This window comes from Diceros bicornis, chromosome 22 (genome assembly GCF_020826845.1).
Source record: "Diceros bicornis minor isolate mBicDic1 chromosome 22, mDicBic1.mat.cur, whole genome shotgun sequence".
NCBI lineage: Eukaryota > Metazoa > Chordata > Mammalia > Perissodactyla > Rhinocerotidae > Diceros > Diceros bicornis.
In genome coordinates, this window is record NC_080761.1 from 261,991 (window position 1) to 1,415,423 (window position 1,153,433).

Sequence of the window (1,153,433 nt, forward strand, 5' to 3'; positions counted from 1 at the left end):
TCTTTGAAATACCTATACAAACTTGTTCCTACATAGTAACTTGCAACTTTGAATGAGAATGTGCTTGCCTACATCAACGTGCTATATGTTCTGAATGCCCGAATTGGGAATCTGTGTCAAAACTTTGTTAGGAATTATGAGATCCTTACTAGCTGGAAGTAAGGGAGATGGGGCATGAAGTTATTTCTTGGAGTTGGACACATACCAAGTTTAGCTCAGTTCTGGGCATCTTCGAAATACCTATACAAACTTGTTCCTACATAGTAACTTGCATCTTTGAATGAGAATCTGCTTGCTTACAGCAACGTGCTATATGTTCTGAATGCCCGAATTGGGAATCTGTGTCAAAACTTTGTTAGGAATTATGTGATCCTTACTAGCTGGAAGTAAGGGAGATGGGGCATGAAGTTATTTCTTGGAGTTGGACACATACCAAGTTTAGCTCAGTTCTGGGCATCTTCGAAATACCTATACAAACTTGTTCCTACATAGTAACTTGCATCTTTGAATGAGAATCTGCTTGCTTACAGCAACGTGCTATATGTTCTGAATGCCCGAATTGGGAATCTGTGTCAAAACTTTGTTAGGAATTATGTGATCCTTACTAGCTGGAAGTAAGGGAGATGGGGCATGAAGTTATTTCTAGGAGTTGGACACATACCAAGTTTAGCTCAGTTCTGGGCATCTTCGAAATACCTATACAAACTTGTTCCTACATAGTAACTTGCAACTTTGAATGAAAATGTGCCTGCTTACAGCAACGTGCTATATGTTCTGAATGCCCGAATTGGGAATCTGTGTCAAAACTTTGTTAGGAATTATGTGATCCTTACTAGCTGGAAGTAAGGGAGATGGGGCATGAAGTTATTTCTAGGAGTTGGACACATAACAAGTTTAGCTCAGTTCTGGGCATCTTCGAAATACCTATACAAACTTGTTCCTACATAGTAACTTGCAACTTTGAATGAAAATGTGCCTGCTTGCAGCAACGTGCTATATGTTCTGAATGCCCGAATTGGGAATCTGTGTCAAAACTTTGTTAGGAATTATGTGATCCTTACTAGCTGGAAGTAAGGGAGATGGGGCATGAAGTTATTTCTAGGAGTTGGACACATACCAAGTTTAGCTCAGTTCTGGGCATCTTTGAAATACCTATACAAACTTGTTCCTACATAGTAACTTGCAACTTTGAATGAGAATGTGCTTGCGTACAGCAACGTGCTATATGTTCTGAATGCCCGAATTGGGAATCTGTGTCAAAACTTTGTTAGGAATTATGTGATCCTTACTAGCTGGAAGTAAGGGAGATGGGGCATGAAGTTATTTCTAGGAGTTGGACACATACCAAGTTTAGCTCAGTTCTGGGCATCTTTGAAATACCTATACAAACTTGTTCCTACATAGTAACTTGCAACTTTGAATGAGAATGTGCTTGCGTACAGCAACGTGCTATATGTTCTGAATGCCCGAATTGGGAATCTGTGTCAAAACTTTGTTAGGAATTATGTGATCCTTACTAGCTGGAAGTAAGGGAGATGGGGCATGAAGTTATTTCTTGGAGTTGGAGCCATACCAAGTTTAGCTCAGTTCTGGGCATCTTTGAAATACCTATACAAACTTGTTCCTACATAGTAACTTGCAACTTTGAATGAGAATGTGCTTGCCTACAGCAACGTGCTATATGTTCTGAATGCCCGAATTGGGAATCTGTGTCAAAACTTTGTTAGGAATTATGTGATCCTTACTAGCTGGAAGTAAGGGAGATGGGGCATGAAGTTATTTCTAGGAGTTGGACACATACCAAGTTTAGCTCAGTTCTGGGCATCTTTGAAAAACCTATACAATCTTGTTCCTACATAGTAACTTGCATGTTTGAATGAGAATCTGCTTGCCTACAGCAACGTGCTATATGTTCTGAATGCCCGAATTGGGAATCTGTGTCAAAACTTTGTTAGGAATTATGTGATCCTTACTAGCTGGAAGTAAGGGAGATGGGGCATGAAGTTATTTCTAGGAGTTGGACACATACCAAGTTTAGCTCAGTTCTGGGCATCTTTGAAATACCTATACAAACTTGTTCCTACATAGTAACTTGCATCTTTGAATGAGAATCTGCTTGCCTACAGCAACGTGCTATATGTTCTGAATGCCCGAATTGGGAATCTGTGTCAAAACTTTGTTAGGAATTATGTGATCCTTACTAGCTGGAAGTAAGGCAGATGGGGCATGAAGTTATTTCTAGGAGTTGGACACATACCAAGTTTAGCTCAGTTCTGGGCATCTTTGAAATACCTATACAAACTTGTTCCTACAGAGTAACTTGCAACTTTGAATGAAAATGTGCTTGCCTACAGCAACGTGCTATATGTTCTGAATGCCCGAATTGGGAATCTGTGTCAAAACTTTGTTAGGAATTATGTGATCCTTACTAGCTGGAAGTAATGGAGATGGGGCATGAAGTTATTTCTAGGAGTTGGACACATACCAAGTTTAGCTCAGTTCTGGGCATCTTTGAAATACCTATACAAACTTGTTCCTACATAGTAACTTGCATCTTTGAATGAGAATCTGCTTGCTTACAGCAACGTGCTATATGTTCTGAATGCCCGAATTGGGAATCTGTGTCAAAACTTTGTTAGGAATTATGTGATCCTTACTAGCTGGAAGTAAGGGAGATGGGGCATGAAGTTATTTCTAGGAGTTGGACACATACCAAGTTTAGCTCAGTTCTGGGCATCTTTGAAATACCTATACAAACTTGTTCCTACATAGTAACTTGCATCTTTGAATGAGAATCTGCTTGCTTACAGCAACGTGCTATATGTTCTGAATGCCCGAATTGGGAATCTGTGTCAAAACTTTGTTAGGAATTATGTGATCCTTACTAGCTGGAAGTAAGGGAGATGGGGCATGAAGTTATTTCTAGGAGTTGGACACATACCAAGTTTAGCTCAGTTCTGGGCATCTTTGAAATACCTATACAAACTTGTTCCTACATAGTAACTTGCAACTTTGAATGAGAATGTGCTTGCGTACAGCAACGTGCTATATGTTCTGAATGCCCGAATTGGGAATCTGTGTCAAAACTTTGTTAGGAATTATGTGATCCTTACTAGCTGGAAGTAAGGGAGATGGGGCATGAAGTTATTTCTTGGAGTTGGAGCCATACCAAGTTTAGCTCAGTTCTGGGCATCTTTGAAATACCTATACAAACTTGTTCCTACATAGTAACTTGCAACTTTGAATGAGAATGTGCTTGCTTGCAGCAACGTGCTATATGTTCTGAATGCCCGAATTGGGAATCTGTGTCAAAACTTTGTTAGGAATTATGTGATCCTTACTAGCTGGAAGTAAGGGAGATGGGGCATGAAGTTATTTCTATGAGTTGGACACATACCAAGTTTAGCTCAGTTGTGGGCATCTTTGAAATACCTATACAATCTTGTTCCTACATAGTAACTTGCATCTTTGAATGAGAATCTGCTTGCCTACAGCAACGTGCTATATGTTCTGAATGCCCGAATTGGGAATCTGTGTCAAAACTTTGTTAGGAATTATGTGATTCTTACTAGCTGGAAGTAAGGGAGATGGGGCATGAAGTTATTTCTAGGAGTTGGACACATACCAAGTTTAGCTCAGTTCTGGGCATCTTTGAAATACCTATACAAACTTGTTCCTACATAGTAACTTGCATCTTTGAATGAGAATCTGCTTGCTTACAGCAACGTGCTATATGTTCTGAATGCCAGAATTGGGAATCTGTGTCAAAACTTTGTTAGGAATTATGTGATCCTTACTAGCTGGAAGTATGGCTGATGGGGCATGAAGTTATTTCTAGGAGTTGGACACATACCAAGTTTAGCTCAGTTCTGGGCATCTTTGAAATACCTATACAAACTTGTTCCTACAGAGTAACTTGCAACTTTGAATGAAAATGTGCTTGCCTACAGCTACGTGCTATATGTTCTGAATGCCCGAATTGGGAATCTGTGTCAAAACTTTGTTAGGAATTATGTGATCCTTACTAGCTGGAAGTAAGGGAGATGGGGCATGAAGTTATTTCTAGGAGTTGGACACATACCAAGTTTAGCTCAGTTCTGGGCATCTTTGAAATACCTATACAAACTTGTTCCTACATAGTAACTTGCAACTTTGAATGAGAATGTGCTTGCGTACAGCAACGTGCTATATGTTCTGAATGCCCGAATTGGGAATCTGTGTCAAAACTTTGTTAGGAATTATGTGATCCTTACTGGCTGGAAGTAAGGGAGATGGGGCATGAAGTTATTTCTTGGAGTTGGAGCCATACCAAGTTTAGCTCAGTTCTGGGCATCTTTGAAATACCTATACAAACTTGTTCCTACATAGTAACTTGCAACTTTGAATGAGAATGTGCTTGCTTGCAGCAACGTGCTATATGTTCTGAATTTCCGATTTGGGAATCTGTGTCAAAACTTTGTTAGGAATTATGTGATCCTTACTAGCTGGAAGTAAGGGAGATGGGGCATGAAGTTATTTCTAGGAGTTGGACACATACCAAGTTTAGCTCAGTTCTGGGCATCTTTGAAATACCTATACAAACTTGTTCCTACATAGTAACTTGCATCTTTGAATGAGAATCTGCTTGCCTACAGCAACGTGCTATATGTTCTGAATGCCCGAATTGGGAATCTGTGTCAAAACTTTTTTAGGAATTATGTGATCCTTACTAGCTGGAAGTAAGGGAGATGGGGCATGAAGTTATTTCTAGGAGTTGGACACATACCAAGTTTAGCTCAGTTCTGGGCATCTTTGAAATACCTATACAAACTTGTTCCTACATAGTAACTTGCAACTTTGAATGAGAATGTGCTTGCCTACAGCAACGTGCTATATGTTCTGAATGCCCGAATTGGGAATCTGTGTCAAAACTTTGTTAGGAATTATGTGATCCTTATTAGCTGGAAGTAAGGGAGATGGGGCATGAAGTTATTTCTAGGAGTTGGACACATACCAAGTTTAGCTCAGTTCTGGGCATCTTTGAAATACCTATACAAACTTGTTCCTACATAGTAACTTGCAACTTTGAATGAGAATGTGCTTGCTTACAGCAACGTGCTATATGTTCTGAATGCCCGAATTGGGAAGCTGTGTCAAAACTTTGTTAGGAATTATGTGATCCTTACTAGCTGGAAGTAAGGGAGATGGGGCATGAAGTTATTTCTAGGAGTTGGACACATACCAAGTTTAGCTCAGTTCTGGGCATCTTTGAAATACCTATACAAACTTGTTCCTACATAGTAACTTGCAACTTTGAATGAAAATGTGCTTGCTTACAGCAACGTGCTATATGTTCTGAATGCCCGAATTGGGAATCTGTGTCAAAACTTTGTTAGGAATTATGTGATCCTTACTAGCTGGAAGTAAGGGAGATGGGGCATGAAGTTATTTTTTGGAGTTGGAGACATACCAAGTTTAGCTCAGTTCTGGGCATCTTTGAAATACCTATACAAACATGTTCCTACATAGTAACTTGCATCTTTGAATGAGAATGTGCTTGCTTACAGCAACGTGCTATATGTTCTGAATGCCCGAATTGGGAATCTGTGTCAAAACTTTGTTAGGAATTATGTGATCCTTACTAGCTGGAAGTAAGGGAGATGGGGCATGAAGTTATTTCTAGGAGTTGGACACATACCAAGTTTAGCTCAGTTCTGGGCATCTTTGAAATACCTATACAAACTTGTTCCTACATAGTAACTTGCAACTTTGAATGAGAATCTGCTTGCTTACAGCAACGTGCTATATGTTCTGAATGCCCGAATTGGGAATCTGTGTCAAAACTTTGTTAGGAATTATGTGATCCTTACTAGCTGGAAGTAAGGGAGATGGGGCATGAAGTTATTTCTAGGAGTTGGACACATACCAAGTTTAGCTCAGTTCTGGGCATCTTTGAAATACCTATACAAACTTGTTCCTACATAGTAACTTGCATCTTTGAATGAGAATCTGCTTGCTTACAGCAACGTGCTATATGTTCTGAATGCCCGAATTGGGAATCTGTGTCAAAACTTTGTTAGGAATTATGTGATCCTTACTAGCTGGAAGTAAGGGAGATGGGGCATGAAGTTATTTCTAGGAGTTGGACACATACCAAGTTTAGCTCAGTTCTGGGCATCTTTGAAATACCTATACAAACTTGTTCCTACATAGTAACTTGCAACTTTGAATGAGAATCTGCTTGCTTACAGCAACGTGCTATATGTTCTGAATGCCCGAATTGGGAATCTGTGTCAAAACTTTGTTAGGAATTATGTGATCCTTACTAGCTGGAAGTAAGGGAGATGGGGCATGAAGTTATTTCTAGGAGTTGGACACATACCAAGTTTAGCTCAGTTCTGGGCATCTTTGAAATACCTATACAAACTTGTTCCTACATAGTAACTTGCAACTTTGAATGAGAATGTGCTTGGTTACAGCAACGTGCTATATGTTCTGAATGCCCGAATTGGGAATCTGTGTCAAAACTTTGTTAGGAATTATGTGATCCTTACTAGCTGGAAGTAAGGGAGATGGGGCATGAAGTTATTTCTAGGAGTTGGACACATACCAAGTTTAGCTCAGTTCTGGGCATCTTTGAAATACCTATACAAACTTGTTCCTACATAGTAACTTGCATCTTTGAATGAGAATCTGCTTGCTTACAGCAACGTGCTATATGTTCTGAATGCCCGAATTGGGAATCTGTGTCAAAACTTTGTTAGGAATTATGTGATCCTTACTAGCTGGAAGTAAGGGAGATGGGGCATGAAGTTATTTCTAGGAGTTGGACACATACCAAGTTTAGCTCAGTTCTGGGCATCTTTGAAATACCTATACAAACTTGTTCCTACATAGTAACTTGCAACTTTGAATGAGAATGTGCTTGCGTACAACAACGTGCTATATGTTCTGAATGCCCGAATTGGGAATCTGTGTCAAAACTTTGTTAGGAATTATGTGATCCTTACTAGCTGGAAGTAAGGGAGATGGGGCATGAAGTTATTTCTTGGAGTTGGAGCCATACCAAGTTTAGCTCAGTTCTGGGCATCTTTGAAATACCTATACAAACTTGTTCCTACATAGTAACTTGCAACTTTGAATGAGAATGTGCTTGCTTGCAGCAACGTGCTATATGTTCTGAATGCCCGATTTGGGAATCTGTGTCAAAACTTTGTTAGGAATTATGTGATCCTTACTAGCTGGAAGTAAGGGAGATGGGGCATGAAGTTATTTCTAGGAGTTGGACACATACCAAGTTTAGCTCAGTTCTGGGCATCTTTGAAATACCTATACAATCTTGTTCCTACATAGTAACTTGCATCTTTGAATGAGAATCTGCTTGCCTACAGCAACGTGCTATATGTTCTGAATGCCCGAATTGGGAATCTGTGTCAAAACTTTGTTAGGAATTATGTTATCCTTACTAGCTGGAAGTAAGGGAGATGGGGCATGAAGTTATTTCTAGGAGTTGGACACATACCAAGTTTAGCTCAGTTCTGGGCATCTTTGAAATACCTATACAAACTTGTTCCTACATAGTAACTTGCATCTTTGAATGAGAATCTGCTTGCCTACAGCAACGTGCTATATGTTCTGAATGCCCGAATTGGGAATCTGTGTCAAAACTTTGTTAGGAATTATGTGATCCTTACTAGCTGGAAGTAAGGCAGATGGGGCATGAAGTTATTTCTAGGAGTTGGACACATACCAAGTTTAGCTCAGTTCTGGGCATCTTTGAAATAACTATACAAACTTGTTCCTACATAGTAACTTGCAACTGTGAATGAGAATGTGCTTGCTTACAGCAACGTGCTATATGTTCTGAATGCCCGAAATGGGAATCTGTGTCAAAACTTTGTTAGGAATTATGTGATCCTTACTAGCTGGAAGTAAGGGAGATGGGGCATGAAGTTATTTCCAGGAGTTGGACACATACCAAGTTTAGCTCAGTTCTGGGCATCTTTGAAATACCTATACAAACTTGTTCCTACATAGTAACTTCCATCTTTGAATGAGAATGTGCTTGCTTACAGCAACGTGCTATATGTTCTGAATGCCCGAATTGGGAATCTGTGTCAAAACTTTGTTAGGAATTATGTGATCCTTACTAGCTGGAAGTAAGGGAGATGGGGCATGAAGTTATTTCTAGGAGTTGGACACATACCAAGTTTAGCTCAGTTCTCGGCATCTTTGAAATACCTATACAAACTTGTTCCTACATAGTAACTTGCAACTTTGAATGAGAATGTGCTTGCTTACAGCAACGTGCTATATGTTCTGAATGCCCGAATTGGCAATCTGTGTCAAAACTTTGTTAGGAATTATGTGATCCTTACCAGCTGGAAGTAAGGGAGATGGGGCATGAAGTTATTTCTAGGAGTTGGACACATACCAAGTTTAGCTCAGTTCTGGGCATCTTTGAAATACCTATACAAACTTGTTCCTACATAGTAACTTGCAACTTTGAATGAGAATGTGCTTGCTTACAGCAACGTGCTATATGTTCTGAATGCCCGAATTGGGAATCTGTGTCAAAACTTTGTTAGGAATTATGTGATCCTTACCAGCTGGAAGTAAGGGAGATGGGGCATGAAGTTATTTCTTGGAGTTGGAGACATACCAAGTTTAGCTCAGTTCTGGGCATCTTTGAAATACCTATACAAACTTGTTCCTACCTAGTAACTTGCATCTTTGAATGAGAATGTGCTTGCTTACAGCAACGTGCTATATGTTCTGAATGCCCGAATTGGGAATCTGTGTCAAAACTTTGTTAGGAATTATGTGATCCTTACTAGCTGGAAGTAAGGGAGATGGGGCATGAAGTTATTTCTAGGAGTTGGACACATACCAACTTTAGCTCAGTTCTGGGCATCTTTGAAATACCTATACAAACTTGTTCCTACATAGTAACTTGCATCTTTGAATGAGAATGTGCTTGCTTACAGCAACGTGCTATATGTTCTGAATGCCCGAATTGGGAATCTGTGTCAAAACTTTGTTAGGAATTATGTGATCCTTACTAGCTGGAAGTAAGGGAGATGGGGCATGAAGTTATTTCTAGGAGTTGGACACATACCAAGTTTAGCTCAGTTCTGGGCATCTTTGAAATACCTATACAAACTTGTTCCTACATAGTAACTTGCAACTTTGAATGAGAATCTGCTTGCTTACAGCAACGTGCTATATGTTCTGAATGCCCGAATTGGGAATCTGTGTCAAAACTTTGTTAGGAATTATGTCATCCTTACTAGCTGGAAGTAAGGGAGATGGGGCATGAAGTTATTTCTAGGAGTTGGACACATACCAAGTTTAGCTCAGTTCTGGGCATCTTTGAAATACCTATACAAACTTGTTCCTACATAGTAACTTGCATCTTTGAATGAGAATGTGCTTGCTTACAGCAACGTGCTATATGTTCTGAATGCCCGAATTGGGAATCTGTGTCAAAACTTTGTTAGGAATTATGTGATCCTTACTAGCTGGAAGTAAGGGAGATGGGGCATGAAGTTATTTCTAGGAGTTGGACACATACCAAGTTTAGCTCAGTTCTGGGCATCTTTGAAATCCCTATACAAACTTGTTCCTACATAGTAACTTGCAACTTTGAATGAGAATGTGCTTGCTTACAGCAACGTGCTATATGTTCTGAATGCCCGAATTGGGAATCTGTGTCAAAACTTTGTTAGGAATGATGTGATCCTTACTAGCTGGAAGTAAGGGAGATGGGGCATGAAGTTATTTCTAGGAGTTGGACACATACCAAGTTTAGCTCAGTTCTGGGCATCTTTGAAATACCTATACAAACTTGTTCCTACATAGTAACTTGCAACTTTGAATGAGAATCTGCTTGCTTACAGCAACGTGCTATATGTTCTGAATGCCCGAATTGGGAATCTGTGTCAAAACTTTGTTAGGAATTATGTGATCCTTACTAGCTGGAAGTAAGGGAGATGGGGCATGACGTTATTTCTTGGAGTTGGACACATACCAAGTTTAGCTCAGTTCTGGGCATCTTTGAAATACCTATACAAACTTGTTCCTACATAGTAACTTGCAACTTTGAATGAGAATGTGCTAGCTTGCAGCAACGTGCTATATGTTCTGAATGCCCGAATTGGGAATCTGTGTCAAAACTTTGTTAGGAATTATGTGATCCTTACTAGCTGGAAGTAAGGGAGATGGGGCATGAAGTTATTTCTAGGAGTTGGACACATACCAAGTTTAGCTAGGTTCTGGGCATCTTTGAAATACCTATACAAACATGTTTCTACATAGTAACTTGCATCTTTGAATGAGAATCTGCTTGCTTACAGCAACGTGCTATATGTTCTGAATGCCCGAATTGGGAATCTGTGTCAAAACTTTGTTAGGAATTATGTCATCCTTACTAGCTGGAAGTAAGGGAGATGGGGCATGAAGTTATTTCTAGGAGTTGGACACATACCAAGTTTAGCTCAGTTCTGGGCATCTTTGAAATACCTATACAAACTTGTTCCTACATAGTAACTTGCAACTTTGAATGAGAATGTGCTTGCGTACAGCAACGTGCTATATGTTCTGAATGCCCGAATTGGGAATCTGTGTCAAAACTTTGTTAGGAATTATGTGATCCTTACTAGCTGGAAGTAAGGGAGATGGGGCATAAAGTTATTTCTAGGAGTTGGACACATACCAAGTTTAGCTCAGTTCTGGGCATTTTTGAAATACCTATACAAACTTGTTCCTACATAGTAACTTGCAACTTTGAATGAGAATCTGCTTGCTTACAGCAACGTGCTATATGTTCTGAATGCCCGAATTGGGAATCTGTGTCAAAACTTTGTTAGGAATTATGTGATCCTTACTAGCTGGAAGTAAGGGAGATGGGGCATGAAGTTATTTCTTGGAGTTGGACACATACCAAGTTTAGCTCAGTTCTGGGCATCTTTGAAATACCTATACAAACTTGTTCCTACATAGTAACTTGCATCTTTGAATGAGAATGTGCTTGCTTACAGCAACGTGCTATATGTTCTGAATGCCCGAATTGGGAATCTGTGTCAAAACTTTGTTAGGAATTATGTGATCCTTACTAGCTGGAAGTAAGGGAGATGGGGCATGAAGTTATTTCTTGGAGTTGGACACATACCAAGTTTAGCTCAGTTCTGGGCATCTTTGAAATACCTATACAAACTTGTTCCTACATAGTAACTTGCATCTTTGAATGAGAATGTGCTTGCTTACAGCAACGTGCTATATGTTCTGAATGCCCGAATTGGGAATCTGTGTCAAAACTTTGTTAGGAATTATGTGATCCTTACTAGCTGGAAGTAAGGGAGATGGGGCATGAAGTTATTTCTAGGAGTTGGACACATACCAAGTTTAGCTCAGTTCTGGGCATCTTTGAAATACCTATACAAACTTGTTCCTACATAGTAACTTGCAACTTTGAATGAGAATGTGCTTGCTTACAGCAACGTGCTATATGTTCTGAATGCCCGAATTGGGAATCTGTGTCAAAACTTTGTTAGGAATTATGTCATCCTTACTAGCTGGAAGTAAGGGAGATGGGGCATGAAGTTATTTCTAGGAGTTGGACACATACCAAGTTTAGCTCAGTTCTGGGCATCTTTGAAATACCTATACAAACTTGTTCCTACATAGTAACTTGCATCTTTGAATGAGAATCTGCTTGCTTACAGCAACGTGCTATATGTTCTGAATGCCCGAATTGGGAATCTGTGTCAAAACTTTGTTAGGAATTATGTGATCCTTACTAGCTGGAAGTAAGGGAGATGGGGCATGAAGTTATTTCTAGGAGTTGGACACATACCAAGTTTAGCTCAGTTCTGGGCATCTTTGAAATACCTATACAAACTTGTTCCTACATAGTAACTTGCATCTTTGAATGAGAATCTGCTTGCTTACAGCAACGTGCTATATGTTCTGAATGCCCGAATTGGGAATCTGTGTCAAAACTTTGTTAGGAATTATGTGATCCTTACTAGCTGGAAGTAAGGGAGATGGGGCATGAAGTTATTTCTAGGAGTTGGACACATACCAAGTTTAGCTCAGTTCTGGGCATCTTTGAAATACCTATACAAACTTGTTCCTACATAGTAACTTGCAACTTTGAATGAGAATGTGCTTGCGTACAGCAACGTGCTATATGTTCTGAATGCCCGAATTGGGAATCTGTGTTAAATCTTTGTTAGGAATTATGTGATCCTTACTAGCTGGAAGTAAGGGAGATGGGGCATGAAGTTATTTCTTGGAGTTGGAGCCATACCAAGTTTAGCTCAGTTCTGGGCATCTTTGAAATACCTATACAAACTTGTTCCTACATAGTAACTTGCAACTTTGAATGAGAATGTGCTTGCTTGCAGCAACGTGCTATATGTTCTGAATTCCCGATTTGGGAATCTGTGTCAAAACTTTGTTAGGAATTATGTGATCCTTACTAGCTGGAAGTAAGGGAGATGGGGCATGAAGTTATTTCTAGGAGTTGGACACATACCAAGTTTAGCTCAGTTCTGGGCATCTTTGAAATACCTATACAATCTTGTTCCTACATAGTAACTTGCATCTTTGAATGAGAATCTGCTTGCCTACAGCAACGTGCTATATGTTCTGAATGCCCGAATTGGGAATCTGTGTCAAAACTTTGTTAGGAATTATGTGATCCTTACTAGCTGGAAGTAAGGGAGATGGGGCATGAAGTTATTTCTAGGAGTTGGACACATACCAAGTTTAGCTCAGTTCTGGGCATCTTTGAAATACCTATACAAACTTGTTCCTACATAGTAACTTGCAACTTTGAATGAGAATGTGCTTGCCTACAGCAACGTGCTATATGTTCTGAATGCCCGAATTGGGAATCTGTGTCAAAACTTTGTTAGGAATTATGTGATCCTTAATAGCTGGAAGTAAGGGAGATGGGGCATGAAGTTATTTCTAGGAGTTGGACACATACCAAGTTTAGCTCAGTTCTGGGCATCTTTGAAATACCTATACAAACTTGTTCCTACATAGTAACTTGCAACTTTGAATGAGAATGTGCTTGCTTACAGCAACGTGCTATATGTTCTGAATGCCCGAATTGGGAATCTGTGTCAAAACTTTGTTAGGAATTATGTGATCCTTACTAGCTGGATGTAAGGGAGATGGGGCATGAAGTTATTTCTAGGAGTTGGACACATACCAAGTTTAGCTCAGTTCTGGGCATCTTTGAAATACCTATACAAACTTGTTCCTACATAGTAACTTGCAACTTTGAATGAAAATGTGCTTGCTTACAGCAACGTGCTATATGTTCTGAATGCCCGAATTGGGAATCTGTGTCAAAACTTTGTTAGGAATTATGTGATCCTTACTAGCTGGAAGTAAGGGAGATGGGGCATGAAGTTATTTCTTGGAGTTGGAGACATACCAAGTTTAGCTCAGTTCTGGGCATCTTTGAAATACCTATACAAACTTGTTCCTACATAGTAACTTGCATCTTTGAATGAGAATGTGCTTGCTTACAGCAACGTGCTATATGTTCTGAATGCCCGAATTGGGAATCTGTGTCAAAACTTTGTTAGGAATTATGTGATCCTTACTAGCTGGAAGTAAGGGAGATGGGGCATGAAGTTATTTCTAGGAGTTGGACACATACCAAGTTTAGCTCAGTTCTGGGCATCTTTGAAATACCTATACAAACTTGTTCCTACATAGTAACTTGCAACTTTGAATGAGAATCTGCTTGCTTACAGCAACGTGCTATATGTTCTGAATGCCCGAATTGGGAATCTGTGTCAAAACTTTGTTAGGAATTATGTGATCCTTACTAGCTGGAAGTAAGGGAGATGGGGCATGAAGTTATTTCTAGGAGTTGGACACATACCAAGTTTAGCTCAGTTCTGGGCATCTTTGAAATACCTATACAAACTTGTTCCTACATAGTAACTTGCATCTTTGAATGAGAATCTGCTTGCTTACAGCAACGTGCTATATGTTCTGAATGCCCGAATTGGGAATCTGTGTCAAAACTTTGTTAGGAATTATGTGATCCTTACTAGCTGGAAGTAAGGGAGATGGGGCATGAAGTTATTTCTAGGAGTTGGACACATACCAAGTTTAGCTCAGTTCTGGGCATCTTTGAAATACCTATACAAACTTGTTCCTACATAGTAACTTGCAACTTTGAATGAGAATGTGCTTGCTTACAGCAACGTGCTATATGTTCTGAATGCCCGAATTGGGAATCTGTGTCAAAACTTTGTTAGGAATTATGTGATCCTTACTAGCTGGAAGTAAGGGAGATGGGGCATGAAGTTATTTCTAGGAGTTGGACACATACCAAGTTTAGCTCAGTTCTGGGCATCTTTGAAATACCTATACAAACTTGTTCCTACATAGTAACTTGCATCTTTGAATGAGAATCTGCTTGCTTACAGCAACGTGCTATATGTTCTGAATGCCCGAATTGGGAATCTGTGTCAAAACTTTGTTAGGAATTATGTGATCCTTACTAGCTGGAAGTAAGGGAGATGGGGCATGAAGTTATTTCTAGGAGTTGGACACATACCAAGTTTAGCTCAGTTCTGGGCATCTTTGAAATACCTATACAAACTTGTTCCTACATAGTAACTTGCAACTTTGAATGAGAATGTGCTTGCGTACAGCAACGTGCTATATGTTCTGAATGCCCGAATTGGGAATCTGTGTCAAAACTTTGTTAGGAATTATGTGATCCTTACTAGCTGGGAGTAAGGGAGATGGGGCATGAAGTTATTTCTTGGAGTTGGAGCCATACCAAGTTTAGCTCAGTTCTGGGCATCTTTGAAATACCTATACAAACTTGTTCCTACATAGTAACTTGCAACTTTGAATGAGAATCTGCTTGCTTACAGCAACGTGCTATATGTTCTGAATGCCCGAATTGGGAATCTGTGTCAAAACTTTGTTAGGAATTATGTGATCCTTACTAGCTGGAAGTAAGGGAGATGGGGCATGAAGTTATTTCTAGGAGTTGGACACATACCAAGTTTAGCTCAGTTCTGGGCATCTTTGAAATACCTATACAAACTTGTTCCTACATAGTAACTTGCATCTTTGAATGAGAATCTGCTTGCTTACAGCAACGTGCTATATGTTCTGAATGCCCGAATTGGGAATCTGTGTCAAAACTTTGTTAGGAATTATGTGATCCTTACTAGCTGGAAGTAAGGGAGATGGGGCATGAAGTTATTTCTAGGAGTTGGACACATACCAAGTTTAGCTCAGTTCTGGGCATCTTTGAAATACCTACACAAACTTGTTCCTACATAGTAACTTGCAACTTTGAATGAGAATGTGCTTGCTTACAGCAACGTGCTATATGTTCTGAATGCCCGAATTGGGAAGCTGTGTCAAAACTTTGTTAGGAATTATGTGATCCTTACTAGCTGGAAGTAAGGGAGATGGGGCATGAAGTTATTTCTAGGAGTTGGACACATACCAAGTTTAGCTCAGTTCTGGGCATCTTTGAAATACCTATACAAACTTGTTCCTACATAGTAACTTGCATCTTTGAATGAGAATCTGCTTGCTTACAGCAACGTGCTATATGTTCTGAATGCCCGAATTGGGAATCTGTGTCAAAACTTTGTTAGGAATTATGTGATCCTTACTAGCTGGAAGTAAGGGAGATGGGGCATGAAGTTATTTCTAGGAGTTGGACACATACCAAGTTTAGCTCAGTTCTGGGCATCTTTGAAATACCTATACAAACTTGTTCCTACATAGTAACTTGCAACTTTGAATGAGAATGTGCTTGCGTACAGCAACGTGCTATATGTTCTGAATGCCCGAATTGGGAATCTGTGTCAAAACTTTGTTAGGAATTATGTGATCCTTACTAGCTGGAAGTAAGGGAGATGGGGCATGAAGTTATTTCTTGGAGTTGGAGCCATACCAAGTTTAGCTCAGTTCTGGGCATCTTTGAAATACCTATACAAACTTGTTCCTACATAGTAACTTGCAACTTTGAATGAGAATGTGCTTGCTTGCAGCAACGTGCTATATGTTCTGAATGCCCGAATTGGGAATCTGTGTCAAAACTTTGTTAGGAATTATGTGATCCTTACTAGCTGGAAGTAAGGGAGATGGGGCATGAAGTTATTTCTAGGAGTTGGACACATACCAAGTTTAGCTCAGTTCTGGGCATCTTTGAAATACCTATACAAACTTGTTCCTACATAGTAACTTGCATCTTTGAATGAGAATCTGCTTGCCTACAGCAACGTGCTATATGTTCTGAATGCCCGAATTGGGAATCTGTGTCAAAACTTTGTTAGGAATTATGTGATCCTTACTAGCTGGAAGTAAGGCAGATGGGGCATGAAGTTATTTCTAGGAGTTGGACACATACCAAGTTTAGCTCAGTTCTGGGCATCTTTGAAATACCTATACAAACTTGTTCCTACAGAGTAACTTGCAACTTTGAATGAAAATGTGCTTGCCTACAGCAACGTGCTATATGTTCTGAATGCCCGAATTGGGAATCTGTGTCAAAACTTTGTTAGGAATTATGTGATCCTTACTAGCTGGAAGTAAGGGAGATGGGGCATGAAGTTATTTCTAGGAGTTGGACACATACCAAGTTTAGCTCAGTTCTGGGCATCTTTGAAATACCTATACAAACTTGTTCCTACATAGTAACTTGCAACTTTGAATGAGAATGTGCTTGCGTACAGCAACGTGCTATATGTTCTGAATGCCCGAATTGGGAATCTGTGTCAAAACTTTGTTAGGAATTATGTGATCCTTACTAGCTGGAAGTAAGGGAGATGGGGCATGAAGTTATTTCTTGGAGTTGGAGCCATACCAAGTTTAGCTCAGTTCTGGGCATCTTTGAAATACCTATACAAACTTGTTCCTACATAGTAACTTGCAACTTTGAATGAGAATGTGCTTGCTTGCAGCAACGTGCTATATGTTCTGAATTTCCGATTTGGGAATCTGTGTCAAAACTTTGTTAGGAATTATGTGATCCTTACTAGCTGGAAGTAAGGGAGATGGGGCATGAAGTTATTTCTAGGAGTTGGACACATACCAAGTTTAGCTCAGTTCTGGGCATCTTTGAAATACCTATACAATCTTGTTCCTACATAGTAACTTGCATCTTTGAATGAGAATCTGCTTGCCTACAGCAACGTGCTATATGTTCTGAATGCCCGAATTGGGAATCTGTGTCAAAACTTTTTTAGGAATTATGTGATCCTTACTAGCTGGAAGTAAGGGAGATGGGGCATGAAGTTATTTCTAGGAGTTGGACACATACCAAGTTTAGCTCAGTTCTGGGCATCTTTGAAATACCTATACAAACTTGTTCCTACATAGTAACTTGCAACTTTGAATGAGAATGTGCTTGCCTACAGCAACGTGCTATATGTTCTCAATGCCCGAATTGGGAATCTGTGTCAAAACTTTGTTAGGAATTATGTGATCCTTATTAGCTGGAAGTAAGGGAGATGGGGCATGAAGTTATTTCTAGGAGTTGGACACATACCAAGTTTAGCTCAGTTCTGGGCATCTTTGAAATACCTATACAAACTTGTTCCTACATAGTAACTTGCAACTTTGAATGAGAATGTGCTTGCTTACAGCAACGTGCTATATGTTCTGAATGCCCGAATTGGGAAGCTGTGTCAAAACTTTGTTAGGAATTATGTGATCCTTACTAGCTGGAAGTAAGGGAGATGGGGCATGAAGTTATTTCTAGGAGTTGGACACATACCAAGTTTAGCTCAGTTCTGGGCATCTTTGAAATACCTATACAAACTTGTTCCTACATAGTAACTTGCAACTTTGAATGAAAATGTGCTTGCTTACAGCAACGTGCTATATGTTCTGAATGCCCGAATTGGGAATCTGTGTCAAAACTTTGTTAGGAATTATGTGATCCTTACTAGCTGGAAGTAAGGGAGATGGGGCATGAAGTTATTTTTTGGAGTTGGAGACATACCAAGTTTAGCTCAGTTCTGGGCATCTTTGAAATACCTATACAAACTTGTTCCTACATAGTAACTTGCATCTTTGAATGAGAATGTGCTTGCTTACAGCAACGTGCTATATGTTCTGAATGCCCGAATTGGGAATCTGTGTCAAAACTTTGTTAGGAATTATGTGATCCTTACTAGCTGGAAGTAAGGGAGATGGGGCATGAAGTTATTTCTAGGAGTTGGACACATACCAAGTTTAGCTCAGTTCTGGGCATCTTTGAAATACCTATACAAACTTGTTCCTACATAGTAACTTGCAACTTTGAATGAGAATCTGCTTGCTTACAGCAACGTGCTATATGTTCTGAATGCCCGAATTGGGAATCTGTGTCAAAACTTTGTTAGGAATTATGTGATCCTTACTAGCTGGAAGTAAGGGAGATGGGGCATGAAGTTATTTCTAGGAGTTGGACACATACCAAGTTTAGCTCAGTTCTGGGCATCTTTGAAATACCTATACAAACTTGTTCCTACATAGTAACTTGCAACTTTGAATGAGAATCTGCTTGCTTACAGCAACGTGCTATATGTTCTGAATGCCCGAATTGGGAATCTGTGTCAAAACTTTGTTAGGAATTATGTGATCCTTACTAGCTGGAAGTAAGGGAGATGGGGCATGAAGTTATTTCTAGGAGTTGGACACATACCAAGTTTAGCTCAGTTCTGGGCATCTTTGAAATACCTATACAAACTTGTTCCTACATAGTAACTTGCATCTTTGAATGAGAATCTTCTTGCTTACAGCAACGTGCTATATGTTCTGAATGCCCGAATTGGGAATCTGTGTCAAAACTTTGTTAGGAATTATGTGATCCTTACTAGCTGGAAGTAAGGGAGATGGGGCATGAAGTTATTTCTAGGAGTTGGACACATACCAAGTTTAGCTCAGTTCTGGGCATCTTTGAAATACCTATACAAACTTGTTCCTACATAGTAACTTGCAACTTTGAATGAAAATGTGCTTGCTTACAGCAACGTGCTATATGTTCTGAATGCCCGAATTGGGAATCTGTGTCAAAACTTTGTTAGGAATTATGTGATCCTTACTAGCTGGAAGTAAGGGAGATGGGGCATGAAGTTATTTCTTGGAGTTGGAGACATACCAAGTTTAGCTCAGTTCTGGGCATCTTTGAAATACCTATACAAACTTGTTCCTACATAGTAACTTGCATCTTTGAATGAGAATGTGCTTGCTTACAGCAACGTGCTATATGTTCTGAATGCCCGAATTGGGAATCTGTGTCAAAACTTTGTTAGGAATTATGTGATCCTTACTAGCTGGAAGTAAGGGAGATGGGGCATGAAGTTATTTCTAGGAGTTGGACACATACCAAGTTTAGCTCAGTTCTGGGCATCTTTGAAATACCTATACAAACTTGTTCCTACATAGTAACTTGCAACTTTGAATGAGAATCTGCTTGCTTACAGCAACGTGCTATATGTTCTGAATGCCCGAATTGGGAATCTGTGTCAAAACTTTGTTAGGAATTATGTGATCCTTACTAGCTGGAAGTAAGGGAGATGGGGCATGAAGTTATTTCTAGGAGTTGGACACATACCAAGTTTAGCTCAGTTCTGGGCATCTTTGAAATACCTATACAAACTTGTTCCTACATAGTAACTTGCATCTTTGAATGAGAATCTGCTTGCTTACAGCAACGTGCTATATGTTCTGAATGCCCGAATTGGGAATCTGTGTCAAAACTTTGTTAGGAATTATGTGATCCTTACTAGCTGGAAGTAAGGGAGATGGGGCATGAAGTTATTTCTAGGAGTTGGACACATACCAAGTTTAGCTCAGTTCTGGGCATCTTTGAAATACCTATACAAACTTGTTCCTACATAGTAACTTGCAACTTTGAATGAGAATGTGCTTGCTTACAGCAACGTGCTATATGTTCTGAATGCCCGAATTGGGAATCTGTGTCAAAACTTTGTTAGGAATTATGTGATCCTTACTAGCTGGAAGTAAGGGAGATGGGGCATGAAGTTATTTCTAGGAGTTGGACACATACCAAGTTTAGCTCAGTTCTGGGCATCTTTGAAATACCTATACAAACTTGTTCCTACATAGTAACTTGCATCTTTGAATGAGAATCTGCTTGCTTACAGCAACGTGCTATATGTTCTGAATGCCCGAATTGGGAATCTGTGTCAAAACTTTGTTAGGAATTATGTGATCCTTACTAGCTGGAAGTAAGGGAGATGGGGCATGAAGTTATTTCTAGGAGTTGGACACATACCAAGTTTAGCTCAGTTCTGGGCATCTTTGAAATACCTATACAAACTTGTTCCTACATAGTAACTTGCAACTTTGAATGACAATGTGCTTGCGTACAGCAACGTGCTATATGTTCTGAATGCCCGAATTGGGAATCTGTGTCAAAACTTTGTTAGGAATTATGTGATCCTTACTAGCTGGAAGTAAGGGAGATGGGGCATGAAGTTATTTCTTGGAGTTGGAGCCATACCAAGTTTAGCTCAGTTCTGGGCATCTTTGAAATACCTATACAAACTTGTTCCTACATAGTAACTTGCAACTTTGAATGAGAATGTGCTTGCTTGCAGCAACGTGCTATATGTTCTGAATGCCCGAATTGGGAATCTGTGTCAAAACTTTGTTAGGAATTATGTGATCCTTACTAGCTGGAAGTAAGGGAGATGGGGCATGAAGTTATTTCTAGGAGTTGGACACATACCAAGTTTAGCTCAGTTCTGGGCATCTTTGAAATACCTATACAAACTTGTTCCTACATAGTAACTTGCAACTTTGAATGAGAATCTGCTTGCTTACAGCAACGTGCTATATGTTCTGAATGCCCGAATTGGGAATCTGTGTCAAAACTTTGTTAGGAATTATGTGATCCTTACTAGCTGGAAGTAAGGGAGATGGGGCATGAAGTTATTTCTAGGAGTTGGACACATACCAAGTTTAGCTCAGTTCTGGGCATCTTTGAAATACCTATACAAACTTGTTCCTACATAGTAACTTGCATCTTTGAATGAGAATCTGCTTGCTTACAGCAACGTGCTATATGTTCTGAATGCCCGAATTGGGAATCTGTGTCAAAACTTTGTTAGGAATTATGTGATCCTTACTAGCTGGAAGTAAGGGAGATGGGGCATGAAGTTATTTCTAGGAGTTGGACACATACCAAGTTTAGCTCAGTTCTGGGCATCTTTGAAATACCTACACAAACTTGTTCCTACATAGTAACTTGCAACTTTGAATGAGAATGTGCTTGCTTACAGCAACGTGCTATATGTTCTGAATGCCCGAATTGGGAAGCTGTGTCAAAACTTTGTTAGGAATTATGTGATCCTTACTAGCTGGAAGTAAGGGAGATGGGGCATGAAGTTATTTCTAGGAGTTGGACACATACCAAGTTTAGCTCAGTTCTGGGCATCTTTGAAATACCTATACAAACTTGTTCCTACATAGTAACTTGCATCTTTGAATGAGAATCTGCTTGCTTACAGCAACGTGCTATATGTTCTGAATGCCCGAATTGGGAATCTGTGTCAAAACTTTGTTAGGAATTATGTGATCCTTACTAGCTGGAAGTAAGGGAGATGGGGCATGAAGTTATTTCTAGGAGTTGGACACATACCAAGTTTAGCTCAGTTCTGGGCATCTTTGAAATACCTATACAAACTTGTTCCTACATAGTAACTTGCAACTTTGAATGAGAATGTGCTTGCGTACAGCAACGTGCTATATGTTCTGAATGCCCGAATTGGGAATCTGTGTCAAAACTTTGTTAGGAATTATGTGATCCTTACTAGCTGGAAGTAAGGGAGATGGGGCATGAAGTTATTTCTTGGAGTTGGAGCCATACCAAGTTTAGCTCAGTTCTGGGCATCTTTGAAATACCTATACAAACTTGTTCCTACATAGTAACTTGCAACTTTGAATGAGAATGTGCTTGCTTGCAGCAACGTGCTATATGTTCTGAATGCCCGAATTGGGAATCTGTGTCAAAACTTTGTTAGGAATTATGTGATCCTTACTAGCTGGAAGTAAGGGAGATGGGGCATGAAGTTATTTCTAGGAGTTGGACACATACCAAGTTTAGCTCAGTTCTGGGCATCTTTGAAATACCTATACAAACTTGTTCCTACATAGTAACTTGCATCTTTGAATGAGAATCTGCTTGCCTACAGCAACGTGCTATATGTTCTGAATGCCCGAATTGGGAATCTGTGTCAAAACTTTGTTAGGAATTATGTGATCCTTACTAGCTGGAAGTAAGGGAGATGGGGCATGAAGTTATTTCTAGGAGTTGGACTCATACCAAGTTTAGCTCAGTTCTGGGCATCTTTGAAATACCTATACAAACTTGTTCCTACATAGTAACTTGCAACTTTGAATGAGAATGTGCTTGCGTACAGCAACGTGCTATATGTTCTGAATGCCCGAATTGGGAATCTGTGTCAAAACTTTGTTAGGAATTATGTGATCCTTACTAGCTGGAAGTAAGGGAGATGGGGCATGAAGTTATTTCTTGGAGTTGGAGCCATACCAAGTTTAGCTCAGTTCTGGGCATCTTTGAAATACCTATACAAACTTGTTCCTACATAGTAACTTGCAACTTTGAATGAGAATGTGCTTGCTTGCAGCAACGTGCTATATGTTCTGAATTTCCGATTTGGGAATCTGTGTCAAAACTTTGTTAGGAATTATGTGATCCTTACTAGCTGGAAGTAAGGGAGATGGGGCATGAAGTTATTTCTAGGAGTTGGACACATACCAAGTTTAGCTCAGTTCTGGGCATCTTTGAAATACCTATACAATCTTGTTCCTACATAGTAACTTGCATCTTTGAATGAGAATCTGCTTGCCTACAGCAACGTGCTATATGTTCTGAATGCCCGAATTGGGAATCTGTGTCAAAACTTTTTTAGGAATTATGTGATCCTTACTAGCTGGAAGTAAGGGAGATGGGGCATGAAGTTATTTCTAGGAGTTGGACACATACCAAGTTTAGCTCAGTTCTGGGCATCTTTGAAATACCTATACAAACTTGTTCCTACATAGTAACTTGCAACTTTGAATGAGAATGTGCTTGCCTACAGCAACGTGCTATATGTTCTGAATGCCCGAATTGGGAATCTGTGTCAAAACTTTGTTAGGAATTATGTGATCCTTATTAGCTGGAAGTAAGGGAGATGGGGCATGAAGTTATTTCTAGGAGTTGGACACATACCAAGTTTAGCTCAGTTCTGGGCATCTTTGAAATACCTATACAAACTTGTTCCTACATAGTAACTTGCAACTTTGAATGAGAATGTGCTTGCTTACAGCAACGTGCTATATGTTCTGAATGCCCGAATTGGGAAGCTGTGTCAAAACTTTGTTAGGAATTATGTGATCCTTACTAGCTGGAAGTAAGGGAGATGGGGCATGAAGTTATTTCTAGGAGTTGGACACATACCAAGTTTAGCTCAGTTCTGGGCATCTTTGAAATACCTATACAAACTTGTTCCTACATAGTAACTTGCAACTTTGAATGAAAATGTGCTTGCTTACAGCAACGTGCTATATGTTCTGAATGCCCGAATTGGGAATCTGTGTCAAAACTTTGTTAGGAATTATGTGATCCTTACTAGCTGGAAGTAAGGGAGATGGGGCATGAAGTTATTTTTTGGAGTTGGAGACATACCAAGTTTAGCTCAGTTCTGGGCATCTTTGAAATACCTATACAAACTTGTTCCTACATAGTAACTTGCATCTTTGAATGAGAATGTGCTTGCTTACAGCAACGTGCTATATGTTCTGAATGCCCGAATTGGGAATCTGTGTCAAAACTTTGTTAGGAATTATGTGATCCTTACTAGCTGGAAGTAAGGGAGATGGGGCATGAAGTTATTTCTAGGAGTTGGACACATACCAAGTTTAGCTCAGTTCTGGGCATCTTTGAAATACCTATACAAACTTGTTCCTACATAGTAACTTGCAACTTTGAATGAGAATCTGCTTGCTTACAGCAACGTGCTATATGTTCTGAATGCCCGAATTGGGAATCTGTGTCAAAACTTTGTTAGGAATTATGTGATCCTTACTAGCTGGAAGTAAGGGAGATGGGGCATGAAGTTATTTCTAGGAGTTGGACACATACCAAGTTTAGCTCAGTTCTCGGCATCTTTGAAATACCTATACAAACTTGTTCCTACATAGTAACTTGCAACTTTGAATGAGAATCTGCTTGCTTACAGCAACGTGCTATATGTTCTGAATGCCCGAATTGGGAATCTGTGTCAAAACTTTGTTAGGAATTATGTGATCCTTACTAGCTGGAAGTAAGGGAGATGGGGCATGAAGTTATTTCTAGGAGTTGGACACATACCAAGTTTAGCTCAGTTCTGGGCATCTTTGAAATACCTATACAAACTTGTTCCTACATAGTAACTTGCATCTTTGAATGAGAATCTTCTTGCTTACAGCAACGTGCTATATGTTCTGAATGCCCGAATTGGGAATCTGTGTCAAAACTTTGTTAGGAATTATGTGATCCTTACTAGCTGGAAGTAAGGGAGATGGGGCATGAAGTTATTTCTAGGAGTTGGACACATACCAAGTTTAGCTCAGTTCTGGGCATCTTTGAAATACCTATACAAACTTGTTCCTACATAGTAACTTGCAACTTTGAATGAGAATCTGCTTGCTTACAGCAACGTGCTATATGTTCTGAATGCCCGAATTGGGAATCTGTGTCAAAACTTTGTTAGGAATTATGTGATCCTTACTAGCTGGAAGTAAGGGAGATGGGGCATGAAGTTATTTCTAGGAGTTGGACACATACCAAGTTTAGCTCAGTTCTGGGCATCTTTGAAATACCTATACAAACTTGTTCCTACATAGTAACTTGCAACTTTGAATGAGAATCTGCTTGCTTACAGCAACGTGCTATATGTTCTGAATGCCCGAATTGGGAATCTGTGTCAAAACTTTGTTAGGAATTATGTGATCCTTACTAGCTGGAAGTAAGGGAGATGGGGCATGAAGTTATTTCTAGGAGTTGGACACATACCAAGTTTAGCTCAGTTCTGGGCATCTTTGAAATACCTATACAAACTTGTTCCTACATAGTAACTTGCATCTTTGAATGAGAATCTGCTTGCTTACAGCAACGTGCTATATGTTCTGAATGCCCGAATTGGGAATCTGTGTCAAAACTTTGTTAGGAATTATGTGATCCTTACTAGCTGGAAGTAAGGGAGATGGGGCATGAAGTTATTTCTAGGAGTTGGACACATACCAAGTTTAGCTCAGTTCTGGGCATCTTTGAAATACCTATACAAACTTGTTCCTACATAGTAACTTGCAACTTTGAATGAGAATGTGCTTGCGTACAACAACGTGCTATATGTTCTGAATGCCCGAATTGGGAATCTGTGTCAAAACTTTGTTAGGAATTATGTGATCCTTACTAGCTGGAAGTAAGGGAGATGGGGCATGAAGTTATTTCTTGGAGTTGGAGCCATACCAAGATTAGCTCAGTTCTGGGCATCTTTGAAATACCTATACAAACTTGTTCCTAAATAGTAACTTGCAACTTTGAATGAGAATGTGCTTGCTTGCAGCAACGTGCTATATGTTCTGAATGCCCGATTTGGGAATCTGTGTCAAAACTTTGTTAGGAATTATGTGATCCTTACTAGCTGGAAGTAAGGGAGATGGGGCATGAAGTTATTTCTAGGAGTTGGACACATACCAAGTTTAGCTAGTTCTGGGCATCTTTGAAATACCTATACAATCTTGTTCCTACATAGTAACTTGCATCTTTGAATGAGAATCTGCTTGCCTACAGCAACGTGCTATATGTTCTGAATGCCCGAATTGGGAATCTGTGTCAAAACTTTGTTAGGAATTATGTGATCCTTACTGGCTGGAAGTAAGGGAGATGGGGCATGAAGTTATTTCTAGGAGTTGGACACATACCAAGTTTAGCTCAGTTCTGGGCATCTTTGAAATACCTATACAAACTTGTTCCTACCTAGTAACTTGCATCTTTGAATGAGAATCTGCTTGCCTACAGCAACGTGCTATATGTTCTGAATGCCCGAATTGGGAATCTGTGTCAAAACTTTGTTAGGAATTATGTGATCCTTACTAGCTGGAAGTAAGGCAGATGGGGCATGAAGTTATTTCTAGGAGTTGGACACATACCAAGTTTAGCTCAGTTCTGGGCATCTTTGAAATACCTATACAAACTTGTTCCTACATAGTAACTTGCAACTTTGAATGAGAATGTGCTTGCTTACAGCAACGTGCTATATGTTCTGAATGCCCGAAATGGGAATCTGTGTCAAAACTTTGTTAGGAATTATGTGATCCTTACTAGCTGGAAGTAAGGGAGATGGGGCATGAAGTTATTTCCAGGAGTTGGACACATACCAAGTTTAGCTCAGTTCTGGGCATCTTTGAAATACCTATACAAACTTGTTCCTACATAGTAACTTCCATCTTTGAATGAGAATGTGCTTGCTTACAGCAATGTGCTATATGTTCTGAATGCCCGAAATGGGAATCTGTGTCAAAACTTTGTTAGGAATTATGTGATCCTTACTAGCTGGAAGTAAGGGAGATTGGGCATGAAGTTATTTCTAGGAGTTGGACACATACCAAGTTTTGCTCAGTTCTGGGCATCTTTGAAATACCTATACAAACTTGTTCCTACATAGTAACTTGCATCTTTGAATGAGAATGTGCTAGCTTGCAGCAACGTGCTATATGTTCTGAATGCCCGAATTGGTAATCTGTGTCAAAACTTTGTTAGGAATTATGTGATCCTTACTAGCTGGAAGTAAGGGAGATGGGGCATGAAGTTATTTCTAGGAGTTGGACACATACCAAGTTTAGCTCAGTTCTGGGCATCTTTGAAATACCTATACAAACTTGTTCCTACATAGTAACTTGCATCTTTCAATGAGAATCTGCTTGCTTACAGCAACGTGCTATTTGTTCTGAATGCCCGAATTGGGAATCTGTGTCAAAACTTTGTTAGGAATTATGTGATCCTTACTAGCTGGAAGTAAGGGAGATGGGGCATGAAGTTATTTCTAGGAGTTGGACACATACCAAGTTTAGCTCAGTTCTGGGCATCTTTGAAATACCTATACAAACTTGTTCCTACATAGTAACTTGCATCTTTGAATGAGAATCTGCTTGCTTACAGCAACGTGCTATATGTTCTGAATGCCCGAATTGGGAATCTGTGTCAAAACTTTGTTAGGAATTATGTGATCCTTAGTAGCTGGAAGTAAGGGAGATGGGGCATGAAGTTATTTCTAGGAGTTGGACACATACCAAGTTTAGCTCAGTTCTGGGCATCTTTGAAATACCTATACAAACTTGTTCCTACATAGTAACTTGCATCTTTGAATGAGAATCTTCTTGCTTACAGCAACGTGCTATATGTTCTGAATGCCCGAATTGGGAATCTGTGTCAAAACTTTGTTAGGAATTATGTGATCCTTACTAGCTGGAAGTAAGGGAGATGGGGCATGAAGTTATTTCTAGGAGTTGGACACATACCAAGTTTAGCTCAGTTCTGGGCATCTTTGAAATACCTATACAAACTTGTTCCTACATAGTAACTTGCAACTTTGAATGAGAATCTGCTTGCTTACAGCAACGTGCTATATGTTCTGAATGCCCGAATTGGGAATCTGTGTCAAAACTTTGTTAGGAATTATGTGATCCTTACTAGCTGGAAGTAAGGGAGATGGGGCATGAAGTTATTTCTAGGAGTTGGACACATACCAAGTTTAGCTCAGTTCTGGGCATCTTTGAAATACCTATACAAACTTGTTCCTACATAGTAACTTGCAACTTTGAATGAGAATCTGCTTGCTTACAGCAACGTGCTATATGTTCTGAATGCCCGAATTGGGAATCTGTGTCAAAACTTTGTTAGGAATTATGTGATCCTTACTAGCTGGAAGTAAGGGAGATGGGGCATGAAGTTATTTCTAGGAGTTGGACACATACCAAGTTTAGCTCAGTTCTGGGCATCTTTGAAATACCTATACAAACTTGTTCCTACATAGTAACTTGCATCTTTGAATGAGAATCTGCTTGCTTACAGCAACGTGCTATATGTTCTGAATGCCCGAATTGGGAATCTGTGTCAAAACTTTGTTAGGAATTATGTGATCCTTACTAGCTGGAAGTAAGGGAGATGGGGCATGAAGTTATTTCTAGGAGTTGGACACATACCAAGTTTAGCTCAGTTCTGGGCATCTTTGAAATACCTATACAAACTTGTTCCTACATAGTAACTTGCAACTTTGAATGAGAATGTGCTTGCGTACAACAACGTGCTATATGTTCTGAATGCCCGAATTGGGAATCTGTGTCAAAACTTTGTTAGGAATTATGTGATCCTTACTAGCTGGAAGTAAGGGAGATGGGGCATGAAGTTATTTCTTGGAGTTGGAGCCATACCAAGATTAGCTCAGTTCTGGGCATCTTTGAAATACCTATACAAACTTGTTCCTAAATAGTAACTTGCAACTTTGAATGAGAATGTGCTTGCTTGCAGCAACGTGCTATATGTTCTGAATGCCCGATTTGGGAATCTGTGTCAAAACTTTGTTAGGAATTATGTGATCCTTACTAGCTGGAAGTAAGGGAGATGGGGCATGAAGTTATTTCTAGGAGTTGGACACATACCAAGTTTAGCTAGTTCTGGGCATCTTTGAAATACCTATACAATCTTGTTCCTACATAGTAACTTGCATCTTTGAATGAGAATCTGCTTGCCTACAGCAACGTGCTATATGTTCTGAATGCCCGAATTGGGAATCTGTGTCAAAACTTTGTTAGGAATTATGTGATCCTTACTGGCTGGAAGTAAGGGAGATGGGGCATGAAGTTATTTCTAGGAGTTGGACACATACCAAGTTTAGCTCAGTTCTGGGCATCTTTGAAATACCTATACAAACTTGTTCCTACCTAGTAACTTGCATCTTTGAATGAGAATCTGCTTGCCTACAGCAACGTGCTATATGTTCTGAATGCCCGAATTGGGAATCTGTGTCAAAACTTTGTTAGGAATTATGTGATCCTTACTAGCTGGAAGTAAGGCAGATGGGGCATGAAGTTATTTCTAGGAGTTGGACACATACCAAGTTTAGCTCAGTTCTGGGCATCTTTGAAATACCTATACAAACTTGTTCCTACATAGTAACTTGCAACTTTGAATGAGAATGTGCTTGCTTACAGCAACGTGCTATATGTTCTGAATGCCCGAAATGGGAATCTGTGTCAAAACTTTGTTAGGAATTATGTGATCCTTACTAGCTGGAAGTAAGGGAGATGGGGCATGAAGTTATTTCCAGGAGTTGGACACATACCAAGTTTAGCTCAGTTCTGGGCATCTTTGAAATACCTATACAAACTTGTTCCTACATAGTAACTTCCATCTTTGAATGAGAATGTGCTTGCTTACAGCAATGTGCTATATGTTCTGAATGCCCGAAATGGGAATCTGTGTCAAAACTTTGTTAGGAATTATGTGATCCTTACTAGCTGGAAGTAAGGGAGATTGGGCATGAAGTTATTTCTAGGAGTTGGACACATACCAAGTTTTGCTCAGTTCTGGGCATCTTTGAAATACCTATACAAACTTGTTCCTACATAGTAACTTGCATCTTTGAATGAGAATGTGCTAGCTTGCAGCAACGTGCTATATGTTCTGAATGCCCGAATTGGTAATCTGTGTCAAAACTTTGTTAGGAATTATGTGATCCTTACTAGCTGGAAGTAAGGGAGATGGGGCATGAAGTTATTTCTAGGAGTTGGACACATACCAAGTTTAGCTCAGTTCTGGGCATCTTTGAAATACCTATACAAACTTGTTCCTACATAGTAACTTGCATCTTTCAATGAGAATCTGCTTGCTTACAGCAACGTGCTATTTGTTCTGAATGCCCGAATTGGGAATCTGTGTCAAAACTTTGTTAGGAATTATGTGATCCTTACTAGCTGGAAGTAAGGGAGATGGGGCATGAAGTTATTTCTAGGAGTTGGACACATACCAAGTTTAGCTCAGTTCTGGGCATCTTTGAAATACCTATACAAACTTGTTCCTACATAGTAACTTGCATCTTTGAATGAGAATCTGCTTGCTTACAGCAACGTGCTATATGTTCTGAATGCCCGAATTGGGAATCTGTGTCAAAACTTTGTTAGGAATTATGTGATCCTTAGTAGCTGGAAGTAAGGGAGATGGGGCATGAAGTTATTTCTAGGAGTTGGACACATACCAAGTTTAGCTCAGTTCTGGGCATCTTTGAAATACCTATACAAACTTGTTCCTACATAGTAACTTGCATCTTTGAATGAGAATGTGCTTGCTTACAGCAACGTGCTATATGTTCTGAATGCCCGAATTGGGAATCTGTGTCAAAACTTTGTTAGGAATTATGTGATCCTTACTAGCTGGAAGTAAGGGAGATGGGGCATGAAGTTATTTCTAGGAGTTGGACACATACCAAGTTTAGCTCAGTTCTGGGCATCTTTGAAATACCTATACAAACTTGTTCCTACATAGTAACTTGCAACTTTGAATGAGAATGTGCTTTCTTACAGCAACGTGCTATATGTTCTGAATGCCCGAATTGGGAATCTGTGTCAAAACTTTGTTAGGAATGATGTGATCCTTACTAGCTAGAAGTAAGGGATATGGGGCATGAAGTTATTTCTTGGAGTTGGACACATACCAAGTTTAGCTCAGTTCTGGGCATCTTTGAAATACCTATACAAACTTGTTCCTACATAGTAACTTGCATCTTTGAATGAGAATGTGCTTGCTTACAGCAACGTGCTATATGTTCTGAATGCCCGAATTGGGAATCTGTGTCAAAACTTTGTTAGGAATGATGTGATCCTTACTAGCTGGAAGTAAGGGATATGGGGCATGAAGTTATTTCTTGGAGTTGGACACATACCAAGTTTAGCTCAGTTCTGGGCATCTTTGAAATACCTATACAAACTTGTTCCTACATAGTAACTTGCATCTTTGAATGAGAATGTGCTTGCTTACAGCAACGTGCTATATGTTCTGAATGCCCGAATTGGGAATCTGTGTCAAAACTTTGTTAGGAATTATGTGATCCTTACTAGCTGGAAGTAAGGGAGATGGGGCATGAAGTTATTTCTTGGAGTTGGACACATACCAAGTTTAGCTCAGTTCTGGGCATCTTTGAAATACCTATACAAACTTGTTCCTACATAGTAACTTGCAACTTTGAATGAGAATCTGCTTGCTTACAGCAACGTGCTATATGTTCTGAATGCCCGAATTGGGAATCTGTGTCAAAACTTTGTTAGGAATTATGTGATCCTTACTAGCTGGAAGTAAGGGAGATGGGGCATGAAGTTATTTCTAGGAGTTGGACACATACCAAGTTTAGCTCAGTTCTGGGCATCTTTGAAATACCTATACAAACTTGTTCCTACATAGTAACTTGCAACTTTGAATGAGAATGTGCTTGCTTACAGCAACGTGCTATATGTTCTGAATGCCCGAATTGGGAATCTGTGTCAAAACTTTGTTAGGAATTATGTGATCCTTACTAGCTGGAAGTAAGGGAGATGGGGCATGAAGTTATTTCTAGGAGTTGGACACATACCAAGTTTAGCTCAGTTCTGGGCATCTTTGAAATACCTATACAAACTTGTTCCTACATAGTAACTTGCAACTTTGAATGAGAATGTGCTTGCTTACAGCAACGTGCTATATGTTCTGAATGCCCGAATTGGGAATCTGTGTCAAAACTTTGTTAGGAATGATGTGATCCTTACTAGCTGGAAGTAAGGGAGATGGGGCATGAAGTTATTTCTAGGAGTTGGACAAATACCAAGTTTAGCTCAGTTCTGGGCATCTTTGAAATACCTATACAAACTTGTTCCTACATAGTAACTTGCAACTTTGAATGAGAATCTGCTTGCTTACAGCAACGTGCTATATGTTCTGAATGCCCGAATTGGGAATCTGTGTCAAAACTTTGTTAGGAATTATGTGATCCTTACTAGCTGGAAGTAAGGGAGATGGGGCATGAAGTTATTTCTTGGAGTTGGACACATACCAAGTTTAGCTCAGTTCTGGGCATCTTTGAAATACCTATACAAACTTGTTCCTACATAGTAACTTGCATCTTTGAATGAGAATGTGCTTGCTTACAGCAACGTGCTATATGCTCTGAATGCCCGAATTGGGAATCTGTGTCAAAACTTTGTTAGGAATTATGTGATCCTTACTAGCTGGAAGTAAGGGAGATGGGGCATGAAGTTATTTCTAGGAGTTGGACACATACCAAGTTTAGCTCAGTTCTGGGCATCTTTGAAATACCTATACAAACTTGTTCCTACATAGTAACTTGCAACTTTGAATGAGAATCTGCTTGCTTACAGCAACGTGCTATATGTTCTGAATGCCCGAATTGGGAATCTGTGTCAAAACTTTGTTAGGAATTATGTGATCCTTACTAGCTGGAAGTAAGGGAGATGGGGCATGAAGTTATTTCTAGGAGTTGGACACATACCAAGTTTAGCTCAGTTCTGGGCATCTTTGAAATACCTATACAAACTTGTTCCTACATAGTAACTTGCATCTTTGAATGAGAATGTGCTTGCTTACAGCAACGTGCTATATGTTCTGAATGCCCGAATTGGGAATCTGTGTCAAAACTTTGTTAGGAATTATGTGATCCTTACTAGCTGGAAGTAAGGGAGATGGGGCATGAAGTTATTTCTAGGAGTTGGACACATACCAAGTTTAGCTCAGTTCTGGGCATCTTTGAAATACCTATACAAACTTGTTCCTACATAGTAACTTGCATCTTTGAATGAGAATCTGCTTGCCTACAGCAACGTGCTATATGTTCTGAATGCCCGAATAGGGAATCTGTGTCAAAACTTTGTTAGGAATCATGTGATCCTTACTAGCTGGAAGTAAGGGAGATGGGGCATGAAGTTATTTCTAGGAGTTGGACACATACCAAGTTTAGCTCAGTTCTGGGCATCTTTGAAATACCTATACAAACTTGTTCCTACATAGTAACTTGTAACTTTGAATGAGAATGTGCTTGCGTACAGCAACGTGCTATATGTTCTGAATGCCCGAATTGGGAATCTGTGTCAAAACTTTGTTAGGAATTATGTGATCCTTACTAGCTGGAAGTAAGGGAGATGGGGCATGAAGTTATTTCTAGGAGTTGGACACATACCAAGTTTAGCTCAGTTCTGGGCATCTTTGAAATACCTATACAAACTTGTTCCTACATAGTAACTTGCAACTTTGAATGAGAATGTGCTTGCTTACAGCAACGTGCTATATGTTCTGAATGCCCGAATTGGGAATCTGTGTCAAAACTTTGTTAGGAATTATGTGATCCTTACCAGCTGGAAGTAAGGGAGAAGGGGCATGAAGTTATTTCTAGGAGTTGGACACATACCAAGTTTAGCTCAGTTCTGGGCATCTTTGAAATACCTATACAAACTTGTTCCTACATAGTAACTTGCAACTTTGAATGAAAATGTGCTTGCTTACAGCAACGTTCTATATGTTCTGAATGCCCGAATTGGGAATCTGTGTCAAAACTTTGTTAAGAATTATGTGATCCTTACCAGCTGGAAGTAAGGGAGATGGGGCATGAAGTTATTTCTTGGAGTTGGACACATACCAAGTTTAGCTCAGTTCTGGGCATCTTTGAAATACCTATACAAACTTGTTCCTACCTAGTAACTTGCATCTTTGAATGAGAATGTGCTTGCTTACAGCAACGTGCTATATGTTCTGAATGCCCGAATTGGGAATCTGTGTCAAAACTTTGTTAGGAATTATGTGATCCTTACTAGCTGGAAGTAAGGGAGATGGGGCATGAAGTTATTTCTAGGAGTTGGACACATACCAAGTTTAGCTCAGTTCTGGGCATCTTTGAAATACCTATACAAACTTGTTCCTACATAGTAACTTGCATCTTTGAATGAGAATGTGCTTGCTTACAGCAACGTGCTATATGTTCTGAATGCCCGAATTGGGAATCTGTGTCAAAACTTTGTTAGGAATGATGTGATCCTTACTAGCTGGAAGTAAGGGAGATGGGGCATGAAGTTATTTCTAGGAGTTGGACACATACCAAGTTTAGCTCAGTTCTGGGCATCTTTGAAATACCTATACAAACTTGTTCCTACATAGTAACTTGCAACTTTGAATGAGAATCTGCTTGCTTACAGCAACGTGCTATATGTTCTGAATGCCCGAATTGGGAATCTGTGTCAAAACTTTGTTAGGAATTATGTGATCCTTACTAGCTGGAAGTAAGGGAGATGGGGCATGAAGTTATTTCTAGGAGTTGGACACATACCAAGTTTAGCTCAGTTCTGGGCATCTTTGAAATACCTATACAAACTTGTTCCTACATAGTAACTTGCAACTTTGAATGAGAATGTGCTTGCTTACAGCAACGTGCTATATGTTCTGAATGCCCGAATTGGGAATCTGTGTCAAAACTTTGTTAGGAATTATGTGATCCTTACTAGCTGGAAGTAAGGGAGATGGGGCATGAAGTTATTTCTAGGAGTTGGACACATACCAAGTTTAGCTCAGTTCTGGGCATCTTTGAAATACCTATACAAACTTGTTCCTACATAGTAACTTGCAACTTTGAATGAGAATGTGCTTGCTTACAGCAACGTGCTATATGTTCTGAATGCCCGAATTGGGAATCTGTGTCAAAACTTTGTTAGGAATGATGTGATCCTTACTAGCTGGAAGTAAGGGAGATGGGGCATGAAGTTATTTCTAGGAGTTGGACACATACCAAGTTTAGCTCAGTTCTGGGCATCTTTGAAATACCTATACAAACTTGTTCCTACATAGTAACTTGCAACTTTGAATGAGAATGTGCTTGCTTACAGCAACGTGCTATATGTTCTGAATGCCCGAATTGGGAATCTGTGTCAAAACTTTGTTAGGAATGATGTGATCCTTACTAGCTGGAAGTAAGGGAGATGGGGCATGAAGTTATTTCTAGGAGTTGGACACATACCAAGTTTAGCTCAGTTCTGGGCATCTTTGAAATACCTATACAAACTTGTTCCTACATAGTAACTTGCAACTTTGAATGAGAATCTGCTTGCTTACAGCAACGTGCTATATGTTCTGAATGCCCGAATTGGGAATCTGTGTCAAAACTTTGTTAGGAATTATGTGATCCTTACTAGCTGGAAGTAAGGGAGATGGGGCATGAAGTTATTTCTAGGAGTTGGACACATACCAAGTTTAGCTCAGTTCTGGGCATCTTTGAAATACCTATACAAACTTGTTCCTACATAGTAACTTGCATCTTTGAATGAGAATGTGCTTGCTTACAGCAACGTGCTATATGTTCTGAATGCCCGAATTGGGAATCTGTGTCAAAACTTTGTTAGGAATGATGTGATCCTTACTAGCTGGAAGTAAGGGAGATGGGGCATGAAGTTATTTCTAGGAGTTGGACACATACCAAGTTTAGCTCAGTTCTGGGCATCTTTGAAATACCTATACAAACTTGTTCCTACATAGTAACTTGCAACTTTGAATGAGAATCTGCTTGCTTACAGCAACGTGCTATATGTTCTGAATGCCCGAATTGGGAATCTGTGTCAAAACTTTGTTAGGAATTATGTGATCCTTACTAGCTGGAAGTAAGGGAGATGGGGCATGAAGTTATTTCTAGGAGTTGGACACATACCAAGTTTAGCTCAGTTCTGGGCATCTTTGAAATACCTATACAAACTTGTTCCTACATAGTAACTTGCATCTTTGAATGAGAATGTGCTTGCTTACAGCAACGTGCTATATGTTCTGAATGCCCGAATTGGGAATCTGTGTCAAAACTTTGTTAGGAATTATGTGATCCTTACTAGCTGGAAGTAAGGGAGATGGGCCATGAAGTTATTTCTAGGAGTTGGACACATACCAAGTTTAGCTCAGTTCTGGGCATCTTTGAAATACCTATACAAACTTGTTCCTACATAGTAACTTGCAACTTTGAATGAGAATGTGCTTGCTTACAGCAACGTGCTATATGTTCTGAATGCCCGAATTGGGAATCTGTGTCAAAACTTTGTTAGGAATGATGTGATCCTTACTAGCTGGAAGTAAGGGAGATGGGGCATGAAGTTATTTCTAGGAGTTGGACACATACCAAGTTTAGCTCAGTTCTGGGCATCTTTGAAATACCTATACAAACTTGTTCCTACATAGTAACTTGCAACTTTGAATGAGAATCTGCTTGCTTACAGCAACGTGCTATATGTTCTGAATGCCCGAATTGGGAATCTGTGTCAAAACTTTGTTAGGAATTATGTGATCCTTACTAGCTGGAAGTAAGGGAGATGGGGCATGAAGTTATTTCTAGGAGTTGGACACATACCAAGTTTAGCTCAGTTCTGGGCATCTTTGAAATACCTATACAAACTTGTTCCTACCTAGTAACTTGCATCTTTGAATGAGAATCTGCTTGCTTACAGCAACGTGCTATATGTTCTGAATGCCCGAATTTGGAATCTGTGTCAAAACTTTGTTAGGAATTATGTGATCCTTACCAGCTGGAAGTAAGGGAGATGGGGCATGAAGTTATTTCTAGGAGATGGACACATACCAAGTTTAGCTCAGTTCTGGGCATCTTTGAAATACCTATACAAACTTGTTCCTACATAGTAACTTGCAACTTTGAATGAGAATCTGCTTGCTTACAGCAACGTGCTATATGTTCTGAATGCCCGAATTGGGAATCTGTGTCAAAACTTTGTTAGGAATTATGTGATCCTTACTAGCTGGAAGTAAGGGAGATGGGGCATGAAGTTATTTGTAGGAGTTGGACACATACCAAGTTTAGCTCAGTTCTGGGCATCTTTGAAATACCTATACAAACTTGTTCCTACCTAGTAACTTGCAACTTTGAATGAAAATGTGCTTGCTTACAGCAACGTGCTATATGTTCTGAATGCCCGAATTGGGAATCTGTGTCAAAACTTTGTTAGGAATGATGTGATCCTTACTAGCTGGAAGTAAGGGAGATGGGGCATGAAGTTATTTCTAGGAGTTGGACACATACCAAGTTTAGCTCAGTTCTGGGCATCTTTGAAATACCTATACAAACTTGTTCCTACCTAGTAACTTGCATCTTTGAATGAGAATCTGCTTGCTTACAGCAACGTTCTATATGTTCTGAATGCCCGAATTGGCAATCTGTGTCAAAACTTTGTTAGGAATTATGTGATCCTTAATAGCTGGAAGTAAGGGAGATGGGGCATGAAGTTATTTCTAGGAGTTGGACACATACCAAGTTTAGCTCAGTTCTGGGCATCTTTGAAATACCTATACAAACTTGTTCCTACATAGTAACTTGCAACTTTGAATGAGAATCTGCTTGCTTACAGCAACGTGCTATATGTTCTGAATGCCCGAATTGGGAATCTGTGTCAAAACTTTGTTAGGAATTATGTCATCCTTACTAGCTGGAAGTAAGGGAGATGGGGCATGAAGTTATTTCAAGGAGTTGGACACATACCAAGTTTAGCTCAGTTCTGGGCATCTTTGAAATACCTATACAAACTTGTTCCTACATAGTAACTTGCAACTTTGAATGAGAATCTGCTTGCTTACAGCAACGTGCTATATGTTCTGAATGCCCGAATTGGGAATCTGTGTCAAAACTTTGTTAGGAATTATGTGATCCTTACTAGCTGGAAGTAAGGGAGATGGGGCATGAAGTTATTTCTAGGAGTTGGACACATACCAAGTTTAGCTCAGTTCTGGGCATCTTTGAAATACCTATACAAACTTGTTCCTACATAGTAACTTGCAACTTTGAATGAGAATGTGCTTGCTTACAGCAACGTGCTATATGTTCTGAATGCCCGAATTGGCAATCTGTGTCAAAACTTTGTTAGGAATTATGTGATCCTTACTAGCTGGAAGTAAGGGAGATGGGGCATGAAGTTATTTCTAGGAGTTGGACACATACCAAGTTTAGCTCAGTTCTGGGCATCTTTGAAATACCTATACAAACTTGTTCCTACATAGTAACTTGCATCTTTGAATGAGAATCTGCTTGCTTACAGCAACGTGCTATATGTTCTGAATGCCCGAATTGGGAATCTGTGTCAAAACTTTGTTAGGAATTATGTGATCCTTACTAGCTGGAAGTAAGGGAGATGGGGCATGAAGTTATTTCTAGGAGTTGGACACATACCAAGTTTAGCTCAGTTCTGGGCATCTTTGAAATACCTATACAAACTTGTTCCTACATAGTAACTTGCAACTTTGAATGAGAATGTGCTTGCGTACAGCAACGTGCTATATGTTCTGAATGCCCGAATTGGGAATCTGTGTCAAAACTTTGTTAGGAATTATGTGATCCTTACTAGCTGGAAGTAAGGGAGATGGGGCATGAAGTTATTTCTAGGAGTTGGAGCCATACCAAGTTTAGCTCAGTTCTGGGCATCTTTGAAATACCTATACAAACTTGTTCCTACATAGTAACTTGCAACTTTGAATGAGAATCTGCTTGCTTACAGCAACGTGCTATATGTTCTGAATGCCCGAATTGGGAATCTGTGTCAAAACTTTGTTAGGAATTATGTGATCCTTACTGGCTGGAAGTAAGGGAGATGGGGCATGAAGTTATTTCTTGGAGTTGGACACATACCAAGTTTAGCTCAGTTCTGGGCATCTTTGAAATACCTATACAAACTTGTTCCTACATAGTAACTTGCATCTTTGAATGAGAATGTGCTTGCTTACAGCAACGTGCTATATGTTCTGAATGCCCGAATTGGGAATCTGTGTCAAAACTTTGTTAGGAATTATGTGATCCTTACTAGCTGGAAGTAAGGGAGATGGGGCATGAAGTTATTTCTAGGAGTTGGACACATACCAAGTTTAGCTCAGTTCTGGGCATCTTTGAAATACCTATACAAACTTGTTCCTACATAGTAACTTGCATCTTTGAATGAGAATCTGCTTGCTTACAGCAACGTGCTATATGTTCTGAATGCCCGAATTGGGAATATGTGTCAAAACTTTGTTAGGAATTATGTGATCCTTACTAGCTGGAAGTAAGGGAGATGGGGCATGAAGTTATTTCTAGGAGTTGGACACATACCAAGTTTAGCTCAGTTCTGGGCATCTTTGAAATACCTATACAAACTTGTTCCTACATAGTAACTTGCAACTTTGAATGAGAATGTGCTTGCTTACAGCAACGTGCTATATGTTCTGAATGCCCGAATTGGGAATCTGTGTCAAAACTTTGTTAGGAATTATGTCATCCTTACTAGCTGGAAGTAAGGGAGATGGGGCATGAAGTTATTTCTAGGAGTTGGACACATACCAAGTTTAGCTCAGTTCTGGGCATCTTTGAAATACCTATACAAACTTGTTCCTACATAGTAACTTGCAACTTTGAATGAGAATGTGCTTGCTTACAGCAACGTGCTATATGTTCTGAATGCCCGAATTGGGAATCTGTGTCAAAACTTTGTTAGGAATTATGTGATCCTTACTAGCTGGAAGTAAGGGAGATGGGGCATGAAGTTATTTCTAGGAGTTGGACACATACCAAGTTTAGCTCAGTTCTGGGCATCTTTGAAATACCTAAACAAACTTGTTACTACATAGTAACTTGCAACTTTGAATGAGAATGTGCTTGCTTACAGCAACGTGCTATATGTTCTGAATGCCCGAATTGGGAATCTGTGTCAAAACTTTGTTAGGAATTATGTGATCCTTACTAGCTGGAAGTAAGGGAGATGGGGCATGAAGTTATTTCTAGGAGTTGGACACATACCAAGTTTAGCTCAGTTCTCGGCATCTTTGAAATACCTATACAAACTTGTTCCTACATAGTAACTTGCATCATTGAATGAGAATCTGCTTGCTTACAGCAACGTGCTATATGTTCTGAATGCCCGAATTGGGAATCTGTGTCAAATCTTTGTTAGGAATTATGTGATCCTTACTAGCTGGAAGTAAGGGAGATGGGGCATGAAGTTATTTCTAGGAGTTGGACACATACCAAGTTTAGCTCAGTTCTGGGCATCTTTGAAATACCTATACAAACTTGTTCCTACATAGTAACTTGCAACTTTGAATGAGAATGTGCTTGCGTACAGCAAGGTGCTATATGTTCTGAATGCCCGAATTGGCAATCTGTGTCAAAACTTTGTTAGGAATTATGTGATCCTTACTAGCTGGAAGTAAGGGAGATGGGGCATGAAGTTATTTCTTGGAGTTGGAGCCATACCAAGTTTAGCTCAGTTCTGGGCATCTTTGAAATACCTATACAAACTTGTTCCTACATAGTAACTTGCAACTTTGAATGAGAATGTGCTTGCTTGCAGCAACGTGCTATATGTTCTGAATTCCCGATTTGGGAATCTGTGTCAAAACTTTGTTAGGAATTATGTGATCCTTACTAGCTGGAAGTAAGGGAGATGGGGCATGAAGTTATTTCTAGGAGTTGGACACATACCAAGTTTAGCTCAGTTCTGGGCATCTTTAAATACCTATACAATCTTGTTCCTACATAGTAACTTGCATCTTTGAATGAGAATCTGCTTGCCTACAGCAACGTGCTATATGTTCTGAATGCCCGAATTGGGAATCTGTGTCAAAACTTTGTTAGGAATTATGTGATCCTTACTAGCTGGAAGTAAGGGAGATGGGGCATGAAGTTATTTCTAGGAGTTGGACACATACCAAGTTTAGCTCAGTTCTGGGCATCTTTGAAATACCTATACAAACTTGTTCCTACCTAGTAACTTGCAACTTTGAATGAAAATGTGCTTGCTTACAGCAACGTGCTATATGTTCTGAATGCCCGAATTGGGAATCTGTGTCAAAACTTTGTTAGGAATGATGTGATCCTTACTAGCTGGAAGTAAGGGAGATGGGGCATGAAGTTATTTCTAGGAGTTGGACACATACCAAGTTTAGCTCAGTTCTGGGCATCTTTGAAATACCTATACAAACTTGTTCCTACCTAGTAACTTGCATCTTTGAATGAGAATCTGCTTGCTTACAGCAACGTTCTATATGTTCTGAATGCCCGAATTGGCAATCTGTGTCAAAACTTTGTTAGGAATTATGTGATCCTTACTAGCTGGAAGTAAGGGAGATGGGGCATGAAGTTATTTCTAGGAGTTGGACACATACCAAGTTTAGCTCAGTTCTGGGCATCTTTGAAATACCTATACAAACTTGTTCCTACATAGTAACTTGCAACTTTGAATGAGAATGTGCTTGCTTACAGCAACGTGCTATATGTTCTGAATGCCCGAATTGGGAATCTGTGTCAAAACTTTGTTAGGAATTATGTCATCCTTACTAGCTGGAAGTAAGGGAGATGGGGCATGAAGTTATTTCTAGGAGTTGGACACATACGAAGTTTAGCTCAGTTCTGGGCATCTTTGAAATACCTATACAAACTTGTTCCCACATAGTAACTTGCAACTTTGAATGAGAATGTGCTTGCTTACAGCAACGTGCTATATGTTCTGAATGCCCGAATTGGGAAGCTGTGTCAAAACTTTGTTAGGAATTATGTGATCCTTACTAGCTGGAAGTAAGGGAGATGGGGCATGAAGTTATTTCTAGGAGTTGGACACATACCAAGTTTAGCTCAGTTCTGGGCATCTTTGAAATACCTATACAAACTTGTTCCTACATAGTAACTTGCAACTTTGAATGAAAATGTGCTTGCTTACAGCAACGTGCTATATGTTCTGAATGCCCGAATAGGGAATCTGTGTCCAAACTTTGTTAGGAATTATGTGATCCTTACTAGCTGGAAGTAAGGGAGATGGGGCATGAAGTTATTTCTAGGAGTTGGACACATACCAAGTTTAGCTCAGTTCTGGGCATCTTTGAAATACCTATACAAACTTGTTCCTACATAGTAACTTGCATCTTTGAATGAGAATGTGCTTGCTTACAGCAACGTGCTATATGTTCTGAATGCCCGAATTGGGAATCTGTGTCAAAACTTTGTTAGGAATTATGTGATCCTTACTAGCTGGAAGTAAGGGAGATGGGGCATGAAGTTATTTCTAGGAGTTGGACACATACCAAGTTTAGCTCAGTTCTCGGCATCTTTGAAATACCTATACAAACTTGTTCCTACATAGTAACTTGCAACTTTGAATGAGAATCTGCTTGCTTACAGCAACGTGCTATATGTTCTGAATGCCCGAATTGGGAATCTGTGTCAAAACTTTGTTAGGAATTATGTGATCCTTACTAGCTGGAAGTAAGGGAGATGGGGCATGAAGTTATTTCTAGGAGTTGGACACATACCAAGTTTAGCTCAGTTCTGGGCATCTTTGAAATACCTATACAAACTTGTTCCTACATAGTAACTTGCAACTTTGAATGAGAATGTGCTTGCTTACAGCAACGTGCTATATGTTCTGAATGCCCGAATTGGGAATCTGTGTCAAAACTTTGTTAGGAATTATGTGATCCTTACTAGCTGGAAGTAAGGGAGATGGGGCATGAAGTTATTTCTAGGAGTTGGACACATACCAAGTTTAGCTCAGTTCTGGGCATCTTTGAAATACCTAAACAAACTTGTTACTACATAGTAACTTGCAACTTTGAATGAGAATGTGCTTGCTTACAGCAACGTGCTATATGTTCTGAATGCCCGAATTGGGAATCTGTGTCAAAACTTTGTTAGGAATTATGTGATCCTTACTAGCTGGAAGTAAGGGAGATGGGGCATGAAGTTATTTCTAGGAGTTGGACACATACCAAGTTTAGCTCAGTTCTCGGCATCTTTGAAATACCTATACAAACTTGTTCCTACATAGTAACTTGCATCATTGAATGAGAATCTGCTTGCTTACAGCAACGTGCTATATGTTCTGAATGCCCGAATTGGGAATCTGTGTCAAATCTTTGTTAGGAATTATGTGATCCTTACTAGCTGGAAGTAAGGGAGATGGGGCATGAAGTTATTTCTAGGAGTTGGACACATACCAAGTTTAGCTCAGTTCTGGGCATCTTTGAAATACCTATACAAACTTGTTCCTACATAGTAACTTGCAACTTTGAATGAGAATGTGCTTGCGTACAGCAAGGTGCTATATGTTCTGAATGCCCGAATTGGCAATCTGTGTCAAAACTTTGTTAGGAATTATGTGATCCTTACTAGCTGGAAGTAAGGGAGATGGGGCATGAAGTTATTTCTTGGAGTTGGAGCCATACCAAGTTTAGCTCAGTTCTGGGCATCTTTGAAATACCTATACAAACTTGTTCCTACATAGTAACTTGCAACTTTGAATGAGAATGTGCTTGCTTGCAGCAACGTGCTATATGTTCTGAATTCCCGATTTGGGAATCTGTGTCAAAACTTTGTTAGGAATTATGTGATCCTTACTAGCTGGAAGTAAGGGAGATGGGGCATGAAGTTATTTCTAGGAGTTGGACACATACCAAGTTTAGCTCAGTTCTGGGCATCTTTAAATACCTATACAATCTTGTTCCTACATAGTAACTTGCATCTTTGAATGAGAATCTGCTTGCCTACAGCAACGTGCTATATGTTCTGAATGCCCGAATTGGGAATCTGTGTCAAAACTTTGTTAGGAATTATGTGATCCTTACTAGCTGGAAGTAAGGGAGATGGGGCATGAAGTTATTTCTAGGAGTTGGACACATACCAAGTTTAGCTCAGTTCTGGGCATCTTTGAAATACCTATACAAACTTGTTCCTACCTAGTAACTTGCAACTTTGAATGAAAATGTGCTTGCTTACAGCAACGTGCTATATGTTCTGAATGCCCGAATTGGGAATCTGTGTCAAAACTTTGTTAGGAATGATGTGATCCTTACTAGCTGGAAGTAAGGGAGATGGGGCATGAAGTTATTTCTAGGAGTTGGACACATACCAAGTTTAGCTCAGTTCTGGGCATCTTTGAAATACCTATACAAACTTGTTCCTACCTAGTAACTTGCATCTTTGAATGAGAATCTGCTTGCTTACAGCAACGTTCTATATGTTCTGAATGCCCGAATTGGCAATCTGTGTCAAAACTTTGTTAGGAATTATGTGATCCTTACTAGCTGGAAGTAAGGGAGATGGGGCATGAAGTTATTTCTAGGAGTTGGACACATACCAAGTTTAGCTCAGTTCTGGGCATCTTTGAAATACCTATACAAACTTGTTCCTACATAGTAACTTGCAACTTTGAATGAGAATGTGCTTGCTTACAGCAACGTGCTATATGTTCTGAATGCCCGAATTGGGAATCTGTGTCAAAACTTTGTTAGGAATTATGTCATCCTTACTAGCTGGAAGTAAGGGAGATGGGGCATGAAGTTATTTCTAGGAGTTGGACACATACCAAGTTTAGCTCAGTTCTGGGCATCTTTGAAATACCTATACAAACTTGTTCCTACATAGTAACTTGCAACTTTGAATGAGAATGTGCTTGCTTCCAGCAACGTGCTATATGTTCTGAATGCCCGAATTGGGAAGCTGTGTCAAAACTTTGTTAGGAATTATGTGATCCTTACTAGCTGGAAGTAAGGGAGATGGGGCATGAAGTTATTTCTAGGAGTTGGACACATACCAAGTTTAGCTCAGTTCTGGGCATCTTTGAAATACCTATACAAACTTGTTCCTACATAGTAACTTGCAACTTTGAATGAAAATGTGCTTGCTTACAGCAACGTGCTATATGTTCTGAATGCCCGAATAGGGAATCTGTGTCCAAACTTTGTTAGGAATTATGTGATCCTTACTAGCTGGAAGTAAGGGAGAGGGGGCATGAAGTTATTTCTAGGAGTTGGACACATACCAAGTTTAGCTCAGTTCTGGGCATCTTTGAAATACCTATACAAACTTGTTCCTACATAGTAACTTGCATCTTTGAATGAGAATGTGCTTGCTTACAGCAACGTGCTATATGTTCTGAATGCCCGAATTGGGAATCTGTGTCAAAACTTTGTTAGGAATTATGTGATCCTTACTAGCTGGAAGTAAGGGAGATGGGGCATGAAGTTATTTCTAGGAGTTGGACACATACCAAGTTTAGCTCAGTTCTCGGCATCTTTGAAATACCTATACAAACTTGTTCCTACATAGTAACTTGCAACTTTGAATGAGAATCTGCTTGCTTACAGCAACGTGCTATATGTTCTGAATGCCCGAATTGGGAATCTGTGTCAAAACTTTGTTAGGAATTATGTGATCCTTACTAGCTGGAAGTAAGGGAGATGGGGCATGAAGTTATTTCTAGGAGTTGGACACATACCAAGTTTAGCTCAGTTCTGGGCATCTTTGAAATACCTATACAAACTTGTTCCTACATAGTAACTTGCAACTTTGAATGAGAATGTGCTTGCTTACAGCAACGTGCTATATGTTCTGAATGCCCGAATTGGGAATCTGTGTCAAAACTTTGTTAGGAATTATGTGATCCTTACTAGCTGGAAGTAAGGGAGATGGGGCATGAAGTTATTTCTAGGAGTTGGACACATACCAAGTTTAGCTCAGTTCTGGGCATCTTTGAAATACCTATACAAACTTGTTCCTACATAGTAACTTGCATCTTTGAATGAGAATCTGCTTGCTTACAGCAACGTGCTATATGTTCTGAATGCCCGAATTGGGAATCTGTGTCAAAACTTTGTTAGGAATTATGTGATCCTTACTAGCTGGAAGTAAGGGAGATGGGGCATGAAGTTATTTCTAGGAGTTGGACACATACCAAGTTTAGCTCAGTTCTGGGCATCTTTGAAATACCTATACAAACTTGTTCCTACATAGTAACTTGCAACTTTGAATGAGAATCTGCTTGCTTACAGCAACGTGCTATATGTTCTGAATGCCCGAATTGGGAATCTGTGTCAAAACTTTGTTAGGAATTATGTGATCCTTACTAGCTGGAAGTAAGGGAGATGGGGCATGAAGTTATTTCTAGGAGTTGGACACATACCAAGTTTAGCTCAGTTCTGGGCATCTTTGAAATACCTATACAAACTTGTTCCTACATAGTAACTTGCAACTTTGAATGAGAATGTGCTTGCTTACAGCAACGTGCTATATGTTCTGAATGCCCAAATTGGGAATCTGTGTCAAAACTTTGTTAGGAATTATGTGATCCTTACTAGCTGGAAGTAAGGGAGATGGAGCATGAAGTTATTTCTAGGAGTTGGACACATACCAAGTTTAGCTCAGTTCTGGGCATCTTTGAAATACCTATACAAACTTGTTCCTACATAGTAACTTGCATCTTTGAATGAGAATCTGCTTGCTTACAGCAACGTGCTATATGTTCTGAATGCCCGAATTGGGAATCTGTGTCAAAACTTTGTTAGGAATTATGTGATCCTTACTAGCTGGAAGTAAGGGAGATGGGGCATGAAGTTATTTCTAGGAGTTGGACACATACCAAGTTTAGCTCAGTTCTGGGCATCTTTGAAATACCTATACAAACTTGTTCCTACATAGTAACTTGCAACTTTGAATGAGAATGTGCTTGCGTACAACAACGTGCTATATGTTCTGAATGCCCGAATTGGGAATCTGTGTCAAAACTTTGTTAGGAATTATGTGATCCTTACTAGCTGGAAGTAAGGGAGATGGGGCATGAAGTTATTTCTTGGAGTTGGAGCCATACCAAGTTTAGCTCAGTTCTGGGCATCTTTGAAATACCTATACAAACTTGTTCCTACATAGTAACTTGCAACTTTGAATGAGAATGTGCTTGCTTGCAGCAACGTGCTATATGTTCTGAATGCCCGATTTGGGAATCTGTGTCAAAACTTTGTTAGGAATTATGTGATCCTTACTAGCTGGAAGTAAGGGAGATGGGGCATGAAGTTATTTCTAGGAGTTGGACACATACCAAGTTTAGCTCAGTTCTGGGCATCTTTGAAATACCTATACAATCTTGTTCCTACATAGTAACTTGCATCTTTGAATGAGAATCTGCTTTCCTACAGCAACGTGCTATATGTTCTGAATGCCCGAATTGGGAATCTGTGTCAAAACTTTGTTAGGAATTATGTGATCCTTACTAGCTGGAAGTAAGGGAGATGGGGCATGAAGTTATTTCTAGGAGTTGGACACATACCAAGTTTAGCTCAGTTCTGGGCATCTTTGAAATACCTATACAAACTTGTTCCTACATAGTAACTTGCATCTTTGAATGAGAATCTGCTTGCCTACAGCAACGTGCTATATGTTCTGAATGCCCGAATTGGGAATCTGTGTCAAAACTTTGTTAGGAATTATGTGATCCTTACTAGCTGGAAGTAAGGCAGATGGGGCATGAAGTTATTTCTAGGAGTTGGACACATACCAAGTTTAGCTCAGTTCTGGGCATCTTTGAAATACCTATACAAACTTGTTCCTACATAGTAACTTGCAACTTTGAATGAGAATGTGCTTGCTTACAGCAACGTGCTATATGTTCTGAATGCCCGAAATGGGAATCTGTGTCAAAACTTTGTTAGGAATTATGTGATCCTTACTAGCTGGAAGTAAGGGAGATGGGGCATGAAGTTATTTCCAGGAGTTGGACACATACCAAGTTTAGCTCAGTTCTGGGCATCTTTGAAATACCTATACAAACTTGTTCCTACATAGTAACTTCCATCTTTGAATGAGAATGTGCTTGCTTACAGCAACGTGCTATATGTTCTGAATGCCCGAAATGGGAATCTGTGTCAAAACTTTGTTAGGAATTATGTGATCCTTACTAGCTGGAAGTAAGGGAGATGGGGCATGAAGTTATTTCTAGGAGTTGGACACATACCAAGTTTTGCTCAGTTCTGGGCATCTTTGAAATACCTATACAAACTTGTTCCTACATAGTAACTTCCTTCTTTGAAGGAGAATGTGCTTGCTTACAGCAACGTGCTATATGTTCTGAATGCCCGAATTGGGAATCTGTGTCAAAACTTTGTTAGGAATTATGTGATCCTTACTAGCTGGAAGTAAGGGAGATGGGGCATGAAGTTATTTCTAGGAGTTGGACACATACCAAGTTTAGCTCAGTTCTGGGCATCTTTGAAATACCTATACAAACTTGTTCCTACATAGTAACTTGCAACTTTGAATGAGAATGTGCTAGCTTGCAGCAACGTGCTATATGTTCTGAATGCCCGAATTGGGAATCTGTGTCAAAACTTTGTTAGGAATTATGTGATCCTTACTAGCTGGAAGTAAGGGAGATGGGGCATGAAGTTATTTCTAGGAGTTGGACACATACCAAGTTTAGCTCAGTTCTGGGCATCTTTGAAATACCTATACAAACTTGTTCCTACATAGTAACTTGCATCTTTGAATGAGAATGTGCTAGCTTGCAGCAACGTGCTATATGTTCTGAATGCCCGAATTGGGAATCTGTGTCAAAACTTTGTTAGGAATTATGTGATCCTTACTAGCTGGAAGTAAGGGAGATGGGGCATGAAGTTATTTCTAGGAGTTGGACACATACCAAGTTTAGCTCAGTTCTCGGCATCTTTGAAAAACCTATACAAACTTGTTCCTACATAGTAACTTGCAACTTTGAATGAGAATGTGCTTGCTTACAGCAACGTGCTATATGTTCTGAATGCCCGAATTGGTAATCTGTGTCAAAACTTTGTTAGGAATTATGTGATCCTTACTAGCTGGAAGTAAGGGAGATGGGGCATGAAGTTATTTCTAGGAGTTGGACACATACCAAGTTTAGCTCAGTTCTGGGCATCTTTGAAATACCTATACAAACTTGTTCCTACATAGTAACTTGCATCTTTCAATGAGAATCTGCTTGCTTACAGCAACGTGCTATATGTTCTGAATGCCCGAATTGGGAATCTGTGTCAAAACTTTGTTAGGAATTATGTGATCCTTACTAGCTGGAAGTAAGGGAGATGGGGCATGAAGTTATTTCTAGGAGTTGGACACATACCAAGTTTAGCTCAGTTCTGGGCATCTTTGAAATACCTATACAAACTTGTTCCTACATAGTAACTTGCATCTTTGAATGAGAATCTGCTTGCTTACAGCAACGTGCTATATGTTCTGAATGCCCGAATTGGGAATCTGTGTCAAAACTTTGTTAGGAATTATGTGATCCTTAGTAGCTGGAAGTAAGGGAGATGGGGCATGAAGTTATTTCTAGGAGTTGGACACATACCAAGTTTAGCTCAGTTCTGGGCATCTTTGAAATACCTATACAAACTTGTTCCTACATAGTAACTTGCATCTTTGAATGAGAATGTGCTTGCTTACAGCAACGTGCTATATGTTCTGAATGCCCGAATTGGGAATCTGTGTCAAAACTTTGTTAGGAATTATGTGATCCTTACTAGCTGGAAGTAAGGGAGATGGGGCATGAAGTTATTTCTAGGAGTTGGAAACATACCAAGTTTAGCTCAGTTCTGGGCATCTTTGAAATACCTATACAAACTTGTTCCTACATAATAACTTGCAACTTTGAATGAGAATGTGCTTTCTTACAGCAACGTGCTATATGTTCTGAATGCCCGAATTGGGAATCTGTGTCAAAACTTTGTTAGGAATGATGTGATCCTTACTAGCTGGAAGTAAGGGAGATGGGGCATGAAGTTATTTCTAGGAGTTGGACACATACCAAGTTTAGCTCAGTTCTGGGCATCTTTGAAATACCTATACAAACTTGTTCCTACATAGTAACTTGCAACTTTGAATGAGAATCTGCTTGCTTACAGCAACGTGCTATATGTTCTGAATGCCCGAATTGGGAATCTGTGTCAAAACTTTGTTAGGAATTATGTGATCCTTACTAGCTGGAAGTAAGGGAGATGGGGCATGAAGTTATTTCTTGGAGTTGGACACATACCAAGTTTAGCTCAGTTCTGGGCATCTTTGAAATACCTATACAAACTTGTTCCTACATAGTAACTTGCATCTTTGAATGAGAATGTGCTTGCTTACAGCAACGTGCTATATGTTCTGAATGCCCGAATTGGGAATCTGTGTCAAAACTTTGTTAGGAATTATGTGATCCTTACTAGCTGGAAGTAAGGGAGATGGGGCATGAAGTTATTTCTAGGAGTTGGACACATACCAAGTTTCGCTCAGTTCTGGGCATCTTTGAAATACCTATACAAACTTGTTCCTACATAGTAACTTGCATCTTTGAATGAGAATCTGCTTGCTTACAGCACGTGCTATATGTTCTGAATGCCCGAATTGGGAATCTGTGTCAAAACTTTGTTAGGAATTATGTGATCCTTACTAGCTGGAAGTAAGGGAGATGGGGCATGAAGTTATTTCTAGGAGTTGGACACATACCAAGTTTAGCTCAGTTCTGGGCATCTTTGAAATACCTATACAAACTTGTTCCTACATAGTAACTTGCAACTTTGAATGAGAATCTGCTTGCTTACAGCAACGTGCTATATGTTCTGAATGCCCGAATTGGGAATCTGTGTCAAAACTTTGTTAGGAATTATGTGATCCTTACTAGCTGGAAGTAAGGGAGATGGGGCATGAAGTTGTTTCTAGGAGTTGGACACATACTAAGTTTAGCTCAGTTCTGGGCATCTTTGAAATACCTATACAAACTTGTTCCTACATAGTAACTTGCAACTTTGAATGAAAATGTGCCTGCTTACAGCAACGTGCTATATGTTCTGAATGCCCGAATTGGGAATCTGTGTCAAAACTTTGTTAGGAATTATGTGATCCTTACTAGCTGGAAGTAAGGGAGATGGGGCATGAAGTTATTTCTAGGAGTTGGACACATACCAAGTTTAGCTCAGTTCTCGGCATCTTTGAAATACCTATACAAACTTGTCCCTACATAGTAACTTGCAACTTTGTATGAGAATGTGCTTGCTTACAGCAACGTGCTATATGTTCTGAATGCCCGAATTGGGAATCTGTGTCAAAACTTTGTTAGGAATTATGTGATCCTTACTAGCTGGAAGTAAGGGAGATGGGGCATGAAGTTATTTCTAGGAGTTGGACACATACCAAGTTTAGCTCAGTTCTGGGCATCTTTGAAATACCTATACAAACTTGTCCCTACATAGTAACTTGCAACTTTGAATGAGAATGTGCTTGCTTACAGCAACGTGCTATATGTTCTGAATGCCCGAATTGGGAATCTGTGTCAAAACTTTGTTAGGAATTATGTCATCCTTACTAGCTGGAAGTAAGGGAGATGGGGCATGAAGTTATTTCTAGGAGTTGGACACATACCAAGTTTAGCTCAGTTCTGGGCATCTTTGAAATACCTATACAAACTTGTTCCTACATAGTAACTTGCAACTTTGAATGAGAATCTGCTTGCTTACAGCAACGTGCTATATGTTCTGAATGCCCGAATTGGGAATCTGTGTCAAAACTTTGTTAGGAATTATGTGATCCTTACTAGCTGGAAGTAAGGGAGATGGGGCATGAAGTTATTTCTAGGAGTTGGACACATACCAAGTTTAGCTCAGTTCTGGGCATCTTTGAAATACCTATACAAACTTGTTCCTACATAGTAACTTGCAACTTTGAATGAGAATCTGCTTGCTTACAGCAACGTGCTATATGTTCTGAATGCCCGAATTGGGAATCTGTGTCAAAACTTTGTTAGGAATTATGTGATCCTTACTAGCTGGAAGTAAGGGAGATGGGGCATGAAGTTATTTCTAGGAGTTGGACACATACCAAGTTTAGCTCAGTTCTGGGCATCTTTGAAATACCTATACAAACTTGTTCCTACATAGTAACTTGCATCTTTGAATGAGAATCTGCTTGCTTACAGCAACGTGCTATATGTTCTGAATGCCCGAATTGGGAATCTGTGTCAAAACTTTGTTAGGAATGATGTGATCCTTACTAGCTGGAAGTAAGGGAGATGGGGCATGAAGTTATTTCTAGGAGTTGGACACATACCAAGTTTAGCTCAGTTCTGGGCATCTTTGAAATACCTATACAAACTTGTTCCTACATAGTAACTTGCAACTTTGAATGAGAATCTGCTTGCTTACAGCAACGTGCTATATGTTCTGAATGCCCGAATTGGGAATCTGTGTCAAAACTTTGTTAGGAATTATGTGATCCTTACTAGCTGGAAGTAAGGGAGATGGGGCATGAAGTTATTTCTTGGAGTTGGACACATACCAAGTTTAGCTCAGTTCTGGGCATCTTTGAAATACCTATACAAACTTGTTCCTACATAGTAACTTGCATCTTTGAATGAGAATGTGCTTGCTTACAGCAACGTGCTATATGTTCTGAATGCCCGAATTGGGAATCTGTGTCAAAACTTTGTTAGGAATTATGTGATCCTTACAAGCTGGAAGTAAGGGAGATGGGGCATGAAGTTATTTCTAGGAGTTGGACACATACCAAGTTTCGCTCAGTTCTGGGCATCTTTGAAATACCTATACAAACTTGTTCCTACATAGTAACTTGCATCTTTGAATGAGAATCTGCTTGCTTACAGCACGTGCTATATGTTCTGAATGCCCGAATTGGGAATCTGTGTCAAAACTTTGTTAGGAATTATGTGATCCTTACTAGCTGGAAGTAAGGGAGATGGGGCATGAAGTTATTTCTAGGAGTTGGACACATACCAAGTTTAGCTCAGTTCTGGGCATCTTTGAAATACCTATACAAACTTGTTCCTACATAGTAACTTGCAACTTTGAATGAGAATCTGCTTGCTTACAGCAACGTGCTATATGTTCTGAATGCCCGAATTGGGAATCTGTGTCAAAACTTTGTTAGGAATTATGTGATCCTTACTAGCTGGAAGTAAGGGAGATGGGGCATGAAGTTATTTCTAGGAGTTGGACACATACTAAGTTTAGCTCAGTTCTGGGCATCTTTGAAATACCTATACAAACTTGTTCCTACATAGTAACTTGCAACTTTGAATGAAAATGTGCCTGCTTACAGCAACGTGCTATATGTTCTGAATGCCCGAATTGGGAATCTGTGTCAAAACTTTGTTAGGAATTATGTGATCCTTACTAGCTGGAAGTAAGGGAGATGGGGCATGAAGTTATTTCTAGGAGTTGGACACATACCAAGTTTAGCTCAGTTCTCGGCATCTTTGAAATACCTATACAAACTTGTCCCTACATAGTAACTTGCAACTTTGTATGAGAATGTGCTTGCTTACAGCAACGTGCTATATGTTCTGAATGCCCGAATTGGGAATCTGTGTCAAAACTTTGTTAGGAATTATGTGATCCTTACTAGCTGGAAGTAAGGGAGATGGGGCATGAAGTTATTTCTAGGAGTTGGACACATACCAAGTTTAGCTCAGTTCTGGGCATCTTTGAAATACCTATACAAACTTGTCCCTACATAGTAACTTGCAACTTTGAATGAGAATGTGCTTGCTTACAGCAACGTGCTATATGTTCTGAATGCCCGAATTGGGAATCTGTGTCAAAACTTTGTTAGGAATTATGTCATCCTTACTAGCTGGAAGTAAGGGAGATGGGGCATGAAGTTATTTCTAGGAGTTGGACACATACCAAGTTTAGCTCAGTTCTGGGCATCTTTGAAATACCTATACAAACTTGTTCCTACATAGTAACTTGCAACTTTGAATGAGAATCTGCTTGCTTACAGCAACGTGCTATATGTTCTGAATGCCCGAATTGGGAATCTGTGTCAAAACTTTGTTAGGAATTATGTGATCCTTACTAGCTGGAAGTAAGGGAGATGGGGCATGAAGTTATTTCTAGGAGTTGGACACATACCAAGTTTAGCTCAGTTCTGGGCATCTTTGAAATACCTATACAAACTTGTTCCTACATAGTAACTTGCAACTTTGAATGAGAATCTGCTTGCTTACAGCAACGTGCTATATGTTCTGAATGCCCGAATTGGGAATCTGTGTCAAAACTTTGTTAGGAATTATGTGATCCTTACTAGCTGGAAGTAAGGGAGATGGGGCATGAAGTTATTTCTAGGAGTTGGACACATACCAAGTTTAGCTCAGTTCTGGGCATCTTTGAAATACCTATACAAACTTGTTCCTACATAGTAACTTGCATCTTTGAATGAGAATCTGCTTGCTTACAGCAACGTGCTATATGTTCTGAATGCCCGAATTGGGAATCTGTGTCAAAACTTTGTTAGGAATTATGTGATCCTTACTAGCTGGAAGTAAGGGAGATGGGGCATGAAGTTATTTCTAGGAGTTGGACACATACCAAGTTTAGCTCAGTTCTGGGCATCTTTGAAATACCTATACAATCTTGTTCCTACATAGTAACTTGCATCTTTGAATGAGAATCTGCTTGCCTACAGCAACGTGCTATATGTTCTGAATGCCCGAATAGGGAATCTGTGTCAAAACTTTGTTAGGAATCATGTGATCCTTACTAGCTGGAAGTAAGGGAGATGGGGCATGAAGTTATTTCTAGGAGTTGGACACATACCAAGTTTAGCTCAGTTCTGGGCATCTTTGAAATACCTATACAAACTTGTTCCTACATAGTAACTTGTAACTTTGAATGAGAATGTGCTTGCCTACAGCAACGTGCTATATGTTCTGAATGCCCGAATTGGGAATCTGTGTCAAAACTTTGTTAGGAATTATGTGATCCTTACTAGCTGGAAGTAAGGGAGATGGGGCATGAAGTTATTTCTAGGAGTTGGACACATACCAAGTTTAGCTCAGTTCTGGGCATCTTTGAAATACCTATACAAACTTGTTCCTACATAGTAACTTGCAACTTTGAATGAGAATGTGCTTGCTTACAGCAACGTGCTATATGTTCTGAATGCCCGAATTGGCAATCTGTGTCAAAACTTTGTTAGGAATTATGTGATCCTTACCAGCTGGAAGTAAGGGAGATGGGGCATGAAGTTATTTCTAGGAGTTGGACACATACCAAGTTTAGCTCAGTTCTGGGCATCTTTGAAATACCTATACAAACTTGTTCCTACATAGTAACTTGCAACTTTGAATGAGAATGTGCTTGCTTACAGCAACGTGCTATATGTTCTGAATGCCCGAATTGGGAATCTGTGTCAAAACTTTGTTAAGAATTATGTGATCCTTACCAGCTGGAAGTAAGGGAGATGGGGCATGAAGTTATTTCTTGGAGTTAGACACATACCAAGTTTAGCTCAGTTCTGGGCATCTTTGAAATACCTATACAAACTTGTTCCTACCTAGTAACTTGCATCTTTGAATGAGAATGTGCTTGCTTACAGCAACGTGCTATATGTTCTGAATGCCCGAATTGGGAATCTGTGTCAAAACTTTGTTAGGAATTATGTGATCCTTACTAGCTGGAAGTAAGGGAGATGGGGCATGAAGTTATTTCTAGGAGTTGGACACATACCAAGTTTAGCTCAGTTCTGGGCATCTTTGAAATACCTATACAAACTTGTTCCTACATAGTAACTTGCATCTTTGAATGAGAATGTGCTTGCTTACAGCAACGTGCTATATGTTCTGAATGCCCGAATTGGGAATCTGTGTCAAAACTTTGTTAGGAATTATGTGATCCTTACTAGCTGGAAGTAAGGGAGATGGGGCATGAAGTTATTTCTAGGAGTTGGACACATACCAAGTTTAGCTCAGTTCTGGGCATCTTTGAAATACCTATACAAACTTGTTCCTACATAGTAACTTGCAACTTTGAATGAGAATCTGCTTGCTTACAGCAACGTGCTATATGTTCTGAATGCCCGAATTGGGAATCTGTGTCAAAACTTTGTTAGGAATTATGTGATCCTTACTAGCTGGAAGTAAGGGAGATGGGGCATGAAGTTATTTCTAGGAGTTGGACACATACCAAGTTTAGCTCAGTTCTGGGCATCTTTGAAATACCTATACAAACTTGTTCCTACATAGTAACTTGCAACTTTGAATGAGAATCTGCTTGCTTACAGCAACGTGCTATATGTTCTGAATGCCCGAATTGGGAATCTGTGTCAAAACTTTGTTAGGAATTATGTGATCCTTACTAGCTGGAAGTAAGGGAGATGGGGCATGAAGTTATTTCTAGGAGTTGGAGCCATACCAAGTTTAGCTCAGTTCTGGGCATCTTTGAAATACCTATACAAACTTGTTCCTACATAGTAACTTGCATCTTTGAATGAGAATGTGCTTGCTTACAGCAACGTGCTATATGTTCTGAATGCCCGAATTGGGAATCTGTGTCAAAACTTTGTTAGGAATGATGTGATCCTTACTAGCTGGAAGTAAGGGAGATGGGGCATGAAGTTATTTCTAGGAGTTGGACACATACCAAGTTTAGCTCAGTTCTGGGCATCTTTGAAATACCTATACAAACTTGTTCCTACATAGTAACTTGCATCTTTGAATGAGAATGTGCTTGCTTACAGCAACGTGCTATATGTTCTGAATGCCCGAATTGGGAATCTGTGTCAAAACTTTGTTAGGAATGATGTGATCCTTACTAGCTGGAAGTAAGGGAGATGGGGCATGAAGTTATTTCTAGGAGTTGGACACATACCAAGTTTAGCTCAGTTCTGGGCATCTTTGAAATACCTATACAAACTTGTTCCTACATAGTAACTTGCAACTTTGAATGAGAATCTGCTTGCTTACAGCAACGTGCTATATGTTCTGAATGCCCGAATTGGGAATCTGTGTCAAAACTTTGTTAGGAATTATGTGATCCTTACTAGCTGGAAGTAAGGGAGATGGGGCATGAAGTTATTTCTTGGAGTTGGACACATACCAAGTTTAGCTCAGTTCTGGGCATCTTTGAAATACCTATACAAACTTGTTCCTACATAGTAACTTGCATCTTTGAATGAGAATGTGCTTGCTTACAGCAACGTGCTATATGTTCTGAATGCCCGAATTGGGAATCTGTGTCAAAACTTTGTTAGGAATTATGTGATCCTTACTAGCTGGAAGTAAGGGAGATGGGGCATGAAGTTATTTCTAGGAGTTGGACACATACCAAGTTTAGCTCAGTTCTGGGCATCTTTGAAATACCTATACAAACTTGTTCCTACATAGTAACTTGCATCTTTGAAGGAGAATGTGCTTGCTTAGAGCAACGTGCTATATGTTCTGAATGCCCGAATTGGGAATCTGTGTCAAAACTTTGTTAGGAATTATGTGATCCTTACTAGCTGGAAGTAAGGGAGATGGGGCATGAAGTTATTTCTAGGAGTTGGACACATACCAAGTTTAGCTCAGTTCTGGGCATCTTTGAAATACCTATACAAACTTGTTCCTACATAGTAACTTGCATCTTTGAATGAGAATGTGCTTGCTTACAGCAACGTGCTATATGTTCTGAATGCCCGAATTGGGAATCTGTGTCAAAACTTTGTTAGGAATTATGTGATCCTTACTAGCTGGAAGTAAGGGAGATGGGGCATGAAGTTATATCTAGGAGTTGGACACATACCAAGTTTAGCTCAGTTCTGGGCATCTTTGAAATACCTATACAAACTTGTTCCTACATAGTAACTTGCAACTTTGAATGAGAATGTGCTTGCTTACAGCAACGTGCTATATGTTCTGAATGCCCGAATTGGGAATCTGTGTCAAAACTTTGTTAGGAATGATGTTATCCTTACTAGCTGGAAGTAAGGGAGATGGGGCATGAAGTTATTTCTAGGAGTTGGACACATACCAAGTTTAGCTCAGTTCTGGGCATCTTTGAAATACCTATACAAACTTGTTCCTACATAGTAACTTGCAACTTTGAATGAGAATCTGCTTGCTTACAGCAACGTGCTATATGTTCTGAATGCCCGAATTGGGAATCTGTGTCAAAACTTTGTTAGGAATTATGTGATCCTTACTAGCTGGAAGTAAGGGAGATGGGGCATGAAGTTATTTCTAGGAGTTGGACACATACCAAGTTTAGCTCAGTTCTGGGCATCTTTGAAATACCTATACAAACTTGTTCCTACCTAGTAACTTGCATCTTTGAATGAGAATCTGCTTGCTTACAGCAACGTGCTATATGTTCTGAATGCCCGAATTTGGAATCTGTGTCAAAACTTTGTTAGGAATTATGTGATCCTTACCAGCTGGAAGTAAGGGAGATGGGGCATGAAGTTATTTCTAGGAGATGGACACATACCAAGTTTAGCTCAGTTCTGGGCATCTTTGAAATACCTATACAAACTTGTTCCTACATAGTAACTTGCAACTTTGAATGAGAATGTGCTTGCTTACAGCAACGTGCTATATGTTCTGAATGCCCGAATTGGGAATCTGTGTCAAAACTTTGTTAGGAATTATGTGATCCTTACTAGCTGGAAGTAAGGGAGATGGGGCATGAAGTTATTTCTAGGAGTTGGACACATACCAAGTTTAGCTCAGTTCTGGGCATCTTTGAAATACCTATACAAACTTGTTCCTACCTAGTAACTTGCAACTTTGAATGAAAATGTGCTTGCTTACAGCAACGTGCTATATGTTCTGAATGCCCGAATTGGGAATCTGTGTCAAAACTTTGTTAGGAATGATGTGATCCTTACTAGCTGGAAGTAAGGGAGATGGGGCATGAAGTTATTTCTAGGAGTTGGACACATACCAAGTTTAGCTCAGTTCTGGGCATCTTTGAAATACCTATACAAACTTGTTCCTACCTAGTAACTTGCATCTTTGAATGAGAATCTGCTTGCTTACAGCAACGTTCTATATGTTCTGAATGCCCGAATTGGCAATCTGTGTCAAAACTTTGTTAGGAATTATGTGATCCTTACTAGCTGGAAGTAAGGGAGATGGGGCATGAAGTTATTTCTAGGAGTTGGACACATACCAAGTTTAGCTCAGTTCTGGGCATCTTTGAAATACCTATACAAACTTGTTCCTACATAGTAACTTGCAACTTTGAATGAGAATCTGCTTGCTTACAGCAACGTGCTATATGTTCTGAATGCCCGAATTGGGAATCTGTGTCAAAACTTTGTTAGGAATTATGTCATCCTTACTAGCTGGAAGTAAGGGAGATGGGGCATGAAGTTATTTCTAGGAGTTGGACACATACCAAGTTTAGCTCAGTTCTGGGCATCTTTGAAATACCTATACAAACTTGTTCCTACATAGTAACTTGCAACTTTGAATGAGAATCTGCTTGCTTACAGCAACGTGCTATATGTTCTGAATGCCCGAATTGGGAATCTGTGTCAAAACTTTGTTAGGAATTATGTGATCCTTACTAGCTGGAAGTAAGGGAGATGGGGCATGAAGTTATTTCTAGGAGTTGGACACATACCAAGTTTAGCTCAGTTCTGGGCATCTTTGAAATACCTATACAAACTTGTTCCTACATAGTAACTTGCAACTTTGAATGAGAATGTGCTTGCTTACAGCAACGTGCTATATGTTCTGAATGCCCGAATTGGGAATCTGTGTCAAAACTTTGTTAGGAATTATGTGATCCTTACTAGCTGGAAGTAAGGGAGATGGGGCATGAAGTTATTTCTAGGAGTTGGACGCATACCAAGTTTAGCTCAGTTCTGGGCATCTTTGAAATACCTATACAAACTTGTTCCTACATAGTAACTTGCAACTTTGAATGAGAATGTGCTTGCTTACAGCAACGTGCTATATGTTCTGAATGCCCGAATTGGGAATCTGTGTCAAAACTTTGTTAGGAATTATGTGATCCTTACTAGCTGGAAGTAAGGGAGATGGGGCATGAAGTTATTTCTAGGAGTTGGACACATACCAAGTTTAGCTCAGTTCTGGGCATCTTTGAAATACCTATACAAACTTGTTCCTACATAGTAACTTGCATCTTTGAATGAGAATCTGCTTGCTTACAGCAACGTGCTATATGTTCTGAATGCCCGAATTGGGAATCTGTGTCAAAACTTTGTTAGGAATTATGTGATCCTTACTAGCTGGAAGTAAGGGAGATGGGGCATGAAGTTATTTCTAGGAGTTGGACACATACCAAGTTTAGCTCAGTTCTGGGCATCTTTGAAATACCTATACAAACTTGTTCCTACATAGTAACTTGCATCTTTGAATGAGAATCTGCTTGCTTACAGCAACGTGCTATATGTTCTGAATGCCCGAATTGGGAATCTGTGTCAAAACTTTGTTAGGAATTATGTGATCCTTACTAGCTGGAAGTAAGGGAGATGGGGCATGAAGTTATTTCTAGGAGTTGGACACATACCAAGTTTAGCTCAGTTCTGGGCATCTTTGAAATACCTATACAAACTTGTTCCTACATAGTAACTTGCAACTTTGAATGAGAATGTGCTTGCGTACAGCAACGTGCTATATGTTCTGAATGCCCGAATTGGGAATCTGTGTCAAAACTTTGTTAGGAATTATGTGATCCTTACTAGCTGGAAGTAAGGGAGATGGGGCATGAAGTTATTTCTAGGAGTTGGAGCCATACCAAGTTTAGCTCAGTTCTGGGCATCTTTGAAATACCTATACAAACTTGTTCCTACATAGTAACTTGCAACTTTGAATGAGAATCTGCTTGCTTACAGCAACGTGCTATATGTTCTGAATGCCCGAATTGGGAATCTGTGTCAAAACTTTGTTAGGAATTATGTGATCCTTACTAGCTGGAAGTAAGGGAGATGGGGCATGAAGTTATTTCTTGGAGTTGGACACATACCAAGTTTAGCTCAGTTCTGGGCATCTTTGAAATACCTATACAAACTTGTTCCTACATAGTAACTTGCATCTTTGAATGAGAATCTGCTTGCTTACAGCAACGTGCTATATGATCTGAATGCCCGAATTGGGAATCTGTGTCAAAACTTTGTTAGTAATTATGTCATCCTTACTAGCTGGAAGTAAGGGAGATGGGGCATGAAGTTATTTCTAGGAGTTGGACACATACCAAGTTTAGCTCAGTTCTGGGCATCTTTGAAATACCTATACAAACTTGTTCCTACATAGTAACTTGCAACTTTGAATGAGAATGTGCTTGCTTACAGCAACGTGCTATATGTTCTGAATGCCCGAATTGGGAATCTGTGTCAAAACTTTGTTAGGAATTATGTGATCCTTACTAGCTGGAAGTAAGGGAGATGGGGCATGTAGTTATTTCTAGGAGTTGGACACATACCAAGTTTAGCTCAGTTCTGGGCATCTTTGAAATACCTAAACAAACTTGTTCCTACATAGTAACTTGCAACTTTGAATGAGAATGTGCTTGCTTACAGCAACGTGCTATATGTTCTGAATGCCCGAATTGGGAATCTGTGTCAAAACTTTGTTAGGAATTATGTGATCCTTACTAGCTGGAAGTAAGGGAGATGGGGCATGAAGTTATTTCTAGGAGTTGGACACATACCAAGTTTAGCTCAGTTCTGGGCATCTTTGAAATACCTATACAAACTTGTTCCTACATAGTAACTTGCATCATTGAATGAGAATCTGCTTGCTTACAGCAACGTGCTATATGTTCTGAATGCCCGAATTGGGAATCTGTGTCAAAACTTTGTTAGGAATGATGTGATCCTTACTAGCTGGAAGTAAGGGAGATGGGGCATGAAGTTATTTCTAGGAGTTGGACACATACCAAGTTTAGCTCAGTTCTGGGCATCTTTGAAATACCTATACAAACTTGTTCCTACCTAGTAACTTGCATCTTTGAATGAGAATCTGCTTGCTTACAGCAACGTGCTATATGTTCTGAATGCCCGAATTGGGAATCTGTGTCAAAACTTTGTTAGGAATGATGTGATCCTTACTAGCTGGAAGTAAGGGAGATGGGGCATGAAGTTATTTCTAGGAGTTGGACACATACCAAGTTTAGCTCAGTTCTGGGCATCTTTGAAATACCTATACAAACTTGTTCCTACATAGTAACTTGCATCATTGAATGAGAATCTGCTTGCTTACAGCAACGTGCTATATGTTCTGAATGCCCGAATTGGGAATCTGTGTCAAAACTTTGTTAGGAATGATGTGATCCTTACTAGCTGGAAGTAAGGGAGATGGGGCATGAAGTTATTTCTAGGAGTTGGACACATACCAAGTTTAGCTCAGTTCTGGGCATCTTTGAAATACCTATACAAACTTGTTCCTACCTAGTAACTTGCATCTTTGAATGAGAATCTGCTTGCTTACAGCAACGTTCTATATGTTCTGAATGCCCGAATTGGCAATCTGTGTCAAAACTTTGTTAGGAATTATGTGATCCTTACTAGCTGGAAGTAAGGGAGATGGGGCATGAAGTTATTTCTAGGAGTTGGACACATACCAAGTTTAGCTCAGTTCTGGGCATCTTTGAAATACCTATACAAACTTGTTCCTACATAGTAACTTGCAACTTTGAATGAGAATGTGCTTGCTTACAGCAACGTGCTATATGTTCTGAATGCCCGAATTGGGAATCTGTGTCAAAACTTTGTTAGGAATTATGTGATCCTTACTAGCTGGAAGTAAGGGAGATGGGGCATGAAGTTATTTCTAGGAGTTGGACACATACCAAGTTTAGCTCAGTTCTGGGCATCTTTGAAATACCTATACAAACTTGTTCCTACATAGTAACTTGCAACTTTGAATGAGAATCTGCTTGCTTACAGCAACGTGCTATATGTTCTGAATGCCCGAATTGGGAATCTGTGTCAAAACTTTGTTAGGAATGATGTGATCCTTACTAGCTGGAAGTAAGGGAGATGGGGCATGAAGTTATTTCTAGGAGTTGGACACATACCAAGTTTAGCTCAGTTCTGGGCATCTTTGAAATACCTATACAAACTTGTTCCTACATAGTAACTTGCAACTTTGAATGAGAATGTGCTTGCTTGCAGCAACGTGCTATATGTTCTGAATGCCCGAATTGGGAATCTGTGTCAAAACTTTGTTAGGAATTATGTGATCCTTACTAGCTGGAAGTAAGGGAGATGGGGCATGAAGTTATTTCTAGGAGTTGGACACATACCAAGTTTAGCTCAGTTCTGGGCATCTTTGAAATACCTATACAAACTTGTTCCTACATAGTAACTTGCATCTTTGAATGAGAATCTGCTTGCTTACAGCAACGTGCTATATGTTCTGAATGCCCGAATTGGGAATCTGTGTCAAAACTTTGTTAGGAATTATGTGATCCTTACTAGCTGGAAGTAAGGGAGATGGGGCATGAAGTTATTTCTAGGAGTTGGACACATACCAAGTTTAGCTCAGTTCTGGGCATCTTTGAAATACCTATACAAACTTGTTCCTACATAGTAACTTGCATCTTTGAATGAGAATCTGCTTGCTTACAGCAACGTGCTATATGTTCTGAATGCCCGAATTGGGAATCTGTGTCAAAACTTTGTTAGTAATTATGTCATCCTTACTAGCTGGAAGTAAGGGAGATGGGGCATGAAGTTATTTCTAGGAGTTGGACACATACCAAGTTTAGCTCAGTTCTGGGCATCTTTGAAATACCTATACAAACTTGTTCCTACATAGTAACTTGCAACTTTGAATGAGAATGTGCTTGCTTACAGCAACGTGCTATATGTTCTGAATGCCCGAATTGGGAATCTGTGTCAAAACTTTGTTAGGAATTATGTGATCCTTACTAGCTGGAAGTAAGGGAGATGGGGCATGTAGTTATTTCTAGGAGTTGGACACATACCAAGTTTAGCTCAGTTCTGGGCATCTTTGAAATACCTAAACAAACTTGTTCCTACATAGTAACTTGCAACTTTGAATGAGAATGTGCTTGCTTACAGCAACGTGCTATATGTTCTGAATGCCCGAATTGGGAATCTGTGTCAAAACTTTGTTAGGAATTATGTGATCCTTACTAGCTGGAAGTAAGGGAGATGGGGCATGAAGTTATTTCTAGGAGTTGGACACATACCAAGTTTAGCTCAGTTCTGGGCATCTTTGAAATACCTATACAAACTTGTTCCTACATAGAAACTTGCATCATTGAATGAGAATCTGCTTGCTTACAGCAACGTGCTATATGTTCTGAATGCCCGAATTGGGAATCTGTGTCAAAACTTTGTTAGGAATGATGTGATCCTTACTAGCTGGAAGTAAGGGAGATGGGGCATGAAGTTATTTCTAGGAGTTGGACACATACCAAGTTTAGCTCAGTTCTGGGCATCTTTGAAATACCTATACAAACTTGTTCCTACCTAGTAACTTGCATCTTTGAATGAGAATCTGCTTGCTTACAGCAACGTGCTATATGTTCTGAATGCCCGAATTGGGAATCTGTGTCAAAACTTTGTTAGGAATGATGTGATCCTTACTAGCTGGAAGTAAGGGAGATGGGGCATGAAGTTATTTCTAGGAGTTGGACACATACCAAGTTTAGCTCAGTTCTGGGCATCTTTGAAATACCTATACAAACTTGTTCCTACATAGTAACTTGCATCATTGAATGAGAATCTGCTTGCTTACAGCAACGTGCTATATGTTCTGAATGCCCGAATTGGGAATCTGTGTCAAAACTTTGTTAGGAATGATGTGATCCTTACTAGCTGGAAGTAAGGGAGATGGGGCATGAAGTTATTTCTAGGAGTTGGACACATACCAAGTTTAGCTCAGTTCTGGGCATCTTTGAAATACCTATACAAACTTGTTCCTACCTAGTAACTTGCATCTTTGAATGAGAATCTGCTTGCTTACAGCAACGTTCTATATGTTCTGAATGCCCGAATTGGCAATCTGTGTCAAAACTTTGTTAGGAATTATGTGATCCTTACTAGCTGGAAGTAAGGGAGATGGGGCATGAAGTTATTTCTAGGAGTTGGACACATACCAAGTTTAGCTCAGTTCTGGGCATCTTTGAAATACCTATACAAACTTGTTCCTACATAGTAACTTGCAACTTTGAATGAGAATGTGCTTGCTTACAGCAACGTGCTATATGTTCTGAATGCCCGAATTGGGAATCTGTGTCAAAACTTTGTTAGGAATTATGTGATCCTTACTAGCTGGAAGTAAGGGAGATGGGGCATGAAGTTATTTCTAGGAGTTGGACACATACCAAGTTTAGCTCAGTTCTGGGCATCTTTGAAATACCTATACAAACTTGTTCCTACATAGTAACTTGCAACTTTGAATGAGAATCTGCTTGCTTACAGCAACGTGCTATATGTTCTGAATGCCCGAATTGGGAATCTGTGTCAAAACTTTGTTAGGAATGATGTGATCCTTACTAGCTGGAAGTAAGGGAGATGGGGCATGAAGTTATTTCTAGGAGTTGGACACATACCAAGTTTAGCTCAGTTCTGGGCATCTTTGAAATACCTATACAAACTTGTTCCTACATAGTAACTTGCAACTTTGAATGAGAATGTGCTTGCTTACAGCAACGTGCTATATGTTCTGAATGCCCGAATTGGGAATCTGTGTCAAAACTTTGTTAGGAATTATGTGATCCTTACTAGCTGGAAGTAAGGGAGATGGGGCATGAAGTTATTTCTAGGAGTTGGACACATACCAAGTTTAGCTCAGTTCTGGGCATCTTTGAAATACCTATACAAACTTGTTCCTACATAGTAACTTGCATCTTTGAATGAGAATCTGCTTGCTTACAGCAACGTGCTATATGTTCTGAATGCCCGAATTGGGAATCTGTGTCAAAACTTTGTTAGGAATTATGTGATCCTTACTAGCTGGAAGTAAGGGAGATGGGGCATGAAGTTATTTCTAGGAGTTGGACACATACCAAGTTTAGCTCAGTTCTGGGCATCTTTGAAATACCTATACAAACTTCTTCCTACATAGTAACTTGCAACTTTGAATGAGAATGTGCTTGCGTACAGCAACGTGCTATATGTTCTGAATGCCCGAATTGGGAATCTGTGTCAAAACTTTGTTAGGAATTATGTGATCCTTACTAGCTGGAAGTAAGGGAGATGGGGCATGAAGTTATTTCTAGGAGTTGGACACATACCAAGTTTAGCTCAGTTCTGGGCATCTTTGAAATACCTATACAAACTTGTTCCTACATAGTAACTTGCAACTTTGAATGAGAATGTGCTTGCTTACAGCAACGTGCTATATGTTCTGAATGCCCGAATTGGGAATCTGTGTCAAAACTTTGTTAGGAATTATGTGATCCTTACTAGCTGGAAGTAAGGGAGATGGGGCATGTAGTTATTTCTAGGAGTTGGACACATACCAAGTTTAGCTCAGTTCTGGGCATCTTTGAAATACCTAAACAAACTTGTTCCTACATAGTAACTTGCAACTTTGAATGAGAATGTGCTTGCTTACAGCAACGTGCTATATGTTCTGAATGCCCGAATTGGGAATCTGTGTCAAAACTTTGTTAGGAATTATGTGATCCTTACTAGCTGGAAGTAAGGGAGATGGGGCATGAAGTTATTTCTAGGAGTTGGACACATACCAAGTTTAGCTCAGTTCTGGGCATCTTTGAAATACCTATACAAACTTGTTCCTACATAGAAACTTGCATCATTGAATGAGAATCTGCTTGCTTACAGCAACGTGCTATATGTTCTGAATGCCCGAATTGGGAATCTGTGTCAAAACTTTGTTAGGAATGATGTGATCCTTACTAGCTGGAAGTAAGGGAGATGGGGCATGAAGTTATTTCTAGGAGTTGGACACATACCAAGTTTAGCTCAGTTCTGGGCATCTTTGAAATACCTATACAAACTTGTTCCTACCTAGTAACTTGCATCTTTGAATGAGAATCTGCTTGCTTACAGCAACGTGCTATATGTTCTGAATGCCCGAATTGGGAATCTGTGTCAAAACTTTGTTAGGAATGATGTGATCCTTACTAGCTGGAAGTAAGGGAGATGGGGCATGAAGTTATTTCTAGGAGTTGGACACATACCAAGTTTAGCTCAGTTCTGGGCATCTTTGAAATACCTATACAAACTTGTTCCTACATAGTAACTTGCATCATTGAATGAGAATCTGCTTGCTTACAGCAACGTGCTATATGTTCTGAATGCCCGAATTGGGAATCTGTGTCAAAACTTTGTTAGGAATGATGTGATCCTTACTAGCTGGAAGTAAGGGAGATGGGGCATGAAGTTATTTCTAGGAGTTGGACACATACCAAGTTTAGCTCAGTTCTGGGCATCTTTGAAATACCTATACAAACTTGTTCCTACCTAGTAACTTGCATCTTTGAATGAGAATCTGCTTGCTTACAGCAACGTTCTATATGTTCTGAATGCCCGAATTGGCAATCTGTGTCAAAACTTTGTTAGGAATTATGTGATCCTTACTAGCTGGAAGTAAGGGAGATGGGGCATGAAGTTATTTCTAGGAGTTGGACACATACCAAGTTTAGCTCAGTTCTGGGCATCTTTGAAATACCTATACAAACTTGTTCCTACATAGTAACTTGCAACTTTGAATGAGAATGTGCTTGCTTACAGCAACGTGCTATATGTTCTGAATGCCCGAATTGGGAATCTGTGTCAAAACTTTGTTAGGAATTATGTGATCCTTACTAGCTGGAAGTAAGGGAGATGGGGCATGAAGTTATTTCTAGGAGTTGGACACATACCAAGTTTAGCTCAGTTCTGGGCATCTTTGAAATACCTATACAAACTTGTTCCTACATAGTAACTTGCAACTTTGAATGAGAATCTGCTTGCTTACAGCAACGTGCTATATGTTCTGAATGCCCGAATTGGGAATCTGTGTCAAAACTTTGTTAGGAATGATGTGATCCTTACTAGCTGGAAGTAAGGGAGATGGGGCATGAAGTTATTTCTAGGAGTTGGACACATACCAAGTTTAGCTCAGTTCTGGGCATCTTTGAAATACCTATACAAACTTGTTCCTACATAGTAACTTGCAACTTTGAATGAGAATGTGCTTGCTTACAGCAACGTGCTATATGTTCTGAATGCCCGAATTGGGAATCTGTGTCAAAACTTTGTTAGGAATTATGTGATCCTTACTAGCTGGAAGTAAGGGAGATGGGGCATGAAGTTATTTCTAGGAGTTGGACACATACCAAGTTTAGCTCAGTTCTGGGCATCTTTGAAATACCTATACAAACTTGTTCCTACATAGTAACTTGCATCTTTGAATGAGAATCTGCTTGCTTACAGCAACGTGCTATATGTTCTGAATGCCCGAATTGGGAATCTGTGTCAAAACTTTGTTAGGAATTATGTGATCCTTACTAGCTGGAAGTAAGGGAGATGGGGCATGAAGTTATTTCTAGGAGTTGGACACATACCAAGTTTAGCTCAGTTCTGGGCATCTTTGAAATACCTATACAAACTTCTTCCTACATAGTAACTTGCAACTTTGAATGAGAATGTGCTTGCGTACAGCAACGTGCTATATGTTCTGAATGCCCGAATTGGGAATCTGTGTCAAAACTTTGTTAGGAATTATGTGATCCTTACTAGCTGGAAGTAAGGGAGATGGGGCATGAAGTTATTTCTAGGAGTTGGAGCCATACCAAGTTTAGCTCAGTTCTGGGCATCTTTGAAATACCTATACAAACTTGTTCCTACATAGTAACTTGCAACTTTGAATGAGAATCTGCTTGCTTACAGCAACGTGCTATATGTTCTGAATGCCCGAATTGGGAATCTGTGTCAAAACTTTGTTAGGAATTATGTGATCCTTACTGGCTGGAAGTAAGGGAGATGGGGCATGAAGTTATTTCTTGGAGTTGGACACATACCAAGTTTAGCTCAGTTCTGGGCATCTTTGAAATACCTATACAAACTTGTTCCTACATAGTAACTTGCATCTTTGAATGAGAATGTGCTTGCTTACAGCAACGTGCTATATGTTCTGAATGCCCGAATTGGGAATCTGTGTCAAAACTTTGTTAGGAATTATGTGATCCTTACTAGCTGGAAGTAAGGGAGATGGGGCATGAAGTTATTTCTAGGAGTTGGACACATACCAAGTTTAGCTCAGTTCTGGGCATCTTTGAAATACCTATACAAACTTGTTCCTACATAGTAACTTGCATCTTTGAATGAGAATCTGCTTGCTTACAGCAACGTGCTATATGTTCTGAATGCCCGAATTGGGAATCTGTGTCAAAACTTTGTTAGGAATTATGTGATCCTTACTAGCTGGAAGTAAGGGAGATGGGGCATGAAGTTATTTCTAGGAGTTGGACACATACCAAGTTTAGCTCAGTTCTGGGCATCTTTGAAATACCTATACAAACTTGTTCCTACATAGTAACTTGCAACTTTGAATGAGAATGTGCTTGCTTACAGCAACGTGCTATATGTTCTGAATGCCCGAATTGGGAATCTGTGTCAAAACTTTGTTAGGAATTATGTCATCCTTACTAGCTGGAAGTAAGGGAGATGGGGCATGAAGTTATTTCTAGGAGTTGGACACATACCAAGTTTAGCTCAGTTCTGGGCATCTTTGAAATACCTATACAAACTTGTTCCTACATAGTAACTTGCAACTTTGAATGAGAATGTGCTTGCTTACAGCAACGTGCTATATGTTCTGAATGCCCGAATTGGGAATCTGTGTCAAAACTTTGTTAGGAATTATGTGATCCTTACTAGCTGGAAGTAAGGGAGATGGGGCATGAAGTTATTTCTAGGAGTTGGACACATACCAAGTTTAGCTCAGTTCTGGGCATCTTTGAAATACCTAAACAAACTTGTTCCTACATAGTAACTTGCAACTTTGAATGAGAATGTGCTTGCTTACAGCAACGTGCTATATGTTCTGAATGCCCGAATTGGGAATCTGTGTCAAAACTTTGTTAGGAATGATGTGATCCTTACTAGCTGGAAGTAAGGGAGATGGGGCATGAAGTTATTTCTAGGAGTTGGACACATACCAAGTTTAGCTCAGTTCTGGGCATCTTTGAAATACCTATACAAACTTGTTCCTACCTAGTAACTTGCATCTTTGAATGAGAATCTGCTTGCTTACAGCAACGTGCTATATGTTCTGAATGCCCGAATTGGGAATCTGTGTCAAAACTTTGTTAGGAATGATGTGATCCTTACTAGCTGGAAGTAAGGGAGATGGGGCATGAAGTTATTTCTAGGAGTTGGACACATACCAAGTTTAGCTCAGTTCTGGGCATCTTTGAAATACCTATACAAACTTGTTCCTACATAGTAACTTGCATCATTGAATGAGAATCTGCTTGCTTACAGCAACGTGCTATATGTTCTGAATGCCCGAATTGGGAATCTGTGTCAAAACTTTGTTAGGAATGATGTGATCCTTACTAGCTGGAAGTAAGGGAGATGGGGCATGAAGTTATTTCTAGGAGTTGGACACATACCAAGTTTAGCTCAGTTCTGGGCATCTTTGAAATACCTATACAAACTTGTTCCTACCTAGTAACTTGCATCTTTGAATGAGAATCTGCTTGCTTACAGCAACGTTCTATATGTTCTGAATGCCCGAATTGGCAATCTGTGTCAAAACTTTGTTAGGAATTATGTGATCCTTACTAGCTGGAAGTAAGGGAGATGGGGCATGAAGTTATTTCTAGGAGTTGGACACATACCAAGTTTAGCTCAGTTCTGGGCATCTTTGAAATACCTATACAAACTTGTTCCTACATAGTAACTTGCAACTTTGAATGAGAATCTGCTTGCTTACAGCAACGTGCTATATGTTCTGAATGCCCGAATTGGGAATCTGTGTCAAAACTTTGTTAGGAATTATGTGATCCTTACTGGCTGGAAGTAAGGGAGATGGGGCATGAAGTTATTTCTTGGAGTTGGACACATACCAAGTTTAGCTCAGTTCTGGGCATCTTTGAAATACCTATACAAACTTGTTCCTACATAGTAACTTGCATCTTTGAATGAGAATGTGCTTGCTTACAGCAACGTGCTATATGTTCTGAATGCCCGAATTGGGAATCTGTGTCAAAACTTTGTTAGGAATTATGTGATCCTTACTAGCTGGAAGTAAGGGAGATGGGGCATGAAGTTATTTCTAGGAGTTGGACACATACCAAGTTTAGCTCAGTTCTGGGCATCTTTGAAATACCTATACAAACTTGTTCCTACATAGTAACTTGCATCTTTGAATGAGAATCTGCTTGCTTACAGCAACGTGCTATATGTTCTGAATGCCCGAATTGGGAATCTGTGTCAAAACTTTGTTAGGAATTATGTGATCCTTACTAGCTGGAAGTAAGGGAGATGGGGCATGAAGTTATTTCTAGGAGTTGGACACATACCAAGTTTAGCTCAGTTCTGGGCATCTTTGAAATACCTATACAAACTTGTTCCTACATAGTAACTTGCAACTTTGAATGAGAATGTGCTTGCTTACAGCAACGTGCTATATGTTCTGAATGCCCGAATTGGGAATCTGTGTCAAAACTTTGTTAGGAATTATGTCATCCTTACTAGCTGGAAGTAAGGGAGATGGGGCATGAAGTTATTTCTAGGAGTTGGACACATACCAAGTTTAGCTCAGTTCTGGGCATCTTTGAAATACCTATACAAACTTGTTCCTACATAGTAACTTGCAACTTTGAATGAGAATGTGCTTGCTTACAGCAACGTGCTATATGTTCTGAATGCCCGAATTGGGAATCTGTGTCAAAACTTTGTTAGGAATTATGTGATCCTTACTAGCTGGAAGTAAGGGAGATGGGGCATGAAGTTATTTCTAGGAGTTGGACACATACCAAGTTTAGCTCAGTTCTGGGCATCTTTGAAATACCTAAACAAACTTGTTCCTACATAGTAACTTGCAACTTTGAATGAGAATGTGCTTGCTTACAGCAACGTGCTATATGTTCTGAATGCCCGAATTGGGAATCTGTGTCAAAACTTTGTTAGGAATTATGTGATCCTTACTAGCTGGAAGTAAGGGAGATGGGGCATGAAGTTATTTCTAGGAGTTGGACACATACCAAGTTTAGCTCAGTTCTGGGCATCTTTGAAATACCTATACAAACTTGTTCCTACATAGTAACTTGCATCATTGAATGAGAATCTGCTTGCTTACAGCAACGTGCTATATGTTCTGAATGCCCGAATTGGGAATCTGTGTCAAAACTTTGTTAGGAATTATGTGATCCTTACTAGCTGGAAGTAAGGGAGATGGGGCATGAAGTTATTTCTAGGAGTTGGACACATACCAAGTTTAGCTCAGTTCTGGGCATCTTTGAAATACCTATACAAACTTGTTCCTACATAGTAACTTGCAACTTTGAATGAGAATGTGCTTGCGTACAGCAAGGTGCTATATGTTCTGAATGCCCGAATTGGGAATCTGTGTCAAAACTTTGTTAGGAATTATGTGATCCTTACTAGCTGGAAGTAAGGGAGATGGGGCATGAAGTTATTTCTTGGAGTTGGAGCCATACCAAGTTTAGCTCAGTTCTGGGCATCTTTGAAATACCTATACAAACTTGTTCCTACATAGTAACTTGCAACTTTGAATGAGAATGTGCTTGCTTGCAGCAACGTGCTATATGTTCTGAATTCCCGATTTGGGAATCTGTGTCAAAACTTTGTTAGGAATTATGTGATCCTTACTAGCTGGAAGTAAGGGAGATGGGGCATGAAGTTATTTCTAGGAGTTGGACACATACCAAGTTTAGCTCAGTTCTGGGCATCTTTGAAATACCTATGCAATCTTGTTCCTACCTAGTAACTTGCATCTTTGAATGAGAATCTGCTTGCCTACAGCAACGTGCTATATGTTCTGAATGCCCGAATTGGGAATCTGTGTCAAAACTTTGTTAGGAATTATGTGATCCTTACTAGCTGGAAGTAAGGGAGATGGGGCATGAAGTTATTTATAGGAGTTGGACACATACCAAGTTTAGCTCAGTTCTGGGCATCTTTGAAATACCTATACAAACTTGTTCCTACCTAGTAACTTGCAACTTTGAATGAAAATGTGCTTGCTTACAGCAACGTGCTATATGTTCTGAATGCCCGAATTGGGAATCTGTGTCAAAACTTTGTTAGGAATGATGTGATCCTTACTAGCTGGAAGTAAGGGAGATGGGGCATGAAGTTATTTCTAGGAGTTGGACACATACCAAGTTTAGCTCAGTTCTGGGCATCTTTGAAATACCTATACAAACTTGTTCCTACCTAGTAACTTGCATCTTTGAATGAGAATCTGCTTGCTTACAGCAACGTTCTATATGTTCTGAATGCCCGAATTGGCAATCTGTGTCAAAACTTTGTTAGGAATTATGTGATCCTTACTAGCTGGAAGTAAGGGAGATGGGGCATGAAGTTATTTCTAGGAGTTGGACACATACCAAGTTTAGCTCAGTTCTGGGCATCTTTGAAATACCTATACAAACTTGTTCCTACATAGTAACTTGCAACTTTGAATGAGAATGTGCTTGCTTACAGCAACGTGCTATATGTTCTGAATGCCCGAATTGGGAATCTGTGTCAAAACTTTGTTAGGAATTATGTGATCCTTACTAGCTGGAAGTAAGGGAGATGGGGCATGAAGTTATTTCTAGGAGTTGGACACATACCAAGTTTAGCTCAGTTCTGGGCATCTTTGAAATACCTATACAAACTTGTTCCTACATAGTAACTTGCAACTTTGAATGAGAATCTGCTTGCTTACAGCAACGTGCTATATGTTCTGAATGCCCGAATTGGGAATCTGTGTCAAAACTTTGTTAGGAATGATGTGATCCTTACTAGCTGGAAGTAAGGGAGATGGGGCATGAAGTTATTTCTAGGAGTTGGACACATACCAAGTTTAGCTCAGTTCTGGGCATCTTTGAAATACCTATACAAACTTGTTCCTACATAGTAACTTGCAACTTTGAATGAGAATGTGCTTGCTTACAGCAACGTGCTATATGTTCTGAATGCCCGAATTGGGAATCTGTGTCAAAACTTTGTTAGGAATTATGTGATCCTTACTAGCTGGAAGTAAGGGAGATGGGGCATGAAGTTATTTATAGGAGTTGGACACATACCAAGTTTAGCTCAGTTCTGGGCATCTTTGAAATACCTATACAAACTTGTTCCTACATAGTAACTTGCATCTTTGAATGAGAATCTGCTTGCTTACAGCAACGTGCTATATGTTCTGAATGCCCGAATTGGGAATCTGTGTCAAAACTTTGTTAGGAATTATGTGATCCTTACTAGCTGGAAGTAAGGGAGATGGGGCATGAAGTTATTTCTAGGAGTTGGACACATACCAAGTTTAGCTCAGTTCTGGGCATCTTTGAAATACCTATACAAACTTCTTCCTACATAGTAACTTGCAACTTTGAATGAGAATGTGCTTGCGTACAGCAACGTGCTATATGTTCTGAATGCCCGAATTGGGAATCTGTGTCAAAACTTTGTTAGGAATTATGTGATCCTTACTAGCTGGAAGTAAGGGAGATGGGGCATGAAGTTATTTCTAGGAGTTGGAGCCATACCAAGTTTAGCTCAGTTCTGGGCATCTTTGAAATACCTATACAAACTTGTTCCTACATAGTAACTTGCAACTTTGAATGAGAATCTGCTTGCTTACAGCAACGTGCTATATGTTCTGAATGCCCGAATTGGGAATCTGTGTCAAAACTTTGTTAGGAATTATGTGATCCTTACTGGCTGGAAGTAAGGGAGATGGGGCATGAAGTTATTTCTTGGAGTTGGACACATACCAAGTTTAGCTCAGTTCTGGGCATCTTTGAAATACCTATACAAACTTGTTCCTACATAGTAACTTGCATCTTTGAATGAGAATGTGCTTGCTTACAGCAACGTGCTATATGTTCTGAATGCCCGAATTGGGAATCTGTGTCAAAACTTTGTTAGGAATTATGTGATCCTTACTAGCTGGAAGTAAGGGAGATGGGGCATGAAGTTATTTCTAGGAGCTGGACACATACCAAGTTTAGCTCAGTTCTGGGCATCTTTGAAATACCTATACAAACTTGTTCCTACATAGTAACTTGCATCTTTGAATGAGAATCTGCTTGCTTACAGCAACGTGCTATATGTTCTGAATGCCCGAATTGGGAATCTGTGTCAAAACTTTGTTAGGAATTATGTGATCCTTACTAGCTGGAAGTAAGGGAGATGGGGCATGAAGTTATTTCTAGGAGTTGGACACATACCAAGTTTAGCTCAGTTCTGGGCATCTTTGAAATACCTATACAAACTTGTTCCTACATAGTAACTTGCAACTTTGAATGAGAATCTGCTTGCTTACAGCAACGTGCTATATGTTCTGAATGCCCGAATTGGGAATCTGTGTCAAAACTTTGTTAGGAATTATGTGATCCTTACTAGCTGGAAGTAAGGGAGATGGGTCATGAAGTTATTTCTTGGAGTTGGACACATACCAAGTTTAGCTCAGTTCTGGGCATCTTTGAAATACCTATACAAACTTGTTCCTACATAGTAACTTGCATCTTTGAATGAGAATGTGCTTGCTTACAGCAACGTGCTATATGTTCTGAATGCCCGAATTGGGAATCTGTGTCAAAACTTTGTTAGGAATTATGTGATCCTTACTAGCTGGAAGTAAGGGAGATGGGGCATGAAGTTATTTCTTTGAGTTGGACACATACCAAGTTTCGCTCAGTTCTGGGCATCTTTGAAATACCTATACAAACTTGTTCCTACATAGTAACTTGCATCTTTGAATGAGAATCTGCTTGCTTACAGCAACGTGCTATATGTTCTGAATGCCCGAATTGGGAATCTGTGTCAAAACTTTGTTAGGAATTATGTGATCCTTACTAGCTGGAAGTAAGGGAGATGGGGCATGAAGTTATTTCTAGGAGTTGGACACATACCAAGTTTAGCTCAGTTCTGGGCATCTTTGAAATACCTATACAAACTTGTTCCTACATAGTAACTTGCAACTTTGAATGAGAATCTGCTTGCTTACAGCAACGTGCTATATGTTCTGAATGCCCGAATTGGGAATCTGTGTCAAAACTTTGTTAGGAATTATGTGATCCTTACTAGCTGGAAGTAAGGGAGATGGGGGATGAAGTTATTTCTAGGAGTTGGACACATACCAAGTTTAGCTCAGTTCTGGGCATCTTTGAAATACCTATACAAACTTGTTCCTACATAGTAACTTGCAACTTTGAATGAAAATGTGCCTGCTTACAGCAACGTGCTATATGTTCTGAATGCCCGAATTGGGAATCTGTGTCAAAACTTTGTTAGGAATTATGTGATCCTTACTAGCTGGAAGTAAGGGAGATGGGGCATGAAGTTATTTCTAGGAGTTGGACACATACCAAGTTTAGCTCAGTTCTCGGCATCTTTGAAATACCTATACAAACTTGTCCCTACATACTAACTTGCAACTTTGAATGAGAATGTGCTTGCTTACAGCAACGTGCTATATGTTCTGAATGCCCGAATTGGGAATCTGTGTCAAAACTTTGTTAGGAATTATGTCATCCTTACTAGCTGGAAGTAAGGGAGATGGGGCATGAAGTTATTTCTAGGAGTTGGACACATACCAAGTTTAGCTCAGTTCTGGGCATCTTTGAAATACCTATACAAACTTGTCCCTACATAGTAACTTGCAACTTTGAATGAGAATCTGCTTGCTTACAGCAACGTGCTATATGTTCTGAATGCCCGAATTGGGAATCTGTGTCAAAACTTTGTTAGGAATTATGTCATCCTTACTAGCTGGAAGTAAGGGAGATGGGGCATGAAGTTATTTCTAGGAGTTGGACACATACCAAGTTTAGCTCAGTTCTGGGCATCTTTGAAATACCTATACAAACTTGTTCCTACATAGTAACTTGCAACTTTGAATGAGAATCTGCTTGCTTACAGCAACGTGCTATATGTTCTGAATGCCCGAATTGGGAATCTGTGTCAAAACTTTGTTAGGAATTATGTGATCCTTACTAGCTGGAAGTAAGGGAGATGGGGCATGAAGTTATTTCTAGGAGTTGGACACATACCAAGTTTAGCTCAGTTCTGGGCATCTTTGAAATACCTATACAAACTTGTTCCTACATAGTAACTTGCAACTTTGAATGAGAATCTGCTTGCTTACAGCAACGTGCTATATGTTCTGAATGCCCGAATTGGGAATCTGTGTCAAAACTTTGTTAGGAATTATGTCATCCTTACTAGCTGGAAGTAAGGGAGATGGGGCATGAACTTATTTCTAGGAGTTGGACACATACCAAGTTTAGCTCAGTTCTGGGCATCTTTGAAATACCTATACAAACTTGTTCCTACATAGTAACTTGCATCTTTGAATGAGAATCTGCTTGCTTACAGCAACGTGCTATATGTTCTGAATGCCCGAATTGGGAATCTGTGTCAAAACTTTGTTAGGAATTATGTGATCCTTACTATCTGGAAGTAAGGGAGATGGGGCATGAACTTATTTCTAGGAGTTGGACACATACCAAGTTTAGCTCAGTTCTGGGCATCTTTGAAATACCTATACAAACTTGTTCCTACATAGTAACTTGCATCTTTGAATGAGAATGCGCTTGCGTACAGCAACGTGCTATATGTTCTGAATGCCCGAATTGGGAATCTGTGTCAAAACTTTGTTAGGAATCATGTGATCCTTACTAGCTGGAAGTAAGGGAGATGGGGCATGAAGTTATTTCTTGGAGTTGGACACATACCAAGTTTAGCTCAGTTCTGGGCATCTTTGAAATACCTATACAAACTTGTTCCTACATAGTAACTTGCAACTTTGAATGAGAATGTGCTTGCTTACAGCAACGTGCTATATGTTCTGAATGCCCGATTTGGGAATCTGTGTCAAAACTTTGTTAGGAATTATGTGATCCTTACTAGCTGGAAGTAAGGGAGATGGGGCATGAAGTTATTTCTAGGAGTTGGACACATACCAAGTTTAGCTCAGTTCTGGGCATCTTTGAAATACCTATACAATCTTGTTCCTACATAGTAACTTGCATCTTTGAATGAGAATCTGCTTGCCTACAGCAACGTGCTATATGTTCTGAATGCCCGAATTGGGAATCTGTGTCAAAACTTTGTTAGGAATCATGTGATCCTTACTAGCTGGAAGTAAGGGAGATGGGGCATGAAGTTATTTCTAGGAGTTGGACACATACCAAGTTTAGCTCAGTTCTGGGCATCTTTGAAATACCTATACAAACTTGTTCCTACATAGTAACTTGTAACTTTGAATGAGAATGTGCTTGCCTACAGCAACGTGCTATATGTTCTGAATGCCCGAATTGGGAATCTGTGTCAAAACTTTGTTAGGAATTATGTGATCCTTACTAGCTGGAAGTAAGGGAGATGGGGCATGAAGTTATTTCTAGGAGTTGGACACATACCAAGTTTAGCTCAGTTCTGGGCATCTTTGAAATACCTATACAAACTTGTTCCTACATAGTAACTTGCAACTTTGAATGAGAATGTGCTTGCTTACAGCAACGTGCTATATGTTCTGAATGCCCGAATTGGCAATCTGTGTCAAAACTTTGTTAGGAATTATGTGATCCTTACCAGCTGGAAGTAAGGGAGATGGGGCATGAAGTTATTTCTAGGAGTTGGACACATACCAAGTTTAGCTCAGTTCTGGGCATCTTTGAAATACCTATACAAACTTGTTCCTACCTAGTAACTTGCATCTTTGAATGAAAATGTGCTTGCTTACAGCAACGTGCTATATGTTCTGAATGCCCGAATTGGGAATCTGTGTCAAAACTTTGTTAGGAATTATGTGATCCTTACCAGCTGGAAGTAAGGGAGATGGGGCATGAAGTTATTTCTTGGAGTTGGACACATACCAAGTTTAGCTCAGTTCTGGGCATCTTTGAAATACCTATACAAACTTGTTCCTACCTAGTAACTTGCATCTTTGAATGAGAATCTGCTTGCTTACAGCAACGTGCTATATGTTCTGAATGCCCGAATTGGGAATCTGTGTCAAAACTTTGTTAGGAATTATGTGATCCTTACTAGCTGGAAGTAAGGGAGATGGGGCATGAAGTTATTTCTAGGAGTTGGACACATACCAAGTTTAGCTCAGTTCTGGGCATCTTTGAAATACCTATACAAACTTGTTCCTACATAGTAACTTGCAACTTTGAATGAGAATCTGCTTGCTTACAGCAACGTGCTATATGTTCTGAATGCCCTAATTGGGAATCTGTGTCAAAACTTTGTTAGGAATTATGTGATCCTTACTAGCTGGAAGTAAGGGAGATGGGGCATGAAGTTATTTCTAGGAGTTGGACACATACCAAGTTTAGCTCAGTTCTGGGCATCTTTGAAATACCTATACAAACTTGTTCCTACATAGTAACTTGCATCTTTGAATGAGAATGTGCTTGCTTACAGCAACGTGCTATATGTTCTGAATGCCCGAATTGGGAATCTGTGTCAAAACTTTGTTAGGAATTATGTGATCCTTACTAGCTGGAAGTAAGGGAGATGGGGCATGAAGTTATTTCTAGGAGTTGGACACATACCAAGTTTAGCTCAGTTCTGGGCATCTTTGAAATACCTATACAAACTTGTTCCTACATAGTAACTTGCAACTTTGAATGAGAATGTGCTTGCTTACAGCAACGTGCTATATGTTCTGAATGCCCGAATTGGGAATCTGTGTCAAAACTTTGTTAGGAATGATGTGATCCTTACTAGCTGGAAGTAAGGGAGATGGGGCATGAAGTTATTTCTAGGAGTTGGACACATACCAAGTTTAGCTCAGTTCTGGGCATCTTTGAAATACCTATACAAACTTGTTCCTACATAGTAACTTGCAACTTTGAATGAGAATCTGCTTGCTTAAAGCAACGTGCTATATGTTCTGAATGCCCGAATTGGGAATCTGTGTCAAAACTTTGTTAGGAATTATGTGATCCTTACTAGCTGGAAGTAAGGGAGATGGGGCATGAAGTTATTTCTAGGAGTTGGACACATACCAAGTTTAGCTCAGTTCTGGGCATCTTTGAAATACCTATACAAACTTGTTCCTACATAGTAACTTGCATCTTTGAAGGAGAATGTGCTTGCTTAGAGCAACGTGCTATATGTTCTGAATGCCCGAATTGGGAATCTGTGTCAAAACTTTGTTAGGAATTATGTGATCCTTACTAGCTGGAAGTAAGGGAGATGGGGCATGAAGTTATTTCTAGGAGTTGGACACATACCAAGTTTAGCTCAGTTCTGGGCATCTTTGAAATACCTATACAAACTTGTTCCTACATAGTAACTTGCATCTTTGAATGAGAATGTGCTTGCTTACAGCAACGTGCTATATGTTCTGAATGCCCGAATTGGGAATCTGTGTCAAAACTTTGTTAGGAATTATGTGATCCTTACTAGCTGGAAGTAAGGGAGATGGGGCATGAAGTTATTTCTAGGAGTTGGACACATACCAAGTTTAGCTCAGTTCTGGGCATCTTTGAAATACCTATACAAACTTGTTCCTACATAGTAACTTGCAACTTTGAATGAGAATGTGCTTGCTTACAGCAACGTGCTATATGTTCTGAATGCCCGAATTGGGAATCTGTGTCAAAACTTTGTTAGGAATGATGTGATCCTTACTAGCTGGAAGTAAGGGAGATGGGGCATGAAGTTATTTCTAGGAGTTGGACACATACCAAGTTTAGCTCAGTTCTGGGCATCTTTGAAATACCTATACAAACTTGTTCCTACATAGTAACTTGCAACTTTGAATGAGAATCTGCTTGCTTACAGCAACGTGCTATATGTTCTGAATGCCCGAATTGGGAATCTGTGTCAAAACTTTGTTAGGAATTATGTGATCCTTACTAGCTGGAAGTAAGGGAGATGGGGCATGAAGTTATTTCTAGGAGTTGGACACATACCAAGTTTAGCTCAGTTCTGGGCATCTTTGAAATACCTATACAAACTTGTTCCTACCTAGTAACTTGCATCTTTGAATGAGAATCTGCTTGCTTACAGCAACGTGCTATATGTTCTGAATGCCCGAATTGGGAATCTGTGTCAAAACTTTGTTAGGAATTATGTGATCCTTACTAGCTGGAAGTAAGGGAGATGGGGCATGAAGTTATTTCTAGGAGATGGACACATACCAAGTTTAGCTCAGTTCTGGGCATCTTTGAAATACCTATACAAACTTGTTCCTACATAGTAACTTGCAACTTTGAATGAGAATCTGCTTGCTTACAGCAACGTGCTATATGTTCTGAATGCCCGAATTGGGAATCTGTGTCAAAACTTTGTTAGGAATTATGTGATCCTTACTAGCTGGAAGTAAGGGAGATGGGGCATGAAGTTATTTCTAGGAGTTGGACACATACCAAGTTTAGCTCAGTTCTGGGCATCTTTGAAATACCTATACAAACTTGTTCCTACCTAGTAACTTGCATCTTTGAATGAGAATCTGCTTGCTTACAGCAACGTGCTATATGTTCTGAATGCCCGAATTTGGAATCTGTGTCAAAACTTTGTTAGGAATTATGTGATCCTTACCAGCTGGAAGTAAGGGAGATGGGGCATGAAGTTATTTCTAGGAGATGGACACATACCAAGTTTAGCTCAGTTCTGGGCATCTTTGAAATACCTATACAAACTTGTTCCTACATAGTAACTTGCAACTTTGAATGAGAATGTGCTTGCTTACAGCAACGTGCTATATGTTCTGAATGCCCGAATTGGGAATCTGTGTCAAAACTTTGTTAGGAATTATGTGATCCTTACTAGCTGGAAGTAAGGGAGATGGGGCATGAAGTTATTTCTAGGAGTTGGACACATACCAAGTTTAGCTCAGTTCTGGGCATCTTTGAAATACCTATACAAACTTGTTCCTACCTAGTAACTTGCAACTTTGAATGAAAATGTGCTTGCTTACAGCAACGTGCTATATGTTCTGAATGCCCGAATAGGGAATCTGTGTCAAAACTTTGTTAGGAATTATGTGATCCTTACTAGCTGGAAGTAAGGGAGATGGGGCATGAAGTTATTTCTAGGAGTTGGACACATACCAAGTTTAGCTCAGTTCTGGGCATCTTTGAAATACCTATACAAACTTGTTCCTACCTAGTAACTTGCATCTTTGAATGAGAATCTGCTTGCTTACAGCAACGTTCTATATGTTCTGAATGCCCGAATTGGCAATCTGTGTCAAAACTTTGTTAGGAATTATGTGATCCTTACTAGCTGGAAGTAAGGGAGATGGGGCATGAAGTTATTTCTAGGAGTTGGACACATACCAAGTTTAGCTCAGTTCTGGGCATCTTTGAAATACCTATACAAACTTGTTCCTACATAGTAACTTGCAACTTTGAATGAGAATCTGCTTGCTTACAGCAACGTGCTATATGTTCTGAATGCCCGAATTGGGAATCTGTGTCAAAACTTTGTTAGGAATTATGTCATCCTTACTAGCTGGAAGTAAGGGAGATGGGGCATGAAGTTATTTCTAGGAGTTGGACACATACCAAGTTTAGCTCAGTTCTGGGCATCTTTGAAATACCTATACAAACTTGTTCCTACATAGTAACTTGCATCTTTGAATGAGAATCTGCTTGCTTACAGCAACGTGCTATATGTTCTGAATGCCCGAATTGGGAATCTGTGTCAAAACTTTGTTAGGAATTATGTGATCCTTACTAGCTGGAAGTAAGGGAGATGGGGCATGAAGTTATTTCTAGGAGTTGGACACATACCAAGTTTAGCTCAGTTCTGGGCATCTTTGAAATACCTATACAAACTTGTTCCTACATAGTAACTTGCAACTTTGAATGAGAATGTGCTTGCGTACAGCAACGTGCTATATGTTCTGAATGCCCGAATTGGGAATCTGTGTCAAAACTTTGTTAGGAATTATGTGATCCTTACTAGCTGGAAGTAAGGGAGATGGGGCATGAAGTTATTTCTAGGAGTTGGAGCCATACCAAGTTTAGCTCAGTTCTGGGCATCTTTGAAATACCTATACAAACTTGTTCCTACATAGTAACTTGCAACTTTGAATGAGAATCTGCTTGCTTACAGCAACGTGCTATATGTTCTGAATGCCCGAATTGGGAATCTGTGTCAAAACTTTGTTAGGAATTATGTGATCCTTACTGGCTGGAAGTAAGGGAGATGGGGCATGAAGTTATTTCTTGGAGTTGGACACATACCAAGTTTAGCTCAGTTCTGGGCATCTTTGAAATACCTATACAAACTTGTTCCTACATAGTAACTTGCATCTTTGAATGAGAATGTGCTTGCTTACAGCAACGTGCTATATGTTCTGAATGCCCGAATTGGGAATCTGTGTCAAAACTTTGTTAGGAATTATGTGATCCTTACTAGCTGGAAGCAAGGGAGATGGGGCATGAAGTTATTTCTAGGAGTTGGACACATACCAAGTTTAGCTCAGTTCTGGGCATCTTTGAAATACCTATACAAACTTGTTCCTACATAGTAACTTGCATCTTTGAATGAGAATGTGCTTGCTTACAGCAACGTGCTATATGTTCTGAATGCCCGAATTGGGAATCTGTGTCAAAACTTTGTTAGGAATTATGTGATCCTTACTAGCTGGAAGTAAGGGAGATGGGGCATGAAGTTATTTCTAGGAGTTGGACACATACCAAGTTTAGCTCAGTTCTGGGCATCTTTGAAATACCTATACAAACTTGTTCCTACCTAGTAACTTGCAACTTTGAATGAGAATGTGCTTGCTTACAGCAACGTGCTATATGTTCTGAATGCCCGAATTGGGAATCTGTGTCAAAACTTTGTTAGGAATTATGTGATCCTTACTAGCTGGAAGTAAGGGAGATGGGGCATGAAGTTATTTCTAGGAGTTGGACACATACCAAGTTTAGCTCAGTTCTGGGCATCTTTGAAATACCTATACAAACTTGTTCCTACATAGTAACTTGCAACTTTGAATGAGAATGTGCTTGCTTACAGCAACGTGCTATATGTTGTCAATGCCCGAATTGACAATCTGTGTCAAAACTTTGTTAGGAATTATGTGATCCTTACTAGCTGGAAGTAAGGGAGATGGGGCATGAAGTTATTTCTAGGAGTTGGACACATACCAAGTTTAGCTCAGTTCTGGGCATCTTTGAAATACCTATACAAACTTGTTCCTACATAGTAACTTGCAACTTTGAATGAGAATCTGCTTGCTTACAGCAACGTGCTATATGTTCTGAATGCCCGAATTGGGAATCTGTGTCAAAACTTTGTTAGGAATGATGTGATCCTTACTAGCTGGAAGTAAGGGAGATGGGGCATGAAGTTATTTCTAGGAGTTGGACACATACCAAGTTTAGCTCAGTTCTGGGCATCTTTGAAATACCTATACAAACTTGTTCCTACATAGTAACTTGCAACTTTGAATGAGAATGTGCTTGCTTACAGCAACGTGCTATATGTTCTGAATGCCCGAATTGGGAATCTGTGTCAAAACTTTGTTAGGAATTATGTGATCCTTACTAGCTGGAAGTAAGGGAGATGGGGCATGAAGTTATTTCTAGGAGTTGGACACATACCAAGTTTAGCTCAGTTCTGGGCATCTTTGAAATACCTATACAAACTTGTTCCTACATAGTAACTTGCATCTTTGAATGAGAATCTGCTTGCTTACAGCAGCGTGCTATATGTTCTGAATGCCCGAATTGGGAATCTGTGTCAAAACTTTGTTAGGAATTATGTGATCCTTACTAGCTGGAAGTAAGGGAGATGGGGCATGAAGTTATTTCTAGGAGTTGGACACATACCAAGTTTAGCTCAGTTCTGGGCATCTTTGAAATACCTATACAAACTTGTTCCTACATAGTAACTTGCAACTTTGAATGAGAATGTGCTTGCGTACAGCAACGTGCTATATGTTCTGAATGCCCGAATTGGGAATCTGTGTCAAAACTTTGTTAGGAATTATGTGATCCTTACTAGCTGGAAGTAAGGGAGATGGGGCATGAAGTTATTTCTAGGAGTTGGAGCCATACCAAGTTTAGCTCAGTTCTGGGCATCTTTGAAATACCTATACAAACTTGTTCCTACATAGTAACTTGCAACTTTGAATGAGAATCTGCTTGCTTACAGCAACGTGCTATATGTTCTGAATGCCCGAATTGGGAATCTGTGTCAAAACTTTGTTAGGAATTATGTGATCCTTACTGGCTGGAAGTAAGGGAGATGGGGCATGAAGTTATTTCTTGGAGTTGGACACATACCAAGTTTAGCTCAGTTCTGGGCATCTTTGAAATACCTATACAAACTTGTTCCTACATAGTAACTTGCATCTTTGAATGAGAATGTGCTTGCTTACAGCAACGTGCTATATGTTCTGAATGCCCGAATTGGGAATCTGTGTCAAAACTTTGTTAGGAATTATGTGATCCTTACTAGCTGGAAGTAAGGGAGATGGGGCATGAAGTTATTTCTAGGAGCTGGACACATACCAAGTTTAGCTCAGTTCTGGGCATCTTTGAAATACCTATACAAACTTGTTCCTACATAGTAACTTGCATCTTTGAATGAGAATCTGCTTGCTTACAGCAACGTGCTATATGTTCTGAATGCCCGAATTGGGAATCTGTGTCAAAACTTTGTTAGGAATTATGTGATCCTTACTAGCTGGAAGTAAGGGAGATGGGGCATGAAGTTATTTCTAGGAGTTGGACACATACCAAGTTTAGCTCAGTTCTGGGCATCTTTGAAATACCTATACAAACTTGTTCCTACATAGTAACTTGCAACTTTGAATGAGAATGTGCTTGCTTACAGCAACGTGCTATATGTTCGGAATGCCCGAATTGGGAATCTGTGTCAAAACTTTGTTAGGAATTATGTCATCCTTACTAGCTGGAAGTAAGGGAGATGGGGCATGAAGTTATTTCTAGGAGTTGGACACATACCAAGTTTAGCTCAGTTCTGGGCATCTTTGAAATACCTATACAAACTTGTTCCTACATAGTAACTTGCAACTTTGAATGAGAATGTGCTTGCTTACAGCAACGTGCTATATGTTCTGAATGCCCGAATTGGGAATCTGTGTCAAAACTTTGTTAGGAATTATGTGATCCTTACTAGCTGGAAGTAAGGGAGATGGGGCATGAAGTTATTTCTAGGAGTTGGACACATACCAAGTTTAGCTCAGTTCTGGGCATCTTTGAAATACCTATACAAACTTGTTCCTACATAGTAACTTGCAACTTTGAATGAGAATGTGCTTGCTTACAGCAACGTGCTATATGTTCTGAATGCCCGAATTGGGAATCTGTGTCAAAACTTTGTTAGGAATTATGTGATCCTTACTAGCTGGAAGTAAGGGAGATGGGGCATGAAGTTATTTCTAGGAGTTGGACACATACCAAGTTTAGCTCAGTTCTGGGCATCTTGGAAATACCTATACAAACTTGTTCCTACATAGTAACTTGCATCTTTGAATGAGAATCTGCTTGCTTACAGCAACGTGCTATATGTTCTGAATGCCCGAATTGGGAATCTGTGTCAAATCTTTGTTAGGAATTATGTGATCCTTACTAGCTGGAAGTAAGGGAGATGGGGCATGAAGTTATTTCTAGGAGTTGGACACATACCAAGTTTAGCTCAGTTCTGGGCATCTTTGAAATACCTATACAAACTTGTTCCTACATAGTAACTTGCAACTTTGAATGAGAATGTGCTTGCGTACAGCAACGTGCTATATGTTCTGAATGCCCGAATTGGGAATCTGTGTCAAAACTTTGTTAGGAATTATGTGATCCTTACTAGCTGGAAGTAAGGGAGATGGGGCATGAAGTTATTTCTTGGAGTTGGAGCCATACCAAGTTTAGCTCAGTTCTGGGCATCTTTGAAATACCTATACAAACTTGTTCCTACATAGTAACTTGCAACTTTGAATGAGAATGTGCTTGCTTGCAGCAACGTGCTATATGTTCTGAATGCCCGAATTGGGAATCTGTGTCAAAACTTTGTTAGGAATTATGTGATCCTTACTAGCTGGAAGTAAGGGAGATGGGGCATGAAGTTATTTCTAGGAGTTGGACACATACCAAGTTTAGCTCAGTTCTGGGCATCTTTGAAATACCTATACAAACTTGTTCCTACATAGTAACTTGCAACTTTGAATGAGAATGTGCTTGCTTACAGCAACGTGCTATATGTTCTGAATGCCCGAATTGGGAATCTGTGTCAAAACTTTGTTAGGAATTATGTGATCCTTACTAGCTGGAAGTAAGGGAGATGGGGCATGAAGTTATTTCTAGGAGTTGGACACATACCAAGTTTAGCTCAGTTCTGGGCATCTTGGAAATACCTATACAAACTTGTTCCTACATAGTAACTTGCATCTTTGAATGAGAATCTGCTTGCTTACAGCAACGTGCTATATGTTCTGAATGCCCGAATTGGGAATCTGTGTCAAATCTTTGTTAGGAATTATGTGATCCTTACTAGCTGGAAGTAAGGGAGATGGGGCATGAAGTTATTTCTAGGAGTTGGACACATACCAAGTTTAGCTCAGTTCTGGGCATCTTTGAAATACCTATACAAACTTGTTCCTACATAGTAACTTGCAACTTTGAATGAGAATGTGCTTGCGTACAGCAACGTGCTATATGTTCTGAATGCCCGAATTGGGAATCTGTGTCAAAACTTTGTTAGGAATTATGTGATCCTTACTAGCTGGAAGTAAGGGAGATGGGGCATGAAGTTATTTCTTGGAGTTGGACACATACCAAGTTTAGCTCAGTTCTGGGCATCTTTGAAATACCTATACAAACTTGTTCCTACATAGTAACTTGCAACTTTGAATGAGAATGTGCTTGCTTGCAGCAACGTGCTATATGTTCTGAATGCCCGATTTGGGAATCTGTATCAAAACTTTGTTAGGAATTATGTGATCCTTACTAGCTGGAAGTAAGGGAGATGGGGCATGAAGTTATTTCTAGGAGTTGGACACATGCCAAGTTTAGCTCAGTTCTGGGCATCTTTGAAATACCTATACAATCTTGTTCCTACATAGTAACTTGCATCTTTGAATGAGAATCTGCTTGCCTACAGCAACGTGCTATATGTTCTGAATGCCCGAATTGGGAATCTGTGTCAAAACTTTGTTAGGAATTATGTGATCCTTACTAGCTGGAAGTAAGGGAGATGGGGCATGAAGTTATTTCTAGGAGTTGGACACATACCAACTTTAGCTCAGTTCTGGGCATCTTTGAAATACCTATACAAACTTGTTCCTACATAGTAACTTGCAACTTTGAATGAGAATGTGCTTGCCTACAGCAACGTGCTATATGTTCTGAATGCCCGAAATGGGAATCTGTGTCAAAACTTTGTTAGGAATTATGTGATCCTTACTAGCTGGAAGTAAGGGAGATGGGGCATGAAGTTATTTCTAGGAGTTGGACACATACCAAGTTTAGCTCAGTTCTGGGCATCTTTGAAATACCTATACAAACTTGTTCCTACATAGTAACTTGCATCTTTGAATGAGAATCTGCTTGCTTACAGCAACGTGCTATATGTTCTGAATGCCCGAATTGGGAATCTGTGTCAAAACTTTGTTAGGAATTATGTGATCCTTACTAGCTGGAAGTAAGGGAGATGGGGCATGAAGTTATTTCTAGGAGTTGGACACATACCAAGTTTAGCTCAGTTCTGGGCATCTTTGAAATACCTATACAAACTTGTTCCTACATAGTAACTTGCAACTTTGAATGAGAATGTGCTTGCTTACAGCAACGTGCTATATGTTCTGAATGCCCGAATTGGGAATCTGTGTCAAAACTTTGTTAGGAATTATGTCATCCTTACTAGCTGGAAGTAAGGGAGATGGGGCATGAAGTTATTTCTAGGAGTTGGACACATACCAAGTTTAGCTCAGTTCTGGGCATCTTTGAAATACCTATACAAACTTGTTCCTACATAGTAACTTGCAACTTTGAATGAGAATCTGCTTGCTTACAGCAACGTGCTATATGTTCTGAATGCCCGAATTGGGAATCTGTGTCAAAACTTTGTTAGGAATTATGTGATCCTTACTAGCTGGAAGTAAGGGAGATGGGGCATGAAGTTATTTCTAGGAGTTGGACACATACCAAGTTTAGCTCAGTTCTGGGCATCTTTGAAATACCTATACAAACTTGTTCCTACATAGTAACTTGCAACTTTGAATGAGAATCTGCTTGCTTACAGCAACGTGCTATATGTTCTGAATGCCCGAATTGGGAATCTGTGTCAAAACTTTGTTAGGAATTATGTGATCCTTACTAGCTGGAAGTAAGGGAGATGGGGCATGAAGTTATTTCTAGGAGTTGGACACATACCAAGTTTAGCTCAGTTCTGGGCATCTTTGAAATACCTATACAAACTTGTTCCTACATAGTAACTTGCATCTTTGAATGAGAATCTGCTTGCTTACAGCAACGTGCTATATGTTCTGAATGCCCGAATTGGGAATCTGTGTCAAAACTTTGTTAGGAATTATGTGATCCTTACTAGCTGGAAGTAAGGGAGATGGGGCATGAAGTTATTTCTAGGAGTTGGACACATACCAAGTTTAGCTCAGTTCTGGGCATCTTTGAAATACCTATACAAACTTGTTCCTACATAGTAACTTGCAACTTTGAATGAGAATGTGCTTGCTTACAGCAACGTGCTATATGTTCTGAATGCCCGAATTGGGAATCTGTGTCAAAACTTTGTTAGGAATTATGTGATCCTTACTAGCTGGAAGTAAGGGAGATGGGGCATGAAGTTATTTCTAGGAGTTGGAGCCATACCAATTTTAGCTCAGTTCTGGGCATCTTTGAAATACCTATACAAACTTGTTCCTACATAGTAACTTGCATCTTTGAATGAGAATGTGCTTGCGTACAGCAACGTGCTATATGTTCTGAATGCCCGAATTGGGAATCTGTGTCAAAACTTTGTTAGGAATTATGTGATCCTTACTAGCTGGAAGTAAGGGAGATGGGGCATGAAGTTATTTCTAGGAGTTGGAGCCATACCAAGTTTAGCTCAGTTCTGGGCATCTTTGAAATACCTATACAAACTTGTTCCTACATAGTAACTTGCAACTTTGAATGAGAATGTGCTTGCGTACAGCAACGTGCTATATGTTCTGAATGCCCGAATTGGGAATCTGTGTCAAAACTTTGTTAGGAATTATGTGATCCTTACTAGCTGGAAGTAAGGGAGATGGGGCATGAAGTTATTTCTAGGAGTTGGAGCCATACCAAGTTTAGCTCAGTTCTGGGCATCTTTGAAATACCTATACAAACTTGTTCCTACATAGTAACTTGCAACTTTGAATGAGAATCTGCTTGCTTACAGCAACGTGCTATATGTTCTGAATGCCCGAATTGGGAATCTGTGTCAAAACTTTGTTAGGAATTATGTGATCCTTACTGGCTGGAAGTAAGGGAGATGGGGCATGAAGTTATTTCTTGGAGTTGGACACATACCAAGTTTAGCTCAGTTCTGGGCATCTTTGAAATACCTATACAAACTTGTTCCTACATAGTAACTTGCATCTTTGAATGAGAATGTGCTTGCTTACAGCAACGTGCTATATGTTCTGAATGCCCGAATTGGGAATCTGTGTCAAAACTTTGTTAGGAATTATGTGATCCTTACTAGCTGGAAGTAAGGGAGATGGGGCATGAAGTTATTTCTAGGAGTTGGACACATACCAAGTTTAGCTCAGTTCTGGGCATCTTTGAAATACCTATACAAACTTGTTCCTACATAGTAACTTGCATCTTTGAATGAGAATCTGCTTGCTTACAGCAACGTGCTATATGTTCTGAATGCCCGAATTGGGAATCTGTGTCAAAACTTTGTTAGGAATTATGTGATCCTTACTAGCTGGAAGTAAGGGAGATGGGGCATGAAGTTATTTCTAGGAGTTGGACACATACCAAGTTTAGCTCAGTTCTGGGCATCTTTGAAATACCTATACAAACTTGTTCCTACATAGTAACTTGCAACTTTGAATGAGAATGTGCTTGCTTACAGCAACGTGCTATATGTTCTGAATGCCCGAATTGGGAATCTGTGTCAAAACTTTGTTAGGAATTATGTCATCCTTACTAGCTGGAAGTAAGGGAGATGGGGCATGAAGTTATTTCTAGGAGTTGGACACATACCAAGTTTAGCTCAGTTCTGGGCATCTTTGAAATACCTATACAAACTTGTTCCTACATAGTAACTTGCAACTTTGAATGAGAATCTGCTTGCTTACAGCAACGTGCTATATGTTCTGAATGCCCGAATTGGGAATCTGTGTCAAAACTTTGTTAGGAATTATGTGATCCTTACTAGCTGGAAGTAAGGGAGATGGGGCATGAAGTTATTTCTAGGAGTTGGACACATACCAAGTTTAGCTCAGTTCTGGGCATCTTTGAAATACCTATACAAACTTGTTCCTACATAGTAACTTGCATCTTTGAATGAGAATCTGCTTGCTTACAGCAACGTGCTATATGTTCTGAATGCCCGAATTGGGAATCTGTGTCAAAACTTTGTTAGGAATTATGTGATCCTTACTAGCTGGAAGTAAGGGAGATGGGGCATGAAGTTATTTCTAGGAGTTGGACACATACCAAGTTTAGCTCAGTTCTGGGCATCTTTGAAATACCTATACAAACTTGTTCCTACATAGTAACTTGCAACTTTGAATGAGAATGTGCTTGCGTACAGCAACGTGCTATATGTTCTGAATGCCCGAATTGGGAATCTGTGTCAAAACTTTGTTAGGAATTATGTGATCCTTACTAGCTGGAAGTAAGGGAGATGGGGCATGAAGTTATTTCTTGGAGTTGGAGCCATACCAAGTTTAGCTCAGTTCTGGGCATCTTTGAAATACCTATACAAACTTGTTCCTACATAGTAACTTGCAACTTTGAATGAGAATGTGCTTGCTTGCAGCAACGTGCTATATGTTCTGAATGCCCGATTTGGGAATCTGTATCAAAACTTTGTTAGGAATTATGTGATCCTTACTAGCTGGAAGTAAGGGAGATGGGGCATGAAGTTATTTCTTGGAGTTGGAGACATACCAAGTTTAGCTCAGTTCTGGGCATCTTTGAAATACCTATACAAACTTGTTCCTACATAGTAACTTGCATCTTTGAATGAGAATGTGCTTGCTTACAGCAACGTGCTATATGTTCTGAATGCCCGAATTGGGAATCTGTGTCAAAACTTTGTTAGGAATTATGTGATCCTTACTAGCTGGAAGTAAGGGAGATGGGGCATGAAGTTATTTCTAGGAGTTGGACACATACCAAGTTTAGCTCAGTTCTGGGCATCTTTGAAATACCTATACAAACTTGTTCCTACATAGTAACTTGCATCTTTGAATGAGAATCTGCTTGCTTACAGCAACGTGCTATATGTTCTCAATGCCCGAATTGGGAATATGTGTCAAAACTTTGTTAGGAATTATGTGATCCTTACTAGCTGGAAGTAAGGGAGATGGGGCATGAAGTTATTTCTAGGAGTTGGACACATACCAAGTTTAGCTCAGTTCTGGGCATCTTTGAAATACCTATACAAACTTGTTCCTACATAGTAACTTGCAACTTTGAATGAGAATGTGCTTGCTTACAGCAACGTGCTATATGTTCTGAATGCCCGAATTGGGAATCTGTGTCAAAACTTTGTTAGGAATTATGTCATCCTTACTAGCTGGAAGTAAGGGAGATGGGGCATGAAGTTATTTCTAGGAGTTGGACACATACCAAGTTTAGCTCAGTTCTGGGCATCTTTGAAATACCTATACAAACTTGTTCCTACATAGTAACTTGCAACTTTGAATGAGAATCTGCTTGCTTACAGCAACGTGCTATATGTTCTGAATGCCCGAATTGGGAATCTGTGTCAAAACTTTGTTAGGAATTATGTGATCCTTACTAGCTGGAAGTAAGGGAGATGGGGCATGAAGTTATTTCTAGGAGTTGGACACATACCAAGTTTAGCTCAGTTCTGGGCATCTTTGAAATACCTATACAAACTTGTTCCTACATAGTAACTTGCAACTTTGAATGAGAATGTGCTTGCTTACAGCAACGTGCTATATGTTCTGAATGCCCGAATTGGGAATCTGTGTCAAAACTTTGTTAGGAATTATGTGATCCTTACTAGCTGGAAGTAAGGGAGATGGGGCATCAAGTTATTTCTAGGAGTTGGACACATACCAAGTTTAGCTCAGTTCTGGGCATCTTTGAAATACCTATACAAACTTGTTCCTACATAGTAACTTGCATCTTTGAATGAGAATGTGCTTGCTTACAGCAACGTGCTATATGTTCTGAATGCCCGAATTGGGAATCTGTGTCAAAACTTTGTTAGGAATTATGTGATCCTTACTAGCTGGAAGTAAGGGAGATGGGGCATGAAGTTATTTCTAGGAGTTGGACACATACCAAGTTTAGCTCAGTTCTGGGCATCTTTGAAATACCTATACAAACTTGTTCCTACATAGTAACTTGCAACTTTGAATGAGAATGTGCTTGCGTACAGCAACGTGCTATATGTTCTGAATGCCCGAATTGGGAATCTGTGTCAAAACTTTGTTAGGAATTATGTGATCCTTACTAGCTGGAAGTAAGGGAGATGGGGCATGAAGTTATTTCTAGGAGTTGGACACATACCAAGTTTAGCTCAGTTCTGGGCATCTTTGAAATACCTATACAAACTTGTTCCTACATAGTAACTTGCATCTTTGAATGAGAATCTGCTTGCTTACAGCAACGTGCTATATGTTCTGAATGCCCGAATTGGGAATCTGTGTCAAAACTTTGTTAGAAATTATGTGATCCTTACTAGCTGGAAGTAAGGGAGATGGGGCATGAAGTTATTTCTAGGAGTTGGACACATACCAAGTTTAGCTCAGTTCTGGGCATCTTTGAAATACCTATACAAACTTGTTCCTACATAGTAACTTGCAACTTTGAATGAGAATGTGCTTGCGTACAGCAACGTGCTATATGTTCTGAATGCCCGAATTGGGAATCTGTGTCAAAACTTTGTTAGGAATTATGTGATCCTTACTAGCTGGAAGTAAGGGAGATGGGGCATGAAGTTATTTCTTGGAGTTGGAGCCATACCAAGTTTAGCTCAGTTCTGGGCATCTTTGAAATACCTATACAAACTTGTTCCTACATAGTAACTTGCAACTTTGAATGAGAATGTGCTTGCTTGCAGCAACGTGCTATATGTTCTGAATGCCCGATTTGGGAATCTGTATCAAAACTTTGTTAGGAATTATGTGATCCTTACTAGCTGGAAGTAAGGGAGATGGGGCATGAAGTTATTTCTAGGAGTTGGACACATACCAAGTTTAGCTCAGTTCTGGGCATCTTTGAAATACCTATACAATCTTGTTCCTACATAGTAACTTGCATCTTTGAATGAGAATCTGCTTGCCTACAGCAACGTGCTATATGTTCTGAATGCCCGAATTGGGAATCTGTGTCAAAACTTTGTTAGGAATTATGTGATCCTTACTAGCTGGAAGTAAGGGAGATGGGGCATGAAGTTATTTCTAGGAGTTGGACACATACCAAGTTTAGCTCAGTTCTGGGCATCTTTGAAATACCTATACAAACTTGTTCCTACATAGTAACTTGCAACTTTGAATGAGAATGTGCTTGCTTACAGCAACGTGCTATATGTTCTGAATGCCCGAATTGGGAATCTGTGTCAAAACTTTGTTAGGAATTATGTGATCCTTACTAGCTGGAAGTAAGGGAGATGGGGCATGAAGTTATTTCTAGGAGTTGGACACATACCAAGTTTAGCTCAGTTCTGGGCATCTTTGAAATACCTATACAAACTTGTTCCTACATAGTAACTTGCAACTTTGAATGAGAATGTGCTTGCTTACAGCAACGTGCTATATGTTGTGAATGCCCGAATTGGGAATCTGTGTCAAAACTTGTTAGGAACTATGTCATCCTTACTAGCTGGAAGTAAGGGAGATGGGGCATGAAGTTATTTCTAGGAGTTGGACACATACCAAGTTTAGCTCAGTTCTGGGCATCTTTGAAATACCTATACAAACTTGTTCCTACATAGTAACTTGCAACTTTGAATGAGAATCTGCTTGCTTACAGCAACGTGCTATATGTTCTGAATGCCCGAATTGGGAATCTGTGTCAAAACTTTGTTAGGAATTATGTGATCCTTACTTGCTGGAAGTAAGGGAGATGGGGCATGAAGTTATTTCTAGGAGTTGGACACATACCAAGTTTAGCTCAGTTCTGGGCATCTTTGAAATACCTATACAAACTTGTTCCTACATAGTAACTTGCAACTTTGAATGAGAATGTGCTTGCTTACAGCAACGTGCTATATGTTCTGAATGCCCGAATTGGGAATCTGTGTCAAAACTTTGTTAGGAATTATGTGATCCTTACTAGCTGGAAGTAAGGGAGATGGGGCATGAAGTTATTTCTTGGAGTTGGAACCATACCAAGTTTAGCTCAGTTCTGGGCATCTTTGAAATACCTATACAAACTTGTTCCTACATAGTAACTTGCAACTTTGAATGAGAATGTGCTTGCTTGCAGAAACGTGCTATATGTTCTGAATGCCCGATTTGGGAATCTGTATCAAAACTTTGTTAGGAATTATATGATCCTTACTAGCTGGAAGTAAGGGAGATGGGGCATGAAGGTATTTCTAGGAGTTGGACACATACCAAGTTTAGCTCAGTTCTGGGCATCTTTGAAATACCTATACAATCTTGTTCCTACATAGTAACTTGCATCTTTGAATGAGAATCTGCTTGCCTACAGCAACGTGCTATATGTTCTGAATGCCCGAATTGGGAATCTGTGTCAAAACTTTGTTAGGAATTATGTGATCCTTACTAGCTGGAAGTAAGGGAGATGGGGCATGAAGTTATTTCTAGGAGTTGGACACATACCAAGTTTAGCTCAGTTCTGGGCATCTTTGAAATACCTATACCAACTTGTTCCTACATAGTAACTTGCAACTTTGAATGAGAATGTGCTTGCCTACAGCAACGTGCTATATGTTCTGAATGCCCGATTTGGGAATCTGTGTCAAAACTTTGTTAGGAATTATGTGATCCTTACTAGCTGGAAGTAAGGGAGATGGGGCATGAAGTTATTTCTAGGAGTTGGACACATACCAAGTTTAGCTCAGTTCTGGGCATCTTTGAAATACCTATACAAACTTGTTCCTACATAGTAGCTTGCAACTTTGAATGAGAATCTGCTTGCTTACAGCAACGTGCTATATGTTCTGAATGCCCGAATTGGGAATCTGTGTCAAAACTTTGTTAGGAATTATGTGATCCTTACTAGCTGGAAGTAAGGGAGATGGGGCATGAAGTTATTTCTAGGAGTTGGACACATACCAAGTTTAGCTCAGTTCTGGGCATCTTTGAAATACCTATACAAACTTGTTCCTAGATAGTAACTTGCAACTTTGAATGAGAATGTGCTTGCTTACAGCAACGTGCTATATGTTCTGAATGCCCGAATTGGGAATCTGTGTCAAAACTTTGTTAGGAATTATGTGATCCTTACTAGCTGGAAGTAAGGGAGATGGGGCATGAAGTTATTTCTAGGAGTTGGACACATACCAAGTTTAGCTCAGTTCTGGGCATCTTTGAAATACCTATACAAACTTGTTCCTACATAGTAACTTGCATCTTTGAATGAGAATCTGCTTGCTTACAGCAACGTGCTATATGTTCTGAATGCCCGAATTGGGAATCTGTGTCAAAACTTTGTTAGGAATTATGTGATCCTTACTAGCTGGAAGTAAGGGAGATGGGGCATGAAGTTATTTCTAGGAGTTGGACACATACCAAGTTTAGCTCAGTTCTGGGCATCTTTGAAATACCTATACAAACTTGTTCCTACATAGTAACTTGCAACTTTGAATGAGAATGTGCTTGCGTACAGCAACGTGCTATATGTTCTGAATGCCCGAATTGGGAATCTGTGTCAAAACTTTGTTAGGAATTATGTGATCCTTACTAGCTGGAAGTAAGGGAGATGGGGCATGAAGTTATTTCTAGGAGTTGGACACATACCAAGTTTAGCTCAGTTCTGGGCATCTTTGAAATACCTATACAAACTTGTTCCTACATAGTAACTTGCATCTTTGAATGAGAATCTGCTTGCTTACAGCAACGTGCTATATGTTCTGAATGCCCGAATTGGGAATCTGTGTCAAAACTTTGTTAGGAATTATGTGATCCTTACTAGCTGGAAGTAAGGGAGATGGGGCATGAAGTTATTTCTAGGAGTTGGACACATACCAAGTTTAGCTCAGTTCTGGGCATCTTTGAAATACCTATACAAACTTGTTCCTACATAGTAACTTGCAACTTTGAATGAGAATGTGCTTGCTTACAGCAACGTGCTATATGTTCTGAATGCCCGAATTGGGAATCTGTGTCAAAACTTTGTTAGGAATTATGTCATCCTTACTAGCTGGAAGTAAGGGAGATGGGGCATGAAGTTATTTCTAGGAGTTGGACACATACCAAGTTTAGCTCAGTTCTGGGCATCTTTGAAATACCTATACAAACTTGTTCCTACATAGTAACTTGCAACTTTGAATGAGAATCTGCTTGCTTACAGCAACGTGCTATATGTTCTGAATGCCCGAATTGGGAATCTGTGTCAAAACTTTGTTAGGAATTATGTGATCCTTACTAGCTGGAAGTAAGGGAGATGGGGCATGAAGTTATTTCTAGGAGTTGGACACATACCAAGTTTAGCTCAGTTCTGGGCATCTTTGAAATACCTATACAAACTTGTTCCTAGATAGTAACTTGCAACTTTGAATGAGAATGTGCTTGCTTACAGCAACGTGCTATATGTTCTGAATGCCCGAATTGGGAATCTGTGTCAAAACTTTGTTAGGAATTATGTGATCCTTACTAGCTGGAAGTAAGGGAGATGGGGCATGAAGTTATTTCTAGGAGTTGGACACATACCAAGTTTAGCTCAGTTCTGGGCATCTTTGAAATACCTATACAAACTTGTTCCTACATAGTAACTTGCATCTTTGAATGAGAATCTGCTTGCTTACAGCAACGTGCTATATGTTCTGAATGCCCGAATTGGGAATCTGTGTCAAAACTTTGTTAGGAATTATGTGATCCTTACTAGCTGGAAGTAAGGGAGATGGGGCATGAAGTTATTTCTAGGAGTTGGACACATACCAAGTTTAGCTCAGTTCTGGGCATCTTTGAAATACCTATACAAACTTGTTCCTACATAGTAACTTGCAACTTTGAATGAGAATGTGCTTGCGTACAGCAACGTGCTATATGTTCTGAATGCCCGAATTGGGAATCTGTGTCAAAACTTTGTTAGGAATTATGTGATCCTTACTAGCTGGAAGTAACGGAGATGGGGCATGAAGTTATTTCTAGGAGTTGGACACATACCAAGTTTAGCTCAGTTCTGGGCATCTTTGAAATACCTATACAAACTTGTTCCTACATAGTAACTTGCATCTTTGAATGAGAATCTGCTTGCTTACAGCAACGTGCTATATGTTCTGAATACCCGAATTGGGAATCTGTGTCAAAACTTTGTTAGGAATTATGTGATCCTTACTAGCTGGAAGTAAGGGAGATGGGGCATGAAGTTATTTCTTGGAGTTGGAGCCATATCAAGTTTAGCTCAGTTCTGGGCATCTTTGAAATACCTATACAAACTTGTTCCTACATAGTAACTTGCAACTTTGAATGAGAATGTGCTTGCTTGCAGCAACGTGCTATATGTTCTGAATGCCCGATTTGGGAATCTGTATCAAAACTTTGTTAGGAATTATGTGATCCTTACTAGCTGGAAGTAAGGGAGATGGGGCATGAAGTTATTTCTAGGAGTTGGACACATACCAAGTTTAGCTCAGTTCTGGGCATCTTTGAAATACCTATACAATCTTGTTCCTACATAGTAACTTGCATCTTTGAATGAGAATCTGCTTGCCTACAGCAACGTGCTATATGTTCTGAATGCCCGAATTGGGAATCTGTGTCAAAACTTTGTTAGGAATTATGTGATCCTTACTAGCTGGAAGTAAGGGAGATGGGGCATGAAGTTATTTCTAGGAGTTGGACACATACCAAGTTTAGCTCAGTTCTGGGCATCTTTGAAATACCTATACAAACTTGTTCCTACATAGTAACTTGCAACTTTGAATGAGAATGTGCTTGCCTACAGCAACGTGCTATATGTTCTGAATGCCCGAATTGGGAATCTGTGTCAAAACTTTGTTAGGAATTATGTGATCCTTACTAGCTGGAAGTAAGGGAGATGGGGCATGAAGTTATTTCTAGGAGTTGGACACATACCAAGTTTAGCTCAGTTCTGGGCATCTTTGAAATACCTATACAAACTTGTTCCTACATAGTAACTTGCAACTTTGAATGAGAATGTGCTTGCTTACAGCAACGTGCTATATGTTCTGAATGCCCGAATTGGGAATCTGTGTCAAAACTTTGTTAGGAATTATGTCATCCTTACTAGCTGGAAGTAAGGGAGATGGGGCATGAAGTTATTTCTAGGAGTTGGACACATACCAAGTTTAGCTCAGTTCTGGGCATCTTTGAAATACCTATACAAACTTGTTCCTACATAGTAACTTGCAACTTTGAATGAGAATGTGCTTGCTTACAGCAACGTGCTATATGTTGTGAATGCCCGAATTGGGAATCTGTGTCAAAACTTTGTTAGGAATTATGTGATCCTTACTAGCTGGAAGTAAGGGAGATGGGGCATGAAGTTATTTCTAGGAGTTGGACACATACCAAGTTTAGCTCAGTTCTGGGCATCTTTGAAATACCTATACAAACTTGTTCCTACATAGTAACTTGCAACTTTGAATGAGAATCTGCTTGCTTACAGCAACGTGCTATATGTTCTGAATGCCCGAATTGGGAATCTGTGTCAAAACTTTGTTAGGAATTATGTGATCCTTACTAGCTGGAAGTAAGGGAGATGGGGCATGAAGTTATTTCTTGGAGTTGGAGCCATACCAAGTTTAGCTCAGTTCTGGGCATCTTTGAAATACCTATACAAACTTGTTCCTACATAGTAACTTGCAACTTTGAATGAGAATGTGCTTGCTTGCAGCAACGTGCTATATGTTCTGAATGCCCGATTTGGGAATCTGCATCAAAACTTTGTTAGGAATTATGTGATCCTTACTAGCTGGAAGTAAGGGAGATGGGGCATGAAGTTATTTCTAGGAGTTGGACACATACCAAGTTTAGCTCAGTTCTGGGCATCTTTGAAATACCTATACAAACTTGTTCCTACATAGTAACTTGCAACTTTGAATGAGAATGTGCTTGCTTGCAGCAACGTGCTATATGTTCTGAATGCCCGATTTGGGAATCTGTATCAAAACTTTGTTAGGAATTATATGATCCTTACTAGCTGGAAGTAAGGGAGATGGGGCATGAAGGTATTTCTAGGAGTTGGACACATACCAAGTTTAGCTCAGTTCTGGGCATCTTTGAAATACCTATACAATCTTGTTCCTACATAGTAACTTGCATCTTTGAATGAGAATCTGCTTGCCTACAGCAACGTGCTATATGTTCTGAATGCCCGAATTGGGAATCTGTGTCAAAACTTTGTTAGGAATTATGTGATCCTTACTAGCTGGAAGTAAGGGAGATGGGGCATGAAGTTATTTCTAGGAGTTGGACACATACCAAGTTTAGCTCAGTTCTGGGCATCTTTGAAATACCTATACCAACTTGTTCCTACATAGTAACTTGCAACTTTGAATGAGAATGTGCTTGCCTACAGCAACGTGCTATATGTTCTGAATGCCCGATTTGGGAATCTGTGTCAAAACTTTGTTAGGAATTATGTGATCCTTACTAGCTGGAAGTAAGGGAGATGGGGCATGAAGTTATTTCTAGGAGTTGGACACATACCAAGTTTAGCTCAGTTCTGGGCATCTTTGAAATACCTATACAAACTTGTTCCTACATAGTAGCTTGCAACTTTGAATGAGAATCTGCTTGCTTACAGCAACGTGCTATATGTTCTGAATGCCCGAATTGGGAATCTGTGTCAAAACTTTGTTAGGAATTATGTGATCCTTACTAGCTGGAAGTAAGGGAGATGGGGCATGAAGTTATTTCTAGGAGTTGGACACATACCAAGTTTAGCTCAGTTCTGGGCATCTTTGAAATACCTATACAAACTTGTTCCTAGATAGTAACTTGCAACTTTGAATGAGAATGTGCTTGCTTACAGCAACGTGCTATATGTTCTGAATGCCCGAATTGGGAATCTGTGTCAAAACTTTGTTAGGAATTATGTGATCCTTACTAGCTGGAAGTAAGGGAGATGGGGCATGAAGTTATTTCTAGGAGTTGGACACATACCAAGTTTAGCTCAGTTCTGGGCATCTTTGAAATACCTATACAAACTTGTTCCTACATAGTAACTTGCATCTTTGAATGAGAATCTGCTTGCTTACAGCAACGTGCTATATGTTCTGAATGCCCGAATTGGGAATCTGTGTCAAAACTTTGTTAGGAATTATGTGATCCTTACTAGCTGGAAGTAAGGGAGATGGGGCATGAAGTTATTTCTAGGAGTTGGACACATACCAAGTTTAGCTCAGTTCTGGGCATCTTTGAAATACCTATACAAACTTGTTCCTACATAGTAACTTGCAACTTTGAATGAGAATGTGCTTGCGTACAGCAACGTGCTATATGTTCTGAATGCCCGAATTGGGAATCTGTGTCAAAACTTTGTTAGGAATTATGTGATCCTTACTAGCTGGAACTAAGGGAGATGGGGCATGAAGTTATTTCTAGGAGTTGGACACATACCAAGTTTAGCTCAGTTCTGGGCATCTTTGAAATACCTATACAAACTTGTTCCTACATAGTAACTTGCATCTTTGAATGAGAATCTGCTTGCTTACAGCAACGTGCTATATGTTCTGAATGCCCGAATTGGGAATCTGTGTCAAAACTTTGTTAGGAATTATGTGATCCTTACTAGCTGGAAGTAAGGGAGATGGGGCATGAAGTTATTTCTAGGAGTTGGACACATACCAAGTTTAGCTCAGTTCTGGGCATCTTTGAAATACCTATACAAACTTGTTCCTACATAGTAACTTGCAACTTTGAATGAGAATGTGCTTGCTTACAGCAACGTGCTATATGTTCTGAATGCCCGAATTGGGAATCTGTGTCAAAACTTTGTTAGGAATTATGTCATCCTTACTAGCTGGAAGTAAGGGAGATGGGGCATGAAGTTATTTCTAGGAGTTGGACACATACCAAGTTTAGCTCAGTTCTGGGCATCTTTGAAATACCTATACAAACTTGTTCCTACATAGTAACTTGCAACTTTGAATGAGAATCTGCTTGCTTACAGCAACGTGCTATATGTTCTGAATGCCCGAATTGGGAATCTGTGTCAAAACTTTGTTAGGAATTATGTGATCCTTACTAGCTGGAAGTAAGGGAGATGGGGCATGAAGTTATTTCTAGGAGTTGGACACATACCAAGTTTAGCTCAGTTCTGGGCATCTTTGAAATACCTATACAAACTTGTTCCTAGATAGTAACTTGCAACTTTGAATGAGAATGTGCTTGCTTACAGCAACGTGCTATATGTTCTGAATGCCCGAATTGGGAATCTGTGTCAAAACTTTGTTAGGAATTATGTGATCCTTACTAGCTGGAAGTAAGGGAGATGGGGCATGAAGTTATTTCTAGGAGTTGGACACATACCAAGTTTAGCTCAGTTCTGGGCATCTTTGAAATACCTATACAAACTTGTTCCTACATAGTAACTTGCATCTTTGAATGAGAATCTGCTTGCTTACAGCAACGTGCTATATGTTCTGAATGCCCGAATTGGGAATCTGTGTCAAAACTTTGTTAGGAATTATGTGATCCTTACTAGCTGGAAGTAAGGGAGATGGGGCATGAAGTTATTTCTAGGAGTTGGACACATACCAAGTTTAGCTCAGTTCTGGGCATCTTTGAAATACCTATACAAACTTGTTCCTACATAGTAACTTGCAACTTTGAATGAGAATGTGCTTGCGTACAGCAACGTGCTATATGTTCTGAATGCCCGAATTGGGAATCTGTGTCAAAACTTTGTTAGGAATTATGTGATCCTTACTAGCTGGAAGTAACGGAGATGGGGCATGAAGTTATTTCTAGGAGTTGGACACATACCAAGTTTAGCTCAGTTCTGGGCATCTTTGAAATACCTATACAAACTTGTTCCTACATAGTAACTTGCATCTTTGAATGAGAATCTGCTTGCTTACAGCAACGTGCTATATGTTCTGAATGCCCGAATTGGGAATCTGTGTCAAAACTTTGTTAGGAATTATGTGATCCTTACTAGCTGGAAGTAAGGGAGATGGGGCATGAAGTTATTTCTTGGAGTTGGAGCCATATCAAGTTTAGCTCAGTTCTGGGCATCTTTGAAATACCTATACAAACTTGTTCCTACATAGTAACTTGCAACTTTGAATGAGAATGTGCTTGCTTGCAGCAACGTGCTATATGTTCTGAATGCCCGATTTGGGAATCTGTATCAAAACTTTGTTAGGAATTATGTGATCCTTACTAGCTGGAAGTAAGGGAGATGGGGCATGAAGTTATTTCTAGGAGTTGGACACATACCAAGTTTAGCTCAGTTCTGGGCATCTTTGAAATACCTATACAATCTTGTTCCTACATAGTAACTTGCATCTTTGAATGAGAATCTGCTTGCCTACAGCAACGTGCTATATGTTCTGAATGCCCGAATTGGGAATCTGTGTCAAAACTTTGTTAGGAATTATGTGATCCTTACTAGCTGGAAGTAAGGGAGATGGGGCATGAAGTTATTTCTAGGAGTTGGACACATACCAAGTTTAGCTCAGTTCTGGGCATCTTTGAAATACCTATACAAACTTGTTCCTACATAGTAACTTGCATCTTTGAATGAGAATGTGCTTGCCTACAGCAACGTGCTATATGTTCTGAATGCCCGAATTGGGAATCTGTGTCAAAACTTTGTTAGGAATTATGTGATCCTTACTAGCTGGAAGTAAGGGAGATGGGGCATGAAGTTATTTCTAGGAGTTGGACACATACCAAGTTTAGCTCAGTTCTGGGCATCTTTGAAATACCTATACAAACTTGTTCCTACATAGTAACTTGCAACTTTGAATGAGAATGTGCTTGCTTACAGCAACGTGCTATATGTTCTGAATGCCCGAATTGGGAATCTGTGTCAAAACTTTGTTAGGAATTATGTCATCCTTACTAGCTGGAAGTAAGGGAGATGGGGCATGAAGTTATTTCTAGGAGTTGGACACATACCAAGTTTAGCTCAGTTCTGGGCATCTTTGAAATACCTATACAAACTTGTTCCTACATAGTAACTTGCAACTTTGAATGAGAATCTGCTTGCTTACAGCAACGTGCTATATGTTGTGAATGCCCGAATTGGGAATCTGTGTCAAAACTTTGTTAGGAATTATGTGATCCTTACTAGCTGGAAGTAAGGGAGATGGGGCATGAAGTTATTTCTAGGAGTTGGACACATACCAAGTTTAGCTCAGTTCTGGGCATCTTTGAAATACCTATACAAACTTGTTCCTACATAGTAACTTGCAACTTTGAATGAGAATGTGCTTGCTTACAGCAACGTGCTATATGTTCTGAATTCCCGAATTGGGAATCTGTGTCAAAACTTTGTTAGGAATTATGTGATCCTTACTAGCTGGAAGTAAGGGAGATGGGGCATGAAGTTATTTCTAGGAGTTGGACACATACCAAGTTTAGCTCAGTTCTGGGCATCTTTGAAATACCTATACAAACTTGTTCCTACATAGTAACTTGCATCTTTGAATGAGAATCTGCTTGCTTACAGCAACGTGCTATATGTTCTGAATGCCCGAATTGGGAATCTGTGTCAAAACTTTGTTAGGAATTATGTGATCCTTACTAGCTGGAAGTAAGGGAGATGGGGCATGAAGTTATTTCTAGGAGTTGGACACATACCAAGTTTAGCTCAGTTCTGGGCATCTTTGAAATACCTATACAAACTTGTTCCTACATAGTAACTTGCAACTTTGAATGAGAATGTGCTTGCGTACAGCAACGTGCTATATGTTCTGAATGCCCGAATTGGGAATCTGTGTCAAAACTTTGTTAGGAATTATGTGATCCTTACTAGCTGGAAGTAAGGGAGATGGGGCATGAAGTTATTTCTTGGAGTTGGAGCCATACCAAGTTTATCTCAGTTCTGGGCATCTTTGAAATACCTATACAAACTTGTTCCTACATAGTAACTTGCAACTTTGAATGAGAATCTGCTTGCTTACAGCAACGTGCTATATGTTCTGAATGCCCGATTTGGGAATCTGTATCAAAACTTTGTTAGGAATTATGTGATCCTTACTAGCTGGAAGTAAGGGAGATGGGGCATGAAGTTATTTCTAGGAGTTGGACACATACCAAGTTTAGCTCAGTTCTGGGCATCTTTGAAATACCTATACAATCTTGTTCCTACATAGTAACTTGCATCTTTGAATGAGAATCTGCTTGCCTACAGCAACGTGCTATATGTTCTGAATGCCCGAATTGGGAATCTGTGTCAAAACTTTGTTAGGAATTATGTGATCCTTACTAGCTGGAAGTAAGGGAGATGGGGCATGAAGTTATTTCTAGGAGTTGGACACATACCAAGTTTAGCTCAGTTCTGGGCATCTTTGAAATACCTATACAAACTTGTTCCTACATAGTAACTTGCAACTTTGAATGAGAATGTGCTTGCCTACAGCAACGTGCTATATGTTCTGAATGCCCGAATTGGGAATCTGTGTCAAACCTTTCTTAGGAATTATGTGATCCTTACTAGCTGGAAGTAAGGGAGATGGGGCATGAAGTTATTTCTAGGAGTTGGACACATACCAAGTTTAGCTCAGTTCTGGGCATCTTTGAAATACCTATACAAACTTGTTCCTACATAGTAACTTGCAACTTTGAATGAGAATCTGCTTGCCTACAGCAACGTGCTATATGTTCTGAATGCCCGAATTGGGAATCTGTGTCAAAACTTTGTTAGGAATTATGTGATCCTTACTAGCTGGAAGTAAGGGAGATGGGGCATGAAGTTATTTCTTGGAGTTGGACACATACCAAGTTTAGCTCAGTTCTGGGCATCTTTGAAATACCTATACAAACTTGTTCCTACATAGTAACTTGCAACTTTGAATGAGAATGTGCTTGCCTACAGCAACGTGCTATATGTTCTGAATGCCCGAATTGGGAATCTGTATCAAAACTTTGTTAGGAATTATGTGATCCTTACTAGCTGGAAGTAAGGGAGATGGGGCATGAAGTTATTTCTAGGAGTTGGACACATACCAAGTTTAGCTCAGTTCTGGGCATCTTTGAAATACCTATACAATCTTGTTCCTACATAGTAACTTGCATCTTTGAATGAGAATCTGCTTGCCTACAGCAACGTGCTATATGTTCTGAATGCCCGAATTGGGAATCTGTGTCAAAACTTTGTTAGGAATTATGTGATCCTTACTAGCTGGAAGTAAGGGAGATGGGGCATGAAGTTATTTCTAGGAGTTGGACACATACCAAGTTTAGCTCAGTTCTGGGCATCTTTGAAATACCTATACAAACTTGTTCCTACATAGTAACTTGCAACTTTGAATGAGAATGTGCTTGCCTACAGCAACGTGCTATATGTTCTGAATGCCCGAATTGGGAATCTGTGTCAAAACTTTGTTAGGAATTATGTGATCCTTACTAGCTGGAAGTAAGGGAGATGGGGCATGAAGTTATTTCTAGGAGTTGGACACATACCAAGTTTAGCTCAGTTCTGGGCATCATTGAAATACCTATACAAACTTGTTCCTACATAGTAACTTGCAACTTTGAATGAGAATGTGCTTGCTTACAGCAACGTGCTATATGTTCTGAATGCCCGAATTGGGAATCTGTGTCAAAACTTTGTTAGGAATTATGTGATCCTTACTAGCTGGAAGTAAGGGAGATGGGGCATGAAGTTATTTCTAGGAGTTGGACACATACCAAGTTTAGCTCAGTTCTGGGCATCTTTGAAATACCTATACAAACTTGTTCCTACATAGTAACTTGCAACTTTGAATGAAAATGTGCTTGCTTACAGCAACGTGCTATATGTTCTGAATGCCCGAATTGGGAATCTGTGTCAAAACTTTGTTAGGAATTATGTGATCCTTACTAGCTGGAAGTAAGGGAGATGGGGCATGAAGTTATTTCTTGGAGTTGGAGACATACCAAGTTTAGCTCAGTTCTGGGCATCTTTGAAATACCTATACAAACTTGTTCCTACCTAGTAACTTGCATCTTTGAATGAGAATGTGCTTGCTTACAGCAACGTGCTATATGTTCTGAATGCCCGAATTGGGAATCTGTGTCAAAACTTTGTTAGGAATTATGTGATCCTTACTAGCTGGAAGTAAGGGAGATGGGGCATGAAGTTATTTCTAGGAGTTGGACACATACCAAGTTTAGCTCAGTTCTGGGCATCTTTGAAATACCTATACAAACTTGTTCCTACATAGTAACTTGCAACTTTGAATGAGAATGTGCTTGCTTACAGCAACGTGCTATATGTTCTGAATGCCCGAATTGGGAATCTGTGTCAAATCTTTGTTAGGAATTATGTGATCCTTACTAGCTGGAAGTAAGGGAGATGGGGCATGAAGTTATTTCTAGGAGTTGGACACATACCAAGTTTAGCTCAGTTCTGGGCATCTTTGAAATACCTATACAAACTTGTTCCTACATAGTAACTTGCAACTTTGAATGAGAATCTGCTTGCTTACAGCAACGTGCTATATGTTCTGAATGCCCGAATTGGGAATCTGTGTCAAAACTTTGTTAGGAATTATGTGATCCTTACTAGCTGGAAGTAAGGGAGATGGGGCATGAAGTTATTTCTAGGAGTTGGACACATACCAAGTTTAGCTCAGTTCTGGGCATCTTTGAAATACCTATACAAACTTGTTCCTACATAGTAACTTGCATCTTTGAATGAGAATCTGCTTGCTTACAGCAACGTGCTATATGTTCTGAATGCCCGAATTGGGAATCTGTGTCAAAACTTTGTTAGGAATTATGTGATCCTTACTAGCTGGAAGTAAGGGAGATGGGGCATGAAGTTATTTCTAGGAGTTGGACACATACCAAGTTTAGCTGAGTTCTGGGCATCTTTGAAATACCTATACAAACTTGTTCCTACATAGTAACTTGCAACTTTGAATGAGAATGTGCTTGCTTGCAGCAACGTGCTATATGTTCTGAATGCCCGATTTGGGAATCTGTGTCAAAACTTTGTTAGGAATTATGTGATCCTTACTAGCTGGAAGTAAGGGAGATGGGGCATGAAGTTATTTCTAGGAGTTGGACACATACCAAGTTTAGCTCAGTTCTGGGCATCTTTGAAATACCTATACAATCTTGTTCCTACATAGTAACTTGCATCTTTGAATGAGAATCTGCTTGCCTACAGCAACGTGCTATATGTTCTGAATGCCCGAATTGGGAATCTGTGTCAAAACTTTGTTAGGAATTATGTGATCCTTACTAGCTGGAAGTAAGGGAGATGGGGCATGAAGTTATTTCTAGGAGTTGGACACATACCAAGTTTAGCTCAGTTCTGGGCATCTTTGAAATACCTATACAAACTTGTTCCTACATAGTAACTTGCAACTTTGAATGAGAATGTGCTTGCCTACAGCAACGTGCTATATGTTCTGAATGCCCGAATTGGGAATCTGTGTCAAAACGTTGTTAGGAATTATGTGATCCTTAATAGCTGGAAGTAAGGGAGATGGGGCATGAAGTTATTTCTAGGAGTTGGACACATACCAAGTTTAGCTCAGTTCTGGGCATCTTTGAAATACCTATACAAACTTGTTCCTACATAGTAACTTGCAACTTTGAATGAGAATGTGCTTGCTTACAGCAACGTGCTATATGTTCTGAATGCCCGAATTGGGAATCTGTGTCAAAACTTTGTTAGGAATTATGTGATCCTTACTAGCTGGAAGTAAGGGAGATGGGGCATGAAGTTATTTCTAGGAGTTGGACACATACCAAGTTTAGCTCAGTTCTGGGCATCTTTGAAATACCTATACAAACTTGTTCCTACATAGTAACTTGCAACTTTGAATGAGAATGTGCTTGCTTACAGCAACGTGCTATATGTTCTGAATGCCCGAATTGGGAATCTGTGTCAAAACTTTGTTAGGAATTATGTGATCCTTACTAGCTGGAAGTAAGGGAGATGGGGCATGAAGTTATTTCTAGGAGTTGGACACATACCAAGTTTAGCTCAGTTCTGGGCATCTTTGAAATACCTATACAAACTTGTTCCTACATAGTAACTTGCAACTTTGAATGAGAATCTGCTTGCTTACAGCAACGTGCTATATGTTCTGAATGCCCGAATTGGGAATCTGTGTCAAAACTTTGTTAGGAATTATGTGATCCTTACTAGCTGGAAGTAAGGGAGATGGGGCATGAAGTTATTTCTAGGAGTTGGACACATACCAAGTTTAGCTCAGTTCTGGGCATCTTTGAAATACCTATACAAACTTGTTCCTACATAGTAACTTGCATCTTTGAATGAGAATGTGCTTGCTTACAGCAACGTGCTATATGTTCTGAATGCCCGAATTGGGAATCTGTGTCAAAACTTTGTTAGGAATTATGTGATCCTTACTAGCTGGAAGTAAGGGAGATGGGGCATGAAGTTATTTCTAGGAGTTGGACACATACCAAGTTTAGCTCAGTTCTGGGCATCTTTGAAATACCTATACAAACTTGTTCCTACCTAGTAACTTGCATCTTTGAATGAGAATCTGCTTGCTTACAGCAACGTGCTATATGTTCTGAATGCCGATATTGGGAATCTGTGTCAAAACTTTGTTAGGAATTATGTGATCCTTACTAGCTGGAAGTAAGGGAGATGGGGCATGAAGTTATTTCTTGGAGTTGGAGCCATACCAAGTTTAGCTCAGTTCTGGGCATCTTTGAAATACCTATACAAACTTGTTCCTACATAGTAACTTGCAACTTTGAATGAGAATGTGCTTGCTTACAGCAACGTGCTATATGTTCTGAATGCCCGATTTGGGAATCTGTGTCAAAACTTTGTTAGGAATTATGTGATCCTTACTAGCTGGAAGTAAGGGAGATGGGGCATGAAGTCATTTCTAGGAGTTGGACACATACCAAGTTTAGCTCAGTTCTGGGCATCTTTGAAATACCTATACAATCTTGTTCCTACATAGTAACTTGCATCTTTGAATGAGAATCTGCTTGCCTGCAGCAACGTGCTATATGTTCTGAATGCCCGAATAGGGAATCTGTGTCAAAACTTTGTTAGGAATCATGTGATCCTTACTAGCTGGAAGTAAGGGAGATGGGGCATGAAGTTATTTCTAGGAGTTGGACACATACCAAGTTTAGCTCAGTTCTGGGCATCTTTGAAATACCTATACAAACTTGTTCCTACATAGTAACTTGCAACTTTGAATGAGAATCTGCTTGCTTACAGCAACGTGCTATATGTTCTGAATGCCCGAATTGGGAATCTGTGTCAAAACTTTGTTAGGAATTATGTGATCCTTACTAGCTGGAAGTAAGGGAGATGGGGCATGAAGTTATTTCTAGGAGTTGGACACATACCAAGTTTAGCTCAGTTCTGGGCATCTTTGAAATACCTATACAAACTTGTTCCTACATAGTAACTTGCATCTTTGAATGAGAATGTGCTTGCTTACAGCAACGTGCTATATGTTCTGAATGCCCGAATTGGGAATCTGTGTCAAAACTTTGTTAGGAATTATGTGATCCTTACTAGCTGGAAGTAAGGGAGATGGGGCATGAAGTTATTTCTAGGAGTTGGACACATACCAAGTTTAGCTCAGTTCTGGGCATCTTTGAAATACCTATACAAACTTGTTCCTACCTAGTAACTTGCATCTTTGAATGAGAATCTGCTTGCTTACAGCAACGTGCTATATGTTCTGAATGCCGATATTGGGAATCTGTGTCAAAACTTTGTTAGGAATTATGTGATCCTTACTAGCTGGAAGTAAGGGAGATGGGGCATGAAGTTATTTCTTGGAGTTGGAGCCATACCAAGTTTAGCTCAGTTCTGGGCATCTTTGAAATACCTATACAAACTTGTTCCTACATAGTAACTTGCAACTTTGAATGAGAATGTGCTTGCTTACAGCAACGTGCTATATGTTCTGAATGCCCGATTTGGGAATCTGTGTCAAAACTTTGTTAGGAATTATGTGATCCTTACTAGCTGGAAGTAAGGGAGATGGGGCATGAAGTCATTTCTAGGAGTTGGACACATACCAAGTTTAGCTCAGTTCTGGGCATCTTTGAAATACCTATACAATCTTGTTCCTACATAGTAACTTGCATCTTTGAATGAGAATCTGCTTGCCTACAGCAACGTGCTATATGTTCTGAATGCCCGAATAGGGAATCTGTGTCAAAACTTTGTTAGGAATCATGTGATCCTTACTAGCTGGAAGTAAGGGAGATGGGGCATGAAGTTATTTCTAGGAGTTGGACACATACCAAGTTTAGCTCAGTTCTGGGCATCTTTGAAATACCTATACAAACTTGTTCCTACATAGTAACTTGTAACTTTGAATGAGAATGTGCTTGCCTACAGCAACGTGCTATATGTTCTGAATGCCCGAATTGGGAATCTGTGTCAAAACTTTGTTAGGAATTATGTGATCCTTACTAGCTGGAAGTAAGGGAGATGGGGCATGAAGTTATTTCTAGGAGTTGGACACATACCAAGTTTAGCTCAGTTCTGGGCATCTTTGAAATACCTATACAAACTTGTTCCTACATAGTAACTTGCAACTTTGAATGAGAATCTGCTTGCTTACAGCAACGTGCTATATGTTCTGAATGCCCGAATTGGCAATCTGTGTCAAAACTTTGTTAGGAATTATGTGATCCTTACCAGCTGGAAGTAAGGGAGATGGGGCATGAAGTTATTTCTAGGAGTTGGACACATACCAAGTTTAGCTCAGTTCTGGGCATCTTTGAAATACCTATACAAACTTGTTCCTACATAGTAACTTGCAACTTTGAATGAGAATGTGCTTGCTTACAGCAACGTGCTATATGTTCTGAATGCCCGAATTGGGAATCTGTGTCAAAACTTTGTTAGGAATTATGTGATCCTTACCAGCTGGAAGTAAGGGAGATGGGGCATGAAGTTATTTCTTGGAGTTGGAGACATACCAAGTTTAGCTCAGTTCTGGGCATCTTTGAAATACCTATACAAACTTGTTCCTACATAGTAACTTGCAACTTTGAATGAGAATCTGCTTGCTTACAGCAACGTGCTATATGTTCTGAATGCCCGAATTGGGAATCTGTGTCAAAACTTTGTTAGGAATTATGTGATCCTTACTAGCTGGAAGTAAGGGAGATGGGGCATGAAGTTATTTCTAGGAGTTGGACACATACCAAGTTTAGCTCAGTTCTGGGCATCTTTGAAATACCTATACAAACTTGTTCCTACCTAGTAACTTGCATCTTTGAATGAGAATCTGCTTGCTTACAGCAACGTGCTATATGTTCTGAATGCCCGAATTGGGAATCTGTGTCAAAACTTTGTTAGGAATTATGTGATCCTTACCAGCTGGAAGTAAGGGAGATGGGGCATGAAGTTATTTCTAGGAGATGGACACATACCAAGTTTAGCTCAGTTCTGGGCATCTTTGAAATACCTATACAAACTTGTTCCTACATAGTAACTTGCAACTTTGAATGAGAATGTGCTTGCCTACAGCAACGTGCTATATGTTCTGAATGCCCGAATTGGGAATCTGTGTCAAAACTTTGTTAGGAATTATGTGATCCTTACTAGCTGGAAGTAAGGGAGATGGGGCATGAAGTTATTTCTTGGAGTTGGAGCCATACCAAGTTTAGCTCAGTTCTGGGCATCTTTGAAATACCTATACAAACTTGTTCCTACATAGTAACTTGCAACTTTGAATGAGAATGTGCTTGCTTGCAGCAACGTGCTATATGTTCTGAATGCCCGATTTGGGAATCTGTATCAAAACTTTGTTAGGAATTATGTGATCCTTACTAGCTGGAAGTAAGGGAGATGGGGCATGAAGTTATTTCTAGGAGTTGGACACATACCAAGTTTAGCTCAGTTCTGGGCATCTTTGAAATACCTATACAATCTTGTTCCTACATAGTAACTTGCATCTTTGAATGAGAATCTGCTTGCCTACAGCAACGTGCTATATGTTCTGAATGCCCGAATTGGGAATCTGTGTCAAAACTTTGTTAGGAATTATGTGATCCTTACTAGCTGGAAGTAAGGGAGATGGGGCATGAAGTTATTTCTAGGAGTTGGACACATACCAAGTTTAGCTCAGTTCTGGGCATCTTTGAAATACCTATACAAACTTGTTCCTACATAGTAACTTGCAACTTTGAATGAGAATCTGCTTGCCTACAGCAACGTGCTATATGTTCTGAATGCCCGAATTGGGAATCTGTGTCAAAACTTTGTTAGGAATTATGTGATCCTTACTAGCTGGAAGTAAGGGAGATGGGGCATGAAGTTATTTCTAGGAGTTGGACACATACCAAGTTTAGCTCAGTTCTGGGCATCTTTGAAATACCTATACAAACTTGTTCCTACATAGTAACTTGCAACTTTGAATGAAAATGTGCTTGCTTACAGCAACGTGCTATATGTTCTGAATGCCCGAATTGGGAATCTGTGTCAAAACTTTGTTAGGAATTATGTGATCCTTACTAGCTGGAAGTAAGGGAGATGGGGCATGAAGTTATTTCTAGGAGTTGGACACATACCAAGTTTAGCTCAGTTCTGGGCATCTTTGAAATACCTATACAAACTTGTTCCTACATAGTAACTTGCATCTTTGAATGAGAATCTGCTTGCTTACAGCAACGTGCTATATGTTCTGAATGCCGATATTGGGAATCTGTGTCAAAACTTTGTTAGGAATTATGTGATCCTTACTAGCTGGAAGTAAGGGTGATGGGGCATGAAGTTATTTCTAGGAGTTGGAGCCATACCAAGTTTAGCTCAGTTCTGGGCATCTTTGAAATACCTATACAAACTTGTTCCTACATAGTAACTTGCAACTTTGAATGAGAATCTGCTTGCTTACAGCAACGTGCTATATGTTCTGAATGCCCGAATTGGGAATCTGTGTCAAATCTTTGTTAGGAATTATGTGATCCTTACTAGCTGGAAGTAAGGGAGATGGGGCATGAAGTTATTTCTAGGAGTTGGACACATACCAAGTTTAGCTCAGTTCTGGGCATCTTTGAAATACCTATACAAACTTGTTCCTACATAGTAACTTGCATCTTTGAATGAGAATCTGCTTGCCTACAGCAACGTGCTATATGTTCTGAATGCCCGAATTGGGAATCTGTGTCAAAACTTTGTTAGGAATCATGTGATCCTTACTAGCTGGAAGTAAGGGAGATGGGGCATGAAGTTATTTCTAGGAGTTGGACACATACCAAGTTTAGCTCAGTTCTGGGCATCTTTGAAATACCTATACAAACTTGTTCCTACATAGTAACTTGCATCTTTGAATGAGAATCTGCTTGCTTACAGCAACGTGCTATATGTTCTGAATGCCCGATTTGGGAATCTGTGTCAAAACTTTGTTAGGAATTATGTGATCCTTACTAGCTCGAAGTAAGGGAGATGGGGCATGAAGTTATTTCTAGGAGTTGGACACATACCAAGTTTAGCTCAGTTCTGGGCATCTTTGAAATACCTATACAAACTTGTTCCTACATAGTAACTTGCAACTTTGAATGAGAATGTGCTTGCGTACAGCAACGTGCTATATGTTCTGAATGCCCGAATTGGGAATCTGTGTCAAAACTTTGTTAGGAATTATGTGATCCTTACTAGCTGGAAGTAAGGGAGATGGGGCATGAAGTTATTTCTTGGAGTTGGAGCCATACCAAGTTTAGCTCAGTTCTGGGCATCTTTGAAATACCTATACAAACTTGTTCCTACATAGTAACTTGCAACTTTGAATGAGAATGTGCTTGCTTGCAGCAACGTGCTATATGTTCTGAATGCCCGATTTGGGAATCTGTGTCAAAACTTTGTTAGGAATTATGTGATCCTTACTAGCTGGAAGTAAGGGAGATGGGGCATGAAGTTATTTCTAGGAGTTGGACACATACCAAGTTTAGCTCAGTTCTGGGCATCTTTGAAATACCTATACAATCTTGTTCCTACATAGTAACTTGCATCTTTGAATGAGAATCTGCTTGCCTACAGCAACGTGCTATATGTTCTGAATGCCCGAATTGGGAATCTGTGTCAAAACTTTGTTAGGAATTATGTGATCCTTACTAGCTGGAAGTAAGGGAGATGGGGCATGAAGTTATTTCTAGGAGTTGGACACATACCAAGTTTAGCTCAGTTCTGGGCATCTTTGAAATACCTATACAAACTTGTTCCTACATAGTAACTTGCAACTTTGAATGAGAATGTGCTTGCCTACAGCAACGTGCTATATGTTCTGAATGCCCGAATTGGGAATCTGTGTCAAAACTTTGTTAGGAATTATGTGATCCTTAATAGCTGGAAGTAAGGGAGATGGGGCATGAAGTTATTTCTAGGAGTTGGACACATACCAAGTTTAGCTCAGTTCTGGGCATCTTTGAAATACCTATACAAACTTGTTCCTACATAGTAACTTGCAACTTTGAATGAGAATGTGCTTGCTTACAGCAACGTGCTATATGTTCTGAATGCCCGAATTGGGAATCTGTGTCAAAACTTTGTTAGGAATTATGTGATCCTTACTAGCTGGAAGTAAGGGAGATGGGGCATGAAGTTATTTCTAGGAGTTGGACACATACCAAGTTTAGCTCAGTTCTGGGCATCTTTGAAATACCTATACAAACTTGTTCCTACATAGTAACTTGCAACTTTGAATGAGAATGTGCTTGCTTACAGCAACGTGCTATATGTTCTGAATGCCCGAATTGGGAATCTGTGTCAAAACTTTGTTAGGAATTATGTGATCCTTACTAGCTGGAAGTAAGGGAGATGGGGCATGAAGTTATTTCTAGGAGTTGGACACATACCAAGTTTAGCTCAGTTCTGGGCATCTTTGAAATACCTATACAAACTTGTTCCTACATAGTAACTTGCAACTTTGAATGAGAATCTGCTTGCTTACAGCAACGTGCTATATGTTCTGAATGCCCGATTTGGGAATCTGTGTCAAAACTTTGTTAGGAATTATGTGATCCTTACTAGCTGGAAGTAAGGGAGATGGGGCATGAAGTCATTTCTAGGAGTTGGACACATACCAAGTTTAGCTCAGTTCTGGGCATCTTTGAAATACCTATACAATCTTGTTCCTACATAGTAACTTGCATCTTTGAATGAGAATCTGCTTGCCTACAGCAACGTGCTATATGTTCTGAATGCCCGAATAGGGAATCTGTGTCAAAACTTTGTTAGGAATCATGTGATCCTTACTAGCTGGAAGTAAGGGAGATGGGGCATGAAGTTATTTCTAGGAGTTGGACACATACCAAGTTTAGCTCAGTTCTGGGCATCTTTGAAATACCTATACAAACTTGTTCCTACATAGTAACTTGTAACTTTGAATGAGAATGTGCTTGCCTACAGCAACGTGCTATATGTTCTGAATGCCCGAATTGGGAATCTGTGTCAAAACTTTGTTAGGAATTATGTGATCCTTACTAGCTGGAAGTAAGGGAGATGGGGCATGAAGTTATTTCTAGGAGTTGGACACATACCAAGTTTAGCTCAGTTCTGGGCATCTTTGAAATACCTATACAAACTTGTTCCTACATAGTAACTTGCAACTTTGAATGAGAATGTGCTTGCTTACAGCAACGTGCTATATGTTCTGAATGCCCGAATTGGCAATCTGTGTCAAAACTTTGTTAGGAATTATGTGATCCTTACCAGCTGGAAGTAAGGGAGATGGGGCATGAAGTTATTTCTAGGAGTTGGACACATACCAAGTTTAGCTCAGTTCTGGGCATCTTTGAAATACCTATACAAACTTGTTCCTACATAGTAACTTGCAACTTTGAATGAGAATGTGCTTGCTTACAGCAACGTGCTATATGTTCTGAATGCCCGAATTGGGAATCTGTGTCAAAACTTTGTTAGGAATTATGTGATCCTTACCAGCTGGAAGTAAGGGAGATGGGGCATGAAGTTATTTCTTGGAGTTGGAGACATACCAAGTTTAGCTCAGTTCTGGGCATCTTTGAAATACCTATACAAACTTGTTCCTACATAGTAACTTGCAACTTTGAATGAGAATCTGCTTGCTTACAGCAACGTGCTATATGTTCTGAATGCCCGAATTGGGAATCTGTGTCAAAACTTTGTTAGGAATTATGTGATCCTTACTAGCTGGAAGTAAGGGAGATGGGGCATGAAGTTATTTCTAGGAGTTGGACACATACCAAGTTTAGCTCAGTTCTGGGCATCTTTGAAATACCTATACAAACTTGTTCCTACCTAGTAACTTGCATCTTTGAATGAGAATCTGCTTGCTTACAGCAACGTGCTATATGTTCTGAATGCCCGAATTGGGAATCTGTGTCAAAACTTTGTTAGGAATTATGTGATCCTTACCAGCTGGAAGTAAGGGAGATGGGGCATGAAGTTATTTCTAGGAGATGGACACATACCAAGTTTAGCTCAGTTCTGGGCATCTTTGAAATACCTATACAAACTTGTTCCTACATAGTAACTTGCAACTTTGAATGAGAATGTGCTTGCTTACAGGAACGTGCTATATGTTCTGAATGCCCGAATTGGCAATCTGTGTCAAAACTTTGTTAGGAATGATGTGATCCTTACTAGCTGGAAGTAAGGGAGATGGGGCATGAAGTTATTTCTAGGAGTTGGACACATACCAAGTTTAGCTCAGTTCTGGGCATCTTTGAAATACCTATACAAACTTGTTCCTACATAGTAACTTGCAACTTTGAATGAGAATGTGCTTGCTTACAGCAACGTGCTATATGTTCTGAATGCCCGAATTGGGAATCTGTGTCAAAACTTTGTTAGGAATTATGTGATCCTTACTAGCTGGAAGTAAGGGAGATGGGGCATGAAGTTATTTCTAGGAGTTGGACACATACCAAGTTTAGCTCAGTTCTGGGCATCTTTGAAATACCTATACAAACTTGTTCCTACATAGTAACTTGCAACTTTGAATGAAAATGTGCTTGCTTACAGCAACGTGCTATATGTTCTGAATGCCCGAATTGGGAATCTGTGTCAAAACTTTGTTAGGAATTATGTGATCCTTACTAGCTGGAAGTAAGGGAGATGGGGCATGAAGTTATTTCTTGGAGTTGGAGACATACCAAGTTTAGCTCAGTTCTGGGCATCTTTGAAATACCTATACAAACTTGTTCCTACATAGTAACTTGCATCTTTGAATGAGAATGTGCTTGCTTACAGCAACGTGCTATATGTTCTGAATGCCCGAATTGGGAATCTGTGTCAAAACTTTGTTAGGAATTATGTGATCCTTACTAGCTGGAAGTAAGGGAGATGGGGCATGAAGTTATTTCTAGGAGTTGGACACATACCAAGTTTAGCTCAGTTCTGGGCATCTTTGAAATACCTATACAAACTTGTTCCTACATAGTAACTTGCAACTTTGAATGAGAATCTGCTTGCTTACAGCAACGTGCTATATGTTCTGAATGCCCGAATTGGGAATCTGTGTCAAATCTTTGTTAGGAATTATGTGATCCTTACTAGCTGGAAGTAAGGGAGATGGGGCATGAAGTTATTTCTAGGAGTTGGACACATACCAAGTTTAGCTCAGTTCTGGGCATCTTTGAAATACCTATACAAACTTGTTCCTACATAGTAACTTGCAACTTTGAATGAGAATGTGCTTGCGTACAGCAACGTGCTATATGTTCTGAATGCCCGAATTGGGAATCTGTGTCAAAACTTTGTTAGGAATTATGTGATCCTTACTAGCTGGAAGTAAGGGAGATGGGGCATGAAGTTATTTCTAGGAGTTGGACACATACCAAGTTTAGCTCAGTTCTGGGCATCTTTGAAATACCTATACAAACTTGTTCCTACATAGTAACTTGCATCTTTGAATGAGAATCTGCTTGCTTACAGCAACGTGCTATATGTTCTGAATGCCCGATTTGGGAATCTGTGTCAAAACTTTGTTAGGAATTATGTGATCCTTACTAGCTGGAAGTAAGGGAGATGGGGCATGAAGTTATTTCTAGGAGTTGGACACATACCAAGTTTAGCTCAGTTCTGGGCATCTTTGAAATACCTATACAAACTTGTTCCTACATAGTAACTTGCAACTTTGAATGAGAATGTGCTTGCGTACAGCAACGTGCTATATGTTCTGAATGCCCGAATTGGGAATCTGTGTCAAAACTTTGTTAGGAATTATGTGATCCTTACTAGCTGGAAGTAAGGGAGATGGGGCATGAATTTATTTCTTGGAGTTGGAGCCATACCAAGTTTAGCTCAGTTCTGGGCATCTTTGAAATACCTATACAAACTTGTTCCTACATAGTAACTTGCAACTTTGAATGAGAATGTGCTTGCTTACAGCAACGTGCTATATGTTCTGAATGCCCGAATTGGGAATCTGTGTCAAAACTTTGTTAGGAATTATGTGATCCTTACTAGCTGGAAGTAAGGGAGATGGGGCATGAAGTTATTTCTAGGAGTTGGAGACATACCAAGTTTAGCTCAGTTCTGGGCATCTTTGAAATACCTATACAAACTTGTTCCTACATAGTAACTTGCAACTTTGAATGAGAATCTGCTTGCTTACAGCAACGTGCTATATGTTCTGAATGCCCGAATTGGGAATCTGTGTCAAAACTTTGTTAGGAATTATGTGATCCTTACTAGCTGGAAGTAAGGGAGATGGGGCATGAAGTTATTTCTAGGAGTTGGACACATACCAAGTTTAGCTCAGTTCTGGGCATCTTTGAAATACCTATACAAACTTGTTCCTACATAGTAACTTGCATCTTTGAATGAGAATGTGCTTGCTTACAGCAACGTGCTATATGTTCTGAATGCCCGAATTGGGAATCTGTGTCAAAACTTTGTTAGGAATTATGTGATCCTTACTAGCTGGAAGTAAGGGAGATGGGGCATGAAGTTATTTCTAGGAGTTGGACACATACCAAGTTTAGCTCAGTTCTGGGCATCTTTGAAATACCTATACAAACTTGTTCCTACCTAGTAACTTGCATCTTTGAATGAGAATCTGCTTGCTTACAGCAACGTGCTATATGTTCTGAATGCCGATATTGGGAATCTGTGTCAAAACTTTGTTAGGAATTATGTGATCCTTACTAGCTGGAAGTAAGGGAGATGGGGCATGAAGTTATTTCTTGGAGTTGGAGCCATACCAAGTTTAGCTCAGTTCTGGGCATCTTTGAAATACCTATACAAACTTGTTCCTACATAGTAACTTGCAACTTTGAATGAGAATGTGCTTGCTTACAGCAACGTGCTATATGTTCTGAATGCCCGATTTGGGAATCTGTGTCAAAACTTTGTTAGGAATTATGTGATCCTTACTAGCTGGAAGTAAGGGAGATGGGGCATGAAGTCATTTCTAGGAGTTGGACACATACCAAGTTTAGCTCAGTTCTGGGCATCTTTGAAATACCTATACAATCTTGTTCCTACATAGTAACTTGCATCTTTGAATGAGAATCTGCTTGCCTGCAGCAACGTGCTATATGTTCTGAATGCCCGAATAGGGAATCTGTGTCAAAACTTTGTTAGGAATCATGTGATCCTTACTAGCTGGAAGTAAGGGAGATGGGGCATGAAGTTATTTCTAGGAGTTGGACACATACCAAGTTTAGCTCAGTTCTGGGCATCTTTGAAATACCTATACAAACTTGTTCCTACATAGTAACTTGCAACTTTGAATGAGAATCTGCTTGCTTACAGCAACGTGCTATATGTTCTGAATGCCCGAATTGGGAATCTGTGTCAAAACTTTGTTAGGAATTATGTGATCCTTACTAGCTGGAAATAAGGGAGATGGGGCATGAAGTTATTTCTAGGAGTTGGACACATACCAAGTTTAGCTCAGTTCTGGGCATCTTTGAAATACCTATACAAACTTGTTCCTACATAGTAACTTGCATCTTTGAATGAGAATGTGCTTGCTTACAGCAACGTGCTATATGTTCTGAATGCCCGAATTGGGAATCTGTGTCAAAACTTTGTTAGGAATTATGTGATCCTTACTAGCTGGAAGTAAGGGAGATGGGGCATGAAGTTATTTCTAGGAGTTGGACACATACCAAGTTTAGCTCAGTTCTGGGCATCTTTGAAATACCTATACAAACTTGTTCCTACCTAGTAACTTGCATCTTTGAATGAGAATCTGCTTGCTTACAGCAACGTGCTATATGTTCTGAATGCCGATATTGGGAATCTGTGTCAAAACTTTGTTAGGAATTATGTGATCCTTACTAGCTGGAAGTAAGGGAGATGGGGCATGAAGTTATTTCTTGGAGTTGGAGCCATACCAAGTTTAGCTCAGTTCTGGGCATCTTTGAAATACCTATACAAACTTGTTCCTACATAGTAACTTGCAACTTTGAATGAGAATGTGCTTGCTTACAGCAACGTGCTATATGTTCTGAATGCCCGATTTGGGAATCTGTGTCAAAACTTTGTTAGGAATTATGTGATCCTTACTAGCTGGAAGTAAGGGAGATGGGGCATGAAGTCATTTCTAGGAGTTGGACACATACCAAGTTTAGCTCAGTTCTGGGCATCTTTGAAATACCTATACAATCTTGTTCCTACATAGTAACTTGCATCTTTGAATGAGAATCTGCTTGCCTACAGCAACGTGCTATATGTTCTGAATGCCCGAATAGGGAATCTGTGTCAAAACTTTGTTAGGAATCATGTGATCCTTACTAGCTGGAAGTAAGGGAGATGGGGCATGAAGTTATTTCTAGGAGTTGGACACATACCAAGTTTAGCTCAGTTCTGGGCATCTTTGAAATACCTATACAAACTTGTTCCTACATAGTAACTTGTAACTTTGAATGAGAATGTGCTTGCCTACAGCAACGTGCTATATGTTCTGAATGCCCGAATTGGGAATCTGTGTCAAAACTTTGTTAGGAATTATGTGATCCTTACTAGCTGGAAGTAAGGGAGATGGGGCATGAAGTTATTTCTAGGAGTTGGACACATACCAAGTTTAGCTCAGTTCTGGGCATCTTTGAAATACCTATACAAACTTGTTCCTACATAGTAACTTGCAACTTTGAATGAGAATCTGCTTGCTTACAGCAACGTGCTATATGTTCTGAATGCCCGAATTGGCAATCTGTGTCAAAACTTTGTTAGGAATTATGTGATCCTTACCAGCTGGAAGTAAGGGAGATGGGGCATGAAGTTATTTCTAGGAGTTGGACACATACCAAGTTTAGCTCAGTTCTGGGCATCTTTGAAATACCTATACAAACTTGTTCCTACATAGTAACTTGCAACTTTGAATGAGAATGTGCTTGCTTACAGCAACGTGCTATATGTTCTGAATGCCCGAATTGGGAATCTGTGTCAAAACTTTGTTAGGAATTATGTGATCCTTACCAGCTGGAAGTAAGGGAGATGGGGCATGAAGTTATTTCTTGGAGTTGGAGACATACCAAGTTTAGCTCAGTTCTGGGCATCTTTGAAATACCTATACAAACTTGTTCCTACATAGTAACTTGCAACTTTGAATGAGAATCTGCTTGCTTACAGCAACGTGCTATATGTTCTGAATGCCCGAATTGGGAATCTGTGTCAAAACTTTGTTAGGAATTATGTGATCCTTACTAGCTGGAAGTAAGGGAGATGGGGCATGAAGTTATTTCTAGGAGTTGGACACATACCAAGTTTAGCTCAGTTCTGGGCATCTTTGAAATACCTATACAAACTTGTTCCTACCTAGTAACTTGCATCTTTGAATGAGAATCTGCTTGCTTACAGCAACGTGCTATATGTTCTGAATGCCCGAATTGGGAATCTGTGTCAAAACTTTGTTAGGAATTATGTGATCCTTACCAGCTGGAAGTAAGGGAGATGGGGCATGAAGTTATTTCTAGGAGATGGACACATACCAAGTTTATCTCAGTTCTGGGCATCTTTGAAATACCTATACAAACTTGTTCCTACATAGTAACTTGCAACTTTGAATGAGAATGTGCTTGCCTACAGCAACGTGCTATATGTTCTGAATGCCCGAATTGGGAATCTGTGTCAAAACTTTGTTAGGAATTATGTGATCCTTACTAGCTGGAAGTAAGGGAGATGGGGCATGAAGTTATTTCTTGGAGTTGGAGCCATACCAAGTTTAGCTCAGTTCTGGGCATCTTTGAAATACCTATACAAACTTGTTCCTACATAGTAACTTGCAACTTTGAATGAGAATGTGCTTGCTTGCAGCAACGTGCTATATGTTCTGAATGCCCGAATTGGGAATCTGTGTCAAAACTTTGTTAGGAATTATGTGATCCTTACTAGCTGGAAGTAAGGGAGATGGGGCATGAAGTTATTTCTAGGAGTTGGACACATACCAAGTTTAGCTCAGTTCTGGGCATCTTTGAAATACCTATACAAACTTGTTCCTACATAGTAACTTGCAACTTTGAATGAGAATCTGCTTGCTTACAGCAACGTGCTATATGTTCTGAATGCCCGAATTGGCAATCTGTGTCAAAACTTTGTTAGGAATTATGTGATCCTTACCAGCTGGAAGTAAGGGAGATGGGGCATGAAGTTATTTCTAGGAGTTGGACACATACCAAGTTTAGCTCAGTTCTGGGCATCTTTGAAATACCTATACAAACTTGTTCCTACATAGTAACTTGCAACTTTGAATGAGAATGTGCTTGCTTACAGCAACGTGCTATATGTTCTGAATGCCCGAATTGGGAATCTGTGTCAAAACTTTGTTAGGAATTATGTGATCCTTACCAGCTGGAAGTAAGGGAGATGGGGCATGAAGTTATTTCTTGGAGTTGGAGACATACCAAGTTTAGCTCAGTTCTGGGCATCTTTGAAATACCTATACAAACTTGTTCCTACATAGTAACTTGCAACTTTGAATGAGAATCTGCTTGCTTACAGCAACGTGCTATATGTTCTGAATGCCCGAATTGGGAATCTGTGTCAAAACTTTGTTAGGAATTATGTGATCCTTACTAGCTGGAAGTAAGGGAGATGGGGCATGAAGTTATTTCTAGGAGTTGGACACATACCAAGTTTAGCTCAGTTCTGGGCATCTTTGAAATACCTATACAAACTTGTTCCTACCTAGTAACTTGCATCTTTGAATGAGAATCTGCTTGCTTACAGCAACGTGCTATATGTTCTGAATGCCCGAATTGGGAATCTGTGTCAAAACTTTGTTAGGAATTATGTGATCCTTACCAGCTGGAAGTAAGGGAGATGGGGCATGAAGTTATTTCTAGGAGATGGACACATACCAAGTTTATCTCAGTTCTGGGCATCTTTGAAATACCTATACAAACTTGTTCCTACATAGTAACTTGCAACTTTGAATGAGAATGTGCTTGCCTACAGCAACGTGCTATATGTTCTGAATGCCCGAATTGGGAATCTGTGTCAAAACTTTGTTAGGAATTATGTGATCCTTACTAGCTGGAAGTAAGGGAGATGGGGCATGAAGTTATTTCTTGGAGTTGGAGCCATACCAAGTTTAGCTCAGTTCTGGGCATCTTTGAAATACCTATACAAACTTGTTCCTACATAGTAACTTGCAACTTTGAATGAGAATGTGCTTGCTTGCAGCAACGTGCTATATGTTCTGAATGCCCGATTTGGGAATCTGTATCAAAACTTTGTTAGGAATTATGTGATCCTTACTAGCTGGAAGTAAGGGAGATGGGGCATGAAGTTATTTCTAGGAGTTGGACACATACCAAGTTTAGCTCAGTTCTGGGCATCTTTGAAATACCTATACAATCTTGTTCCTACATAGTAACTTGCATCTTTGAATGAGAATCTGCTTGCCTACAGCAACGTGCTATATGTTCTGAATGCCCGAATTGGGAATCTGTGTCAAAACTTTGTTAGGAATTATGTGATCCTTACTAGCTGGAAGTAAGGGAGATGGGGCATGAAGTTATTTCTAGGAGTTGGACACATACCAAGTTTAGCTCAGTTCTGGGCATCTTTGAAATACCTATACAAACTTGTTCCTACATAGTAACTTGCAACTTTGAATGAGAATCTGCTTGCCTACAGCAACGTGCTATATGTTCTGAATGCCCGAATTGGGAATCTGTGTCAAAACTTTGTTAGGAATTATGTGATCCTTACTAGCTGGAAGTAAGGGAGATGGGGCATGAAGTTATTTCTAGGAGTTGGACACATACCAAGTTTAGCTCAGTTCTGGGCATCTTTGAAATACCTATACAAACTTGTTCCTACATAGTAACTTGCAACTTTGAATGAAAATGTGCTTGCTTACAGCAACGTGCTATATGTTCTGAATGCCCGAATTGGGAATCTGTGTCAAAACTTTGTTAGGAATTATGTGATCCTTACTAGCTGGAAGTAAGGGAGATGGGGCATGAAGTTATTTCTAGGAGTTGGACACATACCAAGTTTAGCTCAGTTCTGGGCATCTTTGAAATACCTATACAAACTTGTTCCTACATAGTAACTTGCATCTTTGAATGAGAATCTGCTTGCTTACAGCAACGTGCTATATGTTCTGAATGCCGATTTTGGGAATCTGTGTCAAAACTTTGTTAGGAATTATGTGATCCTTACTAGCTGGAAGTAAGGGAGATGGGGCATGAAGTTATTTCTAGGAGTTGGAGCCATACCAAGTTTAGCTCAGTTCTGGGCATCTTTGAAATACCTATACAAACTTGTTCCTACATAGTAACTTGCAACTTTGAATGAGAATCTGCTTGCTTACAGCAACGTGCTATATGTTCTGAATGCCCGAATTGGGAATCTGTGTCAAATCTTTGTTAGGAATTATGTGATCCTTACTAGCTGGAAGTAAGGGAGATGGGGCATGAAGTTATTTCTAGGAGTTGGACACATACCAAGTTTAGCTCAGTTCTGGGCATCTTTGAAATACCTATACAAACTTGTTCCTACATAGTAACTTGCATCTTTGAATGAGAATCTGCTTGCCTACAGCAACGTGCTATATGTTCTGAATGCCCGAATTGGGAATCTGTGTCAAAACTTTGTTAGGAATCATGTGATCCTTACTAGCTGGAAGTAAGGGAGATGGGGCATGAAGTTATTTCTAGGAGTTGGACACATACCAAGTTTAGCTCAGTTCTGGGCATCTTTGAAATACCTATACAAACTTGTTCCTACATAGTAACTTGCATCTTTGAATGAGAATCTGCTTGCTTACAGCAACGTGCTATATGTTCTGAATGCCCGATTTGGGAATCTGTGTCAAAACTTTGTTAGGAATTATGTGATCCTTACTAGCTCGAAGTAAGGGAGATGGGGCATGAAGTTATTTCTAGGAGTTGGACACATACCAAGTTTAGCTCAGTTCTGGGCATCTTTGAAATACCTATACAAACTTGTTCCTACATAGTAACTTGCAACTTTGAATGAGAATGTGCTTGCGTACAGCAACGTGCTATATGTTCTGAATGCCCGAATTGGGAATCTGTGTCAAAACTTTGTTAGGAATTATGTGATCCTTACTAGCTGGAAGTAAGGGAGATGGGGCATGAAGTTATTTCTTGGAGTTGGAGCCATACCAAGTTTAGCTCAGTTCTGGGCATCTTTGAAATACCTATACAAACTTGTTCCTACATAGTAACTTGCAACTTTGAATGAGAATGTGCTTGCTTGCAGCAACGTGCTATATGTTCTGAATGCCCGATTTGGGAATCTGTGTCAAAACTTTGTTAGGAATTATGTGATCCTTACTAGCTGGAAGTAAGGGAGATGGGGCATGAAGTTATTTCTAGGAGTTGGACACATACCAAGTTTAGCTCAGTTCTGGGCATCTTTGAAATACCTATACAATCTTGTTCCTACATAGTAACTTGCATCTTTGAATGAGAATCTGCTTGCCTACAGCAACGTGCTATATGTTCTGAATGCCCGAATTGGGAATCTGTGTCAAAACTTTGTTAGGAATTATGTGATCCTTACTAGCTGGAAGTAAGGGAGATGGGGCATGAAGTTATTTCTAGGAGTTGGACACATACCAAGTTTAGCTCAGTTCTGGGCATCTTTGAAATACCTATACAAACTTGTTCCTACATAGTAACTTGCAACTTTGAATGAGAATGTGCTTGCCTACAGCAACGTGCTATATGTTCTGAATGCCCGAATTGGGAATCTGTGTCAAAACTTTGTTAGGAATTATGTGATCCTTAATAGCTGGAAGTAAGGGAGATGGGGCATGAAGTTATTTCTAGGAGTTGGACACATACCAAGTTTAGCTCAGTTCTGGGCATCTTTGAAATACCTATACAAACTTGTTCCTACATAGTAACTTGCAACTTTGAATGAGAATGTGCTTGCTTACAGCAACGTGCTATATGTTCTGAATGCCCGAATTGGGAATCTGTGTCAAAACTTTGTTAGGAATTATGTGATCCTTACTAGCTGGAAGTAAGGGAGATGGGGCATGAAGTTATTTCTAGGAGTTGGACACATACCAAGTTTAGCTCAGTTCTGGGCATCTTTGAAATACCTATACAAACTTGTTCCTACATAGTAACTTGCAACTTTGAATGAGAATGTGCTTGCTTACAGCAACGTGCTATATGTTCTGAATGCCCGAATTGGGAATCTGTGTCAAAACTTTGTTAGGAATTATGTGATCCTTACTAGCTGGAAGTAAGGGAGATGGGGCATGAAGTTATTTCTAGGAGTTGGACACATACCAAGTTTAGCTCAGTTCTGGGCATCTTTGAAATACCTATACAAACTTGTTCCTACATAGTAACTTGCAACTTTGAATGAGAATCTGCTTGCTTACAGCAACGTGCTATATGTTCTGAATGCCCGATTTGGGAATCTGTGTCAAAACTTTGTTAGGAATTATGTGATCCTTACTAGCTGGAAGTAAGGGAGATGGGGCATGAAGTCATTTCTAGGAGTTGGACACATACCAAGTTTAGCTCAGTTCTGGGCATCTTTGAAATACCTATACAATCTTGTTCCTACATAGTAACTTGCATCTTTGAATGAGAATCTGCTTGCCTACAGCAACGTGCTATATGTTCTGAATGCCCGAATAGGGAATCTGTGTCAAAACTTTGTTAGGAATCATGTGATCCTTACTAGCTGGAAGTAAGGGAGATGGGGCATGAAGTTATTTCTAGGAGTTGGACACATACCAAGTTTAGCTCAGTTCTGGGCATCTTTGAAATACCTATACAAACTTGTTCCTACATAGTAACTTGTAACTTTGAATGAGAATGTGCTTGCCTACAGCAACGTGCTATATGTTCTGAATGCCCGAATTGGGAATCTGTGTCAAAACTTTGTTAGGAATTATGTGATCCTTACTAGCTGGAAGTAAGGGAGATGGGGCATGAAGTTATTTCTAGGAGTTGGACACATACCAAGTTTAGCTCAGTTCTGGGCATCTTTGAAATACCTATACAAACTTGTTCCTACATAGTAACTTGCAACTTTGAATGAGAATGTGCTTGCTTACAGCAACGTGCTATATGTTCTGAATGCCCGAATTGGCAATCTGTGTCAAAACTTTGTTAGGAATTATGTGATCCTTACCAGCTGGAAGTAAGGGAGATGGGGCATGAAGTTATTTCTAGGAGTTGGACACATACCAAGTTTAGCTCAGTTCTGGGCATCTTTGAAATACCTATACAAACTTGTTCCTACCTAGTAACTTGCATCTTTGAATGAGAATCTGCTTGCTTACAGCAACGTGCTATATGTTCTGAATGCCCGAATTGGGAATCTGTGTCAAAACTTTGTTAGGAATTATGTGATCCTTACCAGCTGGAAGTAAGGGAGATGGGGCATGAAGTTATTTCTAGGAGATGGACACATACCAAGTTTAGCTCAGTTCTGGGCATCTTTGAAATACCTATACAAACTTGTTCCTACATAGTAACTTGCAACTTTGAATGAGAATGTGCTTGCTTACAGGAACGTGCTATATGTTCTGAATGCCCGAATTGGCAATCTGTGTCAAAACTTTGTTAGGAATGATGTGATCCTTACTAGCTGGAAGTAAGGGAGATGGGGCATGAAGTTATTTCTAGGAGTTGGACACATACCAAGTTTAGCTCAGTTCTGGGCATCTTTGAAATACCTATACAAACTTGTTCCTACATAGTAACTTGCAACTTTGAATGAGAATGTGCTTGCTTACAGCAACGTGCTATATGTTCTGAATGCCCGAATTGGGAATCTGTGTCAAAACTTTGTTAGGAATTATGTGATCCTTACTAGCTGGAAGTAAGGGAGATGGGGCATGAAGTTATTTCTAGGAGTTGGACACATACCAAGTTTAGCTCAGTTCTGGGCATCTTTGAAATACCTATACAAACTTGTTCCTACATAGTAACTTGCAACTTTGAATGAGAATCTGCTTGCTTACAGCAACGTGCTATATGTTCTGAATGCCCGAATTGGGAATCTGTGTCAAAACTTTGTTAGGAATTATGTGATCCTTACTAGCTGGAAGTAAGGGAGATGGGGCATGAAGTTATTTCTAGGAGTTGGACACATACCAAGTTTAGCTCAGTTCTGGGCATCTTTGAAATACCTATACAAACTTGTTCCTACCTAGTAACTTGCATCTTTGAATGAGAATCTGCTTGCTTACAGCAACGTGCTATATGTTCTGAATGCCCGAATTGGGAATCTGTGTCAAAACTTTGTTAGGAATTATGTGATCCTTACCAGCTGGAAGTAAGGGAGATGGGGCATGAAGTTATTTCTAGGAGATGGACACATACCAAGTTTAGCTCAGTTCTGGGCATCTTTGAAATACCTATACAAACTTGTTCCTACCTAGTAACTTGCATCTTTGAATGAGAATCTGCTTGCTTACAGCAACGTGCTATATGTTCTGAATGCCCGAATTGGGAATCTGTGTCAAAACTTTGTTAGGAATTATGTGATCCTTACCAGCTGGAAGTAAGGGAGATGGGGCATGAAGTTATTTCTAGGAGATGGACACATACCAAGTTTAGCTCAGTTCTGGGCATCTTTGAAATACCTATACAAACTTGTTCCTACATAGTAACTTGCAACTTTGAATGAGAATGTGCTTGCTTACAGGAACGTGCTATATGTTCTGAATGCCCGAATTGGCAATCTGTGTCAAAACTTTGTTAGGAATGATGTGATCCTTACTAGCTGGAAGTAAGGGAGATGGGGCATGAAGTTATTTCTAGGAGTTGGACACATACCAAGTTTAGCTCAGTTCTGGGCATCTTTGAAATACCTATACAAACTTGTTCCTACATAGTAACTTGCAACTTTGAATGAGAATGTGCTTGCTTACAGCAACGTGCTATATGTTCTGAATGCCCGAATTGGGAATCTGTGTCAAAACTTTGTTAGGAATTATGTGATCCTTACTAGCTGGAAGTAAGGGAGATGGGGCATGAAGTTATTTCTAGGAGTTGGACACATACCAAGTTTAGCTCAGTTCTGGGCATCTTTGAAATACCTATACAAACTTGTTCCTACATAGTAACTTGCAACTTTGAATGAAAATGTGCTTGCTTACAGCAACGTGCTATATGTTCTGAATGCCCGAATTGGGAATCTGTGTCAAAACTTTGTTAGGAATTATGTGATCCTTACTAGCTGGAAGTAAGGGAGATGGGGCATGAAGTTATTTCTTGGAGTTGGAGACATACCAAGTTTAGCTCAGTTCTGGGCATCTTTGAAATACCTATACAAACTTGTTCCTACATAGTAACTTGCAACTTTGAATGAGAATGTGCTTGCTTGCAGCAACGTGCTATATGTTCTGAATGCCCGAATTGGGAATCTGTGTCAAAACTTTGTTAGGAATTATGTGATCCTTACTAGCTGGAAGTAAGGGAGATGGGGCATGAAGTTATTTCTAGGAGTTGGACACATACCAAGTTTAGCTCAGTTCTGGGCATCTTTGAAATACCTATACAAACTTGTTCCTACATAGTAACTTGCAACTTTGAATGAGAATGTGCTTGCCTACAGCAACGTGCTATATGTTCTGAATGCCCGATTTGGGAATCTGTGTCAAAACTTTGTTAGGAATTATGTGATCCTTACTAGCTGGAAGTAAGGGAGATGGGGCATGAAGTTATTTCTAGGAGTTGGACACATACCAAGTTTAGCTCAGTTCTGGGCATCTTTGAAATACCTATACAAACTTGTTCCTACATAGTAACTTGCAACTTTGAATGAGAATCTGCTTGCTTACAGCAACGTGCTATATGTTCTGAATGCCCGAATTGGGAATCTGTGTCAAAACTTTGTTAGGAATTATGTGATCCTTACTAGCTGGAAGTAAGGGAGATGCGGCATGAAGTTATTTCTAGGAGTTGGACACATACCAAGTTTAGCTCAGTTCTGGGCATCTTTGAAATACCTATACAAACTTGTTCCTAGATAGTAACTTGCAACTTTGAATGAGAATGTGCTTGCTTACAGCAACGTGCTATATGTTCTGAATGCCCGAATTGGGAATCTGTGTCAAAACTTTGTTAGGAATTATGTGATCCTTACTAGCTGGAAGTAAGGGAGATGGGGCATGAAGTTATTTCTAGGAGTTGGACACATACCAAGTTTAGCTCAGTTCTGGGCATCTTTGAAATACCTATACAAACTTGTTCCTACATAGTAACTTGCATCTTTGAATGAGAATCTGCTTGCTTACAGCAACGTGCTATATGTTCTGAATGCCCGAATTGGGAATCTGTGTCAAAACTTTGTTAGGAATTATGTGATCCTTACTAGCTGGAAGTAAGGGAGATGGGGCATGAAGTTATTTCTAGGAGTTGGACACATACCAAGTTTAGCTCAGTTCTGGGCATCTTTGAAATACCTATACAAACTTGTTCCTACATAGTAACTTGCAACTTTGAATGAGAATGTGCTTGCGTACAGCAACGTGCTATATGTTCTGAATGCCCGAATTGGGAATCTGTGTCAAAACTTTGTTAGGAATTATGTGATCCTTACTAGCTGGAAGTAAGGGAGATGGGGCATGAAGTTATTTCTAGGAGTTGGACACATACCAAGTTTAGCTCAGTTCTGGGCATCTTTGAAATACCTATACAAACTTGTTCCTACATAGTAACTTGCATCTTTGAATGAGAATCTGCTTGCTTACAGCAACGTGCTATATGTTCTGAATGCCCGAATTGGGAATCTGTGTCAAAACTTTGTTAGGAATTATGTGATCCTTACTAGCTGGAAGTAAGGGAGATGGGGCATGAAGTTATTTCTAGGAGTTGGACACATACCAAGTTTAGCTCAGTTCTGGGCATCTTTGAAATACCTATACAAACTTGTTCCTACATAGTAACTTGCAACTTTGAATGAGAATGTGCTTGCTTACAGCAACGTGCTATATGTTCTGAATGCCCGAATTGGGAATCTGTGTCAAAACTTTGTTAGGAATTATGTCATCCTTACTAGCTGGAAGTAAGGGAGATGGGGCATGAAGTTATTTCTAGGAGTTGGACACATACCAAGTTTAGCTCAGTTCTGGGCATCTTTGAAATACCTATACAAACTTGTTCCTACATAGTAACTTGCAACTTTGAATGAGAATCTGCTTGCTTACAGCAACGTGCTATATGTTCTGAATGCCCGAATTGGGAATCTGTGTCAAAACTTTGTTAGGAATTATGTGATCCTTACTAGCTGGAAGTAAGGGAGATGGGGCATGAAGTTATTTCTAGGAGTTGGACACATACCAAGTTTAGCTCAGTTCTGGGCATCTTTGAAATACCTATACAAACTTGTTCCTACATAGTAACTTGCAACTTTGAATGAGAATGTGCTTGCTTACAGCAACGTGCTATATGTTCTGAATGCCCGAATTGGGAATCTGTGTCAAAACTTTGTTAGGAATTATGTGATCCTTACTAGCTGGAAGTAAGGGAGATGGGGCATGAAGTTATTTCTAGGAGTTGGACACATACCAAGTTTAGCTCAGTTCTGGGCATCTTTGAAATACCTATACAAACTTGTTCCTACATAGTAACTTGCATCTTTGAATGAGAATCTGCTTGCTTACAGCAACGTGCTATATGTTCTGAATGCCCGAATTGGGAATCTGTGTCAAAACTTTGTTAGGAATTATGTGATCCTTACTAGCTGGAAGTAAGGGAGATGGGGCATGAAGTTATTTCTAGGAGTTGGACACATACCAAGTTTAGCTCAGTTCTGGGCATCTTTGAAATACCTATACAAACTTGTTCCTACATAGTAACTTGCAACTTTGAATGAGAATGTGCTTGCGTACAGGAACGTGCTATATGTTCTGAATGCCCGAATTGGGAATCTGTGTCAAAACTTTGTTAGGAATTATGTGATCCTTACTAGCTGGAAGTAAGGGAGATGGGGCATGAAGTTATTTCTTGGAGTTGGAGCCATACCAAGTTTAGCTCAGTTCTGGGCATCTTTGAAATACCTATACAAACTTGTTCCTACATAGTAACTTGCAACTTTGAATGAGAATGTGCTTGCTTGCAGCAACGTGCTATATGTTCTGAATTCCCGATTTTGGAATCTGTGTCAAAACTTTGTTAGGAATGATGTGATCCTTACTAGCTGTAAGTAAGGGAGATGGGGCATGAAGTTATTTCTAGGAGTTGGACACATACCAAGTTTAGCTCAGTTCTGGGCATCTTTGAAATACCTATACAATCTTGTTCCTACATAGTAACTTGCATCTTTGAATGAGAATCTGCTTGCCTACAGCAACGTGCTATATGTTCTGAATGCCCGAATTGGGAATCTGTGTCAAAACTTTGTTAGGAATTATGTGATCCTTACTAGCTGGAAGTAAGGGAGATGGGGCATGAAGTTATTTCTAGGAGTTGGACACATACCAAGTTTAGCTCAGTTCTGGGCATCTTTGAAATACCTATACAAACTTGTTCCTACATAGTAACTTGCAACTTTGAATGAGAATGTGCTTGCCTACAGCAACGTGCTATATGTTCTGAATGCCCGAATTGGGAATCTGTGTCAAAACTTTGTTAGGAATTATGTGATCCTTACTAGCTGGAAGTAAGGGAGATGGGGCATGAAGTTATTTCTAGGAGTTGGACACATACCAAGTTTAGCTCAGTTCTGGGCATCTTTGAAATACCTATACAAACTTGTTCCTACATAGTAACTTGCAACTTTGAATGAGAATGTGCTTGCTTACAGCAACGTGCTATATGTTCTGAATGCCCGAATTGGGAATCTGTGTCAAAACTTTGTTAGGAATTATGTCATCCTTACTAGCTGGAAGTAAGGGAGATGGGGCATGAAGTTATTTCTAGGAGTTGGACACATACCAAGTTTAGCTCAGTTCTGGGCATCTTTGAAATACCTATACAAACTTGTTCCTACATAGTAACTTGCAACTTTGAATGAAAATGTGCTTGCTTACAGCAACGTGCTATATGTTCTGAATGCCCGAATTGGGAATCTGTGTCAAAACTTTGTTAGGAATTATGTGATCCTTACTAGCTGGAAGTAAGGGAGATGGGGCATGAAGTTATTTCTTGGAGTTGGAGACATACCAAGTTTAGCTCAGTTCTGGGCATCTTTGAAATACCTATACAAACTTGTTCCTACATAGTAACTTGCATCTTTGAATGAGAATCTGCTTGCTTACAGCAACGTGCTATATGTTCTGAATGCCCGATTTGGGAATCTGTGTCAAAACTTTGTTAGGAATTATGTGATCCTTACTAGCTGGAAGTAAGGGAGATGGGGCATGAAGTTATTTCTAGGAGTTGGACACATACCAAGTTTAGCTCAGTTCTGGGCATCTTTGAAATACCTATACAAACTTGTTCCTACATAGTAACTTGCAACTTTGAATGAGAATCTGCTTGCTTACAGCAACGTGCTATATGTTCTGAATGCCCGAATTGGGAATCTGTGTCAAAACTTTGTTAGGAATTATGTGATCCTTACTAGCTGGAAGTAAGGGAGATGGGGCATGAAGTTATTTCTAGGAGTTGGACACATACCAAGTTTAGCTCAGTTCTGGGCATCTTTGAAATACCTATACAAACTTGTTCCTACATAGTAACTTGCAACTTTGAATGAGAATGTGCTTGCTTACAGCAACGTGCTATATGTTCTGAATGCCCGAATTGGGAATCTGTGTCAAAACTTTGTTAGGAATTATGTGATCCTTACTAGCTGGAAGTAAGGGAGATGGGGCATGAAGTTATTTCTAGGAGTTGGACACATACCAAGTTTAGCTCAGTTCTGGGCATCTTTGAAATACCTGTACAAACTTGTTCCTACATAGTAACTTGCATCTTTGAATGAGAATCTGCTTGCTTACAGCAACGTGCTATATGTTCTGAATGCCCGAATTGGGAATCTGTGTCAAAACTTTGTTAGGAATTATGTGATCCTTACTAGCTGGCAGTAAGGGAGATGGGGCATGAAGTTATTTCTAGGAGTTGGACACATACCAAGTTTAGCTCAGTTCTGGGCATCTTTGAAATACCTATACAAACTTGTTCCTACATAGTAACTTGCAACTTTGAATGAGAATGTGCTTGCCTACAGCAACGTGCTATATGTTCTGAATGCCCGAATTGGGAATCTGTGTCAAAACTTTGTTAGGAATTATGTGATCCTTACTAGCTGGAAGTAAGGGAGATGGGGCATGAAGTTATTTCTAGGAGTTGGACACATACCAAGTTTAGCTCAGTTCTGGGCATCTTTGAAATACCTATACAAACTTGTTCCTACATAGTAACTTGCAACTTTGAATGAGAATGTGCTTGCTTACAGCAACGTGCTATATGTTCTGAATGCCCTAATTGGGAATCTGTGTCAAAACTTTGTTAGGAATTATGTGATCCTTACTAGCTGGAAGTAAGGGAGATGGGGCATGAAGTTATTTCTAGGAGTTGGACACATACCAAGTTTAGCTCAGTTCTGGGCATCTTTGAAATACCTATACAAACTTGTTCCTACATAGTAACTTGCAACTTTGAATGAGAATCTGCTTGCTTACAGCAACGTGCTATATGTTCTGAATGCCCGAATTGGGAATCTGTGTCAAAACTTTGTTAGGAATTATGTGATCCTTACTAGCTGGAAGTAAGGGAGATGGGGCATGAAGTTATTTCTAGGAGTTGGACACATACCAAGTTTAGCTCAGTTATGGGCATCTTTGAAATACCTATACAAACTTGTTCCTACATAGTAACTTGCATCTTTGAATGAGAATCTGCTTGCTTACAGCAACGTGCTATATGTTCTGAATGCCCGAATTGGGAATCTGTGTGAAAACTTTTTTAGGAATTATGTGATCCTTACTAGCTGGAAGTAAGGGAGATGGGGCATGAAGTTATTTCTAGGAGTTGGACACATACCAAGTTTAGCTCAGTTCTGGGCATCTTTGAAATACCTATACAAACTTGTTCCTACATAGTAACTTGCAACTTTGAATGAGAATGTGCTTGCTTACAGCAACGTGCTATATGTTCTGAATGCCCGAATTGGGAATCTGTGTCAAAACTTTGTTAGGAATTATGTGATCCTTACTAGCTGGAAGTAAGGGAGATGGGGCATGAAGTTATTTCTAGGAGTTGGACACATACCAAGTTTAGCTCAGTTCTGGGCATCTTTGAAATACCTATACAAACTTGTTCCTACATAGTAACTTGCAACTTTGAATGAGAATGTGCTTGCTTACAGCAACGTGCTATATGTTCTGAATGCCCGAATTGGGAATCTGTGTCAAAACTTTGTTAGGAATTATGTGATCCTTACTAGCTGGAAGTAAGGGAGATGGGGCATGAAGTTATTTCTAGGAGTTGGACACATACCAAGTTTAGCTCAGTTCTGGGCATCTTTGAAATACCTATACAAACTTGTTCCTACATAGTAACTTGCAACTTTGAATGAAAATGTGCTTGCTTACAGCAACGTGCTATATGTTCTGAATGCCCGAATTGGGAATCTGTGTCAAAACTTTGTTAGGAATTATGTGATCCTTACTAGCTGGAAGTAAGGGAGATGGGGCATGAAGTTATTTCTTGGAGTTGGAGACATACCAAGTTTAGCTCAGTTCTGGGCATCTTTGAAATACCTATACAAACTTGTTCCTACATAGTAACTTGCATCTTTGAATGAGAAAGTGCTTGCGTACAGCAACGTGCTATATGTTCTGAATGCCCGAATTGGGAATCTGTGTCAAAACTTTGTTAGGAATTATGTGATCCTTACTAGCTGGAAGTAAGGGAGATGGGGCATGAAGTTATTTCTAGGAGTTGGACACATACCAAGTTTAGCTTAGTTCTGGGCATCTTTGAAATACCTATACAAACTTGTTCCTACATAGTAACTTGCAACTTTGAATGAGAATCTGCTTGCTTACAGCAACGTGCTATATGTTCTGAATGCCCGAATTGGGAATCTGTGTCAAATCTTTTTTAGGAATTATGTGATCCTTACTAGCTGGAAGTAAGGGAGATGGGGCATGAAGTTATTTCTAGGAGTTGGACACATACCAAGTTTAGCTCAGTTCTGGGCATCTTTGAAATACCTATACAAACTTGTTCCTACATAGTAACTTGCAACTTTGAATGAGAATGTGCTTGCGTACAGCAACGTGCTATATGTTCTGAATGCCCGAATTGGGAATCTGTGTCAAAACTTTGTTAGGAATTATGTGATCCTTACTAGCTGGAAGTAAGGGAGATGGGGCATGAAGTTATTTCTTGGAGTTGGAGCCATACCAAGTTTAGCTCAGTTCTGGGCATCTTTGAAATACCTATACAAACTTGTTCCTACATAGTAACTTGCAACTTTGAATGAGAATCTGCTTGCTTGCAGCAACGTGCTATATGTTCTGAATGCCCGATTAGGGAATCTGTGTCAAAACTTTGTTAGGAATTATGTGATCCTTACTAGCTGGAAGTAAGGGAGATGGGGCATGAAGTTATTTCTAGGAGTTGGACACATACCAAGTTTAGCTCAGTTCTGGGCATCTTTGAAATACCTATACAATCTTGTTCCTACATAGTAACTTGCATCTTTGAATGAGAATCTGCTTGCCCACAGCAACGTGCTATATGTTCTGAATGCCCGAATTGGGAATCTGTGTCAAAACTTTGTTAGGAATTATGTGATCCTTACTAGCTGGAAGTAAGGGAGATGGGGCATGAAGTTATTTCTAGGAGTTGGACACATACCAAGTTTAGCTCAGTTCTGGGCATCTTTGAAATACCTATACAAACTTGTTCCTACATAGTAACTTGCAACTTTGAATGAGAATGTGCTTGCCCACAGCAACGTGCTATATGTTCTGAATGCCCGAATTGGGAATCTGTGTCAAAACTTTGTTAGGAATTATGTGATCCTTAATAGCTGGAAGTAAGGGAGATGGGGCATGAAGTTATTTCTAGGAGTTGGACACATACCAAGTTTAGCTCAGTTCTGGGCATCTTTGAAATACCTATACAAACTTGTTCCTACATAGTAACTTGCAACTTTGAATGAGAATGTGCTTGCCTACAGCAACGTTCTATATGTTCTGAATGCCCGAATTGGGAATCTGTGTCAAAACTTTGTTAGGAATTATGTGATCCTTACTAGCTGGAAGTAAGGGAGATGGGGCATGAAGTTATTTCTAGGAGTTGGACACATACCAAGTTTAGCTCAGTTCTGGGCATCTTTGAAATACCTATACAAACTTGTTCCTACATAGTAACTTGCAACTTTGAATGAAAATGTGCTTGCTTACAGCAACGTGCTATATGTTCTGAATGCCCGAATTGGGAATCTGTGTCAAAACTTTGTTAGGAATTATGTGATCCTTACTAGCTGGAAGTAAGGGAGATGGGGCATGAAGTTATTTCTAGGAGTTGGACACATACCAAGTTTAGCTCAGTTCTGGGCATCTTTGAAATACCTATACAAACTTGTCCCTACATAGTAACTTGCAACTTTGAATGAGAATGTGCTTGCTTACAGCAACGTGCTATATGTTCTGAATGCCCGAATTGGGAATCTGTGTCAAAACTTTGTTAGGAATTATGTGATCCTTACTAGCTGGAAGTAAGGGAGATGGGGCATGAAGTTATTTCTAGGAGTTGGACACATACCAAGTTTAGCTCAGTTCTGGGCATCTTTGAAATACCTATACAAACTTGTTCCTACATAGTAACTTGCAACTTTGAATGAGAATGTGCTTGCTTACAGCAACGTGCTATATGTTCTGAATGCCCGAATTGGGAATCTGTGTCAAAACTTTGTTAGGAATTATGTGATCCTTACTAGCTGGAAGTAAGGGAGATGGGGCATGAAGTTATTTCTAGGAGTTGGACACATACCAAGTTTAGCTCAGTTCTGGGCATCTTTGAAATACCTATACAAACTTGTTCCTACATAGTAACTTGCAACTTTGAATGAGAATCTGCTTGCTTACAGCAACGTGCTATATGTTCTGAATGCCCGAATTGGGAATCTGTGTCAAAACTTTGTTAGGAATTATGTGATCCTTACTAGCTGGAAGTAAGGGAGATGGGGCATGAAGTTATTTCTAGGAGTTGGACACATACCAAGTTTAGCTCAGTTCTGGGCATCTTTGAAATACCTATACAAACTTGTTCCTACATAGTAACTTGCAACTTTGAATGAGAATGTGCTTGCTTACAGCAACGTGCTATATGTTCTGAATGCCCGAATTGGGAATCTGTGTCAAAACTTTGTTAGGAATTATGTGATCCTTACTAGCTGGAAGTAAGGGAGATGGGGCATGAAGTTATTTCTAGGAGTTGGACACATACCAAGTTTAGCTCAGTTCTGGGCATCTTTGAAATACCTATACAAACTTGTCCCTACATAGTAACTTGCAACTTTGAATGAAAATGTGCTTGCTTACAGCAACGTGCTATATGTTCTGAATGCCCGAATTGGGAATCTGTGTCAAAACTTTGTTAGGAATGATGTGATCCTTACTAGCTGGAAGTAAGGGAGATGGGGCATGAAGTTATTTCTAGGAGTTGGACACATACCAAGTTTAGCTCAGTTCTGGGCATCTTTGAAATACCTATACAAACTTGTCCCTACATAGTAACTTGCAACTTTGAATGAGAATGTGCTTGCTTACAGCAACGTGCTATATGTTCTGAATGCCCGAATTGGGAATCTGTGTCAAAACTTTGTTAGGAATTATGTGATCCTTACTAGCTGGAAGTAAGGGAGATGGGGCATGAAGTTATTTCTAGGAGTTGGACACATACCAAGTTTAGCTCAGTTCTGGGCATCTTTGAAATACCTATACAAACTTGTTCCTACATAGTAACTTGCAACTTTGAATGAGAATGTGCTTGCTTACAGCAACGTGCTATATGTTCTGAATGCCCGAATTGGGAATCTGTGTCAAAACTTTGTTAGGAATTATGTGATCCTTACTAGCTGGAAGTAAGGGAGATGGGGCATGAAGTTATTTCTAGGAGTTGGACACATACCAAGTTTAGCTCAGTTCTGGGCATCTTTGAAATACCTATACAAACTTGTTCCTACATAGTAACTTGCAACTTTGAATGAGAATCTGCTTGCTTACAGCAACGTGCTATATGTTCTGAATGCCCGAATTGGGAATCTGTGTCAAAACTTTGTTAGGAATGATGTGATCCTTACTAGCTGGAAGTAAGGGAGATGGGGCATGAAGTTATTTCTAGGAGTTGGACACATACCAAGTTTAGCTCAGTTCTGGGCATCTTTGAAATACCTATACAAACTTGTTCCTACATAGTAACTTGCAACTTTGAATGAGAATGTGCTTGCTTACAGCAACGTGCTATATGTTCTGAATGCCCGAATTGGGAATCTGTGTCAAAACTTTGTTAGGAATTATGTGATCCTTACTAGCTGGAAGTAAGGGAGATGGGGCATGAAGTTATTTCTAGGAGTTGGACACATACCAAGTTTAGCTCAGTTCTGGGCATCTTTGAAATACCTATACAAACTTCTTCCTACATAGTAACTTGCAACTTTGAATGAGAATGTGCTTGCGTACAGCAACGTGCTATATGTTCTGAATGCCCGAATTGGGAATCTGTGTCAAAACTTTGTTAGGAATTATGTGATCCTTACTAGCTGGAAGTAAGGGAGATGGGGCATGAAGTTATTTCTAGGAGTTGGAGCCATACCAAGTTTAGCTCAGTTCTGGGCATCTTTGAAATACCTATACAAACTTGTTCCTACATAGTAACTTGCAACTTTGAATGAGAATCTGCTTGCTTACAGCAACGTGCTATATGTTCTGAATGCCCGAATTGGGAATCTGTGTCAAAACTTTGTTAGGAATTATGTGATCCTTACTGGCTGGAAGTAAGGGAGATGGGGCATGAAGTTATTTCTTGGAGTTGGACACATACCAAGTTTAGCTCAGTTCTGGGCATCTTTGAAATACCTATACAAACTTGTTCCTACATAGTAACTTGCATCTTTGAATGAGAATGTGCTTGCTTACAGCAACGTGCTATATGTTCTGAATGCCCGAATTGGGAATCTGTGTCAAAACTTTGTTAGGAATTATGTGATCCTTACTAGCTGGAAGTAAGGGAGATGGGGCATGAAGTTATTTCTAGGAGTTGGACACATACCAAGTTTAGCTCAGTTCTGGGCATCTTTGAAATACCTATACAAACTTGTTCCTACATAGTAACTTGCATCTTTGAATGAGAATCTGCTTGCTTACAGCAACGTGCTATATGTTCTGAATGCCCGAATTGGGAATCTGTGTCAAAACTTTGTTAGGAATTATGTGATCCTTACTAGCTGGAAGTAAGGGAGATGGGGCATGAAGTTATTTCTAGGAGTTGGACACATACCAAGTTTAGCTCAGTTCTGGGCATCTTTGAAATACCTATACAAACTTGTTCCTACATAGTAACTTGCATCTTTGAATGAGAATCTGCTTGCTTACAGCAACGTGCTATATGTTCTGAATGCCCGAATTGGGAATCTGTGTCAAAACTTTGTTAGGAATTATGTGATCCTTACTAGCTGGAAGTAAGGGAGATGGGGCATGAAGTTATTTCTAGGAGTTGGACACATACCAAGTTTAGCTCAGTTCTGGGCATCTTTGAAATACCTATACAAACTTGTTCCTACATAGTAACTTGCAACTTTGAATGAGAATGTGCTTGCTTACAGCAACGTGCTATATGTTCTGAATGCCCGAATTGGGAATCTGTGTCAAAACTTTGTTAGGAATTATGTCATCCTTACTAGCTGGAAGTAAGGGAGATGGGGCATGAAGTTATTTCTAGGAGTTGGACACATACCAAGTTTAGCTCAGTTCTGGGCATCTTTGAAATACCTATACAAACTTGTTCCTACATAGTAACTTGCAACTTTGAATGAGAATCTGCTTGCTTACAGCAACGTGCTATATGTTCTGAATGCCCGAATTGGGAATCTGTGTCAAAACTTTGTTAGGAATTATGTGATCCTTACTAGCTGGAAGTAAGGGAGATGGGGCATGAAGTTATTTCTAGGAGTTGGACACATACCAAGTTTAGCTCAGTTCTGGGCATCTTTGAAATACCTATACAAACTTGTTCCTACATAGTAACTTGCAACTTTGAATGAGAATGTGCTTGCTTGCAGCAACGTGCTATATGTTCTGAATGCCCGAATTGGGAATCTGTGTCAAAACTTTGTTAGGAATTATGTGATCCTTACTAGCTGGAAGTAAGGGAGATGGGGCATGAAGTTATTTCTAGGAGTTGGACACATACCAAGTTTAGCTCAGTTCTGGGCATCTTTGAAATACCTATACAAACTTGTTCCTACATAGTAACTTGCATCTTTGAATGAGAATCTGCTTGCTTACAGCAACGTGCTATATGTTCTGAATGCCCGAATTGGGAATCTGTGTCAAAACTTTGTTAGGAATTATGTGATCCTTACTAGCTGGAAGTAAGGGAGATGGGGCATGAAGTTATTTCTAGGAGTTGGACACATACCAAGTTTAGCTCAGTTCTGGGCATCTTTGAAATACCTATACAAACTTGTTCCTACATAGTAACTTGCAACTTTGAATGAGAATGTGCTTGCGTACAGCAACGTGCTATATGTTCTGAATGCCCGAATTGGGAATCTGTGTCAAAACTTTGTTAGGAATTATGTGATCCTTACTAGCTGGAAGTAAGGGAGATGGGGCATGAAGTTATTTCTAGGAGTTGGACACATACCAAGTTTAGCTCAGTTCTGGGCATCTTTGAAATACCTATACAAACTTGTTCCTACATAGTAACTTGCATCTTTGAATGAGAATCTGCTTGCTTACAGCAACGTGCTATATGTTCTGAATGCCCGAATTGGGAATCTGTGTCAAAACTTTGTTAGGAATTATGTGATCCTTACTAGCTGGAAGTAAGGGAGATGGGGCATGAAGTTATTTCTAGGAGTTGGAGCCATACCAATTTTAGCTCAGTTCTGGGCATCTTTGAAATACCTATACAAACTTGTTCCTACATAGTAACTTGCAACTTTGAATGAGAATGTGCTTGCGTACAGCAACGTGCTATATGTTCTGAATGCCCGAATTGGGAATCTGTGTCAAAACTTTGTTAGGAATTATGTGATCCTTACTAGCTGGAAGTAAGGGAGATGGGGCATGAAGTTATTTCTAGGAGTTGGAGCCATACCAAGTTTAGCTCAGTTCTGGGCATCTTTGAAATACCTATACAAACTTGTTCCTACATAGTAACTTGCAACTTTGAATGAGAATCTGCTTGCTTACAGCAACGTGCTATATGTTCTGAATGCCCGAATTGGGAATCTGTGTCAAAACTTTGTTAGGAATTATGTGATCCTTACTGGCTGGAAGTAAGGGAGATGGGGCATGAAGTTATTTCTTGGAGTTGGACACATACCAAGTTTAGCTCAGTTCTGGGCATCTTTGAAATACCTATACAAACTTGTTCCTACATAGTAACTTGCATCTTTGAATGAGAATGTGCTTGCTTACAGCAACGTGCTATATGTTCTGAATGCCCGAATTGGGAATCTGTGTCAAAACTTTGTTAGGAATTATGTGATCCTTACTAGCTGGAAGTAAGGGAGATGGGGCATGAAGTTATTTCTAGGAGTTGGACACATACCAAGTTTAGCTCAGTTCTGGGCATCTTTGAAATACCTATACAAACTTGTTCCTACATAGTAACTTGCAACTTTGAATGAGAATGTGCTTGCTTACAGCAACGTGCTATATGTTCTGAATGCCCGAATTGGGAATCTGTGTCAAAACTTTGTTAGGAATTATGTCATCCTTACTAGCTGGAAGTAAGGGAGATGGGGCATGAAGTTATTTCTAGGAGTTGGACACATACCAAGTTTAGCTCAGTTCTGGGCATCTTTGAAATACCTATACAAACTTGTTCCTACATAGTAACTTGCAACTTTGAATGAGAATCTGCTTGCTTACAGCAACGTGCTATATGTTCTGAATGCCCGAATTGGGAATCTGTGTCAAAACTTTGTTAGGAATTATGTGATCCTTACTAGCTGGAAGTAAGGGAGATGGGGCATGAAGTTATTTCTAGGAGTTGGACACATACCAAGTTTAGCTCAGTTCTGGGCATCTTTGAAATACCTATACAAACTTGTTCCTACATAGTAACTTGCATCTTTGAATGAGAATCTGCTTGCTTACAGCAACGTGCTATATGTTCTGAATGCCCGAATTGGGAATCTGTGTCAAAACTTTGTTAGGAATTATGTGATCCTTACTAGCTGGAAGTAAGGGAGATGGGGCATGAAGTTATTTCTAGGAGTTGGACACATACCAAGTTTAGCTCAGTTCTGGGCATCTTTGAAATACCTATACAAACTTGTTCCTACATAGTAACTTGCAACTTTGAATGAGAATGTGCTTGCGTACAGCAACGTGCTATATGTTCTGAATGCCCGAATTGGGAATCTGTGTCAAAACTTTGTTAGGAATTATGTGATCCTTACTAGCTGGAAGTAAGGGAGATGGGGCATGAAGTTATTTCTTGGAGTTGGAGCCATACCAAGTTTAGCTCAGTTCTGGGCATCTTTGAAATACCTATACAAACTTGTTCCTACATAGTAACTTGCAACTTTGAATGAGAATGTGCTTGCTTGCAGCAACGTGCTATATGTTCTGAATGCCCGATTTGGGAATCTGTATCAAAACTTTGTTAGGAATTATGTGATCCTTACTAGCTGGAAGTAAGGGAGATGGGGCATGAAGTTATTTCTAGGAGTTGGACACATACCAAGTTTAGCTCAGTTCTGGGCATCTTTGAAATACCTATACAATCTTGTTCCTACATAGTAACTTGCATCTTTGAATGAGAATCTGCTTGCCTACAGCAACGTGCTATATGTTCTGAATGCCCGAATTGGGAATCTGTGTCAAAACTTTGTTAGGAATTATGTGATCCTTACTAGCTGGAAGTAAGGGAGATGGGGCATGAAGTTATTTCTAGGAGTTGGACACATACCAAGTTTAGCTCAGTTCTGGGCATCTTTGAAATACCTATACAAACTTGTTCCTACATAGTAACTTGCAACTTTGAATGAGAATGTGCTTGCCTACAGCAACGTGCTATATGTTCTGAATGCCCGAATTGGGAATCTGTGTCAAAACTTTGTTAGGAATTATGTGACCCTTACTAGCTGGAAGTAAGGGAGATGGGGCATGAAGTTATTTCTAGGAGTTGGACACATACCAAGTTTAGCTCAGTTCTGGGCATCTTTGAAATACCTATACAAACTTGTTCCTACATAGTAACTTGCAACTTTGAATGAGAATGTGCTTGCTTACAGCAACGTGCTATATGTTCTGAATGCCCGAATTGGGAATCTGTGTCAAAACTTTGTTAGGAATTATGTGATCCTTACTAGCTGGAAGTAAGGGAGATGGGGCATGAAGTTATTTCTAGGAGTTGGACACATACCAAGTTTAGCTCAGTTCTGGGCATCTTTGAAATACCTATACAAACTTGTTCCTACATAGTAACTTGCAACTTTGAATGAGAATGTGCTTGCTTACAGCAACGTGCTATATGTTCTGAATGCCCGAATTGGGAATCTGTGTCAAAACTTTGTTAGGAATTATGTCATCCTTACTAGCTGGAAGTAAGGGAGATGGGGCATGAAGTTATTTCTAGGAGTTGGACACATACCAAGTTTAGCTCAGTTCTGGGCATCTTTGAAATACCTATACAAACTTGTTCCTACATAGTAACTTGCAACTTTGAATGAGAATCTGCTTGCTTACAGCAACGTGCTATATGTTCTGAATGCCCGAATTGGGAATCTGTGTCAAAACTTTGTTAGGAATTATGTGATCCTTACTAGCTGGAAGTAAGGGAGATGGGGCATCAAGTTATTTCTAGGAGTTGGACACATACCAAGTTTAGCTCAGTTCTGGGCATCTTTGAAATACCTATACAAACTTGTTCCTACATAGTAACTTGCATCTTTGAATGAGAATCTGCTTGCTTACAGCAACGTGCTATATGTTCTGAATGCCCGAATTGGGAATCTGTGTCAAAACTTTGTTAGGAATTATGTGATCCTTACTAGCTGGAAGTAAGGGAGATGGGGCATGAAGTTATTTCTAGGAGTTGGACACATACCAAGTTTAGCTCAGTTCTGGGCATCTTTGAAATACCTATACAAACTTGTTCCTACATAGTAACTTGCAACTTTGAATGAGAATGTGCTTGCGTACAGCAACGTGCTATATGTTCTGAATGCCCGAATTGGGAATCTGTGTCAAAACTTTGTTAGGAATTATGTGATCCTTACTAGCTGGAAGTAAGGGAGATGGGGCATGAAGTTATTTCTAGGAGTTGGACACATACCAAGTTTAGCTCAGTTCTGGGCATCTTTGAAATACCTATACAAACTTGTTCCTACATAGTAACTTGCATCTTTGAATGAGAATCTGCTTGCTTACAGCAACGTGCTATATGTTCTGAATGCCCGAATTGGGAATCTGTGTCAAAACTTTGTTAGGAATTATGTGATCCTTACTAGCTGGAAGTAAGGGAGATGGGGCATGAAGTTATTTCTAGGAGTTGGACACATACCAAGTTTAGCTCAGTTCTGGGCATCTTTGAAATACCTATACAAACTTGTTCCTACATAGTAACTTGCATCTTTGAATGAGAATGTGCTTGCGTACAGCAACGTGCTATATGTTCTGAATGCCCGAATTGGGAATCTGTGTCAAAACTTTGTTAGGAATTATGTGATCCTTACTAGCTGGAAGTAAGGGAGATGGGGCATGAAGTTATTTCTTGGAGTTGGAGCCATACCAAGTTTAGCTCAGTTCTGGGCATCTTTGAAATACCTATACAAACTTGTTCCTACATAGTAACTTGCAACTTTGAATGAGAATGTGCTTGCTTGCAGCAACGTGCTATATGTTCTGAATGCCCGATTTGGGAATCTGTATCAAAACTTTGTTAGGAATTATGTGATCCTTACTAGCTGGAAGTAAGGGAGATGGGGCATGAAGTTATTTCTAGGAGTTGGACACATACCAAGTTTAGCTCAGTTCTGGGCATCTTTGAAATACCTATACAATCTTGTTCCTACATAGTAACTTGCATCTTTGAATGAGAATCTGCTTGCCTACAGCAACGTGCTATATGTTCTGAATGCCCGAATTGGGAATCTGTGTCAAAACTTTGTTAGGAATTATGTGATCCTTACTAGCTGGAAGTAAGGGAGATGGGGCATGAAGTTATTTCTAGGAGTTGGACACATACCAAGTTTAGCTCAGTTCTGGGCATCTTTGAAATACCTATACAAACTTGTTCCTACATAGTAACTTGCAACTTTGAATGAGAATGTGCTTGCTTACAGCAACGTGCTATATGTTCTGAATGCCCGAATTGGGAATCTGTGTCAAAACTTTGTTAGGAATTATGTGATCCTTACTAGCTGGAAGTAAGGGAGATGGGGCATGAAGTTATTTCTAGGAGTTGGACACATACCAAGTTTAGCTCAGTTCTGGGCATCTTTGAAATACCTATACAAACTTGTTCCTACATAGTAACTTGCAACTTTGAATGAGAATGTGCTTGCCTACAGCAACGTGCTATATGTTGTGAATGCCCGAATTGGGAATCTGTGTCAAAACTTTGTTAGGAATTATGTGATCCTTACTAGCTGGAAGTAAGGGAGATGGGGCATGAAGTTATTTCTAGGAGTTGGACACATACCAAGTTTAGCTCAGTTCTGGGCATCTTTGAAATACCTATACAAACTTGTTCCTACATAGTAACTTGCAACTTTGAATGAGAATCTGCTTGCTTACAGCAACGTGCTATATGTTCTGAATGCCCGAATTGGGAATCTGTGTCAAAACTTTGTTAGGAATTATGTGATCCTTACTAGCTGGAAGTAAGGGAGATGGGGCATGAAGTTATTTCTAGGAGTTGGACACATACCAAGTTTAGCTCAGTTCTGGGCATCTTTGAAATACCTATACAAACTTGTTCCTACATAGTAACTTGCAACTTTGAATGAGAATGTGCTTGCTTACAGCAACGTGCTATATGTTCTGAATGCCCGAATTTGGAATCTGTGTCAAAACTTTGTTAGGAATTATGTGATCCTTACTAGCTGGAAGTAAGGGAGATGGGGCATGAAGTTATTTCATGGAGTTGGAACCATACCAAGTTTAGCTCAGTTCTGGGCATCTTTGAAATACCTATACAAACTTGTTCCTACATAGTAACTTGCAACTTTGAATGAGAATGTGCTTGCTTGCAGCAACGTGCTATATGTTCTGAATGCCCGAATTGGGAATCTGTGTCAAAACTTTGTTAGGAATTATGTGATCCTTACTAGCTGGAAGTAAGGGAGATGGGGCATGAAGTTATTTCTAGGAGTTGGACACATACCAAGTTTAGCTCAGTTCTGGGCATCTTTGAAATACCTATACAAACTTGTTCCTACATAGTAACTTGCAACTTTGAATGAGAATGTGCTTGCCTACAGCAACGTGCTATATGTTCTGAATGCCCGATTTGGGAATCTGTGTCAAAACTTTGTTAGGAATTATGTGATCCTTACTAGCTGGAAGTAAGGGAGATGGGGCATGAAGTTATTTCTAGGAGTTGGACACATACCAAGTTTAGCTCAGTTCTGGGCATCTTTGAAATACCTATACAAACTTGTTCCTACATAGTAACTTGCAACTTTGAATGAGAATCTGCTTGCTTACAGCAACGTGCTATATGTTCTGAATGCCCGAATTGGGAATCTGTGTCAAAACTTTGTTAGGAATTATGTGATCCTTACTAGCTGGAAGTAAGGGAGATGCGGCATGAAGTTATTTCTAGGAGTTGGACACATACCAAGTTTAGCTCAGTTCTGGGCATCTTTGAAATACCTATACAAACTTGTTCCTAGATAGTAACTTGCAACTTTGAATGAGAATGTGCTTGCTTACAGCAACGTGCTATATGTTCTGAATGCCCGAATTGGGAATCTGTGTCAAAACTTTGTTAGGAATTATGTGATCCTTACTAGCTGGAAGTAAGGGAGATGGGGCATGAAGTTATTTCTAGGAGTTGGACACATACCAAGTTTAGCTCAGTTCTGGGCATCTTTGAAATACCTATACAAACTTGTTCCTACATAGTAACTTGCATCTTTGAATGAGAATCTGCTTGCTTACAGCAACGTGCTATATGTTCTGAATGCCCGAATTGGGAATCTGTGTCAAAACTTTGTTAGGAATTATGTGATCCTTACTAGCTGGAAGTAAGGGAGATGGGGCATGAAGTTATTTCTAGGAGTTGGACACATACCAAGTTTAGCTCAGTTCTGGGCATCTTTGAAATACCTATACAAACTTGTTCCTACATAGTAACTTGCAACTTTGAATGAGAATGTGCTTGCGTACAGCAACGTGCTATATGTTCTGAATGCCCGAATTGGGAATCTGTGTCAAAACTTTGTTAGGAATTATGTGATCCTTACTAGCTGGAAGTAAGGGAGATGGGGCATGAAGTTATTTCTAGGAGTTGGACACATACCAAGTTTAGCTCAGTTCTGGGCATCTTTGAAATACCTATACAAACTTGTTCCTACATAGTAACTTGCATCTTTGAATGAGAATCTGCTTGCTTACAGCAACGTGCTATATGTTCTGAATGCCCGAATTGGGAATCTGTGTCAAAACTTTGTTAGGAATTATGTGATCCTTACTAGCTGGAAGTAAGGGAGATGGGGCATGAAGTTATTTCTAGGAGTTGGACACATACCAAGTTTAGCTCAGTTCTGGGCATCTTTGAAATACCTATACAAACTTGTTCCTACATAGTAACTTGCAACTTTGAATGAGAATGTGCTTGCTTACAGCAACGTGCTATATGTTCTGAATGCCCGAATTGGGAATCTGTGTCAAAACTTTGTTAGGAATTATGTCATCCTTACTAGCTGGAAGTAAGGGAGATGGGGCATGAAGTTATTTCTAGGAGTTGGACACATACCAAGTTTAGCTCAGTTCTGGGCATCTTTGAAATACCTATACAAACTTGTTCCTACATAGTAACTTGCAACTTTGAATGAGAATCTGCTTGCTTACAGCAACGTGCTATATGTTCTGAATTCCCGAATTGGGAATCTGTGTCAAAACTTTGTTAGGAATTATGTGATCCTTACTAGCTGGAAGTAAGGGAGATGGGGCATGAAGTTATTTCTAGGAGTTGGACACATACCAAGTTTAGCTCAGTTCTGGGCATCTTTGAAATACCTATACAAACTTGTTCCTAGATAGTAACTTGCAACTTTGAATGAGAATGTGCTTGCTTACAGCAACGTGCTATATGTTCTGAATGCCCGAATTGGGAATCTGTGTCAAAACTTTGTTAGGAATTATGTGATCCTTACTAGCTGGAAGTAAGGGAGATGGGGCATGAAGTTATTTCTAGGAGTTGGACACATACCAAGTTTAGCTCAGTTCTGGGCATCTTTGAAATACCTATACAAACTTGTTCCTACATAGTAACTTGCAACTTTGAATGAGAATGTGCTTGCTTACAGCAACGTGCTATATGTTCTGAATGCCCGAATTGGGAATCTGTGTCAAAACTTTGTTAGGAATTATGTGATCCTTACTAGCTGGAAGTAAGGGAGATGGGGCATGAAGTTATTTCTAGGAGTTGGACACATACCAAGTTTAGCTCAGTTCTGGGCATCTTTGAAATACCTATACAAACTTGTTCCTACATAGTAACTTGCAACTTTGAATGAGAATGTGCTTGCTTACAGCAACGTGCTATATGTTCTGAATGCCCGAATTGGGAATCTGTGTCAAAACTTTGTTAGGAATTATGTGATCCTTACTAGCTGGAAGTAAGGGAGATGGGGCATGAAGTTATTTCTAGGAGTTGGACACATACCAAGTTTAGCTCAGTTCTGGGCATCTTTGAAATACCTATACAAACTTGTTCCTACATAGTAACTTGCATCTTTGAATGAGAATCTGCTTGCCTACAGCAACGTGCTATATGTTCTGAATGCCCGAATTGGGAATCTGTGTCAAAACTTTGTTAGGAATTATGTGATCCTTACTAGCTGGAAGTAAGGGAGATGGGGCATGAAGTTATTTCTAGGAGTTGGACACATACCAAGTTTAGCTCAGTTCTGGGCATCTTTGAAATACCTATACAAACTTGTTCCTACATAGTAACTTGCAACTTTGAATGAGAATGTGCTTGCGTACAGCAACGTGCTATAAGTTCTGAATGCCCGAATTGGGAATCTGTGTCAAAACTTTGTTAGGAATTATGTGATCCTTACTAGCTGGAAGTAAGGGAGATGGGGCATGAAGTTATTTCTTGGAGTTGGAGCCATATCAAGTTTAGCTCAGTTCTGGGCATCTTTGAAATACCTATACAAACTTGTTCCTACATAGTAACTTGCAACTTTGAATGAGAATGTGCTTGCTTGCAGCAACGTGCTATATGTTCTGAATGCCCGATTTGGGAATCTGTATCAAAACTTTGTTAGGAATTATGTGATCCTTACTAGCTGGAAGTAAGGGAGATGGGGCATGAAGTTATTTCTAGGAGTTGGACACATACCAAGTTTAGCTCAGTTCTGGGCATCTTTGAAATACCTATACAATCTTGTTCCTACATAGTAACTTGCATCTTTGAATGAGAATCTGCTTGCCTACAGCAACGTGCTATATGTTCTGAATGCCCGAATTGGGAATCTGTGTCAAAACTTTGTTAGGAATTATGTGATCCTTACTAGCTGGAAGTAAGGGAGATGGGGCATAAAGTTATTTCTAGGAGTTGGACACATACCAAGTTTAGCTCAGTTCTGGGCATCTTTGAAATACCTATACAAACTTGTTCCTACATAGTAACTTGCAACTTTGAATGAGAATGTGCTTGCCTACAGCAACGTGCTATATGTTCTGAATGCCCGAATTGGGAATCTGTGTCAAAACTTTGTTAGGAATTATGTGATCCTTACTAGCTGGAAGTAAGGGAGATGGGGCATGAAGTTATTTCTAGGAGTTGGACACATACCAAGTTTAGCTCAGTTCTGGGCATCTTTGAAATACCTATACAAACTTGTTCCTACATAGTAACTTGCAACTTTGAATGAGAATGTGCTTGCTTACAGCAACGTGCTATATGTTCTGAATGCCCGAATTGGGAATCTGTGTCAAAACTTTGTTAGGAATTATGTCATCCTTACTAGCTGGAAGTAAGGGAGATGGGGCATGAAGTTATTTCTAGGAGTTGGACACATACCAAGTTTAGCTCAGTTCTGGGCATCTTTGAAATACCTATACAAACTTGTTCCTACATAGTAACTTGCAACTTTGAATGAGAATGTGCTTGCTTACAGCAACGTGCTATATGTTCTGAATTCCCGAATTGGGAATCTGTGTCAAAACTTTGTTAGGAATTATGTGATCCTTACTAGCTGGAAGTAAGGGAGATGGGGCATGAAGTTATTTCTAGGAGTTGGACACATACCAAGTTTAGCTCAGTTCTGGGCATCTTTGAAATACCTATACAAACTTGTTCCTACATAGTAACTTGCATCTTTGAATGAGAATCTGCTTGCTTACAGCAACGTGCTATATGTTCTGAATGCCCGAATTGGGAATCTGTGTCAAAACTTTGTTAGGAATTATGTGATCCTTACTAGCTGGAAGTAAGGGAGATGGGGCATGAAGTTATTTCTAGGAGTTGGACACATACCAAGTTTAGCTCAGTTCTGGGCATCTTTGAAATACCTATACAAACTTGTTCCTACATAGTAACTTGCAACTTTGAATGAGAATGTGCTTGCGTACAGCAACGTGCTATATGTTCTGAATGCCCGAATTGGGAATCTGTGTCAAAACTTTGTTAGGAATTATGTGATCCTTACTAGCTGGAAGTAAGGGAGATGGGGCATGAAGTTATTTCTTGGAGTTGGAGCCATACCAAGTTTAGCTCAGTTCTGGGCATCTTTGAAATACCTATACAAACTTGTTCCTACATAGTAACTTGCAACTTTGAATGAGAATGTGCTTGCTTGCAGCAACGTGCTATATGTTCTGAATGCCCGATTTGGGAATCTGTATCAAAACTTTGTTAGGAATTATGTGATCCTTACTAGCTGGAAGTAAGGGAGATGGGGCATGAAGTTATTTCTAGGAGTTGGACACATACCAAGTTTAGCTCAGTTCTGGGCATCTTTGAAATACCTATACAATCTTGTTCCTACATAGTAACTTGCATCTTTGAATGAGAATCTGCTTGCCTACAGCAACGTGCTATATGTTCTGAATGCCCGAATTGGGAATCTGTGTCAAAACTTTGTTAGGAATTATGTGATCCTTACTAGCTGGAAGTAAGGGAGATGGGGCATGAAGTTATTTCTAGGAGTTGGACACATACCAAGTTTAGCTCAGTTCTGGGCATCTTTGAAATACCTATACAAACTTGTTCCTACATAGTAACTTGCAACTTTGAATGAGAATGTGCTTGCCTACAGCAACGTGCTATATGTTCTGAATGCCCGAATTGGGAATCTGTGTCAAAACTTTGTTAGGAATTATGTGATCCTTACTAGCTGGAAGTAAGGGAGATGGGGCATGAAGTTATTTCTAGGAGTTGGACACATACCAAGTTTAGCTCAGTTCTGGGCATCTTTGAAATACCTATACAAACTTGTTCCTACATAGTAACTTGCAACTTTGAATGAGAATGTGCTTGCGTACAGCAACGTGCTATATGTTCTGAATGCCCGAATTGGGAATCTGTGTCAAAACTTTGTTAGGAATTATGTGATCCTTACTAGCTGGAAGTAAGGGAGATGGGGCATGAAGTTATTTCTTGGAGTTGGAGCCATACCAAGTTTAGCTCAGTTCTGGGCATCTTTGAAATACCTATACAAACTTGTTCCTACATAGTAACTTGCAACTTTGAATGAGAATGTGCTTGCTTGCAGCAACGTGCTATATGTTCTGAATGCCCGATTTGGGAATCTGTATCAAAACTTTGTTAGGAATTATGTGATCCTTACTAGCTGGAAGTAAGGGAGATGGGGCATGAAGTTATTTCTAGGAGTTGGACACATACCAAGTTTAGCTCAGTTCTGGGCATCTTTGAAATACCTATACAATCTTGTTCCTACATAGTAACTTGCATCTTTGAATGAGAATCTGCTTGCCTACAGCAACGTGCTATATGTTCTGAATGCCCGAATTGGGAATCTGTGTCAAAACTTTGTTAGGAATTATGTGATCCTTACTAGCTGGAAGTAAGGGAGATGGGGCATGAAGTTATTTCTAGGAGTTGGACACATACCAAGTTTAGCTCAGTTCTGGGCATCTTTGAAATACCTATACAAACTTGTTCCTACATAGTAACTTGCAACTTTGAATGAGAATGTGCTTGCCTACAGCAACGTGCTATATGTTCTGAATGCCCGAATTGGGAATCTGTGTCAAAACTTTGTTAGGAATTATGTGATCCTTACTAGCTGGAAGTAAGGGAGATGGGGCATGAAGTTATTTCTAGGAGTTGGACACATACCAAGTTTAGCTCAGTTCTGGGCATCATTGAAATACCTATACAAACTTGTTCCTACATAGTAACTTGCAACTTTGAATGAGAATGTGCTTGCTTACAGCAACGTGCTATATGTTCTGAATGCCCGAATTGGGAATCTGTGTCAAAACTTTGTTAGGAATTATGTGATCCTTACTAGCTGGAAGTAAGGGAGATGGGGCATGAAGTTATTTCTAGGAGTTGGACACATACCAAGTTTAGCTCAGTTCTGGGCATCTTTGAAATACCTATACAAACTTGTTCCTACATAGTAACTTGCAACTTTGAATGAAAATGTGCTTGCTTACAGCAACGTGCTATATGTTCTGAATGCCCGAATTGGGAATCTGTGTCAAAACTTTGTTAGGAATTATGTGATCCTTACTAGCTGGAAGTAAGGGAGATGGGGCATGAAGTTATTTCTTGGAGTTGGAGACATACCAAGTTTAGCTCAGTTCTGGGCATCTTTGAAATACCTATACAAACTTGTTCCTACATAGTAACTTGCAACTTTGAATGAGAATCTGCTTGCTTACAGCAACGTGCTATATGTTCTGAATGCCCGAATTGGGAATCTGTGTCAAAACTTTGTTAGGAATTATGTGATCCTTACTAGCTGGAAGTAAGGGAGATGGGGCATGAAGTTATTTCTAGGAGTTGGACACATACCAAGTTTAGCTCAGTTCTGGGCATCTTTGAAATACCTATACAAACTTGTTCCTACATAGTAACTTGCATCTTTGAATGAGAATCTGCTTGCTTACAGCAACGTGCTATATGTTCTGAATGCCCGATTTGGGAATCTGTGTCAAAACTTTGTTAGGAATTATGTGATCCTTACTAGCTGGAAGTAAGGGAGATGGGGCATGAAGTTATTTCTAGGAGTTGGACACATACCAAGTTTAGCTCAGTTCTGGGCATCTTTGAAATACCTATACAAACTTGTTCCTACATAGTAACTTGCAACTTTGAATGAGAATGTGCTTGCGTACAGCAACGTGCTATATGTTCTGAATGCCCGAATTGGGAATCTGTGTCAAAACTTTGTTAGGAATTATGTGATCCTTACTAGCTGGAAGTAATGGAGATGGGGCATGAAGTTATTTCTTGGAGTTGGAGCCATACCAAGTTTAGCTCAGTTCTGGGCATCTTTGAAATACCTATACAAACTTGTTCCTACATAGTAACTTGCAACTTTGAATGAGAATGTGCTTGCTTGCAGCAACGTGCTATATGTTCTGAATGCCCGATTTGGGAATCTGTATCAAAACTTTGTTAGGAATTATGTGATCCTTACTAGCTGGAAGTAAGGGAGATGGGGCATGAAGTTATTTCTAGGAGTTGGACACATACCAAGTTTAGCTCAGTTCTGGGCATCTTTGAAATACCTATACAATCTTGTTCCTACATAGTAACTTGCATCTTTGAATGAGAATCTGCTTGCCTACAGCAACGTGCTATATGTTCTGAATGCCCGAATTGGGAATCTGTGTCAAAACTTTGTTAGGAATTATGTGATCCTTACTAGCTGGAAGTAAGGGAGATGGGGCATGAAGTTATTTCTAGGAGTTGGACACATACCAAGTTTAGCTCAGTTCTGGGCATCTTTGAAATACCTATACAAACTTGTTCCTACATAGTAACTTGCAACTTTGAATGAGAATGTGCTTGCCTACAGCAACGTGCTATATGTTCTGAATGCCCGAATTGGGAATCTGTGTCAAAACTTTGTTAGGAATTATGTGACCCTTACTAGCTGGAAGTAAGGGAGATGGGGCATGAAGTTATTTCTAGGAGTTGGACACATACCAAGTTTAGCTCAGTTCTGGGCATCTTTGAAATACCTATACAAACTTGTTCCTACATAGTAACTTGCAACTTTGAATGAGAATGTGCTTGCTTACAGCAACGTGCTATATGTTCTGAATGCCCGAATTGGGAATCTGTGTCAAAACTTTGTTAGGAATTATGTGATCCTTACTAGCTGGAAGTAAGGGAGATGGGGCATGAAGTTATTTCTAGGAGTTGGACACATACCAAGTTTAGCTCAGTTCTGGGCATCTTTGAAATACCTATACAAACTTGTTCCTACATAGTAACTTGCATCTTTGAATGAGAATCTGCTTGCTTACAGCAACGTGCTATATGTTCTGAATGCCCGAATTGGGAATCTGTGTCAAAACTTTGTTAGGAATAATGTGATCCTTACTAGCTGGAAGTAAGGGAGATGGGGCATGAAGTTATTTCTAGGAGTTGGACACATACCAAGTTTAGCACAGTTCTGGGCATCTTTGAAATACCTATACAAACTTGTTCCTACATAGTAACTTGCAACTTTGAATGAGAATGTGCTTGCTTACAGCAACGTGCTATATGTTCTGAATGCCCGAATTGGGAATCTGTGTCAAAACTTTGTTAGGAATTATGTGATCCTTACTAGCTGGAAGTAAGGGAGATGGGGCATGAAGTTATTTCTAGGAGTTGGACACATACCAAGTTTAGCTCAGTTCTGGGCATCTTTGAAATACCTATACAAACTTGTTCCTACATAGTAACTTGCAACTTTGAATGAGAATCTGCTTGCTTACAGCAACGTGCTATATGTTCTGAATGCCAGAATTGGGAATCTGTGTCAAAACTTTGTTAGGAATTATGTGATCCTTACTAGCTGGAAGTAAGGGAGATGGGGCATGAAGTTATTTCTAGGAGTTGGACACATACCAAGTTTAGCTCAGTTCTGGGCATCTTTGAAATACCTATACAAACTTGTTCCTACATAGTAACTTGCAACTTTGAATGAGAATCTGCTTGCTTACAGCAACGTGCTATATGTTCTGAATGCCAGAATTGGGAATCTGTGTCAAAACTTTGTTAGGAATTATGTGATCCTTACTAGCTGGAAGTAAGGGAGATGGGGCATGAAGTTATTTCTAGGAGTTGGACACATACCAAGTTTAGCTCAGTTCTGGGCATCTTTGAAATACCTATACAAACTTGTTCCTACATAGAAACTTGCAACTTTGAATGAGAATGTGCTTGCTTACAGCAACGTGCTATATGTTCTGAATGCCCGAATTGGGAATCTGTGTCAAAACTTTGTTAGGAATTATGTGATCCTTACTAGCTGGAAGTAAGGGAGATGGGGCATCAAGTTATTTCTAGGAGTTGGACACATACCAAGTTTAGCTCAGTTCTGGGCATCTTTGAAATACCTATACAAACTTGTTCCTACATAGTAACTTGCATCTTTGAATGAGAATCTGCTTGCTTACAGCAACGTGCTATATGTTCTGAATGCCCGAATTGGGAATCTGTGTCAAAACTTTGTTAGGAATTATGTGATCCTTACTAGCTGGAAGTAAGGGAGATGGGGCATGAAGTTATTTCTAGGAGTTGGACACATACCAAGTTTAGCTCAGTTCTGGGCATCTTTGAAATACCTATACAAACTTGTTCCTACATAGTAACTTGCAACTTTGAATGAGAATGTGCTTGCGTACAGCAACGTGCTATATGTTCTGAATGCCCGAATTGGGAATCTGTGTCAAAACTTTGTTAGGAATTATGTGATCCTTACTAGCTGGAAGTAAGGGAGATGGGGCATGAAGTTATTTCTAGGAGTTGGACACATACCAAGTTTAGCTCAGTTCTGGGCATCTTTGAAATACCTATACAAACTTGTTCCTACATAGTAACTTGCATCTTTGAATGAGAATCTGCTTGCTTACAGCAACGTGCTATATGTTCTGAATGCCCGAATTGGGAATCTGTGTCAAAACTTTGTTAGGAATTATGTGATCCTTACTAGCTGGAAGTAAGGGAGATGGGGCATGAAGTTATTTCTAGGAGTTGGACACATACCAAGTTTAGCTCAGTTCTGGGCATCTTTGAAATACCTATACAAACTTGTTCCTACATAGTAACTTGCAACTTTGAATGAGAATGTGCTTGCGTACAGCAACGTGCTATATGTTCTGAATGCCCGAATTGGGAATCTGTGTCAAAACTTTGTTAGGAATTATGTGATCCTTACTAGCTGGAAGTAAGGGAGATGGGGCATGAAGTTATTTCTTGGAGTTGGAGCCATACCAAGTTTAGCTCAGTTCTGGGCATCTTTGAAATACCTATACAAACTTGTTCCTACATAGTAACTTGCAACTTTGAATGAGAATGTGCTTGCTTGCAGCAACGTGCTATATGTTCTGAATGCCCGATTTGGGAATCTGTATCAAAACTTTGTTAGGAATTATGTGATCCTTACTAGCTGGAAGTAAGGGAGATGGGGCATGAAGTTATTTCTAGGAGTTGGACACATACCAAGTTTAGCTCAGTTCTGGGCATCTTTGAAATACCTATACAAACTTGTTCCTACATAGTAACTTGCAACTTTGAATGAGAATGTGCTTGCTTACAGCAACGTGCTATATGTTCTGAATGCCCGAATTGGGAATCTGTGTCAAAACTTTGTTAGGAATTATGTGATCCTTACTAGCTGGAAGTAAGGGAGATGGGGCATGAAGTTATTTCTAGGAGTTGGACACATACCAAGTTTAGCTCAGTTCTGGGCATCTTTGAAATACCTATACAAACTTGTTCCTACATAGTAACTTGCAACTTTGAATGAGAATGTGCTTGCTTACAGCAACGTGCTATATGTTGTGAATGCCCGAATTGGGAATCTGTGTCAAAACTTTGTTAGGAATTATGTCATCCTTACTAGCTGGAAGTAAGGGAGATGGGGCATGAAGTTATTTCTAGGAGTTGGACACATACCAATTTTAGCTCAGTTCTGGGCATCTTTGAAATACCTATACAAACTTGTTCCTACATAGTAACTTGCAACTTTGAATGAGAATCTGCTTGCTTACAGCAACGTGCTATATGTTCTGAATGCCCGAATTGGGAATCTGTGTCAAAACTTTGTTAGGAATTATGTGATCCTTACTAGCTGGAAGTAAGGGAGATGGGGCATGAAGTTATTTCTAGGAGTTGGACACATACCAAGTTTAGCTCAGTTCTGGGCATCTTTGAAATACCTATACAAACTTGTTCCTACATAGTAACTTGCAACTTTGAATGAGAATGTGCTTGCTTACAGCAACGTGCTATATGTTCTGAATGCCCGAATTGGGAATCTGTGTCAAAACTTTGTTAGGAATTATGTGATCCTTACTAGCTGGAAGTAAGGGAGATGGGGCATGAAGTTATTTCATGGAGTTGGAACCATACCAAGTTTAGCTCAGTTCTGGGCATCTTTGAAATACCTATACAAACTTGTTCCTACAAGTAACTTGCAACTTTGAATGAGAATGTGCTTGCTTGCAGCAACGTGCTATATGTTCTGAATGCCCGATTTGGGAATCTGTATCAAAACTTTGTTAGGAATTATGTGATCCTTACTAGCTGGAAGTAAGGGAGATGGGGCATGAAGTTATTTCTAGGAGTTGGACACATACCAAGTTTAGCTCAGTTCTGGGCATCTTTGAAATACCTATACAATCTTGTTCCTACATAGTAACTTGCATCTTTGAATGAGAATCTGCTTGCCTACAGCAACGTGCTATATGTTCTGAATGCCCGAATTGGGAATCTGTGTCAAAACTTTGTTAGGAATTATGTGATCCTTACTAGCTGGAAGTAAGGGAGATGGGGCATGAAGTTATTTCTAGGAGTTGGACACATACCAAGTTTAGCTCAGTTCTGGGCATCTTTGAAATACCTATACAAACTTGTTCCTACATAGTAACTTGCAACTTTGAATGAGAATGTGCTTGCCTACAGCAACGTGCTATATGTTCTGAATGCCCGATTTGGGAATCTGTGTCAAAACTTTGTTAGGAATTATGTGATCCTTACTAGCTGGAAGTAAGGGAGATGGGGCATGAAGTTATTTCTAGGAGTTGGACACATACCAAGTTTAGCTCAGTTCTGGGCATCTTTGAAATACCTATACAAACTTGTTCCTACATAGTAACTTGCAACTTTGAATGAGAATCTGCTTGCTTACAGCAACGTGCTATATGTTCTGAATGCCCGAATTGGGAATCTGTGTCAAAACTTTGTTAGGAATTATGTGATCCTTACTAGCTGGAAGTAAGGGAGATGGGGCATGAAGTTATTTCTAGGAGTTGGACACATACCAAGTTTAGCTCAGTTCTGGGCATCTTTGAAATACCTATACAAACTTGTTCCTAGATAGTAACAAGCAACTTTGAATGAGAATGTGCTTGCTTACAGCAACGTGCTATATGTTCTGAATGCCCGAATTGGGAATCTGTGTCAAAACTTTGTTAGGAATTATGTGATCCTTACTAGCTGGAAGTAAGGGAGATGGGGCATGAAGTTATTTCTAGGAGTTGGACACATACCAAGTTTAGCTCAGTTCTGGGCATCTTTGAAATACCTATACAAACTTGTTCCTACATAGTAACTTGCATCTTTGAATGAGAATCTGCTTGCTTACAGCAACGTGCTATATGTTCTGAATGCCCGAATTGGGAATCTGTGTCAAAACTTTGTTAGGAATTATGTGATCCTTACTAGCTGGAAGTAAGGGAGATGGGGCATGAAGTTATTTCTAGGAGTTGGACACATACCAAGTTTAGCTCAGTTCTGGGCATCTTTGAAATACCTATACAAACTTGTTCCTACATAGTAACTTGCAACTTTGAATGAGAATGTGCTTGCGTACAGCAACGTGCTATATGTTCTCAATGCCCGAATTGGGAATCTGTGTCAAAACTTTGTTAGGAATTATGTGATCCTTACTAGCTGGAAGTAAGGGAGATGGGGCATGAAGTTATTTCTAGGAGTTGGACACATACCAAGTTTAGCTCAGTTCTGGGCATCTTTGAAATACCTATACAAACTTGTTCCTACATAGTAACTTGCATCTTTGAATGAGAATCTGCTTGCTTACAGCAACGTGCTATATGTTCTGAATGCCCGAATTGGGAATCTGTGTCAAAACTTTGTTAGGAATTATGTGATCCTTACTAGCTGGAAGTAAGGGAGATGGGGCATGAAGTTATTTCTAGGAGTTGGACACATACCAAGTTTAGCTCAGTTCTGGGCATCTTTGAAATACCTATACAAACTTGTTCCTACATAGTAACTTGCAACTTTGAATGAGAATGTGCTTGCTTACAGCAACGTGCTATATGTTCTGAATGCCCGAATTGGGAATCTGTGTCAAAACTTTGTTAGGAATTATGTCATCCTTACTAGCTGGAAGTAAGGGAGATGGGGCATGAAGTTATTTCTAGGAGTTGGACACATACCAAGTTTAGCTCAGTTCTGGGCATCTTTGAAATACCTATACAAACTTGTTCCTACATAGTAACTTGCAACTTTGAATGAGAATCTGCTTGCTTACAGCAACGTGCTATATGTTCTGAATGCCCGAATTGGGAATCTGTGTCAAAACTTTGTTAGGAATTATGTGATCCTTACTAGCTGGAAGTAAGGGAGATGGGGCATGAAGTTATTTCTAGGAGTTGGACACATACCAAGTTTAGCTCAGTTCTGGGCATCTTTGAAATACCTATACAAACTTGTTCCTAGATAGTAACTTGCAACTTTGAATGAGAATGTGCTTGCTTACAGCAACGTGCTATATGTTCTGAATGCCCGAATTGGGAATCTGTGTCAAAACTTTGTTAGGAATTATGTGATCCTTACTAGCTGGAAGTAAGGGAGATGGGGCATGAAGTTATTTCTAGGAGTTGGACACATACCAAGTTTAGCTCAGTTCTGGGCATCTTTGAAATACCTATACAAACTTGTTCCTACATAGTAACTTGCATCTTTGAATGAGAATCTGCTTGCTTACAGCAACGTGCTATATGTTCTGAATGCCCGATTTGGGAATCTGTATCAAAACTTTGTTAGGAATTATGTGATCCTTACTAGCTGGAAGTAAGGGAGATGGGGCATGAAGTTATTTCTAGGAGTTGGACACATACCAAGTTTAGCTCAGTTCTGGGCATCTTTGAAATACCTATACAATCTTGTTCCTACATAGTAACTTGCATCTTTGAATGAGAATCTGCTTGCCTACAGCAACGTGCTATATGTTCTGAATGCCCGAATTGGGAATCTGTGTCAAAACTTTGTTAGGAATTATGTGATCCTTACTAGCTGGAAGTAAGGGAGATGGGGCATGAAGTTATTTCTAGGAGTTGGACACATACCAAGTTTAGCTCAGTTCTGGGCATCTTTGAAATACCTATACAAACTTGTTCCTACATAGTAACTTGCAACTTTGAATGAGAATGTGCTTGCCTACAGCAACGTGCTATATGTTCTGAATGCCCGAATTGGAAATCTGTGTCAAAACTTTGTTAGGAATTATGTGATCCTTACTAGCTGGAAGTAAGGGAGATGGGGCATGAAGTTATTTCTAGGAGTTGGACACATACCAAGTTTAGCTCAGTTCTGGGCATCTTTGAAATACCTATACAAACTTGTTCCTACATAGTAACTTGCAACTTTGAATGAGAATGTGCTTGCTTACAGCAACGTGCTATATGTTCTGAATGCCCGAATTGGGAATCTGTGTCAAAACTTTGTTAGGAATTATGTCATCCTTACTAGCTGGAAGTAAGGGAGATGGGGCATGAAGTTATTTCTAGGAGTTGGACACATACCAAGTTTAGCTCAGTTCTGGGCATCTTTGAAATACCTATACAAACTTGTTCCTACATAGTAACTTGCAACTTTGAATGAGAATGTGCTTGCTTACAGCAACGTGCTATATGTTCTGAATTCCCGAATTGGGAATCTGTGTCAAAACTTTGTTAGGAATTATGTGATCCTTACTAGCTGGAAGTAAGGGAGATGGGGCATGAAGTTATTTCTAGGAGTTGGACACATACCAAGTTTAGCTCAGTTCTGGGCATCTTTGAAATACCTATACAAACTTGTTCCTACATAGTAACTTGCATCTTTGAATGAGAATCTGCTTGCTTACAGCAACGTGCTATATGTTCTGAATGCCCGAATTGGGAATCTGTGTCAAAACTTTGTTAGGAATTATGTGATCCTTACTAGCTGGAAGTAAGGGAGATGGGGCATGAAGTTATTTCTAGGAGTTGGACACATACCAAGTTTAGCTCAGTTCTGGGCATCTTTGAAATACCTATACAAACTTGTTCCTACATAGTAACTTGCAACTTTGAATGAGAATGTGCTTGCGTACAGCAACGTGCTATATGTTCTGAATGCCCGAATTGGGAATCTGTGTCAAAACTTTGTTAGGAATTATGTGATCCTTACTAGCTGGAAGTAAGGGAGATGGGGCATGAAGTTATGTCTTGGAGTTGGAGCCATACCAAGCTTAGCTCAGTTCTGGGCATCTTTGAAATACCTATACAAACTTGTTCCTACATAGTAACTTGCAACTTTGAATGAGAATGTGCTTGCTTGCAGCAACGTGCTATATGTTCTGAATGCCCGATTTGGGAATCTGTATCAAAACTTTGTTAGGAATTATGTGATCCTTACTAGCTGGAAGTAAGGGAGATGGGGCATGAAGTTATTTCTAGGAGTTGGACACATACCAAGTTTAGCTCAGTTCTGGGCATCTTTGAAATACCTATACAATCTTGTTCCTACATAGTAACTTGCATCTTTGAATGAGAATCTGCTTGCCTACAGCAACGTGCTATATGTTCTGAATGCCCGAATTGGGAATCTGTGTCAAAACTTTGTTAGGAATTATGTGATCCTTACTAGCTGGAAGTAAGGGAGATGGGGCATGAAGTTATTTCTAGGAGTTGGACACATACCAAGTTTAGCTCAGTTCTGGGCATCTTTGAAATACCTATACAAACTTGTTCCTACATAGTAACTTGCAACTTTGAATGAGAATGTGCTTGCCTACAGCAACGTGCTATATGTTCTGAATGCCCGAATTGGGAATCTGTGTCAAAACTTTGTTAGGAATTATGTGATCCTTACTAGCTGGAAGTAAGGGAGATGGGGCATGAAGTTATTTCTAGGAGTTGGACACATACCAAGTTTAGCTCAGTTCTGGGCATCTTTGAAATACCTATACAAACTTGTTCCTACATAGTAACTTGCATCTTTGAATGAGAATCTGCTTGCTTACAGCCAAGTGCTATATGTTCTGAATGCCCGAATTGGGAATCTGTGTCAAAACTTTGTTAGGAATTATGTGATCCTTACTAGCTGGAAGTAAGGGAGATGGGGCATGAAGTTATTTCTAGGAGTTGGACACATACCAAGTTTAGCTCAGTTCTGGGCATCTTTGAAATACCTATACAAACTTGTTCCTACATAGTAACTTGCAACTTTGAATGAGAATGTGCTTGCGTACAGCAACGTGCTATATGTTCTGAATGCCCGAATTGGGAATCTGTGTCAAAACTTTGTTAGGAATTATGTGATCCTTACTAGCTGGAAGTAAGGGAGATGGGGCATGAAGTTATGTCTTGGAGTTGGAGCCATACCAAGCTTAGCTCAGTTCTGGGCATCTTTGAAATACCTATACAAACTTGTTCCTACATAGTAACTTGCAACTTTGAATGAGAATGTGCTTGCTTGCAGCAACGTGCTATATGTTCTGAATGCCCGATTTGGGAATCTGTATCAAAACTTTGTTAGGAATTATGTGATCCTTACTAGCTGGAAGTAAGGGAGATGGGGCATGAAGTTATTTCTAGGAGTTGGACACATACCAAGTTTAGCTCAGTTCTGGGCATCTTTGAAATACCTATACAATCTTGTTCCTACATAGTAACTTGCATCTTTGAATGAGAATCTGCTTGCCTACAGCAACGTGCTATATGTTCTGAATGCCCGAATTGGGAATCTGTGTCAAAACTTTGTTAGGAATTATGTGATCCTTACTAGCTGGAAGTAAGGGAGATGGGGCATGAAGTTATTTCTAGGAGTTGGACACATACCAAGTTTAGCTCAGTTCTGGGCATCTTTGAAATACCTATACAAACTTGTTCCTACATAGTAACTTGCAACTTTGAATGAGAATGTGCTTGCCTACAGCAACGTGCTATATGTTCTGAATGCCCGAATTGGGAATCTGTGTCAAAACTTTGTTAGGAATTATGTGATCCTTACTAGCTGGAAGTAAGGGAGATGGGGCATGAAGTTATTTCTAGGAGTTGGACACATACCAAGTTTAGCTCAGTTCTGGGCATCTTTGAAATACCTATACAAACTTGTTCCTACATAGTAACTTGCAACTTTGAATGAGAATGTGCTTGCGTACAGCAACGTGCTATATGTTCTGAATGCCCGAATTGGGAATCTGTGTCAAAACTTTGTTAGGAATTATGTGATCCTTACTAGCTGGAAGTAAGGGAGATGGGGCATGAAGTTATTTCTTGGAGTTGGAGCCATACCAAGTTTAGCTCAGTTCTGGGCATCTTTGAAATACCTATACAAACTTGTTCCTACATAGTAACTTGCAACTTTGAATGAGAATGTGCTTGCTTGCAGCAACGTGCTATATGTTCTGAATGCCCGAATTGGGAATCTGTATCAAAACTTTGTTAGGAATTATGTGATCCTTACTAGCTGGAAGTAAGGGAGATGGGGCATGAAGTTATTTCTAGGAGTTGGACACATACCAAGTTTAGCTCAGTTCTGGGCATCTTTGAAATACCTATACAATCTTGTTCCTACATAGTAACTTGCATCTTTGAATGAGAATCTGCTTGCCTACAGCAACGTGCTATATGTTCTGAATGCCCGAATTGGGAATCTGTGTCAAAACTTTGTTAGGAATTATGTGATCCTTACTAGCTGGAAGTAAGGGAGATGGGGCATGAAGTTATTTCTAGGAGTTGGACACATACCAAGTTTAGCTCAGTTCTGGGCATCTTTGAAATACCTATACAAACTTGTTCCTACATAGTAACTTGCAACTTTGAATGAGAATGTGCTTGCCTACAGCAACGTGCTATATGTTCTGAATGCCCGAATTGGGAATCTGTGTCAAAACTTTGTTAGGAATTATGTGATCCTTACTAGCTGGAAGTAAGGGAGATGGGGCATGAAGTTATTTCTAGGAGTTGGACACATACCAAGTTTAGCTCAGTTCTGGGCATCATTGAAATACCTATACAAACTTGTTCCTACATAGTAACTTGCAACTTTGAATGAAAATGTGCTTGCTTACAGCAACGTGCTATATGTTCTGAATGCCCGAATTGGGAATCTGTGTCAAAACTTTGTTAGGAATTATGTGATCCTTACTAGCTGGAAGTAAGGGAGATGGGGCATGAAGTTATTTCTTGGAGTTGGAGACATACCAAGTTTAGCTCAGTTCTGGGCATCTTTGAAATACCTATACAAACTTGTTCCTACATAGTAACTTGCAACTTTGAATGAGAATCTGCTTGCTTACAGCAACGTGCTATATGTTCTGAATGCCCGAATTGGGAATCTGTGTCAAATCTTTGTTAGGAATTATGTGATCCTTACTAGCTGGAAGTAAGGGAGATGGGGCATGAAGTTATTTCTAGGAGTTGGACACATACCAAGTTTAGCTCAGTTCTGGGCATCTTTGAAATACCTATACAAACTTGTTCCTACATAGTAACTTGCAACTTTGAATGAGAATGTGCTTGCGTACAGCAACGTGCTATATGTTCTGAATGCCCGAATTGGGAATCTGTGTCAAAACTTTGTTAGGAATTATGTGATCCTTACTAGCTGGAAGTAAGGGAGATGGGGCATGAAGTTATTTCTAGGAGTTGGACACATACCAAGTTTAGCTCAGTTCTGGGCATCTTTGAAATACCTATACAAACTTGTTCCTACATAGTAACTTGCATCTTTGAATGAGAATCTGCTTGCTTACAGCAACGTGCTATATGTTCTGAATGCCCGATTTGGGAATCTGTGTCAAAACTTTGTTAGGAATTATGTGATCCTTACTAGCTGGAAGTAAGGGAGATGGGGCATGAAGTTATTTCTAGGAGTTGGACACATACCAAGTTTAGCTCAGTTCTGGGCATCTTTGAAATACCTATACAAACTTGTTCCTACATAGTAACTTGCAACTTTGAATGAGAATGTGCTTGCGTACAGCAACGTGCTATATGTTCTGAATGCCCGAATTGGGAATCTGTGTCAAAACTTTGTTAGGAATTATGTGATCCTTACTAGCTGGAAGTAAGGGAGATGGGGCATGAAGTTATTTCTAGGAGTTGGACACATACCAAGTTTAGCTCAGTTCTGGGCATCTTTGAAATACCTAAACAAACTTGTTCCTACATAGTAACTTGCAACTTTGAATGAGAATGTGCTTGCGTAGAGCAACGTGCTATATGTTCTGAATGCCCGAATTGGGAATCTGTGTCAAAACTTTGTTAGGAATTATGTGATCCTTACTAGCTGGAAGTAAGGGAGATGGGGCATGAAGTTATTTCTTGGAGTTGGAGCCATACCAAGTTTAGCTCAGTTCTGGGCATCTTTGAAATACCTATACAAACTTGTTCCTACATAGTAACTTGCAACTTTGAATGAGAATGTGCTTGCTTGCAGCAACGTGCTATATGTTCTGAATGCCCGATTTGGGAATCTGTATCAAAACTTTGTTAGGAATTATGTGATCCTTACTAGCTGGAAGTAAGGGAGATGGGGCATGAAGTTATTTCTAGGAGTTGGACACATACCAAGTTTAGCTCAGTTCTGGGCATCTTTGAAATACCTATACAATCTTGTTCCTACATAGTAACTTGCATCTTTGAATGAGAATCTGCTTGCCTACAGCAACGTGCTATATGTTCTGAATGCCCGAATTGGGAATCTGTGTCAAAACTTTGTTAGGAATTATGTGATCCTTACTAGCTGGAAGTAAGGGAGATGGGGCATGAAGTTATTTCTAGGAGTTGGACACATACCAAGTTTAGCTCAGTTCTGGGCATCTTTGAAATACCTATACAAACTTGTTCCTACATAGTAACTTGCAACTTTGAATGAGAATGTGCTTGCCTACAGCAACGTGCTATATGTTCTGAATGCCCGAATTGGGAATCTGTGTCAAAACTTTGTTAGGAATTATGTGATCCTTACTAGCTGGAAGTAAGGGAGATGGGGCATGAAGTTATTTCTAGGAGTTGGACACATACCAAGTTTAGCTCAGTTCTGGGCATCTTTGAAATACCTATACAAACTTGTTCCTACATAGTAACTTGCAACTTTGAATGAGAATGTGCTTGCGTACAGCAACGTGCTATATGTTCTGAATGCCCGAATTGGGAATCTGTGTCAAAACTTTGTTAGGAATTATGTGATCCTTACTAGCTGGAAGTAAGGGAGATGGGGCATGAAGTTATTTCTTGGAGTTGGAGCCATACCAAGTTTAGCTCAGTTCTGGGCATCTTTGAAATACCTATACAAACTTGTTCCTACATAGTAACTTGCAACTTTGAATGAGAATGTGCTTGCTTGCAGCAACGTGCTATATGTTCTGAATGCCCGATTTGGGAATCTGTATCAAAACTTTGTTAGGAATTATGTGATCCTTACTAGCTGGAAGTAAGGGAGATGGGGCATGAAGTTATTTCTAGGAGTTGGACACATACCAAGTTTAGCTCAGTTCTGGGCATCTTTGAAATACCTATACAATCTTGTTCCTACATAGTAACTTGCATCTTTGAATGAGAATCTGCTTGCCTACAGCAACGTGCTATATGTTCTGAATGCCCGAATTGGGAATCTGTGTCAAAACTTTGTTAGGAATTATGTGATCCTTACTAGCTGGAAGTAAGGGAGATGGGGCATGAAGTTATTTCTAGGAGTTGGACACATACCAAGTTTAGCTCAGTTCTGGGCATCTTTGAAATACCTATACAAACTTGTTCCTACATAGTAACTTGCAACTTTGAATGAGAATGTGCTTGCTTACAGCAACGTGCTATATGTTCTGAATGCCCGAATTGGGAATCTGTGTCAAAACTTTGTTAGGAATTATGTGATCCTTACTAGCTGGAAGTAAGGGAGATGGGGCATGAAGTTATTTCATGGAGTTGGAACCATACCAAGTTTAGCTCAGTTCTGGGCATCTTTGAAATACCTATACAAACTTGTTCCTACAAGTAACTTGCAACTTTGAATGAGAATGTGCTTGCTTGCAGCAACGTGCTATATGTTCTGAATGCCCGATTTGGGAATCTGTATCAAAACTTTGTTAGGAATTATGTGATCCTTACTAGCTGGAAGTAAGGGAGATGGGGCATGAAGTTATTTCTAGGAGTTGGACACATACCAAGTTTAGCTCAGTTCTGGGCATCTTTGAAATACCTATACAATCTTGTTCCTACATAGTAACTTGCATCTTTGAATGAGAATCTGCTTGCCTACAGCAACGTGCTATATGTTCTGAATGCCCGAATTGGGAATCTGTGTCAAAACTTTGTTAGGAATTATGTGATCCTTACTAGCTGGAAGTAAGGGAGATGGGGCATGAAGTTATTTCTAGGAGTTGGACACATACCAAGTTTAGCTCAGTTCTGGGCATCTTTGAAATACCTATACAAACTTGTTCCTACATAGTAACTTGCAACTTTGAATGAGAATGTGCTTGCCTACAGCAACGTGCTATATGTTCTGAATGCCCGATTTGGGAATCTGTGTCAAAACTTTGTTAGGAATTATGTGATCCTTACTAGCTGGAAGTAAGGGAGATGGGGCATGAAGTTATTTCTAGGAGTTGGACACATACCAAGTTTAGCTCAGTTCTGGGCATCTTTGAAATACCTATACAAACTTGTTCCTACATAGTAACTTGCAACTTTGAATGAGAATCTGCTTGCTTACAGCAACGTGCTATATGTTCTGAATGCCCGAATTGGGAATCTGTGTCAAAACTTTGTTAGGAATTATGTGATCCTTACTAGCTGGAAGTAAGGGAGATGGGGCATGAAGTTATTTCTAGGAGTTGGACACATACCAAGTTTAGCTCAGTTCTGGGCATCTTTGAAATACCTATACAAACTTGTTCCTAGATAGTAACTTGCAACTTTGAATGAGAATGTGCTTGCTTACAGCAACGTGCTATATGTTCTGAATGCCCGAATTGGGAATCTGTGTCAAAACTTTGTTAGGAATTATGTGATCCTTACTAGCTGGAAGTAAGGGAGATGGGGCATGAAGTTATTTCTAGGAGTTGGACACATACCAAGTTTAGCTCAGTTCTGGGCATCTTTGAAATACCTATACAAACTTGTTCCTACATAGTAACTTGCATCTTTGAATGAGAATCTGCTTGCTTACAGCAACGTGCTATATGTTCTGAATGCCCGAATTGGGAATCTGTGTCAAAACTTTGTTAGGAATTATGTGATTCTTACTAGCTGGAAGTAAGGGAGATGGGGCATGAAGTTATTTCTAGGAGTTGGACACATACCAAGTTTAGCTCAGTTCTGGGCATCTTTGAAATACCTATACAAACTTGTTCCTACATAGTAACTTGCAACTTTGAATGAGAATGTGCTTGCGTACAGCAACGTGCTGTATGTTCTCAATGCCCGAATTGGGAATCTGTGTCAAAACTTTGTTAGGAATTATGTGATCCTTACTAGCTGGAAGTAAGGGAGATGGGGCATGAAGTTATTTCTAGGAGTTGGACACATACCAAGTTTAGCTCAGTTCTGGGCATCTTTGAAATACCTATACAAACTTGTTCCTACATAGTAACTTGCATCTTTGAATGAGAATCTGCTTGCTTACAGCAACGTGCTATATGTTCTGAATGCCCGAATTGGGAATCTGTGTCAAAACTTTGTTAGGAATTATGTGATCCTTACTAGCTGGAAGTAAGGGAGATGGGGCATGAAGTTATTTCTAGGAGTTGGACACATACCAAGTTTAGCTCAGTTCTGGGCATCTTTGAAATACCTATACAAACTTGTTCCTACATAGTAACTTGCAACTTTGAATGAGAATGTGCTTGCTTACAGCAACGTGCTATATGTTCTGAATGCCCGAATTGGGAATCTGTGTCAAAACTTTGTTAGGAATTATGTCATCCTTACTAGCTGGAAGTAAGGGAGATGGGGCATGAAGTTATTTCTAGGAGTTGGACACATACCAAGTTTAGCTCAGTTCTGGGCATCTTTGAAATACCTATACAAACTTGTTCCTACATAGTAACTTGCAACTTTGAATGAGAATCTGCTTGCTTACAGCAACGTGCTATATGTTCTGAATGCCCGAATTGGGAATCTGTGTCAAAACTTTGTTAGGAATTATGTGATCCTTACTAGCTGGAAGTAAGGGAGATGGGGCATGAAGTTATTTCTAGGAGTTGGACACATACCAAGTTTAGCTCAGTTCTGGGCATCTTTGAAATACCTATACAAACTTGTTCCTAGATAGTAACTTGCAACTTTGAATGAGAATGTGCTTGCTTACAGCAACGTGCTATATGTTCTGAATGCCCGAATTGGGAATCTGTGTCAAAACTTTGTTAGGAATTATGTGATCCTTACTAGCTGGAAGTAAGGGAGATGGGGCATGAAGTTATTTCTAGGAGTTGGACACATACCAAGTTTAGCTCAGTTCTGGGCATCTTTGAAATACCTATACAAACTTGTTCCTACATAGTAACTTGCATCTTTGAATGAGAATCTGCTTGCTTACAGCAACGTGCTATATGTTCTGAATGCCCGAATTGGGAATCTGTGTCAAAACTTTGTTAGGAATTATGTGATCCTTACTAGCTGGAAGTAAGGGAGATGGGGCATGAAGTTATTTCTAGGAGTTGGACACATACCAAGTTTAGCTCAGTTCTGGGCATCTTTGAAATACCTATACAAACTTGTTCCTACATAGTAACTTGCAACTTTGAATGAGAATGTGCTTGCGTACAGCAACGTGCTATATGTTCTGAATGCCCGAATTGGGAATCTGTGTCAAAACTTTGTTAGGAATTATGTGATCCTTACTAGCTGGAAGTAAGGGAGATGGGGCATGAAGTTATTTCTAGGAGTTGGACACATACCAAGTTTAGCTCAGTTCTGGGCATCTTTGAAATACCTATACAAACTTGTTCCTACATAGTAACTTGCATCTTTGAATGAGAATCTGCTTGCCTACAGCAACGTGCTATATGTTCTGAATGCCCGAATTGGGAATCTGTGTCAAAACTTTGTTAGGAATTATGTGATCCTTACTAGCTGGAAGTAAGGGAGATGGGGCATGAAGTTATTTCTAGGAGTTGGACACATACCAAGTTTAGCTCAGTTCTGGGCATCTTTGAAATACCTATACAAACTTGTTCCTACATAGTAACTTGCAACTTTGAATGAGAATGTGCTTGCGTACAGCAACGTGCTATATGTTCTGAATGCCCGAATTGGGAATCTGTGTCAAAACTTTGTTAGGAATTATGTGATCCTTACTAGCTGGAAGTAAGGGAGATGGGGCATGAAGTTATTTCTTGGAGTTGGAGCCATATCAAGTTTAGCTCAGTTCTGGGCATCTTTGAAATACCTATACAAACTTGTTCCTACATAGTAACTTGCAACTTTGAATGAGAATGTGCTTGCTTGCAGCAACGTGCTATATGTTCTGAATGCCCGATTTGGGAATCTGTATCAAAACTTTGTTAGGAATTATGTGATCCTTACTAGCTGGAAGTAAGGGAGATGGGGCATGAAGTTATTTCTAGGAGTTGGACACATACCAAGTTTAGCTCAGTTCTGGGCATCTTTGAAATACCTATACAATCTTGTTCCTACATAGTAACTTGCATCTTTGAATGAGAATCTGCTTGCCTACAGCAACGTGCTATATGTTCTGAATGCCCGAATTGGGAATCTGTGTCAAAACTTTGTTAGGAATTATGTGATCCTTACTAGCTGGAAGTAAGGGAGATGGGGCATGAAGTTATTTCTAGGAGTTGGACACATACCAAGTTTAGCTCAGTTCTGGGCATCTTTGAAATACCTATACAAACTTGTTCCTACATAGTAACTTGCAACTTTGAATGAGAATATGCTTGCCTACAGCAACGTGCTATATGTTCTGAATGCCCGAATTGGAAATCTGTGTCAAAACTTTGTTAGGAATTATGTGATCCTTACTAGCTGGAAGTAAGGGAGATGGGGCATGAAGTTATTTCTAGGAGTTGGACACATACCAAGTTTAGCTCAGTTCTGGGCATCTTTGAAATACCTATACAAACTTGTTCCTACATAGTAACTTGCAACTTTGAATGAGAATGTGCTTGCTTACAGCAACGTGCTATATGTTCTGAATGCCCGAATTGGGAATCTGTGTCAAAACTTTGTTAGGAATTATGTCATCCTTACTAGCTGGAAGTAAGGGAGATGGGGCATGAAGTTATTTCTAGGAGTTGGAGCCATACCAAGTTTAGCTCAGTTCTGGGCATCTTTGAAATACCTATACAAACTTGTTCCTACATAGTAACTTGCAACTTTGAATGAGAATGTGCTTGCTTACAGCAACGTGCTATATGTTCTGAATTCCCGAATTGGGAATCTGTGTCAAAACTTTGTTAGGAATTATGTGATCCTTACTAGCTGGAAGTAAGGGAGATGGGGCATGAAGTTATTTCTAGGAGTTGGACACATACCAAGTTTAGCTCAGTTCTGGGCATCTTTGAAATACCTATACAAACTTGTTCCTACATAGTAACTTGCATCTTTGAATGAGAATCTGCTTGCTTACAGCAACGTGCTATATGTTCTGAATGCCCGAATTGGGAATCTGTGTCAAAACTTTGTTAGGAATTATGTGATCCTTACTAGCTGGAAGTAAGGGAGATGGGGCATGAAGTTATTTCTAGGAGTTGGACACATACCAAGTTTAGCTCAGTTCTGGGCATCTTTGAAATACCTATACAAACTTGTTCCTACATAGTAACTTGCAACTTTGAATGAGAATGTGCTTGCGTACAGCAACGTGCTATATGTTCTGAATGCCCGAATTGGGAATCTGTGTCAAAACTTTGTTAGGAATTATGTGATCCTTACTAGCTGGAAGTAAGGGAGATGGGGCATGAAGTTATGTCTTGGAGTTGGAGCCATACCAAGTTTAGCTCAGTTCTGGGCATCTTTGAAATACCTATACAAACTTGTTCCTACATAGTAACTTGCAACTTTGAATGAGAATGTGCTTGCTTGCAGCAACGTGCTATATGTTCTGAATGCCCGATTTGGGAATCTGTATCAAAACTTTGTTAGGAATTATGTGATCCTTACTAGCTGGAAGTAAGGGAGATGGGGCATGAAGTTATTTCTAGGAGTTGGACACATACCAAGTTTAGCTCAGTTCTGGGCATCTTTGAAATACCTATACAATCTTGTTCCTACATAGTAACTTGCATCTTTGAATGAGAATCTGCTTGCCTACAGCAACGTGCTATATGTTCTGAATGCCCGAATTGGGAATCTGTGTCAAAACTTTGTTAGGAATTATGTGATCCTTACTAGCTGGAAGTAAGGGAGATGGGGCATGAAGTTATTTCTAGGAGTTGGACACATACCAAGTTTAGCTCAGTTCTGGGCATCTTTGAAATACCTATACAAACTTGTTCCTACATAGTAACTTGCAACTTTGAATGAGAATGTGCTTGCCTACAGCAACGTGCTATATGTTCTGAATGCCCGAATTGGGAATCTGTGTCAAAACTTTGTTAGGAATTATGTGATCCTTACTAGCTGGAAGTAAGGGAGATGGGGCATGAAGTTATTTCTAGGAGTTGGACACATACCAAGTTTAGCTCAGTTCTGGGCATCTTTGAAATACCTATACAAACTTGTTCCTACATAGTAACTTGCAACTTTGAATGAGAATGTGCTTGCGTACAGCAACGTGCTATATGTTCTGAATGCCCGAATTGGGAATCTGTGTCAAAACTTTGTTAGGAATTATGTGATCCTTACTAGCTGGAAGTAAGGGAGATGGGGCATGAAGTTATTTCTTGGAGTTGGAGCCATACCAAGTTTAGCTCAGTTCTGGGCATCTTTGAAATACCTATACAAACTTGTTCCTACATAGTAACTTGCAACTTTGAATGAGAATGTGCTTGCTTGCAGCAACGTGCTATATGTTCTGAATGCCCGATTTGGGAATCTGTATCAAAACTTTGTTAGGAATTATGTGATCCTTACTAGCTGGAAGTAAGGGAGATGGGGCATGAAGTTATTTCTAGGAGTTGGACACATACCAAGTTTAGCTCAGTTCTGGGCATCTTTGAAATACCTATACAATCTTGTTCCTACATAGTAACTTGCATCTTTGAATGAGAATCTGCTTGCCTACAGCAACGTGCTATATGTTCTGAATGCCCGAATTGGGAATCTGTGTCAAAACTTTGTTAGGAATTATGTGATCCTTACTAGCTGGAAGTAAGGGAGATGGGGCATGAAGTTATTTCTAGGAGTTGGACACATACCAAGTTTAGCTCAGTTCTGGGCATCTTTGAAATACCTATACAAACTTGTTCCTACATAGTAACTTGCAACTTTGAATGAGAATGTGCTTGCCTACAGCAACGTGCTATATGTTCTGAATGCCCGAATTGGGAATCTGTGTCAAAACTTTGTTAGGAATTATGTGATCCTTACTAGCTGGAAGTAAGGGAGATGGGGCATGAAGTTATTTCTAGGAGTTGGACACATACCAAGTTTAGCTCAGTTCTGGGCATCATTGAAATACCTATACAAACTTGTTCCTACATAGTAACTTGCAACTTTGAATGAAAATGTGCTTGCTTACAGCAACGTGCTATATGTTCTGAATGCCCGAATTGGGAATCTGTGTCAAAACTTTGTTAGGAATTATGTGATCCTTACTAGCTGGAAGTAAGGGAGATGGGGCATGAAGTTATTTCTTGGAGTTGGAGACATACCAAGTTTAGCTCAGTTCTGGGCATCTTTGAAATACCTATACAAACTTGTTCCTACATAGTAACTTGCAACTTTGAATGAGAATCTGCTTGCTTACAGCAACGTGCTATATGTTCTGAATGCCCGAATTGGGAATCTGTGTCAAATCTTTGTTAGGAATTATGTGATCCTTACTAGCTGGAAGTAAGGGAGATGGGGCATGAAGTTATTTCTAGGAGTTGGACACATACCAAGTTTAGCTCAGTTCTGGGCATCTTTGAAATACCTATACAAACTTGTTCCTACATAGTAACTTGCAACTTTGAATGAGAATGTGCTTGCGTACAGCAACGTGCTATATGTTCTGAATGCCCGAATTGGGAATCTGTGTCAAAACTTTGTTAGGAATTATGTGATCCTTACTAGCTGGAAGTAAGGGAGATGGGGCATGAAGTTATTTCTAGGAGTTGGACACATACCAAGTTTAGCTCAGTTCTGGGCATCTTTGAAATACCTATACAAACTTGTTCCTACATAGTAACTTGCATCTTTGAATGAGAATCTGCTTGCTTACAGCAACGTGCTATATGTTCTGAATGCCCGATTTGGGAATCTGTGTCAAAACTTTGTTAGGAATTATGTGATCCTTACTAGCTGGAAGTAAGGGAGATGGGGCATGAAGTTATTTCTAGGAGTTGGACACATACCAAGTTTAGCTCAGTTCTGGGCATCTTTGAAATACCTATACAAACTTGTTCCTACATAGTAACTTGCAACTTTGAATGAGAATGTGCTTGCGTACAGCAACGTGCTATATGTTCTGAATGCCCGAATTGGGAATCTGTGTCAAAACTTTGTTAGGAATTATGTGATCCTTACTAGCTGGAAGTAAGGGAGATGGGGCATGAAGTTATTTCTAGGAGTTGGACACATACCAAGTTTAGCTCAGTTCTGGGCATCTTTGAAATACCTATACAAACTTGTTCCTACATAGTAACTTGCAACTTTGAATGAGAATGTGCTTGCCTACAGCAACGTGCTATATGTTCTGAATGCCCGAATTGGGAATCTGTGTCAAAACTTTGTTAGGAATTATGTGATCCTTACCAGCTGGAAGTAAGGGAGATGGGGCATGAAGTTATTTCTTGGAGTTGGAGCCATACCAAGTTTAGCTCAGTTCTGGGCATCTTTGAAATACCTATACAAACTTGTTCCTACATAGTAACTTGCAACTTTGAATGAGAATGTGCTTGCTTGCAGCAACGTGCTATATGTTCTGAATGCCCGATTTGGGAATCTGTATCAAAACTTTGTTAGGAATTATGTGATCCTTACTAGCTGGAAGTAAGGGAGATGGGGCATGAAGTTATTTCTAGGAGTTGGACACATACCAAGTTTAGCTCAGTTCTGGGCATCTTTGAAATACCTATACAATCTTGTTCCTACATAGTAACTTGCATCTTTGAATGAGAATCTGCTTGCCTACAGCAACGTGCTATATGTTCTGAATGCCCGAATTGGGAATCTGTGTCAAAACTTTGTTAGGAATTATGTGATCCTTACTAGCTGGAAGTAAGGGAGATGGGGCATGAAGTTATTTCTAGGAGTTGGACACATACCAAGTTTAGCTCAGTTCTGGGCATCTTTGAAATACCTATACAAACTTGTTCCTACATAGTAACTTGCAACTTTGAATGAGAATGTGCTTGCCTACAGCAACGTGCTATATGTTCTGAATGCCCGAATTGGGAATCTGTGTCAAAACTTTGTTAGGAATTATGTGATCCTTACTAGCTGGAAGTAAGGGAGATGGGGCATGAAGTTATTTCTAGGAGTTGGACACATACCAAGTTTAGCTCAGTTCTGGGCATCTTTGAAATACCTATACAAACTTGTTCCTACATAGTAACTTGCAACTTTGAATGAGAATGTGCTTGCGTACAGCAACGTGCTATATGTTCTGAATGCCCGAATTGGGAATCTGTGTCAAAACTTTGTTAGGAATTATGTGATCCTTACTAGCTGGAAGTAAGGGAGATGGGGCATGAAGTTATTTCTTGGAGTTGGAGCCATACCAAGTTTAGCTCAGTTCTGGGCATCTTTGAAATACCTATACAAACTTGTTCCTACATAGTAACTTGCAACTTTGAATGAGAATGTGCTTGCTTGCAGCAACGTGCTATATGTTCTGAATGCCCGATTTGGGAATCTGTATCAAAACTTTGTTAGGAATTATGTGATCCTTACTAGCTGGAAGTAAGGGAGATGGGGCATGAAGTTATTTCTAGGAGTTGGACACATACCAAGTTTAGCTCAGTTCTGGGCATCTTTGAAATACCTATACAATCTTGTTCCTACATAGTAACTTGCATCTTTGAATGAGAATCTGCTTGCCTACAGCAACGTGCTATATGTTCTGAATGCCCGAATTGGGAATCTGTGTCAAAACTTTGTTAGGAATTATGTGATCCTTACTAGCTGGAAGTAAGGGAGATGGGGCATGAAGTTATTTCTAGGAGTTGGACACATACCAAGTTTAGCTCAGTTCTGGGCATCTTTGAAATACCTATACAAACTTGTTCCTACATAGTAACTTGCAACTTTGAATGAGAATGTGCTTGCCTATAGCAACGTGCTATATGTTCTGAATGCCCGAATTGGGAATCTGTGTCAAAACTTTGTTAGGAATTATGTGATCCTTACTAGCTGGAAGTAAGGGAGATGGGGCATGAAGTTATTTCTAGGAGTTGGACACATACCAAGTTTAGCTCAGTTCTGGGCATCATTGAAATACCTATACAAACTTGTTCCTACATAGTAACTTGCAACTTTGAATGAAAATGTGCTTGCTTACAGCAACGTGCTATATGTTCTGAATGCCCGAATTGGGAATCTGTGTCAAAACTTTGTTAGGAATTATGTGATCCTTACTAGCTGGAAGTAAGGGAGATGGGGCATGAAGTTATTTCTTGGAGTTGGAGACATACCAAGTTTAGCTCAGTTCTGGGCATCTTTGAAATACCTATACAAACTTGTTCCTACATAGTAACTTGCAACTTTGAATGAGAATCTGCTTGCTTACAGCAACGTGCTATATGTTCTGAATGCCCGAATTGGGAATCTGTGTCAAATCTTTGTTAGGAATTATGTGATCCTTACTAGCTGGAAGTAAGGGAGATGGGGCATGAAGTTATTTCTAGGAGTTGGACACATACCAAGTTTAGCTCAGTTCTGGGCATCTTTGAAATACCTATACAAACTTGTTCCTACATAGTAACTTGCAACTTTGAATGAGAATGTGCTTGCGTACAGCAACGTGCTATATGTTCTGAATGCCCGAATTGGGAATCTGTGTCAAAACTTTGTTAGGAATTATGTGATCCTTACTAGCTGGAAGTAAGGGAGATGGGGCATGAAGTTATTTCTAGGAGTTGGACACATACCAAGTTTAGCTCAGTTCTGGGCATCTTTGAAATACCTATACAAACTTGTTCCTACATAGTAACTTGCATCTTTGAATGAGAATCTGCTTGCTTACAGCAACGTGCTATATGTTCTGAATGCCCGATTTGGGAATCTGTGTCAAAACTTTGTTAGGAATTATGTGATCCTTACTAGCTGGAAGTAAGGGAGATGGGGCATGAAGTTATTTCTAGGAGTTGGACACATACCAAGTTTAGCTCAGTTCTGGGCATCTTTGAAATACCTATACAAACTTGTTCCTACATAGTAACTTGCAACTTTGAATGAGAATGTGCTTGCGTACAGCAACGTGCTATATGTTCTGAATGCCCGAATTGGGAATCTGTGTCAAAACTTTGTTAGGAATTATGTGATCCTTACTAGCTGGAAGTAAGGGAGATGGGGCATGAAGTTATTTCTAGGAGTTGGACACATACCAAGTTTAGCTCAGTTCTGGGCATCTTTGAAATACCTAAACAAACTTGTTCCTACATAGTAACTTGCAACTTTGAATGAGAATGTGCTTGCGTACAGCAACGTGCTATATGTTCTGAATGCCCGAATTGGGAATCTGTGTCAAAACTTTGTTAGGAATTATGTGATCCTTACTAGCTGGAAGTAAGGGAGATGGGGCATGAAGTTATTTCTTGGAGTTGGAGCCATACCAAGTTTAGCTCAGTTCTGGGCATCTTTGAAATACCTATACAAACTTGTTCCTACATAGTAACTTGCAACTTTGAATGAGAATGTGCTTGCTTGCAGCAACGTGCTATATGTTCTGAATGCCCGATTTGGGAATCTGTATCAAAACTTTGTTAGGAATTATGTGATCCTTACTAGCTGGAAGTAAGGGAGATGGGGCATGAAGTTATTTCTAGGAGTTGGACACATACCAAGTTTAGCTCAGTTCTGGGCATCTTTGAAATACCTATACAATCTTGTTCCTACATAGTAACTTGCATCTTTGAATGAGAATCTGCTTGCCTACAGCAACGTGCTATATGTTCTGAATGCCCGAATTGGGAATCTGTGTCAAAACTTTGTTAGGAATTATGTGATCCTTACTAGCTGGAAGTAAGGGAGATGGGGCATGAAGTTATTTCTAGGAGTTGGACACATACCAAGTTTAGCTCAGTTCTGGGCATCTTTGAAATACCTATACAAACTTGTTCCTACATAGTAACTTGCAACTTTGAATGAGAATGTGCTTGCCTACAGCAACGTGCTATATGTTCTGAATGCCCGAATTGGGAATCTGTGTCAAAACTTTGTTAGGAATTATGTGATCCTTACTAGCTGGAAGTAAGGGAGATGGGGCATGAAGTTATTTCTAGGAGTTGGACACATACCAAGTTTAGCTCAGTTCTGGGCATCTTTGAAATACCTATACAAACTTGTTCCTACATAGTAACTTGCAACTTTGAATGAGAATGTGCTTGCGTACAGCAACGTGCTATATGTTCTGAATGCCGGAATTGGGAATCTGTGTCAAAACTTTGTTAGGAATTATGTGATCCTTACTAGCTGGAAGTAAGGGAGATGGGGCATGAAGTTATTTCTTGGAGTTGGAGCCATACCAAGTTTAGCTCAGTTCTGGGCATCTTTGAAATACCTATACAAACTTGTTCCTACATAGTAACTTGCAACTTTGAATGAGAATGTGCTTGCTTGCAGCAACGTGCTATATGTTCTGAATGCCCGATTTGGGAATCTGTATCAAAACTTTGTTAGGAATTATGTGATCCTTACTAGCTGGAAGTAAGGGAGATGGGGCATGAAGTTATTTCTAGGAGTTGGACACATACCAAGTTTAGCTCAGTTCTGGGCATCTTTGAAATACCTATACAATCTTGTTCCTACATAGTAACTTGCATCTTTGAATGAGAATCTGCTTGCCTACAGCAACGTGCTATATGTTCTGAATGCCCGAATTGGGAATCTGTGTCAAAACTTTGTTAGGAATTATGTGATCCTTACTAGCTGGAAGTAAGGGAGATGGGGCATGAAGTTATTTCTAGGAGTTGGACACATACCAAGTTTAGCTCAGTTCTGGGCATCTTTGAAATACCTATACAAACTTGTTCCTACATAGTAACTTGCAACTTTGAATGAGAATGTGCTTGCCTACAGCAACGTGCTATATGTTCTGAATGCCCGAATTGGGAATCTGTGTCAAAACTTTGTTAGGAATTATGTGATCCTTACTAGCTGGAAGTAAGGGAGATGGGGCATGAAGTTATTTCTAGGAGTTGGACACATACCAAGTTTAGCTCAGTTCTGGGCATCATTGAAATACCTATACAAACTTGTTCCTACATAGTAACTTGCAACTTTGAATGAGAATGTGCTTGCTTACAGCAACGTGCTATATGTTCTGAATGCCCGAATTGGGAATCTGTGTCAAAACTTTGTTAGGAATTATGTGATCCTTACTAGCTGGAAGTAAGGGAGATGGGGCATGAAGTTATTTCTAGGAGTTGGACACATACCAAGTTTAGCTCAGTTCTGGGCATCTTTGAAATACCTATACAAACTTGTTCCTACATAGTAACTTGCAACTTTGAATGAAAATGTGCTTGCTTACAGCAACGTGCTATATGTTCTGAATGCCCGAATTGGGAATCTGTGTCAAAACTTTGTTAGGAATTATGTGATCCTTACTAGCTGGAAGTAAGGGAGATGGGGCATGAAGTTATTTCTTGGAGTTGGAGACATACCAAGTTTAGCTCAGTTCTGGGCATCTTTGAAATACCTATACAAACTTGTTCCTACATAGTAACTTGCAACTTTGAATGAGAATCTGCTTGCTTACAGCAACGTGCTATATGTTCTGAATGCCCGAATTGGGAATCTGTGTCAAATCTTTGTTAGGAATTATGTGATCCTTACTAGCTGGAAGTAAGGGAGATGGGGCATGAAGTTATTTCTAGGAGTTGGACACATACCAAGTTTAGCTCAGTTCTGGGCATCTTTGAAATACCTATACAAACTTGTTCCTACATAGTAACTTGCAACTTTGAATGAGAATGTGCTTGCGTACAGCAACGTGCTATATGTTCTGAATGCCCGAATTGGGAATCTGTGTCAAAACTTTGTTAGGAATTATGTGATCCTTACTAGCTGGAAGTAAGGGAGATGGGGCATGAAGTTATTTCTAGGAGTTGGACACATACCAAGTTTAGCTCAGTTCTGGGCATCTTTGAAATACCTATACAAACTTGTTCCTACATAGTAACTTGCATCTTTGAATGAGAATCTGCTTGCTTACAGCAACGTGCTATATGTTCTGAATGCCCGATTTGGGAATCTGTGTCAAAACTTTGTTAGGAATTATGTGATCCTTACTAGCTGGAAGTAAGGGAGATGGGGCATGAAGTTATTTCTAGGAGTTGGACACATACCAAGTTTAGCTCAGTTCTGGGCATCTTTGAAATACCTATACAAACTTGTTCCTACATAGTAACTTGCAACTTTGAATGAGAATGTGCTTGCGTACAGCAACGTGCTATATGTTCTGAATGCCCGAATTGGGAATCTGTGTCAAAACTTTGTTAGGAATTATGTGATCCTTACTAGCTGGAAGTAAGGGAGATGGGGCATGAAGTTATTTCTTGGAGTTGGAGCCATACCAAGTTTAGCTCAGTTCTGGGCATCTTTGAAATACCTATACAAACTTGTTCCTACATAGTAACTTGCAACTTTGAATGAGAATGTGCTTGCTTGCAGCAACGTGCTATATGTTCTGAATGCCCGATTTGGGAATCTGTGTCAAAACTTTGTTAGGAATTATGTGATCCTTACTAGCTGGAAGTAAGGGAGATGGGGCATGAAGTTATTTCTAGGAGTTGGACACATACCAAGTTTAGCTCAGTTCTGGGCATCTTTGAAATACCTATACAATCTTGTTCCTACATAGTAACTTGCATCTTTGAATGAGAATGTGCTTGCCTACAGCAACGTGCTATATGTTCTGAATGCCCGAATTGGGAATCTGTGTCAAAACTTTGTTAGGAATTATGTGATCCTTAATAGCTGGAAGTAAGGGAGATGGGGCATGAAGTTATTTCTAGGAGTTGGACACATACCAAGTTTAGCTCAGTTCTGGGCATCTTTGAAATACCTATACAAACTTGTTCCTACATAGTAACTTGCAACTTTGAATGAGAATGTGCTTGCTTACAGCAACGTGCTATATGTTCTGAATGCCCGAATTGGGAATCTGTGTCAAAACTTTGTTAGGAATTATGTGATCCTTACTAGCTGGAAGTAAGGGAGATGGGGCATGAAGTTATTTCTAGGAGTTGGACACATACCAAGTTTAGCTCAGTTCTGGGCATCTTTGAAATACCTAAACAAACTTGTTCCTACATAGTAACTTGCAACTTTGAATGAGAATGTGCTTGCTTACAGCAACGTGCTATATGTTCTGAATGCCCGAATTGGGAATCTGTGTCAAAACTTTGTTAGGAATTATGTGATCCTTACTAGCTGGAAGTAAGGGAGATGGGGCATGAAGTTATTTCTAGGAGTTGGACACATACCAAGTTTAGCTCAGTTCTGGGCATCTTTGAAATACCTATACAAACTTGTTCCTACATAGTAACTTGCATCTTTGAATGAGAATCTGCTTGCCTACAGCAACGTGCTATATGTTCTGAATGCCCGAATTGGGAATCTGTGTCAAAACTTTGTTAGGAATTATGTGATCCTTACTAGCTGGAAGTAAGGGAGATGGGGCATGAAGTTATTTCTAGGAGTTGGACACATACCAAGTTTAGCTCAGTTCTGGGCATCTTTGAAATACCTATACAAACTTGTTCCTACATAGTAACTTGCAACTTTGAATGAGAATGTGCTTGCCTACAGCAACGTGCTATATGTTCTGAATGCCCGAATTGGGAATCTGTGTCAAAACTTTGTTAGGAATTATGTGATCCTTACTAGCTGGAAGTAAGGGAGATGGGGCATGAAGTTATTTCTAGGAGTTGGACACATACCAAGTTTAGCTCAGTTCTGGGCATCTTTGAAATACCTATACAAACTTGTTCCTACATAGTAACTTGCAACTTTGAATGAGAATGTGCTTGCGTACAGCAACGTGCTATATGTTCTGAATGCCCGAATTGGGAATCTGTGTCAAAACTTTGTTAGGAATTATGTGATCCTTACTAGCTGGAAGTAAGGGAGATGGGGCATGAAGTTATTTCTTGGAGTTGGAGCCATACCAAGTTTAGCTCAGTTCTGGGCATCTTTGAAATACCTATACAAACTTGTTCCTACATAGTAACTTGCAACTTTGAATGAGAATGTGCTTGCCTACAGCAACGTGCTATATGTTCTGAATGCCCGAATTGGGAATCTGTGTCAAAACTTTGTTAGGAATTATGTGATCCTTACTAGCTGGAAGTAAGGGAGATGGGGCATGAAGTTATTTCTAGGAGTTGGACACATACCAAGTTTAGCTCAGTTCTGGGCATCATTGAAATACCTATACAAACTTGTTCCTACATAGTAACTTGCAACTTTGAATGAGAATGTGCTTGCTTACAGCAACGTGCTATATGTTCTGAATGCCCGAATTGGGAATCTGTGTCAAAACTTTGTTAGGAATTATGTGATCCTTACTAGCTGGAAGTAAGGGAGATGGGGCATGAAGTTATTTCTAGGAGTTGGACACATACCAAGTTTAGCTCAGTTCTGGGCATCTTTGAAATACCTATACAAACTTGTTCCTACATAGTAACTTGCAACTTTGAATGAAAATGTGCTTGCTTACAGCAACGTGCTATATGTTCTGAATGCCCGAATTGGGAATCTGTGTCAAAACTTTGTTAGGAATTATGTGATCCTTACTAGCTGGAAGTAAGGGAGATGGGGCATGAAGTTATTTCTTGGAGTTGGAGACATACCAAGTTTAGCTCAGTTCTGGGCATCTTTGAAATACCTATACAAACTTGTTCCTACATAGTAACTTGCAACTTTGAATGAGAATCTGCTTGCTTAGAGCAACGTGCTATATGTTCTGAATGCCCGAATTGGGAATCTGTGTCAAATCTTTGTTAGGAATTATGTGATCCTTACTAGCTGGAAGTAAGGGAGATGGGGCATGAAGTTATTTCTAGGAGTTGGACACATACCAAGTTTAGCTCAGTTCTGGGCATCTTTGAAATACCTATACAAACTTGTTCCTACATAGTAACTTGCAACTTTGAATGAGAATGTGCTTGCGTACAGCAACGTGCTATATGTTCTGAATGCCCGAATTGGGAATCTGTGTCAAAACTTTGTTAGGAATTATGTGATCCTTACTAGCTGGAAGTAAGGGAGATGGGGCATGAAGTTATTTCTAGGAGTTGGACACATACCAAGTTTAGCTCAGTTCTGGGCATCTTTGAAATACCTATACAAACTTGTTCCTACATAGTAACTTGCATCTTTGAATGAGAATCTGCTTGCTTACAGCAACGTGCTATATGTTCTGAATGCCCGATTTGGGAATCTGTGTCAAAACTTTGTTAGGAATTATGTGATCCTTACTAGCTGGAAGTAAGGGAGATGGGGCATGAAGTTATTTCTAGGAGTTGGACACATACCAAGTTTAGCTCAGTTCTGGGCATCTTTGAAATACCTATACAAACTTGTTCCTACATAGTAACTTGCAACTTTGAATGAGAATGTGCTTGCGTACAGCAACGTGCTATATGTTCTGAATGCCCGAATTGGGAATCTGTGTCAAAACTTTGTTAGGAATTATGTGATCCTTACTAGCTGGAAGTAAGGGAGATGGGGCATGAAGTTATTTCTTGGAGTTGGAGCCATACCAAGTTTAGCTCAGTTCTGGGCATCTTTGAAATACCTATACAAACTTGTTCCTACATAGTAACTTGCAACTTTGAATGAGAATGTGCTTGCTTGCAGCAACGTGCTATATGTTCTGAATGCCCGATTTGGGAATCTGTGTCAAAACTTTGTTAGGAATTATGTGATCCTTACTAGCTGGAAGTAAGGGAGATGGGGCATGAAGATATTTCTAGGAGTTGGACACATACCAAGTTTAGCTCAGTTCTGGGCATCTTTGAAATACCTATACAATCTTGTTCCTACATAGTAACTTGCATCTTTGAATGAGAATCTGCTTGCCTACAGCAACGTGCTATATGTTCTGAATGCCCGAATTGGGAATCTGTGTCAAAACTTTGTTAGGAATTATGTGATCCTTACTAGCTGGAAGTAAGGGAGATGGGGCATGAAGTTATTTCTAGGAGTTGGACACATACCAAGTTTAGCTCAGTTCTGGGCATCTTTGAAATACCTATACAAACTTGTTCCTACATAGTAACTTGCAACTTTGAATGAGAATGTGCTTGCCTACAGCAACGTGCTATATGTTCTGAATGCCCGAATTGGGAATCTGTGTCAAAACTTTGTTAGGAATTATGTGATCCTTACTAGCTGGAAGTAAGGGAGATGGGGCATGAAGTTATTTCTAGGAGTTGGACACATACCAAGTTTAGCTCAGTTCTGGGCATCTTTGAAATACCTATACAAACTTGTTCCTACATAGTAACTTGCAACTTTGAATGAGAATCTGCTTGCTTACAGCAACGTGCTATATGTTCTGAATGCCCGAATTGGGAATCTGTGTCAAAACTTTGTTAGGAATTATGTGATCCTTACTAGCTGGAAGTAAGGGAGATGGGGCATGAAGTTATTTCTAGGAGTTGGACACATACCAAGTTTAGCTCAGTTCTGGGCATCTTTGAAATACCTATACAAACTTGTTCCTACATAGTAACTTGCATCTTTGAATGAGAATGTGCTTGCTTACAGCAACGTGCTATATGTTCTGAATGCCCGAATTGGGAATCTGTGTCAAAACTTTGTTAGGAATTATGTGATCCTTACTAGCTGGAAGTAAGGGAGATGGGGCATGAAGTTATTTCTAGGAGTTGGACACATACCAAGTTTAGCTCAGTTCTGGGCATCTTTGAAATACCTATACAAACTTGTTCCTACCTAGTAACTTGCATCTTTGAATGAGAATCTGCTTGCTTACAGCAACGTGCTATATGTTCTGAATGCCGATATTGGGAATCTGTGTCAAAACTTTGTTAGGAATTATGTGATCCTTACTAGCTGGAAGTAAGGGAGATGGGGCATGAAGTTATTTCTAGGAGTTGGACACATACCAAGTTTAGCTCAGTTCTGGGCATCTTTGAAATACCTATACAAACTTGTTCCTACATAGTAACTTGCATCTTTGAATGAGAATCTGCTTGCCTACAGCAACGTGCTATATGTTCTGAATGCCCGAATAGGGAATCTGTGTCAAAACTTTGTTAGGAATCATGTGATCCTTACTAGCTGGAAGTAAGGGAGATGGGGCATGAAGTTATTTCTAGGAGTTGGACACATACCAAGTTTAGCTCAGTTCTGGGCATCTTTGAAATACCTATACAAACTTGTTCCTACATAGTAACTTGTAACTTTGAATGAGAATGTGCTTGCCTACAGCAACGTGCTATATGTTCTGAATGCCCGAATTGGGAATCTGTGTCAAAAATTTGTTAGGAATTATGTGATCCTTACTAGCTGGAAGTAAGGGAGATGGGGCATGAAGTTATTTCTAGGAGTTGGACACATACCAAGTTTAGCTCAGTTCTGGGCATCTTTGAAATACCTATACAAACTTGTTCCTACATAGTAACTTGCAACTTTGAATGAGAATGTGCTTGCTTACAGCAACGTGCTATATGTTCTGAATGCCCGAATTGGCAATCTGTGTCAAAACTTTGTTAGGAATTATGTGATCCTTACCAGCTGGAAGTAAGGGAGATGGGGCATGAAGTTATTTCTAGGAGTTGGACACATACCAAGTTTAGCTCAGTTCTGGGCATCTTTGAAATACCTATACAAACTTGTTCCTACATAGTAACTTGCAACTTTGAATGAGAATGTGCTTGCCTACAGCAACGTGCTATATGTTCTGAATGCCCGAATTGGGAATCTGTGTCAAAACTTTGTTAGGAATTATGTGATCCTTAATAGCTGGAAGTAAGGGAGATGGGGCATGAAGTTATTTCTAGGAGTTGGACACATACCAAGTTTAGCTCAGTTCTGGGCATCTTTGAAATACCTATACAAACTTGTTCCTACATAGTAACTTGCAACTTTGAATGAGAATGTGCTTGCTTACAGCAACGTGCTATATGTTCTGAATGCCCGAATTGGGAATCTGTGTCAAAACTTTGTTAGGAATTATGTGATCCTTACTAGCTGGAAGTAAGGGAGATGGGGCATGAAGTTATTTCTAGGAGTTGGACACATACCAATTTTAGCTCAGTTCTGGGCATCTTTGAAATACCTATACAAACTTGTTCCTACATAGTAACTTGCAACTTTGAATGAGAATGTGCTTGCTTACAGCAACGTGCTATATGTTCTGAATGCCCGAATTGGGAATCTGTGTCAAAACTTTGTTAGGAATTATGTGATCCTTACTAGCTGGAAGTAAGGGAGATGGGGCATGAAGTTATTTCTAGGAGTTGGACACATACCAAGTTTAGCTCAGTTCTGGGCATCTTTGAAATACCTATACAAACTTGTTCCTACATAGTAACTTGCAACTTTGAATGAGAATGTGCTTGCTTACAGCAACGTGCTATATGTTCTGAATGCCCGAATTGGGAATCTGTGTCAAAACTTTGTTAGGAATTATGTGATCCTTACTAGCTGGAAGTAAGGGAGATGGGGCATGAAGTTATTTCTAGGAGTTGGACACATACCAAGTTTAGCTCAGTTCTGGGCATCTTTGAAATACCTATACAAACTTGTTCCTACATAGTAACTTGCATCTTTGAATGAGAATGTGCTTGCTTACAGCAACGTGCTATATGTTCTGAATGCCCGAATTGGGAATCTGTGTCAAAACTTTGTTAGGAATTATGTGATCCTTACTAGCTGGAAGTAAGGGAGATGGGGCATGAAGTTATTTCTAGGAGTTGGACACATACCAAGTTTAGCTCAGTTCTGGGCATCTTTGAAATACCTATACAAACTTGTTCCTACCTAGTAACTTGCATCTTTGAATGAGAATCTGCTTGCTTACAGCAACGTGCTATATGTTCTGAATGCCGATATTGGGAATCTGTGTCAAAACTTTGTTAGGAATTATGTGATCCTTACTAGCTGGAAGTAAGGGAGATGGGGCATGAAGTTATTTCTAGGAGTTGGACACATACCAAGTTTAGCTCAGTTCTGGGCATCTTTGAAATACCTATACAAACTTGTTCCTACATAGTAACTTGCATCTTTGAATGAGAATCTGCTTGCCTACAGCAACGTGCTATATGTTCTGAATGCCCGAATAGGGAATCTGTGTCAAAACTTTGTTAGGAATCATGTGATCCTTACTAGCTGGAAGTAAGGGAGATGGGGCATGAAGTTATTTCTAGGAGTTGGACACATACCAAGTTTAGCTCAGTTCTGGGCATCTTTGAAATACCTATACAAACTTGTTCCTACATAGTAACTTGTAACTTTGAATGAGAATGTGCTTGCCTACAGCAACGTGCTATATGTTCTGAATGCCCGAATTGGGAATCTGTGTCAAAACTTTGTTAGGAATTATGTGATCCTTACTAGCTGGAAGTAAGGGAGATGGGGCATGAAGTTATTTCTAGGAGTTGGACACATACCAAGTTTAGCTCAGTTCTGGGCATCTTTGAAATACCTATACAAACTTGTTCCTACATAGTAACTTGCAACTTTGAATGAGAATGTGCTTGCTTACAGCAACGTGCTATATGTTCTGAATGCCCGAATTGGCAATCTGTGTCAAAACTTTGTTAGGAATTATGTGATCCTTACCAGCTGGAAGTAAGGGAGATGGGGCATGAAGTTATTTCTAGGAGTTGGACACATACCAAGTTTAGCTCAGTTCTGGGCATCTTTGAAATACCTATACAAACTTGTTCCTACATAGTAACTTGCAACTTTGAATGAGAATGTGCTTGCTTACAGCAACGTGCTATATGTTCTGAATGCCCGAATTGGGAATCTGTGTCAAAACTTTGTTAGGAATTATGTGATCCTTACCAGCTGGAAGTAAGGGAGATGGGGCATGAAGTTATTTCTTGGAGTTGGAGACATACCAAGTTTAGCTCAGTTCTGGGCATCTTTGAAATACCTATACAAACTTGTTCCTACATAGTAACTTGCAACTTTGAATGAGAATCTGCTTGCTTACAGCAACGTGCTATATGTTCTGAATGCCCGAATTGGGAATCTGTGTCAAAACTTTGTTAGGAATTATGTGATCCTTACTAGCTGGAAGTAAGGGAGATGGGGCATGAAGTTATTTCTAGGAGTTGGACACATACCAAGTTTAGCTCAGTTCTGGGCATCTTTGAAATACCTATACAAACTTGTTCCTACCTAGTAACTTGCATCTTTGAATGAGAATCTGCTTGCTTACAGCAACGTGCTATATGTTCTGAATGCCCGAATTGGGAATCTGTGTCAAAACTTTGTTAGGAATTATGTGATCCTTACCAGCTGGAAGTAAGGGAGATGGGGCATGAAGTTATTTCTAGGAGATGGACACATACCAAGTTTAGCTCAGTTCTGGGCATCTTTGAAATACCTATACAAACTTGTTCCTACATAGTAACTTGCAACTTTGAATGAGAATGTGCTTGCTTACAGCAACGTGCTATATGTTCTGAATGCCCGAATTGGCAATCTGTGTCAAAACTTTGTTAGGAATGATGTGATCCTTACCACCTGGAAGTAAGGGAGATGGGGCATGAAGTTATTTCTAGGAGTTGGACACATACCAAGTTTAGCTCAGTTCTGGGCATCTTTGAAATACCTATACAAACTTGTTCCTACATTAGTAACTTGCAACTTTGAATGAGAATGTGCTTGCTTACAGCAACGTGCTATATGTTCTGAATGCCCGAATTGGGAATCTGTGTCAAAACTTTGTTAGGAATTATGTGATCCTTACTAGCTGGAAGTAAGGGAGATGGGGCATGAAGTTATTTCTAGGAGTTGGACACATACCAAGTTTAGCTCAGTTCTGGGCATCTTTGAAATACCTATACAAACTTGTTCCTACATAGTAACTTGCAACTTTGAATGAAAATGTGCTTGCTTACAGCAACGTGCTATATGTTCTGAATGCCCGAATTGGGAATCTGTGTCAAAACTTTGTTAGGAATTATGTGATCCTTACTAGCTGGAAGTAAGGGAGATGGGGCATGAAGTTCTTTCTTGGAGTTGGAGACATACCAAGTTTAGCTCAGTTCTGGGCATCTTTGAAATACCTATACAAACTTGTTCCTACATAGTAACTTGCATCTTTGAATGAGAATGTGCTTGCTTACAGCAACGTGCTATATGTTCTGAATGCCCGAATTGGGAATCTGTGTCAAAACTTTGTTAGGAATTATGTGATCCTTACTAGCTGGAAGTAAGGGAGATGGGGCATGAAGTTATTTCTAGGAGTTGGACACATACCAAGTTTAGCTCAGTTCTGGGCATCTTTGAAATACCTATACAAACTTGTTCCTACATAGTAACTTGCAACTTTGAATGAGAATCTGCTTGCTTACAGCAACGTGCTATATGTTCTGAATGCCCGAATTGGGAATCTGTGTCAAATCTTTGTTAGGAATTATGTGATCCTTACTAGCTGGAAGTAAGGGAGATGGGGCATGAAGTTATTTCTAGGAGTTGGACACATACCAAGTTTAGCTCAGTTCTGGGCATCTTTGAAATACCTATACAAAACTTGTTCCTACATAGTAACTTGCAACTTTGAATGAGAATGTGCTTGCGTACAGCAACGTGCTATATGTTCTGAATGCCCGAATTGGGAATCGGTGTCAAAACTTTGTTAGGAATTATGTGATCCTTACTAGCTGGAAGTAAGGGAGATGGGGCATGAAGTTATTTCTAGGAGTTGGACACATACCAAGTTTAGCTCAGTTCTGGGCATCTTTGAAATACCTATACAAACTTGTTCCTACATAGTAACTTGCATCTTTGAATGAGAATCTGCTTGCTTACAGCAACGTGCTATATGTTCTGAATGCCCGATTTGGGAATCTGTGTCAAAACTTTGTTAGGAATTATGTGATCCTTACTAGCTGGAAGTAAGGGAGATGGGGCATGAAGTTATTTCTAGGAGTTGGACACATACCAAGTTTAGCTCAGTTCTGGGCATCTTTGAAATACCTATACAAACTTGTTCCTACATAGTAACTTGCAACTTTGAATGAGAATGTGCTTGCGTACAGCAACGTGCTATATGTTCTGAATGCCCGAATTGGGAATCTGTGTCAAAACTTTGTTAGGAATTATGTGATCCTTACTAGCTGGAAGTAAGGGAGATGGGGCATGAAGTTATTTCTTGGAGTTGGAGCCATACCAGTTTAGCTCAGTTCTGGGCATCTTTGAAATACCTATACAAACTTGTTCCTACATAGTAACTTGCAACTTTGAATGAGAATGTGCTTGCTTACAGCAACGTGCTATATGTTCTGAATGCCCGAATTGGGAATCTGTGTCAAAACTTTGTTAGGAATTATGTGATCCTTACTAGCTGGAAGTAAGGGAGATGGGGCATGAAGTTATTTCTAGGAGTTGGACACATACCAAGTTTAGCTCAGTTCTGGGCATCTTTGAAATACCTATACAAACTTGTTCCTACATAGTAACTTGCAACTTTGAATGAGAATGTGCTTGCTTACAGCAACGTGCTATATGTTCTGAATGCCCGAATTGGGAATCTGTGTCAAAACTTTGTTAGGAATTATGTGATCCTTACTAGCTGGAAGTAAGGGAGATGGGGCATGAAGTTATTTCTAGGAGTTGGACACATACCAAGTTTAGCTCAGTTCTGGGCATCTTTGAAATACCTATACAAACTTGTTCCTACATAGTAACTTGCAACTTTGAATGAAAATGTGCTTGCTTACAGCAACGTGCTATATGTTCTGAATGCCCGAATTGGGAATCTGTGTCAAAACTTTGTTAGGAATTATGTGATCCTTACTAGCTGGAAGTAAGGGAGATGGGGCATGAAGTTATTTCTTGGAGTTGGAGACATACCAAGTTTAGCTCAGTTCTGGGCATCTTTGAAATACCTATACAAACTTGTTCCTACATAGTAACTTGCATCTTTGAATGAGAATGTGCTTGCTTACAGCAACGTGCTATATGTTCTGAATGCGCGAATTGGGAATCTGTGTCAAAACTTTGTTAGGAATTATGTGATCCTTACTAGCTGGAAGTAAGGGAGATGGGCATGAAGTTATTTCTAGGAGTTGGACACATACCAAGTTTAGCTCAGTTCTGGGCATCTTTGAAATACCTATACAAACTTGTTCCTACATAGTAACTTGCAACTTTGAATGAGAATCTGCTTGCTTACAGCAACGTGCTATATGTTCTGAATGCCCGAATTGGGAATCTGTGTGAAATCTTTGTTAGGAATTCTGTGATCCTTACTAGCTGGAAGTAAGGGAGATGGGGCATGAAGTTATTTCTAGGAGTTGGACACATACCAAGTTTAGCTCAGTTCTGGGCATCTTTGAAATACCTATACAAACTTGTTCCTACATAGTAACTTGCAACTTTGAATGAGAATGTGCTTGCGTACAGCAACGTGCTATATGTTCTGAATGCCCGAATTGGGAATCTGTGTCAAAACTTTGTTAGGAATTATGTGATCCTTACTAGCTGGAAGTAAGGGAGATGGGGCATGAAGTTATTTCTAGGAGTTGGACACATACCAAGTTTAGCTCAGTTCTGGGCATCTTTGAAATACCTATACAAACTTGTTCCTACATAGTAACTTGCATCTTTGAATGAGAATCTGCTTGCTTACAGCAACGTGCTATATGTTCTGAATGCCCGATTTGGGAATCTGTGTCAAAACTTTGTTAGGAATTATGTGATCCTTACTAGCTGGAAGTAAGGGAGATGGGGCATGAAGTTATTTCTAGGAGTTGGACACATACCAAGTTTAGCTCAGTTCTGGGCATCTTTGAAATACCTATACAAACTTGTTCCTACATAGTAACTTGCAACTTTGAATGAGAATGTGCTTGCGTACAGCAACGTGCTATATGTTCTGAATGCCCGAATTGGGAATCTGTGTCAAAACTTTGTTAGGAATTATGTGATCCTTACTAGCTGGAAGTAAGGGAGATGGGGCATGAAGTTATTTCTTGGAGTTGGAGCCATACCAAGTTTAGCTCAGTTCTGGGCATCTTTGAAATACCTATACAAACTTGTTCCTACATAGTAACTTGCAACTTTGAATGAGAATGTGCTTGCTTACAGCAACGTGCTATATGTTCTGAATCCCCGAATTGGGAATCTGTGTCAAAACTTTGTTAGGAATTATGTGATCCTTACTAGCTGGAAGTAAGGGAGATGGGGCATGAAGTCATTTCTAGGAGTTGGACACATACCAAGTTTAGCTCAGTTCTGGGCATCTTTGAAATACCTATACAATCTTGTTCCTACATAGTAACTTGCATCTTTGAATGAGAATCTGCTTGCCTACAGCAACGTGCTATATGTTCTGAATTCCCGAATAGGGAATCTGTGTCAAAACTTTGTTAGGAATCATGTGATCCTTACTAGCTGGAAGTAAGGGAGATGGGGCATGAAGTTATTTCTAGGAGTTGGACACATACCAAGTTTAGCTCAGTTCTGGGCATCTTTGAAATACCTATACAAACTTGTTCCTACATAGTAACTTGCAACTTTGAATGAGAATGTGCTTGCTTACAGCAACGTGCTATATGTTCTGAATGCCCGAATTGGGAATCTGTGTCAAAACTTTGTTAGGAATTATGTGATCCTTACCAGCTGGAAGTAAGGGAGATGGGGCATGAAGTTATTTCTTGGAGTTGGAGACATACCAAGTTTAGCTCAGTTCTGGGCATCTTTGAAATACCTATACAAACTTGTTCCTACATAGTAACTTGCAACTTTGAATGAGAATCTGCTTGCTTACAGCAACGTGCTATATGTTCTGAATGCCCGAATTGGGAATCTGTGTCAAAACTTTGTTAGGAATTATGTGATCCTTACTAGCTGGAAGTAAGGGAGATGGGGCATGAAGTTATTTCTAGGAGTTGGACACATACTAAGTTTAGCTCAGTTCTGGGCATCTTTGAAATACCTATACAAACTTGTTCCTACCTAGTAACTTGCATCTTTGAATGAGAATCTGCTTGCTTACAGCAACGTGCTATATGTTCTGAATGCCCGAATTGGGAATCTGTGTCAAAACTTTGTTAGGAATTATGTGATCCTTACCAGCTGGAAGTAAGGGAGATGGGGCATGAAGTTATTTCTAGGAGATGGACACATACCAAGTTTAGCTCAGTTCTGGGCATCTTTGAAATACCTATACAAACTTGTTCCTACATAGTAACTTGCAACTTTGAATGAGAATGTGCTTGCTTACAGCAACGTGCTATATGTTCTGAATGTCCGAATTGGCAATCTGTGTCAAAACTTTGTTAGGAATGATGTGATCCTTACTAGCTGGAAGTAAGGGAGATGGGGCATGAAGTTATTTCTAGGAGTTGGACACATACCAAGTTTAGCTCAGTTCTGGGCATCTTTGAAATACCTATACAAACTTGTTCCTACCTAGTAACTTGCAACTTTGAATGAAAATGTGCTTGCTTACAGCAACGTGCTATATGTTCTGAATGCCCGAATTGGGAATCTGTGTCAAAACTTTGTTAGGAATGATGTGATCCTTACTAGCTGGAAGTAAGGGAGATGGGGCATGAAGTTATTTCTAGGAGTTGGACACATACCAAGTTTAGCTCAGTTCTGGGCATCTTTGAAATACCTATACAAACTTGTTCCTACCTAGTAACTTGCATCTTTGAATGAGAATCTGCTTGCTTACAGCAACGTTCTATATGTTCTGAATGCCCGAATTGGCAATCTGTGTCAAAACTTTGTTAGGAATGATGTGATCCTTACTAGCTGGAAGTAAGGGAGATGGGGCATGAAGTTATTTCTAGGAGTTGGACACATACCAAGTTTAGCTCAGTTCTGGGCATCTTTGAAATACCTATACAAACTTGTTCCTACATAGTAACTTGCAACTTTGAATGAGAATGTGCTTGCTTACAGCAACGTGCTATATGTTCTGAATGCCCGAATTGGGAATCTGTGTCAAAACTTTGTTAGGAATTATGTGATCCTTACTAGCTGGAAGTAAGGGAGATGGGGCATGAAGTTATTTCTAGGAGTTGGACACATACCAAGTTTAGCTCAGTTCTGGGCATCTTTGAAATACCTATACAAACTTGTTCCTACATAGTAACTTGCAACTTTGAATGAGAATCTGCTTGCTTACAGCAACGTGCTATATGTTCTGAATGCCCGAATTGGGAATCTGTGTCAAAACTTTGTTAGGAATTATGTGATCCTTACTAGCTGGAAGTAAGGGAGATGGGGCATGAAGTTATTTCTAGGAGTTGGACACATACCAAGTTTAGCTCAGTTCTGGGCATCTTTGAAATACCTATACAAACTTGTTCCTACATAGTAACTTGCAACTTTGAATGAGAATGTGCTTGCTTACAGCAACGTGCTATATGTTCTGAATGCCCGAATTGGGAATCTGTGTCAAAACTTTGTTAGGAATTATGTGATCCTTACTAGCTGGAAGTAAGGGAGATGGGGCATGAAGTTATTTCTAGGAGTTGGACACATACCAAGTTTAGCTCAGTTCTGGGCATCTTTGAAATACCTATACAAACTTGTTCCTACATAGTAACTTGCAACTTTGAATGAGAATGTGCTTGCGTACAGCAACGTGCTATATGTTCTGAATGCCCGAATTGGGAATCTGTGTCAAAACTTTGTTAGGAATTATGTGATCCTTACTAGCTGGAAGTAAGGGAGATGGGGCATGAAGTTATTTCTAGGAGTTGGAGCCATACCAAGTTTAGCTCAGTTCTGGGCATCTTTGAAATACCTATACAAACTTGTTCCTACATAGTAACTTGCAACTTTGAATGAGAATCTGCTTGCTTACAGCAACGTGCTATATGTTCTGAATGCCCGAATTGGGAATCTGTGTCAAAACTTTGTTAGGAATTATGTGATCCTTACCGGCTGGAAGTAAGGGAGATGGGGCATGAAGTTATTTCTTGGAGTTGGACACATACCAAGTTTAGCTCAGTTCTGGGCATCTTTGAAATACCTATACAAACTTGTTCCTACATAGTAACTTGCATCTTTGAATGAGAATGTGCTTGCTTACAGCAACGTGCTATATGTTCTGAATGCCCGAATTGGGAATCTGTGTCAAAACTTTGTTAGGAATTATGTGATCCTTACCAGCTGGAAGTAAGGGAGATGGGGCATGAAGTTATTTCTTGGAGTTGGACACATACCAAGTTTAGCTCAGTTCTGGGCATCTTTGAAATACCTATACAAACTTGTTCCTACATAGTAACTTGCATCTTTGAATGAGAATCTGCTTGCTTACAGCAACGTGCTATATGTTCTGAATGCCCGAATTGGGAATCTGTGTCAAAACTTTGTTAGGAATTATGTGATCCTTACTAGCTGGAAGTAAGGGAGATGGGGCATGAAGTTATTTCTAGGAGTTGGACACATACCAAGTTTAGCTCAGTTCTGGGCATCTTTGAAATACCTATACAAACTTGTTCCTACATAGTAACTTGCAACTTTGAATGAGAATGTGCTTGCTTACAGCAACGTGCTATATGTTCTGAATGCCCGAATTGGGAATCTGTGTCAAAACTTTGTTAGGAATTATGTCATCCTTACTAGCTGGAAGTAAGGGAGATGGGGCATGAAGTTATTTCTAGGAGTTGGACACATACCAAGTTTAGCTCAGTTCTGGGCATCTTTGAAATACCTATACAAACTTGTTCCTACATAGTAACTTGCAACTTTGAATGAGAATCTGCTTGCTTACAGCAACGTGCTATATGTTCTGAATGCCCGAATTGGGAATCTGTGTCAAAACTTTGTTAGGAATTATGTGATCCTTACTAGCTGGAAGTAAGGGAGATGGGGCATGAAGTTATTTCTAGGAGTTGGACACATACCAAGTTTAGCTCAGTTCTGGGCATCTTAGAAATACCTATACAAACTTGTTCCTACATAGTAACTTGCAACTTTGAATGAGAATGTGCTTGCTTACAGCAACGTGCTATATGTTCTGAATGCCCGAATTGGGAATCTGTGTCAAAACTTTGTTAGGAATTATGTCATCCTTACTAGCTGGAAGTAAGGGAGATGGGGCATGAAGTTATTTCTAGGAGTTGGACACATACCAAGTTTAGCTCAGTTCTGGGCATCTTTGAAATACCTATACAAACTTGTTCCTACATAGTAACTTGCAACTTTGAATGAGAATCTGCTTGCTTACAGCAACGTGCTATATGTTCTGAATGCCCGAATTGGGAATCTGTGTCAAAACTTTGTTAGGAATTATGTGATCCTTACTAGCTGGAAGTAAGGGAGATGGGGCATGAAGTTATTTCTAGGAGTTGGACACATACCAAGTTTAGCTCAGTTCTGGGCATCTTAGAAATACCTATACAAACTTGTTCCTACATAGTAACTTGCAACTTTGAATGAGAATGTGCTTGCTTACAGCAACGTGCTATATGTTCTGAATGCCCGAATTGGGAATCTGTGTCAAAACTTTGTTAGGAATTATGTGATCCTTACTAGCTGGAAGTAAGGGAGATGGGGCATGAAGTTATTTCTTGGAGTTGGACACATACCAAGTTTAGCTCAGTTCTGGGCATCTTTGAAATACCTATACAAACTTGTTCCTACATAGTAACTTGCATCTTTGAATGAGAATCTGCTTGCTTACAGCAACGTGCTATATGTTCTGAATGCCCGAATTGGGAATCTGTGTCAAAACTTTGTTAGGAATTATGTGATCCTTACTAGCTGGAAGTAAGGGAGATGGGGCATGAAGTTATTTCTAGGAGTTGGACACATACCAAGTTTAGCTCAGTTCTGGGCATCTTTGAAATACCTATACAAACTTGTTCCTACATAGTAACTTGCAACTTTGAATGAGAATGTGCTTGCTTGCAGCAACGTGCTATATGTTCTGAATGCCCGAATTGGGAATCTGTGTCAAAACTTTGTTAGGAATTATGTGATCCTTACTAGCTGGAAGTAAGGGAGATGGGGCATGAAGTTATTTCTTGGAGTTGGAGCCATACCAAGTTTAGCTCAGTTCTGGGCATCTTTGAAATACCTATACAAACTTGTTCCTACATAGTAACTTGCAACTTTGAATGAGAATGTGCTTGCTTGCAGCAACGTGCTATATGTTCTGAATTCCCGATTTTGGAATCTGTGTCAAAACTTTGTTAGGAATGATGTGATCCTTACTAGCTGTAAGTAAGGGAGATGGGGCATGAAGTTATTTCTAGGAGTTGGACACATACCAAGTTTAGCTCAGTTCTGGGCATCTTTGAAATACCTATACAATCTTGTTCCTACATAGTAACTTGCATCTTTGAATGAGAATCTGCTTGCCTACAGCAACGTGCTATATGTTCTGAATGCCCGAATAGGGAATCTGTGTCAAAACTTTGTTAGGAATCATGTGATCCTTACTAGCTGGAAGTAAGGGAGATGGGGCATGAAGTTATTTCTAGGAGTTGGACACATACCAAGTTTAGCTCAGTTCTGGGCATCTTTGAAATACCTATACAAACTTGTTCCTACATAGTAACTTGTAACTTTGAATGAGAATGTGCTTGCCTACAGCAACGTGCTATATGTTCTGAATGCCCGAATTGGGAATCTGTGTCAAAACTTTGTTAGGAATTATGTGATCCTTACTAGCTGGAAGTAAGGGAGATGGGGCATGAAGTTATTTCTAGGAGTTGGACACATACCAAGTTTAGCTCAGTTCTGGGCATCTTTGAAATACCTATACAAACTTGTTCCTACATAGTAACTTGCAACTTTGAATGAGAATGTGCTTGCTTACAGCAACGTGCTATATGTTCTGAATGCCCGAATTGGCAATCTGTGTCAAAACTTTGTTAGGAATTATGTGATCCTTACCAGCTGGAAGTAAGGGAGATGGGGCATGAAGTTATTTCTAGGAGTTGGACACATACCAAGTTTAGCTCAGTTCTGGGCATCTTTGAAATACCTATACAAACTTGTTCCTACATAGTAACTTGCATCTTTGAATGAGAATGTGCTTGCGTACAGCAACGTGCTATATGTTCTGAATGCCCGAATTGGGAATCTGTGTCAAAACTTTGTTAGGAATTATGTGATCCTTACTAGCTGGAAGTAAGGGAGATGGGGCATGAAGTTATTTCTTGGAGTTGGAGCCATACCAAGTTTAGCTCAGTTCTGGGCATCTTTGAAATACCTATACAAACTTGTTCCTACATAGTAACTTGCAACTTTGAATGAGAATGTGCTTGCTTACAGCAACGTGCTATATGTTCTGAATGCCCGATTTGGGAATCAGTGTCAAAACTTTGTTAGGAATTATGTGATCCTTACTAGCTGGAAGTAAGGGAGATGGGGTATGAAGTCATTTCTAGGAGTTGGACACATACCAAGTTTAGCTCAGTTCTGGGCATCTTTGAAATACCTATACAATCTTGTTCCTACATAGTAACTTGCATCTTTGAATGAGAATCTGCTTGCCTACAGCAACGTGCTATATGTTCTGAATGCCCGAATAGGGAATCTGTGTCAAAACTTTGTTAGGAATTATGTGATCCTTACTAGCTGGAAGTAAGGGAGATGGGGCATGAAGTTATTTCTAGGAGTTGGACACATACCAAGTTTAGCTCAGTTCTGGGCATCTTTGAAATACCTATACAAACTTGTTCCTACATAGTAACTTGCAACTTTGAATGAGAATGTGCTTGCCTACAGCAACGTGCTATATGTTCTGAATGCCCGAATTGGGAATCTGTGTCAAAACTTTGTTAGGAATTATGTGATCCTTACTAGCTGGAAGTAAGGGAGATGGGGCATGAAGTTATTTCTAGGAGTTGGACACATACCAAGTTTAGCTCAGTTCTGGGCATCTTTGAAATACCTATACAAACTTGTTCCTACATAGTAACTTGCAACTTTGAATGAGAATGTGCTTGCTTACAGCAACGTGCTATATGTTCTGAATGCCCGAATTGGCAATCTGTGTCAAAACTTTGTTAGGAATTATGTGATCCTTACCAGCTGGAAGTAAGGGAGATGGGGCATGAAGTTATTTCTAGGAGTTGGACACATACCAAGTTTAGCTCAGTTCTGGGCATCTTTGAAATACCTATACAAACTTGTTCCTACATAGTAACTTGCAACTTTGAATGAGAATGTGCTTGCTTACAGCAACGTGCTATATGTTCTGAATGCCCAAATTGGGAATCTGTGTCAAAACTTTGTTAGGAATTATGTGATCCTTACTAGCTGGAAGTAAGGGAGATGGGGCATGAAGTTATTTCTAGGAGTTGGACACATACCAAGTTTAGCTCAGTTCTGGGCATCTTTGAAATACCTATACAAACTTGTTCCTACATAGTAACTTGCAACTTTGAATGAGAATCTGCTTGCTTACAGCAACGTGCTATATGTTCTGAATGTCCGAATTGGGAATCTGTGTCAAATCTTTGTTAGGAATTATGTGATCCTTACTAGCTGGAAGTAAGGGAGATGGGGCATGAAGTTATTTCTAGGAGTTGGACACATACCAAGTTTAGCTCAGTTCTGGGCATCTTTGAAATACCTATACAAACTTGTTCCTACATAGTAACTTGCATCTTTGAATGAGAATGTGCTTGCGTACAGCAACGTGCTATATGTTCTGAATGTCCGAATTGGGAATCTGTGTCAAAACTTTGTTAGGAATTATGTGATCCTTACCAGCTGGAAGTAAGGGAGATGGGGCATGAAGTTATTTCTTGGAGTTGGAGCCATACCAAGTTTAGCTCAGTTCTGGGCATCTTTGAAATACCTATACAAACTTGTTCCTACATAGTAACTTGCATCTTTGAATGAGAATCTGCTTGCTTACAGCAACCTGCTATATGTTCTGAATTCCCGAATTGGGAATCTGTGTCAAAACTTTGTTAGGAATTATGTGATCCTTACTAGCTGGAAGTAAGGGAGATGGGGCATGAAGTTATTTCTAGGAGTTGGACACATACCAAGTTTAGCTCAGTTCTGGGCATCTTTGAAATACCTATACAAACTTGTTCCTACATAGTAACTTGCAACTTTGAATGAGAATGTGCTTGCTTACAGCAACGTGCTATATGTTCTGAATGCCCGAATTGGGAATCTGTGTCAAAACTTTGTTAGGAATTATGTGATCCTTACTAGCTGGAAGTAAGGGAGATGGGGCATGAAGTTATTTCTAGGAGTTGGACACATACCAAGTTTAGCTCAGTTCTGGGCATCTTTGAAATACCTATACAAACTTGTTCCTACATAGTAACTTGCAACTTTGAATGAGAATGTGCTTGCTTACAGCAACGTGCTATATGTTCTGAATGCCCGAATTGGGAATCTGTGTCAAAACTTTGTTAGGAATTATGTGATCCTTACTAGCTGGAAGTAAGGGAGATGGGGCATGAAGTTATTTCTAGGAGTTGGACACATACCAAGTTTAGCTCAGTTCTGGGCATCTTTGAAATACCTATACAAACTTGTTCCTACATAGTAACTTGCATCTTTGAATGAGAATCTGCTTGCTTACAGCAACGTGCTATATGTTCTGAATGCCCGAATTGGGAATCTGTGTCAAAACTTTGTTAGGAATTATGTGATCCTTACTAGCTGGAAGTAAGGGAGATGGGGCATGAAGTTATTTCTAGGAGTTGGACACATACCAAGTTTAGCTCAGTTCTGGGCATCTTTGAAATACCTATACAAACTTGTTCCTACATAGTAACTTGCAACTTTGAATGAGAATCTGCTTGCTTACAGCAACGTGCTATATGTTCTGAATGTCCGAATTGGGAATCTGTGTCAAATCTTTGTTAGGAATTATGTGATCCTTACTAGCTGGAAGTAAGGGAGATGGGGCATGAAGTTATTTCTAGGAGTTGGACACATACCAAGTTTAGCTCAGTTCTGGGCATCTTTGAAATACCTATACAAACTTGTTCCTACATAGTAACTTGCAACTTTGAATGAGAATGTGCTTGCTTACAGCAACGTGCTATATGTTCTGAATGCCCGAATTGGGAATCTGTGTCAAAACTTTGTTAGGAATTATGTGATCCTTACTAGCTGGAAGTAAGGGAGATGGGGCATGAAGTTATTTCTAGGAGTTGGACACATACCAAGTTTAGCTCAGTTCTGGGCATCTTTGAAATACCTATACAAACTTGTTCCTACATAGTAACTTGCAACTTTGAATGAGAATCTGCTTGCTTACAGCAACGTGCTATATGTTCTGAATGTCCGAATTGGGAATCTGTGTCAAATCTTTGTTAGGAATTATGTGATCCTTACTAGCTGGAAGTAAGGGAGATGGGGCATGAAGTTATTTCTAGGAGTTGGACACATACCAAGTTTAGCTCAGTTCTGGGCATCTTTGAAATACCTATACAAACTTGTTCCTACATAGTAACTTGCAACTTTGAATGAGAATCTGCTTGCTTACAGCAACGTGCTATATGTTCTGAATGTCCGAATTGGGAATCTGTGTCAAATCTTTGTTAGGAATTATGTGATCCTTACTAGCTGGAAGTAAGGGAGATGGGGCATGAAGTTATTTCTAGGAGTTGGACACATACCAAGTTTAGCTCAGTTCTGGGCATCTTTGAAATACCTATACAAACTTGTTCCTACATAGTAACTTGCATCTTTGAATGAGAATGTGCTTGCGTACAGCAACGTGCTATATGTTCTGAATGTCCGAATTGGGAATCTGTGTCAAAACTTTGTTAGGAATTATGTGATCCTTACCAGCTGGAAGTAAGGGAGATGGGGCATGAAGTTATTTCTTGGAGTTGGAGCCATACCAAGTTTAGCTCAGTTCTGGGCATCTTTGAAATACCTATACAAACTTGTTCCTACATAGTAACTTGCATCTTTGAATGAGAATCTGCTTGCTTACAGCAACGTGCTATATGTTCTGAATTCCCGAATTGGGAATCTGTGTCAAAACTTTGTTAGGAATTATGTGATCCTTACTAGCTGGAAGTAAGGGAGATGGGGCATGAAGTTATTTCTAGGAGTTGGACACATACCAAGTTTAGCTCAGTTCTGGGCATCTTTGAAATACCTATACAAACTTGTTCCTACATAGTAACTTGCAACTTTGAATGAGAATGTGCTTGCTTACAGCAACGTGCTATATGTTCTGAATGCCCGAATTGGGAATCTGTGTCAAAACTTTGTTAGGAATTATGTGATCCTTACTAGCTGGAAGTAAGGGAGATGGGGCATGAAGTTATTTCTAGGAGTTGGACACATACCAAGTTTAGCTCAGTTCTGGGCATCTTTGAAATACCTATACAAACTTGTTCCTACATAGTAACTTGCAACTTTGAATGAGAATGTGCTTGCTTACAGCAACGTGCTATATGTTCTGAATGCCCGAATTGGGAATCTGTGTCAAAACTTTGTTAGGAATTATGTGATCCTTACTAGCTGGAAGTAAGGGAGATGGGGCATGAAGTTATTTCTAGGAGTTGGACACATACCAAGTTTAGCTCAGTTCTGGGCATCTTTGAAATACCTATACAAACTTGTTCCTACATAGTAACTTGCATCTTTGAATGAGAATCTGCTTGCTTACAGCAACGTGCTATATGTTCTGAATGCCCGAATTGGGAATCTGTGTCAAAACTTTGTTAGGAATTATGTGATCCTTACTAGCTGGAAGTAAGGGAGATGGGGCATGAAGTTATTTCTAGGAGTTGGACACATACCAAGTTTAGCTCAGTTCTGGGCATCTTTGAAATACCTATACAAACTTGTTCCTACATAGTAACTTGCAACTTTGAATGAGAATCTGCTTGCTTACAGCAACGTGCTATATGTTCTGAATGTCCGAATTGGGAATCTGTGTCAAATCTTTGTTAGGAATTATGTGATCCTTACTAGCTGGAAGTAAGGGAGATGGGGCATGAAGTTATTTCTAGGAGTTGGACACATACCAAGTTTAGCTCAGTTCTGGGCATCTTTGAAATACCTATACAAACTTGTTCCTACATAGTAACTTGCAACTTTGAATGAGAATGTGCTTGCTTACAGCAACGTGCTATATGTTCTGAATGCCCGAATTGGGAATCTGTGTCAAAACTTTGTTAGGAATTATGTGATCCTTACTAGCTGGAAGTAAGGGAGATGGGGCATGAAGTTATTTCTAGGAGTTGGACACATACCAAGTTTAGCTCAGTTCTGGGCATCTTTGAAATACCTATACAAACTTGTTCCTACATAGTAACTTGCATCTTTGAATGAGAATCTGCTTGCTTACAGCAACGTGCTATATGTTCTGAATGCCCGAATTGGGAATCTGTGTCAAAACTTTGTTAGGAATTATGTGATCCTTACTAGCTGGAAGTAAGGGAGATGGGGCATGAAGTTATTTCTAGGAGTTGGACACATACCAAGTTTAGCTCAGTTCTGGGCATCTTTGAAATACCTATACAAACTTGTTCCTACATAGTAACTTGCAACTTTGAATGAGAATCTGCTTGCTTACAGCAACGTGCTATATGTTCTGAATGTCCGAATTGGGAATCTGTGTCAAATCTTTGTTAGGAATTATGTGATCCTTACTAGCTGGAAGTAAGGGAGATGGGGCATGAAGTTATTTCTAGGAGTTGGACACATACCAAGTTTAGCTCAGTTCTGGGCATCTTTGAAATACCTATACAAACTTGTTCCTACATAGTAACTTGCAACTTTGAATGAGAATGTGCTTGCTTACAGCAACGTGCTATATGTTCTGAATGCCCGAATTGGGAATCTGTGTCAAAACTTTGTTAGGAATTATGTGATCCTTACTAGCTGGAAGTAAGGGAGATGGGGCATGAAGTTATTTCTAGGAGTTGGACACATACCAAGTTTAGCTCAGTTCTGGGCATCTTTGAAATACCTATACAAACTTGTTCCTACATAGTAACTTGTAACTTTGAATGAGAATGTGCTTGCCTACAGCAACGTGCTATATGTTCTGAATGCCCGAATTGGGAATCTGTGTCAAAACTTTGTTAGGAATTATGTGATCCTTACTAGCTGGAAGTAAGGGAGATGGGGCATGAAGTTATTTCTAGGAGTTGGACACATACCAAGTTTAGCTCAGTTCTGGGCATCTTTGAAATACCTATACAAACTTGTTCCTACATAGTAACTTGCAACTTTGAATGAGAATGTGCTTGCTTACAGCAACGTGCTATATGTTCTGAATGCCCGAATTGGCAATCTGTGTCAAAACTTTGTTAGGAATTATGTGATCCTTACCAGCTGGAAGTAAGGGAGATGGGGCATGAAGTTATTTCTAGGAGTTGGACACATACCAAGTTTAGCTCAGTTCTGGGCATCTTTGAAATACCTATACAAACTTGTTCCTACATAGTAACTTGCATCTTTGAATGAGAATGTGCTTGCGTACAGCAACGTGCTATATGTTCTGAATGCCCGAATTGGGAATCTGTGTCAAAACTTTGTTAGGAATTATGTGATCCTTACTAGCTGGAAGTAAGGGAGATGGGGCATGAAGTTATTTCTTGGAGTTGGAGCCATACCAAGTTTAGCTCAGTTCTGGGCATCTTTGAAATACCTATACAAACTTGTTCCTACATAGTAACTTGCAACTTTGAATGAGAATGTGCTTGCTTACAGCAACGTGCTATATGTTCTGAATGCCCGATTTGGGAATCTGTGTCAAAACTTTGTTAGGAATTATGTGATCCTTACTAGCTGGAAGTAAGGGAGATGGGGCATGAAGTCATTTCTAGGAGTTGGACACATACCAAGTTTAGCTCAGTTCTGGGCATCTTTGAAATACCTATACAATCTTGTTCCTACATAGTAACTTGCATCTTTGAATGAGAATCTGCTTGCCTACAGCAACGTGCTATATGTTCTGAATGCCCGAATAGGGAATCTGTGTCAAAACTTTGTTAGGAATCATGTGATCCTTTCTAGCTGGAAGTAAGGGAGATGGGGCATGAAGTTATTTCTAGGAGTTGGACACATACCAAGTTTAGCTCAGTTCTGGGCATCTTTGAAATACCTATACAAACTTGTTCCTACATAGTAACTTGCAACTTTGAATGAGAATGTGCTTGCCTACAGCAACGTGCTATATGTTCTGAATGCCCGAATTGGGAATCTGTGTCAAAACTTTGTTAGGAATTATGTGATCCTTACTAGCTGGAAGTAAGGGAGATGGGGCATGAAGTTATTTCTAGGAGTTGGACACATACCAAGTTTAGCTCAGTTCTGGGCATCTTTGAAATACCTATACAAACTTGTTCCTACATAGTAACTTGCAACTTTGAATGAGAATGTGCTTGCTTACAGCAACGTGCTATATGTTCTGAATGCCCGAATTGGCAATCTGTGTCAAAACTTTGTTAGGAATTATGTGATCCTTACCAGCTGGAAGTAAGGGAGATGGGGCATGAAGTTATTTCTAGGAGTTGGACACATACCAAGTTTAGCTCAGTTCTGGGCATCTTTGAAATACCTATACAAACTTGTTCCTACATAGTAACTTGCAACTTTGAATGAGAATGTGCTTGCTTACAGCAACGTGCTATATGTTCTGAATGCCCGAATTGGGAATCTGTGTCAAAACTTTGTTAGGAATTATGTGATCCTTACTAGCTGGAAGTAAGGGAGATGGGGCATGAAGTTATTTCTAGGAGTTGGACACATACCAAGTTTAGCTCAGTTCTGGGCATCTTTGAAATACCTATACAAACTTGTTCCTACATAGTAACTTGCAACTTTGAATGAGAATCTGCTTGCTTACAGCAACGTGCTATATGTTCTGAATGTCCGAATTGGGAATCTGTGTCAAATCTTTGTTAGGAATTATGTGATCCTTACTAGCTGGAAGTAAGGGAGATGGGGCATGAAGTTATTTCTAGGAGTTGGACACATACCAAGTTTAGCTCAGTTCTGGGCATCTTTGAAATACCTATACAAACTTGTTCCTACATAGTAACTTGCATCTTTGAATGAGAATGTGCTTGCGTACAGCAACGTGCTATATGTTCTGAATGTCCGAATTGGGAATCTGTGTCAAAACTTTGTTAGGAATTATGTGATCCTTACCAGCTGGAAGTAAGGGAGATGGGGCATGAAGTTATTTCTTGGAGTTGGAGCCATACCAAGTTTAGCTCAGTTCTGGGCATCTTTGAAATACCTATACAAACTTGTTCCTACATAGTAACTTGCATCTTTGAATGAGAATCTGCTTGCTTACAGCAACGTGCTATATGTTCTGAATTCCCGAATTGGGAATCTGTGTCAAAACTTTGTTAGGAATTATGTGATCCTTACTAGCTGGAAGTAAGGGAGATGGGGCATGAAGTTATTTCTAGGAGTTGGACACATACCAAGTTTAGCTCAGTTCTGGGCATCTTTGAAATACCTATACAAACTTGTTCCTACATAGTAACTTGCAACTTTGAATGAGAATGTGCTTGCTTACAGCAACGTGCTATATGTTCTGAATGCCCGAATTGGGAATCTGTGTCAAAACTTTGTTAGGAATTATGTGATCCTTACTAGCTGGAAGTAAGGGAGATGGGGCATGAAGTTATTTCTAGGAGTTGGACACATACCAAGTTTAGCTCAGTTCTGGGCATCTTTGAAATACCTATACAAACTTGTTCCTACATAGTAACTTGCAACTTTGAATGAGAATGTGCTTGCTTACAGCAACGTGCTATATGTTCTGAATGCCCGAATTGGGAATCTGTGTCAAAACTTTGTTAGGAATTATGTGATCCTTACTAGCTGGAAGTAAGGGAGATGGGGCATGAAGTTATTTCTAGGAGTTGGACACATACCAAGTTTAGCTCAGTTCTGGGCATCTTTGAAATACCTATACAAACTTGTTCCTACATAGTAACTTGCAACTTTGAATGAGAATGTGCTTGCTTACAGCAACGTGCTATATGTTCTGAATGCCCGAATTGGGAATCTGTGTCAAAACTTTGTTAGGAATTATGTGATCCTTACTAGCTGGAAGTAAGGGAGATGGGGCATGAAGTTATTTCTAGGAGTTGGACACATACCAAGTTTAGCTCAGTTCTGGGCATCTTTGAAATACCTATACAAACTTGTTCCTACATAGTAACTTGCAACTTTGAATGAGAATCTGCTTGCTTACAGCAACGTGCTATATGTTCTGAATGTCCGAATTGGGAATCTGTGTCAAATCTTTGTTAGGAATTATGTGATCCTTACTAGCTGGAAGTAAGGGAGATGGGGCATGAAGTTATTTCTAGGAGTTGGACACATACCAAGTTTAGCTCAGTTCTGGGCATCTTTGAAATACCTATACAAACTTGTTCCTACATAGTAACTTGCAACTTTGAATGAGAATGTGCTTGCTTACAGCAACGTGCTATATGTTCTGAATGCCCGAATTGGGAATCTGTGTCAAAACTTTGTTAGGAATTATGTGATCCTTACTAGCTGGAAGTAAGGGAGATGGGGCATGAAGTTATTTCTAGGAGTTGGACACATACCAAGTTTAGCTCAGTTCTGGGCATCTTTGAAATACCTATACAAACTTGTTCCTACATAGTAACTTGCAACTTTGAATGAGAATCTGCTTGCTTACAGCAACGTGCTATATGTTCTGAATGTCCGAATTGGGAATCTGTGTCAAATCTTTGTTAGGAATTATGTGATCCTTACTAGCTGGAAGTAAGGGAGATGGGGCATGAAGTTATTTCTAGGAGTTGGACACATACCAAGTTTAGCTCAGTTCTGGGCATCTTTGAAATACCTATACAAACTTGTTCCTACATAGTAACTTGCAACTTTGAATGAGAATCTGCTTGCTTACAGCAACGTGCTATATGATCTGAATGTCCGAATTGGGAATCTGTGTCAAATCTTTGTTAGGAATTATGTGATCCTTACTAGCTGGAAGTAAGGGAGATGGGGCATGAAGTTATTTCTAGGAGTTGGACACATACCAAGTTTAGCTCAGTTCTGGGCATCTTTGAAATACCTATACAAACTTGTTCCTACATAGTAACTTGCATCTTTGAATGAGAATGTGCTTGCGTACAGCAACGTGCTATATGTTCTGAATGTCCGAATTGGGAATCTGTGTCAAAACTTTGTTAGGAATTATGTGATCCTTACCAGCTGGAAGTAAGGGAGATGGGGCATGAAGTTATTTCTTGGAGTTGGAGCCATACCAAGTTTAGCTCAGTTCTGGGCATCTTTGAAATACCTATACAAACTTGTTCCTACATAGTAACTTGCATCTTTGAATGAGAATCTGCTTGCTTACAGCAACGTGCTATATGTTCTGAATTCCCGAATTGGGAATCTGTGTCAAAACTTTGTTAGGAATTATGTGATCCTTACTAGCTGGAAGTAAGGGAGATGGGGCATGAAGTTATTTCTAGGAGTTGGACACATACCAAGTTTAGCTCAGTTCTGGGCATCTTTGAAATACCTATACAAACTTGTTCCTACATAGTAACTTGCAACTTTGAATGAGAATGTGCTTGCTTACAGCAACGTGCTATATGTTCTGAATGCCCGAATTGGGAATCTGTGTCAAAACTTTGTTAGGAATTATGTGATCCTTACTAGCTGGAAGTAAGGGAGATGGGGCATGAAGTTATTTCTAGGAGTTGGACACATACCAAGTTTAGCTCAGTTCTGGGCATCTTTGAAATACCTATACAAACTTGTTCCTACATAGTAACTTGCAACTTTGAATGAGAATGTGCTTGCTTACAGCAACGTGCTATATGTTCTGAATGCCCGAATTGGGAATCTGTGTCAAAACTTTGTTAGGAATTATGTGATCCTTACTAGCTGGAAGTAAGGGAGATGGGGCATGAAGTTATTTCTAGGAGTTGGACACATACCAAGTTTAGCTCAGTTCTGGGCATCTTTGAAATACCTATACAAACTTGTTCCTACATAGTAACTTGCATCTTTGAATGAGAATCTGCTTGCTTACAGCAACGTGCTATATGTTCTGAATGCCCGAATTGGGAATCTGTGTCAAAACTTTGTTAGGAATTATGTGATCCTTACTAGCTGGAAGTAAGGGAGATGGGGCATGAAGTTATTTCTAGGAGTTGGACACATACCAAGTTTAGCTCAGTTCTGGGCATCTTTGAAATACCTATACAAACTTGTTCCTACATAGTAACTTGCAACTTTGAATGAGAATCTGCTTGCTTACAGCAACGTGCTATATGTTCTGAATGTCCGAATTGGGAATCTGTGTCAAATCTTTGTTAGGAATTATGTGATCCTTACTAGCTGGAAGTAAGGGAGATGGGGCATGAAGTTATTTCTAGGAGTTGGACACATACCAAGTTTAGCTCAGTTCTGGGCATCTTTGAAATACCTATACAAACTTGTTCCTACATAGTAACTTGCAACTTTGAATGAGAATGTGCTTGCTTACAGCAACGTGCTATATGTTCTGAATGCCCGAATTGGGAATCTGTGTCAAAACTTTGTTAGGAATTATGTGATCCTTACTAGCTGGAAGTAAGGGAGATGGGGCATGAAGTTATTTCTAGGAGTTGGACACATACCAAGTTTAGCTCAGTTCTGGGCATCTTTGAAATACCTATACAAACTTGTTCCTACATAGTAACTTGCATCTTTGAATGAGAATCTGCTTGCTTACAGCAACGTGCTATATGTTCTGAATGCCCGAATTGGGAATCTGTGTCAAAACTTTGTTAGGAATTATGTGATCCTTACTAGCTGGAAGTAAGGGAGATGGGGCATGAAGTTATTTCTAGGAGTTGGACACATACCAAGTTTAGCTCAGTTCTGGGCATCTTTGAAATACCTATACAAACTTGTTCCTACATAGTAACTTGCAACTTTGAATGAGAATCTGCTTGCTTACAGCAACGTGCTATATGTTCTGAATGTCCGAATTGGGAATCTGTGTCAAATCTTTGTTAGGAATTATGTGATCCTTACTAGCTGGAAGTAAGGGAGATGGGGCATGAAGTTATTTCTAGGAGTTGGACACATACCAAGTTTAGCTCAGTTCTGGGCATCTTTGAAATACCTATACAAACTTGTTCCTACATAGTAACTTGCAACTTTGAATGAGAATGTGCTTGCTTACAGCAACGTGCTATATGTTCTGAATGCCCGAATTGGGAATCTGTGTCAAAACTTTGTTAGGAATTATGTGATCCTTACTAGCTGGAAGTAAGGGAGATGGGGCATGAAGTTATTTCTAGGAGTTGGACACATACCAAGTTTAGCTCAGTTCTGGGCATCTTTGAAATACCTATACAAACTTGTTCCTACATAGTAACTTGCAACTTTGAATGAGAATGTGCTTGCTTACAGCAACGTGCTATATGTTCTGAATGCCCGAATTGGGAATCTGTGTCAAAACTTTGTTAGGAATTATGTGATCCTTACTAGCTGGAAGTAAGGGAGATGGGGCATGAAGTTATTTCTAGGAGTTGGACACATACCAAGTTTAGCTCAGTTCTGGGCATCTTTGAAATACCTATACAAACTTGTTCCTACATAGTAACTTGCAACTTTGAATGAGAATGTGCTTGCTTACAGCAACGTGCTATATGTTCTGAATGCCCGAATTGGGAATCTGTGTCAAAACTTTGTTAGGAATTATGTGATCCTTACTAGCTGGAAGTAAGGGAGATGGGGCATGAAGTTATTTCTAGGAGTTGGACACATACCAAGTTTAGCTCAGTTCTGGGCATCTTTGAAATACCTATACAAACTTGTTCCTACATAGTAACTTGCATCTTTGAATGAGAATCTGCTTGCTTACAGCAACGTGCTATATGTTCTGAATGCCCGAATTGGGAATCTGTGTCAAAACTTTGTTAGGAATTATGTGATCCTTACTAGCTGGAAGTAAGGGAGATGGGGCATGAAGTTATTTCTAGGAGTTGGACACATACCAAGTTTAGCTCAGTTCTGGGCATCTTTGAAATACCTATACAAACTTGTTCCTACATAGTAACTTGCAACTTTGAATGAGAATCTGCTTGCTTACAGCAACGTGCTATATGTTCTGAATGCCCGAATTGGGAATCTGTGTCAAAACTTTGTTAGGAATTATGTGATCCTTACTAGCTGGAAGTAAGGGAGATGGGGCATGAAGTTATTTCTAGGAGTTGGACACATACCAAGTTTAGCTCAGTTCTGGGCATCTTTGAAATACCTATACAAACTTGTTCCTACATAGTAACTTGCATCTTTGAATGAGAATCTGCTTGCTTACAGCAACGTGCTATATGTTCTGAATGCCCGAATTGGGAATCTGTGTCAAAACTTTGTTAGGAATTATGTGATCCTTACTAGCTGGAAGTAAGGGAGATGGGGCATGAAGTTATTTCTAGGAGTTGGACACATACCAAGTTTAGCTCAGTTCTGGGCATCTTTGAAATACCTATACAAACTTGTTCCTACATAGTAACTTGCAACTTTGAATGAGAATCTGCTTGCTTACAGCAACGTGCTATATGTTCTGAATGTCCGAATTGGGAATCTGTGTCAAATCTTTGTTAGGAATTATGTGATCCTTACTAGCTGGAAGTAAGGGAGATGGGGCATGAAGTTATTTCTAGGAGTTGGACACATACCAAGTTTAGCTCAGTTCTGGGCATCTTTGAAATACCTATACAAACTTGTTCCTACATAGTAACTTGCAACTTTGAATGAGAATGTGCTTGCTTACAGCAACGTGCTATATGTTCTGAATGCCCGAATTGGGAATCTGTGTCAAAACTTTGTTAGGAATTATGTGATCCTTACTAGCTGGAAGTAAGGGAGATGGGGCATGAAGTTATTTCTAGGAGTTGGACACATACCAAGTTTAGCTCAGTTCTGGGCATCTTTGAAATACCTATACAAACTTGTTCCTACATAGTAACTTGCATCTTTGAATGAGAATCTGCTTGCTTACAGCAACGTGCTATATGTTCTGAATGCCCGAATTGGGAATCTGTGTCAAAACTTTGTTAGGAATTATGTGATCCTTACTAGCTGGAAGTAAGGGAGATGGGGCATGAAGTTATTTCTAGGAGTTGGACACATACCAAGTTTAGCTCAGTTCTGGGCATCTTTGAAATACCTATACAAACTTGTTCCTACATAGTAACTTGCAACTTTGAATGAGAATCTGCTTGCTTACAGCAACGTGCTATATGTTCTGAATGTCCGAATTGGGAATCTGTGTCAAATCTTTGTTAGGAATTATGTGATCCTTACTAGCTGGAAGTAAGGGAGATGGGGCATGAAGTTATTTCTAGGAGTTGGACACATACCAAGTTTAGCTCAGTTCTGGGCATCTTTGAAATACCTATACAAACTTGTTCCTACATAGTAACTTGCAACTTTGAATGAGAATGTGCTTGCTTACAGCAACGTGCTATATGTTCTGAATGCCCGAATTGGGAATCTGTGTCAAAACTTTGTTAGGAATTATGTGATCCTTACTAGCTGGAAGTAAGGGAGATGGGGCATGAAGTTATTTCTAGGAGTTGGACACATACCAAGTTTAGCTCAGTTCTGGGCATCTTTGAAATACCTATACAAACTTGTTCCTACATAGTAACTTGCAACTTTGAATGAGAATGTGCTTGCTTACAGCAACGTGCTATATGTTCTGAATGCCCGAATTGGGAATCTGTGTCAAAACTTTGTTAGGAATTATGTGATCCTTACTAGCTGGAAGTAAGGGAGATGGGGCATGAAGTTATTTCTAGGAGTTGGACACATACCAAGTTTAGCTCAGTTCTGGGCATCTTTGAAATACCTATACAAACTTGTTCCTACATAGTAACTTGCAACTTTGAATGAGAATGTGCTTGCTTACAGCAACGTGCTATATGTTCTGAATGCCCGAATTGGGAATCTGTGTCAAAACTTTGTTAGGAATTATGTGATCCTTACTAGCTGGAAGTAAGGGAGATGGGGCATGAAGTTATTTCTAGGAGTTGGACACATACCAAGTTTAGCTCAGTTCTGGGCATCTTTGAAATACCTATACAAACTTGTTCCTACATAGTAACTTGCATCTTTGAATGAGAATCTGCTTGCTTACAGCAACGTGCTATATGTTCTGAATGCCCGAATTGGGAATCTGTGTCAAAACTTTGTTAGGAATTATGTGATCCTTACTAGCTGGAAGTAAGGGAGATGGGGCATGAAGTTATTTCTAGGAGTTGGACACATACCAAGTTTAGCTCAGTTCTGGGCATCTTTGAAATACCTATACAAACTTGTTCCTACATAGTAACTTGCATCTTTGAATGAGAATGTGCTTGCGTACAGCAACGTGCTATATGTTCTGAATGCCCGAATTGGGAATCTGTGTCAAAACTTTGTTAGGAATTATGTGATCCTTACTAGCTGGAAGTAAGGGAGATGGGGCATGAAGTTATTTCTAGGAGTTGGACACATACCAAGTTTAGCTCAGTTCTGGGCATCTTTGAAATACCTATACAAACTTGTTCCTACATAGTAACTTGCATCTTTGAATGAGAATCTGCTTGCTTACAGCAACGTGCTATATGTTCTGAATGCCCGAATTGGGAATCTGTGTCAAAACTTTGTTAGGAATTATGTGATCCTTACTAGCTGGAAGTAAGGGAGATGGGGCATGAAGTTATTTCTAGGAGTTGGACACATACCAAGTTTAGCTCAGTTCTGGGCATCTTTGAAATACCTATACAAACTTGTTCCTACATAGTAACTTGCAACTTTGAATGAGAATCTGCTTGCTTACAGCAACGTGCTATATGTTCTGAATGCCCGAATTGGGAACCTGTGTCAAAACTTTGTTAGGAATTATGTGATCCTTACTAGCTGGAAGTAAGGGAGATGGGGCATGAAGTTATTTCTAGGAGTTGGACACATACCAAGTTTAGCTCAGTTCTGGGCATCTTTGAAATACCTATACAAACTTGTTCCTACATAGTAACTTGCATCTTTGAATGAGAATCTGCTTGCTTACAGCAACGTGCTATATGTTCTGAATGCCCGAATTGGGAATCTGTGTCAAAACTTTGTTAGGAATTATGTGATCCTTACTAGCTGGAAGTAAGGGAGATGGGGCATGAAGTTATTTCTAGGAGTTGGACACATACCAAGTTTAGCTCAGTTCTGGGCATCTTTGAAATACCTATACAAACTTGTTCCTACATAGTAACTTGCATCTTTGAATGAGAATGTGCTTGCGTACAGCAACGTGCTATATGTTCTGAATGCCCGAATTGGGAATCTGTGTCAAAACTTTGTTAGGAATTATGTGATCCTTACTAGCTGGAAGTAAGGGAGATGGGGCATGAAGTTATTTCTAGGAGTTGGACACATACCAAGTTTAGCTCAGTTCTGGGCATCTTTGAAATACCTATACAAACTTGTTCCTACATAGTAACTTGCATCTTTGAATGAGAATCTGCTTGCTTACAGCAACGTGCTATATGTTCTGAATGCCCGAATTGGGAATCTGTGTCAAAACTTTGTTAGGAATTATGTGATCCTTACTAGCTGGAAGTAAGGGAGATGGGGCATGAAGTTATTTCTAGGAGTTGGACACATACCAAGTTTAGCTCAGTTCTGGGCATCTTTGAAATACCTATACAAACTTGTTCCTACATAGTAACTTGCAACTTTGAATGAGAATCTGCTTGCTTACAGCAACGTGCTATATGTTCTGAATGCCCGAATTGGGAATCTGTGTCAAAACTTTGTTAGGAATTATGTGATCCTTACTAGCTGGAAGTAAGGGAGATGGGGCATGAAGTTATTTCTAGGAGTTGGACACATACCAAGTTTAGCTCAGTTCTGGGCATCTTTGAAATACCTATACAAACTTGTTCCTACATAGTAACTTGCATCTTTGAATGAGAATCTGCTTGCTTACAGCAACGTGCTATATGTTCTGAATGCCCGAATTGGGAATCTGTGTCAAAACTTTGTTAGGAATTATGTGATCCTTACTAGCTGGAAGTAAGGGAGATGGGGCATGAAGTTATTTCTAGGAGTTGGACACATACCAAGTTTAGCTCAGTTCTGGGCATCTTTGAAATACCTATACAAACTTGTTCCTACATAGTAACTTGCAACTTTGAATGAGAATCTGCTTGCTTACAGCAACGTGCTATATGTTCTGAATGTCCGAATTGGGAATCTGTGTCAAATCTTTGTTAGGAATTATGTGATCCTTACTAGCTGGAAGTAAGGGAGATGGGGCATGAAGTTATTTCTAGGAGTTGGACACATACCAAGTTTAGCTCAGTTCTGGGCATCTTTGAAATACCTATACAAACTTGTTCCTACATAGTAACTTGCAACTTTGAATGAGAATGTGCTTGCTTACAGCAACGTGCTATATGTTCTGAATGCCCGAATTGGGAATCTGTGTCAAAACTTTGTTAGGAATTATGTGATCCTTACTAGCTGGAAGTAAGGGAGATGGGGCATGAAGTTATTTCTAGGAGTTGGACACATACCAAGTTTAGCTCAGTTCTGGGCATCTTTGAAATACCTATACAAACTTGTTCCTACATAGTAACTTGCATCTTTGAATGAGAATCTGCTTGCTTACAGCAACGTGCTATATGTTCTGAATGCCCGAATTGGGAATCTGTGTCAAAACTTTGTTAGGAATTATGTGATCCTTACTAGCTGGAAGTAAGGGAGATGGGGCATGAAGTTATTTCTAGGAGTTGGACACATACCAAGTTTAGCTCAGTTCTGGGCATCTTTGAAATACCTATACAAACTTGTTCCTACATAGTAACTTGCAACTTTGAATGAGAATCTGCTTGCTTACAGCAACGTGCTATATGTTCTGAATGTCCGAATTGGGAATCTGTGTCAAATCTTTGTTAGGAATTATGTGATCCTTACTAGCTGGAAGTAAGGGAGATGGGGCATGAAGTTATTTCTAGGAGTTGGACAACATACCAAGTTTAGCTCAGTTCTGGGCATCTTTGAAATACCTATACAAACTTGTTCCTACATAGTAACTTGCAACTTTGAATGAGAATGTGCTTGCTTACAGCAACGTGCTATATGTTCTGAATGCCCGAATTGGGAATCTGTGTCAAAACTTTGTTAGGAATTATGTGATCCTTACTAGCTGGAAGTAAGGGAGATGGGGCATGAAGTTATTTCTAGGAGTTGGACACATACCAAGTTTAGCTCAGTTCTGGGCATCTTTGAAATACCTATACAAACTTGTTCCTACATAGTAACTTGCAACTTTGAATGAGAATGTGCTTGCTTACAGCAACGTGCTATATGTTCTGAATGCCCGAATTGGGAATCTGTGTCAAAACTTTGTTAGGAATTATGTGATCCTTACTAGCTGGAAGTAAGGGAGATGGGGCATGAAGTTATTTCTAGGAGTTGGACACATACCAAGTTTAGCTCAGTTCTGGGCATCTTTGAAATACCTATACAAACTTGTTCCTACATAGTAACTTGCAACTTTGAATGAGAATGTGCTTGCTTACAGCAACGTGCTATATGTTCTGAATGCCCGAATTGGGAATCTGTGTCAAAACTTTGTTAGGAATTATGTGATCCTTACTAGCTGGAAGTAAGGGAGATGGGGCATGAAGTTATTTCTAGGAGTTGGACACATACCAAGTTTAGCTCAGTTCTGGGCATCTTTGAAATACCTATACAAACTTGTTCCTACATAGTAACTTGCATCTTTGAATGAGAATCTGCTTGCTTACAGCAACGTGCTATATGTTCTGAATGCCCGAATTGGGAATCTGTGTCAAAACTTTGTTAGGAATTATGTGATCCTTACTAGCTGGAAGTAAGGGAGATGGGGCATGAAGTTATTTCTAGGAGTTGGACACATACCAAGTTTAGCTCAGTTCTGGGCATCTTTGAAATACCTATACAAACTTGTTCCTACATAGTAACTTGCAACTTTGAATGAGAATCTGCTTGCTTACAGCAACGTGCTATATGTTCTGAATGTCCGAATTGGGAATCTGTGTCAAATCTTTGTTAGGAATTATGTGATCCTTACTAGCTGGAAGTAAGGGAGATGGGGCATGAAGTTATTTCTAGGAGTTGGACACATACCAAGTTTAGCTCAGTTCTGGGCATCTTTGAAATACCTATACAAACTTGTTCCTACATAGTAACTTGCATCTTTGAATGAGAATGTGCTTGCGTACAGCAACGTGCTATATGTTCTGAATGTCCGAATTGGGAATCTGTGTCAAAACTTTGTTAGGAATTATGTGATCCTTACCAGCTGGAAGTAAGGGAGATGGGGCATGAAGTTATTTCTTGGAGTTGGAGCCATACCAAGTTTAGCTCAGTTCTGGGCATCTTTGAAATACCTATACAATCTTGTTCCTACATAGTAACTTGCATCTTTGAATGAGAATCTGCTTGCTTACAGCAACGTGCTATATGTTCTGAATTCCCGAATTGGGAATCTGTGTCAAAACTTTGTTAGGAATTATGTGATCCTTACTAGCTGGAAGTAAGGGAGATGGGGCATGAAGTTATTTCTAGGAGTTGGACACATACCAAGTTTAGCTCAGTTCTGGGCATCTTTGAAATACCTATACAAACTTGTTCCTACATAGTAACTTGCAACTTTGAATGAGAATGTGCTTGCTTACAGCAACGTGCTATATGTTCTGAATGCCCGAATTGGGAATCTGTGTCAAAACTTTGTTAGGAATTATGTGATCCTTACTAGCTGGAAGTAAGGGAGATGGGGCATGAAGTTATTTCTAGGAGTTGGACACATACCAAGTTTAGCTCAGTTCTGGGCATCTTTGAAATACCTATACAAACTTGTTCCTACATAGTAACTTGCAACTTTGAATGAGAATGTGCTTGCTTACAGCAACGTGCTATATGTTCTGAATGCCCGAATTGGGAATCTGTGTCAAAACTTTGTTAGGAATTATGTGATCCTTACTAGCTGGAAGTAAGGGAGATGGGGCATGAAGTTATTTCTAGGAGTTGGACACATACCAAGTTTAGCTCAGTTCTGGGCATCTTTGAAATACCTATACAAACTTGTTCCTACATAGTAACTTGCATCTTTGAATGAGAATCTGCTTGCTTACAGCAACGTGCTATATGTTCTGAATGCCCGAATTGGGAATCTGTGTCAAAACTTTGTTAGGAATTATGTGATCCTTACTAGCTGGAAGTAAGGGAGATGGGGCATGAAGTTATTTCTAGGAGTTGGACACATACCAAGTTTAGCTCAGTTCTGGGCATCTTTGAAATACCTATACAAACTTGTTCCTACATAGTAACTTGCAACTTTGAATGAGAATCTGCTTGCTTACAGCAACGTGCTATATGTTCTGAATGTCCGAATTGGGAATCTGTGTCAAATCTTTGTTAGGAATTATGTGATCCTTACTAGCTGGAAGTAAGGGAGATGGGGCATGAAGTTATTTCTAGGAGTTGGACACATACCAAGTTTAGCTCAGTTCTGGGCATCTTTGAAATACCTATACAAACTTGTTCCTACATAGTAACTTGCAACTTTGAATGAGAATGTGCTTGCTTACAGCAACGTGCTATATGTTCTGAATGCCCGAATTGGGAATCTGTGTCAAAACTTTGTTAGGAATTATGTGATCCTTACTAGCTGGAAGTAAGGGAGATGGGGCATGAAGTTATTTCTAGGAGTTGGACACATACCAAGTTTAGCTCAGTTCTGGGCATCTTTGAAATACCTATACAAACTTGTTCCTACATAGTAACTTGCAACTTTGAATGAGAATCTGCTTGCTTACAGCAACGTGCTATATGTTCTGAATGTCCGAATTGGGAATCTGTGTCAAATCTTTGTTAGGAATTATGTGATCCTTACTAGCTGGAAGTAAGGGAGATGGGGCATGAAGTTATTTCTAGGAGTTGGACACATACCAAGTTTAGCTCAGTTCTGGGCATCTTTGAAATACCTATACAAACTTGTTCCTACATAGTAACTTGCAACTTTGAATGAGAATCTGCTTGCTTACAGCAACGTGCTATATGTTCTGAATGTCCGAATTGGGAATCTGTGTCAAATCTTTGTTAGGAATTATGTGATCCTTACTAGCTGGAAGTAAGGGAGATGGGGCATGAAGTTATTTCTAGGAGTTGGACACATACCAAGTTTAGCTCAGTTCTGGGCATCTTTGAAATACCTATACAAACTTGTTCCTACATAGTAACTTGCATCTTTGAATGAGAATGTGCTTGCGTACAGCAACGTGCTATATGTTCTGAATGTCCGAATTGGGAATCTGTGTCAAAACTTTGTTAGGAATTATGTGATCCTTACCAGCTGGAAGTAAGGGAGATGGGGCATGAAGTTATTTCTTGGAGTTGGAGCCATACCAAGTTGAGCTCAGTTCTGGGCATCTTTGAAATACCTATACAAACTTGTTCCTACATAGTAACTTGCATCTTTGAATGAGAATCTGCTTGCTTACAGCAACGTGCTATATGTTCTGAATTCCCGAATTGGGAATCTGTGTCAAAACTTTGTTAGGAATTATGTGATCCTTACTAGCTGGAAGTAAGGGAGATGGGGCATGAAGTTATTTCTAGGAGTTGGACACATACCAAGTTTAGCTCAGTTCTGGGCATCTTTGAAATACCTATACAAACTTGTTCCTACATAGTAACTTGCAACTTTGAATGAGAATGTGCTTGCTTACAGCAACGTGCTATATGTTCTGAATGCCCGAATTGGGAATCTGTGTCAAAACTTTGTTAGGAATTATGTGATCCTTACTAGCTGGAAGTAAGGGAGATGGGGCATGAAGTTATTTCTAGGAGTTGGACACATACCAAGTTTAGCTCAGTTCTGGGCATCTTTGAAATACCTATACAAACTTGTTCCTACATAGTAACTTGCAACTTTGAATGAGAATGTGCTTGCTTACAGCAACGTGCTATATGTTCTGAATGCCCGAATTGGGAATCTGTGTCAAAACTTTGTTAGGAATTATGTGATCCTTACTAGCTGGAAGTAAGGGAGATGGGGCATGAAGTTATTTCTAGGAGTTGGACACATACCAAGTTTAGCTCAGTTCTGGGCATCTTTGAAATACCTATACAAACTTGTTCCTACATAGTAACTTGCATCTTTGAATGAGAATCTGCTTGCTTACAGCAACGTGCTATATGTTCTGAATGCCCGAATTGGGAATCTGTGTCAAAACTTTGTTAGGAATTATGTGATCCTTACTAGCTGGAAGTAAGGGAGATGGGGCATGAAGTTATTTCTAGGAGTTGGACACATACCAAGTTTAGCTCAGTTCTGGGCATCTTTGAAATACCTATACAAACTTGTTCCTACATAGTAACTTGCAACTTTGAATGACAATCTGCTTGCTTACAGCAACGTGCTATATGTTCTGAATGTCCGAATTGGGAATCTGTGTCAAATCTTTGTTAGGAATTATGTGATCCTTACTAGCTGGAAGTAAGGGAGATGGGGCATGAAGTTATTTCTAGGAGTTGGACACATACCAAGTTTAGCTCAGTTCTGGGCATCTTTGAAATACCTATACAAACTTGTTCCTACATAGTAACTTGCAACTTTGAATGAGAATGTGCTTGCTTATAGCAACGTGCTATATGTTCTGAATGCCCGAATTGGGAATCTGTGTCAAAACTTTGTTAGGAATTATGTGATCCTTACTAGCTGGAAGTAAGGGATATGGGGCATGAAGTTATTTCTAGGAGTTGGACACATACCAAGTTTAGCTCAGTTCTGGGCATCTTCGAAATACCTATACAAACTTGTTCCTACATAGTAACTTGCAACTTTGAATGAGAATCTGCTTGCTTACAGCAACGTGCTATATGTTCTGAATGTCCGAATTGGGAATCTGTGTCAAATCTTTGTTAGGAATTATGTGATCCTTACTAGCTGGAAGTAAGGGAGATGGGGCATGAAGTTATTTCTAGGAGTTGGACACATACCAAGTTTAGCTCAGTTCTGGGCATCTTTGAAATACCTATACAAACTTGTTCCTACATAGTAACTTGCATCTTTGAATGAGAATGTGCTTGCGTACAGCAACGTGCTATATGTTCTGAATGTCCGAATTGGGAATCTGTGTCAAAACTTTGTTAGGAATTATGTGATCCTTACCAGCTGGAAGTAAGGGAGATGGGGCATGAAGTTATTTCTTGGAGTTGGAGCCATACCAAGTTTAGCTCAGTTCTGGGCATCTTTGAAATACCTATACAAACTTGTTCCTACATAGTAACTTGCATCTTTGAATGAGAATCTGCTTGCTTACAGCAACGTGCTATATGTTCTGAATTCCCGAATTGGGAATCTGTGTCAAAACTTTGTTAGGAATTATGTGATCCTTACTAGCTGGAAGTAAGGGAGATGGGGCATGAAGTTATTTCTAGGAGTTGGACACATACCAAGTTTAGCTCAGTTCTGGGCATCTTTGAAATACCTATACAAACTTGTTCCTACATAGTAACTTGCAACTTTGAATGAGAATGTGCTTGCTTACAGCAACGTGCTATATGTTCTGAATGCCCGAATTGGGAATCTGTGTCAAAACTTTGTTAGGAATTATGTGATCCTTACTAGCTGGAAGTAAGGGAGATGGGGCATGAAGTTATTTCTAGGAGTTGGACACATACCAAGTTTAGCTCAGTTCTGGGCATCTTTGAAATACCTATACAAACTTGTTCCTACATAGTAACTTGCAACTTTGAATGAGAATGTGCTTGCTTACAGCAACGTGCTATATGTTCTGAATGCCCGAATTGGGAATCTGTGTCAAAACTTTGTTAGGAATTATGTGATCCTTACTAGCTGGAAGTAAGGGAGATGGGGCATGAAGTTATTTCTAGGAGTTGGACACATACCAAGTTTAGCTCAGTTCTGGGCATCTTTGAAATACCTATACAAACTTGTTCCTACATAGTAACTTGCATCTTTGAATGAGAATCTGCTTGCTTACAGCAACGTGCTATATGTTCTGAATTCCCGAATTGGGAATCTGTGTCAAAACTTTGTTAGGAATTATGTGATCCTTACTAGCTGGAAGTAAGGGAGATGGGGCATGAAGTTATTTCTAGGAGTTGGACACATACCAAGTTTAGCTCAGTTCTGGGCATCTTTGAAATACCTATACAAACTTGTTCCTACATAGTAACTTGCAACTTTGAATGAGAATGTGCTTGCTTACAGCAACGTGCTATATGTTCTGAATGCCCGAATTGGGAATCTGTGTCAAAACTTTGTTAGGAATTATGTGATCCTTACTAGCTGGAAGTAAGGGAGATGGGGCATGAAGTTATTTCTAGGAGTTGGACACATACCAAGTTTAGCTCAGTTCTGGGCATCTTTGAAATACCTATACAAACTTGTTCCTACATAGTAACTTGCAACTTTGAATGAGAATGTGCTTGCTTACAGCAACGTGCTATATGTTCTGAATGCCCGAATTGGGAATCTGTGTCAAAACTTTGTTAGGAATTATGTGATCCTTACTAGCTGGAAGTAAGGGAGATGGGGCATGAAGTTATTTCTAGGAGTTGGACACATACCAAGTTTAGCTCAGTTCTGGGCATCTTTGAAATACCTATACAAACTTGTTCCTACATAGTAACTTGCATCTTTGAATGAGAATCTGCTTGCTTACAGCAACGTGCTATATGTTCTGAATGCCCGAATTGGGAATCTGTGTCAAAACTTTGTTAGGAATTATGTGATCCTTACTAGCTGGAAGTAAGGGAGATGGGGCATGAAGTTATTTCTAGGAGTTGGACACATACCAAGTTTAGCTCAGTTCTGGGCATCTTTGAAATACCTATACAAACTTGTTCCTACATAGTAACTTGCAACTTTGAATGAGAATCTGCTTGCTTACAGCAACGTGCTATATGTTCTGAATGTCCGAATTGGGAATCTGTGTCAAATCTTTGTTAGGAATTATGTGATCCTTACTAGCTGGAAGTAAGGGAGATGGGGCATGAAGTTATTTCTAGGAGTTGGACACATACCAAGTTTAGCTCAGTTCTGGGCATCTTTGAAATACCTATACAAACTTGTTCCTACATAGTAACTTGCAACTTTGAATGAGAATGTGCTTGCTTACAGCAACGTGCTATATGTTCTGAATGCCCGAATTGGGAATCTGTGTCAAAACTTTGTTAGGAATTATGTGATCCTTACTAGCTGGAAGTAAGGGAGATGGGGCATGAAGTTATTTCTAGGAGTTGGACACATACCAAGTTTAGCTCAGTTCTGGGCATCTTTGAAATACCTATACAAACTTGTTCCTACATAGTAACTTGCAACTTTGAATGAGAATCTGCTTGCTTACAGCAACGTGCTATATGTTCTGAATGTCCGAATTGGGAATCTGTGTCAAATCTTTGTTAGGAATTATGTGATCCTTACTAGCTGGAAGTAAGGGAGATGGGGCATGAAGTTATTTCTAGGAGTTGGACACATACCAAGTTTAGCTCAGTTCTGGGCATCTTTGAAATACCTATACAAACTTGTTCCTACATAGTAACTTGCAACTTTGAATGAGAATCTGCTTGCTTACAGCAACGTGCTATATGTTCTGAATGTCCGAATTGGGAATCTGTGTCAAATCTTTGTTAGGAATTATGTGATCCTTACTAGCTGGAAGTAAGGGAGATGGGGCATGAAGTTATTTCTAGGAGTTGGACACATACCAAGTTTAGCTCAGTTCTGGGCATCTTTGAAATACCTATACAAACTTGTTCCTACATAGTAACTTGCATCTTTGAATGAGAATGTGCTTGCGTACAGCAACGTGCTATATGTTCTGAATGTCCGAATTGGGAATCTGTGTCAAAACTTTGTTAGGAATTATGTGATCCTTACCAGCTGGAAGTAAGGGAGATGGGGCATGAAGTTATTTCTTGGAGTTGGAGCCATACCAAGTTTAGCTCAGTTCTGGGCATCTTTGAAATACCTATACAAACTTGTTCCTACATAGTAACTTGCATCTTTGAATGAGAATCTGCTTGCTTACAGCAACGTGCTATATGTTCTGAATTCCCGAATTGGGAATCTGTGTCAAAACTTTGTTAGGAATTATGTGATCCTTACTAGCTGGAAGTAAGGGAGATGGGGCATGAAGTTATTTCTAGGAGTTGGACACATACCAAGTTTAGCTCAGTTCTGGGCATCTTTGAAATACCTATACAAACTTGTTCCTACATAGTAACTTGCAACTTTGAATGAGAATGTGCTTGCTTACAGCAACGTGCTATATGTTCTGAATGCCCGAATTGGGAATCTGTGTCAAAACTTTGTTAGGAATTATGTGATCCTTACTAGCTGGAAGTAAGGGAGATGGGGCATGAAGTTATTTCTAGGAGTTGGACACATACCAAGTTTAGCTCAGTTCTGGGCATCTTTGAAATACCTATACAAACTTGTTCCTACATAGTAACTTGCAACTTTGAATGAGAATGTGCTTGCTTACAGCAACGTGCTATATGTTCTGAATGCCCGAATTGGGAATCTGTGTCAAAACTTTGTTAGGAATTATGTGATCCTTACTAGCTGGAAGTAAGGGAGATGGGGCATGAAGTTATTTCTAGGAGTTGGACACATACCAAGTTTAGCTCAGTTCTGGGCATCTTTGAAATACCTATACAAACTTGTTCCTACATAGTAACTTGCATCTTTGAATGAGAATCTGCTTGCTTACAGCAACGTGCTATATGTTCTGAATGCCCGAATTGGGAATCTGTGTCAAAACTTTGTTAGGAATTATGTGATCCTTACTAGCTGGAAGTAAGGGAGATGGGGCATGAAGTTATTTCTAGGAGTTGGACACATACCAAGTTTAGCTCAGTTCTGGGCATCTTTGAAATACCTATACAAACTTGTTCCTACATAGTAACTTGCAACTTTGAATGAGAATCTGCTTGCTTACAGCAACGTGCTATATGTTCTGAATGTCCGAATTGGGAATCTGTGTCAAATCTTTGTTAGGAATTATGTGATCCTTACTAGCTGGAAGTAAGGGAGATGGGGCATGAAGTTATTTCTAGGAGTTGGACACATACCAAGTTTAGCTCAGTTCTGGGCATCTTTGAAATACCTATACAAACTTGTTCCTACATAGTAACTTGCATCTTTGAATGAGAATGTGCTTGCGTACAGCAACGTGCTATATGTTCTGAATGTCCGAATTGGGAATCTGTGTCAAAACTTTGTTAGGAATTATGTGATCCTTACCAGCTGGAAGTAAGGGAGATGGGGCATGAAGTTATTTCTTGGAGTTGGAGCCATACCAAGTTTAGCTCAGTTCTGGGCATCTTTGAAATACCTATACAAACTTGTTCCTACATAGTAACTTGCATCTTTGAATGAGAATCTGCTTGCTTACAGCAACGTGCTATATGTTCTGAATTCCCGAATTGGGAATCTGTGTCAAAACTTTGTTAGGAATTATGTGATCCTTACTAGCTGGAAGTAAGGGAGATGGGGCATGAAGTTATTTCTAGGAGTTGGACACATACCAAGTTTAGCTCAGTTCTGGGCATCTTTGAAATACCTATACAAACTTGTTCCTACATAGTAACTTGCAACTTTGAATGAGAATGTGCTTGCTTACAGCAACGTGCTATATGTTCTGAATGCCCGAATTGGGAATCTGTGTCAAAACTTTGTTAGGAATTATGTGATCCTTACTAGCTGGAAGTAAGGGAGATGGGGCATGAAGTTATTTCTAGGAGTTGGACACATACCAAGTTTAGCTCAGTTCTGGGCATCTTTGAAATACCTATACAAACTTGTTCCTACATAGTAACTTGCAACTTTGAATGAGAATGTGCTTGCTTACAGCAACGTGCTATATGTTCTGAATGCCCGAATTGGGAATCTGTGTCAAAACTTTGTTAGGAATTATGTGATCCTTACTAGCTGGAAGTAAGGGAGATGGGGCATGAAGTTATTTCTAGGAGTTGGACACATACCAAGTTTAGCTCAGTTCTGGGCATCTTTGAAATACCTATACAAACTTGTTCCTACATAGTAACTTGCATCTTTGAATGAGAATCTGCTTGCTTACAGCAACGTGCTATATGTTCTGAATGCCCGAATTGGGAATCTGTGTCAAAACTTTGTTAGGAATTATGTGATCCTTACTAGCTGGAAGTAAGGGAGATGGGGCATGAAGTTATTTCTAGGAGTTGGACACATACCAAGTTTAGCTCAGTTCTGGGCATCTTTGAAATAACTATACAAACTTGTTCCTACATAGTAACTTGCAACTTTGAATGAGAATCTGCTTGCTTACAGCAACGTGCTATATGTTCTGAATGTCCGAATTGGGAATCTGTGTCAAATCTTTGTTAGGAATTATGTGATCCTTACTAGCTGGAAGTAAGGGAATGGGGCATGAAGTTATTTCTAGGAGTTGGACACATACCAAGTTTAGCTCAGTTCTGGGCATCTTTGAAATACCTATACAAACTTGTTCCTACATAGTAACTTGCAACTTTGAATGAGAATGTGCTTGCTTACAGCAACGTGCTATATGTTCTGAATGCCCGAATTGGGAATCTGTGTCAAAACTTTGTTAGGAATTATGTGATCCTTACTAGCTGGAAGTAAGGGAGATGGGGCATGAAGTTATTTCTAGGAGTTGGACACATACCAAGTTTAGCTCAGTTCTGGGCATCTTTGAAATACCTATACAAACTTGTTCCTACATAGTAACTTGCATCTTTGAATGAGAATCTGCTTGCTTACAGCAACGTGCTATATGTTCTGAATGCCCGAATTGGGAATCTGTGTCAAAACTTTGTTAGGAATTATGTGATCCTTACTAGCTGGAAGTAAGGGAGATGGGGCATGAAGTTATTTCTAGGAGTTGGACACATACCAAGTTTAGCTCAGTTCTGGGCATCTTTGAAATACCTATACAAACTTGTTCCTACATAGTAACTTGCAACTTTGAATGAGAATGTGCTTGCGTACAGCAACGTGCTATATGTTCTGAATGCCCGAATTGGGAATCTGTGTCAAAACTTTGTTAGGAATTATGTGATCCTTACTAGCTGGAAGTAAGGGAGATGGGGCATGAAGTTATTTCTTGGAGTTGGAGCCATACCAAGTTTAGCTCAGTTCTGGGCATCTTTGAAATACCTATACAAACTTGTTCCTACATAGTAACTTGCAACTTTGAATGAGAATCTGCTTGCTTGCAGCAACGTGCTATATGTTCTGAATTCCCGATTTGGGAATCTGTGTCAAAACTTTGTTAGGAATTATGTGATCCTTACTAGCTGGAAGTAAGGGAGATGGGGCATGAAGTTATTTCTAGGAGTTGGAGCCATACCAGGTTTAGCTCAGTTCTGGGCATCTTTGAAATACCTATACAAACTTGTTCCTACATAGTAACTTGCATCTTTGAATGAGAATCTGCTTGCCTACAGCAACGTGCTATATGTTCTGAATGCCCGAATTGGGAATCTGTGTCAAAACTTTGTTAGGAATTATGTGATCCTTACTGGCTGGAAGTAAGGGAGATGGGGCATGAAGTTATTTCTAGGAGTTGGACACATACCAAGTTTAGCTCAGTTCTGGGCATCTTTGAAATACCTATACAAACTTGTTCCTACATAGTAACTTGCAACTTTGAATGAGAATCTGCTTGCTTACAGCAACGTGCTATATGTTCTGAATGCCCGAATTGGGAATCTGTGTCAAAACTTTGTTAGGAATTATGTGATCCTTACTGGCTGGAAGTAAGGGAGATGGGGCATGAAGTTATTTCTTGGAGTTGGACACATACCAAGTTTAGCTCAGTTCTGGGCATCTTTGAAATACCTATACAAACTTGTTCCTACATAGTAACTTGCATCTTTGAATGAGAATGTGCTTGCGTACAGCAACGTGCTATATGTTCTGAATGTCCGAATTGGGAATCTGTGTCAAAACTTTGTTAGGAATTATGTGATCCTTACCAGCTGGAAGTAAGGGAGATGGGGCATGAAGTTATTTCTTGGAGTTGGAGCCATACCAAGTTTAGCTCAGTTCTGGGCATCTTTGAAATACCTATACAAACTTGTTCCTACATAGTAACTTGCATCTTTGAATGAGAATCTGCTTGCTTACAGCAACGTGCTATATGTTCTGAATTCCCGAATTGGGAATCTGTGTCAAAACTTTGTTAGGAATTATGTGATCCTTACTAGCTGGAAGTAAGGGAGATGGGGCATGAAGTTATTTCTAGGAGTTGGACACATACCAAGTTTAGCTCAGTTCTGGGCATCTTTGAATTACCTATACAAACTTGTTCCTACATAGTAACTTGCAACTTTGAATGAGAATGTGCTTGCTTACAGCAACGTGCTATATGTTCTGAATGCCCGAATTGGGAATCTGTGTCAAAACTTTGTTAGGAATTATGTGATCCTTACTAGCTGGAAGTAAGGGAGATGGGGCATGAAGTTATTTCTAGGAGTTGGACACATACCAAGTTTAGCTCAGTTCTGGGCATCTTTGAAATACCTATACAAACTTGTTCCTACATAGTAACTTGCAACTTTGAATGAGAATGTGCTTGCTTACAGCAACGTGCTATATGTTCTGAATGCCCGAATTGGGAATCTGTGTCAAAACTTTGTTAGGAATTATGTGATCCTTACTAGCTGGAAGTAAGGGAGATGGGGCATGAAGTTATTTCTAGGAGTTGGACACATACCAAGTTTAGCTCAGTTCTGGGCATCTTTGAAATACCTATACAAACTTGTTCCTACATAGTAACTTGCAACTTTGAATGAGAATGTGCTTGCTTACAGCAACGTGCTATATGTTCTGAATGCCCGAATTGGGAATCTGTGTCAAAACTTTGTTAGGAATTATGTGATCCTTACTAGCTGGAAGTAAGGGAGATGGGGCATGAAGTTATTTCTAGGAGTTGGACACATACCAAGTTTAGCTCAGTTCTGGGCATCTTTGAAATACCTATACAAACTTGTTCCTACATAGTAACTTGCATCTTTGAATGAGAATCTGCTTGCTTACAGCAACGTGCTATATGTTCTGAATGCCCGAATTGGGAATCTGTGTCAAAACTTTGTTAGGAATTATGTGATCCTTACTAGCTGGAAGTAAGGGAGATGGGGCATGAAGTTATTTCTAGGAGTTGGACACATACCAAGTTTAGCTCAGTTCTGGGCATCTTTGAAATACCTATACAAACTTGTTCCTACATAGTAACTTGCAACTTTGAATGAGAATGTGCTTGCGTACAGCAACGTGCTATATGTTCTGAATGCCCGAATTGGGAATCTGTGTCAAAACTTTGTTAGGAATTATGTGATCCTTACTAGCTGGAAGTAAGGGAGATGGGGCATGAAGTTATTTCTTGGAGTTGGAGCCATACCAAGTTTAGCTCAGTTCTGGGCATCTTTGAAATACCTATACAAACTTGTTCCTACATAGTAACTTGCATCTTTGAATGAGAATGTGTTTGCCTGCAGCAACGTGCTATATGTTCTGAATTCCCGATTTGGGAATCTGTGTCAAAACTTTGTTAGGAATTATGTGATCCTTACTAGCTGGAAGTAAGGGAGATGGGGCATGAAGTTATTTCTAGGAGTTGGACACATACCAAGTTTAGCTCAGTTCTGGGCATCTTTGAAATACCTATACAAACTTGTTCCTACATAGTAACTTGCAACTTTGAATGAGAATGTGCTTGCTTACAGCAACGTGCTATATGTTCTGAATGCCCGAATTGGGAATCTGTGTCAAAACTTTGTTAGGAATTATGTGATCCTTACTAGCTGGAAGTAAGGGAGATGGGGCATGAAGTTATTTCTAGGAGTTGGACACATACCAAGTTTAGCTCAGTTCTGGGCATCTTTGAAATACCTATACAAACTTGTTCCTACATAGTAACTTGCAACTTTGAATGAGAATGTGCTTGCTTACAGCAACGTGCTATATGTTCTGAATGCCCGAATTGGGAATCTGTGTCAAAACTTTGTTAGGAATTATGTGATCCTTACTAGCTGGAAGTAAGGGAGATGGGGCATGAAGTTATTTCTTGGAGTTGGAGACATACCAAGTTTAGCTCAGTTCTGGGCATCTTTGAAATACCTATACAAACTTGTTCCTACATAGTAACTTGCATCTTTGAATGAGAATGTGCTTGCTTACAGCAACGTGCTATATGTTCTGAATGCCCGAATTGGGAATCTGTGTCAAAACTTTGTTAGGAATTATGTGATCCTTACTAGCTGGAAGTAAGGGAGATGGGGCATGAAGTTATTTCTAGGAGTTGGACACATACCAAGTTTAGCTCAGTTCTGGGCATCTTTGAAATACCTATACAAACTAGTTCCTACATAGTAACTTGCAACTTTGAATGAGAATCTGCTTGCTTACAGCAACGTGCTATATGTTCTGAATGCCCGAATTGGGAATCTGTGTCAAAACTTTGTTAGGAATTATGTGATCCTTACTAGCTGGAAGTAAGGGAGATGGGGCATGAAGTTATTTCTAGGAGTTGGACACATACCAAGTTTAGCTCAGTTCTGGGCATCTTTGAAATACCTATACAAACTTGTTCCTACATAGTAACTTGCAACTTTGAATGAGAATGTGCTTGCTTACAGCAACGTGCTACATGTTCTGAATGCCCGAATTGGGAATCTGTGTCAAAACTTTGTTAGGAATTATGTGATCCTTACTAGCTGGAAGTAAGGGAGATGGGGCATGAAGTTATTTCTAGCAGTTGGACACATACCAAGTTTAGCTCAGTTCTGGGCATCTTTGAAATACCTGTACAAACTTGTTCCTACATAGTAACTTGCATCTTTGAATGAGAATGTGCTTGCCTACAGCAACGTGCTATATGTTCTGAATGCCCGAATTGGGAATCTGTGTCAAAACTTTGTTAGGAATTATGTGATCCTTACTAGCTGGAAGTAAGGGAGATGGGGCATGAAGTTATTTCTAGGAGTTGGACACATACCAAGTTTAGCTCAGTTCTGGGCATCTTTGAAATACCTATACAAACTTGTTCCTACATAGTAACTTGCAACTTTGAATGAGAATGTGCTTGCCTACAGCAACGTGCTATATGTTCTGAATGCCCGAATTGGGAATCTGTGTCAAAACTTTGTTAGGAATTATGTGATCCTTACTAGCTGGAAGTAAGGGAGATGGGGCATGAAGTTATTTCTAGGAGTTGGACACATACCAAGTTTAGCTCAGTTCTGGGCATCTTTGAAATACCTATACAAACTTGTTCCTACATAGTAACTTGCAACTTTGAATGAGAATGTGCTTGCTTACAGCAACGTGCTATATGTTCTGAATGCCCGAATTGGGAATCTGTGTCAAAACTTTGTTAGGAATTATGTGATCCTTACTAGCTGGAAGTAAGGGAGATGGGGCATGAAGTTATTTCTAGGAGTTGGACACATACCAAGTTTAGCTCAGTTCTGGGCATCTTTGAAATACCTATACAAACTTGTTCCTACATAGTAACTTGCAACTTTGAATGAAAATGTGCTTGCTTACAGCAACGTGCTATATGTTCTGAATGCCCGAATTGGGAATCTGTGTCAAAACTTTGTTAGGAATTATGTGATCCTTACTAGCTGGAAGTAAGGGAGATGGGGCATGAAGTTATTTCTAGGAGTTGGACACATACCAAGTTTAGCTCAGTTCTGGGCATCTTTGAAATACCTATACAAACTTGTTCCTACATAGTAACTTGCAACTTTGAATGAGAATCTGCTTGCTTACAGCAACGTGCTATATGTTCTGAATGCCCGAATTGGGAATCTGTGTCAAAACTTTGTTAGGAATTATGTGATCCTTACTAGCTGGAAGTAAGGGAGATGGGGCATGAAGTTATTTCTAGGAGTTGGACACATACCAAGTTTAGCTCAGTTCTGGGCATCTTTGAAATACCTATACAAACTTGTTCCTACATAGTAACTTGCAACTTTGAATGAGAATCTGCTTGCTTACAGCAACGTGCTATATGTTCTGAATGCCCGAATTGGGAATCTGTGTCAAAACTTTGTTAGGAATTATGTGATCCTTACTAGCTGGGAGTAAGGGAGATGGGGCATGAAGTTATTTCTAGGAGTTGGACACATACCAAGTTTAGCTCAGTTCTGGGCATCTTTGAAATACCTATACAAACTTGTTCCTACATAGTAACTTGCAACTTTGATTGAGAATGTGCTTGCTTACAGCAACGTGCTACATGTTCTGAATGCCCGAATTGGGAATCTGTGTCAAAACTTTGTTAGGAATTATGTGATCCTTACTAGCTGGAAGTAAGGGAGATGGGGCATGAAGTTATTTCTAGGAGTTGGACACATACCAAGTTTAGCTCAGTTCTGGGCATCTTTGAAATACCTGTACAAACTTGTTCCTACATAGTAACTTGCATCTTTGAATGAGAATGTGCTTGCCTACAGCAACGTGCTATATGTTCTGAATGCCCGAATTGGGAATCTGTGTCAAAACTTTGTTAGGAATTATGTGATCCTTACTAGCTGGAAGTAAGGGAGATGGGGCATGAAGTTATTTCTAGGAGTTGGACACATACCAAGTTTAGCTCAGTTCTGGGCATCTTTGAAATACCTATACAAACTTGTTCCTACATAGTAACTTGCAACTTTGAATGAGAATGTGCTTGCCTACAGCAACGTGCTATATGTTCTGAATGCCCGAATTGGGAATCTGTGTCAAAACTTTGTTAGGAATTATGTGATCCTTACTAGCTGGAAGTAAGGGAGATGGGGCATGAAGTTATTTCTAGGAGTTGGAGCCATACCAAGTTTAGCTCAGTTCTGGGCATCTTTGAAATACCTATACAAACTTGTTCCTACATAGTAACTTGCAACTTTGAATGAGAATGTGCTTGCTTACAGCAACGTGCTATATGTTCTGAATGCCCGAATTGGGAATCTGTGTCAAAACTTTGTTAGGAATTATGTGATCCTTACTAGCTGGAAGTAAGGGAGATGGGGCATGAAGTTATTTCTAGGAGTTGGACACATACCAAGTTTAGCTCAGTTCTGGGCATCTTTGAAATACCTATACAAACTTGTTCCTACATAGTAACTTGCAACTTTGAATGAAAATGTGCTTGCTTACAGCAACGTGCTATATGTTCTGAATGCCCGAATTGGGAATCTGTGTCAAAACTTTGTTAGGAATTATGTGATCCTTACTAGCTGGAAGTAAGGGAGATGGGGCATGAAGTTATTTCTAGGAGTTGGACACATACCAAGTTTAGCTCAGTTCTGGGCATCTTTGAAATACCTATACAAACTTGTTCCTACATAGTAACTTGCAACTTTGAATGAGAATCTGCTTGCTTACAGCAACGTGCTATATGTTCTGAATGCCCGAATTGGGAATCTGTGTCAAAACTTTGTTAGGAATTATGTGATCCTTACTAGCTGGAAGTAAGGGAGATGGGGCATGAAGTTATTTCTAGGAGTTGGACACATACCAAGTTTAGCTCAGTTCTGGGCATCTTTGAAATACCTATACAAACTTGTTCCTACATAGTAACTTGCAACTTTGAATGAGAATCTGCTTGCTTACAGCAACGTGCTATATGTTCTGAATGCCCGAATTGGGAATCTGTGTCAAAACTTTGTTAGGAATTATGTGATCCTTACTAGCTGGAAGTAAGGGAGATGGGGCATGAAGTTATTTCTAGGAGTTGGACACATACCAAGTTTAGCTCAGTTCTGGGCATCTTTGAAATACCTATACAAACTTGTTCCTACATAGTAACTTGCAACTTTGAATGAGAATCTGCTTGCTTACAGCAACGTGCTATATGTTCTGAATGCCCGAATTGGGAATCTGTGTCAAAACTTTGTTAGGAATTATGTGATCCTTACTAGCTGGAAGTAAGGGAGATGGGGCATGAAGTTATTTCTAGGAGTTGGACACATACCAAGTTTAGCTCAGTTCTGGGCATCTTTGAAATACCTATACAAACTTGTTCCTACATAGTAACTTGCATCTTTGAATGAGAATGTGCTTGCTTACAGCAACGTGCTATATGTTCTGAATGCCCGAATTGGGAATCTGTGTCAAAACTTTGTTAGGAATTATGTGATCCTTACTAGCTGGAAGTAAGGGAGATGGGGCATGAAGTTATTTCTAGGAGTTGGACACATACCAAGTTTAGCTCAGTTCTGGGCATCTTTGAAATACCTATACAAACTTGTTCCTACATAGTAACTTGCATCTTTGAATGAGATTGTGCTTGCGTACAGCAACGTGCTATATGTTCTGAATGCCCGAATTGGGAATCTGTGTCAAAACTTTGTTAGGAATTATGTGATCCTTACTAGCTGGAAGTAAGGGAGATGGGGCATGAAGTTATTTCTAGGAGTTGGAGCCATACCAAGTTTAGCTCAGTTCTGGGCATCTTTGAAATACCTATACAAACTTGTTCCTACATAGTAACTTGCAACTTTGAATGAGAATGTGCTTGCTTACAGCAACGTGCTATATGTTCTGAATGCCCGATTTGGGAATCTGTGTCAAAACTTTGTTAGGAATTATGTGATCCTTACCTGCTGGAAGTAAGGGAGATGGGGCATGAAGTCATTTCTAGGAGTTGGACACATACCAAGTTTAGCTCAGTTCTGGGCATCTTTGAAATACCTATACAATCTTGTTCCTACATAGTAACTTGCATCTTTGAATGAGAATCTGCTTGCCTACAGCAACGTGCTATATGTTCTGAATGCCCGAATAGGGAATCTGTGTCAAAACTTTGTTAGGAATCATGTGATCCTTACTAGCTGGAAGTAAGCGAGATGGGGCATGAAGTTATTTCTAGGAGTTGGACACATACCAAGTTTAGCTCAGTTCTGGGCATCTTTGAAATACCTATACAAACTTGTTCCTACCTAGTAACTTGCATCTTTGAATGAGAATGTGCTTGCTTACAGCAACGTGCTATATGTTCTGAATGCCCGAATTGGGAATCTGTGTCAAAACTTTGTTAGGAATTATGTCATCCTTACTAGCTGGAAGTAAGGGAGATGGGGCATGAAGTTATTTCTAGGAGTTGGACACATACCAAGTTTAGCTCAGTTCTGGGCATCTTTGAAATACCTATACAAACTTGTTCCTACATAGTAACTTGCAACTTTGAATGAAAATGTGCTTGCTTACAGCAACGTGCTATATGTTCTGAATGCCCGAATTGGGAATCTGTGTCAAAACTTTGTTAGGAATTATGTGATCCTTACTAGCTGGAAGTAAGGGAGATGGGGCATGAAGTTATTTCTAGGAGTTGGACACATACCAAGTTTAGCTCAGTTCTGGGCATCTTTGAAATACCTATACAAACTTGTTCCTACATAGTAACTTGCAACTTTGAATGAGAATCTGCTTGCTTACAGCAACGTGCTATATGTTCTGAATGCCCGAATTGGGAATCTGTGTCAAAACTTTGTTAGGAATTATGTGATCCTTACCAGCTGGAAGTAAGGGAGATGGGGCATGAAGTTATTTCTAGGAGTTGGACACATACCAAGTTTAGCTCAGTTCTGGGCATCTTTGAAATACCTATACAAACTTGTTCCTACATAGTAACTTGCAACTTTGAATGAGAATCTGCTTGCTTACAGCAACGTGCTATATGTTCTGAATGCCCGAATTGGGAATCTGTGTCAAAACTTTGTTAGGAATTATGTGATCCTTACTAGCTGGAAGTAAGGGAGATGGGGCATGAAGTTATTTCTAGGAGTTGGACACATACCAAGTTTAGCTCAGTTCTGGGCATCTTTGAAATACCTATACAAACTTGTTCCTACATAGTAACTTGCAACTTTGAATGAGAATGTGCTTGCTTACAGCAACGTGCTATATGTTCTGAATGCCCGAATTGGGAATCTGTGTCAAAACTTTGTTAGGAATTATGTGATCCTTACCAGCTGGAAGTAAGGGAGATGGGGCATGAAGTTATTTCTAGGAGTTGGACACATACCATGTTTAGCTCAGTTCTGGGCATCTTTGATATACCTATACAAACTTGTTCCTACATAGTAACTTGCAACTTTGAATGAGAATCTGCTTGCTTACAGCAACGTGCTATATGTTCTGAATGCCCGAATTGGGAATCTGTGTCAAAACTTTGTTAGGAATCATGTGATCCTTACTAGCTGGAAGTAAGGGAGATGGGGCATGAAGTTATTTCTAGGAGTTGGACACATACCAAGTTTAGCTCAGTTCTGGGCATCTTTGAAATACCTATACAAACTTGTTCCTACCTAGTAACTTGCATCTTTGAATGAGAATCTGCTTGCCTACAGCAACGTGCTATATGTTCTGAATGCCCGAATTGGGAATCTGTGTCAAAACTTTGTTAGGAATTATGTGATCCTTACCAGCTGGAAGTAAGGGAGATGGGGCATGAAGTTTTTTCTAGGAGATGGACACATACCAAGTTTAGCTCAGTTCTGGGCATCTTTGAAATACCTATACAAACTTGTTCCTACATAGTAACTTGCAACTTTGAATGAGAATGTGCTTGCTTACAGCAACGTGCTATATGTTCTGAATGCCCGAATTGGCAATCTGTGTCAAAACTTTGTTAGGAATTATGTGATCCTTACTAGCTGGAAGTAAGGGAGATGGGGCATGAAGTTATTTCTAGGAGTTGGACACATACCAAGTTTAGCTCAGTTCTGGGCATCTTTGAAATACCTATACAAACTTGTTCCTACCTAGTAACTTGCAACTTTGAATGAAAATGTGCTTGCTTACAGCAACGTGCTATATGTTCTGAATGCCCGAATTGGGAATCTGTGTCAAAACTTTGTTAGGAATGATGTGATCCTTACTAGCTGGAAGTAAGGGAGATGGGGCATGAAGTTATTTCTAGGAGTTGGACACATACCAAGTTTAGCTCAGTTCTGGGCATCTTTGAAATACCTATACAAACTTGTTCCTACCTAGTAACTTGCATCTTTGAATGAGAATGTGCTTGCTTACAGCAACGTGCTATATGTTCTGAATGCCCGAATTGGGAATCTGTGTCAAAACTTTGTTAGGAATTATGTGATCCTTACTAGCTGGAAGTAAGGGAGATGGGGCATGAAGTTATTTCTAGGAGTTGGACACATACCAAGTTTAGCTCAGTTCTGGGCATCTTTGAAATACCTATACAAACTTGTTCCTACATAGTAACTTGCAACTTTGAATGAAAATGTGCTTGCTTACAGCAACGTGCTATATGTTCTGAATGCCCGAATTGGGAATCTGTGTCAAAACTTTGTTAGGAATTATGTGATCCTTACTAGCTGGAAGTAAGGGAGATGGGGCATGAAGTTATTTCTAGGAGTTGGACACATAGCAAGTTTAGCTCAGTTCTGGGCATCTTTGAAATACCTATACAAACTTGTTCCTACATAGTAACTTGCAACTTTGAATGAGAATCTGCTTGCTTACAGCAACGTGCTATATGTTCTGAATGCCCGAATTGGGAATCTGTGTCAAAACTTTGTTAGGAATTATGTGATCCTTACTAGCTGGAAGTAAGGGAGATGGGGCATGAAGTTATTTCTAGGAGTTGGACACATACCAAGTTTAGCTCAGTTCTGGGCATCTTTGAAATACCTATACAAACTTGTTCCTACATAGTAACTTGCAACTTTGAATGAGAATGTGCTTGCTTACAGCAACGTGCTATATGTTCTGAATGCCCGAATTGGGAATCTGTGTCAAAACTTTGTTAGGAATTATGTGATCCTTACTAGCTGGAAGTAAGGGAGATGGGGCATGAAGTTATTTCTAGGAGTTGGACACATAGCAAGTTTAGCTCAGTTCTGGGCATCTTTGAAATACCTATACAAACTTGTTCCTACATAGTAACTTGCAACTTTGAATGAGAATCTGCTTGCTTACAGCAACGTGCTATATGTTCTGAATGCCCGAATTGGGAATCTGTGTCAAAACTTTGTTAGGAATTATGTGATCCTTACTAGCTGGAAGTAAGGGAGATGGGGCATGAAGTTATTTCTAGGAGTTGGACACATACCAAGTTTAGCTCAGTTCTGGGCATCTTTGAAATACCTATACAAACTTGTTCCTACATAGTAACTTGCAACTTTGAATGAGAATGTGCTTGCTTACAGCAACGTGCTATATGTTCTGAATGCCCGAATTGGGAATCTGTGTCAAAACTTTGTTAGGAATTATGTGATCCTTACCAGCTGGAAGTAAGGGAGATGGGGCATGAATTTATTTCTAGGAGTTGGACACATACCAAGTTTAGCTCAGTTCTGGGCATCTTTGAAATACCTATACAAACTTGTTCCTACATAGTAACTTGCAACTTTGAATGAGAATCTGCTTGCTTACAGCAACGTGCTATATGTTCTGAATGCCCGAATTGGGAATCTGTGTCAAAACTTTGTTAGGAATTATGTGATCCTTACTAGCTGGAAGTAAGGGAGATGGGGCATGAAGTTATTTCTAGGAGTTGGACACATACCAAGTTTAGCTCAGTTCTGGGCATCTTTGAAATACCTATACAAACTTGTTCCTACCTAGTAACTTGCATCTTTGAATGAGAATCTGCTTGCCTACAGCAACGTGCTATATGTTCTGAATGCCCGAATTGGGAATCTGTGTCAAAACTTTGTTAGGAATTATGTGATCCTTACCAGCTGGAAGTAAGGGAGATGGGGCATGAAGTTATTTCTAGGAGATGGACACATACCAAGTTTAGCTCAGTTCTGGGCATCTTTGAAATACCTATACAAACTTGTTCCTACATAGTAACTTGCAACTTTGAATGAGAATGTGCTTGCTTACAGCAACGTGCTATATGTTCTGAATGCCCGAATTGGCAATCTGTGTCAAAACTTTGTTAGGAATTATGTGATCCTTACTAGCTGGAAGTAAGGGAGATGGGGCATGAAGTTATTTCTAGGAGTTGGACACATACCAAGTTTAGCTCAGTTCTGGGCATCTTTGAAATACCTATACAAACTTGTTCCTACCTAGTAACTTGCAACTTTGAATGAATATGTGCTTGCTTACAGCAACGTGCTATATGTTCTGAATGCCCGAATTGGGAATCTGTGTCAAAACTTTGTTAGGAATGATGTGATCCTTACTAGCTGGAAGTAAGGGAGATGGGGCATGAAGTTATTTCTAGGAGTTGGACACATACCAAGTTTAGCTCAGTTCTGGGCATCTTTGAAATACCTATACAAACTTGTTCCTACCTAGTAACTTGCATCTTTGAATGAGAATGTGCTTGCTTACAGCAACGTGCTATATGTTCTGAATGCCCGAATTGGGAATCTGTGTCAAAACTTTGTTAGGAATTATGTGATCCTTACTAGCTGGAAGTAAGGGAGATGGGGCATGAAGTTATTTCTAGGAGTTGGACACATACCAAGTTTAGCTCAGTTCTGGGCATCTTTGAAATACCTATACAAACTTGTTCCTACATAGTAACTTGCATCTTTGAATGAGAATGTGCTTGCTTACAGCAACGTGCTATATGTTCTGAATGCCCGAATTGGGAATCTGTGTCAAAACTTTGTTAGGAATTATGTGATCCTTACTAGCTGGAAGTAAGGGAGATGGGGCATGAAGTTATTTCTAGGAGTTGGACACATACCAAGTTTAGCTCAGTTCTGGGCATCTTTGAAATACCTATACAAACTTGTTCCTACATAGTAACTTGCAACTTTGAATGAGAATGTGCTTGCGTACAGCAACGTGCTATATGTTCTGAATGCCCGAATTGGGAATCTGTGTCAAAACTTTGTTAGGAATTATGTGATCCTTACTAGCTGGAAGTAAGGGAGATGGGGCATGAAGTTATTTCTAGGAGTTGGAGCCATACCAAGTTTAGCTCAGTTCTGGGCATCTTTGAAATACCTATACAAACTTGTTCCTACATAGTAACTTGCAACTTTGAATGAGAATCTGCTTGCTTACAGCAACGTGCTATATGTTCTGAATGCCCGAATTGGGAATCTGTGTCAAAACTTTGTTAGGAATTATGTGATCCTTACTGGCTGGAAGTAAGGGAGATGGGGCATGAAGTTATTTCTTGGAGTTGGACACATACCAAGTTTAGCTCAGTTCTGGGCATCTTTGAAATACCTATACAAACTTGTTCCTACATAGTAACTTGCATCTTTGAATGAGAATGTGCTTGCTTACAGCAACGTGCTATATGTTCTGAATGCCCGAATTGGGAATCTGTGTCAAAACTTTGTTAGGAATTATGTGATCCTTACCAGCTGGAAGTAAGGGAGATGGGGCATGAAGTTATTTCTTGGAGTTGGAGACATACCAAGTTTAGCTCAGTTCTGGGCATCTTTGAAATACCTATACAAACTTGTTCCTACATAGTAACTTGCATCTTTGAATGAGAATCTGCTTGCTTACAGCAACGTGCTATATGTTCTGAATGCCCGAATTGGGAATCTGTGTCAAAACTTTGTTAGGAATTATGTGATCCTTACTAGCTGGAAGTAAGGGAGATGGGGCATGAAGTTATTTCTAGGAGTTGGACACATACCAAGTTTAGCTCAGTTCTGGGCATCTTTGAAATACCTATACAAACTTGTTCCTACATAGTAACTTGCAACTTTGAATGAGAATGTGCTTGCTTACAGCAACGTGCTATATGTTCTGAATGCCCGAATTGGGAATCTGTGTCAAAACTTTGTTAGGAATTATGTGATCCTTACTAGCTGGAAGTAAGGGAGATGGGGCATGAAGTTATTTCTAGGAGTTGGACACATACCAAGTTTAGCTCAGTTCTGGGCATCTTTGAAATTCCTATACAAACTTGTTCCTACATAGTAACTTGCAACTTTGAATGAGAATCTGCTTGCTTACAGCAACGTGCTATATGTTCTGAATGCCCGAATTGGGAATCTGTGTCAAAACTTTGTTAGGAATTATGTGATCCTTACTAGCTGGAAGTAAGGGAGATGGGGCATGAAGTTATTTCTAGGAGTTGGACACATACCAAGTTTAGCTCAGTTCTGGGCATCTTTGAAATACCTATACAAACTTGTTCCTACATAGTAACTTGCAACTTTGAATGAGAATGTGCTTGCTTACAGCAACGTGCTATATGTTCTGAATGCCCGAATTGGGAATCTGTGTCAAAACTTTGTTAGGAATTATGTGATTCTTACTAGCTGGAAGTAAGGGAGATGGGGCATGAAGTTATTTCTAGGAGTTGGACACATACCAAGTTTAGCTCAGTTCTGGGCATCTTTGAAATACCTATACAAACTTGTTCCTACATAGTAACTTGCAACTTTGAATGAGAATGTGCTTGCTTGCAGCAACGTGCTATATGTTCTGAATTCCCGATTTGGGAATCTGTGTCAAAACTTTGTTAGGAATTATGTGATCCTTACTAGCTGGAAGTAAGGGAGATGGGGCATGAAGTTATTTCTAGGAGTTGGACACATACCAAGTTTAGCTCAGTTCTGGGCATCTTTGAAATACCTATACAATCTTGTTCCTACATAGTAACTTGCATCTTTGAATGAGAATCTGCTTGCCTACAGCAACGTGCTATATGTTCTGAATGCCCGAATTGGGAATCTGTGTCAAAACTTTGTTAGGAATTATGTGATCCTTACTAGCTGGAAGTAAGGGAGATGGGGCATGAAGTTATTTCTAGGAGTTGGACACATACCAAGTTTAGCTCAGTTCTGGGCATCTTTGAAATACCTATACAAACTTGTTCCTACATAGTAACTTGCAACTTTGAATGAGAATGTGCTTGCCTACAGCAACGTGCTATATGTTCTGAATGCCCGAATTGGGAATCTGTGTCAAAACTTTGTTAGGAATTATGTGATCCTTACTAGCTGGAAGTAAGGGAGATGGGGCATGAAGTTATTTCTAGGAGTTGGACACATACCAAGTTTAGCTCAGTTCTGGGCATCTTTGAAATACCTATACAAACTTGTTCCTACATAGTAACTTGCAACTTTGAATGAGAATGTGCTTGCTTACAGCAACGTGCTATATGTTCTGAATGCCCGAATTGGGAATCTGTGTCAAAACTTTGTTAGGAATTATGTGATCCTTACTAGCTGGAAGTAAGGGAGATGGGGCATGAAGTTATTTCTAGGAGTTGGACACATACCAAGTTTAGCTCAGTTCTGGGCATCTTTGAAATACCTATACAAACTTGTTCCTACATAGTAACTTGCAACTTTGAATGAAAATGTGCTTACTTACAGCAACGTGCTATATGTTCTGAATGCCCGAATTGGGAATCTGTGTCAAAACTTTGTTAGGAATTATGTGATCCTTACTAGCTGGAAGTAAGGGAGATGGGGCATGAAGTTATTTCTTGGAGTTGGAGACATACCAAGTTTAGCTCAGTTCTGGGCATCTTTGAAATACCTATACAAACTTGTTCCTACATAGTAACTTGCATCTTTGAATGAGAATGTGCTTGCTTACAGCAACGTGCTATATGTTCTGAATGCCCGAATTGGGAATCTGTGTCAAAACTTTGTTAGGAATTATGTGATCCTTACTAGCTGGAAGTAAGGGAGATGGGGCATGAAGTTATTTCTAGGAGTTGGACACATACCAAGTTTAGCTCAGTTCTGGGCATCTTTGAAATACCTATACAAACTTGTTCCTTCATAGTAACTTGCAACTTTGAATGAGAATCTGCTTGCTTACAGCAACGTGCTATATGTTCTGAATGCCCGAATTGGGAATCTGTGTCAAAACTTTGTTAGGAATTATGTGATCCTTACTAGCTGGAAGTAAGGGAGATGGGGCATGAAGTTATTTCTAGGAGTTGGACACATACCAAGTTTAGCTCAGTTCTGGGCATCTTTGAAATACCTATACAAACTTGTTCCTACATAGTAACTTGCAACTTTGAATGAGAATGTGCTTGCTTACAGCAACGTGCTATAGGTTCTGAATGCCCGAATTGGGAATCTGTGTGAAAACTTTGTTAGGAATTATGTGATCCTTACTAGCTGGAAGTAAGGGAGATGGGGCATGAAGTTATTTCTAGGAGTTGGACACATACCAAGTTTAGCTCAGTTCTGGGCATCTTTGAAATACCTGTACAAACTTGTTCCTACATAGTAACTTGCATCTTTGAATGAGAATCTGCTTGCTTACAGCAACGTGCTATATGTTCTGAATGCCCGAATTGGGAATCTGTGTCAAAACTTTGTTAGGAATTATGTGATCCTTACTAGCTGGAAGTAAGGGAGATGGGGCATGAAGTTATTTCTAGGAGTTGGACACATACCAAGTTTAGCTCAGTTCTGGGCATCTTTGAAATACCTATACAAACTTGTTCCTACATAGTAACTTGCAACTTTGAATGAGAATGTGCTTGCGTACAGCAACGTGCTATATGTTCTGAATGCCCGAATTGGGAATCTGTGTCAAAACTTTGTTAGGAATTATGTCATCCTTACTAGCTGGAAGTAAGGGAGATGGGGCATGAAGTTATTTCTAGGAGTTGGACACATACCAAGTTTAGCTCAGTTCTGGGCATCTTTGAAATACCTATACAAACTTGTTCCTACATAGTAACTTGCAACTTTGAATGAGAATCTGCTTGCTTACAGCAACGTGCTATATGTTCTGAATGCCCGAATTGGGAATCTGTGTCAAAACTTTGTTAGGAATTATGTGATCCTTACTAGCTGGAAGTAAGGGAGATGGGGCATGAAGTTATTTCTAGGAGTTGGACACATACCAAGTTTAGCTCAGTTCTGGGCATCTTTGAAATACCTATACAAACTTGTTCCTACATAGTAACTTGCAACTTTGAATGAGAATGTGCTTGCCTATAGCAACGTGCTATATGTTCTGAATGCCCGAATTGGGAATCTGTGTCAAAACTTTGTTAGGAATTATGTGATCCTTACTAGCTGGAAGTAAGGGAGATGGGGCATGAAGTTATTTCTAGGAGTTGGACACATACCAAGTTTAGCTCAGTTCTGGGCATCTTTGAAATACCTATACAAACTTGTTCCTACATAGTAACTTGCATCTTTGAATGAGAATCTGCTTGCTTACAGCAACGTGCTATATGTTCTGAATGCCCGAATTGGGAATCTGTGTCAAAACTTTGTTAGGAATTATGTGATCCTTACTAGCTGGAAGTAAGGGAGATGGGGCATGAAGTTATTTCTAGGAGTTGGACACATACCAAGTTTAGCTCAGTTCTGGGCATCTTTGAAATACCTATACAAACTTGTTCCTACATAGTAACTTGCAACTTTGAATGAGAATGTGCTTGCGTACAGCAACGTGCTATATGTTCTGAATGCCCGAATTGGGAATCTGTGTCAAAACTTTGTTAGGAATTATGTGATCCTTACTAGCTCGAAGTAAGGGAGATGGGGCATGAAGTTATTTCTTGGAGTTGGAGCCATACCAAGTTTAGCTCAGTTCTGGGCATCTTTGAAATACCTATACAAACTTGTTCCTACATAGTAACTTGCAACTTTGAATGAGAATGTGCTTGCTTGCAGCAACGTGCTATATGTTCTGAATGCCCGATTTGGGAATCTGTATCAAAACTTTGTTAGGAATTATGTGATCCTTACTAGCTGGAAGTAAGGGAGATGGGGCATGAAGTTATTTCTAGGAGTTGGACACATACCAAGTTTAGCTCAGTTCTGGGCATCTTTGAAATACCTATACAATCTTGTTCCTACATAGTAACTTGCATCTTTGAATGAGAATCTGCTTGCCTACAGCAACGTGCTATATGTTCGGAATGCCCGAATTGGGAATCTGTGTCAAAACTTTGTTAGGAATTATGTGATCCTTACTAGCTGGAAGTAAGGGAGATGGGGCATGAAGTTATTTCTAGGAGTTGGACACATACCAAGTTTAGCTCAGTCTGGGCATCTTTGAAATACCTATACAAACTTGTTCCTACATAGTAACTTGCAACTTTGAATGAGAATGTGCTTGCTTACAGCAACGTGCTATATGTTCTGAATGCCCGAATTGGGAATCTGTGTCAAAACTTTGTTAGGAATTATGTGATCCTTACTAGCTGGAAGTAAGGGAGATGGGGCATGAAGTTATTTCTAGGAGTTGGACACATACCAAGTTTAGCTCAGTTCTGGGCATCTTCGAAATACCTATACAAACTTGTTCCTACATAGTAACTTGCAACTTTGAATGAAAATGTGCTTGCTTACAGCAACGTGCTATATGTTCTGAATGCCCGAATTGGGAATCTGTGTCAAAACTTTGTTAGGAATTATGTGATCCTTACTAGCTGGAAGTAAGGGAGATGGGGCATGAAGTTATTTCTTGGAGTTGGAGACATACCAAGTTTAGCTCAGTTCTGGGCATCTTTGAAATACCTATACAAACTTGTTCCTACATAGTAACTTGCATCTTTGAATGAGAATGTGCTTGCTTACAGCAACGTGCTATATGTTCTGAATGCCCGAATTGGGAATCTGTGTCAAAACTTTGTTAGGAATTATGTGATCCTTACTAGCTGTAAGTAAGGGAGATGGGGCATGAAGTTATTTCTAGGAGTTGGACACATACCAAGTTTAGCTCAGTTCTGGGCATCTTTGAAATACCTATACAAACTTGTTCCTACATAGTAACTTGCAACTTTGAATGAGAGTCTGCTTGCTTACAGCAACGTGCTATATGTTCTGAATGCCCGAATTGGGAATCTGTGTCAAATCTTTGTTAGGAATTATGTGATCCTTACTAGCTGTAAGTAAGGGAGATGGGGCATGAAGTTATTTCTAGGAGTTGGACACATACCAAGTTTAGCTCAGTTCTGGGCATCTTTGAAATACCTATACAAACTTGTTCCTACATAGTAACTTGCAACTTTGAATGAGAATGTGCTTGCTTACAGCAACGTGCTATATGTTCTGAATGCCCGAATTGGGAATCTGTGTCAAAACTTTGTTAGGAATTATGTGATCCTTACTAGCTGGAAGTAAGGGAGATGGGGCATGAAGTTATTTCTAGGAGTTGGACACATACCAAGTTTAGCTCAGTTCTGGGCATCTTTGAAATACCTATACAAACTTGTTCCTACATAGTAACTTGCATCTTTGAATGAGAATCTGCTTGCTTACAGCAACGTGCTATATGTTCTGAATGCCCGAATTGGGAATCTGTGTCAAAACTTTGTTAGGAATTATGTGATCCTTACTAGCTGGAAGTAAGGGAGATGGGGCATGAAGTTATTTCTAGGAGTTGGACACATACCAAGTTTAGCTCAGTTCTGGGCATCTTTGAAATACCTATACAAACTTGTTCCTACATAGTAACTTGCAACTTTGAATGAGAATGTGCTTGCGTACAGCAACGTGCTATATGTTCTGAATGCCCGAATTGGGAATCTGTGTCAAAACTTTGTTAGGAATTATGTGATCCTTACTAGCTGGAAGTAAGGGAGATGGGGCATGAAGTTATTTCTTGGAGTTGGAGCCATACCAAGTTTAGCTCAGTTCTGGGCATCTTTGAAATACCTATACAAACTTGTTCCTACATAGTAACTTGCAACTTTGAATGAGAATGTGCTTGCTTGCAGCAACGTGCTATATGTTCTGAATGCCCGATTTGGGAATCTGTGTCAAAACTTTGTTAGGAATTATGTGATCCTTACTAGCTGGAAGTAAGGGAGATGGGGCATGAAGTTATTTCTAGGAGTTGGACACATACCAAGTTTAGCTCAGTTCTGGGCATCTTTGAAATACCTATACAATCTTGTTCCTACATAGTAACTTGCATCTTTGAATGAGAATCTGCTTGCCTACAGCAACGTGCTATATGTTCTGAATGCCCGAATTGGGAATCTGTGTCAAAACTTTGTTAGGAATTATGTGATCCTTACTAGCTGGAAGTAAGGGAGATGGGGCATGAAGTTATTTCTAGGAGTTGGACACATACCAAGTTTAGCTCAGTTCTGGGCATCTTTGAAATACCTATACAAACTTGTTCCTACATAGTAACATGCAACTTTGAATGAGAATGTGCTTGCCTACAGCAACGTGCTATATGTTCTGAATGCCCGAATTGGGAATCTGTGTCAAAACTTTGTTAGGAATTATGTGATCCTTACTAGCTGGAAGTAAGGGAGATGGGGCATGAAGTTATTTCTAGGAGTTGGACACATACCAAGTTTAGCTCAGTTCTGGGCATCTTTGAAATACCTATACAAACTTGTTCCTACATAGTAACTTGCAACTTTGAATGAGAATGTGCTTGCTTACAGCAACGTGCTATATGTTCTGAATGCCCGAATTAGGAATCTGTGTCAAAACTTTGTTAGGAATTATGTGATCCTTACTAGCTGGAAGTAAGGGAGATGGGGCATGAAGTTATTTCTAGGAGTTGGACACATACCAAGTTTAGCTCAGTTCTGGGCATCTTTGAAATACCTATACAAACTTGTTCCTACATAGTAACTTGCAACTTTGAATGAAAATGTGCTTGCTTATAGCAACGTGCTATATGTTCTGAATGCCCGAATTGGGAATCTGTGTCAAAACTTTGTTAGGAATTATGTGATCCTTACTAGCTGGAAGAAAGGGAGATGGGGCATGAAGTTATTTCTTGGAGTTGGAGACATACCAAGTTAAGCTCAGTTCTGGGCATCTTTGAAATACCTATACAAACTTGTTCCTACATAGTAACTTGCAACTTTGAATGAGAATGTGCTTGCTTACAGCAACGTGCTATATGTTCTGAATGCCCGAATTGGGAATCTGTGTCAAAACTTTGTTAGGAATTATGTCATCCTTACTAGCTGTAAGTAAGGGAGATGGGGCATGAAGTTATTTCTAGGAGTTGGACACATACCAAGTTTAGCTCAGTTCTGGGCATCTTTGAAATACCTATACAAACTTGTTCCTACATAGTAACTTGCATCTTTGAATGAGAATCTGCTTGCTTACAGCAACGTGCTATATGTTCTGAATGCCCGAATTGGGAATCTGTGTCAAAACTTTGTTAGGAATTATGTGATCCTTACTAGCTGGAAGTAAGGGAGATGGGGCATGAACATATTTCTAGGAGTTGGACACATACCAAGTTTAGCTCAGTTCTGGGCATCTTTGAAATACCTATACAAACTTGTTCCTACATAGTAACTTGCAACTTTGAATGAGAATCTGCTTGCTTACAGCAACGTGCTATATGTTCTGAATGCCCGAATTGGGAATCTGTGTCAAAACTTTGTTAGGAATTATGTGATCCTTACTAGCTGGAAGTAAGGGAGATGGGGCATGAAGTTATTTCTAGGAGTTGGACACATACCAAGTTTAGCTCAGTTCTGGGCATCTTTGAAATACCTATACAAACTTGTTCCTACATAGTAACTTGCAACTTTGAATGAAAATGTGCCTGCTTACAGCAACGTGCTATATGTTCTGAATGCCCGAATTGGGAATCTGTGTCAAAACTTTGTTAGGAATTATGTGATCCTTACTAGCTGGAAGTAAGGGAGATGGGGCATGAAGTTATTTCTTGGAGTTGGACACATACCAAGTTTAGCTCAGTTCTGGGCATCTTTGAAATACCTATACAAACTTGTTCCTACATAGTAACTTGCATCTTTCAAGGAGAATGTGCTTGCTTAGAGCAACGTGCTATATGTTCTGAATGCCCGAATTGGGAATCTGTGTCAAAACTTTGTTAGGAATTATGTGATCCTTACTAGCTGGAAGTAAGGGAGATGGGGCATGAAGTTATTTCTAGGAGTTGGACACATACCAAGTTTAGCTCAGTTCTGGGCATCTTTGAAATACCTATACAAACTTGTTCCTACATAGTAACTTGCATCTTTGAATGAGAATCTGCTTGCTTGCAGCAACGTGCTATATGTTCTGAATGCCCGAATTGGGAATCTGTGTCAAAACTTTGTTAGGAATTATGTGATCCTTACTAGCTGGAAGTAAGGCAGAGGGGGCATGAAGTTATTTCTAGGAGTTGGACACATACCAAGTTTAGCTCAGTTCTGGGCATCTTTGAAATACCTATACAAACTTGTTCCTACATAGTAACTTGCATCTTTGAATGAGAATCTGCTTGCTTACAGCAACGTGCTATATGTTCTGAATGCCCGAATTGGGAATCTGTGTCAAAACTTTGTTAGGAATTATGTGATCCTTACTAGCTGGAAGTAAGGGAGATGGGGCATGAAGTTATTTCTTGGAGTTGGACACATACCAAGTTTAGCTCAGTTCTGGGCATCTTTGAAATACCTATACAAACTTGTTCCTACATAGTAACTTGCAACTTTGAATGAGAATGTGCTTGCTTGCAGCAACGTGCTATATGTTCTGAATGCCCGATTTGGGAATCTGTGTCAAAACTTTGTTAGGAATTATGTGATCCTTACTAGCTGGAAGTAAGGGAGATGGGGCATGAAGTTATTTCTAGGAGTTGGACACATACCAAGTTTAGCTCAGTTCTGGGCATCTTTGAAATACCTATACAATCTTGTTCCTACATAGTAACTTGCATCTTTGAATGAGAATCTGCTTGCCTACAGCAACGTGCTATATGTTCTGAATGCCCGAATTGGGAATCTGTGTCAAAACTTTGTTAGGAATTATGTGATCCTTACTAGCTGGAAGTAAGGGAGATGGGGCATGAAGTTATTTCTAGGAGTTGGACACATACCAAGTTTAGCTCAGTTCTGGGCATCTTTGAAATACCTATACAAACTTGTTCCTACATAGTAACTTGCAACTTTGAATGAGAATGTGCTTGCCTACAGCAACGTGCTATATGTTCTGAATGCCCGAATTGGGAATCTGTGTCAAAACTTTGTTAGGAATTATGTGATCCTTACTAGCTGGAAGTAAGGGAGATGGGGCATGAAGTTATTTCTAGGAGTTGGACACATACCAAGTTTAGCTCAGTTCTGGGCATCTTTGAAATACCTATACAAACTTGTTCCTACATAGTAACTTGCATCTTTGAATGAGAATGTGCTTGCTTACAGCAACGTGCTATATGTTCTGAATGCCCGAATTGGGAATCTGTGTCAAAACTTTGTTAGGAATTATGTGATCCTTACTAGCTGGAAGTAAGGGAGATGGGGCATGAAGTTATTTCTAGGAGTTGGACACATACCAAGTTTAGCTCAGTTCTGGGCATCTTTGAAATACCTATACAAACTTGTTCCTACATAGTAACTTGCATCTTTGAATGAGAATCTGCTTGCTTACAGCAACGTGCTATATGTTCTGAATGCCCGAATTGGGAATCTGTGTCAAAACTTTGTTAGGAATTATGTGATCCTTACTAGCTGGAAGTAAGGGAGATGGGGCATGAACTTATTTCTAGGAGTTGGACAGATACCAAGTTTAGCTCAGTTCTGGGCATCTTTGAAATACCTATACAAACTTGTTCCTACATAGTAACTTGCAACTTTGAATGAGAATGTGCTTGCTTGCAGCAACGTGCTATATGTTCTGAATGCCCGAATTGGGAATCTGTGTCAAAACTTTGTTAGGAATTATGTGATCCTTACTAGCTGGAAGTAAGGGAGATGGGGCATGAAGTTATTTCTAGGAGTTGGACACATACCAAGTTTAGCTCAGTTCTGGGCATCTTTGAAATACATATACAATCTTGTTCCTACATAGTAACTTGCATCTTTGAATGAGAATCTGCTTGCCTACAGCAACGTGCTATATGTTCTGAATGCCCGAATTGGGAATCTGTGTCAAAACTTTGTTAGGAATTATGTGATCCTTACTAGCTGGAAGTAAGGGAGATGGGGCATGAAGTTATTTCTAGGAGTTGGACACATACCAAGTTTAGCTCAGTTCTGGGCATCTTTGAAATACCTATACAAACTTGTTCCTACATAGTAACTTGCAACTTTGAATGAGAATCTGCTTGCTTACAGCAACGTGCTATATGTTCTGAATGCCCGAATTGGGAATCTGTGTCAAAACTTTGTTAGGAATTATGTGATCCTTACTAGCTGGAAGTAAGGGAGATGGGGCTTGAAGTTATTTCTAGGAGTTGGACACATACCAAGTTTAGCTCAGTTCTGGGCATCTTTGAAATACCTATACAAACTTGTTCCTACATAGTAACTTGCAACTTTGAATGAGAATGTGCCTGCTTACAGCAACGTGCTATATGTTCTGAATGCCCGAATTGGGAATCTGTGTCAAAACTTTGTTAGGAATTATGTGATCCTTACTAGCTGGAAGTAAGGGAGATGGGGCATGAAGTTATTTCTTGGAGTTGGACACATACCAAGTTTAGCTCAGTTCTGGGCATCTTTGAAATACCTATACAAACTTGTTCCTACATAGTAACTTGCATCTTTGAATGAGAATCTGCTTGCTTACAGCAACGTGCTATATGTTCTGAATGCCCGAATTGGCAATCTGTGTCAAAACTTTGTTAGGAATTATGTGATCCTTACTAGCTGGAAGTAAGGCAGATGGGGCATGAAGTTATTTCTAGGAGTTGGACACATACCAAGTTTAGCTCAGTTCTGGGCATCTTTGAAATACCTATACAAACTTGTTCCTACATAGTAACTTGCATCTTTGAATGAGAATCTGCTTGCTTGCAGCAACGTGCTATATGTTCTGAATGCCCGAATTGGGAATCTGTGTCAAAACTTTGTTAGGAATTATGTGATCCTTACTAGCTGGAAGTAAGGCAGAGGGGGCATGAAGTTATTTCTAGGAGTTGGACACATACCAAGTTTAGCTCAGTTCTGGGCATCTGTGAAATACCTATACAATCTTGTTCCTACATAGTAACTTGCAACTTTGAATGAAAATCTGCTTGCTTACAGCAACGTGCTATATGTTCTGAATGCCCGAATTGGGAATCTGTGTCAAAACTTTGTTAGGAATTATGTGATCCTTACTAGCTGGAAGTAAGGGAGATGGGGCATGAAGTTATTTCTAGGAGTTGGACACATACCAAGTTTAGCTCAGTTCTGGGCATCTTTGAAATACCTATACAAACTTGTTCCTACATAGTAACTTGCAACTTTGAATGAGAATGTGCTTGCTTACAGCAACGTGCTATATGTTCTGAATGCCCGAATTGGGAATCTGTGTCAAAACTTTTTTAGGAATTATGTGATCCTTACTAGCTGGAAGTAAGGGAGATGGGGCATGAAGTTATTTCTAGGAGTTGGACACATACCAAGTTTAGCTCAGTTCTGGGCATCTTTGAAATTCCTATACAAACTTGTTCCTACATAGTAACTTGCATCTTTGAATGAGAATGTGCTTGCTTACAGCAACGTGCTATATGTTCTGAATGCCCGAATTGGCAATCTGTGTCAAAACTTTGTTAGGAATTATGTGATCCTTACTAGCTGGAAGTAAGGGAGATGGGGCATGAAGTTATTTCTAGGAGTTGGACACATACCAAGTTTAGCTCAGTTCTGGGCATCTTTGAAATACCTATACAAACTTGTTCCTACATAGTAACTTGCATCTTTGAATGAGAATCTGCTTGCTTACAGCAACGTGCTATATGTTCTGAATGCCCGAATTGGGAATCTGTGTCAAAACTTTGTTAGGAATTATGTGATCCTTACTAGCTGGAAGTAAGGGAGATGGGGCATGAAGTTATTTCTAGGAGTTGGACACATACCAAGTTTAGCTCAGTTCTGGGCATCTTTGAAATACCTATACAAACTTGTTCCTACCCAGTAACTTGCAACTTTGAATGAAACTGTGCTTGCTTACAGCAACGTGCTGTATGTTCTGAATGCCCGAATTGGGAATCTGTGTCAAAACTTTGTTAGGAATTATGTGATCCTTACTAGCTGGAAGTAAGGGAGATGGGGCATGAAGTTATTTCTTGGAGTTGGAGACATACCAAGTTTAGCTCAGTTCTGGGCATCTTTGAAATACCTATACAAACTTGTTCCTACATAGTAACTTGCATCTTTGAATGAGAATGTGCTTGCTTACAGCAACGTGCTATATGTTCTGAATGCCCGAATTGGGAATCTGTGTCAAAACTTTGTTAGGAATTATGTGATCCTTACTAGCTGTAAGTAAGGGAGATGGGGCATGAAGTTATTTCTAGGAGTTGGACACATACCAAGTTTAGCTCAGTTCTGGGCATCTTTGAAATACCTATACAAACTTGTTCCTACATAGTAACTTGCAACTTTGAATGAGAGTCTGCTTGCTTACAGCAACGTGCTATATGTTCTGAATGCCCGAATTGGGAATCTGTGTCAAATCTTTGTTAGGAATTATGTGATCCTTACTAGCTGTAAGTAAGGGAGATGGGGCATGAAGTTATTTCTAGGAGTTGGACACATACCAAGTTTAGCTCAGTTCTGGGCATCTTTGAAATACCTATACAAACTTGTTCCTACATAGTAACTTGCAACTTTGAATGAGAATGTGCTTGCTTACAGCAACGTGCTATATGTTCTGAATGCCCGAATTGGGAATCTGTGTCAAAACTTTGTTAGGAATTATGTGATCCTTACTAGCTGGAAGTAAGGGAGATGGGGCATGAAGTTATTTCTAGGAGTTGGACACATACCAAGTTTAGCTCAGTTCTGGGCATCTTTGAAATACCTATACAAACTTGTTCCTACATAGTAACTTGCATCTTTGAATGAGAATCTGCTTGCTTACAGCAACGTGCTATATGTTCTGAATGCCCGAATTGGGAATCTGTGTCAAAACTTTGTTAGGAATTATGTGATCCTTACTAGCTGGAAGTAAGGGAGATGGGGCATGAAGTTATTTCTAGGAGTTGGACACATACCAAGTTTAGCTCAGTTCTGGGCATCTTTGAAATACCTATACAAACTTGTTCCTACATAGTAACTTGCAACTTTGAATGAGAATGTGCTTGCGTACAGCAACGTGCTATATGTTCTGAATGCCCGAATTGGGAATCTGTGTCAAAACTTTGTTAGGAATTATGTGATCCTTACTAGCTGGAAGTAAGGGAGATGGGGCATGAAGTTATTTCTTGGAGTTGGAGCCATACCAAGTTTAGCTCAGTTCTGGGCATCTTTGAAATACCTATACAAACTTGTTCCTACATAGTAACTTGCAACTTTGAATGAGAATGTGCTTGCTTGCAGCAACGTGCTATATGTTCTGAATGCCCGATTTGGGAATCTGTGTCAAAACTTTGTTAGGAATTATGTGATCCTTACTAGCTGGAAGTAAGGGAGATGGGGCATGAAGTTATTTCTAGGAGTTGGACACATACCAAGTTTAGCTCAGTTCTGGGCATCTTTGAAATACCTATACAATCTTGTTCCTACATAGTAACTTGCATCTTTGAATGAGAATCTGCTTGCCTACAGCAACGTGCTATATGTTCTGAATGCCCGAATTGGGAATCTGTGTCAAAACTTTGTTAGGAATTATGTGATCCTTACTAGCTGGAAGTAAGGGAGATGGGGCATGAAGTTATTTCTAGGAGTTGGACACATACCAAGTTTAGCTCAGTTCTGGGCATCTTTGAAATACCTATACAAACTTGTTCCTACATAGTAACATGCAACTTTGAATGAGAATGTGCTTGCCTACAGCAACGTGCTATATGTTCTGAATGCCCGAATTGGGAATCTGTGTCAAAACTTTGTTAGGAATTATGTGATCCTTACTAGCTGGAAGTAAGGGAGATGGGGCATGAAGTTATTTCTAGGAGTTGGACACATACCAAGTTTAGCTCAGTTCTGGGCATCTTTGAAATACCTATACAAACTTGTTCCTACATAGTAACTTGCAACTTTGAATGAGAATGTGCTTGCTTACAGCAACGTGCTATATGTTCTGAATGCCCGAATTAGGAATCTGTGTCAAAACTTTGTTAGGAATTATGTGATCCTTACTAGCTGGAAGTAAGGGAGATGGGGCATGAAGTTATTTCTAGGAGTTGGACACATACCAAGTTTAGCTCAGTTCTGGGCATCTTTGAAATACCTATACAAACTTGTTCCTACATAGTAACTTGCAACTTTGAATGAAAATGTGCTTGCTTATAGCAACGTGCTATATGTTCTGAATGCCCGAATTGGGAATCTGTGTCAAAACTTTGTTAGGAATTATGTGATCCTTACTAGCTGGAAGTAAGGGAGATGGGGCATGAAGTTATTTCTTGGAGTTGGAGACATACCAAGTTAAGCTCAGTTCTGGGCATCTTTGAAATACCTATACAAACTTGTTCCTACATAGTAACTTGCAACTTTGAATGAGAATGTGCTTGCTTACAGCAACGTGCTATATGTTCTGAATGCCCGAATTGGGAATCTGTGTCAAAACTTTGTTAGGAATTATGTCATCCTTACTAGCTGTAAGTAAGGGAGATGGGGCATGAAGTTATTTCTAGGAGTTGGACACATACCAAGTTTAGCTCAGTTCTGGGCATCTTTGAAATACCTATACAAACTTGTTCCTACATAGTAACTTGCATCTTTGAATGAGAATCTGCTTGCTTACAGCAACGTGCTATATGTTCTGAATGCCCGAATTGGGAATCTGTGTCAAAACTTTGTTAGGAATTATGTGATCCTTACTAGCTGGAAGTAAGGGAGATGGGGCATGAACATATTTCTAGGAGTTGGACACATACCAAGTTTAGCTCAGTTCTGGGCATCTTTGAAATACCTATACAAACTTGTTCCTACATAGTAACTTGCAACTTTGAATGAGAATCTGCTTGCTTACAGCAACGTGCTATATGTTCTGAATGCCCGAATTGGGAATCTGTGTCAAAACTTTGTTAGGAATTATGTGATCCTTACTAGCTGGAAGTAAGGGAGATGGGGCATGAAGTTATTTCTAGGAGTTGGACACATACCAAGTTTAGCTCAGTTCTGGGCATCTTTGAAATACCTATACAAACTTGTTCCTACATAGTAACTTGCAACTTTGAATGAAAATGTGCCTGCTTACAGCAACGTGCTATATGTTCTGAATGCCCGAATTGGGAATCTGTGTCAAAACTTTGTTAGGAATTATGTGATCCTTACTAGCTGGAAGTAAGGGAGATGGGGCATGAAGTTATTTCTTGGAGTTGGACACATACCAAGTTTAGCTCAGTTCTGGGCATCTTTGAAATACCTATACAAACTTGTTCCTACATAGTAACTTGCATCTTTCAAGGAGAATGTGCTTGCTTAGAGCAACGTGCTATATGTTCTGAATGCCCGAATTGGGAATCTGTGTCAAAACTTTGTTAGGAATTATGTGATCCTTACTAGCTGGAAGTAAGGGAGATGGGGCATGAAGTTATTTCTAGGAGTTGGACACATACCAAGTTTAGCTCAGTTCTGGGCATCTTTGAAATACCTATACAAACTTGTTCCTACATAGTAACTTGCATCTTTGAATGAGAATCTGCTTGCTTGCAGCAACGTGCTATATGTTCTGAATGCCCGAATTGGGAATCTGTGTCAAAACTTTGTTAGGAATTATGTGATCCTTACTAGCTGGAAGTAAGGCAGAGGGGGCATGAAGTTATTTCTAGGAGTTGGACACATACCAAGTTTAGCTCAGTTCTGGGCATCTTTGAAATACCTATACAAACTTGTTCCTACATAGTAACTTGCATCTTTGAATGAGAATCTGCTTGCTTACAGCAACGTGCTATATGTTCTGAATGCCCGAATTGGGAATCTGTGTCAAAACTTTGTTAGGAATTATGTGATCCTTACTAGCTGGAAGTAAGGGAGATGGGGCATGAAGTTATTTCTTGGAGTTGGACACATACCAAGTTTAGCTCAGTTCTGGGCATCTTTGAAATACCTATACAAACTTGTTCCTACATAGTAACTTGCAACTTTGAATGAGAATGTGCTTGCTTGCAGCAACGTGCTATATGTTCTGAATGCCCGATTTGGGAATCTGTGTCAAAACTTTGTTAGGAATTATGTGATCCTTACTAGCTGGAAGTAAGGGAGATGGGGCATGAAGTTATTTCTAGGAGTTGGACACATACCAAGTTTAGCTCAGTTCTGGGCATCTTTGAAATACCTATACAATCTTGTTCCTACATAGTAACTTGCATCTTTGAATGAGAATCTGCTTGCCTACAGCAACGTGCTATATGTTCTGAATGCCCGAATTGGGAATCTGTGTCAAAACTTTGTTAGGAATTATGTGATCCTTACTAGCTGGAAGTAAGGGAGATGGGGCATGAAGTTATTTCTAGGAGTTGGACACATACCAAGTTTAGCTCAGTTCTGGGCATCTTTGAAATACCTATACAAACTTGTTCCTACATAGTAACTTGCAACTTTGAATGAGAATGTGCTTGCCTACAGCAACGTGCTATATGTTCTGAATGCCCGAATTGGGAATCTGTGTCAAAACTTTGTTAGGAATTATGTGATCCTTACTAGCTGGAAGTAAGGGAGATGGGGCATGAAGTTATTTCTAGGAGTTGGACACATACCAAGTTTAGCTCAGTTCTGGGCATCTTTGAAATACCTATACAAACTTGTTCCTACATAGTAACTTGCATCTTTGAATGAGAATGTGCTTGCTTACAGCAACGTGCTATATGTTCTGAATGCCCGAATTGGGAATCTGTGTCAAAACTTTGTTAGGAATTATGTGATCCTTACTAGCTGGAAGTAAGGGAGATGGGGCATGAAGTTATTTCTAGGAGTTGGACACATACCAAGTTTAGCTCAGTTCTGGGCATCTTTGAAATACCTATACAAACTTGTTCCTACATAGTAACTTGCATCTTTGAATGAGAATCTGCTTGCTTACAGCAACGTGCTATATGTTCTGAATGCCCGAATTGGGAATCTGTGTCAAAACTTTGTTAGGAATTATGTGATCCTTACTAGCTGGAAGTAAGGGAGATGGGGCATGAACTTATTTCTAGGAGTTGGACAGATACCAAGTTTAGCTCAGTTCTGGGCATCTTTGAAATACCTATACAAACTTGTTCCTACATAGTAACTTGCAACTTTGAATGAGAATGTGCTTGCTTGCAGCAACGTGCTATATGTTCTGAATGCCCGAATTGGGAATCTGTGTCAAAACTTTGTTAGGAATTATGTGATCCTTACTAGCTGGAAGTAAGGGAGATGGGGCATGAAGTTATTTCTAGGAGTTGGACACATACCAAGTTTAGCTCAGTTCTGGGCATCTTTGAAATACATATACAATCTTGTTCCTACATAGTAACTTGCATCTTTGAATGAGAATCTGCTTGCCTACAGCAACGTGCTATATGTTCTGAATGCCCGAATTGGGAATCTGTGTCAAAACTTTGTTAGGAATTATGTGATCCTTACTAGCTGGAAGTAAGGGAGATGGGGCATGAAGTTATTTCTAGGAGTTGGACACATACCAAGTTTAGCTCAGTTCTGGGCATCTTTGAAATACCTATACAAACTTGTTCCTACATAGTAACTTGCAACTTTGAATGAGAATCTGCTTGCTTACAGCAACGTGCTATATGTTCTGAATGCCCGAATTGGGAATCTGTGTCAAAACTTTGTTAGGAATTATGTGATCCTTACTAGCTGGAAGTAAGGGAGATGGGGCTTGAAGTTATTTCTAGGAGTTGGACACATACCAAGTTTAGCTCAGTTCTGGGCATCTTTGAAATACCTATACAAACTTGTTCCTACATAGTAACTTGCAACTTTGAATGAGAATGTGCCTGCTTACAGCAACGTGCTATATGTTCTGAATGCCCGAATTGGGAATCTGTGTCAAAACTTTGTTAGGAATTATGTGATCCTTACTAGCTGGAAGTAAGGGAGATGGGGCATGAAGTTATTTCTTGGAGTTGGACACATACCAAGTTTAGCTCAGTTCTGGGCATCTTTGAAATACCTATACAAACTTGTTCCTACATAGTAACTTGCATCTTTGAATGAGAATCTGCTTGCTTACAGCAACGTGCTATATGTTCTGAATGCCCGAATTGGCAATCTGTGTCAAAACTTTGTTAGGAATTATGTGATCCTTACTAGCTGGAAGTAAGGCAGATGGGGCATGAAGTTATTTCTAGGAGTTGGACACATACCAAGTTTAGCTCAGTTCTGGGCATCTTTGAAATACCTATACAAACTTGTTCCTACATAGTAACTTGCATCTTTGAATGAGAATCTGCTTGCTTGCAGCAACGTGCTATATGTTCTGAATGCCCGAATTGGGAATCTGTGTCAAAACTTTGTTAGGAATTATGTGATCCTTACTAGCTGGAAGTAAGGCAGAGGGGGCATGAAGTTATTTCTAGGAGTTGGACACATACCAAGTTTAGCTCAGTTCTGGGCATCTGTGAAATACCTATACAATCTTGTTCCTACATAGTAACTTGCAACTTTGAATGAAAATCTGCTTGCTTACAGCAACGTGCTATATGTTCTGAATGCCCGAATTGGGAATCTGTGTCAAAACTTTGTTAGGAATTATGTGATCCTTACTAGCTGGAAGTAAGGGAGATGGGGCATGAAGTTATTTCTAGGAGTTGGACACATACCAAGTTTAGCTCAGTTCTGGGCATCTTTGAAATACCTATACAAACTTGTTCCTACATAGTAACTTGCAACTTTGAATGAGAATGTGCTTGCTTACAGCAACGTGCTATATGTTCTGAATGCCCGAATTGGGAATCTGTGTCAAAACTTTTTTAGGAATTATGTGATCCTTACTAGCTGGAAGTAAGGGAGATGGGGCATGAAGTTATTTCTAGGAGTTGGACACATACCAAGTTTAGCTCAGTTCTGGGCATCTTTGAAATTCCTATACAAACTTGTTCCTACATAGTAACTTGCATCTTTGAATGAGAATGTGCTTGCTTACAGCAACGTGCTATATGTTCTGAATGCCCGAATTGGCAATCTGTGTCAAAACTTTGTTAGGAATTATGTGATCCTTACTAGCTGGAAGTAAGGGAGATGGGGCATGAAGTTATTTCTAGGAGTTGGACACATACCAAGTTTAGCTCAGTTCTGGGCATCTTTGAAATACCTATACAAACTTGTTCCTACATAGTAACTTGCATCTTTGAATGAGAATCTGCTTGCTTACAGCAACGTGCTATATGTTCTGAATGCCCGAATTGGGAATCTGTGTCAAAACTTTGTTAGGAATTATGTGATCCTTACTAGCTGGAAGTAAGGGAGATGGGGCATGAAGTTATTTCTAGGAGTTGGACACATACCAAGTTTAGCTCAGTTCTGGGCATCTTTGAAATACCTATACAAACTTGTTCCTACCCAGTAACTTGCAACTTTGAATGAAACTGTGCTTGCTTACAGCAACGTGCTGTATGTTCTGAATGCCCGAATTGGGAATCTGTGTCAAAACTTTGTTAGGAATTATGTGATCCTTACTAGCTGGAAGTAAGGGAGATGGGGCATGAAGTTATTTCTAGGAGTTGGACACATACCAAGTTTAGCTCAGTTCTGGGCATCTTTGAAATACCTATACAAACTTGTTCCTACATAGTAACTTGCATCTTTGAATGAGAATCTGCTTGCTTACAGCAACGTGCTATATGTTCTGAATGCCCGAATTGGGAATCTGTGTCAAAACTTTGTTAGGAATTATGTGATCCTTACTAGCTTTAAGTAAGGAAGATGGGGCATGAAGTTATTTCTAGGAGTTGGACACATACCAAGTTTAGCTCAGTTCTGGGCATCTTTGAAATACCTATACAAACTTGTTCCTACATAGTAACTTGCAACTTTGAATGAAAATGTGCTTGCTTACAGCAACGTGCTATATGTTCTGAATGCCCGAATTGGGAATCTGTGTCAAAACTTTGTTAGGAATTATGTGATCCTTACCAGCTGGAAGTAAGGGAGATGGGGCATGAAGTTATTTCTAGGAGTTGGACACATACCAAGTTTAGCTCAGTTCTGGGCATCTTTGAAATACCTATACAAACTTGTTCCTACATAGTAACTTGCAACTTTGAATGAGAATGTGCTTGCTTACAGCAACGTGCTATATGTTCTGAATGCCCGAATTGGGAATCTGTGTCAAAACTTTGTTAGGAATTATGTGATCCTTACTAGCTGGAAGTAAGGGAGATGGGGCATGAAGTTATTTCTAGGAGTTGGACACATACCAAGTTTAGCTCAGTTCTGGGCATCTTTGAAATACCTATACAAACTTGTTCCTACATAGTAACTTGCAACTTTGAATGAGAGTCTGCTTGCTTACAGCAACGTGCTATATGTTCTGAATGCCCGAATTGGGAATCTGTGTCAAATCTTTGTTAGGAATTATGTGATCCTTACTAGCTGTAAGTAAGGGAGATGGGGCATGAAGTTATTTCTAGGAGTTGGACACATACCAAGTTTAGCTCAGTTCTGGGCATCTTTGAAATACCTATACAAACTTGTTCCTACATAGTAACTTGCAACTTTGAATGAGAATGTGCTTGCTTACAGCAACGTGCTATATGTTCTGAATGCCCGAATTGGGAATCTGTGTCAAAACTTTGTTAGGAATTATGTGATCCTTACTAGCTGGAAGTAAGGGAGATGGGGCATGAAGTTATTTCTAGGAGTTGGACACATACCAAGTTTAGCTCAGTTCTGGGCATCTTTGAAATACCTATACAAACTTGTTCCTACATAGTAACTTGCATCTTTGAATGAGAATCTGCTTGCTTACAGCAACGTGCTATATGTTCTGAATGCCCGAATTGGGAATCTGTGTCAAAACTTTGTTAGGAATTATGTGATCCTTACTAGCTGGAAGTAAGGGAGATGGGGCATGAAGTTATTTCTAGGAGTTGGACACATACCAAGTTTAGCTCAGTTCTGGGCATCTTTGAAATACCTATACAAACTTGTTCCTACATAGTAACTTGCAACTTTGAATGAGAATGTGCTTGCGTACAGCAACGTGCTATATGTTCTGAATGCCCGAATTGGGAATCTGTGTCAAAACTTTGTTAGGAATTATGTGATCCTTACTAGCTGGAAGTAAGGGAGATGGGGCATGAAGTTATTTCTTGGAGTTGGAGCCATACCAAGTTTAGCTCAGTTCTGGGCATCTTTGAAATACCTATACAAACTTGTTCCTACATAGTAACTTGCAACTTTGAATGAGAATGTGCTTGCTTGCAGCAACGTGCTATATGTTCTGAATGCCCGATTTGGGAATCTGTGTCAAAACTTTGTTAGGAATTATGTGATCCTTACTAGCTGGAAGTAAGGGAGATGGGGCATGAAGTTATTTCTAGGAGTTGGACACATACCAAGTTTAGCTCAGTTCTGGGCATCTTTGAAATACCTATACAATCTTGTTCCTACATAGTAACTTGCATCTTTGAATGAGAATCTGCTTGCCTACAGCAACGTGCTATATGTTCTGAATGCCCGAATTGGGAATCTGTGTCAAAACTTTGTTAGGAATTATGTGATCCTTACTAGCTGGAAGTAAGGGAGATGGGGCATGAAGTTATTTCTAGGAGTTGGACACATACCAAGTTTAGCTCAGTTCTGGGCATCTTTGAAATACCTATACAAACTTGTTCCTACATAGTAACATGCAACTTTGAATGAGAATGTGCTTGCCTACAGCAACGTGCTATATGTTCTGAATGCCCGAATTGGGAATCTGTGTCAAAACTTTGTTAGGAATTATGTGATCCTTACTAGCTGGAAGTAAGGGAGATGGGGCATGAAGTTATTTCTAGGAGTTGGACACATACCAAGTTTAGCTCAGTTCTGGGCATCTTTGAAATACCTATACAAACTTGTTCCTACATAGTAACTTGCAACTTTGAATGAGAATGTGCTTGCTTACAGCAACGTGCTATATGTTCTGAATGCCCGAATTGGGAATCTGTGTCAAAACTTTGTTAGGAATTATGTGATCCTTACTAGCTGGAAGTAAGGGAGATGGGGCATGAAGTTATTTCTAGGAGTTGGACACATACCAAGTTTAGCTCAGTTCTGGGCATCTTTGAAATACCTATACAAACTTGTTCCTACATAGTAACTTGCAACTTTGAATGAAAATGTGCTTGCTTATAGCAACGTGCTATATGTTCTGAATGCCCGAATTGGGAATCTGTGTCAAAACTTTGTTAGGAATTATGTGATCCTTACTAGCTGGAAGTAAGGGAGATGGGGCATGAAGTTATTTCTTGGAGTTGGAGACATACCAAGTTAAGCTCAGTTCTGGGCATCTTTGAAATACCTATACAAACTTGTTCCTACATAGTAACTTGCAACTTTGAATGAGAATGTGCTTGCTTACAGCAACGTGCTATATGTTCTGAATGCCCGAATTGGGAATCTGTGTCAAAACTTTGTTAGGAATTATGTCATCCTTACTAGCTGTAAGTAAGGGAGATGGGGCATGAAGTTATTTCTAGGAGTTGGACACATACCAAGTTTAGCTCAGTTCTGGGCATCTTTGAAATACCTATACAAACTTGTTCCTACATAGTAACTTGCATCTTTGAATGAGAATCTGCTTGCTTACAGCAACGTGCTATATGTTCTGAATGCCCGAATTGGGAATCTGTGTCAAAACTTTGTTAGGAATTATGTGATCCTTACTAGCTGGAAGTAAGGGAGATGGGGCATGAACATATTTCTAGGAGTTGGACACATACCAAGTTTAGCTCAGTTCTGGGCATCTTTGAAATACCTATACAAACTTGTTCCTACATAGTAACTTGCAACTTTGAATGAGAATCTGCTTGCTTACAGCAACGTGCTATATGTTCTGAATGCCCGAATTGGGAATCTGTGTCAAAACTTTGTTAGGAATTATGTGATCCTTACTAGCTGGAAGTAAGGGAGATGGGGCATGAAGTTATTTCTAGGAGTTGGACACATACCAAGTTTAGCTCAGTTCTGGGCATCTTTGAAATACCTATACAAACTTGTTCCTACATAGTAACTTGCAACTTTGAATGAAAATGTGCCTGCTTACAGCAACGTGCTATATGTTCTGAATGCCCGAATTGGGAATCTGTGTCAAAACTTTGTTAGGAATTATGTGATCCTTACTAGCTGGAAGTAAGGGAGATGGGGCATGAAGTTATTTCTTGGAGTTGGACACATACCAAGTTTAGCTCAGTTCTGGGCATCTTTGAAATACCTATACAAACTTGTTCCTACATAGTAACTTGCATCTTTCAAGGAGAATGTGCTTGCTTAGAGCAACGTGCTATATGTTCTGAATGCCCGAATTGGGAATCTGTGTCAAAACTTTGTTAGGAATTATGTGATCCTTACTAGCTGGAAGTAAGGGAGATGGGGCATGAAGTTATTTCTAGGAGTTGGACACATACCAAGTTTAGCTCAGTTCTGGGCATCTTTGAAATACCTATACAAACTTGTTCCTACATAGTAACTTGCATCTTTGAATGAGAATCTGCTTGCTTGCAGCAACGTGCTATATGTTCTGAATGCCCGAATTGGGAATCTGTGTCAAAACTTTGTTAGGAATTATGTGATCCTTACTAGCTGGAAGTAAGGCAGAGGGGGCATGAAGTTATTTCTAGGAGTTGGACACATACCAAGTTTAGCTCAGTTCTGGGCATCTTTGAAATACCTATACAAACTTGTTCCTACATAGTAACTTGCATCTTTGAATGAGAATCTGCTTGCTTACAGCAACGTGCTATATGTTCTGAATGCCCGAATTGGGAATCTGTGTCAAAACTTTGTTAGGAATTATGTGATCCTTACTAGCTGGAAGTAAGGGAGATGGGGCATGAAGTTATTTCTTGGAGTTGGACACATACCAAGTTTAGCTCAGTTCTGGGCATCTTTGAAATACCTATACAAACTTGTTCCTACATAGTAACTTGCAACTTTGAATGAGAATGTGCTTGCTTGCAGCAACGTGCTATATGTTCTGAATGCCCGATTTGGGAATCTGTGTCAAAACTTTGTTAGGAATTATGTGATCCTTACTAGCTGGAAGTAAGGGAGATGGGGCATGAAGTTATTTCTAGGAGTTGGACACATACCAAGTTTAGCTCAGTTCTGGGCATCTTTGAAATACCTATACAATCTTGTTCCTACATAGTAACTTGCATCTTTGAATGAGAATCTGCTTGCCTACAGCAACGTGCTATATGTTCTGAATGCCCGAATTGGGAATCTGTGTCAAAACTTTGTTAGGAATTATGTGATCCTTACTAGCTGGAAGTAAGGGAGATGGGGCATGAAGTTATTTCTAGGAGTTGGACACATACCAAGTTTAGCTCAGTTCTGGGCATCTTTGAAATACCTATACAAACTTGTTCCTACATAGTAACTTGCAACTTTGAATGAGAATGTGCTTGCCTACAGCAACGTGCTATATGTTCTGAATGCCCGAATTGGGAATCTGTGTCAAAACTTTGTTAGGAATTATGTGATCCTTACTAGCTGGAAGTAAGGGAGATGGGGCATGAAGTTATTTCTAGGAGTTGGACACATACCAAGTTTAGCTCAGTTCTGGGCATCTTTGAAATACCTATACAAACTTGTTCCTACATAGTAACTTGCATCTTTGAATGAGAATGTGCTTGCTTACAGCAACGTGCTATATGTTCTGAATGCCCGAATTGGGAATCTGTGTCAAAACTTTGTTAGGAATTATGTGATCCTTACTAGCTGGAAGTAAGGGAGATGGGGCATGAAGTTATTTCTAGGAGTTGGACACATACCAAGTTTAGCTCAGTTCTGGGCATCTTTGAAATACCTATACAAACTTGTTCCTACATAGTAACTTGCATCTTTGAATGAGAATCTGCTTGCTTACAGCAACGTGCTATATGTTCTGAATGCCCGAATTGGGAATCTGTGTCAAAACTTTGTTAGGAATTATGTGATCCTTACTAGCTGGAAGTAAGGGAGATGGGGCATGAACTTATTTCTAGGAGTTGGACAGATACCAAGTTTAGCTCAGTTCTGGGCATCTTTGAAATACCTATACAAACTTGTTCCTACATAGTAACTTGCAACTTTGAATGAGAATGTGCTTGCTTGCAGCAACGTGCTATATGTTCTGAATGCCCGAATTGGGAATCTGTGTCAAAACTTTGTTAGGAATTATGTGATCCTTACTAGCTGGAAGTAAGGGAGATGGGGCATGAAGTTATTTCTAGGAGTTGGACACATACCAAGTTTAGCTCAGTTCTGGGCATCTTTGAAATACATATACAATCTTGTTCCTACATAGTAACTTGCATCTTTGAATGAGAATCTGCTTGCCTACAGCAACGTGCTATATGTTCTGAATGCCCGAATTGGGAATCTGTGTCAAAACTTTGTTAGGAATTATGTGATCCTTACTAGCTGGAAGTAAGGGAGATGGGGCATGAAGTTATTTCTAGGAGTTGGACACATACCAAGTTTAGCTCAGTTCTGGGCATCTTTGAAATACCTATACAAACTTGTTCCTACATAGTAACTTGCAACTTTGAATGAGAATCTGCTTGCTTACAGCAACGTGCTATATGTTCTGAATGCCCGAATTGGGAATCTGTGTCAAAACTTTGTTAGGAATTATGTGATCCTTACTAGCTGGAAGTAAGGGAGATGGGGCTTGAAGTTATTTCTAGGAGTTGGACACATACCAAGTTTAGCTCAGTTCTGGGCATCTTTGAAATACCTATACAAACTTGTTCCTACATAGTAACTTGCAACTTTGAATGAGAATGTGCCTGCTTACAGCAACGTGCTATATGTTCTGAATGCCCGAATTGGGAATCTGTGTCAAAACTTTGTTAGGAATTATGTGATCCTTACTAGCTGGAAGTAAGGGAGATGGGGCATGAAGTTATTTCTTGGAGTTGGACACATACCAAGTTTAGCTCAGTTCTGGGCATCTTTGAAATACCTATACAAACTTGTTCCTACATAGTAACTTGCATCTTTGAATGAGAATCTGCTTGCTTACAGCAACGTGCTATATGTTCTGAATGCCCGAATTGGCAATCTGTGTCAAAACTTTGTTAGGAATTATGTGATCCTTACTAGCTGGAAGTAAGGCAGATGGGGCATGAAGTTATTTCTAGGAGTTGGACACATACCAAGTTTAGCTCAGTTCTGGGCATCTTTGAAATACCTATACAAACTTGTTCCTACATAGTAACTTGCATCTTTGAATGAGAATCTGCTTGCTTGCAGCAACGTGCTATATGTTCTGAATGCCCGAATTGGGAATCTGTGTCAAAACTTTGTTAGGAATTATGTGATCCTTACTAGCTGGAAGTAAGGCAGAGGGGGCATGAAGTTATTTCTAGGAGTTGGACACATACCAAGTTTAGCTCAGTTCTGGGCATCTGTGAAATACCTATACAATCTTGTTCCTACATAGTAACTTGCAACTTTGAATGAAAATCTGCTTGCTTACAGCAACGTGCTATATGTTCTGAATGCCCGAATTGGGAATCTGTGTCAAAACTTTGTTAGGAATTATGTGATCCTTACTAGCTGGAAGTAAGGGAGATGGGGCATGAAGTTATTTCTAGGAGTTGGACACATACCAAGTTTAGCTCAGTTCTGGGCATCTTTGAAATACCTATACAAACTTGTTCCTACATAGTAACTTGCAACTTTGAATGAGAATGTGCTTGCTTACAGCAACGTGCTATATGTTCTGAATGCCCGAATTGGGAATCTGTGTCAAAACTTTTTTAGGAATTATGTGATCCTTACTAGCTGGAAGTAAGGGAGATGGGGCATGAAGTTATTTCTAGGAGTTGGACACATACCAAGTTTAGCTCAGTTCTGGGCATCTTTGAAATTCCTATACAAACTTGTTCCTACATAGTAACTTGCATCTTTGAATGAGAATGTGCTTGCTTACAGCAACGTGCTATATGTTCTGAATGCCCGAATTGGGAATCTGTGTCAAAACTTTGTTAGGAATTATGTGATCCTTACTAGCTGGAAGTAAGGGAGATGGGGCATGAAGTTATTTCTAGGAGTTGGACACATACCAAGTTTAGCTCAGTTCTGGGCATCTTTGAAATACCTATACAAACTTGTTCCTACATAGTAACTTGCATCTTTGAATGAGAATCTGCTTGCTTACAGCAACGTGCTATATGTTCTGAATGCCCGAATTGGGAATCTGTGTCAAAACTTTGTTAGGAATTATGTGATCCTTACTAGCTGGAAGTAAGGGAGATGGGGCATGAAGTTATTTCTAGGAGTTGGACACATACCAAGTTTAGCTCAGTTCTGGGCATCTTTGAAATACCTATACAAACTTGTTCCTACCCAGTAACTTGCAACTTTGAATGAAACTGTGCTTGCTTACAGCAACGTGCTGTATGTTCTGAATGCCCGAATTGGGAATCTGTGTCAAAACTTTGTTAGGAATTATGTGATCCTTACTAGCTGGAAGTAAGGGAGATGGGGCATGAAGTTATTTCTAGGAGTTGGACACATACCAAGTTTAGCTCAGTTCTGGGCATCTTTGAAATACCTATACAAACTTGTTCCTACCTAGTAAGTTGCATCTTTGAATGAGAATCTGCTTGCTTACAGCAACGTGCTATATGTTCTGAATGCCCGAATTGGGAATCTGTGTCAAAACTTTGTTAGGAATTATGTGATCCTTACTAGCTTTAAGTAAGGAAGATGGGGCATGAAGTTATTTCTAGGAGTTGGACACATACCAAGTTTAGCTCAGTTCTGGGCATCTTTGAAATACCTATACAAACTTGTTCCTACATAGTAACTTGCAACTTTGAATGAAAATGTGCTTGCTTACAGCAACGTGCTATATGTTCTGAATGCCCGAATTGGGAATCTGTGTCAAAACTTTGTTAGGAATTATGTGATCCTTACCAGCTGGAAGTAAGGGAGATGGGGCATGAAGTTATTTCTAGGAGTTGGACACATACCAAGTTTAGCTCAGTTCTGGGCATCTTTGAAATACCTATACAAACTTTTTCCTACATAGTAACTTGCAACTTTGAATGAGAATGTGCTTGCTTACAGCAACGTGCTATATGTTCTGAATGCCCGAATTGGGAATCTGTGTCAAAACTTTGTTAGGAATTATGTGATCCTTACTAGCTGGTAGTAAGGGAGATGGGGCATGAAATTACTTCTAGGAGTTGGACACATACCAAGTTTAGCTCAGTTCTGGGCATCTTTGAAATACCTATACAAACTTGTTCCTACATAGTAACTTGCAACTTTGAATGAAAATGTGCTTGCTTACAGCAACGTGCTATATGTTCTGAATGCCCGAATTGGGAATCTGTGTCAAAACTTTGTTAGGAATTATGTGATCCTTACTAGCTGGAAGTAAGGGAGATGGGGCTTGAAGTTATTTCTAGGAGTTGGACACATACCAAGTTTAGCTCAGTTCTGGGCATCTTTGAAATACCTATACAAACTTGTTCCTACATAGTAACTTGCATCTTTGAATGAGAATCTGCTTGCTTACAGCAACGTGCTATATGTTCTGAATGCCCGAATTGGGAATCTGTGTCAAAACTTTGTTAGGAATTATGTCATCCTTACTAGCTGGAAGTAAGGGAGATGGGGCATGAAGTTATTTCTAGGAGTTGGACACATACCAGGTTTAGCTCAGTTCTGGGCATCTTTGAAATACCTATACAAACTTGTTCCTACATAGTAACTTGCATCTTTGAATGAGAATGTGCTTGCTTACAGCAACGTGCTATATGTTCTGAATGCCCGAATTGGGAATCTGTGTCAAAACTTTGTTAGGAATTATGTGATCCTTACTAGCTGGAAGTAAGGGAGATGGGGCATGAAGTTATTTCTAGGAGTTGGACACATACCAAGTTTAGCTCAGTTCTGGGCATCTTTGAAATACCTATACAAACTTGTTCCTACCTAGTAACTTGCATCTTTGAATGAGAATCTGCTTGCTTACAGCAACGTGCTATATGTTCTGAATGCCCGAATTGGGAATCTGTGTCAAAACTTTGTTAGGAATTATGTCATCCTTACTAGCTGGAAGTAAGGGAGATGGGGCATGAAGTTATTTCTAGGAGTTGGACACATACCAGGTTTAGCTCAGTTCTGGGCATCTTTGAAATACCTATACAAACTTGTTCCTACATAGTAACTTGCATCTTTGAATGAGAATGTGCTTGCTTACAGCAACGTGCTATATGTTCTGAATGCCCGAATTGGGAATCTGTGTCAAAACTTTGTTAGGAATTATGTGATCCTTACTAGCTGGAAGTAAGGGAGATGGGGCATGAAGTTATTTCTAGGAGTTGGACACATACCAAGTTTAGCTCAGTTCTGGGCATCTTTGAAATACCTATACAAACTTGTTCCTACATAGTAACTTGCATCTTTGAATGAGAATCTGCTTGCTTACAGCAACGTGCTATATGTTCTGAATGCCCGAATTGGGAATCTGTGTCAAATCTTTGTTAGGAATTATGTGATCCTTACTAGCTGGAAGTAAGGGAGATGGGGCATGAACTTATTTCTAGGAGTTGGACACATACCAAGTTTAGCTCAGTTCTGGGCATCTTTGAAATACCTATACAAACTTGTTCCTACATAGTAACTTGCAACTTTGAATGAGAATCTGCTTGCTTACAGCAACGTGCTATATGTTCTGAATGCCCGAATTGGGAATCTGTGTCAAAACTTTGTTAGGAATTATGTGATGCTTACTAGCTGGAAGTAAGGGAGATGGGGCATGAAGTTATTTCTAGGAGTTGGACACATACCAAGTTTAGCTCAGTTCTGGGCATCTTTGAAATACCTATACAAACTTGTTCCTACATAGTAACTTGCAACTTTGAATGAAAATGTGCCTGCTTACAGCAACGTGCTATATGTTCTGAATGCCCGAATTGGGAATCTGTGTCAAAACTTTGTTAGGAATTATGTGATCCTTACTAGCTGGAAGTAAGGGAGATGGGGCATGAAGTTATTTCTTGGAGTTGGACACATACCAAGTTTAGCTCAGTTCTGGGCATCTTTGAAATACCTATACAAACTTGTTCCTACATAGTAACTTGCATCTTTGAAGGAGAATGCGCTTGCTTAGAGCAACGTGCTATATGTTCTGAATGCCCGAATTGGGAATCTGTGTCAAAACTTTGTTAGGAATTATGTGATCCTTACTAGCTGGAAGTAAGGGAGATGGGGCATGAAGTTATTTCTAGGAGTTGGACACATACCAAGTTTAGCTCAGTTCTGGGCATCTTTGAAATACCTATACAAACTTGTTCCTACATAGTAACTTGCATCTTTGAATGAGAATCTGCTTGCTTGCAGCAACGTGCTATATGTTCTGAATGCCCGAATTGGGAATCTGTGTCAAAACTTTGTTAGGAATTATGTGATCCTTACTAGCTGGAAGTAAGGCAGAGGGGGCAAGAAGTTATTTCTAGGAGTTGGACACATACCAAGTTTAGCTCAGTTCTGGGCATCTTTGAAATACCTATACAAACTTGTTCCTACATAGTAACTTGCATCTTTGAATGAGAATCTGCTTGCTTACAGCAACGTGCTATATGTTCTGAATGCCCGAATTGGGAATCTGTGTCAAAACTTTGTTAGGAATTATGTGATCCTTACTAGCTGGAAGTAAGGGAGATGGGGCATGAAGTTATTTCTTGGAGTTGGACACATACCAAGTTTAGCTCAGTTCTGGGCATATTTGAAATACCTATACAAACTTGTTCCTACATAGTAACTTGCAACTTTGAATGAGAATGTGCTTGCTTGCAGCAACGTTCTATATGTTCTGAATGCCCGATTTGGGAATCTGTGTCAAAACTTTGTTAGGAATTATGTGATCCTTACTAGCTGGAAGTAAGGGAGATGGGGCATGAAGTTATTTCTAGGAGTTGGACACATACCAAGTTTAGCTCAGTTCTGGGCATCTTTGAAATACCTATACAATCTTGTTCCTACATAGTAACTTGCATCTTTGAATGAGAATCTGCTTCCCTACAGCAACGTGCTATATGTTCTGAATGCCCGAATTGGGAATCTGTGTCAAAACTTTGTTAGGAATTATGTGATCCTTACTAGCTGGAAGTAAGGGAGATGGGGCATGAAGTTATTTCTAGGAGTTGGACACATACCAAGTTTAGCTCAGTTCTGGGCATCTTTGAAATACCTATACAAACTTGTTCCTACATAGTAACTTGCAACTTTGAATGAGAATGTGCTTGCCTACAGCAACGTGCTATATGTTCTGAATGCCCGAATTGGGAATCTGTGTCAAAACTTTGTTAGGAATTATGTGATCCTTAATAGCTGGAAGTAAGGGAGATGGGGCATGAAGTTATTTCTAGGAGTTGGACACATACCAAGTTTAGCTCAGTTCTGGGCATCTTTGAAATACCTATACAAACTTGTTCCTACATAGTAACTTGCAACTTTGAATGAGAATGTGCTTGCCTACAGCAACGTGCAATATGTTCTGAATGCCCGAATTGGGAATCTGTGTCAAAACTTTGTTAGGAATTATGTGATCCTTACTAGCTGGAAGTAAGGCAGAGGGGGCATGAAGTTATTTCTAGGAGTTGGACACATACCAAGTTTAGCTCAGTTCTGGGCATCTTTGAAATACCTATACAAACTTGTTCCTACATAGTAACTTGCAACTTTGAATGAAAATGTGCTTGCTTACAGCAACGTGCTATATGTTCTGAATGCCCGAATTGGGAATCTGTGTCAAAACTTTGTTAGGAATTATGTGATCCTTACTAGCTGGAAGTAAGGGAGATGGGGCATGAAGTTATTTCTTGGAGTTGGAGACATACCAAGTTTAGCTCAGTTCTGGGCATCTTTGAAATACCTATACAAACTTGTTCCTACATAGTAACTTGCATCTTTGAATGAGAATGTGCTTGCTTACAGCAACGTGCTATATGTTCTGAATGCCCGAATTGGGAATCTGTGTCAAAACTTTGTTAGGAATTATGTGATCCTTACTAGCTGGACGTAAGGGAGATGGGGCATGAAGTTATTTCTAGGAGTTGGACACATACCAAGTTTAGCTCAGTTCTGGGCATCTTTGAAATACCTATACAAACTTGTTCCTACATAGTAACTTGCATCTTTGAATGAGAATGTGCTTGCTTACAGCAACGTGCTATATGTTCTGAATGCCCGAATTGGGAATCTGTGTCAAAACTTTGTTAGGAATTATGTGATCCTTACTAGCTGGAAGTAAGGGAGATGGGGCATGAACTTATTTCTAGGAGTTGGACAGATACCAAGTTTAGCTCAGTTCTGGGCATCTTTGAAATACCTATACAAACTTGTTCCTACATAGTAACTTGCAACTTTGAATGAGAATCTGCTTGCTTACAGCAACGTGATATATGTTCTGAATGCCCGAATTGGGAATCTGTGTCAAAACTTTGTTAGGAATTATGTGATCCTTAATAGCTGGAAGTAAGGGAGATGGGGCATGAAGTTATTTCTAGGAGTTGGACACATACCAAGTTTAGCTCAGTTCTGGGCATCTTTGAAATACCTATACAAACTTGTTCCTACATAGTAACTTGCAACTTTGAATGAGAATGTGCTTGCCTACAGCAACGTGCAATATGTTCTGAATGCCCGAATTGGGAATCTGTGTCAAAACTTTGTTAGGAATTATGTGATCCTTACTAGCTGGAAGTAAGGCAGAGGGGGCATGAAGTTATTTCTAGGAGTTGGACACATACCAAGTTTAGCTCAGTTCTGGGCATCTTTGAAATACCTATACAAACTTGTTCCTACATAGTAACTTGCAACTTTGAATGAAAATGTGCTTGCTTACAGCAACGTGCTATATGTTCTGAATGCCCGAATTGGGAATCTGTGTCAAAACTTTGTTAGGAATTATGTGATCCTTACTAGCTGGAAGTAAGGGAGATGGGGCATGAAGTTATTTCTTGGAGTTGGAGACATACCAAGTTTAGCTCAGTTCTGGGCATCTTTGAAATACCTATACAAACTTGTTCCTACATAGTAACTTGCATCTTTGAATGAGAATGTGCTTGCTTACAGCAACGTGCTATATGTTCTGAATGCCCGAATTGGGAATCTGTGTCAAAACTTTGTTAGGAATTATGTGATCCTTACTAGCTGGAAGTAAGGGAGATGGGGCATGAAGTTATTTCTAGGAGTTGGACACATACCAAGTTTAGCTCAGTTCTGGGCATCTTTGAAATACCTATACAAACTTGTTCCTACATAGTAACTTGCATCTTTGAATGAGAATCTGCTTGCTTACAGCAACGTGCTATATGTTCTGAATGCCCGAATTGGGAATCTGTGTCAAAACTTTGTTAGGAATTATGTGATCCTTACTAGCTGGAAGTAAGGGAGATGGGGCATGAACTTATTTCTAGGAGTTGGACAGATACCAAGTTTAGCTCAGTTCTGGGCATCTTTGAAATACCTATACAAACTTGTTCCTACATAGTAACTTGCAACTTTGAATGAGAATCTGCTTGCTTACAGCAACGTGATATATGTTCTGAATGCCCGAATTGGGAATCTGTGTCAAAACTTTGTTAGGAATTATGTGATCCTTACTAGCTGGAAGTAAGGGAGATGGGGCATGAAGTTATTTCTAGGAGTTGGACACATACCAAGTTTAGCTCAGTTCTGGGCATCTTTGAAATACCTATACAAACTTGTTCCTACATAGTAACTTGCATCTTTGAATGAGAATCTGCTTGCTTGCAGCAACGTGCTATATGTTCTGAATGCCCGAATTGGGAATCTGTGTCAAAACTTTGTTAGGAATTATGTGATCCTTACTAGCTGGAAGTAAGGCAGAGGGGGCATGAAGTTATTTCTAGGAGTTGGACACATACCAAGTTTAGCTCAGGTCTGGGCATCTTTGAAATACCTATACAAACTTGTTCCTACATAGTAACTTGCATCTTTGAATGAGAATCTGCTTGCTTACAGCAACGTGCTATATGTTCTGAATGCCCGAATTGGGAATCTGTGTCAAAACTTTGTTAGGAATTATGTGATCCTTACTAGCTGGAAGTAAGGGAGATGGGGCATGAAGTTATTTCTTGGAGTTGGACACATACCAAGTTTAGCTCAGTTCTGGGCATCTTTGAAATACCTATACAAACTTGTTCCTACATAGTAACTTGCAACTTTGAATGAGAATGTGCTTGCTTGCAGCAACGTGCTATATGTTCTGAATGCCCGATTTGGGAATCTGTGTCAAAACTTTGTTAGGAATTATGTGATCCTTACTAGCTGGAAGTAAGGGAGATGGGGCATGAAGTTATTTCTAGGAGTTGGACACATACCAAGTTTAGCTCAGTTCTGGGCATCTTTGAAATACCTATACAATCTTGTTCCTACATAGTAACTTGCATCTTTGAATGAGAATGTGCTTGCGTACAGCAACGTGCTATATGTTCTGAATGCCCGAATTGGGAATCTGTGTCAAAACTTTGTTAGGAATTATGTGATCCTTACTAGCTGGAAGTAAGGGAGATGGGGCATGAAGTTATTTCTAGGAGTTGGACACATACCAAGTTTAGCTCAGTTCTGGGCATCTTTGAAATACCTATACAAACTTGTTCCTACATAGTAACTTGCAACTTTGAATGAGAATGTGCTTGCCTACAGCAACGTGCTATATGTTCTGAATGCCCGAATTGGGAATCTGTGTCAAAACTTTGTTAGGAATTATGTGATCCTTAATAGCTGGAAGTAAGGGAGATGGGGCATGAAGTTATTTCTAGGAGTTGGACACATACCAAGTTTAGCTCAGTTCTGGGCATCTTTGAAATACCTATACAAACTTGTTCCTACATAGTAACTTGCAACTTTGAATGAGAATGTGCTTGCCTACAGCAACGTGCAATATGTTCTGAATGCCCGAATTGGGAATCTGTGTCAAAACTTTGTTAGGAATTATGTGATCCTTACTAGCTGGAAGTAAGGCAGAGGGGGCATGAAGTTATTTCTAGGAGTTGGACACATACCAAGTTTAGCTCAGTTCTGGGCATCTTTGAAATACCTATACAAACTTGTTCCTACATAGTAACTTGCAACTTTGAATGAAAATGTGCTTGCTTACAGCAACGTGCTATATGTTCTGAATGCCCGAATTGGGAATCTGTGTCAAAACTTTGTTAGGAATTATGTGATCCTTACTAGCTGGAAGTAAGGGAGATGGGGCATGAAGTTATTTCTTGGAGTTGGAGACATACCAAGTTTAGCTCAGTTCTGGGCATCTTTGAAATACCTATACAAACTTGTTCCTACATAGTAACTTGCATCTTTGAATGAGAATGTGCTTGCTTACAGCAACGTGCTATATGTTCTGAATGCCCGAATTGGGAATCTGTGTCAAAACTTTGTTAGGAATTATGTGATCCTTACTAGCTGGAAGTAAGGGAGATGGGGCATGAAGTTATTTCTAGGAGTTGGACACATACCAAGTTTAGCTCAGTTCTGGGCATCTTTGAAATACCTATACAAACTTGTTCCTACATAGTAACTTGCATCTTTGAATGAGAATGTGCTTGCTTACAGCAACGTGCTATATGTTCTGAATGCCCGAATTGGGAATCTGTGTCAAAACTTTGTTAGGAATTATGTGATCCTTACTAGCTGGAAGTAAGGGAGATGGGGCATGAACTTATTTCTAGGAGTTGGACAGATACCAAGTTTAGCTCAGTTCTGGGCATCTTTGAAATACCTATACAAACTTGTTCCTACATAGTAACTTGCAACTTTGAATGAGAATCTGCTTGCTTACAGCAACGTGATATATGTTCTGAATGCCCGAATTGGGAATCTGTGTCAAAACTTTGTTAGGAATTATGTGATCCTTAATAGCTGGAAGTAAGGGAGATGGGGCATGAAGTTATTTCTAGGAGTTGGACACATACCAAGTTTAGCTCAGTTCTGGGCATCTTTGAAATACCTATACAAACTTGTTCCTACATAGTAACTTGCAACTTTGAATGAGAATGTGCTTGCCTACAGCAACGTGCAATATGTTCTGAATGCCCGAATTGGGAATCTGTGTCAAAACTTTGTTAGGAATTATGTGATCCTTACTAGCTGGAAGTAAGGCAGAGGGGGCATGAAGTTATTTCTAGGAGTTGGACACATACCAAGTTTAGCTCAGTTCTGGGCATCTTTGAAATACCTATACAAACTTGTTCCTACATAGTAACTTGCAACTTTGAATGAAAATGTGCTTGCTTACAGCAACGTGCTATATGTTCTGAATGCCCGAATTGGGAATCTGTGTCAAAACTTTGTTAGGAATTATGTGATCCTTACTAGCTGGAAGTAAGGGAGATGGGGCATGAAGTTATTTCTTGGAGTTGGAGACATACCAAGTTTAGCTCAGTTCTGGGCATCTTTGAAATACCTATACAAACTTGTTCCTACATAGTAACTTGCATCTTTGAATGAGAATGTGCTTGCTTACAGCAACGTGCTATATGTTCTGAATGCCCGAATTGGGAATCTGTGTCAAAACTTTGTTAGGAATTATGTGATCCTTACTAGCTGGAAGTAAGGGAGATGGGGCATGAAGTTATTTCTAGGAGTTGGACACATACCAAGTTTAGCTCAGTTCTGGGCATCTTTGAAATACCTATACAAACTTGTTCCTACATAGTAACTTGCATCTTTGAATGAGAATCTGCTTGCTTACAGCAACGTGCTATATGTTCTGAATGCCCGAATTGGGAATCTGTGTCAAAACTTTGTTAGGAATTATGTGATCCTTACTAGCTGGAAGTAAGGGAGATGGGGCATGAACTTATTTCTAGGAGTTGGACAGATACCAAGTTTAGCTCAGTTCTGGGCATCTTTGAAATACCTATACAAACTTGTTCCTACATAGTAACTTGCAACTTTGAATGAGAATCTGCTTGCTTACAGCAACGTGATATATGTTCTGAATGCCCGAATTGGGAATCTGTGTCAAAACTTTGTTAGGAATTATGTGATCCTTACTAGCTGGAAGTAAGGGAGATGGGGCATGAAGTTATTTCTAGGAGTTGGACACATACCAAGTTTAGCTCAGTTCTGGGCATCTTTGAAATACCTATACAAACTTGTTCCTACATAGTAACTTGCAACTTTGAATGAGAATGTGCTTGCCTACAGCAACGTGCAATATGTTCTGAATGCCCGAATTGGGAATCTGTGTCAAAACTTTGTTAGGAATTATGTGATCTTTACTAGCTGGAAGTAAGGCAGAGGGGGCATGAAGTTATTTCTAGGAGTTGGACACATACCAAGTTTAGCTCAGTTCTGGGCATCTTTGAAATACCTATACAAACTTGTTCCTACATAGTAACTTGCAACTTTGAATGAAAATGTGCTTGCTTACAGCAACGTGCTATATGTTCTGAATGCCCGAATTGGGAATCTGTGTCAAAACTTTGTTAGGAATTATGTGATCCTTACTAGCTGGAAGTAAGGGAGATGGGGCATGAAGTTATTTCTTGGAGTTGGAGACATACCAAGTTTAGCTCAGTTCTGGGCATCTTTGAAATACCTATACAAACTTGTTCCTACATAGTAACTTGCATCTTTGAATGAGAATGTGCTTGCTTACAGCAACGTGCTATATGTTCTGAATGCCCGAATTGGGAATCTGTGTCAAAACTTTGTTAGGAATTATGTGATCCTTACTAGCTTGAAGTAAGGGAGATGGGGCATGAAGTTATTTCTAGGAGTTGGACACATACCAAGTTTAGCTCAGTTCTGGGCATCTTTGAAATACCTATACAAACTTGTTCCTACATAGTAACTTGCATCTTTGAATGAGAATCTGCTTGCTTACAGCAACGTGCTATATGTTCTGAATGCCCGAATTGGGAATCTGTGTCAAAACTTTGTTAGGAATTATGTGATCCTTACTAGCTGGAAGTAAGGGAGATGGGGCGTGAACTTATTTCTAGGAGTTGGACAGATACCAAGTTTAGCTCAGTTCTGGGCATCTTTGAAATACCTATACAAACTTGTTCCTACATAGTAACTTGCAACTTTGAATGAGAATCTGCTTGCTTACAGCAACGTGATATATGTTCTGAATGCCCGAATTGGGAATCTGTGTCAAAACTTTGTTAGGAATTATGTGATCCTTACTAGCTGGAAGTAAGGGAGATGGGGCATGAAGTTATTTCTAGGAGTTGGACACATACCAAGTTTAGCTCAGTTCTGGGCATCTTTGAAATACCTATACAAACTTGTTCCTACATAGTAACTTGCAACTTTGAATGAGAATGTGCCTGCTTACAGCAACGTGCTATATGTTCTGAATGACCGAATTGGGAATCTGTGTCAAAACTTTGTTAGGAATTATGTGATCCTTACTAGCTGGAAGTAAGGGAGATGGGGCATGAAGTTATTTCTAGGAGTTGGACACATACCAAGTTTAGCTCAGTTCTGGGCATCTTTGAAATACCTATACAAACTTGTTCCTACATAGTAACTTGCAACTTTGAATGAGAATGTGCCTGCTTACAGCAACGTGCTATATGTTCTGAATGCCCGAATTGGGAATCTGTGTCAAAACTTTGTTAGGAATTATGTGATCCTTACTAGCTGGAAGTAAGGGAGATGGGGCATGAAGTTATTTCTTGGAGTTGGACACATACCAAGTTTAGCTCAGTTCTGGGCATCTTTGAAATACCTATACAAACTTGTTCCTACATAGTAACTTGCATCTTTGAATGAGAATGTGCCTGCTTACAGCAACGTGCTATATGTTTTGAATGCCCGAATTGGGAATCTGTGTCAAAACTTTGTTAGGAATTATGTGATCCTTACTAGCTGGAAGTAAGGGAGATGGGGCATGAAGTTATTTCTAGGAGTTGGACACATACCAAGTTTAGCTCAGTTCTGGGCATCTTTGAAATACCTATACAAACTTGTTCCTACATAGTAACTTGCATCTTTGAATGAGAATCTGCTTGCTTGCAGCAACGTGCTATATGTTCTGAATGCCCGAATTGGGAATCTGTGTCAAAACTTTGTTAGGAATTATGTGATCAATACTAGCTGGAAGTAAGGCAGAGGGGGCATGAAGTTATTTCTAGGAGTTGGACACATACCAAGTTTAGCTCAGTTCTGGGCATCTTTGAAATACCTATACAAACTTGTTCCTACATAGTAACTTGCATCTTTGAATGAGAATCTGCTTGCTTACAGCAACGTGCTATATGTTCTGAATGCCCGAATTGGGAATCTGTGTCAAAACTTTGTTAGGAATTATGTGATCCTTACTAGCTGGAAGTAAGGGAGATGGGGCATGAAGTTATTTCTAGGAGTTGGACACATACCAAGTTTAGCTCAGTTCTGGGCATCTTTGAAATACCTATACAAACTTGTTCCTACATAGTAACTTGCAACTTTGAATGAAAATCTGCTTGCTTACAGCAACGTGCTATATGTTCTGAATGCCCGAATTGGGAATCTGTGTCAAAACTTTGTTAGGAATTATGTGATCCTTACTAGCTGGAAGTAAGGGAGATGGGGCATGAAGTTATTTCTAGGAGTTGGACACATACCAAGTTTAGCTCAGTTCTGGGCATCTTTGAAATACCTGTACAAACTTGTTCCTACATAGTAACTTGCATCTTTGAATGAGAATGTGCTTGCTTACAGCAACGTGCTATATGTTCTGAATGCCCGAATTGGGAATCTGTGTCAAAACTTTGTTAGGAATTATGTGATCCTTACTAGCTGGAAGTAAGGGAGATGGGGCATGAAGTTATTTCTAGGAGTTGGACACATACCAAGTTTAGCTCAGTTCTGGGCATCTTTGAAATACCTGTACAAACTTGTTCCTACATAGTAACTTGCATCTTTGAATGAGAATCTGCTTGCTTACAGCAACGTGCTATATGTTCTGAATGCCCGAATTGGGAATCTGTGTCAAAACTTTGTTAGGAATTATGTGATCCTTACTAGCTGGAAGTAAGGGAGATGGGGCATGAAGTTATTTCTAGGAGTTGGACACATACCAAGTTTAGCTCAGTTCTGGGCATCTTTGAAATACCTATACAAACTTGTTCCTACATAGTAACTTGCAACTTTGAATGGGAATGTGCTTGCGTACAGCAACGTGCTATATGTTCTGAATGCCCGAATTGGGAATCTGTGTCAAAACTTTGTTAGGAATTATGTGATCCTTACTAGCTGGAAGTAAGGGAGATGGGGCATGAAGTTATTTCTAGGAGTTGGACACATACCAAGTTTAGCTCAGTTCTGGGCATCTTTGAAATACCTATACAAACTTGTTCCTACATAGTAACTTGCAACTTTGAATGAGAATGTGCTTGCTTACAGCAACGTGCTATATGTTCTGAATGCCCGAATTGGGAATCTGTGTCAAAACTTTGTTAGGAATTATGTGATCCTTACTAGCTGGAAGTAAGGGAGATGGGGCATGAAGTTATTTCTAGGAGTTGGACACATACCAAGTTTAGCTCAGTTCTGGGCATCTTTGAAATACCTATCCAAACTTGTTCCTACATAGTAACTTGCAACTTTGAATGAGAATGTGCTTGCCTACAGCAACGTGCTATATGTTCTGAATGCCCGAATTGGGAATCTGTGTCAAAACTTTGTTAGGAATTATGTGATCCTTACTAGCTGGAAGTAAGGGAGATGGGGCATGAAGTTATTTCTAGGAGTTGGACACATACCAAGTTTAGCTCAGTTCTGGGCATCTTTGAAATACCTATACAAACTTGTTCCTACATAGTAACTTGCAACTTTGAATGAGAATGTGCTTGCCTACAGCAACGTGCTATATGTTCTGAATGCCCGAATTGGGAATCTGTGTCAAAACTTTGTTAGGAATTATGTGATCCTTACTAGCTGGAAGTAAGGGAGATGGGGCATGAAGTTATTTCTAGGAGTTGGACACATACCAAGTTTAGCTCAGTTCTGGGCATCTTTGAATTACCTATACAAACTTGTTCCTACATAGTAACTTGCAACTTTGAATGAGAATGTGCTTGCTTACAGCAACGTGCTATATGTTCTGAATGCCCGAATTGGGAATCTGTGTCAAAACTTTGTTAGGAATTATGTGATCCTTACTAGCTGGAAGTAAGGGAGATGGGGCATGAAGTTATTTCTTGGAGTTGGAGACATACCAAGTTTAGCTCAGTTCTGGGCATCTTTGAAATACCTATACAAACTTGTTCCTACATAGTAACTTGCATCTTTGAATGAGAATGTGCTTGCTTACAGCAACGTGCTATATGTTCTGAATGCCCGAATTGGGAATCTGTGTCAAAACTTTGTTAGGAATTATGTGATCCTTACTAGCTGGAAGTAAGGGAGATGGGGCATGAAGTTATTTCTAGGAGTTGGACACATACCAAGTTTAGCTCAGTTCTGGGCATCTTTGAAATACCTATACAAACTTGTTCCTACATAGTAACTTGCAACTTTGAATGAGAATCTGCTTGCTTACAGCAACGTGCTATATGTTCTGAATGCCCGAATTGGGAATCTGTGTCAAATCTTTGTTAGGAATTATGTGATCCTTACTAGCTGGAAGTAAGGGAGATGGGGCATGAAGTTATTTCTAGGAGTTGGACACATACCAAGTTTAGCTCAGTTCTGGGCATCTTTGAAATACCTATACAAACTTGTTCCTACATAGTAACTTGCAACTTTGAATGAGAATGTGCTTGCTTTCAGCAACGTGCTATATGTTCTGAATGCCCGAATTGGGAATCTGTGTCAAAACTTTGTTAGGAATTATGTGATCCTTACTAGCTGGAAGTAAGGGAGATGGGGCATGAAGTTATTTCTAGGAGTTGGACACATACCAAGTTTAGCTCAGTTCTGGGCATCTTTGAAATACCTATACAAACTTGTTCCTATATAGTAACTTGCATCTTTGAATGAGAATCTGCTTGCTTACAGCAACGTGCTATATGTTCTGAATGCCCGAATTGGCAATCTGTGTCAAAACTTTGTTAGGAATTATGTGATCCTTACTAGCTGGAAGTAAGGGAGATGGGGCATGAAGTTATTTCTAGGAGTTGGACACATACCAAGTTTAGCTCAGTTCTGGGCATCTTTGAAATACCTATACAAACTTGTTCCTACATAGTAACTTGCAACTTTGAATGAGAATGTGCTTGCGTACAGCAACGTGCTATTTGTTCTGAATGCCCGAATTGGGAATCTGTGTCAAAACTTTGTTAGGAATTATGTGATCCTTACTAGCTGGAAGTAAGGGAGATGGGGCATGAAGTTATTTCTTGGAGTTGGAGCCATACCAAGTTTAGCTCAGTTCTGGGCATCTTTGAAATACCTATACAAACTTGTTCCTACATAGTAACTTGCAACTTTGAATGAGAATGTGCTTGCTTGCAGCAACGTGCTATATGTTCTGAATGCCCGATTTGGGAATCTGTGTCAAAACTTTGTTAGGAATTATGTGATCCTTACTAGCTGGAAGTAAGGGAGATGGGGCATGAAGTTATTTCTAGGAGGTGGACACATACCAAGTTTAGCTCAGTTCTGGGCATCTTTGAAATACCTATACAATCTTGTTCCTACATAGTAACTTGCATCTTTGAATGAGAATCTGCTTGCCTACAGCAACGTGCTATATGTTCTGAATGCCCGAATTGGGAATCTGTGTCAAAACTTTGTTAGGAATTATGTGATCCTTACTAGCTGGAAGTAAGGGAGATGGGGCATGAAGTTATTTCTAGGAGTTGGACACATACCAAGTTTAGCTCAGTTCTGGGCATCTTTGAAATACCTATACAAACTTGTTCCTACCTAGAAACTTGCAACTTTGAATGAGAATGTGCTTGCCTACAGCAACGTGCTATATGTTCTGAATGCCCGAATTGGGAATCTGTGTCAAAACTTTGTTAGGAATTATGTGATCCTTACTAGCTGGAAGTAAGGGAGATGGGGCATGAAGTTATTTCTAGGAGTTGGACACATACCAAGTTTAGCTCAGTTCTGGGCATCTTTGAAATACCTATACAAACTTGTTCCTACATAGTAACTTGCAACTTTGAATGAGAATGTGCTTGCTTACAGCAACGTGCTATATGTTCTGAATGCCCGAATTGGGAATCTGTGTCAAAACTTTGTTAGGAATTATGTGATCCTTACTAGCTGGAAGTAAGGGAGATGGGGCATGAAGTTATTTCTAGGAGTTGGACACATACCAAGTTTAGCTCAGTTCTGGGCATCTTTGAAATACCTATACAAACTTGTTCCTACATAGTAACTTGCAACTTTGAATGAGAATGTGCTTGCCTACAGCAACGTGCTATATGTTCTGAATGCCCGAATTGGGAATCCGTGTCAAAACTTTGTTAGGAATTATGTGATCCTTACTAGCTGGAAGTAAGGGAGATGGGGCATGAAGTTATTTCTAGGAGTTGGACACATACCAAGTTTAGCTCAGTTCTGGGCATCTTTGAAATACCTATACAAACTTGTTCCTACATAGTAACTTGCAACTTTGAATGAGAATCTGCTTGCTTACAGCAACGTGCTATATGTTCTGAATGCCCGAATTGGGAATCTGTGTCAAAACTTTGTTAGGAATTATGTGATCCTTACTAGCTGGAAGTAAGGGAGATGGGGCATGAAGTTATTTCTAGGAGTTGGACACATACCAAGTTTAGCTCAGTTCTGGGCATCTTTGAAATACCTATACAAACTTGTTCCTACATAGTAACTTGCAACTTTGAATGAAAATGTGCCTGCTTACAGCAACGTGCTATATGTTCTGAATGCCCGAATTGGGAATCTGTGTCAAAACTTTGTTAGGAATTATGTGATCCTTACTAGCTGGAAGTAAGGGAGATGGGGCATGAAGTTATTTCTTGGAGTTGGACACATACCAAGTTTAGCTCAGTTCTGGGCATCTTTGAAATACCTATACAAACTTGTTCCTACATAGTAACTTGCATCTTTCAAGGAGAATGTGCTTGCTTAGAGCAACGTGCTATATGTTCTGAATGCCCGAATTGGGAATCTGTGTCAAAACTTTGTTAGGAATTATGTGATCCTTACTAGCTGGAAGTAAGGGAGATGGGGCATGAAGTTATTTCTAGGAGTTGGACACATACCAAGTTTAGCTCAGTTCTGGGCATCATTGAAATACCTATACAAACTTGTTCCTACATAGTAACTTGCATCTTTGAATGAGAATCTGCTTGCTTGCAGCAACGTGCTATATGTTCTGAATGCCCGAATTGGGAATCTGTGTCAAAACTTTGTTAGGAATTATGTGATCCTTACTAGCTGGAAGTAAGGCAGAGGGGGCATGAAGTTATTTCTAGGAGTTGGACACATACCAAGTTTAGCTCAGTTCTGGGCATCTTTGAAATACCTATACAAACTTGTTCCTACATAGTAACTTGCATCTTTGAATGAGAATCTGCTTGCTTACAGCAACGTGCTTTATGTTCTGAATGCCCGAATTGGGAATCTGTGTCAAAACTTTGTTAGGAATTATGTGATCCTTACTAGCTGGAAGTAAGGGAGATGGGGCATGAAGTTATTTCTTGGAGTTGGACACATACCAAGTTTAGCTCAGTTCTGGGCATCTTTGAAATACCTATACAAACTTGTTCCTACATAGTAACTTGCAACTTTGAATGAGAATGTGCTTGCTTGCAGCAACGTGCTATATGTTCTGAATGCCCGATTTGGGAATCTGTGTCAAAACTTTGTTAGGAATTATGTGATCCTTACTAGCTGGAAGTAAGGGAGATGGGGCATGAAGTTATTTCTAGGAGTTGGACACATACCAAGTTTAGCTCAGTTCTGGGCATCTTTGAAATACCTATACAATCTTGTTCCTACATAGTAACTTGCATCTTTGAATGAGAATCTGCTTGCCTACAGCAACGTGCTATATGTTCTGAATGCCCGAATTGGGAATCTGTGTCAAAACTTTGTTAGGAATTATGTGATCCTTACTAGCTGGAAGTAAGGGAGATGGGGCATGAAGTTATTTCTAGGAGTTGGACACATACCAAGTTTAGCTCAGTTCTGGGCATCTTTGAAATACCTATACAAACTTGTTCCTACATAGTAACTTGCATCTTTGAATGAGAATCTGCTTGCTTACAGCAACGTGCTATATGTTCTGAATGCCCGAATTGGGAATCTGTGTCAAAACTTTGTTAGGAATTATGTGATCCTTACTAGCTGGAAGTAAGGGAGATGGGGCATGAACTTATTTCTAGGAGTTGGACAGATACCAAGTTTAGCTCAGTTCTGGGCATCTTTGAAATACCTATACAAACTTGTTCCTACATAGTAACTTGCAACTTTGAATGAGAATCTGCTTGCTTACAGCAACGTGCTATATGTTCTGAATGCCCGAATTGGGAATCTGTGTCAAAACTTTGTTAGGAATTATGTGATCCTTACTAGCTGGAAGTAAGGGAGATGGGGCATGAAGTTATTTCTAGGAGTTGGACACATACCAAGTTTAGCTCAGTTCTGGGCATCTTTGAAATACCTATACAAACTTGTTCCTACATAGTAACTTGCAACTTTGAATGAGAATGTGCTTGCTTACAGCAACGTGCTATATGTTCTGAATGCCCGAATTGGGAATCTGTGTCAAAACTTTGTTAGGAATTATGTGATCCTTACTAGCTGGAAGTAAGGGAGATGGGGCATGAAGTTATTTCTAGGAGTTGGACACATACCAAGTTTAGCTCAGTTCTGGGCATCTTTGAAATACCTATACAAACTTGTTCCTACATAGTAACTTGCAACTTTGAATGAAAATGTGCTTGCTTACAGCAACGTGCTATATGTTCTGAATGCCCGAATTGGGAATCTGTGTCAAAACTTTGTTAGGAATTATGTGATCCTTACTAGCTGGAAGTAAGGGAGATGGGGCATGAAGTTATTTCTTGGAGTTGGAGACATACCAAGTTTAGCTCAGTTCTGGGCATCTTTGAAATACCTATACAAACTTGTTCCTACATAGTAACTTGCAACTTTGAATGAGAATGTGCTTGCTTACAGCAACGTGCTATATGTTCTGAATGCCCGAATTGGGAATCTGTGTCAAAACTTTGTTAGGAATTATGTGATCCTTACTAGCTGGAAGTAAGGGAGATGGGGCATGAAGTTATTTCTAGGAGTTGGACACATACCAAGTTTAGCTCAGTTCTGGGCATCTTTGAAATACCTATACAATCTTGTTCCTACATAGTAACTTGCATCTTTGAATGAGAATCTGCTTGCCTACAGCAACGTGCTATATGTTCTGAATGCCCGAATTGGGAATCTGTGTCAAAACTTTGTTAGGAATTATGTGATCCTTACTAGCTGGAAGTAAGGGAGATGGGGCATGAAGTTATTTCTAGGAGTTGGACACATACCAAGTTTAGCTCAGTTCTGGGCATCTTTGAAATACCTATACAAACTTGTTCCTACATAGTAACTTGCAACTTTGAATGAGAATGTGCTTGCCTACAGCAACGTGCTATATGTTCTGAATGCCCGAATTGGGAATCTGTGTCAAAACTTTGTTAGGAATTATGTGATCCTTACTAGCTGGAAGTAAGGGAGATGGGGCATGAAGTTATTTCTAGGAGTTGGACACATACCAAGTTTAGCTCAGTTCTGGGCATCTTTGAAATACCTATACAAACTTGTTCCTACATAGTAACTTGCAACTTTGAATGAGAATGTGCTTGCTTACAGCAACGTGCTATATGTTCTGAATGCCCGAATTGGGAATCTGTGTCAAAACTTTGTTAGGAATTATGTGATCCTTACTAGCTGGAAGTAAGGGAGATGGGGCATGAAGTTATTTCTAGGAGTTGGACACATACCAAGTTTAGCTCAGTTCTGGGCATCTTTGAAATACCTATACAAACTTGTTCCTACATAGTAACTTGCAACTTTGAATGAGAATGTGCTTGCTTACAGCAACGTGCTATATGTTCTGAATGCCCGAATTGGGAATCTGTGTCAAAACTTTGTTAGGAATTATGTGATCCTTACTAGCTGGAAGTAAGGGAGATGGGGCATGAAGTTATTTCTAGGAGTTGGACACATACCAAGTTTAGCTCAGTTCTGGGCATCTTTGAAATACCTATACAAACTTGTTCCTACATAGTAACTTGCATCTTTGAATGAGAATCTGCTTGCTTACAGCAACGTGCTATATGTTCTGAATGCCCGAATTGGGAATCTGTGTCAAAACTTTGTTAGGAATTATGTGATCCTTACTAGCTGGAAGTAAGGGAGATGGGGCATGAACTTATTTCTAGGAGTTGGACACATACCAAGTTTAGCTCAGTTCTGGGCATCTTTGAAATACCTATACAAACTTGTTCCTACATAGTAACTTGCAACTTTGAATGAGAATCTGCTTGCTTACAGCAACGTGCTATATGTTCTGAATGCCCGAATTGGGAATCTGTGTCAAAACTTTGTTAGGAATTATGTGATCCTTACTAGCTGGAAGTAAGGGAGATGGGGCATGAAGTTATTTCTAGGAGTTGGACACATACCAAGTTTAGCTCAGTTCTGGGCATCTTTGAAATACCTATACAAACTTGTTCCTACATAGTAACTTGCAACTTTGAATGAAAATGTGCCTGCTTACAGCAACGTGCTATATGTTCTGAATGCCCGAATTGGGAATCTGTGTCAAAACTTTGTTAGGAATTATGTGATCCTTACTAGCTGGAAGTAAGGGAGATGGGGCATGAAGTTATTTCTTGGAGTTGGACACATACCAAGTTTAGCTCAGTTCTGGGCATCTTTGAAATACCTATACAAACTTGTTCCTACATAGTAACTTGCATCTTTCAAGGAGAATGTGCTTGCTTAGAGCAACGTGCTATATGTTCTGAATGCCCGAATTGGGAATCTGTGTCAAAACTTTGTTAGGAATTATGTGATCCTTACTAGCTGGAAGTAAGGGAGATGGGGCATGAAGTTATTTCTAGGAGTTGGACACATACCAAGTTTAGCTCAGTTCTGGGCATCATTGAAATACCTATACAAACTTGTTCCTACATAGTAACTTGCATCTTTGAATGAGAATCTGCTTGCTTGCAGCAACGTGCTATATGTTCTGAATGCCCGAATTGGGAATCTGTGTCAAAACTTTGTTAGGAATTATGTGATCCTTACTAGCTGGAAGTAAGGCAGAGGGGGCATGAAGTTATTTCTAGGAGTTGGACACATACCAAGTTTAGCTCAGTTCTGGGCATCTTTGAAATACCTATACAAACTTGTTCCTACATAGTAACTTGCATCTTTGAATGAGAATCTGCTTGCTTACAGCAACGTGCTATATGTTCTGAATGCCCGAATTGGGAATCTGTGTCAAAACTTTGTTAGGAATTATGTGATCCTTACTAGCTGGAAGTAAGGGAGATGGGGCATGAAGTTATTTCTTGGAGTTGGACACATACCAAGTTTAGCTCAGTTCTGGGCATCTTTGAAATACCTATACAAACTTGTTCCTACATAGTAACTTGCAACTTTGAATGAGAATGTGCTTGCTTGCAGCAACGTGCTATATGTTCTGAATGCCCGATTTGGGAATCTGTGTCAAAACTTTGTTAGGAATTATGTGATCCTTACTAGCTGGAAGTAAGGGAGATGGGGCATGAAGTTATTTCTAGGAGTTGGACACATACCAAGTTTAGCTCAGTTCTGGGCATCTTTGAAATACCTATACAATCTTGTTCCTACATAGTAACTTGCATCTTTGAATGAGAATCTGCTTGCCTACAGCAACGTGCTATATGTTCTGAATGCCCGAATTGGGAATCTGTGTCAAAACTTTGTTAGGAATTATGTGATCCTTACTAGCTGGATGTAAGGGAGATGGGGCATGAAGTTATTTCTAGGAGTTGGACACATACCAAGTTTAGCTCAGTTCTGGGCATCTTTGAAATACCTATACAAACTTGTTCCTACATAGTAACTTGCATCTTTGAATGAGAATCTGCTTGCTTACAGCAACGTGCTATATGTTCTGAATGCCCGAATTGGGAATCTGTGTCAAAACTTTGTTAGGAATTATGTGATCCTTACTAGCTGGAAGTAAGGGAGATGGGGCATGAACTTATTTCTAGGAGTTGGACAGATACCAAGTTTAGCTCAGTTCTGGGCATCTTTGAAATACCTATACAAACTTGTTCCTACATAGTAACGTACAACTTTGAATGAGAATCTGCTTGCTTACAGCAACGTGCTATATGTTCTGAATGCCCGAATTGGGAATCTGTGTCAAAACTTTGTTAGGAATTATGTGATCCTTACTAGCTGGAAGTAAGGGAGATGGGGCATGAAGTTATTTCTAGGAGTTGGACACATACCAAGTTTAGCTCAGTTCTGGGCATCTTTGAAATACCTATACAAACTTGTTCCTACATAGTAACTTGCAACTTTGAATGAGAATGTGCCTGCTTACAGCAACGTGCTATACGTTCTGAATGACCGAATTGGGAATCTGTGTCAAAACTTTGTTAGGAATTATGTGATCCTTACTAGCTGGAAGTAAGGGAGATGGGGCATGAACTTATTTCTAGGAGTTGGACAGATACCAAGTTTAGCTCAGTTCTGGGCATCTTTGAAATACCTATACAAACTTGTTCCTACATAGTAACTTGCAACTTTGAATGAGAATCTGCTTGCTTACAGCAACGTGCTATATGTTCTGAATGCCCGAATTGGGAATCTGTGTCAAAACTTTGTTAGGAATTATGTGATCCTTACTAGCTGGAAGTAAGGGAGATGGGGCATGAAGTTATTTCTAGGAGTTGGACACATACCAAGTTTAGCTCAGTTCTGGGCATCTTTGAAATACCTATACAAACTTGTTCCTACATAGTAACTTGCAACTTTGAATGAGAATGTGCCTGCTTACAGCAACGTGCTATACGTTCTGAATGACCGAATTGGGAATCTGTGTCAAAACTTTGTTAGGAATTATGTGATCCTTACTAGCTGGAAGTAAGGGAGATGGGGCATGAAGTTATTTCTAGGAGTTGGACACATACCAAGTTTAGCTCTGTTCTGGGCATCTTTGAAATACCTATACAAACTTGTTCCTACATAGTAACTTGCAACTTTGAATGAGAATGTGCCTGTTTACAGCAACGTGCTATATGTTCTGAATGCCCGAATTGGGAATCTGTGTCAAAACTTTGTTAGGAATTATGTGATCCTTACTAGCTGGAAGTAAGGGAGATGGGGCATGAAGTTATTTCTTGGAGTTGGACACATACCAAGTTTAGCTCAGTTCTGGGCATCTTTGAAATACCTATACAAACTTGTTCCTACATAGTAACTTGCATCTTTGAATGAGAATGTGCCTGCTTACAGCAACGTGCTATATGTTCTGAATGCCCGAATTGGGAATCTGTGTCAAAACTTTGTTAGGAATTATGTGATCCTTACTAGCTGGAAGTAAGGGAGATGGGGCATGAAGTTATTTCTAGGAGTTGGACACATACCAAGTTTAGCTCAGTTCTGGGCATCTTTGAAATACCAATACAAACTTGTTCCTACATAGTAACTTGCATCTTTGAATGAGAATCTGCTTGCTTGCAGCAACGTGCTATATGTTCTGAATGCCCGAATTGGGAATCTGTGTCAAAACTTTGTTAGGAATTATGTGATCAATACTAGCTGGAAGTAAGGCAGAGGGCGCATGAAGTTATTTCTAGGAGTTGGACACATACCAAGTTTAGCTCAGTTCTGGGCATCTTTGAAATACCTATACAAACTTGTTCCTACATAGTAACTTGCATCTTTGAATGAGAATCTGCTTGCTTACAGCAACGTGCTATATGTTCTGAATGCCCGAATTGGGAATCTGTGTCAAAACTTTGTTAGGAATTATGTGATCCTTACTAGCTGGAAGTAAGGGAGATGGGGCATGAAGTTATTTCTAGGAGTTGGACACATACCAAGTTTAGCTCAGTTCTGGGCATCTTTGAAATACCTATACAAACTTGTTCCTACATAGTAACTTGCAACTTTGAATGAAAATCTGCTTGCTTACAGCAACGTGCTATATGTTCTGAATGCCCGAATTGGGAATCTGTGTCAAAACTTTGTTAGGAATTATGTGATCCTTACTAGCTGGAAGTAAGGGAGATGGGGCATGAAGTTATTTCTAGGAGTTGGACACATACCAAGTTTAGCTCAGTTCTGGGCATCTTTGAAATACCTATACAAACTTGTTCCTACATAGTAACTTGCAACTTTGAATGAGAATGTGCTTGCTTACAGCAACGTGCTATATGTTCTGAATGCCCGAATTGGGAATCTGTGTCAAAACTTTGTTAGGAATTATGTGATCCTTACTAGCTGGAAGTAAGGGAGATGGGGCATGAAGTTATTTCTAGGAGTTGGACACATACCAAGTTTAGCTCAGTTCTGGGCATCTTTGAAATTCCTATACAAACTTGTTCCTACATAGTAACTTGCAACTTTGAATGAGAATCTGCTTGCTTACAGCAACGTGCTATATGTTCTGAATGCCCGAATTGGGAATCTGTGTCAAAACTTTGTTAGGAATTATGTGATCCTTACTAGCTGGATGTAAGGGAGATGGGACATGAAGTTATTTCTTGGAGTTGGAGCCATACCAAGTTTAGCTCAGTTCTGGGCATCTTTGAAATACCTATACAAACTTGTTCCTACATAGTAACTTGCAACTTTGAATGAGAATGTGCTTGCTTGCAGCAACGTGCTATATGTTCTGAATGCCCGATTTGGGAATCTGTGTCAAAACTTTGTTAGGAATTATGTGATCCTTACTAGCTGGAAGTAAGGGAGATGGGGCATGAAGTTATTTCTAGGAGTTGGACACATACCAAGTTTAGCTCAGTTCTGGGCATCTTTGAAATACCTATACAATCTTGTTCCTACATAGTAACTTGCATCTTTGAATGAGAATCTGCTTGCCTACAGCAACGTGCTATATGTTCTGAATGCCCGAATTGGGAATCTGTGTCAAAACTTTGTTAGGAATTATGTGATCCTTACTAGCTGGAAGTAAGGGAGATGGGGCATGAAGTTATTTCTAGGAGTTGGACACATACCAAGTTTAGCTCAGTTCTGGGCATCTTTGAAATACCTATACAAACTTGTTCCTACATAGTAACTTGCAACTTTGAATGAGAATGTGCTTGCTTACAGCAACGTGCTATATGTTCTGAATGCCCGAATTGGGAATCTGTGTCAAAACTTTGTTAGGAATTATGTGATCCTTACTAGCTGGAAGTAAGGGAGATGGGGCATGAAGTTATTTCTAGGAGTTGGACACATACCAAGTTTAGCTCAGTTCTGGGCATCTTTGAAATACCTATACAAACTTGTTCCTACATAGTAACTTGCAACTTTGAATGAAAATGTGCTTGCTTACAGCAACGTGCTATATGTTCTGAATGCCCGAATTGGGAATCTGTGTCAAAACTTTGTTAGGAATTATGTGATCCTTACTAGCTGGAAGTAAGGGAGATGGGGCATGAAGTTATTTCTTGGAGTTGGAGACATACCAAGTTTAGCTCAGTTCTGGGCATCTTTGAAATACCTATACAAACTTGTTCCTACATAGTAACTTGCATCTTTGAATGAGAATGTGCTTGCTTACAGCAACGTGCTATATGTTCTGAATGCCCGAATTGGGAATCTGTGTCAAAACTTTGTTAGGAATTATGTGATCCTTACTAGCTGGAAGTAAGGGAGATGGGGCATGAAGTTATTTCTAGGAGTTGGACACATACCAAGTTTAGCTCAGTTCTGGGCATCTTTGAAATACCTATACAAACTTGTTCCTACATAGTAACTTGCAACTTTGAATGAGAATCTGCCTGCTTACAGCAACGTGCTATATGTTCTGAATGCCCGAATTGGGAATCTGTGTCAAATCTTTGTTAGGAATTATGTGATCCTTACTAGCTGTAAGTAAGGGAGATGGGGCATGAAGTTATTTCTAGGAGTTGGACACATACCAAGTTTAGCTCAGTTCTGGGCATCTTTGAAATACCTATACAAACTTGTTCCTACATAGTAACTTGCAACTTTGAATGAGAATGTGCTTGCTTTCAGCAACGTGCTATATGTTCTGAATGCCCGAATTGGGAATCTGTGTCAAAACTTTGTTAGGAATTATGTGATCCTTACTAGCTGGAAGTAAGGGAGATGGGGCATGAAGTTATTTCTAGGAGTTGGACACATACCAAGTTTAGCTCAGTTCTGGGCATCTTTGAAATACCTATACAAACTTGTTCCTATATAGTAACTTGCATCTTTGAATGAGAATCTGCTTGCTTACAGCAACGTGCTATATGTTCTGAATGCCCGAATTGGGAATCTGTGTCAAAACTTTGTTAGGAATTATGTGATCCTTACTAGCTGGAAGTAAGGGAGATGGGGCATGAAGTTATTTCTAGGAGTTGGACACATACCAAGTTTAGCTCAGTTCTGGGCATCTTTGAAATACCTATACAAACTTGTTCCTACATAGTAACTTGCAACTTTGAATGAGAATGTGCTTGCGTACAGCAACGTGCTATTTGTTCTGAATGCCCGAATTGGGAATCTGTGTCAAAACTTTGTTAGGAATTATGTGATCCTTACTAGCTGGAAGTAAGGGAGATGGGGCATGAAGTTATTTCTTGGAGTTGGAGCCATACCAAGTTTAGCTCAGTTCTGGGCATCTTTGAAATACCTATACAAACTTGTTCCTACATAGTAACTTGCAACTTTGAATGAGAATGTGCTTGCTTGCAGCAACGTGCTATATGTTCTGAATGCCCGATTTGGGAATCTGTGTCAAAACTTTGTTAGGAATTATGTGATCCTTACTAGCTGGAAGTAAGGGAGATGGGGCATGAAGTTATTTCTAGGAGTTGGACACATACCAAGTTTAGCTCAGTTCTGGGCATCTTTGAAATACCTATACAATCTTGTTCCTACATAGTAACTTGCATCTTTGAATGAGAATCTGCTTGCCTACAGCAACGTGCTATATGTTCTGAATGCCCGAATTGGGAATCTGTGTCAAAACTTTGTTAGGAATTATGTGATCCTTACTAGCTGGAAGTAAGGGAGATGGGGCATGAAGTTATTTCTAGGAGTTGGACACATACCAAGTTTAGCTCAGTTCTGGGCATCTTTGAAATACCTATACAAACTTGTTCCTACCTAGAAACTTGCAACTTTGAATGAGAATGTGCTTGCCTACAGCAACGTGCTATATGTTCTGAATGCCCGAATTGGGAATCTGTGTCAAAACTTTGTTAGGAATTATGTGATCCTTACTTGCTGGAAGTAAGGGAGATGGGGCATGAAGTTATTTCTAGGAGTTGGACACATACCAAGTTTAGCTCAGTTCTGGGCATCTTTGAAATACCTATACAAACTTGTTCCTACATAGTAACTTGCAACTTTGAATGAGAATGTGCTTGCTTACAGCAACGTGCTATATGTTCTGAATGCCCGAATTGGGAATCTGTGTCAAAACTTTGTTAGGAATTATGTGATCCTTACTAGCTGGAAGTAAGGGAGATGGGGCATGAAGTTATTTCTAGGAGTTGGACACATACCAAGTTTAGCTCAGTTCTGGGCATCTTTGAAATACCTATACAAACTTGTTCCTACATAGTAACTTGCAACTTTGAATGAAAATGTGCTTGCTTACAGCAACGTGCTATATGTTCTGAATGCCCGAATTGGGAATCTGTGTCAAAACTTTGTTAGGAATTATGTGATCCTTACTAGCTGGAAGTAAGGGAGATGGGGCATGAAGTTATTTCTTGGAGTTGGACACATACCAAGTTTAGCTCAGTTCTGGGCATCTTTGAAATACCTATACAAACTTGTTCCTACATAGTAACTTGCAACTTTGAATGAGAATGTGCTTGCTTACAGCAACGTGCTATATGTTCTGAATGCCCGAATTGGGAATCTGTGTCAAAACTTTGTTAGGAATTATGTGATCCTTACTAGCTGGAAGTAAGGGAGATGGGGCATGAAGTTATTTCTAGGAGTTGGACACATACCAAGTTTAGCTCAGTTCTGGGCATCTTTGAAATACCTATACAATCTTGTTCCTACATAGTAACTTGCATCTTTGAATGAGAATCTGCTTGCCTACAGCAACGTGCTATATGTTCTGAATGCCCGAATTGGGAATCTGTGTCAAAACTTTGTTAGGAATTATGTGATCCTTACTAGCTGGAAGTAAGGGAGATGGGGCATGAAGTTATTTCTAGGAGTTGGACACATACCAAGTTTAGCTCAGTTCTGGGCATCTTTGAAATACCTATACAAACTTGTTCCTACATAGTAACTTGCAACTTTGAATGAGAATGTGCTTGCCTACAGCAACGTGCTATATGTTCTGAATGCCCGAATTGGGAATCTGTGTCAAAACTTTGTTAGGAATTATGTGATCCTTACTAGCTGGAAGTAAGGGTGATGGGGCATGAAGTTATTTCTAGGAGTTGGACACATACCAAGTTTAGCTCAGTTCTGGGCATCTTTGAAATACCTATACAAACTTGTTCCTACATAGTAACTTGCAACTTTGAATGAGAATGTGCTTGCTTACAGCAACGTGCTATATGTTCTGAATGCCCGAATTGGGAATCTGTGTCAAAACTTTGTTAGGAATTATGTGATCCTTACTAGCTGGAAGTAAGGGAGATGGGGCATGAAGTTATTTCTAGGAGTTGGACACATACCAAGTTTAGCTCAGTTCTGGGCATCTTTGAAATACCTATACAAACTTGTTCCTACATAGTAACTTGCAACTTTGAATGAAAATGTGCTTGCTTACAGCAACGTGCTATATGTTCTGAATGCCCGAATTGGGAATCTGTGTCAAAACTTTGTTAGGAATTATGTGATCCTTACTAGCTGGAAGTAAGGGAGATGGGGCATGAAGTTATTTCTTGGAGTTGGAGACATACCAAATTTAGCTCAGTTCTGGGCATCTTTGAAATACCTATACAAACTTGTTCCTACATAGTAACTTGCAACTTTGAATGAGAATGTGCTTGCTTACAGCAACGTGCTATATGTTCTGAATGCCCGAATTGGGAATCTGTGTCAAAACTTTGTTAGGAATTATGTGATCCTTACTAGCTGGAAGTAAGGGAGATGGGGCATGAAGTTATTTCTAGGAGTTGGACACATACCAAGTTTAGCTCAGTTCTGGGCATCTTTGAAATACCTATACAAACTTGTTCCTACATAGTAACTTGCATCTTTGAATGAGAATCTGCTTGCTTACAGCAACGTGCTATATGTTCTGAATGCCCGAATTGGGAATCTGTGTCAAAACTTTGTTAGGAATTATGTGATCCTTACTAGCTGGAAGTAAGGGAGATGGGGCATGAACTTATTTCTAGGAGTTGGACACATACCAAGTTTAGCTCAGTTCTGGGCATCTTTGAAATACCTATACAAACTTGTTCCTACATAGTAACTTGCAACTTTGAATGAGAATCTGCTTGCTTACAGCAACGTGCTATATGTTCTGAATGCCCGAATTGGGAATCTGTGTCAAAACTTTGTTAGGAATTATGTGATCCTTACTAGCTGGAAGTAAGGGAGATGGGGCATGAAGTTATTTCTAGGAGTTGGACACATACCAAGTTTAGCTCAGTTCTGGGCATCTTTGAAATACCTATACAAACTTGTTCCTACATAGTAACTTGCAACTTTGAATGAAAATGTGCCTGCTTACAGCAACGTGCTATATGTTCTGAATGCCCGAATTGGGAATCTGTGTCAAAACTTTGTTAGGAATTATGTGATCCTTACTAGCTGGAAGTAAGGGAGATGGGGCATGAAGTTATTTCTTGGAGTTGGACACATACCAAGTTTAGCTCAGTTCTGGGCATCTTTGAAATACCTATACAAACTTGTTCCTACATAGTAACTTGCATCTTTCAAGGAGAATGTGCTTGCTTAGAGCAACGTGCTATATGTTCTGAATGCCCGAATTGGGAATCTGTGTCAAAACTTTGTTAGGAATTATGTGATCCTTACTAGCTGGAAGTAAGGGAGATGGGGCATGAAGTTATTTCTAGGAGTTGGACACATACCAAGTTTAGCTCAGTTCTGGGCATCATTGAAATACCTATACAAACTTGTTCCTACATAGTAACTTGCGTCTTTGAATGAGAATCTGCTTGCTTGCAGCAACGTGCTATATGTTCTGAATGCCCGAATTGGGAATCTGTGTCAAAACTTTGTTAGGAATTATGTGATCCTTACTAGCTGGAAGTAAGGCAGAGGGGGCATGAAGTTATTTCTAGGAGTTGGACACATACCAAGTTTAGCTCAGTTCTGGGCATCTTTGAAATACCTATACAAACTTGTTCCTACATAGTAACTTGCATCTTTGAATGAGAATCTGCTTGCTTACAGCAACGTGCTATATGTTCTGAATGCCCGAATTGGGAATCTGTGTCAAAACTTTGTTAGGAATTATGTGATCCTTACTAGCTGGAAGTAAGGGAGATGGGGCATGAAGTTATTTCTTGGAGTTGGACACATACCAAGTTTAGCTCAGTTCTGGGCATCTTTGAAATACCTATACAAACTTGTTCCTACATAGTAACTTGCAACTTTGAATGAAAATCTGCTTGCTTACAGCAACGTGCTATATGTTCTGAATGCCCGAATTGGGAATCTGTGTCAAAACTTTGTTAGGAATTATGTGATCCTTACTAGCTGGAAGTAAGGGAGATGGGGCATGAAGTTATTTCTAGGAGTTGGACACATACCAAGTTTAGCTCAGTTCTGGGCATCTTTGAAATTCCTATACAAACTTGTTCCTACATAGTAACTTGCAACTTTGAATGAGAATGTGCTTGCTTACAGCAACGTGCTATATGTTCTGAATGCCCGAATTGGGAATCTGTGTCAAAACTTTGTTAGGAATTATGTGATCCTTACTAGCTGGAAGTAAGGGAGATGGGGCATGAAGTTATTTCTAGGAGTTGGACACATACCAAGTTTAGCTCAGTTCTGGGCATCTTTGAAATTCCTATACAAACTTGTTCCTACATAGTAACTTGCAACTTTGAATGAGAATCTGCTTGCTTACAGCAACGTGCTATATGTTCTGAATGCCCGAATTGGGAATCTGTGTCAAAACTTTGTTAGGAATTATGTGATCCTTACTAGCTGGAAGTAAGGGAGATGGGACATGAAGTTATTTCTTGGAGTTGGAGCCATACCAAGTTTAGCTCAGTTCTGGGCATCTTTGAAATACCTATACAAACTTGTTCCTACATAGTAACTTGCAACTTTGAATGAGAATGTGCTTGCTTGCAGCAACGTGCTATATGTTCTGAATGCCCGATTTGGGAATCTGTGTCAAAACTTTGTTAGGAATTATGTGATCCTTACTAGCTGGAAGTAAGGGAGATGGGGCATGAAGTTATTTCTAGGAGTTGGACACATACCAAGTTTAGCTCAGTTCTGGGCATCTTTGAAATACATATACAATCTTGTTCCTACATAGTAACTTGCATCTTTGAATGAGAATCTGCTTGCCTACAGCAACGTGCTATATGTTCTGAATGCCCGAATTGGGAATCTGTGTCAAAACTTTGTTAGGAATTATGTGATCCTTACTAGCTGGAAGTAAGGGAGATGGGGCATGAAGTTATTTCTAGGAGTTGGACACATACCAAGTTTAGCTCAGTTCTGGGCATCTTTGAAATACCTATACAAACTTGTTCCTACATAGTAACTTGCAACTTTGAATGAGAATCTGCTTGCTTACAGCAACGTGCTATATGTTCTGAATGCCCGAATTGGGAATCTGTGTCAAAACTTTGTTAGGAATTATGTGATCCTTACTAGCTGGAAGTAAGGGAGATGGGGCTTGAAGTTATTTCTAGGAGTTGGACACATACCAAGTTTAGCTCAGTTCTGGGCATCTTTGAAATACCTATACAAACTTGTTCCTACATAGTAACTTGCAACTTTGAATGAGAATGTGCCTGCTTACAGCAACGTGCTATATGTTCTGAATGCCCGAATTGGGAATCTGTGTCAAAACTTTGTTAGGAATTATGTGATCCTTACTAGCTGGAAGTAAGGGAGATGGGGCATGAAGTTATTTCTTGGAGTTGGACACATACCAAGTTTAGCTCAGTTCTGGGCATCTTTGAAATACCTATACAAACTTGTTCCTACATAGTAACTTGCATCTTTGAATGAGAATCTGCTTGCTTACAGCAACGTGCTATATGTTCTGAATGCCCGAATTGGCAATCTGTGTCAAAACTTTGTTAGGAATTATGTGATCCTTACTAGCTGGAAGTAAGGGAGATGGGGCATGAAGTTATTTCTAGGAGTTGGACACATACCAAGTTTAGCTCAGTTCTGGGCATCTTTGAAATACCTATACAAACTTGTTCCTACATAGTAACTTGCATCTTTGAATGAGAATCTGCTTGCTTGCAGCAACGTGCTATATGTTCTTAATGCCCGAATTGGGAATCTGTGTCAAAACTTTGTTAGGAATTATGTGATCCTTACTAGCTGGAAGTAAGGCAGAGGGGGCATGAAGTTATTTCTAGGAGTTGGACACATACCAAGTTTAGCTCAGTTCTGGGCATCTGTGAAATACCTATACAATCTTGTTCCTACATAGTAACTTGCAACTTTGAATGAAAATCTGCTTGCTTACAGCAACGTGCTATATGTTCTGAATGCCCGAATTGGGAATCTGTGTCAAAACTTTGTTAGGAATTATGTGATCCTTACTAGCTGGAAGTAAGGGAGATGGGGCATGAAGTTATTTCTAGGAGTTGGACACATACCAAGTTTAGCTCAGTTCTGGGCATCTTTGAAATACCTATACAAACTTGTTCCTACATAGTAACTTGCAACTTTGAATGTGAATGTGCTTGCTTACAGCAACGTGCTATATGTTCTGAATGCCCGAATTGGGAATCTGTGTCAAAACTTTGTTAGGAATTATGTGATCCTTACTAGCTGGAAGTAAGGGAGATGGGGCATGAAGTTATTTCTAGGAGTTGGACACATACCAAGTTTAGCTCAGTTCTGGGCATCTTTGAAATTCCTATACAAACTTGTTCCTACATAGTAACTTGCAACTTTGAATGAGAATGTGCTTGCTTACAGCAACGTGCTATATGTTCTGAATGCCCGAATTGGGAATCTGTGTCAAAACTTTGTTAGGATTTATGTGATCCGTACTAGCTGGAAGTAAGGGAGATGGGGCATGAAGTTATTTCTTGGAGTTGGACACATACCAAGATTAGCTCAGTTCTGGGCATCTTTGAAATTCCTATACAAACTTGTTCCTACATAGTAACTTGCATCTTTGAATGAGAATGTGCTTGCTTACAGCAACGTGCTATATGTTCTGAATGCCCGAATTGGGAATCTGTGTCAAAACTTTGTTAGGAATTATGTGATCCTTACTAGCTGGAAGTAAGGGAGATGGGGCATGAAGTTATTTCTAGGAGTTGGACACATACCAAGTTTAGCTCAGTTCTGGGCATCTTTGAAATACATATACAATCTTGTTCCTACATAGTAACTTGCATCTTTGAATGAGAATCTGCTTGCCTACAGCAACGTGCTATATGTTCTGAATGCCCGAATTGGGAATCTGTGTCAAAACTTTGTTAGGAATTATGTGATCCTTACTAGCTGGAAGTAAGGGAGATGGGGCATGAAGTTATTTCTAGGAGTTGGACACATACCAAGTTTAGCTCAGTTCTGGGCATCTTTGAAATACCTATACAAACTTGTTCCTACATAGTAACTTGCAACTTTGAATGAGAATCTGCTTGCTTACAGCAACGTGCTATATGTTCTGAATGCCCGAATTGGGAATCTGTGTCAAAACTTTGTTAGGAATTATGTGATCCTTACTAGCTGGAAGTAAGGGAGATGGGGCATGAAGTTATTTCTTGGAGTTGGACACATACCAAGTTTAGCTCAGTTCTGGGCATCTTTGAAATACCTATACAAACTTGTTCCTACATAGTAACTTGCAACTTTGAATGAGAATGTGCTTGCTTGCAGCAACGTGCTATATGTTCTGAATGCCCGATTTGGGAATCTGTGTCAAAACTTTGTTAGGAATTATGTGATCCTTACTAGCTGGAAGTAAGGGAGATGGGGCATGAAGTTATTTCTAGGAGTTGGACACATACCAAGTTTAGCTCAGTTCTGGGCATCTTTGAAATACCTATACAATCTTGTTCCTACATAGTAACTTGCATCTTTGAATGAGAATCTGCTTGCCTACAGCAACGTGCTATATGTTCTGAATGCCCGAATTGGGAATCTGTGTCAAAACTTTGTTAGGAATTATGTGATCCTTACTAGCTGGAAGTAAGGGAGATGGGGCATGAAGTTATTTCTAGGAGTTGGACACATACCAAGTTTAGCTCAGTTCTGGGCATCTTTGAAATACCTATACAAACTTGTTCCTACATAGTAACTTGCATCTTTGAATGAGAATCTGCTTGCTTACAGCAACGTGCTATATGTTCTGAATGCCCGAATTGGGAATCTGTGTCAAAACTTTGTTAGGAATTATGTGATCCTTACTAGCTGGAAGTAAGGGAGATGGGGCATGAACTTATTTCTAGGAGTTGGACAGATACCAAGTTTAGCTCAGTTCTGGGCATCTTTGAAATACCTATACAAACTTGTTCCTACATAGTAACTTGCAACTTTGAATGAGAATCTGCTTGCTTACAGCAACGTGCTATATGTTCTGAATGCCCGAATTGGGAATCTGTGTCAAAACTTTGTTAGGAATTATGTGATCCTTACTAGCTGGAAGTAAGGGAGATGGGGCATGAAGTTATTTCTAGGAGTTGGACACATACCAAGTTTAGCTCAGTTCTGGGCATCTTTGAAATACCTATACAAACTTGTTCCTACATAGTAACTTGCAACTTTGAATGAGAATATGCCTGCTTACAGCAACGTGCTATACGTTCTGAATGACCGAATTGGGAATCTGTGTCAAAACTTTGTTAGGAATTATGTGATCCTTACTAGCTGTAAGTAAGGGAGATGGGGCATGAAGTTATTTCTAGGAGTTGGACACATACCAAGTTTAGCTCAGTTCTGGGCATCTTTGAAATACCTATACAAACTTGTTCCTCCATAGTAACTTGCAACTTTGAATGAGAATGTGCCTGCTTACAGCAACGTGCTATATGTTCTGAATGCCCGAATTGGGAATCTGTGTCAAAACTTTGTTAGGAATTATGTGATCCTTACTAGCTGGAAGTAAGGGAGATGGGGCATGAAGTTATTTCTTGGAGTTGGACACATACCAAGTTTAGCTCAGTTCTGGGCATCTTTGAAATACCTATACAAACTTGTTCCTACATAGTAACTTGCATCTTTGAATGAGAATGTGCCTGCTTACAGCAACGTGCTATATGTTCTGAATGCCCGAATTGGGAATCTGTGTCAAAACTTTGTTAGGAATTATGTGATCCTTACTAGCTGGAAGTAAGGGAGATGGGGCATGAAGTTATTTCTAGGAGTTGGACACATACCAAGTTTAGCTCAGTTCTGGGCATCTTTGAAATACCAATACAAACTTGTTCCTACATAGTAACTTGCATCTTTGAATGAGAATCTGCTTGCTTGCAGCAACGTGCTATATGTTCTGAATGCCCGAATTGGGAATCTGTGTCAAAACTTTGTTAGGAATTATGTGATCAATACTAGCTGGAAGTAAGGCAGAGGGCGCATGAAGTTATTTCTAGGAGTTGGACACATACCAAGTTTAGCTCAGTTCTGGGCATCTTTGAAATACCTATACAAACTTGTTCCTACATAGTAACTTGCATCTTTGAATGAGAATCTGCTTGCTTACAGCAACGTGCTATATGTTCTGAATGCCCGAATTGGGAATCTGTGTCAAAACTTTGTTAGGAATTATGTGATCCTTACTAGCTGGAAGTAAGGGAGATGGGGCATGAAGTTATTTCTAGGAGTTGGACACATACCAAGTTTAGCTCAGTTCTGGGCATCTTTGAAATACCTATACAAACTTGTTCCTACATAGTAACTTGCAACTTTGAATGAAAATCTGCTTGCTTACAGCAACGTGCTATATGTTCTGAATGCCCGAATTGGGAATCTGTGTCAAAATTTTGTTAGGAATTATGTGATCCTTACTAGCTGGAAGTAAGGGAGATGGGGCATGAAGTTATTTCTAGGAGTTGGACACATACCAAGTTTAGCTCAGTTCTGGGCATCTTTGAAATACCTATACAAACTTGTTCCTACATAGTAACTTGCAACTTTGAATGAGAATGTGCTTGCTTACAGCAACGTGCTATATGTTCTGAATGCCCGAATTGGGAATCTGTGTCAAAACTTTGTTAGGAATTATGTGATCCTTACTAGCTGGAAGTAAGGGAGATGGGGCATGAAGTTATTTCTAGGAGTTGGACACATACCAAGTTTAGCTCAGTTCTGGGCATCTTTGAAATTCCTATACAAACTTGTTCCTACATAGTAACTTGCAACTTTGAATGAGAATGTGCTTGCTTACAGCAACGTGCTATATGTTCTGAATGCCCGAATTGGGAATCTGTGTCAAAACTTTGTTAGGAATTATGTGATCCTTACTAGCTGGAAGTAAGGGAGATGGGACATGAAGTTATTTCTTGGAGTTGGAGCCATACCAAGTTTAGCTCAGTTCTGGGCATCTTTGAAATACCTATACAAACTTGTTCCTACATAGTAACTTGCAACTTTGAATGAGAATGTGCTTGCTTGCAGCAACGTGCTATATGTTCTGAATGCCCGATTTGGGAATCTGTGTCAAAACTTTGTTAGGAATTATGTGATCCTTACTAGCTGGAAGTAAGGGAGATGGGGCATGAAGTTATTTCTAGGAGTTGGACACATACCAAGTTTAGCTCAGTTCTGGGCATCTTTGAAATACCTATACAATCTTGTTCCTACATAGTAACTTGCATCTTTGAATGAGAATCTGCTTGCCTACAGCAACGTGCTATATGTTCTGAATGCCCGAATTGGGAATCTGTGTCAAAACTTTGTTAGGAATTATGTGATCCTTACTAGCTGGAAGTAAGGGAGATGGGGCATGAAGTTATTTCTAGGAGTTGGACACATACCAAGTTTAGCTCAGTTCTGGGCATCTTTGAAATACCTATACAAACTTGTTCCTACATAGTAACTTGCATCTTTGAATGAGAATCTGCTTGCTTACAGCAACGTGCTATATGTTCTGAATGCCCGAATTGGGAATCTGTGTCAAAACTTTGTTAGGAATTATGTGATCCTTACTAGCTGGAAGTAAGGGAGATGGGGCATGAACTTATTTCTAGGAGTTGGACAGATACCAAGTTTAGCTCAGTTCTGGGCATCTTTGAAATACCTATACAAACTTGTTCCTACATAGTAACTTGCAACTTTGAATGAGAATCTGCTTGCTTACAGCAACGTGCTATATGTTCTGAATGCCCGAATTGGGAATCTGTGTCAAAACTTTGTTAGGAATTATGTGATCCTTACTAGCTGGAAGTAAGTGAGATGGGGCATGAAGTTATTTCTAGGAGTTGGACACATACCAAGTTTAGCTCAGTTCTGGGCATCTTTGAAATACCTATACAAACTTGTTCCTACATAGTAACTTGCAACTTTGAATGAGAATGTGCCTGCTTACAGCAACGTGCTATACGTTCTGAATGACCGAATTGGGAATCTGTGTCAAAACTTTGTTAGGAATTATGTGATCCTTACTAGCTGGAAGTAAGGGAGATGGGGCATGAAGTTATTTCTAGGAGTTGGACACATACCAAGTTTAGCTCAGTTCTGGGCATCTTTGAAATACCTATACAAACTTGTTCCTACATAGTAACTTGCAACTTTGAATGAGAATGTGCCTGCTTACAGCAACGTGCTATATGTTCTGAATGCCCGAATTGGGAATCTGTGTCAAAACTTTGTTAGGAATTATGTGATCCTTACTAGCTGGAAGTAAGGGAGATGGGGCATGAAGTTATTTCTTGGAGTTGGACACATACCAAGTTTAGCTCAGTTCTGGGCATCTTTGAAATACCTATACAAACTTGTTCCTACATAGTAACTTGCATCTTTGAATGAGAATCTGCTTGCTTACAGCAACGTGCTATATGTTCTGAATGCCCGAATTGGCAATCTGTGTCAAAACTTTGTTAGGAATTATGTGATCCTTACTAGCTGGAAGTAAGGGAGATGGGGCATGAAGTTATTTCTAGGAGTTGGACACATACCAAGTTTAGCTCAGTTCTGGGCATCTTTGAAATACCTATACAAACTTGTTCCTACATAGTAACTTGCATCTTTGAATGAGAATCTGCTTGCTTGCAGCAACGTGCTATATGTTCTTAATGCCCGAATTGGGAATCTGTGTCAAAACTTTGTTAGGAATTATGTGATCCTTACTAGCTGGAAGTAAGGCAGAGGGGGCATGAAGTTATTTCTAGGAGTTGGACACATACCAAGTTTAGCTCAGTTCTGGGCATCTGTGAAATACCTATACAATCTTGTTCCTACATAGTAACTTGCAACTTTGAATGAAAATCTGCTTGCTTACAGCAACGTGCTATATTTTCTGAATGCCCGAATTGGGAATCTGTGTCAAAACTTTGTTAGGAATGATGTGATCCTTACTAGCTGGAAGTAAGGGAGATGGGGCATGAAGTTATTTCTAGGAGTTGGACACATACCAAGTTTAGCTCAGTTCTGGGCATCTTTGAAATACCTATACAAACTTGTTCCTACATAGTAACTTGCAACTTTGAATGAGAATGTGCTTGCTTACAGCAACGTGCTATATGTTCTGAATGCCCGATTTGGGAATCTGTGTCAAAACTTTGTTAGGAATTATGTGATCCTTACTAGCTGGAAGTAAGGGAGATGGGGCATGAAGTTATTTCTAGGAGTTGGACACATACCAAGTTTAGCTCAGTTCTGGGCATCTTTGAAATTCCTATACAAACTTGTCCCTACATAGTAACTTGCAACTTTGAATGAGAATGTGCTTGCTTACAGCAACGTGCTATATGTTCTGAATGCCCGAATTGGGAATCTGTGTCAAAACTTTGTTAGGATTTATGTGATCCGTACTAGCTGGAAGTAAGGGAGATGGGGCATGAAGTTATTTCTTGGAGTTGGACACATACCAAGTTTAGCTCAGTTCTGGGCATCTTTGAAATTCCTATACAAACTTGTTCCTACATAGTAACTTGCATCTTTGAATGAGAATGTGCTTGCTTACAGCAACGTGCTATATGTTCTGAATGCCCGAATTGGCAATCTGTGTCAAAACTTTGTTAGGAATTATGTGATCCTTACTAGCTGGAAGTAAGGGAGATGGGGCATGAAGTTATTTCTAGGAGTTGGACACATACCAAGTTTAGCTCAGTTCTGGGCATCTTTGAAATACATATACAATCTTGTTCCTACATAGTAACTTGCATCTTTGAATGAGAATCTGCTTGCCTACAGCAACGTGCTATATGTTCTGAATGCCCGAATTGGGAATCTGTGTCAAAACTTTGTTAGGAATTATGTGATCCTTACTAGCTGGAAGTAAGGGAGATGAGGCATGAAGTTATTTCTAGGAGTTGGACACATACCAAGTTTAGCTCAGTTCTGGGCATCTTTGAAATACCTATACAAACTTGTTCCTACATAGTAACTTGCATCTTTGAATGAGAATCTGCTTGCCTACAGCAACGTGCTATATGTTCTGAATGCCCGAATTGGGAATCTGTGTCAAAACTTTGTTAGGAATTATGTGATCCTTACTAGCTGGAAGTAAGGGAGATGGGGCATGAAGTTATTTCTAGGAGTTGGACACATACCAAGTTTAGCTCAGTTCTGGGCATCTTTGAAATACCTATACAAACTTGTTCCTACATAGTAACTTGCAACTTTGAATGAGAATCTGCTTGCTTACAGCAACATGCTATATGTTCTGAATGCCCGAATTGGGAATCTGTGTCAAAACTTTGTTAGGAATTATGTGATCCTTACTAGCTGGAAGTAAGGGAGATGGGGCATGAAGTTATTTCTTGGAGTTGGACACATACCAAGTTTAGCTCAGTTCTGGGCATCTTTGAAATACCTATACAAACTTGTTCCTACATAGTAACTTGCAACTTTGAATGAGAATGTGCTTGCTTACAGCAACGTGCTATATGTTCTGAATGCCCGAATTGGGAATCTGTGTCAAAACTTTGTTAGGAATTATGTGATCCTTACTAGCTGGAAGTAAGTGAGATGGGGCATGAAGTTATTTCTAGGAGTTGGACACATACCAAGTTTAGCTCAGTTCTGGGCATCTTTGAAATACCTATACAAACTTGTTCCTACATAGTAACTTGCAACTTTGAATGAGAATGTGCTTGCTTACAGCAACGTGCTATATGTTCTGAATGCCCGAATTGGGAATCTGTGTCAAAACTTTGTTAGGAATTATGTGATCCTTACTAGCTGGAAGTAAGGGAGATGGGACATGAAGTTATTTCTTGGAGTTGGAGCCATACCAAGTTTAGCTCAGTTCTGGGTATCTTTGAAATTCCTATACAAACTTGTTCCTACATAGTAACTTGCAACTTTGAATGAGAATGTGCTTGCTTGCAGCAACGTGCTATATGTTCTGAATGCCCGATTTGGGAATCTGTGTCAAAACTTTGTTAGGAATTATGTGATCCTTACTAGCTGGAAGTAAGGGAGATGGGGCATGAAGTTATTTCTAGGAGTTGGACACATACCAAGTTTAGCTCAGTTCTGGGCATCTTTGAAATACATATACAATCTTGTTCCTACATAGTAACTTGCATCTTTGAATGAGAATCTGCTTGCCTACAGCAACGTGCTATATGTTCTGAATGCCCGAATTGGGAATCTGTGTCAAAACTTTGTTAGGAATTATGTGATCCTTACTAGCTGGAAGTAAGGGAGATGGGGCATGAAGTTATTTCTAGGAGTTGGACACATACCAAGTTTAGCTCAGTTCTGGGCATCTTTGAAATACCTATACAAACTTGTTCCTACATAGTAACTTGCAACTTTGAATGAGAATCTGCTTGCTTACAGCAACGTGCTATATGTTCTGAATGCCCGAATTGGGAATCTGTGTCAAAACTTTGTTAGGAATTATGTGATCCTTACTAGCTGGAAGTAAGGGAGATGGGGCTTGAAGTTATTTCTAGGAGTTGGACACATACCAAGTTTAGCTCAGTTCTGGGCATCTTTGAAATACCTATACAAACTTGTTCCTACATAGTAACTTGCAACTTTGAATGAGAATGTGCCTGCTTACAGCAACGTGCTATATGTTCTGAATGCCCGAATTGGGAATCTGTGTCAAAACTTTGTTAGGAATTATGTGATCCTTACTAGCTGGAAGTAAGGGAGATGGGGCATGAAGTTATTTCTTGGAGTTGGACACATACCAAGTTTAGCTCAGTTCTGGGCATCTTTGAAATACCTATACAAACTTGTTCCTACATAGTAACTTGCATCTTTGAATGAGAATCTGCTTGCTTACAGCAACGTGCTATATGTTCTGAATGCCCGAATTGGCAATCTGTGTCAAAACTTTGTTAGGAATTATGTGATCCTTACTAGCTGGAAGTAAGGGAGATGGGGCATGAAGTTATTTCTAGGAGTTGGACACATACCAAGTTTAGCTCAGTTCTGGGCATCTTTGAAATACCTATACAAACTTGTTCCTACATAGTAACTTGCATCTTTGAATGAGAATCTGCTTGCTTGCAGCAACGTGCTATATGTTCTGAATGCCCGAATTGGGAATCTGTGTCAAAACTTTGTTAGGAATTATGTGATCCTTACTAGCTGGAAGTAAGGCAGAGGGGGCATGAAGTTATTTCTAGGAGTTGGACACATACCAAGTTTAGCTCAGTTCTGGGCATCTGTGAAATACCTATACAATCTTGTTCCTACATAGTAACTTGCAACTTTGAATGAAAATCTGCTTGCTTACAGCAACGTGCTATATGTTCTGAATGCCCGAATTGGGAATCTGTGTCAAAACTTTGTTAGGAATTATGTGATCCTTACTAGCTGGAAGTAAGGGAGATGGGGCATGAAGTTATTTCTAGGAGTTGGACACATACCAAGTTTAGCTCAGTTCTGGGCATCTTTGAAATACCTATACAAACTTGTTCCTACATAGTAACTTGCAACTTTGAATGAGAATGTGCTTGCTTACAGCAACGTGCTATATGTTCTGAATGCCCGAATTGGGAATCTGTGTCAAAACTTTGTTAGGAATTATGTGATCCTTACTAGCTGGAAGTAAGGGAGATGGGGCATGAAGTTATTTCTAGGAGTTGGACACATACCAAGTTTAGCTCAGTTCTGGGCATCTTTGAAATTCCTATACAAACTTGTTCCTACATAGTAACCTGCAACTTTGAATGAGAATGTGCTTGCTTACAGCAACGTGCTATATGTTCTGAATGCCCGAATTGGGAATCTGTGTCAAAACTTTGTTAGGATTTATGTGATCCGTACTAGCTGGAAGTAAGGGAGATGGGGCATGAAGTTATTTCTTGGAGTTGGACACATACCAAGTTTAGCTCAGTTCTGGGCATCTTTGAAATTCCTATACAAACTTGTTCCTACATAGTAACTTGCATCTTTGAATGAGAATGTGCTTGCTTACAGCAACGTGCTATATGTTCTGAATGCCCGAATTGGCAATCTGTGTCAAAACTTTGTTAGGAATTATGTGATCCTTACTAGCTGGAAGTAAGGGAGATGGGGCATGAAGTTATTTCTAGGAGTTGGACACATACCAAGTTTAGCTCAGTTCTGGGCATCTTTGAAATACCTATACAAACTTGTTCCTACATAGTAACTTGCATCTTTGAATGAGAATCTGCTTGCCTACAGCAACGTGCTATATGTTCTGAATGCCCGAATTGGGAATCTGTGTCAAAACTTTGTTAGGAATTATGTGATCCTTACTAGCTGGAAGTAAGGGAGATGGGGCTTGAAGTTATTTCTAGGAGTTGGACACATACCAAGTTTAGCTCAGTTCTGGGCATCTTTGAAATACCTATACAAACTTGTTCCTACATAGTAACTTGCAACTTTGAATGAGAATCTGCTTGCTTACAGCAACGTGCTATATGTTCTGAATGCCCGAATTGGGAATCTGTGTCAAAACTTTGTTAGGAATTATGTGATCCTTACTAGCTGGCAGTAAGGGAGATGGGGCTTGAAGTTATTTCTAGGAGTTGGACACATACCAAGTTTAGCTCAGTTCTGGGCATCTTTGAAATACCTATACAAACTTGTTCCTACATAGTAACTTGCAACTTTGAATGAGAATGTGCCTGCTTACAGCAACGTGCTATATGTTCTGAATGCCCGAATTGGGAATCTGTGTCAAAACTTTGTTAGGAATTATGTGATCCTTACTAGCTGGAAGTAAGGGAGATGGGGCATGAAGTTATTTCTTGGAGTTGGACACATACCAAGTTTAGCTCAGTTCTGGGCATCTTTGAAATACCTATACAAACTTGTTCCTACATAGTAACTTGCATCTTTGAATGAGAATCTGCTTGCTTACAGCAACGTGCTATATGTTCTGAATGCCCGAATTGGCAATCTGTGTCAAAACTTTGTTAGGAATTATGTGATCCTTACTAGCTGGAAGTAAGGGAGATGGGGCATGAAGTTATTTCTAGGAGTTGGACACATACCAAGTTTAGCTCAGTTCTGGGCATCTTTGAAATACCTATACAAACTTGTTCCTACATAGTAACTTGCATCTTTGAATGAGAATCTGCTTGCTTGCAGCAACGTGCTATATGTTCTTAATGCCCGAATTGGGAATCTGTGTCAAAACTTTGTTAGGAATTATGTGATCCTTACTAGCTGGAAGTAAGGCAGAGGGGGCATGAAGTTATTTCTAGGAGTTGGACACATACCAAGTTTAGCTCAGTTCTGGGCATCTGTGAAATACCTATACAATCTTGTTCCTACATAGTAACTTGCAACTTTGAATGAAAATCTGCTTGCTTACAGCAACGTGCTATATGTTCTGAATGCCCGAATTGGGAATCTGTGTCAAAACTTTGTTAGGAATTATGTGATCCTTACTAGCTGGAAGTAAGGGAGATGGGGCATGAAGTTATTTCTAGGAGTTGGACACATACCAAGTTTAGCTCAGTTCTGGGCATCTTTGAAATACCTATACAAACTTGTTCCTACATAGTAACTTGCAACTTTGAATGAGAATGTGCTTGCTTACAGCAACGTGCTATATGTTCTGAATGCCCGAATTGGGAATCTGTGTCAAAACTTTGTTAGGAATTATGTGATCCTTACTAGCTGGAAGTAAGGGAGATGGGGCATGAAGTTATTTCTAGGAGTTGGACACATACCAAGTTTAGCTCAGTTCTGGGCATCTTTGAAATTCCTATACAAACTTGTTCCTACATAGTAACTTGCAACTTTGAATGAGAATGTGCTTGCTTACAGCAACGTGCTATATGTTCTGAATGCCCGAATTGGGAATCTGTGTCAAAACTTTGTTAGGATTTATGTGATCCGTACTAGCTGGAAGTAAGGGAGATGGGGCATGAAGTTATTTCTTGGAGTTGGACACATACCAAGTTTAGCTCAGTTCTGGGCATCTTTGAAATTCCTATACAAACTTGTTCCTACATAGTAACTTGCATCTTTGAATGAGAATGTGCTTGCTTACAGCAACGTGCTATATGTTCTGAATGCCCGAATTGGCAATCTGTGTCAAAACTTTGTTAGGAATTATGTGATCCTTACTAGCTGGAAGTAAGGGAGATGGGGCATGAAGTTATTTCTAGGAGTTGGACACATACCAAGTTTAGCTCAGTTCTGGGCATCTTTGAAATACCTATACAAACTTTTTCCTACCCAGTAACTTGCAACTTTGAATGAAACTGTGCTTGCTTACAGCAACGTGCTGTATGTTCTGAATGCCCGAATTGGGAATCTGTGTCAAAACTTTTTTAGGAATTATGTGATCCTTACTAGCTGGAAGTAAGGGAGATGGGGCATGAAGTTATTTCTAGGAGTTGGACACATACCAAGTTTAGCTCAGTTCTGGGCATCTTTGAAATACCTATACAAACTTGTTCCTTCCTAGTAAGTTGCATCTTTGAATGACAATCTGCTTGCTTACAGCAACGTGCTATATGTTCTGAATGCCTGAATTGGGAATCTGTGTCAAAACTTTGTTAGGAATTATGTGATCCTTACTAGCTGGAAGTAAGGAAGATGGGGCATGAAGTTATTTCTAGGAGTTGGACACATACCAAGTTTAGCTCAGTTCTGGGCATCTTTGAAATACCTATACAAACTTGTTCCTACATAGTAACTTGCAACTTTGAATGAAAATGTGCTTGCTTACAGCAACGTGCTATATGTTCTGAATGCCCGAATTGGGAATCTGTGTCAAAACTTTGTTAGGAATTATGTGATCCTTACCAGCTGGAAGTAAGGGAGATGGGGCATGAAGTTATTTCTAGGAGTTGGACACATACCAAGTTTAGCTCAGTTCTGGGCATCTTTGAAATACCTATACAAACTTGTTCCTACATAGTAACTTGCAACTTTGAATGAGAATGTGCTTGCTTACAGCAACGTGCTATATGTTCTGAATGCCCGAATTGGGAATCTGTGTCAAAACTTTGTTAGGAATTATGTGATCCTTACTAGCTGGAAGTAAGGGAGATGGGGCATGAAATTATTTCTAGGAGTTGGACACATACCAAGTTTAGCTCAGTTCTGGGCATCTTTGAAATACCTATACAAACTTGTTCCTACATAGTAACTTGCAACTTTGAATGAGAATGTGCTTGCTTACAGCAACGTGCTATATGTTCTGAATGCCCGAATTGGGAATCTGTGTCAAAACTTTGTTAGGAATTATGTGATCCTTACTAGCTGGAAGTAAGGGAGATGGGGCATGAAGTTATTTCTAGGAGTTGGACACATACCAAGTTTAGCTCAGTTCTGGGCATCTTTGAAATTCCTATACAAACTTGTTCCTACATAGTAACTTGCAACTTTGAATGAGAATGTGCTTGCTTACAGCAACGTGCTATATGTTCTGAATGCCCGAATTGGGAATCTGTGTCAAAACTTTGTTAGGATTTATGTGATCCGTACTAGCTGGAAGTAAGGGAGATGGGGCATGAAGTTATTTCTTGGAGTTGGACACATACCAAGTTTAGCTCAGTTCTGGGCATCTTTGAAATTCCTATACAAACTTGTTCCTACATAGTAACTTGCATCTTTGAATGAGAATGTGCTTGCTTACAGCAACGTGCTATATGTTCTGAATGCCCGAATTGGCAATCTGTGTCAAAACTTTGTTAGGAATTATGTGATCCTTACTAGCTGGAAGTAAGGGAGATGGGGCATGAAGTTATTTCTAGGAGTTGGACACATACCAAGTTTAGCTCAGTTCTGGGCATCTTTGAAATACCTATACAAACTTTTTCCTACCCAGTAACTTGCAACTTTGAATGAAACTGTGCTTGCTTACAGCAACGTGCTGTATGTTCTGAATGCCCGAATTGGGAATCTGTGTCAAAACTTTTTTAGGAATTATGTGATCCTTACTAGCTGGAAGTAAGGGAGATGGGGCATGAAGTTATTTCTAGGAGTTGGACACATACCAAGTTTAGCTCAGTTCTGGGCATCTTTGAAATACCTATACAAACTTGTTCCTTCCTAGTAAGTTGCATCTTTGAATGAGAATCTGCTTGCTTACAGCAACGTGCTATATGTTCTGAATGCCTGAATTGGGAATCTGTGTCAAAACTTTGTTAGGAATTATGTGATCCTTACTAGCTGGAAGTAAGGAAGATGGGGCATGAAGTTATTTCTAGGAGTTGGACACATACCAAGTTTAGCTCAGTTCTGGGCATCTTTGAAATACCTATACAAACTTGTTCCTACATAGTAACTTGCAGCTTTGAATGAAAATGTGCTTGCTTACAGCAACGTGCTATATGTTCTGAATGCCCGAATTGGGAATCTGTGTCAAAACTTTGTTAGGAATTATGTGATCCTTACCAGCTGGAAGTAAGGGAGATGGGGCATGAAGTTATTTCTAGGAGTTGGACACATACCAAGTTTAGCTCAGTTCTGGGCATCTTTGAAATACCTATACAAACTTGTTCCTACATAGTAACTTGCAACTTTGAATGAGAATGTGCTTGCTTACAGCAACGTGCTATATGTTCTGAATGCCCGAATTGGGAATCTGTGTCAAAACTTTGTTAGGAATTATGTGATCCTTACTAGCTGGAAGTAAGGGAGATGGGGCATGAAATTATTTCTAGGAGTTGGACACATACCAAGTTTAGCTCAGTTCTGGGCATCTTTGAAATACCTATACAAACTTGTTCCTACATAGTAACTTGCAACTTTGAATGAAAATGTGCTTGCTTACAGCAACGTGCTATATGTTCTGAATGCCCGAATTGGGAATCTGTGTCAAAACTTTGTTAGGAATTATGTGATCCTTACTAGCTGGAAGTAAGGGAGATGGGGCTTGAAGTTATTTCTAGGAGTTGGACACATACCAAGTTTAGCTCAGTTCTGGGCATCTTTGACATACCTATACAAACTTGTTCCTACATAGTAACTTGCATCTTTGAATGAGAATCTGCTTGCTTACAGCAACGTGCTATATGTTCTGAATGCCCGAATTGGGAATCTGTGTCAAAACTTTGTTAGGAATTATGTCATCCTTACTAGCTGGAAGTAAGGGAGATGGGGCATGAAGTTATTTCTAGGAGTTGGACACATACCAAGTTTAGCTCAGTTCTGGGCATCTTTGAAATACCTATACAAACTTGTTCCTACATAGTAACTTGCATCTTTGAATGAGAATCTGCTTGCTTACAGCAACGTGCTATATGTTCTGAATGCCCGAATTGGGAATCTGTGTCAAAACTTTGTTAGGAATTATGTGATCCTTACTAGCTGGAAGTAAGGGAGATGGGGCATGAAGTTATTTCTAGGAGTTGGACACATACCAAGTTTAGCTCAGTTCTGGGCATCTTTGAAATACCTACACAAACTTGTTCCTACATAGTAACTTGCAACTTTGAATGAGAATCTGCTTGCTTACAGCAACGTGCTATATGTTCTGAATGCCCGAATTGGGAATCTGTGTCAAAACTTTGTTAGGAATTATGTGATCCTTACTAGCTGGAAGTAAGGGAGATGGGGCATGAAGTTATTTCTAGGAGTTGGACACATACCAAGTTTAGCTCAGTTCTGGGCATCTTTGAAATACCTATACAAACTTGTTCCTACATAGTAACTTGCAACTTTGAATGAAAATGTGCCTGCTTACAGCAACGTGCTATATGTTCTGAATGCCCGAATTGGGAATCTGTGTCAAAACTTTGTTAGGAATTATGTGATCCTTACTAGCTGGAAGTAAGGGAGATGGGGCATGAAGTTATTTCTTGGAGTTGGACACATACCAAGTTTAGCTCAGTTCTGGGCATCTTTGAAATACCTATACAAACTTGTTCCTACATAGTAACTTGCATCTTTGAATGAGAATCTGCTTGCTTACAGCAACGTGCTATATGTTCTGAATGCCCGAATTGGGAATCTGTGTCAAAACTTTGTTAGGAATTATGTGATCCTTACTAGCTGGAAGTAAGGGAGATGGGGCATGAAGTTATTTCTTGGAGTTGGAGACATACCAAGTTTAGCTCAGTTCTGGGCATCTTTGAAATACCTATACAAACTTGTTCCTACATAGTAACTTGCATCTTTGAATGAGAATGTGCTTGCTTACAGTAACGTGCTATATGTTCTGAATGCCCGAATTGGGAATCTGTGTCAAAACTTTGTTAGGAATTATGTGATCCTTACTAGCTGGAAGTAAGGGAGATGGGGCATGAAGTTATTTCTAGGAGTTGGACACATACCAAGTTTAGCTCAGTTCTGGGCATCTTTGAAATACCTATACAAACTTGTTCCTACATAGTAACTTGCATCTTTGAATGAGAATCTGCTTGCTTACAGCAACGTGCTATATGTTCTGAATGCCCGAATTGGGAATCTGTGTCAAAACTTTGTTAGGAATTATGTGATCCTTACTAGCTGGAAGTAAGGGAGATGGGGCATGAACTTATTTCTAGGTGTTGGACAGATACCAAGTTTAGCTCAGTTCTGGGCATCTTTGAAATACCTATACAAACTTGTTCCTACATAGTAACTTGCAACTTTGAATGAGAATCTGCTTGCTTACAGCAACGTGCTATATGTTCTGAATGCCCGAATTGGGAATCTGTGTCAAAACTTTGTTAGGAATTATGTGATCCTTACTAGCTGGAAGTAAGGGAGATGGGGCATGAAGTTATTTCTAGGAGTTGGACACATACCAAGTTTAGCTCAGTTCTGGGCATCTTTGAAATACCTATACAAACTTGTTCCTACATTGTAACTTGCAACTTTGAATGAGAATCTGCTTGCTTACAGCAACGTGCTATATGTTCTGAATGCCCGAATTGGGAATCTGTGTCAAAACTTTGTTAGGAATTATGTGATCCTTACTAGCTGGAAGTAAGGGAGATGGGGCATGAAGTTATTTCTAGGAGTTGGACACATACCAAGTTTAGCTCAGTTCTGGGCATCTTTGAAATACCTATACAAACTTGTTCCTACATAGTAACTTGCAACTTTGAATGAAAATGTGCCTGCTTACAGCAACGTGCTATATGTTCTGAATGCCCGAATTGGGAATCTGTGTCAAAACTTTGTTAGGAATTATGTGATCCTTACTAGCTGGAAGTAAGGGAGATGGGGCATGAAGTTATTTCTTGGAGTTGGACACATACCAAGTTTAGCTCAGTTCTGGGCATCTTTGAAATACCTATACAAACTTGTTCCTACATAGTAACTTGCATCTTTGAAGGAGAATGTGCTTGCTTAGAGCAACGTGCTATATGTTCTGAATGCCCGAATTGGGAATCTGTGTCAAAACTTTGTTAGGAATTATGTGATCCTTACTAGCTGGAAGTAAGGGAGATGGGGCATGAAGTTATTTCTAGGAGTTGGACACATACCAAGTTTAGCTCAGTTCTGGGCATCTTTGAAATACCTATACAAACTTGTTCCTACATAGTAACTTGCATCTTTGAATGAGAATCTGCTTGCTTGCAGCAACGTGCTATATGTTCTGAATGCCCGAATTGGGAATCTGTGTCAAAACTTTGTTAGGAATTATGTGATCCTTACTAGCTGGAAGTAAGGCAGAGGGGGCATGAAGTTATTTCTAGGAGTTGGACACATACCAAGTTTAGCTCAGTTCTGGGCATCTTTGAAATACCTATACAAACTTGTTTCTACATAGTAACTTGCATCTTTGAATGAGAATCTGCTTGCTTACAGCAACGTGCTATATGTTCTGAATGCCCGAATTGGGAATCTGTGTCAAAACTTTGTTAGGAATTATGTGATCCTTACTAGCTGGAAGTAAGGGAGATGGGGCATGAAGTTATTTCTTGGAGTTGGACACATACCAAGTTTAGCTCAGTTCTGGGCATCTTTGAAATACCTATACAAACTTGTTCCTACATAGTAACTTGCAGCTTTGAATGAGAATGTGCTTGCTTGCAGCAACGTGCTATATGTTCTGAATGCCCGATTTGGGAATCTGTGTCAAAACTTTGTTAGGAATTATGTGATCCTTACTAGCTGGAAGTAAGGGAGATGGGGCATGAAGTTATTTCTAGGAGTTGGACACATACCAAGTTTAGCTCAGTTCTGGGCATCTTTGAAATACCTATACAATCTTGTTCCTACATAGTAACTTGCATCTTTGAATGAGAATCTGCTTGCCTACAGCAACGTGCTATATGTTCTGAATGCCCGAATTGGGAATCTGTGTCAAAACTTTGTTAGGAATTATGTGATCCTTACTAGCTGGAAGTAAGGGAGATGGGGCATGAAGTTATTTCTAGGAGTTGGACACATACCAAGTTTAGCTCAGTTCTGGGCATCTTTTTAATACCTATACAAACTTGTTCCTACATAGTAACTTGCAACTTTGAATGAGAATGTGCTTGCCTACAGCAACGTGCTATATGTTCTGAATGCCCGAATTGGGAATCTGTGTCAAAACTTTGTTAGGAATTATGTGATCCTTAATAGCTGGAAGTAAGGGAGATGGGGCATGAAGTTATTTCTAGGAGTTGGACACATACCAAGTTTAGCTCAGTTCTGGGCATCTTTGAAATACCTATACAAACTTGTTCCTACATAGTAACTTGCAACTTTGAATGAGAATGTGCTTGCCTACAGCAACGTGCTATATGTTCTGAATGCCCGAATTGGGAATCTGTGTCAAAACTTTGTTAGGAATTATGTGATCCTTACTAGCTGGAAGTAAGGGAGATGGGGCATGAAGTTATTTCTAGGAGTTGGACACATACCAAGTTTAGCTCAGTTCTGGGCATCTTTGAAATACCTATACAAACTTGTTCCTACATAGTAACTTGCAACTTTGAATGAGAATGTGCTTGCCTACAGCAACGTGCTATATGTTCTGAATGCCCGAATTGGGAATCTGTGTCAAAACTTTGTTAGGAATTATGTGATCCTTACTAGCTGGAAGTAAGGGAGATGGGGCATGAAGTTATTTCTAGGAGTTGGACACATACCAAGTTTAGCTCAGTTCTGGGCATCTTTGAAATACCTATACAAACTTGTTCCTACATAGTAACTTGCAACTTTGAATGAAAATGTGCCTGCTTACAGCAACGTGCTATATGTTCTGAATGCCCGAATTGGGAATCTGTGTCAAAACTTTGTTAGGAATTATGTGATCCTTACTAGCTGGAAGTAAGGGAGATGGGGCATGAAGTTATTTCTTGGAGTTGGACACATACCAAGTTTAGCTCAGTTCTGGGCATCTTTGAAATACCTATACAAACTTGTTCCTACATAGTAACTTGCATCTTTGAATGAGAATCTGCTTGCTTACAGCAACGTGCTATATGTTCTGAATGCCCGAATTGGGAATCTGTGTCAAAACTTTGTTAGGAATTATGTGATCCTTACTAGCTGGAAGTAAGGGAGATGGGGCATGAAGTTATTTCTTGGAGTTGGAGACATACCAAGTTTAGCTCAGTTCTGGGCATCTTTGAAATACCTATACAAACTTGTTCCTACATAGTAACTTGCATCTTTGAATGAGAATGTGCTTGCTTACAGTAACGTGCTATATGTTCTGAATGCCCGAATTGGGAATCTGTGTCAAAACTTTGTTAGGAATTATGTGATCCTTACTAGCTGGAAGTAAGGGAGATGGGGCATGAAGTTATTTCTAGGAGTTGGACACATACCAAGTTTAGCTCAGTTCTGGGCATCTTTGAAATACCTATACAAACTTGTTCCTACATAGTAACTTGCATCTTTGAATGAGAATCTGCTTGCTTACAGCAACGTGCTATATGTTCTGAATGCCCGAATTGGGAATCTGTGTCAAAACTTTGTTAGGAATTATGTGATCCTTACTAGCTGGAAGTAAGGGAGATGGGGCATGAACTTATTTCTAGGTGTTGGACAGATACCAAGTTTAGCTCAGTTCTGGGCATCTTTGAAATACCTATACAAACTTGTTCCTACATAGTAACTTGCAACTTTGAATGAGAATCTGCTTGCTTACAGCAACGTGCTATATGTTCTGAATGCCCGAATTGGGAATCTGTGTCAAAACTTTGTTAGGAATTATGTGATCCTTACTAGCTGGAAGTAAGGGAGATGGGGCATGAAGTTATTTCTAGGAGTTGGACACATACCAAGTTTAGCTCAGTTCTGGGCATCTTTGAAATACCTATACAAACTTGTTCCTACATTGTAACTTGCAACTTTGAATGAGAATCTGCTTGCTTACAGCAACGTGCTATATGTTCTGAATGCCCGAATTGGGAATCTGTGTCAAAACTTTGTTAGGAATTATGTGATCCTTACTAGCTGGAAGTAAGGGAGATGGGGCATGAAGTTATTTCTAGGAGTTGGACACATACCAAGTTTAGCTCAGTTCTGGGCATCTTTGAAATACCTATACAAACTTGTTCCTACATAGTAACTTGCAACTTTGAATGAAAATGTGCCTGCTTACAGCAACGTGCTATATGTTCTGAATGCCCGAATTGGGAATCTGTGTCAAAACTTTGTTAGGAATTATGTGATCCTTACTAGCTGGAAGTAAGGGAGATGGGGCATGAAGTTATTTCTTGGAGTTGGACACATACCAAGTTTAGCTCAGTTCTGGGCATCTTTGAAATACCTATACAAACTTGTTCCTACATAGTAACTTGCATCTTTGAAGGAGAATGTGCTTGCTTAGAGCAACGTGCTATATGTTCTGAATGCCCGAATTGGGAATCTGTGTCAAAACTTTGTTAGGAATTATGTGATCCTTTCTAGCTGGAAGTAAGGGAGATGGGGCATGAAGTTATTTCTAGGAGTTGGACACATACCAAGTTTAGCTCAGTTCTGGGCATCTTTGAAATACCTATACAAACTTGTTCCTACATAGTAACTTGCATCTTTGAATGAGAATCTGCTTGCTTGCAGCAACGTGCTATATGTTCTGAATGCCCGAATTGGGAATCTGTGTCAAAACTTTGTTAGGAATTATGTGATCCTTACTAGCTGGAAGTAAGGCAGAGGGGGCATGAAGTTATTTCTAGGAGTTGGACACATACCAAGTTTAGCTCAGTTCTGGGCATCTTTGAAATACCTATACAAACTTGTTCCTACATAGTAACTTGCATCTTTGAATGAGAATCTGCTTGCTTACAGCAACGTGCTATATGTTCTGAATGCCCGAATTGGGAATCTGTGTCAAAACTTTGTTAGGAATTATGTGATCCTTACTAGCTGGAAGTAAGGGAGATGGGGCATGAAGTTATTTCTTGGAGTTGGACACATACCAAGTTTAGCTCAGTTCTGGGCATCTTTGAAATACCTATACAAACTTGTTCCTACATAGTAACTTGCAGCTTTGAATGAGAATGTGCTTGCTTGCAGCAACGTGCTATATGTTCTGAATGCCCGATTTGGGAATCTGTGTCAAAACTTTGTTAGGAATTATGTGATCCTTACTAGCTGGAAGTAAGGGAGATGGGGCATGAAGTTATTTCTAGGAGTTGGACACATACCAAGTTTAGCTCAGTTCTGGGCATCTTTGAAATACCTATACAATCTTGTTCCTACATAGTAACTTGCATCTTTGAATGAGAATCTGCTTGCCTACAGCAACGTGCTATATGTTCTGAATGCCCGAATTGGGAATCTGTGTCAAAACTTTGTTAGGAATTATGTGATCCTTACTAGCTGGAAGTAAGGGAGATGGGGCATGAAGTTATTTCTAGGAGTTGGACACATACCAAGTTTAGCTCAGTTCTGGGCATCTTTGAAATACCTATACAAACTTGTTCCTACATAGTAACTTGCATCTTTGAATGAGAATCTGCTTGCTTACAGCAACGTGCTATATGTTCTGAATGCCCGAATTGGGAATCTGTGTCAAAACTTTGTTAGGAATTATGTGATCCTTACTAGCTGGAAGTAAGGGAGATGGGGCATGAAGTTATTTCTTGGAGTTGGACACATACCAAGTTTAGCTCAGTTCTGGGCATCTTTGAAATACCTATACAAACTTGTTCCTACATAGTAACTTGCATCTTTGAATGAGAATCTGCTTGCTTACAGCAACGTGCTATATGTTCTGAATGCCCGAATTGGGAATCTGTGTCAAAACTTTGTTAGGAATTATGTGATCCTTACTAGCTGGAAGTAAGGGAGATGGGGCATGAAGTTATTTCTTGGAGTTGGAGACATACCAAGTTTAGCTCAGTTCTGGGCATCTTTGAAATACCTATACAAACTTGTTCCTACATAGTAACTTGCATCTTTGAATGAGAATGTGCTTGCTTACAGTAACGTGCTATATGTTCTGAATGCCCGAATTGGGAATCTGTGTCAAAACTTTGTTAGGAATTATGTGATCCTTACTAGCTGGAAGTAAGGGAGATGGGGCATGAAGTTATTTCTAGGAGTTGGACACATACCAAGTTTAGCTCAGTTCTGGGCATCTTTGAAATACCTATACAAACTTGTTCCTACATAGTAACTTGCATCTTTGAATGAGAATCTGCTTGCTTACAGCAACGTGCTATATGTTCTGAATGCCCGAATTGGGAATCTGTGTCAAAACTTTGTTAGGAATTATGTGATCCTTACTAGCTGGAAGTAAGGGAGATGGGGCATGAACTTATTTCTAGGTGTTGGACAGATACCAAGTTTAGCTCAGTTCTGGGCATCTTTGAAATACCTATACAAACTTGTTCCTAAATAGTAACTTGCAACTTTGAATGAGAATCTGCTTGCTTACAGCAACGTGCTATATGTTCTGAATGCCCGAATTGGGAATCTGTGTCAAAACTTTGTTAGGAATTATGTGATCCTTACTAGCTGGAAGTAAGGGAGATGGGGCATGAAGTTATTTCTAGGAGTTGGACACATACCAAGTTTAGCTCAGTTCTGGGCATCTTTGAAATACCTATACAAACTTGTTCCTACATTGTAACTTGCAACTTTGAATGAGAATCTGCTTGCTTACAGCAACGTGCTATATGTTCTGAATGCCCGAATTGGGAATCTGTGTCAAAACTTTGTTAGGAATTATGTGATCCTTACTAGCTGGAAGTAAGGGAGATGGGGCATGAAGTTATTTCTAGGAGTTGGACACATACCAAGTTTAGCTCAGTTCTGGGCATCTTTGAAATACCTATACAAACTTGTTCCTACATAGTAACTTGCAACTTTGAATGAAAATGTGCCTGCTTACAGCAACGTGCTATATGTTCTGAATGCCCGAATTGGGAATCTGTGTCAAAACTTTGTTAGGAATTATGTGATCCTTACTAGCTGGAAGTAAGGGAGATGGGGCATGAAGTTATTTCTTGGAGTTGGACACATACCAAGTTTAGCTCAGTTCTGGGCATCTTTGAAATACCTATACAAACTTGTTCCTACATAGTAACTTGCATCTTTGAAGGAGAATGTGCTTGCTTAGAGCAACGTGCTATATGTTCTGAATGCCCGAATTGGGAATCTGTGTCAAAACTTTGTTAGGAATTATGTGATCCTTACTAGCTGGAAGTAAGGGAGATGGGGCATGAAGTTATTTCTAGGAGTTGGACACATACCAAGTTTAGCTCAGTTCTGGGCATCTTTGAAATACCTATACAAACTTGTTCCTACATAGTAACTTGCATCTTTGAATGAGAATCTGCTTGCTTGCAGCAACGTGCTATATGTTCTGAATGCCCGAATTGGGAATCTGTGTCAAAACTTTGTTAGGAATTATGTGATCCTTACTAGCTGGAAGTAAGGCAGAGGGGGCATGAAGTTATTTCTAGGAGTTGGACACATACCAAGTTTAGCTCAGTTCTGGGCATCTTTGAAATACCTATACAAACTTGTTCCTACATAGTAACTTGCATCTTTGAATGAGAATCTGCTTGCTTACAGCAACGTGCTATATGTTCTGAATGCCCGAATTGGGAATCTGTGTCAAAACTTTGTTAGGAATTATGTGATCCTTACTAGCTGGAAGTAAGGGAGATGGGGCATGAAGTTATTTCTTGGAGTTGGACACATACCAAGTTTAGCTCAGTTCTGGGCATCTTTGAAATACCTATACAAACTTGTTCCTACATAGTAACTTGCAGCTTTGAATGAGAATGTGCTTGCTTGCAGCAACGTGCTATATGTTCTGAATGCCCGATTTGGGAATCTGTGTCAAAACTTTGTTAGGAATTATGTGATCCTTACTAGCTGGAAGTAAGGGAGATGGGGCATGAAGTTATTTCTAGGAGTTGGACACATACCAAGTTTAGCTCAGTTCTGGGCATCTTTGAAATACCTATACAATCTTGTTCCTACATAGTAACTTGCATCTTTGAATGAGAATCTGCTTGCCTACAGCAACGTGCTATATGTTCTGAATGCCCGAATTGGGAATCTGTGTCAAAACTTTGTTAGGAATTATGTGATCCTTACTAGCTGGAAGTAAGGGAGATGGGGCATGAAGTTATTTCTAGGAGTTGGACACATACCAAGTTTAGCTCAGTTCTGGGCATCTTTTTAATACCTATACAAACTTGTTCCTACATAGTAACTTGCAACTTTGAATGAGAATGTGCTTGCCTACAGCAACGTGCTATATGTTCTGAATGCCCGAATTGGGAATCTGTGTCAAAACTTTGTTAGGAATTATGTGATCCTTAATAGCTGGAAGTAAGGGAGATGGGGCATGAAGTTATTTCTAGGAGTTGGACACATACCAAGTTTAGCTCAGTTCTGGGCATCTTTGAAATACCTATACAAACTTGTTCCTACATAGTAACTTGCAACTTTGAATGAGAATGTGCTTGCCTACAGCAACGTGCTATATGTTCTGAATGCCCGAATTGGGAATCTGTGTCAAAACTTTGTTAGGAATTATGTGATCCTTACTAGCTGGAAGTAAGGGAGATGGGGCATGAAGTTATTTCTAGGAGTTGGACACATACCAAGTTTAGCTCAGTTCTGGGCATCTTTGAAATACCTATACAAACTTGTTCCTACATAGTAACTTGCAACTTTGAATGAGAATGTGCTTGCCTACAGCAACGTGCTATATGTTCTGAATGCCCGAATTGGGAATCTGTGTCAAAACTTTGTTAGGAATTATGTGATCCTTACTAGCTGGAAGTAAGGGAGATGGGGCATGAAGTTATTTCTTGGAGTTGGAGACATACCAAGTTTAGCTCAGTTCTGGGCATCTTTGAAATACCTATACAAACTTGTTCCTACATAGTAACTTGCATCTTTGAATGAGAATGTGCTTGCTTACAGCAACGTGCTATATGTTCTGAATGCCCGAATTGGGAATCTGTGTCAAAACTTTGTTAGGAATTATGTGATCCTTACTAGCTGGAAGTAAGGGAGATGGGGCATGAAGTTATTTCTAGGAGTTGGACACATACCAAGTTTAGCTCAGTTCTGGGCATCTTTGAAATACCTATACAAACTTGTTCCTACATAGTAACTTGCATCTTTGAATGAGAATCTGCTTGCTTACAGCAACGTGCTATATGTTCTGAATGCCCGAATTGGGAATCTGTGTCAAAACTTTGTTAGGAATTATGTGATCCTTACTAGCTGGAAGTAAGGGAGATGGGGCATGAACTTATTTCTAGGAGTTGGACAGATACCAAGTTTAGCTCAGTTCTGGGCATCTTTGAAATACCTATACAAACTTGTTCCTACATAGTAACTTGCAACTTTGAATGAGAATCTGCTTGCTTACAGCAACGTGCTATATGTTCTGAATGCCCGAATTGGGAATCTGTGTCAAAACTTTGTTAGGAATTATGTGATCCTTACTAGCTGGAAGTAAGGGAGATGGGGCATGAAGTTATTTCTAGGAGTTGGACACATACCAAGTTTAGCTCAGTTCTGGGCATCTTTGAAATACCTATACAAACTTGTTCCTACATAGTAACTTGCAACTTTGAATGAGAATGTGCCTGCTTACAGCAACGTGCTATATGTTCTGAATGCCCGAATTGGGAATCTGTGTCAAAACTTTGTTAGGAATTATGTGATCCTTACTAGCTGGAAGTAAGGGAGATGGGGCATGAAGTTATTTCTAGGAGTTGGACACATACCAAGTTTAGCTCAGTTCTGGGCATCTTTGAAATACCTATACAAACTTGTTCCTACATAGTAACTTGCAACTTTGAATGAGAATGTGCCTGCTTACAGCAACGTGCTATATGTTCTGAATGCCCGAATTGGGAATCTGTGTCAAAACTTTGTTAGGAATTATGTGATCCTTACTAGCTGGAAGTAAGGGAGATGGGGCATGAAGTTATTTCTTGGAGTTGGACACATACCAAGTTTAGCTCAGTTCTGGGCATCTTTGAAATACCTATACAAACTTGTTCCTACATAGTAACTTGCATCTTTGAATGAGAATGTGCCTGCTTACAGCAACGTGCTATATGTTCTGAATGCCCGAATTGGGAATCTGTGTCAAAACTTTGTTAGGAATTATGTGATCCTTACTAGCTGGAAGTAAGGGAGATGGGGCATGAAGTTATTTCTAGGAGTTGGACACATACCAAGTTTAGCTCAGTTCTGGGCATCTTTGAAATACCTATACAAACTTGTTCCTACATAGTAACTTGCATCTTTGAATGAGAATCTGCTTGCTTGCAGCAACGTGCTATATGTTCTGAATGCCCGAATTGGGAATCTGTGTCAAAACTTTGTTAGGAATTATGTGATCAATACTAGCTGGAAGTAAGGCAGAGGGGGCATGAAGTTATTTCTAGGAGTTGGACACATACCAAGTTTAGCTCAGTTCTGGGCATCTTTGAAATACCTATACAAACTTGTTCCTACATAGTAACTTGCATCTTTGAATGAGAATCTGCTTGCTTACAGCAACGTGCTATATGTTCTGAATGCCCGAATTGGGAATCTGTGTCAAAACTTTGTTAGGAATTATGTGATCCTTACTAGCTGGAAGTAAGGGAGATGGGGCATGAAGTTATTTCTAGGAGTTGGACACATACCAAGTTTAGCTCAGTTCTGGGCATCTTTGAAATACCTATACAAACTTGTTCCTACATAGTAACTTGCAACTTTGAATGAAAATCTGCTTGCTTACAGCAACGTGCTATATGTTCTGAATGCCCGAATTGGGAATCTGTGTCAAAACTTTGTTAGGAATTATGTGATCCTTACTAGCTGGAAGTAAGGGAGATGGGGCATGAAGTTATTTCTAGGAGTTGGACACATACCAAGTTTAGCTCAGTTCTGGGCATCTTTGAAATACCTATACAAACTTGTTCCTACATAGTAACTTGCAACTTTGAATGAGAATGTGCTTGCTTACAGCAACGTGCTATATGTTCTGAATGCCCGAATTGGGAATCTGTGTCAAAACTTTGTTAGGAATTATGTGATCCTTACTAGCTGGAAGTAAGGGAGATGGGGCATGAAGTTATTTCTAGGAGTTGGACACATACCAAGTTTAGCTCAGTTCTGGGCATCTTTGAAATTCCTATACAAACTTGTTCCTACATAGTAACTTGCAACTTTGAATGAGAATGTGCTTGCTTACAGCAACGTGCTATATGTTCTGAATGCCCGAATTGGGAATCTGTGTCAAAACTTTGTTAGGAATTATGTGATCCTTACTAGCTGGAAGTAAGGGAGATGGGGCATGAAGTTATTTCTTGGAGTTGGAGCCATACCAACTTAGCTCAGTTCTGGGCATCTTTGAAATACCTATACAAACTTGTTCCTACATAGTAACTTGCAACTTTGAATGAGAATGTGCTTGCTTGCAGCAACGTGCTATATGTTCTGAATGCCCGATTTGGGAATCTGTGTCAAAACTTTGTTAGGAATTATGTGATCCTTACTAGCTGGAAGTAAGGGAGATGGGGCATGAAGTTATTTCTAGGAGTTGGACACATACCAAGTTTAGCTCAGTTCTGGGCATCTTTGAAATACCTATACAAACTTGTTCCTACATAGTAACTTGCAACTTTGAATGAGAATGTGCTTGCTTGCAGCAACGTGCTATATGTTCTGAATGCCCGATTTGGGAATCTGTGTCAAAACTTTGTTAGGAATTATGTGATCCTTACTAGCTGGAAGTAAGGGAGATGGGGCATGAAGTTATTTCTAGGAGTTGGACACATACCAAGTTTAGCTCAGTTCTGGGCATCTTTGAAATACCTATACAATCTTGTTCCTACATAGTAACTTGCATCTTTGAATGAGAATCTGCTTGCCTACAGCAACGTGCTATATGTTCTGAATGCCCGAATTGGGAATCTGTGTCAAAACTTTGTTAGGAATTATGTGATCCTTACTAGCTGGAAGTAAGGGAGATGGGGCATGAAGTTATTTCTTGGAGTTGGAGCCATACCAAGTTTAGCTCAGTTCTGGGCATCTTTGAAATACCTATACAAACTTGTTCCTACATAGTAACTTGCAACTTTGAATGAGAATGTGCTTGCTTACAGCAACGTGCTATATGTTCTGAATGCCCGATTTGGGAATCTGTGTCAAAACTTTGTTAGGAATTATGTGATCCTTACTAGCTGGAAGTAAGGGAGATGGGGCATGAAGTTATTTCTAGGAGTTGGACACATACCAAGTTTAGCTCAGTTCTCGGCATCTTTGAAATACCTATACAAACTTGTTCCTACATAGTAACTTGCAACTTTGAATGAAAATGTGCTTGCTTACAGCAACGTGCTATATGTTCTGAATGCCCGAATTGGGAATCTGTGTCAAAACTTTGTTAGGAATTATGTGATCCTTACCAGCTGGAAGTAAGGGAGATGGGGCATGAAGTTATTTCTTGGAGTTGGAGACATACCAAGTTTAGCTCAGTTCTGGGCATCTTTGAAATACCTATACAAACTTGTTCCTACATAGTAACTTGCATCTTTGAATGAGAATGTGCTTGCTTACAGCAACGTGCTATATGTTCTGAATGCCCGAATTGGGAATCTGTGTCAAAACTTTGTTAGGAATTATGTGATCCTTACTAGCTGGAAGTAAGGGAGATGGGGCATGAAGTTATTTCTAGGAGTTGGACACATACCAACTTTAGCTCAGTTCTGGGCATCTTTGAAATACCTATACAAACTTGTTCCTACATAGTAACTTGCAACTTTGAATGAGAATCTGCTTGCTTACAGCAACGTGCTATATGTTCTGAATGCCCGAATTGGGAATCTGTGTCAAAACTTTGTTAGGAATTATGTGATCCTTACTAGCTGGAAGTAAGGGAGATGGGGCTTGAAGTTATTTCTAGGAGTTGGACACATACCAAGTTTAGCTCAGTTCTGGGCATCTTTGAAATACCTATACAAACTTGTTCCTACATAGTAACTTGCAACTTTGAATGAGAATGTGCCTGCTTACAGCAACGTGCTATATGTTCTGAATGCCCGAATTGGGAATCTGTGTCAAAACTTTGTTAGGAATTATGTGATCCATACTAGCTGGAAGTAAGGGAGATGGGGCATGAAGTTATTTCTTGGAGTTGGACACATACCAAGTTTAGCTCAGTTCTGGGCATCTTTGAAATACCTATACAAACTTGTTCCTACATAGTAACTTGCATCTTTGAATGAGAATCTGCTTGCTTACAGCAACGTGCTATATGTTCTGAATGCCCGAATTGGGAATCTGTGTCAAAACTTTGTTAGGAATTATGTGATCCTTACTAGCTGGAAGTAAGGGAGATGGGGCATGAAGTTATTTCTAGGAGTTGGACACATACCAAGTTTAGCTCAGTTCTGGGCATCTTTGAAATACCTATACAAACTTGTTCCTACATAGTAACTTGCATCTTTGAATGAGAATCTGCTTGCTTGCAGCAACGTGCTATATGTTCTGAATGCCCGAATTGGGAATCTGTGTCAAAACTTTGTTAGGAATTATGTGATCCTTACTAGCTGGAAGTAAGGCAGAGGGGGCATGAAGTTATTTCTAGGAGTTGGACACATACCAAGTTTAGCTCAGTTCTGGGCATCTTTGAAATACCTATACAATCTTGTTCCTACATAGTAACTTGCAACTTTGAATGAAAATCTGCTTGCTTACAGCAACGTGCTATATGTTCTGAATGCCCGAATTGGGAATCTGTGTCAAAACTTTGTTAGGAATTATGTGATCCTTACTAGCTGGAAGTAAGGGAGATGGGGCATGAAGTTATTTCTAGGAGTTGGACAATACCAAGTTTAGCTCAGTTCTGGGCATCTTTGAAATACCTATACAAACTTGTTCCTACATAGTAACTTGCAACTTTGAATGAGAATGTGCTTGCTTACAGCAACGTGCTATATGTTCTGAACGCCCGAATTGGGAATCTGTGTCAAAACTTTGTTAGGAATTATGTGATCCTTACCAGCTGGAAGTAAGGGAGATGGGGCATGAAGTTATTTCTAGGAGTTGGACACATACCAAGTTTAGCTCAGTTCTGGGCATCTTTGAAATACCTATACAAACTTGTTCCTACATAGTAACTTGCAACTTTGAATGAAAATGTGCTTGCTTACAGCAACGTGCTATATGTTCTGAATGCCCGAATTGGGAATCTGTGTCAAAACTTTGTTAGGAATTATGTGATCCTTACCAGCTGGAAGTAAGGGAGATGGGGCATGAAGTTATTTCTTGGAGTTGGAGACATACCAAGTTTAGCTCAGTTCTGGGCATCTTTGAAATACCTATACAAACTTGTTCCTACATAGTAACTTGCATCTTTGAATGAGAATGTGCTTGCTTACAGCAACGTGCTATATGTTCTGAATGCCCGAATTGGGAATCTGTGTCAAAACTTTGTTAGGAATTATGTGATCCTTACTAGCTGGAAGTAAGGGACATGGGGCATGAAGTTATTTCTAGGAGTTGGACACATACCAAGTTTAGCTCAGTTCTGGGCATCTTTGAAATACCTATACAAACTTGTTCCTACATAGTAACTTGCAACTTTGAATGAGAATCTGCTTGCTTACAGCAACGTGCTATATGTTCTGAATGCCCGAATTGGGAATATGTGTCAAAACTTTGTTAGGAATTATGTGATCCTTACTAGCTGGAAGTAAGGGAGATGGGGCTTGAAGTTATTTCTAGGAGTTGGACACATACCAAGTTTAGCTCAGTTCTGGGCATCTTTGAAATACCTATACAAACTTGTTCCTACATAGTAACTTGCAACTTTGAATGAGAATGTGCCTGCTTACAGCAACGTGCTATATGTTCTGAATGCCCGAATTGGGAATCTGTGTCAAAACTTTGTTAGGAATTATGTGATCCATACTAGCTGGAAGTAAGGGAGATGGGGCATGAAGTTATTTCTTGGAGTTGGACACATACCAAGTTTAGCTCAGTTCTGGGCATCTTTGAAATACCTATACAAACTTGTTCCTACATAGTAACTTGCATCTTTGAATGAGAATCTGCTTGCTTACAGCAACGTGCTATATATTCTGAATGCCCGAATTGGGAATCTGTGTCAAAACTTTGTTAGGAATTATGTGATCCTTACTAGCTGGAAGTAAGGGAGATGGGGCATGAAGTTATTTCTAGGAGTTGGACACATACCAAGTTTAGCTCAGTTCTGGGCATCTTTGAAATACCTATACAAACTTGTTCCTACATAGTAACTTGCATCTTTGAATGAGAATCTGCTTGCTTGCAGCAACGTGCTATATGTTCTGAATGCCCGAATTGGGAATCTGTGTCAAAACTTTGTTAGGAATTATGTGATCTTTACTAGCTGGAAGTAAGGCAGAGGGGGCATGAAGTTATTTCTAGGAGTTGGACACATACCAAGTTTAGCTCAGTTCTGGGCATCTTTGAAATACCTATACAATCTTGTTCCTACATAGTAACTTGCAACTTTGAATGAAAATCTGCTTGCTTACAGCAACGTGCTATATGTTCTGAATGCCCGAATTGGGAATCTGTGTCAAAACTTTGTTAGGAATTATGTGATCCTTACTAGCTGGAAGTAAGGGAGATGGGGCATGAAGTTATTTCTAGGAGTTGGACAATACCAAGTTTAGCTCAGTTCTGGGCATCTTTGAAATACCTATACAAACTTGTTCCTACATAGTAACTTGCAACTTTGAATGAGAATGTGCTTGCTTACAGCAACGTGCTATATGTTCTGAACGCCCGAATTGGGAATCTGTGTCAAAACTTTGTTAGGAATTATGTGATCCTTACTAGCTGGAAGTAAGGGAGATGGGGCATGAAGTTATTTCTAGGAGTTGGACACATACCAAGTTTAGCTCAGTTCTGGGCATCTTTGAAATTCCTATACAAACTTGTTCCTACATAGTAACTTGCAACTTTGAATGAGAATGTGCTTGCTTACAGCAACGTGCTATATGTTCTGAATGCCCGAATTGGGAATCTGTGTCAAAACTTTGTTAGGAATTATGTGATCCGTACTAGCTGGAAGTAAGGGAGATGGGGCATGAAGTTATTTCTTGCAGTTGGACACATACCAAGTTTAGCTCAGTTCTGGGCATCTTTGAAATTCCTATACAAACTTGTTCCTACATAGTAACTTGCATCTTTGAATGAGAATGTGCTTGCTTACAGCAACGTGCTATATGTTCTGAATGCCCGAATTGGCAATCTGTGTCAAAACTTTGTTAGGAATTATGTGATCCTTACTAGCTGGAAGTAAGGGAGATGGGGCATGAAGTTATTTCTAGGAGTTGGACACATACCAAGTTTAGCTCAGTTCTGGGCATCTTTGAAATACCTATACAAACTTGTTCCTACATAGTAACTTGCATCTTTGAATGAGAATCTGCTTGCTTGCAGCAACGTGCTATATGTTCTGAATGCCCGAATTGGGAATCTGTGTCAAAACTTTGTTAGGAATTATGTGATCAATACTAGCTGGAAGTAAGGCAGAGGGGGCATGAAGTTATTTCTAGGAGTTGGACACATACCAAGTTTAGCTCAGTTCTGGGCATCTTTGAAATACCTATACAAACTTGTTCCTACATAGTAACTTGCATCTTTGAATGAGAATCTGCTTGCTTACAGCAACGTGCTATATGTTCTGAATGCCCGAATTGGGAATCTGTGTCAAAACTTTGTTAGGAATTATGTGATCCTTACTAGCTGGAAGTAAGGGAGATGGGGCATGAAGTTATTTCTAGGAGTTGGACACATACCAAGTTTAGCTCAGTTCTGGGCATCTTTGAAATACCTATACAAACTTGTTCTTGCATAGTAACTTGCAACTTTGAATGAAAATGTGCTTGCTTACAGCAACGTGCTATATGTTCTGAATGCCCCAATTGGGAATCTGTGTCAAAAGTTTGTTAGGAATTATGTGATCCTTACTAGCTGGAAGTAAGGGAGATGGGGCATGAAGTTATTTCTAGGAGTTGGACACATACCAAGTTTAGCTCAGTTCTGGGCATCTTTGAAATACCTATACAAACTTGTTCCTACATAGTAACTTGCAACTTTGAATGAGAATGTGCTTGCTTACAGCAACGTGCTATATGTTCTGAATGCCCGAATTGGGAATCTGTGTCAAAACTTTGTTAGGAATTATGTGATCCTTACTAGCTGGAAGTAAGGGAGATGGGGCATGAAGTTATTTCTAGGAGTTGGACACATACCAAGTTTAGCTCAGTTCTGGGCATCTTTGAAATTCCTATACAAACTTGTTCCTACATAGTATCTTGCAACTTGGAATGAGAATGTGCTTGCTTACAGCAACGTGCTATATGTTCTGAATGCCCGAATTGGGAATCTGTGTCAAAACTTTGTTAGGAATTATGTGATCCTTACTAGCTGGAAGTAAGGGAGATGGGGCATGAAGTTATTTCTTGGAGTTGGAGCCATACCAAGTTTAGCTCAGTTCTGGGCATCTTTGAAATACCTATACAAACTTGTTCCTACATAGTAACTTGCAACTTTGAATGACAATGTGCTTGCTTGCAGCAACGTGCTATATGTTCTGAATGCCCGATTTGGGAATCTGTGTCAAAACTTTGTTAGGAATTATGTGATCCTTACTAGCTGGAAGTAAGGGAGATGGGGCATGAAGTTATTTCTAGGAGTTGGACACATACCAAGTTTAGCTCAGTTCTGGGCATCTTTGAAATACCTATACAAACTTGTTCCTACATAGTAACTTGCATCTTTGAATGAGAATGTGCTTGCTTACAGCAACGTGCTATATGTTCTGAATGCCCGAATTGGGAATCTGTGTCAAATCTTTGTTAGGAATTATGTGATCCTTACTAGCTGGAAGTAAGGGAGATGGGGCATGAAGTTATTTCTAGGAGTTGGACACATACCAAGTTTAGCTCAGTTCTGGGCATCTTTGAAATACCTATACAAACTTGTTCCTACATAGTAACTTGCAACTTTGAATGAGAATCTGCTTGCTTACAGCAACGTGCTATATGTTCTGAATGCCCGAATTGGGAATCTGTGTCAAAACTTTGTTAGGAATTATGTGATCCTTACTAGCTGGAAGTAAGGGAGATGGGGCATGAAGTTATTTCTAGGAGTTGGACACATACCAAGTTTAGCTCAGTTCTGGGCATCTTTGAAATACCTATACAAACTTGTTCCTACATAGTAACTTGCATCTTTGAATGAGAATGTGCCTGCTTACAGCAACGTGCTATATGTTCTGAATGCCCGAATTGGGAATCTGTGTCAAAACTTTGTTAGGAATTATGTGATCCTTACTAGCTGGAAGTAAGGGAGATGGGGCATGAAGTTATTTCTTGGAGTTGGACACATACCAAGTTTAGCTCAGTTCTGGGCATCTTTGAAATACCTATACAAACTTGTTCCTACATAGTAACTTGCATCTTTGAATGAGAATCTGCTTGCTTACAGCAACGTGCTATATGTTCTGAATGCCCGAATTGGGAATCTGTGTCAAAACTTTGTTAGGAATTATGTGATCCTTACTAGCTGGAAGTAAGGGAGATGGGGCATGAAGTTATTTCTAGGAGTTGGACACATACCAAGTTTAGCTCAGTTCTGGGCATCTTTGAAATACCTATACAAACTTGTTCCTACATAGTAACTTGCATCTTTGAATGAGAATCTGCTTGCTTGCAGCAACGTGCTATATGTTCTGAATGCCCGAATTGGGAATCTGTGTCAAAACTTTGTTAGGAATTATGTGATCCTTACTAGCTGGAAGTAAGGCAGAGGGGGCATGAAGTTATTTCTAGGAGTTGGACACATACCAAGTTTAGCTCAGTTCTGGGCATCTTTGAAATACCTATACAATCTTGTTCCTACATAGTAACTTGCAACTTTGAATGAAAATCTGCTTGCTTACAGCAACGTGCTATATGTTCTGAATGCCCGAATTGGGAATCTGTGTCAAAACTTTGTTAGGAATTATGTGATCCTTACTAGCTGGAAGTAAGGGAGATGGGGCATGAAGTTATTTCTAGGAGTTGGACAATACCAAGTTTAGCTCAGTTCTGGGCATCTTTGAAATACCTATACAAACTTGTTCCTACATAGTAACTTGCATCTTTGAATGAGAATGTGCTTGCTTACAGCAACGTGCTATATGTTCTGAACGCCCGAATTGGGAATCTGTGTCAAAACTTTGTTAGGAATTATGTGATCCTTACTAGCTGGAAGTAAGGGAGATGGGGCATGAAGTTATTTCTAGGAGTTGGACACATACCAAGTTTAGCTCAGTTCTGGGCATCTTTGAAATTCCTATACAAACTTGTTCCTACATAGTAACTTGCAACTTTGAATGAGAATGTGCTTGCTTACAGCAACGTGCTATATGTTCTGAATGCCCGAATTGGGAATCTGTGTCAAAACTTTGTTAGGAATTATGTGATCCGTACTAGCTGGAAGTAAGGGAGATGGGGCATGAAGTTATTTCTTGGAGTTGGACACATACCAAGTTTAGCTCAGTTCTGGGCATCTTTGAAATTCCTATACAAACTTGTTCCTACATAGTAACTTGCATCTTTGAATGAGAATGTGCTTGCTTACAGCAACGTGCTATATGTTCTGAATGCCCGAATTGGCAATCTGTGTCAAAACTTTGTTAGGAATTATGTGATCCTTACTAGCTGGAAGTAAGGGAGATGGGGCATGAAGTTATTTCTAGGAGTTGGACACATACCAAGTTTAGCTCAGTTCTGGGCATCTTTGAAATACCTATACAAACTTGTTCCTACATAGTAACTTGCATCTTTGAATGAGAATCTGCTTGCTTACAGCAACGTGCTATATGTTCTGAATGCCCGAATTGGGAATCTGTGTCAAAACTTTGTTAGGAATTATGTGATCCTTACTAGCTGGAAGTAAGGGAGATGGGGCATGAAGTTATTTCTAGGAGTTGGACACATACCAAGTTTAGCTCAGTTCTGGGCATCTTTGAAATACCTATACAAACTTGTTCCTACCCAGTAACTTGCAACTTTGAATGAAACTGTGCTTGCTTACAGCAACGTGCTGTATGTTCTGAATGCCCGAATTGGGAATCTGTGTCAAAACTTTGTTAGGAATTATGTGATCCTTACCAGCTGGAAGTAAGGGAGATGGGGCATGAAGTTATTTCTAGGAGTTGGACACATACCAAGTTTAGCTCAGTTCTGGGCATCTTTGAAATACCTATACAAACTTGTTCCTACCTAGTAAGTTGCATCTTTGAATGAGAATCTGCTTGCTTACAGCAACGTGCTATATGTTCTGAATGCCTGAATTGGGAATCTGTGTCAAAACTTTGTTAGGAATTATGTGATCCTTACTAGCTGGAAGTAAGGAAGATGGGGCATGAAGTTTTTTCTAGGAGTTGGACACATACCAAGTTTAGCTCAGTTCTGGGCATCTTTGAAATACCTATACAAACTTGTTCCTACATAGTAACTTGCAACTTTGAATGAAAATGTGCTTGCTTACAGCAACGTGCTATATGTTCTGAATGCCCGAATTGGGAATCTGTGTCAAAACTTTGTTAGGAATTATGTGATCCTTACCAGCTGGAAGTAAGGGAGATGGGGCATGAAGTTATTTCTAGGAGTTGGACACATACCAAGTTTAGCTCAGTTCTGGGCATCTTTGAAATACCTATACAAACTTGTTCCTACATAGTAACTTGCAACTTTGAATGAGAATGTGCTTGCTTACAGCAACGTGCTATATGTTCTGAATGCCCGAATTGGGAATCTGTGTCAAAACTTTGTTAGGAATTATGTGATCCTTACTAGCTGGAAGTAAGGGAGATGGGGCATGAAATTATTTCTAGGAGTTGGACACATACCAAGTTTAGCTCAGTTCTGGGCATCTTTGAAATACCTATACAAACTTGTTCCTACATAGTAACTTGCAACTTTGAATGAAAATGTGCTTGCTTACAGCAACGTGCTATATGTTCTGAATGCCCGAATTGGGAATCTGTGTCAAAACTTTGTTAGGAATTATGTGATCCTTACTAGCTGGAAGTAAGGGAGATGGGGCTTGAAGTTATTTCTAGGAGTTGGACACATACCAAGTTTAGCTCAGTTCTGGGCATCTTTGAAATACCTATACAAACTTGTTCCTACCTAGTAACTTGCATCTTTGAATGAGAATCTGCTTGCTTACAGCAACGTGCTATATGTTCTGAATGCCCGAATTGGGAATCTGTGTCAAAATTTTGTTAGGAATTATGTCATCCTTACTAGCTGGAAGTAAGGGAGATGGGGCATGAAGTTATTTCTAGGAGTTGGACACATACCAAGTTTAGCTCAGTTCTGGGCATCTTTGAAATACCTATACAAACTTGTTCCTACATAGTAACTTGCAACTTTGAATGAAAATGTGCTTGTTTACAGCAACGTGCTATATGTTCTGAATGCCCGAATTGGGAATCTGTGTCAAATCTTTGTTAGGAATTATGTCATCCTTACTAGCTGGAAGTAAGGGAGATGGGCCATGAAGTTATTTCTAGGAGTTGGACACATACCAAGTTTAGCTCAGTTCTGGGCATCTTTGAAATACCTATACAAACTTGTTCCTACATAGTAACTTGCATCTTTGAATGAGAATCTGCTTGCTTACAGCAACGTGCTATATGTTCTGAATGCCCGAATTGGCAATCTGTGTCAAAACTTTGTTAGGAATTATGTGATCCTTACTAGCTGGAAGTAAGGGAGATGGGGCATGAAGTTATTTCTATGAGTTGGACACATACCAAGTTTAGCTCAGTTCTGGGCATCTTTGAAATACCTATACAAACTTGTTCCTACATAGTAACTTGCATCTTTGAATGAGAATCTGCTTGCTTACAGCAACGTGCTATATGTTCTGAATGCCCGAATTGGGAATCTGTGTCAAAACTTTGTTAGGAATTATGTGATCCTTACTAGCTGGAAGTAAGGGAGATGGGGCATGAAGTTATTTCTAGGAGTTGGACACATACCAAGTTTAGCTCAGTTCTGGGCATCTTTGAAATACCTATACAAACTTGTTCCTACATAGTAACTTGCATCTTTGAATAAGAATGTGCCTGCTTACAGCAACGTGCTATATGTTCTGAATGCCCGAATTGGGAATCTGTGTCAAAACTTTGTTAGGAATTAAGTGATCCGTACTAGCTGGAAGTAAGGGAGATGGGTCATGAAGTTATTTCTTGGAGTTGGACACATACCAAGTTTATCTCAGTTCTGGGCATCTTTGAAATTCCTATACAAACTTGTTCCTACATAGTAACTTGCATCTTTGAATGAGAATGTGCTTGCTTACAGCAACATGCTATATGTTCTGAATGCCCGAATTGGCAATCTGTGTCAAAACTTTGTTAGGAATTATGTGATCCTTACTAGCTGGAAGTAAGGGAGATGGGGCATGAAGTTATTTCTAGGAGTTGGACACATACCAAGTTTAGCTCAGTTCTGGGCATCTTTGAAATACCTATACAAACTTGTTCCTACATAGTAACTTGCATCTTTGAATGAGAATCTGCTTGCTTGCAGCAACGTGCTATATGTTCTGAATGCCCGAATTGGGAATCTGTGTCAAAACTTTGTTAGGAATTATGTGATCCTTACTAGCTGGAAGTAAGGCAGAGGGGGCATGAAGTTATTTCTAGGAGTTGGACACATACCAAGTTTAGCTCAGTTCTGGGCATCGTTGAAATACCTATACAAACTTGTTCCTACATAGTAACTTGCATCTTTGAATGAGAATCTGCTTGCTTACAGCAACGTGCTATATGTTCTGAATGCCCGAATTGGGAATCTGTGTCAAAACTTTGTTAGGAATTATGTGATCCTTACTAGCTGGAAGTAAGGGAGATGGGGCATGAAGTTATTTCTAGGAGTTGGACACATACCAAGTTTAGCTCAGTTCTGGGCATCTTTGAAATACCTATACAAACTTGTTCCTACATAGTAACTTGCAACTTTGAATGAAAATCTGCTTGCTTACAGCAACGTGCTATATGTTCTGAATGCCCGAATTGGGAATCTGTGTCAAAACTTTGTTAGGAATTATGTGATCCTTACTAGCTGGAAGTAAGGGAGATGGGGCATGAAGTTATTTCTAGGAGTTGGACACATACCAAGTTTAGCTCAGTTCTGGGCATCTTTGAAATACCTATACAAACTTGTTCCTACATAGTAACTTGCAACTTTGAATGAGAATGTGCTTGCTTACAGCAACGTGCTATATGTTCTGAATGCCCGAATTGGGAATCTGTGTCAAAACTTTGTTAGGAATTATGTGATCCTTACTAGCTGGAAGTAAGGGAGATGGGGCATGAAGTTATTTCTAGGAGTTGGACACATACCAAGTTTAGCTCAGTTCTGGGCATCTTTGAAATTTCTATACAAACTTGTTCCTACATAGTAACTTGCATCTTTGAATGAGAATGTGCTTGCTTACAGCAACGTGCTATATGTTCTGAATGCCCGAATTGGCAATCTGTGTCAAAACTTTGTTAGGAATTATGTGATCCGTACTAGCTGGAAGTAAGGGAGATGGGGCATGAAGTTATTTCTTGGAGTTGGACACATACCAAGTTTAGCTCAGTTCTGGGCATCTTTGAAATACCTATACAAACTTGTTCCTACATAGTAACTTGCATCTTTGAATGAGAATGTGCTTGCTTACAGCAACGTGCTATATGTTCTGAATGCCCGAATTGGCAATCTGTGTCAAAACTTTGTTAGGAATTATGTGATCCTTACTAGCTGGAAGTAAGGGAGATGGGGCATGAAGTTATTTCTAGGAGTTGGACACATACCAAGTTTAGCTCAGTTCTGGGCATCTTTGAAATACCTATACAAACTTGTTCCTACATAGTAACTTGCATCTTTGAATGAGAATCTGCTTGCTTACAGCAACGTGCTATATGTTCTGAATGCCCGAATTGGCAATCTGTGTCAAAACATTGTTAGGAATTATGTGATCCTTACTAGCTGGAAGTAAGGGAGATGGGGCATGAAGTTATTTCTAGGAGTTGGACACATACCAAGTTTAGCTCAGTTCTGGGCATCTTTGAAATACCTATACAAACTTGTTCCTACATAGTAACTTGCAACTTTGAATGAAAATCTGCTTGCTTACAGCAACGTGCTATATGTTCTGAATGCCCGAATTGGGAATCTGTGTCAAAACTTTGTTAGGAATTATGTGATCCTTACTATCTGGAAGTAAGGGAGATTGGGCATGAAGTTATTTCTAGGAGTTGGACACATACCAAGTTTAGCTCAGTTCTGGGCATCTTTGAAATACCTATACAAACTTGTTCCTACATAGTAACTTGCAACTTTGAATGAGAATGTGCTTGCTTACAGCAACGTGCTATATGTTCTGAATGCCCGAATTGTGAATCTGTGTCAAAACTTTGTTAGGAATTATGTGATCCTTACTAGCTGGAAGTAAGGGAGATGGGGCATGAAGTTATTTCTAGGAGTTGGACACATACCAAGTTTAGCTCAGTTCTGGGCATCTTTGAAATACCTATACAAACTTGTTCCTACATAGTAACTTGCAACTTTGAATGAAAATGTGCTTGTTTACAGCAACGTGCTATATGTTCTGAATGCCCGAATTGGGAATCTGTGTGAAATCTTTGTTAGGAATTATGTCATCCTTACTAGCTGGAAGTAAGGGAGATGGGGCATGAAGTTATTTCTAGGAGTTGGACACATACCAAGTTTAGCTCAGTTCTGGGCATCTTTGAAATACCTATACAAACTTGTTCCTACATAGTAACTTGCATCTTTGAATGAGAATCTGCTTGCTTACAGCAACGTGCTATATGTTCTGAATGCCCGAATTGGCAATCTGTGTCAAAACTTTGTTAGGAATTATGTGATCCTTACTAGCTGGAAGTAAGGGAGATGGGGCATGAAGTTATTTCTATGAGTTGGACACATACCAAGTTTAGCTCAGTTCTGGGCATCTTTGAAATACCTATACAAACTTGTTCCTACATAGTAACTTGCATCTTTGAATGAGAATCTGCTTGCTTACAGCAACGTGCTATATGTTCTGAATGCCCGAATTGGGAATCTGTGTCAAAACTTTGTTAGGAATTATGTGATCCTTACTAGCTGGAAGTAAGGGAGATGGGGCATGAAGTTATTTCTAGGAGTTGGACACATACCAAGTTTAGCTCAGTTCTGGGCATCTTTGAAATACCTATACAAACTTGTTCCTACATGGTAACTTGCAACTTTGAATGAGAATGTGCCTGCTTACAGCAACGTGCTATATGTTCTGAATGCCCGAATTGGGAATCTGTGTCAAAACTTTGTTAGGAATTATGTGATCCTTACTAGCTGGAAGTAAGGGAGATGGGGCATGAAGTTATTTCTAGGAGTTGGACACATACCAAGTTTAGCTCAGTTCTGGGCATCTTTGAAATACCTATACAAACTTGTTCCTACATAGTAACTTGCATCTTTGAATGAGAATGTGCCTGCTTACAGCAACGTGCTATGTGTTCTGAATGCCCGAATTGGGAATCTGTGTCAAAACTTTGTTAGGAATTATGTGATCCTTACTAGCTGGAAGTAAGGGAGATGGGGCATGAAGTTATTTCTAGGAGTTGGACACATACCAAGTTTAGCTCAGTTCTGGGCATCTTAGAAATTCCTATACAAACTTGTTCCTACATAGTAACTAGCAACTTTGAATGAGAATGTGCTTGCTTACAGCAACGTGCTATATGTTCTGAATGCCCGAATTGGGAATCTGTGTCAAAACTTTGTTAGGAATTATGTGATCCTTACTAGCTGGAAGTAAGGGAGATGGGGCATGAAGTTATTTCTAGGAGTTGGACACATACCAAGTTTAGCTGAGTTCTGGGCATCTTTGAAATACCTATACAAACTTGTTCCTACCCAGTAACTTGCAACTTTGAATGAAACTGTGCTTGCTTACAGCAACGTGCTGTATGTTCTGAATGCCCGAATTGGGAATCTGTGTCAAAACTTTGTTAGGAATTATGTGATCCTTACTAGCTGGAAGTAAGGGAGATGGGGCATGAAGTTATTTCTAGGAGTTGGACACATACCAAGTTTAGCTCAGTTCTGGGCATCTTTGAAATACCTATACAAACTTGTTCCTACCTAGTAAGTTGCATCTTTGAATGAGAATCTGCTTGCTTACAGCAACGTGCTATATGTTCTGAATGCCCAAATTGGGAATCTGTGTCAAAACTTTGTTAGGAATTATGTGATCCTTACTAGCTGGAAGTAAGGAAGATGGGGCATGAAGTTATTTCTAGGAGTTGGACACATACCAAGTTTAGCTCAGTTCTGGGCATCTTTGAAATACCTATACAAACTTGTTCCTACATAGTAACTTGCAACTTTGAATGAAAATGTGCTTGCGTACATCAACGTGCTATATGTTCTGAATGCCCGAATTGGGAATCTGTGTCAAAACTTTGTTAGGAATTATGTGATCCTTACCTGCTGGAAGTAAGGGAGATGGGGCATGAAGTTATTTCTAGGAGTTGGACACATACCAAGTTTAGCTCAGTTCTGGGCATCTTTGAAATACCTATACAAACTTGTTCCTACATAGTAACTTGCAACTTTGAATGAGAATGTGCTTGCTTACAGCAACGTGCTATATGTTCTGAATGCCCGAATTGGGAATCTGTGTCAAAACTTTGTTAGGAATTATGTGATCCTTACCAGCTGGAAGTAAGGGAGATGGGGCATGAAATTATTTCTAGGAGTTGGACACATACCAAGTTTAGCTCAGTTCTGGGCATCTTTGAAATACCTATACAAACTTGTTCCTACATAGTAACTTGCAACTTTGAATGAAAATGTGCTTGCTTACAGCAACGTGCTATATGTTCTGAATGCCCGAATTGGGAATCTGTGTCAAAACTTTGTTAGGAATTATGTGATCCTTACTAGCTGGAAGTAAGGGAGATGGGGCTTGAAGTTATTTCTAGGAGTTGGACACATACCAAGTTTAGCTCAGTTCTGGGCATCTTTGAAATACCTATACAAACTTGTTCCTACCTAGTAACTTGCATCTTTGAATGAGAATCTGCTTGCTTACAGCAACGTGCTATATGTTCTGAATGCCCGAATTGGGAATCTGTGTCAAAACTTTGTTAGGAATTATGTCATCCTTACTAGCTGGAAGTAAGGGAGATGGGGCATGAAGTTATTTCTAGGAGTTGGACACATACCAAGTTTAGCTCAGTTCTGGGCATCTTTGAAATACCTATACAAACTTGTTCCTACATAGTAACTTGCAACTTTGAATGAAAATGTGCTTGTTTACAGCAACGTGCTATATGTTCTGAATGCCCGAATTGGGAATCTGTGTGAAATCTTTGTTAGGAATTATGTCATCCTTACTAGCTGGAAGTAAGGGAGATGGGGCATGAAGTTATTTCTAGGAGTTGGACACATACCAAGTTTAGCTCAGTTCTGGGCATCTTTGAAATACCTATACAAACTTGTTCCTACATAGTAACTTGCATCTTTGAATGAGAATCTGCTTGCTTACAGCAACGTGCTATATGTTCTGAATGCCCGAATTGGCAATCTGTGTCAAAACTTTGTTAGGAATTATGTGATCCTTACTAGCTGGAAGTAAGGGAGATGGGGCATGAAGTTATTTCTATGAGTTGGACACATACCAAGTTTAGCTCAGTTCTGGGCATCTTTGAAATACCTATACAAACTTGTTCCTACATAGTAACTTGCATCTTTGAATGAGAATCTGCTTGCTTACAGCAACGTGCTATATGTTCTGAATGCCCGAATTGGGAATCTGTGTCAAAACTTTGTTAGGAATTATGTGATCCTTACTAGCTGGAAGTAAGGGAGATGGGGCATGAAGTTATTTCTAGGAGTTGGACACATACCAAGTTTAGCTCAGTTCTGGGCATCTTTGAAATACCTATACAAACTTGTTCCTACATGGTAACTTGCAACTTTGAATGAGAATGTGCCTGCTTACAGCAACGTGCTATATGTTCTGAATGCCCGAATTGGGAATCTGTGTCAAAACTTTGTTAGGAATTATGTGATCCTTACTAGCTGGAAGTAAGGGAGATGGGGCATGAAGTTATTTCTAGGAGTTGGACACATACCAAGTTTAGCTCAGTTCTGGGCATCTTTGAAATACCTATACAAACTTGTTCCTACATAGTAACTTGCATCTTTGAATGAGAATCTGCTTGCTTACAGCAACGTGCTATATGTTCTGAATGCCCGAATTGGGAATCTGTGTCAAAACTTTGTTAGGAATTATGTGATCCTTACTAGCTGGAAGTAAGGGAGATGGGGCATGAAGTTATTTCTAGGAGTTGGACACATACCAAGTTTAGCTGAGTTCTGGGCATCTTTGAAATACCTATACAAACTTGTTCCTACCCAGTAACTTGCAACTTTGAATGAAACTGTGCTTGCTTACAGCAACGTGCTGTATGTTCTGAATGCCCGAATTGGGAATCTGTGTCAAAACTTTGTTAGGAATTATGTGATCCTTACTAGCTGGAAGTAAGGGAGATGGGGCATGAAGTTATTTCTAGGAGTTGGACACATACCAAGTTTAGCTCAGTTCTGGGCATCTTTGAAATACCTATACAAACTTGTTCCTACCTAGTAAGTTGCATCTTTGAATGAGAATCTGCTTGCTTACAGCAACGTGCTATATGTTCTGAATGCCCAAATTGGGAATCTGTGTCAAAACTTTGTTAGGAATTATGTGATCCTTACTAGCTGGAAGTAAGGAAGATGGGGCATGAAGTTATTTCTAGGAGTTGGACACATACCAAGTTTAGCTCAGTTCTGGGCATCTTTGAAATACCTATACAAACTTGTTCCTACATAGTAACTTGCAACTTTGAATGAAAATGTGCTTGCGTACATCAACGTGCTATATGTTCTGAATGCCCGAATTGGGAATCTGTGTCAAAACTTTGTTAGGAATTATGTGATCCTTACCTGCTGGAAGTAAGGGAGATGGGGCATGAAGTTATTTCTAGGAGTTGGACACATACCAAGTTTAGCTCAGTTCTGGGCATCTTTGAAATACCTATACAAACTTGTTCCTACATAGTAACTTGCAACTTTGAATGAGAATGTGCTTGCTTACAGCAACGTGCTATATGTTCTGAATGCCCGAATTGGGAATCTGTGTCAAAACTTTGTTAGGAATTATGTGATCCTTACCAGCTGGAAGTAAGGGAGATGGGGCATGAAATTATTTCTAGGAGTTGGACACATACCAAGTTTAGCTCAGTTCTGGGCATCTTTGAAATACCTATACAAACTTGTTCCTACATAGTAACTTGCAACTTTGAATGAAAATGTGCTTGCTTACAGCAACGTGCTATATGTTCTGAATGCCCGAATTGGGAATCTGTGTCAAAACTTTGTTAGGAATTATGTGATCCTTACTAGCTGGAAGTAAGGGAGATGGGGCTTGAAGTTATTTCTAGGAGTTGGACACATACCAAGTTTAGCTCAGTTCTGGGCATCTTTGAAATACCTATACAAACTTGTTCCTACCTAGTAACTTGCATCTTTGAATGAGAATCTGCTTGCTTACAGCAACGTGCTATATGTTCTGAATGCCCGAATTGGGAATCTGTGTCAAAACTTTGTTAGGAATTATGTCATCCTTACTAGCTGGAAGTAAGGGAGATGGGGCATGAAGTTATTTCTAGGAGTTGGACACATACCAAGTTTAGCTCAGTTCTGGGCATCTTTGAAATACCTATACAAACTTGTTCCTACATAGTAACTTGCAACTTTGAATGAAAATGTGCTTGTTTACAGCAACGTGCTATATGTTCTGAATGCCCGAATTGGGAATCTGTGTGAAATCTTTGTTAGGAATTATGTCATCCTTACTAGCTGGAAGTAAGGGAGATGGGGCATGAAGTTATTTCTAGGAGTTGGACACATACCAAGTTTAGCTCAGTTCTGGGCATCTTTGAAATACCTATACAAACTTGTTCCTACATAGTAACTTGCATCTTTGAATGAGAATCTGCTTGCTTACAGCAACGTGCTATATGTTCTGAATGCCCGAATTGGCAATCTGTGTCAAAACTTTGTTAGGAATTATGTGATCCTTACTAGCTGGAAGTAAGGGAGATGGGGCATGAAGTTATTTCTATGAGTTGGACACATACCAAGTTTAGCTCAGTTCTGGGCATCTTTGAAATACCTATACAAACTTGTTCCTACATAGTAACTTGCATCTTTGAATGAGAATCTGCTTGCTTACAGCAACGTGCTATATGTTCTGAATGCCCGAATTGGGAATCTGTGTCAAAACTTTGTTAGGAATTATGTGATCCTTACTAGCTGGAAGTAAGGGAGATGGGGCATGAAGTTATTTCTAGGAGTTGGACACATACCAAGTTTAGCTCAGTTCTGGGCATCTTTGAAATACCTATACAAACTTGTTCCTACATGGTAACTTGCAACTTTGAATGAGAATGTGCCTGCTTACAGCAACGTGCTATATGTTCTGAATGCCCGAATTGGGAATCTGTGTCAAAACTTTGTTAGGAATTATGTGATCCTTACTAGCTGGAAGTAAGGGAGATGGGGCATGAAGTTATTTCTAGGAGTTGGACACATACCAAGTTTAGCTCTGTTCTGGGCATCTTTGAAATACCTATACAAACTTGTTCCTTCATAGTAACTTGCATCTTTGAATGAGAATGTGCCTGCTTACAGCAACGTGCTATGTGTTCTGAATGCCCGAATTGGGAATCTGTGTCAAAACTTTGTTAGGAATTATGTGATCCGTACTAGCTGGAAGTAAGGGAGATGGGTCATGAAGTTATTTCTTGGAGTTGGACACATACCAAGTTTAGCTCAGTTCTGGGCATCTTTGAAATTCCTATACAAACTTGTTCCTACATAGTAACTTGCATCTTTGAATGAGAATGTGCTTGCTTACAGCAACGTGCTATATGTTCTGAATGCCCGAATTGGGAATCTGTGTCAAAACTTTGTTAGGAATTATGTGATCCTTACTAGCTGGAAGTAAGGGAGATGGGGCATGAAGTTATTTCTAGGAGTTGGACACATACCAAGTTTAGCTCAGTTCTGGGCATCTTTGAAATACCTATACAAACTTGTTCCTACATAGTAACTTGCATCTTTGAATGAGAATCTGCTTGCTTGCAGCAACGTGCTATATGTTCTGAATGCCCGAATTGGGAATCTGTGTCAAAACTTTGTTAGGAATTATGTGATCCTTACTAGCTGGAAGTAAGGCAGAGGGGGCATGAAGATATTTCTAGGAGTTGGACACATACCAAGTTTAGCTCAGTTCTGGGCATCTTTGAAATACCTATACAAACTTGTTCCTACATAGTAACTTGCATCTTTGAATGAGAATCTGCTTGCTTACAGCAACGTGCTATATGTTCTGAATGCCCGAATTGGGAATCTGTGTCAAAACTTTGTTAGGAATTATGTGATCCTTACTAGCTGGAAGTAAGGGAGATGGGGCATGAAGTTATTTCTAGGAGTTGGACACATACCAAGTTTAGCTCAGTTCTGGGCATCTTTGAAATACCTATACAAACTTGTTCCTACATAGTAACTTGCAACTTTGAATGAAAATCTGCTTGCTTACAGCAACGTGCTATATGTTCTGAATGCCCGAATTGGGAATCTGTGTCAAAACTTTGTTAGGAATTATGTGATCCTTACTAGCTGGAAGTAAGGGAGATGGGGCATGAAGTTATTTCTAGGAGTTGGACACATACCAAGTTTAGCTCAGTTCTGGGCATCTTTGAAATACCTATACAAACTTGTTCCTACATAGTAACTTGCAACTTTGAATGAGAATGTGCTTGCTTACAGCAACGTGCTATATGTTCTGAATGCCCGAATTGGGAATCTGTGTCAAAACTTTGTTAGGAATTATGTGATCCTTACTAGCTGGAAGTAAGGGAGATGGGGCATGAAGTGATTTCTAGGAGTTGGACACATACCAAGTTTAGCTCAGTTCTGGGCATCTTTGAAATTCCTATACAAACTTGTTCCTACATAGTAACTTGCAACTTTGAATGAGAATGTGCTTGCTTACAGCAACGTGCTATATGTTCTGAATGCCCGAATTGGGAATCTGTGTCAAAACTTTGTTAGGAATTATGTGATCCTTACTAGCTGGAAGTAAGGCAGAGGGGGCATGAAGTTATTTCTAGGAGTTGGACACATACCAAGTTTAGCTCAGTTCTGGGCATCGTTGAAATACCTATACAAACTTGTTCCTACATAGTAACTTGCATCTTTGAATGAGAATCTGCTTGCTTACAGCAACGTGCTATATGTTCTGAATGCCCGAATTGGGAATCTGTGTCAAAACTTTGTTAGGAATTATGTGATCCTTACTAGCTGGAAGTAAGGGAGATGGGGCATGAAGTTATTTCTAGGAGTTGGACACATACCAAGTTTAGCTCAGTTCTGGGCATCTTTGAAATACCTATACAAACTTGTTCCTACATAGTAACTTGCAACTTTGAATGAAAATCTGCTTGCTTAGAGCAACGTGCTATATGTTCTGAATGCCCGAATTGGGAATCTGTGTCAAAACTTTGTTAGGAATTATGTGATCCTTACTAGCTGGAAGTAAGGGAGATGGGGCATGAAGTTATTTCTAGGAGTTGGACACATACCAAGTTTAGCTCAGTTCTGGGCATCTTTGAAATACCTATACAAACTTGTTCCTACATAGTAACTTGCAACTTTGAATGAGAATGTGCTTGCTTACAGCAACGTGCTATATGTTCTGAATGCCCGAATTGGGAATCTGTGTCAAAACTTTGTTAGGAATTATGTGATCCTTACTAGCTGGAAGTAAGGGAGATGGGGCATGAAGTTATTTCTAGGAGTTGGACACATACCAAGTTTAGCTCAGTTCTGGGCATCTTTGAAATTCCTATACAAACTTGTTCCTACATAGTAACTTGCATCTTTGAATGAGAATGTGCTTGCTTACAGCAACGTGCTATATGTTCTGAATGCCCGAATTGGCAATCTGTGTCAAAACTTTGTTAGGAATTATGTGATCCGTACTAGCTGGAAGTAAGGGAGATGGGGCATGAAGTTATTTCTTGGAGTTGGACACATACCAAGTTTAGCTCAGTTCTGGGCATCTTTGAAATACCTATACAAACTTGTTCCTACATAGTAACTTGCATCTTTGAATGAGAATGTGCTTGCTTACAGCAACGTGCTATATGTTCTGAATGCCCGAATTGGCAATCTGTGTCAAAACTTTGTTAGGAATTATGTGATCCTTACTAGCTGGAAGTAAGGGAGATGGGGCATGAAGTTATTTCTAGGAGTTGGACACATACCAAGTTTAGCTCAGTTCTGGGCATCTTTGAAATACCTATACAAACTTGTTCCTACATAGTAACTTGCATCTTTGAATGAGAATCTGCTTGCTTACAGCAACGTGCTATATGTTCTGAATGCCCGAATTGGCAATCTGTGTCAAAACTTTGTTAGGAATTATGTGATCCTTACTAGCTGGAAGTAAGGGAGATGGGGCATGAAGTTATTTCTAGGAGTTGGACACATACCAAGTTTAGCTCAGTTCTGGGCATCTTTGAAATACCTATACAAACTTGTTCCTACATAGTAACTGGCAACTTTGAATGAAAATGTGCTTGCTTACAGCAACGTGCTATATGTTCTGAATGCCCGAATTGGGAATCTGTGTCAAAACTTTGTTAGGAATTATGTGATCCTTACTAGCTGGAAGTAAGGGAGATGGGGCATGAAGTTATTTCTAGGAGTTGGACACATACCAAGTTTAGCTCAGTTCTGGGCATCTTTGAAATACCTATACAAACTTGTTCCTACATAGTAACTTGCAACTTTGAATGAAAATCTGCTTGCTTACAGCAACGTGCTATATGTTCTGAATGCCCGAATTGGGAATCTGTGTCAAAACTTTGTTAGGAATTATGTGATCCTTACTATCTGGAAGTAAGGGAGATTGGGCATGAAGTTATTTCTAGGAGTTGGACACATACCAAGTTTAGCTCAGTTCTGGGCATCTTTGAAATACCTATACAAACTTGTTCCTACATAGTAACTTGCAACTTTGAATGAGAATGTGCTTGCTTACAGCAACGTGCTATATGTTCTGAATGCCCGAATTGTGAATCTGTGTCAAAACTTTGTTAGGAATTATGTGATCCTTACTAGCTGGAAGTAAGGGAGATGGGGCATGAAGTTATTTCTAGGAGTTGGACACATACCAAGTTTAGCTCAGTTCTGGGCATCTTTGAAATACCTATACAAACTTGTTCCTACATAGTAACTTGCAACTTTGAATGAAAATGTGCTTGTTTACAGCAACGTGCTATATGTTCTGAATGCCCGAATTGGGAATCTGTGTGAAATCTTTGTTAGGAATTATGTCATCCTTACTAGCTGGAAGTAAGGGAGATGGGGCATGAAGTTATTTCTAGGAGTTGGACACATACCAAGTTTAGCTCAGTTCTGGGCATCTTTGAAATACCTATACAAACTTGTTCCTACATAGTAACTTGCATCTTTGAATGAGAATCTGCTTGCTTACAGCAACGTGCTATATGTTCTGAATGCCCGAATTGGCAATCTGTGTCAAAACTTTGTTAGGAATTATGTGATCCTTACTAGCTGGAAGTAAGGGAGATGGGGCATGAAGTTATTTCTATGAGTTGGACACATACCAAGTTTAGCTCAGTTCTGGGCATCTTTGAAATACCTATACAAACTTGTTCCTACATAGTAACTTGCATCTTTGAATGAGAATCTGCTTGCTTACAGCAACGTGCTATATGTTCTGAATGCCCGAATTGGGAATCTGTGTCAAAACTTTGTTAGGAATTATGTGATCCTTACTAGCTGGAAGTAAGGGAGATGGGGCATGAAGTTATTTCTAGGAGTTGGACACATACCAAGTTTAGCTCAGTTCTGGGCATCTTTGAAATACCTATACAAACTTGTTCCTACATGGTAACTTGCAACTTTGAATGAGAATGTGCCTGCTTACAGCAACGTGCTATATGTTCTGAATGCCCGAATTGGGAATCTGTGTCAAAACTTTGTTAGGAATTATGTGATCCTTACTAGCTGGAAGTAAGGGAGATGGGGCATGAAGTTATTTCTAGGAGTTGGACACATACCAAGTTTAGCTCAGTTCTGGGCATCTTTGAAATACCTATACAAACTTGTTCCTACATAGTAACTTGCATCTTTGAATGAGAATGTGCCTGCTTACAGCAACGTGCTATGTGTTCTGAATGCCCGAATTGGGAATCTGTGTCAAAACTTTGTTAGGAATTATGTGATCCTTACTAGCTGGAAGTAAGGGAGATGGGGCATGAAGTTATTTCTAGGAGTTGGACACATACCAAGTTTAGCTCAGTTCTGGGCATCTTAGAAATTCCTATACAAACTTGTTCCTACATAGTAACTAGCAACTTTGAATGAGAATGTGCTTGCTTACAGCAACGTGCTATATGTTCTGAATGCCCGAATTGGGAATCTGTGTCAAAACTTTGTTAGGAATTATGTGATCCTTACTAGCTGGAAGTAAGGGAGATGGGGCATGAAGTTATTTCTAGGAGTTGGACACATACCAAGTTTAGCTCAGTTCTGGGCATCTTTGAAATACCTATACAAACTTGTTCCTACCCAGTAACTTGCAACTTTGAATGAAACTGTGCTTGCTTACAGCAACGTGCTGTATGTTCTGAATGCCCGAATTGGGAATCTGTGTCAAAACTTTGTTAGGAATTATGTGATCCTTACTAGCTGGAAGTAAGGGAGATGGGGCATGAAGTTATTTCTAGGAGTTGGACACATACCAAGTTTAGCTCAGTTCTGGGCATCTTTGAAATACCTATACAAACTTGTTCCTACCTAGTAAGTTGCATCTTTGAATGAGAATCTGCTTGCTTACAGCAACGTGCTATATGTTCTGAATGCCCAAATTGGGAATCTGTGTCAAAACTTTGTTAGGAATTATGTGATCCTTACTAGCTGGAAGTAAGGAAGATGGGGCATGAAGTTATTTCTAGGAGTTGGACACATACCAAGTTTAGCTCAGTTCTGGGCATCTTTGAAATACCTATACAAACTTGTTCCTACATAGTAACTTGCAACTTTGAATGAAAATGTGCTTGCGTACATCAACGTGCTATATGTTCTGAATGCCCGAATTGGGAATCTGTGTCAAAACTTTGTTAGGAATTATGTGATCCTTACCTGCTGGAAGTAAGGGAGATGGGGCATGAAGTTATTTCTAGGAGTTGGACACATACCAAGTTTAGCTCAGTTCTGGGCATCTTTGAAATACCTATACAAACTTGTTCCTACATAGTAACTTGCAACTTTGAATGAGAATGTGCTTGCTTACAGCAACGTGCTATATGTTCTGAATGCCCGAATTGGGAATCTGTGTCAAAACTTTGTTAGGAATTATGTGATCCTTACCAGCTGGAAGTAAGGGAGATGGGGCATGAAATTATTTCTAGGAGTTGGACACATACCAAGTTTAGCTCAGTTCTGGGCATCTTTGAAATACCTATACAAACTTGTTCCTACATAGTAACTTGCAACTTTGAATGAAAATGTGCTTGCTTACAGCAACGTGCTATATGTTCTGAATGCCCGAATTGGGAATCTGTGTCAAAACTTTGTTAGGAATTATGTGATCCTTACTAGCTGGAAGTAAGGGAGATGGGGCTTGAAGTTATTTCTAGGAGTTGGACACATACCAAGTTTAGCTCAGTTCTGGGCATCTTTGAAATACCTATACAAACTTGTTCCTACCTAGTAACTTGCATCTTTGAATGAGAATCTGCTTGCTTACAGCAACGTGCTATATGTTCTGAATGCCCGAATTGGGAATCTGTGTCTAAACTTTGTTAGGAATTATGTCATCCTTACTAGCTGGAAGTAAGGGAGATGGGGCATGAAGTTATTTCTAGGAGTTGGACACATACCAAGTTTAGCTCAGTTCTGGGCATCTTTGAAATACCTATACAAACTTGTTCCTACATAGTAACTTGCAACTTTGAATGAAAATGTGCTTGTTTACAGCAACGTGCTATATGTTCTGAATGCCCGAATTGGGAATCTGTGTGAAATCTTTGTTAGGAATTATGTCATCCTTACTAGCTGGAAGTAAGGGAGATGGGGCATGAAGTTATTTCTAGGAGTTGGACACATACCAAGTTTAGCTCAGTTCTGGGCATCTTTGAAATACCTATACAAACTTGTTCCTACATAGTAACTTGCATCTTTGAATGAGAATCTGCTTGCTTACAGCAACGTGCTATATGTTCTGAATGCCCGAATTGGCAATCTGTGTCAAAACTTTGTTAGGAATTATGTGATCCTTACTAGCTGGAAGTAAGGGAGATGGGGCATGAAGTTATTTCTATGAGTTGGACACATACCAAGTTTAGCTCAGTTCTGGGCATCTTTGAAATACCTATACAAACTTGTTCCTACATAGTAACTTGCATCTTTGAATGAGAATCTGCTTGCTTACAGCAACGTGCTATATGTTCTGAATGCCCGAATTGGGAATCTGTGTCAAAACTTTGTTAGGAATTATGTGATCCTTACTAGCTGGAAGTAAGGGAGATGGGGCATGAAGTTATTTCTAGGAGTTGGACACATACCAAGTTTAGCTCAGTTCTGGGCATCTTTGAAATACCTATACAAACTTGTTCCTACATGGTAACTTGCAACTTTGAATGAGAATGTGCCTGCTTACAGCAACGTGCTATATGTTCTGAATGCCCGAATTGGGAATCTGTGTCAAAACTTTGTTAGGAATTATGTGATCCTTACTAGCTGGAAGTAAGGGAGATGGGGCATGAAGTTATTTCTAGGAGTTGGACACATACCAAGTTTAGCTCAGTTCTGGGCATCTTTGAAATACCTATACAAACTTGTTCCTTCATAGTAACTTGCATCTTTGAATGAGAATGTGCCTGCTTACAGCAACGTGCTATGTGTTCTGAATGCCCGAATTGGGAATCTGTGTCAAAACTTTGTTAGGAATTATGTGATCCGTACTAGCTGGAAGTAAGGGAGATGGGTCATGAAGTTATTTCTTGGAGTTGGACACATACCAAGTTTAGCTCAGTTCTGGGCATCTTTGAAATTCCTATACAAACTTGTTCCTACATAGTAACTTGCATCTTTGAATGAGAATGTGCTTGCTTACAGCAACGTGCTATATGTTCTGAATGCCCGAATTGGGAATCTGTGTCAAAACTTTGTTAGGAATTATGTGATCCTTACTAGCTGGAAGTAAGGGAGATGGGGCATGAAGTTATTTCTAGGAGTTGGACACATACCAAGTTTAGCTCAGTTCTGGGCATCTTTGAAATACCTATACAAACTTGTTCCTACATAGTAACTTGCATCTTTGAATGAGAATCTGCTTGCTTGCAGCAACGTGCTATATGTTCTGAATGCCCGAATTGGGAATCTGTGTCAAAACTTTGTTAGGAATTATGTGATCCTTACTAGCTGGAAGTAAGGCAGAGGGGGCATGAAGATATTTCTAGGAGTTGGACACATACCAAGTTTAGCTCAGTTCTGGGCATCTTTGAAATACCTATACAAACTTGTTCCTACATAGTAACTTGCATCTTTGAATGAGAATCTGCTTGCTTACAGCAACGTGCTATATGTTCTGAATGCCCGAATTGGGAATCTGTGTCAAAACTTTGTTAGGAATTATGTGATCCTTACTAGCTGGAAGTAAGGGAGATGGGGCATGAAGTTATTTCTAGGAGTTGGACACATACCAAGGTTAGCTCAGTTCTGGGCATCTTTGAAATACCTATACAAACTTGTTCCTACATAGTAACTTGCAACTTTGAATGAAAATCTGCTTGCTTACAGCAACGTGCTATATGTTCTGAATGCCCGAATTGGGAATCTGTGTCAAAACTTTGTTAGGAATTATGTGATCCTTACTAGCTGGAAGTAAGGGAGATGGGGCATGAAGTTATTTCTAGGAGTTGGACACATACCAAGTTTAGCTCAGTTCTGGGCATCTTTGAAATACCTATACAAACTTGTTCCTACATAGTAACTTGCAACTTTGAATGAGAATGTGCTTGCTTACAGCAACGTGCTATATGTTCTGAATGCCCGAATTGGGAATCTGTGTCAAAACTTTGTTAGGAATTATGTGATCCTTACTAGCTGGAAGTAAGGGAGATGGGGCATGAAGTGATTTCTAGGAGTTGGACACATACCAAGTTTAGCTCAGTTCTGGGCATCTTTGAAATTCCTATACAAACTTGTTCCTACATAGTAACTTGCAACTTTGAATGAGAATGTGCTTGCTTACAGCAACGTGCTATATGTTCTGAATGCCCGAATTGGGAATCTGTGTCAAAACTTTGTTAGGAATTATGTGATCCGTACTAGCTCGAAGTAAGGGAGATGGGGCATGAAGTTATTTCTAGGAGTTGGACACATACCAAGTTTAGCTCAGTTCTGGGCATCTTTGAAATTCCTATACAAACTTGTTCCTACATAGTAACTTGCATCTTTGAATGAGAATGTGCTTGCTTACAGCAACGTGCTATATGTTCTGAATGCCCGAATTGGCAATCTGTGTCAAAACTTTGTTAGGAATTATGTGATCCTTACTAGCTGGAAGTAAGGGAGATGGGGCATGAAGTTATTTCTAGGAGTTGGACACATACCAAGTTTAGCTCAGTTCTGGGCATCTTTGAAATACCTATACAAACTTGTTCCTACATAGTAACTTGCATCTTTGAATGAGAATCTGCTTGCTTACAGCAACGTGCTATATGTTCTGAATGCCCGAATTGGCAATCTGTGTCAAAACTTTGTTAGGAATTATGTGATCCTTACTAGCTGGAAGTAAGGGAGATGGGGCATGAAGTTATTTCTAGGAGTTGGACACATACCAAGTTTAGCTCAGTTCTGGGCATCTTTGAAATACCTATACAAACTTGTTCCTACATAGTAACTTGCAACTTTGAATGAAAATGTGCTTGCTTACAGCAACGTGCTATATGTTCTGAATGCCCGAATTGGGAATCTGTGTCAAAACTTTGTTAGGAATTATGTGATCCTTACTAGCTGGAAGTAAGGGAGATGGGGCATGAAGTTATTTCTAGGAGTTGGACACATACCAAGTTTAGCTCAGTTCTGGGCATCTTTGAAATACCTATACAAACTTGTTCCTACATAGTAACTTGCAACTTTGAATGAAAATCTGCTTGCTTACAGCAACGTGCTATATGTTCTGAATGCCCGAATTGGGAATCTGTGTCAAAACTTTGTTAGGAATTATGTGATCCTTACTAGCTGGAAGTAAGGGAGATGGGGCATGAAGTTATTTCTAGGAGTTGGACACATACCAAGTTTAGCTCAGTTCTGGGCATCTTTGAAATACCTATACAAACTTGTTCCTACATAGTAACTTGCAACTTTGAATGAGAATGTGCTTGCTTACAGCAACGTGCTATATGTTCTGAATGCCCGAATTGGGAATCTGTGTCAAAACTTTGTTAGGAATTATGTGATCCGTACCAGCTGGAAGTAAGGGAGATGGGGCATGAAGTTATTTCTTGGAGTTGGACACATACCAAGTTTAGCTCAGTTCTGGGCATCTTTGAAATTCCTATACAAACTTGTTCCTACATAGTAACTTGCATCTTTGAATGAGAATGTGCTTGCTTACAGCAACGTGCTATATGTTCTGAATGCCCGAATTGGCAATCTGTGTCAAAACTTTGTTAGGAATTATGTGATCCTTACTAGCTGGAAGTAAGGGAGATGGGGCATGAAGTTATTTCTAGGAGTTGGACACATACCAAGTTTAGCTCAGTTCTGGGCATCTTTGAAATACCTATACAAACTTGTTCCTACATAGTAACTTGCATCTTTGAATGAGAATCTGCTTGCTTACAGCAACGTGATATATGTTCTGAATGCCCGAATTGGCAATCTGTGTCAAAACTTTGTTAGGAATTATGTGATCCTTACTAGCTGGAAGTAAGGGAGATGGGGCATGAAGTTATTTCTAGGAGTTGGACACATACCAAGTTTAGCTCAGTTCTGGGCATCTTTGAAATACCTATACAAACTTGTTCCTACCTAGTAACTTGCAACTTTGAATGAAAATGTGCTTGCTTACAGCAACGTGCTATATGTTCTGAATGCCCGAATTGGGAATCTGTGTCAAAACTTTGTTAGGAATTATGTGATCCTTACTAGCTGGAAGTAAGGGAGATGGGGCATGAAGTTATTTCTAGGAGTTGGACACATACCAAGTTTAGCTCAGTTCTGGGCATCTTTGAAATACCTATACAAACTTGTTCCTACCTACTAACTTGCATCATTGAATGAGAATCTGCTTGCTTACAGCAACGTGCTATATGTTCTGCATGCCCGAATTGGGAATCTGTGTCAAAACTTTGTTAGGAATTATGTGATCCTTACTAGCTGGAAGTAAGGGAGATGAGGCATGAAGTTATTTCTTGGAGTTGGAGACATACCGAGTTTAGCTCAGTTCTGGGCATCTTTGAAATACCTATACAAACTTGTTCCTACATAGTAACTTGCAACTTTGAATGAGAATGTGCTTGCTTACAGCAACGTGCTATATGTTCTGAATGCCCGAATTGGGAATCTGTGTCAAAACTTTGTTAGGAATTATGTGATCCGTACTAGCTGGAAGTAAGGGAGATGGGGCATGAAGTTATTTCTTGGAGTTGGACACATACCAAGTTTAGCTCAGTTCTGGGCATCTTTGAAATTCCTATACAAACTTGTTCCTACATAGTAACTTGCATCTTTGAATGAGAATGTGCTTGCTTACAGCAACGTGCTATATGTTCTGAATGCCCGAATTGGCAATCTGTGTCAAAACTTTGTTAGGAATTATGTGATCCTTACTAGCTGGAAGTAAGGGAGATGGGGCATGAAGTTATTTCTAGGAGTTGGACACATACCAAGTTTAGCTCAGTTCTGGGCATCTTTGAAATACCTATACAAACTTGTTCCTACATAGTAACTTGCATCTTTGAATGAGAATCTGCTTGCTTGCAGCAACGTGCTATATGTTCTGAATGCCCGAATTGGGAATCTGTGTCAAAACTTTGTTAGGAATTATGTGATCCTTACTAGCTGGAAGTAAGGCAGAGGGGGCATGAAGATATTTCTAGGAGTTGGACACATACCAAGTTTAGCTCAGTTCTGGGCATCTTTGAAATACCTATACAAACTTGTTCCTACATAGTAACTTGCATCTTTGAATGAGAATCTGCTTGCTTACAGCAACGTGCTATATGTTCTGAATGCCCGAATTGGGAATCTGTGTCAAAACTTTGTTAGGAATTATGTGATCCTTACTAGCTGGAAGTAAGGGAGATGGGGCATGAAGTTATTTCTAGGAGTTGGACACATACCAAGTTTAGCTCAGTTCTGGGCATCTTTGAAATACCTATACAAACTTGTTCCTACATAGTAACTTGCATCTTTGAATGAGAATCTGCTTGCTTGCAGCAACGTGCTATATGTTCTGAATGCCCGATTTGGGAATCTGTGTCAAAACTTTGTTAGGAATTATGTGATCCTTACTAGCTGGAAGTAAGGCAGAGGGGGCATGAAGATATTTCTAGGAGTTGGACACATACCAAGTTTAGCTCAGTTCTGGGCATCTTTGAAATACCTATACAAACTTGTTCCTACATAGTAACTTGCATCTTTGAATGAGAATCTGCTTGCTTACAGCAACGTGCTATATGTTCTGAATGCCCGAATTGGGAATCTGTGTCAAAACTTTGTTAGGAATTATGTGATCCTTACTAGCTGGAAGTAAGGGAGATGGGGCATGAAGTTATTTCTAGGAGTTGGACACATACCAAGTTTAGCTCAGTTCTGGGCATCTTTGAAATACCTATACAAACTTGTTCCTACATAGTAACTTGCAACTTTGAATGAAAATCTGCTTGCTTACAGCAACGTGCTATATGTTCTGAATGCCCGAATTGGGAATCTGTGTCAAAACTTTGTTAGGAATTATGTGATCCTTACTAGCTGGAAGTAAGGGAGATGGGGCATGAAGTTATTTCTAGGAGTTGGACACATACCAAGTTTAGCTCAGTTCTGGGCATCTTTGAAATTCCTATACAAACTTGTTCCTACATAGTAACTTGCAACTTTGAATGAGAATGTGCTTGCTTACAGCAACGTGCTATATGTTCTGAATGCCCGAATTGGGAATCTGTGTCAAAACTTTGTTAGGAATTATGTGATCCGTACTAGCTGGAAGTAAGGGAGATGGGGCATGAAGTTATTTCTAGGAGTTGGACACATACCAAGTTTAGCTCAGTTCTGGGCATCTTTGAAATTCCTATACAAACTTGTTCCTACATAGTAACTTGCATCTTTGAATGAGAATGTGCTTGCTTACAGCAACGTGCTATATGTTCTGAATGCCCGAATTGGCAATCTGTGTCAAAACTTTGTTAGGAATTATGTGATCCTTACTAGCTGGAAGTAAGGGAGATGGGGCATGAAGTTATTTCTAGGAGTTGGACACATACCAAGTTTAGCTCAGTTCTGGGCATCTTTGAAATACCTATACAAACTTGTTCCTACATAGTAACTTGCATCTTTGAATGAGAATCTGCTTGCTTACAGCAACGTGCTATATGTTCTGAATGCCCGAATTGGGAATCTGTGTCAAAACTTTGTTAGGAATTATGTGATCCTTACTAGCTGGAAGTAAGGGAGATGGGGCATGAAGTTATTTCTAGGAGTTGGACACATACCAAGTTTAGCTCAGTTCTGGGCATCTTTGAAATACCTATACAAACTTGTTCCTACATAGTAACTTGCAACTTTGAATGAAAATGTGCTTGCTTACAGCAACGTGCTATATGTTCTGAATGCCCGAATTGGCAATCTGTGTCAAAACTTTGTTAGGAATTATGTGATCCTTACTAGCTGGAAGTAAGGGAGATGGGGCATGAAGTTATTTCTAGGAGTTGGACACATACCAAGTTTAGCTCAGTTCTGGGCATCTTTGAAATACCTATACAAACTTGTTCCTACATAGTAACTTGCAACTTTGAATGAAAATCTGCTTGCTTACAGCAACGTGCTATATGTTCTGAATGCCCGAATTGGGAATCTGTGTCAAAACTTTGTTAGGAATTATGTGATCCTTACTAGCTGGAAGTAAAGGAGATGGGGCATGAAGTTATTTCTAGGAGTTGGACACATACCAAGTTTAGCTCAGTTCTGGGTATCTTTGAAATACCTATACAAACTTGTTCCTACATAGTAACTTGCAACTTTGAATGAGAATGTGCTTGCTTACAGCAACGTGCTATATGTTCTGAATGCCCGAATTGGGAATCTGTGTCAAAACTTTGTTAGGAATTATGTCATCCTTACTAGCTGGAAGTAAGGGAGATGGGGCATGAAGTTATTTCTAGGAGTTGGACACATACCAAGTTTAGCTCAGTTCTGGGCATCTTTGAAATTCCTATACAAACTTGTTCCTACATAGTAACTTGCAACTTTGAATGAGAATGTGCTTCCTTACAGCAACGTGCTATATGTTCTGAATGCCCGAATTGGGAATCTGTGTCAAAACTTTGTTAGGAATTATGTGATCCGTACCAGCTGGAAGTAAGGGAGATGGGGCATGAAGTTATTTCTTGGAGTTGGACACATACCGAGTTTAGCTCAGTTCTGGGCATCTTTGAAATACCTATACAAACTTGTTCCTACATAGTAACTTGCAACTTTGAATGAAAATGTGCTTGCTTACAGCAACGTGCTATATGTTCTGAATGCCCGAATTGGCAATCTGTGTCAAAACTTTGTTAGGAATTATGTGATCCTTACTAGCTGGAAGTAAGGGAGATGGGGCATGAAGTTATTTCTAGGAGTTGGACACATACCAAGTTTAGCTCAGTTCTGGGCATCTTTGAAATACCTATACAAACTTGTTCCTACATAGTAACTTGCAACTTTGAATGAAAATCTGCTTGCTTACAGCAACGTGCTATATGTTCTGAATGCCCGAATTGGGAATCTGTGTCAAAACTTTGTTAGGAATTATGTGATCCTTACTAGCTGGAAGTAAGGGAGATGGGGCATGAAGTTATTTCTAGGAGTTGGACACATACCAAGTTTAGCTCAGTTCTGGGCATCTTTGAAATACCTATACAAACTTGTTCCTACATAGTAACTTGCAACTTTGAATGAGAATGTGCTTGCTTACAGCAACGTGCTATATGTTCTGAATGCCCGAATTGGGAATCTGTGTCAAAACTTTGTTAGGAATTATGTCATCCTTACTAGCTGGAAGTAAGGGAGATGGGGCATGAAGTTATTTCTAGGAGTTGGACACATACAAAGTTTAGCTCAGTTCTGGGCATCTTTGAAATTCCTATACAAACTTGTTCCTACATAGTAACTTGCAACTTTGAATGAGAATGTGCTTGCTTACAGCAACGTGCTATATGTTCTGAATGCCCGAATTGGGAATCTGTGTCAAAACTTTGTTAGGAATTATGTGATCCGTACCAGCTGGAAGTAAGGGAGATGGGGCATGAAGTTATTTCTTGGAGTTGGACACATACCAAGTTTAGCTCAGTTCTGGGCATCTTTGAAATTCCTATACAAACTTGTTCCTACATAGTAACTTGCATCTTTGAATGAGAATGTGCTTGCTTACAGCAACGTGCTATATGTTCTGAACGCCCGAATTGGCAATCTGTGTCAAAACTTTGTTAGGAATTATGTGATCCTTACTAGCTGGAAGTAAGGGAGATGGGGCATGAAGTTATTTCTAGGAGTTGGACACATACCAAGTTTAGCTCAGTTCTGGGCATTTTTGAAATACCTATACAAACTTGTTCCTACATAGTAACTTGCATCTTTGAATGAGAGTCTGCTTGCTTACAGCAACGTGCTATATGTTCTGAACGCCCGAATTGGCAATCTGTGTCAAAACTTTGTTAGGAATTATGTGATCCTTACTAGCTGGAAGTAAGGGAGATGGGGCATGAAGTTATTTCTAGGAGTTGGACACATACCAAGTTTAGCTCAGTTCTGGGCATCTTTGAAATACCTATACAAACTTGTTCCTACCTAGTAACTTGCAACTTTGAATTAAAATGTGCTTGCTTACAGCCACGTGCTATATGTTCTGAATGCCCGAATTGGGAATCTGTGTCAAAACTTTGTTAGGAATTATGTGATCCTTACTAGCTGGAAGTAAGGGAGATGGGGCATGAAGTTATTTCTAGGAGTTGGACACATACCAAGTTTAGCTCAGTTCTGGGCATCTTTGAAATACCTATACAAACTTGTTCCTACCTAGTAACTTGCATCTTTGAATGAGAATCTGCTTGCTTACAGCAACGTGCTATATGTTCTGAATGCCCGAATTGGGAATCTGTGTCAAAACTTTGTTAGGAATTATGTGATCCTTACTAGCTGGAAGTAAGGGAGATGGGGCATGAAGTTATTTCTTGGAGTTGGAGACATACCGAGTTTAGCTCAGTTCTGGGCATCTTTGAAATACCTATACAAACTTGTTCCTACATAGTAACTTGCAACTTTGAATGAGAATGTGCTTGCTTACAGCAACGTGCTATATGTTCTGAATGCCCGAATTGGGAATCTGTGTCAAAACTTTGTTAGGAATTATGTGATCCGTACTAGCTGGAAGTAAGGGAGATGGGGCATGAAGTTATTTCTTGGAGTTGGACACATACCAAGTTTAGCTCAGTTCTGGGCATCTTTGAAATTCCTATACAAACTTGTTCCTACATAGTAACTTGCATCTTTGAATGAGAATGTGCTTGCTTACAGCAACGTGCTATATGTTCTGAATGCCCGAATTGGCAATCTGTGTCAAAACTTTGTTAGGAATTATGTGATCCTTACTAGCTGGAAGTAAGGGAGATGGGGCATGAAGTTATTTCTAGGAGTTGGACACATACCAAGTTTAGCTCAGTTCTGGGCATCTTTGAAATACCTATACAAACTTGTTCCTACATAGTAACTTGCATCTTTGAATGAGAATGTGCCTGCTTACAGCAACGTGCTATATGTTCTGAATGCCCGAATTGGGAATCTGTGTCAAAACTTTGTTAGGAATTATGTGATCCGTACTAGCTGGAAGTAAGGGAGATGGGTCATGAAGTTATTTCTTGGAGTTGGACACATACCAAGTTTAGCTCAGTTCTGGGCATCTTTGAAATTCCTATACAAACTTGTTCCTACATAGTAACTTGCATCTTTGAATGAGAATGTGCTTGCTTACAGCAACGTGCTATATGTTCTGAATGCCCGAATTGGCAATCTGTGTCAAAACTTTGTTAGGAATTATGTGATCCTTACTAGCTGGAAGTAAGGGAGATGGGGCATGAAGTTATTTCTAGGAGTTGGACACATACCAAGTTTAGCTCAGTTCTGGGCATCTTTGAAATACCTATACAAACTTGTTCCTACATAGTAACTTGCATCTTTGAATGAGAATCTGCTTGCTTGCAGCAACGTGCTATATGTTCTGAATGCCCGAATTGGGAATCTGTGTCAAAACTTTGTTAGGAATTATGTGATACTTACTAGCTGGAAGTAAGGGAGATGGGGCATGAAGTTATTTCTAGGAGTTGGACACATACCAAGTTTAGCTCAGTTCTGGGCATCTTTGAAATACCTATACAAACTTGTTCCTACATAGTAACTTGCATCTTTGAATGAGAATCTGCTTGCTTACAGCAACGTGCTATATGTTCTGAATGCCCGAATTGGGAATCTGTGTCAAAACTTTGTTAGGAATTATGTGATCCTTACTAGCTGGAAGTAAGGGAGATGGGGCATGAAGTTATTTCTAGGAGTTGGACACATACCAAGTTTAGCTCAGTTCTGGGCATCTTTGAAATACCTATACAAACTTGTTCCTACATAGTAACTTGCAACTTTGAATGAGAATCTGCTTGCTTACAGCAACGTGCTATATGTTCTGAATGCCCGAATTGGGAATCTGTGTAAAAACTTTGTTAGGAATTATGTGATCCTTACTAGCTGGAAGTAAGGGAGATGGGGCATGAAGTTATTTCTAGGAGTTGGACACATACCAAGTTTAGCTCAGTTCTGGGCATCTTTGAAATACCTATACAAACTTGTTCCTACATAGTAACTTGCAACTTTGAATGAGAATGTGCTTGCTTACAGCAACGTGCTATATGTTCTGAATGCCCGAATTGGGAATCTGTGTCAAAACTTTGTTAGGAATTATGTGATCCTTACTAGCTGGAAGTAAGGGAGATGGGGCATGAAGTTATTTCTAGGAGTTGGACACATACCAAGTTTAGCTCAGTTCTGGGCATCTTTGAAATTCCTATACAAACTTGTTCCTACATAGTAACTTGCAACTTTGAATGAGAATGTGCTTGCTTACAGCAACGTGCTATATGTTCTGAATGCCCGATTTGGGAATCTGTGTCAAAACTTTGTTAGGAATTATGTGATCCGTACTAGCTGGAAGTAAGGGAGATGGGGCATGAAGTTATTTCTAGGAGTTGGACACATACCAAGTTTAGCTCAGTTCTGGGCATCTTTGAAATACCTATACAAACTTGTTCCTACATAGTAACTTGCATCTTTGAATGAGAATCTGCTTGCTTACAGCAACGTGCTATATGTTCTGAATGCCCGAATTGGCAATCTGTGTCAAAACTTTGTTAGGAATTATGTGATCCTTACTAGCTGGAAGTAAGGGAGATGGGGCATGAAGTTATTTCTAGGAGTTGGACACATACCAAGTTTAGCTCAGTTCTGGGCATCTTTGAAATTCCTATACAAACTTGTTCCTACATAGTAACTTGCATCTTTGAATGAGAATGTGCTTGCTTACAGCAACGTGCTATATGTTCTGAATGCCCGAATTGGCAATCTGTGTCAAAACTTTGTTAGGAATTATGTGATCCTTACTAGCTGGAAGTAAGGGAGATGGGGCATGAAGTTATTTCTAGGAGTTGGACACATACCAAGTTTAGCTCAGTTCTGGGCATCTTTGAAATACCTATACAAACTTGTTCCTACATAGTAACTTGCATCTTTGAATGAGAATCTGCTTGCTTACAGCAACGTGCTATATGTTCTGAATGCCCGAATTGGGAATCTGTGTCAAAACTTTGTTAGGAATTATGTGATCCTTACTAGCTGGAAGTAAGGGAGATGGGGCATGAAGTTATTTCTAGGAGTTGGACACATACCAAGTTTAGCTCAGTTCTGGGCATCTTTGAAATACCTATACAAACTTGTTCCTACATAGTAACTTGCAACTTTGAATGAAAATGTGCTTGCTTACAGCAACGTGCTATATGTTCTGAATGCCCGAATTGGCAATCTGTGTCAAAACTTTGTTAGGAATTATGTGATCCTTACTAGCTGGAAGTAAGGGAGATGGGGCATGAAGTTATTTCTAGGAGTTGGACACATACCAAGTTTAGCTCAGTTCTGGGCATCTTTGAAATACCTATACAAACTTGTTCCTACATAGTAACTTGCAACTTTGAATGAAAATCTGCTTGCTTACAGCAACGTGCTATATGTTCTGAATGCCCGAATTGGGAATCTGTGTCAAAACTTTGTTAGGAATTATGTGATCCTTACTAGCTGGAAGTAAGGGAGATGGGGCATGAAGTTATTTCTAGGAGTTGGACACATACCAAGTTTAGCTCAGTTCTGGGCATCTTTGAAATACCTATACAAACTTGTTCCTACATAGTAACTTGCAACTTTGAATGAGAATGTGCTTGCTTACAGCAACGTGCTATATGTTCTGAATGCCCGAATTGGGAATCTGTGTCAAAACTTTGTTAGGAATTATGTCATCCTTACTAGCTGGAAGTAAGGGAGATGGGGCATGAAGTTATTTCTAGGAGTTGGACACATACCAAGTTTAGCTCAGTTCTGGGCATCTTTGAAATTCCTATACAAACTTGTTCCTACATAGTAACTTGCAACTTTGAATGAGAATGTGCTTCCTTACAGCAACGTGCTATATGTTCTGAATGCCCGAATTGGGAATCTGTGTCAAAACTTTGTTAGGAATTATGTGATCCGTACCAGCTGGAAGTAAGGGAGATGGGGCATGAAGTTATTTCTTGGAGTTGGACACATACCAAGTTTAGCTCAGTTCTGGGCATCTTTGAAATTCCTATACAAACTTGTTCCTACATAGTAACTTGCATCTTTGAATGAGAATGTGCTTGCTTACAGCAACGTGCTATATGTTCTGAATGCCCGAATTGGCAATCTGTGTCAAAACTTTGTTAGGAATTATGTGATCCTTACTAGCTGGAAGTAAGGGAGATGGGGCATGAAGTTATTTCTAGGAGTTGGACACATACCAAGTTTAGCTCAGTTCTGGGCATCTTTGAAATACCTATACAAACTTGTTCCTACATAGTAACTTGCATCTTTGAATGAGAATCTGCTTGCTTACAGCAACGTGATATATGTTCTGAATGCCCGAATTGGCAATCTGTGTCAAAACTTTGTTAGGAATTATGTGATCCTTACTAGCTGGAAGTAAGGGAGATGGGGCATGAAGTTATTTCTAGGAGTTGGACACATACCAAGTTTAGCTCAGTTCTGGGCATCTTTGAAATACCTATACAAACTTGTTCCTACCTAGTAACTTGCAACTTTGAATGAAAATGTGCTTGCTTACAGCCACGTGCTATATGTTCTGAATGCCCGAATTGGGAATCTGTGTCAAAACTTTGTTAGGAATTATGTGATCCTTACTAGCTGGAAGTAAGGGAGATGGGGCATGAAGTTATTTCTAGGAGTTGGACACATACCAAGTTTAGCTCAGTTCTGGGCATCTTTGAAATACCTATACAAACTTGTTCCTACCTAGTAACTTGCATCTTTGAATGAGAATCTGCTTGCTTACAGCAACGTGCTATATGTTCTGAATGCCCGAATTGGGAATCTGTGTCAAAACTTTGTTAGGAATTATGTGATCCTTACTAGCTGGAAGTAAGGGAGATGGGGCATGAAGTTATTTCTTGGAGTTGGAGACATACCGAGTTTAGCTCAGTTCTGGGCATCTTTGAAATACCTATACAAACTTGTTCCTACATAGTAACTTGCAACTTTGAATGAGAATGTGCTTGCTTACAGCAACGTGCTATATGTTCTGAATGCCCGAATTGGGAATCTGTGTAAAAACTTTGTTAGGAATTATGTGATCCGTACTAGCTGGAAGTAAGGGAGATGGGGCATGAAGTTATTTCTTGGAGTTGGACACATACCAAGTTTAGCTCAGTTCTGGGCATCTTTGAAATTCCTATACAAACTTGTTCCTACATAGTAACTTGCATCTTTGAATGAGAATGTGCTTGCTTACAGCAACGTGCTATATGTTCTGAATGCCCGAATTGGGAATCTGTGTCAAAACTTTGTTAGGAATTATGTGATCCGTACTAGCTGGAAGTAAGGGAGATGGGGCATGAAGTTATTTCTAGGAGTTGGACACATACCAAGTTTAGCTCAGTTCTGGGCATCTTTGAAATACCTATACAAACTTGTTCCTACATAGTAACTTGCATCTTTGAATGAGAATCTGCTTGCTTGCAGCAACGTGCTATATGTTCTGAATGCCCGAATTGGGAATCTGTGTCAAAACTTTGTTAGGAATTATGTGATCCTTACTAGCTGGAAGTAAGGCAGAGGGGGCATGAAGATATTTCTAGGAGTTGGACACATACCAAGTTTAGCTCAGTTCTGGGCATCTTTGAAATACCTATACAAACTTGTTCCTACATAGTAACTTGCATCTTTGAATGAGAATCTGCTTGCTTACAGCAACGTGCTATATGTTCTGAATGCCCGAATTGGGAATCTGTGTCAAAACTTTGTTAGGAATTATGTGATCCTTACTAGCTGGAAGTAAGGGAGATGGGGCATGAAGTTATTTCTAGGAGTTGGACACATACCAAGTTTAGCTCAGTTCTGGGCATCTTTGAAATACCTATACAAACTTGTTCCTACATAGTAACTTGCATCTTTGAATGAGAATCTGCTTGCTTGCAGCAACGTGCTATATGTTCTGAATGCCCGAATTGGGAATCTGTGTCAAAACTTTGTTAGGAATTATGTGATCCTTACTAGCTGGAAGTAAGGCAGAGGGGGCATGAAGATATTTCTAGGAGTTGGACACATACCAAGTTTAGCTCAGTTCTGGGCATCTTTGAAATACCTATACAAACTTGTTCCTACATAGTAACTTGCATCTTTGAATGAGAATCTGCTTGCTTACAGCAACGTGCTATATGTTCTGAATGCCCGAATTGGGAATCTGTGTCAAAACTTTGTTAGGAATTATGTGATCCTTACTAGCTGGAAGTAAGGGAGATGGGTCATGAAGTTATTTCTAGGAGTTGGACACATACCAAGTTTAGCTCAGTTCTGGGCATCTTTGAAATACCTATACAAACTTGTTCCTACATAGTAACTTGCAACTTTGAATGAAAATCTGCTTGCTTACAGCAACGTGCTATATGTTCTGAATGCCCGAATTGGGAATCTGTGTCAAAACTTTGTTAGGAATTATGTGATCCTTACTAGCTGGAAGTAAGGGAGATGGGGCATGAAGTTATTTCTAGGAGTTGGACACATACCAAGTTTAGCTCAGTTCTGGGCATCTTTGAAATTCCTATACAAACTTGTTCCTACATAGTAACTTGCAACTTTGAATGAGAATGTGCTTGCTTACAGCAACGTGCTATATGTTCTGAATGCCCGAATTGGGAATCTGTGTCAAAACTTTGTTAGGAATTATGTGATCCGTACTAGCTGGAAGTAAGGGAGATGGGGCATGAAGTTATTTCTTGGAGTTGGACACATACCAAGTTTAGCTCAGTTCTGGGCATCTTTGAAATTCCTATACAAACTTGTTCCTACATAGTAACTTGCATCTTTGAATGAGAATGTGCTTGCTTACAGCAACGTGCTATATGTTCTGAATGCCCGAATTGGCAATCTGTGTCAAAACTTTGTTAGGAATTATGTGATCCTTACTAGCTGGAAGTAAGGGAGATGGGGCATGAAGTTATTTCTAGGAGTTGGACACATACCAAGTTTAGCTCAGTTCTGGGCATCTTTGAAATACCTATACAAACTTGTTCCTACATAGTAACTTGCATCTTTGAATGAGAATCTGCTTGCTTACAGCAACGTGCTATATGTTCTGAATGCCCGAATTGGGAATCTGTGTCAAAACTTTGTTAGGAATTATGTGATCCTTACTAGCTGGAAGTAAGGGAGATGGGGCATGAAGTTATTTCTAGGAGTTGGACACATACCAAGTTTAGCTCAGTTCTGGGCATCTTTGAAATACCTATACAAACTTGTTCCTACATAGTAACTTGCAACTTTGAATGAAAATGTGCTTGCTTACAGCAACGTGCTATATGTTCTGAATGCCCGAATTGGCAATCTGTGTCAAAACTTTGTTAGGAATTATGTGATCCTTACTAGCTGGAAGTAAGGGAGATGGGGCATGAAGTTATTTCTAGGAGTTGGACACATACCAAGTTTAGCTCAGTTCTGGGCATCTTTGAAATACCTATACAAACTTGTTCCTACATAGTAACTTGCAACTTTGAATGAAAATCTGCTTGCTTACAGCAACGTGCTATATGTTCTGAATGCCCGAATTGGGAATCTGTGTCAAAACTTTGTTAGGAATTATGTGATCCTTACTAGCTGGAAGTAAGGGAGATGGGGCATGAAGTTATTTCTAGGAGTTGGACACATACCAAGTTTAGCTCAGTTCTGGGCATCTTTGAAATACCTATACAAACTTGTTCCTACATAGTAACTTGCAACTTTGAATGAGAATGTGCTTGCTTACAGCAACGTGCTATATGTTCTGAATGCCCGAATTGGGAATCTGTGTCAAAACTTTGTTAGGAATTATGTCATCCTTACTAGCTGGAAGTAAGGGAGATGGGGCATGAAGTTATTTCTAGGAGTTGGACACATACCAAGTTTAGCTCAGTTCTGGGCATCTTTGAAATTCCTATACAAACTTGTTCCTACATAGTAACTTGCAACTTTGAATGAGAATGTGCTTGCTTACAGCAACGTGCTATATGTTCTGAATGCCCGAATTGGGAATCTGTGTCAAAACTTTGTTAGGAATTATGTGATCCGTACCAGCTGGAAGTAAGGGAGATGGGGCATGAAGTTATTTCTTGGAGTTGGACACATACCAAGTTTAGCTCAGTTCTGGGCATCTTTGAAATTCCTATACAAACTTGTTCCTACATAGTAACTTGCATCTTTGAATGAGAATGTGCTTGCTTACAGCAACGTGCTATATGTTCTGAACGCCCGAATTGGCAATCTGTGTCAAAACTTTGTTAGGAATTATGTGATCCTTACTAGCTGGAAGTAAGGGAGATGGGGCATGAAGTTATTTCTAGGAGTTGGACACATACCAAGTTTAGCTCAGTTCTGGGCATCTTTGAAATACCTATACAAACTTGTTCCTACATAGTAACTTGCATCTCTGAATGAGAATCTGCTTGCTTACAGCAACGTGCTATATGTTCTGAATGCCCGAATTGGCAATCTGTGTCAAAACTTTGTTAGGAATTATGTGATCCTTACTAGCTGGAAGTAAGGGAGATGGGGCATGAAGTTATTTCTAGGAGTTGGACACATACCAAGTTTAGCTCAGTTCTGGGCATCTTTGAAATACCTATACAAACTTGTTCCTACCTAGTAACTTGCAACTTTGAATTAAAATGTGCTTGCTTACAGCCACGTGCTATATGTTCTGAATGCCCGAATTGGGAATCTGTGTCAAAACTTTGTTAGGAATTATGTGATCCTTACTAGCTGGAAGTAAGGGAGATGGGGCATGAAGTTATTTCTAGGAGTTGGACACATACCAAGTTTAGCTCAGTTCTGGGCATCTTTGAAATACCTATACAAACTTGTTCCTACCTAGTAACTTGCATCTTTGAATGAGAATCTGCTTGCTTACAGCAACGTGCTATATGTTCTGAATGCCCGAATTGGGAATCGGTGTCAAAACTTTGTTAGGAATTATGTGATCCTTACTAGCTGGAAGTAAGGGAGATGGGGCATGAAGTTATTTCTTGGAGTTGGAGACATACCGAGTTTAGCTCAGTTCTGGGCATCTTTGAAATACCTATACAAACTTGTTCCTACATAGTAACTTGCAACTTTGAATGAGAATGTGCTTGCTTACAGCAACGTGCTATATGTTCTGAATGCCCGAATTGGGAATCTGTGTCAAAACTTTGTTAGGAATTATGTGATCCGTACTAGCTGGAAGTAAGGGAGATGGGGCATGAAGTTATTTCTTGGAGTTGGACACATACCAAGTTTAGCTCAGTTCTGGGCATCTTTGAAATTCCTATACAAACTTGTTCCTACATAGTAACTTGCATCTTTGAATGAGAATGTGCTTGCTTACAGCAACGTGCTATATGTTCTGAATGCCCGAATTGGCAATCTGTGTCAAAACTTTGTTAGGAATTATGTGATCCTTACTAGCTGGTAGTAAGGGAGATGGGGCATGAAGTTATTTCTAGGAGTTGGACACATACCAAGTTTAGCTCAGTTCTGGGCATCTTTGAAATACCTATACAAACTTGTTCCTACATAGTAACTTGCATCTTTGAATGAGAATGTGCCTGCTTACAGCAACGTGCTATATGTTCTGAATGCCCGAATTGGGAATCTGTGTCAAAACTTTGTTAGGAATTATGTGATCCGTACTAGCTGGAAGTAAGGGAGATGGGTCATGAAGTTATTTCTTGGAGTTGGACACATACCAAGTTTAGCTCAGTTCTGGGCATCTTTGAAATTCCTATACAAACTTGTTCCTACATAGTAACTTGCATCTTTGAATGAGAATGTGCTTGCTTACAGCAACGTGCTATATGTTCTGAATGCCCGAATTGGCAATCTATGTCAAAACTTTGTTAGGAATTATGTGATCCTTACTAGCTGGAAGTAAGGGAGATGGGGCATGAAGTTATTTCTAGGAGTTGGACACATACCAAGTTTAGCTCAGTTCTGGGCATCTTTGAAATACCTATACAAACTTGTTCCTACATAGTAACTTGCATCTTTGAATGAGAATCTGCTTGCTTGCAGCAACGTGCTATATGTTCTGAATGCCCGAATTGGCAATCTGTGTCAAAACTTTGTTAGGAATTATGTGATCCTTACTAGCTGGAAGTAAGGGAGATGGGGCATGAAGTTATTTCTAGGAGTTGGACACATACCAAGTTTAGCTCAGTTCTGGGCATCTTTGAAATACCTATACAAACTTGTTCCTACATAGTAACTTGCATCTTTGAATGAGAATCTGCTTGCTTACAGCAACGTGCTATATGTTCTGAATGCCCGAATTGGGAATCTGTGTCAAAACTTTGTTAGGAATTATGTGATCCTTACTAGCTGGAAGTAAGGGAGATGGGGCATGAAGTTATTTCTAGGAGTTGGACACATACCAAGTTTAGCTCAGTTCTGGGCATCTTTGAAATACCTATACAAACTTGTTCCTACATAGTAACTTGCAACTTTGAATGAAAATCTGCTTGCTTACAGCAACGTGCTATATGTTCTGAATGCCCGAATTGGGAATCTGTGTCAAAACTTTGTTAGGAATTATGTGATCCTTACTAGCTGGAAGTAAGGGAGATGGGGCATGAAGTTATTTCTAGGAGTTGGACACATACCAAGTTTAGCTCAGTTCTGGGCATCTTTGAAATACCTATACAAACTTGTTCCTACATAGTAACTTGCAACTTTGAATGAGAATGTGCTTGCTTACAGCAACGTGCTATATGTTCTGAATGCCCGAATTGGGAATCTGTGTCAAAACTTTGTTAGGAATTATGTGATCCTTACTAGCTGGAAGTAAGGGAGATGGGGCATGAAGTTATTTCTAGGAGTTGGACACATACCAAGTTTAGCTCAGTTCTGGGCATCTTTGAAATTCCTATACAAACTTGTTCCTACATAGTAACTTGCAACTTTGAATGAGAATGTGCTTGCTTACAGCAACGTGCTATATGTTCTGAATGCCCGAATTGGGAATCTGTGTCAAAACTTTGTTAGGAATTATGTGATCCGTACTAGCTGGAAGTAAGGGAGATGGGGCATGAAGTTATTTCTAGGAGTTGGACACATACCAAGTTTAGCTCAGTTCTGGGCATCTTTGAAATACCTATACAAACTTGTTCCTACATAGTAACTTGCATCTTTGAATGAGAATCTGCTTGCTTACAGCAACGTGCTATATGTTCTGAATGCCCGAATTGGCAATCTGTGTCAAAACTTTGTTAGGAATTATGTGATCCTTACTAGCTGGAAGTAAGGGAGATGGGGCATGAAGTTATTTCTAGGAGTTGGACACATACCAAGTTCAGCTCAGTTCTGGGCATCTTTGAAATACCTATACAAACTTGTTCCTACATAGTAACTTGCAACTTTGAATGAAAATGTGCTTGCTTACAGCAACGTGCTAAATGTTCTGAATGCCCGAATTGGGAATCTGTGTCAAAACTTTGTTAGGAATTATGTGATCCTTACTAGCTGGAAGTAAGGGAGATGGGGCATGAAGTTATTTCTAGGAGTTGGACACATACCAAGTTTAGCTCAGTTCTGGGCATCTTTGAAATACCTATACAAACTTGTTCCTACATAGTAACTTGCAACTTTGAATGAAAATCTGCTTGCTTACAGCAACGTGCTATATGTTCTGAATGCCCGAATTGGGAATCTGTGTCAAAACTTTGTTAGGAATTATGTGATCCTTACTAGCTGGAAGTAAGGGAGATGGGGCATGAAGTTATTTCTAGGAGTTGGACACATACCAAGTTTAGCTCAGTTCTGGGCATCTTTGAAATACCTATACAAACTTGTTCCTACATAGTAACTTGCAACTTTGAATGAGAATGTGCTTGCTTACAGCAACGTGCTATATGTTCTGAATGCCCGAATTGGGAATCCGTGTCAAAACTTTGTTAGGAATTATGTGATCCTTACTAGCTGGAAGTAAGGGAGATGGGGCATGAAGTTATTTCTAGGAGTTGGACACATACCAAGTTTAGCTCAGTTCTGGGCATCTTTGAAATTCCTATACAAACTTGTTCCTACATAGTAACTTGCAACTTTGAATGAGAATGTGCTTGCTTACAGCAACGTGCTATATGTTCTGAATGCCCGAATTGGCAATCTGTGTCAAAACTTTGTTAGGAATTATGTGATCCGTACTAGCTGGAAGTAAGGGAGATGGGGCATGAAGTTATTTCTTGGAGTTGGACACATACCAAGTTTAGCTCAGTTCTGGGCATCTTTGAAATTCCTATACAAACTTGTTCCTACATAGTAACTTGCATCTTTGAATGAGAATGTGCTTGCTTACAGCAACGTGCTATATGTTCTGAATGCCCGAATTGGCAATCTGTGTCAAAACTTTGTTAGGAATTATGTGATCATTACTAGCTGGAAGTAAGGGAGATGGGGCATGAAGTTATTTCTAGGAGTTGGACACATACCAAGTTTAGCTCAGTTCTGGGCATCTTTGAAATACCTATACAAACTTGTTCCTACCTAGTAACTTGCAACTTTGAATGAAAATGTGCTTGCTTACAGCAACGTGCTATATGTTCTGAATGCCCGAATTGGGAATCTGTGTCAAAACTTTGTTAGGAATTATGTGATCCTTACCAGCTGGAAGTAAGGGAGATGGGGCATGAAGTTATTTCTAGGAGTTGGACACATACCAAGTTTAGCTCAGTTCTGGGCATCTTTGAAATACCTATACAAACTTGTTCCTACATAGTAACTTGCAACTTTGAATGAGAATGTGCTTGCTTACAGCAACGTGCTATATGTTCTGAATGCCCGAATTGGGAATCTGTGTCAAAACTTTGTTAGGAATTATGTGATCCTTACTAGCTGGAAGTAAGGGAGATGGGGCATGAAATTATTTCTAGGAGTTGGACACATACCAAGTTTAGCTCAGTTCTGGGCATCTTTGAAATACCTATACAAACTTGTTCCTACATAGTAACTTGCAACTTTGAATGAGAATGTGCTTGCTTACAGCAACGTGCTATATGTTCTGAATGCCCGAATTGGGAATCTGTGTCAAAACTTTGTTAGGAATTATGTGATCCGTACAAGCTGGAAGTAAGGGAGATGGGGCATGAAGTTATTTCTTGGAGTTGGACACATACCAAGTTTAGCTCAGTTCTGGGCATCTTTGAAATTCCTATACAAACTTGTTCCTACATAGTAACTTGCATCTTTGAATGAGAATGTGCTTGCTTACAGCAACGTGCTATATGTTCTGAATGCCCGAATTGGCAATCTGTGTCAAAACTTTGTTAGGAATTATGTGATCCGTACTAGCTGGAAGTAAGGGAGATGGGGCATGAAGTTATTTCTAGGAGTTGGACACATACCAAGTTTAGCTCAGTTCTGGGCATCTTTGAAATACCTATACAAACTAGTTCCTACCTAGTAACTTGCAACTTTGAATGAGAATGTGCTTGCTTACAGCAACGTGCTATATGTTCTGAATGCCCGAATTGGCAATCTGTGTCAAAACTTTGTTAGGAATTATGTGATCCTTACTAGCTGGAAGTAAGGGAGATGGGGCATGAAGTTATTTCTAGGAGTTGGACACATACGAAGTTTAGCTCAGTTCTGGGCATCTTTGAAATACCTATACAAACTTGTTCCTACCTAGTAACTTGCATCTTTGAATGAGAATCTGCTTGCTTACAGCAACGTGCTATATGTTCTGAATGCCCGAATTGGGAATCTGTGTCAAAACTTTGTTAGGAATTATGTGATCCTTACTAGCTGGAAGTAAGGGAGATGGGGCATGAAGTTATTTCTAGGAGTTGGACACATACCAAGTTTAGCTCAGTTCTGGGCATCTTTGAAATACCTATACAAACTTGTTCCTACATAGTAACTTGCATCTTTGAATGAGAATCTGCTTGCTTACAGCAACGTGCTATATGTTCTGAATGCCCGAATTGGGAATCTGTGTCAAAACTTTGTTAGGAATTATGTGATCCTTACTAGCTGGAAGTAAGGGAGATGGGGCATGAAGTTATTTCTAGGAGTTGGACACATACCAAGTTTAGCTCAGTTCTGGGCATCTTTGAAATACCTATACAAACTTGTTCCTACATAGTAACTTGCAACTTTGCATGAGAATGTGCTTGCTTACAGCAACGTGCTATATGTTCTGAATGCCCGAATTGGGAATCTGTGTCAAAACTTTGTTAGGAATTATGTGATCCTTACCAGCTGGAAGTAAGGGAGATGGGGCATGAAGTTATTTCTAGGAGATGGACACATACCAAGTTTAGCTCAGTTCTGGGCATCTTTGAAATACCTATACAAACTTGTTCCTACATAGTAACTTGCAACTTTGAATGAGAATGTGCTTGCTTACAGCAACGTGCTATATGTTCTGAATGCCCGAATTGGCAATCTGTGTCAAAACTTTGTTAGGAATTATGTGATCCTTACTAGCTGGAAGTAAGGGAGATGGGGCATGAAATTATTTCTAGGAGTTGGACACATACCAAGTTTAGCTCAGTTCTGGGCATCTTTGAAATACCTATACAAACTTGTTCCTACCTAGTAACTTGCAACTTTGAATGAGAATGTGCTTGCTTACAGCAACGTGCTATATGTTCTGAATGCCCGAATTGGGAATCTGTGTCAAAACTTTGTTAGGAATTATGTGATCCTTACTAGCTGGAAGTAAGGGAGATGGGGCATGAAGTTATTTCTAGGAGTTGGACACATACCAAGTTTAGCTCAGTTCTGGGCATCTTTGAAATACCTATACAAACTTGTTCCTACCTAGTAACTTGCATCTTTGAATGAGAATCTGCTTGCTTACAGCAACGTGCTATATGTTCTGAATGCCCGAATTGGGAATCTGTGTCAAAACTTCGTTAGGAATTATGTGATCCTTACTAGCTGGAAGTAAGGGAGATGGGGCATGAAGTTATTTCTAGGAGTTGGACACATACCAAGTTTAGCTCAGTTCTGGGCATCTTTGAAATACCTATACAAACTTGTTCCTACATAGTAACTTGCATCTTTGAATGAGAATCTGCTTGGTTACAGGAACGTGCTATATGTTCTGAATGCCCGAATTGGGAATCTGTGTCAAAACTTTGTTAGGAATTATGTGATCCTTACTAGCTGGAAGTAAGGGAGATGGGGCATGAAGTTATTTCTAGGAGTTGGACACATACCAAGTTTAGCTCAGTTCTGGGCATCTTTGAAATACCTATACAAACTTGTTCCTACATAGTAACTTGCAACTTTGAATGAAAATGTGCTTGCTTACAGCAACGTGCTATATGTTCTGAATGCCCGAATTGGGAATCTGTGTCAAAACTTTGTTAGGAATTATGTGATCCTTACTAGCTGGAAGTAAGGGAGATGGGGCATGAAGTTATTTCTAGGAGTTGGACACATACCAAGTTTAGCTCAGTTCTGGGCATCTTTGAAATACCTATACAAACTTGTTCCTACATAGTAACTTGCAACTTTGAATGAGAATGTGCTAGCTTGCAGCAACGTGCTATATGTTCTGAATGCCCGAATTGGGAATCTGTGTCAAAACTTTGTTAGGAATTATGTGATCCTTACTAGCTGGAAGTAAGGGAGATGGGGCATGAAGTTATTTCTAGGAGTGGGACACATACCAAGTTTAGCTCAGTTCTGGGCATCTTTGAAATACCTATACAAACTTGTTCCTACCTAGTAACTTGCATCTTTGAATGAGAATCTGCTTGCTTACAGCAACGTGCTATATGTTCTGAATGCCCGAATTGGCAATCTGTGTCAAAACTTTGTTAGGAATTATGTGATCCTTACTAGCTGGAAGTAAGGGAGATGGGGCATGAAGTTATTTCTAGGAGTTGGACACATACCAAGTTTAGCTCAGTTCTGGGCATCCTTGAAATACCTATACAAACTTGTTCCTACCTAGTAACTTGCAACTTTTAATGAAAATGTGCTTGCTTACAGCAACGTGCTATATGTTCTGAATGCCCGAATTGGGAATCTGTGTCAAAACTTTGTTAGGAATTATGTGATCCTTACTAGCTGGAAGTAAGGGAGATGGGGCATGAAGTTATTTCTAGGAGTTGGACACATACCAAGTTTAGCTCAGTTCTGGGCATCTTTGAAATACCTATACAAACTTGTTCCTACCTAGTAACTTGCATCTTTGAATGAGAATCTGCTTGCTTACAGCAACGTGCTATATGTTCTGAATGCCCGAATTGGGAATCTGTGTCAAAACTTTGTTAGGAATTATGTGATCCGTACTAGCTGGAAGTAAGGGAGATGGGGCATGAAGTTATTTCTTGGAGTTGGACACATACCAAGTTTAGCTCAGTTCTGGGCATCTTTGAAATTCCTATACAAACTTGTTCCTACATAGTAACTTGCATCTTTGAATGAGAATGTGCTTGCTTACAGCAACGTGCTATATGTTCTGAATGCCCGAATTGGCAATCTGTGTCAAAACTTTGTTAGGAATTATGTGATCCTTACTAGCTGGAAGTAAGGGAGATGGGGCATGAAGTTATTTCTAGGAGTTGGACACATACGAAGTTTAGCTCAGTTCTGGGCATCTTTGAAATACCTATACAAACTTGTTCCTACATAGTAACTTGCATCTTTGAATGAGAATCTGCTTGCTTACAGCAACGTGCTATATGTTCTGAATGCCCGAATTGGGAATCTGTGTCAAAACTTTGTTAGGAATTATGTGATCCTTACTAGCTGGAAGTAAGGGAGATGGGGCATGAAGTTATTTCTAGGAGTTGGACACATACCAAGTTTAGCTCAGTTCTGGGCATCTTTGAAATACCTATACAAACTTGTTCCTACATAGTAACTTGCATCTTTGAATGAGAATCTGCTTGCTTACAGCAACGTGCTATATGTTCTGAATGCCCGAATTGGGAATCTGTGTCAAAACTTTGTTAGGAATTATGTGATCCTTACTAGCTGGAAGTAAGGGAGATGGGGCATGAAGTTATTTCTAGGAGTTGGACACATACCAAGTTTAGCTCAGTTCTGGGCATCTTTGAAATACCTATACAAACTTGTTCCTACATAGTAACTTGCAACTTTGCATGAGAATGTGCTTGCTTACAGCAACGTGCTATATGTTCTGAATGCCCGAATTGGGAATCTGTGTCAAAACTTTGTTAGGAATTATGTGATCCTTACCAGCTGGAAGTAAGGGAGATGGGGCATGAAGTTATTTCTAGGAGATGGACACATACCAAGTTTAGCTCAGTTCTGGGCATCTTTGAAATACCTATACAAACTTGTTCCTACATAGTAACTTGCAACTTTGAATGAGAATGTGCTTGCTTACAGCAACGTGCTATATGTTCTGAATGCCCGAATTGGCAATCTGTGTCAAAACTTTGTTAGGAAATATGTGATCCTTACTAGCTGGAAGTAAGGGAGATGGGGCATGAAATTATTTCTAGGAGTTGGACACATACCAAGTTTAGCTCAGTTCTGGGCATCTTTGAAATACCTATACAAACTTGTTCCTACCTAGTAACTTGCAACTTTGAATGAGAATGTGCTTGCTTACAGCAACGTGCTATATGTTCTGAATGCCCGAATTGGGAATCTGTGTCAAAACTTTGTTAGGAATTATGTGATCCTTACTAGCTGGAAGTAAGGGAGATGGGGCATGAAGTTATTTCTAGGAGTTGGACACATACCAAGTTTAGCTCAGTTCTGGGAATCTTTGAAATACCTATACAAACTTGTTCCTACCTAGTAACTTGCATCTTTGAATGAGAATCTGCTTGCTTGCAGCAACGTGCTATATGTTCTGAATGCCCGAATTGGGAATCTGTGTCAAAACTTCGTTAGGAATTATGTGATCCTTACTAGCTGGAAGTAAGGCAGAGGGGGCATGAAGTTATTTCTAGGAGTTGGACACATACCAAGTTTAGCTCAGTTCTGGGCATCTTTGAAATACCTATACAAACTTGTTCCTACATAGTAACTTGCATCTTTGAATGAGAATCTGCTTGCTTACAGCAACGTGCTATATGTTCTGAATGCCCGAATTGGGAATCTGTGTCAAAACTTTGTTAGGAATTATGTGATCCGTACTAGCTGGAAGTAAGGGAGATGGGGCATGAAGTTATTTCTTGGAGTTGGACACATACCAAGTTTAGCTCAGTTCTGGGCATCTTTGAAATTCCTATACAAACTTGTTCCTACATAGTAACTTGCATCTTTGAATGAAAATGTGCTTGCTTACAGCAACGTGCTATATGATCTGAATGCCCGAATTGGCAATCTGTGTCAAAACTTTGTTAGGAATTATGTGATCCTTACTAGCTGGAAGTAAGGGAGATGGGGCATGAAGTTATTTCTAGGAGTTGGACACATACCAAGTTTAGCTCAGTTCTGGGCATCTTTGAAATACCTATACAAACTTGTTCCTACATAGTAACTTGCATCTTTGAATGGGAATCTGCTTGCTTACAGCAACGTGCTATATGTTCTGAATGCCCGAATTGGGAATCTGTGTCAAAACTTTGTTAGGAATTATGTGATCCTTACTAGCTGGAAGTAAGGGAGATGGGGCATGAAGTTATTTCTAGGAGTTGGACACATACCAAGTTTAGCTCAGTTCTGGGCATCTTTGAAATACCTATACAAACTTGTTCCTACATAGTAACTTGCAACTTTGAATGAGAATGTGCTTGCTTACAGCAACGTGCTATATGTTCTGAATGCCCGAATTGGGAATCTGTGTCAAAACTTTGTTAGGAATTATGTGATCCTTACTAGCTGGAAGTAAGGGAGATGGGGCATGAAGTTATTTCTAGGAGTTGGACACATACCAAGTTTAGCTCAGTTCTGGGCATCTTTGAAATTCCTATACAAACTTGTTCTTACATAGTAACTTGCAACTTTGAATGAGAATGTGCTTGCTTACAGCAACGTGCTATATGTTCTGAATGCCCGAATTGGGAATCTGTGTCAAAACTTTGTTAGGAATTATGTGATCCGTAGTAGCTGGAAGTAAGGGAGATGGGGCATGAAGTTATTTCTTGGAGTTGGACACATACCAAGTTTAGCTCAGTTCTGGGCATCTTTGAAATTCCTATACAAACTTGTTCCTACATAGTAACTTGCATCTTTGAATGAGAATGTGCTTGCTTACAGCAACGTGCTATATGTTCTGAATGCCCGAATTGGGAATCTGTGGCAAAACTTTGTTAGGAATTATGTGATCCTTACTAGCTGGAAGTAAGGGAGATGGGGCATGAAGTTATTTCTAGGAGTTGGACACATACCAAGTTTAGCTCAGTTCTGGGCATCTTTGAAATACCTATACAAACTTGTTCCTACATAGTAACTTGCATCTTTGAATGAGAATCTGCTTGCTTACAGCAACGTGATATATGTTCTGAATGCCCGAATTGGCAATCTGTGTCAAAACTTTGTTAGGAATTATGTGATCCTTACTAGCTGGAAGTAAGGGAGATGGGGCATGAAGTTATTTCTAGGAGTTGGACACACACCAAGTTTAGCTCAGTTCTGGGCATCTTTGAAATACCTATACAAACTTGTTCCTACCTAGTAACTTGGAACTTTGAATGAAAATGTGCTTGCTTACAGCAACGTGCTATATGTTCTGAATGCCCGAATTGGGAATCTGTGTCAAAACTTTGTTAGGAATTATGTCATCCTTACTAGCTGGAAGTAAGGGAGATGGGGCATGAAGTTATTTCTAGGAGTTGGACACATACCAAGTTTAGCTCAGTTCTGGGCATCTTTGAAATACCTATACAAACTTGTTCCTACCTAGTAACTTGCATCTTTGAATGAGAATCTGCTTGCTTACAGCAACGTGCTATATGTTCTGAATGCCCGAATTGGGAATCTGTGTCAAAACTTTGTTAGGAATTATGTGATCCTTACTAGCTGGAAGTAAGGGAGATGGGGCATGAAGTTATTTCTAGGAGTTGGACACATACCAAGTTTAGCTCAGTTCTGGGCATCTTTGAAATACCTATACAAACTTGTTCCTACATAGTAACTTGCAACTTTGAATGAGAATGTGCTTGCTTACAGCAACGTGCTATATGTTCTGAATGCCCGAATTGGGAATCTGTGTCAAAACTTTGTTAGGAATTATGTGATCCTTACTAGCTGGAAGTAAGGGAGATGGGGCATGAAATTATTTCTAGGAGTTGGACACATACCAAGTTTAGCTCAGTTCTGGGCATCTTTGAAATACCTATACAAACTTGTTCCTACATAGTAACTTGCAACTTTGAATGAAAATGTGCTTGCTTACAGCAACGTGCTATATGTTCTGAATGCCCGAATTGGGAATCTGTGTCAAAACTTTGTTAGGAATTATGTGATCCTTACTAGCTGGAAGTAAGGGAGATGGGGCATGAAGTTATTTCTAGGAGTTGGACACATACCAAGTTTAGCTCAGTTCTGGGCATCTTTGAAATACCTATACAAACTTGTTCCTACATAGTAACTTGCAACTTTGAATGAGAATGTGCTAGCTTGCAGCAACGTGCTATATGTTCTGAATGCCCGAATTGGGAATCTGTGTCAAAACTTTGTTAGGAATTATGTGATCCTTACTAGCTGGAAGTAAGGGAGATGGGGCATGAAGTTATTTCTAGGAGTGGGACACATACCAAGTTTAGCTCAGTTCTGGGCATCTTTGAAATACCTATACAAACTTGTTCCTACCTAGTAACTTGCATCTTTGAATGAGAATCTGCTTGCTTACAGCAACGTGCTATATGTTCTGAATGCCCGAATTGGCAATCTGTGTCAAAACTTTGTTAGGAATTATGTGATCCTTACTAGCTGGAAGTAAGGGAGATGGGGCATGAAGTTATTTCTAGGAGTTGGACACATACCAAGTTTAGCTCAGTTCTGGGCATCCTTGAAATACCTATACAAAGTTGTTCCTACCTAGTAACTTGCAACTTTTAATGAAAATGTGCTTGCTTACAGCAACGTGCTATATGTTCTGAATGCCCGAATTGGGAATCTGTGTCAAAACTTTGTTAGGAATTATGTGATCCTTACTAGCTGGAAGTAAGGGAGATGGGGCATGAAGTTATTTCTAGGAGTTGGACACATACCAAGTTTAGCTCAGTTCTGGGCATCTTTGAAATACCTATACAAACTTGTTCCTACCTAGTAACTTGCATCTTTGAATGAGAATCTGCTTGCTTACAGCAACGTGCTATATGTTCTGAATGCCCGAATTGGGAATCTGTGTCAAAACTTTGTTAGGAATTATGTGATCCGTACTAGCTGGAAGTAAGGGAGATGGGGCATGAAGTTATTTCTTGGAGTTGGACACATACCAAGTTTAGCTCAGTTCTGGGCATCTTTGAAATTCCTATACAAACTTGTTCCTACATAGTAACTTGCATCTTTGAATGAGAATGTGCTTGCTTACAGCAACGTGCTATATGTTCTGAATGCCCGAATTGGCAATCTGTGTCAAAACTTTGTTAGGAATTATGTGATCCTTACTAGCTGGAAGTAAGGGAGATGGGGCATGAAGTTATTTCTAGGAGTTGGACACATACGAAGTTTAGCTCAGTTCTGGGCATCTTTGAAATACCTATACAAACTTGTTCCTACATAGTAACTTGCATCTTTGAATGAGAATCTGCTTGCTTACAGCAACGTGCTATATGTTCTGAATGCCCGAATTGGGAATCTGTGTCAAAACTTTGTTAGGAATTATGTGATCCTTACTAGCTGGAAGTAAGGGAGATGGGGCATGAAGTTATTTCTAGGAGTTGGACACATACCAAGTTTAGCTCAGTTCTGGGCATCTTTGAAATACCTATACAAACTTGTTCCTACATAGTAACTTGCATCTTTGAATGAGAATCTGCTTGCTTACAGCAACGTGCTATATGTTCTGAATGCCCGAATTGGGAATCTGTGTCAAAACTTTGTTAGGAATTATGTGATCCTTACTAGCTGGAAGTAAGGGAGATGGGGCATGAAGTTATTTCTAGGAGTTGGACACATACCAAGTTTAGCTCAGTTCTGGGCATCTTTGAAATACCTATACAAACTTGTTCCTACATAGTAACTTGCAACTTTGCATGAGAATGTGCTTGCTTACAGCAACGTGCTATATGTTCTGAATGCCCGAATTGGGAATCTGTGTCAAAACTTTGTTAGGAATTATGTGATCCTTACCAGCTGGAAGTAAGGGAGATGGGGCATGAAGTTATTTCTAGGAGATGGACACATACCAAGTTTAGCTCAGTTCTGGGCATCTTTGAAATACCTATACAAACTTGTTCCTACATAGTAACTTGCAACTTTGAATGAGAATGTGCTTGCTTACAGCAACGTGCTATATGTTCTGAATGCCCGAATTGGCAATCTGTGTCAAAACTTTGTTAGGAATTATGTGATCCTTACTAGCTGGAAGTAAGGGAGATGGGGCATGAAATTATTTCTAGGAGTTGGACACATACCAAGTTTAGCTCAGTTCTGGGCATCTTTGAAATACCTATACAAACTTGTTCCTACCTAGTAACTTGCAACTTTGAATGAGAATGTGCTTGCTTACAGCAACGTGCTATATGTTCTGAATGCCCGAATTGGGAATCTGTGTCAAAACTTTGTTAGGAATTATGTGATCCTTACTAGCTGGAAGTAAGGGAGATGGGGCATGAAGTTATTTCTAGGAGTTGGACACATACCAAGTTTAGCTCAGTTCTGGGAATCTTTGAAATACCTATACAAACTTGTTCCTACCTAGTAACTTGCATCTTTGAATGAGAATCTGCTTGCTTGCAGCAACGTGCTATATGTTCTGAATGCCCGAATTGGGAATCTGTGTCAAAACTTCGTTAGGAATTATGTGATCCTTACTAGCTGGAAGTAAGGGAGATGGGGCATGAAGTTATTTCTTGGAGTTGGACACATACCAAGTTTAGCTCAGTTCTGGGCATCTTTGAAATTCCTATACAAACTTGTTCCTACATAGTAACTTGCATCTTTGAATGAAAATGTGCTTGCTTACAGCAACGTGCTATATGATCTGAATGCCCGAATTGGCAATCTGTGTCAAAACTTTGTTAGGAATTATGTGATCCTTACTAGCTGGAAGTAAGGGAGATGGGGCATGAAGTTATTTCTAGGAGTTGGACACATACCAAGTTTAGCTCAGTTCTGGGCATCTTTGAAATACCTATACAAACTTGTTCCTACATAGTAACTTGCATCTTTGAATGGGAATCTGCTTGCTTACAGCAACGTGCTATATGTTCTGAATGCCCGAATTGGGAATCTGTGTCAAAACTTTGTTAGGAATTATGTGATCCTTACTAGCTGGAAGTAAGGGAGATGGGGCATGAAGTTATTTCTAGGAGTTGGACACATACCAAGTTTAGCTCAGTTCTGGGCATCTTTGAAATACCTATACAAACTTGTTCCTACATAGTAACTTGCAACTTTGAATGAGAATGTGCTTGCTTACAGCAACGTGCTATATGTTCTGAATGCCCGAATTGGGAATCTGTGTCAAAACTTTGTTAGGAATTATGTGATCCTTACTAGCTGGAAGTAAGGGAGATGGGGCATGAAGTTATTTCTAGGAGTTGGACACATACCAAGTTTAGCTCAGTTCTGGGCATCTTTGAAATTCCTATACAAACTTGTTCCTACATAGTAACTTGCAACTTTGAATGAGAATGTGCTTGCTTACAGCAACGTGCTATATGTTCTGAATGCCCGAATTGGGAATCTGTGTCAAAACTTTGTTAGGAATTATGTGATCCGTAGTAGCTGGAAGTAAGGGAGATGGGGCATGAAGTTATTTCTTGGAGTTGGACACATACCAAGTTTAGCTCAGTTCTGGGCATCTTTGAAATTCCTATACAAACTTGTTCCTACATAGTAACTTGCATTTTGAATGAGAATGTGCTTGCTTACAGCAACGTGCTATATGTTCTGAATGCCCGAATTGGGAATCTGTGGCAAAACTTTGTTAGGAATTATGTGATCCTTACTAGCTGGAAGTAAGGGAGATGGGGCATGAAGTTATTTCTAGGAGTTGGACACATACCAAGTTTAGCTCAGTTCTGGGCATCTTTGAAATACCTATACAAACTTGTTCCTACATAGTAACTTGCATCTTTGAATGAGAATCTGCTTGCTTACAGCAACGTGATATATGTTCTGAATGCCCGAATTGGCAATCTGTGTCAAAACTTTGTTAGGAATTATGTGATCCTTACCAGCTGGAAGTAAGGGAGATGGGGCATGAAGTTATTTCTAGGAGTTGGACACATACCAAGTTTAGCTCAGTTCTGGGCATCTTTGAAATACCTATACAAACTTGTTCCTACATAGTAACTTGCAACTTTGAATGAGAATGTGCTTGCTTACAGCAACGTGCTATATGTTCTGAATGCCCGAATTGGGAATCTGTGTCAAAACTTTGTTAGGAATTATGTGATCCTTACTAGCTGGAAGTAAGAGAGATGGGGCATGAAATTATTTCTAGGAGTTGGACACATACCAAGTTTAGCTCAGTTCTGGGCATCTTTGAAATACCTATACAAACTTGTTCCTACATAGTAACTTGCAACTTTGAATGAGAATGTGCTTGCTTACAGCAACGTGCTATATGTTCTGAATGCCCGAATTGGGAATCTGTGTCAAAACTTTGTTAGGAATTATGTGATCCGTACAAGCTGGAAGTAAGGGAGATGGGGCATGAAGTTATTTCTTGGAGTTGGACACATACCAAGTTTAGCTCAGTTCTGGGCATCTTTGAAATTCCTATACAAACTTGTTCCTACATAGTAACTTGCATCTTTGAATGAGAATGTGCTTGCTTACAGCAACGTGCTATATGTTCTGAATGCCCGAATTGGCAATCTGTGTCAAAACTTTGTTAGGAATTATGTGATCCGTACTAGCTGGAAGTAAGGGAGATGGGGCATGAAGTTATTTCTAGGAGTTGGACACATACCAAGTTTAGCTCAGTTCTGGGCATCTTTGAAATACCTATACAAACTAGTTCCTACCTAGTAACTTGCAACTTTGAATGAGAATGTGCTTGCTTACAGCAACGTGCTATATGTTCTGAATGCCCGAATTGGCAATCTGTGTCAAAACTTTGTTAGGAATTATGTGATCCTTACTAGCTGGAAGTAAGGGAGATGGGGCATGAAGTTATTTCTAGGAGTTGGACACATACGAAGTTTAGCTCAGTTCTGGGCATCTTTGAAATACCTATACAAACTTGTTCCTACCTAGTAACTTGCATCTTTGAATGAGAATCTGCTTGCTTACAGCAACGTGCTATATGTTCTGAATGCCCGAATTGGGAATCTGTGTCAAAACTTTGTTAGGAATTATGTGATCCTTACTAGCTGGAAGTAAGGGAGATGGGGCATGAAGTTATTTCTAGGAGTTGGACACATACCAAGTTTAGCTCAGTTCTGGGCATCTTTGAAATACCTATACAAACTTGTTCCTACATAGTAACTTGCATCTTTGAATGAGAATCTGCTTGCTTACAGCAACGTGCTATATGTTCTGAATGCCCGAATTGGGAATCTGTGTCAAAACTTTGTTAGGAATTATGTGATCCTTACTAGCTGGAAGTAAGGGAGATGGGGCATGAAGTTATTTCTAGGAGTTGGACACATACCAAGTTTAGCTCAGTTCTGGGCATCTTTGAAATACCTATACAAACTTGTTCCTACATAGTAACTTGCAACTTTGCATGAGAATGCGCTTGCTTACAGCAACGTGCTATATGTTCTGAATGCCCGAATTGGGAATCTGTGTCAAAACTTTGTTAGGAATTATGTGATCCTTACCAGCTGGAAGTAAGGGAGATGGGGCATGAAGTTATTTCTAGGAGATGGACACATACCAAGTTTAGCTCAGTTCTGGGCATCTTTGAAATACCTATACAAACTTGTTCCTACATAGTAACTTGCAACTTTGAATGAGAATGTGCTTGCTTACAGCAACGTGCTATATGTTCTGAATGCCCGAATTGGCAATCTGTGTCAAAACTTTGTTAGGAATTATGTGATCCTTACTAGCTGGAAGTAAGGGAGATGGGGCATGAAATTATTTCTAGGAGTTGGACACATACCAAGTTTAGCTCAGTTCTGGGCATCTTTGAAATACCTATACAAACTTGTTCCTACCTAGTAACTTGCAACTTTGAATGAGAATGTGCTTGCTTACAGCAACGTGCTATATGTTCTGAATGCCCGAATTGGGAATCTGTGTCAAAACTTTGTTAGGAATTATGTGATCCTTACTAGCTGGAAGTAAGGGAGATGGGGCATGAAGTTATTTCTAGGAGTTGGACACATACCAAGTTTAGCTCAGTTCTGGGCATCTTTGAAATACCTATACAAACTTGTTCCTACCTAGTAACTTGCATCTTTGAATGAGAATCTGCTTGCTTACAGCAACGTGCTATATGTTCTGAATGCCCGAATTGGGAATCTGTGTCAAAACTTCGTTAGGAATTATGTGATCCTTACTAGCTGGAAGTAAGGGAGATGGGGCATGAAGTTATTTCTAGGAGTTGGACACATACCAAGTTTAGCTCAGTTCTGGGCATCTTTGAAATACCTATACAAACTTGTTCCTACATAGTAACTTGCATCTTTGAATGAGAATCTGCTTGGTTACAGGAACGTGCTATATGTTCTGAATGCCCGAATTGGGAATCTGTGTCAAAACTTTGTTAGGAATTATGTGATCCTTACTAGCTGGAAGTAAGGGAGATGGGGCATGAAGTTATTTCTAGGAGTTGGACACATACCAAGTTTAGCTCAGTTCTGGGCATCTTTGAAATACCTATACAAACTTGTTCCTACATAGTAACTTGCAACTTTGAATGAAAATGTGCTTGCTTACAGCAACGTGCTATATGTTCTGAATGCCCGAATTGGGAATCTGTGTCAAAACTTTGTTAGGAATTATGTGATCCTTACTAGCTGGAAGTAAGGGAGATGGGGCATGAAGTTATTTCTAGGAGTTGGACACATACCAAGTTTAGCTCAGTTCTGGGCATCTTTGAAATACCTATACAAACTTGTTCCTACATAGTAACTTGCAAATTTGAATGAGAATGTGCTAGCTTGCAGCAACGTGCTATATGTTCTGAATGCCCGAATTGGGAATCTGTGTCAAAACTTTGTTAGGAATTATGTGATCCTTACTAGCTGGAAGTAAGGGAGATGGGGCATGAAGTTATTTCTTGGAGTTGGAGACATACCAAGTTTAGCTCAGTTCTGGGCATCTTTGAAATACCTATACAAACTTGTTCCTACCTAGTAACTTGCATCTTTGAATGAGAATCTGCTTGCTTACAGCAACGTGCTATATGTTCTGAATGCCCGAATTGGCAATCTGTGTCAAAACTTTGTTAGGAATTATGTGATCCTTACTAGCTGGAAGTAAGGGAGATGGGGCATGAAGTTATTTCTAGGAGTTGGACACATACCAAGTTTAGCTCAGTTCTGGGCATCCTTGAAATACCTATACAAACTTGTTCCTACCTAGTAACTTGCAACTTTTAATGAAAATGTGCTTGCTTACAGCAACGTGCTATATGTTCTGAATGCCCGAATTGGGAATCTGTGTCAAAACTTTGTTAGGAATTATGTGATCCTTACTAGCTGGAAGTAAGGGAGATGGGGCATGAAGTTATTTCTAGGAGTTGGACACATACCAAGTTTAGCTCAGTTCTGGGCATCTTTGAAATACCTATACAAACTTGTTCCTACCTAGTAACTTGCATCTTTGAATGAGAATCTGCTTGCTTACAGCAACGTGCTATATGTTCTGAATGCCCGAATTGGGAATCTGTGTCAAAACTTTGTTAGGAATTATGTGATCCGTACTAGCTGGAAGTAAGGGAGATGGGGCATGAAGTTATTTCTTGGAGTTGGACACATACCAAGTTTAGCTCAGTTCTGGGCATCTTTGAAATTCCTATACAAACTTGTTCCTACATAGTAACTTGCATCTTTGAATGAGAATGTGCTTGCTTACAGCAACGTGCTATATGTTCTGAATGCCCGAATTGGCAATCTGTGTCAAAACTTTGTTAGGAATTATGTGATCCTTACTAGCTGGAAGTAAGGGAGATGGGGCATGAAGTTATTTCTAGGAGTTGGACACATACGAAGTTTAGCTCAGTTCTGGGCATCTTTGAAATACCTATACAAACTTGTTCCTACATAGTAACTTGCATCTTTGAATGAGAATCTGCTTGCTTACAGCAACGTGCTATATGTTCTGAATGCCCGAATTGGGAATCTGTGTCAAAACTTTGTTAGGAATTATGTGATCCTTACTAGCTGGAAGTAAGGGAGATGGGGCATGAAGTTATTTCTAGGAGTTGGACACATACCAAGTTTAGCTCAGTTCTGGGCATCTTTGAAATACCTATACAAACTTGTTCCTACATAGTAACTTGCATCTTTGAATGAGAATCTGCTTGCTTACAGCAACGTGCTATATGTTCTGAATGCCCGAATTGGGAATCTGTGTCAAAACTTTGTTAGGAATTATGTGATCCTTACTAGCTGGAAGTAAGGGAGATGGGGCATGAAGTTATTTCTAGGAGTTGGACACATACCAAGTTTAGCTCAGTTCTGGGCATCTTTGAAATACCTATACAAACTTGTTCCTACATAGTAACTTGCAACTTTGCATGAGAATGTGCTTGCTTACAGCAACGTGCTATATGTTCTGAATGCCCGAATTGGGAATCTGTGTCAAAACTTTGTTAGGAATTATGTGATCCTTACCAGCTGGAAGTAAGGGAGATGGGGCATGAAGTTATTTCTAGGAGATGGACACATACCAAGTTTAGCTGAGTTCTGGGCATCTTTGAAATACCTATACAAACTTGTTCCTACATAGTAACTTGCAACTTTGAATGAGAATGTGCTTGCTTACAGCAACGTGCTATATGTTCTGAATGCCCGAATTGGCAATCTGTGTCAAAACTTTGTTAGGAAATATGTGATCCTTACTAGCTGGAAGTAAGGGAGATGGGGCATGAAATTATTTCTAGGAGTTGGACACATACCAAGTTTAGCTCAGTTCTGGGCATCTTTGAAATACCTATACAAACTTGTTCCTACCTAGTAACTTGCAACTTTGAATGAGAATGTGCTTGCTTACAGCAACGTGCTATATGTTCTGAATGCCCGAATTGGGAATCTGTGTCAAAACTTTGTTAGGAATTATGTGATCCTTACTAGCTGGAAGTAAGGGAGATGGGGCATGAAGTTATTTCTAGGAGTTGGACACATACCAAGTTTAGCTCAGTTCTGGGAATCTTTGAAATACCTATACAAACTTGTTCCTACCTAGTAACTTGCATCTTTGAATGAGAATCTGCTTGCTTGCAGCAACGTGCTATATGTTCTGAATGCCCGAATTGGGAATCTGTGTCAAAACTTCGTTAGGAATTATGTGATCCTTACTAGCTGGAAGTAAGGCAGAGGGGGCATGAAGTTATTTCTAGGAGTTGGACACATACCAAGTTTAGCTCAGTTCTGGGCATCTTTGAAATACCTATACAAACTTGTTCCTACATAGTAACTTGCATCTTTGAATGAGAATCTGCTTGCTTACAGCAACGTGCTATATGTTCTGAATGCCCGAATTGGGAATCTGTGTCAAAACTTTGTTAGGAATTATGTGATCCGTACTAGCTGGAAGTAAGGGAGATGGGGCATGAAGTTATTTCTTGGAGTTGGACACATACCAAGTTTAGCTCAGTTCTGGGCATCTTTGAAATTCCTATACAAACTTGTTCCTACATAGTAACTTGCATCTTTGAATGAAAATGTGCTTGCTTACAGCAACGTGCTATATGATCTGAATGCCCGAATTGGCAATCTGTGTCAAAACTTTGTTAGGAATTATGTGATCCTTACTAGCTGGAAGTAAGGGAGATGGGGCATGAAGTTATTTCCAGGAGTTGGACACATACCAAGTTTAGCTCAGTTCTGGGCATCTTTGAAATACCTATACAAACTTGTTCCTACATAGTAACTTGCATCTTTGAATGGGAATCTGCTTGCTTACAGCAACGTGCTATATGTTCTGAATGCCCGAATTGGGAATCTGTGTCAAAACTTTGTTAGGAATTATGTGATCCTTACTAGCTGGAAGTAAGGGAGATGGGGCATGAAGTTATTTCTAGGAGTTGGACACATACCAAGTTTAGCTCAGTTCTGGGCATCTTTGAAATACCTATACAAACTTGTTCCTACATAGTAACTTGCAACTTTGAATGAGAATGTGCTTGCTTACAGCAACGTGCTATATGTTCTGAATGCCCGAATTGGGAATCTGTGTCAAAACTTTGTTAGGAATTATGTGATCCTTACTAGCTGGAAGTAAGGGAGATGGGGCATGAAGTTATTTCTAGGAGTTGGACACATACCAAGTTTAGCTCAGTTCTGGGCATCTTTGAAATTCCTATACAAACTTGTTCTTACATAGTAACTTGCAACTTTGAATGAGAATGTGCTTGCTTACAGCAACGTGCTATATGTTCTGAATGCCCGAATTGGGAATCTGTGTCAAAACTTTGTTAGGAATTATGTGATCCGTAGTAGCTGGAAGTAAGGGAGATGGGGCATGAAGTTATTTCTTGGAGTTGGACACATACCAAGTTTAGATCAGTTCTGGGCATCTTTGAAATTCCTATACAAACTTGTTCCTACATAGTAACTTGCATCTTTGAATGAGAATGTGCTTGCTTACAGCAACGTGCTATATGTTCTGAATGCCCGAATTGGGAATCTGTGGCAAAACTTTGTTAGGAATTATGTGATCCTTACTAGCTGGAAGTAAGGGAGATGGGGCATGAAGTTATTTCTAGGAGTTGGACACATACCAAGTTTAGCTCAGTTCTGGGCATCTTTGAAATACCTATACAAACTTGTTCCTACATAGTAACTTGCATCTTTGAATGAGAATCTGCTTGCTTACAGCAACGTGATATATGTTCTGAATGCCCGAATTGGCAATCTGTGTCAAAACTTTGTTAGGAATTATGTGATCCTTACTAGCTGGAAGTAAGGGAGATGGGGCATGAAGTTATTTCTAGGAGTTGGACACACACCAAGTTTAGCTCAGTTCTGGGCATCTTTGAAATACCTATACAAACTTGTTCCTACCTAGTAACTTGGAACTTTGAATGAAAATGTGCTTGCTTACAGCAACGTGCTATATGTTCTGAATGCCCGAATTGGGAATCTGTGTCAAAACTTTGTTAGGAATTATGTCATCCTTACTAGCTGGAAGTAAGGGAGATGGGGCATGAAGTTATTTCTAGGAGTTGGACACATACCAAGTTTAGCTCAGTTCTGGGCATCTTTGAAATACCTATACAAACTTGTTCCTACCTAGTAACTTGCATCTTTGAATGAGAATCTGCTTGCTTACAGCAACGTGCTATATGTTCTGAATGCCCGAATTGGGAATCTGTGTCAAAACTTTGTTAGGAATTATGTGATCCTTACTAGCTGGAAGTAAGGGAGATGGGGCATGAAGTTATTTCTAGGAGTTGGACACATACCAAGTTTAGCTCAGTTCTGGGCATCTTTGAAATACCTATACAAACTTGTTCCTACATAGTAACTTGCAACTTTGAATGAGAATGTGCTTGCTTACAGCAACGTGCTATATGTTCTGAATGCCCGAATTGGGAATCTGTGTCAAAACTTTGTTAGGAATTATGTGATCCTTACTAGCTGGAAGTAAGGGAGATGGGGCATGAAATTATTTCTAGGAGTTGGACACATACCAAGTTTAGCTCAGTTCTGGGCATCTTTGAAATACCTATACAAACTTGTTCCTACATAGTAACTTGCAACTTTGAATGAAAATGTGCTTGCTTACAGCAACGTGCTATATGTTCTGAATGCCCGAATTGGGAATCTGTGTCAAAACTTTGTTAGGAATTATGTGATCCTTACTAGCTGGAAGTAAGGGAGATGGGGCATGAAGTTATTTCTAGGAGTTGGACACATACCAAGTTTAGCTCAGTTCTGGGCATCTTTGAAATACCTATACAAACTTGTTCCTACATAGTAACTTGCAACTTTGAATGAGAATGTGCTAGCTTGCAGCATCGTGCTATATGTTCTGAATGCCCGAATTGGGAATCTGTGTCAAAACTTTGTTAGGAATTATGTGATCCTTACTAGCTGGAAGTAAGGGAGATGGGGCATGAAGTTATTTCTAGGAGTGGGACACATACCAAGTTTAGCTCAGTTCTGGGCATCTTTGAAATACCTATACAAACTTGTTCCTACCTAGTAACTTGCATCTTTGAATGAGAATCTGCTTGCTTACAGCAACGTGCTATATGTTCTGAATGCCCGAATTGGCAATCTGTGTCAAAACTTTGTTAGGAATTATGTGATCCTTACTAGCTGGAAGTAAGGGAGATGGGGCATGAAGTTATTTCTAGGAGTTGGACACATACCAAGTTTAGCTCAGTTCTGGGCATCCTTGAAATACCTATACAAACTTGTTCCTACCTAGTAACTTGCAACTTTTAATGAAAATGTGCTTGCTTACAGCAACGTGCTATATGTTCTGAATGCCCGAATTGGGAATCTGTGTCAAAACTTTGTTAGGAATTATGTGATCCTTACTAGCTGGAAGTAAGGGAGATGGGGCATGAAGTTATTTCTAGGAGTTGGACACATACCAAGTTTAGCTCAGTTCTGGGCATCTTTGAAATACCTATACAAACTTGTTCCTACCTAGTAACTTGCATCTTTGAATGAGAATCTGCTTGCTTACAGCAACGTGCTATATGTTCTGAATGCCCGAATTGGGAATCTGTGTCAAAACTTTGTTAGGAATTATGTGATCCGTACTAGCTGGAAGTAAGGGAGATGGGGCATGAAGTTATTTCTTGGAGTTGGACACATACCAAGTTTAGCTCAGTTCTGGGCATCTTTGAAATTCCTATACAAACTTGTTCCTACATAGTAACTTGCATCTTTGAATGAGAATGTGCTTGCTTACAGCAACGTGCTATATGTTCTGAATGCCCGAATTGGCAATCTGTGTCAAAACTTTGTTAGGAATTATGTGATCCTTACTAGCTGGAAGTAAGGGAGATGGGGCATGAAGTTATTTCTAGGAGTTGGACACATACGAAGTTTAGCTCAGTTCTGGGCATCTTTGAAATACCTATACAAACTTGTTCCTACATAGTAACTTGCATCTTTGAATGAGAATCTGCTTGCTTACAGCAACGTGCTATATGTTCTGAATGCCCGAATTGGGAATCTGTGTCAAAACTTTGTTAGGAATTATGTGATCCTTACTAGCTGGAAGTAAGGGAGATGGGGCATGAAGTTATTTCTAGGAGTTGGACACATACCAAGTTTAGCTCAGTTCTGGGCATCTTTGAAATACCTATACAAACTTGTTCCTACATAGTAACTTGCATCTTTGAATGAGAATCTGCTTGCTTACAGCAACGTGCTATATGTTCTGAATGCCCGAATTGGGAATCTGTGTCAAAACTTTGTTAGGAATTATGTGATCCTTACTAGCTGGAAGTAAGGGAGATGGGGCATGAAGTTATTTCTAGGAGTTGGACACATACCAAGTTTAGCTCAGTTCTGGGCATCTTTGAAATACCTATACAAACTTGTTCCTACATAGTAACTTGCAACTTTGCATGAGAATGTGCTTGCTTACAGCAACGTGCTATATGTTCTGAATGCCCGAATTGGGAATCTGTGTCAAAACTTTGTTAGGAATTATGTGATCCTTACCAGCTGGAAGTAAGGGAGATGGGGCATGAAGTTATTTCTAGGAGATGGACACATACCAAGTTTAGCTCAGTTCTGGGCATCTTTGAAATACCTATACAAACTTGTTCCTACATAGTAACTTGCAACTTTGAATGAGAATGTGCTTGCTTACAGCAACGTGCTATATGTTCTGAATGCCCGAATTGGCAATCTGTGTCAAAACTTTGTTAGGAATTATGTGATCCTTACTAGCTGGAAGTAAGGGAGATGGGGCATGAAATTATTTCTAGGAGTTGGACACATACCAAGTTTAGCTCAGTTCTGGGCATCTTTGAAATACCTATACAAACTTGTTCCTACCTAGTAACTTGCAACTTTGAATGAGAATGTGCTTGCTTACAGCAACGTGCTATATGTTCTGAATGCCCGAATTGGGAATCTGTGTCAAAACTTTGTTAGGAATTATGTGATCCTTACTAGCTGGAAGTAAGGGAGATGGGGCATGAAGTTATTTCTAGGAGTTGGACACATACCAAGTTTAGCTCAGTTCTGGGAATCTTTGAAATACCTATACAAACTTGTTCCTACCTAGTAACTTGCATCTTTGAATGAGAATCTGCTTGCTTGCAGCAACGTGCTATATGTTCTGAATGCCCGAATTGGGAATCTGTGTCAAAACTTCGTTAGGAATTATGTGATCCTTACTAGCTGGAAGTAAGGCAGAGGGGGCATGAAGTTATTTCTAGGAGTTGGACACATACCAAGTTTAGCTCAGTTCTGGGCATCTTTGAAATACCTATACAAACTTGTTCCTACATAGTAACTTGCATCTTTGAATGAGAATCTGCTTGCTTACAGCAACGTGCTATATGTTCTGAATGCCCGAATTGGGAATCTGTGTCAAAACTTTGTTAGGAATTATGTGATCCGTACTAGCTGGAAGTAAGGGAGATGGGGCATGAAGTTATTTCTTGGAGTTGGACACATACCAAGTTTAGCTCAGTTCTGGGCATCTTTGAAATTCCTATACAAACTTGTTCCTACATAGTAACTTGCATCTTTGAATGAAAATGTGCTTGCTTACAGCAACGTGCTATATGATCTGAATGCCCGAATTGGCAATCTGTGTCAAAACTTTGTTAGGAATTATGTGATCCTTACTAGCTGGAAGTAAGGGAGATGGGGCATGAAGTTATTTCTAGGAGTTGGACACATACCAAGTTTAGCTCAGTTCTGGGCATCTTTGAAATACCTATACAAACTTGTTCCTACATAGTAACTTGCATCTTTGAATGGGAATCTGCTTGCTTACAGCAACGTGCTATATGTTCTGAATGCCCGAATTGGGAATCTGTGTCAAAACTTTGTTAGGAATTATGTGATCCTTACTAGCTGGAAGTAAGGGAGATGGGGCATGAAGTTATTTCTAGGAGTTGGACACATACCAAGTTTAGCTCAGTTCTGGGCATCTTTGAAATACCTATACAAACTTGTTCCTACATAGTAACTTGCAACTTTGAATGAGAATGTGCTTGCTTACAGCAACGTGCTATATGTTCTGAATGCCCGAATTGGGAATCTGTGTCAAAACTTTGTTAGGAATTATGTGATCCTTACTAGCTGGAAGTAAGGGAGATGGGGCATGAAGTTATTTCTAGGAGTTGGACACATACCAAGTTTAGCTCAGTTCTGGGCATCTTTGAAATTCCTATACAAACTTGTTCCTACATAGTAACTTGCAACTTTGAATGAGAATGTGCTTGCTTACAGCAACGTGCTATATGTTCTGAATGCCCGAATTGGGAATCTGTGTCAAAACTTTGTTAGGAATTATGTGATCCGTAGTAGCTGGAAGTAAGGGAGATGGGGCATGAAGTTATTTCTTGGAGTTGGACACATACCAAGTTTAGCTCAGTTCTGGGCATCTTTGAAATTCCTATACAAACTTGTTCCTACATAGTAACTTGCATCTTTGAATGAGAATGTGCTTGCTTACAGCAACGTGCTATATGTTCTGAATGCCCGAATTGGGAATCTGTGGCAAAACTTTGTTAGGAATTATGTGATCCTTACTAGCTGGAAGTAAGGGAGATGGGGCATGAAGTTATTTCTAGGAGTTGGACACATACCAAGTTTAGCTCAGTTCTGGGCATCTTTGAAATACCTATACAAACTTGTTCCTACATAGTAACTTGCATCTTTGAATGAGAATCTGCTTGCTTACAGCAACGTGATATATGTTCTGAATGCCCGAATTGGCAATCTGTGTCAAAACTTTGTTAGGAATTATGTGATCCTTACTAGCTGGAAGTAAGGGAGATGGGGCATGAAGTTATTTCTAGGAGTTGGACACACACCAAGTTTAGCTCAGTTCTGGGCATCTTTGAAATACCTATACAAACTTGTTCCTACCTAGTAACTTGGAACTTTGAATGAAAATGTGCTTGCTTACAGCAACGTGCTATATGTTCTGAATGCCCGAATTGGGAATCTGTGTCAAAACTTTGTTAGGAATTATGTGATCCGTACTAGCTGGAAGTAAGGGAGATGGGGCATGAAGTTATTTCTTGGAGTTGGACACATACCAAGTTTAGCTCAGTTCTGGGCATCTTTGAAATTCCTATACAAACTTGTTCCTACATAGTAACTTGCATCTTTGAATGAGAATGTGCTTGCTTACAGCAACGTGCTATATGTTCTGAATGCCCAAATTGGGAATCTGTGTCAAAACTTTGTTAGGAATTATGTGATCCTTACTAGCTGGAAGTAAGGGAGATGGGGCATGAAGTTATTTCTAGGAGTTGGACACATACCAAGTTTAGCTCAGTTCTGGGCATCTTTGAAATACCTATACAAACTTGTTCCTACATAGTAACTTGCATCTTTGAATGAGAATCTGCTTGCTTACAGCAACGTGCTATATGTTCTGAATGCCCGAATTGGGAATCTGTGTCAAAACTTTGTTAGGAATTATGTGATCCTTACTAGCTGGAAGTAAGGGAGATGGGGCATGAAGTTATTTCTAGGAGTTGGACACATACCAAGTTTAGCTCAGTTCTGGGCATCTTTGAAATACCTATACAAACTTGTTCCTACCTAGTAACTTGCATCTTTGAATGAGAATCTGCTTGCTTACAGCAACGTGCTATATGTTCTGAATGCCCGAATTGGGAATCTGTGTCAAAACTTTGTTAGGAATTATGTGATCCTTACTAGCTGGAAGTAAGGGAGATGGGGCATGAAGTTATTTCTAGGAGTTGGACACATACCAAGTTTAGCTCAGTTCTGGGCATCTTTGAAATACCTATACAAACTTGTTCCTACATAGTAACTTGCAACTTTGAATGAAAATGAGCTTGCTTACAGCAACGTGCTATATGTTCTGAATGCCCGAATTGGGAATCTGTGTCAAAACTTTGTTAGGAATTATGTGATCCTTACCAGCTGGAAGTAAGGGAGATGGGGCATGAAGTTATTTCTAGGAGATGGACACATACCAAGTTTAGCTCAGTTCTGGGCATCTTTGAAATACCTATACAAACTTGTTCCTACATAGTAACTTGCATCTTTGAATGAGAATCTGCTTGCTTAGAGCAACGTGCTATATGTTCTGAATGCCCGAATTGGGAATCTGTGTCAAAACTTTGTTAGGAATTATGTGATCCGTACTAGCTGGAAGTAAGGGAGATGGGTCATGAAGTTATTTCTTGGAGTTAGACACATACCAAGTTTAGCTCAGTTCTGGGCATCTTTGAAATTCCTATACAAACTTGTTCCTACATAGTAACTTGCAACTTTGAATGAAAATGAGCTTGCTTACAGCAACGTGCTATATGTTCTGAATGCCCGAATTGGGAATCTGTGTCAAAACTTTGTTAGGAATTATGTGATCCTTACCAGCTGGAAGTAAGGGAGATGGGGCATGAAGTTATTTCTTGGAGTTGGAGCCATACCAAGTTTAGCTCAGTTCTGGGCATCTTTGAAATACCTATACAAACTTGTTCCTACATAGTAACTTGCAACTTTGAATGAGAATGTGCTTGCTTACAGCAACGTGCTATATGTTCTGAATGCCCGAATTGGGAATCTGTGGCAAAACTTTGTTAGGAATTATGTGATCCTTACTAGCTGGAAGTAAGGGAGATGGGGCATGAAGTTATTTCTAGGAGTTGGACACATACCAAGTTTAGCTCAGTTCTGGGCATCTTTGAAATACCTATACAAACTTGTTCCTACATAGTAACTTGCATCTTTGAATGAGAATCTGCTTGCTTACAGCAACGTGATATATGTTCTGAATGCCCGAATTGGCAATCTGTGTCAAAACTTTGTTAGGAATTATGTGATCCTTACTAGCTGGAAGTAAGGGAGATGGGGCATGAAGTTATTTCTAGGAGTTGGACACACACCAAGTTTAGCTCAGTTCTGGGCATCTTTGAAATACCTATACAAACTTGTTCCTACCTAGTAACTTGGAACTTTGAATGAAAATGTGCTTGCTTACAGCAACGTGCTATATGTTCTGAATGCCCGAATTGGGAATCTGTGTCAAAACTTTGTTAGGAATTATGTGATCCGTACTAGCTGGAAGTAAGGGAGATGGGGCATGAAGTTATTTCTTGGAGTTGGACACATACCAAGTTTAGCTCAGTTCTGGGCATCTTTGAAATTCCTATACAAACTTGTTCCTACATAGTAACTTGCATCTTTGAATGAGAATGTGCTTGCTTACAGCAACGTGCTATATGTTCTGAATGCCCAAATTGGGAATCTGTGTCAAAACTTTGTTAGGAATTATGTGATCCTTACTAGCTGGAAGTAAGGGAGATGGGGCATGAAGTTATTTCTAGGAGTTGGACACATACCAAGTTTAGCTCAGTTCTGGGCATCTTTGAAATACCTATACAAACTTGTTCCTACATAGTAACTTGCATCTTTGAATGAGAATCTGCTTGCTTACAGCAACGTGCTATATGTTCTGAATGCCCGAATTGGGAATCTGTGTCAAAACTTTGTTAGGAATTATGTGATCCTTACTAGCTGGAAGTAAGGGAGATGGGGCATGAAGTTATTTCTAGGAGTTGGACACATACCAAGTTAAGCTCAGTTCTGGGCATCTTTGAAATACCTATACAAACTTGTTCCTACCTAGTAACTTGCATCTTTGAATGAGAATCTGCTTGCTTACAGCAACGTGCTATATGTTCTGAATGCCCGAATTGGGAATCTGTGTCAAAACTTTGTTAGGAATTATGTGATCCTTACTAGCTGGAAGTAAGGGAGATGGGGCATGAAGTTATTTCTAGGAGTTGGACACATACCAAGTTTAGCTCAGTTCTGGGCATCTTTGAAATACCTATACAAACTTGTTCCTACATAGTAACTTGCAACTTTGAATGAAAATGAGCTTGCTTACAGCAACGTGCTATATGTTCTGAATGCCCGAATTGGGAATCTGTGTCAAAACTTTGTTAGGAATTATGTGATCCTTACCAGCTGGAAGTAAGGGAGATGGGGCATGAAGTTATTTCTAGGAGATGGACACATACCAAGTTTAGCTCAGTTCTGGGCATCTTTGAAATACCTATACAAACTTGTTCCTACATAGTAACTTGCATCTTTGAATGAGAATCTGCTTGCTTAGAGCAACGTGCTATATGTTCTGAATGCCCGAATTGGGAATCTGTGTCAAAACTTTGTTAGGAATTATGTGATCCGTACTAGCTGGAAGTAAGGGAGATGGGTCATGAAGTTATTTCTTGGAGTTAGACACATACCAAGTTTAGCTCAGTTCTGGGCATCTTTGAAATTCCTATACAAACTTGTTCCTACATAGTAACTTGCAACTTTGAATGAAAATGAGCTTGCTTACAGCAACGTGCTATATGTTCTGAATGCCCGAATTGGGAATCTGTGTCAAAACTTTGTTAGGAATTATGTGATCCTTACCAGCTGGAAGTAAGGGAGATGGGGCATGAAGTTATTTCTAGGAGATGGACACATACCAAGTTTAGCTCAGTTCTGGGCATCTTTGAAATACCTATACAAACTTGTTCCTACATAGTAACTTGCATCTTTGAATGAGAATCTGCTTGCTTACAGCAACGTGCTATATGTTCTGAATGCCCGAATTGGGAATCTGTGTCAAAACTTTGTTAGGAATTATGTGATCCGTACTAGCTGGAAGTAAGGGAGATGGGTCATGAAGTTATTTCTTGGAGTTGGACACATACCAAGTTTAGCTCAGTTCTGGGCATCTTTGAAATTCCTATACAAACTTGTTCCTACATAGTAACTTGCATCTTTGAATGAGAATGTGCTTGCTTACAGCAACGTGCTATATGTTCTGAATGCCCGAATTGGCAATCTGTGTCAAAACTTTGTTAGGAATTATGTGATCCTTACTAGCTGGAAGTAAGGGAGATGGGGCATGAAGTTATTTCTAGGAGTTGGACACATACCAAGTTTAGCTCAGTTCTGGGCATCTTTGAAATACCTATACAAACTTGTTCCTACCTAGTAACTTGCATCTTTGAATGAGAATCTGCTTGCTTACAGCAACGTGCTATATGTTCTGAATGCCCGAATTGGGAATCTGTGTCAAAACTTTGTTAGGAATTATGTGATCCTTACTAGCTGGAAGTAAGGGAGATGGGGCATGAAGTTATTTCTAGGAGTTGGACACATACCAAGTTTAGCTCAGTTCTGGGCATCTTTGAAATACCTATACAAACTTGTTACTACATAGTAACTTGCAACTTTGAATGAAAATCTGCTTGCTTACAGCAACGTGCTATATGTTCTGAATGCCCGAATTGGGAATCTGTGTCAAAACTTTGTTAGGAATTATGTGATCCTTACTAGCTGGAAGTAAGGGAGATGGGGCATGAAGTTATTTCTAGGAGTTGGACACATACCAAGTTTAGCTCAGTTCTGGGCATCTTTGAAATACCTATACAAACTTGTTCCTACATAGTAACTTGCAACTTTGAATGAGAATGTGCTTGCTTACAGCAACGTGCTATATGTTCTGAATGCCCGAATTGGGAATCTGTGTCAAAACTTTGTTAGGAATTATGTGATCCTTACTAGCTGGAAGTAAGGGAGATGGGGCATGAAGTTATTTCTAGGAGTTGGACACATACCAAGTTTAGCTCAGTTCTGGGCATCTTTGAAATTCCTATACAAACTTGTTCCTACATAGTAACTTGCAACTTTGAATGAGAATGTGCTTGCTTACAGCAACGTGCTATATGTTCTGAATGCCCGAATTGGGAATCTGTGTCAAAACTTTGTTAGGAATTATGTGATCCTTACTAGCTGGAAGTAAGGGAGATGGGGCATGAAGTTATTTCTAGGAGTTGGACACATACCAAGTTTAGCTCAGTTCTGGGCATCTTTGAAATACCTATACAAACTTGTTCCTACATAGTAACTTGCATCTTTGAATGAGAATCTGCTTGCTTACAGCACTGTGATATATGTTCTGAATGCCCGAATTGGCAATCTGTGTCAAAACTTTGTTAGGAATTATGTGATCCTTACTAGCTGGAAGTAAGGGAGATGGGGCATGAAGTTATTTCTAGGAGTTGGACACATACCAAGTTTAGCTCAGTTCTGGGCATCTTTGAAATACCTATACAAACTTGTTCCTACATAGTAACTTGCAACTTTGAATGAGAATGTGCTTGCTTACAGCAACGTGCTATATGTTCTGAATGCCCGAATTGGCAATCTGTGTCAAAACTTTGTTAGGAATTATGTGATCCTTACTAGCTGGAAGTAAGGGAGATGGGGCATGAAATTATTTCTAGGAGTTGGACACATACCAAGTTTAGCTCAGTTCTGGGCATCTTTGAAATACCTATACAAACTTGTTCCTACCTAGTAACTTGCAACTTTGAATGAGAATGTGCTTGCTTACAGCAACGTGCTATATGTTCTGAATGCCCGAATTGGGAATCTGTGTCAAAACTTTGTTAGGAATGATGTGATCCTTACTAGCTGGAAGTAAGGGAGATGGGGCATGAAGTTATTTCTAGGAGTTGGACACATACCAAGTTTAGCTCAGTTCTGGGCATCTTTGAAATACCTATACAAACTTGTTCCTACCTAGTAACTTGCATCTTTGAATGAGAATCTGCTTGCTTACAGCAACGTGCTATATGTTCTGAATGCCCGAATTGGGAATCTGTGTCAAAACTTTGTTAGGAATTATGTGATCCTTACTAGCTGGAAGTAAGGGAGATGGGGCATGAAGTTATTTCTAGGAGTTGGACACATACCAAGTTTAGCTCAGTTCTGGGCATCTTTGAAATACCTATACAAACTTGTTCCTACATAGTAACTTGCAACTTTGAATGAAAATGTGCTTGCTTACAGCAACGTGCTATATGTTCTGAATGCCCGAATTGGGAATCTGTGTCAAAACTTTGTTAGGAATTATGTGATCCTTACCAGCTGGAAGTAAGGGAGATGGGGCATGAAGTTATTTCTAGGAGATGGACACATACCAAGTTTAGCTCAGTTCTGGGCATCTTTGAAATACCTATACAAACTTGTTCCTACATAGTAACTTGCATCTTTGAATGAGAATCTGCTTGCTTACAGCAACGTGCTATATGTTCTGAATGCCCGAATTGGGAATCTGTGTCAAAACTTTGTTAGGAATTATGTGATCCGTACTAGCTGGAAGTAAGGGAGATGAGTCATGAAGTTATTTCTTGGAGTTGGACACATACCAAGTTTAGCTCAGTTCTGGGCATCTTTGAAATTCCTATACAAACTTGTTCCTACATAGTAACTTGCATCTTTGAATGAGAATGTGCTTGCTTACAGCAACGTGCTATATGTTCTGAATGCCCGAATTGGCAATCTGTGTCAAAACTTTGTTAGGAATTATGTGATCCTTACTAGCTGGAAGTAAGGGAGATGGGGCATGAAGTTATTTCTAGGAGTTGGACACATACCAAGTTTAGCTCAGTTCTGGGCATCTTTGAAATACCTATACAAACTTGTTCCTACATAGTAACTTGCATCTTTGAATGAGAATCTGCTTGCTTACAGCAACGTGCTATATGTTCTGAATGCCCGAATTGGCAATCTGTGTCAAAACTTTGTTAGGAATTATGTGATCCTTACTAGCTGGAAGTAAGGGAGATGGGGCATGAAGTTATTTCTAGGAGTTGGACACATACCAAGTTTAGCTCAGTTCTGGGCATCTTTGAAATACCTATACAAACTTGTTCCTACATAGTAACTTGCAACTTTGAATGAGAATGTGCTTGCTTACAGCAACGTGCTATATGTTCTGAATGCCCGAATTGGGAATCTGTGTCAAAACTTTGTTAGGAATTATGTGATCCGTACTAGCTGGAAGTAAGGGAGATGGGGCATGAAGTTATTTCTTGGAGTTGGACACATACCAAGTTTAGCTCAGTTCTGGGCATCTTTGAAATTCCTATACAAACTTGTTCCTACATAGTAACTTGCATCTTTGAATGAGAATGTGCTTGCTTACAGCAACGTGCTATATGTTCTGAATGCCCGAATTGGCAATCTGTGTCAAAACTTTGTTAGGAATTATGTGATCCTTACTAGCTGGAAGTAAGGGAGATGGGGCATGAAGTTATTTCTAGTAGTTGGACACATACCAAGTTTAGCTCAGTTCTGGGCATCTTTGAAATACCTATACAAACTTGTTCCTACATAGTAACTTGCATCTTTGAATGAGAATCTGCTTGCTTACAGCAACGTGCTATATGTTCTGAATGCCCGAATTGGGAATCTGTGTCAAAACTTTGTTAGGAATTATGTGATCCTTACTAGCTGGAAGTAAGGGAGATGGGGCATGAAGTTATTTCTAGGAGTTGGACACATACCAAGTTTAGCTCAGTTCTGGGCATCTTTGAAATACCTATACAAACTTGTTCCTACCTAGTAACTTGCATCTTTGAATGAGAATCTGCTTGCTTACAGCAACGTGCTATATGTTCTGAATGCCCGAATTGGGAATCTGTGTCAAAACTTTGTTAGGAATTATGTGATCCTTACTAGCTGGAAGTAAGGGAGATGGGGCATGAAGTTATTTCTAGGAGTTGGACACATACCAAGTTTAGCTCAGTTCTGGGCATCTTTGAAATACCTATACAAACTTGTTCCTACATAGTAACTTGCAACTTTGAATGAAAATGAGCTTGCTTACAGCAACGTGCTATATGTTCTGAATGCCCGAATTGGGAATCTGTGTCAAAACTTTGTTAGGAATTATGTGATCCTTACCAGCTGGAAGTAAGGGAGATGGGGCATGAAGTTATTTCTAGGAGTTGGACACATACCAAGTTTAGCTCAGTTCTGGGCATCTTTGAAATACCTATACAAACTTGTTCCTACATAGTAACTTGCATCTTTGAATGAGAATCTGCTTGCTTACAGCAACGTGCTATATGTTCTGAATGCCCGAATTGGGAATCTGTGTCAAAACTTTGTTAGGAATTATGTGATCCGTACTAGCTGGAAGTAAGGGAGATGGGTCATGAAGTTATTTCTTGGAGTTGGACACATACCAAGTTTAGCTCAGTTCTGGGCATCTTTGAAATTCCTATACAAACTTGTTCCTACATAGTAACTTGCATCTTTGAATGAGAATGTGCTTGCTTACAGCAACGTGCTATATGTTCTGAATGCCCGAATTGGCAATCTGTGTCAAAACTTTGTTAGGAATTATGTGATCCTTACTAGCTGGAAGTAAGGGAGATGGGGCATGAAGTTATTTCTAGGAGTTGGACACATACCAAGTTTAGCTCAGTTCTGGGCATCTTTGAAATACCTATACAAACTTGTTCCTACCTAGTAACTTGCATCTTTGAATGAGAATCTGCTTGCTTACAGCAACGTGCTATATGTTCTGAATGCCCGAATTGGGAATCTGTGTCAAAACTTTGTTAGGAATTATGTGATACTTACTAGCTGGAAGTAAGGGAGATGGGGCATGAAGTTATTTCTAGGAGTTGGACACATACCAAGTTTAGCTCAGTTCTGGGCATCTTTGAAATACCTATACAAACTTGTTCCTACATAGTAACTTGCAACTTTGAATGAAAATCTGCTTGCTTACAGCAACGTGCTATATGTTCTGAATGCCCGAATTGGGAATCTGTGTCAAAACTTTGTTAGGAATTATGTGATCCTTACTAGCTGGAAGTAAGGGAGATGGGGCATGAAGTTATTTCTAGGAGTTGGACACATACCAAGTTTAGCTCAGTTCTGGGCATCTTTGAAATACCTATACAAACTTGTTCCTACATAGTAACTTGCAACTTTGAATGAGAATGTGCTTGCTTACAGCAACGTGCTATATGTTCTGAATGCCCGAATTGGGAATCTGTGTCAAAACTTTGTTAGGAATTATGTGATCCTTACTAGCTGGAAGTAAGGGAGATGGGGCATGAAGTTATTTCTAGGAGTTGGACACATACCAAGTTTAGCTCAGTTCTGGGCATCTTTGAAATTCCTATACAAACTTGTTCCTACATAGTAACTTGCAACTTTGAATGAGAATGTGCTTGCTTACAGCAACGTGCTATATGTTCTGAATGCCCGAATTGGGAATCTGTGTCAAAACTTTGTTAGGAATTATGTGATCCTTACTAGCTGGAAGTAAGGGAGATGGGGCATGAAGTTATTTCTAGGAGTTGGACACATACCAAGTTTAGCTCAGTTCTGGGCATCTTTGAAATACCTATACAAACTTGTTCCTACATAGTAACTTGCATCTTTGAATGAGAATCTGCTTGCTTACAGCACTGTGATATATGTTCTGAATGCCCGAATTGGCAATCTGTGTCAAAACTTTGTTAGGAATTATGTGATCCTTACTAGCTGGAAGTAAGGGAGATGGGGCATGAAGTTATTTCTAGGAGTTGGACACATACCAAGTTTAGCTCAGTTCTGGGCATCTTTGAAATACCTATACAAACTTGTTCCTACATAGTAACTTGCAACTTTGAATGAGAATGTGCTTGCTTACAGCAACGTGCTATATGTTCTGAATGCCCGAATTGGCAATCTGTGTCAAAACTTTGTTAGGAATTATGTGATCCTTACTAGCTGGAAGTAAGGGAGATGGGGCATGAAGTTATTTCTAGGAGTTGGACACATACCAAGTTTAGCTCAGTTCTGGGCATCTTTGAAATACCTATACAAACTTGTTCCTACCTAGTAACTTGCAACTTTGAATGAGAATGTGCTTGCTTACAGCAACGTGCTATATGTTCTGAATGCCCGAATTGGGAATCTGTGTCAAAACTTTGTTAGGAATGATGTGATCCTTACTAGCTGGAAGTAAGGGAGATGGGGCATGAAGTTATTTCTAGGAGTTGGACACATACCAAGTTTAGCTCAGTTCTGGGAATCTTTGAAATACCTATACAAACTTGTTCCTACCTAGTAACTTGCATCTTTGAATGAGAATCTGCTTGCTTGCAGCAACGTGCTATATGTTCTGAATGCCCGAATTGGGAATCTGTGTCAAAACTTCGTTAGGAATTATGTGATCCTTACTAGCTGGAAGTAAGGCAGAGGGGGCATGAAGTTATTTCTAGGAGTTGGACACATACCAAGTTTAGCTCAGTTCTGGGCATCTTTGAAATACCTATACAAACTTGTTCCTACATAGTAACTTGCATCTTTGAATGAGAATCTGCTTGCTTACAGCAACGTGCTATATGTTCTGAATGCCCGAATTGGGAATCTGTGTCAAAACTTTGTTAGGAATTATGTGATCTGTACTAGCTGGAAGTAAGGGAGATGGGGCATGAAGTTATTTCTTGGAGTTGGACACATACCAAGTTTAGCTCAGTTCTGGGCATCTTTGAAATTCCTATACAAACTTGTTCCTACATAGTAACTTGCATCTTTGAATGAGAATGTGCTTGCTTACAGCAACGTGCTATATGATCTGAATGCCCGAATTGGCAATCTGTGTCAAAACTTTGTTAAGAATTATGTGATCCTTACTAGCTGGAAGTAAGGGAGATGGGGCATGAAGTTATTTCTAGGAGTTGGACACATACCAAGTTTAGCTCAGTTCTGGGCATCTTTGAAATACCTATACAAACTTGTTCCTACATAGTAACTTGCATCTTTGAATGGGAATCTGCTTGCTTACAGCAACGTGCTATATGTTCTGAATGCCCGAATTGGCAATCTGTGTCAAAACTTTGTTAGGAATTATGGGATCCTTACTACCTGGAAGTAAGGGAGATGGGGCATGAAGTTATTTCTAGGAGTTGGACACATACCAAGTTTAGCTCAGTTCTGGGCATCTTTGAAATACCTATACAAACTTGTTCCTACATAGTAACTTGCAACTTTGAATGAAAATCTGCTTGCTTACAGCAACGTGCTATATGTTCTGAATGCCCGAATTGGGAATCTGTGTCAAAACTTTGTTAGGAATTATGTGATCCTTACTAGCTGGAAGTAAGGGAGATGGGGCATGAAGTTATTTCTAGGAGTTGGACACATACCAAGTTTAGCTCAGTTCTGGGCATCTTTGAAATACCTATACAAACTTGTTCCTACATAGTAACTTGCAACTTTGAATGAGAATGTGCTTGCTTACAGCAACGTGCTATATGTTCTGAATGCCCGAATTGGCAATATGTGTCAAAACTTTGTTAGGAATTATGTGATCCTTACTAGCTGGAAGTAAGGGAGATGGGGCATGAAGTTATTTCTAGGAGTTGGACACATACCAAGTTTAGCTCAGTTCTGGGCATCTTTGAAATACCTATACAAACTTGTTCCTACATAGTAACTTGCATCTTTGAATGAGAATCTGCTTGCTTACAGCAACGTGATATATGTTCTGAATGCCCGAATTGGCAATCTGTGTCAAAACTTTGGTAGGAATTATGTGATCCTTACTAGCTGGAAGTAAGGGAGATGGGGCATGAAGTTATTTCTAGGAGTTGGACACACACCAAGTTTAGCTCAGTTCTGGGCATCTTTGAAATACCTATACAAACTTGTTCCTACCTAGTAACTTGCAACTTTGAATGAAAATGTGCTTGCTTACAGCAACGTGCTATATGTTCTGAATGCCCGAATTGGGAATATGTGTCAAAACTTTGTTAGGAATTATGTCATCCTTACTAGCTGGAAGTAAGGGAGATGGGGCATGAAGTTATTTCTAGGAGTTGGACACATACCAAGTTTAGCTCAGTTCTGGGAATCTTTGAAATACCTATACAAACTTGTTCCTACCTAGTAACTTGCATCTTTGAATGAGAATCTGCTTGCTTGCAGCAACGTGCTATATGTTCTGAATGCCCGAATTGGGAATCTGTGTCAAAACTTCGTTAGGAATTATGTGATCCTTACTAGCTGGAAGTAAGGCAGAGGGGGCATGAAGTTATTTCTAGGAGTTGGACACATACCAAGTTTAGCTCAGTTCTGGGCATCTTTGAAATACCTATACAAACTTGTTCCTACATAGTAACTTGCAACTTTGAATGAAAATCTGCTTGCTTACAGCAACGTGCTATATGTTCTGAATGCCCGAATTGGGAATCTGTGTCAAAACTTTGTTAGGAATTATGTGATCCTTACTAGCTGGAAGTAAGGGAGATGGGGCATGAAGTTATTTCTAGGAGTTGGACACATACCAAGTTTAGCTCAGTTCTGGGCATCTTTGAAATACCTATACAAACTTGTTCCTACATAGTAACTTGCAACTTTGAATGAGAATGTGCTTGCTTACAGCAACGTGCTATATGTTCTGAATGCCCGAATTGGCAATATGTGTCAAAACTTTGTTAGGAATTATGTGATCCTTACTAGCTGGAAGTAAGGGAGATGGGGCATGAAGTTATTTCTAGGAGTTGGACACATACCAAGTTTAGCTCAGTTCTGGGCATCTTTGAAATACCTATACAAACTTGTTCCTACATAGTAACTTGCATCTTTGAATGAGAATCTGCTTGCTTACAGCAACGTGATATATGTTCTGAATGCCCGAATTGGCAATCTGTGTCAAAACTTTGGTAGGAATTATGTGATCCTTACTAGCTGGAAGTAAGGGAGATGGGGCATGAAGTTATTTCTAGGAGTTGGACACACACCAAGTTTAGCTCAGTTCTGGGCATCTTTGAAATACCTATACAAACTTGTTCCTACCTAGTAACTTGCAACTTTGAATGAAAATGTGCTTGCTTACAGCAACGTGCTATATGTTCTGAATGCCCGAATTGGGAATATGTGTCAAAACTTTGTTAGGAATTATGTCATCCTTACTAGCTGGAAGTAAGGGAGATGGGGCATGAAGTTATTTCTAGGAGTTGGACACATACCAAGTTTAGCTCAGTTCTGGGAATCTTTGAAATACCTATACAAACTTGTTCCTACCTAGTAACTTGCATCTTTGAATGAGAATCTGCTTGCTTGCAGCAACGTGCTATATGTTCTGAATGCCCGAATTGGGAATCTGTGTCAAAACTTCGTTAGGAATTATGTGATCCTTACTAGCTGGAAGTAAGGCAGAGGGGGCATGAAGTTATTTCTAGGAGTTGGACACATACCAAGTTTAGCTCAGTTCTGGGCATCTTTGAAATACCTATACAAACTTGTTCCTACATAGTAACTTGCATCTTTGAATGAGAATCTGCTTGCTTACAGCAACGTGCTATATGTTCTGAATGCCCGAATTGGGAATCTGTGTCAAAACTTGGTTAGGAATTATGTGATCCGTACTAGCTGGAAGTAAGGGAGATGGGGCATGAAGTTATTTCTTGGAGTTGGACACATACCAAGTTTAGCTCAGTTCTGGGCATCTTTGAAATTCCTATACAAACTTGTTCCTACATAGTAACTTGCATCTTTGAATGAGAATGTGCTTGCTTACAGCAACGTGCTATATGATCTGAATGCCCGAATTGGCAATCTGTGTCAAAACTTTGTTAAGAATTATGTGATCCTTACTAGCTGGAAGTAAGGGAGATGGGGCATGAAGTTATTTCTAGGAGTTGGACACATACCAAGTTTAGCTCAGTTCTGGGCATCTTTGAAATACCTATACAAACTTGTTCCTACATAGTAACTTGCATCTTTGAATGGGAATCTGCTTGCTTACAGCAACGTGCTATATGTTCTGAATGCCCGAATTGGCAATCTGTGTCAAAACTTTGTTAGGAATTATGGGATCCTTACTACCTGGAAGTAAGGGAGATGGGGCATGAAGTTATTTCTAGGAGTTGGACACATACCAAGTTTAGCTCAGTTCTGGGCATCTTTGAAATACCTATACAAACTTGTTCCTACATAGTAACTTGCAACTTTGAATGAAAATCTGCTTGCTTACAGCAACGTGCTATATGTTCTGAATGCCCGAATTGGGAATCTGTGTCAAAACTTTGTTAGGAATTATGTGATCCTTACTAGCTGGAAGTAAGGGAGATGGGGCATGAAGTTATTTCTAGGAGTTGGACACATACCAAGTTTAGCTCAGTTCTGGGCATCTTTGAAATACCTATACAAACTTGTTCCTACATAGTAACTTGCAACTTTGAATGAGAATGTGCTTGCTTACAGCAACGTGCTATATGTTCTGAATGCCCGAATTGGCAATATGTGTCAAAACTTTGTTAGGAATTATGTGATCCTTACTAGCTGGAAGTAAGGGAGATGGGGCATGAAGTTATTTCTAGGAGTTGGACACATACCAAGTTTAGCTCAGTTCTGGGCATCTTTGAAATACCTATACAAACTTGTTCCTACATAGTAACTTGCATCTTTGAATGAGAATCTGCTTGCTTACAGCAACGTGATATATGTTCTGAATGCCCGAATTGGCAATCTGTGTCAAAACTTTGGTAGGAATTATGTGATCCTTACTAGCTGGAAGTAAGGGAGATGGGGCATGAAGTTATTTCTAGGAGTTGGACACACACCAAGTTTAGCTCAGTTCTGGGCATCTTTGAAATACCTATACAAACTTGTTCCTACCTAGTAACTTGCAACTTTGAATGAAAATGTGCTTGCTTACAGCAACGTGCTATATGTTCTGAATGCCCGAATTGGGAATATGTGTCAAAACTTTGTTAGGAATTATGTCATCCTTACTAGCTGGAAGTAAGGGAGATGGGGCATGAAGTTATTTCTAGGAGTTGGACACATACCAAGTTTAGCTCAGTTCTGGGCATCTTTGAAATACCTATACAAACTTGTTCCTTCCTAGTAACTTGCATCTTTGAATGAGAATCTGCTTGCTTACAGCAACGTGCTATATGTTCTGAATGCCCGAATTGGGAATCTGTGTCAAAACTTTGTTAGGAATTATGTGATCCTTACTAGCTGGAAGTAAGGGAGATGGGGCATGAAGTTATTTCTAGGAGTTGGACACATACCAAGTTTAGCTCAGTTCTGGGCATCTTTGAAATACCTATACAAACTTGTTCCTACATAGTAACTTGCAACTTTGAATGAAAATGTGCTTGCTTACAGCAACGTGCTATATGTTCTGAATGCCCGAATTGGGAATTTGTGTCAAAACTTTGTTAGGAATTATGTGATCCTTACCAGCTGGAAGTAAGGGAGATGGGGCATGAAGTTATTTCTAGGAGTTGGACACATACCAAGTTTAGCTCAGTTCTGGGCATCTTTGAAATACCTATACAAACTTGTTCCTACATAGTAACTTGCAACTTTGAATGAGAATGTGCTTGCTTACAGCAACGTGCTATATGTTCTGAATGCCCGAATTGGGAATCTGTGTCAAAACTTTGTTAGGAATTATGTGATCCGTACTAGCTGGAAGTAAGGGAGATGGGGCATGAAGTTATTTCTTGGAGTTGGACACATACCAAGTTTAGCTCAGTTCTGGGCATCTTTGAAATTCCTATACAAACTTGTTCCTACATAGTAACTTGCATCTTTGAATGAGAATGTGCTTGCTTACAGCAACGTGCTATATGTTCTGAATGCCCGAATTGGCAATCTGTGTCAAAACTTTGTTAGGAATTATGTGATCCTTACTAGCTGGAAGTAAGGGAGATGGGGCATGAAGATATTTCTAGGAGTTGGACACATACCAAGTTTAGATCAGTTCTGGGCATCTTTGAAATACCTATACAAACTTGTTCCTACATAGTAACTTGCATCTTTGAATGAGAATCTGCTTGCTTACAGCAACGTGCTATATGTTCTGAATGCCCGAATTGGGAATCTGTGTCAAAACTTTGTTAGGAATTATGTGATCCTTACTAGCTGGAAGTAAGGGAGATGGGGCATGAAGTTATTTCTAGGAGTTGGACACATACCAAGTTTAGCTCAGTTCTGGGCATCTTTGAAATACCTATACAAACTTGTTCCTACCTAGTAACTTGCATCTTTGAATGAGAATCTGCTTGCTTACAGCAACGTGCTATATGTTCTGAATGCCCGAATTGGGAATCTGTGTCAAAACTTTGTTAGGAATTGTGTGATCCTTACTAGCTGGAAGTAAGGGAGATGGGGCATGAAGTTATTTCTAGGAGTTGGACACATACCAAGTTTAGCTCAGTTCTGGGCATCTTTGAAATACCTATACAAACTTGTTCCTACATAGTAACTTGCAACTTTGAATGAAAATGTGCTTGCTTACAGCAACGTGCTATATGTTCTGAATGCCCGAATTGGGAATCTGTGTCAAAACTTTGTTAGGAATTATGTGATCCTTACCAGCTGGAAGTAAGGGAGATGGGGCATGAAGTTATTTCTAGGAGATGGACACATACCAAGTTTAGCTCAGTTCTGGGCATCTTTGAAATACCTATACAAACTTGTTCCTACATACTAACTTGCATCTTTGAATGAGAATCTGCTTGCTTACAGCAACGTGCTATATGTTCTGAATGCCCGAATTGGGAATCTGTGTCAAAACTTTGTTAGGAATTATGTGATCCGTACTAGCTGGAAGTAAGGGAGATGAGTCATGAAGTTATTTCTTGGAGTTGGACACATACCAAGTTTAGCTCAGTTCTGGGCATCTTTGAAATTCCTATACAAACTTGTTCCTACATAGTAACTTGCATCTTTGAATGAGAATGTGCTTGCTTACAGCAACGTGCTATATGTTCTGAATGCCCGAATTGGCAATCTGTGTCAAAACTTTGTTAGGAATTATGTGATCCTTACTAGCTGGAAGTAAGGGAGATGGGGCATGAAGTTATTTCTAGGAGTTGGACACATACCAAGTTTAGCTCAGTTCTGGGCATCTTTGAAATACCTATACAAACTTGTTCCTACATAGTAACTTGCATCTTTGAATGAGAATCTGCTTGCTTACAGCAACGTGCTATATGTTCTGAATGCCCGAATTGGGAATCTGTGTCAAAACTTTGTTAGGAATTATGTGATCCTTACTAGCTGGAAGTAAGGGAGATGGGGCATGAAGTTATTTCTAGGAGTTGGACACATACCAAGTTTAGCTCAGTTCTGGGCATCTTTGAAATACCTATACAAACTTGTTCCTACCTAGTAACTTGCAACTTTGAATGAAAATGTGCTTGCTTACAGCAACGTGCTATATGTTCTGAATGCCCGAATTGGGAATCTGTGTCAAAACTTTGTTAGGAATTATGTGATCCTTACTAGCTGGAAGTAAGGGAGATGGGGCATGAAGTTATTTCTAGGAGTTGGACACATACCAAGTTTAGCTCAGTTCTGGGCATCTTTGAAATACCTATACAAACTTGTTCCTACATAGTAACTTGCAACTTTGAATGAAAATCTGCTTGCTTACAGCAACGTGCTATATGTTCTGAATGCCCGAATTGGGAATCTGTGTCAAAACTTTGTTAGGAATTATGTGATCCTTACTAGCTGGAAGTAAGGGAGATGGGGCATGAAGTTATTTCTAGGAGTTGGACACATACCAAGTTTAGCTCAGTTCTGGGCATCTTTGAAATACCTATACAAACTTGTTCCTACATAGTAACTTGCAACTTTGAATGAGAATGTGCTTGCTTACAGCAACGTGCTATATGTTCTGAATGCCCGAATTGGGAATCTGTGTCAAAACTTTGTTAGGAATTATGTGATCCTTACTAGCTGGAAGTAAGGGAGATGGGGCATGAAGTTATTTCTAGGAGTTGGACACATACCAAGTTTAGCTCAGTTCTGGGCATCTTTGAAATTCCTATACAAACTTGTTCCTACATAGTAACTTGCAACTTTGAATGAGAATGTGCTTGCTTACAGCACTGTGATATATGTTCTGAATGCCCGAATTGGCAATCTGTGTCAAAACTTTGTTAGGAATTATGTCATCCTTACTAGCTGGAAGTAAGGGAGATGGGGCATGAAGTTATTTCTAGGAGTTGGACACATACCAAGTTTAGCTCAGTTCTGGGCATCTTTGAAATACCTATACAAACTTGTTCCTACCTAGTAACTTGCATCTTTGAATGAGAATCTGCTTGCTTACAGCAACGTGCTATATGTTCTGAATGCCCGAATTGGGAATCTGTGTCAAAACTTTGTTAGGAATTATGTGATCCTTACTAGCTGGAAGTAAGGGAGATGGGGCATGAAGTTATTTCTAGGAGTTGGACACATACCAAGTTTAGCTCAGTTCTGGGCATCTTTGAAATACCTATACAAACTTGTTCCTACATAGTAACTTGCAACTTTGAATGAAAATGTGCTTGCTTACAGCAACGTGCTATATGTTCTGAATGCCCGAATTGGGAATTTGTGTCAAAACTTTGTTAGGAATTATGTGATCCTTACCAGCTGGAAGTAAGGGAGATGGGGCATGAAGTTATTTCTAGGAGTTGGACACATACCAAGTTTAGCTCAGTTCTGGGCATCTTTGAAATACCTATACAAACTTGTTCCTACATAGTAACTTGCAACTTTGAATGAGAATGTGCTTGCTTACAGCAACGTGCTATATGTTCTGAATGCCCGAATTGGTAATCTGTGTCAAAACTTTGTTAGGAATTATGTGATCCTTACTAGCTGGAAGTAAGGGAGATGGGGCATGAAATTATTTCTAGGAGTTGGACACATACCAAGTTTAGCTCAGTTCTGGGCAACTTTGAAATACCTATACAAACTTGTTCCTACATAGTAACTTGCATCTTTGAATGAGAATCTGCTTGCTTATAGCAAGGTGCTATATGTTCTGAATGCCCGAATTGGCAATCTGTGTCAAAACTTTGTTAGGAATTATGTCATCCTTACTAGCTGGAAGTAAGGGAGATGGGGCATGAAGTTATTTCTAGGAGTTGGACACATACCAAGTTTAGCTCAGTTCTGGGCATCTTTGAAATACCTATACAAACTTGTTCCTACATAGTAACTTGCACCTTTGAATGAGAATGTGCTTGCTTACAGCAACGTGCTATATGTTCTGAATGCCCGAATTGGGAATCTGTGTCAAAACTTTGTTAGGAATTATGTGATCCTTACTAGCTGGAAGTAAGGGAGATGGGGCATGAAGTTATTTCTAGGAGTTGGACACATACCAAGTTTAGCTCAGTTCTGGGCATCTTTGAAATACCTATACAAACTTGTTCCTACATAGTAACTTGCAATTTTCAATGAGAATCTTCTTGCTTGCAGCAACGTGCTATATGTTCTGAATGCCCGAATTGGGAATCTGTGTCAAAACTTTGTTAGGAATTATGTCATCCTTACTAGCTGGAAGTAAGGGAGATGGGGCATGAAGTTATTTCTAGGAGATGGACACATACCAAGTTTAGCTCAGTTCTGGGCATCTTTGAAATACCTATACAAACTTGTTCCTACATAGTAACTTGCATCTTTGAATGAGAATGTGCTTGCTTACAGCAACGTGGTATATGTTCTGAATGCCCGAATTGGGAATCTGTGTCAAAACTTTGTTAGGAATTATGTGATCCTTACTAGCTGGAAGTAAGGGAGATGGGGCATGAAGTTATTTCTAGGAGTTGGACACATACCAAGTTTAGCTCAGTTCTGGGCATCTTTGAAATACCTATACAAACTTGTTCCTACATAGTAACTTGCAACTTTGAATGAGAATGTGCTTGCTTACAGCAACGCGCTATATGTTCTGAATGCCCGAATTGGGAATCTGTGTCAAAACTTTGTTAGGAATTATGTGATCCTTACTAGCTGGAAGTAAGGGAGATGGGGCATGAAGTTATTTCTAGGAGTTGGACACATACCAAGTTTAGCTCAGTTCTGGGCATCTTTGAAATACCTATACAAACTTGTTCCTACATAGTAACTTGCAACTTTGAATGAGAATGTGCTTGCTTACAGCAACGCGCTATATGTTCTGAATGCCCGAATTGGGAATCTGTGTCAAAACTTTGTTAGGAATTATGTCATCCTTACTAGCTGGAAGTAAGGGAGATGGGGCATGAAATTATTTCTAGGAGTTGGACACATACCAAGTTTAGCTCAGTTCTGGGCATCTTTGAAATACCTATACAAACTTGTTCCTACATAGTAACTTGCATCTTTGAATGAGAATCTGCTTGCTTACAGCAACGTGCTATATGTTCTGAATGCCCGAATTGGGAATCTGTGTCAAAACTTTGTTAGGAATTATGTCATCCTTACTAGCTGGAAGTAAGGGAGATGGGGCATGAAGTTATTTCTAGGAGTTGGACACATACCAAGTTTAGCTCAGTTCTGGGCATCTTTGAAATACCTATACAAACTTGTTCCTACATAGTAACTTGCAACTTTGAATGAGAATGTGCTTGCTTACAGCAACGTGCTATATGTTCTGAATGCCCGAATTGGGAATCTGTGTCAAAACTTTGTTAGGAATTATGTGATCCTTACTAGCTGGAAGTAAGGGAGATGGGGCATGAAGTTATTTCTAGCAGTTGGACACATACCAAGTTTAGCTCAGTTCTGGGCATCTTTGAAATACCTATACAAACTTGTTCCTACATAGTAACTTGCAACTTTGAATGAGAATCTGCTTGCTTGCAGCAACGTGCTATATGTTCTGAATGCCCGAATTGGGAATCTGTGTCAAAACTTTGTTAGGAATTATGTGATCCTTACTAGCTGGAAGTAAGGGAGATGGGGCATGAAGTTATTTCTAGGAGTTGGACACATACCAAGTTTAGCTCAGTTCTGGGCATCTTTGAAATACCTATACAAACTTGTTCCTACATAGTAACTTGCATCTTTGAATGAGAATCTGCTTGCTTACAGCAACGTGCTATATGTTCTGAATGCCCGAATTGGGAATCTGTGTCAAAACTTTGTTAGGAATTATGTGATCCTTACTAGCTGGAAGTAAGGGAGATGGGGCATGAAGTTATTTCTAGGAGTTGGACACATACCAAGTTTAGCTCAGTTCTGGGCATCTTTGAAATACCTATACAAACTTGTTCCTACAGAGTAACTTGCAACTTTGAATGAGAATGTGCTTGCTTACAGCAACGCGCTATATGTTCTGAATGCCCGAATTGGGAATCTGTGTCAAATCTTTGTTAGGAATTATGTGATCCTTACTAGCTGGAAGTAAGGGAGATGGGGCATGAAGTTATTTCTAGGAGTTGGACACATACCAAGTTTAGCTCAGTTCTGGGCATCTTTGAAATACCTATACAAACTTGTTCCTACATAGTAACTTGCAACTTTGAATGAGAATCTGCTTGCTTACAGCAACGTGCTATATGTTCTGAATGCCCGAATTGGGAATCTGTGTCAAAACTTTGTTAGGAATTATGTGATCCTTACTAGCTGGAAGTAAGGGAGATGGGGCATGAAGTTATTTCTAGGAGTTGGACACATACCAAGTTTAGCTCAGTTCTGGGCATCTTTGAAATACCTATACAAACTTGTTCCTACAGAGTAACTTCCATCTTTGAATGAGAATGTGCTTGCTTACAGCAACGTGCTATATGTTCTGAATGCCCGAATTGGGAATCTGTGTCAAAACTTTGTTAGGAATTATGTGATCCTTACTAGCTGGAAGTAAGGGAGATGGGGCATGAAGTTATTTCTAGGAGTTGGACACATACCAAGTTTAGCTCAGTTCTGGGCATCTTTGAAATACCTATACAAACTTGTTCCTACATAGTAACTTGCATCTTTGAATGAGAATCTGCTTGCTTACAGCAACGTGCTATATGTTCTGAATGCCCGAATTGGGAATCTGTGTCAAAACTTTGTTAGGAATTATGTGATCCTTACTAGCTGGAAGTAAGGGAGATGGGGCATGAAGTTATTTCTAGGAGTTGGACACATACAAAGTTTAGCTCAGTTCCGGGCATCTTTGAAATACCTATACAAACTTGTTCCTACATAGTAACTTGCAACTTTGAATGAGAATGTGCTTGCTTACAGCAACGTGCTATATGTTCTGAATGCCCGAATTGGGAACCTGTGTCAAAACTTTGTTAGGAATTATGTGATCCTTACTAGCTGGAAGTAAGGGAGATGGGGCATGAAGTTATTTCTAGGAGTTGGACACATACCAAGTTTAGCTCAGTTCCGGGCATCTTTGAAATACCTATACAAACTTGTTCCTACATAGTAACTTGCATCTTTGAATGAGATTCTGCTTGCTTACAGCAACTTGCTATATGTTCTGAATGCCCGAATTGGGAATCTGTGTCAAAACTTTTTTAGGAATTATGTGATCCTTACTAGCTGGAAGTAAGGGAGATGGGGCATGAAGTTATTTCTAGGAGTTGGACACATACCAAGTTTAGCTCAGTTCTGGGCATCTTTGAAATACCTATACAAACTTGTTCCTACATAGTAACTTGCAACTTTGAATGAGAATGTGCTTGCTTACAGCAACGCGCTATATGTTCTGAATGCCCGAATTGGGAATCTGTGTCAAAACTTTGTTAGGAATTATGTGATCCTTACTAGCTGGAAGTAAGGGAGATGGGGCATGAAGTTATTTCTAGGAGTTGGACACATACCAAGTTTAGCTCAGTTCTGGGCATCTTTGAAATACCTATACAAACTTGTTCCTACATAGTAACTTGCAACTTTGAATGAGAATGTGCTTGCTTACAGCAACGTGCTATATGTTCTGAATGCCCGAATTGGGAATCTGTGTCAAAACTTTGTTAGGAATTATGTGATCCTTACTAGCTGGAAGTAAGGGAGATGGGGCATGAAGTTATTTCTAGGAGTTGGACACATACCAAGTTTAGCTCAGTTCTGGGCATCTTTGAAATACCTATACAAACTTGTTCCTACATAGTAACTTGCAACTTTGAATGAGAATGTGCTTGCTTACAGCAACGCGCTATATGTTCTGAATGCCCGAATTGGGAATCTGTGTCAAAACTTTGTTAGGAATTATGTGATCCTTACTAGCTGGAAGTAAGGGAGATGGGGCATGAAGTTATTTCTAGGAGTTGGACACATACCAAGTTTAGCTCAGTTCTGGGCATCTTTGAAATACCTATACAAACTTGTTCCTACATAGTAACTTGCAATTTTGAATGAGAATGTGCTTGCTTACAGCAACGCGCTATATGTTCTGAATGCCCGAATTGGGAATCTGTGTCAAAACTTTGTTAGGAATTATGTGATCCTTACTAGCTGGAAGTAAGGGAGATGGGGCATGAAATTATTTCTAGGAGTTGGACACATACCAAGTTTAGCTCAGTTCTGGGCATCTTTGAAATACCTATACAAACTTGTTCCTACATAGTAACTTGCATCTTTGAATGAGAATCTGCTTGCTTACAGCAACGTGCTATATGTTCTGAATGCCCGAATTGGGAATCTGTGTCAAAACTTTGTTAGGAATTATGTCATCCTTACTAGCTGGAAGTAAGGGAGATGGGGCATGAAGTTATTTCTAGGAGTTGGACACATACCAAGTTTAGCTCAGTTCTGGGTATCTTTGAAATACCTATACAAACTTGTTCCTACATAGTAACTTGCAACTTTGAATGAGAATGTGCTTGCTTACAGCAACGTGCTATATGTTCTGAATGCCCGAATTGGGAATCTGTGTCAAAACTTTGTTAGGAATTATGTGATCCTTACTAGCTGGAAGTAAGGGAGATGGGGCATGAAGTTATTTCTAGGAGTTGGACACATACCAAGTTTAGCTCAGTTCTGGGCATCTTTGAAATACCTATACAAACTTGTTCCTACATAGTAACTTCCAACTTTGAATGAGAATCTGCTTGCTTACAGCAACGCGCTATATGTTCTGAATGCCCGAATTGGGAATCTGTGTCAAAACTTTGTTAGGAATTATGTGATCCTTACTAGCTGGAAGTAAGGGAGATGGGGCATGAAGTTATTTCTAGGAGTTGGACACATACCAAGTTTAGCTCAGTTCTGGGCATCTTTGAAATACCTATACAAACTTGTTCCTACATAGTAACTTGCATCTTTGAATGAGAATGTGCTTGCTTACAGCAACGCGCTATATGTTCTGAATGCCCGAATTGGGAATCTGTGTCAAAACTTTGTTAGGAATTATGTGATCCTTACTAGCTGGAAGTAAGGGAGATGGGGCATGAAGTTATTTCTAGGAGTTGGACACATACCAAGTTTAGCTCAGTTCTGGGCATCTTTGAAATACCTATACAAACTTGTTCCTACATAGTAACTTGCAACTTTGAATGAGAATGTGCTTGCTTACAGCAACGCGCTATATGTTCTGAATGCCCGAATTGGGAATCTGTGTCAAAACTTTGTTAGGAATTATGTGATCCTTACTAGCTGGAAGTAAGGGAGATGGGGCATGAAATTATTTCTAGGAGTTGGACACATACCAAGTTTAGCTCAGTTCTGGGCATCTTTGAAATACCTATACAAACTTGTTCCTACATAGTAACTTGCAACTTTGAATGAGAATGTGCTTGCTTACAGCAACGCGCTATATGTTCTGAATGCCCGAATTGGGAATCTGTGTCAAAACTTTGTTAGGAATTATGTCATCCTTACTAGCTGGAAGTAAGGGAGATGGGGCATGAAATTATTTCTAGGAGTTGGACACATACCAAGTTTAGCTCAGTTCTGGGCATCTTTGAAATACCTATACAAACTTGTTCCTACATAGTAACTTGCATCTTTGAATGAGAATCTGCTTGCTTACAGCAACGTGCTATATGTTCTGAATGCCCGAATTGGGAATGTGTGTCAAAACTTTGTTAGGAATTATGTGATCCTTACTAGCTGGAAGTAAGGGAGATGGGGCATGAAGTTATTTCTAGGAGTTGGACACATACCAAGTTTAGCTCAGTTCTGGGCATCTTTGAAATACCTATACAAACTTGTTCCTACATAGTAACTTGCAACTTTGAATGAGAATGTGCTTGCTTACAGCAACGTGCTATATGTTCTGAATGCCCGAATTGGGAATCTGTGTCAAAACTTTGTTAGGAATTATGTGATCCTTACTAGCTGGAAGTAAGGGAGATGGGGCATGAAGTTATTTCTAGGAGTTGGACACATACCAAGTTTAGCTCAGTTCTGGGCATCTTTGAAATACCTATACAAACTTGTTCCTACATAGTAACTTGCAACTTTGAATGAGAATCTGCTTGCTTGCAGCAACGTGCTATATGTTCTGAATGCCCGAATTGGGAATCTGTGTCAAAACTTTGTTAGGAATTATGTGATCCTTACTAGCTGGAAGTAAGGGAGATGGGGCATGAAGTTATTTCTAGGAGTTGGACACATACCAAGTTTAGCTCAGTTCTGGGCATCTTTGAAATACCTATACAAACTTGTTCCTACATAGTAACTTGCATCTTTGAATGAGAATCTGCTTGCTTACAGCAACGTGCTATATGTTCTGAATGCCCGAATTGGGAATCTGTGTCAAAACTTTGTTAGGAATTATGTGATCCTTACTAGCTGGAAGTAAGGGAGAAGGGGCATGAAGTTATTTCTAGGAGTTGGACACATACCAAGTTTAGCTCAGTTCTGGGCATCTTTGAAATACCTATACAAACTTGTTCCTACAGAGTAACTTGCAACTTTGAATGAGAATGTGCTTGCTTACAGCAACGCGCTATATGTTCTGAATGCCCGAATTGGGAATCTGTGTCAAATCTTTGTTAGGAATTATGTGATCCTTACTAGCTGGAAGTAAGGGAGATGGGGCATGAAGTTATTTCTAGGAGTTGGACACATACCAAGTTTAGCTCAGTTCTGGGCATCTTTGAAATACCTATACAAACTTGTTCCTACATAGTAACTTGCAACTTTGAATGAGAATCTGCTTGCTTACAGCAACGTGCTATATGTTCTGAATGCCCGAATTGGGAATCTGTGTCAAAACTTTGTTAGGAGTTATGTGATCCTTACTAGCTGGAAGTAAGGGAGATGGGGCATGAAGTTATTTCTAGGAGTTGGACACATACCAAGTTTAGCTCAGTTCTGGGCATCTTTGAAATACCTATACAAACTTGTTCCTACAGAGTAACTTCCATCTTTGAATGAGAATGTGCTTGCTTACAGCAACGTGCTATATGTTCTGAATGCCCGAATTGGGAATCTGTGTCAAAACTTTGTTAGGAATTATGTGATCCTTACTAGCTGGAAGTAAGGGAGATGGGGCATGAAGTTATTTCTAGGAGTTGGACACATACCAAGTTTAGCTCAGTTCTGGGCATCTTTGAAATACCTATACAAACTTGTTCCTACATAGTAACTTGCAACTTTGAATGAGAATGTGCTTGCTTACAGCAACGTGCTATATGTTCTGAATGCCCGAATTGGGAATCTGTGTCAAAACTTTGTTAGGAATTATGTGATCCTTACTAGCTGGAAGTAAGGGAGATGGGGCATGAAGTTATTTCTAGGAGTTGGACACATACCAAGTTTAGCTCAGTTCTGGGCATCTTTGAAATACCTATACAAACTTGTTCCTACATAGTAACTTGCAACTTTGAATGAGAATGTGCTTGCTTACAGCAACGCGCTATATGTTCTGAATGCCCGAATTGGGAATCTGTGTCAAAACTTTGTTAGGAATTATGTGATCCTTACTAGCTGGAAGTAAGGGAGATGGGGCATGAAGTTATTTCTAGGAGTTGGACACATACCAAGTTTAGCTCAGTTCTGGGCATCTTTGAAATACCTATACAAACTTGTTCCTACATAGTAACTTGCAATTTTGAATGAGAATGTGCTTGCTTACAGCAACGCGCTATATGTTCTGAATGCCCGAATTGGGAATCTGTGTCAAAACTTTGTTAGGAATTATGTGATCCTTACTAGCTGGAAGTAAGGGAGATGGGGCATGAAATTATTTCTAGGAGTTGGACACATACCAAGTTTAGCTCAGTTCTGGGCATCTTTGAAATACCTATACAAACTTGTTCCTACATAGTAACTTGCATCTTTGAATGAGAATCTGCTTGCTTACAGCAACGTGCTATATGTTCTGAATGCCCGAATTGGGAATCTGTGTCAAAACTTTGTTAGGAATTATGTCATCCTTACTAGCTGGAAGTAAGGGAGATGGGGCATGAAGTTATTTCTAGGAGTTGGACACATACCAAGTTTAGCTCAGTTCTGGGTATCTTTGAAATACCTATACAAACTTGTTCCTACATAGTAACTTGCAACTTTGAATGAGAATGTGCTTGCTTACAGCAACGTGCTATATGTTCTGAATGCCCGAATTGGGAATCTGTGTCAAAACTTTGTTAGGAATTATGTGATCCTTACTAGCTGGAAGTAAGGGAGATGGGGCATGAAGTTATTTCTAGGAGTTGGACACATACCAAGTTTAGCTCAGTTCTGGGCATCTTTGAAATACCTATACAAACTTGTTCCTACATAGTAACTTGCAACTTTGAATGAGAATCTGCTTGCTTGCAGCAACGTGCTATATGTTCTGAATGCCCGAATTGGGAATCTGTGTCAAAACTTTGTTAGGAATTATGTGATCCTTACTAGCTGGAAGTAAGGGAGATGGGGCATGAAGTTATTTCTAGGAGTTGGACACATACCAAGTTTAGCTCAGTTCTGGGCATCTTTGAAATACCTATACAAACTTGTTCCTACATAGTAACTTGCATCTTTGAATGAGAATCTGCTTGCTTACAGCAACGTGCTATATGTTCTGAATGCCCGAATTGGGAATCTGTGTCAAAACTTTGTTAGGAATTATGTGATCCTTACTAGCTGGAAGTAAGGGAGATGGGGCATGAAGTTATTTCTAGGAGTTGGACACATACCAAGTTTAGCTCAGTTCTGGGCATCTTTGAAATACCTATACAAACTTGTTCCTACATAGTAACTTGCAACTTTGAATGAGAATGTGCTTGCTTACAGCAACGCGCTATATGTTCTGAATGCCCGAATTGGGAATCTGTGTCAAAACTTTGTTAGGAATTATGTGATCCTTACTAGCTGGAAGTAAGGGAGATGGGGCATGAAGTTATTTCTAGGAGTTGGACACATACCAAGTTTAGCTCAGTTCTGGGCATCTTTGAAATACCTATACAAACTTGTTCCTACATAGTAACTTGCAACTTTGAATGAGAATGTGCTTGCTTACAGCAACGCGCTATATGTTCTGAATGCCCGAATTGGGAATCTGTGTCAAAACTTTGTTAGGAATTATGTCATCCTTACTAGCTGGAAGTAAGGGAGATGGGGCATGAAATTATTTCTAGGAGTTGGACACATACCAAGTTTAGCTCAGTTCTGGGCATCTTTGAAATACCTATACAAACTTGTTCCTACATAGTAACTTGCATCTTTGAATGAGAATCTGCTTGCTTACAGCAACGTGCTATATGTTCTGAATGCCCGAATTGGGAATCTGTGTCAAAACTTTGTTAGGAATTATGTCATCCTTACTAGCTGGAAGTAAGGGAGATGGGGCATGAAGTTATTTCTAGGAGTTGGACACATACCAAGTTTAGCTCAGTTCTGGGCATCTTTGAAATACCTATACAAACTTGTTCCTACATAGTAACTTGCAACTTTGAATGAGAATGTGCTTGCTTACAGCAACGTGCTATATGTTCTGAATGCCCGAATTGGGAATCTGTGTCAAAACTTTGTTAGGAATTATGTGATCCTTACTAGCTGGAAGTAAGGGAGATGGGGCATGAAGTTATTTCTAGGAGTTGGACACATACCAAGTTTAGCTCAGTTCTGGGCATCTTTGAAATACCTATACAAACTTGTTCCTACATAGTAACTTGCAACTTTGAATGAGAATCTGCTTGCTTGCAGCAACGTGCTATAGGTTCTGAATGCCCGAATTGGGAATCTGTGTCAAAACTTTGTTAGGAATTATGTGATCCTTACTAGCTGGAAGTAAGGGAGATGGGGCATGAAGTTATTTCTAGGAGTTGGACACATACCAAGTTTAGCTCAGTTCTGGGCATCTTTGAAATACCTATACAAACTTGTTCCTACATAGTAACTTGCATCTTTGAATGAGAATCTGCTTGCTTACAGCAACGTGCTATATGTTCTGAATGCCCGAATTGGGAATCTGTGTCAAAACTTTGTTAGGAATTATGTCATCCTTACTAGCTGGAAGTAAGGGAGATGGGGCATGAAGTTATTTCTAGGAGTTGGACACATACCAAGTTTAGCTCAGTTCTGGGCATCTTTGAAATACCTATACAAACTTGTTCCTACAGAGTAACTTGCAACTTTGAATGAGAATGTGCTTGCTTACAGCAACGCGCTATATGTTCTGAATGCCCGAATTGGGAATCTGTGTCAAATCTTTGTTAGGAATTATGTGATCCTTACTAGCTGGAAGTAAGGGAGATGGGGCATGAAGTTATTTCTAGGAGTTGGACACATACCAAGTTTAGCTCAGTTCTGGGCATCTTTGAAATACCTATACAAACTTTTTCCTACATAGTAACTTGCAACTTTGAATGAGAATCTGCTTGCTTACAGCAACGTGCTATATGTTCTGAATGCCCGAATTGGGAATCTGTGTCAAAACTTTGTTAGGAATTATGTGATCCTTACTAGCTGGAAGTAAGGGAGATGGGGCATGAAGTTATTTCTAGGAGTTGGACACATACCAAGTTTAGCTCAGTTCTGGGCATCTTTGAAATACCTATACAAACTTGTTCCTACAGAGTAACTTCCATCTTTGAATGAGAATGTGCTTGCTTACAGCAACGTGCTATATGTTCTGAATGCCCGAATTGGGAATCTGTGTCAAAACTTTGTTAGGAATTATGTGATCCTTACTAGCTGGAAGTAAGGGAGATGGGGCATGAAGTTATTTCTAGGAGTTGGACACATACCAAGTTTAGCTCAGTTCTGGGCATCTTTGAAATACCTATACAAACTTGTTCCTACATAGTAACTTGCATCTTTGAATGAGAATCTGCTTGCTTACAGCAACGTGCTATATGTTCTGAATGCCCGAATTGGGAATCTGTGTCAAAACTTTGTTAGGAATTATGTGATCCTTACTAGCTGGAAGTAAGGGAGATGGGGCATGAAGTTATTTCTAGGAGTTGGACACATACAAAGTTTAGCTCAGTTCCGGGCATCTTTCAAATACCTATACAAACTTGTTCCTACATAGTAACTTGCAACTTTGAATGAGAATGTGCTTGCTTACAGCAACGTGCTATATGTTCTGAATGCCCGAATTGGGAACCTGTGTCAAAACTTTGTTAGGAATTATGTGATCCTTACTAGCTGGAAGTAAGGGAGATGGGGCATGAAGTTATTTCTAGGAGTTGGACACATACCAAGTTTAGCTCAGTTCCGGGCATCTTTGAAATACCTATACAAACTTGTTCCTACATAGTAACTTGCATCTTTGAATGAGAATCTGCTTGCTTACAGCAACTTGCTATATGTTCTGAATGCCCGAATTGGGAATCTGTGTCAAAACTTTTTTAGGAATTATGTGATCCTTACTAGCTGGAAGTAAGGGAGATGGGGCATGAAGTTATTTCTAGGAGTTGGACACATACCAAGTTTAGCTCAGTTCTGGGCATCTTTGAAATACCTATACAAACTTGTTCCTACATAGTAACTTGCAACTTTGAATGAGAATGTGCTTGCTTACAGCAACGCGCTATATGTTCTGAATGCCCGAATTGGGAATCTGTGTCAAAACTTTGTTAGGAATTATGTGATCCTTACTAGCTGGAAGTAAGGGAGATGGGGCATGAAGTTATTTCTAGGAGTTGGACACATACCAAGTTTAGCTCAGTTCTGGGCATCTTTGAAATACCTATACAAACTTGTTCCTACATAGTAACTTGCAACTTTGAATGAGAATCTGCTTGCTTACAGCAACGTGCTATATGTTCTGAATGCCCGAATTGGGAATCTGTGTCAAAACTTTGTTAGGAATTATGTGATCCTTACTAGCTGGAAGTAAGGGAGATGGGGCATGAAGTTATTTCTAGGAGTTGGACACATACCAAGTTTAGCTCAGTTCTGGGCATCTTTGAAATACCTATACAAACTTGTTCCTACATAGTAACTTGCAACTTTGAATGAGAATGTGCTTGCTTACAGCAACGCGCTATATGTTCTGAATGCCCGAATTGGGAATCTGTGTCAAAACTTTGTTAGGAATTATGTGATCCTTACTAGCTGGAAGTAAGGGAGATGGGGCATGAAGTTATTTCTAGGAGTTGGACACATACCAAGTTTAGCTCAGTTCTGGGCATCTTTGAAATACCTATACAAACTTGTTCCTACATAGTAACTTGCAATTTTGAATGAGAATGTGCTTGCTTACAGCAACGCGCTATATGTTCTGAATGCCCGAATTGGGAATCTGTTTCAAAACTTTGTTAGGAATTATGTGATCCTTACTAGCTGGAAGTAAGGGAGATGGGGCATGAAATTATTTCTAGGAGTTGGACACATACCAAGTTTAGCTCAGTTCTGGGCATCTTTGAAATACCTATACAAACTTGTTCCTACATAGTAACTTGCATCTTTGAATGAGAATCTGCTTGCTTACAGCAACGTGCTATATGTTCTGAATGCCCGAATTGGGAATCTGTGTCAAAACTTTGTTAGGAATTATGTCATCCTTACTAGCTGGAAGTAAGGGAGATGGGGCATGAAGTTATTTCTAGGAGTTGGACACATACCAAGTTTAGCTCAGTTCTGGGTATCTTTGAAATACCTATACAAACTTGTTCCTACATAGTAACTTGCAACTTTGAATGAGAATGTGCTTGCTTACAGCAACGTGCTATATGTTCTGAATGCCCGAATTGGGAATCTGTGTCAAAACTTTGTTAGGAATTATGTGATCCTTACTAGCTGGAAGTAAGGGAGATGGGGCATGAAGTTATTTCTAGGAGTTGGACACATACCAAGTTTAGCTCAGTTCTGGGCATCTTTGAAATACCTATACAAACTTGTTCCTACATAGTAACTTGCAACTTTGAATGAGAATCTGCTTGCTTACAGCAACGCGCTATATGTTCTGAATGCCCGAATTGGGAATCTGTGTCAAAACTTTGTTAGGAATTATGTGATCCTTACTAGCTGGAAGTAAGGGAGATGGGGCATGAAGTTATTTCTAGGAGTTGGACACATACCAAGTTTAGCTCAGTTCTGGGCATCTTTGAAATACCTATACAAACTTGTTCCTACATAGTAACTTGCATCTTTGAATGAGAATGTGCTTGCTTACAGCAACGCGCTATATGTTCTGAATGCCCGAATTGGGAATCTGTGTCAAAACTTTGTTAGGAATTATGTGATCCTTACTAGCTGGAAGTAAGGGAGATGGGGCATGAAGTTATTTCTAGGAGTTGGACACATACCAAGTTTAGCTCAGTTCTGGGCATCTTTGAAATACCTATACAAACTTGTTCCTACATAGTAACTTGCAACTTTGAATGAGAATGTGCTTGCTTACAGCAACGCGCTATATGTTCTGAATGCCCGAATTGGGAATCTGTGTCAAAACTTTGTTAGGAATTATGTGATCCTTACTAGCTGGAAGTAAGGGAGATGGGGCATGAAATTATTTCTAGGAGTTGGACACATACCAAGTTTAGCTCAGTTCTGGGCATCTTTGAAATACCTATACAAACTTGTTCCTACATAGTAACTTGCATCTTTGAATGAGAATCTGCTTGCTTACAGCAACGTGCTATATGTTCTGAATGCCCGAATTGGGAATCTGTGTCAAAACTTTGTTAGGAATTATGTGATCCTTACTAGCTGGAAGTAAGGGAGATGGGGCATGAAGTTATTTCTAGGAGTTGGACACATACAAAGTTTAGCTCAGTTCTGGGCATCTTTGAAATACCTATACAAACTTGTTCCTACATAGTAACTTGCAACTTTGAATGAGAATGTGCTTGCTTACAGCAACGTGCTATATGTTCTGAATGCCCGAATTGGGAACCTGTGTCAAAACTTTGTTAGGAATTATGTGATCCTTACTAGCTGGAAGTAAGGGAGATGGGGCATGAAGTTATTTCTAGGAGTTGGACACATACCAAGTTTAGCTCAGTTCCGGGCATCTTTGAAATACCTATACAAACTTGTTCCTACATAGTAACTTGCATCTTTGAATGAGAATCTGCTTGCTTACAGCAACTTGCTATATGTTCTGAATGCCCGAATTGGGAATCTGTGTCAAAACTTTTTTAGGAATTATGTGATCCTTACTAGCTGGAAGTAAGGGAGATGGGGCATGAAGTTATTTCTAGGAGTTGGACACCTACCAAGTTTAGCTCAGTTCTGGGCATCTTTGAAATACCTATACAAACTTGTTCCTACATAGTAACTTGCAACTTTGAATGAGAATGTGCTTGCTTACAGCAACGCGCTATATGTTCTGAATGCCCGAATTGGGAATCTGTGTCAAAACTTTGTTAGGAATTATGTGATCCTTACTAGCTGGAAGTAAGGGAGATGGGGCATGAAGTTATTTCTAGGAGTTGGACACATACCAAGTTTAGCTCAGTTCTGGGCATCTTTGAAATACCTATACAAACTTGTTCCTACATAGTAACTTGCAACTTTGAATGAGAATGTGCTTGCTTACAGCAACGTGCTATATGTTCTGAATGCCCGAATTGGGAATCTGTGTCAAAACTTTGTTAGGAATTATGTGATCCTTACTAGCTGGAAGTAAGGGAGATGGGGCATGAAGTTATTTCTAGGAGTTGGACACATACCAAGTTTAGCTCAGTTCTGGGCATCTTTGAAATACCTATACAAACTTGTTCCTACATAGTAACTTGCAACTTTGAATGAGAATGTGCTTGCTTACAGCAACGCGCTATATGTTCTGAATGCCCGAATTGGGAATCTGTGTCAAAACTTTGTTAGGAATTATGTGATCCTTACTAGCTGGAAGTAAGGGAGATGGGGCATGAAGTTATTTCTAGGAGTTGGACACATACCAAGTTTAGCTCAGTTCTGGGCATCTTTGAAATACCTATACAAACTTGTTCCTACATAGTAACTTGCAATTTTGAATGAGAATGTGCTTGCTTACAGCAACGCGCTATATGTTCTGAATGCCCGAATTGGGAATCTGTGTCAAAACTTTGTTAGGAATTATGTGATCCTTACTAGCTGGAAGTAAGGGAGATGGGGCATGAAATTATTTCTAGGAGTTGGACACATACCAAGTTTAGCTCAGTTCTGGGCATCTTTGAAATACCTATACAAACTTGTTCCTACATAGTAACTTGCATCTTTGAATGAGAATCTGCTTGCTTACAGCAACGTGCTATATGTTCTGAATGCCCGAATTGGGAATCTGTGTCAAAACTTTGTTAGGAATTATGTCATCCTTACTAGCTGGAAGTAAGGGAGATGGGGCATGAAGTTATTTCTAGGAGTTGGACACATACCAAGTTTAGCTCAGTTCTGGGTATCTTTGAAATACCTATACAAACTTGTTCCTACATAGTAACTTGCAACTTTGAATGAGAATGTGCTTGCTTACAGCAACGTGCTATATGTTCTGAATGCCCGAATTGGGAATCTGTGTCAAAACTTTGTTAGGAATTATGTGATCCTTACTAGCTGGAAGTAAGGGAGATGGGGCATGAAGTTATTTCTAGGAGTTGGACACATACCAAGTTTAGCTCAGTTCTGGGCATCTTTGAAATACCTATACAAACTTGTTCCTACATAGTAACTTGCAACTTTGAATGAGAATCTGCTTGCTTGCCGCAACGTGCTATATGTTCTGAATGCCCGAATTGGGAATCTGTGTCAAAACTTTGTTAGGAATTATGTGATCCTTACTAGCTGGAAGTAAGGGAGATGGGGCATGAAGTTATTTCTAGGAGTTGGACACATACCAAGTTTAGCTCAGTTCTGGGCATCTTTGAAATACCTATACAAACTTGTTCCTACATAGTAACTTGCATCTTTGAATGAGAATCTGCTTGCTTACAGCAACGTGCTATATGTTCTGAATGCCCGAATTGGGAATCTGTGTCAAAACTTTGTTAGGAATTATGTGATCCTTACTAGCTGGAAGTAAGGGAGATGGGGCATGAAGTTATTTCTAGGAGTTGGACACATACCAAGTTTAGCTCAGTTCTGGGCATCTTTGAAATACCTATACAAACTTGTTCCTACATAGTAACTTGCAACTTTGAATGAGAATGTGCTTGCTTACAGCAACGCGCTATATGTTCTGAATGCCCGAATTGGGAATCTGTGTCAAAACTTTGTTAGGAATTATGTGATCCTTACTAGCTGGAAGTAAGGGAGATGGGGCATGAAGTTATTTCTAGGAGTTGGACACATACCAAGTTTAGCTCAGTTCTGGGCATCTTTGAAATACCTATACAAACTTGTTCCTACATAGTAACTTGCAACTTTGAATGAGAATCTGCTTGCTTACAGCAACGTGCTATATGTTCTGAATGCCCGAATTGGGAATCTGTGTCAAAACTTTGTTAGGAATTATGTGATCCTTACTAGCTGGAAGTAAGGGAGATGGGGCATGAAGTTATTTCTAGGAGTTGGACACATACCAAGTTTAGCTCAGTTCTGGGCATCTTTGAAATACCTATACAAACTTGTTCCTACATAGTAACTTGCAACTTTGAAAGACAATGTGCCTGCTTACAGCAACGTGCTATATGTTCTGAATGCCCGAATTGGGAATCTGTGTCAAAACTTTGTTAGGAATTATGTGATCCTTACTAGCTGGAAGTAAGGGAGATGGGGCATGAAGTTATTTCTAGGAGTTGGACACATACCAAGTTTAGCTCAGTTCTGGGCATCTTTGAAATACCTATACAAACTTGTTCCTACATAGTAACTTGCATCTTTGAATGAGAATCTGCTTGCTTACAGCAACGTGCTATATGTTCTGAATGCCCGAATTGGGAATCTGTGTCAAAACTTTGTTAGGAATTATGTGATCCTTACTAGCTGGAAGTAAGGGAGATGGGGCATGAAGTTATTTCTAGGAGTTGGACACATACCAAGTTTAGCTCAGTTCTGGGCATCTTTGAAATACCTATACAAACTTGTTCCTACATAGTAACTTGCAACTTTGAATGAGAATGTGCTTGCTTACAGCAACGTGCTATATGTTCTGAATGCCCGAATTGGGAATCTGTGTCAAAACTTTGTTAGGAATTATGTGATCCTTACTAGCTGGAAGTAAGGGAGATGGGGCATGAAGTTATTTCTAGGAGTTGGACACATACCAAGTTTAGCTCAGTTCCGGGCATCTTTGAAATACCTATACAAACTTGTTCCTACATAGTAACTTGCATCTTTGAATGAGAATCTGCTTGCTTACAGCAACTTGCTATATGTTCTGAATGCCCGAATTGGGAATCTGTGTCAAAACTTTTTTAGGAATTATGTGATCCTTACTAGCTGGAAGTAAGGGAGATGGGGCATGAAGTTATTTCTAGGAGTTGGACACATACCAAGTTTAGCTCAGTTCTGGGCATCTTTGAAATACCTATACAAACTTGTTCCTACATAGTAACTTGCAACTTTGAATGAGAATGTGCTTGCGTACAGCAACGTGCTATATGTTCTGAATGCCCGAATTGGGAATCTGTGTCAAAACTTTGTTAGGAATTATGTGATCCTTACTAGCTGGAAGTAAGGGAGATGGGGCATGAAGTTATTTCTTGGAGTTGGAGCCATACCAAGTTTAGCTCAGTTCTGGGCATCTTTGAAATACCTATACAAACTTGTTCCTACATAGTAACTTGCAACTTTGAATGAGAATGTGCTTGCTTGCAGCAACGTGCTATATGTTCTGAATGCCCGAATTGGGAATCTGTGTCAAAACTTTGTTAGGAATTATGTGATCCTTACTAGCTGGAAGTAAGGGAGATGGGGCATGAAGTTATTTCTAGGAGTTGGACACATACCAAGTTTAGCTCAGTTCTGGGCATCTTTGAAATACCTATACAATCTTGTTCCTACATAGTAACTTGCATCTTTGAATGAGAATCTGCTTGCCTACAGCAACGTGCTATATGTTCTGAATGCCCGAATTGGGAATCTGTGTCAAAACTTTGTTAGGAATTATGTGATCCTTACTAGCTGGAAGTAAGGGAGATGGGGCATGAAGTTATTTCTAGGAGTTGGACACATACCAAGTTTAGCTCAGTTCTGGGCATCTTTGAAATACCTATACAAACTTGTTCCTACATAGTAACTTGCAACTTTGAATGAGAATGTGCTTGCCTACAGCAACGTGCGATATGTTCTGAATGCCCGAATTGGGAATCTGTGTCAAAACTTTGTTAGGAATTATGTGATCCTTACTAGCTGGAAGTAAGGGAGATGGGGCATGAAGTTATTTCTAGGAGTTGGACACATACCAAGTTTAGCTCAGTTCTGGGCGTCTTTGAAATACCTATACAAACTTGTTCCTACATAGTAACTTGCAATTTTGATTGAGAATGTGCTTGCTTACAGCAACGTGGTATATGTTCTGAATGCCCGAATTGGGAATCTGTGTCAAAACTTTGTTAGGAATTATGTGATCCTTACTAGCTGGAAGTAAGGGAGATGGGGCATGAAGTTATTTCTAGGAGTTGGACACATACCAAGTTTAGCTCAGTTCTGGGCATCTTTGAAATACCTATACAAACTTGTTCCTACATAGTAACTTGCAACTTTGAATGAAAATGTGCTTGCTTACATCAACGTGCTATATGTTCTGAATGCCCGAATTGGGAATCTGTGTCAAAACTTTGTTAGGAATTATGTGATCCTTACTAGCTGGAAGTAAGGGAGATGGGGCATGAAGTTATTTCTTGGAGTTGGAGACATACCAAGTTTAGCTCAGTTCTGGGCATCTTTGAAATACCTATACAAACTTGTTCCTACATAGTAACTTGCATCTTTGAATGAGAATGTGCTTGCTTACAGCAACGTGCTATATGTTCTGAATGCCCGAATTGGGAATCTGTGTCAAAACTTTGTTAGGAATTATGTGATCCTTACCAGCTGGAAGTAAGGGAGATGGGGCATGAAGTTATTTCTAGGAGTTGGACACATACCAAGTTTAGCTCAGTTCTGGGCATCTTTGAAATACCTATACAAACTTGTTCCTACCTAGTAACTTGCATCTTTGAATGAGAATCTGCTTGCTTACAGCAACGTGATATATGTTCTGAATGCCCGAATTGGCAATCTGTGTCAAAACTTTGTTAGGAATTATGTGATCCTTACTAGCTGGAAGTAAGGGAGATGGGGCATGAAGTTATTTCTTGGAGTTGGAGCCATACCAAGTTTAGCTCAGTTCTGGGCATCTTTGAAATACCTATACAAACTTGTTCCTACATAGTAACTTGCAACTTTGAATGAGAATGTGCTTGCTTGCAGCAACGTGCTATATGTTCTGAATGCCCGATTTGGGAATCTGTGTCAAAACTTTGTTAGGAATTATGTGATCCTTACTAGCTGGAAGTAAGGGAGATGGGGCATGAAGTTATTTCTAGGAGTTGGAGCCATACCAAGTTTAGCTCAGTTCTGGGCATCTTTGAAATACCTATACAAACTTGTTCCTACATAGTAACTTGCATCTTTGAATGAGAATCTGCTTGCCTACAGCAACGTGCTATATGTTCTGAATGCCCGAATTGGGAATCTGTGTCAAAACTTTGTTAGGAATTATGTGATCCTTACTAGCTGGAAGTAAGGGAGATGGGGCATGAAGTTATTTCTTGGAGTTGGACACATACCAAGTTTAGCTCAGTTCTGGGCATCTTTGAAATACCTATACAAACTTGTTCCTAAATAGTAACTTGCATCTTTGAATGAGAATCTGCTTGCCTACAGCAACGTGCTATATGTTCTGAATGCCCGAATTGGGAATCTGTGTCAAAACTTTGTTAGGAATTATGTGATCCTTACTAGCTGGAAGTAAGGGAGATGGGGCATGAAGTTATTTCTAGGAGTTGGACACATACCAAGTTTAGCTCAGTTCTGGGCATCTTTGAAATACCTATACAAACTTGTTCCTACATAGTAACTTGCATCTTTGAATGAGAATCTGCTTGCTTAAAGCAACGTGCTATATGTTCTGAATGCCCGAATTGGGAATCTGTGTCAAAACTTTGTTAGGAATTATGTGATCCTTACTAGCTGAAAGTAAGGGAGATGGGGCATGAAGTTATTTCTAGGAGTTGGACACATACCAAGTTTAGCTCAGTTCTGGGCATCTTTGAAATACCTATACAAACTTGTTCCTACATAGTAACTTGCAACTTTGAATGAGAATGTGCTTGCTTACAGCAACGTGCTATATGTTCTGAATGCCCGAATTGGGAATCTGTGTCAAAACTTTGTTAGGAATTATGTGATCCGTACTAGCTGGAAGTAAGGGAGATGGGTCATGAAGTTATTTCTTGGAGTTGGACACATACCAAGTTTAGCTCAGTTCTGGGCATCTTTGAAATTCCTATACAAACTTGTTCCTACATAGTAACTTGCATCTTTGAATGAGAATGTGCTTGCTTACAGCAACGTGCTATATGTTCTGAATGCCCGAATTGGCAATCTGTGTCAAAACTTTGTTAGGAATTATGTGATCCTTACCAGCTGGAAGTAAGGGAGATGGGGCATGAAGTTATTTCTAGGAGTTGGACACATACCAAGTTTAGCTCAGTTCTGGGCATCTTTGAAATACCTATAAAAACTTGTTCCTACATAGTAACTTGCATCTTTGAATGAGAATCTGCTTGCTTACAGCAACGTGATATATGTTCTGAATGCCCGAATTGGCAATCTGTGTCAAAACTTTGTTAGGAATTATGTGATCCTTACTAGCTGGAAGTAAGGGAGATGGGGCATGAAGTTATTTCTAGGAGTTGGACACATACCAAGTTTAGCTCAGTTCTGGGCATCTTTGAAATACCTATACAAACTTGTTCCTACCTAGTAACTTGCAACTTTGAATGAAAATGTGCTTGCTTACAGCAACGTGCTATATGTTCTGAATGCCCGAATTGGGAATCTGTGTCAAAACTTTGTTAGGAATTATGTGATCCTTACTAGCTGGAAGTAAGGGAGATGGGGCATGAAGTTATTTCTAGGAGTTGGACACATACCAAGTTTAGCTCAGTTCTGGGCATCTTTGAAATACCTATACAAACTTGTTCCTACATAGTAACTTGCATCTTTGAATGAGAATCTGCATGCTTACAGCAACGTGCTATATGTTCTGAATGCCCGAATTGGGAATCTGTGTCAAAACTTTGTTAGGAATTATGTGATCCTTACCAGCTGGAAGTAAGGGAGATGGGGCATGAAGTTATTTCTAGGAGTTGGACACATACCAAGTTTAGCTCAGTTCTGGGCATCTTTGAAATACCTATACAAACTTGTTCCTACCTAGTAACTTGCATCTTTGAATGAGAATCTGCTTGCTTACAGCAACGTGCTATATGTTCTGAATGCCCGAATTGGGAATCTGTGTCAAAACTTTGTTAGGAATTATGTGATCCTTACTAGCTGGAAGTAAGGGAGATGGGGCATGAAGTTATTTCTAGGAGTTGGACACATACCAAGTTTAGCTCAGTTCTGGGCATCTTTGAAATACCTATACAAACTTGTTCCTACATAGTAACTTGCAACTTTGAATGAGAATCTGCTTGCTTACAGCAACGTGCTATATGTTCTGAATGCCCGAATTGGGAATCTGTGTCAAAACTTTGTTAGGAATTATGTGATCCTTACTAGCTGGAAGTAAGGGAGATGGGGCATGAAGTTATTTCTAGGAGTTGGACACATACCAAGTTTAGCTCAGTTCTGGGCATCTTTGAAATACCTATACAAACTTGTTCCTACATAGTAACTTGCAACTTTGAATGAGAATCTGCTTGCTTACAGCAACGTGCTATATGTTCTGAATGCCCGAATTGGGAATCTGTGTCAAAACTTTGTTAGGAATTATGTGATCCTTACTAGCTGGAAGTAAGGGAGATGGGGCATGAAGTTATTTCTAGGAGTTGGAGACATACCAAATTTAGCTCAGTTCTGGGCATCTTTGAAATACCTATACAAACTTGTTCCTACATAGTAACTTGCATCTTTGAATGAGAATCTGCTTGCTTACAGCAACGTGCTATATGTTCTGAATGCCCGAATTGGGAATCTGTGTCAAAACTTTGTTAGGAATTATGTGATCCTTACTAGCTGGAAGTAAGGGAGATGGGGCATGAAGTTATTTCTAGGAGTTGGACACATACCAAGTTTAGCTCAGTTCTGGGCATCTTTGAAATACCTATACAAACTTGTTCCTACATAGTAACTTGCAACTTTGAATGAGAATCTGCTTGCTTACAGCAACGTGCTATATGTTCTGAATGCCCGAATTGGGAATCTGTGTCAAAACTTTGTTAGGAATTATGTGATCCTTACTAGCTGGAAGTAAGGGAGATGGGGCATGAAGTTATTTCTAGGAGTTGGACACATACCAAGTTTAGCTCAGTTCTGGGCATCTTTGAAATACCTATACAAACTTGTTCCTACATAGTAACTTGCAACTTTGAAAGAAAATGTGCCTGCTTACAGCAACGTGCTATATGTTCTGAATGCCCGAATTGGGAATCTGTGTCAAAACTTTGTTAGGAATTATGTGATCCTTACTAGCTGGAAGTAAGGGAGATGGGGCATGAAGTTATTTCTAGGAGTTGGACACATACCAAGTTTAGCTCAGTTCTGGGCATCTTTGAAATACCTATACAAACTTGTTCCTACATAGTAACTTGCAACTTTGAATGAGAATGTGCCTGCTTACAGCAACGTGCTATATGTTCTGAATGCCCGAATTGGGAATCTGTGTCAAAACTTTGTTAGGAATTATGTGATCCTTACTAGCTGGAAGTAAGGGAGATGGGGCATGAAGTTATTTCTAGGAGTTGGACACATACCAAGTTTAGCTCAGTTCTGGGCATCTTTGAAATACCTATACAAACTTGTTCCTACATAGTAACTTGCAACTTTGAATGAGAATGTGCTTGCTTACAGCAACGTGCTATATGTTCTGAATGCCCGAATTGGGAATCTGTGTCAAAACTTTGTTAGGAATTATGTGATCCTTACTAGCTGGAAGTAAGGGAGATGGGTCATGAAGTTATTTCTTGGAGTTGGACACATACCAAGTTTAGCTCAGTTCTGGGCATCTTTGAAATTCCTATACAAACTTGTTCCTACCTAGTAACTTGCATCTTTGAATGAGAATGTGCTTGCTTACAGCAACGTGCTATATGTTCTGAATGCCCGAATTGGCAATCTGTGTCAAAACTTTGTTAGGAATTATGTGATCCTTACTAGCTGGAAGTAAGGGAGATGGGGCATGAAGTTATTTCTAGGAGTTGGACACATACCAAGTTTAGCTCAGTTCTGGGCATCTTTGAAATACCTATACAAACTTGTTCCTACATAGTAACTTGCATCTTTGAATCAGAATCTGCTTGCTTACAGCAACGTGATATATGTTCTGAATGCCCGAATTGGCAATCTGTGTCAAAACTTTGTTAGGAATTATGTGATCCTTACCAGCTGGAAGTAAGGGAGATGGGGCATGAAGTTATTTCTAGGAGTTGGACACACACCAAGTTTAGCTCAGTTCTGGGCATCTTTGAAATACCTATACAAACTTGTTCCTACCTAGTAACTTGCAACTTTGAATGAAAATGTGCTTGCTTACAGCAACGTGCTATATGTTCTGAATGCCCGAATTGGGAATCTGTGTCAAAACTTTGTTAGGAATTATGTCATCCTTACTAGCTGGAAGTAAGGGAGATGGGGCATGAAGTTATTTCTAGGAGTTGGACACATACCAAGTTTAGCTCAGTTCTGGGCATCTTTGAAATACCTATACAAACTTGTTCCTACATAGTAACTTGCAACTTTGAATGAGAATCTGCTTGCTTACAGCAACGTGCTATATGTTCTGAATGCCCGAATTGGGAATCTGTGTCAAAACTTTGTTAGGAATTATGTGATCCTTACTAGCTGGAAGTAAGGGAGATGGGGCATGAAGTTATTTCTAGGAGTTGGACACATACCAAGTTTAGCTCAGTTCTGGGCATCTTTGAAATACCTATACAAACTTGTTCCTACATAGTAACTTGCAACTTTGAAAGAAAATGTGCCTGCTTACAGCAACGTGCTATATGTTCTGAATGCCCGAATTGGGAATCTGTGTCAAAACTTTGTTAGGAATTATGTGATCCTTACTAGCTGGAAGTAAGGGAGATGGGGCATGAAGTTATTTCTAGGAGTTGGACACATACCAAGTTTAGCTCAGTTCTGGGCATCTTTGAAATACCTATACAAACCTGTTCCTACATAGTAACTTGCAACTTTGAATGAGAATGTGCTTGCTTACAGCAACGTGCTATATGTTCTGAATGCCCGAATTGGGAATCTGTGTCAAAACTTTGTTAGGAATTATGTGATCCTTACTAGCTGGAAGTAAGGGAGATGGAGCATGAAGGTATTTCTAGGAGTTGGACACATACCAAGTTTAGCTCAGTTCTGGGCATCTTTGAAATTCCTATACAAACTTGTTCCTACCTAGTAACTTGCATCTTTGAATGAGAATGTGCTTGCTTACAGCAACGTGCTATATGTTCTGAATGCCCGAATTGGCAATCTGTGTCAAAACTTTGTTAGGAATTATGTGATCCTTACTAGCTGGAAGTAAGGGAGATGGGGCATGAAGTTATTTCTAGGAGTTGGACACATACCAAGTTTAGCTCAGTTCTGGGCATCTTTGAAATACCTATACAAACTTGTTCCTACATAGTAACTTGCATCTTTGAATGAGAATCTGCTTGCTTACAGCAACGTGATATATGTTCTGAATGCCCGAATTGGCAATCTGTGTCAAAACTTTGTTAGGAATTATGTGATCCTTACTAGCTGGAAGTAAGGGAGATGGGGCATGAAGTTATTTCTAGGAGTTGGACACACACCAAGTTTAGCTCAGTTCTGGGCATCTTTGAAATACCTATACAAACTTGTTCCTACCTAGTAACTTGCAACTTTGAATGAAAATGTGCTTGCTTACAGCAACGTGCTATATGTTCTGAATGCCCGAATTGGGAATCTGTGTCAAAACTTTGTTAGGAATTATGTGATCCTTACTAGCTGGAAGTAAGGGAGATGGGGCATGAAGTTATTTCTAGGAGTTGGACACATACCAAGTTTAGCTCAGTTCTGGGCATCTTTGAAATACCTATACAAACTTGTTCCTACCTAGTAACTTGCATCTTTGAATGAGAATCTGCTTGCTTACAGCAACGTGCTATATGTTCTGAATGCCCGAATTGGGAATCTGTGTCAAAACTTTGTTAGGAATTATGTGATCCTTACTAGCTGGAAGTAAGGGAGATGGGGCATGAAGTTATTTCTAGGAGTTGGACACATACCAAGTTTAGCTCAGTTCTGGGCATCTTTGAAATACCTATACAAACTTGTTCCTACATAGTAACTTGCAACTTTGAATGAAAATGTGCTTGCTTACAGCAACGTGCTATATGTTCTGAATGCCCGAATTGGGAATTTGTGTCAAAACTTTGTTAGGAATTATGTGATCCTTACCAGCTGGAAGTAAGGGAGATGGGGCATGAAGTTATTTCTAGGAGTTGGACACATACCAAGTTTAGCTCAGTTCTGGGCATCTTAGAAATACCTATACAAACTTGTTCCTACATAGTAACTTGCAACTTTGAATGAGAATGTGCTTGCTTACAGCAACGTGCTATATGTTCTGAATGCCCGAATTGGGAATCTGTGTCAAAACTTTGTTAGGAATTATGTGATCCTTACTAGCTGGAAGTAAGGGAGATGGGGCATGAAATTATTTCTAGGAGTTGGACACATACCAAGTTTAGCTCAGTTCTGGGCATCTTTGAAATACCTATACAAACTTGTTCCTACATAGTAACTTGCAACTTTGAATGAGAATGTGCTTGCTTACAGCAACGTGCTATATGTTCTGAATGCCCGAATTGGGAATCTGTGTCAAAACTTTGTTAGGAATTATGTGATCCGTACCAGCTGGAAGTAAGGGAGATGGGGCATGAAGTTATTTCTTGGAGTTGGACACATACCAAGTTTAGCTCAGTTCTGGGCATCTTTGAAATTCCTATACAAACTTGTTCCTACATAGTAACTTGCATCTTTGAATGAGAATGTGCTTGCTTACAGCAACGTGCTATATGTTCTGAATGCCCGAATTGGCAATCTGTGTCAAAACTTTGTTAGGAATTATGTGATACTTACTAGCTGGAAGTAAGGGAGATGGGGCATGAAGTTATTTCTTGGAGTTGGACACATACCAAGTTTAGCTCAGTTCTGGGCATCTTTGAAATACCTATACAAACTTGTTCCTACATAGTAACTTGCATCTTTGAATGAGAATCTGCTTGCTTACAGCAACGTGCTATATGTTCTGAATGCCCGAATTGGGAATCTGTGTCAAAACTTTGTTAGGAATTATGTGATCCTTACTAGCTGGAAGTAAGGGAGATGGGGCATGAAGTTATTTCTAGGAGTTGGACACATACCAAGTTTAGCTCAGTTCTGGGCATCTTTGAAATACCTATACAAACTTGTTCCTACCTAGTAACTTGCATCTTTGAATGAGAATCTGCTTGCTTACAGCAACGTGCTATATGTTCTGAATGCCCGAATTGGGAATCTGTGTCAAAACTTTGTTAGGAATTATGTGATCCTTACTAGCTGGAAGTAAGGGAGATGGGGCATGAAGTTATTTCTAGGAGTTGGACACATACCAAGTTTAGCTCAGTTCTGGGCATCTTTGAAATACCTATACAAACTTGTTCCTACATAGTAACTTGCAACTTTGAATGAAAATGTGCTTGCTTACAGCAACGTGCTATATGTTCTGAATGCCCGAATTGGGAATCTGTGTCAAAACTTTGTTAGGAATTATGTGATCCTTACTAGCTGGAAGTAAGGGAGATGGGGCATGAAGTTATTTCTAGGAGTTGGACACATACCAAGTTTAGCTCAGTTCTGGGCATCTTTGAAATACCTATACAAACTTGTTCCTACATAGTAACTTGCAACTTTGCATGAGAATGTGCTTGCTTACAGCAACGTGCTATATGTTCTGAATGCCCGAATTGGGAATCTGTGTCAAAACTTTGTTAGGAATTATGTGATCCTTACTAGCTGGAAGTAAGGGAGATGGGTCATGAAGTTATTTCTTGGAGTTGGACACATACCAAGTTTAGCTCAGTTCTGGGCATCTTTGAAATTCCTATACAAACTTGTTCCTACCTAGTAACTTGCATCTTTGAATGAGAATGTGCTTGCTTACAGCAACGTGCTATATGTTCTGAATGCCCGAATTGGCAATCTGTGTCAAAACTTTGTTAGGAATTATGTGATCCTTACTAGCTGGAAGTAAGGGAGATGGGGCATGAAGTTATTTCTAGGAGTTGGACACATACCAAGTTTAGCTCAGTTCTGGGCATCTTTGAAATACCTATACAAACTTGTTCCTACATAGTAACTTGCATCTTTGAATCAGAATCTGCTTGCTTACAGCAACGTGATATATGTTCTGAATGCCCGAATTGGCAATCTGTGTCAAAACTTTGTTAGGAATTATGTGATCCTTACCAGCTGGAAGTAAGGGAGATGGGGCATGAAGTTATTTCTAGGAGTTGGACACACACCAAGTTTAGCTCAGTTCTGGGCATCTTTGAAATACCTATACAAACTTGTTCCTACCTAGTAACTTGCAACTTTGAATGAAAATGTGCTTGCTTACAGCAACGTGCTATATGTTCTGAATGCCCGAATTGGGAATCTGTGTCAAAACTTTGTTAGGAATTATGTCATCCTTACTAGCTGGAAGTAAGGGAGATGGGGCATGAAGTTATTTCTAGGAGTTGGACACATACCTAGTTTAGCTCAGTTCTGGGCATCTTTGAAATACCTATACAAACTTGTTCCTACATAGTAACTTGCAACTTTGAATGAGAATCTGCTTGCTTACAGCAACGTGCTATATGTTCTGAATGCCCGAATTGGGAATCTCTGTCAAAACTTTGTTAGGAATTATGTGATCCTTACTAGCTGGAAGTAAGGGAGATGGGGCATGAAGTTATTTCTAGGAGTTGGACACATACCAAGTTTAGCTCAGTTCTGGGCATCTTTGAAATACCTATACAAACTTGTTCCTACATAGTAACTTGCAACTTTGAAAGAAAATGTGCCTGCTTACAGCAACGTGCTATATGTTCTGAATGCCCGAATTGGGAATCTGTGTCAAAACTTTGTTAGGAATTATGTGATCCTTACTAGCTAGAAGTAAGGGAGATGGGGCATGAAGTTATTTCTAGGAGTTGGACACATACCAAGTTTAGCTCAGTTCTGGGCATCTTTGAAATACCTATACAAACTTGTTCCTACATAGTAACTTGCAACTTTGAATGAGAATGTGCTTGCTTACAGCAACGTGCTATATGTTCTGAATGCCCGAATTGGGAATCTGTGTCAAAACTTTGTTAGGAATTATGTGATCCTTACTAGCTGGAAGTAAGGGAGATGGGGCATGAAGTTATTTCTAGGAGTTGGACACATACCAAGTTTAGCTCAGTTCTGGGCATCTTTGAAATACCTATACAAACCTGTTCCTACATAGTAACTTGCAACTTTGAATGAGAATGTGCTTGCTTACAGCAACGTGCTATATGTTCTGAATGCCCGAATTGGGAATCTGTGTCAAAACTTTGTTAGGAATTATGTGATCCTTACTAGCTGGAAGTAAGGGAGATGGAGCATGAAGGTATTTCTAGGAGTTGGACACATACCAAGTTTAGCTCAGTTCTGGGCATCTTTGAAATTCCTATACAAACTTGTTCCTACCTAGTAACTTGCATCTTTGAATGAGAATGTGCTTGCTTACAGCAACGTGCTATATGTTCTGAATGCCCGAATTGGCAATCTGTGTCAAAACTTTGTTAGGAATTATGTGATCCTTACTAGCTGGAAGTAAGGGAGATGGGGCATGAAGTTATTTCTAGGAGTTGGACACATACCAAGTTTAGCTCAGTTCTGGGCATCTTTGAAATACCTATACAAACTTGTTCCTACATAGTAACTTGCATCTTTGAATGAGAATCTGCTTGCTTACAGCAACGTGATATATGTTCTGAATGCCCGAATTGGCAATCTGTGTCAAAACTTTGTTAGGAATTATGTGATCCTTACTAGCTGGAAGTAAGGGAGATGGGGCATGAAGTTATTTCTAGGAGTTGGACACACACCAAGTTTAGCTCAGTTCTGGGCATCTTTGAAATACCTATACAAACTTGTTCCTACCTAGTAACTTGCAACTTTGAATGAAAATGTGCTTGCTTACAGCAACGTGCTATATGTTCTGAATGCCCGAATTGGGAATCTGTGTCAAAACTTTGTTAGGAATTATGTCATCCTTACTAGCTGGAAGTAAGGGAGATGGGGCATGAAGTTATTTCTAGGAGTTGGACACATACCAAGTTTAGCTCAGTTCTGGGCATCTTTGAAATACCTATACAAACTTGTTCCTACCTAGTAACTTGCATCTTTGAATGAGAATCTGCTTGCTTACAGCAACGTGCTATATGTTCTGAATGCCCGAATTGGGAATCTGTGTCAAAACTTTGTTAGGAATTATGTGATCCTTACTAGCTGGAAGTAAGGGAGATGGGGCATGAAGTTATTTCTAGGAGTTGGACACATACCAAGTTTAGCTCAGTTCTGGGCATCTTTGAAATACCTATACAAACTTGTTCCTACATAGTAACTTGCAACTTTGAATGAAAATGTGCTTGCTTACAGCAACGTGCTATATGTTCTGAATGCCCGAATTGGGAATTTGTGTCAAAACTTTGTTAGGAATTATGTGATCCTTACCAGCTGGAAGTAAGGGAGATGGGGCATGAAGTTATTTCTAGGAGTTGGACACATACCAAGTTTAGCTCAGTTCTGGGCATCTTAGAAATACCTATACAAACTTGTTCCTACATAGTAACTTGCAACTTTGAATGAGAATGTGCTTGCTTACAGCAACGTGCTATATGTTCTGAATGCCCGAATTGGGAATCTGTGTCAAAACTTTGTTAGGAATTATGTGATCCTTACTAGCTGGAAGTAAGGGAGATGGGGCATGAAATTATTTCTAGGAGTTGGACACATACCAAGTTTAGCTCAGTTCTGGGCATCTTTGAAATACCTATACAAACTTGTTCCTACATAGTAACTTGCAACTTTGAATGAGAATGTGCTTGCTTACAGCAACGTGCTATATGTTCTGAATGCCCGAGTTGGGAATCTGTGTCAAAACTTTGTTAGGAATTATGTGATCCGTACTAGCTGGAAGTAAGGGAGATGGGGCATGAAGTTATTTCTTGGAGTTGGACACATACCAAGTTTAGCTCAGTTCTGGGCATCTTTGAAATTCCTATACAAACTTGTTCCTACATAGTAACTTGCATCTTTGAATGAGAATGTGCTTGCTTACAGCAACGTGCTATATGTTCTGAATGCCCGAATTGGCAATCTGTGTCAAAACTTTGTTAGGAATTATGTGATCCTTACTAGCTGGAAGTAAGGGAGATGGGGCATGAAGTTATTTCTTGGAGTTGGACACATACCAAGTTTAGCTCAGTTCTGGGCATCTTTGAAATACCTATACAAACTTGTTCCTACATAGTAACTTGCATCTTTGAATGAGAATCTGCTTGCTTACAGCAACGTGCTATATGTTCTGAATGCCCGAATTGGGAATCTGTGTCAAAACTTTGTTAGGAATTATGTGATCCTTACTAGCTGGAAGTAAGGGAGATGGGGCATGAAGTTATTTCTAGGAGTTGGACACATACCAAGTTTAGCTCAGTTCTGGGCATCTTTGAAATACCTATACAAACTTGTTCCTACCTAGTAACTTGCATCTTTGAATGAGAATCTGCTTGCTTACAGCAACGTGCTATATGTTCTGAATGCCCGAATTGGGAATCTGTGTCAAAACTTTGTTAGGAATTATGTGATCCTTACTAGCTGGAAGTAAGGGAGATGGGGCATGAAGTTATTTCTAGGAGTTGGACACATACCAAGTTTAGCTCAGTTCTGGGCATCTTTGAAATACCTATACAAACTTGTTCCTACATAGTAACTTGCAACTTTGAATGAAAATGTGCTTGCTTACAGCAACGTGCTATATGTTCTGAATGCCCGAATTGGGAATCTGTGTCAAAACTTTGTTAGGAATTATGTGATCCTTACCAGCTGGAAGTAAGGGAGATGGGGCATGAAGTTATTTCTAGGAGATGGACACATACCAAGTTTAGCTCAGTTCTGGGCATCTTTGAAATACCTATACAAACTTGTTCCTACATAGTAACTTGCATCTTTGAATGAGAATCTGCTTGCTTACAGCAACGTGCTATATGTTCTGAATGCCCGAATTGGGAATCTGTGTCAAAACTTTGTTAGGAATTATGTGATCCGTACTAGCTGGAAGTAAGGGAGATGGGTCATGAAGTTATTTCTTGGAGTTGGACACATACCAAGTTTAGCTCAGTTCTGGGCATCTTTGAAATTCCTATACAAACTTGTTCCTACATAGTAACTTGCATCTTTGAATGAGAATGTGCTTGCTTACAGCAACGTGCTATATGTTCTGAATGCCCCGAATTGGCAATCTGTGTCAAAACTTTGTTAGGAATTATGTGATCCTTACTAGCTGGAAGTAAGGGAGATGGGGCATGAAGTTATTTCTAGGAGTTGGACACATACCAAGTTTAGCTCAGTTCTGGGCATCTTTGAAATACATTTACAAACTTGTTCCTACATAGTAACTTGCATCTTTGAATGAGAATCTGCTTGCTTACAGCAACGTGCTATATGTTCTGAATGCCCGAATTGGCAATCTGTGTCAAAACTTTGTTAGGAATTATGTGATCCTTACTAGCTGGAAGTAAGGGAGATGGGGCATGAAGTTATTTCTAGGAGTTGGACACATACCAAGTTTAGCTCAGTTCTGGGCATCTTTGAAATACCTATACAAACTTGTTCCTACCTAGTAACTTGCATATTTGAATGAGAATCTGCTTGCTTACAGCAACGTGCTATATGTTCTGAATGCCCGAATTGGGAATCTGTGTCAAAACTTTGTTAGGAATTATGTGATCCTTACTAGCTGGAAGTAAGGGAGATGGGGCATGAAGTTATTTCTAGGAGTTGGACACATACCAAGTTTAGCTCAGTTCTGGGCATCTTTGAAATACCTATACAAACTTGTTCCTACATAGTAACTTGCAACTTTGAATGAAAATCTGCTTGCTTACAGCAACGTGCTATATGTTCTGAATGCCCGAATTGGGAATCTGTGTCAAAACTTTGTTAGGAATTATGTGATCCTTACTAGCTGGAAGTAAGGGAGATGGGGCATGAAGTTATTTCTAGGAGTTGGACACATACCAAGTTTAGCTCAGTTCTGGGCATCTTTGAAATACCTATACAAACTTGTTCCTACATAGTAACTTGCAACTTTGAATGAGAATCTGCTTGCTTACAGCAACGTGCTATATGTTCTGAATGCCCGAATTGGGAATCTGTGTCAAAACTTTGTTAGGAATTATGTGATCCTTACTAGCTGGAAGTAAGGGAGATGGGGCATGAAGTTATTTCTAGGAGTTGGACACATACCAAGTTTAGCTCAGTTCTGGGCATCTTTGAAATTCCTATACAAACTTGTTCCTACATAGTAACTTGCAACTTTGAATGAGAATGTGCTTGCTTACAACAACGTGCTATATGTTCTGAATGCCCGAATTGGGAATCTGTGTCAAAACTTTGTTAGGAATTATGTGATCCTTACTAGCTGGAAGTAAGGGAGATGGGGCATGAAGTTATTTCTAGGAGTTGGACACATACCAAGTTTAGCTCAGTTCTGGGCATCTTTGAAATACCTATACAAACTTGTTCCTACATAGTAACTTGCATCTTTGAATGAGAATCTGCTTGCTTACAGCAACGTGCTATATGTTCTGAATGCCCGAATTGGCAATCTGTGTCAAAACTTTGTTAGGAATTATGTGATCCTTACTAGCTGGAAGTAAGGGAGATGGGGCATGAAGTTATTTCTAGGAGTTGGACACATACCAAGTTTAGCTCAGTTCTGGGCATCTTTGAAATACCTATACAAACTTGTTCCTACATAGTAACTTGCATCTTTGAATGAGAATCTGCTTGCTTACAGCAACGTGCTATATGTTCTGAATGCCCGAATTGGGAATCTGTGTCAAAACTTTGTTAGGAATTATGTGATCCTTACTAGCTGGAAGTAAGGGAGATGGGGCATGAAGTTATTTCTAGGAGTTGGACACATACCAAGTTTAGCTCAGTTCTGGGCATCTTTGAAATACCTATACAAACTTGTTCCTACATAGTAACTTGCAACTTTGAATGAGAATCTGCTTGCTTACAGCAACGTGCTATATGTTCTGAATGCCCGAATTGGGAATCTGTGTCAAAACTTTGTTAGGAATTATGTGATCCTTACTAGCTGGAAGTAAGGGAGATGGGGCATGAAGCTATTTCTAGGAGTTGGACACATACCAAGTTTAGCTCAGTTCTGGGCATCTTTGAAATACCTATACAAACTTGTTCCTACATAGTAACTTGCAACTTTGAAAGAAAATGTGCCTGCTTACAGCAACGTGCTATATGTTCTGAATGCCCGAATTGGGAATCTGTGTCAAAACTTTGTTAGGAATTATGTGATCCTTACTAGCTGGAAGTAAGGGAGATGGGGCATGAAGTTATTTCTAGGAGTTGGACACATACCAAGTTTAGCTCAGTTCTGGGCATCTTTGAAATACCTATACAAACTTGTTCCTACATAGTGACTTGGAACTTTGAATGAAAATGTGCCTGCTTAGAGCAACGTGCTATATGTTCTGAATGCCCGAATTGGGAATCTGTGTCAAAACTTTGTTAGGAATTATGTGATCCTTACTAGCTGGAAGTAAGGGAGATGGGGCATGAAGTTATTTCTAGGAGTTGGACACATACCAAGTTTAGCTCAGTTCTGGGCATCTTTGAAATACCTATACAAACTTGTTCCTACATTGTAACTTGCAACTTTGAATGAGAATGTGCTTGCTTACAGCAACGTGCTATATGTTCTGAATGCCCGAATTGGGAATCTGTGTCAAAACTTTGTTAGGAATTATGTGATCCTTACTAGCTGGAAGTAAGGGAGATGGGGCATGAAGTTATTTCTAGGAGTTGGACACATACCAAGTTTAGCTCAGTTCTGGGCATCTTTGAAATACCTATACAAACTTGTTCCTACATAGTAACTTGCAACTTTGAATGAGAATGTGCTTGCTTACAGCAACGTGCTATATGTTCTGAATGCCCGAATTGGGAATCTGTGTCAAAACTTTGTTAGGAATTATGTGATCCTTACTAGCTGGAAGTAAGGGAGATGGGTCATGAAGTTATTTCTTTGAGTTGGACACATACAAAGTTTAGCTCAGTTCTGGGCATCTTTGAAATTCCTATACAAACTTGTTCCTACCTAGTAACTTGCATCTTTGAATGAGAATGTGCTTGCTTACAGCAACGTGCTATATGTTCTGAATGCCCGAATTGGGAATTTGTGTCAAAACTTTGTTAGGAATTATGTGATCCTTACCAGCTGGAAGTAAGGGAGATGGGGCATGAAGTTATTTCTAGGAGTTGGACACATACCAAGTTTAGCTCAGTTCTGGGCATCTTTGAAATACCTATACAAACTTGTTCCTACATAGTAACTTGCAACTTTGAATGAGAATGTGCTTGCTTACAGCAACGTGCTATATGTTCTGAATGCACGAATTGGGAATCTGTGTCAAAACTTTGTTAGGAATTATGTGATCCTTACTAGGTGGAAGTAAGGGAGATGGGGCATGAAATTATTTCTAGGAGTTGGACACATACCAAGTTTAGCTCAGTTCTGGGCATCTTTGAAATACCTATACAAACTTGTTCCTACATAGTAACTTGCAACTTTGAATGAGAATCTGCTTGCTTACAGCAACGTGCTATATGTTCTGAATGCCCGAATTGGGAATCTGTGTCAAAACTTTGTTAGGAATTATGTGATCCTTACTAGCTGGAAGTAAGGGAGATGGGGCATGAAGTTATTTCTAGGAGTTGGACACATACCAAGTTTAGCTCAGTTCTGGGCATCTTTGAAATACCTATACAAACTTGTTCCTACCTAGTAACTTGCATCTTTGAATGAGAATCTGCTTGCTTACAGCAACGTGCTATATGTTCTGAATGCCCGAATTGGGAATCTGTGTCAAAACTTTGTTAGGAATTATGTGATCCTTACTATCTGGAAGTAAGGGAGATGGGGCATGAAGTTATTTCTAGGAGTTGGACACATACCAAGTTTAGCTCAGTTCTGGGCATCTTTGAAATACCTATACAAACTTGTTCCTACATAGTAACTTGCATCTTTGAATGAGAATCTGCTTGCTTACAGCAACGTGCTATATGTTCTGAATGCCCGAATTGGCAATCTGTGTCAAAACTTTGTTAGGAATTATGTGATCCTTACTAGCTGGAAGTAAGGGAGATGGGGCATGAAGTTATTTCTAGGAGTTGGACACATACCAAGTTTAGCTCAGTTCTGGGCATCTTTGAAATACCTATACAAACTTGTTCCTACCTAGTAACTTGCATCTTTGAATGAGAATCTGCTTGCTTACAGCAACGTGCTATATGTTCTGAATGCCCGAATTGGGAATCTGTGTCAAAACTTTGTTAGGAATTATGTGATCCTTACTAGCTGGAAGTAAGGGAGATGGGGCATGAAGTTATTTCTAGGAGTTGGACACATACCAAGTTTAGCTCAGTTCTGGGCATCTTTGAAATACCTATACAAACTTGTTCCTACATAGTAACTTGCAACTTTGAATGAGAATCTGCTTGCTTACAGCAACGTGCTATATGTTCTGAATGCCCGAATTGGGAATCTGTGTCAAAACTTTGTTAGGAATTATGTGATCCTTACTAGCTGGAAGTAAGGGAGATGGGGCATGAAGTTATTTCTAGGAGTTGGACACATACCAAGTTTAGCTGCGTTCTGGGCATCTTTGAAATTCCTATACAAACTTGTTCCTACATAGTAACTTGCAACTTTGAATGAGAATGTGCTTGCTTACAGCAACGTGCTATATGTTCTGAATGCCCGAATTGGCAATCTGTGTCAAAACTTTGTTAGGAATTATATGATCCTTACTAGCTGGAAGTAAGGGAGATGGGGCATGAAGTTATTTCTAGGAGTTGGACACATACCAAGTTTAGCTCAGTTCTGGGCATCTTTGAAATACCTATACAAACTTGTTCCTACATAGTAACTTGCATCTTTGAATGAGAATCTGCTTGCTTACAGCAACGTGATATATGTTCTGAATGCCCGAATTGGCAATCTGTGTCAAAACTTTGTTAGGAATTATGTGATCCTTACTAGCTGGAAGTAAGGGAGATGGGGCATGAAGTTATTTCTAGGAGTTGGACACATACCAAGTTTAGCTCAGTTCTGGGCATCTTTGAAATACCTATACAAACTTGTTCCTACATAGTAACTTGCATCTTTGAATGAGAATCTGCTTGCTTACAGCAACGTGCTATATGTTCTGAATGCCCGAATTGGCAATCTGTGTCAAAACTTTGTTAGGAATTATGTGATCCTTACTAGCTGGAAGTAAGGGAGATGGGGCATGAAGTTATTTCTAGGAGTTGGACACACACCAAGTTTAGCTCAGTTCTGGGCATCTTTGAAATACCTATACAAACTTGTTCCTACCTAGTAACTTGCAACTTTGAATGAAAATGTGCTTGCTTACAGCAACGTGCTATATGTTCTGAATGCCCGAATTGGGAATCTGTGTCAAAACTTTGTTAGGAATTTTGTCATCCTTACTAGCTGGAAGTAAGGGAGATGGGGCATGAAGTTATTTCTAGGAGTTGGACACATACCAAGTTTAGCTCAGTTCTGGGCATCTTTGAAATACCTATACAAACTTGTTCCTACCTAGTAACTTGCATCTTTGAATGAGAATCTGCTTGCTTACAGCAACGTGCTATATGTTCTGAATGCCCGAATTGGGAATCTGTGTCAAAACTTTGTTAGGAATTATGTGATCCTTACTAGCTGGAAGTAAGGGAGATGGGGCATGAAGTTATTTCTAGGAGTTGGACACATACCAAGTTTAGCTCAGTTCTGGGCATCTTTGAAATACCTATACAAACTTGTTCCTACATAGTAACTTGCAACTTTGAATGAGAATGTGCTTGCTTACAGCAACGTGCTATATGTTCTGAATGCCCGAATTGGGAATTTGTGTCAAAACTTTGTTAGGAATTATGTGATCCTTACCAGCTGGAAGTAAGGGAGATGGGGCATGAAGTTATTTCTAGGAGTTGGACACATACCAAGTTTAGCTCAGTTCTGGGCATCTTTGAAATACCTATACAAACTTGTTCCTACATAGTAACTTGCAACTTTCAATGAGAATGTGCTTGCTTACAGCAACGTGCTATATGTTCTGAATGCCCGAATTGGGAATCTGTGTCAAAACTTTGTTAGGAATTATGTGATCCTTACTAGCTGGAAGTAAGGGAGATGGGGCATGAAATTATTTCCTGGAGTTGGACACATACCAAGTTTAGCTCAGTTCTGGGCATCTTTGAAATTCCTATACAAACTTGTTCCTACATAGTAACTTGCAACTTTCAATGAGAATGTGCTTGCTTACAGCAACGTGCTATATGTTCTGAATGCCCGAATTGGGAATCTGTGTCAAAACTTTGTTAGGAATTATGTGATCCGTACTAGCTGGAAGTAAGGGAGATGGGGCATGAAGTTTTTTCCTGGAGTTGGACACATACCAAGTTTAGCTCAGTTCTGGGCATCTTTGAAATACCTATACAAACTTGTTCCTACATAGTAACTTGCATCTTTGAATGAGAATCTGCTTGCTTACAGCAACGTGCTATATGTTCTGAATGCCCGAATTGGGAATCTGTGTCAAAACTTTGTTAGGAATTATGTGATCCTTACTAGCTGGAAGTAAGGGAGATGGGGCATGAAGTTATTTCTAGGAGTTGGACACATACCAAGTTTAGCTCAGTTCTGGGCATCTTTGAAATACCTATACAAACTTGTTCCTACATAGTAAATTGCATCTTTGAATGAGAATCTGCTTGCTTACAGCAACGTGCTATATGTTCTGAATGCCCGAATTGGGAATCTGTGTCAAAACTTTGTTAGGAATTATGTGATCCTTACTAGCTGGAAGTAAGGGAGATGGGGCATGAAGTTATTTCTAGGAGTTGGACACATACCAAGTTTAGCTCAGTTCTGGGCATCTTTGAAATACCTATACAAACTTGTTCCTACCTAGTAACTTGCATCTTTGAATGAAAATGTGCTTGCTTACAGCAACGTGCTATATGTTCTGAATGCCCGAATTGGGAATCTGTGTCAAAACTTTGTTAGGAATTATGTGATCCTTACTAGCTGGAAGTAAGGGAGATGGGGCATGAAGTTATTTCTAGGAGTTGGACACATACCAAGTTTAGCTCAGTTCTGGGCATCTTTGAAATACCTATACAAACTTGTTCCTACATAGTAACTTGCAACTTTGAATGAAAATGTGCTTGCTTACAGCAACGTGCTATATGTTCTGAATGCCCGAATTGGGAATCTGTGTCAAAACTTTGTTAGGAATTATGTGATCCTTACCAGCTGGAAGTAAGGGAGATGGGGCATGAAGTTATTTCTAGGAGATGGACACATACCAAGTTTAGCTCAGTTCTGGGCATCTTTGAAATACCTATACAAACTTGTTCCTACATAGTAACTTGCAACTTTGAATGAGAATGTGCTTGCTTACAGCAACGTGCTATATGTTCTGAATGCCCGAATTGGCAATCTGTGTCAAAACTTTGTTAGAAATTATGTGATCCTTACTAGCTGGAAGTAAGGGAGATGGGGCATGAAATTATTTCTAGGAGTTGGACACATACCAAGTTTAGCTCAGTTCTGGGCATCTTTGAAATACCTATACAAACTTGTTCCTACCTAGTAACTTGCAACTTTGAATGAGAATGTGCTTGCTTACAGCAACGTGCTATATGTTCTGAATGCCCGAATTGGGAATCTGTGTCAAAACTTTGTTAGGAATTATGTCATCCTTACTAGCTGGAAGTAAGGGAGATGGGGCATGAAGTTATTTCTAGGAGTTGGACACATACCAAGTTTAGCTCAGTTCTGGGCATCTTTGAAATACCTATACAAACTTGTTCCTACCTAGTAACTTGCATCTTTGAATGAGAATCTGCTTGCTTACAGCAACGTGCTATATGTTCTGAATGCCCGAATTGGGAATCTGTGTCAAAACTTCGTTAGGAATTATGTGATCCTTACTAGCTGGAAGTAAGGGAGATGGGGCATGAAGTTATTTCTAGGAGTTGGACACATACCAAGTTTAGCTCAGTTCTGGGCATCTTTGAAATACCTATACAAACTTGTTCCTACATAGTAACTTGCATCTTTGAATGAGAATCTGCTTGCTTACAGCAACGTGCTATATGTTCTGAATGCCCGAATTGGGAATCTGTGTCAAAACTTTGTTAGGAATTATGTCATCCTTACTAGCTGGAAGTAAGGGAGATGGGGCATGAAGTTATTTCTAGGAGTTGGACACATACCAAGTTTAGCTCAGTTCTGGGCATCTTTGAAATACCTATACAAACTTGTTCCTACATAGTAACTTGCAACTTTGAATGAAAATGTGCTTGCTTACAGCAACGTGCTATATGTTCTGAATGCCCGAATTGGCAATCTGTGTCAAAACTTTGTTAGGAATTATGTGATCCTTACCAGCTGGAAGTAAGGGAGATGGGGCATGAAGTTATTTCTAGGAGATGGACACATACCAAGTTTAGCTCAGTTCTGGGCATCTTTGAAATACCTATACAAACTTGTTCCTACATAGTAACTTGCAACTTTGAATGAGAATGTGCTTGCTTACAGCAACGTGCTATATGTTCTGAATGCCCGAATTGGGAATCTGTGTCAAAACTTTGTTAGGAATTATGTGATCCGTACTAGCTGGAAGTAAGGGAGATGGGGCATGAAGTTATTTCTTGGAGTTGGACACATACCAAGTTTAGCTCAGTTCTGGGCATCTTTGAAATTCCTATACAAACTTGTTCCTACATAGTAACTTGCATCTTTGAATGAGAATGTGCTTGCTTACAGCAACGTGCTATATGTTCTGAATGCCCGAATTGGCAATCTGTGTCAAAACTTTGTTAGGAATTATGTGATCCTTACTAGCTGGAAGTAAGGGAGATGGGGCATGAAGTTATTTCTAGGAGTTGGACACATACCAAGTTTAGCTCAGTTCTGGGCATCTTTGAAATACCTATACAAACTTGTTCCTACATAGTAAATTGCATCTTTGAATGAGAATCTGCTTGCTTACAGCAACGTGCTATATGTTCTGAATGCCCGAATTGGGAATCTGTGTCAAAACTTTGTTAGGAATTATGTGATCCTTACTAGCTGGAAGTAAGGGAGATGGGGCATGAAGTTATTTCTAGGAGTTGGACACATACCAAGTTTAGCTCAGTTCTGGGCATCTTTGAAATACCTATACAAACTTGTTCCTACCTAGTAACTTGCATCTTTGAATGAGAATCTGCTTGCTTACAGCAACGTGCTATATGTTCTGAATGCCCGAATTGGGAATCTGTGTCAAAACTTTGTTAGGAATTATGTGATCCTTACTAGCTGGAAGTAAGGGAGATGGGGCATGAAGTTATTTCTAGGAGTTGGACACATACCAAGTTTAGCTCAGTTCTGGGCATCTTTGAAATACCTATACAAACTTGTTCCTACATAGTAACTTGCAACTTTGAATGAAAATGTGCTTGCTTACAGCAACGTGCTATATGTTCTGAATGCCCGAATTGGGAATCTGTGTCAAAACTTTGTTAGGAATTATGTGATCCTTACCAGCTGGAAGTAAGGGAGATGGGGCATGAAGTTATTTCTAGGAGATGGACACATACCAAGTTTAGCTCAGTTCTGGGCATCTTTGAAATACCCATACAAACTTGTTCCTACATAGTAACTTGCAACTTTGAATGAGAATGTGCTTGCTTACAGCAACGTGCTATATGTTCTGAATGCCCGAATTGGCAATCTGTGTCAAAACTTTGTTAGGAATTATGTGATCCTTACTAGCTGGAAGTAAGGGAGATGGGGCATGAAGTTATTTCTAGGAGTTGGACACATACCAAGTTTAGCTCAGTTCTGGGCATCTTTGAAATACCTATACAAACTTGTTCCTACATAGTAACTTGCAACTTTGAATGAGAATGTGCTTGCTTACAGCAACGTGCAATATGTTCTGAATGCCCGAATTGGCAATCTGTGTCAAAACTTTGTTAGAAATTATGTGATCCTTACTAGCTGGAAGTAAGGGAGATGGGGCATGAAATTATTTCTAGGAGTTGGACACATACCAAGTTTAGCTCAGTTCTGGGCATCTTTGAAATACCTATACAAACTTGTTCCTACCTAGTAACTTGCAACTTTGAATGAGAATGTGCTTGCTTACAGCAACGTGCTATATGTTCTGAATGCCCGAATTGGGAATCTGTGTCAAAACTTTGTTAGGAATTATGTGATCCTTACTAGCTGGAAGTAAGGGAGATGGGGCATGAAGTTATTTCTAGGACTTGGACACATACCAAGTTTAGCTCAGTTCTGGGCATCTTTGAAATACCTATACAAACTTGTTCCTACATAGTAACTTGCATCTTTGAATGAGAATCTGCTTGCTTACAGCAACGTGCTATATGTTCTGAATGCCCGAATTGGGAATCTGTGTCAAAACTTCGTTAGGAATTATGTGATCCTTACTAGCTGGAAGTAAGGGAGATGGGGCATGAAGTTATTTCTAGGAGTTGGACACATACCAAGTTTAGATCAGTTCTGGGCATCTTTGAAATACCTATACAAACTTGTTCCTACATAGTAACTTGCATCTTTGAATGAGAATCTGCTTGCTTACAGCAACGTGCTATATGTTCTGAATGCCCGAATTGGGAATCTGTGTCAAAACTTTGTTAGGAATTATGTCATCCTTACTAGCTGGAAGTAAGGGAGATGGGGCATGAAGTTATTTCTAGGAGTTGGACACATACCAAGTTTAGCTCAGTTCTGGGCATCTTTGAAATACCTATACAAACTTGTTCCTACATAGTAACTTGCAACTTTGAATGAGAATGTGCTAGCTTGCAGCAACGTGCTATATGTTCTGAATGCCCGAATTGGGAATCTGTGTCAAAACTTTGTTAGGAATTATGTGATCCTTACTAGCTGGAAGTAAGGGAGATGGGGCATGAAGTTATTTCTAGGAGTTGGACACATACCAAGTTTAGCTCAGTTCTGGGCATCTTTGAAATACCTATACAAACTTGTTCCTACCTAGTAACTTGCATCTTTGAATGAGAATCTGCTTGCTTACAGCAACGTGCTATATGTTCTGAATGCCCGAATTGGGAATCTGTGTCAAAACTTTGTTAGGAATTATGTGATCCTTACTAGCTGGAAGTAAGGGAGATGGGGCATGAAGTTATTTCTAGGAGTTGGACACATACCAAGTTTAGCTCAGTTCTGGGCATCTTTGAAATACCTATACAAACTTGTTCCTACATAGTAACTTGCAACTTTGAATGAGAATGTGCTTGCTTACAGCAACGTGCTATATGTTCTGAATGCCCGAATTGGGAATCTGTGTCAAAACTTTGTTAGGAATTATGTGATCCTTACTAGCTGGAAGTAAGGGAGATGGGGCATGAAGTTATTTCTAGGAGTTGGACACATACCAAGTTTAGCTCAGTTCTGGGCATCTTTGAAATACCTATACAAACTTGTTCCTACATAGTAACTTGCAACTTTGAATGAGAATCTGCTTGCTTACAGCAACGTGCTATATGTTCTGAATGCCCGAATTGGGAATCTGTGTCAAAACTTCGTTAGGAATTATGTGACCCTTACTAGCTGGAAGTAAGGGAGATGGGGCATGAAGTTATTTCTAGGAGTTGGACACATACCAAGTTTAGCTCAGTTCTGGGCATCTTTGAAATACCTATACAAACTTGTTCCTACATAGTAACTTCCATCTTTGAATGAGAATGTGCTTGCTTACAGCAACGTGCTATATGTTCTGAATGCCCTAATTGGGAATCTGTGTCAAAACTTTGTTAGGAATTATATGATCCTTACTAGCTGGAAGTAAGGGAGATGGGGCATGAAGTTATTTCTAGGAGTTGGACACATACCAAGTGTAGCTCAGTTCTGGGCATCTTTGAAATACCTATACAAACTTGTTCCTACATAGTAACTTGCATCTTTGAATGAGAATCTGCTTGCTTACAGCAACGTGCTATATGTTCTGAATGCCCGAATTGGGAATCTGTGTCAAAACTTTGTTAGGAATTATGTGATCCTTACTAGCTGGAAGTAAGGGAGATGGGGCATGAAGTTATTTCTAGGAGTTGGACACATACCAAGTTTAGCTCAGTTCTGGGCATCTTTGAAATACCTATACAAACTTGTTCCTACATAGTAACTTGCAACTTTGAATGAGAATGTGCTTGCTTACAGCAACGTGCTATATGTTCTGAATGCCCGAATTGGGAATCTGTGTCAAAACTTTGTTAGGAATTATGTGATCCTTACTAGCTGGAAGTAAGGGAGATGGGGCATGAAGTTATTTCTAGGAGTTGGACACATACCAAGTTTAGCTCAGTTCTGGGCATCTTTGAAATACCTATACAAACTTGTTCCTACATAGTAACTTGCATCTTTGAATGAGAATCTGCTTGCTTACAGCAACGTGCTATATGTTCTGAATGCCCGAATTGGGAATCTGTGTCAAAACTTTGTTAGGAATTATGTGATCCTTACTAGCTGGGAGTAAGGGAGATGGGGCATGAAGTTATTTCTAGGAGTTGGACACATACCAAGTTTAGCTCAGTTCTGGGCATCTTTGAAATACCTATACAAACTTGTTCCTACATAGTAACTTGCAACTTTGAATGAGAATGTGCTTGCTTACAGCAACGTGCTATATGTTCTGAATGCCCGAATTGGGAATCTGTGTCAAAACTTTGTTAGGAATTATGTGATCCTTACTAGCTGGAAGTAAGGGAGATGGGGCATGAAGTTATTTCTTGGAGTTGGAGCCATACCAAGTTTAGCTCAGTTCTGGGCATCTTTGAAATACCTATACAAACTTGTTCCTACATAGTAACTTGCAACTTTGAATGAGAATGTGCTTGCTTGCAGCAACGTGCTATATGTTCTGAATGCCCGATTTGGGAATCTGTGTCAAAACTTTGTTAGGAATTATGTGATCCTTACTAGCTGGAAGTAAGGGAGATGGGGCATGAAGTTATTTCTAGGAGTTGGACACATACCAAGTTTAGCTCAGTTCTGGGCATCTTTGAAATACCTATACAATCTTGTTCCTACATAGTAACTTGCATTTTGAATGAGAATCTGCTTGCTTACAGCAACGTGCTATATGTTCTGAATGCCCGAATTGGGAATCTGTGTCAAAACTTTGTTAGGAATTATGTGATCCTTACTAGCTGGAAGTAAGGGAGATGGGGCATGAAGTTATTTCTAGGAGTTGGACACATACCAAGTTTAGCTCAGTTCTGGGCATCTTTGAAATACCTATACAAACTTGTTCCTACATAGTAACTTGCAACTTTGAATGAGAATCTGCTTGCTTACAGCAACGTGCTATATGTTCTGAATGCCCGAATTGGGAATCTGTGTCAAAACTTTGTTAGGAATTATGTGATCCTTACTAGCTGGAAGTAAGTGAGATGGGGCATGAAGTTATTTCTAGGAGTTGGACACATACCAAGTTTAGCTCAGTTCTGGGCATCTTTGAAATACCTATACAAACTTGTTCCTACCTAGTAACTTGCATCTTTGAATGAGAATCTGCTTGCTTACAGCAACGTGCTATATGTTCTGAATGCCCGAATTGGGAATCTGTGTCAAAACTTTGTTAGGAATTATGTGATCCTTACTAGCTGGAAGTAAGGGAGATGGGGCATGAAGTTATTTCTAGGACTTGGACACATACCAAGTTTAGCTCAGTTCTGGGCATCTTTGAAATACCTATACAAACTTGTTCCTACCTAGTAACTTGCATCTTTGAATGAGAATCTGCTTGCTAACAGCAACGTGCTATATGTTCTGAATGCCCGAATTGGGAATCTGTGTCAAAACTTCGTTAGGAATTATGTGATCCTTACTAGCTGGAAGTAAGGGAGATGGGGCATGAAGTTATTTCTAGGAGTTGGACACATACCAAGTTTAGATCAGTTCTGGGCATCTTTGAAATACCTATACAAACTTGGTCCTACATAGTAACTTGCATCTTTGAATGAGAATCTGATTGCTTACAGCAACGTGCTATATGTTCTGAATGCCCGAATTGGGAATCTGTGTCAAAACTTTGTTAGGAATTATGTCATCCTTACTAGCTGGAAGTAAGGGAGATGGGGCATGAAGTTATTTCTAGGAGTTGGACACATACCAAGTTTAGCTCAGTTCTGGGCATCTTTGAAATACCTATACAAACTTGTTCCTACATAGTAACTTGCAACTTTGAATGAGAATGTGCTAGCTTGCAGCAACGTGCTATATGTTCTGAATGCCCGAATTGGGAATCTGTGTCAAAACTTTGTTAGGAATTATGTGATCCTTACTAGCTGGAAGTAAGGGAGATGGGGCATGAAGTTATTTCTAGGAGTTGGATACATACCAAGTTTAGCTCAGTTCTGGGCATCTTTGAAATACCTATACAAACTTGTTCCTACCTAGTAACTTGCATCTTTGAATGAGAATCTGCTTGCTTACAGCAACGTGCTATATGTTCTGAATGCCCGAATTGGGAATCTGTGTCAAAACTTTGTTAGGAATTATGTGATCCTTACTAGCTGGAAGTAAGGGAGATGGGGCATGAAGTTATTTCTAGGAGTTGGACACATACCAAGTTTAGCTCAGTTCTGGGCATCTTTGAAATACCTATACAAACTTGTTCCTACATAGTAACTTGCAACTTTGAATGAGAATGTGCTTGCTTACAGCAACGTGCTATATGTTCTGAATGCCCGAATTGGGAATCTGTGTCAAAACTTTGTTAGGAATTATGTGATCCTTACTAGCTGGAAGTAAGGGAGATGGGGCATGAAGTTATTTCTAGGAGTTGGACACATACCAAGTTTAGCTCAGTTCTGGGCATCTTTGAAATACCTATACAAACTTGTTCCTACATAGTAACTTGCAACTTTGAATGAGAATGTGCTTGCTTACAGCAACGTGCTATATGTTCTGAATGCCCGAATTGGGAATCTGTGTCAAAACTTTGTTAGGAATTATGTGATCCTTACTAGCTGGAAGTAAGGGAGATGGGGCATGAAGTTATTTCTAGGAGTTGGACACATACCAAGTTTAGCTCAGTTCTGGGCATCTTTGAAATACCTATACAAACTTGTTCCTACATAGTAACTTGCATCTTTGAATGAGAATCTGCTTGCTTACAGTAACGTGCTATATGTTCTGAATGCCCGAATTGGGAATCTGTGTCAAAACTTTGTTAGGAATTATGTGATCCTTACTAGCTGGAAGTAAGGGAGATGGGGCATGAAGTTATTTCTAGGAGTTGGACACATACCAAGTTTAGCTCAGTTCTGGGCATCTTTGAAATACCTATACAAACTTGTTCCTACATAGTAACTTGCAACTTTGAATGAGAATGTGCTTGCTTACAGCAACGTGCTATATGTTCTGAATGCCCGAATTGGGAATCTGTGTCAAAACTTTGTTAGGAATTATGTGATCCTTACTAGCTGGAAGTAAGGGAGATGGGGCATGAAGTTATTTCTTGGAGTTGGAGCCATACCAAGTTTAGCTCAGTTCTGGGCATCTTTGAAATACCTATACAAACTTGTTCCTACATAGTAACTTGCAACTTTGAATGAGAATGTGCTTGCTTGCAGCAACGTGCTATATGTTCTGAATGCCCGATTTGGGAATCTGTGTCAAAACTTTGTTAGGAATTATGTGATCCTTAGTAGCTGGAAGTAAGGGAGATGGGGCATGAAGTTATTTCTAGGAGTTGGACACATACCAAGTTTAGCTCAGTTCTGGGCATCTTTGAAATACCTATACAATCTTGTTCCTACATAGTAACTTGCATCTTTGAATGAGAATCTGCTTGCCTACAGCAACGTGCTATATGTTCTGAATGCCCGAATTGGGAATCTGTGTCAAAACTTTGTTAGGAATTATGTGATCCTTACTAGCTGGAAGTAAGGGAGATGGGGCATGAAGTTATTTCTAGGAGTTGGACACATACCAAGTTTAGCTCAGTTCTGGGCATCTTTGAAATACCTATACAAACTTGTTCCTACATAGTAACTTGCATCTTTGAATGAGAATCTGCTTGCTTACAGCAACGTGCTATATGTTCTAAATGCCCGAATTGGGAATCTGTGTCAAAACTTTTTTAGGAATTATGTGATCCTTACTAGCTGGAAGTAAGGGAGATGGGGCATGAAGTTATTTCTAGGAGTTGGACACATACCAAGTTTAGCTCAGTTCTGGGCATCTTTGAAATACCTATACAAACTTGTTCCTACATAGTAACTTGCAACTTTGAATGAGAATGTGCTTGCGTACAGCAACGTGCTATATGTTCTGAATGCCCGAATTGGGAATCTGTGTCAAAACTTTGTTAGGAATTATGTGATCCTTACTAGCTGGAAGTAAGGGAGATGGGGCATGAAGTTATTTCTTGGAGTTGGAGCCATACCAAGTTTAGCTCAGTTCTGGGCATCTTTGAAATACCTATACAAACTTGTTCCTACATAGTAACTTGCAACTTTGAATGAGAATGTGCTTGCTTGCAGCAACGTGCTATATGTTCTGAATGCCCGATTTGGGAATCTGTGTCAAAACTTTGTTAGGAATTATGTGATCCTTACTAGCTGGAAGTAAGGGAGATGGGGCATGAAGTTATTTCTAGGAGTTGGACACATACCAAGTTTAGCTCAGTTCTGGGCATCTTTGAAATACCTATACAATCTTGTTCCTACATAGTAACTTGCATCTTTGAATGAGAATCTGCTTGCCTACAGCAACGTGCTATATGTTCTGAATGCCCGAATTGGGAATCTGTGTCAAAACTTTGTTAGGAATTATGTGTTCCTTACTAGCTGGAAGTAAGGGAGATGGGGCATGAAGTTATTTCTAGGAGTTGGACACATACCAAGTTTAGCTCAGTTCTGGGCATCTTTGAAATACCTATACAAACTTGTTCCTACATAGTAACTTGCAACTTTGAATGAGAATGTGCTTGCCTACAGCAACGTGCGATATGTTCTGAATGCCCGAATTGGGAATCTGTGTCAAATCTTTGTTAGGAATTATGTGATCCTTACTAGCTGGAAGTAAGGGAGATGGGGCATGAAGTTATTTCTAGGAGTTGGACACATACCAAGTTTAGCTCAGTTCTGGGCATCTTTGAAATACCTATACAAACTTGTTCCTACATAGTAACTTGCAACTTTGAATGAGAATGTGCTTGCTTACAGCAACGTGCTATATGTTCTGAATGTCCGAATTGGGAATCTGTGTCAAAACTTTGTTAGGAATTATGTGATCCTTACTAGCTGGAAGTAAGGGAGATGTGGCATGAAGTTATTTCTAGGAGTTAGACACATACCAAGTTTAGCTCAGTTCTGGGCATCTTTGAAATACCTATACAAACTTGTTCCTACATAGTAACTTGCAACTTTGAATGAGAATGTGCTTGCTTACAGCAACGTGCTATATGTTCTGAATGCCCGAATTGGGAATCTGTGTCAAAACTTTGTTAGGAATTATGTGATCCTTACTAGCTGGAAGTAAGGGAGATGGGGCATGAAGTTATTTCTAGGAGTTGGACACATACCAAGTTTAGCTCAGTTCTGGGCATCTTTGAAATACCTATACAAACTTGTTCCTACATAGTAACTTGCATCTTTGAATGAGAATCTGCTTGCTTACAGCAACGTGCTATATGTTCTGAATGCCCGAATTGGGAATCTGTGTCAAAACTTTGTTAGGAATTATGTGATCCTTACTAGCTGGAAGTAAGGGAGATGGGGCATGAAGTTATTTCTAGGAGTTGGACACATACCAAGTTTAGCTCAGTTCTGGGCATCTTTGAAATACCTATACAAACTTGTTCCTACATAGTAACTTGCAACTTTGAATGAGAATGTGCTTGCTTACAGCAACGTGCTATATGTTCTGAATGCCCGAATTGGGAATCTGTGTCAAAACTTTGTTAGGAATTATGTGATCCTTACTAGCTGGAAGTAAGGGAGATGGGGCATGAAGTTATTTCTTGGAGTTGGAGCCATACCAAGTTTAGCTCAGTTCTGGGCATCTTTGAAATACCTATACAAACTTGTTCCTACATAGTAACTTGCAACTTTGAATGAGAATGTGCTTGCTTGCAGCAACGTGCTATATGTTCTGAATGCCCGATTTGGGAATCTGTGTCAAAACTTTGTTAGGAATTATGTGATCCTTAGTAGCTGGAAGTAAGGGAGATGGGGCATGAAGTTATTTCTAGGAGTTGGACACATACCAAGTTTAGCTCAGTTCTGGGCATCTTTGAAATACCTATACAATCTTGTTCCTACATAGTAACTTGCATCTTTGAATGAGAATCTGCTTGCCTACAGCAACGTGCTATATGTTCTGAATGCCCGATTTGGGAATCTGTGTCAAAACTTTGTTAGGAATTATGTGATCCTTACTAGCTGGAAGTAAGGGAGATGGGGCATGAAGTTATTTCTAGGAGTTGGACACATACCAAGTTTAGCTCAGTTCTGGGCATCTTTGAAATACCTATACAAACTTGTTCCTACATAGTAACTTGCATCTTTGAATGAGAATCTGCTTGCCTACAGCAACGTGCTATATGTTCTGAATGCCCGAATTGGGAATCTGTGTCAAAACTTTGTTAGGAATTATGTGATCCTTACTAGCTGGAAGTAAGGGAGATGGGGCATGAAGTTATTTCTAGGAGTTGGACACATACCAAGTTTAGCTCAGTTCTGGGCATCTTTGAAATACCTATACAAACTTGTTCCTACATAGTAACTTGCATTTTGAATGAGAATCTGCTTGCTTACAGCAACGTGCTATATGTTCTGAATGCCCGAATTGGGAATCTGTGTCAAAACTTTGTTAGGAATTATGTGATCCTTACTAGCTGGAAGTAAGGGAGATGGGGCATGAAGTTATTTCTAGGAGTTGGACACATACCAAGTTTAGCTCAGTTCTGGGCATCTTTGAAATACCTATACAAACTTGTTCCTACATAGTAACTTGCATCTTTGAATGAGAATCTGCTTGCTTACAGCAACGTGCTATATGTTCTAAATGCCCGAATTGGGATTCTGTGTCATAACTTTTTTAGGAATTATGTGATCCTTACTAGCTGGAAGTAAGGGAGATGGGGCATGAAGTTATTTCTAGGAGTTGGACACATACCAAGTTTAGCTCAGTTCTGGGCATCTTTGAAATACCTATACAAACTTGTTCCTACATAGTAACTTGCAACTTTGAATGAGAATGTGCTTGCGTACAGCAACGTGCTATATGTTCTGAATGCCCGAATTGGGAATCTGTGTCAAAACTTTGTTAGGAATTATGTGATCCTTACTAGCTGGAAGTAAGGGAGATGGGGCATGAAGTTATTTCTTGGAGTTGGAGCCATACCAAGTTTAGCTCAGTTCTGGGCATCTTTGAAATACCTATACAAACTTGTTCCTACATAGTAACTTGCAACTTTGAATGAGAATGTGCTTGCTTGCAGCAACGTGCTATATGTTCTGAATGCCCGATTTGGGAATCTGTGTCAAAACTTTGTTAGGAATTATGTGATCCTTACTAGCTGGAAGTAAGGGAGATGGGGCATGAAGTTATTTCTAGGAGTTGGACACATACCAAGTTTAGCTCAGTTCTGGGCATCTTTGAAATACCTATACAATCTTGTTCCTACATAGTAACTTGCATCTTTGAATGAGAATCTGCTTGCCTACAGCAACGTGCTATATGTTCTGAATGCCCGAATTGGGAATCTGTGTCAAAACTTTGTTAGGAATTATGTGATCCTTACTAGCTGGAAGTAAGGGAGATGGGGCATGAAGTTATTTCTAGGAGTTGGACACATACCAAGTTTAGCTCAGTTCTGGGCATCTTTGAAATACCTATACAAACTTGTTCCTACATAGTAACTTGCAACTTTGAATGAAAATCTGCTTGCTTACAGCAACGTGCTATATGTTCTGAATGCCCGAATTGGGAATCTGTGTCAAAACTTTGTTAGGAATTATGTGATCCTTACTAGCTGGAAGTAAGGGAGATGGGGCATGAAGTTATTTCTAGGAGTTGGACACATACCAAGTTTAGCTCAGTTCTGGGCATCTTTGAAATACCTATACAAACTTGTTCCTACATAGTAACTTGCAACTTTGAATGAGAATCTGCTTGCTTACAGCAACGTGCTATATGTTCTGAATGCCCGAATTGGGAATCTGTGTCAAAACTTTGTTAGGAATTATGTGATCCTTACTAGCTGGAAGTAAGGGAGATGGGGCATGAAGTTATTTCTAGGAGTTGGACACATACCAAGTTTAGCTCAGTTCTGGGCATCTTTGAAATTCCTATACAAACTTGTTCCCACATAGTAACTTGCAACTTTGAATGAGAATGTGCTTGCTTACAACAACGTGCTATATGTTCTGAATGCCCGAATTGGGAATCTGTGTCAAAACTTTGTTAGGAATTATGTGATCCATACTAGCTGGAAGTAAGGGAGATGGGGCATGAAGTTATTTCTAGGAGTTGGACACATACCAAGTTTAGCTCAGTTCTGGGCATCTTTGAAATACCTATACAAACTTGTTCCTACATAGTAACTTGCATCTTTGAATGAGAATCTGCTTGCTTACAGCAACGTGCTATATGTTCTGAATGCCCGAATTGGCAATCTGTGTCAAAACTTTGTTAGGAATTATGTGATCCTTACTAGCTGGAAGTAAGGGAGATGGGGCATGAAGTTATTTCTAGGAGTTGGACACATACCAAGTTTAGCTCAGTTCTGGGCATCTTTGAAATACCTATACAAACTTGTTCCTACATAGTAACTTGCATCTTTGAATGAGAATCTGCTTGCTTACAGCAACGTGCTATATGTTCTGAATGCCCGAATTGGGAATCTGTGTCAAAACTTTGTTAGGAATTATGTGATCCTTACTAGCTGGAAGTAAGGGAGATGGGGCATGAAGTTATTTCTAGGAGTTGGACACATACCAAGTTTAGCTCAGTTCTGGGCATCTTTGAAATACCTATACAAACTTGTTCCTACATAGTAACTTGCAACTTTGAATGAGAATCTGCTTGCTTACAGCAACGTGCTATATGTTCTGAATGCCCGAATTGGGAATCTGTGTCAAAACTTTGTTAGGAATTATGTGATCCTTACTAGCTGGAAGTAAGGGAGATGGGGCATGAAGCTATTTCTAGGAGTTGGACACATACCAAGTTTAGCTCAGTTCTGGGCATCTTTGAAATACCTATACAAACTTGTTCCTACATAGTAACTTGCAACTTTGAAAGAAAATGTGCCTGCTTACAGCAACGTGCTATATGTTCTGAATGCCCGAATTGGGAATCTGTGTCAAAACTTTGTTAGGAATTATGTGATCCTTACTAGCTGGAAGTAAGGGAGATGGGGCATGAAGTTATTTCTAGGAGTTGGACACATACCAAGTTTAGCTCAGTTCTGGGCATCTTTGAAATACCTATACAAACTTGTTCCTACATAGTGACTTGCAACTTTGAATGAAAATGTGCCTGCTTACAGCAACGTGCTATATGTTCTGAATGCCCGAATTGGGAATCTGTGTCAAAACTTTGTTAGGAATTATGTGATCCTTACTAGCTGGAAGTAAGGGAGATGGGGCATGAAGTTATTTCTAGGAGTTGGACACATACCAAGTTTAGCTCAGTTCTGGGCATCTTTGAAATACCTATACAAACTTGTTCCTACATAGTAACTTGCAACTTTGAATGAGAATGTGCTTGCTTACAGCAACGTGCTATATGTTCTGAATGCCCGAATTGGGAATCTGTGTCAAAACTTTGTTAGGAATTATGTGATCCTTACTAGCTGGAAGTAAGGGAGATGGGGCATGAAGTTATTTCTAGGAGTTGGACACATACCAAGTTTAGCTCAGTTCTGGGCATCTTTGAAATACCTATACAAACTTGTTCCTACATAGTAACTTGCAACTTTGAATGAGAATGTGCTTGCTTACAGCAACGTGCTATATGTTCTGAATGCCCGAATTGGGAATCTGTGTCAAAACTTTGTTAGGAATTATGTGATCCTTACTAGCTGGAAGTAAGGGAGATGGGTCATGAAGTTATTTCTTTGAGTTGGACACATACAAAGTTTAGCTCAGTTCTGGGCATCTTTGAAATTCCTATACAAACTTGTTCCTACCTAGTAACTTGCATCTTTGAATGAGAATGTGCTTGCTTACAGCAACGTGCTATATGTTCTGAATGCCCGAATTGGCAATCTGTGTCAAAACTTTGTTAGGAATTATGTGATCCTTACTAGCTGGAAGTAAGGGAGATGGGGCATGAAGTTATTTCTAGGAGTTGGACACATACCAAGTTTAGCTCAGTTCTGGGCATCTTTGAAATACCTATACAAACTTGTTCCTACATAGTAACTTGCATCTTTGAATGAGAATCTGCTTGCTTACAGCAACGTGCTATATGTTCTGAATGCCCGAATTGGCAATCTGTGTCAAAACTTTGTTAGGAATTATGTGATCCTTACTAGCTGGAAGTAAGGGAGATGGGGCTTGAAGTTATTTCTAGGAGTTGGACACACACCAAGTTTAGCTCAGTTCTGGGCATCTTTGAAATACCTATACAAACTTGTTCCTACCTAGTAACTTGCAACTTTGAATGAAAATGTGCTTGCTTACAGCAACGTGCTATATGTTCTGAATGCCCGAATTGGGAATCTGTGTCAAAACTTTGTTAGGAATTATGTCATCCTTACTAGCTGGAAGTAAGGGAGATGGGGCATGAAGTTATTTCTAGGAGTTGGACACATACCAAGTTTAGCTCAGTTCTGGGCATCTTTGAAATACCTATACAAACTTGTTCCTACCTAGTAACTTGCATCTTTGAATGAGAATCTGCTTGCTTACAGCAACGTGCTATATGTTCTGAATGCCCGAATTGGGAATCTGTGTCAAAACTTTGTTAGGAATTATGTGATCCTTACTAGCTGGAAGTAAGGGAGATGGGGCATGAAGCTATTTCTAGGAGTTGGACACATACCAAGTTTAGCTCAGTTCTGGGCATCTTTGAAATACCTATACAAACTTGTTCCTACATAGTAACTTGCAACTTTGAATGAAAATGTGCTTGCTTACAGCAACGTGCTATATGTTCTGAATGCCCGAATTGGGAATTTGTGTCAAAACTTTGTTAGGAATTATGTGATCCTTACCAGCTGGAAGTAAGGGAGATGGGGCATGAAGTTATTTCTAGGAGTTGGACACATACCAAGTTTAGCTCAGTTCTGGGCATCTTTGAAATACCTATACAAACTTGTTCCTACATAGTAACTTGCAACTTTGAATGAGAATGTGCTTGCTTACAGCAACGTGCTATATGTTCTGAATGCACGAATTGGGAATCTGTGTCAAAACTTTGTTAGGAATTATGTGATCCTTACTAGGTGGAAGTAAGGGAGATGGGGCATGAAATTATTTCTAGGAGTTGGACACATACCAAGTTTAGCTCAGTTCTGGGCATCTTTGAAATACCTATACAAACTTGTTCCTACATAGTAACTTGCAACTTTGAATGAGAATCTGCTTGCTTACAGCAACGTGCTATATGTTCTGAATGCCCGAATTGGGAATCTGTGTCAAAACTTTGTTAGGAATTATGTGATCCTTACTAGCTGGAAGTAAGGGAGATGGGGCATGAAGTTATTTCTAGGAGTTGGACACATACCAAGTTTAGCTCAGTTCTGGGCATCTTTGAAATACCTATACAAACTTGTTCCTACCTAGTAACTTGCATCTTTGAATGAGAATCTGCTTGCTTACAGCAACGTGCTATATGTTCTGAATGCCCGAATTGGGAATCTGTGTCAAAACTTTGTTAGGAATTATGTGATCCTTACTATCTGGAAGTAAGGGAGATGGGGCATGAAGTTATTTCTAGGAGTTGGACACATACCAAGTTTAGCTCAGTTCTGGGCATCTTTGAAATACCTATACAAACTTGTTCCTACATAGTAACTTGCAACTTTGAATGAAAATGTGCTTGCTTACAGCAACGTGCTATATGTTCTGAATGCCCGAATTGGGAATCTGTGTCAAAACTTTGTTAGGAATTATGTGATCCTTACCAGCTGGAAGTAAGGGAGATGGGGCATGAAGTTATTTGTAGGAGATGGACACATACCAAGTTTAGCTCAGTTCTGGGCATCTTTGAAATACCTATACAAACTTGTTCCTACATAGTAACTTACATCTTTGAATGAGAATCTGCTTGCTTACAGCAACGTGCTATATGTTCTGAATGCCCGAATTGGGAATCTGTGTCAAAACTTTGTTAGGAATTATGTGATCCGTACTAGCTGGAAGTAAGGGAGATGGGTCATGAAGTTATTTCTTGGAGTTGGACACATACCAAGTTTAGCTCAGTTCTGGGCATCTTTGAAATTCCTATACAAACTTGTTCCTACATAGTAACTTGCATCTTTGAATGAGAATGTGCTTGCTTACAGCAACGTGCTATATGTTCTGAATGCCCGAATTGGCAATCTGTGTCAAAACTTTGTTAGGAATTATGTGATCCTTACTAGCTGGAAGTAAGGGAGATGGGGCATGAAGTTATTTCTAGGAGTTGGACACATACCAAGTTTAGCTCAGTTCTGGGCATCTTTGAAATACCTATACAAACTTGTTCCTACATAGTAACTTGCATCTTTGAATGAGAATCTGCTTGCTTACAGCAACGTGCTATATGTTCTGAATGCCCGAATTGGCAATCTGTGTCAAAACTTTGTTAGGAATTATGTGATCCTTACTAGCTGGAAGTAAGGGAGATGGGGCATGAAGTTATTTCTAGGAGTTGGACACATACCAAGTTTAGCTCAGTTCTGGGCATCTTTGAAATACCTATACAAACTTGTTCCTACCTAGTAACTTGCATCTTTGAATGAGAATCTGCTTGCTTACAGCAACGTGCTATATGTTCTGAATGCCCGAATTGGGAATCTGTGTCAAAACTTTGTTAGGAATTATGTCATCCTTACTAGCTGGAAGTAAGGGAGATGGGGCATGAAGTTATTTCTAGGAGTTGGACACATACCAAGTTTAGCTCAGTTCTGGGCATCTTTGAAATACCTATACAAACTTGTTCCTACATAGTAACTTGCAACTTTGAATGAAAATCTGCTTGCTTACAGCAACGTGCTATATGTTCTGAATGCCCGAATTGGGAATCTGTGTCAAAACTTTGTTAGGAATTATGTGATCCTTACTAGCTGGAAGTAAGGGAGATGGGGCATGAAGTTATTTCTAGGAGTTGGACACATACCAAGTTTAGCTCAGTTCTGGGCATCTTTGAAATACCTATACAAACTTGTTCCTACATAGTAACTTGCAACTTTGAATGAGAATCTGCTTGCTTACAGCAACGTGCTATATGTTCTGAATGCCCGAATTGGGAATCTGTGTCAAAACTTTGTTAGGAATTATGTGATCCTTACTAGCTGGAAGTAAGGGAGATGGGGCATGAAGTTATTTCTAGGAGTTGGACACATACCAAGTTTAGCTGCGTTCTGGGCATCTTTGAAATTCCTATACAAACTTGTTCCTACATAGTAACTTGCAACTTTGAATGAGAATGTGCTTGCTTACAGCAACGTGCTATATGTTCTGAATGCCCGAATTGGCAATCTGTGTCAAAACTTTGTTAGGAATTATATGATCCTTACTAGCTGGAAGTAAGGGAGATGGGGCATGAAGTTATTTCTAGGAGTTGGACACATACCAAGTTTAGCTCAGTTCTGGGCATCTTTGAAATACCTATACAAACTTGTTCCTACATAGTAACTTGCATCTTTGAATGAGAATCTGCTTGCTTACAGCAACGTGATATATGTTCTGAATGCCCGAATTGGCAATCTGTGTCAAAACTTTGTTAGGAATTATGTGATCCTTACTAGCTGGAAGTAAGGGAGATGGGGCATGAAGTTATTTCTAGGAGTTGGACACATACCAAGTTTAGCTCAGTTCTGGGCATCTTTGAAATACCTATACAAACTTGTTCCTACATAGTAACTTGCATCTTTGAATGAGAATCTGCTTGCTTACAGCAACGTGATATATGTTCTGAATGCCCGAATTGGCAATCTGTGTCAAAACTTCGTTAGGAATTATGTGATCCTTACTAGCTGGAAGTAAGGGAGATGGGGCATGAAGTTATTTCTAGGAGTTGGACACACACCAAGTTTAGCTCAGTTCTGGGCATCTTTGAAATACCTATACAAACTTGTTCCTACCTAGTAACTTGCAACTTTGAATGAAAATGTGCTTGCTTACAGCAACGTGCTATATGTTCTGAATGCCCGAATTGGGAATCTGTGTCAAAACTTTGTTAGGAATTTTGTCATCCTTACTAGCTGGAAGTAAGGGAGATGGGGCATGAAGTTATTTCTAGGAGTTGGACACATACCAAGTTTAGCTCAGTTCTGGGCATCTTTGAAATACCTATACAAACTTGTTCCTACCTAGTAACTTGCATCTTTGAATGAGAATCTGCTTGCTTACAGCAACGTGCTATATGTTCTGAATGCCCGAATTGGGAATCTGTGTCAAAACTTTGTTAGGAATTATGTGATCCTTACTAGCTGGAAGTAAGGGAGATGGGGCATGAAGTTATTTCTAGGAGTTGGACACATACCAAGTTTAGCTCAGTTCTGGGCATCTTTGAAATACCTATACAAACTTGTTCCTACATAGTAACTTGCAACTTTGAATGAGAATGTGCTTGCTTACAGCAACGTGCTATATGTTCTGAATGCCCGAATTGGGAATTTGTGTCAAAACTTTGTTAGGAATTATGTGATCCTTACCAGCTGGAAGTAAGGGAGATGGGGCATGAAGTTATTTCTAGGAGTTGGACACATACCAAGTTTAGCTCAGTTCTGGGCATCTTTGAAATACCTATACAAACTTGTTCCTACATAGTAACTTGCAACTTTCAATGAGAATGTGCTTGCTTACAGCAACGTGCTATATGTTCTGAATGCCCGAATTGGGAATCTGTGTCAAAACTTTGTTAGGAATTATGTGATCCTTACTAGCTGGAAGTAAGGGAGATGGGGCATGAAATTATTTCCTGGAGTTGGACACATACCAAGTTTAGCTCAGTTCTGGGCATCTTTGAAATTCCTATACAAACTTGTTCCTACATAGTAACTTGCAACTTTCAATGAGAATGTGCTTGCTTACAGCAACGTGCTATATGTTCTGAATGCCCGAATTGGGAATCTGTGTCAAAACTTTGTTAGGAATTATGTGATCCGTACTAGCTGGAAGTAAGGGAGATGGGGCATGAAGTTATTTCCTGGAGTTGGACACATACCAAGTTTAGCTCAGTTCTGGGCATCTTTGAAATACCTATACAAACTTGTTCCTACATAGTAACTTGCATCTTTGAATGAGAATCTGCTTGCTTACAGCAACGTGCTATATGTTCTGAATGCCCGAATTGGGAATCTGTGTCAAAACTTTGTTAGGAATTATGTGATCCTTACTAGCTGGAAGTAAGGGAGATGGGGCATGAAGTTATTTCTAGGAGTTGGACACATACCAAGTTTAGCTCAGTTCTGGGCATCTTTGAAATACCTATACAAACTTGTTCCTACATAGTAAATTGCATCTTTGAATGAGAATCTGCTTGCTTACAGCAACGTGCTATATGTTCTGAATGCCCGAATTGGGAATCTGTGTCAAAACTTTGTTAGGAATTATGTGATCCTTACTAGCTGGAAGTAAGGGAGATGGGGCATGAAGTTATTTCTAGGAGTTGGACACATACCAAGTTTAGCTCAGTTCTGGGCATCTTTGAAATACCTATACAAACTTGTTCCTACCTAGTAACTTGCATCTTTGAATGAAAATGTGCTTGCTTACAGCAACGTGCTATATGTTCTGAATGCCCGAATTGGGAATCTGTGTCAAAACTTTGTTAGGAATTATGTGATCCTTACTAGCTGGAAGTAAGGGAGATGGGGCATGAAGTTATTTCTAGGAGTTGGACACATACCAAGTTTAGCTCAGTTCTGGGCATCTTTGAAATACCTATACAAACTTGTTCCTACATAGTAACTTGCAACTTTGAATGAAAATGTGCTTGCTTACAGCAACGTGCTATATGTTCTGAATGCCCGAATTGGGAATCTGTGTCAAAACTTTGTTAGGAATTATGTGATCCTTACCAGCTGGAAGTAAGGGAGATGGGGCATAAAGTTATTTCTAGGAGATGGACACATACCAAGTTTAGCTCAGTTCTGGGCATCTTTGAAATACCTATACAAACTTGTTCCTACATAGTAACTTGCAACTTTGAATGAGAATGTGCTTGCTTACAGCAACGTGCTATATGTTCTGAATGCCCGAATTGGCAATCTGTGTCAAAACTTTGTTAGAAATTATGTGATCCTTACTAGCTGGAAGTAAGGGAGATGGGGCATGAAATTATTTCTAGGAGTTGGACACATACCAAGTTTAGCTCAGTTCTGGGCATCTTTGAAATACCTATACAAACTTGTTCCTACCTAGTAACTTGCAACTTTGAATGAGAATGTGCTTGCTTACAGCAACGTGCTATATGTTCTGAATGCCCGAATTGGGAATCTGTGTCAAAACTTTGTTAGGAATTATGTGATCCTTACTAGCTGGAAGTAAGGGAGATGGGGCATGAAGTTATTTCTAGGAGTTGGACACATACCAAGTTTAGCTCAGTTCTGGGCATCTTTGAAATACCTATACAAACTTGTTCCTACCTAGTAACTTGCATCTTTGAATGAGAATCTGCTTGCTTACAGCAACGTGCTATATGTTCTGAATGCCCGAATTGGGAATCTGTGTCAAAACTTCGTTAGGAATTATGTGATCCTTACTAGCTGGAAGTAAGGGAGATGGGGCATGAAGTTATTTCTAGGAGTTGGACACATACCAAGTTTAGCTCAGTTCTGGGCATCTTTGAAATACCTATACAAACTTGTTCCTACATAGTAACTTGCATCTTTGAATGAGAATCTGCTTGCTTACAGCAACGTGCTATATGTTCTGAATGCCCGAATTGGGAATCTGTGTCAAAACTTTGTTAGGAATTATGTGATCCTTACTAGCTGGAAGTAAGGGAGATGGGGCATGAAGTTATTTCTAGGAGTTGGACACATACCAAGTTTAGCTCAGTTCTGGGCATCTTTGAAATACCTATACAAACTTGTTCCTACATAGTAACTTGCAACTTTGAATGAAAATGTGCTTGCTTACAGCAACGTGCTATATGTTCTGAGTGCCCGAATTGGCAATCTGTGTCAAAACTTTGTTAGGAATTATGTGATCCTTACCAGCTGGAAGTAAGGGAGATGGGGCATGAAGTTATTTCTAGGAGACGGACACATACCAAGTTTAGCTCAGTTCTGGGCATCTTTGAAATACCTATACAAACTTGTTCCTACATAGTAACTTGCAACTTTGAATGAGAATGTGCTTGCTTACAGCAACGTGCTATATGTTCTGAATGCCCGAATTGGGAATCTGTGTCAAAACTTTGTTAGGAATTATGTGATCCGTACTAGCTGGAAGTAAGGGAGATGGGGCATGAAGTTATTTCTTGGAGTTGGACACATACCAAGTTTAGCTCAGTTCTGGGCATCTTTGAAATTCCTATACAAACTTGTTCCTACATACTAACTTGCATCTTTGAATGAGAATGTGCTTGCTTACAGCAACGCGCTATATGTTCTGAATGCCCGAATTGGCAATCTGTGTCAAAACTTTGTTAGGAATTATGTGATCCTTACTAGCTGGAAGTAAGGGAGATGGGGCATGAAGTTATTTCTAGGAGTTGGACACATACCAAGTTTAGCTCAGTTCTGGGCATCTTTGAAATACCTATACAAACTTGTTCCTACATAGTAAATTGCATCTTTGAATGAGAATCTGCTTGCTTACAGCAACGTGCTATATGTTCTGAATGCCCGAATTGGGAATCTGTGTCAAAACTTTGTTAGGAATTATGTGATCCTTACTAGCTGGAAGTAAGGGAGATGGGGCATGAAGTTATTTCTAGGAGTTGGACACATACCAAGTTTAGCTCAGTTCTGGGCATCTTTGAAATACCTATACAAACTTGTTCCTACCTAGTAACTTGCATCTTTGAATGAGAATCTGCTTGCTTACAGCAACGTGCTATATGTTCTGAATGCCCGAATTGGGAATCTGTGTCAAAACTTTGTTAGGAATTATGTCATCCTTACTAGCTGGAAGTAAGGGAGATGGGGCATGAAGTTATTTCTAGGAGTTGGACACATACCAAGTTTAGCTCAGTTCTGGGCATCTTTGAAATACCTATACAAACTTGTTCCTACATAGTAACTTGCAACTTTGAATGAAAATGTGCTTGCTTACAGCAACGTGCTATATGTTCTGAATGCCCGAATTGGGAATCTGTGTCAAAACTTTGTTAGGAATTATGTGATCCTTACCAGCTGGAAGTAAGGGAGATGGGGCATGAAGTTATTTCTAGGAGATGGACACATACCAAGTTTAGCTCAGTTCTGGGCATCTTTGAAATACCTATACAAACTTGTTCCTACATAGTAACTTGCAACTTTGAATGAGAATGTGCTTGCTTACAGCAACGTGCTATATGTTCTGAATGCCCGAATTGGCAATCTGTGTCAAAACTTTGTTAGGAATTATGTGATCCTTACTAGCTGGAAGTAAGGGAGATGGGGCATGAAGTTATTTCTAGGAGTTGGACACATACCAAGTTTAGCTCAGTTCTGGGCATCTTTGAAATACCTATACAAACTTGTTCCTACCTAGTAACTTGCATCTTTGAATGAGAATCTGCTTGCTTACAGCAACGTGCTATATGTTCTGAATGCCCGAATTGGGAATCTGTGTCAAAACTTCGTTAGGAATTATGTGATCCTTACTAGCTGGAAGTAAGGGAGATGGGGCATGAAGTTATTTCTAGGAGTTGGACACATACCAAGTTTAGCTCAGTTCTGGGCATCTTTGAAATACCTATACAAACTTGTTCCTACATAGTAACTTGCATCTTTGAATGAGAATCTGCTTGCTTACAGCAACGTGCTATATGTTCTGAATGCCCGAATTGGGAATCTGTGTCAAAACTTTGTTAGGAATTATGTCATCCTTACTAGCTGGAAGTAAGGGAGATGGGGCATGAAGTTATTTCTAGGAGTTGGACACATACCAAGTTTAGCTCAGTTCTGGGCATCTTTGAAATACCTATACAAACTTGTTCCTACATAGTAACTTGCAACTTTGAATGAAAATGTGCTTGCTTACAGCAACGTGCTATATGTTCTGAATGCCCGAATTGGGAATCTGTGTCAAAACTTTGTTAGGAATTATGTGATCCTTACCAGCTGGAAGTAAGGGAGATGGGGCATGAAGTTATTTCTAGGAGATGGACACATACCAAGTTTAGCTCAGTTCTGGGCATCTTTGAAATACCTATACAAACTTGTTCCTACATAGTAACTTGCAACTTTGAATGAGAATGTGCTTGCTTACAGCAACGTGCAATATGTTCTGAATGCCCGAATTGGCAATCTGTGTCAAAACTTTGTTAGAAATTATGTGATCCTTACTAGCTGGAAGTAAGGGAGATGGGGCATGAAATTATTTCTAGGAGTTGGACACATACCAAGTTTAGCTCAGTTCTGGGCATCTTTGAAATACCTATACAAACTTGTTCCTACCTAGTAACTTGCAACTTTGAATGAGAATGTGCTTGCTTACAGCAACGTGCTATATGTTCTGAATGCCCGAATTGGGAATCTGTGTCAAAACTTTGTTAGGAATTATGTGATCCTTACTAGCTGGAAGTAAGGGAGATGGGGCATGAAGTTATTTCTAGGACTTGGACACATACCAAGTTTAGCTCAGTTCTGGGCATCTTTGAAATACCTATACAAACTTGTTCCTACATAGTAACTTGCATCTTTGAATGAGAATCTGCTTGCTTACAGCAACGTGCTATATGTTCTGAATGCCCGAATTGGGAATCTGTGTCAAAACTTCGTTAGGAATTATGTGATCCTTACTAGCTGGAAGTAAGGGAGATGGGGCATGAAGTTATTTCTAGGAGTTGGACACATACCAAGTTTAGATCAGTTCTGGGCATCTTTGAAATACCTATACAAACTTGTTCCTACATAGTAACTTGCATCTTTGAATGAGAATCTGCTTGCTTACAGCAACGTGCTATATGTTCTGAATGCCCGAATTGGGAATCTGTGTCAAAACTTTGTTAGGAATTATGTCATCCTTACTAGCTGGAAGTAAGGGAGATGGGGCATGAAGTTATTTCTAGGAGTTGGACACATACCAAGTTTAGCTCAGTTCTGGGCATCTTTGAAATACCTATACAAACTTGTTCCTACATAGTAACTTGCAACTTTGAATGAGAATGTGCTAGCTTGCAGCAACGTGCTATATGTTCTGAATGCCCGAATTGGGAATCTGTGTCAAAACTTTGTTAGGAATTATGTGATCCTTACTAGCTGGAAGTAAGGGAGATGGGGCATGAAGTTATTTCTAGGAGTTGGACACATACCAAGTTTAGCTCAGTTCTGGGCATCTTTGAAATACCTATACAAACTTGTTCCTACCTAGTAACTTGCATCTTTGAATGAGAATCTGCTTGCTTACAGCAACGTGCTATATGTTCTGAATGCCCGAATTGGGAATCTGTGTCAAAACTTTGTTAGGAATTATGTGATCCTTACTAGCTGGAAGTAAGGGAGATGGGGCATGAAGTTATTTCTAGGAGTTGGACACATACCAAGTTTAGCTCAGTTCTGGGCATCTTTGAAATACCTATACAAACTTGTTCCTACATAGTAACTTGCAACTTTGAATGAGAATGTGCTTGCTTACAGCAACGTGCTATATGTTCTGAATGCCCGAATTGGGAATCTGTGTCAAAACTTTGTTAGGAATTATGTGATCCTTACTAGCTGGAAGTAAGGGAGATGGGGCATGAAGTTATTTCTAGGAGTTGGACACATACCAAGTTTAGCTCAGTTCTGGGCATCTTTGAAATACCTATACAAACTTGTTCCTACATAGTAACTTGCAACTTTGAATGAGAATGTGCTTGCTTACAGCAACGTGCTATATGTTCTGAATGCCCGAATTGGGAATCTGTGTCAAAACTTTGTTAGGAATTATGTGATCCTTACTAGCTGGAAGTAAGGGAGATGGGGCATGAAGTTATTTCTAGGAGTTGGACACATACCAAGTTTAGCTCAGTTCTGGGCATCTTTGAAATACCTATACAAACTTGTTCCTACATAGTAACTTGCATCTTTGAATGAGAATCTGCTTGCTTACAGCAACGTGCTATATGTTCTGAATGCCCGAATTGGGAATCTGTGTCAAAACTTTGTTAGGAATTATGTGATCCTTACTAGCTGGAAGTAAGGGAGATGGGGCATGAAGTTATTTCTAGGAGTTGGACACATACCAAGTTTAGCTCAGTTCTGGGCATCTTTGAAATACCTATACAAACTTGTTCCTACATAGTAACTTGCAACTTTGAATGAGAATGTGCTTGCTTACAGCAACGTGCTATATGTTCTGAATGCCCGAATTGGGAATCTGTGTCAAAACTTTGTTAGGAATTATGTGATCCTTACTAGCTGGAAGTAAGGGAGATGGGGCATGAAGTTATTTCTTGGAGTTGGAGCCATACCAAGTTTAGCTCAGTTCTGGGCATCTTTGAAATACCTATACAAACTTGTTCCTACATAGTAACTTGCAACTTTGAATGAGAATGTGCTTGCTTGCAGCAACGTGCTATATGTTCTGAATGCCCGATTTGGGAATCTGTGTCAAAACTTTGTTAGGAATTATGTGATCCTTACTAGCTGGAAGTAAGGGAGATGGGGCATGAAGTTATTTCTAGGAGTTGGACACATACCAAGTTTAGCTCAGTTCTGGGCATCTTTGAAATACCTATACAATCTTGTTCCTACATAGTAACTTGCATTTTGAATGAGAATCTGCTTGCTTACAGCAACGTGCTATATGTTCTGAATGCCCGAATTGGGAATCTGTGTCAAAACTTTGTTAGGAATTATGTGATCCTTACTAGCAGGAAGTAAGGGAGATGGGGCATGAAGTTATTTCTAGGAGTTGGACACATACCAAGTTTAGCTCAGTTCTGGGCATCTTTGAAATACCTATACAAACTTGTTCCTACATAGTAACTTGCAACTTTGAATGAGAATCTGCTTGCTTACAGCAACGTGCTATATGTTCTGAATGCCCGAATTGGGAATCTGTGTCAAAACTTTGTTAGGAATTATGTGATCCTTACTAGCTGGAAGTAAGGGAGATGGGGCATGAAGTTATTTCTAGGACTTGGACACATACCAAGTTTAGCTCAGTTCTGGGCATCTTTGAAATACCTATACAAACTTGTTCCTACCTAGTAACTTGCATCTTTGAATGAGAATCTGCTTGCTTACAGCAACGTGCTATATGTTCTGAATGCCCGAATTGGGAATCTGTGTCAAAACTTTGTTAGGAATTATGTGATCCTTACTAGCTGGAAGTAAGGGAGATGGGGCATGAAGTTATTTCTAGGACTTGGACACATACCAAGTTTAGCTCAGTTCTGGGCATCTTTGAAATACCTATACAAACTTGTTCCTACCTAGTAACTTGCATCTTTGAATGAGAATCTGCTTGCTAACAGCAACGTGCTATATGTTCTGAATGCCCGAATTGGGAATCTGTGTCAAAACTTCGTTAGGAATTATGTGATCCTTACTAGCTGGAAGTAAGGGAGATGGGGCATGAAGTTATTTCTAGGAGTTGGACACATACCAAGTTTAGATCAGTTCTGGGCATCTTTGAAATACCTATACAAACTTGGTCCTACATAGTAACTTGCATCTTTGAATGAGAATCTGCTTGCTTACAGCAACGTGCTATATGTTCTGAATGCCCGAATTGGGAATCTGTGTCAAAACTTTGTTAGGAATTATGTCATCCTTACTAGCTGGAAGTAAGGGAGATGGGGCATGAAGTTATTTCTAGGAGTTGGACACATACCAAGTTTAGCTCAGTTCTGGGCATCTTTGAAATACCTATACAAACTTGTTCCTACATAGTAACTTGCAACTTTGAATGAGAATGTGCTAGCTTGCAGCAACGTGCTATATGTTCTGAATGCCCGAATTGGGAATCTGTGTCAAAACTTTGTTAGGAATTATGTGATCCTTACTAGCTGGAAGTAAGGGAGATGGGGCATGAAGTTATTTCTAGGAGTTGGATACATACCAAGTTTAGCTCAGTTCTGGGCATCTTTGAAATACCTATACAAACTTGTTCCTACCTAGTAACTTGCATCTTTGAATGAGAATCTGCTTGCTTACAGCAACGTGCTATATGTTCTGAATGCCCGAATTGGGAATCTGTGTCAAAACTTTGTTAGGAATTATGTGATCCTTACTAGCTGGAAGTAAGGGAGATGGGGCATGAAGTTATTTCTAGGAGTTGGACACATACCAAGTTTAGCTCAGTTCTGGGCATCTTTGAAATACCTATACAAACTTGTTCCTACATAGTAACTTGCAACTTTGAATGAGAATGTGCTTGCTTACAGCAACGTGCTATATGTTCTGAATGCCCGAATTGGGAATCTGTGTCAAAACTTTGTTAGGAATTATGTGATCCTTACTAGCTGGAAGTAAGGGAGATGGGGCATGAAGTTATTTCTAGGAGTTGGACACATACCAAGTTTAGCTCAGTTCTGGGCATCTTTGAAATACCTATACAAACTTGTTCCTACATAGTAACTTGCAACTTTGAATGAGAATGTGCTTGCTTACAGCAACGTGCTATATGTTCTGAATGCCCGAATTGGGAATCTGTGTCAAAACTTTGTTAGGAATTATGTGATCCTTACTAGCTGGAAGTAAGGGAGATGGGGCATGAAGTTATTTCTAGGAGTTGGACACATACCAAGTTTAGCTCAGTTCTGGGCATCTTTGAAATACCTATACAAACTTGTTCCTACATAGTAACTTGCATCTTTGAATGAGAATCTGCTTGCTTACAGTAACGTGCTATATGTTCTGAATGCCCGAATTGGGAATCTGTGTCAAAACTTTGTTAGGAATTATGTGATCCTTACTAGCTGGAAGTAAGGGAGATGGGGCATGAAGTTATTTCTAGGAGTTGGACACATACCAAGTTTAGCTCAGTTCTGGGCATCTTTGAAATACCTATACAAACTTGTTCCTACATAGTAACTTGCAACTTTGAATGAGAATGTGCTTGCTTACAGCAACGTGCTATATGTTCTGAATGCCCGAATTGGGAATCTGTGTCAAAACTTTGTTAGGAATTATGTGATCCTTACTAGCTGGAAGTAAGGGAGATGGGGCATGAAGTTATTTCTTGGAGTTGGAGCCATACCAAGTTTAGCTCAGTTCTGGGCATCTTTGAAATACCTATACAAACTTGTTCCTACATAGTAACTTGCAACTTTGAATGAGAATGTGCTTGCTTGCAGCAACGTGCTATATGTTCTGAATGCCCGATTTGGGAATCTGTGTCAAAACTTTGTTAGGAATTATGTGATCCTTAGTAGCTGGAAGTAAGGGAGATGGGGCATGAAGTTATTTCTAGGAGTTGGACACATACCAAGTTTAGCTCAGTTCTGGGCATCTTTGAAATACCTATACAATCTTGTTCCTACATAGTAACTTGCATCTTTCAATGAGAATCTGCTTGCCTACAGCAACGTGCTATATGTTCTGAATGCCCGAATTGGGAATCTGTGTCAAAACTTTGTTAGGAATTATGTGATGCTTACTAGCTGGAAGTAAGGGAGATGGGGCATGAAGTTATTTCTAGGAGTTGGACACATACCAAGTTTAGCTCAGTTCTGGGCATCTTTGAAATACCTATACAAACTTGTTCCTACATAGTAACTTGCATCTTTGAATGAGAATCTGCTTGCTTACAGCAACGTGCTATATGTTCTAAATGCCCGAATTGGGAATCTGTGTCAAAACTTTTTTAGGAATTATGTGATCCTTACTAGCTGGAAGTAAGGGAGATGGGGCATGAAGTTATTTCTAGGAGTTGGACACATACCAAGTTTAGCTCAGTTCTGGGCATCTTTGAAATACCTATACAAACTTGTTCCTACATAGTAACTTGCAACTTTGAATGAGAATGTGCTTGCGTACAGCAACGTGCTATATGTTCTGAATGCCCGAATTGGGAATCTGTGTCAAAACTTTGTTAGGAATTATGTGATCCTTACTAGCTGGAAGTAAGGGAGATGGGGCATGAAGTTATTTCTTGGAGTTGGAGCCATACCAAGTTTAGCTCAGTTCTGGGCATCTTTGAAATACCTATACAAACTTGTTCCTACATAGTAACTTGCAACTTTGAATGAGAATGTGCTTGCTTGCAGCAACGTGCTATATGTTCTGAATGCCCGATTTGGGAATCTGTGTCAAAACTTTGTTAGGAATTATGTGATCCTTACTAGCTGGAAGTAAGGGAGATGGGGCATGAAGTTATTTCTAGGAGTTGGACACATACCAAGTTTAGCTCAGTTCTGGGCATCTTTGAAATACCTATACAATCTTGTTCCTACATAGTAACTTGCATCTTTGAATGAGAATCTGCTTGCCTACAGCAACGTGCTATATGTTCTGAATGCCCGAATTGGGAATCTGTGTCAAAACTTTGTTAGGAATTATGTGATCCTTACTAGCTGGAAGTAAGGGAGATGGGGCATGAAGTTATTTCTAGGAGTTGGACACATACCAAGTTTAGCTCAGTTCTGGGCATCTTTGAAATACCTATACAAACTTGTTCCTACATAGTAACTTGCAACTTTGAATGAGAATGTGCTTGCCTACAGCAACGTGCGATATGTTCTGAATGCCCGAATTGGGAATCTGTGTCAAATCTTTGTTAGGAATTATGTGATCCTTACTAGCTGGAAGTAAGGGAGATGGGGCATGAAGTTATTTCTAGGAGTTGGACACATACCAAGTTTAGCTCAGTTCTGGGCATCTTTGAAATACCTATACAAACTTGTTCCTACATAGTAACTTGCAACTTTGAATGAGAATGTGCTTGCTTACAGCAACGTGCTATATGTTCTGAATGCCCGAATTGGGAATCTGTGTCAAAACTTTGTTAGGAATTATGTGATCCTTACTAGCTGGAAGTAAGGGAGATGGGGCATGAAGTTATTTCTAGGAGTTGGACACATACCAAGTTTAGCTCAGTTCTGGGCATCTTCGAAATACCTATACAAACTTGTTCCTACATAGTAACTTGCAACTTTGAATGAGAATGTGCTTGCTTACAGCAACGTGCTATATGTTCTGAATGCCCGAATTGGGAATCTGTGTCAAAACTTTGTTAGGAATTATGTGATCCTTACTAGCTGGAAGTAAGGGAGATGGGGCATGAAGTTATTTCTAGGAGTTGGACACATACCAAGTTTAGCTCAGTTCTGGGCATCTTTGAAATACCTATACAAACTTGTTCCTACATAGTAACTTGCATCTTTGAATGAGAATCTGCTTGCTTACAGCAACGTGCTATATGTTCTGAATGCCCGAATTGGGAATCTGTGTCAAAACTTTGTTAGGAATTATGTGATCCTTACTAGCTGGAAGTAAGGGAGATGGGGCATGAAGTTATTTCTAGGAGTTGGACACATACCAAGTTTAGCTCAGTTCTGGGCATCTTTGAAATACCTATACAAACTTGTTCCTACATAGTAACTTGCAACTTTGAATGAGAATGTGCTTGCTTACAGCAACGTGCTATATGTTCTGAATGCCCGAATTGGGAATCTGTGTCAAAACTTTGTTAGGAATTATGTGATCCTTACTAGCTGGAAGTAAGGGAGATGGGGCATGAAGTTATTTCTTGGAGTTGGAGCCATACCAAGTTTAGCTCAGTTCTGGGCATCTTTGAAATACCTATACAAACTTGTTCCTACATAGTAACTTGCAACTTTGAATGAGAATGTGCTTGCTTGCAGCAACGTGCTATATGTTCTGAATGCCCGATTTGGGAATCTGTGTCAAAACTTTGTTAGGAATTATGTGATCCTTAGTAGCTGGAAGTAAGGGAGATGGGGCATGAAGTTATTTCTAGGAGTTGGACACATACCAAGTTTAGCTCAGTTCTGGGCATCTTTGAAATACCTATACAATCTTGTTCCTACATAGTAACTTGCATCTTTGAATGAGAATCTGCTTGCCTACAGCAACGTGCTATATGTTCTGAATGCCCGATTTGGGAATCTGTGTCAAAACTTTGTTAGGAATTATGTGATCCTTACTAGCTGGAAGTAAGGGAGATGGGGCATGAAGTTATTTCTAGGAGTTGGACACATACCAAGTTTAGCTCAGTTCTGGGCATCTTTGAAATACCTATACAAACTTGTTCCTACATAGTAACTTGCATCTTTGAATGAGAATCTGCTTGCCTACAGCAACGTGCTATATGTTCTGAATGCCCGAATTGGGAATCTGTGTCAAAACTTTGTTAGGAATTATGTGATCCTTACTAGCTGGAAGTAAGGGAGATGGGGCATGAAGTTATTTCTAGGAGTTGGACACATACCAAGTTTAGCTCAGTTCTGGGCATCTTTGAAATACCTATACAAACTTGTTCCTACATAGTAACTTGCATTTTGAATGAGAATCTGCTTGCTTACAGCAACGTGCTATATGTTCTGAATGCCCGAATTGGGAATCTGTGTCAAAACTTTGTTAGGAATTATGTGATCCTTACTAGCTGGAAGTAAGGGAGATGGGGCATGAAGTTATTTCTAGGAGTTGGACACATACCAAGTTTAGCTCAGTTCTGGGCATCTCTGAAATACCTATACAAACTTGTTCCTACATAGTAACTTGCATCTTTGAATGAGAATCTGCTTGCTTACAGCAACGTGCTATATGTTCTAAATGCCCGAATTGGGAATCTGTGTCAAAACTTTTTTAGGAATTATGTGATCCTTACTAGCTGGAAGTAAGGGAGATGGGGCATGAAGTTATTTCTAGGAGTTGGACACATACCAAGTTTAGCTCAGTTCTGGGCATCTTTGAAATACCTATACAAACTTGTTCCTACATAGTAACTTGCAACTTTGAATGAGAATGTGCTTGCGTACAGCAACGTGCTATATGTTCTGAATGCCCGAATTGGGAATCTGTGTCAAAACTTTGTTAGGAATTATGTGATCCTTACTAGCTGGAAGTAAGGGAGATGGGGCATGAAGTTATTTCTTGGAGTTGGAGCCATACCAAGTTTAGCTCAGTTCTGGGCATCTTTGAAATACCTATACAAACTTGTTCCTACATAGTAACTTGCAACTTTGAATGAGAATGTGCTTGCTTGCAGCAACGTGCTATATGTTCTGAATGCCCGATTTGGGAATCTGTGTCAAAACTTTGTTAGGAATTATGTGATCCTTACTAGCTGGAAGTAAGGGAGATGGGGCATGAAGTTATTTCTAGGAGTTGGACACATACCAAGTTTAGCTCAGTTCTGGGCATCTTTGAAATACCTATACAATCTTGTTCCTACATAGTAACTTGCATCTTTGAATGAGAATCTGCTTGCCTACAGCAACGTGCTATATGTTCTGAATGCCCGAATTGGGAATCTGTGTCAAAACTTTGTTAGGAATTATGTGATCCTTACTAGCTGGAAGTAAGGGAGATGGGGCATGAAGTTATTTCTAGGAGTTGGACACATACCAAGTTTAGCTCAGTTCTGGGCATCTTTGAAATACCTATACAAACTTGTTCCTACATAGTAACTTGCAACTTTGAATGAGAATGTGCTTGCCTACAGCAACGTGCGATATGTTCTGAATGCCCGAATTGGGAATCTGTGTCAAATCTTTGTTAGGAATTATGTGATCCTTACTAGCTGGAAGTAAGGGAGATGGGGCATGAAGTTATTTCTAGGAGTTGGACACATACCAAGTTTAGCTCAGTTCTGGGCATCTTTGAAATACCTATACAAACTTGTTCCTACATAGTAACTTGCAACTTTGAATGAGAATCTGCTTGCTTACAGCAACGTGCTATATGTTCTGAATGCCCGAATTGGGAATCTTTGTCAAAACTTTGTTAGGAATTATGTGATCCTTACTAGCTGGAAGTAAGGGAGATGGGGCATGAAGTTATTTCTAGGAGTTGGACACATACCAAGTTTAGCTCAGTTCTGGGCATCTTTGAAATACCTATACAAACTTGTTCCTACATAGTAACTTGCAACTTTGAATGAGAATGTGCTTGCTTACAGCAACGTGCTATATGTTCTGAATGCCCGAATTGGGAATCTGTGTCAAAACATTGTTAGGAATTATGTGATCCTTACTAGCTGGAAGTAAGGGAGATGGGGCATGAAGTTATTTCTAGGAGTTGGACACATACCAAGTTTAGCTCAGTTCTGGGCATCTTTGAAATACCTATACAAACTTGTTCCTACATAGTAACTTGCATCTTTGAATGAGAATCTGCTTGCTTACAGCAACGTGCTATATGTTCTGAATGCCCGAATTGGGAATCTGTGTCAAAATTTTTTAGGAATTATGTGATCCTTACTAGGTGGAAGTAAGGGAGATGGGGCATGAAGTTATTTCTAGGAGTTGGACACATACCAAGTTTAGCTCAGTTCTGGGCATCTTTGAAATACCTATACAAACTTGTTCCTACATAGTAACTTGCAACTTTGAATGAGAATGTGCTTGCGTACAGCAACGTGCTATATGTTCTGAATGCCCGAATTGGGAATCTGTGTCAAAACTTTGTTAGGAATTATGTGATCCTTACTAGCTGGAAGTAAGGGAGATGGGGCATGAAGTTATTTCTTGGAGTTGGAGCCATACCAAGTTTAGCTCAGTTCTGGGCATCTTTGAAATACCTATACAAACTTGTTCCTACATAGTAACTTGCAACTTTGAATGAGAATGTGCTTGCTTGCAGCAACGTGCTATATGTTCTGAATGCCCGATTTGGGAATCTGTGTCAAAACTTTGTTAGGAATTATGTGATCCTTACTAGCTGGAAGTAAGGGAGATGGGGCATGAAGTTATTTCTAGGAGTTGGACACATACCAAGTTTAGCTCAGTTCTGGGCATCTTTGAAATACCTATACAATCTTGTTCCTACATAGTAACTTGCATCTTTGAATGAGAATCTGCTTGCCTACAGCAACGTGCTATATGTTCTGAATGCCCGAATTGGGAATCTGTGTCAAAACTTTGTTAGGAATTATGTGATCCTTACTAGCTGGAAGTAAGGGAGATGGGGCATGAAGTTATTTCTAGGAGTTGGACACATACCAAGTTTAGCTCAGTTCTGGGCATCTTTGAAATACCTATACAAACTTGTTCCTACATAGTAACTTGCAACTTTGAATGAGAATGTGCTTGCCTACAGCAACGTGCTATATGTTCTGAATGCCCAAATTGGGAATCTGTGTCAAAACTTTGTTAGGAATTATGTTATCCTTACTAGCTGGAAGTAAGGGAGATGGGGCATGAAGTTATTTCTAGGAGTTGGACACATACCAAGTTTAGCTCAGTTCTGGGCGTCTTTGAAATACCTATACAAACTTGTTCCTACATAGTAACTTGCAATTTTGAATGAGAATGTGCTTGCTTACAGCAACGTGCTATATGTTCTGAATGCCCGAATTGGGAATCTGTGTCAAAACTTTGTTAGTAATTATGTGATCCTTACTAGCTGGAAGTAAGGGAGATGGGGCATGAAGTTATTTCTAGGAGTTGGACACATACCAAGTTTAGCTCAGTTCTGGGCATCTTTGAAATACCTATACAAACTTGTTCCTACATAGTAACTTGCAACTTTGAATGAAAATGTGCTTGCTTACAGCAACGTGCTATATGTTCTGAATGCCCGAATTGGGAATCTGTGTCAAAACTTTGTTAGGAATTATGTGATCCTTACTAGCTGGAAGTAAGGGAGATGGGGCATGAAGTTATTTCTTGGAGTTGGACAAATACCAAGTTTAGCTCAGTTCTGGGCATCTTTGAAATACCTATACAAACTTGTTCCTACATAGTAACTTGCATCTTTGAATGAGAATGTGCTTGCTTACAGCAACGTGCTATATGTTCTGAATGCCCGAATTGGGAATCTGTGTCAAAACTTTGTTAGGAATTATGTGATCCTTACTAGCTGGAAGTAAGGGAGATGGGGCATGAAGTTATTTCTATGAGTTGGACACATACCAAGTTTAGCTCAGTTCTGGGCATCTTTGAAATACCTATACAAACTTGTTCCTACCTAGTAACTTGCATCTTTGAATGAGAATCTGCTTGCTTACAGCAACGTGCTATATGTTCTGAATGCCCGAATTGGCAATCTGTGTCAAAACTTTGTTAGGAATTATGTGATCCTTACCAGCTGGAAGTAAGGGAGATGGGGCATGAAGTTATTTCTAGGAGTTGGACACATACCAAGTTTAGCTCAGTTCTGGGCATCTTTGAAATACCTATACAAACTTGTTCCTACATAGTAACTTGCAACTTTGAATGAAAATGTGCTTGCTTACAGCAACGTGCTATATGTTCTGAATGCCCGAATTGGGAATCTGTGTCAAAACTTTGTTAGGAATTATGTCATCCTTACTAGCTGGAAGTAAGGGAGATGGGGCATGAAGTTATTTCTAGGAGTTGGACACATACCAAGTTTAGCTCAGTTCTGGGCATCTTTGAAATACCTATACAAACTTGTTCCTACATAGTAACTTGCAACTTTGAATGAAAATGTGCTTGCTTACAGCAACGTGCTATATGTTCTGAATGCCCGAATTGGGAATCTGTGTCAAAACTTTGTTAGGAATTATGTGATCCTTACTAGCTGGAAGTAAGGGAGATGGGGCATGAAGTTATTTCTAGGAGTTGGACACATACCAAGTTTAGCTCAGTTCTGGGCATCTTTGAAATACCTATACAAACTTGTTCCTACCTAGTAACTTGCAAATTTGAATGAGAATGTGCTAGCTTGCAGCAACGTGCTATATGTTCTGAATGCCCGAATTGGGAATCTGTGTCAAAACTTTGTTAGGAATTATGTGATCCTTACTAGCTGGAAGTAAGGGAGATGGGGCATGAAGTTATTTCTAGGAGTTGGACACATACCAAGTTTAGCTCAGTTCTGGGCATCTTTGAAATTCCTATACAAACTTGTTCCTACATAGTAACTTGCAACTTTGAATGAGAATCTGCTTGCTTACAGCAACGTGCTATATGTTCTGAATGCCCGAATTGGGAATCTGTGTCAAAACATTGTTAGGAATTATGTCATCCTTACTAGCTGGAAGTAAGGGAGATGGGGCATGAAGTTATTTCTTGGAGTTGGACACATACCAAGTTTAGCTCAGTTCTGGGCATCTTTGAAATACCTATACAAACTTGTTCCTACATAGTAACTTCCATCTTTGAATGAGAATGTGCTTGCTTACAGCAACGTGCTATATGTTCTGAATGCCCGAATTGGGAATCTGTGTCAAAACTTTGTTAGGAATTATGTGATCCTTACTAGCTGGAAGTAAGGGAGATGGGGCATGAAGTTATTTCTAGGAGTTGGACACATACCAAGTTTAGCTCAGTTCTGGGCATCTTTGAAATACCTATACAAACTTGTTCCTACATAGTAACTTGCATCTTTGAATGAGAATCTGCTTGCTTACAGCAACGTGCTATATGTTCTGAATGCCCGAATTGGGAATCTGTGTCAAAACTTTGTTAGGAATTATGTGATCCTTACTAGCTGGAAGTAAGGGAGATGGGGCATGAAGCTTTTTCTTGGAGTTGGAGCCATACCAAGTTTAGCTCAGTTCTGGGCATCTTTGAAATACCTATACAAACTTGTTCCTACATAGTAACTTGCAACTTTGAATGAGAATGTGCTTGCTTGCAGCAACGTGCTATATGTTCTGAATGCCCGATTTGGGAATCTGTGTCAAAACTTTGTTAGGAATTATGTGATCCTTACTAGCTGGAAGTAAGGGAGATGGGGCATGAAGTTATTTCTAGGAGTTGGACACATACCAAGTTTAGCTCAGTTCTGGGCATCTTTGAAATACCTATACAAACTTGTTCCTACCTAGTAACTTGCAAATTTGAATGAGAATGTGCTAGCTTGCAGCAACGTGCTATATGTTCTGAATGCCCGAATTGGGAATCTGTGTCAAAACTTTGTTAGGAATTATGTGATCCTTACTAGCTGGAAGTAAGGGAGATGGGGCATGAAGTTATTTCTAGGAGTTGGACACATACCAAGTTTAGCTCAGTTCTGGGCATCTTTGAAATTCCTATACAAACTTGTTCCTACATAGTAACTTGCAACTTTGAATGAGAATCTGCTTGCTTACAGCAACGTGCTATATGTTCTGAATGCCCGAATTGGGAATCTGTGTCAAAACTTTGTTAGGAATTATGTCATCCTTACTAGCTGGAAGTAAGGGAGATGGGGCATGAAGTTATTTCTTGGAGTTGGACACACACCAAGTTTAGCTCAGTTCTGGGCATCTTTGAAATACCTATACAAACTTGTTCCTACATAGTAACTTCCATCTTTGAATGAGAATGTGCTTGCTTACAGCAACGTGCTATATGTTCTGAATGCCCGAATTGGGAATCTGTGTCAAAACTTTGTTAGGAATTATGTGATCCTTACTAGCTGGAAGTAAGGGAGATGGGGCATGAAGTTATTTCTAGGAGTTGGACACATACCAAGTTTAGCTCAGTTCTGGGCATCTTTGAAATACCTATACAAACTTGTTCCTACATAGTAACTTGCATCTTTGAATGAGAATCTGCTTGCTTACAGCAACGTGCAATATGTTCTGAATGCCCGAATTGGGAATCTGTGTCAAAACTTTGTTAGGAATTATGTGATCCTTACTAGCTGGAAGTAAGGGAGATGGGGCATGAAGTTATTTCTTGGAGTTGGAGCCATACCAAGTTTAGCTCAGTTCTGGGCATCTTTGAAATACCTATACAAACTTGTTCCTACATAGTAACTTGCAACTTTGAATGAGAATGTGCTTGCTTGCAGCAACGTGCTATATGTTCTGAATGCCCGATTTGGGAATCTGTGTCAAAACTTTGTTAGGAATTATGTGATCCTTACTAGCTGGAAGTAAGGGAGATGGGGCATGAAGTTATTTCTAGGAGTTGGAGCCATACCAAGTTTAGCTCAGTTCTGGGCATCTTTGAAATACCTATACAAACTTGTTCCTACATAGTAACTTGCATCTTTGAATGAGAATCTGCTTGCCTACAGCAACGTGCTATATGTTCTGAATGCCCGAATTGGGAATCTGTGTCAAAACTTTGTTAGGAATTATGTGATCCTTACTAGCTGGAAGTAAGGGAGATGGGGCATGAAGTTATTTCTTGGAGTTGGAGACATACCAAGTTTAGCTCAGTTCTGGGCATCTTTGAAATACCTATACAAACTTGTTCCTACATAGTAACTTGCATCTTTGAATGAGAATCTGCTTGCCTACAGCAACGTGCTATATGTTCTGAATGCCCGAATTGGGAATCTGTGTCAAAACTTTGTTAGGAATTATGTGATCCTTACTAGCTGGAAGTAAGGGAGATGGGGCATGAAGTTATTTCTAGGAGTTGGACACATACCAAGTTTAGCTCAATTCTGGGCATCTTTGAAATACCTATACAAACTTGTTCCTACCTAGTAACTTGCATCTTTGAATGAGAATCTGCTTGCTTACAGCAACGTGCTATATGTTCTGAATGCCCGAATTGGGAATCTGTGTCAAAACTTTGTTAGGAATTATGTGATCCTTACTAGCTGAAAGTAAGGGAGATGGGGCATGAAGTTATTTCTAGGAGTTGGACACATACCAAGTTTAGCTCAGTTCTGGGCATCTTTGAAATACCTATACAAACTTGTTCCTACATAGTAACTTGCAACTTTGAATGAGAATGTGCTTGCTTACAGCAACGTGCTATATGTTCTGAATGCCCGAATTGGGAATCTGTGTCAAAACTTTGTTAGGAATTATGTGATCCGTACTAGCTGGAAGTAAGTGAGATGGGTCATGAAGTTATTTCTTGGAGTTGGACACATACCAAGTTTAGCTGAGTTCTGGGCATCTTTGAAATTCCTATACAAACTTGTTCCTACATAGTAACTTGCATCTTTGAATGAGAATGTGCTTGCTTACAGCAACGTGCTATATGTTCTGAATGCCCGAATTGGGAATCTGTGTCAAAACTTTGTTAGGAATTATGTGATCCTTACTAGCTGGAAGTAAGGGAGATGGGGCATGAAGTTATTTCTAGGAGTTGGACACATACCAAGTTTAGCTCAGTTCTGGGCATCTTTGAAATACCTATACAAACTTGTTCCTACATAGTAACTTGCATCTTTGAATGAGAATCTGCTTGCTTACAGCAACGTGCTATATGTTCTGAATGCCCGAATTGGGAATCTGTGTCAAAACTTTGTTAGGAATTATGTCATCCTTACTAGCTGGAAGTAAGGGAGATGGGGCATGAAGTTATTTCTAGGAGTTGGACACATACCAAGTTTAGCTCAGTTCTGGGCATCTTTGAAATACCTATACAAACTTGTTCCTACCTAGTAACTTGCAACTTTGAATGAAAATGTGCTTGCTTACAGCAACGTGCTATATGTTCTGAATGCCCGAATTGGGAATCTGTGTCAAAACTTTGTTAGGAATTATGTGATCCTTACTAGCTGGAAGTAAGGGAGATGGGGCATGAAGTTATTTCTAGGAGTTGGACACATACCAAGTTTAGCTCAGTTCTGGGCATCTTTGAAATACCTATACAAACTTGTTCCTACATAGTAACTTGCATCTTTGAATGAGAATCTGCATGCTTACAGCAACGTGCTATATGTTCTGAATGCCCGAATTGGGAATCTGTGTCAAAACTTTGTTAGGAATTATGTGATCCTTACCAGCTGGAAGTAAGGGAGATGGGGCATGAAGTTATTTCTAGGAGTTGGACACATACCAAGTTTAGCTCAGTTCTGGGCATCTTTGAAATACCTATACAAACTTGTTCCTACCTAGTAACTTGCATCTTTGAATGAGAATCTGCTTGCTTACAGCAACGTGCTATATGTTCTGAATGCCCGAATTGGGAATCTGTGTCAAAACTTTGTTAGGAATTATGTGATCCTTACTAGCTGGAAGTAAGGGAGATGGGGCATGAAATTATTTCTAGGAGTTGGACACATACCAAGTTTAGCTCAGTTCTGGGCATCTTTGAAATACCTATACAAACTTGTTCCTACCTAGTAACTTGCAACTTTGAATGAAAATGTGCTTGCTTACAGCAACGTGCTATATGTTCTGAATGCCCGAATTGGGAATCTGTGTCAAAACTTTGTTAGGAATTATGTGATCCTTACTAGCTGGAAGTAAGGGAGATGGGGCATGAAGTTATTTCTAGGAGTTGGACACATACCAAGTTTAGCTCAGTTCTGGGCATCTTTGAAATACCTATACAAACTTGTTCCTACATAGTATCTTGCATCTTTGAATGAGAATCTGCTTGCTTACAGCAACGTGCTATATGTTCTGAATGCCCGAATTGGCAATCTGTGTCAAAACTTTGTTAGGAATTATGTGATCCTTACTAGCTGGAAGTAAGGGAGATGGGGCATGAAGTTATTTCTAGGAGTTGGACACATACCAAGTTTAGCTCAGTTCTGGGCATCTTTGAAATACCTATACAAACTTGTTCCTACATAGTAACTTGCATCTTTGAATGAGAATCTGCTTGCTTACAGCAACGTGCTATATGTTCTGAATGCCCGAATTGGGAATCTGTGTCAAAACTTTGTTAGGAATTATGTGATCCTTACTAGCTGGAAGTAAGGGAGATGGGGCATGAAGTTATTTCTAGGAGTTGGACACATACCAAGTTTAGCTCAGTTCTGGGCATCTTTGAAATACCTATACAAACTTGTTCCTACATAGTAACTTGCAACTTTGAATGAGAATCTGCTTGCTTACAGCAACGTGCTATATGTTCTGAATGCCCGAATTGGGAATCTGTGTCAAAACTTTGTTAGGAATTATGTGATCCTTACTAGCTGGAAGTAAGGGAGATGGGGCATGAAGTTATTTCTAGGAGTTGGACACATACCAAGTTTAGCTCAGTTCTGGGCATCTTTGAAATACCTATACAAACTTGTTCCTACATAGTAACTTGCAACTTTGAAAGAAAATGTGCCTGCTTACAGCAACGTGCTATATGTTCTGAATGCCCGAATTGGGAATCTGTGTCAAAACTTTGTTAGGAATTATGTGATCCTTACTAGCTGGAAGTAAGGGAGATGGGGCATGAAGTTATTTCTAGGAGTTGGACACATACCAAGTTTAGCTCAGTTCTGGGCATCTTTGAAATACCTATACAAACTTGTTCCTACATAGTGACTTGCAACTTTGAATGAAAATGTGCCTGCTTACAGCAACGTGCTATATGTTCTGAATGCCCGAATTGGGAATCTGTGTCAAAACTTTGTTAGGAATTAAGTGATCCTTACTAGCTGGAAGTAAGGGAGATGGGGCATGAAGTTATTTCTAGGAGTTGGACACATACCAAGTTTAGCTCAGTTCTGGGCATCTTTGAAATACCTATACAAACTTGTTCCTACATAGTAACTTGCAACTTTGAATGAGAATGTGCTTGCTTACAGCAACGTGCTATATGTTCTGAATGCCCGAATTGGGAATCTGTGTCAAAACTTTGTTAGGAATTATGTGATCCTTACTAGCTGGAAGTAAGGGAGATGGGGCATGAAGTTATTTCTAGGAGTTGGACACATACCAAGTTTAGCTCAGTTCTGGGCATCTTTGAAATACCTATACAAACTTGTTCCTACATAGTGACTTGCAACTTTGAATGAGAATGTGCTTGCTTACAGCAACGTGCTATATGTTCTGAATGCCCGAATTGGGAATCTGTGTCAAAACTTTGTTAGGAATTATGTGATCCTTACTAGCTGGAAGTAAGGGAGATGGGTCATGAAGTTATTTCTTGGAGTTGGACACATACCAAGTTTAGCTCAGTTCTGGGCATCTTTGAAATTCCTATACAAACTTGTTCCTACCTAGTAACTTGCATCTTTGAATGAGAATGTGCTTGCTTACAGCAACGTGCTATATGTTCTGAATGCCCGAATTGGCAATCTGTGTCAAAACTTTGTTAGGAATTATGTGATCCTTACTAGCTGGAAGTAAGGGAGATGGGGCATGAAGTTATTTCTAGGAGTTGGACACATACCAAGTTTAGCTCAGTTCTGGGCATCTTTGAAATACCTATACAAACTTGTTCCTACATAGTAACTTGCATCTTTGAATGAGAATCTGCTTGCTTACAGCAACGTGCTATATGTTCTGAATGCCCGAATTGGGAATCTGTGTCAAAACTTTGTTAGGAATTATGTGATCCTTACTAGCTGGAAGTAAGGGAGATGGGGCATGAAGTTATTTCTAGGAGTTGGACACATACCAAGTTTAGCTCAGTTCTGGGCATCTTTGAAATACCTATACAAACTTGTTCCTACCTAGTAACTTGCAACTTTGAATGAAAATGTGCTTGCTTACAGCAACGTGCTATATGTTCTGAATGCCCGAATTGGGAATCTGTGTCAAAACTTTGTTAGGAATTATGTGATCCTTACTAGCTGGAAGTAAGGGAGATGGGGCATGAAGTTATTTCTAGGAGTTGGACACATACCAAGTTTAGCTCAGTTCTGGGCATCTTTGAAATACCTATACAAACTTGTTCCTACCTAGTAACTTGCATCTTTGAATGAGAATCTGCATGCTTACAGCAACGTGCTATATGTTCTGAATGCCCGAATTGGGAATCTGTGTCAAAACTTTGTTAGGAATTATGTGATCCTTACCAGCTGGAAGTAAGGGAGATGGGGCATGAAGTTATTTCTAGGAGTTGGACACATACCAAGTTTAGCTCAGTTCTGGGCATCTTTGAAATACCTATACAAACTTGTTCCTACCTAGTAACTTGCATCTTTGAATGAGAATCTGCTTGCTTACAGCAACGTGCTATATGTTCTGAATGCCCGAATTGGGAATCTGTGTCAAAACTTTGTTAGGAATTATGTGATCCTTACCAGCTGGAAGTAAGGGAGATGGGGCATGAAGTTATTTCTAGGAGTTGGACACATACCAAGTTAAGCTCAGTTCTGGGCATCTTTGAAATACCTATACAAACTTGTTCCTACATAGTAACTTGCATCTTTGAATGAGAATGTGCTTGCTTACAGCAACGTGCTATATGTTCTGAATGCCCGAATTGGCAATCTGTGTCAAAACTTTGTTAGGAATTATGTGATCCTTACTAGCTGGAAGTAAGGGAGATGGGGCATGAAGTTATTTCTAGGAGTTGGACACATACCAAGTTTAGCTCAGTTCTGGGCATCTTTGAAATACCTATACAAACTTGTTCCTACATAGTAACTTGCATCTTTGAATGAGAATCTGCTTGCTTACAGCAACGTGCTATATGTTCTGAATGCCCGAATTGGGAATCTGTGTCAAAACTTTGTTAGGAATTATGTGATCCTTACTAGCTGGAAGTAAGGGAGATGGGGCATGAAGTTATTTCTAGGAGTTGGACACATACCAACTTTAGCTCAGTTCTGGGCATCTTTGAAATACCTATACAAACTTGTTCCTACCTAGAAACTTGCAACTTTGAATGAAAATGTGCTTGCTTACAGCAACGTGCTATATGTTCTGAATGCCCGAATTGGGAATCTGTGTCAAAACTTTGTTAGGAATTATGTGATCCTTACTAGCTGGAAGTAAGGGAGATGGGGCATGAAGTTATTTCTAGGAGTTGGACACATACCAAGTTTACCTCAGTTCTGGGCATCTTTGAAATACCTATACAAACTTGTTCCTACCTAGTAACTTGCATCTTTGAATGAGAATCTGCTTGCTTACAGCAACGTGCTATATGTTCTGAATGCCCGAATTGGGAATCTGTGTCAAAACTTTGTTAGGAATTATGTGATCCTTACCAGCTGGAAGTAAGGGAGATGGGGCATGAAGTTATTTCTAGGAGATGGACACATACCAAGTTTAGCTCAGTTCTGGGCATCTTTGAAATACCTATACAAACTTGTTCCTACATAGTAACTTGCAACTTTGAATGAGAATGTGCTTGCTTACAGCAACGTGCTATATGTTCTGAATGCCCGAATTGGCAATCTGTGTCAAAACTTTGTTAGGAATTATGTGATCCTTACTAGCTGGAAGTAAGGGAGATGGGGCATGAAGTTATTTCTAGGAGTTGGACACATACCAAGTTTAGCTCAGTTCTGGGCATCTTTGAAATACCTATACAAACTTGTTCCTACCTAGTAACTTGCAACTTTGAATGAGAATGTGCTTGCTTACAGCAACGTGCTATACGTTCTGAATGCCCGAATTGGGAATCTGTGTCAAAACTTTGTTAGGAATTATGTGATCCGTACTAGCTGGAAGTAAGGGAGATGGGGCATGAAGTTATTTCTAGGAGTTGGACACATACCAAGTTTAGCTCAGTTCTGGGCATCTTTGAAATTCCTATACAAACTTGTTCCTACATAGTAACTTGCATCTTTGAATGAGAATCTGCTTGCTTACAGCAACGTGCTATATGTTCTGAATGCCCGAATTGGGAATCTGTGTCAAAACTTTGTTAGGAATTATGTGATCCTTACTAGCTGGAAGTAAGGGAGATGGGGCATGAAGTTATTTCTAGGAGTTGGACACATACCAAGTTTAGCTCAGTTCTGGGCATCTTTGAAATACCTATACAAACTTGTTCCTACATAGTAACTTGCAACTTTGAAAGAAAATGTGCCTGCTTACAGCAACGTGCTATATGTTCTGAATGCCCGAATTGGGAATCTGTGTCAAAACTTTGTTAGGAATTATGTGATCCTTACTAGCTGGAAGTAAGGGAGATGGGGCATGAAGTTATTTCTAGGAGTTGGACACATACCAAGTTTAGCTCAGTTCTGGGCATCTTTGAAATACCTATACAAACTTGTTCCTACATAGTGACTTGCAACTTTGAATGAAAATGTGCCTGCTTACAGCAACGTGCTATATGTTCTGAATGCCCGAATTGGGAATCTGTGTCAAAACTTTGTTAGGAATTATGTGATCCTTACTAGCTGGAAGTAAGGGAGATGGGGCATGAAGTTATTTCTAGGAGTTGGACACATACCAAGTTTAGCTCAGTTCTGGGCATCTTTGAAATACCTATACAAACTTGTTCCTACATAGTAACTTGCAACTTTGAATGAGAATGTGCTTGCTTACAGCAACGTGCTATATGTTCTGAATGCCCGAATTGGGAATCTGTGTCAAAACTTTGTTAGGAATTATGTGATCCTTACTAGCTGGAAGTAAGGGAGATGGGGCATGAAGTTATTTCTAGGAGTTGGACACATACCAAGTTTAGCTCAGTTCTGGGCATCTTTGAAATACCTATACAAACTTGTTCCTACATAGTAACTTGCAACTTTGAATGAGAATGTGCTTGCTTACAGCAACGTGCTATATGTTCTGAATGCCCGAATTGGGAATCTGTGTCAAAACTTTGTTAGGAATTATGTGATCCTTACTAGCTGGAAGTAAGGGAGATGGGGCATGAAGTTATTTCTTGGAGTTGGACACATACCAAGTTTAGCTCAGTTCTGGGCATCTTTGAAATTCCTATACAAACTTGTTCCTACCTAGTAACTTGCATCTTTGAATGAGAATGTGCTTGCTTACAGCAACGTGCTATATGTTCTGAATGCCCGAATTGGCAATCTGTGTCAAAACTTTGTTAGGAATTATGTGATCCTTACTAGCTGGAAGTAAGGGAGATGGGGCATGAAGTTATTTCTAGGAGTTGGACACATACCAAGTTTAGCTCAGTTCTGGGCATCTTTGAAATACCTATACAAACTTGTTCCTACATAGTAACTTGCATCTTTGAATGAGAATCTGCTTGCTTACAGCAACGTGCTATATGTTCTGAATGCCCGAATTGGGAATCTGTGTCAAAACTTTGTTAGGAATTATGTGATCCTTACTAGCTGGAAGTAAGGGAGATGGGGCATGAAGTTATTTCTAGGAGTTGGACACATACCAAGTTTAGCTCAGTTCTGGGCATCTTTGAAATACCTATACAAACTTGTTCCTACCTAGTAACTTGCAACTTTGAATGAAAATGTGCTTGCTTACAGCAACGTGCTATATGTTCTGAATGCCCGAATTGGGAATCTGTGTCAAAACTTTGTTAGGAATTATGTGATCCTTACTAGCTGGAAGTAAGGGAGATGGGGCATGAAGTTATTTCTAGGAGTTGGACACATACCAAGTTTAGCTCAGTTCTGGGCATCTTTGAAATACCTATACAAACTTGTTCCTACCTAGTAACTTGCATCTTTGAATGAGAATCTGCATGCTTACAGCAACGTGCTATATGTTCTGAATGCCCGAATTGGGAATCTGTGTCAAAACTTTGTTAGGAATTATGTGATCCTTACCAGCTGGAAGTAAGGGAGATGGGGCATGAAGTTATTTCTAGGAGTTGGACACATACCAAGTTTAGCTCAGTTCTGGGCATCTTTGAAATACCTATACAAACTTGTTCCTACCTAGTAACTTGCATCTTTGAATGAGAATCTGCTTGCTTACAGCAACGTGCTATATGTTCTGAATGCCCGAATTGGGAATCTGTGTCAAAACTTTGTTAGGAATTATGTGATCCTTACCAGCTGGAAGTAAGGGAGATGGGGCATGAAGTTATTTCTAGGAGTTGGACACATACCAAGTTAAGCTCAGTTCTGGGCATCTTTGAAATACCTATACAAACTTGTTCCTACATAGTAACTTGCATCTTTGAATGAGAATGTGCTTGCTTACAGCAACGTGCTATATGTTCTGAATGCCCGAATTGGCAATCTGTGTCAAAACTTTGTTAGGAATTATGTGATCCTTACTAGCTGGAAGTAAGGGAGATGGGGCATGAAGTTATTTCTAGGAGTTGGACACATACCAAGTTTAGTTCAGTTCTGGGCATCTTTGAAATACCTATACAAACTTGTTCCTACATAGTAACTTGCATCTTTGAATGAGAATCTGCTTGCTTACAGCAACGTGCTATATGTTCTGAATGCCCGAATTGGGAATCTGTGTCAAAACTTTGTTAGGAATTATGTGATCCTTACTAGCTGGAAGTAAGGGAGATGGGGCATGAAGTTATTTCTAGGAGTTGGACACATACCAACTTTAGCTCAGTTCTGGGCATCTTTGAAATACCTATACAAACTTGTTCCTACCTAGAAACTTGCAACTTTGAATGAAAATGTGCTTGCTTACAGCAACGTGCTATATGTTCTGAATGCCCGAATTGGGAATCTGTGTCAAAACTTTGTTAGGAATTATGTGATCCTTACTAGCTGGAAGTAAGGGAGATGGGGCATGAAGTTATTTCTAGGAGTTGGACACATACCAAGTTTAGCTCAGTTCTGGGCATCTTTGAAATACCTATACAAACTTGTTCCTACCTAGTAACTTGCATCTTTGAATGAGAATCTGCTTGCTTACAGCAACGTGCTATATGTTCTGAATGCCCGAATTGGGAATCTGTGTCAAAACTTTGTTAGGAATTATGTGATCCTTACCAGCTGGAAGTAAGGGAGATGGGGCATGAAGTTATTTCTAGGAGATGGACACATACCAAGTTTAGCTCAGTTCTGGGCATCTTTGAAATACCTATACAAACTTGTTCCTACATAGTAACTTGCAACTTTGAATGAGAATGTGCTTGCTTACAGCAACGTGCTATATGTTCTGAATGCCCGAATTGGCAATCTGTGTCAAAACTTTGTTAGGAATTATGTGATCCTTACTAGCTGGAAGTAAGGGAGATGGGGCATGAAGTTATTTCTAGGAGTTGGACACATACCAAGTTTAGCTCAGTTCTGGGCATCTTTGAAATACCTATACAAACTTGTTCCTACCTAGTAACTTGCAACTTTGAATGAGAATGTGCTTGCTTACAGCAACGTGCTATACGTTCTGAATGCCCGAATTGGGAATCTGTGTCAAAACTTTGTTAGGAATTATGTGATCCGTACTAGCTGGAAGTAAGGGAGATGGGGCATGAAGTTATTTCTAGGAGTTGGACACATACCAAGTTTAGCTCAGTTCTGGGCATCTTTGAAATTCCTATACAAACTTGTTCCTACATAGTAACTTGCATCTTTGAATGAGAATCTGCTTGCTTACAGCAACGTGCTATATGTTCTGAATGCCCGAATTGGGAATCTGTGTCAAAACTTTGTTAGGAATTATGTGATCCTTACCAGCTGGAAGTAAGGGAGATGGGGCATGAAGTTATTTCTAGGAGATGGACACATACCAAGTTTAGCTCAGTTCTGGGCATCTTTGAAATACCTATACAAACTTGTTCCTACATAGTAACTTGCAACTTTGAATGAGAATGTGCTTGCTTACAGCAACGTGCTATATGTTCTGAATGCCCGAATTGGCAATCTGTGTCAAAACTTTGTTAGGAATTATGTGATCCTTACTAGCTGGAAGTAAGGGAGATGGGGCATGAAGTTATTTCTAGGAGTTGGACACATACCAAGTTTAGCTCAGTTCTGGGCATCTTTGAAATACCTATACAAACTTGTTCCTACCTAGTAACTTGCAACTTTGAATGAAAATGTGCTTGCTTACAGCAACGTGCTATATGTTCTGAATGCCCGAATTGGGAATCTGTGTCAAAACTTTGTTAGGAATGATGTGATCCTTACTAGCTGGAAGTAAGGGAGATGGGGCATGAAGTTATTTCTAGGAGTTGGACACATACCAAGTTTAGCTCAGTTCTGGGCATCTTTGAAATACCTATACAAACTTGTTCCTACCTAGTAACTTGCATCTTTGAATGAGAATCTGCTTGCTTACAGCAACGTTCTATATGTTCTGAATGCCCGAATTGGCAATCTGTGTCAAAACTTTGTTAGGAATTATGTGATCCTTACTAGCTGGAAGTAAGGGAGATGGGGCATGAATTTATTTCTAGGAGTTGGACACATACCAAGTTTAGCTCAGTTCTGGGCATCTTTGAAATACCTATACAAACTTGTTCCTACATAGTAACTTGCATCTTTGAATGAGAATCTGCTTGCTTACAGCAACGTGCTATATGTTCTGAATGCCCGAATTGGGAATCTGTGTCAAAACTTTGTTAGGAATTATGTCATCCTTACTAGCTGGAAGTAAGGGAGATGGGGCATGAAGTTATTTCTAGGAGTTGGACACATACCAAGTTTAGCTCAGTTCTGGGCATCTTTGAAATACCTATACAAACTTGTTCCTACATAGTAACTTGCAACTTTGAATGAAAATGTGCTTGCTTACAGCAACGTGCTATATGTTCTGAATGCCCGAATTGGGAATCTGTGTCAAAACTTTGTTAGGAATTATGTGATCCTTACTAGCTGGAAGTAAGGGAGATGGGGCATGAAGTTATTTCTAGGAGTTGGACACATACCAAGTTTAGCTCAGTTCTGGGCATCTTTGAAATACCTATACAAACTTGTTCCTACATAGTAACTTGCAACTTTAAATGAGAATGTGCTAGCTTGCAGCAACGTGCTATATGTTCTGAATGCCCGAATTGGGAATCTGTGTCAAAACTTTATTAGGAATTATGTGATCCTTACTAGCTGGAAGTAAGGGAGATGGGGCATGAAATTATTTCTAGGAGTTGGACACATACCAAGTTTAGCTCAGTTCTGGGCATCTTTGAAATACCTATAGAAACTTGTTCCTACCTAGTAACTTGCAACTTTGAATGAGAATGTGCTTGCTTACAGCAACGTGCTATATGTTCTGAATGCCCGAATTGGGAATCTGTGTCAAAACTTTGTTAGGAATTATGTGATCCTTACTAGCTGGAAGTAAGGGAGATGGGGCATGAAGTTATTTCTAGGAGTTGGACACATACCAAGTTTAGCTCAGTTCTGGGCATCTTTGAAATACCTATACAAACTTGTTCCTACCTAGTAACTTGCATCTTTGAATGAAAATCTGCTTGCTTTTGCAACGTGCTATATGTTCTGAATGCCCGAATTGGGAATCTGTGTCAAAACTTTGTTAGGAATTATGTGATCCTTACTAGCTGGAAGTAAGGGAGATGGGGCATGAAGTTATTTCTAGGAGTTGGACACATACCAAGTTTAGCTCAGTTCTGGGCATCTTTGAAATACCTATACAAACTTGTTCCTACATAGTAACTTGCATCTTTGAATGAGAATCTGCTTGCTTACAGCAACGTGCTATATGTTCTGAATGCCCGAATTGGGAATCTGTGTCAAAACTTTGTTAGGAATTATGTCATCCTTACTAGCTGGAAGTAAGGGAGATGGGGCATGAAGTTATTTCTAGGAGTTGGAGACATACCAAGTTTAGCTCAGTTCTGGGCATCTTTGAAATACTTATACAAACTTGTTCCTACATAGTAACTTGCAACTTTGAATGAAAATGTGCTTGCTTACAGCAACGTGCTATATGTTCTGAATGCCCGAATTGGGAATCTGTGTCAAAACTTTGTTAGGAATTATGTGATCCTTACTAGCTGGAAGTAAGGGAGATGGGGCATGAAGTTATTTCTAGGAGTTGGACACATACCAAGTTTAGCTCAGTTCTGGGCATCTTTGAAATACCTATACAAACTTGTTCCTACATAGTAACTTGCAACTTTGAATGAAAATGTGCCTGCGTACAGCAACGTGCTATATGTTCTGAATGCCCGAATTGGGAATCTGTGTCAAAACTTTGTTAGGAATGATGTGATCCTTACTAGCTGGAAGTAAGGGAGATGGGGCATGAAGTTATTTCTTGGAGTTGGACACATACCAAGTTTAGCTCAGTTCTGGGCATCTTTGAAATACCTATACAAACTTGTTCCTACATAGTAACTTGCAACTTTGAATGAGAATGTAGCTGCTTACAGCAACGTGCTATATGTTCTGAATGCCCGAATTGGGAATCTGTGTCAAATCTTTGTTAGGAATTATGTGATCCTTACTAGCTGGAAGTAAGGGAGATGGGGCATGAAGTTATTTCTAGGAGTTGGACACATACCAAGTTTAGCTCAGTTCTGGGCATCTTTGAAATACCTATACAAACTTGTTCCTACCTAGTAACTTGCAACTTTGAATGAGAATGTGCTTGCTTACAGCAACGTGCTATATGTTCTGAATGCCCGAATTGGAAATCTGTGTCAAAACTTTGTTAGGAATTATGTGATCCGTACTAGCTGGAAGTAAGGGAGATGGGGCATGAAGTTATTTCTTGGAGTTGGACACATACCAAGTTTAGCTCAGTTCTGGGCATCTTTGAAATTCCTATACAAACTTGTTCCTACATAGTAACTTGCATCTTTGAATGAGAATGTGCTTGCTTACAGCAACGTGCTATATGTTCTAAATGCCCGAATTGGCAATCTGTGTCAAAACTTTGTTAGGAATTATGTGATCCTTACTAGCTGGAAGTAAGGGAGATGGGGCATGAAGTTATTTCTAGGAGTTGGACACACACCAAGTTTAGCTCAGTTCTGGGCATCTTTGAAATACCTATACAAACTTGTTCCTACCTAGTAACTTGCATCTTTGAATGAAAATGTGCCTGCTTACAGCAACGTGCTATATGTTCTGAATGCCCGAATTGGGAATCTGTGTCAAAACTTTGTTAGGAATTATGTGATCCTTACTAGCTGGAAGTAAGGGAGATGGGGCATGAAGTTATTTCTAGGAGTTGGACCCATACCAAGTTTAGCTCAGTTCTGGGCATCTTTGAAATACCTATACAAACTTGTTCCTACATAGTAACTTGCATCTTTGAATGAGAATCTGCTTGCTTACAGCAACGTGCTATATGTTCTAAATGCACGAATTGGGAATCTGTGTCAAAACTTTGTTAGGAATTATGTCATCCTTACTAGCTGGAAGTAAGGGAGATGGGGCATGAAGTTATTTCTAGGAGTTGGACACATACCAAGTTTAGCTCAGTTCTGGGCATCTTTGAAATACCTATACAAACTTGTTCCTACATAGTAACTTGCAACTTTGAATGAAAATGTGCCTGCTTACAGCAACGTGCTATATGTTCTGAATGCCCGAATTGGGAATCTGTGTCAAAACTTTGTTAGGAATGATGTGATCCTTACTAGCTGGAAGTAAGGGAGATGGGGCATGAAGTTATTTCTAGGAGTTGGACACATACCAAGTTTAGCTCAGTTCTGGGCATCTTTGAAATACCTATACAAACTTGTTCCTACATAGTAACTTGCAACTTTGAATGAAAATGTAGCTGCTTACAGCAACGTGCTATATGTTCTGAATGCACGAATTGGGAATCTGTGTCAAACCTTTGTTAGGAATTATGTGATCCTTACTAGCTGGAAGTAAGGGAGATGGGGCATGAAGTTATTTCTAGGAGTTGGACACATACCAAGTTTAGCTCAGTTCTGGGCATCTTTGAAATACCTATACAAACTTGTTCCTACCTAGTAACTTGCAACTTTGAATGAAAATGTGCTTGCTTACAGCAACGTGCTATATGTTCTGAATGCCCGAATTGGGAATCTGTGTCAAAACTTTGTTAGGAATTATGTGATCCTTACTAGCTGGAAGTAAGGGAGATGGGGCATGAAGTTATTTCTAGGAGTTGGACACATACCAAGTTTAGCTCAGTTCTGGGCATCTTTGAAATACCTATACAAACTTGTTCCTACCTAGTAACTTGCATCTTTGAATGAGAATCTGCTTGCTTACAGCAACGTGCTATATGTTCTGAATGCCCGAATTGGCAATCTGTGTCAAAACTTTGTTAGGAATTATGTGATCCTTACTAGCTGGAAGTAAGGGAGATGGGGCATGAAGTTATTTCTAGGAGTTGGACACATACCAAGTTTAGCTCAGTTCTGGGCATCTTTGAAATACCTATACAAACTTGTTCCTACATAGTAACTTGCATCTTTGAATGAGAATCTGCTTGCTTACAGCAACGTGCTATATGTTCTGAATGCCCGAATTGGGAATCTGTGTCAAAACTTTGTTAGGAATTATGTGATCCTTACTAGCTGGAAGTAAGGGAGATGGGGCATGAAGTTATTTCTAGGAGTTGGACACATACCAAGTTTAGCTCAGTTCTGGGCATCTTTGAAATACCTATACAAACTTGTTCCTACCTAGTAACTTGCAACTTTGAATGAAAATGTGCTTGCTTACAGCAACGTGCTATATGTTCTGAATGCCCGAATTGGGAATCTGTGTCAAAACTTTGTTAGGAATTATGTGATCCTTACTAGCTGGAAGTAAGGGAGATGGGGCATGAAGTTATTTCTAGGAGTTGGACACATACCAAGTTTAGCTCAGTTCTGGGCATCTTTGAAATACCTATACAAACTTGTTCCTACCTAGTAACTTGCAACTTTGAATGAAAATGTGCTTGCTTACAGCAACGTGCTATATGTTCTGAATGCCCGAATTGGGAATCTGTGTCAAGACTTTGTTAGGAATTATGTGATCCTTACTAGCTGGAAGTAAGGGAGATGGGGCATGAAGTTATTTCTAGGAGTTGGACACATACCAAGTTTAGCTCAGTTCTGGGCATCTTTGAAATACCTATACAAACTTGTTCCTACATAGTAACTTGCAACTTTGAATGAAAATGTGCCTGCGTACAGCAACGTGCTATATGTTCTGAATGCCCGAATTGGGAATCTGTGTCAAAACTTTGTTAGGAATGATGTGATCCTTACTAGCTGGAAGTAAGGGAGATGGGGCATGAAGTTATTTCTTGGAGTTGGACACATACCAAGTTTAGCTCAGTTCTGGGCATCTTTGAAATACCTATACAAACTTGTTCCTACATAGTAACTTGCAACTTTGAATGAGAATGTAGCTGCTTACAGCAACGTGCTATATGTTCTGAATGCCCGAATTGGGAATCTGTGTCAAATCTTTGTTAGGAATTATGTGATCCTTACTAGCTGGAAGTAAGGGAGATGGGGCATGAAGTTATTTCTAGGAGTTGGACACATACCAAGTTTAGCTCAGTTCTGGGCATCTTTGAAATACCTATACAAACTTGTTCCTACCTAGTAACTTGCATCTTTGAATGAGAATCTGCTTGCTTACAGCAACGTGCTATATGTTCTGAATGCCCGAATTGGGAATCTGTGTCAAAACTTTGTTAGGAATGATGTGATCCTTACTAGCTGGAAGTAAGGGAGATGGGGCATGAAGTTATTTCTAGGAGTTGGACACATACCAAGTTTAGCTCAGTTCTGGGCATCTTTGAAATACCTATACAAACTTGTTCCTACCTAGTAACTTGCATCTTTGAATGAGAATCTGCTTGCTTACAGCAACGTTCTATATGTTCTGAATGCCCGAATTGGCAATCTGTGTCAAAACTTTGTTAGGAATTATGTGATCCTTACTAGCTGGAAGTAAGGGAGATGGGGCATGAATTTATTTCTAGGAGTTGGACACATACCAAGTTTAGCTCAGTTCTGGGCATCTTTGAAATACCTATACAAACTTGTTCCTACATAGTAACTTGCATCTTTGAATGAGAATCTGCTTGCTTACAGCAACGTGCTATATGTTCTGAATGCCCGAATTGGGAATCTGTGTCAAAACTTTGTTAGGAATTATGTCATCCTTACTAGCTGGAAGTAAGGGAGATGGGGCATGAAGTTATTTCTAGGAGTTGGACACATACCAAGTTTAGCTCAGTTCTGGGCATCTTTGAAATACCTATACAAACTTGTTCCTACATAGTAACTTGCAACTTTGAATGAAAATGTGCTTGCTTACAGCAACGTGCTATATGTTCTGAATGCCCGAATTGGGAATCTGTGTCAAAACTTTGTTAGGAATTTTGTGATCCTTACTAGCTGGAAGTAAGGGAGATGGGGCATGAAGTTATTTCTAGGAGTTGGACACATACCAAGTTTAGCTCAGTTCTGGGCATCTTTGAAATACCTATACAAACTTGTTCCTACATAGTAACTTGCAACTTTAAATGAGAATGTGCTAGCTTGCAGCAACGTGCTATATGTTCTGAATGCCCGAATTGGGAATCTGTGTCAAAACTTTATTAGGAATTATGTGATCCTTACTAGCTGGAAGTAAGGGAGATGGGGCATGAAATTATTTCTAGGAGTTGGACACATACCAAGTTTAGCTCAGTTCTGGGCATCTTTGAAATACCTATAGAAACTTGTTCCTACCTAGTAACTTGCAACTTTGAATGAGAATGTGCTTGCTTACAGCAACGTGCTATATGTTCTGAATGCCCGAATTGGGAATCTGTGTCAAAACTTTGTTAGGAATTATGTGATCCTTACTAGCTGGAAGTAAGGGAGATGGGGCATGAAGTTATTTCTAGGAGTTGGACACATACCAAGTTTAGCTCAGTTCTGGGCATCTTTGAAATACCTATACAAACTTGTTCCTACCTAGTAACTTGCATCTTTGAATGAAAATCTGCTTGCTTACAGCAACGTGCTATATGTTCTGAATGCCCGAATTGGGAATCTGTGTCAAAACTTTGTTAGGAATTATGTGATCCTTACTAGCTGGAAGTAAGGGAGATGGGGCATGAAGTTATTTCTAGGAGTTGGACACATACCAAGTTTAGCTCAGTTCTGGGCATCTTTGAAATACCTATACAAACTTGTTCCTACATAGTAACTTGCATCTTTGAATGAGAATCTGCTTGCTTACAGCAACGTGCTATATGTTCTGAATGCCCGAATTGGGAATCTGTGTCAAAACTTTGTTAGGAATTATGTCATCCTTACTAGCTGGAAGTAAGGGAGATGGGGCATGAAGTTATTTCTAGGAGTTGGAGACATACCAAGTTTAGCTCAGTTCTGGGCATCTTTGAAATACTTATACAAACTTGTTCCTACATAGTAACTTGCAACTTTGAATGAAAATGTGCTTGCTTACAGCAACGTGCTATATGTTCTGAATGCCCGAATTGGGAATCTGTGTCAAAACTTTGTTAGGAATTATGTGATCCTTACTAGCTGGAAGTAAGGGAGATGGGGCATGAAGTTATTTCTAGGAGTTGGACACATACCAAGTTTAGCTCAGTTCTGGGCATCTTTGAAATACCTATACAAACTTGTTCCTACATAGTAACTTGCAACTTTGAATGAAAATGTGCCTGCGTACAGCAACGTGCTATATGTTCTGAATGCCCGAATTGGGAATCTGTGTCAAAACTTTGTTAGGAATGATGTGATCCTTACTAGCTGGAAGTAAGGGAGATGGGGCATGAAGTTATTTCTTGGAGTTGGACACATACCAAGTTTAGCTCAGTTCTGGGCATCTTTGAAATACCTATACAAACTTGTTCCTACATAGTAACTTGCAACTTTGAATGAGAATGTAGCTGCTTACAGCAACGTGCTATATGTTCTGAATGCCCGAATTGGGAATCTGTGTCAAATCTTTGTTAGGAATTATGTGATCCTTACTAGCTGGAAGTAAGGGAGATGGGGCATGAAGTTATTTCTAGGAGTTGGACACATACCAAGTTTAGCTCAGTTCTGGGCATCTTTGAAATACCTATACAAACTTGTTCCTACCTAGTAACTTGCAACTTTGAATGAGAATGTGCTTGCTTACAGCAACGTGCTATATGTTCTGAATGCCCGAATTGGAAATCTGTGTCAAAACTTTGTTAGGAATTATGTGATCCGTACTAGCTGGAAGTAAGGGAGATGGGGCATGAAGTTATTTCTTGGAGTTGGACACATACCAAGTTTAGCTCAGTTCTGGGCATCTTTGAAATTCCTATACAAACTTGTTCCTACATAGTAACTTGCATCTTTGAATGAGAATGTGCTTGCTTACAGCAACGTGCTATATGTTCTAAATGCCCGAATTGGCAATCTGTGTCAAAACTTTGTTAGGAATTATGTGATCCTTACTAGCTGGAAGTAAGGGAGATGGGGCATGAAGTTATTTCTAGGAGTTGGACACACACCAAGTTTAGCTCAGTTCTGGGCATCTTTGAAATACCTATACAAACTTGTTCCTACCTAGTAACTTGCATCTTTGAATGAAAATGTGCCTGCTTACAGCAACGTGCTATATGTTCTGAATGCCCGAATTGGGAATCTGTGTCAAAACTTTGTTAGGAATTATGTGATCCTTACTAGCTGGAAGTAAGGGAGATGGGGCATGAAGTTATTTCTAGGAGTTGGACACATACCAAGTTTAGCTCAGTTCTGGGCATCTTTGAAATACCTATACAAACTTGTTCCTACATAGTAACTTGCATCTTTGAATGAGAATCTGCTTGCTTACAGCAACGTGCTATATGTTCTAAATGCACGAATTGGGAATCTGTGTCAAAACTTTGTTAGGAATTATGTCATCCTTACTAGCTGGAAGTAAGGGAGATGGGGCATGAAGTTATTTCTAGGAGTTGGACACATACCAAGTTTAGCTCAGTTCTGGGCATCTTTGAAATACCTATACAAACTTGTTCCTACATAGTAACTTGCAACTTTGAATGAAAATGTGCCTGCTTACAGCAACGTGCTATATGTTCTGAATGCCCGAATTGGGAATCTGTGTCAAAACTTTGTTAGGAATGATGTGATCCTTACTAGCTGGAAGTAAGGGAGATGGGGCATGAAGTTATTTCTAGGAGTTGGACACATACCAAGTTTAGCTCAGTTCTGGGCATCTTTGAAATACCTATACAAACTTGTTCCTACATAGTAACTTGCAACTTTGAATGAAAATGTAGCTGCTTACAGCAACGTGCTATATGTTCTGAATGCACGAATTGGGAATCTGTGTCAAACCTTTATTAGGAATTATGTGATCCTTACTAGCTGGAAGTAAGGGAGATGGGGCATGAAATTATTTCTAGGAGTTGGACACATACCAAGTTTAGCTCAGTTCTGGGCATCTTTGAAATACCTATAGAAACTTGTTCCTACCTAGTAACTTGCAACTTTGAATGAGAATGTGCTTGCTTACAGCAACGTGCTATATGTTCTGAATGCCCGAATTGGGAATCTGTGTCAAAACTTTGTTAGGAATTATGTGATCCTTACTAGCTGGAAGTAAGGGAGATGGGGCATGAAGTTATTTCTAGGAGTTGGACACATACCAAGTTTAGCTCAGTTCTGGGCATCTTTGAAATACCTATACAAACTTGTTCCTACCTAGTAACTTGCATCTTTGAATGAAAATCTGCTTGCTTACAGCAACGTGCTATATGTTCTGAATGCCCGAATTGGGAATCTGTGTCAAAACTTTGTTAGGAATTATGTGATCCTTACTAGCTGGAAGTAAGGGAGATGGGGCATGAAGTTATTTCTAGGAGTTGGACACATACCAAGTTTAGCTCAGTTCTGGGCATCTTTGAAATACCTATACAAACTTGTTCCTACATAGTAACTTGCATCTTTGAATGAGAATCTGCTTGCTTACAGCAACGTGCTATATGTTCTGAATGCCCGAATTGGGAATCTGTGTCAAAACTTTGTTAGGAATTATGTCATCCTTACTAGCTGGAAGTAAGGGAGATGGGGCATGAAGTTATTTCTAGGAGTTGGAGACATACCAAGTTTAGCTCAGTTCTGGGCATCTTTGAAATACTTATACAAACTTGTTCCTACATAGTAACTTGCAACTTTGAATGAAAATGTGCTTGCTTACAGCAACGTGCTATATGTTCTGAATGCCCGAATTGGGAATCTGTGTCAAAACTTTGTTAGGAATTATGTGATCCTTACTAGCTGGAAGTAAGGGAGATGGGGCATGAAGTTATTTCTAGGAGTTGGACACATACCAAGTTTAGCTCAGTTCTGGGCATCTTTGAAATACCTATACAAACTTGTTCCTACATAGTAACTTGCAACTTTGAATGAAAATGTGCCTGCGTACAGCAACGTGCTATATGTTCTGAATGCCCGAATTGGGAATCTGTGTCAAAACTTTGTTAGGAATGATGTGATCCTTACTAGCTGGAAGTAAGGGAGATGGGGCATGAAGTTATTTCTTGGAGTTGGACACATACCAAGTTTAGCTCAGTTCTGGGCATCTTTGAAATACCTATACAAACTTGTTCCTACATAGTAACTTGCAACTTTGAATGAGAATGTAGCTGCTTACAGCAACGTGCTATATGTTCTGAATGCCCGAATTGGGAATCTGTGTCAAATCTTTGTTAGGAATTATGTGATCCTTACTAGCTGGAAGTAAGGGAGATGGGGCATGAAGTTATTTCTAGGAGTTGGACACATACCAAGTTTAGCTCAGTTCTGGGCATCTTTGAAATACCTATACAAACTTGTTCCTACCTAGTAACTTGCAACTTTGAATGAGAATGTGCTTGCTTACAGCAACGTGCTATATGTTCTGAATGCCCGAATTGGAAATCTGTGTCAAAACTTTGTTAGGAATTATGTGATCCGTACTAGCTGGAAGTAAGGGAGATGGGGCATGAAGTTATTTCTTGGAGTTGGACACATACCAAGTTTAGCTCAGTTCTGGGCATCTTTGAAATTCCTATACAAACTTGTTCCTACATAGTAACTTGCATCTTTGAATGAGAATGTGCTTGCTTACAGCAACGTGCTATATGTTCTAAATGCCCGAATTGGCAATCTGTGTCAAAACTTTGTTAGGAATTATGTGATCCTTACTAGCTGGAAGTAAGGGAGATGGGGCATGAAGTTATTTCTAGGAGTTGGACACACACCAAGTTTAGCTCAGTTCTGGGCATCTTTGAAATACCTATACAAACTTGTTCCTACCTAGTAACTTGCATCTTTGAATGAAAATGTGCCTGCTTACAGCAACGTGCTATATGTTCTGAATGCCCGAATTGGGAATCTGTGTCAAAACTTTGTTAGGAATTATGTGATCCTTACTAGCTGGAAGTAAGGGAGATGGGGCATGAAGTTATTTCTAGGAGTTGGACACATACCAAGTTTAGCTCAGTTCTGGGCATCTTTGAAATACCTATACAAACTTGTTCCTACATAGTAACTTGCATCTTTGAATGAGAATCTGCTTGCTTACAGCAACGTGCTATATGTTCTAAATGCACGAATTGGGAATCTGTGTCAAAACTTTGTTAGGAATTATGTCATCCTTACTAGCTGGAAGTAAGGGAGATGGGGCATGAAGTTATTTCTAGGAGTTGGACACATACCAAGTTTAGCTCAGTTCTGGGCATCTTTGAAATACCTATACAAACTTGTTCCTACATAGTAACTTGCAACTTTGAATGAAAATGTGCCTGCTTACAGCAACGTGCTATATGTTCTGAATGCCCGAATTGGGAATCTGTGTCAAAACTTTGTTAGGAATGATGTGATCCTTACTAGCTGGAAGTAAGGGAGATGGGGCATGAAGTTATTTCTAGGAGTTGGACACATACCAAGTTTAGCTCAGTTCTGGGCATCTTTGAAATACCTATACAAACTTGTTCCTACATAGTAACTTGCAACTTTGAATGAAAATGTAGCTGCTTACAGCAACGTGCTATATGTTCTGAATGCACGAATTGGGAATCTGTGTCAAACCTTTGTTAGGAATTATGTGATCCTTACTAGCTGGAAGTAAGGGAGATGGGGCATGAAGTTATTTCTAGGAGTTGGACACATACCAAGTTTAGCTCAGTTCTGGGCATCTTTGAAATACCTATACAAACTTGTTCCTACCTAGTAACTTGCAACTTTGAATGAAAATGTGCTTGCTTACAGCAACGTGCTATATGTTCTGAATGCCCGAATTGGGAATCTGTGTCAAAACTTTGTTAGGAATTATGTGATCCTTACTAGCTGGAAGTAAGGGAGATGGGGCATGAAGTTATTTCTAGGAGTTGGACACATACCAAGTTTAGCTCAGTTCTGGGCATCTTTGAAATACCTATACAAACTTGTTCCTACCTAGTAACTTGCATCTTTGAATGAGAATCTGCTTGCTTACAGCAACGTGCTATATGTTCTGAATGCCCGAATTGGCAATCTGTGTCAAAACTTTGTTAGGAATTATGTGATCCTTACTAGCTGGAAGTAAGGGAGATGGGGCATGAAGTTATTTCTAGGAGTTGGACACATACCAAGTTTAGCTCAGTTCTGGGCATCTTTGAAATACCTATACAAACTTGTTCCTACATAGTAACTTGCATCTTTGAATGAGAATCTGCTTGCTTACAGCAACGTGCTATATGTTCTGAATGCCCGAATTGGGAATCTGTGTCAAAACTTTGTTAGGAATTATGTGATCCTTACTAGCTGGAAGTAAGGGAGATGGGGCATGAAGTTATTTCTAGGAGTTGGACACATACCAAGTTTAGCTCAGTTCTGGGCATCTTTGAAATACCTATACAAACTTGTTCCTACCTAGTAACTTGCAACTTTGAATGAAAATGTGCTTGCTTACAGCAACGTGCTATATGTTCTGAATGCCCGAATTGGGAATCTGTGTCAAAACTTTGTTAGGAATTATGTGATCCTTACTAGCTGGAAGTAAGGGAGATGGGGCATGAAGTTATTTCTAGGAGTTGGACACATACCAAGTTTAGCTCAGTTCTGGGCATCTTTGAAATACCTATACAAACTTGTTCCTACCTAGTAACTTGCAACTTTGAATGAAAATGTGCTTGCTTACAGCAACGTGCTATATGTTCTGAATGCCCGAATTGGGAATCTGTGTCAAAACTTTGTTAGGAATTATGTGATCCTTACTAGCTGGAAGTAAGGGAGATGGGGCATGAAGTTATTTCTAGGAGTTGGACACATACCAAGTTTAGCTCAGTTCTGGGCATCTTTGAAATACCTATACAAACTTGTTCCTACATAGTAACTTGCAACTTTGAATGAAAATGTGCCTGCGTACAGCAACGTGCTATATGTTCTGAATGCCCGAATTGGGAATCTGTGTCAAAACTTTGTTAGGAATGATGTGATCCTTACTAGCTGGAAGTAAGGGAGATGGGGCATGAAGTTATTTCTTGGAGTTGGACACATACCAAGTTTAGCTCAGTTCTGGGCATCTTTGAAATACCTATACAAACTTGTTCCTACATAGTAACTTGCAACTTTGAATGAGAATGTAGCTGCTTACAGCAACGTGCTATATGTTCTGAATGCCCGAATTGGGAATCTGTGTCAAATCTTTGTTAGGAATTATGTGATCCTTACTAGCTGGAAGTAAGGGAGATGGGGCATGAAGTTATTTCTAGGAGTTGGACACATACCAAGTTTAGCTCAGTTCTGGGCATCTTTGAAATACCTATACAAACTTGTTCCTACCTAGTAACTTGCATCTTTGAATGAGAATCTGCTTGCTTACAGCAACGTGCTATATGTTCTGAATGCCCGAATTGGCAATCTGTGTCAAAACTTTGTTAGGAATTATGTGATCCTTACTAGCTGGAAGTAAGGGAGATGGGGCATGAAGTTATTTCTAGGAGTTGGACACATACCAAGTTTAGCTCAGTTCTGGGCATCTTTGAAATACCTATACAAACTTGTTCCTACATAGTAACTTGCATCTTTGAATGAGAATCTGCTTGCTTACAGCAACGTGCTATATGTTCTGAATGCCCGAATTGGGAATCTGTGTCAAAACTTTGTTAGGAATTATGTGATCCTTACTAGCTGGAAGTAAGGGAGATGGGGCATGAAGTTATTTCTAGGAGTTGGACACATACCAAGTTTAGCTCAGTTCTGGGCATCTTTGAAATACCTATACAAACTTGTTCCTACCTAGTAACTTGCAACTTTGAATGAAAATGTGCTTGCTTACAGCAACGTGCTATATGTTCTGAATGCCCGAATTGGGAATCTGTGTCAAAACTTTGTTAGGAATTATGTGATCCTTACTAGCTGGAAGTAAGGGAGATGGGGCATGAAGTTATTTCTAGGAGTTGGACACATACCAAGTTTAGCTCAGTTCTGGGCATCTTTGAAATACCTATACAAACTTGTTCCTACCTAGTAACTTGCATCTTTGAATGAGAATCTGCTTGCTTACAGCAACGTGCTATATGTTCTGAATGCCCGAATTGGCAATCTGTGTCAAATCTTTGTTAGGAATGATGTGATCCTTACTAGCTGGAAGTAAGGGAGATGGGGCATGAAGTTATTTCTAGGAGTTGGACACATACCAAGTTTAGCTCAGTTCTGGGCATCTTTGAAATACCTATACAAACTTGTTCCTACCTAGTAACTTGCATCTTTGAATGAGAATCTGCTTGCTTACAGCAACGTTCTATATGTTCTGAATGCCCGAATTGGCAATCTGTGTCAAAACTTTGTTAGGAATTATGTGATCCTTACTAGCTGGAAGTAAGGGAGATGGGGCATGAATTTATTTCTAGGAGTTGGACACATACCAAGTTTAGCTCAGTTCTGGGCATCTTTGAAATACCTATACAAACTTGTTCCTACATAGTAACTTGCATCTTTGAATGAGAATCTGCTTGCTTACAGCAACGTGCTATATGTTCTGAATGCCCGAATTGGGAATCTGTGTCAAAACTTTGTTAGGAATTATGTCATCCTTACTAGCTGGAAGTAAGGGAGATGGGGCATGAAGTTATTTCTAGGAGTTGGACACATACCAAGTTTAGCTCAGTTCTGGGCATCTTTGAAATACCTATACAAACTTGTTCCTACATAGTAACTTGCAACTTTGAATGAAAATGTGCTTGCTTACAGCAACGTGCTATATGTTCTGAATGCCCGAATTGGGAATCTGTGTCAAAACTTTGTTAGGAATTATGTGATCCTTACTAGCTGGAAGTAAGGGAGATGGGGCATGAAGTTATTTCTAGGAGTTGGACACATACCAAGTTTAGCTCAGTTCTGGGCATCTTTGAAATACCTATACAAACTTGTTCCTACATAGTAACTTGCAACTTTGAATGAGAATGTGCTAGCTTGCAGCAACGTGCTATATGTTCTGAATGCCCGAATTGGGAATCTGTGTCAAAACTTTATTAGGAATTATGTGATCCTTACTAGCTGGAAGTAAGGGAGATGGGGCATGAAATTATTTCTAGGAGTTGGACACATACCAAGTTTAGCTCAGTTCTGGGCATCTTTGAAATACCTATAGAAACTTGTTCCTACCTAGTAACTTGCAACTTTGAATGAGAATGTGCTTGCTTACAGCAACGTGCTATATGTTCTGAATGCCCGAATTGGGAATCTGTGTCAAAACTTTGTTAGGAATTATGTGATCCTTACTAGCTGGAAGTAAGGGAGATGGGGCATGAAGTTATTTCTAGGAGTTGGACACATACCAAGTTTAGCTCAGTTCTGGGCATCTTTGAAATACCTATACAAACTTGTTCCTACCTAGTAACTTGCATCTTTGAATGAAAATCTGCTTGCTTACAGCAACGTGCTATATGTTCTGAATGCCCGAATTGGGAATCTGTGTCAAAACTTTGTTAGGAATTATGTGATCCTTACTAGCTGGAAGTAAGGGAGATGGGGCATGAAGTTATTTCTAGGAGTTGGACACATACCAAGTTTAGCTCAGTTCTGGGCATCTTTGAAATACCTATACAAACTTGTTCCTACATAGTAACTTGCATCTTTGAATGAGAATCTGCTTGCTTACAGCAACGTGCTATATGTTCTGAATGCCCGAATTGGGAATCTGTGTCAAAACTTTGTTAGGAATTATGTCATCCTTACTAGCTGGAAGTAAGGGAGATGGGGCATGAAGATATTTCTAGGAGTTGGAGACATACCAAGTTTAGCTCAGTTCTGGGCATCTTTGAAATACTTATACAAACTTGTTCCTACATAGTAACTTGCAACTTTGAATGAAAATGTGCTTGCTTACAGCAACGTGCTATATGTTCTGAATGCCCGAATTGGGAATCTGTGTCAAAACTTTGTTAGGAATTATGTGATCCTTACTAGCTGGAAGTAAGGGAGATGGGGCATGAAGTTATTTCTAGGAGTTGGACACATACCAAGTTTAGCTCAGTTCTGGGCATCTTTGAAATACCTATACAAACTTGTTCCTACATAGTAACTTGCAACTTTGAATGAAAATGTGCCTGCTTACAGCAACGTGCTATATGTTCTGAATGCCCGAATTGGGAATCTGTGTCAAAACTTTGTTAGGAATGATGTGATCCTTACTAGCTGGAAGTAAGGGAGATGGGGCATGAAGTTATTTCTTGGAGTTGGACACATACCAAGTTTAGCTCAGTTCTGGGCATCTTTGAAATACCTATACAAACTTGTTCCTACATAGTAACTTGCAACTTTGAATGAGAATGTAGCTGCTTACAGCAACGTGCTATATGTTCTGAATGCCCGAATTGGGAATCTGTGTCAAATCTTTGTTAGGAATTATGTGATCCTTACTAGCTGGAAGTAAGGGAGATGGGGCATGAAGTTATTTCTAGGAGTTGGACACATACCAAGTTTAGCTCAGTTCTGGGCATCTTTGAAATACCTATACAAACTTGTTCCTACCTAGTAACTTGCAACTTTGAATGAGAATGTGCTTGCTTACAGCAACGTGCTATATGTTCTGAATGCCCGAATTGGAAATCTGTGTCAAAACTTTGTTAGGAATTATGTGATCCGTACTAGCTGGAAGTAAGGGAGATGGGGCATGAAGTTATTTCTTGGAGTTGGACACATACCAAGTTTAGCTCAGTTCTGGGCATCTTTGAAATTCCTATACAAACTTGTTCCTACATAGTAACTTGCATCTTTGAATGAGAATGTGCTTGCTTACAGCAACGTGCTATATGTTCTAAATGCCCGAATTGGCAATCTGTGTCAAAACTTTGTTAGGAATTATGTGATCCTTACTAGCTGGAAGTAAGGGAGATGGGGCATGAAGTTATTTCTAGGAGTTGGACACACACCAAGTTTAGCTCAGTTCTGGGCATCTTTGAAATACCTATACAAACTTGTTCCTACCTAGTAACTTGCATCTTTGAATGAAAATGTGCCTGCTTACAGCAACGTGCTATATGTTCTTAATGCCCGAATTGGGAATCTGTGTCAAAACTTTGTTAGGAATTATGTGATCCTTACTAGCTAGAAGTAAGGGAGATGGGGCATGAAGTTATTTCTAGGAGTTGGACACATTCCAAGTTTAGCTCAGTTCTGGGCATCTTTGAAATACCTATACAAACTTGTTCCTACATAGTAACTTGCATCTTTGAATGAGAATCTGCTTGCTTACAGCAACGTGCTATATGTTCTAAATGCACGAATTGGGAATCTGTGTCAAAACTTTGTTAGGAATTATGTCATCCTTACTAGCTGGAAGTAAGGGAGATGGGGCATGAAGTTATTTCTAGGAGTTGGACACATACCAAGTTTAGCTCAGTTCTGGGCATCTTTGAAATACCTATACAAACTTGTTCCTACATAGTAACTTGCAACTTTGAATGAAAATGTGCCTGCTTACAGCAACGTGCTATATGTTCTGAATGCCCGAATTGGGAATCTGTGTCAAAACTTTGTTAGGAATGATGTGATCCTTACTAGCTGGAAGTAAGGGAGATGGGGCATGAAGTTATTTCTAGGAGTTGGACACATACCAAGTTTAGCTCAGTTCTGGGCATCTTTGAAATACCTATACAAACTTGTTCCTACATAGTAACTTGCAACTTTGAATGAAAATGTAGCTGCTTACAGCAACGTGCTATATGTTCTGAATGCACGAATTGGGAATCTGTGTCAAACCTTTGTTAGGAATTATGTGATCCTTACTAGCTGGAAGTAAGGGAGATGGGGCATGAAGTTATTTCTAGGAGTTGGACACATACCAAGTTTAGCTCAGTTCTGGGCATCTTTGAAATACCTATACAAACTTGTTCCTACCTAGTAACTTGCAACTTTGAATGAAAATGTGCTTGCTTACAGCAACGTGCTATATGTTCTGAATGCCCGAATTGGGAATCTGTGTCAAAACTTTGTTAGGAATTATGTGATCCTTACTAGCTGGAAGTAAGGGAGATGGGGCATGAAGTTATTTCTAGGAGTTGGACACATACCAAGTTTAGCTCAGTTCTGGGCATCTTTGAAATACCTATACAAACTTGTTCCTACCTAGTAACTTGCATCTTTGAATGAGAATCTGCTTGCTTACAGCAACGTGCTATATGTTCTGAATGCCCGAATTGGCAATCTGTGTCAAAACTTTGTTAGGAATTATGTGATCCTTACTAGCTGGAAGTAAGGGAGATGGGGCATGAAGTTATTTCTAGGAGTTGGACACATACCAAGTTTAGCTCAGTTCTGGGCATCTTTGAAATACCTATACAAACTTGTTCCTACATAGTAACTTGCATCTTTGAATGAGAATCTGCTTGCTTACAGCAACGTGCTATATGTTCTGAATGCCCGAATTGGGAATCTGTGTCAAAACTTTGTTAGGAATTATGTGATCCTTACTAGCTGGAAGTAAGGGAGATGGGGCATGAAGTTATTTCTAGGAGTTGGACACATACCAAGTTTAGCTCAGTTCTGGGCATCTTTGAAATACCTATACAAACTTGTTCCTACCTAGTAACTTGCAACTTTGAATGAAAATGTGCTTGCTTACAGCAACGTGCTATATGTTCTGAATGCCCGAATTGGGAATCTGTGTCAAAACTTTGTTAGGAATTATGTGATCCTTACTAGCTGGAAGTAAGGGAGATGGGGCATGAAGTTATTTCTAGGAGTTGGACACATACCAAGTTTAGCTCAGTTCTGGGCATCTTTGAAATACCTATACAAACTTGTTCCTACCTAGTAACTTGCATCTTTGAATGAGAATCTGCTTGCTTACAGCAACGTGCTATATGTTCTGAATGCCCGAATTGGCAATCTGTGTCAAATCTTTGTTAGGAATTATGTGATCCTTACCAGCTGGAAGTAAGGGAGATGGGGCATGAAGTTATTTCTAGGAGTTGGACACATACCAAGTTTAGCTCAGTTCTGGGCATCTTTGAAATACCTATACAAACTTGTTCCGACATAGTAACTTGCATCTTTGAATGAGAATCTGCTTGCTTACAGCAACGTGCTATATGTTCTGAATGCCCGAATTGGGAATCTGTGTCAAAACTTTGTTAGGAATTATGTCATCCTTACTAGCTGGAAGTAAGGGAGATGGGGCATGAAGTTATTTCTAGGAGTTGGACACATACCAAGTTTAGCTCAGTTCTGGGCATCTTTGAAATACCTATACAAACTTGTTCCTACATAGTAACTTGCAACTTTGAATGAAAATGTGCTTGCTTACAGCAACGTGCTATATGTTCTGAATGCCCGAATTGGGAATCTGTGTCAAAACTTTGTTAGGAATGATGTGATCCTTACTAGCTGGAAGTAAGGGAGATGGGGCATGAAGTTATTTCTAGGAGTTGGACACATACCAAGTTTAGCTCAGTTCTGGGCATCTTTGAAATACCTATACAAACTTGTTCCTACATAGTAACTTGCAACTTTGAATGAGAATGTGCTAGCTTGCAGCAACGTGCTATATGTTCTGAATGCCCGAATTGGGAATCTGTGTCAAAACTTTGTTAGGAATTATGTGATCCTTACTAGCTGGAAGTAAGGGAGATGGGGCATGAAGTTATTTCTAGGAGTTGGACACATACCAAGTTTAGCTCAGTTCTGGGCATCTTTGAAATACCTATAAAAACTTGTTCCTACATAGTAACTTGCATCTTTGAATGAGAATATGCTTGCTTACAGCAACGTGCTATATGTTCTGAATGCCCGAATTGGGAATCTGTGTCAAAACTTTGTTAGGAATTATGTGATCCTTACTAGCTGGAAGTAAGGGAGATGGGGCATGAAGTTATTTCTTGGAGTTGGACACATACCAAGTTTAGCTCAGTTCTGGGCATCTTTGAAATACCTATAGAAACTTGTTCCTACATAGTAACTTGCAACTTTGAATGAGAATGTGCTTGCTTACAGCAACGTGCTATATGTTCTGAATGCCCGAATTGGGAATTTGTGTCAAAACTTTGTTAGGAATTATGTGATCCTTACTAGCTGGAAGTAAGGGAGATGGGGCATGAAGTTATTTCTAGGAGTTGGACACATACCAAGTTTAGCTCAGTTCTGGGCATCTTTGAAATACCTGTACAAACTTGTTCCTACATAGTAACTTGCAACTTTGAATGAGAATGTGCTTGCTTGCAGCAACGTGCTATATGTTCTGAATGCCCGATTTGGGAATCAGTGTCAAAACTTTGTTAGGAATTATGTGATCCTTACTAGCTGGAAGTAAGGGAGATGGGGCATGAAGTTATTTCTAGGAGTTGGACACATACCAAGTTTAGCTCAGTTCTGGGCATCTTTGAAATACCTATACAAACTTGTTCCTACCTAGTAACTTGCAACTTTGAATGAAAATGTGCTTGCTTACAGCAACGTGCTATATGTTCTGAATGCCCGAATTGGGAATCTGTGTCAAAACTTTGTTAGGAATTATGTGATCCTTACTAGCTGGATTTAAGGGAGATGGGGCATGAAGTTATTTCTAGGAGTTGGACACATACCAAGTTTAGCTCAGTTCTGGGCATCTTTGAAATACCTATACAAACTTGTTCCTACCTAGTAACTTGCATCTTTGAATGAGAATCTGCTTGCTTACAGCAACGTGCTATATGTTCTGAATGCCCGAATTGGGAATCTGTGTCAAAACTTTGTTAGGAATTATGTGATCCTTACCAGCTGGAAGTAAGGGAGATGGGGCATGAAGTTATTTCTAGGAGTTGGACACATACCAAGTTTAGCTCAGTTCTGGGCATCTTTGAAATACCTATACAAACTTGTTCCTAAATAGTAACTTGCAACTTTGAATGAAAATGTGCTTGCTTACAGCAACGTGCTATATGTTCTGAATGCCCGAATTGGGAATCTGTGTCAAAACTTTGTTAGGAATTATGTGATCCTTACCAGCTGGAAGTAAGGGAGATGGGGCATGAAGTTATTTCTAGGAGATGGACACATACCAAGTTTAGCTCAGTTCTGGGCATCTTTGAAATACCTATACAAACTTGTTCCTACATAGTAACTTGCAACTTTGAATGAGAATGTGCTTGCTTACAGCAACGTGCTATATGTTCTGAATGCCCGAATTGGCAATCTGTGTCAAAACTTTGTTAGGAATTATGTGATCCTTACTAGCTAGAAGTAAGGGAGATGGGGCATGAAGTTATTTCTAGGAGTTGGACACATACCAAGTTTAGCTCAGTTCTGGGCATCTTTGAAATACCTATACAAACATGTTCCTACCTAGTAACTTGCATCTTTGAATGAGAATCTGCTTGCTTACAACAACGTGCTATATGTTCTGAATGCCCGAATTGGCAATCTGTGTCAAAACTTTGTTAGGAATTATGTGATCCTTACTAGCTGGAAGTAAGGGAGATGGGGCATGAAGTTATTTCTAGGAGTTGGACACATACCAAGTTTAGCTCAGTTCTGGGCATCTTTGAAATACCTATACAAACTTGTTCCTACATAGTAACTTGCATCTTTGAATGAGAATCTGCTTGCTTACAGCAACGTGCTATATGTTCTGAATGCCCGAATTGGGAATCTGTGTCAAAACTTTCTTAGGAATTATGTCATCCTTACTAGCTGGAAGTAAGGGAGATGGGGCATGAAGTTATTTCTAGGAGTTGGACACATACCAAGTTTAGCTCAGTTCTGGGCATCTTTGAAATACCTATACAAACTTGTTCCTACATAGTAACTTGCAACTTTGAATGAAAATGTGCTTGCTTACAGCAACGTGCTATATGTTCTGAATGCCCGAATTGGGAATCTGTGTCAAAACTTTGTTAGGAATTATGTGATCCTTACTAGCTGGAAGTAAGGGAGATGGGGCATGAAGTTATTTCTAGGAGTTGGACACATACCAAGTTTAGCTCAGTTCTGGGCATCTTTGAAATACCTATACAAACTTGTTCCTACATAGTAACTTGCAACTTTGAATGAGAATGTGCTAGCTTGCAGCAACGTGCTATATGTTCTGAATGCCCGAATTGGGAATCTGTGTCAAAACTTTGTTAGGAATTATGTGATCCTTACTAGCTGGAAGTAAGGGAGATGGGGCATGAAGTTATTTCTAGGAGTTGGACACATACCAAGTTTAGCTCAGTTCTGGGCATCTTTGAAATACCTATACAAACTTGTTCCTACATAGTAACTTGCATCTTTGAATGAGAATATGCTTGCTTACAGCAACGTGCTATATGTTCTGAATGCCCGAATTGGGAATCTGTGTCAAAACTTTGTTAGGAATTATGTGATCCTTACTAGCTGGAAGTAAGGGAGATGGGGCATGAAGTTATTTCTTGGAGTTGGACACATACCAAGTTTAGCTCAGTTCTGGGCATCTTTGAAATACCTATACAAACTTGTTCCTACATAGTAACTTGCAACTTTGAATGAGAATGTGCTTGCTTACAGCAACGTGCTATATGTTCTGAATGCCCGAATTGGGAATCTGTGTCAAAACTTTGTTAGGAATTATGTGATCCTTACTAGCTGGAAGTAAGGGAGATGGGGCATGAAGTTATTTATAGGAGTTGGACACATACCAAGTTTAGCTCAGTTCTGGGCATCTTTGAAATACCTATACAAACTTGTTCCTACATAGTAACTTGCAACTTTGAATGAGAATGTGCTTGCTTACAGCAACGTGCTATATGTTCTGAATGCCCGAATTGGGAATCTGTGTCAAAACTTTGTTAGGAATTATGTGATCCTTACTAGCTGGAAGTAAGGGAGATGGGGCATGAAGTTATTTCTAGGAGTTGGACACATACCAAGTTTAGCTCAGTTCTGGGCATCTTTGAAATACCTATACAAACTTGTTCCTACATAGTAACTTCCATCTTTGAATGAGAATGTGCTTGCTTACAGCAACGTGCTATATGTTCTGAATGCCCGAATTGGCAATCTGTGTCAAAACTTTGTTAGGAATTATGTGATCCTTACTAGCTGGAAGTAAGGGAGATGGGGCATGAAGTTATTTCTAGGAGTTGGACACATACCAAGTTTAGCTCAGTTCTGGGCATCTTTGAAATACCTATACAAACTTGTTCCTACATAGTAACTTGCATCTTTGAGTGAGAATCTGCTTGCTTACAGCAACGTGCTATATGTTCTGAATGCCCGAATTGGGAATCTGTGTCAAAATTTTGTTAGGAATTATGTGATCCCTACTAGCTGGAAGTAAGGGAGATGGGGCATGAAGTTATTTCTAGGAGTTGGACACATACCAAGTTTAGCTCAGTTCTGGGCATCTTTGAAATACCTATACAAACTTGTTCCTACATAGTAACTTGCAACTTTGAATGAGAATGTGCTTGCTTACAGCAACGTGGTATATGTTCTGAATGCCCGAATTGGGAATCTGTGTCAAAACTTTGTTAGGAATTATGTGATCCTTACTAGCTGGAAGTAAGGGAGATGGGGCATGAAGTTATTTCTAGGAGTTGGACACATACCAAGTTTAGCTCAGTTCTGGGCATCTTTGAAATACCTATACAAACTTGTTCCTACATAGTAACTTGCATCTTTGAATGAGAATCTGCTTGCTTACAGCAACGTGCTATATGTTCTGAATGCCCGAATTGGGAATCTGTGTCAAAACTTTGTTAGGAATTATGTCATCCTTACTAGCTGGAAGTAAGGGAGATGGGGCATGAAGTTATTTCTAGGAGTTGGACACATACCAAGTTTAGCTCAGTTCTGGGCATCTTTGAAATACCTATACAAACTTGTTCCTACATAGTAACTTGCAACTTTGAATGAGAATGTGCTTGCGTACAGCAACGTGCTATATGTTCTGAATGCCCGAATTGGGAATCTGTGTCAAAACTTTGTTAGGAATTATGTGATCCTTACTAGCTGGAAGTAAGGGAGATGGGGCATGAAGTTATTTCTTGGAGTTGGAGCCATATCAAGTTTAGCTCAGTTCTGGGCATCTTTGAAATACCTATACAAACTTGTTCCTACATAGTAACTTGCAACTTTGAATGAGAATGTGCTTGCTTGCAGCAACGTGCTATATGTTCTGAATGCCCGATTTGGGAATCTGTGTCAAAACTTTGTTAGGAATTATGTGATCCTTACTAGCTGGAAGTAAGGCAGATGGGGCATGAAGTTATTTCTAGGAGTTGGACACATACCAAGTTTAGCTCAGTTCTGGGCATCTTTGAAATACCTATACAAACTTGTTCCTACATAGTAACTTGCAACTTTGAATGAGAATGTGCTTGCTTACAGCAACGTGCTATATGTTCTGAATGCCCGAATTGGGAATCTGTGTCAAAACTTTGTTAGGAATTATGTGATCCTTACTAGCTGGAAGTAAGGGAGATGGGGCATGAAGTTATTTCTTGGAGTTGGAGACATACCAAGTTTAGCTCAGTTGTGGGCATCTTTGAAATACCTATACAAACTTGTACCTACATAGTAACTTGCATCTTTGAATGAGAATGTGCTTGCTTACAGCAACGTGCTATATGTTCTGAATGCCCGAATTGGGAATCTGTGTCAAAACTTTGTTAGGAATTATGTGATCCTTACTAGCTGGAAGTAAGGGAGATGGGGCATGAAGTTATTTCTAGGAGTTGGACACATACCAAGTTTAGCTCAGTTCTGGGCATCTTTGAAATACCTATACAAATTTGTTCCTACATAGTAACTTGCATCTTTGAATGAGAATCTGCTTGCTTACAGCAACGTGCTATATGTTCTGAATGCCCGAATTGGGAATCTGTGTCAAAACTTTGTTAGGAATTATGTGATCCTTACTATCTGGAAGTAAGGGAGATGGGGCATGAAGTTATTTCTAGGAGTTGGACACATACCAAGTTTAGCTCAGTTCTGGGCATCTTTGAAATACCTATACAATCTTGTTCCTACATAGTAACTTGCATCTTTGAATGAGAATCTGCTTGCCTACAGCAACGTGCTATATGTTCTGAATGCCCGAATTGGGAATCTGTGTCAAAACTTTGTTAGGAATTATGTGATCCTTACTAGCTGGAAGTAAGGGAGATGGGGCATGAAGTTATTTCTAGGAGTTGGACACATACCAAGTTTAGCTCAGTTCTGGGCATCTTTGAAATTCCTATACAAACTTGTTCCTACATAGTAACTTGCATCTTTGAATGAGAATCTGCTTGCCTACAGCAACGTGCTATATGTTCTGAATGCCCGAATTGGGAATCGGTGTCAAAACTTTGTTAGGAATTATGTGATCCTTACTAGCTGGAAGTAAGGGAGATGGGGCATGAAGTTATTTCTAGGAGTTGGACACATACCAAGTTTAGCTCAGTTCTGGGCATCTTTGAAATACCTATACAAACTTGTTCCTACATAGTAACTTGCATCTTTGAATGAGAATCTGCTTGCTTACAGCAACGTGCTATATGTTCTGAATGCCCGAATTGGGAATCTGTGTCAAAACTTTGTTAGGAATTATGTGATCCTTACTAGCTGGAAGTAAGGGAGATGGGGCATGAAGTTATTTCTAGGAGTTGACACATACCAAGTTTAGCTCAGTTCTGGGCATCTTTGAAATACCTATACAAACTTGTTCCTACATAGTAACTTGCAACTTTGAATGAGAATGTGCTTGCGTACAGCAACGTGCTATATGTTCTGAATGCCCGAATTGGGAATCTGTGTCAAAACTTTGTTAGGAATTATGTGATCCTTACTAGCTGGAAGTAAGGGAGATGGGGCATGAAGTTATTTCTTGGAGTTGGAGCCATACCAAGTTAGCTCAGTTCTGGGCATCTTTGAAATACCTGTACAAACTTGTTCCTACATAGTAACTTGCAAGTTTGAATGAGAATGTGCTTGCTTGCAGCAACGTGCTATATGTTCTGAATGCCCGATTTGGGAATCAGTGTCAAAACTTTGTTAGGAATTATGTGATCCTTACTAGCTGGAAGTAAGGGAGATGGGGCATGAAGTTATTTCTAGGAGTTGGACACATACCAAGTTTAGCTCAGTTCTGGGCATCTTTGAAATACCTATACAAACTTGTTCCTACATAGTAACTTGCAACTTTGAATGAGAATCTGCTTGCCTACAGCAACGTTCTATATGTTCTGAATGCCCGAATTGGGAATCTGTGTCAAAACTTTGTTAGGAATTATGTGATCCTTACTAGCTGGAAGTAAGGGAGATGGGGCATGAAGTTATTTCTAGGAGTTGGACACATACCAAGTTTAGCTCAGTTCTGGGCATCTTTGAAATACCTATACAAACTTGTTCCTACATAATAACTTGCAACTTTGAATGAGAATGTGCTTGCCTACAGCAACGTGCTATATGTTCTGAATGCCCGAATTGGGAATCTGTGTCAAAACTTTGTTAGGAATTATGTGATCCTTACTAGCTGGAAGTAAGGGAGATGGGGCATGAAGTTATTTCTAGGAGTTGGACACATACCAAGTTTAGCTCAGTTCTGGGCATCTTTGAAATACCTATACAAACTTGTTCCTACATAGTAACTTGCAACTTTGAATGAGAATGTGCTTGCTTACAGCAACGTGCTATATGTTCTGAATGCCCGAATTGGGAATCTGTGTCAAAACTTTGTTAGGAATTATGTGATCCTTACTAGCTGGAAGTAAGGGAGATGGGGCATGAAGTTATTTCTAGGAGTTGGACACATACCAAGTTTAGCTCAGTTCTGGGCATCTTTGAAATACCTATACAAACTTGTTCCTACATAGTAACTTGCAACTTTGAATGAGAATGTGCTTGCTTACAGCAACGTGCTATATGTTCTGAATGCCCGAATTGGGAATCTGTGTCAAAACTTTGTTAGGAATTATGTGATCCTTACTATCTGGAAGTAAGGGAGATGGGGCATGAAGTTATTTCTAGGAGTTGGACACATACCAAGTTTAGCTCAGTTCTGGGCATCTTTGAAATACCTATACAAACTTGTTCCTACATAGTAACTTGCATCTTTGAATGAGAATCTGCTTGCTTACAGCAACGTGCTATATGTTCTGAATGCCCGAATTGGGAATCTGTGTCAAAACTTTGTTAGGAATTATGTGATCCTTACTAGCTGGAAGTATGGGAGATGGGGCATGAAGATATTTCTAGGAGTTGGACACATACCAAGTTTAGCTCAGTTCTGGGCATCTTTGAAATACCTATACAAACTTGTTCCTACATAGTAACTTGCAACTTTGAATGAGAATGTGCTTGCGTACAGCAACGTGCTATATGTTCTGAATGCCCGAATTGGGAATCTGTGTCAAAACTTTGTTAGGAATTATGTGATCCTTACTAGCTGGAAGTAAGGGAGATGGGGCATGAAGTTATTTCTTGGAGTTGGAGCCATACCAAGTTAGCTCAGTTCTGGGCATCTTTGAAATACCTGTACAAACTTGTTCCTACATAGTAACTTGCAACTTTGAATGAGAATGTGCTTGCTTGCAGCAACGTGCTATATGTTCTGAATGCCCGATTTGGGAATCAGTGTCAAAACTTTGTTAGGAATTATGTGATCCTTACTAGCTGGAAGTAAGGGAGATGGGGCATGAAGTTATTTCTAGGAGTTGGACACATACCAAGTTTAGCTCAGTTCTGGGCATCTTTGAAATACCTATACAAACTTGTTCCTACATAGTAACTTGCAACTTTGAATGAGAATCTGCTTGCCTACAGCAACGTTCTATATGTTCTGAATGCCCGAATTGGGAATCTGTGTCAAAACTTTGTTAGGAATTATGTGATCCTTACTAGCTGGAAGTAAGGGAGATGGGGCATGAAGTTATTTCTAGGAGTTGGACACATACCAAGTTTAGCTCAGTTCTGGGCATCTTTGAAATACCTATACAAACTTGTTCCTACATAGTAACTTGCAACTTTGAATGAGAATGTGCTTGCCTACAGCAACGTGCTATATGTTCTGAATGCCCGAATTGGGAATCTGTGTCAAAACTTTGTTAGGAATTATGTGATCCTTACTAGCTGGAAGTAAGGGAGATGGGGCATGAAGTTATTTCTAGGAGTTGGACACATACCAAGTTTAGCTCAGTTCTGGGCATCTTTGAAATACCTATACAAACTTGTTCCTACATAGTAACTTGCAACTTTGAATGAGAATGTGCTTGCCTACAGCAACGTGCTATATGTTCTGAATGCCCGAATTGGGAATCTGTGTCAAAACTTTGTTAGGAATTATGTGATCCTTACTAGCTGGAAGTAAGGGAGATGGGGCATGAAGTTATTTCTAGGAGTTGGACACATACCAAGTTTAGTTCAGTTCTGGGCATCTTTGAAATACCTATACAAACTTGTTCCTACATAGTAACTTGCAACTTTGAATGAGAATGTGCTTGCTTACAGCAACGTGCTATATGTTCTGAATGCCCGAATTGGGAATCTGTGTCAAAACTTTGTTAGGAATTATGTGATCCTTACTAGCTGGAAGTAAGGGAGATGGGGCATGAAGTTATTTCTAGGAGTTGGACACATACCAAGTTTAGCTCAGTTCTGGGCATCTTTGAAATACCTATACAAACTTGTTCCTACATAGTAACTTGCAACTTTGAATGAGAATGTGCTTGCTTACAGCAACGTGCTATATGTTCTGAATGCCCGAATTGGGAATCTGTGTCAAAACTTTGTTAGGAATTATGTGATCCTTACTAGCTGGAAGTAAGGGAGATGGGGCATGAAGTTATTTCTTGGAGTTGGAGACATACCAAGTTTAGCTCAGTTCTGGGCATCTTTGAAAAACCTATACAAACTTGTTCCTACATAGTAACTTGCATCTTTGAATGAGAATGTGCTTGCTTACAGCAACGTGCTATATGTTCTGAATGCCCGAATTGGGAATCTGTGTCAAAACTTTGTTAGGAATTATGTGATCCTTACTAGCTGGAAGTAAGGGAGATGGGGCATGAAGTTATTTCTAGGAGTTGGACACATACCAAGTTTAGCTCAGTTCTGGGCATCTTTGAAATACCTATACAAACTTGTTCCTACATAGTAACTTGCATCTTTGAATGAGAATCTGCTTGCTTACAGCAACGTGCTATATGTTCTGAATGCCCGAATTGGGAATCTGTGTCAAAACTTTGTTAGGAATTATGTGATCCTTACTAGCTGGAAGTAAGGGAGATGGGCATGAAGTTATTTCTAGGAGTTGGACACATACCAAGTTTAGCTCAGTTCTGGGCATCTTTGAAATACCTATACAAACTTGTTCCTACATAGAAACTTGCATCTTTGAATGAGAATCTGCTTGCTTACAGAAACGTGCTATATGTTCTGAATGCCCGAATTGGGAATCTGTGTCAAAACTTTGTTAGGAATTATGTGATCCTTACTAGCTGGAAGTAAGGGAGATGGGGCATGAAGTTATTTCTAGGAGTTGGACACATACCAAGTTTAGCTCAGTTCTCGGCATCTTTGAAATACCTATACAAACTTGTTCCTACATAGTAACTTGCAACTTTGAATGAGAATGTGCTTGCTTACAGCAACGTGCTATATGTTCTGAATGCCCGAATTGGGAATCTGTGTCAAAACTTTGTTAGGAATTATGTGATCCTTACTAGCTGGAAGTAAGGGAGATGGGGCATGAAGTTATTTCTTGGAGTTGGACACATACCAAGTTTAGCTCAGTTCTGGGCATCTTTGAAATACCTATACAAACTTTTTCGTACATAGTAACTTGCATCTTTGAATGAGAATGTGCTTGCTTACAGCAACGTGCTATATGTTCTGAATGCCCGAATTGGGAATCTGTGTCAAAACTTTGTTAGGAATTATGTGATCCTTACTAGCTGGAAGTAAGGGAGATGGGGCATGAAGTTATTTCTAGGAGTTGGACACATACCAAGTTTAGCTCAGTTCTGGGCATCTTTGAAATACCTATACAAACTTGTTCCTACATAGTAACTTGCAACTTTGAATGAGAATGTGCTTGCTTACAGCAACGTGCTATATGTTCTGAATGCCCGAATTGGCAATCTGTGTCAAAACTTTGTTAGGAATTATGTGATCCTTACTAGCTGGAAGTAAGGGAGATGGGGCATGAAGTTATTTCTAGGAGTTGGACACATACCAAGTTTAGCTCAGTTCTGGGCATCTTTGAAATACCTATACAAACTTGTTCCTACCTAGTAACTTGCAACTTTGAATGAAAATGTGCTTGCTTACAGCAACGTGCTATATGTTCTGAATGCCCGAATTGGGAATCTGTGTCAAAACTTTGTTAGGAATTATGTGATCCTTACTAGCTGGAAGTAAGGGAGATGGGGCATGAAGTTATTTCTAGGAGTTGGACACATACCAAGTTTAGCTCAGTTCTGGGCATCTTTGAAATACCTATACAAACTTGTTCCTACCTAGTAACTTGCATCTTTGAATGAGAATCTGCTTGCTTACAGCAACGTGCTATATGTTCTGAATGCCCGAATTGGCAATCTGTGTCAAAACTTTGTTAGGAATTATGTGATCCTTACTAGCTGGAAGTAAGGGAGATGGGGCATGAAGTTATTTCTAGGAGTTGGACACATACCAAGTTTAGCTCAGTTCTGGGCATCTTTGAAATACCTATACAAACTTGTTCCTACATAGTAACTTGCAACTTTGAATGAGAATGTGCTTGCTTACAGCAACGTGCTATATGTTCTGAATGCCCGAATTGGCAATCTGTGTCAAAACTTTGTAAGGAATTATGTGATCCTTACCAGCTGGAAGTAAGGGAGATGGGGCATGAAGTTATTTCTAGGAGTTGGACACATACCAAGTTTAGCTCAGTTCTGGGCATCTTTGAAAAACCTATACAATCTTGTTCCTACATAGTAACTTGCAACTTTGAATGAGAATGTGCTTGCTTACAGCAACGTGCTATAAGTTCTGAATGCCCGAATTGGGAATCTGTGTCAAAACTTTGTTAGGAATTATGTGATCCTTACTAGCTGGAAGTAAGGGAGATGGGGCATGAAGTTATTTCTTGGAGTTGGACACATACCAAGTTTAGCTCAGTTCTGGGCATCTTTGAAATACCTATACAAACTTGTTCCTACATAGTAACTTGCAACTTTGAATGAGAATCTGCTTGCTTACAGCAACGTGCTATATGTTCTGAATGCCCGAATTGGGAATCTGTGTCAAAACTTTGTTAGGAATTATGTGATCCTTACTAGCTGGAAGTAAGGGAGATGGGGCATGAAGTTATTTCTAGGAGTTGGACACATACCAAGTTTAGCTCAGTTCTGGGCATCTTTGAAATACCTATACAAACTTGTTCCTACATAGTAACTTGCATCTTTGAATGAAAATGTGCCTGCTTACAGCAACGTGCTATATGTTCTGAATGCCCGAATTAGGAATCTGTGTCAAAACCTTGTTAGGAATTATGTGATCCTTACTAGCTGGAAGTAAGGGAGATGGGGCATGAAGTTATTTCTAGGAGATGGACACATACCAAGTTTAGCTCAGTTCTGGGCATCTTTGAAATACCTATACAAACTTGTTCCTACCTAGTAGTATGCAACTTTGAATGAAAATGAGCTTGCTTACAGCAACGTGCTATATGTTCTGAATGCCCGAATTGGGAATCTGTGTCAAAACTTTGTTAGGAATTATGTGATCCTTACTAGCTGGAAGTAAGGGAGATGGGGCATGAAGTTATTTCTTGGAGTTGGACACATACCAAGTTTAGCTCAGTTCTCGGCATCTTTGAAATACCTATACAAACTTGTTCCTACCTAGTAACTTGCATCTTTGAATGAGAATCTGCTTGCTTACAGCAACGTGCTATATGTTCTGAATGCCCGAATTGGCAATCTGTGTCAAAACTTTGTTAGGAATTATGTGATCCTTACTAGCTGGAAGTAAGGGAGATGGGGCATGAAGTTATTTCTAGGAGTTGGACACATACCAAGTTTAGCTCAGTTCTGGGCATCTTTGAAATACCTATACAAACTTGTTCCTACATAGTAACTTGCAACTTTGAATGAAAATGTGCTTGCTTACAGCAACGTGCTATATGTTCTGAATGCCCGAATTGGGAATCTGTGTCAAAACTTTGTAAGGAATTATGTGATCCTTACCAGCTGGAAGTAAGGGAGATGGGGCATGAAGTTATTTCTAGGAGTTGGACACATACCAAGTTTAGCTCAGTTCTGGGCATCTTTGAAATACCTATACAAACTTGTTCCTACATAGTAACTTGCAACTTTGAATGAGAATGTGCTTGCTTACAGCAACGTGCTATATGTTCTGAATGCCCGAATTGGGAATCTGTGTCAAAACTTTGTTAGGAATTATGTGATCCTTACTAGCTGGAAGTAAGGGAGATGGGGCATGAAATTATTTCTAGGAGTTGGACACATACCAAGTTTAGCTCAGTTCTGGGCATCTTTGAAATACCTATACAAACTTGTTCCTACATAGTAACTTGCAACTTTGAATGAAAATGTGCTTGCTTACAGCAACGTGCTATATGTTCTGAATGCCCGAATTGGCAATCTGTGTCAAAACTTTGTTAGGAATTATGTGATCCTTACTAGCTGGAAGTAAGGGAGATGGGGCTTGAAGTTATTTCTAGCAGTTGGACACATACCAAGTTTAGCTCAGTTCTGGGCATCTTTGAAATACCTATACAAACTTGTTCCTACCTAGTAACTTGCATCTTTGAATGAGAATCTGCTTGCTCACAGCAACGTGCTATATGTTCTGAATGCCCGAATTGGGAATCTGTGTCAAAACTTTGTTAGGAATTATGTCATCCTTACTAGCTGGAAGTAAGGGAGATGGGGCATGAAGTTATTTCTAGGAGTTGGACACATACCAAGTTTAGCTCAGTTCTGGGCATCTTTGAAATACCTATACAAACTTGTTCCTACATAGTAACTTGCAACTTTGAATGAGAATCTGCTTGCTTACAGCAACGTGCTATATGTTCTGAATGCCCGAATTGGGAATCTGTGTCAAAACTTTGTTAGGAATTATGTGATCCTTACTAGCTGGAAGTAAGGGAGATGGGGTATGAAGTTATTTCTAGGAGTTGGACACATACCAAGTTTAGCTCAGTTCTGGGCATCTTTGAAATACCTATACAAACTTGTTCCTACATAGTAACTTGCAACTTTGAATGAGAATGTGCTTGCTTACAGCAACGTGCTATATGGTCTGAATGCCCGAATTGGGAATCTGTGTCAAAACTTTGTTAGGAATTATGTGATCCTTACTAGCTGGAAGTAAGGGAGATGGGGCATGAAGTTATTTCTAGGAGTTGAACACATACCAAGTTTAGCTCCGTTCTGGGCATCTTTGAAATACCTATACAAACTTGTTCCTACATAGTAACTTGCAACTTTGAATGAAAATGTGCTTGCTTACAGCAACGTGCTATATGTTCTGAATGCCCGAATTGGGAATCTGTGTCAAAACTTTGTAAGGAATTATGTGATCCTTACTAGCTGGAAGTAAGGGAGATGGGGCATGAAGTTATTTCTAGGAGTTGGACACATACCAAGTTTAGCTCAGTTCTGGGCATCTTTGAAAAACCTATACAATCTTGTTCCTACATAGTAACTTGCAACTTTGAATGAGAATGTGCTTGCTTACAGCAACGTGCTATAAGTTCTGAATGCCCGAATTGGGAATCTGTGTCAAAACTTTGTTAGGAATTATGTGATCCTTACTAGCTGGAAGTAAGGGAGATGGGGCATGAAGTTATTTCTTGGAGTTGGACACATACCAAGTTTAGCTCAGTTCTGGGCATCTTTGAAATACCTATACAAACTTGTTCCTACATAGTAACTTGCATCTTTGAATGAGAATGTGCTTGCTTACAGCAACGTGCTATATGTTCTGAATGCCCGAATTGGCAATCTGTGTCAAAACTTTGTTAGGAATTATGTGATCCTTACTAGCTGGAAGTAAGGGAGATGGGGCATGAAGTTATTTCTATGAGTTGGACTCATACCAAGTTTAGCTCAGTTCTGGGCATCTTTGAAATACCTATACAAACTTGTTCCTACATAGTAACTTGCAACTTTGAATGAAAATGTGCTTGCTTACAGCAACGTGCTATATGTTCTGAATGCCCGAATTGGGAATCTGTGTCAAAACTTTGTAAGGAATTATGTGATCCTTACCAGCTGGAAGTAAGGGAGATGGGGCATGAAGTTATTTCTAGGAGTTGGACACATACCAAGTTTAGCTCAGTTCTGGGCATCTTTGAAATACCTATACAAACTTGTTCCTACATAGTAACTTGCAACTTTGAATGAGAATGTGCTTGCTTACAGCAACGTGCTATATGTTCTGAATGCCCGAATTGGGAATCTGTGTCAAAACTTTGTTAGGAATTATGTGATCCTTACTAGCTGGAAGTAAGGGAGATGGGGCATGAAATTATTTCTAGGAGTTGGACACATACCAAGTTTAGCTCAGTTCTGGGCATCTTTGAAATACCTATACAAACTTGTTCCTACATAGTAACTTGCAACTTTGAATGAAAATGTGCTTGCTTACAGCAACGTGCTATATGTTCTGAATGCCCGAATTGGCAATCTGTGTCAAAACTTTGTTAGGAATTATGTGATCCTTACTAGCTGGAAGTAAGGGAGATGGGGCTTGAAGTTATTTCTAGCAGTTGGACACATACCAAGTTTAGCTCAGTTCTGGGCATCTTTGAAATACCTATACAAACTTGTTCCTACCTAGTAACTTGCATCTTTGAATGAGAATCTGCTTGCTCACAGCAACGTGCTATATGTTCTGAATGCCCGAATTGGGAATCTGTGTCAAAACTTTGTTAGGAATTATGTCATCCTTACTAGCTGGAAGTAAGGGAGATGGGGCATGAAGTTATTTCTAGGAGTTGGACACATACCAAGTTTAGCTCAGTTCTGGGCATCTTTGAAATACCTATACAAACTTGTTCCTACATAGTAACTTGCAACTTTGAATGAGAATCTGCTTGCTTACAGCAACGTGCTATATGTTCTGAATGCCCGAATTGGGAATCTGTGTCAAAACTTTGTTAGGAATTATGTGATCCTTACTAGCTGGAAGTAAGGGAGATGGGGCATGAAGTTATTTCTAGGAGTTGGACACATACCAAGTTTAGCTCAGTTCTGGGCATCTTTGAAATACCTATACAAACTTGTTCCTACCTAGTAACTTGCATCTTTGAATGAGAATCTGCTTGCTCACAGCAACGTGCTATATGTTCTGAATGCCCGAATTGGGAATCTGTGTCAAAACTTTGTTAGGAATTATGTCATCCTTACTAGCTGGAAGTAAGGGAGATGGGGCATGAAGTTATTTCTAGGAGTTGGACACATACCAAGTTTAGCTCAGTTCTGGGCATCTTTGAAATACCTATACAAACTTGTTCCTACATAGTAACTTGCAACTTTGAATGAGAATCTGCTTGCTTACAGCAACGTGCTATATGTTCTGAATGCCCGAATTGGGAATCTGTGTCAAAACTTTGTTAGGAATTATGTGATCCTTACTAGCTGGAAGTAAGGGAGATGGGGCATGAAGTTATTTCTAGGAGTTGAACACATACCAAGTTTAGCTCCGTTCTGGGCATCTTTGAAATACCTATACAAACTTGTTCCTACATAGTAACTTGCAACTTTGAATGAAAATGTGCTTGCTTACAGCAACGTGCTATATGTTCTGAATGCCCGAATTGGGAATCTGTGTCAAACCTTTGTAAGGAATTATGTCATCCTTACTAGCTGGAAGTAAGGGAGATGGGGCATGAAGTTATTTCTAGGAGTTGGACACATACCAAGTTTAGCTCAGTTCTGGGCATCTTTGAAAAACCTATACAATCTTGTTCCTACATAGTAACTTGCAACTTTGAATGAGAATGTGCTTGCTTACAGCAACGTGCTATAAGTTCTGAATGCCCGAATTGGGAATCTGTGTCAAAACTTTGTTAGGAATTATGTGATCCTTACTAGCTGGAAGTAAGGGAGATGGGGCATGAAGTTATTTCTTGGAGTTGGACACATACCAAGTTTAGCTCAGTTCTGGGCATCTTTGAAATACCTATACAAACTTGTTCCTACATAGTAACTTGCATCTTTGAATGAGAATGTGCTTGCTTACAGCAACGTGCTATATGTTCTGAATGCCCGAATTGGCAATCTGTGTCAAAACTTTGTTAGGAATTATGTGATCCTTACTAGCTGGAAGTAAGGGAGATGGGGCATGAAGTTATTTCTATGAGTTGGACTCATACCAAGTTTAGCTCAGTTCTGGGCATCTTTGAAATACCTATACAAACTTGTTCCTACATAGTAACTTGCAACTTTGAATGAGAATCTGCTTGCTTACAGCAACGTGCTATATGTTCTGAATGCCCGAATTGGGAATCTGTGTCAAAACTTTGTTAGGAATTATGTGATCCTTACTAGCTGGAAGTAAGGGAGATGGGGCATGAAGTTATTTCTAGGAGTTGGACACATACCAAGTTTAGCTCAGTTCTGGGCATCTTTGAAATACCTATACAAACTTGTTCCTACATAGTAACTTGCAACTTTGAATGAAAATGTGCCTGCTTACAGCAACGTGCTATATGTTCTGAATGCCCGAATTGGGAATCTGTGTCAAAACTTTGTTAGGAATTATGTGATCCTTACTAGCTGGAAGTAAGGGAGATGGGGCATGAAGTTATTTCTAGGAGATGGACACATACCAGGTTTAGCTCAGTTCTGGGCATCTTTGAAATACCTATACAAACTTGTTCCTACCTAGTAGTATGCAACTTTGAATGAAAATGTGCTTGCTTACAGCAACGTGCTATATGTTCTGAATGCCCGAATTGGGAATCTGTGTCAAAACTTTGTTAGGAATTATGTGATGCTTACTAGCTGGAAGTAAGGGAGATGGGGCATGAAGTTATTTCTAGGAGTTGGACACATACCAAGTTTAGCTCAGTTCTCGGCATCTTTGAAATACCTATACAAACTTGTTCCTACCTAGTAACTTGCATCTTTGAATGAGAATCTGCTTGCTTACAGCAACGTGCTATATGTTCTGAATGCCCGAATTGGCAATCTGTGTCAAAACTTTGTTAGGAATTATGTGATCCTTACTAGCTGGAAGTAAGGGAGATGGGGCATGAAGTTATTTCTAGGAGTTGGACACATACCAAGTTTAGCTCAGTTCTGGGCATCTTTGAAATACCTATACAAACTTGTTCCTACCTAGTAACTTGCAACTTTGAATGAAAATGTGCTTGCTTACAGCAACGTGCTATATGTTCTGAATGCCCGAATTGGGAATCTGTGTCAAAACTTTGTTAGGAATTATGTGATCCTTACTAGCTGGAAGTAAGGGAGATGGGGCATGAAGTTATTTCTAGGAGTTGGACACATACCAAGTTTAGCTCAGTTCTGGGCATCTTTAAATACCTATACAAACTTGTTCCTACCTAGTAACTTGGATCTTTGAATGAGAATCTGCTTGCTTACAGCAACGTGCTATATGTTCTGAATGCCCGAATTGGCAATCTGTGTCAAAACTTTGTTAGGAATTATGTGATCCTTACTAGCTGGAAGTAAGGGAGATGGGGCATGAAGTTATTTCTAGGAGTTGGACACATACCAAGTTTAGCTCAGTTCTGGGCATCTTTGAAATACCTATACAAACTTGTTCCTACATAGTAACTTGCAACTTTGAATGAGAATGTGCTTGCTTACAGCAACGTGCTATATGTTCTGAATGCCCGAATTGGGAATCTGTGTCAAAACTTTGTAAGGAATTATGTGATCCTTACCAGCTGGAAGTAAGGGAGATGGGGCATGAAGTTATTTCTAGGAGTTGGACACATACCAAGTTTAGCTCAGTTCTGGGCATCTTTGAAATACCTATACAAACTTGTTCCTACATAGTAACTTGCAACTTTGAATGAGAATGTGCTTGCTTACAGCAACGTGCTATATGTTCTGAATGCCCGAATTGGGAATCTGTGTCAAAACTTTGTTAGAAATTATGTGATCCTTACTAGCTGGAAGTAAGGGAGATGGGGCATGAAATTATTTCTAGGAGTTGGACACATACCAAGTTTAGCTCAGTTCTGGGCATCTTTGAAATACCTATACAAACTTGTTCCTACATAGTAACTTGCAACTTTGAATGAAAATGTGCTTGCTTACAGCAACGTGCTATATGTTCTGAATGCCCGAATTGGCAATCTGTGTCAAAACTTTGTTAGGAATTATGTGATCCTTACTAGCTGGAAGTAAGGGAGATGGGGCTTGAAGTTATTTCTAGCAGTTGGACACATACCAAGTTTAGCTCAGTTCTGGGCATCTTTGAAATACCTATACAAACTTGTTCCTACCTAGTAACTTGCATCTTTGAATGAGAATCTGATTGCTCACAGCAACGTGCTATATGTTCTGAATGCCCGAATTGGGAATCTGTGTCAAAACTTTGTTAGGAATTATGTCATCCTTACTAGCTGGAAGTAAGGGAGATGGGGCATGAAGTTATTTCTAGGAGTTGGACACATACCAAGTTTAGCTCAGTTCTGGGCATCTTTGAAATACCTATACAAACTTGTTCCTACATAGTAACTTGCAACTTTCAATGAAAATGTGCTTGCTTACAGCAACGTGCTATATGTTCTGAATGCCCGAATTGGGAATCTGTGTCAAAACTTTGTTAGGAATTATGTCATCCTTACTAGCTGGAAGTAAGGGAGATGGGGCATGAAGTTATTTCTAGGAGTTGGACACATACCAAGTTTAGCTCAGTTCTGGGCATCTTTGAAATACCTATACAAACTTGTTCCTACATAGTAACTTGCAACTTTGAATGAGAATCTGCTTGCTTACAGCAACGTGCTATATGTTCTGAATGCCCGAATGGGAATCTGTGTCAAAACTTTGTTAGGAATTATGTGATCCTTACTAGCTGGAAGTAAGGGAGATGGGGTATGAAGTTATTTCTAGGAGTTGGACACATACCAAGTTTAGCTCAGTTCTGGGCATCTTTGAAATACCTATACAAACGTGTTCCTACATAGTAACTTGCAACTTTGAATGAGAATGTGCTTGCTTACAGCAACGTGCTATATGTTCTGAATGCCCGAATTGGGAATCTGTGTCAAAACTTTGTTAGGAATTATGTGATCCTTACTAGCTGGAAGTAAGGGAGATGGGGCATGAAGTTATTTCTAGGAGTTGGACACATACCAAGTTTAGCTCCGTTCTGGGCATCTTTGAAAAACCTATACAATCTTGTTCCTACATAGTAACTTGCAACTTTGAATGAGAATGTGCTTGCTTACAGCAACGTGCTATAAGTTCTGAATGCCCGAATTGGGAATCTGTGTCAAAACTTTGTTAGGAATTATGTGATCCTTACTAGCTGGAAGTAAGGGAGATGGGGCATGAAGTTATTTCTTGGAGTTGGACACATACCAAGTTTAGCTCAGTTCTGGGCATCTTTGAAATACCTATACAAACTTGTTCCTACATAGTAACTTGCATCTTTGAATGAGAATGTGCTTGCTTACAGCAACGTGCTATATGTTCTGAATGCCCGAATTGGCAATCTGTGTCAAAACTTTGTTAGGAATTATGTGATCCTTACTAGCTGGAAGTAAGGGAGATGGGGCATGAAGTTATTTCTAGGAGTTGGACACATACCAAGTTTAGCTCAGTTCTGGGCATCTTTGAAATACCTATACAAACTTGTTCCTACATAGTAACTTGCAACTTTGAATGAGAATCTGCTTGCTTACAGCAACGTGCTATATGTTCTGAATGCCCGAATTGGGAATCTGTGTCAAAACTTTGTTAGGAATTATGTGATCCTTACTAGCTGGAAGTAAGGGAGATGGGGCATGAAGTTATTTCTAGGAGTTGGACACATACCAAGTTTAGCTCAGTTCTGGGCATCTTTGAAATACCTATACAAACTTGTTCCTACATAGTAACTTGCAACTTTGAATGAAAATGTGCCTGCTTACAGCAACGTGCTATATGTTCTGAATGCCCGAATTGGGAATCTGTGTCAAAACTTTGTTAGGAATTATGTGATCCTTACTAGCTGGAAGTAAGGGAGATGGGGCATGAAGTTATTTCTAGGAGATGGACACATACCAAGTTTAGCTCAGTTCTGGGCATCTTTGAAATACCTATACAAACTTGTTCCTACCTAGTAGTATGCAACTTTGAATGAAAATGTGCTTGCTTACAGCAACGTGCTATATGTTCTGAATGCCCGAATTGGGAATCTGTGTCAAAACTTTGTTAGGAATTATGTGATCCTTACTAGCTGGAAGTAAGGGAGATGGGGCATGAAGTTATTTCTTGGAGTTGGACACATACCAAGTTTAGCTCAGTACTCGGCATCTTTGAAATACCTATACAAACTTGTTCCTACCTAGTAACTTGCATCTTTGAATGAGAATCTGCTTGCTTACAGCAACGTGCTATATGTTCTGAATGCCCGAATTGGCAATCTGTGTCAAAACTTTGTTAGGAATTATGTGATCCTTACTAGCTGGAAGTAAGGGAGATGGGGCATGAAGTTATTTCTAGGAGTTGGACACATACCAAGTTTAGCTCAGTTCTGGGCATCTTTGAAATACCTATACAAACTTGTTCCTACATAGTAACTTGCATCTTTGAATGAGAATCTGCTTGCTTACAGCAACGTGCTATATGTTCTGAATGCCCGAATTGGGAATCTGTGTCAAAACTTTGTAAGGAATTATGTGATCCTTACCAGCTGGAAGTAAGGGAGATGGGGCATGAAGTTATTTCTAGGAGTTGGACACATACCAAGTTTAGCTCAGTTCTGGGCATCTTTGAAATACCTATACAAACTTGTTCCTACATAGTAACTTGCAACTTTGAATGAGAATGTGCTTGCTTACAGCAACGTGCTATATGTTCTGAATGCCCGAATTGGGAATCTGTGTCAAAACTTTGTTAGGAATTATGTGATCCTTACTAGCTGGAAGTAAGGGAGATGGGGCATGAAATTATTTCTAGGAGTTGGACACATACCAAGTTTAGCTCAGTTCTGGGCATCTTTGAAATACCTATACAAACTTGTTCCTACATAGTAACTTGCAACTTTGAATGAAAATGTGCTTGCTTACAGCAACGTGCTATATGTTCTGAATGCCCGAATTGGCAATCTGTGTCAAAACTTTGTTAGGAATTATGTGATCCTTACTAGCTGGAAGTAAGGGAGATGGGGCTTGAAGTTATTTCTAGCAGTTGGACACATACCAAGTTTAGCTCAGTTCTGGGCATCTTTGAAATACCTATACAAACTTGTTCCTACCTAGTAACTTGCAACTTTGAATGAGAATGTGCTTGCTTACAGCAACGTGCTATATGTTCTGAATGCCCGAATTGGGAATCTGTGTCAAAACTTTGTAAGGAATTATGTGATCCTTACCAGCTGGAAGTAAGGGAGATGGGGCATGAAGTTATTTCTAGGAGTTGGACACATACCAAGTTTAGCTCAGTTCTGGGCATCTTTGAAATACCTATACAAACTTGTTCCTACATAGTAACTTGCAACTTTGAATGAGAATGTGCTTGCTTACAGCAACGTGCTATATGTTCTGAATGCCCGAATTGGGAATCTGTGTCAAAACTTTGTTAGAAATTATGTGATCCTTACTAGCTGGAAGTAAGGGAGATGGGGCATGAAATTATTTCTAGGAGTTGGACACATACCAAGTTTAGCTCAGTTCTGGGCATCTTTGAAATACCTATACAAACTTGTTCCTACATAGTAACTTGCAACTTTGAATGATAATGTGCTTGCTTACAGCAACGTGCTATATGTTCTGAATGCCCGAATTGGCAATCTGTGTCAAAACTTTGTTAGGAATTATGTGATCCTTACTAGCTGGAAGTAAGGGAGATGGGGCTTGAAGTTATTTCTAGCAGTTGGACACATACCAAGTTTAGCTCAGTTCTGGGCATCTTTGAAATACCTATACAAACTTGTTCCTACCTAGTAACTTGCATCTTTGAATGAGAATCTGATTGCTCACAGCAACGTGCTATATGTTCTGAATGCCCGAATTGGGAATCTGTGTCAAAACTTTGTTAGGAATTATGTCATCCTTACTAGCTGGAAGTAAGGGAGATGGGGCATGAAGTTATTTCTAGGAGTTGGACACATACCAAGTTTAGCTCAGTTCTGGGCATCTTTGAAATACCTATACAAACTTGTTCCTACCTAGTAACTTGCAACTTTCAATGAAAATGTGCTTGCTTACAGCAACGTGCTATATGTTCTGAATGCCCGAATTGGGAATCTGTGTCAAAACTTTGTTAGGAATTATGTCATCCTTACTAGCTGGAAGTAAGGGAGATGGGGCATGAAGTTATTTCTAGGAGTTGGACACATACCAAGTTTAGCTCAGTTCTGGGCATCTTTGAAATACCTATACAAACTTGTTCCTACATAGTAACTTGCAACTTTGAATGAGAATCTGCTTGCTTACAGCAACGTGCTATATGTTCTGAATGCCCGAATTGGGAATCTGTGTCAAAACTTTGTTAGGAATTATGTGATCCTTACTAGCTGGAAGTAAGGGAGATGGGGTATGAAGTTATTTCTAGGAGTTGGACACATACCAAGTTTAGCTCAGTTCTGGGCATCTTTGAAATACCTATACAAACTTGTTCCTACATAGTAACTTGCAACTTTGAATGAGAATGTGCTTGCTTACAGCAACGTGCTATATGGTCTGAATGCCCGAATTGGGAATCTGTGTCAAAACTTTGTTAGGAATTATGTGATCCTTACTAGCTGGAAGTAAGGGAGATGGGGCATGAAGTTATTTCTAGGAGTTGAACACATACCAAGTTTAGCTCCGTTCTGGGCATCTTTGAAATACCTATACAAACTTGTTCCTACATAGTAACTTGCAACTTTGAATGAAAATGTGCTTGCTTACAGCAACGTGCTATATGTTCTGAATGCCCGAATTGGGAATCTGTGTCAAAACTTTGTAAGGAATTATGTGATCCTTACTAGCTGGAAGTAAGGGAGATGGGGCATGAAGTTATTTCTAGGAGTTGGACACATACCAAGTTTAGCTCAGTTCTGGGCATCTTTGAAAAACCTATACAATCTTGTTCCTACATAGTAACTTGCAACTTTGAATGAGAATGTGCTTGCTTACAGCAACGTGCTATAAGTTCTGAATGCCCGAATTGGGAATCTGTGTCAAAACTTTGTTAGGAATTATGTGATCCTTACTAGCTGGAAGTAAGGGAGATGGGGCATGAAGTTATTTCTTGGAGTTGGACACATACCAAGTTTAGCTCAGTTCTGGGCATCTTTGAAATACCTATACAAACTTGTTCCTACATAGTAACTTGCATCTTTGAATGAGAATGTGCTTGCTTACAGCAACGTGCTATATGTTCTGAATGCCCGAATTGGCAATCTGTGTCAAAACTTTGTTAGGAATTATGTGATCCTTACTAGCTGGAAGTAAGGGAGATGGGGCATGAAGTTATTTCTATGAGTTGGACTCATACCAAGTTTAGCTCAGTTCTGGGCATCTTTGAAATACCTATACAAACTTGTTCCTACATAGTAACTTGCAACTTTGAATGAAAATGTGCTTGCTTACAGCAACGTGCTATATGTTCTGAATGCCCGAATTGGGAATCTGTGTCAAAACTTTGTAAGGAATTATGTGATCCTTACCAGCTGGAAGTAAGGGAGATGGGGCATGAAGTTATTTCTAGGAGTTGGACACATACCAAGTTTAGCTCAGTTCTGGGCATCTTTGAAATACCTATACAAACTTGTTCCTACATAGTAACTTGCAACTTTGAATGAGAATGTGCTTGCTTACAGCAACGTGCTATATGTTCTGAATGCCCGAATTGGGAATCTGTGTCAAAACTTTGTTAGGAATTATGTGATCCTTACTAGCTGGAAGTAAGGGAGATGGGGCATGAAATTATTTCTAGGAGTTGGACACATACCAAGTTTAGCTCAGTTCTGGGCATCTTTGAAATACCTATACAAACTTGTTCCTACATAGTAACTTGCAACTTTGAATGAAAATGTGCTTGCTTACAGCAACGTGCTATATGTTCTGAATGCCCGAATTGGCAATCTGTGTCAAAACTTTGTTAGGAATTATGTGATCCTTACTAGCTGGAAGTAAGGGAGATGGGGCTTGAAGTTATTTCTAGCAGTTGGACACATACCAAGTTTAGCTCAGTTCTGGGCATCTTTGAAATACCTATACAAACTTGTTCCTACCTAGTAACTTGCATCTTTGAATGAGAATCTGCTTGCTCACAGCAACGTGCTATATGTTCTGAATGCCCGAATTGGGAATCTGTGTCAAAACTTTGTTAGGAATTATGTCATCCTTACTAGCTGGAAGTAAGGGAGATGGGGCATGAAGTTATTTCTAGGAGTTGGACACATACCAAGTTTAGCTCAGTTCTGGGCATCTTTGAAATACCTATACAAACTTGTTCCTACATAGTAACTTGCAACTTTGAATGAGAATCTGCTTGCTTACAGCAACGTGCTATATGTTCTGAATGCCCGAATTGGGAATCTGTGTCAAAACTTTGTTAGGAATTATGTGATCCTTACTAGCTGGAAGTAAGGGAGATGGGGCATGAAGTTATTTCTTGGAGTTGGACACATACCAAGTTTAGCTCAGTTCTGGGCATCTTTGAAATACCTATACAAACTTGTTCCTACATAGTAACTTGCATCTTTGAATGAGAATGTGCTTGCTTACAGCAACGTGCTATATGTTCTGAATGCCCGAATTGGCAATCTGTGTCAAAACTTTGTTAGGAATTATGTGATCCTTACTAGCTGGAAGTAAGGGAGATGGGGCATGAAGTTATTTCTATGAGTTGGACTCATACCAAGTTTAGCTCAGTTCTGGGCATCTTTGAAATACCTATACAAACTTGTTCCTACATAGTAACTTGCAACTTTGAATGAGAATCTGCTTGCTTACAGCAACGTGCTATATGTTCTGAATGCCCGAATTGGGAATCTGTGTCAAAACTTTGTTAGGAATTATGTGATCCTTACTAGCTGGAAGTAAGGGAGATGGGGCATGAAGTTATTTCTAGGAGTTGGACACATACCAAGTTTAGCTCAGTTCTGGGCATCTTTGAAATACCTATACAAACTTGTTCCTACATAGTAACTTGCAACTTTGAATGAAAATGTGCCTGCTTACAGCAACGTGCTATATGTTCTGAATGCCCGAATTGGGAATCTGTGTCAAAACTTTGTTAGGAATTATGTGATCCTTACTAGCTGGAAGTAAGGGAGATGGGGCATGAAGTTATTTCTAGGAGATGGACACATACCAAGTTTAGCTCAGTTCTGGGCATCTTTGAAATACCTATACAAACTTGTTCCTACCTAGTAGTATGCAACTTTGAATGAAAATGTGCTTGCTTACAGCAACGTGCTATATGTTCTGAATGCCCGAATTGGGAATCTGTGTCAAAACTTTGTTAGGAATTATGTGATGCTTACTAGCTGGAAGTAAGGGAGATGGTGCATGAAGTTATTTCTAGGAGTTGGACACATACCAAGTTTAGCTCAGTTCTCGGCATCTTTGAAATACCTATACAAACTTGTTCCTACCTAGTAACTTGCATCTTTGAATGAGAATCTGCTTGCTTACAGCAACGTGCTATATGTTCTGAATGCCCGAATTGGCAATCTGTGTCAAAACTTTGTTAGGAATTATGTGATCCTTACTAGCTGGAAGTAAGGGAGATGGGGCATGAAGTTATTTCTAGGAGTTGGACACATACCAAGTTTAGCTCAGTTCTGGGCATCTTTGAAATACCTATACAAACTTGTTCCTACCTAGTAACTTGCAACTTTGAATGAAAATGTGCTTGCTTACAGCAACGTGCTATATGTTCTGAATGCCCGAATTGGGAATCTGTGTCAAAACTTTGTTAGGAATTATGTGATCCTTACTAGCTGGAAGTAAGGGAGATGGGGCATGAAGTTATTTCTAGGAGTTGGACACATACCAAGTTTAGCTCAGTTCTGGGCATCTTTAAATACCTATACAAACTTGTTCCTACCTAGTAACTTGCATCTTTGAATGAGAATCTGCTTGCTTACAGCAACGTGCTATATGTTCTGAATGCCCGAATTGGCAATCTGTGTCAAAACTTTGTTAGGAATTATGTGATCCTTACTAGCTGGAAGTAAGGGAGATGGGGCATGAAGTTATTTCTAGGAGTTGGACACATACCAAGTTTAGCTCAGTTCTGGGCATCTTTGAAATACCTATACAAACTTGTTCCTACATAGTAACTTGCAACTTTGAATGAGAATGTGCTTGCTTACAGCAACGTGCTATATGTTCTGAATGCCCGAATTGGGAATCTGTGTCAAAACTTTGTAAGGAATTATGTGATCCTTACCAGCTGGAAGTAAGGGAGATGGGGCATGAAGTTATTTCTAGGAGTTGGACACATACCAAGTTTAGCTCAGTTCTGGGCATCTTTGAAATACCTATACAAACTTGTTCCTACATAGTAACTTGCAACTTTGAATGAGAATGTGCTTGCTTACAGCAACGTGCTATATGTTCTGAATGCCCGAATTGGGAATCTGTGTCAAAACTTTGTTAGAAATTATGTGATCCTTACTAGCTGGAAGTAAGGGAGATGGGGCATGAAATTATTTCTAGGAGTTGGACACATACCAAGTTTAGCTCAGTTCTGGGCATCTTTGAAATACCTATACAAACTTGTTCCTACATAGTAACTTGCAACTTTGAATGAAAATGTGCTTGCTTACAGCAACGTGCTATATGTTCTGAATGCCCGAATTGGCAATCTGTGTCAAAACTTTGTTAGGAATTATGTGATCCTTACTAGCTGGAAGTAAGGGAGATGGGGCTTGAAGTTATTTCTAGCAGTTGGACACATACCAAGTTTAGCTCAGTTCTGGGCATCTTTGAAATACCTATACAAACTTGTTCCTACCTAGTAACTTGCATCTTTGAATGAGAATCTGATTGCTCACAGCAACGTGCTATATGTTCTGAATGCCCGAATTGGGAATCTGTGTCAAAACTTTGTTAGGAATTATGTCATCCTTACTAGCTGGAAGTAAGGGAGATGGGGCATGAAGTTATTTCTAGGAGTTGGACACATACCAAGTTTAGCTCAGTTCTGGGCATCTTTGAAATACCTATACAAACTTGTTCCTACATAGTAACTTGCAACTTTCAATGAAAATGTGCTTGCTTACAGCAACGTGCTATATGTTCTGAATGCCCGAATTGGGAATCTGTGTCAAAACTTTGTTAGGAATTATGTCATCCTTACTAGCTGGAAGTAAGGGAGATGGGGCATGAAGTTATTTCTAGGAGTTGGACACATACCAAGTTTAGCTCAGTTCTGGGCATCTTTGAAATACCTATACAAACTTGTTCCTACATAGTAACTTGCAACTTTGAATGAGAATCTGCTTGCTTACAGCAACGTGCTATATGTTCTGAATGCCCGAATGGGAATCTGTGTCAAAACTTTGTTAGGAATTATGTGATCCTTACTAGCTGGAAGTAAGGGAGATGGGGTATGAAGTTATTTCTAGGAGTTGGACACATACCAAGTTTAGCTCAGTTCTGGGCATCTTTGAAATACCTATACAAACGTGTTCCTACATAGTAACTTGCAACTTTGAATGAGAATGTGCTTGCTTACAGCAACGTGCTATATGTTCTGAATGCCCGAATTGGGAATCTGTGTCAAAACTTTGTTAGGAATTATGTGATCCTTACTAGCTGGAAGTAAGGGAGATGGGGCATGAAGTTATTTCTAGGAGTTGGACACATACCAAGTTTAGCTCCGTTCTGGGCATCTTTGAAAAACCTATACAATCTTGTTCCTACATAGTAACTTGCAACTTTGAATGAGAATGTGCTTGCTTACAGCAACGTGCTATAAGTTCTGAATGCCCGAATTGGGAATCTGTGTCAAAACTTTGTTAGGAATTATGTGATCCTTACTAGCTGGAAGTAAGGGAGATGGGGCATGAAGTTATTTCTTGGAGTTGGACACATACCAAGTTTAGCTCAGTTCTGGGCATCTTTGAAATACCTATACAAACTTGTTCCTACATAGTAACTTGCATCTTTGAATGAGAATGTGCTTGCTTACAGCAACGTGCTATATGTTCTGAATGCCCGAATTGGCAATCTGTGTCAAAACTTTGTTAGGAATTATGTGATCCTTACTAGCTGGAAGTAAGGGAGATGGGGCATGAAGTTATTTCTAGGAGTTGGACACATACCAAGTTTAGCTCAGTTCTGGGCATCTTTGAAATACCTATACAAACTTGTTCCTACATAGTAACTTGCAACTTTGAATGAGAATCTGCTTGCTTACAGCAACGTGCTATATGTTCTGAATGCCCGAATTGGGAATCTGTGTCAAAACTTTGTTAGGAATTATGTGATCCTTACTAGCTGGAAGTAAGGGAGATGGGGCATGAAGTTATTTCTAGGAGTTGGACACATACCAAGTTTAGCTCAGTTCTGGGCATCTTTGAAATACCTATACAAACTTGTTCCTACATAGTAACTTGCAACTTTGAATGAAAATGTGCCTGCTTACAGCAACGTGCTATATGTTCTGAATGCCCGAATTGGGAATCTGTGTCAAAACTTTGTTAGGAATTATGTGATCCTTACTAGCTGGAAGTAAGGGAGATGGGGCATGAAGTTATTTCTAGGAGATGGACACATACCAAGTTTAGCTCAGTTCTGGGCATCTTTGAAATACCTATACAAACTTGTTCCTACCTAGTAGTATGCAACTTTGAATGAAAATGTGCTTGCTTACAGCAACGTGCTATATGTTCTGAATGCCCGAATTGGGAATCTGTGTCAAAACTTTGTTAGGAATTATGTGATCCTTACTAGCTGGAAGTAAGGGAGATGGGGCATGAAGTTATTTCTTGGAGTTGGACACATACCAAGTTTAGCTCAGTTCTCGGCATCTTTGAAATACCTATACAAACTTGTTCCTACCTAGTAACTTGCATCTTTGAATGAGAATCTGCTTGCTTACAGCAACGTGCTATATGTTCTGAATGCCCGAATTGGCAATCTGTGTCAAAACTTTGTTAGGAATTATGTGATCCTTACTAGCTGGAAGTAAGGGAGATGGGGCATGAAGTTATTTCTAGGAGTTGGACACATACCAAGTTTAGCTCAGTTCTGGGCATCTTTGAAATACCTATACAAACTTGTTCCTACATAGTAACTTGCATCTTTGAATGAGAATCTGCTTGCTTACAGCAACGTGCTATATGTTCTGAATGCCCGAATTGGGAATCTGTGTCAAAACTTTGTAAGGAATTATGTGATCCTTACCAGCTGGAAGTAAGGGAGATGGGGCATGAAGTTATTTCTAGGAGTTGGACACATACCAAGTTTAGCTCAGTTCTGGGCATCTTTGAAATACCTATACAAACTTGTTCCTACATAGTAACTTGCAACTTTGAATGAGAATGTGCTTGCTTACAGCAACGTGCTATATGTTCTGAATGCCCGAATTGGGAATCTGTGTCAAAACTTTGTTAGGAATTATGTGATCCTTACTAGCTGGAAGTAAGGGAGATGGGGCATGAAATTATTTCTAGGAGTTGGACACATACCAAGTTTAGCTCAGTTCTGGGCATCTTTGAAATACCTATACAAACTTGTTCCTACATAGTAACTTGCAACTTTGAATGAAAATGTGCTTGCTTACAGCAACGTGCTATATGTTCTGAATGCCCGAATTGGCAATCTGTGTCAAAACTTTGTTAGGAATTATGTGATCCTTACTAGCTGGAAGTAAGGGAGATGGGGCTTGAAGTTATTTCTAGCAGTTGGACACATACCAAGTTTAGCTCAGTTCTGGGCATCTTTGAAATACCTATACAAACGTGTTCCTACATAGTAACTTGCAACTTTGAATGAGAATGTGCTTGCTTACAGCAACGTGCTATATGTTCTGAATGCCCGAATTGGGAATCTGTGTCAAAATTTTGTAAGGAATTATGTGATCCTTACCAGCTGGAAGTAAGGGAGATGGGGCATGAAGTTATTTCTAGGAGTTGGACACATACCAAGTTTAGCTCAGTTCTGGGCATCTTTGAAATACCTATACAAACTTGTTCCTACATAGTAACTTGCAACTTTGAATGAGAATGTGCTTGCTTACAGCAACGTGCTATATGTTCTGAATGCCCGAATTGGGAATCTGTGTCAAAACTTTGTTAGAAATTATGTGATCCTTACTAGCTGGAAGTAAGGGAGATGGGGCATGAAATTATTTCTAGGAGTTGGACACATACCAAGTTTAGCTCAGTTCTGGGCATCTTTGAAATACCTATACAAACTTGTTCCTACATAGTAACTTGCAACTTTGAATGATAATGTGCTTGCTTACAGCAACGTGCTATATGTTCTGAATGCCCGAATTGGCAATCTGTGTCAAAACTTTGTTAGGAATTATGTGATCCTTACTAGCTGGAAGTAAGGGAGATGGGGCTTGAAGTTATTTCTAGCAGTTGGACACATACCAAGTTTAGCTCAGTTCTGGGCATCTTTGAAATACCTATACAAACTTGTTCCTACCTAGTAACTTGCATCTTTGAATGAGAATCTGATTGCTCACAGCAACGTGCTATATGTTCTGAATGCCCGAATTGGGAATCTGTGTCAAAACTTTGTTAGGAATTATGTCATCCTTACTAGCTGGAAGTAAGGGAGATGGGGCATGAAGTTATTTCTAGGAGTTGGACACATACCAAGTTTAGCTCAGTTCTGGGCATCTTTGAAATACCTATACAAACTTGTTCCTACATAGTAACTTGCAACTTTCAATGAAAATGTGCTTGCTTACAGCAACGTGCTATATGTTCTGAATGCACGAATTGGGAATCTGTGTCAAAACTTTGTTAGGAATTATGTCATCCTTACTAGCTGGAAGTAAGGGAGATGGGGCATGAAGTTATTTCTAGGAGTTGGACACATACCAAGTTTAGCTCAGTTCTGGGCATCTTTGAAATACCTATACAAACTTGTTCCTACATAGTAACTTGCAACTTTGAATGAGAATCTGCTTGCTTACAGCAACGTGCTATATGTTCTGAATGCCCGAATGGGAATCTGTGTCAAAACTTTGTTAGGAATTATGTGATCCTTACTAGCTGGAAGTAAGGGAGATGGGGTATGAAGTTATTTCTAGGAGTTGGACACATACCAAGTTTAGCTCAGTTCTGGGCATCTTTGAAATACCTATACAAACGTGTTCCTACATAGTAACTTGCAACTTTGAATGAGAATGTGCTTGCTTACAGCAACGTGCTATATGTTCTGAATGCCCGAATTGGGAATCTGTGTCAAAACTTTGTTAGGAATTATGTGATCCTTACTAGCTGGAAGTAAGGGAGATGGGGCATGAAGTTATTTCTAGGAGTTGGACACATACCAAGTTTAGCTCCGTTCTGGGCATCTTTGAAAAACCTATACAATCTTGTTCCTACATAGTAACTTGCAACTTTGAATGAGAATGTGCTTGCTTACAGCAACGTGCTATAAGTTCTGAATGCCCGAATTGGGAATCTGTGTCAAAACTTTGTTAGGAATTATGTGATCCTTACTAGCTGGAAGTAAGGGAGATGGGGCATGAAGTTATTTCTTGGAGTTGGACACATACCAAGTTTAGCTCAGTTCTGGGCATCTTTGAAATACCTATACAAACTTGTTCCTACATAGTAACTTGCATCTTTGAATGAGAATGTGCTTGCTTACAGCAACGTGCTATATGTTCTGAATGCCCGAATTGGCAATCTGTGTCAAAACTTTGTTAGGAATTATGTGATCCTTACTAGCTGGAAGTAAGGGAGATGGGGCATGAAGTTATTTCTAGGAGTTGGACACATACCAAGTTTAGCTCAGTTCTGGGCATCTTTGAAATACCTATACAAACTTGTTCCTACATAGTAACTTGCAACTTTGAATGAGAATCTGCTTGCTTACAGCAACGTGCTATATGTTCTGAATGCCCGAATTGGGAATCTGTGTCAAAACTTTGTTAGGAATTATGTGATCCTTACTAGCTGGAAGTAAGGGAGATGGGGCATGAAGTTATTTCTAGGAGTTGGACACATACCAAGTTTAGCTCAGTTCTGGGCATCTTTGAAATACCTATACAAACTTGTTCCTACATAGTAACTTGCAACTTTGAATGAAAATGTGCCTGCTTACAGCAACGTGCTATATGTTCTGAATGCCCGAATTGGGAATCTGTGTCAAAACTTTGTTAGGAATTATGTGATCCTTACTAGCTGGAAGTAAGGGAGATGGGGCATGAAGTTATTTCTAGGAGATGGACACATACCAAGTTTAGCTCAGTTCTGGGCATCTTTGAAATACCTATACAAACTTGTTCCTACCTAGTAGTATGCAACTTTGAATGAAAATGTGCTTGCTTACAGCAACGTGCTATATGTTCTGAATGCCCGAATTGGGATCTGTGTCAAAACTTTGTTAGGAATTATGTGATCCTTACTAGCTGGAAGTAAGGGAGATGGGGCATGAAGTTATTTCTTGGAGTTGGACACATACCAAGTTTAGCTCAGTTCTCGGCATCTTTGAAATACCTATACAAACTTGTTCCTACCTAGTAACTTGCATCTTTGAATGAGAATCTGCTTGCTTACAGCAACGTGCTATATGTTCTGAATGCCCGAATTGGCAATCTGTGTCAAAACTTTGTTAGGAATTATGTGATCCTTACTAGCTGGAAGTAAGGGAGATGGGGCATGAAGTTATTTCTAGGAGTTGGACACATACCAAGTTTAGCTCAGTTCTGGGCATCTTTGAAATACCTATACAAACTTGTTCCTACATAGTAACTTGCATCTTTGAATGAGAATCTGCTTGCTTACAGCAACGTGCTATATGTTCTGAATGCCCGAATTGGGAATCTGTGTCAAAACTTTGTAAGGAATTATGTGATCCTTACCAGCTGGAAGTAAGGGAGATGGGGCATGAAGTTATTTCTAGGAGTTGGACACATACCAAGTTTAGCTCAGTTCTGGGCATCTTTGAAATACCTATACAAACTTGTTCCTACATAGTAACTTGCAACTTTGAATGAGAATGTGCTTGCTTACAGCAACGTGCTATATGTTCTGAATGCCCGAATTGGGAATCTGTGTCAAAACTTTGTTAGGAATTATGTGATCCTTACTAGCTGGAAGTAAGGGAGATGGGGCATGAAATTATTTCTAGGAGTTGGACACATACCAAGTTTAGCTCAGTTCTGGGCATCTTTGAAATACCTATACAAACTTGTTCCTACATAGTAACTTGCAACTTTGAATGAAAATGTGCTTGCTTACAGCAACGTGCTATATGTTCTGAATGCCCGAATTGGCAATCTGTGTCAAAACTTTGTTAGGAATTATGTGATCCTTACTAGCTGGAAGTAAGGGAGATGGGGCTTGAAGTTATTTCTAGCAGTTGGACACATACCAAGTTTAGCTCAGTTCTGGGCATCTTTGAAATACCTATACAAACTTGTTCCTACCTAGTAACTTGCATCTTTGAATGAGAATCTGCTTGCTCACTGCAACGTGCTATATGTTCTGAATGCCCGAATTGGGAATCTGTGTCATAACTTTGTTAGGAATTATGTCATCCTTACTAGCTGGAAGTAAGGGAGATGGGGCATGAAGTTATTTCTAGGAGTTGGACACATACCAAGTTTAGCTCAGTTCTGGGCATCTTTGAAATACCTATACAAACTTGTTCCTACATAGTAACTTGCAACTTTCAATGAAAATGTGCTTGCTTACAGCAACGTGCTATATGTTCTGAATGCCCGAATTGGGAATCTGTGTCAAAACTTTGTTAGGAATTATGTCATCCTTACTAGCTGGAAGTAAGGGAGATGGGGCATGAAGTTATTTCTAGGAGTTGGACACATACCAAGTTTAGCTCAGTTCTGGGCATCTTTGAAATACCTATACAAACTTGTTCCTACATAGTAACTTGCAACTTTGAATGAGAATGTGCTTGCTTACAGCAACGTGCTATATGTTCTGAATGCCCGAATTGGGAATCTGTGTCAAAACTTTGTTAGGAATTATGTGATCCTTACTAGCTGGAAGTAAGGGAGATGGGGTATGAAGTTATTTCTAGGAGTTGGACACATACCAAGTTTATCTCAGTTCTGGGCATCTTTGAAATACCTATACAAACTTGTTCCTACATAGTAACTTGCAACTTTGAATGAGAATGTGCTTGCTTACAGCAACGTGCTATATGTTCTGAATGCCCGAATTGGGAATCTGTGTCAAAACTTTGTTAGGAATTATGTGATCCTTACTAGCTGGAAGTAAGGGAGATGGGGCATGAAGTTATTTCTAGGAGTTGGACACATACCAAGTTTAGCTCCGTTCTGGGCATCTTTGAAATACCTATACAAACTTGTTCCTACATAGTAACTTGCAACTTTGAATGAAAATGTGCTTGCTTACAGCAACGTGCTATATGTTCTGAATGCCCGAATTGGTAATCTGTGTCAAAACTTTGTAAGGAATTATGTGATCCTTACTAGCTGGAAGTAAGGGAGATGGGGCATGAAGTTATTTCTAGGAGTTGGACACATACCAAGTTTAGCTCAGTTCTGGGCATCTTTGAAAAACCTATACAATCTTGTTCCTACATAGTAACTTGCAACTTTGAATGAGAATGTGCTTGCTTACAGCAACGTGCTATAAGTTCTGAATGCCCGAATTGGGAATCTGTGTCAAAACTTTGTTAGGAATTATGTGATCCTTACTAGCTGGAAGTAAGGGAGATGGGGCATGAAGTTATTTCTTGGAGTTGGACACATACCAAGTTTAGCTCAGTTCTGGGCATCTTTGAAATACCTATACAAACTTGTTCCTACATAGTAACTTGCATCTTTGAATGAGAATGTGCTTGCTTACAGCAACGTGCTATATGTTCTGAATGCCCGAATTGGCAATCTGTGTCAAAACTTTGTTAGGAATTATGTGATCCTTACTAGCTGGAAGTAAGGGAGATGGGGCATGAAGTTATTTCTAGGAGTTGGACACATACCAAGTTTAGCTCAGTTCTGGGCATCTTTGAAATACCTATACAAACTTGTTCCTACATAGTAACTTGCAACTTTGAATGAGAATCTGCTTGCTTACAGCAACGTGCTATATGTTCTGAATGCCCGAATTGGGAATCTGTGTCAAAACTTTGTTAGGAATTATGTGATCCTTACTAGCTGGAAGTAAGGGAGATGGGGCATGAAGTTATTTCTAGGAGTTGGACACATACCAAGTTTAGCTCAGTTCTGGGCTTCTTTGAAATACCTATACAAACTTGTTCCTACATAGTAACTTGCAACTTTGAAAGAAAATGTGCCTGCTTACAGCAACGTGCTATATGTTCTGAATGCCCGAATTGGCAATCTGTGTCAAAACTTTGTTAGGAATTATGTGATCCTTACTAGCTGGAAGTAAGGGAGATGAGGCATGAAGTTATTTCTAGGAGATGGACACATACCAAGTTTAGCTCAGTTCTGGGCATCTTTGAAATACCTATACAAACTTGTTCCTACCTAGTAGTATGCAACTTTGAATGAAAATGTGCTTGCTTACAGCAACGTGCTATATGTTCTGAATGCCCGAATTGGGAATCTGTGTCAAAACTTTGTTAGGAATTATGTGATCCTTACTAGCTGGAAGTAAGGGAGATGGGGCATGAAGTTATTTCTAGGAGTTGGACACATACCAAGTTTAGCTCAGTTCTCGGCATCTTTGAAATACCTATACAAACTTGTTCCTACCTAGTAACTTGCATCTTTGAATGAGAATCTGCTTGCTTACAGCAACGTGCTATATGTTCTGAATGCCCGAATTGGCAATCTGTGTCAAAACTTTGTTAGGAATTATGTGATCCTTACTAGCTGGAAGTAAGGGAGATGGGGCATGAAGTTATTTCTAGGAGTTGGACACATACCAAGTTTAGCTCAGTTCTGGGCATCTTTGAAATACCTATACAAACTTGTTCCTACATAGTAACTTGCAACTTTGAATGAGAATGTGCTTGCTTACAGCAACGTGCTATATGTTCTGAATGCCCGAATTGGGAATCTGTGTCAAAACTTTGTTAGGAATTATGTGATCCTTACTAGCTGGAAGTAAGGGAGATGGGGCATGAAATTATTTCTAGGAGTTGGACACATACCAAGTTTAGCTAAGTTCTGGGCATCTTTGAAATACCTATACAAACTTGTTCCTACATAGTAACTTGCAACTTTGAATGAAAATGTGCTTGCTTACAGCAACGTGCTATATGTTCTGAATGCCCGATTTGGCAATCTGTGTCAAAACTTTGTTAGGAATTATGTGATCCTTACTAGCTGGAAGTAAGGGAGATGGGGCTTGAAGTTATTTCTAGCAGTTGGACACATACCAAGTTTAGCTCAGTTCTGGGCATCTTTGAAATACCTATACAAACTTGTTCCTACCTAGTAACTTGCATCTTTGAATGAGAATCTGCTTGCTCACTGCAACGTGCTATATGTTCTGAATGCCCGAATTGGAAATCTGTGTCAAAACTTTGTTAGGAATTATGTCATCCTTACTAGCTGGAAGTAAGGGAGATGGGGCATGAAGTTATTTCTAGGAGTTGGACACATACCAAGTTTAGCTCAGTTCTGGGCATCTTTGAAATACCTATACAAACTTGTTCCTACATAGTAACTTGCAACTTTCAATGAAAATGTGCTTGCTTACAGCAACGTGCTATATGTTCTGAATGCCCGAATTGGGAATCTGTGTCAAAACTTTGTTAGGAATTATGTCATCTTTACTAGCTGGAAGTAAGGGAGATGGGGCATGAAGTTATTTCTAGGAGTTGGACACATACCAAGTTTAGCTCAGTTCTGGGCATCTTTGAAATACCTATACAAACTTGTTCCTACATAGTAACTTGCAACTTTGAATGAGAATCTGCTTGCTTACAGCAACGTGCTATATGTTCTGAATGCCCGAATTGGGAATCTGTGTCAAAACTTTGTTAGGAATTATGTGATCCTTACTAGCTGGAAGTAAGGGAGATGGGGTATGAAGTTATTTCTAGGAGTTGGACACATACCAAGTTTATCTCAGTTCTGGGCATCTTTGAAATACCTATACAAACTTGTTCCTACATAGTAACTTGCAACTTTGAATGAGAATGTGCTTGCTTACAGCAACGTGCTATATGTTCTGAATGCCCGAATTGGGAATCTGTGTCAAAACTTTGTTAGGAATTATGTGATCCTTACTAGCTGGAAGTAAGGGAGATGGGGCATGAAGTTATTTCTAGGAGTTGGACACATACCAAGTTTAGCTCCGTTCTGGGCATCTTTGAAATACCTATACAAACTTGTTCCTACATAGTAACTTGTAACTTTGAATGAAAATGTGCTTGCTTACAGCAACGTGCTATATGTTCTGAATGCCCGAATTGGTAATCTGTGTCAAAACTTTGTAAGGAATTATGTGATCCTTACTAGCTGGAAGTAAGGGAGATGGGGCATGAAGTTATTTCTAGGAGTTGGACACATACCAAGTTTAGCTCAGTTCTGGGCATCTTTGAAAAACCTATACAATCTTGTTCCTACATAGTAACTTGCAACTTTGAATGAGAATGTGCTTGCTTACAGCAACGTGCTATAAGTTCTGAATGCCCGAATTGGGAATCTGTGTCAAAACTTTGTTAGGAATTATGTGATCCTTACTAGCTGGAAGTAAGGGAGATGGGGCATGAAGTTATTTCTTGGAGTTGGACACATACCAAGTTTAGCTCAGTTCTGGGCATCTTTGAAATACCTATACAAACTTGTTCCTACATAGTAACTTGCATCTTTGAATGAGAATGTGCTTGCTTACAGCAACGTGCTATATGTTCTGAATGCCCGAATTGGCAATCTGTGTCAAAACTTTGTTAGGAATTATGTGATCCTTACTAGCTGGAAGTAAGGGAGATGGGGCATGAAGTTATTTCTAGGAGTTGGACACATACCAAGTTTAGCTCAGTTCTGGGCATCTTTGAAATACCTATACAAACTTGTTCCTACATAGTAACTTGCAACTTTGAATGAGAATCTGCTTGCTTACAGCAACGTGCTATATGTTCTGAATGCCCGAATTGGGAATCTGTGTCAAAACTTTGTTAGGAATTATGTGATCCTTACTAGCTGGAAGTAAGGGAGATGGGGCATGAAGTTATTTCTAGGAGTTGGACACATACCAAGTTTAGCTCAGTTCTGGGCTTCTTTGAAATACCTATACAAACTTGTTCCTACATAGTAACTTGCAACTTTGAATGAAAATGTGCCTGCTTACAGCAACGTGCTATATGTTCTGAATGCCCGAATTGGGAATCTGTGTCAAAACTTTGTTAGGAATTATGTGATCCTTACTAGCTGGAAGTAAGGGAGATGAGGCATGAAGTTATTTCTAGGAGATGGACACATACCAAGTTTAGCTCAGTTCTGGGCATCTTTGAAATACCTATACAAACTTGTTCCTACCTAGTAGTATGCAACTTTGAATGAAAATGTGCTTGCTTACAGCAACGTGCTATATGTTCTGAATGCCCGAATTGGGAATCTGTGTCAAAACTTTGTTAGGAATTATGTGATCCTTACTAGCTGGAAGTAAGGGAGATGGGGCATGAAGTTATTTCTAGGAGTTGGACACATACCAAGTTTAGCTCAGTTCTCGGCATCTTTGAAATACCTATACAAACTTGTTCCTACCTAGTAACTTGCATCTTTGAATGAGAATCTGCTTGCTTACAGCAACGTGCTATATGTTCTGAATGCCCGAATTGGCAATCTGTGTCAAAACTTTGTTAGGAATTATGTGATCCTTACTAGCTGGAAGTAAGGGAGATGGGGCATGAAGTTATTTCTAGGAGTTGGACACATACCAAGTTTAGCTCAGTTCTGGGCATCTTTGAAATACCTATACAAACTTGTTCCTACATAGTAACTTGCAACTTTGAATGAAAATGTGCTTGCTTACAGCAACGTGCTATATGTTCTGAATGCCCGAATTGGGAATCTGTGTCAAAACTTTGTAAGGAATTATGTGATCCTTACCAGCTGGAAGTAAGGGAGATGGGGCATGAAGTTATTTCTAGGAGTTGGACACATACCAAGTTTAGCTCAGTTCTGGGCATCTTTGAAATACCTATGCAAACTTGTTCCTACATAGTAACTTGCAACTTTGAATGAGAATGTGCTTGCTTACAGCAACGTGCTATATGTTCTGAATGCCCGAATTGGGAATCTGTGTCAAAACTTTGTTAGGAATTATGTGATCCTTACTAGCTGGAAGTAAGGGAGATGGGGCATGAAATTATTTCTAGGAGTTGGACACATACCAAGTTTAGCTCAGTTCTGGGCATCTTTGAAATACCTATACAAACTTGTTCCTACATAGTAACTTGCAACTTTGAATGAAAATGTGCTTGCTTACAGCAACGTGCTATATGTTCTGAATGCCCGAATTGGCAATCTGTGTCAAAACTTTGTTAGGAATTATGTGATCCTTACTAGCTGGAAGTAAGGGAGATGGGGCTTGAAGTTATTTCTAGGAGTTGGACACATACCAAGTTTAGCTCAGTTCTGGGCATCTTTGAAATACCTATACAAACTTGTTCCTACCTAGTAACTTGCATCTTTGAATGAGAATCTGCTTGCTCACAGCAACGTGCTATATGTTCTGAATGCCCGAATTGGGAATCTGTGTCAAAACTTTGTTAGGAATTATGTGATCCTTACTAGCTGGAAGTAAGGGAGATGGGGCATGAAGTTATTTCTAGGAGTTGGACACATACCAAGTTTAGCTCAGTTCTGGGCATCTTTGAAATACCTATACAAACTTGTTCCTACATAGTAACTTGCAACTTTCAATGAAAATGTGCTTGCTTACAGCAACGTGCTGTATGTTCTGAATGCCCGAATTGGGAATCTGTGTCAAAACTTTGTTAGGAATTATGTGATCCTTACTAGCTGGAAGTAAGGGAGATGAGGCATGAAGTTATTTCTAGGAGTTGGACACATACCAAGTTTAGCTCAGTTCTGGGCATCTTTGAAATACCTATACAAACTTGTTCCTACATAGTAACTTGCAACTTTGAATGAGAATCTGCTTGCTTACAGCAACGTGCTATATGTTCTGAATGCCCGAATTGGGAATCTGTGTCAAAACTTTGTTAGGAATTATGTGATCCTTACTAGCTGGAAGTAAGGGAGATGGGGTATGAAGTTATTTCTAGGAGTTGGACACATACCAAGTTTAGCTCAGTTCTGGGCATCTTTGAAATACCTATACAAACTTGTTCCTACATAGTAACTTGCAACTTTGAATGAGAATGTGCTTGCTTACAGCAAGGTGCTATATGTTCTGAATGCCCGAATTGGCAATCTGTGTCAAAACTTTGTTAGGAATTATGTGATCCTTACTAGCTGGAAGTAAGGGAGATGGGGCATGAAGTTATTTCTAGGAGTTGGACACATACCAAGTTTAGCTCAGTTCTGGGCATCTTTGAAATACCTATACAAACTTGTTCCAACATAGTAACTTGCAACTTTGAATGAGAATGTGCTTGCTTACAGCAACGTGCTATATGTTCTGAATGCCCGAATTGGGAATCTGTGTCAAAACTTTGTTAGGAATTATGTGATCCTTACTAGCTGGAAGTAAGGGAGATGGGGCATGAAGTTATTTCTAGGAGTTGGACACATACCAAGTTTAGCTCAGTTCTGGGCATCTTTGAAATACCTATACAAACTTGTTCCTACATAGTAACTTGCATCTTTGAATGAGAATCTGCTTGCTTACAGCAACGTGCTATATGTTCTGAATGCCCGAATTGGCAATCTGTGTCAAAACTTTGTTAGGAATTATGTGATCCTTACTAGCTGGAAGTAAGGGAGATGGGGCATGAAGTTATTTCTAGGAGTTGGACACATACCAAGTTTAGCTCAGTTCTGGGCATCTTTGAAATACCTATACAAACTTGTTCCTACATAGTAACTTGCATCTTTGAATGAGAATCTGCTTGCTTACAGAAACGTGCTATATGTTCTGAATGCCCGAATTGGCAATCTGTGTCAAAACTTTGTTAGGAATTATGTGATCCTTACTAGCTGGAAGTAAGGGAGATGGGGCATGAAGTTATTTCTAGGAGTTGGACACATACCAAGTTTAGCTCAGTTCTGGGCATCTTTGAAATACCTATACAAACTTGTTCCTACCTAGTAACTTGCAACTTTGAATGAAAATGTGCTTGCTTACAGCAACGTGCTATATGTTCTGAATGCCCGAATTGGCAATCTGTGTCAAAACTTTGTTAGGAATTATGTGATCCTTACTAGCTGGAAGTAAGGGAGATGGGGCTTGAAGTTATTTCTAGGAGTTGGACACATACCAAGTTTAGCTCAGTTCTGGGCATCTTTGAAATACCTATACAAACTTGTTCCTACCTAGTAACTTGCATCTTTGAATGAGAATCTGCTTGCTCACAGCAACGTGCTATATGTTCTGAATGCCCGAATTGGGAATCTGTGTCAAAACTTTGTTAGGAATTATGTGATCCTTACTAGCTGGAAGTAAGGGAGATGGGGCATGAAGTTATTTCTAGGAGTTGGACACATACCAAGTTTAGCTCAGTTCTGGGCATCTTTGAAATACCTATACAAACTTGTTCCTACATAGTAACTTGCAACTTTCAATGAAAATGTGCTTGCTTACAGCAACGTGCTATATGTTCTGAATGCCCGAATTGGGAATCTGTGTCAAAACTTTGTTAGGAATTATGTGATCCTTACTAGCTGGAAGTAAGGGAGATGAGGCATGAAGTTATTTCTAGGAGTTGGACACATACCAAGTTTAGCTCAGTTCTGGGCATCTTTGAAATACCTATACAAACTTGTTCCTACATAGTAACTTGCAACTTTGAATGAGAATCTGCTTGCTTACAGCAACGTGCTATATGTTCTGAATGCCCGAATTGGGAATCTGTGTCAAAACTTTGTTAGGAATTATGTGATCCTTACTAGCTGGAAGTAAGGGAGATGGGGTATGAAGTTATTTCTAGGAGTTGGACACATACCAAGTTTAGCTCAGTTCTGGGCATCTTTGAAATACCTATACAAACTTGTTCCTACATAGTAACTTGCAACTTTGAATGAGAATCTGCTTGCTTACAGCAACGTGCTATATGTTCTGAATGCCCGAATTGGGAATCTGTGTCAAAACTTTGTTAGGAATTATGTGATCCTTACTAGCTGGAAGTAAGGGAGATGGGGTATGAAGTTATTTCTAGGAGTTGGACACATACCAAGTTTAGCTCAGTTCTGGGCATCTTTGAAATACCTATACAAACTTGTTCCTACATAGTAACTTGCAACTTTGAATGAGAATGTGCTTGCTTACAGCAACGTGCTATATGTTCTGAATGCCCGAATTGGGAATCTGTGTCAAAACTTTGTTAGGAATTATGTGATCCTTACTAGCTGGAAGTAAGGGAGATGGGGCATGAAGTTATTTCTAGGAGTTGGACACATACCAAGTTTAGCTCCGTTCTGGGCATCTTTGAAATACCTATACAAACTTGTTCCTACATAGTAACTTGCAACTTTGAATGAAAATGTGCTTGCTTACAGCAACGTGCTATATGTTCTGAATGCCCGAATTGGGAATCTGTGTCAAAACTTTGTAAGGAATTATGTGATCCTTACTAGCTGGAAGTAAGGGAGATGGGGCATGAAGTTATTTCTAGGAGTTGGACACATACCAAGTTTAGCTCAGTTCTGGGCATCTTTGAAAAACCTATACAATCTTGTTCCTACATAGTAACTTGCAACTTTGAATGAGAATGTGCTTGCTTACAGCAACGTGCTATAAGTTCTGAATGCCCGAATTGGGAATCTGTGTCAAAACTTTGTTAGGAATTATGTGATCCTTACTAGCTGGAAGTAAGGGAGATGGGGCATGAAGTTATTTCTTGGAGTTGGACACATACCAAGTTTAGCTCAGTTCTGGGCATCTTTGAAATACCTATACAAACTTGTTCCTACATAGTAACTTGCATCTTTGAATGAGAATGTGCTTGCTTACAGCAACGTGCTATATGTTCTGAATGCCCGAATTGGCAATCTGTGTCAAAACTTTGTTAGGAATTATGTGATCCTTACTAGCTGGAAGTAAGGGAGATGGGGCATGAAGTTATTTCTAGGAGTTGGACACATACCAAGTTTAGCTCAGTTCTGGGCATCTTTGAAATACCTATACAAACTTGTTCCTACATAGTAACTTGCAACTTTGAATGAGAATCTGCTTGCTTACAGCTACGTGCTATATGTTCTGAATGCCCGAATTGGGAATCTGTGTCAAAAATTTGTTAGGAATTATGTGATCCTTACTAGCTGGAAGTAAGGGAGATGGGGCATGAAGTTATTTCTAGGAGTTGGACACATACCAAGTTTAGCTCAGTTCTGGGCATCTTTGAAATACCTATACAAACTTGTTCCTACATAGTAACTTGCAACTTTGAATGAAAATGTGCCTGCTTACAGCAACGTGCTATATGTTCTGAATGCCCGAATTGGGAATCTGTGTCAAAACTTTGTTAGGAATTATGTGATCCTTACTAGCTGGAAGTAAGGGAGATGGGGCATGAAGTTATTTCTAGGAGATGGACACATACCAAGTTTAGCTCAGTTCTGGGCATCTTTGAAATACCTATACAAACTTGTTCCTACCTAGTAGTATGCAACTTTGAATGAAAATGTGCTTGCTTACAGCAACGTGCTATATGTTCTGAATGCCCGAATTGGGAATCTGTGTCAAAACTTTGTTAGGAATTATGTGATCCTTACTAGCTGGAAGTAAGGGAGATGGGGCATGAAGTTATTTCTAGGAGTTGGACACATACCAAGTTTAGCTCAGTTCTCGGCATCTTTGAAATACCTATACAAACTTGTTCCTACCTAGTAACTTGCATCTTTGAATGAGAATCTGCTTGCTGACAGCAACGTGCTATATGTTCTGAATGCCCGAATTGGCAATCTGTGTCAAAACTTTGTTAGGAATTATGTGATCCTTACTAGCTGGAAGTAAGGGAGATGGGGCATGAAGTTATTTCTAGGAGTTGGACACATACCAAGTTTAGCTCAGTTCTGGGCATCTTTGAAATACCTATACAAACTTGTTCCTACCTAGTAACTTGCAACTTTGAATGAAAATGTGCTTGCTTACAGCAACGTGCTATATGTTCTGAATGCCCGAATTGGGAATCTGTGTCAAAACTTTGTTAGGAATTATGTGATCCTTACTAGCTGGAAGTAAGGGAGATGGGGCATGAAGTTATTTCTAGGAGTTGGACACATACCAAGTTTAGCTCAGTTCTGGGCATCTTTGAAATACCTATACAAACTTGTTCCTACCTAGTAACTTGCATCTTTGAATGAGAATCTGCTTGCTTACAGCAACGTGCTATATGTTCTGAATGCCCGAATTGGCAATCTGTGTCAAAACTTTGTTAGGAATTATGTGATCCTTACTAGCTGGAAGTAAGGGAGATGGGGCATGAAGTTATTTCTAGGAGTTGGACACATACCAAGTTTAGCTCAGTTCTGGGCATCTTTGAAATACCTATACAAACTTGTTCCTACATAGTAACTTGCAACTTTGAATGAGAATGTGCTTGCTTACAGCAACGTGCTATATGTTCTGAATGCCCGAATTGGGAATCTGTGTCAAAACTTTGTAAGGAATTATGTGATCCTTACCAGCTGGAAGTAAGGGAGATGGGGCATGAAGTTATTTCTAGGAGTTGGACACATACCAAGTTTAGCTCAGTTCTGGGCATCTTTGAAATACCTATACAAACTTGTTCCTACATAGTAACTTGCAACTTTGAATGAGAATGTGCTTGCTTACAGCAACGTGCTATATGTTCTGAATGCCCGAATTGGGAATCTGTGTCAAAACTTTGTTAGGAATTATGTGATCCTTACTAGCTGGAAGTAAGGGAGATGGGGCATGAAATTATTTCTAGGAGTTGGACACATACCAAGTTTAGCTCAGTTCTGGGCATCTTTGAAATACCTATACAAACTTGTTCCTACATAGTAACTTGCAACTTTGAATGAAAATGTGCTTGCTTACAGCAACGTGCTATATGTTCTGAATGCCCGAATTGGCAATCTGTGTCAAAACTTTGTTAGGAATTATGTGATCCTTACTAGCTGGAAGTAAGGGAGATGGGGCTTGAAGTTATTTCTAGCAGTTGGACACATACCAAGTTTAGCTCAGTTCTGGGCATCTTTGAAATACCTATACAAACTTGTTCCTACCTAGTAACTTGCATCTTTGAATGAGAATCTGCTTGCTCACAGCAACGTGCTATATGTTCTGAATGCCCGAATTGGGAATCTGTGTCAAAACTTTGTTAGGAATTATGTCATCCTTACTAGCTGGAAGTAAGGGAGATGGGGCATGAAGTTATTTCTAGGAGTTGGACACATACCAAGTTTAGCTCAGTTCTGGGCATCTTTGAGATACCTATACAAACTTGTTCCTACATAGTAACTTGCAACTTTCAATGAAAATGTGCTTGCTTACAGCAACGTGCTATATGTTCTGAATGCCCGAATTGGGAATCTGTGTCAAAACTTTGTTAGGAATTATGTCATCCTTACTAGCTGGAAGTAAGGGAGATGGGGCATGAAGTTATTTCTAGGAGTTGGACACATACCAAGTTTAGCTCAGTTCTGGGCATCTTTGAAATACCTATACAAACTTGTTCCTACATAGTAACTTGCAACTTTGAATGAGAATCTGCTTGCTTACAGCAACGTGCTATATGTTCTGAATGCCCGAATGGGAATCTGTGTCAAAACTTTGTTAGGAATTATGTGATCCTTACTAGCTGGAAGTAAGGGAGATGGGGAATGAAGTTATTTCTAGGAGTTGGACACATACCAAGTTTAGCTCAGTTCTGGGCATCTTTGAAAAACCTATACAATCTTGTTCCTACATAGTAACTTGCAACTTTGAATGAGAATGTGCTTGCTTACAGCAACGTGCTATAAGTTCTGAATGCCCGAATTGGGAATCTGTGTCAAAACTTTGTTAGGAATTATGTGATCCTTACTAGCTGGAAGTAAGGGAGATGGGGCATGAAGTTATTTCTTGGAGTTGGACACATACCAAGTTTAGCTCAGTTCTGGGCATCTTTGAAATACCTATACAAACTTGTTCCTACATAGTAACTTGCATCTTTGAATGAGAATGTGCTTGCTTACAGCAACGTGCTATATGTTCTGAATGCCCGAATTGGCAATCTGTGTCAAAACTTTGTTAGGAATTATGTGATCCTTACTAGCTGGAAGTAAGGGAGATGGGGCATGAAGTTATTTCTAGGAGTTGGACACATACCAAGTTTAGCTCAGTTCTGGGCATCTTTGAAATACCTATACAAACTTGTTCCTACATAGTAACTTGCAACTTTGAATGAGAATCTGCTTGCTTACAGCAACGTGCTATATGTTCTGAATGCCCGAATTGGGAATCTGTGTCAAAACTTTGTTAGGAATTATGTGATCCTTACTAGCTGGAAGTAAGGGAGATGGGGCATGAAGTTATTTCTAGGAGTTGGACACATACCAAGTTTAGCTCAGTTCTGGGCATCTTTGAAATACCTATACAAACTTGTTCCTACATAGTAACTTGCAACTTTGAATGAAAATGTGCCTGCTTACAGCAACGTGCTATATGTTCTGAATGCCCGAATTGGGAATCTGTGTCAAAACTTTGTTAGGAATTATGTGATCCTTACTAGCTGGAAGTAAGGGAGATGGGGCATGAAGTTATTTCTAGGAGATGGACACATACCAAGTTTAGCTCAGTTCTGGGCATCTTTGAAATACCTATACAAACTTGTTCCTACCTAGTAGTATGCAACTTTGAATGAAAATGTGCTTGCTTACAGCAACGTGCTATATGTTCTGAATGCCCGAATTGGGAATCTGTGTCAAAACTTTGTTAGGAATTATGTGATCCTTACTAGCTGGAAGTAAGGGAGATGGGGCATGAAATTATTTCTAGGAGTTGGACACATACCAAGTTTAGCTCAGTTCTGGGCATCTTTGAAATACCTATACAAACTTGTTCCTACATAGTAACTTGCAACTTTGAATGAAAATGTGCTTGCTTACAGCAACGTGCTATATGTTCTGAATGCCCGAATTGGCAATCTGTGTCAAAACTTTGTTAGGAATTATGTGATCCTTACTAGCTGGAAGTAAGGGAGATGGGGCTTGAAGTTATTTCTAGCAGTTGGACACATACCAAGTTTAGCTCAGTTCTGGGCATCTTTGAAATACCTATACAAACTTGTTCCTACCTAGTAACTTGCATCTTTGAATGAGAATCTGCTTGCTCACAGCAACGTGCTATATGTTCTGAATGCCCGAATTGGGAATCTGTGTCAAAACTTTGTTAGGAATTATGTCATCCTTACTAGCTGGAAGTAAGGGAGATGGGGCATGAAGTTATTTCTAGGAGTTGGACACATACCAAGTTTAGCTCAGTTCTGGGCATCTTTGAGATACCTATACAAACTTGTTCCTACATAGTAACTTGCAACTTTCAATGAAAATGTGCTTGCTTACAGCAACGTGCTATATGTTCTGAATGCCCGAATTGGGAATCTGTGTCAAAACTTTGTTAGGAATTATGTCATCCTTACTAGCTGGAAGTAAGGGAGATGGGGCATGAAGTTATTTCTAGGAGTTGGACACATACCAAGTTTAGCTCAGTTCTGGGCATCTTTGAAATACCTATACAAACTTGTTCCTACATAGTAACTTGCAACTTTGAATGAGAATCTGCTTGCTTACAGCAACGTGCTATATGTTCTGAATGCCCGAATGGGAATCTGTGTCAAAACTTTGTTAGGAATTATGTGATCCTTACTAGCTGGAAGTAAGGGAGATGGGGTATGAAGTTATTTCTAGGAGTTGGACACATACCAAGTTTAGCTCAGTTCTGGGCATCTTTGAAATACCTATACAAACTTGTTCCTACATAGTAACTTGCAACTTTGAATGAAAATGTGCCTGCTTACAGCAACGTGCTATATGTTCTGAATGCCCGAATTGGGAATCTGTGTCAAAACTTTGTTAGGAATTATGTGATCCTTACTAGCTGGAAGTAAGGGAGATGGGGCATGAAGTTATTTCTAGGAGATGGACACATACCAAGTTTAGCTCAGTTCTGGGCATCTTTGAAATACCTATACAAACTTGTTCCTACCTAGTAGTATGCAACTTTGAATGAAAATGTGCTTGCTTACAGCAACGTGCTATATGTTCTGAATGCCCGAATTGGGAATCTGTGTCAAAACTTTGTTAGGAATTATGTGATCCTTACTAGCTGGAAGTAAGGGAGATGGGGCATGAAATTATTTCTAGGAGTTGGACACATACCAAGTTTAGCTCAGTTCTGGGCATCTTTGAAATACCTATACAAACTTGTTCCTACATAGTAACTTGCAACTTTGAATGAAAATGTGCTTGCTTACAGCAACGTGCTATATGTTCTGAATGCCCGAATTGGCAATCTGTGTCAAAACTTTGTTAGGAATTATGTGATCCTTACTAGCTGGAAGTAAGGGAGATGGGGCTTGAAGTTATTTCTAGCAGTTGGACACATACCAAGTTTAGCTCAGTTCTGGGCATCTTTGAAATACCTATACAAACTTGTTCCTACCTAGTAACTTGCATCTTTGAATGAGAATCTGCTTGCTCACAGCAACGTGCTATATGTTCTGAATGCCCGAATTGGGAATCTGTGTCAAAACTTTGTTAGGAATTATGTCATCCTTACTAGCTGGAAGTAAGGGAGATGGGGCATGAAGTTATTTCTAGGAGTTGGACACATACCAAGTTTAGCTCAGTTCTGGGCATCTTTGAGATACCTATACAAACTTGTTCCTACATAGTAACTTGCAACTTTCAATGAAAATGTGCTTGCTTACAGCAACGTGCTATATGTTCTGAATGCCCGAATTGGGAATCTGTGTCAAAACTTTGTTAGGAATTATGTCATCCTTACTAGCTGGAAGTAAGGGAGATGGGGCATGAAGTTATTTCTAGGAGTTGGACACATACCAAGTTTAGCTCAGTTCTGGGCATCTTTGAAATACCTATACAAACTTGTTCCTACATAGTAACTTGCAACTTTGAATGAGAATCTGCTTGCTTACAGCAACGTGCTATATGTTCTGAATGCCCGAATGGGAATCTGTGTCAAAACTTTGTTAGGAATTATGTGATCCTTACTAGCTGGAAGTAAGGGAGATGGGGTATGAAGTTATTTCTAGGAGTTGGACACATACCAAGTTTAGCTCAGTTCTGGGCATCTTTGAAATACCTATACAAACTTGTTCCTACATAGTAACTTGCAACTTTGAATGAGAATGTGCTTGCTTACAGCAACGTGCTATATATTCTGAATGCCCGAATTGGGAATCTGTGTCAAAACTTTGTTAGGAATTATGTGATCCTTACTAGCTGGAAGTAAGGGAGATGGGGCATGAAGTTATTTCTAGGAGTTGGACACATACCAAGTTTAGCTCCGTTCTGGGCATCTTTGAAATACCTATACAAACTTGTTCCTACATAGTAACTTGCAACTTTGAATGAAAATGTGCTTGCTTACAGCAACGTGCTATATGTTCTGAATGCCCGAATTGGGAATCTGTGTCAAAACTTTGTAAGGAATTATGTGATCCTTACTAGCTGGAAGTAAGGGAGATGGGGAATGAAGTTATTTCTAGGAGTTGGACACATACCAAGTTTAGCTCAGTTCTGGGCATCTTTGAAAAACCTATACAATCTTGTTCCTACATAGTAACTTGCAACTTTGAATGAGAATGTGCTTGCTTACAGCAACGTGCTATAAGTTCTGAATGCCCGAATTGGGAATCTGTGTCAAAACTTTGTTAGGAATTATGTGATCCTTACTAGCTGGAAGTAAGGGAGATGGGGCATGAAGTTATTTCTTGGAGTTGGACACATACCAAGTTTAGCTCAGTTCTGGGCATCTTTGAAATACCTATACAAACTTGTTCCTACATAGTAACTTGCATCTTTGAATGAGAATGTGCTTGCTTACAGCAACGTGCTATATGTTCTGAATGCCCGAATTGGCAATCTGTGTCAAAACTTTGTTAGGAATTATGTGATCCTTACTAGCTGGAAGTAAGGGAGATGGGGCATGAAGTTATTTCTAGGAGTTGGACACATACCAAGTTTAGCTCAGTTCTGGGCATCTTTGAAATACCTATACAAACTTGTTCCTACATAGTAACTTGCAACTTTGAATGAGAATCTGCTTGCTTACAGCAACGTGCTATATGTTCTGAATGCCCGAATTGGGAATCTGTGTCAAAACTTTGTTAGGAATTATGTGATCCTTACTAGCTGGAAGTAAGGGAGATGGGGCATGAAGTTATTTCTAGGAGTTGGACACATACCAAGTTTAGCTCAGTTCTGGGCATCTTTGAAATACCTATACAAACTTGTTCCTACATAGTAACTTGCAACTTTGAATGAAAATGTGCCTGCTTACAGCAACGTGCTATATGTTCTGAATGCCCGAATTGGGAATCTGTGTCAAAACTTTGTTAGGAATTATGTGATCCTTACTAGCTGGAAGTAAGGGAGATGGGGCATGAAGTTATTTCTAGGAGATGGACACATACCAAGTTTAGCTCAGTTCTGGGCATCTTTGAAATACCTATACAAACTTGTTCCTACCTAGTAGTATGCAACTTTGAATGAAAATGTGCTTGCTTACAGCAACGTGCTATATGTTCTGATTGCCCGAATTGGGAATCTGTGTCAAAACTTTGTTAGGAATTATGTGATCCTTACTAGCTGGAAGTAAGGGAGATGGGGCATGAAGTTATTTCTTGGAGTTGGACACATACCAAGTTTAGCTCAGTTCTCGGCATCTTTGAAATACCTATACAAACTTGTTCCTACCTAGTAACTTGCATCTTTGAATGAGAATCTGCTTGCTTACAGCAACGTGCTATATGTTCTGAATTCCCGAATTGGCAATCTGTGTCAAAACTTTGTTAGGAATTATGTGATCCTTACTAGCTGGAAGTAAGGGAGATGGGGCATGAAGTTATTTCTAGGAGTTGGACACATACCAAGTTTAGCTCAGTTCTGGGCATCTTTGAAATACCTATACAAACTTGTTCCTACATAGTAACTTGCAACTTGAATGAAAATGTGCTTGCTTACAGCAACGTGCTATATGTTCTGAATGCCCGAATTGGGAATCTGTGTCAAAACTTTGTAAGGAATTATGTGATCCTTACCAGCTGGAAGTAAGGGAGATGGGGCATGAAGTTATTTCTAGGAGTTGGACACATACCAAGTTTAGCTCAGTTCTGGGCATCTTTGAAATACCTATACAAACTTGTTCCTACATAGTAACTTGCAACTTTGAATGAGAATGTGCTTGCTTACAGCAACGTGCTATATGTTCTGAATGCCCGAATTGGGAATCTGTGTCAAAACTTTGTTAGGAATTATGTGATCCTTACTAGCTGGAAGTAAGGGAGATGGGGCATGAAGTTATTTCTAGGAGTTGGACACATACCAAGTTTAGCTCAGTTCTGGGCATCTTTGAAATACCTATACAAACTTGTTCCTACATAGTAACTTGCAACTTTGAATGAAAATGTGCTTGCTTACAGCAACGTGCTATATGTTCTGAATGCCCGAATTGGCAATCTGTGTCAAAACTTTGTTAGGAATTATGTGATCCTTACTAGCTGGAAGTAAGGGAGATGGGGCTTGAAGTTATTTCTAGCAGTTGGACACATACCAAGTTTAGCTCAGTTCTGGGCATCTTTGAAATACCTATACAAACTTGTTCCTACCTAGTAACTTGCATCTTTGAATGAGAATCTGCTTGCTCACAGCAACGTGCTATATGTTCTGAATGCCCGAATTGGGAATCTGTGTCAAAACTTTGTTAGGAATTATGTCATCCTTACTAGCTGGAAGTAAGGGAGATGGGGCATGAAGTTATTTCTAGGAGTTGGACACATACCAAGTTTAGCTCAGTTCTGGGCATCTTTGAAATACCTATACAAACTTGTTCCTACATAGTAACTTGCAACTTTCAATGAAAATGTGCTTGCTTACAGCAACGTGCTATATGTTCTGAATGCCCGAATTGGGAATCTGTGTCAAAACTTTGTTAGGAATTATGTCATCCTTACTAGCTGGAAGTAAGGGAGATGGGGCATGAAGTTATTTCTAGGAGTTGGACACATACCAAGTTTAGCTCAGTTCTGGGCATCTTTGAAATACCTATACAAACTTGTTCCTACATAGTAACTTGCATCTTTGAATGAGAATCTAATGCTTACAGAAACGTGCTATATGTTCTGAATGCCCGAATTGGCAATCTGTGTCAAAACTTTGTTAGGAATTATGTGATCCTTACTAGCTGGAAGTAAGTGAGATGGGGCATGAAGTTATTTCTAGGAGTTGGACACATACCAAGTTTAGCTCAGTTCTGGGCATCTTTGAAATACCTATACAAACTTGTTCCTACCTAGTAACTTGCAACTTTGAATGAAAATGTGCTTGCTTACAGCAACGTGCTATATGTTCTGAATGCCCGAATTGGGAATCTGTGTCAAAACTTTGTTAGGAATTATGTGATCCTTACTAGCTGGAAGTAAGGGAGATGGGGCATGAAGTTATTTCTAGGAGTTGGACACATACCAAGTTTAGCTCAGTTCTGGGCATCTTTGAAATACCTATACAAACTTGTTCCTACATAGTAACTTGCAACTTTGAATGAGAATGTGCTTGCTTACAGCAACGTGCTATATGTTCTGAATGCCCGAATTGGGAATCTGTGTCAAAACTTTGTAAGGAATTATGTGATCCTTACCAGCTGGAAGTAAGGGAGATGGGGCATGAAGTTATTTCTAGGAGTTGGACACATACCAAGTTTAGCTCAGTTCTGGGCATCTTTGAAATACCTATACAAACTTGTTCCTACATAGTAACTTGCAACTTTGAATGAGAATGTGCTTGCTTACAGCAACGTGCTATATGTTCTGAATGCCCGAATTGGGAATCTGTGTCAAAACTTTGTTAGGAATTATGTGATCCTTACTAGCTGGAAGTAAGGGAGATGGGGCATGAAATTATTTCTAGGAGTTGGACACATACCAAGTTTAGCTCAGTTCTGGGCATCTTTGAAATACCTATACAAACTTGTTCCTACATAGTAACTTGTAACTTTGAATGAAAATGTGCTTGCTTACAGCAACGTGCTATATGTTCTGAATGCCCGAATTGGCAATCTGTGTCAAAACTTTGTTAGGAATTATGTGATCCTTACTAGCTGGAAGTAAGGGAGATGGGGCTTGAAGTTATTTCTAGCAGTTGGACACATACCAAGTTTAGCTCAGTTCTGGGCATCTTTGAAATACCTATACAAACTTGTTCCTACCTAGTAACTTGCATCTTTGAATGAGAATCTGCTTGCTCACAGCAACGTGCTATATGTTCTGAATGCCCGAATTGGGAATCTGTGTCAAAACTTTGTTAGGAATTATGTCATCCTTACTAGCTGGAAGTAAGGGAGATGGGGCATGAAGTTATTTCTAGGAGTTGGACACATACCAAGTTTAGCTCAGTTCTGGGCATCTTTGAAATACCTATACAAACTTGTTCCTACATAGTAACTTGCAACTTTCAATGAAAATGTGCTTGCTTACAGCAACGTGCTATATGTTCTGAATGCCCGAATTGGGAATCTGTGTCAAAACTTTGTTAGGAATTATGTGATCCTTACTAGCTGGAAGTAAGGGAGATGGGGCTTGAAGTTATTTCTAGCAGTTGGACACATACCAAGTTTAGCTCAGTTCTCGGCATCTTTGAAATACCTATACAAACTTGTTCCTACCTAGTAACTTGCATCTTTGAATGAGAATCTGCTTGCTTACAGCAACGTGCTATATGTTCTGAATGCCCGAATTGGGAATCTGTGTCAAAACTTTGTTAGGAATTATGTGATCCTTACTAGCTGGAAGTAAGGGAGATGGGGCATGAAGTTATTTCTAGGAGTTGGACACATACCAAGTTTAGCTCAGTTCTGGGCATCTTTGAAATACCTATACAAACTTGTTCCTACATAGTAACTTGCAACTTTGAATGAGAATGTGCTTGCTTACAGCAACGTGCTATATGTTCTGAATGCCCGAATTGGGAATCTGTGTCAAAACTTTGTTAGGAATTATGTGATCCTTACTAGCTGGAAGTAAGGGAGATGGGGCATGAAGTTATTTCTAGGAGTTGGACACATACCAAGTTTAGCTCCGTTCTGGGCATCTTTGAAATACCTATACAAACTTGTTCCTACATAGTAACTTGCAACTTTGAATGAAAATGTGCTTGCTTACAGCAACGTGCTATATGTTCTGAATGCCCGAATTGGGAATCTGTGTCAAAACTTTGTAAGGAATTATGTGATCCTTACTAGCTGGAAGTAAGGGAGATGGGGCATGAAGTTATTTCTAGGAGTTGGACACATACCAAGTTTAGCTCAGTTCTGGGCATCTTTGAAAAACCTATACAATCTTGTTCCTACATAGTAACTTGCAACTTTGAATGAGAATGTGCTTGCTTACAGCAACGTGCTATAAGTTCTGAATGCCCGAATTGGGAATCTGTGTCAAAACTTTGTTAGGAATTATGTGATCCTTACTAGCTGGAAGTAAGGGAGATGGGGCATGAAGTTATTTCTTGGAGTTGGACACATACCAAGTTTAGCTCAGTTCTGGGCATCTTTGAAATACCTATACAAACTTGTTCCTACATAGTAACTTGCATCTTTGAATGAGAATGTGCTTGCTTACAGCAACGTGCTATATGTTCTGAATGCCCGAATTGGCAATCTGTGTCAAAACTTTGTTAGGAATTATGTGATCCTTACTAGCTGGAAGTAAGGGAGATGGGGCATGAAGTTATTTCTAGGAGTTGGACACATACCAAGTTTAGCTCAGTTCTGGGCATCTTTGAAATACCTATACAAACTTGTTCCTACATAGTAACTTGCAACTTTGAATGAGAATCTGCTTGCTTACAGCAACGTGCTATATGTTCTGAATGCCCGAATTGGGAATCTGTGTCAAAACTTTGTTAGGAATTATGTGATCCTTACTAGCTGGAAGTAAGGGAGATGGGGCATGAAGTTATTTCTAGGAGTTGGACACATACCAAGTTTAGCTCAGTTCTGGGCATCTTTGAAATACCTATACAAACTTGTTCCTACATAGTAACTTGCAACTTTGAATGAAAATGTGCCTGCTTACAGCAACGTGCTATATGTTCTGAATGCCCGAATTGGGAATCTGTGTCAAAACTTTGTTAGGAATTATGTGATCCTTACTAGCTGGAAGTAAGGGAGATGGGGTATGAAGTTATTTCTAGGAGATGGACACATACCAAGTTTAGCTCAGTTCTGGGCATCTTTGAAATACCTATACAAACTTGTTCCTACCTAGTAGTATGCAACTTTGAATGAAAATGTGCTTGCTTACAGCAACGTGCTATATGTTCTGAATGCCCGAATTGGGAATCTGTGTCAAAACTTTGTTAGGAATTATGTGATCCTTACTAGCTGGAAGTAAGGGAGATGGGGCATGAAGTTATTTCTAGGAGTTGGACACATACCAAGTTTAGCTCAGTTCTCGGCATCTTTGAAATACCTATACAAACTTGTTCCTACCTAGTAACTTGCATCTTTGAATGAGAATCTGCTTGCTTACAGCAACGTGCTATATGTTCTGAATGCCCGAATTGGCAATCTGTGTCAAAACTTTGTTAGGAATTATGTGATCCTTACTAGCTGGAAGTAAGGGAGATGGGGCATGAAGTTATTTCTAGGAGTTGGACACATACCAAGTTTAGCTCAGTTCTGGGCATCTTTGAAATACCTATACAAACTTGTTCCTACCTAGTAACTTGCAACTTTGAATGAAAATGTGCTTGCTTACAGCAACGTGCTATATGTTCTGAATGCCCGAATTGGGAATCTGTGTCAAAACTTTGTTAGGAATTATGTGATCCTTACTAGCTGGAAGTAAGGGAGATGGGGCATGAAGTTATTTCTAGGAGTTGGACACATACCAAGTTTAGCTCAGTTCTGGGCATCTTTGAAATACCTATACAAACTTGTTCCTACCTAGTAACTTGCATCTTTGAATGAGAATCTGCTTGCTTACAGCAACGTGCTATATGTTCTGAATGCCCGAATTGGCAATCTGTGTCAAAACTTTGTTAGGAATTATGTGATCCTTACTAGCTGGAAGTAAGGGAGATGGGGCATGAAGTTATTTCTAGGAGTTGGACACATACCAAGTTTAGCTCAGTTCTGGGCATCTTTGAAATACCTATACAAACTTGTTCCTACATAGTAACTTGCAACTTTGAATGAGAATGTGCTTGCTTACAGCAACGTGCTATATGTTCTGAATGCCCGAATTGGGAATCTGTGTCAAAACTTTGTAAGGAATTATGTGATCCTTACCAGCTGTAAGTAAGGGAGATGGGGCATGAAGTTATTTCTAGGAGTTGGACACATACCAAGTTTAGCTCAGTTCTGGGCATCTTTGAAATACCTATACAAACTTGTTCCTACATAGTAACTTGCAACTTTGAATGAGAATGTGCTTGCTTACAGCAACGTGCTATATGTTCTGAATGCCCGAATTGGGAATCTGTGTCAAAACTTTGTTAGGAATTATGTGATCCTTACTAGCTGGAAGTAAGGGAGATGGGGCATGAAATTATTTCTAGGAGTTGGACACATACCAAGTTTAGCTCAGTTCTGGGCATCTTTGAAATACCTATACAAACTTGTTCCTACATAGTAACTTGCAACTTTGAATGAAAATGTGCTTGCTTACAGCAACGTGCTGTATGTTCTGAATGCCCGAATTGGCAATCTGTGTCAAAACTTTGTTAGGAATTATGTGATCCTTACTAGCTGGAAGTAAGGTAGATGGGGCTTGAAGTTATTTCTAGCAGTTGGACACATACCAAGTTTAGCTCAGTTCTGGGCATCTTTGAAATACCTATACAAACTTGTTCCTACCTAGTAACTTGCATCTTTGAATGAGAATCTGCTTGCTCACAGCAACGTGCTATATGTTCTGAATGCCCGAATTGGGAATCTGTGTCAAAACTTTGTTAGGAATTATGTCATCCTTACTAGCTGGAAGTAAGGGAGATGGGGCATGAAGTTATTTCTAGGAGTTGGACACATACCAAGTTTAGCTCAGTTCTGGGCATCTTTGAAATACCTATACAAACTTGTTCCTACATAGTAACTTGCAACTTTCAATGAAAATGTGCTTGCTTACAGCAACGTGCTATATGTTCTGAATGCCCGAATTGGGAATCTGTGTCAAAACTTTGTTAGGAATTATGTCATCCTTACTAGCTGGAAGTAAGGGAGATGGGGCATGAAGTTATTTCTAGGAGTTGGACACATACCAAGTTTAGCTCAGTTCTGGGCATCTTTGAAATACCTATACAAACTTGTTCCTACATAGTAACTTGCAACTTTGAATGAGAATCTGCTTGCTTACAGCAACGTGCTATATGTTCTGAATGCCCGAATGGGAATCTGTGTCAAAACTTTGTTAGGAATTATGTGATCCTTACTAGCTGGAAGTAAGGGAGATGGGGTATGAAGTTATTTCTAGGAGTTGGACACATACCAAGTTTAGCTCAGTTCTGGGCATCTTTGAAATACCTATACAAACTTGTTCCTACATAGTAACTTGCAACTTTGAATGAGAATGTGCTTGCTTACAGCAACGTGCTATATATTCTGAATGCCCGAATTGGGAATCTGTGTCAAAACTTTGTTAGGAATTATGTGATCCTTACTAGCTGGAAGTAAGGGAGATGGGGCATGAAGTTATTTCTAGGAGTTGGACACATACCAAGTTTAGCTCCGTTCTGGGCATCTTTGAAATACCTATACAAACTTGTTCCTACATAGTAACTTGCAACTTTGAATGAAAATGTGCTTGCTTACAGCAACGTGCTATATGTTCTGAATGCCCGAATTGGGAATCTGTGTCAAAACTTTGTAAGGAATTATGTGATCCTTACTAGCTGGAAGTAAGGGAGATGGGGCATGAAGTTATTTCTAGGAGTTGGACACATACCAAGTTTAGCTCAGTTCTGGGCATCTTTGAAAAACCTATACAATCTTGTTCCTACATAGTAACTTGCAACTTTGAATGAGAATGTGCTTGCTTACAGCAACGTGCTATAAGTTCTGAATGCCCGAATTGGGAATCTGTGTCAAAACTTTGTTAGGAATTATGTGATCCTTACTAGCTGGAAGTAAGGGAGATGGGGCATGAAGTTATTTCTTGGAGTTGGACACATACCAAGTTTAGCTCAGTTCTGGGCATCTTTGAAATACCTATACAAACTTGTTCCTACATAGTAACTTGCATCTTTGAATGAGAATGTGCTTGCTTACAGCAACGTGCTATATGTTCTGAATGCCCGAATTGGCAATCTGTGTCAAAACTTTGTTAGGAATTATGTGATCCTTACTAGCTGGAAGTAAGGGAGATGGGGCATGAAGTTATTTCTAGGAGTTGGACACATACCAAGTTTAGCTCAGTTCTGGGCATCTTTGAAATACCTATACAAACTTGTTCCTACATAGTAACTTGCAACTTTGAATGAGAATCTGCTTGCTTACAGCAACGTGCTATATGTTCTGAATGCCCGAATTGGGAATCTGTGTCAAAACTTTGTTAGGAATTATGTGATCCTTACTAGCTGGAAGTAAGGGAGATGGGGCATGAAGTTATTTCTAGGAGTTGGACACATACCAAGTTTAGCTCAGTTCTGGGCATCTTTGAAATACCTATACAAACTTGTTCCTACATAGTAACTTGCAACTTTGAATGAAAATGTGCCTGCTTACAGCAACGTGCTATATGTTCTGAATGCCCGAATTGGGAATCTGTGTCAAAACTTTGTTAGGAATTATGTGATCCTTACTAGCTGGAAGTAAGGGAGATGGGGCATGAAGTTATTTCTAGGAGATGGACACATACCAAGTTTAGCTCAGTTCTGGGCATCTTTGAAATACCTATACAAACTTGTTCCTACCTAGTAGTATGCAACTTTGAATGAAAATGTGCTTGCTTACAGCAACGTGCTATATGTTCTGATTGCCCGAATTGGGAATCTGTGTCAAAACTTTGTTAGGAATTATGTGATCCTTACTAGCTGGAAGTAAGGGAGATGGGGCATGAAGTTATTTCTTGGAGTTGGACACATACCAAGTTTAGCTCAGTTCTCGGCATCTTTGAAATACCTATACAAACTTGTTCCTACCTAGTAACTTGCATCTTTGAATGAGAATCTGCTTGCTTACAGCAACGTGCTATATGTTCTGAATGCCCGAATTGGCAATCTGTGTCAAAACTTTGTTAGGAATTATGTGATCCTTACTAGCTGGAAGTAAGGGAGATGGGGCATGAAGTTATTTCTAGGAGTTGGACACATACCAAGTTTAGCTCAGTTCTGGGCATCTTTGAAATACCTATACAAACTTGTTCCTACATAGTAACTTGCAACTTTGAATGAAAATGTGCTTGCTTACAGCAACGTGCTATATGTTCTGAATGCCCGAATTGGGAATCTGTGTCAAAACTTTGTAAGGAATTATGTGATCCTTACCAGCTGGAAGTAAGGGAGATGGGGCATGAAGTTATTTCTAGGAGTTGGACACATACCAAGTTTAGCTCAGTTCTGGGCATCTTTGAAATACCTATACAAACTTGTTCCTACATAGTAACTTGCAACTTTGAATGAGAATGTGCTTGCTTACAGCAACGTGCTATATGTTCTGAATGCCCGAATTGGGAATCTGTGTCAAAACTTTGTTAGGAATTATGTGATCCTTACTAGCTGGAAGTAAGGGAGATGGGGCATGAAATTATTTCTAGGAGTTGGACACATACCAAGTTTAGCTCAGTTCTGGGCATCTTTGAAATACCTATACAAACTTGTTCCTACATAGTAACTTGCAACTTTGAATGAAAATGTGCTTGCTTACAGCAACGTGCTATATGTTCTGAATGCCCGAATTGGCAATCTGTGTCAAAACTTTGTTAGGAATTATGTGATCCTTACTAGCTGGAAGTAAGGGAGATGGGGCTTGAAGTTATTTCTAGCAGTTGGACACATACCAAGTTTAGCTCAGTTCTGGGCATCTTTGAAATACCTATACAAACTTGTTCCTACCTAGTAACTTGCATCTTTGAATGAGAATCTGCTTGCTCACAGCAACGTGCTATATGTTCTGAATGCCCGAATTGGGAATCTGTGTCAAAACTTTGTTAGGAATTATGTCATCCTTACTAGCTGGAAGTAAGGGAGATGGGGCATGAAGTTATTTCTAGGAGTTGGACACATACCAAGTTTAGCTCAGTTCTGGGCATCTTTGAAATACCTATACAAACTTGTTCCTACATAGTAACTTGCAACTTTCAATGAAAATGTGCTTGCTTACAGCAACGTGCTATATGTTCTGAATGCCCGAATTGGGAATCTGTGTCAAAACTTTGTTAGGAATTATGTCATCCTTACTAGCTGGAAGTAAGGGAGATGGGGCATGAAGTTATTTCTAGGAGTTGGACACATACCAAGTTTAGCTCAGTTCTGGGCATCTTTGAAATACCTATACAAACTTGTTCCTACATAGTAACTTGCAACTTTGAATGAGAATCTGCTTGCTTACAGCAACGTGCTATATGTTCTGAATGCCCGAATTGGCAATCTGTGTCAAAACTTTGTTAGGAATTATGTGATCCTTACTAGCTGGAAGTAAGGGAGATGGGGTATGAAGTTATTTCTAGGAGTTGGACACATACCAAGTTTATCTCAGTTCTGGGCATCTTTGAAATACCTATACAAACTTGTTCCTACATAGTAACTTGCAACTTTGAATGAGAATGTGCTTGCTTACAGCAACGTGCTATATGTTCTGAATGCCCGAATTGGGAATCTGTGTCAAAACTTTGTTAGGAATTATGTGATCCTTACTAGCTGGAAGTAAGGGAGATGGGGCATGAAGTTATTTCTAGGAGTTGGACACATACCAAGTTTAGCTCCGTTCTGGGCATCTTTGAAATACCTATACAAACTTGTTCCTACATAGTAACTTGCAACTTTGAATGAAAATGTGCTTGCTTACAGCAACGTGCTATATGTTCTGAATGCCCGAATTGGGAATCTGTGTCAAAACTTTGTAAGGAATTATGTGATCCTTACTAGCTGGAAGTAAGGGAGATGGGGCATGAAGTTATTTCTAGGAGTTGGACACATACCAAGTTTAGCTCAGTTCTGGGCATCTTTGAAAAACCTATACAATCTTGTTCCTACATAGTAACTTGCAACTTTGAATGAGAATGTGCTTGCTTACAGCAACGTGCTATAAGTTCTGAATGCCCGAATTGGGAATCTGTGTCAAAACTTTGTTAGGAATTATGTGATCCTTACTAGCTGGAAGTAAGGGAGATGGGGCATGAAGTTATTTCTTGGAGTTGGACACATACCAAGTTTAGCTCAGTTCTGGGCATCTTTGAAATACCTATACAAACTTGTTCCTACATAGTAACTTGCATCTTTGAATGAGAATGTGCTTGCTTACAGCAACGTGCTATATGTTCTGAATGCCCGAATTGGCAATCTGTGTCAAAACTTTGTTAGGAATTATGTGATCCTTACTAGCTGGAAGTAAGGGAGATGGGGCATGAAGTTATTTCTAGGAGTTGGACACATACCAAGTTTAGCTCAGTTCTGGGCATCTTTGAAATACCTATACAAACTTGTTCCTACATAGTAACTTGCAACTTTGAATGAGAATGTGCTTGCTTACAGCAACGTGCTATATGTTCTGAATGCCCGAATTGGGAATCTGTGTCAAAACTTTGTTAGGAATTATGTGATCCTTACTAGCTGGAAGTAAGGGAGATGGGGCATGAAATTATTTCTAGGAGTTGGACACATACCAAGTTTAGCTCAGTTCTGGGCATCTTTGAAATACCTATACAAACTTGTTCCTACATAGTAACTTGCAACTTTGAATGAAAATGTGCTTGCTTACAGCAACGTGCTATATGTTCTGAATGCCCGAATTGGGAATCTGTGTCAAAACTTTGTTAGGAATTATGTCATCCTTACTAGCTGGAAGTAAGGGAGATGGGGCATGAAGTTATTTCTAGGAGTTGGACACATACCAAGTTTAGCTCAGTTCTGGGCATCTTTGAAATACCTATACAAACTTGTTCCTACATAGTAACTTGCAACTTTCAATGAGAATCTGCTTGCTTACAGCAACGTGCTATATGTTCTGAATGCCCGAATTGGCAATCTGTGTCAAAACTTTGTTAGGAATTATGTGATCCTTACTAGCTGGAAGTAAGGGAGATGGGGTATGAAGTTATTTCTAGGAGTTGGACACATACCAAGTTTATCTCAGTTCTGGGCATCTTTGAAATACCTATACAAACTTGTTCCTACATAGTAACTTGCAACTTTGAATGAGAATGTGCTTGCTTACAGCAACGTGCTATATGTTCTGAATGCCCGAATTGGGAATCTGTGTCAAAACTTTGTTAGGAATTATGTGATCCTTACTAGCTGGAAGTAAGGGAGATGGGGCATGAAGTTATTTCTAGGAGTTGGACACATACCAAGTTTAGCTCCGTTCTGGGCATCTTTGAAATACCTATACAAACTTGTTCCTACATAGTAACTTGCAACTTTGAATGAAAATGTGCTTGCTTACAGCAACGTGCTATATGTTCTGAATGCCCGAATTGGAAATCTGTGTCAAAACTTTGTAAGGAATTATGTGATCCTTACTAGCTGGAAGTAAGGGAGATGGGGCATGAAGTTATTTCTAGGAGTTGGACACATACCAAGTTTAGCTCAGTTCTGGGCATCTTTGAAAAACCTATACAATCTTGTTCCTACATAGTAACTTGCAACTTTGAATGAGAATGTGCTTGCTTACAGCAACGTGCTATAAGTTCTGAATGCCCGAATTGGGAATCTGTGTCAAAACTTTGTTAGGAATTATGTGATCCTTACTAGCTGGAAGTAAGGGAGATGGGGCATGAAGTTATTTCTTGGAGTTGGACACATACCAAGTTTAGCTCAGTTCTGGGCATCTTTGAAATACCTATACAAACTTGTTCCTACATAGTAACTTGCATCTTTGAATGAGAATGTGCTTGCTTACAGCAACGTGCTATATGTTCTGAATGCCCGAATTGGCAATCTGTGTCAAAACTTTGTTAGGAATTATGTGATCCTTACTAGCTGGAAGTAAGGGAGATGGGGCATGAAGTTATTTCTAGGAGTTGGACACATACCAAGTTTAGCTCAGTTCTGGGCATCTTTGAAATACCTATACAAACTTGTTCCTACATAGTAACTTGCAACTTTGAATGAGAATCTGCTTGCTTACAGCAACGTGCTATATGTTCTGAATGCCCGAATTGGGAATCTGTGTCAAAACTTTGTTAGGAATTATGTGATCCTTACTAGCTGGAAGTAAGGGAGATGGGGCATGAAGTTATTTCTAGGAGTTGGACACATACAAAGTTTAGCTCAGTCCTGGGCATCTTTGAAATACCTATACAAACTTGTTGCTACATAGTAACTTGCAACTTTGAATGAAAATGTGCCTGCTTACAGCAACGTGCTATATGTTCTGAATGCCCGAATTGGGAATCTGTGTCAAAACTTTGTTAGGAATTATGTGATCCTTACTAGCTGGAAGTAAGGGAGATGGGGCATGAAGTTATTTCTAGGAGATGGACACATACCAAGTTTAGCTCAGTTCTGGGCATCTTTGAAATACCTATACAAACTTGTTCCTACCTAGTAGTATGCAACTTTGAATGAAAATGTGCTTGCTTACAGCAACGTGCTATATGTTCTGAATGCCCGAATTGGGAATCTGTGTCAAAACTTTGTTAGGAATTATGTGATCCTTACTAGCTGGAAGTAAGGGAGATGGGGCATGAAGTTATTTCTAGGAGTTGGACACATACCAAGTTTAGCTCAGTTCTCGGCATCTTTGAAATACCTATACAAACTTGTTCCTACCTAGTAACTTGCATCTTTGAATGAGAATCTGCTTGCTTACAGCAACGTGCTATATGTTCTGAATGCCCGAATTGGCAATCTGTGTCAAAACTTTGTTAGGAATTATGTGATCCTTACTAGCTGGAAGTAAGGGAGATGGGGCATGAAGTTATTTCTAGGAGTTGGACACATACCAAGTTTAGCTCAGTTCTGGGCATCTTTGAAATACCTATACAAACTTGTTCCTACATAGTAACTTGCAACTTTGAATGAAAATGTGCTTGCTTACAGCAACGTGCTATATGTTCTGAATGCCCGAATTGGGAATCTGTGTCAAAACTTTGTAAGGAATTATGTGATCCTTACCAGCTGGAAGTAAGGGAGATGGGGCATGAAGTTATTTCTAGGAGTTGGACACATACCAAGTTTAGCTCAGTTCTGGGCATCTTTGAAATACCTATGCAAACTTGTTCCTACATAGTAACTTGCAACTTTGAATGAGAATGTGCTTGCTTACAGCAACGTGCTATATGTTCTGAATGCCCGAATTGGGAATCTGTGTCAAAACTTTGTTAGGAATTATGTGATCCTTACTAGCTGGAAGTAAGGGAGATGGGGCATGAAATTATTTCTAGGAGTTGGACACATACCAAGTTTAGCTCAGTTCTGGGCATCTTTGAAATACCTATACAAACTTGTTCCTACATAGTAACTTGCAACTTTGAATGAAAATGTGCTTGCTTACAGCAACGTGCTATATGTTCTGAATGCCCGAATTGGCAATCTGTGTCAAAACTTTGTTAGGAATTATGTGATCCTTACTAGCTGGAAGTAAGGGAGATGGGGCTTGAAGTTATTTCTAGGAGTTGGACACATACCAAGTTTAGCTCAGTTCTGGGCATCTTTGAAATACCTATACAAACTTGTTCCTACCTAGTAACTTGCATCTTTGAATGAGAATCTGCTTGCTCACAGCAACGTGCTATATGTTCTGAATGCCCGAATTGGGAATCTGTGTCAAAACTTTGTTAGGAATTATGTGATCCTTACTAGCTGGAAGTAAGGGAGATGGGGCATGAAGTTATTTCTAGGAGTTGGACACATACCAAGTTTAGCTCAGTTCTGAGCATCTTTGAAATACCTATACAAACTTGTTCCTACATAGTAACTTGCAACTTTGAATGAGAATGTGCTTGCTTACAGCAACGTGCTATATGTTCTGAATGCCCGAATTGGGAATCTGTGTCAAAACTTTGTTAGGAATTATGTGATCCTTACTAGCTGGAAGTAAGGGAGATGGGGCATGAAGTTATTTCTTGGAGTTGGACACATAAAGTTTAGCTCACTTCTGGGCATCTTTGAAATTCCTATACAAACTTGTTCCTACATAGTAACTTGCATCTTTGAATGAGAATGTGCTTGCTTACAGCAACGTGCTATATGTTCTGAATGCCCGAATTGGCAATCTGTGTCAAAACTTTGTAAGGAATTATGTGATCCTTACCAGCTGGAAGTAAGGGAGATGGGGCATGAAGTTATTTCTAGGAGTTGGACACATACCAAGTTTAGCTCAGTTCTGGGCATCTTTGAAATACCTATACAAACTTGTTCCTACATAGTAACTTGCAACTTTGAATGAGAATGTGCTTGCTTACAGCAACGTGCTATATGTTCTGAATGCCCGAATTGGGAATCTGTGTCAAAACTTTGTTAGGAATTATGTGATCCTTACTAGCTGGAAGTAAGGGAGATGGGGCTTGAAGTTATTTCTAGGAGTTGGACACATACCAAGTTTAGCTCAGTTCTGGGCATCTTTGAAATACCTATACAACTTGTTCCTACATAGTAACTTGCATCTTTGAATGAGAATCTGCTTGCTCACAGCAACGTGCTATATGTTCTGAATGCCCGAATTGGGAATCTGTGTCAAAACTTTGTTAGGAATTATGTCATCCTTACTAGCTGGAAGTAAGGGAGATGGGGCATGAAGTTATTTCTAGGAGTTGGACACATACCAAGTTTAGCTCAGTTCTGGGCATCTTTGAAATACCTATACAAACTTGTTCCTACATAGTAACTTGCAACTTTGAATGAAAATGTGCTTGCTTACAGCAACGTGCTATATGTTCTGAATGCCCGAATTGGGAATCTGTGTCAAAACTTTGTTAGGAATTATGTGATCCTTACCAGCTGGAAGTAAGGGAGATGGGGCATGAAGTTATTTCTAGGAGTTGGACACATACCAAGTTTAGCTCAGTTCTGGGCATCTTTGAAATACCTATACAAACTGGTTCCTACATAGTAACTTGCAACTTTCAATGAGAATCTGCTTGCTTACAGCAACGTGCTATATGTTCTGAATGCCTGAATTGGGAATCTGTGTCAAAACTTTGTTAGGAATTATGTGATCCTTACTAGCTGGAAGTAAGGGAGATGGGGTATGAAGTTATTTCTAGGAGTTGGACACATACCAAGTTTAGCTCAGTTCTGGGCATCTTTGAAATACCTATACAAACTTGTTCCTACCTAGTAACTTGCAACTTTGAATGAGAATGTGCTTGCTTACAGCAACGTGCTATATGTTCTGAATGCCCGAATTGGCAATCTGTGTCAAAACTTTGTTAGGAATTATGTGATCCTTACTAGCTGAAAGTAAGGGAGATGGGGCATGAAGTTATTTCTAGGAGTTGGACACATACCAAGTTTAGCTCAGTTCTGGGCATCTTTGAAATACCTATACAAACTTGTTCCTACCTAGTAACTTGCATCTTTGAATGAGAATCTGCTTGCTTACAGCAACGTTCTATATGTTCTGAATTCCCGAATTGGCAATCTGTGTCAAAACTTTGTTAGGAATTATGTGATCCTTACTAGCTCGAAGTAAGGGAGATGGGGCATGAAGTTATTTCTAGGAGTTGGACACATACCAAGTTTAGCTCAGTTCTGGGCATCTTTGAAATACCTATACAAACTTGTTCCTACCTAGTAACTTGCATCTTTGAATGAGAATCTGCTTGCTTACAGCAACGTGCTATATGTTCTGAATGCCCGAATTGGGAATCTGTGTCAAAACTTTGTTAGGAATTATGTGATCCTTACCAGCTGGAAGTAAGGGAGATGGGGCATGAAGTTATTTCTAGGAGTTGGACACATACCAAGTTAACCTCAGTTCTGGGCATCTTTGAAATACCTATACAAACTTGTTCCTACATAGTAACTTGCATCTTTGAATGAGAATGTGCTTGCTTACAGCAACGTGCTATATGTTCTGAATGCCCGAATTGGGAATCTGTGTCAAAACTTTGTTAGGAATTATGTGATCCTTACTAGCTGGAAGTAAGGGAGATGGGGCAAGAAATTATTTCTAGGAGTTGGACACATACCAAGTTTAGCTCAGTTCTTTGCATCTTTGAAATACCTATACAAACTTGTTCCTACCTAGTAACTTGCAACTTTGAATGAGAATGTGCTTGCTTACAGCAACGTGCTATATGTTCTGAATGCCCGAATTGGGAATCTGTGTCAAAACTTTGTTAGGAATTATGTGATCCTTACTAGCTGGAAGTAAGGGAGATGGGGCATGAAGTTATTTCTAGGAGTTGGACACATACCAAGTTTAGCTCAGTTCTGGGCATCTTTGAAATACCTATACAAACTTGTTCCTACCTAGTAACTTGCATCTTTGAATGAAAATCTGCTTGCTTACAGCAACGTGCTATATGTTCTGAATGCCCGAATTGGGAATCTGTGTCAAAACTTTGTTAGGAATTATGTGATCCTTACTAGCTGGAAGTAAGGGAGATGGGGCATGAAGTTATTTCTAGGAGTTGGACACATACCAAGTTTAGCTCAGTTCTGGGCATCTTTGAAATACCTATACAAACTTGTTCCTACATAGTAACTTGCATCTTTGAATGAGAATCTGCTTGCTTACAGCAACGTGCTATATGTTCTGAATGCCCGAATTGGGAATCTGTGTCTAAACTTTGTTAGGAATTATGTCATCCTTACTAGCTGGAAGTAAGGGAGATGGGGCATGAAGTTATTTCTAGGAGTTGGACACATACCAAGTTTAGCTCAGTTCTGGGCATCTTTGAAATACCTATACAAACTTGTTCCTACATAGTAACTTGCAACTTTGAATGAAAATGTGCTTGCTTACAGCAACGTGCTATATGTTCTGAATGCCCGAATTGGGAATCTGTGTCAAAACTTTGTTAGGAATTATGTGATCCTTACTAGCTGGAAGTAAGGGAGATGGGGCATGAAGTTATTTCTAGGAGTTGGACACATACCAAGTTTAGCTCAGTTCTGGGCATCTTTGAAATACCTATACAAACTTGTTCCTACATAGTAACTTGCAACTTTGAATGAAAATGTGCCTGCTTACAGCAACGTGCTATATGTTCCGAATGCCCGAATTGGGAATCTGTGTCAAAACTTTGTTAGGAATGATGTGATCCTTACTAACTGGAAGTAAGGGAGATGGGGCATGAAGTTATTTCTAGGAGTTGGACACATACCAAGTTTAGCTCAGTTCTGGGCATCTTTGAAATACCTATACAAACTTGTTCCTACATAGTAACTTGCAACTTTGAATGAGAATGTGCTTGCTTACAGCAACGTGCTATATGTTCTGAATGCCCGAATTGGGAATCTGTGTCAAAACTTTGTTAGGAATTATGTGATCCTTACTAGCTGGAAGTAAGGGAGATGGGGCATGAAGTTATTTCTAGGAGTTGGACACATACCAAGTTTAGCTCAGTTCTGGGCATCTTTGAAATACCTATACAAACTTGTTCCTACATAGTAACTTGCAACTTTGAATGAGAATGTGCTTGCTTACAGCAACGTGCTATATGTTCTGAATGCCCGAATTGGGAATCTGTGTCAAAACTTTGTTAGGAATTATGTGATCCGTACTAGCTGGAAGTAAGGGAGATGGGGCATGAAGTTATTTCTAGGAGTTGGACACATACCAAGTTTAGCTCAGTTCTGGGCATCTTTGAAATTCCTATACAAACTTGTTCCTACATAGTAACTTGCATCTTTGAATGAGAATGTGCTTGCTTACAGCAACGTGCTATATGTTCTGAATGCCCGAATTGGCAATCTGTGTCAAAACTTTGTTAGGAATTATGTGATCCTTACTAGCTGGAAGTAAGGGAGATGGGGCATGAAGTTATTTCTAGGAGTTGGACACATACCAAGTTTAGCTCAGTTCTGGGCATCTTTGAAATACCTATACAAACTTGTTCCTACATAGTAACTTGCATCTTTGAATGAGAATCTGCTTGCTTACAGCAACGTGCTATATGTTCTGAATGCCCGAATTGGCAATCTGTGTCAAAACTTTGTTAGGAATTATGTGATCCTTACTAGCTGGAAGTAAGGGAGATGGGGCATGAAGTTATTTCTAGGAGTTGGACACATACCAAGTTTAGCTCAGTTCTGGGCATCTTTGAAATACCTATACAAACTTGTTCCTACATAGTAACTTGCATCTTTGAATGAGAATCTGCTTGCTTACAGCAACGTGCTATATGTTCTGAATGCCCGAATTGGGAATCTGTGTCTAAACTTTGTTAGGAATTATGTCATCCTTACTAGCTGGAAGTAAGGGAGATGGGGCATGAAGTTATTTCTAGGAGTTGGACACATACCAAGTTTAGCTCAGTTCTGGGCATCTTTGAAATACCTATACAAACTTGTTCCTACATAGTAACTTGCAACTTTGAATGAAAATGTGCCTGCTTACAGCAACGTGCTATATGTTCTGAATGCCCGAATTGGGAATCTGTGTCAAAACTTTGTTAGGAATGATGTGATCCTTACTAGCTTGAAGTAAGGGAGATGGGGCATGAAGTTATTTCTAGGAGTTGGACACATACCAAGTTTAGCTCAGTTCTGGGCATCTTTGAAATACCTATACAAACTTGTTCCTACATAGTAACTTGCAACTTTGAATGAAAATGTAGCTGCTTACAGCAACGTGCTATATGTTCTGAATGCCCGAATTGGGAATCTGTGTCAAAACTTTGTTAGGAATTATGTGATCCTTACTAGCTGGAAGTAAGGGAGATGGGGCATGAAGTTTTTTCTAGGAGTTGGACACATACCAAGTTTAGCTCAGTTCTGGGCATCTTTGAAATACCTATACAAACTTGTTCCTACATAGTAACTTGCAACTTTGAATGAGAATGTGCTTGCTTACAGCAACGTGCTATATGTTCTGAATGCCCGAATTGGGAATCTGTGTCAAAACTTTGTTAGGAATTATGTGATCCGTACTAGCTGGAAGTAAGGGAGATGGGGCATGAAGTTATTTCTTGGAGTTGGACACATACCAAGTTTAGCTCAGTTCTGGGCATCTTTGAAATACCTATACAAACTTGTTCCTACATAGTAACTTGCAACTTTGAATGAGAATGTGCTTGCTTACAGCAACGTGCTATATGTTCTGAATGCCCGAATTGGGAATCTGTGTCAAAACTTTGTTAGGAATTATGTGATCCGTACTAGCTGGAAGTAAGGGAGATGGGGCATGAAGTTATTTCTTGGAGTTGGACACATACCAAGTTTAGCTCAGTTCTGGGCATCTTTGAAATTCCTATACAAACTTGTTCCTACATAGTAACTTGCATCTTTGAATGAGAATGTGCTTGCTTACAGCAACGTGCTATATGTTCTGAATGCCCGAATTGGCAATCTGTGTCAAAACTTTGTTAGGAATTATGTGATCCTTACTAGCTGGAAGTAAGGGAGATGGGGCATGAAGTTATTTCTAGGAGTTGGACACATACCAAGTTTAGCTCAGTTCTGGGCATCTTTGAAATACCTATACAAACTTGTTCCTACATAGTAACTTGCATCTTTGAATGAGAATCTGCTTGCTTACAGCAACGTGCTATATGTTCTGAATGCCCGAATTGGGAATCTGTGTCAAAACTTTGTTAGGAATTATGTGATCCGTACTAGCTGGAAGTAAGGGAGATGGGGCATGAAGTTATTTCTTGGAGTTGGACACATACCAAGTTTAGCTCAGTTCTGGGCATCTTTGAAATACCTATACAAACTTGTTCCTACATAGTAACTTGCAACTTTGAATGAGAATGTGCTTGCTTACAGCAACGTGCTATATGTTCTGAATGCCCGAATTGGGAATCTGTGTCAAAACTTTGTTAGGAATTATGTGATCCGTACTAGCTGGAAGTAAGGGAGATGGGGCATGAAGTTATTTCTTGGAGTTGGACACATACCAAGTTTAGCTCAGTTCTGGGCATCTTTGAAATTCCTATACAAACTTGTTCCTACATAGTAACTTGCATCTTTGAATGAGAATGTGCTTGCTTACAGCAACGTGCTATATGTTCTGAATGCCCGAATTGGCAATCTGTGTCAAAACTTTGTTAGGAATTATGTGATCCTTACTAGCTGGAAGTAAGGGAGATGGGGCATGAAGTTATTTCTAGGAGTTGGACACATACCAAGTTTAGCTCAGTTCTGGGCATCTTTGAAATACCTATACAAACTTGTTCCTACATAGTAACTTGCATCTTTGAATGAGAATCTGCTTGCTTACAGCAACGTGCTATATGTTCTGAATGCCCGAATTGGGAATCTGTGTCAAAACTTTGTTAGGAATTATGTGATCCGTACTAGCTGGAAGTAAGGGAGATGGGGCATGAAGTTATTTCTAGGAGTTGGACACATACCAAGTTTAGCTCAGTTCTGGGCATCTTTGAAATACCTATACAAACTTGTTCCTACATAGTAACTTGCAACTTTGAATGAAAATGTGCTTGCTTACAGCAACGTGCTATATGTTCTGAATGCCCGAATTGGGAATCTGTGTCAAAACTTTGTTAGGAATTATGTGATCCTTACCAGCTGGAAGTAAGGGAGATGGGGCATGAAGTTATTTCTAGGAGATGGACACATACCAAGTTTAGCTCAGTTCTGGGCATCTTTGAAATACCTATACAAACTTGTTCCTACATAGTAACTTGCAACTTTGAATGAGAATGTGCTTGCTTACAGCAACGTGCTATATGTTCTGAATGCCCGAATTGGCAATCTGTGTCAAAACTTTGTTAGGAATTATGTGATCCTTACTAGCTGGAAGTAAGGGAGATGGGGCATGAAGTTATTTCTAGGAGTTGGACACATACCAAGTTTAGCTCAGTTCTGGGCATCTTTGAAATACCTATACAAACTTGTTCCTACCTAGTAACTTGCAACATTGAATGAAAATGTGCTTGCTTACAGCAACGTGCTATATGTTCTGAATGCCCGAATTGGGAATCTGTGTCAAAACTTTGTTAGGAATTATGTGATCCTTACTAGCTGGAAGTAAGGGAGATGGGGCATGAAGTTATTTCTAGGAGTTGGACACATACCAAGTTTAGCTCAGTTCTGGGCATCTTTGAAATACCTATACAAACTTGTTCCTACCTAGTAACTTGCATCTTTGAATGAGAATCTGCTTGCTTACAGCAACGTGCTATATGTTCTGAATGCCCGAATTGGCAATCTGTGTCAAAACTTTGTTAGGAATTATGTGATCCTTACTAGCTGGAAGTAAGGGAGATGGGGCATGAAGTTATTTCTTGGAGTTGGACACATACCAAGTTTAGCTCAGTTCTGGGCATCTTTGAAATACCTATAGAAACTTGTTCCTACATAGTAACTTGCAACTTTGAATGAGAATGTGCTTGCTTACAGCAACGTGCTATATGTTCTGAATGCCCGAATTGGGAATCTGTGTCAAAACTTTGTTAGGAATTATGTGATCCTTACTAGCTGGAAGTAAGGGAGATGGGGCATGAAGTTATTTCTAGGAGTTGGACACATACCAAGTTTAGCTCAGTTCTGGGCATCTTTGAAATACCTATACAAACTTGTTCCTACATAGTAACTTCCATCTTTGAATGAGAATGTGCTTGCTTACAGCAACGTGCTATATGTTCTGAATGCCCGAATTGGGAATCTGTGTCAAAACTTTGTTAGGAATTATGTGATCCTTACTAGCTGGAAGTAAGGGAGATGGGGCATGAAGTTATTTCTAGGAGTTGGACACATACCAAGTTTAGCTCAGTTCTGGGCATCTTTGAAATACCTATACAAACTTGTTCCTACATAGTAACTTGCATCTTTGAGTGAGAATCTGCTTGCTTACAGCAACGTGCTATATGTTCTGAATGCCCGAATTGGGAATCTGTGTCAAAACTTTGTTAGGAATTATGTGATCCTTACTAGCTGGAAGTAAGGGAGATGGGGCATGAAGTTATTTCTAGGAGTTGGACACATACCAAGTTTAGCTCAGTTCTGGGCATCTTTGAAATACCTATACAAACTTGTTCCTACATAGTAACTTGCATCTTTGAATGAGAATGTGCTTGCTTACAGCAACGTGCTATATGTTCTGAATGCCCGAATTGGGAATCTGTGTCAAAACTTTGTTAGGAATTATGTGATCCTTACTAGCTGGAAGTAAGGGAGATGGGGCATGAAGTTATTTCTAGGAGTTGGACACATACCAAGTTTAGCTCAGTTCTGGGCATCTTTGAAATACCTATACAAACTTGTTCCTACATAGTAACTTGCATCTTTGAATGAGAATCTGCTTGCTTACAGCAACGTGCTATATGTTCTGAATGCCCGAATTGGGAATCTGTGTCAAAACTTTGTTAGGAATTATGTGATCCTTACTAGCTGGAAGTAAGGGAGATGGGGCATGAAGTTATTTCTAGGAGTTGGACACATACCAAGTTTAGCTCAGTTCTGGGCATCTTTGAAATACCTATACAAACTTGTTCCTACATAGTAACTTGCAACTTTGAATGAGAATGTGCTTGCGTACAGCAACGTGCTATATGTTCTGAATGCCCGAATTGGGAATCTGTGTCAAAACTTTGTTAGGAATTATGTGATCCTTACTAGCTGGAAGTAAGGGAGATGGGGCATGAAGTTATTTCTTGGAGTTGGAGCCATACCAAGTTTAGCTCAGTTCTGGGCATCTTTGAAATACCTATACAAACTTGTTCCTACATAGTAACTTGCAACTTTGAATGAGAATGTGCTTGCTTGCAGCAACGTGCTATATGTTCTGAATGCCCGATTTGGGAATCTGTGTCAAAACTTTGTTAGGAATTATGTGATCCTTACTAGCTGGAAGTAAGGGAGATGGGGCATGAAGTTATTTCTAGGAGTTGGACACATACCAAGTTTAGCTCAGTTCTGGGCATCTTTGAAATACCTATACAATCTTGTTCCTACATAGTAACTTGCGTCTTTGAATGAGAATCTGCTTGCCTACAGCAACGTGCTATATGTTCTGAATGCCCGAATTGGGAATCTGTGTCAAAACTTTGTTAGGAATTATGTGATCCTTACTAGCTGGAAGTAAGGGAGATGGGGCATGAAGTTATTTCTAGGAGTTGGACACATACCAAGTTTAGCTCAGTTCTGGGCATCTTTGAAATACCTATACAAACTTGTTCCTACATAGTAACTTGCATCTTTGAATGAGAATCTGCTTGCTTACAGCAACGTGCTATATGTTCTGAATGCCCGAATTGGGAATCTGTGTCAAAACTTTGTTAGGAATTATGTGATCCTTACTAGCTGGAAGTAAGGGAGATGGGGCATGAAGTTATTTCTAGGAGTTGGACACATACCAAGTTTAGCTCAGTTCTGGGCATCTTTGAAATACCTATACAAACTTGTTCCTACATAGTAACTTGCAACTTTGAATGAGAATGTGCTTGCATACAGCAACGTGCTATATGTTCTGAATGCCCGAATTGGGAATCTGTGTCAAAACTTTTTTAGGAATTATGTGATCCTTACTAGCTGGAAGTAAGGGAGATGGGGCATGAAGTTATTTCTTGGAGTTGGAGCCATACCAAGTTAGCTCAGTTCTGGGCATCTTTGAAATACCTGTGCAAACTTGTTCCTACATAGTAACTTGCAACTTTGAATGAGAATGTGCTTGCTTGCAGCAACGTGCTATATGTTCTGAATGCCCGATTTGGGAATCAGTGTCAAAACTTTGTTAGGAATTATGTGATCCTTACTAGCTGGAAGTAAGGGAGATGGGGCATGAAGTTATTTCTAGGAGTTGGACACATACCAAGTTTAGCTCAGTTCTGGGCATCTTTGAAATACCTATACAAACTTGTTCCTACATAGTAACTTGCATCTTTGAATGAGAATCTGCTTGCCTACAGCAACGTGCTATATGTTCTGAATGCCCGAATTGGGAATCTGTGTCAAAACTTTGTTAGGAATTATGTGATCCTTACTAGCTGGAAGTAAGGGAGATGGGGCATGAAGTTATTTCTAGGAGTTGGACACATACCAAGTTTAGCTCAGTTCTGGGCATCTTTGAAATACCTATACAAACTTGTTCCTACATAGTAACTTGCAACTTTGAATGAGAATGTGCTTGCCTACAGCAACGTGCTATATGTTCTGAATGCCCGAATTGGGATTCTGTGTCAAAACTTTGTTAGGAATTATGTGATCCTTACTAGCTGGAAGTAAGGGAGGTGGGGCATGAAGTTATTTCTAGGAGTTGGACACATACCAAGTTTAGCTCAGTTCTGGGCATCTTTGAAATACCTATACAAACTTGTTCCTACATAGTAACTTGCAACTTTGAATGAGAATGTGCTTGCGTACAGCAACGTGCTATATGTTCTGAATGCCCGAATTGGGAATCTGTGTCAAAACTTTGTTAGGAATTATGTGATCCTTACTAGCTGGAAGTAAGGGAGATGGGGCATGAAGTTATTTCTTGGAGTTGGAGCCATACCAAGTTTAGCTCAGTTCTGGGCATCTTTGAAATACCTATACAAACTTGTTCCTACATAGTAACTTGCAACTTTGAATGAGAATGTGCTTGCTTGCAGCAACGTGCTATATGTTCTGAATGCCCGATTTGGGAATCTGTGTCAAAACTTTGTTAGGAATTATGTGATCCTTACTAGCTGGAAGTAAGGGAGATGGGGCATGAAGTTATTTCTAGGAGTTGGACACATACCAAGTTTAGCTCAGTTCTGGGCATCTTTGAAATACCTATACAATCTTGTTCCTACATAGTAACTTGCATCTTTGAATGAGAATCTGCTTGCATACAGCAACGTGCTATATGTTCTGAATGCCCGAATTGGGAATCTGTGTCAAAACTTTGTTAGGAATTATGTGATCCTTACTAGCTGGAAGTAAGGGAGATGGGGCATGAAGTTATTTCTAGGAGTTGGACACATACCAAGTTTAGCTCAGTTCTGGGCATCTTTGAAATACCTATACAAACTTGTTCCTACATAGTAACTTGCATCTTTGAATGAGAATCTGCTTGCCTACAGCAACGTGCTATATGTTCTGAATGCCCGAATTGGGAATCTGTGTCAAAACTTTGTTAGGAATTATGTGATCCTTACTAGCTGGAAGTAAGGGAGATGGGGCATGAAGTTATTTCTAGGAGTTGGAAACATACCAAGTTTAGCTCAGTTCTGGGCATCTTTGAAATACCTATACAAACTTGTTCCTACATAGTAACTTGCATCTTTGAATGAGAATCTGCTTGCTTACAGCAACGTGCTATATGTTCTGAATGCCCGAATTGGGAATCTGTGTCAAAACTTTGTTAGGAATTATGTGATCCTTACTAGCTGGAAGTAAGGGAGATGGGGCATGAAGTTATTTCTAGGAGTTGGACACATACCAAGTTTAGCTCAGTTCTGTGCATCTTTGAAATACCTATACAAACTTGTTCCTACATAGTAACTTGCAACTTTGAATGAGAATGTGCTTGCCTACAGCAACGTGCTATATGTTCTGAATGCCCGAATTGGGAATCTGTGTCAAAACTTTGTTAGGAATTATGTGATCCTTACTAGCTGGAAGTAAGGGAGATGGGGCATGAAGTTATTTCTTGGAGTTGGAGCCATACCAAGTTAGCTCAGTTCTGGGCATCTTTGAAATACCTGTACAAACTTTTTCCTACATAGTAACTTGCAACTTTGAATGAGAATGTGCTTGCTTGCAGCAACGTGCTATATGTTCTGAATGCCCGATTTGGGAATCAGTGTCAAAACTTTGTTAGGAATGATGTGATCCTTACTAGCTGGAAGTAAGGGAGATGGGGCATGAAGTTATTTCTAGGAGTTGGACACATACCAAGTTTAGCTCAGTTTTGGGCATCTTTGAAATACCTATACAAACTTGTTCCTACATAGAAACTTGCATCTTTGAATGAGAATCTGCTTGCCTACAGCAACGTGCTATATGTTCTGAATGCCCGAATTGGGAATCTGTGTCAAAACTTTGTTAGGAATTATGTGATCCTTACTAGCTGGAAGTAAGGGAGATGGGGCATGAAGTTATTTCTAGGAGTTGGACACATACCAAGTTTAGCTCAGTTCTGGGCATCTTTGAAATACCTATACAAACTTGTTCCTACATAGTAACTTGCAACTTTGAATGAGAATGTGCTTGCTTACAGCAACGTGCTATATGTTCTGAATGCCCGAATTGGGAATCTGTGTCAAATCTTTGTTAGGAATTATGTGATCCGTACTAGCTGGAAGTAAGGGAGATGGGGCATGAAGTTATTTCTTGGAGTTGGACACATACCAAGTTTAGCTCAGTTCTGGGCATCTTTGAAATTCCTATACAAACTTGTTCCTACATAGTAACTTGCATCTTTGAATGAGAATGTGCTTGCTTACAGCAACGTGCTATATGTTCTGAATGCCCGAATTGGCAATCTGTGTCAAAACTTTGTTAGGAATTATGTGATCCTTACTAGCTGGAAGTAAGGGAGATGGGGCATGAAGTTATTTCTAGGAGTTGGACACATACCAAGTTTAGCTCAGTTCTGGGCATCTTTGAAATACCTATACAAACTCGTTCCTACATAGTAACTTGCATCTTTGAATGAGAATCTGCTTGCTTACAGCAACGTGCTATATGTTCTGAATGCCCGAATTGGCAATCTGTGTCAAAACTTTGTTAGGAATTATGTGATCCTTACTAGCTGGAAGTAAGGGAGATGGGGCATGAAGTTATTTCTAGGAGTTGGACACATACCAAGTTTAGCTCAGTTCTGGGCATCTTTGAAATACCTATACAAACTTGTTCCTACATAGTAACTTGCATCTTTGAATGAGAATCTGCTTGCTTACAGCAACGTGCTATATGTTCTGAATGCCCGAATTGGGAATCTGTGTCAAAACTTTGTTAGGAATTATGTGATCCTTACTAGCTGGAAGTAAGGGAGATGGGGCATGAAGTTATTTCTAGGAGTTGGACACATACCAAGTTTAGCTCAGTTCTGGGCATCTTTGAAATACCTATACAAACTTGTTCCTACATAGTAACTTGCATCTTTGAATGAGAATCTGCTTGCTTACAGCAACGTGCTATATGTTCTGAATGCCCGAATTGGGAATCTGTGTCAAAACTTTGTTAGGAATTATGTGATCCTTACTAGCTGGAAGTAAGGGAGATGGGGCATGAAGTTATTTCTATGAGTTGGACACATACCAAGTTTAGCTCAGTTCTGGGCATCTTTGAAATACCTATACAAACTTGTTCCTACCTAGTAACTTGCAACTTTGAATGAAAATGTGCTTGCTTACAGCAACGTGCTATATGTTCTGAATGCCCGAATTGGGAATCTGTGTCAAAACTTTGTTAGGAATTATGTGATCCTTACTAGCTGGAAGTAAGGGAGATGGGGCATGAAGTTATTTCTAGGAGTTGGACACATACCAAGTTTAGCTCAGTTCTGGGCATCTTTGAAATACCTATATAAACTTGTTCCTACCTAGTAACTTGCATCTTTGAATGAGAATCTGCATGCTTACAGCAACGTGCTATATGTTCTGAATGCCCGAATTGGGAATCTGTGTCAAAACTTTGTTAGGAATTATGTGATCCTTACCAGCTGGAAGTAAGGGAGATGGGGCATGAAGTTATTTCTAGGAGTTGGACACATACCAAGTTTAGCTCAGTTCTGGGCATCTTTGAAATTCCTATACAAACTTGTTCCTACATAGTAACTTGCATCTTTGAATGAGAATCTGCTTGCTTACAGCAACGTGCTATATGTTCTGAATGCCCGAATTGGGAATCTGTGTCAAAACTTTATTAGGAATTATGTGATCCTTACTAGCTGGAAGTAAGGGAGATGGGGCATGAAATTATTTCTAGGAGTTGGACACATACCAAGTTTAGCTCAGTTCTGGGCATCTTTGAAATACCTATACAAACTTGTTCCTACCTAGTAACTTGCAACTTTGAATGAGAATGTGCTTGCTTACAGCAACGTGCTATATGTTCTGAATGCCCGAATTGGGAATCTGTGTCAAAACTTTGTTAGGAATTATGTGATCCTTACTAGCTGGAAGTAAGGGAGATGGGGCATGAAGTTATTTCTAGGAGTTGGACACGTACCAAGTTTAGCTCAGTTCTGGGCATCTTTGAAATACCTATACAAACTTGTTCCTACCTAGTAACTTGCATCTTTGAATGAAAATCTGCTTGCTTACAGCAACGTGCTATATGTTCTGAATGCCCGAATTGGGAATCTGTGTCAAAACTTTGTTAGGAATTATGTGATCCTTACTAGCTGGAAGTAAGGGAGATGGGGCATGAAGTTATTTCTAGGAGTTGGACACATACCAAGTTTAGCTCAGTTCTGGGCATCTTTGAAATACCTATACAAACTTGTTCCTACATAGTAACTTGCATCTTTGAATGAGAATCTGCTTGCTTACAGCAACGTGCTATAAGTTCTGAATGCCCGAATTGGGAATCTGTGTCAAAACTTTGTTAGGAATTATGTCATCCTTACTAGCTGGAAGTAAGGGAGATGGGGCATGAAGTTATTTCTAGGAGTTGGACACATACCAAGTTTAGCTCAGTTCTGGGCATCTTTGAAATACTTATACAAACTTGTTCCTACATAGTAACTTGCAACTTTGAATGAAAATGTGCTTGCTTACAACAACGTGCTATATGTTCTGAATGCCCGAATTGGGAATCTGTGTCAAAACTTTGTTAGGAATTATGTGATCCTTACTAGCTGGAAGTAAGGGAGATGGGGCATGAAGTTATTTCTAGGAGTTGGACACATACCAAGTTTAGCTCAGTTCTGGGCATCTTTGAAATACCTATACAAACTTGTTCCTACATAGTAACTTGCAACTTTGAATGAAAATGTGCCTGCTTACAGCAACGTGCTATATGTTCTGAATGCCCGAATTGGGAATCTGTGTCAAATCTTTGTTAGGAATTATGTGATCCTTACTAGCTGGAAGTAAGGGAGATGGGACATGAAGTTATTTCTAGGAGTTGGACACATACCAAGTTTAGCTCAGTTCTGGGCATCTTTGAAATACCTATACAAACTTGTTCCTACATAGTAACTTGCAACTTTGAATGAGAATGTGCTTGCTTACAGCAACGTGCTATATGTTCTGAATGCCCGAATTGGAAATCTGTGTCAAAACTTTGTTAGGAATTATGTGATCCGTACTAGCTGGAAGTAAGGGAGATGGGGCATGAAGATATTTCTTGGAGTTGGACACATACCAAGTTTAGCTCAGTTCTGGGCATCTTTGAAATTCCTATACAAACTTGTTCCTACATAGTAACTTGCATCTTTGAATGAGAATGTGCTTGCTTACAGCAACGTGCTATATGTTCTGAATGCCCGAATTGGCAATCTGTGTCAAAACTTTGTTAGGAATTATGTGATCCTTACTAGCTGGAAGTAAGGGAGATGGGGCATGAAGTTATTTCTAGGAGTTGGACACATACCAAGTTTAGCTCAGTTCTGGGCATCTTTGAAATACCTATACAAACTTGTTCCTACCTAGTAACTTGCATCTTTGAATGAAAATCTGCTTGCTTACAGCAACGTGCTATATGTTCTGAATGCCTGAATTGGGAATCTGTGTCAAAACATTGTTAGGAATTATGTGATCCTTACTAGCTGGAAGTAAGGGAGATGGGGCATGAAGTTATTTCTAGGAGTTGGACACATACCAAGTTTAGCTCAGTTCTGGGCATCTTTGAAATACCTATACAAACTTGTTCCTACATAGTAACTTGCATCTTTGAATGAGAATCTGCTTGCTTACAGCAACGTGCTATATGTTCTGAATGCCCGAATTGGGAATCTGTGTCAAAACTTTGTTAGGAATTATGTCATCCTTACTAGCTGGAAGTAAGGGAGATGGGGCATGAAGTTCTTTCTAGGAGTTGGACACATACCAAGTTTAGCTCAGTTCTGGGCATCTTTGAAATACTTATACAAACTTGTTCCTACATAGTAACTTGCAACTTTGAATGAAAATGTGCTTGCTTACAGCAACGTGCTATATGTTCTGAATGCCCGAATTGGGAATCTGTGTCAAAACATTGTTAGGAATTATGTGATCCTTACTAGCTGGAAGTAAGGGAGATGGGGCATGAAGTTATTTCTAGGAGTTGGACACATACCAAGTTTAGCTCAGTTCTGGGCATCTTTGAAATACCTATACAAACTTGTTCCTACATAGTAACTTGCAACTTTGAATGAAAATGTGCCTGCTTACAGCAACGTGCTATATGTTCTGAAGCCCGAATTGGGAATCTGTGTCAAAACTTTGTTAGGAATTATGTGATCCTTACTAGCTGGAAGTAAGGGAGATGGGGCATGAAGTTATTTCTAGGAGTTGGACACATACCAAGTTTAGCTCAGTTCTGGGCATCTTTGAAATACCTATACAAACTTGTTCCTACATAGTAACTTGCAACTTTGAATGAAAATGTAGCTGCTTACAGCAACGTGCTATATGTTCTGAATGCCCGAATTGGGAATCTGTGTCAAATCTTTGTTAGGAATTATGTGATCCTTACTAGCTGGAAGTAAGGGAGATGGGGCATGAAGTTATTTCTAGGAGTTGGACACATACCAAGTTTAGCTCAGTTCTGGGCATCTTTGAAATACCTATACAAACTTGTTCCTACATAGTAACTTGCAACTTTGAATGAGAATGTGCTTGCTTACAGCAACGTGCTATATGTTCTGAATGCCCGAATTGGGAATCTGTGTCAAAACTTTGTTAGGAATTATGTGATCCGTACTAGCTGGAAGTAAGGGAGATGGGGCATGAAGTTATTTCTTGGAGTTGGACACATACCAAGTTTAGCTCAGTTCTGGGCATCTTTGAAATTCCTATACAAACTTGTTCCTACATAGTAACTTGCATCTTTGAATGAGAATGTGCTTGCTTACAGCAACGTGCTATATGTTCTGAATGCCCGAATTGGCAATCTGTGTCAAAACTTTGTTAGGAATTATGTGATCCTTACTAGCTGGAAGTAAGGGAGATGGGGCATGAAGTTATTTCTAGGAGTTCGACACATACCAAGTTTAGCTCAGTTCTGGGCATCTTTGAAATACCTATACAAACTTGTTCCTACCTAGTAACTTGCAACTTTGAATGAAAATGTGCTTGCTTACAGCAACGTGCTATATGTTCTGAATGCCCGAATTGGGAATCTGTGTCAAAACTTTGTTAGGAATTATGTGATCCTTACTAGCTGGAAGTAAGGGAGATGGGGCATGAAGTTATTTCTAGGAGTTGGACACATACCAAGTTTAGCTCAGTTCTGGGCATCTTTGAAATACCTATACAAACTTGTTCCTACCTAGTAACTTGCATCTTTGAATGAGAATCTGCTTGCTTACAGCAACGTGCTATATGTTCTGAATGCCCGAATTGGGAATCTGTGTCAAAACTTTGTTAGGAATTATGTGATCCTTACTAGCTGGAAGTAAGGGAGATGGGGCATGAAGTTATTTCTAGGAGTTGGACACATACCAAGTTTAGCTCAGTTCTGGGCATCTTTGAAATACCTATACAAACTTGTTCCTACATAGTAACTTGCAACTTTGAATGAAAATGTGCTTGCTTACAGCAACGTGCTATATGTTCTGAATGCCCGAATTGGGAATCTGTGTCAAAACTTTGTTAGGAATTATGTGATCCTTACCAGCTGGAAGTAAGGGAGATGGGGCATGAAGTTATTTCTAGGAGATGGACACATACCAAGTTTAGCTCAGTTCTGGGCATCTTTGAAATACCTATACAAACTTGTTCCTACATAGTAACTTGCAACTTTGAATGAGAATGTGCTTGCTTACAGCAACGTGCTATATGTTCTGAATGCCCGAATTGGCAATCTGTGTCAAAACTTTGTTAGGAATTATGTGATCCTTACTAGCTGGAAGTAAGGGAGATGGGGCATGAAGTTATTTCTAGGAGTTGGACACATACCAAGTTTAGCTCAGTTCTGGGAATCTTTGAAATACCTATACAAACTTGTTCCTACCTAGTAACTTGCAACTTTGAATGAAAATGTGCTTGCTTACAGCAACGTGCTATATGTTCTGAATGCCCGAATTGGGAATCTGTGTCAAAACTTTGTTAGGAATTATGTGATCCTTACTAGCTGGAAGTAAGGGAGATGGGGCATGAAGTTATTTCTAGGAGTTGGACACATACCAAGTTTAGCTCAGTTCTGGGCATCTTTGAAATACCTATACAAACTTGTTCCTACCTAGTAACTTGCATCTTTGAATGAGAATCTGCTTGCTTACAGCAACGTGCTATATGTTCTGAATGCCCGAATTGGCAATCTGTGTCAAAACTTTGTTAGGAATTATGTGATCCTTACTAGCTGGAAGTAAGGGAGATGGGGCATGAAGTTATTTCTAGGAGTTGGACACATACCAAGTTTAGCTCAGTTCTGGGCATCTTTGAAATACCTATACAAACTTGTTCCTACATAGTAACTTGCATCTTTGAATGAGAATCTGCTTGCTTACAGCAACGTGCTATATGTTCTGAATGCCCGAATTGGGAATCTGTGTCAAAACTTTGTTAGGAATTATGTCATCCTTACTAGCTGGAAGTAAGGGAGATGGGGCCTGAAGTTATTTCTAGGAGTTGGACACATACCAAGTTTAGCTCAGTTCTGGGCATCTTTGAAATACCTATACAAACTTGTTCCTACATAGTAACTTGCAACTTTGAATGAAAATGTGCTTGCTTACAGCAACGTGCTATATGTTCTGAATGCCCGAATTGGGAATCTGTGTCAAAACTTTGTTAGGAATTATGTGATCCTTACTAGCTGGAAGTAAGGGAGATGGGGCATGAAGTTATTTCTAGGAGTTGGACACATACCAAGTTTAGCTCAGTTCTGGGCATCTTTGAAATACCTATACAAACTTGTTCCTACATAGTAACTTGCAACTTTGAATGAGAATGTGCTAGCTTGCAGCAACGTGCTATATGTTCTGAATGCCCGAATTGGGAATCTGTGTCAAAACTTTGTTAGGAATTATGTGATCCTTACTAGCTGGAAGTAAGGGAGATGGAGCATGAAGTTATTTCTAGGAGTTGGACACATACCAAGTTTAGCTCAGTTCTGGGCATCTTTGAAATACCTATACAAACTTGTTCCTACATAGTAACTTGCATCTTTGAATGAGAATATGCTTGCTTACAGCAACGTGCTATATGTTCTGAATTTCCGAATTGGGAATCTGTGTCAAAACTTTGTTAGGAATTATGTGATCCTTACTAGCTGGAAGTAAGGGAGATGGGGCATGAAGTTATTTCTTGGAGTTGGACACATACCAAGTTTAGCTCAGTTCTGGGCATCTTTGAAATACCTATAGAAACTTGTTCCTACATAGTAACTTGCAACTTTGAATGAGAATGTGCTTGCTTACAGCAACGTGCTATATGTTCTGAATGCCCGAATTGGGAATCTGTGTCAAAACTTTGTTAGGAATTATGTGATCCTTACTAGCTGGAAGTAAGGGAGATGGGGCATGAAGTTATTTCTAGGAGTTGGACACATACCAAGTTTAGCTCAGTTCTGGGCATCTTTGAAATACCTATACAAACTTGTTCCTACATAGTAACTTGCAACTTTGAATGAGAATCTGCTTGCTTACAGCAACGTGCTATATGTTCTGAATGCCCGAATTGGGAATCTGTGTCAAAACTTTGTTAGGAATTATGTGATCCTTACTAGCTGGAAGTAAGGGAGATGGGGCATGAAGTTATTTCTAGGAGTTGGACACATACCAAGTTTAGCTCAGTTCTGGGCATCTTTGAAATACCTATACAAACTTGTTCCTACATAGTAACTTCCATCTTTGAGTGAGAATGTGCTTGCTTACAGCAACGTGCTATATGTTCTGAATGCCCGAATTGGGAATCTGTGTCAAAACTTTGTTAGGAATTATGTGATCCTTACTAGCTGGAAGTAAGGGAGATGGGGCATGAAGTTATTTCTAGGAGTTGGACACATACCAAGTTTAGCTCAGTTCTGGGCATCTTTGAAATACCTATACAAACTTGTTCCTACATAGTAACTTGCATCTTTGAGTGAGAATCTGCTTGCTTACAGCAACGTGCTATATGTTCTGAATGCCCGAATTGGGAATCTGTGTCAAAACTTTGTTAGGAATTATGTGATCCTTACTAGCTGGAAGTAAGGGAGATGGGGCATGAAGTTATTTCTAGGAGTTGGACACATACCAAGTTTAGCTCAGTTCTGGGCATCTTTGAAATACCTATACAAACTTGTTCCTACATAGTAACTTGCAACTTTGAATGAGAATGTGCTTGCTTACAGCAACGTGCTATATGTTCTGAATGCCCGAATTGGGAATCTGTGTCAAAACTTTGTTAGGAATTATGTGATCCTTACTAGCTGGAAGTAAGGGAGATGGGGCATGAAGTTATTTCTAGGAGTTGGACACATACCAAGTTTAGCTCAGTTCTGGGCATCTTTGAAATACCTATACAAACTTGTTCCTACATAGTAACTTGCATCTTTGAATGAGAATCTGCTTGCTTACAGGAACGTGCTATATGTTCTGAATGCCCGAATTGGGAATCTGTGTCAAAACTTTGTTAGGAATTATGTGATCCTTACTAGCTGGAAGTAAGGGAGATGGGGCATGAAGTTATTTCTAGGAGTTGGACACATACCAAGTTTAGCTCAGTTCTGGGCATCTTTGAAATACCTATACAAACTTGTTCCTACATAGTAACTTGCAACTTTGAATGAGAATGTGCTTGCGTACAGCAACGTGCTATATGTTCTGAATGCCCGAATTGGGAATCTGTGTCAAAACTTTGTTAGGAATTATGTGATCCTTACTAGCTGGAAGTAAGGGAGATGGGGCATGAAGTTATTTCTTGGAGTTGGAGCCATACCAAGTTTAGCTCAGTTCTGGGCATCTTTGAAATACCTATACAAACTTGTTCCTACATAGTAACTTGCATCTTTGAATGAGAATCTGCTTGCCTACAGCAACGTGCTATATGTTCTGAATGCCCGAATTGGGAATCTGTGTCAAAACTTTGTTAGGAATTATGTGATCCTTACTAGCTGGAAGTAAGGGAGATGGGGCATGAAGTTATTTCTAGGAGTTGGACACATACCAAGTTTAGCTCAGTTCTGGGCATCTTTGAAATACCTATACAAACTTGTTCCTACATAGTAACTTGCATCTTTGAATGAGAATCTGCTTGCTTACAGCAACGTGCTATATGTTCTGAATGCCCGAATTGGGAATCTGTGTCAAAACTTTGTTAGGAATTATGTGATCCTTACTAGCTGGAAGTAAGGGAGATGGGGCATGAAGTTATTTCTAGGAGTTGGACACATACCAAGTTTAGCTCAGTTCTGGGCATCTTTGAAATACCTATACAAACTTGTTCCTACATAGTAACTTGCAACTTTGAATGAGAATGTGCTTGCGTACAGCAACGTGCTATATGTTCTGAATGCCCGAATTGGGAATCTGTGTCAAAACTTTGTTAGGAATTATGTGATCCTTACTAGCTGGAAGTAAGGGAGATGGGGCATGAAGTTATTTCTTGGAGTTGGAGCCATACCAAGTTAGCTCAGTTCTGGGCATCTTTGAAATACCTGTACAAACTTGTTCCTACATAGTAACTTGCAACTTTGAATGAGAATGTGCTTGCTTGCAGCAACGTGCTATATGTTCTGAATGCCCGATTTGGGAATCAGTGTCAAAACTTTGTTAGGAATTATGTGATCCTTACTAGCTGGAAGTAAGGGAGATGGGGCATGAAGTTATTTCTAGGAGTTGGACACATACCAAGTTTAGCTCAGTTCTGGGCATCTTTGAAATACCTATACAAACTTGTTCCTACATAGTAACTTGCATCTTTGAATGAGAATCTGCTTGCCTACAGCAACGTGCTATATGTTCTGAATGCCCGAATTGGGAATCTGTGTCAAAACTTTGTTAGGAATTATGTGATCCTTACTAGCTGGAAGTAAGGGAGATGGGGCATGAAGTTATTTCTAGGAGTTGGACACATACCAAGTTTAGCTCAGTTCTGGGCATCTTTGAAATACCTATACAAACTTGTTCCTACATAGTAACTTGCAACTTTGAATGAGAATGTGCTTGCCTACAGCAACGTGCTATATGTTCTGAATGCCCGAATTGGGAATCTGTGTCAAAACTTTGTTAGGAATTATGTGATCCTTACTAGCTGGAAGTAAGGGAGATGGGGCATGAAGTTATTTCTAGGAGTTGGACACATACCAAGTTTAGCTCAGTTCTGGGCATCTTTGAAATACCTATACAAACTTGTTCCTACATAGTAACTTGCAACTTTGAATGAGAATGTGCTTGCGTACAGCAACGTGCTATATGTTCTGAATGCCCGAATTGGGAATCTGTGTCAAAACTTTGTTAGGAATTATGTGATCCTTACTAGCTGGAAGTAAGGGAGATGGGGCATGAAGTTATTTCTTGGAGTTGGAGCCATACCAAGTTTAGCTCAGTTCTGGGCATCTTTGAAATACCTATACAAACTTGTTCCTACATAGTAACTTGCAACTTTGAATGAGAATGTGCTTGCTTGCAGCAACGTGCTATACGTTCTGAATGCCCGATTTGGGAATCTGTGTCAAAACTTTGTTAGGAATTATGTGATCCTTACTAGCTGGAAGTAAGGGAGATGGGGCATGAAGTTATTTCTAGGAGTTGGACACATACCAAGTTTAGCTCAGTTCTGGGCATCTTTGAAATACCTATACAATCTTGTTCCTACATAGTAACTTGCATCTTTGAATGAGAATCTGCTTGCCTACAGCAACGTGCTATATGTTCTGAATGCCCGAATTGGGAATCTGTGTCAAAACTTTGTTAGGAATTATGTGATCCTTACTAGCTGGAAGTAAGGGAGATGGGGCATGAAGTTATTTCTAGGAGTTGGACACATACCAAGTTTAGCTCAGTTCTGGGCATCTTTGAAATACCTATACAAACTTGTTCCTACATAGTAACTTGCATCTTTGAATGAAAATCTGCTTGCCTACAGCAACGTGCTATATGTTCTGAATGCCCGAATTGGGAATCTGTGTCAAAACTTTGTTAGGAATTATGTGATCCTTACTAGCTGGAAGTAAGGGAGATGGGGCATGAAGTTATTTCTAGGAGTTGGACACATACCAAGTTTAGCTCAGTTCTGGGCATCTTTGAAATACCTATACAAACTTGTTCCTACATAGTAACTTGCATCTTTGAATGAGAATCTGCTTGCTTACAGCAACGTGCTATATGTTCTGAATGCCCGAATTGGGAATCTGTGTCAAAACTTTGTTAGGAATTATGTGATCCTTACTAGCTGGAAGTAAGGGAGATGGGGCATGAAGTTATTTCTAGGAGTTGGACACATACCAAGTTTAGCTCAGTTCTGGGCATCTTTGAAATACCTATACAAACTTGTTCCTACATAGTAACTTGCAACTTTGAATGAGAATGTGCTTGCCTACAGCAACGTGCTATATGTTCTGAATGCCCGAATTGGGAATCTGTGTCAAAACTTTGTTAGGAATTATGTGATCCTTACTAGCTGGAAGTAAGGGAGATGGGGCATGAAGTTATTTCTTGGAGTTGGAGCCATACCAAGTTTAGCTCAGTTCTGGGCATCTTTGAAATACCTATACAAACTTGTTCCTACATAGTAACTTGCATCTTTGAATGAGAATCTGCTTGCCTACAGCAACGTGCTATATGTTCTGAATGCCCGAATTGGGAATCTGTGTCAAAACTTTGTTAGGAATTATGTGATCCTTACTAGCTGGAAGTAAGGGAGATGGGGCATGAAGTTATTTCTAGGAGTTGGACACATACCAAGTTTAGCTCAGTTCTGGGCATCTTTGAAATACCTATACAAACTTGTTCCTACATAGTAACTTGCATCTTTGAATGAGAATCTGCTTGCTTACAGCAACGTGCTATATGTTCTGAATGCCCGAATTGGGAATCTGTGTCAAAACTTTGTTAGGAATTATGTGATCCTTACTAGCTGGAAGTAAGGGAGATGGGGCATGAAGTTATTTCTAGGAGTTGGACACATACCAAGTTTAGCTCAGTTCTGGGCATCTTTGAAATACCTATACAAACTTGTTCCTACATAGTAACTTGCAACTTTGAATGAGAATGTGCTTGCGTACAGCAACGTGCTATATGTTCTGAATGCCCGAATTGGGAATCTGTGTCAAAACTTTGTTAGGAATTATGTGATCCTTACTAGCTGGAAGTAAGGGAGATGGGGCATGAAGTTATTTCTTGGAGTTGGAGCCATACCAAGTTAGCTCAGTTCTGGGCATCTTTGAAATACCTGTACAAACTTGTTCCTACATAGTAACTTGCAACTTTGAATGAGAATGTGCTTGCTTGCAGCAACGTGCTATATGTTCTGAATGCCCGATTTGGGAATCAGTGTCAAAACTTTGTTAGGAATTATGTGATCCTTACTAGCTGGAAGTAAGGGAGATGGGGCATGAAGTTATTTCTAGGAGTTGGACACATACCAAGTTTAGCTCAGTTCTGGGCATCTTTGAAATACCTATACAAACTTGTTCCTACATAGTAACTTGCATCTTTGAATGAGAATCTGCTTGCCTACAGCAACGTGCTATATGTTCTGAATGCCCGAATTGGGAATCTGTGTCAAAACTTTGTTAGGAATTATGTGATCCTTACTAGCTGGAAGTAAGGGAGATGGGGCATGAAGTTATTTCTAGGAGTTGGACACATACCAAGTTTAGCTCAGTTCTGGGCATCTTTGAAATACCTATACAAACTTGTTCCTACATAGTAACTTGCAACTTTGAATGAGAATGTGCTTGCCTACAGCAACGTGCTATATGTTCTGAATGCCCGAATTGGGAATCTGTGTCAAAACTTTGTTAGGAATTATGTGATCCTTACTAGCTGGAAGTAAGGGAGATGGGGCATGAAGTTATTTCTAGGAGTTGGACACATACCAAGTTTAGCTCAGTTCTGGGCATCTTTGAAATACCTATACAAACTTGTTCCTACATAGTAACTTGCAACTTTGAATGAGAATGTGCTTGCGTACAGCAACGTGCTATATGTTCTGAATGCCCGAATTGGGAATCTGTGTCAAAACTTTGTTAGGAATTATGTGATCCTTACTAGCTGGAAGTAAGGGAGATGGGGCATGAAGTTATTTCTTGGAGTTGGAGCCATACCAAGTTTAGCTCAGTTCTGGGCATCTTTGAAATACCTATACAAACTTGTTCCTACATAGTAACTTGCAACTTTGAATGAGAATGTGCTTGCTTGCAGCAACGTGCTATACGTTCTGAATGCCCGATTTGGGAATCTGTGTCAAAACTTTGTTAGGAATTATGTGATCCTTACTAGCTGGAAGTAAGGGAGATGGGGCATGAAGTTATTTCTAGGAGTTGGACACATACCAAGTTTAGCTCAGTTCTGGGCATCTTTGAAATACCTATACAATCTTGTTCCTACATAGTAACTTGCATCTTTGAATGAGAATCTGCTTGCCTACAGCAACGTGCTATATGTTCTGAATGCCCGAATTGGGAATCTGTGTCAAAACTTTGTTAGGAATTATGTGATCCTTACTAGCTGGAAGTAAGGGAGATGGGGCATGAAGTTATTTCTAGGAGTTGGACACATACCAAGTTTAGCTCAGTTCTGGGCATCTTTGAAATACCTATACAAACTTGTTCCTACATAGTAACTTGCATCTTTGAATGAAAATCTGCTTGCCTACAGCAACGTGCTATATGTTCTGAATGCCCGAATTGGGAATCTGTGTCAAAACTTTGTTAGGAATTATGTGATCCTTACTAGCTGGAAGTAAGGGAGATGGGGCATGAAGTTATTTCTAGGAGTTGGACACATACCAAGTTTAGCTCAGTTCTGGGCATCTTTGAAATACCTATACAAACTTGTTCCTACATAGTAACTTGCATCTTTGAATGAGAATCTGCTTGCTTACAGCAACGTGCTATATGTTCTGAATGCCCGAATTGGGAATCTGTGTCAAAACTTTGTTAGGAATTATGTGATCCTTACTAGCTGGAAGTAAGGGAGATGGGGCATGAAGTTATTTCTAGGAGTTGGACACATACCAAGTTTAGCTCAGTTCTGGGCATCTTTGAAATACCTATACAAACTTGTTCCTACATAGTAACTTGCAACTTTGAATGAGAATGTGCTTGCCTACAGCAACGTGCTATATGTTCTGAATGCCCGAATTGGGAATCTGTGTCAAAACTTTGTTAGGAATTATGTGATCCTTACTAGCTGGAAGTAAGGGAGATGGGGCATGAAGTTATTTCTTGGAGTTGGAGCCATACCAAATTAGCTCAGTTCTGGGCATCTTTGAAATACCTGTACAAACTTTTTCCTACATAGTAACTTGCAACTTTGAATGAGAATGTGCTTGCTTGCAGCAACGTGCTATATGTTCTGAATGCCCGATTTGGGAATCAGTGTCAAAACTTTGTTAGGAATTATGTGATCCTTACTAGCTGGAAGTAAGGGAGATGGGGCATGAAGTTATTTCTAGGAGTTGGACACATAGCAAGTTTAGCTCAGTTCTGGGCATCTTTGAAATACCTATACAAACTTGTTCCTACATAGTAACTTGCATCTTTGAATGAGAATCTGCTTGCCTACAGCAACGTGCTATATGTTCTGAATGCCCGAATTGGGAATCTGTGTCAAAACTTTGTTAGGAATTATGTGATCCTTACTAGCTGGAAGTAAGGGAGATGGGGCATGAAGTTATTTCTAGGAGTTGGACACATACCAAGTTTAGCTCAGTTCTGGGCATCTTTGAAATACCTATACAAACTTGTTCCTACATAGTAACTTGCAACTTTGAATGAGAATGTGCTTGCCTACAGCAACGTGCTATATGTTCTGAATGCCCGAATTGGGAATCTGTGTCAAAACTTTGTTAGGAATTATGTGATCCTTACTAGCTGGAAGTAAGGGAGATGGGGCATGAAGTTATTTCTAGGAGTTGGACACATACCAAGTTTAGCTCAGTTCTGGGCATCTTTGAAATACCTATACAAACTTGTTCCTACATAGTAACTTGCAACTTTGAATGAGAATGTGCTTGCTTACAGCAACGTGCTATATGTTCTGAATGCCCGAATTGGGAATCTGTGTCAAAACTTTGTTAGGAATTATGTGATCCTTACTAGCTGGAAGTAAGGGAGATGGGGCATGAAGTTATTTCTAGGAGTTGGACACATACCAAGTTTAGCTCAGTTCTGGGCATCTTTGAAATACCTATACAAACTTGTTCCTACATAGTAACTTGCAACTTTGAATGAGAATGTGCTTGCTTACAGCAACGTGCTATATGTTCTGAATGCCCGAATTGGGAATCTGTGTCAAAACTTTGTTAGGAATTATGTGATCCTTACTAGCTGGAAGTAAGGGAGATGGGGCATGAAGTTATTTCTAGGAGTTGGACACATACCAAGTTTAGCTCAGTTCTGGGCATCTTTGAAATACCTATACAAACTTGTTCCTACATAGTAACTTGCAACTTTGAATGAGAATCTGCTTGCTTACAGCAACGTGCTATATGTTCTGAATGCCCGAATTGGGAATCTGTGTCAAAACTTTGTTAGGAATTATGTGATCCTTACTAGCTGGAAGTAAGGGAGATGGGGCATGAAGTTATTTCTAGGAGTTGGACACATACCAAGTTTAGCTCAGTTCTGGGCATCTTTGAAATACCTATACAAACTTGTTCCTACATAGTAACTTCCATCTTTGAGTGAGAATGTGCTTGCTTACAGCAACGTGCTATATGTTCTGAATGCCCGAATTGGGAATCTGTGTCAAAACTTTGTTAGGAATTATGTGATCCTTACTAGCTGGAGGTAAGGGAGATGGGGCATGAAGTTATTTCTAGGAGTTGGACACATACCAAGTTTAGCTCAGTTCTGGGCATCTTTGAAATACCTATACAAACTTGTTCCTACATAGTAACTTGCATCTTTGAGTGAGAATCTGCTTGCTTACAGCAACGTGCTATATGTTCTGAATGCCCGAATTGGGAATCTGTGTCAAAACTTTGTTAGGAATTATGTGATCCTTACTAGCTGGAAGTAAGGGAGATGGGGCATGAAGTTATTTCTAGGAGTTGGACACATACCAAGTTTAGCTCAGTTCTGGGCATCTTTGAAATACCTATACAAACTTGTTCCTACATAGTAACTTGCAACTTTGAATGAGAATGTGCTTGCTTACAGCAACGTGCTATATGTTCTGAATGCCCGAATTGGGAATCTGTGTCAAAACTTTGTTAGGAATTATGTGATCCTTACTAGCTGGAAGTAAGGGAGATGGGGCATGAAGTTATTTCTAGGAGTTGGACACATACCAAGTTTAGCTCAGTTCTGGGCATCTTTGAAATACCTATACAAACTTGTTCCTACATAGTAACTTGCATCTTTGAATGAGAATCTGCTTGCTTACAGCAACGTGCTATATGTTCTGAATGCCCGAATTGGGAATCTGTGTCAAACCTTTGTTAGGAATTATGTGATCCTTACTAGCTGGAAGTAAGGGAGATGGGGCATGAAGTTATTTCTAGGAGTTGGACACATACCAAGTTTAGCTCAGTTCTGGGCATCTTTGAAATACCTATACAAACTTGTTCCTACATAGTAACTTGCAACTTTGAATGAGAATGTGCTTGCGTACAGCAACGTGCTATATGTTCTGAATGCCCGAATTGGGAATCTGTGTCAAAACTTTGTTAGGAATTATGTGATCCTTACTAGCTGGAAGTAAGGGAGATGGGGCATGAAGTTATTTCTTGGAGTTGGAGCCATACCAAGTTTAGCTCAGTTCTGGGCATCTTTGAAATACCTATACAAACTTGTTCCTACATAGTAACTTGCAACTTTGAATGAGAATGTGCTTGCTTGCAGCAACGTGCTATATGTTCTGAATGCCCGATTTGGGAATCTGTGTCAAAACTTTGTTAGGAATTATGTGATCCTTACTAGCTGGAAATAAGGGAGATGGGGCATGAAGTTATTTCTAGGAGTTGGACACATACCAAGTTTAGCTCAGTTCTGGGCATCTTTGAAATACCTATACAATCTTGTTCCTACATAGTAACTTGCATCTTTGAATGAGAATCTGCTTGCCTACAGCAACGTGCTATATGTTCTGAATGCCCGAATTGGGAATCTGTGTCAAAACTTTGTTAGGAATTATGTGATCCTTACTAGCTGGAAGTAAGGGAGATGGGGCATGAAGTTATTTCTAGGAGTTGGACACATACCAAGTTTAGCTCAGTTCTGGGCATCTTTGAAATACCTATACAAACTTGTTCCTACATAGTAACTTGCATCTTTGAATGAGAATCTGCTTGCCTACAGCAACGTGCTATATGTTCTGAATGCCCGAATTGGGAATCTGTGTCAAAACTTTGTTAGGAATTATGTGATCCTTACTAGCTGGAAGTAAGGGAGATGGGGCATGAAGTTATTTCTAGGAGTTGGACACATACCAAGTTTAGCTCAGTTCTGGGCATCTTTGAAATACCTATACAAACTTGTTCCTACATAGTAACTTGCATCTTTGAATGAGAATCTGCTTGCTTACAGCAACGTGCTATATGTTCTGAATGCCCGAATTGGGAATCTGTGTCAAAACTTTGTTAGGAATTATGTGATCCTTACTAGCTGGAAGTAAGGGAGATGGGGCATGAAGTTATTTCTAGGAGTTGGACACATACCAAGTTTAGCTCAGTTCTGGGCATCTTTGAAATACCTATACAAACTTGTTCCTACATAGTAACTTGCAACTTTGAATGAGAATGTGCTTGCGTACAGCAACGTGCTATATGTTCTGAATGCCCGAATTGGGAATCTGTGTCAAAACTTTGTTAGGAATTATGTGATCCTTACTAGCTGGAAGTAAGGGAGATGGGGCATGAAGTTATTTCTAGGAGTTGGACACATACCAAGTTTAGCTCAGTTCTGGGCATCTTTGAAATACCTATACAAACTTGTTCCTACATAGTAACTTGCATCTTTGAATGAGAATCTGCTTGCTTACAGCAACGTGCTATATGTTCTGAATGCCCGAATTGGGAATCTGTGTCAAAACTTTGTTAGGAATTATGTGATCCTTACTAGCTGGAAGTAAGGGAGATGGGGCATGAAGTTATTTCTAGGAGTTGGACACATACCAAGTTTAGCTCAGTTCTGGGCATCTTTGAAATACCTATACAAACTTGTTCCTACATAGTAACTTGCAACTTTGAATGAGTATGTGCTTGCGTACAGCAACGTGCTATATGTTCTGAATGCCCGAATTGGGAATCTGTGTCAAAACTTTGTTAGGAATTATGTGATCCTTACTAGCTGGAAGTAAGGGAGATGGGGCATGAAGTTATTTCTAGGAGTTGGACACATACCAAGTTTAGCTCAGTTCTGGGCATCTTTGAAATACCTATACAAACTTGTTCCTACATAGTAACTTGCAACTTTGAATGAGAATGTGCTTGCTTGCAGCAACGTGCTATATGTTCTGAATGCCCGATTTGGGAATCTGTGTCAAAACTTTGTTAGGAATTATGTGATCCTTACTAGCTGGAAATAAGGGAGATGGGGCATGAAGTTATTTCTAGGAGTTGGACACATACCAAGTTTAGCTCAGTTCTGGGCATCTTTGAAATACCTATACAATCTTGTTCCTACATAGTAACTTGCATCTTTGAATGAGAATCTGCTTGCCTACAGCAACGTGCTATATGTTCTGAATGCCCGAATTGGGAATCTGTGTCAAAACTTTGTTAGGAATTATGTGATCCTTACTAGCTGGAAGTAAGGGAGATGGGGCATGAAGTTATTTCTAGGAGTTGGACACATACCAAGTTTAGCTCAGTTCTGGGCATCTTTGAAATACCTATACAAACTTGTTCCTACATAGTAACTTGCATCTTTGAATGAGAATCTGCTTGCCTACAGCAACGTGCTATATGTTCTGAATGCCCGAATTGGGAATCTGTGTCAAAACTTTGTTAGGAATTATGTGATCCTTACTAGCTGGAAGTAAGGGAGATGGGGCATGAAGTTATTTCTAGGAGTTGGACACATACCAAGTTTAGCTCAGTTCTGGGCATCTTTGAAATACCTATACAAACTTGTTCCTACATAGTAACTTGCATCTTTGAATGAGAATCTGCTTGCTTACAGCAACGTGCTATATGTTCTGAATGCCCGAATTGGGAATCTGTGTCAAAACTTTGTTAGGAATTATGTGATCCTTACTAGCTGGAAGTAAGGGAGATGGGGCATGAAGTTATTTCTAGGAGTTGGACACATACCAAGTTTAGCTCAGTTCTGGGCATCTTTGAAATACCTATACAAACTTGTTCCTACATAGTAACTTGCAACTTTGAATGAGAATGTGCTTGCCTACAGCAACGTGCTATATGTTCTGAATGCCCGAATTGGGAATCTGTGTCAAAACTTTGTTAGGAATTATGTGATCCTTACTAGCTGGAAGTAAGGGAGATGGGGCATGAAGTTATTTCTTGGAGTTGGAGCCATACCAAGTTAGCTCAGTTCTGGGCATCTTTGAAATACCTGTACAAACTTGTTCCTACATAGTAACTTGCAACTTTGAATGAGAATGTGCTTGCTTGCAGCAACGTGCTATATGTTCTGAATGCCCGATTTGGGAATCAGTGTCAAAACTTTGTTAGGAATTATGTGATCCTTACTAGCTGGAAGTAAGGGAGATGGGGCATGAAGTTATTTCTAGGAGTTGGACACATACCAAGTTTAGCTCAGTTCTGGGCATCTTTGAAATACCTATACAAACTTGTTCCTACATAGTAACTTGCATCTTTGAATGAGAATCTGCTTGCCTACAGCAACGTGCTATATGTTCTGAATGCCCGAATTGGGAATCTGTGTCAAAACTTTGTTAGGAATTATGTGATCCTTACTAGCTGGAAGTAAGGGAGATGGGGCATGAAGTTATTTCTAGGAGTTGGACACATACCAAGTTTAGCTCAGTTCTGGGCATCTTTGAAATACCTATACAAACTTGTTCCTACATAGTAACTTGCAACTTTGAATGAGAATGTGCTTGCCTACAGCAACGTGCTATATGTTCTGAATGCCCGAATTGGGAATCTGTGTCAAAACTTTGTTAGGAATTATGTGATCCTTACTAGCTGGAAGTAAGGGAGATGGGGCATGAAGTTATTTCTTGGAGTTGGAGCCATACCAAGTTAGCTCAGTTCTGGGCATCTTTGAAATACCTGTACAAACTTGTTCCTACATAGTAACTTGCAACTTTGAATGAGAATGTGCTTGCTTGCAGCAACGTGCTATATGTTCTGAATGCCCGATTTGGGAATCAGTGTCAAAACTTTGTTAGGAATTATGTGATCCTTACTAGCTGGAAGTAAGGGAGATGGGGCATGAAGTTATTTCTAGGAGTTGGAGCCATACCAAGTTTAGCTCAGTTCTGGGCATCTTTGAAATACCTATACAAACTTGTTCCTACATAGTAACTTGCATCTTTGAATGAGAATGTGCTTGCTTGCAGCAACGTGCTATATGTTCTGAATGCCCGAATTGGGAATCTGTGTCAAAACTTTGTTAGGAATTATGTGATCCTTACTAGCTGGAAGTAAGGGAGATGGGGCATGAAGTTATTTCTAGGAGTTGGACACATACCAAGTTTAGCTCAGTTCTGGGCATCTTTGAAATACCTATACAAACTTGTTCCTACATAGTAACTTGCAACTTTGAATGAGAATGTGCTTGCCTACAGCAACGTGCTATATGTTCTGAATGCCCGAATTGGGAATCTGTGTCAAAACTTTGTTAGGAATTATGTGATCCTTACTAGCTGGAAGTAAGGGAGATGGGGCATGAAGTTATTTCTAGGAGTTGGACACATACCAAGTTTAGCTCAGTTCTGGGCATCTTTGAAATACCTATACAAACTTGTTCCTACATAGTAACTTGCAACTTTGAATGAGAATGTGCTTGCGTACAGCAACGTGCTATATGTTCTGAATGCCCGAATTGGGAATCTGTGTCAAAACTTTGTTAGGAATTATGTGATCCTTACTAGCTGGAAGTAAGGGAGATGGGGCATGAAGTTATTTCTTGGAGTTGGAGCCATACCAAGTTTAGCTCAGTTCTGGGCATCTTTGAAATACCTATACAAACTTGTTCCTACATAGTAACTTGCAACTTTGAATGAGAATGTGCTTGCTTGCAGCAACGTGCTATATGTTCTGAATGCCCGATTTGGGAATCTGTGTCAAAACTTTGTTAGGAATTATGTGATCCTTACTAGCTGGAAGTAAGGGAGATGGGGCATGAAGTTATTTCTAGGAGTTGGACACATACCAAGTTTAGCTCAGTTCTGGGCATCTTTGAAATACCTATACAATCTTGTTCCTACATAGTAACTTGCATCTTTGAATGAGAATCTGCTTGCCTACAGCAACGTGCTATATGTTCTGAATGCCCGAATTGGGAATCTGTGTCAAAACTTTGTTAGGAATTATGTGATCCTTACTAGCTGGAAGTAAGGGAGATGGGGCATGAAGTTATTTCTAGGAGTTGGACACATACCAAGTTTAGCTCAGTTCTGGGCATCTTTGAAATACCTATACAAACTTGTTCCTACATAGTAACTTGCATCTTTGAATGAGAATCTGCTTGCCTACAGCAACGTGCTATATGTTCTGAATGCCCGATTTGGGAATCTGTGTCAAAAACTTTGTTAGGAATTATGTGATCCTTACTAGCTGGAAGTAAGGGAGATGGGGCATGAAGTTATTTCTAGGAGTTGGACACATACCAAGTTTAGCTCAGTTCTGGGCATCTTTGAAATACCTATACAAACTTGTTCCTACATAGTAACTTGCATCTTTGAATGAGAATCTGCTTGCCTACAGCAACGTGCTATATGTTCTGAATGCCCGAATTGGGAATCTGTGTCAAAACTTTGTTAGGAATTATGTGATCCTTACTAGCTGGAAGTAAGGGAGATGGGGGCATGAAGTTATTTCTAGGAGTTGGACACATACCAAGTTTAGCTCAGTTCTGGGCATCTTTGAAATACCTATACAAACTTGTTCCTACATAGTAACTTGCAACTTTGAATGAGAATGTGCTTGCCTACAGCAACGTGCTATATGTTCTGAATGCCCGAATTGGGAATCTGTGTCAAAACTTTGTTAGGAATTATGTGATCCTTACTAGCTGGAAGTAAGGGAGATGGGGCATGAAGTTATTTCTTGGAGTTGGAGCCATACCAAGTTAGCTCAGTTCTGGGCATCTTTGAAATACCTGTACAAACTTTTTCCTACATAGTAACTTGGAACTTTGAATGAGAATGTGCTTGCTTGCAGCAACGTGCTATATGTTCTGAATGCCCGATTTGGGAATCAGTGTCAAAACTTTGTTAGGAATTATGAGATCCTTACTAGCTGGAAGTAAGGGAGATGGGGCATGAAGTTATTTCTAGGAGTTGGACACATAGCAAGTTTAGCTCAGTTCTGGGCATCTTTGAAATACCTATACAAACTTGTTCCTACATAGTAACTTGCATCTTTGAATGAGAATCTGCTTGCCTACAGCAACGTGCTATATGTTCTGAATGCCCGAATTGGGAATCTGTGTCAAAACTTTGTTAGGAATTATGTGATCCTTACTAGCTGGAAGTAAGGGAGATGGGGCATGAAGTTATTTCTAGGAGTTGGACACATACCAAGTTTAGCTCAGTTCTGGGCATCTTTGAAATACCTATACAAACTTGTTCCTACATAGTAACTTGCAACTTTGAATGAGAATGTGCTTGCCTACAGCAACGTGCTATATGTTCTGAATGCCCGAATTGGGAATCTGTGTCAAAACTTTGTTAGGAATTATGTGATCCTTACTAGCTGGAAGTAAGGGAGATGGGGCATGAAGTTATTTCTAGGAGTTGGACACATACCAAGTTTAGCTCAGTTCTGGGCATCTTTGAAATACCTATACAAACTTGTTTCCTACATAGTAACTTGCAACTTTGAATGAGAATGTGCTTGCTTACAGCAACGTGCTATATGTTCTGAATGCCCGAATTGGGAATCTGTGTCAAAACTTTGTTAGGAATTATGTGATCCTTACTAGCTGGAAGTAAGGGAGATGGGGCATGAAGTTATTTCTAGGAGTTGGACACATACCAAGTTTAGCTCAGTTCTGGGCGTCTTTGAAATACCTATACAAACTTGTTCCTACATAGTAACTTGCAACTTTGAATGAGAATGTGCTTGCTTACAGCAACGTGCTATATGTTCTGAATGCCCGAATTGGGAATCTGTGTCAAAAACTTTGTTAGGAATTATGTGATCCTTACTAGCTGGAAGTAAGGGAGATGGGGCATGAAGTTATTTCTAGGAGTTGGACACATACCAAGTTTAGCTCAGTTCTGGGCATCTTTGAAATACCTATACAAACTTGTTCCTACATACTAACTTGCAACTTTGAATGAGAATGTGCTTGCTTACAGCAACGTGCTATATGTTCTGAATGCCCGAATTGGGAATCTGTGTCAAAACTTTGTTAGGAATTATGTGATCCTTACTAGCTGGAAGTAAGGGAGATGGGGCATGAAGGTATTTCTAGGAGTTGGACACATACCAGGTTTAGCTCAGTTTCTGGGCATCTTTGAAATACCTATACAAACATGTTCCTACCTAGTAACTTGCATCTTTGAATGAGAATCTGCTTGCTTACAGCAACGTGCTATATGTTCTGAATGCCCGAATTGGGAATCTGTGTCAAAACTTTGTTAGGAATTATGTGATCCTTACTAGCTGGAAGTAAGGGAGATGGGGCATGAAGTTATTTCTAGGAGTTGGACACATACCAAGTTTAGCTCAGTTCTGGGCATCTTTGAAATACCTATACAAACTTGTTCCTACATAGTAACTTGCAACTTTGAATGAGAATGTGCTTGCGTACAGCAACGTGCTATATGTTCTGAATGCCCGAATTGGGAATCGGTGTCAAAACTTTGTTAGGAATTATGTGATCCTTACTAGCTGGAAGTAAGGGAGATGGGGCATGAAGTTATTTCTTGGAGTTGGAGCCATACCAAGTTTAGCTCAGTTCTGGGCATCTTTGAAATACCTATACAAACTTGTTCCTACATAGTAACTTGCAACTTTGAATGAGAATGTGCTTGCTTGCAGCAACGTGCTATATGTTCTGAATGCCCGATTTGGGAATCTGTGTCAAAACTTTGTTAGGAATTATGTGATCCTTACTAGCTGGAAGTAAGGGAGATGGGGCATGAAGTTATTTCTAGGAGTTGGACACATACCAAGTTTAGCTCAGTTCTGGGCATCTTTGAAATACCTATACAAACTTGTTCCTACATAGTAACTTGCATCTTTGAATGAGAAATCTGCTTGCCTACAGCAACGTGCTATATGTTCTGAATGCCCGAATTGGGAATCTGTGTCAAAACTTTGTTAGGAATTATGTGATCCTTACTAGCTGGAAGTAAGGGAGATGGGGCATGAAGTTATTTCTAGGAGTTGGACACATACCAAGTTTAGCTCAGTTCTGGGCATCTTTGAAATACCTATACAAACTTGTTCCTACATAGTAACTTGCAACTTTGAATGAGAATGTGCTTGCCTACAGCAACGTGCTATATGTTCTGAATGCCCGAATTGGGAATCTGTGTCAAAACTTTGTTAGGAATTATGTGATCCTTACTAGCTGGAAGTAAGGGAGATGGGGCATGAAGTTATTTCTAGGAGTTGGACACATACCAAGTTTAGTTCAGTTCTGGGCATCTTTGAAATACCTATACAAACTTGTTCCTACATAGTAACTTGCAACTTTGAATGAGAATGTGCTTGCTTACAGCAACGTGCTATAGGTTCTGAATGCCCGAATTGGGAATCTGTGTCAAAACTTTGTTAGGAATTATGTGATCCTTACTAGCTGGAAGTAAGGGAGATGGGGCATGAAGTTATTTCTAGGAGTTGGACACATACCAAGTTTAGCTCAGTTCTGGGCATCTTTGAAATACCTATACAAACTTGTTCCTACATAGTAACTTGCAACTTTGAATGAAAATGTGCTTGCTTACAGCAACGTGCTATATGTTCTGAAGGCCCGAATTGGGAATCTGTGTCAAAACTTTGTTAGGAATTATGTGATCCTTACTAGCTGGAAGTAAGGGAGATGGGGCATGAAGTTATTTCTTGGAGTTGGAGACATACCAAGTTTAGCTCAGTTCTGGCGTCTTTGAAAACCTATACAAACTTGTTCCTACATAGTAACTTGCATCTTTGAATGAGAATGTGCTTGCTTACAGCAACGTGCTATATGTTCTGAATGCCCGAATTGGAATCTGTGTCAAAACTTTGTTAGGAATTATGTGATCCTTACTAGCTGGAAGTAAGGGAGATGGGGCATGAAGTTATTTCTAGGAGTTGGACACATACCAAGTTTAGCTCAGTTCTGGGCATCTTTGAAATACCTATACAAACTTGTTCCTACATAGTAACTTGCATCTTTGAATGAGAATCTGCTTGCTTACAGCAACGTGCTATATGTTCTGAATGCCCGAATTGGGAATCTGTGTCAAAACTTTGTTAGGAATTATGTGATCCTTACTAGCTGGAAGTAAGGGAGATGGGCATGAAGTTATTTCTAGGAGTTGGACACATACCAAGTTTAGCTCAGTTCTGGGCATCTTTGAAATACCTATACAAACTTGTTCCTACATAGTAACTTGCATCTTTGAATGAGAATCTGCTTGCTTACAGCAACGTGCTATATGTTCTGAATGCCCGAATTGGCAATCTGTGTCAAAACTTTGTTAGGAATTATGGTGATCCTTACTAGCTGGAAGTAAGGGAGATGGGGCATGAAGTTATTTCTAGGAGTTGGACACATACCAAGTTTAGCTCAGTTCTGGGCATCTTTGAAATACCTATACAAACTTGTTCCTACATAGTAACTTGCAACTTTGAATGAGAATGTGCTTGCTTGCAGCAACGTGCTATATGTTCTGAATGCCCGAATTGGGAATCTGTGTCAAAACTTTGTTAGGAATTATGTGATCCTTACTAGCTGGAAGTAAGGGAGATGGGGCATGAAGTTATTTCTTGGAGTTGGAGACATACCAAGTTTAGCTCAGTTCTGGGCATCTTTGAAATACCTATACAAACTTGTTCCTACATAGTAACTTGCATCTTTGAATGAGAATGTGCTTGCTTACAGCAACGTGCTATATGTTCTGAATGCCCGAATTGGGAATCTGTGTCAAAACTTTGTTAGGAATTATGTGATCCTTACTAGCTGGAAGTAAGGGAGATGGGGCATGAAGTTATTTCTAGGAGTTGGACACATACCAAGTTTAGCTCAGTTCTGGGCATCTTTGAAATACCTATACAAACTTGTTCCTACATAGTAACTTGCATCTTTGAATGAGAATCTGCTTGCTTACAGCAACGTGCTATATGTTCTGAATGCCCGAATTGGGAATCTGTGTCAAAACTTTGTTAGGAATTATGTGATCCTTACTAGCTGGAAGTAAGGGAGATGGGGCATGAAGTTATTTCTAGGAGTTGGACACATACCAAGTTTAGCTCAGTTCTGGGCATCTTTGAAATACCTATACAAACTTGTTCCTTCATAGTAACTTGCATCTTTGAATGAGAATCTGCTTGCGTACAGCAACGTGCTATATGTTCTGAATGCCCGAATTGGGAATCTGTGTCAAAACTTTGTTAGGAATTATGTGATCCTTACTAGCTGGAAGTAAGGGAGATGGGGCATGAAGTTATTTCTAGGAGTTGGACACATACCAAGTTTAGCTCAGTTCTGGGCATCTTTGAAATACCTATACAAACTTGTTCCTACATAGTAACTTGCAACTTTGAATGAGAATGTGCTTGCGTACAGCAACGTGCTATATGTTCTGAATGCCCGAATTGGGAATCTGTGTCAAAACTTTGTTAGGAATTATGTGATCCTTACTAGCTGGAAGTAAGGGAGATGGGGCATGAAGTTATTTCTTGGAGTTGGAGCCATACCAAGTTAGCTCAGTTCTGGGCATCTTTGAAATACCTGTACAAACTTGTTCCTACATAGTAACTTGCAACTTTGAATGAGAATGTGCTTGCTTGCAGCAACGTGCTATATGTTCTGAATGCCCGATTTGGGAATCAGTGTCAAAACTTTGTTAGGAATTATGTGATCCTTACTAGCTGGAAGTAAGGGAGATGGGGCATGAAGTTATTTCTAGGAGTTGGACACATACCAAGTTTAGCTCAGTTCTGGGCATCTTTGAAATACCTATACAAACTTGTTCCTACATAGTAACTTGCATCTTTGAATGACAATCTGCTTGCCTACAGCAACGTGCTATATGTTCTGAATGCCCGAATTGGGAATCTGTGTCAAAACTTTGTTAGGAATTATGTGATCCTTACTAGCTGGAAGTAAGGGGAGATGGGGCATGAAGTTATTTCTAGGAGTTGGACACATACCAAGTTTAGCTCAGTTCTGGGCATCTTTGAAATACCTATACAAACTTGTTCCTACCTAGTAACTTGCAACTTTGAATGAGAATGTGCTTGCTTACAGCAACGTGCTATATGTTCTGAATGCCCGAATTGGGAATCTGTGTCAAAACTTTGTTAGGAAATTATGTGATCCTTACTAGCTGGAAGTAAGGGAGATGGGGCATGAAGTTATTTCTAGGAGTTGGACACATACCAAGTTTAGCTCAGTTCTGGGCATCTTTGAAATACCTATACAAACTTGTTCCTACATAGTAACTTGCAACTTTGAATGAGAATGTGCTTGCTTACAGCAACGTGCTATATGTTCTGAATGCCCGAATTGGGAATCTGTGTCAAAACTTTGTTAGGAATTATGTGATCCTTACTAGCTGGAAGTAAGGGAGATGGGGCATGAAGTTATTTCTAGGAGTTGGACACATACCAAGTTTAGCTCAGTTCTGGGCATCTTTGAAATACCTATACAAATTGTTCCTACATAGTAACTTGCAACTTTGAATGAGAATGTGCTTGCTTACAGCAACGTGCTATATGTTCTGAATGCCCGAATTGGGAATCTGTGTCAAAACTTTGTTAGGAATTATGTGATCCTTACTAGCTGGAAGTAAGGGAGATGGGCATGAAGTTATTTCTTGGAGTTGGAGACATACCAAGTTTAGCTCAGTTCTGGGCATCTTTGAAATACCTATACAAACTTGTTCCTACATAGTAACTTGCATCTTTGAATGAGAATGTGCTTGCTTACAGCAACGTGCTATATGTTCTGAATGCCCGAATTGGGAATCTGTGTCAAAACTTTGTTAGGAATTATGTGATCCTTACTAGCTGGAAGTAAGGGAGATGGGGCATGAAGTTATTTCTAGGAGTTGGACACATACCAAGTTTAGCTCAGTTCTGGGCATCTTTGAATACCTATACAAACTTGTTCCTACCTAGTAACTTGCATCTTTGAATGAGAATCTGCTTGCTTACAGCAACGTGCTATATGTTCTGAATGCCCGAATTGGGAATCTGTGTCAAAACTTTGTTAGGAATTATGTGATCCTTACTAGCTGGAAGTAAGGGAGATGGGGGCATGAAGTTATTTCTAGGAGTTGGACACATACCAAGTTTAGCTCAGTTCTGGGCATCTTTGAAATACCTATACAAACTTGTTCCTACATAGTAACTTGCAACTTTGAATGAGAATGTGCTTGCGTACAGCAACGTGCTATATGTTCTGAATGCCCGAATTGGGAATCTGTGTCAAAACTTTGTTAGGAATTATGTGATCCTTACTAGCTGGAAGTAAGGGAGATGGGGCATGAAGTTATTTCTTGGAGTTGGAGCCATACCAAGTTTAGCTCAGTTCTGGGCATCTTTGAAATACCTATACAAACTTGTTCCTACATAGTAACTTGCAACTTGAATGAGAATGTGCTTGCTTGCAGCAACGTGCTATATGTTCTGAATGCCCGATTTGGGAATCTGTGTCAAAACTTTGTTAGGAATTATGTGATCCTTACTAGCTGGAAGTAAGGGAGATGGGGCATGAAGTTATTTCTAGGAGTTGGACACATACCAAGTTTAGCTCAGTTCTGGGCATCTTTGAAATACCTATACAAACTTGTTCCTACATAGTAACTTGCATCTTTGAATGAGAATCTGCTTGCCTACAGCAACGTGCTATATGTTCTGAATGCCCCGAATTGGGAATCTGTGTCAAAACTTTGTTAGGAATTATGTGATCCTTACTAGCTGGAAGTAAGGGAGATGGGGCATGAAGTTATTTCTAGGAGTTGGACACATACCAAGTTTAGCTCAGTTCTGGGCATCTTTGAAATACCTATACAAACTTGTTCCTACATAGTAACTTGCAACTTTGAATGAGAATGTGCTTGCCTACAGCAACGTGCTATATGTTTCTGAATGCCCGAATTGGGAATCTGTGTCAAAACTTTGTTAGGAATTATGTGATCCTTACTAGCTGGAAGTAAGGGAGATGGGGCATGAAGTTATTTCTAGGAGTTGGACACATACCAAGTTTATTTCAGTTCTGGGCATCTTTGAAATACCTATACAAACTTGTTCCTACATAGTAACTTGCAACTTTGAATGAGAATGTGCTTGCTTACAGCAACGTGCTATATGTTCTGAATGCCCGAATTGGGAATCTGTGTCAAAACTTTGTTAGGAATTATGTGAACCTTACTAGCTGGAAGTAAGGGAGATGGGGCATGAAGTTATTTCTAGGAGTTGGACACATACCAAGTTTAGCTCAGTTCTGGGCATCTTTGAAATACCTATACAAACTTGTTCCTACATAGTAACTTGCAACTTTGAATGAGAATGTGCTTGCTTACAGCAACGTGCTATATGTTCTGAATGCCCGAATTGGGAATCTGTGTCAAAACTTTGTTAGGAATTATGTGATCCTTACTAGCTGGAAGTAAGGGAGATGGGGCATGAAGTTATTTCTTGGAGTTGGACACATACCAAGTTTAGCTCAGTTCTGGTGCATCTTTGAAATACCTATACAAACTTGTTCCTACATAGTAACTTGCATCTTTGAATGAGAATCTGCTTGCTTACAGCAACGTGCTATATGTTCTGAATGCCCGAATTGGGAATCTGTGTCAAAAACTTTGTTAGGAATTATGTGATCCTTACTAGCTGGAAGTAAGGGAGATGGGGCATGAAGTTATTTCTAGGAGTTGGACACATACCAAGTTTAGCTCAGTTCTGGGCATCTTTGAAATACCTATACAAACTTGTTCCTACATAGTAACTTGCATCTTTGAATGAGAATCTGCTTGCTTACAGCAACGTGCTATATGTTCTGAATGCCCGAATTGGGAATCTGTGTCAAAACTTTGTTAGGAATTATGTGATCCTTACTAGCTGGAAGTAAGGGAGATGGGGCATGAAGTTATTTCTAGGAGTTGGACACATACCAAGTTTAGCTCAGTTCTGGGCATCTTTTGAAATACCTATACAAACTTGTTCCTACATAGTAACTTGCATCTTTGAATGAGAATGTGCTTGCTTACAGCAACGTGCTATATGTTCTGAATGCCCGAATTGGGGAATCTGTGTCAAAACTTTGTTAGGAATTATGTGATCCTTACTAGCTGGAAGTAAGGGAGATGGGGCATGAAGTTATTTCTAGGAGTTGGACACATACCAAGTTTAGCTCAGTTCTGGGCATCTTTGAAATACCTATACAAACTTGTTCCTACATAGTAACTTGCAACTTTGAATGAGAATCTGCTTGCTTACAGCAACGTGCTATATGTTCTGAATGCCCGAATTGGGAATCTGTGTCAAAACTTTGTTAGGAATTATGTGATCCTTACTAGCTGGAAGTAAGGGAGATGGGGCATGAAGTTATTTCTAGGAGTTGGGACACATACCAAGTTTAGCTCAGTTCTGGGCATCTTTGAAATACCTATACAAACTTGTTCCTACATAGTAACTTGCAACTTTGAATGAAAATGTGCCTGCTTACAGCAACGTGCTATATGTTCTGAATGCCCGAATTGGGAATCTGTGTCAAAATTTTGTTAGGAATTATGTGATCCTTACTAGCTGGAAGTAAGGGAGATGGGGCATGAAGTTATTTCTAGGAGTTGGACACATACCAAGTTTAGCTCAGTTCTGGGCATCTTTGAAATACCTATACAAACTTGTTCCTACCTAGTAGTATGCAACTTTGAATGAAAATGTGCTTGCTTACAGCAACGTGCTATATGTTCTGAATGCCCGAATTGGGAATCTGTGTCAAAACTTTGTTAGGATTATGTGATCCTTACTAGCTGGAAGTAAGGGAGATGGGGCTTGAAGTTATTTCTAGGAGTTGGACACATACCAAGTTTAGCTCAGTTCTCGGCATCTTTGAAATACCTATACAAACTTGTTCCCTACCTAGTAACTTGCATCTTTGAATGAGAATCTGCTTGCTTACAGCAACGTGCTATATGTTCTGAATGCCCGAATTGGCATTCTGTGTCAAAAACTTTGTTAGGAATTATGTGATCCTTACTAGCTGGAAGTAAGGGAGATGGGGCATGAAGTTATTTCTAGGAGTTGGACACATACCAAGTTTAGCTCAGTTCTGGGCATCTTTGAAATACCTATACAAACTTGTTCCTACATAGTAACTTGCCAACTTTGAATGAAAATGTGCTTGCTTACAGCAACGTGCTATATGTTCTGAATGCCCGAATTCGGAATCTGTGTCAAAACTTTGTAAGGAATTATGTGATCCTTACCAGCTGGAAGTAAGGGAGATGGGGCATGAAGTTATTTCTAGGAGTTGGACACATACCAAGTTTAGCTCAGTTCTGGGCATCTTTGAAATACCTATACAAACTTGTTCCTACATAGTAACTTGCAACTTTGAATGAGAATGTGCTTGCTTACAGCAACGTGCTATATGTTCTGAATGCCCGAATTGGGAATCTGTGTCAAAACTTTGTTAGGAATTATGTGATCCTTACTAGCTGGAAGTAAGGGAGATGGGTCATGAAATTATTTCTAGGAGTTGGACACATACCAAGTTTAGCTCAGTTCTGGGCATCTTTGAAATACCTATACAAACTTGTTCCTACATAGTAACTTGCAACTTTGAATGAAAATGTGCTTGCTTACAGCAACGTGCTATATGTTCTGAATGCCCGAATTGGCAATCTGTGTCAAAACTTTGTTAGGAATTATGTGATCCTTACTAGCTGGAAGTAAGGGAGATGGGGCTTGAAGTTATTTCTAGGAGTTGGACACATACCAAGTTTAGCTCAGTTCTGGGCATCTTTGAAATACCTATACAAACTTGTTCCTATCTAGTAACTTGCATCTTTGAATGAGAATCTGCTTGCTCACAGCAACGTGCTATATGTTCTGAATGCCCGAATTGGGAATCTGTGTCAAAACTTTGTTAGGAATTATGTGATCCTTACTAGCTGGAAGTAAGGGAGATGGGGCATGAAGTTATTTCTAGGAGTTGGACACATACCAAGTTTAGCTCAGTTCTGGGCATCTTTGAAATACCTATACAAACTTGTTCCTACATAGTAACTTGCAACTTTGAATGAGAATCTGCTTGCTTACAGCAACGTGCTATATGTTCTGAATGCCCGAATTGGGAATCTGTGTCAAAACTTTGTTAGGAATTATGTGATCCTTACTAGCTGGAAGTAAGGGAGATGGGGTATGAAGTTATTTCTAGGAGTTGGACACATACCAAGTTTAGCTCAGTTCTGGGCATCTTTGAAATACCTATACAAACTTGTTCCTACATAGTAACTTGCAACTTTGAATGAGAATGTGCTTGCTTACAGCAACGTGCTATATGTTCTGAATGCCCGAATTGGGAATCTGTGTCAAAACTTTGTTAGGAATTATGTGATCCTTACTAGCTGGAAGTAAGGGAGATGGGGCATGAAGTTATTTCTAGGAGTTGGACACATACCAAGTTTAGCTCAGTTCTGGGCATCTTTGAAATACCTATACATCTTGTTCCTACATAGTAACTTGCAACTTTGAATGAGAATCTGCTTGCTCACAGCAACGTGCTATATGTTCTGAATGCCCGAATTGGGAATCTGTGTCAAAACTTTGTTAGGAATTATGTCATCCTTACTAGCTGGAAGTAAGGGAGATGGGGCATGAAGTTATTTCTAGGAGTTGGACACATACCAAGTTTAGCTCAGTTCTGGGCATCTTTGAAATACCTATACAAACTTGTTCCTACATAGTAACTTGCAACTTTGAATGAAAATGTGCTTGCTTACAGCAACGTGCTATATGTTCTGAATGCCCGAATTGGGAATCTGTGTCAAAACTTTGTTAGGAATTATGTGATCCTTACTAGCTGGAAGTAAGGGAGATGGGGCATGAAGTTATTTCTAGGAGTTGAACACATACCAAGTTTAGCTCAGTTCTGGGCATCTTTGAAATACCTATACAAACTGGTTCCTACATAGTAACTTGCAACTTTGAATGAGAATCTGCTTGCTTACAGCAACGTGCTATATGTTCTGAATGCCTGAATTGGGAATCTGTGTCAAAACTTTGTTAGGAATTATGTGATCCTTACTAGCTGGAAGTAAGGGAGATGGGGCATGAAGTTATTTCTAGGAGTTGGACACATACCAAGTTTAGCTCAGTTCTGGGCATCTTTGAAATACCTATACAAACTTGTTCCTACCTAGTAACTTGCAACTTTGAATGAGAATGTGCTTGCTTACAGCAACGTGCTATATGTTCTGAATGCCCGAATTGGCAATCTGTGTCAAAACTTTGTTAGGAATTATGTGATCCTTACTAGCTGAAAGTAAGGGAGATGGGGCATGAAGTTATTTCTAGGAGTTGGACACATACCAAGTTTAGCTCAGTTCTGGGCATCTTTGAAATACCTATACAAACTTGTTCCTACATAGTAACTTCCATCTTTGAATGAGAATCTGCTTGCTTACAGCAACGTGCTATATGTTCTGAATGCCCGAAATGGAAATCTGTGTCAAAACTTTGTTAGGAATTATGTGATCCTTACTAGCTGGAAGTAAGGGAGATGGGGCATGAAGTTATTTCTAGGAGTTGGACACATACCAAGTTTAGCTCAGTTCTGGGCATCTTTGAAATACCTATACAAACTTGTTCCTACCTAGTAACTTGCATCTTTGAATGAGAATCTGCTTGCTTACAGCAACGTGCTATATGTTCTGAATGCCCGAATTGGGAATCTGTGTCAAAACTTTGTTAGGAATTATGTCATCCTTACTAGCTGGAAGTAAGGGAGATGGGGCATGAAGTTATTTCTAGGAGTTGGACACATACCAAGTTTAGCTCAGTTCTGGGCATCTTTGAAATACCTATACAAACTTGTTCCTACCTAGTAACTTGCATCTTTGAATGAGAATCTGCTTGCTTACAGCAACGTGCTATATGTTCTGAATGCCCGAATTGGGAATCTGTGTCAAAACTTTGTTAGGAATTATGTGATCCTTACTAGCTGGAAGTAAGGGAGATGGGGCATGAAGTTATTTCTAGGAGTTGGACACATACCAAGTTTAGCTCAGTTCTGGGCATCTTTGAAATACCTATACAAACTTGTTCCTACATAGTAACTTGCAACTTTGAATGAGAATGTGCTTGCGTACAGCAACGTGCTATATGTTCTGAATGCCCGAATTGGGAATCTGTGTCAAAACTTTGTTAGGAATTATGTGATCCTTACTAGCTGGAAGTAAGGGAGATGGGGCATGAAGTTATTTCTTGGAGTTGGAGCCATACCAAGTTTAGCTCAGTTCTGGGCATCTTTGAAATACCTATACAAACTTGTTCCTACATAGTAACTTGCAACTTTGAATGAGAATGTGCTTGCTTGCAGCAACGTGCTATATGTTCTGAATGCCCGATTTGGGAATCTGTGTCAAAACTTTGTTAGGAATTATGTGATCCTTACTAGCTGGAAGTAAGGGAGATGGGGCATGAAGTTATTTCTAGGAGTTGGACACATACCAAGTTTAGCTCAGTTCTGGGCATCTTTGAAATACCTATACAAACTTGTTCCTACATAGTAACTTGCATCTTTGAATGAGAATCTGCTTGCCTACAGCAACGTGCTATATGTTCTGAATGCCCGAATTGGGAATCTGTGTCAAAACTTTGTTAGGAATTATGTGATCCTTACTAGCTGGAAGTAAGGGAGATGGGGCATGAAGTTATTTCTAGGAGTTGGACACATACCAAGTTTAGCTCAGTTCTGGGCATCTTTGAAATACCTATACAAACTTGTTCCTACATAGTAACTTGCAACTTTGAATGAGAATGTGCTTGCCTACAGCAACGTGCTATATGTTCTGAATGCCCGAATTGGGAATCTGTGTCAAAACTTTGTTAGGAATTATGTGATCCTTACTAGCTGGAAGTAAGGGAGATGGGGCATGAAGTTATTTCTAGGAGTTGGACACATACCAAGTTTATTTCAGTTCTGGGCATCTTTGAAATACCTATACAAACTTGTTCCTACATAGTAACTTGCAACTTTGAATGAGAATGTGCTTGCTTACAGCAACGTGCTATATGTTCTGAATGCCCGAATTGGGAATCTGTGTCAAAACTTTGTTAGGAATTATGTGAACCTTACTAGCTGGAAGTAAGGGAGATGGGGCATGAAGTTATTTCTAGGAGTTGGACACATACCAAGTTTAGCTCAGTTCTGGGCATCTTTGAAATACCTATACAAACTTGTTCCTACATAGTAACTTGCAACTTTGAATGAGAATGTGCTTGCTTACAGCAACGTGCTATATGTTCTGAATGCCCGAATTGGGAATCTGTGTCAAAACTTTGTTAGGAATTATGTGATCCTTACTAGCTGGAAGTAAGGGAGATGGGGCATGAAGTTATTTCTTGGAGTTGGACACATACCAAGTTTAGCTCAGTTCTGGGCATCTTTGAAATACCTATACAAACTTGTTCCTACATAGTAACTTGCATCTTTGAATGAGAATCTGCTTGCTTACAGCAACGTGCTATATGTTCTGAATGCCCGAATTGGGAATCTGTGTCAAAACTTTGTTAGGAATTATGTGATCCTTACTAGCTGGAAGTAAGGGAGATGGGGCATGAAGTTATTTCTAGGAGTTGGACACATACCAAGTTTAGCTCAGTTCTGGGCATCTTTGAAATACCTATACAAACTTGTTCCTACATAGTAACTTGCATCTTTGAATGAGAATCTGCTTGCTTACAGCAACGTGCTATATGTTCTGAATGCCCGAATTGGGAATCTGTGTCAAAACTTTGTTAGGAATTATGTGATCCTTACTAGCTGGAAGTAAGGGAGATGGGGCATGAAGTTATTTCTAGGAGTTGGACACATACCAAGTTTAGCTCAGTTCTGGGCATCTTTGAAATACCTATACAAACTTGTTCCTACATAGTAACTTGCATCTTTGAATGAGAATGTGCTTGCTTACAGCAACGTGCTATATGTTCTGAATGCCCGAATTGGGAATCTGTGTCAAAACTTTGTTAGGAATTATGTGATCCTTACTAGCTGGAAGTAAGGGAGATGGGGCATGAAGTTATTTCTAGGAGTTGGACACATACCAAGTTTAGCTCAGTTCTGGGCATCTTTGAAATACCTATACAAACTTGTTCCTACATAGTAACTTGCAACTTTGAATGAGAATCTGCTTGCTTACAGCAACGTGCTATATGTTCTGAATGCCCGAATTGGGAATCTGTGTCAAAACTTTGTTAGGAATTATGTGATCCTTACTAGCTGGAAGTAAGGGAGATGGGGCATGAAGTTATTTCTAGGAGTTGGACACATACCAAGTTTAGCTCAGTTCTGGGCATCTTTGAAATACCTATACAAACTTGTTCCTACATAGTAACTTGCAACTTTGAATGAAAATGTGCCTGCTTACAGCAACGTGCTATATGTTCTGAATGCCCGAATTGGGAATCTGTGTCAAAATTTTGTTAGGAATTATGTGATCCTTACTAGCTGGAAGTAAGGGAGATGGGGCATGAAGTTATTTCTAGGAGTTGGACACATACCAAGTTTAGCTCAGTTCTGGGCATCTTTGAAATACCTATACAAACTTGTTCCTACCTAGTAGTATGCAACTTTGAATGAAAATGTGCTTGCTTACAGCAACGTGCTATATGTTCTGAATGCCCGAATTGGGAATCTGTGTCAAAACTTTGTTAGGAATTATGTGATCCTTACTAGCTGGAAGTAAGGGAGATGGGGCATGAAGTTATTTCTAGGAGTTGAACACATACCAAGTTTAGCTCAGTTCTGGGCATCTTTGAAATACCTATACAAACTGGTTCCTACATAGTAACTTGCAACTTTGAATGAGAATCTGCTTGCTTACAGCAACGTGCTATATGTTCTGAATGCCTGAATTGGGAATCTGTGTCAAAACTTTGTTAGGAATTATGTGATCCTTACTAGCTGGAAGTAAGGGAGATGGGGCATGAAGTTATTTCTAGGAGTTGGACACATACCAAGTTTAGCTCAGTTCTGGGCATCTTTGAAATACCTATACAAACTTGTTCCTACCTAGTAACTTGCAACTTTGAATGAGAATGTGCTTGCTTACAGCAACGTGCTATATGTTCTGAATGCCCGAATTGGCAATCTGTGTCAAAACTTTGTTAGGAATTATGTGATCCTTACTAGCTGAAAGTAAGGGAGATGGGGCATGAAGTTATTTCTAGGAGTTGGACACATACCAAGTTTAGCTCAGTTCTGGGCATCTTTGAAATACCTATACAAACTTGTTCCTACATAGTAACTTCCATCTTTGAATGAGAATCTGCTTGCTTACAGCAACGTGCTATATGTTCTGAATGCCCGAAATGGAAATCTGTGTCAAAACTTTGTTAGGAATTATGTGATCCTTACTAGCTGGAAGTAAGGGAGATGGGGCATGAAGTTATTTCTAGGAGTTGGACACATACCAAGTTTAGCTCAGTTCTGGGCATCTTTGAAATACCTATACAAACTTGTTCCTACCTAGTAACTTGCATCTTTGAATGAGAATCTGCTTGCTTACAGCAACGTGCTATATGTTCTGAATGCCCGAATTGGGAATCTGTGTCAAAACTTTGTTAGGAATTATGTCATCCTTACTAGCTGGAAGTAAGGGAGATGGGGCATGAAGTTATTTCTAGGAGTTGGACACATACCAAGTTTAGCTCAGTTCTGGGCATCTTTGAAATACCTATACAAACTTGTTCCTACCTAGTAACTTGCATCTTTGAATGAGAATCTGCTTGCTTACAGCAACGTGCTATATGTTCTGAATGCCCGAATTGGGAATCTGTGTCAAAACTTTGTTAGGAATTATGTGATCCTTACTAGCTGGAAGTAAGGGAGATGGGGCATGAAGTTATTTCTAGGAGTTGGACACATACCAAGTTTAGCTCAGTTCTGGGCATCTTTGAAATACCTATACAAACTTGTTCCTACATAGTAACTTGCAACTTTGAATGAGAATGTGCTTGCGTACAGCAACGTGCTATATGTTCTGAATGCCCGAATTGGGAATCTGTGTCAAAACTTTGTTAGGAATTATGTGATCCTTACTAGCTGGAAGTAAGGGAGATGGGGCATGAAGTTATTTCTTGGAGTTGGAGCCATACCAAGTTTAGCTCAGTTCTGGGCATCTTTGAAATACCTATACAAACTTGTTCCTACATAGTAACTTGCAACTTTGAATGAGAATGTGCTTGCTTGCAGCAACGTGCTATATGTTCTGAATGCCCGATTTGGGAATCTGTGTCAAAACTTTGTTAGGAATTATGTGATCCTTACTAGCTGGAAGTAAGGGAGATGGGGCATGAAGTTATTTCTAGGAGTTGGACACATACCAAGTTTAGCTCAGTTCTGGGCATCTTTGAAATACCTATACAAACTTGTTCCTACATAGTAACTTGCATCTTTGAATGAGAATCTGCTTGCCTACAGCAACGTGCTATATGTTCTGAATGCCCGAATTGGGAATCTGTGTCAAAACTTTGTTAGGAATTATGTGATCCTTACTAGCTGGAAGTAAGGGAGATGGGGCATGAAGTTATTTCTAGGAGTTGGACACATACCAAGTTTAGCTCAGTTCTGGGCATCTTTGAAATACCTATACAAACTTGTTCCTACATAGTAACTTGCAACTTTGAATGAGAATGTGCTTGCCTACAGCAACGTGCTATATGTTCTGAATGCCCGAATTGGGAATCTGTGTCAAAACTTTGTTAGGAATTATGTGATCCTTACTAGCTGGAAGTAAGGGAGATGGGGCATGAAGTTATTTCTAGGAGTTGGACACATACCAAGTTTATTTCAGTTCTGGGCATCTTTGAAATACCTATACAAACTTGTTCCTACATAGTAACTTGCAACTTTGAATGAGAATGTGCTTGCTTACAGCAACGTGCTATATGTTCTGAATGCCCGAATTGGGAATCTGTGTCAAAACTTTGTTAGGAATTATGTGAACCTTACTAGCTGGAAGTAAGGGAGATGGGGCATGAAGTTATTTCTAGGAGTTGGACACATACCAAGTTTAGCTCAGTTCTGGGCATCTTTGAAATACCTATACAAACTTGTTCCTACATAGTAACTTGCAACTTTGAATGAGAATGTGCTTGCTTACAGCAACGTGCTATATGTTCTGAATGCCCGAATTGGGAATCTGTGTCAAAACTTTGTTAGGAATTATGTGATCCTTACTAGCTGGAAGTAAGGGAGATGGGGCATGAAGTTATTTCTTGGAGTTGGACACATACCAAGTTTAGCTCAGTTCTGGGCATCTTTGAAATACCTATACAAACTTGTTCCTACATAGTAACTTGCATCTTTGAATGAGAATCTGCTTGCTTACAGCAACGTGCTATATGTTCTGAATGCCCGAATTGGGAATCTGTGTCAAAACTTTGTTAGGAATTATGTGATCCTTACTAGCTGGAAGTAAGGGAGATGGGGCATGAAGTTATTTCTAGGAGTTGGACACATACCAAGTTTAGCTCAGTTCTGGGCATCTTTGAAATACCTATACAAACTTGTTCCTACATAGTAACTTGCATCTTTGAATGAGAATCTGCTTGCTTACAGCAACGTGCTATATGTTCTGAATGCCCGAATTGGGAATCTGTGTCAAAACTTTGTTAGGAATTATGTGATCCTTACTAGCTGGAAGTAAGGGAGATGGGGCATGAAGTTATTTCTAGGAGTTGGACACATACCAAGTTTAGCTCAGTTCTGGGCATCTTTGAAATACCTATACAAACTTGTTCCTACATAGTAACTTGCATCTTTGAATGAGAATGTGCTTGCTTACAGCAACGTGCTATATGTTCTGAATGCCCGAATTGGGAATCTGTGTCAAAACTTTGTTAGGAATTATGTGATCCTTACTAGCTGGAAGTAAGGGAGATGGGGCATGAAGTTATTTCTAGGAGTTGGACACATACCAAGTTTAGCTCAGTTCTGGGCATCTTTGAAATACCTATACAAACTTGTTCCTACATAGTAACTTGCAACTTTGAATGAGAATCTGCTTGCTTACAGCAACGTGCTATATGTTCTGAATGCCCGAATTGGGAATCTGTGTCAAAACTTTGTTAGGAATTATGTGATCCTTACTAGCTGGAAGTAAGGGAGATGGGGCATGAAGTTATTTCTAGGAGTTGGACACATACCAAGTTTAGCTCAGTTCTGGGCATCTTTGAAATACCTATACAAACTTGTTCCTACATAGTAACTTGCAACTTTGAATGAAAATGTGCCTGCTTACAGCAACGTGCTATATGTTCTGAATGCCCGAATTGGGAATCTGTGTCAAAATTTTGTTAGGAATTATGTGATCCTTACTAGCTGGAAGTAAGGGAGATGGGGCATGAAGTTATTTCTAGGAGTTGGACACATACCAAGTTTAGCTCAGTTCTGGGCATCTTTGAAATACCTATACAAACTTGTTCCTACCTAGTAGTATGCAACTTTGAATGAAAATGTGCTTGCTTACAGCAACGTGCTATATGTTCTGAATGCCCGAATTGGGAATCTGTGTCAAAACTTTGTTAGGAATTATGTGATCCTTACTAGCTGGAAGTAAGGGAGATGGGGCTTGAAGTTATTTCTAGGAGTTGGACACATACCAAGTTTAGCTCAGTTCTCGGCATCTTTGAAATACCTATACAAACTTGTTCCTACCTAGTAACTTGCATCTTTGAATGAGAATCTGCTTGCTTACAGCAACGTGCTATATGTTCTGAATGCCCGAATTGGCATTCTGTGTCAAAACTTTGTTAGGAATTATGTGATCCTTACTAGCTGGAAGTAAGGGAGATGGGGCATGAAGTTATTTCTAGGAGTTGGACACATACCAAGTTTAGCTCAGTTCTGGGCATCTTTGAAATACCTATACAAACTTGTTCCTACATAGTAACTTGCAACTTTGAATGAGAATGTGCTTGCCTACAGCAACGTGCTATATGTTCTGAATGCCCGAATTGGCATTCTGTGTCAAAACTTTGTTAGGAATTATGTGATCCTTACTAGCTGGAAGTAAGGGAGATGGGGCATGAAGTTATTTCTAGGAGTTGGACACATACCAAGTTTAGCTCAGTTCTGGGCATCTTTGAAATACCTATACAAACTTGTTCCTACATAGTAACTTGCAACTTTGAATGAGAATGTGCTTGCCTACAGCAACGTGCTATATGTTCTGAATGCCCGAATTGGGAATCTGTGTCAAAACTTTGTTAGGAATTATGTGATCCTTACTAGCTGGAAGTAAGGGAGATGGGGCATGAAGTTATTTCTAGGAGTTGGACACATACCAAGTTTATTTCAGTTCTGGGCATCTTTGAAATACCTATACAAACTTGTTCCTACATAGTAACTTGCAACTTTGAATGAGAATGTGCTTGCTTACAGCAACGTGCTATATGTTCTGAATGCCCGAATTGGGAATCTGTGTCAAAACTTTGTTAGGAATTATGTGAACCTTACTAGCTGGAAGTAAGGGAGATGGGGCATGAAGTTATTTCTAGGAGTTGGACACATACCAAGTTTAGCTCAGTTCTGGGCATCTTTGAAATACCTATACAAACTTGTTCCTACATAGTAACTTGCAACTTTGAATGAGAATGTGCTTGCTTACAGCAACGTGCTATATGTTCTGAATGCCCGAATTGGGAATCTGTGTCAAAACTTTGTTAGGAATTATGTGATCCTTACTAGCTGGAAGTAAGGGAGATGGGGCATGAAGTTATTTCTTGGAGTTGGACACATACCAAGTTTAGCTCAGTTCTGGGCATCTTTGAAATACCTATACAAACTTGTTCCTACATAGTAACTTGCATCTTTGAATGAGAATCTGCTTGCTTACAGCAACGTGCTATATGTTCTGAATGCCCGAATTGGGAATCTGTGTCAAAACTTTGTTAGGAATTATGTGATCCTTACTAGCTGGAAGTAAGGGAGATGGGGCATGAAGTTATTTCTAGGAGTTGGACACATACCAAGTTTAGCTCAGTTCTGGGCATCTTTGAAATACCTATACAAACTTGTTCCTACATAGTAACTTGCATCTTTGAATGAGAATCTGCTTGCTTACAGCAACGTGCTATATGTTCTGAATGCCCGAATTGGGAATCTGTGTCAAAACTTTGTTAGGAATTATGTGATCCTTACTAGCTGGAAGTAAGGGAGATGGGGCATGAAGTTATTTCTAGGAGTTGGACACATACCAAGTTTAGCTCAGTTCTGGGCATCTTTGAAATACCTATACAAACTTGTTCCTACATAGTAACTTGCATCTTTGAATGAGAATGTGCTTGCTTACAGCAACGTGCTATATGTTCTGAATGCCCGAATTGGGAATCTGTGTCAAAACTTTGTTAGGAATTATGTGATCCTTACTAGCTGGAAGTAAGGGAGATGGGGCATGAAGTTATTTCTAGGAGTTGGACACATACCAAGTTTAGCTCAGTTCTGGGCATCTTTGAAATACCTATACAAACTTGTTCCTACATAGTAACTTGCAACTTTGAATGAGAATCTGCTTGCTTACAGCAACGTGCTATATGTTCTGAATGCCCGAATTGGGAATCTGTGTCAAAACTTTGTTAGGAATTATGTGATCCTTACTAGCTGGAAGTAAGGGAGATGGGGCATGAAGTTATTTCTAGGAGTTGGACACATACCAAGTTTAGCTCAGTTCTGGGCATCTTTGAAATACCTATACAAACTTGTTCCTACATAGTAACTTGCAACTTTGAATGAAAATGTGCCTGCTTACAGCAACGTGCTATATGTTCTGAATGCCCGAATTGGGAATCTGTGTCAAAATTTTGTTAGGAATTATGTGATCCTTACTAGCTGGAAGTAAGGGAGATGGGGCATGAAGTTATTTCTAGGAGTTGGACACATACCAAGTTTAGCTCAGTTCTGGGCATCTTTGAAATACCTATACAAACTTGTTCCTACCTAGTAGTATGCAACTTTGAATGAAAATGTGCTTGCTTACAGCAACGTGCTATATGTTCTGAATGCCCGAATTGGGAATCTGTGTCAAAACTTTGTTAGGAATTATGTGATCCTTACTAGCTGGAAGTAAGGGAGATGGGGCTTGAAGTTATTTCTAGGAGTTGGACACATACCAAGTTTAGCTCAGTTCTCGGCATCTTTGAAATACCTATACAAACTTGTTCCTACCTAGTAACTTGCATCTTTGAATGAGAATCTGCTTGCTTACAGCAACGTGCTATATGTTCTGAATGCCCGAATTGGCATTCTGTGTCAAAACTTTGTTAGGAATTATGTGATCCTTACTAGCTGGAAGTAAGGGAGATGGGGCATGAAGTTATTTCTAGGAGTTGGACACATACCAAGTTTAGCTCAGTTCTGGGCATCTTTGAAATACCTATACAAACTTGTTCCTACATAGTAACTTGCAACTTTGAATGAAAATGTGCTTGCTTACAGCAACGTGCTATATGTTCTGAATGCCCGAATTCGGAATCTGTGTCAAAACTTTGTAAGGAATTATGTGATCCTTACCAGCTGGAAGTAAGGGAGATGGGGCATGAAGTTATTTCTAGGAGTTGGACACATACCAAGTTTAGCTCAGTTCTGGGCATCTTTGAAATACCTATACAAACTTGTTCCTACATAGTAACTTGCAACTTTGAATGAGAATGTGCTTGCTTACAGCAACGTGCTATATGTTCTGAATGCCCGAATTGGGAATCTGTGTCAAAACTTTGTTAGGAATTATGTGATCCTTACTAGCTGGAAGTAAGGGAGATGGGTCATGAAATTATTTCTAGGAGTTGGACACATACCAAGTTTAGCTCAGTTCTGGGCATCTTTGAAATACCTATACAAACTTGTTCCTACATAGTAACTTGCAACTTTGAATGAAAATGTGCTTGCTTACAGCAACGTGCTATATGTTCTGAATGCCCGAATTGGCAATCTGTGTCAAAACTTTGTTAGGAATTATGTGATCCTTACTAGCTGGAAGTAAGGGAGATGGGGCTTGAAGTTATTTCTAGGAGTTGGACACATACCAAGTTTAGCTCAGTTCTGGGCATCTTTGAAATACCTATACAAACTTGTTCCTATCTAGTAACTTGCATCTTTGAATGAGAATCTGCTTGCTCACAGCAACGTGCTATATGTTCTGAATGCCCGAATTGGGAATCTGTGTCAAAACTTTGTTAGGAATTATGTGATCCTTACTAGCTGGAAGTAAGGGAGATGGGGCATGAAGTTATTTCTAGGAGTTGGACACATACCAAGTTTAGCTCAGTTCTGGGCATCTTTGAAATACCTATACAAACTTGTTCCTACATAGTAACTTGCAACTTTCAATGAAAATGTGCTTGCTTACAGCAACGTGCTGTATGTTCTGAATGCCCGAATTGGGAATCTGTGTCAAAACTTTGTTAGGAATTATGTGATCCTTACTAGCTGGAAGTAAGGGAGATGAGGCATGAAGTTATTTCTAGGAGTTGGACACATACCAAGTTTAGCTCAGTTCTGGGCATCTTTGAAATACCTATACAAACTTGTTCCTACATAGTAACTTACAACTTTGAATGAGAATCTGCTTGCTTACAGCAACGTGCTATATGTTCTGAATGCCCGAATTGGGAATCTGTGTCAAAACTTTGTTAGGAATTATGTGATCCTTACTAGCTGGAAGTAAGGGAGATGGGGTATGAAGTTATTTCTAGGAGTTGGACACATACCAAGTTTAGCTCAGTTCTGGGCATCTTTGAAATACCTATACAAACTTGTTCCTACATAGTAACTTGCAACTTTGAATGAGAATGTGCTTGCTTACAGCAACGTGCTATATGTTCTGAATGCCCGAATTGGGAATCTGTGTCAAAACTTTGTTAGGAATTATGTGATCCTTACTAGCTGGAAGTAAGGGAGATGGGGCATGAAGTTATTTCTAGGAGTTGGACACATACCAAGTTTAGCTCAGTTCTGGGCATCTTTGAAATACCTATACATCTTGTTCCTACATAGTAACTTGCAACTTTGAATGAGAATCTGCTTGCTCACAGCAACGTGCTATATGTTCTGAATGCCCGAATTGGGAATCTGTGTCAAAACTTTGTTAGGAATTATGTCATCCTTACTAGCTGGAAGTAAGGGAGATGGGGCATGAAGTTATTTCTAGGAGTTGGACACATACCAAGTTTAGCTCAGTTCTGGGCATCTTTGAAATACCTATACAAACTTGTTCCTACATAGTAACTTGCAACTTTGAATGAAAATGTGCTTGCTTACAGCAACGTGCTATATGTTCTGAATGCCCGAATTGGGAATCTGTGTCAAAACTTTGTTAGGAATTATGTGATCCTTACTAGCTGGAAGTAAGGGAGATGGGGCATGAAGTTATTTCTAGGAGTTGGACACATACCAAGTTTAGCTCAGTTCTGGGCATCTTTGAAATACCTATACAAACTGGTTCCTACATAGTAACTTGCAACTTTGAATGAGAATCTGCTTGCTTACAGCAACGTGCTATATGTTCTGAATGCCTGAATTGGGAATCTGTGTCAAAACTTTGTTAGGAATTATGTGATCCTTACTAGCTGGAAGTAAGGGAGATGGGGCATGAAGTTATTTCTAGGAGTTGGACACATACCAAGTTTAGCTCAGTTCTGGGCATCTTTGAAATACCTATACAAACTTGTTCCTACCTAGTAACTTGCAACTTTGAATGAGAATGTGCTTGCTTACAGCAACGTGCTATATGTTCTGAATGCCCGAATTGGCAATCTGTGTCAAAACTTTGTTAGGAATTATGTGATCCTTACTAGCTGAAAGTAAGGGAGATGGGGCATGAAGTTATTTCTAGGAGTTGGACACATACCAAGTTTAGCTCAGTTCTGGGCATCTTTGAAATACCTATACAAACTTGTTCCTACATAGTAACTTCCATCTTTGAATGAGAATCTGCTTGCTTACAGCAACGTGCTATATGTTCTGAATGCCCGAAATGGGAATCTGTGTCAAAACTTTGTTAGGAATTATGTGATCCTTACTAGCTGGAAGTAAGGGAGATGGGGCATGAAGTTATTTCTAGGAGTTGGACACATACCAAGTTTAGCTCAGTTCTGGGCATCTTTGAAATACCTATACAAACTTGTTCCTACCTAGTAACTTGCATCTTTGAATGAGAATCTGCTTGCTTACAGCAACGTGCTATATGTTCTGAATGCCCGAATTGGGAATCTGTGTCAAAACTTTGTTAGGAATTATGTCATCCTTACTAGCTGGAAGTAAGGGAGATGGGGCATGAAGTTATTTCTAGGAGTTGGACACATACCAAGTTTAGCTCAGTTCTGGGCATCTTTGAAATACCTATACAAACTTGTTCCTACCTAGTAACTTGCATCTTTGAATGACAATCTGCTTGCTTACAGCAACGTGCTATATGTTCTGAATGCCCGAATTGGGAATCTGTGTCAAAACTTTGTTAGGAATTATGTCATCCTTACTAGCTGGAAGTAAGGGAGATGGGGCATGAAGTTATTTCTAGGAGTTGGACACATACCAAGTTTAACTCAGTTCTGGGCATCTTTGAAATACCTATACAAACTTGTTCCTACATAGTAACTTGCAACTTTGAATGAAAATGTGCTTGCTTACAGCAACGTGCTATATGTTCTGAATGCCCGAATTGGGAATCTGTGTCAAAACTTTGTTAGGAATTATGTCATCCTTACTAGCTGGAAGTAAGGGAGATGGGGCATGAAGTTATTTCTAGGAGTTGGACACATACCAAGTTTAGCTCAGTTCTGGGCATCTTTGAAATACCTATACAAACTTGTTCCTACATAGTAACTTGCATCTTTGAATGAGAATCTGCTTGCTTACAGCAACGTGCTATATGTTCTGAATGCCCGAATTGGGAATCTGTGTCAAAACTTTGTTAGGAATTATGTGATCCTTACTAGCTGGAAGTAAGGCAGATGGGGCATGAAGTTATTTCTAGGAGTTGGACACATACCAAGTTTAGCTCAGTTCTGGGCATCTTTGAAATACCTATACAAACTTGTTCCTACATAGTAACTTGCATCTTTGAATGAGAATCTGCTTGCTTACAGCAACGTGCTATATGTTCTGAATGCCCGAATTGGGAATCTGTGTCAAAACTTTGTTAGGAATTATGTGATCCTTACTAGCTGGAAGTAAGGCAGATGGGGCATGAAGTTATTTCAAGGAGTTGGACACATACCAAGTTTAGCTCAGTTCTGGGCATCTTTGAAATACCTATACAAACTTGTTCCTACATAGTAACTTGCATCTTTGAATGAGAATCTGCTTGCTTACAGCAACGTGCTATATGTTCTGAATGCCCGAATTGGGAATCTGTGTCAAAACTTTGTTAGGAATTATGTTATCCTTACTAGCTGGAAGTAAGGGAGATGGGGCATGAAGTTATTTCTAGGAGTTGGACACATACCAAGTTTAGCTCAGTTCTGGGCATCTTTGAAATACCTATACAAACTTGTTCCTACATAGTAACTTGCAACTTTGAATGAAAATGTGCTTGCTTACAGCAACGTGCTATATGTTCTGAATGCCCGAATTGGGAATCTGTGTCAAAACTTTGTTAGGAATTATATGATCCTTACTAGCTGGAAGTAAGGGAGATGGGGCATGAAGTTATTTCTAGGAGTTGGACACATACCAAGTTTAGCTCAGTTCTGGGCATCTTTGAAATACCTATACAAACTTGTTCCCACATAGTAACTTGCATCTTTGAATGAGAATCTGCTTGCTTACAGCAACGTGCTATATGTTCTGAATGCCCGAATTGGGAATCTGTGTCAAAACTTTGTTAGGAATTATGTGATCCTTACTAGCTGGAAGTAAGGCAGATGGGGCATGAAGTTATTTCTAGGAGTTGGACACATACCAAGTTTAGCTCAGTTCTGGGCATCTTTGAAATACCTATACAAACTTGTTCCTAAATAGTAACTTGCAACTTTGAATGAGAATCTGCTTGCTTACAGCAACGTGCTATATGTTCTGAATGCCCGAATTGGCAATCTGTGTCAAAACTTTGTTAGGAATTATGTGATCCTTACTAGCTGGAAGTAAGGGAGATGGGGCATGAAGTTATTTCTAGGAGTGGACACATACCAAGTTTAGCTCAGTTCTGGGCATCTTTGAAATACCTATACAAACTTGTTCCTACATAGTAACTTGCAACTTTGAATGAGAATGTGCTTGCTTACAGCAACGTGCTATATGTTCTGAATGCCCGAATTGGGAATCTGTGTCAAAACTTTGTTAGGAATTATGTGATCCTTACTAGCTGGAAGTAAGGGAGATGGGGCATGAAGTTATTTCTAGGAGTTGGACACATACCAAGTTTAGCTCAGTTCTGGGCATCTTTGAAATACCTATACAAACTTGTTCCTACATAGTAACTTGCATCTTTGAATGAGAATCTGCTTGCTTACAGCAACGTGCTATATGTTCTGAATGCCCGAATTGGGAATCTGTGTCAAAACTTTGTTAGGAATTATGTGATCCTTACTAGCTGGAAGTAAGGGAGATGGGGCATGAAGTTATTTCTAGGAGTTGGACACATACCAAGTTTAGCTCAGTTCTGGGCATCTTTGAAATACCTATACAAACTTGTTCCTACATAGTAACTTGCAACTTTGAATGAGAATCTGCTTGCTTACAGCAACGTGCTATATGTTCTGAATGCCCGAATTGGGAATCTGTGTCAAAACTTTTTTAGGAATTATGTGATCCTTACTAGCTGGAAGTAAGGGAGATGGGGCATGAAGTTATTTCTAGGAGTTGGACACATACCAAGTTTAGCTCAGTTCTGGGCATCTTTGAAATACCTATACAAACTTGTTCCTACATAGTAACTTGCATCTTTGAATGAGAATCTGCTTGCTTACAGCAACGTGCTATATGTTCTGAATGCCCGAATTGGGAATCTGTGTCAAAACTTTGTTAGGAATTATGTGATCCTTACTAGCTGGAAGTAAGGGAGATGGGGCATGAAGTTATTTCTAGGAGTTGGACACATACCAAGTTTAGCTCAGTTCTGGGCATCTTTGAAATACCTATACAAACTTGTTCCTACATAGTAACTTGCAACTTTGAATGAGAATCTGCTTGCTTACAGCAACGTGCTATATGTTCTGAATGCCCGAATTGGCAATCTGTGTCAAAACTTTGTTAGGAATTATGTGATCCTTACTAGCTGGAAGTAAGGGAGATGGGGCATGAAGTTATTTCTAGGAGTTGGACACATACCAAGTTTAGCTCAGTTCTGGGCATCTTTGAAATACCTATACAAACTTGTTCCTACATAGTAACTTGCATCTTTGAATGAGAATGTGCTTGCTTACAGCAACGTGCTATATGTTCTGAATGCCCGAATTGGGAATCTGTGTCAAAACTTTGTTAGGAATTATGTGATCCTTACTAGCTGGAAGTAAGGGAGATGGGGCATGAAGTTATTTCTAGGAGTTGGACACATACCAAGTTTAGCTCAGTTCTGGGCATCTTTGAAATACCTATACAAACTTGTTCCTACATAGTAACTTGCATCTTTGAATGAGAATCTGCTTGCTTACAGCAACGTGCTATATGTTCTGAATGCCCGAATTGGGAATCTGTGTCAAAACTTTGTTAGGAATTATGTGATCCTTACTAGCTGGAAGTAAGGGAGATGGGGCATGAAGTTATTTCTAGGAGTTGGACACATACCAAGTTTAGCTCAGTTCTGGGCATCTTTGAAATACCTATACAAACTTGTTCCTACATAGTAACTTGCAACTTTGAATGAGAATCTGCTTGCTTACAGCAACGTGCTATATGTTCTGAATGCCCGAATTGGGAATCTGTGTCAAAACTTTTTTAGGAATTATGTGATCCTTACTAGCTGGAAGTAAGGGAGATGGGGCATGAAGTTATTTCTAGGAGTTGGACACATACCAAGTTTAGCTCAGTTCTGGGCATCTTTGAAATACCTATACAAACTTGTTCCTACATAGTAACTTGCATCTTTGAATGAGAATCTGCTTGCTTACAGCAACGTGCTATATGTTCTGAATGCCCGAATTGGGAATCTGTGTCAAAACTTTGTTAGGAATTATGTCATCCTTACTAGCTGGAAGTAAGGGAGATGGGGCATGAAGTTATTTCTAGGAGTTGGACACATACCAAGTTTAGCTCAGTTCTGGGCATCTTTGAAATACCTATACAAACTTGTTCCTACCTAGTAACTTGCATCTTTGAATGAGAATCTGCTTGCTTACAGCAACGTGCTATATGTTCTGAATGCCCGAATTGGGAATCTGTGTCAAAACTTTGTTAGGAATTATGTCATCCTTACTAGCTGGAAGTAAGGGAGATGGGGCATGAAGTTATTTCTAGGAGTTGGACACATACCAAGTTTAGCTCAGTTCTGGGCATCTTTGAAATACCTATACAAACTTGTTCCTACATAGTAACTTGCAACTTTGAATGAAAATGTGCTTGCTTACAGCAACGTGCTATATGTTCTGAATGCCCGAATTGGGAATCTGTGTCAAAACTTTGTTAGGAATTATGTCATCCTTACTAGCTGGAAGTAAGGGAGATGGGGCATGAAGTTATTTCTAGGAGTTGGACACATACCAAGTTTAGCTCAGTTCTGGGCATCTTTGAAATACCTATACAAACTTGTTCCTACATAGTAACTTGCATCTTTGAATGAGAATCTGCTTGCTTACAGCAACGTGCTATATGTTCTGAATGCCCGAATTGGGAATCTGTGTCAAAACTTTGTTAGGAATTATGTGATCCTTACTAGCTGGAAGTAAGGCAGATGGGGCATGAAGTTATTTCTAGGAGTTGGACACATACCAAGTTTAGCTCAGTTCTGGGCATCTTTGAAATACCTATACAAACTTGTTCCTACATAGTAACTTGCATCTTTGAATGAGAATCTGCTTGCTTACAGCAACGTGCTATATGTTCTGAATGCCCGAATTGGGAATCTGTGTCAAAACTTTGTTAGGAATTATGTGATCCTTACTAGCTGGAAGTAAGGCAGATGGGGCATGAAGTTATTTCAAGGAGTTGGACACATACCAAGTTTAGCTCAGTTCTGGGCATCTTTGAAATACCTATACAAACTTGTTCCTACATAGTAACTTGCATCTTTGAATGAGAATCTGCTTGCTTACAGCAACGTGCTATATGTTCTGAATGCCCGAATTGGGAATCTGTGTCAAAACTTTTTTAGGAATTATGTTATCCTTACTAGCTGGAAGTAAGGGAGATGGGGCATGAAGTTATTTCTAGGAGTTGGACACATACCAAGTTTAGCTCAGTTCTGGGCATCTTTGAAATACCTATACAAACTTGTTCCTACATAGTAACTTGCAACTTTGAATGAAAATGTGCTTGCTTACAGCAACGTGCTATATGTTCTGAATGCCCGAATTGGGAATCTGTGTCAAAACTTTGTTAGGAATTATATGATCCTTACTAGCTGGAAGTAAGGGAGATGGGGCATGAAGTTATTTCTAGGAGTTGGACACATACCAAGTTTAGCTCAGTTCTGGGCATCTTTGAAATACCTATACAAACTTGTTCCTAAATAGTAACTTGCAACTTTGAATGAGAATCTGCTTGCTTACAGCAACGTGCTATATGTTCTGAATGCCCGAATTGGCAATCTGTGTCAAAACTTTGTTAGGAATTATGTGATCCTTACTAGCTGGAAGTAAGGGAGATGGGGCATGAAGTTATTTCTAGGAGTGGACACATACCAAGTTTAGCTCAGTTCTGGGCATCTTTGAAATACCTATACAAACTTGTTCCTACATAGTAACTTGCAACTTTGAATGAGAATGTGCTTGCTTACAGCAACGTGCTATATGTTCTGAATGCCCGAATTGGGAATCTGTGTCAAAACTTTGTTAGGAATTATGTGATCCTTACTAGCTGGAAGTAAGGGAGATGGGGCATGAAGTTATTTCTAGGAGTTGGACACATACCAAGTTTAGCTCAGTTCTGGGCATCTTTGAAATACCTATACAAACTTGTTCCTACATAGTAACTTGCATCTTTGAATGAGAATCTGCTTGCTTACAGCAACGTGCTATATGTTCTGAATGCCCGAATTGGGAATCTGTGTCAAAACTTTGTTAGGAATTATGTGATCCTTACTAGCTGGAAGTAAGGGAGATGGGGCATGAAGTTATTTCTAGGAGTTGGACACATACCAAGTTTAGCTCAGTTCTGGGCATCTTTGAAATACCTATACAAACTTGTTCCTACATAGTAACTTGCAACTTTGAATGAGAATCTGCTTGCTTACAGCAACGTGCTATATGTTCTGAATGCCCGAATTGGGAATCTGTGTCAAAACTTTTTTAGGAATTATGTGATCCTTACTAGCTGGAAGTAAGGGAGATGGGGCATGAAGTTATTTCTAGGAGTTGGACACATACCAAGTTTAGCTCAGTTCTGGGCATCTTTGAAATACCTATACAAACTTGTTCCTACATAGTAACTTGCATCTTTGAATGAGAATCTGCTTGCTTACAGCAACGTGCTATATGTTCTGAATGCCCGAATTGGGAATCTGTGTCAAAACTTTGTTAGGAATTATGTGATCCTTACTAGCTGGAAGTAAGGGAGATGGGGCATGAAGTTATTTCTAGGAGTTGGACACATACCAAGTTTAGCTCAGTTCTGGGCATCTTTGAAATACCTATACAAACTTGTTCCTACATAGTAACTTGCAACTTTGAATGAGAATCTGCTTGCCTACAGCAACGTGCTATATGTTCTGAATGCCCGAATTGGGAATCTGTGTCAAAACTTTTTTAGGAATTATGTGATCCTTACTAGCTGGAAGTAAGGGAGATGGGGCATGAAGTTATTTCTAGGAGTTGGACACATACCAAGTTTAGCTCAGTTCTGGGCATCTTTGAAATACCTATACAAACTTGTTCCTACATAGTAACTTGCATCTTTGAATGAGAATCTGCTTGCTTACAGCAACGTGCTATATGTTCTGAATGCCCGAATTGGCAATCTGTGTCAAAACTTTGTTAGGAATTTTATGATCCTTACTAGGTGGAAGTAAGGGAGATGGGGCATGAAGTTATTTCTAGGAGTTGGACACATACCAAGTTTAGCTCAGTTCTGGGCATCTTTCAAATACCTATACAAACTTGTTCCTACATAGTAACTTGCATCTTTGAATGAGAATCTGCTTGCTTACAGCAACGTGCTATATGTTCTGAATGCCCGAATTGGGAATCTGTGTCAAAACTTTGTTAGGAATTATGTGATCCTTACTAGCTGGAAGTAAGGCAGATGGGGCATGAAGTTATTTCTAGGAGTTGGACACATACCAAGTTTAGCTCAGTTCTGGGCATCTTTGAAATACCTATACAAACTTGTTCCTACATAGTAACTTGCAACTTTGAATGAGAATCTGCTTGCTTACAGCAACATGCTATATGTTCTGAATGCCCGAATTGGGAATCTGTGTCAAAACTTTGTTAGGAATTATGTGATCCTTACTAGCTGGAAGTAAGGGAGATGGGGCATGAAGTTATTTCTAGGAGTTGGACACATACCAAGTTTAGCTCAGTTCTGGGCATCTTTGAAATACCTATACAAACTTGTTCCTACATAGTAACTTGCAACTTTGAATGAGAATGTGCCTGCTTACAGCAACGTGCTATATGTTCTGAATGCCCGAATTGGGAATCTGTGTCAAAACTTTGTTAGGAATTATGTGATCCTTACTAGCTGGAAGTAAGGGAGATGGGGCATGAAGTTATTTCTAGGAGTTGGACACATACCAAGTTTAGCTCAGTTCTGGGCATCTTTGAAATACCTATACAAACTTGTTCCTACATAGTAACTTGCAACTTTGAATGAGAATGTGCTTGCTTACAGCAACGTGCTATATGTTCTGAATGCCCGAATAGGCAATCTGTGTCAAAACTTTGTTAGGAATTATGTGATCCTTACTAGCTGGAAGTAAGGGAGATGGGGCATGAAGTTATTTCTAGGAGTTGGACACATACCAAGTTTAGCTCAGTTCTGGGCATCTTTGAAATACCTATACAAACTTGTTCCTACATAGTAACTTGCAACTTTGAATGAAAATATGCTTGCTTACAGCAACGTGCTATATGTTCTGAATGCCCGAATTGGCAATCTGTGTCAAAACTTTGTTAGGAATTATGTGATCCTTACTAGCTGGAAGTAAGGGAGATGGGGCATGAAATTATTTCTAGGAGTTGGACACATACCAAGTTTAGCTCAGTTCCGGGCATCTTTGAAATACCTATACAAACTTGTTCCTACATAGAAACTTGCATCTTTGAATGAGAATGTGCTTGCTTACAGCAACGTGCTATATGTTCTGAATGCCCGAATTGGGAATCTGTGTCAAAACTTTGTTAGGAATTATGTGATCCTTACTAGCTGGAAGTAAGGGAGATGGGGCATGAAATTATTTCTAGGAGTTGGACACATACCAAGTTTAGCTCAGTTCCGGGCATCTTTGAAATACCTATACAAACTTGTTCCTACATAGTAACTTGCAACTTTGAATGAGAATGTGCTTGCTTACAGCAACGTGCTATATGTTCTGAATGCCCGAATTGGGAATCTGTGTCAAAACTTTGTTAGGAATTATGTGATCCTTACTAGCTGGAAGTAAGGGAGATGGGGCATGAAGTTATGTCTAGGAGTTGGACACAGACCAAGTTTAGCTCAGTTCTGGGCATCTTTGAAATACCTATACAAACTTGTTCCTACCTAGTAACTTGCATCTTGGAATGAGAATCTGCTTGCTTACAGCAACGTGCTATATGTTCTGAATGCCCGAATTGGGAATCTGTGTCAAAACTTTGTTAGGAATTATGTGATCCTTACTAGCTGGAAGTAAGGGAGATGGGGCATGAAGTTATTTCTAGGAGTTGGACACAGACCAAGTTTAGCTCATTTCTGGGCATCTTTGAAATACCTATACAAACTTGTTCCTACCTAGTATCTTGCAACTTTGAATGAAAATGTGCTTGCTTACAGCAACGTGCTATATGTTCTGAATGCCCGAATTGGGAATCTGTGTCAAAACTTTGTTAGGAATTATGTCATCCTTACTAGCTGGAAGTAAGGGAGATGGGGCATGAAGTTATTTCTAGGAGTTGGACACATACCAAGTTTAGCTCAGTTCTGGGCATCTTTGAAATACCTATACAAACTTGTTCCTACATAGTAACTTGTAACTTTGAATGAGAATCTGCTTGCTTACAGCAACGTGCTATATGTTCTGAATGCCCGAATTGGCAATCTGTGTCAAAACTTTGTTAGGAATTATGTGATCCTTACTAGCTGGAAGTAAGGGAGATGGGGCATGAAGTTATTTCTAGGAGTTGGACACATACCAAGTTTAGCTCAGTTCAGGGCATCTTTGAAATACCTATACAAACTTGTTCCTACATAGTATCTTGCATCTTTGAATGATAATCTGCTTGCTTACAGCAACGTGCTATATGTTCTGAATGCCCGAATTGGGAATCTGTGTCAAAACTTTGTTAGGAATTATGTGATCCTTACTAGCTGGAAGTAAGGGAGATGGGGCATGAAGTTATTTCTAGGAGTTGGACACATACCAAGTTTAGCTCAGTTCTGGGCATCTTTGAAATACCTATACAAACTTGTTCCTACATAGTAACTTGCATCTTTGAATGAGAATGTGCTTGCTTACAGCAACGTGCTATAAGTTCTGAATACCCGAATTGGGAATCTGTGTCAAAACTTTGTTAGGAATTATGTGATCCTTACTAGCTGGAAGTAAGGGAGATGGGGCATGAAGTTATTTCTTGGAGTTGGAGACATACCAACTTTAGCTCAGTTCTGGGCATCTTTGAAATACCTATACAAACTTGTTCCTACATAGTAACTTGCATCTTTGAATGAGAATGTGCATGCTTACAGCAACGTGCTATATGTTCTGAATGCCCGAATTGGCAATCTGTGTCAAAACTTTGTTAGGAATTATGTGATCCTTACTAGCTGGAAGTAAGGGAGATGGGGCATGAAGTTATTTCTAGGAGTTGGACACATACCAAGTTTAGCTCAGTTCTGGGCATCTTTGAAATACCTATACAAACTTGTTCCTACCTAGTAACTTGCATCTTTGAATGAGAATGTGCTTGCTTACAGCAACGTGCTATATGTTCTGAATGCCCGAATTGGCAATCTGTGTCAAAACTTTGTTAGGAATTATGTGATCCTTACTAGCTGGAAGTAAGGGAGATGGGGCATGAAATTATTTCTAGGAGTTGGACACATACCAAGTTTAGCTCAGTTCCGGGCATCTTTGAAATACCTATACAAACTTGTTCCTACATAGTAACTTGCAACTTTGAATGAGAATGTGCTTGCTTACAGCAACGTGCTATATGTTCTGAATGCCCGAATTGGGAATCTGTGTCAAAACTTTGTTAGGAATTATGTGATCCTTACTAGCTGGAAGTAAGGGAGATGGGGCATGAAGTTATGTCTAGGAGTTGGACACAGACCAAGTTTAGCTCAGTTCTGGGCATCTTTGAAATACCTATACAAACTTGTTCCTACCTAGTAACTTGCATCTTTGAATGAGAATCTGCTTGCTTACAGCAACGTGCTATATGTTCTGAATGCCCGAATTGGGAATCTGTGTCAAAACTTTGTTAGGAATTATGTGATCCTTACTAGCTGGAAGTAAGGGAGATGGGGCATGAAGTTATTTCTAGGAGTTGGACACAGACCAAGTTTAGCTCAGTTCTGGGCATCTTTGAAATACCTATACAAACTTGTTCCTACCTAGTATCTTGCAACTTTGAATGAAAATGTGCTTGCTTACAGCAACGTGCTATATGTTCTGAATGCCCGAATTGGGAATCTGTGTCAAAACTTTGTTAGGAATTATGTCATCCTTACTAGCTGGAAGTAAGGGAGATGGGGCATGAAGTTATTTCTAGGAGTTGGACACATACCAAGTTTAGCTCAGTTCTGGGCATCTTTGAAATACCTATACAAACTTGTTCCTACATAGTAACTTGTAACTTTGAATGAGAATCTGCTTGCTTACAGCAACGTGCTATATGTTCTGAATGCCCGAATTGGCAATCTGTGTCAAAACTTTGTTAGGAATTATGTGATCCTTACTAGCTGGAAGTAAGGGAGATGGGGCATGAAGTTATTTCTAGGAGTTGGACACATACCAAGTTTAGCTCAGTTCTGGGCATCTTTGAAATACCTATACAAACTTGTTCCTACATAGTAACTTGCATCTTTGAATGATAATCTGCTTGCTTACAGCAACGTGCTATATGTTCTGAATGCCCGAATTGGGAATCTGTGTCAAAACTTTGTTAGGAATTATGTGATCCTTACTAGCTGGAAGTAAGGGAGATGGGGCATGAAGTTATTTCTAGGAGTTGGACACATACCAAGTTTAGCTCAGTTCTGGGCATCTTTGAAATACCTATACAAACTTGTTCCTACATAGTAACTTGCATCTTTGAATGAGAATGTGCTTGCTTACAGCAACGTGCTATAAGTTCTGAATACCCGAATTGGGAATCTGTGTCAAAACTTTGTTAGGAATTATGTGATCCTTACTAGCTGGAAGTAAGGGAGATGGGGCATGAAGTTATTTCTTGGAGTTGGAGACATACCAACTTTAGCTCAGTTCTGGGCATCTTTGAAATACCTATACAAACTTGTTCCTACATAGTAACTTGCATCTTTGAATGAGAATGTGCATGCTTACAGCAACGTGCTATATGTTCTGAATGCCCGAATTGGCAATCTGTGTCAAAACTTTGTTAGGAATTATGTGATCCTTACTAGCTGGAAGTAAGGGAGATGGGGCATGAAGTTATGTCTAGGAGTTGGACACAGACCAAGTTTAGCTCAGTTCTGGGCATCTTTGAAATACCTATACAAACTTGTTCCTACCTAGTAACTTGCATCTTTGAATGAGAATCTGCTTGCTTACAGCAACGTGCTATATGTTCTGAATGCCCGAATTGGGAATCTGTGTCAAAACTTTGTTAGGAATTATGTGATCCTTACTAGCTGGAAGTAAGGGAGATGGGGCATGAAGTTATTTCTAGGAGTTGGACACATACCAAGTTTAGCTCAGTTCTGGGCATCTTTGAAATACCTATACAAACTTGTTCCTACATAGTAACTTGCATCTTTGAATGAGAATGTGCTTGCTTACAGCAACGTGCTATAAGTTCTGAATACCCGAATTGGGAATCTGTGTCAAAACTTTGTTAGGAATTATGTGATCCTTACTAGCTGGAAGTAAGGGAGATGGGGCATGAAGTTATTTCTTGGAGTTGGAGACATACCAACTTTAGCTCAGTTCTGGGCATCTTTGAAATACCTATACAAACTTGTTCCTACATAGTAACTTGCATCTTTGAATGAGAATGTGCATGCTTACAGCAACGTGCTATATGTTCTGAATCCCCGAATTGGCAATCTGTGTCAAAACTTTGTTAGGAATTATGTGATCCTTACTAGCTGGAAGTAAGGGAGATGGGGCATGAAGTTATTTCTAGGAGTTGGACACATACCAAGTTTAGCTCAGTTCTGGGCATCTTTGAAATACCTATACAAACTTGTTCCTACCTAGTAACTTGCATCTTTGAATGAGAATGTGCTTGCTTACAGCAACGTGCTATATGTTCTGAATGCCCGAATTGGCAATCTGTGTCAAAACTTTGTTAGGAATTATGTGATCCTTACTAGCTGGAAGTAAGGGAGATGGGGCATGAAATTATTTCTAGGAGTTGGACACATACCAAGTTTAGCTCAGTTCCGGGCATCTTTGAAATACCTATACAAACTTGTTCCTACATAGTAACTTGCAACTTTGAATGAGAATGTGCTTGCTTACAGCAACGTGCTATATGTTCTGAATGCCCGAATTGGGAATCTGTGTCAAAACTTTGTTAGGAATTATGTGATCCTTACTAGCTGGAAGTAAGGGAGATGGGGCATGAAGTTATGTCTAGGAGTTGGACACAGACCAAGTTTAGCTCAGTTCTGGGCATCTTTGAAATACCTATACAAACTTGTTCCTACCTAGTAACTTGCATCTTTGAATGAGAATCTGCTTGCTTACAGCAACGTGCTATATGTTCTGAATGCCCGAATTGGGAATCTGTGTCAAAACTTTGTTAGGAATTATGTGATCCTTACTAGCTGGAAGTAAGGGAGATGGGGCATGAAGTTATTTCTAGGAGTTGGACACAGACCAAGTTTAGCTCAGTTCTGGGCATCTTTGAAATACCTATACAAACTTGTTCCTACCTAGTATCTTGCAACTTTGAATGAAAATGTGCTTGCTTACAGCAACGTGCTATATGTTCTGAATGCCCGAATTGGGAATCTGTGTCAAAACTTTGTTAGGAATTATGTCATCCTTACTAGCTGGAAGTAAGGGAGATGGGGCATGAAGTTATTTCTAGGAGTTGGACACATACCAAGTTTAGCTCAGTTCTGGGCATCTTTGAAATACCTATACAAACTTGTTCCTACATAGTAACTTGTAACTTTGAATGAGAATCTGCTTGCTTACAGCAACGTGCTATATGTTCTGAATGCCCGAATTGGCAATCTGTGTCAAAACTTTGTTAGGAATTATGTGATCCTTACTAGCTGGAAGTAAGGGAGATGGGGCATGAAGTTATTTCTAGGAGTTGGACACATACCAAGTTTAGCTCAGTTCTGGGCATCTTTGAAATACCTATACAAACTTGTTCCTACATAGTAACTTGCATCTTTGAATGATAATCTGCTTGCTTACAGCAACGTGCTATATGTTCTGAATGCCCGAATTGGGAATCTGTGTCAAAACTTTGTTAGGAATTATGTGATCCTTACTAGCTGGAAGTAAGGGAGATGGGGCATGAAGTTATTTCTAGGAGTTGGACACATACCAAGTTTAGCTCAGTTCTGGGCATCTTTGAAATACCTATACAAACTTGTTCCTACATAGTAACTTGGATCTTTGAATGAGAATGTGCTTGCTTACAGCAACGTGCTATAAGTTCTGAATACCCGAATTGGGAATCTGTGTCAAAACTTTGTTAGGAATTATGTGATCCTTACTAGCTGGAAGTAAGGGAGATGGGGCATGAAGTTATTTCTTGGAGTTGGAGACATACCAACTTTAGCTCAGTTCTGGGCATCTTTGAAATACCTATACAAACTTGTTCCTACATAGTAACTTGCATCTTTGAATGAGAATGTGCATGCTTACAGCAACGAGCTATATGTTCTGAATGCCCGAATTGGCAATCTGTGTCAAAACTTTGTTAGGAATTATGTGATCCTTACTAGCTGGAAGTAAGGGAGATGGGGCATGAAGTTATTTCTAGGAGTTGGACACATACCAAGTTTAGCTCAGTTCCGGGCATCTTTGAAATACCTATACAAACTTGTTCCTACCTAGTAACTTGCATCTTTGAATGAGAATGTGCTTGCTTACAGCAACGTGCTATATGTTCTGAATGCCCGAATTGGCAATCTGTGTCAAAACTTTGTTAGGAATTATGTGATCCTTACTAGCTGGAAGTAAGGGAGATGGGGCATGAAATTATTTCTAGGAGTTGGACACATACCAAGTTTAGCTCAGTTCCGGGCATCTTTGAAATACCTATACAAACTTGTTCCTACATAGTAACTTGCAACTTTGAATGAGAATGTGCTTGCTTACAGCAACGTGCTATATGTTCTGAATGCCCGAATTGGGAATCTGTGTCAAAACTTTGTTAGGAATTATGTGATCCTTACTAGCTGGAAGTAAGGGAGATGGGGCATGAAGTTATGTCTAGGAGTTGGACACAGACCAAGTTTAGCTCAGTTCTGGGCATCTTTGAAATACCTATACAAACTTGTTCCTACCTAGTAACTTGCATCTTTGAATGAGAATCTGCTTGCTTACAGCAACGTGCTATATGTTCTGAATGCCCGAATTGGGAATCTGTGTCAAAACTTTGTTAGGAATTATGTGATCCTTACTAGCTGGAAGTAAGGGAGATGGGGCATGAAGTTATTTCTAGGAGTTGGACACAGACCAAGTTTAGCTCAGTTCTGGGCATCTTTGAAATACCTATACAAACTTGTTCCTACATAGTATCTTGCAACTTTGAATGAAAATGTGCTTGCTTACAGCAACGTGCTATATGTTCTGAATGCCCGAATTGGGAATCTGTGTCAAAACTTTGTTAGGAATTATGTCATCCTTACTAGCTGGAAGTAAGGGAGATGGGGCATGAAGTTATTTCTAGGAGTTGGACACATACCAAGTTTAGCTCAGTTCTGGGCATCTTTGAAATACCTATACAAACTTGTTCCTACATAGTAACTTGTAACTTTGAATGAGAATCTGCTTGCTTACAGCAACGTGCTATATGTTCTGAATGCCCGAATTGGCAATCTGTGTCAAAACTTTGTTAGGAATTATGTGATCCTTACTAGCTGGAAGTAAGGGAGATGGGGCATGAAGTTATTTCTAGGAGTTGGACACATACCAAGTTTAGCTCAGTTCTGGGCATCTTTGAAATACCTATACAAACTTGTTCCTACATAGTAACTTGCATCTTTGAATGATAATCTGCTTGCTTACAGCAACGTGCTATATGTTCTGAATGCCCGAATTGGGAATCTGTGTCAAAACTTTGTTAGGAATTATGTGATCCTTACTAGCTGGAAGTAAGGGAGATGGGGCATGAAGTTATTTCTAGGAGTTGGACACAGACCAAGTTTAGCTCAGTTCTGGGCATCTTTGAAATACCTATACAAACTTGTTCCTACATAGTATCTTGCAACTTTGAATGAAAATGTGCTTGCTTACAGCAACGTGCTATATGTTCTGAATGCCCGAATTGGGAATCTGTGTCAAAACTTTGTTAGGAATTATGTCATCCTTACTAGCTGGAAGTAAGGGAGATGGGGCATGAAGTTATTTCTAGGAGTTGGACACATACCAAGTTTAGCTCAGTTCTGGGCATCTTTGAAATACCTATACAAACTTGTTCCTACATAGTAACTTGTAACTTTGAATGAGAATCTGCTTGCTTACAGCAACGTGCTATATGTTCTGAATGCCCGAATTGGCAATCTGTGTCAAAACTTTGTTAGGAATTATGTGATCCTTACTAGCTGGAAGTAAGGGAGATGGGGCATGAAGTTATTTCTAGGAGTTGGACACATACCAAGTTTAGCTCAGTTCTGGGCATCTTTGAAATACCTATACAAACTTGTTCCTACATAGTAACTTGCATCTTTGAATGATAATCTGCTTGCTTACAGCAACGTGCTATATGTTCTGAATGCCCGAATTGGGAATCTGTGTCAAAACTTTGTTAGGAATTATGTGATCCTTACTAGCTGGAAGTAAGGGAGATGGGGCATGAAGTTATTTCTTGGAGTTGCAGACATACCAACTTTAGCTCAGTTCTGGGCATCTTTGAAATACCTATACAAACTTGTTCCTACATAGTAACTTGCATCTTTGAATGAGAATGTGCATGCTTACAGCAACGTGCTATATGTTCTGAATGCCCGAATAGGGAATCTGTGTCAAAACTTTGTTAGGAATTATGTGATCCTTACTAGCTGGAAGTAAGGGAGATGGGGCATGAAGTTATTTCTAGGAGTTGGACACATACCAAGTTTAGCTCAGTTCTGGGCATCTTTGAAATACCTATACAAACTTGTTCCTACCTAGTAACTTGCATCTTTGAATGAGAATGTGCTTGCTTACAGCAACGTGCTATATGTTCTGAATGCCCGAATTGGCAATCTGTGTCAAAACTTTGTTAGGAATTATGTGATCCTTACTAGCTGGAAGTAAGGGAGATGGGGCATGAAGTTATTTCTAGGAGTTGGACACATACCAAGTTTAGCTCAGTTCTGGGCATCTTTGAAATACCTATACAAACTTGTTCCTACATAGTAACTTGCATCTTTGAATGAGAATCTGCTTGCTTACAGCAACGTGCTATATGTTCTGAATGCCCGAATTGGGAATCTGTGTCAAAACTTTGTTAGGAATTATGTGATCCTTACTAGCTGGAAGTAAGGCAGATGGGGCATGAAGTTATTTCTAGGAGTTGGACACATACCAAGTTTAGCTCAGTTCTGGGCATCTTTGAAATACCTATACAAACTTGTTCCTACATAGTAACTTGCATCTTTGAATGAGAATCTGCTTGCTTACAGCAACGTGCTATATGTTCTGAATGCCCGAATTGGGAATCTGTGTCAAAACTTTGTTAGGAATTATGTGATCCTTACTAGCTGGAAGTAAGGCAGATGGGGCATGAAGTTATTTCTAGGAGTTGGACACATACCAAGTTTAGCTCAGTTCTGGGCATCTTTGAAATACCTATACAAACTTGTTCCTACATAGTAACTTGCAACTTTGAATGAGAATGTGCTTGCTTACAGCAACGTGCTATATGTTCTGAATGCCCGAATTGGGAATCTGTGTCAAAACTTTGTTAGGAATTATGTGATCCTTACTAGCTGGAAGTAAGGGAGATGGGGCATGAAGTTATTTCTAGGAGTTGGACACATACCAAGTTTAGCTCAGTTCTGGGCATCTTTGAAATACCTATACAAACTTGTTCCTACATAGTAACTTGCATCTTTGAATGAGAATCTGCTTGCTTACAGCAACGTGCTATATGTTCTGAATGCCCGAATTGGGAATCTGTGTCAAAACTTTGTTAGGAATTATGTCATCCTTACTAGCTGGAAGTAAGGGAGATGGGGCATGAAGTTATTTCTAGGAGTTGGACACATACCAAGTTTAGCTCAGTTCTGGGCATCTTTGAAATACCTATACAAACTTGTTCCTACATAGTAACTTGCAACTTTGAATGAGAATCTGCTTGCTTACAGCAACGTGCTATATGTTCTGAATGCCCGAATTGGGAATCTGTGTCAAAACTTTGTTAGGAATTATGTCATCCTTACTAGCTGGAAGTAAGGGAGATGGGGCATGAAGTTATTTCTAGGAGTTGGACACATACCAAGTTTAGCTCAGTTCTGGGCATCTTTGAAATACCTATACAAACTTGTTCCTACATAGTAACTTGCATCTTTGAATGAGAATCTGCTTGCTTACAGCAACGTGCTATATGTTCTGAATGCCCGAATTGGGAATCTGTGTCAAAACTTTGTTAGGAATTATGTGATCCTTACTAGCTGGAAGTAAGGGAGATGGGGCATGAAGTTATTTCTAGGAGTTGGACACATACCAAGTTTAGCTCAGTTCTGGGCATCTTTGAAATACCTATACAAACTTGTTCCTACATAGTAACTTGCATCTTTGAATGAGAATCAGCTTGCTTACAGCAACGTGCTATATGTTCTGAATGCCCGAATTGGGAATCTGTGTCAAAACTTTGTTAGGAATTATGTGATCCTTACTAGCTGGAAGTAAGGCAGATGGGGCATGAAGTTATTTCTAGGAGTTGGACACATACCAAGTTTAGCTCAGTTCTGGGCATCTTTGAAATACCTATACAAACTTGTTCCTACATAGTAACTTGCAACTTTGAATGAAAATCTGCTTGCTTACAGCAACGTGCTATATGTTCTGAATGCCCGAATTGGGAATCTGTGTCAAAACTTTGTTAGGAATTATGTGATCCTTACTAGCTGGAAGTAAGGGAGATGGGGCATGAAGTTATTTCTAGGAGTTGGACACATACCAAGTTTAGCTCAGTTCTGGGCATCTTTGAAATACCTATACAAACTTGTTCCTACATAGTAACTTGCAACTTTGAATGAGAATGTGCCTGCTTACAGCAACGTGCTATATGTTCTGAATGCCCGAATTGGCAATCTGTGTCAAAACTTTGTTAGGAATTATGTGATCCTTACTAGCTGGAAGTAAGGGAGATGGGGCATGAAATTATTTCTAGGAGTTGGACACATACCAAGTTTAGCTCAGTTCCGGGCATCTTTGAAATACCTATACAAACTTGTTCCTACATAGTAACTTGCAACTTTGAATGAGAATGTGCTTGCTTACAGCAACGTGCTATATGTTCTGAATGCCCGAATTGGGAATCTGTGTCAAAACTTTGTTAGGAATTATGTGATCCTTACTAGCTGGAAGTAAGGGAGATGGGGCATGAAGTTATTTCTAGGAGTTGGACACAGACCAAGTTTAGCTCAGTTCTGGGCATCTTTGAAATACCTATACAAACTTGTTCCTACCTAGTAACTTGCATCTTTGAATGAGAATCTGCTTGCTTACAGCAACGTGCTATATGTTCTGAATGCCCGAATTGGGAATCTGTGTCAAAACTTTGTTAGGAATTATGTGATCCTTACTAGCTGGAAGTAAGGGAGACGGGGCATGAAGTTATTTCTAGGAGTTGGACACAGACCAAGTTTAGCTCAGTTCTGGGCATCTTTGAAATACCTATACAAACTTGTTCCTACCTAGTAACTTGCAACTTTGAATGAAAATGTGCTTGCTTACAGCAACGTGCTATATGTTCTGAATGCCCGAATTGGGAATCTGTGTCAAAACTTTGTTAGGAATTATGTCATCCTTACTAGCTGGAAGTAAGGGAGATGGGGCATGAAGTTATTTCTAGGAGTTGGACACATACCAAGTTTAGCTCAGTTCTGGGCATCTTTGAAATACCTATACAAACTTGTTCCTACATAGTAACTTGTAACTTTGAATGAGAATCTGCTTGCTTACAGCAACGTGCTATATGTTCTGAATGCCCGAATTGGCAATCTGTGTCAAAACTTTGTTAGGAATTATGTGATCCTTACTAGCTGGAAGTAAGGCAGATGGGGCATGAAGTTATTTCTAGGAGTTGGACACATACCAAGTTTAGCTCAGTTCTGGGCATCTTTGAAATACCTATACAAACTTGTTCCTACATAGTAACTTGCAACTTTGAATGAAAATGTGCTTGCTTACAGCAACGTGCTATATGTTCTGAATGCCCGAATTGGGAATCTGTGTCAAAACTTTGTTAGGAATTATATGATCCTTACTAGCTGGAAGTAAGGGAGATGGGGCATGAAGTTATTTCTAGGAGTTGGACACATACCAAGTTTAGCTCAGTTCTGGGCATCTTTGAAATACCTATACAAACTTGTTCCTACATAGTAACTTGCATCTTTGAATGAAAATGTGCTTGCTTACAGCAACGTGCTATATGTTCTGAATGCCCGAATTGGGAATCTGTGTCAAAACTTTGTTAGGAATTATGTGATCCTTACTAGCTGGAAGTAAGGGAGATGGGGCATGAAGTTATTTCCAGGAGTTGGACACATACCAAGTTTAGCTCAGTTCTGGGCATCTTTGAAATACCTATACAAACTTGTTCCTACATAGTAACTTGCATCTTTGAATGAGAATCTGCTTGCTTACAGCAACGTGCTATATGTTCTGAATGCCCGAATTGGGAATCTGTGTCAAAACTTTGTTAGGAATTATGTCATCCTTACTAGCTGGAAGTAAGGGAGATGGGGCATGAAGTTATTTCTAGGAGTTGGACACATACCAAGTTTAGCTCAGTTCTGGGCATCTTTGAAATACCTATACAAACTTGTTCCTACCTAGTAACTTGCATCTTTGAATGAGAATGTGCTTGCTTACAGCAACGTGCTATATGTTCTGAATGCCCGAATTGGGAATCTGTGTCAAAACTTTGTTAGGAATTATGTCATCCTTACTAGCTGGAAGTAAGGGAGATGGGGCATGAAGTTATTTCTAGGAGTTGGACACATACCAAGTTTAGCTCAGTTCTGGGCATCTTTGAAATACCTATACAAACTTGTTCCTACATAGTAACTTGCATCTTTGAATGAGAATCTGCTTGCTTACAGCAACGTGCTATATGTTCTGAATGCCCGAATTGGGAATCTGTGTCAAAACTTTGTTAGGAATTATGTGATCCTTACTAGCTGGAAGTAAGGGAGATGGGGCATGAAGTTATTTCTAGGAGTTGGACACATACCAAGTTTAGCTCAGTTCTGGGCATCTTTGAAATACCTATACAAACTTGTTCCTACATAGTAACTTGCATCTTTGAATGAGAATCTGCTTGCTTACAGCAACGTGCTATATGTTCTGAATGCCCGAATTGGGAATCTGTGTCAAAACTTTGTTAGGAATTATGTGATCCTTACTAGCTGGAAGTAAGGCAGATGGGGCATGAAGTTATTTCTAGGAGTTGGACACATACCAAGTTTAGCTCAGTTCTGGGCATCTTTGAAATACCTATACAAACTTGTTCCTACATAGTAACTTGCAACTTTGAATGAGAATGTGCTTGCTTACAGCAACGTGCTATATGTTCTGAATGCCCGAATTGGGAATCTGTGTCAAAACTTTGTTAGGAATTATATGATCCTTACCAGGTGGAAGTAAGGGAGATGGGGCATGAAGTTATTTCTAGGAGTTGGACACATACCAAGTTTAGCTCAGTTCTGGGCATCTTTGAAATACCTATACAAACTTGTTCCTACATAGTAACTTGCAACTTTGAATGAGAATGTGCTTGCTTACAGCAACGTGCTATATGTTCTGAATGCCCGAATTGGGAATCTGTGTCAAAACTTTGTTAGGAATTATGTGATCCTTACTAGCTGGAAGTAAGGGAGATTGGGCATGAAGTTATTTCTAGGAGTTGGACACATACCAAGTTTAGCTCAGTTCTGGGCATCTTTGAAATACCTATACAAACTTGTTCCTACATAGTAACTTGCATCTTTGAATGAGAATCTGCTTGCTTACAGCAACGTGCTATATGTTCTGAATGCCCGAATTGTCAATCTGTGTCAAAACTTTGTTAGGAATTATGTGATCCTTACTAGCTGGAAGTAAGGGAGATGGGGCATGAAGTTATTTCTAGGAGTTGGACACATACCAAGTTTAGCTCAGTTCTGGGCATCTTTGAAATACCTATACAAACTTGTTCCTACATAGTAACTTGCATCTTTGAATGAGAATCTGCTTGCTTACAGCAACGTGCTATATGTTCTGAATGCCCGAATTGGGAATCTGTGTCAAAACTTTGTTAGGAATTATGTGATCCTTACTAGCTGGAAGTAAGGGAGATGGGGCATGAAGTTATTTTTAGGAGTTGGACACATTCCAAGTTTAGCTCAGTTCTGGGCATCTTTGAAATACCTATACAAACTTGTTCCTACATAGTAACTTGCAACTTTGAATGAGAATGTGCTTGCTTACAGCAACGTGCTATAAGTTCTGAATACCCGAATTGGGAATCTGTGTCAAAACTTTGTTAGGAATTATGTGATCCTTACTAGCTGGAAGTAAGGGAGATGGGGCATGAAGTTATTTCTAGGAGTTGGAGACATACCAACTTTAGCTCAGTTCTGGGCATCTTTGAAATACCTATACAAACTTGTTCCTACATAGTAACTTGCATCTTTGAATGAGAATGTGCATGCTTACAGCAACGTGCTATATGTTCTGAATGCCCGAATTGGGAATCTGTGTCAAAACTTTGTTAGGAATTATGTGATCCTTACTAGCTGGAAGTAAGGCAGATGGGGCATGAAGTTATTTCTAGGAGTTGGACACATACCAAGTTTAGCTCAGTTCTGGGCATCTTTGAAATACCTATACAAACTTGTTCCTACATAGTAACTTGCAACTTTGAATGAAAATCTGCTTGCTTACAGCAACGTGCTATATGTTCTGAATGCCCGAATTGGGAATCTGTGTCAAAACTTTGTTAGGAATTATGTGATCCTTACTAGCTGGAAGTAAGGGAGATGGGGCATGAAGTTATTTCTAGGAGTTGGACACATACCAAGTTTAGCTCAGTTCTGGGCATCTTTGAAATACCTATACAAACTTGTTCCTACATAGTAACTTGCAACTTTGAATGAGAATGTGCCTGCTTACAGCAACGTGCTATATGTTCTGAATGCCCAAATTGGGAATCTGTGTCAAAACTTTGTTAGGAATTATGTGATCCTTACTAGCTGGAAGTAAGGGAGATGGGGCATGAAGTTATTTCTAGGAGTTGGACACATACCAAGTTTAGCTCAGTTCTGGGCATCTTTGAAATACCTATACAAACTTGTTCCTACATAGTAACTTGCAACTTTGAATGAGAATGTGCTTGCTTACAGCAACGTGCTATATGTTCTGAATGCCCGAATTGGCAATCTGTGTCAAAACTTTGTTAGGAATTATGTGATCCTTACTAGCTGGAAGTAAGGGAGATGGGGCATGAAGTTATTTCTAGGAGTTGGACACATACCAAGTTTAGCTCAGTTCTGGGCATCTTTGAAATACCTATACAAACTTGTTCCTACATAGTAACTTGCATCTTTGAATGAGAATCTGCTTGCTTACAGCAACGTGCCTTATGTTCTGAATGCCCGAATTGGGAATCTGTGTCAAAACTTTGTTAGGAATTATGTGATCCTTACTAGCTGGAAGTAAGGCAGACGGGGCATGAAGTTATTTCTAGGAGTTGGACACATACCAAGTTTAGCTCAGTTCTGGGCATCTTTGAAATACCTATACAAACTTGTTCCTACATAGTAACTTGCATCTTTGAATGAGAATGTGCATGCTTACAGCAACGTGCTATATGTTCTGAATGCCCGAATTGGGAATCTGTGTCAAAACTTTGTTAGGAATTATGTGATCCTTACTAGCTGGAAGTAAGGCAGATGGGGCATGAAGTTATTTCTAGGAGTTGGACACATACCAAGTTTAGCTCAGTTCTGGGCATCTTTGAAATACCTATACAAACTTGTTCCTACATAGTAACTTGCAACTTTGAATGAAAATCTGCTTGCTTACAGCAACGTGCTATATGTTCTGAATGCCCGAATTGGGAATCTGTGTCAAAACTTTGTTAGGAATTATGTGATCCTTACTAGCTGGAAGTAAGGGAGATGGGGCATGAAGTTATTTCTAGGAGTTGGACACATACCAAGTTTAGCTCAGTTCTGGGCATCTTTGAAATACCTATACAAACTTGTTCCTACATAGTAACTTGCAACTTTGAATGAGAATGTGCCTGCTTACAGCAACGTGCTATATGTTCTGAATGCCCAAATTGGGAATCTGTGTCAAAACTTTGTTAGGAATTATGTGATCCTTACTAGCTGGAAGTAAGGGAGATGGGGCATGAAGTTATTTCTAGGAGTTGGACACATACCAAGTTTAGCTCAGTTCTGGGCATCTTTGAAATACCTATACAAACTTGTTCCTACATAGTAACTTGCAACTTTGAATGAGAATGTGCTTGCTTACAGCAACGTGCTATATGTTCTGAATGCCCGAATTGGCAATCTGTGTCAAAACTTTGTTAGGAATTATGTGATCCTTACTAGCTGGAAGTAAGGGAGATGGGGCATGAAGTTATTTCTAGGAGTTGGACACATACCAAGTTTAGCTCAGTTCTGGGCATCTTTGAAATACCTATACAAACTTGTTCCTACATAGTAACTTGCATCTTTGAATGAGAATCTGCTTGCTTACAGCAACGTGCCTTATGTTCTGAATGCCCGAATTGGGAATCTGTGTCAAAACTTTGTTAGGAATTATGTGATCCTTACTAGCTGGAAGTAAGGCAGACGGGGCATGAAGTTATTTCTAGGAGTTGGACACATACCAAGTTTAGCTCAGTTCTGGGCATCTTTGAAATACCTATACAAACTTGTTCCTACATAGTAACTTGCATCTTTGAATGAGAATCTGCTTGCTTACAGCAACGTGCTATATGTTCTGAATGCCCGAATTGGGAATCTGTGTCAAAACTTTGTTAGGAATTATGTGATCCTTACTAGCTGGAAGTAAGGCAGATGGGGCATGAAGTTATTTCTAGGAGTTGGACACATACCAAGTTTAGCTCAGTTCTGGGCATCTTTGAAATACCTATACAAACTTGTTCCTACATAGTAACTTGCAACTATGAATGAGAATCTGCTTGCTTACAGCAACGTGCTATATGTTCTGAATGCCCGAATTGGGAATCTGTGTCAAAACTTTGTTAGGAATTATGTGATCCTTACTAGCTGGAAGTAAGGCAGATAGGGCATGAAGTTATTTCTAGGAGTTGGACACATACCAAGTTTAGCTCAGTTCTGGGCATCTTTGAAATACCTATACAAACTTGTTCCTACAGAGTAACTTGCAACTTTGAATGAAAATGTGCTTGCTTACAGCAACGTGCTATATGTTCTGAATGCCCGAATTGGGAATCTGTGTCAAAACTTTGTTAGGAATTATGTGATCCTTACTAGCTGGAAGTAAGGGAGATGAGGCATGAAGTTATTTCTTGGAGTTGGAGACATACCAAGTTTAGCTCAGTTCTGGGCATCTTTGAAATACCTATACAAACTTGTTCCTACCTAGTAACTTGCATCTTTGAATGAGAATGTGCTTGCTTACAGCATCGTGCTATATGTTCTGAATGCTCGAATTGGCAATCTGTGTCAAAACTTTGTTAGGAATTATGTGATCCTTACTAGCTGGAAGTAAGGGAGATGGGGCATGAAGTTATTTCTAGGAGTTGGACACATACCAAGTTTAGCTCAGTTCTGGGCATCTTTGAAATACCTATACAAACTTGTTCCTACATAGTAACTTGCAACTTTGAATGAGAATGTGCTTGCTTACAGCAACGTGCTATATGTTCTGAATGCCCGAATTGGCAATCTGTGTCAAAACTTTGTTAGGAATTATGTGATCCTTACTAGCTGGAAGTAAGGGAGATGGGGCATGAAGTTATTTCTTGGAGTTGGAGACATACCAAGTTTAGCTCAGTTCTGGGCATCTTTGAAATACCTATACAAACTTGTTCCTACATAGTAACTTGCATCTTTGAATGAGAATGTGCTTGCTTACAGCAACGTGCTATATGTTCTGAATGCCCGAATTGGGAATCTGTGTCAAAACTTTGTTAGGAATTATGTGATCCTTACTAGCTGGAAGTAAGTGAGATGGGGCATGAAGTTATTTCTAGGAGTTGGACACATACCAAGTTTAGCTCAGTTCTGGGCATCTTTGAAATACCTATACAAACTTGTTCCTACCTAGTAACTTGCATCTTTGAATGAGAATCTGCTTGCTTACAGCAACGTGCTATATGTTCTGAATGCCCGAATTGGGAATCTGTGTCAAAACTTTGTTAGGAATTATGTGATCCTTACTAGCTGGAAGTAAGGCAGATGGGGCATGAAGTTATTTCTAGGAGTTGGACACATACCAAGTTTAGCTCAGTTCTGGGCATCTTTGAAATACCTATACAAACTTGTTCCTACCTAGTAACTTGCATCTTTGAATGAGAATCTGCTTGCTTACAGCAACGTGCTATATGTTCTGAATGCCCGAATTGGGAATCTGTGTCAAAACTTTGTTAGGAATTATGTGATCCTTACTAGCTGGAAGTAAGAGAGATGGGGCATGAAGTTATTTCTAGGAGTTGGACACATACCAAGTTTAGCTCAGTTCTGGGCATCTTTGAAATACCTATACAAACGTGTTCCTACATAGTAACTTGCAACTTTGAATGAAAATATGCTTGCTTACAGCAACGTGCTATATGTTCTGAATGCCCGAATTGGGAATCTGTGTCAAAACTTTGTTAGGAATTATGTGATCCTTACTAGCTGGAAGTAAGGGAGATGGGGCATGAAGTTATTTCTAGGAGTTGGACACATACCAAGTTTAGCTCAGTTCTGGGCATCTTTGAAATACCTATACAAACTTGTTCCTACCTAGTAACTTGCATCTTTGAATGAGAATCTGCTTGCTTACAGCAACGTGCTATATGTTCTGAATGCCCGAATTGGGAATCTGTGTCAAAACTTTGTTAGGAATTATGTGATCCTTACTAGCTGGAAGTAAGGGAGATGGGGCATGAAGTTATTTCTAGGAGTTGGACACATACCAAGTTTAGCTCAGTTCTGGGCATCTTTGAAATACCTATACAAACTTGTTCCTACATAGTAACTTGCATCTTTGAATGAGAATCTGCTTGCTTACAGCAACGTGCTATATGTTCTGAATGCCCGAATTGGGAATCTGTGTCAAAACTTTGTTAGGAATTATGTGATCCTTACTAGCTGGAAGTAAGGGAGATGGGGCATGAAGTTATTTCTTGGAGTTGGACACATACCAAGTTTAGCTCAGTTCTGGGCATCTTTGAAATACCTATACAAACTTGTTCCTACCTAGTAACTTGCATCATTGAATGAGAATGTGCTTGCTTACAGCAACGTGCTATATGTTCTGAATGCCCGAATTGGCAATCTGTGTCAAAACTTTGTTAGGAATTATGTGATCCTTACTAGCTGGAAGTAAGGGAGATGGGGCATGAAGTTATTTCTAGGAGTTGGACACATACCAAGTTTAGCTCAGTTCTGGGCATCTTTGAAATACCTATACAAACTTGTTCCTACATAGTAACTTGCAACTTTGAATGAGAATGTGCTTGCTTACAGCAACGTGCTATATGTTCTAAATGCCCGAATTGGGAATCTGTGTCAAAACTTTGCTAGGAATTATGTGATCCTTACTAGCTGGAAGTAAGGCAGATGGGGCATGAAGTTATTTCTAGGAGTTGGACACATACCAAGTTTAGCTCAGTTCTGGGCATCTTTGAAATACCTGTACAAACTTGTTCCTACATAGTAACTTGCAACTTTGAATGAAAATGTGCTTGCTTACAGCAACGTGCTATATGTTCTGAATGCCCGAATTGGGAATCTGTGTCAAAACTTTGTTAGGAATTATGTGATCCTTACTAGCTGGAAGTAAGGGAGATGGGGCATGAAGATATTTCTTGGAGTTGGACACATACCAAGTTTAGCTCAGTTCTGGGCATCTTTGAAATACCTATACAAACTTGTTCCTACCTAGTAACTTGCATCTTTGAATGAGAATCTGCTTGCTTACAGCAACGTGCTATATGTTCTGAATGCCCGAATTGGGAATCTGTGTCAAAACTTTGTTAGGAATTATGTGATCCTTACCAGCTGGAAGTAAGGGAGATGGGGCATGAAGTTATTTCTAGGAGTTGGACACATACCAAGTTTAGCTCAGTTCTGGGCATCTTTGAAATACCTATACAAACTTGTTCCTACATAGTAACTTGCAACTTTGAATGAGAATGTGCTTGCTTACAGCAACGTGCTATATGTTCTGAATGCCCGAATTGGGAATCTGTGTCAAAACTTTGTTAGGAATTATGTGATCCTTACTAGCTGGAAGTAAGGGAGATGGGACATGAAGTTATTTCTAGGAGTTGGACACATACCAAGTTTAGCTCAGTTCTGGGCATCTTTGAAATACCTATACAAACTTGTTCCTACCTAGTAACTTGCAACTTTGAATGAAAATGTGCTTGCTTTCAGCAACGTGCTATATGTTGTGAATGCCCGAATTGGGAATCTGTGTCAAAACTTTGTTAGGAATTATGTGATCCTTACTAGCTGGAAGTAAGGGAGATGGGGCATGAAGTTATTTCTAGGAGTTGGACACGTACCAAGTTTAGCTCAGTTCTGGGCATCTTTGAAATACCTATACAAACTTGTTCCTACATAGTAACTTGCAACTTAGAATGAAAATGTGCTTGCTTACAGCAACGTGCTATATGTTCTGAATGCCCGAATTGGCAATCTGTGTCAAAACTTTTTAGGAATTATGTGATCCTTACTATCTGGAAGTAAGGGAGATGGGGCATGAAATTATTTCTAGGAGTTGGACACATACCAAGTTTAGCTCAGTTCTGGGCATCTTTGAAATACCTATACAAACTTGTTCCTACATAGTAACTTGCATCTTTGAATGAGAATGTGCTTGCTTTCAGCAACGTGCTATATGTTCTGAATGCCCGAATTGGGAATCTGTGTCAAAACTTTGTTAGGAATTATGTGATCCTTACTAGCTGGAAGTAAGGGAGATGGGGCATGAAGTTATTTCTAGGAGTTGGACACATACCAAGTTTAGCTCAGTTCTGGGCATCTTTGAAATACCTATACAAACTTGTTCCTACCTAGTAACTTGCATCTTTGAATGAGAATCTGCTTGCTTACAGCAACGTGCTATATGTTCTGAATGCCCGAATTGGGAATCTGTGTCAAAACTTTGTTAGGAATTATGTGATCCTTACTAGCTGGAAGTAAGGGAGATGGGGCATTAAGTTATTTCTAGGAGTTGGACACATACCAAGTTTAGCTCAGTTCTGGGCATCTTTGAAATACCTATACAAACTTGTTCCTACATAGTAACTTGCAACTTTGAATGAAAATGTGCTTGCTTACAGCAACGTGCTATATGTTCTGAATGCCCGAATTGGGAATCTGTGTCAAAACTTTGTTAGGAATTATGTGATCCTTACTAGCTGGAAGTAAGGGAGATGGGGCATGAAGTTATTTCTAGGAGTTGGACACATACCAAGTTTAGCTCAGTTCTGGGCATCTTTGAAATACCTATACAAACTTGTTCCTACGTAGTAACTTGCAACTTTGAATGAGAATCTGCTTGCTTACAGCAACGTGCTATATGTTCTGAATGCCCGAATTGGGAATCTGTGTCAAAACTTTGTTAGGAATTATGTGATCCTTACTAGCTGGAAGTAAGGGAGATGGGGCATGAAGTTATTTCTAGGAGTTGGACACATACCAAGTTTAGCTCAGTTCTGGGCATCTTTGAAATACCTATACAAACTTGTTCCTACATAGTAACTTGCAACTTTCAATGAGAATCTGCTTGCTTACAGCAACGTGCTATATGTTCTGAATGCCCGAATTGGGAATCTGTGTCAAAACTTTGTTAGGAATTATGTCATCCTTACTAGCTGGAAGTAAGGGAGATGGGGCATGAAGTTATTTCTAGGAGTTGGACACATACCAAGTTTAGCTCAGTTCTGGGCATCTTTGAAATACCTATACAAACTTGTTCCTACATAGTAACTTGCAACTTTGAATGAGAATGTGCTTGCTTACAGCAACGTGCTATATGTTCTGAATGCCCGAATTGGCAATCTGTGTCAAAACTTTGTTAGGAATTATGTGATCCTTACTAGCTGGAAGTAAGGGAGATGGGGCATGAAGTTATTTCTAGGAGTTGGACACATACCAAGTTTAGCTCAGTTCTGGGCATCTTTGAAATACCTATACAAACTTGTTCCTACATAGTAACTTGCATCTTTGAATGAGAATGTGCTTGCTTACAGCAACGTGCTATATGTTCTCAATGCCCGAATTGGGAATCTGTGTCAAAACTTTGTTAGGAATTATGTGATCCTTACTAGCTGGAAGTAAGGGAGATGGGGCATGAAGTTATTTCTAGGAGTTGGACACATACCAAGTTTAGCTCAGTTCTGGGCATCTTTGAAATACCTATACAAACTTGTTCCTACATAGTAACTTGCATCTTTGAATGAGAATCTGCTTGCTTACAGCAACGTGCTATATGTTCTGAATGCCCGAATTGGGAATCTGTGTCAAAACTTTGTTAGGAATTATGTGATCCTTACCAGCTGGAAGTAAGGGAGATGGGGCATGAAGTTATTTCTAGGAGTTGGACACATACAAAGTTTAGCTCAGTTCTGGGCATCTTTGAAATACCTATACAAACTTGTTCCTACATAGTAACTTGCAACTTTGAATGAGAATGTGCTTGCTAACAGCAACGTGCTATATGTTCTGAATGCCCGAATTGGGTATCTGTGTCAAAACTTTGTTAGGAATTATGTGATCCTTACCAGCTGGAAGTAAGGGAGATGGGGCATGAAGTTATTTCTAGGAGTTGGACACATACCAAGATTAGCTCAGTTCTGGGCATCTTTGAAATACCTATACAAACTTGTTGCTACATAGTAACTTGCAACTTTGAATGAGAATGTGCTTGCTTACAGCAACGTGCTATATGTTCTGAATGCCCGAATTGGGAATCTGTGTCAAAACTTTGTTAGGAATTATGTGATCCTTACTAGCTGGAAGTAAGGGAGATGGGGCATGAAGTTATTTCTAGGAGTTGGACACATACCAAGTTTAGCTCAGTTCTGGGCATCTTTGAAATACCTATACAAACTTGTTCCTACATAGTAACTTGCAACTTTGAATGAAATTGTGCTTGCTTACAGCAACGTGCTATATGTTCTGAATGCCCGAATTGGGAATCTGTGTCAAAACTTTGTCAGGAATTATGTGATCCTTACTAGCTGGAAGTAAGGCAGATGGGGCATGAAGTTATTTCTAGGAGTTGGACACATACCAAGTTTAGCTCAGTTCTGGGCATCTTTGAAATACCTATACAAACTTGTTCCTACCTAGTAACTTGCAACTTTGAATGAAAATGTGCTTGCTTTCAGCAACGTGCTATATGTTCTGAATGCCCGAATTGGGAATCTGTGTCAAAACTTTGTTAGGAATTATGTGATCCTTACTAGCTGGAAGTAAGGGAGATGGGGCATGAAGTTATTTCTAGGAGTTGGACACATACCAAGTTTAGCTCAGTTCTGGGCATCTTTGAAATACCTATACAAACTTGTTCCTACATAGTAACTTGCAACTTTCAATGAGAATCTGCTTGCTTACAGCAACGTGCTATATGTTCTGAATGCCCGAATTGGGAATCTGTGTCAAAACTTTGTTAGGAATTATGTCATCCTTACTAGCTGGAAGTAAGGGAGATGGGGCATGAAGTTATTTCTAGGAGTTGGACACATACCAAGTTTAGCTCAGTTCTGGGCATCTTTGAAATACCTATACAAACTTGTTCCTACATAGTAACTTGCAACTTTGAATGAGAATGTGCTTGCTTACAGCAACGTGCTATATGTTCTGAATGCCCGAATTGGCAATCTGTGTCAAAACTTTGTTAGGAATTATGTGATCCTTACTAGCTGGAAGTAAGGGAGATGGGGCATGAAGTTATTTCTAGGAGTTGGACACATACCAAGTTTAGCTCAGTTCTGGGCATCTTTGAAATACCTATACAAACTTGTTCCTACATAGTAACTTGCATCTTTGAATGAGAATCTGCTTGCTTACAGCAACGTGCTATATGTTCTCAATGCCCGAATTGGGAATCTGTGTCAAAACTTTGTTAGGAATTATGTGATCCTTACTAGCTGGAAGTAAGGGAGATGGGGCATGAAGTTATTTCTAGGAGTTGGACACATACCAAGTTTAGCTCAGTTCTGGGCATCTTTGAAATACCTATACAAACTTGTTCCTACATAGTAACTTGCATCTTTGAATGAGAATCTGCTTGCTTACAGCAACGTGCTATATGTTCTGAATGCCCGAATTGGGAATCTGTGTCAAAACTTTGTTAGGAATTATGTGATCCTTACCAGCTGGAAGTAAGGGAGATGGGGCATGAAGTTATTTCTAGGAGTTGGACACATACAAAGTTTAGCTCAGTTCTGGGCATCTTTGAAATACCTATACAAACTTGTTCCTACATAGTAACTTGCAACTTTGAATGAGAATGTGCTTGCTAACAGCAACGTGCTATATGTTCTGAATGCCCGAATTGGGTATCTGTGTCAAAACTTTGTTAGGAATTATGTGATCCTTACCAGCTGGAAGTAAGGGAGATGGGGCATGAAGTTATTTCTAGGAGTTGGACACATACCAAGTTTAGCTCAGTTCTGGGCATCTTTGAAATACCTATACAAACTTGTTGCTACATAGTAACTTGCAACTTTGAATGAGAATGTGCTTGCTTACAGCAACGTGCTATATGTTCTGAATGCCCGAATTGGGAATCTGTGTCAAAACTTTGTTAGGAATTATGTGATCCTTACTAGCTGGAAGTAAGGGAGATGGGGCATGAAGTTATTTCTAGGAGTTGGACACATACCAAGTTTAGCTCAGTTCTGGGCATCTTTGAAATACCTATACAAACTTGTTCCTACATAGTAACTTGCAACTTTGAATGAAATTGTGCTTGCTTACAGCAACGTGCTATATGTTCTGAATGCCCGAATTGGGAATCTGTGTCAAAACTTTGTCAGGAATTATGTGATCCTTACTAGCTGGAAGTAAGGCAGATGGGGCATGAAGTTATTTCTAGGAGTTGGACACATACCAAGTTTAGCTCAGTTCTGGGCATCTTTGAAATACCTATACAAACTTGTTCCTACCTAGTAACTTGCAACTTTGAATGAAAATGTGCTTGCTTTCAGCAACGTGCTATATGTTCTGAATGCCCGAATTGGGAATCTGTGTCAAAACTTTGTTAGGAATTATGTGATCCTTACTAGCTGGAAGTAAGGGAGATGGGGCATGAAGTTATTTCTAGGAGTTGGACACATACCAAGTTTAGCTCAGTTCTGGGCATCTTTGAAATACCTATACAAACTTGTTCCTACATAGTAACTTGCAACTTTCAATGAGAATCTGCTTGCTTACAGCAACGTGCTATATGTTCTGAATGCCCGAATTGGGAATCTGTGTCAAAACTTTGTTAGGAATTATGTCATCCTTACTAGCTGGAAGTAAGGGAGATGGGGCATGAAGTTATTTCTAGGAGTTGGACACATACCAAGTTTAGCTCAGTTCTGGGCATCTTTGAAATACCTATACAAACTTGTTCCTACATAGTAACTTGCAACTTTGAATGAGAATGTGCTTGCTTACAGCAACGTGCTATATGTTCTGAATGCCCGAATTGGCAATCTGTGTCAAAACTTTGTTAGGAATTATGTGATCCTTACTAGCTGGAAGTAAGGGAGATGGGGCATGAAGTTATTTCTAGGAGTTGGACACATACCAAGTTTAGCTCAGTTCTGGGCATCTTTGAAATACCTATACAAACTTGTTCCTACATAGTAACTTGCATCTTTGAATGAGAATCTGCTTGCTTACAGCAACGTGCTATATGTTCTCAATGCCCGAATTGGGAATCTGTGTCAAAACTTTGTTAGGAATTATGTGATCCTTACTAGCTGGAAGTAAGGGAGATGGGGCATGAAGTTATTTCTAGGAGTTGGACACATACCAAGTTTAGCTCAGTTCTGGGCATCTTTGAAATACCTATACAAACTTGTTCCTACATAGTAACTTGCATCTTTGAATGAGAATCTGCTTGCTTACAGCAACGTGCTATATGTTCTGAATGCCCGAATTGGGAATCTGTGTCAAAACTTTGTTAGGAATTATGTGATCCTTACCAGCTGGAAGTAAGGGAGATGGGGCATGAAGTTATTTCTAGGAGTTGGACACATACAAAGTTTAGCTCAGTTCTGGGCATCTTTGAAATACCTATACAAACTTGTTCCTACATAGTAACTTGCAACTTTGAATGAGAATGTGCTTGCTAACAGCAACGTGCTATATGTTCTGAATGCCCGAATTGGGTATCTGTGTCAAAACTTTGTTAGGAATTATGTGATCCTTACCAGCTGGAAGTAAGGGAGATGGGGCATGAAGTTATTTCTAGGAGTTGGACACATACCAAGTTTAGCTCAGTTCTGGGCATCTTTGAAATACCTATACAAACTTGTTGCTACATAGTAACTTGCAACTTTGAATGAGAATGTGCTTGCTTACAGCAACGTGCTATATGTTCTGAATGCCCGAATTGGGAATCTGTGTCAAAACTTTGTTAGGAATTATGTGATCCTTACTAGCTGGAAGTAAGGGAGATGGGGCATGAAGTTATTTCTAGGAGTTGGACACATACCAAGTTTAGCTCAGTTCTGGGCATCTTTGAAATACCTATACAAACTTGTTCCTACATAGTAACTTGCAACTTTGAATGAAATTGTGCTTGCTTACAGCAACGTGCTATATGTTCTGAATGCCCGAATTGGGAATCTGTGTCAAAACTTTGTTAGGAATTATGTGATCCTTACTAGCTGGAAGTAAGGCAGATGGGGCATGAAGTTATTTCTAGGAGTTGGACACATACCAAGTTTAGCTCAGTTCTGGGCATCTTTGAAATACCTATACAAACTTGTTCCTACTTAGTAACTTGCAACTTTGAATGAGAATGTGCTTGCTTACAGCAACGTGCTATATGTTCTGAATGCCCGAATTGGGAATCTGTGTCAAAACTTTGTTAGGAATTATGTGATCCTTACTAGCTGGAAGTAAGGGAGATGGGGCATGAAGTTATTTCTAGGAGTTGGACACATACCAAGTTTAGCTCAGTTCTGGGCATCTTTGAAATAACTATACAAACTTGTTCCTACATAGTAACTTGCAACTTTGAATGAGAATCTGCTTGCTTACAGCAACGTGCTATATGTTCTGAATCCCGAATTGGGAATCTGTGTCAAAACTTTGTTAGGAATTATGTGATCCTTACTAGCTGGAAGTAAGGGAGATGGGGCATGAAGTTATTTCTAGGAGTTGGACACATACCAAGTTTAGCTCAGTTCTGGGCATCTTTGAAATACCTATACAAACTTGTTCCTACAAAGTAACTTGCAACTTTGAATGAGAATGTGCTTGCTTACAGCAACGTGCTATATGTTCTGAATGCCCGAATTGGGAATCTGTGTCAAAACTTTGTTAGGAATTATGTGATCCTTACCAGCTGGAATTAAGGGAGATGGGGCATGAAGTTATTTCTATGAGTTGGACACATACCAAGTTTAGCTCAGTTCTGGGCATCTTTGAAATACCTATACAAACTTGTTCCTACATAGTAACTTGCAACTTTGAATGAGAATGTGCTTGCTTACAGCAACGTGCTATATGTTCTGAATGCCCGAATTGGGAATCTGTGTCAAAACTTTGTTAGGAATTATGTGATCCTTACTACCTGGAAGTAAGGGAGATGGGGCATGAAGTTATTTCTAGGAGTTGGACACATACCAAGTTTAGCTCAGTTCTGGGCATCTTTGAAATACCTATACAAACTTGTTCCTACATAGTAACTTGCAACTTTGAATGAGAATGTGCTTGCTTACAGCAACGTGCTATATGTTCTGAATGCCCGAATTGGGAATCTGTGTCAAAACTTTGTTAGGAATTATGTCATCATTACCAGCTGGAAGTAAGGGAGATGGGGCATGAAGTTATTTCTAGGAGTTGGACACATACCAAGTTTAGCTCAGTTTTGGGCATCTTTGAAATACCTATACAAACTTGTTCCTACATAGTAACTTGCAACTTTGAATGAAAATGTGCTTGCTTACAGCAACGTCCTATATGTTCTGAATGCCCGAATTGGGAATCTGTGTCAAAACTTTGTTAGGAATTATGTGATCCTTACTAGCTGGAAGTAAGGGAGATGGGGCATGAAGTTATTTCTTGGAGTTGGACACATACCAAGTTTAGCTCAGTTCTGGGCATCTTTGAAATACCTATACAAACTTGTTCCTACATAGTAACTTGCAACTTTGAATGAGAATGTGCTTGCTTACAGCAACGTGCTATATGTTCTGAATGCCCGAATTGGGAATCTGTGTCAAAACTTTGTTAGGAATTATGTGATCCTTACTAGCTGGAAGTAAGGGAGATGGGGCATGAAGTTATTTCTAGGAGTTGGACACATACCAAGTTTAGCTCAGTTCTGGGCATCTTTGAAATTCCTATACAAACTTGTCCCTACATAGTAACTTGCATCTTTGAATGAGAATGTGCTTGCTTACAGCAACGTGCTATATGTTCTGAATGCCCGAATTGGCAATCTGTGTCAAAACTTTGTTAGGAATTATGTGATCCTTACTAGCTGGAAGTAAGGGAGATGGGGCATGAAGTTATTTCTAGGAGTTGGACACATACCAAGTTTAGCTCAGTTCTGGGCATCTTTGAAATACCTATACAAACTTGTTCCTACCTAGTAACTTGCAACTTTGAATGAGAATCTGCTTGCTTACAGCAACGTGCTATATGTTCTGAATGCCCGAATTGGGAATCTGTGTCAAAACTTTGTTAGGAATTATGTGATCCTTACTAGCTGGAAGTAAGGGAGATGGGGCATGAAGTTATTTCTAGGAGTTGGACACATACCAAGTTTAGCTCAGTTCTGGGCATCTTTGAAATACCTATACAAACTTGTTCCTACCTAGTAACTTGCAACTTTGAATGAAAATGTGCTTGCTTACAGCAACGTGCTATATGTTCTGAATGCCCGAATTGGGAATCTGTGTCAAAACTTTGTTAGGAATTATGTGATCCTTACTAGCTGGAAGTAAGGGAGATGGGGCATGAAATTATTTCTAGGAGTTGGACACATACCAAGTTTAGCTCAGTTCTGGGCATCTTTGAAATACCTATACAAACTTGTTCCTACATAGTAACTTGCATCTTTGAATGAGAAAGTGCTTGCTTACAGCAACGTGCTATATGTTCTGAATGCCCGAATTGGGAATCTGTGTCAAAACTTTATTAGGAATTATGTGATCCTTACTAGCTGGAAGTAAGGGAGATGGGGCATGAAGTTATTTCTAGGAGTTGGACACATACCAAGTTTAGCTCAGTTCTGGGCATCTTTGAAATACCTATACAAACTTGTTCCTACCTAGTAACTTGCATCTTTGAATGAGAATCTGCTTGCTTACAGCAACGTGCTATATGTTCTGAATGCCCGAATTGGGAATCTGTGTCAAAACTTTGTTAGGAATTATGTGATCCTTACTAGCTGGAAGTAAGGGAGATGGGGCATTAAGTTATTTCTAGGAGTTGGACACATACCAAGTTTAGCTCAGTTCTGGGCATCTTTGAAATACCTATACAAACTTGTTCCTACATAGTAACTTGCATCTTTGAATGAGAATCTGCTTGCTTACAGCAACGTGCTATATGTTTTCAATGCCCGAATTGGGAATCTGTGTCAAAACTTTGTTAGGAATTATGTGATCCTTACTAGCTGGAAGTAAGGGAGATGGGGCATGAAGTTATTTCTAGGAGTTGGTCACATACCAAGTTTAGCTCAGTTCTGGGCATCTTTGAAATACCTATACAAACTTGTTCCTACATAGTAACTTGCATCTTTGAATGAGAATCTGCTTGCTTACAGCAACGTGCTATATGTTCTGAATGCCCGAATTGGGAATCTGTGTCAAAACTTTGTTAGGAATTATGTGATCCTTACCAGCTGGAATTAAGGGAGATGGGGCATGAAGTTATTTCTAGGAGTTGGACACATACCAAGTTTAGCTCAGTTCTGGGCATCTTTGAAATACCTATACAAACTTGTTCCTACATAGTAACTTGCAACTTTGAATGAGAATGTGCTTGCTTACAGCAACGTGCTATATGTTCTGAATGCCCGAATTGGGAATCTGTGTCAAAACTTTGTTAGGAATTATGTGATCCTTACTAGCTGGAAGTAAGGGAGATGGGGCATGAAGTTATTTCTAGGAGTTGGACACATACCAAGTTTAGCTCAGTTCTGGGCATCTTTGAAATACCTATACAAACTTGTTCCTACATAGTAACTTGCAACTTTGAATGAGAATGTGCTTGCTTACAGCAACGTGCTATATGTTCTGAATGCCCGAATTGGGAATCTGTGTCAAAACTTTGTTAGGAATTATGTCATCATTACCAGCTGGAAGTAAGGGAGATGGGGCATGAAGTTATTTCTAGGAGTTGGACACATACCAAGTTTAGCTCAGTTCTGGGCATCTTTGAAATACCTATACAAACTTGTTCCTACATAGTAACTTGCAACTTTGAATGAGAATGTGCTTGCTTACAGCAACGTGCTATATGTTCTGAATGCCCGAATTGGGAATCTGTGTCAAAACTTTGTTAGGAATTATGTGATCCTTACTAGCTGGAAGTAAGGGAGATGGGGCATGAAGTTATTTCTAGGAGTTGGACACATACCAAGTTTAGCTCAGTTCTGGGCATCTTTGAAATACCTATACAAACTTGTCCCTACATAGTAACTTGCAACTTTGAATGAAAATGTGCTTGCTTACAGCAACGTGCTATATGTTCTGAATGCCCGAATTGGGAATCTGTGTCAAAACTTTGTTAGGAATTATGTGATCCTTACTAGCTGGAAGTAAGGCAGATGGGGCATGAAGTTATTTCTAGGAGTTGGACACATACCAAGTTTAGCTCAGTTCTGGGCATCTTTGAAATACCTATACAAACTTGTTCCTACTTAGTAACTTGCAACTTTGAATGAGAATGTGCCTTCTTACAGCAACGTGCTATATGTTCTGAATGCCCGAATTGGGAATCTGTGTCAAAACTTTGTTAGGAATTATGTGATCCTTACTAGCTGGAAGTAAGGGAGATGGGGCATGAAGTTATTTCTAGGAGTTGGACACATACCAAGTTTAGCTCAGTTCTGGGCATCTTTGAAATACCTATACAAACTTGTTCCTACATAGTAACTTGCAACTTTGAATGAGAATCTGCTTGCTTACAGCAACGTGCTATATGTTCTGAATCCCGAATTGGGAATCTGTGTCAAAACTTTGTTAGGAATTATGTGATCCTTACTAGCTGGAAGTAAGGGAGATGGGGCATGAAGTTATTTCTAGGAGTTGGACACATACCAAGTTTAGCTCAGTTCTGGGCATCTTTGAAATACCTATACAAACTTGTTCCTACAAAGTAACTTGCAACTTTGAATGAGAATGTGCTTGCTTACAGCAACGTGCTATATGTTCTGAATGCCCGAATTGGGAATCTGTGTCAAAACTTTGTTAGGAATTATGTGATCCTTACCAGCTGGAATTAAGGGAGATGGGGCATGAAGTTATTTCTATGAGTTGGACACATACCAAGTTTAGCTCAGTTCTGGGCATCTTTGAAATACCTATACAAACTTGTTCCTACATAGTAACTTGCAACTTTGAATGAGAATGTGCTTGCTTACAGCAACGTGCTATATGTTCTGAATGCCCGAATTGGGAATCTGTGTCAAAACTTTGTTAGGAATTATGTGATCCTTACTAGCTGGAAGTAAGGGAGATGGGGCATGAAGTTATTTCTAGGAGTTGGACACATACCAAGTTTAGCTCAGTTCTGGGCATCTTTGAAATACCTATACAAACTTGTTCCTACATAATAACTTGCAACTTTGAATGAGAATGTGCTTGCTTACAGCAACGTGCTATATGTTCTGAATGCCCGAATTGGGAATCTGTGTCAAAACTTTGTTAGGAATTATGTCATCATTACCAGCTGGAAGTAAGGGAGATGGGGCATGAAGTTATTTCTAGGAGTTGGACACATACCAAGTTTAGCTCAGTTGTGGGCATCTTTGAAATACCTATACAAACTTGTTCCTACATAGTAACTTGCAACTTTGAATGAAAATGTGCTTGCTTACAGCAACGTCCTATATGTTCTGAATGCCCGAATTGGGAATCTGTGTCAAAACTTTGTTAGGAATTATGTGATCCGTACTAGCTGGAAGTAAGGGAGATGGGGCATGAAGTTCTTTCTTGGAGTTGGACACATACCAAGTTTAGCTCAGTTCTGGGCATCTTTGAAATTCCTATACAAACTTGTCCCTACATAGTAACTTGCATCTTTGAATGAGAATGTGCTTGCTTACAGCAACGTGCTATATGTTCTGAATGCCCGAATTGGCAATCTGTGTCAAAACTTTGTTAGGAATTATGTGATCCTTACTAGCTGGAAGTAAGGGAGATGGGGCATGAAGTTATTTCTAGGAGTTGGACACATACCAAGTTTAGCTCAGTTCTGGGCATCTTTGAAATACCTATACAAACTTGTTCCTACCTAGTAACTTGCAACTTTGAATGAGAATCTGCTTGCTTACAGCAACGTGCTATATGTTCTGAATGCCCGAATTGGGAATCTGTGTCAAAACTTTGTTAGGAATTATGTGATCCTTACTAGCTGGAAGTAAGGGAGATGGGGCATGAAGTTATTTCTAGGAGTTGGACACATACCAAGTTTAGCTCAGTTCTGGGCATCTTTGAAATACCTATACAAACTTGTTCCTACCTAGTAACTTGCAACTTTGAATGAAAATGTGCTTGCTTACAGCAACGTGCTATATGTTCTGAATGCCCGAATTGGGAATCTGTGTCAAATCTTTGTTAGGAATTATGTGATCCTTACTAGCTGGAAGTAAGGGAGATGGGGCATGAAGTTATTTCTAGGAGTTGGACACATACCAAGTTTAGCTCAGTTCTGGGCATCTTTGAAATACCTATACAAACTTGTTCCTACATAGTAACTTGCAACTTAGAATGAGAATGTGCTTGCTTACAGCAACGTGCTATATGTTCTGAGTGCCCGAATTGGGAATCTGTGTCAAAACTTTGTTAGGAATTATGTGATCCTTACTAGCTGGAAGTAAGGGAGATGGGGCATGAAATTATTTCTAGGAGTTGGACACATACCAAGTTTAGCTCAGTTCTGGGCATCTTTGAAATACCTATACAAACTTGTTCCTACATAGTAACTTGCATCTTTGAATGAGAATCTGCTTGCTTACAGCAACGTGCTATATGTTCTGAATGCCCGAATTGGGAATCTGTGTCAAAACTTTGTTAGGAATTATGTGATCCTTACTAGCTGGAAGTAAGGGAGATGGGGCATGAAGTTATTTCTAGGAGTTGGACACATACCAAGTTTAGCTCAGTTCTGGGCATCTTTGAAATACCTATACAAACTTGTTCCTACATAGTAACTTGCATCTTTGAATGAGAATCTGCTTGCTTACAGCAACGTGCTATATGTTCTGAATGCCCGAATTGGGAATCTGTGTCAAAACTTTGTTAGGAATTATGTGATCCTTACTAGCTGGAAGTAAGGCAGATGGGGCATGAAGTTATTTCTAGGAGTTGGACACATACCAAGTTTAGCTCAGTTCTGGGCATCTTTGAAATACCTATACAAACTTGTTCCTACATAGTAACTTGCAACTTTGAATGAAAATGTGCTTGCTTACAGCAACGTGCTATATGTTCTGAATGCCCGAATTGGGAATCTGTGTCAAAACTTTGTTAGGAATTATGTCATCCTTACTAGCTGGAAGTAAGGGAGATGGGGCATGAAGTTATTTCTAGGAGTTGGACACATACCAAGTTTAGCTCAGTTCTGGGCATCTTTGAAATACCTATACAAACTTGTTCCTACATAGTAACTTGCATCTTTGAATGAGAATCTGCTTGCTTACAGCAACGTGCTATATGTTCTGAATGCCCGAATTGGGGATCTGTGTCAAAACTTTGTTAGGAATTATGTGATCCTTACTAGCTGGAAGTAAGGCTGATGGGGCATGAAGTTATTTCTAGGAGTTGGACACATACCAAGTTTAGCTCAGTTCTGGGCATCTTTGAAATACCTATACAAACTTGTTCCTACATAGTAACTTGCAACTATGAATGAGAATCTGCTTGCTTACAGCAACGTGCTATATGTTCTGAATGCCCGAATTGGGAATCTGTGTCAAAACTTTGTTAGGAATTATGTGATCCTTACTAGCTGGAAGTAAGGCAGATGGGGCATAAAGTTATTTCTAGGAGATGGACACATACCAAGTTTAGCTCAGTTCTGGGCATCTTTGAAATACCTATACAAACTTGTTCCTACATAGTAACTTGCAACTTTGAATGAAAATGTGCTTGCTTACAGCAACGTGCTATATGTTCTGAATGCCCGAATTGGCAATCTGTGTCAAAACTTTGTTAGGAATTATGTGATCCTTACTAGCTGGAAGTAAGGGAGATGCGGCATGAAGTTATTTCTAGGAGTTGGACACATACCAAGTTTAGCTCAGTTCTGGGCATCTTTGAAATACCTATACAAACTTGTTCCTACATAGTAACTTGCATCTTTGAATGAGAATCTGCTTGCTTACAGCAACGTGCTATATGTTCTGAATGCCCGAATTGGCAATCTGTGTCAAAACTTTGTTAGGAATTATGTGATCCTTACTAGCTGGAAGTAAGGCAGATGGGGCATGAAGTTATTTCTAGGAGTTGGACACATACCAAGTTTAGCTCAGTTCTGGGCATCTTTGAAATACCTATACAAACTTGTTCCTACATAGTAACTTGCATCTTTAATGAGAATCTGCTTGCTTACAGCAACGTGCTATATGTTCTGAATGCCCGAATTGGGAATCTGTGTCAAAACTTTGTTAGGAATTATGTGATCCTTACTAGCTGGAAGTAAGGCAGATGGGGCATGAAGTTATTTCTAGGAGTTGGACACATACCAAGTTTAGCTCAGTTCTGGGCATCTTTGAAATACCTATACAAACTTGTTCCTACATAGTAACTTGCATCTTTGAATGAGAATGTGCTTGCTTACAGCAACGTGCTATATGTTCTGAATGCCCGAATTGGGAATCTGTGTCAAAACTTTGTTAGGAATTATGTGATCCTTACTAGCTGGAAGTAAGGGAGATGGGGCATGAAGTTATTTCTAGGAGTTGGACACATACCAAGTTTAGCTCAGTTCTGGGCATCTTTGAAATACCTATACAAACTTGTTCCTACATAGTAACTTGCAACTTTGAATGAGAATGTGCTTGCTTACAGCAACGTGCTATATGTTCTGAATGCCCGAATTGGGAATCTGTGTCAAAACTTTGTTAGGAATTATGTGATCCTTACTAGCTGGAAGTAAGGGAGATGGGGCATGAAGTTATTTCTAGGAGTTGGACACATACCAAGTTTAGCTCAGTTCTGGGCCTCTTTGAAATACCTATACAAACTTGTTCCTACATAGTAACTTGCAACTTTGAATGAGAATGTGCTTGCTTACAGCAACGTGCTATAAGTTCTGAATGCCCGAATTGGGAATCTGTGTCAAAACTTTGTTAGGAATTATGTGATCCTTACTAGCTGGAAGTAAGGGAGATGGGGCATGAAGTTATTTCTTGGAGTTGGAGACATACCAACTTTAGCTCAGTTCTGGGCATCTTTGAAATACCTATAGAAACTTGTTCCTACATAGTAACTTGCAACTTTGAATGAGAATGTGCATGCTTACAGCAACGTGCTATATGTTCTGAATGCCCGAATTGGCAATCTGTGTCAAAACTTTGTTAGGAATTATGTGATCCTTACTAGCTGGAAGTAAGGGAGATGGGGCATGAAGTTATTTCTTGGAGTTGGAGACATACCAACTTTAGCTCAGTTCTGGGCATCTTTGAAATACCTATACAAACTTGTTCCTACCTAGTAACTTGCATCTTTGAATGAGAATGTGCTTGCTTACAGCAACGTGCTATATGTTCTGAATGCCCGAATTGGGAATCTGTGTCAAAACTTTGTTAGGAATTATGTGATCCTTACTAGCTGGAAGTAAGGGAGATGGGGCATGAAGTTATTTCTAGGAGTTGGACACATACCAAGTTTAGCTCAGTTCTGGGCATCTTTGAAATACCTATACAAACTTGTTCCTACATAGTAACTTGCATCTTTGAATGAGAATCTGCTTGCTTACAGCAACGTGCTATATGTTCTGAATGCCAGAATTGGGAATCTGTGTCAAAACTTTGTTAGGAATTATGTGATCCTTACTAGCTGGAAGTAAGGGAGATGGGGCATGAATTTATTTCTAGGAGTTGGACACATACCAAGTTTAGCTCAGTTCTGGGCATCTTTGAAATACCTATACAAACTTGTTCCTACATAGTAACTTGCAACTTTGAATGAGAATGTTCTTGCTTACAGCAACGTGCTATATGTTCTGAATGCCCGAATTGGGAATCTGTGTCAAAACTTTGTTAGGAATTATGTGATCCTTACTAGCTGGAAGTAAGGGAGATGGGGCATGAAGTTATTTCTAGGAGTTGGACACATACCAAGTTTAGCTCAGTTCTGGGCATCTTTGAAATACCTATACAAACTTGTTCCTACATAGTAACTTGCATCTTTGAATGAGAATGTGCTTGCTTACAGCAACGTGCTATATGTTCTGAATGCCCGAATTGGGAATCTGTGTCAAAACTTTGTTAGGAATTATGTGATCCTTACTAGCTGGAAGTAAGGGAGATGGGGAATGAAGTTATTTCTAGGAGTTGGACGCATACCAAATTTAGCTCAGTTCTGGGCATCTTTGAAATACCTATACAAACTTGTTCCTACATAGTAACTTGCAACTTTGAATGAGAATCTGCTTGCTTACAGCAACGTGCTATATGTTCTGAATGCCCGAATTGGGAATCTGTGTCAAAACTTTGTTAGGAATTATGTGATCCTTACTAGCTGGAAGTAAGGGAGATGGGGCATGAAGTTATTTCTAGGAGTTGGACACATACCAAGTTTAGCTCAGTTCTGGGCATCTTTGAAATACCTATAGAAACTTGTTCCTACATAGTAACTTGCAACTTTGAATGAAAATGTGCTTGCTTACAGCAACGTGCTATATGTTCTGAATGCCCGAATTGCTAATCTGTGTCAAAACTTTGTTAGGAATTATGTCATCCTTACTAGCTGGAAGTAAGGGAGATGGGGCATGAAGTTATTTCTAGGAGTTGGACACATACCAAGTTTAGCTTACTTCTGGGCATCTTTGAAATACCTATACAAACTTGTTCCTACATAGTAACTTGCATCTTTGAATGAGAATGTGCATGCTTACAGCAACGTGCTATATGTTCTGAATGCCCGAATTGGCAATCTGTGTCAAAACTTTGTTAGGAATTATGTGATCCTTACTAGCTGGAAGTAAGGGAGATGGGGCATGAAGTTATTTCTAGGAGTTGGACACATACCAAGTTTAGCTCAGTTCTGGGCATCTATGAAATACCTATACAAACTTGTTCCTACATAGTAACTTGCATCTTTGAATGAGAATCTGCTTGCTTACAGCAACGTGCTATATGTTCTGAATGCCCGAATTGGGAATCTGTGTCAAAACTTTGTTAGGAATTATGTGATCCTTACTAGCTGGAAGTAAGGGAGATGGGGCATGAATTTATTTCTAGGAGTTGGACACATACCAAGTTTAGCTCAGTTCTGGGCATCTTTGAAATACCTATACAAACTTGTTCCTACATAGTAACTTGCAACTTTGAATGAGAATGTGCTTGCTTACAGCAACGTGCTATATTTTCTGAATGCCCGAATTGGGAATCTGTGTCAAAACTTTGTTAGGAATTATGTGATCCTTACTAGCTGGAAGTAAGGGAGATGGGGCATGAAGTTATTTCTAGGAGTTGGACACATACCAAGTTTAGCTCAGTTCTGGGCATCTTTGAAATACCTATAGAAACTTGTTCCTACATAGTAACTTGCAACTTTGAATGAAAATGTGCTTGCTTACAGCAACGTGCTATATGTTCTGAATGCCCGAATTGCTAATCTGTGTCAAAACTTTGTTAGGAATTATGTCATCCTTACTAGCTGGAAGTAAGGGAGATGGGGCATGAAGTTATTTCTAGGAGTTGGACACATACCAACTTTAGCTTACTTCTGGGCATCTTTGAAATACCTATACAAACTTGTTCCTACATAGTAACTTGCAACTTTGAATGAGAATGTGCTTGCTTACAGCAACGTGCTATATGTTCTGAATGCCCGAATTGGGAATCTGTGTCAAAACTTTGTTAGGAATTATGTGATCCTTACTAGCTGGAAGTAAGGGAGATGGGGCATGAAGTTATTTCTAGGAGTTGGACACATACCAAGTTTAGCTCAGTTCTGGGCATCTTTGAAATACCTATACAAACTTGTTCCTACATAGTAACTTGCATCTTTGAATGAGAATGTGCTTGCTTACATCAACGTGCTATATGTTCTGAATGCCCGAATTGGGAATCTGTGTCAAAACTTTGTTAGGAATTATGTGATCCTTACTAGCTGGAAGTAAGGGAGATGGGGCATGAAGATATTTCTAGGAGTTGGACACATACCAAGTTTAGCTCAGTTCTGGGCATCTTTGAAATACCTATACAAACTTGTTCCTACATAGTAACTTGCAACTTTGAATGAGAATGTGCTTGCTTACAGCAACGTGCTATATGTTCTGAATGCCCGAATTGGGAATCTGTGTCAAAACTTTGTTAGGAATTATGTGATCCTTACTAGCTGGAAGTAAGGGAGATGGGGCATGAAGTTATTTCTAGGAGTTGGACACATACCAAGTTTAGCTCAGTTCTGGGCATCTTTGAAATACCTATACAAACTTGTTCCTACATAGTAACTTGCAACTTTGAATGAGAATGTGCTTGCTTACAGCAACGTGCCATATGTTCTGAATGCCCGAATTGGGAATCTGTGTCAAAACTTTGTTAGGATTTATGTGATCCTTACTAGCTGGAAGTAAGGGAGATGGGGCATGAAGTTATTTCTAGGAGTTGGACACATACCAAGTTTAGCTCAGTTCTGGGCATCTTTGAAATACCTATACAAACTTGTTCCTACATAGTAACTTGCATCTTTGAATGAGAATCTGCTTGCTTACAGCAACGTGCTATATGTTCTGAATGCCCGAATTGGGAATCTGTGTCAAAACTTTGTTAGGAATTATGTGATCCTTACTAGCTGGAAGTAAGGGAGATGGGGCATGAAGTTATTTCTAGGAGTTGGACACATACCAAGTTTAGCTCAGTTCTGGGCATCTTTGAAATACCTATACAAACTTGTTCCTACATAGTAACTTGCAACTTTGAATGAGAATGTGCTTGCTTACAGCAACGTGCTATATGTTCTGAATGCCCGAATTGGGAATCTGTGTCAAAACATTGTTAGGAATTATGTGATCCTTACTAGCTGGAAGTAAGGGAGAATGGGGCATGAAGTTATTTCTAGGAGTTGGACACATACCAAGTTTAGCTCAGTTCTGGGCATCTTTGAAATACCTATACAAACTTGTTCCTACATAGTTACTTGCAACTTTGATTGAGAATGTGCTTGCTTACAGCAACGTGCTATATGTTCTGAATGCCCGAATTGGGAATCTGTGTCAAAACTTTGTTAGGAATTATGTGATCCTTACTAGCTGGAAGTAAGGGAGAATGGGGCATGAAGTTATTTCTAGGAGTTGGACACATACCAAGTTTAGCTCAGTTCTGGGCATCTTTGAAATACCTATACAAACTTGTTCCTACATAGTAACTTGCATCTTTGAATGAGAATGTGCTTGCTTACAGCAACGTGCTATATGTTCTGAATGCCCGAATTGGGAATCTGTGTCAAAACTTTGTTAGGAATTATGTGATCCTTACTAGCTGGAAGTAAGGGAGATGGGGCATGAAGTTATTTCTAGGAGTTGGACACATACCAAGTTTAGCTCAGTTCTGGGCATCTTTGAAATACCTATACAAACTTGTTCCTACATAGTAACTTGCATCTTTGAATGAGAATGTGCTTGCTTACAGCAACGTGCTATATGTTCTGAATGCCCGAATTGGGAATCTGTGAACTTTGTTAGGAATTATGTGATCCTTACTAGCTGGAAGTAAGGGAGATGGGGCATGAAGTTATTTCTAGGAGTTGGACACATACCAAGTTTAGCTCAGTTCTGGGCATCTTTGAAATACCTATACAAACTTGTTGCTACATAGTAACTTGCATCATTAATGAGAATGTGCTTGCTTACAGCAACGTGCTATATGTTCTGAATGCCCGAATTGGGAATCTGTGTCAAAACTTTGTTAGGAATTATGTGATCCTTACTAGCTGGAAGTAAGGGAGATGGGGCATGAAGTTATTTCTAGGAGTTGGACACATACCAAGTTTAGCTCAGTTCTGGGCATCTTTGAAATACCTATACAAACTTGTTCCTACATAGTAACTTGCAACTTTGAATGAGAATGTGCTTGCTTACAGCAACGTGCTATATGTTCTGAATGCCCGAATTGGCAATCTGTGTCAAAACTTTGTTAGGAATTATGTGATCCTTACTAGCTGGAAGTAAGGGAGATGGGGCATGAAGTTATTTCTAGGAGTTGGACACATACCAAGTTTAGCTCAGTTCTGGGCATCTTTGAAATACCTATACAAACTTGTTCCTACATAGTAACTTGCATCTTTGAATGAGAATCTGCTTGCTTACAGCAACGTGCTATATGTTCTGAATGCCCGAATTGGGAATCTGTGTCAAAACTTTGTTAGGAATTATGTGATCCTTACTAGCTGGAAGTAAGGGAGATGGGGCATGAAGTTATTTCTAGGACTTGGACACATACCAAGTTTAGCTCTGTTCTGGGCATCTTTGAAATACCTATACAAACTTGTTCCTACATAGTAACTTGCATCTTTGAATGAGAATGTGCTTGCTTACAGCAACGTGCTATATGTTCTGAATGCCCGAATTGGGAATCTGTGTCAAAACTTTGTTAGGAATTATGTGATCCTTACTAGCTGGATGTAAGGGAGATGGGGCATGAAGTTATTTCTAGGAGTTGGACACATACCAAGTTTAGCTCAGTTCTGGGCATCTTTGAAATACCTATACAAACTTGTTCCTACATAGTAACTGGCATCTTTGAATGAGAATGTGCTTGCTTACAGCAACGTGCTATATGTTCTGAATGCCCGAATTGGGAATCTGTGTCAAAACTTTGTTAGGAATTATGTGATCCTTACTAGCTGGAAGTAAGGGAGATGGGGCATGAAGTTATTTCTAGGAGTTGGACACATACCAAGTTTAGCTCAGTTCTGGGCATCTTTGAAATACCTATACAAACTTGTTCCTACATAGTAACTTGCATCTTTGAATGAGAATGTGCTTGCTTACAGCAACGTGCTATATGTTCTGATTACCCGAATTGGCAATCTGTGTCAAAACTTTGTTAGGAATTATGTGATCCTTACTAGCTGGAAGTAAGGGAGATGGGGCATGAAGTTATTTCTAGGAGTTGGACACATACCAAGTTTAGCTCAGTTCTGGGCATCTTTGAAATACCTATACAAACTTGTTCCTACATAGTAACTTGCATCTTTAATGAGAATCTGCTTGCTTACAGCAACGTGCTATATGTTCTGAATGCCCGAATTGTCAATCTGTGTCAAAACTTTGTTAGGAATTATGTGATCCTTACTAGCTGGAAGTAAGGGAGATGGGGCATGAAGTTATTTCTAGGAGTTGGACACATACCAAGTTTAGCTCAGTTCTGGGCATCTTTGAAATACCTATACAAACTTGTTCCTACATAGTAACTTGCAACTTTGAATGAGAATGTGCTTGCTTACAGCAACGTGCTATATGTTCTGAATGCCCGAATTGGGAATCTGTGTCAAAACTTTGTTAGGAATTATGTGATCCTTACTAGCTGGAAGTAAGGGAGATGGGGCATGAAGTTATTTCTAGGAGTTGGACACATACCAAGTTTAGCTCAGTTCTGGGCATCTTTGAAATACCTATACAAACTTGTTCCTACATAGTAACTTGCAACTTTGAATGAAAATGTGCTTGCTTACAGCAACGTGCTATATGTTCTGAATGCCCGAATTGGGAATCTGTGTCAAAACTTTGTTAGGAATTATGTGATCCTTACTAGCTGGAAGTAAGGGAGATGGGGCATGAAGTTATTTCTAGGAGTTGGACACATACCAAGTTTAGCTCAGTTCTGGGCATCTTTGAAATACCTATACAAACTTGTTCCTACATAGTAACTTGCATCTTTGAATGAGAATCTGCTTGCTTACAGCAACGTGCCATATGTTCTGAATGCCCGAATAGGGAATCTGTGTCAAAACTTTGTTAGGAATTATGTGATCCTTACTAGCTGGAAGTAAGGGAGATGGGGCGTGAAGTTATTTCTAGGAGTTGGACCCATACCAAGTTTAGCTCAGTTCTGGGCATCTTTGAAATACCTATACAAACTTGTTCCTACATAGTAACTTGCAACTTTGAATGAGAATGTGCTTGCTTACAGCAACGTGCTATATGTTCTGAATGCCCGAATTGGGAATCTGTGTCAAAACCCTGTTAGGAATTATGTGATCCTTACTAGCTGGAAGTAAGGGAGATGGGGCATGAAGTTATTTCTAGGAGTTGGACACATACCAAGTTTAGCTCAGTTCTGGGCATCTTTGAAATACCTATACAAACTTGTTCCTACATAGTAACTTGCATCTTTGAATGAGAATGTGCTTGCTTGCAGTAACGTGCTATATGTTCTGAATGCCCGAATTGGGAATCTGTGTCAAAACTTTGTTAGGAATTATGTGATCCTTACTAGCTGGAAGTAAGGGAGATGGGGCATGAAGTTATTTCTAGGAGTTGGACACATACCAAGTTTAGCTCAGTTCTGGGCATCTTTGAAATACCTATACAAACTTGTTCCTACATAGTAACTTGCAACTTTGAATGAGAATGTGCTTGCTTACAGCAACGTGCTATATGTTCTGAATGCCCGAATTGGGAATCTGTGTCAAAACTTTGTTAGGAATTATGTGATCCTTACTAGCTGGAAGTAAGGGAGATGGGGCATGAAGTTATTTCTAGGAGTTGGACACATACCAAGTTTAGCTCAGTTCTGGGCATCTTTGAAATACCTATACAAACTTGTTCCTACATAGTAACTTGCAACTTTGAATGAAAATGTGCTTGCTTACAGCAACGTGCTATATGTTCTGAATGCCCGAATTGGGAATCTGTGTCAAAACTTTGTTAGGAATTATGTGATCCTTACTAGCTGGAAGTAAGGGAGATGGGGCATGAAGTTATTTCTAGGAGTTGGACACATACCAAGTTTAGCTCAGTTCTGGGCATCTTTGAAATACCTATACAAACTTGTTCCTACATAGTAACTTGCATCTTTGAATGAGAATCTGCTTGCTTACAGCAACGTGCCATATGTTCTGAATGCCCGAATAGGGAATCTGTGTCAAAACTTTGTTAGGAATTATGTGATCCTTACTAGCTGGAAGTAAGGGAGATGGGGCGTGAAGTTATTTCTAGGAGTTGGACCCATACCAAGTTTAGCTCAGTTCTGGGCATCTTTGAAATACCTATACAAACTTGTTCCTACATAGTAACTTGCAACTTTGAATGAGAATGTGCTTGCTTACAGCAACGTGCTATATGTTCTGAATGCCCGAATTGGGAATCTGTGTCAAAACCCTGTTAGGAATTATGTGATCCTTACTAGCTGGAAGTAAGGGAGATGGGGCATGAAGTTATTTCTAGGAGTTGGACACATACCAAGTTTAGCTCAGTTCTGGGCATCTTTGAAATACCTATACAAACTTGTTCCTACATAGTAACTTGCATCTTTGAATGAGAATGTGCTTGCTTGCAGTAACGTGCTATATGTTCTGAATGCCCGAATTGGGAATCTGTGTCAAAACTTTGTTAGGAATTATGTGATCCTTACTAGCTGGAAGTAAGGGAGATGGGGCATGAAGTTATTTCTAGGAGTTGGACACATACCAAGTTTAGCTCAGTTCTGGGCATCTTTGAAATACCTATACAAACTTGTTCCTACATAGTAACTTGCATCTTTGAATGAGAATGTGCTTGCTTACAGCAACGTGCTATATGTTCTGAATGCCCGAATTGAGAATCTGTGTCAAAACTTTGTTAGGAATTATGTGATCCTTACTAGCTGGAAGTAAGGGAGATGGGGCATGAAGTTATTTCTAGGAGTTGGACACATACCAAGTTTAGCTCAGTTCTGGGCATCTTTGAAATACCTATACAAACTTGTTCCTACATAGTAACTTGCATCTTTGAATGAGAATGTGCTTGCTTACAGCAACGTGTTATATGTTCTGAATGCCCGAATTGGGAATCTGTGTCAAAACTTTGTTAGGAATTATGTGATCCTTACTAGCTGAAAGTAAGGGAGATGGGGCATGAAGTTATTTCTAGGAGTTGGACACATACCAAGTTTAGCTCAGTTCTGGGCATCTTTGAAATACCTATACAAACTTGTTCCTACATAGTAACTTGCATCTTTGAATGAGAATGTGCTTGCTTACAGCAACGTGCTATATGTACTGAATGCCCGAATTGGGAATCTGTGTCAAAACTTTGTTAGGAATTATGTGATCCTTACTAGCTGGAAGTAAGGGAGATGGGGCATGAAGTTATTTCTAGGAGTTGGACACATACCAAGTTTAGCTCAGTTCTGGGCATCTTTGAAATACCTATACAAACTTGTTCCTACATAGTAACTTGCAACTTTGAATGAGAATGTGCTTGCTTACAGCAACGTGCTATATGTTCTGAATGCCCGAATTGGGAATCTGTGTCAAAACTTTGTTAGGAATTATGTGATCCTTACTAGCTGGAAGTAAGGCAGATGGGGCGTGAAGTTATTTCTAGGAGTTGGACACATACCAAGATTAGCTCAGTTCTGGGCATCTTTTAAATACCTATACAAACTTGTTCCTACCTAGTAACTTGCAACTTTGAATGAGAATGTGCTTGCTTACAGCAACGTGCTATATGTTCTGAATGCCCGAATTGGGAATCTGTGTCAAAACTTTGTTAGGAATTATGTGATCCTTACTAGCTGGAAGTAAGGGAGATGGGGCGTGAAGTTATTTCTAGGAGTTGGACCCATACCAAGTTTAGCTCAGTTCTGGGCATCTTTGAAATACCTATACAAACTTGTTCCTACATAGTAACTTGCAACTTTGAATGAGAATGTGATTGCTTACAGCAACGTGCTATATGTTCTGAATGCCCGAATTGGGAATCTGTGTCAAAACCCTGTTAGGAATTATGTGATCCTTACTAGCTGGAAGTAAGGGAGATGGGGCATGAAGTTATTTCTAGGAGTTGGACACATACCAAGTTTAGCTCAGTTCTGGGCATCTTTGAAATACCTATACAAACTTGTTCCTACATAGTAACTTGCATCTTTGAATGAGAATGTGCTTGCTTACAGCAACGTGCTATATGTACTGAATGCCCGAATTGGGAATCTGTGTCAAAACTTTGTTAGGAATTATGTGATCCTTACTAGCTGGAAGTAAGGGAGATGGGGCATGAAGTTATTTCTAGGAGTTGGACACATACCAAGTTTAGCTCAGTTCTGGGCATCTTTGAAATACCTATACAAACTTGTTCCTACATAGTAACTTGCAACTTTGAATGAGAATGTGCTTGCTTACAGCAACGTGCTATATGTTCTGAATGCCCGAATTGGGAATCTGTGTCAAAACTTTGTTAGGAATTATGTGATCCTTACTAGCTGGAAGTAAGGCAGATGGGGCATGAAGTTATTTCTAGGAGTTGGACACATACCAAGATTAGCTCAGTTCTGGGCATCTTTGAAATACCTATACAAACTTGTTCCTACCTAGTAACTTGCAACTTTGAATGAGAATGTGCTTGCTTACAGCAACGTGCTATATGTTCTGAATGCCCGAATTGGGAATCTGTGTCAAAACTTTGTTAGGAATTATGTGATCCTTACTAGCTGGAAGTAAGGGAGATGAGGCATGAAGTTATTTCTAGGAGTTGGACACATACCAAGTTTAGCTCAGTTCTGGGCATCTTTGAAATACCTATACAAACTTGTTCCTACATAGTAACTTGCATCTTTGAATGAGAATGTGCTTGCTTACAGCAACGTGCTATATGTTCTGAATGCCCGAATTGGGAATCTGTGTCAAAACTTTGTTAGGAATTATGTGATCCTTACTAGCTGGAAGTAAGGGAGATGGGGCATGAAATTATTTCTAGGAGTTGGACACATACCAAGTTTAGCTCAGTTCTGGGCATCTTTGAAATACCTATACAAACTTGTTCCTACATAGTAACTTGCATCTTTGAATGAGAATCTGCTTGCTTACAGCAACGTGCTATATGTTCTGAATGCCCGAATTGGGAATCTGTGTCAAAACTTTGTTAGGAATTATGTGATCCTTACTAGCTGGAAGTAAGGGAGATGGGGCATGAAGTTATTTCTAGGAGTTGGACACATACCAAGTTTAGCTCAGTTCTGGGCATCTTTGAAATACCTATACAAACTTGTTCCTACATAGTAACTTGCAACTATGAATGAGAATCTGCTTGCTTACAGCAACGTGCTATATGTTCTGAATGCCCGAATTGGGAATCTGTGTCAAAACTTTGTTAGGAATTATGTGATCCTTACTAGCTGGAAGTAAGGCAGATGGGGCATAAAGTTATTTCTAGGAGTTGGACACATACCAAGTTTAGCTCAGTTCTGGGCATCTTTGAAATACCTATACAAACTTGTTCCTACATAGTAACTTGCAACTTTGAATGAAAATGTGCTTGCTTACAGCAACGTGCTATATGTTCTGAATGCCCGAATTGGGAATCTGTGTCAAAACTTTGTTAGGAATTATGTGATCCTTACTAGCTGGAAGTAAGGGAGATGGGGCATGAAGTTATTTCTAGGAGTTGGACACATACCAAGTTTAGCTCAGTTCTGGGCATCTTTGAAATACCTATACAAACTTGTTCCTACATAGTAACTTGCATCTTTGAATGAGAATCTGCTTGCTTACAGCAACGTGCTATATGTTCTGAATGCCCGAATTGGGAATCTGTGTCAAAACTTTGTTAGGAATTATGTGATCCTTACTAGCTGGAAGTAAGGCAGATGGGGCATGAAGTTATTTCTAGGAGTTGGACACATACCAAGTTTAGCTCAGTTCTGGGCATCTTTGAAATACCTATACAAACTTGTTCCTACATAGTAACTTGCATCTTTAATGAGAATGTGCTTGCTTACAGCAACGTTCTATATGTTCTGAATGCCCGAATTGGGAATCTGTGTCAAAACTTTGTTAGGAATTATGTGATCCTTACTAGCTGGAAGTAAGGGAGATGGGGCATGAAGTTATTTCTAGGAGTTGGACACATACCAAGTTTAGCTCAGTTCTGGGCATCTTTGAAATACCTATACAAACTTGTTCCTACATAGTAACTTGCAACTTTGAATGAGAATCTGCTTGCTTACAGCAACGTGCTATATGTTCTGAATGCCCGAATTGGGAATCTGTGTCAAAACTTTGTTAGGAATTATGTGATCCTTACTAGCTGGAAGTAAGGGAGATGGGGCATGAAGTTATTTCTAGGAGTTGGACACATACCAAGTTTAGCTCAGTTCTGGGCATCTTTGAAATACCTATACAAACTTGTTCCTACATAGGAACTTGCAACTTTGAATGAGAATGTGCTTGCTTACAGCAACGTGCTATATGTTCTGAATGCCCGAATTGGGAATCTGTGTCAAAACTTTGTTAGGAATTATGTGATCCTTACTAGCTGGAAGTAAGGGAGATGGGGCATGAAGTTATTTCTAGGAGTTGGACACATACCAAGTTTAGCTCAGTTCTGGGCATCTTTGAAATACCTATACAAACTTGTTCCTACATAGTAACTTGCAACTTTGAATGAGAATGTGCTTGCTTACAGCAACGTGCCATAAGTTCTGAATGCCCGAATTGGGAATCTGTGTCAAAACTTTGTTAGGAATTATGTGATCCTTACTAGCTGGAAGTAAGGGAGATGGGGCATGAAGTTATTTCTTGGAGTTGGAGACATACCAACTTTAGCTCAGTTCTGGGCATCTTTGAAATACCTATAGAAACTTGTTCCTACATAGTAACTTGCATCTTTGAATGAGAATGTGCATGCTTACAGCAACGTGCTATATGTTCTGAATGCCCGAATTGGCAATCTGTGTCAAAACTTTGTTAGGAATTATGTGATCCTTACTAGCTGGAAGTAAGGGAGATGGGGCATGAAGTTATTTCTAGGAGTTGGACACATACCAAGTTTAGCTCAGTTCTGGGCATCTTTGAAATACCTATACAAACTTGTTCCTACCTAGTAACTTGCATCTTTGAATGAGAATGTGCTTGCTTACAGCAACGTGCTATATGTTCTGAATGCCCGAATTGGGAATCTGTGTCAAAACTTTGTTAGGAATTATGTGATCCTTACTAGCTGGAAGTAAGGGAGATGGGGCATGAAGTTATTTCTAGGAGTTGGACACATACCAAGTTTAGCTCAGTTCTGGGCATCTTTGAAATACCTATACAAACTTGTTCCTACATAGTAACTTGCATCTTTGAATGAGAATCTGCTTGCTTACAGCAACGTGCTATATGTTCTGAATGCCCGAATTGGGAATCTGTGTCAAAACTTTGTTAGGAATTATGTGATCCTTACTAGCTGGAAGTAAGGGAGATGGGGCATGAATTTATTTCTAGGAGTTGGACACATACCAAGTTTAGCTCAGTTCTGGGCATCTTTGAAATACCTATACAAACTTGTTCCTACATAGTAACTTGCAACTTTGAATGAGAATGTGCTTGCTTACAGCAACGTGCTATATGTTCTGAATGCCCGAATTGGGAATCTGTGTCAAAACTTTGTTAGGAATTATGTGATCCTTACTAGCTGGAAGTAAGGGAGATGGGGCATGAAGTTATTTCTAGGAGTTGGACACATACCAAGTTTAGCTCAGTTCTGGGCATCTTTGAAATACCTATACAAACTTGTTCCTACATAGTAACTTGCATCTTTGAATGAGAATGTGCTTGCTTACAGCAACGTGCTATATGTTCTGAATGCCCGAATTGGGAATCTGTGTCAAAACTTTGTTAGGAATTATGTGATCCTTACTAGCTGGAAGTAAGGGAGAATGGGGCATGAAGTTATTTCTAGGAGTTGGACACATACCAAGTTTAGCTCAGTTCTGGGCATCTTTGAAATACCTATACAAACTTGTTCCTACATAGTAACTTGCATCTTTGAATGAGAATGTGCTTGCTTACAGCAACGTGCTATATGTTCTGAATGCCCGAATTGGGAATCTGTGTCAAAACTTTGTTAGGAATTATGTGATCCTTACTAGCTGGAAGTAAGGGAGATGGGGCATGAAGTTATTTCTAGGAGTTGGACACACACCAAGTTTAGCTCAGTTCTGGGCATCTTTGAAATACCTATACAAACTTGTTCCTACATAGTAACTTGCATCTTTGAATGAGAATGTGCTTGCTTACAGCAACGTGCTATATGTTCTGAATGCCCGAATTGGGAATCTGTGAACTTTGTTAGGAATTATGTGATCCTTACTAGCTGGAAGTAAGGGAGATGGGGCATGAAGTTATTTCTAGGAGTTGGACACATACCAAGTTTAGCTCAGTTCTGGGCATCTTTGAAATACCTATACAAACTTGTTGCTACATAGTAACTTGCATCATTAATGAGAATGTGCTTGCTTACAGCAACGTGCTATATGTTCTGAATGCCCGAATTGGGAATCTGTGTCAAAACTTTGTTAGGAATTATGTGATCCTTACTAGCTGGAAGTAAGGCAGATGGGGCATGAAGTTATTTCTAGGAGTTGGACACATACCAAGTTTAGCTCAGTTCTGGGCATCTTTGAAATACCTATACAAACTTGTTCCTACATAGTAACTTGCAACTTTGAATGAGAATGTGCTTGCTTACAGCAACGTGCTATATGTTCTGAATGCCCGAATTGGCAATCTGTGTCAAAACTTTGTTAGGAATTATGTGATCCTTACTAGCTGGAAGTAAGGGAGATGGGGCATGAAGTTATTTATAGGAGTTGGACACATACCAAGTTTAGCTCAGTTCTGGGCATCTTTGAAATACCTATACAAACTTGTTCCTACATAGTAACTTGCATCTTTGAATGAGAATCTGCTTGCTTACAGCAACGTGCTATATGTTCTGAATGCCCGAATTGGGAATCTGTGTCAAAACTTTGTTAGGAATTATGTGATCCTTACTAGCTGGAAGTAAGGGAGATGGGGCATGAAGTTATTTCTAGGACTTGGACACATACCAAGTTTAGCTCTGTTCTGGGCATCTTTGAAATACCTATACAAACTTGTTCCTACATAGTAACTTGCATCTTTGAATGAGAATGTGCTTGCTTACAGCAACGTGCTATATGTTCTGAATGCCCGAATTGGCAATCTGTGTCAAAACTTTGTTAGGAATTATGTGATCCTTACTAGCTGGATGTAAGGGAGATGGGGCATGAAGTTATTTCTAGGAGTTGGACACATACCAAGTTTAGCTCAGTTCTGGGCATCTTTGAAATACCTATACAAACTTGTTCCTACATAGTAACTGGCATCTTTGAATGAGAATGTGCTTGCTTACATCAACGTGCTATATGTTCTGAATGCCCGAATTGGGAATCTGTGTCAAAACTTTGTTAGGAATTATGTGATCCTTACTAGCTGGAAGTAAGGGAGATGGGGCATGAAGTTATTTCTAGGAGTTGGACACATACCAAGTTTAGCTCAGTTCTGGGCATCTTTGAAATACCTATACAAACTTGTTCCTACATAGTAACTTGCATCTTTGAATGAGAATGTGCTTGCTTACAGCAACGTGCTATATGTTCTGATTACCCGAATTGGCAATCTGTGTCAAAACTTTGTTAGGAATTATGTGATCCTTACTAGCTGGAAGTAAGGGAGATGGGGCATGAAGTTATTTCTAGGAGTTGGACACATACCAAGTTTAGCTCAGTTCTGGGCATCTTTGAAATACCTATACAAACTTGTTCCTACATAGTAACTTGCATCTTTAATGAGAATCTGCTTGCTTACAGCAACGTGCCATATGTTCTGAATGCCCGAATTGTCAATCTGTGTCAAAACTTTGTTAGGAATTATGTGATCCTTACTAGCTGGAAGTAAGGGAGATGGGGCATGAAGTTATTACTAGGAGTTGGACACATACCAAGTTTAGCTCAGTTCTGGGCATCTTTGAAATACCTATACAAACTTGTTCCTACATAGTAACTTGCAACTTTGAATGAGAATGTGCTTGCTTACAGCAACGTGCTATATGTTCTGAATGCCCGAATTGGGAATCTGTGTCAAAACTTTGTTAGGAATTATGTGATCCTTACTAGCTGGAAGTAAGGGAGATGGGGCATGAAGTTATTTCTAGGAGTTGGACACATACCAAGTTTAGCTCAGTTCTGGGCATCTTTGAAATACCTATACAAACTTGTTCCTACATAGTAACTTGCAACTTTGAATGAGAATGTGCTTGCTTACAGCAACGTGCTATATGTTCTGAATGCCCGAATTGGGAATCTGTGTCAAAACTTTGTTAGGAATTATGTGATCCTTACTAGCTGGAAGTAAGGGAGATGGGGCATGAAGTTATTTCTAGGAGTTGGACACATACCAAGTTTAGCTCAGTTCTGGGCATCTTTGAAATACCTATACAAACTTGTTCCTACATAGTAACTTGCATCTTTGAATGAGAATCTGCTTGCTTACAGCAACGTGCCATATGTTCTGAATGCCCGAATAGGGAATCTGTGTCAAAACTTTGTTAGGAATTATGTGATCCTTACTAGCTGGAAGTAAGGGAGATGGGGCGTGAAGTTATTTCTAGGAGTTGGACCCATACCAAGTTTAGCTCAGTTCTGGGCATCTTTGAAATACCTATACAAACTTGTTCCTACATAGTAACTTGCAACTTTGAATGAGAATGTGCTTGCTTACAGCAACGTGCTATATGTTCTGAATGCCCGAATTGGGAATCTGTGTCAAAACCCTGTTAGGAATTATGTGATCCTTACTAGCTGGAAGTAAGGGAGATGGGGCATGAAGTTATTTCTAGGAGTTGGACACATACCAAGTTTAGCTCAGTTCTGGGCATCTTTGAAATACCTATACAAACTTGTTCCTACATAGTAACTTGCATCTTTGAATGAGAATGTGCTTGCTTGCAGTAACGTGCTATATGTTCTGAATGCCCGAATTGGGAATCTGTGTCAAAACTTTGTTAGGAATTATGTGATCCTTACAAGCTGGAAGTAAGGGAGATGGGGCATGAAGTTATTTCTAGGAGTTGGACACATACCAAGTTTAGCTCAGTTCTGGGCATCTTTGAAATACCTATACAAACTTGTTCCTACATAGTAACTTGCATCTTTGAATGAGAATGTGCTTGCTTACAGCAACGTGCTATATGTTCTGAATGCCCGAATTGAGAATCTGTGTCAAAACTTTGTTAGGAATTATGTGATCCTTACTAGCTGGAAGTAAGGGAGATGGGGCATGAAGTTATTTCTAGGAGTTGGACACATACCAAGTTTAGCTCAGTTCTGGGCATCTTTGAAATACCTATACAAACTTGTTCCTACATAGTAACTTGCATCTTTGAATGAGAATGTGCTTGCTTACAGCAACGTGTTATATGTTCTGAATGCCCGAATTGGGAATCTGTGTCAAAACTTTGTTAGGAATTATGTGATCCTTACTAGCTGGAAGTAAGGGAGATGGGGCATGAAGTTATTTCTAGGAGTTGGACACATACCAAGTTTAGCTCAGTTCTGGGCATCTTTGAAATACCTATACAAACTTGTTCCTACATAGTAACTTGCATCTTTGAATGAGAATGTGCTTGCTTACAGCAACGTGCTATATGTACTGAATGCCCGAATTGGGAATCTGTGTCAAAACTTTGTTAGGAATTATGTGATCCTTACTAGCTGGAAGTAAGGGAGATGGGGCATGAAGTTATTTCTAGGAGTTGGACACATACCAAGTTTAGCTCAGTTCTGGGCATCTTTGAAATACCTATACAAACTTGTTCCTACATAGTAACTTGCAACTTTGAATGAGAATGTGCTTGCTTACAGCAACGTGCTATATGTTCTGAATGCCCGAATTGGGAATCTGTGTCAAAACTTTGTTAGGAATTATGTGATCCTTACTAGCTGGAAGTAAGGCAGATGGGGCATGAAGTTATTTCTAGGAGTTGGACACATACCAAGATTAGCTCAGTTCTGGGCATCTTTGAAATACCTATACAAACTTGTTCCTACCTAGTAACTTGCAACTTTGAATGAGAATGTGCTTGCTTACAGCAACGTGCTATATGTTCTGAATGCCCGAATTGGGAATCTGTGTCAAAACTTTGTTAGGAATTATGTGATCCTTACTAGCTGGAAGTAAGGGAGATGAGGCATGAAGTTATTTCTAGGAGTTGGACACATACCAAGTTTAGCTCAGTTCTGGGCATCTTTGAAATACCTATACAAACTTGTTCCTACATAGTAACTTGCATCTTTGAATGAGAATGTGCTTGCTTACAGCAACGTGCTATATGTTCTGAATGCCCGAATTGGGAATCTGTGTCAAAACTTTGTTAGGAATTATGTGATCCTTACTAGCTGGAAGTAAGGGAGATGGGGAATGAAGTTATTTCTAGGAGTTGGACACATACCAAGTTTAGCTCAGTTCTGGGCATCTTTGAAATACCTATACAAACTTGTTCCTACATAGTAACTTGCAACTTTGAATGAGAATCTGCTTGCTTACAGCAACGTGCTATATGTTCTGAATGCCCGAATTGGGAATCTGTGTCAAAACTTTGTTAGGAATTATGTGATCCTTACTAGCTGGAAGTAAGGGAGATGGGGCATGAAGTTATTTCTAGGAGTTGGACACATACCAAGTTTAGCTCAGTTCTGGGCATCTTTGAAATACCTATAGAAACTTGTTCCTACATAGTAACTTGCAACTTTGAATGAAAATGTGCTTGCTTACAGCAACGTGCTATATGTTCTGAATGCCCGAATTGGGAATCTGTGTCAAAACTTTGTTAGGAATTATGTCATCCTTACTAGCTGGAAGTAAGGGAGATGGGGCATGAAGTTATTTCTAGGAGTTGGACACATACCAAGTTTAGCTTACTTCTGGGCATCTTTGAAATACCTATACAAACTTGTTCCTACATAGTAACTTGCAACTTTGAATGAGAATGTGCTTGCTTACAGCAACGTGCTATATGTTCTGAATGCCCGAATTGGGAATCTGTGTCAAAACTTTGTTAGGAATTATGTGATCCTTACTAGCTGGAAGTAAGGGAGATGGGGCATGAAGTTATTTCTAGGAGTTGGACACATACCAAGTTTAGCTCAGTTCTGGGCATCTTTGAAATACCTATACAAACTTGTTCCTACATAGTAACTTGCATCTTTGAATGAGAATGTGCTTGCTTACAGCAACGTGCTATATGTTCTGAATGCCCGAATTGGGAATCTGTGTCAAAACTTTGTTAGGAATTATGTGATCCTTACTAGCTGGAAGTAAGGGAGATGGGGCATGAAGTTATTTCTAGGAGTTGGACACATACCAAGTTTAGCTCAGTTCTGGGCATCTTTGAAATACCTATACAAACTTGTTCCTACATAGTAACTTGCAACTTTGAATGAGAATGTGCTTGCTTACAGCAACGTGCTATATGTTCTGAATGCCCGAATTGGGAATCTGTGTCAAAACTTTGTTAGGAATTATGTGATCCTTACTAGCTGGAAGTAAGGGAGATGGGGCATGAAGTTATTTCTAGGAGTTGGACACATACCAAGTTTAGCTCAGTTCTGGGCATCTTTGAAATACCTATACAAACTTGTTCCTACATAGTAACTTGCAACTTTGAATGAGAATGTGCTTGCTTACAGCAACGTGCTATATGTTCTGAATGCCCGAATTGGGAATCTGTGTCAAAACTTTGTTAGGATTTATGTGATCCTTACTAGCTGGAAGTAAGGGAGATGGGGCATGAAGTTATTTCTAGGAGTTGGACACATACCAAGTTTAGCTCAGTTCTGGGCATCTTTGAAATACCTATACAAACTTGTTCCTACATAGTAACTTGCATCTTTGAATGAGAATCTGCTTGCTTACAGCAACGTGCTATATGTTCTGAATGCCCGAATTGGGAATCTGTGTCAAAACTTTGTTAGGAATTATGTGATCCTTACTAGCTGGAAGTAAGGGAGATGGGGCATGAAGTTATTTCTAGGAGTTGGACACATACCAAGTTTAGCTCAGTTCTGGGCATCTTTGAAATACCTATACAAACTTGTTCCTACATAGTAACTTGCAACTTTGAATGAGAATGTGCTTGCTTACAGCAACGTGCTATATGTTCTGAATGCCCGAATTGGGAATCTGTGTCAAAACTTTGTTAGGAATTATGTGATCCTTACTAGCTGGAAGTAAGGGAGAATGGGGCATGAAGTTATTTCTAGGAGTTGGACACATACCAAGTTTAGCTCAGTTCTGGGCCTCTTTGAAATACCTATACAAACTTGTTCCTACATAGTTACTTGCAACTTTGATTGAGAATGTGCTTGCTTACAGCAACGTGCTATATGTTCTGAATGCCCGAATTGGGAATCTGTGTCAAAACTTTGTTAGGAATTATGTGATCCTTACTAGCTGGAAGTAAGGGAGAATGGGGCAAGAAGTTATTTCTAGGAGTTGGACACATACCAAGTTTAGCTCAGTTCTGGGCATCTTTGAAATACCTATACAAACTTGTTCCTACATAGTAACTTGCATCTTTGAATGAGAATGTGCTTGCTTATAGCAACGTGCTATATGTTCTGAATGCCCGAATTGGGAATCTGTGTCAAAACTTTGTTAGGAATTATGTGATCCTTACTAGCTGGAAGTAAGGGAGATGGGGCATGAAGTTATTTCTAGGAGTTGGACACATACCAAGTTTAGCTCAGTTCTGGGCATCTTTGAAATACCTATACAAACTTGTTCCTACATAGTAACTTGCATCTTTGAATGAGAATGTGCTTGCTTACAGCAACGTGCTATATGTTCTGATTACCCGAATTGGCAATCTGTGTCAAAACTTTGTTAGGAATTATGTGATCCTTACTAGCTGGAAGTAAGGGAGATGGGGCATGAAGTTATTTCTAGGAGTTGGACACATACCAAGTTTAGCTCAGTTCTGGGCATCTTTGAAATACCTATACAAACTTGTTCCTACATAGTAACTTGCATCTTTAATGAGAATCTGCTTGCTTACAGCAACGTGCTATATGTTCTGAATGCCCGAATTGTCAATCTGTGTCAAAACTTTGTTAGGAATTATGTGATCCTTACTAGCTGGAAGTAAGGGAGATGGGGCATGAAGTTATTACTAGGAGTTGGACACATACCAAGTTTAGCTCAGTTCTGGGCATCTTTGAAATACCTATACAAACTTGTTCCTACATAGTAACTTGCAACTTTGAATGAGAATGTGCTTGCTTACAGCAACGTGCTATATGTTCTGAATGCCCGAATTGGGAATCTGTGTCAAAACTTTGTTAGGAATTATGTGATCCTTACTAGCTGGAAGTAAGGGAGATGGGGCATGAAGTTATTTCTAGGAGTTGGACACATACCAAGTTTAGCTCAGTTCTGGGCATCTTTGAAATACCTATAGAAACTTGTTCCTACATAGTAACTTGCAACTTTGAATGAAAATGTGCTTGCTTACAGCAACGTGCTATATGTTCTGAATGCCCGAATTGGGAATCTGTGTCAAAACTTTGTTAGGAATTATGTCATCCTTACTAGCTGGAAGTAAGGGAGATGGGGCATGAAGTTATTTCTAGGAGTTGGACACATACCAAGTTTAGCTTACTTCTGGGCATCTTTGAAATACCTATACAAACTTGTTCCTACATAGTAACTTGCAACTTTGAATGAGAATGTGCTTGCTTACAGCAACGTGCTATATGTTCTGAATGCCCGAATTGGGAATCTGTGTCAAAACTTTGTTAGGAATTATGTGATCCTTACTAGCTGGAAGTAAGGGAGATGGGGCATGAAGTTATTTCTAGGAGTTGGACACATACCAAGTTTAGCTCAGTTCTGGGCATCTTTGAAATACCTATACAAACTTGTTCCTACATAGTAACTTGCATCTTTGAATGAGAATGTGCTTGCTTACAGCAACGTGCTATATGTTCTGAATGCCCGAATTGGGAATCTGTGTCAAAACTTTGTTAGGAATTATGTGATCCTTACTAGCTGGAAGTAAGGGAGATGGGGCATGAAGTTATTTCTAGGAGTTGGACACATACCAAGTTTAGCTCAGTTCTGGGCATCTTTGAAATACCTATACAAACTTGTTCCTACATAGTAACTTGCAACTTTGAATGAGAATGTGCTTGCTTACAGCAACGTGCTATATGTTCTGAATGCCCGAATTGGGAATCTGTGTCAAAACTTTGTTAGGAATTATGTGATCCTTACTAGCTGGAAGTAAGGGAGATGGGGCATGAAGTTATTTCTAGGAGTTGGACACATACCAAGTTTAGCTCAGTTCTGGGCATCTTTGAAATACCTATACAAACTTGTTCCTACATAGTAACTTGCAACTTTGAATGAGAATGTGCTTGCTTACAGCAACGTGCTATATGTTCTGAATGCCCGAATTGGGAATCTGTGTCAAAACTTTGTTAGGATTTATGTGATCCTTACTAGCTGGAAGTAAGGGAGATGGGGCATGAAGTTATTTCTAGGAGTTGGACACATACCAAGTTTAGCTCAGTTCTGGGCATCTTTGAAATACCTATACAAACTTGTTCCTACATAGTAACTTGCATCTTTGAATGAGAATCTGCTTGCTTACAGCAACGTGCTATATGTTCTGAATGCCCGAATTGGGAATCTGTGTCAAAACTTTGTTAGGAATTATGTGATCCTTACTAGCTGGAAGTAAGGGAGATGGGGCATGAAGTTATTTCTAGGAGTTGGACACATACCAAGTTTAGCTCAGTTCTGGGCATCTTTGAAATACCTATACAAACTTGTTCCTACATAGTAACTTGCAACTTTGAATGAGAATGTGCTTGCTTACAGCAACGTGCTATATGTTCTGAATGCCCGAATTGGGAATCTGTGTCAAAACTTTGTTAGGAATTATGTGATCCTTACTAGCTGGAAGTAAGGGAGAATGGGGCATGAAGTTATTTCTAGGAGTTGGACACATACCAAGTTTAGCTCAGTTCTGGGCCTCTTTGAAATACCTATACAAACTTGTTCCTACATAGTTACTTGCAACTTTGATTGAGAATGTGCTTGCTTACAGCAACGTGCTATATGTTCTGAATGCCCGAATTGGGAATCTGTGTCAAAACTTTGTTAGGAATTATGTGATCCTTACTAGCTGGAAGTAAGGGAGAATGGGGCAAGAAGTTATTTCTAGGAGTTGGACACATACCAAGTTTAGCTCAGTTCTGGGCATCTTTGAAATACCTATACAAACTTGTTCCTACATAGTAACTTGCATCTTTGAATGAGAATGTGCTTGCTTATAGCAACGTGCTATATGTTCTGAATGCCCGAATTGGGAATCTGTGTCAAAACTTTGTTAGGAATTATGTGATCCTTACTAGCTGGAAGTAAGGGAGATGGGGCATGAAGTTATTTCTAGGAGTTGGACACATACCAAGTTTAGCTCAGTTCTGGGCATCTTTGAAATACCTATACAAACTTGTTCCTACATAGTAACTTGCATCTTTGAATGAGAATGTGCTTGCTTACAGCAACGTGCTATATGTTCTGATTACCCGAATTGGCAATCTGTGTCAAAACTTTGTTAGGAATTATGTGATCCTTACTAGCTGGAAGTAAGGGAGATGGGGCATGAAGTTATTTCTAGGAGTTGGACACATACCAAGTTTAGCTCAGTTCTGGGCATCTTTGAAATACCTATACAAACTTGTTCCTACATAGTAACTTGCATCTTTAATGAGAATCTGCTTGCTTACAGCAACGTGCTATATGTTCTGAATGCCCGAATTGTCAATCTGTGTCAAAACTTTGTTAGGAATTATGTGATCCTTACTAGCTGGAAGTAAGGGAGATGGGGCATGAAGTTATTACTAGGAGTTGGACACATACCAAGTTTAGCTCAGTTCTGGGCATCTTTGAAATACCTATACAAACTTGTTCCTACATAGTAACTTGCAACTTTGAATGAGAATGTGCTTGCTTACAGCAACGTGCTATATGTTCTGAATGCCCGAATTGGGAATCTGTGTCAAAACTTTGTTAGGAATTATGTGATCCTTACTAGCTGGAAGTAAGGGAGATGGGGCATGAAGTTATTTCTAGGAGTTGGACACATACCAAGTTTAGCTCAGTTCTGGGCATCTTTGAAATACCTATACAAACTTGTTCCTACATAGTAACTTGCAACTTTGAATGAGAATGTGCTTGCTTACAGCAACGTGCTATATGTTCTGAATGCCCGAATTGGGAATCTGTGTCAAAACTTTGTTAGGAATTATGTGATCCTTACTAGCTGGAAGTAAGGGAGATGGGGCATGAAGTTATTTCTAGGAGTTGGACACATACCAAGTTTAGCTCAGTTCTGGGCATCTTTGAAATACCTATACAAACTTGTTCCTACATAGTAACTTGCATCTTTGAATGAGAATCTGCTTGCTTACAGCAACGTGCCATATGTTCTGAATGCCCGAATAGGGAATCTGTGTCAAAACTTTGTTAGGAATTATGTGATCCTTACTAGCTGGAAGTAAGGGAGATGGGGCGTGAAGTTATTTCTAGGAGTTGGACCCATACCAAGTTTAGCTCAGTTCTGGGCATCTTTGAAATACCTATACAAACTTGTTCCTACATAGTAACTTGCAACTTTGAATGAGAATGTGCTTGCTTACAGCAACGTGCTATATGTTCTGAATGCCCGAATTGGGAATCTGTGTCAAAACCCTGTTAGGAATTATGTGATCCTTACTAGCTGGAAGTAAGGGAGATGGGGCATGAAGTTATTTCTAGGAGTTGGACACATACCAAGTTTAGCTCAGTTCTGGGCATCTTTGAAATACCTATACAAACTTGTTCCTACATAGTAACTTGCATCTTTGAATGAGAATGTGCTTGCTTGCAGTAACGTGCTATATGTTCTGAATGCCCGAATTGGGAATCTGTGTCAAAACTTTGTTAGGAATTATGTGATCCTTACAAGCTGGAAGTAAGGGAGATGGGGCATGAAGTTATTTCTAGGAGTTGGACACATACCAAGTTTAGCTCAGTTCTGGGCATCTTTGAAATACCTATACAAACTTGTTCCTACATAGTAACTTGCATCTTTGAATGAGAATGTGCTTGCTTACAGCAACGTGCTATATGTACTGAATGCCCGAATTGGGAATCTGTGTCAAAACTTTGTTAGGAATTATGTGATCCTTACTAGCTGGAAGTAAGGGAGATGGGGCATGAAGTTATTTCTAGGAGTTGGACACATACCAAGTTTAGCTCAGTTCTGGGCATCTTTGAAATACCTATACAAACTTGTTCCTACATAGTAACTTGCAACTTTGAATGAGAATGTGCTTGCTTACAGCAACGTGCTATATGTTCTGAATGCCCGAATTGGGAATCTGTGTCAAAACTTTGTTAGGAATTATGTGATCCTTACTAGCTGGAAGTAAGGCAGATGGGGCATGAAGTTATTTCTAGGAGTTGGACACATACCAAGATTAGCTCAGTTCTGGGCATCTTTGAAATACCTATACAAACTTGTTCCTACCTAGTAACTTGCAACTTTGAATGAGAATGTGCTTGCTTACAGCAACGTGCTATATGTTCTGAATGCCCGAATTGGGAATCTGTGTCAAAACTTTGTTAGGAATTATGTGATCCTTACTAGCTGGAAGTAAGGGAGATGAGGCATGAAGTTATTTCTAGGAGTTGGACACATACCAAGTTTAGCTCAGTTCTGGGCATCTTTGAAATACCTATACAAACTTGTTCCTACATAGTAACTTGCATCTTTGAATGAGAATGTGCTTGCTTACAGCAACGTGCTATATGTTCTGAATGCCCGAATTGGGAATCTGTGTCAAAACTTTGTTAGGAATTATGTGATCCTTACTAGCTGGAAGTAAGGGAGATGGGGAATGAAGTTATTTCTAGGAGTTGGACACATACCAAGTTTAGCTCAGTTCTGGGCATCTTTGAAATACCTATACAAACTTGTTCCTACATAGTAACTTGCAACTTTGAATGAGAATCTGCTTGCTTACAGCAACGTGCTATATGTTCTGAATGCCCGAATTGGGAATCTGTGTCAAAACTTTGTTAGGAATTATGTGATCCTTACTAGCTGGATGTAAGGGAGATGGGGCATGAAGTTATTTCTAGGAGTTGGACACATACCAAGTTTAGCTCAGTTCTGGGCATCTTTGAAATACCTATAGAAACTTGTTCCTACATAGTAACTTGCAACTTTGAATGAAAATGTGCTTGCTTACAGCAACGTGCTATATGTTCTGAATGCCCGAATTGGGAATCTGTGTCAAAACTTTGTTAGGAATTATGTCATCCTTACTAGCTGGAAGTAAGGGAGATGGGGCATGAAGTTATTTCTAGGAGTTGGACACATACCAAGTTTAGCTTACTTCTGGGCATCTTTGAAATACCTATACAAACTTGTTCCTACATAGTAACTTGCAACTTTGAATGAGAATGTGCTTGCTTACAGCAACGTGCTATATGTTCTGAATGCCCGAATTGGGAATCTGTGTCAAAACTTTGTTAGGAATTATGTGATCCTTACTAGCTGGAAGTAAGGGAGATGGGGCATGAAGTTATTTCTAGGAGTTGGACACATACCAAGTTTAGCTCAGTTCTGGGCATCTTTGAAATACCTATACAAACTTGTTCCTACATAGTAACTTGCATCTTTGAATGAGAATGTGCTTGCTTACAGCAACGTGCTATATGTTCTGAATGCCCGAATTGGGAATCTGTGTCAAAACTTTGTTAGGAATTATGTGATCCTTACTAGCTGGAAGTAAGGGAGATGGGGCATGAAGTTATTTCTAGGAGTTGGACACATACCAAGTTTAGCTCAGTTCTGGGCATCTTTGAAATACCTATACAAACTTGTTCCTACATAGTAACTTGCAACTTTGAATGAGAATGTGCTTGCTTACAGCAACGTGCTATATGTTCTGAATGCCCGAATTGGGAATCTGTGTCAAAACTTTGTTAGGAATTATGTGATCCTTACTAGCTGGAAGTAAGGGAGATGGGGCATGAAGTTATTTCTAGGAGTTGGACACATACCAAGTTTAGCTCAGTTCTGGGCATCTTTGAAATACCTATACAAACTTGTTCCTACATAGTAACTTGCAACTTTGAATGAGAATGTGCTTGCTTACAGCAACGTGCTATATGTTCTGAATGCCCGAATTGGGAATCTGTGTCAAAACTTTGTTAGGATTTATGTGATCCTTACTAGCTGGAAGTAAGGGAGATGGGGCATGAAGTTATTTCTAGGAGTTGGACACATACCAAGTTTAGCTCAGTTCTGGGCATCTTTGAAATACCTATACAAACTTGTTCCTACATAGTAACTTGCATCTTTGAATGAGAATCTGCTTGCTTACAGCAACGTGTTATATGTTCTGAATGCCCGAATTGGGAATCTGTGTCAAAACTTTGTTAGGAATTATGTGATCCTTACTAGCTGGAAGTAAGGGAGATGGGGCATGAAGTTATTTCTAGGAGTTGGACACATACCAAGTTTAGCTCAGTTCTGGGCATCTTTGAAATACCTATACAAACTTGTTCCTACATAGTAACTTGCAACTTTGAATGAGAATGTGCTTGCTTACAGCAACGTGCTATATGTTCTGAATGCCCGAATTGGGAATCTGTGTCAAAACTTTGTTAGGAATTATGTGATCCTTACTAGCTGGAAGTAAGGGAGAATGGGGCATGAAGTTATTTCTAGGAGTTGGACACATACCAAGTTTAGCTCAGTTCTGGGCATCTTTGAAATACCTATACAAACTTGTTCCTACATAGTTACTTGCAACTTTGATTGAGAATGTGCTTGCTTACAGCAACGTGCTATATGTTCTGAATGCCCGAATTGGGAATCTGTGTCAAAACTTTGTTAGGAATTATGTGATCCTTACTAGCTGGAAGTAAGGGAGATGGGGCATGAAGTTATTTCTAGGAGTTGGACACATACCAAGTTTAGCTCAGTTCTGGGCATCTTTGAAATACCTATACAAACTTGTTCCTACATAGTAACTTGCATCTTTGAATGAGAATGTGCTTGCTTACAGCAACGTGCTATATGTTCTGAATGCCCGAATTGGGAATCTGTGAACTTTGTTAGGAATTATGTGATCCTTACTAGCTGGAAGTAAGGGAGATGGGGCATGAAGTTATTTCTAGGAGTTGGACACATACCAAGTTTAGCTCAGTTCTGGGCATCTTTGAAATACCTATACAAACTTGTTGCTACATAGTAACTTGCATCATTAATGAGAATGTGCTTGCTTACAGCAACGTGCTATATGTTCTGAATGCCCGAATTGGGAATCTGTGTCAAAACTTTGTTAGGAATTATGTGATCCTTACTAGCTGGAAGTAAGGGAGATGGGGCATGAAGTTATTTCTAGGAGTTGGACACATACCAAGTTTAGCTCAGTTCTGGGCATCTTTGAAATACCTATACAAACTTGTTCCTACATAGTAACTTGCAACTTTGAATGAGAATGTGCTTGCTTACAGCAACGTGCTATATGTTCTGAATGCCCGAATTGGCAATCTGTGTCAAAACTTTGTTAGGAATTATGTGATCCTTACTAGCTGGAAGTAAGGGAGATGGGGCATGAAGTTATTTCTAGGAGTTGGACACATACCAAGTTTAGCTCAGTTCTGGGCATCTTTGAAATACCTATACAAACTTGTTCCTACATAGTAACTTGCAACTTTGATTGAGAATCTGCTTGCTTACAGCAACGTGCTATATGTTCTGAATGCCCGAATTGGGAATCTGTGTCAAAACTTTGTTAGGAATTATGTGATCCTTACTAGCTGGAAGTAAGGGAGATGGGGCATGAAGTTATTTCTAGGACTTGGACACATACCAAGTTTAGCTCTGTTCTGGGCATCTTTGAAATACCTATACAAACTTGTTCCTACATAGTAACTTGCATCTTTGAATGAGAATGTGCTTGCTTACAGCAACGTGCTATATGTTCTGAATGCCCGAATTGGGAATCTTTGTCAAAACTTTGTTAGGAATTATGTGATCCTTACTAGCTGGATGTAAGGGAGATGGGGCATGAAGTTATTTCTAGGAGTTGGACACATACCAAGTTTAGCTCAGTTCTGGGCATCTTTGAAATACCTATACAAACTTGTTCCTACATAGTAACTGGCATCTTTGAATGAGAATGTGCTTGCTTACAGCAACGTGCTATATGTTCTGAATGCCCGAATTGGGAATCTGTGTCAAAACTTTGTTAGGAATTATGTGATCCTTACTAGCTGGAAGTAAGGGAGATGGGGCATGAAGTTATTTCTAGGAGTTGGACACATACCAAGTTTAGCTCAGTTCTGGGCATCTTTGAAATACCTATACAAACTTTTTCCTACATAGTAACTTGCATCTTTGAATGAGAATGTGCTTGCTTACAGCAACGTGCTATATGTTCTGATTACCCGAATTGGCAATCTGTGTCAAAACTTTGTTAGGAATTATGTGATCCTTACTAGCTGTAAGTAAGGGAGATGGGGCATGAAGTTATTTCTAGGAGTTGGACACATACCAAGTTTAGCTCAGTTCTGGGCATCTTTGAAATACCTATACAAACTTGTTCCTACATAGTAACTTGCATCTTTAATGAGAATCTGCTTGCTTACAGCAACGTGCTATATGTTCTGAATGCCCGAATTGTCAATCTGTGTCAAAACTTTGTTAGGAATTATGTGATCCTTACTAGCTGGAAGTAAGGGAGATGGGGCATGAAGTTATTTCTAGGAGTTGGACACATACCAAGTTTAGCTCAGTTCTGGGCATCTTTGAAATACCTATACAAACTTGTTCCTACATAGTAACTTGCAACTTTGAATGAGAATGTGCTTGCTTACAGCAACGTGCTATATGTTCTGAATGCCCGAATTGGGAATCTGTGTCAAAACTTTGTTAGGAATTATGTGATCCTTACTAGCTGGAAGTAAGGGAGATGGGGCATGAAGTTATTTCTAGGAGTTGGACACATACCAAGTTTAGCTCAGTTCTGGGCATCTTTGAATTACCTATACAAACTTGTTCCTACATAGTAACTTGCAACTTTGAATGAAAATGTGCTTGCTTACAGCAACGTGCTATATGTTCTGAATGCCCGAATTGGGAATCTGTGTCAAAACTTTGTTAGGAATTATGTGATCCTTACTAGCTGGAAGTAAGGGAGATGGGGCATGAAGTTATTTCTAGGAGTTGGACACATACCAAGTTTAGCTCAGTTCTGGGCATCTTTGAAATACCTATACAAACTTGTTCCTACATAGTAACTTGCATCTTTGAATGAGAATCTGCTTGCTTACAGCAACGTGCCATATGTTCTGAATGCCCGAATAGGGAATCTGTGTCAAAACTTTGTTAGGAATTATGTGATCCTTACTAGCTGGAAGTAAGGGAGATGGGGCGTGAAGTTATTTCTAGGAGTTGGACCCATACCAAGTTTAGCTCAGTTCTGGGCATCTTTGAAATACCTATACAAACTTGTTCCTACATAGTAACTTGCAACTTTGAATGAGAATGTGCTTGCTTACAGCAACGTGCTATATGTTCTGAACGCCTGAATTGGGAATCTGTGTCAAAACCCTGTTAGGAATTATGTGATCCTTACTAGCTGGAAGTAAGGGAGATGGGGCATGAAGTTATTTCTAGGAGTTGGACACATACCAAGTTTAGCTCAGTTCTGGGCATCTTTGAAATACCTATACAAACTTGTTCCTACATAGTAACTTGCATCTTTGAATGAGAATGTGCTTGCTTGCAGTAACGTGCTATATGTTCTGAATGCCCGAATTGGGAATCTGTGTCAAAACTTTGTTAGGAATTATGTGATCCTTACAAGCTGGAAGTAAGGGAGATGGGGCATGAAGTTATTTCTAGGAGTTGGACACATACCAAGTTTAGCTCAGTTCTGGGCATCTTTGAAATACCTATACAAACTTGTTCCTACATAGTAACATGCATCTTTGAATGAGAATGTGCTTGCTTACAGCAACGTGCTATATGTTCTGAATGCCCGAATTGGGAATCTGTGTCAAAACTTTGTTAGGAATTATGTGATCCTTACTAGCTGGAAGTAAGGGAGATGGGGCATGAAGTTATTTCTAGGACTTGGACACATACCAAGTTTAGCTCTGTTCTGGGCATCTTTGAAATACCTATACAAACTTGTTCCTACATAGTAACTTGCATCTTTGAATGAGAATGTGCTTGCTTACAGCAACGTGCTATATGTTCTGAATGCCCGAATTGGGAATCTGTGTCAAAACTTTGTTAGGAATTATGTGATCCTTACTAGCTGGATGTAAGGGAGATGGGGCATGAAGTTATTTCTAGGAGTTGGACACATACCAAGTTTAGCTCAGTTCTGGGCATCTTTGAAATACCTATACAAACTTGTTCCTACATAGTAACTGGCATCTTTGAATGAGAATGTGCTTGCTTACAGCAACGTGCTATATGTTCTGAATGCCCGAATTGGGAATCTGTGTCAAAACTTTGTTAGGAATTATGTGATCCTTACTAGCTGGAAGTAAGGGAGATGGGGCATGAAGTTATTTCTAGGAGTTGGACACATACCAAGTTTAGCTCAGTTCTGGGCATCTTTGAAATACCTATACAAACTTGTTCCTACATAGTAACTTGCATCTTTGAATGAGAATGTGCTTGCTTACAGCAACGTGCTATATGTTCTGATTACCCGAATTGGCAATCTGTGTCAAAACTTTGTTAGGAATTATGTGATCCTTACTAGCTGGAAGTAAGGGAGATGGGGCATGAAGTTATTTCTAGGAGTTGGACACATACCAAGTTTAGCTCTGTTCTGGGCATCTTTGAAATACCTATACAAACTTGTTCCTACATAGTAACTTGCATCTTTAATGAGAATCTGCTTGCTTACAGCAACGTGCTATATGTTCTGAATGCCCGAATTGTCAATCTGTGTCAAAACTTTGTTAGGAATTATGTGATCCTTACTAGCTGGAAGTAAGGGAGATGGGGCATGAAGTTATTTCTAGGAGTTGGACACATACCAAGTTTAGCTCAGTTCTGGGCATCTTTGAAATACCTATACAAACTTGTTCCTACATAGTAACTTGCAACTTTGAATGAGAATGTGCTTGCTTACAGCAACGTGCTATATGTTCTGAATGCCCGAATTGGGAATCTGTGTCAAAACTTTGTTAGGAATTATGTGATCCTTACTAGCTGGAAGTAAGGGAGATGGGGCATGAAGTTATTTCTAGGAGTTGGACACATACCAAGTTTAGCTCAGTTCTGGGCATCTTTGAAATACCTATACAAACTTGTTCCTACATAGTAACTTGCATCTTTGAATGAGAATCTGCTTACTTACAGCAACGTGCCATATGTTCTGAATGCCCGAATAGGGAATCTGTGTCAAAACTTTGTTAGGAATTATGTGATCCTTACTAGCTGGAAGTAAGGGAGATGGGGCGTGAAGTTATTTCTAGGAGTTGGACCCATACCAAGTTTAGCTCAGTTCTGGGCATCTTTGAAATACCTATACAAACTTGTTCCTACATAGTAACTTGCAACTTTGAATGAGAATGTGCTTGCTTACAGCAACGTGCTATATGTTCTGAACGCCCGAATTGGGAATCTGTGTCAAAACCCTGTTAGGAATTATGTGATCCTTACTAGCTGGAAGTAAGGGAGATGGGGCATGAAGTTATTTCTAGGAGTTGGACACATACCAAGTTTAGCTCAGTTCTGGGCATCTTTGAAATACCTATACAAACTTGTTCCTACATAGTAACTTGCATCTTTGAATGAGAATGTGCTTGCTTGCAGTAACGTGCTATATGTTCTGAATGCCCGAATTGGGAATCGGTGTCAAAACTTTGTTAGGAATTATGTGATCCTTACAAGCTGGAAGTAAGGGAGATGGGGCATGAAGTTATTTCTAGGAGTTGGACACATACCAAGTTTAGCTCAGTTCTGGGCATCTTTGAAATACCTATACAAACTTGTTCCTACATAGTAACTTGCATCTTTGAATGAGAATGTGCTTGCTTACAGCAACGTGCTATATGTTCTGAATGCCCGAATTGAGAATCTGTGTCAAAACTTTGTTAGGAATTATGTGATCCTTACTAGCTGGAAGTAAGGGAGATGGGGCATGAAGTTATTTCTAGGAGTTGGACACATACCAAGTTTAGCTCAGTTCTGGGCATCTTTGAAATACCTATACAAACTTGTTCCTACATAGTAACTTGCATCTTTGAATGAGAATGTGCTTGCTTACAGCAACGTGTTATATGTTCTCAATGCCCGAATTGGGAATCTGTGTCAAAACTTTGTTAGGAATTATGTGATCCTTACTAGCTGGAAGTAAGGGAGATGGGGCATGAAGTTATTTCTAGGAGTTGGACACATACCAAGTTTAGCTCAGTTCTGGGCATCTTTGAAATACCTATACAAACTTGTTCCTACATAGTAACTTGCATCTTTGAATGAGAATGTGCTTGCTTACAGCAACGTGCTATATGTTCTGAATGCCCGAATTGGGAATCTGTGTCAAAACTTTGTTAGGAATTATGTGATCCTTACTAGCTGGAAGTAAGGGAGATGGGGCATGAAGTTATTTCTAGGAGTTGGACACATACCAAGTTTAGCTCAGTTCTGGGCATCTTTGAAATACCTATACAAACTTGTTCCTACATAGTAACTTGCAACTTTGAATGAGAATGTGCTTGCTTACAGCAACGTGCTATATGTTCTGAATTCCCGAATTGGGAATCTGTGTCAAAACTTTGTTAGGAATTATGTGATCCTTACTAGCTGGAAGTAAGGCAGATGGGGCATGAAGTTATTTCTAGGAGTTGGACACATACCAAGATTAGCTCAGTTCTGGGCATCTTTGAAATACCTATACAAACTTGTTCCTACCTAGTAACTTGCAACTTTGAATGAGAATGTGCTTGCTTACAGCAACGTGCTATATGTTCTGAATGCCCGAATTGGGAATCTGTGTCAAAACTTTGTTAGGAATTATGTGATCCTTACTAGCTGGAAGTAAGGGAGATGAGGCATGAAGTTATTTCTAGGAGTTGGACACATACCAAGTTTAGCTCAGTTCTGGGCATCTTTGAAATACCTATACAAACTTGTTCCTACATAGTAACTTGCAACTTTGAATGAGAATGTGCTTGCTTACAGCAACGTGCTATATGTTCTGAATGCCCGAATTGGGAATCTGTGTCAAAACTTTGTTAGGAATTATGTGATCCTTACTAGCTGGAAGTAAGGGAGATGGGGCATGTAGTTATTTCTTGGAGTTGGAGACATACCAAGTTTAGCTCAGTTCTGGGCATCTTTGAAATACCTATACAAACTTGTTCCTACCTAGTAACTTGCAACTTTGAATGAGAATGTGCTTGCTTACAGCAACGTGGTATATGTTCTGAATGCCCGAATTGGGAATCTGTGTCAAAACTTTGTTAGGAATTATGTGATCCTTACTAGCTGGAAGTAAGGCAGATGGGGCATGAAGTTATTTCTAGGAGTTGGATACATACCAAGTTTACCTCAGTTCTGGGCATCTTTGAAATACCTATACAAACTTGTTCCTACATAGTAACTTGCAACTTTGAATGAGAATGTGCTTGCTTACAGCAACGTGCTATATGTTCTGAATGCCCGAATTGGGAATCTGTGTCAAAACTTTGTTAGGAATTATGTGATCCTTACTAGCTGGAAGTAAGGGAGATGGGGCATGAAGTTATTTCTAGGAGTTGGACACATACCAAGTTTAGCTCAGTTCTGGGCATCTTTGAAATACCTATACAAACTTGTTCCTACATAGTAACTTGCATCTTTGAATGAGAATCTGCTTGCTTACAGCAACGTGCTATATGTTCTGAATGCCCGAATTGGGAATCTGTGTCAAAACTTTGTTAGGAATTATGTGATCCTTACTAGCTGGAAGTAAGGGAGATGGGGCATGAAGTTATTTCTAGGAGTTGGACACATACCAAGTTTAGCTCAGTTCTGGGCATCTTTGAAATACCTATACAAACTTGTTCCTACATAGTAACTTGCATCTTTGAATGAGAATGTGCTTGCTTACAGCAACGTGCTATATGTTCTGAATGCCCGAATTGGGAATCTGTGTCAAAACTTTGTTAGGAATTATGTGATCCTTACTAGCTGGAAGTAAGGGAGATGGGGCATGAAGTTATTTCTAGGAGTTGGACACATACCAAGTTTAGCTCAGTTCTGGGCATCTTTGAAATACCTATACAAACTTGTTCCTACATAGTAACTGGCATCTTTGAATGAGAATGTGCTTGCTTACAGCAACGTGCTATATGTTCTGAATGCCCGAATTGGGAATCTGTGTCAAATCTTTGTTAGGAATTATGTGATCCTTACTAGCTGGAAGTAAGGGAGATGGGGCATGAAGTTATTTCTAGGAGTTGGACACATACCAAGTTTAGCTCAGTTCTGGGCATCTTTGAAATACCTATACAAACTTGTTCCTACATAGTAACTGGCATCTTTGAATGAGAATGTGCTTGCTTACAGCCACGTGCTATATGTTCTGATTACCCGAATTGGCAATCTGTGTCAAAACTTTGTTAGGAATTATGTGATCCTTACTAGCTGGAAGTAAGGGAGATGGGGCATGAAGTTATTTCTAGGAGTTGGACACATACCAAGTTTAGCTCAGTTCTGGGCATCTTTGAAATACCTATACAAACTTGTTCCTACATAGTAACTTGCATCTTTAATGAGAATCTGCTTGCTTACAGCAACGTGCTATATGTTCTGAATGCCCGAATTGTCAATCTGTGTCAAAACTTTGTTAGGAATTATGTGATCCTTACTAGCTGGAAGTAAGGGAGATGGGGCATGAAGCTATTTCTAGGAGTTGGACACATACCAAGTTTAGCTCAGTTCTGGGCATCTTTGAAATACCTATACAAACTTGTTCCTAAATAGTAACTTGCAACTTTGAATGAGAATCTGCTTGCTTACAGCAACGTGCTATATGTTCTGAATGCCCGAATTGGCAATCTGTGTCAAAACTTTGTTAGGAATTATGTGATCCTTACTAGCTGGAAGTAAGGGAGATGGGGCATGAAGTTATTTCTAGGAGTTGGACACATACCAAGTTTAGCTCAGTTCTGGGCATTTTTGAAATACCTATACAAACTTGTTCCTACATAGTAACTTGCAACTTTGAATGAGAATGTGCTTGCTTACAGCAACGTGCTATATGTTCTGAATGCCCGAATTGGGAATCTGTGTCAAAACTTTGTTAGGAATTATGTGATCCTTACTAGCTGGAAGTAAGGGAGATGGGGCATGAAGTTATTTCTAGGAGTTGGACACATACCAAGTTTAGCTCAGTTCTGGGCATCTTTGAAATACCTATACAAACTTGTTCCTACATAGTAACGTGCATCTTTGAATGAGTATCTGCTTGCTTACAGCAACGTGCTATATGTTCTGAATGCCCGAATAGGGAATCTGTGTCAAAACTTTGTTAGGAATTATGTGATCCTTACTAGCTGGAAGTAAGGGAGATGGGGCGTGAAGTTATTTCTAGGAGTTGGACCCATACCAAGTTTAGCTCAGTTCTGGGCATCTTTGAAATACCTATACAAACTTGTTCCTACATAGTAACTTGCATCTTTGAATGAGAATGTGCTTGCTTACAGCAACGTGCTATATGTTCTGAATGCCCGAATAGGGAATCTGTGTCAAAACCCTGTTAGGAATTATGTGATCCTTACTAGCTGGAAGTAAGGGAGATGGGGCATGAAGCTATTTCTAGGAGTTGGACCCATACCAAGTTTAGATCAGTTCTGGGCCTCTTTGAAATACCTATACAAACTTGTTCCTACATAGTAACTTGCATCTTTGAATGAGAATCTGCTTGCTTACAGCAACGTGCTATATGTTCTGAATGCCCGAATTGGGAATCTGTGTCAAAACTTTGTTAGGAATTATGTGATCTTTACTAGCTGGAAGTAAGGGAGATGGGGCATGAAGTTATTTCTAGGAGTTGGACACATACCAAGTTTAGCTCAGTTCTGGGCATCTTTGAAATACCTATACAAACTTGTTCCTACATAGTAACTTGCAACTTTGAATGAGAATGTGCTTGCTTACAGCAACGTGCTATATGTTCTGAATGCCCGAATTGGGAATCTGTGTCAAAACTTTGTTAGGAATTATGTGATCCTTACTAGCTGGAAGTAAGGGAGATGGGGCATGAAGTTATTTCTAGGAGTTGGACACATACCAAGTTTAGCTCAGTTCTGGGCATCTTTGAAATACCTATACAAACTTGTTCCTACATAGTAACTTGCATCTTTGAATGAGAATCTGCTTGCTTACAGCAACGTGCTATATGTTCTGAATGCCCGAATTGGGAATCTGTGTCAAAACTTTGTTAGGAATTATGTGATCCTTACTAGCTGGAAGTAAGGGAGATGGGGCATGAAGTTATTTCTAGGAGTTGGACACATACCAAGTTTAGCTCAGTTCTGGGCATCTTTGAAATACCTATACAAACTTGTTCCTACATAGTAACTTGCAACTTTGAATGAGAATGTGCTTGCTTACAGCAACGTGCTATATGTTCTGAATGCCCGAATTGGGAATCTGTGTCAAAACTTTGTTAGGAATTATGTGATCCTTACTAGCTGGATGTAAGGGAGATGGGGCATGAAGTTATTTCTAGGAGTTGGACACATACCAAGTTTAGCTCAGTTCTGGGCATCTTTGAAATACCTATACAAACTTGTTCCTACATAGTAACTGGCATCTTTGAATGAGAATGTGCTTGCTTACAGCAACGTGCTATATGTTCTGAATGCCCGAATTGGGAATCTGTGTCAAATCTTTGTTAGGAATTATGTGATCCTTACTAGCTGGAAGTAAGGGAGATGGGGCATGAAGTTATTTCTAGGAGTTGGACACATACCAAGTTTAGCTCAGTTCTGGGCATCTTTGAAATACCTATACAAACTTGTTCCTACATAGTAACGTGCATCTTTGAATGAGTATCTGCTTGCTTACAGCAACGTGCTATATGTTCTGAATGCCCGAATAGGGAATCTGTGTCAAAACTTTGTTAGGAATTATGTGATCCTTACTAGCTGGAAGTAAGGGAGATGGGGCGTGAAGTTATTTCTAGGAGTTGGACCCATACCAAGTTTAGCTCAGTTCTGGGCATCTTTGAAATACCTATACAAACTTGTTCCTACATAGTAACTTGCATCTTTGAATGAGAATGTGCTTGCTAACAGCAACGTGCTATATGTTCTGAATGCCCGAATAGGGAATCTGTGTCAAAACCCTGTTAGGAATTCTGTGATCCTTACTAGCTGGAAGTAAGGGAGATGGGGCATGAAGTTATTTCTAGGAGTTGGACCCATACCAAGTTTAGATCAGTTCTGGGCATCTTTGAAATACCTATACAAACTTGTTCCTACATAGTAACTTGCATCTTTGAATGAGAATCTGCTTGCTTACAGCAACGTGCTATATGTTCTGAATGCCCGAATTGGGAATCTGTGTCAAAACTTTGTTAGGAATTATGTGATCTTTACTAGCTGGAAGTAAGGGAGATGGGGCATGAAGTTATTTCTAGGAGTTGGACACATACCAAGTTTAGCTCAGTTCTGGGCATCTTTGAAATACCTATACAAACTTGTTCCTACATAGTAACTTGCAACTTTGAATGAGAATGTGCTTCCTTGCAGCAACGTGCTATATGTTCTGAATGCCCGAATTGGGAATCTGTGTCAAAACTTTGTTAGGAATTATGTGATCCTTACTAGCTGGAAGTAAGGGAGATGGGGCATGAAGTTATTTCTAGGAGTTGGACACATACCAAGTTTAGCTCAGTTCTGGGCATCTTTGAAATACCTATACAAACTTGTTCCTACATAGTAACTTGCATCTTTGAATGAGAATCTGCTTGCTTACAGCAACGTGCTATATGTTCTGAATGCCCGAATTGGGAATCTGTGTCAAAACTTTGTTAGGAATTATGTGATCCTTACTAGCTGGAAGTAAGGGAGATGGGGCATGAAGTTATTTCTAGGAGTTGGACACATACCAAGTTTAGCTCAGTTCTGGGCATCTTTGAAATACCTATACAAACTTGTTCCTACATAGTAACTTGCATCTTTGAATGAGAATCTGCTTGCTTACAGCAACGTGCTATATGATCTGAACGCCCGAATTGGGAATCTGTGTCAAAACCCTGTTAGGAATTATGTGATCCTTACTAGCTGGAAGTAAGGGAGATGGGGCATGAAGTTATTTCTAGGAGTTGGACACATACCAAGTTTAGCTCAGTTCTGGGCATCTTTGAAATACCTATACAAACTTGTTCCTACATAGTAACTTGCATCTTTGAATGAGAATGTGCTTGCTTGCAGTAACGTGCTATATGTTCTGAATGCCCGAATTGGGAATCGGTGTCAAAACTTTGTTAGGAATTATGTGATCCTTACAAGCTGGAAGTAAGGGAGATGGGGCATGAAGTTATTTCTAGGAGTTGGACACATACCAAGTTTAGCTCAGTTCTGGGCATCTTTGAAATACCTATACAAACTTGTTCCTACATAGTAACTTGCATCTTTGAATGAGAATGTGCTTGCTTACAGCAACGTGCTATATGTTCTGAATGCCCGAATTGAGAATCTGTGTCAAAACTTTGTTAGGAATTATGTGATCCTTACTAGCTGGAAGTAAGGGAGATGGGGCATGAAGTTATTTCTAGGAGTTGGACACATACCAAGTTTAGCTCAGTTCTGGGCATCTTTGAAATACCTATACAAACTTGTTCCTACATAGTAACTTGCATCTTTGAATGAGAATGTGCTTGCTTACAGCAACGTGTTATATGTTCTCAATGCCCGAATTGGGAATCTGTGTCAAAACTTTGTTAGGAATTATGTGATCCTTACTAGCTGGAAGTAAGGGAGATGGGGCATGAAGTTATTTCTAGGAGTTGGACACATACCAAGTTTAGCTCAGTTCTGGGCATCTTTGAAATACCTATACAAACTTGTTCCTACATAGTAACTTGCATCTTTGAATGAGAATGTGCTTGCTTACAGCAACGTGCTATATGTTCTGAATGCCCGAATTGGGAATCTGTGTCAAAACTTTGTTAGGAATTATGTGATCCTTACTAGCTGGAAGTAAGGGAGATGGGGCATGAAGTTATTTCTAGGAGTTGGACACATACCAAGTTTAGCTCAGTTCTGGGCATCTTTGAAATACCTATACAAACTTGTTCCTACATAGTAACTTGCAACTTTGAATGAGAATGTGCTTGCTTACAGCAACGTGCTATATGTTCTGAATTCCCGAATTGGGAATCTGTGTCAAAACTTTGTTAGGAATTATGTGATCCTTACTAGCTGGAAGTAAGGCAGATGGGGCATGGAGTTATTTCTAGGAGTTGGACACATACCAAGATTAGCTCAGTTCTGGGCATCTTTGAAATACCTATACAAACTTGTTCCTACCTAGTAACTTGCAACTTTGAATGAGAATGTGCTTGCTTACAGCAACGTGCTATATGTTCTGAATGCCCGAATTGGGAATCTGTGTCAAAACTTTGTTAGGAATTATGTGATCCTTACTAGCTGGAAGTAAGGGAGATGAGGCATGAAGTTATTTCTAGGAGTTGGACACATACCAAGTTTAGCTCAGTTCTGGGCATCTTTGAAATACCTATACAAACTTGTTCCTACATAGTAACTTGCAACTTTGAATGAGAATGTGCTTGCTTACAGCAACGTGCTATATGTTCTGAATGCCCGAATTGGGAATCTGTGTCAAAACTTTGTTAGGAATTATGTGATCCTTACTAGCTGGAAGTAAGGGAGATGGGGCATGTAGTTATTTCTTGGAGTTGGAGACATACCAAGTTTAGCTCAGTTCTGGGCATCTTTGAAATACCTATACAAACTTGTTCCTACCTAGTAACTTGCAACTTTGAATGAGAATGTGCTTGCTTACAGCAACGTGGTATATGTTCTGAATGCCCGAATTGGGAATCTGTGTCAAAACTTTGTTAGGAATTATGTGATCCTTACTAGCTGGAAGTAAGGCAGATGGGGCATGAAGTTATTTCTAGGAGTTGGATACATACCAAGTTTACCTCAGTTCTGGGCATCTTTGAAATACCTATACAAACTTGTTCCTACATAGTAACTTGCAACTTTGAATGAGAATGTGCTTGCTTACAGCAACGTGCTATATGTTCTGAATGCCCGAATTGGGAATCTGTGTCAAAACTTTGTTAGGAATTATGTGATCCTTACTAGCTGGAAGTAAGGGAGATGGGGCATGAAGTTATTTCTAGGAGTTGGACACATACCAAGTTTAGCTCAGTTCTGGGCATCTTTGAAATACCTATACAAACTTGTTCCTACATAGTAACTTGCATCTTTGAATGAGAATCTGCTTGCTTACAGCAACGTGCTATATGTTCTGAATGCCCGAATTGGGAATCTGTGTCAAAACTTTGTTAGGAATTATGTGATCCTTACTAGGTGGAAGTAAGGGAGATGGGGCATGAAGTTATTTCTAGGAGTTGGACACATACCAAGTTTAGCTCAGTTCTGGGCATCTTTGAAATACCTATACAAACTTGTTCCTACATAGTAACTTGCATCTTTGAATGAGAATGTGCTTGCTTACAGCAACGTGCTATATGTTCTGAATGCCCGAATTGGGAATCTGTGCCAAAACTTTGTTAGGAATTATGTGATCCTTACTAGCTGGAAGTAAGGGAGATGGGGCATGAAGTTATTTCTAGGAGTTGGACACATACCAAGTTTAGCTCAGTTCTGGGCATCTTTGAAATACCTATACAAACTTGTTCCTACATAGTAACTGGCATCTTTGAATGAGAATGTCATTGCTTACAGCAACGTGCTATATGTTCTGAATGCCCGAATTGGGAATCTGTGTCAAATCTTTGTTAGGAATTATGTGATCCTTTCTAGCTGGAAGTAAGGGAGATGGGGCATGAAGTTATTTATAGGAGTTGGACACATACCAAGTTTAGCTCAGTTCTGGGCATCTTTGAAATACCTATACAAACTTGTTCCTACATAGTAACTGGCATCTTTGAATGAGAATGTGCTTGCTTACAGCAACGTGCTATATGTTCTGATTACCCGAATTGGCAATCTGTGTCAAAACTTTGTTAGGAATTATGTGATCCTTACTAGCTGGAAGTAAGGGAGATGGGGCATGAAGTTATTTCTAGGAGTTGGACACATACCAAGTTTAGCTCAGTTCTGGGCATCTTTGAAATACCTATACAAACTTGTTCCTACATAGTAACTTGCATCTTTAATGAGAATCTGCTTGCTTACAGCAACGTGCTATATGTTCTGAATGCCCGAATTGTCAATCTGTGTCAAAACTTTGTTAGGAATTATGTGATCCTTACTAGCTGGAAGTAAGGGAGATGGGGCATGAAGCTATTTCTAGGAGTTGGACACATACCAAGTTTAGCTCAGTTCTGGGCATCTTTGAAATACCTATACAAACTTGTTCCTACATAGTAACTTGCAACTTTGAATGAGAATCTGCTTGCTTACAGCAACGTGCTATATGTTCTGAATGCCCGAATTGGGAATCTGTGTCAAAACTTTGTTAGGAATTATGTGATCCTTACTAGCTGGAAGTAAGGGAGATGGGGCATGAAGTTATTTCTAGGAGTTGGACACATACCAAGTTTAGCTCAGTTCTGGGCATTTTTGAAATACCTATACAAACTTGTTCCTACATAGTAACTTGCAACTTTGAATGAGAATGTGCTTGCTTACAGCAACGTGCTATATGTTCTGAATGCCCGAATTGGGAATCTGTGTCAAAACTTTGTTAGGAATTATGTGATCCTTACTAGCTGGAAGTAAGGGAGATGGGGCATGAAGTTATTTCTAGGAGTTGGACACATACCAAGTTTAGCTCAGTTCTGGGCATCTTTGAAATACCTATACAAACTTGTTCCTACATAGTAACGTGCATCTTTGAATGAGTATCTGCTTGCTTACAGCAACGTGCTATATGTTCTGAATGCCCGAATAGGGAATCTGTGTCAAAACTTTGTTAGGAATTATGTGATCCTTACTAGCTGGAAGTAAGGGAGATGGGGCGTGAAGTTATTTCTAGGAGTTGGACCCATACCAAGTTTAGCTCAGTTCTGGGCATCTTTGAAATACCTATACAAACTTGTTCCTACATAGTAACTTGCATCTTTGAATGAGAATGTGCTTGCTTACAGCAACGTGCTATATGTTCTGAATGCCCGAATAGGGAATCTGTGTCAAAACCCTGTTAGGAATTATGTGATCCTTACTAGCTGGAAGTAAGGGAGATGGGGCATGAAGCTATTTCTAGGAGTTGGACCCATACCAAGTTTAGATCAGTTCTGGGCCTCTTTGAAATACCTATACAAACTTGTTCCTACATAGTAACTTGCATCTTTGAATGAGAATCTGCTTGCTTACAGCAACGTGCTATATGTTCTGAATGCCCGAATTGGGAATCTGTGTCAAAACTTTGTTAGGAATTATGTGATCTTTACTAGCTGGAAGTAAGGGAGATGGGGCATGAAGTTATTTCTAGGAGTTGGACACATACCAAGTTTAGCTCAGTTCTGGGCATCTTTGAAATACCTATACAAACTTGTTCCTACATAGTAACTTGCAACTTTGAATGAGAATGTGCTTGCTTACAGCAACGTGCTATATGTTCTGAATGCCCGAATTGGGAATCTGTGTCAAAACTTTGTTAGGAATTATGTGATCCTTACTAGCTGGAAGTAAGGGAGATGGGGCATGAAGTTATTTCTAGGAGTTGGACACATACCAAGTTTAGCTCAGTTCTGGGCATCTTTGAAATACCTATACAAACTTGTTCCTACATAGTAACTTGCATCTTTGAATGAGAATCTGCTTGCTTACAGCAACGTGCTATATGTTCTGAATGCCCGAATTGGGAATCTGTGTCAAAACTTTGTTAGGAATTATGTGATCCTTACTAGCTGGAAGTAAGGGAGATGGGGCATGAAGTTATTTCTAGGAGTTGGACACATACCAAGTTTAGCTCAGTTCTGGGCATCTTTGAAATACCTATACAAACTTGTTCCTACATAGTAACTGGCATCTTTGAATGAGAATGTGCTTGCTTACAGCAACGTGCTATATGTTCTGAATGCCCGAATTGGGAATCTGTGTCAAATCTTTGTTAGGAATTATGTGATCCTTACTAGCTGGAAGTAAGGGAGATGGGGCATGAAGTTATTTCTAGGAGTTGGACACATACCAAGTTTAGCTCAGTTCTGGGCATCTTTGAAATACCTATACAAACTTGTTCCTACATAGTAACGTGCATCTTTGAATGAGTATCTGCTTGCTTACAGCAACGTGCTATATGTTCTGAATGCCCGAATAGGGAATCTGTGTCAAAACTTTGTTAGGAATTATGTGATCCTTACTAGCTGGAAGTAAGGGAGATGGGGCGTGAAGTTATTTCTAGGAGTTGGACCCATACCAAGTTTAGCTCAGTTCTGGGCATCTTTGAAATACCTATACAAACTTGTTCCTACATAGTAACTTGCATCTTTGAATGAGAATGTGCTTGCTAACAGCAACGTGCTATATGTTCTGAATGCCCGAATAGGGAATCTGTGTCAAAACCCTGTTAGGAATTCTGTGATCCTTACTAGCTGGAAGTAAGGGAGATGGGGCATGAAGTTATTTCTAGGAGTTGGACCCATACCAAGTTTAGATCAGTTCTGGGCATCTTTGAAATACCTATACAAACTTGTTCCTACATAGTAACTTGCATCTTTGAATGAGAATCTGCTTGCTTACAGCAACGTGCTATATGTTCTGAATGCCCGAATTGGGAATCTGTGTCAAAACTTTGTTAGGAATTATGTGATCTTTACTAGCTGGAAGTAAGGGAGATGGGGCATGAAGTTATTTCTAGGAGTTGGACACATACCAAGTTTAGCTCAGTTCTGGGCATCTTTGAAATACCTATACAAACTTGTTCCTACATAGTAACTTGCAACTTTGAATGAGAATGTGCTTCCTTGCAGCAACGTGCTATATGTTCTGAATGCCCGAATTGGGAATCTGTGTCAAAACTTTGTTAGGAATTATGTGATCCTTACTAGCTGGAAGTAAGGGAGATGGGGCATGAAGTTATTTCTAGGAGTTCGACACATACCAAGTTTAGCTCAGTTCTGGGCATCTTTGAAATACCTATACAAACTTGTTCCTACATAGTAACTTGCATCTTTGAATGAGAATCTGCTTGCTTACAGCAACGTGCTATATGTTCTGAATGCCCGAATTGGGAATCTGTGTCAAAACTTTGTTAGGAATTATGTGATCCTTACTAGCTGGAAGTAAGGGAGATGGGGCATGAAGTTATTTCTAGGAGTTGGACACATACCAAGTTTAGCTCAGTTCTGGGCATCTTTGAAATACCTATACAAACTTGTTCCTACATAGTAACTTGCATCTTTGAATGAGAATGTGCTTGCTTACAGCAACGTGCTATATGTTCTGAATGCCCGAATTGGGAATCTGTGTCAAATATTTGTTAGGAATTATGTGATCCTTACTAGCTGGAAGTAAGGGAGATGGGGCATGAAGTTATTTCTAGGAGTTGGACACATACCAAGTTTAGCTCAGTTCTGGGCATCTTTGAAATACCTATACAAACTTGTTCCTACATAGTAACGTGCATCTTTGAATGAGTATCTGCTTGCTTACAGCAACGTGCTATATGTTCTGAATGCCCGAATAGGGAATCTGTGTCAAAACTTTGTTAGGAATTATGTGATCCTTACTAGCTGGAAGTAAGGGAGATGGGGCGTGAAGTTATTTCTAGGAGTTGGACCCATACCAAGTTTAGCTCAGTTCTGGGCATCTTTGAAATACCTATACAAACTTGTTCCTACATAGTAACTTGCATCTTTGAATGAGAATGTGCTTGCTAACAGCAACGTGCTATATGTTCTGAATGCCCGAATAGGGAATCTGTGTCAAAACCCTGTTAGGAATTCTGTGATCCTTACTAGCTGGAAGTAAGGGAGATGGGGCATGAAGTTATTTCTAGGAGTTGGACCCATACCAAGTTTAGATCAGTTCTGGGCATCTTTGAAATACCTATACAAACTTGTTCCTACATAGTAACTTGCATCTTTGAATGAGAATCTGCTTGCTTACAGCAACGTGCTATATGTTCTGAATGCCCGAATTGGGAATCTGTGTCAAAACTTTGTTAGGAATTATGTGATCTTTACTAGCTGGAAGTAAGGGAGATGGGGCATGAAGTTATTTCTAGGAGTTGGACACATACCAAGTTTAGCTCAGTTCTGGGCATCTTTGAAATACCTATACAAACTTGTTCCTACATAGTAACTTGCAACTTTGAATGAGAATGTGCTTCCTTGCAGCAACGTGCTATATGTTCTGAATGCCCGAATTGGGAATCTGTGTCAAAACTTTGTTAGGAATTATGTGATCCTTACTAGCTGGAAGTAAGGGAGATGGGGCATGAAGTTATTTCTAGGAGTTCGACACATACCAAGTTTAGCTCAGTTCTGGGCATCTTTGAAATACCTATACAAACTTGTTCCTACATAGTAACTTGCATCTTTGAATGAGAATCTGCTTGCTTACAGCAACGTGCTATATGTTCTGAATGCCCGAATTGGGAATCTGTGTCAAAACTTTGTTAGGAATTATGTGATCCTTACTAGCTGGAAGTAAGGGAGATGGGGCATGAAGTTATTTCTAGGAGTTGGACACATACCAAGTTTAGCTCAGTTCTGGGCATCTTTGAAATACCTATACAAACTTGTTCCTACATAGTAACTTGCATCTTTGAATGAGAATCTGCTTGCTTACAGCAACGTGCTATATGTTCTGAATGCCCGAATTGGGAATCTGTGTCAAAACTTTGTTAGGAATTATGTGATCCTTACTAGCTGGATGTAAGGGAGATGGGGCATGAAGTTATTTCTAGGAGTTGGACACATACCAAGTTTAGCTGAGTTCTGGGCATCTTTGAAATACCTATACAAACTTGTTCCTACATAGTAACTGGCATCTTTGAATGAGAATGTGCTTGCTTACAGCAACGTGCTATATGTTCTGAATGCCCGAATTGGGAATCTGTGTCAAAACTTTGTTAGGAATTATGTGATCCTTACTAGCTGGAAGTAAGGGAGATGGGGCATGAAGTTATTTCTAGGAGTTGGACACATACCAAGTTTAGCTCAGTTCTGGGCATCTTTGAAATACCTATACAAACTTGTTCCTACATAGTAACTTGCATCTTTAATGAGAATCTGCTTGCTTACAGCAACGTGCTATATGTTCTGAATGCCCGAATTGTCAATCTGTGTCAAAACTTTGTTAGGAATTATGTGATCCTTACTAGCTGGAAGTAAGGGAGATGGGGCATGAAGCTATTTCTAGGAGTTGGACACATACCAAGTTTAGCTCAGTTCTGGGCATCTTTGAAATACCTATACAAACTTGTTCCTACATAGTAACTTGCAACTTTGAATGAGAATCTGCTTGCTTACAGCAACGTGCTATATGTTCTGAATGCCCGAATTGGGAATCTGTGTCAAAACTTTGTTAGGAATTATGTGATCCTTACTAGCTGGAAGTAAGGGAGATGGGGCATGAAGTTATTTCTAGGAGTTGGACACATACCAAGTTTAGCTCAGTTCTGGGCATCTTTGAAATACCTATACAAACTTGTTCCTACATAGTAACTTGCAACTTTGAATGAGAATGTGCTTCCTTGCAGCAACGTGCTATATGTTCTGAATGCCCGAATTGGGAATCTGTGTCAAAACTTTGTTAGGAATTATGTGATCCTTACTAGCTGGAAGTAAGGGAGATGGGGCATGAAGTTATTTCTAGGAGTTCGACACATACCAAGTTTAGCTCAGTTCTGGGCATCTTTGAAATACCTATACAAACTTGTTCCTACATAGTAACTTGCATCTTTGAATGAGAATCTGCTTGCTTACAGCAACGTGCTATATGTTCTGAATGCCCGAATTGGGAATCTGTGTCAAAACTTTGTTAGGAATTATGTGATCCTTACTAGCTGGAAGTAAGGGAGATGGGGCATGAAGTTATTTCTAGGAGTTGGACACATACCAAGTTTAGCTCAGTTCTGGGCATCTTTGAAATACCTATACAAACTTGTTCCTACATAGTAACTTGCATCTTTGAATGAGAATCTGCTTGCTTACAGCAACGTGCTATATGTTCTGAATGCCCGAATTGGGAATCTGTGTCAAAACTTTGTTAGGAATTATGTGATCCTTACTAGCTGGATGTAAGGGAGATGGGGCATGAAGTTATTTCTAGGAGTTGGACACATACCAAGTTTAGCTGAGTTCTGGGCATCTTTGAAATACCTATACAAACTTGTTCCTACATAGTAACTGGCATCTTTGAATGAGAATGTGCTTGCTTACAGCAACGTGCTATATGTTCTGAATGCCCGAATTGGGAATCTGTGTCAAAACTTTGTTAGGAATTATGTGATCCTTACTAGCTGGAAGTAAGGGAGATGGGGCATGAAGTTATTTCTAGGAGTTGGACACATACCAAGTTTAGCTCAGTTCTGGGCATCTTTGAAATACCTATACAAACTTGTTCCTACATAGTAACTTGCATCTTTAATGAGAATCTGCTTGCTTACAGCAACGTGCTATATGTTCTGAATGCCCGAATTGTCAATCTGTGTCAAAACTTTGTTAGGAATTATGTGATCCTTACTAGCTGGAAGTAAGGGAGATGGGGCATGAAGCTATTTCTAGGAGTTGGACACATACCAAGTTTAGCTCAGTTCTGGGCATCTTTGAAATACCTATACAAACTTGTTCCTACATAGTAACTTGCAACTTTGAATGAGAATCTGCTTGCTTACAGCAACGTGCTATATGTTCTGAATGCCCGAATTGGGAATCTGTGTCAAAACTTTGTTAGGAATTATGTGATCCTTACTAGCTGGAAGTAAGGGAGATGGGGCATGAAGTTATTTCTAGGAGTTGGACACATACCAAGTTTAGCTCAGTTCTGGGCATTTTTGAAATACCTATACAAACTTGTTCCTACATAGTAACTTGCAACTTTGAATGAGAATGTGCTTGCTTACAGCAACGCGCTACGTTCTGAATGCCCGAATTGGGAATCTGTGTCAAAACTTTGTTAGGAATTATGTGATCCTTACTAGCTGGAAGTAAGGGAGATGGGGCATGAAGTTATTTCTAGGAGTTGGACACATACCAAGTTTAGCTCAGTTCTGGGCATCTTTGAAATACCTATACAAACTTGTTCCTACATAGTAACGTGCATCTTTGAATGAGTATCTGCTTGCTTACAGCAACGTGCTATATGTTCTGAATGCCCGAATAGGGAATCTGTGTCAAAACTTTGTTAGGAATTATGTGATCCTTACTAGCTGGAAGTAAGGGAGATGGGGCGTGAAGTTATTTCTAGGAGTTGGACCCATACCAAGTTTAGCTCAGTTCTGGGCATCTTTGAAATACCTATACAAACTTGTTCCTACATAGTAACTTGCATCTTTGAATGAGAATGTGCTTGCTTACAGCAACGTGCTATATGTTCTGAATGCCCGAATAGGGAATCTGTGTCAAAACCCTGTTAGGAATTATGTGATCCTTACTAGCTGGAAGTAAGGGAGATGGGGCATGAAGCTATTTCTAGGAGTTGGACCCATACCAAGTTTAGATCAGTTCTGGGCCTCTTTGAAATACCTATACAAACTTGTTCCTACATAGTAACTTGCATCTTTGAATGAGAATCTGCTTGCTTACAGCAACGTGCTATATGTTCTGAATGCCCGAATTGGGAATCTGTGTCAAAACTTTGTTAGGAATTATGTGATCTTTACTAGCTGGAAGTAAGGGAGATGGGGCATGAAGTTATTTCTAGGAGTTGGACACATACCAAGTTTAGCTCAGTTCTGGGCATCTTTGAAATACCTATACAAACTTGTTCCTACATAGTAACTTGCAACTTTGAATGAGAATGTGCTTGCTTACAGCAACGTGCTATATGTTCTGAATGCCCGAATTGGGAATCTGTGTCAAAACTTTGTTAGGAATTATGTGATCCTTACTAGCTGGAAGTAAGGGAGATGGGGCATGAAGTTATTTCTAGGAGTTGGACACATACCAAGTTTAGCTCAGTTCTGGGCATCTTTGAAATACCTATACAAACTTGTTCCTACCTAGTAACTTGCATCTTTGAATGAGAATCTGCTTGCTTACAGCAACGTGCTATATGTTCTGAATGCCCGAATTGGGAATCTGTGTCAAAACTTTGTTAGGAATTATGTGATCCTTACTAGCTGGAAGTAAGGGAGATGGGGCATGAAGTTATTTCTAGGAGTTGGACACATACCAAGTTTAGCTCAGTTCTGGGCATCTTTGAAATACCTATACAAACTTGTTCCTACATAGTAACTTGCAACTTTGAATGAGAATGTGCTTGCTTACAGCAACGTGCTATATGTTCTGAATGCCCGAATTGGGAATCTGTGTCAAAACTTTGTTAGGAATTATGTGATCCTTACTAGCTGGATGTAAGGGAGATGGGGCATGAAGTTATTTCTAGGAGTTGGACACATACCAAGTTTAGCTCAGTTCTGGGCATCTTTGAAATACCTATACAAACTTGTTCCTACATAGTAACTGGCATCTTTGAATGAGAATGTGCTTGCTTACAGCAACGTGCTATATGTTCTGAATGCCCGAATTGGGAATCTGTGTCAAATCTTTGTTAGGAATTATGTGATCCTTACTAGCTGGAAGTAAGGGAGATGGGGCATGAAGTTATTTCTAGGAGTTGGACACATACCAAGTTTAGCTCAGTTCTGGGCATCTTTGAAATACCTATACAAACTTGTTCCTACATAGTAACGTGCATCTTTGAATGAGTATCTGCTTGCTTACAGCAACGTGCTATATGTTCTGAATGCCCGAATAGGGAATCTGTGTCAAAACTTTGTTAGGAATTATGTGATCCTTACTAGCTGGAAGTAAGGGAGATGGGGCGTGAAGTTATTTCTAGGAGTTGGACCCATACCAAGTTTAGCTCAGTTCTGGGCATCTTTGAAATTCCTATACAAACTTGTTCCTACATAGTAACTTGCATCTTTGAATGAGAATGTGCTTGCTAACAGCAACGTGCTATATGTTCTGAATGCCCGAATAGGGAATCTGTGTCAAAACCCTGTTAGGAATTCTGTGATCCTTACTAGCTGGAAGTAAGGGAGATGGGGCATGAAGTTATTTCTAGGAGTTGGACCCATACCAAGTTTAGATCAGTTCTGGGCATCTTTGAAATACCTATACAAACTTGTTCCTACATAGTAACTTGCATCTTTGAATGAGAATCTGCTTGCTTACAGCAACGTGCTATATGTTCTGAATGCCCGAATTGGGAATCTGTGTCAAAACTTTGTTAGGAATTATGTGATCTTTACTAGCTGGAAGTAAGGGAGATGGGGCATGAAGTTATTTCTAGGAGTTGGACACATACCAAGTTTAGCTCAGTTCTGGGCATCTTTGAAATACCTATACAAACTTGTTCCTACATAGTAACTTGCAACTTTGAATGAGAATGTGCTTCCTTGCAGCAACGTGCTATATGTTCTGAATGCCCGAATTGGGAATCTGTGTCAAAACTTTGTTAGGAATTATGTGATCCTTACTAGCTGGAAGTAAGGGAGATGGGGCATGAAGTTATTTCTAGGAGTTCGACACATACCAAGTTTAGCTCAGTTCTGGGCATCTTTGAAATACCTATACAAACTTGTTCCTACATAGTAACTTGCATCTTTGAATGAGAATCTGCTTGCTTACAGCAACGTGCTATATGTTCTGAATGCCCGAATTGGGAATCTGTGTCAAAACTTTGTTAGGAATTATGTGATCCTTACTAGCTGGAAGTAAGGGAGATGGGGCATGAAGTTATTTCTAGGAGTTGGACACATACCAAGTTTAGCTCAGTTCTGGGCATCTTTGAAATACCTATACAAACTTGTTCCTACATAGTAACTTGCATCTTTGAATGAGAATCTGCTTGCTTACAGCAACGTGCTATATGTTCTGAATGCCCGAATTGGGAATCTGTGTCAAAACTTTGTTAGGAATTATGTGATCCTTACTAGCTGGATGTAAGGGAGATGGGGCATGAAGTTATTTCTAGGAGTTGGACACATACCAAGTTTAGCTCAGTTCTGGGCATCTTTGAAATACCTATACAAACTTGTTCCTACATAGTAACTGGCATCTTTGAATGAGAATGTGCTTGCTTACAGCAACGTGCTATATGTTCTGAATGCCCGAATTGGGAATCTGTGTCAAAACTTTGTTAGGAATTATGTGATCCTTACTAGCTGGAAGTAAGGGAGATGGGGCATGAAGTTATTTCTAGGAGTTGGACACATACCAAGTTTAGCTCAGTTCTGGGCATCTTTGAAATACCTATACAAACTTGTTCCTACATAGTAACTTGCATCTTTGAATGAGAATGTGCTTGCTTACAGCAACGTGCTATATGTTCTGATTACCCGAATTGGCAATCAGTGTCAAAACTTTGTTAGGAATTATGTGATCCTTACTAGCTGGAAGTAAGGGAGATGGGGCATGAAGTTATTTCTAGGAGTTGGACACATACCAAGTTTAGCTCAGTTCTGGGCATCTTTGAAATACCTATACAAACTTGTTTCTACATAGTATCTTGCATCTTTAATGAGAATCTGCTTGCTTACAGCAACGTGCTATATGTTCTGAATGCCCGAATTGTCAATCTGTGTCAAAACTTTGTTAGGAATTATGTGATCCTTACTAGCTGGAAGTAAGGGAGATGGGGCATGAAGTTATTTCTAGGAGTTGGATACATACCAAGTTTAGCTCAGGTCTGGGCATCTTTGAAATACCTATACAAACTTGTTCCTACATAGTAACTTGCAACTTTGAATGAGAATGTGCTTGCTTACAGCAACGTGCTATATGTTCTGAATGCCCGAATTGGGAATCTGTGTCAAAACTTTGTTAGGAATTATGTGATCCTTACTAGCTGGAAGTAAGGGAGATGGGGCATGAAGTTATTTCTAGGAGTTGGACACATACCAAGTTTAGCTCAGTTCTGGGCATCTTTGAAATACCTATACAAACTTGTTCCTACATAGTAACTTGCAACTTTGAATGAAAATGTGCTTGCTTACAGCAACGTGCTATATGTTCTGAATGCCCGAATTGGGAATCTGTGTCAAAACTTTGTTAGGAATTATGTGATCCTTACTAGCTGGAAGTAAGGGAGATGGGGCATGAAGTTATTTCTAGGAGTTGGACACATACCAAGTTTAGCTCAGTTCTGGGCATCTTTGAAATACCTATACAAACTTGTTCCTACATAGTAACTTGCATCTTTGAATGAGAATCTGCTTGCTTACAGCAACGTGCTATATGTTCTGAATGCCCGAATAGGGAATCTGTGTCAAAACTTTGTTAGGAATTATGTGATCCTTACTAGCTGGAAGTAAGGGAGATGGGGCGTGAAGTTATTTCTAGGAGTTGGACACATACCAAGTTTAGCTCAGTTCTGGGCATCTTTGAAATACCTATACAAACTTGTTCCTACATAGTAACTTGCAACTTTGAATGAGAATGTGCTTGCTTACAGCAACGTGCTATATGTTCTGAATGCCCGAATTGGGAATCTGTGTCAAAACCCTGTTAGGAATTATGTGATCCTTACTAGCTGGAAGTAAGGGAGATGGGGCATGAAGTTATTTCTAGGAGTTGGACACATACCAAGTTTAGCTCAGTTCTGGGCATCTTTGAAATACCTATACAAACTTGTTCCTACATAGTAACTTGCATCTTTGAATGAGAATGTGCTTGCTTGCAGTAACGTGCTATATGTTCTGAATGCCCGAATTGGGAATCTGTGTCAAAACTTTGTTAGGAATTATGTGATCCTTACAAGCTGGAAGTAAGGGAGATGGGGCATGAAGTTATTTCTAGGAGTTGGACACATACCAAGTTTAGCTCAGTTCTGGGCATCTTTGAAATACCTATACAAACTTGTTCCTACATAGTAACTTGCATCTATGAATGAGAATGTGCTTGCTTACAGCAACGTGCTATATGTTCTGAATGCCCGAATTGAGAATCTGTGTCAAAACTTTGTTAGGAATTATGTGATCCTTACTAGCTGGAAGTAAGGGAGATGGGGCATGAAGTTATTTCTAGGAGTTGGACACATACCAAGTTTAGCTCAGTTCTGGGCATCTTTGAAATACCTATACAAACTTGTTCCTACATAGTAACTTGCATCTTTGAATGAGAATGTGCTTGCTTACAGCAACGTGCTATATGTTCTGAATGCCCGAATTGGGAATCTGTGTCAAAACTTTGTTAGGAATTATGTGATCCTTACTAGCTGGAAGTAAGGGAGATGGGGCATGAAGTTATTTCTAGGAGTTGGACACATACCAAGTTTAGCTCAGTTCTGGGCATCTTTGAAATACCTATACAAACTTGTTCCTACATAGTAACTTGCATCTTTGAATGAGAATGTGCTTGCTTACAGCAACGTGCTATATGTTCTGAATGCCCGAATTGGGAATCTGTGTCAAAACTTTGTTAGGAATTATGTGATCCTTACTAGCTGGAAGTAAGGGAGATGGGGCATGAAGTTATTTCTAGGAGTTGGACACATACCAAGTTTAGCTCAGTTCTGGGCATCTTTGAAATACCTATACAAACTTGTTCCTACATAGTAACTTGCAACTTTGAATGAGAATGTGCTTGCTTACAGCAACGTGCTATATGTTCTGAATGCCCGAATTGGGAATCTGTGTCAAAACTTTGTTAGGAATTATGTGATCCTTACTAGCTGGAAGTAAGGGAGATGAGGCATGAAGTTATTTCTAGGAGTTGGACACATACCAAGTTTAGCTCAGTTCTGGGCATCTTTGAAATACCTATACAAACTTGTTCCTACATAGTAACTTGCAACTTTGAATGAGAATGTGCTTGCTTACAGCAACGTGCTATATGTTCTGAATGCCCGAATTGGGAATCTGTGTCAAAACTTTGTTAGGAATTATGTGATCCTTACTAGCTGGAAGTAAGGGAGATGAGGCATGAAGTTATTTCTAGGAGTTGGACACATACCAAGTTTAGCTCAGTTCTGGGCATCTTTGAAATACCTATACAAACTTGTTCCTACATAGTAACTTGCAACTTTGAATGAGAATGTGCTTGCTTACAGCAACGTGCTATATGTTCTGAATGCCCGAATTGGGAATCTGTGTCAAAACTTTGTTAGGAATTATGTGATCCTTACTAGCTGGAAGTAAGGGAGATGGGGCATGAAGTTATTTCTTGGAGTTGGAGACATACCAAGTTTAGCTCAGTTCTGGGCATCTTTGAAATACCTATACAAACTTGTTCCTACCTAGTAACTTGCAACTTTGAATGAGAATGTGCTTGCTTACAGCAACGTGCTATATGTTCTGAATGCCCGAATTGGGAATCTGTGTCAAAACTTTGTTAGGAATTATGTGATCCTTACTAGCTGGAAGTAAGGCAGATGGGGCATGAAGTTATTTCTAGGAGTTGGATACATACCAAGTTTACCTCAGTTCTGGGCATCTTTGAAATACCTATACAAACTTGTTCCTACATAGTAACTTGCAACTTTGAATGAGAATGTGCTTGCTTACAGCAACGTGCTATATGTTCTGAATGCCCGAATTGGGAATCTGTGTCAAAACTTTGTTAGGAATTATGTGATCCTTACTAGCTGGAAGTAAGGGAGATGGGGCATGAAGTTATTTCTAGGAGTTGGACACATACCAAGTTTAGCTCAGTTCTGGGCATCTTTGAAATACCTATACAAACTTGTTCCTACATAGTAACTTGCATCTTTGAATGAGAATCTGCTTGCTTACAGCAACGTGCTATATGTTCTGAATGCCCGAATTGGGAATCTGTGTCAAAACTTTGTTAGGAATTATGTGATCCTTACTAGCTGGAAGTAAGGGAGATGGGGCATGAAGTTATTTCTAGGAGTTGGACACATACCAAGTTTAGCTCAGTTCTGGGCATCTTTGAAATACCTATACAAACTTGTTCCTACATAGTAACTTGCATCTTTGAATGAGAATGTGCTTGCTTACAGCAACGTGCTATATGTTCTGAATGCCCGAATTGGGAATCTGTGTCAAAACTTTGTTAGGAATTATGTGATCCTTACTAGCTGGATGTAAGGGAGATGGGGCATGAAGATATTTCTAGGAGTTGGACACATACCAAGTTTAGCTCAGTTCTGGGCATCTTTGAAATACCTATACAAACTTGTTCCTACATAGTAACTGGCATCTTTGAATGAGAATGTGCTTGCTTACAGCAACGTGCTATATGTTCTGAATGCCCGAATTGGGAATCTGTGTCAAAACTTTGTTAGGAATTATGTGATCCTTACTAGCTGGAAGTAAGGGAGATGGGGCATGAAGTTATTTCTAGGAGTTGGACACATACCAAGTTTAGCTCAGTTCTGGGCATCTTTGAAATACCTATACAAACTTGTTCCTACATAGTAACTTGCATCTTTGAATGAGAATGTGCTTGCTTACAGCAACGTGCTATATGTTCTGAATGCCCGAATTGGGAATCTGTGTCAAATCTTTGTTAGGAATTATGTGATCCTTACTAGCTGGAAGTAAGGGAGATGGGGCATGAAGTTATTTCTAGGAGTTGGACACATACCAAGTTTAGCTCAGTTCTGGGCATCTTTGAAATACCTATACAAACTTGTTCCTACATAGTAACTTGCAACTTTGAATGAGAATGTGCTTGCTTACAGCAACGTGCTATATGTTCTGAATGCCCGAATTGGGAATCTGTGTCAAAACTTTGTTAGGAATTATGTGATCCTTACTAGCTGGAAGTAAGGGAGATGGGGCATGAAGTTATTTCTAGGAGTTGGACACATACCAAGTTTAGCTCCGTTCTGGGCATCTTTGAAATACCTATACAAACTTGTTCCTACCTAGTAACTTGCAACTTTGAATGAGAATGTGCTTGCTTACAGCAACGTGCTATATGTTCTGAATGCCCGAATTGGGAATCTGTGTCAAAACTTTGTTAGGAATTATGTGATCCTTACTAGCTGGAAGTAAGGGAGATGAGGCATGAAGTTATTTCTAGGAGTTGGACACATACCAAGTTTAGCTCAGTTCTGGGCATCTTTGAAATACCTATACAAACTTGTTCCTACATAGTAACTTGCAACTTTGAATGAGAATGTGCTTGCTTACAGCAACGTGCTATATGTTCTGAATGCCCGAATTGGGAATCTGTGTCAAAACTTTGTTAGGAATTATGTGATCCTTACTAGCTGGAAGTAAGGGAGATGGGGCATGAAGTTATTTCTTGGAGTTGGAGACATACCAAGTTTAGCTCAGTTCTGGGCATCTTTGAAATACCTATACAAACTTGTTCCTACCTAGTAACTTGCAACTTTGAATGAGAATGTGCTTGCTTACAGCAACGTGCTATATGTTCTGAATGCCCGAATTGGGAATCTGTGTCAAAACTTTGTTAGGAATTATGTGATCCTTACTAGCTGGAAGTAAGGCAGATGGGGCATGAAGTTATTTCTAGGAGTTGGACACATACCAAGTTTAGCTCAGTTCTGGGCATCTTTGAAATACCTATACAAACTTGTTCCTACATAGTAACTTGCAACTTTGAATGAGAATGTGCTTGCTTACAGCAACGTGCTATATGTTCTGAATGCCCGAATTGGGAATCTGTGTCAAAACTTTGTTAGGAATTATGTGATCCTTACTAGCTGGAAGTAAGGGAGATGGGGCATGAAGTTATTTCTAGGAGTTGGACACATACCAAGTTTAGCTCAGTTCTGGGCATCTTTGAAATACCTATACAAACTTGTTCCTACATAGTAACTTGCATCTTTGAATGAGAATCTGCTTGCTTACAGCAACGTGCTATATGTTCTGAATGCCCGAATAGGGAATCTGTGTCAAAACTTTGTTAGGAATTATGTGATCCTTACTAGCTGGAAGTAAGGGAGATGGGGCGTGAAGTTATTTCTAGGAGTTGGACCCATACCAAGTTTAGCTCAGTTCTGGGCATCTTTGAAATACCTATACAAACTTGTTCCTACATAGTAACTTGCAACTTTGAATGAGAATGTGCTTGCTTACAGCAACGTGCTATATGTTCTGAATGCCCGAATTGGGAATCTGTGTCAAAACCCTGTTAGGAATTATGTGATCCTTACTAGCTGGAAGTAAGGGAGATGGGGCGTGAAGTTATTTCTAGGAGTTGGACACATACCAAGTTTAGCTCAGTTCTGGGCATCTTTGAAATACCTATACAAACTTGTTCCTACATAGTAACTTGCAACTTTGAATGAAAATGTGCTTGCTTACAGCAACGTGCTATATGTTCTGAATGCCCGAATTGGGAATCTGTGTCAAAACTTTGTTAGGAATTATGTGATCCTTACTAGCTGGAAGTAAGGGAGATGGGGCATGAAGTTTTTCTAGGAGTTGGACACATACCAAGTTTAGCTCAGTTCTGGGCATCTTTGAAATACCTATACAAACTTGTTCCTACATAGTAACTTGCATCTTTGAATGAGAATGTGCTTGCTTACAGCAAGGTGCTATATGTTCTGAATGCCCGAATTGGGAATCTGTGTCAAAACTTTGTTAGGAATTATGTGATCCTTACTAGCTGGATGTAAGGGAGATGGGGCATGAAGTTATTTCTAGGAGTTGGACACATACCAAGTTTAGCTCAGTTCTGGGCATCTTTGAAATACCTATACAAACTTGTTCCTACATAGTAACTGGCATCTTTGAATGAGAATGTGCTTGCTTACAGCAACGTGCTATATGTTCTGAATGCCCGAATTGGGAATCTGTGTCAAAACTTTGTTAGGAATTATGTGATCCTTACTAGCTGGAAGTAAGGGAGATGGGGCATGAAGTTATTTCTAGGAGTTGGACACATACCAAGTTAGCTCAGTTCTGGGCATCTTTGAAATACCTATACAAACTTGTTCCTACATAGTAACTTGCATCTTTGAATGAGAATGTGCTTGCTTACAGCAACGTGCTATATGTTCTGATTACCCGAATTGGCAATCTGTGTCAAAACTTTGTTAGGAATTATGTGATCCTTACTAGCTGGAAGTAAGGGAGATGGGGCATGAAGTTATTTCTAGGAGTTGGACACATACCAAGTTTAGCTCAGTTCTGGGCATCTTTGAAATACCTATACAAACTTGTTCCTACATAGTAACTTGCATCTTTAATGAGAATCTGCTTGCTTACAGCAACGTGCTATATGTTCTGAATGCCCGAATTGTCAATCTGTGTCAAAACTTTGTTAGGAATTATGTGATCCTTACTAGCTGGAAGTAAGGGAGATGGGGCATGAAGTTATTTCTAGGAGTTGGACACATACCAAGTTTAGCTCAGTTCTGGGCATCTTTGAAATACCTATACAAACTTGTTCCTACATAGTAACTTGCAACTTTGAATGAAAATGTGCTTGCTTACAGCAACGTGCTATATGTTCTGAATGCCCGAATTGGGAATCTGTGTCAAAACTTTGTTAGGAATTATGTCATCCTTACTAGCTGGAAGTAAGGGAGATGGGGCATGAAGTTATTTCTAGGAGTTGGACACATACCAAGTTTAGCTCAGTTCTGGGCATCTTTGAAATACCTATACAAACTTGTTCCTACATAGTAACTTGCATCTTTGAATGAGAATCTGCTTGCTTACAGCAACGTGCTATATGTTCTGAATGCCCGAATAGGGAATCTGTGTCAACACTTTGTTAGGAATTATGTGATCCTTACTAGCTGGAAGTAAGGGAGATGGGGCGTGAAGTTATTTCTAGGAGTTGGACCCATACCAAGTTTAGCTCAGTTCTGGGCATCTTTGAAATACCTATACAAACTTGTTCCTACATAGTAACTTGCAACTTTGAATGAGAATGTGCTTGCTTACAGCAACGTGCTATATGTTCTGAATGCCCGAATTGGGAAACTGTGTCAAAACCCTGTTAGGAATTATGTGATCCTTACTAGCTGGAAGTAAGGGAGATGGGGCATGAAGTTATTTCTAGGAGTTGGACACATACCAAGTTTAGCTCAGTTCTGGGCATCTTTGAAATACCTATACAAACTTGTTCCTACATAGTAACTTGCATCTTTGAATGAGAATGTGCTTGCTTACAGCAACGTGCTATATGTTCTGAATGCCCGAATTGGGAATCTGTGTCAAAACTTTGTTAGGAATTATGTGATCCTTACTAGCTGGAAGTAAGGGAGATGGGGCATGAAGTTATTTCTAGGAGTTGGACACATACCAAGTTTAGCTCAGTTCTGGGCATCTTTGAAATACCTATACAAACTTGTTCCTACATAGTAACTTGCATCTTTGAATGAGAATCTGCTTGCTTACAGCAACGTGCTATATGTTCTGAATGCCCGAATTGGGAATCTGTGTCAAAACTTTGTTAGGAATTATGTGATCCTTACTAGCTGGAAGTAAGGGAGATGGGGCATGAAGTTATTTCTAGGAGTTGGACACATACCAAGTTTAGCTCAGTTCTGGGCATCTTTGAAATACCTATACAAACTTGTTCCTACATAGTAACTTGCATCTTTGAATGAGAATGTGCTTGCTTACAGCAACGTGCTATATGTTCTGAATGCCCGAATTGGGAATCTGTGTCAAAACTTTGTTAGGAATTATGTGATCCTTACTAGCTGGATGTAAGGGAGATGGGGCATGAAGATATTTCTAGGAGTTGGACACATACCAAGTTTAGCTCAGTTCTGGGCATCTTTGAAATACCTATACAAACTTGTTCCTACATAGTAACTGGCATCTTTGAATGAGAATGTGCTTGCTTACAGCAACGTGCTATATGTTCTGAATGCCCGAATTGGGAATCTGTGTCAAAACTTTGTTAGGAATTATGTGATCCTTACTAGCTGGAAGTAAGGGAGATGGGGCATGAAGTTATTTCTAGGAGTTGGACACATACCAAGTTTAGCTCAGTTCTGGGCATCTTTGAAATACCTATACAAACTTGTTCCTACATAGTAACTTGCATCTTTGAATGAGAATGTGCTTGCTTACAGCAACGTGCTATATGTTCTGAATGCCCGAATTGGGAATCTGTGTCAAATCTTTGTTAGGAATTATGTGATCCTTACTAGCTGGAAGTAAGGGAGATGGGGCATGAAGTTATTTCTAGGAGTTGGACACATACCAAGTTTAGCTCAGTTCTGGGCATCTTTGAAATACCTATACAAACTTGTTCCTACATAGTAACTTGCAACTTTGAATGAGAATGTGCTTGCTTACAGCAACGTGCTATATGTTCTGAATGCCCGAATTGGGAATCTGTGTCAAAACTTTGTTAGGAATTATGTGATCCTTACTAGCTGGAAGTAAGGGAGATGGGGCATGAAGTTATTTCTAGGAGTTGGACACATACCAAGTTTAGCTCCGTTCTGGGCATCTTTGAAATACCTATACAAACTTGTTCCTACCTAGTAACTTGCAACTTTGAATGAGAATGTGCTTGCTTACAGCAACGTGCTATATGTTCTGAATGCCCGAATTGGGAATCTGTGTCAAAACTTTGTTAGGAATTATGTGATCCTTACTAGCTGGAAGTAAGGGAGATGAGGCATGAAGTTATTTCTAGGAGTTGGACACATACCAAGTTTAGCTCAGTTCTGGGCATCTTTGAAATACCTATACAAACTTGTTCCTACATAGTAACTTGCAACTTTGAATGAGAATGTGCTTGCTTACAGCAACGTGCTATATGTTCTGAATGCCCGAATTGGGAATCTGTGTCAAAACTTTGTTAGGAATTATGTGATCCTTACTAGCTGGAAGTAAGGGAGATGGGGCATGAAGTTATTTCTTGGAGTTGGAGACATACCAAGTTTAGCTCAGTTCTGGGCATCTTTGAAATACCTATACAAACTTGTTCCTACCTAGTAACTTGCAACTTTGAATGAGAATGTGCTTGCTTACAGCAACGTGCTATATGTTCTGAATGCCCGAATTGGGAATCTGTGTCAAAACTTTGTTAGGAATTATGTGATCCTTACTAGCTGGAAGTAAGGCAGATGGGGCATGAAGTTATTTCTAGGAGTTGGACACATACCAAGTTTAGCTCAGTTCTGGGCATCTTTGAAATACCTATACAAACTTGTTCCTACATAGTAACTTGCAACTTTGAATGAGAATGTGCTTGCTTACAGCAACGTGCTATATGTTCTGAATGCCCGAATTGGGAATCTGTGTCAAAACTTTGTTAGGAATTATGTGATCCTTACTAGCTGGAAGTAAGGGAGATGGGGCATGAAGTTATTTCTAGGAGTTGGACACATACCAAGTTTAGCTCAGTTCTGGGCATCTTTGAAATACCTATACAAACTTGTTCCTACATAGTAACTTGCATCTTTGAATGAGAATCTGCTTGCTTACAGCAACGTGCTATATGTTCTGAATGCCCGAATAGGGAATCTGTGTCAAAACTTTGTTAGGAATTATGTGATCCTTACTAGCTGGAAGTAAGGGAGATGGGGCGTGAAGTTATTTCTAGGAGTTGGACCCATACCAAGTTTAGCTCAGTTCTGGGCATCTTTGAAATACCTATACAAACTTGTTCCTACATAGTAACTTGCAACTTTGAATGAGAATGTGCTTGCTTACAGCAACGTGCTATATGTTCTGAATGCCCGAATTGGGAATCTGTGTCAAAACCCTGTTAGGAATTATGTGATCCTTACTAGCTGGAAGTAAGGGAGATGGGGCGTGAAGTTATTTCTAGGAGTTGGACACATACCAAGTTTAGCTCAGTTCTGGGCATCTTTGAAATACCTATACAAACTTGTTCCTACATAGTAACTTGCAACTTTGAATGAAAATGTGCTTGCTTACAGCAACGTGCTATATGTTCTGAATGCCCGAATTGGGAATCTGTGTCAAAACTTTGTTAGGAATTATGTGATCCTTACTAGCTGGATGTAAGGGAGATGGGGCATGAAGTTTTTCTAGGAGTTGGACACATACCAAGTTTAGCTCAGTTCTGGGCATCTTTGAAATACCTATACAAACTTGTTCCTACATAGTAACTTGCATCTTTGAATGAGAATGTGCTTGCTTACAGCAAGGTGCTATATGTTCTGAATGCCCGAATTGGGAATCTGTGTCAAAACTTTGTTAGGAATTATGTGATCCTTACTAGCTGGATGTAAGGGAGATGGGGCATGAAGTTATTTCTAGGAGTTGGACACATACCAAGTTTAGCTCAGTTCTGGGCATCTTTGAAATACCTATACAAACTTGTTCCTACATAGTAACTGGCATCTTTGAATGAGAATGTGCTTGCTTACAGCAACGTGCTATATGTTCTGAATGCCCGAATTGGGAATCTGTGTCAAAACTTTGTTAGGAATTATGTGATCCTTACTAGCTGGAAGTAAGGGAGATGGGGCATGAAGTTATTTCTAGGAGTTGGACACATACCAAGTTAGCTCAGTTCTGGGCATCTTTGAAATACCTATACAAACTTGTTCCTACATAGTAACTTGCATCTTTGAATGAGAATGTGCTTGCTTACAGCAACGTGCTATATGTTCTGATTACCCGAATTGGCAATCTGTGTCAAAACTTTGTTAGGAATTATGTGATCCTTACTAGCTGGAAGTAAGGGAGATGGGGCATGAAGTTATTTCTAGGAGTTGGACACATACCAAGTTTAGCTCAGTTCTGGGCATCTTTGAAATACCTATACAAACTTGTTCCTACATAGTAACTTGCATCTTTAATGAGAATCTGCTTGCTTACAGCAACGTGCTATATGTTCTGAATGCCCGAATTGTCAATCTGTGTCAAAACTTTGTTAGGAATTATGTGATCCTTACTAGCTGGAAGTAAGGGAGATGGGGCATGAAGTTATTTCTAGGAGTTGGACACATACCAAGTTTAGCTCAGTTCTGGGCATCTTTGAAATACCTATACAAACTTGTTCCTACATAGTAACTTGCAACTTTGAATGAAAATGTGCTTGCTTACAGCAACGTGCTATATGTTCTGAATGCCCGAATTGGGAATCTGTGTCAAAACTTTGTTAGGAATTATGTCATCCTTACTAGCTGGAAGTAAGGGAGATGGGGCATGAAGTTATTTCTAGGAGTTGGACACATACCAAGTTTAGCTCAGTTCTGGGCATCTTTGAAATACCTATACAAACTTGTTCCTACATAGTAACTTGCATCTTTGAATGAGAATCTGCTTGCTTACAGCAACGTGCTATATGTTCTGAATGCCCGAATAGGGAATCTGTGTCAACACTTTGTTAGGAATTATGTGATCCTTACTAGCTGGAAGTAAGGGAGATGGGGCGTGAAGTTATTTCTAGGAGTTGGACCCATACCAAGTTTAGCTCAGTTCTGGGCATCTTTGAAATACCTATACAAACTTGTTCCTACATAGTAACTTGCAACTTTGAATGAGAATGTGCTTGCTTACAGCAACGTGCTATATGTTCTGAATGCCCGAATTGGGAAACTGTGTCAAAACCTTGTTAGGAATTATGTGATCCTTACTAGCTGGAAGTAAGGGAGATGGGGCATGAAGTTATTTCTAGGAGTTGGACACATACCAAGTTTAGCTCAGTTCTGGGCATCTTTGAAATACCTATACAAACTTGTTCCTACATAGTAACTTGCATCTTTGAATGAGAATGTGCTTGCTTACAGCAACGTGCTATATGTTCTGAATGCCCGAATTGGGAATCTGTGTCAAAACTTTGTTAGGAATTATGTGATCCTTACTAGCTGGAAGTAAGGGAGATGAGGCATGAAGTTATTTCTAGGAGTTGGACACATACCAAGTTTAGCTCAGTTCTGGGCATCTTTGAAATACCTATACAAACTTGTTCCTACATAGTAACTTGCATCTTTGAATGAGAATGTGCTTGCTTACAGCAACGTGCTATATGTTCTGAATGCCCGAATTGAGAATCTGTGTCAAAACTTTGTTAGGAATTATGTGATCCTTACTAGCTGGAAGTAAGGGAGATGGGGCATGAAGTTATTTCTAGGAGTTGGACACATACCAAGTTTAGCTCAGTTCTGGGCATCTTTGAAATACCTATACAAACTTGTTCCTACATAGTAACTTGCATCTTTGAATGAGAATGTGCTTGCTTACAGCAACGTGCTATATGTTCTGAATGCCCGAATTGGGAATCTGTGTCAAAACTTTGTTAGGAATTATGTGATCCTTACTAGCTGGAAGTAAGGGAGATGGGGCATGAAGTTATTTCTAGGAGTTGGACACATACCAAGTTTAGCTCAGTTCTGGGCTTCTTTGAAATACCTATACAAACTTGTTCCCACATAGTAACTTGCATCTTTGAATGAGAATGTGCTTGCTTACAGCAACGTGCTATATGTTCTGAATGCCCGAATTGGGAATCTGTGTCAAAACTTTGTTAGGAATTATGTGATCCTTACTAGCTGGAAGTAAGGGAGATGGGGCATGAAGTTATTTCTAGGAGTTGGACACATACCAAGTTTAGCTCAGTTCTGGGCATCTTTGAAATACCTATACAAACTTGTTCCTACATAGTAACTTGCAACTTTGAATGAGAATGTGCTTGCTGACAGCAACGTGCTATATGTTCTGAATGCACGAATTGGGAATCTGTGTCAAAACTTTGTTAGGAATTATGTGATCCTTACTAGCTGGAAGTAAGGGAGATGGGGCATGAAGTTATTTCTAGGAGTTGGACACATACCAAGTTTAGCTCAGTTCTGGGCATCTTTGAAATACCTATACAAACTTGTTCCTACCTAGTAACTTGCAACTTTGAATGAGAATGTGCTTGCTTACAGCAACGTGCTATATGTTCTGAATGCCCGAATTGGGAATCTGTGTCAAAACTTTGTTAGGAATTATGTGATCCTTACTAGCTGGAAGTAAGGGAGATGAGGCATGAAGTTATTTCTAGGAGTTGGACACATACCAAGTTTAGCTCAGTTCTGGGCATCTTTGAAATACCTATACAAACTTGTTCCTACATAGTAACTTGCATCTTTAATGAGAATCTGCTTGCTTACAGCAACGTGCTATATGTTCTGAATGCCCGAATTGTCAATCTGTGTCAAAACTTTGTTAGGAATTATGTGATCCTTACTAGCTGGAAGTAAGGGAGATGGGGCATGAAGTTATTTCTAGGAGTTGGACACATACCAAGTTTAGCTCAGTTCTGGGCATCTTTGAAATACCTATACAAACTTGTTCCTACATAGTAACTTGCAACTTTGAATGAGAATGTGCTTGCTTACAGCAACGTGCTATATGTTCTGAATGCCCGAATTGGGAATCTGTGTCAAAACTTTGTTAGGAATTATGTGATCCTTACTAGCTGGAAGTAAGGGAGATGGGGCATGAAGTTATTTCTAGGAGTTGGACACATACCAAGTTTAGCTCAGTTCTGGGCATCCTTGAAATACCTATACAAACTTGTTCCTACATAGTAACTTGCAACTTTGAATGAAAATGTGCTTGCTTACAGCAACGTGCTATATGTTCTGAATGCCCGAATTGGGAATCTGTGTCAAAACTTTGTTAGGAATTATGTGATCCTTACTAGCTGGAATTAAGGGAGATGGGGCATGAAGTTATTTCTAGGAGTTGGACACATACCAAGTTTAGCTCAGTTCTGGGCATCTTTGAAATACCTATACAAACTTGTTCCTACATAGTAACTTGCATCTTTGAATGAGAATCTGCTTGCTTACATCAACGTGCTATATGTTCTGAATGCCCGAATAGGGAATCAGTGTCAAAACTTTGTTAGGAATTATGTGATCCTTACTAGCTGGAAGTAAGGGAGATGGGGCGTGAAGTTATTTCTAGGAGTTGGACCCATACCAAGTTTAGCTCAGTTCTGGGCATCTTTGAAATACCTATACAAACTTGTTCCTACATAGTAACTTGCAACTTTGAATGAGAATGTGCTTGCTTACAGCAACGTGCTATATGTTCTGAATGCCCGAATTGGGAATCTGTGTCAAAACCCTGTTAGGAATTATGTGATCCTTACTAGCTGGAAGTAAGGGAGATGGGGCATGAAGTTATTTCTAGGAGTTGGACACATACCAAGTTTAGCTCAGTTCTGGGCATCTTTGAAATACCTATACAAACTTGTTCCTACATAGTAACTTGCATCTTTGAATGAGAATGTGCTTGCTTACAGCAACGTGCTATATGTTCTGAATGCCCGAATTGGGAATCTGTGTCAAAACTTTGTTAGGAATTATGTGATCCTTACTAGCTGGAAGTAAGGGAGATGGGGCATGAAGTTATTTCTAGGAGTTGGACACATACCAAGTTTAGCTCAGTTCTGGGCATCTTTGAAATACCTATACAAACTTGTTCCTACATAGTAACTTGCATCTTTGAATGAGAATGTGCTTGCTTACAGCAACGTGCTATATGTTCTGAATGCCCGAATTGGGAATCTGTGTCAAAACTTTGTTAGGAATTATGTGATCCTTACTAGCTGGAAGTAAGGGAGATGGGGCATGAAGTTATTTCTAGGAGTTGGACACATACCAAGTTTAGCTCAGTTCTGGGCATCTTTGAAATACCTATACAAACTTGTTCCTACATAGTAACTTGCAACTTTGAATGAGAATGTGCTTGCTTACAGCAACGTGCTATATGTTCTGAATGCACGAATTGGGAATCTGTGTCAAAACTTTGTTAGGAATTATGTGATCCTTACTAGCTGGAAGTAAGGGAGATGGGGCATGAAGTTATTTCTAGGAGTTGGACACATACCAAGTTTAGCTCAGTTCTGGGCATCTTTGAAATACCTATACAAACTTGTTCCTACCTAGTAACTTGCAACTTTGAATGAGAATGTGCTTGCTTACAGCAACGTGCTATATGTTCTGAATGCCCGAATTGGGAATCTGTGTCAAAACTTTGTTAGGAATTATGTGATCCTTACTAGCTGGAAGTAAGGGAGATGAGGCATGAAGTTATTTCTAGGAGTTGGACACATACCAAGTTTAGCTCAGTTCTGGGCATCTTTGAAATACCTATACAAACTTGTTCCTACCTAGTAACTTGCAACTTTGAATGAGAATGTGCTTGCTTACAGCAACGTGCTATATGTTCTGAATGCCCGAATTGGGAATCTGTGTCAAAACTTTGTTAGGAATTATGTGATCCTTACTAGCTGGAAGTAAGGGAGAACGGGCATGAAGTTATTTCTAGGAGTTGGACACATACCAAGTTTAGCTCAGTTCTGGGCATCTTTGAAATACCTATACAAACTTGTTCCTACTTAGTAACTTGCATCTTTGAATGAGAATCTGCTTGCTTACATCAACGTGCTATATGTTCTGAATGCCCGAATTGGGAATCTGTGTCAAAACTTTGTTAGGAATTATGTGATCCTTACTAGCTGGAAGTAAGAGAGATGGGGCATGAAGTTATTTCTAGGAGTTGGACACATACCAAGTTTAGCTCAGTTCTGGGCATCTTTGAAATACCTATACAAACTTGTTCCTACATAGTAACTTGCATCTTTGAATGAGAATCTGCTTGCTTACATCAACGTGCTATATGTTCTGAATGCCCGAATTGGGAATCTGTGTCAAATCTTTGTTAGGAATTATGTGATCCTTACTAGCTGGAAGTAAGGGAGATGGGGCATGAAGTTATTTCTAGGAGTTGGACACATACCAAGTTTAGCTCAGTTCTGGGCATCTTTGAAATACCTATACAAACTTGTTCCTACATAGTAACTTGCAACTTTGAATGAGAATGTGCTTGCTTACAGCAACGTGCTATATGTTCTGAATGCCCGAATTGGTAATCTGTGTCAAAACTTTGTTAGGAATGATGTGATCCTTACTAGCTGGAAGTAAGGGAGATGGGGCATGAAGTTATTTCTTGGAGTTGGAGACATACCAAGATTAGCTCAGTTCTGGGCATCTTTGAAATACCTATACAAACTTGTTCCTACATAGTAACTTGCAACTTTGAATGAGAATGTGCTTGCTTGCAGCAACGTGCTATATGTTCTGAATGCCCGAATTGGGAATCTGTGTCAAAACTTTGTTAGGAATTATGTGATCCTTACTAGCTGGAAGTAAGGGAGATGGAGCATGAAGTTATTTCTAGGAGTTGGACACATACCAAGTTTAGCTCAGTTCTGGGCATCTTTGAAATACCTATACAAACTTGTTCCTACATAGTAACTTGCAACTTTGAATGAGAATGTGCTTGCTTGCAGCAACGTGCTATATGTTCTGAATGCCCGAATTGGGAATCTGTGTCAAAACTTTGTTAGGAATTATGTGATCCTTACTAGCTGGAAGTAAGGGAGATGGGGCATGAAGTTATTTCTAGGAGTTGGACACATACCAAGTTTAGCTCAGTTCTGGGCATCTTTGAAATACCTATACAAACTTGTTCCTACATAGTAACTTGCATCTTTAATGAGAATCTGCTTGCTTACAGCAACGTGCTATATGTTCTGAATGCCCGAATTGGCAATCTGTGTCAAAACTTTGTTAGGAATTATGTGATCCTTACTAGCTGGAAGTAAGGGAGATGGGGCATGAAGTTATTTCTAGGAGTTGGACACATACCAAGTTTAGCTCAGTTCTGGGCATCTTTGAAATACCTATATAAACTTGTTCCTACATAGTAACTTGCAACTTGGAATGAGAATGTGCTTGCTTACAGCAACGTGCTATATGTTCTGAATGCCCGAATTGGGAATCTGTGTCAAAACTTTGTTAGGAATTATGTGATCCTTACTAGCTGGAAGTAAGGGAGATGGGGCATGAAGTTATTTCTAGGAGTTGGACACATACCAAGTTTAGCTCAGTTCTGGGCATCTTTGAAATACCTATACAAACTTGTTCCTACATAGTAACTTGCAACTTTGAATGAAAATGTGCTTGCTTACAGCAACGTGCTATATGTTCTGAATGCCCGAATTGGGAATCTGTGTCAAAACTTTGTTAGGAATTATGTGATCCTTACTAGCTGGAAGTAAGGCAGATGGGGCATGAAGTTATTTCTAGGAGTTGGACACATACCAAGTTTAGCTCAGTTCTGGGCATCTTTGAAATACCTATACAAACTTGTTCCTACATAGTAACTTGCATCTTTGAATGAGAATCTGCTTGCTTACAGCAACGTGCTATATGTTCTGAATGCCCGAATAGGGAATCTGTGTCAAAACTTTGTTAGGAATTATGTGATCCTTACTAGCTGGAAGTAAGGGAGATGGGGCGTGAAGTTATTTCTAGGAGTTGGACCCATACCAAGTTTAGCTCAGTTCTGGGCATCTTTGAAATACCTATACAAACTTGTTCCTACATAGTAACTTGCAACTTTGAATGAGAATGTGCTTGCTTACAGCAACGTGCTATATGTTCTGAATGCCCGAATTGGGAATCTGTGTCAAAACCCTGTTAGGAATTATGTGATCCTTACTAGCTGGAAGTAAGGGAGATGGGGCGTGAAGTTATTTCTAGGAGTTGGACACATACCAAGTTTAGCTCAGTTCTGGGCATCTTTGAAATACCTATACAAACTTGTTCCTACATAGTAACTTGCAACTTTGAATGAAAATGTGCTTGCTTACAGCAACGTGCTATATGTTCTGAATGCCCGAATTGGGAATCTGTGTCAAAACTTTGTTAGGAATTATGTGATCCTTACTAGCTGGAAGTAAGGGAGATGGGGCATGAAGTTATTTCTAGGAGTTGGACACATACCAAGTTTAGCTCAGTTCTGGGCATCTTTGAAATACCTATACAAACTTTTTCCTACATAGTAACTTGCATCTTTGAATGAGAATGTGCTTGCTTACAGCAACGTGCTATATGTTCTGAATGCCCGAATTGGGAATCTGTGTCAAAACTTTGTTAGGAATTATGTGATCCTTACTAGCTGGATGTAAGGGAGATGGGGCATGAAGTTATTTCTAGGAGTTGGACACATACCAAGTTTAGCTCAGTTCTGGGCATCTTTGAAATACCTATACAAACTTGTTCCTACATAGTAACTGGCATCTTTGAATGAGAATGTGCTTGCTTACAGCAACGTGCTATATGTTCTGAATGCCCGAATTGGGAATCTGTGTCAAAACTTTGTTAGGAATTATGTGATCCTTACTAGCTGGAAGTAAGGGAGATGGGGCATGAAGTTATTTCTAGGAGTTGGACACATACCAAGTTAGCTCAGTTCTGGGCATCTTTGAAATACCTATACAAACTTGTTCCTACATAGTAACTTGCATCTTTGAATGAGAATGTGCTTGCTTACAGCAACGTGCTATATGTTCTGATTACCCGAATTGGCAATCTGTGTCAAAACTTTGTTAGGAATTATGTGATCCTTACTAGCTGGAAGTAAGGGAGATGGGGCATGAAGTTATTTCTAGGAGTTGGACACATACCAAGTTTAGCTCAGTTCTGGGCATCTTTGAAATACCTATACAAACTTGTTCCTACATAGTAACTTGCATCTTTAATGAGAATCTGCTTGCTTACAGCAACGTGCTATATGTTCTGAATGCCCGAATTGTCAATCTGTGTCAAAACTTTGTTAGGAATTATGTGATCCTTACTAGCTGGAAGTAAGGGAGATGGGGCATGAAGTTATTTCTAGGAGTTGGACACATACCAAGTTTAGCTCAGTTCTGGGCATCTTTGAAATACCTATACAAACTTGTTCCTACATAGTAACTTGCAACTTTGAATGAGAATGTGCTTGCTTACAGCAACGTGCTATATGTTCTGAATGCCCGAATTGGGAATCTGTGTCAAAACTTTGTTAGGAATTATGTGATCCTTACTAGCTGGAAGTAAGGGAGATGGGGCATGAAGTTATTTCTAAGAGTTGGACACATACCAAGTTTAGCTCAGTTCTGGGCATCTTTGAAATACCTATACAAACTTGTTCCTACATAGTAACTTGCAACTTTGAATGAAAATGTGCTTGCTTACAGCAACGTGCTATATGTTCTGAATGCCCGAATTGGGAATCTGTGTCAAAACTTTGTTAGGAATTATGTCATCCTTACTAGCTGGAAGTAAGGGAGATGGGGCATGAAGTTATTTCTAGGAGTTGGACACATACCAAGTTTAGCTCAGTTCTGGGCATCTTTGAAATACCTATACAAACTTGTTCCTACATAGTAACTTGCATCTTTGAATGAGAATCTGCTTGCTTACAGCAACGTGCTATATGTTCTGAATGCCCGAATAGGGAATCTGTGTCAAAACTTTGTTAGGAATTATGTGATCCTTACTAGCTGGAAGTAAGGGAGATGGGGCGTGAAGTTATTTCTAGGAGTTGGACCCATACCAAGTTTAGCTCAGTTCTGGGCATCTTTGAAATACCTATACAAACTTGTTCCTACATAGTAACTTGCAACTTTGAATGAGAATGTGCTTGCTTACAGCAACGTGCTATATGTTCTGAATGCCCGAATTGGGAATCTGTGTCAAAACCCTGTTAGGAATTATGTGATCCTTACTAGCTGGAAGTAAGGGAGATGGGGCATGAAGTTATTTCTAGGAGTTGGACACATACCAAGTTTAGCTCAGTTCTGGGCATCTTTGAAATACCTATACAAACTTGTTCCTACATAGTAACTTGCATCTTTGAATGAGAATGTGCTTGCTTACAGCAACGTGCTATATGTTCTGAATGCCCGAATTGGGAATCTGTGTCAAAACTTTGTTAGGAATTATGTGATCCTTACTAGCTGCAAGTAAGGGAGATGGGGCATGAAGTTATTTCTAGGAGTTGGAGACATACCAAGTTTAGCTCAGTTCTGGGCATCTTTGAAATACCTATACAAACTTGTTCCTACATAGTAACTTGCATCTTTGAATGAGAATGTGCTTGCTTACAGCAACGTGCTATATGTTCTGAATGCCCGAATTGGGAATCTGTGTCAAAACTTTGTTAGGAATTATGTGATCCTTACTAGCTGGATGTAAGGGAGATGGGGCATGAAGTTATTTCTAGGAGTTGGACACATACCAAGTTTAGCTCAGTTCTGGGCATCTTTGAAATACCTATACAAACTTGTTCCTACATAGTAACTGGCATATTTGAATGAGAATGTGCTTGCTTACAGCAACGTGCTATATGTTCTGAATGCCCGAATTGGGAATCTGTGTCAAATCTTTGTTAGGAATTATGTGATCCTTACTAGCTGGAAGTAAGGGAGATGGGGCATGAAGTTATTTCTAGGAGTTGGACACATACCAAGTTTAGCTCAGTTCTGGGCATCTTTGAAATACCTATACAAACTTGTTCCTACATAGTAACTGGCATCTTTGAATGAGAATGTGCTTGCTTACAGCAACGTGCTATATGTTCTGATTACCCGAATTGGCAATCTGTGTCAAAACTTTGTTAGGAATTATGTGATCCTTACTAGCTGGAAGTAAGGGAGAACGGGCATGAAGTTATTTCTAGGAGTTGGACACATACCAAGTTTAGCTCAGTTCTGGGCATCTTTGAAATACCTATACAAACTTGTTCCTACTTAGTAACTTGCATCTTTGAATGAGAATGTGCTTGCTTACATCAACGTGCTATATGTTCTGAATGCCCGAATTGGGAATCTGTGTCAAAACTTTGTTAGGAATTATGTGATCCTTACTAGCTGGAAGTAAGAGAGATGGGGCATGAAGTTATTTCTAGGAGTTGGACACATATCAAGTTTAGCTCAGTTCTGGGCATCTTTGAAATACCTATACAAACTTGTTCCTACATAGTAACTTGCATCTTTGAATGAGAATCTGCTTGCTTACATCAACGTGCTATATGTTCTGAATGCCCGAATTGGGAATCTGTGTCAAATCTTTGTTAGGAATTATGTGATCCTTACTAGCTGGAAGTAAGGGAGATGGGGCATGAAGTTATTTCTAGGAGTTGGACACATACCAAGTTTAGCTCAGTTCTGGGCATCTTTGAAATACCTATACAAACTTGTTCCTACATAGTAACTTGCAACTTTGAATGAGAATGTGCTTGCTTACAGCAACGTGCTATATGTTCTGAATGCCCGAATTGGGAATCTGTGTCAAATCTTTGTTAGGAATGATGTGATCCTTACTAGCTGGAAGTAAGGGAGATGGGGCATGAAGTTATTTCTTGGAGTTGGAGACATACCAAGATTAGCTCAGTTCTGGGCATCTTTGAAATACCTATACAAACTTGTTCCTACATAGTAACTTGCAACTTTGAATGAGAATGTGCTTGCTTGCAGCAACGTGCTATATGTTCTGAATGCCCGAATTGGGAATCTGTGTCAAAACTTTGTTAGGAATTATGTGATCCTTACTAGCTGGAAGTAAGGGAGATGGAGCATGAAGTTATTTCTAGGAGTTGGACACATACCAAGTTTAGCTCAGTTCTGGGCATCTTTGAAATACCTATACAAACTTGTTCCTACATAGTAACTTGCAACTTTGAATGAGAATGTGCTTGCTTGCAGCAACGTGCTATATGTTCTGAATGCCCGAATTGGGAATCTGTGTCAAAACTTTGTTAGGAATTATGTGATCCTTACTAGCTGGAAGTAATGGAGATGGGGCATGAAGTTATTTCTAGGAGTTGGACACATACCAAGTTTAGCTCAGTTCTGGGCATCTTTGAAATACCTATACAAACTTGTTCCTACATAGTAACTTGCATCTTTCATGAGAATCTGCTTGCTTACAGCAACGTGCTATATGTTCTGAATGCCCGAATTGGCAATCTGTGTCAAAACTTTGTTAGGAATTATGTGATCCTTACTAGCTGGAAGTAAGGCAGATGGGGCATGAAGTTATTTCTAGGAGTTGGATACATACCAAGTTTACCTCAGTTCTGGGCATCTTTGAAATACCTATACAAACTTGTTCCTACATAGTAACTTGCATCTTTCAATGAGAATCTGCTTGCTTACATCAACGTGCTATATGTTCTGAATGCCCGAATTGGGAATCTGTGTCAAATCTTTGTTAGGAATTATGTGATCCTTACTAGCTGGAAGTAAGGGAGATGGGGCATGAAGTTATTTCTAGGAGTTGGACACATACCAAGTTTAGCTCAGTTCTGGGCATCTTTGAAATACCTATACAAACTTGTTCCTACCTAGTAACTTGCAACTTTGAATGAGAATGTGCTTGCTTACAGCAACGTGCTATATGTTCTGAATGCCCGAATTGGGAATCTGTGTCAAAACTTTGTTAGGAATTATGTGATCCTTACTAGCTGGAAGTAAGGGATGTGAGGCATGAAGTTATTTCTAGGAGTTGGACACATACCAAGTTTAGCTCAGTTCTGGGCATCTTTGAAATACCTATACAAACTTGTTCCTACATAGTAACTTGCAACTTTGAATGAGAATGTGCTTGCTTACAGCAACGTGCTATATGTTCTGAATGCCCGAATTGGGAATCTGTGTCAAAACTTTGTTAGGAATTATGTGATCCTTACTAGCTGGAAGTAAGGGAGATGGGGCATGAAGTTATTTCTTGGAGTTGGAGACATACCAAGTTTAGCTCAGTTCTGGGCATCTTTGAAATACCTATACAAACTTGTTCCTACCTAGTAACTTGCAACTTTGAATGAGAATGTGCTTGCTTACAGCAACGTGCTATATGTTCTGAATGCCCGAATTGGGAATCTGTGTCAAAACTTTGTTAGGAATTATGTGATCCTTACTAGCTGGAAGTAAGGCAGATGGGGCATGAAGTTATTTCTAGGAGTTGGATACATACCAAGTTTACCTCAGTTCTGGGCATCTTTGAAATACCTATATAAACTTGTTCCTACATAGTAACTTGCAACTTTGAATGAGAATGTGCTTGCTTACAGCAACGTGCTATATGTTCTGAATGCCCGAATTGGGAATCTGTGTCAAAACCCTGTTAGGAATTATGTGATCCTTACTAGCTGGAAGTAAGGGAGATGGGGCATGAAGTTATTTCTAGGAGTTCGACACATACCAAGTTTAGCTCAGTTCTGGGCATCTTTGAAATACCTATACAAACTTGTTCCTACATAGTAACTTGCATCTTTGAATGAGAATCTGCTTGCTTACAGCAACGTGCTATATGTTCTGAATGCCCGAATTGGGAATCTGTGTCAAAACTTTGTTAGGAATTATGTGATCCTTACTAGCTGGAAGTAAGGGAGATGGGGCATGAAGTTATTTCTAGGAGTTGGACACATACCAAGTTTAGCTCAGTTCTGGGCATCTTTGAAATACCTATACAAACTTGTTCCTACATAGTAACTTGCATCTTTGAATGAGAATGTGCTTGCTTACAGCAACGTGCTATATGTTCTGAATGCCCGAATTGGGAATCTGTGTCAAAACTTTGTTAGGAATTATGTGATCCTTACTAGCTGGATGTAAGGGAGATGGGGCATGAAGTTATTTCTAGGAGTTGGACACATACCAAGTTTAGCTCAGTTCTGGGCATCTTTGAAATACCTATACAAACTTGTTCCTACATAGTAACTGGCATATTTGAATGAGAATGTGCTTGCTTACAGCAACGTGCTATATGTTCTGAATGCCCGAATTGGGAATCTGTGTCAAATCTTTGTTAGGAATTATGTGATCCTTACTAGCTGGAAGTAAGGGAGATGGGGCATGAAGTTATTTCTAGGAGTTGGACACATACCAAGTTTAGCTCAGTTCTGGGCATCTTTGAAATACCTATACAAACTTGTTCCTACATAGTAACTGGCATCTTTGAATGAGAATGTGCTTGCTTACAGCAACGTGCTATATGTTCTGATTACCCGAATTGGCAATCTGTGTCAAAACTTTGTTAGGAATTATGTGATCCTTACTAGCTGGAAGTAAGGGAGAACGGGCATGAAGTTATTTCTAGGAGTTGGACACATACCAAGTTTAGCTCAGTTCTGGGCATCTTTGAAATACCTATACAAACTTGTTCCTACTTAGTAACTTGCATCTTTGAATGAGAATGTGCTTGCTTACATCAACGTGCTATATGTTCTGAATGCCCGAATTGGGAATCTGTGTCAAAACTTTGTTAGGAATTATGTGATCCTTACTAGCTGGAAGTAAGAGAGATGGGGCATGAAGTTATTTCTAGGAGTTGGACACATATCAAGTTTAGCTCAGTTCTGGGCATCTTTGAAATACCTATACAAACTTGTTCCTACATAGTAACTTGCATCTTTGAATGAGAATCTGCTTGCTTACATCAACGTGCTATATGTTCTGAATGCCCGAATTGGGAATCTGTGTCAAATCTTTGTTAGGAATTATGTGATCCTTACTAGCTGGAAGTAAGGGAGATGGGGCATGAAGTTATTTCTAGGAGTTGGACACATACCAAGTTTAGCTCAGTTCTGGGCATCTTTGAAATACCTATACAAACTTGTTCCTACATAGTAACTTGCAACTTTGAATGAGAATGTGCTTGCTTACAGCAACGTGCTATATGTTCTGAATGCCCGAATTGGGAATCTGTGTCAAATCTTTGTTAGGAATGATGTGATCCTTACTAGCTGGAAGTAAGGGAGATGGGGCATGAAGTTATTTCTTGGAGTTGGAGACATACCAAGATTAGCTCAGTTCTGGGCATCTTTGAAATACCTATACAAACTTGTTCCTACATAGTAACTTGCAACTTTGAATGAGAATGTGCTTGCTTGCAGCAACGTGCTATATGTTCTGAATGCCCGAATTGGGAATCTGTGTCAAAACTTTGTTAGGAATTATGTGATCCTTACTAGCTGGAAGTAAGGGAGATGGAGCATGAAGTTATTTCTAGGAGTTGGACACATACCAAGTTTAGCTCAGTTCTGGGCATCTTTGAAATACCTATACAAACTTGTTCCTACATAGTAACTTGCAACTTTGAATGAGAATGTGCTTGCTTGCAGCAACGTGCTATATGTTCTGAATGCCCGAATTGGGAATCTGTGTCAAAACTTTGTTAGGAATTATGTGATCCTTACTAGCTGGAAGTAATGGAGATGGGGCATGAAGTTATTTCTAGGAGTTGGACACATACCAAGTTTAGCTCAGTTCTGGGCATCTTTGAAATACCTATACAAACTTGTTCCTACATAGTAACTTGCATCTTTCATGAGAATCTGCTTGCTTACAGCAACGTGCTATATGTTCTGAATGCCCGAATTGGCAATCTGTGTCAAAACTTTGTTAGGAATTATGTGATCCTTACTAGCTGGAAGTAAGGCAGATGGGGCATGAAGTTATTTCTAGGAGTTGGATACATACCAAGTTTACCTCAGTTCTGGGCATCTTTGAAATACCTATACAAACTTGTTCCTACATAGTAACTTGCATCTTTGAATGAGAATCTGCTTGCTTACAGCAACGTGCTATATGTTCTGAATGCCCGAATTGGGAATCTGTGTCAAAACTTTGTTAGGAATTATGTGATCCTTACTAGCTGGAAGTAAGGGAGATGGGGCATGAAGTTATTTCTAGGAGTTCGACACATACCAAGTTTAGCTCAGTTCTGGGCATCTTTGAAATACCTATACAAACTTGTTCCTACATAGTAACTTGCATCTTTGAATGAGAATCTGCTTGCTTACAGCAACGTGCTATATGTTCTGAATGCCCGAATTGGGAATCTGTGTCAAAACTTTGTTAGGAATTATGTGATCCTTACTAGCTGGAAGTAAGGGAGATGGGGCATGAAGTTATTTCTAGGAGTTGGACACATACCAAGTTTAGCTCAGTTCTGGGCATCTTTGAAATACCTATACAAACTTGTTCCTACATAGTAACTTGCATCTTTGAATGAGAATGTGCTTGCTTACAGCAACGTGCTATATGTTCTGAATGCCCGAATTGGGAATCTGTGTCAAAACTTTGTTAGGAATTATGTGATCCTTACTAGCTTGATGTAAGGGAGATGGGGCATGAAGTTATTTCTAGGAGTTGGACACATACCAAGTTTAGCTCAGTTCTGGGCATCTTTGAAATACCTATACAAACTTGTTCCTACATAGTAACTGGCATCTTTGAATGAGAATGTGCTTGCTTACAGCAACGTGCTATATGTTCTGAATGCCCGAATTGGGAATCTGTGTCAAATCTTTGTTAGGAATTATGTGATCCTTACTAGCTGGAAGTAAGGGAGATGGGGCATGAAGTTATTTCTAGGAGTTGGACACATACCAAGTTTAGCTCAGTTCTGGGCATCTTTGAAATACCTATACAAACTTGTTCCTACATAGTAACTGGCATCTTTGAATGAGAATGTGCTTGCTTACAGCAACGTGCTATATGTTCTGATTACCCGAATTGGCAATCTGTGTCAAAACTTTGTTAGGAATTATGTGATCCTTACTAGCTGGAAGTAAGGGAGAACGGGCATGAAGTTATTTCTAGGAGTTGGACACATACCAAGTTTAGCTCAGTTCTGGGCATCTTTGAAATACCTATACAAACTTGTTCCTACTTAGTAACTTGCATCTTTGAATGAGAATCTGCTTGCTTACATCAACGTGCTATATGTTCTGAATGCCCGAATTGGGAATCTGTGTCAAAACTTTGTTAGGAATTATGTGATCCTTACTAGCTGGAAGTAAGAGAGATGGGGCATGAAGTTATTTCTAGGAGTTGGACACATACCAAGTTTAGCTCAGTTCTGGGCATCTTTGAAATACCTATACAAACTTGTTCCTACATAGTAACTTGCATCTTTGAATGAGAATCTGCTTGCTTACATCAACGTGCTATATGTTCTGAATGCCCGAATTGGGAATCTGTGTCAAATCTTTGTTAGGAATTATGTGATCCTTACTAGCTGGAAGTAAGGGAGATGGGGCATGAAGTTATTTCTAGGAGTTGGACACATACCAAGTTTAGCTCAGTTCTGGGCATCTTTGAAATACCTATACAAACTTGTTCCTACATAGTAACTTGCAACTTTGAATGAGAATGTGCTTGCTTACAGCAACGTGCTATATGTTCTGAATGCCCGAATTGGGAATCTGTGTCAAAACTTTGTTAGGAATGATGTGATCCTTACTAGCTGGAAGTAAATGAGATGGGGCATGAAGTTATTTCTTGGAGTTGGAGACATACCAAGATTAGCTCAGTTCTGGGCATCTTTGAAATACCTATACAAACTTGTTCCTACATAGTAACTTGCAACTTTGAATGAGAATGTGCTTGCTTGCAGCAACGTGCTATATGTTCTGAATGCCCGAATTGGGAATCTGTGTCAAAACTTTGTTAGGAATTATGTGATCCTTACTAGCTGGAAGTAAGGGAGATGGAGCATGAAGTTATTTCTAGGAGTTGGACACATACCAAGTTTAGCTCAGTTCTGGGCATCTTTGAAATACCTATACAAACTTGTTCCTACATAGTAACTTGCAACTTTGAATGAGAATGTGCTTGCTTGCAGCAACGTGCTATATGTTCTGAATGCCCGAATTGGGAATCTGTGTCAAAACTTTGTTAGGAATTATGTGATCCTTACTAGCTGGAAGTAAGGGAGATGGGGCATGAAGTTATTTCTAGGAGTTGGACACATACCAAGTTTAGCTCAGTTCTGGGCATCTTTGAAATACCTATACAAACTTGTTCCTACATAGTAACTTGCATCTTTAATGAGAATCTGCTTGCTTACAGCAACGTGCTATATGTTCTGAATGCCCGAATTGGCAATCTGTGACAAAACTTTGTTAGGAATTATGTGATCCTTACTAGCTGGAAGTAAGGGAGATGGGGCATGAAGTTATTTCTAGGAGTTGGACACATACCAAGTTTAGCTCAGTTCTGGGCATCTTTGAAATACCTATACAAACTTGTTCCTACATAGTATCTTGCAACTTTGAATGAGAATGTGCTTGCTTACAGCAACGTGCTATATGTTCTGAATGCCCGAATTGGGAATCTGTGTCAAAACTTTGTTAGGAATTATGTGATCCTTACTAGCTGGAAGTAAGGGAGATGGGGCATGAAGTTATTTCTAGGAGTTGGACACATACCAAGTTTAGCTCAGTTCTGGGCATCTTTGAAATACCTATACAAACTTGTTCCTACATAGTAACTTGCAACTTTGAATGAAAATGTGCTTGCTTACAGCAACGTGCTATATGTTCTGAATGCCCGAATTGGGAATCTGTGTCAAAACTTTGTTAGGAATTATGTGATCCTTACTAGCTGGAAGTAAGGCAGATGGGGCATGAAGTTATTTCTAGGAGTTGGACACATACCAAGTTTAGCTCAGTTCTGGGCATCTTTGAAATACCTATACAAACTTGTTCCTACATAGTAACTTGCATCTTTGAATGAGAATCTGCTTGCTTACAGCAACGTGCTATATGTTCTGAATGCCCGAATAGGGAGTCTGTGTCAAAACTTTGTTAGGAATTATGTGATCCTTACTAGCTGGAAGTAAGGGAGATGGGGCGTGAAGTTATTTCTAGGAGTTGGACACATACCAAGTTTAGCTCAGTTCTGGGCATCTTTGAAATACCTATACAAACTTGTTCCTACATAGTAACTTGCAACTTTGAATGAGAATGTGCTTGCTTACAGCAACGTGCTATATGTTCTGAATGCCCGAATTGGGAATCTGTGTCAAAACCCTGTTAGGAATTATGTGATCCTTACTAGCTGGAAGTAAGGGAGATGGGGCGTGAAGTTATTTCTAGGAGTTGGACACATACCAAGTTTAGCTCAGTTCTGGGCATCTTTGAAATACCTATACAAACTTGTTCCTACATAGTAACTTGCAACTTTGAATGAAAATGTGCTTGCTTACAGCAACGTGCTATATGTTCTGAATGCCCGAATTGGGAATCTGTGTCAAAACTTTGTTAGGAATTATGTGATCCTTACTAGCTGGAAGTAAGGGAGATGGGGCGTGAAGTTATTTCTAGGAGTTGGACACATACCAAGTTTAGCTCAGTTCTGGGCATCTTTGAAATACCTATACAAACTTGTTCCTACATAGTAACTTGCATCTTTGAATGAGAATGTGCTTGCTTACAGCAACGTGCTATATGTTCTGAATGCCCGAATTGGGAATCTGTGTCAAAACTTTGTTAGGAATTATGTGATCCTTACTAGCTGGATGTAAGGGAGATGGGGCATGAAGTTATTTCTAGGAGTTGGACACATACCAAGTTTAGCTCAGTTCTGGGCATCTTTGAAATACCTATACAAACTTGTTCCTACATAGTAACTGGCATCTTTGAATGAGAATGTGCTTGCTTACAGCAACGTGCTATATGTTCTGAATGCCCGAATTGGGAATCTGTGTCAAAACTTTGTTAGGAATTATGTGATCCTTACTAGCTGGAAGTAAGGGAGATGGGGCATGAAGTTATTTCTAGGAGTTGGACACATACCAAGTTAGCTCAGTTCTGGGCATCTTTGAAATACCTATACAAACTTGTTCCTACATAGTAACTTGCATCTTTGAATGAGAATGTGCTTGCTTACAGCAACGTGCTATATGTTCTGATTACCCGAATTGGCAATCTGTGTCAAAACTTTGTTAGGAATTATGTGATCCTTACTAGCTGGAAGTAAGGGAGATGGGGCATGAAGTTATTTCTAGGAGTTGGACACATACCAAGTTTAGCTCAGTTCTGGGCATCTTTGAAATACCTATACAAACTTGTTCCTACATAGTAACTTGCATCTTTAATGAGAATCTGCTTGCTTACAGCAACGTGCTATATGTTCTGAATGCCCGAATTGTCAATCTGTGTCAAAACTTTGTTAGGAATTATGTGATCCTTACTAGCTGGAAGTAAGGGAGATGGGGCATGAAGTTATTTCTAGGAGTTGGACACATACCAAGTTTAGCTCAGTTCTGGGCATCTTTGAAATACCTATACAAACTTGTTCCTACATAGTAACTTGCAACTTTGAATGAGAATGTGCTTGCTTACAGCAACGTGCTATATGTTCTGAATGCCCAAATTGGGAATCTGTGTCAAAACTTTGTTAGGAATTATGTGATCCTTACTAGCTGGAAGTAAGGGAGATGGGGCATGAAGTTATTTCTAGGAGTTGGACACATACCAAGTTTAGCTCAGTTCTGGGCATCTTTGAAATACCTATACAAACTTGTTCCTACATAGTAACTTGCAACTTTGAATGAAAATCTGCTTGCTTACAGCAACGTGCTATATGTTCTGAATGCCCGAATTGGGAATCTGTGTCAAAACTTTGTTAGGAATTATGTGATCCTTACTAGCTGGAAGTAAGGGAGATGGGGCATGAAGTTATTTCTAGGAGTTGGACACATACCAAGTTTAGCTCAGTTCTGGGCATCTTTGAAATACCTATACAAACTTGTTCCTACATAGTAACTTGCATCTTTGAATGAGAATCTGCTTGCTTACAGCAACGTGCTATATGTTCTGAATGCCCGAATAGGGAATCAGTGTCAAAACTTTGTTAGGAATTATGTGATCCTTACTAGCTGGAAGTAAGGGAGATGGGGCGTGAAGTTATTTCTAGGAGTTGGACCCATACCAAGTTTAGCTCAGTTCTGGGCATCTTTGAAATACCTATACAAACTTGTTCCTACATAGTAACTTGCAACTTTGAATGAGAATGTGCTTGCTTACAGCAACGTGCTATATGTTCTGAATGCCCGAATTGGGAATCTGTGTCAAAACCCTGTTAGGAATTATGTGATCCTTACTAGCTGGAAGTAAGGGAGATGGGGCATGAAGTTATTTCTAGGAGTTGGACACATACCAAGTTTAGCTCAGTTCTGGGCATCTTTGAAATACCTATACAAACTTGTTCCTACATAGTAACTTGCATCTTTGAATGAGAATGTGCTTGCTTGCAGTAACGTGCTATATGTTCTGAATGCCCGAATTGGGAATCTGTGTCAAATCTTTGTTAGGAATTATGTGATCCTTACAAGCTGGAAGTAAGGGAGATGGGGCATGAAGTTATTTCTAGGAGTTGGACACATACCAAGTTTAGCTCAGTTCTGGGCATCTTTGAAATACCTATACAAACTTGTTCCTACATAGTAACTTGCATCTTTGAATGAGAATGTGCTTGCTTACAGCAACGTGCTATATGTTCTGAATGCCCGAATTGAGAATCTGTGTCAAAACTGTGTTAGGAATTATGTGATCCTTACTAGCTGGAAGTAAGGGAGATGGGGCATGAAGTTATTTCTAGGAGTTGGACACATACCAAGTTTAGCTCAGTTCTGGGCATCTTTGAAATACCTATACAAACTTGTTCCTACATAGTAACTTGCATCTTTGAATGAGAATGTGCTTGCTTACAGCAACGTGCTATATGTTCTGAATGCCCGAATTGGGAATCTGTGTCAAAACTTTGTTAGGAATTATGTGATCCTTACTAGCTGGAAGTAAGGGAGATGGGGCATGAAGTTATTTCTAGGAGTTGGACACATACCAAGTTTAGCTCAGTTCTGGGCATCTTTGAAATACCTATACAAATTTGTTCCTACATAGTAACTTGCATCTTTGAATGAGAATGTGCTTGCTTACAGCAACGTGCTATATGTTCTGAATGCCCGAATTGGGAATCTGTGTCAAAACTTTGTTAGGAATTATGTGATCCTTACTAGCTGGAAGTAAGGGAGATGGGGCATGAAGTTATTTCTAGGAGTTGGACACATACCAAGTTTAGCTCAGTTCTGGGCATCTTTGAAATACCTATACAAACTTGTTCCTACATAGTAACTTGCAACTTTGAATGAGAATGTGCTTGCTTACAGCAACGTGCTATATGTTCTGAATGCCCGAATTGGGAATCTGTGTCAAAACTTTGTTAGGAATTATGTGATCCTTACTAGCTGGAAGTAAGGGAGATGGGGCATGAAGTTATTTCTAGGAGTTGGACACATACCAAGTTTAGCTCAGTTCTGGGCATCTTTGAAATACCTATACAAACTTGTTCCTACATAGTAACTTGCATCTTTAATGAGAATCTGCTTGCTTACAGCAACGTGCTATATGTTCTGAATGCCCGAATTGTCAATCTGTGTCAAAACTTTGTTAGGAATTATGTGATCCTTACTAGCTGGAAGTAAGGGAGATGGGGCATGAAGTTATTTCTAGGAGTTGGACACATACCAAGTTTAGCTCAGTTCTGGGCATCTTTGAAATACCTATACAAACTTGTTCCTACATAGTAACTTGCAACTTTGAATGAGAATGTGCTTGCTTACAGCAACGTGCTATATGTTCTGAATGCCCAAATTGGGAATCTGTGTCAAAACTTTGTTAGGAATTATGTGATCCTTACTAGCTGGAAGTAAGGGAGATGGGGCATGAAGTTATTTCTAGGAGTTGGACACATACCAAGTTTAGCTCAGTTCTGGGCATCTTTGAAATACCTATACAAACTTGTTCCTACATAGTAACTTGCAACTTTGAATGAAAATCTGCTTGCTTACAGCAACGTGCTATATGTTCTGAATGCCCGAATTGGGAATCTGTGTCAAAACTTTGTTAGGAATTATGTGATCCTTACTAGCTGGAAGTAAGGGAGATGGGGCATGAAGTTATTTCTAGGAGTTGGACACATACCAAGTTTAGCTCAGTTCTGGGCATCTTTGAAATACCTATACAAACTTGTTCCTACATAGTAACTTGCATCTTTGAATGAGAATCTGCTTGCTTACAGCAACGTGCTATATGTTCTGAATGCCCGAATAGGGAATCAGTGTCAAAACTTTGTTAGGAATTATGTGATCCTTACTAGCTGGAAGTAAGGGAGATGGGGCGTGAAGTTATTTCTAGGTGTTGGACCCATACCAAGTTTAGCTCAGTTCTGGGCATCTTTGAAATACCTATACAAACTTGTTCCTACATAGTAACTTGCAACTTTGAATGAGAATGTGCTTGCTTACAGCAACGTGCTATATGTTCTGAATGCCCGAATTGGGAATCTGTGTCAAAACCCTGTTAGGAATTATGTGATCCTTACTAGCTGGAAGTAAGGGAGATGGGGCATGAAGTTATTTCTAGGAGTTGGACACATACCAAGTTTAGCTCAGTTCTGGGCATCTTTGAAATACCTATACAAACTTGTTCCTACATAGTAACTTGCATCTTTGAATGAGAATGTGCTTGCTTGCAGTAACGTGCTATATGTTCTGAATGCCCGAATTGGGAATCTGTGTCAAAACTTTGTTAGGAATTATGTGATCCTTACAAGCTGGAAGTAAGGGAGATGGGGCATGAAGTTATTTCTAGGAGTTGGACACATACCAAGTTTAGCTCAGTTCTGGGCATCTTTGAAATACCTATACAAACTTGTTCCTACATAGTAACTTGCATCTTTGAATGAGAATGTGCTTGCTTACAGCAACGTGCTATATGTTCTGAATGCCCGAATTGAGAATCTGTGTCAAAACTTTGTTAGGAATTATGTGATCCTTACTAGCTGGAAGTAAGGGAGATGGGGCATGAAGTTATTTCTAGGAGTTGGACACATACCAAGTTTAGCTCAGTTCTGGGCATCTTTGAAATACCTATACAAACTTGTTCCTACATAGTAACTTGCATCTTTGAATGAGAATGTGCTTGCTTACAGCAACGTGCTATATGTTCTGAATGCCCGAATTGGGAATCTGTGTCAAAACTTTGTTAGGAATTATGTGATCCTTACTAGCTGGAAGTAAGGGAGATGGGGCATGAAGTTATTTCTAGGAGTTGGACACATACCAAGTTTAGCTCAGTTCTGGGCATCTTTGAAATACCTATACAAATTTGTTCCTACATAGTAACTTGCATCTTTGAATGAGAATGTGCTTGCTTACAGCAACGTGCTATATGTTCTGAATGCCCGAATTGGGAATCTGTGTCAAAACTTTGTTAGGAATTATGTGATCCTTACTAGCTGGAAGTAAGGGAGATGGGGCATGAAGTTATTTCTAGGAGTTGGACACATACCAAGTTTAGCTCAGTTCTGGGCATCTTTGAAATACCTATACAAACTTGTTCCTACATAGTAACTTGCAACTTTGAATGAGAATGTGCTTGCTTACAGCAACGTGCTATATGTTCTGAATGCCCGAATTGGGAATCTGTGTCAAAACTTTGTTAGGAATTATGTGATCCTTACTAGCTGGAAGTAAGGGAGATGGGGCATGAAGTTATTTCTAGGAGTTGGACACATACCAAGTTTAGCTCAGTTCTGGGCATCTTTGAAATACCTATACAAACTTGTTCCTACCTAGTAACTTGCAACTTTGAATGAGAATGTGCTTGCTTACAGCAACGTGCTATATGTTCTGAATGCCCGAATTGGGAATCTGTGTCAAAACTTTGTTAGGAATTATGTGATCCTTACTAGCTGGAAGTAAGGGAGATGGGGCATGAAGTTATTTCTAGGAGTTGGACACATACCAAGTTTAGCTCAGTTCTGGGCATCTTTGAAATACCTATACAAACTTGTTCCTACATAGTAACTTGCAACTTTGAATGAGAATGTGCTTGCTTACAGCAACGTGCTATATGTTCTGAATGCCCGAATTGGGAATCTGTGTCAAAACTTTGTTAGGAATTATGTGATCCTTACTAGCTGGAAGTAAGGGAGATGGGGCATGAAGTTATTTCTTGGAGTTGGAGACATACCAAGTTTAGCTCAGTTCTGGGCATCTTTGAAATACCTATACAAACTTGTTCCTACATAGTAACTTGCAACTTTGAATGAGAAAGTGCTTGCTTACAGCAACGTGCTATATGTTCTGAATGCCCGAATTGGGAATCTGTGTCAAAACTTTGTTAGGAATTATGTGATCCTTACTAGCTGGAAGTAAGGGAGATGGGGCATGAAGTTATTTCTAGGAGTTGGATACATACCAAGTTTACCTCAGTTCTGGGCATCTTTGAAATACCTATACAAACTTGTTCCTACATAGTAACTTGCAACTTTGAATGAGAATGTGCTTGCTTACAGCAACGTGCTATATGTTCTGAATGCCCGAATTGGGAATCTGTGTCAAAACTTTGTTAGGAATTATGTGATCCTTACTAGCTGGAAGTAAGGGAGATGGGGCATGAAGTTATTTCTAGGAGTTCGACACATACCAAGTTTAGCTCAGTTCTGGGCATCTTTGAAATACCTATACAAACTTGTTCCTACATAGTAACTTGCATCTTTGAATGAGAATCTGCTTGCTTACAGCAACGTGCTATATGTTCTGAATGCCCGAATTGGGAATCTGTGTCAAAACTTTGTTAGGAATTATGTGATCCTTACTAGCTGGAAGTAAGGGAGATGGGGCATGAAGTTATTTCTAGGAGTTGGACACATACCAAGTTTAGCTCAGTTCTGGGCATCTTTGAAATACCTATACAAACTTGTTCCTACATAGTAACTTGCATCTTTGAATGAGAATGTGCTTGCTTACAGCAACGTGCTATATGTTCTGAATGCCCGAATTGGGAATCTGTGTCAAAACTTTGTTAGGAATTATGTGATCCTTACTAGCTGGATGTAAGGGAGATGGGGCATGAAGTTATTTCTAGGAGTTGGACACATACCAAGTTTAGCTCAGTTCTGGGCATCTTTGAAATACCTATACAAACTTGTTCCTACATAGTAACTGGCATCTTTGAATGAGAATGTGCTTGCTTACAGCAACGTGCTATATGTTCTGAATGCCCGAATTGGGAATCTGTGTCAAATCTTTGTTAGGAATTATGTGATCCTTATTAGCTGGAAGTAAGGGAGATGGGGCATGAAGTTATTTCTAGGAGTTGGACACATACCAAGTTTAGCTCAGTTCTGGGCCTCTTTGAAATACCTATACAAACTTGTTCCTACATAGTAACTGGCATCTTTGAATGAGAATGTGCTTGCTTACAGCAACGTGCTATATGTTCTGATTACCCGAATTGGCAATCTGTGTCAAAACTTTGTTAGGAATTATGTGATCCTTACTAGCTGGAAGTAAGGGAGATGGGGCATGAAGTTATTTCTAGGAGTTGGACACATACCAAGTTTAGCTCAGTTCTGGGCATCTTTGAAATACCTATACAAACTTGTTCCTACATAGAAACTTGCATCTTTAATGAGAATCTGCTTGCTTACAGCAACGTGCTATATGTTCTGAATGCCCGAATTGTCAATCTGTGTCAAAACTTTGTTAGGAATTATGTGATCCTTACTAGCTGGAAGTAAGGGAGATGGGGCATGAAGCTATTTCTAGGAGTTGGACACATACCAAGTTTAGCTCAGTTCTGGGCATCTTTGAAATACCTATACAAACTTGTTCCTACATAGTAACTTGCAACTTTGAATGAGAATCTGCTTGCTTACAGCAACGTGCTATATGTTCTGAATGCCCGAATTGGGAATCTGTGTCAAAACTTTGTTAGGAATTATGTGATCCTTACTAGCTGGAAGTAAGGGAGATGGGGCATGAAGTTATTTCTAGGAGTTGGACACATACCAAGTTTAGCTCAGTTCTGGGCATCTTTGAAATACCTATACAAACTTGTTCCTACATAGTAACTTGCAACTTTGAATGAGAATGTGCTTGCTTACAGCAACGTGCTATATGTTCTGAATGCCCGAAATGGGAATCTGTGTCAAAACTTTGTTAGGAATTATGTGATCCTTACTAGCTGGAAGTAAGGGAGATGGGGCATGAAGTTATTTCTAGGAGTTGGACACATACCAAGTTTAGCTCAGTTCTGGGCATCTTTGAAATACCTATACAAACTTGTTCCTACATAGTAACTTGCATCTTTGAATGAGTATCTGCTTGCTTACAGCAACGTGCTATATGTTCTGAATGCCCGAATAGGGAATATGTGTCAAAACTTTGTTAGGAATTATGTGATCCTTACAAGCTGGAAGTAAGGGAGATGGGGCATGAAGTTATTTCTAGGAGTTGGACCCATACCAAGTTTAGCTCAGTTCTGGGCATCTTTGAAATACCTATACAAACTTGTTCCTACATAGTAACTTGCATCTTTGAATGAGAATGTGCTTGCTTACAGCAACGTGCTATATGTTCTGAATGCCCGAATAGGGAATCTGTGTCAAAACCCTGTTAGGAATTATGTGATCCTTACTAGCTGGAAGTAAGGGAGATGGGGCATGAAGTTATTTCTAGGAGTTGGACCCATACCAAGTTTAGCTCAGTTCTGGGCATCTTTGAAATACCTATACAAACTTGTTCCTACATAGTAACTTGCAACTTTGAATGATAATCTGCTTGCTTACAGCAACTTGCTATATGTTCTGAATGCCCGAATTGGGAATCTGTGTCAAAACTTTGTTAGGAATTATGTGATCCTTACTAGCTGGAAGTAAGGGAGATGGGGCATGAAGTTATTTCTAGGAGTTGGACACATACCAAGTTTAGCTCAGTTCTGGGCATCTTTGAAATACCTATACAAACTTGTTCCTACATAGTAACTTGCAACTTTGAATGAGAATGTGCTTGCTTACAGCAACGTGCTATATGTTCTGAATGCCCGAATTGGGAATCTGTGTCAAAACCCTGTTAGGAATTATGTGATCCTTACTAGCTGGAAGTAAGGGAGATGGGGCGTGAAGTTATTTCTAGGAGTTGGACACATACCAAGTTTAGCTCAGTTCTGGGCATCTTTGAAATACCTATACAAACTTGTTCCTACATAGTAACTTGCAACTTTGAATGAAAATGTGCTTGCTTACAGCAACGTGCTATATGTTCTGAATGCCCGAATTGGGAATCTGTGTCAAAACTTTGTTAGGAATTATGTGATCCTTACTAGCTGGAAGTAAGGGAGATGGGGCATGAAGTTATTTCTAGGAGTTGGACACATACCAAGTTTAGCTCAGTTCTGGGCATCTTTGAAATACCTATACAAACTTGTTCCTACATAGTAACTTGCATCTTTGAATGAGAATGTGCTTGCTTACAGCAACGTGCTATATGCTCTGAATGCCCGAATTGGGAATCTGTGTCAAAACTTTGTTAGGAATTATGTGATCCTTACTAGCTGGATGTAAGGGAGATGGGGCATGAAGTTATTTCTAGGAGTTGGACACATACCAAGTTTAGCTCAGTTCTGGGCATCTTTGAAATACCTATACAAACTTGTTCCTACATAGTAACTGGCATCTTTGAATGAGAATGTGCTTGCTTACAGCAACGTGCTATATGTTCTGAATGCCCGAATTGGGAATCTGTGTCAAAACTTTGTTAGGAATTATGTGATCCTTACTAGCTGGAAGTAAGGGAGATGGGGCATGAAGTTATTTCTAGGAGTTGGACACATACCAAGTTAGCTCAGTTCTGGGCATCTTTGAAATACCTATACAAACTTGTTCCTACATAGTAACTTGCATCTTTGAATGAGAATGTGCTTGCTTACAGCAACGTGCTATATGTTCTGATTACCCGAATTGGCAATCTGTGTCAAAACTTTGTTAGGAATTATGTGATCCTTACTAGCTGGAAGTAAGGGAGATGGGGCATGAAGTTATTTCTAGGAGTTGGACACATACCAAGTTTAGCTCAGTTCTGGGCATCTTTGAAATACCTATACAAACTTGTTCCTACATAGTAACTTGCATCTTTAATGAGAATCTGCTTGCTTACAGCAACGTGCTATATGTTCTGAATGCCCAAATTGGGAATCTGTGTCAAAACTTTGTTAGGAATTATGTGATCCTTACTAGCTGGAAGTAAGGGAGATGGGGCATGAAGTTATTTCTAGGAGTTGGACACATACCAAGTTTAGCTCAGTTCTGGGCATCTTTGAAATACCTATACAAACTTGTTCCTACATAGTAACTTGCAACTTTGAATGAAAATCTGCTTGCTTACAGCAACGTGCTATATGTTCTGAATGCCCGAATTGGGAATCTGTGTCAAAACTTTGTTAGGAATTATGTGATCCTTACTAGCTGGAAGTAAGGGAGATGGGGCATGAAGTTATTTCTAGGAGTTGGACACATACCAAGTTTAGCTCAGTTCTGGGCATCTTTGAAATACCTATACAAACTTGTTCCTACATAGTAACTTGCATCTTTGAATGAGAATCTGCTTGCTTACAGCAACGTGCTATATGTTCTGAATGCCCGAATAGGGAATCAGTGTCAAAACTTTGTTAGGAATTATGTGATCCTTACTAGCTGGAAGTAAGGGAGATGGGGCGTGAAGTTATTTCTAGGAGTTGGACCCATACCAAGTTTAGCTCAGTTCTGGGCATCTTTGAAATACCTATACAAACTTGTTCCTACATAGTAACTTGCAACTTTGAATGAGAATGTGCTTGCTTACAGCAACGTGCTATATGTTCTGAATGCCCGAATTGGGAATCTGTGTCAAAACCCTGTTAGGAATTATGTGATCCTTACTAGCTGGAAGTAAGGGAGATGGGGCATGAAGTTATTTCTAGGAGTTGGACACATACCAAGTTTAGCTCAGTTCTGGGCATCTTTGAAATACCTATACAAACTTGTTCCTACATAGTAACTTGCATCTTTGAATGAGAATGTGCTTGCTTACAGCAACGTGCTATATGTTCTGAATGCCCGAATTGGGAATCTGTGTCAAAACTTTGTTAGGAATTATGTGATCCTTACTAGCTGGAAGTAAGGGAGATGGGGCATGAAGTTATTTCTAGGAGTTGGACACATACCAAGTTTAGCTCAGTTCTGGGCATCTTTGAAATACCTATACAAATTTGTTCCTACATAGTAACTTGCATCTTTGAATGAGAATGTGCTTGCTTACAGCAACGTGCTATATGTTCTGAATGCCCGAATTGGGAATCTGTGTCAAAACTTTGTTAGGAATTATGTGATCCTTACTAGCTGGAAGTAAGGGAGATGGGGCATGAAGTTATTTCTAGGAGTTGGACACATACCAAGTTTAGCTCAGTTCTGGGCATCTTTGAAATACCTATACAAACTTGTTCCTACATAGTAACTTGCAACTTTGAATGAGAATGTGCTTGCTTACAGCAACGTGCTATATGTTCTGAATGCCCGAATTGGGAATCTGTGTCAAAACTTTGTTAGGAATTATGTGATCCTTACTAGCTGGAAGTAAGGGAGATGGGGCATGAAGTTATTTCTAGGAGTTGGACACATACCAAGTTTAGCTCAGTTCTGGGCATCTTTGAAATACCTATACAAACTTGTTCCTACCTAGTAACTTGCAACTTTGAATGAGAATGTGCTTGCTTACAGCAACGTGCTATATGTTCTGAATGCCCGAATTGGGAATCTGTGTCAAAACTTTGTTAGGAATTATGTGATCCTTACTAGCTGGAAGTAAGGGAGATGGGGCATGAAGTTATTTCTAGGAGTTGGACACATACCAAGTTTAGCTCAGTTCTGGGCATCTTTGAAATACCTATACAAACTTGTTCCTACATAGTAACTTGCAACTTTGAATGAGAATGTGCTTGCTTACAGCAACGTGCTATATGTTCTGAATGCCCGAATTGGGAATCTGTGTCAAAACTTTGTTAGGAATTATGTGATCCTTACTAGCTGGAAGTAAGGGAGATGGGGCATGAAGTTATTTCTTGGAGTTGGAGACATACCAAGTTTAGCTCAGTTCTGGGCATCTTTGAAATACCTATACAAACTTGTTCCTACATAGTAACTTGCAACTTTGAATGAGAAAGTGCTTGCTTACAGCAACGTGCTATATGTTCTGAATGCCCGAATTGGGAATCTGTGTCAAAACTTTGTTAGGAATTATGTGATCCTTACTAGCTGGAAGTAAGGGAGATGGGGCATGAAGTTATTTCTAGGAGTTGGATACATACCAAGTTTACCTCAGTTCTGGGCATCTTTGAAATACCTATACAAACTTGTTCCTACATAGTAACTTGCAACTTTGAATGAGAATGTGCTTGCTTACAGCAACGTGCTATATGTTCTGAATGCCCGAATTGGGAATCTGTGTCAAAACTTTGTTAGGAATTATGTGATCCTTACTAGCTGGAAGTAAGGGAGATGGGGCATGAAGTTATTTCTAGGAGTTCGACACATACCAAGTTTAGCTCAGTTCTGGGCATCTTTGAAATACCTATACAAACTTGTTCCTACATAGTAACTTGCATCTTTGAATGAGAATCTGCTTGCTTACAGCAACGTGCTATATGTTCTGAATGCCCGAATTGGGAATCTGTGTCAAAACTTTGTTAGGAATTATGTGATCCTTACTAGCTGGAAGTAAGGGAGATGGGGCATGAAGTTATTTCTAGGAGTTGGACACATACCAAGTTTAGCTCAGTTCTGGGCATCTTTGAAATACCTATACAAACTTGTTCCTACATAGTAACTTGCATCTTTGAATGAGAATGTGCTTGCTTACAGCAACGTGCTATATGTTCTGAATGCCCGAATTGGGAATCTGTGTCAAAACTTTGTTAGGAATTATGTGATCCTTACTAGCTTGATGTAAGGGAGATGGGGCATGAAGTTATTTCTAGGAGTTGGACACATACCAAGTTTAGCTCAGTTCTGGGCATCTTTGAAATACCTATACAAACTTGTTCCTACATAGTAACTGGCATCTTTGAATGAGAATGTGCTTGCTTACAGCAACGTGCTATATGTTCTGAATGCCCGAATTGGGAATCTGTGTCAAATCTTTGTTAGGAATTATGTGATCCTTATTAGCTGGAAGTAAGGGAGATGGGGCATGAAGTTATTTCTAGGAGTTGGACACATACCAAGTTTAGCTCAGTTCTGGGCATCTTTGAAATACCTATACAAACTTGTTCCTACATAGTAACTGGCATCTTTGAATGAGAATGTGCTTGCTTACAGCAACGTGCTATATGTTCTGATTACCCGAATTGGCAATCTGTGTCAAAACTTTGTTAGGAATTATGTGATCCTTACTAGCTGGAAGTAAGGGAGATGGGGCATGAAGTTATTTCTAGGAGTTGGACACATACCAAGTTTAGCTGAGTTCTGGGCATCTTTGAAATACCTATACAAACTTGTTCCTACATAGAAACTTGCATCTTTAATGAGAATCTGCTTGCTTACAGCAACGTGCTATATGTTCTGAATGCCCGAATTGTCAATCTGTGTCAAAACTTTGTTAGGAATTATGTGATCCTTACTAGCTGGAAGTAAGGGAGATGGGGCATGAAGCTATTTCTAGGAGTTGGACACATACCAAGTTTAGCTCAGTTCTGGGCATCTTTGAAATACCTATACAAACTTGTTCCTACATAGTAACTTGCAACTTTGAATGAGAATCTGCTTGCTTACAGCAACGTGCTATATGTTCTGAATGCCCGAATTGGGAATCTGTGTCAAAACTTTGTTAGGAATTATGTGATCCTTACTAGCTGGAAGTAAGGGAGATGGGGCATGAAGTTATTTCTAGGAGTTGGACACATACCAAGTTTAGCTCAGTTCTGGGCATCTTTGAAATACCTATACAAACTTGTTCCTACATAGTAACTTGCAACTTTGAATGAGAATGTGCTTGCTTACAGCAACGTGCTATATGTTCTGAATGCCCGAAATGGGAATCTGTGTCAAAACTTTGTTAGGAATTATGTGATCCTTACTAGCTGGAAGTAAGGGAGATGGGGCATGAAGTTATTTCTAGGAGTTGGACACATACCAAGTTTAGCTCAGTTCTGGGCATCTTTGAAATACCTATACAAACTTGTTCCTACATAGTAACTTGCATCTTTGAATGAGTATCTGCTTGCTTACAGCAACGTGCTATATGTTCTGAATGCCCGAATAGGGAATATGTGTCAAAACTTTGTTAGGAATTATGTGATCCTTACTAGCTGGAAGTAAGGGAGATGGGGCGTGAAGTTATTTCTAGGAGTTAGACCCATACCAAGTTTAGCGCAGTTCTGGGCATCTTTGAAATACCTATACAAACTTGTTCCTACATAGTAACTTGCATCTTTGAATGAGAATGTGCTTGCTTACAGCAACGTGCTATATGTTCTGAATGCCCGAATAGGGAATCTGTGTCAAAACCCTGTTAGGAATTATGTGATTCTTACTAGCTGGAAGTAAGGGAGATGGGACATGAAGTTATTTCTAGGAGTTGGACCCATACCAAGTTTAGCTCAGTTCTGGGCATCTTTGAAATACCTATACAAACTTGTTCCTACATAGTAACTTGCAACTTTGAATGATAATGTGCTTGCTTACAGCAACGTGCTATATGTTCTGAATGCCCGAATTGGGAATCTGTGTCAAAACTTTGTTAGGAATTATGTGATCCTTACTAGCTGGAAGTAAGGGAGATGGGGCATGAAGTTATTTCTAGGAGTTGGACACATACCAAGTTTAGCTCAGTTCTGGGCATCTTTGAAATACCTATACAAACTTGTTCCTACATAGTAACTTGCAACTTTGAATGAGAATGTGCTTCCTTGCAGCAACGTGCTATATGTTCTGAATGCCCGAATTGGCAATCTGTGTCAAAACTTTGTTAGGAATTATGTGATCCTTACTAGCTGGAAGTAAGGGAGATGGGGCATGAAGTTATTTCTAGGAGTTGGACACATACCAAGTTTAGCTCAGTTCTGGGCATCTTTGAAATACCTATACAAACTTGTTCCTACATAGTAACTTGCAACTTTGAATGAGAATGTGCTTGCTTGCAGCAACGTGCTATATGTTCTGAATGCCCGAATTGGGAATCTGTGTCAAAACTTTGTTAGGAATTATGTGATCCTTACTAGCTGGAAGTAAGGGAGATGGAGCATGAAGTTATTTCTAGGAGTTGGACACATACCAAGTTTAGCTCAGTTCTGGGCATCTTTGAAATACCTATTCAAACTTGTTCCTACATAGTAACTTGCAACTTTGAATGAGAATGTGCTTGCTTGCAGCAACGTGCTATATGTTCTGAATGCCCGAATTGGGAATCTGTGTCAAAACTTTGTTAGGAATTATGTGATCCTTACTAGCTGGAAGTAAGGGAGATGGGGCATGAAGTTATTTCTAGGAGTTGGACACATACCAAGTTTAGCTCAGTTCTGGGCATCTTTGAAATACCTATACAAACTTGTTCCTACATAGTAACTTGCATCTTTAATGAGAATCTGCTTGCTTACAGCAACGTGCTATATGTTCTGAATGCCCGAATTGGCAATCTGTGTCAAAACATTGTTAGGAATTATGTGATCCTTACAAGCTGGAAGTAAGGGAGATGGGGCATGAAGTTATTTCTAGGAGTTGGACCCATACCAAGTTTAGCTCAGTTCTGGGCATCTTTGAAATACCTATACAAACTTGTTCCTACATAGTAACTTGCATCTTTGAATGAGAATGTGCTTGCTTACAGCAACGTGCTATATGTTCTGAATGCCCGAATAGGGAATCTGTGTCAAAACCCTGTTAGGAATTATGTGATCCTTACTAGCTGGAAGTAAGGGAGATGGGGCATGAAGTTATTTCTAGGAGTTGGACCCATACCAAGTTTAGCTCAGTTCTGGGCATCTTTGAAATACCTATACAAACTTGTTCCTACATAGTAACTTGCAACTTTGAATGATAATCTGCTTGCTTACAGCAACTTGCTATATGTTCTGAATGCCCGAATTGGGAATCTGTGTCAAAACTTTGTTAGGAATTATGTGATCCTTACTAGCTGGAAGTAAGGGAGATGGGGCATGAAGTTATTTCTAGGAGTTGGACACATACCAAGTTTAGCTCAGTTCTGGGCATCTTTGAAATACCTATACAAACTTGTTCCTACATAGTAACTTGCAACTTTGAATGAGAATGTGCTTCCTTGCAGCAACGTGCTATATGTTCTGAATGCCCGAATTGGGAATCTGTGTCAAAACTTTGTTAGGAATTATGTGATCCTTACTAGCTGGAAGTAAGGGAGATGGGGCATGAAGTTATTTCTAGGAGTTGGACACATACCAAGTTTAGCTCAGTTCTGGGCATCTTTGAAATACCTATACAAACTTGTTCCTACATAGTAACTTGCATCTTTGAATGAGAATGTGCTTGCTTGCAGCAACGTGCTATATGTTCTGAATGCCCGATTTGGCAATCTGTGTCAAAACTTTGTTAGGAATTATGTGATCCTTACTAGCTGGAAGTAAGGGAGATGGGGCATGAAGTTATTTCTAGGAGTTGGACACATACCAAGTTTAGCTCAGTTCTGGGCATCTTTGAAATACCTATACAAACTTGTTCCTACTTAGTAACTTGCATCTTTGAATGAGAATCTGCTTGCTTACATCAACGTGCTATATGTTCTGAATGCCCGAATTGGGAATCTGTGTCAAAACTTTGTTAGGAATTATGTGATCCTTACTAGCTGGAAGTAAGGGAGATGGGGCATGAAGTTATTTCTAGGAGTTGGACACATACCAAGTTTAGCTCAGTTCTGGGCATCTTTGAAATACCTATACAAACTTGTTACTAAATAGTAACTTGCATCTTTGAATGAGAATCTGCTTGCTTACATCAACGTGCTATATGTTCTGAATGCCCGAATTGGGAATCTGTGTCAAAACTTTGTTAGGAATTATGTGATCCTTACTAGCTGGAGGTAAGGGAGATGGGGCATGAAGTTATTTCTAGGAGTTGGACACATACCAAGTTTAGCTCAGTTCTGGGCATCTTTGAAATACCTATACAAACTTGTTCCTACATAGTAACTTGCAACTTTGAATGAGAATGTGCTTGCTTACAGCAACGTGCTATATGTTCTGAATGCCCGAATTGGGAATCTGTGTCAAAACTTTGTTAGGAATGATGTGATCCTTACTAGCTGGAAGTAAGGGAGATGGGGCATGAAGTTATTTCTTGGAGTTGGAGACATACCAAGATTAGCTCAGTTCTGGGCATCTTTGAAATACCTATACAAACTTGTTCCTACATAGTAACTTGCAACTTTGAATGAGAATGTGCTTGCTTGCAGCAACGTGCTATATGTTCTGAATGCCCGAATTGGGAATCTGTGTCAAAACTTTGTTAGGAATTATGTGATCCTTACTAGCTGGAAGTAAGGGAGATGGAGCATGAAGTTATTTCTAGGAGTTGGACACATACCAAGTTTAGCTCAGTTCTGGGCATCTTTGAAATACCTATACAAACTTGTTCCTACATAGTAACTTGCAACTTTGAATGAGAATGTGCTTGCTTGCAGCAACGTGCTATATGTTCTGAATGCCCGAATTGGGAATCTGTGTCAAAACTTTGTTAGGAATTATGTGATCCTTACTAGCTGGAAGTAAGGGAGATGGGGCATGAAGTTATTTCTAGGAGTTGGACACAGACCAAGTTTAGCTCAGTTCTGGGCATCTTTGAAATACCTATACAAACTTGTTCCTACATAGTAACTTGCATCTTTAATGAGAATCTGCTTGCTTACAGCAACGTGCTATATGTTCTGAATGCCCGAATTGGGAATCTGTGTCAAAACTTTGTTAGGAATTATGTGATCCTTACTAGCTGGAAGTAAGGGAGATGGGGCATGAAGTTATTTCTAGGAGTTGGACACATACCAAGTTTAGCTCAGTTCTGGGCATCTTTGAAATACCTATACAAACTTGTTCCTACATAGTAACTTGCAACTTTGAATGAGAATGTGCTTGCTTACAGCAACGTGCTATATGTTCTGAATGCCCGAATTGGGAATCTGTGTCAAAACTTTGTTAGGAATTATGTGATCCTTACTAGCTGGAAGTAAGGGAGATGGGGCATGAAGTTATTTCTAGGAGTTGGACACATACCAAGTTTAGCTCAGTTCTGGGCATCTTTGAAATACCTATACAAACTTGTTCCTACATAGTAACTTGCAACTTTGAATGAAAATGTGCTTGCTTACAGCAACGTGCTATATGTTCTGAATGCCCGAATTGGGAATCTGTGTCAAAACTTTGTTAGGAATTATGTGATCCTTACTAGCTGGAAGTAAGGGAGATGGGGCATGAAGTTATTTCTAGGAGTTGGACACATACCAAGTTTAGCTCAGTTCTGGGCATCTTTGAAATACCTATTCAAACTTGTTCCTACATAGTAACTTGCAACTTTGAATGAGAATGTGCTTGCTTGCAGCAACGTGCTATATGTTCTGAATGCCCGAATTGGGAATCTGTGTCAAAACTTTGTTAGGAATTATGTGATCCTTACTAGCTGGAAGTAAGGGAGATGGGGCATGAAGTTATTTCTAGGAGTTGGACACATACCAAGTTTAGCTCAGTTCTGGGCATCTTTGAAATACCTATACAAACTTGTTCCTACATAGTAACTTGCATCTTTAATGAGAATCTGCTTGCTTACAGCAACGTGCTATATGTTCTGAATGCCCGAATTGGCAATCTGTGTCAAAACATTGTTAGGAATTATGTGATCCTTACAAGCTGGAAGTAAGGGAGATGGGGCATGAAGTTATTTCTAGGAGTTGGACCCATACCAAGTTTAGCTCAGTTCTGGGCATCTTTGAAATACCTATACAAACTTGTTCCTACATAGTAACTTGCATCTTTGAATGAGAATGTGCTTGCTTACAGCAACGTGCTATATGTTCTGAATGCCCGAATAGAGAATCTGTGTCAAAACCCTGTTAGGAATTATGTGATACTTACTAGCTGGAAGTAAGGGAGATGGGGCATGAAGTTATTTCTAGGAGTTGGACCCATACCAAGTTTAGCTCAGTTCTGGGCATCTTTGAAATACCTATACAAACTTGTTCCTACATAGTAACTTGCAACTTTGAATGATAATGTGCTTGCTTACAGCAACGTGCTATATGTTCTGAATGCCCGAATTGGGAATCTGTGTCAAAACTTTGTTAGGAATTATGTGATCCTTACTAGCTGGAAGTAAGGGAGATGGGGCATGAAGTTATTTCTAGGAGTTGGACACATACCAAGTTTAGCTCAGTTCTGGGCATCTTTGAAATACCTATACAAACTTGTTCCTACATAGTAACTTGCAACTTTGAATGAGAATGTGCTTCCTTGCAGCAACGTGCTATATGTTCTGAATGCCCGAATTGGGAATCTGTGTCAAAACTTTGTTAGGAATTATGTGATCCTTACTAGCTGGAAGTAAGGGAGATGGGGCATGAAGTTATTTCTAGGAGTTGGACACATACCAAGTTTAGCTCAGTTCTGGGCATCTTTGAAATACCTATACAAACTTGTTCCTACATAGTAACTTGCATCTTTGAATGAGAATGTGCTTGCTTGCAGCAACGTGCTATATGTTCTGAATGCCCGATTTGGCAATCTGTGTCAAAACTTTGTTAGGAATTATGTGATCCTTACTAGCTGGAAGTAAGGGAGATGGGGCATGAAGTTATTTCTAGGAGTTGGACACATACCAAGTTTAGCTCAGTTCTGGGCATCTTTGAAATACCTATACAAACTTGTTCCTACTTAGTAACTTGCATCTTTGAATGAGAATCTGCTTGCTTACATCAACGTGCTATATGTTCTGAATGCCCGAATTGGGAATCTGTGTCAAAACTTTGTTAGGAATTATGTGATCCTTACTAGCTGGAAGTAAGGGAGATGGAGCATGAAGTTATTTCTAGGAGTTGGACACATACCAAGTTTAGCTCAGTTCTGGGCATCTTTGAAATACCTATACAAACTTGTTACTACATAGTAACTTGCATCTTTGAATGAGAATCTGCTTGCTTACATCAACGTGCTATATGTTCTGAATGCCCGAATTGGGAATCTGTGTCAAAACTTTGTTAGGAATTATGTGATCCTTACTAGCTGGAAGTAAGGGAGATGGGGCATGAAGTTATTTCTAGGAGTTGGACACATACCAAGTTTAGCTCAGTTCTGGGCATCTTTGAAATACCTATACAAACTTGTTCCTACATAGTAACTTGCAACTTTGAATGAGAATGTGCTTGCTTACAGCAACGTGCTATATGTTCTGAATGCCCGAATTGGTAATCTGTGTCAAAACTTTGTTAGGAATGATGTGATCCTTACTAGCTGGAAGTAAGGGAGATGGGGCATGAAGTTATTTCTTGGAGTTGGAGACATACCAAGATTAGCTCAGTTCTGGGCATCTTTGAAATACCTATACAAACTTGTTCCTACATAGTAACTTGCAACTTTGAATGAGAATGTGCTTGCTTGCAGCAACGTGCTATATGTTCTGAATGCCCGAATTGGGAATCTGTGTCAAAACTTTGTTAGGAATTATGTGATCCTTACTAGCTGGAAGTAAGGGAGATGGAGCATGAAGTTATTTCTAGGAGTTGGACACATAACAAGTTTAGCTCAGTTCTGGGCATCTTTGAAATACCTATACAAACTTGTTCCTACATAGTAACTTGCAACTTTGAATGAGAATGTGCTTGCTTGCAGCAACGTGCTATATGTTCTGAATGCCCGAATTGGGAATCTGTGTCAAAACTTTGTTAGGAATTATGTGATCCTTACTAGCTGGAAGTAAGGGAGATGGGGCATGAAGTTATTTCTAGGAGTTGGACACAGACCAAGTTTAGCTCAGTTCTGGGCATCTTTGAAATACCTATACAAACTTGTTCCTACATAGTAACTTGCATCTTTAATGAGAATCTGCTTGCTTACAGCAACGTGCTATATGTTCTGAATGCCCGAATTGGCAATCTGTGTCAAAACTTTGTTAGGAATTATGTGATCCTTACTAGCTGGAAGTAAGGGAGATGGGGCATGAAGTTATTTCTAGGAGTTGGACACATACCAAGTTTAGCTCAGTTCTGGGCATCTTTGAAATACCTATACAAACTTGTTCCTACATAGTAACTTGCAACTTTGAATGAGAATGTGCTTGCTTACAGCAACGTGCTATATGTTCTGAATGCCCGAATTGGGAATCTGTGTCAAAACTTTGTTAGGAATTATGTGATCCTTACTAGCTGGAAGTAAGGGAGATGGGGCATGAAGTTATTTCTAGGAGTTGGACACATACCAAGTTTAGCTCAGTTCTGGGCATCTTTGAAATACCTATACAAACTTGTTCCTACATAGTAACTTGCAACTTTGAATGAAAATGTGCTTGCTTACAGCAACGTGCTATATGTTCTGAATGCCCGAATTGGGAATCTGTGTCAAAACTTTGTTAGGAATTATGTGATCCTTACTAGCTGGAAGTAAGGGAGATGGGGCATGAAGTTATTTCTAGGAGTTGGACACATACCAAGTTTAGCTCAGTTCTGGGCATCTTTGAAATACCTATACAAACTTGTTCCTACATAGTAACTTGCATCTTTGAATGAGAATCTGCTTGCTTACAGGAACGTGCTATATGTTCTGAATGCCCGAATAGGGAATCTGTGTCAAAACTTTGTTAGGAATTATGTGATCCTTACTAGCTGGAAGTAAGGGAGATGGGGCGTGAAGTTATTTCTAGGAGTTGGACCCATACCAAGTTTAGCTCAGTTCTGGGCATCTTTGAAATACCTATACAAACTTGTTCCTACATAGTAACTTGCAACTTTGAATGAGAATGTGCTTGCTTACAGCAACGTGCTATATGTTCTGAATGCCCGAATTGGGAATCTGTGTCAAAACCCTGTTAGGAATTATGTGATCCTTACTAGCTGGAAGTAAGGGAGATGGGGCGTGAAGTTATTTCTAGGAGTTGGACACATACCAAGTTTAGCTCAGTTCTGGGCATCTTTGAAATACCTATACAAACTTGTTCCTACATAGTAACTTGCAACTTTGAATGAAAATGTGCTTGCTTACAGCAACGTGCTATATGTTCTGAATGCCCGAATTGGGAATCTGTGTCAAAACTTTGTTAGGAATTATGTGATCCTTACTAGCTGGAAGTAAGGGAGATGGGGCATGAAGTTATTTCTAGGAGTTGGACACATACCAAGTTTAGCTCAGTTCTGGGCATCTTTGAAATACCTATACAAACTTGTTCCTACATAGTAACTTGCAACTTTGAATGAGAATGTGCTTGCTTGCAGCAACGTGCTATATGTTCTGAATGCCCGAATTGGGAATCTGTGTCAAAACTTTGTTAGGAATTATGTGATCCTTACTAGCTGGAAGTAAGGGAGATGGGGCATGAAGTTATTTCTAGGAGTTGGACACATACCAAGTTAGGTCAGTTCTGGGCATCTTTGAAATACCTATACAAACTTGTTCCTACATAGTAACTTGCATCTTTGAATGAGAATGTGCTTGCTTACAGCAACGTGCTATATGTTCTGAATGCCCCATTTGGCAATCTGTGTCAAAACTTTGTTAGGAATTATGTGATCCTTACTAGCTGGAAGTAAGGGAGATGGGGCATGAAGTTATTTCTAGGAGTTGGACACATACCAAGTTTAGCTCAGTTCTGTGCATCTTTCAAATACCTATACAAACTTGTTCCTACTTAGTAACTTGCATCTTTGAATGAGAATCTGCTTGCTTACATCAACGTGCTATATGTTCTGAATGCCCGAATTGGGAATCTGTGTCAAAACTTTGTTAGGAATTATGTGATCCTTACTAGCTGGAAGTAAGGGAGATGGGGCATGAAGTTATTTCTAGGAGTTGGACACATACCAAGTTTAGCTCAGTTCTGGGCATCTTTGAAATACCTATACAAACTTGTTCCTACATAGTAACTTGCAACTTTGAATGAGAATGTGCTTGCTTGCAGCAACGTGCTATATGTTCTGAATGCCCGAATTGGGAATCTGTGTCAAAACTTTGTTAGGAATTATGTGATCCTTACAAGCTGGAAGTAAGGCAGATGGGGCATGAAGTTATTTCTAGGAGTCGGACACATACCAAGTTTAGCTCAGTTCTGGGCATCTTTGAAATACCTATACAAACTTGTTCCTACATAGTAACTTGCATCTTTGAATGAGAATGTGCTTGCCTGCAGCAACGTGCTATATGTTCTGAATGCCCGAATTGGGAATCTGTGTCAAAACTTTGTTAGGAATTATGTGATCCTTACAAGCTGGAAGTAAGGGAGATGGGGCATGAAGTTATTTCTAGGAGTTGGACACATACTAAGTTTAGCTCAGTTCTGGGCATCTTTGAAATACCTATACAAACTTGTTCCTACATAGTAACTTGCATCTTTGAATGAGAATCTGCTTGCTTACAGCAACGTGCTATATGTTCTGAATGCCCGAATTGGGAATCTGTGTCAAAACTTTGTTAGGAATTATGTGATCCTTACAAGCTGGAAGTAAGGCAGATGGGGCATGAAGTTATTTCTAGGAGTTGGACACATACCAAGTTTAGCTCAGTTCTGGGCATCTTTGAAATACCTATACAAACTTGTTCCTACATAGTAACTTGCATCTTTGAATGAGAATGTGCTTGCTTACAGCAACGTGCTATATGTTCTGAATGCCCGAATTGGGAATCTGTGTCAAAACTTTGTTAGGAATTATGTGATCCTTACTAGCTGGAAGTAAGGGAGATGGGGCATGAAGTTATTTCTAGGAGTTGGACACATACCAAGTTTAGCTCAGTTCTGGGCATCTTTGAAATACCTATACAAACTTGTTCCTACATAGTAACTTGCATCTTTGAATGAGAATGTGCTTGCTTACAGCAACGTGCTATATGTTCTGAATGCCCGAATTGGGAATCTGTGTCAAAACTTTGTTAGGAATTATGTGATCCTTACTAGCTGGAAGTAAGGGAGATGGTGCATGAAGTTATTTCTAGGAGTTGGACACATACCAAGTTTAGCTCAGTTCTGGGCATCTTTGAAATACCTATACAAACTTGTTCCTACATAGTAACTTGCAACTTTGAATGAGAATCTGCTTGCTTACAGCAACGTGCTATATGTTCTGAATGCCCGAATTGGGAATCTGTGTCAAAACTTTGTTAGGAATTATGTGATCCTTACTAGCTGGAAGTAAGGGAGATGGGGCATGAAGTTATTTCTAGGAGTTGGACACATACCAAGTTTAGCTCAGTTCTGGGCATCTTTGAAATACCTATACAAACTTGTTCCTACATAGTAACTTGCAACTTTGAATGAGAATGTGCTTGCTTACAGCAACGTGCTATATGTTCTGAATGCCCGAATTGGGAATCTGTGTCAAAACTTTGTTAGGAATTATGTGATCCTTACTAGCTGGAAGTAAGGGAGATGGGGCATGAAGTTATTTCTAGGAGTTGGACACATACCAAGTTTAGCTCAGTTCTGGGCATCTTTGAAATACCTATACAAACTTGTTCCTACCTAGTAACTTGCAACTTTGAATGAGAATGTGCTTGCTTACAGCAACGTGCTATATGTTCTGAATGCCCGAATTGGGAATCTGTGTCAAAACTTTGTTAGGAATTATGTGATCCTTACTAGCTGGAAGTAAGGGAGATGGGGCATGAAGTTATGTCTTGGAGTTGGAGACATACCAAGTTTAGCTCAGTTCTGGGCATCTTTGAAATACCTATACAAACTTGTTCCTACCTAGTAACTTGCAACTTTGAATGAGAATGTGCTTGCTTACAGCAACGTGCTATATGTTCTGAATGCCCGAATTGGGAATCTGTGTCAAAACTTTGTTAGGAATTATGTGATCCTTACTAGCTGGAAGTAAGGCAGATGGGGCATGAAGTTATTTCTAGGAGTTGGACACATACCAAGTTTAGCTCAGTTCTGGGCATCTTTGAAATACCTATACAAACTTGTTCCTACATAGTAACTTGCAACTTTGAATGAGAATCTGCTTGCTTACAGCAACGTGCTATATGTTCTGAATGCCCGAATTGGGAATCTGTGTCAAAACTTTGTTAGGAATTATGTGATCCTTACTGGCTGGAAGTAAGGGAGATGGGGCATGAAGTTATTTCTAGGAGTTGGACACATACCAAGTTTAGCTCAGTTCTGGGCATCTTTGAAATACCTATACAAACTTGTTCCTACATAGTAACTTGCATCTTTGAATGAGAATCTGCTTGCTTACAGCAACGTGCTGTATGTTCTGAATGCCCGAATTGGGAATCTGTGTCAAAACTTTGTTAGGAATTATGTGATCCTTACTAGCTGGAAGTAAGGGAGATGGGGCATGAAGTTATTTCTAGGAGTTGGACACATACCAAGTTTAGCTCAGTTCTGGGCATCTTTGAAATACCTATACAAACTTGTTCCCACATAGTAACTTGCATCTTTGAATGAGAATCTGCTTGCTTACAGCAACGTGCTATATGTTCTGAATGCCCGAATTGGGCATCTGTGTCAAAACTTTGTTAGGAATTATGTGATCCTTACTGGCTGGATGTAAGGGAGATGGGGCATGAAGTTATTTCTAGGAGTTGGACACATACCAAGTTTAGCTCAGTTCTGGGCATCTTTGAAATACCTATACAAACTTGTTCCTACATAGTAACTGGCATCTTTGAATGAGAATGTGCTTGCTTACAGCAACGTGCTATATGTTCTGAATGCCCGAATTGGGAATCTGTGTCAAAACTTTGTTAGGAATTATGTGATCCTTACTAGCTGGAAGTAAGGGAGATGGGGCATGAAGTTATTTCTAGGAGTTGGACACATACCAAGTTTAGCTCAGTTCTGGGCATCTTTGAAATACCTATACAAACTTGTTCCTACATAGTAACTTGCATCTTTGAATGAGAATGTGCTTGCTTACAGCAACGTGCTATATGTTCTGATTACCCGAATTGGCAATCTGTGTCAAAACTTTGTTAGGAATTATGTGATCCTTACTAGCTGGAAGTAAGGGAGATGGGGCATGAAGTTATTTCTAGGAGTTGGACACATACCAAGTTTAGCTCAGTTCTGGGCATCTTTGAAATACCTATACAAACTTGTTCCTACATAGTAACTTGCATCTTTAATGAGAATCTGCTTGCTTACAGCAACGTGCTATATGTTCTGAATGCCCGAATTGGGAATCTGTGTCAAAACTTTGTTAGGAATTATGTGATCCTTACTAGCTGGAAGTAAGTGAGATGGGGCATGAAGTTATTTCTAGGAGTTGGACACATACCAAGTTTAGCTCAGTTCTGGGCATCTTTGAAATACCTATACAAACTTGTTCCTACATAGTAACTTGCATCTTTGAATGAGAATGTGCTTGCTTACAGCAACGTGCTATATGTTCTGAATGCCCAAATAGGGAATCTGTGTCAAAACTTTGTTAGGAATTATGTGATCCTTACTAGCTGGAAGTAAGGGAGATGGGGCGTGAAGTTATTTCTAGGAGTTGGACCCATACCAAGTTTAGCTCAGTTCTGGGCATCTTTGAAATACCTATACAAACTTGTTCCTACTTAGTAACTTGCAACTTTGAATGAGAATGTGCTTGCTTACAGCAACGTGCTATATGTTCTGAATGCCCGAATTGGGAATCTGTGTCAAAACCCTGTTAGGAATTATGTGATCCTTACTAGCTGGAAGTAAGGGAGATGGGGCGTGAAGCTATTTCTAGGAGTTGGACACATACCAAGTTTAGCTCAGTTCTGGGCATCTTTGAAATACCTATACAAACTTGTTCCTACATAGTAACTTGCAACTTTGAATGAAAATGTGCTTGCTTACAGCAACGTGCTATATGTTCTGAATGCCCGAATTGGGAATCTGTGTCAAAACTTTGTTAGGAATTATGTGATCCTTACTAGCTCGAAGTAAGGGAGATGGGGCATGAAGTTATTTCTAGGAGTTGGACACATACCAAGTTTAGCTCAGTTCTGGGCATCTTTGAAATACCTATACAAACTTGTTCCTACATAGTAACTTGCATCTTTGAATGAGAATGTGCTTGCTTACAGCAACGTGCTATATGTTCTGAATGCCCGAATTGGGAATCTGTGTCAAAACTTTGTTAGGAATTATGTGATCCTTACTAGCTGGAAGTAAGGGAGATGGGGCATGAAGTTATTTCTAGGAGTTGGACACATACCAAGTTTAGCTCAGTTCTGGGCATCTTTGAAATACCTATACAAACTTGTTCCTACATAGTAACTTGCAACTTTGAATGAGAATGTGCTTGCTTACAGCAACGTGCTATATGTTCTGAATGCCCGAATTGGGAATCTGTGTCAAAACTTTGTTAGGAATTATGTGATCCTTACTAGCTGGAAGTAAGGGAGATGGGGCATGAAGTTATTTCTAGGAGTTGGACAGATACCAAGTTTAGCTCAGTTCTGGGCATCTTTGAAATACCTATACAAACTTGTTCCTACATAGTAACTTGCAACTTTGAATGAGAATGTGCTTGCTTACAGCAACGTGCTATATGTTCTGAATGCCCGAATTGGGAATCTGTGTCAAAACTTTGTTAGGAATTATGTGATCCTTACTAGCTGGAAGTCAGGGAGATGGGGCATGAAGTTATTTCTAGGAGTTGGACACATACCAAGTTTAGCTCAGTTCTGGGCATCTTTGAAATACCTATACAAACTTGTTCCTACATAGTAACTTGCAACTTTGAATGAGAATGTGCTTGCTTACAGCAACGTGCTATATCTTCTGAATGCCCGAATTGGGAATCTGTGTCAAAACTTTGTTAGGAATTATGTGATCCTTACTAGCTGGAAGTAAGGGAGATGGGGCATGAAGTTATTTCTTGGATTTGGAGACATACCAAGTTTAGCTCAGTTCTGGGCATCTTTGAAATACCTATACAAACTTGTTCCTACCTAGTAACTTGCAACTTTGAATGAGAATGTGCTTGCTTACAGCAACGTGCTATATGTTCTGAATGCCCGAATTGGGAATCTGTGTCAAAACTTTGTTAGGAATTATGTGATCCTTACTAGCTGGAAGTAAGGGAGATGGGGCATGAAGTTATTTCTAGGAGTTGGACACATACCAAGTTTAGCTCAGTTCTGGGCATCTTTGAAATACCTATACAAACTTGTTCCTACATAGTAACTTGCATCTTTGAATGAGAATGTGCTTGCTTACAGCAACGTGCTATATGTTCTGAATGCCCGAATTGGGAATCTGTGTCAAAACTTTGTTAGGAATTATGTGATCCTTACTAGCTGGAAGTAAGGGAGATGGGGAATGAAGTTATTTCTAGGAGTTGGACACATACCAAGTTTAGCTCAGTTCTGGGCATCTTTGAAATACCTATACAAACTTGTTCCTACATAGTAACTTGCATCTTTGAATGAGAATCTGCTTGCTTACAGCAACGTGCTATATGTTCTGATTACCCGAATTGGCAATCTGTGTCAAAACTTTGTTAGGAATTATGTGATCCTTACTAGCTGGAAGTAAGGGAGATGGGGCATGAAGTTATTTCTAGGAGTTGGACACATACCAAGTTTAGCCCAGTTCTGGGCATCTTTGAAATACCTATACAAACTTGTTCCTACATAGTAACTTGCAACTATGAATGAGAATGTGCTTGCTTACAGCAACGTGCTATATGTTCTGAATGCCCGAATTGGGAATCTGTGTCAAAACTTTGTTAGGACTTATGTGATCCTTAGTAGCTGGAAGTAAGGGAGATGGGGCATGAAGTTATTTCTAGGAGTTGGACACATACCAAGTTTAGCTCAGTTCTGGGCATCTTTGAAATACCTATACAAACTTGTTCCTACATAGTAACTTGCAACTTTGAATGAAAATGTGCTTGCTTACAGCAACGTGCTATATGTTCTGAATGCCCGAATTGGGAATCTGTGTCAAAACTTTGTTAGGAATTATGTGATCCTTACTAGCTGGAAGTAAGGGAGATGGGGCATGAAGTTATTTCTAGGAGTTGGACACATACCAAGTTTAGCTCAGTTCTGGGCATCTTTGAAATACCTATACAAACTTGTTCCTACATAGTAACTTGCATCTTTGAATGAGAATCTGCTTGCTTACAGCAACGTGCTATATGTTCTGAATGCCCAAATAGGGAATCTGTGTCAAAACTATGTTAGGAATTATGTGATCCTTACTAGCTGGAAGTAAGGGAGATGGGGCGTGAAGTTATTTCTAGGAGTTGGACCCATACCAAGTTTAGCTCAGTTCTGGGCATCTTTGAAATACCTATACAAACTTGTTCCTACTTAGTAACTTGCAACTATGAATGAGAATGTGCTTGCTTACAGCAACGTGCTATATGTTCTGAATGCCCGAATTGGGAATCTGTGTCAAAACCCTGTTAGGAATTATGTGATCCTTACTAGCTGGAAGTAAGGGAGATGGGGCGTGAAGCTATTTCTAGGAGTTGGACACATACCAAGTTTAGCTCAGTTCTGGGCATCTTTGAAATACCTATACAAACTTGTTCCTACATAGTAACTTGCAACTTTGAATGAAAATGTGCTTGCTTACAGCAACGTGCTATATGTTCTGAATGCCCGAATTGGGAATCTGTGTCAAAACTTTGTTAGGAATTATGTGATCCTTACTAGCTCGAAGTAAGGGAGATGGGGCATGAAGTTTTTTCTAGGAGTTGGACACATACCAAGTTTAGCTCAGTTCTGGGCATCTTTGAAATACCTATACAAACTTGTTCCTACATAGTAACTTGCATCTTTGAATGAGAATGTGCTTGCTTACAGCAACGTGCTATATGTTCTGAATGCCCGAATTGGGAATCTGTGTCAAAATTTTGTTAGGAATTATGTGATCCTTACTAGCTGGAAGTAAGGGAGATGGGGCATGAAGTTATTTCTAGGAGTTGGACACATACCAAGTTTAGCTCAGTTCTGGGCATCTTTGAAATACCTATACAAACTTGTTCCTACATAGTAACTTGCAACTTTGAATGAGAATGTGCTTGCTTACAGCAACGTGCTATATGTTCTGAATGCCCGAATTGGGAATCTGTGTCAAAACTTTGTTAGGAATTATGTGATCCTTACTAGCTGGAAGTAAGGGAGATGGGGCATGAAGTTATTTCTAGGAGTTGGACACATACCAAGTTTAGCTCAGTTCTGGGCATCTTTGAAATACCTATACAAACTTGTTCCTACATAGTAACTTGCAACTTTGAATGAGAATGTGCTTGCTTACAGCAACGTGCTATATGTTCTGAATGCCCGAATTGGGAATCTGTGTCAAAACTTTGTTAGGAATTATGAGATCCTTACTAGCTGGAAGTAAGGGAGATGGGGCATGAAGATATTTCTAGGAGTTGGACACATACCAAGTTTAGCTCAGTTCTGGGCATCTTTGAAATACCTATACAAACTTGTTCCTACATAGTAACTTGCAACTTTGAATGAGAATGTGCTTGCTTACAGCAACGTGCTATATCTTCTGAATGCCCGAATTGGGAATCTGTGTCAAAACTTTGTTAGGAATTATGTGATCCTTACTAGCTGGAAGTAAGGGAGATGGGGCATGAAGTTATTTCTTGGATTTGGAGACATACCAAGTTTAGCTCAGTTCTGGGCATCTTTGAAATACCTATACAAACTTGTTCCTACCTAGTAACTTGCAACTTTGAATGAGAATGTGCTTGCTTACAGCAACGTGCTATATGTTCTGAATGCCCGAATTGGGAATCTGTGTCAAAACTTTGTTAGGAATTATGTGATCCTTACTAGCTGGAAGTAAGGGAGATGGGGCATGAAGTTATTTCTAGGAGTTGGACACATACCAAGTTTAGCTCAGTTCTGGGCATCTTTGAAATACCTATACAAACTTGTTCCTACATAGTAACTTGCATCTTTAATGAGAATCTGCTTGCTTACAGCAACGTGCTATATGTTCTGAATGCCCGAATTGGGAATCTGTGTCAAAACTTTGTTAGGAATTATGTGATCCTTACTAGCTGGAAGTAAGGGAGATGGGGCATGAAGTTATTTCTAGGAGTTGGACACATACCAAGTTTAGCTCAGTTCTGGGCATCTTTGAAATACCTATACAAACTTGTTCCTACATAGTAACTTGCAACTTTGAATGAAAATGTGCTTGCTTACAGCAACGTGCTATATGTTCTGAATGCCCGAATTGGGAATCTGTGTCAAAACTTTGTTAGGAATTATGTGATCCTTACTAGCTGGAAGTAAGGGAGATGGGGCATGAAGTTATTTCTAGGAGTTGGAGACATACCAAGTTTAGCTCAGTTCTGGGCATCTTTGAAATACCTATACAAACTTGTTCCTACATAGTAACTTGCATCTTTGAATGAGAATCTGCTTGCTTACAGCAACGTGCTATATGTTCTGAATGCCCGAATAGGGAATCTGTGTCAAAACTTTGTTAGGAATTATGTGATCCTTACTAGCTGGAAGTAAGGGAGATGGGGCGTGAAGTTATTTCTAGGAGTTGGACCCATACCAAGTTTAGCTCAGTTCTGGGCATCTTTGAAATACCTATACAAACTTGTTCCTACATAGTAACTTGCAACTTTGAATGAGAATCTGCTTGCTTACAGCAACGTGCTATATGTTCTGAATGCCCGAATTGGGAATCTGTGTCAAAACCCTGTTAGGAATTATGTGATCCTTACTAGCTGGAGTAAGGGAGATGGGGCGTGAAGTTATTTCTAGGAGTTGGACACATACCAAGTTTAGCTCAGTTCTGGGCATCTTTGAAATACCTATACAAACTTGTTCCTACATAGTAACTTGCATCTTTGAATGAAAATGTGCTTGCTTACAGCAACGTGCTATATGTTCTGAATGCCCGAATTGGGAATCTGTGTCAAAACTTTGTTAGGAATTATGTGATCCTTACTAGCTCGAAGTAAGGGAGATGGGGCATGAAGTTATTTCTAGGAGTTGGACACATACCAAGTTTAGCTCAGTTCTGGGCATCTTTGAAATACCTATACAAACTTGTTCCTACATAGTAACTTGCATCTTTGAATGAGAATCTGCTTGCTTACAGCAACGTGCTATATGTTCTGAATGCCCGAATTGCAATCTGTGTCAAAACTTTGTTAGGAATTATGTGATCCTTACTAGCTGGAAGTAAGGGAGATGGGGCATGAAGTTATTTCTAGGAGTTGGACACATACCAAGTTTAGCTCAGTTCTGGGCATCTTTGAAATACCTATACAAACTTGTTCCTACATAGTAACTTGCAACTTTGAATGAGAATGTGCTTGCTTACAGCAACGTGCTATATGTTCTGAATGCCCGAATTGGGAATCTGTGTCAAAACTTTGTTAGGAATTATGTGATCCTTACTAGCTGGAAGTAAGGGAGATGGGGCATGAAGTTATTTCTAGGAGTTGGACACATACCAAGTTTAGCTCAGTTCTGGGCATCTTTGAAATACCTATACAAACTTGTTCCTACATAGTAACTTGCAACTTTGAATGAGAATGTGCTTGCTTACAGCAACGTGCTATATGTTCTGAATGCCCGAATTGGGAATCTGTGTCAAAACTTTGTTAGGAATTATGTGATCCTTACTAGCTGGAAGTAAGGGAGATGGGGCATGAAGTTATTTCTTGGAGTTGGAGACATACCAAGTTTAGCTCAGTTCTGGGCATCTTTGAAATACCTATACAAACTTGTTCCTACCTAGTAACTTGCAACTTTGAATGAGAATGTGCTTGCTTACAGCAACGTGCTATATCTTCTGAATGCCCGAATTGGGAATCTGTGTCAAAACTTTGTTAGGAATTATGTGATCCTTACTAGCTGGAAGTAAGGGAGATGGGGCATGAAGTTATTTCTTGGATTTGGAGACATACCAAGTTTAGCTCAGTTCTGGGCATCTTTGAAATACCTATACAAACTTGTTCCTACCTAGTAACTTGCAACTTTGAATGAGAATGTGCTTGCTTACAGCAACGTGCTATATGTTCTGAATGCCCGAATTGGGAATCTGTGTCAAAACTTTGTTAGGAATTATGTGATCCTTACTAGCTGGAAGTAAGGGAGATGGGGCATGAAGTTATTTCTAGGAGTTGGACACATACCAAGTTTAGCTCAGTTCTGGGCATCTTTGAAATACCTATACAAACTTGTTCCTACATAGTAACTTGCATCTTTGAATGAGAATGTGCTTGCTTACAGCAACGTGCTATATGTTCTGAATGCCCGAATTGGGAATCTGTGTCAAAACTTTGTTAGGAATTATGTGATCCTTACTAGCTGGAAGTAAGGCAGATGGGGCATGAAGTTATTTCTAGGAGTTGGACACATACCAAGTTTAGCTCAGTTCTGGGCATCTTTGAAATACCTATACAAACTTGTTCCTACATAGTAACTTGCATCTTTGAATGAGAATCTGCTTGCTTACAGCAACGTGCTATATGTTCTGATTACCCGAATTGGCAATCTGTGTCAAAACTTTGTTAGGAATTATGTGATCCTTACTAGCTGGAAGTAAGGGAGATGGGGCATGAAGTTATTTCTAGGAGTTGGACACATACCAAGTTTAGCTCAGTTCTGGGCATCTTTGAAATACCTATACAAACTTGTTCCTACATAGTAACTTGCATCTTTAATGAGAATCTGCTTGCTTACAGCAACGTGCTATATGTTCTGAATGCCCGAATTGAGAATCTGTGTCAAAACTTTGTTAGGAATTATGTGATCCTTACTAGCTGGAAGTAAGGGAGATGGGGCATGAAGTTATTTCTAGGAGTTGGACACATACCAAGTTTAGCTCAGTTCTGGGCATCTTTGAAATACCTATACAAACTTGTTCCTACATAGCAACTTGCATCTTTAATGAGAATCTGCTTGCTTACAGCAACGTGCTATATGTTCTGAATGCCCGAATTGGGAATCTGTGTCAAAACTTTGTTAGGAATTATGTGATCCTTACTAGCTGGAAGTAAGGGAGATGGGGCATGAAGTTATTTCTAGGAGTTGGACACATACCAAGTTTAGCTCAGTTCTGGGCATCTTTGAAATACCTATACAAACTTGTTCCTACATAGTAACTTGCAACTTTGAATGAAAATGTGCTTGCTTACAGCAACGTGCTATATGTTCTGAATGCCCGAATTGGGAATCTGTGTCAAAACTTTGTTAGGAATTATGTGATCCTTACTAGCTGGAAGTAAGGGAGATGGGGCATGAAGTTATTTCTAGGAGTTGGAGACATACCACGTTTAGCTCAGTTCTGGGCATCTTTGAAATACCTATACAAACTTGTTCCTACATAGTAACTTGCATCTTTGAATGAGAATCTGATGCTTACAGCAACGTGCTATATGTTCTGAATGCCCGAATAGGGAATCTGTGTCAAAACTTTGTTAGGAATTATGTGATCCTTACTAGCTGGAAGTAAGGGAGATGGGGCGTGAAGTTATTTCTAGGAGTTGGACCCATACCAAGTTTAGCTCAGTTCTGGGCATCTTTGAAATACCTATACAAACTTGTTCCTACATAGTAACTTGCAACTTTGAATGAGAATGTGCTTGCTTACAGCAACGTGCTATATGTTCTGAATGCCCGAATTGGGAATCTGTGTCAAAACCCTGTTAGGAATTATGTGATCCTTACTAGCTGGAGTAAGGGAGATGGGGCGTGAAGTTATTTCTAGGAGTTGGACACATACCAAGTTTAGCTCAGTTCTGGGCATCTTTGAAATACCTATACAAACTTGTTCCTACATAGTAACTTGCATCTTTGAATGAAAATGTGCTTGCTTACAGCAACGTGCTATATGTTCTGAATGCCCGAATTGGGAATCTGTGTCAAAACTTTGTTAGGAATTATGTGATCCTTACTAGCTCGAAGTAAGGGAGATGGGGCATGAAGTTATTTCTAGGAGTTGGACACATACCAAGTTTAGCTCAGTTCTGGGCATCTTTGAAATACCTATACAAACTTGTTCCTACATAGTAACTTGCATCTTTGAATGAGAATCTGCTTGCTTACAGCAACGTGCTATATGTTCTGAATGCCCGAATTGGGAATCTGTGTCAAAACTTTGTTAGGAATTATGTGATCCTTACTAGCTGGAAGTAAGGGAGATGGGGCATGAAGTTATTTCTAGGAGTTGGACACATACCAAGTTTAGCTCAGTTCTGGGCATCTTTGAAATACCTATACAAACTTGTTCCTACATAGTAACTTCCAACTTTGAATGAGAATGTGCTTGCTTACAGCAACGTGCTATATGTTCTGAATGCCCGAATTGGGAATCTGTGTCAAAACTTTGTTAGGAATTATGTGATCCTTACTAGCTGGAAGTAAGGGAGATGGGGCATGAAGTTATTTCTAGGAGTTGGACACATACCAAGTTTAGCTCAGTTCTGGGCATCTTTGAAATACCTATACAAACTTGTTCCTACATAGTAACTTGCAACTTTGAATGAGAATGTGCTTGCTTACAGCAACGTGCTATATGTTCTGAATGCCCGAATTGGGAATCTGTGTCAAAACTTTGTTAGGAATTATGTGATCCTTACTAGCTGGAAGTAAGGGAGATGGGGCATGAAGTTATTTCTTGGAGTTGGACACATACCAAGTTTAGCTCAGTTCTGGGCATCTTTGAAATACCTATACAAACTTGTTCCTACCTAGTAACTTGCAACTTTGAATGAGAATGTGCTTGCTTACAGCAACGTGCTATATGTTCTGAATGCCCGAATTGGGAATCTGTGTCAAAACTTTGTTAGGAATTATGTGATCCTTACTAGCTGGAAGTAAGGGAGATGGGGCATGAAGTTATTTCTAGGAGTTGGACACATACCAAGTTTAGCTCAGTTCTGGGCATCTTTGAAATACCTATACAAACTTGTTCCTACATAGTAACTTGCATCTTTGAATGAAAATGTGCGTGCTTACAGCAACGTGCTATATGTTCTGAATGCCCGAATTGGGAATCTGTGTCAAAACTTTGTTAGGAATTATGTGATCCTTACTAGCTGGAAGTAAGGCAGATGGGGCATGAAGTTATTTCTAGGAATTGGACACATACCAAGTTTAGCTCAGTTCTGGGCATCTTTGAAATACCTATACAAACTTGTTCCTACATAGTAACTTGCAACTTTGAATGAGAATGTGCGTGCTTACAGCAACGTGCTACATGTTCTGAATGCCCGAATTGGGAATCTGTGTCAAAACTTTGTTAGGAATTATGTGATCCTTACTAGCTGGAAGTAAGGGAGATGGGGCATGAAGTTATTTCTAGGAGTTGGACACATACGAAGTTTAGCTCAGTTCTGGGCATCTTTGAAATACCTATACAAACTTGTTCCTACATAGTAACTTGCAACTTTGAATGAGAATGTGCTTGCTTACAGCAACGTGCTATATGTTCTGAATGCCCGAATTGGGAATCTGTGTCAAAACTTTGTTAGGAATTATGTGATCCTTACTAGCTGGAAGTAAGGGAGATGGGGCATGAAGTTATTTCTTGGAGTTGGACACATACCAAGTTTAGCTCAGTTCTGGGCATCTTTGAAATACCTATACAAACTTGTTCCTACCTAGTAACTTGCAACTTTGAATGAGAATGTGCTTGCTTACAGCAACGTGCTATATGTTCTGAATGCCCGAATTGGGAATCTGTGTCAAAACTTTGTTAGGAATTATGTGATCCTTACTAGCTGGAAGTAAGAGAGATGGGGCATGAAGTTATTTCTATGAGTTGGACACATACCAAGTTTAGCTCAGTTCTGGGCATCTTTGAAATACCTATACAAACTTGTTCCTACATAGTAACTTGCATCTTTGAATGAGAATCTGCTTGCTTACAGCAACGTGCTATATGTTCTGAATGCCCGAATTGGGAATCTGTGTCAAAACTTTGTTAGGAATTATGTGATCCTTACTAGCTGGAAGTAAGGGAGATGGGGAATGAAGTTATTTCTAGGAGTTGGACACATACCAAGTTTAGCTCAGTTCTGGGCATCTTTGAAATACCTATACAAACTTGTTCCTACTTAGTAACTTGCATCTTTGAATGAGAATCTGCTTGCTTACATCAACGTGCTATATGTTCTGAATGCCCGAATTGGGAATCTGTGTCAAAACTTTGTTAGGAATTATGTGATCCTTACTAGCTGGAAGTAAGGGAGATGGGGCATGAAGTTATTTCTAGGAGTTGGACACATACCAAGTTTAGCTCAGTTCTGGGCATCTTTGAAATACCTATACAAACTTGTTCCTACATAGTAACTTGCATCTTTGAATGAGAATCTGCTTGCTTACATCAACGTGCTCTATGTTCTGAATGCCCGAATTGGGAATCTGTGTCAAAACTTTGTTAGGAATTATGTGATCCTTACTAGCTGGAAGTAAGGGAGATGGGGCATGAAGTTATTTCTAGGAGTTGGACACATACCAAGTTTAGCTCAGTTCTGGGCATCCTTGAAATACCTATACAAACTTGTTCCTACATAGTAACTTGCAACTTTGAATGAGAATGTGCTTGCTTACAGCAACGTGCTCTATGTTCTGAATGCCCGAATTGGGAATCTGTGTCAAAACTTTGTTAGGAATTATGTGATCCTTACTAGCTGGAAGTAAGGGAGATGGGGCATGAAGTTATTTCTTGGAGTTGGAGACATACCAAGTTTAGCTCAGTTCTGGGCATCTTTGAAATACCTATACAAACTTGTTCCTACATAGTAACTTGCAACTTTGAATGAGAATGTGCTTGCTTGCAGCAACGTGCTATATGTTCTGAATGCCCGAATTGGGAATCTGTGTCAAAACTTTGTTAGGAATTATGTGATCCTTACTAGCTGGAAGTAAGGGAGATGGAGCATGAAATTATTTCTAGGAGTTGGACACATACCAAGTTTAGCTCAGTTCTGGGCATCTTTGAAATACCTATACAAACTTGTTCCTACATAGTAACTTGCAACTTTGAATGAGAATGTGCTTGCTTGCAGCAACGTGCTATATGTTCTGAATGCCCGAATTGGGAATCTGTGTCAAAACTTTGTTAGGAATTATGTGATCCTTACAAGCTGGAAGTAAGGGAGATGGGGCATGAAGTTATTTCTAGGAGTTGGACACATACCAAGTTTAGCTCAGTTCTGGGCATCTTTGAAATACCTATACAAACTTGTTCCTACATAGTAACTTGCATCTTTGAATGAGAATGTGCTTGCTTGCAGTAACGTGCTATATGTTCTGAATGCCCGAATTGGGAATCTGTGTCAAAACTTTGTTAGGAATTATGTGATTCTTACAAGCTGGAAGTAAGGGAGATGGGGCATGAAGTTATTTCTAGGAGTTGGACACATACCAAGTTTAGCTCAGTTCTGGGCATCTTTGAAATACCTATACAAACTTGTTCCTACATAGTAACTTGCATCTTTGAATGAGAATGTGCTTGCTTACAGCAACGTGCTATATGTTCTGAATGCCCGAATTGAGAATCTGTGTCAAAACTTTGTTAGGAATTATGTGGTCCTTACTAGCTGGAAGTAAGGGAGATGGGGCATGAAGTTATTTCTAGGAGTTGGACACATACCAAGTTTAGCTCAGTTCTGGGCATCTTTGAAATACCTATACAAACTTGTTCCTACATAGTAACTTGCATCTTTGAATGAGAATGTGCTTGCTTACAGCAACGTGCTATATGTTCTGAATGCCCGAATTGGGAATCTGTGTCAAAACTTTGTTAGGAATTATGTGATCCTTACTAGCTGGAAGTAAGGGAGATGGGGCATGAAGTTATTTCTAGGAGTTGGACACATACCAAGTTTAGCTCAGTTCTGGGCATCTTTGAAATACCTATACAAACTTGTTCCTACATAGTAACTTGCATCTTTGAATGAGAATGTGCTTGCTTACAGCGACGTGCTATATGTTCTGAATGCCCGAATTGGGAATCTGTGTGAAAACTTTGTTAGGAATTATGTGATCCTTACTAGCTGGAAGTAAGGGAGATGGGGCATGAAGTTATTTCTAGGAGTTGGACACATACCAAGTTTAGCTCAGTTCTGGGCATCTTTGAAATACCTATACAAACTTGTTCCTACATAGTAACTTGCAACTTTGAATGAGAATGTGCTTGCTTACAGCAACGTGCTATAAGTTCTGAGTGCCCGAATTGGGAATCTGTGTCAAAACTTTGTTAGGAATTATGTGATCCTTACTAGCTGGAAGTAAGGGAGATGGGGCATGAAGTTATTTCTTGGAGTTGGAGACATACCAACTTTAGCTCAGTTCTGGGCATCTTTGAAAAACCTATACATACTTGTTCCTACATAGTAACTTGCATCTTTGAATGAGAATGTGCTTGCTTACAGCAACGTGCTATATGTTCTGAATGCCCGAATTGGGAATCTGTGTCAAAACTTTGTTAGGAATTATGTGATCCTTACTAGCTGGAAGTAAGGGAGATGGGGCATGAAGTTATTTCTAGGAGTTTGACACATACCAAGTTTAGCTCAGTTCTGGGCATCTTTGAAATACCTATACAAACTTGTTCCTACCTAGTAACTTGCATCTTTGAATGAGAATCTGCTTGCTTACAGCAACGTGCTATATGTTCTGAATGCCCGAATTGGGAATCTGTGTCAAAACTTTGTTAGGAATTATGTGATCCTTACTAGCTGGAAGTAAGGGAGATGGGGCATGAAGTTATTTCTAGGAGTTGGACACATACCAAGTTTAACTCAGTTCTGGGCATCTTTGAAATACCTATACAAACTTGTTCCTACATAGTAACTTGCAACTTTGAATGAAAATGTGCTTGCTTACAGCAACGTGCTATATGTTCTGAATGCCCGAATTGGCAATCTGTGTCAAAACTTTGTTAGGAATTATATGATCCTTACTAGCTGGAAGTAAGGGAGATGGGGCATGAAGTTATTTCTAGGAGTTGGACACATACCAAGTTTAGCTCAGTTCTGGGCATCTTTGAAATACCTATACAAACTTGTTCCTACATAGTAACTTGCAACTTTGAATGAGAATGTGCTTGCTTACAGCAACGTGCTATATGTTCTGAATGCCCGAATTGGGAATCTGTGTCAAAACTTTGTTAGGAATTATGTGATCCTTACTAGCTGGAAGTAAGGGAGATGGGGCATGAAGTTATTTCTAGGAGTTGGACACATACCAAGTTTAGCTCAGTTCTGGGCATCTTTGAAATACCTATACAAACTTGTTCCTACCTAGTAACTTGCATCTTTGAATGAGAATCTGCTTGCGTACAGCAACGTGCTATATGTTCTGAATGCCCGAATTGGGAATCTGTGTCAAAACTTTGTTAGGAATTATGTGATCCTTACTAGCTGGAAGTAAGGGAGATGGGGCATGAAGTTATTTCTAGGAGTTGGACACATACCAAGTTTAGCTCAGTTCTGGGCATCTTTGAAATACCTATACAAACTTGTTCCTACCTAGTAACTTGCATCTTTGAATGAGAATCTGCTTGCTTACAGCAACGTGCTATATGTTCTGAATGCCCGAATTGGGAATCTGTGTCAAAACTTTGTTAGGAATTATGTGATCCTTACTAGCTGGAAGTAAGGGAGATGGGGCATGAAGTTATTTCTAGGAGTTGGACACATACCAAGTTTAGCTCAGTTCTGGGCATCTTTGAAATACCTATACAAACTTGTTCCTACATAGTAACTTGCAACTTTGAATGAAAATGTGCTTGCTTACAGCAACGTGCTATATGTTCTGAATGCCCGAATTGGGAATCTGTGTCAAAACTTTGTTAGGAATTATGTCATCCTTACTAGCTGGAAGTAAGGGAGATGGGGCATGAAGTTATTTCTAGGAGTTGGACACATACCAAGTTTAGCTCAGTTCTGGGCATCTTTGAAATACCTATACAAACTTGTTCCTACATAGTAACTTGCAACTTTGAATGAGAATGTGCTTGCTTACAGCAACGTGCTATATGTTCTGAATGCCCGAATTGGGAATCTGTGTCAAAACTTTGTTAGGAATTATGTCATCCTTACTAGCTGGAAGTAAGGGAGATGGGGCATGAAGTTATTTCTTGGAGTTGGAGACATACCAAGTTTAGCTCAGTTCTGGGCATCTTTGAAATACCTATACAAACTTGTTCCTACATAGTAACTTGCATCTTTGAATGAGAATGTGCTTGCTTACAGCAACGTGCTATATGTTCTGAAGGCCCGAATTGGGAATCTGTGTCAAAACTTTGTTAGGAATTATGTGATCCCTACTAGCTGGAAGTAAGGGAGATGGGGCATGAAGTTATTACTAGGAGTTGGACACATACCAAGTTTAGCTCAGTTCTGGGCATCTTTGAAATACCTATACAAACTTGTTCCTACATAGTAACTTGCAACTTTGAATGAAAATGTGCTTGCTTACAGCAACGTGCTATATGTTCTGAATGCCCGAATTGGGAATCTGTGTCAAAACTTTGTTAGGAATTATGTGATCCTTACTAGCTGGAAGTAAGGGAGATGGGGCATGAAGTTATTTCTATGAGTTGGACACATACCAAGTTTAGCTCAGTTCTGGGCATCTTTGAAATACCTATACAAACTTGTTCCTACCTAGTAACTTGCATCTTTGAATGAGAATGTGCTTGCTTACAGCAACGTGCTATATGTTCTGAATGCCCGAATTGGGAATCTGTGTCAAAACTTTGTTAGGAATTATGTGATCCCTACTAGCTGGAAGTAAGGGAGATGGGGCATGAAGTTATTTCTAGGAGTTGGACACATACCAAGTTTAGCTCAGTTCTGGGCATCTTTGAAATACCTATACAAACTTGTTCCTACATAGTAACTTGCATCTTTGAATGAGAATCTGCTTGCTTACAGCAACGTGCTATATGTTCTGAATGCCCGAATTGGGAATCTGTGTCAAAACTTTGTTAGGAATTATGTGATCCTTACTAGCTGGAAGTAAGGGAGATGGGGCATGAAGTTATTTCTTGGAGTTGGAGACATACCAAGTTTCGCTCAGTTCTGGGCATCTTTGAAATACCTATACAAACTTGTTCCTACCTAGTAACTTGCATCTTTGAATGAGAATGTGCTTGCTTACAGCAACGTGCTATATGTTCTGAATGCCCGAATTGGCAATCTGTGTCAAAACTTTGTTAGGAATTATGTGATCCTTACTAGCTGGAAGTAAGGGAGATGGGGCATGAAGTTATTTCTAGGAGTTGGACACATACCAAGTTTAGCTCAGTTCTGGGCATCTTTGAAATACCTATACAAACTTGTTCCTACATAGTAACTTGCATCTTTGAATGAGAATCTGCTTGCTTACAGCAACGTGCTATATGTTCTGAATGCCCGAATTGGGAATCTGTGTCAAAACTTTGTTAGGAATTATGTGATCCTTACTAGCTGGAAGTAAGGGAGATGGGGCATGAAGTTATTTCTAGGAGTTTGACACATACCAAGTTTAGCTCAGTTCTGGGCATCTTTGAAATACCTATACAAACTTGTTCCTACCTAGTAACTTGCATCTTTGAATGAGAATCTGCTTGCTTACAGCAACGTGCTATATGTTCTGAATGCCCGAATTGGGAATCTGTGTCAAAACTTTGTTAGGAATTATGTGATCCTTACTAGCTGGAAGTAAGGGAGATGGGGCATGAAGTTATTTCTAGGAGTTGGACACATACCAAGTTTAACTCAGTTCTGGGCATCTTTGAAATACCTATACAAACTTGTTCCTACATAGTAACTTGCAACTTTGAATGAAAATGTGCTTGCTTACAGCAACGTGCTATATGTTCTGAATGCCCGAATTGGCAATCTGTGTCAAAACTTTGTTAGGAATTATATGATCCTTACTAGCTGGAAGTAAGGGAGATGGGGCATGAAGTTATTTCTAGGAGTTGGACACATACCAAGTTTAGCTCAGTTCTGGGCATCTTTGAAATACCTATACAAACTTGTTCCTACATAGTAACTTGCAACTTTGAATGAGAATGTGCTTGCTTACAGCAACGTGCTATATGTTCTGAATGCCCGAATTGGGAATCTGTGTCAAAACTTTGTTAGGAATTATGTGATCCTTACTAGCTGGAAGTAAGGGAGATGGGGCATGAAGTTATTTCTAGGAGTTGGACACATACCAAGTTTAGCTCAGTTCTGGGCATCTTTGAAATACCTATACAAACTTGTTCCTACCTAGTAACTTGCATCTTTGAATGAGAATCTGCTTGCGTACAGCAACGTGCTATATGTTCTGAATGCCCGAATTGGGAATCTGTGTCAAAACTTTGTTAGGAATTATGTGATCCTTACTAGCTGGAAGTAAGGGAGATGGGGCATGAAGTTATTTCTAGGAGTTGGACACATACCAAGTTTAGCTCAGTTCTGGGCATCTTTGAAATACCTATACAAACTTGTTCCTACCTAGTAACTTGCATCTTTGAATGAGAATCTGCTTGCTTACAGCAACGTGCTATATGTTCTGAATGCCCGAATTGGGAATCTGTGTCAAAACTTTGTTAGGAATTATGTGATCCTTACTAGCTGGAAGTAAGGGAGATGGGGCATGAAGTTATTTCTAGGAGTTGGACACATACCAAGTTTAGCTCAGTTCTGGGCATCTTTGAAATACCTATACAAACTTGTTCCTACATAGTAACTTGCAACTTTGAATGAAAATGTGCTTGCTTACAGCAACGTGCTATATGTTCTGAATGCCCGAATTGGGAATCTGTGTCAAAACTTTGTTAGGAATTATGTCATCCTTACTAGCTGGAAGTAAGGGAGATGGGGCATGAAGTTATTTCTAGGAGTTGGACACATACCAAGTTTAGCTCAGTTCTGGGCATCTTTGAAATACCTATACAAACTTGTTCCTACATAGTAACTTGCAACTTTGAATGAGAATGTGCTTGCTTACAGCAACGTGCTATATGTTCTGAATGCCCGAATTGGGAATCTGTGTCAAAACTTTGTTAGGAATTATGTCATCCTTACTAGCTGGAAGTAAGGGAGATGGGGCATGAAGTTATTTCTTGGAGTTGGAGACATACCAAGTTTAGCTCAGTTCTGGGCATCTTTGAAATACCTATACAAACTTGTTCCTACATAGTAACTTGCATCTTTGAATGAGAATGTGCTTGCTTACAGCAACGTGCTATATGTTCTGAAGGCCCGAATTGGGAATCTGTGTCAAAACTTTGTTAGGAATTATGTGATCCCTACTAGCTGGAAGTAAGGGAGATGGGGCATGAAGTTATTACTAGGAGTTGGACACATACCAAGTTTAGCTCAGTTCTGGGCATCTTTGAAATACCTATACAAACTTGTTCCTACATAGTAACTTGCAACTTTGAATGAAAATGTGCTTGCTTACAGCAACGTGCTATATGTTCTGAATGCCCGAATTGGGAATCTGTGTCAAAACTTTGTTAGGAATTATGTGATCCTTACTAGCTGGAAGTAAGGGAGATGGGGCATGAAGTTATTTCTATGAGTTGGACACATACCAAGTTTAGCTCAGTTCTGGGCATCTTTGAAATACCTATACAAACTTGTTCCTACCTAGTAACTTGCATCTTTGAATGAGAATGTGCTTGCTTACAGCAACGTGCTATATGTTCTGAATGCCCGAATTGGGAATCTGTGTCAAAACTTTGTTAGGAATTATGTGATCCCTACTAGCTGGAAGTAAGGGAGATGGGGCATGAAGTTATTTCTAGGAGTTGGACACATACCAAGTTTAGCTCAGTTCTGGGCATCTTTGAAATACCTATACAAACTTGTTCCTACATAGTAACTTGCATCTTTGAATGAGAATCTGCTTGCTTACAGCAACGTGCTATATGTTCTGAATGCCCGAATTGGGAATCTGTGTCAAAACTTTGTTAGGAATTATGTGATCCTTACTAGCTGGAAGTAAGGGAGATGGGGCATGAAGTTATTTCTTGGAGTTGGAGACATACCAAGTTTCGCTCAGTTCTGGGCATCTTTGAAATACCTATACAAACTTGTTCCTACCTAGTAACTTGCATCTTTGAATGAGAATGTGCTTGCTTACAGCAACGTGCTATATGTTCTGAATGCCCGAATTGGCAATCTGTGTCAAAACTTTGTTAGGAATTATGTGATCCTTACTAGCTGGAAGTAAGGGAGATGGGGCATGAAGTTATTTCTAGGAGTTGGACACATACCAAGTTTAGCTCAGTTCTGGGCATCTTTGAAATACCTATACAAACTTGTTCCTACATAGTAACTTGCATCTTTGAATGAGAATCTGCTTGCTTACAGCAACGTGCTATATGTTCTGAATGCCCGAATTGGGAATCTGTGTCAACACTTTGTTAGGAATTATGTGATCCTTAATAGCTGGAAGTAAGGCAAATGGGGCATGAAGTTATTTCTAGGAGTTGGACACATACCAAGTTTAGCTCAGTTCTGGGCATCTTTGAAATACCTATACAAACTTGTTCCTACATAGTAACTTGCAACTTTGAATGAAAATGTGCTTGCTTACAGCAACGTGCTATATGTTCTGAATGCCCGAATTGGGAATCTGTGTCAAAACTTTGTTAGGAATTATATGATCCTTACTAGCTGGAAGTAAGGGAGATGGGGCATGAAGTTATTTCTAGGAGTTGGAGACATACCAAGTTTAGCTCAGTTCTGGGCATCTTTGAAATACCTATACAAACTTGTTCCTACATAGTAACTTGCAACTTTGAATGAAAATGTGCTTGCTTACAGCAACGTGCTATATGTTCTGAATGCCCGAATTGGGAATCTGTGTCAAAACTTTGTTAGGAATTATATGATCCTTACTAGCTGGAAGTAAGGGAGATGGGGCATGAAGTTATTTCTAGGAGTTGGACACATACCAAGTTTAGCTCAGTTCTGGGCATCTTCGAAATACCTATACAAACTTGTTCCTACATAGTAACTTGCAACTTTGAATGAAAATGTGCTTGCTTACAGCAACGTGCTATATGTTCTGAATGCCCGAATTGGGAATCTGTGTCAAAACTTTGTTAGGAATTATGTGATCCTTACTAGCTGGAAGTAAGGGAGATGGGGCATGAAGTTATTTCTAGGAGTTGGACACATACCAAGTTTAGCTCAGTTCTGGGCATCTTTGAAATACCTATACAAACTTGTTCCTACATAGTAACTTGCAACTTTGAATGAGAATGTGCTTGCTTACAGCAACGTGCTATATGTTCTGAATGCCCGAATTGGGAATCTGTGTCAAAACTTTGTTAGGAATTATGTGATCCTTACTAGCTGGAAGTAAGGGAGATGGGGCATGAAGTTATTTCTTGGAGTTGGAGACATACCAAGTTTAGCTCAGTTCTGGGCATCTTTGAAATACCTATACAAACTTGTTCCTACATAGTAACTTGCATCTTTGAATGAGAATGTGCTTGCTTACAGCAACGTGCTATATGTTCTGAATGCCCAAATTGGGAATCTGTGTCAAAACTTTGTTAGGAATTATGTGATCCTTACTAGCTGGAAGTAAGGGAGATGGGGCATGAAGTTATTTCTAGGAGTTGGACCCATACCAAGTTTAGCTCAGTTCTGGGCATCTTTGAAATACCTATACAAACTTGTTCCTACATAGTAACTTGCAACTTTGAATGAAAATGTGCTTGCTTACAGCAACGTGCTATATGTTCTGAATGCCCGAATTGGGAATCTGTGTCAAAACTTTGTTAGGAATTATGTGATCCTTACTAGCTGGAAGTAAGGGAGATGGGGCATGAAGTTATTTCTAGGAGTTGGACACATACCAAGTTTAGCTCAGTTCTGGGCATCTTTGAAATACCTATACAAACTTGTTCCTACCTAGTAACTTGCATCTTTGAATGAGAATGTGCTTGCTTACAGCAACGTGCTATATGTTCTGAATGCCCGAATTGGGAATCTGTGTCAAAACTTTGTTAGGAATTATGTGATCCTTACTAGCTGGAAGTAAGGGAGATGGGGCATGAAGTTATTTCTAGGAGTTGGACACATACCAAGTTTAGCTCAGTTCTGGGCATCTTTGAAATACCTATACAAACTTGTTCCTACATAGTAACTTGCATCTTTGAATGAGAATCTGCTTGCTTACAGCAACGTGCTATATGTTCTGAATGCCCGAATTGGGAATCTGTGTCAAAACTTTGTTAGGAATTATGTGATCCTTACTAGCTGGAAGTAAGGGAGATGGGGCATGAAGTTATTTCTTGGAGTTGGAGACATACCAAGTTTCGCTCAGTTCTGGGCATCTTTGAAATACCTATACAAACTTGTTCCTACCTAGTAACTTGCATCTTTGAATGAGAATGTGCTTGCTTACAGCAACGTGCTATATGTTCTGAATGCCCCAATTGGCAATCTGTGTCAAAACTTTGTTAGGAATTATGTGATCCTTACTAGCTGGAAGTAAGGGAGATGGGGCATGAAGTTATTTCTAGGAGTTGGACACATACCAAGTTTAGCTCAGTTCTGGGCATCTTTGAAATACCTATACAAACTTGTTCCTACATAGTAACTTGCATCTTTGAATGAGAATCTGCTTGCTTACAGCAACGTGCTATATGTTCTGAATGCCCGAATTGGGAATCTGTGTCAACACTTTGTTAGGAATTATGTGATCCTTACTAGCTGGAAGTAAGGCAGATGGGGCATGAAGTTATTTCTAGGAGTTGGACACATACCAAGTTTAGCTCAGTTCTGGGCATCTTTGAAATACCTATACAAACTTGTTCCTACATAGTAACTTGCAACTTTGAATGAAAATGTGCTTGCTTACAGCAACGTGCTATATGTTCTGAATGCCCGAATTGGGAATCTGTGTCAAAACTTTGTTAGGAATTATATGATCCTTACTAGCTGGAAGTAAGGGAGACGGGGCATGAAGTTATTTCTAGGAGTTGGACACATACCAAGTTTAGCTCAGTTCTGGGCATCTTTGAAATACCTATACAAACTTGTTCCTACATAGTAACTTGCAACTTTGAATGAAAATGTGCTTGCTTACAGCAACGTGCTATATGTTCTGAATGCCCGAATTGGGAATCTGTGTCAAAACTTTGTTAGGAATTATGTGATCCTTACTAGCTGGAAGTAAGGCAGATGGGGCATGAAGTTATTTCTAGGAGTTGGACACATACCAAGTTTAGCTCAGTTCTGGGCATCTTTGAAATACCTATACAAACTTGTTCCTACATAGTAACTTGCAACTTTGAATGAGAATGTGCTTGCTTACAGCAACGTGCTATATGTTCTGAATGCCCGAATTGGGAATCTGTGTCAAAACTTTGTTAGGAATTATGTGATCCTTACTAGCTGGAAGTAAGGGAGATGGGGCATGAAGTTATTTCTATGAGTTGGACACATACCAAGTTTAGCTCAGTTCTGGGCATCTTTGAAATACCTATACAAACTTGTTCCTACATAGTAACTTGCAACTTTGAATGAGAATGTGCTTGCTTACAGCAACGTGCTATAAGTTCTGAATGCCCGAATTGGGAATCTGTGTCAAAACTTTGTTAGGAATTATGTGATCCTTACTAGCTGGAAGTAAGGGAGATGGGGCATGAAGTTATTTCTTGGAGTTGGAGACATACCAACTTTAGCTCAGTTCTGGGCATCTTTGAAATACCTATACAAACTTGTTCCTACATAGTAACTTGCATCTTTGAATGAGAATGTGCTTGCTTACAGCAACGTGCTATATGTTCTGAATGCCCGAATTGGCAATCTGTGTCAAAAATTTTGTTAGGAATTATGTGATCTTTACTAGCTGGAAGTAAGGGAGATGGGGCATGAAGTTATTTCTAAGAGTTGGACCCATACCAAGTTTAGCTCAGTTCTGGGCATCTTTGAAATACCTATACAAACTTGTTCCTACATAGTAACTTGCAACTTTGAATGAAAATGTGCTTGCTTACAGCAACGAGCTATATGTTCTGAATGCCCGAATTGGCAATCTGTGTCAAAACTTTGTTAGGAATTATGTGATCCTTACTAGCTGGAAGTAAGGGAGATGGGGCATGAAGTTATTTCTAGGAGTTGGACACATACCAAGTTTAGCTCAGTTCTGGGCATCTTTGAAATACCTATACAAACTTGTTCCTACATAGTAACTTGCAACTTTGAATGAAAATGTGCTTGCTTACAGCAACGTGCTATATGTTCTGAATGCCCGAATTGGGAATCTGTGTCAAAACTTTGTTAGGAATTATGTGATCCTTACTAGCTGGAAGTAAGGGAGATGGGGCATGAAGTTATTTCTAGGAGTTGGACACATACCAAGTTTAGCTCAGTTCTGGGCATCTTTGAAATACCTATACAAACTTGTTCCTACATAGTAACTTGCATCTTTGAATGAGAATCTGCTTGCTTACAGCAACGTGCTATATGTTCTGAATGCCCGAATTGGGAATCTGTGTCAAAACTTTGTTAGGAATTATGTGATCCTTACTAGCTGGAAGTAAGGGAGATGGGGCATGAAGTTATTTCTTGGAGTTGGAGACATACCAAGTTTCGCTCAGTTCTGGGCATCTTTGAAATACCTATACAAACTTGTTCCTACCTAGTAACTTGCATCTTTGAATGAGAATGTGCTTGCTTACAGCAACGTGCTATATGTTCTGAATGCCCGAATTGGCAATCTGTGTCAAAACTTTGTTAGGAATTATGTGATCCTTACTAGCTGGAAGTAAGGGAGATGGGGCATGAAGTTATTTCTAGGAGTTGGACACATACCAAGTTTAGCTCAGTTCTGGGCATCTTTGAAATACCTATACAAACTTGTTCCTACATAGTAACTTGCATCTTTGAATGAGAATCTGCTTGCTTACAGCAACGTGCTATATGTTCTGAATGCCCGAATTGGGAATCTGTGTCAACACTTTGTTAGGAATTATGTGATCCTTACTAGCTGGAAGTAAGGCAGATGGGGCATGAAGTTATTTCTAGGAGTTGGACACATACCAAGTTTAGCTCAGTTCTGGGCATCTTTGAAATACCTATACAAACTTGTTCCTACATAGTAACTTGCAACTTTGAATGAAAATGTGCTTGCTTACAGCAACGTGCTATATGTTCTGAATGCCCGAATTGGGAATCTGTGTCAAAACTTTGTTAGGAATTATATGATCCTTACTAGCTGGAAGTAAGGGAGATGGGGCATGAAGTTATTTCTAGGAGGTGGACACATACCAAGTTTAGCTCAGTTCTGGGCATCTTTGAAATACCTATACAAACTTGTTCCTACATAGTAACTTGCAACTTTGAATGAGAATGTGCTTGCTTACAGCAACGTGCTATATGTTCTGAATGCCCGAATTGGGAATCTGTGTCAAAACTTTGTTAGGAATTATGTGATCCTTACTAGCTGGAAGTAAGGCAGATGGGGCATGAAGTTATTTCTAGGAGTTGGACAAATACCAAGTTTAGCTCAGTTCTGGGCATCTTTGAAATACCTATACAAACTTGTTCCTACATAGTAACTTGCAACTTTGAATGAGAATGTGCTTGCTTACAGCAACGTGCTATATGTTCTGAATGCCCGAATTGGGAATCTGTGTCAAAACTTTGTTAGGAATTATGTGATCCTTACTAGCTGGAAGTAAGGGAGATGGGGCATGAACTTATTTCTAGGAGTTGGACACATACCAAGTTTAGCTCAGTTCTGGGCATCTTTGAAATACCTATACAAACTTGTTCCTACATAGTAACTTGCAACTTTGAATGAGAATGTGCTTGCTTACAGCAACGTGCTATAAGTTCTGAATGCCCGAATTGGGAATCTGTGTCAAAACTTTGTTAGGAATTATGTGATCCTTACTAGCTGGAAGTAAGGGAGATGGGGCATGAAGTTATTTCTTGGAGTTGGAGACATACCAACTTTAGCTCAGTTCTGGGCATCTTTGAAATACCTATACAAACTTGTTCCTACATAGTAACTTGCATCTTTGAATGAGAATGTGCTTGCTTACAGCAACGTGCTATATGTTCTGAATGCCCGAATTGGCAATCTGTGTCAAAACTTTGTTAGGAATTATGTGATCCTTACTAGCTGGAAGTAAGGGAGATGGGGCATGAAGTTATTTCTAGGAGTTGGACACATACCAAGTTTAGCTCAGTTCTGGGCATCTTTGAAATACCTATACAAACTTGTTCCTACCTAGTAACTTGCATCTTTGAATGAGAATGTGCTTGCTTACAGCAACGTGCTATATGTTCTGAATGCCCGAATTGGCAATCTGTGTCAAAACTTTGTTAGGAATTATGTGATCTTTACTAGCTGGAAGTAAGGGAGATGGGGCATGAAGTTATTTCTAGGAGTTGGACACATACCAAGTTTAGCTCAGTTCTGGGCATCTTTGAAATACCTATACAAACTTGTTCCTACATAGTAACTTGCATCTTTGAATGAGAATCTGCTTGCTTACAGCAACGTGCTATATGTTCTGAATGCCCGAATTGGGAATCTGTGTCAAAACTTTGTTAGGAATTATGTGATCCTTACTAGCTGGAAGTAAGGCAGATGGGGCATGAAGTTATTTCTAGGAGTTGGACACATACCAAGTTTAGCTCAGTTCTGGGCATCTTTGAAATACCTATACAAACTTGTTCCTACATAGTAACTTGCAACTTTGAATGAAAATGTGCTTGCTTACAGCAACGTGCTATAAGTTCTGAGTGCCCGAATTGGGAATCTGTGTCAAAACTTTGTTAGGAATTATGTGATCCTTACTAGCTGGAAGTAAGGGAGATGGGGCATGAAGTTATTTCTTGGAGTTGGAGACATACCAACTTTAGCTCAGTTCTGGGCATCTTTGAAAAACCTATACATACTTGTTCCTACATAGTAACTTGCATCTTTGAATGAGAATGTGCTTGCTTACAGCAACGTGCTATATGTTCTGAATGCCCGAATTGGGAATCTGTGTCAAAACTTTGTTAGGAATTATGTGATCCTTACTAGCTGGAAGTAAGGGAGATGGGGCATGAAGTTATTTCTAGGAGTTTGACACATACCAAGTTTAGCTCAGTTCTGGGCATCTTTGAAATACCTATAATAAACTTGTTCCTACCTAGTAACTTGCATCTTTGAATGAGAATCTGCTTGCTTACAGCAACGTGCTATATGTTCTGAATGCCCGAATTGGGAATCTGTGTCAAAACTTTGTTAGGAATTATGTGATCCTTACTAGCTGGAAGTAAGGGAGATGGGGCATGAAGTTATTTCTAGGAGTTGGACACATACCAAGTTTAGCTCAGTTCTGGGCATCTTTGAAATACCTATACAAACTTGTTCCTACATAGTAACTTGCAACTGTGAATGAAAATGTGCTTGCTTACAGCAACGTGCTATATGTTCTGAATGCCCGAATTGGCAATCTGTGTCAAAACTTTGTTAGGAATTATATGATTCTTACTAGCTGGAAGTAAGGGAGATGGGGCATGAAGTTATTTCTAGGAGTTGGACACATACCAAGTTTAGCTCAGTTCTGGGCATCTTTGAAATACCTATACAAACTTGTTCCTACATAGTAACTTGCAACTTTGAATGAGAATGTGCTTGCTTACAGCAACGTGCTATATGTTCTGAATGCCCGAATTGGCAATCTGTGTCAAAACTTTGTTAGGAATTATGTGATCCTTACTAGCTGGAAGTAAGGGAGATGGGGCATGAAATTATTTCTAGGAGTTGGACACATACCAAGTTTAGCTCAGTTCTGGGCATCTTTGAAATACCTATACAAACTTGTTCCTACATAGTAACTTGCAACTTTGAATGAAAATGTGCTTGCTTACAGCAACGTGCTATATGTTCTGAATGCCCGAATTGGGAATCTGTGTCAAAACTTTGTTAGGAATTATGTGATCCTTACTAGCTGGAAGTAAGGGAGATGGGGCATGAAGTTATTTCTAGGAGTTGGACACATACCAAGTTCAGCTCAGTTCTGGGCATCTTTGAAATACCTATACAAACTTGTTCCTACCTAGTAACTTGCAACTTTGAATGAGAATCTGCTTGCTTACAGCAACGTGCTATATGTTCTGAATGCCCGAATTGGCAATCTGTGTCAAAACTTTGTTAGGAATTATGTGATCCTTACTAGCTGGAAGTAAGGCAGATGGGGCATGAAGTTATTTCTAGGAGTTGGACACATACCAAGTTTAGCTCAGTTCTGGGCATCTTTGAAATACCTATACAAACTTGTTCCTACATAGTAACTTGCATCTTTGAATGAGAATCTGCTTGCTTACAGCAACGTGCTATATGTTCTGAATGCCCGAATTGGGAATCTGTGTCAAAACTTTGTTAGGAATTATGTGATCCTTACTAGCTGGAAGTAAGGCAGATGGGGCATGAAGTTATTTCTAGGAGTTGGACACATACCAAGTTTAGCTCAGTTCTGGGCATCTTTGAAATACCTATACAAACTTGTTCCTACATAGTAACTTGCATCTTTGAATGAGAATCTGCTTGCTTACAGCAACGTGCTATATGTTCTGAATGACCGAATTGGGAATCTGTGTCAAAACTTTGTTAGGAATTATGTGATCCTTACTAGCTGGAAGTACGGCAGATGGGGCATGAAGTTATTTCTAGGAGTTGGACACATACCAAGTTTAGCTCAGTTCTGGGCATCTTTGAAATACCTATACAAACTTGTTCCTACATAGTAACTTGCAACTATGAATGAGAATCTGCTTGCTTACAGCAACGTGCTATATGTTCTGAATGCCCGAATTGGGAATCTGTGTCAAAACTTTGTTAGGAATTATGTGATCCTTACTAGCTGGAAGTAAGGCAGATGGGGCATGAAGTTATTTCTAGGAGTTGGACACATACCAAGTTTAGCTCAGTTCTGGGCATCTTTGAAATACCTATACAAACTTGTTCCTACATAGTAACTTGCAACTTTGAATGAAAATGTGCTTGCTTACAGCAACGTGCTATATGTTCTGAATGCCCGAATTGGGAATCTGTGTCAAAACTTTGTTAGGAATTATGTGATCCTTACTAGCTGGAAGTAAGGGAGATGGGGCATGAAGTTATTTCTTGGAGTTGGAGACATACCAAGTTTCGCTCAGTTCTGGGCATCTTTGAAATACCTATACAAACTTGTTCCTACCTAGTAACTTGCATCTTTGAATGAGAATGTGCTTGCTTAAGCAACGTGCTATATGTTCTGAATGCCCGAATTGGCAATCTGTGTCAAAACTTTGTTAGGAATTATGTGATCCTTACTAGCTGGAAGTAAGGCAGATGGGGCATGAAGTTATTTCTAGGAGTTGGACACATACCAAGTTTAGCTCAGTTCTGGGCATCTTTGAAATACCTATACAAACTTGTTCCTACATAGTAACTTGCATCTTTGAATGAGAATCTGCTTGCTTACAGCAACGTGCTATATGTTCTGAATGCCCGAATTGGGAATCTGTGTCAACACTTTGTTAGGAATTATGTGATCCTTACTAGCTGGAAGTAAGGCAGATGGGGCATGAAGTTATTTCTAGGAGTTGGACACATACCAAGTTTAGGTCAGTTCTGGGCATCTTTGAAATACCTATACAAACTTGTTCCTACATAGTAACTTGCAACTTTGAATGAGAATGTGCTTGCTTACAGCAACGTGCTATATGTTCTGAATGCCCGAATTGGGAATCTGTGTCAAAACTTTGTTAGGAATTATGTGATCCTTACTAGCTGGAAGTAAGGGAGATGGGGCATGAACTTATTTCTAGGAGTTGGACACATACCAAGTTTAGCTCAGTTCTGGGCATCTTTGAAATACCTATACAAACTTGTTCCTACATAGTAACTTGCAACTTTGAATGAGAATGTGCTTGCTTACAGCAACGTGCTATAAGTTCTGAATGCCCGAATTGGGAATCTGTGTCAAAACTTTGTTAGGAATTATGTGATCCTTACTAGCTGGAAGTAAGGGAGATGGGGCATGAAGTTATTTCTTGGAGTTGGAGACATACCAACTTTAGCTCAGTTCTGGGCATCTTTGAAATACCTATACAAACTTGTTCCTACATAGTAACTTGCATCTTTGAATGAGAATGTGCTTGCTTACAGCAACGTGCTATATGTTCTGAATGCCCGAATTGGCAATCTGTGTCAAAACTTTGTTAGGAATTATGTGATCCTTACTAGCTGGAAGTAAGGGAGATGGGGCATGAAGTTATTTCTAGGAGTTGGACACATACCAAGTTTAGCTCAGTTCTGGGCATCTTTGAAATACCTATACAAACTTGTTCCTACCTAGTAACTTGCATCTTTGAATGAGAATGTGCTTGCTTACAGCAACGTGCTATATGTTCTGAATGCCCGAATTGGCAATCTGTGTCAAAACTTTGTTAGGAATTATGTGATCTTTACTAGCTGGAAGTAAGGGAGATGGGGCATGAAGTTATTTCTAGGAGTTGGACACATACCAAGTTTAGCTCAGTTCTGGGCATCTTTGAAATACCTATACAAACTTGTTCCTACATAGTAACTTGCATCTTTGAATGAGAATCTGCTTGCTTACAGCAACGTGCTATATGTTCTGAATGCCCGAATTGGGAATCTGTGTCAAAACTTTGTTAGGAATTATGTGATCCTTACTAGCTGGAAGTAAGGCAGATGGGGCATGAAGTTATTTCTAGGAGTTGGACACATACCAAGTTTAGCTCAGTTCTGGGCATCTTTGAAATACCTATACAAACTTGTTCCTACATAGTAACTTGCAACTTTGAATGAAAATGTGCTTGCTTACAGCAACGTGCTATAAGTTCTGAGTGCCCGAATTGGGAATCTGTGTCAAAACTTTGTTAGGAATTATGTGATCCTTACTAGCTGGAAGTAAGGGAGATGGGGCATGAAGTTATTTCTTGGAGTTGGAGACATACCAACTTTAGCTCAGTTCTGGGCATCTTTGAAAAACCTATACATACTTGTTCCTACATAGTAACTTGCATCTTTGAATGAGAATGTGCTTGCTTACAGCAACGTGCTATATGTTCTGAATGCCCGAATTGGGAATCTGTGTCAAAACTTTGTTAGGAATTATGTGATCCTTACTAGCTGGAAGTAAGGGAGATGGGGCATGAAGTTATTTCTAGGAGTTTGACACATACCAAGTTTAGCTCAGTTCTGGGCATCTTTGAAATACCTATAATAAACTTGTTCCTACCTAGTAACTTGCATCTTTGAATGAGAATCTGCTTGCGTACAGCAACGTGCTATATGTTCTGAATGCCCGAATTGGGAATCTGTGTCAAAACTTTGTTAGGAATTATGTGATCCTTACTAGCTGGAAGTAAGGGAGATGGGGCATGAAGTTATTTCTAGGAGTTGGACACATACCAAGTTTAGCTCAGTTCTGGGCATCTTTGAAATACCTATACAAACTTGTTCCTACATAGTAACTTGCAACTGTGAATGAAAATGTGCTTGCTTACAGCAACGTGCTATATGTTCTGAATGCCCGAATTGGCAATCTGTGTCAAAACTTTGTTAGGAATTATATGATTCTTACTAGCTGGAAGTAAGGGAGATGGGGCATGAAGTTATTTCTAGGAGTTGGACACATACCAAGTTTAGCTCAGTTCTGGGCATCTTTGAAATACCTATACAAACTTGTTCCTACATAGTAACTTGCAACTTTGAATGAGAATGTGCTTGCTTACAGCAACGTGCTATATGTTCTGAATGCCCGAATTGGCAATCTGTGTCAAAACTTTGTTAGGAATTATGTGATCCTTACTAGCTGGAAGTAAGGGAGATGGGGCATGAAATTATTTCTAGGAGTTGGACACATACCAAGTTTAGCTCAGTTCTGGGCATCTTTGAAATACCTATACAAACTTGTTCCTACATAGTAACTTGCAACTTTGAATGAAAATGTGCTTGCTTACAGCAACGTGCTATATGTTCTGAATGCCCGAATTGGGAATCTGTGTCAAAACTTTGTTAGGAATTATGTGATCCTTACTAGCTGGAAGTAAGGGAGATGGGGCATGAAGTTATTTCTAGGAGTTGGACACATACCAAGTTCAGCTCAGTTCTGGGCATCTTTGAAATACCTATACAAACTTGTTCCTACCTAGTAACTTGCAACTTTGAATGAGAATCTGCTTGCTTACAGCAACGTGCTATATGTTCTGAATGCCCGAATTGGCAATCTGTGTCAAAACTTTGTTAGGAATTATGTGATCCTTACTAGCTGGAAGTAAGGCAGATGGGGCATGAAGTTATTTCTAGGAGTTGGACACATACCAAGTTTAGCTCAGTTCTGGGCATCTTTGAAATACCTATACAAACTTGTTCCTACATAGTAACTTGCATCTTTGAATGAGAATCTGCTTGCTTACAGCAACGTGCTATATGTTCTGAATGCCCGAATTGGGAATCTGTGTCAAAACTTTGTTAGGAATTATGTGATCCTTACTAGCTGGAAGTAAGGCAGATGGGGCATGAAGTTATTTCTAGGAGTTGGACACATACCAAGTTTAGCTCAGTTCTGGGCATCTTTGAAATACCTATACAAACTTGTTCCTACATAGTAACTTGCATCTTTGAATGAGAATCTGCTTGCTTACAGCAACGTGCTATATGTTCTGAATGACCGAATTGGGAATCTGTGTCAAAACTTTGTTAGGAATTATGTGATCCTTACTAGCTGGAAGTACGGCAGATGGGGCATGAAGTTATTTCTAGGAGTTGGACACATACCAAGTTTAGCTCAGTTCTGGGCATCTTTGAAATACCTATACAAACTTGTTCCTACATAGTAACTTGCAACTATGAATGAGAATCTGCTTGCTTACAGCAACGTGCTATATGTTCTGAATGCCCGAATTGGGAATCTGTGTCAAAACTTTGTTAGGAATTATGTGATCCTTACTAGCTGGAAGTAAGGCAGATGGGGCATGAAGTTATTTCTAGGAGTTGGACACATACCAAGTTTAGCTCAGTTCTGGGCATCTTTGAAATACCTATACAAACTTGTTCCTACATAGTAACTTGCAACTTTGAATGAAAATGTGCTTGCTTACAGCAACGTGCTATATGTTCTGAATGCCCGAATTGGGAATCTGTGTCAAAACTTTGTTAGGAATTATGTGATCCTTACTAGCTGGAAGTAAGGGAGATGGGGCATGAAGTTATTTCTTGGAGTTGGAGACATACCAAGTTTCGCTCAGTTCTGGGCATCTTTGAAATACCTATACAAACTTGTTCCTACCTAGTAACTTGCATCTTTGAATGAGAATGTGCTTGCTTAAGCAACGTGCTATATGTTCTGAATGCCCGAATTGGCAATCTGTGTCAAAACTTTGTTAGGAATTATGTGATCCTTACTAGCTGGAAGTAAGGCAGATGGGGCATGAAGTTATTTCTAGGAGTTGGACACATACCAAGTTTAGCTCAGTTCTGGGCATCTTTGAAATACCTATACAAACTTGTTCCTACATAGTAACTTGCATCTTTGAATGAGAATCTGCTTGCTTACAGCAACGTGCTATATGTTCTGAATGCCCGAATTGGGAATCTGTGTCAACACTTTGTTAGGAATTATGTGATCCTTACTAGCTGGAAGTAAGGCAGATGGGGCATGAAGTTATTTCTAGGAGTTGGACACATACCAAGTTTAGGTCAGTTCTGGGCATCTTTGAAATACCTATACAAACTTGTTCCTACATAGTAACTTGCAACTTTGAATGGATATGTGCTTGCTTACAGCAACGTGCTATATGTTCTGAATGCCCGAATTGGGAATCTGTGTCAAAACTTTGTTAGGAATTATATGATCCTTACTAGCTGGAAGTAAGGGAGATGGGGCATGAAGTTATTTCTAGGAGTTGGACACATACCAAGTTTAGCTCAGTTCTGGGCATCTTTGAAATACCTATACAAACTTGTTCCTACATAGTAACTTGCAACTTTGAATGAAAATGTGCTTGCTTACAGCAACGTGCTATATGTTCTGAATGCCCGAATTGGGAATCTGTGTCAAAACTTTGTTAGGAATTATGTGATCCTTACTAGCTGGAAGTAAGGGAGATGGGGCATGAAGTTATTTCTAGGAGTTGGACACATACCAAGTTTAGCTCAGTTCTGGGCATCTTTGAAATACCTATACAAACTTGTTGCTACATAGTAACTTGCAACTTTGAATGAAAATGTGCTTGCTTACAGCAACGTGCTATATGTTCTGAATGCCCGAATTGGGAATCTGTGTCAAAACTTTGTTAGGAATTATATGATCCTTACTAGCTGGAAGTAAGGGAGATGGGGCATGAAGTTATTTCTAGGAGTTGGACACATACCAAGTTTAGCTCAGTTCTGGGCATCTTTGAAATACCTATACAAACTTGTTCCTACATAGTAACTTGCAACTTTGAATGAAAATGTGCTTGCTTACAGCAACGTGCTATATGTTCTGAATGCCCGAATTGGGAATCTGTGTCAAAACTTTGTTAGGAATTATGTGATCCTTACTAGCTGGAAGTAAGGCAGATGGGGCATGAAGTTATTTCTAGGAGTTGGACACATACCAAATTTAGCTCAGTTCTGGGCATCTTTGAAATACCTATACAAACTTGTTCCTATATAGTAACTTGCAACTTTGAATGAGAATCTGCTTGCTTACAGCAACGTGCTATATGTTCTGAATGCCCGAATTGGGAATCTGTGTCAAAACTTTGTTAGGAATTATGTGATCCTTACTAGCTGGAAGTAAGGGAGATGGGGCATGAAGTTATTTCTAGGAGTTGGACACATACCAAGTTTAGCTCAGTTCTGGGCATCTTTGAAATACCTATACAAACTTGTTCCTACATAGTAACTTGCAACTTTGAATGAGAATGTGCTTGCTTACAGCAACGTGCTATATGTTCTGAATGCCCGAATTGGGAATCTGTGTCAAAACTTTGTTAGGAATTATGTGATCCTTACTAGCTGGAAGTAAGGGAGATGGGGCATGAAGTTATTTCTTGGAGTTGGAGACATACCAACTTTAGCTCAGTTCTGGGCATCTTTGAAATACCTATACAAACTTGTTCCTACATAGTAACTTGCATCTTTGAATGAGAATGTGCTTGCTTACAGCAACGTGCTATATGTTCTGAATGCCCGAATTGGCAATCTGTGTCAAAACTTTGTTAGGAATTATGTGATCTTTACTAGCTGGAAGTAAGGGAGATGGGGCATGAAGTTATTTCTAGGAGTTGGACCCATACCAAGTTTAGCTCAGTTCTGGGCATCTTTGAAATACCTATACAAACTTGTTCCTACATAGTAACTTGCAACTTTGAATGAAAATGTGCTTGCTTACAGCAACGTGCTATATGTTCTGAATGCCCGAATTGGCAATCTGTGTCAAAACTTTGTTAGGAATTATGTGATCCTTACTAGCTGGAAGTAAGGGAGATGGGGCATGAAGTTATTTCTAGGAGTTGGACACATACCAAGTTTAGCTCAGTTCTGGGCATCTTTGAAATACCTATACAAACTTGTTCCTACATAGTAACTTGCATCTTTGAATGAGAATCTGCTTGCTTACAGCAACGTGCTATATGTTCTGAATGCCCGAATTGGGAATCTGTGTCAAATCTTTGTTAGGAATTATGTGATCCTTACTAGCTGGAAGTAAGGCAGATGGGGCATGAAGTTATTTCTAGGAGTTGGACACATACCAAGTTTAGCTCAGTTCTGGGCATCTTTGAAATACCTATACAAACTTGTTCCTACATAGTAACTTGCAACTTTGAAGGAAAATGTGCTTGCTTACAGCAACGTGCTATATGTTCTGAATGCCCGAATTGGGAATCTGTGTCAAAACTTTGTTAGGAATTATGTGATCCTTACTAGCTGGAAGTAAGGGAGATGGGGCATGAAGTTATTTCTTGGAGTTGGAGACATACCAAGTTTAGCTCAGTTCTGGGCATCTTTGAAATACCTATACAAACTTGTTCCTACATAGTAACTTGCATCTTTGAATGAGAATGTGCTTGCTTACAGCAACGTGCTATATGTTCTGAATGCCCGAATTGGGAATCTGTGTCAAAACTTTGTTAGGAATTATGTGATCCTTACTAGCTGGAAGTAAGGGAGATGGGGCATGAAGTTATTTCTAGGAGTTGGACACATACCAAGTTTAGCTCAGTTCTGGGCATCTTTGAAATACCTATACAAACTTGTTCCTACATAGTAACTTGCAACTTTGAATGAAAATGTGCTTGCTTACAGCAACGTGCTATATGTTCTGAATGCCCGAATTGGGAATCTGTGTCAAAACTTTGTTAGGAATTATGTGATCCTTACTAGCTGGAAGTAAGGGAGATGGGGCATGAAGTTATTTCTAGGAGTTGGACACATACCAAGTTTAGCTCAGTTCTGGGCATCTTTGAAATACCTATACAAACTTGTTCCTACCTAGTAACTTGCATCTTTGAATGAGAATGTGCTTGCTTACAGCAACGTGCTATATGTTCTGAATGCCCGAATTGGGAATCTGTGTCAAAACTTTGTTAGGAATTATGTGATCCTTACTAGCTGGAAGTAAGGGAGATGGGGCATGAAGTTATTTCTAGGAGTTGGACACATACCAAGTTTAGCTCAGTTCTGGGCATCTTTGAAATACCTATACAAACTTGTTCCTACATAGTAACTTGCATCTTTGAATGAGAATCTGCTTGCTTACAGCAACGTGCTATATGTTCTGAATGCCCGAATTGGGAATCTGTGTCAAAACTTTGTTAGGAATTATGTGATCCTTACTAGCTGGAAGTAAGGGAGATGGGGCATGAAGTTATTTCTTGGAGTTGGAGACATACCAAGTTTCGCTCAGTTCTGGGCATCTTTGAAATACCTATACAAACTTGTTCCTACCTAGTAACTTGCATCTTTGAATGAGAATGTGCTTGCTTACAGTACGTGCTATATGTTCTGAATGCCCGAATTGGCAATCTGTGTCAAAACTTTGTTAGGAATTATGTGATCCTTACTAGCTGGAAGTAAGGGAGATGGGGCATGAAGTTATTTCTAGGAGTTGGACACATACCAAGTTTAGCTCAGTTCTGGGCATCTTTGAAATACCTATACAAACTTGTTCCTACATAGTAACTTGCATCTTTGAATGAGAATGTGCTTTCTTACAGCAACGTGCTATATGTTCTGAATGCCCGAATTGGGAATCTGTGTCAACACTTTGTTAGGAATTATGTGATCCTTACTAGCTGGAAGTAAGGCAGATGGGGCATGAAGTTATTTCTAGGAGTTGGACACATACCAAGTTTAGCTCAGTTCTGGGCATCTTTGAAATACCTATACAAACTTGTTCCTACATAGTAACTTGCAACTTTGAATGAAAATGTGCTTGCTTACAGCAACGTGCTATATGTTCTGAATGCCCGAATTGGGAATCTGTGTCAAAACTTTGTTAGGAATTATATGATCCTTACTAGCTGGAAGTAAGGGAGATGGGGCATGAAGTTATTTCTAGGAGGTGGACACATACCAAGTTTAGCTCAGTTCTGGGCATCTTTGAAATACCTATACAAACTTGTTCCTACATAGTAACTTGCAACTTTGAATGAGAATGTGCTTGCTTACAGCAACGTGCTATATGTTCTGAATGCCCGAATTGGGAATCTGTGTCAAAACTTTGTTAGGAATTATGTGATCCTTACTAGCTGGAAGTAAGGCAGATGGGGCATGAAGTTATTTCTAGGAGTTGGACAAATACCAAGTTTAGCTCAGTTCTGGGCATCTTTGAAATACCTATACAAACTTGTTCCTACATAGTAACTTGCAACTTTGAATGAGAATGTGCTTGCTTACAGCAACGTGCTATATGTTCTGAATGCCCGAATTGGGAATCTGTGTCAAAACTTTGTTAGGAATTATATGATCCTTACTAGCTGGAAGTAAGGGAGATGGGGCATGAAGTTATTTCTAGGAGGTGGACACATACCAAGTTTAGCTCAGTTCTGGGCATCTTTGAAATACCTATACAAACTTGTTCCTACATAGTAACTTGCAACTTTGAATGAGAATGTGCTTGCTTACAGCAACGTGCTATATGTTCTGAATGCCCGAATTGGGAATCTGTGTCAAAACTTTGTTAGGAATTATGTGATCCTTACTAGCTGGAAGTAAGGCAGATGGGGCATGAAGTTATTTCTAGGAGTTGGACAAATACCAAGTTTAGCTCAGTTCTGGGCATCTTTGAAATACCTATACAAACTTGTTCCTACATAGTAACTTGCAACTTTGAATGAGAATGTGCTTGCTTACAGCAACGTGCTATATGTTCTGAATGCCCGAATTGGGAATCTGTGTCAAAACTTTGTTAGGAATTATGTGATCCTTACTAGCTGGAAGTAAGGGAGATGGGGCATGAAGTTATTTCTAGGAGTTGGACACATACCAAGTTTAGCTCAGTTCTGGGCATCTTTGAAATACCTATACAAACTTGTTCCTACATAGTAACTTGCAACTTTGAATGAGAATGTGCTTGCTTACAGCAACGTGCTATAAGTTCTGAATGCCCGAATTGGGAATCTGTGTCAAAACTTTGTTAGGAATTATGTGACCCTACTAGCTGGAAGTAAGGGAGATGGGGCATGAAGTTATTTCTTGGAGTTGGAGACATACCAACTTTAGCTCAGTTTTGGGCATCTTTGAAATACCTATACAAACTTGTTCCTACATAGTAACTTGCAACTTTGAATGGATATGTGCTTGCTTACAGCAACGTGCTATATGTTCTGAATGCCCGAATTGGGAATCTGTGTCAAAACTTTGTTAGGAATTATATGATCCTTACTAGCTGGAAGTAAGGGAGATGGGGCATGAAGTTATTTCTAGGAGTTGGACACATACCAAGTTTAGCTCAGTTCTGGGCATCTTTGAAATACCTATACAAACTTGTTCCTACATAGTAACTTGCAACTTTGAATGAAAATGTGCTTGCTTACAGCAACGTGCTATATGTTCTGAATGCCCGAATTGGGAATCTGTGTCAAAACTTTGTTAGGAATTATGTGATCCTTACTAGCTGGAAGTAAGGGAGATGGGGCATGAAGTTATTTCTAGGAGTTGGACACATACCAAGTTTAGCTCAGTTCTGGGCATCTTTGAAATACCTATACAAACTTGTTGCTACATAGTAACTTGCAACTTTGAATGAAAATGTGCTTGCTTACAGCAACGTGCTATATGTTCTGAATGCCCGAATTGGGAATCTGTGTCAAAACTTTGTTAGGAATTATATGATCCTTACTAGCTGGAAGTAAGGGAGATGGGGCATGAAGTTATTTCTAGGAGTTGGACACATACCAAGTTTAGCTCAGTTCTGGGCATCTTTGAAATACCTATACAAACTTGTTCCTACATAGTAACTTGCAACTTTGAATGAAAATGTGCTTGCTTACAGCAACGTGCTATATGTTCTGAATGCCCGAATTGGGAATCTGTGTCAAAACTTTGTTAGGAATTATGTGATCCTTACTAGCTGGAAGTAAGGCAGATGGGGCATGAAGTTATTTCTAGGAGTTGGACACATACCAAATTTAGCTCAGTTCTGGGCATCTTTGAAATACCTATACAAACTTGTTCCTATATAGTAACTTGCAACTTTGAATGAGAATCTGCTTGCTTACAGCAACGTGCTATATGTTCTGAATGCCCGAATTGGGAATCTGTGTCAAAACTTTGTTAGGAATTATGTGATCCTTACTAGCTGGAAGTAAGGGAGATGGGGCATGAAGTTATTTCTAGGAGTTGGACACATACCAAGTTTAGCTCAGTTCTGGGCATCTTTGAAATACCTATACAAACTTGTTCCTACATAGTAACTTGCAACTTTGAATGAGAATGTGCTTGCTTACAGCAACGTGCTATATGTTCTGAATGCCCGAATTGGGAATCTGTGTCAAAACTTTGTTAGGAATTATGTGATCCTTACTAGCTGGAAGTAAGGGAGATGGGGCATGAAGTTATTTCTTGGAGTTGGAGACATACCAACTTTAGCTCAGTTCTGGGCATCTTTGAAATACCTATACAAACTTGTTCCTACATAGTAACTTGCATCTTTGAATGAGAATGTGCTTGCTTACAGCAACGTGCTATATGTTCTGAATGCCCGAATTGGCAATCTGTGTCAAAACTTTGTTAGGAATTATGTGATCTTTACTAGCTGGAAGTAAGGGAGATGGGGCATGAAGTTATTTCTAGGAGTTGGACCCATACCAAGTTTAGCTCAGTTCTGGGCATCTTTGAAATACCTATACAAACTTGTTCCTACATAGTAACTTGCAACTTTGAATGAAAATGTGCTTGCTTACAGCAACGTGCTATATGTTCTGAATGCCCGAATTGGCAATCTGTGTCAAAACTTTGTTAGGAATTATGTGATCCTTACTAGCTGGAAGTAAGGGAGATGGGGCATGAAGTTATTTCTAGGAGTTGGACACATACCAAGTTTAGCTCAGTTCTGGGCATCTTTGAAATACCTATACAAACTTGTTCCTACATAGTAACTTGCATCTTTGAATGAGAATCTGCTTGCTTACAGCAACGTGCTATATGTTCTGAATGCCCGAATTGGGAATCTGTGTCAAATCTTTGTTAGGAATTATGTGATCCTTACTAGCTGGAAGTAAGGCAGATGGGGCATGAAGTTATTTCTAGGAGTTGGACACATACCAAGTTTAGCTCAGTTCTGGGCATCTTTGAAATACCTATACAAACTTGTTCCTACATAGTAACTTGCAACTTTGAAGGAAAATGTGCTTGCTTACAGCAACGTGCTATATGTTCTGAATGCCCGAATTGGGAATCTGTGTCAAAACTTTGTTAGGAATTATGTGATCCTTACTAGCTGGAAGTAAGGGAGATGGGGCATGAAGTTATTTCTTGGAGTTGGAGACATACCAAGTTTAGCTCAGTTCTGGGCATCTTTGAAATACCTATACAAACTTGTTCCTACATAGTAACTTGCATCTTTGAATGAGAATGTGCTTGCTTACAGCAACGTGCTATATGTTCTGAATGCCCGAATTGGGAATCTGTGTCAAAACTTTGTTAGGAATTATGTGATCCTTACTAGCTGGAAGTAAGGGAGATGGGGCATGAAGTTATTTCTAGGAGTTGGACACATACCAAGTTTAGCTCAGTTCTGGGCATCTTTGAAATACCTATACAAACTTGTTCCTACATAGTAACTTGCAACTTTGAATGAAAATGTGCTTGCTTACAGCAACGTGCTATATGTTCTGAATGCCCGAATTGGGAATCTGTGTCAAAACTTTGTTAGGAATTATGTGATCCTTACTAGCTGGAAGTAAGGGAGATGGGGCATGAAGTTATTTCTAGGAGTTGGACACATACCAAGTTTAGCTCAGTTCTGGGCATCTTTGAAATACCTATACAAACTTGTTCCTACCTAGTAACTTGCATCTTTGAATGAGAATGTGCTTGCTTACAGCAACGTGCTATATGTTCTGAATGCCCGAATTGGGAATCTGTGTCAAAACTTTGTTAGGAATTATGTGATCCTTACTAGCTGGAAGTAAGGGAGATGGGGCATGAAGTTATTTCTAGGAGTTGGACACATACCAAGTTTAGCTCAGTTCTGGGCATCTTTGAAATACCTATACAAACTTGTTCCTACATAGTAACTTGCATCTTTGAATGAGAATCTGCTTGCTTACAGCAACGTGCTATATGTTCTGAATGCCCGAATTGGGAATCTGTGTCAAAACTTTGTTAGGAATTATGTGATCCTTACTAGCTGGAAGTAAGGGAGATGGGGCATGAAGTTATTTCTTGGAGTTGGAGACATACCAAGTTTCGCTCAGTTCTGGGCATCTTTGAAATACCTATACAAACTTGTTCCTACCTAGTAACTTGCATCTTTGAATGAGAATGTGCTTGCTTACAGTACGTGCTATATGTTCTGAATGCCCGAATTGGCAATCTGTGTCAAAACTTTGTTAGGAATTATGTGATCCTTACTAGCTGGAAGTAAGGGAGATGGGGCATGAAGTTATTTCTAGGAGTTGGACACATACCAAGTTTAGCTCAGTTCTGGGCATCTTTGAAATACCTATACAAACTTGTTCCTACATAGTAACTTGCATCTTTGAATGAGAATGTGCTTTCTTACAGCAACGTGCTATATGTTCTGAATGCCCGAATTGGGAATCTGTGTCAACACTTTGTTAGGAATTATGTGATCCTTACTAGCTGGAAGTAAGGCAGATGGGGCATGAAGTTATTTCTAGGAGTTGGACACATACCAAGTTTAGCTCAGTTCTGGGCATCTTTGAAATACCTATACAAACTTGTTCCTACATAGTAACTTGCAACTTTGAATGAAAATGTGCTTGCTTACAGCAACGTGCTATATGTTCTGAATGCCCGAATTGGGAATCTGTGTCAAAACTTTGTTAGGAATTATATGATCCTTACTAGCTGGAAGTAAGGGAGATGGGGCATGAAGTTATTTCTAGGAGGTGGACACATACCAAGTTTAGCTCAGTTCTGGGCATCTTTGAAATACCTATACAAACTTGTTCCTACATAGTAACTTGCAACTTTGAATGAGAATGTGCTTGCTTACAGCAACGTGCTATATGTTCTGAATGCCCGAATTGGGAATCTGTGTCAAAACTTTGTTAGGAATTATGTGATCCTTACTAGCTGGAAGTAAGGCAGATGGGGCATGAAGTTATTTCTAGGAGTTGGACAAATACCAAGTTTAGCTCAGTTCTGGGCATCTTTGAAATACCTATACAAACTTGTTCCTACATAGTAACTTGCAACTTTGAATGAGAATGTGCTTGCTTACAGCAACGTGCTATATGTTCTGAATGCCCGAATTGGGAATCTGTGTCAAAACTTTGTTAGGAATTATATGATCCTTACTAGCTGGAAGTAAGGGAGATGGGGCATGAAGTTATTTCTAGGAGGTGGACACATACCAAGTTTAGCTCAGTTCTGGGCATCTTTGAAATACCTATACAAACTTGTTCCTACATAGTAACTTGCAACTTTGAATGAGAATGTGCTTGCTTACAGCAACGTGCTATATGTTCTGAATGCCCGAATTGGGAATCTGTGTCAAAACTTTGTTAGGAATTATGTGATCCTTACTAGCTGGAAGTAAGGCAGATGGGGCATGAAGTTATTTCTAGGAGTTGGACAAATACCAAGTTTAGCTCAGTTCTGGGCATCTTTGAAATACCTATACAAACTTGTTCCTACATAGTAACTTGCAACTTTGAATGAGAATGTGCTTGCTTACAGCAACGTGCTATATGTTCTGAATGCCCGAATTGGGAATCTGTGTCAAAACTTTGTTAGGAATTATGTGATCCTTACTAGCTGGAAGTAAGGGAGATGGGGCATGAAGTTATTTCTAGGAGTTGGACACATACCAAGTTTAGCTCAGTTCTGGGCATCTTTGAAATACCTATACAAACTTGTTCCTACATAGTAACTTGCAACTTTGAATGAGAATGTGCTTGCTTACAGCAACGTGCTATAAGTTCTGAATGCCCGAATTGGGAATCTGTGTCAAAACTTTGTTAGGAATTATGTGACCCTACTAGCTGGAAGTAAGGGAGATGGGGCATGAAGTTATTTCTTGGAGTTGGAGACATACCAACTTTAGCTCAGTTTTGGGCATCTTTGAAATACCTATACAAACTTGTTCCTACATAGTAACTTGCATCTTTGAATGAGAATGTGCTTGCTTACAGCAACGTGCTATATGTTCTGAATGCCCGAATTGGCAATCTGTGTCAAAACTTTGTTAGGAATTATGTGATCCTTACTAGCTGGAAGTAAGGGAGATGGGGCATGAAGTTATTTCTAGGAGTTGGACACATACCAAGTTTAGCTCAGTTCTGGGCATCTTTGAAATACCTATACAAACTTGTTCCTACATAGTAACTTGCATCTTTGAATGAGAATCTGCTTGCTTACAGCAACGTGCTATATGTTCTGAATGCCCGAATTGGGAATCTGTGTCAAAACTTTGTTAGGAATTATGTGATCCTTACTAGCTGGAAGTAAGGCAGATGGGGCATGAAGTTATTTCTAGGAGTTGGACACATACCAAGTTTAGCTCAGTTCTGGGCATCTTTGAAATACCTATACAAACTTGTTCCTACATAGTAACTTGCAACTTTGAATGAAAATGTGCTTGCTTACAGCAACGTGCTATATGTTCTGAATGCCCGAATTGGGAATCTGTGTCAAAACTTTGTTAGGAATTATATGATCCTTACTAGCTGGAAGTAAGGGAGATGGGGCATGAAGTTATTTCTAGGAGTTGGACACATACCAAGTTTAGCTCAGTTCTGGGCATCTTTGAAATACCTATACAAACTTGTTCCTACATAGTAACTTGCAACTTTGAATGAAAATGTGCTTGCTTACAGCAACGTGCTATATGTTCTGAATGCCCGAATTGGGAATCTGTGTCAAAACTTTGTTAGGAATTATGTGATCCTTACTAGCTGGAAGTAAGGGAGATGGGGCATGAAGTTATTTCTAGGAGTCGGACACATACCAAGTTTAGCTCAGTTCTGGGCATCTTTGAAATACCTATACAAACTTGTTCCTACATAGTAACTTGCAACTTTGAATGAGAATGTGCTTGCTTACAGCAACGTGCTATAAGTTCTGAGTGCCCGAATTGGGAATCTGTGTCAAAACTTTGTTAGGAATTATGTGATCCTTACTAGCTGGAAGTAAGGGAGATGGTGCATGAAGTTATTTCTTGGAGTTGGAGACATACCAACTTTAGCTCAGTTCTGGGCATCTTTGAAAAACCTATACATACTTGTTCCTACATAGTAACTTGCATCTTTGAATGAGAATGTGCTTGCTTACAGCAACGTGCTATATGTTCTGAATGCCCGAATTGGGAATCTGTGTCAAAACTTTGTTAGGAATTATGTGATCCTTACTAGCTGGAAGTAAGGGAGATGGGGCATGAAGTTATTTCTAGGAGTTTGACACATACCAAGTTTAGCTCAGTTCTGGGCATCTTTGAAATACCTATAATAAACTTGTTCCTACCTAGTAACTTGCATCTTTGAATGAGAATCTGCTTGCTTACAGCAACGTGCTATATGTTCTGAATGCCCGAATTGGGAATCTGTGTCAAAACTTTGTTAGGAATTATGTGATCCTTACTAGCTGGAAGTAAGGGAGATGGGGCATGAAGTTATTTCTAGGAGTTGGACACATACCAAGTTTAGCTCAGTTCTGGGCATCTTTGAAATACCTATACAAACTTGTTCCTACATAGTAACTTGCAACTTTGAATGAAAATGTGCTTGCTTACAGCAACGTGCTATATGTTCTGAATGCTAGAATTGGCAATCTGTGTCAAAACTTTGTTAGGAATTATATGATTCTTACTAGCTGGAAGTAAGGGAGATGGGGCATGAAGTTATTTCTAGGAGTTGGACACATACCAAGTTTAGCTCAGTTCTGGGCATCTTTGAAATACCTATACAAACTTGTTCCTACATAGTAACTTGCAACTTTGAATGAGAATGTTCTTGCTTACAGCAACGTGCTATATGTTCTGAATGCCCGAATTGGCAATCTGTGTCAAAACTTTGTTAGGAATTATGTGATCCTTACTAGCTGGAAGTAAGGGAGATGGGGCATGAAATTATTTCTAGGAGTTGGACACATACCAAGTTTAGCTCAGTTCTGGGCATCTTTGAAATACCTATACAAACTTGTTCCTACATAGTAACTTGCAACTTTGAATGAAAATGTGCTTGCTTACAGCAACGTGCTATATGTTCTGAATGCCCGAATTGGGAATCTGTGTCAAAACTTTGTTAGGAATTATGTGATCCTTACTAGCTGGAAGTAAGGGAGATGGGGCATGAAGTTATTTCTAGGAGTTGGACACATACCAAGTTTAGCTCAGTTCTGGGCATCTTTGAAATACCTATACAAACTTGTTCCTACCTAGTAACTTGCAACTTTGAATGAGAATCTGCTTGCTTACAGCAACGTGCTATATGTTCTGAATGCCCGAATTGGCAATCTGTGTCAAAACTTTGTTAGGAATTATGTGATCCTTACTAGCTGGAAGTAAGGCAGATGGGGCATGAAGTTATTTGTAGGAGTTGGACACATACCAAGTTTAGCTCAGTTCTGGGCATCTTTGAAATACCTATACAAACTTGTTCCTACATAGTAACTTGCATCTTTGAATGAGAATCTGCTTGCTTACAGCAACGTGCTATATGTTCTGAATGCCCGAATTGGGAATCTGTGTCAAAACTTTGTTAGGAATTATGTGATCCTTACTAGCTGGAAGTAAGGCAGATGGGGCATGAAGTTATTTCTAGGAGTTGGACACATACCAAGTTTAGCTCAGTTCTGGGCATCTTTGAAATACCTATACAAACTTGTTCCTACATAGTAACTTGCATCTTTGAATGAGAATCTGCTTGCTTACAGCAACGTGCTATATGTTCTGAATGACCGAATTGGGAATCTGTGTCAAAACTTTGTTAGGAATTATGTGATCCTTACTAGCTGGAAGTACGGCAGATGGGGCATGAAGTTATTTCTAGGAGTTGGACACATACCAAGTTTAGCTCAGTTCTGGGCATCTTTGAAATACCTATACAAACTTGTTCCTACATAGTAACTTGCAACTTTGAATGAGAATGTGCTTGCTTACAGCAACGTGCTATAAGTTCTGAATGCCCGAATTGGGAATCTGTGTCAAAACTTTGTTAGGAATTATGTGATCCTTACTAGCTGGAAGTAAGGGAGATGGGGCATGAAGTTATTTCTTGGAGTTGGAGACATACCAACTTTAGCTCAGTTCTGGGCATCTTTGAAATACCTATACAAACTTGTTCCTACATAGTAACTTGCATCTTTGAATGAGAATGTGCTTGCTTACAGCAACGTGCTATATGTTCTGAATGCCCGAATTGGCAATCTGTGTCAACACTTTGTTAGGAATTATGTGATCCTTACTAGCTGGAAGTAAGGGAGATGGGGCATGAAGTTATTTCTAGGAGTTGGACACATACCAAGTTTAGCTCAGTTCTGGGCATCTTTGAAATACCTATACAAACTTGTTCCTACCTAGTAACTTGCATTTTTGAATGAGAATGTGCTTGCTTACAGCAACGTGCTATATGTTCTGAATGCCCGAATTGGCAATCTGTGTCAAAACTTTGTTAGGAATTATGTGATCCTTACTAGCTGGAAGTAAGGGAGATGGGGCATGAAGTTATTTCTAGGAGTTGGACACATACCAAGTTTAGCTCAGTTCTGGGCATCTTTGAAATACCTATACAAACTTGTTCCTACATAGTAACTTGCAACTTTGAATGAGAATGTGCTTGCTTACAGCAACGTGCTATATGTTCTGAATGCCCGAATTGGGAATCTGTGTCAAAACTTTGTTAGGAATTATGTGATCCTTACTAGCTGGAAGTAAGGGAGATGGGGCATGAAGTTATTTCTAGGAGTTGGACACATACCAAGTTTAGCTCAGTTCTGGGCATCTTTGAAATACCTATACAAACTTGTTCCTACATAGTAACTGGCATCTTTGAATGAGAACGTGCTTGCTTACAGCAACGTGCTATATGTTCTGAATGCCCGAATTGGGAATCTGTGTCAAAACTTTGTTAGGAATTATGTGATCCTTACTAGCTGGAAGTAAGGCAGATGGGGCATGAAGTTATTTCTAGGAGTTGGACACATACCAAGTTTAGCTCAGTTCTGGGCATCTTTGAAATACCTATACAAACTTGTTCCTACATAGTAACTTGCAACTTTGAATGAGAATGTGCTTGCTTACAGCAACGTGCTATAAGTTCTGAGTGCCCGAATTGGGAATCTGTGTCAAAACTTTGTTAGGAATTATGTGATCCTTACTAGCTGGAAGTAAGGGAGATGGGGCATGAAGTTATTTCTTGGAGTTGGAGACATACCAACTTTAGCTCAGTTCTGGACATCTTTGAAAAACCTATACATACTTGTTCCTACATAGTAACTTGCATCTTTGAATGAGAATGTGCTTGCTTACAGCAACGTGCTATATGTTCTGAATGCCCGAATTGGGAATCTGTGTCAAAACTTTGTTAGGAATTATGTCATCCTTACTAGCTGGAAGTAAGGGAGATGGGGCATGAAGTTATTTCTAGGAGTTGGACACATACCAAGTTTAGCTCAGTTCTGGGCATCTTTGAAATACCTATACAAACTTGTTCCTACCTAGTAACTTGCATCTTTGAATGAGAATCTGCTTGCTTACAGCAACGTGCTATATGTTCTGAATGCCCGAATTGGGAATCTGTGTCAAAACTTTGTTAGGAATTATGTGATCCTTACTAGCTGGAAGTAAGGGAGATGGGGCATGAAGTTATTTCTAGGAGTTGGACACATACCAAGTTTAGCTCAGTTCTGGGCATCTTTGAAATACCTATACAAACTTGTTCCTACATAGTAACTTGCAACTTTGAATGAAAATGTGCTTGCTTACAGCAACGTGCTATATGTTCTGAATGCCCGAATTGGCAATCTGTGTCAAAACTTTGTTAGGAATTATATGATCCTTACTAGCTGGAAATAAGGGAGATGGGGCATGAAGTTATTTCTAGGAGTTGGACACATACCAAGTTTAGCTCAGTTCTGGGCATCTTTGAAATACCTATACAAACTTGTTCCTACATAGTAACTTGCAACTTTGAATGAGAATGTGCTTGCTTACAGCAACGTGCTATATGTTCTGAATGCCCGAATTGGCAATCTGTGTCAAAACTTTGTTAGGAATTATGTGATCCTTACTAGCTGGAAGTAAGAGAGATGGGGCATGAAATTATTTCTAGGAGTTGGACACATACCAAGTTTCCCTCAGTTCTGGGCATCTTTGAAATACCTATACAAACTTGTTCCTACATAGTAACTTGCAACTTTGAATCAAAATGTGCTTGCTTACAGCATCGTGCTATATGTTCTGAATGCCCGAATTGGGAATCTGTGTCAAAACTTTGTTAGGAATTATGTGATCCTTACTAGCTGGAAGTAAGGGAGATGGGGCATGAAGTTATTTCTAGGAGTTGGACACATACAAAGTTTAGCTCAGTTCTGGGCATCTTTGAAATACCTATACAAACTTGTTCCTTCCTAGTAACTTGCATCTTTGAATGAGAATCTGCTTGCGTACAGCAACGTGCTATATGTTCTGAATGCCCGAATTGGGAATCTGTGTCAAAAGTTTGTTAGGAATTATGTGATCCTTACTAGCTGGAAGTAAGGGAGATGGGGCATGAAGTTATTTCTAGGAGTTGGACACATACCAAGTTTAGCTCAGTTCTGGGCATCTTTGAAATACCTATACAAACTTGTTCCTACCTAGTAACTTGCATCTTTGAATGAGAATCTGCTTGCTTACAGCAACGTGCTATATGTTCTGAATGCCCGAATTGGGAATCTGTGTCAAAACTTTGTTAGGAATTATGTGATCCTTACTAGCTGGAAGTAAGGGAGATGGGGCATGAAGTTATTTCTAGGAGTTGGACACATACCAAGTTTAGCTCAGTTCTGGGCATCTTTGAAATACCTATACAAACTTGTTCCTACATAGTAACTTGCAACTTTGAATGAAAATGTGCTTGCTTACAGCAACGTGCTATATGTTCTGAATGCCCGAATTGGGAATCTGTGTCAAAACTTTGTTAGGAATTATGTCATCCTTACTAGCTGGAAGTAAGGGAGATGGGGCATGAAGTTATTTCTAGGAGTTGGACACATACCAAGTTTAGCTCAGTTCTGGGCATCTTTGAAATACCTATACAAACTTGTTCCTACATAGTAACTTGCAACTTTGAATGAGAATCTGCTTGCTTAGAGCAACGTGCTATATGTTCTGAATGCCCGAATTGGGAATCTGTGTCAAAACTTTGTTAGGAATTATGTGATCCTTACTAGCTGGAAGTAAGGGAGATGGGGCATGAAGTTATTTCTAGGAGTTGGACACATACCAAGTTTAGCTCAGTTCTGGGCATCTTTGAAATACCTATACAAACTTGTTCCTACATAGTAACTTGCATCTTTGAATGAGAATCTGCTTGCTTACAGCAAGGTGCTATATGTTCTGAATGCCCGAATTGGGAATCTGTGTCAAAACTTTGTTAGGAATTATGTGATCCTTACTAGCTGGAAGTAAGGCAGATGGGGCATGAAGTTATTTCTAGGAGTTGGACACATACCAAGTTTAGCTCAGTTCTGGGCATCTTTGAAATACCTATACAAACTTGTTCCTACATAGTAACTTGCATCTTTGAATGAGAATCTGCTTGCTTACAGCAACGTGCTATATGTTCTGAATGCCCGAATTGGGAATCTGTGTCAAAACTTTGTTAGGAATTATGTGATCCTTACTAGCTGGAAGTAAGGCAGATGGGGCATGAAGTTATTTCTAGGAGTTGGACACATACCAAGTTTAGCTCAGTTCTGGGCATCTTTGAAATACCTATACAAACTTGTTCCTACATAGTAACTTGCATCTTTGAATGAGAATGTGCTTGCTTACAGCAACGTGCTATATGTTCTGAATGCCCGAATTGGGAATCTGTGTCAAAACTTTGTTAGGAATTATGTGATCCTTACTAGCTGGAAGTAAGGCAGATGGGGCATGAAGTTATTTCTAGGAGTTGGACACATACCAAGTTTAGCTCAGTTCTGGGCATCTTTGAAATACCTATACAAACTTGTTCCTACATAGTAACTTGCAACTATGAATGAGAATCTGCTTGCTTACAGCAACGTGCTATATGTTCTGAATGCCCGAATTGGGAATCTGTGTCAAAACTTTGTTAGGAATTATGTGATCCTTACTAGCTGGAAGTAAGGCAGATGGGGCATGAAGTTATTTCTAGGAGTTGGACACATACCAAGTTTAGCTCAGTTCTGGGCATCTTTGAAATACCTATACAAACTTGTTCCTACATAGTAACTTGCATCTTTGAATGAGAATCTGCTTGCTTACAGCAACGTGCTATATGTTCTGATTGCCCGAATTGGGAATCTGTGTCAAAACTTTGTTAGGAATTATGTGATCCTTACTAGCTGGAAGTAAGGCAGATGGGGCATGAAGTTATTTCTAGGAGTTGGACACATACCAAGTTTAGCTCAGTTCTGGGCATCTTTGAAATACCTATACAAACTTGTTCCTACATAGTAACTTGCATCTTTGAATGAGAATGTGCTTGCTTACAGCAACGTGCTATATGTTCTGAATGCCCGAATTGGGAATCTGTGTCAAAACTTTGTTAGGAATTATGTGATCCTTACTAGCTGGATGTAAGGCAGATGGGGCATGAAGTTATTTCTAGGAGTTGGACACATACCAAGTTTAGCTCAGTTCTGGGCATCTTTGAAATACCTATACAAACTTGTTCCTACATAGTAACTTGCAACTATGAATGAGAATCTGCTTGCTTACAGCAACGTGCTATATGTTCTGAATGCCCGAATTGGGAATCTGTGTCAAAACTTTGTTAGGAATTATGTGATCCTTACTAGCTGGAAGTAAGGCAGATGGGGCATGAAGTTATTTCTAGGAGTTGGACACATACCAAGTTTAGCTCAGTTCTGGGCATCTTTGAAATACCTATACAAACTTGTTCCTACATAGTAACTTGCAACTTTGAATGAATATGTGCTTGCTTACAGCAACGTGCTATATGTTCTGAATGCCCGAATTGGGAATCTGTGTCAAAACTTTGTTAGGAATTATGTGATCCTTACTAGCTGGAAGTAAGGGAGATGGGGCATGAAGTTATTTCTTGTAGTTGGAGACATACCAAGTTTCGCTCAGTTCTGGGCATCTTTGAAATACCTATACAAACTTGTTCCTACCTAGTAACTTGCATCTTTGAATGAGAATGTGCTTGCTTACAGCAACGTGCTATATGTTCTGAATGCCCGAATTGGGAATCTGTGTCAAAACTTTGTTAGGAATAATGTGATCCTTACTAGCTGGAAGTAAGGGAGATGGGGCATGAAGTTATTTCTAGGAGTTGGACACATACCAAGTTTAGCTCAGTTCTGGGCATCTTTGAAATACCTATACAAACTTGTTCCTACATAGTAACTTGCAACTTTGAATGGATATGTGCTTGCTTACAGCAACGTGCTATATATTCTGAATGCCCGAATTGGGAATCTGTGTCAAAACTTTGTTAGGAATTATATGATCCTTACTAGCTGGAAGTAAGGGAGATGGGGCATGAAGTTATTTCTAGGAGTTGGACACATACCAAGTTTAGCTCAGTTCTGGGCATCTTTGAAATACCTATACAAACTTGTTCCTACATAGTAACTTGCAACTTTGAATGAGAATGTGCTTGCCTACAGCAACGTGCTATATCTTCTGAATGCCCGAATTGGGAATCTGTGTCAAAACTTTGTTAGGAATTATGTGATCCTTACTAGCTGGAAGTAAGGCAGATGGGGCATGAAGTTATTTCTAGGAGTTGGACACATACCAAGTTTAGCTCAGTTCTGGGCATCTTTGAAATACCTATACAAACTTGTTCCTACATAGTAACTTGCATCTTTGAATGAGAATGTGCTTGCTTACAGCAACGTGCTATATGTTCTGAATGCCCGAATTGGGAATCTGTGTCAAAACTTTGTTAGGAATTATGTGATCCTTACTAGCTGGAAGTAAGGGAGATGGGGCATGAAGTTATTTCTAGGAGTTGGACACATACCAAGTTTAGCTCAGTTCTGGGCATCTTTGAAATACCTATACAAACTTGTTCCTACCTAGTAACTTGCATCTTTGAATGAGAATGTGCTTGCTTACAGCAACGTGCTATATGTTCTGAATGCCCGAATTGGGAATCTGTGTCAAAACTTTGTTAGGAATTATGTGATCCTTACTAGCTGGAAGTAAGGGAGATGGGGCATGAAGTTCTTTCTAGGAGTTGGTCACATACCAAGTTTAGCTCAGTTCTGGGCATCTTTGAAATACCTATACAAACTTGTTCCTACCTAGTAACTTGCATCTTTGAATGAGAATCTGCTTGCTTACAGCAACGTGCTATATGTTCTGAATGCCCGAATTGGGAATCTGTGTCAAAACTTTGTTAGGAATTATGTGATCCTTACTAGCTGGAAGTAAGGGAGATGGGGCATGAAGTTATTTCTTGGAGTTGGAGACATACCAAGTTTCGCTCAGTTCTGGGCATCTTTGAAATACCTATACAAACTTGTTCCTACCTAGTAACTTGCATCTTTGAATGAGAATGTGATTGCTTACAGCAACGTGCTATATGTTCTGAATGCCCGAATTGGGAATCTGTGTCAAAACTTTGTTAGGAATTATGTCATCCTTACTAGCTGGAAGTAAGGGAGATGGGGCATGAAGTTATTTCTAGGAGTTGGACACATACCAAGTTTAGCTCAGTTCTGGGCATCTTTGAAATACCTATACAAACTTGTTCCTACATAGTAACTTGCAACTTTGAATGAGAATCTGCTTGCTTAGAGCAACGTGCTATATGTTCTGAATGCCCGAATTGGGAATCTGTGTCAAAACTTTGTTAGGAATTATGTGATCCTTACTAGCTGGAAGTAAGGGAGATGGGGCATGAAGTTATTTCTAGGAGTTGGACACATACCAAGTTTAGCTCAGTTCTGGGAATCTTTGAAATACCTATACAAACTTGTTCCTACATAGTAACTTGCATCTTTGAATGAGAATCTGCTTGCTTACAGCAAGGTGCTATATGTTCTGAATGCCCGAATTGGGAATCTGTGTCAAAACTTTGTTAGGAATTATGTGATCCTTACTAGCTGGAAGTAAGGCAGATGGGGCATGAAGTTATTTCTAGGAGTTGGACACATACCAAGTTTAGCTCAGTTCTGGGCATCTTTGAAATACCTATACAAACTTGTTCCTACATAGTAACTTGCATCTTTGAATGAGAATCTGCTTGCTTACAGCAACGTGCTATATGTTCTGAATGCCCGAATTGGGAATCTGTGTCAAAACTTTGTTAGGAATTATGTGATCCTTACTAGCTGGAAGTAAGGCAGATGGGGCATGAAGTTATTTCTAGGAGTTGGACACATACCAAGTTTAGCTCAGTTCTGGGCATCTTTGAAATACCTATACAAACTTGTTCCTACATAGTAACTTGCATCTTTGAATGAGAATCTGCTTGCTTACAGCAACGTGCTATATGTTCTGAATGCCCGAATTGGGAATCTGTGTCAAAACTTTGTTAGGAATTATGTGATCCTTACTAGCTGGAAGTAAGGCAGATGGGGCATGAAGTTATTTCTAGGAGTTGGACACATACCAAGTTTAGCTCAGTTCTTGGCATCTTTGAAATACCTATACAAACTTGTTCCTACATAGTAACTTGCAACTATGAATGAGAATCTGCTTGCTTACAGCAACGTGCTATATGTTCTGAATGCCCGAATTGGGAATCTGTGTCAAAACTTTGTTAGGAATTATGTGATCCTTACTAGCTGGAAGTAAGGCAGATGGGGCATGAAGTTATTTCTAGGAGTTGGACACATACCAAGTTTAGCTCAGTTCTGGGCATCTTTGAAATACCTATACAAACTTGTTCCTACATAGTAACTTGCAACTTTGAATGAATATGTGCTTGCTTACAGCAACGTGCTATATGTTCTGAATGCCCGAATTGGGAATCTGTGTCAAAACTTTGTTAGGAATTATGTGATCCTTACTAGCTGGAAGTAAGGGAGATGGGGCATGAAGTTATTTCTTGTAGTTGGAGACATACCAAGTTTCGCTCAGTTCTGGGCATCTTTGAAATACCTATACAAACTTGTTCCTACCTAGTAACTTGCATCTTTGAATGAGAATGTGCTTGCTTACAGCAACGTGCTATATGTTCTGAATGCCCGAATTGGGAATCTGTGTCAAAACTTTGTTAGGAATAATGTGATCCTTACTAGCTGGAAGTAAGGGAGATGGGGCATGAAGTTATTTCTAGGAGTTGGACACATACCAAGTTTAGCTCAGTTCTGGGCATCTTTGAAATACCTATACAAACTTGTTCCTACATAGTAACTTGCAACTTTGAATGGATATGTGCTTGCTTACAGCAACGTGCTATATATTCTGAATGCCCGAATTGGGAATCTGTGTCAAAACTTTGTTAGGAATTATATGATCCTTACTAGCTGGAAGTAAGGGAGATGGGGCATGAAGTTATTTCTAGGAGTTGGACACATACCAAGTTTAGCTCAGTTCTGGGCATCTTTGAAATACCTATACAAACTTGTTCCTACATAGTAACTTGCAACTATGAATGAGAATCTGCTTGCCTACAGCAACGTGCTATATCTTCTGAATGCCCGAATTGGGAATCTGTGTCAAAACTTTGTTAGGAATTATGTGATCCTTACTAGCTGGAAGTAAGGGAGATGGGGCATGAAGTTATTTCTAGGAGTTGGACACATACCAAGTTTAGCTCAGTTCTGGGCATCTTTGAAATACCTATACAAACTTGTTCCTACATAGTAACTTGCATCTTTGAATGAGAATGTGCTTGCTTACAGCAACGTGCTATATGTTCTGAATGCCCGAATTGGGAATCTGTGTCAAAACTTTGTTAGGAATTATGTGATCCTTACTAGCTGGAAGTAAGGGAGATGGGGCATGAAGTTATTTCTAGGAGTTGGACACATACCAAGTTTAGCTCAGTTCTGGGCATCTTTGAAATACCTATACAAACTTGTTCCTACCTAGTAACTTGCATCTTTGAATGAGAATGTGCTTGCTTACAGCAACGTGCTATATGTTCTGAATGCCCGAATTGGGAATCTGTGTCAAAACTTTGTTAGGAATTATGTGATCCTTACTAGCTGGAAGTAAGGGAGATGGGGCATGAAGTTCTTTCTAGGAGTTGGTCACATACCAAGTTTAGCTCAGTTCTGGGCATCTTTGAAATACCTATACAAACTTGTTCCTACCTAGTAACTTGCATCTTTGAATGAGAATCTGCTTGCTTACAGCAACGTGCTATATGTTCTGAATGCCCGAATTGGGAATCTGTGTCAAAACTTTGTTAGGAATTATGTGATCCTTACTAGCTGGAAGTAAGGGAGATGGGGCATGAAGTTATTTCTTGGAGTTGGAGACATACCAAGTTTCGCTCAGTTCTGGGCATCTTTGAAATACCTATACAAACTTGTTCCTACCTAGTAACTTGCATCTTTGAATGAGAATGTGCTTGCTTACAGCAACGTGCTATATGTTCTGAATGCCCGAATTGGCAATCTGTGTCAAAACTTTGTTAGGAATTATGTGATCCTTACTAGCTGGAAGTAAGGCAGATGGGGCATGAAATTATTTCTAGGAGTTGGACACATACCAAGTTTAGCTCAGTTCTGGGCATCTTTGAAATACCTATACAAACTTGTTCCTAGATAGTAACTTGCAACTTTGAATGAGAATGTGCTTGCTTACAGCAACGTGCTATAAGTTCTGAATGCCCGAATTGGGAATCTGTGTCAAAACTTTGTTAGGAATTATGTGATCCTTACTAGCTGGAAGTAAGGGAGATGGGGCATGAAGTTATTTCTTGGAGTTGGAGACATACCAAGTTTCGCTCAGTTCTGGGCATCTTTGAAATACGTATACAAACTTGTTCCTACATAGTAACTTGCATCTTTGAATGAGAATGTGCTTGCTTACAGCAACGTGCTATATGTTCTGAATGCCCGAATTGGCAATCTGTGTCAAAACTTTGTTAGGAATTATGTGATCCTTACTAGCTGGAAGTAAGGGAGATGGGGCATGAAGTTATTTCTAGGAGTTGGACACATACCAAGTTTAGCTCAGTTCTGGGCATCTTTGAAATACCTATACAAACTTGTTCCTACCTAGTAACTTGCATCTTTGAATGAGAATGTGCTTGCTTACAGCAACGTGCTATATGTTCTGAATGCCCAAATTGGCAATCTGTGTCAAAACTTTGTTAGGAATTATGTGATCCTTACTAGCTGGAAGTAAGGGAGATGGGGCATGAAGTTATTTCTAGGAGTTGGACACATACCAAGTTTAGCTCAGTTCTGGGCATCTTTGAAATACCTATACAAACTTGTTCCTACATAGTAACTTGCATCTTTGAATGAGAATCTGCTTGCTTACAGCAACGTGCTATATGTTCTGAATGCCCGAATTGGGAATCTGTGTCAAAACTTTGTTAGGAATTATGTGATCCTTACTAGCTGGAAGTAAGGGAGATGGGGCATGAAGTTATTTCTAGGAGTTGGACACATACCAAGTTTAGCTCAGTTCTGGGCATCTTTGAAATACATATACAAACTTGTTCCTACATAGTAACTTGCAACTTTGAATGAGAATGTGCTTGCTTACAGCAACGTGCTATATGTTCTGAATGCCCGAATTGGGAATCTGTGTCAAAACTTTGTTAGGAATTATGTGATCCTTACTAGCTGGAAGTAAGGGAGATGGGGCATGAAGTTATTTCTAGGAGTTGGACACATACCAAGTTTAGCTCAGTTCTGGGCATCTTTGAAATACCTATACAAACTTGTTCCTACATAGTAACTTGCAACTTTGAATGAGAATGTGCTTGCTTACAGCAACGTGCTATATGTTCTGAATGCCCGAATTGGGAATCTGTGTCAAAACTTTGTTAGGAATTATGTGATCCTTACTAGCTGGAAGTAAGGGAGATGGGGCATGAAGTTATTTCTAGGAGTTGGACACATACCAAGTTTAGCTCAGTTCTGGGCATCTTTGAAATACCTATACAAACTTGTTCCTACATAGTAACTTGCAACTTTGAATGAGAATGTGCTTGCTTACAGCAACGTGCTATATGTTCTGAATGCCCGAATTGGGAATCTGTGTCAAAACTTTGTTAGGAATTATGTGATCCTTACTAGCTGGAAGTAAGGGAGATGGGGCATGAAGTTATTTCTAGGAGTTGGACACATACCAAGTTTAGCTCAGTTCTGGGCATCTGTGAAATACCTATACAAACTTGTTCCTACACAGTAACTTGCAACATTGAATGAGAATGTCCTTGCTTACAGCAACGTGCTATAAGTTCTGAATGCCCGAATTGGCAATCTGTGTCAAAACTTTGTTAGGAATTATGTGATCCTTACTAGCTGGAAGTAAGGGAGATGGGGCATGAAGTTATATCTTGGAGTTGGAGACATACCAAGTTTCGCTCAGTTCTGGGCATCTTTGAAATACCTATACAAACTTGTTCCTACATAGTAACTTGCATCTTTGAATGAGAATGTGCTTGCTTACAGCAACGTGCTATATGTTCTGAATGCCCGAATTGGCAATCTGTGTCAAAACTTTGTTAGGAATTATGTGATCCTTACTAGCTGGAAGTAAGGCAGATGGGGCATGAAATTATTTCTAGGAGTTGGACACATACCAAGTTTAGCTCAGTTCTGGGCATCTTTGAAATACCTATACAAACTTGTTCCTAGATAGTAACTTGCAACTTTGAATGAGAATGTGCTTGCTTACAGCAACGTGCTATAAGTTCTGAATGCCCGAATTGGGAATCTGTGTCAAAACTTTGTTAGGAATTATGTGATCCTTACTAGCTGGAAGTAAGGGAGATGGGGCATGAAGTTATTTCTTGGAGTTGGAGACATACCAAGTTTCGCTCAGTTCTGGGCATCTTTGAAATACCTATACAAACTTGTTCCTACATAGTAACTTGCATCTTTGAATGAGAATGTGCTTGCTTACAGCAACGTGCTATATGTTCTGAATGCCCGAATTGGGAATCTGTGTCAAAACTTTGTTAGCAATTATGTGATCCTTACTAGCTGGAAGTAAGGGAGATGGGGCATGAAGTTATTTCTAGGAGTTGGACACATACCAAGTTTAGCTCAGTTCTGGGCATCTTTGAAATACCTATACAAACTTGTTCCTACCTAGTAACTTGCATCTTTGAATGAGAATGTGCTTGCTTACAGCAACGTGCTATATGTTCTGAATGCCCAAATTGGCAATCTGTGTCAAAACTTTGTTAGGAATTATGTGATCCTTACTAGCTGGAAGTAAGGGAGATGGGGCATGAAGTTATTTCTAGGAGTTGGACACATACCAAGTTTAGCTCAGTTCTGGGCATCTTTGAAATACCTATACAAACTTGTTCCTACATAGTAACTTGCATCTTTGAATGAGAATCTGCTTGCTTACAGCAACGTGCTATATGTTCTGAATGCCCGAATTGGGAATCTGTGTCAAAACTTTGTTAGGAATTATGTGATCCTTACTAGCTGGAAGTAAGGGAGATGGGGCATGAAGTTATTTCTAGGAGTTGGACACATACCAAGTTTAGCTCAGTTCTGGGCATCTTTGAAATACCTATACAAACTTGTTCCTACCTAGTAACTTGCATCTTTGAATGAGAATGTGCTTGCTTACAGCAACGTGCTATATGTTCTGAATGCCCGAATTGGCAATCTGTGTCAAAACTTTGTTAGGAATTATGTGATCCTTACTAGCTGGAAGTAAGGGAGATGGGGCATGAAGTTATTTCTAGGAGTTGGACACATACCAAGTTTAGCTCAGTTCTGGGCATCTTTGAAATACCTATACAAACTTGTTCCTACATAGTAACTTGCATCTTTGAATGAGAATCTGCTTGCTTACAGCAACGTGCTATATGTTCTGAATGCCCGAATTGGGAATCTGTGTCAAAACTTTGTTAGGAATTATGTGATCCTTACTAGCTGGAAGTAAGGGAGATGGGGCATGAAGTTATTTCTAGGAGTTGGACACATACCAAGTTTAGCTCAGTTCTGGGCATCTTTGAAATACCTATACAAACTTGTTCCTACATAGTAACTTGCAACTTTGAATGAGAATGTGCTTGCTTACAGCAACGTGCTATATGTTCTGAATGCCCGAATTGGGAATCTGTGTCAAAACTTTGTTAGGAATTATGTGATCCTTACTAGCTGGAAGTAAGGGAGATGGGGCATGAAGTTATTTCTAGGAGTTGGACACATACCAAGTTTAGCTCAGTTCTGGGCATCTTTGAAATACCTATACAAACTTGTTGCTACATAGTAACTTGCAACTTTGAATGAAAATGTGCTTGCTTACAGCAACGAGCTATATGTTCTGAATGCCCGAATTGGGAATCTGTGTCAAAACTTTGTTAGGAATTATATGATCCTTACTAGCTGGAAGTAAGGGAGATGGGGCATGAAGTTATTTCTAGGAGTTGGACACATACCAAGTTTAGCTCAGTTCTGGGCATCTTTGAAATACCTATACAAACTTGTTGCTACATAATAACTTGCAACTTTGAATGAAAATGTGCTTGCTTACAGCAACGTGCTATATGTTCTGAATGCCCGAATTGGGAATCTGTGTCAAAACTTTGTTAGGAATTATATGATCCTTACTAGCTGGAAGTAAGGGAGATGGGGCATGAAGTTATTTCTAGGAGTTGGACACATACCAAGTTTAGCTCAGTTCTGGGCATCTTTGAAATACCTATACAAACTTGTTCCTACATAGTAACTTGCAACTTTGAATGAAAATGTGCTTGCTTACAGCAACGTGCTATATGTTCTGAATGCCCGAATTGGGAATCTGTGTCAAAACTTTGTTAGGAATTATGTGATCCTTACTAGCTGGAAGTAAGGCAGATGGGGCATGAAGTTATTTCTAGGAGTTGGACACATACCAAATTTAGCTCAGTTCTGGGCATCTTTGAAATACCTATACAAACTTGTTCCTATATAGTAACTTGCAACTTTGAATGAGAATCTGCTTGCTTACAGCAACGTGCTATATGTTCTGAATGCCCGAATTGGGAATCTGTGTCAAAACTTTGTTAGGAATTATGTGATCCTTACTAGCTGGAAGTAAGGGAGATGGGGCATGAAGTTATTTCGAGGAGTTGGACACATACCAAGTTTAGCTCAGTTCTGGGCATCTTTGAAATACCTATACAAACTTGTTCCTACATAGTAACTTGCAACTTTGAATGAGAATGTGCTTGCTTACAGCAACGTGCTATAAGTTCTGAATGCCCGAATTGGGAATCTGTGTCAAAACTTTGTTAGGAATTATGTGATCCTTACTAGCTGGAAGTAAGGGAGATGGGGCATGAAGTTATTTCTTGGAGTTGGAGACATACCAACTTTAGCTCAGTTCTGGGCATCTTTGAAATACCTATACAAACTTGTTCCTACATAGTAACTTGCATCTTTGAATGAGAATGTGCTTGCTTACAGCAACGTGCTATATGTTCTGAATGCCCGAATTGGCAATCTGTGTCAAAACTTTGTTAGGAATTATGTGATCTTTACTAGCTGGAAGTAAGGGAGATGGGGCATGAAGTTATTTCTAGGAGTTGGACCCATACCAAGTTTAGCTCAGTTCTGGGCATCTTTGAAATACCTATACAAACTTGTTCCTACATAGTAACTTGCAACTTTGAATGAAAATGTGCTTGCTTACAGCAACGTGCTATATGTTCTGAATGCCCGAATTGGCAATCTGTGTCAAAACTTTGTTAGGAATTATGTGATCCTTACTAGCTGGAAGTAAGGGAGATGGGGCATGAAGTTATTTCTAGGAGTTGGACACATACCAAGTTTAGCTCAGTTCTGGGCATCTTTGAAATACCTATACAAACTTGTTCCTACATAGTAACTTGCATCTTTGAATGAGAATCTGCTTGCTTACAGCAACGTGCTATATGTTCTGAATGCCCGAATTGGGAATCTGTGTCAAATCTTTGTTAGGAATTATGTGATCCTTACTAGCTGGAAGTAAGGCAGATGGGGCATGAAGTTATTTCTAGGAGTTGGACACATACCAAGTTTAGCTCAGTTCTGGGCATCTTTGAAATACCTATACAAACTTGTTCCTACATAGTAACTTGCAACTTTGAAGGAAAATGTGCTTGCTTACAGCAACGTGCTATATGTTCTGAATGCCCGAATTGGGAATCTGTGTCAAAACTTTGTTAGGAATTATGTGATCCTTACTAGCTGGAAGTAAGGGAGATGGGGCATGAAGTTATTTCTTGGAGTTGGAGACATACCAAGTTTAGCTCAGTTCTGGGCATCTTTGAAATACCTATACAAACTTGTTCCTACATAGTAACTTGCATCTTTGAATGAGAATGTGCTTGCTTACAGCAACGTGCTATATGTTCTGAATGCCCGAATTGGGAATCTGTGTCAAAACTTTGTTAGGAATTATGTGATCCTTACTAGCTGGAAGTAAGGGAGATGGGGCATGAAGTTATTTCTAGGAGTTGGACACATACCAAGTTTAGCTCAGTTCTGGGCATCTTTGAAATACCTATACAAACTTGTTCCTACATAGTAACTTGCAACTTTGAATGAAAATGTGCTTGCTTACAGCAACGTGCTATATGTTCTGAATGCCCGAATTGGGAATCTGTGTCAAAACTTTGTTAGGAATTATGTGATCCTTACTAGCTGGAAGTAAGGGAGATGGGGCATGAAGTTATTTCTAGGAGTTGGACACATACCAAGTTTAGCTCAGTTCTGGGCATCTTTGAAATACCTATACAAACTTGTTCCTACCTAGTAACTTGCATCTTTGAATGAGAATGTGCTTGCTTACAGCAACGTGCTATATGTTCTGAATGCCCGAATTGGGAATCTGTGTCAAAACTTTGTTAGGAATTATGTGATCCTTACTAGCTGGAAGTAAGGGAGATGGGGCATGAAGTTATTTCTAGGAGTTGGACACATACCAAGTTTAGCTCAGTTCTGGGCATCTTTGAAATACCTATACAAACTTGTTCCTACATAGTAACTTGCATCTTTGAATGAGAATCTGCTTGCTTACAGCAACGTGCTATATGTTCTGAATGCCCGAATTGGGAATCTGTGTCAAAACTTTGTTAGGAATTATGTGATCCTTACTAGCTGGAAGTAAGGGAGATGGGGCATGAAGTTATTTCTTGGAGTTGGAGACATACCAAGTTTCGCTCAGTTCTGGGCATCTTTGAAATACCTATACAAACTTGTTCCTACCTAGTAACTTGCATCTTTGAATGAGAATGTGCTTGCTTACAGTACGTGCTATATGTTCTGAATGCCCGAATTGGCAATCTGTGTCAAAACTTTGTTAGGAATTATGTGATCCTTACTAGCTGGAAGTAAGGGAGATGGGGCATGAAGTTATTTCTAGGAGTTGGACACATACCAAGTTTAGCTCAGTTCTGGGCATCTTTGAAATACCTATACAAACTTGTTCCTACATAGTAACTTGCATCTTTGAATGAGAATGTGCTTTCTTACAGCAACGTGCTATATGTTCTGAATGCCCGAATTGGGAATCTGTGTCAACACTTTGTTAGGAATTATGTGATCCTTACTAGCTGGAAGTAAGGCAGATGGGGCATGAAGTTATTTCTAGGAGTTGGACACATACCAAGTTTAGCTCAGTTCTGGGCATCTTTGAAATACCTATACAAACTTGTTCCTACATAGTAACTTGCAACTTTGAATGAAAATGTGCTTGCTTACAGCAACGTGCTATATGTTCTGAATGCCCGAATTGGGAATCTGTGTCAAAACTTTGTTAGGAATTATATGATCCTTACTAGCTGGAAGTAAGGGAGATGGGGCATGAAGTTATTTCTAGGAGGTGGACACATACCAAGTTTAGCTCAGTTCTGGGCATCTTTGAAATACCTATACAAACTTGTTCCTACATAGTAACTTGCAACTTTGAATGAGAATGTGCTTGCTTACAGCAACGTGCTATATGTTCTGAATGCCCGAATTGGGAATCTGTGTCAAAACTTTGTTAGGAATTATGTGATCCTTACTAGCTGGAAGTAAGGCAGATGGGGCATGAAGTTATTTCTAGGAGTTGGACAAATACCAAGTTTAGCTCAGTTCTGGGCATCTTTGAAATACCTATACAAACTTGTTCCTACATAGTAACTTGCAACTTTGAATGAGAATGTGCTTGCTTACAGCAACGTGCTATATGTTCTGAATGCCCGAATTGGGAATCTGTGTCAAAACTTTGTTAGGAATTATATGATCCTTACTAGCTGGAAGTAAGGGAGATGGGGCATGAAGTTATTTCTAGGAGGTGGACACATACCAAGTTTAGCTCAGTTCTGGGCATCTTTGAAATACCTATACAAACTTGTTCCTACATAGTAACTTGCAACTTTGAATGAGAATGTGCTTGCTTACAGCAACGTGCTATATGTTCTGAATGCCCGAATTGGGAATCTGTGTCAAAACTTTGTTAGGAATTATGTGATCCTTACTAGCTGGAAGTAAGGCAGATGGGGCATGAAGTTATTTCTAGGAGTTGGACAAATACCAAGTTTAGCTCAGTTCTGGGCATCTTTGAAATACCTATACAAACTTGTTCCTACATAGTAACTTGCAACTTTGAATGAGAATGTGCTTGCTTACAGCAACGTGCTATATGTTCTGAATGCCCGAATTGGGAATCTGTGTCAAAACTTTGTTAGGAATTATGTGATCCTTACTAGCTGGAAGTAAGGGAGATGGGGCATGAAGTTATTTCTAGGAGTTGGACACATACCAAGTTTAGCTCAGTTCTGGGCATCTTTGAAATACCTATACAAACTTGTTCCTACATAGTAACTTGCAACTTTGAATGAGAATGTGCTTGCTTACAGCAACGTGCTATAAGTTCTGAATGCCCGAATTGGGAATCTGTGTCAAAACTTTGTTAGGAATTATGTGATCCTTACTAGCTGGAAGTAAGGGAGATGGGGCATGAAGTTATTTCTTGGAGTTGGAGACATACCAACTTTAGCTCAGTTTTGGGCATCTTTGAAATACCTATACAAACTTGTTCCTACATAGTAACTTGCATCTTTGAATGAGAATGTGCTTGCTTACAGCAACGTGCTATATGTTCTGAATGCCCGAATTGGCAATCTGTGTCAAAACTTTGTTAGGAATTATGTGATCCTTACTAGCTGGAAGTAAGGGAGATGGGGCATGAAGTTATTTCTAGGAGTTGGACACATACCAAGTTTAGCTCAGTTCTGGGCATCTTTGAAATACCTATACAAACTTGTTCCTACATAGTAACTTGCATCTTTGAATGAGAATCTGCTTGCTTACAGCAACGTGCTATATGTTCTGAATGCCCGAATTGGGAATCTGTGTCAAAACTTTGTTAGGAATTATGTGATCCTTACTAGCTGGAAGTAAGGCAGATGGGGCATGAAGTTATTTCTAGGAGTTGGACACATACCAAGTTTAGCTCAGTTCTGGGCATCTTTGAAATACCTATACAAACTTGTTCCTACATAGTAACTTGCAACTTTGAATGAAAATGTGCTTGCTTACAGCAACGTGCTATATGTTCTGAATGCCCGAATTGGGAATCTGTGTCAAAACTTTGTTAGGAATTATATGATCCTTACTAGCTGGAAGTAAGGGAGATGGGGCATGAAGTTATTTCTAGGAGTTGGACACATACCAAGTTTAGCTCAGTTCTGGGCATCTTTGAAATACCTATACAAACTTGTTCCTACATAGTAACTTGCAACTTTGAATGAAAATGTGCTTGCTTACAGCAACGTGCTATATGTTCTGAATGCCCGAATTGGGAATCTGTGTCAAAACTTTGTTAGGAATTATGTGATCCTTACTAGCTGGAAGTAAGGGAGATGGGGCATGAAGTTATTTCTAGGAGTCGGACACATACCAAGTTTAGCTCAGTTCTGGGCATCTTTGAAATACCTATACAAACTTGTTCCTACATAGTAACTTGCAACTTTGAATGAGAATGTGCTTGCTTACAGCAACGTGCTATAAGTTCTGAGTGCCCGAATTGGGAATCTGTGTCAAAACTTTGTTAGGAATTATGTGATCCTTACTAGCTGGAAGTAAGGGAGATGGTGCATGAAGTTATTTCTTGGAGTTGGAGACATACCAACTTTAGCTCAGTTCTGGGCATCTTTGAAAAACCTATACATACTTGTTCCTACATAGTAACTTGCATCTTTGAATGAGAATGTGCTTGCTTACAGCAACGTGCTATATGTTCTGAATGCCCGAATTGGGAATCTGTGTCAAAACTTTGTTAGGAATTATGTGATCCTTACTAGCTGGAAGTAAGGGAGATGGGGCATGAAGTTATTTCTAGGAGTTTGACACATACCAAGTTTAGCTCAGTTCTGGGCATCTTTGAAATACCTATAATAAACTTGTTCCTACCTAGTAACTTGCATCTTTGAATGAGAATCTGCTTGCTTACAGCAACGTGCTATATGTTCTGAATGCCCGAATTGGGAATCTGTGTCAAAACTTTGTTAGGAATTATGTGATCCTTACTAGCTGGAAGTAAGGGAGATGGGGCATGAAGTTATTTCTAGGAGTTGGACACATACCAAGTTTAGCTCAGTTCTGGGCATCTTTGAAATACCTATACAAACTTGTTCCTACATAGTAACTTGCAACTTTGAATGAAAATGTGCTTGCTTACAGCAACGTGCTATATGTTCTGAATGCTAGAATTGGCAATCTGTGTCAAAACTTTGTTAGGAATTATATGATTCTTACTAGCTGGAAGTAAGGGAGATGGGGCATGAAGTTATTTCTAGGAGTTGGACACATACCAAGTTTAGCTCAGTTCTGGGCATCTTTGAAATACCTATACAAACTTGTTCCTACATAGTAACTTGCAACTTTGAATGAGAATGTTCTTGCTTACAGCAACGTGCTATATGTTCTGAATGCCCGAATTGGCAATCTGTGTCAAAACTTTGTTAGGAATTATGTGATCCTTACTAGCTGGAAGTAAGGGAGATGGGGCATGAAATTATTTCTAGGAGTTGGACACATACCAAGTTTAGCTCAGTTCTGGGCATCTTTGAAATACCTATACAAACTTGTTCCTACATAGTAACTTGCAACTTTGAATGAAAATGTGCTTGCTTACAGCAACGTGCTATATGTTCTGAATGCCCGAATTGGGAATCTGTGTCAAAACTTTGTTAGGAATTATGTGATCCTTACTAGCTGGAAGTAAGGGAGATGGGGCATGAAGTTATTTCTAGGAGTTGGACACATACCAAGTTTAGCTCAGTTCTGGGCATCTTTGAAATACCTATACAAACTTGTTCCTACCTAGTAACTTGCAACTTTGAATGAGAATCTGCTTGCTTACAGCAACGTGCTATATGTTCTGAATGCCCGAATTGGCAATCTGTGTCAAAACTTTGTTAGGAATTATGTGATCCTTACTAGCTGGAAGTAAGGCAGATGGGGCATGAAGTTATTTGTAGGAGTTGGACACATACCAAGTTTAGCTCAGTTCTGGGCATCTTTGAAATACCTATACAAACTTGTTCCTACATAGTAACTTGCATCTTTGAATGAGAATCTGCTTGCTTACAGCAACGTGCTATATGTTCTGAATGCCCGAATTGGGAATCTGTGTCAAAACTTTGTTAGGAATTATGTGATCCTTACTAGCTGGAAGTAAGGCAGATGGGGCATGAAGTTATTTCTAGGAGTTGGACACATACCAAGTTTAGCTCAGTTCTGGGCATCTTTGAAATACCTATACAAACTTGTTCCTACATAGTAACTTGCATCTTTGAATGAGAATCTGCTTGCTTACAGCAACGTGCTATATGTTCTGAATGACCGAATTGGGAATCTGTGTCAAAACTTTGTTAGGAATTATGTGATCCTTACTAGCTGGAAGTACGGCAGATGGGGCATGAAGTTATTTCTAGGAGTTGGACACATACCAAGTTTAGCTCAGTTCTGGGCATCTTTGAAATACCTATACAAACTTGTTCCTACATAGTAACTTGCAACTTTGAATGAATATGTGCTTGCTTACAGCAACGTGCTATATGTTCTGAATGCCCGAATTGGGAATCTGTCTCAAAACTTTGTTAGGAATTATGTGATCCTTACTAGCTGGAAGTAAGGGAGATGGGGCATAAAGTTATTTCTTGGAGTTGGAGACATACCAAGTTTCGCTCAGTTCTGGGCATCTTTGAAATACCTATACAAACTTGTTCCTACCTAGTAACTTGCATCTTTGAATGAGAATGTGCTTGCTTAAGCAACGTGCTATATGTTCTGAATGCCCGAATTGGCAATCTGTGTCAAAACTTTGTTAGGAATTATGTGATCCTTAATAGCTGGAAGTAAGGCAGATGGGGCATGAAGTTATTTCTAGGAGTTGGACACATACCAAGTTTAGCTCAGTTCTGGGCATCTTTGAAATACCTATACAAACTTGTTCCTACATAGTAACTTGCATCTTTGAATGAGAATCTGCTTGCTTACAGCAACGTGCTATATGTTCTGAATGCCCGAATTGGGAATCTGTGTCAACACTTTGTTAGGAATTATGTGATCCTTACTAGCTGGAAGTAAGGCAGATGGGTCATGAAGTTATTTCTTGGAGTTGGAGACATACCAAGTTTCGCTCAGTTCTGGGCATCTTTGAAATACCTATACAAACTTGTTCCTACCTAGTAACTTGCATCTTTGAATGAGAATGTGCTTGCTTACAGCAACGTGCTATATGTTCTGAATGCCCGAATTGGCAATCTGTGTCAAAACTTTGTTAGGAATTATGTGATCCTTACTAGCTGGAAGTAAGGGAGATGGGGCATGAAGTTATTTCTAGGAGTTGGACACATACCAAGTTTAGCTCAGTTCTGGGCATCTTTGAAATACCTATACAAACTTGTTCCTACATAGTAACTTGCATCTTTGAATGAGAATCTGCTTGCTTACAGCAACGTGCTATATGTTCTGAATGCCCGAATTGGGAATCTGTGTCAACACTTTGTTAGGAATTATGTGATCCTTACTAGCTGGAAGTAAGGCAGATGGGGCATGAAGTTATTTCTAGGATTTGGACACATACCAAGTTTAGCTCAGTTCTGGGCATCTTTGAAATACCTATACAAACTTGTTGCTACATAGTAACTTGAAACTTTGAATGAAAATGTGCTTGCTTACAGCAACGTGCTATATGTTCTGAATGCCCGAATTGGGAATCTGTGTCAAAACTTTGTTAGGAATTATATGATCCTTACTAGCTGGAAGTAAGGGAGATGGGGCATGAAGTTATTTCTAGGAGTTGGACACATACCAAGTTTAGCTCAGTTCTGGGCATCTTTGAAATACCTATACAAACTTGTTCCTACATAGTAACTTGCAACTTTGATTGAAAATGTGCTTGCTTACAGCAACGTGCTATATGTTCTGAATGCCCGAATTGGGAATCTGTGTCAAAACTTTGTTAGGAATTATGTGATCCTTACTAGCTGGAAGTAAGGCAGATGGGGCATGAAGTTATTTCTAGGAGTTGGACACATACCAAATTTAGCTCAGTTCTGGGCATCTTTGAAATACCTATACAAACTTGTTCCTATATAGTAACTTGCAACTTTGAATGAGAATCTGCTTGCTTACAGCAACGTGCTATATGTTCTGAATGCCCGAATTGGGAATCTGTGTCAAAACTTTGTTAGGAATTATGTGATCCTTACTAGCTGGAAGTAAGGGAGATGGGGCATGAAGTTATTTCTAGGAGTTGGACACATACCAAGTTTAGCTCAGTTCTGGGCATCTTTGAAATACCTATACAAACTTGTTCCTACATAGTAACTTGCAACTTTGAATGAGAATGTGCTTGCTTACAGCAACGTGCTATAAGTTCTGAATGCCCGAATTGGGAATCTGTGTCAAAACTTTGTTAGGAATTATGTGATCCTTACTAGCTGGAAGTAAGGGAGATGGGGCATGAAGTTATTTCTTGGAGTTGGAGACATACCAACTTTAGCTCAGTTCTGGGCATCTTTGAAATACCTATACAAACTTGTTCCTACATAGTAACTTGCATCTTTGAATGAGAATGTGCTTGCTTACAGCAACGTGCTATATGTTCTGAATGCCCGAATTGGCAATCTGTGTCAACACTTTGTTAGGAATTATGTGATCCTTACTAGCTGGAAGTAAGGGAGATGGGGCATGAAGTTATTTCTAGGAGTTGGACACATACCAAGTTTAGCTCAGTTCTGGGCATCTTTGAAATACCTATACAAACTTGTTCCTACCTAGTAACTTGCATTTTTGAATGAGAATGTGCTTGCTTACAGCAACGTGCTATATGTTCTGAATGCCCGAATTGGCAATCTGTGTCAAAACTTTGTTAGGAATTATGTGATCCTTACTAGCTGGAAGTAAGGGAGATGGGGCATGAAGTTATTTCTAGGAGTTGGACACATACCAAGTTTAGCTCAGTTCTGGGCATCTTTGAAATACCTATACAAACTTGTTCCTACATAGTAACTTGCAACTTTGAATGAGAATGTGCTTGCTTACAGCAACGTGCTATATGTTCTGAATGCCCGAATTGGGAATCTGTGTCAAAACTTTGTTAGGAATTATGTGATCCTTACTAGCTGGAAGTAAGGGAGATGGGGCATGAAGTTATTTCTAGGAGTTGGACACATACCAAGTTTAGCTCAGTTCTGGGCATCTTTGAAATACCTATACAAACTTGTTCCTACATAGTAACTGGCATCTTTGAATGAGAACGTGCTTGCTTACAGCAACGTGCTATATGTTCTGAATGCCCGAATTGGGAATCTGTGTCAAAACTTTGTTAGGAATTATGTGATCCTTACTAGCTGGAAGTAAGGCAGATGGGGCATGAAGTTATTTCTAGGAGTTGGACACATACCAAGTTTAGCTCAGTTCTGGGCATCTTTGAAATACCTATACAAACTTGTTCCTACATAGTAACTTGCAACTTTGAATGAGAATGTGCTTGCTTACAGCAACGTGCTATAAGTTCTGAGTGCCCGAATTGGGAATCTGTGTCAAAACTTTGTTAGGAATTATGTGATCCTTACTAGCTGGAAGTAAGGGAGATGGGGCATGAAGTTATTTCTTGGAGTTGGAGACATACCAACTTTAGCTCAGTTCTGGACATCTTTGAAAAACCTATACATACTTGTTCCTACATAGTAACTTGCATCTTTGAATGAGAATGTGCTTGCTTACAGCAACGTGCTATATGTTCTGAATGCCCGAATTGGGAATCTGTGTCAAAACTTTGTTAGGAATTATGTCATCCTTACTAGCTGGAAGTAAGGGAGATGGGGCATGAAGTTATTTCTAGGAGTTGGACACATACCAAGTTTAGCTCAGTTCTGGGCATCTTTGAAATACCTATACAAACTTGTTCCTACCTAGTAACTTGCATCTTTGAATGAGAATCTGCTTGCTTACAGCAACGTGCTATATGTTCTGAATGCCCGAATTGGGAATCTGTGTCAAAACTTTGTTAGGAATTATGTGATCCTTACTAGCTGGAAGTAAGGGAGATGGGGCATGAAGTTATTTCTAGGAGTTGGACACATACCAAGTTTAGCTCAGTTCTGGGCATCTTTGAAATACCTATACAAACTTGTTCCTACATAGTAACTTGCAACTTTGAATGAAAATGTGCTTGCTTACAGCAACGTGCTATATGTTCTGAATGCCCGAATTGGCAATCTGTGTCAAAACTTTGTTAGGAATTATATGATCCTTACTAGCTGGAAGTAAGGGAGATGGGGCATGAAGTTATTTCTAGGAGTTGGACACATACCAAGTTTAGCTCAGTTCTGGGCATCTTTGAAATACCTATACAAACTTGTTCCTACATAGTAACTTGCAACTTTGAATGAGAATGTGCTTGCTTACAGCAACGTGCTATATGTTCTGAATGCCCGAATTGGCAATCTGTGTCAAAACTTTGTTAGGAATTATGTGATCCTTACTAGCTGGAAGTAAGGGAGATGGGGCATGAAATTATTTCTAGGAGTTGGACACATACCAAGTTTCCCTCAGTTCTGGGCATCTTTGAAATACCTATACAAACTTGTTCCTACATAGTAACTTGCAACTTTGAATCAAAATGTGCTTGCTTACAGCATCGTGCTATATGTTCTGAATGCCCGAATTGGGAATCTGTGTCAAAACTTTGTTAGGAATTATGTGATCCTTACTAGCTGGAAGTAAGGGAGATGGGGCATGAAGTTATTTCTAGGAGTTGGACACATACAAAGTTTAGCTCAGTTCTGGGCATCTTTGAAATACCTATACAAACTTGTTCCTTCCTAGTAACTTGCATCTTTGAATGAGAATCTGCTTGCGTACAGCAACGTGCTATATGTTCTGAATGCCCGAATTGGGAATCTGTGTCAAAAGTTTGTTAGGAATTATGTGATCCTTACTAGCTGGAAGTAAGGGAGATGGGGCATGAAGTTATTTCTAGGAGTTGGACACATACCAAGTTTAGCTCAGTTCTGGGCATCTTTGAAATACCTATACAAACTTGTTCCTACCTAGTAACTTGCATCTTTGAATGAGAATCTGCTTGCTTACAGCAACGTGCTATATGTTCTGAATGCCCGAATTGGGAATCTGTGTCAAAACTTTGTTAGGAATTATGTGATCCTTACTAGCTGGAAGTAAGGGAGATGGGGCATGAAGTTATTTCTAGGAGTTGGACACATACCAAGTTTAGCTCAGTTCTGGGCATCTTTGAAATACCTATACAAACTTGTACCTACATAGTAACTTGCAACTTTGAATGAAAATGTGCTTGCTTACAGCAACGTGCTATATGTTCTGAATGCCCGAATTGGGAATCTGTGTCAAAACTTTGTTAGGAATTATGTCATCCTTACTAGCTGGAAGTAAGGGAGATGGGGCATGAAGTTATTTCTAGGAGTTGGACACATACCAAGTTTAGCTCAGTTCTGGGCATCTTTGAAATACCTATACAAACTTGTTCCTACATAGTAACTTGCAACTTTGAATGAGAATCTGCTTGCTTAGAGCAACGTGCTATATGTTCTGAATGCCCGAATTGGGAATCTGTGTCAAAACTTTGTTAGGAATTATGTGATCCTTACTAGCTGGAAGTAAGGGAGATGGGGCATGAAGTTATTTCTAGGAGTTGGACACATACCAAGTTTAGCTCAGTTCTGGGCATCTTTGAAATACCTATACAAACTTGTTCCTACATAGTAACTTGCATCTTTGAATGAGAATCTGCTTGCTTACAGCAAGGTGCTATATGTTCTGAATGCCCGAATTGGGAATCTGTGTCAAAACTTTGTTAGGAATTATGTGATCCTTACTAGCTGGAAGTAAGGCAGATGGGGCATGAAGTTATTTCTAGGAGTTGGACACATACCAAGTTTAGCTCAGTTCTGGGCATCTTTGAAATACCTATACAAACTTGTTCCTACATAGTAACTTGCATCTTTGAATGAGAATCTGCTTGCTTACAGCAACGTGCTATATGTTCTGAATGCCCGAATTGGGAATCTGTGTCAAAACTTTGTTAGGAATTATGTGATCCTTACTAGCTGGAAGTAAGGCAGATGGGGCATGAAGTTATTTCTAGGAGTTGGACACATACCAAGTTTAGCTCAGTTCTGGGCATCTTTGAAATACCTATACAAACTTGTTCCTACATAGTAACTTGCATCTTTGAATGAGAATGTGCTTGCTTACAGCAACGTGCTATATGTTCTGAATGCCCGAATTGGGAATCTGTGTCAAAACTTTGTTAGGAATTATGTGATCCTTACTAGCTGGAAGTAAGGCAGATGGGGCATGAAGTTATTTCTAGGAGTTGGACACATACCAAGTTTAGCTCAGTTCTGGGCATCTTTGAAATACCTATACAAACTTGTTCCTACATAGTAACTTGCAACTATGAATGAGAATCTGCTTGCTTACAGCAACGTGCTATATGTTCTGAATGCCCGAATTGGGAATCTGTGTCAAAACTTTGTTAGGAATTATGTGATCCTTACTAGCTGGAAGTAAGGCAGATGGGGCATGAAGTTATTTCTAGGAGTTGGACACATACCAAGTTTAGCTCAGTTCTGGGCATCTTTGAAATACCTATACAAACTTGTTCCTACATAGTAACTTGCAACTTTGAATGAATATGTGCTTGCTTACAGCAACGTGCTATATGTTCTGAATGCCCGAATTGGGAATCTGTGTCAAAACTTTGTTAGGAATTATGTGATCCTTACTAGCTGGAAGTAAGGGAGATGGGGCATGAAGTTATTTCTTGTAGTTGGAGACATACCAAGTTTCGCTCAGTTCTGGGCATCTTTGAAATACCTATACAAACTTGTTCCTACCTAGTAACTTGCATCTTTGAATGAGAATGTGCTTGCTTACAGCAACGTGCTATATGTTCTGAATGCCCGAATTGGGAATCTGTGTCAAAACTTTGTTAGGAATTATGTGATCCTTACTAGCTGGAAGTAAGGGAGATGGGGCATGAAGTTATTTCTAGGAGTTGGACACATACCAAGTTTAGCTCAGTTCTGGGCATCTTTGAAATACCTATACAAACTTGTTCCTACATAGTAACTTGCAACTTTGAATGGATATGTGCTTGCTTACAGCAACGTGCTATATATTCTGAATGCCCGAATTGGGAATCTGTGTCAAAACTTTGTTAGGAATTATATGATCCTTACTAGCTGGAAGTAAGGGAGATGGGGCATGAAGTTATTTATAGGAGTTGGACACATACCAAGTTTAGCTCAGTTCTGGGCATCTTTGAAATACCTATACAAACTTGTTCCTACATAGTAACTTGCAACTTTGAATGAGAATGTGCTTGCCTACAGCAACGTGCTATATCTTCTGAATGCCCGAATTGGGAATCTGTGTCAAAACTTTGTTAGGAATTATGTGATCCTTACTAGCTGGAAGTAAGGGAGATGGGGCATGAAGTTATTTCTAGGAGTTGGACACATACCAAGTTTAGCTCAGTTCTGGGCATCTTTGAAATACCTATACAAACTTGTTCCTACATAGTAACTTGCATCTTTGAATGAGAATGTGCTTGCTTACAGCAACGTGCTATATGTTCTGAATGCCCGAATTGGGAATCTGTGTCAAAACTTTGTTAGGAATTATGTGATCCTTACTAGCTGGAAGTAAGGGAGATGGGGCATGAAGTTATTTCTAGGAGTTGGACACATACCAAGTTTAGCTCAGTTCTGGGCATCTTTGAAATACCTATACAAACTTGTTCCTACCTAGTAACTTGCATCTTTGAATGAGAATGTGCTTGCTTACAGCAACGTGCTATATGTTCTGAATGCCCGAATTGGGAATCTGTGTCAAAACTTTGTTAGGAATTATGTGATCCTTACTAGCTGGAAGTAAGGGAGATGGGGCATGAAGTTCTTTCTAGGAGTTGGTCACATACCAAGTTTAGCTCAGTTCTGGGCATCTTTGAAATACCTATACAAACTTGTTCCTACCTAGTAACTTGCATCTTTGAATGAGAATGTGCTTGCTTACAGCAACGTGCTATATGTTCTGAATGCCCGAATTGGGAATCTGTGTCAAAACTTTGTTAGGAATTATGTGATCCTTACTAGCTGGAAGTAAGGGAGATGGGGCATGAAGTTATTTCTTGGAGTTGGAGACATACCAAGTTTCGCTCAGTTCTGGGCATCTTTGAAATACCTATACAAACTTGTTCCTACCTAGTAACTTGCATCTTTGAATGAGAATGTGCTTGCTTACAGCAACGTGCTATATGTTCTGAATGCCCGAATTGGGAATCTGTGTCAAAACTTTGTTAGGAATTATGTCATCCTTACTAGCTGGAAGTAAGGGAGATGGGGCATGAAGTTATTTCTAGGAGTTGGACACATACCAAGTTTAGCTCAGTTCTGGGCATCTTTGAAATACCTATACAAACTTGTTCCTACATAGTAACTTGCAACTTTGAATGAGAATCTGCTTGCTTAGAGCAACGTGCTATATGTTCTGAATGCCCGAATTGGGAATCTGTGTCAAAACTTTGTTAGGAATTATGTGATCCTTACTAGCTGGAAGTAAGGGAGATGGGGCATGAAGTTATTTCTAGGAGTTGGACACATACCAAGTTTAGCTCAGTTCTGGGAATCTTTGAAATACCTATACAAACTTGTTCCTACATAGTAACTTGCATCTTTGAATGAGAATCTGCTTGCTTACAGCAAGGTGCTATATGTTCTGAATGCCCGAATTGGGAATCTGTGTCAAAACTTTGTTAGGAATTATGTGATCCTTACTAGCTGGAAGTAAGGCAGATGGGGCATGAAGTTATTTCTAGGAGTTGGACACATACCAAGTTTAGCTCAGTTCTGGGCATCTTTGAAATACCTATACAAACTTGTTCCTACATAGTAACTTGCATCTTTGAATGAGAATCTGCTTGCTTACAGCAACGTGCTATATGTTCTGAATGCCCGAATTGGGAATCTGTGTCAAAACTTTGTTAGGAATTATGTGATCCTTACTAGCTGGAAGTAAGGCAGATGGGGCATGAAGTTATTTCTAGGAGTTGGACACATACCAAGTTTAGCTCAGTTCTGGGCATCTTTGAAATACCTATACACACTTGTTCCTACATAGTAACTTGCATCTTTGAATGAGAATCTGCTTGCTTACAGCAACGTGCTATATGTTCTGAATGCCCGAATTGGGAATCTGTGTCAAAACTTTGTTAGGAATTATGTGATCCTTACTAGCTGGAAGTAAGGCAGATGGGGCATGAAGTTATTTCTAGGAGTTGGACACATACCAAGTTTAGCTCAGTTCTGGGCATCTTTGAAATACCTATACAAACTTGTTCCTACATAGTAACTTGCAACTATGAATGAGAATCTGCTTGCTTACAGCAACGTGCTATATGTTCTGAATGCCCGAATTGGGAATCTGTGTCAAAACTTTGTTAGGAATTATGTGATCCTTACTAGCTGGAAGTAAGGCAGATGGGGCATGAAGTTATTTCTAGGAGTTGGACACATACCAAGTTTAGCTCAGTTCTGGGCATCTTTGAAATACCTATACAAACTTGTTCCTACATAGTAACTTGCAACTTTGAATGAATATGTGCTTGCTTACAGCAACGTGCTATATGTTCTGAATGCCCGAATTGGGAATCTGTGTCAAAACTTTGTTAGGAATTATGTGATCCTTACTAGCTGGAAGTAAGGGAGATGGGGCATGAAGTTATTTCTTGTAGTTGGAGACATACCAAGTTTCGCTCAGTTCTGGGCATCTTTGAAATACCTATACAAACTTGTTCCTACCTAGTAACTTGCATCTTTGAATGAGAATGTGCTTGCTTACAGCAACGTGCTATATGTTCTGAATGCCCGAATTGGGAATCTGTGTCAAAACTTTGTTAGGAATAATGTGATCCTTACTAGCTGGAAGTAAGGGAGATGGGGCATGAAGTTATTTCTAGGAGTTGGACACATACCAAGTTTAGCTCAGTTCTGGGCATCTTTGAAATACCTATACAAACTTGTTCCTACATAGTAACTTGCAACTTTGAATGGATATGTGCTTGCTTACAGCAACGTGCTATATATTCTGAATGCCCGAATTGGGAATCTGTGTCAAAACTTTGTTAGGAATTATATGATCCTTACTAGCTGGAAGTAAGGGAGATGGGGCATGAAGTTATTTCTAGGAGTTGGACACATACCAAGTTTAGCTCAGTTCTGGGCATCTTTGAAATACCTATACAAACTTGTTCCTACATAGTAACTTGCAACTTTGAATGAGAATGTGCTTGCCTACAGCAACGTGCTATATCTTCTGAATGCCCGAATTGGGAATCTGTGTCAAAACTTTGTTAGGAATTATGTGATCCTTACTAGCTGGAAGTAAGGGAGATGGGGCATGAAGTTATTTCTAGGAGTTGGACACATACCAAGTTTAGCTCAGTTCTGGGCATCTTTGAAATACCTATACAAACTTGTTCCTACATAGTAACTTGCATCTTTGAATGAGAATGTGCTTGCTTACAGCAACGTGCTATATGTTCTGAATGCCCGAATTGGGAATCTGTGTCAAAACTTTGTTAGGAATTATGTGATCCTTACTAGCTGGAAGTAAGGGAGATGGGGCATGAAGTTATTTCTAGGAGTTGGACACATACCAAGTTTAGCTCAGTTCTGGGCATCTTTGAAATACCTATACAAACTTGTTCCTACCTAGTAACTTGCATCTTTGAATGAGAATGTGCTTGCTTACAGCAACGTGCTATATGTTCTGAATGCCCGAATTGGGAATCTGTGTCAAAACTTTGTTAGGAATTATGTGATCCTTACTAGCTGGAAGTAAGGGAGATGGGGCATGAAGTTCTTTCTAGGAGTTGGTCACATACCAAGTTTAGCTCAGTTCTGGGCATCTTTGAAATACCTATACAAACTTGTTCCTACCTAGTAACTTGCATCTTTGAATGAGAATCTGCTTGCTTACAGCAACGTGCTATATGTTCTGAATGCCCGAATTGGGAATCTGTGTCAAAACTTTGTTAGGAATTATGTGATCCTTACTAGCTGGAAGTAAGGGAGATGGGGCATGAAGTTATTTCTTGGAGTTGGAGACATACCAAGTTTCGCTCAGTTCTGGGCATCTTTGAAATACCTATACAAACTTGTTCCTACCTAGTAACTTGCATCTTTGAATGACAATGTGCTTGCTTACAGCAACGTGCTATATGTTCTGAATGCCCGAATTGGCAATCTGTGTCAAAACTTTGTTAGGAATTATGTGATCCTTACTAGCTGGAAGTAAGGGAGATGGGGCATGAAGTTATTTCTAGGAGTTGGACACATACCAAGTTTAGCTCAGTTCTGGGCATTATTGAAATACCTATACAAACTTGTTCCTACATAGTAACTTGCATCTTTGAATGAGAATCTGCTTGCTTACAGCAACGTGCTATATGTTCTGAATGCCCGAATTGGGAATCTGTGTCAAAACTTTGTTAGGAATTATGTGATCCTTACTAGCTGGAAGTAAGGCAGATGGGGCATGAAGTTATTTCTAGGAGTTGGACACATACCAAGTTTAGCTCAGTTCTGGGCATCTTTGAAATACCTATACAAACTTGTTCCTACATAGTAACTTGCAACTTTGAATGAAAATGTGCTTGCTTACAGCAACGTGCTATATGTTCTGACTGCCCGAATTGGGAATCTCTGTCAAAACTTTGTTAGGAATTATGTGATCCTTACTAGCTGGAAGTAAGGGAGATGGGGCATGAAGTTATTTCTAGGAGTTGGACACATACCAAGTTTAGCTCAGTTCTGGGCATCTTTGAAATACCTATACAAACTTGTTCCTACATAGTAACTTGCAACTTTGAATGAGAATGTGCTTGCTTACAGCAACGTGCTATATGTTCTGAATGCCCGAATTGGGAATCTGTGTCAAAACTTTGTTAGGAATTATGTGATCCTTACTAGCTGGAAGTAAGGGAGATGGGGCATGAAGTTATTTCTAGGAGTTGGACACATACCAAGTTTAGCTCAGTTCTGGGCATCTTTGAAATACCTATACAAACTTGTTCCTACATAGTAACTTGCATCTTTGAATGAGAATCTGCTTGCTTACAGCAACGTGCTATATGTTCTGAATGCCCGAATTGGGAATCTGTGTCAAAACTTTGTTAGGAATTATGTGATCCTTACTAGCTGGAAGTAAGGGAGATGGGGCATGAAGTTATTTCTAGGAGTTGGACACATACCAAGTTTAGCTCAGTTCTGGGCATCTTTGAAATACCTATACAAACTTGTTCCTACCTAGTAACTTGCATCTTTGAATGAGAATGTGCTTGCTTACAGCAACGTGCTATATGTTCTGAATGCCCGAATTGGGAATCTGTGTCAAAACTTTGTTAGGAATTATGTGATCCTTACTAGCTGGAAGTAAGGGAGATGGGGCATGAAGTTATTTCTAGGAGTTGGACACATACCAAGTTTAGCTCAGTTCTGGGCATCTTTGAAATACCTATACAAACTTGTTCCTATTTAGTAACTTGCATCTTTGAATGAGAATCTGCTTGCTTACAGCAACGTGCTATATGTTCTGAATGCCCGAATTGGGAATCTGTGTCAAAACTTTGTTAGGAATTATGTGATCCTTACTAGCTGGAAGTAAGGGAGATGGGGCATGAAGTTATTTCTAGGAGTTGGACACATACCAAGTTTAGCTCAGTTCTGGGCATCTTTGAAATACCTATACAAACTTGTTCCTACATAGTAACTTGCAACTTTGAATGAGAATGTGCTTGCTTACAGCAACGTGCTATATGTTCTGAATGCCCGAATTGGGAATCTGTGTCAAAACTTTGTTAGGAATTATGTGATCCTTACTAGCTGGAAGTAAGGGAGATGGGGCATGAAGTTATTTCTAGGAGTTGGACACATACCAAGTTTAGCTCAGTTCTGGGCATCTTTGAAATACCTATACAAACTTGTTCCTGCATAGTAACTTGCATCTTTGAATGAGAATCTGCTTGCTTACAGCAACGTGCTATATGTTCTGAATGCCCGAATTGGGAATCTGTGTCAAAACTTTGTTAGGAATTATGTGATCCTTACAAGCTGGAAGTAAGGGAGATGGGGCATGAAGTTATTTCTAGGAGTTGGACATATACCAAGTTTAGCTCAGTTCTGGGCATCTTTGAAATACCTATACAAACTTGTTCCTACATAGTAACTTGCATCTTTGAATGAGAATGTGCTTGCTTACAGCAACGTGCTATATGTTCTGAATGCCCGAATTGGCAATCTGTGTCAAAACTTTGTTAGGAATTATGTGATCCTTACTAGCTGGAAGTAAGGGAGATGGGGCATGAAGTTATTTCTAGGAGTTGGACACATACCAAGTTTAGCTCAGTTCTGGGCATCTTTGAAATACCTATACAAACTTGTTCCTACATAGTAACTTGCAACTTTGAATGAGAATCTGCTTGCTTACAGCAACGTGCTATATGTTCTGAATGCCCGAATTGGGAATCTGTGTCAAAACTTTGTTAGGAATTATGTGATCCTTACTAGCTGGAAGTAAGGGAGATGGGGCATGATGTTATTTCTAGGAGTTGGACACATACCAAGTTTAGCTCAGTTCTGGGCATCTTTGAAATACCTATACAAACTTGTTCCTACATAGTAACTTGCAACTTTGAATGAGAATCTGCTTGCTTACAGCAACGTGCTATATGTTCTGAATGCCCGAATTGGCAATCTGTGTCAAAACTTTGTTAGGAATTATGTGATCCTTACTAGCTGGAAGTAAGGGAGATGGGGCATGAAGTTATTTCTAGGAGTTGGACACATACCAAGTTTAGCTCAGTTCTGGGCATCTTTGAAATACCTATACAAACTTGTTCCTACATAGTAACTTGCAACTTTGAATGAAAATGTGCTTGCTTACAGCAACGTGCTATATGTTCTGAATGCCCGAATTGGGAATCTGTGTCAAAACTTTGTTAGGAATTATGTGATCCTTACTAGCTGGAAGTAAGGGAGATGGGGCATGAAGTTATTTCTAGGAGTTGGACACATACCAAGTTTAGCTCAGTTCTGGGCATCTTTGAAATACCTATACAAACTTGTTCCTACCTAGTAACTTGCATGTTTGAATGAGAATCTGCTTGCTTACAGCAACGTGCTATATGTTCTAAATGCCCGAATTGGGAATCTGTGTCAAAACTTTGTTAGGAATTATGTCATCCTTACTAGCTGGAAGTAAGGGAGATGGGGCATGAAGTTATTTCTAGGAGTTGGACACATACCAAGTTTAGCTCAGTTCTGGGCATCTTTGAAATACCTATACAAACTTGTTCCTACATAGTAACTTGCAACTTTGAATGAAAATGTGCTTGCTTACAGCAACGTGCTATATGTTCTGAATGCCCGAATTGGGAATCTGTGTCAAAACTTTGTTAGGAATTATGTGATCCTTACTAGCTGGAAGTAAGGCAGATGGGGCATGAAGTTATTTCTAGGAGTTGGACACATACCAAGTTTAGCTCAGTTCTGGGCATCTTTGAAATACCTATACAAACTTGTTCCTACATAGTAACTTGCAACTTTGAATGAAAATGTGCTTGCTTACAGCAACGTGCTATATGTTCTGAATGCCCGAATTGGGAATCTGTGTCAAAACTTTGTTAGGAATTATGTGATCCTTACTAGCTGGAAGTAAGGGAGATGGGGCATGAAGTTATTTCTAGGAGTTGGACACATACCAAGTTTAGCTCAGTTCTGGGCATCTTTGAAATACCTATACAAACTTGTTCCTACCTAGTAACTTGCATCTTTGAATGAGAATCTGCTTGCTTACAGCAACGTGCTATATGTTCTGAATGCCCGAATTGGGAATCTGTGTCAAAACTTTGTTAGGAATTATGTGATCCTTACTAGCTGGAAGTAAGGGAGATGGGGCATGAAGTTATTTCTAGGAGTTGGACACATACCAAGTTTAGCTCAGTTCTGGGCATCTTTGAAATACCTATACAAACTTGTTCCTACATAGTAACTTGCATCTTTGAATGAGAATCTGCTTGCTTACAGCAACGTGCTATATGTTCTGAATGCCCGAATTGGGAATCTGTGTCAAAACTTTGTTAGGAATTATGTGATCCTTACTAGCTGGAAGTAAGGGAGATGGGGCATGAAGTTATTTCTTGGAGTTGGAGACATACCAAGTTTCGCTCAGTTCTGGGCATCTTTGAAATACCTATACAAACTTGTTCCTACCTAGTAACTTGCATCTTTGAATGAGAATGTGCTTGCTTACAGCAACGTGCTATATGTTCTGAATGCCCGAATTGGCAATCTGTGTCAAAACTTTGTTAGGAATTATGTGATCCTTACTAGCTGGAAGTAAGGGAGATGGGGCATGAAGTTATTTCTAGGAGTTGGACACATACCAAGTTTAGCTCAGTTCTGGGCATCATTGAAATACCTATACAAACTTGTTCCTACATAGTAACTTGCATCTTTGAATGAGAATCTGCTTGCTTATAGCAACGTGCTATATGTTCTGAATGCCCGAATTGGGAATCTGTGTCAAAACTTTGTTAGGAATTATGTGATCCTTACTAGCTGGAAGTAAGGCAGATGGGGCATGAAGTTATTTCTAGGAGTTGGACACATACCAAGTTTAGCTCAGTTCTGGGCATCTTTGAAATACCTATACAAACTTGTTCCTACATAGTAACTTGCAACTTTGAATGAAAATGTGCTTGCTTACAGCAACGTGCTATATGTTCTGACTGCCCGAATTGGGAATCTGTGTCAAAACTTTGTTAGGAATTATGTGATCCTTACTAGCTGGAAGTAAGGGAGATGGGGCATGAAGTTATTTCTAGGAGTTGGACACATACCAAGTTTAGCTCAGTTCTGGGCATCTTTGAAATACCTATACAAACTTGTTCCTACATAGTAACATGCAACTTTGAATGAGAATGTGCTTGCTTACAGCAACGTGCTATATGTTCTGAATGCCCGAATTGGGAATCTGTGTCAAAACTTTGTTAGGAATTATGTGATCCTTACTAGCTGGAAGTAAGGGAGATGGGGCATGAAGTTATTTCTAGGAGTTGGACACATACCAAGTTTAGCTCAGTTCTGGGCATCTTTGAAATACCTATACAAACTTGTTCCTACCTAGTAACTTGCATCTTTGAATGAGAATCTGCTTGCTTACAGCAACGTGCTATATGTTCTGAATGCCCGAATTGGGAATCTGTGTCAAAACTTTGTTAGGAATTATGTGATCCTTACTAGCTGGAAGTAAGGGAGATGGGGCATGAAGTTATTTCTAGGAGTTGGACACATACCAAGTTTAGCTCAGTTCTGGGCATCTTTGAAATACCTATACAAACTTGTTCCTACTTAGTAACTTGCATCTTTGAATGAGAATCTGCTTGCTTATAGCAACGTGCTATATGTTCTGAATGCCCGAATTGGGAATCTGTGTCAAAACTTTGTTAGGAATTATGTGATCCTTACTAGCTGGAAGTAAGGGAGATGGGGCATGAAGTTATTTCTAGGAGTTGGACACATACCAAGTTTAGCTCAGTTCTGGGCATCTTTGAAATACCTATACAAACTTGTTCCTACATAGTAACTTGCAACTTTGAATGAGAATGTGCTTGCTTACAGCAACGTGCTATATGTTCTGAATGCCCGAATTGGGAATCTGTGTCAAAACTTTGTTAGGAATTATGTGATCCTTACTAGCTGGAAGTAAGGGAGATGGGGCATGATGTTATTTCTAGGAGTTGGACACATACCAAGTTTAGCTCAGTTCTGGGCATCTTTGAAATACCTATACAAACTTGTTCCTACATAGTAACTTGCAACTTTGAATGAGAATCTGCTTGCTTACAGCAACGTGCTATATGTTCTGAATGCCCGAATTGGCAATCTGTGTCAAAACTTTGTTAGGAATTATGTGATCCTTATTAGCTGGAAGTAAGGGAGATGGGGCATGAAGTTATTTCTAGGAGTTGGACACATACCAAGTTTAGCTCAGTTCTGGGCATCTTTGAAATACCTATACAAACTTGTTCCTACATAGTAACTTGCAACTTTGAATGAGAATGTGCTTGCTTACAGCAACGTGCTATATGTTCTGAATGCCCGAATTGGGAATCTGTGTCAAAACTTTGTTAGGAATTATGTGATCCTTACTAGCTGGAAGTAAGGGAGATGGGGCATGAAGTTATTTCTAGGAGTTGGACACATACCAAGTTTAGCTCAGTTCTGGGCATCTTTGAAATACCTATACAAACTTGTTCCTACATAGTAACTTCCATCTTTGAATGAGAATCTGCTTGCTTACAGCAACGTGCTATATGTTCTGAATGCCCGAATTGGGAATCTGTGTCAAAACTTTGTTAGGAATTATGTGATCCTTACTAGCTGGAAGTAAGGGAGATGGGGCATGAAGTTATTTCTAGGAGTTGGACACATACCAAGTTTAGCTCAGTTCTGGGCATCTTTGAAATACCTATACAAACTTGTTCCTACATAGTAACTTGCATCTTTGAATGAGAATCTGCTTGCTTACAGCAACGTGCTATATGTTCTGAATGCCCGAATTGGGAATCTGTGTCAAAACTTTGTTAGGAATTATGTGATCCTTACTAGCTGGAAGTAAGGGAGATGGGGCATGAAGTTATTTCTAGGAGTTGGACACATACCAAGTTTAGCTCAGTTCTGGGCATCTTTGAAATACCTATACAAACTTGTTCCTACATAGTAACTTGCAACTTTGAATGAGAATCTGCTTGCTTACAGCAACGTGCTATATGTTCTGAATGCCCGAATTGGGAATCTGTGTCAAAACTTTGTTAGGAATTATGTGATCCTTACTAGCTGGAAGTAAGGGAGATGGGGCATGAAGTTATTTCTAGGAGTTGGACACATACCAAGTTTAGCTCAGTTCTGGGCATCTTTGAAATACCTATACAAACTTGTTCCTACATAGTAACTTGCATCTTTGAATGAGAATCTGCTTGCTTACAGCAACGTGCTATATGTTCTGAATGCCCGAATTGGGAATCTGTGTCAAAACTTTGTTAGGAATTATGTGATCCTTACTAGCTGGAAGTAAGGGAGATGGGGCATGAAGTTATTTCTTGGAGTTGGAGACATACCAAGTTTCGCTCAGTTCTGGGCATCTTTGAAATACCTATACAAACTTGTTCCTACCTAGTAACTTGCATCTTTGAATGAGAATGTGCTTGCTTACAGCAACGTGCTATATGTTCTGAATGCCCGAATTGGCAATCTGTGTCAAAACTTTGTTAGGAATTATGTGATTCTTACTAGCTGGAAGTAAGGGAGATGGGGCATGAAGTTATTTCTAGGAGTTGGACACATACCAAGTTTAGCTCAGTTCTGGGCATCTTTGAAATACCTATACAAACTTGTTCCTACATAGTAACTTGCATCTTTGAATGAGAATCTGCTTGCTTACAGCAACGTGCTATATGTTCTGAATGCCCGAATTGGGAATCTGTGTCAAAACTTTGTTAGGAATTATGTGATCCTTACTTGCTGGAAGTAAGGCAGATGGGGCATGAAGTTATTTCTAGGAGTTGGACACATACCAAGTTTAGCTCAGTTCTGGGCATCTTTGAAATACCTATACAAACTTGTTCCTACATAGTAACTTGCAACTTTGAATGAAAATGTGCTTGCTTACAGCAACGTGCTATATGTTCTGACTGCCCGAATTGGGAATCTGTGTCAAAACTTTGTTAGGAATTATGTGATCCTTACTAGCTGGAAGTAAGGGAGATGGGGCATGAAGTTATTTCTAGGAGTTGGACACATACCAAGTTTAGCTCAGTTCTGGGCATCTTTGAAATACCTATACAAACTTGTTCCTACATAGTAACTTGCAACTTTGAATGAGAATGTGCTTGCTTACAGCAACGTGCTATATGTTCTGAATGCCCGAATTGGGAATCTGTGTCAAAACTTTGTTAGGAATTATGTGATCCTTACTAGCTGGAAGTAAGGGAGATGGGGCATGAAGTTATTTCTAGGAGTTGGACACATACCAAGTTTAGCTCAGTTCTGGGCATCTTTGAAATACCTATACAAACTTGTTCCTACATAGTAACTTGCATCTTTGAATGAGAATCTGCTTGCTTACAGCAACGTGCTATATGTTCTGAATGCCCGAATTGGGAATCTGTGTCAAAACTTTGTTAGGAATTATGTGATCCTTACTAGCTGGAAGTAAGGGAGATGGGGCATGAAGTTATTTCTAGGAGTTGGACACATACCAAGTTTAGCTCAGTTCTGGGCATCTTTGAAATACCTATACAAACTTGTTCCTACATAGTAACTTGCATCTTTGAATGAGAATGTGCTTGCTTACAGCAACGTGCTATATGTTCTGAATGCCCGAATTGGGAATCTGTGTCAAAACTTTGTTAGGAATTATGTGATCCTTACTAGCTGGAAGTAAGGGAGATGGGGCATGAAGTTATTTCTAGGAGTTGGACACATACCAAGTTTAGCTCAGTTCTGGGCATCTTTGAAATACCTATACAAACTTGTTCCTACTTAGTAACTTGCATCTTTGAATGAGAATCTGCTTGCTTACAGCAACGTGCTATATATTCTGAATGCCCGAATTGGGAATCTGTGTCAAAACTTTGTTAGGAATTATGTGATCCTTACTAGCTGGAAGTAAGGGAGATGGGGCATGAAGTTATTTCTAGGAGTTGGACACATACCAAGTTTAGCTCAGTTCTGGGCATCTTTGAAATACCTATACAAACTTGTTCCTACATAGTAACTTGCAACTTTGAATGAGAATGTGCTTGCTTACAGCAACGTGCTATATGTTCTGAATGCCCGAATTGGGAATCTGTGTCAAAACTTTGTTAGGAATTATGTGATCCTTACTAGCTGGAAGTAAGGGAGATGGGGCATGAAGTTATTTCTAGGAGTTGGACACATACCAAGTTTAGCTCAGTTCTGGGCATCTTTGAAATACCTATACAAACTTGTTCCTGCATAGGAACTTGCATCTTTGAATGAGAATCTGCTTGCTTACAGCAACGTGCTATATGTTCTGAATGCCCGAATTGGGAATCTGTGTCAAAACTTTGTTAGGAATTATGTGATCCTTACAAGCTGGAAGTAAGGGAGATGGGGCATGAAGTTATTTCTAGGAGTTGGACATATACCAAGTTTAGCTCAGTTCTGGGCATCTTTGAAATACCTATACAAACATGTTCCTACATAGTAACTTGCATCTTTGAATGAGAATGTGCTTGCTTACAGCAACGTGCAATATGTTCTGAATGCCCGAATTGGCAATCTGTGTCAAAACTTTGTTAGGAATTATGTGATCCTTACTAGCTGGAAGTAAGGGAGATGGGGCATGAAGTTATTTCTAGGAGTTGGACACATACCAAGTTTAGCTCAGTTCTGGGCATCTTTGAAATACCTATACAAACTTGTTCCTACATAGTAACTTGCAACTTTGAATGAGAATCTGCTTGCTTACAGCAACGTGCTATATGTTCTGAATGCCCGAATTGGGAATCTGTGTCAAAACTTTGTTAGGAATTATGTGATCCTTACTAGCTGGAAGTAAGGGAGATGGGGCATGAAGTTATTTCTAGGAGTTGGACACATACCAAGTTTAGCTCAGTTCTGGGCATCTTTGAAATACCTATACAAACTTGTTCCTACATAGTAACTTGCAACTTTGAATGAGAATCTGCTTGCTTACAGCAACGTGCTATATGTTCTGAATGCCCGAATTGGCAATCTGTGTCAAAACTTTGTTAGGAATTATGTGATCCTTACTAGCTGGAAGTAAGGGAGATGGGGCATGAAGTTATTTCTAGGAGTTGGACACATACCAAGTTTAGCTCAGTTCTGGGCATCTTTGAAATACCTATACAAACTTGTTCCTACATATTAACTTGCAACTTTGAATGAGAATGTGCTTGCTTACAGCAACGTGCTATATGTTCTGAATGCCCGAATTGGGAATCTGTGTCAAAACTTTGTTAGGAATTATGTGATCCTTACTAGCTGGAAGTAAGGGAGATGGGGCATGAAGTTATTTCTAGGAGTTGGACACATACCAAGTTTAGCTCAGTTCTGGGCATCTTTGAAATACCTATACAAACTTGTTCCTACATAGTAACTTGCAACTTTGAATGAGAATGTGCTTGCTTACAGCAACGTGCTATATGTTCTGAATGCCCGAATTGGGAATCTGTGTCAAAACTTTGTTAGGAATTATGTGATCCTTACTAGCTGGAAGTAAGGGAGATGGGGCATGAAGTTATTTCTAGGAGTTGGACACATACCAAGTTTAGCTCAGTTCTGGGCATCTTTGAAATACCTATACAAACTTGTTCCTACATAGTAACTTGCATCTTTGAATGAGAATGTGCTTGCTTACAGCAACGTGCTATATGTTCTGAATGCCCGAATTGGGAATCTGTGTCAAAACTTTGTTAGGAATTATGTGATCCTTACTAGCTGGAAGTAAGGGAGATGGGGCATGAAGTTATTTCTAGGAGTTGGACACATACCAAGTTTAGCTCAGTTCTGGGCATCTTTGAAATACCTATACAAACTTGTTCCTACATAGTAACTTGCAACTTTGAATGAGAATGTGCTTGCTTACAGCAACGTGCTATATGTTCTGAATGCCCGAATTGGGAATCTGTGTCAAAACTTTGTTAGGAATTATGTGATCCTTACTAGCTGGAAGTAAGGGAGATGGGGCATGAAGTTATTTCTAGGAGTTGGACACATACCAAGTTTAGCTCAGTTCTGGGCATCTTTGAAATACCTATACAAACTTGTTCCTACATAGTAACTTGCATCTTTGAATGAGAATCTGCTTGCTTACAGCAACGTGCTATATGTTCTGAATGCCCGAATTGGGAATCTGTGTCAAAACTTTGTTAGGAATTATGTGATCCTTACTAGCTGGAAGTAAGGCAGATGGGGCATGAAGTTATTTCTAGGAGTTGGACACATACCAAGTTTAGCTCAGTTCTGGGCATCTTTGAAATACCTATACAAACTTGTTCCTACATAGTAACTTGCATCTTTGAATGAGAATCTGCTTGCTTACAGCAACGTGCTATATGTTCTGAATGCCCGAATTGGCAATCTGTGTCAAAACTTTGTTAGGAATTATGTCATCCTTACTAGCTGGAAGTAAGGCAGATGGGGCATGATGTTATTTCTAGGAGTTGGACACATACCAAGTTTAGCTCAGTTCTGGGCATCTTTGAAATACCTATACAAACTTGTTCCTACATAGTAACTTGCAACTTTGAATGAGAATCTGCTTGCTTACAGCAACGTGCTATATGTTCTGAATGCCCGAATTGGGAATCTGTGTCAAAACTTTGTTAGGAATTATGTGATCCTTACTAGCTGGAAGTAAGGGAGATGGGGCATGAAGTTATTTCTAGGAGTTGGACACATACCAAGTTTAGCTCAGTTCTGGGCATCTTTGAAATACCTATACAAACTTGTTCCTACATGGTAACTTGCAACTTTGAATGAGAATCTGCTTGCTTACAGCAACGTGCTATATGTTCTGAATGCCCGAATTGGCAATCTGTGTCAAAACTTTGTTAGGAATTATGTGATCCTTACTAGCTGGAAGTAAGGGAGATGGGGCATGAAGTTATTTCTAGGAGTTGGACACATACCAAGTTTAGCTCAGTTCTGGGCATCTTTGAAATACCTATACAAACTTGTTCCTACATAGCAACTTGCAACTTTGAATGAGAATGTGCTTGCTTACTGCAACGTGCTATATGTTCTGAATGCCCGAATTGGGAATCTGTGTCAAAACTTTGTTAGGAATTATGTGATCCTTACTAGCTGGAAGTAAGGGAGATGGGGCATGAAGTTATTTCTAGGAGTTGGACACATACCAAGTTTAGCTCAGTTCTGGGCATCTTTGAAATACCTAAACAAACTTGTTCCTACATAGTAACTTGCAACTTTGAATGAGAATCTGCTTGCTTAGAGCAACGTGCTATATGTTCTGAATGCCCGAATTGGGAATCTGTGTCAAAACTTTGTTAGGAATTATGTGATCCTTACTAGCTGGAAGTAAGGGAGATGGGGCATGAAGTTATTTCTAGGAGTTGGACACATACCAAGTTTAGCTCAGTTCTGGGCATCTTTGAAATACCTATACAAACTTGTTCCTACATAGTAACTTGCATCTTTGAATGAGAATCTGCTTGCTTACAGCAACGTGCTATATGTTCTGAATGCCCGAATTGGGAATCTGTGTCAAAACTTTGTTAGGAATTATGTGATCCTTACTAGCTGGAAGTAAGGGAGATGGGGCATGAAGTTATTTCTAGGAGTTGGACACATACCAAGTTTAGCTCAGTTCTGGGCATCTTTGAAATACCTATACAAACTTGTTCCTACATAGTAACTTGCAACTTTGAATGAGAATGTGCTTGCTTACAGCAACGTGCTATATGTTCTGAATGCCCGAATTGGCAATCTGTGTCAAAACTTTGTTAGGAATTATGTGATCCTTACTAGCTGGAAGTAAGGGAGATGGGGCATGAAGTTATTTCTAGGAGTTGGACACATACCAAGTTTAGCTCAGTTCTGGGCATCTTTGAAATACCTATACAAACTTGTTCCTACATAGTAACTTGCAACTTTGAATGAGAATGTGCTTGCTTACAGCAACGTGCTATATGTTCTGAATGCCCGAATTGGGAATCTGTGTCAAAACTTTGTTAGGAATTATGTGATCCTTACTAGCTGGAAGTAAGGGAGATGGGGCATGAAGTTATTTCTAGGAGTTGGACACATACCAAGTTTAGCTCAGTTCTGGGCATCTTTGAAATACCTATACAAACTTGTTCCTACATAGTAACTTCCATCTTTGAATGAGAATCTGCTTGCTTACAGCAACGTGCTATATGTTCTGAATGCCCGAATTGGGAATCTGTGTCAAAACTTTGTTAGGAATTATGTGATCCTTACTAGCTGGAAGTAAGGGAGATGGGGCATGACGTTATTTCTAGGAGTTGGACACATACCAAGTTTAGCTCAGTTCTGGGCATCTTTGAAATACCTATACAAACTTGTTCCTACATAGTAACTTCCATCTTTGAATGAGAATCTGCTTGCCTACAGCAACGTGCTATATCTTCTGAATGCCCGAATTGGGAATCTGTGTCAAATCTTTGTTAGGAATTATGTGATCCTTACTAGCTGGAAGTAAGGGAGATGGGGCATGAAGTTATTTCTAGGAGTTGGACACATACCAAGTTTAGCTCAGTTCTGGGCATCTTTGAAATACCTATACAAACTTGTTCCAACATAGTAACTTGCAACTTTGAATGAGAATGTGCTTGCTTACAGCAACGTGCTATATGTTCTGAATGCCCGAATTGGGAATCTGTGTCAAAACTTTGTTAGGAATTATGTGATCCTTACTAGCTGGAAGTAGGAGATGGGGCATGAAGTTATTTCTAGGAGTTGGACACATACCAAGTTTCGCTCAGTTCTGGGCATCTTTGAAATACCTATACAAACTTGTTCCTACATAGTAACTTGCATCTTTGAATGAGAATCTGCTTGCTTACAGCAACGTGCTATATGTTCTGAATGCCCGAATTGGCAATCTGTGTCAAAACTTTGTTAGGAATTATGTGATCCTTACTAGCTGGAAGTAAGGGAGATGGGGCATGAAGTTATTTCTAGGAGTTGTACACATACCAAGTTTAGTTCAGTTCTGGGCATCTTTGAAATACCTAACAAACTTGTTCCTACCTAGTAACTTGCATCTTTGAATGAGAATCTGCTTGCTTACAGCAACGTGCTATATGTTCTGAATGCCCGAATTGGCAATCTGTGTCAAAACTTTGTTAGGAATTATGTGATCCTTACTAGCTGGAAGTAAGGCAGATGGGGCATGAAGTTATTTCTAGGAGTTGGACACATACCAAGTTTAGCTCAGTTCTGGGCATCTTTGAAATACCTATACAAACTTGTTCCTACATAGTAACTTGCAACTTTGAATGAAAATGTGCTTGCTTACAACAACGTGCTATATGTTCTGAATGCCCGAATTGGGAATCTGTGTCAAAACTTTGTTAGGAATTATGTCATCCTTACTAGCTGGAAGTAAGGCAGATGGGGCATGAAGTTATTTCTAGGAGTTGGACACATACCAAGTTTAGCTCAGTTCTGGGCATCTTTGAAATACCTATACAAACTTGTTCCTACATAGTAACTTGCAACTTTGAATGAGAATGTGCTTGCTTACAGCAACGTGCTATATGTTCTGAATGCCCGAATTGGGAATCTGTGTCAAAACTTTGTTAGGAATTATGTGATACTTACTAGCTGGAAGTAAGGGAGATGGGGCATGAAGTTATTTCTAGGAGTTGGACACATACCAAGTTTAGCTCAGTTCTGGGCATCTTTGAAATACCTATACAAACTTGTTCCTACATGGTAACTTGCATCTTTGAATGAGAATCTGCTTGCTTACAGCCACGTGCTATATCTTCTGAATGCCCGAATTGGGAATCTGTGTCAAAACTTTGTTAGGAATTATGTGATCCTTACTAGCTGGAAGTAAGGCAGATGGGGCATGAAGTTATTTCTAGGAGTTGGACACATACCAAGTTTAGCTCAGTTCTGGGCATCTTTGAAATACCTATACAAACTTGTTCCTACATAGTAACTTGCAACTTTGAATGAAAATGTGCTTGCTTACAGCAACGTGCTATATGTTCTGAATGCCCGAATTGGGAATCTGTGTCAAAACTTTGTTAGGAATTATGTGATCCTTATTAGCTGGAAGTAAGGGAGATGGGGCATGAAGTTATTTCTAGGAGTTGGACACATACCAAGTTTAGCTCAGTTTTGGGCATCTTTGAAATACCTATACAAACTTGTTCCTACATAGTAACTTGCATCTTTGAATGAGAATCTGCTTGCTTACAGCAACGTGCTATATGTTCTGAATGCCCGAATTGGCAATCTGTGTCAAAACTTTGTTAGGAATTATGTGATCCTTACTAGCTGGAAGTAAGGGAGATGGGGCATGAAGTTATTTCTAGGAGTTGGACACATACCAAGTTTAGCTCAGTTCTGGGCATCTTTGAAATACCTATACAAACTTGTTCCTACATAGTAACTTGCAACTTTGAATGAGAATCTGCTTGCTTACAGCAACGTGCTATATGTTCTGAATGCCCGAATTGGGAATCTGTGTCAAAACTTTGTTAGGAATTATGTGATCCTTACTAGCTGGAAGTAAGGGAGATGGGGCATGATGTTATTTCTAGGAGTTGGACACATACCAAGTTTAGCTCAGTTCTGGGCATCTTTGAAATACCTATACAAACTTGTTCCTACATAGTAACTTGCAACTTTGAATGAGAATCTGCTTGCTTACAGCAACGTGCTATATGTTCTGAATGCCCGAATTGGCAATCTGTGTCAAAACTTTGTTAGGAATTATGTGATCCTTACTAGCTGGAAGTAAGGGAGATGGGGCATGAAGTTATTTCTAGGAGTTGGACACATACCAAGTTTAGCTCAGTTCTGGGCATCTTTGAAATACCTATACAAACTTGTTCCTACATAGTAACTTGCAACTTTGAATGAGAATGTGCTTGCTTACAGCAACGTGCTATATGTTCTGAATGCCCGAATTGGGAATCTGTGTCAAAACTTTGTTAGGAATTATGTGATCCTTACTAGCTGGAAGTAAGGGAGATGGGGCATGAAGTTATTTCTAGGAGTTGGACACATACCAAGTTTAGCTCAGTTCTGGGCATCTTTGAAATACCTATACAAACTTGTTCCTACATAGTAACTTCCATCTTTGAATGAGAATCTGCTTGCTTACAGCAACGTGCTATATGTTCTGAATGCCCGAATTGGGAATCTGTGTCAAAACTTTGTTAGGAATTATGTGATCCTTACTAGCTGGAAGTAAGGGAGATGGGGCATGAAGTTATTTCTAGGAGTTGGACACATACCAAGTTTAGCTCAGTTCTGGGCATCTTTGAAATACCTATACAAACTTGTTCCTACATAGTAACTTGCATCTTTGAATGAGAATCTGCTTGCTTACAGCAACGTGCTATATGTTCTGAATGCCCGAATTGGGAATCTGTGTCAAAACTTTGTTAGGAATTATGTGATCCTTACTAGCTGGAAGTAAGGGAGATGGGGCATGAAGTTATTTCTAGGAGTTGGACACATACCAAGTTTAGCTCAGTTCTGGGCATCTTTGAAATACCTATACAAACTTGTTCCTACATAGTAACTTGCAACTTTGAATGAGAATCTGCTTGCTTACAGCAACGTGCTATATGTTCTGAATGCCCGAATTGGGAATCTGTGTCAAAACTTTGTTAGGAATTATGTGATCCTTACTAGCTGGAAGTAAGGGAGATGGGGCATGAAGTTATTTCTAGGAGTTGGACACATACCAAGTTTAGCTCAGTTCTGGGCATCTTTGAAATACCTATACAAACTTGTTCCTGCATAGTAACTTGCATCTTTGAATGAGAATCTGCTTGCTTACAGCAACGTGCTATATGTTCTGAATGCCCGAATTGGGAATCTGTGTCAAAACTTTGTTAGGAATTATGTGATCCTTACAAGCTGGAAGTAAGGGAGATGGGGCATGAAGTTATTTCTAGGAGTTGGACATATACCAAGTTTAGCTCAGTTCTGGGCATCTTTGAAATACCTATACAAACTTGTTCCTACATAGTAACTTGCATCTTTGAATGAGAATGTGCTTGCTTACAGCAACGTGCTCTATGTTCTGAATGCCCGAATTGGCAATCTGTGTCAAAACTTTGTTAGGAATTATGTGATCCTTACTAGCTGGAAGTAAGGGAGATGGGGCATGAAGTTATTTCTAGGAGTTGGACACATACCAAGTTTAGCTCAGTTCTGGGCATCTTTGAAATACCTATACAAACTTGTTCCTACATAGTAACTTGCATCTTTGAATGAGAATCTGCTTGCTTACAGCAACGTGCTATATGTTCTGAATGCCCGAATTGGGAATCTGTGTCAAAACTTTGTTAGGAATTATGTGATCCTTACTAGCTGGAAGTAAGGGAGATGGGGCATGAAGTTATTTCTAGGAGTTGGACACATACCAAGTTTAGCTCAGTTCTGGGCATCTTTGAAATACCTATACAAACTTGTTCCTACATAGTAACTTGCAACTTTGAATGAGAATCTGCTTGCTTACAGCAACGTGCTATATGTTCTGAATGCCCGAATTGGGAATCTGTGTCAAAACTTTGTTAGGAATTATGTGATCCTTACTAGCTGGAAGTAAGGGAGATGGGGCATGAAGTTATTTCTAGGAGTTGGAGACATACCAAGTTTAGCTCAGTTCTGGGCATCTTTGAAATACCTATACAAACTTGTTCCTACATAGTAACTTGCATCTTTGAATGAGAATCTGCTTGCTTACAGCAACGTGCTATATGTTCTGAATGCCCGAATTGGGAATCTGTGTCAAAACTTTGTTAGGAATTATGTGATCCTTACTAGCTGGAAGTAAGGGAGATGGGGCATGAAGTTATTTCTAGGAGTTGGACACATACCAAGTTTAGCTCAGTTCTGGGCATCTTTGAAATACCTATACAAACTTGTTCCTACATAGTAACTTGCAACTTTGAATGAGAATCTGCTTGCTTACAGCAACGTGCTATATGTTCTGAATGCCCGAATTGGGAATCTGTGTCAAAACTTTGTTAGGAATTATGTGATCCTTACTAGCTGGAAGTAAGGGAGATGGGGCATGAAGTTATTTCTAGGAGTTGGACACATACCAAGTTTAGCTCAGTTCTGGGCATCTTTGAAATACCTATACAAACTTGTTCCTACATAGTAACTTGCATCTTTGAATGAGAATCTGCTTGCTTACAGCAACGTGCTATATGTTCTGAATGCCCGAATTGGGAATCTGTGTCAAAACTTTGTTAGGAATTATGTGATCCTTACTAGCTGGAAGTAAGGGAGATGGGGCATGAAGTTATTTCTTGGAGTTGGAGACATACCAAGTTTCGCTCAGTTCTGGGCATCTTTGAAATACCTATACAAACTTGTTCCTACCTAGTAACTTGCATCTTTCAATGAGAATGTGCTTGCTTACAGCAACGTGCTATATGTTCTGAATGCCCGAATTGGCAATCTGTGTCAAAACTTTGTTAGGAATTATGTGATTCTTACTAGCTGGAAGTAAGGGAGATGGGGCATGAAGTTATTTCTAGGAGTTGGACACATACCAAGTTTAGCTCAGTTCTGGGCATCTTTGAAATACCTATACAAACTTGTTCCTACATAGTAACTTGCATCTTTGAATGAGAATCTGCTTGCTTACAGCAACGTGCTATATGTTCTGAATGCCCGAATTGGGAATCTGTGTCAAAACTTTGTTAGGAATTATGTGATCCTTACTAGCTGGAAGTAAGGCAGATGGGGCATGAAGTTATTTCTAGGAGTTGGACACATACCAAGTTTAGCTCAGTTCTGGGCATCTTTGAAATACCTATACAAACTTGTTCCTACATAGTAACTTGCAACTTTGAATGAAAATGTGCTTGCTTACAGCAACGTGCTATATGTTCTGACTGCCCGAATTGGGAATCTGTGTCAAAACTTTGTTAGGAATTATGTGATCCTTACTAGCTGGAAGTAAGGGAGATGGGGCATGAAGTTATTTCTAGGAGTTGGACACATACCAAGTTTAGCTCAGTTCTGGGCATCTTTGAAATACCTATACAAACTTGTTCCTACATAGTAACTTGCAACTTTGAATGAGAATGTGCTTGCTTACAGCAACGTGCTATATGTTCTGAATGCCCGAATTGGGAATCTGTGTCAAAACTTTGTTAGGAATTATGTGATCCTTACTAGCTGGAAGTAAGGGAGCTGGGGCATGAAGTTATTTCTAGGAGTTGGACACATACCAAGTTTAGCTCAGTTCTGGGCATCTTTGAAATACCTATACAAACTTGTTCCTACATAGTAACTTGCATCTTTGAATGAGAATCTGCTTGCTTACAGCAACGTGCTATATGTTCTGAATGCCCGAATTGGGAATCTGTGTCAAAACTTTGTTAGGAATTATGTGATCCTTACTAGCTGGAAGTAAGGGAGATGGGGCATGAAGTTATTTCTAGGAGTTGGACACATACCAAGTTTAGCTCAGTTCTGGGCATCTTTGAAATACCTATACAAACTTGTTCCTACATAGTAACTTGCATCTTTGAATGAGAATGTGCTTGCTTACAGCAACGTGCTATATGTTCTGAATGCCCGAATTGGGAATCTGTGTCAAAACTTTGTTAGGAATTATGTGATCCTTACTAGCTGGAAGTAAGGGAGATGGGGCATGAAGTTATTTCTAGGAGTTGGACACATACCAAGTTTAGCTCAGTTCTGGGCATCTTTGAAATACCTATACAAACTTGTTCCTACTTAGTAACTTGCATCTTTGAATGAGAATCTGCTTGCTTACAGCAACGTGCTATATGTTCTGAATGCCCGAATTGGGAATCTGTGTCAAAACTTTGTTAGGAATTATGTGATCCTTACTAGCTGGAAGTAAGGGAGATGGGGCATGAAGTTATTTCTAGGAGTTGGACACATACCAAGTTTAGCTCAGTTCTGGGCATCTTTGAAATACCTATACAAACTTGTTCCTACATAGTAACTTGCAACTTTGAATGAGAATGTGCTTGCTTACAGCAACGTGCTATATGTTCTGAATGCCCGAATTGGGAATCTGTGTCAAAACTTTGTTAGGAATTATGTGATCCTTACTAGCTGGAAGTAAGGGAGATGGGGCATGAAGTTATTTCTAGGAGTTGGACACATACCAAGTTTAGCTCAGTTCTGGGCATCTTTGAAATCCCTATACAAACTTGTTCCTGCATAGTAACTTGCATCTTTGAATGAGAATCTGCTTGCTTACAGCAACGTGCTATATGTTCTGAATGCCCGAATTGGGAATCTGTGTCAAAACTTTGTTAGGAATTATGTGATCCTTACAAGCTGGAAGTAAGGGAGATGGGGCATGAAGTTATTTCTAGGAGTTGGACATATACCAAGTTTAGCTCAGTTCTGGGCATCTTTGAAATACCTATACAAACTTGTTCCTACATAGTAACTTGCATCTTTGAATGAGAATGTGCTTGCTTACAGCAACGTGCTATATGTTCTGAATGCCCGAATTGGCAATCTGTGTCAAAACTTTGTTAGGAATTATGTGATCCTTACTAGCTGGAAGTAAGGGAGATGGGGCATGAAGTTATTTCTAGGAGTTGGACACATACCAAGTTTAGCTCAGTTCTGGGCATCTTTGAAATACCTATACAAACTTGTTCCTGCATAGTAACTTGCAACTTTGAATGAGAATCTGCTTGCTTACAGCAACGTGCTATATGTTCTGAATGCCCGAATTGGGAATCTGTGTCAAAACTTTGTTAGGAATTATGTGATCCTTACTAGCTGGAAGTAAGGGAGATGGGGCATGAAGTTATTTCTAGGAGTTGGACACATACCAAGTTTAGCTCAGTTCTGGGCATCTTTGAAATACCTATACAAACTTGTTCCTACATAGTAACTTGCAACTTTGAATGAGAATCTGCTTGCTTACAGCAACGTGCTATATGTTCTGAATGCCCGAATTGGGAATCTGTGTCAAAACTTTGTTAGGAATTATGTGATCCTTACTAGCTGGAAGTAAGGGAGATGGGGCATGAAGTTATTTCTAGGAGTTGGACACATACCAAGTTTAGCTCAGTTCTGGGCATCTTTGAAATACCTATACAAACTTGTTCCTACATAGTAACTTGCAACTTTGAATGAGAATGTGCTTGCTTACAGCAACGTGCTATATGTTCTGAATGCCCGAATTGGGAATCTGTGTCAAAACTTTGTTAGGAATTATGTGATCCTTACTAGCTGGAAGTAAGGGAGATGGGGCATGAAGTTATTTCTAGGAGTTGGACACATACCAAGTTTAGCTCAGTTCTGGGCATCTTTGAAATACCTATACAAACTTGTTCCTACATAGTAACTTCCATCTTTGAATGAGAATCTGCTTGCTTACAGCAACGTGCTATATGTTCTGAATGCCCGAATTGGGAATCTGTGTCAAAACTTTGTTAGGAATTATGTGATCCTTACTAGCTGGAAGTAAGGGAGATGGGGCATGAAGTTATTTCTAGGAGTTGGACACATACCAAGTTTAGCTCAGTTCTGGGCATCTTTGAAATACCTATACAAACTTGTTCCTACATAGTAACTTGCATCTTTGAATGAGAATGTGCTTGCTTACAGCAACGTGCTATATGTTCTGAATGCCCGAATTGGGAATCTGTGTCAAAACTTTGTTAGGAATTATGTGATCCTTACTAGCTGGAAGTAAGGGAGATGGGGCATGAAGTTATTTCTAGGAGTTGGACACATACCAAGTTTAGCTCAGTTCTGGGCATCTTTGAAATACCTATACAAACTTGTTCCTACATAGTAACTTGCATCTTTGAATGAGAATGTGCTTGCTTACAGCAACGTGCTATATGTTCTGAATGCCCGAATTGGGAATCTGTGTCAAAACTTTGTTAGGAATTATGTGATCCTTACTAGCTGGAAGTAAGGGAGATGGGGCATGAAGTTATTTCTAGGAGTTGGACACATACCAAGTTTAGCTCAGTTCTGGGCATCTTTGAAATACCTATACAAACTTGTTCCTACATAGTAACTTGCATCTTTGAATGAGAATCTGCTTGCTTACAGCAACGTGCTATATGTTCTGAATGCCCGAATTGGGAATCTGTGTCAAAACTTTGTTAGGAATTATGTGATCCTTACTAGCTGGAAGTAAGGGAGATGGGGCATGAAGTTATTTCTTGGAGTTGGAGACATACCAAGTTTCGCTCAGTTCTGGGCATCTTTGAAATACCTATACAAACTTGTTCCTACCTAGTAACTTGCATCTTTGAATGAGAATGTGCTTGCTTACAGCAACGTGCTATATGTTCTGAATGCCCGAATTGGGAATCTGTGTCAAAACTTTGTTAGGAATTATGTGATCCTTACAAGCTGGAAGTAAGGGAGATGGGGCATGAAGTTATTTCTAGGAGTTGGACATATACCAAGTTTAGCTCAGTTCTGGGCATCTTTGAAATACCTATACAAACTTGTTCCTACATAGTAACTTGCATCTTTGAATGAGAATGTGCTTGCTTACAGCAACGTGCTATATGTTCTGAATGCCCGAATTGGCAATCTGTGTCAAAACTTTGTTAGGAATTATGTGATCCTTACTAGCTGGAAGTAAGGGAGATGGGGCATGAAGTTATTTCTAGGAGTTGGACACATACCAAGTTTAGCTCAGTTCTGGGCATCTTTGAAATACCTATACAAACTTGTTCCTGCATAGTAACTTGCAACTTTGAATGAGAATCTGCTTGCTTACAGCAACGTGCTATATGTTCTGAATGCCCGAATTGGGAATCTGTGTCAAAACTTTGTTAGGAATTATGTGATCCTTACTAGCTGGAAGTAAGGGAGATGGGGCATGAAGTTATTTCTAGGAGTTGGACACATACCAAGTTTAGCTCAGTTCTGGGCATCTTTGAAATACCTATACAAACTTGTTCCTACATAGTAACTTGCAACTTTGAATGAGAATCTGCTTGCTTACAGCAACGTGCTATATGTTCTGAATGCCCGAATTGGCAATCTGTGTCAAAACTTTGTTAGGAATTATGTGATCCTTACTAGCTGGAAGTAAGGGAGATGGGGCATGAAGTTATTTCTAGGAGTTGGACACATACCAAGTTTAGCTCAGTTCTGGGCATCTTTGAAATACCTATACAAACTTGTTCCTACATAGTAACTTGCAACTTTGAATGAGAATGTGCTTGCTTACAGCAACGTGCTATATGTTCTGAATGCCCGAATTGGGAATCTGTGTCAAAACTTTGTTAGGAATTATGTGATCCTTACTAGCTGGAAGTAAGGGAGATGGGGCATGAAGTTATTTCTAGGAGTTGGACACATACCAAGTTTAGCTCAGTTCTGGGCATCTTTGAAATACCTATACAAACTTGTTCCTACATAGTAACTTCCATCTTTGAATGAGAATCTGCTTGCTTACAGCAACGTGCTATATGTTCTGAATGCCCGAATTGGGAATCTGTGTCAAAACTTTGTTAGGAATTATGTGATCCTTACTAGCTGGAAGTAAGGGAGATGGGGCATGAAGTTATTTCTAGGAGTTGGACACATACCAAGTTTAGCTCAGTTCTGGGCATCTTTGAAATACCTATACAAACTTGTTCCTACATAGTAACTTGCATCTTTGAATGAGAATGTGCTTGCTTACAGCAACGTGCTATATGTTCTGAATGCCCGAATTGGGAATCTGTGTCAAAACTTTGTTAGGAATTATGTGATCCTTACTAGCTGGAAGTAAGGGAGATGGGGCATGAAGTTATTTCTAGGAGTTGGACACATACCAAGTTTAGCTCAGTTCTGGGCATCTTTGAAATACCTATACAAACTTGTTCCTACATAGTAACTTGCATCTTTGAATGAGAATGTGCTTGCTTACAGCAACGTGCTATATGTTCTGAATGCCCGAATTGGGAATCTGTGTCAAAACTTTGTTAGGAATTATGTGATCCTTACTAGCTGGAAGTAAGGGAGATGGGGCATGAAGTTATTTCTAGGAGTTGGACACATACCAAGTTTAGCTCAGTTCTGGGCATCTTTGAAATACCTATACAAACTTGTTCCTACATAGTAACTTGCATCTTTGAATGAGAATCTGCTTGCTTACAGCAACGTGCTATATGTTCTGAATGCCCGAATTGGGAATCTGTGTCAAAACTTTGTTAGGAATTATGTGATCCTTACTAGCTGGAAGTAAGGGAGATGGGGCATGAAGTTATTTCTTGGAGTTGGAGACATACCAAGTTTCGCTCAGTTCTGGGCATCTTTGAAATACCTATACAAACTTGTTCCTACCTAGTAACTTGCATCTTTGAATGAGAATGTGCTTGCTTACAGCAACGTGCTATATGTTCTGAATGCCCGAATTGGCAATCTGTGTCAAAACTTTGTTAGGAATTATGTGATTCTTACTAGCTGGAAGTAAGGGAGATGGGGCATGAAGTTATTTCTAGGAGTTGGACACATACCAAGTTTAGCTCAGTTCTGGGCATCTTTGAAATACCTATACAAACTTGTTCCTACATAGTAACTTGCATCTTTGAATGAGAATCTGCTTGCTTACAGCAACGTGCTATATGTTCTGAATGCCCGAACTGGGAATCTGTGTCAAAACTTTGTTAGGAATTATGTGATCCTTACTAGCTGGAAGTAAGGCAGATGGGGCATGAAGTTATTTCTAGGAGTTGGACACATACCAAGTTTAGCTCAGTTCTGGGCATCTTTGAAATACCTATACAAACTTGTTCCTACATAGTAACTTGCAACTTTGAATGAAAATGTGCTTGCTTACAGCAACGTGCTATATGTTCTGACTGCCCGAATTGGGAATCTGTGTCAAAACTTTGTTAGGAATTATGTGATCCTTACTAGCTGGAAGTAAGGGAGATGGGGCATGAAGTTATTTCTAGGAGTTGGACACATACCAAGTTTAGCTCAGTTCTGGGCATCTTTGAAATACCTATACAAACTTGTTCCTACATAGTAACTTGCAACTTTGAATGAGAATGTGCTTGCTTACAGCAACGTGCTATATGTTCTGAATGCCCGAATCGGGAATCTGTGTCAAAACTTTGTTAGGAATTATGTGATCCTTACTAGCTGGAAGTAAGGGAGATGGGGCATGAAGTTATTTCTAGGAGTTGGACACATACCAAGTTTAGCTCAGTTCTGGGCATCTTTGAAATACCTATACAAACTTGTTCCTACATAGTAACTTGCATCTTTGAATGAGAATCTGCTTGCTTACAGCAACGTGCTATATGTTCTGAATGCCCGAATTGGGAATCTGTGTCAAAACTTTGTTAGGAATTATGTGATCCTTACTAGCTTGAAGTAAGGGAGATGGGGCATGAAGTTATTTCTAGGAGTTGGACACATACCAAGTTTAGCTCAGTTCTGGGCATCTTTGAAATACCTATACAAACTTGTTCCTACATAGTAACTTGCATCTTTGAATGAGAATGTGCTTGCTTACAGCAACGTGCTATATGTTCTGAATGCCCGAATTGGGAATCTGTGTCAAAACTTTGTTAGGAATTATGTGATCCTTACTAGCTGGAAGTAAGGGAGATGGGGCATGAAGTTATTTCTAGGAGTTGGACACATACCAAGTTTAGCTCAGTTCTGGGCATCTTTGAAATACCTATACAAACTTGTTCCTACATAGTAACTTGCAACTTTGAATGAGAATGTGCTTGCTTACAGCAACGTGCTATATGTTCTGAATGCCCGAATTGGGAATCTGTGTCAAAACTTTGTTAGGAATTATGTGATCCTTACTAGCTGGAAGTAAGGGAGATGGGGCATGAAGTTATTTCTAGGAGTTGGACACATACCAAGTTTAGCTCAGTTCTGGGCATCTTTGAAATACCTATACAAACTTGTTCCTGCATAGTAACTTGCATCTTTGAATGAGAATCTGCTTGCTTACAGCAACGTGCTATATGTTCTGAATGCCCGAATTGGGAATCTGTGTCAAAACTTTGTTAGGAATTATGTGATCCTTACAAGCTGGAAGTAAGGGAGATGGGGCATGAAGTTATTTCTAGGAGTTGGACATATACCAAGTTTAGCTCAGTTCTGGGCATCTTTGAAATACCTATACAAACTTGTTCCTACATAGTAACTTGCATCTTTGAATGAGAATGTGCTTGCTTACAGCAACGTGCTATATGTTCTGAATGCCCGAATTGGCAATCTGTGTCAAAACTTTGTTAGGAATTATGTGATCCTTACTAGCTGGAAGTAAGGGAGATGGGGCATGAAGTTATTTCTAGGAGTTGGACACATACCAAGTTTAGCTCAGTTCTGGGCATCTTTGAAATACCTATACAAACTTGTTCCTGCATAGTAACTTGCAACTTTGAATGAGAATCTGCTTGCTTACAGCAACGTGCTATATGTTCTGAATGCCCGAATTGGGAATCTGTGTCAAAACTTTGTTAGGAATTATGTGATCCTTACTAGCTGGAAGTAAGGGAGATGGGGCATGAAGTTATTTCTAGGAGTTGGACACATACCAAGTTTAGCTCAGTTCTGGGCATCTTTGAAATACCTATACAAACTTGTTCCTACATAGTAACTTGCAACTTTGAATGAGAATCTGCTTGCTTACAGCAACGTGCTATATGTTCTGAATGCCCGAATTGGCAATCTGTGTCAAAACTTTGTTAGGAATTATGTGATCCTTACTAGCTGGAAGTAAGGGAGATGGGGCATGAAGTTATTTCTAGGAGTTGGACACATACCAAGTTTAGCTCAGTTCTGGGCATCTTTGAAATACCTATACAAACTTGTTCCTACATAGTAACTTGCAACTTTGAATGAGAATGTGCTTGCTTACAGCAACGTGCTATATGTTCTGAATGCCCGAATTGGGAATCTGTGTCAAAACTTTGTTAGGAATTATGTGATCCTTACTAGCTGGAAGTAAGGGAGATGGGGCATGAAGTTATTTCTAGGAGTTGGACACATACCAAGTTTAGCTCAGTTCTGGGCATCTTTGAAATACCTATACAAACTTGTTCCTACATAGTAACTTCCATCTTTGAATGAGAATCTGCTTGCTTACAGCAACGTGCTATATGTTCTGAATGCCCGAATTGGGAATCTGTGTCAAAACTTTGTTAGGAATTATGTGATCCTTACTAGCTGGAAGTAAGGGAGATGGGGCATGAAGTTATTTCTAGGAGTTGGACACATACCAAGTTTAGCTCAGTTCTGGGCATCTTTGAAATACCTATACAAACTTGTTCCTACATAGTAACTTGCATCTTTGAATGAGAATGTGCTTGCTTACAGCAACGTGCTATATGTTCTGAATGCCCGAATTGGGAATCTGTGTCAAAACTTTGTTAGGAATTATGTGATCCTTACTAGCTGGAAGTAAGGGAGATGGGGCATGAAGTTATTTCTAGGAGTTGGACACATACCAAGTTTAGCTCAGTTCTGGGCATCTTTGAAATACCTATACAAACTTGTTCCTACATAGTAACTTGCAACTTTGAATGAGAATCTGCTTGCTTACAGCAACGTGCTATATGTTCTGAATGCCCGAATTGGGAATCTGTGTCAAAACTTTGTTAGGAATTATGTGATCCTTACTAGCTGGAAGTAAGGGAGATGGGGCATGAAGTTATTTCTAGGAGTTGGACACATACCAAGTTTAGCTCAGTTCTGGGCATCTTTGAAATACCTATACAAACTTGTTCCTACATAGTAACTTGCATCTTTGAATGAGAATCTGCTTGCTTACAGCAACGTGCTATATGTTCTGAATGCCCGAATTGGGAATCTGTGTCAAAACTTTGTTAGGAATTATGTGATCCTTACTAGCTGGAAGTAAGGGAGATGGGGCATGAAGTTATTTCTAGGAGTTGGACACATACCAAGTTTAGCTCAGTTCTGGGCATCTTTGAAATACCTATACAAACTTGTTCCTACATAGTAACTTGCATCTTTGAATGAGAATCTGCTTGCTTACAGCAACGTGCTATATGTTCTGAATGCCCGAATTGGGAATCTGTGTCAAAACTTTGTTAGGAATTATGTGATCCTTACTAGCTGGAAGTAAGGGAGATGGGGCATGAAGTTATTTCTAGGAGTTGGACACATACCAAGTTTAGCTCAGTTCTGGGCATCTTTGAAATACCTATACAAACTTGTTCCTACATAGTAACTTGCAACTTTGAATGAGAATCTGCTTGCTTACAGCAACGTGCTATATGTTCTGAATGCCCGAATTGGGAATCTGTGTCAAAACTTTGTTAGGAATTATGTGATCCTTACTAGCTGGAAGTAAGGGAGATGGGGCATGAAGTTATTTCTAGGAGTTGGACACATACCAAGTTTAGCTCAGTTCTGGGCATCTTTGAAATACCTATACAAACTTGTTCCTACATAGTAACTTGCAACTTTGAATGAGAATCTGCTTGCTTACAGCAACGTGCTATATGTTCTGAATGCCCGAATTGGCAATCTGTGTCAAACTTTGTTAGGAATTATGTGATCCTTACTAGCTGGAAGTAAGGGAGATGGGGCATGAAGTTATTTCTAGGAGTTGGACACATACCAAGTTTAGCTCAGTTCTGGGCATCTTTGAAATACCTATACAAACTTGTTCCTACATAGTAACTTGCAACTTTGAATGAGAATGTGCTTGCTTACTGCAACGTGCTATATGTTCTGAATGCCCGAATTGGGAATCTGTGTCAAAACTTTGTTAGGAATTATGTGATCCTTACTAGCTGGTAGTAAGGGAAATGGGGCATGAAGTTATTTCTAGGAGTTGGACACATACCAAGTTTAGCTCAGTTCTGGGCATCTTTGAAATACCTAAACAAACTTGTTCCTACATAGTAACTTGCAACTTTGAATGAGAATGTGCTTGCTTACAGCAACGTGCTATATGTTCTGAATGCCCGAATTGGGAATCTGTGTCAAAACTTTGTTAGGAATTATGTGATCCTTACTAGCTGGAAGTAAGGGAGATGGGGCATGAAGTTATTTCTAGGAGTTGGACACATACCAAGTTTAGCTCAGTTCTGGGCATCTTTGAAATACCTATACAAACTTGTTCCTACATAGTAACTTGCATCTTTGAATGAGAATGTGCTTGCTTACAGCAACGTGCTATATGTTCTGAATGCCCGAATTGGGAATCTGTGTCAAAACTTTGTTAGGAATTATGTGATCCTTACTAGCTGGAAGTAAGGGAGATGGGGCATGAAGTTATTTCTAGGAGTTGGACACATACCAAGTTTAGCTCAGTTCTGGGCATCTTTGAAATACCTATACAAACTTGTTCCTACATAGTAACTTGCAACTTTGAATGAGAATGTGCTTGCTTACAGCAACGTGCTATATGTTCTGAATGCCCGAATTGGCAATCTGTGTCAAAACTTTGTTAGGAATTATGTGATCCTTACTAGCTGGAAGTAAGGGAGATGGGGCATGAAGTTATTTCTAGGAGTTGGACACATACCAAGTTTAGCTCAGTTCTGGGCATCTTTGAAATACCTATACAAACTTGTTCCTACATAGTAACTTGCAACTTTGAATGAGAATGTGCTTGCTTACAGCAACGTGCTATATGTTCTGAATGCCCGAACTGGGAATCTGTGTCAAAACTTTGTTAGGAATTATGTGATCCTTACTAGCTGGAAGTAAGGGAGATGGGGCATGAAGTTATTTCTAGGAGTTGGACACATACCAAGTTTAGCTCAGTTCTGGGCATCTTTGAAATACCTATACAAACTTGTTACTACATAGTAACTTCCATCTTTGAATGAGAATCTGCTTGCTTACAGCAACGTGCTATATGTTCTGAATGCCCGAATTGGGAATCTGTGTCAAAAGTTTGTTAGGAATTATGTGATCCTTACTAGCTGGAAGTAAGGGAGATGGGGCATGACGTTATTTCTAGGAGTTGGACACATACCAAGTTTAGCTCAGTTCTGGGTATCTTTGAAATACCTATACAAACTTGTTCCTACATAGTAACTTCCATCTTTGAATGAGAATCTGCTTGCCTACAGCAACGTGCTATATCTTCTGAATGCCCGAATTGGGAATCTGTGTCAAATCTTTGTTAGGAATTATGTGATCCTTACTAGCTGGAAGTAAGGGAGATGGGGCATGAAGTTATTTCTAGGAGTTGGACACATACCAAGTTTAGCTCAGTTCTGGGCATCTTTGAAATACCTATACAAACTTGTTCCAACATAGTAACTTGCAACTTTGAATGAGAATGTGCTTGCTTACAGCAACGTGCTATATGTTCTGAATGCCCGAATTGGGAATCTGTGTCAAAACTTTGTTAGGAATTATGTGATCCTTACTAGCTGGAAGTAGGAGATGGGGCATGAAGTTATTTCTAGGAGTTGGACACATACCAAGTTTCGCTCAGTTCTGGGCATCTTTGAAATACCTATACAAACTTGTTCCTACATAGTAACTTGCATCTTTGAATGAGAATCTGCTTGCTTACAGCAACGTGCTATATGTTCTGAATGCCCGAATTGGCAATCTGTGTCAAAACTTTGTTAGGAATTATGTGATCCTTACTAGCTGGAAGTAAGGGAGATGGGGCATGAAGTTATTTCTAGGAGTTGGACACATACCAAGTTTAGTTCAGTTCTGGGCATCTTTGAAATACCTAACAAACTTGTTCCTACATAGTAACTTGCATCTTTGAATGAGAATCTGCTTGCTTACAGCAACGTGCTATATGTTCTGAATGCACGAATTGGGAATCTGTGTCAAAACTTTGTTAGGAATTATGTGATCCTTACTAGCTGGAAGTAAGGCAGATGGGGCATGAAGTTATTTCTAGGAGTTGGACACATACCAAGTTTAGCTCAGTTCTGGGCATCTTTGAAATACCTATACAAACTTGTTCCTACATAGTAACTTGCAACTTTGAATGAAAATGTGCTTGCTTACAACAACGTGCTATATGTTCTGAATGCCCGAATTGGGAATCTGTGTCAAAACTTTGTTAGGAATTATGTCATCCTTACTAGCTGGAAGTAAGGCAGATGGGGCATGAAGTTATTTCTAGGAGTTGGACACATACCAAGTTTAGCTCAGTTCTGGGCATCTTTGAAATACCTATACAAACTTGTTCCTACATAGTAACTTGCAACTTTGAATGAGAATGTGCTTGCTTACAGCAACGTGCTATATGTTCTGAATGCCCGAATTGGGAATCTGTGTCAAAACTTTGTTAGGAATTATGTGATACTTACTAGCTGGAAGTAAGGGAGATGGGGCATGAAGTTATTTCTAGGAGTTGGACACATACCAAGTTTAGCTCAGTTCTGGGCATCTTTGAAATACCTATACAAACTTGTTCCTACATGGTAACTTGCATCTTTGAATGAGAATCTGCTTGCTTACAGCCACGTGCTATATCTTCTGAATGCCCGAATTGGGAATCTGTGTCAAAACTTTGTTAGGAATTATGTGATCCTTACTAGCTGGAAGTAAGGCAGATGGGGCATGAAGTTATTTCTAGGAGTTGGACACATACCAAGTTTAGCTCAGTTCTGGGCATCTTTGAAATACCTATACAAACTTGTTCCTACATAGTAACTTGCAACTTTGAATGAGAATCTGCTTGCTTACAGCAACGTGCTATATGTTCTGAATGCCCGAATTGGCAATCTGTGTCAAACTTTGTTAGGAATTATGTGATCCTTACTAGCTGGAAGTAAGGGAGATGGGGCATGAAGTTATTTCTAGGAGTTGGACACATACCAAGTTTAGCTCAGTTCTGGGCATCTTTGAAATACCTATACAAACTTGTTCCTACATAGTAACTTGCAACTTTGAATGAGAATGTGCTTGCTTACAGCAACGTGCTATATGTTCTGAATGCCCGAACTGGGAATCTGTGTCAAAACTTTGTTAGGAATTATGTGATCCTTACTAGCTGGAAGTAAGGGAGATGGGGCATGAAGTTATTTCTAGGAGTTGGACACATACCAAGTTTAGCTCAGTTCTGGGCATCTTTGAAATACCTATACAAACTTGTTACTACATAGTAACTTCCATCTTTGAATGAGAATCTGCTTGCTTACAGCAACGTGCTATATGTTCTGAATGCCCGAATTGGGAATCTGTGTCAAAACTTTGTTAGGAATTATGTGATCCTTACTAGCTGGAAGTAAGGGAGATGGGGCATGACGTTATTTCTAGGAGTTGGACACATACCAAGTTTAGCTCAGTTCTGGGTATCTTTGAAATACCTATACAAACTTGTTCCTACATAGTAACTTCCATCTTTGAATGAGAATCTGCTTGCCTACAGCAACGTGCTATATCTTCTGAATGCCCGAATTGGGAATCTGTGTCAAATCTTTGTTAGGAATTATGTGATCCTTACTAGCTGGAAGTAAGGGAGATGGGGCATGAAGTTATTTCTAGGAGTTGGACACATACCAAGTTTAGCTCAGTTCTGGGCATCTTTGAAATACCTATACAAACTTGTTCCAACATAGTAACTTGCAACTTTGAATGAGAATGTGCTTGCTTACAGCAACGTGCTATATGTTCTGAATGCCCGAATTGGGAATCTGTGTCAAAACTTTGTTAGGAATTATGTGATCCTTACTAGCTGGAAGTAGGAGATGGGGCATGAAGTTATTTCTAGGAGTTGGACACATACCAAGTTTCGCTCAGTTCTGGGCATCTTTGAAATACCTATACAAACTTGTTCCTACATAGTAACTTGCATCTTTGAATGAGAATCTGCTTGCTTACAGCAACGTGCTATATGTTCTGAATGCCCGAATTGGCAATCTGTGTCAAAACTTTGTTAGGAATTATGTGATCCTTACTAGCTGGAAGTAAGGGAGATGGGGCATGAAGTTATTTCTAGGAGTTGGACACATACCAAGTTTAGTTCAGTTCTGGGCATCTTTGAAATACCTAACAAACTTGTTCCTACATAGTAACTTGCATCTTTGAATGAGAATCTGCTTGCTTACAGCAACGTGCTATATGTTCTGAATGCACGAATTGGGAATCTGTGTCAAAACTTTGTTAGGAATTATGTGATCCTTACTAGCTGGAAGTAAGGCAGATGGGGCATGAAGTTATTTCTAGGAGTTGGACACATACCAAGTTTAGCTCAGTTCTGGGCATCTTTGAAATACCTATACAAACTTGTTCCTACATAGTAACTTGCAACTTTGAATGAAAATGTGCTTGCTTACAACAACGTGCTATATGTTCTGAATGCCCGAATTGGGAATCTGTGTCAAAACTTTGTTAGGAATTATGTCATCCTTACTAGCTGGAAGTAAGGCAGATGGGGCATGAAGTTATTTCTAGGAGTTGGACACATACCAAGTTTAGCTCAGTTCTGGGCATCTTTGAAATACCTATACAAACTTGTTCCTACATAGTAACTTGCAACTTTGAATGAGAATGTGCTTGCTTACAGCAACGTGCTATATGTTCTGAATGCCCGAATTGGGAATCTGTGTCAAAACTTTGTTAGGAATTATGTGATACTTACTAGCTGGAAGTAAGGGAGATGGGGCATGAAGTTATTTCTAGGAGTTGGACACATACCAAGTTTAGCTCAGTTCTGGGCATCTTTGAAATACCTATACAAACTTGTTCCTACATGGTAACTTGCATCTTTGAATGAGAATCTGCTTGCTTACAGCCACGTGCTATATCTTCTGAATGCCCGAATTGGGAATCTGTGTCAAAACTTTGTTAGGAATTATGTGATCCTTACTAGCTGGAAGTAAGGCAGATGGGGCATGAAGTTATTTCTAGGAGTTGGACACATACCAAGTTTAGCTCAGTTCTGGGCATCTTTGAAATACCTATACAAACTTGTTCCTACATAGTAACTTGCAACTTTGAATGAAAATGTGCTTGCTTACAGCAACGTGCTATATGTTCTGAATGCCCGAATTGGGAATCTGTGTCAAAACTTTGTTAGGAATTATGTGATCCTTATTAGCTGGAAGTAAGGGAGATGGGGCATGAAGTTATTTCTAGGAGTTGGACACATACCAAGTTTAGCTCAGTTCTGGGCATCTTTGAAATACCTATACAAACTTGTTCCTACATAGTAACTTGCATCTTTGAATGAGAATCTGCTTGCTTACAGCAACGTGCTATATGTTCTGAATGCCCGAATTGGGAATCTGTGTCAAAACTTTGTTAGGAATTATGTGATCCTTACTAGCTGGAAGTAAGGCAGATGGGGCATGAAGTTATTTCTAGGAGTTGGACACATACCAAGTTTAGCTCAGTTCTGGGCATCTTTGAAATACCTATAGAAACTTGTTCCTACATAGTAACTTGCAACTTTGAATGAAAATGTGCTTGCTTACAGCAACGTGCTATATGTTCTGAATGCCCGAATTGGGAATCTGTGTCAAAACTTTGTTAGGAATTATGTGATCCTTACTAGCTGGAAGTAAGGCAGATGGGGCATGAAGTTATTTCTAGGAGTTGGACACATACCAAGTTTAGCTCAGTTCTGGGCATCTTTGAAATACCTATACAAACTTGTTCCTACATAGTAACTTGCAACTTTGAATGAAAATGTGCTTGCTTACAACAACGTGCTATATGTTCTGAATGCCCGAATTGGGAATCTCTGTCAAAACTTTGTTAGGAATTATGTCATCCTTACTAGCTGGAAGTAAGGCAGATGGGGCATGAAGTTATTTCTAGGAGTTGGACACATACCAAGTTTAGCTCAGTTCTGGGCATCTTTGAAATACCTATACAAACTTGTTCCTACATAGTAACTTGCAACTTTGAATGAGAATGTGCTTGCTTACAGCAACGTGCTATATGTTCTGAATGCCCGAATTGGGAATCTGTGTCAAAACTTTGTTAGGAATTATGTGATACTTACTAGCTGGAAGTAAGGGAGATGGGGCATGAAGTTATTTCTAGGAGTTGGACACATACCAAGTTTAGCTCAGTTCTGGGCATCTTTGAAATACCTATACAAACTTGTTCCTACATGGTAACTTGCATCTTTGAATGAGAATCTGCTTGCTTACAGCCACGTGCTATATCTTCTGAATGCCCGAATTGGGAATCTGTGTCAAAACTTTGTTAGGAATTATGTGATCCTTACTAGCTGGAAGTAAGGCAGATGGGGCATGAAGTTATTTCTAGGAGTTGGACACATACCAAGTTTAGCTCAGTTCTGGGCATCTTTGAAATACCTATACAAACTTGTTCCTACATAGTAACTTGCAACTTTGAATGAAAATGTGCTTGCTTACAGCAACGTGCTATATGTTCTGAATGCCCGAATTGGGAATCTGTGTCAAAACTTTGTTAGGAATTATGTGATCCTTATTAGCTGGAAGTAAGGGAGATGGGGCATGAAGTTATTTCTAGGAGTTGGACACATACCAAGTTTAGCTCAGTTTTGGGCATCTTTGAAATACCTATACAAACTTGTTCCTACATAGTAACTTGCATCTTTGAATGAGAATCTGCTTGCTTACAGCAACGTGCTATATGTTCTGAATGCCCGAATTGGGAATCTGTGTCAAAACTTTGTTAGGAATTATGTGATCCTTATTAGCTGGAAGTAAGGGAGATGGGGCATGAAGTTATTTCTAGGAGTTGGACACATACCAAGTTTAGCTCAGTTCTGGGCATCTTTGAAATACCTATACAAACTTGTTCCTACATAGTAACTTGCATCTTTGAATGAGAATCTGCTTGCTTACAGCAACGTGCTATATGTTCTGAATGCCCGAATTGGGAATCTGTGTCAAAACTTTGTTAGGAATTATGTGATCCTTACTAGCTGGAAGTAAGGCAGATGGGGCATGAAGTTATTTCTAGGAGTTGGACACATACCAAGTTTAGCTCAGTTCTGGGCATCTTTGAAATACCTATAGAAACTTGTTCCTACATAGTAACTTGCAACTTTGAATGAAAATGTGCTTGCTTACAGCAACGTGCTATATGTTCTGAATGCCCGAATTGGGAATCTGTGTCAAAACTTTGTTAGGAATTATGTGATCCTTACTAGCTGGAAGTAAGGGAGATGGGGCATGAAGTTATTTCTAGGAGTTGGACACATACCAAGTTTAGCTCAGTTCTGGGCATCTTTGAAATACCTATACAAACTTGTTCCTACATAGTAACTTGCAATTTTGAATGAGAATCTGCTTGCTTACAGCAACGTGCTATATGTTCTGAATGCCCGAATTGGGAATCTGTGTCAAAACTTTGTTAGGAATTATGTGATCCTTACTAGCTGGAAGTAAGGGAGATGGGGCATAAAGTTATTTCTAGGAGTTGGACACATAACAAGTTTAGCTCAGTTCTGGGCATCTTTAAAATACCTATACAAACTTGTTCCTACATAGTAACTTGCATCTTTGAATGAGAATCTGCTTGCTTACAGCAACGTGCTATATGTTCTGAATGCCCGAATTGGCAATCTGTGTCAAAACTTTGTTAGGAATTATGTGATCCTTACTAGCTGGAAGTAAGGGAGATGGGGCATGAAGTTATTTCTAGGAGTTGGACACATACCAAGTTTAGCTCAGTTCTGGGCATCTTTGAAATACCTATACAAACTTGTTCCTACATAGTAACTTGCAACTTTGAATGAGAATGTGCTTGCTTACAGCAACGTGCTATATGTTCTGAATGCCCGAATTGGGAATCTGTGTCAAAACTTTGTTAGGAATTATGTGATCCTTACTAGCTGGAAGTAAGGGAGATAGGGCATGAAGTTATTTCTAGGAGTTGGACACATACCAAGTTTAGCTCAGTTCTGGGCATCTTTGAAATACCTATACAAACTTGTTCCTACATAGTAACTTGCATCTTTGAATGAGAATGTGCTTGCTTACAGCAACGTGCTATATGTTCTGAATGGCCGAATTGGGAATCTGTGTCAAAACTTTGTTAGGAATTATGTGATCCTTACTAGCTGGAAGTAAGGCAGATGGGGCATGAAGTTATTTCTATGAGTTGGACACATACCAAGTTTAGCTCAGTTCTGGGCATCTTTGAAATACCTATACAAACTTGTTCCTACATAGTAACTTGCAACATTGAATGAGAATGTGCTTGCTTACAGCAACGTGCTATATGTTCTGAATGCCCGAATTGGGAATCTGTGTCAAAACTTTGTTAGGAATTATGTGATCCTTACTAGCTGGAAGTAAGGGAGATGGGGCATGAAGTTATTTCTAGGAGTTGGACACATACCAAGTTTAGCTCAGTTCTGGGCATCTTTGAAATACCTATACAAACTTGTTCCTACATAGTAACTTGCAACTTTGAATGAGAATGTGCTTGCTTACAGCAACGTGCTATATGTTCTGAATGCCCGAATTGGGAATCTGTGTCAAAACTTTGTTAGAATTTATGTGATCCTTACTAGCTGGAAGTAAGGGAGATGGGGCATGAAGTTATTTCTTGGAGTTGGAGACATACCAAGTTTAGCTCAGTTCTGGGCATCTTTGAAATACCTATACAAACTTGTTCCTACATAGTAACTTGCAACTTTGAATGAGAATGTGCTTGCTTGCAGCAACGTGCTATACGTTCTGAATGCCCGATTTGGGAATCTGTGTCAAAACTTTGTTAGGAATTATGTGATCCTTACTAGCTGGAAGTAAGGGAGGTGGAGCATGAAGTTATTTCTAGGAGTTGGACACATACCAAGTTTAGCTCAGTTCTGGGCATCTTTGAAATACCTATACAAACTTGTTCCTACATAGTAACTTGCATCTTTGAATGAGAATGTGCTTGCTTACAGCAACGTGCTATATGTTCTGAATGCCCGAATTGGCAATCTGTGTCAAAACTTTGTTAGGAATTATGTGATCCTTACTAGCTGGAAGTAAGGGAGATGGGGTATGAAGTTATTTCTAGGAGTTGGACACATACCAAGTTTAGCTCAGTTCTGGGAATCTTTGAAATACCTATACAAACTTGTTCCTACATAGTAACTTGCAACTTTGAATGAGAATGTGCTTGCTTACAGCAACGTGCTATATGTTCTGAATGCCCGAATTGGCAATCTGTGTCAAAACTTTGTTAGGAATTATGTGATCCTTACTAGCTGGAAGTAAGGGAGAATGGGGCATGAAGTTATTTCTAGGAGTTGGACACATACCAAGTTTAGCTCAGTTCTGGGCATCTTTGAAATACCTATACAAACTTGTTCCTACATAGTAACTTGCAACTTTGAATGAAAATGTGCTTGCTTACAGCAACGTGCTATATGTTCTGAATGCCCGAATTGGGAATCTGTGTCAAAACTTTGTTAGGAATTATGTGATCCTTACTAGCTGGAAGTAAGGGAGAATGGGGCATGAAGTTATTTCTAGGAGTTGGACACATACCAAGTTTAGCTCAGTTCTGGGCATCTTTGAAATACCTATACAAACTTGTTCCTACATAGTAACTTGCATCTTTGAATGAGAATGTGCTTGCTTACAGCAACGTGCTATATGTTCTGAATGCCCGAATTGGGAATCTGTGTCAAAACTTTGTTAGGAATTATGTGATCCTTACTAGCTGGAAGTAAGGGAGATGGGGCATGAAGTTATTTCTAGGAGTTGGACACATACCAAGTTTAGCTCAGTTCTGGGCATCTTTGAAATACCTATACAAACTTGTTCCTACATAGTAACTTGCATCTTTGAATGAGAATGTGCTTGCTTACAGCAACGTGCTATATGTTCTGAATGCCCGAATTGGGAATCTGTGAACTTTGTTAGGAATTATGTGATCCTTACTAGCTGGAAGTAAGGGAGATGGGGCATGAAGTTATTTCTAGGAGTTGGACACATACCAAGTTTAGCTCAGTTCTGGGCATCTTTGAAATACCTATACAAACTTGTTGCTACATAGTAACTTGCATCATTAATGAGAATGTGCTTGCTTACAGCAACGTGCTATATGTTCTGAATGCCCGAATTGGGAATCTGTGTCAAAACTTTGTTAGGAATTATGTGATCCTTACTAGCTGGAAGTAAGGGAGATGGGGCATGAAGTTATTTCTAGGAGTTGGACACATACCAAGTTTAGCTCAGTTCTGGGCATCTTTGAAATACCTATACAAACTTGTTCCTACATAGTAACTTGCAACTTTGAATGAGAATGTGCTTGCTTACAGCAACGTGCTATATGTTCTGAATGCCCGAATTGGGAATCTGTGTCAAAACTTTGTTAGGAATTATGTGATCCTTACTAGCTGGAAGTAAGGGAGATGGGGCATGAAGTTATTTCTAGGAGTTGGACACATACCAAGTTTAGCTCAGTTCTGGGCATCTTTGAAATACCTATACAAACTTGTTCCTACATAGTAACTTGCATCTTTGAATGAGAATCTGCTTGCTTACAGCAACGTGCTATATGTTCTGAATGCCCGATTTGGGAATCTGTGTCAAAACTTTGTTAGGAATTATGTGATCCTTACTAGCTGGAAGTAAGGGAGATGGGGCATGAAGTTATTTCTAGGAGTTGGACACATACCAAGTTTAGCTCAGTTCTGGGCATCTTTGAAATACCTATACAAACTTGTTCCTACATAGTAACTTGCATCTTTGAATGAGAATGTGCTTGCTTACAGCAACGTGCTATATGTTCTGAATGCCCGAATTGGGAATCTGTGTCAAAACTTTGTTAGGAATTATGTGATCCTTACTAGCTGGATGTAAGGGAGATGGGGCATGAAGTTATTTCTAGGAGTTGGACACATACCAAGTTTAGCTCAGTTCTGGGCATCTTTGAAATACCTATACAAACTTGTTCCTACATAGTAACTGGCATCTTTGAATGAGAATGTGCTTGCTTACAGCAACGTGCTATATGTTCTGAATGCCCGAATTGGGAATCTGTGTCAAAACTTTGTTAGGAATTATGTGATCCTTACTAGCTGGAAGTAAGGGAGATGGGGCATGAAGTTATTTCTAGGAGTTGGACACATACCAAGTTTAGCTCAGTTCTGGGCATCTTTGAAATACCTATACAAACTTGTTCCTACATAGTAACTTGCATCTTTGAATGAGAATGTGCTTGCTTACAGCAACGTGCTATATGTTCTGATTACCCGAATTGGCAATCTGTGTCAAAACTTTGTTAGGAATTATGTGATCCTTACTAGCTGGAAGTAAGGGAGATGGGGCATGAAGTTATTTCTAGGAATGGGACACATACCAAGTTTAGCTCAGTTCTGGGCATCTTTGAAATACCTATAGAAACTTGTTCCTACATAGTAACTTGCATCTTTAATGAGATTCTGCTTGCTTACAGCAACGTGCTATATGTTCTGAATGCCCGAATTGTCAATCTGTGTCAAAACTTTGTTAGGAATTATGTGATCCTTACTAGCTGGAAGTAAGGGAGATAGGGCATGAAGTTATTTCTAGGAGTTGGACACATACCAAGTTTAGCTCAGTTCTGGGCATCTTTGAAATACCTATACAAACTTGTTCCTACATAGTAACTTGCATCTTTGAATGAGAATGTGCTTGCTTACAGCAACGTGCTATATGTTCTGAATGGCCGAATTGGGAATCTGTGTCAAAACTTTGTTAGGAATTATGTGATCCTTACTAGCTGGAAGTAAGGCAGATGGGGCATGAAGTTATTTCTATGAGTTGGACACATACCAAGTTTAGCTCAGTTCTGGGCATCTTTGAAATACCTATACAAACTTGTTCCTACATAGTAACTTGCAACTTTGAATGAGAATGTGCTTGCTTACAGCAACGTGCTATATGTTCTGAATGCCCGAATTGGGAATCTGTGTCAAAACTTTGTTAGGAATTATGTGATCCTTACTATCTGGAAGTAAGGGAGATGGGGCATGAAGTTATTTCTAGGAGTTGGACACATACCAAGTTTAGCTCAGTTCTGGGCATCTTTGAAATACCTATACAAACTTGTTCCTACATAGTAACTTGCAACTTTGAATGAGAATGTGCTTGCTTACAGCAACGTGCTATATGTTCTGAATGCCCGAATTGGGAATCTGTGTCAAAACTTTGTTAGGATTTATGTGATCCTTACTAGCTGGAAGTAAGGGAGATGGGGCATGAAGTTATTTCTTGGAGTTGGAGACATACCAAGTTTAGCTCAGTTCTGGGCATCTTTGAAATACCTATACAAACTTGTTCCTACATAGTAACTTGCAACTTTGAATGAGAATGTGCTTGCTTGCAGCAACGTGCTATATGTTCTGAATGCCCGATTTGGGAATCTGTGTCAAAACTTTGTTAGGAATTATGTGATCCTTACTAGCTGGAAGTAAGGGAGGTGGAGCATGAAGTTATTTCTAGGAGTTGGACACATACCAAGTTTAGCTCAGTTCTGGGCATCTTTGAAATACCTATACAAACTTGTTCCTACATAGTAACTTGCATCTTTGAATGAGAATGTGCTTGCTTACAGCAACGTGCTATATGTTCTGAATGCCCGAATTGGCAATCTGTGTCAAAACTTTGTTAGGAATTATGTGATCCTTACTAGCTGGAAGTAAGGGAGATGGGGTATGAAGTTATTTCTAGGAGTTGGACACATACCAAGTTTAGCTCAGTTCTGGGCATCTTTGAAATACCTATACAAACTTGTTCCTACATAGTAACTTGCATCTTTGAATGAGAATCTGCTTGCTTACAGCAACGTGCTATATGTTCTGAATGCCCGAATTGGGAATCTGTGTCAAAACTTTGTTAGGAATTATGTGATCCTTACTAGCTGGAAGTAAGGGAGATGGGGCATGAAGTTATTTCTAGGAGTTGGACACATATCAAGTTTAGCTCAGTTCTGGGCATCTTTGAAATACCTATACAAACTTGTTCCTACATAGTAACTTGCAACTTTGAATGAGAATGTGCTTGCTTACAGCAACGTGCTATATGTTCTGAATGCCCGAATTGGCAATCTGTGTCAAAACTTTGTTAGGAATTATGTGATCCTTACTAGCTGGAAGTAAGGGAGAATGGGGCATGAAGTTATTTCTAGGAGTTGGACACATACCAAGTTTAGCTCAGTTCTGGGCATCTTTGAAATACCTATACAAACTTGTTGCTACATAGTAACTTGCATCATTAATGAGAATGTGCTTGCTTACAGCAACGTGCTATATGTTCTGAATGCCCGAATTGGGAATCTGTGTCAAAACTTTGTTAGGAATTATGTGATCCTTACTAGCTGGAAGTAAGGGAGATGGGGCATGAAGTTATTTCTAGGAGTTGGACACATACCAAGTTTAGCTCAGTTCTGGGCATCTTTGAAATACCTATACAAACTTGTTCCTACATAGTAACTTGCAACTTTGAATGAGAATGTGCTTGCTTACAGCAACGTGCTATATGTTCTGAATGCCCGAATTGGGAATCTGTGTCAAAACTTTGTTAGGAATTATGTGATCCTTACCAGCTGGAAGTAAGGGAGATGGGGCATGAAGTTATTTCTAGGAGTTGGACACATACCAAGTTTAGCTCAGTTCTGGGCATCTTTGAAATACCTATACAAACTTGTTCCTACATAGTAACTTGCATCTTTGAATGAGAATGTGCTTGCTTACAGCAACGTGCTATATGTTCTGAATGCCCGAATTGGGAATCTGTGTCAAAACTTTGTTAGGAATTATGTGATCCTTACTAGCTGGATGTAAGGGAGATGGGGCATGAAGTTATTTCTAGGAGTTGGACACATACCAAGTTTAGCTCAGTTCTGGGCATCTTTGAAATACCTATACAAACTTGTTCCTACATAGTAACTGGCATCTTTGAATGAGAATGTGCTTGCTTACAGCAACGTGCTATATGTTCTGAATGCCCGAATTGGGAATCTGTGTCAAAACTTTGTTAGGAATTATGTGATCCTTACTAGCTGGAAGTAAGGGAGATGGGGCATGAAGATATTTCTAGGAGTTGGACACATACCAAGTTTAGCTCAGTTCTGGGCATCTTTGAAATACCTATACAAACTTGTTCCTACATAGTAACTTGCAACTTTGAATGAGAATGTGCTTGCTTACAGCAACGTGCTATATGTTCTGAATGCCCGAATTGGGAATCTGTGTCAAAACTTTGTTAGGAATTATGTGATCCTTACTAGCTGGAAGTAAGGGAGATGGGGCATGAAGTTATTTCTAGGAGTTGGACAAATACCAAGTTTAGCTCAGTTCTGGGCATCTTTGAAATACCTATACAAACTTGTTCCTACATAGTAACTTGCAACTTTGAATGAGAATGTGCTTGCTTGCAGCAACGTGCTATATGTTCTGAATGCCCGAATTGGGAATCTGTGTCAAAACTTTGTTAGGAATTATGTGATCCTTACTAGCTGGAAGTAAGGGAGATGGGGCATGAAGTTATTTCTAGGAGTTGGACACATACCAAGTTTAGCTCAGTTCTGGGCATCTTTGAAATACCTATACAAACTTGTTCCTACATAGTAACTTGCAATTTTGAATGAGAATCTGCTTGCTTACAGCAACGTGCTATATGTTCTGAATGCCCGAATTGGGAATCTGTGTCAAAACTTTGTTAGGAATTATGTGATCCTTACTAGCTGGAAGTAAGGGAGATGGGGCATAAAGTTATTTCTAGGAGTTGGACACATAACAAGTTTAGCTCAGTTCTGGGCATCTTTAAAATACCTATACAAACTTGTTCCTACATAGTAACTTGCATCTTTGAATGAGAATCTGCTTGCTTACAGCAACGTGCTATATGTTCTGAATGCCCGAATTGGCAATCTGTGTCAAAACTTTGTTAGGAATTATGTGATCCTTACTAGCTGGAAGTAAGGGAGATGGGGCATGAAGTTATTTCTAGGAGTTGGACACATACCAAGTTTAGCTCAGTTCTGGGCATCTTTGAAATACCTATACAAACTTGTTCCTACATTGTAACTTGCAACTTTGAATGAGAATGTGCTTGCTTACAGCAACGTGCTATATGTTCTGAATGCCCGAATTGGGAATCTGTGTCAAAACTTTGTTAGGAATTATGTGATCCTTACTAGCTGGAAGTAAGGGAGATAGGGCATGAAGTTATTTCTAGGAGTTGGACACATACCAAGTTTAGCTCAGTTCTGGGCATCTTTGAAATACCTATACAAACTTGTTCCTACATAGTAACTTGCATCTTTGAATGAGAATGTGCTTGCTTACAGCAACGTGCTATATGTTCTGAATGGCCGAATTGGGAATCTGTGTCAAAACTTTGTTAGGAATTATGTGATCCTTACTAGCTGGAAGTAAGGCAGATGGGGCATGAAGTTATTTCTATGAGTTGGACACATACCAAGTTTAGCTCAGTTCTGGGCATCTTTGAAATACCTATACAAACTTGTTCCTACATAGTAACTTGCAACATTGAATGAGAATGTGCTTGCTTACAGCAACGTGCTATATGTTCTGAATGCCCGAATTGGGAATCTGTGTCAAAACTTTGTTAGGAATTATGTGATCCTTACTAGCTGGAAGTAAGGGAGATGGGGCATGAAGTTATTTCTAGGAGTTGGACACATACCAAGTTTAGCTCAGTTCTGGGCATCTTTGAAATACCTATACAAACTTGTTCCTACATAGTAACTTGCAACTTTGAATGAGAATGTGCTTGCTTACAGCAACGTGCTATATGTTCTGAATGCCCGAATTGGGAATCTGTGTCAAAACTTTGTTAGAATTTATGTGATCCTTACTAGCTGGAAGTAAGGGAGATGGGGCATGAAGTTATTTCTTGGAGTTGGAGACATACCAAGTTTAGCTCAGTTCTGGGCATCTTTGAAATACCTATACAAACTTGTTCCTACATAGTAACTTGCAACTTTGAATGAGAATGTGCTTGCTTGCAGCAACGTGCTATACGTTCTGAATGCCCGATTTGGGAATCTGTGTCAAAACTTTGTTAGGAATTATGTGATCCTTACTAGCTGGAAGTAAGGGAGGTGGAGCATGAAGTTATTTCTAGGAGTTGGACACATACCAAGTTTAGCTCAGTTCTGGGCATCTTTGAAATACCTATACAAACTTGTTCCTACATAGTAACTTGCATCTTTGAATGAGAATGTGCTTGCTTACAGCAACGTGCTATATGTTCTGAATGCCCGAATTGGCAATCTGTGTCAAAACTTTGTTAGGAATTATGTGATCCTTACTAGCTGGAAGTAAGGGAGATGGGGTATGAAGTTATTTCTAGGAGTTGGACACATACCAAGTTTAGCTCAGTTCTGGGAATCTTTGAAATACCTATACAAACTTGTTCCTACATAGTAACTTGCAACTTTGAATGAGAATGTGCTTGCTTACAGCAACGTGCTATATGTTCTGAATGCCCGAATTGGCAATCTGTGTCAAAACTTTGTTAGGAATTATGTGATCCTTACTAGCTGGAAGTAAGGGAGAATGGGGCATGAAGTTATTTCTAGGAGTTGGACACATACCAAGTTTAGCTCAGTTCTGGGCATCTTTGAAATACCTATACAAACTTGTTCCTACATAGTAACTTGCAACTTTGAATGAAAATGTGCTTGCTTACAGCAACGTGCTATATGTTCTGAATGCCCGAATTGGGAATCTGTGTCAAAACTTTGTTAGGAATTATGTGATCCTTACTAGCTGGAAGTAAGGGAGAATGGGGCATGAAGTTATTTCTAGGAGTTGGACACATACCAAGTTTAGCTCAGTTCTGGGCATCTTTGAAATACCTATACAAACTTGTTCCTACATAGTAACTTGCATCTTTGAATGAGAATGTGCTTGCTTACAGCAACGTGCTATATGTTCTGAATGCCCGAATTGGGAATCTGTGTCAAAACTTTGTTAGGAATTATGTGATCCTTACTAGCTGGAAGTAAGGGAGATGGGGCATGAAGTTATTTCTAGGAGTTGGACACATACCAAGTTTAGCTCAGTTCTGGGCATCTTTGAAATACCTATACAAACTTGTTCCTACATAGTAACTTGCATCTTTGAATGAGAATGTGCTTGCTTACAGCAACGTGCTATATGTTCTGAATGCCCGAATTGGGAATCTGTGAACTTTGTTAGGAATTATGTGATCCTTACTAGCTGGAAGTAAGGGAGATGGGGCATGAAGTTATTTCTAGGAGTTGGACACATACCAAGTTTAGCTCAGTTCTGGGCATCTTTGAAATACCTATACAAACTTGTTGCTACATAGTAACTTGCATCATTAATGAGAATGTGCTTGCTTACAGCAACGTGCTATATGTTCTGAATGCCCGAATTGGGAATCTGTGTCAAAACTTTGTTAGGAATTATGTGATCCTTACTAGCTGGAAGTAAGGGAGATGGGGCATGAAGTTATTTCTAGGAGTTGGACACATACCAAGTTTAGCTCAGTTCTGGGCATCTTTGAAATACCTATACAAACTTGTTCCTACATAGTAACTTGCAACTTTGAATGAGAATGTGCTTGCTTACAGCAACGTGCTATATGTTCTGAATGCCCGAATTGGGAATCTGTGTCAAAACTTTGTTAGGAATTATGTGATCCTTACTAGCTGGAAGTAAGGGAGATGGGGCATGAAGTTATTTCTAGGAGTTGGACACATACCAAGTTTAGCTCAGTTCTGGGCATCTTTGAAATACCTATACAAACTTGTTCCTACATAGTAACTTGCATCTTTGAATGAGAATCTGCTTGCTTACAGCAACGTGCTATATGTTCTGAATGCCCGAATTGGGAATCTGTGTCAAAACTTTGTTAGGAATTATGTGATCCTTACTAGCTGGAAGTAAGGGAGATGGGGCATGAAGTTATTTCTAGGAGTTGGACACATACCAAGTTTAGCTCAGTTCTGGGCATCTTTGAAATACCTATACAAACTTGTTCCTACATAGTAACTTGCATCTTTGAATGAGAATGTGCTTGCTTACAGCAACGTGCTATATGTTCTGAATGCCCGAATTGGGAATCTGTGTCAAAACTTTGTTAGGAATTATGTGATCCTTACTAGCTGGATGTAAGGGAGATGGGGCATGAAGTTATTTCTAGGAGTTGGACACATACCAAGTTTAGCTCAGTTCTGGGCATCTTTGAAATACCTATACAAACTTGTTCCTACATAGTAACTGGCATCTTTGAATGAGAATGTGCTTGCTTACAGCAACGTGCTATATGTTCTGAATGCCCGAATTGGGAATCTGTGTCAAAACTTTGTTAGGAATTATGTGATCCTTACTAGCTGGAAGTAAGGGAGATGGGGCATGAAGTTATTTCTAGGAGTTGGACACATACCAAGTTTAGCTCAGTTCTGGGCATCTTTGAAATACCTATACAAACTTGTTCCTACATAGTAACTTGCATCTTTGAATGAGAATGTGCTTGCTTACAGCAACGTGCTATATGTTCTGATTACCCGAATTGGCAATCTGTGTCAAAACTTTGTTAGGAATTATGTGATCCTTACTAGCTGGAAGTAAGGGAGATGGGGCATGAAGTTATTTCTAGGAATGGGACACATACCAAGTTTAGCTCAGTTCTGGGCATCTTTGAAATACCTATAGAAACTTGTTCCTACATAGTAACTTGCATCTTTAATGAGATTCTGCTTGCTTACAGCAACGTGCTATATGTTCTGAATGCCCGAATTGTCAATCTGTGTCAAAACTTTGTTAGGAATTATGTGATCCTTACTAGCTGGAAGTAAGGGAGATAGGGCATGAAGTTATTTCTAGGAGTTGGACACATACCAAGTTTAGCTCAGTTCTGGGCATCTTTGAAATACCTATACAAACTTGTTCCTACATAGTAACTTGCATCTTTGAATGAGAATGTGCTTGCTTACAGCAACGTGCTATATGTTCTGAATGGCCGAATTGGGAATCTGTGTCAAAACTTTGTTAGGAATTATGTGATCCTTACTAGCTGGAAGTAAGGCAGATGGGGCATGAAGTTATTTCTATGAGTTGGACACATACCAAGTTTAGCTCAGTTCTGGGCATCTTTGAAATACCTATACAAACTTGTTCCTACATAGTAACTTGCAACTTTGAATGAGAATGTGCTTGCTTACAGCAACGTGCTATATGTTCTGAATGCCCGAATTGGGAATCTGTGTCAAAACTTTGTTAGGAATTATGTGATCCTTACTATCTGGAAGTAAGGGAGATGGGGCATGAAGTTATTTCTAGGAGTTGGACACATACCAAGTTTAGCTCAGTTCTGGGCATCTTTGAAATACCTATACAAACTTGTTCCTACATAGTAACTTGCAACTTTGAATGAGAATGTGCTTGCTTACAGCAACGTGCTATATGTTCTGAATGCCCGAATTGGGAATCTGTGTCAAAACTTTGTTAGGATTTATGTGATCCTTACTAGCTGGAAGTAAGGGAGATGGGGCATGAAGTTATTTCTTGGAGTTGGAGACATACCAAGTTTAGCTCAGTTCTGGGCATCTTTGAAATACCTATACAAACTTGTTCCTACATAGTAACTTGCAACTTTGAATGAGAATGTGCTTGCTTGCAGCAACGTGCTATATGTTCTGAATGCCCGATTTGGGAATCTGTGTCAAAACTTTGTTAGGAATTATGTGATCCTTACTAGCTGGAAGTAAGGGAGGTGGAGCATGAAGTTATTTCTAGGAGTTGGACACATACCAAGTTTAGCTCAGTTCTGGGCATCTTTGAAATACCTATACAAACTTGTTCCTACATAGTAACTTGCATCTTTGAATGAGAATGTGCTTGCTTACAGCAACGTGCTATATGTTCTGAATGCCCGAATTGGCAATCTGTGTCAAAACTTTGTTAGGAATTATGTGATCCTTACTAGCTGGAAGTAAGGGAGATGGGGTATGAAGTTATTTCTAGGAGTTGGACACATACCAAGTTTAGCTCAGTTCTGGGCATCTTTGAAATACCTATACAAACTTGTTCCTACATAGTAACTTGCATCTTTGAATGAGAATCTGCTTGCTTACAGCAACGTGCTATATGTTCTGAATGCCCGAATTGGGAATCTGTGTCAAAACTTTGTTAGGAATTATGTGATCCTTACTAGCTGGAAGTAAGGGAGATGGGGCATGAAGTTATTTCTAGGAGTTGGACACATATCAAGTTTAGCTCAGTTCTGGGCATCTTTGAAATACCTATACAAACTTGTTCCTACATAGTAACTTGCAACTTTGAATGAGAATGTGCTTGCTTACAGCAACGTGCTATATGTTCTGAATGCCCGAATTGGCAATCTGTGTCAAAACTTTGTTAGGAATTATGTGATCCTTACTAGCTGGAAGTAAGGGAGAATGGGGCATGAAGTTATTTCTAGGAGTTGGACACATACCAAGTTTAGCTCAGTTCTGGGCATCTTTGAAATACCTATACAAACTTGTTGCTACATAGTAACTTGCATCATTAATGAGAATGTGCTTGCTTACAGCAACGTGGTATATGTTCTGAATGCCCGAATTGGGAATCTGTGTCAAAACTTTGTTAGGAATTATGTGATCCTTACTAGCTGGAAGTAAGGGAGATGGGGCATGAAGTTATTTCTAGGAGTTGGACACATACCAAGTTTAGCTCAGTTCTGGGCATCTTTGAAATACCTATACAAACTTGTTCCTACATAGTAACTTGCAACTTTGAATGAGAATGTGCTTGCTTACAGCAACGTGCTATATGTTCTGAATGCCCGAATTGGGAATCTGTGTCAAAACTTTGTTAGGAATTATGTGATCCTTACCAGCTGGAAGTAAGGGAGATGGGGCATGAAGTTATTTCTAGGAGTTGGACACATACCAAGTTTAGCTCAGTTCTGGGCATCTTTGAAATACCTATACAAACTTGTTCCTACATAGTAACTTGCATCTTTGAATGAGAATGTGCTTGCTTACAGCAACGTGCTATATGTTCTGAATGCCCGAATTGGGAATCTGTGTCAAAACTTTGTTAGGAATTATGTGATCCTTACTAGCTGGATGTAAGGGAGATGGGGCATGAAGTTATTTCTAGGAGTTGGACACATACCAAGTTTAGCTCAGTTCTGGGCATCTTTGAAATACCTATACAAACTTGTTCCTACATAGTAACTGGCATCTTTGAATGAGAATGTGCTTGCTTACAGCAACGTGCTATATGTTCTGAATGCCCGAATTGGGAATCTGTGTCAAAACTTTGTTAGGAATTATGTGATCCTTACTAGCTGGAAGTAAGGGAGATGGGGCATGAAGATATTTCTAGGAGTTGGACACATACCAAGTTTAGCTCAGTTCTGGGCATCTTTGAAATACCTATACAAACTTGTTCCTACATAGTAACTTGCAACTTTGAATGAGAATGTGCTTGCTTACAGCAACGTGCTATATGTTCTGAATGCCCGAATTGGGAATCTGTGTCAAAACTTTGTTAGGAATTATGTGATCCTTACTAGCTGGAAGTAAGGGAGATGGGGCATGAAGTTATTTCTAGGAGTTGGACAAATACCAAGTTTAGCTCAGTTCTGGGCATCTTTGAAATACCTATACAAACTTGTTCCTACATAGTAACTTGCAACTTTGAATGAGAATGTGCTTGCTTGCAGCAACGTGCTATATGTTCTGAATGCCCGAATTGGGAATCTGTGTCAAAACTTTGTTAGGAATTATGTGATCCTTACTAGCTGGAAGTAAGGAAATGGGGCATGAAGTTATTTCTAGGAGTTGGACACATACCAAGTTTAGCTCAGTTCTGGGCATCTTTGAAATACCTATACAAACTTGTTCCTACATAGTAACTTGCATCTTTGAATGAGAATGTGATTGCTTGCAGCAACGTGCTATATGTTCTGAATGCCCGATTTGGCAATCTGTGTCAAAACTTTGTTAGGAATTATGTGATCCTTACTAGCTGGAAGTAAGGGAGATGGGGCATGAAGTTATTTCTAGGAGTTGGACACATACCAAGTTTAGCTCAGTTCTGGGCATCTTTGAAATACCTATACAAACTTGTTCCTACTTAGTAACTTGCATCTTTGAATGAGAATCTGCTTGCTTACATCAACGTGCTATATGTTCTGAATGCCCGAATTGGGAATCTGTGTCAAAACTTTGTTAGGAATTATGTGATCCTTACTAGCTGGAAGTAAGGGAGATGGGGCATGAAGTTATTTCTAGGAGTTGGACACATACCAAGTTTAGATCAGTTCTGGGCATCTTTGAAATACCTATACAAACTTGTTCCTACATAGTAACTTGCAACTTTGAATGAGAATCTGCTTGCTTACATCAACGTGCTATATGTTCTGAATGCCCGAATTGGGAATCTGTGTCAAAACTTTTTTAGGAATTATGTGATCCTTACTAGCTGGAAGTAAGGGAGATGGGGCATGAAGTTATTTCTAGGAGTTGGACACATACCAAGTTTAGCTCAGTTCTGGGCATCTTTGAAATACCTATACAAACTTGTTCCTACATAGTAACTTGCAACTTTGAATGAGAATGTGCTTGCTTACAGCAACGTGCTATATGTTCTGAATGCCCGAATTGGGAATCTGTGTCAAAACTTTGTTAGGAATGATGTGATCCTTACTAGCTGGAAGTAAGGGAGATGGGGCATCAAGTTATTTCTTGGAGTTGGAGACATACCAAGTTTAGCTCAGTTCTGGGCATCTTTGAAATACCTATACAAACTTGTTCCTACATAGTAACTTGCAACTTTGAATGAGAATGTGCTTGCTTGCAGCAACGTGCTATATGTTCAGAATGCCCGAATTGGGAATCTGTGTCAAAACTTTGTTAGGAATTATGTGATCCTTACTAGCTGGAAGTAAGGGAGATGGAGCATGAAGTTATTTCTAGGAGTTGGACACATACCAAGTTTAGCTCAGTTCTGGGCATCTTTGAAATACCTATACAACTTGTTCCTACATAGTAACTTGCAACTTTGAATGAGAATGTGCTTGCTTGCAGCAACGTGCTATATGTTCTGAATGCCCGAATTGGGAATCTGTGTCAAAACTTTGTTAGGAATTATGTGATCCTTACAAGATGGAAGTAAGGGAGATGGGGCATGAAGTTATTTCTAGGAGTTGGACACATACCAAGTTTAGCTCAGTTCTGGGCATCTTTGAAATACCTATACAAACTTGTTCCTACATAGTAACTTGCATCTTTGAATGAGAATGTGCTTGCTTGCAGTAACGTGCTATATGTTCTGAATGCCCGAATTGGGAATCTGTGTCAAAACTTTGTTAGGAATTATGTCATCCTTACAAGCTGAAAGTAAGGGAGATGGGGCATGAAGTTATTTCTAGGAGTTGGACACATACCAAGTTTAGCTCAGTTCTGGGCATCTTTGAAATACCTATACAAACTTGTTCCTACATAGTAACTTGCATCTTTGAATGAGAATGTGCTTGCTTACAGCAACGTGCTATATGTTCTGAATGCCCGAATTGAGAATCTGTGTCAAAACTTTGTTAGGAATTATGTGATCCTTACTAGCTGGAAGTAAGGGAGATGGGGCATGAAGTTATTTCTAGGAGTTGGACACATACCAAGTTTAGCTCAGTTCTGGGCATCTTTGAAATACCTATACAAACTTGTTCCTACATAGTAACTTGCATCTTTGAATGAGAATCTGCTTGCTTACAGCAACGTGCTATATGTTCTGAATGCCCGAATAGGGAATCTGTGTCAAAACTTTGTTAGGAATTATGTGATCCTTACTAGCTTGAAGTAAGGGAGATGGGGCGTGAAGTTATTTCTAGGAGTTGGACCCATACCAAGTTTAGCTCAGTTCTGGGCATCTTTGAAATACCTATACAAACTTGTTCCTACATAGTAACTTGCAACTTTGAATGAGAATGTGCTTGCTTACAGCAACGTGCTATATGTTCTGAATGCCCGAATTGGGAATCTGTGTCAAAACCCTGTTAGGAATTATGTGATCCTTACTAGCTGAAAGTAAGGGAGATGGGGCATGAAGTTATTTCTAGGAGTTGGACACATACCAAGTTTAGCTCAGTTCTGGGCATCTTTGAAATACCTATACAAACTTGTTCCTACATAGTAACTTGCAACTTTGAATGAAAATGTGCTTGCTTACAGCAACGTGCTATATGTTCTGAATGCCCGAATTGGGAATCTGTGTCAAAACTTTGTTAGGAATTATGTGATCCTTACTAGCTGGAAGTAAGGGAGATGGGGCATGAAGTTATTTCTAGGAGTTGGACACATACCAAGTTTAGCTCAGTTCTGGGCATCTTTGAAATACCTATACAAACTTGTTCCTACATAGTAACTTGCAACTTTGAATGAGAATGTGCTTGCTTGCAGCAACGTGCTATATGTTCTGAATGCCCGAATTGGGAATCTGTGTCAAAACTTTGTTAGGAATTATGTGATCCTTACTAGCTGGAAGTAAGGGAGATGGGGCATGAAGTTATTTCTAGGAGTTGGACACATACCAAGTTTAGCTCAGTTCTGGGCATCTTTGAAATACCTATACAAACTTGCTCCTACATAGTAACTTGCATCTTTGAATGAGAATCTGCTTGCTTACATCAACGTGCTATATGTTCTGAATGCCCGAATTGGGAATCTGTGTCAAAACTTTGTTAGGAATTATGTGATCCTTACTAGCTGGAAGTAAGGGAGATGGGGCATGAAGTTATTTCTAGGAGTTGGACACATACCAAGTTTAGCTCAGTTCTGGGCATCTTTGAAATACCTATACAAACTTGTTCCTACATAGTAACTTGCATCTTTGAATGAGAATGTGCTTGCTTACAGCAACGTGCTATATGTTCTGAATGCCCGAATTGGGAATCTGTGTCAAAACTTTGTTAGGAATTATGTGATCCTTACTAACTGGAAGTAAGGGAGATGGGGCATGAAGTTATTTCTAGGAGTTGGACACATACCAAGTTTAGCTCAGTTCTGGGCATCTTTGAAATACCTATACAAACTTGTTCCTACATAGTAACTTGCAACTTTGAATGAGAATGTGCTTGCTTACAGCAACGTGCTATATGTTCTGAATGCCCGAATTGGGAATCTGTGTCAAAACTTTGTTAGGAATTATGTGATCCTTACTAGCTGGAAGTAAGGGAGATGGGGCATGAAGTTATTTCTAGGAGTTGGACACATACCAAGTTTAGCTCAGTTCTGGGCATCTTTGAAATACCTATACAAACTTGTTCCTACATAGTAACTTGCAACTTTGAATGAGAATGTGCTTGCTTACAGCAACGTGCTATATGTTCTGAATGCCCGAATTGGGAATCTGTGTCAAAACTTTGTTAGGAATTATGTGATCCTTACTAGCTGGAAGTAAGGGAGATGGGGCATGAAGTTATTTCTTGGAGTTGGAAACATACCAAGTTTAGCTCAGTTCTGGGCATCTTTGAAATACCTATACAAACTTGTTCCTACCTAGTAACTTGCAACTTTGAATGAGAATGTGCTTGCTTACAGCAACGTGCTATATGTTCTGAATGCCCGAATTGGGAATCTGTGTCAAAACTTTGTTAGGAATTATGTGATCCTTACTAGCTGGAAGTAAGGGAGATGGGGCATGAAGTTATTTCTAGGAGTTGGACACATACCAAGTTTAGCTCAGTTCTGGGCATCTTTGAAATACCTATACAAACTTGTTCCTACATAGTAACTTGCATCTTTGAATGAGAATCTGCTTGCTTACAGCAACGTGCTATATGTTCTGAATGCCCGAATTGGGAATGTGTGTCAAAACTTTGTTAGGAATTATGTGATCCTTACTAGCTGGAAGTAAGGGAGATGGGGCATGAAGTTATTTCTAGGAGTTGGACACATACCAAGTTTAGCTCAGTTCTGGGCATCTTTGAAATACCTATACAAACTTGTTCCTGCATAGTAACTTGCATCTTTGAATGAGAATCTGCTTGCTTACAGCAACGTGCTATATGTTCTGAATGCCCGAATTGGGAATCTGTGTCAAAACTTTGTTAGGAATTATGTGATCCTTACTAGCTGGAATATAGGGAGATGGGGCATGAAGTTATTTCTAGGAGTTGGACACATACCAAGTTTAGCTCAGTTCTGGGCATCTTTGAAATACCTATACAAACTTGTTCCTACATAGTAACTGGCATCTTTGAATGAGAATGTGCTTGCTTACAGCAACGTGCTATATGTTCTGAATGCCCGAATTGGGAATCTGTGTCAAAACTTTGTTAGGAATTATGTGATCCTTACTAGCTGGAAGTAAGGGAGATGGGGCATGAAGTTATTTCTAGGAGTTGGACACATACCAAGTTTAGCTCAGTTCTGGGCATCTTTGAAATACCTATACAAACTTGTTCCTACATAGTAACTTGCATCTTTGAATGAGAATGTGCTTGCTTACAGCAACGTGCTATATGTTCTGATTACCCGAATTGGCAATCTGTGTCAAAACTTTGTTAGGAATTATGTGATCCTTACTAGCTGGAAGTAAGGGAGATGGGGCATGAAGTTATTTCTAGGAGTTGGACACATACCAAGTTTAGCTCAGTTCTGGGCATCTTTGAAATACCTATACAAACTTGTTCCTACATAGTAACTTGCATCTTTAATGAGAATCTGCTTGCTTACAGCAACGTGCTATATGTTCTGAATGCCCGAATTGTCAATCTGTGTCAAAACTTTGTTAGGAATTATGTGATCCTTACTAGCTGGAAGTAAGGGAGATGGGGCATGAAGTTATTTCTAGGAGTTGGACACATACCAAGTTTAGCTCAGTTCTGGGCATCTTTGAAATACCTATACAAACTTGTTCCTACATAGTAACTTGCAACTTTGAATGAGAATGTGCTTGCTTACAGCAACGTGCTATATGTTCTGAATGCCCGAATTGGGAATCTGTGTCAAAACTTTGTTAGGAATTATGTGATCCTTACTAGCTGGAAGTCAGGGAGATGGGGCATGAAGTTATTTCTAGGAGTTGGACACATACCAAGTTTAGCTCAGTTCTGGGCATCTTTGAAATACCTATACAAACTTGTTCCTACATAGTAACTTGCATCTTTGAATGAGAATGTGCTTGCTTACAGCAACGTGCTATATGTTCTGATTACCCGAATTGGCAATCTGTGTCAAAACTTTGTTAGGAATTATGTGATCCTTACTAGCTGGAAGTAAGGGAGATGGGGCATGAAGTTATTTCTAGGAGTTGGACACATACCAAGTTTAGCTCAGTTCTGGGCATCTTTGAAATACCTATACAAACTTGTTCCTACATAGTAACTTGCATCTTTAATGAGAATCTGCTTGCTTACAGCAACGTGCTATATGTTCTGAATGCCCGAATTGTCAATCTGTGTCAAAACTTTGTTAGGAATTATGTGATCCTTACTAGCTGGAAGTAAGGGAGATGGGGCATGAAGTTATTTCTAGGAGTTGGACACATACCAAGTTTAGCTCAGTTCTGGGCATCTTTGAAATACCTATACAAACTTGTTCCTACATAGTAACTTGCAACTTTGAATGAGAATGTGCTTGCTTACAGCAACGTGCTATATGTTCTGAATGCCCGAATTGGGAATCTGTGTCAAAACTTTGTTAGGAATTATGTGATCCTTACTAGCTGGAAGTAAGGGAGATGGGGCATGAAGTTATTTCTAGGAGTTGGACACATACCAAGTTTAGCTCAGTTCTGGGCATCTTTGAAATACCTATACAAACTTGTTCCTACATAGTAACTTGCATCTTTAATGAGAATCTGCTTGCTTACAGCAACGTGCTATATGTTCTGAATGCCCGAATTGTCAATCTGTGTCAAAACTTTGTTAGGAATTATGTGATCCTTACTAGCTGGAAGTAAGGGAGATGGGGCATGAAGTTATTTCTAGGAGTTGGACACATACCAAGTTTAGCTCAGTTCTGGGCATCTTTGAAATACCTATACAAACTTGTTCCTACATAGTAACTTGCAACTTTGAATGAGAATGTGCTTGCTTACAGCAACGTGCTATATGTTCTGAATGCCCGAATTGGGAATCTGTGTCAAAACTTTCTTAGGAATTATGTGATCCTTACTAGCTGGAAGTAAGGGAGATGGGGCATGAAGTTATTTCTAGGAGTTGGACACATACCAAGTTTAGCTCAGTTCTGGGCATCTTTGAAATACCTATACAAACTTGTTCCTACATAGTAACTTGCATCTTTGAATGAGAATCTGCTTGTTTACAGCAACGTGCTATATGTTCTGAATGCCCGAATAGGGAATCTGTGTCAAAACTTTGTTAGGAATTATGTGATCCTTACTAGCTGGAAGTAAGGGAGATGGGGCGTGAAGTTATTTCTAGGAGTTGGACCCATACCAAGTTTAGCTCAGTTCTGGGCATCTTTGAAATACCTATACAAACTTGTTCCTACATAGTAACTTGCAACTTTGAATGAGAATGTGCTTGCTTACAGCAACGTGCTATATGTTCTGAATGCCCGAATTGGGAATCTGTGTCAAAACCCTGTTAGGAATTATGTGATCCTTACTAGCTGGAAGTAAGGGAGATGGGGCATGAAGTTATTTCTAGGAGTTGGACACATACCAAGTTTAGCTCAGTTCTGGGCATCTTTGAAATACCTATACAAACTTGTTCCTACATAGTAACTTGCAACTTTGAATGAGAATGTGCTTGCTTACAGCAACGTGCTATATGTTCTGAATGCCCGAATTGGGAATCTGTGTCAAAACTTTGTTAGGAATTATGTGATCCTTACTAGCTGGAAGTAAGGGAGATGGGGCATGAAGTTATTTCTAGGAGTTGGACACATACCAAGTTTAGCTCAGTTCTGGGCATCTTTGAAATACCTATACAAACTTGTTCCTACATAGTAACTTGCAACTTTGAATGAGAATGTGCTTGCTTGCAGCAACGTGCTATATGTTCTGAATGCCCGAATTGGGAATCTGTGTCAAAACTTTGTTAGGAATTATGTGATCCTTACTAGCTGGAAGTAAGGGAGATGGGGCATGAAGTTATTTCTAGGAGTTGGACACATACCAAGTTTAGCTCAGTTCTGGGCATCTTTGAAATACCTATACAAACTTGTTCCTACATAGTAACTTGCATCTTTGAATGAGAATGTGTTTGCTTGCAGCAACGTGCTATATGTTCTGAATGCCCGATTTGGCAATCTGTGTCAAAACTTTGTTAGGAATTATGTGATACTTACCAGCTGGAAGTAAGGGAGATGGGGCATGAAGTTATTTCTAGGAGTTGGACACATACCAAGTTTAGCTCAGTTCTGGGCATCTTTGAAATACCTATACAAACTTGTTCCTACTTAGTAACTTGCATATTTGAATGAGAATCTGCTTGCTTACATCAACGTGCTATATGTTCTGAATGCCCGAATTGGGAATCTGTGTCAAAACTTTTTTAGGAATTATGTGATCCTTACTAGCTGGAAGTAAGGGAGATGGGGCATGAAGTTATTTCTAGGAGTTGGACACATACCAAGTTTAGCTCAGTTCTGGGCATCTTTGAAATACCTATACAAACTTGTTCCTACATAGTAACTTGCATCTTTGAATGAGAATGTGCTTGCTTACATCAACGTGCTATATGTTCTGAATGCCCGAATTGGGAATCTGTGTCAAAACTTTGTTAGGAATTATGTGATCCTTACTAGCTGGAAGTAAGGGAGATGGGGCATGAAGTTATTTCTAGGAGTTGGACACATACCAAGTTTAGCTCAGTTCTGGGCATCTTTGAAATACCTATACAAACTTGTTCCTACATAGTAACTTGCAACTTTGAATGAGAATGTGCTTGCTTACAGCAACGTGCTATATGTTCTGAATGCCCGAATTGGGAATCTGTGTCAAAACTTTGTTAGGAATGATTTGATCCTTACTAGCTGGAAGTAAGGCAGATGGGACATGAAGTTATTTCTAGGAGTTGGACACATACCAAGTTTAGCTCAGTTCTGGGCATCTTTGAAATACCTATACAAACTTGTTCCTACATAGTAACTTGCAACTTTGAATGAAAATGTGCGTGCTTACAGCAACGTGCTACATGTTCTGAATGCCCGAATTGGGAATCTGTGTCAAAACTTTGTTAGGAATTATGTGATCCTTACTAGCTGGAAGTAAGGGAGATGGGGCATGAAGTTATTTCTAGGAGTTGGACACATACCAAGTTTAGCTCAGTTCTGGGCATCTTTGAAATACCTATACAAACTTGTTCCTACATAGTAACTTGCAACTTTGAATGAGAATGTGCTTGCTTACAGCAACGTGCTATATGTTCTGAATGACCGAATTGGGAATCTGTGTCAAAACTTTGTTAGGAATTATGTGATCCTTACTAGCTGGAAGTAAGGGAGATGGGGCATGAAGTTATTTCTTGTAGTTGGAGACATACCAAGTTTAGCTCAGTTCTGGGCATCTTTGAAATACCTATACAAACTTTTTCCTACCTAGTAACTTGCAACTTTGAATGAGAATGTGCTTGCTTACAGCAACGTGCTATATGTTCTGAATGCCCGAATTGGGAATCTGTGTCAAAACTTTGTTAGGAATTATGTGATCCTTACTAGCTGGAAGTAAGGGAGATGGGGCATGAAGTTATTTCTAGGAGTTGGACACATACCAAGTTTAGCTCAGTTCTGGGCATCTTTGAAATACCTATACAAACTTGTTCCTACATAGTAACTTGCATCTTTGAATGAGAATGTGCTTGCTTACAGCAACGTGATATATGTTCTGAATGCCCGAATTGGGAATCTGTGTCAAAACTTTGTTAGGAAGTATATGATCCTTACTAGCTGGAAGTAAGGGAGATGGGGCATGAAGTTATTTCTAGGAGTTGGACACATACCAAGTTTAGCTCAGTTCTGGGCATCTTTGAAATACCTATACAAACTTGTTCCTACATAGTAACTTGCAACTTTGAATGAAAATGTGCTTGCTTACAGTAACGTGCTATATGTTCTGAAAGCCCGAATTGGGAATCTGTGTCAAAACTTTGTTAGGAATTATGTGATCCTTACTAGCTGGAAGTAAGGGAGATGGGGCATGAAGTTATTTCTAGGAGTTGGACACATACCAAGTTTAGCTCAGTTCTGGGCATCTTTGAAATACCTATACAAACTTGTTCCTACATAGTAACTTGCAACTTTGAATGAAAATGTGCTTGCTTACAGCAACGTGCTATATGTTCTGAATGCCCGAATTGGGAATCTGTGTCAAAACTTTGTTAGGAATTATGTGATCCTTACTAGCTTGAAGTAAGGGAGATGGGGCATGAAGTTATTTCTAGGAGTTGGACACATACCAAGTTTAGCTCAGTTCTGGGCATCTTTGAAATACCTATACAAACTTGTTCCTACATAGTAACTTGCAACTTTGAATGAGAATGTGCTTGCTTACAGCAACGTGCTATAAGTTCTGAATGCCCGAATTGGGAATCTGTGTCAAAACTTTGTTAGGAATTATGTGATCCTTACTAGCTGGAAGTAAGGGAGATGGGGCATGAAGTTATTTCTTGGAGTTGGAGACATACCAAGTTTAGCTCAGTTCTGGGCATCTTTGAAATACCTATACAAACTTGTTCCTACATAGTAACTTGCATCTTTGAATGAGAATGTGCTTGCTTACAGCAACGTGCTATATGTTCTGAATGCCCGAATTGGGAATCTGTGTCAAAACTTTGTTAGGAATTATGTGATCCTTACTAGCTGGAAGTAAGAGAGATGGGGCATGAAGTTATTTCTAGGAGTTGGACACATACCAAGTTTAGCTCAGTTCTGGGCATCTTTGAAATACCTATACAAACTTGTTCCTACATAGTAACTTGCATCTTTGAATGAGAATGTGCTTGCTTACAGCAACGTGCTATATGTTCTGAATGCCCGAATTGGGAATCTGTGTCAAAACTTTGTTAGGAATTATGTGATCCTTACTAGCTGGAAGTAAGGCAGATGGGGCATGAAGTTATTTCTAGGAGTTGGACACATACCAAGTTTAGCTCAGTTCTGGGCATCTTTGAAATACCTATACAAACTTGTTCCTACATAGTAACTTGCAACTTTGAATGAGAATATGCTTGCTTACAGCAACGTGCTATAAGTTCTGAATGCCCGAATTGGGAATCTGTGTCAAAACTTTGTTAGGAATTATATGATCCTTACTAGCTGGAAGTAAGGCAGATGGGGCATGAAGTTATTTCTAGGAGTTGGAGACATACCAAGTTTAGCTCAGTTCTGGGCATCTTTGAAATACCTATACAAACTTGTTCCTACATAGTAACTTGCATCTTTGAATGAGAATGTGCTTGCTTACAGCAACGTGCTATATGTTCTGAATGCCCGAATTGGGAATCTGTGTCAAAACTTTGTTAGGAATTATGTGATCCCTACTAGCTGGAAGTAAGAGAGATGGGGCATGAAGTTATTTCTAGGAGTTGGACACATACCAAGTTTAGCTCAGTTCTGGGCATCTTTGAAATACCTATACAAACTTGTTCCTACATAGTAACTTGCATCTTTGAATGAGAATGTGCTTGCTTACAGCAACGTGCTATATGTTCTGAATGCCCGAATTGGGAATCTGTGTCAAAACTTTGTTAGGAATTATGTGATCCTTACTAGCTGGAAGTAAGGGAGATGGGGCATGAAGTTATTTCTAGGAGTTGGACACATACCAAGTTTAGCTCAGTTCTGGGCATCTTTGAAATACCTATACAAACTTGTTCCTACATAGTAACTTGCAACTTTGAATGAAAATGTGCTTGCTTACAGCAACGTGCTATATGTTCTGAATGCCCGAATTGGGAATCTGTGTCAAAACTTTGTTAGGAATTATGTGATCCTTACTAGCTGGAAGTAAGTGAGATGGGGCATGAAGTTATTTCTAGGAGTTGGACACATACCAAGTTTAGCTCAGTTCTGGGCATCTTTGAAATACCTATACAAACTTGTTCCTACATAGTAACTTGCAACTTTGAATGAGAATGTGCTTGCTTACAGCAACGTGCTATATGTTCTGAATGCCCGAATTGGGAATCTGTGTCAAAACTTTGTTAGGAATTATGTGATCCGTACTAGCTGGAAGTAAGGGAGATGGGGCATGAAGTTATTTCTAGGAGTTGGACACATACCAAGTTTAGCTCAGTTCTGGGCATCTTTGAAATACCTATACAAACTTGTTCCTACATAGTAACTTGCTACTTTGAATGAGAATGTGCTTGCTTACAGCAACGTGCTATATGTTCTGAATGCCCGAATTGGGAATCTGTGTCAAAACTTTGTTAGGAATTATGTGATCCGTACTAGCTGGAAGTAAGGGAGATGGGGCATGAAGTTATTTCTTGGAGTTGGACACATACCAAGTTTAGCTCAGTTCTGGGCATCTTTGAAATACCTATACAAACTTGTTCCTACATAGTAACTTGCATCTTTGAATGAGAATGTGCTTGCTTACAGCAACGTGCTATATGTTCTGAATGCCCGAATTGGGAATCTGTGTCAAAACTTTGTTAGGAATTATGTGATCCTTACTAGCTGGAAGTAAGGGAGATGGGGCATGAAGTTATTTCTAGGAGTTGGACACATACCAAGTTTAGCTCAGTTCTGGGCATCTTTGAAATACCTATACAAACTTGTTCCTACATAGTAACTTGCAACTTTGAACGAGAATCTGCTTGCTTACAGCAACGTGCTATATGTTCTGAATGCCCGAATTGGGAATCTGTGTCAAAACTTTGTTAGGAATTATGTGATCCTTACTAGCTGGAAGTAAGGGAGATGGGGCATGAAGTTATTTCTAGGAGTTGGACACATACCAAGTTTAGCTCAGTTCTGGGCATCTTTGAAATACCTATACAAACTTGTTCCTACATAGTAACTTGCAACTTTGAATGAGAATGTGCTTGCTTACAGCAACGTGCTATATGTTCTGAATGCCCGAATTGGGAATCTGTGTCAAAACTTTGTTAGGAATTATGTGATCCTTACTAGCTGGAAGTAAGGGAGATGGGGCATGAAGTTATTTCTAGGAGTTGGACACATACCAAGTTTAGCTCAGTTCTGGGCATCTTTGAAATACCTATACAAACTTGTTCCTACATAGTAACTTGCATCTATGAATGAGAATCTGCTTGCTTACAGCAACGTGCTATATGTTCTGAATGCCCGAATTGGGAATCTGTGTCAAAACTTTGTTAGGAATTATGTGATCCTTACTAGCTGGAAGTAAGGGAGATGGGGCATGAAGTTATTTCTAGGAGTTGGACACATACCAAATTTAGCTCAGTTCTGGGCATCTTTGAAATACCTATACAAACTTGTTCCTACATAGTAACTTGCACCTTTGAATGAGAATCTGCTTGCCTACAGCAACGTGCAATAAGTTCTGAATGCCCGAATTGGGAATCTGTGTCAAAACTTTGTTAGGAATTATGTGATCCTTACTAGCTGGAAGTAAGGGAGATGGGGCATGAAGTTATTTCTAGGAGTTGGACACATACCAAGTTTAGCTCAGTTCTGGGCATCTTTGAAATACCTATACAAACTTGTTCCTACATAGTAACTTGCAACTTTGAATGAGAATGTGCTTGCCTACAGCAACGTGTTATATCTTCTGAATGCCCGAATTGGGAATCTGTGTCAAAACTTTGTTAGGAATTATGTGATCCTTACCAGCTGGATGTAAGGGAGATGGGGCATGAAGATATTTCTAGGAGTTGGACACATACCAAGTTTAGCTCAGTTCTGGGCATCTTTGAAATACCTATACAAACTTGTTCCTACATAGTAACTTGCAACTTTGAATGAGAATGTGCGTGCCTACAGCAACGTGCTATATGTTCTGAATGCCCGAATTGGGAATCTGTGTCAAAACTTTGTTAGGAATTATGTGATCCTTACTAGCTGGAAGTAAGGGAGATGGGGCATGAAGTTATTTCTAGGAGTTGGACACATACCAAGTTTAGCTCAGTTCTGGGCATCTTTGAAATACCTATACAAACTTGTTCCTACATAGTAACTTGCATCTTTGAATGAGAATGTGCTTTCTTACAGCAACGTGCTATATGTTCTGAATGCCCGAATTGGGAATCTGTGTCAAATCTTTGTTAGGAATTATGTGATCCTTACTAGCTGGAAGTAAGGGAGATGGGGCATGAAGTTATTTCCAGGAGTTGGACACATACCAAGATTAGTTCAGTTCTGGGCATCTTTGAAATACCTATACAAACTTGTTCCTACATAGTAACTTGCATCTTTGAATGAGAATGTGCTTGCTTACAGCAACGTGCTATATGTTCTGAATGCCCGAATTGGGAATCTGTGTCAAAACTTTGTTAGGAATTATGTGATCCTTACTAGCTGGAAGTAAGGCAGATGGGGAATGAAGTTATTTCTAGGAGTTGGACACATACCAAGTTTAGCTCAGTTCTGGGCATCTTTGAAATACCTATACAAACTTGTTCCTACATAGTAACTTTCAACTTTGAATGAAAATGTGCTTGCTTACAGCAACGTGCTATATGTTCTGAATGCCCGAATTGGCAATCTGTGTCAAAACTTTGTTAGGAATTATGTGATCCTTACTAGCTGGAAGTAAGGGAGATGGGGCATGAAGTTATTTCTAGGAGTTGGACACATACCAAGTTTAGCTCAGTTCTGGGCATCTTTGAAATACCTATACAAACTTGTTCCTACATAGTAACTTGCATCTTTGAATGAGAATCTGCTTGCTTACATCAACGTGCTATATGTTCTGAATGCCCGAATTGGGAATCTGTGTCAAAACTTTGTTAGGAATTATGTGATCCTTACTAGCTGGAAGTAAGGGAGATGGGGCATGAAGTTATTTCTAGGAGTTGGACACATACCAAGTTAGCTCAGTTCTGGGCATCTTTGAAAAACCTATACAAACTTGTTCCTACATAGTAACTTGCATCTTTGAATGAGAATCTGCTTGCCTACAGCAACGTGCTATAAGTTCTGAATGCCCGAATTGGGAATCTGTGTCAAAACTTTGTTAGGAATTATGTGATCCTTACTAGCTGGAAGTAAGGGAGATGGGGCATGAAGTTATTTCTAGGAGTTGGACACATACCAAGTTTAGCTCAGTTCTGGGCATCTTTGAAATACCTATACAAACTTGTTCCTACATAGTAACTTGCAACTTTGAATGAGAATGTGCTTGCCTACAGCAACGTGCTATATCTTCTGAATGCCCGAATTGGGAATCTGTGTCAAAACTTTGTTAGGAATTATGTGATCCTTACTAGCTGGATGTAAGGGAGATGGGGCATGAAGTTATTTCTAGGAGTTGGACACATACCAAGTTTAGCTCAGTTCTGGGCATCTTTGAAATACCTATACAAACTTGTTCCTACATAGTAACTTGCAACTTTGAATGAGAATGTGCTTGCCTACAGCAACGTGCTATATGTTCTGAATGCCCGAATTGGGAATCTGTGTCAAAACTTTGTTAGGAATTATGTGATCCTTACTAGCTGGAAGTAAGGGAGATGGGGCATGAAGTTATTTCTAGGAGTTGGACACATACCAAGTTTAGCTCAGTTCTGGGCATCTTTGAAATACCTATACAAACTAGTTCCTACATAGTAACTTGCATCTTTGAATGAGAATGTGCTTTCTTACAGCAAGGTGCTATATGTTCTGAATGCCCGAATTGGGAATCTGTGTCAAAACTTTGTTAGGAATTATGTGATCCTTACTAGCTGGAAGTAAGGGAGATGGGGCATGAAGTTATTTCTAGGAGTTGGACACATACCAAGATTAGTTCAGTTCTGGGCATCTTTGAAATACCTATACAAACTTGTTCCTACATAGTAACTTGCATCTTTGAATGAGAATCTGCTTGCTTACAGCAACGTGCTATATGATCTGAATGCCCGAATTGGGAATCTGTGTCAAAACTTTGTTAGGAATTATGTGATCCTTACTAGCTGGAAGTAATGCAGAGGGGCATGAAGTTATTTCTAGGAGTTGGACACATACCAAATTTAGCTCAGTTCTGGGCATCTTTGAAATACCTATACAAACTTGTTCCTACATAGTAACTTGCATCTTTGAATGAGAATGTGCTTGCTTACAGCAACGTGCTATATGTTCTGAATGCCTGAATTGGGAATCTGTGTCAAAACTTTGTTAGGAATTATGTGATCCTTTCTAGCTGGAAGTAAGGGAGATGGGGCAAGAAGTTATTTCTAGGAGTTGGACACATACCAAGTTTAGCTCAGTTCTGGGCATCTTTGAAATACCTATACAAACTTGTTCCTACATAGTAACTTGCAACTTTGAATGAGAATGTGCCTGCTTACAGCAACGTGCTATATGTTCTGAATGCCTGAATTGGGAATCTGTGTCAAAACTTTGTTAGGAATTATGTGATCCTTACTAGCTGGAAGTAAGGGAGATGGGGCATGAAGTTATTTCTAGGAGTTGGACACATACCAAGTTTAGCTCAGTTCTGGGCATCTTTGAAATACCTATACAAACTTGTTCCTACATAGTAACTTGCAACTTTGAATGAGAATGTGCTTGCTTACAGCAACGTGCTATATGTTCTGAATGCCCGAATTGGGAATCTGTGTCAAAACTTTGTTAGGATTTATGTGATCCTTACTAGCTGGAAGTAAGGGAGATGGGGCATGAAGTTATTTCTTGGAGTTGGAGACATACCAAGTTTAGCTCAGTTCTGGGCATCTTTGAAATACCTATAAAAACTTGTTCCTACATAGTAACTTGCAACTTTGAATGAGAATGTGCTTGCTTGCAGCAACGTGCTATATGTTCTGAATGCCCGAATTGGGAATCTGTGTCAAAACTTTGTTAGGAATTATGTGATCCTTACTAGCTGGAAGTAAGGGAGGTGGGGCATGAAGTTATTTCTAGGAGTTGGACACATACCAAGTTTAGCTCAGTTCTGGGCATCTTTGAAATACCTATATAAACTTGTTCCTACATAGTAACTTGCATCTTTGAATGAGAATGTGCTTGCTTACAGCAACGTGCTATATGTTCTGAATGCCCGAATTGGCAATCTGTGTCAAAACTTTGTTAGGAATTATGTGATCCTTACTAGCTGGAAGTAAGGGAGATGGGGCATGAAGTTATTTCTAGGAGTTGGACACATACCAAGTTTAGCTCAGTTCTGGGCATCTTTGAAATACCTATACAAACTTGTTCCTACATAGTAACTTGCATCTTTGAATGAGAATGTGCTTGCTTACAGCAACGTGCTATATGTTCTGAATGCCCGAATTGGGAATCTGTGTCAAAACTTTGTTAGGAATTATGTGATCCTTACTAGCTGGAAGTAAGGGAGATGGGGCATGAAGTTATTTCTAGGAGTTGGACACATACCAAGTTTAGCTCAGTTCTGGGCATCTTTGAAATACCTATACAAACTTGTTCCTACATAGTAACTTGCATCTTTAATGAGAATCTGCTTGCTTACAGCAACGTGCTATATGTTCTGAATGCCCGAATTCTCAATCTGTGTCAAAACTTTGTTAGGAATTATGTGATCCTTACTAGCTGGAAGTAAGGGAGATGGGGCATCAAGTTATTTCTAGGAGTTGGACACATACCAAGTTTAGCTCAGTTCTGGGCATCTTTGAAATACCTATACAAACTTGTTCCCACATAGTAACTTGCAACTTTGAATGAGAATGTGCTTGCTTACAGCAACGTGCTATATGTTCTGAATGCCCGAATTGGGAATCTGTGTCAAAACTTTGTTAGGAATTATGTGATCCTTACTAGCTGGAAGTAAGGGAGATGGGGCATGAAGTTATTTCTAGGAGTTGGACACATACCAAGTTTAGCTCAGTTCTGGGCATCTTTGAAATACCTATACAAACTTGTTCCTACATAGTAACTTGCAACTTTGAATGAGAATGTGCTTGCTTACAGCAACGTGCTATATGTTCTGAATGCCCGAATTGGGAATCTGTGTCAAAACTTTGTTAGGAATTATGTGATCCTTACTAGCTGGAAGTAAGGGAGATGGGGCATGAAGTTATTTCTAGGAGTTGGACACATACCAAGTTTAGCTCAGTTCTGGGCATCTTTGAAATACCTATACAAACTTGTTCCTACATAGTAACTTGCATCTTTGAATGAGAATCTGCTTGCTTACAGCAACGTGCTATATGTTCTGAATGCCCGAATAGGGAATCTGTGTCAAAACTTTGTTAGGAATTATGTGATCCTTACTAGCTGGAAGTAAGGGAGATGGGGCATGAAGTTATTTCTAGGAGTTGGACACATACCAAGTTTAGCTCAGTTCTGGGCAACTTTGAAATACCTATACAAACTTGTCCCTACATAGTAACTTGCAACTTTGAATGAGAATGTGCTTGCTTACAGCAACGTGCTATATGTTCTGAATGCCCGAATTGGGAATCTGTGTCAAAACTTTGTTTGGAATTATGTGATCCTTACTAGCTGGAAGTAAGGGAAATGGGGCATGAAGTTATTTCTAGGAGTTGGACACATACCAAGTTTAGCTCAGTTCTGGGCATCTTTGAAATACCTATACAAACTTGTTCCTACATAGTAACTTGCATCTTTGAATGAGAATCTGCTTGCTTACAGCAACGTGCTATATGTTCTGAATGCCCGAATTGGGAATCTGTGTCAAAACTTTGTTAGGAATTATGTGATCCTTACTAGCTGGAAGTAAGGGAGATCGGGCATGAAGTTATTTCTAGGAGTTGGACACATACCAAGTTTAGCTCAGTTCTGGGCATCATGAAATACCTATACAAACTTGTTCCTACATAGTAACTTAAAACTTTGAATGAAAATGTGCTTGCTTACAGCAACGTGCTATAGGTTCTGAATGCCCGAATTGGCATTCTGTGTCAAAACTTTGTTAGGAATTATGTGATCCTTACTAGCTGGAAGTAAGGGAGATGGGGCATGAAGTTATTTCTAGGAGTTGGACACATACCAAGTTTAGCTCAGTTCTGGGCATCTTTGAAATACCTATACAAACTTGTTCCTACATAGTAACTTGCATCTTTGAATGAAAATGTGCTTGCTTACAGCAACGTGCTATATGTTCTGAATGCCCGAATTGGGAATCTGTGTCAAAACTTTGTTAGGAATTATGTGATCCTTACTAGCTGGAAGTAAGGGAGATGGGGCATGAAGTTATTTCTAGGAGTTGGACACATACCAAGTTTAGCTCAGTTCTGGGCATCTTTGAAATACCTATACAAACTTGTTCCTACATAGTAACTTGCAACTTTGAATGAGAATGTGCTTGCTTGCAGCAACGTGCTATATGTTCTGAATGCCCGAATTGGGAATCTGTGTCAAAACTTTGTTAGGAATTATGTGATCCTTACTAGCTGGAAGTAAGGGAGATGGGGCATGAAGTTATTTCTAGGAGTTGGACACATACCAAGTTTAGCTCAGTTCTGGGCAGCTTTGAAATACCTATACAAACTTGTTCCTACATAGTAACTTGCAACTTTGAATGAGAATGTGCTTGCTTGCAGCAACGTGCTATATGTTCTGAATGCCGGAATTGGGAATCTGTGTCAAAACTTTGTTAGGAATTATGTGATCCTTACTAGCTGGAAGTAAGGGAGATGGGGCATGAAGTTATTTCTTGGAGTTGGACACATACCAAGTTTAGCTCAGTTCTGGGCATCTTTGAAATACCTATACAAACTTGTTCCTACATAGTAACTTGCATCTTTGAATTAGAATGTGCTTGCTTGCAGCAACGTGCTATATGTTCTGAATGCCCGAATTGGCAATCTGTGTCAAAACTTTGTTAGGAATTATGTGATCCTTACTAGCTGGAAGTAAGGGAGATGGGGCATGAAGTTATTTCTAGGAGTTGGACACATACCAAGTTTAGCTCAGTTCTGGGCATCTTTGAAATACCTATACAAACTTGTTCCTACATAGTAACTTGCATCTTTGAATGAGAATGTGCTTGCTTACATCAACGTGCTATATGTTCTGAATGCCCGAATTGGGAATCTGTGTCAAAACTTTGTTAGGAATTATGTGATCCTTACTAGCTGGAAGTAAGGGAGATGGGGCATGAAGTTATTTCTAGGAGTTGGACACATACCAAGTTTAGCTCAGTTCTGGGCATCTTTGAAATACCTATACAAACTTGTTCCTACATAGTATCTTGCAACTTTGAATGAGAATCTGCTTGCTTGCAGCAACGTGCTATATGTTCTGAATGCCCGAATTGGGAATCTGTGTCAAAACTTTGTTAGGAATTATGTGATCCTTACTAGCTGGAAGTAAGGGAGATGGGGCATGAAGTTATTTCTTGGAGTTGGACACATACCAAGTTTAGCTCAGTTCTGGGCATCTTTGAAATACCTATACAAACTTGTTCCTACATAGTAACTTGCAACTTTGAATGAGAATGTGCTTGCTTGCAGCAACGTGCTATATGTTCTGAATGCCCGAATTGGCAATCTGTGTCAAAACTTTGTTAGGAATTATGTGATCCTTACTAGCTGGAAGTAAGGGAGATGGGGCATGAAGTTATTTCTAGGAGTTGGACACATACCAAGTTTAGCTCAGTTCTGGGCATCTTTGAAATACCTATACAAACTTGTTCCTACATAGTAACTTGCATCTTTGAATGAGAATGTGCTTGCTTACATCAACGTGCTATATGTTCTGAATGCTCGAATTGGCAATCTATGTCAAAACTTTGTTAGGAATTATGTGATCCGTACTAGCTGGAAGTAAGGAAGATGGGGCATGAAGTTATTTCTAGGAGTTGGACACATACCAAGTTTAGCTCAGTTCTGGGCATCTTTGAAATACCTATACAAACTTGTTCCTACATAGTAACTTGCATCTTTGAATGAGAATCTGCTTGCTTACATCAACGTGCTATATGTTCTGAATGCCCGAATTGGGAATCTGTGTCAAAACTTTGTTAGGAATTATGTGATCCTTACTAGCTGGAAGTAAGGGAGATGGGGCATGAAGTTATTTCTAGGAGTTGGACACATACCAAGTTTAGCTCAGTTCTGGGCATCTTTGAAATACCTATACAAACTTGTTCCTACACAGTAACTTGCAACTTTGAATGAAAATGTGCTTGCTTACAGCAACGTGCTATATGTTCTGAATGCCCGTATTGGGAATCTGTGTCAAAACTTTGTTAGGAATGATGTGATCCTTACTAGCTGGAAGTAAGGGAGATGGGGCATGAAGTTATTTCTTGGAGTTGGAGACATACCAAGTTTAGCTCAGTTCTGGGCATCTTTGAAATACCTATACAAACTTGTTCCTACATAGTAACTTGCAACTTTGAATGAGAATGTGCTTGCTTGCAGCAACGTGCTATATGTTCTGAATGCCCGATTTGGGAATCTGTGTCAAACCTTTGTTAGGAATTATGTGATCCTTACTAGCTGGAAGTAAGGGAGATGGGGCATGAAGTTATTTCTAGGAGTTGGACACATACCAAGTTTAGCTCAGTTCTGGGCATCTTTGAAATACCTATACAAACTTGTTCCTACATAGTAACTTGCAACTTTGAATGAGAATGTGCTTGCTTACAGCAACGTGCTATATGTTCTGAATGCCCGAATTGAGAATCTGTGTCAAAACTTTGTTAGGAATTATGTGATCCTTACTAGCTGGAAGTAAGGGAGATGGGGCATGAAGTTATTTCTAGGAGTTGGACACATACCAAGTTTAGCTCAGTTCTGGGCATCTTTGAAATACCTATACAAACTTGTTCCTACATAGTAACTTGCATCTTTGAATGAGAATGTGCTTGCTTACAGCAACGTGCTATATGTTCTGAATGCCCGAATTGGGAATCTGTGTCAAAACTTTGTTAGGAATTATGTGATCCTTACTAGCTGGAAGTAATGCAGAGGGGCATGAAGTTATTTCTAGGAGTTGGACACATACCAAGTTTAGCTCAGTTCTGGGCATCTTTGAAATACCTATACAAACTTGTTCCTACATAGTAACTTGCAACTTTGAATGAGAATGTGCTTGCTTACAGCAACGTGCTATATGTTCTGAATGCCCGAATTGAGAATCTGTGTCAAAACTTTGTTAGGAATTATGTGATCCTTACTAGCTGGAAGTAAGGGAGATGGGGCATGATGTTATTTCTAGGAGTTGGACACATACCAAGTTTAGCTCAGTTCTGGGCATCTTTGAAATACCTATACAAACTTGTTCCTACATAGTAACTTTCAACTTTGAATGAGAATGTGCTTGCTTACAGCAACGTGCTATATGTTCTAAATGCCCGAATTGGGAATCTGTGTCAAAACTTTGTTAGGAATTATGTGATCCTTACTAGCTGGAAGTAAGGGAGATGGGGCATGAAGTTATTTCTTGGAGTTGGAGACATACCAAGTTTAGCTCAGTTCTGGGCATCTTTGAAATACCTATACAAACTTGTTCCTACATAGTAACTTGCAACTTTGAATGAGAATGTGCTTGCTTGCAGCAACGTGCTATATGTTCTGAATGCCCGAATTGGCAATCTGTGTCAAAACTTTGTTAGGAATTATGTGATCCTTACTAGCTGGAAGTAAGGGAGATGGGGCATGAAGTTATTTCTTGGAGTTGGAGACATACCAAGTTTAGCTCAGTTCTGGGCATCTTTGAAATACCTATACAAACTTGTTCCTACATAGTAACTTGCAACTTTGAATGAGAATGTGCTTGCTTACAGCAACGTGCTATATGTTCTGAATGCCCGATTTGGGAATCTGTGTCAAAACTTTGTTAGGAATTATGTGATCCTTACTAGCTGGAAGTAAGGGAGATGGGGCATGAAGTTATTTCTTGGAGTTGGAGACATACCAAGTTTAGCTCAGTTCTGGGCATCTTTGAAATACCTATACAAACTTGTTCCTACATAGTAACTTGCAACTTTGAATGAAAATGTGCTTGCTTACAGCAACGTGCTATATGTTCTGAATGCCCGAATTGGGATTCTGTGTCAAAACTTTGTTAGGAATTATGTGATCCTTATTAGCTGGAAGTAAGGGAGATGGGGCATGAAGTTATTTCTTGGAGTTGGACACATACCAAGTTTAGCTCAGTTCTGGGCATCTTTGAAATACCTATACAAACTTGTTCCTACATAGTAACTTGCATCTTTGAATGAGATTCTGCTTGCTTACAGCAACGTGCTATATGTTCTGAATGCCCGAATTGGGAATCTGTGTCAAAACTTTGTTGGGAATTATGTGATCCTTATTAGCTGGAAGTAAGGGAGATGGGGCATGAAGTTATTTCTAGGAGTTGGACACATACCAAGTTTAGCTCAGTTCTGGGCATCTTTGAAATACCTATACAAACTTGTTCCTACATAGTAACTTGCAACTTTGAATGAAAATGTGCTTGCTTACAGCAACGTGCTATATGTTCTGAATGCCCGAATTGGGAATCTGTGTCAAAAATTTGTTAGGAATTATGTGATCCTTACTAGCTGGAAGTAAGGGAGATGGGGCATGAAGTTATTTCTAGGAGTTGGACACATCCCAAGTTTAGCTCAGTTCTGCGCATCTTTGAAATACCTATACAAACTTGTTCCTACATAGTAACTTGCAACTTTGAATGAGAATGTGCTTGCTTACAGCAACGTGCTATATGTTCTGAATGCCCGAATTGGGAATCTGTGTCAAAACTTTGTCAGGAATTATGTGATCCTTACTAGCTGGAAGTAAGGGAGATGGGGCATGAAGTTATTTCTTGGAGTTGGAGACATACCAAGTTTAGCTCAGTTCTGGGCATCTTTGAAATACCTATACAAACTTGTTCCTACATAGTAACTTGCAACTTTGAATGAGAATGTGCTTGCTTACAGCAACGTGCTATATGTTCTGAATGCCCGATTTGGGAATCTGTGTCAAAACTTTGTTAGGAATTATGTGATCCTTACTAGCTGGAAGTAAGGGAGATGGGGCATGAAGTTATTTCTATGAGTTGGACACATACCAAGTTTAGCTCAGTTCTGGGCATCTTTGAAATACCTATACAAACTTGTTCCTACATAGTAACTTGCAACTTTGAATGAAAATGTGCTTGCTTACAGCAACGTGCTATATGTTCTGAATGCCCGAATTGGGAATCTGTGTCAAAACTTTGTTAGGAATTATGTGATCCTTATTAGCTGGAAGTAAGGGAGATGGGGCATGAAGTTATTTCTTGGAGTTGGACACATACCAAGTTTAGCTCAGTTCTGGGCATCTTTGAAATACCTATACAAACTTGTTCCTACATAGTAACTTGCATCTTTGAATGAGAATCTGCTTGCTTACAGCAACGTGCTATATTTTCTGAATGCCCGAATTGGGAATCTGTGTCAAAACTTTGTTAGGAATTATGTGATCCTTACTAGCTGGAAGTAAGGGAGATGGGGCATGAAGTTATTTCTAGGAGTTGGACACATACCAAGTTTAGCTCAGTTCTGGGCATCTTTGAAATACCTGTACAAACTTGTTCCTACATAGTAACTTGCATCTTTGAATGAGAATGTGCTTGCTTACAGCAACGTGCTATATGTTCTGAATGCCCGAATTGGGAATCTGTGTCAAAACTTTGTTAGGAATTATGTGATCCTTACTAGCTGGAAGTAAGGGAGATGGGGCATGAAGTTATTTCTATGAGTTGGACACATACCAAGTTTAGCTCAGGTCTGGGCATCTTTGAAATACCTATACAAACTTGTTCCTACATAGTAACTTGCATATTTGAATGAGAATGTGCTTGCTTACAGCAACGTGCTATATGTTCTGAATGCCCGAATTGGCAATCTGTGTCAAAACTTTGTTAGGAATTATGTGATCCTTAGTAGCTGGAAGTAAGGGAGATGGGGCAAGAAGTTATTTCTAGGAGTTGGACACATACCAAGTTTAGCTCAGTTCTGGGCATCTTTGAAATACCTATACAAACTTGTTCCTACATAGTAACTTGCAACTTTGAATGAGAATGTGCTTGCTTACAGCAACGTGCTATATGTTCTGAATGCCCGAATTGGGAATCTGTGTCAAAACTTTGTTAGGAATTATGTGATCCTTACTAGCTGGAAGTAAGGGAGATGGGGCATGAAGTTATTTCTAGGAGTTGGACACATACCAAGTTTAGCTCAGTTCTGGGCATCTTTGAAATACCTATACAAACTTGTTCCTACATAGTAACTTGCATCTTTGAATGAGAATGTGCTTGCTTACAGCAACGTGCTATATGTTCTGAATGCCCGAATTGGCAATCTGTGTCAAAACTTTGTTAGGAATTATGTGATCCTTACTTGCTGGAAGTAAGGGAGATGGGGCATGAAGTGATTTCTAGGAGTTGGACACATACCAAGTTTAGCTCAGTTCTGGGCATCTTTGAAATACCTATACAAACTTGTTCCTACATAGTAACTTGCAACTTTGAATGAGAATCTGCTTGCTTACAGCAACGTGCTATATGTTCTGAATGCCCGAATTGGGAATCTGTGTCAAAACTTTGTTAGGAATTATGTGATCCTTACTAGCTGGAAGTAAGGGAGATGGGGCATGAAGTTATTTCTAGGAGTTGGACACATACCGAGTTTACCTCAGTTCTGGGCATCTTTGAAATACCTATACAAACTTGTTCCTACATAGTAACTTGCATCTTTGAATGAGAATGTGCTTGCTTACAGCAACGTGCTATATGTTCTGAATGCCCGATTTGGGAATCTGTGTCAGAACTTTGTTAGGAATTATGTGATCCTTACTAGCTGGAAGTAAGGGAGATGGGGCATGAAGTTATTTCTAGGAGTTGGACACATACCGAGTTTAGCTCAGTTCTGGTCATCTTTGAAATACCTATACAAACTTGTTCCTACATAGTAACTTGCAACTTTGAATGAGAATGTGCTTGCTTACAGCAACGTGCTATATGTTCTGAATGCCCGAATTGGGAATCTGTGTCAAAACTTTGTTAGGAATTATGTGATCCTTACTAGCTGGAAGTAAGGGAGATGGGGCATGAAGTTATTTCTAGGAGTTGGACACATACCGAGTTTAGCTCAGTTCTGGGCATCTTTGAAATACCTATACAAACTTGTTGCTACATAGTAACTTGCATCTTTGAATGAGAATGTGCTTGCTTACAGCAACGTGCTATATGTTCTGAATGCCCGAATTGGGAATCTGTGTCAAAACTTTGTTAGGAATTATGTGATCCTTACTAGCTGGAAGTAAGGGAGATGGGGCATGAAGTTATTTCTAGGAGTTGGACACATACCAAGTTTAGCTCAGTTCTGCGCATCTTTGAAATACCTATACAAACTTGTTCCTACATAGTAACTTGCAACTTTGAATGAGAATGTGCTTGCTTACAGCAACGTGCTATATGTTCTGAATGCCCGAATTGGGAATCTGTGTCAAAACTTTGTTAGGAATTATGTGATCCTTACTAGCTGGAAGTAAGGGAGATGGGGCATGAAGTTATTTCTAGGAGTTGGACACATACCAAGTTTAGCTCAGTTCTGGGCATCTTTGAAATACCTATACAAACTTGTTCCTACATAGTAACTTGCATCTTTGAATGAGAATGTGCTTGCTTACAGCAACGTGCTATATGTTCTGAATGCCCGAATTGGGAATCTGTGTCAAAACTTTGTTAGGAATTATGTGATCCTTACTAGCTGGAAGTAAGGGAGATGGGGCATGAAGTTATTTCTAGGAGTTGGACACATACCAAGTTTAGCTCAGTTCTGGGCATCTTTGAAATACCTATACAAACTTGTTCCTACATAGTAACTTGCATCTTTGAATGAGAATGTGCTTGCTTACAGCAACGTGCTATATGTTCTGAATGCAAGAATTGGGAATCTGTGTCAAAACTTTGTTAGGAATTATGTGATCCTTACTAGCTGGAAGTAAGGGAGATGGGGCATGAAGTTATTTCTAGGAGTTGGACACATACCAAGTTTAGCTCAGTTCTGGGCATCTTTGAAATACCTATACAAACTTGTTCCTACATAGTAACTTGCATCTTTGAATGAGAATGTGCTTGCTTACAGCAACGTGCTATATGTTCTGATTACCCGAATTGGCAATCTGTGTCAAAACTTTGTTAGGAATTATGTGATCCTTACTAGCTGGAAGTAAGGGAGATGGGGCATGAAGTTATTTCTAGGAGTTGGACACATACCAAGTTTAGCTCAGTTCTGGGCATCTTTGAAATACCTATACAAACTTGTTCCTACATAGTAACTTGCAACTTTGAATGAGAATGTGCTTCCTTACAGCAACGTGCTATATGTTCTGAATGCCCGAATTGGGAATCTGTGTCAAAACTTTGTTAGGAATTATGTGATCCTTACTAGCTGGAAGTAAGGGAGATGGGGCATGAAGTGATTTCTAGGAGTTGGACACATACCAAGTTTAGCTCAGTTCTGGGCATCTTTGAAATACCTATACAAACTTCTTCCTACATAGTAACTTGCAACTTTGAATGAGAATGTGCTTGCCTACAGCAACGTGCTATATGTTCTGAATGCCCGAATTGGGAATCTGTGTCAAAACTTTGTTAGGAATTATGTGATCCTTACTAGCTGGAAGTAAGGGAGATGGGGCATGAAGTTATTTCTAGGAGTTGGACACATACCAAGTTTAGCTCAGTTCTGGGCATCTTTGAAATACCTATACAAACTTGTTCCTACATAGTAACTTGCATCTTTGAATGAGAATGTGCTTGCTTACAGCAACGTGCTATATGTTCTGAATGCCCGAATTGGGAATCTGTGTCAAAACTTTGTTAGGAATTATGTGATCCTTACTAGCTGGAAGTAAGGGAGATGGGGCATGAAGTTATTTCTAGGAGTTGGACACATACCAAGTTTAGCTCAGTTCTGGGCATCTTTGAAATACCTATACAAACTTGTTCCTACATAGTAACTTGCAACTTTGAATGAGAATGTGCTTCCTTACAGCAACGTGCTATATGTTCTGAATGCCCGAATTGGGAATCTGTGTCAAAACTTTGTTAGGAATTATGTGATCCTTACTAGCTGGAAGTAAGGGAGATGGGGCATGAAGTGATTTCTAGGAGTTGGACACATACCAAGTTTAGCTCAGTTCTGGGCATCTTTGAAATACCTATACAAACTTCTTCCTACATAGTAACTTGCAACTTTGAATGAGAATGTGCTTGCTTACAGCAACGTGCTATATGTTCTGAATGCCCGAATTGGGAATCTGTGTCAAAACTTTGTTAGGAATTATGTGATCCTTACTAGCTGGAAGTAAGGGAGATGGGGCATGAAGTTATTTCTAGGAGTTGGACACATACCAAGTTTAGCTCAGTTCTGGGCATCTTTGAAATACCTATACAAACTTGTTCCTACATAGTAACTTGCATCTTTGAATGAGAATGTGCTTGCTTACAGCAACGTGCTATATGTTCTGAATGCCCGAATTGGGAATCTGTGTCAAAACTTTGTTAGGAATTATGTGATCCTTACTAGCTGGAAGTAAGGGAGATGGGGCATGAAGTTATTTCTAGGAGTTGGACACATACCAAGTTTAGCTCAGTTCTGGGCATCTTTGAAATACCTATACAAACTTGTTCCTACATAGTAACTTGCATCTTTGAATGAGAATGTGCTTGCTTACAGCAACGTGCTATATGTTCTGAATGCAAGAATTGGGAATCTGTGTCAAAACTTTGTTAGGAATTATGTGATCCTTACTAGCTGGAAGTAAGGGAGATGGGGCATGAAGTTATTTCTAGGAGTTGGACACATACCAAGTTTAGCTCAGTTCTGGGCATCTTTGAAATACCTATACAAACTTGTTCCTACATAGTAACTTGCATCTTTGAATGAGAATGTGCTTGCTTACAGCAACGTGCTATATGTTCTGATTACCCGAATTGGCAATCTGTGTCAAAACTTTGTTAGGAATTATGTGATCCTTACTAGCTGGAAGTAAGGGAGATGGGGCATGAAGTTATTTCTAGGAGTTGGACACATACCAAGTTTAGCTCAGTTCTGGGCATCTTTGAAATACCTATACAAACTTGTTCCTACATAGTAACTTGCAACTTTGAATGAGAATGTGCTTCCTTACAGCAACGTGCTATATGTTCTGAATGCCCGAATTGGGAATCTGTGTCAAAACTTTGTTAGGAATTATGTGATCCTTACTAGCTGGAAGTAAGGGAGATGGGGCATGAAGTGATTTCTAGGAGTTGGACACATACCAAGTTTAGCTCAGTTCTGGGCATCTTTGAAATACCTATACAAACTTCTTCCTACATAGTAACTTGCAACTTTGAATGAGAATGTGCTTGCCTACAGCAACGTGCTATATGTTCTGAATGCCCGAATTGGGAATCTGTGTCAAAACTTTGTTAGGAATTATGTGATCCTTACTAGCTGGAAGTAAGGGAGATGGGGCATGAAGTTATTTCTAGGAGTTGGACACATACCAAGTTTAGCTCAGTTCTGGGCATCTTTGAAATACCTATACAAACTTGTTCCTACATAGTAACTTGCAACTTTGAATGAAAATGTGCTTGCTTACAGCAACGTGCTATAGGTTCTGAATGCCCGAATTGGCAATCTGTGTCAAAACTTTGTTAGGAATTATGTGATCCTTACTAGCTGGAAGTAAGGGAGATGGGGCATGAAGTTATTTCTAGGAGTTGGACACATACCAAGTTTAGCTCAGTTCTGGGCATCGTTGAAATACCTATACAAACTTGTTCCTACATAGTAACTTGCATCTTTGAATGAGAATGTGCTTGCTTACAGCAACGTGCTATATGTTCTGAATGCACGAATTGGGAATCTGTGTCAAAACTTTGTTGGAATTATGTGATCCTTACTAGCTGGAAGTAAGGGAGATGGGGCATGAAGTTATTTCTAGGAGTTGGACACATACCAAGTTTAGCTCAGTTCTGGGCATCGTTGAAATACCTATACAAACTTGTTCCTACATAGTAACTTGCATCTTTGAATGAGAATGTGCTTGCTTACAGCAACGTGCTATATGTTCTGAATGCACGAATTGGGAATCTGTGTCAAAACTTTGTTGGAATTATGTGATCCTTACTAGCTGGAAGTAAGGGAGATGGGGCATGAAGTTATTTCTAGGAGTTGGACACATACCAAGTTTAGCTCAGTTCTGGGCAACTTTGAAATACCTATACAAACTTGTTCCTACATAGTAACTTGCAACTTTGAATGAGAATGTGCTTGCTTACAGCAACGTGCTATATGTTCTGAATGCCCGAATTGGGAATCTGTGTCAAAACTTTGTTTGGAATTATGTGATCCTTACTAGCTGGAAGTAAGGGAAATGGGGCATGAAGTTATTTCTAGGAGTTGGACACATACCAAGTTTAGCTCAGTTCTGGGCATCTTTGAAATACCTATACAAACTTGTTCCTACATAGTAACTTGCATCTTTGAATGAGAATCTGCTTGCTTACAGCAACGTGCTATATGTTCTGAATGCCCGAATTGGGAATCTGTGTCAAAACTTTGTTAGGAATTATGTGATCCTTACTAGCTGGAAGTAAGGGAGATCGGGCATGAAGTTATTTCTAGGAGTTGGACACATACCAAGTTTAGCTCAGTTCTGGGCATCATGAAATACCTATACAAACTTGTTCCTACATAGTAACTTAAAACTTTGAATGAAAATGTGCTTGCTTACAGCAACGTGCTATAGGTTCTGAATGCCCGAATTGGCATTCTGTGTCAAAACTTTGTTAGGAATTATGTGATCCTTACTAGCTGGAAGTAAGGGAGATGGGGCATGAAGTTATTTCTAGGAGTTGGACACATACCAAGTTTAGCTCAGTTCTGGGCATCTTTGAAATACCTATACAAACTTGTTCCTACATAGTAACTTGCATCTTTGAATGAAAATGTGCTTGCTTACAGCAACGTGCTATATGTTCTGAATGCCCGAATTGGGAATCTGTGTCAAAACTTTGTTAGGAATTATGTGATCCTTACTAGCTGGAAGTAAGGGAGATGGGGCATGAAGTTATTTCTAGGAGTTGGACACATACCAAGTTTAGCTCAGTTCTGGGCATCTTTGAAATACCTATACAAACTTGTTCCTACATAGTAACTTGCAACTTTGAATGAGAATGTGCTTGCTTGCAGCAACGTGCTATATGTTCTGAATGCCCGAATTGGGAATCTGTGTCAAAACTTTGTTAGGAATTATGTGATCCTTACTAGCTGGAAGTAAGGGAGATGGGGCATGAAGTTATTTCTAGGAGTTGGACACATACCAAGTTTAGCTCAGTTCTGGGCAGCTTTGAAATACCTATACAAACTTGTTCCTACATAGTAACTTGCAACTTTGAATGAGAATGTGCTTGCTTGCAGCAACGTGCTATATGTTCTGAATGCCGGAATTGGGAATCTGTGTCAAAACTTTGTTAGGAATTATGTGATCCTTACTAGCTGGAAGTAAGGGAGATGGGGCATGAAGTTATTTCTTGGAGTTGGACACATACCAAGTTTAGCTCAGTTCTGGGCATCTTTGAAATACCTATACAAACTTGTTCCTACATAGTAACTTGCATCTTTGAATTAGAATGTGCTTGCTTGCAGCAACGTGCTATATGTTCTGAATGCCCGAATTGGCAATCTGTGTCAAAACTTTGTTAGGAATTATGTGATCCTTACTAGCTGGAAGTAAGGGAGATGGGGCATGAAGTTATTTCTAGGAGTTGGACACATACCAAGTTTAGCTCAGTTCTGGGCATCTTTGAAATACCTATACAAACTTGTTCCTACATAGTAACTTGCATCTTTGAATGAGAATGTGCTTGCTTACATCAACGTGCTATATGTTCTGAATGCCCGAATTGGGAATCTGTGTCAAAACTTTGTTAGGAATTATGTGATCCTTACTAGCTGGAAGTAAGGGAGATGGGGCATGAAGTTATTTCTAGGAGTTGGACACATACCAAGTTTAGCTCAGTTCTGGGCATCTTTGAAATACCTATACAAACTTGTTCCTACATAGTATCTTGCAACTTTGAATGAGAATCTGCTTGCTTGCAGCAACGTGCTATATGTTCTGAATGCCCGAATTGGGAATCTGTGTCAAAACTTTGTTAGGAATTATGTGATCCTTACTAGCTGGAAGTAAGGGAGATGGGGCATGAAGTTATTTCTTGGAGTTGGACACATACCAAGTTTAGCTCAGTTCTGGGCATCTTTGAAATACCTATACAAACTTGTTCCTACATAGTAACTTGCAATTTTGAATGAGAATGTGCTTGCTTGCAGCAACGTGCTATATGTTCTGAATGCCCGAATTGCAATCTGTGTCAAAACTTTGTTAGGAATTATGTGATCCTTACTAGCTGGAAGTAAGGGAGATGGGGCATGAAGTTATTTCTAGGAGTTGGACACATACCAAGTTTAGCTCAGTTCTGGGCATCTTTGAAATACCTATACAAACTTGTTCCTACATAGTAACTTGCATCTTTGAATGAGAATGTGCTTGCTTACATCAACGTGCTATATGTTCTGAATGCCCGAATTGGCAATCTATGTCAAAACTTTGTTAGGAATTATGTGATCCGTACTAGCTGGAAGTAAGGAAGATGGGGCATGAAGTTATTTCTAGGAGTTGGACACATACCAAGTTTAGCTCAGTTCTGGGCATCTTTGAAATACCTATACAAACTTGTTCCTACATAGTAACTTGCATCTTTGAATGAGAATCTGCTTGCTTACATCAACGTGCTATATGTTCTGAATGCCCGAATTGGGAATCTGTGTCAAAACTTTGTTAGGAATTATGTGATCCTTACTAGCTGGAAGTAAGGGAGATGGGGCATGAAGTTATTTCTAGGAGTTGGACACATACCAAGTTTAGCTCAGTTCTGGGCATCTTTGAAATACCTATACAAACTTGTTCCTACACAGTAACTTGCAACTTTGAATGAAAATGTGCTTGCTTACAGCAACGTGCTATATGTTCTGAATGCCCGTATTGGGAATCTGTGTCAAAACTTTGTTAGGAATGATGTGATCCTTACTAGCTGGAAGTAAGGGAGATGGGGCATGAAGTTATTTCTTGGAGTTGGAGACATACCAAGTTTAGCTCAGTTCTGGGCATCTTTGAAATACCTATACAAACTTGTTCCTACATAGTAACTTGCAACTTTGAATGAGAATGTGCTTGCTTGCAGCAACGTGCTATATGTTCTGAATGCCCGATTTGGGAATCTGTGTCAAAACTTTGTTAGGAATTATGTGATCCTTACTAGCTGGAAGTAAGGGAGATGGGGCATGAAGTTATTTCTAGGAGTTGGACACATACCAAGTTTAGCTCAGTTCTGGGCATCTTTGAAATACCTATACAAACTTGTTCCTACATAGTAACTTGCAACTTTGAATGAGAATGTGCTTGCTTACAGCAACGTGCTATATGTTCTGAATGCCCGAATTGAGAATCTGTGTCAAAACTTTGTTAGGAATTATGTGATCCTTACTAGCTGGAAGTAAGGGAGATGGGGCATGAAGTTATTTCTAGGAGTTGGACACATACCAAGTTTAGCTCAGTTCTGGGCATCTTTGAAATACCTATACAAACTTGTTCCTACATAGTAACTTGCATCTTTGAATGAGAATGTGCTTGCTTACAGCAACGTGCTATATGTTCTGAATGCCCGAATTGGGAATCTGTGTCAAAACTTTGTTAGGAATTATGTGATCCTTACTAGCTGGAAGTAATGCAGAGGGGCATGAAGTTATTTCTAGGAGTTGGACACATACCAAGTTTAGCTCAGTTCTGGGCATCTTTGAAATACCTATACAAACTTGTTCCTACATAGTAACTTGCAACTTTGAATGAGAATGTGCTTGCTTACAGCAACGTGCTATATGTTCAGAATGCCCGAATTGAGAATCTGTGTCAAAACTTTGTTAGGAATTATGTGATCCTTACTAGCTGGAAGTAAGGGAGATGGGGCATGATGTTATTTCTAGGAGTTGGACACATACCAAGTTTAGCTCAGTTCTGGGCATCTTTGAAATACCTATACAAACTTGTTCCTACATAGTAACTTTCAACTTTGAATGAGAATGTGCTTGCTTACAGCAACGTGCTATATGTTCTAAATGCCCGAATTGGGAATCTGTGTCAAAACTTTGTTAGGAATTATGTGATCCTTACTAGCTGGAAGTAAGGGAGATGGGGCATGAAGTTATTTCTTGGAGTTGGAGACATACCAAGTTTAGCTCAGTTCTGGGCATCTTTGAAATACCTATACAAACTTGTTCCTACATAGTAACTTGCAACTTTGAATGAGAATGTGCTTGCTTGCAGCAACGTGCTATATGTTCTGAATGCCCGAATTGGCAATCTGTGTCAAAACTTTGTTAGGAATTATGTGATCCTTACTAGCTGGAAGTAAGGGAGATGGGGCATGAAGTTATTTCTTGGAGTTGGAGACATACCAAGTTTAGCTCAGTTCTGGGCATCTTTGAAATACCTATACAAACTTGTTCCTACATAGTAACTTGCAACTTTGAATGAGAATGTGCTTGCTTACAGCAACGTGCTATATGTTCTGAATGCCCGATTTGGGAATCTGTGTCAAAACTTTGTTAGGAATTATGTGATCCTTACTAGCTGGAAGTAAGGGAGATGGGGCATGAAGTTATTTCTTGGAGTTGGAGACATACCAAGTTTAGCTCAGTTCTGGGCATCTTTGAAATACCTATACAAACTTGTTCCTACATAGTAACTTGCAACTTTGAATGAAAATGTGCTTGCTTACAGCAACGTGCTATATGTTCTGAATGCCCGAATTGGGATTCTGTGTCAAAACTTTGTTAGGAATTATGTGATCCTTATTAGCTGGAAGTAAGGGAGATGGGGCATGAAGTTATTTCTTGGAGTTGGACACATACCAAGTTTAGCTCAGTTCTGGGCATCTTTGAAATACCTATACAAACTTGTTCCTACATAGTAACTTGCATCTTTGAATGAGATTCTGCTTGCTTACAGCAACGTGCTATATGTTCTGAATGCCCGAATTGGGAATCTGTGTCAAAACTTTGATGGGAATTATGTGATCCTTATTAGCTGGAAGTAAGGGAGATGGGGCATGAAGTTATTTCTAGGAGTTGGACACATACCAAGTTTAGCTCAGTTCTGGGCATCTTTGAAATACCTATACAAACTTGTTCCTACATAGTAACTTGCAACTTTGAATGAAAATGTGCTTGCTTACAGCAACGTGCTATATGTTCTGAATGCCCGAATTGGGAATCTGTGTCAAAAATTTGTTAGGAATTATGTGATCCTTACTAGCTGGAAGTAAGGGAGATGGGGCATGAAGTTATTTCTAGGAGTTGGACACATCCCAAGTTTAGCTCAGTTCTGCGCATCTTTGAAATACCTATACAAACTTGTTCCTACATAGTAACTTGCAACTTTGAATGAGAATGTGCTTGCTTACAGCAACGTGCTATATGTTCTGAATGCCCGAATTGGGAATCTGTGTCAAAACTTTGTCAGGAATTATGTGATCCTTACTAGCTGGAAGTAAGGGAGATGGGGCATGAAGTTATTTCTTGGAGTTGGAGACATACCAAGTTTAGCTCAGTTCTGGGCATCTTTGAAATACCTATACAAACTTGTTCCTACATAGTAACTTGCAACTTTGAATGAGAATGTGCTTGCTTACAGCAACGTGCTATATGTTCTGAATGCCCGATTTGGGAATCTGTGTCAAAACTTTGTTAGGAATTATGTGATCCTTACTAGCTGGAAGTAAGGGAGATGGGGCATGAAGTTATTTCTATGAGTTGGACACATACCAAGTTTAGCTCAGTTCTGGGCATCTTTGAAATACCTATACAAACTTGTTCCTACATAGTAACTTGCAACTTTGAATGAAAATGTGCTTGCTTACAGCAACGTGCTATATGTTCTGAATGCCCGAATTGGGAATCTGTGTCAAAACTTTGTTAGGAATTATGTGATCCTTATTAGCTGGAAGTAAGGGAGATGGGGCATGAAGTTATTTCTTGGAGTTGGACACATACCAAGTTTAGCTCAGTTCTGGGCATCTTTGAAATACCTATACAAACTTGTTCCTACATAGTAACTTGCATCTTTGAATGAGATTCTGCTTGCTTACAGCAACGTGCTATATGTTCTGAATGCCCGAATTGGGAATCTGTGTCAAAACTTTGTTGGGAATTATGTGATCCTTATTAGCTGGAAGTAAGGGAGATGGGGCATGAAGTTATTTCTAGGAGTTGGACACATACCAAGTTTAGCTCAGTTCTGGGCATCTTTGAAATACCTATACAAACTTGTTCCTACATAGTAACTTGCAACTTTGAATGAAAATGTGCTTGCTTACAGCAACGTGCTATATGTTCTGAATGCCCGAATTGGGAATCTGTGTCAAAAATTTGTTAGGAATTATGTGATCCTTACTAGCTGGAAGTAAGGGAGATGGGGCATGAAGTTATTTCTAGGAGTTGGACACATCCCAAGTTTAGCTCAGTTCTGCGCATCTTTGAAATACCTATACAAACTTGTTCCTACATAGTAACTTGCAACTTTGAATGAGAATGTGCTTGCTTACAGCAACGTGCTATATGTTCTGAATGCCCGAATTGGGAATCTGTGTCAAAACTTTGTCAGGAATTATGTGATCCTTACTAGCTGGAAGTAAGGGAGATGGGGCATGAAGTTATTTCTTGGAGTTGGAGACATACCAAGTTTAGCTCAGTTCTGGGCATCTTTGAAATACCTATACAAACTTGTTCCTACATAGTAACTTGCAACTTTGAATGAGAATGTGCTTGCTTACAGCAACGTGCTATATGTTCTGAATGCCCGATTTGGGAATCTGTGTCAAAACTTTGTTAGGAATTATGTGATCCTTACTAGCTGGAAGTAAGGGAGATGGGGCATGAAGTTATTTCTATGAGTTGGACACATACCAAGTTTAGCTCAGTTCTGGGCATCTTTGAAATACCTATACAAACTTGTTCCTACATAGTAACTTGCAACTTTGAATGAAAATGTGCTTGCTTACAGCAACGTGCTATATGTTCTGAATGCCCGAATTGGGAATCTGTGTCAAAACTTTGTTAGGAATTATGTGATCCTTATTAGCTGGAAGTAAGGGAGATGGGGCATGAAGTTATTTCTTGGAGTTGGACACATACCAAGTTTAGCTCAGTTCTGGGCATCTTTGAAATACCTATACAAACTTGTTCCTACATAGTAACTTGCATCTTTGAATGAGAATCTGCTTGCTTACAGCAACGTGCTATATTTTCTGAATGCCCGAATTGGGAATCTGTGTCAAAACTTTGTTAGGAATTATGTGATCCTTACTAGCTGGAAGTAAGGGAGATGGGGCATGAAGTTATTTCTAGGAGTTGGACACATACCAAGTTTAGCTCAGTTCTGGGCATCTTTGAAATACCTGTACAAACTTGTTCCTACATAGTAACTTGCATCTTTGAATGAGAATGTGCTTGCTTACAGCAACGTGCTATATGTTCTGAATGCCCGAATTGGGAATCTGTGTCAAAACTTTGTTAGGAATTATGTGATCCTTACTAGCTGGAAGTAAGGGAGATGGGGCATGAAGTTATTTCTATGAGTTGGACACATACCAAGTTTAGCTCAGGTCTGGGCATCTTTGAAATACCTATACAAACTTGTTCCTACATAGTAACTTGCATATTTGAATGAGAATGTGCTTGCTTACAGCAACGTGCTATATGTTCTGAATGCCCGAATTGGCAATCTGTGTCAAAACTTTGTTAGGAATTATGTGATCCTTACTAGCTGGAAGTAAGGGAGATGGGGCAAGAAGTTATTTCTAGGAGTTGGACACATACCAAGTTTAGCTCAGTTCTGGGCATCTTTGAAATACCTATACAAACTTGTTCCTACATAGTAACTTGCAACTTTGAATGAGAATGTGCTTGCTTACAGCAACGTGCTATATGTTCTGAATGCCCGAATTGGGAATCTGTGTCAAAACTTTGTTAGGAATTATGTGATCCTTACTAGCTGGAAGTAAGGGAGATGGGGCATGAAGTTATTTCTAGGAGTTGGACACATACCAAGTTTAGCTCAGTTCTGGGCATCTTTGAAATACCTATACAAACTTGTTCCTACATAGTAACTTGCATCTTTGAATGAGAATGTGCTTGCTTACAGCAACGTGCTATATGTTCTGAATGCCCGAATTGGCAATCTGTGTCAAAACTTTGTTAGGAATTATGTGATCCTTACTTGCTGGAAGTAAGGGAGATGGGGCATGAAGTTATTTCTAGGAGTTGGACACATACCAAGTTTAGCTCAGTTCTGGGCATCTTTGAAATACCTATACAAACTTGTTCCTACATAGTAACTTGCAACTTTGAATGAGAATCTGCTTGCTTACAGCAACGTGCTATATGTTCTGAATGCCCGAATTGGGAATCTGTGTCAAAACTTTGTTAGGAATTATGTGATCCTTACTAGCTGGAAGTAAGGGAGATGGGGCATGAAGTTATTTCTAGGAGTTGGACACATACCGAGTTTACCTCAGTTCTGGGCATCTTTGAAATACCTATACAAACTTGTTCCTACATAGTAACTTGCATCTTTGAATGAGAATGTGCTTGCTTACAGCAACGTGCTATATGTTCTGAATGCCCGATTTGGGAATCTGTGTCAGAACTTTGTTAGGAATTATGTGATCCTTACTAGCTGGAAGTAAGGGAGATGGGGCATGAAGTTATTTCTAGGAGTTGGACACATACCGAGTTTAGCTCAGTTCTGGTCATCTTTGAAATACCTATACAAACTTGTTCCTACATAGTAACTTGCAACTTTGAATGAGAATGTGCTTGCTTACAGCAACGTGCTATATGTTCTGAATGCCCGAATTGGGAATCTGTGTCAAAACTTTGTTAGGAATTATGTGATCCTTACTAGCTGGAAGTAAGGGAGATGGGGCATGAAGTTATTTCTAGGAGTTGGACACATACCGAGTTTAGCTCAGTTCTGGGCATCTTTGAAATACCTATACAAACTTGTTGCTACATAGTAACTTGCATCTTTGAATGAGAATGTGCTTGCTTACAGCAACGTGCTATATGTTCTGAATGCCCGAATTGGGAATCTGTGTCAAAACTTTGTTAGGAATTATGTGATCCTTACTAGCTGGAAGTAAGGGAGATGGGGCATGAAGTTATTTCTAGGAGTTGGACACATACCAAGTTTAGCTCAGTTCTGCGCATCTTTGAAATACCTATACAAACTTGTTCCTACATAGTAACTTGCAACTTTGAATGAGAATGTGCTTGCTTACAGCAACGTGCTATATGTTCTGAATGCCCGAATTGGGAATCTGTGTCAAAACTTTGTTAGGAATTATGTGATCCTTACTAGCTGGAAGTAAGGGAGATGGGGCATGAAGTTATTTCTAGGAGTTGGACACATACCAAGTTTAGCTCAGTTCTGGGCATCTTTGAAATACCTATACAAACTTGTTCCTACATAGTAACTTGCATCTTTGAATGAGAATGTGCTTGCTTACAGCAACGTGCTATATGTTCTGAATGCCCGAATTGGGAATCTGTGTCAAAACTTTGTTAGGAATTATGTGATCCTTACTAGCTGGAAGTAAGGGAGATGGGGCATGAAGTTATTTCTAGGAGTTGGACACATACCAAGTTTAGCTCAGTTCTGGGCATCTTTGAAATACCTATACAAACTTGTTCCTACATAGTAACTTGCATCTTTGAATGAGAATGTGCTTGCTTACATCAACGTGCTATATGTTCTGAATGCCCGAATTGGGAATCTGTGTCAAAACTTTGTTAGGAATTATGTGATCCTTACTAGCTGGAAGTAAGGGAGATGGGGCATGAAGTTATTTCTAGGAGTTGGACACATACCAAGTTTAGCTCAGTTCTGGGCATCTTTGAAATACCTATACAAACTTGTTCCTACATAGTATCTTGCAACTTTGAATGAGAATCTGCTTGCTTGCAGCAACGTGCTATATGTTCTGAATGCCCGAATTGGGAATCTGTGTCAAAACTTTGTTAGGAATTATGTGATCCTTACTAGCTGGAAGTAAGGGAGATGGGGCATGAAGTTATTTCTTGGAGTTGGACACATACCAAGTTTAGCTCAGTTCTGGGCATCTTTGAAATACCTATACAAACTTGTTCCTACATAGTAACTTGCAACTTTGAATGAGAATGTGCTTGCTTGCAGCAACGTGCTATATGTTCTGAATGCCCGAATTGCAATCTGTGTCAAAACTTTGTTAGGAATTATGTGATCCTTACTAGCTGGAAGTAAGGGAGATGGGGCATGAAGTTATTTCTAGGAGTTGGACACATACCAAGTTTAGCTCAGTTCTGGGCATCTTTGAAATACCTATACAAACTTGTTCCTACATAGTAACTTGCATCTTTGAATGAGAATGTGCTTGCTTACAGCAACGTGCTATATGTTCTGAATGCCCGAATTGGCAATCTGTGTCAAAACTTTGTTAGGAATTATGTGATCCTTACTTGCTGGAAGTAAGGGAGATGGGGCATGAAGTTATTTCTAGGAGTTGGACACATACCAAGTTTAGCTCAGTTCTGGGCATCTTTGAAATACCTATACAAACTTGTTCCTACATAGTAACTTGCAACTTTGAATGAGAATCTGCTTGCTTACAGCAACGTGCTATATGTTCTGAATGCCCGAATTGGGAATCTGTGTCAAAACTTTGTTAGGAATTATGTGATCCTTACTAGCTGGAAGTAAGGGAGATGGGGCATGAAGTTATTTCTAGGAGTTGGACACATACCGAGTTTACCTCAGTTCTGGGCATCTTTGAAATACCTATACAAACTTGTTCCTACATAGTAACTTGCATCTTTGAATGAGAATGTGCTTGCTTACAGCAACGTGCTATATGTTCTGAATGCCCGATTTGGGAATCTGTGTCAGAACTTTGTTAGGAATTATGTGATCCTTACTAGCTGGAAGTAAGGGAGATGGGGCATGAAGTTATTTCTAGGAGTTGGACACATACCGAGTTTAGCTCAGTTCTGGTCATCTTTGAAATACCTATACAAACTTGTTCCTACATAGTAACTTGCAACTTTGAATGAGAATGTGCTTGCTTACGGCAACGTGCTATATGTTCTGAATGCCCGAATTGGGAATCTGTGTCAAAACTTTGTTAGGAATTATGTGATCCTTACTAGCTGGAAGTAAGGGAGATGGGGCATGAAGTTATTTCTAGGAGTTGGACACATACCGAGTTTAGCTCAGTTCTGGGCATCTTTGAAATACCTATACAAACTTGTTGCTACATAGTAACTTGCATCTTTGAATGAGAATGTGCTTGCTTACAGCAACGTGCTATATGTTCTGAATGCCCGAATTGGGTATCTGTGTCAAAACTTTGTTAGGAATTATGTGATCCTTACTAGCTGGAAGTAAGGGAGATGGGGCATGAAGTTATTTCTAGGAGTTGGACACATACCAAGTTTAGCTCAGTTCTGCGCATCTTTGAAATACCTATACAAACTTGTTCCTACATAGTAACTTGCAACTTTGAATGAGAATGTGCTTGCTTACAGCAACGTGCTATATGTTCTGAATGCCCGAATTGGGAATCTGTGTCAAAACTTTGTTAGGAATTATGTGATCCTTACTAGCTGGAAGTAAGGGAGATGGGGCATGAAGTTATTTCTAGGAGTTGGACACATACCAAGTTTAGCTCAGTTCTGGGCATCTTTGAAATACCTATACAAACTTGTTCCTACATAGTAACTTGCATCTTTGAATGAGAATGTGCTTGCTTACAGCAACGTGCTATATGTTCTGAATGCCCGAATTGGGAATCTGTGTCAAAACTTTGTTAGGAATTATGTGATCCTTACTAGCTGGAAGTAAGGGAGATGGGGCATGAAGTTATTTCTAGGAGTTGGACACATACCAAGTTTAGCTCAGTTCTGGGCATCTTTGAAATACCTATACAAACTTGTTCCTACATAGTAACTTGCATCTTTGAATGAGAATGTGCTTGCTTACAGCAACGTGCTATATGTTCTGAATGCAAGAATTGGGAATCTGTGTCAAAACTTTGTTAGGAATTATGTGATCCTTACTAGCTGGAAGTAAGGGAGATGGGGCATGAAGTTATTTCTAGGAGTTGGACACATACCAAGTTTAGCTCAGTTCTGGGCATCTTTGAAATACCTATACAAACTTGTTCCTACATAGTAACTGGCATCTTTGAATGAGAATGTGCTTGCTTACAGCAACGTGCTATATGTTCTGAATGCCCGAATTGGGAATCTGTGTCAAAACTTTGTTTGGAATTATGTGATCCTTACTAGCTGGAAGTAAGGGAGATGGGGCATGAAGTTATTTCTAGGAGTTGGACACATACCAAGTTTAGCTCAGTTCTGGGCATCTTTGAAATACCTATACAAACTTGTTCCTACATAGTAACTTGCATCTTTGAATGAGAATGTGCTTGCTTACAGCAACGTGCTATATGTTCTGATTACCCGAATTGGCAATCTGTGTCAAAACTTTGTTAGGAATTATGTGATCCTTACTAGCTGGAAGTAAGGGAGATGGGGCATGAAGTTATTTCTAGGAGTTGGACACATACCAAGTTTAGCTCAGATCTGGGCATCTTTGAAATACCTATACAAACTTGTTCCTACATAGTAACTTGCAACTTTGAATGAGAATGTGCTTGCTTACAGCAACGTGCTATATGTTCTGAATGCCCGAATTGGGAATCTGTGTCAAAACTTTGTTAGGAATTATGTGATCCTTACTAGCTGGAAGTAAGGGAGATGGGGCATGAAGTGATTTCTAGGAGTTGGACACATACCAAGTTTAGCTCAGTTCTGGGCATCTTTGAAATACCTATACAAACTTCTTCCTACATAGTAACTTGCAACTTTGAATGAGAATGTGCTTGCCTACAGCAACGTGCTATATGTTCTGAATGCCCGAATTGGGAATCTGTGTCAAAACTTTGTTAGGAATTATGTGATCCTTACTAGCTGGAAGTAAGGGAGATGGGGCATGAAGTTATTTCTAGGAGTTGGACACATACCAAGTTTAGCTCAGTTCTGGGCATCTTTGAAATACCTATACAAACTTGTTCCTACATAGTAACTTGCAACTTTGAATGAAAATGTGCTTGCTTACAGCAACGTGCTATAGGTTCTGAATGCCCGAATTGGCAATCTGTGTCAAAACTTTGTTAGGAATTATGTGATCCTTACTAGCTGGAAGTAAGGGAGATGGGGCATGAAGTTATTTCTAGGAGTTGGACACATACCAAGTTTAGCTCAGTTCTGGGCATCGTTGAAATACCTATACAAACTTGTTCCTACATAGTAACTTGCATCTTTGAATGAGAATGTGCTTGCTTACAGCAACGTGCTATATGTTCTGAATGCACGAATTGGGAATCTGTGTCAAAACTTTGTTGGAATTATGTGATCCTTACTAGCTGGAAGTAAGGGAGATGGGGCATGAAGTTATTTCTAGGAGTTGGACACATACCAAGTTTAGCTCAGTTCTGGGCATCTTTGAAATACCTATACAAACTTGTTCCTACATAGTAACTGGCATCTTTGAATGAGAATGTGCTTGCTTACAGCAACGTGCTATATGTTCTGAATGCCCGAATTGGGAATCTGTGTCAAAACTTTGTTAGGAATTATGTGATCCTTACTAGCTGGAAGTAAGGGAGATGGGGCATGAAGTTATTTCTAGGAGTTGGACACATACCAAGTTTAGCTCAGTTCTGGGCATCTTTGAAATACCTATACAAACTTGTTCCTACATAGTAACTTGCATCTTTGAATGAGAATGTGCTTGCTTACAGCAACGTGCTATATGTTCTGATTACCCGAAATGGCAATCTGTGTCAAAACTTTGTTAGGAATTATGTGATCCTTACTATCTGAAGTAAGGGAGATGGGGCATGATGTTATTTCTAGGAGTTGGACACATACCAAGTTTAGCTCAGTTCTGGGCATCTTTGAAATACCTATACAAACTTCTTCCTACATAGTAACTTGCAACTTTGAATGAGAATGTGCTTGCTTACAGCAACGTGCTATATGTTCTGAATGCCCGAATTGGGAATCTGTGTCAAAACTTTGTTAGGAATTATGTGATCCTTACTAGCTGGAAGTAAGGGAGATGGGGCATGAAGTTATTTCTAGGAGTTGGACACATACCAAGTTTAGCTCAGTTCTGGGCATCTTTGAAATACCTATACAAACTTGTTCCTACATAGTAACTTGCATCTTTGAATGAGAATCTGCTTGCTTACAGCAACGTGCTATATGTTCTGAATGCCCGAATAGGGAATCTGTGTCAAAACTTTGTTAGGAATTATGTGATCCTTACTAGCTGGAAGTAAGGGAGATGGGGCATGAAGTTATTTCTAGGAGTTGGACACATACCAAGTTTAGCTCAGTTCTGGGCATCTTTGAAATACCTATACAAACTTGTTCCTACATAGTAACTTGCAACTTTGAATGAGAATGTGCTTGCTTACAGCAACGTGCTATATGTTCTGAGTGCCCGAATTGGGAATCTGTGTCAAAACTTTGTTAGGAATTATGTGATCCTTACTAGCTGGAAGTAAGGGAGATGGGGCATGAAGTTATTTCTAGGAGTTGGACACATACCAAGTTTAGCTCAGTTCTGGGCATCTTTGAAATACCTATACAAACTTGTTCCTACATAGTAACTTGCATCTTTGAATGAGAATGTGCTTGCTTACAGCAACGTGCTATATGTTCTGAATGCCCGAATTGGGAATCTGTGTCAAAACTTTGTTAGGAATTATGTGATCCTTACTAGCTGGAAGTAAGGGAGATGGGGCATGAAGTTATTTCTAGGAGTTGGACACATACCAAGTTTAGCTCAGTTCTGGGCATCTTTGAAATGACCTATACAAACTTGTTCCTACATAGTAACTTGCATCTTTGGATGAGAATGTGCTTGCTTACAGCAACGTGCTATATGTTCTGAATGCAAGAATTGGGAATCTGTGTCAAAACTTTGTTAGGAATTATGTGATCCTTACTAGCTGGAAGTAAGGGAGATGGGGCATGAAGTTATTTCTAGGAGTTGGACACATACCAAGTTTAGCTCAGTTCTGGGCATCTTTGAAATACCTATACAAACTTGTTCCTACATAGTAACTGGCATCTTTGAATGAGAATGTGCTTGCTTACAGCAACGTGCTATATGTTCTGAATGCCCGAATTGGGAATCTGTGTCAAAACTTTGTTAGGAATTATGTGATCCTTACTAGCTGGAAGTAAGGGAGATGGGGCATGAAGTTATTTCTAGGAGTTGGACACATACCAAGTTTAGCTCAGTTCTGGGCATCTTTGAAATACCTATACAAACTTGTTCCTACATAGTAACTTGCATCTTTGAATGAGAATGTGCTTGCTTACAGCAACGTGCTATATGTTCTGATTACCCGAATTGGCAATCTGTGTCAAAACTTTGTTAGGAATTATGTGATCCTTACTAGCTGGAAGTAAGGGAGATGGGGCATGAAGTTATTTCTAGGAGTTGGACACATACCAAGTTTAGCTCAGTTCTGGGCATCTTTGAAATACCTATACAAACTTGTTCCTACATAGTAACTTGCAACTTTGAATGAGAATGTGCTTGCTTACAGCAACGTGCTATATGTTCTGAATGCCCGAATTGGGAATCTGTGTCAAAACTTTGTTAGGAATTATGTGATCCTTACTAGCTGGAAGTAAGGGAGATGGGGCATGAAGTGATTTCTAGAAGTTGGACACATACCAAGTTTAGCTCAGTTCTGGGCATCTTTGAAATACCTATACAAACTTCTTCCTACATAGTAACTTGCAACTTTGAATGAGAATGTGCTTGCCTACAGCAACGTGCTATAGGTTCTGAATGCCCGAATTGGCAATCTGTGTCAAAACTTTGTTAGGAATTATGTGATCCTTACTAGCTGGAAGTAAGGGAGATGGGGCATGAAGTTATTTCTATGAGTTGGACACATACCAAGTTTAGCTCAGTTCTGGGCATCTTTGAAATACCTATACAAACTTGTTCCTACATAGTAACTTGCATCTTTGAATGAAAATGTGCTTGCTTACAGCAACGTGCTATAGGTTCTGAATGCCCGAATTGGGAATCTGTGTCAAAACTTTGTTAGGAATTATGTGATCCTTACTAGCTGGAAGTAAGGGAGATGGGGCATGAAGTTATTTCTAGGAGTTGGACACATATCAAGTTTAGCTCAGTTCTGGGCATCTTTGAAATACCTATACAAACTTGTTCCTACATAGTAACTTGCAACTTTGAATGAGAATGTGCTTGCTTACAGCAACGTGCTATATGTTCTGAATGCCCGAATTGGGAATCTGTGTCAAAACTTTGTTAGGAATTATGTGATCCTTATTAGCTGGAAGTAAGGGAGATGGGGCATGAAGTTATTTCTTGGAGTTGGACACATACCAAGTTTAGCTCAGTTCTGGGCATCTTTGAAATACCTATACAAACTTGTTCCTACATAGTAACTTGCATCTTTGAATGAGAATCTGCTTGCTTACAGCAACGTGCTATATGTTCTGAATGCCCGAATTGGGAATCTGTGTCAAAACTTTGTTGGTAATTATGTGATCCTTATTAGCTGGAAGTAAGGGAGATGGGGCATGAAGTTATTTCTAGGAGTTGGACACATACCAAGTTTAGCTCAGTTCTGGGCATCTTTGAAATACCTATACAAACTTGTTCCTACATAGTAACTTGCAACTTTGAATGAAAATGTGCTTGCTTACAGCAACGTGCTATATGTTCTGAATGCCCGAATTGGGAATCTGTGTCAAAACTTTGTTAGGAATTATGTGATCCTTACTAGCTGGAAGTAAGTGAGATGGGGCATGAAGTTATTTCTAGGAGTTGGACACATACCAAGTTTAGCTCAGTTCTGCGCATCTTTGAAATACCTATACAAACTTGTTCCTACATAGTAACTTGCAATTTTGAATGAGAATCTGCTTGCTTACAGCAACGTGCTATATTTTCTGAATGCCCGAATTGGGAATCTGTGTCAAAACTTTGTTAGGAATTATGTGATCCTTACTAGCTGGAAGTAAGGGAGATGGGGCATGAAGTTATTTCTAGGAGTTGGACACATACCAAGTTTAGCTCAGTTCTGGGCATCTTTGAAATACCTGTACAAACTTGTTCCTACATAGTAACTTGCATCTTTGAATGAGAATGTGCTTGCTTACAGCAACGTGCTATATGTTCTGAATGCCCGAATTGGGAATCTGTGTCAAAACTTTGTTAGGAATTATGTGATCCTTACTAGCTGGAAGTAAGGGAGATGGGGCATGAAGTTATTTCTATGAGTTGGACACATACCAAGTTTAGCTCAGTTCTGGGCATCTTTGAAATACCTATACAAACTTGTTCCTACATAGTAACTTGCATATTTGAATGAGAATGTGCTTGCTTACAGCAACGTGCTATATGTTCTGAATGCCCGAATTGGCAATCTGTGTCAAAACTTTGTTAGGAATTATGTGATCCTTACTAGCTGGAAGTAAGGGAGATGGGGCAAGAAGTTATTTCTAGGAGTTGGACACATACCAAGTTTAGCTCAGTTCTGGGCATCTTTGAAATACCTATACAAACTTGTTCCTACATAGTAACTTGCAACTTTGAATGAGAATGTGCTTGCTTACAGCAACGTGCTATATGTTCTGAATGCCCGAATTGGGAATCTGTGTCAAAACTTTGTTAGGAATTATGTGATCCTTACTAGCTGGAAGTAAGGGAGATGGGGCATGATGTTATTTCTAGGAGTTGGACACATACCAAGTTTAGCTCAGTTATGGGCATCTTTGAAATACCTATACAAACTTGTTCCTACATAGTAACTTGCAACTTTGAAAGAGAATGTGCTTGCTTACAGCAACGTGCTATATGTTCTGAATGCCCGAATTGGGAATCTGTGTCAAAACTTTGTTAGGATTTATGTGATCCTTACTAGCTGGAAGTAAGGGAGATGGGGCATGAAGTTATTTCTTGGAGTTGGAGACATACCAACTTTAGCTCAGTTCTGGGCATCTTTGAAATACCTATATAAACTTGTTCCTACCTAGTAACTTGCAACTTTGAATGAGAATGTGCTTGCTTGCAGCAACGTGCTATATGTTCTGAATGCCCGAATTGGGAATCTGTGTCAAAACTTTGTTAGGAATTATGTGATCCTTACTAGCTGGAAGTAAGGGAGGTGGGACATGAAGTTATTTCTAGGAGTTGGACACATACCAAGTTTAGCTCAGTTCTGGGCATCTTTGAAATACCTATACAAACTTGTTCCTACATAGTAACTTGCATCTTTGAATGAGAATGTGCTTGCTTACAGCAACGTGCTATATGTTCTGAATGCCCGAATTGGGAATCTGTGTCAAAACTTTGTTAGGAATTATGTGATCCTTACTAGCTGGAAGTAAGGGAGATGGGGCATGAAGTTATTTCTAGGAGTTGGACACATACCAAGTTTAGCTCAGTTCTGGGCATCTTTGAAATACCTATACAAACTTGTTCCTACATAGTAACTTGCATCTTTGAATGAGAATGTGCTTGCTTACAGCAACGTGCTATATGTTCTGAATGCCCGAATTGGCAATCTGTGTCAAAACTTTGTTAGGAATTATGTGATCCTTACTTGCTGGAAGTAAGGGAGATGGGGCATGAAGTTATTTCTAGGAGTTGGACACATACCAAGTTTAGCTCAGTTCTGGGCATCTTTGAAATACCTATACAAACTTGTTCCTACATAGTAACTTGCAACTTTGAATGAGAATGTGCTTGCTTACAGCAACGTGCTATATGTTCTGAATGCCCGAATTGGGAATCTGTGTCAAAACTTTGTTAGGAATTATGTGATCCTTACTAGCTGGAAGTAAGGGAGATGGGGCATGAAGTTATTTCTAGGAGTTGGACACATACCGAGTTTACCTCAGTTCTGGGCATCTTTGAAATACCTATACAAACTTGTTCCTACATAGTAACTTGCATCTTTGAATGAGAATGTGCTTGCTTACAGCAACGTGCTATATGTTCTGAATGCCCGATTTGGGAATCTGTTTCAAAACTTTGTTAGGAATTATGTGATCCTTACTAGCTGGAAGTAAGGGAGATGGGGCATGAAGTTATTTCTAGGAGTTGGACACATACCGAGTTTAGCTCAGTTCTGGTCATCTTTGAAATACCTATACAAACTTGTTCCTACATAGTAACTTGCAACTTTGAATGAGAATGTGCTTGCTTACAGCAACGTGCTATATGTTCTGAATGCCCGAATTGGGAATCTGTGTCAAAACTTTGTTAGGAATTATGTGATCCTTACTAGCTGGAAGTAAGGGAGATGGGGCATGAAGTTATTTCTAGGAGTTGGACACATACCGAGTTTAGCTCAGTTCTGGGCATCTTTGAAATACCTATACAAACTTGTTGCTACATAGTAACTTGCATCTTTGAATGAGAATGTGCTTGCTTACAGCAACGTGCTATATGTTCTGAATGCCCGAATTGGGAATCTGTGTCAAAACTTTGTTAGGAATTATGTGATCCTTACTAGCTGGAAGTAAGGGAGATGGGGCATGAAGTTATTTCTAGGAGTTGGACACATACCAAGTTTAGCTCAGTTCTGCGCATCTTTGAAATACCTATACAAACTTGTTCCTACATAGTAACTTGCAACTTTGAATGAGAATGTGCTTGCTTACAGCAACGTGCTATATGTTCTGAATGCCCGAATTGGGAATCTGTGTCAAAACTTTGTTAGGAATTATGTGATCCTTACTAGCTGGAAGTAAGGGAGATGGGGCATGAAGTTATTTCTAGGAGTTGGACACATACCAAGTTTAGCTCAGTTCTGGGCATCTTTGAAATACCTATACAAACTTGTTCCTACATAGTAACTTGCATCTTTGAATGAGAATGTGCTTGCTTACAGCAACGTACTATATGTTCTGAATGCCCGAATTGGGAATCTGTGTCAAAACTTTGTTAGGAATTATGTGATCCTTACTAGCTGGAAGTAAGGGAGATGGGGCATGAAGTTATTTCTAGGAGTTGGACACATACCAAGTTTAGCTCAGTTCTGGGCATCTTTGAAATACCTATACAAACTTGTTCCTACATAGTAACTTGCATCTTTGAATGAGAATGTGCTTGCTTACAGCAACGTGCTATATGTTCTGAATGCAAGAATTGGGAATCTGTGTCAAAACTTTGTTAGGAATTATGTGATCCTTACTAGCTGGAAGTAAGGGAGATGGGGCATGAAGTTATTTCTAGGAGTTGGACACATACCAAGTTTAGCTCAGTTCTGGGCATCTTTGAAATACCTATACAAACTTGTTCCTACATAGTAACTGGCATCTTTGAATGAGAATGTGCTTGCTTACAGCAACGTGCTATATGTTCTGAATGCCCGAATTGGGAATCTGTGTCAAAACTTTGTTTGGAATTATGTGATCCTTACTAGCTGGAAGTAAGGGAGATGGGGCATGAAGTTATTTCTAGGAGTTGGACACATACCAAGTTTAGCTCAGTTCTGGGCATCTTTGAAATACCTATACAAACTTGTTCCTACATAGTAACTTGCATCTTTGAATGAGAATGTGCTTGCTTACAGCAACGTGCTATATGTTCTGATTACCCGAATTGGCAATCTGTGTCAAAACTTTGTTAGGAATTATGTGATCCTTACTAGCTGGAAGTAAGGGAGATGGGGCATGAAGTTATTTCTAGGAGTTGGACACATACCAAGTTTAGCTCAGTTCTGGGCATCTTTGAAATACCTATACAAACTTGTTCCTACATAGTAACTTGCAACTTTGAATGAGAATGTGCTTGCTTACAGCAACGTGCTATATGTTCTGAATGCCCGAATTGGGAATCTGTGTCAAAACTTTGTTAGGAATTATGTGATCCTTACTAGCTGGAAGTAAGGGAGATGGGGCATGAAGTGATTTCTAGGAGTTGGACACATACCAAGTTTAGCTCAGTTCTGGGCATCTTTGAAATACCTATACAAACTTCTTCCTACATAGTAACTTGCAACTTTGAATGAGAATGTGCTTGCCTACAGCAACGTGCTATATGTTCTGAATGCCCGAATTGGGAATCTGTGTCAAAACTTTGTTAGGAATTATGTGATCCTTACTAGCTGGAAGTAAGGGAGATGGGGCATGAAGTTATTTCTAGGAGTTGGACACATACCAAGTTTAGCTCAGTTCTGGGCATCTTTGAAATACCTATACAAACTTGTTCCTACATAGTAACTTGCAACTTTGAATGAAAATGTGCTTGCTTACAGCAACGTGCTATAGGTTCTGAATGCCCGAATTGGCAATCTGTGTCAAAACTTTGTTAGGAATTATGTGATCCTTACTAGCTGGAAGTAAGGGAGATGGGGCATGAAGTTATTTCTAGGAGTTGGACACATACCAAGTTTAGCTCAGTTCTGGGCATCTTTGAAATACCTATACAAACTTGTTCCTACATAGTAACTTGCATCTTTGAATGAGAATGTGCTTGCTTACAGCAACGTGCTATATGTTCTGAATGCACGAATTGGGAATCTGTGTCAAAACTTTGTTGGAATTATGTGATCCTTACTAGCTGGAAGTAAGGGAGATGGGGCATGAAGTTATTTCTAGGAGTTGGACACATACCAAGTTTAGCTCAGTTCTGGGCATCTTTGAAATACCTATACAAACTTGTTTCTACATAGTAACTGGCATCTTTGAATGAGAATGTGCTTGCTTACAGCAACGTGCTATATGTTCTGAATGCCCGAATTGGGAATCTGTGTCAAAACTTTGTTAGGAATTATGTGATCCTTACTAGCTGGAAGTAAGGGAGATGGGGCATGAAGTTATTTCTAGGAGTTGGACACATACCAAGTTTAGCTCAGTTCTGGGCATCTTTGAAATACCTATACAAACTTGTTCCTACATAGTAACTTGCATCTTTGAATGAGAATGTGCTTGCTTACAGCAACGTGCTATATGTTCTGATTACCCGAAATGGCAATCTGTGTCAAAACTTTGTTAGGAATTATGTGATCCTTACTATCTGAAGTAAGGGAGATGGGGCATGATGTTATTTCTAGGAGTTGGACACATACCAAGTTTAGCTCAGTTCTGGGCATCTTTGAAATACCTATACAAACTTCTTCCTACATAGTAACTTGCAACTTTGAATGAGAATGTGCTTGCTTACAGCAACGTGCTATATGTTCTGAATGCCCGAATTGGGAATCTGTGTCAAAACTTTGTTAGGAATTATGTGATCCTTACTAGCTGGAAGTAAGGGAGATGGGGCATGAAGTTATTTCTAGGAGTTGGACACATACCAAGTTTAGCTCAGTTCTGGGCATCTTTGAAATACCTATACAAACTTGTTCCTACATAGTAACTTGCATCTTTGAATGAGAATCTGCTTGCTTACAGCAACGTGCTATATGTTCTGAATGCCCGAATAGGGAATCTGTGTCAAAACTTTGTTAGGAATTATGTGATCCTTACTAGCTGGAAGTAAGGGAGATGGGGCATGAAGTTATTTCTAGGAGTTGGACACATACCAAGTTTAGCTCAGTTCTGGGCATCTTTGAAATACCTATACAAACTTGTTCCTACATAGTAACTTGCAACTTTGAATGAGAATGTGCTTGCTTACAGCAACGTGCTATATGTTCTGAGTGCCCGAATTGGGAATCTGTGTCAAAACTTTGTTAGGAATTATGTGATCCTTACTAGCTGGAAGTAAGGGAGATGGGGCATGAAGTTATTTCTAGGAGTTGGACACATACCAAGTTTAGCTCAGTTCTGGGCATCTTTGAAATACCTATACAAACTTGTTCCTACATAGTAACTTGCATCTTTGAATGAGAATGTGCTTGCTTACAGCAACGTGCTATATGTTCTGAATGCCCGAATTGGGAATCTGTGTCAAAACTTTGTTAGGAATTATGTGATCCTTACTAGCTGGAAGTAAGGGAGATGGGGCATGAAGTTATTTCTAGGAGTTGGACACATACCAAGTTTAGCTCAGTTCTGGGCATCTTTGAAATGACCTATACAAACTTGTTCCTACATAGTAACTTGCATCTTTGGATGAGAATGTGCTTGCTTACAGCAACGTGCTATATGTTCTGAATGCAAGAATTGGGAATCTGTGTCAAAACTTTGTTAGGAATTATGTGATCCTTACTAGCTGGAAGTAAGGGAGATGGGGCATGAAGTTATTTCTAGGAGTTGGACACATACCAAGTTTAGCTCAGTTCTGGGCATCTTTGAAATACCTATACAAACTTGTTCCTACATAGTAACTGGCATCTTTGAATGAGAATGTGCTTGCTTACAGCAACGTGCTATATGTTCTGAATGCCCGAATTGGGAATATGTGTCAAAACTTTGTTAGGAATTATGTGATCCTTACTAGCTGGAAGTAAGGGAGATGGGGCATGAAGTTATTTCTAGGAGTTGGACACATACCAAGTTTAGCTCAGTTCTGGGCATCTTTGAAATACCTATACAAACTTGTTCCTACATAGTAACTTGCATCTTTGAATGAGAATGTGCTTGCTTACAGCAACGTGCTATATGTTCTGATTACCCGAATTGGCAATCTGTGTCAAAACTTTGTTAGGAATTATGTGATCCTTACTAGCTGGAAGTAAGGGAGATGGGGCATGAAGTTATTTCTAGGAGTTGGACACATACCAAGTTTAGCTCAGTTCTGGGCATCTTTGAAATACCTATACAAACTTGTTCCTACATAGTAACTTGCAACTTTGAATGAGAATGTGCTTGCTTACAGCAACGTGCTATATGTTCTGAATGCCCGAATTGGGAATCTGTGTCAAAACTTTGTTAGGAATTATGTGATCCTTACTAGCTGGAAGTAAGGGAGATGGGGCATGAAGTGATTTCTAGAAGTTGGACACATACCAAGTTTAGCTCAGTTCTGGGCATCTTTGAAATACCTATACAAACTTCTTCCTACATAGTAACTTGCAACTTTGAATGAGAATGTGCTTGCCTACAGCAACGTGCTATAGGTTCTGAATGCCCGAATTGGCAATCTGTGTCAAAACTTTTTAGGAATTATGTGATCCTTACTAGCTGGAAGTAAGGGAGATGGGGCATGAAGTTATTTCTATGAGTTGGACACATACCAAGTTTAGCTCAGTTCTGGGCATCTTTGAAATACCTATACAAACTTGTTCCTACATAGTAACTTGCATCTTTGAATGAAAATGTGCTTGCTTACAGCAACGTGCTATAGGTTCTGAATGCCCGAATTGGGAATCTGTGTCAAAACTTTGTTAGGAATTATGTGATCCTTACTAGCTGGAAGTAAGGGAGATGGGGCATGAAGTTATTTCTAGGAGTTGGACACATATCAAGTTTAGCTCAGTTCTGGGCATCTTTGAAATACCTATACAAACTTGTTCCTACATAGTAACTTGCAACTTTGAATGAGAATGTGCTTGCTTACAGCAACGTGCTATATGTTCTGAATGCCCGAATTGGGAATCTGTGTCAAAACTTTGTTAGGAATTATGTGATCCTTACTAGCTGGAAGTAAGGGAGATGGGGCATGAAGTTATTTCTAGGAGTTGGACACATACCAAGTTTAGCTCAGTTCTGGGCATCTTTGAAATACCTATACAAACTTGTTCCTACATAGTAACTTGCAACTTTGAATGAGAATGTGCTTGCTTACAGCAACGTGCTATGTGTTCTGAATGCCCGAATTGGGAATCTGTGTCAAAACTTTGTTAGGAATTATGTGATCCTTACTAGCTGGAAGTAAGGGAGATGGGGCATGATGTTATTTCTAGGAGTTGGACACATACAAGTTTAGCTCAGTTCTGGGCATCTTTGAAATACCTATACAAACTTGTTCCTACATAGTAACTTGCAACTTTGAATGAGAATGTGCTTGCTTACAGCAACGTGCTATATGTTCTGAATGCCCGAATTGGGAATCTGTGTCAAAACTTTGTTAGGAATTATGTGATCCTTACTAGCTGGAAGTAAGGGAGATGGGGCATGAAGTTATTTCTTGGAGTTGGAGACATACCAAGTTTAGCTCAGTTCTGGGCATCTTTGAAATACCTATACAAACTTGTTCCTACATAGTAACTTGCAACTTTGAATGAGAATGTGCTTGCTTGCAGCAACGTGCTATATGTTCTGAATGCCCGATTTGGGAATCTGTGTCAAAACTTTGTTAGGAATTATGTGATCCTTACTAGCTGGAAGTAAGGGAGGTGGAGCATGAAGTTATTTCTAGGAGTTGGACACATACCAAGTTTAGCTCAGTTCTGGGCATCTTTGAAATACCTATACAAACTTGTTCCTACATAGTAACTTGCATCTTTGAATGAGAATGTGCTTGCTTACAGCAACGTGCTATATGTTCTGAATGCCCGAATTGGGAATCTGTGTCAAAACTTTGTTAGGAAATATGTGATCCTTACTAGCTGGAAGTAAGGGAGATGGGGCATGAAGTTATTTCTAGGAGTTGGACACATACCAAGTTTAGCTCAGTTCTGGGCATCTTTGAAATACCTATACAAACTTGTTCCTACATAGTAACTTGCATCTTTAATGAGAATGTGCTTGCTTACAGCAACGTGCTATATGTTCTGAATGCCCGAATTGGCAATCTGTGTCAAAACTTTGTTAGGAATTATGTGATCCTTACTAGCTGGAAGTAAGGCAGATGGGGCATGAAGTTATTTCTAGGAGTTGGACACATACCAAGTTTCGCTCAGTTCTGGGCATCTTTGAAATACCTATACAAACTTGTTCCTACATAGTAACTTGCAACTTTGAATGAAAATGTGCTTGCTTACAGCAACGTGCTATATGTTCTGAATGCCCGAATTGGGAATCTGTGTCAAAACTTTGTTAGGAATTATGTGATCCTTACTAGCTGGAAGTAAGGGAGATGGGGCATGAAGTTATTTCTAGGAGTTGGACACATACCAAGTTTAGCTCAGTTCTGGGCATCTTTGAAATACCTATACAAACTTGTTCCTACATAGTAACTTGCAACTTTGAATGAGAATGTGCTTGCTTACAGCAACGTGCTATATGTTCTGAATGCCCGAATTGGGAATCTGTGTCAAAACTTTGTTAGGAATTATGTGATCCTTACTAGCTGGAAGTAAGGGAGATGGGGCATGAAGTTATTTCTTGGAGTTGGAGACATACCAAGTTTAGCTCAGTTCTGGGCATCTTTGAAATACCTATACAAACTTGTTCCTACATAGTAACTTGCAACTTTGAATGAGAATGTGCTTGCTTGCAGCAACGTGCTATATGTTCTGAATGCCCGATTTGGGAATCTGTGTCAAAACTTGGTTAGGAATTATGTGATCCTTACTAGCTGGAAGTAAGGGAGGTGGAGCATGAAGTTATTTCTAGGAGTTGGACACATACCAAGTTTAGCTCAGTTCTGGGCATCTTTGAAATACCTATACAAACTTGTTCCTACATAGTAACTTGCATCTTTGAATGAGAATGTGCTTGCTTACAGCAACGTGCTATATGTTCTGAATGCCCGAATTGGGAATCTGTGTCAAAACTTTGTTAGGAATTATGTGATCCTTATTAGCTGGAAGTAAGGGAGATGGGGCATGAAGTTATTTCTAGGAGTTGGACACATACCAAGTTTAGCTCAGTTCTGGGCATCTTTGAAATACCTATACAAACTTGTTCCTACATAGTAACTTGCATCTTTAATGAGAATGTGCTTGCTTACAGCAACGTGCTATATGTTCTGAATGCCCGAATTGGGAATCTGTGTCAAAACTTTGTTAGGAATTATGTGATCCTTACTAGCTGGAAGTAAGGGAGATGGGGCATGAAGTTATTTCTAGGAGTTGGACACATACCGAGTTTACCTCAGTTCTGGGCATCTTTGAAATACCTATACAAACTTGTTCCTACATAGTAACTTGCATCTTTGAATGAGAATGTGCTTGCTTACAGCAACGTGCTATATGTTCTGAATGCCCGAATTGGGAATCTGTGTCAAAACTTTGTTAGGAATTATGTGATCCTTACTAGCTGGAAGTAAGGGAGATGGGGCATGAAGTTATTTCTAGGAGTTGGACACATACCGAGTTTAGCTCAGTTCTGGGCATCTTTGAAATACCTATACAAACTTGTTCCTACACAGTAACTTGCAACTTTGAATGAGAATGTGCTTGCTTACAGCAACGTGCTATATGTTCTGAATGCCCGAATTGGGAATCTGTGTCAAAACTTTGTTAGGAATTATGTGATCCTTACTAGCTGGAAGTAAGGGAGATGGGGCATGAAGTTATTTCTAGGAGTTGGACACATACCGAGTTTAGCTCAGTTCTGGGCATCTTTGAAATACCTATACAAACTTGTTGCTACATAGTAACTTGCATCTTTGAATGAGAATGTGCTTGCTTACAGCAACGTGCTATATGTTCTAAATGCCCGAATTGGGAACCTGTGTCAAAACTTTGTTAGGAATTATGTGATCCTTACTAGCTGGAAGTAAGTGAGATGGGGCATGAAGTTATTTCTAGGAGTTGGACACATACCAAGTTTAGCTCAGTTCTGGGCATCTTTGAAATACCTATACAAACTTGTTCCTACATAGTAACTTGCAACTTTGAATGAGAATGTGCTTGCTTACAGCAAAGTGCTATATGTTCTGAATGCCCGAATTGGGAATCTGTGTCAAAACTTTGTTAGGAATTATGTGATACTTACTAGCTGGAAGTAAGGGAGATGGGGCATGAAGTTATTTCTAGGAGTTGGACACATACCAAGTTTAGCTCAGTTCTGGGCATCTTTGAAATACCTATACAAACTTGTTCCTACATAGTAACTTGCATCTTTGAATGAGAATGTGCTTGCTTACAGCAACGTGCTATATGTTCTGAATGCCCGAATTGGGAATCTGTGTCAAAACTTTGTTAGGAATTATGTGATCCTTACTAGCTGGAAGTAAGGGAGATGGGGCATGAAGTTATTTCTAGGAGTTGGACACATACCAAGTTTAGCTCAGTTCTGGGCATCTTTGAAATACCTATACAAACTTGTTCCTACATAGTAACTTGCATCTTTGAATGAGAATGTGCTTGCTTACAGCAACGTGCTATATGTTCTGAATGCCCGAATTGGGAATCTGTGTCAAAACTTTGTTAGGAATTATGTGATCCTTACTAGCTGGAAGTAAGGGAGATGGGGCATGAAGTTATTTCTAGGAGTTGGACACATACCAAGTTTAGCTCAGTTCTGCGCATCTTTGAAATACCTATACAAACTTGTTCCTACATAGTAACTTGCAACTTTGAATGAGAATGTGCTTGCTTACAGCAACGTGCTATATGTTCTGAATGCCCGAATTGGGAATCTGTGTCAAAACTTTGTTAGGAATTATGTGATCCTTACTAGCTGGAAGTAAGGGAGATGGGGCATGAAGTTATTTCTAGGAGTTGGACACATACCGAGTTTACCTCAGTTCTGGGCATCTTTGAAATACCTATACAAACTTGTTCCTACATAGTAACTTGCATCTTTGAATGAGAATGTGCTTGCTTACAGCAACGTGCTATATGTTCTGATTACCCGAATTGGCAATCTGTGTCAAAACTTTGTTAGGAATTATGTGATCCTTACTAGCTGGAAGTAAGGGAGATGGGGCATGAAGTTATTTCTAGGAGTTGGACACATACCAAGTTTAGCTCAGTTCTGGGCATCTTTGAAATACCTATACAAACTTGTTCCTACATAGTAACTTGCAACTTTGAATGAGAATGTGCTTGCTTACAGCAACGTGCTATATGTTCTGAATGCCCGAATTGGGAATCTGTGTCAAATCTTTGTTAGGAATTATGTGATCCTTACTAGCTGGAAGTAAGGGAGATGGGGCATGAAGTGATTTCTAGGAGTTTGACACATACCAAGTTTAGCTCAGTTCTGGGCATCTTTGAAATACCTATACAAACTTGTTCCTACATAGTAACTTGCAACTTTGAATGAGAATGTGCTTGCTTACAGCAACGTGCTATATGTTCTGAATGCCCGAATTGGGAATCTGTGTCAAAACTTTGTTAGGAATTATGTGATCCTTACTAGCTGGAAGTAAGGGAGATGGGGCATGAAGTTATTTCTAGGAGTTGGACACATACCAAGTTTAGCTCAGTTCTGGGCATCTTTGAAATACCTATACAAACTTGTTCCTACATAGTAACTTGCATCTTTGAATGAGAATCTGCTTGCTTACAGCAACGTGCTATATGTTCTGAATGCCCGAATAGGGAATCTGTGTCAAAACTTTGTTAGGAATTATGTGATCCTTACTAGCTGGAAGTAAGGGAGATGGGGCATGAAGTTATTTCTAGGAGTTGGACACATACCAAGTTTAGCTCAGTTCTGGGCATCTTTGAAATACCTATACAAACTTGTTCCTACATAGTAACTTGCAACTTTGAATGAGAATGTGCTTGCTTACAGCAACGTGCTATATGTTCTGAATGCCCGAATTGGGAATCTGTGTCAAAACTTTGTTAGGAATTATGTGATCCTTACTAGCTGGAAGTAAGGGAGATGGGGCATGAAGTTATTTCTAGGAGTTGGACACATACCAAGTTTAGCTCAGTTCTGGGCATCTTTGAAATACCTATACAAACTTGTTCCTACATAGTAACTTGCATCTTTGAATGAGAATGTGCTTGCTTGCAGCAACGTGCTATATGTTCTGAATGCCCGAATTGGGAATCTGTGTCAAAACTTTGTTAGGAATTATGTGATCCTTACAAGCTGGAAGTAAGGGAGATGGGGCATGAAGTTATTTCTAGGAGTTGGACACATACCAAGTTTAGCTCAGTTCTGGGCATCTTTGAAATACCTATACAAACTTGTTCCTACATAGTAACTTGCATCTTTGAATGAGAATGTGCTTGCTTACAGCAACGTGCTATATGTTCTGAATGCCCGAATTGAGAATCTGTGTCAAAACTTTCTTAGGAATTATGTGATCCTTACTAGCTGGAAGTAAGGGAGATGGGGCATGAAGTTATTTCTAGGAGTTGGACACATACCAAGTTCAGCTCAGTTCTGGGCATCTTTGAAATACCTATACAAACTTGTTCCTACATAGTAACTTGCATCTTTGAATGAGAATCTGCTTGCTTACAGCAACGTGCTATATGTTCTGATTACCCGAATTGGCAATCTGTGTCAAAACTTTGTTAGGAATTATGTGATCCTTACTAGCTGGAAGTAAGGGAGATGGGGCATGAAGTTATTTCTAGGAGTTGGACACATACCAAGTTTAGCTCAGTTCTGGGCATCTTTGAAATACCTATACAAACTTGTTCCTACATAGTAACTTGCAACTTTGAATGAGAATGTGCTTGCTTACAGCAACGTGCTATATGTTCTGAATGCCCGAATTGGGAATCTGTGTCAAAACTTTGTTAGGAATTATGTGATCCTTACTAGCTGGAAGTAAGGGAGATGGGGCATGAAGTTATTTCTAGGAGTTGGACACATACCAAGTTTAGCTCAGTTCTGGGCATCTTTGAAATACCTATACAAACTTGTTCCTACATAGTAACTTGCATCTTTGAATGAGAATCTGCTTGCTTACAGCAACGTGCTATATGTTCTGAATGCCCGAATAGGGAATCTGTGTCAAAACTTTGTTAGGAATTATGTGATCCTTACTAGCTGGAAGTAAGGGAGATGGGGCATGAAGTTATTTCTAGGAGTTGGACACATACCAAGTTTAGCTCAGTTCTGGGCATCTTTGAAATACCTATACAAACTTGTTCCTACATAGTAACTTGCAACTTTGAATGAGAATGTGCTTGCTTACAGCAACGTGCTATATGTTCTGAATGCCCGAATTGGGAATCTGTGTCAAAACTTTGTTAGGAATTATGTGATCCTTACTAGCTGGAAGTAAGGGAGATGGGGCATGAAGTTATTTCTAGGAGTTGGACACATACCAAGTTTAGCTCAGTTCTGGGCATCTTTGAAATACCTATACAAACTTGTTCCTACATAGTAACTTGCATCTTTGAATGAGAATGTGCTTGCTTGCAGCAACGTGCTATATGTTCTGAATGCCCGAATTGGGAATCTGTGTCAAAACTTTCTTAGGAATTATGTGATCCTTACAAGCTGGAAGTAAGGGAGATGGGGCATGAAGTTATTTCTAGGAGTTGGACACATACCAAGTTTAGCTCAGTTCTGGGCATCTTTGAAATACCTATACAAACTTGTTCCTACATAGTAACTTGCATCTTTGAATGAGAATGTGCTTGCTTACAGCAACGTGCTATATGTTCTGAATGCCCGAATTGAGAATCTGTGTCAAAACTTTCTTAGGAATTATGTGATCCTTACTAGCTGGAAGTAAGGGAGATGGGGCATGAAGTTATTTCTAGGAGTTGGACACATACCAAGTTCAGCTCAGTTCTGGGCATCTTTGAAATACCTATACAAACTTGTTCCTACATAGTAACTTGCATCTTTGAATGAGAATGTGCTTGCTTACAGCAACGTGCTATATGTTCTGAATGCCCGAATTGGGAATCTGTGTCAAAACTTTGTTAGGAATTATGTGATCCTTACTAGCTGGAAGTAAGGGAGATGGGGCATGAAGTTATTTCTAGGAGTTGGACACATACCAAGTTTAGCTCAGTTCTGGGCATCTTTGAAATACCTATACAAACTTGTTCCTACATAGTAACTTGCAACTTTGAATGAGAATGTGCTTGCTTACAGCAACGTGCTATATGTTCTGAATGCCCGAATTGGCAATCTGTGTCAAAACTTTGTTAGGAATTATGTGATCCTTACTAGCTGGAAGTAAGGGAGATGGGGCATGAAGTTATTTCTAGGAGTTGGACACATACCAAGTTTAGCTCAGTTCTGGGCATCTTTGAAATACCTATACAAACTTGTTCCTACATAGTAACTTGCAACTTTGAATGAGAATGTGCTTGCTTACAGCAACGTGCTATATGTTCTGAATGCCCGAATTGGGAATCTGTGTCAAAACTTTGTTAGGAATTATGTGATCCTTACTAGCTGGAAGTAAGGGAGATGGGGCATGAAGTTATTTCTAGGAGTTGGACACATACCAAGTTTAGCTCAGTTCTGGGCATCTTTGAAATACCTATACAAACTTGTTCCTACATAGTAACTTGCATCTTTGAATGAGAATGTGCTTGCTTGCAGCAACGTGCTATATGTTCTGAATGCCCGAATTGGGAATCTGTGTCAAAACTTTGTTAGGAATTATGTGATCCTTACAAGCTGGAAGTAAGGGAGATGGGGCATGAAGTTATTTCTAGGAGTTGGACACATACCAAGTTTAGCTCAGTTCTGGGCATCTTTGAAATACCTATACAAACTTGTTCCTACATAGTAACTTGCATCTTTGAATGAGAATGTGCTTGCTTACAGCAACGTGCTATATGTTCTGAATGCCCGAATTGAGAATCTGTGTCAAAACTTTCTTAGGAATTATGTGATCCTTACTAGCTGGAAGTAAGGGAGATGGGGCATGAAGTTATTTCTAGGAGTTGGACACATACCAAGTTCAGCTCAGTTCTGGGCATCTTTGAAATACCTATACAAACTTGTTCCTACATAGTAACTTGCATCTTTGAATGAGAATGTGCTTGCTTACAGCAACGTGCTATATGTTCTGAATGCCCGAATTGGGAATCTGTGTCAAAACTTTGTTAGGAATTATGTGATCCTTACTAGCTGGAAGTAAGGGAGATGGGGCATGAAGTTATTTCTAGGAGTTGGACACATACCAAGTTTAGCTCAGTTCTGGGCATCTTTGAAATACCTATACAAACTTGTTCCTACATAGTAACTTGCAACTTTGAATGAGAATGTGCTTGCTTACAGCAACGTGCTATATGTTCTGAATGCCCGAATTGGGAATCTGTGTCAAAACTTTGTTAGGAATTATGTGATCCTTACTAGCTGGAAGTAAGGGAGATGGGGCATGAAGTTATTTCTTGGAGTTGGAGACATACCAAGTTTAGCTCAGTTCTGGGCATCTTTGAAATACCTATACAAACTTGTTCCTACATAGTAACTTGCAACTTTGAATGAGAATGTGCTTGCTTGCAGCAACGTGCTATATGTTCTGAATGCCCGATTTGGGAATCTGTGTCAAAACTTTGTTAGGAATTATGTGATCCTTACTAGCTGGAAGTAAGGGAGGTGGAGCATGAAGTTATTTCTAGGAGTTGGACACATACCAAGTTTAGCTCAGTTCTGGGCATCTTTGAAATACCTATACAAACTTGTTCCTACATAGTAACTTGCATCTTTGAATGAGAATGTGCTTGCTTACAGCAACGTGCTATATGTTCTGAATGCCCGAATTGGCAATCTGTGTCAAAACTTTGTTAGGAATTATGTGATCCTTACTAGCTGGAAGTAAGGGAGATGGGGCATGAAGTTATTTCTAGGAGTTGGACACATACCAAGTTTAGCTCAGTTCTGGGCATCTTTGAAATACCTATACAAACTTGTTCCTACATAGTAACTTGCATCTTTGAATGAGAATGTGCTTGCTTGCAGCAACGTGCTATATGTTCTGAATGCCCGAATTGGGAATCTGTGTCAAAACTTTGTTAGGAATTATGTGATCCTTACAAGCTGGAAGTAAGGGAGATGGGGCATGAAGTTATTTCTAGGAGTTGGACACATACCAAGTTTAGCTCAGTTCTGGGCATCTTTGAAATACCTATACAAACTTGTTCCTACATAGTAACTTGCATCTTTGAATGAGAATGTGCTTGCTTACAGCAACGTGCTATATGTTCTGAATGCCCGAATTGAGAATCTGTGTCAAATCTTTGTTAGGAATTATGTGATCCTTACTAGCTGGAAGTAAGGGAGATGGGGCATGAAGTTATTTCTTGGAGTTGGAGACATACCAAGTTTAGCTCAGTTCTGGGCATCTTTGAAATACCTATACAAACTTGTTCCTACATAGTAACTTGCAACTTTGAATGAGAATGTGCTTGCTTGCAGCAACGTGCTATATGTTCTGAATGCCCGATTTGGGAATCTGTGTCAAAACTTTGTTAGGAATTATGTGATCCTTACTAGCTGGAAGTAAGGGAGGTGGAGCATGAAGTTATTTCTAGGAGTTGGACACATACCAAGTTTAGCTCAGTTCTGGGCATCTTTGAAATACCTATACAAACTTGTTCCTACATAGTAACATGCATCTTTGAATGAGAATGTGCTTGCTTACAGCAACGTGCTATATGTTCTGAATGCCCGAATTGGCAATCTGTGTCAAAACTTTGTTAGGAATTATGTGATCCTTACTAGCTGGAAGTAAGGGAGATGGGGCATGAAGTTATTTCTAGGAGTTGGACACATACCAAGTTTAGCTCAGTTCTGGGCATCTTTGAAATACCTATACAAACTTGTTCCTACATAGTAACATGCATCTTTAATGAGTATGTGCTTGCTTACAGCAACGTGCTATATGTTCTGAATGCCCGAATTGGCAATCTGTGTCAAAACTTTGTTAGGAATTATGTGATCCTTACTAGCTGGAAGTAAGGGAGATGGGGCATGAAGTTATTTCTAGGAGTTGGACACATACCAAGTTTAGCTCAGTTCTGGGCATCTTTGAAATACCTATACAAACTTGTTCCTACATAGTAACTTGCATCTTTAATGAGAATGTGCTTGCTTACAGCAACGTGCTATATGTTTTGAATGCCTGAATTGGGAATCTGTGTCAAAACTTTGTTAGGAATTATGTGATCCTTACTAGCTGGAAGTAAGGGAGATGGAGCATGAAGTTATTTCTAGGAGTTGGACACATACCAAGTTTAGCTCAGTTCTGGGCATCTTTGAAATACCTATACAAACTTGTTCCTACATAGTAACTTGCAACTTTGAATGAGAATGTGCTTGCTTACAGCAACGTGCTATATGTTCTGAATGCCCGAATTGGGAATCTGTGTCAAAACTTTGTTAGGAATTATGTGATCCTTACTAGCTGGAAGTAAGGGAGATGGGGCATGAAGTTATTTCTAGGAGTTGGACACATACCAAGTTTAGCTCAGTTCTGGGCATCTTTGAAATACCTATACAAACTTGTTCCTACATAGTAACTTGCAACTTTGAATGAAAATGTGCTTGCTTACAGCAACGTGCTATATGTTCTGAATGCCCGAATTGGCAATCTGTGTCAAAACTTTGTTAGGAATTATGTGATCCTTAGTAGCTGGAAGTAAGGGAGATGGGGCATGAAGTTATTTCTAGGAGTTGGACACATACCAAGTTTAGCTCAGTTCTGGGCATCTTTGAAATACCTATACAAACTTGTTCCTACATAGTAACTTGCATCTTTGAATGAGAATCTGCTTGCTTACAGCAACGTGCTATATGTTCTGAATGCCCGAAATGGCAATCTGTGTCAAAACTTTGTTAGGAATTATGTGATCCTTACTAGCTGGAAGTAAGGGAGATGGGGCATGAAGTTATTTCTAGGAGTTGGACACATACCAAGTTTAGCTCAGTTCTGGGCATCTTTGAAATACCTATACAAACTTGTTCCTACATAGTAACTTGCATCTTTAATGAGAATGTGCTTGCTTACAGCAACGTGCTATATGTTTTGAATGCCCGAATTGGGAATCTGTGTCAAAACTTTGTTAGGAATTATGTGATCCTTACTAGCTGGAAGTAAGGGAGATGGAGCATGAAGTTATTTCTAGGAGTTGGACACATACCAAGTTTAGCTCAGTTCTGGGCATCTTTGAAATACCTATACAAACTTGTTCCTACATAGTAACTTGCAACTTTGAATGAGAATGTGCTTGCTTACAGCAACGTGCTATATGTTCTGAATGCCCGAATTGGCAATCTGTGTCAAAACTTTGTTAGGAATTATGTGATCCTTACTAGCTGGAAGTAAGGGAGATGGGGCATGAAGTTATTTCTAGGAGTTGGACACATACCAAGTTTCGCTCAGTTCTGGGCATCTTTGAAATACCTATACAAACTTGTTCCTACATAGTAACTTGCAACTTTGAATGAGAATGTGCTTGCTTACAGCAACGTGCTATATGTTCTGAATGCCCGAATTGGCAATCTGTGTCAAAACTTTGTTAGGAATTATGTGATCCTTACTAGCTGGAAGTAAGGGAGATGGGGCATGAAGTTATTTCTAGGAGTTGGACACATACCAAGTTTCGCTCAGTTCTGGGCATCTTTGAAATACCTATACAAACTTGTTCCTACATAGTAACTTGCAACTTTGAATGAGAATGTGCTTGCTTACAGCAACGTGCTATATGTTCTGAATGCCCGAATTGGCAATCTGTGTCAAAACTTTGTTAGGAATTATGTGATCCTTACTAGCTGGAAGTAAGGGAGATGGGGCATGAAGTTTTTTCTAGGAGTTGGACACATACCAAGTTTAGCTCAGTTCTGGGCATCTTTGAAATACCTATACAAACTTGTTCCTACATAGTAACTTGCAACTTTGAATGAGAATGTGCTTGCTTACAGCAACGTGCTATATGTTCTGAATGCCCGAATTGGCAATCTGTGTCAAAACTTTGTTAGGAATTATGTGATCCTTACTAGCTGGAAGTAAGGCAGATGGGGCATGAAGTTTTTTCTAGGAGTTGGACACATACCAAGTTTAGCTCAGTTCTGGGCATCTTTGAAATACCTATACAAACTTGTTCCTACATAGTAACTTGCATCTTTGAATGAGAATCTGCTTGCTTACAGCAACGTGCTATATGTTCTGAATGCCCGAATTGGCAATCTGTGTCAAAACTTTGTTAGGAATTATGTGATCCTTACTAGCTGGAAGTAAGGGAGATGGGGCATGAAGTTATTTCTAGGAGTTGGACACATACCAAGTTTAGCTCAGTTCTGGGCATCTTTGAAATACCTATACAAACTTGTTCCTACATAGTAACTTGCAACTTTGAATGAAAATGTGCTTGCTTACAGCAACGTGCTATATGTTCTGAATGCCCGAATTGGCAATCTGTGTCAAAACTTTGTTAGGAATTATGTGATCCTTACTAGCTGGAAGTAAGGGAGATGGGGCATGAAGTTATTTCTAGGAGTTGGACACATACCAAGTTTAGCTCAGTTCTGGGCATCTTTGAAATACCTATACAAACTTGTTCCTACATAGTAACTTGCATCTTTGAATGAGAATCTGCTTGCTTACAGCAACGTGCTATATGTTCTGAATGCCCGAAATGGCAATCTGTGTCAAAACTTTGTTAGGAATTATGTGATCCTTACTAGCTGGAAGTAAGGGAGATGGGGCATGAAGTTATTTCTAGGAGTTGGACACATACCAAGTTTAGCTCAGTTCTGGGCATCTTTGAAATACCTATACAAACTTGTTCCTACATAGTAACTTGCATCTTTAATGAGAATGTGCTTGCTTACAGCAACGTGCTATATGTTCTGAATGCCCGAATTGGCAATCTGTGTCAAAACTTTGTTAGGAATTATGTGATCCTTACTAGCTGGAAGTAAGGGAGATGGGGCATGAAGTTATTTCTAGGAGTTGGACACATACCAAGTTTAGCTCAGTTCTGGGCATCTTTGAAATACCTATACAAACTTGTTCCTACATAGTAACTTGCATCTTTAATGAGAATGTGCTTGCTTACAGCAACGTGCTATATGTTCTGAATGCCCGAATTGGGAATCTGTGTCAAAACTTTGTTAGGAATTATGTGATCCTTACTAGCTGGAAGTAAGGGAGATGGGGCATGAAGTTATTTCTAGGAGTTGGACACATACCAAGTTTAGCTCAGTTCTGGGCATCTTTGAAATACCTATACAAACTTGTTCCTACATAGTAACTTGCATCTTTGAATGAGAATCTGCTTGCTTACAGCAACGTGCTATATGTTCTGAATGCCCGAATTGGGAATCTGTGTCAAAACTTTGTTAGGAATTATGTGATCCTTACTAGCTGGAAGTAAGGGAGATGGGGCATGAAGTTATTTCTAGGAGTTGGACACATACCAAGTTTAGCTCAGTTCTGGGCATCTTTGAAATACCTATACAAACTTGTTCCTACATAGTAACTTGCATCTTTAATGAGAATGTGCTTGCTTACAGCAACGTGCTATATGTTTTGAATGCCCGAATTGGGAATCTGTGTCAAAACTTTGTTAGGAATTATGTGATCCTTACTAGCTGGAAGTAAGGGAGATGGAGCATGAAGTTATTTCTAGGAGTTGGACACATACCAAGTTTAGCTCAGTTCTGGGCATCTTTGAAATACCTATACAAACTTGTTCCTACATAGTAACTTGCAACTTTGAATGAGAATGTGCTTGCTTACAGCAACGTGCTATATGTTCTGAATGCCCGAATTGGCAATCTGTGTCAAAACTTTGTTAGGAATTATGTGATCCCTACTAGCTGGAAGTAAGGGAGATGGGGCATGAAGTTATTTCTAGGAGTTGGACACATACCAAGTTTAGCTCAGTTCTGGGCATCTTTGAAATACCTATACAAACTTGTTCCTACATAGTAACTTGCAACTTTGAATGAGAATGTGCTTGCTTACAGCAACGTGCTATATGTTCTGAATGCCCGAATTGGCAATCTGTGTCAAAACTTTGTTAGGAATTATGTGATCCTTACTAGCTGGAAGTAAGGGAGATGGGGCATGAAGTTATTTCTAGGAGTTGGACACATACCAAGTTTAGCTCAGTTCTGGGCATCTTTGAAATACCTATACAAACTTGTTCCTACATAGTAACTGGCAACTTTGAATGAGAATGTGCTTGCTTACAGCAACGTGCTATATGTTCTGAATGCCCGAATTGGCAATCTGTGTCAAAACTTTGTTAGGAATTATGTGATCCTTACTAGCTGGAAGTAAGGGAGATGGGGCATGAAGTTATTTCTAGGAGTTGGACACATACCAAGTTTAGCTCAGTTCTGGGCATCTTTGAAATACCTATACAAACTTGTTCCTACATAGTAACTTACATCTTTGAATGAGAATCTGCTTGCTTACAGCAACGTGCTATATGTTCTGAATGCCCGAATTGGGAATCTGTGTCAAAACTTTGTTAGGAATTATGTGATCCTTACTAGCTGGAAGTAAGGGAGATGGGGCATGAAGTTATTTCTAGGAGTTGGACACATACCAAGTTTAGCTCAGTTCTGGGCATGTTTGAAATACCTATAGAAACTTGTTCCTACATAGTAACTTGCAACTTTGAATGAAAATGTGCTTGCTTACAGCAACGTGCTATATGTTCTGAATGCCCGAATTGGCAATCTGTGTCAAAACTTTGTTAGGAATTATGTGATCCTTACTAGCTGGAAGTAAGGGAGATGGGGCATGAAGTTATTTCTAGGAGTTGGACACATACCAAGTTTAGCTCAGTTCTGGGCATCTTTGAAATACCTATACAAACTTGTTCCTACATAGTAACTTGCATCTTTGAATGAGAATCTGCTTGCTTACAGCAACGTGCTATATGTTCTGAATGCCCGAAATGGCAATCTGTGTCAAAACTTTGTTAGGAATTATGTGATCCTTACTAGCTGGAAGTAAGGGAGATGGGGCAAGAAGTTATTTCTAGAAGTTGGACACATACCAAGTTTAGCTCAGTTCTGGGCATCTTTGAAATACCTATACAAACTTGTTCCTACATAGTAACTTGCATCTTTAATGAGAATGTGCTTGCTTACAGCAACGTGCTATATGTTCTGAATGCCCGAATTGGGAATCTGTGTCAAAACTTTGTTAGGAATTATGTGATCCTTACTAGCTGGAAGTAAGGGAGATGGGTATGAAGTTATTTCTAGGAGTTGGACACATACCAAGTTTAGCTCAGTTCTGGGCATCTTTGAAATACCTATACAAACTTGTTCCTACATAGTAACTTGCATCTTTAATGAGAATGTGCTTGCTTACAGCAACGTGCTATATGTTCTGAATGCCCGAATTGGGAATCTGTGTCAAAACTTTGTTAGGAATTATGTGATCCTTACTAGCTGGAAGTAAGGGAGATGGGGCATGATGTTATTTCTAGGAGTTGGACACATACCAAGTTCAGCTCAGTTCTGGGCATCTTTGAAATACCTATACAAACTTGTTCCTACATAGTAACTTGCATCTTTAATGAGAATGTGCTTGCCTACAGCAACGTGCTATATGTTCTGAATGCCCGAAATGGCAATCTGTGTCAAAACTTTGTTAGGAATTATGTGATCCTTACTAGCTGGAAGTAAGGGAGAAGGGGCATGAAGTTATTTCTAGGAGTTGGACACATACCAAGTTTAGCTCAGTTCTGGGCATCTTTGAAATACCTATACAAACTTGTTCCTACATAGTAACTTGCAACTTTGAATGAGAATGTGCTTGCTTGCAGCAACGTGCTATATGTTCTGAATGCCCGATTTGGGAATCTGTGTCAAAACTTTGTTAGGAATTATGTGATCCTTACTAGCTGGAAGTAAGGGAGGTGGAGCATGAAGTTATTTCTAGGAGTTGGACACATACCAAGTTTAGCTCAGTTCTGGGCATCTTTGAAATACCTATACAAACTTGTTCCTACATAGTAACTTGCATCTTTAATGAGAATGTGCTTGCTTACAGCAACGTGCTATATGTTCTGAATGCCCGAATTGGGAATCTGTGTCAAAACTTTGTTAGGAATTATGTGATCCTTACTAGCTGGAAGTAAGGGAGATGGGGCATGAAGTTATTTCTAGGAGTTGGACACATACCAAGTTTAGCTCAGTTCTGGGCATCTTTGAAATACCTATACAAACTTGTTCCTACATAGTAACTTGCATCTTTAATGAGAATGTGCTTGCTTACAGCAACGTGCTATATGTTCTGAATGCCCGAATTGGGAATCTGTGTCAAAACTTTGTTAGGAATTATGTGATCCTTACTAGCTGGAAGTAAGGGAGATGGGGCATGAAGTTATTTCTAGGAGTTGGACACATACCAAGTTTAGCTCAGTTCTGGGCATCTTTGAAATACCTATACAAACTTGTTCCTACATAGTAACTTACATCTTTGAATGAGAATCTGCTTGCTTACAGCAACGTGCTATATGTTCTGAATGCCCGAATTGGGAATCTGTGTCAAAACTTTGTTAGGAATTATGTGATCCTTACTAGCTGGAAGTAAGGGAGATGGGGCATGAAGTTATTTCTAGGAGTTGGACACATACCAAGTTTAGCTCAGTTCTGGGCATGTTTGAAATACCTATAGAAACTTGTTCCTACATAGTAACTTGCAACTTTGAATGAAAATGTGCTTGCTTACAGCAACGTGCTATATGTTCTGAATGCCCGAATTGGCAATCTGTGTCAAAACTTTGTTAGGAATTATGTGATCCTTACTAGCTGGAAGTAAGGGAGATGGGGCATGAAGTTATTTCTAGGAGTTGGACACATACCAAGTTTAGCTCAGTTCTGGGCATCTTTGAAATACCTATACAAACTTGTTCCTACATAGTAACTTGCATCTTTGAATGAGAATCTGCTTGCTTACAGCAACGTGCTATATGTTCTGAATGCCCGAAATGGCAATCTGTGTCAAAACTTTGTTAGGAATTATGTGATCCTTACTAGCTGGAAGTAAGGGAGATGGGGCAAGAAGTTATTTCTAGAAGTTGGACACATACCAAGTTTAGCTCAGTTCTGGGCATCTTTGAAATACCTATACAAACTTGTTCCTACATAGTAACTTGCATCTTTAATGAGAATGTGCTTGCTTACAGCAACGTGCTATATGTTCTGAATGCCCGAATTGGGAATCTGTGTCAAAACTTTGTTAGGAATTATGTGATCCTTACTAGCTGGAAGTAAGGGAGATGGGTATGAAGTTATTTCTAGGAGTTGGACACATACCAAGTTTAGCTCAGTTCTGGGCATCTTTGAAATACCTATACAAACTTGTTCCTACATAGTAACTTGCATCTTTAATGAGAATGTGCTTGCTTACAGCAACGTGCTATATGTTCTGAATGCCCGAATTGGGAATCTGTGTCAAAACTTTGTTAGGAATTATGTGATCCTTACTAGCTGGAAGTAAGGGAGATGGGGCATGATGTTATTTCTAGGAGTTGGACACATACCAAGTTCAGCTCAGTTCTGGGCATCTTTGAAATACCTATACAAACTTGTTCCTACATAGTAACTTGCATCTTTAATGAGAATGTGCTTGCCTACAGCAACGTGCTATATGTTCTGAATGCCCGAAATGGCAATCTGTGTCAAAACTTTGTTAGGAATTATGTGATCCTTACTAGCTGGAAGTAAGGGAGAAGGGGCATGAAGTTATTTCTAGGAGTTGGACACATACCAAGTTTAGCTCAGTTCTGGGCATCTTTGAAATACCTATACAAACTTGTTCCTACATAGTAACTTGCAACTTTGAATGAGAATGTGCTTGCTTGCACCAACGTGCTATATGTTCTGAATGCCCGATTTGGGAATCTGTGTCAAAACTTTGTTAGGAATTATGTGATCCTTACTAGCTGGAAGTAAGGGAGGTGGAGCATGAAGTTATTTCTAGGAGTTGGACACATACCAAGTTTAGCTCAGTTCTGGGCATCTTTGAAATACCTATACAAACTTGTTCCTACATAGTAACTTGCATCTTTAATGAGAATGTGCTTGCTTACAGCAACGTGCTATATGTTCTGAATGCCCGAATTGGGAATCTGTGTCAAAACTTTGTTAGGAATTATGTGATCCTTACTAGCTGGAAGTAAGGGAGATGGGGCATGAAGTTATTTCTAGGAGTTGGACACATACCAAGTTTAGCTCAGTTCTGGGCATCTTTGAAATACCTATACAAACTTGTTCCTACATAGTAACTTGCATCTTTAATGAGAATGTGCTTGCTTACAGCAACGTGCTATATGTTCTGAATGCCCGAATTGGGAATCTGTGTCAAAACTTTGTTAGGAATTATGTGATCCTTACTAGCTGGAAGTAAGGGAGATGGGGCATGAAGTTATATCTAGGAGTTGGACACATACCAAGTTTAGCTCAGTTCTGGGCATCTTTGAAATACCTATACAAACTTGTTCCTACATAGTAACTTGCATCTTTGAATGAGAATGTGCTTGCTTACAGCAACGTGCTATATGTTCTGAATGCCCGAATTGGGAATCTGTGTCAAAACTTTGTTAGGAATTATGTGATCCTTACTAGCTGGAAGTAAGGGAGATGGGGCATCAAGTTATTTCTAGGAGTTGGACACATACCAAGTTTAGCTCAGTTCTGGGCATCTTTGAAATACCTATACAAACTTGTTCCTACATAGTAACTTGCATCTTTGAATGAGAATGTGCTTGCTTACAGCAACGTGCTATATGTTCTGAATGCCCGAATTGGCAATCTGTGTCAAAACTTTGTTAGGAATTATGTGATCCTTACTAGCTGGAAGTAAGGGAGATGGGGCATGAAGTTATTTCTAGGAGTTGGACACATACCAAGTTTAGCTCAGTTCTGGGCATCTTTGAAATACCTATACAAACTTGTTCCTACATAGTAACTTTCAACTTTGAATGAGAATGTGCTTGCTTACAGCAACGTGCTATATGTTCTGAATGCCCGAATTGGCAATCTGTGTCAAAACTTTGTTAGGAATTATGTGATCCTTACTAGCTGGAAGTAAGGGAGATGGGGCATGAAGTTATTTCTAGGAGTTGGACACATACCAAGTTTAGCTCAGTTCTGGGCATCTTTGAAATACCTATACAAACTTGTTCCTACATAGTAACTTGCAACTTTGAATGAGAATGTGCTTGCTTACAGCAACGTGCTATATGTTCTGAATGCCCGAATTGGCAATCTGTGTCAAAACTTTGTTAGGAATTATGTGATCCTTACCAGCTGGAAGTAAGGGAGATGGGGCATGAAGTTATTTCTAGGAGTTGGACACATACCAAGTTTAGCTCAGTTCTGGGCATCTTTGAAATACCTATACAAACTTGTTCCTACATAGTAACTTGCAACTTTGAATGAGAATGTGCTTGCTTACAGCAACGTGCTATATGTTCTGAATGCCCGAATTGGGAATCTGTGTCAAAACTTTGTTAGGAATTATGTGATCCTTACAAGCTGGAAGTAAGGGAGATGGGGCATGAAGTTATTTCTAGGAGTTGGACACATACCAAGTTTAGCTCAGTTCTGGGCATCTTTGAAATACCTATACAAACTTGTTCCTACATAGTAACTTGCATCTTTGAATGAAAATGTGCTTGCTTACAGCAACGTGCTATATGTTCTGAATGCCCGAATTGGGAATCTGTGTCAAAACTTTGTTAGGAATTATGTGATCCTTACTAGCTGGAAGTAAGGGAGATGGGGCATGAAGTTATTTCTAGGAGTTGGACACATACCAAGTTTAGCTCAGTTCTGGGCATCTTTGAAATACCTATACAAACTTGTTCCTACATAGTAACTTGCATCTTTAATGAGAATGTGCTTGCTTACAGCAACGTGCTATATGTTCTGAATGCCCGAATTGGGAATCTGTGTCAAAACTTTGTTAGGAATTATGTGATCCTTACTAGCTGGAAGTAAGGGAGATGGGGCATGATGTTATTTCTATGAGTTGGACACATACCAAGTTCAGCTCAGTTCTGGGCATCTTTGAAATACCTATACAAACTTGTTCCTACATAGTAACTTGCATCTTTAATGAGAATGTGCTTGCTTACAGCAACGTGCTATATGTTCTGAATGCCCGAATTGGCAATCTGTGTCAAAACTTTGTTAGGAATTATGTGATCCTTACTAGCTGGAAGTAAGGGAGAAGGGGCATGAAGTTATTTCTAGGAGTTGGACACATACCAAGTTTAGCTCAGTTCTGGGCATCTTTGAAATACCTATACAAACTTGTTCCTACATAGTAACTTGCAACTTTGAATGAGAATGTGCTTGCTTGCAGCAACGTGCTATATGTTCTGAATGCCCGATTTGGGAATCTGTGTCAAAACTTTGTTAGGAATTATGTGATCCTTACTAGCTGGAAGTAAGGGAGGTGGAGCATGAAGTTATTTCTAGGAGTTGGACACATACCAAGTTTAGCTCAGTTCTGGGCATCTTTGAAATACCTATACAAACTTGTTCCTACATAGTAACTTGCATCTTTAATGAGAATGTGCTTGCTTACAGCAACGTGCTATATGTTCTGAATGCCCGAATTGGGAATCTGTGTCAAAACTTTGTTAGGAATTATGTGATCCTTACTAGCTGGAAGTAAGGGAGATGGGGCATGAAGTTATTTCTAGGAGTTGGACACATACCAAGTTTAGCTCAGTTCTGGGCATCTTTGAAATACCTATACAAACTTGTTCCTACATAGTAACTTGCATCTTTAATGAGAATGTGCTTGCTTACAGCAACGTGCTATATGTTCTGAATGCCCGAAATGGGAATCTGTGTCAAAACTTTGTTAGGAATTATGTGATCCTTACTAGCTGGAAGTAAGGGAGATGGGGCATGAAGTTATTTCTAGGAGTTGGACACATACCAAGTTTAGCTCAGTTCTGGGCATCTTTGAAATACCTATACAAACTTGTTCCTACATAGTAACTTGCATCTTTAATGAGAATGTGCTTGCTTACAGCAACGTGCTATATGTTCTGAATGCCCGAATTGGGAATTTGTGTCAAAACTTTGTTAGGAATTATGTGATCCTTACTAGCTGGAAGTAAGGGAGATGGGGCATGAAGTTATTTCTAGGAGTTGGACACATACCAAGTTTAGCTCAGTTCTGGGCATCTTTGAAATACCTATACAAACTTGTTCCTACATAGTAACTTGCATCTTTGAATGAGAATGTGCTTGCTTACAGCAACGTGCTATATGTTCTGAATGCCCGAATTGGCAATCTGTGTCAAAACTTTGTTAGGAATTATGTGATCCTTACTAGCTGGAAGTAAGGGAGATGGGGCATGAAGTTATTTCTAGGAGTTGGACACATACCAAGTTTAGCTCAGTTCTGGGCATCTTTGAAATACCTATACAAACTTGTTCCTACATAGTAACTTGCATCTTTGAATGAGAATCTGCTTGCTTACAGCAACGTGCTACATGTTCTGAATGCCCGAATTGGCAATCTGTGTCAAAACTTTGTTAGGAATTATGTGATCCTTACTAGCTGGAAGTAAGGGAGATGGGGCATGAAGTTATTTCTAGGAGTTGGACACATACCAAGTTTAGCTCAGTTCTGGGCATCTTTGAAATACCTACACAAACTTGTTCCTACATAGTAACTTGCATCTTTGAATGAGAATCTGCTTGCTTACAGCAACGTGCTATATGTTCTGAATGCCCGAATTGGGAATCTGTGTCAAAACTTTGTTAGGAATTATGTGATCCTTACTAGCTAGAAGTAAGGGAGATGGGGCATGAAGTTATTTCTAGGAGTTGGACACATACCAAGTTTAGCTCAGTTCTGGGCATCTTTGAAATACCTATACAAACTTGTTCCTACATAGTAACTTGCATCTTTGAATGAGAATGTGCTTGCTTACAGCAACGTGCTATATGTTCTGAATGCCCGAATTGGGAATCTGTGTCAAAACTTTGTTAGGAATTATGTGATCCTTACTAGCTGGAAGTAAGGGAGATGGGGCATGAAGTTATTTCTAGGAGTTGGACACATACCAAGTTTAGCTCAGTTCTGGGCTTCTTTGAAATACCTATACAAACTTGTTCCTACATAGTAACTTGCATCTTTGAATGAGAATGTGCTTGCTTACAGCAACGTGCTATATGTTCTTAATGCCCGAATTGGCAATCTGTGTCAAATCTTTGTTAGGAATTATGTGATCCTTACTAGCTGGAAGTAAGGGAGATGGGGCATGAAGTTATTTCTAGGCGTTGGACACATACCAAGTTTAGCTCAGTTCTGGGCATCTTTGAAATACCTATACAAACTTGTTCCTACATAGTAACTTGCATCTTTAATGAGAATCTGTTTGCTTACAGCAACGTGCTATATGTTCTGAATGCCCGAATTGGCAATCTGTGTCAAAACTTTGTTAGGAATTATGTGATCCTTACTAGCTGGAAGTAAGGGAGATGGGGCATGAAGTTATTTCTAGGAGTTGGACACATACCAAGTTTAGCTCAGTTCTGGGCATCTTTGAAATACCTATACAAACTTGTTCCTACATAGTAACTTGCATCTTTAATGAGAATCTGCTTGCTTACAGCAACGTGCTATATGTTCTGAATGCCCGATTTGGGAATCTGTGTCAAAACTTTGTTAGGAATTATGTGATCCTTACTAGCTGGAAGTAAGGGAGATGGGGCATGAAGTTATTTCTAGGAGTTGGACACATACCAAGTTTAGCTCAGTTCTGGGCATCTTTGAAATACCTATACAAACTTGTTCCTACATAGTAACTTGCATCTTTGAATGAGAATGTGCTTGCTTACAGCAACGTGCTATATGTTCTGAATGCCCGAATTGGCAATCTGTGTCAAAACTTTGTTAGGAATTATGTGATCCTTACTAGCTGGAAGTAAGGGAGATGGGGCATGAAGTTATTTCTAGGAGTTGGACACATACCAAGTTTAGCTCAGTTCTGGGCATCTTTGAAATACCTATACAAACTTGTTCCTACATAGTAACTTGCAACTTTGAATGAGAATGTGCTTGCTTACAGCAACGTGCTATATGTTCTGAATGCCCGATTTGGGAATCTGTGTCAAAACTTTGTTAGGAATTATGTGATCCTTACTAGCTGGAAGTAAGGGAGATGGGGCATGAAGTTTTTTCTAGGAGTTGGGCACATACCAAGTTTAGCTCAGTTCTGGGCATCTTTGAAATACCTATACAAACTTGTTCCTACATAGTAACTTGCAACTTTGAATGAGAATGTGCTTGCTTACAGCAACGTGCTATATGTTCTGAATGCCCGAATTGGGAATCTGTGTCAAAACTTTGTTAGGAATTATGTGATCCTTACTAGCTGGAAGTAAGGGAGATGGGGCATGAAGTTATTTCTAGGAGTTGGACACATACCAAGTTTAGCTGAGTTCTGGGCATCTTTGAAATACCTATACAAACTTGTTCCTACATAGTAACTTGCATCTTTGAATGAGAATGTGCTTGCTTACAGCAACGTGCTATATGTTCTGAATGCCCGAATTGGGAATCTGTGTCAAAACTTTGTTAGGAATTATGTGATCCTTACTAGCTGGAAGTAAGGGAGATGGGGCATGAAGTTATTTCTAGGAGTTGGACACATACCAAGTTTAGCTCAGTTCTGGGCATCTTTGAAATACCTATACAAACTTGTTCCTACATAGTAACTTGCAACTTTGAATGAGAATGTGATTGCCTACAGCAACGTGCTATATGTTCTGAATGCCCGAATTGGCAATCTGTGTCAAAACTTTGTTAGGAATTATGTGATCCTTACTAGCTGGAAGTAAGGGAGATGGGGCATGAAGTTATTTCTAGGAGTTGGTCACATACCAAGTTTAGCTCAGTTCTGGGCATCTTTGAAATACCTATACAAACTTGTTCCTACATAGTAACTTGCAACTTTGAATGAGAATCTGCTTGCTTACAGCAACGTGCTATATGTTCTGAATGCCCGAATTGGGAATCTGTGTCAAAACTTTGTTAGGAATTATGTGATCCTTACTAGCTGGAAGTAAGGGAGATGGGGCATGAGGTTATTTCTAGGAGTTGGACACATACCAAGTTTAGCTCAGTTCTGGGCATCTTTGAAATACCTATACAAACTTGTTCCTACATAGTAACTTGCAACTTTGAATGAGAATGTGCTTGCTTACAGCAACGTGCTATATGTTCTGAATGCCCGAATTGGGAATCTGTGTCAAAACTTTGTTAGGAATTATGTGATCCTTACTAGCTGGAAGTAAGGGAGATGTGGCATGTAGTTATTTCTAGGAGTTGGACACATACCAAGTTTAGCTCAATTCTGGGCTTCTTTGAAATACCTATACAAACTTGTTCCTACATAGTAAATTGCATCTTTGAATGAGAATGTGCTTGCTTACAGCAACGTGCTATATGTTCTGAATGCCCGAATTGGGAATCTGTGTCAAATCTTTGTTAGGAATTATGTGATCCTTACTAGCTGGAAGTAAGGGAGATGGGGCATGAAGTTATTTCTAGGCGTTGGACACATACCAAGTTTAGCTCAGTTCTGGGCATCTTTGAAATACCTATACAAACTTGTTCCTACATAGTAACTTGCATCTTTAATGAGAATCTGCTTGCTTACAGCAACGTGCTATATGTTCTGAATGCCCGAATTGGCAATCTGTGTCAAAACTTTGTTAGGAATTATGTGATCCTTACTAGCTGGAAGTAAGGGAGATGGGGCATGAAGTTATTTCTAGGAGTTGGACACATACCAAGTTTAGCTCAGTTCTGGGCATCTTTGAAATACCTATACAAACTTGTTCCTACATAGTAACTTGCATCTTTAATGAGAATCTGCTTGCTTACAGCAACGTGCTATATGTTCTGAATGCCCGATTTGGGAATCTGTGTCAAAACTTTGTTAGGAATTATGTGATCCTTACTAGCTGGAAGTAAGGGAGATGGGGCATGAAGTTATTTCTAGGAGTTGGACACATACCAAGTTTAGCTCAGTTCTGGGCATCTTTGAAATACCTATACAAACTTGTTCCTACATAGTAACTTGCATCTTTGAATGAGAATGTGCTTGCTTACAGCAACGTGCTATATGTTCTGAATGCCCGAATTGGCAATCTGTGTCAAAACTTTGTTAGGAATTATGTGATCCTTACTAGCTGGAAGTAAGGGAGATGGGGCATGAAGTTATTTCTAGGAGTTGGACACATACCAAGTTTAGCTCAGTTCTGGGCATCTTTGAAATACCTATACAAACTTGTTCCTACATAGTAACTTGCAACTTTGAATGAGAATGTGCTTGCTTACAGCAACGTGCTATATGTTCTGAATGCCCGATTTGGGAATCTGTGTCAAAACTTTGTTAGGAATTATGTGATCCTTACTAGCTGGAAGTAAGGGAGATGGGGCATGAAGTTTTTTCTAGGAGTTGGGCACATACCAAGTTTAGCTCAGTTCTGGGCATCTTTGAAATACCTATACAAACTTGTTCCTACATAGTAACTTGCAACTTTGAATGAGAATGTGCTTGCTTACAGCAACGTGCTATATGTTCTGAATGCCCGAATTGGGAATCTGTGTCAAAACTTTGTTAGGAATTATGTGATCCTTACTAGCTGGAAGTAAGGGAGATGGGGCATGAAGTTATTTCTAGGAGTTGGACACATACCAAGTTTAGCTCAGTTCTGGGCATCTTTGAAATACCTATACAAACTTGTTCCTACATAGTAACTTGCATCTTTGAATGAGAATGTGCTTGCTTACAGCAACGTGCTATATGTTCTGAATGCCCGAATTGGGAATCTGTGTCAAAACTTTGTTAGGAATTATGTGATCCTTACTAGCTGGAAGTAAGGGAGATGGGGCATGAAGTTATTTCTAGGAGTTGGACACATACCAAGTTTAGCTCAGTTCTGGGCATCTTTGAAATACCTATACAAACTTGTTCCTACATAGTAACTTGCAACTTCTAATGAGAATCTGCTTGCTTACAGCAACGTGCTATATGTTCTGAATGCCCGAATTGGGAATCTGTGTCAAAACTTTGTTAGGAATTATGTGATCCTTACTAGCTGGAAGTAAGGGAGATGGGGCATGAAGTTATTTCTAGGAGTTGGACACATACCAAGTTTAGCTCAGTTCTGGGCATCTTTGAAATACCTATACAAACTTGTTCCTACATAGTAACTTGCAACTTTGAATGAGAATGTGCTTGCTTACAGCAACGTGCTATATGTTCTGAATGCCCGAATTGGCAATCTGTGTCAAAACTTTGTTAGGAATTATGTGATCCTTACTAGCTGGAAGTAAGGGAGATGGGGCATGAAGTTATTTCTAGGAGTTGGACACATACCAAGTTTAGCTCAGTTCTGGGCATCTTTGAAATACCTATACAAACTTGTTCCTACATAGTAACTTGCAACTTTGAATGAAAATGTGCTTGCTTACAGCAACGTGCTACATGTTCTGAATGCCCGAATTGGCAATCTGTGTCAAAACTTTGTTAGGAATTATGTGATCCTTACTAGCTGGAAGTAAGGGAGATGGGGCATGAAGTTATTTCTAGGAGTTGGACACATACCAAGTTTAGCTCAGTTCTGGGCATCTTTGAAATACCTATACAAACTTGTTCCTACATAGTAACTTGCATCTTTGAATGAGAATCTGCTTGCTTACAGCAACGTGCTATATGTTCTGAATGCCCGAATTGGGAATCTGTGTCAAAACTTTGTTAGGAATTATGTGATCCTTACTAGCTGGAAGTAAGGGAGATGGGGCATGAAGTTATTTCTAGGAGTTGGACACATACCAAGTTTAGCTCAGTTCTGGGCATCTTTGAAATACCTATACAAACTTGTTCCTACATAGTAACTTGCAACTTTGAATGAGAATGTGCTTGCTTACAGCAACGTGCTATATGTTCTGAATGCCCGAATTGGCAATCTGTGTCAAAACTTTGTTAGGAATTATGTGATCCGTACTAGCTGGAAGTAAGGGAGATGGGGCATGAAGTTATTTCTTGGAGTTGGAGACATACCAAGTTTAGCTCAGTTCTGGGCATCTTTGAAATACCTATACAAACTTGTTCCTACATAGTAACTTGCAACTTTGAATGAGAATGTGATTGCCTACAGCAACGTGCTATATGTTCTGAATGCCCGAATTGGGAATCTGTGTCAAAACTTTGTTAGGAATTATGTGATCCTTACTAGCTGGAAGTAAGGGAGATGGGGCATGAAGTTATTTCTAGGAGTTGGACACATACCAAGTTTAGCTCAGTTCTGGGCATCTTTGAAATACCTATACAAACTTGTTCCTACATAGTAACTTGCAACTTTGAATAAGAATCTGCTTGCTTACAGCAACGTGCTATATGTTCTGAATGCCCGAATTGGGAATCTGTGTCAAAACTTTGTTAGGAATTATGTGATCCTTACTAGCTGGAAGTAAGGGAGATGGGGCATGAAGTTATTTCTAGGATTTGGACACATACCAAGTTTAGCTCAGTTCTGGGCATCTTTGAAATACCTATACAAACTTGTTCCTACATAGTAACTTGCATCTTTGAATGAGAATGTGCTTGCTTACAGCAACGTGCTATATGTTCTGAATGCCCGAATTGTGAATCTGTGTCAAAACTTTGTTAGGAATTATGTGATCCTTACTAGCTGGAAGTAAGGCAGATGGGGCATGAAGTTATTTCTAGGAGTTGGACACATACCAAGTTTAGCTCAGTTCTGGGCATCTTTGAAATACCTATACAAACTTGTTCCTACATAGTAACTTGCATCTTTTAATGAGAATGTGCTTGCTTACAGCAACGTGCTATATGTTCTGAATGCCCAAATTGGCAATCTGTGTCAAAACTTTGTTAGGAATTATGTGATCCTTACTAGCTGGAAGTAAGCGAGATGGGGCATGAAGTTATTTCTAGGAGTTGGACACATACCAAGTTTAGCTCAGTTCTGGGCATCTTTGAAATACCTATACAAACTTGTTCCTACATAGTAACTTGCATCTTTGAATGAGAATGTGCTTGCTTACAGCAACGTGCTATATGTTCTGAATGCCCGAATTGGGAATCTGTGTCAAAACTTTGTTAGGAATTATGTGATCCTTACTAGCTGGAAGTAAGGGAGATGGGGCATGAAGTTATTTCTAGGAGTTGGACACATACCAAGTTTAGCTCAGTTCTGGGCATCTTTGAAATACCTATACAAACTTGTTCCTACATAGTAACTTGCAACTTTGAATGAAAATGTGCTTGCTTACAGCAACGTGCTACATGTTCTGAATGCCCGAATTGGGAATCTGTGTCAAAACTTTGTTAGGAATTATGTGATCCTTACTAGCTGGAAGTAAGGGAGATGGGGCATGAAGTTATTTCTAGGAGTTGGACACATACCAAGTTTAGCTCAGTTCTGGGCATCTTTGAAATACCTATACAAACTTGTTCCTACATAGTAACTTGCATCTTTGAATGAGAATCTGCTTGCTTACAGCAACGTGCTATATGTTCTGAATGCCCGAATTGGGAATCTGTGTCAAAACTTTGTTAGGAATTATGTGATCCTTACTAGCTGGAAGTAAGGGAGATGGGGCATGAAGTTATTTCTAGGAGTTGGACACATACCAAGTTTAGCTCAGTTCTGGGCATCTTTGAAATACCTATACAAACTTGTTCCTACATAGTAACTTTCAACTTTGAATGAAAATGTGCTTGCTTACAGCAACGTGCTACATGTTCTGAATGCCCGAATTGGGAATCTGTGTCAAAACTTTGTTAGGAATTATGTGATCCTTACTAGCTGGAAGTAAGGGAGATGGGGCATGAAGTTTTTTCTAGCAGTTGGGCACATACCAAGTTTAGCTCAGTTCTGGGCATCTTTGAAATACCTATACAAACTTGTTCCTACATAGTAACTTGCAACTTTGAATGAGAATGTGCTTGCTTACAGCAACGTGCTATATGTTCTGAATGCCCGAATTGGGAATCTGTGTCAAAACTTTGTTAGGAATTATGTGATCCTTACTAGCTGGAAGTAAGGGAGATGGGGCATGAAGTTATTTCTAGGAGTTGGACACATACCAAGTTTAGCTCAGTTCTGGGCATCTTTGAAATACCTATACAAACTTGTTCCTACATAGTAACTTGCATCTTTGAATGAGAATGTGCTTGCTTACAGCAACGTGCTATATGTTCTGAATGCCCGAATTGGGAATCTGTGTCAAAACTTTGTTAGGAATTATGTGATCCTTACTAGCTGGAAGTAAGGGAGATGGGGCATGAAGTTATTTCTAGGAGTTGGACACATACCAAGTTTAGCTCAGTTCTGGGCATCTTTGAAATACCTATACAAACTTGTTCCTACATAGTAACTTGCAACTTCTAATGAGAATCTGCTTGCTTACAGCAACGTGCTATATGTTCTGAATGCCCGAATTGGGAATCTGTGTCAAAACTTTGTTAGGAATTATGTGATCCTTACTAGCTGGAAGTAAGGGAGATGGGGCATGAAGTTATTTCTAGGAGTTGGACACATACCAAGTTTAGCTCAGTTCTGGGCATCTTTGAAATACCTATACAAACTTGTTCCTACATAGTAACTTGCAACTTTGAATGAGAATGTGCTTGCTTACAGCAACGTGCTATATGTTCTGAATGCCCGAATTGGCAATCTGTGTCAAAACTTTGTTAGGAATTATGTGATCCTTACTAGCTGGAAGTAAGGGAGATGGGGCATGAAGTTATTTCTAGGAGTTGGACACATACCAAGTTTAGCTCAGTTCTGGGCATCTTTGAAATACCTATACAAACTTGTTCCTACATAGTAACTTGCATCTTTAATGAGAATCTGCTTGCTTACAGCAACGTGCTATATGTTCTGAATGCCCGATTTGGGAATCTGTGTCAAAACTTTGTTAGGAATTATGTGATCCTTACTAGCTGGAAGTAAGGGAGATGGGGCATGAAGTTATTTCTAGGAGTTGGACACATACCAAGTTTAGCTCAGTTCTGGGCATCTTTGAAATACCTATACAAACTTGTTCCTACATAGTAACTTGCATCTTTGAATGAGAATGTGCTTGCTTACAGCAACGTGCTATATGTTCTGAATGCCCGAATTGGCAATCTGTGTCAAAACTTTGTTAGGAATTATGTGATCCTTACTAGCTGGAAGTAAGGGAGATGGGGCATGAAGTTATTTCTAGGAGTTGGACACATACCAAGTTTAGCTCAGTTCTGGGCATCTTTGAAATACCTATACAAACTTGTTCCTACATAGTAACTTTCAACTTTGAATGAAAATGTGCTTGCTTACAGCAACGTGCTACATGTTCTGAATGCCCGAATTGGGAATCTGTGTCAAAACTTTGTTAGGAATTATGTGATCCTTACTAGCTGGAAGTAAGGGAGATGGGGCATGAAGTTTTTTCTAGGAGTTGGGCACATACCAAGTTTAGCTCAGTTCTGGGCATCTTTGAAATACCTATACAAACTTGTTCCTACATAGTAACTTGCAACTTTGAATGAGAATGTGCTTGCTTACAGCAACGTGCTATATGTTCTGAATGCCCGAATTGGGAATCTGTGTCAAAACTTTGTTAGGAATTATGTGATCCTTACTAGCTGGAAGTAAGGGAGATGGGGCATGAAGTTATTTCTAGGAGTTGGACACATACCAAGTTTAGCTCAGTTCTGGGCATCTTTGAAATACCTATACAAACTTGTTCCTACATAGTAACTTGCATCTTTGAATGAGAATGTGCTTGCTTACAGCAACGTGCTATATGTTCTGAATGCCCGAATTGGGAATCTGTGTCAAAACTTTGTTAGGAATTATGTGATCCTTACTAGCTGGAAGTAAGGGAGATGGGGCATGAAGTTATTTCTAGGAGTTGGACACATACCAAGTTTAGCTCAGTTCTGGGCATCTTTGAAATACCTATACAAACTTGTTCCTACATAGTAACTTGCAACTTCTAATGAGAATCTGCTTGCTTACAGCAACGTGCTATATGTTCTGAATGCCCGAATTGGGAATCTGTGTCAAAACTTTGTTAGGAATTATGTGATCCTTACTAGCTGGAAGTAAGGGAGATGGGGCATGAAGTTATTTCTAGGAGTTGGACACATACCAAGTTTAGCTCAGTTCTGGGCATCTTTGAAATACCTATACAAACTTGTTCCTACATAGTAACTTGCAACTTTGAATGAGAATGTGCTTGCTTACAGCAACGTGCTATATGTTCTGAATGCCCGAATTGGCAATCTGTGTCAAAACTTTGTTAGGAATTATGTGATCCTTACTAGCTGGAAGTAAGGGAGATGGGGCATGAAGTTATTTCTAGGAGTTGGACACATACCAAGTTTAGCTCAGTTCTGGGCATCTTTGAAATACCTATACAAACTTGTTCCTACATAGTAACTTGCAACTTTGAATGAAAATGTGCTTGCTTACAGCAACGTGCTACATGTTCTGAATGCCCGAATTGGCAATCTGTGTCAAAACTTTGTTAGGAATTATGTGATCCTTACTAGCTGGAAGTAAGGGAGATGGGGCATGAAGTTATTTCTAGGAGTTGGACACATACCAAGTTTAGCTCAGTTCTGGGCATCTTTGAAATACCTATACAAACTTGTTCCTACATAGTAACTTGCATCTTTGAATGAGAATCTGCTTGCTTACAGCAACGTGCTATATGTTCTGAATGCCCGAATTGGGAATCTGTGTCAAAACTTTGTTAGGAATTATGTGATCCTTACTAGCTGGAAGTAAGGGAGATGGGGCATGAAGTTATTTCTAGGAGTTGGACACATACCAAGTTTAGCTCAGTTCTGGGCATCTTTGAAATACCTATACAAACTTGTTCCTACATAGTAACTTGCAACTTTGAATGAGAATGTGCTTGCTTACAGCAACGTGCTATATGTTCTGAATGCCCGAATTGGCAATCTGTGTCAAAACTTTGTTAGGAATTATGTGATCCGTACTAGCTGGAAGTAAGGGAGATGGGGCATGAAGTTATTTCTTGGAGTTGGAGACATACCAAGTTTAGCTCAGTTCTGGGCATCTTTGAAATACCTATACAAACTTGTTCCTACATAGTAACTTGCAACTTTGAATGAGAATGTGATTGCCTACAGCAACGTGCTATATGTTCTGAATGCCCGAATTGGGAATCTGTGTCAAAACTTTGTTAGGAATTATGTGATCCTTACTAGCTGGAAGTAAGGGAGATGGGGCATGAAGTTATTTCTAGGAGTTGGACACATACCAAGTTTAGCTCAGTTCTGGGCATCTTTGAAATACCTATACAAACTTGTTCCTACATAGTAACTTGCAACTTTGAATAAGAATCTGCTTGCTTACAGCAACGTGCTATATGTTCTGAATGCCCGAATTGGGAATCTGTGTCAAAACTTTGTTAGGAATTATGTGATCCTTACTAGCTGGAAGTAAGGGAGATGGGGCATGAAGTTATTTCTAGGAGTTGGACACATACCAAGTTTAGCTCAGTTCTGGGCATCTTTGAAATACCTATACAAACTTGTTCCTACATAGTAACTTGCATCTTTGAATGAGAATGTGCTTGCTTACAGCAACGTGCTATATGTTCTGAATGCCCGAATTGTGAATCTGTGTCAAAACTTTGTTAGGAATTATGTGATCCTTACTAGCTGGAAGTAAGGCAGATGGGGCATGAAGTTATTTCTAGGAGTTGGACACATACCAAGTTTAGCTCAGTTCTGGGCATCTTTGAAATACCTATACAAACTTGTTCCTACATAGTAACTTGCATCTTTTAATGAGAATGTGCTTGCTTACAGCAACGTGCTATATGTTCTGAATGCCCAAATTGGCAATCTGTGTCAAAACTTTGTTAGGAATTATGTGATCCTTACTAGCTGGAAGTAAGCGAGATGGGGCATGAAGTTATTTCTAGGAGTTGGACACATACCAAGTTTAGCTCAGTTCTGGGCATCTTTGAAATACCTATACAAACTTGTTCCTACATAGTAACTTGCATCTTTGAATGAGAATGTGCTTGCTTACAGCAACGTGCTATATGTTCTGAATGCCCGAATTGGGAATCTGTGTCAAAACTTTGTTAGGAATTATGTGATCCTTACTAGCTGGAAGTAAGGGAGATGGGGCATGAAGTTATTTCTAGGAGTTGGACACATACCAAGTTTAGCTCAGTTCTGGGCATCTTTGAAATACCTATACAAACTTGTTCCTACATAGTAACTTTCAACTTTGAATGAAAATGTGCTTGCTTACAGCAACGTGCTACATGTTCTGAATGCCCGAATTGGGAATCTGTGTCAAAACTTTGTTAGGAATTATGTGATCCTTACTAGCTGGAAGTAAGGGAGATGGGGCATGAAGTTATTTCTAGGAGTTGGACACATACCAAGTTTAGCTCAGTTCTGGGCATCTTTGAAATACCTATACAAACTTGTTCCTACATAGTAACTTGCATCTTTGAATGAGAATCTGCTTGCTTACAGCAACGTGCTATATGTTCTGAATGCCCGAATTGGGAATCTGTGTCAAAACTTTGTTAGGAATTATGTGATCCTTACTAGCTGGAAGTAAGGGAGATGGGGCATGAAGTTATTTCTAGGAGTTGGACACATACCAAGTTTAGCTCAGTTCTGGGCATCTTTGAAATACCTATACAAACTTGTTCCTACATAGTAACTTGCAACTTTGAATGAGAATGTGCTTGCTTACAGCAACGTGCTATATGTTCTGAATGCCCGAATTGGCAATCTGTGTCAAAACTTTGTTAGGAATTATGTGATCCGTACTAGCTCGAAGTAAGGGAGATGGGGCATGAAGTTATTTCTTGGAGTTGGAGACATACCAAGTTTAGCTCAGTTCTGGGCATCTTTGAAATACCTATACAAACTTGTTCCTACATAGTAACTTGCAACTTTGAATGAGAATGTGATTGCCTACAGCAACGTGCTATATGTTCTGAATGCCCGAATTGGGAATCTGTGTCAAATCTTTGTTAGGAATTATGTGATCCTTACTAGCTGGAAGTAAGGGAGATGGGGCATGAAGTTATTTCTAGGAGTTGGACACATACCAAGTTTAGCTCAGTTCTGGGCATCTTTGAAATACCTATACAAACTTGTTCCTACATAGTAACTTGCAACTTTGAATGAGAATCTGCTTGCTTACAGCAACGTGCTATATGTTCTGAGTGCCCGAATTGGGAATCTGTGTCAAAACTTTGTTAGGAATTATGTGATCCTTACTAGCTGGAAGTAAGGGAGATGGGGCATGAAGTTATTTCTAGGAGTTGGACACATACCAAGTTTAGCTCAGTTCTGGGCATCTTTGAAATACCTATACAAACTTGTTCCTACATAGTAACTTGCATCTTTGAATGAGAATGTGCTTGCTTACAGCAACGTGCTATATGTTCTGAATGCCCGAATTGGGAATCTGTGTCAAAACTTTGTTAGGAATTATGTGATCCTTACTAGCTGGAAGTAAGGGAGATGGGGCATGAAGTTATTTCTAGGAGTTGGACTCATACCAAGTTTAGCTCAGTTCTGGGCATCTTTGAAATACCTATACAAACTTGTTCCTACATAGTAACTTGCATCTTTGAATGAGAATCTGCTTGCTTACAGCAACGTGCTATATGTTCTGAATGCCCGAATTGGGAATCTGTGTCAAAACTTTGTTAGGAATTATGTGATCCTTACTAGCTGGAAGTAAGGGAGATGGGGCATGAAGTTATTTCTAGGAGTTGGACACATACCAAGTTTAGCTCAGTTCTGGGCATCTTTGAAATACCTATACAAACTTGTTCCTACATAGTAACTTGCAACTTTGAATGAGAATGTGATTGCCTACAGCAACGTGCTATATGTTCTGAATGACCGAATTGGAAATCTGTGTCAAAACTTTGTTAGGAATTATGTGATCCTTACTAGCTGGAAGTAAGGGAGATGGGGCATGAAGTTATTTCTAGGAGTTGGACACATACCAAGTTTAGCTCAGTTCTGGGCATCTTTGAAATACCTATACAAACTTGTTCCTACATAGTAACTTGCAACTTTGAATGAGAATCTGCTTGCTTACAGCAACGTGCTATATGTTCTGAATGCCCGAATTGGGAATCTGTGTCAAAACTTTGTTAGGAATTATGTGATCCTTACTAGCTGGAAGTAAGGGAGATGGGGCATGAAGTTATTTCTAGGAGTTGGACACATACCAAGTTTAGCTCAGTTCTGGGCGTCTTTGAAATACCTATACAAACTTGTTCCTACATAGTAACTTGCATCTTTGAATGAAAATGTGCTTGCTTACAGCAACGTGCTATATGTTCTGAATGCCCGAATTGGGAATCTGTGTCAAAACTTTGTTAGGAATTATGTGATCCTTACTAGCTGGAAGTTAGGGAGATGGGGCATGAAGTTATTTCTAGGAGTTGGACACATACCAAGTTTAGCTCAGTTCTGGGCATCTTTGAAATACCTATACAAACTTGTTCCTACATAGTAAATTGCATCTTTGAATGAGAATGTGCTTGCTTACAGCAACGTGCTATATGTTCTGAATGCCCGAATTGGCAATCTGTGTCAAAACTTTGTTAGGAATTATGTGATCCTTACTAGCTGGAAGTAAGGGAGATGGGGCATGAAGTTATTTCCATGAGTTGGACACATACCAAGTTTAGCTCAGTTCTGGGCATCTTTGAAATACCTATACAAACTTGTTCCTACATAGTAACTTGCATCTTTGAATGAGAATCTGCTTGCTTACAGCAACGTGCTATATGTTCTGAATGCCCGAATTGGCAATCTGTGTCAAAACTTTGTTAGGAATTATGTGATACTTACTAGCTGGAAGTAAGGGAGATGGGGCATGAAGTTATTTCTAGGAGTTGGACACATACCAAGTTTAGCTCAGTTCTGGGCATCTTTGAAATACCTATACAAACTTGTTCCTACATAGTAACTTGCATCTTTAATGAGAATCTGCTTGCTTACATCAACGTGCTATATGTTCTGAATGCCCGAATTGGCAATCTGTGTCAAAACTTTGTTAGGAATTATGTGATCCTTACTAGCTGGAAGTAAGGGAGATGGGGCATGAAGTTATTTCTAGGAGTTGGACACATACCAAGTTTAGCTCAGTTCTGGGCATCTTTGAAACACCTATACAAACTTGTTCCTACATAGTAACTTGCAACTTTGAATGAGAATGTGCTTGCTTACAGCAACGTGCTATATGTTCTTAATGCCCGAATTGGGAATCTGTGTCAAAACTTTGTTAGGAATTATAGGATCCTTACTAGCTGCAAGTAAGGGAGATGGGGCATGAAGTTATTTCTAGGAGTTGGAGACCTACCAATTTAGCTCTGTTCTGGGCATCTTTGAAATACCTATACAAACTTGTTCCTACATAGTAACTTGCATCTTTGAATGAGAATGTGCTTGCTGACAGCAACGTGCTATATGTTCTGAATGCCCGAATTGGGAATCTGTGTCAAAACTTTGTTAGGAATTATGTGATCCTTACTAGCTGGAAGTAAGGGAGTTGGGGCATGAAGTTATTTCTAGGAGTTGGAGACATACCAAGTTTAGCTCAGTTCTGGGCATCTTTGAAATACCTACATAGTAACTTGCAAATTTGAATGAGAATGTGCTTGCTTACAGCAACGTGCTACATGTTCTGAATGCCCGAATTGGGAATCTGTGTCAAAATTTGTTAGGAATTATGTGATCCTTACTAGCTGGAAGTAAGGGAGTTGGGGCATGAAGGTATTTCTAGGAGTTGGACACATACCAAGTTTAGCACAGTTCTGGGCATCTTTGAAATACCTATACAAACTTGTTCCTACATAGTAACTTGCAACTTTGAATGAGAATGTGCTTGCTTACAGCAACGTGCTATATGTTCTGAATGCCCGAATTGGGAATCTGTGTCAAAATTTGTTAGGAATTATGTGATCCTTACTAGCTGGAAGAAAGTGAGATTGGGCATGAAGTTATTTCTAGGAGTTGGAGACATACAACGTTTAGCTCAGTTCTGGGCATCTTTGAAATACCTATACAAACTTGTTCCTACATAGTAACTTGCAACTTTAAATGAGAATGTGCTTGCTTACAGCAACGTGCTATATGTTCTGAATGCCCGAATAGGGAATTTGTGTCAAATCTTTGGTAGAAATTATGTGATCCTTACTAGATGGAATTAAGGGAGTTGGGGCATGAAGGTATTTCTAGGAGTTGGACAGTTACCAAGTTTAGCTCAGTTGTGGGCATCTTTGAAATATCTATACAAACTTGTTCCTACATAGTAACTTGCAACTTTCAAAGAGAATGTGCTTGCTTGCAGCAACGTGCTATATGTTCTGAATGCCCGAATTGGGAATCTGTGTCAAAACTTTGTTAGCAATTATGTGATCCTTACTAGCTGGAAGTAAGGGAGATGGGACATGAAGTTATTTCTAGGAGTTGGACACATACCAAGTTTAGCTCAGTTCTGGGCATCTTTGAAATACCTATACAAACTTGTTCCTACATAGTAACTTGCATCTTTGAATGAGAATGTGCTTGCTTGCAGCAACGTGCTATATGTTCTGAATGCCCGAATTGGGAATCTGTGTCAAAACTTTGTTAGGAATTATGTGATCCTTACTAGCTGGAAGTAAGGGAGATGGGGCATGAAGTTATTTCTAGGAGTTGGACACATACTAAGTTTAGCTGAGTTCTGGGCATCTTTGAAATACCTATACAAACTTGTTCCTACATATTAACTTGCAACTTTGAATGAGAAAGTGCTTGCTTGCAGCAACGTGCTATATGTTCTGAATGCACGAATTGGGAATCTGTGTCAAAATTTGTTAGGAATTATGTGATCCTTACTAGCTGGAAGTAAGGGAGTTGGGGCATGAAGGTATTTCTAGGAGTTGGACACATACCAAGTTTAGCACAGTTCTGGGCATCTTTGAAATACCTATACAAACTTGTTCCTACATAGTAACTTGCAACTTTGAATGAGAATGTGCTTGCTTACAGCAACGTGCTATATGTTCTGAATGCCCGAATTGGGAATCTGTGTCAAAATTTGTTAGGAATTATGTGATCCTTACTAGCTGGAAGAAAGTGAGATTGGGCATGAAGTTATTTCTAGGAGTTGGAGACATACAACGTTTAGCTCAGTTCTGGGCATCTTTGAAATACCTATACAAACTTGTTCCTACATAGTAACTTGCAACTTTAAATGAGAATGTGCTTGCTTACAGCAACGTGCTATATGTTCTGAATGCCCGAATAGGGAATTTGTGTCAAATCTTTGGTAGAAATTATGTGATCCTTACTAGATGGAATTAAGGGAGTTGGGGCATGAAGGTATTTCTAGGAGTTGGACAGTTACCAAGTTTAGCTCAGTTGTGGGCATCTTTGAAATATCTATACAAACTTGTTCCTACATAGTAACTTGCAACTTTCAAAGAGAATGTGCTTGCTTGCAGCAACGTGCTATATGTTCTGAATGCCCGAATTGGGAATCTGTGTCAAAACTTTGTTAGCAATTATGTGATCCTTACTAGCTGGAAGTAAGGGAGATGGGACATGAAGTTATTTCTAGGAGTTGGACACATACCAAGTTTAGCTCAGTTCTGGGCATCTTTGAAATACCTATACAAACTTGTTCCTACATAGTAACTTGCATCTTTGAATGAGAATGTGCTTGCTTGCAGCAACGTGCTATATGTTCTGAATGCCCGAATTGGGAATCTGTGTCAAAACTTTGTTAGGAATTATGTGATCCTTACTAGCTGGAAGTAAGGGAGATGGGGCATGAAGTTATTTCTAGGAGTTGGACACATACTAAGTTTAGCTGAGTTCTGGGCATCTTTGAAATACCTATACAAACTTGTTCCTACATATTAACTTGCAACTTTGAATGAGAAAGTGCTTGCTTGCAGCAACGTGCTATATGTTCTGAATGCACGAATTGGGAATCTGTGTCAAAATTTGTTAGGAATTATGTGATCCTTACGAGCTGGAAGTAAGGGAGTTGGGGGATGAAGTTATTTCTAGGAGTTGGACACATACCAAGTTTAGCTCAGTTCTGGGCATCTTTGAAATACCTATACAAACTTGTTCCTACATAGTAACTTGCATCTTTGAATGAGAATGTGCTTGCTTACAGCAACGTGCTATATGTTCTGAATGCCCGAATTGGGAATCTGTGTCAAAACTTTGTTAGGAATTATGTGATCCTTACTAGCTGGAAGTAAGGGAGATGGGGCATGAAGATATTTCTAGGAGTTGGACACATACCAAGTTTAGCTCAGTTCTGGGCATCTTTGAAATACCTATACAAACTTGTTCCTACATAGTAACTTGCAACTTTGAATGAGAATGTCATTGTTTGCAGCAACGTGCTATATGTTCTGAATGCCCGAATTGGGAATCTGTGTCAAAACTTTGTTAGGAATTATGTGATCCTTACTAGCTGGAAGTAAGTGAGATGGGGCATCAAGGTATTTCTAGGAGTTGGAGACATACCAAGTTTAGCTCAGTTCTGGGCATCTTTGAAATACCTATACAAACTTGTTCCTACATAGTAACTTGCAACATTGAATGAGAATGTGCTTGCTTACAGCAACGTGCTATATGTTCTGAATGCCCGAATTGGGAATCTGTGTCAAAACTTTGGTAGGAATTATGTGATCCTTACTAGCTGGAAGTAAGTGAGATGGGGCATGAAATTATTTCTAGGAGTTGGACACATACCAAGTTTAGCTCAGTTCTGGGCATCTTTGAAATACCTATACAAACTTGTTCCTACATAGTAACTTGCAACTTTGAATGAGAATGTGCTTGCTTACAGCAACGTGCTATATGTTCTTAATGCCCGAATTGGGAATCTGTGTCAAAACTTTGTTAGGAATTATGTGATCCTTACGAGCTGGAAGTAAGGGAGATGGGGCATGAAGTTATTTCTAGGAGTTGGACAGATACCAAGTTTAGCTCAGTTCTGGGCATCTTTGAAATACCTATACAAACTTGTTCCTACATAGTAACTTGCAACTTTGAATGAGAATGTGCTTGCTTGCAGCAACGTGCTATATGTTCTGAATGCCCGAATTGGGAATCTGTGTCAAAATTTGTTAGGAATTATGTGATCCTTACTAGCTGGAAGTAAGGGAGTTGGGGCATGAAGGTATTTCTAGGAGTTGGACACATACCAAGTTTAGCTCAGTTCTGGGCATCTTTGAAATACCTATACAAACTTCTTCCTACATAGTAACTTGCAACTTTGAATGAGAATGTGCTTGCTTACAGCAACGTGCTATATGTTCTGAATGCCCGAATTGGGAATCTGTGTCAAAACTTTGTTAGGATTATGTGATCCTTACGAGCTGGAAGTAAGGGAAATGGGGAATGAAGTTATTTCTAGGAGTTGGAGACATACCAAGTTTAGCTCAGTTCTGGGCATCTTTGAAATACCTGTAAAAACTTGTTCCTACATAGTAACTTGCAACTTTGAATGAGAATGTGCTTGCTTGCAGCAACGTGCTATATGTTCTGAATGCCCGAATTGGGAATCTGTGTCAAATCTTTGTTAGGAATTATGTGATCCTTACAAGCTGGAAGTAAGGGAGATGGGGCATGAAGTTATTTCTAGGAGTTGGACACATACCAAGTTTAGCTCAGTTCTGGGCATCTTTGAAATACCTATACAAACTTGTTCCTACATAGTAACTTGCATCTTTGAATGAGAATGTGCTTGCTTACAGCAACGTGCTATATGTTCTGAATGCCCGAATTGGGAATATGTGTCAAAACTTTGTTAGGCATTATGTGATCCTTACTAGCTGGAAGTAAGGGAGATGGGGCATGAAGTTATTTCTAGGAGTTGGACACAGACCAAGTTTAGCTCAGTTCTGGGCATCTTTGAAATACCTATACAAACTTATTCCTACATAGTAACTTGCAACTTTGAATGAGAATGTGCTTGCTTACAGCAACGTGCTATATGTTCTGAATGCCCGAATTGGGAATTTGTGTCAAAATTTGTTAGGAATTATGTGATCCTTACGAGCTGGAAGTAAGGGAGTTGGGGCATGAAGGTATTTCTAGGAGTTGGACACAAACCAAGTTTAGCACAGTTCTGGGCATCTTTGAAATACCTATACAAACTTGTTCCTACATAGTAACTTGCAACTTTGAATGAGAATGTGCTTGCTTACAGCAACTTGCTATATGTTCTGAATGCCAGAATTGGGAATCTGTGTCAAAACTTTGTTATGAATTATGTGATCCTTACTAGCTGGAAGGAAGGGAGATGGGGCATGAAGTTATTTCTAGGAGTTGGACACATACCAAGTTTAGCTCAGTTCTGGGCATCTTTGAAATACCTATACAAACTTGTTCCTACATAGTAACTTGCAACTTTGAATGAGAATGTGCTTGCTTACAGCAACGTGCTATAAGTTCTGAATGCCCGAATTGGGAATCTGTGTCAAAATTTGTTAGGAATTATGTGATTTTTACTAGCTGGAAGTCACGGAGTTGGGGCATGAAGGTATTACTAGGAGTTGGACACATACCAAGTTTAGCACAGTTCTGGGCATCTTTGAAATATCTATACACACTTTCCTACATATTAACTTGCAACTTTGAATGAGAATGTGCTTGCTTACAGCAACGTGCTATATGCTCTGAATGCCCGAAAAGGGAATCTGTGTCAAAACTTTGTTAGGAATTATGTGATCCTTACTAGCTGGATGTAAGGGAGATGGGGCATGATGTTATTTCTAGGAGTTGGAGTCATACAACGTTTAGCTCAGTTCTGGGCATCTTTGAAATACCTATACAAACTTGTTCCTACATAGTAACTTGCAACTTTGAATGAGAATGTTCTTGCTTACAGCAACGTGCTATATGATCTGAATGCCCGAATTGGGAATCTGTGTCAAAACTTTGTTAGGAATTATGTGATCCTTACTAGCTGGAAGTAAGTGAGATGGGGCATGAAATTATTTCTAGGAGTTGGACACATACCAAGTTTAGCTCAGTTCTGGGCATCTTTGAAATACCCATACAAACTTGTTCCTACATAGTAACTTGCAACTTTGAATGAGAATGTGCTTGCTTACAGCAACGTGCTATATGTTCTTAATGCCCGAATTGGGAATCTGTGTCAAAACTTTGTTAGGAATTATGGGATCCTTACTAGCTGCAAGTAAGGGAGATGGGGCATGAAGTTATTTCTAGGAGTTGGAGACATACCAAGTTTAGCTCTGTTCTGGGCATCTTTGAAATACCTATACAAACTTGTTCCTACATAGTAACTTGCATCTTTGAATGAGAATGTGCTTGCTGACAGCAACGTGCTATATGTTCTGAATGCCCGAATTGGGAATCTGTGTCAAAACTTTGTTAGGAATTATGTGATCCTTACTAGCTGGAAGTAAGGGAGTTGGGGTATGAAGTTATTTCTAGGAGTTGGAGACATACCAAGTTTAGCTCAGTTCTGGGCATCTTTGAAATACCTACATAGTAACTTGCAACTTTGAATGAGAATGTGCTTGCTTGCAGCAACGTGCTATATGTTCTGAATGCCCGAATTGGGAATCTGTGTCAAAACTTTGTTAGGAATTATGTGATCCTTACTAGCTGGAAGTAAGGGAGATGGGGCATGAAGTTATTTCTAGGAGTTGGACACATACCAAGTTTAGCTCAGTTCTGGGCATCTTTGAAATACCTATACAAACTTGTTCCTACATAGTAACTTGCAACTTTGAATGAGAATGTGCTTGCTTACAGCAACGTGCTACATGTTCTGAATGCCCGAATTGGGAATCTGTGTCAAAATTTGTTAGGAATTATGTGATCCTTACTAGCTGGAAGTAAGGGAGTTGGGGCATGAAGTTATTTCTAGGAGTTGGACACATACCAAGTTTAGCACAGTTCTGGGCATCTTTGAAATACCTATACAAACTTGTTCCTACATAGTAACTTGCAACTTTGAATGAGAATGTGCTTGCTTACAACAACGTGCTATATGTTCTGAGTGACCGAATTGGGAATCTGTGTCAAAACTTTGTTAGGAATTATGTGATCCTTACTAACTGGAAGTAAGGGAGATGGGGCATGAAGTTATTTCTAGGAGTTGGAGACATACCACGTTTAGCTCAGTTCTGGGCATCTTTGAAATACCTATACAAACTTGTTCCTACATAGTAACTTGCAACTTTGAATGAGAATGTGCTTGCTTACAGCAACGTGCTATATGTTCTGAATGCCCGAATTGGGAATCTGTGTCAAAATTTTTTAGGAATTATGTGATCGTTACTAGCTGGAAGAAAGTGAGATGGGGCATGAAGTTATTTCTAGGAGTTGGAGACATACAACGTTTAGCTCAGTTCTGGGCATCTTTGAAATACCTATACAAACTTGTTCCTACATAGTAACTTGCAACTTTAAATGAGAATGTGCTTGCTTACAGCAACGTGCTATATGTTCTGAATGCCCGACTAGGGAATTTGTGTCAAAACTTTGGTAGAAATTATGTGATCCTTACTAGATGGAATTAAGGGAGTTGGGGCATGAAGGTATTTCTAGGAGTTGGACAGATACCAAGTTTAGCTGAGTTCTGGGCATCTTTGAAATACCTATACAAACTTGTTCCTACATATTAACTTGCAACTTTGAATGAGAAAGTGCTTGCTTGCAGCAACGTGCTATATGTTCTGAATGCACGAATTGGGAATCTGTGTCAAAATTTGTTAGGAATTATGTGATCCTTACGAGCTGGAAGTAAGGGAGTTGGGGGATCAAGTTATTTCTAGGAGTTGGACACATACCAAGTTTAGCTCAGTTCTGGGCATCTTTGAAATACCTATACAAACTTGTTCCTACATAGTAACTTGCAACTTTGAATGAGAATGTGCTTGCTTACAGCAACGTGCTATATGTTCTGAATGCCCGAATTGGGAATCTGTGTCAAAACTTTGTTAGGAATTATGTGATCCTTACTAGCTGGAAGTAAGGGAGATGGGGCATGAAGATATTTCTAGGAGTTGGACACATACCAAGTTTAGCTCAGTTCTGGGCATCTTTGAAATACCTATACAAACTTGTTCCTACATAGTAACTTGCAACTTTGAATGAGAATGTCATTGTTTGCAGCAACGTGCTATATGTTCTGAATGCCCGAATTGGGAATCTGTGTCAAAACTTTGTTAGGAATTATGTGATCCTTACTAGCTGGAAGTAAGTGAGATGGGGCATCAAGGTATTTCTAGGAGTTGGAGACATACCAAGTTTAGCTCAGTTCTGGGCATCTTTGAAATACCTATACAAACTTGTTCCTACATAGTAACTTGCAACATTGAATGAGAATGTGCTTGCTTACAGCAACGTGCTATATGTTCTGAATGCCCGAATTGGGAATCTGTGTCAAAACTTTGGTAGGAATTATGTGATCCTTACTAGCTGGAAGTAAGTGAGATGGGGCATGAAATTATTTCTAGGAGTTGGACACATACCAAGTTTAGCTCAGTTCTGGGCATCTTTGAAATACGTATACAAACTTGTTCCTACATAGTAACTTGCAACTTTGAATGAGAATGTGCTTGCCTACAGCAACGTGCTATATGTTCTTAATGCCCGAATTGGGAATCTGTGTCAAAACTTTGTTAGGAATTATGTGATCCTTACGAGCTGGAAGTAAGGGAGATGGGGCATGAAGTTATTTCTAGGAGTTGGACAGATACCAAGTTTAGCTCAGTTCTGGGCATCTTTGAAATACCTATACAAACTTGTTCCTACATAGTAACTTGCAACTTTGAATGAGAATGTGCTTGCTTGCAGCAACGTGCTATATGTTCTGAATGCCCGAATTGGGAATCTGTGTCAAAATTTGTTAGGAATTATGTGATCCTTACTAGCTGGAAGTAAGGGAGTTGGGGCATGAAGGTATTTCTAGGAGTTGGACACATACCAAGTTTAGCACAGTTCTGGGCATCTTTGAAATACCTATACAAACTTGTTCCTACATAGTAACTTGCAACTTTGAATGAGAATGTGCTTGCTTACAGCAACGTGCTATATGTTCTGAATGCCCGAATTGGGAATCTGTGTCAAAACTTTGTTAGGAATTATGTGATCCTTACTAGCTGGAAGTAAGTGAGATGGGGCATGAAGTTATTTCTAGGAGTTGGAGACATACAACGTGTAGCTCAGTTCTGGGCATCTTTGAAATACCTATACAAACTTGTTCCTACATAGTAACTTGCAACTTTAAATGAGAATGTGCTTGCTTACAGCAACGTGCTATATGTTCTGAATGCCCGAATAGGGAATCTGTGTCAAAACTTTGGTAGAAATTATGTGATCCTTACTAGATGGAAGTAAGGGAGTTGGGGCATGAAGGTATTTCTAGGAGTTGGACAGATACCAAGTTTAGCTCAGTTCTGGGCATCTTTGAAATATCTATACAAACTTGTTCCTACATAGTAACTTGCAACTTTGAATGAGAATGTGCTTGCTTACAGCAACGTGCTATATGTTCTGAATGCCCGAATTGGGAATCTGTGTCAAAACTTTGTTAGGAATATGTGATCCTTACGAGCTGGAAGTAAGGGAAATGGGGAATGAAGTTATTTCTAGGAGTTGGAGACATACCAAGTTTAGCTCAGTTCTGGGCATCTTTGAAATACCTGTAAAAACTTGTTCCTACATAGTAACTTGCAACTTTGAATGAGAATGTGCTTGCTTGCAGCAACGTGCTATATGTTCTGAATGATCGAATTGGGAATCTGTGTCAAAACTTTGTTAGGAATTATGTGATCCTTACTAGCTGGAAGTAAGGGAGATGGGGCATGAAGGTATTTCTAGGAGTTGGAGTCATACAACGTTTAGCTCAGTTCTGGGCATCTTTGAAATACCTATACAAACTTGTTCCTACATAGTAACTTGCAACTTTGAATGAGAATGTTCTTGCTTACAGCAACGTGCTATATGATCTGAATGCCCGAATTGGGAATCTGTGTCAAAACTTTGTTAGGAATTATGTGATCCTTACTAGCTGGAAGTAAGTGAGATGGGGCATGAAATTATTTCTAGGAGTTGGACACATACCAAGTTTAGCTCAGTTCTGGGCATCTTTGAAATACCTATACAAACTTGTTCTTACATAGTAACTTGCAACTTTGAATGAGAATGTGCTTGCTTACAGCAACGTGCTATATGTTCTGAATGCCCGAATTGGGAATCTGTGTCAAAACTTTGTTAGGAATTATGTGATCCTTACTAGCTGGAAGTAAGGGAGATGGGGCATGAAGTTATTTCTAGGAGTTGGACACATACCAAGTTTTGCTCAGTTCTGGGCATCTTTGAAATACCTATACAAACTTGTTCCTACATAGTAACTTGCAACTTTGAATGAGAATGTGCTTGCTTACAGCAACGTGCTATATGTTCTGAATGCCCGAATTGGGAATCTGTGTCAAAATTTGTTAGGAATTATGTGATCCTTACTAGCTGGAAGTAAGGGAGTTGGGGCATGAAGGTATTTCTAGGAGTTGGACACATACCAAGTTTAGCTCAGTTCTGGGCATCTTTGAAATACCTATACAAACTTGTTCCTACATAGTAACTTGCAACTTTGAATGAGAATGTGCTTGCATACAGCAACGTGCTATATGTTCTGAATGCCCGAATTGGGAATCTGGGTCAAAACTTCGTTACGAATTATGTGATCCTTACTAGCTGGAAGTAAGTGAGATGGGGCATGAAGTTATTTCTAGGAGTTGGAGACATACAACGTTCAGCTCAGTTCTGGGCATCTTTGAAATACCTATACAAACTTGTTCCTACATAGTAACTTGCAACTTTGAATGAGAATGTGCTTGCTTACAGCAACGTGCTGTAAGTTCTGAATGCCCGAATTGGGAATCTGTGTCAAAATTTGTTAGGAATTATGTGATTTTTACTAGCTGGAAGTCACGGAGTTGGGGCATGAAGGTATTACTAGGAGTTGGACACATACCAAGTTTAGCACAGTTCTGGGCATCTTTGAAATATCTATAAACACTTTCCTACATATTAACTTGCAACTTTGAATGAGAATGTGCTTGCTTACAGCAACGTGCTATATGCTCTGAATGCCCGAAAAGGGAATCTGTGTCAAAACTTTGTTAGGAATTATGTGATCCTTACTAGCTGGATGTAAGGGAGATGGGGCATGAAGTTATTTCTAGGAGTTGGACACAGACCAAGTTTAGCTCAGTTCTGGGCATCATTGAAATACCTATACAAACTTATTCCTACATAGTAACTTGCAACTTTGAATGAGAATGTGCTTGCTTACAGCAACGTGCTATATGTTCTGAATGCCCGAATTGGGAATTTGTGTCAAAATTTGTTAGGAATTATGTGATCCTTACGAGCTGGAAGTAAGGGAGTTGGGGCATGAAGGTATTTCTAGGAGTTGGACACAAACCAAGTTTAGCACAGTTCTGGTCATCTTTGAAATACCTATACAAACTTGTTCCTACATAGTAACTTGCAACTTTGAATGAGAATGTGCTTGCTTACAGCAACGTGCTATAAGTTCTGAATGCCCGAATTGGGAATCTGTGTCAAAATTTGTTAGGAATTATGTGATTTTTACTAGCTGGAAGTCACGGAGTTGGGGCATAAAGGTATTACTAGGAGTTGGACACATACCAAGTTTAGCACAGTTCTGGGCATCTTTGAAATATCTATACAAACTTGTTCCTACATATTAACTTGCAACTTTGAATGAGAATGTGCTTGCTTACAGCAACGTGCTATATGCTCTGAATGCCCGATAAGGGAATCTGTGTCAAACTTTGTTAGGAATTATGTGATCCTTACTAGCTGGATGTAAGGGAGATGGGGCATGAAGTTATTTCTAGGAGTTGGAGTCATACAACGTTTAGCTCAGTTCTGGGCATCTTTGAAATACCTATACAAACTTGTTCCTACATAGTAACTTGCAACTTTGAATGAGAATGTTCTTGCTTACAGCAACGTGCTATATGATCTGAATGCCCGAATTGGGAATCTGTGTCAAAACTTTGTTAGGAATTATGTGATCCTTACTAGCTGGAAGTAAGTGAGATGGGGCATGAAATTATTTCTAGGAGTTGGACACATACCAAGTTTAGCTCAGTTCTGGGCATCTTTGAAATACCTATACAAACTTGTTCTTACATAGTAACTTGCAACTTTGAATGAGAATGTGCTTGCTTACAGCAACGTGCTATATGTTCTGAATGCCCGAATTGGGAATCTGTGTCAAAACTTTGTTAGGAATTATGTGATCCTTACTAGCTGGAAGTAAGGGAGATGGGGCATGAAGTTATTTCTAGGAGTTGGACAGATACCAAGTTTAGCTCAGTTCTGGGCATCTTTGAAATACCTATACAAACTTGTTCCTACATAGTAACTTGCAACTTTGAATGAGAATGTGCTTGCTTACAGCAACGTGCTATATGTTCTGAATGCCCGAATTGGGAATCTGTGTCAAAACTTTGTTAGGATTATGTGATCCTTACGAGCTGGAAGTAAGGGAAATGGGGAATGAAGTTATTTCTAGGAGTTGGAGACATACCAAGTTTAGCTCAGTTCTGGGCATCTTTGAAATACCTGTAAAAACTTGTTCCTACATAGTAACTTGCAACTTTGAATGAGAATGTGCTTGCTTGCAGCAACGTGCTATATGTTCTGAATGCCCGAATTGGGAATCTGTGTCAAATCTTTGTTAGGAATTATGTGATCCTTACGAGCTGGAAATAAGGGAGATGGGGCATGAAGTTATTTCTAGGAGTTGGACACATACCAAGTTTAGCTCAGTTCTGGGCATCTTTGAAATACCTATACAAACTTGTTCCTACATAGTAACTTGCATCTTTGAATGAGAATGTGCTTGCTTACAGCAACGTGCTATATGTTCTGAATGCCCGAATTGGGAATATGTGTCAAAACTTTGTTAGGCATTATGTGATCCTTACTAGCTGGAAGTAAGGGAGATGGGGCATGAAGTTATTTCTAGGAGTTGGACACAGACCAAGTTTAGCTCAGTTCTGGGCATCTTTGAAATACCTATACAAACTTATTCCTACATAGTAACTTGCAACTTTGAATGAGAATGTGCTTGCTTACAGCAACGTGCTATATGTTCTGAATGCCCGAATTGGGAATTTGTGTCAAAATTTGTTAGGAATTATGTGATCCTTACGAGCTGGAAGTAAGGGAGTTGGGGCATGAAGGTATTTCTAGGAGTTGGACACAAACCAAGTTTAGCACAGTTCTGGGCATCTTTGAAATACCTATACAAACTTGTTCCTACATAGTAACTTGCAACTTTGAATGAGAATGTGCTTGCTTACAGCAACTTGCTATATGTTCTGAATGCCAGAATTCGGAATCTGTGTCAAAACTTTGTTATGAATTATGTGATCCTTACTAGCTGGAAGGAAGGGAGATGGGGCATGAAGTTATTTCTAGGAGTTGGACACATACCAAGTTTAGCTCAGTTCTGGGCATCTTTGAAATACCTATACAAACTTGTTCCTACATAGTAACTTGCAACTTTGAATGAGAATGTGCTTGCTTACAGCAACGTGCTATAAGTTCTGAATGCCCGAATTGGGAATCTGTGTCAAAATTTGTTAGGAATTATGTGATTTTTACTAGCTGGAAGTCACGGAGTTGGGGCATGAAGGTATTACTAGGAGTTGGACACATACCAAGTTTAGCACAGTTCTGGGCATCTTTGAAATATCTATACACACTTTCCTACATATTAACTTGCAACTTTGAATGAGAATGTGCTTGCTTACAGCAACGTGCTATATGCTCTGAATGCCCGAAAAGGGAATCTGTGTCAAAACTTTGTTAGGAATTATGTGATCCTTACTAGCTGGATGTAAGGGAGATGGGGCATGATGTTATTTCTAGGAGTTGGAGTCATACAACGTTTAGCTCAGTTCTGGGCATCTTTGAAATACCTATACAAACTTGTTCCTACATAGTAACTTGCAACTTTGAATGAGAATGTTCTTGCTTACAGCAACGTGCTATATGATCTGAATGCCCGAATTGGGAATCTGTGTCAAAACTTTGTTAGGAATTATGTGATCCTTACTAGCTGGAAGTAAGTGAGATGGGGCATGAAATTATTTCTAGGAGTTGGACACATACCAAGTTTAGCTCAGTTCTGGGCATCTTTGAAATACCCATACAAACTTGTTCCTACATAGTAACTTGCAACTTTGAATGAGAATGTGCTTGCTTACAGCAACGTGCTATATGTTCTTAATGCCCGAATTGGGAATCTGTGTCAAAACTTTGTTAGGAATTATGGGATCCTTACTAGCTGCAAGTAAGGGAGATGGGGCATGAAGTTATTTCTAGGAGTTGGAGACATACCAAGTTTAGCTCTGTTCTGGGCATCTTTGAAATACCTATACAAACTTGTTCCTACATAGTAACTTGCATCTTTGAATGAGAATGTGCTTGCTGACAGCAACGTGCTATATGTTCTGAATGCCCGAATTGGGAATCTGTGTCAAAACTTTGTTAGGAATTATGTGATCCTTACTAGCTGGAAGTAAGGGAGTTGGGGTATGAAGTTATTTCTAGGAGTTGGAGACATACCAAGTTTAGCTCAGTTCTGGGCATCTTTGAAATACCTACATAGTAACTTGCAACTTTGAATGAGAATGTGCTTGCTTGCAGCAACGTGCTATATGTTCTGAATGCCCGAATTGGGAATCTGTGTCAAAACTTTGTTAGGAATTATGTGATCCTTACTAGCTGGAAGTAAGGGAGATGGGGCATGAAGTTATTTCTAGGAGTTGGACACATACCAAGTTTAGCTCAGTTCTGGGCATCTTTGAAATACCTATACAAACTTGTTCCTACATAGTAACTTGCAACTTTGAATGAGAATGTGCTTGCTTACAGCAACGTGCTATATGATCTGAATGCCCGAATTGGGAATCTGTGTCAAAACTTTGTTAGGAATTATGTGATCCTTACTAGCTGGAAGTAAGTGAGATGGGGCATGAAATTATTTCTAGGAGTTGGACACATACCAAGTTTAGCTCAGTTCTGGGCATCTTTGAAATACCTATACAAACTTGTTCTTACATAGTAACTTGCAACTTTGAATGAGAATGTGCTTGCTTACAGCAACGTGCTATATGTTCTGAATGCCCGAATTGGGAATCTGTGTCAAAACTTTGTTAGGAATTATGTGATCCTTACTAGCTGGAAGTAAGGGAGATGGGGCATGAAGTTATTTCTAGGAGTTGGACACATACCAAGTTTAGCTCAGTTCTGGGCATCTTTGAAATACCTATACAAACTTGTTCCTACATAGTAACTTGCAACTTTGAATGAGAATGTGCTTGCTTACAGCAACGTGCTATATGTTCTGAATGCCCGAATTGGGAATCTGTGTCAAAATTTGTTAGGAATTATGTGATCCTTACTAGCTGGAAGTAAGGGAGTTGGGGCATGAAGGTATTTCTAGGAGTTGGACACATACCAAGTTTAGCTCAGTTCTGGGCATCTTTGAAATACCTATACAAACTTGTTCCTACATAGTAACTTGCAACTTTGAATGAGAATGTGCTTGCATACAGCAACGTGCTATATGTTCTGAATGCCCGAATTGGGAATCTGGGTCAAAACTTCGTTACGAATTATGTGATCCTTACTAGCTGGAAGTAAGTGAGATGGGGCATGAAGTTATTTCTAGGAGTTGGAGACATACAACGTTTAGCTCAGTTCTGGGCATCTTTGAAATACCTATACAAACTTGTTCCTACATAGTAACTTGCAACTTTGAATGAGAATGTGCTTGCTTACAGCAACGTGCTATAAGTTCTGAATGCCCGAATTGGGAATCTGTGTCAAAATTTGTTAGGAATTATGTGATTTTTACTAGCTGGAAGTCACGGAGTTGGGGCATGAAGGTATTACTAGGAGTTGGACACATACCAAGTTTAGCACAGTTCTGGGCATCTTTGAAATATCTATACACACTTTCCTACATATTAACTTGCAACTTTGAATGAGAATGTGCTTGCTTACAGCAACGTGCTATATGCTCTGAATGCCCGAAAAGGGAATCTGTGTCAAAACTTTGTTAGGAATTATGTGATCCTTACTAGCTGGATGTAAGGGAGATGGGGCATGAAGTTATTTCTAGGAGTTGGACACAGACCAAGTTTAGCTCAGTTCTGGGCATCATTGAAATACCTATACAAACTTATTCCTACATAGTAACTTGCAACTTTGAATGAGAATGTGCTTGCTTACAGCAACGTGCTATATGTTCTGAATGCCCGAATTGGGAATTTGTGTCAAAATTTGTTAGGAATTATGTGATCCTTACGAGCTGGAAGTAAGGGAGTTGGGGCATGAAGGTATTTCTAGGAGTTGGACACAAACCAAGTTTAGCACAGTTCTGGTCATCTTTGAAATACCTATACAAACTTGTTCCTACATAGTAACTTGCAACTTTGAATGAGAATGTGCTTGCTTACAGCAACGTGCTATAAGTTCTGAATGCCCGAATTGGGAATCTGTGTCAAAATTTGTTAGGAATTATGTGATTTTTACTAGCTGGAAGTCACGGAGTTGGGGCATAAAGGTATTACTAGGAGTTGGACACATACCAAGTTTAGCACAGTTCTGGGCATCTTTGAAATATCTATACAAACTTGTTCCTACATATTAACTTGCAACTTTGAATGAGAATGTGCTTGCTTACAGCAACGTGCTATATGCTCTGAATGCCCGATAAGGGAATCTGTGTCAAACTTTGTTAGGAATTATGTGATCCTTACTAGCTGGATGTAAGGGAGATGGGGCATGAAGTTATTTCTAGGAGTTGGAGTCATACAACGTTTAGCTCAGTTCTGGGCATCTTTGAAATACCTATACAAACTTGTTCCTACATAGTAACTTGCAACTTTGAATGAGAATGTTCTTGCTTACAGCAACGTGCTATATGATCTGAATGCCCGAATTGGGAATCTGTGTCAAAACTTTGTTAGGAATTATGTGATCCTTACTAGCTGGAAGTAAGTGAGATGGGGCATGAAATTATTTCTAGGAGTTGGACACATACCAAGTTTAGCTCAGTTCTGGGCATCTTTGAAATACCTATACAAACTTGTTCTTACATAGTAACTTGCAACTTTGAATGAGAATGTGCTTGCTTACAGCAACGTGCTATATGTTCTGAATGCCCGAATTGGGAATCTGTGTCAAAACTTTGTTAGGAATTATGTGATCCTTACTAGCTGGAAGTAAGGGAGATGGGGCATGAAGTTATTTCTAGGAGTTGGACACATACCAAGTTTAGCTCAGTTCTGGGCATCTTTGAAATACCTATACAAACTTGTTCCTACATAGTAACTTGCAACTTTGAATGAGAATGTGCTTGCTTACAGCAACGTGCTATATGTTCTGAATGCCCGAATTGGGAATCTGTGTCAAAATTTGTTAGGAATTATGTGATCCTTACTAGCTGGAAGTAAGGGAGTTGGGGCATGAAGGTATTTCTAGGAGTTGGACACATACCAAGTTTAGCTCAGTTCTGGGCATCTTTGAAATACCTATACAAACTTGTTCCTACATAGTAACTTGCAACTTTGAATGAGAATGTGCTTGCATACAGCAACGTGCTATATGTTCTGAATGCCCGAATTTGGAATCTGGGTCAAAACTTCGTTACGAATTATGTGATCCTTACTAGCTGGAAGTAAGTGAGATGGGGCATGAAGTTATTTCTAGGAGTTGGAGACATACAACGTTTAGCTCAGTTCTGGGCATCTTTGAAATACCTATACAAACTTGTTCCTACATAGTAACTTGCAACTTTGAATGAGAATGTGCTTGCTTACAGCAACGTGCTATATGTTCTGAATGCCCGAATAGGGAATCTGTGTCAAAACTTTGTTAGAAATTATGTGATCCTTACTAGCTGGAAGTAAGGGAGTTGGGGCATGAAGGTATTTCTAGAAGTTGGACACATACCAAGTTTAGCTCAGTTCTGGGCATCTTTGAAATACCTATACAAACTTGGTCCTACATAGTAACTTGCAACTTTGAATGAGAATGTGCTTGCTTACAGCAACTTGCTATATGTTCTGAATGCCCGAATTGGGAATCTGTGTCAAAACTTTGTTAGGAATTATGTGATCCTTACTAGCTGGAAGTAAGTGAGATGGGGCATGAAGTTATTTCTAGGAGTTGGAGACATACAACGTTTAGCTCAGTTCTGGGCATCTTTGAAATACCTATACAAACTTGTTCCTACATAGTAACTTGCAACTTTGAATGAGAATGTGCTTGCTTACAGCAACGTGCTATAAGTTCTGAATGCCCGAATTGGGAATCTGTGTCAAAATTTGTTAGGAATTATGTGATTTTTACTAGCTGGAAGTCACGGAGTTGGGGCATGAAGGTATTACTAGGAGTTGGACACATACCAAGTTTAGCACAGTTCTGGGCATCTTTGAAATATCTATACACACTTTCCTACATATTAACTTGCAACTTTGAATGAGAATGTGCTTGCTTACAGCAACGTGCTATATGCTCTGAATGCCCGAAAAGGGAATCTGTGTCAAAACTTTGTTAGGAATTATGTGATCCTTACTAGCTGGATGTAAGGGAGATGGGGCATGAAGTTATTTCTAGGAGTTGGAGTCATACAACGTTTAGCTCAGTTCTGGGCATCTTTGAAATACCTATACAAACTTGTTCCTACATAGTAACTTGCAACTTTGAATGAGAATGTTCTTGCTTACAGCAACGTGCTATATGATCTGAATGCCCGAATTGGGAATCTGTGTCAAAACTTTGTTAGGAATTATGTGATCCTTACTAGCTGGAAGTAAGTGAGATGGGGCATGAAATTATTTCTAGGAGTTGGACACATACCAAGTTTAGCTCAGTTCTGGGCATCTTTGAAATACCTATACAAACTTGTTCTTACATAGTAACTAGCAACTTTGAATGAGAATGTGCTTGCTTACAGCAACGTGCTATATGTTCTGAATGCCCGAATTGGGAATCTGTGTCAAAACTTTGTTAGGAATTATGTGATCATTACTAGCTGGAAGTAAGGGAGATGGGGCATGAAGTTATTTCTAGGAGTTGGACACATACCAAGTTTAGCTCAGTTCTGGGCATCTTTGAAATACCTATACAAACTTGTTCCTACATAGTAACTTGCAACTTTGAATGAGAATGTGCTTGCTTACAGCAACGTGCTATATGTTCTGAATGCCCGAATTGGGAATCTGTGTCAAAATTTGTTAGGAATTATGTGATCCTTACTAGCTGGAAGTAAGGGAGTTGGGGCATGAAGTTATTTCTAGGAGTTGGACACATACCAAGTTTAGCTCAGTTCTGGGCATCTTTGAAATACCTATACAAACTTGTTCCTACATAGTAACTTGCAACTTTGAATGAGAATGTGCTTGCTTACAGCAACGTGCTATATGTTCTGAATGCCCGAATTGGGAATCTCTGTCAAAACTTTGTTAGGAATTATGTGATCCTTACTAGCTGTAAGTAAGTGAGATGGGGCATGAAGTTATTTCTAGGAGTTGGAGACATACAACGTTTAGCTCAGTTCTGGGCATCTTTGAAATACCTATACAAACTTGTTCCTACATAGTAACTTGCAACTTTGAATGAGAATGTGCTTGCTTACAGCAACGTGCTATATGTTCTGAATGCCCGAATTGGGAATCTGTGTCAAAACTTTGTTAGGAATTATGTGATCCTTACTAGCTGGAAGTAAGGGAGATGGGACATGAAGTTATTTCTAGGCGTTGGAGACATACAACGTTTAGCTCAGTTCTGGGCATCTTTGAAATACCTATACAAACTTGTTCCTACATAGTAACTTGCAACTTTGAATGAGAATGTGCTTGCTTACAGCAACGTGCTATATGTTCTTAATGCCCGAATTGGGAATCTGTGTCAAAATTTGCTAGGAATTATGTGATCCTTACGAGCTGGATGTAAGGGAGTTGGGGCATGAAGTTATTTCTAGGAGTTGGAGACATACCAAGTTTAGCTCAGTTCTGGGCATCTTTGAAATACCTATACAAACTTGTTCCTACATAGTAACTTGCAACTTTGAATGAGAATGTGCTTGCAAACAGCAACGTGCTATATGTTCTGAATGCCCGAATTGGGAATCTGTGTCAAAACTTCGTTAGCAATTATGTGATCCTCACTAGCTGGAAGTAAGTGAGATGGGGCATGAAGTTATTTCTAGGAGTTGGAGACATACAACGTTTAGCTCAGTTCTGGGCATCTTTGATATACCTATACAAACTTGTTCCTACATAGTAACTTGCAACTTTGAATGAAAATGTGCTTGCTTACAACAACGTGCTATATGTTCTGAATGCCCGAATTGGGAATCTGTGTCAAAACTTTGTTAGAAATTATGTGATCCTTACTAGCTGGAAGTAAGGCTGATGGGGCATGAAGTTATTTCTAGAAGTTGGACAGATACCAAGTTTAGCTCAGTTCTGGGCATCTTTGAAATACCTATACAAACTTGTTCCTACATAGTAACTTGCAACTTTGAATGAGAATGTGCTTGCTTACAGCAACGTGCTATATGTTCTGAATGCCCGAATTGGGAATATGTGTCAAAACTTTGTTAGGAATTATGTGATACCTACTAGCTGGAAGTAAGGGAGATGGGGCATGAAGTTATTTCTAGGAGTTGGACACATACCAAGTTTAGCTCAGTTCTGGGCATCTTTGAAATACCTATACAAACTTGTTCCTACATAGTAACTTGCAACTTTGAATGAGAATGTGCTTGCTTACAGCAACGTGCTATATGTTCTGAATGCCCGAATTGGGAATTTGTGTCAAAATTTGTTAGGAATTATGTGATCCTTACGAGCTGGAAGTAAGTGAGTTGGGGCATGAAGGTATTACTAGGAGTTGGACACAAACCAAGTTTAGCACAGTTCTGGGCATCTTTTAAATACCTATACAAACTTGTTCCTACATAGTAACTTGCAACTTTGAATGAGATTGTGCTTGCTTACAGCAACGTGCTATATGTTCTGAATGCACGAATTGGGAATCTGTGTCAAAACTTTGTTAGGAATTATGTGATCCTTACTAGCTGGAAGTAAGGGAGATGGGGCATGAAGTTATTTCTAGGAGTTGGACACATACCAAGTTTAGCTCAGTTCTGGGCATCTTTGAAATACCTATACAAACTTGTTCCTACATAGTAACTTGCAACTTTGAATGAGAATGTGCTTGCTTACAGCAACGTGCTATATGCTCTGAATGCCCGAAAAGGGAATCTGTGTCAAAACTTTGTTAGGAATTATGTGATCCTTACTAGCTGGAAGTAAGGGAGATGGGGCATGAAGTTATTTCTAGGAGTTGGACACATACCAAGTTTAGCTCAGTTCTGGGCATCTTTGAAATACCTATACAAACTTGTTCCTACATAGTAACTTGCAAATTTGAATGAGAATGTGCTTGCTTACAGCAACGTGCTATATGTTCTGAATGCCCGAATTGGGAATCTGTGTCAAAATTTGTTAGGAATTATGTGATCCTTACTAGCTGGAAGTAAGGGTGTTGGGGCATGAAGGTATTTCTAGGAGTTGGACACATACCAAGTTTAGCTCAGTTCTGGGCATCTTTGAAATACCTATACAAACTTGTTCCTACATAGTAACTTGCAACTTTGAATGAGAATGTGCTTGCTTACAGCAACGTGCTATATGTTCTGAATGCCCGAATTGGGAATCTCTGTCAAAACTTTGTTAGGAATTATGTGATCCTTACTAGCTGGAAGTAAGTGAGATGGGACATGAAGTTATTTCTAGGAGTTGGAGACATACAACGTTTAGCTCAGTTCTGGGCATCTTTGAAATACCTATACAAACTTGTTCCTACATAGTAACTTGCAACTTTGAATGAGAATGTGCTTGCTTACAGCAACGTGCTATATGTTCTGAATGCCCGAATTGGGAATCTGTGTCAAAACTTTGTTAGGAATTATGTGATCTTACTAGCTGGAAGTAAGTGAGATGGGGCATGAAGTTATTTCTAGGAGTTGGAGACATACAACGTTTAGCTCAGTTCTGGGCATCTTTGAAATACCTATACAAACTTGTTCCTACATAGTAACTTGCAACTTTGAATGAGAATGTGCTTGCTTACAGCAACGTGCTATATGTTCTGAATGCCCGAATTGGGAATCTGTGTCAAAATTTGCTAGGAATTATGTGATCCTTACAAGCTGGAAGTAAGGCAGATGGGGCATGACGTTATTTCTAGGAGTTGGAGACATACCAAGTTTAGCTCAGTTCTGGGCATCTTTGAAATACCTATACAAACTTGTTCCTACATAGTAACTTGCAACTTTGAATGAGAATGTGCTTGCTTGCAGCAACGTGATATATGTTCTGAATGCCCGAATTGGGAATCTGTGTCAAAACTTTGTTAGGAATTATGTGATCCTTACTAGCTGGAAGTAAGTGAGATGGGGCATGAAATTATTTCTAGGAGTTGGACAGATACCAAGTTTAGCTCAGTTCTGGGCATCTTTGAAATACCTATACAAACTTGTTCCTACATAGTAACTTGCAACTTTGAATGAGAATGTACTTGCTTACAGCAACGTGCTATATGTTCTGAATGTCCGAATTGGGAATCTCTGTCAAAATTTGTTAGGAATTATGTGATCCTTACTAGCTGGAAGTAAGGGAGATGGGGCATGAAGTTATTTCTAGGAGTTGGACACATACCAAGTTTAGCACAGTTCTGGGCATCTTTGAAATACCTACACAAACTTGTTCCTACATAGTAACTTGCAACTTTGAATGAGAATGTGCTTGCTTACAGCAACGTGCTATATGTTCTGAATGCCCGAATTGGGAATCTGTGTCAAAATTTGTTAGGAATTATGTGATCCTTACTAGCTGGAAGTAAGGGAGTTGGAGCATGAAGGTATTTCTAGGAGTTGGACACATACCAAGTTTAGCTCAGTTCTGTGCATCTTTGAAATACCTATACAAACTTGTTCCTACATAGTAACTTACAACTTTGAATGAGAATGTGCTTGCTTACAGCAACGTGCTATATGTTCTGAATGCCCGAATTGGGAATCTGTGTCAAAATTTGTTAGGAATTATGTGATCCTTACTAGCTGGAAGTAAGGGAGTTGGGGCATGAAGGTATTTCTAGGAGTTGGACACATACCAAATTTAGCACAGTTCTGGGTATCTTTGAAATACCTATACAAACTTGTTCCTACATAGTAACTTGCAACTTTGAATGAGAATGTGCTTGCTTACAGCAACGTGCTATATGTTCTGAATGCCCGAATTGGGAATCTGTGTCAAAACTTTGTTAGGAATTATGTGATCCTTACTAGCTGGAAGTAAGTGAGATGGGGCATGGAGTTATTTCTAGGAGTTGGAGACATACAACGCTTAGCTCAGTTCTGGGCATCTTTGAAATACCTATACAAACTTGTTCCTACATAGTAACTTGCAACTTTGAATGAGAATGTGCTTGCTTACAGCAACGTGCTATATGTTCTGAATGCCCGAATTGGGAATCTGTGTCAAAATTTGTTAGGAATTATGTGATCCTTACTAGCTGGAAGTAAGGGAGTTGGGGCATGAAGTTATTTCTAGGAGTTGGAGACATACCAAGTTTAGCTCAGTTCTGGGCATCTTTGAAACACCTATACAAACTTGTTCCTACATAGTAACTTGCAACTTTGAATGAGAATGTGCTTGCATACAGCAACGTGCTATATGTTCTGAATGCCCGAATTGGGAATCTGGGTCAAAACTTCGTTAGGAATTATGTGATCCTTACTAGCTGGAAGTAAGTGAGATGGGGCATGAAGTTATTTCTAGGAGTTGGAGACATACAACGTTTAGCTCAGTTCTGGGCATCTTTGAAATACCTATACAAACTTGTTCCTACATAGTAACTTGCAACTTTGAATGAGAATGTGCTTGCTTACAGCAACGTGCTATATGTTCTGAATGCCCGAATAGGGAATCTGTGTCAAAACTTTGTTAGAAATTATGTGATCCTTACTAGCTGGAAGTAAGGGAGTTGGGGCATGAAGGTATTTCTAGGAGTTGGACACATACCAAGTTTAGCTCAGTTCTGGGCATCTTTGAAATACCTATACAAACTTGTTCCTACATAGTAACTTGCAACTTTGAATGAGAATGTGCTTGCTTACAGCAACTTGCTATATGTTCTGAATGCCCGAATTGGGAATCTGTGTCAAAACTTTGTTAGGAATTATGTGATCCTTACTAGCTGGAAGTAAGTGAGATGGGGCATGAAGTTATTTCTAGGAGTTGGAGACATACAACGTTTAGCTCAGTTCTGGGCATCTTTGAAATACCTATACAAACTTGTTCCTACATAGTAACTTGCAACTTTGAATGAGAATGTGCTTGCTTACAGCAACGTGCTATATGTTCTGAATGCCCGAATTTGGAATCTGTGTCAAAATTTGTTAGGAATTATGTGATCCTTACTAGCTGGAAGTAAGGGAGTTGGGGCATGAAGTTATTTCTAGGAGTTGGAGACATACCAAGTTTAGCTCAGTTCTGGGCATCTTTGAAATTCCTATACAAACTTGTTCCTACATAGTAACTTGCAACTTTGAATGAGAATGTGCTTGCTTACAGCAACGTGCTATATGTTCTCAATGCCCGAATTGGGAATCTGGGTCAAAACTTCGTTAGGAATTATGTGATCCTTACTAGCTGGAAGTAAGGGAGATGGGGCATGAAGTTATTTCTAGGAGTTGGAGACATACAACGTTTAGCTCAGTTCTGGGCATCTTTGAAATACCTATACAAACTTGTTCCTACATAGTAACTTGCAACTTTGAATGAGAATGTGCTTGCTTACAGCAACGTGCTATATGTTCTGAATGCCCGAATTGGGAATCTGTGTCAAAACTTTGTTAGGAATTATGTGATCCTTACTAGCTGGAAGTAAGGGAGATGGGACATGAAGTTATTTCTAGGCGTTGGAGACATACAACGTTTAGCTCAGTTCTGGGCATCTTTGAAATACCTATACAAACTTGTTCCTACATAGTAACTTGCAACTTTGAATGAGAATGTGCTTGCTTACAGCAACGTGCTATATGTTCTTAATGCCCGAATTGGGAATCTGTGTCAAAATTTGCTAGGAATTATGTGATCCTTACGAGCTGGATGTAAGGGAGTTGGGGCATGAAGTTATTTCTAGGAGTTGGAGACATACCAAGTTTAGCTCAGTTCTGGGCATCTTTGAAATACCTATACAAACTTGTTCCTACATAGTAACTTGCAACTTTGAATGAGAATGTGCTTGCAAACAGCAACGTGCTATATGTTCTGAATGCCCGAATTGGGAATCTGTGTCAAAACTTCGTTAGCAATTATGTGATCCTCACTAGCTGGAAGTAAGTGAGATGGGGCATGAAGTTATTTCTAGGAGTTGGAGACATACAACGTTTAGCTCAGTTCTGGGCATCTTTGATATACCTATACAAACTTGTTCCTACATAGTAACTTGCAACTTTGAATGAAAATGTGCTTGCTTACAACAACGTGCTATATGTTCTGAATGCCCGAATTGGGAATCTGTGTCAAAACTTTGTTAGAAATTATGTGATCCTTACTAGCTGGAAGTAAGGCTGATGGGGCATGAAGTTATTTCTAGAAGTTGGACAGATACCAAGTTTAGCTCAGTTCTGGGCATCTTTGAAATACCTATACAAACTTGTTCCTACATAGTAACTTGCAACTTTGAATGAGAATGTGCTTGCTTACAGCAACGTGCTATATGTTCTGAATGCCCGAATTGGGAATATGTGTCAAAACTTTGTTAGGAATTATGTGATACCTACTAGCTGGAAGTAAGGGAGATGGGGCATGAAGTTATTTCTAGGAGTTGGACACATACCAAGTTTAGCTCAGTTCTGGGCATCTTTGAAATACCTATACAAACTTGTTCCTACATAGTAACTTGCAACTTTGAATGAGAATGTGCTTGCTTACAGCAACGTGCTATATGTTCTGAATGCCCGAATTGGGAATTTGTGTCAAAATTTGTTAGGAATTATGTGATCCTTACGAGCTGGAAGTAAGTGAGTTGGGGCATGAAGGTATTACTAGGAGTTGGACACAAACCAAGTTTAGCACAGTTCTGGGCATCTTTTAAATACCTATACAAACTTGTTCCTACATAGTAACTTGCAACTTTGAATGAGATTGTGCTTGCTTACAGCAACGTGCTATATGTTCTGAATGCACGAATTGGGAATCTGTGTCAAAACTTTGTTAGGAATTATGTGATCCTTACTAGCTGGAAGTAAGGGAGATGGGGCATGAAGTTATTTCTAGGAGTTGGACACATACCAAGTTTAGCTCAGTTCTGGGCATCTTTGAAATACCTATACAAACTTGTTCCTACATAGTAACTTGCAACTTTGAATGAGAATGTGCTTGCTTACAGCAACGTGCTATATGCTCTGAATGCCCGAAAAGGGAATCTGTGTCAAAACTTTGTTAGGAATTATGTGATCCTTACTAGCTGGAAGTAAGGGAGATGGGGCATGAAGTTATTTCTAGGAGTTGGACACATACCAAGTTTAGCTCAGTTCTGGGAATCTTTGAAATACCTATACAAACTTGTTCCTACATAGTAACTTGCAAATTTGAATGAGAATGTGCTTGCTTACAGCAACGTGCTATATGTTCTGAATGCCCGAATTGGGAATCTGTGTCAAAATTTGTTAGGAATTATGTGATCCTTACTAGCTGGAAGTAAGGGAGTTGGGGCATGAAGGTATTTCTAGGAGTTGGACACATACCAAGTTTAGCTCAGTTCTGGGCATCTTTGAAATACCTATACAAACTTGTTCCTACATAGTAACTTGCAACTTTGAATGAGAATGTGCTTGCTTACAGCAACGTGCTATATGTTCTGAATGCCCGAATTGGGAATCTCTGTCAAAACTTTGTTAGGAATTATGTGATCCTTACTAGCTGGAAGTAAGTGAGATGGGACATGAAGTTATTTCTAGGAGTTGGAGACATACAACGTTTAGCTCAGTTCTGGGCATCTTTGAAATACCTATACAAACTTGTTCCTACATAGTAACTTGCAACTTTGAATGAGAATGTGCTTGCTTACAGCAACGTGCTATATGTTCTGAATGCCCGAATTGGGAATCTGTGTCAAAACTTTGTTAGGAATTATGTGATCTTACTAGCTGGAAGTAAGTGAGATGGGGCATGAAGTTATTTCTAGGAGTTGGAGACATACAACGTTTAGCTCAGTTCTGGGCATCTTTGAAATACCTATACAAACTTGTTCCTACATAGTAACTTGCAACTTTGAATGAGAATGTGCTTGCTTACAGCAACGTGCTATATGTTCTGAATGCCCGAATTGGGAATCTGTGTCAAAATTTGCTAGGAATTATGTGATCCTTACAAGCTGGAAGTAAGGCAGATGGGGCATGACGTTATTTCTAGGAGTTGGAGACATACCAAGTTTAGCTCAGTTCTGGGCATCTTTGAAATACCTATACAAACTTCTTCCTACATAGTAACTTGCAACTTTGAATGAGAATGTGCTTGCTTGCAGCAACGTGATATATGTTCTGAATGCCCGAATTGGGAATCTGTGTCAAAATTTGTTAGGAATTATGTGATCCTTACTAGCTGGAAGTAAGGGAGTTGGAGCATGAAGGTATTTCTAGGAGTTGGACACATACCAAGTTTAGCTCAGTTCTGTGCATCTTTGAAATACCTATACAAACTTGTTCCTACATAGTAACTTACAACTTTGAATGAGAATGTGCTTGCTTACAGCAACGTGCTATATGTTCTGAATGCCCGAATTGGGAATCTGTGTCAAAATTTGTTAGGAATTATGTGATCCTTACTAGCTGGAAGTAAGGGAGTTGGGGCATGAAGGTATTTCTAGGAGTTGGACACATACCAAATTTAGCACAGTTCTGGGTATCTTTGAAATACCTATACAAACTTGTTCCTACATAGTAACTTGCAACTTTGAATGAGAATGTGCTTGCTTACAGCAACGTGCTATATGTTCTGAATGCCCGAATTGGGAATCTGTGTCAAAACTTTGTTAGGAATTATGTGATCCTTACTAGCTGGAAGTAAGTGAGATGGGGCATGGAGTTATTTCTAGGAGTTGGAGACATACAACGCTTAGCTCAGTTCTGGGCATCTTTGAAATACCTATACAAACTTGTTCCTACATAGTAACTTGCAACTTTGAATGAGAATGTGCTTGCTTACAGCAACGTGCTATATGTTCTGAATGCCCGAATTGGGAATCTGTGTCAAAATTTGTTAGGAATTATGTGATCCTTACTAGCTGGAAGTAAGGGAGTTGGGGCATGAAGTTATTTCTAGGAGTTGGAGACATACCAAGTTTAGCTCAGTTCTGGGCATCTTTGAAATACCTATACAAACTTGTTCCTACATAGTAACTTGCAACTTTGAATGAGAATGTGCTTGCTTACAGCAACGTGCTATATGTTCTCAATGCCCGAATTGGGAATCTGGGTCAAAACTTCGTTAGGAATTATGTGATCCTTACTAGCTGGAAGTAAGGGAGATGGAGCATGAAGTTATTTCTAGGAGATGGAGACATACAACGTTTAGCTCAGTTCTGGGCATCTTTGAAATACCTATACAAACTTGTTCCTACATAGTAACTTGCAACTTTCAATGAGAATGTGCTTCCTTACAGCAACGTGCTATATGTTCTGAATGCCCGAATTGGGAATCTGTGTCAAAACTTGGTTAGAAATTATGTGATCCTTACTAGATAGAAGTAAGGGAGTTGGGCCATGAAGGTATTTCTAGGAGTTGGACACATACCAAGTTTAGCTCAGTCTTGGGCATCTTTGAAATACCTATACAAAATTGTTCCTACATAGTAACTTGCAACTTTGAATGAGAATGTGCTTGCTTACAGCAACGTGCTATATGTTCTGAATGCCCGAATTGGGAATCTGTGTCAAAACTTTGTTAGGAATTATGTGATCCTTACTAGCTGGAAGTAAGTGAGATGGGGCATGAAATTATTTCTAGGAGTTGGACACATACCAAGTTTAGCTCAGTTCTGGGCATCTTTGAAATACCTATACAAACTTGTTCCTACATAGTAACTTGCAACTTTGAATGAGAATGTGCTTGCTTACAGCAACGTGCTAAATGTTCTGAATGCCCGAATTGGGAATCTGTGTCAAAACTTTGTTAGGAATTATGTGATCCTTACTAGCTGGAAGTAAGTGAGATGGGGCATGAAGTTATTTCTAGGAGTTGGAGACATACAACGTTTAGCTCAGTTCTGGGCATCTTTGAAATACCTATACAAACTTGTTCCTACATAGTAACTTGCAACTTTGAATGAGAATGTGCTTGCTTACAGCAACGTGCTATATGTTCTGAATGCCCGAATAGGGAATCTGTGTCAAAACTTTGTTAGAAATTATGTGATCCTTACTAGCTGGAAGTAAGGTAGTTGGGGCATGAAGGTATTTCTAGGAGTTGGACACATACCAAGTTTAGCACAGATCTGGGCATCTTTGAAATACCTATACAAACTTGTTCCTACATAGTAACTTGCAAATTTGAATGAGAATGTGCTTGCTTACAGCAACGTGCTATATGTTCTGAATGCCCAAATTGGGAATCTGTGTCAAAATTTGTTAGGAATTATGTGATCCTTACTAGCTGGAAGTAAGGGAGTTGGGGCATGAAGGTATTTCTAGGAGTTGGACACATACCAAGTTTAGCACAGTTCTGGGTATCTTTGAAATACCTATACAAACTTGTTCCTACATAGTAACTTGCAATTTTGAATGAGAATGTGCTTGCTTACAGCAACGTGCTATATGTTCTGAATGCCCGAATTGGGAATCTGTGTCAAAACTTTGTTAGGAATTATGTGATCCTTACTAGCTGGAAGTAAGTGAGATGGGGCATGAAGTTATTTCTAGGAGTTGGAGACATACAACGTTTAGCTCAGTTCTGGGCATCTTTGAAATACCTATACAAACTTGTTCCTACATAGTAACTTGCAACTTTGAATGAGAATGTGCTTGCTTACAGCAACGTGCTATATGTTCTGAATGCCCGAATAGGGAATCTGTGTCAAAACTTTGTTAGAAATTATGTGATCCTTACTAGATGGAAGTAAGGGAGTTGGGGCATGAAGGTATTTCTAGGAGTTGGACACATACCAAGTTTAGCACAGTTCTGGGCATCTTTGAAATACCTATACAAACTTGTTCCTACATAGTAACTTGCAACTTTGAATGAGAATGTGCTTGCTTACAGCAACGTGCTATATGTTCTGAATGCCCGAATAGGGAATCTGTGTCAAAATTTGTTAGGAATTATGTGATCCTTACTAGCTGGAAGTAAGGGAGTGGGGCATGAAGGTATTTCTAGGAGTTGGACACATACCAAGTTTAGCTCAGTTCTGTGCATCTTTGAAATACCTATACAAACTTGTTCCTACATAGTAACTTGCAACTTTGAATGAGAATGTGCTTGCTTACAGCAACTTGCTATATGTTCTGAATGCCCGAATAGGGAATCTGTGTCAAATCTTTGTTACGAATTATGTGATCCTTACTAGCTGGAAGTAAGGGAGTTGGGGCATGAAGGTATTTCTAGAAGTTGGACACATACCAAGTTTAGCTCAGTTCTGGGCATCTTTGAAATACCTGTACAAACTTGGTCCTACATAGTAACTTGCAACTTTGAATGAGAATGTGCTTGCTTACAGCAACTTGCTATATGTTCTGAATGCCCGAATTGGGAATCTGTGTCAAAACTTTGTTAGGAATTATGTGATCCTTACTAGCTGGAAGTAAGTGAGATGGGGCATGAAGTTATTTCTAGGAGTTGGAGACATACAACGTTTAGCTCAGTTCTGGGCATCTTTGAAATACCTATACAAACTTGTTCCTACATAGTAACTTGCAACTTTGAATGAGAATGTGCTTGCTTACAGCAACGTGCTATAAGTTCTGAATGCCCGAATTGGGAATCTGTGTCAAAATTTGTTAGGAATTATGTGATTTTTACTAGCTGGAAGTCACGGAGTTGGGGCATGAAGGTATTACTAGGAGTTGGACACATACCAAGTTTAGCACAGTTCTGGGCATCTTTGAAATATCTATACACACTTTCCTACATATTAACTTGCAACTTTGAATGAGAATGTGCTTGCTTACAGCAACGTGCTATATGCTCTGAATGCCCGAAAAGGGAATCTGTGTCAAAACTTTGTTAGGAATTATGTGATCCTTACTAGCTGGATGTAAGGGAGATGGGACATGAAGTTATTTCTAGGAGTTGGAGTCATACAACGTTTAGCTCAGTTCTGGGCATCTTTGAAATACCTATACAAACTTGTTCCTACGTAGTAACTTGCAACTTTGAATCAGAATGTTCTTGCTTACAGCAACGTGCTATATGATCTGAATGCCCGAATTGGGAATCTGTGTCAAAACTTTGTTAGGAATTATGTGATCCTTACTAGCTGGAAGTAAGTGAGATGGGGCATGAAATTATTTCTAGGAGTTGGACACATACCAAGTTTAGCTCAGTTCTGGGCATCTTTGAAATACCTATACAAACTTGTTCTTACATAGTAACTAGCAACTTTGAATGAGAATGTGCTTGCTTACAGCAACGTGCTATATGTTCTGAATGCCCGAATTGGGAATCTGTGTCAAAACTTTGTTAGGAATTATGTGATCATTACTAGCTGGAAGTAAGGGAGATGGGGCATGAAGTTATTTCTAGGAGTTGGACACATACCAAGTTTAGCTCAGTTCTGGGCATCTTTGAAATACCTATACAAACTTGTTCCTACATAGTAACTTGCAACTTTGAATGAGAATGTGCTTGCTTACAGCAACGTGCTATATGTTCTGAATGCCCGAATTGGGAATCTGTGTCAAAATTTGTTAGGAATTATGTGATCCTTACTAGCTGGAAGTAAGGGAGTTGGGGCATGAAGGTATTTCTAGGAGTTGGACACATACCAAGTTTAGCTCAGTTCTGGGCATCTTTGAAATACCTATACAAACTTGTTCCTACATAGTAACTTGCATCTTTGAATGAGAATGTGCTTGCTTACAGCAACGTGCTATATGTTCTGAATGCCCGAATTGGGAATCTGTGTCAAAACTTTGTTAGGAATTATGTGATCCTTACTAGCTGGAAGTAAGTGAGATGGGGCATGAAGTTATTTCTAGGAGTTGGAGACATACAACGTTTAGCTCAGTTCTGGGCATCTTTGAAATACCTATACAAACTTGTTCCTACATAGTAACTTGCAACTTTGAATGAGAATGTGCTTGCTTACAGCAACGTGCTATATGTTCTGAATGCCCGAATTGGGAATCTGTGTCAAAACTTTGTTAGGAGTTATGTGATCCTTACTAGCTGGAAGTAAGGGAGATGGGACATGAAGTTATTTCTAGGCGTTGGAGACATACAACGTTTAGCTCAGTTCTGGGCATCTTTGAAATACCTATACAAACTTGTTCCTACATAGTAACTTGCAACTTTGAATGAGAATGTGCTTGCTTACAGCAACGTGCTATATGTTCTTAATGCCCGAATTGGGAATCTGTGTCAAAATTTGCTAGGAATTATGTGATCCTTACGAGCTGGATGTAAGGGAGTTGGGGCATGAAGTTATTTCTAGGAGTTGGAGACATACCAAGTTTAGCTCAGTTCTGGGCATCTTTGAAATACCTATACAAACTTGTTCCTACATAGTAACTTGCAACTTTGAATGAGAATGTGCTTGCATACAGCAACGTGCTATATGTTCTGAATGCCCGAATTGGGAATCTGTGTCAAAACTTCGTTAGCAATTATGTGATCCTCACTAGCTGGAAGTAAGTGAGATGGGGCATGAAGTTATTTCTAGGAGTTGGAGACATACAACGTTTAGCTCAGTTCTGGGCATCTTTGATATACCTATACAAACTTGTTCCTACATAGTAACTTGCAACTTTGAATGAGAATGTGCTTGCTTACAACAACGTGCTATATGTTCTGAATGCCCGAATTGGGAATCTGTGTCAAAAATTTGTTAGAAATTATGTGATCCTTACTAGCTGGAAGTAAGGCTGATGGGGCATGAAGTATTTCTAGAAGTTGGACAGATACCAAGTTTAGCTCAGTTCTGGGCATCTTTGAAATACCTATACAAACTTGTTCCTACATAGTAACTTGCAACTTTGAATGAGAATGTGCTTGCTTACAGAAACGTGCTATATGTTCTGAATGCCCGAATTGGGAATATGTGTCAAAACTTTGTTAGGAATTATGTGATACCTACTAGCTGGAAGTAAGGGAGATGGGGCATGAAGTTATTTCTAGGAGTTGGACACATACCAAGTTTAGCTCAGTTCTGGGCATCTTTAAAATACCTATACAAACTTGTTCCTACATAGTAACTTGCAACTTTGAATGAGAATGTGCTTGCTTACAGCAACGTGCTATATGTTCTGAATGCCCGAATTGGGAATTTGTGTCAAAATTTGTTAGGAATTATGTGATCCTTACGAGCTGGAAGTAAGTGAGTTGGGGCATGAAGGTATTACTAGGAGTTGGACACAAACCAAGTTTAGCACAGTTCTGGGCATCTTTTAAATACCTATACAAACTTGTTCCTACATAGTAACTTGCAACTTTGAATGAGATTGTGCTTGCTTACAGCAACGTGCTATATGTTCTGAATGCACGAATTGGGAATCTGTGTAAAAACTTTGTTAGGAATTATGTGATCCTTACTAGCTGGAAGTAAGGGAGATGGGGCATGAAGTTATTTCTAGGAGTTGGACACATACCAAGTTTAGCTCAGTTCTGGGCATCTTTGAAATACCTATACAAACTTGTTCCTACATAGTAACTTGCAACTTTGAATGAGAATGTGCTTGCTTACAGCAACGTGCTATATGCTCTGAATGCCCGAAAAGGGAATCTGTGTCAAAACTTTGTTAGGAATTATGTGATCCTTACTAGCTGGAAGTAAGGGAGATGGGGCATGAAGTTATTTCTAGGAGTTGGACACATACCAAGTTTAGCTCAGTTCTGGGCATCTTTGAAATACCTATACAAACTTGTTCCTACATAGTAACTTGCAAATTTGAATGAGAATGTGCTTGCTTACAGCAACGTGCTATATGTTCTGAATGCCCGAATTGGGAATCTGTGTCAAAATTTGTTAGGAATTATGTGATCCTTACTAGCTGGAAGTAAGGGAGTTGGGGCATGAAGGTATTTCTAGGAGTTGGACACATACCAAGTTTAGCTCAGTTCTGGGCATCTTTGAAATACCTATACAAACTTGTTCCTACATAGTAACTTGCAACTTTGAATGAGAATGTGCTTGCTTACAGCAACGTGCTATATGTTCTGAATGCCCGAATTGGGAATCTCTGTCAAAACTTTGTTAGGAATTATGGGATCCTTACTAGCTGGAAGTAAGTGAGATGGGACATGAAGTTATTTCTAGGAGTTGGAGACATACAACGTTTAGCTCAGTTCTGGGCATGTTTGAAATACCTATACAAACTTGTTCCTACATAGTAACTTGCAACTTTGAATGAGAATGTGCTTGCTTACAGCAACGTGCTATATGTTCTGAATGCCCGAATTGGGAATCTGTGTCAAAACTTTGTTAGGAATTATGTGATCTTACTAGCTGGAAGTAAGTGAGATGGGGCATGAAGTTATTTCTAGGAGTTGGAGACATACAACGTTTAGCTCAGTTCTGGGCATCTTTGAAATACCTATACAAACTTGTTCCTACATAGTAACTTGCAACTTTGAATGAGAATGTGCTTGCTTACAGCAACGTGCTATATGTTCTGAATGCCCGAATTGGGAATCTGTGTCAAAATTTGCTAGGAATTATGTGATCCTTACAAGCTGGAAGTAAGGCAGATGGGGCATGACGTTATTTCTAGGAGTTGGAGACATACCAAGTTTAGCTCAGTTCTGGGCATCTTTGAAATACCTATACAAACTTGTTCCTACATAGTAACTTGCAACTTTGAATGAGAATGTGCTTGCTTGCAGCAACGTGATATATGTTCTGAATGCCCGAATTGGGAATCTGTGTCAAAACTTTGTTAGGAATTATGTGATCCTTACTAGCTGGAAGTAAGTGAGATGGGGCATGAAATTATTTCTAGGAGTTGGACAGATACCAAGTTTAGCTCAGTTCTGGGCATCTTTGAAATACCTATACAAACTTGTTCCTACATAGTAACTTGCAACTTTGAATGAGAATGTACTTGCTTACAGCAACGTGCTATATGTTCTGAATGTCCGAATTGGGAATCTCTGTCAAAATTTGTTAGGAATTATGTGATCCTTACTAGCTGGAAGTAAGGGAGATGGGGCATGAAGTTATTTCTAGGAGTTGGACACATACCAAGTTTAGCACAGTTCTGGGCATCTTTGAAATACCTACACAAACTTGTTCCTACATAGTAACTTGCAACTTTGAATGAGAATGTGCTTGCTTACAGCAACGTGCTATATGTTCTGAATGCCCGAATTGGGAATCTGTGTCAAAATTTGTTAGGAATTATGTGATCCTTACTAGCTGGAAGTAAGGGAGTTGGAGCATGAAGGTATTTCTAGGAGTTGGACACATACCAAGTTTAGCTCAGTTCTGTGCATCTTTGAAATACCTATACAAACTTGTTCCTACATAGTAACTTACAACTTTGAATGAGAATGTGCTTGCTTACAGCAACGTGCTATATGTTCTGAATGCCCGAATTGGGAATCTGTGTCAAAATTTGTTAGGAATTATGTGATCCTTACTAGCTGGAAGTAAGGGAGTTGGGGCATGAAGGTATTTCTAGGAGTTGGACACATACCAAATTTAGCACAGTTCTGGGTATCTTTGAAATACCTATACAAACTTGTTCCTACATAGTAACTTGCAACTTTGAATGAGAATGTGCTTGCTTACAGCAACGTGCTATATGTTCTGAATGCCCGAATTGGGAATCTGTGTCAAAACTTTGTTAGGAATTATGTGATCCTTACTAGCTGAAAGTAAGTGAGATGGGGCATGGAGTTATTTCTAGGAGTTGGAGACATACAACGCTTAGCTCAGTTCTGGGCATCTTTGAAATACCTATACAAACTTGTTCCTACATAGTAACTTGCAACTTTGAATGAGAATGTGCTTGCTTACAGCAACGTGCTATATGTTCTGAATGCCCGAATTGGGAATCTGTGTCAAAATTTGTTAGGAATTATGTGATCCTTACTAGCTGGAAGTAAGGGAGTTGGGGCATGAAGTTATTTCTAGGAGTTGGAGACATACCAAGTTTAGCTCAGTTCTGGGCATCTTTGAAACACCTATACAAACTTGTTCCTACATAGTAACTTGCAACTTTGAATGAGAATGTGCTTGCATACAGCAACGTGCTATATGTTCTGAATGCCCGAATTGGGAATCTGGGTCAAAACTTCGTTAGGAATTATGTGATCCTTACTAGCTGGAAGTAAGTGAGATGGGGCATGAAGTTATTTCTAGGAGTTGGAGACATACAACGTTTAGCTCAGTTCTGGGCATCTTTGAAATACCTATACAAACTTGTTCCTACATAGTAACTTGCAACTTTGAATGAGAATGTGCTTGCTTACAGCAACGTGCTATATGTTCTGAATGCCCGAATAGGGAATCTGTGTCAAAACTTTGTTAGAAATTATGTGATCCTTACTAGCTGGAAGTAAGGGAGTTGGGGCATGAAGGTATTTCTAGGAGTTGGACACATACCAAGTTTAGCTCAGTTCTGGGCATCTTTGAAATACCTATACAAACTTGTTCCTACATAGTAACTTGCAACTTTGAATGAGAATGTGCTTGCTTACAGCAACTTGCTATATGTTCTGAATGCCCGAATTGGGAATCTGTGTCAAAACTTTGTTAGGAATTATGTGATCCTTACTAGCTGGAAGTAAGTGAGATGGGGCATGAAGTTATTTCTAGGAGTTGGAGACATACAACGTTTAGCTCAGTTCTGGGCATCTTTGAAATACCTATACAAACTTGTTCCTACATAGTAACTTGCAACTTTGAATGAGAATGTGCTTGCTTACAGCAACGTGCTATATGTTCTGAATGCCCGAATTGGGAATCTGTGTCAAAATTTGTTAGGAATTATGTGATCCTTACTAGCTGGAAGTAAGGGAGTTGGGGCATGAAGTTATTTCTAGGAGTTGGAGACATACCAAGTTTAGCTCAGTTCTGGGCATCTTTGAAATACCTATACAAACTTGTTCCTACATAGTAACTTGCAACTTTGAATGAGAATGTGCTTGCTTACAGCAACGTGCTATATGTTCTCAATGCCCGAATTGGGAATCTGGGTCAAAACTTCGTTAGGAATTATGTGATCCTTACTAGCTGGAAGTAAGGGAGATGGGGCATGAAGTTATTTCTAGGAGATGGAGACATACAACGTTTAGCTCAGTTCTGGGCATCTTTGAAATACCTATACAAACTTGTTCCTACATAGTAACTTGCAACTTTCAATGAGAATGTGCTTCCTTACAGCAACGTGCTATATGTTCTGAATGCCCGAATTGGGAATCTGTGTCAAAACTTGGTTAGAAATTATGTGATCCTTACTAGATAGAAGTAAGGGAGTTGGGCCATGAAGGTATTTCTAGGAGTTGGACACATACCAAGTTTAGCTCAGTCTTGGGCATCTTTGAAATACCTATACAAAATTGTTCCTACATAGTAACTTGCAACTTTGAATGAGAATGTGCTTGCTTACAGCAACGTGCTATATGTTCTGAATGCCCGAATTGGGAATCTGTGTCAAAACTTTGTTAGAATTATGTGATCCTTACTAGCTGGAAGTAAGTGAGATGGGGCATGAAATTATTTCTAGGAGTTGGACACATACCAAGTTTAGCTCAGTTCTGGGCATCTTTGAAATACCTATACAAACTTGTTCCTACATAGTAACTTGCAACTTTGAATGAGAATGTGCTTGCTTACAGCAACGTGCTATATGTTCTGAATGCCCGAATTGGGAATCTGTGTCAAAACTTTGTTAGGAATTATGTGATCCTTACTAGCTGGAAGTAAGGGAGATGGGGCATGAAGTTATTTCTAGGAGATGGACACATACCAAGTTTAGCTCAGTTCTGGGCATCTTTGAAATACCTATACAAACTTGTTCCTACATAGTAACTTGCAACTTTGAATGAGAATGTGCTTGCTTACAGCAACGTGCTATATGTTCTGAATGCCCGAATTGGGAATCTGTGTCAAAATTTGTTAGGAATTATGTGATCCTTACTAGCTGGAAGTAAGGGAGTTGGGGCATGAAGGTATTTCTAGGAGTTGGACACATACCACGTTTAGCTCAGTTCTGGGCATCTTTGAAATACCTATACAAACTTGTTCCTACATAGTAACTTGCAACTTTGAATGAGAATGTGCTTGCTTACAGCAACGTGCTATATGTTCTGAATGCCCGAATTGGGAATCTCTGTCAAAACTTTGTTAGGAATTATGTGATCCTTACTAGCTGGAAGTAAGTGAGATGGGGCATGAAGTTATTTCTAGGAGTTGGAGACATACAACGTTTAGCTCAGTTCTGGGCATCTTTGAAATACCTATACAAACTTGTTCCTACATAGTAACTTGCAACTTTGAATGAGAATGTGCTTGCTTACAGCAACGTGCTAAATGTTCTGAATGCCCGAATTGGGAATCTGTGTCAAAACTTTGTTAGGAATTATGTGATCCTTACTAGCTGGAAGTAAGTGAGATGGGGCATGAAGTTATTTCTAGGAGTTGGAGACATACAACGTTTAGCTCAGTTCTGGGCATCTTTGAAATACCTATACAAACTTGTTCCTACATAGTAACTTGCAACTTTGAATGAGAATGTGCTTGCTTACAGCAACGTGCTATATGTTCTGAATGCCCGAATAGGGAATCTGTGTCAAAACTTTGTTAGAAATTATGTGATCCTTACTAGCTGGAAGTAAGGTAGTTGGGGCATGAAGGTATTTCTAGGAGTTGGACACATACCAAGTTTAGCACAGATCTGGGCATCTTTGAAATACCTATACAAACTTGTTCCTACATAGTAACTTGCAAATTTGAATGAGAATGTGCTTGCTTACAGCAACGTGCTATATGTTCTGAATGCCCAAATTGGGAATCTGTGTCAAAATTTGTTAGGAATTATGTGATCCTTACTAGCTGGAAGTAAGGGAGTTGGGGCATGAAGGTATTTCTAGGAGTTGGACACATACCAAGTTTAGCACAGTTCTGGGTATCTTTGAAATACCTATACAAACTTGTTCCTACATAGTAACTTGCAATTTTGAATGAGAATGTGCTTGCTTACAGCAACGTGCTATATGTTCTGAATGCCCGAATTGGGAATCTGTGTCAAAACTTTGTTAGGAATTATGTGATCCTTACTAGCTGGAAGTAAGTGAGATGGGGCATGAAGTTATTTCTAGGAGTTGGAGACATACAACGTTTAGCTCAGTTCTGGGCATCTTTGAAATACCTATACAAACTTGTTCCTACATAGTAACTTGCAACTTTGAATGAGAATGTGCTTGCTTACAGCAACGTGCTATATGTTCTGAATGCCCGAATAGGGAATCTGTGTCAAAACTTTGTTAGAAATTATGTGATCCTTACTAGATGGAAGTAAGGGAGTTGGGGCATGAAGGTATTTCTAGGAGTTGGACACATACCAAGTTTAGCACAGTTCTGGGCATCTTTGAAATACCTATACAAACTTGTTCCTACATAGTAACTTGCAACTTTGAATGAGAATGTGCTTGCTTACAGCAACGTGCTATATGTTCTGAATGCCCGAATAGGGAATCTGTGTCAAAATTTGTTAGGAATTATGTGATCCTTACTAGCTGGAAGTAAGGGAGTGGGGCATGAAGGTCTTTCTAGGAGTTGGACACATACCAAGTTTAGCTCAGTTCTGTGCATCTTTGAAATACCTATACAAACTTGTTCCTACATAGTAACTTGCAACTTTGAATGAGAATGTGCTTGCTTACAGCAACTTGCTATATGTTCTGAATGCCCGAATTGGGAATCTGTGTCAAAACTTTGTTACGAATTATGTGATCCTTACAAGCTGGAAGTAAGTGAGATGGGGCATGATGTTATTTCTAGGAGTTGGTGACATACAACGTTTAGCTCAGTTCTGGGCATCTTTGAAATACCTATACAAACTTGTTCCTACATAGTAACTTGCAACTTTGAATGAGAATGTGCTTGCTTACAGCAACGTGCTATATGTTCTGAATCCCTGAATTGGGAATCTGTGTCAAACTTTGTTAGGAATTATGTGATCCTTACTAGCTGGAAGTAAGTGAGATGAGGCATGAAGTTATTTCTAGGAGTTGGAGACATACCAAGTTTAGCTCAGTTCTGGGCATCTTTGAAATTCCTATACAAACTTGTTCCTACATAGTAACTTGCAACTTTGAATGAGAATGTGCTTGCTTACAGCAACGTGCTATATGTTCTGAATGCCCGAATTGGGAATCTGTGTCAAAATTTGTTAGGAATTATGTGATCCTTACTAGCTGGAAGTAAGGGAGTTGGGGCATGAAGGTATTTCTAGGAGTTGGACACATACCAAGTTTAGCTCAGTTCTGGGCATCTTTGAAATACCTATACAAACTTGTTCCTACATAGTAACTTGCAACTTTGAATGAGAATGTGCTTGCTTACAGCAACGTGCTATATGCTCTGAATGCCCGAAAAGGGAATCTGTGTCAAAACTTTGTTAGGAATTATGTGATCCTTACTAGCTGGAAGTAAGTGAGATGGGGCATGAAGTTATTTCTAGGAGTTGGAGACATACAACGTTTAGCTAAGTTCTGGGCATCTTTGAAATACCTATACAAACTTGTTCCTACATAGTAACTTGCAACTTTGAATGAGAATGTGCTTGCTTACAGCAACGTGCTATATGTTCTGAATGCCCAAATTGGGAATCTGTGTCAAAACTTTGTTAGGAATTATGTGATCCTTACTAGCTGGAAGTAAGTGAGATGGGGCATGAAGTTATTTCTAGGAGTTGGAGACATACAACGTTTAGCTCAGTTCTGGGAATCTTTGAAATACCTATATAAACTTGTTCCTACATAGTAACTTGCAACTTTGAATGATAATGTGCTTGCTTACAGCAACGTGCTATATGTTCTGAATGCCCGAATAGGGAATCTGTGTCAAAACTTTGTTAGAAATTATGTGATCCTTACGAGATGGAATTAAGGGAGTAGGGGCATGAAGGTATTTCTAGGAGTTGGACACATACCAAGTTTAGCACAGTTCTGGGCATCTTTGAAATACCTATACAAACTTGTTCCTACATAGTAACTTGCAACTTTGAATGAGAATGTGCTTGCTTACAGCAACGTGCTATATGTTCTGAATGCCCGAATTGGGAATTTGTGTCAAAACTTTGTTGGGAATTATGTGATCCTTACTAGCTGGAAGTAAGTGAGATGGGGCATGAAATTATTTCTAGGAGTTGTACACATACCAAGTTTAGCTCAGTTCTGGGCATCTTTGAAATACCTATACAAACTTGTTCCTGCATAGTAACTTGCAACTTTGAATGAGAATGTGCTTGCTTACAGCAACGTGCTATATGTTCTGAATGCCGGAATTGGGAATCTGTGTCAATACTTTGTTAGGAATTATGTGATCCTTACTAGCTGGAAGTAAGGGAGATGGGGCATGAAGTTATTTCTAGGAGTTGGAGGCATACCAAGTTTAGCTCAGTTCTGGGCATCTTTGAAATACCTATACAAACTTGTTCTTACATAGTAACTTGCAACTTTGAATGAGAATGTGCTTGGTTACAGCAACGTGCTATATGTTCTGAATGCCCGAATTGGGAATCTGTGTCAAAACTTTGTTAGGAATTATGTGATCCTTACTAGCTGGAAGTAAGGGAGATGGGGAATGAAGTTATTTCTAGAGGTTGGAGACATACCAAGTTTAGCTCAGTTCTGGGCATCTTTGAAATACCTATACAAACTTGTTCCTACATAGTAACTTGCAACTTTGAATGAGAATGTGCTTGCTTACAGCAACGTGCTATATGATCTGAATGCCCGAATTGGGAATCTGTGTCAAAACTTTGTTAGGAATTATGTGATCCTTACTAGCTGGAAGTAAGGGAGATGGAGCATGAAGTTATTTCTAGGAGTTGGACACATACCAAGTTTAGCTCAGTTCTGGGCATCTTTGAAATACCTATACAAACTTGTTCCTACATAGTAACTTGCATCTTTGAATGAGAATGTGCTTGCTTACAGCAACGTGCTATATGTTCTGAATGCCCGAATAGGGAATATGTGTCAAAACTTTGTTAGGAATTATGTGATCCTTACTAGCTGGAAGTAAGGGAGATGGGGCATGAAGTTATTTCTTGGAGTTGGACACATACCAAGTTTAGCTCAGTTCTGGGCATCTTTGAAATAACGATACAAACTTGTTCCTACATAGTAACTTGCAACTTTGAATGAGAATGTGCTTGCTTACAGCCACGTGCTATATGTTCTGAATGCCCGAATTGGGAATCTGTGTCAAAACTTTGTTAGGAATTATGTGATCCTTACTAGCTGGAAGTAAGTGAAATGAGGCATGAAGTTATTTCTAGGAGTTGGAGACATACAACGTTTAGCTCAGTTCTGGGTATCTTTGAAATACCTATACAAACTTGTTCCTACATAGTAACTTGCAACTTTGAATGAGAATGTGCTTGCTTACAGCAACGTGCTATATGTTCTGAATGCCCGAATTGGGAATCTGTGTCAAAATTTGTTAGGAATTATGTGATCCTTACTAGCTAGAAGTAAGGGAGTTGGGGCATGAAGTTATTTCTAGGAGTTGGAGACATACCAAGTTTAGCTCAGTTCTGGGCATCTTTGAAATACCTATACAAACTTGTTCCTACATAGTAACTTGCAACTTTGAATGAGAATGTGCTTGCATACAGCAACGTGCTATATGTTCTCAATGCCAGAATTGGGAATCTGGGTCAAAACTTCGTTAGGAATTATGTGATCCTTACTAGCTGGAAGTAAGTGAGATGGGGCATGAAGTTATTTCTAGGAGTTGGAGACATACAACGTTTATCTCAGTTCTGGGCATCTTTGAAATACCTATACAAACTTGTTCCTACATAGTAACTTGCAACTTTGAATGAGAATGTGCTTGCATACAGCAACGTGCTATATGTTCTGAATGCCCGAATAGGGAATCTGTGTCAAAACTTTGTTAGAAATTATGTGATCCTTACTAGCTGGAAGTAAGGGAGTTGGGGCATGAAGGTATTTCTAGGAGTTGGACACATACCAAGTTTAGCACAGTTCTGGGCATCTTTGAAATACCTATACAAACTTGTTCCTACATAGTAACTTGCAACTTTGAATGAGAATGTGCTTGCTTACAGCAACGTGCTATATGTTCTGAATGCCCGAATTGGGAATCTGTGTCAAAACTTTGTTAGGAATTATGTGATCCTTACTAGCTGGAAGTAAGGGAGTTGGGGCATGAAGTTATTTCTAGGAGTTGGAGACATACCAAGTTTAGCTCAGTTCTGGGCATCTTTGAAATACCTATACAAACTTGTTCCTACATAATAACTTGCAACTTTGAATGAGAATGTGCTTGCATACAGCAACGTGCTATATGTTCTCAATGCCAGAATTGGGAATCTGGGTCAAAACTTCGTTAGGAATTATGTGATCCTTACTAGCTGGAAGTAAGTGAGATGGGGCATGAAGTTATTTCTAGGAGTTGGAGAAATACAACGTTTAGCTCAGTTCTGGGCATCTTTGAAATACCTATAAAAACTTGTTCCTACATAGTAACTTGCAACTTTGAATGACAATGTGCTTGCATACAGCAACGTGCTATATGTTCTGAATGCCCGAATAGGGAATCTGTGTCAAAACTTTGTTAGAAATTATGTGTTCCTTACTAGCTGGAAGTAAGGGAGATGGGGCATGAAGTTATTTCTTGGAGTTGGACACATACCAAGTTTAGCTCAGTTCTGGGCATCTTTGAAATAACTATACAAACTTGTTCCTACATAGTAACTTGCAACTTTGAATGAGAATGTGCTTGCTTGCAGCAACGTGCTATATGTTCTGAATGCCCGAATTGGGAATCTGTGTCAAAACTTTGTTAGGAATTATGTGATCCTTACTAGCTGGACGTAAGGGAGATGGGGCATGAAGTTATTTCTAGGAGTCTGACACATACCAAGTTTAGCTCAGTTCTGGGCATCTTTGAAATACCTATACAAACTTGTTCCTGCATAGTAACTTGCATCTTTGAATGAGAATGTGCTTGCTTACAGCAACGTGCTATATGTTCTGAATGCCCGAATTGGGAATATGTGTCAAAACTTTGTTAGGATTTATGTGATCCTTACTAGCTGGAAGTAAGTGAGATGGGGCATGAAGTTATTTCTAGGAGTTGGACACATACCAAGTTTAGCTCAGTTCTGGGCATCTTTGAAATACCTATACAAACTTGTTCCTACATATTAACTTGCAACTTTGAATGAGAATGTGCTTGCTTACAGCAACGTGCTATATGTTCTGAATGCCCGAATTGGGAATCTGTGTCAAAATTTGTTAGGAATTATGTGATCCTTACTAGCTTGAAGTAAGGGAGTTGGGGCATGAAGGTATTTCTAGGAGTTGGACACATACCAAGTTTAGCTCAGTTCTGGGCATCTTTGAAATACCTATACAAACTTGTTCCTACATATTAACTTGCAACTTTGAATGAGAATGTGCTTGCTTACTGCAACGTGCTATATGTTCTGAATGCCCGAATTGGGAATCTGTGTCAAAACTTTGTTAGGAATTATGTGATCCTTACTAGCTGGAAGTAAGGGAGATGGGGCATGAAGTTATTTCTAGGAGTTTGAGACATACCAAGTTTAGCTCAGTTCTGGGCATCTTTGAAATACTTATACAAACTTGTTCCTACATAGTAACTTGCAACTTTGAATGAGAATGTGCTTGCTTGCAGCAACGTGCTATATGTTCTGAATTCCCGAATAGGGAATCTGTGTCAAAACTTTGTTAGGAATTATGTGATCCTTACTAGCTGGACGTAAGGGAGATGGGGCATGAAGTTATTTCTAGGAGTCGGAGACATACCAAGTTTAGCTCAGTTCTGGGCATCTTTGAAATACCTATACAAACTTGTTCCTACATAGTAACTTGCAACTTTGAATGAGAATGTGCTTGCTTACAGCAACGTGCTATATGTTCTGAATGCCCAAATAGGGAATCTGTGTCAAAACTTTGTTAGTAATTATGTGATCCTTACTAGCTGGAAGTAAGGGAGATGGGGCATGAAGTTATTTCTAGGAGTTGGAGACATACCAAGATTAGCTCAGTTCTGGGCATCTTTGAAATACCTATACAAACTTGTTCCTACATAGTAACTTGCAACTTTGAATGAGAATGTGCTTGCTTACAGCAACGTGCTATAAGTTCTGAATGCCCGAATTGGGAATCAGTGTCAAAACTTTGTTAGGAATTATGTGATCCTTACTAGCTGGAAGTAAGGGAGAAGGGGCATGAAGTTATTTCTAGGAGTTGGAGACATACAACGTTTAGCTCAGTTCTGGGCATCTTTGAAATACCTATACAAACTTGTTCCTACATAGTAACTTGCATCTTTGAATGAGAATGTGCTTGCTTACAGCAACGTGCTATATGTTCTGAATGCCCGAATTGGGAATATGTGTCAAAACTTTGTTAGGAATTATGTGATCCTTACAAGCTGGAAGTAAGGGAGATGGGACATGAAGTTATTTCTAGGAGTTGGACACATACCAAGTTTAGCTCAGTTCCGGGCATCTTTGAAATACCTATACAAACTTGTTCCTACATAGTAACTTGCAACTTTGAATGAGAATGTGCTTGCTTACAGCAACGTGCTATATGTTCTTAATGCCCGAATTGGGAATCTGTGTCAAAATTTGTTAGGAATTATGTGATCCTTACTAGCGGGAAGTAAGGGAGATGGGGCATGAAGGTATTTCTAGGTGTTGGACACAAACCAAGTTTAGCACAGTTCTGGGCATCTTAGAAATACCTATACAAACTTGTTCCTACATAGTAACTTGCAACTTTGAATGAGAATGTGCTTGCTTACAGCAACGTGCTATATGCTCTGAATGCCCGAAAAGTGAATCTGTGTCAAAACTTTGTTAGGAATTATGTGATCCTTACTAGCTGGAAGTAAGTGAGATGAGGCATGAAGATATTTCTAGGAGTTGGAGACATACCAAGTTTAGCTCAGTTCTGGGCATCTTTGAAATTCCTATACAAACTTGTTCCTACATAGTAACTTGCAACTTTGAATGAAAATGTGCTTGCTTACAGAAACGTGCTATATGTTCTGAATGCCCGAATTGGGAATCTCTGTCAAATCTTTGTTAGGAATTATGTGATCCTTACTAGCTGGAAGTAAGTGAGATGGGGCATGAAGTTATTTCTAGGAGTTGGAGACATACAACGTTTAGCTCAGTTCTGGGCATCTTTGAAATACCTATACAAACTTGTTCCTACATAGTAACTTGCAACTTTGAATGAGAATGTGCTTGCTTACAGCAACGTGCTATATGTTCTGAATGCCCGAATTGGGAATCTGTGTCAAAACTTTGTTAGGAATTATGTGATCCTTACTAGCTGGAAGTAAGGGAGATGGGGCATGAAGTTATTTCTAGGCGTTGGAGACATACAACGTTTAGCTCAGTTCTGGGCATCTTTGAAATACCTATACAAACTTGTTCCTACATAGTAACTTGCAACTTTGAATGAGAATGTGCTTGCTTACAGCAACGTGCTATATGTTCTGAATGCCCGAATTGGGAATCTGTGTCAAAATTTGCTAGGAATTATGTGATCCTTACGAGCTGGATGTAAGGGAGTTGGGGCATGAAGTTATTTCTAGGAGTTGGAGACATACAAAGTTTAGCTCAGTTCTGGGCATCTTTGAAATACCTATACAAACTTGTTCCTACATAGTAACTTGCAACTTTGAATGAGAATGTGCTTGCATACAGCAACGTGCTATATGTTCTGAATGCCCGAATTGGGAATCTGTGTCAAAATTTCGTTAGCAATTATGTGATCCTTACTAGCTGGAAGTAAGTGAGATGGGGCATGAAGTTATTTCTAGGAGTTGGAGACATACAACGTTTAGCTCAGTTCTGGGCATCTTTGAAATACCTATACAAACTTGTTCCTACATAGTAACTTGCAACTTTGAATGAGAATGTGCTTGCTTACAGCAACGTGCTATATGTTCTGAATGCCGGAATAGGGAATCTGTGTCAAAACTTTGTTAGAAATTATGTGATCCTTACTAGCTGGAAGTAAGGGAGTTGGGGCATGAAGGTATTTCTAGGAGTTGGACACATACCAAGTTTAGCACAGTTCTGGGCATCTTTGAAATACCTATACAAACTTGTTCCTACATAGTAACTTGCAACTTTGAATGAGAATGTGCTTGCTTACAGCAACGTGCTATATGTTCTGAATGCCCGAATTGGGAATCTGTTTCAAAACTTTGTTAGGAATTATGTGATCCTTACTAGCTGGAAGTAAGTGAGATGGGGCATGAAATTATTTCTAGGAGTTGGACACATACCAAGTTTAGCTCAGTTCTGGGCATCTTTGATATACCTATACAAACTTGTTCCTACATAGTAACTTGCAACTTTGAATGAGAATGTGCTTGCTTACAACAACGTGCTATATGTTCTGAATGCCCGAATTGGGAATCTGTGTCAAAACTTTGTTAGAAATTATGTGATCCTTACTAGCTGGAAGTAAGGCTGATGGGGCATGAAGTTATTTCTAGAAGTTGGACAGATACCAAGTTTAGCTCAGTTCTGGGCATCTCTGAAATACCTATACAAACTTGTTCCTACATAGTAACTTGCAACTTTGAATGAGAATGTGCTTGCTTACAGCAACGTGCTATATGTTCTGAATGCCCGAATTGGGAATATGTGTCAAAAATTTGTTAGGAATTATGTGATACCTACTAGCTGGAAGTAAGGGAGATGGGGCATGAAGTTATTTCTAGGAGTTGGACACATACCAAGTTTAGCTCAGTTCTGGGCATCTTTGAAATACCTATACAAACTTGTTCCTACATAGTAACTTGCAACTTTGAATGAGAATGTGCTTGCTTACAGCAACGTGCTATATGTTCTGAATGCCCGAATTGGGAATTTGTGTCAAAATTTGTTAGGAATTATGTGATCCTTACGAGCTGGAAGTAAGTGAGTTGGGGCATGAAGGTATTACTAGGAGTTGGACACAAACCAAGTTTAGCACAGTTCTGGGCATCTTTGAAATACCTATACAAACTTGTTCCTACATAGTAACTTGCAACTTTGAATGAGATTGTGCTTGCTTACAGCAACGTGCTATATGTTCTGAATGCACGAATTGGGAATCTGTGTCAAAACTTTGTTAGGAATTATGTGATCCTTACTAGCTGGAAGTAAGGGAGATGGGGCATGAAGTTATTTCTAGGAGTTGGACACATACCAAGTTTAGCTCAGTTCTGGGCATCTTTGAAATACCTATACAAACTTGTTCCTACATAGTAACTTGCAACTTTGAATGAGAATGTGCTTGCTTACAGCAACGTGCTATATGCTCTGAATGCCCGAAAAGGGAATCTGTGTCAAAACTTTGTTAGGAATTATGTGATCCTTTCTAGCTGGAAGTAAGTGAGATGGGGCATGAAATTATTTCTAGGAGTTGGACACATACCAAGTTTAGCTCAGTTCTGGGCATCTTTGAAATACCTATACAAACTTGTTCCTACATAGTAACTTGCAACTTTGAATGAGAATGTGCTTGCTTACAGCAACGTGCTATATGTTCTGAATGCCCGAATTGGGAATCTGTGTCAAAACTTTGTTAGGAATTATGTGATCCTTACTAGCTGGAAGTAAGGGAGATGGGGCATGAAGTTATTTCTAGGAGTTGGACACATACCAAGTTTAGCTCAGTTCTGGGCATCTTTGAAATACCTATACAAACTTGTTCCTACATAGTAACTTGCAAATTTGAATGAGAATGTGCTTGCTTACAGCAACGTGCTATATGTTCTGAATGCCCGAATTGGGAATCTGTGTCAAAATTTGTTAGGAATTATGTGATCCTTACTAGCTGGAAGTAAGGGAGTTGGGGCATGAAGGTATTTCTAGGAGTTGGACACATACAAAGTTTAGCTCAGTTCTGGGCATCTTTGAAATACCTATACAAACTTGTTCCTACATAGTAACTTGCAACTTTGAATGAGAATGTGCTTGCTTACAGCAACGTGCTATATGTTCTGAATGCCCGAATTGGGAATCTCTGTCAAAACTTTGTTAGGAATTATGTGATCCTTACTAGCTGGAAGTAAGTGAGATGGGACATGAAGTTATTTCTAGGAGTTGGAGACATACAACGTTTAGCTCAGTTCTGGGCATCTTTGAAATACCTATACAAACTTGTTCCTACATAGTAACTTGCAACTTTGAATGAGAAAGTGCTTGCTTACAGCAACGTGCTATATGTTCTGAATGCCCGAATTGGGAATCTGTGTCAAAACTTTGTTAGGAATTATGTGATCTTACTAGCTGGAAGTAAGTGAGATGGGGCATGAAGTTATTTCTAGGAGTTGGAGACATACAACGTTTAGCTCAGTTCTGGGCATCTTTGAAATACCTATACAAACTTGTTCCTACATAGTAACTTGCAACTTTGAATGAGAATGTGCTTGCTTACAGCAACGTGCTATATGTTCTTAATGCCCGAATTGGGAATCTGTGTCAAAATTTGCTAGGAATTATGTGATCCTTACAAGCTGGAAGTAAGGCAGATGGGGCATGACGTTATTTCTAGGAGTTGGAGACATACCAAGTTTAGCTCAGTTGTGGGCATCTTTGAAATACATATACAAACTTGTTCCTACATAGTAACTTGCAACTTTGAATGAGAATGTGCTTGCTTGCAGCAACGTGATATATGTTCTGAATGCCCGAATTGGGAATCTGTGTCAAAACTTTGTTAGGAATTATGTGATCCTTACTAGCTGGAAGTAAGTGAGATCGGGCATGAAATTATTTCTAGGAGTTGGACACATACCAAGTTTAGCTCAGTTCTGGGCATCTTTGAAATACCTATACAAACTTGTTCCTACATAGTAACTTGCAACTTTGAATGAGAATGTGCTTGCTTACAGCAACGTACTAAATGTTCTGAATGCCCGAATTGGGAATCTGTGTCAAAACTTTGTTAGGAATTATGTGATCCTTACTAGCTGGAAGTAAGTGAGATGGGGCATGACGTTATTTCTAGGAGTTGGAGACATACAACGTTTAGCTCAGTTCTGGGCATCTTTGAAATACCTATACAAACTTGTTCCTACATAGTAACTTGCAACTTTGAATGAGAATGTGCTTGCTTACAGCAACGTGCTATATGTTCTGAATGCCCGAATAGGGAATCTGTGTCAAAACTTTGTTAGAAATTATGTGATCCTTACTAGCTGGAAGTAAGGTAGTTGGGGCATGAAGGTATTTCTAGGAGTTGGACACATACCAAGTTTAGCACAGATCTGGGCATCTTTGAAATACCTATACAAACTTGTTCCTACATAGTAACTTGCAAATTTGAATGAGAATGTGCTTGCTTACAGCAACGTGCTATATGTTCTGAATGCCCAAATTGGGAATCTGTGTCAAAATTTGTTAGGAATTATGTGATCCTTACTAGCTGGAAGTAAGGGAGTTGGGGCATGAAGGTATTTCTAGGAGTTGGACACATACCAAGTTTAGCTCAGTTCTGGGTATCTTTGAAATACCTATACAAACTTGTTCCTACATAGTAACTTGCAATTTTGAATGAGAATGTGCTTGCTTACAGCAACGTGCTATATGATCTGAATGCCCGAATTGGGAATCTGTGTCAAAACTTTGTTAGGAATTATGTGATCCTTACTAGCTGGAAGTAAGTGAGATGGGGCATGAAGTTATTTCTAGGAGTTGGAGACATACAACGTTTAGGTAAGTTCTGGGCATCTTTGAAATACCTATACAAACTTGTTCCTACATAGTAACTTGCAACTTTGAATGAGAATGTGCTTGCTTACAGCAACGTGCTATATGTTCTGAATGCCCGAATAGGGAATCTGTGTCAAATCTTTGTTAGAAATTATGTGATCCTTACTAGATGGAAGTAAGGGAGTTGGGGCATGAAGGTATTTCTAGGAGTTGGACACATACCAAGTTTAGCACAGTTCTGGGCATCTTTGAAATACCTATACAAACTTGTTCCTACATAGTAACTTGCAACTTTGAATGAGAATGTGCTTGCTTACAGCAACGTGCTATATGTTCTGAATGCCCGAATAGGGAATCTGTGTCAAAATTTGTTAGGCATTATGTGATCCTTACTAGCTGGAAGTAAGGGAGTGGGGCATGAAGGTATTTCTAGGAGTTGGACACATACCAAGTTTAGCTCAGTTCTGTGCATCTTTGAAATACCTATACAAACTTGTTCCTACATAGTAACTTGCAACTTTGAATGAGAATGTGCTTGCTTACAGCAACTTGCTATATGTTCTGAATGCCCGAATTGGGAATCTGTGTCAAAACTTTGTTACGAATTATGTGATCCTTACTAGCTGGAAGTAAGTGAGATGGGGCATGATGTTATTTCTAGGAGTTGGTGACATACAACGTTTAGCTCAGTTCTGGGCATCTTTGAAATACCTATACAAACTTGTTCCTACATAGTAACTTGCAACTTTGAATGAGAATGTGCTTGCTTAAAGCAACGTGCTATATGTTCTGAATCCCTGAATTGGGAATCTGTGTCAACCTTTGTTAGGAATTATGTGATCCTTACTAGCTGGAAGTAAGTGAGATGAGGCATGAAGTTATTTCTAGGAGTTGGAGACATACCAAGTTTAGCTCAGTTCTGGGCATCTTTGAAATTCCTATACAAACTTGTTCCTACATAGTAACTTGCAACTTTGAATGAGAATGTGCTTGCTTACAGCAACGTGCTATATGTTCTGAATGCCCGAATTGGGAATCTGTGTCAAAATTTGTTAGGAATTATGTGATCCTTACTAGCGGGAAGTAAGGGAGTTGGGGCATGAAGGTATTTCTAGGAGTTGGACACATACCAAGTTTAGCTCAGTTCTGGGCATCTTTGAAATACCTATACAAACTTGTTCCTACATAGTAACTTGCAACTTTGAATGAGAATGTGCTTGCTTACAGCAACGTGCTATATGCTCTGAATGCCCGAAAAGGGAATCTGTGTCAAAACTTTGTTAGGAATTATGTGATCCTTACTAGCTGGAAGTAAGTGAGATGGGGCATGAAGTTATTTCTAGGAGTTGAAGACATACAACGTTTAGCTAAGTTCTGGGCATCTTTGAAATACCTATACAAACTTGTTCCTACATAGTAACTTGCAACTTTGAATGAGAATGTGCTTGCTTACAGCAACGTGCTATATGTTCTGAATGCCCAAATTGGGAATCTGTGTCAAAACTTTGTTAGGAATTATGTGATCCTTACTAGCTGGAAGTAAGTGAGATGGGGCATGAAGTTATTTCTAGGAGTTGGAGACATACAACGTTTAGCTCAGTTCTGGGAATCTTTGAAATACCTATATAAACTTGTTCCTACATAGTAACTTGCAACTTTGAATGATAATGTGCTTGCTTACAGCAACGTGCTATATGTTCTGAATGCCCGAATAGGGAATCTGTGTCAAAACTTTGTTAGAAATTATGTGATCCTTACGAGATGGAATTAAGGGAGTTGGGGCATGAAGGTATTTCTAGGAGTTGGACACATACCAAGTTTAGCACAGTTCTGGGCATCTTTGAAATACCTATACAAACTTGTTCCTACATAGTAACTTGCAACTTTGAATGAGAATGTGCTTGCTTACAGCAACGTGCTATATGTTCTGAATGCCCGAATTGGGAATTTGTGTCAAAACTTTGTTGGGAATTATGTGATCCTTACTAGCTGGAAGTAAGTGAGATGGGGCATGAAATTATTTCTAGGAGTTGTACACATACCAAGTTTAGCTCAGTTCTGGGCATCTTTGAAATACCTATACAAACTTGTTCCTGCATAGTAACTTGCAACTTTGAATGAGAATGTGCTTGCTTACAGCAACGTGCTATATGTTCTGAATGCCGGAATTGGGAATCTGTGTCAATACTTTGTTAGGAATTATGTGATCCTTACTAGCTGGAAGTAAGGGAGATGGGGCATGAAGTTATTTCTAGGAGTTGGAGGCATACCAAGTTTAGCTCAGTTCTGGGCATCTTTGAAATACCTATACAAACTTGTTCTTACATAGTAACTTGCAACTTTGAATGAGAATGTGCTTGGTTACAGCAACGTGCTATATGTTCTGAATGCCCGAATTGGGAATCTGTGTCAAAACTTTGTTAGGAATTATGTGATCCTTACTAGCTGGAAGTAAGGGAGATGGGGAATGAAGTTATTTCTAGAGGTTGGAGACATACCAAGTTTAGCTCAGTTCTGGGCATCTTTGAAATACCTATACAAACTTGTTCCTACATAGTAACTTGCAACTTTGAATGAGAATGTGCTTGCTTACAGCAACGTGCTATATGATCTGAATGCCCGAATTGGGAATCTGTGTCAAAACTTTGTTAGGAATTATGTGATCCTTACTAGCTGGAAGTAAGGGAGATGGAGCATGAAGTTATTTCTAGGAGTTGGACACATACCAAGTTTAGCTCAGTTCTGGGCATCTTTGAAATACCTATACAAACTTGTTCCTACATAGTAACTTGCATCTTTGAATGAGAATGTGCTTGCTTACAGCAACGTGCTATATGTTCTGAATGCCTGAATAGGGAATATGTGTCAAAACTTTGTTAGGAATTATGTGATCCTTACTAGCTGGAAGTAAGGGAGATGGGGCATGAAGTTATTTCTTGGAGTTGGACACATACCAAGTTTAGCTCAGTTCTGGGCATCTTTGAAATAACTATACAAACTTGTTCCTACATAGTAACTTGCAACTTTGAATGAGAATGTGCTTGCTTACAGCAACGTGCTATATGTTCTGAATGCCCGAATTGGGAATCTGTGTCAAAATTTGTTAGGAATTATGTATTCCTTACTAGCTGGAAGTAAGGGAGTTGGGGCATGAAGGTATTTCTAGGAGTTGGACACATACCAAATTTAGCTCACTTCTGGGCATCTTTGAAATACGTATACAAACTTGTTCCTACATAGTAACTTGCAACTTTGAATGAGAATGTGCTTGCTTACAGCAACTTGCTATATGTTCTGAATGCCCGAATTGGGAATCTGTGTCAAAACTTTGTTAGGAATTATGTGATCCTTACTAGCTGGAAGTAAGTGAGATGGGGCATGAAGTTATTTCTAGGAGTTGGAGACATACAACGTTTAGCTCAGTTCTGGGCATCTTTGAAATACCTATACAAACTTGTTCCTACATAGTAACTTGCAACTTTGAATGAGAATGTGCTTGCTTACAGCCACGTGCTATATGTTCTGAATGCCCGAATTGGGAATCTGTGTCAAAACTTTGTTAGGAATTATGTGATCCTTACTAGCTGGAAGTAAGTGAAATGAGGCATGAAGTTATTTCTAGGAGTTGGAGACATACAACGTTTAGCTCAGTTCTGGGCATCTTTGAAATACCTATACAAACTTGTTCCTACATAGTAACTTGCAACTTTGAATGAGAATGTGCTTGCTTACAGCAACGTGCTATATGTTCTGAATGCCCGAATTGGGAATCTGTGTCAAAATTTGTTAGGAATTATGTGATCCTTACTAGCTAGAAGTAAGGGAGTTGGGGCATGAAGTTATTTCTAGGAGTTGGAGACATACCAAGTTTAGCTCAGTTCTGGGCATCTTTGAAATACCTATACAAACTTGTTCCTACATAGTAACTTGCAACTTTGAATGAGAATGTGCTTGCATACAGCAACGTGCTATATGTTCTCAATGCCAGAATTGGGAATCTGGGTCAAAACTTCGTTAGGAATTATGTGATCCTTACTAGCTGGAAGTAAGTGAGATGGGGCATGAAGTTATTTCTAGGAGTTGGAGACATACAACGTTTATCTCAGTTCTGGGCATCTTTGAAATACCTATACAAACTTGTTCCTACATAGTAACTTGCAACTTTGAATGAGAATGTGCTTGCATACAGCAACGTGCTATATGTTCTGAAAGCCGGAATAGGGAATCTGTGTCAAAACTTTGTTAGAAATTATGTGATCCTTACTAGCTGGAAGTAAGGGAGTTGGGGCATGAAGGTATTTCTAGGAGTTGGACACATACCAAGTTTAGCACAGTTCTGGGCATCTTAGAAATACCTATACAAACTTGTTCCTACATAGTAACTTGCAACTTTGAATGAGAATGTGCTTGCTTACAGCAACGTGCTATATGCTCTGAATGCCCGAAAAGTGAATCTGTGTCAAAACTTTGTTAGGAATTATGTGATCCTTACTAGCTGGAAGTAAGTGAGATGAGGCATGAAGATATTTCTAGGAGTTGGAGACATACAACGTTTAGCTCAGTTCTGGGCATCTTTGAAATACCTATACAAACTTGTTCCTACATAGTAACTTGCAATTTTGAATGAGAATGTGCTTGCTTACAGCAACGTGCTATATGTTCTGAATGCCCGAATTGGGAATCTGTGTCAAAACTTTGTTAGGAATTATGTGATCCTTACTAGCTGGAAGTAAGTGAGATGGGGCAGGAAGTTATTTCTAGGAGTTGGAGACATACAACGTTTAGCTCAGTTCTGGGCATCTTTGAAATACCTATACAAACTTGTTCCTACATAGTAACTTGCAACTTTGAATGAGAATGTGCTTGCTTACAGCAACGTGCTATATGTTCTGAATGCCCGAATAGGGAATCTGTGTCAAAACTTTGTTAGAAATTATGTGATCCTTACTAGATGGAAGTAAGGGAGTTGGGGCACGAAGGTATTTCTAGGAGTTGGACACATACCAAGTTTAGCACAGTTCTGGGCATCTTTGAAATACCTATACAAACTTGTTCCTACATAGTAACTTGCAACTTTGAATGAGAATGTGCTTGCTTACAGCAACGTGCTATATGTTCTGAATGCCCGAATAGGGAATCTGTGTCAAAATTTGTTAGGAATTATGTGATCCTTACTAGCTGGAAGTAAGGGAGTGGGGCATGAAGGTATTTCTAGGAGTTGGACACATACCAAGTTTAGCTCAGTTCTGGGCATCGTTGAAATACCTATACAAACTTGTTCCTACATAGTAACTTGCAACTTTGAATGAGAATGTGCTTGCTTACAGCAACTTGCTATATGTTCTGAATGCCCGAATTGGGAATCTGTGTCAAAACTTTGTTACGAATTATGTGATCCTTACTAGCTGGAAGTAAGTGAGATGGGGCATGAAGTTATTTCTAGGAGTTGGTGACATACAACGTTTAGCTCAGTTCTGGGCATCTTTGAAATACCTATACAAACTTGTTCCTACATAGTAACTTGCAACTTTGAATGAGAATGTGCTTGCTTACAGCAACGTGCTATATGTTCTGAATCCCTGAATTGGGAATCTGTGTCAAACTTTGTTAGGAATTATGTGATCCTTACTAGCTGGAAGTAAGTGAGATGAGGCATGAAGTTATTTCTAGGAGTTGGAGACATACCAAGTTTAGCTCAGTTCTGGGCATCTGTGAAATTCCTATACAAACTTGTTCCTACATAGTAACTTGCAACTTTGAATGAGAATGTGCTTGCTTACAGCAACGTGCTATATGTTCTGAATGCCCGAATTGGGAATCTGTGTCAAAATTTGTTAGGAATTATGTGATCCTTACTAGCTGGAAGTAAGGGAGTTGGGGCATGAAGGTATTTCTAGGAGTTGGACACATACCAAGTTTAGCTCAGTTCTGGGCATCTTTGAAATACCTATACAAACTTGTTCCTACATAGTAACTTGCAACTTTGAATGAGAATGTGCTTGCTTGCAGCAACGTGCTATATGTTCTGAATGCCCGAATTGGGAATCTGTGTCAAAACTTTGTTAGGAATTATGTGATCCTTACTAGCTGGACGTAAGGGAGATGGGGCATGAAGTTATTTCTAGGAGTCTGACACATACCAAGTTTAGCTCAGTTCTGGGCATCTTTGAAATACCTATACAAACTTGTTCCTGCATAGTAACTTGCATCTTTGAATGAGAATGTGCTTGCTTACAGCAACGTGCTATATGTTCTGAATGCCCGAATTGGGAATATGTGTCAAAACTTTGTTAGGATTTATGTGATCCTTACTAGCTGGAAGTAAGTGAGATGGGGCATGAAGTTATTTCTAGGAGTTGGACACATACCAAGTTTAGCTCAGTTCTGGGCATCTTTGAAATACCTATACAAACTTGTTCCTACATATTAACTTGCAACTTTGAATGAGAATGTGCTTGCTTACAGCAACGTGCTATATATTCTGAATGCCCGAATTGGGAATCTGTGTCAAAATTTGTTAGGAATTATGTGATCCTTACTAGCTTGAAGTAATGGAGTTGGGGCATGAAGGTATTTCTAGGAGTTGGACACATACCAAGTTTAGCTCAGTTCTGGGCATCTTTGAAATACCTATACAAACTTGTTCCTACATATTAACTTGCAACTTTGAATGAGAATGTGCTTGCTTACAGCAACGTGCTATATGTTCTGAATGCCCGAATTGGGAAACTGTGTCAAAACTTTGTTAGGAATTATGTGATCCTTACTAGCTGGAAGTAAGGGAGATGGGGCATGAAGTTATTTCTAGGAGTTTGAGACATACCAAGTTTAGCTCAGTTCTGGGCATCTTTGAAATACTTATACAAACTTGTTCCTACATAGTAACTTGCAACTTTGAATGAGAATGTGCTTGCTTGCAGCAACGTGCTATATGTTCTCAATTCCCGAATAGGGAATCTGTGTCAAATCTTTGTTAGGAATTATGTGATCCTTACTAGCTGGAAGTAAGGGAGATGGGGCATGAAGTTATTTCTAGGAGTTGGAGACATACCAAGTTTAGCTCAGTTCTGGGCATCTTTGAAATACCTATACAAACTTGTTCCTACATAGTAACTTGCAACTTTGAATGAGAATGTGCTTGCTTACAGCAACGTGCTATATGTTCTGAATGCCCGAATAGGGAATCTGTGTCAAAATTTGTTAGGAATTATGTGATCCTTACTAGCTGGAAGTAAGGGAGTGGGGCATGAAGGTATTTCTAGGAGTTGGACACATACCAAGTTTAGCTCAGTTCTGGGCATCGTTGAAATACCTATACAAACTTGTTCCTACATAGTAACTTGCAACTTTGAATGAGAATGTGCTTGCTTACAGCAACTTGCTATATGTTCTGAATGCCCGAATTGGGAATCTGTGTCAAAACTTTGTTACGAATTATGTGATTTTTACTAGCTGGAAGTAAGTGAGATGGGGCATGAAGTTATTTCTAGGAGTTGGTGACATACAACGTTTAGCTCAGTTCTGGGCATCTTTGAAATACCTATACAAACTTGTTCCTACATAGTAACTTGCAACTTTGAATGAGAATGTGCTTGCTTACAACAACGTGCTATATGTTCTGAATCCCTGAATTGGGAATCTGTGTCAAACTTTGTTAGGAATTATGTGATCCTTACTAGCTGGAAGTAAGTGAGATGAGGCATGAAGTTATTTCTAGGAGTTGGAGACATACCAAGTTTAGCTCAGTTCTGGGCATCTTTGAAATTCCTATACAAACTTGTTCCTACATAGTAACTTGCAACTTTGAATGAGAATGTGCTTGCTTACAGCAACGTGCTATATGTTCTGAATGCCCGAATTGGGAATCTGTGTCAAAATTTGTTAGGAATTATGTGATCCTTACTAGCTGGAAGTAAGGGAGTTGGGGCATGAAGGTATTTCTAGGAGTTGGACACATACCAAGTTTAGCTCAGTTCTGGGCATCTTTGAAATACCTATACAAACTTGTTCCTACATAGTAACTTGCAACTTTGAATGAGAATGTGCTTGCTTACAGCAACGTGCTATATGCTCTGAATGCCCGAAAAGGGAATCTGTGTCAAAACTTTGTTAGGAATTATGTGATCCTTACTAGCTGGAAGTAAGTGAGATGGGGCATGAAGTTATTTCTAGGAGTTGGAGACATACAACGTTTAGCTAAGTTCTGGGCATCTTTGAAATACCTATACAAACTTGTTCCTACATAGTAACTTGCAACTTTGAATGAGAATGTGCTTGCTTACAGCAACGTGCTATATGTTCTGAATGCCCAAATTGGGAATCTGTGTCAAAACTTTGGTAGGAATTATGTGATCCTTACTAGCTGGAAGTAAGTGAGATGGGGCATGAAGTTATTTCTAGGAGTTGGAGACATACAACGTTTAGCTCAGTTCTGGGAATCTTTGAAATACCTATATAAACTTGTTCCTACATAGTAACTTGCAACTTTGAATGACAATGTGCTTGCTTACAGCAACGTGCTATATGTTCTGAATGCCCGAATAGGGAATCTGTGTCAAAACTTTGTTAGAAATTATGTGATCCTTACGAGATGGAAGTAAGGGAGTTGGGGCATGAAGGTATTTCTAGGAGTTGGACACATACCAAGTTTAGCACAGTTCTGGGCATCTTTGAAATACCTATACAAACTTGTTCCTACATAGTAACTTGCAACTTTGAATGAGAATGTGCTTGCTTACAGCAACGTGCTATATGTTCTGAATGCCTGAATTGGGAATTTGTGTCAAAACTTTGTTGGGAATTATGTGATCCTTACTAGCTGGAAGTAAGTGAGATGGGGCATGAAATTATTTCTAGGAGTTGTACACATACCAAGTTTAGCTCAGTTCTGGGCATCTTTGAAATACCTATACAAACTTGTTCCTGCATAGTAACTTGCAACTTTGAATGAGAATGTGCTTGCTTACAGCAACGTGCTATATGTTCTGAATGCCCGAATTGGGAATCTGTGTCAAAACTTTGTTAGGAATTATGTGATCCTTACTAGCTGGAAGTAAGGGAGATGGGGAATGAAGTTATTTCTAGAGGTTGGAGACATACCAAGTTTAGCTCAGTTCTGGGCATCTTTGAAATACCTATACAAACTTGTTCCTACATAGTAACTTGCAACTTTGAATGAGAATGTGCTTGCTTACAGCAACGTGCTATATGATCTGAATGCCCGAATTGGGAATCTGTGTCAAAATTTGTTAGGAATTATGTGATCCTTACTAGCTTGAAGTAATGGAGTTGGGGCATGAAGGTATTTCTAGGAGTTGGACACATACCAAGTTTAGCTCAGTTCTGGGCATCTTTGAAATACCTATACAAACTTGTTCCTACATATTAACTTGCAACTTTGAATGAGAATGTGCTTGCTTACAGCAACGTGCTATATGTTCTGAATGCCCGAATTGGGAAACTGTGTCAAAACTTTGTTAGGAATTATTTGATCCTTACTAGCTGGAAGTAAGGGAGATGGGGCATGAAGTTATTTCTAGGAGTTTGAGACATACCAAGTTTAGCTCAGTTCTGGGCATCTTTGAAATACTTATACAAACTTGTTCCTACATAGTAACTTGCAACTTTGAATGAGAATGTGCTTGCTTGCAGCAACGTGCTATATGTTCTCAATTCCCGAATAGGGAATCTGTGTCAAAACTTTGTTAGGAATTATGTGATCCTTACTAGCTGGAAGTAAGGGAGATGGGGCATGAAGTTATTTCTAGGAGTTGGAGACATACCAAGTTTAGCTCAGTTCTGGGCATCTTTGAAATACCTATACAAACTTGTTCCTACATAGTAACTTGCAACTTTGAATGAGAATGTGCTTGCTTACAGCAACGTGCTATATGTTCTGAATGCCCAAATAGGGAATCTGTGTCAAAACTTTGTTAGTAATTATGTGATCCTTACTAGCTGGAAGTAAGGGAGATGGGGCATGAAGTTATTTCTAGGAGTTGGAGACATACCAAGTTTAGCTCAGTTCTGGGCATCTTTGAAATACCTATACAAACTTGTTCCTACATAGTAACTTGCAACTTTGAATGAGAATGTGCTTGCTTACAGCAACGTGCTATAAGTTCTGAATGCCCGAATTGGGAATCAGTGTCAAAACTTTGTTAGGAATTATGTGATCCTTACTAGCTGGAAGTAAGGGAGAAGGGGCATGAAGTTATTTCTAGGAGTTGGAGACATACAACGTTTAGCTCAGTTCTGGGCATCTTTGAAATACCTATACAAACTTGTTCCTACATAGTAACTTGCATCTTTGAATGAGAATGTGCTTGCTTACAGCAACGTGCTATATGTTCTGAATGCCCGAATTGGGAATATGTGTCAAAACTTTGTTAGGAATTATGTGATCCTTACAAGCTGGAAGTAAGGGAGATGGGACATGAAGTTATTTCTAGGAGTTGGACACATACCAAGTTTAGCTCAGTTCCGGGCATCTTTGAAATACCTATACAAACTTGTTCCTACATAGTAACTTGCAACTTTGAATGAGAATGTGCTTGCTTACAGCAACGTGCTATATGTTCTGAATGCCCGAATTGGGAATCTGTGTCAAAATTTGTTAGGAATTATGTGATCCTTACTAGCGGGAAGTAAGGGAGATGGGGCATGAAGGTATTTCTAGGTGTTGGACACAAACCAAGTTTAGCACAGTTCTGGGCATCTTAGAAATACCTATACAAACTTGTTCCTACATAGTAACTTGCAACTTTGAATGAGAATGTGCTTGCTTACAGCAACGTGCTATATGCTCTGAATGCCCGAAAAGTGAATCTGTGTCAAAACTTTGTTAGGAATTATGTGATCCTTACTAGCTGGAAGTAAGTGAGATGAGGCATGAAGCTATTTCTAGGAGTTGGAGACATACAACGTTTAGCTCAGTTCTGGGCATCTTTGAAATACCTATACAAACTTGTTCCTACATAGTAACTTGCAATTTTGAATGAGAATGTGCTTGCTTACAGCAACGTGCTATATGTTCTGAATGCCCGAATTGGGAATCTGTGTCAAAACTTTGTTAGGAATTATGTGATCCTTACTAGCTGGAAGTAAGTGAGATGGGGCAGGAAGTTATTTCTAGGAGTTGGAGACATACAACGTTTAGCTCAGTTCTGGGCATCTTTGAAATACCTATACAAACTTGTTCCTACATAGTAACTTGCAACTTTGAATGAGAATGTGCTTGCTTACAGCAACGTGCTATATGTTCTGAATGCCCGAATAGGGAATCTGTGTCAAAACATTGTTAGAAATTATGTGATCCTTACTAGATGGAAGTAAGGGAGTTGGGGCATGAAGGTATTTCTAGGAGTTGGACACATACCAAGTTTAGCACAGTTCTGGGCATCTTTGAAATACCTATACAAACTTGTTCCTACATAGTAACTTGCAACTTTGAATGAGAATGTGCTTGCTTACAGCAACGTGCTATATGTTCTGAATGCCCGAATAGGGAATCTGTGTCAAAATTTGTTAGGAATTATGTGATCCTTACTAGCTGGAAGTAAGGGAGTGGGGCATGAAGGTATTTCTAGGAGTTGGACACATACCAAGTTTAGCTCAGTTCTGGGCATCGTTGAAATACCTATACAAACTTGTTCCTACATAGTAACTTGCAACTTTGAATGAGAATGTGCTTGCTTACAGCAACTTGCTATATGTTCTGAATGCCCGAATTGGGAATCTGTGTCAAAACTTTGTTACGAATTATGTGATCCTTACTAGCTGGAAGTAAGTGAGATGGGGCATGAAGTTATTTCTAGGAGTTGGTGACATACAACGTTTAGCTCAGTTCTGGGCATCTTTGAAATACCTATACAAACTTGTTCCTACATAGTAACTTGCAACTTTGAATGAGAATGTGCTTGCTTACAGCAACGTGCTATATGTTCTGAATCCCTGAATTGGGAATCTGTGTCAAACTTTGTTAGGAATTATGTGATCCTTACTAGCTGGAAGTAAGTGAGATGAGGCATGAAGTTATTTCTAGGAGTTGGAGACATACCAAGTTTAGCTCAGTTCTGGGCATCTTTGAAATTCCTATACAAACTTGTTCCTACATAGTAACTTGCAACTTTGAATGAGAATGTGCTTGCTTACAGCAACGTGCTATATGTTCTGAATGCCCGAATTGGGAATCTGTGTCAAAATTTGTTAGGAATTATGTGATCCTTACTAGCTGGAAGTAAGGGAGTTGGGGCATGAAGGTATTTCTAGGAGTTGGACACATACCAAGTTTAGCTCAGTTCTGGGCATCTTTGAAATACCTATACAAACTTGTTCCTACATAGTAACTTGCAACTTTGAATGAGAATGTGCTTGCTTACAGCAACGTGCTATATGCTCTGAATGCCCGAAAAGGGAATCTGTGTCAAAACTTTGTTAGGAATTATGTGATCCTTACTAGCTGGAAGTAAGTGAGATGGGGCATGAAGTTATTTCTAGGAGTTGGAGACATACAACGTTTAGCTAAGTTCTGGGCATCTTTGAAATACCTATACAAACTTGTTCCTACATAGTAACTTGCAACTTTGAATGAGAATGTGGTTGCTTACAGCAACGTGCTATATGTTCTGAATGCCCAAATTGGGAATCTGTGTCAAAACTTTGTTAGGAATTATGTGATCCTTACTAGCTGGAAGTAAGTGAGATGGGGCATGAAGTTATTTCTAGGAGTTGGAGACATACAACGTTTAGCTCAGTTCTGGGAATCTTTGAAATACCTATATAAACTTGTTCCTACATAGTAACTTGCAACTTTGAATGACAATGTGCTTGCTTACAGCAACGTGCTATATGTTCTGAATGCCCGAATAGGGAATCTGTGTCAAAACATTGTTAGAAATTATGTGATCCTTACGAGATGGAAGTAAGGGAGTTGGGGCATGAAGGTATTTCTAGGAGTTGGACACATACCAAGTTTAGCACAGTTCTGGGCATCTTTGAAATACCTATACAAACTTGTTCCTACATAGTAACTTGCAACTTTGAATGAGAATGTGCTTGCTTACAGCAACGTGCTATATGTTCTGAATGCCCGAATTGGGAATTTGTGTCAAAACTTTGTTGGGAATTATGTGATCCTTACTAGCTGGAAGTAAGTGAGATGGGGCATGAAATTATTTCTAGGAGTTGTACACATACCAAGTTTAGCTCAGTTCTGGGCATCTTTGAAATACCTATACAAACTTGTTCCTGCATAGTAACTTGAAACTTTGAATGAGAATGTGCTTGCTTACAGCAACGTGCTATATGTTCTGAATGCCCGAATTGGGAATCTGTGTCAAAACTTTGTTAGGAATTATGTGATCCTTACTAGCTGGAAGTAGGGGAGATGGGGAATGAAGTTATTTCTAGAGGTTGGAGACATACCAAGTTTAGCTCAGTTCTGGGCATCTTTGAAATACCTATACAAACTTGTTCCTACATAGTAACTTGCAACTTTGAATGAGAATGTGCTTGCTTACAGCAACGTGCTATATGATCTGAATGCCCGAATTGGGAATCTGTGTCAAAACTTTGTTAGGAATTATGTGATCCTTACTAGCTGGAAGTAAGGGAGATGGAGCATGAAGTTATTTCTAGGAGTTGGACACATACCAAGTTTAGCTCAGTTCTGGGCATCTTTGAAATACCTATACAAACTTGTTCCTACATAGTAACTTGCATCTTTGAATGAGAATGTGCTTGCTTACAGCAACGTGCTATATGTTCTGAATGCCTGAATAGGGAATATGTGTCAAAACTTTGTTAGGAATTATGTGATCCTTACTAGCTGGAAGTAAGGGAGATGGGGCATGAAGTTATTTCTTGGAGTTGGACACATACCAAGTTTAGCTCAGTTCTGGGCATCTTTGAAATAACTATACAAACTTGTTCCTACATAGTAACTTGCAACTTTGAATGAGAATGTGCTTGCTTACAGCCACGTGCTATATGTTCTGAATGCCCGAATTGGGAATCTGTGTCAAAACTTTGTTAGGAATTATGTGATCCTTACTAGCTGGAAGTAAGTGAAATGAGGCATGAAGTTATTTCTAGGAGTTGGAGACATACAACGTTTAGCTCAGTTCTGGGCATCTTTGAAATACCTATACAAACTTGTTCCTACATAGTAACTTTCAACTTTGAATGAGAATGTGCTTGCTTACAGCAACGTGCTATATGTTCTGAATGCCCGAATTGGGAATCTGTGTCAAAATTTGTTAGGAATTATGTGATCCTTACTAGCTGGAAGTAAGGGAGTTGGGGCATGAAGTTATTTCTAGGAGTCGGAGACATACCAAGTTTAGCTCAGTTCTGGGCATCTTTGAAATACCTATACAAACTTGTTCCTACATAGTAACTTGCAACTTTGAATGAGAATGTGCTTGCATACAGCAACGTGCTATATGTTCTCAATGCCAGAATTGGGAATCTGGGTGAAAACTTCGTTAGGAATTATGTGATCCTTACTAGCTGGAAGTAAGTGAGATGGGGCATGAAGTTATTTCTAGGAGTTGGAGACATACAACGTTTATCTCAGTTCTGGGCATCTTTGAAATACCTATACAAACTTGTTCCTACATAGTAACTTGCAACTTTGAATGAGAATGTGCTTGCATACAGCAACGTGCTATATGTTCTGAATGCCCGAATAGGGAATCTGTGTCAAAACTTTGTTAGAAATTATGTGATCCTTACTAGCTGGAAGTAAGGGAGTTGGGGCATGAAGGTATTTCTAGGAGTTGGACACATACCAAGTTTAGCACAGTTCTGGGCATCTTTGAAATACCTATACAAACTTGTTCCTACATAGTAACTTGCAACTTTGAATGAGAATGTGCTTGCTTACAGCAACGTGCTATATGTTCTGAATGCCCGAATTGGGAATCTGTGTCAAAACTTTGTTAGGAATTATGTGATCCTTACTAGCTGGAAGTAAGGGAGTTGGGGCATGAAGTTATTTCTAGGAGTTGGAGACATACCAAGTTTAGCTCAGTTCTGGGCATCTTTGAAATACCTATACAAACTTGTTCCTACATAGTAACTTGCAACTTTGAATGAGAATGTGCTTGCATACAGCAACGTGCTATATGTTCTCAATGCCAGAATTGGGAATCTGGGGCAAAACTTCGTTAGGAATTATGTGATCCTTACTAGCTGGAAGTAAGTGAGATGGGGCATGAAGTTATTTCTAGGAGTTGGAGACATACAACGTTTAGCTCAGTTCTGGGCATCTTTGAAATACCTATACAAACTAGTTCCTACATAGTAACTTGCAACTTTGAATGAGAATGTTCTTGCATACAGCAACGTGCTATATGTTCTGAATGCCCGAATAGGGAATCTGTGTCAAAACTTTGTTAGAAATTATGTGTTCCTTACTAGCTGGAAGTAAGGGAGTTGGGGCATGAAGGTATTTCTAGGAGTTGGACACATACCAAGTTTAGCACAGTTCTGGGCATCTTTGAAATACCTATACAAACTTGTTCCTGCATAGTAACTTGCAACTTTGAATGAGAATGTGCTTGCTTGCAGCAACGTGCTATATGTTCTGAATGCCCGAATTGGGAATCTGTGTCAAAACTTTGTTAGGAATTATGTGATCCTTACTAGCTGGACGTAAGGGAGATGGGGCATGAAGTTATTTCTAGGAGTCTGACACATACCAAGTTTAGCTCAGTTCTGGGCATCTTTGAAATACCTATACAAACTTGTTCCTGCATAGTAACTTGCATCTTTGAATGAGAATGTGCTTGCTTACAGCAATGTGCTATATGTTCTGAATGCCCGAATTGGGAATCTGTGTCAAAACTTTGTTAGGATTTATGTGATCCTTACTAGCTGGAAGTAAGTGATGTGGGGCATGAAGGTATTTCTAGGTGTTGGACACAAACCAAGTTTAGCACAGTTCTGGGCATCTTAGAAATACCTATACAAACTTGTTCCTACATAGTAACTTGCAACTTTAAATGAGAATGTGCTTGCTTACAGCAACGTGCTATATGCTCTGAATACCCGAAAAGTGAATCTGTGTCAAAACTTTGTTAGGAATTATGTGATCCTTACTAGCTGGAAGTAAGTGATATGGGGCATGAAGATATTTCTAGGAGTTGGAGACATACAACGTTTAGCTCAGTTCTGGGCATCTTTGAAATACCTATACAAACTTGTTCCTACATAGTAACTTGCAACTTTGAATGAGAATGTGCTTGCTTACAGCAACGTGCTATATGTTCTGAATGCCCGAATTGGGAATCTGTGTCAAAACTTTGTTAGGAATTATGTGATCCTTACTAGCTGGAAGTAAGGGAGATGGGGCATGAAATTATTTCTAGGAGTTGGACACATACCAAGTTTAGCTCAGTTCTGGGCATCTTTGAAATACCTATACAAACTTGTTCCTACATAGTAACTTGCAACTTTGAATGAGAATGTGCTTGCTTACAGCAACGTGCTATATGTTCTGAATGCCCGAATAGGGAATCTGTGTCAAAACTTTGTTAGGAATTATGTGATCCTTACTAGCTGGAATTAAGGGAGATGGGGCATGAAGTTATTTCTTGGAGTTGGAGACATACCAAGTTTAGCTCAGTTCTGGGCATCTTTGAAATACCTATACAAACTTGTTCCTACATAGTAACTTGCAACTTTGAATGAGAATGTGCTTGCTTGCAGCAACGTGCTATATTTTCTGAATGCCCGAATTGGGAATCTGTGTCAAAACTTTGTTAGGAATTATGTGATCCTTACTAGCTGGAAGTAAGGGAGATGGGGCATGAAGTTATTTCTAGGAGTTGGAGACATACCAAGTTTAGCTCAGTTCTGGGCATCTTTGAAATACCTATACAAACTTGTTCCTGCATAGTAACTTGCAACTCTGAATGAGAATGTGCTTGCTTGCAGCAACGTGCTATATGTTCTGAATGCCCGAATTGGGAATCTGTGTCAAAACTTTGTTAGGAATTATGTGATCCTTACTAGCTGGAAGTAAGGCAGATGGGGCATGAAGTTATTTCTAGGAGTCTGACACATACCAAGTTTAGCTCAGTTCTGGGCATCTTTGAAATACCTATACAAACTTGTTCCTGCATAGTAACTTGCATCTTTGAATGAGAATGTGCTTGCTTACAGCAACGTGCTATATGTTCTGAATGCCCGAATTGGGAATCTGTGTCAAAACTTTGTTAGGAATTATGTGATCCTTACTAGCTGGAAGTAAGTGAGATGGGGCATGAAGTTATTTCTAGGAGTTGGAGACATACAACGTTTAGCTCAGTTCTGGGCATCTTTGAAATACCTATACAAACTTGTTCCTACATAGTAACTTGCAACTTTGAATGAGAATGTGCTTGCTTGCAGCAACGTGCTATATTTTCTGAATGCCCGAATTGGGAATCTGTGTCAAAACTTTGTTAGAAATTATGTGATCCTTACTAGCTGGAAGTAAGGGAGTTGGGGCATGAAGTTATTTCTAGGAGTTGGAGACATACCAAGTTTAGCTCAGTTCTGGGCATCTTTGAAATACCTATACAAACTTGTTCCTACATAATAACTTGCAACTTTGAATGAGAATGTGCTTGCATACAGCAACGTGCTATATGTTCTCAATGCCAGAATTGGGAATCTGGGTCAAAACTTCGTTAGGAATTATGTGATCCTTACTAGCTGGAAGTAAGTGAGATGGGGCATGAAGTTATTTCTAGGAGTTGGAGAAATACAACGTTTAGCTCAGTTCTGGGCATCTTTGAAATACCTATACAAACTTGTTCCTACATAGTAACTTGCAACTTTGAATGAGAATGTGCTTGCATACAGCAACGTGCTATATGTTCTGAATGCCCGAATAGGGAATCTGTGTCAAAACTTTGTTAGAAATTATGTGTTCCTTACTAGCTGGAAGTAAGGGAGATGGGGCATGAAGTTATTTCTTGGAGTTGGACACATACCAAGTTTAGCTCAGTTCTGGGCATCTTTGAAATAACTATACAAACTTGTTCCTACATAGTAACTTGCAACTTTGAATGAGAATGTGCTTGCTTGCAGCAACGTGCTATATGTTCTGAATGCCCGAATTGGGAATCTGTGTCAAAACTTTGTTAGGAATTATGTGATCCTTACTAGCTGGACGTAAGGGAGATGGGGCATGAAGTTATTTCTAGGAGTCTGACACATACCAAGTTTAGCTCAGTTCTGGGCATCTTTGAAATACCTATACAAACTTGTTCCTGCATAGTAACTTGCATCTTTGAATGAGAATGTGCTTGCTTACAGCAACGTGCTATATGTTCTGAATGCCCGAATTGGGAATATGTGTCAAAACTTTGTTAGGATTTATGTGATCCTTACTAGCTGGAAGTAAGTGAGATGGGGCATGAAGTTATTTCTAGGAGTTGGACACATACCAAGTTTAGCTCAGTTCTGGGCATCTTTGAAATACCTATACAAACTTGTTCCTACATATTAACTTGCAACTTTGAATGAGAATGTGCTTGCTTACAGCGACGTGCTATATGTTCTGAATGCCCGAATAGGGAATCTGTGTCAAAACTTTGTTAGGAATTATGTGATCCTTACTAGCTGGAATTAAGGGAGATGGGGCATGAAGTTATTTCTTGGAGTTGGAGACATACCAAGTTTAGCTCAGTTCTGGGCATCTTTGAAATACCTATACAAACTTTTTCCTACATAGTAACTTGCAACTTTGAATGAGAATGTGCTTGCTTGCAGCAACGTGCTATATTTTCTGAATGCCCGAATTGGGAATCTGTGTCAAAACTTTGTTAGGAATTATGTGATCCTTACTAGCTGGAAGTAAGGGAGATGGGGCATGAAGTTATTTCTAGGAGTTGGAGACATACCAAGTTTAGCTCAGTTCTGGGCATCTTTGAAATACCTATACAAACTTGTTCCTGCATAGTAACTTGCAACTCTGAATGAGAATGTGCTTGCTTGCAGCAACGTGCTATATGTTCTGAATGCCCGAATTGGGAATCTGTGTCAAAACTTTGTTAGGAATTATGTGATCCTTACTAGCTGGAAGTAAGGCAGATGGGGCATGAAGTTATTTCTAGGAGTCTGACACATACCAAGTTTAGCTCAGTTCTGGGCATCTTTGAAATACCTATACAAACTTGTTCCTGCATAGTAACTTGCATCTTTGAATGAGAATGTGCTTGCTTACAGCAACGTGCTATATGTTCTGAATGCCCGAATTGGAAATCTGTGTCAAAACTTTGTTAGGAATTATGTGATCCTTACTAGCTGGAAGTAAGTGAGATGGGGCATGAAGTTATTTCTAGGAGTTGGAGACATACAACGTTTAGCTCAGTTCTGGGCATCTTTGAAATACCTATACAAACTTGTTCCTACATAGTAACTTGCAACTTTGAATGAGAATGTGCTTGCTTACAGCCACGTGCTATATGTTCTGAATGCCCGAATTGGGAATCTGTGTCAAAACTTTGTTAGGAATTATGTGATCCTTACTAGCTGGAAGTAAGTGAAATGAGGCATGAAGTTATTTCTAGGAGTTGGAGACATACAACGTTTAGCTCAGTTCTGGGCATCTTTGAAATACCTATACAAACTTGTTCCTACATAGTAACTTGCAACTTTGAATGAGAATGTGCTTGCTTACAGCAACGTGCTATATGTTCTGAATGCCCGAATTGGGAATCTGTGTCAAAATTTGTTAGGAATTATGTGATCCTTACTAGCTAGAAGTAAGGGAGTTGGGGCATGAAGTTATTTCTAGGAGTTGGAGACATACCAAGTTTAGCTCAGTTCTGGGCATCTTTGAAATACCTATACAAACTTGTTCCTACATAGTAACTTGCAACTTTGAATGAGAATGTGCTTGCATACAGCAACGTGCTATATGTTCCCAATGCCAGAATTGGGAATCTGGGTCAAAACTTCGTTAGGAATTATGTGATCCTTACTAGTTGGAAGTAAGTGAGATGGGGCATGAAGTTATTTCTAGGAGTTGGAGACATACCAAGTTTAGCTCAGTTCTGGGCATCTTTGAAATTCCTATACAAACTTGTTCCTACATAGTGACTTGCAACTTTGAATGAGAATGTGCTTGCATACAGCAACGTGCTATATGTTCTGAATGCCCGAATAGGGAATCTGTGTCAAAACTTTGTTAGAAATTATGTGATCCTTACTAGCTGGAAGTAAGGGAGTTGGGGCATGAAGGTATTTCTAGGAGTTGGACACATACCAAGTTTAGCACAGTTCTGGGCATCTTTGAAATACCTATACAAACTTGTTCCTACATAGTAACTTGCAACTTTGAATGAGAATGTGCTTGCTTACAGCAACGTGCTATATGTTCTGAATGCCCGAATTGGGAATCTGTGTCAAAACTTTGTTAGGAATTATGTGATCCTTACTACCTGGAAGTAAGGGAGTTGGGGCATGAAGTTATTTCTAGGAGTTGGAGACATACCAAGTTTAGCTCAGTTCTGGGCATCTTTGAAATACCTATACAAACTTGTTCCTACATAATAACTTGCAACTTTGAATGAGAATGTGCTTGCATACAGCAACGTGCTATATGTTCTCAATGCCAGAATTGGGAATCTGGGTCAAAACTTCGTTAGGAATTATGTGATCCTTACTAGCTGGAAGTAAGTGAGATGGGGCATGAAGTTATTTCTAGGAGTTGGAGAAATACAACGTTTAGCTCAGTTCTGGGCATCTTTGAAATACCTATACAAACTTGTTCCTACATAGTAACTTGCAACTTTGAATGAGAATGTGCTTGCATACAGCAACGTGCTATATGTTCTGAATGCCCGAATAGGGAATCTGTGTCAAAACTTTGTTAGAAATTATGTGTTCCTTACTAGCTGGAAGTAAGGGAGATGGGGCATGAAGTTATTTCTTGGAGTTGGACACATACCAAGTTTAGCTCAGTTCTGGGCATCTTTGAAATAACTATACAAACTTGTTCCTACATAGTAACTTGCAACTTTGAATGAGAATGTGCTTGCTTGCAGCAACGTGCTATATGTTCTGAATGCCCGAATTGGGAATCTGTGTCAAAACTTTGTTAGGAATTATGTGATCCTTACTAGCTGGACGTAAGGGAGATGGGGCATGAAGTTATTTCTAGGAGTCTGACACATACCAAGTTTAGCTCAGTTCTGGGCATCTTTGAAATACCTATACAAACTTGTTCCTGCATAGTAACTTGCATCTTTGAATGAGAATGTGCTTGCTTACAGCAACGTGCTATATGTTCTGAATGCCCGAATTGGGAATATGTGTCAAAACTTTGTTAGGATTTATGTGATCCTTACTAGCTGGAAGTAAGTGAGATGGGGCATGAAGTTATTTCTAGGAGTTGGACACATACCAAGTTTAGCTCAGTTCTGGGCATCTTTGAAATACCTATACAAACTTGTTCCTACATATTAACTTGCAACTTTGAATGAGAATGTGCTTGCTTACATCAACGTGCTATATGTTCTGAATGCCCGAATTGGGAATCTGTGTCAAAATTTGTTAGGAATTATGTGATCCTTACTAGCTTGAAGTAAGGGAGTTGGGGCATGAAGGTATTTCTAGGAGTTGGACACATACCAAGTTTAGCTCAGTTCTGGGCATCTTTGAAATACCTATACAAACTTGTTCATACATAGTAACTTGCAACTTTGAATGAGAATGTGCTTGCTTACAGCAACGTGCTATATGTTCTGAATGCCCGAATTGGGAATCTGTGTCAAAACTTTGTTAGGAATTATGTGATCCTTACTAGCTGGAAGTAAGGGAGATGGGGCATGAAGTTATTTCTAGGAGTTTGAGACATACCAAGTTTAGCTCAGTTCTGGGCATCTTTGAAATACTTATACAAACTTGTTCCTACATAGTAACTTGCAACTTTCAATGAGAATGTGCTTGCTTGCAGCAACGTGCTATATGTTCTGAATTCCCGAATAGGGAATCTGTGTCAAAACTTTGTTAGGAATTATGTGATCCTTACTAGCTGGAAGTAAGGGAGATGGGGCATGAAGTTATTTCTAGGAGTTGGAGACATACCAAGTTTAGCTCAGTTCTGGGCATCTTTGAAATACCTATACAAACTTGTTCCTACATAGTAACTTGCAACTTTGAATGAGAATGTGCTTGCTTACAGCAACGTGCTATATGTTCTGAATGCCCAAATAGGGAATCTGTGTCAAAACTTTGTTAGTAATTATGTGATCCTTACTAGCTGGAAGTAAGGGAGATGGGGCATGAAGTTATTTCTAGGAGTTGGAGACATACCAAGTTTAGCTCAGTTCTGGGCATCTTTGAAATACCTATACAAACTTGTTCCTACATAGTAACTTGCAACTTTGAATGAGAATGTGCTTGCTTACAGCAACGTGCTATAAGTTCTGAATGCCCGAATTGGGAATCAGTGTCAAAACTTTGTTAGGAATTATGTGATCCTTACTAGCTGGAAGTAAGGGAGAAGGGGCATGAAGTTATTTCTAGGAGTTGGAGACATACAACGTTTAGCTCAGTTCTGGGCATCTTTGAAATACCTATACAAACTTGTTCCTACATAGTAACTTGCAACTTTGAATGAGAATGTGCTTGCTTACAGCAACGTGCTATATGTTCTGAATGCCCGAATAGGGAATCTGTGTCAAAACTTTGTTAGAAATTATGTGATCCTTACTAGATGGAAGTAAGGGAGTTGGGGCATGAAGGTATTTCTAGGAGTTGGACACATACCAAGTTTAGCACAGTTCTGGGCATCTTTGAAATACCTATACAAACTTGTTCCTACATAGTAACTTGCAACTTTGAATGAGAATGTGCTTGCTTACAGCAACGTGCTATATGTTCTGAATGCCCGAATAGGGAATCTGTGTCAAAATTTGTTAGGAATTATGTGATCCTTACTAGCTGGAAGTAAGGGAGTGGGGCATGAAGGTATTTCTAGGAGTTGGACACATACCAAGTTTCGCTCAGTTCTGGGCATCTTTGAAATACCTATACAAACTTGTTCCTACATAGTAACTTGCAACTTTGAATGAGAATGTGCTTGCTTACAGCAACTTGCTATATGTTCTGAATACCCGAATTGGGAATCTGTGTCAAAACTTTGTTACGAATTATGTGATCCTTACTAGCTGGAAGTAAGTGAGATGGGGCATGAAGTTATTTCTAGGAGTTGGTGACATACAACGTTTAGCTCAGTTCTGGGCATCTTTGAAATACCTATACAAACTTGTTCCTACATAGTAACTTGCAACTTTGAATGAGAATGTGCTTGCTTACAGCAACGTGCTATATGTTCTGAATCCCTGAATTGGGAATCTGTGTCAAACTTTGTTAGGAATTATGTGATCCTTACTAGCTGGAAGTAAGTGAGATGAGGCATGAAGTTATTTCTAGGAGTTGGAGACATACCAAGTTTAGCTCAGTTCTGGGCATCTTTGAAATTCCTATACAAACTTGTTCCTACATAGTAACTTGCAACTTTGAATGAGAATGTGCTTGCTTACAGCAACGTGCTATATGTTCTGAATGCCCAAATAGGGAATCTGTGTCAAAACTTTGTTAGGAATTATGTGATCCTTACTAGCTGGAAGTAAGGGAGATGGGGCATGAAGTTATTTCTAGGAGTTGGACACATACCAAGTTTAGCTCAGTTCTGGGCATCTTTGAAATACCTATACAAACTTGTTCCTACATAGTAACTTGCAACTTTGAATGAGAATGTGCTTGCTTACAGCAACGTGCTATAAGTTCTGAATGCCCGAATTGGGAATCAGTGTCAAAACTTTGTTAGGAATTATGTGATCCTTACTAGCTGGAAGTAAGGGAGAAGGGGCATGAAGTTATTTCTAGGAGTTGGAGACATACAACGTTTAGCTCAGTTCTGGGCATCTTTGAAATACCTATACAAACTTGTTCCTACATAGTAACTTGCATCTTTGAATGAGAATGTGCTTGCTTACAGCAACGTGCCATATGTTCTGAATTCCCGAATTGGGAATATGTGTCAAAACTTTGTTAGGAATTATGTGATCCTTACAAGCTGGAAGTAAGGGAGATGGGACATGAAGTTATTTCTAGGAGTTGGACACATACCAAGTTTAGCTCAGTTCCGGGCATCTTTGAAATACCTATACAAACTTGTTCCTACATAGTAACTTGCAACTTTGAATGAGAATGTGCTTGCTTACAGCAACGTGCTATATGTTCTGAATGCCCGAATTGGGAATCTGTGTCAAAATTTGTTAGGAATTATGTGATCCTTACTAGCTGGAAGTAAGTGAGATGAGGCATGAAGTTATTTCTAGGAGTTGGAGACATACCAAGTTTAGCTCAGTTCTGGGCATCTTTGAAATTCCTATACAAACTTGTTCCTACATAGTAACTTGCAACTTTGAATGAGAATGTGCTTGCTTACAGCAACGTGCTATATGTTCTGAATGCCCAAATAGGGAATCTGTGTCAAAACTTTGTTAGTAATTATGTGATCCTTACTAGCTGGAAGTAAGGGAGATGGGGCATGAAGTTATTTCTAGGAGTTGGAGACATACCAAGTTTAGCTCAGTTCTGGGCATCTTTGAAATACCTATACAAACTTGTTCCTACATAGTAACTTGCAACTTTGAATGAGAATGTGCTTGCTTACAGCAACGTGCTATAAGTTCTGAATGCCCGAATTGGGAATCAGTGTCAAAACTTTGTTAGGAATTATGTGATCCTTACTAGCTGGAAGTAAGGGAGAAGGGGCATGAAGTTATTTCCAGGAGTTGGAGACATACAACGTTTAGCTCAGTTCTGGGCATCTTTGAAATACCTATACAAACTTGTTCCTACATAGTAACTTGCATCTTTGAATGAGAATGTGCTTGCTTACAGCAACGTGCTATATGTTCTGAATGCCCGAATTGGGAATATGTGTCAAAACTTTGTTAGGAATTATGTGATCCTTACAAGCTGGAAGTAAGGGAGATGGGACATGAAGTTATTTCTAGGAGTTGGACACATACCAAGTTTAGCTCAGTTCCGGGCATCTTTGAAATACCTATACAAACTTGTTCCTACATAGTAACTTGCAACTTTGAATGAGAATGTGCTTGCTTACAGCAACGTGCTATATGTTCTGAATGGCCGAATTGGGAATCTGTGTCAAAATTTGTTAGGAATTATGTGATCCTTACTAGCGGGAAGTAAGGGAGATGGGGCATGAAGGTATTTCTAGGTGTTGGACACAAACCAAGTTTAGCACAGTTCTGGGCATCTTAGAAATACCTATACAAACTTGTTCCTACATAGTAACTTGCAACTTTGAATGAGACTGTGCTTGCTTACAGCAACGTGCTATATGCTCTGAATGCCCGAAAAGTGAATCTGTGTCAAAACTTTGTTAGGAATTATGTGATCCTTACTAGCTGGAAGTAAGTGAGATGAGGCATGAAGATATTTCTAGGAGTTGGAGACATACAACGTTTAGCTCAGTTCTGGGCATCTTTGAAATACCTATACAAACTTGTTCCTACATAGTAACTTGCAACTTTGAATGAGAATGTGCTTGCTTACAGCAACGTGCTATATGTTCTGAATGCCCGAATAGGGAATCTGTGTCAAAATTTGTTAGGAATTATGTGATCCTTACTAGCTGGAAGTAAGTGAGATGAGGCATGAAGTTATTTCTAGGAGTTGGAGACATACCAAGTTTAGCTCAGTTCTGGGCATCTTTGAAATTCCTATACAAACTTGTTCCTACATAGTAACTTGCAACTTTGAATGAGAATGTGCTTGCTTACAGCAACGTGCTATATGTTCTGAATGCCCGAATTGGGAATCTGTGTCAAAATTTGTTAGGAATTATGTGATCCTTACTAGCTGGAAGTAAGGGAGTTGGGGCATGAAGGTATTTCTAGGAGTTGGACACATACCAAGTTTAGCTCAGTTCTGGGCATCTTTGAAATACCTATACAAACTTGTTCCTACATAGTAACTTGCAACTTTGAATGAGAATGTGCTTGCTTACAGCAACGTGCTATATGCTCTGAATGCCCGAAAAGGGAATCTGTGTCAAAACTTTGTTAGGAATTATGTGATCCTTACTAGCTGGAAGTAAGTGAGATGGGGCATGAAGTTATTTCTAGGAGTTGGAGACATACAACGTTTAGCTAAGTTCTGGGCATCTTTGAAATACCTATACAAACTTGTTCCTACATAGTAACTTGCAACTTTGAATGAGAATGTGGTTGCTTACAGCAACGTGCTATATGTTCTGAATGCCCAAATTGGGAATCTGTGTCAAAACTTTGTTAGGAATTATGTGATCCTTACTAGCTGGAAGTAAGTGAGATGGGGCATGAAGTTATTTCTAGGAGTTGGAGACATACAACGTTTAGCTCAGTTCTGGGAATCTTTGAAATACCTATATAAACTTGTTCCTACATAGTAACTTGCAACTTTGAATGATAATGTGCTTGCTTACAGCAACGTGCTATATGTTCTGAATGCCCGAATAGGGAATCTGTGTCAAAACTTTGTTAGAAATTATGTGATCCTTACGAGATGGAAGTAAGGGAGTTGGGGCATGAAGGTATTTCTAGGAGTTGGACACATACCAAGTTTAGCACAGTTCTGGGCATCTTTGAAATACCTATACAAACTTGTTCCTACATAGTAACTTGCAACTTTGAATGAGAATGTGCTTGCTTACAGCAACGTGCTATATGTTCTGAATGCCCGAATTGGGAATTTGTGTCAAAACTTTGTTGGGAATTATGTGATCCTTACTAGCTGGAAGTAAGTGAGATGGGGCATGAAATTATTTCTAGGAGTTGTACACATACCAAGTTTAGCTCAGTTCTGGGCATCTTTGAAATACCTATACAAACTTGTTCCTGCATAGTAACTTGCAACTTTGAATGAGAATGTGCTTGCTTACAGCAACGTGCTATATGTTCTGAATGCCCGAATTGGGAATCTGTGTCAAAACTTTGTTAGGAATTATGTGATCCTTACTAGCTGGAAGTAAGGGAGATGGGGAATGAAGTTATTTCTAGAGGTTTGAGACATACCAAGTTTAGCTCAGTTCTGGGCATCTTTGAAATACCTATACAAACTTGTTCCTACATAGTAACTTGCAACTTTGAATGAGAATGTGCTTGCTTACAGCAACGTGCTATATGATCTGAATGCCCGAATTGGGAATCTGTGTCAAAACTTTGTTAGGAATTATGTGATCCTTACTAGCTGGAAGTAAGGGAGATGGAGCATGAAGTTATTTCTAGGAGTTGGACACATACCAAGTTTAGCTCAGTTCTGGGCATCTTTGAAATACCTATACAAACTTGTTCCTACATAGTAACTTGCATCTTTGAATGAGAATGTGCTTGCTTACAGCAACGTGCTATATGTTCTGAATGCCTGAATAGGGAATATGTGTCAAAACTTTGTTAGGAATTATGTGATCCTTACTAGCTGGAAGTAAGGGAGATGGGGCATGAAGTTATTTCTTGGAGTTGGACACATACCAAGTTTAGCTCAGTTCTTGGCATCTTTGAAATAACTATACAAACTTGTTCCTACATAGTAACTTGCAACTTTGAATGAGAATGTGCTTGCTTACAGCAACGTGCTATATGTTCTGAATGCCCGAATTGGGAATCTGTGTCAAAATTTGTTAGGAATTATGTATTCCTTACTAGCTGGAAGTAAGGGAGTTGGGGCATGAAGGTATTTCTAGGAGTTGGACACATACCAAATTTAGCTCAGTTCTGGGCATCTTTGAAATACGTATACAAACTTGTTCCTACATAGTAACTTGCAACTTTGAATGAGAATGTGCTTGCTTACAGCAACTTGCTATATGTTCTGAATGCCCGAATTGGGAATCTGTGTCAAAACTTTGTTAGGAATTATGTGATCCTTACTAGCTGGAAGTAAGTGAGATGGGGCATGAAGTTATTTCTAGGAGTTGGAGACATACAACGTTTAGCTCAGTTCTGGACATCTTTGAAATACCTATACAAACTTGTTCCTACATAGTAACTTGCAACTTTGAATGAGAATGTGCTTGCTTACAGCCACGTGCTATATGTTCTGAATGCCCGAATTGGGAATCTGTGTCAAAACTTTGTTAGGAATTATGTGATCCTTACTAGCTGGAAGTAAGTGAAATGAGGCATGAAGTTATTTCTAGGAGTTGGAGACATACAACGTTTAGCTCAGTTCTGGGCATCTTTGAAATACCTATACAAACTTGTTCCTACATAGTAACTTTCAACTTTGAATGAGAATGTGCTTGCTTACAGCAACGTGCTATATGTTCTGAATGCCCGAATTGGGAATCTGTGTCAAAATTTGTTAGGAATTATGTGATCCTTACTAGCTGGAAGTAAGGGAGTTGGGGCATGAAGTTATTTCTAGGAGTCGGAGACATACCAAGTTTAGCTCAGTTCTGGGCATCTTTGAAATACCTATACAAACTTGTTCCTACATAGTAACTTGCAACTTTGAATGAGAATGTGCTTGCATACAGCAACGTGCTATATGTTCTCAATGCCAGAATTGGGAATCTGGGTCAAAACTTCGTTAGGAATTATGTGATCCTTACTAGCTGAAAGTAAGTGAGATGGGGCATGAAGTTATTTCTAGGAGTTGGAGACATACAACGTTTATCTCAGTTCTGGGCATCTTTGAAATACCTATACAAACTTGTTCCTACATAGTAACTTGCAACTTTGAATGAGAATGTGCTTGCATACAGCAACGTGCTATATGTTCTGAATGCCCGAATAGGGAATCTGTGTCAAAACTTTGTTAGAAATTATGTGATCCTTACGAGATGGAATTAAGGGAGTTGGGGCATGAAGGTATTTCTAGGAGTTGGACACATACCAAGTTTAGCACAGTTCTGGGCATCTTTGAAATACCTATACAAACTTGTTCCTACATAGTAACTTGCAACTTTGAATGAGAATGTGCTTGCTTACAGCAACGTGCTATATGTTCTGAATGCCCGAATTGGGAATTTGTGTCAAAACTTTGTTGGGAATTATGTGATCCTTACTAGCTGGAAGTAAGTGAGATGGGGCATGAAATTATTTCTAGGAGTTGTACACATACCAAGTTTAGCTCAGTTCTGGGCATCTTTGAAATACCTATACAAACTTGTTCCTGCATAGTAACTTGCAACTTTGAATGAGAATGTGCTTGCTTACAGCAACGTGCTATATGTTCTGAATGCCGGAATTGGGAATCTGTGTCAATACTTTGTTAGGAATTATGTGATCCTTACTAGCTGGAAGTAAGGGAGATGGGGCATGAAGTTATTTCTAGGAGTTGGAGGCATACCAAGTTTAGCTCAGTTCTGGGCATCTTTGAAATACCTATACAAACTTGTTCTTACATAGTAACTTGCAACTTTGAATGAGAATGTGCTTGGTTACAGCAACGTGCTATATGTTCTGAATGCCCGAATTGGGAATCTGTGTCAAAACTTTGTTAGGAATTATGTGATCCTTACTAGCTGGAAGTAAGGGAGATGGGGAATGAAGTTATTTCTTGAGGTTGGAGACATACCAAGTTTAGCTCAGTTCTGGGCATCTTTGAAATACCTATACAAACTTGTTCCTACATAGTAACTTGCAACTTTGAATGAGAATGTGCTTGCTTACAGCAACGTGCTATATGATCTGAATGCCCGAATTGGGAATCTGTGTCAAAACTTTGTTAGGAATTATGTGATCCTTACTAGCTGGAAGTAAGGGAGATGGAGCATGAAGTTATTTCTAGGAGTTGGACACATACCAAGTTTAGCTCAGTTCTGGGCATCTTTGAAATACCTATACAAACTTGTTCCTACATAGTAACTTGCATCTTTGAATGAGAATGTGCTTGCTTACAGCAACGTGCTATATGTTCTGAATGCCTGAATAGGGAATATGTGTCAAAACTTTGTTAGGAATTATGTGATCCTTACTAGCTGGAAGTAAGGGAGATGGGGCATGAAGTTATTTCTTGGAGTTGGACACATACCAAGTTTAGCTCAGTTCTGGGCATCTTTGAAATAACTATACAAACTTGTTCCTACATAGTAACTTGCAACTTTGAATGAGAATGTGCTTGCTTACAGCAACGTGCTATATGTTCTGAATGCCCGAATTGGGAATCTGTGTCAAAATTTGTTAGGAATTATGTATTCCTTACTAGCTGGAAGTAAGGGAGTTGGGGCATGAAGGTATTTCTAGGAGTTGGACACATACCAAATTTAGCTCACTTCTGGGCATCTTTGAAATACGTATACAAACTTGTTCCTACATAGTAACTTGCAACTTTGAATGAGAATGTGCTTGCTTACAGCAACTTGCTATATGTTCTGAATGCCCGAATTGGGAATCTGTGTCAAAATTTTGTTAGGAATTATGTGATCCTTACTAGCTGGAAGTAAGTGAGATGGGGCATGAAGTTATTTCTAGGAGTTGGAGACATACAACGTTTAGCTCAGTTCTGGGCATCTTTGAAATACCTATACAAACTTGTTCCTACATAGTAACTTGCAACTTTGAATGAGAATGTGCTTGCTTACAGCCACGTGCTATATGTTCTGAATGCCCGAATTGGGAATCTGTGTCAAAACTTTGTTAGGAATTATGTGATCCTTACTAGCTGGAAGTAAGTGAAATGAGGCATGAAGTTATTTCTAGGAGTTGGAGACATACAACGTTTAGCTCAGTTCTGGGCATCTTTGAAATACCTATACAAACTTGTTCCTACATAGTAACTTGCAACTTTGAATGAGAATGTGCTTGCTTACAGCAACGTGCTATATGTTCTGAATGCCCGAATTGGGAATCTGTGTCAAAATTTGTTAGGAATTATGTGATCCTTACTAGCTAGAAGTAAGGGAGTTGGGGCATGAAGTTATTTCTAGGAGTTGGAGACATACCAAGTTTAGCTCAGTTCTGGGCATCTTTGAAATACCTATACAAACTTGTTCCTACATAGTAACTTGCAACTTTGAATGAGAATGTGCTTGCATACAGCAACGTGCTATATGTTCTCAATGCCAGAATTGGGAATCTGGGTCAAAACTTCGTTAGGAATTATGTGATCCTTACTAGCTGGAAGTAAGTGAGATGGGGCATGAAGTTATTTCTAGGAGTTGGAGAAATACAACGTTTAGCTCAGTTCTGGGCATCTTTGAAATACCTATACAAACTTGTTCCTACATAGTAACTTGCAACTTTGAATGAGAATGTGCTTGCATACAGCAACGTGCTATATGTTCTGAATGCCCGAATAGGGAATCTGTGTCAAAACTTTGTTAGAAATTATGTGTTCCTTACTAGCTGGAAGTAAGGGAGATGGGGCATGAAGTTATTTCTTGGAGTTGGACACATACCAAGTTTAGCTCAGTTCTGGGCATCTTTGAAATAACTATACAAACTTGTTCCTACATAGTAACTTGCAACTTTGAATGAGAATGTGCTTGCTTGCAGCAACGTGCTATATGTTCTGAATGCCCGAATTGGGAATCTGTGTCAAAACTTTGTTAGGAATTATGTGATCCTTACTAGCTGGACGTAAGGGAGATGGGGCATGAAGTTATTTCTAGGAGTCTGACACATACCAAGTTTAGCTCAGTTCTGGGCATCTTTGAAATACCTATACAAACTTGTTCCTGCATAGTAACTTGCATCTTTGAATGAGAATGTGCTTGCTTACAGCAACGTGCTATATGTTCTGAATGCCCGAATTGGGAATATGTGTCAAAACTTTGTTAGGATTTATGTGATCCTTACTAGCTGGAAGTAAGTGAGATGGGGCATGAAGTTATTTCTAGGAGTTGGACACATACCAAGTTTAGCTCAGTTCTGGGCATCTTTGAAATACCTATACAAACTTGTTCCTACATATTAACTTGCAACTTTGAATGACAATGTGCTTGCTTACAGCAACGTGCTATATGTTCTGAATGCCCGAATTGGGAATCTGTGTCAAAATTTGTTAGGAATTATGTGATCCTTACTAGCTTGAAGTAAGGGAGTTGGGGCATGAAGGTATTTCTAGGAGTTGGACACATACCAAGTTTAGCTCAGTTCTGGGCATCTTTGAAATACCTATACAAACTTGTTCCTACATATTAACTTGCAACTTTGAATGAGAATGTGCTTGCTTACAGCAACGTGCTATATGTTCTGAATGCCCGAATTGGGAAACTGTGTCAAAACTTTGTTAGGAATTATGTGATCCTTACTAGCTGGAAGTAAGGGAGATGGGGCATGAAGTTATTTCTAGGAGTTTGAGACATACCAAGTTTAGCTCAGTTCTGGGCATCTTTGAAATACTTATACAAACTTGTTCCTACATAGTAACTTGCAACTTTGAATGAGAATGTGCTTGCTTGCAGCAACGTGCTATATGTTCTGAATTCCCGAATAGGGAATCTGTGTCAAAACTTTGTTAGGAATTATGTGATCCTTACTAGCTGGAAGTAAGGGAGATGGGGCATGAAGTTATTTCTAGGAGTTGGAGACATACCAAGTTTAGCTCAGTTCTGGGCATCTTTGAAATACCTATACAAACTTGTTCCTACATAGTAACTTGCAACTTTGAATGAGAATGTGCTTGCTTACAGCAACGTGCTATATGTTCTGAATGCCCAAATAGGGAATCTGTGTCAAAACTTTGTTAGTAATTATGTGATCCTTACTAGCTGGAAGTAAGGGAGATGGGGCATGAAGTTATTTCTAGGAGTTGGAGACATACCAAGTTTAGCTCAGTTCTGGGCATCTTTGAAATACCTATACAAACTTGTTCCTACATAGTAACTTGCAACTTTGAATGAGAATGTGCTTGCTTACAGCAACGTGCTATAAGTTCTGAATGCCCGAATTGGGAATCAGTGTCAAAACTTTGTTAGGAATTATGTGATCCTTACTAGCTGGAAGTAAGGGAGAAGGGGCATGAAGTTATTTCTAGGAGTTGGAGACATACAACGTTTAGCTCAGTTCTGGGCATCTTTGAAATACCTATACAAACTTGTTCCTACATAGTAACTTGCATCTTTGAATGAGAATGTGCTTGCTTACAGCAACGTGCTATATGTTCTGAATCCCTGAATTGGGAATCTGTGTCAAACTTTGTTAGGAATTATGTGATCCTTACTAGCTGGAAGTAAGTGAGATGAGGCATGAAGTTATTTCTAGGAGTTGGAGACATACCAAGTTTAGCTCAGTTCTGGGCATCTTTGAAATACCTATACAAACTTGTTCCTACATAGTAACTTGCAACTTTGAATGAGAATGTGCTTGCTTACAGCAACGTGCTATATGTTCTGAATGCCCGAATTGGGAATCTGTGTCAAAATTTGTTAGGAATTATGTGATCCTTACTAGCTGGAAGTAAGGGAGTTGGGGCATGAAGGTATTTCTAGGAGTTGGACACATACCAAGTTTAGCTCAGTTCTGGGCATCTTTGAAATACCTATACAAACTTGTTCCTACATAGTAACTTGCAACTTTGAATGAGAATGTGCTTGCTTACAGCAACGTGCTATATGCTCTGAATGCCTGAAAAGGGAATCTGTGTCAAAACTTTGTTAGGAATTATGTGATCCTTACTAGCTGGAAGTAAGTGAGATGGGGCATGAAGTTATTTCTAGGAGTTGGAGACATACAACGTTTAGCTAAGTTCTGGGCATCTTTGAAATACCTATACAAACTTGTTCCTACATAGTAACTTGCAACTTTGAATGAGAATGTGCTTGCTTACAGCAACGTGCTATATGTTCTGAATGCCCAAATTGGGAATCTGTGTCAAAACTTTGTTAGGAATTATGTGATCCTTACTAGCTGGAAGTAAGTGAGATGGGGCATGAAGTTATTTCTAGGAGTTGGAGACATACAACGTTTAGCTCAGTTCTGGGAATCTTTGAAATACCTATATAAACTTGTTCCTACATAGTAACTTGCAACTTTGAATGACAATGTGCTTGCTTACAGCAACGTGCTATATGTTCTGAATGCCCGAATAGGGAATCTGTGTTAAAACTTTGTTAGAAATTATGTGATCCTTACGAGATGGAAGTAAGGGAGTTGGGGCATGAAGGTATTTCTAGGAGTTGGACACATACCAAGTTTAGCACAGTTCTGGGCATCTTTGAAATACCTATACAAACTTGTTCCTACATAGTAACTTGCAACTTTGAATGAGAATGTGCTTGCTTACAGCAACGTGCTATATGTTCTGAATGCCCGAATTGGGAATTTGTGTCAAAACTTTGTTGGGAATTATGTGATCCTTACTAGCTGGAAGTAAGTGAGATGGGGCATGAAGTTATTTCTAGGAGTCTGACACATACCAAGTTTAGCTCAGTTCTGGGCATCTTTGAAATACCTATACAAACTTGTTCCTGCATAGTAACTTGCATCTTTGAATGAGAATGTGCTTGCTTACAGCAATGTGCTATATGTTCTGAATGCCCGAATTGGGAATATGTGTCAAAACTTTGTTAGGATTTATGTGATCCTTACTAGCTGGAAGTAAGTGATGTGGGGCATGAAGGTATTTCTAGGTGTTGGACACAAACCAAGTTTAGCACAGTTCTGGGCATCTTAGAAATACCTATACAAACTTGTTCCTACATAGTAACTTGCAACTTTAAATGAGAATGTGCTTGCTTACAGCAACGTGCTATATGCTCTGAATACGCGAAAAGTGAATCTGTGTCAAAACTTTGTTTGGAATTATGTGATCCTTACTAGCTGGAAGTAAGTGAGATGGGGCATGAAGATATTTCTAGGAGTTGGAGACATACAACGTTTAGCTCAGTTCTGGGCATCTTTGAAATACCTATACAAACTTGTTCCTACATAGTAACTTGCAACTTTGAATGAGAATGTGCTTGCTTACAGCAACGTGCTATATGTTCTGAATGCCCGAATTGGGAATCTGTGTCAAAACTTTGTTAGGAATTATGTGATCCTTACTAGCTGGAAGTAAGGGAGATGGGGCATGAAATTATTTCTAGGAGTTGGACACATACCAAGTTTAGCTCACTTCTGGGCATCTTTGAAATACCTATACAAACTTGTTCCTACATAGTAACTTGCAACTTTGAATGAGAATGTGCTTGCTTACAGCAACGTGCTATATGTTCTGAATGCCCGAATAGGGAATCTGTGTCAAAACTTTGTTAGGAATTATGTGATCCTTACTAGCTGGAATTAAGGGAGATGGGGCATGAAGTTATTTCTTGGAGTTGGAGACATACCAAGTTTAGCTCAGTTCTGGGCATCTTTGAAATACCTATACAAACTTGTTCCTACATAGTAACTTGCAACTTTGAATGAGAATGTGCTTGCTTGCAGCAACGTGCTATATTTTCTGAATGCCCGAATTGGGAATCTGTGTCAAAACTTTGTTAGGAATTATGTGATCCTTACTAGCTGGAAGTAAGGGAGATGGGGCATGAAGTTATTTCTAGGAGTTGGAGACATACCAAGTTTAGCTCAGTTCTGGGCATCTTTGAAATACCTATACAAACTTGTTCCTGCATAGTAACTTGCAACTCTGAATGAGAATGTGCTTGCTTGCAGCAACGTGCTATATGTTCTGAATGCCCGAATTGGGAATCTGTGTCAAAACTTTGTTAGGAATTATGTGATCCTTACTAGCTGGAAGTAAGGCAGATGGGGCATGGAGTTATTTCTAGGAGTCTGACACATACCAAGTTTAGCTCAGTTCTGGGCATCTTTGAAATACCTATACAAACTTGTTCCTGCATAGTAACTTGCATCTTTGAATGAGAATGTGCTTGCTTACAGCAACGTGCTATATGTTCTGAATGCCCGAATTGGGAATCTGTGTCAAAACTTTGTTAGGAATTATGTGATCCTTACTAGCTGGAAGTAAGTGAGATGGGGCATGAAGTTATTTCTAGGAGTTGGAGACATACAACGTTTAGCTCAGTTCTGGGCATCTTTGAAATACCTATACAAACTTGTTCCTACATAGTAACTTGCAACTTTGAATGAGAATGTGCTTGCTTACAGCCACGTGCTATATGTTCTGAATGCCCGAATTGGGAATCTGTGTCAAAACTTTGTTAGGAATTATGTGATCCTTACTAGCTGGAAGTAAGTGAAATGAGGCATGAAGTTATTTCTAGGAGTTGGAGACATACAACGTTTAGCTCAGTTCTGGGCATCTTTGAAATACCTATACAAACTTGTTCCTACATAGTAACTTGCAACTTTGAATGAGAATGTGCTTGCTTACAGCAACGTGCTATATGTTCTGAATGCCCGAATTGGGAATCTGTGTCAAAATTTGTTAGGAATTATGTGATCCTTACTAGCTAGAAGTAAGGGAGTTGGGGCATGAAGTTATTTCTAGGAGTTGGAGACATACCAAGTTTAGCTCAGTTCTGGGCATCTTTGAAATACCTATACAAACTTGTTCCTACATAGTAACTTGCAACTTTGAATGAGAATGTGCTTGCATACAGCAACGTGCTATATGTTCTCAATGCCAGAATTGGGAATCTGGGTCAAAACTTCGTTAGGAATTATGTGATCCTTACTAGCTGGAAGTAAGTGAGATGGGGCATGAAGTTATTTCTAGGAGTTGGAGACATACAACGTTTATCTCAGTTCTGGGCATCTTTGAAATACCTATACAAACTTGTTCCTACATAGTAACTTGCAACTTTGAATGAGAATGTGCTTGCTTACAGCAACGTGCTATATGTTCTGAATGCCCGAATAGGGAATCTGTGTCAAAACTTTGTTAGAAATTATGTGATCCTTACTAGCTGGAAGTAAGGGAGTTGGGGCATGAAGGTATTTCTAGGAGTTGGACACATACCAAGTTTAGCACAGTTCTGGGCATCTTTGAAATACCTATACAAACTTGTTCCTACATAGTAACTTGCAACTTTGAATGAGAATGTGCTTGCTTACAGCAACGTGCTATATGTTCTGAATGCCCGAATTGGGAATCTGTGTCAAAACTTTGTTAGGAATTATGTGATCCTTACTAGCTGGAAGTAAGGGAGTTGGGGCATGAAGTTATTTCTAGGAGTTGGAGACATACCAAGTTTAGCTCAGTTCTGGGCATCTTTGAAATACCTATACAAACTTGTTCCTACATAATAACTTGCAACTTTGAATGAGAATGTGCTTGCATACAGCAACGTGCTATATGTTCTCAATGCCAGAATTGGGAATCTGGGTCAAAACTTCGTTAGGAATTATGTGATCCTTACTAGCTGGAAGTAAGTGAGATGGGGCATGAAGTTATTTCTAGGAGTTGGAGAAATACAACGTTTAGCTCAGTTCTGGGCATCTTTGAAATACCTATACAAACTTGTTCCTACATAGTAACTTGCAACTTTGAATGAGAATGTGCTTGCATACAGCAACGTGCTATATGTTCTGAATGCCCGAATAGGGAATCTATGTCAAAACTTTGTTAGAAATTATGTGTTCCTTACTAGCTGGAAGTAAGGGAGATGGGGCATGAAGTTATTTCTTGGAGTTGGACACATACCAAGTTTAGCTCAGTTCTGGGCATCTTTGAAATAACTATACAAACTTGTTCCTACATAGTAACTTGCAACTTTGAATGAGAATGTGCTTGCTTGCAGCAACGTGCTATATGTTCTGAATGCCCGAATTGGGAATCTGTGTCAAAACTTTGTTAGGAATTATGTGATCCTTACTAGCTGGACGTAAGGGAGATGGGGCATGAAGTTATTTCTAGGAGTCTGACACATACCAAGTTTAGCTCAGTTCTGGGCATCTTTGAAATACCTATACAAACTTGTTCCTGCATAGTAACTTGCATCTTTGAATGAGAATGTGCTTGCTTACAGCAACGTGCTATATGTTCTGAATGCCCGAATTGGGAATATGTGTCAAAACTTTGTTAGGATTTATGTGATCCTTACTAGCTGGAAGTAAGTGAGATGGGGCATGAAGTTATTTCTAGGAGTTGGACACATACCAAGTTTAGCTCAGTTCTGGGCATCTTTGAAATACCTATACAAACTTGTTCCTACATATTAACTTGCAACTTTGAATGAGAATGTGCTTGCTTACAGCAACGTGCTATATGTTCTGAATGCCCGAATTGGGAATCTGTGTCAAAATTTGTTAGGAATTATGTGATCCTTACTAGCTTGAAGTAAGGGAGTAGGGGCATGAAGGTATTTCTAGGAGTTGGACACATACCAAGTTTAGCTCAGTTCTGGGCATCTTTGAAATACCTATACAAACTTGTTCCTACATATTAACTTGCAACTTTGAATGAGAATGTGCTTGCTTACAGCAACGTGCTATATGTTCTGAATGCCCGAATTGGGAATCTGTGTCAAAACTTTGTTAGGAATTATGTGATCCTTACTAGCTGGAAGTAAGGGAGATGGGGCATGAGGTTATTTCTAGGAGTTTGAGACATACCAAGTTTAGCTCAGTTCTGGGCATCTTTGAAATACTTATACAAACTTGTTCCTACATAGTAACTTGCAACTTTGAATGAGAATGTGCTTGCTTGCAGCAACGTGCTATATGTTCTGAATTCCCGAATAGGGAATCTGTGTCAAAACTTTGTTAGGAATTATGTGATCCTTACTAGCTGGAAGTAAGGGAGATGGGGCATGAAGTTATTTCTAGGAGTTGGAGACATACCAAGTTTAGCTCAGTTCTGGGCATCTTTGAAATACCTATACAAACTTGTTCCTACATAGTAACTTGCAACTTTGAATGAGAATGTGCTTGCTTACAGCAACGTGCTATATGTTCTGAATGCCCAAATAGGGAATCTGTGTCAAAACTTTGTTAGTAATTATGTGATCCTTACTAGCTGGAAGTAAGGGAGATGGGGCATGAAGTTATTTCTAGGAGTTGGAGACATACCAAGTTTAGCTCAGTTCTGGGCATCTTTGAAATACCTATACAAACTTGTTCCTACATAGTAACTTGCAACTTTGAATGAGAATGTGCTTGCTTACAGCAACGTGCTATAAGTTCTGAATGCCCGAATTGGGAATCAGTGTCAAAACTTTGTTAGGAATTATGTGATCCTTACTAGCTGGAAGTAAGGGAGAAGGGGCATGAAGTTATTTCTAGGAGTTGGAGACATACAACGTTTAGCTCAGTTCTGGGCATCTTTGAAATACCTATACAAACTTGTTCCTACATAGTAACTTGCATCTTTGAATGAGAATGTGCTTGCTTACAGCAACGTGCTATATGTTCTGAATGCCCGAATTGGGAATATGTGTCAAAACTTTGTTAGGAATTATGTGATCCTTACAAGCTGGAAGTAAGGGAGATGGGACATGAAGTTATTTCTAGGAGTTGGACACATACCAAGTTTAGCTCAGTTCCGGGCATCTTTGAAATACCTATACAAACTTGTTCCTACATAGTAACTTGCAACTTTGAATGAGAATGTGCTTGCTTACAGCAACGTGCTATATGTTCTGAATGCCCGAATTGGGAATCTGTGTCAAAATTTGTTAGGAATTATGTGATCCTTACTAGCGGGAAGTAAGGGAGATGGGGCATGAAGGTATTTCTAGGTGTTGGACACAAACCAAGTTTAGCACAGTTCTGGGCATCTTAGAAATACCTATACAAACTTGTTCCTACATAGTAACTTGCAACTTTGAATGAGACTGTGCTTGCTTACAGCAACGTGCTATATGCTCTGAATGCCCGAAAAATGAATCTGTGTCAAAACTTTGTTAGGAATTATGTGATCCTTACTAGCTGGAAGTAAGTGAGATGAGGCATGAAGATATTTCTAGGAGTTGGAGACATACAACGTTTAGCTCAGTTCTGGGCATCTTTGAAATACCTATACAAACTTGTTCCTACATAGTAACTTGCAATTTTGAATGAGAATGTGCTTGCTTACAGCAACGTGCCATATGTTCTGAATGCCCGAATTGGGAATCTGTGTCAAAACTTTGTTAGGAATTATGTGATCCTTACTAGCTGGAAGTAAGTGAGATGGGGCATGAAGTTATTTCTAGGAGTTGGAGACATACAACGTTTAGCTCAGTTCTGGGCATCTTTGAAATACCTATACAAACTTGTTCCTACATAGTAACTTGCAACTTTGAATGAGAATGTGCTTGCTTACAGCAACGTGCTATATGTTCTGAATGCCCGAATAGGGAATCTGTGTCAAAACTTTGTTAGAAATTATGTGATCCTTACTAGATGGAAGTAAGGGAGTTGGGGCATGAAGGTATTTCTAGGAGTTGGACACATACCAAGTTTAGCACAGTTCTGGGCATCTTTGAAATACCTATACAAACTTGTTCCTACATAGTAACTTGCAACTTTGAATGAGAATGTGCTTGCTTACAGCAACGTGCTATATGTTCTGAATGCCCGAATAGGGAATCTGTGTCAAAATTTGTTAGGAATTATGTGATCCTTACTAGCTGGAAGTAAGTGAGATGAGGCATGAAGTTATTTCTAGGAGTTGGAGACATACCAAGTTTAGCTCAGTTCTGGGCATCTTTGAAATTCCTATACAAACTTGTTCCTACATAGTAACTTGCAACTTTGAATGAGAATGTGCTTGCTTACATCAACGTGCTATATGTTCTGAATGCCCGAATTGGGAATCTGTGTCAAAATTTGTTAGGAATTATGTGATCCTTACTAGCTGGAAGTAAGGGAGTTGGGGCATGAAGGTATTTCTAGGAGTTGGACACATACCAAGTTTAGCTCAGTTCTGGGCATCTTTGAAATACCTATACAAACTTGTTCCTACATAGTAACTTGCAACTTTGAATGAGAATGTGCTTGCTTACAGCAACGTGCTATATGCTCTGAATGCCCGAAAAGGGAATCTGTGTCAAAACTTTGTTAGGAATTATGTGATCCTTACTAGCTGGAAGTAAGTGAGATGGGGCATGAAGTTATTTCTAGGAGTTGGAGACATACAACGTTTAGCTAAGTTCTGGGCATCTTTGAAATACCTATACAAACTTGTTCCTACATAGTAACTTGCAACTTTGAATGAGAATGTGCTTGCTTACAGCAACGTGCTATATGTTCTGAATGCCCAAATTGGGAATCTGTGTCAAAACTTTGTTAGGAATTATGTGATCCTTACTAGCTGGAAGTAAGTGAGATGGGGCATGAAGTTATTTCTAGGAGTTGGAGACATACAACGTTTAGCTCAGTTCTGGGAATCTTTGAAATACCTATATAAACTTGTTCCTACATAGTAACTTGCAACTTTGAATGATAATGTGCTTGCTTACAGCAACGTGCTATATGTTCTGAATGCCCGAATAGGGAATCTGTGTCAAAACTTTGTTAGAAATTATGTGATCCTTACGAGATGGAAGTAAGGGAGTTGGGGCATGAAGGTATTTCTAGGAGTTGGACACATACCAAGTTTAGCACAGTTCTGGGCATCTTTGAAATACCTATACAAACTTGTTCCTACATAGTAACTTGCAACTTTGAATGAGAATGTGCTTGCTTACAGCAACGTGCTATATGTTCTGAATGCCCGAATTGGGAATTTGTGTCAAAACTTTGTTGGGAATTATGTGATCCTTACTAGCTGGAAGTAAGTGAGATGGGGCATGAAATTATTTCTAGGAGTTGTACACATACCAAGTTTAGCTTAGTTCTGGGCATCTTTGAAATACCTATACAAACTTGTTCCTGCATAGTAACTTGCAACTTTGAATGAGAATGTGCTTGCTTACAGCAACGTGCTATATGTTCTGAATGCCTGAATAGGGAATATGTGTCAAAACTTTGTTAGGAATTATGTGATCCTTACTAGCTGGAAGTAAGGGAGATGGGGCATGAAGTTATTTCTTGGAGTTGGACACATACCAAGTTTAGCTCAGTTCTGGGCATCTTTGAAATAACTATACAAACTTGTTCCTACATAGTAACTTGCAACTTTGAATGAGAATGTGCTTGCTTACAGCAACGTGCTATATGTTCTGAATGCCCGAATTGGGAATCTGTGTCAAAACTTTGTTAGGAATTATGTGATCCTTACTAGCTGGAAGTAAGTGAGATGGGGCATGAAGTTATTTCTAGGAGTTGGAGACATACAACGTTTAGCTCAGTTCTGGACATCTTTGAAATACCTATACAAACTTGTTCCTACATAGTAACTTGCAACTTTGAATGAGAATGTGCTTGCTTACAGCCACGTGCTATATGTTCTGAATGCCCGAATTGGGAATCTGTGTCAAAACTTTGTTAGGAATTATGTGATCCTTACTAGCTGGAAGTAAGTGAAATGAGGCATGAAGTTATTTCTAGGAGTTGGAGACATACAACGTTTAGCTCAGTTCTGGGCATCTTTGAAATACCTATACAAACTTGTTCCTACATAGTAACTTTCAACTTTGAATGAGAATGTGCTTGCTTACAGCAACGTGCTATATGTTCTGAATGCCCGAATTGGGAATCTGTGTCAAAATTTGTTAGGAATTATGTGATCCTTACTAGCTGGAAGTAAGGGAGTTGGGGCATGAAGTTATTTCTAGGAGTCGGAGACATACCAAGTTTAGCTCAGTTCTGGGCATCTTTGAAATACCTATACAAACTTGTTCCTACATAGTAACTTGCAACTTTGAATGAGAATGTGCTTGCATACAGCAACGTGCTATATGTTCTCAATGCCAGAATTGGGAATCTGGGTCAAAACTTCGTTAGGAATTATGTGATCCTTACTAGCTGGAAGTAAGTGAGATGGGGCAGGAAGTTATTTCTAGGAGTTTGAGACATACCAAGTTTAGCTCAGTTCTGGGCATCTTTGAAATACCTATACAAACTTGTTCCTACATAGTAACTTGCAACTTTGAATGAGAATGTGCTTGCTTGCAGCAACGTGCTATATGTTCTGAATTCCCGAATAGGGAATCTGTGTCAAAACTTTGTTAGGAATTATGTGATCCTTACTAGCTGGAAGTAAGTGAGATGGGGCATGAAGTTATTTCTAGGAGTTGGAGACATACCAAGTTTAGCTCAGCTCTGGGCATCTTTGAAATACCTATACAAACTTGTTCCTACATAGTAACTTGCAACATTGAATGAGAATGTGCTTGCTTACAGCAACGTGCTATATGTTCTGAATGCCCAAATAGGGAATCTGTGTCAAAACTTTGTTAGTAATTATGTGATCCTTACTAGCTGGAAGTAAGGGAGATGGGGCATGAAGTTATTTCTAGGAGTTGGAGACATACCAAGTTTAGCTCAGTTCTGGGCATCTTTGAAATACCTATACAAACTTGTTCCTACATAGTAACTTGCAACTTTGAATGAGAATGTGCTTGCTTACAGCAACGTGCTATAAGTTCTGAATGCCTGAATTGGGAATCAGTGTCAAAACTTTGTTAGGAATTATGTGATCCTTACTAGCTGGAAGTAAGGGAGAAGGGGCATGAAGTTATTTCTAGGAGTTGGAGACATACAACGTTTAGCTCAGTTCTGGGCATCTTTGAAATACCTATACAAACTTGTTCCTACATAGTAACTTGCATCTTTGAATGAGAATGTGCTTGCTTACAGCAACGTGCTATATGTTCTGAATGCCCGAATAGGGAATCTGTGTCAAAACTTTGTTAGGAATTATCTTATCCTTACTAGCTGGAAGTAAGGGAGATGGGGCATGAAGTGATTTCTAGGAGTTGGACACATACCAAGTTTAGCTCAGTTCTGGGCATCTTTGAAATACCTATACAAACTTGTTCCTACATAGTACCTTGCATCTTTGAATGAGAATGTGCTTGCTTACAGCAACGTGCTATATGTTCTGAATGCCCGAATTGGGAATATGTGTCAAAACTTTGTTAGGAATTATGTGATCCTTACAAGCTGGAAGTAAGGGAGATGGGACATGAAGTTATTTCTAGGAGTTGGACACATACCAAGTTTAGCTCAGTTCCGGGCATCTTTGAAATACCTATACAAACTTGTTCCTACATATTAACTTGCAACTTTGAATGAGAATGTGCTTGCTTACAGCAACGTGCTATATGTTCTGAATGCCCGAATTGGGAATCTGTGTCAAAATTTGTTAGGAATTATGTGATCCTTACTAGCGGGAAGTAAGGGAGATGGGGCATGAAGGTATTTCTAGGTGTTGGACACAAACCAAGTTTAGCACAGTTCTGGGCATCTTAGAAATACCTATACAAACTTGTTCCTACATAGTAACTTGCAACTTTAAATGAGAATGTGCTTGCTTACAGCAACGTGCTATATGCTCTGAATACCCGAAAAGTGAATCTGTGTCAAAACTTTGTTAGGAATTATGTGATCCTTACTAGCTGGAAGTAAGTGAGATGGGGCATGAAGATATTTCTAGGAGTTGGAGACATACAACGTTTAGCTCAGTTCTGGGCATCTTTGAAATACCTATACAAACTTGTTCCTACATAGTAACTTGCAACTTTGAATGAGAATGTGCTTGCTTACAGCAACGTGCTATATGTTCTGAATGCCCGAATTGGGAATCTGTGTCAAAACTTTGTTAGGAATTATGTGATCCTTACTAGCTGGAAGTAAGGGAGATGGGGCATGAAGGTATTTCTAGGAGTTGGACACATACCAAGTTTAGCTCAGTTCTGGGCATCTTTGAAATACCTATACAAACTTGTTCCTACATAGTAACTTGCAACTTTGAATGAGAATGTGCTTGCTTACAGCAACGTGCTATATGTTCTTAATGCCCGAATTGGGAATCTGTGTCAAAACTTTGATAGGAATTACGTGATCATTACTAGCTGGAAGTAAGGGAGATGTGGCATGAAGTTATTTCTAGGAGTTGGAGACATACCAAGTTTAGCTCAGTTCTGGGCATCTTTGAAATACCTATACAAACTTGTTCCTGCATAGTAACTTGCAACTTTGAATGAGAATGTGCTTTCTTGCAGCAACGTGCTATATGTTCTGAATGCCCGAATTGGGAATCTGTGTCAAAATTTGTTAGGAATTATGTGATCCTTACTAGCTTGAAGTAAGGGAGTTGGGGCATGAAGGTATTTCTAGGAGTTGGAGACATACCAAGTTTAGCTCAGTTCTGGGCATCTTTGAAATACCTATACAAACTTGTTCCTACATATTAACTTGCAACTTTGAATGAGAATGTGCTTGCTTACAGCAACGTGCTATATGTTCTGAATGCCCGAATTGGGAATCTGTGTCAAAACTTTGTTAGGAATTATGTGATCCTTAATAGCTGGAAGTAAGGGAGATGGGGCATGAAGTTATTTCTAGGAGTTTGAGACATACTAAGTTTAGCTCAGTTCTGGGCATCTTTGAAATACCTATACAAACTTGTTCCTACATAGTAACTTGCAACTTTGAATGAGAATGTGCTTGCTTGCAGCAACGTGCTATATGTTCTGAATGCCCGAATAGGGAATCTCTGTCAAAACTTTGTTAGGAATTATGTGATCCTTACTAGCTGGAAGTAAGGGAGATGGGGCATGAAGTTATTTCTAGGAGTTGGACACATACCAAGTTTAGCTCAGTTCTGGGCATCTTTGAAATACCTATACAAACTTGTTCCTACATAGTAACTTGCAACTTTGAATGAGAATGTGCTTGCTTACAGCAACGTGCTATATGTTCCGAATGCCCGAATAGGGAATCTGTGTCAAAACTTTGTTAGGAATTATGTGATCCTTACTAGCTGGAAGTAAGGGAGATGGGGCATGAAGTTATTTCTAGGAGTTGGAGACATACCAAGTTTAGCTCAGTTCTGGGAATCTTTGAAATACCTATACAAACTTGTTCCTACATAGTAACTTGCAACTTTGAATGAGAATGTGCTTGCTTGCAGCAACGTGCTATAAGTTCTGAATGCCCGAATTGGGAATCTGTGTCAAAACTTTGTTAAGAATTATGTGATCCTTACTAGCTGGAAGTAAGTGAGATGGGGCATGAAGTTATTTCTAGGAGTTGGAGACATACCAAGTTTAGCTCAGTTCTGGGCATCTTTGAAATACCTATACAAACTTGTTCCTGCATAGTAACTTGCAACTTTGAATGAGAATGTGCTTGCTTGCAGCAACGTGCTATATGTTCTGAATGCCCGAATTGGGAATCTGTGTCAAAACTTTGTTAGGAATTATGTGATCCTTACTAGCTGGAAGTAAGTGAGATGGGGCATGAAATTATTTCTAGGAGTTGGACACATACCAAGTTTAGCTCAGTTCTGGGCATCTTTGAAATACCTATACAAACTTGTTCCTACATAGTAACTTGCAACTTTGAATGAGAATGTGCTTGCTTACACAACGTGCTATATGTTCTGAATGCCCGAATTGGGAATCTGTGTCAAAACTTTGTTAGGAATTATGTGATCCTTACTAGCTGGAAGTAAGGGAGATGGGGCATGAAGTTATTTCTAGGAGTTGGACACATACCAAGTTTAGCTCAGTTCTGGGCATCTTTGAAATACCTATACAAACTTGTTCCTACATAGTAACTTGCAACTTTGAATGAGAATGTGCTTGCTTACAGCAACGTGCTATATGTTCTGAATGCCCGAATTGGGAATCTGTGTCAAAATTTGTTAGGAATTATGTGATCCTTACTAGCTGGAAGTAAGGGAGTTGGAGCATGATGGTATTTCTAGGAGTTGGACACATACCAAGTTTAGCTCAGTTCTGGGCATCTTTGAAATACCTATACAAACTTGTTCCTACATAGTAACTTGCAACTTTGAATGAGAATGTGCTTGCTTACAGCAACGTGCTATATGTTCTTAATGCCCGAATTGGGAATCTGTGTCAAAATTTGTTAGGAATTATGTGATCCTTACTAGCTGGAAGTAAGGGAGTTGGGGCATGAAGGTATTTCTAGGAGTTGGACACATACCAATTTTAGCACAGTTCTGGGTATCTTTGAAATACCTATACAAACTTGTTCCTACATAGTAACTTGCAACTTTGAATGAGAATGTGCTTGCTTACAGCAACGTGCTATATGTTCTGAATGCCCGAATAGGGAATCTGTGTCAAAACTTTGTTAGAAATTATGTGATCCTTTCTAGCTGGAAGTAAGGGAGTTGGGGCATGAAGGTATTTCTAGGAGTTGGACACATACCAAGTTTAGCACAGTTCTGGGCATCTTTGAAATACCTATACAAACTTGTTCCTACATAGTAACTTGCAACTTTGAATGAGAATGTGCTTGCTTACAGCAACGTGCTGTGTTCTGAATGCCCGAATTGGGAATCTGTTTCAAAACTTTGTTAGGAATTATGTGATCCTTACTAGCTGGAAGTAAGGGAGATGGGGCATGAAGTCATTTCTAGAAGTTGGACAGATACCAAGTTTAGCTCAGTTCTGGGCATCTTTGAAATACCTATACAAACTTGTTCCTACATAGTAACTTGCAACTTTAATGAGAATGTGCTTGCTTGCAGCAACGTGCTATATGTTGTGAATGCCCGAATTGGGAATCTGTGTCAAAACTTTGTTAGGAATTATGTGATCCTTACTAGCTGCAAGTAAGGGAGATGGGGAATGAAGTTATTTCTAGGAGTTGGAGACATACCAAGTTTAGCTCAGTTCTGGGCATCTTTGAAATACCTATACAAACTTGTTCCTACATAGTAACTTGCAACTTTGAATGAGAATGTGCTTGCTTACAGCAACGTGCTATATGTTCTGAATGCCCGAATTGGGAATCTGTGTCAAAACTTTGTTAGGAATTATGTGATCCTCACTAGCTGGAAGTAAGGGAGATGGGGCATGAAGTTATTTCTAGGAGTTGGACACATACCAAGTTTAGCTCAGTTCTGGGCATCTTTGAAATACCTATATAAAATTGTTCCTACATAGTAACTTGCATCTTTGAATGAGAATGTGCTTGCTTACAGCAACGTGCTATATGTTCTGAATGCCTGAATTGGGAATATGTGTCAAAACTTTGTCAGGAATTATGTGATCCTTACTAGCTAGAAGTAAGGGAGATGGTGCATGAAGTTATTTCTAGGAGTTGGAGACATACCAAGTTTAGCTCAGTTCTGGGCATCTTTGAAATACCTACATAGTAACTTGCAACTTTGAATGAGAATGTGCTTGCTTGAAGCAACGTGCTATATGTTCTGAATGCCCGAATTGGGAATCTGTGTCAAAACTTTGTTAGGAATTATGTGATCCTAACTAGCTGGAAGTAAGGGAGTTGGGGCATGAAGGTATTTCTAGGAGTTGGACAGATACCAAGTTTAGCTCAGTTCTGGGCATCTTTGAAATACCTATACAAACTTGTTCCTACATAGTAACTTGCAACTTTGAATGAGAATGTGCTTGCTTACAGCAACGTGCTATATGTTCTTAATGCCCGAATTGGGAATCTGTGTCAAAACTTTGTTAGGAATTATGTGATCCTTACTAGCTGGAAGTAAGAGAGATGGGGCATGAAGTTATTTCTAGGAGTTGGACACATACCACGTTTAGTTCAGTTCTGGGCATCTTTGAAATACCTATACAAACTTGTTCCTACATATTAACTTGCAACTTTGAATGAGAATGTGCTTGCATACAGCAACGTGCTATATGTTCTGAATGCTCGAATTGGGAATCTGTGTCAAAATTTGTTAGGAATTATGTGATCCTTACTACCTGGAAGTAAGGGAGTTGGGGCATGAAGGTATTTCTAGGAGTTGGACACAAACCAAGTTTAGCACAGTTCTGGGCATCTTAGAAATACCTATACAAACTAGTTCCTACATAGTAACTTGCAACTTTGAATGAGAATGTGCTTGCTTACAGCAACGTGCTATATGCTCTGAATGCCCGAAAAGGGAATCTGTGTCAAAACTTTGTTAGGAATTATGTGATCCTTACTAGCTGGAAGTAAGGGAGATGGGGCATGAAATTATTTCTAGGAGTTGGAGACATACAACGTTGAGCTCAGTTCTGGGCATCTTTGAAATACCTATACAAACTTGTTCCTACATAGTAACTTGCATCTTTGAATGAGAATGTGCTTGCTTACAGCAACGTGCTATATGTTCTGAATGCCCGAATTGGGAATCTGTCTCAAAACTTTGTTAGGAATTATGTGATCCTTACTAGCTGGAAGTAAGGGAGATGGGGCATGAAGTGATTTCTAGGAGTTGGACACATACCAAGTTTAGCTCAGTTCTGGGCATCTTTGAAATACCTATACAAACTTGTTCCTACATAGTAACTTCCATCTTTGAATGAGAATGTGCTTGCTTACAGCAACGTGCTATATGTTCTGAATGCCCGAATTGGGAATATGTGCCAAAACTTTGTTAGGAATTATGTGATCCTTACTAGCTGGAAGTAATGGAGATGGGGCATGAAGTTATTTCTAGGAGTTGGACACATACCAAGTTTAGCTCAGTTCTGGGCATCTTTGAAATACCTATACAAACTTGTTCCTACATATTAACTTGCAACTTTGAATGAGAATGTGCTTGCTTACAGCAACGTGCTATATGTTCTGAATGCCCGAATTGGGAATCTGTGTCAAAATTTGTTAGTAATTATGTGATCCTTACTAGCTGGAAGTAAGGGAGTTGGGGCATGAAGGTATTTCTAGGAGTTGGACACAAACCAAGTTTAGCACAGTTCTGGGCATCTTAGAAATACCTATACAAACTTGTTCCTACATAGTAACTTGCAACTTTGAATGAGAATGTGCTTGCTTACAGCAACGTGCTATATGCTCTGAATGCCCGAAAAGGAAATCTGTGTCAAAACTTTGTTAGGAATTATGTGATCCTTACTAGCTGGAAGTAAGTGAGATGGGGCATGAAGATATTTCTAGGAGTTGGAGACATACAACGTTTAGCTCAGTTCTGGGCATCTTTGAAATACCTATACAAACTTGTTCCTACATAGTAACTTGCAACTTTGAATGAGAATGTGCTTGCTTACAGCAACGTGCTATATGTTCTGAATGCCCGAATTGGGAATCTGTGTCAAAACTTTGTTAGGAATTATGTGATCCTTACTAGCTGGAAGTAAGGGAGATGGGGCATGAAGTTATTTCTAGGAGTTGGAGACATACAACGTTTAGCTCAGTTCTGGGCATCTTTGAAATACCTATACAAACTTGTTCCTACATAGTAACTTGCAACTTTGAATGAGAATGTGCTTGCTTACAGCAACGTGCTATATGTTCTGAATGCCCGACTAGGGAATCTGTGTCAAAACTTTGTTAGAAATTATGTGATCCTTACTAGATGGAAGTAAGGGAGTCGGGGCATGAAGGTATTTCTAGGAGTTGGACACATACCAAGTTTAGCACAGTTCTGGGCATCTTTGAAATACCTATACAAACTTGTTCCTACATAGTAACTTGCAACTTTGAATGAGAATGTGCTTGCTTACAGCAACGTGCTATATGTTCTGAATGCCCGAATTGGGAATCTGTGTCAAAACTTTGTTAGGAATTATGTGATCCTTACTAGCTGGAAGTAAGTGAGATGGGGCATGAAATTATATCTAGGAGTTGGACACATAACAAGTTTAGCTCAGTTCTGGGCATCTTTGAAATACCTATACAAACTTGTTCCTACATAGTAACTTGCAACTTTGAATGAGAATGTGCTTGCTTACAGCAACGTGCTATATGTTCTTAATGCCCGAATTGGGAATCTGTGTCAAAACTTTGTTAGAAATTATGTGATCCTTACTAGCTGGAAGTAAGGGAGATGGGGCATGAAGTTATTTCAAGGAGTTGGACAGATACCAAGTTTAGCTCAGTTCTGGGCATCTTTGAAATACCTATACAAACTTGTTCCTACATAGTAACTTGCAACTTTGAATGAGAATGTGCTTGCTTACAGCAACGTGCTATATGTTCTGAATGCCAGAATTGGGAATCTGTGTCAAAACTTTGTTAGGAATTATGTGATCCTTACTAGCTGGAAGTAAGGGAGATGGGGAATGAAGTTATTTCTAGGAGTTGGAGACATACCAAGTTAAGCTCAGTTCTGGGCATCTTTGAAATACCTATACAAACTTGTTCCTACCTAGTAACTTGCAACTTTGTATGAGAATGTGCTTGCTTGCAGCAACGTGCTATATGTTCTGAATGCCCGAATTGGGGATCTGTGTCAAAACTTTGTTAGGAATTATGTGATCCTTACTAGCTGGAAGTAAGGGAGATGGGGCATGAAGTTATTTCTAGGATTTGGACACATAGCAAGATTAGCTCAGTTCTGGGAATCTTTGAAATACCTATACAAACTTGTTCCTACATAGTAACTTGCATCTTTGAATGAGAATGTGCTTGCTTACAGCAACGTGCTATATGTTCTGAATGCCCGAATTGGGAATCTGTGTCAAAATTTGTTAGGAAATATGTGATCCTTACTAGCTGGAAGTAAGTGAGTTGGGGCATGAAGGTATTTCTAGGAGTTGGACACAAACCAAGTTTAGCACAGTTCTGGGCATCTTAGAAATACCTATACAAACTTGTTCCTACATAGTAACTTGCAACTTTGAATGAGAATGTGCTTGCTTACAGCAACGTGCTATATGCTCTGAATGCCCGAAAAGGGAATCTGTGTCAAAATTTTGTTAGGAATTATGTGATCCTTACTAGCTGGAAGTAAGTGAGATGGGGCATGAAATTATTTCTAGGAGTTGGAGACATACAACGTTTAGCTCAGTTCTGGGCATCTTTGAAATACCTATACAAACTTGTTCCTACATAGTAACTTGCAACTTTGAATGAGAATGTGCTTGCTTACAGCAACGTGCTATATGTTCTGAAAGCCCGAATTGGGAATCTGTGTCAAAACTTTGTTAGGAATTATGTGATCCTTACTAGCTGGAAGTAAGGGAGATGGGGCATGAATTTATTTCTAGGAGTTGGACACATACCAAGTTTAGCTCAGTTCTGGGCATCTTTGAAATACCTATACAAACTTGTTCCTACATAGTAACTTGCAACTTTGAATGAGAATGTGCTTGCTTACAGCAACGTGCTATATGTTCTGAATGCCCGAATAGGGAATCTGTGTCAAAACTTTGTTAGGAATTATGTGATCCTTACTAGCTGGAAGTAAGGGAGATGGGGCATGAAGTTATTTCTAGGTGTTGGAGACATACCAAGTTTAGCTCAGTTCTGGGCATCTTTGAAATACCTATACAAACTTGTTCCTACATAGTAACTTGCAACTTTGAATGAGAATGTGCTTGCTTGCAGCAACGTGCTATATGTTCTGAATGCCCGAATTGGGAATCTGTGTCAAAACTTTGTTAGGAATTATGTGATCCTTACTAGCTGGAAGTAAGGCAGATGGGGCATGAAGTTATTTCTAGGAGTTGGAGACATACCAAGTTTAGCTCAGTTCTGGGCATCTTTGAAATACCTATACAAACTTGTTCCTGCATAGTAACTTGCAACTTTGAATGAGAATGTGCTTGCTTGCAGCAACGTGCTATATGTTCTGAATGCCCGAATTGGGAATCTGTGTCAAAACTTTGTTAGGAATTATGTGATCCTTACTAGCTGGAAGTAAGGGAGATGGGGCATGAAGTTATTTCTAGGAGTTGGACACATACCAAGTTTAGCTCAGTTCTGGGCATCTTTGAAATACCTATACAAACTTGTTCCTACATATTAACTTGCAACTTTGAATGAGAATGTGCTTGCTTACAGCAACGTGCTATATGTTCTGAATGCCCGAATTGGGAATCTGTGTCAAAATTTGTTAGGAATTATGTGATCCTTACTAGCTGGAAGTAAGGGAGTTGGGGCATGAAGGTATCTCTAGGAGTTGGACACAAACCAAGTTTAGCACATTTCTGGGGTCTTAGAAATACCTATACAAACTTGTTCCTACATAGTAACTTGCAACTTTGAATGAGAATGTGCTTGCTTACAGCAACGTGCTATATGTTCTGAATGCCCGAATTGGGAATCTGTGTCAAAACTTTGTTAGGAATTATGTGATCCTTACTAGCTGGAAGTAAGGGAGATGGTGCATGAAGTTATTTCTAGGAGTTGGACACATACCAAGTTTAGCTCAGTTCTGGGCATCTTTGAAATACCTATACAAACTTGTTCCTACATAGTAAATTGCAACTTTGAATGAGAATGTGCTTGCTTACAGCAACGTGCTGTATGTTCTGAATGCCCGAATAGGGAATCTGTGTCAAAACTTTGTTAGGAATTATGTGATCCTTACTAGCTGGCAGTAAGGGAGATGGGGCATGAAGTTATTTCTAGGAGTTGGACACATACCAAGTTTAGCTCACTTCTGGGCATCTTTGAAATACCTATACAAACTTGTTCCTACATAGTAACTTGCAACTTTGAATGAGAATGTGCTTGCTTGCAGCAACGTGCTATATGTTCTGAATGCCCGAATTGGGAATCTGTGTCAAAACTTTGTTAGGTATTATGTGATCCTTACTAGCTGGAAGTAAGGGAGATGGGCCATGAAGTTATTTCTAGGAGTTGGACACATACCAAGTTTAGCTCAGTTCTGGGCATCTTTGAAATACCTATACAAACTTGTTCCTACATAGTAACTTGCAACTATGAATGAGAATGTGCTTGCTTACAGCAACGTGCTACATGTTCTGAATGCCCGAATTGGGAATCTGTGTCAAAATTTGTTAGGAATTATGTGATCCTTACTAGCTGGAAGTAAGTGAGATGGGGCATGAAATTATTTCTAGGAGTTGGACACATACCAAGTTTAGCACAGTTCTGGGCATCTTTGAAATACCTATACAAACTTGTTCCTACATAGTAACTTGCAACTTTGAATGAGAATGTGCTTGCTTACAGCAACGTGCTATATGTTCTGAATGCCCGAATTGGGAATCTGTGTCAAAACTTTGTTAGGAATTATATGATCCTTACTAGCTGGAAGTAAGTGAGATGGGGCATGAAATTATTTCTAGGAGTTGGACACATACCAAGTTTAGCTCAGTTCTGGGCGTCTTTGAAATACCTATACAAACTTGTTCCTACATAGCAACTTGCAACTTTGAATGAGAATGTGCTTGCTTACAGCAACGTGCTATATGTTCTTAATGCCCGAATTGGGAATCTGTGTCAAAACTTTGTTAGAAATTATGTGATCCTTACTAGCTGGAAGTAAGGGAGTTGGGGCATGAAGGTATTTCTAGGAGTTGGAGACATACAACGTTTAGCTCAGTTCTGGGCATCATTGAAATACCTATACAAACTTGTTCCTACATAGTAACTTGCAACTTTGATTGAGAATGTGCTTGCTTACAGCAACGTGCTGTATGTTCTGAATGCCCGAATTGGGACTCTGTGTCAAAACTTTGTTAGGAATTATGTGATCCTTACTAGCTGGAAGTAAGGGAGATGGGGCATAAAGTTATTTCTAGGAGTTGGAGACATACCAAGTTTAGCTCAGTTCTGGGCATCTTTGAAATACCTATACAAACTTGTTCCTACATAGTAACTTGCAACTTTGAATGAGAATGTGCTTGCTTGCAGCAACGTGCTATATGTTCTGAATGTCCGAATTGGGAATCTGTGTCAAAACTTTCTTAGGAATTATGTGATCCTTACTAGCTGGAAGTAAGGGAGATGGGGCATGAAGTTATTTCTAGGATTTGGACAGATACCAAGTTTAGCTCAGTTCTGGGCATCTTTGAAATACCTATAAAAACTTGTTCCTACATAGAAACTTGCAACTTTGAATGAGAATGTGCTTGCTTACAGCAACGTGCTATATGTTCTGAATGCCCGAATAGGGAATCTGTGTCAAAACTTTGTTAGGAATTATGTGATCCTTACTAGCTGGAAGTAAGGGAGATGGGGCATGAAGTTATTTCTAGGAGTTGGAGACATACCAAGTTTAGCTCAGTTCTGGGCATCTTTGAAATACCTATACAAACTTGTTCCTGCATAGTAACTTGCAACTTTGAATGAGAATGTGCTTGCTTGCAGCAACGTGCTATATGTTCTGAATGCCCGAATTGGGAATCTGTGTCAAAACTTTGTTAGGAATTATGTGATCCTTACTAGCTGGAAGTAAGGGAGATGGGGCATGAAGTTATTTCTAGGAGTTGGACACATACCAAGTTTAGCTCAGTTCTGGGCATCTTTGAAATACCTATACAAACTTGTTCCTACATATTAACTTGCAACTTTGAATGAGAATGTGCTTGCTTACAGCAACGTGCTATATGTTCTGAATGCCCGAATTGGGAATCTGTGTCAAAATTTGTTAGGAATTATGTGATCCTTACTAGCTGGAAGTAAGGGAGTTGGGGCATGAAGGTATCCCTAGGAGTTGGACACAAACCAAGTTTAGCACATTTCTGGGGTCTTAGAAATACCTATACAAACTTGTTCCTACATAGTAACTTGCAACTTTGAATGAGAATGTGCTTGCTTACAGCAACGTGCTATATGTTCTGAATGCCCGAATTGGGAATCTGTGTCAAAACTTTGTTAGGAATTATGTGATCCTTACTAGCTGGAAGTAAGGGAGATGGTGCATGAAGTTATTTCTAGGAGTTGGACACATACCAAGTTTAGCTCAGTTCTGGGCATCTTTGAAATACCTATACAAACTTGTTCCTACATAGTAAATTGCAACTTTGAATGAGAATGTGCTTGCTTACAGCAACGTGCTGTATGTTCTGAATGCCCGAATAGGGAATCTGTGTCAAAACTTTGTTAGGAATTATGTGATCCTTACTAGCTGGAAGTAAGGGAGATGGGGCATGAAGTTATTTCTAGGAGTTGGAGACATACCAAGTTTAGCTCAGTTCTGGGCATCTTTGAAATACCTATACAAACTTGTTCCTACATAGTAACTTGCAACTTTGAATGAGAATGTGCTTGCTTGCAGCAACGTGCTATATGTTCTGAATGCCCGAATTGGGAATCTGTGTCAAAACTTTGTTAGGAATTATGTGATCCTTACTAGCTGGAAGTAAGGGAGATGGGGCATGAAGTTATTTCTAGGAGTTGGACACATACCAAGTTTAGCTCAGTTCTGGGCATCTTTGAAATACCTATACAAACTTGTTCCTACATAGTAACTTGCAACTTTGAATGAGAATGTGCTTGCTTACAGCAACGTGCTACATGTTCTGAATGCCCGAATTGGGAATCTGTGTCAAAATTTGTTAGGAATTATGTGATCCTTACTAGCTGGAAGTAAGTGAGATGGGGCATGAAATTATTTCTAGGAGTTGGACACATACAAAGTTTAGCACAGTTCTGGGCATCTTTGAAATACCTATACAAACTTGTTCCTACATAGTAACTTGCAACTTTGAATGAGAATGTGCTTGCTTACAGCAACGTGCTATATGTTCTGAATGCCCGAATTGGGAATCTGTGTCAAAACTTTGTTAGGAATTATGTGATCCTTACTAGCTGGAAGTAAGTGAGATGGGGCATGAAATTATTTCTAGGAGTTGGACACATACCAAGTTTAGCTCAGTTCTGGGCGTCTTTGAAATACCTATACAAACTTGTTCCTACATAGCAACTTGCAACTTTGAATGAGAATGTGCTTGCTTACAGCAACGTGCTATATGTTCTTAATGCCCGAATTGGGAATCTGTGTCAAAACTTTGTTAGAAATTATGTGATCCTTACTAGCTGGAAGTAAGGGAGATGGGGCATGAAGTTATTTCTAGGAGTTGGAGACATACCACGTTTAGCTCAGTTCTGGGCATCTTTGAAATACCTATACAAACATGTTCCTACATAGTAAATTGCAACTTTGAATGAGAATGTGCTTGCTTACAGCAACGTGCTACATGTTCTGAATGCCCGAATTGGGAATCTGTGTCAAAACTTTGTTAGGAATTATGTGATCCTTACTAGCTATAAGTAAGGGAGATGGGGCATGAAGTTATTTCTAGGAGTTGGACACATACCAAGTTTAGCTGAGTTCTGGGCATCTTTTAAATACCTACATAGTAACTTGCAACTTTGAATGAGAATGTGCTTGCTTGCAGCAACGTGCTATATGTTCTGAATGCCCGAATTGGGAATCTGTGTCAAAACTTTGTTAGGAATTATGTGATCCTTACTAGCTGGAAGTAAGGGAGATGGGGCATGAAGTTATTTCTAGGATTTGGACAGATACCAAGTTTAGCTCAGTTCTGGGCATCTTTGAAATACCTATACAAACTTGTTCCTACATAGTACCTTGCATCTTTGAATGAGAATGTGCTTGCTTACAGCAACGTGCTATATGTTCTGAATGCCCGAATTGGGAATATGTGTCAAAATTTGTTAGGAATTATGTGATCCTTACTAGCTGGAAGTAAGGGAGTTGGGGCATGAAGGTATTTCTAGGAGTTGGACACATACCAAGTTTAGCTCAGTTCTGGGCATCTTTGAAATACCTATACAAACTTGTTCCTACATAGTAACTTGCAACTTTGAATGAGAATGTGCTTGCTTACAACAACGTGCTACATGTTCTGAATGCCCGAATTGGGAATCTGTGTCAAAACTTTGTTAGGAATTATGTGATCCTTACTAGCTGGAAGTAAGGGAGTTGGGGCATGAAGGTATTTCTAGGAGTTGGACACATACCAAGTTTAGCACAGGTCTGGGCATCTTTGAAATACCTATACAAACATGTTCCTACATAGTAACTTGCAACTTTGAATGAGAATGTGCTTGCTTACAGCAACGTGCTATATGTTCTGAATGCCCGAATTGGGAATCTGTGTCAAAACTTTGTTAGGAATTATGTGATCCTTACTAGATGGAAGTAAGGGAGTTGGGGCAGGAAGGTATTTCTAGGAGTTGGACACATACCAAGTTTAGCTCAGTTCTGGGCATCTTTGAAATACCTATACAAACTTGTTCCTACATAGTAACTTGCAACTTTGAATGAAAATGTGCTTGCTTACAGCAACGTGCTATATGTTCTGAATGCCCGAATTGGGAATCTGTGTCAAAACTTTGTTAGGAATTATGTGATCCTTACTAGCTGGAAGTAAGGGAGTTGGGGCATGAAGGTATTTCTAGGAGTTGGACACATACCAAGTTTAGCTCAGTTCTGGGCGTCTTTGAAATGCCTATACAAACTTGTTCCTACATAGTAACTTGCAACTTTGAATGAGAATGTGCTTGCTTACAGCAACGTGCTATATGTTCTGAATGCCCGAATTGGGAATCTGTGTCAAAACTTTGTTAGGAATTATGTGATCCTTACTAGCTGGAAGTAAGGGAGTTGGGGCATGAAGGTATTTCTAGGAGTTGGACACATACCAAGTTTAGCTCAGTTCTGGACGTCTTTGAAATGCCTATACAAACTTGTTCCTACATAGTAACTTGCAACCTTGAATGAGAATGTGCTTGCTTACAGCAACGTGCTATATGTTCTGAATGCCCGACAAGGGAATCTGTGTCAAAACTTTGTTAGGAATTATGTGAACCTTACTAGCTGGAAGTAAGTGAGATGGGGCATGAAGTTATTACTAGGAGTTGGAGACATACAACGTTTAGCTCAGTTCTGGGCATCTTTGAAATACCTATACAAACTTGTTCCTACATAGTAACTTGCAATTTTGAATGAGAATGTGCTTGCTTACAGCAACGTGCTATATGTTCTGAATGCCCGAATTGGGAATCTGTGTCAAAACTTTGTTAGGAATTATGTGATCCTTACTAGCTGGAAGTAAGGGAGATGGGGCATGAAGTTATTTCTAGGAGTTGGACACATACCAAATTTAGCTCAGTTCTGGGCATCTTTGAAATACCTATACAAACTTGTTCCTACATATTAACTTGCAACTTTGAATCAGAATGTGCTTGCTTACAGCAACGTGCTATATGTTCTGAATGCCCGAATTGGGAATCTGTGTCAAAATTTGTTAGGAATTATGTGATCCTTACTAGCTGGAAGTAAGGGAGTTGGGGCATGAAGGTATTTCTAGGAGTTGGACACAAACCAAGTTTAGCACAGTTAAGGCATCTTAGAAATACCTATACAAACTTGTTCCTACATAGTAACTTGCAACTTTGAATGAGAATGTGCTTGCTTACAGCAACGTGCTATATGCTCTGAATGCCGGAAAAGGGAATCTGTGTCAAAACTTTGTTAGGAATTATGTGATCCTTACTAGCTGGAAGTAAGTGAGATGGGGAATGAAGATATTTCTAGGAGTTGGAGACATACAACGTTTAGCTCAGTTCTGGGCGTCTTTGAAATACCTATACAAACTTGTTCCTACATAGTAACTTGCAACTTTGAATGAGAATGTGCTTGCTTACAGCAACGTGCTATATGTTCTGAATGCCCGAATTGGGAATCTGTGTCAAAACTTTGTTAGGAATTATGTGATCCTTACTAGCTGGAAGTAAGTGAGATGGGGCATGTAATTATTTCTAGGAGTTGGAGACATACCAAGTTTAGCTCAGTTCTGGGCATCTTTGAAATACCTATACAAACTTGTTCCTACATAGTAACTTGCAACTTTGAATGAGAATGTGCTTGCTTACAGCAACGTTCTATATGATCTTAATGCCCGAATTGGGAATCTGTGTCAAAACTTTGTTAGGAATTATGTGATCCTTACTAGCTGGAAGTAAGGGAGATGGGGCATGAAGTTATTTCTAGGAGTTGGAGACATGCCAAGTTTAGCTCAGTTCTGGGCATCTTTGAAATACCTATACAAACTTGTTCCTACATAGTAACTTGCAACTTTGAATGAGAATGTGCTTGCTTACAGCAATGTGCTATATGTTCTGAATGCCCGAATTGGGAATCTGTGTCAAAACTTTGTTAGGAATTATGTGATCCTTACTAGCTGGAAGTAAGGGAGATGGGGCATGAAGTTATTTCTAGGAGTTGGACACATACCAAGTTTAGCTCAGTTCTGGGCATCTTTGAAATACCTATACAAACTTGTTCCTACATAGTAACTTGCAACTTTGAATGAGAATGTGCTTGCTTGCAGCAACGTGCTATATGTTCTGAATGCCTGAATTGGGAATCTGTGTCAAAACTTTGTTAGGAATTATGTGATCCTTACTAGCTGGAAGTAAGGGAGATGGGGCTTGAAGTGATTTCTAGGAGTTGGACACATACCAAGTTTAGCTCAGTTCTGGGCATCTTTGAAATACCTATACAAACTTGTTCCTACATAGTAACTTGCATCTTTGAATGAGAATGTGCTTGCTTACAGCAACGTGCTATATGTTCTGAATGCCCGAATTGGGAATATGTGTCAAAACTTTGTTAGGAATTATGTGATCCTTACTAGCTGGAAGTAAGGGAGATGGGGAATGAAGTTATTTCTAGGAGTTGGACACATACCAAGTTTAGCTCAGTTCTGGGCATCTTTGAAATACCTATACAAACTTGTTCCTACATATTAACTTGCAACTTTGAATGAGAATGTGCTTGCATACAGCAACGTGCTATATGTTCTGAATGCCCGAATTGGGAATCTGTGTCAAAATTTGTTAGGAATTATGTGATCCTTACTAGCTGGAAGTAAGGGAGTTGGGGCATGAAGTTATTACTAGGAGTTGGAGACATACAACGTTTAGCTCAGTTCTGGGCATCTTTGAAATACCTATACAAACTTGTTCCTACATAGTAACTTGCAACTTTGAATGAGAATGTGCTTGCTTGCAGCAACGTGCTATATGTTCTGAATGCCCGAATAGGGAATCTGTGTCAAAACTTTGTTAGGAATTATGTGATCCTTACTAGCTGGAAGTAAGGGAGATGGGGCATGAAGTTATTTCTAGGAGTTGGAGACCTACCAAGTTTAGCTCAGTTCTGGGCATCTTTGAAATACCTATACAAACTTGTTCCTACATAGTAACTTGCAACTTTGAATGAGAATGTGCTTGCTTGCAGCAACGTGCTATATGTTCTGAATGCCCGAATTGGGAATCTGTGTCAAAACTTTGTTAGGAATTATGTGATCCTTACTAGCTGGAAGTAAGGGAGATGGGGCATGATGTTATTTCGAGGAGTTGGACACATACCAAGTTTAGCTCAGTTCTGGGCATCTTTGAAATACCTATACAAACTTGTTCCTACATAGAAACTTGCAACTTTGAATGAGAATGTGCTTGCTTACAGCAACGTGCTATATGTTCTGAATGCCCGAATTGGGAATCTGTGTCAAAACTTTGTTAGGAATTATGTGATCCTTACTAGCTGGAAGTAAGGGAGATGGGGCATGAAGTTATTTCTAGGAGTTGGAGACATACCAAGTGTAGCTCAGTTCTGGGCATCTTTGAAATACCTATACAAACTTGTTCCTACATAGTAACTTGCAACTTTGAATGAGAATGTGCTTGCTTGCAGCAACGTGCTATATGTTCTGAATGCCCGAATTGGGAATCTGTGTCAAAACTTTGTTAGGAATTATGTGATCCTTACTAGCTGGAAGTAAGGCAGATGGGGCATGAAGTTATTTCTAGGAGTTGGAGACATACCAAGTTTAGCTCAGTTCTGGGCATCTTTGAAATACCTATACAAACTTGTTCCTGCATAGTAACTTGCAACTTTGAATGAGAATGTGCTTGCTTGCAGCAACATGCTATATGTTCTGAAAGCCCGAATTGGGAATCTGTGTCAAAACTTTGTTAGGAATTATGTGATCCTTACTAGCTGGAAGTAAGGGAGATGGGGCATGAAGTTATTTCTAGGAGTTGGACACATACCAAGTTTAGCTCAGTTCTGGGCATCTTTGAAATACCTATACAAACTTGATCCTACATATTAACTTGCAACTTTGAATGAGAATGTGCTTGCTTACAGCAACGTGCTATATGTTCTGAATGCCCGAATAGGGAATCTGTGTCAAACTTTGTTAGAAATTATGTGATCCTTACTAGATGGAAGTAAGGGAGTCGGGGCATGAAGGTATTACTAGGAGTTGGACACATACCAAGTTTAGCACAGTTCTCGGCATCTTTGAAATACCTATACAAACTTGTTCCTACATAGTAACTTGCAACTTTGAATGAGAATGTGCTTGCTTACAGCAACGTGCTATATGTTCTGAATGCCCGAATAGGGAATCTGTGTCAAAACTTTGTTAGAAATTATGTGATCCTTCCTAGCTGGAAGTAAGGGAGATGGGGCATGAAGTTATTTCTAGGAGTTGGAGACATACCACGTTTTGCTCAGTTCTGGGCATCTTTGAAATACCTATACAAACTTGTTCCTACATAGTAACTTGCAACTTTGAATGAGAATGTGCTTGCTTACAGCAACGTGCTATATGTTCTGAATGCCCGAATAGGGAATCTGTGTCAAAACTTTGTTAGAAATTATGTGATCCTTACTAGCTGGAAGTAAGGGAGATGGGGCATGAAGTTATTTCTAGGAGTTGGAGACATACCACGTTTAGCTCAGTTCTGGGCATCTTTGAAATACCTATACAAACTTGTTCCTACATAGTAACTTGCAACTTTGAATGAGAATGTGCTTGCTTGCAGCAACGTGCTATATGTTCTGAATGCCCGAATTGGGAATCTGTGTCAAAACTTTGTTAGGAATTATGTGATCATTACTAGCTGGAAGTAAGGTAGATGGGGCATGAAGTTATTTCTAGGAGTTGGAGACATACCAAGTTTAGCTCAGTTCTGGGCATCTTTGAAATACCTATACAAACTTGTTCCTACATAGTAACTTGCAACTTTGAATGAGAATGTGCTTGCTTACAGCAACGTGCTATATGTTCTGAATGCCCGAATAGGGAATCTGTGTCAAAACTTTGTTAGAAATTATGTGATCCTTACTAGATGGAAGTAAGGGAGTTGGACATGAAGGTATTTCTAGGAGTTGGACACATACCAAGTTTAGCACAGTTCTGGGCATCTTTGAAATACCTATACAAACTTGTTCCTACATAGTAACTTGCAACTTTGAATGAGAATGTGCTTGATTACAGCAACGTGCTATATGTTCTGAATGCCCGAATTGGGAATCTGTGTCAAAACTTTGTTAGGAATTATGTGATCCTTACTAGCTGGAAGTAAGGGAGTTGGGGCATGAAGGTATTTCTAGGAGTTGGACACATCCCATGTTTAGCTCAGTTCTGGGCATCTTTGAAATACCTATACAAACATGTTCCTACATAGTAACTTGCAACTTTGAATGAGAATGTGCTTGCTTACAGCAACGTGCTATATGTTCTGAATGCCCGAATTGGGAATCTGTGTCAAAACTTTGTTAGGAATTATGTGATCCTTACTAGCTGGAAGTAAGGGAGTTGGGCATGAAGGTATTTCTAGGAGTTGGACACATACCAAGTTTAGCACAGTTCTGGGCATCTTTGAAATACCTATACAAACTTGTTCCTACATAGTAACTTGCATCTTTGAATGAGAATCTGCTTGCTTACAGCAACGTGCTATATGTTCTGAATGCCCGAATTGGGAATCTGTGTCAAAACTTTGTTAGGAATTATGTGATCCTTACTATCTGGAAGTAAGGGAGTTGGGGCATGAAGGTATTTCTAGGAGTTGGACACATACCAATTTAGCTCAGTTCTGGGCATCTTTGAAATACCTACATAGTAACTTGCAACTTTGAATGAGAATGTGCTTGCTTGCAGCAACGTGCAATATGTTCTGAATGCCCGAATTGGGAATCTGTGTCAAAACTTTGTTAGGAATTATGTGATCCTTACTAGCTGGAAGTAAGGGAGATGGGGCATGAAGTTATTTCTAGGAGTTGGACAGATACCAAGTTTAGCTCAGTTCTGGGCATCTTTGAAATACCTATACAAACTTGTTCCTACATAGTAACTTGCATCTTGGAATGAGAATGTGCTTGCTTACAGCAACGTGCTATATGTTCTGAATGCCCGAATTGGGAATCTGTGTCAAAATTTGTTAGGAATTATGTGATCGTTACTAGCTGGAAGTAAGGGAGTTGGGGCATGAAGGTATTTCTAGGAGTTGGACACATACCAAGTTTAGCACAGTTCTGGGCATCCTTGAAATACCAAACAAACTTGTTCCTACATAGTAACTTGCAACTTTGAATGAGAATGTGCTTGCTTACAGCAACGTGCTACATGTTCTGAATGCCCGAATTGGGAATCTGTGTCAAAACTTTGTTAGGAATTATGTGATCCTTACTAGCTGGAAGTAAGGGAGTTGGACATGAAGGTATTTCTAGGAGTTTGACACATACCAAGTTTAACACAGTTCTGGGAATCTTTGAAATACCTATACAAACTTGTTCCTACATAGTAACTTGCAACTTTGAATGAGAATGTGCTTGCTTGCAGCAACGTGCTATACGTTCTGAATGCCCGAATTGGGAATCTGTGTCAAAACTTTGTTAGGAATTATGTGATCCTTACTAGTTGGAGTTAAGTGAGATGGGGCATGAAGTTATTTCTAGGAGTTGGAGACATACAACGTTTAGCTCAGTTCTGGGCATCTTTGAAATACCTATACAAACTTGTTCCTACATAGTAACTTGCAACTTTGAATGAGAATGTGCTTGCTTACAGCAACGTGCTATATGTTCTGAATGCCCGAATTGGGAATCTGTGTCAAAACTTTGTTAGGAATTATGTGATCCTTACTAGATGGAAGTAAGGGAGTTGGGGCATGAAGGTATTTCTAGGATTTGGACACATACCAAGTTTAGCTCAGTTCTGGGCATCTTTGAAATACCTATACAAACTTGTTCCTACATAGTAACTTGCAACTTTGAAGGAGAATGTGCTTGTTTGCAGCAACGTGCTATACGTTCTGAATGAGCAAATTGGAATCTGTGTCAAAACTTTGTTAGGAATTATGTGATCCTTACTAGTTGGAGGTAAGTGAGATGGGGCATGAAGTTATTTCTAGGAGTTGGAGACATACAACGTTTAGCTCAGTTCTGGGCATCTTTGAAATACCTATACAAACTTGTTCCTACATAGTAACTAGCAACTTTGAATGAGAATGTGCTTGCTTACAGCAACGTACTATATGTTCTGAATGTCCGAATAGGGAATCTGTGTCAAAACTTTGTTAGAAATTATGTGATCCTTACTAGATGGAAGTAAGGGAGTCGGGGCATGAAGGTATTTCTAGGAGTTGGACACATACCAAGTTTAGCTCAGTTCTGGGCATCTTTGAAATACCTATACAAACTTGTTCCTAGATAGTAACTTGCAACTTTGAATGAGAATGTGCTTGCTTACAGCAACGTGCTATATGTTCTGAATGCCCGAATTGGGAATCTGTGTCAAAACTTTGTTAGGAATTATGTGATCCTTACTAGCTGGAAGTAAGTGAGATGGGGCATGAAATTATTTCTAGGAGTTGGACAGCTACCAAGTTTAGCTCAGTTCTGGGCATCTTTGAAATACCTATACAAACTTGTTCCTACATAGTAACTTGCAACTTTGAATGAGAATGTGCTTGCTTACAGCAACGTGCTATATGTTCTTAATGCCCGAATTGGGAATCTGTGTCAAAACTTTGTTAGAAATTATGTGATCCTTACTAGCTGGAAGTAAGGGAGATGGGGCATGAAGTTATTTCTAGGAGTTGGAGACATACCACGTTTAGCTCAGTTCTGGGCATCTTTGAAATACCTAAACAAACTTGTTCCTACATAGTAACTTGCAACTTTGAATGAGAATGTGCTTGCTTACAGCAACGTGCTATATGTTCTGAATGCCCGAATTGGGAATCTGTGTCAAAACTTTGTTAGGAATTATGTGATCCTTACTAGCTGGAAGTAAGGGAGATGGGGCATGAAGTTATTTCTAGGAGTTGGAGACATACCACGTTTAGCTCAGTTCTGGGCATCTTTGAAATACCTATACAAACTTGTTTCTACATAGTAACTTGCATCTTTGAATGAGAATCTGCTTGCTTACAGCAACGTGCTATATGTTCTGAATGCCCGAATTGGGAATCTGTGTCAAAGCTTTGTTAGGAATTATGTGATCCTTACTAGCTGGAAGTAAGGGAGATGGGGCATGAAGTTATTTCTAGGAGTTGGACACATACCAAGTTTAGCTCAGTTCTGGGCATCTTTGAAATACCTATACAAACTTGTTCCTACATAGTAACTTGCAACTTTAATGAGAATGTGCTTGCTTTCAGCAACCTGCTATATGTTCTGAATGCCCGAATTGGGAATCTGTGTCAAAATTTGTTAGGAATTATGTGATCCTTACTAGCTGGAAGTAAGGGAGTTGGGGCATGAAGGTATTTCTAGGAGTTGGACACATCCCATGTTTAGCTCAGTTCTGGGCATCTTTGAAATACCTATACAAACATGTTCCTACATAGTAATTTGCAACTTTGAATGAGTTTGTGCTTGCTTACAGCAACGTGCTATATGTTCTGAATGCCCGAATTGGGAATCTGTGTCAAAATTTGTTAGGAATTATGTGATCCTTACTAGATGGAAGTAAGGGAGTCGGGGCATGAAGGTATTTCTAGGAGTTGGACACATACCAAGTTTAGCACAGTTCTGGGCATCTTTGAAATACCTATACAAACTTGTTCCTAGATAGTAACTTGCAACTTTGAATGAGAATGTGCTTGCTTACAGCAACGTGCTATATGTTCTGAATGCCCGAATTGGGAATCTGTGTCAAAACTTTGGTAGGAATTATGTGATCCTTACTAGCTGGAAGTAAGTGAGATGGGGCATGAAATTATTTCTAGGAGTTGGACAGCTACCAAGTTTAGCTCAGTTCTGGGCATCTTTGAAATACCTATACAAACTTGTTCCTACATAGTAACTTGCAACTTTGAATGAGAATGTGCTTGCTTACAGCAACGTGCTATATGTTCTTAATGCCCGAATTGGGAATCTGTGTCAAAACTTTGTTAGAAATTATGTGATCCTTACTAGCTGGAAGTAAGGGAGTTGGGGCATGAAGGTATTTCTAGGAGTTGGACACATACCAAGTTTAGCACAGTTCTGGGCATCTTTGAAATACCTAAACAAATTGTTCCTACATAGTAACTTGCAACTTTGAATGAGAATGTGCTTGCTTACAGCAACGTGCTATATGTTCTGAATGCCCGAATTGGGAATCTGTGTCAAAACTTTGTTAGGAATTATGTGATCCTTACTAGCTGGAAGTAAGGGAGATGGGGCATGAAGTTATTTCTAGGAGTTGGAGACATACCACGTTTAGCTCAGTTCTGGGCATCTTTGAAATACCTATACAAACTTGTTCCTACATAGTAACTTGCATCTTTGAATGAGAATCTGCTTGCTTACAGCAACGTGCTATATGTTCTGAATGCCCGAATTGGGAATCTGTGTCAAAACTTTGTTAGGAATTATGTGATCCTTACTAGCTGGAAGTAAGGGAGATGGGGCATGAAGTTATTTCTAGGAGTTGGACACATACCAAGTTTAGCTCAGTTCTGGGCATCTTTGAAATACCTATACAAACTTGTTCCTACATAGTAACTTGCAACTTTAATGAGAATGTGCTTGCTTACAGCAACGTGCTATATGTTCTGAATGCCCGAATTGGGAATCTGTGTCAAAATTTGTTAGGAATTATGTGATCCTTACTAGCTGGAAGTAAGGGAGTTGCGGCATGAAGGTATTTCTAGGAGTTGGACACATCCCATGTTTAGCTCAGTTCTGGGCATCTTTGAAATACCTATACAAACATGTTCCTACATAGTAATTTGCAACTTTGAATGAGTTTGTGCTTGCTTACAGCAACGTGCTATATGTTCTGAATGCCCGAATTGGGAATCTGTGTCAAAATTTGTTAGGAATTATGTGATCCTTACTAGCTGGAAGTAAGGGAGTTGGGAATGAAGGTATTTCTAGGAGTTGGACACATACCAAGTTTAGCACAGTTCTGGGCATCTTTGAAATACCTATACAAACTTGTTCCTACATAGTAACTTGCAACTTTGAATGAGAATGTGCTTGCTTACGGCAACGTGCTATATGTTCTGAATGCCCGAATTGGGATTCTGTGTCAAAACTTTGTTAGGAATTATGTGATCCTTACTAGCTGGAAGTAAGGGAGATGGGGCATGAAGTTATTTCTAGGAGTTGGAGACATACCAAGTGTAGCTCAGTTCTGGGCATCTTTGAAATACCTATACAAACTTGTTCCTACATAGTAACTTGCAACTTTGAATGAGAATGTGCTTGCTTGCAGCAACGTGCTATATGTTCTGAATGCCCGAATTGGGAATCTGTGTCAAAACTTTGTTAGGAATTATGTGATCCTTACTAGCTGGAAGTAAGGCAGATGGGGCATGAAGTTATTTCTAGGAGTTGGAGACATACCAAGTTTAGCTCAGTTCTGGGCATCTTTGAAATACCTATACAAACTTGTTCCTGCATAGTAACTTGCAACTTTGAATGAGAATGTGCTTGCTTGCAGCAACATGCTATATGTTCTGAAAGCCCGAATTGGGAATCTGTGTCAAAACTTTGTTAGGAATTATGTGATCCTTACTAGCTGGAAGTAAGGGAGATGGGGCATGAAGTTATTTCTAGGAGTTGGACACATACCAAGTTTAGCTCAGTTCTGGGCATCTTTGAAATACCTATACAAACTTGATCCTACATATTAACTTGCAACTTTGAATGAGAATGTGCTTGCTTACAGCAACGTGCTATATGTTCTGAATGCCCGAATAGGGAATCTGTGTCAAACTTTGTTAGAAATTATGTGATCCTTACTAGATGGAAGTAAGGGAGTCGGGGCATGAAGGTATTACTAGGAGTTGGACACATACCAAGTTTAGCACAGTTCTCGGCATCTTTGAAATACCTATACAAACTTGTTCCTACATAGTAACTTGCAACTTTGAATGAGAATGTGCTTGCTTACAGCAACGTGCTATATGTTCTGAATGCCCGAATAGGGAATCTGTGTCAAAACTTTGTTAGAAATTATGTGATCCTTCCTAGCTGGAAGTAAGGGAGATGGGGCATGAAGTTATTTCTAGGAGTTGGAGACATACCACGTTTTGCTCAGTTCTGGGCATCTTTGAAATACCTATACAAACTTGTTCCTACATAGTAACTTGCAACTTTGAATGAGAATGTGCTTGCTTACAGCAACGTGCTATATGTTCTGAATGCCCGAATAGGGAATCTGTGTCAAAACTTTGTTAGAAATTATGTGATCCTTACTAGCTGGAAGTAAGGGAGATGGGGCATGAAGTTATTTCTAGGAGTTGGAGACATACCACGTTTAGCTCAGTTCTGGGCATCTTTGAAATACCTATACAAACTTGTTCCTACATAGTAACTTGCAACTTTGAATGAGAATGTGCTTGCTTGCAGCAACGTGCTATATGTTCTGAATGCCCGAATTGGGAATCTGTGTCAAAACTTTGTTAGGAATTATGTGATCATTACTAGCTGGAAGTAAGGTAGATGGGGCATGAAGTTATTTCTAGGAGTTGGAGACATACCAAGTTTAGCTCAGTTCTGGGCATCTTTGAAATACCTATACAAACATGTTCCTACATAGTAACTTGCAACTTTGAATGAGAATGTGCTTGCTTACAGCAACGTGCTATATGTTCTGAATGCCCGAATTGGGAATCTGTGTCAAAACTTTGTTAGGAATTATGTGATCCTTACTAGCTGGAAGTAAGGGAGTTGGGCATGAAGGTATTTCTAGGAGTTGGACACATACCAAGTTTAGCACAGTTCTGGGCATCTTTGAAATACCTATACAAACTTGTTCCTACATAGTAACTTGCATCTTTGAATGAGAATCTGCTTGCTTACAGCAACGTGCTATATGTTCTGAATGCCCGAATTGGGAATCTGTGTCAAAACTTTGTTAGGAATTATGTGATCCTTACTATCTGGAAGTAAGGGAGTTGGGGCATGAAGGTATTTCTAGGAGTTGGACACATACCAATTTAGCTCAGTTCTGGGCATCTTTGAAATACCTACATAGTAACTTGCAACTTTGAATGAGAATGTGCTTGCTTGCAGCAACGTGCAATATGTTCTGAATGCCCGAATTGGGAATCTGTGTCAAAACTTTGTTAGGAATTATGTGATCCTTACTAGCTGGAAGTAAGGGAGATGGGGCATGAAGTTATTTCTAGGAGTTGGACAGATACCAAGTTTAGCTCAGTTCTGGGCATCTTTGAAATACCTATACAAACTTGTTCCTACATAGTAACTTGCATCTTGGAATGAGAATGTGCTTGCTTACAGCAACGTGCTATATGTTCTGAATGCCCGAATTGGGAATCTGTGTCAAAATTTGTTAGGAATTATGTGATCGTTACTAGCTGGAAGTAAGGGAGTTGGGGCATGAAGGTATTTCTAGGAGTTGGACACATACCAAGTTTAGCACAGTTCTGGGCATCCTTGAAATACCAAACAAACTTGTTCCTACATAGTAACTTGCAACTTTGAATGAGAATGTGCTTGCTTACAGCAACGTGCTACATGTTCTGAATGCCCGAATTGGGAATCTGTGTCAAAACTTTGTTAGGAATTATGTGATCCTTACTAGCTGGAAGAAAGGGAGTTGGACATGAAGGTATTTCTAGGAGTTTGACACATACCAAGTTTAACACAGTTCTGGGAATCTTTGAAATACCTATACAAACTTGTTCCTACATAGTAACTTGCAACTTTGAATGAGAATGTGCTTGCTTGCAGCAACGTGCTATACGTTCTGAATGCCCGAATTGGGAATCTGTGTCAAAACTTTGTTAGGAATTATGTGATCCTTACTAGTTGGAGTTAAGTGAGATGGGGCATGAAGTTATTTCTAGGAGTTGGAGACATACAACGTTTAGCTCAGTTCTGGGCATCTTTGAAATACCTATACAAACTTGTTCCTACATAGTAACTTGCAACTTTGAATGAGAATGTGCTTGCTTACAGCAACGTGCTATATGTTCTGAATGCCCGAATTGGGAATCTGTGTCAAAACTTTGTTAGGAATTATGTGATCCTTACTAGATGGAAGTAAGGGAGTTGGGGCATGAAGGTATTTCTAGGAGTTGGACACATACCAAGTTTAGCTCAGTTCTGGGCATCTTTGAAATACCTATACAAACTTGTTCCTACATAGTAACTTGCAACTTTGAAGGAGAATGTGCTTGTTTGCAGCAACGTGCTATACGTTCTGAATGAGCAAATTGGGAATCTGTGTCAAAACTTTGTTAGGAATTATGTGATCCTTACTAGTTGGAGGTAAGTGAGATGGGGCATGAAGTTATTTCTAGGAGTTGGAGACATACAACGTTTAGCTCAGTTCTGGGCATCTTTGAAATACCTATACAAACTTGTTCCTACATAGTAACTAGCAACTTTGAATGAGAATGTGCTTGCTTACAGCAACGTACTATATGTTCTGAATGTCCGAATAGGGAATCTGTGTCAAAACTTTGTTAGAAATTATGTGATCCTTACTAGATGGAAGTAAGGGAGTCGGGGCATGAAGGTATTTCTAGGAGTTGGACACATACCAAGTTTAGCTCAGTTCTGGGCATCTTTGAAATACCTATACAAACTTGTTCCTAGATAGTAACTTGCAACTTTGAATGAGAATGTGCTTGCTTACAGCAACGTGCTATATGTTCTGAATGCCCGAATTGGGAATCTGTGTCAAAACTTTGTTAGGAATTATGTGATCCTTACTAGCTGGAAGTAAGTGAGATGGGGCATGAAATTATTTCTAGGAGTTGGACAGCTACCAAGTTTAGCTCAGTTCTGGGCATCTTTGAAATACCTATACAAACTTGTTCCTACATAGTAACTTGCAACTTTGAATGAGAATGTGCTTGCTTACAGCAACGTGCTATATGTTCTTAATGCCCGAATTGGGAATCTGTGTCAAAACTTTGTTAGAAATTATGTGATCCTTACTAGCTGGAAGTAAGGGAGATGGGGCATGAAGTTATTTCTAGGAGTTGGAGACATACCACGTTTAGCTCAGTTCTGGGCATCTTTGAAATACCTAAACAAACTTGTTCCTACATAGTAACTTGCAACTTTGAATGAGAATGTGCTTGCTTACAGCAACGTGCTATATGTTCTGAATGCCCGAATTGGGAATCTGTGTCAAAACTTTGTTAGGAATTATGTGATCCTTACTAGCTGGAAGTAAGGGAGATGGGGCATGAAGTTATTTCTAGGAGTTGGAGACATACCACGTTTAGCTCAGTTCTGGGCATCTTTGAAATACCTATACAAACTTGTTTCTACATAGTAACTTGCATCTTTGAATGAGAATCTGCTTGCTTACAGCAACGTGCTATATGTTCTGAATGCCCGAATTGGGAATCTGTGTCAAAGCTTTGTTAGGAATTATGTGATCCTTACTAGCTGGAAGTAAGGGAGATGGGGCATGAAGTTATTTCTAGGAGTTGGACACATACCAAGTTTAGCTCAGTTCTGGGCATCTTTGAAATACCTATACAAACTTGTTCCTACATAGTAACTTGCAACTTTAATGAGAATGTGCTTGCTTTCAGCAACCTGCTATATGTTCTGAATGCCCGAATTGGGAATCTGTGTCAAAATTTGTTAGGAATTATGTGATCCTTACTAGCTGGAAGTAAGGGAGTTGGGGCATGAAGGTATTTCTAGGAGTTGGACACATCCCATGTTTAGCTCAGTTCTGGGCATCTTTGAAATACCTATACAAACATGTTCCTACATAGTAATTTGCAACTTTGAATGAGTTTGTGCTTGCTTACAGCAACGTGCTATATGTTCTGAATGCCCGAATTGGGAATCTGTGTCAAAATTTGTTAGGAATTATGTGATCCTTACTAGATGGAAGTAAGGGAGTCGGGGCATGAAGGTATTTCTAGGAGTTGGACACATACCAAGTTTAGCACAGTTCTGGGCATCTTTGAAATACCTATACAAACTTGTTCCTAGATAGTAACTTGCAACTTTGAATGAGAATGTGCTTGCTTACAGCAACGTGCTATATGTTCTGAATGCCCGAATTGGGAATCTGAGTCAAAACTTTGGTAGGAATTATGTGATCCTTACTAGCTGGAAGTAAGTGAGATGGGGCATGAAATTATTTCTAGGAGTTGGACAGCTACCAAGTTTAGCTCAGTTCTGGGCATCTTTGAAATACCTATACAAACTTGTTCCTACATAGTAACTTGCAACTTTGAATGAGAATGTGCTTGCTTACAGCAACGTGCTATATGTTCTTAATGCCCGAATTGGGAATCTGTGTCAAAACTTTGTTAGAAATTATGTGATCCTTACTAGCTGGAAGTAAGGGAGTTGGGGCATGAAGGTATTTCTAGGAGTTGGACACATACCAAGTTTAGCACAGTTCTGGGCATCTTTGAAATACCTAAACAAATTGTTCCTACATAGTAACTTGCAACTTTGAATGAGAATGTGCTTGCTTACAGCAACGTGCTATATGTTCTGAATGCCCGAATTGGGAATCTGTGTCAAAACTTTGTTAGGAATTATGTGATCCTTACTAGCTGGAAGTAAGGGAGATGGGGCATGAAGTTATTTCTAGGAGTTGGAGACATACCACGTTTAGCTCAGTTCTGGGCATCTTTGAAATACCTATACAAACTTGTTCCTACATAGTAACTTGCATCTTTGAATGAGAATCTGCTTGCTTACAGCAACGTGCTATATGTTCTGAATGCCCGAATTGGGAATCTGTGTCAAAACTTTGTTAGGAATTATGTGATCCTTACTAGCTGGAAGTAAGGGAGATGGGGCATGAAGTTATTTCTAGGAGTTGGACACATACCAAGTTTAGCTCAGTTCTGGGCATCTTTGAAATACCTATACAAACTTGTTCCTACATAGTAACTTGCAACTTTAATGAGAATGTGCTTGCTTACAGCAACGTGCTATATGTTCTGAATGCCCGAATTGGGAATCTGTGTCAAAATTTGTTAGGAATTATGTGATCCTTACTAGCTGGAAGTAAGGGAGTTGCGGCATGAAGGTATTTCTAGGAGTTGGACACATCCCATGTTTAGCTCAGTTCTGGGCATCTTTGAAATACCTATACAAACATGTTCCTACATAGTAATTTGCAACTTTGAATGAGTTTGTGCTTGCTTACAGCAACGTGCTATATGTTCTGAATGCCCGAATTGGGAATCTGTGTCAAAATTTGTTAGGAATTATGTGATCCTTACTAGCTGGAAGTAAGGGAGTTGGGAATGAAGGTATTTCTAGGAGTTGGACACATACCAAGTTTAGCACAGTTCTGGGCATCTTTGAAATACCTATACAAACTTGTTCCTACATAGTAACTTGCAACTTTGAATGAGAATGTGCTTGCTTACGGCAACGTGCTATATGTTCTGAATGCCCGAATTGGGATTCTGTGTCAAAACTTTGTTAGGAATTATGTGATCCTTACTAGCTGGAAGTAAGGGAGATGGGGCATGAAGGTATTTCTAGGAGTTGGACACATACCAAGTTTAGCTCAGTTCTGGGCGTCTTTGAAATACCTATACAAACTTGTTCCTACATAGTAACTTGCAACTTTGAATGAGAATGTGCTTGCTTACAGCAACATGCTATATGTTCTTAATGCCCGAATTGGGAATCTGTGTCAAAACTTTGTTAGGAATTATGTGATCCTTACTAGCTGGAAGTAAGGGAGATGGGGCAAGAAGTTATTTCTAGGAGTTGGACACATACCAAGTTTAGCTCAGTTCTGGGCATCTTTGAAATACCTATACACACTTGTTCCTACATAGTAACTTGCAACTTTGAATGAGAATGTGCTTGCTTACATCAACGTGCTATATGTTCTGAATGCCCGAATTGGGAATCTGTGTCAAACCTTTGTTAGGAATTATGTGATCCTTACTAGCAGGAAGTAAGTGAGATGGGGCATGAAATTATTTCTAGGAGTTGGACACATACCAAGTTTAGCTCAGTTCTGGGCATCTTTGAAATACCTATACAAACTTGTTCCTACATAGTAACTTGCAACTTTGAATGAGAATGTGCTTGCTTACAGCAACGTGCTATATGTTCTTAATGCCCGAATTGGGAATCTGTGTCAAAATTTGTTAGGAATTATGTGATCCTTACTAGCTGGAAGTAAGGGAGATGGAGCATGAAGTTATTTCTAGGAGTTGGAGACATACCAAGTTTAGCTCAGTTCGGGGCATCTTTGAAATACCTATACAAACTTGTTCCTACATAGTAACTTGCAACTTTGAATGAGAATGTGCTTGCTTGCAGCAACGTGCTATATGTTCTGAATGCCCGAATTGGGAATCTGTGTCAAAACTTTGTTAGCAATTATGTGATCCTTACTAGCTGGAAGTAAGGGAGATTGGGCATGAAGTTATTTCTAGGATTTGGACACATAGCAAGATTAGCTCAGTTCTGGGCAGCTTTGAAATACCTATACAAACTTGTTCCTACATAGTAACTTGCATCTTTGAATGAGAATGTGCTTGCTTACATCAACGTGCTATATGTTCTGAATGCCCGAATTGGGAATCTGTGTCAAAACTTTGTTAGGAATTATGTGATCCTTACTAGCTGGAAGTAAGGGAGAAGGGGCATGAAGTTATTTCTAGGAGTTGGACACATACCAAGTTTAGCTCAGTTCTGGGCATCTTTGAAATACCTATACTAACTTGTTCCTACATATTAGCTTGCAACTTTGAATGAGAATGTGGTTGCTTACAGCAACGTGCTATATGTTCAGAATGCCCGAATTGGGAATCTGTGTCAAAACTTTGTTAGGAATTATGTGATCCTTACTAGCTGGAAGTAAGTGAGATGGGGCATGAAGTTATTTCTAGGAGTTGGAGACATACCACGTTTAGCTCAGTTCTGGGCATCTTTGAAATACCTATACAAACTTGTTCCTACATAGTAACTTGCATCTTTGAATTAGAATCTGCTTGCTTACAGCAACGTGCTATATGTTCTGAATGCCCGAATTGGGAATCTGTGTCAAAATTTGTTAGGAATTATGTGATCCTTACTAGCTGAAGTAAGGGAGTTGGGGCATGAAGGTATTTCTAGGAGTTGGACACATCCCATGTTTAGCTCAGTTCTGGGCATCTTTGAAATACCTATACAAACTTGTTCCTACATAGTAACTTGCAACTTTGAATGAGAATGTGCTTGCTTACAGCAACGTGCTATATGATCTGAATGCCCGAATTGGGAATCTGTGTCAAAATTTGTTAGGAATTATGTGATCCTTACTAGCTGGAAGTAAGGGAGTTGGGGCATGAAGGTATTTCTAGGAGTTGGACACATACCAAGTTTAGCTCAGTTCTGGGCATCTTTGAAATACCTATACAAACTTGTTCCTACATAGTAACTTGCAACTTTGAATGAGAATGTGCTTGCTTACAGCAACGTGCTATATGTTCCGAATGCCCGAATTGGGAATCTGTGTCAAAACTTTGTTAGGAATTATGTGATCCTTACTAGCTGGAAGTAAGTGAGATGGGGCATGAAGTTATTTCTAGGAGTTGGAGAAATACAACGTTTAGCTCAGTTCTGGGCATCTTTGAAATACATATACAAACTTGTTCCTACATAGTAACTTGCAACATTGAATGAGAATGTGCTTGCTTACAGCAACGTGCTATATGTTCTGAATGCCCGAATAGGGAATCTGTGTCAAAACTTTGTTAGAAATTATGTGATCCTTACTAGATGGAAGTAAGGGAGTCGGGGCATGAAGGTATTTCTAGGAGTTGGACACATACCAAGTTTAGCACAGTTCTGGGCATCTTTGAAATACCTATACAAACTTGTTCCTACATAGTAACTTGCATCTTTGAATGAGAATCTGCTTGCTTACAGCAACTTGCTATATGTTCTGAATGCCCGAATTGGGAATCTGTGTCAAAACTTTGTTAGGAATTATGTGATCCTTACTAGCTGGAAGTAAGGGAGAAGGGGCATGAAGGTATTTCTAGGAGTTGGACACATACAAAGTTTAGCACAGTTCTGGGCATC